Genomic DNA, 905,000 nt, shown 5'->3' with positions numbered 1-905,000 from the left:
GTTTGTTTTAAAATCTTTTTCAAACAGTATTATTTATGACGGTAGACACTCTCAAATGGACGTGCTGGAGAACTTTTGCAAAAGCCGTCATCAGTAGGGCACTTCTTAGCAATGAGCTTCTTGTGTCTTGGAGTTGCAGTTATTTGGGGTAATGACTTTTTTATTTCCTCCCCTTACCACAATCTACCTCTTCAAGGCAGACTTATTTATGATTACTGTCACCATCATTTATTTGTATTTGTGGGACTTTATGCTAAAGGGTTGACAGGGGGTTTTCATTTAGTCTTGGGTGTCTTTCTGTGGAGCACATGTTGTCATTTTGTTGGCCCAGATAAGGAAGCAGAAGCTTAAAGGAGTCAAGTAACTGCAAAAGAAGGATGCAATATTTGAACTCAGTTTGATAGATTGCCATTAAATTCTTTCCCAACCCTGATCTCTCCTTTTCCTTGCTGCACATAGCTGGCCCGCTGGAAATATTTGCTGAACATTCCTGCTTGGGACAAGACATGGGGGAAACCTGCAGAGAAAGCAAAGTGAACATTGTGCATGTAAAGAAAAGTTTTTTTTTCTCCTTCATCCACAAACTGTCTTTGCAGTTCTGTTGGTTATTTTCCTCGAGGGCATTTGACTTCTGGGAGAAACTACCTGGCATAAAGGGGATAGTTTGTCTATCACTAATACTCATGCTTCCATAAATGTCCTTCTGAATAGTGTAAGTGCAAGGTTTTTTTCTTTCTCTCTCTCTCTCTCTTTTTTTTTTTTTTTTTTTTTTTTAGGAAATTCTAACTCAATTTGTTTGATAGAAAACACAGAGTGAGAAGATACGGGGTGTTTTCTTGATGAAAACAAAACGTTCTTCTAAATAATTTTAATTTAGTGGAACTTCTCAAATATTTACAGAGCCTGGATTCAGTGCTTGTGCTGTCTAATGGCTGTGGAAGGACCAGTTGAGAGGAGAAACACGTTAAAAGATTAATGCTTAAATAAACACATAGATGCCCAAGATGCGTGGGAGCGCTCTGCAGATTCGTGTGGAGAGTCTGGCAAGGCTTTTTTGGCCATGGGAGAGCAGCAGTATGATGTGCAGGGACATAACTCAGCCAAGAGCTGGGCAGTATATGATGGCAGGGAAGAGTTGCAGAAGTGGGAAGAAGAGAGAGCAGCAAGAGTAGTAGGGACCAGGTGTGGGTTCTGCTGTGGGTGAGATTCTCGTTCTCACGACTGACAGGAAGGAGTTCTTCATGCTCAAGGAGAGGCTGCTGTTGCACTCTGTTGGTAATGACTTTTTAGTATGATAGCTTTATGGAGATGTAAGTCACATTCCATACATTACAAGTGTATAGTTCATTGCTTTGTGTTCTATCCAGAGTTGTACAGCCATCATCTCAGTCATTTGCAGAATATTTCCATCACCCACAAAGGAAAGCTAGTCTCTATATCCTGCCAATCACCATTGTCCCTATTCATTCCCATCAAGCCTTTATACTATGAATGTTCCCATCTCCATGGACCTTTCTATTTTGGGAATGACCATATGACATATGGTCATAAAAATGGAATCAGACAGTAAGCCACCATTGTACCTGGCTTCTTTCACTTAGTATGATATTGTCCAGGTCAATCCATGTGATAGCATGTGTCAGTACTATATTCTATTTTTATAGATAAATAATTATAAACATTTATAACTGAGTAATGTAGATTGTCTTGAATGCTTTTTGTGCAGAATTTCAGTAGCTTCTAAAAAGTAGTTCATGGACTTTTTTTATTCATTTTACATACCCATCACATATACCCCTCTTCCCTTCTCCTGCCCCTCCAGCCTCGCCTCCCCCAACCTATCTCCCATTCCCTCTCACAAGAAGGTAAGGCCTCCCATGGGGAGTCAGCAGAGCCTGGTATACTCAGTTGAGGCACGTCCAAACCTCTCCCTCTGCCTCAAGGCTGTGCGAGGTGTCCCACCATAGGTAGTGGGCTCAAAAAAGCCAACTCATGAACCAGGGATGGATCCTGATTCTACTGCCAGGGGGCCCCTTAAGCAGATCAAGCTACACAACTGTCTCGCTTATGCAGAGGGTCTAGTACAGTCCTGTGGAGGCTCCAGAGCATGCCTGAACTGGCTTACCCCAGTAATAAGATTGGTGAATATCATGGACTTTTTAAAGTCTCTAAGCTCATATGTGCCAAAGTAGAAACATGAAACTTTAACTTGGTTGCTAATTGTTATTGTTTTGACATTTATATAACATGAAGTAGGATTATTTTAAATGTCCAAATCAGATAACACACTTTTTGTTCTTTAACACATAATAATTTAACTAACATTTGTTTTAGTGGCTTTTTTGTTTGTTTGTTTTTGTTGTTGTTGTTGTTTTTCGAGACAGAGTTTCTCTGTGTAGTACCTTTCCTGGAACTCACTCTGTAGTCCAGGCTGGCCTCGAAATCACAGAGATCCGCCTGCCTCTGCCTCTCGAGTGGTGGGATTAAGGTGTGCACCACCACTGCCTGGCTTTATTTTAGTGTTTAATATTTGGAACATTATCAGAGGATGCAAAACAGAACATATAATTTCAATTGTAAAGTAAAGAAATTGACAGATTTATTATACTTCCCCAATAATTGATAGAAATTCGTTTTATTGATGGTACATTTCTATAAAAACAGACATGTAAGACAGACTTACCTTCCACTAAATATTTTTAATTGTTTAAAGAATAATGTTCAAAAGCTACAGAGATGACTTAGTGGTTAGGAGCATGTACTGCTCTTACAGAGGCCTCAAGTTCAGTTCCCAGCATCCATGTCAGGCCACTCACCCCTGTCTGTAACTCCAGCTTCTGAAGGATCTGATGCCCTCTTCTGGATTCCATGGGCACTTACACTCACATGCACATTACTACACTAAGAAACACACATGTACATGTAACCAAAAATAAAATAAATCTTCAAAAATGCTAGTAATATTTAATGATTCTCGCCTTTTCTGTTGTATTTTCTCTTTGTTTTTGGTATTTTTAGTGAGTCAGGGGAGCAGGTAGAATGTCTGCAGTAGGAGTAGACGCTGAGAGTAACTGCTTTTCTTTCCTTGCGATATGAACACCTCGTATGGAAAATAATCTCTGGCTGTCAGATGACTATGAATTTTACAGGCTGAAGTTGCACAACAGTACTTTTCCACCCTGGTTGTCACTTCTCTTCCCATTGCTAAAGAGATCATCTTTTCCAACCTATGTGCATCCCCACAGGAAGAGCACAAACAGAAATACAAAGAGGCAGCACACATAGAATTTGAATTATGACTTGGGGATTCACACTGTCAGTCTTCAGGGAATTGCTTAAGTTCTCCAAACTCTCTTTTCTTCACCTCTAAAATAGGAATGATGACATCCCTGTCGTGGGAGGATTAAACTAGTGAATGTTTGTAAACATTCCATAATATGCCTTGTCCCTACTAGGAACTCAGTAAATAGCAATTATTAAAGAGGAAAAACTTTGAACATGCATGGTATAAATGGCTCTTTTGATACTTTATGTTTTACTTTCTGAGTTAAAATTGAATCTTTATATGGCTCAGAACTGTGCTTAAAGTCCTCATGCAACTCTACCTAATAATTGCAGCTAACTAGAATGAGAATATTAGCCCCCAAGAACACAGGATCTTGTCTGCATTGATAAAGACTGTAGCACAAATTGTTAGAAGGTCTTATTAATAAAAACAAACCCGGAGCCAGGTAATGGGGTGAACGCTGAAAGATCAGAGAGACAGAACAAGCCACAGCTAACCTCACCTTGCTAATTCCTCAGCTGATCTTGTTTCCTTAGACTAAAAGCCTCTGAATCTTCATCTGAATTGATTTCAGCTGAACTGCTGCTAAAAGCCTAAAAGCTTAACCAGGCTAGTTCCTGGTCCTCACACCTTATATACCTTTCAACTTCCTGCCATCACTTCCTGAGATTAAAGGCATGAATAACCATGCCTGGCTGTTTCCAGTGTGGCTTTGAACTCAGAGAGATCCAGATGAATCTCTGCCTTTGGAATGCTAGGATTAAAGGTGTGTGTGCCACCATTTTCTGGCCTCTGTATCTACTGGCTGTTCCGTTCTCTGGCCCCAGATAAGTTTATTAGGGTGCACAATATTTTGGGGAACACAATATCACCACAAAAGACCATGAAGCTGAGATTTACCAAGTATCTCATTACTTATTTCCTAAATCAATGAGTTGTGTATGTGCTGTGTACAAGGCTCTATAGTTAGTATTGTCAGGATGTGGGAAATAGCATAGAACCATTGGGACCTGTGGCATTACTCAACATGGACCATAACTTTCTTGGCTTAGGACATCTTTGATGATGTAACAATGGGGAATTTTCAGGAGACTCTATTGTATTTGGTCTATAGTTTTGATCTCAGCTTCCACTCAATAACCTACCAGCATGGACAATCATGGAGAAAGGTGGTTGAATGTGCATCATAACATATAGCACCCTAAGGATGCCTTCAGTAAGTGCCACTACATTCATCGTTAGAGGAAAAATAAATACCTGTTCTACATGATTGAGGACATTAGAAGGTGATGGAGAAGCAGCGGAGGCTGCTTTTCAGATTTTTAGTCCAATAATTTGTTTTCTTGTCCATTGATTCTTCTATCTTATTGGTTCTCTGAATTATCTCCCTGTCTCCTACAGGTTGAACAATATCTCCTTGTTGCTGTGACTGAGAATTTAAATTCCCACCACTTAGGTTCCTGTAAAATCTGTTTTAGGTAGCATAGTAATTTCCAAAGTGTTTCCATGTGTTTTCTGTGTGATATTATTATTATAAGAATAAAGTGATGTGGAGTCAAATGAATCTAGGAAAGGACTAATAGATTCATCTCCTTAGTTTACCAAGTATAAGCTTCATTTCTTGCTTATGCACAGGCCCTTGGCAGCAGGAGAGAGAGCTTCCACCTGGACTTAGGAAGCCATACTGCTTCTATTAGGTGGCTGTGGATACAGTATGGTGGTCAGTTCCTCATCTTCCACCCACAGGAAATGTGAGAGTTACATGTTCCAACATGGGCATGCCTCCATTTGGAAGTGTCACGTACCATATCCATTTTTATTACTCCATTGTTGGAGATAGCCAGAAGGCCCTGTCTAATAACTTAATAACTAGAGTAGGAGAGCCTTCTGTTTCTTCCCAGGACAACTCAGACATCCCAACTCAGTGAGGGCCCATGTATTATACCTTTATAATGGCATCACTCTCTTGACACGTTAGGTATCATGACACACCTTGTCTGCAAGAGGGACCATGCTTTGTAATGTCTTTTTTTTTTTTTTTTTTTTTGGTTTTTCGAGACAGGGTTTCTCTGTGTAGCTTTGCACCTTTTTCCTGGAACTCACTTGGTAGTCCAGGCTGGCCTCGAACTCACAGAGATCCGCCTGGCTCTGCCTCCCGAGTGCTGGGATTAAAGGCGTGTGCCACCACCGCCCGGCTGTAATGTCTTATAAACTCACTTTCTCATAGAACTCTTCTTTCACTGAACATCCGGTAGCCCTACTGTGCCCTGGTTCATATTTTGGTAAGCACAAGATAGATCAGTCCATATTGCCTTGCTCACTGCTTCCCAAAGCCTCAATTCTCCTATTGCCTCTTTAGTTGGCTTGCTTTTGCAAACTTTTGTTATAAAAATCAAAGTAAGTATACTGTTTACCACTATTTTTTTAGACTAATGCCAGTATCTGGAAGGTGAATGAATGAATGAATGAATGAATGAAAGGCTCATTCCTTAAGATAAACCAAATATGCTGTGGGAATAGAGCAGAAATGACTGACTTGCCCTGGAAAGACTCACAGTCTGGTGGTAGTTCGGTCTCAGCTATTTTAACAGTCTTCGTGCTCTTTGTTTTGACTGGAAAGTTTACTAAAAAGCAGACCATCAATTTCTGGGAAGTGCAAAGTCCCTGGCTAGGCTCTGAGCTCATCACTGAGCTTGGTGAACTGCAAGAAAGAGGTAGTGATAGCTTGACAATAAATATAGCCAACAAATATTTATCGACGACCTGCTCTGTGTCCCAAATTAATATATTGAGAAGAAGAAACTGGATGCAGTGATAATTATTATAGATTTTAGAGAGCATTGAGAACAAATATGTATTAAGTGCTTACAGATAAGAGGATATGAAAATGGTCTGAAAAATTGTTCAAAGGGAAAGGAGTGTGTGAGACCTCAAAGCGAGGAGTCTCACAGACACTAGAAATGTGAGTCTCCTGAGCATGAGAGGCTGCAGGTGAGCTCCCTCCACAGGGAACAAAGCCAGAATTGAAACTGATGTGTATACACTTGGGAAAAAGAAATGCTGGGGACTGGAACTCCCTTTGTATTTGACACTGGCCTGAAAACCACAGGCTGTCTGCCTGTGATGCCTAAGTGATGCAATTATGTGTGTCCAGATACTTAGTGCATTTTCAGTTTTATTAATCTGTATTTGTACATTAAAGAGTCTTAGGAGCCCAAATTATTCAAGGATTTTATCCTTAGAACAACCTATGTGAAGTTTGTCAAGTTTTAACTTCTTGATGGCATCAAGGAAGAACTATCTCAAAAGAGATGATTGCAAGAGTTCATACGTAGTGGAGCATGGCTTGCTGGGGAGAACCTGCCTGATGGCTCGGAATAGGAGATGGCCAGCTTTTCATTGTTTTTACAACCAGATGATATTTTAGAGATGGATGGCTCTTTACTCTTTGCCACGATTCAGCAATGCCACTGTGTCCCCAAACAGCAAAAGACAACAAATAAAGCCAACGCTGCGGCTGTGTTTCAATAAAATTGTATTCACAAAATCAAGTGCCAGGCAGAGCTCAGCCAAAGAAGAGTGTTTGCCTAATCCACAATCTGTAGTGATTTCTTGTACCTGCTGTGAAGCAGTGGGAATTTAATTCTTTTCCTTTTTTCAGTGGGAACCATCTCTTTGGGTTTTAAGCCATTTCATGAAAAGTAGTGCAGTTTTAGGAATACCAGAAAAGCCCTCTGGAAAGACTCCCTAAAATAATCCTTTCACATACCAAATTATGTTTTAAACTCCATTTTTGGTGCCTTGTCTATTTTAGGTATTTAAATCCAAGTTGGATATCAAGTGTCTAGAAACAGAAGCACTTGAAGATATTTCAGTTTTACAAGCGTAAGATGAGAAAAAGCTTTAGAGATGAGTTCTCTAAGGCTGGAAATGTCCCCCAAGGACCTGCCCACCTGGGTGGATACAATGCACTGTGACCAACAGACATGTCTCCTGTCTCATAACTCTTAAGGGGTCCAACACTGATTCCAGTTTTCTTAGACTATGGTATTTGAGTATCAGATACAATGATGACCATTATTTCAGTTTCTTTTTCTTTGGTGGAGGTTCCACATTTAAAAATGCTACATTCTTTCTGTAATCTTACTCATAATATGCTGAGTATAGGTTTAAACATGAAAGGAAAGAAGAATCAGAGAAAGAAAGGAATGAAGAAATTATGCCTGAGAATCCTGTTATGCCTTCTGTTTACTAGATTAGCCAATATTCAAAATTCAGATAAAAAGCAATACTTAAATCATTTACTAATATTAAACTATTTCTTTAGCAGTGAACAAATTTCGCTGATTGTCTCAGTCTGTTCCCACTGCTATGACAAACTGTCATAAAGTAGGTGACTTACAAATGACGTAAATTAAGTTCTTAAAGCTTTAGAGACTGAGACATCTAAGGTGAGGGGGCCAACTAATTTTGTGTTTGGAGAGAGCTTGATCTCTGCTTCCAAGATGGCAGCTTGTATGCTGTGTCCTTCTGTGACAGGAAGCAGAGAAAGCAAGTAAGGGGCATACTCCATGTGATGCTGCTTTGTAGAAGGTAGAGACTGCTTGACAGACCGTCTCCCAAATGTCCCACCTATTAGTACTCATATAGACCAGGAATTCAACAACTTACATGATTTGGAGGATGTGTGACAGATAATAATGCTCATAAAGGCAATGCATTTTCATTTCAATGTTGCCTGTACCTTATGTGGTTTGTAGTTTTGGTAGTTATTGCTAACCATGATGGAAGTATTAAAACAGGGTGGAATGTGCACCCAGCCGGAAGTATTCCTTGAAAATTGTTCCATTATATTTATTTGAATCAACTGACTTTCTGGTGGCTACCTTTGTAAAGTTAAATAAAATGAGTACAAAATGATTTAGCAGATGGTACATATGTTTTCGACTGAATGAGAGCTGAATGGAAACCCAGTCCCTGTGTGGTTTTAGGTGTGTGATCTGGCCTCTACTCGCTCAACTGTCTTCCTGAGGAAAATGATAGTGAGTGCAATCTTTAGTTCGATGTTTGTTATGGTGATTAAATGTGAGAAGTAAATATTTTTCCTTAATAAGAACTGAAAACTCAGTCCCTTGTGGAGGAATCATCCAATAAATATTTGCCATGATCATAACGATAGTAAGATTATTACATTTGAAGGTTCTGTATATAATGAAGGGACTGATACTAGCCATGAACATGCATGTACTATTTATTATAAAATACAAGAAAGCTATGGAGAATATTTTCTTGGAAAATGACTTAATATTTCACCTAAATCATGATAAAGGATTTAATAAGCTTCCTTTACTGGGAAGAGAAAAATTTAGGATGCCATCCTAAACCTATTGTTGCTTGTCAAAAAAATATTGTCAGTGTTGTTACTACCAAGAAGTACATACCAGTTGTCACAACTCACAACCTGTATATAGTTTGTAGTGTACTGTAAGAGTGTGTGTAAAAAGAAAATCTGAGGGTGACTGTGAAAAATGATCATAGGATTCCTATTTAGCTTTTAGATATTCTTCATCATTTTAAAATATCACTTAAGAAGTGGCTATCAAAATGCATCTTCTTATTCTTCACATATACATTGAACGTGGATATGAACAGGTTCTGATTTAGTATCATCTTGTATATTTAATATCAATTAAGACTAGAATGTGTTCAGTTAACTATAAAGCATGTCTAATGAACAAATAACATAAAGAAGGATGGGGACTAGAAAGCAAACAACTCAAGCAAGCACTTAAGCTTGTTTGGGAATCTGTGGTGAGATAGATTTATGACATTTTTTTAGTGGTCAGGAATTTATAGTAAATGGGGTTGAAAGACAATTGATACACACAGGGGCCACAGGTACACACACACACACACACACACACACACACACACACACACACACACGCAACCGGCTTCTCATCAAAACATCCATCCATCCATTCTTTAAGGATATGTCTATTGAGACTGTACTACCTGGCAAGTAGGGCTACCGTGTCACCAAGACAGACATGCTCGTTATCCTCATTCTTTCCTGGACCCTCTAGCACAAGGAAGATGATTGGTGTTTGGACAGCGAAGTCTGTGGTTCTACAGGCACATTTGGTGGCCAACTCAATTATCTTCTTTCAGAAACAGAATTTAGAAGCCAGCCAGGGAGTAATAAACTAACGGGAAAAAACAAAGAGGATGAAGCAGTGATCATTGAACTAACACGAACAAGCGATGGGTCTTTGCCCATTTCTGCCCAATGTCCACTTTCTACTCCAGATTTGTTCTCCAGGGCTTTGGCTCTGCGAGCAGAGATTTTTAAAATAACTTTTCATTTTCCACAATCGTTTTCTCGGAGTGTTTCTTTACTTTACAATTACACTCAATTTTCTCTGTAGCAATATATCAGGTTTATTCACTTAGAAATGCCTCCTCCTCCATGCAGTCTTCTCTAAGCACACCAGTCCACATCAGACTCAAAAGGCCTGACCTCTCACCTCCACACAGGGGAAGGGGTATGACATAGTGCTGACATAACATACTACTTTCTGGAAATGGTGCTTGGTCACATTTTTTCTTAAGTCTTTGGAACCCTATTGATTTAGTAATGATACATTCACAGAGTCCTTTCCAGAATTAGAGTCTATGAAAGGATGAATTGGTTGGGGCATTAATAGGGAATGAAAACCATGAATGAGTCATAATAGTTGCCTTCAAGAAGCTTATCATTGCATATGTGTGTGTGCACATGCGTGTGCACGTGACTGTGTGAAAGCATGTGTATCACATTGTAACGGGAATATTGTTTTATAACTATTTTTAAATTTTATAATATGTTATTATTTTATTCTAAGTGTATGAATGCTTTGTCTGTATATCTGTGCACAGTGTGCCTGGCATCTATAGAGGCCAGAGAGAGGATGGGATCCCCTCAGACTGGAGTTACAGATGGTTGTGAACATGTGGGTACTGGGAGTTGAATCTGGATCCTCTAGAAGAGCAGCCAGTGCTTGTAACTGCTGAGCCATCTCTCCCGTCTAAAGATTCATTTTTATTTTTAATTGTGTGTGTGTGGTGGTAGTGTGTATGTGTGTGTGTTGGGGGGGGGGGGTGGCGGTATTGTGTATGTGTGTGCAGTACCCACATAGTCCAGAAGAGGGTGTTGAATTTCCTGGAGGTGCAATTATAGGCAGTAGTGAGCCACTTGGCATAGATGTTGGCAATTGAATTGGGGTCCTCTGTAAGAGCAGTAAAGAATCTAAACCTCTAAACCATCTCTCCAGATCCTTTTGAAATTTCCTGAGCAATCTTTTATCTGTAAGTACATTTTCTCACCATCTTGCCTCAGATCCAAAGAAATGGGGCTAACCAGCCACAGAGAAACCTCTGCAGCTGTAAGCAGAATGGTTTCCTCTTTTAAAATTGCCTTTGGCGGGTATTTTAAAAGTGACTAACACAAGAAAGCCAAAGCCTGGGGAAGTAGGGTAAGCTTGCCCACATTCATAGGTTAGAAACTAAAACTGTTTCCTGCATATCATCCATTCAGCAGATACCAGCAAGTGCTTCCCATACAGAATTACCAGGTTTGGTTCTGTGTACAAGAAACAAGACCACACTGCAGATATTGGAGCTGACACATGATGGTGTGTGTATGGGGGGAGGCATGCCCCCAAGAGCGATTGTCAAGAGACCCTGGTTTGTTGTCTCAAATTGCAGATGCCAGTCAAATCAAAGTGCTCAATGATCCCTTCCTCACTTAGTTCCAACCTGGGAAAACGATGTCTTGTTAATCAAAAGGAGCTGGTGCCTTCTGCAGAGATGCCCTACAGGGGCATTTCTTATTCACTGTTTAGAAGTACTTAGATATGCCCTGCCAGTTTTTACAATCCCTGTCTCCTAGCCCACTCCTCACACTTGAAGAAACACTGTTTGTCTCCCACAAAAGGCTCCAGTCATCCTGACAGAAATGCTTGCTTTTTTTTTTTTTTTTCCCTGTGAGCCACCCATTGCTGGTAAATGGGGATGACAGAGGATTTGCAGGTGTTTGAGCAGGAATGAGTTGCACTCAGGATGCAAGCCCCAGGGATTGGCTCCCAAGCTTTGCTTTCTTGTTTTCTCATGAATATTCTTCCAGCAGGCATGCGAACAAACGTGTTTGCTCTGTTTGGTGCAGTTAGTGCCTGGTCCAGATTGGGTTGGGAAGGATAAAGTATCAGAAGACATTTCAAGTCCTGCATGGCACTGGGTCATAGGAGTGCGCAGAATGAGCTTCAGAGCCTTACCTGGGCACATACAGATTTAAGGACAGTATTTCAGTTTTGTAAAGCTCAGTGTCTTCATTCATGAAGGAGGACTCATCTTATACATGCAGTTACATAATCCCTAGTGTGATTTTTTTTCCAGTGACCCCCCCCCCCCATGGTCTGGGATTGTAGCTTTATTTCCACAATGTGAAATTTTCAGTGCCATACATCAGGAAAGTCCTGTGGACATCAGATGGTCCTTCCACTCTTGGCTGTAAGTATATCCTTGCTAGAGTGCACGCTTTAGGCAGGCAGGGATAGTGTGTGTCTCCCTCTGCACATAGTAGTGGTGCATAGTAACTACTTGGTTAAGTACTTAATGAAAATGCCACCAGGTCTAATGAAAATTAAATTAGGTTAATTGTCTAGTCCACAGGATGGCATGTTTTAAATGCTTAGTAAATGTGAGCAACTTTTTTATGTTCTTTTTTGCTTATCCTCTAACCTCCTATACTTTACTGTCAGGCTTTAAACTAGAAGCCTGCCTTTAACATGTTTCTGTTGTAAGCTGTACACGGTAATTATGATCCATAATGGATGTGATTAGATGACCATGCTGTCCTGTGGGGGTTGGCGATTGAGGCACTTCAAAGGAAGTTCATCTTAAATTGTTACTGAAATTTTTCCTTGGTGGAACCTCCTGTTTGTTTCTCTGCTTTGAAATGCTAATAGAATTTTTCCTTTTGTCCCATTCATCTCTTAATTTGGAACTAGATTTTGCCAGGCATGTAACTTTGACTGTAACTAACACTGTCCCTGAATGAGGAGAGTTTGTGAGCCTGAAAAGTGGAACAGGGCAGCAACTTCGCAGCTCTGCAGCAGCTGAGGCTGAGCAGAAATTTAATCTGTCTCTCAGACATCCAAGAAAGTGGGTCCTGAAATGACACATTTCTTATCTTTCACTGGACATGGGTTTCTGTGAAGACAAATAAGCCCATCTTCATTCTTGAAATGCTGTCATTGAAGGAACCCAAGGTAATTGTCTTGCAACATAGCGTCTTGGTGGGTAAAATGTAAAGGCAGTGTCTAGAATACTGACATTGTATTTTTGGAAATGAACAGCTATTTGAACCCTAAGAAACAGTCTAAAAAGAATAAGGAGGGACCTGGAAGAACCGTTCATCAGTTAAGAGCCTTTGCTGCTCTTTTTTTTTTTTTTTTTTTTTTTGAGACAGGGTTTCTCTGTGTGTAGCTTTGCGTCTTTCCTGGATCTCGCTCTGTAGACCAGGTTGGCCTCAAACTCACAAAGATCCGCCTGGCTCTGCCTCCTGAGTGCTGGGATTAAAGGTGTGCTCCAGCATCGCCGCCGCCACCACCACCACCCAACTTGCCCTTGCTGCTCTTGCAGAAGACACAATTTCAGTTCCTAGACTCACCTCAGGCAGCTCACAGTCACTGTAATTCCACATCCAGGGTATCTGATGCCTTCTTCTGGCCTCCATAGGCACCTGCATCCATTTTTACACACCACACACACACACACACCTTAATGAAAAAATAAATATTTAAAAAGACTAGAGAAGTTACAATTTGGAAATGTGGGCAAGCTCTGTCCTACATAATATGCCACTTAATTATCTTAACATTTTATAGTTTTTTAGTTGTGTTTTTTTTGTTTGTTTGTTTGTTTTTGTTTTTTTGGGTTTTTTTTTTTCTGAGGTGGTGCTTCATGTTGCCTATACTGGTCTTGAATTTACTATACAGAAGTGGTTCTCAACCTTCCTAATGCTGCCACCCTTTGACCCTTCAATACAGTTCCTCATGTTGTGGTGACCTCCCCCCCAAACCATTAATTATTTCATTGCTACTTCATAACTGTGATTTTGCTACTGTTATGAATTGTAATATAAATATCTGATATGCAGGATATCTGATACAAGGCCCTTGTGAAAGGGTCATTGGACCCTCAAAAGAGTCGTGACCTGTAGGTTGAGATACACGGCTGTATAGCACAAGATGGCCTTCAACTTTCATCCTCCTGTCTCCGCAACCAAGTAATGGGCTAAAAGGCATGAGCCAATGAACACAATCATCATTTTGTTTCCTTGAGACAAAGTTTGACTGTGTAGCCCAGGCTGGTCTAGAACTTGTGATTTTCCTTCCTCAGCTTCCCAAGTACCAAATTACCAGTGTGGGCCACCACACTCTGCTCCTTATTTCCCCCTTTATTTTGGGGGGGACTTGTCATTATCTTCCACAAAAGAGGATAGACTAAAACCTAAGAAGCCAAATTAACTTCTCCAGTTTACAGAGCTCCCAGTCATAGGATTGAGATGTGGGCCAGATGGGCTTGACTCTGGAGAGCACATTTTTCATCTGTTAATAAATGATGTGCCAAGTGCCTTTTCCCTGCCAAAGTCTTTGCCTGAGAGTAGTGATCAGGGTAGAGTGAGGCAGCCACAGGACTCATGCTCATGATGACTGTCATTTATGAGAGGGCAAGATTGTATGTTGATGTCCCAAGGTTTTGTTCTGAAAATGTATTGAGCAATGTGGTCCATCACACATGCAGTGCTCCATGCTTGCTAGGGTGCTTTATTGTTACCAAGTCACAGCACAGATGCATGACTTTACGTTAGTCTATGCTGCAAAGGAAATGCACATGAAATTGCAGCAGGTCATGGAGATGGGACTAGGCTGCAGGTCAGTAACACTTTACTAAAAAAGGAGACAGAAGTGAAAGTGGGGAGCCATCCAAGCAGAAGGCGTTGCTTGTGCAATGACCCTGAAGCAGGAGCCAGCCCAGTATGTAAACTAGTGAAGGGAAGCTTGCTACATAGTGCATGTGCAGCCACTTCCCCTCAACATTTGTATTTACTGTGACCTAAGGCGTTTGGTTAGGTCTTCCTTAGCCTTTCCCTTATAGCTGAGGTGATTTAAGATCTCAGAGTTCTCCTCAGTTCTCAGACCTGGATTCTTTAATTTTTTCCAAGGCAGCTCTTCCATCCAGTTTTCCTAAAGTGAAAATTCCCTGTACAAATGTGATTAGAGACTTACTTTGTGTTGCAAAGAAAGCTTCTAGTGTCTTCCATCTTTACTGCTTCCATCCATAGATAAGGTTCATTGATGGTAGGTACAATTTAGATTCAGAAAGACAGCCCTGCCTTCCAGAAACATGATAATTGTGAATGAGTCATTATCTTTTAAAGGAACAACATCAAGGCTAGAAAACACGCAGGTCTCCCAGGTCTGGTACACATGAGTTTCCTGCCACTGTATATGTAGGAGACAATGGAGGAAGAGGTTCCCTGGGTCATCGAGGACAAAAAATAATGCTGGTAAAAGAAATGTCTTCTAAACAAGTTAATACTCCCCGTGTTATTGTAGACTCAGACATATGTAGTGGCTTCAGGTGCAGGGAGAAACAGGGAAGTGAAGCAATGAATAGAAGTGAAAATTGAGGTAAGTCAAATGTTAATGGGCATCTCTACAACAATCCAGAGAGACAAGATTTTTTTGTCGCTCTCATTCCAGAAGCTTCTTTGAGTTAGTTGGCAGGTTATTTTAGCCCTAGGAGAATGGAGAGTCAAGGGAGAGACAGGGAAATGGATTCACTTAGGATGTTGCATGTAGTGGAGAAACTGAGGTCACACAGTCGGTAAGAAGGGAACACAGGAATGGCGACTACTCACTGTAATCTTGGGAAAGCACCAGGCACATGGGAGATAGACATCCTGCAAACTGCCTACCAGTGCACATGTCACTGTCACTGTCCCGGAAGAAGAAAACCTGAAGGGACTGTTCTGATGAACCAAGACTAAAACATTGGCAGTTAACATCAAAGGCTCTCCTAAACTGGATTCAGGACTGGAGAAGGGATGTTAGCGGTGGGACAAAAAACTCTAAATAAAATCTGCATGTAAATAGTCTTGTACCCATGCCACTTTCTCTGTTTTTTGTAAATGTGTTTTGTTTACATAAGATGTTGGAATTAGAGTGAGGTTTTAGGATGAGGTGCATGAGTACATGTAAAATTCATGCTGTATTTATGTTTTCTATATATGTATCTAACATCACCTCAAAACTTATAAAAGCAAAATAAAACATGGGCCGCACACATTCAAGTTGTCCCCCACTCTGTCTTCACAGCTACAGTGGCCGTCTATCTACAGCCTCCCTCTGCTGTTTACTTTGTAAGGCTCAGGGAATCTAGAAACAAAGAACATTTCTCATTGCTCCGAGATCCTGCAGAAGGCTTGAGAGAGCTTCACAAACTCTGTCCACCATTCAATGCATGGAGACTACCCTGCTCATTCTTCTGTCTAATACAGTTTTCACAAGTGTACACAGTGGTGCTTATTAGATAAGAAGTCCAACCCTTAGCATGACCTAAAGAACAGCATCGTTCACCTCTCCTCCACCACATATCCTTCCCTTCCTGTCTCTCACCTTCCCTTCTCTTACTTTCCCCCCATTTCCCTTCACTTCCCTCCCTGTCTTCCCCGCTTCAGTCATGCAGTCTCCTGCTTTGGGCCCCTTTCCTCACCAAAAGGCCAAAACTCCATGTACACTCACATTTCACTTCTATCTTCAAGCCTCGGGTTGTCTTTAGGGATGGTCCTTCCTCCCCATTAAGAAATTAAACCATTGGGGTTTGCTGTCACAATACCCAGTACCTCTCTACTGAAACATCAGTGTACTTACTCCTATATGTGAGTTGGATGCCTCACCCAACATACTACTAATACCTACAGTTATAATGGACATATTGATCATCAATTTAAGAGAACATCTGAGATACCCTTTGTTGATGTCCTTATAACCATGTCCCATGTCCCTAAACATCCAAAGCCAGAAGCATCTGCAGCCCAGACACATGAATGAGGTAGGTTATCGTTTCTTGGACAAACTTTCTTTTTGTAAGATGGTATGAGCTGTGTGCCATTGCTCATAAATATACTGCTAGACTCCTCAGGTTTAAGTGAATTCAGACATAAGGGAGACATTTGAGCTATCTGTTAAATAAATAGACCATATGTTGATAGCTAGACCATGGAAAAATTTGCCAAGAAATCAACAGGGTTAGTTAAGGAAAGGCAACAGTTAGAAACCTTGTTGAACTAGACTGGTATATTTCATGCATTCACATTTCAACATTTACATCTTGCAAGATCTCCATTGTTCCTTTCACTAGAGAGGGTATAGCCTCCTTTGTCTGTTTTGGATCAAGATAGAGAAAGTAATAGAAGTTGTGTCAGGCAATGCATTTGCAAAAAGGCTTTTGTTGGCTCCTGTCACCATTTTTATACAAAAGGGGGAAAATCCTCCAAAGTGTTCTAAAAATGAGAGGTTGAAGTGTCATCCCTTCAAATTCTACTAAATGGCTCACCATGAAGATAAGTGTCAGGGCTTGTCAGGCCATTTGAGAAAGCAAGGTGTCCCAGAAGGGGTTATATGTGGGAGATGGTAATGTAGTGTGGAGTTCCTAGACAGGAAATTCAGGACAGGGCTGTCACTTTGCTTCCGAGATGAGCTCCTATCTGCCAGTGGCAGGACTGCACTGTGTGATGTAGCATCAAGCTCATTGTCTGTGTATCATCACTTACAGTTTCTTTGTGTAAGCACTGATCACACCATTTCCTAGAAAATCATTGTACTGAAGTTTCTAGAGCTCTGCTATGCTGTCCCCAGAGGAGGAGGATGTAGCTCAAGCCCCTTGCCATGTGAGAGCCCCTTGGGAGGATGTCTGCTTGTTTTCTGTTAATTGTTTTGCATTCTTGTTCCTAAGGAGCATCCCCTCAAATTGTGTGAACTACAAGCTCCACAAAATCTGGGTCTTCCCCTAATTGTACTCATTCAGTAGAGGAAAAATTAAAAAAAAAAAAAAGTACTGGCTTTGAGCATACAATGTGCTAGATGACTGGAGCTTTATGTCTTGGAGTAGAGGGTCTGTGCCAGGAAAGCACTGCATACCAATAGAAACTCATTTGATACTTGTTGAATTAAAATCGCAGACTGTGAAAGCTGCCACCTTACACACGGCTGCATTTGCCATCGGGTGGGGCTCAGGGTTCTTCTGCCCCTCCCACGAGGCGAGGCAGATGCTTGCCTTCATTTCCATTTAGATGACATTTTTTAATCTCTTATAGTGGGGCATCTACGATTAAGTCTTACATCAAATTATTTTAGGGCTTTTAACATCCTCTACTGAATCTAATGCCATGCTGATGGAGCTGGTTCCAGTGATGTGTAAGCCTCTAATTTAGGAATGTACTTGCTAGAGGCCCATTCGGATTTTTATAGTAGCCTATTAATAAAACAACATCAAATTTAGAATCTCAATGTAAGGAAGGTAAAGCTTTGGGGGATTTTTTTTCATTGTCCTGATGCATAGACAGTAGTGTTCTGTGTGTCTTTTTGAATTATTGTATTCAGACACTTTGTTCTGTTCTCTTCCCCAGCATTGACTCACTGCTGGAGTTTGTGAGATTACCATCAGATGTGGATGAAGGGAGAGGCGGATCTGTCTGGATACTGTTAGAAATTATATGCCACTTTTCAGAATGTAGCTAAAAGAGATTGTCTCAAAGAAAGACTTTTATTGTGAGAGATGGTTTCATGGCCAAGGGGACTGGGGTATCATCAGCCTTGAACTGGGAGGTCCTTAGATTAGAAAAAACCTCATACCACAGGCAGCATGATAGGGCCTGGGAGAAGGGGATCCTGGGGGGGATTACCTTGTCTGTCTCTTCAAATTCTCGGAACAAAAACAGTCCTTTATTCATAAATGCTTTCAACAGGTGGCATGGAGTTCCACACCATGTGACTTACTCTGCGTGCCAGGACAGCAGACAGGTCCTAGGTGGACCCTAAGTTCAAAGTTGCTTTGGTTCTGGGGGTAATTGGCAGGGTGGCAAGGGCTTGCTTTTCACACATAGGCATGAGTCATAGCCTGTGCCTATTTGTTCTTTGTCCTAAGGGACAGGTTGGGGAGGAGGACTAAAAGAATGGGGGGGGGATGGGTAGTTGAAGGGTCATGATGAACAAGATAGGCTGTAAATCAGTTGAAAGGTCAACCTTGGCTTAGACTAGTGGCACCTCAAAAATTCTGGCTTGTTTTAATCTCAGAGGGTCACTGGGATCCCCAAAAGGATCTCTGTCAAAAGAATCCAGAAGAGACATGCAGTGCATAGTGTAAAAGAACACTTCTTACAGAGTGAAGTGGGGCAACCTCAACCTATACGAATACCCATGGCTATGAGGTCACTGCGACAACCCATATTTTAAGGCTGACTGTATGCTACTTCTTAAAGTTTCTGCAACAGACAGCATCCTTCAGGTCTTATTCCTGCCCACGTGATTGACAGGTCCATTTGGATTAACTCTGAAGCTAGGGGGAAAAGTATATCTTTGTTCTTTACCAGAAATTCTCCAACTAGATAGGAATCTTATGATTTGTGGGCCAGTTCAGAATGCCATGTCTCTACCCAGGTCCAGAAACCTCATTCTTTTACAGGTAATCAAAGTTCTGCCCTTTGAGTCACTGGTTTTACAAGCTGTTGACCATGAAGGAAATGTCAACCCTCCATGACCTTCAATCTTGCCAATATCTGAGTTGCAATCTACTGATAGAAGAGATCAGAATGTCTATTTTTAACTTCATTTTTCAGTTAACATACAAAAGAAACTGTTTCATTGCAATATTCTCAGACGTACTTTGAAGTAGTGAGTTAAGGGTATTAAAGTACTGCACTCCTCATCTAGTATCCTGTTATGAGTGAGTACATACCATGTTTGTCTTTCTGAGTCTGGGATACCTCACTCAGGATGATTTTTTCTAGATCCATCCATTTGTCTGCAAACCTCATGATGTCATTGTTTTTCTCTGCTGAGTAGTATTCCATTGTGTATATGTACCACATTTTGTTTATCCATTCTTCAGTTGAAGGGCATCTAGGTTGTTTCCATGTTCTGGCTATTACAAACAACGCTGATATGAACATAGCTGAACAAGTGCTCTTGTGGTGTGGTTGAGCATTCCTTGGGTATATGCCCAAGAGTGGTATAGCTGGATCTTGGGGGAGATGGATTCCCAATTTTCTAAGAAATCGCCATATTGATTTCCAAAGTGGTTGTACAAGCTTGCATTCCCACCAGCAGTGGAGGAGAGTTCCCCTAGCTCCACATCCTCTCCAGCATAAGGTGTCTTCAGTGTTTTTGATCTTAGCCATTCTGACAGGCGTAAGGTGGTATCTCAGAGTTGTTTTGATTTGCATTTCCCTGATGATTAGGGATGTTGAGCAATTCCTTAAATGTCTTTCAGCCATTTGAGTTTCCTCTGTTGAGAATTCTCTGTTTAGTTCTATAGCCCATTTCTTAATTGGACTGTTGGGCATTTTGATGTCTAATTTCTTGAGTTCCTTATAGAGAAATGGAATGAGATCTACATGAACAGCCTGGACAGGAGTGGGGGTAGTGAAGGGCGAGGGTCGAGGGAAAGAGAGCTTGGGTGAGTGGGAGATCCCAGCTGGATCAACAACAGAGAGGGAGAACAAGGAATAGGAGACCATGGTAAATGAAGACCACATGAGAATAGGAAGAAACAAAGTGCTAGAGAGGCCCACAGAAATCCACAAAGATACCCCCACAACAGACTGCTGGCAATGGTCGAGCGACAATCCGAACTGACCTACTCTGGTGTTGGGATGGCCAAACACCCTAATTGTCGTGCTAGAAACCTCATCCAACTACTGATGGACCTGGAGGCAGAGATCCATGACTAGGCCCCAGGTGGATCTCTGGGAGTCCAATTAGCGAGAATGAGGAGGGTTTATATGAGAGAGAATTGTTGAGACCAAGGTCGGATAAAGCACAGAGACAAATAGCCAAACAAACGGAAACACATGAAATATGAACCAATGGCTGAGGGGTCACCAACTGGATCAGGCCCTCTGAGTGGGTGAGACAGTTGATTGGCCTGATCTGTTTGGGAGGCATCCAGGCAGTGGGACCGGGTCCTGTGCTCATTGCAGGAGTTGGCTGTTTGAAACCTGGGGCCTATGCAGGGTCCCTTGGCTCAGCATGGGAGGAGGGGACTGGACCTACCTGGACTGAGTCCACCAGGTTGATCTCAGTCTGTGGGGAAGGCTTTGCCCTGGAGGAGATTGGAATGGGGGGCGGGCTGGGGGGAAGGTGAGGGGGGCTGGAGGGGGGAAATCAAAAAAAAAAATAAATAAAATTAAAAAAAAAAAAAAAAAAAGTATATTTTGGAATGTTTATACTTTATTTATAAATGAAGATTTTGAACTCCTAAAGGTCCAAGGGACTGGCTTATTCATTTATGTATTCATAGCACAAAGCATAAAATTTGTGTTCAATAAATGCTAAATAAATATCCTTCAACTACAAAAAAAAAAAAGTACTGCACTCCTTATCCAATAAGCATTGCATATTTAAAAAGATATATTTATTCATGTGTCTGTTTGTGTGTCCCAGTGTATACTTGTGTACCACGTATGTGCAGTGCCTGTGGAGGCCAGAAGAGGGCATTGGATCCCACGGAGCTAGAGTTATAGGCAGTTGTGAATCACCATGTAGGTGAAACAAACCTAGCTCTTCTGGAAGATCAGCCAGTTTTCTTAACCACTGAGCCACCCCTCCAGCTCCTCAGCATGGTATTTTCATGGAAAGAACTCTTATGGAACTTTTTGTAGCTGACGAAACTGAGGATCAGAGAATGTACTCAGTTGCCCAAGGAAATCCAGTAACGAAGGGCAGATGCAGGCAATTAACATGAATGTGTATAACTTCAGCACGTTCTTCACTGTGGTGAGTTTTTGATGCTCAGTAGAGTAGGTCAAAAGTTAAAGCACTCTTAATGTCTTTTGGGAAGAACAGGAGTCAAGACATGAACCTTCCTGCGTTTCTAATTGCATCCTCAGACCATGGCACCAAGCCATCTTGTTGCTAAGATCCATTGCCTTAAGAAAATGGAATTGGATGGCACCTGCCTGCTGCTCAGTGGCACATATCAAAGCCCAACTGTTTCACCTTGATTTTTTCCCCCTCAACCAGATGGAAAATTGGGCAATTCCTCAATTAAGTGTCAGCAACCCTCATGCATCTCCCACAGCGAATGCTTCATCTCTCAGGGGGTTGGCACACTCTCACCTCTCTGCTCTCTTCTTTTCCCTGGCTCAGCACTGGAAAAGTGGGGGCACAGACGTAACTTTTAGCCTGGCTGCCTCTTGCTTTTAAGACACTAGCTCAGCAGAGAGAGAGGTTTTGTGGCTTGGAAAGAGCTCATTTCTTTTCACCTGGTGCGAGACTGCGGAATCTTCCAAGTCTCATTCATAAGTTCCAGCCAACTGGAGCAGCCTAGATTTCTCCTTTGTATTGTCAATTGACAAACCAGCCCCTGGCCTTTACAGAGCCCATTAGAAAATAGCTCAAACCCCCAGGCTCTTTAGAAAAGGATCAGTACTATTTTTAGAGACCAAAAATCGGTCTCTATTTGAACAAATGTTAACATTTCTCTGGCACTTTTGTATCATAGTTCGTCAACAAATATTTACCACTGTTCTCCAGGATGACTCTAGAGGGGACCACAGATGTGCAGAAGAACTTGACCCCACAGGCATTGTCAGTGAACTAGAGGGGAGTCATACTTGTTTAAAGAACTGAGGCCTGAGGCATGTAAGTGTTTAAGAAATGGAAGAAGCAGTATTGTGTTTTCACAAGGAGGGGATATTTGTTGTAAAGTCACATGGGGCCTTTTGGTGAAATTAGAATTAGACCAGGGTCTTTAAGAAAAAGCAAACTATAGATTTTTCTCCCTGAATTAGCTAATGGTTGCTGAGGGAGGAGTCATTTACTTCAGTGGTCCAACCATGCTCCAGTTAGTAATTCTACACATATACAGGTAACCTTCATTGTACATTTTGGGTCACACCGACATATACACAGACAGACAGACAGACAGACAGACAGACACACACACACACACACACACACACACGCACACGCACAAGCACAGGCACAGACACACATACACACAAAGCAGGAGAGAACTTGTTGGAGGGTAAGAAGAGAATGAGTGGGAATGGGAGGAAGAAAGAAGGTAATGGAGGACAAAGATGATCCAAAGACATGTATGGAATTGTCAGAGAAAAAGTGAAAACCATGCTTTAAAAATGGAGACAATTGATTGAAAAAGAACAGAAACTCTTGGGTAAGGATTTTAGGAACAAAAATAACTCAGTGTCATGCACGGGAACAAAGCAAAAGTAGCTGCGCAAACAAGTTATTTTTGCAAAAGGTATTTGCCAAGACCCAAGCGGGGCTAGCAAGCGTGCTTGCCCAAGATGGCTTCCTGTGTAGGTGTTAACTGTATTTCCTCCCGTCCGTGGGAGCTGGCTTTCATGATCTGGCATGGTGGGCTAATTGGAATATCAGGTCTTTGGTTAGACCTCACTAAATGTCAGATCTCTGTCAAGTATTTGGGTACAGTCACCAAGGATGTTATAGAAAGTACATCCGGAGGTTATAGAAATTCTGGAGATTTTGAAACATTCAGGATTATAATTTGATATGACTTAGTATTCTCTAAAAAAAAAAATGTAAGTGTAACACAAACTACCAACATATTCACATTCTAGATTAATACATTACCATGAACTCTGTTTTTGGTTATATTAAACCCTTCTCTTTGTTTTTCAGGACTTTTGTGCATATGCCACTAAACACTGTTCTAATTTCAAAACACATTTTTCAATATATTTTTTAAGGTTTATTTTATTTTAAGTACGTGTCCATGTCTATGTGTAGGTATGTACACATGCATGCATATATATGTGGAAGCCAGAAGAGGGAATCATACACCTTGGAACTAGAGTTGCAGTTAATTATAAACTTCCTGGTATGGGTTCTAGGAACCAAGCTTGGGTCTTCTGCAAGAATACTGTATACTCTTAACCACTGAGTCATGTCTTCAGCCTTTATCATATTCTTATCTATCTTATCTGTATTCATTATTCCATTTCTTCTAGATTTTCTAATTTACAAGGAATATTTTTGTCAGGCCATTAATTCTTGAATCATTCTAATTTATAGTACATATAAGTTTTGTAGTATGTTAAAGATATAGAAAAGGGGACACTGAACTCTTCTTAGAATAGACTCAAAAATGATGAAATGGGCTTTATTTTTCTTGCCTTAACTTTTGTTTAAAATGGAAACTGACCAAAGTGCCCCACTTTCTGCATAGACTTGTTTTAATAAATATGCTTCAAAATGAACCTATTTTAAGACTCCCTTAACTATTCCCCTGTTTTATACAAGGAAAGATAATACTAATTTAAAACAAGACTTCTATGAATAAAGGATGTTTGCCTTCAGGTGATAGATGAGGAAAACCTTTTTCCAATTCTTTGCTTATAGCTGTAACAGTTTGCCAAACCCATCTATCGGTTTTCTTCCCATAGAAAGATTAAGCTAGGATGGACTTCTGTTTTTATACTTCTTTCTTTCTTTCTTTCTTTCTTTCTTTCTTTCTTTCTTTCTTTCTTTCTTTCTTTCTTTCTTTCTTTCTTTGTTGTTTAGGGGAGTGAAAACACATGGCTTGTTATCTCTCATAAACAATGGCCTCCATCATTTCAGGAAAGTATCTGTCCTTGGGCAAGGGGCTTGCAGATCAGAGGCATTTTCATTTCATGGATCTCTTAGGCATAGTACTTAAAATCTAAAATGTAACTTTGACTCTCATACCACCTCACATCCCCCACATACCTGCTACCACACCTCTGCTTTGTAACCACCATCCCCTAACTTTCTTGCTACTTTTATGTAGGATGTAGTCCTCTTGTCCTCAACAGTCGGCTCATCATCACCCTTTTCCTACTTTCTTGCTGTTTTATACTAGTTGTTTTGGGTTTTGCAAGCATGTATAGTCATTACATACATATGTGCTTAAAATAAAGACATTTTTGTTAGATTGTATGACAATATAACAGTGGCCAGACATTCAGGCATGACTGTGATTAACATCTGTGTATGTCACTTCTAAGTGTAAACATCTAAACTTCTTAGTTTCTTCTAAGTGGGCAAACTAGAAATGTCTTTTAAAAGCCCCTGGTTTGTTACTGGGTCTCCTCTTCCAGTTAATGATGGGGGTCAATCCACATAGAATAAGAACGTAACTAGAAATTGTGTTGACGGAGAATCTCTTCTTGAAGACAAGTTGACAGAGAATCCCTGGTATGTATCTGTGGACTGTCACTGTGTTTGCCCAGTTACAGTGACCTGCATTTGCATCTCTTTTGCATACCTAAGAAACGATATTTCAGGAGACAATTTTTAGACTATCTATTTAATGGAAACATACTCTTCTAAAAAAAAAAAAACTAATTCATCTGAAAACTTAGATCTGAGGTAACACAATGCCTTGTAAGCATAGGAAGTCAGTAAATACTGGTAAGACTTAAATTGGACATGAATCTCTTTCCATACTCAGAGTAGTTCAACATTGTAGTTCAACAGCTGTGGGGGCGGGGGGTTTCTGAGACTTTAATTCACTAGGTAGGTAGTAAAATCAGCCATAAGGAAACTATGCTATCTCATGCTTAGTGGAATAAAACCAGAATAAATAAGTAGAATAACATTGACTTCTGGGAACTTAGTGTGCCCTAAGGCATACAAAATTCACTTGAATTTTATTCTCTCTTAAAGCTGGGGGAAAAAAATGTCAAAATCACCTCCTATACCCCTTTCATTTTACAAGGAGGACATTATGGCTTAGTCTCAAGATTCAAAGTCAATGATTATCTCCCTGAAGGCTTCACTCCATTGGTAACAGTTGGGCTCTTTTGGAAGGTAGCTTTGACTCCTTCTATTATGGTGTCCATCAAATGCGACAACTGGCACTCACTTAGTGTAAGAGACTGTGAAAGCAATTTTATAAAGCTGGAGTGTAAATTAGGCTATTACTAAATAAGTTTGGACCGGTCTGTGCAAATGGTATGTCTACACAGGGTCATTAAAGCATTCAAAATTGTGATCCAGGGAAAATAGCTTGGATGCCCCGCAGTAAGTGATTAAATCAGCTCTCCTCTAGCCATCAAAAATAAAACTATAGGATATTTAATGATATAGAAAAATGTCTGTAGTTTAATATACAAAAGGTTATACTACATTACAATACAGTTTCATGAATATATGCATTGCCTACCACCCTATAGAAAAGCCACCTTTTCTAACTCTTTCCAAAGATAACTTTCTAAGTGGTTAAAGTGCCTGATGCACAGGGGTGAGTACTAGAGATACTCACAACCCACATAAATGCCAGGTATGCGTTTTAATTCCAGTGTTCTGAAGGGGATGGGGGATTCATAGAACAAGCTGCCTAGCTATACTGGTTGTGTCTGCCTGCTCTGGGTTCAACTGAGAGACCCCGACTCAAAATAAGGTAATATGCAGTCTAGGAAGACTTCTTGGACAAACATGTGCCCCCGCACACATGTAAATTGTACCCATACACATGCAAGTATGCCCATTCACATGCAAGTGCACATACAATAGAAAGAGAAAGAGAGAGAGAGAGAGAGGAGAGAGAAAGAGACAGAGAGAGAGACAGAAAGAGAGACATAGAGAGAGAACTATGATATTATGCAAACAACAGATTATCCAGCAGTAGTATCAAATACTTGAAAATAACTTAAAACTCTAATCCTTTGAGCCACGGGAGCTCCTTAGAAATCTGGCAAGAGGGACTAATGAGGGACTCTGTTTGTTTCATTGAGATGCAGATATTTTGCAGAAGAGGAATAAAAATGCATTTTAGATAGATGGGCTTAAGTAAAATCATAGAGTTTGAATTTTATAATCAGTTTGAAATGATAACGACTTTATCAATAAATAAAGTTCTAGATCTGATCCACGAAAAGAATGAAAGTACAGAGACTACCATTGAGTCTTACAAACATTACTAATGCAGGCATGAAAAAGAAAATGAGGAAAGTCAGTATGGTGCAAGGCCAGAATACATATCAGTGGCTTCTGAGAATACATCGTGAAGGAACAGGAACTAGCTTATCAAGGTTCCTGCTAGATGGGGATAGGAAAGTGTTAGCATGTTAATTGGAATAGCCACAATATTGCAAAACATCAGATACTTTAAATTTGTGTGTTCATAAGAATTGTAAGGGGCTGAAGAGATAGCCCAGGGGCTGAGAGAACTTCTTGCTCTTCCAGGGGGTCTAAATTTAGTTCCCAGCATCCTTGTCAGGTGACTTACAATCATCTATAAATCCAGCTGCAAGGGATGTGACACACTCTTTGCCCTCTTTAAGCATCTATAATAATGCTCCATGCACTCACAAAGACACACATACACTCACAAGAAAAGAGGATGGTTTGAAAAAAAAATCAATGATTACATAAGGCATGGCTAAAACTAAGATTTTTTTTGAAAAGTAATAAATAAAAATAGAAAAGAAAGCGAATAAATAAAAGGATAAAGTAAAATATCCATCTTGCCTTCTTTGTAGATACATAACTCAGAGGAATCAAGTAGTTGATACGGCAAAGATACACTTGCTGGAAATACTCAAGCAATCAAAGAGGAAGGAACAATCTGCAGTGTGAAATGAAATCATCCATCCACAAGGATTCTTCACGTTGCCAACATCAAAAATGAGTTACTTGGCTTGTATGTGCTTCTTCACAGTAGAGCACACCACAACTTCCAATTTATTCACAGTCCCTAAAATTGAAAGGGACTCTCCTAAAACTGCAGCTATGTTAAATACAGATGATAGAAGAGCATGGAAAGTAATCCCTTATTAATAATATGTACACTGTGGGATGCTCCCAGAACACATACAATCTAGTTTCATCTAAAAATATTTAAGAAAGAAGCTGAGGCAAGAGGCATTTGGAAATTGCACTTTGGAAGTAAATTTAAACTAGTCAGCCATTACTCATAATTAATATTGCAGGAATCACCTGGGATCTTGTTCAACGGCTAGCCTACTTTAGTTGTTCTTGGGAGAGGGAGAATGGTACTTTGCTGTTCTGATCAGCTACCAGGTGAAGCTGATTCAGCTGTTTATCAAGCACATTTTGAGGATCTTTGAGGCATGCTCTGCAGTGGCATTGCATTGAAACCTCAGTGATTTAAACATGTCTCCTAAATACTTATGAAGTGATGGAGATGTAGATAGATGTGAAATACAGATACTTTGTGATATCAACTCTTAACTATTAGGTTTGGAGATGGAATAATGGTATTGGGATATCAATGGCTAGCTCATTTTAATAAGGATAAATGGGATTGATAACCACTATTGAAATAAGATGCTATCTGGGATAGCTTCAAACACCCTAGAAGAAGGAGGAAACTAGAAGACTGTGGATGAGAAACGATTGGCCATGAATTAATTGTGCTGAGTGATGGACTCATTAGAGTTCCTTACCCTAGGCTGACTAGGGTATATTTGAAAAGTTTCATGAGCAAAGTTGCTTTTAAATGATTGGATATACATAGACCAAAAAGATTAGATGAATGTGCACTTTGCCTACTCTATATTCTAAAAATCCAAAATGCTTCAAACAAAACTTTCTGAGTATCTACATTTTACCACAAGTGGAAAATTCCACCTGATGGGTTAATAACAAAATGCAGGTGTGCAAAACTAAAAAAAAAATAGAAGGGGGCTTCCAATCCCCTTCAATTTTGCATGGAAAATTTATTTCATGAACAAAATAGCCAAAACATACTGCGTAAAATTACCCCATACACACACACACACACACACGTATATACACATATATATGTATACATACACACATACACACACACACACATATATACACATACATACATATACACACATATATGTAGGGTTCTAACTTCCAGATATCATGTTATATTTGTATAACTATTCCACAATCTGACACAATTTACCAACCAAAACAGTTCAGATAAGAGATAATCAATGTGTAGTACTAAACATAACAGGGATAGAAGGCTTTGTTGTTTTTTTCTACAGTTTTCAGTTAACGAATCTCTCTCTCTCTCTCTCTCTCTCTCTCTCTCTCTCTCTCTCTCTGTGTGTGTGTGTGTGTGTGTGTGTGTGTGTGTGTGTGTGTGTGCATGCAATTGTTTTTAAATGTAGACTGATTGGTTGTTTTTTGTTTCTGAGTTCAGCTCCATTGATTTAGCTGTTCCAGCTGGCAAATGACAAGGCTTGCAGCAAAACCAAGCCCTGGCTAGGAAGACAGTTAATTAAAGTATATTTTCTAGTAGAGAATGGGTGCAGAAAAGAAAGTGAGTTGATTGAGCATCCATTTCTAAGTTAGTGTTAAGAGGAGGTATCCCTGTCCTTTCTTAGGACAAAGCCTCCTAATGAGTAAGGATTTGAGAACTTGAAGACAAAATCTGAGGGAATCTGAAATAAGTTTTTGAAGGTTCTCTTTTGCAAAAGTACATTAAACATCAACAAATTGCAACAAATAGGATAACTGTTTTGGAGTAGTACCTGGATTTGGCTTCCTTCATAACATGCATTGGTAGAGGTACTGGTGACACATGCCAGGAAAGGAACGTGAGATCTTTCAGCCACACTGTCTCTGGGGATGATAATAATGTACCTGATCTGAGGACTTGTCCAAGTGATTTGCTTTCTCTAAACTTGAATTTCTGCATTTGTAAAACAGAGAGGCCACGAGGCCTTTCCTCAAGCCTGGCAGTCAAGTGCCTGGAATGCACCATGGTAGTTCTCCAGATTATGCTGTGCAATAAACACACACCTTTTCTGTGAAATTACTGCCAGGAGAAAGTAGAACAGCTGTACCATGGAAACCAATCTACGAACCATTTCCCATTTCACTGATATTTTATCTTCCTATTTCTCTTCCTTTCTCCTCTTTAGCTGTCAATAGTCTTAAGTGATTCTTATGCACGTGTTTGTCACGAAACTGTTCAGGTCAAATATTCTTGCTGTATGCTCATGAATTAGAATCCTATATAGAACAGAAACTCTTCCCAGGGAACAATTATCCTGAAAATATTAGCAGAGTTTTTTTTTTTTAAGTGGTTTTAAAAGTTTAGGTTTTGAAACAAATCATCCAATTATCTACTTAATTAAATTTCTGGACAAGGAAAAAGGCAGGAAAAAAAGCAATAGATTTTTCTATTTATGTTGCTGAGGATTAAACTCAGGGCCTCTGTCATGCTAGCTAAGTGTTCTACCACTGGGTCACATCCCCTGACTTGGAAGCAGTGGCAAACTAGATTGGAAACAGTAGGATACTGGAAAGCCTGGGATATCGAACACCTTTCAAAGTTTGGAGCAGAAACACAAAATGATCTGAATTGAGTTTCAGTAAAATCCATCACAAATCAACTTTTTGAATGACAGAATTTTAGGGACGGAGGTTTAGAACACCTGAGAAGCTAGGAAGGTATGTCTGTCTTCTAGGCCAGAGAGACCGAAGACCTGAACATAGATGGTGGAAAAGATAGTTAACTGATTATGTCTAATTTCCTTTCCCAACTTACTTAATTTGGTTTGGGTTTTATAATACAGGGTTGGAAGCCAAGCCTTGTGTATAGTAGGAAAATGCTCTGAGCAGCATCTCCATCTTACTTAGTGCCTTTTAAACAGAGTTCTATACAAAGGAAATATAGGGACTAAACACCATACTTCTACATGAAGTGGGTGAGTTCTTGCAAAAAAATTTCATGTAGCTTCCGAATGTAAATTCCTGTAGAGCTGCTGTGCTTGTTGGGTCTGTGAATAGAAGGAGGAAGTAAAGATGAGCAGCTTGTTTAGAGGTAGGGAGTATGAGATGACTTGAGGTACAGCCATGTCTAATCCTAATGGTGTTGTTTGGATCTTTTTCTTTGTATTTATCATCATCATTATCACCATCATCACTGTTAGAGGTCAGAGACAACCCACAGGACTTTATTCTTTCCTCCAAAATGAGGATTCTAGGGACTGAATATAGGTAATTGGGCTTTGTGGCAAGTGTCTTTATGGGCTGAGCTATTTCACCAGTCCCAGAATCCTGTGGTATGAATTATATGTGGTAAACACAACATCAGAGAAAAAATTCATACATATTAACTATTAAAAATAAACTGACCTTAAAGTAGTACGATGGTTAAATTTTCTTATGAAAGTCATAAAAAAATGATGTCTTTGCTCTTTATTTGGCAGTGTATGGTAGCGCACACCTTTAATCCTAGCACTCAGGAGGCAGAGCCAGGCGGATCTTTGTGAGTTCAAGGCCAGCCTGGTCTACAGAGTGAGTTCCAGGAAAGGCGCAAAGCTACACAGAGAAACCCTGTCTCGAAAAACAAAACAAAACAAAACAAAACAAAAAAGAAAGCAATGAGAGGGGGTTACTCAGATTCCTGTTAACTCTGCATATTCCTCAGTCTACCATCCCCTGTACTTGAGACAGTGGTCAGATGGCTCCCTGTGTCTTAGCTTTACAGGTGGGCTCCCAGAAGAGTTGGTTTAAAATCTTTCCATTTTAAGAGCTCATCCTCACCTGAGTCAAAGTATTAGTGTCAAGAAGTTGGTACAGAAAAAAAAATCACACTATTTTTGTCCTTGTTAAAAAATTCTGAGTTAATCTGTATTTTTCTAAACTATTCAGTGTGCCTATGTCTACAATTCTCCAAGGCTGAGATAACACAGGCCTTGGCAGGATTTTGAAATCAAAACAAAAACAAGACACACACCAAGGGGCAAGAGAGGCAGGGGCTGATTCAGTTTCTGCTAGACCTTGTGTGGAATACCTATTGGCTGGCTTCTTAATTTCTTGTAAGATTCCCTTGTTTTCTTTTAGGTCTGACCTTAGAAGGTGGGAGTAAATCTTTTCTTACAATAACAAAGCTGGAGGGATGACTTTTTCACATCTGACTTCTAACAGTGGTGTGGGAACTTATTTTCAGCATTGGTGGTTAAAAAAAATAAGGAGAAAAACCATGCTGTTTGTAAGGGAAGTCTTTATTGAGTCTGATGATAAACAAGCAATTTCCTGTTTACTAAATCATAGGGTCTTGACAAGGGCGTATTTCATCACCATTGCCTAACTGCCTAACTGCTCATATGGCCTTAGAAAACCTAAGTGGTAAGTCAAGTGTCTAGTTAAATGCTAGAACTGTACCCAGGAAGCAGATTAGATGTAACTTTAGTTTCTGCCTTAAAGGATGCAAGTATCAAAAAATCTGAAAATGAGCTTGCTGAACAAATGTTAATGAATTAGAACTTTTCATAGAAATCATGCAATTTTCTGGATGTAGTTTTAAAATACACAACTGAAGTCCAAATTTCAGCTCTGCCAGGTAACAACAGAAGCAAAGTGCATTATAACTTGCTAATTAGGAAGGAACAGGAAAAGAGGAGGTAAAGAAATGTCTTTTTAATGACAAGGAAAAATAAGGAGCATATGTAAGAAATGCATGATGGGTTATTTGGACCCTTCCTGAGACCATTTGACAGTTTGAAGGACATATGTTATGGTGGTCTGCCAACTTCTGTTAAAATAGGTATTTAGCTAATTTTGTAATAGAAACTTGCATCTGAAATGTCTTTGATGATGATCTGTTTATTAGTTTCTAATTTCCATGTACTGGGGCTGAAGAGATGGTTCAGTGGGTAAGAGCAATTGCTATATCAGCACGAGGACCCAAGTTCAAATCCCTAGCACCTGAATTAAAAACCTGAGTGTAGCTATTGTGCATGCCTAAAACAGTACTGTGGGGAGTGGGCACTGCAGGACTGCTGGGACTTGCTGGCCAGCATACTATCCCCAGGTTTAGTGAGAGAACCTCTGTAAAAGAATAAATTGGAGGGGGGACTGAACATCCTCCTTTGGCCTTGTAATACATGTGCACAGATGTATGTGCCAGCAGATGTACACATGCCTAGACCACAGCTGCACATATATGTACACATGTACATAGACACAAAAAAGTAAAGAAAGGTTATAGGCAGGGTTATATGCAGTTACCACAGGCTGGATTGTCCTCTTTCTCATATGCCCTGACTTGTTCTCATGCTACCTCACACGGTATCGATTTTCTTACAAAGGAACTGTCTTTTGTAAGAGATATCGTGACCAAGGCAACTCTTACAAAAGAAAGCTTTGCTTTCCATTGCGATCATGGTGGGGAGCATGGCTGCAGGCATGGTAGGCCTGGCGCTGGAGAAGTAGTTGAGAGCTACTTCCTGATCCACAGGCCAAGAGAGAAACACTGGATGGGCTTTTGAAAACCTCAAATCTCACCTGCAGTGGCATACTTCTTTCAATTAAGCCACACCTCCTAATCCTTCTAATCCTATCAAAGAATTCCCCTCCCTGGTGACTAAGGATTCAAATGTTGAGCCTATGGGGATCATACTTATTTTAACCACTAAAGGGTGACTGAGCAGAATGCTTAGAGATCCAAGTCTTATTTCATAGTACCAATAAGAAATTCAAGAGAATGAGGTAGAATGTTCTTTGTTATTGATGAGCCTACCATGCACATGTACAGATAAGACACCTTACAGCATTTGTTTTCAACATTCCTAATGCTGTGACCCTTTGATATGATTCCTCATATTATGGTGACCCCAACCACGAAATTACTTTTGTTGCTACTTCATAACTATAATTTTGCTACTGTTATGAATTGTAATGAAATATCTGATATGCAAGATATTTGATATATGACACTTGTGAAAAGGTTGTCTGACCCCTAAAGGGGTTGCAACCCACAGATTGAGAACCACTGCCTTACAGAAATACACAGCAAAATGTCCATTTCTCCTATACCTTTAGTTAAGGCTGTTTACTTCACCTCTTTCCTTCTCCAAAAGCCTGATTTGTTGACAGCTTCTTAGGAGCTCAGCATGACTTGAAGAGTCTAATAAAGTCTTACAGAGGGCAGAAATTCCCACAGACTAGAGGCAGGGAACAGAGATGCTTTAAGGAACATCTCATGGAAGAATGAGTGTATAGTTGAGGCTTAAGGGGTGTGTGGGATTCAATTAGTAGATGAACAGAAGGAGCCTGGGTTTGAAATGAGAAAGAAGATGGATGAAGGAACATTGTTTTCTGGTGGCCTTCAGTTATGTGGTTTATATACTTGTTTCCTTGTGCATTGTCTGTTATAGCTTAAATACAGAATATCCCCCACAAGTTTATGCATTAGATGCTTATCTTCAACTGATGGTGCTGTTTTAGGAGACAGTATACAGTTTAGAAACTCTAACCTAGTAGAAGGCAGTAGGTCCCAAGAGAAATGCCTTTGAAGGTTACACCTTGCCCCCGTTCCCTTCCTTTTTCTGGCTTCTATGTGCCCCATAATGAACAACTTCCTTGTCCATCTCCTCCTATGACCATAATGAGTTCAGTAACACCACAGGCAATAATAAACAGAGCTATAGACATCATTTAAATATACTCAGAATAGGATATGTGAATTCATGTGACTTATCTCTATTTTGACTTTAGCTACCGGAGCTGAGAAGGTATTAAGTTTCTACTTGGCGAACCCTTCCTTAGCCTTCAAGCTATCCAAGATATCACCTACTCTGAGTCATTTAGTTACATCAGAGTACAATTTCTTACTTTCCTCTTGATGATTATAAGTTTGAAGAAAAGGGGTCATGGGAAAAGTTAACAGCAGCTACTCACAATAGAGACAAGTATGAATTTCTGATGCAGTATATAGTGGGATGATTGTAGATAAAATTATAATGTGTATCATGTAAAGCTGAAAGAGAGACCATTGAATGTTTTCATAGATAAAATAGATGTTTAGGAAGAAATGTCAGTATAAAACAATACTATTTTGAACAGAAGTGACTTATGAAAGAAAGAAAGTTTATTTTGATTTATGGTTCCAGAGCGAGAGTCCCTAGTGGCAAGGAAGACACAGCATAAGGCCATTGGAGCAGGGAGATCACTGATCACATTTCATCCCACAGAAGCAGAGAAGACAAACTGGAAATGGAGTGAAGTTGTAAATTTTCAAACTCCACCCACAGCAGCATGCTTCCTCCAGCAACAAACAGTGCTACCAACTGCAGACCAAATGTTCAAGTACATAAGCCTGTGTGGATATTCTTCATTTAAACTCCTATAATGAGTTATCATATAAAGCCAAGTAATAAAAAATGTAAGAGAAACAATGGTAACAACAGACACACAAGGACAACAACAGCAGCAAAACCTTTTTATGACCCATAGGCTCATGCCGAACTCTAGAGAGTGAATGAAAAGAAGCAGCTATGGATGCATCTCTTTGGATTTCTTTGCTGTCCAATATAGTTTATGTTTTCTTTGTTCCATACTGGGGTGAAGTACATACCAGGCAAGTGCTCTACCACTGAGGTATATCCCTACTTCTGCTTACTGGTTTTCATTAATAATTTCATTAAAAATATCACTAAAATAATTTACAAAAATTCCAGGCACTATGTACATTACTTCTCTCAATGGTGATGTTTTGCAAAGTTATAACTTACAAGCAGAATCTTGATTTTTTAAATATAACACACAAATCGTTAGGCTTTCTGTGCTTTTTATTGTATGCATGAATTAGATACTACACAATTTTTATCACCTGCATGGGTTCAATACAGGCATTTCTAATTTCTTTTTTTTGTTGTTTCTTATTTCTTAAAATAAGAATACAGGCATTTCTAATTTCTTAAAATTAAAACTTCTTCAAGAGGAATTTTTTGAAACAAGATTTATTTTTATTTTATGTATATGAATGTTTTGACTGCATGCATATATACCATATATGTGCCCAACGCCTGTGAAGGCCAGAAAAGGGCATAAGATCCTCTGGAACTGGAATTACAGACAGTTATGAGCCACCATGTGAGTATTGGAAACCAAGCCTGGCTTCTCTGCCAGATCTAAATTGCTCTTAACCAGTAAGCCATCTTTCTAGCCCCTCATGAGAACCTTTTATTTTGACATCAGCTCTTTCTTCTGTGCCCTCTGGTTCCCTGTAACTAAATCCTGGCCCTGAAGATTCATCCAAATCTGCACATGCATGCATACCTTTTCCTTTGTAATTAATGATTAGTATTCTATGGTGTGTATTGCTATCATTTGTTTATCCAATTTTCTTTTGAATCCCATATACACACGTTCAAATTTTTAGCTAGGAATAAAACTTCAATCAATATTCTTGTACTTGTTTTATATGAACATAGTTTTTATTTCTCCAGGAAAATTTGAGAAGTGCATAAATGGGACAAATGCCAAGAAATGCAATGATTGGGTCATATGGTGGTTGATTGTCTGTTTTAAAACAATAAAACAAGCTTACAAAAGAGGCTTTAGACACTGTCATTTAATAGTCCTGCTGGCAGTACCTGGGCATTTAGGATCCTTGTTATTCTAGCTGGCACTTGATGCCACCACTTTCGTTTTTGAACCATCCTATTAGGTGAGGAGTGATGTCTCATTGTGGCCTTAATTGGCATTTCCCTAATGGCCAATGACATTGAACACCTTCCGTGATTATCTGCCACCTGAGCATCCTCTTGAGTGACATGACTGTTCATAGCTTTCCATCGTCTCTGATTGCATTGTCTCATTCTTACTGTTGAGCCAAGAACCTTCTACATGTGTTCAAGATGTTAGTCTTGTTGAATAGACATGAGTTGGCCAGTATTTCTTCTCAGTCTGTAGCTGGTTTATGTCTTCCTTACATGAAATTTCACAGAGTTCAAGTTTTTAATTTTGTGGAGACAAAACTTACAAGATATTCATTGTATGACACAGACATTGTGCCATGCTCAAGAGGCCTTGTCCTAAGCCATTAAGCCAGTCTCTCTTCTCTCTATCTCTCGTTCTCACTCTCTCCCTTCTTCCCTCCCTCTCTCCTTCTCTCCCTGCCTCCATTTCTGTCACCCTCCCTCCTCCTTTTTTATTTCTGCCCCTCCCCATCCTCTATTCCTTCTTCTTCCTCCTTCTCTTTTCCTTCTTTATCCCTCCCTCTCCCTTTTCTCTCTTTCCTCTCTCCTTTTCCCCTTTCTCCCTCTTCTCTTCTTCTTACCTCTCCTTTTTCTGTTTTTGACTTCCCCCACCATCTATTTCTGCCTCTCTTTTTCCCCTTCTCCTCCCTAAAAAGCTTTACAGGTTTAAGTTTTTCCTTTTAGTCCCTGACCCAGTTTGAGATAATAAGTGAGATGACTGGTTAAGGACAAGGTTCCTTTTATTTGCCTCCTAAGTGTCAGCATCCAGAGTCTTCTGAACTTCCCTTCCTCCTCCAGTAGAGAATGTTTCAATTTAGAGGAAAGAAATACCCAATAGCTACTTTGTTATAAAGAGGAAGAATTCTGAAATAACGTTCAATAAGATCTGGTGAGAGTGGGCTGCTGAAATGACCCAGGAAGTAAAGGTGCCTGCTGCCAAGATTGACCCTGGAATTCAATCCTCTGGGCCTATACGGTGGAAGGAGAGAAATGATACCTACAAATTGTCTTCAGACTTCCACACAGGCTCTGTGGAATGATGAGAACAAACATATTTTATTCGTAATCCTAGAATAAAATGTTCAGGGTTTTATTTTTATATTAAGTATGATGTTACACACAGTATTTTATTTATCTATTATTTTAAATAAACTTAGCTTCTGAATTCTAGGTTCTGAATTCAGTTCCTAACACCTATATCTGGTGGCAAACAATTGTTTGTAATTCCAGTTCCGGGGAATCTGACACCCTCTTCTGGCCCCCTCAGGCGCTGAACTCACAAGTACTAGTCCCTACCTCTGCACACAAATACATATAATAATTTTTTTAAAAGTTTGTGAAAAATCAAGTTAAGGTGATTTCTATCTATTATTTTGAACTTATAGCAACTGTTCATTATGAATGGGTATTGTATTTTGCCAAATGCTTTTTTATGACAATATGCTTCTTCTTTACTTTCTTGATATGGATTTTATTAATCAGTTGTTTTTAATGTTGAGCCTTCCTGTAGTATCTGGAATATGTCTCATTTGGTCATGCTGTTTAATGCTTTTTACAGGTTGTTGGAGTTGATTTGCTAAAATTATTATGAGGACTTTTTTTTTTTCCGAGATAGGGTTTCTCTGTGTAGCCTTGTGCCTTTCCTGGATCTAGCTCTGTAGACCAGGCTGGCCTCGAACTCACAAAGATCCGCCTGCCTCTGCCTGCCGAGGGCTGGGATTAAAGGCGTGCACCACCACCGCCTAATTGGGCTGTGGAGATGGCTCAACCTTTAAAGGCTAGGCTCACAACCAAAAATATTATGAGGACTTTGAATCTAAGTTCATGAGAAATAGAAGTTTTTAGTTTTTTTTTCTTTTGCCATGTTTTTATGTTTTTGTTTTTAATCTGGGTATTATTAGGCTTATAAATCTAAGAACTATCTTGTCATTTGTTTTGTGGGTGATATTATGTAACATTGATGTTCATTAAATATATGTTAAAGTCCAGTATCTTTGGGCCTAAGGGTTTCTTTCTTTTTTCAGGTTCTTTTTTGAATGTATATTTGATCTGTTTAATATTTTAGACTATTCAGAATGTCTGTTTCACTTTAAGTGTTGATAGTTCCTAGTCTACTGTACTGAACTGTCACTGAGTGCTATCAGACAGGACTCCCTTACAGTTCTGTGGGTTAAAATGTGATGTGTGTCTCCTGGGCTAAGATCAGGGTGCTGGTAGGTCAGCATTCCTTCCTGGAAGGTAGAATATTATTTCCTTACATTTTCAATTTCTGGAGAATGCTGGTTTATGTGGTTCATTGACTACTTCATCTACCCGAAATTGCCAGTGCTCTGAAGCCTTCCCACACAGCTTTCCTGCTGTCTCTGATCATTGTTCGTACCCTTGACCATCAATACAGAGTCTCTTTTGGCTTATAAGGTAGCATGATCTTCTAAAATTAGGATGCCACAATTCTGAGAATTGGCAATGTTTTGATGACTATATTTGCTGTAAGGTGGTATGTAGTTTTCAAGGAATTGGTCCATTTCTTCTGAGATGTCAAACTGATGAGCATAAAGTTGTTGGTAGGACTATTTTCTTGTCATAGAATATGTAATGATCCCCCTTATTTGTGCCTGTTTATGATGGTTTACCTCATTCCCTCTTACTAGAGGTTTATCAGTTTTACCAATTTGGTTTCGAAGATGCGGTTTTTGGTTTCATTGATTTTTCTTGATACCTTTCCAATTTCAGTTCTCATTAGTTTCTGCCTTTTTAATTTCCTTCCTCCCATTTGCTGTCACCGTATTTTGCTAGAAACCATGTTGTTTATGTGATATTTCTTCACATTTCTAGTGCTGGATCTTTCTTAGTATTACCTTGGCTCCATCTCACATTCTGATATACTGTGTTCTTTCATTAATCTCTGTGTGCCTTTGAATTTTCCCCTAAAGCTTTGACCTCTGGCTTGTTTAGAAGAGTGCATTTAATTTTCATGCATTTACATATTGCTCTTTCTGTTTGAAGATCCTTTGTGGTCAGGAAAGTATTGAGCACATGGTTGATTATTTGAAATTGGTTCAAGTTTTTTTTTTTTTTTTTTATTATTGCCCACTATGCTTCACATTTTTCCAAAAAAGGAAAATGTATTGAAAAAGTGAGTGAACTCTGATGTGGAGTGGAATAGCCTACACATGCCCATTACATTCTGTTGGTCATGTTCTTTCTATAGTCTGGGGTGTTGATTTATTTGTAAAGTGAACCTTTTAGTTATTTAGAAGGATGGGGTGGGTGCTAGAATGACACCCTCATTTCTCCATTCAGACAAATCGCTTTGTTTATGTATTTTGTGACTTTCCTGTTTGCCATATACATAATTAGGATCATTATGTCTTTGAGGGAGGAGGGAATTAATATATCCCTCTTGGCCTCTACTATCCGTAATGCCTGTCTGCGATATTAATATAGCCACCCGTTTTTGTTTATTAATGTTTTCCTGGACCATCTTTACCATGCATTAACTTTTGACCCATCTATGGATGGAATCTAAGGTGATTAGTTATAAGTATCAAACAGTTGCCTTGTGTGTGTATTTAGCTCACTCCTCTAAGTCCTGCTTTGAAATGGGCATATCTAGTCCATTCAAACCAACTATCCACATGTAACAATCCTGTGTTCCTATCTTCATGAAGAAGAAAGTTGGAAATTCCATATTAATTTCAAAATTGTAGTGAGATAGTGTGATAGATGCACAGGATAGGAGGGAGCAAAGGAGGAAACTGAATTGGGAAATAAAACTTCATGATCATGATGAATTGATTCTCGCTAAAATTATTAAGTAAATTCAATGGGGAAAAGCACAGTCATTTCAACAAGTTGTGCTGGGGTAAACAGACACTCATATGTGAAAGAGCTCAAAACAGAGTGTATGTCTAAAAACAATGAAGAAAACTATACAACTTTTCAGAAATAACATAGACAAAAACCTTCGAACACATGGAGTAGGCAGTCGATACTTCTCTATCTCACCAAAAACAGGGCAAAGATAGACCTCCTTTTTGTTATATGTGACAACAATTATTAACAAAAGAAACCAAACCCATACAATACTTAAATGTAAGTTACTATGAGAAAAAATGTAGACTTCAATAGACTACTATTACAAATTTAAAGTGGTGCAGCAGCTATGCAAAATAATCTGGCAGTTCCATAAATGGTTAAACATACAGTAATCACATGATCCAGCAACTACACTCCTAGATAAATATCAGGAGAGAGACTATCCACTCAATATTGTGTGTCCAACAACCTGGGCGTAAGTATCCACAGCAACATTGTTCATTGTAGCTCAAAGGAGGAAACATCTCAAACATTCCTCACGCACGGATGAATGAGTAACTGAAATATAGTATGTCTACGAAATGGAATGCTATTTGGTCAGGAAGAGAAATAAAATATTAACATATTCCACAACCAGAATAAACCTTAGAAATATATGTCAGTGGTTCAAGAGGCCAGTTGTGTATTGTTTAACTTATAAGGCATAGTCAGAATAGGTCTTCAGACAGTTATAGAGGGTGGGAAGATGGGAACTCATTGTGAAGTTGTGTAAGTTTTCTCCTTGAGATAATGAAATAATTTTAAATTGATTGTACTGATGAATCCACAACATTGATTATGTTAATGATCATTTTCACTATACCCTTTAAAAAAGGCTAAGTTAGTGGTATAGTAAGTATAACTTAAAAATCTTGGAAAAATATTTTCCAAAATTTAATTAATACTCAAGTCATTTCATTATTTGTTTTAAGTTTGCTTCCTATATTTCACTCTTATTATCTTATAATTTTTGTCTTGATAATTTTGGTGTATTATTGGATATCCTTTCAAGTGATTATTCTGAGTACTACAGTAGTTAAAAATATAGAAATACAATAAGCAAAGTGATAGTTCTGAGTACTATAGTAGTTAAAAATGTAGACATACAATAAGTTGCTGATATCAACATTTCATCACTTCAAATGAAGTATAAAAACTTCAATTTTAGAACATTAATTTCCCATACTAAAGAGCATTGTTTTAGATAGCACATGTTTAGTGTTGGTCTTAGTCATCATAGAGAGGATGATCTGTGGGATGTCTGTTGTGCATTGTACATTTCTCCTTTCCTCAGTCTTCCTTCATGCCTGCTACATCCTTTTATCCAATATTCATTCTTTAATGTTTTCCTTTCTATGGACAACTCCCTGTGAGAGATGCTTCAGTGAGACTTTGGTGTTTTCTTTTTTGTTTGTTTTTTATTTTTATCTTATTTTATTATTTATTATTTATTTTTATTTTTAAAATTTTTATTTTATAATTTAATTTAATTTTACACACTAGCCATGGATTCCCCTGTCCTCCATCCTCCCAACCCCCTGCCTTCCCTCCCCACTTCACCCCCCATTCCCACCTCCTCTAAGGCAAGGTCTCCCCTGGGAAGTCAGTTCAGCCTGGTAGATTCAGTTGAGGCAGGTCCAGTCCCCTCCTCCCTACACCAAGGCTGAGCAAAATGTCCCAGCACAGGCCTTAGGTTCCAAAAAGCCAGCTCATGCACTAAGGACAGGTCCCAGTCCCACTGCCTGGGAGCCTCTTAAATAGTTCAAGCTCATCAACTGTCTCACTTATCCAGAGGGCCTGATCCAGTTTCATGGGAGCTTCTCAGCTATTGGTTCACAGTTCATGTGTTTCCACTAGTTTGGCTATTTGTCCCTGTGATTTTTCCAATCACGGTCTCAATATCTCTTGCTCATATAATCCCTCCTCTCTCTCGCCAACTGGACTCCTGGAGCTCCACCTGGGGCTTGGCTGTGGATCTCTGTAACTGCTTCCATCAGTCACTGGATGAGGGTTCTATCATGACAGTTAGGGTGTTCGGCCATCCGATCACCAGAGTAGGTCAGCTCGAGCTTTCTCTCGACCGTTACCAGTAGTCTATTGTGGAGGTATCTTTGTGGATTTCTGGGGACCTCTCTAGCACTCTGCTTCTTCCTATTCCCATGGGGTCTTCATTTATCATAGAGGCTCTTTCTTTGTTCTCCCACACTGTTCCTGATCCAGCTGGGACCTCCCACTCCCCTAAGCTCTCTTTCCCCAGACCCTTGCCCTCCATTACCTCCCCACTCCCAGTTTACTCATGTAGATCTCATCCATTTATCTGTCGCTGAATGATCCCTGTGTTTTTCCTAGGGTCCTCTTTACTAGGTAACCTCCCTGGAGTTGTGAGTTGCAGTCTGGTTATCCTTTGCTTTACATCTAGTATCCACTTATGAGTGAGTACATACCATGTTTGTATTTCTGAGTCTGGGTTACCTCACTCATGATGATTTTTTCTAGTTCCATCCATTTGCCTGCAAACCTCATGATGTCATTGTTTTTCTCTGCTGGGTAGTACTCCATTGTGTATATGTACCACATTTTATTTATCTGTTCTTCAGTTGAAGGGCATCTAGGTTGTTTCCAGGTTCTGGCTATTACAAATAATGCTGCTATGAACATAGTTGGGTATGTGTCCTTGTGGTATGATTGAGCATTCCTTGGGTATATGCCCAAGAATGGTATAGCTGGGTCTTGAGGGAGATTGATTCCCAATTTTCTAAGAAAGCACCATATTGATTTCCAAAGTGGCTATACAAATTTGCATTCTAAGAGTGTTCCCATTGCTCCACATCCTCTCCAACATAAGCTGTCTTCAGTGTTTTTGATCTTAGCCATTCTGATGGGTGTAAGATGGTATCTCAGAGTCGTTTGTTAAGAACAAATTATTTTTACCCTCTCCCCCATATATAGTAGGACTTAATGGCAGATATATATCTGAGACAGAGTTTCACAGTATATCCTTAGTAGGCCTTAAATTTACAGAGATCCACCAGCCCCCACCTTCAAGTGTGGAGAGGAAAGGCATGTCCCACCACCACAGCTAATTCTTTTCTTTTATTGCTTGAAAAAAGATGCCAGTTTCATTGGGACTTCATAATTTCAAGTGAAAAATCTAATATTTTGGCTATGATTTCCCAAAGTGTAACGTGTTGTTTCTCTCTGCTTATAAGATTATTTTTTATTTTCATTTTCACACATTTAATTATGATATGTTTTGTTGTTGTCCCTGGGTACATATTATTTAGAGTTCACTGATTTTTACAAGTGTGTAACTTTGTGTCTTGAACCAGATGCAAGAGTTTTCAACTAATACTTTCTCAGTTCCTCTTTCTTCTTTCCTTTTAGGGATCCAGTGATAGTTGCAATTGTTTTGGAGTCATTTATCTACTTTTTAAAAAGCCTTTCTATATTATTAACACTGGATAAATTCTGCTACTCAGTATGTAATGTCACATATTCTATTCCTTGTCATCTCTATTTAACAACTGAGTCCTGACAAAGTTGACATTTTTTTTTTTTTTGCTCTAGCTGCATTTTCATTTCTACAATTTCCACTTGGCTGTTTTTCTGGTTGGACAACAAGTTGATACTCTTGGTAGTTCTGGTTGGGTTATAAGGTTTTCTGTTCAGTTCTAGGAAGGGATACCTATCCTAGAGATACCATCTTAGATGTTCACACTAGTTTGGGGTTGTTGGGACATATCAAGTATGACTGTCTTCTTTATATAGTAGGAAACAAGACATCTGGCCACTGTCCATCATTTCTGGCTGGAACCCTATGCCAGCCAGCCCTGCCTTATCATCTTTGCTTGTCTCCTGCACAATTTCTAGGACTAATATTTGTTCTAAACGTGGGTGGAGAATAGATAAATGGATGGAAGCCATCTTGTCCTGAATGGAAGTGTGTACTGTGGCTTTGGGATACTCATCTATTTACTTGTCAGATTCCCTCATCTAAATGTATTTTTTCATATCTCATAAGCAAATATTTGTTTACTATTAAAATACATTGTTCGATCAAATTATTTGCTGACACCTAATATAGTCTAGACTCAGTGGAAATGTGAAGGAGCATTTATTTAAAGGAACATGTTATGATGTTATGATTTGTGATTTATGATGTTAGTATTAAGTTTATACTCTGACTCTTGTGTAAGAAGAATTGCTAAACAGTCTTATTAATAAAAATCCAGAAGCCAGATATTGGGTTGAAACTTGAGAGATCAGAGGAATAGGAAAAGCCACAGCCAATCTCACCTTACCAACTTTTCAGCCTCCAGAGTGAGCTACTTCCTGTATACTCATGCCTATATATCTTTCTGTGCTCTGCCATTTTACTTCCTCTCTCCACCCAGCTCTATCACTTCCTGTCTGTCTGTACAGACCTCCAGACCTATATGGTTAACTAGTGCTGGGATTAAGGCTTGTCCCACCATGTCTGTCTCCGTTCCCAGTGTGGCCTTGAACTCACAGAGATCTGGATGGACTCTGCCTCCAGAATGCTAGGATTAAAGGCGTGTGCTACCACTGCCTGACTTCTATGATTAATATAGTGGCTGGATTTTTCCTCTGATCCCCATATAAGTTTTATTGGAGTGCACAAATAAAGTATCAGCACACTCTTGTATATCTGGCGATAGGTAAATGAGACCTTCTTACTCTCTGATTTTATCAGGTGAACCACTTTCCTCATGAGACTATCTTCATTCTGTGTTGCATTAGCCTAAAATTTTTGAAGCAATACTAGTATTCCTTATCTCAATATTCTTATCCACTGTCTATAAAAAGATATAATAGATAGATGACTTGAACAACAGAAAGTCTAGGAAAATAAAGGCCAAGATGTTGGTCATGTGGGTTTCATGCTAAGGCTGTTTCTCTGGCCTTGTGGGAAGCCCCCGCCTTGCTGTGTACTCACATGATCTCTTTTCTCTTTGAGTCCAGAAAAAGGGAGGGTTTCTCTGTGCTCTGGTTTCACTGTAGATGGGCAGTATTCCCACCATAATGGTTCTACCCACATAACTTCATCTGAGCCTTTGACTCCATTGGCTTCATCCCTAGTTACTACCACACGGGTAGACAGTAATTCAACACATGCATTTTGAAGAGACACAGCTCAGTACATTGAAATTTTTCCAAAAGAAGTAAGCCAATTTCTCCTTATTTTTTCTAAGATTTTCACAACATTTATGCTACCATTATGGAGTTGCCCAACCTCAGTCTTTTGGGGCTTATTTGTATGGATCCTGTGGAACTGTCTAGGAGACTAAATTTAGAAGTTTACATTATTTCAATGCTGTTGGGATCCATCCTCTGTACTTCATGTGTATACTAAGTGAGTTAAAATAATATTAACCCAGTTACCTGAAGTTGTAACCAATCATCACTTACTTAGTTTGCAATTGAGAAGCTAATGAGGATTATAGAGTTTTAGAAAAACATTCCATAGAAAATTATTTAAACATATAAAGCAAACACTGTATGGCTACTTAAATGAATATTTTGTGCTAGATTTCCCTTTATATAAGTATATAAGTCACATTTCCCAAAGGATTGTTAAAAAATAATATTTATGTCTATTATGGCATAAAGACTCAAAGATATCTCCTAATAGTTCCCACATTCTGGTATCACATTGTGTGTAACATCTTCCCCTCAGTATGGGCTGGTCCTAAACATCAGCACATGTCTAGGTTCGTGAGATGTCACTATAGTGGTTAAAATACAGAAGACCATAATGTCTGGCCTTGCTAGCAGACTTCCTCCTGCTAGATGATGAAGTATCCTGCCATATGCAGAGGCACATACAGGTTAAGGAAACTAACACCCTGTGAGAAACTAGATCCTGCCAAAATCCACCTGAACTTGAAAGTGGATCCTATCCTAATTTAGCCCCATATGTGACCCCCAACTCTGCTTGATACCTCAAAACTATACCTTGCAAGATATACTATAGCAGAGGACTCAACTAAGCTTTGCCCACATTCCTAACTGACTGACGAGAAATTAAATGTATAGTTTACAGTCACTGAATTGTGTACTATTTACTTATTTGATAGTAGATAACAAGACCATCCACCTATGTTTATCTTAGTGCATGCAATCAGGCTTTAACTGTACATTTACCTAAAGGTAGATATTTCTATATGAGAATCACCTTTATTCCACAAATAATTACTATATACACATATGTGTAAAATAAGTTATATGTATGTTTAGACTTGACTTGGGCCTTATTTTATCAGTCCAATATTGAAGTAGAGCATTTTTCTAATGAGGCATTGCCCTACATCTACAGAGTAATAGTAAACAAATGAGAAGCAAACATTGAAAGCAAGTGTTTTTGCAGAGTGTTTACAGCAATGTGCTAAGTAATTGAAGAACTTAGCATACTGATCAATTCCCAGCCAAAGAAAACATTCATTGTGTCTTAATGTCTTCAGGAAGCCAACAAAGAATAAGATTAGCTGAAAGCAGAAAGAACATGAGAACTAATGTGGTTTTTATGCTTTATCAGAGTACTGTCTCCTAGCAATATCAAAACTGTAATCATTAGCAAGGAGATGGAAGATATCATCAGTGTATAAGCAGGTACCTTTAGAACACTGGTTGTTTGTTAATATGAATGTTTTTATGGCTTGGTTTATCTACTCAGCTTCTTTCCTTTTTTCCTGCTGCAAGAGTGTTTTTCTTTAATGATGTTTCCCAATTTCTAGTTAAAAAAAATTAGGAAACTGTGAAGCATATTTCAAGACACAGTAATGGAGCAACCTGGTGGAGTAGAGGAGTCCACTTTTGTTATGGCAATTGTCAGATAAAAAAAAGAAACTCAATTTTTGTGTTTAATCCAAAGGTCAATGACCATTAGTAGATAAGGTGAGGGCTATGATACTCTGCTTTGATTTTAGAAGCCTCTATAGCAGCAGTTGTCAACCTGTGCTTTGTGACCCCTATTGGGGTCAAATGACCTTTTCACAGGGGTCGCATAAGACATTGAAAAATACAAATATTTGTATTATGATTAATACTAGTAGCAAAATTACAGTTATGAAGTAGCAATGAAAATAATTTTGTGGTTGTGGGTCATCACAGCATGAGGAACTGTTCTAAAGGTTCACGGCATCGGAAAGGTTGAGAACCATTGCTCTATAAGCACTGATTATCTCCCATCCCTGAAATGCTTATGTTGTCACCGAAAGCTGTGGTATGATGAGTTTTATAGGTAAGAGTTGGTTTGTTTTGGCAGGGGTAATTAAGACATGTTTGTGAAGCCCCCTCTGATGAAATTAATGCTCTCCTAAAAAGAGAGATTCTTTCTCTCCACTCTCTAAGGCTGTTCTGTCTCCAAAATAGGAAGAACCCTTCCTGAGGCCCAACCATGCTGTCTTCCTGTTCATTGTCTTCTGGCCTCCAGCACTAGAAGAAAAGCTTCTGCTGCTAAAGCAGGATAGTCTGTGGTGTTCAGTTGTCGCATCTTGAAGACCTCAGTACATTAGCACATTACAAATCTGTGTTCACAAGAGTGAGGCAGAGATGACAATTTTGCCTGCTGAGCATTTAGTGTCACATTTTCCTATGATTCCACCACGTGTCAGCTTCAGCTGTCAAGAATTGCCACACAAGATGAAAGTTCAGATTTTTGACCACTAGTATTCTGGGGATTCCCTGGGTAAAATGTAGGGGCCACAGGAGAAAGCTGTGAGTATGGTGGAAGGAAATAATATATTCTTAATATACAACAGCTAAGTATTGAAATGTATCTTTGTCTCAACATGAAAAATTCCTTCAGTTATGCACAGATGTGTGTGCCTTTTGTATTTGACGAGATCTGGTGCATTCAAAGTGGTGTGGCTGTAGACTGTGGAAGGCTGCCAATTGGATCATTTCTTGTTCACCACCATTCACTTATCCTTCATCACGTTGGTGTCTTTACTATCAGGAACTGAAATTTCTAAATTGTAACTCAAACTGCAGAGAAGTCTTATAGTACAGATACTTTTTGAAAAGTGAAGGAGGGGGAATGCAATGAAAGAGATACCATGATAGAGAGAGACATCATGGTGATAGAGAGAAACCCAGTGCTAGGGAAGTTGCCAGGAATCCCGAAGGATGACTCCAGCCTGGGCTACTAGCAATAATGGAGAGGGTGCCTGAACTGAACTGGCTTGCCCCAGAGATCAGACCAGTGAATACCCTAACTGTCATCACAGAACTTTTCTCCAATGTCTGATGGAAACAGATGCAGAGATCCACAACCAGTCACTAGACAGAGCTCCAGGAGTCCAGTCAAAGAGAGAGAAAAGGGATTCTATGAGCAAGTGCATCAGAATCATGATGGGGAAACATGCAGGGATGACCAAATCAAACTAGAGGGAACTCATGAAAGTTGGATCAATGGCTGTGGAGCCTACATGGGACTGGACTAAGTCCTCTGCATGGCGAGACAGTTGTGTAGCTTGATCTGCTTGGGGGGCCCCCCTGGTGGTAGGATCAGAATCCATCTCTGGTGCATGAGTGGGCTTTGTGGAGCCCACTACCTATGATGGGACAGACAACTCATGCAGCCTTGAGGCAAGGGGAAGGGCTTGGACTTGCCTCTGCTGAATGTGCCTCCCCATGGGAGGCCTTCCCTTCTTGTGGGTGGGAGTGGGGGGTGGGTTGGGAGGAAGGAAGAGGGGGATCTTTGATTGGTGTGTAAAATGAATGAAAAATTTTTCTTAATAAAAAAATGAAAAAAAAAGTGAGAAAACCTAATGGATTAAAAAAATAGAGACCTGCAAGAGAGCTGCAAGTTACAGCTCCAGGGAGGCTAGCTAGTAAAGGGGACCCTAGGAAAGACACAAGGATCACCCAGCGACAGATAAATGGATGAGATCTACATGAGCAAACTGGGGGTGAGAGGGGTAATGGAGGGCAAGGGTCGGGGAAAAGAATGCTTAGAGGAGCGGGAGGTCTTAGCTGGATCAGGAACAGAGTGGGAGGACAAGGAAAGAGATACCATGATAAATGAAGACACCATGGGAACAGGAAAAATCAGAGTGCTAGAGAGGTCCCCAGGCATCTACAAAAATACCTCCACTATAGACTACTGGCAATGGTCAAGAGGGTTCCTGAGCTGACCTACTCTGGTGATCAGAGGGCTGAACACCCTAACTGTCATGACAGAACCCTTATCCAGTGACTGATGGAAGCAGATACAGAGATCCACAGACAGGTCCCAGGTGGAGCTCCAGGAGTCCAATCGAGAGAGAGAGGAGGGATCATATGAGCAAGAGCTATTGAGACCATGATTGGAAAAAGTACAGAGACAACTAGCCAAACTAGTGGAAACACATGAACTGTGAACCAATAGCTGAGGAACCCCCTGGAACTGGATTAGGCCCTCTGGATAAGTGAGACAGTTTTTAGCTTGAACTGTTTAGGGGTCCCCCAGGCAGTAGGACCGGTACCTGTTCTTAGTGCATTAGCAAGCTTTTTGGAACCTAGTACCTATGCTTAGACACTTTGCTCAGCCTTGGTGCAGGGAGGAGGGGCTTGGACCTCCCTCAGCTGAATGTACCAGGCTCTGCTGACTCCCCAGGGGAGACCTTGCCTTGGAGGAGGTAGGAATGGGGGGGTGGGTTGGCAGGGGGAAGGCTGGGGGTGGGAGGAGGAAGGACAGGTGAATCCATGGTTGATATGTAAAACGAATAGAAAATCTCTTAATAAAAAGAAAAAAGAGTTGTTATAAGGATTTGAAATAATAGATGCAAAACATTTAGCATGTTGTTTGGCAATGGGTATTGTTAAGTGCAAACAACGTTCTAGAGGAATACTAAATCACAAGGCATGGTTTCTAAAGGCCTTAACTGAAGAGGAAAGAAGTAGGCAGGAAGAGCACTAAAGAAAAGCAATGGATACACCCACACACAAATGTTAGGTCCTCTCTGCTCTTCCCCAAGCTCGGCTAAAATGTAGAGATAAAGTGTCTTGGAAGCAAACAGGCTAGCTCATCCTCTTGTTAACATTTTATATATGGTCTGGCTGACAGGAGAAATGTTAAACCTCTTGGTTCCTTTCCATTTTGACATTATATAGTTCTGAAGCTTCCAACCAAAGAACCTGGATCACCAAAAAGTATTTTTATGTTTCAAGATACCAACAAGAGAGAAGTATAATATTGTCAAACACAGATGATCACATGAGGAACAGAACTTCAAATGACGGAGTTTGTTCTGACAACCAGTATGAATCATTAAGAAAATCCAGAGGGCTGGAGAGATGGCTCAATGGTTAAGAGTACTGAATGCTCTTTGAGAGGACCCGGGTTCAATTTCCAGCACCCACATGGCAGCTCACAACTGTCTGTAACTCCAGTTCTGTGGCAAAACACCAATGCACATAAAAAAAATTGAGGGAAAAAAATGAAAAAGAAAATCTAGGCCAAGCTTCAGAAGTTTAGTCAAAGAGAGGGAAGAGGGATTCTATGAGCTAGGGGCATTAAGATCATGATGAGGAAATCTACAGAGACAACTGAACCAAGCTAGTGGAAACTCAAGAACTTTAGACTAACAGCTGTGGAGCCTCCATGGAACCAGACTAGGCCCTCTGCATAAGTGAGACAATTGAGTAGGTTGGTCTGTTTAAGGAGCCCTTGGCAGTGGGATCAGGATCTATCCCTGGTGCATGAGCAGGCTTTTTGGAGCCCGGTACCTATAGAGGGACACCTTGCACAGCCTTGATGCAGTGGGGAGGGCCTTAAACCTGCCTCAACTGAATGTACCAGGTTTTGCTTACTCCCCATGGGAGGCTTTACCTTTTCAGAGGAGGGGATATGGGGTGGGTTGGGGGGCCATGCATGAGGGGAATGGAAGGAGGGCTGAGAGGGGAATCTGTGGTTGGTATGTAAAATGAATACAAAATTCTTAATAAAGAAAAAAATTTTCTTAATAAAAATATGAAAAAGAAAAAAGAAAAGTGAGAAAACATAATGGATTAAAAAAGAGACCTAAAGACAATTCCAGAGTTAACCCATAATTCCCGGACCTTCGAAGTTACAGTATCTGTATTTGTTTCCCTGTATCTCGCTGTGTCTTTGAACCTCTGGGTGAGATGTCATTTGTGACACTCGTAGTAACAGACAATGACATTTTCATCCTGGTAGAATTTCTGTGTCTTCATTATACTTCGAGCCTATCATTTGTCTACTGTCCAATGGCCCTAGTGTCTAGTCAACAAATATTTGTGAAGTAATTATCATTAAAGGAATTTTACTGTCCCTTCATGGTTGTCAGATGACACAGGGAAAATTAGAGTCTCCTCATGAGGTCCTTGGCTTTTTTTAAATTTTATTTTATAATTTAATTTAATTTTACATATCAGCCACAGATTCCCTTATTCTCCCCCCTCCCGCCCCCCACCTTCCCTCCAGCCCACCCCCCATTTGGATCAAGAACAGAGAGGGAGAACAAGGAATAAAAGATCATGATAAATGAAGACCACATGAGAATAGGAAGAAGCAAAGTGCTAGAGAGGCCCACAGAAATCCACAAAGATACTCCCACAGTAGACTACTGGCAATGGTCAAGAAACAGCCCGAACTGACCTATTCTGGTGATAGGATGGCCAAACACCCTAATTGTCATGCTAGAAACCCCATCCAATGACTGAGGGAACCGGATGCAGAGATCCACTGCCAGGCCCCAGGTGGAGCTCCAGGAGTCCAATTGGCGAGAAAGAGGAGGGATTGTATGAGCGAGAACTGTTGAGACCAAGGTTGGATAAAGTACAGGGACAAAGAGCCAAATGAATGGAAACACATGAACTATGAACCAATGGCTGAGGGGTCACCAACTGGATCAGGCCCTCTGGATAAGTGAGACAGTTGATTAGCTTGATCTGTTTGGGAGGCATCCAGGCAGTGGGACCGGGTCCTGTACTCAGTGCATGAGTTGGTTGTTTGGAACCTGGGGCTTATACAGGGTCACCTGGCTCAGCCTGGGAGGAGGGGACTGGACCTGCCTGGACTGAATCTATCAGGTTGAACTCAATCCTCAGGGGAATCGTTAGTTTTGTTAACAAAGTACTTAAGAATTTACTCAAAAGGGAAATTTTATTAGGGTTCAGAAGAAAAACAAAACAACAACTAGGGCAGGCAGGATGTACATCTCAGTGGCTGCCCAGAGAGGAATGAAGAAAAGAAGCACAGCTATGCAATTTAAGCTGGCCCAGGTCCGACAACGGTGGGCAAGCAGTGGCATGGTGGGGAGAGTATCTTTACAGTATGAATAAAAACATACTAAATATCGGGGAAACACAAAGTGTTCAAAAAGCATGTTTATACAATGGATAGAAAGAAGAAAAAGGAAAGCTATGGTTTTCTGTTTTATTCAGAAAAGCAGACACAGTTACAAACCTGTACAGCTGTTGTCCGGTAAGGTACTGGGTTAGGCGTGGGGATTCTGGGAAAGACAAGTATGATATCTCATTAAAAGACAAACCATTCTGCCTATTTCTTTAGCATGGCATAAAGTGAGCCCGATTTCCTCAGAGGTGGTCCTTTGACCAGGTGCTTGAACTGGCCCAACGGCAATGTTAGCTGTGCACCTGTGCTGACTAGTTTTCTGTCAACTTGACCCAAGCTAAAGTGGAGAAGAGAAGAGCAAAAGCCTCATAAGATCAGGCTGCAGGCAAGCCTGTAGAGCATTTTCTTAATTCGTGATTGCTGTGGAAGGGCCCAGGCCATTGTGAGTGGATGAGAAAGCCATGGGGAGCAAGCCAGTAAGCAGCACAGGGCGGCCTCTGCACCAACCATCAGCTCCTGCTTCCAGATTCCTGCCCTGTTTGAGTTCTGAGGAACAGTTGTAGCTGGAGAGTTTTCTCTTCTGTTCCCGCCAAACCCCAGCAGTCCGACAGCCCACTTATAAAATAAACACACAGACACTTATATTATTTAAACTGTTTGGCCTAATGGCTCAGGCTTCTAGCTATCTAGTTCTTACATCTTGAATTAATCCATTTCTATAAATCTATACCTTACCACATGGCTCGTGGCTTACCGGCATCTTCACATGCTGCTTGTCATGGCGGTGGCTGGCAGTGTTTCCCTCAGCCTTCCTGTTCTCTCAATTCTCCTCTCTGTTAGTCCCACCTCTTCTTCCTGCCTGGCTACTGGCCAATCAGTGTTTTATTTATTGACCAATCAGAGCAACACATTTGACATACAGACCATCCCACAGCAAACAGTGATGTGGAAGTGTAAGCCAAATAAACTCTTTGCTCCACAAGGTGCTTTGGTCATGGTATTTCATCACAACAGTAGTAACCCTAACTGGGATACCAGTCAAGCAAGAGAGTTTAATCTCTTGATGAAAATTAATTTTTATACTTTGACAGTGTTACAGAATCAGTAAAGTTTCTGATTTTCATTTCTGTGACTGGAATTTTATTTTATTTTATTTTGTTTTTTTTTGAGACAGGGTTTCTCTTTGTAGCTTTGGAGCCTGTCCAGGAACTCACTTTGTAGACCAGCCTGACCTCGAACTCACAGAGATCCTCCTGCCTCTGCCTCCTAAGTGCTGGGATTAAAGTCATGTACCACCACTGCCTGGCCTATGACTGGAATTTTAATGAACCTCATTGGTTACGTGTTCAGATGGTTGTCTTATCTGTATGAATCAGAAGAAACCTAGGCTGTTGTTAATACATCAGAACATTCAACACAACTTTCATGTTCAACTCATTTCTATTCAATAAACTATTATAACTCCAACCAGCGACCAATTTGTTCTCTAGATGCAAACAAAGACTTCTCTGTTGTCCTTTCACATGAGGGAGAGGGTTATATGTTAGAAATAATATGCTTTAGTTGACTGCCTGACCCCAGCCAGTGTTTCTGATTCTACATATTGAGATCATTATTATTATCCACTTAATCTTTCTCCAGTGAAGAACTTATGGATATTGTAAGATGCTCATTGGTTCCATATCCTGCTAATAGATATGGAACCAGACTTCTGTCATTTCCAAGAAATCCTTCAGGAGTGCCGTGAAGACTAACGTGGATGTTGATGTCTGTTTGATCAGCACACAGACATTCGCTGTAGATTTTCTGCAATGCTGATGCTTCATTTACTAAAAAGATAAAACATCTGTGTCTCCCATAAAGCAAATTTAGTTTATGTAGAATTTTATACAAACTTTTAAATAACATTTCCTCCAGGAAATCAACATGAGCCTACAATGGGAAATATTTCCTTGCTTTTCTATTTCATTTCCCTTGTAAAAACATCATAGTGCAGGAGACACAAAACCACATTAGATTAAAAGCTGCTTTTCTCAACAATGCTTCAATATATCCAAGTAAAATATGTCATAATAATTCACACCAAAGTCACAGCTGCTGCCTTTACTATTATTAGTTATGAGTTTTCTGCAGTTCCTAATCTATACAGAAGACTCATTGATAGGCTTGCCTAGATTTGGTTAAAAAAAAATGGTACCTACTTCTACCTGAACCTCAAGGTCTAATCACTGTTTCAGATTCTGATACTCATGATGTCAGAATATTGATTCAGTTTATATAAAAAGTCACATCTAAGCCCTTTTAAATTCCTGTATGAATTAATGAACAGAAATACTTGGTCCACAGGATGTCATGTCCATTCTGAATGCTGAATTACATCATCATTCCATGGTGCTGGCCATGCATTATTCTGATATTTTCCCTGTGAGATCTTGTCAAATGGAAATCCTTTTCGTTTTTAAATGCTGAATGCAGTGATCCATGTCTCTAATTATTCTCAGTTTAACACACAATGAAAAAACCAAACAATTTCATTAAATAATGCTAACGTATAGAAAAACAAACATCTATTTACAGTGTACACTGCCACAGCCATGTAGCTCAGTGTCACTTAAGTGTTAAATATAAGAGGGTGAAAGTGTAACATAAGCCTAACTTGTTAGTTTCAGCCTCCTACCCCAGTGATTGATACACAAAATATTCTGAGGTAATCTGAAAAGATAATTTATTGTGGTACTAGACTTAGAACTACTAAAAGAAATTTCCAAAATTATGTTCACATTTGTTAACATTTCTGGAGATCAGCTAAGGTGGAATATTATCTTATTTCCCAGTAGACTTGTAAACATTTGAATTATAATTTAAATCTTAGAAAATGCACAAATCTGCTTTTCATTACATATTAATACGGTCCTAAGTGCTCCATAACCATTAGCAATTTAGCTGTATTATTTAAAGTGTGCATGCATAAATGCACATGCTTAATATTTTGACTTTTTCTCTGTGTAAAAATAAACCTGCTTGAAATATTAATGAGTACAGTGACCCAAGATCTTTGGAAGGCATTCTACTTTCTGAACATTTTGTTGAGTATTAATTAAAGACTTATTGCTAATTGGCTCTGTGAAGGTTCTGTTATTTTTTTTCCTTTGGACCATATAATGACTAAAATTACTTACATTGCAAAAAACTTTGTAACCTTTAAGATTGCATGAAAATATGGCTAAACTGCTGTTTCCATATTAAGTTGTCGTAAATCCCATGGGGATTGTTTCACATACCAGAGACTAATTCCTATTGCATTTTCTTACATTTAGTTAATGTTTGAAAATTTTCATATCCCTTTCTTACTCCCTTTACATTTGACCTTCAGAATAAGACCAAGAGTATAGTCACATAGGCATTATAATCTTTACTATCTGAGCTCATTTGTTCAGTAACAAGGTAAGAGATAGCTGGCCAGCATTAAATCATTTCAGAGAAGAGCTTCATGTATTAGCTGAAGTTCTCTTCTGGTAGTCTGGATGCATGTCTGGGGTACATGCTCATAATGGGGTGCTTGTACATGGATGTACACTCAGGGTACATGCTCGTCATTATTTCTGTTTTTGGCCATCTTCTGTGGTTATACTTTATGCCAATATCTAAATTGGGCTAGGAATAGAACTTTCATTAAACAATTTGATATTGGTATTTTAGCAAGTCTTCTTGAAGAATGAACATGAGTGACCTGTCTATTGTAAGGAGCACATATTAAAACAGTATGTTAGAGGTGGGAAGCTCTTCCTTCTCAGAACATGCCCCACATGTAATTGTTTTAAAACTTGCTGCGAGGAAAAGTCTTTGCAAAGAAGCTACATGTGAGGAAGCCACATTCCGAGATGTGAGAGGTTGGGATGCCAAGTCCAGGGCCAAATTATCTTGGGTCATTTTAAATCTCTTTAATAGCAATCCATTGCCTATGTGTTTGACCTAATGCCCATCTGATTAATAGACTAATCCTTCGGAATGTTTGAACAGGCCTTAAGTGTCCACCAACTCCAAAGCTAAGAAAGTCTGTCGTAAGATGGTCTCCAAGGCCTCTAACAGAGGTATCACTCTTTTCCTTTATTATTTGACTTTGTTTATATTCTGAAACACAGTCTTCCTATGTAGACTTTTCTAGCTGAAACTTGCTTTATAGACACAGCTTGCTTCAAACTCATAGAGATACTCCTGCCTCTGCCTTCTGAATGCTGGGGTTAAAGGCACCCACTATCACACTACATCCCTTTGCTGCTTTTCTGTAACTCATCTATCTGGTATACCCACCAAGTAAAGTGAGAAGTGTTTTTTTTCTTTTTTTTTCTGTCATTTTGAAAGCTTCTGAAGTTACCATGTTGGAGCATGGAATGTGGAATACACTACATCTGTGTTCCCATGCAATAGTCACTCATGATTTTTTGATGACTTATATTTGACTCCAGGATAATTTCTTATCCCATTGAGGTGAAAGTATTGTCTCTTGTGTTGCCACTACTTTGTGAAGATTTTACACCTCTCTAAACACTGATTTTATCACCTTTGGGAAGGAGATGAGGCTACTTTGTATTTTGTTCACGTCTTGAATTAAATGAGATATCACATTTAGAGCATGACACAGAAAAAAACAAATAAATATGAGGTTAAATGTTAGTTGTGACTTTTCTTTCTTTTTCTCTTTAAAATATGTTTTGATCCAAGGAGGAAGGAAGAAGATATGTGGACAATTAAATAGATAATGAAAGCACTTGACCCATGTTTTCCTGTGATCCAGTTAAGAAGAAGCCACCTCTGAGACTGTGTGCCCTCCCCATGTAAATCAGTGAGCCACTTGTTTGTAATTTTTTGGCAGACTTATGCAGCCAATTAGCTTGGTAATATATATTCAACATTAATGGGCAAGTAAATAATTAATGTTATTGCCTTTGTAGATTTAGTTTTTCAGATATAAATTAGCATAATTAAACGAGTAATGTTTCAGTGTGCATTCTAGCAGCCAAGTTTAAATCAAGCAATTAAACTGTAGGTTTTCTGCACCAAATGAGCTTAGTTCACAATGACACAGATGAGGGAGATGTAAAATTGTTGGGTTTTTTTTCTCATGGTCAGGTAGATTCCAAAAACATGAAGGAAATTTTTTTTCCTCTCTGTGTGTTTGTGTGTGTGTGTGTGTGTGTGCCTATGTAGTCAGTAAATTATCCCAAGAACCACTTACATGTTTTAAATCATTCTTCTGGTCCTTCAGTCTTCAACTATGGACTTAAACATGGTCCTGTTTGTCTTCCTTCTGAGGAATGAACTCCCCTTGCAAAAGAGGGGACGCTATTTGTAACTGTGTACCTCTATCCAAAACTGCAGATTATTTGCTTATGTGTAGAAACCGGAGTTGAGGCCATTTATGTGGAACATTTAGCCATATTGGATGTCTCAAATTTGCAAGACCAGCTACATGAAGACTGGCATCGTTTTGTTACAGTGTAAGTGGAGAGAAGAGGCTGAGAGGGATCTGCTGGATTATACTATTCACTAGGATGTAAAAGGGCATAAAACAGGAGCTTGTGTTCTTTCTCAGATAGGAAATGAGTGAGCAGGTGTATTTTTTCTTTCCTTTGAAATCAGCTCGCCAGGATACTGTCAAACAGATCTTAAACTAGAACAATCTATTTTGCGAATACATTGTTCCTACCTGAATGGGCAGAAAATGGGGCTGTCTATGTGGGGATAATTGAACGATAGACATTTTTTAATCTTCAAGCAATACTGATATGTAATTAAACATGCAGTGACTAATGATCTATATTTAACTGCTCACCACTCTGAGGCTCACTAATAAAAGTAAGATTTTTGGAGCATATTAGAATGTGTGTGTGACTGCCCGGCGGCAGTGGTGGTGCACACCTTTAATTCCAGCACTCGGGAGGCAGAGGCAGGCGGATCTTTGTGAGTTGGAGGCCAGCCTGGTCTACAGAGCGAGATCCAGGAAAGGCGTAAAGCTACACAGAGAAACCCTGTCTCAAAAAAAAAAAAAAAAAAAAAAAAAGAATGTGTGTGTGTGAATTATCTGAAGCTCTTTGGGAGATGGCTTCCCTTTCTTGCCTACTGAACTGTCCAGAACATTAATCCCTCTTTTAGTCATGTTAAGTATATAAAAATGCAAGATTGGTATATATCTTTAGTTTTCTGACTCACTAGTGATTTGGCATTTTAGTATATCTAATATCTTAAGGAAGCAAGATTTATCTTCTTTACCCTGGAGAGAACTGTGAGAAATTCATCAGAAACCTGTGTTCTATTGCTCACACACTCTGATGATGGAATATAGTTCTTCCCTTTGGTCTCAGGTCTCCATCTTAAGAAGAACTTGTCAACAGGCCAGGGTCTAATTAAACATTTGCTCAAATGTGATAAATCCTTTCTCTACTTTTCTTTTGGCCCAGCTTCATTTTTCTACTGTCCACATTAGTATCCATGACTTCTGATATCTATTATCAGTGTTTAAAATCAAGTAAACCTTTTGATTGTGACTAGCTTCTAATAGTCTCAATCTTAAGACATGGGAGGTAGGTCCCTGACTAGCCCATCATTGACTTTTGGATGATTCTAATAGTCAGTGGTTCTAAATGTGGTTTTGGTCAAAACTGTGGACATAATAGCACACTTACTATAAATTATAAAGGACACATGCATTCCCCTAGCAGCTCACCCATGGTTTGGTTTAGAAATAATTATGTATATAATTAGGCTCGTCAAGAGTAGTAAGCTGTATACACAATCTTATCATCCTATTTTAAATGAGGTCCTATTAGTGATCCACATTTGGTCCTGTTTACTTAAATTTATATAATTTCCACTTTATTTTTATTTAAGTCAAATTTCATCTGTGACTCTGCCTGCCCTTCCATGTCCTTCAAGTCACCTGGATGTCCCAGGTCTTTGTGTCCCTGCCATTCTTATTCTTGCCTCTGTTTCTGAATATGCCTTTTATAAAGGTGAGAATAATACTTTTTTTCCTCCTATTTTGTAGATGTATTTCTACCACCTCTGTTGTGTGGCTTTTTCCTGTGGTTCTAACATGATCATCCCCTCACCATCTTGGGGTAGAAATGACCTTGTCCTCGTAGCCATTGCAGTGAAATAATCAGTGCACTACAGTTCTAGCTAGGTCTATAGTAGTAGTCACAGGACCTCTTGTCCTTACCAAGTAGAAAGAGGTTGGAGGTTGGGAGGACAGTCCCAGAAGCTTCATCTATGGTTCAAGATGATTTTCCCTCCTGCCTCCTGGCTCTCCCAGCTGCAAGTGATTTTGGGAAGATCTGGAGTATAAATATTAAATTGGGAGCCCATGATACAGCTTCCATGCCTAATAGAGTCACCATCCATGATGGGTAAAATTTTTTTGTACAACTGGTGTGGAGTCAACAAGTTCTGTAAGCAACTCCTCACCCATGCTCCTATAAAATCAGCTCAATAAAATCATTGGACTTGGACTTAGGTGAAATCATTAATTTGATGTGTTGTTTGTACCCTATTTTTGTTAAATATGTTAATTGTTCACAACTTCTCCCAAAAGTTGTACAACAACTACTTTTCAGCTTAATCATAGGCTTTTACTGATTTACATAATGTTTTTAGTAAATATCATGAAAACACGCCGTTTTATAAATAAGAACAATTGAGCTGAAAAGGTTTGCTAACGATCATGATTGTCTCTTGGTATATGTTCAACTGATGGTATAGAGATGGATGAATACAGCAGAACAGTAGCTTCAACTGTTTATCATGACATGGGCATTGGTCCAGATATTTTATAGAAAGGATGGAAAGTGTTGTGTAGTATAGTGAGTTGATATATCACAGGTCGTTTAGGAGAGTTTCTATTGCAATTAAAAAACAAATCCTTTCAGATTGTTAGTGTTAAAAGTGATTATGACAGAGCAAGTGTAAATCAGAACATCTTCTAAAGCATTACTGGTGTTTAATTTTAATAATGCTACTTTTATATGTTTAGCTAAATGACTATTTGTAGTCCATGGCATGGCCTAGTGACATTTAAGTACTTTAGAAAGCAACTATGTACAGGATTTAATAATAATTATTTTTCTACTGTTAGTTATTGGGACCTCTTGCCTCTTAATAGCTATGGAATTTAGATAATCTATTTGATTTATAACCATGAATTTCTGTAAAATATGGATGTCATAAACAAGTTTAAATTTTATAAGATGATATCTGGTATAGATCACGGTCATTAAATAAGTAAAGTATATTTCATATAATAATGAAATCTGTTGGCTATTTATTTTTCCATTACTATGTGGAATAGATATCATTTTGATGGGTTTTTTTTCTTTCTTGAGCTTGAACTGTGGCAAGTGTTCTACCATGGAGCTACATCCACAGCCATAACATGTATTTAATTTTATTTGAAACAATCATATAGGACACCTTATTTAATTTCATTTTAGGATGCTCTGAGCACTGATACCATCTAAGACAGAGATAAGATCCACATGTGAAACTTCTACCAAATCTTAGTGCCTATCCTAAACAAATGTCTTACTCTTGTTTCATAACTTTGTGGAGATATAGATCCAGAAAGATAGATACAAACTCAAGAAGGTTGGGCAAGTTTACTATATAGCTACATAGTGCATTAAGGCTACACAGAGGTCCAGTCAATAGACAGCAGTGTGATCCTCCAGGTTCCTGTTACAATTTATAATGCTTAAAGAGTCTGTTGGATAATGGATTATCATAAATGGTACCTTTGTGTTTTTTATTTCCTTTCATCAAAAGTGACAGAAACTAATCTTGAGTTTAGGCAGAAGTATGCTGGCAAGATGAAATCTGCAACAAGAAAATCCATTTTATAGCATTCCCAAATGATCATGGGTAATTGTGCCCAGTGTGATTGCTTTCAAGTGGCCAGTGGTTTAGCAGCTAGCTCACAGAAGTCCTCAAAATTGGGCAAATGCTTCTTGGTGGTTGGAGCCAACAGCATCATGGATTCTTCGACCTCATGTATCTGAACTGCCCTGTAGGAACTTGCCTTTGTATGAACTAAGATTCCTCAGGTGCACATCCTTTCTTCTTTTATTTTACTCCCTGTTTTTGTGGCTTCATCTTCTTTCATTCGGCTCCAGGGCACATTTCTATTTTGTTTGGTGCAGTGGGAAAGAACAGGGAAATGGGGAAGTGGGGAGGAAAGCCATTCCAGCCAGTAGCTTTGTCCTCTTTTCACTATGAAAATCATCTTAAGATGTTGAAATGTCTGAGTGTAGCCTGAGCAGTCTGTAGTACCTCATTCCAATATATATTGTTTCATTAGAATGTGCTATCCTCAAAATGCATAACTCAGCCTTCCATGCAGGGCTACTTAAGCTCTTTAAACAGACAGCATTCCCTTGCCCCTGCTTTTTATATATAGTGTCTTGTGCCTGAAGACCTCTGGCTCTTTTCACCTTCTTGTACTTTTATCCAGCCAACACTCCATGGACCTTGGTCCCATGGAGGCTGCTTCACTGTCATGCCAGGTGTGTGTTATCCTTTAATCTATGATTCTACAGGGTCTTTCTTTCCCAAATTATTTGTTATCCAGTATGTGACACCACCACAGTGGCAAGTGTTTCAAAGGAAGTCATGTACGTTTGCCAACTTAGACTTAATGGGCTTCTAAAGCTACCTTGAATTAGGGACCAGGAGATCTTCCTTCCACTAAGCAAATCATGAGATCTATAGGAGTTAGTTATCTGCATTCATAGAAGAACAATATTTTATTTCAACTCCTGAATTATCAGGAAGTAAGTTTCACTTCCATTCTAGAGGAATACTGAATGTATCCCTTCTCTGCCTGGCTTTCTTTTAAGACAAGCTATGCTGCACAGTGCCAGGCTCTGAGTGTGGACTCTGTAATCATCCACCTTGCCTTGTTGTCAATCTCAGTCCTGCTAGAGTGGATATGATACTATATTTCCTCGTGTGTGAAATAGAGATTATAATAGAATTTGGATTATTTGTTATAGAGACAAGTAACTTGATATATATTCATAAAGCTTAGGTTTAATTAATATTTCTGATTTCTATTATTTCCTTTCACTGACCTCTATATGACGTTGGTATATTTCTTCTCCAGAAATAATGATGCCCATCTTTCTCATTTAACTTATTTGTACTGAGGTCTCAAAGAATCCCCAAAAATTTTTCTAAAATGAAGAAGATACTTTTTACTCACTTGTAATGCCTAGCCCTCCTTCTCCTTAGAGCTTGCCTTCTGGAATTCTCTCTGCAGCCATTGTGGGACTGTACAGCACTGGATCGGTTATTAGCATCAGCAAAATGAATTTCAGGAAGCAAGAACCAATTTTTGTTCTCATATTTCCTCTTAGAAATTAGCTTTTTCATGTACATAGGCACTTTTTTTCTAGTAAGTACTCTCTCCCCCATAGCTAAGATAACTTTTCAAATTAATATAATGATTTGTTCCATTCTAAGGGATAATTATCTATAATGTTTTATTTTTAGAGTAATATCCAGTAATTTTCAGAAGCTGGAGCTTGTCATAAAATCATTGAAAGATAAGTAATGTTCTTCTGACTACTCCAGGAGACTGGCTCAGTGGATTTCAACTCTGCTTAAGAAGGGAATTTAACATCCAAGTTGCCAGCTTATATAAGTTACAGGGGTTGTGGGTGTAGGTAGATAGGGATGACTGAAAAACAAACTACATTTGGATGAAAAAAAGTTAGAAAATACTGCTACAAATTGAATATATATATGTGCTATTAAAGAAGAAAAATGGAAAACTGTAACTCTAGAGTATTCCTGGTCCGGTGTGTGCAACCTGCTCATGACTGAGAAAAAAAAAACAGAAGGATTAAATCATTCGTTAATCACCATGTCTTGGTTACTTTTATATTGTGGTGATAAAACACCACGAACCAGGCAACAAGAAAAGAAACAGTTTATTGTGGGCTTACAGTTTCAGAGGGTAAATCCATGACCATCATGACGGGGAACATGGCAGCAGCCAGTCAGGCATTGTGCTGGAGCATTAGCTGGAAGTTTACACTTTGACCCATAAGCATGAAGTAGATGGAGAGAGAGCTTACTGGAAATGTGTGGGCTTTTGAAATCTCAAAGCCCATTACAAGAGACATACCTCATCCAATAATGCCCTACCTCCCAATCCTTTCTAAACAATTTCACTAATTGTAGACCAAGTATTCAAATATATGAGCCCATGGGGCCATTCCCATTCAAACCACCACACTCCGCAATCTGATTTTGTATTTCTTCTGAGAGAGCATAGCTCATCTTTAAGTTCGAATGAACTCTAAATATTAAATCCATTCAGATACTGGGGGCTCTCAATGACAGAAATGGAAATGAGACCAGTGGAGTCATCAGGGTCAAGGTCTCAGAGGATCGTCTAAGCCATGTGAATAATTTGGTATTATATTCTAAATGCAGTGGGAGGCTTTCACAGTTTTGGACATAAATGTGGAGGCAGTTTATTTTTATAGGCTATTTCCAGATGTAAGGTAGGAAGTATGCTGGGATCACCATTGGGAGGGTATCACAATAACCTAGGTGAGTGGGGAACTGCTTTTGGTATCCAAGACTGGGCTTTGGGAGAGCAGTAGTTCTGGAGGTCATCTTCTTGTAAGAGTTAGTGATTCATCCATCTAAAAGGACTTGAGTAGGCAGCCATATTGCTGAGATATTATGGGAGATGCTTCCCTGACTCTTCTAGGAGACATAATCCCACAGCAGCTTTCCTGGTTCCCTGGTTCTTAAAATATTTCTGCCCCATCTTCCTTGATGTTCCCTGAGCTTTAGGTACAGGAGTGATGGTGTAGACATTTCCTTTGGGACTGGGCACACCACAATCACTTGTTCTCTGTATTTTGACTGGTTGTGGTTTTCTGTAATAATTTCCTTCTCTTGCAATCTTCCTTCTCTTTGATGAGAGATGAGAGCTGTACTTATGTACAGGGAGAAGGATAGATTTTTAGAATCTAGTTACATATTATGCTGATTTAGTAGGATGGCAGTGGGAGGTCCTTTGAGATCTGTGACTTCACTGGCCCTAGATAATTACAGAGCTGTTGATTATCATCAAGATATGAATCTGCCCAAGCAAAACTTGAAGAAGGGCATTGCCAATAGACATAATAACACAGAAATGGGAACCTTGTAGGGCTCCACTCGTAGACAAAGAACGAGAGGCAACTAACTGATGAATGCTGAGAGTGGGAGAAATTATCTTCCCCAGACATAAAACCCCTAACTGGTTATCCAACACCAGTGGTCAGTCTTGAACTTATATAGATACCAGTAACACTAGATAGACTGGGTTGAATTTATCTATTTAGCCATATATGTATATATGCACGTATATATGTATAAAACAACTATACGTAAACTTATATATAAATTTATAAACTACATATAAACATATGTAAATTTGTATGTATATGTTATAAACTGTAATTATATATATATATATATATATATATATGTTATAAACTAAAAAAAGAAAGGCCATAATTTCAAGAGGGAGCAAGGAGGAGGTTGCCCTGGAAGAACTGAAGAGAAGAAAGAAAAAACAATTAAAAACTAAAAATCTTTAAAAATGACATGAAAAAGCAACTAACGTTTACCATCACCCTAATGTGTGTTGTGTGTGTGTGTGTGTGTGTGTGTGTGTGTGTGTGTGTGTGTGTGTTTGGAAGGTGTTGGGCTGGTCAATTAAAGTTGGCTGCAGGTGGTGGATTTGGTAAGTTTTCCTGTGGAATGTGAATGAGTTGAGGGACTTGATCATTTGTTTTCCTTTTTGTAAACTGTTTTTTCCTCTGACAAATTTTTCCAGCTTGGAACTTTCAGTGAGTGAGATGTAAAATTAAGATAGACGTTTTTGGAATTTTATCAAATGGTTCATGTGAGTTCATGAGCATCACTTGGTTCCAGATGGCTAAGAACAATTATCAAGCATTTCTTATGACTCTCGTGTTTTCAGAAAACTTTATGATAAGTGACTAATTTAGCTTTACATTTGCCTGGGAAGAAGAGTAAAGGGAAAAGAATAGCCAGCACATTTATGTAATTCACAGGACTTGAGGATCCTTAATAAATATTAAAATGTCACTTAGTTGGCATTAAGATGAGGAAGCATGAGATTTGTAGATGGCTTCTGACCAGCAAACCTGTGGTGGTAACACCACAGAGATAAAATTTGCCATCCTCCATACTGAGGTACAGAAAACTTCTACTATGGTTTTGTTGGAGAACTGAGAATTGGGGATCTAGGATTAGCATGTATGTTCCCTGGATTTGGACAACTATATCTGGAGACTATGATGCCCTTTCTGTAGTTTAGGTACCTGAAGCCAGTGGAATGGGTGTGCCATCTGTTTTCTCAGCTACTGAAGCTGTTGGAACAAGAGCTTGGATGTTCAAGTGACTCCCAGTCCATCATTGTTCTCCGTGTTGATGTGATGTGTTGCTTTCATTCCCTGGCCAGGCCTTACGTGGCTGGTTATGTATGTCTGTGTTGTTTTATAAACTTTCTGTAATCTACCTCTTGATAGGGCTAAATATGTTTCTAAATCTAATTTAATCTTTTTGGTTTCTAATGTGATTTCAATGAAGGCTTATTTCCAGTGCAGTGGTTTTTGCAATTATAGTGGAGGCTCAGCTTATGTGCATCTAATTTATGCAAATTCAACTGTACGTGCATAGCAAATAAAGACAGAACTATTTAAATGGTGCAGAGGATTCTGTCCTCTATTCCACACCATGAGCACATGCCCCAGAGTAAAAGCAAAGATTCCATCTTGCTTGGCTTTTTCTCCCCTTCTTCCTTCCTTCCTTTACACTTTTGTAGGGCAAGGAATTTGTCTGAGTGAAAATTTATTATTTACAAATACCTATTTTTAGTGCATCAGTCTTCACGTGTTCAACTAAACTATAAAATTAGAGGGGAGATGTATTACCTTGGGTTAATACATTCCTTTAACAAACATTTAATGATAACAGATTATGTCCAAACACTATTTTGAGTATATGGAATACAATTAGCATAGAAAAAGTCTTGATGTTGAAGACTTTATAGCATGGAGACTTTTGACAAAGGAGATATCAGTTTCAGCATACTATGTCCAAAAACATTTTCTAGCCCAGTGGTTCTCAACCTTTCTAATGCTGCTCATGTTGCAGTGACCCCCAACCATAAGAATATTTTCATTGCTACTTAATAATCATAATTCTGTTATTGTTATGAATCATAATGTACATATCTGTGTTTCTGATGCTCTTTAAAATTTTATTATTATTTAAAAATTTTTTTCAATACATCATGACAGCTGTTTCCTTCCATATTCTCCATTTTCCTTCTCCCCAAAATCCACTTCTCCTCCCTTTACAAAAGAGCAGACCTCCTAGGAATATCCACCAAACATGGTATAGCAAAATACAAGAAGACTAGGTACAAACCCTCATATCAAGGCTAGGTGAGGCAACGCAGTAGGAGGGAAGTGATCCGAAGAGCAGATAAAAGAGTCAGAGACACCCCTACTCGCACTGTTTGGGGTTCTACAAAAACACCAATATAACAACCATATATCATATATTCAGAAGACCTAGCACAGATCCGTGCAGGCTAGTGATTGTGGTTTCAGTATCTATGAGCCCCTATGAGTTATGCTTAGTTGATTCTGTGGGCTGTGTTCTCCTGGTGTCCTCAATTCTCTGGTGTCTCCCTTTCCCACAGGATTCCTGGATCTCCAAGGGGTGGGACCCTACAATGATCTCCAGTTAGGGCACTCTCTCCTCTTAATGTTTGGCTGTGGGTCTCTGCAAGTGCTTCCATCAGCTGCCTGCTGTAGTTTCTTTGATGACAATTGGGCTAGGCACTGATTTATGAAAACTAACGCTATTGTTAGGAATCATTGTATTGATTATTTTTTTTTTCTATCACAGGTCTCTTGGCTATCCTGCCTCTGATTCCTGGTCTTACAGACAGTGGCAAGCATGGCTTGCTCTTGTGATGTGGACCTCAAAATTAGACCCATCATTGGTTGAGCACTCCTATATGTTCTGAGACTCTATTACCCTAGTTCATCTTGAAGGCAGGATAAATTATAGCCCGAAGGTTTGTAACTGGGTTAGTGTCCCAGTCTCACCTCTGGAAGCCTTGCCTGGTTCAGAGGATGGTTGGTTCAAGCTCTGAATCCTCTCTAACTAGGAGTCCTCTCTAGGGTCACCCTCATAGAAACCTGAAAGTTTCTACTGGACTAGGTTTTCACATCACCCCCCAAATGCCTTCCAATTCCAATATCGCCCAGTACTCTCTCCCATCATCCTCTCCTACCTCCGCACCTGATCCCTCTTGTCCCCTCCCCATCTGCCTACAAAATCTATTCTATTTCCCTTTCCCAGGAAGATCCATGCATCTATCTTGGAGGCCTCCTTGTTACTTAGTCTTTCTGGATCTGTGAATTGTGGCATGATTATCATTGACCTTAACAGCCAACATCCACTTATGAGTGAGTACATACCATGTTTGTCTTTCTGGGTCTGGGTAACCTCACTCAGAATAATTTTTCCTAGTTCCATCCATTTGCCTGAAAATTTCATGATGTTATTTTTTAACAGCTGTGTAATACTTCATTATGTGAATGTATTTTATCCATTCTTTAGTTGAGGGACAACTAGGTTGTTTCCAGTTTCTGGCTATTATGAATAAAGTTACAATGAACAAGGCTGAGCAAGTGTCCTTTTCATAGGATGGAGTGTTCTTTGGGTATATGCCCAAGAGTAATGTAGCTGAGTCTTAAGGAAGATCAATTCCCTGTTTTCTAAGGAATGGTCATACTTATTTCTATAGCGGCTGCACTAGTTTATACTCCCACCAGCAATGGATGAGTGTTCCCTTGCTCTACATCTTCATTATCATGACCTGTTACTTTTGTTATTGACCTTGTTGACCTCTGTGAAAGGGTCATTCAACCCCTAAAGGGGTCGCACATCACAGATTGAGAACCACTGTTCTAGGGTGATATTGTGTGTGTGGTTGTCATTTAAGTGCTAACTTTTAAAGTTAAACATTGTATATAGCTGTGATTAGCATGACATATATGAAAGTATTCTAAAGAAATACTGTGTCTCTCAATCTGACTTTGAAGTATTAAAACAATGGACTCCAAAGAAATGGGAATCTCCCCAGACTCTCACGCTGATAGAAAGAAGCAGCCCCATCCAGAGGGGGGGCTTGTCTCTAGAAAGAGATTTCACATAGTTCTAACAATTTGTCAGACTACCTTATAGGCCGAGACTGACACTCAGACAATGATGTGGTGGGAAGAATCACACTTTGACCAGGTCTGCTTAGATATACATATCCTTAGCCCTCTTTCTGAACTTTAACCTTACTTCAGGACTCCCAAGATAGGTATGGAGAGTAGTCACTTGATTTCTTTGTCCCATTTCCCAATGTGGATACATTGAATAAATCTCCTTTTCTGCTTCCCCTGCTATTAAGTTGGCTCTTTTGCGTGGCTTGCTGAGGACGGGCAGTCAAGCCTCAATTGGGCCACAGGCTGTGATCCTCACATTTGATAGCACTGCCACTTTGGGAGACTAAAATGTCTGCCAAAAGGAAACATACTCTTAACCATATGATAGCACTCATATTCCTTGGCATTACCTAAGTAAATAGAAAATTTGTTTTCACACACCTACCTACTTATGGATATTTATAATAGCTGCTTTCGTAATTGCCCCAAACTTGAAGCAACCAACATGTTCTTCATGAGACAAATAGAAAAATAAGCTGTCCAACATCTATATTATAGAGTACCATTCAGTGCTAAAAGAAAATGAGCTATCAGGCTACTTATTAAGGAAATTTAAATGCATTTTACTAAAAAAAGTAAAATAGGCCAATCTGTAACAACTGTACACTATGAAATTACTGAGACATAATGTAACTGCCCTGGCAGAGATGAAGACATTCTAAAGAGACACTTTGTCTCTCATTTGGCTATCAAACTACTAGAAAGATGGACTCCAAGAATCTGGAATTCCCCAAGGAATCTCATGCTAGTTGGCATATCAAGAACTGGAAGCTAAACTTGACTTGTTGACACACAAGCAGTGACCATAAATCAAGTATCTAAACTTTGTGAAGAAGTAAAAGGAATACTATAGTCACAGTAAAGATGGTTGGTAGTTATGAGAGATCTGGAGGGAGTGATGGGTAGATGAATGCAGTAGGTCATTTTTATGGCAAATAAACTATTGGGTATGACAATGTGATTGTGGATACATATTACTATCTATCTATCTATCTATCTATCTATCTATCTATCTATCTATCTATCTATATACACTTCAGAGCTCTAGTGTGTAACTATGAGGGACAAAATCTACTGTAAACTATGAGCTCTAGATGATCATGTGACTTTTAATGATTCAGTGACTGTAACATAGTTGTCTTTCTGGTTGTATATTGTTGGTGGGACATGCTGGATTTTTAGGGGAGCAAGCAGAGCACAGTGTTTTATAGAAACTCTTTGTATGTGAAGGTCAATTTTACTGTGGACTTAAAGATGTGTATATGTATACCCCTATGCATTAACCTGTTTTCCATCATTAGCAATCCCTCTCCCCAAGTCACAACCCCTCTTTCATCTGTGTTTATTGTATAAATTTTTTGATATAAGGGAATAATACAGTCTTGACAGGATCATGGAAATATTTGGTAAGATATAGTTGGTTGTTTTTTTACTCTTTTTGGGGGACCGCCACCCAGCTCCCAAATAAATCACACCTAGAGGCTTATTCTTAGTTATAAATGCCTGGCCTTAGCTTGGCTTATTTCTAGCCAGCTTTTCTTAACTTAAATTATCCCATCTATCTTTTGCCTCTGGTCTTTACCTTTCTCTTACTTCTGTAATTCTTACTTTAACTCTTACTCTGTGGAGGGCTGTGTAACTGGATGGCTGGCACCTAGAATCCTCCTCTCCTTGTTCTCTTGCTTTCTTCCTCTCCTCCCAGATTTCTCCTATTTATCCTCTCTGCCTGCCAGCCCTGCCTATCCATTCTCCTGTCTTGGAATTGGCCATTCAGCTCTTTATTAGACCATCAGATGTTTAAGAGAGGCACAGTAACACAGCTTCACAGAGTTAAAGAAATGCAAAATAAAAGCATGCAATATATCTTTGCATCATTAAACAAATGTTCCACAGCATAAACAAATGTAACACACCTTAAAATAATATTCTACAACAGTAAGATGCAATGTTGTATGTAGACCATAGAGGATGACACCTGAGCCATTGTCACCCAACTGATCCCCACCTTCTCTGTGACTTTAGATAAGCCATTTTCTTTCAGTCTGTGAAATAATAGGATTCAATTGGCTGATCCCTGTGGCTTCCTTACATTTTTTTCTTAAAATATTTTTAGCTGGATGATTAAGAATTTTTCCTAATCATTGAACTGTATTAGGATACAATCCCTTCACTGTAATGAATTACAAGGTTTTTTTTTTGTTCTTTGAGTAATAAAAACGTTTTAAAATGTATAGTCTGTCCAGTAGTCTTGTGGGCATCCCTATGGGGTCCATTCTGAGACTCTCTGATAGAACTCTTTATAAATGGTTGCTGAAAGATTTCTCACACTTCTGACTAAAATGATATGTGGGAATTCAGGGTCCCCTCTTGGGGTCCTTAGTCTCATTAATACAATAATTGAAGAATGGACTCAAATAGAAGCTCAAGGGCAATTTTATTAGTGTTTAAAAGAAAAACCCCTCGGGTAGGCAAGCTATAAATCTCACCAGCTGCAAGGATGAAGAGGATGGGGGAGAAAAAGAAAAAAATAAGTCACACCACTTTAGACTGAATGCATGAGACCATGGCTGACCGGCAGCAACATGATGGGAAAGGGAGACTGGAGAAAAGTAAGGAAACACAAAATGTTGTTGAGACCCTAAATGTTAAGGAAAGCATGGTAGCATGGTTAGAAAAGAGATAGAAAGAAAACTTTGGTGCTAAAGACTTATGAAGCTTCAAGGCTGTGGTCCAATAAGCTATTGCACTAAGGGTGGGGATTCTGGGAAGAAAAAAAACACAGTATTTTATCAAAGGACTTATTTCTTCCACCCATTCCTTTATTAGGGCTCACTCATGGTGGGCCCATCTTCCTAGGGATGGTCCTTTGGCTAAGGCATTGACTTAGCCCAACTGAAATGTTAGGCCTCCATCAAGGCCTGATAGTTATTCTCTTGACAATAAAAAGCTTTACTTATTTGCCTTTTATTGCTACTGTAACAAAATCAAAGTTTCTTTACAATGTGTGGCACTTTGCTTCTTGGCATTATGTTGGAGAGAATATTCAATGGAACTTATCAGATACAGATGAGGATAGACGTATGTATTTTTAACTTACTGTTCCATAAAATATTGCTTTTTTCCTCATTCTCCTTTAATTTCTGATTAATTTAAAATTTTTGTGCATATGTATATGCTTGTGTGAGTGTATACATGTATGAGTACATGAACATATATTTATGGCTGTGCATGTGTGTACAATACATGTAAAGATTAGAGGCCAGGAACAGGTATTTTTCTTCATGGATCTCTTCTTTACGTTTTTAAGACATGGTCTCTCCCTGTACTTAGAGTGCACTGATTTATCTAGGATGGTTGACTGCCTATCTTTGTTCCACACCCACTCCCAGCACTGGGGTTACTGACACATGCCTTTGCACTCAGCGTTTTACCTGAGTGATGGTGATTTGAACTCAGGTCCTCATGCTTGAGCAGAAGGCACTTGACTGACCGTTTTCACAGCCCAGAATGTTATCTATTTAGTAAGGGTTTTTTTTGTTTGTTTGTTTTTGTTTTTGTTTTTTCAAGACAGGGTTTCTCTGTGTAGCTTTGCGCCTTTCCTGGAACTCACTTGGTAGCCCAGGCTGGCCTTTAACTCACAAAGATCCACCTGGCTCTGCCTCCCAAGTGCTGGGATTAAAGGCGTGCGCCACCACCGCCCGGCTAAGATTTTTAAATACTATGCCATGTTATCTTGTTCTTATTCATCCCCCTCTTCACCTAGTTCCCCCCATTATTCTTCTCCCTTCTTATCATCTCCTCCATCTCCTCAAACAGGCCTCTCTTCTGTTTTCATGTCCCATGACTCCATTATCCTTTATTTTTCTCAAAATACTGTGCTTAAAAATTAGAACCCAGAAAGCGCCATATTGATTTCCAAAGTGGTTGTACAAGCTTACATTCCCACCAGCAGTGGAGGAGAGTTCCCCTAGCTCCACATCCTCTCCAGCATAAGGTGTCTTCCGTATTTTTGATCTTAGCCATTCTGACAGGCGTAAGGTGGTATCTCAGAGTTGTTTTGATTTGCATTTCCCTGATGATTAGGGATGTCGAGCAATTCCTTAAATGTCTTTCAGCCATTTGAGTTTCCTCTGTTGAGAATTCTCTGTTTAGTTCTATAGCCCATTTCTTAATTGGACTGTTGGGCATTTTGATATCTAATTTCTTGAGTTCCTTATATATTCTGGATATCAGTCCTCTGTCAGATGTGGGGTTGGTGAAGATCTTTTCCCATTCTGTAGGCTGTCGCTTTGCCTTGTTGACCGTATCCTTTGCTCTACAAAAGCTTCTCAGTTTCAAGAGGTCCCATTGATTGATTGTTTCTCTCAGTGTCTGTGCTACTGGTGTTATATTTAGGAAGTGATCTCCAATATCCATCTATACCACTCTTGGGCATATACCCAAGGAATGCTCAATCACACCACAAGAGCACTTGTTCAGCTATGTTCATATCAGCATTGTTTGTAATAGCCAGAACATGGAAATAACCTAGATGCCCTTCAACTGAAGAATGGATAAACAAAATGTGGTACATATACACAATGGAATACTACTCAGCAGAGAAAAACAATGACATCATGAGGTTTGCAGACAAATAGATGGATCTAGAAAAAATCATCCTGAGTGAGGTAACCCAGACTCAGAAAGACAAACATGGTATGTACTCACTCATAGGAGGATACTAGATGTGGAACCAGGATGACTGGACTGCTACTCACATCACCAGGGAGGGTACCTAGAAAACAGGACCCCAAGAAAGACACAGGGATTGCCCAGTGACAGAGAAATGGAAGAGATCTACATGAACAGCCTGGACATGAGTGGGGGTAATGAAGGGCGAAGGTCGAGGGAAAGAGAACTTAGGGGAGCGGGAGATCCCAGCTGGATCAACAACAGAGAGGGATAACAAGGAATAGGAGACCATGGTAAATGAAGACCACATGAAAATAGGAAGAAGCAAAGTGCTCGAGAGGCCCACAGAAATCCACAAAGATACCCCCACAACAGACTGCTGGCAATGGTCGAGAGACAGCCCGAACTGACCTACGCTGGTGATGGGATGGCCAAACATCCTAATTGTCGTGCTAGAAACCCCATCCAACTACTGAGGGATCTGGGTGCAGAGATCCATGACTAGGCCCCAGGTGGATCTCTGGGAGTCCAATTAGCGAGAATGAGGAGGGTTTATATGAGAGAGAATTGTTGAGACCAAGGTTGGATAAAGCACAGGGACAAATAGCCAAATGAATGGAAACACATGAACTATGAACCAATGGCTGAGGGGTCACCAACTGGATCAGGCCCTCTGAATGGGTGAGACAGTTGATTGGCTTGATCTGTTTGGGAGGCATCCAGGCAGTGGGACCGGGTCCTGTGCTCATTGCATGAGTTGGCTGTTTGAAACCTGGGGCCTATGCAGGATCGCTTGGCTCGGCCTGGGAGGAGGGGACTGGACCTACCTGGACTGAGCCTACCAGGTTGATCTCAGTCTGCAGGGGAGGCTTTGCCCTGGAGGAGGTGGGAATGGGGGGTGGGCTGGGGAGAAGGTGAGGGGGGCCAGAGGCGGGAGAACAAGGGAATCCGTGGCTGATATGTAGAACTGAATTGTATTGCAAAATAAAAATAAAAATTAAAAAAAAATTAGAACCCAGCCTATGGCACATTCTTGTAATACCAGCACACCAGAGTCAGAGACAGGTTTGTGATAAGTTCAATGACAACCTGGTGTACATAATGGATTCCAGGATACTCACACTTGTAAAGCAGAAACCTGTTTAAAAATTTTTAAAGGAAGAAGAAAGAAAGAAAAAAGGGAAAATGATACCAGGAACAAATGTCTGCTTATCACCCTGCTTTTTTTTTGCCAGTCCTGTGATTTTGCAATATTTATCTCAATTGTTTAAAGAGTAAAATATCACCAGTATTTATAGCCTCATATGTATCAATTTTTAAATAATATTTTGCCTATCTCTGCTTGTAAATATGTTAAACATTTATTAGGAAAAGAACAAATTGCAAATTTTAAATGACTGAAATTATCATGTCATTCCAGGCAGAGAGGGATGCTACCACTGTTTTGTAAGCTTCTTGCATCCTGCAGGTTCTAGAGTCACATCTATGTAGCAAATGCTGCTCTCCATTATCATATAAAATTTTAAGCCTATGTTAGAGGAAGTGTGGTACGGGATGCAAAAGTCAGTCATTTACGAGCAGTCTGTGTGCATCAGCTGACCCTCCAGGGGCCAAATTACCACTCATAGCATCTCTTCCTCCTTAAGTATTTTATTGTTTATCTTTAAATCATGAACTCCTTTTTGTAAACATTGCAATGGCATTTTTATCATAAAATATTAGTAATTATCTAAAAGCAAGAATCTGATCACTTTAAATTATGGACTACTTTTTTCTTATGTGTTGTTTGTAAATCAAGATCCAGGTAAGGTTTGTCCACTAAAACTGATTTTGGAGTGGGGGGCTTGGTAGCTGGCTCAGTGGGTGAAAGTGTGTGCTGGATTTCTCTGGAGTTGTGGGTTGTTCTCTGATTATCTTTTGCTTTATATCTAGTATCCACTTATGAGTGGGTACTACCATGTTTGTTCTTCTGAGTCTGGGTTACCTCACTCCGATGATTTTTTCTAGTTCCATCCATTTGCCTGCAAATTTCATGATGTCATTGTTTTTCTCTGCTGAGTAGTACTCCATTGTGTATATGTACCACGTTTTCTTAATCCATTCTTCAGTTGAGGGACATCTAGGTTGTTTCCAGGTTCTGGCTATTACGAATAATGCTGCTATGAATGGAAAGGGGAAATAGATGAGATCTCCATGAGCAAATTGGGGATAAGGGGTGAGCAATGGAGGTTAGGGAATAGGGGATGAGAACATAAGGGAATGAGATGGTTGAGCTGGAATAGGGAGGGAGGGGGAATGCAATGAAAGAGATACTATGATAGATAGAGATATCATGGGGATAAAAAGAAACCTGGTGCCAGGGAAGTTGCCAGGAATCCCCAAGGATGACCCCAGCCTGGACTACTAGCAATAGTAGAGAGGGTGCCTGAACTGAACTGGCTTGCCCCAGAGATCAGACAGGTGAATACCGTAACTGTCATCACAGAACTTTTCTCCAATGACTGATGGAAGCAGATGCAGAGATTCATAGCCAATCACTAGGTAGAGCTCCAGGAGTCCAATCAAAGAGAGAGAAGAGGGATTCTATAAGCAAGTGCATCATGTTCATGATGGGGAAACATACAGGGATGACCAAACCAAACTAGAAAACTCATGAAAGTTGGATCAATGGCTGTGGAGCCTACATGGGACTGGACTAAGTCCTCTGCATGTCAAGACAGTTGTGTAGCTTGATCTGCATGGGGGGCCCCCTGGCAGTAGGATCAGAATCCATCTCTGGTGCATGAGTGGGCTTTGTGGAGCCCACTACCTATGATGGGACAGACAACTCATGCAGCCTTGAGGCAAGGGGAAGGGCTTGGACTTGCCTCTGCTGAATGTGCCTCCCCATGGGAGACCTTCTTTTCTTGTGGGTGGGAATGGGGTTGGTATGGGAGGGGGAGGCTGGGGGGAGCAGGAGAAGGGAAGAGGGGGATCTTTGATTGGTGTTTAAAATGAATGAAAAAATTTTCTTAATTAAAAAAAGGGGGAAAGTTCTGAAAAAACAAAAATACAAAACAACAACAACAATAAAAAAGAAAGTGTGTGCTGGGTAAACAAGTTTGACAACCTGAGTTCAAATTCTCAGAACCCATGTCAGAGCTGGATATGGTAGCACACTGGGATCCAATGGGAAGTGGGAAGAAGAAACAGATGAAATTTGGAAGCTTATAGGCCATCTAGCATGGCATATGCAGCAGAAGAAAAAAAAACAGAGAAAGCTTGTCTCAAATAGGGTGGAAGGTGAGGACGGCCCCAGATTGCCTTCTGAAATGTCACATATGTACCTGCATTCACACACAAGAATTTCCGTGCATGTACCACTACCCTCCCCACCACATACACACTCACTAATTGACTTTAAGGTCCAGTGAATCTTTTATATCACAGGTTTCCTGTCACTGTTCATTATTTTCTATGTAACTTACAATAGTCAGTAAGCTTGTTTTTTGCTACAGACAGTCCTTCAGTCTGATACAAGTTATTTCATTGCCATGGCTTCATACATAGTGTATTTCTTGTGACCAGAACTCCGAGTGAACTGGCATTTATTGCAGGCAGCTTGTTTGGATTTAGGCTGCTTGCCTTCCCCCTAGATAGTGGTATGGAAGCCGGTCTTTGCAGGCAATGAAACTTTTGTTGCCTCTTGTGCTGGCCTCACAGAACTAGGGTCCTGGAAATTTATGGCCACCAAAGTCACCCTAAGCCAGTAGCTTTGTGGTTCTTATGACTTCAAAGAATGAAATTCACAGATAATAAAACAAGAGTTTTAGAAAGAAGTATTTTATTACATGGAATTTATGAGAAAGAAAGAAAAGGCAGAACCCCTGTAAAACAGAAAGAGTCCTTGGGAATGGGATACCACTGAGTCCCAATGCCTGGGAGCTAATTAAGCTCTAGTGGATGGGGGAAGGGGAAGACCTACTCTCCCTTTCCATGGGTAGGTCTAGTTCTCATTCCAGATTTCCAGGTGCCTCCGAGTTTCCACCATGTCCTCAAAATGGCTTCCCAGAAAGGAGTACTCCCTTAGGTGAAAAGAGATAGGGGAAACCAGACCTCCCTTTCTGGCATCTCCAGCCTCTTGACCCAAGACATTTCTGGTTTAAACATTTCTGGAGTCCCTGGCCTCCAGCAAGGTCATTTTCCAGTTTTGGCCAGGAGAGAGACTGGTCACTTTTCTTTGGAATCTTTACACCCTAATATGCCTAGCTAGTTTCATCACTGGCTTCATGAGTGAAGTGTCGCTTAAATCAAAAGCACTCTGATTTAAGTTTGCTTAAATTTGATTTATCTTTGTTTAGTGATGTTATTATACATTGATAATTATTACTGAGACCTATTTTATCAGTGGTTATAAAGTATTGGAACTCAAATTTTTATTTTCATGTTTTCTCTGATGAGCATTGCTGAACTTATAGTCTATTTTAATTTCTATTTCTAGAAGCTTCCTGTCCACATCCCCCTGCTTATGTTTCTAAATACCTATGAGAGACTTTCTTTTCCGCCTTTAGAAAAGACATGTATGTGAGGAATTAACATTTTATGTTATGAAATGAAAAGATTAGGCTTCAAGAAAACACCGTAAGTGATGTAGGGGTTGTACATAACATTAAGGAGACATGTTTATAACTTTTATCAACAATGAGTTCTGAGCTCAGTAGGAAAGCTTATATCACAGATACTGAAGCCCAGATCTGTACATAAGAGTCCTGAGTTCTAACTCACTCTCCACTCTGCCATACAAGTTACTTTACCATTGAGTCCAGATCTCTCTTTACTACCCTGATATTTTAGACAAGTTGTGTGAGAAAATACAAGCCCAACAACTTGTAACCTCAGAGACTCGTTGACAACAAGTAACTTCAGTGCTTTCTGCAATAGTTTGGTATCAAACAGTAATTCCACCCTTCTCTTCAAATTCCACGTTGACTGTATCTATCAGTGTGGCAGCTCATTTCCTGCAGGGCTGCCTTCCTGTTTGCTACCACTCAGCACGGAAATGGAGTAGCTTTGTTCAGACATCGATCAGTAAAGTCTGTCTGCATCAGTCACTAGCTTATGTCTGTGCACAAATATGAATTGTCATAATTGGTGGTAGCACATGCTTATGTCTATCATGCAAATATATACAAACCAGAATGCGTGCTCCAAGTGCTTAAGATATTTGATAGTTCAATAACAAACACACACCACATATAGTAGGAGTATTTTGGGTTTTGGTTTTGGTTTTGGGGTGTGTGTGTATGTGTGTGTGTGTGTGTGTGTGTGTGTGTGTGTGTGCATGCATGTCTGTCTCTGTCTGTTTCTCTGTGTGATTTAGGTGTTGGGGATGGAACCCAGGGTCTTGCAAATGTTCACCTAGTAGTCCACTACTGGGCCTTTCCCTAGACCTTATAATCTATCATCCTGAAACTTCTGTTTAAGAATTAAGGTGTTATTTACCCACTTAATAGGTAAGAAAATTCTGACCCAGACTGTGCTACCACACTCACTGAAAGCCTTGTAGAAAGATTCTCTTCAGGTTTAATAAACTTGTGTAGAACTTTTTAGGGTTTGTATATCCTATTGCATCCCCCATTTTCTATACTGGTAGTGTCCTGTTTTCTTCCTTTGGGTTGGAAATAAACTGGCTTCACCTTGTAAGAGTTCTATGAGGGCAACAGTCAATTCTGACTATCATTTAATAATGTTAGCAGCAAGCACTTGCATTCTCCACTCCTTGCTGGATGTGGTTTTCTTTTGTTTGTCTCTTGTTTGAAAAAGAATCTTACTATGTATTTGACTTAAATGCATCTTTGAATTTTATGGTACCAAGGCAAAATCATAGCCCTATCTAATTGCTTCTTAGAAGGAGGATCTTCTCTTCTGTTAAAAGGAGTAACACTGTGCCTCTGACTTACTTGTGTCAACAAGAACAGAAGACCAGAGGCCAATGCTTGAAGAAGGAGATGATGCTTAACTATTATTGTTGAAGTAAATGACTCTGATTAGTGTCTCTATTGCATTGAGTATATAGAGACATGTGGAAAGCCACTGGTCAGCTCCTGGTCACTTAATTATTGTCTTCTTAAGCAAGTCATCTGACCATTTTTCTCTGCTGGCAAGTAAAGAGAGGATGATGAAGTCAGCCATCCTCTGGATTTAAGGCACCACAGAAATACCAGTGTCTGGATTTCAAGCCAGGTAGGGCAACATGCCACCTCTGCAAAATTTGCTAATATCTACCTGGTGTGTTGGTGCTCAGGCACATATGGATTTTTAAAGTTTTTGAAGGATTGTGTGAGAAAATATTGAAATTTAACAGTATTGGTTCTTTCAAAATGGTATGAATCTTCATTCATCCTCTCTCTATTACTTAGAATGGGAACATTGACTACTTCTATGTTGATAATCAGTTAGAATAAAGATGAATTGTATTTCTAGGTAACTATCATATCTTATGTGAGAAAGGTGTTGGGTGTATATACCAAGATATGCAAAAGGTGACACATTGCTTTGTCCATTAAGTTTTAAGAGCTGATCTTCGAGGCTATTATGATTACTGCCCATGGACTATTAGTGTCTGACCCATTTTATAAAATAGATGGGATAATCATATTTCATTATCAAAGAAGACTATATACATCAGTCCTAGGCTCAGGTGCCAGGGAATTTCCTGGAATATCTTTATAACATTCAGCACCTTTTCTTCCAGAATCTTTTTATTTCACCACCCATTTTAAAAGGTTAACCAGGTAAAAAGTAAGGTCCTACTCTATTGGCAAAGGCACCCAAGAGTAGCTTGTGCTTATAACCCTTAAAGTCCATCAGCTAGGTCCTTTTGGTATGTCCTATCAGTTGCTATCCAATGAGAAAGCAAGGTCTTTCATATTGTACATAGCCTAAACTGGCCAGCCCAGCTATAGTTGAGCAATTGGATTCCTGAAGTGTTTTATGTCTGATAAACCCAGCATTGTTTCAGAAATCTCATCTGGTACAAGATATAGTCAGTTTACACATAGACGCAATCAGACTACCCCTAGTGATGTTGTGCAGGGTTTGGTGTCATTAATACTTGGGGTGTTCCCAATTCTGAGAGACATCTAGAAAACGTCTATGGAAAACACATACCCTGTCCTGCCTTGATTCCTTTTCTGCCATCCTTGAGATCAAGCAGGTCATTTGTCTTTCTAAGGACTGATTCTTTTCATTGGAGTTGTGACATTTTGGAACATGAGACCTAGAGTTAATGAAAAATGAAATGTTGGAGGCAGCCTACTGATTCTCAGATGAATAATGAATGAATAATGACTCAGTGTCATTTCAGAATTTGAATTCCGACACTGTTGTGGCTTATTTATTTGACTGCAATAGAAACCATTCAAGTTTCCAAACCTAAGTCTTCTTTTGTGTAGATGGTAGCAATATTGTCAAACATATACACATACTGTGAAGCATGACTAGCAACATGGAGGTGAGTATGAGAAAGACAGCCCTGTATGCTTATAGGGCATTCCTGAGACCACATTTCTTGGGAAGTGAATCTTTAGAACAGTAGTCCCAGTAGACTTGGTCAGCATTGTTTTCAACTTAAAATTCTGAATTTCAATTTGTATTTTGCCCTTTCCCCTAATTCATGTCCATTCCATGATCTTGATCATTACTTTATTCCTTTGTGTCCTACTTTTCCTGGCCTGACTCCTCTGGACACCTGCCTCTTTGGGAAGTGTGTCTGGGTGCCTTAGGATCTGTGGCTTTGTGCTTGCATGTGTTTTCTCTTCACAAGGCATAATTTTAAAAGGCAATCCAGCCATTTAAGAGGTATAGTTTCAACTGTCTCAGAGCAGCCACTAATTGGTACCTCTTGAGGAGGGACATGTTCTCCGAAGTATGCATGGCTGCCCAAAAGGCAAGATGTCCCTTTCCTCTATGATTAGTCTTCCATCCTGGAAAATATGGGCAGTTGAAAAGTTTGTTGTTGTTGTTTTTCCTGACATTAATGATTTTGTCACTATTCCCAGCATGTGCTTCTCAGTCCATTTTATTATGAGAGAAGATTAACCCCTTTGAGTTTCTATGGATTTCAGTGACGCTGATTTCTGAAACTTTTACTGTACTGTGGGATATCTTGTAGGCTTTTGTAATTGGTGAATACTTTTTGCTTCCTAACAAAAACTCAGAAAAGTGTGTGTTGGGTGAGGTCTTGTGAACAAACTAGTGAAATCAACAAGTTCCTAAGAAAATCACTAATTAACCTGATCTGATTGCATAGACTTCTAATCCTATAATTCTAACTCCTTGAAGACCGAGGCACGAGGAGCACAAGTTCAAGGGATTTGTGGCTTACAGAGTGAATTCAAAGCTAACCTGGGTAACTTGGTAAGAGTCTGTCTTCAGTTAAGAAGAGAGGAGGTAGGGGGAGAGGAGGGGGAGGAGGGATTGAAAGAAAAAAAAAGGAATGAAATGGACAACTGGGAAAGGCAATACAGAATTGCGTCTCTATCAAGCAGGATTTGAGATGTTTAAGTCCACACATGCTTCATTATGACATAGGAGAATCAACAGTCTCGGGGGAAGTTTGTCACATTTTAGTACATCTGGGCAGAAGTTGGACTATTATAAAGCATGAAGAGTAGCATTGGGAGTGAAGGCTTCACAAAGTCATGAGGAAAGGCTTCAGTGGGCCCTGCTGTATTCTCAGCCTTTAATAAAATGTACAGCAAGCAAAATGTTTCCAGTGAACACAGGTTTAGAGAATTCACCTCGGACCATGTCCTTACCTGATCTAGGATGGATTGTCATTTATTTTTCCTCCGAAACATCTTAACTATTTCTTAGTTCAGGTGTTACTAAGATGGAAAAGAAGATGATATTTTTTTTATCTTGTTTTTACCCTTAGATAGACTATCCCTAACAGAAGTTGGGGACAAGGAAACAAGGATGTATTTGAATAGTCTTGAGACTGAGGTTCCCAAAGCAGTCTGCACATTTTTTCAATAACTCCTTATGTATCATTATTCTGAATTACAGCATTGTTTGCCTTTCTGAAGTTGTGTCCCTTGGCTTTGGGATGCAGGAATAATTGAAACTATGACAAGTTGATTATCAGCTTCCTACAGAACCATGACCAAGATCACACCTAAATTACTGAGTATCAGCAAAAGGGCATGAAATGAAGAAGCAGAATTGACTTCTTTTATGTAGTTCTGCTGACTGCCCCTAATATGAGGGCAGTCAGGGTAACATCATACATCTGGGGGTAGTGTGGAGAAAGTTGCCCAGAATCATGGTGAGCCACAGAAGTAGTCCCACTCCACAGAAGATTGAAGGGATCCAGACAATGGAGGGAAGTGAAATGAAAGTATATGAAGTCATAAGATGTCATGTGGAGTAATGTAATTGCAATGGGTAAAAGAAACAAAACCCCTTGAGGACTTTCATCATCACAATGGAGAATGATTTATCTCTGTGGTCACTTCCTTATCATAAACATCTTAAAGTATTCATTTTACAGAAGAAAATACATCTTCGAAAAGTCTGTATGTCTTGATACTTACAGAAGCTAAAGAATTTCATGGTAGCAGATGAAGTTATTAGTAGTATGATCATCCAAAAGTCTGTCAGAGGTGTCTGACCTTTTGAGCCTGGGATATGATGTCATTTGCTAGTATGTCAGGCTGCATTCATAGCCAGGATTTTTTTTTGTTTGTTTTTTGAAGCATCTTACCCTATTTCTTAGCCAATCATAGACTTCTGAAAACAAAGTTTCCTCATGTTCTTATTGTCACATAATTTTCAGGATTGCTGGAGATGGGATGCTTTTGGTTCAAATCAGGCACAGTCACTGACTGAATGGCCTTGAGAAAGAATGTTAATTCACCCACCTAAAGATTGAGTACCCACTGCACTAGGTAGGCTGTGGAATACACGTTTGAAATACTACACGGAAACAGTGGTCCTTACGCATATAGAACCTATGTTTTATTGTGTAAAACCAAGTAGTAGATGAGTAAATATTTCATATCACAGAAGGACTTCCCTGAGTTTAAACAGAAAGAGGAATGAGAGATGTGGTAAGAGTTTACGATTTTATAGAAGGGGTTTAGAAGAGCCATACCAGAGAGGAAACAATAGAGCGAAGCTGCAAATTCTTGACGAAAAAAAGAGTGCAGCAAGTTAAAAAGCAATGTCAGTGTTAAGTGCAAAAGGCTCAAAAGCATCCAGAGGCATGCTGGAGGACTGCATGCCTGCCTGAAGAAATTATGAGGAAGAGAATAGGCTGACAGGACAGCATTCACTGTTGCATCATTCCTGATCCATTTTGGCCATTTAAATACTTGGAATGTCAATGTATGGATCTGAGAATGGAAGTGTTGTTCTTTCCCTTGGATTCTTGATGGGAATGGTAGCCTTGGTCCAATGCACCTTGATGCTTTGAACCAGGATGGTAGCAAAGAAGACAGTAAGACAAAGTCAGCAGCTACATCTTTTCTGAAGAAAGGGCCACTAGAATACTGGGTATATCTAGGAGAGAGAGAGAGAGAGAGAGAGAGAGAGAGAGAGAGAGAGAGAGAGAGAGAGAGAGAGAGAGAGACAGACACAGACACAGACACAGAGAGAAGCACAGAGACAGAAATTATGAGAGGTTGAGTTGAGGGGAAGAAAGGAGAAAAGGAGTTGCCATTGACAAAGAAGGAATAAATGAGGGAACACATAAGCTTTACTTATATCAGGAGAGAAGTGATAGCAGCTATAGACACATGACCTATGTTTGCTCCAGTTAATAGAGTATGTCTACTAGAATTTTAGGTAGAGTTATTAAATAATTGGCAAACAGGGAAATTTGGACTTGAGGAGACTATCTAGGACTGGAGACAAATCTCAGGTCTGAGACTGTGACAAGTCAGGGAACTAGAAGAGGGACCCAGTGAGAGATTACATAGAAAAGAGGCTCTGGACTGGGTAGCAAACAGAGAAGCTGAAATGACATCCTGGAGGTACCGATGATGGAATGGCCAGTGGTAACAGGTAGATTTGGTATCTTAGATACAAATGAGGAGAGTATATAGAGATGAAGTAATGAGTTTCTATCCTTTGGTGTCACTTTGTCATAGATCAGGGATAAGTACATACTCTTTACCAAAGAGGTATTCATTCATTCATTCATTCATTCAGATCAAACCAACATAATGAATGAATCATCATAGGAAAATCACTTCTATCCAATCCTTGTTTTCTCTCTAAAATAAACGAACAAATGGATATTGTTGTGTACTAGGAAAGTCTTTTCAAGTGTAATACTATAATTGCTTGTTGTTGGTAGTGGTGGTGATGTCAGTGGTCACTGTGGTGCTGGTGCTGGTGCTGGTTGTGGTGGCACTGGTGGGAGTGGTCATGATTGTAGTCATGCTCATGGTGCTGGTCTGGTAGAGGTGGCAGTGGTTATGGTGATGGTGCTCATGATGTGGTATGTATGCCTGTTTGTGTTTGGGATGATTTTTTTAATTACTCAATGCTGAATTCTTAATTGTCATTTAAGTGACTTATGTGTAGTTCCCAGAACAAATGGTCTTGGATTTGGTATCACTCTGCTGATTTCTGTTTTGAGTATGTAAATCTTTCTCTTGTGATTTTATAGACTTAGAAGAACCCTCCATCCTCAGGAACTTGAGGGCAGCTGTCCTGGAACCTGTGTGGAAGTTAAGGAGACTGTTGCTGTGCTGGGGATCTGAGAACATTAGTTTAATCCCAATGTTGCCCTGACATTTGTATCTAAGATTCAAGAAGATTAAGACTAAAAAGGTATGGATATGCAGTTATAACTTCTTAGTTTTTAAGGCAAATATGTACATTTACAAGCAGATTATTTTTATTGCCTTATCCACAACTGCCTTTGCTTTTCTATGTGTCTTTTGCCTTTCAAGGAATATCTTTTCTTTCACTATAAGTTTATGGAATATGTTGGGATAGACATGGTACAATGGGGGAAGCTGGATGAAAGCTGCACTATCCTAACAGGGATCAGATGGGCAGAGGGCAGTATGACAAAGTGGACAGAGAACTGGGCAGATGCCCAACAGAAAGAAAGGAGAAATTGTTGTAGATGTCTGTGCCATAAAAGACTCAGGTAAGAAGATGATTAAATAGATTGTTCTGTGTCATACATGGTTTCGTTCCCATTTTCTGTGTCTATTCAAAGCTGTTGATAAAGTCTTCTACTTCCTGCTTTCTTAAGGGTAGTATTGTATTTCTTTTAGATATATGCCTATGCTGGGGCAGACATCTGAGTCAAAGAAATCTCATGGTTTTTAAAATGATAAATATCATGCTTACAGTACTTAAAGAGTAATCAATGAAAGGTGAATGTGTATTTGCTTTTTTTGCAAACATATTTAGGACGTAAATAATTTGTTGGATGCATCTAATTACTTTCAGTATATATATATGTGTGTGTGTGTGTGTGTGTGTGTGTGTGTGTGTACATATGTTTATGTTTGTACATATGGTGGGTGTTAAGGAAGGACAGACAGAAAAAGAAAGACTGGAATGATCATTTATAAGTATTTATGGTAAATCAGATGTTCTGTTCTGACATTTGCAAAAAATTATGTATATCTCATAACAACCATGTGGAATAGGGACTCAGGAAGCAAGAGAGCAGATAAGTAGAATGTTTCTTGCAGCTGAGGGGTTCAGGTGCCAGACTCTTTTCTGGCCTTATTAAAATTCCACTTTATATATTCATTTGTATAGAAGAGTGGAGTCACATTTGTACCTGGAGAAATGGTTTCAGAGCAGAACACAGCATATCCAGAGGACATTATAAGGTGTTTTAGAAAAGTCTATTGGTATCTTATTCACTATTCTTTGAGACTCAAAAAAAAAAAAAAAGGTGGGGATACAAAATAAATAAAAAACAGCAGCACTGTGTAATGATGCAGAGGGTTATGGGAGACAGGAGAACAGGGCAGGCTAGCTGAGGGCTTTGGTCCCTTCTTGTGGCACCATAAAACTCCCTTAGGCCATGTACTCAAGAAAGATGGAGGTGTTGACCTGGTAAGGATCGAATTTGGTATAGCCACAGGCCCGCTGTCTCCTGTGTTTCTCCCCACTGGGATAAGTGTGGTGCTTGCTTTCAGCTTGTAAGTGAGTTGTCCTTTGAAAATGAAGCACTTTCGCTTTCTACCTGCTGTTTCCAAATGGTGGCAAAGACATGCTAGGGCTCTGATAGTCACAGGACTCATATACCTCTAAAAACAAAAATACCTCTGAAAGATCAGGAACTGTGCGAGCAAAGAAATCATTCCCTCTTTCTCAGCAGAATCTTCTTTGTTCATATTTATAACTCTTTTTCTATTGTTTTTAAATCAAAGGATATCTTTCAAACAGTTCAACATTAGCAACTCCTTTCCTATTAACATGATTACAAAGGACAAGTTAATAATTTACTGACTGGAAAGGAGGCACACGCACAGATGTAGTGTACCATTTTGGAGTCCTCACATGAGCAGTTCATGCTATGTAATAGATGTGTACTGTGGTTGTGGGCCTTTTTGCTCACGTTTCCTTCATTTATCAGAAAGGGGAGCTAATACACTATGCTTGACTTGTCCCAACGTCCTGGAGGAGACTGTACATGGGGTTGAGATTAGAAGAGGGAGCTCCTTATTTTGAGTGTTGATCTTTAATTCAGAACATCTGTGTTCTTGATGCCAGCCACTTCAAACAGAAATTCAGCAAAGTTTTAGAGACCTTGGCTATAAAAATGTTCTTGGTTTAGACAGCAATGGACTGGTAAATGGGAAATAAGCTCTCTTTGTTCACAAGGATATGAGGGGAATTTATGCTTTGTGGTGAATGTTTATTAAGGGGATCTAGTCAGTTGAACATACACACACGTATATACACACACGTGTACACACACAAGTATACACACACACACACACACACACATACACACACACACACACACACACACACACACACACACACACACACGGAAAAAAAAATGTCCTTTCTACGGTGTTAGAATAGAGTGAGATGTTGTTGGCATGATCCATCTACCATGGTGCCCTCTGGACCTCATAATCGGGAACACTAGAAGAGTTCTCAAGTGTCTTTTCACAGAAAAACAGACAGTATAAATGAGTAGCTCTAGGAGCAGAATAATGAAAGGCAAATCATAGTTCTAATCCAGTCTGTGCTTGAACATTAGAAAAGCCATTTAATTCTCCCGAGTCAGTACTGTTGAAAGTGTGTTCCATAAGCTTAGAGCATCAGTGTCATCTCAGCTTGGAAGGCATTTAAATTCTGAGGCTAGTCTGGGCTGCATAGTGAGACACTATAACCCACACCCCTCCCCCAAAGAGGAAAACAGAAACTGCCCTCTGAGATAGGTGTGACCATTCCTGTATTACACATACACAAAGTGACTATTACAGAAGTCATCTAACATGTCCCAGTGCACAGTGCTTTTTTTTCACACACTGAGCTCAAGAGTCATTTCATGTGACTCTATTCTGGCTTAACTGTCTTTATTCCAGCTTAGATGTGCAGAAGCAGTCCTCTAGAAGATGCTTCCAGAATGGCCAGTTAGGGATAGTGCTCATTAAATGAATGAATTATATATTTTATATGTATATATATATATATAGTAACTAGACAGTATAATTATATATATAGTAACTAGAAAATAAAATAAATATTAAATATTATATAAATATAATAAAAGGTTAATGGTAAATGTCACTCTGGTTTTGAGGCTCATTGATTAAAAAAACATGGCTTTTAGAAAAATCTTTTTTGATCATGGACCATTACACAAACTGTTTCCAGGAACTGTGGCAGAGTCAGGGCCACCATGTGGATAGCCTTGGAGTGAAGTTGCTCTCCCTTCATCCCAAGCAACCCTACCTTCCTGCATGTGAACAGTAATGCTCCTATGTAAAAGAATACCATGACTCCTTGTTATAAGTATTGGGTGCTGCTGGGTCCCTATTTGCAGGTATGCGATTCACTCCATATCAACTGACAGCAGAACATTATTTTCTCAAAATGGTATCCGTTTCACTGTAAGAATTAAGACCTCTGAATGAAGTGGACACTTTAGCCAAAGGGGAGAAAAAGGCATTTAATTAATATGTAGGAAATGTTGTTGAAAAAAATTGTCATTAAATGTGAATGTTACACTTTATCTGTCCAAAGGGACTGGAGGGAGCCTGGAACTGTTTAGCATGGTTAGCATATACCAGCAAGGTTAATTGTCTTGGGGTGTTGAAGATCTCAATTCCTTTGTGAACCTCCACAGTTTGCCTCACTATCATAACTGTTTTTCATGCGACTTCGGCATCCTTCTTTATTTTAGCTGGGCTTTCAAAGTTTTGATTCCCAGGGTGTAATTTAAAAGCCAGAAAAATTGCAAATGTGTGCAAGCTAACAGAGCGTGATATTGACAAATTAATTAGTCTATTCCCAACCTGCTCCCTTGGTAGAAAGGCTCTGTGTACCTCCAAGAGTATCAAAAGCAAACTGAAAAGCTGCCTTTGGGTATAGGTTTTATTATTGTTTCTGCCAGTCATCGTTCGGAGTGGGGATGTGGCTGACTCAGAAGAGTGGTGTGTATGTGTGTGTGTGTGTGTGTGTGTGTGTGTGTGTGTGTTCACTTTTTATGATGGCTCACATTGTTAAAAATCTTATGCTAGTTTTGCATATGTCTCTGCGTTCATGCACATCACTTGGACTGTTGTCTGTTTTCCCCAGCATGTGGAATTGGTGGCTCCAACATTTTCTGTTGCCCACAGCAATTCATCAAAACTGTGACTATCTTACCAAAGTTTTGTGGCTGCCTTTCACTCATGGTTTCTTTAGTTTTCACTGAGTTGTTCCTAAAGTTCATCATGCATCGAAGTCTCATATTATTTGCTAATAAATATATCAAGTATGGAGGATGAATAACACAAAAGAGAGAGGCTGGATAACTCACAATGCTGTTTTCTATAGCCATTTGCTTGCCTCTGTGTCTGGGTGATGTGTACCAAATACCTACTGGGAACTAGTAGCTGGGCTGTGGTTTATCATAGTATATCTATATGATACCTGCCCTTGCTGTTGGGTCCCATAGTTTTATCATCTATAAAGTAAATTCTTAAATCAGACAAAACTGAGGACATCCTGAAGGCTTGTCAAACCCAAGGCCTGCTAGCTAGATATAGCTAAGGATAGCTATGACTGTGGCCCAACACAATAATAACTTAAAACATTATAATATTATCATATTTGTAAGTGTCCAGGGGTTTTTTGTAACTTGATTGTACAGCTTTTGTGCGTATACTTTGTAAATGACATTGTGTTGCATTGTCAAAAAATTGGACGTGCCTGTTAGACCTCAGCAAATGTTACAGTTTCAAGTGAATTGGTAGTTAATGATGATTCAGGAACATACTCTGAGCATATATAATAGCAATATAAGGGCCAATTCAAACATGTCATATGACATTCTAAACAGATGATGCTAAAGAACTTTTATGTGGGGTCTGAGAGAAGATCAGCAGTTAAGAGTACTTACTCCTGCTCTAGAGGACCCAAGTTCAGTTCCTAGGACCCATGTCACACAGCTTACAACTACTTGTTAACTCCAGCTCCACAGTATCTGATGTCCTCTTCTTTCCTCCATGCATACCTGCATTCATGTGCACACATGCACACACACCTATAATTAATAACAAAAATGAAATATTAAAGAGTGTCTACATGAACTCTACAGAAGACTTCACATGGAGTTTTAGCAATTATTCTCTACTGTGAGTTCTTTATAATGCAATCATAATGTCTGCAGGAGGTCATCATTTTTACATCTTTCTAAGTCTAGAAATAGCCTAGCATTATTTTCTTTCCATTCTCAACCATGCCTCTTACAAGGCTCTCCTTATTTTACCATTGAAGAAACTAAAGCAAGACAGGGCTTTTCCAAAATGCTCTGCTGCAGTATGAGGTTCTCGGGCCTGATCTCTGAATTGGTTCTTTAACAGGCACCTAGCAGGGTAAACTCTGTCCCTAGGTGTGTTCAGTTGCCCCTGGGGCCTGTAGAGTACCTGCTTTAGGGCTCTCTGATTTGGTATTTCAACAGGAAAGCATCATTTTTGCCTTTACTTTTTTCTTTCCTCCTTTTCGTTTCTTTTTTAACTCTGCCATTTTTGGAAGAGTCTCCTTTTGACAGTTACTGGAGGAGAGATTTGTGGCTTTCCCCTTGAGCGTGTCTCTCGCTGCCTGTCTGTTTACTCCGGCTGAATTTGACTCAAGGCCTTTGAAACGTAAGAAAATGCGTGCTGTTGCTGCATTCAGAATCTTTCTTGTACAGATTTAGATCTTATTTACAAGTTAAATGTCTCTCTCTCTCTCTCTCCTTGAAACAGCCATTTCATGTTTCAGTTGCGATTCTACAAAGAGTTGTTTTATTACTGAGGGAATACAGGTGGAAGATTTCAACTCTGCAAATTTGCATCTTATTAATGATGCTATGTGACGCTTATTTTTTTTCTGGGAAGAGGTGAACAAACATATACTCATTTCAGAGAGAGACTGATGACAGACCAGAGTAATGATAACACCAAAGTCCAATATGGATGAACCAGAGTTACTGCAGTTACTTAAAGGAGTATGTGTGACTAGTTACTTATAAGAATATGGAAGACTCAGAGTTTGATCACTGAAAGTTCACCTAGCATGTGTGATCACTAAAGTTGGAGCCCTTGAGGCTGCAACACAAATTACAGACAGCTGGACAAGTTAGTCTCCTTTCTTTAGCAAACCATACTACCTGTATAACTTTGTAGAGTGGAGGTCTTGTGAATATACTAAGTCTCAGAGACTTCCTGATGATAATTCTATTGTACCCTGAATACCTCTCCGATGACACAGCAAACCTATCAGATTGAACTGGAAAAGCCTAGGTTTAATGGGTAAAGCATTCCTGGATGATTCCCAGCCCCTCAGAGAGGAGACTGCGCCAAGAGACCAGAAGAACCATGTGTCTGTTTTCTGGGATGCAGCTTATATACCCTGTGGGAGTGGTCTTGAGCCTCTCTCGGGGGAGGAGCTGTGTTTGGTGGGCTTTGAAGGGGTGGGATTAGGGAAAGAGATAGGGGAGGGGAGTTGAGGGTGATCTTCCACCAGACTCCTTTCAAACACCTGACACCTGCGAGTTGTTTATTTCTGACCTTCTAGAACTTCCTGTGTTTTAATGTGCCTGTCTTTAGAATCTTGACTCTCAATATGCCTCCTTCCAGGATGGAATATATTAAAACTTGGAAGAAATCACTCCACAATGCATGCTCTCAGGAATACTTTCTTTAACTGGTGAACTTGCTTTTTCTTCCTCTTTGTTTTGACCCTAACCCTGCCTCCTACACCAATTCTTTTTCATGAGATTTTTTTCCTTAGTATTCATGCCAGCATTTCCCTACACTTAGCCCATATTGAAACATGGTTCTAGCCCATCTCACAGACTCTGAGGATCAAAGTAAAATAGACGTGGAAATGATTTAACAATACCGTTTCTCTCTTCACCTACAGAACTGTTTAATGACATTAATGTGCAAAACACGATTTTCTCCTTCCAGATAATTTCTCATGTTGTTTTTCTACTAATTCCCTCTACATCCATCTTGCCTCCAAGATTTCAGTCACCTGTAGAGACTCTCTCCATTTCCCAGAAATTTCTGGTCCTTTAATATTGCCTCTTCTTTACACCTGCTAGTTCCTTTGCATGTAGCATCAACCTCAACTACAGCAACAGATTGCAAACCCTCAACCTTGTGGATCTAGGTCACTAGAGGCCTCCAGGACTCCATGGAGTCTTAAGTCACTTATCTTACCTTCAAACCTGACTTACAACTCTTCTCTTGAAGAGGATTCATTATAACCATGCTGACAAGTCAGCTCCTTGCCACAAATGAATGCCAACCAGTGTTCTAACTCCATCATACCTATGAAGCAAAAGCCAGAGAGCCATAATAGTCACATATGAGGTCTGGAGGAAAAACAGACCTGATGTGAAAGGTTACATTCGATACACTATTAGTCACATGTGATTGATGATAACATCAAGGGAAATAATTTCAGTATCTGTCATATACTCATAGAATCACGTTCTAAAATTACAGTGATCCATTTATTAATTTAGTAACTCTTCATTCTTTCATAGTTTTCATAGTGTGAGCATCTCACTATATGTGATACTATTTGACTATTTAAAGATATATACATTCTTATACCAGATGGAAAGCACATAAACTATTTCTCTCTTTTTTTAATTTATTTATCTATTATGTATTATGTATACAGTGTTCTGCCTACGTGCCAGAAGAGGGTGCCAGATCTCATTACAGAGGTTGTGAGCCATCATGTGTTTCCTAGGAATTGAACTCAGGACCTCTGAAAGAGCAGCCAGTACTCTAAACCAATGAGCCATCTCTCCAGCCCCCACATGAACTATTTCTTAAAGATTTATTGTTATTATTTTAAATTATGTATAGATATGAATGTCTGCATATAGGTATGTGGTGCCTGGGGAGGCCATGGGGCATCAGATCCTCTGCTGCTGAAGTTAGACAGTTGTGATCTATATCAGTGCTGAGAACTGACCCTGGGCCATCTGGAAGAATGGCCAAGTATCTTAATGGCTGAGACATCTCCCAAGCCCCATAAACTATTTTATATGGTAGGAACACTTTTATAATACATTTCAAAGAATAGGACTGTGTTTTAGTGATTTTTCCAAGATTTATTTTGATGATATTTGACTTTTGTTTCAAATGGGCACGATTGTGCAGTGTAAGTTTTAGTAGCTGAGACAACCCTTATAAAGTGGCAGAGGATTTTATTAGCTGGAATAAAATGGTTATCTTTCTTCATTTCTGCTTTTAGTCTCCTTTCCTGAGGTATTATTTACATAGAAAAAGAAACAACAAACTGTAAGTGTACAATTTGAATTTGGCCATGTGACTGTGCTAGTAACCAGTGCACAGAGAAGTCTAGACACGTTGTCATCACCATGGAGTCTGTTTAATCCTATCTCTTCTATCTGAGCAAAAATTCTGCATCTTTTAAATGCTCATCTAAAAGCTCCATCAGGATGTATTCTGTTGTCCCAACAGTTTTTGTAACACTTTGGCCTTATTTTATGTATTAATATATCATGTTTTATTTCTTATCAACCTTATATTTGATTTTTTTTCTTTCTGATGGACAGGAACTGTCTTAAGTTTGTGAATATTAAGAACCAAGCTACTATAAACATTTGTGAGTAAGTCTTTGTGGAGACATAAGTTTTCATTGAGAGAAGATTATTGATAGCTAGAACTACTAAGTCATGGAGAAATGATACATTAATTTTATAAGATATATTAAAATGAACTAGGTATGATGAAGCATATCGATAGTCATCACATTCTAGAGACTGAATCTGAGGAAGGAGAACCACGAGTTTCAAATGGATCGAGCCAACAGAATGAGATGCTGTATCTAAGAAAAAGACAAACAAACAAAAACAAAAAATTCCCTCTCCATATAGTTCTCTACTGTGATCCATTATTAAAAGCAACATGGAAAATTCACTGTTTTTGTTTGTTTGGTTTTTTGCTTTCCAAAGCTTACTAGTTTGTTGATTTTGCTAAGTCTAGTGGGCATAAAATATTACCTATACCTGTCTTAATTAGCATTCCTTCATTGGCTAACAGTATCTGACATCTTTAATTGCACTGACTGATCATTTGTATATCTTTCATAAAAAAATCTTCAGGCAAAATGCCTGAGTTTCTATTGGGTTACTTGCCTGCCTTATTTGTTTGTGGGACCTTTAAAAATATTTTGTAAGGGGTAAATGATGTAATTGTATTACAGACTCAAAGAATGAAAATAGTAATTAAAATATTCTGGATTAAGTTCTGTGTCATTGTTACGTGTTACAGATACGTGTATCAAATTTACTACATGATTTTATATTCTTGGTGTCGTCTGAAGAGCATGTGCTGAAGGGATTCAATTAACATTTTTATCTTCATTTAACAATTTATGCTCTTCTGTGTGTTGTACCTTAGAAATTTTCACTTGAGTTAAAGTCACAAGAGATATTCTTCTAAATTCTCTTTTAGAAAGGTATTACTCTTTTACATTTAGGTCAGGGGCCTGGCCTTAATCCAGTTTAATTTGGGGGCCTTAGGGTTTTAGTGTCTGTGTATGTCTGCTCATAGATCTGCCAGAAGTTTGATGGGAAGCTTGTAGAATCAAGAGGAATGAAACCCTCGGGTGGCCTTGTTCTTCTCATCTCCAGATCTCCAATCTCAGATACTGGCCCTCTGTCACCTACGAAAGACTTGTCCCACTGGAGTTTGACTTTTCTAATGTTTTTAAAATTGTAATAATTCTGTAGTCTTCTAAAATGTTATTCTGATTATTTCTTACCGGTTTTTAAGGAAAGAGTTTGTGACCTTTCTGTCTTTTCATTGGAAATCTCACTCCCCAATGATTGAGAAGAAAAAAAAAAATGACAGGTAAACCATGTGCAGAGAACCTGCATCAGAGTTGCTACATTTTGAAAGATAGTTACAGTAGTTTGAGAAATGTCCCTCATATGCTCATGCATTTAAATGTCTGGTCCCTGGTTGGTGATATTGTTTGGGGAAGTTGAGGAACCTGTAGGAGGTAGAGCCTCCCTGGAGGAAGTATGTTGGGGGCAGGGCGGAGGGTGAACAGACTTTGAGAGTTTATAGTCTTACCCCACTTCCAGTTCACCTTTGGCTTGGTGTAACAGTTGGACGGAATTGCTTAGCTTCCTGATCAACCTCTCTCTGCCATGCCTCCCCCATCATTAGTCATTACGGACTTTCCTTCTGGATCCACAAACCAAAGAAAGTTACTTTTGGTCATGATTTTTTTTTTTATCCCAGCAAGACAAATGTCACTAATATAATAATAGTATTACCTCACAATTCTATTTGTGACATTTCTCAGTACAGCTGAGTAAAGAATGCATGTTTTGGATGATGATTATTTCCATAGTAGGGAGCCCTCTTGGATAGAGCTGATCCACTTATAAGAAGATTCAGAATTTGAAAGCACCACCTTCTTGTTCTGTTCTTCTGTCATCAGAGGACAAGTAAGATGATGCAGCAATGAGGGAACCTTTGGGAAGTAGAGATAACAGCCTTCAGCAAATACCAAATCTGCTGGCACCATGATCTACACAATTATAAATTACCCATGGACAGTGTTTTCTAATTAGCAGGACAAACAGGCTAAGATAATGTTCATAGAGAAAGACAAACACTACAAATAAATATTACATGACCATTACAAAGATAGATACTGTGGGGGCTGAGGAGATGGATCAGCAATTAAGAGCATGTGCTGCTCTTTCAGGGGACCTGGGTTTGATTCCCAGCCCCTACATTGCATGGTGGCTCATAACAATCTGTAACTCCAATGTCAGGGTAATCAGATACCCTCTTCTGGTCTCCACAGGCACCAGGTATGTAAGTAGTACATAGACATACACACAAGCAAAGCACTGATACACATAAAATAAAATTAAAAAAATTAATAAGTAGCTACTATGATGGATTGAAGAGTATATTAAAAAACCTGCTTATCATGGTCCTTGAAGATAGTAAAAATGATAATTTATCCCAAAACATTAAAACACAATAGTATAGGATGATGTGTTAGAGAATAATAAGCTCTATTGTATATTAAAGGTTGTTTTTCTATTGGAAGGCTTAAAAATTAAGTATAATTTCTTGGAATATAGGAAAAAAGAGAAAAATATTTAGTAATAATAAAAAAGCCAAGTTAGCAGATATGTACCTCAGCCTCTCCTCTCCCTCTGAGAACCTCTAATAGTCCCAGATAGACTGGGGAGAGAGGTCATCAAAAGAACTTTAGATTAATATTCAAGCTGAGTGTAGACAATAGATTTAATTTATACATCCAGAGACACAACATATAAGTGAGAAACAGATGTTCCTGTTGTACCCTGTTTAATTTCAAAACTCCAAAGAAAAGGCATTGGACATCTTTCTCGGGTGGGGAGAAGATGCTTCACACACACAGAAATGATCTTGTGACTTTTCATCAAACTTTTCATCACCAACACAGCAGGAAGGGCAGGAAAGCAGTGTCTCAAAATTACTGAGGGAAAAAATCTTGGGTTCCAGAAGTTGTTTTTAAGTCCTACTCCAAGTAGGGACAACATGAAGACATATTGATGCATCAAAATATTTAGCCCTCCACAGTTCTTTCTGAACATACTCCCGTATATTAAGAAGATAATTCAACAAATAGTTCTTAAAGAAACTGCAAAATCACTCAGCTCATGAAGAATCTCTACCAGACGTTTGAGACGATAGTTTGGAAATGTTATATAACTTGGGCAAACATCACAGCGTGTGTCCCAGGTCAGGTCCAGTCATCCATTTTAAGAAGCCAATTAAATAGTTTGTCTGGTCTTGATTTAATTTAGGTATATGGTATCTATCCAGAAAATTATCCATTTCTTTTAGGTTTTCCAGTTTTGTGGAGTAGAGGTTTTTGAAGTATGACCTGATGATTCTGTGGATTTCCTCAATGACGGAGAAATGGATGAAATCTACATGAACAATCTGAACATGAGTGGGGGTAATGAAGGGCGAGAGTCATGGGAAAGAGAGCTTGGGGGAGCGGGAGATCCCAGCTGGATCAACAACAGAGAGGGAGAACAAGGAATAGGAGACCATGATAAATGAAGACCACATGAGAATAGGAAGAAGCAAAGTGCTAGAGAGGCCCACAGAAATCCACAAGATACCCCCACAATAGACTGCTGGCAATGGTCGAGAGACAGCCTGAACTGACCTACTCTGGTGTGCTAGAAACCCCATCCAATGACTGAGGGAACTGGATGCAGAGATTCACGGCTAGGCCCCAGGTGGAGCTCCGGGAGTCCAATTGGTGAGAAAGAAGAGGGTTTATATGAGCAAAAATTGTTGAGATCAAGGTTGGATAAAGCACAGGGACAAATAGCCAAACGAATGGAAACACATGAACTATGAACCAATGGCTGAGGGGCCCCCAACTGGATCAGGCCCTCTAAATGGGTGAGATAGTCGATTGGCTTGATCTGTTTGGGAGGCACCCAGGCAGTGGGACTGGATCCTGTGCTCATTGCATGAGTTGGCTGTTTGAAACCTGGGGCCTATGCAGGGTCGCTTGGCTTGGCCTGGGAGGAGGGGACTGGACCTGCCTGGACTGAGTCTACCAGGTTGATCTCAGTCCGCAGGGGAGGCTTTGGCCTGGAGGAGGTGGGAATGGGGGGTGGGCTGGGGGGAGGGGGAGGGGGGAGAGGGGAGAACAAGGGAATCCGTGGCTGATATGTAGAACTGAATTGTATTGTAAAATAAAATTAAATTAAATTGAAAAAAAGAAGCCAATTAAAAGGAGAAAGCACAAACATTGGAAAGAGGGACAAGGAGATCTAATAAATGTCCCATGTCCATCTTTCAAGTCTTGCAGTGAGACTGAATTTTAAATAGGAGGCCAACGTTTTGGGTATCTAAGCAGTGCTAGTCAAGGTGTGGTCCTGTCCACCATAAACCCATCATTGTCTGGACTTCAGTCTCACCTTGTAAAGGTAGTCTGACAAGTTCCTAAGACTGGAAAATCTCTTTCTGGAAAGCTAGTTCCCCTTCTGGCTAGTGTCTTTTACTTCTTGTAGAATGAGATTCTTGGGGGAAATTTCCATTTCTTTAGAGTCCATTGTTTCGTAGTCATATTGAGAGACTCAAGTGCCTCTTTAGAACACCTTCATTTCTGCCAGGCCAATTAAGTCAGGAGGCCCAAGTGGTTAAAATTAGTTCCCAAACTCCAAGACTCCAGCAAAAAACTGGAATAGGTTACTGTCTGTTTTGGTGGTGGGCTGGTATACCTGTGTATTATCTCTAATCTATAGACAATTATAAAATGTGTCTGAAGAGCAAAATCTGTATAAGGAAATTATTATCCAAATAAAAAGCCAGACAAAATGTACCCTGGTTTTGAGGGGGGGGGAAATGTGTATTTGTCTGGAAAACAATTCATTTGACTCCTGTGCGTCATGACATTATGACATTGTGGCCAAAAATAACTAACTGACATCCTAGTATACTACCTGGCTCTCCAATGAAGAATTTATATCATCATAATAAACTCTGCTTCCCACCTTCAGAAATGACCTATAAAGCTAACACAGGGGAGGGAACCAAATGTCATAAACGTTGACAGTGAAGGCAAGTGTGCAATTAGCACAGGACTCTAGATGGGGAGAAGGGGGAAGATAAGGGAAATCCGAGGCTTGGATATCTTTAAGGAAAGGAGATGTGATCAATTTTCCTTCAGGTTAATGACATAAGACAAAGAATTCACACACACACACACACCTTCTTAAGGAAGGAATTACCTGTAATCACAGAAGAGCTGAATAAAGTTTGGAGATAAACCAGATTATGCAAGTAAGCTAAGGCCTTCCATTTAATTGTCATGAATGATCCATACTCTTTAAAAACATAAATTATGAGAGTTCATCTGCCAGACTGATCTCTTTGTAACTTACTATTCTGTTTTTTTGTTTGTTTGTTTGTTTGTTTGTTTGTTTGTTTTTGTGTGTGTGTGTGAATAAATATATTCTCTTAGGGAAAATATGAAAAAGAAGACCTCTACCCTGATTTCTTGCTGAACTCATTGTTAAAATATGGCTTTGTGAAGTTTAATATGCAAAGTACAATCAAGGACCTCATACAAATACATAACAAATACATGCCAAAGTTTTGATGTAACTCATTTAATGAGAACAATAGGAAGGTGCAAAGTTGGAGAGTAGAATGTTTAAAGGGACAGCTATCTACAAAGAATTTTTAAACAAATCTGAATCAGAGAGAAAACCAGTTAGTCCTCCAGAGTCATAAAACTACAACTTTGGAATTACATATTCTGCAGATTGCCTTCAGGTTCACAAGTAACTTCTCCAAATCTGAGCTCCGCTGAATTAGTAAATACAGAGTGAAAGACTAGCCTGCAATTCCATGAGTTTGTTGAGCAATGTCCAAGCCTAATGTAGGAAGGGTGGATTTTATTCTCTGATTGCCAGTTTGGGACACACTTTGCCTCTAAAATGATACAAATGTCTCATGAAGATTTTCTTGATGCTCTCAACAACTGGTTTTCTTTCACCTACACTTCCATGCCAATCATCAATAACAGCAATAAACACATTCAACAAATATTATTCATAGTCCCTCTCTTGCTTCTGAGCACCACTAGAAAGCAAGTTGTCTGTGCATAAAACTGCCACATACTAAATCCTCATGATGTTTGTTGAATTAATAGTTTAACTTTCAGATGTTATTGGCTGCCTTTATAATGCAAAGACAAAATTAGAGATGAGGAGACAGGAGAAAGATCAGCAAATGAATAGCTGCAAGGGAAAAATCTGAAATCTCTTACAAAAATCTGTTGATGTGGCAATTTGCAAGTTGTCTGATAAATAGCTAGGAGAAACTACCTTCTTTGCATGCAGCTACAGTCAGAGGGTAAGGAATCAGAATTCATACAGAAGAACTGCTGGGTTGAATGACTCACTGACATTGCTGCTTAGATCTTTCATGAGCCTTTTATCTTAATGCCAAACCTACTTTTGAATAAAATAAAAGAGAAGGTTTCCAGGAGAAAATGTCCTTCTACTTCTTCCAAATGTGTGGCTAGGAAAACAGAAAATAGTGACACTTATATTGATTAAAATCCACGATCCTCTGTCTTTGTTTTCTGTTACTAGACATGCCCTACTTTGCAGATCCTATGCAAAATACTTAGAAATCAAGACACATCGAGACTTACCTAGCTTTCAAGAGAGGATGGAGGTTCTGTCTATGCTAATGAGCATTAAAATGTCTGCCCAAGCTAAGTATGGTGTGCATACTTGAGAGACAGAGGCCAGCTTGGTCTACATAGTGAGTTCCAGGCCAGCCTGGGCTACGTAGTAGGTAGGACCACTTTTCAACAATAAAAAGTCGGTCCAATTAAAAGAAGTTGAATGTCAACTACCTGGCATCTGTATTTTTTTTTACAAGAATTTCTCTTGTATGTAGAAATTCCCATCCAACTTAGCCAACACAAAGTTCTTCATCCAAAGCTGCTTATAATGGAAGTATGGATAGAGTTCATTTATAGTCTTTCATAGTAGACTCAGATAAACCATCTGAGTCACTCTGGCTTATCACCAGCACTTGGTAAAACATTCATTCTATCCATACATAATGTAGTAGACCTTCATAAATATTCATTCACTGACATTGAATCGACACTTCCTGTTTTAAGGAATTGCAGACTTACAAAGATATAGGATTTCATGGTGTAAAGCCAGGGCTTCTCTATGGCAATCCTTGGACTAGTATTTTCTTTAAGACATAAAACCCAGACTTTTGAGGTGGAGATAGTGCAATGCAGTGAGCTTGCTGAGCTTATAATGGACTTCTTTTGCTTTCTAAAAAGTAGGACATTAATTATTCATTGGTTTCCTGAAAGACTCATTTTCATTTGAATTTTTTGTTTATTTGTGTTGTGTGTGTGTTAAAAACAAAAAGGAATGGGCTGAAAAGTCATATTTGTAATCCAATTTCATTTAAGCCTAGAGGAGTGGTTCTCAACCTGTGGGTTGTGACCCCTTTGGCAAACCTCTATCTCCAAAAATATTTAGGTTATGACTCATGATTCATAACAGTGGCAAAATTACAGTTATGAAGCAGAAACAAAAATAATCTTATGGTTGGGGGTCACCACAACATGACAAATTGTATTAAAAAGTAGCAGCACTGGTGAGGTTGAGAACAGTGGCTACAGGTTGACAGATTCTGTACTTCAAGGGCTCTTACCAAAACTTGGAGAAAAAGAAGACGGCATCAGTGGAAGGACTATTGTGGCTCACAGTTACCTTTTTCTGGAACAGGATTTCTGCTTTCTCCTTTGCAAGATGTTTTTGAGATTCAACAAAACCAAAATCCTGTATACCTTTTTCTGTCTTAAGTACATTTTCTTTTGGTCTGCTAAAGAAGATTCTAGACCTGCTTACATCATCTTTCTTCCTTCAGTCTCTAAGAAAGACCTCCAACCTTCCGTATCCATTCTGTTTGGACATTAAGATCCATGAACAAAATAAGTCAAGGAGAATAGAAAAATCTGCAGTGCATGGGCCAAGTCCAAAGGAAATGCTTATCTTGACTTCATTGTTATAAACTGAAGTACTGATTTGTCAATGGCTACTGTATAGGGAAGAAATCAAAAGAAAAAAATACTAACCAAAATGGAACTAAGGTTATTAATTTATTCCCTTTGTAATGCAGAGTAATTGTGAGTAGAAACAAAACAAAATTTGAGTTTATTTAAAATCACCTTTTAACATGTTTTTTAATTAAACTTCTTTATGATATTGAGTAGGTCTTTATCAATGGAAAATGTGGATGATGAAGGAAGGGCTAAAGTCCTGAAATTTTCAAGTGTTATTCACTGAGGACGTTGTGAACTAAAAGGAAAAGCTAAAGAGAAAACAAATAAAATGCCCATGACAGATTCCTTCACAGAGGTCATAGTCCTCTACATTAACCATTTAAGTCTGGTAAGTAGTCACTGGCCATGTGTGGATATTGGGCACTTGGAATATATGTGCCCAGCCCAAATTAAATTTACAGTTAACTTAAGATTTTTAAAATGGCAGAAATAATCTAAAGCATTGCCACTAATTTTGAGTTTGATTGACATATAATTCATATATTATATAATTCACTTATAATTTTTTGAAATATTGTTTATGTATTGAGATGGTGATGTTTTGATATCTTATATTAACATACTTTGAAATTTTACCTTTTGGTTTTGTATTTTAATGTGACTTCTAGAATATTAATAATATGTGGTTGTACTACATTATATTTCTATTGGGTAGAACTCATTTGGAGAACAGCATATGATTACATGACTTGTTAAAAAGCATGTCTGTTCAGTCTGTAGCTATCCTTGGCCAAGTTGGAGAGCCACTGGGTCAGCTTCTCCTCCTCCTTCCTTCACCAAAACCACGTCACAAGGCACCTTACTCGCTTTCTGAATGAACTCCTTAGTGAGTGATCTTGGTGAGTTTTTAATTATATAAATGAGAAGGAAATGCAATAATGCCTATTTTCCAACGACATTAAATGTAATTTGACACAAAACTCAATGCAACCTGTATTCATGCCACTTCACTTCTCCAAAGCAACTTGCTCAAGGATTTTGTTCAAATATTTCAAACTAGAGCCTCTTAGCCCTGCTTGGAAAGTCTTTTCTATTATCCTTATGAAATAGAATGGCTCAAACCTATCACAAAGTCATATATAAATAACGACTTCAGGACACTGTTGTTGTAAAGTGACCAAAATATTAATTTCTGACAAAAGAGAACGTTCTATTACTTTGGTCGAGGGTGTGTGAGAATCCAGGTTGCGATGGGTTTTTTTAATGTGGACCTTGGTTTTATACTGCTCTTTAAAAACTGCATTTACATTCTCTTCTACTATCTCTATGGGGGAAAGTAATTAGAAATCGAGTCGTCAAGAAAATAAGTAAACATTACAGGCATTCTTTAACGACTGGAACTCTCCTGAAATCTCTCTCTTAAAGAATTGAATGTTTTATTTCCTTATGCTTCCTGCAATTTCTGTACTGTGTTAACTGAAGGCAGACTGGTAGATGACCTTGAACTTGCCTTGTCTTATTTGAAATTTTCATCAAAAATTTACCAAAACATGCAAAGCATTTTATTATTCTTTCATTAATGTCCTGTCCTTGGGTAACTTTATAGGCATTTATTCTGAAAGAGTGGCTATTAGATCTGGGAGACTCTAAGGAAGTGGCCCTCCAAACCAGCTGTGCACAGAAATCAAAAGGGTTTTTTCCATAGCTGTCTCTCCAGGCCAGATTTATTAAATCAGCTTATGCAATATGGTCAAAATAGTCCAACAGCAGCTGTCTCCCACCTAAATAACTAAGAACAATGCCTGACAGATGTGTGTACTGCTGTTTTTCATATATGCAGTGAAATTGATTAATCAAGAATAAATTAATTTCATTGTGATTATATATACATAATGTGTAGATTTTAGTCAAACAATGGTAGTATTAATAATCCACCCTGTGTTTTGATTATATGACAAACACTATGCCTTCTGTTATATGTATCTTTAGAACTCAAGGAAGCAAAGGCTGTTTGTTCACTGTTTTCATGTGAGAAATAATCAGGCTGAAGTTCAATAACTTGATCATATTTATATAGCTGAAGCTGGCTGAGTTTTAAACTTCATGCCTAATTATCCACCCTTGCTGCTTCCCAATAGTTGACTGATAATATATTCTCAACAAATCATCCTTTCTTATTCAGATATATTTTAATTTTAAAAATAAGGTCTAAAATCACTGTTTTGAAATATGCTACCCAATCCAATGTTTTCCGAATGTGCACTGGACAAAGCATTATTAGGTGTTTCATTTTTGTTTTCAATTTGACTGGCTCTAGTGTTTGGAAACAATCAAATCCTACTTTTAACCTCACAGCCAGGTGAGTCACAACTAAGCTATAGTACAGACATTCATTCCCTTTTTTTGTTTGTTTGATTGATTTCTCTCTCTCTCTCTCTCTCTCTCTCTCTCTCTCTCTCTCTCTCTCTCTCTCTCTCTCTGTGTGTGTGTGTGTGTGTGTGAGACAGTGTCTCATTTAGTATGTAGTCCGATGGCTACAAGCTTGGACTTCTCTTACTTTAACATTATTCATAATGGCAATACAGGTACATGCCACCACACCTGGTGAAAATAATCATTCTTCATAGAACTCTTGGTTTTCACAATTGCCAGTAGTACCTGGATCTAATGTAGAAATGTTTACTTTCAGCTTTAGAGACAAATCCACAAAGTAAAAATCATTACTCATTCCATACGGGAGGGTTTATTTCCAAGGATTCTGAATACTTGAAAAGTTTTGCCTAAAGCATGTCCAAAGATTTACTACATATAAGAATATGGAAGCTCACATGAGCAAAAGTTTCAGGATTTCACTCTAAGACAAAGTGAATGAGAAACACCAAACTTACTCAAAAGCAGGTTTGATACAAGATATTTAACTCCAACCACGATATCTCTGTTTTATCTAGAGGAATAACTGGTGTCATCATAGTAATGGTGACTAAAACAGTGGGTGCAATTTATTAGCTGTTAAGTAGATGCTATCACTAGACTGTTTTTACATACATACATATATACATACATACATACACACATATGCATACGTTCATGAGCATGTAATTTCATATATAAAATAGCATGGGTAAGCATTATGAAATATGTTATTGTTGCCATTTTTTCCCAAATGAGAGATTATAAAGCTTGCTGTAGGAAATGTAGTTGGGAATAATCAGCTGAGTGACTCCTAAGCTGTTCCCACCTTTCCTTTTTGTCTAGTAAATGGCAGTCCATTTAAAATGACTATCATCCCAGGAGCTTATCACCTTCACCTTATGTCATTCTGGTATATTTATACATCCTCATGCATTCCACAAAAATTGGAACGTAGATTTGAGTCAAGAGAAACACACACTGTTCTACTTGGTATCCGGTTAGATCTATAGTTTAAATTGCTGTCTGTAGTGGACAAAGCAATAGTCCTTCTTCGGTTTGCTTGCCTTCGTCATTGGGGACATCCATTCCCTGTAGCGTTGCTTCACTGAAATATTCAAATCCTTGATAATTCATGCTACAACCCAGTCAATTTTGGAAATGGAAATGTTTTTATTAAAGATCTATTAAAATTAACTATAATTAGTCTAGCAGTTAAAAATTTTAATGGCTTTCTTTGGCTGTTTAACTTGTCACATTTGATAAGACATACAGATTAATCACATTTTTTTAGTATCTGAATTTTGTCATTTCGAAATATTGTGACACTGCAATTTTCACTTCTTGATTTATATGTGAATTTTGAAATAAGGTGGTATGAAAATGTTAGCTTATAACTTTATGTTCGGGGCTTAAAATAATTGGAGTCACTGAAACGAATATTCCTCAAGAAGTACATGATATCAAAGTTGGTAGTTCAAATGAGTGGGAGATTGTGTGTTTGTAGTGTTGTACCCTGCTTCATGTTTATCCAACAATCTCCCAAGAATGCAAATCTACTGCCACTGTCTCAGCAGGTGATCATTCAATTGAGTCAGGATTTCTTGAATGCTACAGGTAGGCATCTCTTTGTAGAGATTTGGTTGTTCCCAGAATTTATCAGACTTCTCAAGTTTGGCTTGTGGTCTCCATACTGGGAGTAAAAACTGTGAGATGAGGGCTGAATATGTAGATACTGAATCTCATTAATTGAATCATGCTGTAGTTCATGACTGCCTGGTTTGTATAACAGTGTGATACATTTCTCTTTCTGATTTCTGAGATTCCTTTTCTTTCTGAACTTCTGTGACTCCATGCCAGTCCTGGATACTCTTTGGCTTCCCACTCTGGAGAATAACTTAGTTTTTATGGAGTCTCATTGTCAGAGAAAGGGACTTCATTTAGTTTTCTTTCCATTTTATTCATCAAGAAATAGATGGAGACGGGCCATGGCGGTGCAAGCTTTTAATCCCAGCACTCAGGAGGAAGAGCCAGGCAGATCTCTGTGAGTTTGAGGCCAGCCTGGTCTACAGAGCAAGATCCAGGACAGGCATCAAAACTACACAGAGAAATTCTGTCTTGAAAAGCCAAAAAAAAAAAAAAAAGAAGAAGAAAGAAAGAAAGAAAAAAGAAAGAAATAGATGGCATGGTCATAGTGAGGTTGTGACCATTTAGAAAAATACTGAATAGTGCTATGTCATGGGGCTGGAAAGAGCTGTAGCTACATAGTCCTGAAGGAGTTGGGAGAGAGAGAGCCATAAAAATAAGAGATGTGGCTCTACTCCAGATCAGGTACCACACTGAGTCAAACCAACTAGAAATGATGAATCCATGCAGATGGCCTACCAGGACACCCCAAACATAAAAGGAAGGAATCAATTTGGAGAGCAATGGAAGATATTCATTTCTACTTGCTAGTTATGCATTTATTTACTAGACACTTGTGGAACAAGAAAGCATTTCCCAAATCATTACTCAAGACATTCTGAGAACCTCACACATCAGCATGTTGGACAGGACTCCCCAGAGACCTAAGATCTGATTGGAGATCTCAGTCTGCAGTCATCCATGGAATTCACTAAATCCATAGACAGGAGCAACATACTTTTCCATTTTCACTGTTTTTCAGAGTGGAATACTTCTCATCATGACTCTGAGAGGCAGTGTACCATTATTGAGAAAGAGGGGGCTTTCTAGTTTCCATTCTATTTTCTCAACTTTCATTAGCTTATGTCACTAACTCTGTATACCTCTCTTCTACCATCACAGGAATGGTGACATCTGTTCAGACAGTTTTCCAGTGGGTTTTTTTGGCTACAATTATCTATTTATTGCAGGCATGCACACTCACATGCCACCAACATGTGTGGATGTCAGAGGACAACTTGAGGGAGTCATTTTTTTTTCTTCTACCATGTGTGTCCCAACTCACGTCATTATGCTTGGTTACAAGCCCTTTTACCCTCTGACCTAGCTATCTGGCCTCCAGTGTCCCTTGCAATAGCAAATACAAAGATTCAAGAGTCTTTTAAAAATGCTACATTCTATCTGTATGAAAATACGTGGTTGTTATTCATCAAAATACAGTCATGAGTAAAAATTATGAACCTGCCTAAAAGAAAAAAATATATGGGGGTGTCAGTGAATTTCAGGACTCCAAATAACTACTGAAAAGTTGGAATTATTTGAAGTATACATAGATGCTGATTATTTTTAATTATCAATTTTGAGATTAAACTTAGGCAAATGAAAAAATGCATACAAAAATTTAAACTACTACATGTGTTATATTTGCTTCCCCTAATTACCCATACCTTTAAAGCTTCAGGAGATGTTAGCATGTAGATTCCAAATTGTAAAATTCAATGCTTTGAATATTTAAATACCAGATAGGATATATTTAGTAAAATTTATTATGTCTGCTAACTACAGATAGAATAAATATAATATGTAAAATTCAGAAAACAGAAAATATAGTGTAGAAATCTATAATGATTTCATTACTCCAGAGGGAGTCACTATACATTTATAAGTACAAAAAGACTTTTTTTTTTGCTTGTAAAATTAGAATGTATTGTTCTAACGTTTTCATTTAAATACTGTAAACATTTTCCATTTGGTTATTTTCCCATTATTTCAATGACTGCATGAGTAAATTAAAGTACTTTAACAAATCTTGTATTGCTAAATATGTAGCTCTTTAGAAAATGTCTTTGATTATCAAGAAAATGTGACAATTTTCATAAGTGTTCATGGAAATTTGAGAGAATAGGAAATTGTATTTTCTTCTGAAGAAATCAGTTCCTCAGCAAATCAGTTCAAGTACATAATATCATTGATATGATTCACTACCTCCGAGATATTGAAAGCACATCAGACATATTTTTGTATCTTTAAGTCAGATTTCCACAAGTGCTTCTTATTAAGATACAGTAATTACACAATAAATAAGATTATCTCAGAGAGATAAATGCATTGTCAAGTGGAGCTAAATTTTTAGACGATGCTAATGTGGAGCTAAGTGGAAGATAAATCTATTTCTTAACAGGGATATATGGGCACACAAATAAAGATCTGTTCCAGAGTCAGTCTTGTATATACTAAATTGAAATTCTTAAATAATTAATCTCTCTGATTTTCCTATTAAAAAGAGTCCATTTCTTATACTTTACTCCCTCAATTCATTTATTAAAGTAATAAAGTGAAAATGCCACAGAATCACATTTATGTGAAGTATGCTTTATAACCTCAAAGATGTTTCTTCAATAAGCATCTAAATCAACAACCATAACAAATTAAATCCAATTATTTTTGTGTTCAGTTCCTAACAGAGTTTTGCTCTGTGTAGTTTCTTTAGTTTTATTTCCTAAGATGAAACTTTTTTTAAGACTATGGGAGGCGTTGCCGTATGTTCTTAGCTATAGAATTTATCCTTATACAGCAACCATGTCCTTGGCCCTTGATCAGCATTATGCTCTATTTAATTATTATTTCTTCGTCTCTCCTTTGTAAGTGTCCAGGGTCACATGACATTAGTTATCATTTGATGCCCTCTCACCTGGCATTTCCCAGTGCTTTCCTTCCAGCCCATCTTGCCTGTTCCTGCCGTTTCCCTCAATTCCATCCCTGGGTCAGAGCGCAAATAGCCAAGCAGTAAATATTTTAGGCCTTATAAGTCACAAACTGCCACTTTCCCCTTGTATGTGAGACTAACTGTAAGCTCTTACATAAACAAATGGCCATAGCTGTGTCCCAGTAAAACTTTATTTGGAAAAAAAAAACAACAGCAGATTGAATTACCTAATAGCCCTTTCTCAAATTTTGGCATGGTATGCATCATTATTATGTGTCTTCACTTATGAGTATACTTTTCTGTCTAGGTGTCTGCTTAAAAATGTTTGAAACTGAAGGGAAATCAGATTCACAACTATATCCATTTTGTCCTAAAGGTTTGCCTTGTCACAGAGAAGGGGGAAAACTTGAAAATGGATGCAACATAATCAGCATCCAGCTCTGCGTCACTGAAGGTTGTTCTCTTGTTCAGTGATGGATTTATCCAATTGCACTCAATGAAACACCCTGACAATATCAATGGTATTCACATTTATTTAGTGTTTACTGTTTTCTATGCATTATATTAATCATTCAGAGCAGGCCCCAGAACTGTGTCCTGTTGTCTCTATTCTACAGTTGAAGAGTCTAAATGTTTCAGTAAATTGCTCAAGGGGACACTGGTGGTCCATTGCAGAAATAAGACAAAGATTGAGACTTATTCTCTCCCCTGTTAACTTCTCATCAGCTATAGATGCTTCTCCAGTTCTACTATAAAATAAGGAGTATACAAAACAGTTGCTGTTACATATGAGTGTGATACACATCTGTATATTTTCTTCCTCTGTCTTCTAGTGGTACTCATTTTGGTCAACTTTTGTTGTTGTAACAAAATATCCAAGTCTGGGAACTTTATAGAAAATAGAGGTGTATTTTGGCATCAGGATCTCATCAGGGCCTCATTATACATTCATAACATGGACAATGTGGACATTGTGAGAGTGCATGAAACCTAAGAAGAGTGTCACTCCTACATCCTAATGACATCCTTCCAGAAGCTTCCACTGCATGAGCTTTTGTAAGACAAAACTTGTCTAAACCACCTCAGACCTCAATTTGGAATCATAATTGTATTTCAGTTCTGTGTGAAAGGACTCTAGCCAGCCTGAACATGGCAAACATGGCTGTGGCCTTGCCTTTCTCCCCCATTCCCTCTGCCTTGCTAAAAATCTTTGGATTGCATTCCTAAAGGTAGCCTTCAAGGTGTATTCCTTTATTTGGCCACTTCCTCGTCCTGAGACTGATTGCCAACGTCCAGCTATCAAAGTACTGAAGTTCAGCAATCAAAAGCCCCCTCTGGCTCACCTTATTAACATGCCCAATTAAAATTAAATACCTCATCCTAACACTGGGTTTCCCCTTTTCATCTTATAAACCATCATTTTCCTATGTGCCACGTCTGTCTCCTGTCTGTCCAGAGCAGTCCTTTGTCCCTCTAGAACAAATACCCTTCCCCCTGTCCCTTATCTCCTTCTCTGTTGTCCTCTATCTCCTGTCCTGTCTCATATTCCCTGCCCTTTGTCTCTCTGGGGCAAATAAATCTCCTTTGTGCTGAGAACTTGGTCCTGCGGTATCCTGAGCTGATACCATTCCTTTCACTATGGGCAAATGATTATCATGCTGTTTGAATTTCTTAGTTTTTCTGACTATACCATCCATTTTATTCCTAAATTGCACAGTGAGATTACGAAATGTCATTTACTTTTTTTCTATGGACTTAATTCCAGTATCTGCTTCACTGTCTAATTCCGATTACTAAATTCAGCCAAATGCAGCCACTTATTAATTTTTGGTCATTCATTACTACACCCCTGCTGGAAGAAATTTAAGTACCAATGTGACTTAGCATAGATTCTCTAGGAAATAATGTGCTACAAAACATACATAATAGTAATGAGTGTTTGCCTTGAGGATGGTGGGAGTGCCAGGGGTAAGAGAATCTGAGCAGACGAGAGAACTGACCATAGTGTCGTAAGTGAATGATGGTTCCCTCTCTAGGAGAACACCCTGCTTCTACTTCTGAACTTCCCAAACAGCTGATGGAGACAACTGTGAAAAAAGCTACATCTCCAGGATACACACCCAAGGATCTACACCTGGGCCTGGAAGGAAAGAGACAGCCGTCCTGGGAGCTAGGAGCATTGGATTTGTGAACCGGAGACCCTTATGGGTGGTGTGGTGGTGACAATTATTGTGTGACAACACTTTTCTTGGGGAAACAACTCCCAAGTCTACTCACCCCAGATAGGGAGCCCATGACAGACCTAAGTATGGGTACCACCAACTTGGTGGACCAGTGGATTTTATTGGGGTTACTTACAGGAGTATGGGTGAGGGGTTACTTACAGGGACAGAAATGACTCAAAGACAACTGCATCACTGAAGCCCACCCCAGCATGGGCAATAGCTCATAAAAGCTGAGAACCTGGAGCATACTGCACAGGTTGGGAATGTCCCTTTCAGGTGACTCAGTTGTTCTAAACCTCTTTGAGGCAGCACAGCTAGTTTCTACTTCTTCTATGTAGCTTATCTGTTTTCTTTTTAGAGTTTTCTTTCTTCCTTCCTTCCTTCCTTCCTTCCTTCCTTCCTTCCTTCCTTCCTTCCTTCTTCTTTCTTTCTTTCTTTCTTTCTTTCTTTCTTTCTTTCTTTCTTTCTTTCTTTCTTTCTTTCTTTCTTTGCAGCTTGTTTCCTCCAAGAGTGACTCTCAGCAGCTTGGCTTGTTTACTCTTGCAGGGAGGGTCCAAGTGAATCTACTCAGTTTTAGGAACTTCCTGAAGCTAATTTTGAGTTGTTGATCTTCCTGTTTAAGAAGCTTCCTTGAAGGGTCAAATGTTTCAACCTCTGAGGAAAGTGTTCCACAGCAGCATGTTACAAGGCAGTTGTGTGTGCAAGTTATAGATAATACCATGATGGTGGTGGTTCTATCTTGCTGCTGAAGAAGTAGCTAATGGCCAAGGAGGTACTCAGAGCTGAGGTCATCTGAGCAGGAGCATGAACTATTTCCAGAAAGCAGCAGGAACTCCAGAATAGTTCCATATTGCACCAGTCACTGCCTCTTGTTAGCTCTGACTTCCTTTCTTCTTGATCTCAGTACAATCATCCTCTCAAGTCCTATTAGAGACCCTGAAGAGATACTGGGCATTCTCCACTGCAGGCTCTCCACTCACTTTGCCCTTGAGGAGTACTCAGATATTAAGCTAATTCTCTGAACAGATTCCCACTCCCAGCTGAAAAGATGGGGTAGCTTTACTGCCCCCCCACCCTGCTGTTCTGCACCTGTAGGGCATGATTTATTCTCACATCTAAACACTAGCTTAGGGCATACTGAAAACACTCTGCCTCCCTGATTCTATGCAGGCTATGAACAGTAGTAATTCCCCTCTAAAATCCTTATAACTGATCAGGTTCTGTGCTCTCCACAAGCGCTAATCCTGAGGGAGACACGGAGGTAGCAGTTTATCATTGTATCAGCATCTAATTGTCTTGCTTTTAAGCTAAATTCCTCCAGCTGAGAAGTCCCCTTTCCCAAGCTTGCAAGGGATTGCGATGGGAACACAATCAAGTTTCTCTACATCTCTCTTGTCTTAAAGTAGTAGATGATAGAGACTTTTCAAATTAGAAGCCGAATAGTGTATCCTCTCCCTCCCTCTATTCCCTTCTTCCCACCTCCCTCTCCTGGACTTGCTACCTTTCCTTTGGTTCCTATGGCTAGAATTTATTCCCTCTGCATAAGGCTGTGGTTTGGCATTAATCAGCAAGCACTCAGAGATTATGAATTTATTTCTGGCTTTGAATCAACCAGTGCTATTATAGAAAGAAATAATATACGGGGAATAATGTCAGGGAAGGAAAACTGATACAGGCTGGTACAATGGCTGAAACACAGCTTCCCTCCTCCCTCTTTCTTTCCCTGGCTCCCACACCCCACCTTGGGGATTAATGGTACACTTTCTTCTGTCTGATAGATTCTGGGTTCTGCTTTCTGGAAGAGTGATTCTGAGTGTTAAGTCACCAACCCTGAGACAAATGGCTGAGTTGCCTATTTGACATATCAAAGTGAACCCGGCCGCCAGGTTCTCCCAGCATCCCTCAGCCCCTACCTGTTACAGGGTTCTCCTGGCTTGCATACCCCACCCTTTACCCTGAATTCTCCAGCCCATGGGGCTGGGATGTTCTTCCATATATAATCCAGCCATTTTGGTTACCTGACCTTTTGTGTATCATGTATCCTCTCTTCCCTCTCCCTTACCTTTCCTATCTCCCTACATGGCCCAGCTGAGTCTAGTCATGTCCACCCTGGACTCTCCCAGATATCCTTGTCCCTGCCTCTGACTACACTCTCCCATATATCTACAATAAACTTCCTCCTCCAACCATATCTAGGAGCAATCTTGTCCTTTCTTTTTTTAAATCTGTCTGTCTGTCTGTCTGTCTGTCTATTTTCATTCACTAAGGAAGTTGGGAACTGTAATAGTTAGGATATATAAACTGAAGAATAAAGCCCTTAAGAATAGAGTGTTGAGGAAGCAGATCAGGGCTATGGCTCTGTAGAATCACCCCTCAAGAATCTATTAGCTTGGTAGTGACCTAGACCTAATCTGTTCTCAAGGTACTAGTAGAAAGCACACATGATTTCCTGTTTGAGACAGGTAGGTTCAGCGTCCATTGTTCTTACAGTATTTTCTCCACCCTGCATACAAAACCTGTTTGATTTGAGATGCAATGCTGTGCTAATGTAAAGTCCTCCACTTTCTGACTTGAGAAAATACTTTCCCTTGGTTCCTTGAGATGGAATTTACTCCTTCTGCATACTAGCATGTGTTCAGACATCACTCAATGAGCTCAATGTATGAGTTATTTCTGGGTTCTGAATCTATGCGTGCTGCTATAAAAAAAAATAATGCCCGTATTCTACACATGTGAACTTTGTGCATCTTGAAGAATAGAAGGGAAGGAGTGCTGATCTAGTTTGGTACAATGGCTCAAACAGCTGTATGCTCTCTTTTGGAACTTAGAATTTAAATACAGTCACATAGTCACTAGCAAATATAAATATGTACACTTGGGACTAAGAATGGGAGCCCAGAGTCATTTGGGGACTCAAAGCTCAATTTTCCTCTTGGATTAAATATTGCCACTCATTTTGGCTGCACTGAATATTCTATCAATCTTTGGATTGGTTTCTTAGTCTCCTTCCCTTACATTTTTAATCCACAGACTGTGACTGTCTGCCCCTCCCACTTCTTTTCTATCTACCTTTTCAGTCTTGCTCCTCACAGCCACCTTTGTAACTCCTTTAGGACATGGCCACCTTGTGTTAGCACCATTGTTTTTCACTGAGGGAGCCTGGCTGTTCCTCCCTGCTCCTCCTGCCTATGCAGGAGATACTCAAAGAACGCAGATATGGAAATGTCTCCCATTTATATTCATTTGGTATTTGGGCCTGGTATAGAATATGAATGGGATCTTTTTTTTTTTTTAACCCAAGTCAATATTGAATTCAAATGTCAGTCATTTGTAAAGGGTACATTTTAACGCATTCCATTTTCTGGTCTTTTCAATGTCAAATCAAATACACAGGCTTCTGGGAGAATGTACCATGAATAAGACACTATGCATCTCTTTCTTGGAACACAAAGACAAGTAACATGGCTACTGGGTTTGAAATTATTGAAATGACAAGCCATGAGCATTGTGTATAGGGATTTATAAGTAACTGAGAAAGATCTTAATGACTGTTGGAGAAGTCACTTGCCTTAGCTGCCTAATTGGGAAAATTAACTTCCTATTGGTTTCTGTTTCCTGGAGTTGTGTCAATTTATGAAATATTCTCTCTCTCCTTCTCTCTCTCTCTCTCTCTCTCTCTCTCTCTCTCTCTCTCTCTCTCTCTGTGTGTGTGTGTGTGTGTGTGTGTGTGTGTGTATTTGAGTACATGTGTGCATGTGTGTGAAGAGACTAGAGGCCAACCTCAGGTGTCACTTCTCAAGAGAGCCACCCACCTTGTTACTGATTTAGAAATTACTTTTATTTTATATGACTGCAGGCTTGCTGAGTCATCTTGCCAATCCTCCTCCCTTTTATTTCAGACAACTAGAGCTTACCAGGTAGGCTCAGCTAGTTCAGTAAGCCCCAGGGATCTGCTTGTCTCCACCTCCCTAGTGCTAGGATTATAAATGCACACCATCATACCCAGCTCTTGTACATGGATCCTGGGAATCAAATTTGGGTCCTCCTACATTTATAGCATGCATTTTATAGACTGAACTTTCTCCCTGACCTGAAAACAATTGCTTTTTAACAAAACAGAAGTTTATTTGATAAGAGCCTAATACACACACACACACACACACACACACACACACACACACACACATATATATATATATATATATATATATATATATTCTTTCATGCAAGACACCTCATCCTGTGCTCTTGGAGTGGTGATATATACCTACAATTCCAGCACTTGGCACATGGGACAGCAGCTCCTTAAATTTCAGGCCAGTCTAGAACACACAATGTTCTCAGTGAGCCCTTGCCTCCAAAAGGAAAAGAAGGAAAGAGGCCTTACCAGTCAACAAATGCTCAAATGAGACAAGCAACTCTAGGATGAAACATCAGTCTATTTTCCCTTAGTGCTTTTGGTCCCAAGTATATCTTGCAAAAATTTAGTGCCAGGTGTTTTCAAAAGAAGGAAAACTCTTAGTGGTGTGCAGTCATGGATGTTTTCAAAGTTCTTAGGCTATAACTAAAGCACTGTAAAGAGTTGAGGGCAATACATAAATGTGACAAGAGAGGTTTTGGTTCCTCCCTGACTTATCTTCACTTGAAAATGTCCCCCTAGTGTAAGCCCTTGGAGGTTTCATAATCTGTTATATTCTGGCTTCTCTTTCTCCATCTTTGTTTTCACTGTTTCCCTTTTTAGGATCATTGGCTGTGCAAATGCATTGACCTTATATACTAGTATATATACCTCTTTTGTATTAAGGCATCAGTGAAGTAAAATGCCTTGATGTGCCTTTTTAAACCTAATTACTGGGCTGGAGAGATGGCTTAGTGGGTAAAGACACTGTTGCCAAGCCTGACAGCCTGGGTTGTGTCACCTGAACCTACATGGTGGAAGGAGAGAACCATATCCTATGAGTTATCCCATCCTCCACCTCCACACATGCACCATGGTGCACGCACACACACACACACACACACACACACACACACACACACACACACACACCAACACACAAATAAATAAGTGAATACAACGCTTTGAATTGCTAGTTATACTTTTGGAGCTACAGAAGGAACACTACTTAGGGCAGGTCTCAGTGCCTACAACAAGGGGGGTTGATGAAGCTCAATAACCTCCAGACACCTTTGAGCATGGCTCTGTCATTTCAGTCTTTCTGAGTGAACAAAAGCTTATGACATGTGTGTCTCCTCATCTGTGGAGTAAAGCCGATGTCATCTTTGGGAGAAGGAGTTTTAGACAGTGTTGGACTTCCTCTGCACTTACATGCATTATTCAAGCCCTTTCCACTGAAAAATGAACTCAGTCTCGCCTGCAAAAGAGCAGTTCTTCAATGCCGTTGTGCACTTCTCCCTCACTTATAAACCCACATAGGGAAGACAATTACACCCTAGTGAGCCAGCAATTTTAAAGCTTTCTCAAGTAAGCTACGCTCTCTGATTCTCCGTTCTGACTTTTATATTGCACTGTTTTTCCACTTTCTGACTCCTTCTCTTTAATGCCGAGGCCTAGCCCCTTCTCCAGCTGAGCACCCAAGACACTTGGTTCTAGGAAATCAAGCTCCTGCTTCCTGGCTTTATTTATCCAAACACTTCTTGACTTTCTCCTCGGTCTCTTTTTGGAAGAGCTTTCCATGGCTTCTCTTTGTCATCTGATAATACTCTGTGCCCTACTGGTGCTGGCCTTGGCGTTAACCAGCATTCTCATCCATGCCTTTCACTCTTGTGATTTGCAGCTCTGAATTTATTTATGTGGTGACTTGTCCAGGGTTTTTATCCTGTCCTGTGTTCAAAGCTCTACAAGACAAAGTGAATTCAAATTTCCAGCAGTTGTTTCAGAGTTTTGCACATGGTGTATCTCAGCTCTGTGGCACAGATGGGTAAATAGTCCAACTTTCCCTCACATCCAGGGACATTATATGGTGCTATGTTTAGCCTAGAGCGTGAACTTGATAAAATCCAAGATCCATGACTTTATCCGGTTTAAGCTGTCTTTGACTCAAACACATGTAAAGCACACACTGTTGGACTATTGTAGTAGGAATGTGATATTCTGTTTAAAACACTTAACAGAGTACCTAACACATAGAGACTAGTAGGTAAATGATAGCTAAAATAGTAACATGACTTTCCATTGACTAACATAGTATGCAGGAAAACAGTATCCAATTTGTGACCTATTTTCTTTTTGAACAAGTAAGAATGTTTACTAACTCCTAAGTGAATGTAGAATTAAATTGTCTTGGTCTGCGACATCAATCATTACATTTAATATTGATGAATAAAAATTTGAATTTTTATCTGCCCAACACGGCAATTAGAGATAACTAAAAGTAATGCCATGTCCCCTAAAAGGTTCACAAGAAGACATGTTTTATGATTTAAAGTTGAGAGTTTGTCCCCTGTGTGCTATTAGGAAGAAACAATGCTATTTGCTTTCACATCCTTTCTCTTAATCCTTGAGGTAAACCTCACTCACCCCATTCAACAGATAAGAAAAGCAGGCTGGACCTGATTAAGTGAGCTGCCAATTCAGTTGAACAGAGATTTATTGAGCATCTGCTCTATGCCAGGTGCTCAGAGAGATAGAGAAGGGCCTGGGCTCTCAAGAAAGCAGGGTCAGTAAGAAGGGCTGCAGTCACCCCCACTAGAGTGACCTGGGGTCTTTCCCTCCCCACTTGTAAGCCTTGGGGTGAGCAGTGTATTTGCTGAGGAAGGGAGATGAGGGCATTGGGCCTTGAAATGGGAATCAAAAAGGCTGACAAGAACATCTGATCTCCCAACCTAATAGAGAACTCCGAGAGCATGACAAGGGTGCCTGAAACCCAGAGGCCTGCCCACTCTCTCACTGTCACAGCAGTAAAACTAATTGCCCCCAGGATCCTCGATTATCTGTGACCCAGCTGCTGCTGTGAACATTTGACAAATGAACAGGCAGCCCTCTCTAAAGGGGGGTTGTTTACAGAAAAAGACACAAGCATTGCAGAGTTATCCCTGGCCTACTTCCCATACTCCAGCAGCCCCTTGGGGCCCCTGCTGCTCTTTGTTCCTGACTAGTGGCTAAGATGTCTCCTTCCAGTTCCTTCCGAGCATAACATGGATTTTCTAAATTACATAAAAGGAGAATGTCATTCATTGTTTAAACTTGTGCAAATCACTTAAAGTCATTATATGATTTGGGTGTGTTGCTCACAAGTTCTCATTTAGGAAAATCACTGAATTTATATATTAATTTCATTTTTAGGTGAGAACTTTGGGTGTAGTTGGGGTGAGGTGAGGTTAGGCTGTTGAGGCACCCATGCTGGCTTTAGCAGTAGTGACAGTTACTTTTAATTGTCAGCTTGACAAAATATAGAATTACCTGAAAAGAGTTTTAGTGAAGGATTATCTAGATCAGATCGAACTGTGGGCATGTCTGTAGAAGATTGTCTTGATTGTATTAACTGAGGCAGAAAGATTCCCCCTACTGTGTGTGGCTCTATTCCCTAGTTAGGGAATCCTGAACAATTGTAGAGAAAGTGAGTAGAACACAGGCATACATGCATTCATTCTTTATGTTTTTTTTTCCTCAAGTTCCTACTTTGATTTCCAATGCAATGATGGTCTGTAACCTGGGATATAACATGCATGCTTTCTCTCATGTTGCTTTGTATTTTATCACCACAACAGAAAAGGAAATGAGCATTGTGGCTGGACAGGGAGAAGGCAGTAAATTGCTTGTAGTGAGTTCAGATACCCAGCTCCCATTTAAACAGTAGTCCCAGAACTGGGGAGGTAGAGGCAGGCGGATCCTTACAGCTTACTGTGTGGCCAGTCTAGCTGAATCAATGAGTCAAAAATCAGTGTCCAAAAGTATAAGATAGAGAGCAATAGAGGAAGACACCTGACATTCACCTACTGATTCTACATGCACACATAATATGCATGCATACTTCCATAAACTTATATACACACATGAACATATGCACAAATATATCACAAATATGACAGGAAGAAAAGGAGGAGGAGATGATCTAACATACTTTTTTTTCTATATGATGTCCTTTGTGGACTTGAGTTCAGGTAAAATAGAGAGCTGTGGAGAGCTTTGGACAATGGTATGCTATAATTTGACCCCAAATATTTAACAAATTCCAAAGGCGGATATAAATGCTATTACTGGAATTTTGGGTCTCCTCTCTTTAGTTCTTAGTCTCTTTAATGAAAGAACTTTAAAATGGGTAGTGAGAAGCTTGTGCCAGTAGTATTTTTTTTTTATTCAACTTGACAGAGCTAAGTCCATCTGGGAAGAGGGAACTCTAATTGAGGAATGGCCTCCATCAGATTGTCTTGTGGGGGCATTTTCATGAATAATGATTGATATGAGAGGATTATGTCAATATGGGCAGTACCACCCTGAACAGGTGGTCCTGGGTTGTATAAGAAAGCAAACCATGATGAGTAAGCCAGTAAGCAGCATTCCTCAATGATTCTGTACCTGTTCCTACCTCTATTCATGCCTTGGCTTCTCTCAGTGATGAACAGTGATCAGGACATGTAAGCCAAATAAATCCTTCCTTTCCAAGTTGCTTTTAGTTATGGTTTTTATTACAACAGTAGAGAGCAAAGTAGGGCAAAGCCCAAGAACAGTTTTATTAACTTGAGTGAAAACTACCAGAGCGGGCAAGCTGTTAAGTCTCAGCCATTGCTGGAAGGAGAGAGATGAAGGAGAGAAAGAGAGAAAGTCATTCTTTTTAGCTTAGGGCCCAAGAAAGCAATGGAGGTTAGCAAGTAGCTATATGGTAGACACTCAATTGCATGGCAGAAGGAGGGGTGAGGAGCTTCAGAGAGCATGTGACAAAACCATCAGGGAATGCATGCCCAGTCTTTGGCTAGTATCTGAAGGAAAAAGATAGAAGGAATGAGTGTCTGGCCACAGAAAATGTTCACTAAGTGTTATCATGTGGACTCAGGAACCAGTGGTGAGTGGGGTGGAAATGTTCTCCCAGGGAGTCACTGCTTTGAGATAGTCACAACTAGAATCAGGTCTCACCCATCTTCCTTCTTTCATCTTCACTTAATCAGGTGACCATGTAGGAGTGGCTTGTCATCTCTTTTCCTCCTCTGTTGTGGCAGTAAAGTATCAGGTGAAACAAATTGGAAAGGTAGGTACAGAAGTAGCCATCAAATTAGGAAAGACAGTCATTAAGACAAGGAAAACTCTTTCCCCTCATTCTCTTTCCCTAGCTGAGCTTCAGGTTGTAATTACATACCATCACACATACACACATCCTCATGTGGCTTTTGTAAGAAAAAGAATGACTGCTTTTCCATGGCTCTCCAGCTGTCCCTTCTCTTTGTATGGGCTGGAATTATTCATTGGAAGGAGATAGGCATTTATGCATTGATGCTAGATACTACTCCTTCCAAGCCCTACTGGGTCACCGTCCTAGTTAGTGTTTTGTCAATTTAACACGTTAGAGTTCTCTAGGAAAAGGAACCTCAACCAAGAAAATGACTCCATCAGATTGTCCTGTAGGGAAATCTATAGGACATTATCTTGCTTAATGATTGATTTTTGGAAGGTCCAGACTACGTTGAGCATTGCCACCTCTGGGCATGGGTTCCTAAATGGTATAAGAAACCAGACTGAGCAAGCCATGAGAAGCAAGCCAGTAAGCAGCATTCCTTCATGGGCTCTGCTTCAGTTCCTGCCTCTAGGTTCCTGCCTTGAGTTTCTGCCCTGACTTCCCTCACTGATGGATTGTTACTTGGAAGTGTAAGGTGAAATATACCCTTTCCTCCCCAAACTGCTGTGGTCTTGGTGTTTTATAGTGCTGATAGAAACCTAACCAAGACAATGCATTACCAGATGGGGAATAACCTTCTACTTCCTAAGTGAGTGGCCTGTCTTAGGGTCCCTTGGCAGGATTAGGCTTTCTTCTTAATTTAAAGGCTTTTTTGTGGCCTGGGGATTAGAAAGAGAATTGTGGACTGTCCCAAATGGAAAGTAAGATTCCAAAGAAAGTTAATCAGAAGTACCCATTTTTCTGCCTTTTAAAATTTGATATTTTAAAACTTAAAATGGAACATAGGGAACAGTGTTTGTGAGTTGTTACATATGCCTTGAAAACCAGTGGCATTTCCCTGTCTGTCATTGGCTAGTTGGTTAATGAGACCTTGGCACATTTTGGAATGGATGGAATATATCTCTCCACGCCTTAAGGATCTGCTTTAATAGAAGGTGTCTTTCCTCAAAACATTTCTGCTTACCTGTGAGCACATCAGTTGCCGACAGTAAGTCTCAGTGATTATGGGGAAGAGGAAGATGAAGGAAAGGAAGTGACTAGCTATATTTTTAATTAGGGTAAGCTATATTCTTAGAATAAGAGAAGGCAGGATTTAAGACCTGAGTTATAATAAATGCAATGTGATATTTTTGGTTGAATCCTAGAACATATGAAGGGGCATGAATAGTCAAATTAGGGAATCCAGTACAATTTTTAATTTTAAATGTACCATGGTCATATAAGCTGTTAACATTAAGGAAAAGTGGATGACAGGTACCAAATTACATGTAATATCCTTTTTCCCCAATGCTTCTTTATATCTGAAATTATTTCAATATTAAGTTAATTTTTTTTAAAATAGCTATAATTGCCAGGCATGGTAGTCAAGTCTTAAATCCCAGCACTGGGAGGCAGAAGTAGGCAGATCTCTGAATTAGACTAGGTCAGCCTGATATACATAGTAAGTTCCAGGACAGCCAAAGCTATGTAGTGAGACCCTATGTCTCTCTCTCTTTCTCTCTCTCTCTCCATATATATATGCATGTATGTATGTATATATATGCATATATATACATGTATATGTATATATGTATGTATGTATGTATATGCATGGTGCATGGAGCTCATTTATGGCTCTTGTGCCTTTGAACCTCTGCCCTTAGGGTAATGTCCAGGGTACACAGTTCAGTGGTAAACTATTTCTAGGGGGACAGTGACAACTGCTAGAAGTTTTTAAGTCCCTGGACCAGCCATTAGTAGTCCTGTGAGGCAGTTAAAAAGTCAACTGTACAGATGAAGGAACTGCAGCTTAGAGGTGGGAAGTCACTCCATTGTATTACTATTAGCTACATTACTATCCAGGAATGGTGACATCAAGATTGCAGCTCCTGCTTCTTGATGCCCACTATCTCTGCTCAGCAGCGAGTCAGTAAGTATGCATTTTAATCACGGCGATGGCATTTATTAACTGTGATTTTGGCTGATTCCTGAACCTCTCTAGTTCTTCATTTCTTCATGTATAAAATAAGCAGCTAGATCTTATGACCCTTAAGCCTGCTTCCAGTCCTGAAATCCTCTAACCTGATGAACTGTGCATAAAGTACCTCTTAATTGAAATGTTACTATTAAGTTTTTTTGTACAGTAGAATTCTTTTAAGATTTATGGAAAATAACCTTTGATCTATGTGGCTTATGTGACATTTAACTTCTCATCCACATTCATCACATTCTCTGAATAATCCTGTGAGCAACACATTTCTGGTTAAACATTTACTAATTACAGAAAATGTACGCACTGTAAGGCAAATTTCATGCTAAATTATTTTAGAATTTTAAAGAATAGTTTTGCTGTGTATTTAGTTGCTGTCTTTGTTAGGTATTCATTCTATTGCTGTGATAAAGCACTGTGACCAAAAGGAACTCAGGTACAAAAGGATTTATTTTAGCTTAAAACTTCCAGGTCACACAGGTCATCATCAAAGAAAGTCAGAGCAGGAACTCAAGGCAGGAACTGATGCAGAGACATGGAAGAGTGGTGCTTACTGGCTTGTTCTCCATGGCTTGCTCAGCCTGCTTTTTTTATAGCACCCAGGACTACTATTCCCAGGGTGGAACAGATGGCAGGGCCCACCCACATCAATCAACAATTAAGTAAATGAACCACAGGCTTGCCCACGGGCCAATTTATAAAGGGCATTTTCTCAATGGAGGTTCCATATTTCAAAGTGACTTTAGCTTGTGTCAGATTGGCTTAAAACTAGCAAGCAGAGTTACATTTTAAAAGTTTGCTGCAATATTATCACCATCTATATGAGGGGAGAGGGATAAACTGTCTAGACAGTATGTGTATATGAAAAGTCTGCAAGTACAGAATGTCTGTGACTGCCACAAATTTTGTATGAGTTAACCAGAAAAAAGACCTTCTAATCCATATATTAACATGAACTTTTTCTTATTTACCAGCATTCAAGCATCCTTCCAATGGTCTATTCACATCTTAGAAGTCTATGCCATGAGCAAATAAGTAGTAAGTAGAATAATAGAGTAATCATAAACTTTGAGGTTGCTGAATCCTGGATGAAACTTAGCCAATGTGAATTTTTTGTTTTTAACCCATTTTATCATAGGAAGAAAAATGGAAAAAACACACACATTGCCAGAAAAATATGGTCATATACAATATGAAATTACTTATAAGTGGGTTTCCTGAGTGTATCTGTCAAATCTGGATGATGTGTGTGGTGCTTCAACGCATTGCTGCGAGCACATACAAACATATCAAAATTAAGGTCACCAATAGTCAACAGAAAGGAATAAAATTAGCAAAAAATAATTGTCACTGTGCCAAATGTTATTACATGCACTAAAAAGAAGGAAAAATAAACTTAGTAATGTACATAAACATTTGCGTTTGATTTAATACACAGATTAAAATAATTATTATTTTTTTTTGTGTGTGTGTTAATCACATGGGCTAGAATGATTAGATTCCTTGGAACTACAGTCATAGGCAGTTTTGAACTGTCTGGTGTGGATGCTGGGCACCAAACACAGGTCCTTGGAAAGAATAGCAAGTACTCTTAACCATTGAGCCATCTCGTCATTCTTTTAATTCACAGATTTTAGTTGGTGACTTCATTACTTTCATGTGTAGAATCAGTTTTGAGTCTTTCGATTTCCTTCTCCTTTCACCAACTTTTATGCAGAAAACCCATTTTGAAACCCTAAAACTCCTCATACCATATTAAATGTCTAAATTTACTTCCATTGCTGTAGAACAATGAAGCAATAACTTCTTTTATAGTTAACTTGGCCTTTAATCCTCATTCCTTTGATAGTAAATTATAAAAAGCACTCTGCAGGTTTTTTTTTTCAAAGATGACCAATCATATGGAAAATTAAGTTCTTTGTATTGCACCTGCAATTACTAGTTGCTTGACTTTACAAAGTCAGGAAACTCTGTGGAGCCCCAGTTTCTTATGCATGCTATAAGTCTAATTATTCTGGCTGAACTGACATCAGCGGATTAATAAATTTGGAAGTTCATTGTAAAGTGTATAGAACTATATTCTGACAGTTACAATAATTCAATCTTTTGGTGTTTATTGAGTGTTTATTATATGCAGTATATATATGGTTGGCATTGTACATAGGACACACAACCCATGAGAAATCAAGTAAGAGATTTGCAAGTCTTGACAGTAATGATAAACTAATATAAACTGGGTAATGGAGTTGGTGGAGGAAAGAGAGACCTAGTTAAATGGGTGTTTTTTAGGGAGCCTTCTGGGAAAATGACCCTGAGATAAAAGTAGCAGTAAGGGAGTCTGGATAGAGGGCCTTTCCAATTTACTTAAGAAATCAAGGAAATTCTTGGGGCTGCAGCCCTGGAAACTGGAAGAAAGAGGACCACAGAGTACAAGAGATATCTAGACAAGGGGGCTGGGTCAGGCTGGGCCATTCACACCATCTATTTCAGAGGCCTATATAAGCTTCATGTGTTCAAACACTTGGTTATTCCCTACTTCTCAAGAACGAAGTGCAGAGTCAGTGACAGTAGTTGTGAAAAGAACATGCTCTTGGTATGCTTGGGGGATGTTTTCTATGAACCTTTCTCTCACAATAGTTGCAAAGCTGGATCAATTCAATGGATGAAATAATGTTCACAGAATTGGCTTTGTCCCAGATGTCTTTCTCACACATACATACATCATAATCCTCCCATGCTCCTGACTAGTATTGCTATATCTTACATACTTCATTTATTAATCTCAGTATCCTTTATATCAACTTTCATGTATATTTTTCTTCTAGAATAGTACCAGACTCTAGAGTTGCCCCCTGTAGTCTTGTTTTCAAATGTCCACTGAAATGTTTAGTTTGGGAATTAAAGCTGAGAATGTCTTTGCTTTTCCCTTTGATCTTTACCTACCCATCCTTAGGTACTTCAAACCCTTCTGTGGTCTACAATTTCTCATTAAAGCCTAAGTTGCTTTGTTAAGGACATAAGGTACTTCATGAATTTTTTTATTATGTATATTTATTTAGTGTTGAGGGTGCCACAGCATGTATGGGTGTGTAAGTCAGAGGACAACCTACAAAAGTCAGTTTGCTCCTTCCAAAATGGGGGTCATGGTGATCAAACTCAGGTCATCAATCTTGGCAGCAAAGACCTTTACCTGCTGAACTATCTCACAGGCTTGGGGAACATTTGTTTTATTCTTTCATCTTCATGGTTACCATGATAGATCTACAGAGGATTCACGAGAGATTGATGTATGACTCTCTAAATCACATACTATGACCTCCTTATCCTGCCCTATAACTTTAGACACTCTCTTCCCTTTACTTAGCAAGCTTTGTGAATGTCACTGTCCATTCACCAGAAAGAGTTCGACTCGTGTGTGCTCCTAAACCACCACGGAACTAAACCTGTAGTAATCAGAAGACTCCTGTTACTAGGTCAGCCAAAGTCATAAACTTCTAAAGACCAAGTGTGGTGTCCTACTTAGCATTGTGGCCATATTTCTTATCATGCTGTGTCACAAAACCGGGTGTCAGAATCTTTTGGAGAAAGGATGGTTTTTGGTTCCCGGAGTCATTGAAACACCTTTGACTCGGGGAAAGTGAAACATCCCTCTCTGCACTGCTCAATATCTCACAACCGATTCTTCTTTTATTCATTTTGCTCTGAAATAGAAATGTGACTCCCATCTGGTAGCACTAGAGTGATTGACTGCATGTAATATACATAAAACGACAAGCACAGTGTCTGATGGAGACATAGAGGCCTTAAACTAAATTAGGTGTAACTAGTTACTGACTATGCTTATAATATAATGATAAAGAGGAGTAACAAAGAGTTGAGGATATGATGTCTACACTTGAAACTTTATACCTGGGAAAGCAAATATATTACAAACAGGTAACTGAGGCTCTACTATTGCTGGGTTAACAAATACTTGGTGCTTTGAAATTTTTATAGTAAGGTGTGTGGTTCAGATCTGGCATATTTTCAAAGGTCCATGGTGAATAGGCTGTTTGTCTGCCAGTCTTTGGTTCTATCAAGAAGTGGTAAAACATTGAATAGATGGAGCCTAGTAGGTGAAAGGTACTTAGGGACATTTACTTCAAAGGGCTGTTAGGACCTCAGCACCATCTGTATCTCTTTTCCATGAAATGAGTAGCTTTGCTCTTCTGAGCTCTACCACTATATTGTACTATGGGGTGAGGGTTAGAGTTAGGGTTACTATGCCATTATAGAACCAAAAGAGTAGCATTAACCACACAGAGAGTAAATGATCCAAAACTTCATGCCAAAATAATTCTGTCTTCTTTTAAGTTCAATTTCAAATATTTGTTACAGTAAAAGTAAGTAAAAGTAAGTTGAACAACAGTGTATTATAGCAATTCTTAGAATCAATATACTTAAAATCTCAGGGATGAGAGAAAATACAACACTGCTAACACTCTGGGGAGAGTATCTGACCTGTGTGCACCAGGTTCTTGTGTTCATCATTGCATGCAGATGACTTCCTGTGATATTCATAATAGCCGCAAAGTGGAAATTTGCATCTCCTTTTCCTTTAGATAAAAACTTAAAAGCTCCAAGAAGCCCCATGATTTACACAATATGAAATATTCAGGCCAGCTTTTGAACCCAGGCAGTCTGACTTTAAGTTTAAGTGTAGCTTGTATCCTTGATGTTCTGTTGTTTTCAGGAAATGGTCCTGGAAGAAAAGATGCTTTGGCACAGACCACAAGGAAACATAAGATAAAGTAATGACACCCTAGTGATGAGTGGGTGGGGATTGGGTAGCAGGGTGGACAGAGCAGAGGATGATCCCACAGTGGTGTCAATAGAGATTAATATAGATAGAACAAAACTGTTTCATGAGACAACAAGATAACCTGGTTATCAAACATTGTCACTCATGCCCTTCCTGAACTCCCTAGCACTTTACCCTTTCTACTTGTTAGTATATATACATCCATTCTGTAAACCAAATGGAATAACTATAAGAGTGATATTCTCTCAAAATATTGAGATCCCACAAACCACAATTATAGTTTTTAACTGCCTGTTTTATCAGTTCTCAGTTGCTGTGTCCTTGGTTTTGCTGGTGACCTGACGTGCACTTTGACCTACCAGTGTTTTTCCTAGTTGCCTTTGTCCACGAGAGTTCTGTGATAATTTCATGTTGTAGACATACACCAATAAATGTGATTCAGAGTACAGAATCTTCAAATTTCCAGAACAATGTTATTTTTAGAAGGTAGCATGAGGCAGGGATATGGTCCTGTGGGGAAGGAGGTGGTCAAAATGGAAAGTAGAAGTCTCAACAATGACAGTTTTGAATGGCCTTAACAGACCCATATGCAAGTGGTGATAAAGTGGTATAGAGGTATCAGATGTTTCATTTTTTGTCATCTGAAGCTCCAGAAAGATGTTGATGAGAGGTAAATGTGTTAGAAAAAAATAGCTCTAAGTGGGAGAGAACGAAGACAGATGAGAAACAATATATGGACATCAACTCTTAAGCAGGGTCTATTAGGCATGGTGGCACACACCTATAATCCCAGTATTTGGGATGCAGAAGCAGATGGATCTCTGTGAGCTTGTGACTAGCTTGGTCTACATGGAAAGGTCCAGGGCAGTCAAGGCTGTATAGCATGACCCTATCTTAAAAATAATAATAAATTAGAAAGATTGTCTATTAGGCTAAAAGAGATGGCTCAGCAGTTGAAAGCAATTGCTGTTCTTGGAGATGACCAAAGTTTAGTTCCCAACATTCATGTCAGGCAGCTTACAACCACTTGAACGCTAGCTCTAGAGCCTCTGATGCCCACTTCTGGACTTCATGGCACCTGCACACACATGGATGTACACATACATTTATCACACAAGTATGCATATAAATAAAACAAAATAATAAATTTTAAAATAAGTGTCTATTAAGAGGGTTTGGGGAATAATGTTGAAAAGATCAAAAGAAGACCTGGGGAGGAAAAATAGGAAACCTATTTGATCACAGATAGGAAAATACAAAGTTCTGGAAAAAGATACAACTTTATAAAGTCAACCAAAAAGAGAATACTAAATTTCAAAAATGCCAAGTTTATTGTTGATATAGAACCAACTTGCTGGAGTAAGTAGAGTAAAGGGACTATGAAAATAACCAGATATACTTCAGGTAAGTTGTGTTTATTTTAACTACTAGATATTAATTAGTTCACATAATCTTGGATTTTCCACCATATAGTTTCAACTGGGAATAAGTCTCTGAAGAAAGGCAATGATATCAATGAGTTCTGAATATAGGGAAATAGAAAAAATAACTATATAATTTTAATAATATTTAATAAAAATTTTGATAAAATAATAAAATTTAATAATAACCATTGAGATTATGGCATAGAGGAAAATATTTATAAATTCACATGGCCCTTATTTTATGAGGATCTTCCAATCATGGAAACATTTGTTGCATCTTAATATACACCAAATTCCTGCTTACTATGGGCTTTTGCCATCTGCAAAGCTTTGTCTGTTCTGCACTCAGAGCTAGACTTCATGAGTCTCAACCTTCACTTGTCCCCCAGAAAAGAACAGCGTCCAATGGTGTAATTGTTAACCTAGTAAAATGTGTTCTTCAAAAGGACTGTGGTCAGTGAGAAATATTATGCTATAAATTTTTTTTATTTATCTTTTGAGAAATAGAGTCAGTAACTACTTGTGTAGAAGAGAAAAAATGGAAATATACTCCAAATAGACTGACTTGAAAGTCAGAGGCATAGGAAGAAATACTACTGTTCAGACATCATGTGAGGGTGAATTAATATAATTTGGTTGATATTAATCAATAATGGAGAAAGTTAATGAGATTATATTTTAGTGATAAAAATTACTGTGCCTTCAGTTAATTAGAAGAGAAGAGAATTGTGCTCATCCCAAGTGTATAGGTTTTTATCTATATCAGCATTCAGATGGCTCTTTCCATCAATCATTGCCTTATGATTGGAATAAGCAAAAGAACTTCTGTGACCTGCCCCCAGAAGACATGTCACATTATTCACATAGGCTAACAGTGATATCTAGTGAGTCGTAATTGTTATTTTGTATTGTTTCAGTTTAATGTGATGAGATGCAGATCTCAGATAAAGTATTATTTTGGAGGGGAAGATTCAGTTAAAATTTTCAATTAAATTTGTTTATTGGGAGAAGGGCATAAATGCAACAGTATACACATGTAGCAGTACACATGTAGCAGTCAGAGTGTAACTTGCTGGAGTTGTTTCTTTTCTTCAATTCTATGTGTCCTGGGGCTTAAACCGAGGTTATCAGGTTAAGAGCAAACAGCTTTACTTGCTGAGTCACCTTACCAGCCTACAACACATTTATTTAAAGTAAATAATATAATGGATTTGTCAGATGTACACACACATTAAAACCGCTACCTCCACTGGTCAAGACAGTTACCTTTTCCATCAATCTCCAAAGAATATTTTATTAACCCTTTGCAATTTTCTCCCATCCTACTCTCACCCTAATCCGAGGAGCCCAGTGATCTGATTTTGTCTCTTAGGAGTACCGTGGCAGATAGTCTTTTAAATATTCAATATTTGTTCACTCTAGAACATGGAGTAATATGAGGTAGAAAAAGCTACTGCTTACCAGTTGGATAGAAGGATGCCAGGGGCTTAGTGGGAACCACATACCCTTTGTCTAAATAGTAACTAACAAAAATGCTACTTCAACAGTGCCTCCCGGCATCAGTGTAGACAAAAATTTATATAAGGAACTGGCTTGATCTGTCAGTTGTAATGATTAAGTGATCACTGGTTCCTCATAATCTTTGCTCTTTGAATGTACTTCCAAGCTAGTAATAGATAGATGTGAATGTTGTCACAGAAAATGTCTTTTACAAATTAAAGTATTACAGCTCTGTATACTTGGACATATCAGGTTAATTCTCTTTTACTTGCTATATATTGTACAAATATTCTCAATGAATAGGTAAATGTAATTTTATCTTTAGGTATAATTGACAAATATTGCCTTTGTTTTCCTCTTCAACATAAAGATGGGAATAGCTGATAGGTGCCAGATACTTGTCAGGCACATGCATGCTCAGCAAGTAACCACAGTTGGTGATAAAGCAGAAGTCAGAGCTCACAATTAGTTGCATTGATTGATGACTGACGATATACGCAGTGAGTTTCTAGAGGTGGTAAAATTTGACAGTAATTTCCATCAAGAGCCCAATAATCACTGTTTTTATAAATGACTATTCTAATCAAGGCCAAAGCTGTGTCTGCCTAATGAGTGACAATCTTTCAAATTCTAAATAATGAAAAGTAATTTTGGTATGCATATGACTATATTGTTTCTTGCTGTCATTATTTCTTTCTGGTGATATTTTAACATTGTCTTAGTTTTCCATCTATACCTGTGATAAAATGCTGTGACCAAAGCACCGTGTGAAAGAAAGGGTTTATTTGGCTTGCAGCTAACAGACCATCACTAAGGGATGGGACTCTGAAGAGGAACCGAGAAGCAAGAACTGAGAGGAACGCTGCTTACTGGCTTGCTCCTGATGGCTTGCTCCGTTTGGTCTCTTGTACAACCCAGGACCACATGGCTAGGGGTGGTATTGCTCACAGTGGGCTGGGCTCTACCACATTATTCATTAACCAAGAAAATGTCCCCACAGATTTGCTTATAGGCCAGTCTGGTGAAGAAAATTCAGATGAACTTCCTTTTCCAGCATGATTCTGCCTTGTGTAAAGTTGACAAAAACAACAACACAAACCTAACCAGCACAAATACCTACATAAATATATACAATATAAATATTTTATAGTTTATTAACCTATCCACTAACATGTTGTACATATACATGCATATTATAATTTAAATATGGATACTTAAACATGGATTTTTAAACAAAAATTATTTCTCACCATCTATAACATTTTGATTTTGCTTAAAGTCTAACATGGATATCATATATAATAACAATAAACTAATTACGTGTGAAATTTTATTTTTCATGGCTTGTAAAAGTGCTACAATATGGTTGTTATTTATATAAGTATCCATGAATTCCTGTATTTGGATCATTGTACATGTTTTTTCTATTTATAACAATGTTTCCATCCATTTTATTGTATATACACAGTTAAGAGCCTTTTGGCTTGGGTAATTTAAAAATATTACTTCTTAAAATATATCTTAGTGTTAAAGAATACACATTTAATATGGATTTTGATGCCTACATGCCTTCCATCAAAGCTGTATTACTTATTGTCTTTGTTTTAACAGATGTGCATTAAGTTAGGAGTCTTCCAAACTTTGCATCTGAAAATGCAGTTGGTTAAGTTTGAAAACATGAAAAACAGCCAAGTTCCTCCTCCTTGAAAGAACTGTAAAGGAAATGTCTGAAGATCTGACTTGGAACTGGAGTGAAAAGTTGTGTTTTCTGTAGTCTCTGTTATCATATAACTTTCAAGGTCACTTCAGTTCTAAGAACAGGTTCTAGCTAAAATTTGCATCTAGTGGATTAAAGCTGTAATAAACTAACATAGGAAAGCCCAATTATAGATATAGTCAAAACTCACCAAAAGGCTACTGAAGTATTACTTAATGATGGATGAGCTATTGAAAGCTTTAATCATCAGATAGAGAATTAGTTAAGAATATCTCAATATTTTGAATTTAAGCTTTGTTCTATTGATCTTGGAGTGCAGTAAGGCAACAAGATGAAACAAAAAAACATAAGGCCTAAAAAGGAATAAGGAAGCTCACTATTGATAATCAGGATTATATAGATGAAAGAGCTAGAGTCAAATTCATAAACTATAAATAATAGGTGACTTTTAGTAAGATCAACAAAACTCCATCAATATACATTTCACCTATAGACATTTAGAAAAGGAACTCTAGCCAGGCGGTGGTGGCGCAGGCCTTTAATCCCAGCACTCGGGAGGCAGAGCCAGGCGGATCTCTGTGAGTTCGAGGCCAGCCTGGGCTACCTAGTGAGTTCCAGGAAAGGCGCAAAGCTATACAAAGAAACCCTGTCTCGAAAAAACCATAAAAAAAAAAAAAAAAAGAAAAGGAACTCTAGAAATACGTTTTCATGGGGACAGTGGGACAGTTCCTGTAGGTAAAGGAACTTGCCAAGAAACCTGATAACCTGAGTTTAATCTTCAAGACTCACATAGTAGGAGAGAACCAAATCTCAAAAGTTGTCCTTTGACCTCTACACACATGCTATGGCATACATGTACACACACACACACACACACACACACACACACACACTAAAAAAATAAATGTAATAAAACAATTAAAGTACAATTTATTATAACATGATAAAATATCTACTCCTTAGGGATATAAACAAAAAAAGAGGTGTAAGATTGTAGTGTTAACAACTAGAAAACATCATTATATTCAATTAAGGAAAACCTACTAATTAAATTATATGCCATATACATTAACTGAGAAAACTGATATGAAAACAAGTTTGAAGATGAGTCATAGACCTGACAAATAAAAATAAATTTGCATGTAAGATGGAAAGGGGGCTTAATTTTGATGGAGGATCTTTATTAAAATAAAGAAGAGACCATTCAATTGGAGAGACAGGTCTTACTGTAATATAGAGCTCCCTGACCATAGAAGCTGCATCATCCTAAGGTTAGTATTTTCTTCTACCCTGAAAAGTAAATGAAGTCACAGAGAACCAGGTTTGGGGAAGGAAGCAGGTCAGATGGGGGTGATGCTCTGCTGAGATCACGGTGAAAAGAGTATTAACCAGAGGATTAGTCATTGTAGTCAGCTGATTTTTGGAAGGGGCTGATGGTTTACATCAAATGTTGTCTTCATCTTGGGGGGACATCAAAGTTTAAGGGAGTGAGGAAACAGAAAAGCCTGGCTAAGAATGAAGCCCAGGTTAATTAGTGAGTTAAATAGGTAACATAATCATAATACTCATCTAAAGCAAATATTTCTAGAGGTTAAGAATTTGGAGGATGTTTGTCTAAATCCCTCCTAGGTAGATAAGAAGTCTGAGCATTTTCTCGAAGTCAGTTGTCTTTATCAAGCTATTTCCTGAAACACAAAAGGATGACAGACACTTCCTTTGCTGATTGTTGTGACTATGGGGCTCAGCCTAACACCGTTTCAGTCGAAATACCAGAAGATACCTCTGTGGAAACTGACATACCAATTCTACAAGTCAAGTGGATATTCAGTGGCCCAAAAGTAGCTAAAGTCATTGTGATGAACAAATCTAAATCTAGATCACTTAACATTATAAGATAAAAGGATGTATTGCCAAGCCATAGCAGTTAAGACTTGGCCCTTCCAGGCCCCTAATACTACACTGGGACTGCACATTTTATTGATTCCCTCATATTGCCTTGCCCAAAATTCATAAACTTTCCTGAATCTAGAATGTTCTTTTAATGTGGCAGGAATTAATTAAATTCAAGTTAAAAACAAAGAGTGTTTCTCGACCCTTTTATCACCTCCTGCCCATTTCCGCTGTCTTTGCCTGCCTGTTTATGTGCCAAAGCCAAAAATACAGGTGAAATGGTAACAGCCACTAACTCACTGAAAATCCAGTTAAATCAATCATAACTTTAAAGCATGCTTTCTGATGCAGTAGTAGAATGTACAAGGCCGTAGTGTTTATAAAGACTAGTAAGTCATTTTGTATCATAGTGGAGGTTGGAATGTCCAAGAGCATAGTATCATCGAGTGCTGGACTTTTCATATGGTGCGTGTTCTCCTTACAGCAGAAGAATAAGTGGGCATGTCCAGAAGACAGAGAAGGCAAGAGAGGGACTTTACCTTACAATAACTCATTCTGTAGTCACTAACCCAATCTCTCAAAGGCAATAATTCATTCACTGAAGAGCCACTAATCCATTCATAAGGGCTCCCCAGATGTAACCCGAAAACCTCCCATTAAGCTGGGTCAAGGACTGTACCATGGAGAAGTTTATTCCCCCAACATGAACTCTGTGGTATATAAAGTACACAATTCTGATCATTTCATGAATACCTCAGTGCTGCTTGCTGTCATCCTAAGGCTAAGATGGGTGTTGCGTAGTGTTTGTTTGGAAGGACCAATTATTAAAACAATACACTCACAATTGTGCCTTAGGTAACAGTGTACGATATTCCTATGTCCTTCACATCTCAGATACTGAATGGCTATTCTGTATTCATGCTCTTTTTATCTTCATCTTTATTTAAAATAAGCCTTTGAATTATTTTAGTTCAAAAGTAATTGAAGCAGAAGTGGCTGAGTTCAAAATGTTCCTGCAATGTTGATGGTCAGAGAATAAAAGGACTTTCTCTTGCTTCTTCCCTTAATTTTCTAAATCTTTCTTCTTCAGCCATGTATTCTAATTTGTGTATTCTAATTTTTTAACATCTGTGCATCAATAGATAATCATTTTTTTTTGTCCTTGATCAAAAATGAAGGCCTGTGGTTGTCTGATATGTACAAATTAACTTGGGGTTTCAGGATAATCTGGCTTCTAAACTTCCCCCAAGGAAAGCTCACAGGGAGCAGTGTGATTGGGATTCATTTATAACAAATATCACAAAAGCCCTGTCTGGCAGAACCTCAAAAGAAATGTCACTTCTATTGTGAGTCTTTTAAGAGCACAGTGGACTGTTTTAGTTTACAAACCAAAATACTCTAGTAATGTCTTCTCTGTGGTTTCTTTACTGTGTTGATAAATGCTGTTTTAGAATCCACATGGGACCTGGGACACTTTTCATCTGTTCCAGACATCAGTGATTGGAAGGGTGAGTGCTCTGGTATGATCCTCTTCTGAATTCGTCTAATCAGTCACCCTCATGATGACTAGTACCATTAGAAGACTGTGCTGGCAAAAAAGATTCCTGGCTCTAAATCTGTGTTAAATCCTCTATTTCATTTTCAGGTACCTTTCACTCACCTCCCTGGATGAGGAGTTGGTCATCATCACAAGAAATATTCTGGCCCAAGCAAATCCCTGGGATTGACCATGAGAATTCTATGGTGTGAGGGTCACAGAGGGTGGGAGTTGTGGAGCAAATGGAGTAGCTGATCTGCACTTGGAACTCATGTTGCTTTGTATTCTGTCACCTTTCAATAGAGCATGGGCTCATCCTTTATGCCAAAGTTCAAGGCTAGTTCTCCTTCATGGCTTCTCAAAACGCTTTAGAGAACATAAGCTCATTCTGTGCTACTATAAGGATATTATTTCTGACAGTCCTCAGCTCTTTCTAGGTTGCTACTTACTTTTTGCAGGTAGATCATTGTATTGTTCCTGAATGATGAGGGCATGTGAGACCCTCTCTGCCCATGTATTCTCAACAAGAACAATAACAAAGGCAATAACTGACTTCTTAGAATTCTAGACTTGGACATTTCATCCCACTGCATATAGTAAATACCTCAATAAGTCAAGTTAAAGAGGGTGATTTATAGACAGGATGAGGCTAAAGAAAGCAGAAACAGAACCAAAAAAAAAAGAATCTGCCAATTGAAAATTATCTTTCTTGTAAAGTAGGGGCAGAGAGAAAGAATAATCATTTTTTAAGGATAATCATTTTTAAAGGGAACTAATCAAGTAGTATCAGCCTCTCCCTCCTCCATCTCCTCCTCCTCTTCCTCCTCTTCTTCTTTTGTAATGGTAAACGTGAGATGAACTTAATTATCATGGCTATAGAAACTGACCTTTTGGAAAAATTTGGCTAGATTTCTTCCCAGTGCTTCTTTGGTTGGATAATTACTTGTCTTCAGTTTGACGAGCAGAACTCCAGTGTGGTTTGGTACTTAGTCTGGTATGTGGGGGTCCCAGAGAAAAGACCTATTCCAGTTCAGTGGCTTCTTATAATTTTTGTGTAACAATATACACCCAAGAGATATTTTCTGGGTTTGCATTGTTCTGCTGGCCCCTCGTCTGAATGACAGGGGTGTTGTCCACTTTCCTATCTTCAACTTGCCATGAACTAGTGTGTGCAGTTACTAACATCCCCTTTTCATGGATGCCCTTTACTTCTCTCAACTGGGAGTTATTATCCCATTTGATGGGGGAAATGTGACTAAATTAGACAGTCTGACCTTTACTTATCCAAGTTTTTCCAAATCAATGCTCTTTGCTTATGAGTAATTTTGATTCTTTCCTAGGAGAATGCTCTGTGCTTTGAAAACTCGAAGGCTGTGAATTGATTTCTGTTTTCTTTTCATAGTGTTTTCTTCCTCTCTGTAAGTAGTAGGCTTTAAGGGCATAGCTAGTGCTTCATTGACAGATAGGAGTTATGGGCAGAATTTCAAAATATGTAATCACCTCTCATTCATTGTACACACATACACACAGAGAGAGAGACACACACAAAAGTCTAATAGAGAACAAACAGGACTAAAGAAAACTCAAACAAGAAGCCAAAAAAAGACCAGGCCCTTCAAAATTACCTGATAAATTGAGAACAATAGACAAATTAATAATGTAAAAGGGGAAATGGGGCTTGAAAATGACCAAAATTCATGATATATGTGTAAGAAACCATCAAAAAATAGAATACATAAATTAAAACAAAACAGGAGGTTTTTTCAGGTTACTTTGGGCAGGTTCAGGAGATTAAAGGAAAGGGAACTTTATTATCATGATGACTAAAATAAGTCATTTGCAAATTTGAGCTGTTGCCACTCCTTCCTTATTGTGATAGCTTGAATGAGAATGGCCCCCAAAAGGACCCCACATTTAAATGCTTGGCCCCCAGTTGTTAGATCTGTTTGGAATGGATTAGGAGGTATGGCTTTGTTGGAGGAGGTGTGTCACTGTGGCGAGCTTTGAAGTTTCAAAAGCCCAGGCCATTCCCAGTGTGTGCTACATCATGCTTGCTTGAGATGGGAGCTCTCAGCTGTTCTTACAGCCGTGTCTTTGTCCCACAATCATGGACTCTAATTATTGGAAATCCTAAGCCCAATTAACTGCTTTGGTCATGGTGTTTTATCATAGCAATAGGAAAGTAACTAAGACACTGATTTGTCAGGTCTCATAACAGCTTGTTTTTATAACTATGACCAAGCTCAGCCATGACAATGGAGCAGGTAGATGCTTCTTCCTCCAGTGGATAGCACTAGTAGACTGTACTTCACAGAGCATGAATGTGCATTTAATTCAAAGGGTTTTGGTAAAGAATGGCTGGAAGAGACCTTCCCAGCAGAAGATAGTACAAGAAAGAGAGGACAATTGAGAGAATCTAAGATTTACATTAAAACAATTTCTTATTTTCTAGACTGTTAGACATAGTCTGTGTATTCATGGTCTGTGAGATGAGACTGTGTGGATGTGAGTCTCAAGTCTGCCTGACTAGTGATGTGACCTCAGAGGAATATCTTAACCTCTCTGTGTCAGCTTCCTCATAGGTGAGTGACAAAGGGAGAGTGCCACTCACATAGTATTGTGCGAGGATTCTGAGTATCGTAAATGACAAAGCACCCACGGCAGTGAAGGGGTCAATTGTTACTGTAAATTTTTTAAGAAGAGGGCCAAGTGAAGCTATTGAAAAATTGGGAAGGGCCTTGAAATGAGATGAGGAAGGAGCTTTCCAGAGATAGCTTAATGAAAAATTCATCTCAGCAGTACTGCTTAATGTATAGCCTGGATTCTCCCCCAGAGTTGTGTATAAGAATGACAGAGTACCCCAGAGCTGTGTGGTTCCCAGGCTGCAGTTTCTCCCAGTGACTGTAATTCAATAGATACAGCCAATACCTCTGTTACTTTGTTTGGGTTTTGTTTGTTTTTTAACATGGATGGTTCTAAAAGCTCTGTTCAGGGGAGATATGTGAAGTGTCTGGGGTGGAGGACCTGAAGGTACTCTCATATGCTTATGGTCATACTAGTGAAGGATTAGCCCCAACAGTGATTGCAGCCTAAAATTTAGTACATTAGATACCTTATTGGTCTCACTTTGGTTCAGAATTTTCATTCTTGTAGAAGATATTCAATTTTTTTTTAAATAAAAGGATCTCATGTAGTTCAGGCTGGCCTCATACTTCCTTTGTGGTTGAAAATTAAAAAGATCTTGTACTTTTGATCCTTCAGTGCTCACCTCCTGAGCGCAGGGATTATAGGCACACAGTATGCTGGGACTGTGAATTTAACCCAGAGTTTCATATGTGCTAGGGAAGTCTTCTGCCAAATTTGCTACGTATTTAGCCCCAATAAAACTAATTCATCCTTCATTTGACATATTTTCTTGCATATGCTATATGCCAGGCATTACTCAGGGTACTTGCATATTGATATTGTCTTTGCCCATGTGGAGCTGACATTCTAACCAGAGGTATGAAACATAAATAAACATAATTAAGAAAATTGCACACTATTAAAATGTGACTTATGCTATGTTAAAATAAAAGTAGAACAGAATGAAGGTCACACTCTATGCTTAGAGATGCTCTGCTCTAAAGGGGAATGTAGGCTAGTTCTAAGAGAATCAGTCTTCCCAAGATCACTGGCATGCAGCATCCTATATTACAAAAGGATGCTGGACCGCTTCCTTCTTTGACAAGTTCAGAGTTAAGGAGTCCTTGGTGGTATCTGCCGTTGGTTCATGTAGGGAGGGTAGAATTCTTTCTATCTACGTATTTGAATCTTGTATTATAGAACAATCCAAAACTCTGAGCTTTTATGGTACTTTTCACGTAGGTGCTAAAGGTGTGTGCCTCATATCAATGCAGTTGTTTTATTTTGTTGTTGTCTGTTTTGTTTGTTTGCTTGTTTTGTCATTGGCAATGAAAAAGTAGGGTGTGATACTAGAAAATTTACAGAAAGTGCTGCATCTTGAGATGTCAGTATTTCATATGAATTGATGTCATGGACTTTTAGAGCTCAAGGAGAACCATGGGGAATCATCTAACAAGACAGGCATGAAGTAAGAATTAGGAAATAATGAGTGCAAAGGTGTATTAATGAATAAAAGCCACTCTTTTATAGAAAAAAATGACAATGGGCAAAATCCTCTATTACTGAAGAAACATGATAGTGCAGCCAAGGACTTATCATCAGAACTCACTCCTGGCAATTAGGTATTGGAGGATAACGAGATGAAGGGCATGGAAGGAGAAAGCTAAATCAGGACAATAAACGATGCCACCCACAAAGAATCACTGGGCTCTCTCCCTTTGTTTCATGTTGTTGCTAGTGGACAAAAAGAAGCCAGTCTCAGAGAGCCCAGGCTTCTTAAGGCTGCTTAGCATAATGACTGTTGTGGAAACATTAAGTGAGTTAAGACTACCACCCACTGATTCTGACTGGGAGCACCAGAGCAAGGCAGGGTATGTGACTCACTCACTCAGTGGATACTCCTTGGCCAACAACTGTATTGACAAACATAGACCCAGAGCTGTGAGCTGGATAAGCCAGCCTTTAGCTGATTTCCCTTCTAGTCTTTATCAGAATCGTACCTTTGAACTTTTGATTGATTTTTTGTTACCTGGAATGGAAGGGAGAATTTTTGTAGCATCCTGTGGCTGTCTGGTTTACTTATCCTATCAAGATTGCCCTGTGGATTAGGGACCTTTGTTTCTATGGTGTGCATTTGTTTCATTAATAATGACAGCCTAGGAGTCTGTACTCAGGTTTACCTGCAGAAAATGCCATTGCTGAAGAAATCATCTAAAAGAGTATTTAGTACACAGTAGGTCTTCTAAAACTATTTGTTAAATAAATCAAGAGCTGGTGAAAAATCAGTCTGGAAAGACATCTAACAAACCACTAAAAATTAACTTGTTTTTAAAAAAAAAAAAAAACACTAAGAAAATAGGCTAATGGTGGTTTGAGTGAAGAATAAAAGAATGTCCTAAGCTTTACCCTATGAAATTGATTGATATCCACTTAGAATAAATAAAAAAGTCCTGCAAGTACATAATCTCATTGATAATGACTATTATGTATGCAGCATGATTCTAGATGGTTGGCATAAGCATCCATTGGGGAATACAAATGACAAAAAAATACCTGTTATTTGTGGAGCATGTGTTTGAACAGAACAGAAAATAAAAAGTATTATCGAGCACATAGGATATTATGTGAGAAGGTTATATGTCCCATGGGAGCATGGGGAGAGCAGAGTAGATGTTATGCTTCACATTTACAGGTACCCTGCATGAAAGGAGGACTTGGCCTAGCTGAAGAGACTTTTCCACTCATGAACCAATTCAAATCCACTGGAAGGAACTACCTTCCATTCCTTTCCTTTCATATTTCAAATCTGATAGAATAAGTATTGGAGAAATACTTTTCTCTAAATAATATCACCTAACCTATGTATAATTTTTATACTTTTCCTGTTAATAACATGAAGAAATTGAAGTTCACAATTGTCTGAGTTAGATGGGCATATCAAAGAGGAAATCTTTTTTTATGTAATTGACTGTGTTCTTGACTTTGTATATAATATATGAGATAATAACAATGTATATAGCCTGTTACCTTCTCTAATAACTAGAGTTATGTTATAGAGGGAACTCAGGAAAGGTAAGCAAGACACTAAATTCTGACACTTCTGTTCTGGGATTCTGAAGTTCCTTGAGTGGATGTTCTAGATTTTCATAGTCAACACTGGCGACTGAACAGAAAAGATGGATTGAAAAATAAGAAGTTCAGAGAAGGTGCATTCATTAGTAAGAGTGTCGATGTACTTACTCATTCATAATGAGATTACACCCCCATCATTCCCAGAATGAACCTGTACAAGTTGTGTTGAGTCTAAACTCCAAGGTTCCTGGGATATGAATGGAAAATATGCCTACCAATTCATTTTACCTACCTAGGCCTCTCCTGTCCTCATTCAGGGCTATCTCTGTCTCTGCCCTACCCTATCACCTATTGAGAGGAACACAGAGAGACTTGCAATTGCCTTATTTAGTTCCATCTGCCTCCCATTCCCAACACTGGAGAAAGAGAAAGAGCAGCAAGGAAACAGAAGACTTACCGGTAACATACTTCTAATATGAATATAATGTTTGAGGAAGCTGTCAGGTTGTGTGAAGTATAGAGACTTCAAAATCTAAAAAGAAAGGACCATTATCTTTCTAATAGGATTGCTGCTTTGTAGGCTAGGAAAAATTAGAGGAGATAGTTAAGGTCTACATTTGATCATGTTGGGACAGTTTCTCTTAAAGGGGGCAATCTTATAACCTGTATAGCCGTTCTCAACCTTCCTAACGCTGCCACCCTTTGGTACAGTTCTTCATGTTGTAGTGACCTCCAGACCATAAAATTATTTTGTTGCAAAAAAAATGCCGGGCGGTGTTGGCACACGCCTTTAATCCCAGCACTCAGGAGGCAGAAGCAGGTGGATCTCTGTGAGTTCAAGGCCAGCCTGGTCTACAGAGTGAGATCCAGGACAGGTGTAAAGCTACACAGAGAAACCCTGTCTCAAAAAACCAAAAAAAAAAATATTTTGTTGCAACTTCATAACTATAATTTTGTCATTATTATGAACTGTAATGTAAATCTGATATGCAGGATATCTGATATGTGACCCCACAAATGGGATTATGACCTATAGGTTGAGAGCCACTCTGCTAAGAGATACATTTGAACACTTGGAAGTTGTCCTAGTTTTATCAGTGAAACTAACTGTAAAGTAACTAGAAAGTTCTGGTGAGGAGCACATTCATGGAGGGCACTCTATTGGTTCTTTTATTGTAAGAGTTGGCAAACTTCCCTGAAAAGCCTGGTAGCACACACTTCAGACTGGCTTCTGCTGCTACTAAGCCTCTATTGTGAAGTCATTTTTGGGACCATAAGATAAACTATTGAGTCTTCATATGTTCCAAAATGATGTGATTTGTGAACCCTGGGTTTCTACCTTCATGCAGCTTCTACATATCATGAAATACCATTGATTATTTTTTTAGCAGTTAACAATATGCACATCATTCTTTTCCCTCCGACAGGAGTTGATGATCTCTGTGTAACATCATCTGGTCAGCACAATTGACTGGTTTTGTCTTATAGTCAAAGCCTGCTCTTTCAAGGACAATCATTGAAGAGACCCACCAGATTTTGTGCTTCTAGTGTCTCTTCCTAAGCACTTTCTCAAGTCACCATGAGACCACCGGTGTCCGAGTTATGTGGCTTGTTGCAGTTATAAAATAGCCTGACAACAACAACTCATAGTTCTAGGGTACAGCCCACCATAGCAGAGGAGTTGAGGCAGCAGGAGCCTGAAGCAGCTGGTCATATTCAATCTCTAATCAGGAAGCAGAGAGCTGTGAGTCATGATGCACGCTCTGCTCACTGTCTCCATTCTATGCAATACACAATCTTTGCCCAAGACATAATTATGCCCACATTTAAGATGAATCTTCTCATATCAATGAACCTAATCAAGATAATCCCTCACAGGTATGCCCAGAGGATATATAATCCCTCACAGATTTTCCTGGAGGCTTTTCTCCTAGGGAATTGGATTCTGAATGTTGTCAAGTTTAAAGCTGAACACTGTTAGAACCACTTACAACTCTCATCTTAATATTGTAGGCATTCAACATAGAGCTTCCTACATTTGTTTTATGAAAAAGATGAATCTGAATTTGAACAAATCGCTAGACTTTTCACCAATTTTTTGCTTCATTATTTTGTGAAAATGGATGTTATGACCCACGAGATTATTCATACATCCTTAGTTGACTAGCCTCTCCCTCTTTGCCTCTGTGCATATGAGAATGCATTCTTCTTACCCACTCACATGTCTAACCTCCTTTCAGACTAGGATTGACAAAGAGACTCAGGAAGAATGCCCCATACCTTCTTTATCTACAGTATTAGGCTGAGTTTCCAAGTCTGGTCACAGAATTCTCTGTTTACCCAAGTTGATAGTATAGTGTCCACTCTCCTTAAGGAGGACCCATCAACACACCTATAGAGAAGGGACATCATTCTTTCATCTCAATCAGTAAGATCTTTCATCTTTTGTAACAGCTTTAATTGAGTGCTTTGCTGGTTCCATATTGCATGTGGATAGATCTTTACAGTCATAAATGCATTTTGAACTCTTGGAAAGGAGTTCAATGATTGGTCTGATGGCTGCAGGGTGGTAGAGTAGCAACACTAGTGTTGTTGGCATCTGGTATAGGCCTGCAGCTACAGGAAACTCCTTGCAACAAAATGCAGGGCAGCCCTGGAGGGCTGGCTCAGTGGATAAAGGGCTTTCTGTGAAAACATCAAATCCCCAGAACCCATGTAAGATTAAAAACAAAACCATAATATTAGCTCTTGGGAGGCAGATACAAGGGATCCATTGGGCAACCTGGCTAGCTAGACTAGCTGGAATTGGTGAGCTCCAGGTTCAGTGGAAGGCCCTTTCTTGATATATCAGATGAACAGCAATGACAGACAATCCCTGACATCAGTTTTGGGTCTCCGAAGACACACATGCACATACAGCCCTGCATACATACCTGTGCTTACACATAACATAAACACATAGACATGCAATTTTTAAAAAAGAAATAATACAGGGCAAAGAGGTCGACATTCATCCATGGGTGGAGGTCCTACATCAAACGGAACTTTACCTGAGTATAAAACTTTTTACCTTCAGCACTGGAGGTTTTTTTTTTTTTCAATTCACTTGTGTTATTTGCATGTGGATATATGTGAATGTGCACACATGACACAAGTGTGAGGGTCAGAACTTAAAGGCATCACTTCTCTCCATCCACCTTATATGCCTTAGGGCTCAAACTCAAGTCTGCAGGCTGGGTGGCAGGTGCCTCTACCCAGAGAGCCATCTTGCTGGCCCAACATTTCACTATTTAAAGTAAATTAACTTAATGTTCTCTGTAAAAAAAAGCATTTAATGTTCTCTGTAAGATGGTGCATTTTTATGTGAAATCTTGCCGTTTTTATTGTCGTTTGGAAATTAGCAGCCTTGTCATAACTTAATTTACATTTTGAGGGGAAAAACAGTGAAATGTACTGTATCGTATTTTAATAATTGAGGATGTTACAAATACAAACTCCAGAAGAAGTAACACAAGGAGACCACAAATAATTAGGACTTCACTTGATCACTGTAAGGCCTCCAAGTGATTAATATTATAATAGAGTGTAAACGGGTCTGCAATAGAACAACATAAACTGATTAATGACGTGATATTGTATTGTAATCATGTAAGACACTTAAGAAATTAAGCTCTTTTAAATCCCTGTTACTGCCTTTGCTGCAGATCTTTGGCAAAATGGTTAAACCATTTAAGCTGCGCACACACAAAAACACGAAAAGGGAAAAACACCGATCTCATAAGATTGCTATGAGGAGAAAGTCTCCTTAGCATATATAATAGAGTGAGAACAGGTAGCAAGTGCTCAATAAATAGTCACTGTGTTTGTGAGACTGATGGTGAGGGAAGAATTATTCGTCAAAATAAGAAGAACACCGGAAGACATTATAGAAGTCAATTATAGCAATATCTATGCTTTTTAGATGCTGATGTGCTTTAGGGATTTTTTTTCCCTCTAACTAATGTTTTTTCTAGTTTTAATTGTAAATGTTGTTGCCAACTTTTTAACCAGCTAATTAATATTTGGTTTTTGATCTGACAACCTTATTTAAACCCCATGCTAGCCACTTTCACACAACTATTACTACATTCAAAAAGAGAAAACTATTCATTAGTCTTATGGTACATGTCCATATGTTTCTCATTAATCCTTGTTTAGCCAGGGAAGCAGAAGTTGGTGTTTTCTTCCTGGTGCCATTAGGGGAATTAGTGTAAATGAGATTCTTTATTCTGAAAAGCCCTGCAAATATACCAGAAGCTTTTATATTTGAATATTAGATGATATCATTTAACATGCTGTTAATCAGAATTAGCTCTTCTCTGTAATGGGAGAAATACTGTTACTTTTTTTAGAGTTGGAAAATGCTAAAACACTGTGAATATTAAGTCATTTATATATGCTTTTTTTTCTCACCATCTAGGGATAACCTTATTGAACATGTTAATGTACATGCTATTTTTTACTTGCCTATTTATACATATATATTATTTTATGGATAAGTTGACATTCAACTGGAGTCACTCATCTTTTCTTGTTCTATGATTCTGTGGCTAAATTCAGGGAGCCATCTCCTCATTTGTGATTGGTTCCTGGCTATTTCCTTCCCACTAAGGAATAAGACAACTAGAAAATGTTGCACAGAGAAAAAGCCTTTGGTCTTTTCTCATTCTCCTTCACCCTGCCCCTCAGCATGGGCTCTAGGGCACCTGCTCATTTCTACATTTGTTGGGGTCAGCTTCTGACGTCTTCTCACATTCACACAGTGAAACTCATGGCACCTTCCTCTCCTTCAAGGGTAGATTTCTGCTTGGTGGGGCCTTTCCCAGCCTTTAAAAGTACCAGCTCTCTGTAAGATAGGTCTCATGGCACCTTCCTCTCCTTTAAGGGTAGATTTCTGCTTGGTGGGGCCTTTCCCAGCCTTTAAAAGTACCAGCTCTCTGTAAGATAGGTCTTGCCTCAGACATCTAAATCCTTGCCATCTGGGGACATTTTTGAAACTTCTCAGTTCTGGAAGTTCAGTTTTATCCATCTGTTTTCAGCCCTAGGGACTGTAACCATTCCACTCTCTGATTTTGTGATTTCTCATAGTTCTCCTTGGTCTCTTCAATTCTGTGCTTCCTGACCCATATCTCTACATAGCTTTTCTCTGTTCAAATAATGAAGGTAATCCAACTGTCTTGCCCATGAATAAAGATTGCTCTGGATTTTAACATTCTGCTTTTATTCTATGCATAGTTGCTGCTTTTAAAACCCAAATTATGGGTCAGCAAATAAATTCAAGCTTTACATATCAACTCAAAACAGACATTTAAAACTACAGCATCATTGAATCTTTCAGCTAACTGGTCTACCCAGTCAGTACCATAATCTTTGAACATGATTTATACTGCAGCTGAATGATCTAAGTAGTGGATACCATTTTATGAAACGAAGGATAAGAAAAAAAGGACAAAACTGTTGACAGTGTGAATGAGAATCCCTGGAAAGGAGCTGATTCCAGAGGCAGGCTGACTTATTTGAGCTTTAGTGAAGTGAAGAGATTGGAATTCTGTGGGAGGTCTAGAATTGAATTTTTTTCGACCATCTTTATGACCCTGAATAGCCAAGTGTTACCCTCTTCTGTATGTAACTTAACATCTTTGGGGGTATTAGGTAAACCCTTTGTATTGTACAAAAAGACTACTAGTTTCTACAAGCCATTTTACCTGATGACTAAGGATGCTATCAGATAGAATCTGAGGCCTGTAGCTGAGATTTCCCTACTTTCCTGTAACCTACCTACCTGATGAACTAACCAATATACTCTATGAGGGTCTTGATTGATTTATTATGTTCTTTGCTATATTACTATAAATATTACTGTAAATCTTCATTGAACTGTTACTACATTTTGAACATGGCACTTTGGAAACTCCAAATCTCTCCACATTCCCAGGCCATGGTGACTCATATTTGTTCCTTTGATGTAAGAGCTATTTCTTTCATCAAGAATGCTAAAGCTACAAATTATTGCTTATGACTTTAAGGTAACTTGGAAAATATTTTGACGGTCAAGTAATATGTAGTGGTGTATCTTTTACCACTTGGGGTTTATCCAGTCATCACTTATGTCATAGGAAAAAAAACAAAAATAAATGATGTGCACTATATCTGCTGACTGTATTATTAAAGATTATGTCATAAGGCTGGCATAATTAGGGATGTGATGTATTTTTTCATTCTGTGGGAATGAAACCTCCTTCAGTCCTTTAAACTATAGATAAAATACTTAACTCTCCACATACTTGGAATTTATCAAGAGATTTCCACAAATTTTTATTAAAATGGCCCATAGACTGTGCAGTCCTTTGTATTCTGTCTTTGTACTAAAACTAATTATGAACATCTTTATATGCCATTAATCATTCTTCCCAGAAATGCTTCCTAATAGCCATTATTTACTGAAACAATTCAGACTGTCAGATACTTATGATGTCTTTAACCATCCAATTTAAAAGCAAAGCCTTTTAAACTTTGTAAATAATTTTTACATATGTTCTTGGTGATTCCCTTAGGAAATACGCCTAAAAGTGTGATGGAAAAACACATGTCTACAGACTTTTAAGGCCATTTATTAAGTATCCTGCAGAAATAGGATGCCATTGACATTTCCATTAGTAATAAGAGAAGATAGACTTTTCCAGGCTTGGATGTGGAAAAACTAAAGAACATAAAGAAATCCATAAAACATACAGTACTTCAAATGTTTTTCACCTAACTCAAAGGACTAGGGTCATTTTTACAGCTAATCTGATGTAGGATTAGATAGAAGTCTCAATGATTAAGAACACCAGCTGCTCTTCCAGAGACCTCATATTTGCTTCCCAGAACCCACATCAGGCAGCTCACAACTACCTATAACTTCAGTTCCAGAGGATCAGATCTTCTGGCTTCCTTTAGAAAGTGCAATTAGGTGTGCATGCGTGCACGTGTGTGTGTGTGTGTGTGCTAATGCGTGCACATGCACATGCACACACATGCAGGCACAATTCTAAATAAATAAATGTTGTAAAAAGTAATCTAATTACTAGTTGTTCTATATTAAATCACCATTAATAATTTCAAATTAATAATTTTCTGATTTTTGTCCCCTTCTCTGGATCCTTATGTCCAGAGTTTCCAACAAGCATTCATTATTCTTTCACTCATTTTTAGGACACAGTGTATGTGTGGAATAAGCAAGAGGGACATAAAAGATGCCCTTTATCAGTAAGGACAGGTGCACAGGACAGATAAGTAGTCAGTTTCTTGGACACAGTCAAGTAAAAACTTGACCTTGTGGGAATTATATAGATGATGACTTTTTGTTGGTTTTATTTCTTTGTTGTTGTTCTTTGTATTCACATAGGAAATGAAAGTAATGTTTTTTCTCTTTTATTCACAAATAATAATTTATTGAATAAGTGGACTCTCGGATGTCGTGGCATTGTGATGTTTATTAAATCAATTCATTTTCCCAGAAATCTTGTAAAATAGTTATGATTAGGTCTCCTACCATGTAGAGAAGGGAGAAGGCTTGATGAAAGTAATGATGTGAGTGCCTAAAATTTCTGCTGCCCCTGGAGTCAGCTCCTAATCCTTCTCCCTTTTTGCCGTCAGCTATCAGAAAGGTTCCTCTGGCTCATATTACTCTCGGTGAAAGAACCAACCATCTCCTCTTGGCTTTTGCTGGAGATTCAACAGAACAAATAATTCTTGCTAGGATTTTAATTGACAGCACTAGGAGATCTCTGAAATCATCCTTTTAAATTAAGTATGACAGTCATCTTCTATGCTTCAAACAGAGTAAGAGTTGAGATTCAGGGGCTGAGGAAATAATAGCTTAGTGGGCAACATTTCATGAGAACTTGAGTTCGATCTCTCACATGAAAAAAGCCAAGCATGATGGCATATGCTTTTAAACCCAATGCAGGCGAGGCAGAGATAACATCCTGAGCTTGATGGCTCACTAGCCATCAAGCCTAGGTTACTTGGTGAGTTACAGGCCAATAAGAGACTCTTCCTTAAAAAAAACAAACAAGCTGGGCGGTGGTGGCGCACGCCTTTAATCCCAGCACTCAGGAGGCAGAGCCAGGCGGATCTCTGTGAGTTCGAGGCCAGCCTGGACTACCAAGTGAGTTCCAGGAAAGGTGCAAAGCTACACAGAGAAACCCTGTCTCGAAAAGAAAAAAACAAAAAACAAAAAAAACAAAAAAAAACAAACAAACAAAAAAAAAAAAGAGAAAGGTGAATGGCACCTGAGCAAAGATGCCCATACACATGTACATTTGCATCGCCAAACATGTTCTCACATACACACACATATGTACATGCACACACACATACACACAGGAAGGCTTAAGACACATATAATAGTGGCAGTATACTCAGAATCAGGACTTTGAAAGGAGATGGTATTTTAATAATTATCTACATGTCGTGTAGGAAAGGTGGTATATATTCACTAACTCCTAACTCCTCAAAGCAAACACACACACACACACACACACACACACACACACACACACACACACTCCTTCCACCCCTTTGGAAACAGTGGGAATGTGGATTTTCTGTTACTTTTGGCTTTCCGAAGACTTCCCAGTACACAGTGTTAGGGGGCCTAGCCATCTCCATGGCTGGAGAAAGCTGAATGAATCAAACTTGTTTTCCATCACATAGTCCAGTCACATTGATGAAGCTCAAGTCCTTGGCTTTGCTTCGGCTCATAATCAGCCATTTGACAATTTTTGACTCAGGAACAGAAACAACACCTGCCTCACAGCTTTTGGAAGAAACACATTTAAATGAGGCATTCAAAGCCCTTCCCCTGGTTCCCTGCACTAACTTGGTTCTCCAGAACTGAAAAGTATGGGACAAGTTTCTGCCCCACTCTCCTCCAACTCCACCATCAATGACAGTAGCAGAAGGAGGAGCCTGAGGGGAAAGAAGCAGACATAGTTGTTCTGAGACTACACCAGACAGTTGTCTTCTGGCTATCTTACCTTAGACATTTTACCTTTTAGTTCCTCGATACCTTCTTCCTTAAAATGATGCCAATAAAATTGAGCCTTCGCAGATCACCCACCAAAACCACCATAAACTTATGAAGATAGTAACTTCTCTCAATTTTACTTCAGCATTTTAGAGAAAATGACTCAATTTTTTCAATAACATTGCTTCTCCCCCACCTCCACTGAAGACATACATTCAAATGGGTTTCAGCATTTTAGAAATCTACTAATTACTTTATTAATATAGTACTATGTAAAAAAACATCAAAGAAGATACAAATAAATGAAGACATTCTGTTTGTGTATTGGTAATTAACACTAACAGTGTTAAAACTAATCAAATGGACAGACTCGATCACTTTCTATCAAAACTTAAATAGCATTTATTTTAGAAAAAGACAATATATCCTAAAATTGCATGAAATGTAAAAGGACCCAAAATAGCAAGAACGGACTGAAAACAGAAAAGTAAAACTGGAAGAACCACACTTCTTCATCTCAAGATGGACTGTGATGTGGTAGCAAAGCAGACACCGGGTCCCTGACATAAGGCTGCTGTAAAAAACAATGGAGCAGAACCAAACCTCTATATAAACCCTTGCTAACGTGATCACATGATCTTCCACAAAGGTGCTGAGACAACATAATGAGGAAAGGATGGCTTGTTCTTAGAAATCCTGGGTCTGCACATGGAGAACACTTAAGTGGAACACTTACCACACTTTGCATGCAAAGCTTCATTCAAAATGAGCTATAAATCTAAATAGGAGAATCCAATGATAAAACTTACAAAAGATAGCATAGCAGAAAAATGTCAAGATAACGGATTTGACAACAATTTCTTACATATGATACCAAAGCCAAGGTAAGAAGAGCAAATTGGATAAATTAGACTTCACACAACTTAAAAGCTTTTCTGCATCAAAGGAAACAATCATTATAAGAACAAGACAACCAATAAATGGGGAGAAAATATTTGTAAGTCATATACATGATAAAGGATTAGAATCTCAGATGTATAAGGAACTTCAATAAAATTGTCACAAGGCAGATAGTTTTAAAATATGAAAAAAGTCTTCCATTGACAGTTCTCCAAAGAAGACATATAGATGGACAAAAAGCAAAATGAAATCATGTTCACATTACTAATTAAAGAGATGTGCAATCAAAGCCACAAAGACATGCTATCTCACACCAATTATGTTAAGTACCATAAAAACAACAGAAACAACATGCATTGATGAGGATGTGTGGAAATTAGAAAGCTTGAGGATTGTAGAGGAGAATCTAAAAACATTGTTGTATTTCCCCAAAAACAAATAATTGAAATAACACGTGATTAGTTATTTTTCTGTTACTATAAAAATATTATGACCAAAAACAACTTATAGCCAAAAGTATTTGTTTTGACTTAAGGGCTAAAAACTGATAGATCACATCTTACCCACACACAATAGAAACAGAGTGCAAGAACTGGTGGGTCCAGCAAGGCTATAGACTCTCAAAGCCCATTTCTACTAATGTACTTCCCCCAGCAAGGCTTCATATCCTAAAAGTTCCATAACCTCCAAAACACCCCAGCAACTGGAAACCAAGTATTCAAATACATGAACCTGTGGTGCACATTTTTTGTTGAAGCCACTACACCACGTGGTCCAGAAATCTTGTTCCTTGCTTTATGGTCAAAAGAATTTATATTGGCATGAAGAACCTGAAACCCTGGGCCAGTGTCAATCAAGGTGCCATTATTCTTTCCAGTCTTTTTCCAGAGTTGTTCCAGTTTGACTTTATGTAGAAAGTTGTACATAAAGTCAAAGCTGAACTGAAAAGCCTGATTCCTACATTAAAAATGAAGATCACCAGTAAAGGTATGGGAGTTCTGTTTGGAACTGCAGATAACTGCATAGGTGTGGACAGGCTGGAACAAGCAGAAAGCATTTCCAAGTCTGGAGAAGAAGGCCAGGATCCACTTTACTCATAATTTGTAACCTCTGTATGTGCATCTTTGTAAAAGAACATACTTATGCAAAATTACCTTTAAAAAAGAATTCAAAGGAGAAATATTGGAACTTTTGCAGTCATGGGATCTAAGCATTATTTGCAAGCTTTGCTCATAGTGGCTGATAGGCTGAAAACACCTAAATGCTCATTGACAGGTGAATGATGAACCAAATGTACTATGTAAATATAACAGAATATTAAGCAGTCTTAGAAAAGTATACAGGAACATAGATGGAACTCAAGGGAATTATATTACACAAAACCAGTGCTGTACAATTCCACTGGTGAAATGGTAGGAGTCATAGGAACAGAAAGTAGAAAGATATTTGCTAAGGGCAGAGAGAGAGAGAGAGAGAGAGAGAGAGAGAGAGAGAGAGAGAGAGAGAGAGAGAGAGAGAGAGAGAGAGAGAGAGGAAGAATTCATGATTTATTAATATGGAGTTTCAGTTTGGCAAAAAGAGAAGTTTCTGAAAATTTGTGGCACAGAAATGCAGGTATATGTCATACTACTTAACAGTGTGCTTCAAATGGAAAATTTAAAACAATTAAAGGACCAGAAACCACCATCTTCATGTAAGCTGTAGCCCAGACTACATCCAGGCTCAGCAACATATGCTCCAACTCCTCCACATTGCCACAGGACAGTGATCAAGGCTCTAATCAACACACAGTGCCAATGTGCCTCATACTGACCTCACACAAAACAGGAGGAGATTTTGGTTGAAAGCCCACAGTTTAACAGGACAACCGCAGAACACAGGTAAGGTTGCCAGCATCCTATCCTGTGGCTCTTGCCAAGAGTCCAGTCTTGCAGGCAGTACTCTGTTTTCTAAAAGGGAAAATGAGTTATTAAAATCAATTGGACGTTTCATGCTACAGGAGAGAAGAGGACAAACACATAATTCCCAAGGTTGTTTTATTTTATTTTATTTTTTTAAATCTACTAAGTGCTCCATCACTTTCAATTTTCTCAGCCTGAGCCAGGGATGTTTGGGAGTTATTATGAGATTTGAAAGAATGCTGAGTTTTTGATCTTGTCAGGGCTCAAAGTGCTTTATAAAGTGTCAGAGTTGGTGTGTGGGAATCTAGGGCACTGCTCCAGCCTGCACCTTGCAAGGCAGCTAATGAGGCCACAGGAGAGCAGCCGTGCGAGCGTCGCCCCGAGTGGTCCTGCCTTTGCAAACAGCTCCGTGGGTCTGCTCAGCTGAAGAAGAATTTCACTTTCTTCTTGTTTCATGATTGCAAATGAGTGTCCGGACTTAAATTAAGTGTTCCTCACTGCAGGGTTTTCTGAAATTCTGGTTGCTCCTCTGTGTGAGCCTAAGGATCACACAGATGTTTCCTGCATGGCCTTTGCCACCAAAATGATCTGACTGAGTGTGGACTCCTGTGTGGCTCTCTCATCCTATCTTGTTATTCTGCCCAGAACTTGGTTTCAGTATCATTTCTAATCCTAAGAATTAAAACACTTGCTCTGGCAACAAATGGAATCCACACTAAGGTTTGGCTCTGTGATTCTGTTCCTTGGATGGTGTCCAGTTAAATGGGTGTGAGCTTTCCTATAGCCTAGGGATTAACCAAATGAGGTCTAAGATAAACCAGGGTAGTCATAGCAGCTTGTTTATAGTTCTGAGGTTGCTTGATTCGCAATGATCAAAGAAACTGAGGCCACATTCAGGAAGGGCCCTGTAAAGTCTCTTCCAACATTTTGTTTAGGGAAAAAAAGTTATCAGCCCAAATAAGGTTACAGCAACAAGCTTTGAAGGCACATGAAGATCCTGTGGCTGCTTGGAGAAGGTCAGGACTGAGGCTCAAGGAGCCATACTCAGAGTTTTCATGGATAATGAAGGGGAATTCTAGTCGTTTTTTTTTTTTTTTTTTTTTTTTAATGAAACATCTTGGAGGTTAAAACTGATGGGAGTTAATGTTGTGCTCTTCCTCAATTTTTCTGTTTCCATTTTCCATAAGAGAGTTTCTTAAAAGCAAATCCCATTTATAAATTATTCTATTAAAATAATATATGCTATAGGAAAGGAAGTTTAAGAAACACAGGATTTAACAAGGTCATAGGCCTCGAAGCATTAGAATTCTTTTTTTTTTTTTTTTTTTGGTTTTTCGAGACAGGGTTTCTCTGTGTAGCTTTGCACCTTTCCTGGAACTCACTTGGTAGCCCAGGCTGGCCTCGAACTCACAGAGATCTGCCTGGCTCTGCCTCCCGAGTGCTGGGATTAAAGGCGTGAGCCACCACCGCCCGGCTGCATTAGAATTCTTATGTTGTGTCTTGTGTTTCTGAACCTGACTTATTAGGCTATAGTCAGTCACTTGGGGTTTAGCCGTTGAACAGCTGTTCTTGGTCTTTCATCTCCAGAAAAAATACACCCCCATTCAAGAGTAGGGAAGTTAACCCTTACAGGGTGGACCACACAGAACTTTTCTTTGCTGCGAACATAAGAATAGCATTCTGAGATGATGGACTATGATACTCGCTTTACTACTCATGTGGGTCACAAGTGACTCATTTAGAACCATGTACGATAACTTACAACTACAACATATACGTGCTAAATAAACATTTGCATATACCTCATTGGCAGGGATTATTATTTAACCAAGGTAGTATCATGCATAAAGTGCCACATATGCTAGAGCAAATCCTGCATTAATATGTCATTAAAGTCAAAGAAAAGATACAAGACACACTGAGTAGTTAAAGCTAATGCAGGGGAGAGTTTACATTGAGGACTCCAAGAAGACAGAGTTAAAAATATTGAACAGAGCTAGATTCCTTATTACTTTAATATGACTGCTTATCCTGATGATTACTTCATGCTTTTTGATTAAAGCATTTTTCATATGTATATATGTATATATATACATATATTATGCATATATATATAGTTATATAGTTGTATATATAGTTATATAATACTCCATTTTGTATATGTAGTAGTGTTTTCTTCCAGTTTTCAATGGCTAGATATTTCCATTTTAAAATTACTTTTCTATCATAATTAATTTCATCATGAATATGAATGTATTTTGTTTAATTCATGTGTAAATATACATTTTAGGTAAATGTTGGGCTGCTGGGCCATAGGAAGCATACACAGGGAGTTTTGTTTAGTGTTGCAAAAATCTTCTTTATAAGGACAGAAGAAGCATTAGATACTCCAAGGGACAGTGTATGCAGATTGAGCAGCATTGTATGTGGTAAGGTAACTATGGATAGGGTGATAATTAAGGAACACAGAACAAGTTAATTAATAAAAAAAAAAGCAAAGTAGTTAAATAGGTTTGTGCAATGTTTGAAACTGGAAATTTTTGTCAAGTCAAGTACAAGATGTCATGGCACTCAACCAAAATGGCTGTGTATGGTAGTTCTGACAATGAGAAGTTCTGAAGGATTTTTCTTTGTGTCTCACTTTTTCTTTGCAGATTAATATGGCAGACAACATATATGCACATTTCCAAAGGGAAGAAGCATTTTTTTTTAACAGGGACATGCATCACATTATTCAAAGGTGACTCCCTAGGCTCTTAATAAGAGACTTTTTTTCTGTGTACTTGGCCATGTGCTTTCAGGATCCAATATCAGATGACTGAATGATAAGACCTAACTGAAATGTTTATGATATCAAAAAGATCTTAATCAAATGTACTTTCATAGATTGGAGCTTGCCAACTATGCTTCATTTGATAGACATTTGAAAACATGGTATAAATAAGAGAAATACCTGCCTGCAGCTGCTCTTTGGAAATTTTGATCCTACCCCCACCCCTGTTTTTGACAAGCAAAAAACTAAATGGGATGGTCTGACTCCTATGCCAGAAAGATCCCTGTATGTACCCTTGATGTCTTCAAGGTGCTTGTGACTCAGTCAAGATAATTGCTTTCAAAGTCAACACATTGTAACAGAACACACATTCAGTAAAACCGTAAGGCCCTGTGTCCTGGCACCACCCTTTATAAAGTGAGTCAGTTAATATTTTTAGGCTTTGTTTTTCCCACTGCTAGAATGTAAGTTGGCCTAGTTTATCCTTTTTGTCCTTTTCTGTGTGAACATAGATGCCTGACCCTAGTTACACTGTCATTGCTGTCCGTATTTGCCTCATAATGTTTCTGGGTCTGTATTAAAATGAGGTCATGTTTGAGTTTTGCAAATCTTTTTAAAAACTTTTGTCTTAATACCAGTTACATTGATACATAACGTAGACGTTTAAAATTTCCAAAACAAACAAGTTACCATTCACTTACAATTATAATTATAGGCCAGAATTGGAAAGAAGCAACCTTAATTATTGATCCATCTACACTTGTTGTGCTTATCTCTATAGCAACTAGGACACCTCAATGGGCTCATTTTCTCAGATGAGGACAATGGAAAGGTAATGTGAGTGGGGGAAGTGGTTACTGTTTTTATATGTCCTTTTATTCATGAAAGAATCATTTGTGAAGTCTTTATATAAAATCATGCTTTTACATATAAAAGATAAGACTCAGAACAGACTACTGCCCATAAATACACATCTTAAACTTATCTATTTATAAATAGATAAAATAGAAACAGATGAGCAGAGATACAAACATGACTTCTTACAAGTACAAATTGACTCTAAGTTAATACTAAACATTGACAGAATGAGGTCAGCCAGTCTGCCTTCTGCAGCCCCATATCCCATTTTCCTCTCTTCTAGACTTCAGCTATGAAATGACTAAGTAGAAGCAAAGGCAATAAACTCCAGGTCTCCAGTTAGATTTTTATAGACTAGTTGTTCTATACTGAGAAAACACTGAAAGTTCTACGTGCTGGGTTATAGTTGAGGCTCAAGTAATGTTCTCCTCACCTTATCCTCTGAGGTGACTGCAAAAGGCCATCATTCTGACTGCAGTTCCTAGCACTGAGATGCACTCAGGTCTCAGAATCTTTGACAGCTACAAGACACTGTTCAAACAGATTGGGACTAATGGGTACTATTGAAAATGTTGACTAAAGAAGCCAGACATGATGGTGTACACCTTTAATCCCAGCATATGGGAGGCAGATACAGAAGAATCTCTGAGTTCAAAGCTTGCCTGGCCTATTCTAGGACAACCAAGACCACATGTAGAAACTCTGTCTTGAAATCACCCCTCCCCCCAAAAAAGGGTGGGGTGGGGTAGGGGGAGAAGGGAATTGAGTAATCTTCAAGGATAAAGGCAATTTTGGTTGATTTGTCTACATTCAGCAACCACATACATGCCTTAAAATATTCAGCAATGTCTATGTATGTGCTACATAATACTCAATTTGCTCATAATTACTTCTCCACTGAATATCTTTGTACCTAAATTATTTTGCTGATACTTTCACTTCTATAAAGATAAACTACTATCCAGGTACAAGCAGGGTGGTAAATAGTATTTGCAACACTCATATGCCAGTAGAAAATCCAACTTCAGTAACCACACATGTGGCAATACTTTTGCAAGAACTTATTAAATCAAATGAGCAATTACAGTGACTGGGAGTGGCACAGAAATGGGAAAAACATATTAAAGATGGTAGAAGAGTTTTATGTTGTTCATCTCATCCCTTCTCTACTCCCATGTTGGACAGTTGTATGATGACATGCTCCCCACAAACTTTTGTCTCAGACTCCAATACCAGCCAACCTCAATAAAACCCTGAAGCAGGGAGAGTGCATGGACTCTAACTGCAAGCCTGATCGGGAACCATGCCAAACAACCTACCTGGAATTTCTGGTTGTATTGACTGGCAAAATGTTTCCTCAGACTAAGCCAATCAGCAAAGAGTTGAATAAGCCTCTTCTTTTTCAAACACATAGATGTTAAGAAAGGACAACAAGAAATATGAAAACCATTAAATAATATAATAACATCCACAAAGTTAATTCCATTAAATGAATATATAGATAAATTGTATGTCAAATAGAATAATTGATCTAAAAAAGCTGAGTCAGCTTTAAGAAAATTCAATGAAATGATCCAAACTAGAAATTAAAATACATAAAATTGCAAATGATTGGGGCAGAAAAATACAACAAATGAAATGGTGGCAATTGCTGCAGACTGGATAGGACACAGGAAAACTTTCAACTACACCTAAGAGTTCTAGATATGGATGCATTTACCACAGGCACACTTAAACATGCACTGTACATAGCAGATCTGAAGGGGTATGTGTCAGAATTAAGGGTCAGAACCTTCAGCATCTCTTTTATGGCAATGGACAGATGATCCAGGAGAAAACCCAACAAGGAAGCATTGGCCTTAAGCTACACCTTCAGCCACATCAACCTGACAGACGGAGCACAACAAAAGAAAAACACAGGCACATTTCCAGTTCACACAAAACATCTTTAAAAATACATCATATATTAGCCAACAACTAAGGTCTTAAGAATGTAAGACATGGAGGGTGGTGGTGGTGGTGGTGGTGGTGGTGGTGGTGGTGGTGGTGGTGCACACCTTTAATCCCAGCACTTGAGAGGCAGAGGCAGGCAGATCTCTGTGAATTCAAGCACAGCCTAGTCTACAGAGTGAGTTCCAGGACAGCCAGGGCTACACAGAGAAACCCTGTTTCAAAAAGCCAAAAAAAAAAAAAAAGAAAGAATATAACACTCTAAAGCCATGTGTATATCTTTATAGCTACTATAACATAATGTTAGAAACCAGCACCAAGTAGGACTTTGGGAAATTCACAAAAGCATGGAAATTAAAAATAAACAAAACCCAAAAGAGCATTATCTGAACCAACCAATAGCTCCCACAAGAAACTGGACACTCAAAATATTGGAAAATAAACATGAAATATGAAATAAATGTGAAAACATGCCAGTCTAAGGTCCTTATCCTAAAAAGTACTTCACTTTTTAAACATCAGTCTGTAAAACCATGTGCTATACATGTGTGTTCGTGTGTGTGTGTGTGTGTGTGTGTGTGTGTGTGTGTCTGTCTGTCTGTCTGTCTGTCTGTGGCTGGGTTTGTGCCACGTGCCACAGCACTTGTGGAGGTCAGACAATAGTTTTAGGTATAAAATTTTCACCTTCCACCTTGTTTGAGACAGAATGTCTCTTTAAAAAAAAATTTGGAAATCATTATTCACCCATGTGTGTATGCACGTGCTATAAAGCTCAGACAATTTTGAAAAATTAATTCTCTCTTTCCACCTTTAAGTGAGCTCCAGGTTAGAACTCAGGATGCCCTGTCACATGACAAGTGCCTTTACCCTCTGAGCCATCTTGCCAGTGAGGCAGAGTCTTTTGTTCTCCACTGTGTCTACTAGACTAGCTGTCACACAAGTTTCCAGGGATTCTCGTGTGTTCTTCTATGTCCATCTCTCATATCACTGTAGGAATGGTGGGATTACAGACATGCATTATCCCTCCAAGTAATGTGGGTTCTGGGGATCTACACTCAAGTCCTCATACTTAGACAGGTCTTTTGTCCACTAAGCAATCTCCCTAGCCCTCTTTTCTTTTCTTTTTTTTTTTTTCTTTTTTTTTTTTTTTGGTTTTTTGAGACAGGGTTTCTCTGTGTAGCTTTGAGCCTTTCCTGGGACTCACTTGGTAGTCCAGGCTGACCTCGAACTCACAGAGATCCGCCTGGCTCTGCCTCCCGAGTGCTGGGATTAAAGGCGTGCGCCACCACCGCCCGGCTCCCTCTTTTCTTTATAATCACCTTGCTTAGGGTTTTGTGTTATGGTAACAGAAGTCAAATTTCTGCATTCTACAAATTAATCCACAGATTCAGTGTAATCCCTAACACCAAAAACATGGAAAAGGCTATGATTTATATGGAACCATAAAAATACAATGGCTAACCAAGCAGTGATGAGCAAAAAGAACAACACTGAAGCATGGCATTGTCTGATTTCAAAATATTATACAAAGCTGTCTAATCAAAGAGAATGTTGTTAAGCTCAGAGGCAGACACATAGGTCCAGGTAATGTAATAAATGACCTCTGAAATCTCTGCATTTGTGGTTGATTTGTTGATGGAGCCTATTTCAAAAAGCACTAGTATGACTAACTTTATTCACAATTCTTTTTCAGTCTATCACCTATGAGTCTCTAGCATCCAGCATAGCACCTCAGAAATGAAACATGAACTTTCTTCAGAACATAACAAAGACATGATTCTGATACAGTTCTGTGATTTGTATTCTGGTAGTGCAATCTTAACTCTGTAGAAATACATTCTAGAGATGAAGCAATAATATTTTGAGGAACTACAAGAAAAAAAATACCTAAATGAATTTGTGCACTTTGAAGCATTAGGAGTACAAGAAAGTGAATATAATAATACATGGATAGTAAGAGTCATATGGGCAGAGAGATATTAGTATGGTGAAGAATTGTGTATTGTCACGCCATCAGTGTTTTACATGTGGCACACTTCTATAAGTGTCTTGGTGCCGGCTTCATTTGTCCAAACATGGAAAACTTTAAATTTGTTTTTTCATACTACAAATTTGGAAACAAATTTGGTTTTTGTGATTATCTGAAAAGCTAATCTGTCTAAAAACTGTAACAATATCATACTTTTGTAGATGGTCATGAGAGAAGTGAATTTTCAAAGCTACCCCCCCAAAAATTTTCTCATCATTTTCTAAACTTTTCTTTGATATGATTTTATGTTCATGAATCGAAGCAAGATATCATTGCGACCAATTTTTAAATCTTCCCCTCACTTTTAATTTAATTTCAGTATTTTGGTTTTAAATCTTCCCCTCACTTTTAATTTAATTTCAGTATTTTGGTATAAAAATTGTTCCATAGTTCTCTGAGATTACGAAATAGGGGTGCCTGAACTCAGGATCTTTAGGACTCCACTGTAGCTTTTAGATCTATAAAATATCTTTAAATGACACAGGGAATAACTAAATGAAAAATAAGGAAGTTAATCATCTGGCTTGTATGTCTCCACATGCAGAGTAACAGTTACTGTTAAGAACGTAAGAGGGAGGATGAGCTCCAGCAGTTGAGAGAGGCACTTGCAGCACAAGCTTGATCCTGGATCCCTGGAGCCAGGTGGTCAAAGAAGAGAACAGACTCCTGAACGATGACCTCTGCCCTCCACAGCTGTGCTGTGGCATGCACACCCCCCCCCCCCCGTTCACTAAGAACAGAAAATTAAAATGAAAAGTGTCAAAATATTTTTAAAATGAATAGGTGACTGCTGGGTGTGGTGGACCATACTTTTAATCCCAGCACTTGGGGGACCAATCTGATATACATAGTGAATCCCAGATAAGTAAGGACTACAATGTGAGACACTATCTCAAATATATGTATTATTCATATATACATATGTGTGTGCATGTGTATAAATGAGTGAATGTGTATTTCTGTATGAATTTGTGTTTGAAAATTTTAAAACATTATTTCTACCTCTACTTTTATTTATTGTCAGAAAAACGACCAAACTCTTATCATGATTTGTTTAATGAGGGAAATGACTCTTTAATAGAAATGTAATATTCATAACACTGGCTCACTTACTCAAATGATCATTTGGTATTGTCATTTCCTCAGCATGAGAGGCGTTGCACAAATCATTTCAGAAGAAAGAAAATAGACGATGGACATCTTCCCTCCACAGTTGTCAAGAGAGAAAATGGCCATTGTTTGCTAGCTCTTGTCTCTTTCATATGCCAGTAGCTTTGATAGAACTTAAATTCATTATATCTGGAGTATGGGAAGGAATGTCAGCTGCCTGTCAGCATATTGTTCACCAGCATTGCCTGAACATCTTAACGAGGCTGAATTGAAGTTTGTGGGGAAAAAAAAATGTCCAGCCTCATAACTTGGATCTTATTCTTGTTCTCCTCCCTGTTCATGACTTGTTCAAGTACCCAAACGAATTTCTTTGCACTCCTTAAAGCTCCTGTCCTCAAGGGATGAGGCAGAGATGAGACTCCTGTGCTCTGTGGGTAGACTTGTGTGTCTGTCCTCCCACTAACAGTAAGTGGGTTAGCATGTTTCATGCAGGTTTCACGTTGATCCTCATGTTCCTGACAGAAGGGAGATATTTCTTATTTGTATCTTTAATGCTTTCTTGTGTCTGCCACCATCCCTCAGATTCTAGAGCTATGCCTTATGTACAGTGGCCCCACTCCTGCAGTCCCTGACTCACGCACTCACTGACCTCTCATTACCCTGGTAACAGGAAAGTCTCACCATCTCAAAACTGGCGAGACATTCACAAGTAAGAAATGTGACTCAATCGTATTAGTGTTCCTGAGAATTCTCTCATCCTATTTTGTACCTTTTCTAGTTGACATTTTCAAAGTTATAAGTGAAGAAATGTCAATTCTCACTTTGTACCTGCTCGCTCTCTCTCTCTCTCCCTCTCTCTCTCTCTCTCTCTCTCTCTCTCTCTCTCTCTCTCTCGTGTGTGTGTGTGTGTGTGTGTGTGTGTGTGTGTGTGTGTGTGTGTGTGCAATGTGCTGAAACGTCAAGGACCCAGACATGCTAGGCAAGTATTGTATCACCTGGACATCCCCTACCCCTACCTTATGAAACTAACTATATTGTTAGCTCAATTCCTCCTTTTTTGAAATGATACTTATCCACTTAGCTTTTTTAAAAATTTTTAACATTTTAATTAAAAGATTACGAAGATTAGTATCCAGTACTAAGGAGAATCTTGTCCAGGATACAGGAAAATATGAAGTGGAGGATATTTGTCATAAAATAATGGATCCAAATAATGTCTTCTGTATATGACATGGAAGCTACACACCAAACAATAACCATATGGACACTTAAAGAAGATCTGTATAATGACACCACCAGTTCACATCCCAGTGTGGATGGGGAAGTCTCACAAACCAAATGAGGAGCTATAGAAAATTAAAGCTGCCAAGATAGGGAGAATCAGTCTTCTCCAGGAATGAGCACCAGATGGGTTATCTAGTCCTCTAAACACACATACATATGAGCAACAATAAATGGACTTAGCAAAATGTCTATCTGTATATGTATTTATACATAATAATAATAAAGCAGATGTCATGAGTTGAGGGGATGTGGGGGACAGACACTTGGGAAAAGTTGGGGGAGAAAGGTAGGGAGGAAATTATGTAAGTAGAGTACTCATGTATAGAATTCTAAAAGAAAATTAACAAATGTAAAACAAACAAAATTCAAGGGAAAAGATAATGAATGGCAACAGAGCTGTGGATGTAGTTGAGTGTTGGACTAGTGTGCATGATGGTTTACTCTCTAGCGCTGAGAAGAAAAATGATACGACCACTTAGCTTTTTTATTCCTGTAAGAACATTTTAAGGACTGATTTAAGGAAAAGTTGTAAAAAAGTAAAATTTTTATTTTTAAATGTTGATTCAATTTTGTGAATTAAAAAGTTAACCATATTTACCATATACAAATATAAACACATATATACACAAACTGCATATATAACTTATGGTATCTTACTGTATTCCAAATATTATTATTTTATGTGTATTTTTTCATTGAGAAAAAATATTTTCACTTGCTCCAGGATCACCAAATCTGTCCAAACAAGTCTCTGTGATTTGAATAGATGAAGCTTCATGGAAGTGACTACAACTCTGTAATATGTTATCAAGGCCATATATAATATAGAAGTCAAAGCCTCACTTATTACCATGCCTTAGTAACTTGGCTGTAAATGTTTCTGCTCTCTGCATCTGAATTGATTCAATGGCACTTGAGGTCAGCCGTAACATTAGGGAGAGGTGGAGATGATTGGAATCTGTCCCAGTTCTGCTTGCCACGCAAACTTTTAGCCTCATGTAAGAGAAGCATTTTAGATCAAAATACACCAGGGTACAGTTCAGAAAAATATCATAAAAACTCATGAGTAGTTTCCATTGGCAACAGTCCTGCCAGTTTAGAACTGATCTTTGCGTTTACATTTTCAAAGGAAGGATTACATTGTTTAAGGTCTTAGGCTAGTTCTGCCTCTTTAAGATTTTGATGTATTCTGAAAGCAGAATATAGAACAAAATAAATATCCACTTGTAGGCTGGGGAGTGGAAGCAAGAAAACCTGTTTGGTCCCAGAACTCACTTAAAAAAAGAAATAAGGAGAGAAAGCTGTACTCTCTAGGGTTCAGTAGCCAGTCAGCCTACCCTACTTGGTGAATTTCAGGCCAGTGAGAGACCCTATCACAACAGAGAATAATCCAACCAGTAGTTAGCCACATGTTTCTCATTTCAATGAAAACCTACTACTCATTTTGTAAGCACTCAGGAATTCACACATGTTGGGATGTTCTAGAAAGTCAAGATTGTAAAAGTGTTTCTGCTTCCATTGTTTTTATTTTGTTGTTGTTGTTTGCTTTCTTGTTTGTTGGAGGGGATGCTGCAAAGCCCTATCTTTATGAGTGTATATTTCTGGAGTTTTATTGCCACTGAAATGCTGCTCCTTAGATTTTTGGTTTACACTTCAAAGTACTGGCTGGGTACCCAATGTATATTCCATTTTGAAGTGTGTGTGTGTGTGTGTGTGTGTGTGTGTGTGTGTGTGTGTTTAAATCTTAACATTACTTGACGTTAGGAAGAATTTACTTATGTACCCAACGGAGTATGTTAAATAGAATATGTTTTCCCCCCTGACTTTATAAATCAAATATCTCACATTTAGTCATGAAATATCTATTACAAAGACCCAGAAAATAGAATTGAATCTTAAAAGATAGCATTCAAAAGTGATGGTGTGAATAGTGCATTGGGCATCTCAGTTGCAATGGATGTGACGATATAAGAAAAATCTGAAATAAACCCTACTAGGAAAGATTAAAGGACCAGGGCTGATCTTGGCCAGTTCAGTTACTGGAAAGTTACTTTACAACTGGTAAGACATGAGCTCTACCCATCAAAGCAGGAAAGTGATTGCTCTATTCTTCAGATACATCTGGATAGATATTTCATTGACTCCATCTTTTCCTACAATATTCCTCCCACTTGTAACATGCAATTTCACAAGCTTACTCCCCCCCAATATGTGCTTTCATTTCTTCCCTTAACTGAGTTTAATATATGGTTTGGGTAGCAGCAAGGATTTCCTACCTCAGGCCCCCTCATACTGAAAATACAAGATTCATTTATATTGTGTCAATCTAAGTGGCATGACTAGGATCAATGTGTAGAAATGGGACTGCTTTAATTTTCTTTCCATTAAAAGAAGAGAGGGAAATCTACGAGAATGAATTCCCTGCTATTGCAAATGCTTGTTCCGTGACATTTTGAGAAGACTCAAGAAAGCCTTTATATTGTGCTATAATGGTGTGGAGGTAACAATCACTCCTGGTGCTGTTTGATTCTGTGCTGCTGGAACAGAATCCCACAAACTGGGTAATTTATACAGAATAGAAATGTATTGACCTCTGGTTCTGAGCACTGGGAGATAAAAGGGACCTTATTCCTGAATCCAACAAAATAGGTGGTTAGAAAACAAGATAGAAAGGAAGAGGGAATTGGACTCATCCCTTTGTTAGAATCCCACTCTCGGGAATGCACATCAGCTCATTCCTGAGGGCAGTGCCCATTTGCCCATTTGACTCACATACCTCCCATGTGGCCCCACCTCTCTCCATTGCCCCATTGGCAGTAATTTTATAGCAATGAGCTACAGCTATGGGGGCTCCTGTGCAACCACAGCTGGTCCTGGATTGTCATTTAGTCCTTCTGGTATACTCTTTTACATCCTAATGGTGTACAGATAGTTTAAGTTCATGTTCTCTGAGTTGTTTGGTTAGGGGGCATAGGGACCTCATTGTTCCTCCATTTCTCTTGCTTATGGAAGAACATATGTATGTTTCTTAGGTTCATACACCTTGTTAATTCCTCTAAACTATCCTTATCCACTCATACATCACAAAGGAGAGTTAAACTTGATCTTCCTCTAAGAACAAGAACCCCTCCTCCCTTTGCTCTCTGTACTGTGGCTTTACACCTTCCTAGGGGTCAGGCAAATGCATGACCTGGTAATTAACTATAAGGACCTCTCTCAAATGCCTACTATCTAACAGTCGCATTCAGTTTCTCTTCCCAGAATATAGAAACATTATGAGGCATGGTTGTCTGTATACTGTGCCCCAGATTAGCACATATTCTAGAGTTTAGATGCTTGAATGATGCATACTGAATCCATCCTTAGACTGCTTAAGAGATGGATACTGACCCCACCCTTAGACTTTGAGAGATGGATATTGACTCCATCCTTAGAAAATGTGAGTGAAGGATACCGACTCCATCTTCATACTATGTGAGAGATGGATACTGAGTCCATCCTTAGACTCCTTGAGAGATGAATACTGAGTCCATCCTTAGACTCCTTGAGAGATGGATACTGAGTCCATCTTTAGACTATGTGAGAGATGGATGCGGTCCCCACCGTTAGACTCCTTGAGAGATAGATACTGACTCTATCATTAGATTCCTTGAGAGGTGGATACTGACTCCACCCTTAGACTATGTGAGAGATGGATACTGACTCCGTTTATTGGATGACTATATGAAGCTGGACAAGACTGAGTTTCTCTTTTTTAGTTTTCATTTTTGGAATTTAAGTAAAGCCTCAGTTATAATGCTTAAGGATGAAGTAATACACAGAAACCACTTGTTAGAATGCTTGGCTTACAGTAGATATGAACAAAAAGTTAAGATGTGGGGATGGTGGAAGTAATAAGAGCAGCGGCAGGAGGAGCCAGGAGCTATGTCCACCTTAGCAGAATTTGAAAAGCTCTGAAGTCACATTAGGCCCACGTGTTGATATTCTGAAACTGAAAATAGACTCCCCTTACTCCCTTACTTCTCACAGGTCTGGAGTCAACTTTCATCTCCACTTTATAGTGTGTAGCAATTACCAATTTCTTTAGTATAAAACTGCAGTCACACCAACCTCATGGTTTTGTCAGGAATACCAAGTGAGATGAACATAGGGAAAGCAGAAAGCAGTTGGTGCTTAAAGTGGTCTCCAGTCATTCCACTTTACTTCAGAAAGCCCAAGACTGAGTAACTCACATCTGGTGAGGGCATTCTTGTTTCACTGTGCCATAGCAGAGAGCAAGAGACAACAAATGTATCAAAACAAAGTATGGAGGAAAGGTAGAAAAATAGAGGATGGAGGGAAGGAAAGGAGCCTGAACTCATCGTTTGATTGGGAATTTATCCTTGTTAAGCTCAGCCCACTTTTATGAAAACAGTATTAATTCATGACCTTGCACAGGTTTACATTTCAACACTATTGCATCATGATTAAGTTTCTATTGTGAATGTAAGAGGATGTATCCATCCAAACCTCAGAAATTACCTTGAAATTCTACTGTGCTTCTCCACGCAATTCCATCCATCCATTCCAGTCCCTAAATATTGTTTAGATTAAGTTGAAGAAAATAATAAAAGAAATATGATTACTAGGAAAGAAAAGCTCACATTTGGAAGAATATAGAATGATTGATGGGCAGTGGACACTTGCCACTTTAGATGTGTTTTAGCTGATAACAACATGGAGATGCAGTTGAAAATATTCATAGGAAATAAGCAGATTTGATACTTTGAAATGAAATACTAGAATTCAACTCACAGAATCAGAAAGACCTGGAACCAGTGAGGTGCCTGAAGAACTTGGATATTATCATATGGAGATTAATATTGAGTGGTCAGAGAGGAGTAGACCATAGAAAGTGCATCCTGTGAGATACTGCTAATGTAGTATGACAGTCCCTTCTTCAGCTAAGAAGATGGGTTGTGAAGTGAGTGAAACAGGTTTTTATCTGGAGCTAGAGCTGTAGGCAATCATCTGGTCCTCTGGAAGAACAGCAAATTCTCTTAAACACTGGGCCATCTCTCCAGCCCAATTTATGAATTCCTTAAGGAAATTGTGCCTGTAATGTGGGTTCATAGGAAACTGGATGGATTTAGCTTAAATCTGTGATGACAAAAGGCCTAACGCTATATTTATGGGAATGGAGATAATTGAAATAATATGACTGGCACCATCACACAGTAAACAGTAGAGTATAATGGCAGACTGGATGTACAGGTGGGATCTACATGGCATGACTGGCTTTGTGGATGGGTGGCAACAAAACATCAGATGTAGTTGTTTGACAACTGCTTTCTGTTCAAGGACAGCCACAGATGATACAATACTCACAATGGGGCATGTCTTTCTAAATAAATCAACACATGTGATAAGATATGCATCCAGTGAAAATAAAAGTGACTCATAAATTAAATTAATGAATCTAATTATGATCTGTATGTTCTTTGACATCTTGGTTTGGAACAAATGTGAACTGAGAGAAATTATGGATTTCTGTTAATGTAATAACTGCTCTCATGTATTGATTGACTGCTTACTGTATAAGACATTGTGGTGTTTTACATGCACTGACTTTTTTTGAATTCCTCCATGGGTACAATTTCACAGTCACTCTCCAGGTAGAAACATTAATGTTTATCAAGACAGGGACCATTGTCCAAATTTTCAGGAGCCAGGATTCAATTCTAATCCCTGGTATCAATAATAGTACATTCACAAGCACTTGGCAGTCCACCTCATAATTGACTTCCTGATGGAGACAGAACATGGCTCCTTAATTAACTTTGAAGTCAAGAAGTCATGACGAGAGTATCTTAAGCAAAAGTGAAGCCACTTTAGTCCTGGTGGTGGAGGGGGGAATACAAAGCCTGTGATGCTCTGGCTTCTGTAGTCCCTTGTCAAGAGCACCATTGCTGTCAGGAGTAACAGCACACTCTGAGTTTTTCCCCTAATTATGTTCATCCACTTGTCTTAATTTTATGAAACAACATTGTTTTAGAACCATGCAGTGTTAATACAGACAAATTAACTACCATGAGCCAAGGAGAGACTGCTGGAGTCAAGGTCATGATCACACAAACCCAACCAACCAGCCACACGAATGAAAGAATGAAGATATAATACAAATTGAGTTTGGTTTTTATATGTTTTAAAGAGTTATAGTTCAGAATAAGGATAATCATACAATCTTCTTTAATTAAGATCCTGAGAAAGTAAAAGTCTACATGCCTTGTCTTGTCCCAAGCATTATTCTTCTTGGTTGAACTCCACAATCAGGGTATGCTTTAGTTGATAATCTTTCTAACAAAATCCTTTCATGTCCTAGTGTCTATTGTGTGAGATGTAGTAGACAAAATTTTCCCCTCAATTTAGGATTTTAAGAAATGTGAGATATTCCTATTCTCATGTGGTCTTCATTTACCATGGTCTCCTATTCCTTGTTCTCCCTCTCTGTTTTTGATCCAGCTGGGATCTCCCACTCACCCAAGCTCTCTTTCCCTCGCCCCTCGCCCTTCACTACCCCTACTCATGTCCAGGCTGTTCATGTAGATCTCATTCCATTTCTCTGTCGTTGGGCGATCCCTGTGTCTTTCTTGGGGTCCTGTTTTCCAGGTAGCCTGCCTGGTGATGTGAGTAGCAGTCCAGTCATCCTTGTTCCACATCTAGTATCCTGTTATGAGTGAGTACATACCATGTTTGTCTTTCTGAGTCTGGGATACCTCACTCAGGATGATTTTTTCTAGATCCATCCATTTGTCTGCAAACCTCATGATGCCATTGTTTTTCTCTGCTGAGTAGTATTCCATTGTGTATATGTACCACATTTTGTTTATCCATTCTTCAGTTGAAGGGCATCTAGGTTGTTTCCATGTTCTGGCTATTACAAACAACACTGATATGAACATAGCTGAACAAGTGCTCTTGTGGTGTGGTTGAGCATTCCTTGGGTATATGCCCAAGAGTGGTATAGCTGGATCTTGGGGGAGATGGATTCCCAATTTTCTAAGAAATCGCCATATTGATTTCCAAAGTGGTTGTACAAGCTTGCATTCCCACCAGCAGTGGAGGAGAGTTCCCCTAGCTCCACATCCTCTCCAGCATAAGGTGTCTTCAGTGTTTTTGATCTTAGCCATTCTGACAGGCGTAAGGTGGTATCTCAGAGTTGTTTTGATTTGCATTTCCCTGATGATTAGGGATGTTGAGCAATTCCTTAAATGTCTTTCAGCCATTTGAGTTTCCTCTGTTGATAATTCTCTGTTTAGTTCTATAGCCCATTTCTTAATTGGACTGTTGGGCATTTTGATGTCTAATTTCTTGAGTTCCTTATATATTCTGGATATCAGTCCTCTGTCAGATGTGGGATTGGTGAAGATCTTTTCCCATTCTGTAGGCTGTCGCTTTGCTTTGTTGACCGTATCCTTTGCCCTACAAAAGCTTCTCAGTTTCAAGAGGTCCCATTGATTGATTGTTTCTCTCAGTGTCTGTGCTACTGGTGTTCTATTTAGAAAGTAGTCTCCTATGCCAATGTGTTCAAGACTACTTCCTACTTTCTCTTCTAGCAGGTTCAGAGTAGCTGGATTTATGTTGAGGTCCTTGATCCACTTGGACTTAAGTTTTGTGCACGGTGATAGATATGGATCTATTTGCAGCCTTCTACATGTTGATATCCAGTTTTGCCAGCACCATTTGTTGAAGATGCTTTCTTTTTTCCATTGTGCACTTTTGGCTTCTTTGTCAAAAATTATTTGTTCATAGGTGTGCGGATTAATATCAGGGTCTTCAATTCGATTCCATTGGTCCACATGTCGGTTTTTATGCCAGTACCAAGCTGTTTTTATTACTGTAGCTCTATAGTAGAGCTTGAAGTCAGGGATCGTGATGCCTCCAGAGGTGGTTTTATTGTACAGGATTCTTTTGGCTATCCTGGGTTTTTTGTTTTTCCATATGAAGTTGAGTATTATTCTTTCCAGGTCTGTGAAGAATTGTGTTGGTATTTTGATGGGGATTGCATTGAATCTGTAGATTGCTTTTGGTAAGATTGCCATTTTTACTATGTTAGTTCTGCCTATCCATGAGCATGGGAGATCTTTCCATTTTCTGACATCTTCTTCAATTTCTTTTTTCAGGGACTTAAAGTTCTTGTCATATAGGTCCTTCACTTGCTTAGTTAGTATTACCCCAAGGTATTTTATGTCATTTGTGGCTATAGTAAAGGGTGATGTATCTCTGATTTCCTTCTCCGCTTTTTTGTCCATTGTATATAGGAGGGCTACTGATTTTTTGGAGTTGATCTTGTATCCTGCTATGTTGCTGAAGGTGTTTATAAGCTGTATCAGTTCCTTGGTGGAATCTTTGGGGTTGCTCAAGTATACTATCATGTCATCTGCAAATAGGGAAAGCTTGACTTCTTCCTTTCCAATTTGTATCCCCTTAATCTCCTTATGTTGTCTTATTGCTCTGGCTAGAACTTCAAGTACTATATTGAATAAGTATGGGGAGAGCGGACAGCCTTGCCTCGTTCCTGATTTTAGTGGAATTGCTTTGAGTTTCTCTCCATTTAATTTGATGTTGGCTGTTGGCTTGCTGTAAATTGCCTTTATTATGTTTAGGTATGTTCCCTGTATTCCTGATCGCTCCAAGACCTTTATCATGAAGGGGTGTTGGATTTTGTCAAATGCCTTTTCAGCATCTAGTGAGATGATCATGTGGTTTTTTTCTTTGAGTTTGTTTATATGGTGTATCACATTGACAGACTTTCGTATGTTGAACCATCCTTGCATCCCTGGAATGAATCCTACTTGATCATGGTGGATAATTGTTTTGATGTGGTCTTGGAGTCTGTTTGCCAGTATTTTATTGAGTATTTTTGCATCAATGTTCATGAGGGAGATCGGTCTGTAGTTCTCTTTCTTTGTTGTATCCTTGTTTGGTTTGGGAATCAGGGTAATTGTAGCCTCATAGAAGGAGTTTGGTAATGTTCCTTCTGTTTCTATTGTATGGAACAATTTAGAGAGTATTGGTATTAACTCTTCTTTGAAGATCTGGTAGAATTCTGCACTGAAACCATCTGGTCCTGGGCTTTTTTTGGTTGGGAGACTTTTAATGACTGTTTCTATTTCGTTAGGGGTTATTGGACTATTTAAATAGTTTATCTGGTCTTGATTTAACAAAGTGCTAGAGAGGCCCACAGAAATCCACAAAGATACCCCCACAACAGACTGCTGGCAATGGTCGAGAGACAGTCCGAACTGACCTACTCTGGTGATGGGATGGCCAAACACCCTAATTGTCGTGCTAGAAACCTCATCCAACTACTGAGGGATCTGGATGCAGAGATCCATGACTAGGCCCCAGGTGGATCTCTGGGAGTCCAATTAGCGAGAATGAGGAGGGTTTATATGAGAGAGAATTGTTGAGACCAAGGTCGGATAAAGCACAGAGACAAATAGCCAAACAAACGGAAACACATGAAATATGAACCAATGGCTGAGGGGTCACCAACTGGATCAGGCCCTCTGAATGGGTGAGACAGTTGATTGGCCTGATCTGTTTGGGAGGCATCCAGGCAGTGGGACCGGGTCCTGTGCTCATTGCATGAGTTGGCTGTTTGAAACCTGGGGCCTATGCAGGGTCCCTTGGCTCGGCATGGGAGGAGGGGACTGGACCTACCTGGACTGAGTCCACCAGGTTGATCTCAGTCTGTGGGGAAGGCTTTGCCCTGGAGGAGATTGGAATGGGGGGCGGGCTGGGGGGAAGGTGAGGGGGGCGGGAGGGGGGAGAACAAGGGAATCTGTGGCTGATATGTAGAACTGAATTGTATTGCAAAATAAAAATTAAAAAAAAAAAAAGAAATGTGAGATATTTTGCAAATAGATTTTATAGAAGAATGTTTTTATGTGACTGTTCTTCTTTTAGTATGGTAACATGGCTTTTTAAAGCTTGTTTGTTTGCTTGTTGGTTTTGAGACAAGGTCTCTTTATTTAGCCCTGGCTGTCCTGGAACTCACTATGTAGAGCAGACTGGCCTAGAACTGAAGAGTTCTGTCTGCCTCTGCCTCCCAAGAGCTGAGATTAAAGCCATACACCACCATGCTGACTTTACTATGACTCTTAAATTAATCTTATTGTACCTAATTTGTTGTCTCTGAAGTGGGAGGGGAAATATCTCTGTCACTGGGAGTAAATTCTGGAGTCCCAATGAAAGTGTCTTCAAGCAACTAGAAACCAATATAGCAAAGGATCCTTTGTTTTGTTTTGTTTTTTTTCTTACTCATAGTTCAAAGCAAGATAAGCTTTAGTATCTAATATAAGACCTGTTTCTTGGTTGAAAGCATTCCTTGGTGATAAAAAATAATCTACCTGTCAAGCTATTTTGAAATATTAGTTTCTTAATACACATAAAAGTAATTGGTGTCCACTGAAGATATGATGCTACTTAACAAAAACAAACAAAACCCAAAACTTTCATGAGCACAGTTTGTTTAAAATGCTAGTTATTATTTTTATTGCTATTAGGATTATAGTCACACACCACAGTAAGATATTAAGGATAGCGCAGTGCCACTCGGGAACTCAGTCTAGGAGAATATTCAGAACTAGGAGATGGCTTTCTGCTCACTCAGCATCCTTCAGCACTTGCCGCTGGGGCCAGATCACAATAAAGCGTTTGTTAGGAGAGCAAATGCCAAGTTTGTCTACAGTTGCAAAACTGCAATTTGATTGTGTCTCTATCAATGGTATCTTTAAAGTCTCTACTGCATTAAAGGGAGTAAGGATGAATATTTACTGAGGTAGTTATTGGAACTGACAAGTGAGAATTGTTTATTTGGAATTTGGAAAGAGAGAGACAAGCCCAGATGACAGAGAACTTTCAGAGAGACTGCCTAAACTTTTACCACAAGTTTTCTCAGCTTTGCAGAACAACATTTATCCCACATGAGGGTTTACACACTTAGATAATTTTTATTTTTATGAGACAAATGAAAGCTATTTGCTATATAGGAAGTTTACATGAAATTATTTAGTATGCAAGTATTAAAAACTACATAATCACTAACAATAGCATACATTAATGAATTTTGTCTTCAGTGTCAGGTTCAGTGTTGAGTACACATTAAACAATGACTAAACATTTAGTGTTCCCTTAAACAATGTGTAAAATTAATGTATCTATTGATCAACAGATTTTATAGCATCAGTACTTTTAATGATCATAAAAGATACAGGGATAGCCAAATGTACATCAAGATCTCTCTATTGCTGAACATTGAGGACAGACAAAGAAAAGGGTACAAGAGGAATCATTTCAAAATGGAAGGCATAGAAAATGTCAGTAATGGGAGGACAGTGAATTTGGCTTTAGATTTAGTGTGGATTGTCATCATGAACTATAAGGGGAAAAAATCCAGTAAGTGGCTACAGATGGTCCTAATTAGCATAGTTGTAGTACCTTGTTCCTTTCGTCAGAAATATTCTCATAAGCTTTATAGGCCTCATTCAGAGTAGACCCTGGCAACCATTAATATAACTGGACTGAATGTTACCACATAGAGGTTTATTGGGCTATAAGATTTGCTGATTTGGGTTATTTGGTCATTTGAACTGGACATTAGAAACTGCAACCAAACCTTACCAGAACCATAGGTGTGTGTGTGTGTGTGTGTCAGAGAGAGAGAGAGAGAGAGAGAGAGAGAGAGAGAGAGAGAGAGAGAGAGAGAGAGAGAGAGCAGTATTCTATTCTGGCCACCTATATGATAGACTCACTTCTCCTCTGGAATTCCACTTCTCTGGAACATTGTAGTCAGGAAGTCAAGAGAAAGGGCAGATTGTGTTAAAGATGTATTTTTTTTCCTTCTTGCTTTTGCCATTTTCATGGGCTGCCTTTTCTTGATTCTGCCTTTGATTTCTGTGAGGTGCTTTGCCTCGCCTTGACCTGAGTTGATTGAGTAAGACAGCTTGAAGGCAAGTGTTAGGATTGGTCCTCAGAGGCACTTCAGTATCCAGCAGAGCATTAGATTGGGGACTGAAAACAGTCAGTCTCCCAGCCTTGACTAATAAAAGTAGATAGAGTAGTTCAAGTGATTCTATCAAGGAAAATGAAAATGAAGTACAGAATCAACACTGCATCAGTTTCTGCATCTGAAGGAGTTAAATATACCTAGATATTCCCTTAAGGACACCACAGGCGTCTGTCTAAAACAAAACCTCGAGACTTAGTTACAACTAGCATAACTATTTGTGATTTTCACATACTTGATAGTGGGAGCTGGAGAAAAGACTCTTCAGTGAAAACACTTAATTCTCTTCCAGAGGACCTAAGTTCACACCAGGTACTTCATAAGCACCCTTAACTCCAATTCCCTAGGGATCCAATACCTGTTACCTCTGCAAGTGCCTACACTCATATGTGCATGCATAGACACACACACACACACACACACACAGAGAGAGAGAGAGAGAGAGAGAGAGAGAGAGATAGATACACATACACAAAATTAAAAACATTAGAAATAAATTGTTTAGAAAAAAATGTCATAGTGATGTAAGTTAGAACTCTCTTAAATACAGCAACACACATGTCCCAAGAGTGAAATATTTAGTGACCTGCTGAAATACATTTCTTTGGCCACTATTCTAGTTTCATTTCTGTTGCTGGGATAAAGGATCTTGACCAAAGGCAACCTTACAATTCCAGGTTACAGTCCATCATCACAGGGGGATCACAGTGACAAGAGCCCGAGGCAGTCAGTCCCACCACATCCACACTCAAGAGCAGAGAGAGGAGGAATGTCTGGCATGTTTGTTACTCAGCTGGCTTTCTCTGTTCTTACACAGTTCAGAACCCAAACCCAGGCAATGGTGCTCCCCAAAATGGCTAATTGAAGATCATCTACTGACTTGTTGACAGTCTAACCCTAGTGTCAGCAATTCTGTTGCAACTCTTTTCCTAGATGGTTCTAGGCTGTGTCAAGTTGACAGTTAGAGGCAGCCATCACAAGTACCTCTAAAATCTCCTAAGGCTGGACTGTCTCATCCTCAGATATTCTTAACTGTCAGGTAATGGATTAAGGTTGACTCACAACCTCATGGTCCATGTTCTAAACATCCACCAGGACCACAAACAGGCTAACACTCACATTATGCAGGTAAACCTCTCCCATTCTGTGTACTGATCTTCACTCTGCTGCCCTGAGACATTAAGAGCAATAAGCTGTACTTCTTAAACTTGGTGTAACTGGCATATAAAACATGCATCATTAGGATTCTGCTTATGCCAAAGCTGGAATGATTTGACAGGCTGTAAAATCTTGCTGGAATTGGAGTCTCCCCCTAGAGTCTATTAGCTTGTCTCTTAGCATCTCCTGTAATAAACACATCACATTGACTTTAGGCAGTTGTGGGACTCTGCCTCACCTTCATTCACAATTCATTTTATGTATATTTATTGAACAATATTGTCTGGAGTTCTGTACATTCCCCTGGTCCCCAGGTGTTTTTCTTCCCATTAAAAGGATCATTTATCTCATCAAAGGAGACTAAAGACAAAGACATGAGAATTTTTTTATGCTCATGAAAATATGACTTCTAGCTCCTCTCAGGTGAATGGTAGCTGAAGATGAAGGAGGGGCAGGGGATTAGCTAAAAGGAGTTTTTAATGCTTACTTTTCCCTTTTGCAAGGATAACACATATGTATTCTTGACAACAGGGAACCAGAGAGAGTTTGCAAGAGTACAATTCATTTTGCCTCCCCTAATAGAGCATGATAAAATTTTGTACCTGAACAAAACAAAAAAGAAATTCTGCATAGGAAAAATAAATGTCAGTTGCATCCATCGCCTATGCAAAAATGCCAAGATATGGTCCAAGCTTTACCCAGAGAAAGGCTATTATTTGTACAATGTCTTTGCCGTAAAACCCAATAAAATAAAGAAATACATGTTATATTTGAAAGATGCTATAACTTCCAGTAATTAAACACATCACAACGGGAATGCTTCAGCGGCAGCTTGCCTGCCAGTTGTTTGCTATATAGATTTTCACTTATTTCTGCTAAATCTGCTATGAATGAGGTTGAGTTATAAAGAAAAAAGCTAAGGCCAGGAGAATTTAATACTAATGGAGGGAAACACAGGATGGAGAGCATATTTAAAGGTACTGTTGAGTATTCATCCACCTTAGAGCAGTGAGAGCCTTGACAGCTGCAGAATACTTAAAGGAGCTGTAAGGTGGAACAGTAATTTTTATTGTTTATTATTTTTATTTGTATGTGTGTATGTATGCATTCATATGCATCAAGGTGCACATATACATATGTGAGCGTGCGTGCGTGCGTGCGTGCGTGTGTGTGTGTGTGTGTGTGTGTGTGAGAGAGAGAGAGAGAGAGAGAGAGAGAGAGAGAGAGAGAGAGAGAGAGTGGTGTGTGTGTGTGTGTGTGTGTGTGTGTGTGTGTGTGTGTGTAGGCCAGAAGACAATCTAAGGTACCGTCCAATGGTTGTCGTTTTCTGAGACAGAATTTCTCTTTGCTTTAGAACTCAGCAAATAAGCTAGACTGTCTATACAGCGAGCCCCTGGGATCCTCTCATCTCTGCCTTCCTAGAACTGCGATTATTAGTATGTACCACCACACCTGGTGTTTTTATGAGTTCTAGGGGATTGAACCCATGTCCTCATGCTTGCAAGGCAAGCAGTTTAGCAACTGAGCCATTTTTCCAGCCTCTAGAAGCAGTAATTTTGCATTGTCAACTTTTATAGATGCGTTGAAAGGTAGCAAGCATTTGGTTTGAGTTTATTGAACCAGACCTCAGTAACCTTGCTTCATAAAAGTTTAGAAGTAAATGTTCAGGTTTTGGAAGACAAATAAAATTTTCTCCTCCGTGGTTTGTAATTGTTTTAAATGTCTTTTAGAGTTGCTGTGTGGGGCTGGAGAGATGGCTCAGTGGGTCAGAGTGCTGATTGTTCTTCCAGAGGACCCAGGTTTAACTCCCGGCACCCACATGGCAGCTCACAACTGTCTCTAACTCTAAGATGTGACACCCTCACACAGACACACATGCAGGCAAAATACCAATGCAAACAAATAAATAAATTAATACGGTTAAAGTTGCTGTGGTGTTTTGCTTCCCCACATATGATGGAGAAGTACTTATGTTGCTCTGTGTTCTTGCCCCATTTTAATGTGGTTAGTTTATGATTTCAACCATTCCGGAAGGTGTGTGGTGGTGTTTCACTGTTGTTTCAGCTTTGAATTCTCTGATGACAGGCAACATGACATCTTCCCATACTAAACTCACAATGTGCACATCTGCACAATGCTTTTTTCTCTAGGCATTCCACACTCATTGAGGGGATCTCTTTTTGGTTTTTGTGCATTTTTTTTTCAACGGGATTCTCTGCTTTGTCTTGCTTTTGCAGTTCTGGGGGTTGAACCTGGGGCCATACATGTGCTAGGAAAGTGCTCAGTCACTGAGATATATCTCCAGCCTGGGTTGTATATTTTCTTTTTGTTCATTTCTTTGTTTATTTTTGAGATTATAATTTAATTTCTGCTTTCCCCTTCCTCCAACCAAACCCTCCCATACACCACCCCTACTGTCCTTCAAAAACATGGCCTCTTTTTATCACTAATTGTTATTGGATGCATATATATCCTATTGAGTCCGTATAATGTTACATATATGGGTTTTTTCATTTGTTTTTGTTTTTGTTTTTTGAGACAGGGTTTCTCTGTGTAGCTTTGCGCCTTTCCTGGAACTCGCTTTGGAGACCAGGCTGGCCTTGAACTCAGAGATCCGCCTGCCTCTGCCTCCCAAGTGCTGGGATTAAAGGCGTGCGCCACCACCGCCTAGCTAATATGTATGTTTTTAGTTCTGACCTTTTCTAAATGATAGGTTTGGAGAATTCTTTATGTTACATACAATCAAATGGATGTTTTGAAAACAACTTCTTTTTTTAATATTTGGCTTATCTTTTCATTCTCTTAGAGCCAAGCTTTCGTTGTCATATAAAAATATAAATCCTAGCCCAGAAGTTTGAATAGTCATGCAAAAGAAAGCCCAGATGGGAGGTGTGAGCCCATCCTTTTTGCCCTTTCCCGCTGCCTCCGTGAGGATGCTGGGTAAAGTCTGTAGTTGTGCAACACACACTGAGGAACAGTATTGTGCAGCACACTAGATAACAATAAAAAAGGAATTTGCTTAAAAATGTAATACATCTTTTCCAGTTACCTTTAATTGTTAATGTCACATACCCTGGGGTCATCTGAGAAAAAAAACCTCTCCTGAGGAATTGCCTAATCAAATTGCCCTGTGGATGCTGTCTTGATTGTTAATTGATGTAGGAGTCTCTAGCCCACTGAGAGTAGTGCCATTTCCTAGGTAACTGACTAGTCCTGGGCCAAATGAGAAAGGAAAAATAGTATGAGTAAGTCTGAATAAGAGAGTCAACAACACTCAGTGTTCCTCCACAGTTCCGTTTCAAGTTCTGACTTGAGGTCTGAACACAAGTTTTCTCAATGATGTGCTGCAATTTGTAAGCTGAAACAAACCCACTCCTCCGCTGAGCTGCTTTTGGTCAGAGTGTTTTATCAGAAGGACAGAAATGGAACTTGGTGCACAAGGTAAATAACATTAGAACGTTTTCCTACTGCTTGCCATGACTGGTTTATAATGGCTCTTGGGGAAAAATTTAAATTAATTCGTACTTGTCTATTAGGTTTAGACTTGGACACAACACTAGGAACATAATGCTATCACATGGAGTCACCGCATGATGTCAATATGGAGGGGGACAATGGCAAGACATTACAGAGACAAACAGGTAGTGTTATCATCCCAGGGTCCCCTAGGTCAGATGGTGCCTGATATAAGACTGTTTGGGGGCTTTCCATTCCAGTACCTAGAACCACAGCATTGTAAGCTGATGGAAGAGAAAATGTAGGGGAAATCCTGCCATTATAATTTATCATCGATGAAGACTGTAATTCTGATGGCAGTTTTTATGATATTCCAGAGAAATGTCTAAAAACCCAAATCAGGAACCTGATCATGTATATATGCCCCCAATCCTCTCAGGGATGTGGAATTTACATACAGAAGACTATTTTATTGAGCAGGGGACACCAACAGTGGCTGTGACTAAAGGGTGCCATTTGGATAAATAATATATGTCATTATTGCAAATCAGATTTTGAGGAGTGTGCAAAAGTGGGCTGTCTGACCTGGCTTTCTAATTCCATTTAGTGTTTGGTTTTGTTCTGAGACAGAAAATCGATCACAGTGTGCCATGTAACTCTTGGATAATTTCTATTCGAGTAAGGAAGAAGGAAACAAACAAGCAGGGAACATAGTTCTATAGCTTAAAAAAATGTGTTGTGGTTGCTGCTCTCACTTGTCACCTCAGCAAACTACTTGTTATGTGGGCAGAAAGAAAGTGGGACCAGAAAAAATAATAGGCCTGTATATACTTCCCAAAGCCAAGTACAACCCTGCCTTTGCTGAGTCTGGCGGAGCTCAGAGCTTAGACAGAAATGGAGTTCTTCTACTGATTGACTGTGCACCAAGTTCAATTGTTTTTCTTTTAAAAAATTATTGTACTCTTGATTGATTGGTTGATTGTATGGGAGTGAGGGCATGAGCCCCAGCACACATGTGGAGGTCAGAGGACAACCGGTAGGGGGTCATGGGGATGCAACTCAGGTCATCAGGCTTGGTGGCAAGTTCTTTTGTCTTTACACACTTAGACATCTACACATCTCACTGGCTTTAATTTCATTTCTTACTAGAGAAAAAGACAGTCTTTTTTTCTCTTTCCTATAGATAATTTCAGTTAAAATCAGTCTCAAAGATTTCCATCAAAAGTTGTAATTGGATATGGTTTTATTTTGCCTGAGGTATTTTGATTTCCTAAATTTAAATGAAACTAAATGGTCTCTTCTCTCTTTATTCTAATATGGAAGTTGAGAAGCCCAAAGAGAAAAAGAAAGACTAATAAAAAAGGCAAATAGACTAGTACCTTATCTTCTCATCCAATGCTTCTTTCCTTTCTGTTTTTGTTATTTTATTTTATGTTTATTGGTATTTTGCCTGCATATATGTCTATGTACCACATTCATGTCGCATGCCAGAGTGCCAGTGGAGGTGAGAAGAGGGCATTGAATCTCCTGAGACTGGACTTGGAGACAATTGTTAGCTACCATGTGGGTGTTGGGAATCAAACCCGGGTCCTCTGGAAGAACAGCCAGTGTTCTTAACAGGTGAACCATCTCTTCATCACCCATTATCCAGTGATTTTTGAAATAAATAAATGTAATTTAATGCCTGGAATATGTGAAACACGTGTCCGATTCACCTCAAATGCAAAAAGAATGTGTATTTATACCTAAATTATTATACACGTGTATGTATTTAGACTATGTGTGTATATTGATTCTGTAATAGACACAGCAGCTATAATATTAGAAAAATAGTCACTTTAGAAAAAATAATTAAAAGACAAGATTGATATTATTTCTAGAATTAGTCCTCCTCTTTCCTGGAGAAATTAACACATCACTAATTGATTAAAAGACACTCCAGGCCCAGGTCAATTTCTGCACACTGTTTTGTACTTGAGAATGGGGCAGGATCACAGTATGTCTCTGATCACACAGCCAGTCCAAACCTTGTTTCGTGTGCAGTATTGTCTCTTTAGGTCTGAAGGCAGGAATTCCACCTGTAGTCAGTCTTCAGTTTAAAGTGGTTAAATATCCATCACCTGAAGTTGAGAGAATCAGCTAGTCATTTTTACACACACAGCTCAATTATGAGAAGATATGGGATGTGTATTTTTAATAATCCTTCTCCCCAATCCAAAGGAACAAGGTTTTACTCAGTAGTGTAATGGACCATTGAGACAGAATTTTAAACAAAGTTTCTAAAACAATAAAATATAATTTTGGTGCTTTGCCCATAAAAGCTGCACTTGAATGAAAAGGAGATATATATATATATATATATATATATATATATATATATATATATATGTGTGTGTGTGTGTGTGTGTGTGTGTGTGTGTGTGTGTGTGTGTGTGTGTGTGTCTGTGCTTTAATGCTCCTGTCACAAGCCTGAGGACCTGAGTTCAATCTCTGGAACCCACATGGACAGAATAACCACAGTAATTAAGATCTATTAAGATCTAAAAACTGGGTTGGGGATTTAGCTCAGTGGTAGAGTGCTTGCCTAGCAGGCACAAGGCCCTGGGTTCGGTCCTCAGCTCTGAAAAAAAAAATCTAAAAAATGTTCCAAGAGACTAACACTTTTGTATTTGCAGCCACATATTGTTTCCAGCATAACCATCAACATATAATCTTCTTTAGCTGATGGTGTTGGAGATCTGACTTCTCTCTGGGGAAGGTATCTGTTCCTGAAGTCTCAACAGTCTACAGCTCACAACTGCCACAGCCCCAGACAGCTGTGTTGTGTTTGCCTCTTAGACTTACACTTACCGTCCCTGGAATACATGTGCAGTGCTTCTTGCCTAAAGATCTCATCCCAAGAATATAGACAAAGCTTGACGTTACATGCTAAAACTCATGCACTACTGAATACTCAAAACATGTCTAGGAACTGATTTTTAAATCACAGCTAATCAAAACCATTTATATAAATACTCACACTTGCCTGATGGTTGTATTACTGCAAAAGACAATTGTATATGAGAAATGTGCACGGCCAGGAATCTTCAGTGCCTTTATTGTTTCTCAGAACCACAGAGTTCTAACTACCCTTGTTTGGCCATCTATTAGACCCAGGCTGCACTATGGTTTTATCATCTGTATATTCTGATCTCAGCCATTAACAACCAGTAGCCTGTTTCACAGCCTCTTGTTGCCTGTTGGAAGATGCTTTCCTTTGCAGAATTCTTCAAGCAGAATTCTTTTCTGGAGTGGTAGGAAAAGATACTGGGGTTTGGCCTCTCCAGAAAACTGGCATTTCTATTGTTATACCAAATATGCTTTGAAGGCCTAGCACTGTGAAATGGAGGCCTCCTTGGAGGACATAATCCAATCCTGGAATTAGTCCATGTTGGTTCCATGCCCAGTGGACATTTTTGATTGGAGAATAAAGAGTTGGATTTGGTTGAGTGGGAACAGTGTTGTTCCTGGTGGCCTTTTTTTTTTTTTAAGAAGCCAAAGAAGCTTTCATGATCACATGCCCCTACTAAATTTTGAATAAATAAATGTGAAAATAGATTTTCTATATTAAGAGGAGGAATCTCATTTTCCATGTAGTTAGTACACAAGATTCTTAAGAAATAAAGCTACTAACATTACCCTGTGAGTTTTGCACTGTGAAGTAGAGGCAATTATGTTAATGACAATTGTGTTATATTGTGGTTTTATAAGATATGGAGATTTCTCTGTATCATTTTTATACTTGTTTATGTAAATCTATAATCATCCCCAATAGGAATTTTATTAAAAAGGTAAAAATAACAGCTAAGCAAGTTGATGAGGGCATCTAAGAGGGATGGCTATGCAACAAAGTGTCAGAGTTGAATGAAATGTGGAGGGAGTGTCAGAAAGAGGATGTCCAGTAAGTGGGGTGAGAGCTGAGAACATAAAGGAGAAGATGGCGTTGGGTGATGCTGCATAAAATACCAAACCTGGGAATGAGAGTACATTCACATGGGCTAGGATGTCTGGGTGACAAAGTTCTCCCCATGGAAGGGTGACTATGTACGGAAAGTAGGCTATTCCATAGGGTGCTTTAGATGTGGGGAAGGTAAAAGAATGGCTGTCTATGTGTCATGTGTTCTATGAAAAAATAATAGAACCTGATGGGCTAAACCTGTCTCTACACAAAGGCATATCATGCTTTGAGTTATGATGAACAAGCAAAGCAAGGGATGCAAATTATGTGAGAAAGTAGCATGCAATGGGAAATCAGTATCTATACATGAGGTTGAAGTGCACAGCAGGTAAAGCAGGCTTCCATGCATATGCCTGTGACACAAGCCCAGGAGAGCTGCAGCTAAGTATGTACGCTGGTCCTTAAGGCAGGATCATAGACTATTTCCTGGACAGTGGGTTGCAGCATTGATGAAAGATTGAGTATCTTTAGAGAAGTTATTAAGTGGGCACATTAAATATAATAAGAACTGAAATCTTTTAGTAGTAGAGATAGGAACAAAAAGTCTGTCATCGGGGCCATAGCTCATTCTGTAGCAACTTGTGTAGCATACACATGATCCTATGTTCCATTTCTAGCTCTGCACAAAGAAAAGCATGGAAAGGGAGAAATCCAAAATTAATCCTGTTGCAGTGGTAGTAGAGGGATACTGTGAATGCATATGATGCTTTACTGAAAAATAAATAAGAATGTTCATGCATACAATACTACTTAAACATGTCTGCTCAGATGACTTAGAAAGAGTGACCCCTCTCTGCCCCACAGTGAACTTAAAATACAGAGAACTCAGTTATGGACATCTGTAAACCATTTTGATAAGAAAATGGGGAGTCCCAGGAGAAATAACTGATACTAAGGCTTAGGTGAGGAAAATGGGAGATGAACCTGAAGTATCTTTTGTTACAATAAAGCAAGTTATTCAAATGAAGAGGAAATGTCAGAGTGTGAGACCAGCTCAGGTCAGCTCTGCTGCATGGATGGCAGTGATAAAATACAACCCATAGAATAAAACCTTAAGAAACAAATCCACACTCAGTAGATGAAGAAAATATTTGACTTATAGATCAATGAGGGATAGAATATTCACATTTACTTCATAGTTCCACCTCCAAATAATTAGTAATTTTGCCACGAAGAAGCCTAAAAGAAACCACTTTGGGTAAGTCAGAAAACTGACCATCATTTATACTAAGAAAAAAAAAGTCCTGTGACCTGACTGAAAAAAAAATAGAATGGCATCTAAGGATTGGTTGGTCATAGGTATCAATGTTAAGTTTCTGACTGGTGGATCTGTGATGTGTAATGGTGCACAATATAGTGAAGCATAGGAAATGCTTGCTAAACCTCACCCTAGTAATAGAAATCTACATGGGTCTAGTGTTTAAAATAATGTTATTTGCCCCATTAGCAATGGTTTTATAGTTGTGAGGATGTTTCTGTTTTTAGTAACAATTAAAAGATAACAGAATATTAAAAAGTCAGAATCATTAAAAATGAGCACTAAGGCTCAGTTCCTAGGTATTTGGGACTATAAACATAGTCGTGAAACAAACTGTTGGCTCACTGTTTCCAACCTGCCACATAATCAAGTTTAATTATAATAATACTTTATTTAAAAATACTATGGAGAATTCAAATGCATGTATAGGGACTAGTGTAATGAAGACCCTTCACCCACCTTCAGTGGCTATTCTACAGATATGAGCCAATCTGTTTTCATTGACTTGTTTCCTGTTTTACTAAACCTCTTTCCAAAAGGATCGGTTACAAGAAAAGCTACATATCATATCATTTGCAAACATTTTTATATGAATACATTTACAACAATATATTTTTGTGCCTTCGGATGTGAGTAGACTGCTGATTTTATCATATATTAAATGCAAACGTTTGTATCTACTTTCTTAGTATTTTCAAACATGGCTCAGATCACTTGTCTCATAAATGATCTGAGAAGAAAAATTCAGATTCCCCAAATTGAATTTAGGTAATGTATTCTTAAATACCATTCAATCAGTAATGGCTTCCTCTTCCTCTTCTCTCTTTTCGACGACTTCTCATAGTATATTTCTGCTGGTTACAGCCCTATAATATCATTTAATGGATCCATTTGTCCCTGTGGTATTTCCCATAAGCTTATCTTCAGAGTCAAGGCTTTGTCTATGTCAAGTTCAAGCTGGGGACTCATTCTGAAGGTTGGGTATCTTATTAATTTACATTAGATGTTATGTAATTCATTGGGAACCTAGAGAGACAGTTCAGTGGTTAAGAGCATTTCCTGCTCTTGCAGAGGACTCCATTTTTGTTTACCATATCCAGTATGGTGGCTCACAACTCCTTATAACTCAAGCTGCAATGGATCAAATGCCCTTTTCTGGCTTCCATGGGCACATGCACATAGGTATACAGATACACTCACAGACACATATACATACTTAATAATAAAAATAAATTTAAAAATAGATTAATTATTGGACTTTTGTGTTCTTTGTTCAGCTTGTCTGGTGTGAAATTCTTCATGTGGTTTTTACATCATAGCTTTATAATCTACTGATCATTATTACCTAGATTTATTATTTCAACAGGGAATGCCCAATGGTATTCAAATTTATGCCCTTTAATTATTAGCCGATGTTTTTCCTTAAAGAATAACTTTTCCTGGACAATGATTTGATAACCCTGAGGTGCCATTGATGCAATAGTGCATGGCTTTCCCTTTTATTTATCATTATCAAAAAATTTCAAAGGTGAAACAGTGTCAGATCAGCAGTGGAGATTGATGAAATGTGCTTCAGGAGAAGAAAGGAGGGGAAGGGAAGGGGAGGGGAAACCAAGCCAGGGAGAGCACTATGGAAAGAGCCCCAGGTCCATGCTTGAGTTATTCAAAGACCTTCAACCTTTATCACAATGTGAATAGATATGTCCTAATACAAACACCATTTCAATACAATACAAGTCAGAGCAAACCAAAACAAACAGAAGACAGAGCTGTTCTCAGATTCCCAAAGGCTCCACATCCTTCAGGATCGCAGCAACTTTCTCATGCCAATCATTCATCAAGACTCATTGCCAGGACACGCTTCCCACACTTTCTGATGATGCATGCTTATCTTCTTAAAGATAGAACTTCTATATCTGTGTTCCAGGTTGTAAATATTCAGAGGCCTCATTAATGCAAGGCAAAATGGGTATTGAACAATTAAGCTTGGGGAGGGGGGTAGGAAATGGAAGTCACACAAACAACCACAGGGATAGGATTCAAATTACAGTGTCATATCTGATGCCATTGAAAGGTGGCTGTCTTTCACAGATACCAAGTTTCTGAGTTCCTTTTTTTTTATTCTAAGCTATGCTTGTCTCTCTCATCTACTGTTGAATACCAGAGCACTGTCTCCTCACAATGCTCCTTCCACTAAGTGTAACTGTCCCATCATCAAAATCATTCTTAATGCGTTTGTGATCTCAATACTTTAGCTGTTTGCATTTGTTTTCTCTGCTTCCATGCAGCGCCCTCTGTTCAGCTGCAGATGAATTAAGTCAAAACATGCCATTGAGAGTGTCAGGAGACAGATGTGACAGGGAGAAAAGAACTCTAACAACAGTAAAATTCTATTGAAAAAAATCAATAGTTTGTTTTCTGCTTAGAAACAATAAGGTTATAAGTTTGATTTTTCCCCCTAACACACACAGTATTGATGGGTTCCATTAAAGCCTATGGGGAATTTGATTTTTAATGGAGTTGTTTCTTCATGTATGCTGAACAGATTGATTTAGGAAGTCCTTCTTCATGCCAGGTGAAAGCCAGTGTGGAAGCTGTGTCCTTCAAACAGGTAACACACTAAACCCATGAGGAAGAAATAATATTTTACTATATATTAAATATATTTAACTTCATTCCAAAAATAATGTCCTTAAGGGGCTGGGGTGATGGATCAATGTTTCAGGATACAGACTACTTTTACAAAAGATAGAAATTGGTTCCAGCACCTATCTTGGGCAGCTCACAGCTGCCCAGCTCACAACTCACCAGCTCCAAGTAAACCCATAGCCTCTGGCCTCTGTGGTCACCTACATACATCTGGCGTTCACACACACACACACACACACACACACACACACACACACACACACACACACACAAAAATAAATATTAAAAGCATCCTCATTTTGTGCCTAGCTTAAGCCATGAAGAAGTGAAATACTGCAATGTTGTTCAGCACATCTGTCAGTAAATGGCTTTGCACATTCTCTAGGCTTTGTCAGGTCAGATCCTGGCAACATTGAGAACAGCATCGGGCCCACAGACATTGCCTGCTCCCGTCTTAATAATGACCACTTTAGGCATGGAACATATAATTAAGTTCCTGGCGTGGAGCATCTCAATGAAGGAAATTGCTAAGTAACCAGTCTGCAACCTACTTAATTAGCATAAACAAAAAAAGCATCACTCAGATGGGCCTTCCTGGGGCACCAGCGGGCCCCTTTTCATTTGCAGCATTTCGTGAGTGATTTTTGTAAAGAGGAAGAGATAATGAAGATTATTACACTGCTGCCCTGTTAGCTACACTTAGCCTTGGGATTGGAAAGAATAAGAAATTAGCTGATCACATTAGCCTTTTTATCATATAATTCTGAAAGTCCTCAGTTGTTAAGTATATTTGATTCAAGATATGAAACCCATTCTGTGGGTACTTAATCATAAGAAGCCACTTGTCTACCTCTTGGTTTGCTAAGCTAGTGATGGTACTTGGGATAAAAAGGGTTTCTGACTTGACTCTACAAAGCAAACTCTTTGATTTTTTTTTTAACCTTAAAGAAGTTTTGACAACATGGATGACACTTAGTTTGCATTTTGGGTAACACCCACTGTGTCCCTGATGTGAGTGTGCATAACAGGTGCTTACCTTTCATGAAACTTATTTTCTCCTCAGAGCTGCAAAGACAGAATAACCAGTGATGATCAGAGGAATTACATATTAAGATAACAGTGATTAATGTGTGGGTGAGGGCTTTCAAAGATTAAAGGATCATAATGGCATTAAAGTGCACTGATTTATTCCATTTTTAATGACCTTTATAGCTTCTCAGTAGAGAAATAACTTCAGGAGAATGAGTGACAAAGTAGGGAAGCATTTGAAAGGTCATCTGGTCACCTGAGCAAGAGATGATAGTAGATATGAGCATGTTTGCTTAGTGATGCTAGAGAGGAGAGGAATGAAGGGGGTCCAGGATGCAAGGGATACCTGGAATGCATGGTGGGTAGAATCAACACATCCATGGGTAGGAAGGCAAGCATCAGAATAATAATCATGTTTCCAACAACAGAAAATACAGTCACACATAGTGTCACTGAGCACAATGAAAATTTAAAATTGTAGCTCTGAAAGCAAATAAAATTTTTCTTGTTAGTGTTGTGCCTTCTCCTTCACCATGATAATGTATAGCACCACATGGCTGCCTTGTGCCCACAGAGGCCAGAAGAGGGTGTCAGATCCCTTGAGACTGGAGTTCCATGCAGTAGTTAGCTTCCACGTGGGTGCTAGGATTCATACACAAGACTTCAACTCTTTCAGAAGTGCTCATAACCATTCAGCTATTTCCCCAGTCCAGCAACTAATCTTTCTAAAGAAAATTACACACACACACACACACACACACACACACACACACAGAGAGAGAGAGAGAGAGAGAGAGAGAGAGAGAGAGTCTAAAATACTCATATATAGTCTATAATACTTATACATATGTCATATGTGTGTGTATGTATGTATGTATGTATGTATGTATGTATGTATGTATGTCTACAGTACTCTGTTCTATAAAAGGCCCAGTGATGCAAACCCTGCTTCAGGGATGAAATGCACACTAAAACAGTGACCCTAATGAAACTACAAATACAAATATAAATGAGGTTCTGGAAGGAATGGAGAGTTGTCTGGAAGTATAGAGGAGTCTGCCAGAGGGGCTGGGATTGTGGTAGAAAATGGCTTTTCCAGGCACTTAGTTCTAAATGGTAACAGTTAAATAGAACAAAACAGGCAGTATATGAGAAGGGCAGAGTGTGAGAGAGGGAGAAGGGGAAGAGAGGGGAGAAGTGATGCAGTGAAGACTAATAGCTGAATAAGAGCATGTAAAGGGGAGGATTTAGAAATTCCCAGTGGAAGGAATGAGAGCTACCAAGGCTCTGTGGTCAACATGGGATCATAGATTCCAGCAGTCAAAGCCATGGGGTGCAGAAAATGAGAGGCAGGAAATAGAAGCAGAACCTCAGAAGGCTAATCCTTTCTGTACAGTGCTGGAAAATTTATCCTGTGTCCCTGACATGTGTTGAAGTTCTATAGCATACATGTAGGAAAATACATGCAAAAAATTCTGTAGGTAGAATTCAACTGTTATCTTGCCAAATGTCATTGAGTTGTTACTTTATCACAAATTTATTTCCTAATAAAGTAATAATACCAGGGGGCACAAATGAGAACTATTTTATGCTGGACTTCACAGAGCACTGATTAAGGACTTGATTCTATGAAAATGAAAAGCCCCCAAAGTATGAGAAGGTGACTCTAGCCCCAGTGTGTAACAGGTCTTAGAATAGATCAGTCACATATGCTAGAAGTTGCATGGTAGTGACACTGATGGAACATATTAGAACTGGGGTTGTCCAGCCTTTTTATATTATTAAAGGATTTTATCATCTGCAAAGTTAACACTTAAAATCACAAAAGCAAAGTTCCAAACAAATCACAGACAAATTTGTGCTTTCAGGAATGTTTTGACTTTACATTGGGTTACATTCTTAGCTATCCCCTGCCACGTGTAGTTTGTGAGATGTGGATCGTATATACTTGATGGGTAGTAATAGAATAAAGAAGACATTATGTGTCTGTGTACTTAGTTATGTGATGGGTATATGGTGTGTACTTTTGCATGTATGTGTGGAGGCCAGAGAGCAACCCTGGGTGAGATTCCTCAGATACTATCCACTTTGATTTTTGAAGCAGGGTCTCTTCATTAACCTGAAGCTCACCCTTTTAGTTAGTCAAGCTGTCCAGTGAGCCCCAGGATCCTCTTGACTCTGACTACCCATTGTTAGAATTAAAAGCACATAACATTATGCCGGGCTTTATTTATATAGGTTCAAAGAATCCCTCTCAAATCTATTTCTGCAGTCCAAGAAGTCATTCTTGAGATGACTTTACCAGAATTGGTATTTGGGCACCTTGAGTTGGCAAGCTGGTGCACAAGATGATTCCAGGCTTCTTAGCTTCCTAGCCAAGTGAAATGAAATTGTGGCTCCCGGGATTATTTAAGCCTGGACAAAGACTGCATTTTGAACAACCTTCCACCTACCCTCACCCCCCAAAAAAAAGACATACTTTTTTCTCTGAGACCTGTCGAATTTGGAGATACTATTAGCACACTAAATGGAAGACTTCAAGATACTTTGAAGATTGGAGTGGAGAAAATGGATCCTGGAAGGCACACAGGAGAATGTGGAATTCAGACAGGGCACAGTGGGAAGGAGGCAGAGTAAGAGATGAGATTTTTAGACTGAGCCTCAAGCAGCTCTGGCTTTTGTGACCAGAGTGAGGAAGGTGAACTTAGGATGGCGTGAAGTGGTGGCTAGAGAGTCTGGAAGGCAATGGCAGAATGAGGCCGTATGAGCAGAGAAGGGAGACTAATAGACAACAACAGGTACGATGGGGACAGAAAACTCTGCTAGGTCGGCAACAAATCAATCATAATTTCAATGGGTACAGGTGCAAGCTGGCTATGCAATAGCAGTCCTGTGTTTGAGATTTCTACCTCCTTTCATGAGCTCATGTTGCAGAACAATGGGGAATGATAGACAAGGAGCTTCAGACGAGACTTTAGACAGCTTTAATTCAAGTCTCAGGCTCACTGGTTATACACCAAGGACTTCTAGGCAAGTTGTTTTCTGTGTGTGTCCTACTTAGGCATCTGAAAAAGAATTTTCCTAAAATAATTACTTCCTAAGGTTGTTGTAAAAAAAATTATGTTTTATTGAAATTCTTCACACAGGGGCAAAAAAAAGTATCATCAACTCTAGGGTTTCTTTTTTTTTTTTTCCAAATTTTCTATAAAGTACATTATTATCCTTTTAACCTTAGAACACCTGAAATAAGTAACTTTATTTCATTTCATTTTAGATCTTTGAGACAGGTTCTCTACCCTGGCTGGCCTTGAAATCCCTATGTAGCCAAAAAGGACCTTGAACCTCTGACCCTCCCACTTCTATGTCCTGACTGCTAGGATTATAGGCATGCCCCGTCATTCTAAGGTTCTGTGGTGTTCTTGATCAAACCTAGGGCTTCATGCCTGCTAGACTATCACTTTATCAACTGAGCTGTATCCCTAGCCCCAGTTGACTTTATTTAAAAAAAAAAAAAAACAGAAGTAAGTAATTAAACGATCATTGAAAAAACTGACTATACAATTTGTGAGCAAAATTTCCTGACCAAGTGCCAAATATAGGTTTTAATTACATGCTCTCAGGTTTCACATACTAAAAAATGGCATGAAAAAGTCATTATATGTGATATGTTTGTCTCTATGTTCTCTCAGAGTTTCATAACTATGAGAAGAATTGAAACTTTGATTCACTTTCCTGTCTGGTCATCCCTCTTACTTCTGTGGAAATCACTACTGTCAGTTTTGATTTCCTCCTTTTGTTTGGCATTTACTATGAAGTTAGACATAATTTATAAAGACACATTGAACACTACCTTTGTCACAATGGATATTTCCCAAAGATGTCAAGATTCCTTTGTAACATCCCAACTGACTTCTGTACAAAGAATAACGGTGGGTATTCTTCCCATGACATGTGTGGAGAATATGTGAAACTCACAAGCTCTGCTGAATTAACAAGGCTTGGTTTGAAGAGGTCACAACCCACTGTTTAAGACCTCAAGTAACTTCCTTTCCCTACAGTAATATCAGAGGCAGAGGAGCATGGCAGAGACATCTTGCCTAGGGTCAAGAAAACAATTTCTCCCTACCACTAATGAACTGGGAGACCCTAGACCAGCTCACACTACTCCAGTCCATTTTACTCTGTTAATAGAAAGAAAATCAAGATTAAAAAAAAAAAAAGATGGGCTGGGGAATTTTTTAACAGTTAAGAGCACCCACTGCTCTTTCAAAGGACCCTAGTTTGGTTCCTAGCACCTGCATGAGGCCACTGACAACCACCTGTAACTCCAGCTCCATGGGATATGACACCGTCTCCTGGCTTTCATGGACCCCTGCACTCATCTGGACATATACACAGACACCCATATATATTTATATAATTTTTAATTTATTTTTTTAAAGAAAGAAGTAAAAACTAAATAAAAAGAAGGTTTGGGAGAGTGTTCCTTTTTTTTTCTGTCTCACTCACCAGCTTTCCAGTCACATGATAAAGATCCTAAAACTGCAGGCAGGGTCAATAGTGTGCTTTAGTGTTTGTTTACAGATTATTGACTGTCTGACAGGGAACTGAAGGCTGGGAGTTAGCAATCAGGGAAAATTAAAACTGTTTTGCTTGAAGTCAATGCCAATTAGAAAATGAATCCAGACAGAAAATAAAGCATATCTGAAGTGACTGTATAAGTCAGTGGGGGAAGTCAGGGTAATAAAGAGACAACTAAGTGTCTTGTTGGTCTTTTTATAGATACTTAAGTAAGGGCTTGAAAACAGGCTCTGCTCTGCAGAGGGTTTAATGATTTCTTTTACTTGAGTTTATTGAATTTAGTGCAATTTTATGCTTTGCCAAATTACTCTTATCTTAGGAAATTTAGGTTAAATTTTATTAAAGTATAAACACATTTTCCATTAATAAAATTTTAGTAGAAATTAGAGAATCAAATCGCTAAAGGATCTCTTCATTAAGAAGAAAAAGCTTCCAAACGGCAAACTAGCATAATTTGTTTCCGTGTACAGCTTCTCCTTATGTAATACAGACAGCAATATTGCTGCTGATCCAGCTTTCAATCTCACCTCATCCCTTTCTTCTCCTCTCTCCACCTCTTCTACAGCAAATTAGGAACTCCGTGGCTTTCTCATAACTATTTTCAGAAGGAAGGACCTGCTTGTTCATAAGGAAATAAGAATGAAATTCAGATAGCCTCTCTGGTAATTCATCGGCACCTTTTCATTCCTTATTATTAATCTTCAGACCCACTGAAATGAATTATATACTCATAAATAAAGACATATGGAAAATACATGGATTTATTCAGTGTTTTATACTTTTTCTTGAAATAAATCTATATGATTTACATTAAATTTACTTTTTAAAAACTCAGTGCTATGTTTTGGAGAGAAACCATTTTAGTTGACCTTATTGGGTCTGGGGATGTGGCTCAGTGTAGAACGCTTGCCTAGCGTGTACAAAGCCCTGTGTTCCATCCCCAGGACCGCAGAAAGAAAAAAACAGCCATCTCAGTGTCTTTAACTACACTGTATGTTCCCCACGATCTGCACACCAGACTGTTTAATTCTGGCAATAGCATCATTGTGTTGAAATGTTTGCTCAGTCATATAGCTAACAACCCCATTTTATCCCCAAAGCCCATGCTATAGTATGTTTATAGACAACATATAGTATTCATTTTGTTATTAATATTTTTTCCAGCAAAATGGTATGTGGAATGAGAATGAACAAATAAGATAAAATAAAATAAAATGATGCCCTAAAGCCACTGTGGATCTCTTGACACCTGGCACATCCCTTACTCAGTGTTGTTGGATTTTTTAAGAAAATAAATAAATTTAATTTTTTAAGAAAATAAAAAATTTAATTGTCAAGAAGTTCAAAGACTAAATACGTGTTGGCAAATAGAAAGACTTTGAGAATCTTACATTATTGGTTTTGAGATGCATATGTGTTGTTCACAGTTTTCTTCACAAGGACCCCTAATGGCAGAGGAAAGCAGTGGGGACCCTATGAGGCAGCAATTTAGCCAGAAGCAATCTGTCAGCAAGCAAGGGATGTCTTTGAAGTCTGGTATTTTTATCTCAAATATTCATGTGAAGTTTTATTTTAATAAAAAAAGTTATTTTAGATTGTATAATATCTAGTACATTTGACACTCCAGGAAGACAGTGTATGTTTCCCATGGCATTGAAGGGACACTCAGTTAGTGGCTGGATGATCTGGGACTCTAGAAGCACCACTAGAAACTAACACAAAATGCTTATTTATAAGATGTTACTAATTTTAAGGTATTTGTCAAAGCCATGATACCTACTGTTTCAACTAGCACATTCCTGCAATGAATTAAGACCTAATTTAAGACATAATTTTTCACCTGTGTGTCAGAGCTCTAAATTCACAAGCAGAAGAAATCCATGTAAGTAAGAGTTGTCCACTGTGCATGGGAGGGCCCCTGTGGTACAATGCAGACACAGGTCTTAGTAGAACAAATGTGAAAAAGCAGAGTTAGTCTCCATGAAGAATCAACTTTAGGACAACCAAGGGGATAGGACTCAAGTGACAAGGGATATATATCTCTCCGAAGTGGACTGGTTTCTCTTGACTTTTCTCTGAGCATACAGTGCATTATTCTATGTGCACACCATAACCAAAAATGTGGAACCTCCAAACAACTCATGTTTCAGGGATCTGACACCCACTTCTGACCTCTGTAGGCACCCACCAACACACAGACATCAGACATACATGAATACATGCAATGAAAAATCAAATAAGTCTAAAAAAAATTAATGCAGTAGATTTATGAACTCATCACTGTGACAATATATCTGTGATAAATCAACCCAGAAGAGGGAAGATTTATAGTACCTCATGCTTGAAGAAATTGCAGTCAATGGTCTGTTAGTTCCATTTCTTTAGGACCATGGCAGGGCAGAACATCATTATAGGAAGCATGTGCTGTAACAAACATACTAAGCTCACGATAGTTGGGAACATCACATGAAAAAGCACAGGGGTGGACCGAAGTTACTCAGCTAATTTTTGCCTGGAAACCAAAGTGAAACAGGAATACGTGGTATAACATTTAAGATGCCAACTGTAACTGTGAAGAAAATTCAGGAAGGTGAACAGACATTCGTGTAAGCGATTATAAGAAGTTTGTCAACAAACATGCAAGCATATTCCATTTACATAGAGTTGAAAGCATCAACAAAGTTTCCTGCAATTATTTGAATATGTTCAGGAGATAGTTTAGTCATGTGTGTGTGTGTGTATGTGTGTGTGTGTGTGTGTGATAGATATGTATGTCATATATATGTGTGTATGTGATATATGTGTCATATATATATATATATACACTCTGTGTATGTGAGTGGGTGTTTATGTGTGTGCACATGTACTTGTGTAATTAGAAGTCAGAGAACAACTTAAAGGAGACTGCTCTCACTTTCCATCGTTTGGGTCCTGGATATTATTTAACTCGGGTCCTCAGGCTTGGCAGAAGGCTTCTTTACTTGATCTCATCAGCCTCTTTTCTGTTGGTTTTTCAGTCTTTCAGATTTGATGTCCTGAGCATGCCTTTGTCATACTCGTTAAAATGGATTTTTGTGGCATATGGAATTGTGAGTTAGCAATCTCAGGGTTTTTTTTCACACTTAATACCAAAGATACTAATGTGTTGTCCCCTGGCTTTTTTTTTAACTGTAGCCCAACATATGTGATATTGCTCTTTCCTATAGTTTCTTTTCAAATGTCCTTCTTTTTGTTTGCTCCAAAGTAGGTTGACTATGATGTGCCTAAATACGTTTTTCTTTCAATTAATTAGTATATTATATTTTCACATGCCCTTTAATGGACACTTAGATAATTCTAATGCAATAAGTCTAAAGTACCTGTCTATAAGTGCTGATACCTTGGGCTATCTTGAGACTAACTTTGGTTAGTCTTTCATTTTGTAATTTTTCAAATTCTATAAAGCTTATTCTGGCATGAAACCTCTCCTAAATACTCCTTTATATTTCACTCTTCTTAATGAGTCATAATTATTCATATGATGCTGCTTCTACTTCTAACCTCCATGTCTCATGAAGTATATAAAAAGAGAAGATACCGAGGTGTAGAAATTCAAACTACAAAGTGAAAAATATGGATTCTAGAAATTTAAAAACCCTCAATATTTTCTTATGTCTGGATTAGCAAACAGACAGTTGTCAGATCCCCCAAAGCTGCAGTCATACATGTTTGTAGGCCACCACGTGGTTCCTAAGAGCTGAATTTGGGTCCCTTGCAAGAGCAGCAAGTGCTCTTAACCACTAAACCACCCCTTCTGCAATTGTTGTTCAGTTATGACTAATGAACATTATCCTTCACTCTCAATGGCAAAAACATACAGCAGCTGTCCACCAACCTTTGCATCCTAGGCTCGGTTTTAATTCAACTTTAATAACTTGAGTTTCTGTATTTCTCTTAACATTCAGTGTGACTCTAAATCTCAAGCATTTATACCTAAGCCCCGTTCACTTCAACTTTGTGAGAGATAAGGAGGTGATACTTGCAAATCTGTGGAACCAAATTATAGTACTCATGATGGACATGAGGAGATATTTTACTGGTTTCTTTGACGTTGTGCTTCCTAATCACTAAATTCCAAGGATACATTTCTAGATTGTTTGCAAAGTTGGCCACTTGAAACCTGGTTGGTTCTCTCAGTGTGGTTTCTGCTAGAAGCATGGCAATGGGTAGAAGAATTGAGTGCCTGGACCTCTAGCTACCACTGTGGGTTGCCAGCTGATTATTTGAAGCAGATATATTGACATTAGAGTTAGTTGCAAAATGAAAGTTGATTTTCTGTTCCTCTTACATTATAATTTAAAAAATGAATATGGTTAATTGTATTTATGTGTATTCTCAAGCATAATGTAGTGACCTTTTAATAACACAACTTTTCTTCACTTTACAAATCACCAACTACAAAAGTGTGATGAAATAAGAAGCATGCAGTTGAAATAAATTTGATCCAGTGAATTTATTTTACATTATTATTATTATTATTATTATTATTATTATTATTATTAATTGTTGGTGCGTGAGCATATGATATATGTATGCATATATAGCAAGGCACAAATGTGGAGTCTTCTCACCTTCCATCTTTACATGGATGTCAAGAAATGAACTCAGTCCTACAGCTTGCATCATTAGGGAGAAAGCAAATTCACTGGCTGAGCCATCTTACTGACTCTCCCATGGACTAACTCTTCACAATAGGAAAGTGCTGGAAAGCTAAAGACAACTGCTTTTAATTAACGTTTTTTTATGAATCAACCAATACATGAAAGCAAGATCTTAAGTATCTCTTTGATAAAGTATTACTATTTTATAGACATGACTATCAAGAAGTAAAGATTTACTGTGACCATTGACACTAAATATTTAGTACTGCAAAACTTTTGATCTAAGTTGTGCTTGAAAGAAATACTAAGGTCAAAAGTTAGAGTTAACATTTGATCTTGTCAGAATGTTTAGCGTCATGACCTCTGTGAAGTTTACACAGGAATGAATTAATCACAGAGGAAATATTTTTAAAAAATTAAGGAACTGGGCAAGAGTGAGCAAGATGGCCCTGCTGCTAAAACCAAGCCCCTGGTTAACTGAGTTGGATCCCCAGAACCCACATGGTGGAAGGAGAGACTGTATATACCTCTCCATACCTCCGTATCTCCACACACACATAAAATAAATGTAAAAAATAAATTTCATAAGGAGAAATTTTATAGTTGGTAGAATATTAATGATATTAAAATGATTTAATTTCTAATTTTTTTTTTCTGAGACAGGGTTTCTCTGTGTAGCTTTGTGCCTCTGTGTAGCTTTGCGCCTTTCCTGGAACTCACTCAGTAGCTCAGGCTGGCCTCAAATTCACAGAGATCCGTCTGGCCCTGCCTCCAGAGTGCTGGAATTAAAGGCATGCGCCACCACCACCTGGCCCTCTAGTTGGATTTTTAGTTCGTTTTAAAAATACCTTTCTCGATGTCTTTGTTGATAAAAAATCAAATGTAATAAAGTCTGGGAGGGCTACTGTTTGCTTACATGGAGGGCAGTCCTTGGGAGCTCTTCCTATAAACACATCATAATCAAAGGGACATGCCATAGAACTTAAAGGATTCTGCCCCACCCGACCCCACCCTCACTGTCCACAGGCTAAACTCAGCTCGAGAAGTTCACCAGTGGCTGCAGCAGGCTTTGCAACAGGTGGGAAGACTCATGAGTCAGCTGTGCTCTTCCTACAGTTCGTTTTCAGACAGAATTACAGCATTGTGACAAAGGAACTTCACTGCTAGAAACTTCTAACCTCAAGCTCATATTAAAAAGAAAGAAGATAAAAATGCATTACAAAGTTTTAAAGTTTTTTTTTCTCCTCTCAGAAAAATCAAAATCCCACTTGTCTTACGATTTTCAATTTAGATAATTTCAGAGACGCCCACCAATCTGTTTCCCATCCATAGGGAAAAACACAGACTCTTAGTTCCTAAGCCAGGAAGGAATGCCTTAGCTTTTCTCAAAAAAATAAAATAAATAAATAAATAAATACATAAATAATTAGTTTTGCTTTCTGCACAGGATTTATGCTTTGTATGAGTAGAACGCTAACCTGCTGGCTGATTTATTGTGTATCTTTAAGAGTCTGAAAGGACGTAATGCTAGTTACCTCTTAGAGCTGAAGAAGGCAAACAAGGCCTGTAATCGTGGGTTTGTAAAGACTGCTTGCATGCTGTTTTAGCCTTGACAATGAAGAAAAGCATGCATGCTTGTTTATGTACCATCTATTGGTGCTCTCAAACATCAGATGATAAAGCTGAGTACTTACAAAGAGGCAGTATGGCTTGACATAGTCTATGCCTCATCTTGGTCTCTTTAGTGTTGCTACAGAACACCTGGGACCTTATAATTCATGGAGAACAGAGAACTGTTTTATAGAGTTCCAGTCCTTGGAGGCTAGAAAGTCCAGAGAAGAATCTGCATATAGCAATGTCCTGACTGTGCCCTCCCATGCTGGAAGGTGGAAGGGATAAAGGAAACTAAAAGAGATAGAGGGAAGGAGAAAGGGAGAGAGGAAGGGGGAAGAAGAGGAAGGAGATGAGAGAAGAAACTGAGTGGAGTGAGGAAAGGAACCCTTTTATCTGGTTGGTACCTAGTACCAAAATACAGACAGCTATTCACTCTCTTGATAATAACAATAACCCACATGCAAGGGCAGGGCACTCAGGATCCATTCACACTTTTGCCATTGCCTTGGGAATTAAGTTTCTAACACCTGAGTTTTTGGGGGTACACATTCCATCCATAGTAAGATGGGCTCCAAGAAAAGGAAACATTTTGCTGAGCCCTGCTTTGGGCAAAGAAAAAGTTATTACAGAGAAATTTATGTATTTATCTTTCGGTATAATGTTTGCATAATGTTTTCCTTTGCACAGATGGCGAACTACTGGATAGAGAAGAGGTTGATGAGGTGGGTCACAGGGGAAAAGCGTGGGAGAATTTGCATCTTTTTTCCCCACACACCATATTCCGGGATTACAAATCTCAGAGTCCCCCCGCCCCCCTTTTTTTTTCCCTTAGTGTCCTGTTACTGGGGAAAAAGCTGATTCAAGACAGTCACTTTTACCTGTCATCTTTATTTATGATACATCTTTCCTCTTATAGAGAAAAGAACAGAAAGCACGTAATCTGTGCTGAGCTCACTTTTCTCACAAGTTGATAGCCACCCATGCCAGAGTTAGACAGCAGGGAGATCTGGCTGAGAGCCCATTGTCAGCTCACTGCTCCGACTTGTTCTCCTCAGAATCACTAGAGCCACCTAGCACCAGCTGAACCTTGTCATCGGGCCTTACTGTAATTCTATGACGGAATCCGTCCATTTGACCACTTACACCTGAGCTAAATTTATTCTCCTCTGACCTTTACATGGGTCTAATCACCTAGAAAAAAAAAGAGAGAATTTTTAGCACACCTTCGACCATGGGAGGAGTGGAGCCTTTAGATAATTTTTATGCAGGGCACTTTTAAAACATGGCTTCTGCAATTTTTAAAAGACCAAAGGTTGCCTCTGCTGGGAAATGAGATGAGTCACTATAGGGTTATCACAGGATCCCAGAAGTGTGAGAAAATTGGTACAAAAAAACTTTACAAAAGTCTCTCTAGATAAAATTAGTCGACTGAGAGTAGCTGATACTTTTTATGTGTTGTCATGTTCCTGTTGAGGGAAAAGTAAGTGCAGAAACCCAATCTCTAACCTCCAGCGCTAGACTGGAGCTGGGGCTTGAAGGAACTGCTGGGTATCCCTAGCATTATGGGACCCTGAAATGGCCTGAGTATGGGAACAATGGTGCAAGTGTCCCTCGAGTGACATAAACACACTAACCCCACAACTCATCACTGGGCCCGTATCTCGAGAAGGAGGCTTGGTACCATTTCACAGTGAAGAGGAGTGAGATACATGCTGCAGAATTTTGGGTACACCAAAAACCTCAGCTATGAATAATCCATGTGTTGTACTTTAAAAATAATTAAAATAAATATAAATTTCTCAATTAAAAGAAGCAAAATCTCAAATAACAATAGGCCATTGTTAGCTTTATGTTCAAACATTAATTTACATTATTGTACAATGGGGACAATCAAATCTTTCATTCCCCACTCTTGGTGGCTGTCAAGTTGCAATCTTGTAGATGATTTGGGGTTAACAAATGGTCTATGTACAGCTTGGGAAACACAATATTTTATTTCCCATCATTTTTTAAATTTATTGGGCTTTTTTATTGATATTTTTGTACTTGGTTGAAAGTGTAGAGTGTTATATTGATGAATATGTTTAGGAACATGCAAATTACCTCTTCTCTCAGACTTCAAAATAGCCCCAGAGCATTGTATAGCTCTATTATTTAAAAAAAAAAAGCATTCTACTCTTAGTAGGTCATGTACAAACAATAAATGATGAATATTATTTGAATAGTCTTGTGCTATCATGGTAGAGTTAAATATAATGGAATAATGGGGCTGGGGGTAAAACCATCAAGTGGTTTCTACACTGCTCTTTAGTCATACCCCTTGCTTCTCCAGCAAAGGAGAAATTATGGTGAGCCAAGGAATCCCACTTCTTTCAAGCCTGTGTCTCCTCTGATTCTGTGATCATGGTGGCTCAGTATGTGAGAAGTTGCCAGCACAACTACCTACAGTTAGAGTAGCTTCTCAACTGAGGGAAGGAGGTCTGGCAAGAGCCATCAGAAAGGATGATGGGCAGAGCTGGAGAGATAGTTCAGTAATTCAAATCACATGAAGCTCTTGCAGAGGACGTGAGTTCAGTTCCCAGCATTCACATTGGGAGGATCACAATACCTGTAGCTCAAGCTCCAATGGATCCAACACCCTGTTCTGGCCTCCAAGGTCACCTGCACACACGCTTATAATTTATACAATTAAAAGTAAAATAAATCTAAGAGAGAGAGAGAATGGTTCTTAAAGTTGTTAGTGGAGAAAGATCCAGTGTTTCTGTTTTTTGACTTACCAATTCATTGTAAATGCAAGTACTAAGAGCTGGTGACTAATTTGAAAATTTTAACCAATTTACATCAAATATATGTTTTCAGTGTGTTTGACCTCTTGTGTTAACCTCTAGCTTCTCCTATACATTCCCAGAGGTTAGAAGAGAATGAGACTGTCCATTGCAAGGATGGAAAGGCCCCAGAAAGGATTTCTTAACACTATTAACTGGGAACACAGTAACATCCCAGGATATGTACAAAGCACCCTATCAGGTACTGAAGGAATCATTAGGGCTTTTATGATGATTTTAAAAAATTTCAAAATAGCTACTTTTAAAGCATACACCTAAATTGGTATATAATACATGTGTGTGTATATATAATTTATAAATAAATATCTGTATTGTAGGTATACATGCCTAAAGACTTTACAGTGAAACACAATTTTAAAAATCATGGAGACACAACTGAAGTAAAAAAAAATTGTGTCTTTCTCAGTGCTGAGATGCTGCTGCATGTGCATCTCTTGCACTTTAGAGTGCCTTTCTTTCTCACCCAGAATTAGCAAACGCTCAATTGTGCTGTGCTAGCTCCAGTACCTAGAAAGTCCTAGGGTGGAAAGAAGCTGAGGTTTGGGAAGGAAAAAAGGTTCTCCTGAGACAGACTGTTTTGAATGACCTGTTAGGAATCAAAGTAAGTTTGAAAATCCTCTCATCCCTCATTCATGTTGAACTGTTCTTTCTATAGTATACTATCATTCCCGGGGTGCCATATTGATTCCATCAATGCTGAATGAACTCTCACATCATAAAATTCCTTAGAGGACCTCATATAAAACCAGGTGCCAGATACTACCATGGCCCAGGAACAGAAAAACAATTCTTTTATAGACAGTCATTTGGTTCTTAAAATGATTTATTGAGGCCTTCACAGGCTCCAGGAAGTATCTTACATTTCTCATATAGACAGTCACTTAATTTTGAGCATGATGCTGAGCCAACAATATGTCCATTCATTAATATGATGGCACTGGACTTCAGAGGGAATAAGTGACTTGCCCTGGGTCTTGTAGCTCCAGGAAGTGATGTCAATGTAGCCTTCTATGTCCCATCTACCTCAGTGAACTGGGCTCAGCCCACTAGCTGTGAAACAGCTAACCTGGAGTCTCTGTTTGTGTGCAGTCTTGAGAGCTGATGGATTTGGCTCTTTATACTTTAACTAGTTTTGCTTTTACTATTTGTTTCCTTTTACTATGACATCAACTTGAGATAATGGACAGCAAGTTGCAATTACCAAAGAAGACTGTTATTCATTGGGTTTTATGGAAACTTTAACTTTCCCATGCTTAACTAGTTTTTTTTTTTTCCTCCCATCAAGGCAGACAAATCAATGTACAAAAAAAAAGTGGCATTTTACCCTTCACTGTCAATACCCCCCTTTAATTTCTGATACTAGAGATCAACCCCAGGGCTCTATAAATGCTCTACCACTAAGCTACACTCACAGACTCAGTTTTCACCTTTGGAATTTGTTCTTCAGTGTTCAGAGGAAAGGATGTTATAAGCATTTTAGTCCCCAGAAATGCATTTACCATATACCCCTATATATTTTTAAATAAATGAGAACATTTTAAAAGTCTTCCTACATAAATGCATATATGTGTGCTGTGTTTTTGATAGTGACATGGTATTAATTGTCATAAAGCTTTTAATGGTCCCCTGCTGTTTATAAATGAGGCCTTCATGTCCTGTGCATTTCTATAATGGAAACAAACAGTGTGAGCACTTCAAAATGTATAATTAAGAGGTCAGAAGATGGCTCAGTTGGTAAAGTGATTGCTGTGAAGACCTGAGTTCAACCCCAGAACCCGGGTACAAAGCTAAGTATGGTGATGTGTATCTGTAACTCCAGTGCTTGAGTGACGGAGACAGGATGACCCATGGAGGTCTACATGTTGAATTCCTGGTCTTAGGAAGGGAAGTTGTCTCAAAAATCAAGTAAATGGCTCCTGAGGAATGATTTCTGAGGTTGACCTCTGTTTTATACACATGGCACACAAATAACATTGACTGTGGAGCTGTGTGGCCAGAGACGATAATTAAAATATCAGTAGATTCATGTACAGCTGCTAAGCCGACAGAAAAACATCATTTGGTGCCCAACATGGGGTGCCAAATGTAGCAAGCTTTCTTGTTGGACTATTTTTGGCTTACCAGCCCCCAAATAATGACATGGAGACTTATTATTAATTAAGAAAGTTTGGCCTTTAACTAGGCTTGTTTCCAACTAGCTCTTATAACTTAATTAACCTATTTTTTAATCTACATTCTGCCACATGGCTCAGTTACCTCTCCTCAGTAAAGCACATTCTACTTGCTCTGAGTCTGCTGGCAAAATTCTGAAGCCTAGATTCCTCCTCCTCTTCCTCTCTCTCCCTGGAAATCCCACTTATCCTCTCCTGCCTAGCCATTGGCCATTCAGCTCTTTAGTAAACCAATCAGAAGGCCCCTTGGCAAAGACACATCTTTGCAGCACAAAAAGATCATCCTACGCCGGGTGGTGGTGGCGCATGCCTTTAATACCAGCACTTGGGAGGCAGAGCCAGGCGGATCTCTGTGAGTTCGAGGCCAGCCTGGGCTACCAAGTGAGTTCCAGGAAAGGCGCAAAGCTACACAGAGAAACCCTGTCTCGAAAAACCAAAAAAAAAAAAAAAAAAAAAAAAAAAAAAAAAAATCATCCTACAACACCCTTCCTCTGGGGATGAGCATTTAGGTTCTCTTCAGATTTTTATTGTCAAAACACAAAGCACAGAGTATCATTATAATGTCACCTTTCTTCTATGGGCAGATAGACTGTTATGAATGAAGTTCATACAGATTCACAATGGGGACCTTTATTATCTTTAAGAAACATTCAAACTCTCTATGTTTGTTTGAGTGTGACATGTAAAGTACCCTGGCAGAATGTGAAATGTTATTAATTTGAAGATGTCATACCCAGAAGGGTACCAGTCACTAGCTAAATTGATGAAGAGGAAGAGGAGTTTGGTGATGAGCTGACCAAGTAAGGTTTACCTGTTGCTCAGCCTCAGGAAAATGCCTCCGCAGGGAAACACTCTTACTGCATAGCATATTTCCCTGTCTTTTCTGCTCCTTCTTCCTACTGTTACTAACAGCAGCTTGGCTTCAATACAAGCAATGCCACTGTTACCTCTCTTGGCCCTTGTCATATTTTATTCAGGGCCTGAGTTTTTGCAGATTGTTAGCAGCTATCAGCTATAAAAATAGCCCACTTGTAATGAAGGACATAAAAATGCAGAGTGGGTTGTGGACTCTCAGAGCTGTCCTTTTAACCTTTGCAGAACTAACTGTGAAGTATTGACAAAGACAAAATAAACCCTGGGTGAGGGAAAGGAAGCCTGAAGAGAGCACACCCATTGGAGGGCTGGGAAAGATACTAATTTTATGATCAAGCTCTCATTTATCCCCTGTCTTTACCAGAAAAACAGCACTCAACTGTAAACATCCAGTGGGGGATTAAAGATGATTCTTCTTTGCTCTGAGTAATTGTGGAATCCAAAGAGAGCTGGAGTGTTTCGTAAAACTGCCTTTCCATTCAATTGAATAAATGTCAACTCGAAAACCAGAAAGAAAAATGCCATTAGGAGATTTTCTAAAGTACAACATATTCAAATGTCTCATTGTCTTGGGAAGAACTCCTGAAACTGTTGGGTACTTCCTGACCTGAGTCCAGGGGTGAAGGTTTTAAGGTTTTCATCTGAATTATACACCATTACTTCCAGACATACTTTGTGGGTTTATGGTGATAACTGCTTCATATTATCTTTTAATATAATCTTGTGAAAAAGTAATCTGATGCATGAGCAGTTCTCAACATTATAGGAGGAAGACTCAGAAACAATGTGGATGCTAATTGTTGGACAATTTGAGCTTCACTATCAACATAATGTGAACAAACAGGATGCAGACACGAAACTTGGTGTATATTCATCAATGTGCCATCTCCTCTTATTTGGGAAAAAAAGAAAGGAAGGATAGATAGATAGATAGATGATAGATAGATAGATAGATAGATAGATACATAGATACATACATAGACACATAGATACATAGGTAGATACATAGATGCATAGATAGATAGATACATAGAAGGATGGATGATAGGTAGATAGGTAGAAGGATGGATGGATGATAGATAGATAGATAGATAGATAGATAGATAGATAGATAGATATGCATGTGCCTATGCATGTGCATGTCTGCTTTACAAAAATGCTCTTGTATTAGTGACTTTTCTGTTGCTATCTTAGGGTAGTACCCTGACAGAAAGAAACTTTGAGGAGAAAGGGTTCATTTGTCACAAAGTTCCAGACGTGATAAAATCCATCATGCTAGGGAAGGCATAGCAGCAGGACCACAAAGTGGGGCATTCACACTTCATCTGTACCCAGGATACAGAGAGAACAGGAAGTAGAGTTTGCTGTCAAACCTCAAAGCCTGCCTCCAGTCACCTACTTCCTACAGCAAGGTCCGAACTCTTAAAGGTTCTGGAACTTTCCCAAACAGAACTATCAGCTGGGAACCAACTGTTCAAGTACTTGAGCTGTTGAGGGGGCAGGGAAGATTGCTGTAGGATGGTCTTCATATGTGTTGCTCTGATTGGCCAATAAATAAAACACTGATTGGCCAGTGGCCAGGCAGGAAGTATAGGCGGGACTAACAGAGAGGAGAATTGAGAGAACAGGAAGTCGGAGGGAGACACTGCCAGCCGCTGCCATTACAAGCAGCATGTGAAGATGCCGGTAAACCATGACCACATGGCAAGGTATAGATTTATAGAAACGGATTAATTTAAGCTATAAGAACAGTTAGCAAGAAGCCTGCCATGGCCATACAGTTTGTAAGCAATATAAATCTCTGTGTTTACTTGGTTGGGTCTGAGTGGCTGTGGGACTGGCAGGTGACAGAGATTTGTCCTGACTACGGGCAAGGCAGGAAAACTCTAGCTATAGGGTATCTCTCATACAACCCACAGTAGCTTCTTCGTCCATAATTCAAGCCACAACTGTTTTTCAGAATAGTATGTTCTCACACAGACTGTTGTCTAAAATGGCCACCGAGCCTTGGTACTAATGGAGACCCTCATTCTATATTTATAGCTATAATCTCCTAAGAATAACTTTTTCAAGACTTTTACTTGTAGGAGAAATAAATCAGGAAGATACATGTATCTGTGAATTCTCATAATTTTCTCTTTCCTGTACTCCCTTATAATGGAATATTTTCAAAGTAGCATGGTTTAATTATTTCTGATAACAAAGTACCTTGCACCCATGTTTTTCTTTAATACAGACAATTTTTAATAATGAGGTAGTTTCCCATTCCACTGCATTAATTGGAGTGAAAAGTCATTACTAGAGAAAAAATACCCAGTAAGGTTAATCTGGAGGTAGTACCCAGAACTTCAGACATGGATGTTAATGAGAGTGTGCTTACAACTGTTTTCATATCCACAGGTTCTTATTGAATGTAGTCAAAATACCAGTGACTGTCCAGATGATGTCCATAAAAACAGAAATGAAGAAGAAGGGAAAATAATTTCCTCATTGGAAGTTAGGAACATATCGCCTTTAGAAGTATAAATATTTGGGTTTCAGTTCTACCACATTATTTTAGGAATTGAACCACTAGTATGTCATAGTATGACTATGACAGGCTTTAGGTTCCTGAATTGCACCTACAAAATTAAAATCTGGTATATTAGTTAACTTTTTTGTGGCTGGTATGAAATGCAAACCAAACCTTACTAGGGGAATGGTTTATTTTGGCTCATGGATCTGTGATCTCTTGGCTCCATCTCTTTGGACTTGTAGTGGAGAAGAATACAAAGGCAGAAGGGTGGGGAAAGCTCTTCATGCCAGGGCATCTCGGAAGCAGAGAAAGAGCCTTTGATGAGAAAGATCCTTTAAAGACAAGCACACCATTACTTACTGTATTCACCAGGCTCCACCTCCTAACAACCTCTTCAACCATAAATTAATCAGTGAACTAACAAACTCATGATCCAGTTATCCCTCAACAACCTCACCAATTAAGGACTAAGTCTTGACACATATATCTCTGTGTGTGGTGGGATGGATTTCACATTCAGAAACTATCTGCTTACTGACTGTGCTGCATAAGATCAAGAAACAGTGTGCAAAACAGGGGTCAACTGAATGTAAATGCTGATACTAAAAGAATTTAAAGCATTGTGCTAGCATCAGTGAATGAGTATGTTATATGCATATGTCTGAGAAAAGTGTTGGAGCTGTAATGGAAAAAAGATTAATAATGAAATGTCATGTATTTATTTTCAACAAATAAATATTAAGTGTGTGCCCTGTCCTGTCAGATGTGATAGCAAACCAAACTGATGAATATCCTCAATGTAAAACTAAGGATTCATAAATCTATAGCTTATAGTCTAGAGGGGGGATGTATCCAACAAAAAATGTGTGTGTGTGTGTGTGTGTGTGTGTGTGTGTGTGTGTATGTGTGTGACTCCAGGTGGAGAAAAAGTTCATATATTTAGCTTAATTCTAGAGATTAAGTTGGCCATGAAGTACATTAATCCAGGAACTATATCTGTGATACCATAAACATGTTTTATGTCAATGTATCATGTTTTGTTTCCTTGTTCAATTGTAAACTGTCTGAGGATAGACAGAGAGCTTGAGAGTAATTTCCACATTTCTGTTTTCACAAAGCTAGAATTTCAGCAAAGTTTTTTTTTCAGTAGTTCCAACTTAAATCTGATGTGCGAAAGTTCATTAATATGGCTCAAGTCAAATCTCTAGCATAGTGGGAACATGGCACAGTGGTTAAAGGTGACTGGTGACTGCTGCCATCCCTGATGGACTGAGCTTGATCCCAGGTACCAGAATGGTAGAAGAAAAAGAAAATCAATTTGTCATGAATCATGGTACACACACACACACACACACACACACACACACACACACACACACACAGAGAGAGAGAGAGAGAGAGAGAGACAGAGAGACAGAGAGACAGAGAGACAGAGAGAGAGAGAAACAGAGACAGAGATAGACACAAGAGGCAGACACACAGAGAAAGGCAGAGATAGAGAGAAAGCATGCAAACAAATAATCCCAGCATAAACTAATCATTATCAGAGAGTATGCTAATTAGGAAGTACAGGATCTTGGGACCATTTATGGCATCAAGGTGTGAAGTCAACCTCCAACTGTGTAAACTAGAAACATAAAAGAGGCTGATTCTCCACTTGACAGGAAGACTATCTTTTAAAAGGAGGCAGGATGCTCCCCCTTTAAAAGGAGGCAGGATGCTCACATTTAAAAGGAGGCAGGATGCTCACATTTAAAAGGAGGCAGCATGCTCCCCTTTGTTTGCACAGCAAAGGCATCTGTTAGATTTTAAGTTGCTCATCCTTCTTTTACTTTCTGAAGCAAAAAAAAAAAAAAATGAAACTCTGCTGTTTACATTATCCCTTCCTGAGCCACTTACTGTTAGGAGAAAAGGGTTTACCTTAAGGATCATCTTATTCCACACAGCTCAGTCCCTGGGAGGTGGTAGGCACTCAAATACCTTTACTAAATAAATGAATGAGAAATTGAACAAATGGCTTAGATGCTTAATTTTAGTCGACCTGGTTAAGAAATACATTCTCCCATTGGTAATATAAGGGAAATTGTAAAAACAGCTGGGTATGTTTAACTGCCTTGTAGAGTGAACAAAGCAAATAACTCAATTAGCTGTGATATGCCTGGGTGTTATTTGATACTTAATTGAATAATTACTGGTTTGGGCCAAGGAGTGTTTTATCTTTTACTTTAATTATTAATATCTCTTTTATAGAAACATTTAAAAATTCTTTTAGTAAGGAAGAGAGCATTTTTCTTATTTCAGAAATGAAAAGTAGCATGCTTATCTGTCCAACAACTGAAAGGTTCAATTGAATGTTGCAGTTTAAAATGTGTTTATTGTAATACAAATAGCTGGTAACTGTCTTAAGCAAGAAAATGGATTGTTTGGGGAGAGCCCTGTATGTGGTACTATTGCCTGAAGCTCTTAGCGGGGTTTCCTGTGCAGCAGAAACAATGCCAGGTGGTTAAAATTAGTGTTGTTATGATGATGAAAAGGAGCGCCTTCCCTTATGCGTAATAACACCTCTGCAAGCTGGTGGGCCCTAAACGGTTCCCCTGAGAACGTCACACATAGCTGGGACAGTTAGCTAATTAGAAAATACATTTTAGAGAGCAGGTTAATATTCATGACTCTGCAGCCTCTCAAGACCAAATGATTGGTACTAGACCCGAAGAAAGAGCAATATGCCATTTTCATTCATAAATAGTATTTGGACAGTGAAAACCAAGTTGGCTTTTTTTGGTTTTGGCTCTTACTCAGCATTACAGTCAGATAATTTTCACACAGAATTGCAGCCTAGACACATCTCTATGCTTCTGTCCTTCACTTTCACTGTTTCAGGACCTTCCAGGCCTTGCCATCCACTCTTCCTGGCATATATTCCCTGTAAAACTGAAATGGTGCCAAGCATTTGACCACGCATTTCCTGCCATTAAGACCACTGCTGACCTCATGGGGTTCTTAACCTGTGTTGTATATTCATGATTATTGCTGGGTGCCCTCTGCTACAGAAGTAGCATTCCCATCTGAACATGATCTCTTTGTCCTCGATGATCCCCCAACTCAAATATGCCTGGAGATTGTCTGGCGCATTGAAGACAGGTTCTAAGTCCCCTCTATAGTTGTCACTCTATATATCTGAAGGCTTGTCTTTAGACAGCAAGTCATTGTATTATGACGTTTTGTTTGACTGCAGACTGTATAGACAAGGGTGATTCCATAAGATTGTAATTGGGCTGAAAAATTAGCATCACCTAGAGATGTTGTTTAGTTACTAAGTTTCATTTTGAGATGCTTATGTAAACAACCCCAGGGAACTGCTAGTCATATGAAAGTATAACATGAAATTTTGCACAGCATATATTTTATAATTAATAAGTTACTAGGTAACTGGTTTGTATATTTACTATACTGTACTTTTTAATTATTATTTTAGTGTGTATTCTTTTTTTATAAAACAAGTGTTAACTGTGAAACAACCTTAGAAATGTTCTAGAAAGGCTGGATCACAAAGATGACTGCTTCATATGGAATATCACCCTGAAGATCTAGTAAGACGGAATGTGGAGGGGAAAGGCTAACACGGGTGTTCCCAATTCTGTGTGTGTTTGTACCTTAGGTATTAGCAAAATGGGCAAAAATGTCAAATAAGTTTAATCTAAAATATTTTAAAACAGAAAAATCTTGAGAATAAAGGTAAAAGATGTTTTTGAGGACCTGAGGGCCATTTAGGTCATTTGGAAGAAAAGAGCCAACAAATCATTAGGGAACATTTATAGCTCTGAACCAGAATAAATTATGGATGGCTTCCAGGTAGGGAGATGGTAACATGGAGGAAATTGGGTATAGGATTATCCCTTTTTGTTTCATGTGTTTATGCAACATGTGTTGATCATACACTAGAAGTTGGAGGGCAGACACACTGAAGAAAAACAGAGAAGACTGTGGTGATATATTTGTCATCTAGGAAATAAAGCTTGCCTGAGGATCAGAGGACAGAACCAGCCACAGAGTTAAACATAGATGCTAGGCAGTGGTGGCACACACCTTTAATCCTAGCACTTGGGAGGCAGAGATTTGTGGGGATCTCTGTGAGTTCAAGGCCACACAGGGCTACATGAGATGGATACAGTCCAGGAGAGAAACAGAGCCAGGCAGTAGTGGCACACACCTTTAACCCCAGCACTTGGGAAGCACACACACCTTTAATCTCAGCAGTAGGAATATTGAGATAGGAAGTGAAATGTCTGGGCAGAGAAAGGCATATAAAGTGTGAGGAAACAGGATCAAGAAGCACTTTCAGAAGCATTCAGTCTGAGGATTTGTGGAGACAGGATCAGCTTAGGAGCTGGCGAGGTGAGAAGTGGCTGTGGCTTGTTTCCTCTGATCTTTCAGCATTTACCCCAATATCTGGCTCTGGGTTTTTATTATAAGACCATTTAGGATTCGTGCAACAGAAGATATTCTGTGTTTTTATGGGACCTGCCTTTTATAAGACAAATACACAAAACTAAGGGGGCAACTATGTGTGACTTGTAGTAGAAACAACTGATAAGAAAGAAAAGTAAGTGGAAGAGGTTTGGTACATGAAGAGGTGTGTGTTTAGCTTATACACAGGCTTTCTTAGTGACTTAAATAGCACTCTGCTCTGTGTGTGTGTGTGTGTGTGTGTGTGTGTGTGAGAGAGAGAGAGAGAGAGAGAGAGAGAGAGAGAGTGAAAGAGAGAGAGAGAGAGAGAGCGCTCAGATGCTCTTCCTCAGGAGCCCTCCATCTTTTAAATATTCTATCTATCTATCTATCTATCTATCCATTCATCCATCTATCTATAATTTTCTGAGTACAGGGCATGGGTGCCACAGCACACATGTAGAGGTCAGATGACAGTTTAAAGGAATCTGTTGTCTCGGTCCACCATGTTGCTTCTGGAGATTAAATTCAAGATTTCAGTCTTGGTGGCACCTTACCTGATGTGCCATCCTACTGGGGCCCTTAGTTAGTTAGCTTGTTTGCTTGTGACCGAGGTTTTCACTAGTTTCAAGAGAGTTTCATGTGAAAGGGAACAGTTTCGACTCAGAACCCCCAAGACCAAGTTCTCAGCACAAAGGAGATTTATTTGCCCCAGGGGGACAGAGGGCAGGAAATAAGAGACAAAGACAGGAGATAGAGGATGAAGGAGAAGGGGAAGGGAACAAGGGAGAGGGGAAAAGGGTATTTGTTCCAGAGTAGGAGACAAAGGACTGCCTCTGGATAGAGGAGACAGACATGGCCCATAGGAAATGGCAGTTCATAAAGGTAAAAGGGGAAACCGAATGTTAGGATGAAGTGTTTAATTTTAATTGGGCATGTTGATTAAGTGAGCTAAAGGGGGCTTTTGACTGTTGGACATCAATATTTTGATAGCTGGACCTTGGTGGTCAGCCTCAGGAGGAGGAAGTGGCCAAATAAGGGAGTAGACCTTGGTAGCTATGAAAGGAAGGGCTTAGACTTGCCTGGACTGGATGTGCCTCCCCATGGGAGGCCTTGCCTTCTTGTGGGGGAGAGTGGGAGATGGGTTGGGAGAAAGAGCCTGGGGGCAGGAGAAGGGAAGAGGAGGATCTTTGAATGGTGTGTAAAATGCATGAAAAACTTTTCTTAATAATAAAAAAGTAAATACATTTTTAAAAAGGAATGTAATGTAACAGTTTTCAGCAAGGCAGAAGGAATGGAGGAGAAGGGCAAGGTCTGCCAGAGCTGTGTTTGCCATACTTGGGCTGGCCAGAGTCCCTTCAGCAGGTAAACTAGTCTGTTTGGCCAGAAAGCCCAGGGATCCACCTGTCTCTTTCCCAGCACTGAAATTACACATGCATGCTACTGTGCTCTGCTTCGTTAGTGTGTGTGTGTGTGTGTGTGTGTGTGTGTGTGTGTGTGTGCTGTGTGACAAATTTTTTTTCCTGTAGAGATGCAACACACATCTACTCATACCAGACAGGGATCCTATCAAAGACCAAAGTACAGATACCACCAAAGTTGAACTTGTTGAATTAATGAGTTTTATTGGGGTTACTTACAGGAGTATGGGTGAGGGTTACTTACAGGAGCAGAAATGACTCAAAGACAGCTGCATCACCAAAGTTCACCTCAGCAGTGGTGACAACTCACAAAAATAGGGAACCTGGAGCACACTGCACAGCCTGTAGGCAGCTTAACAGGTTGGAAAGTTGGTCTAAATCTCTTCCAGGCAGTTCGTCTGTTTGTTGTTGTTGCTTCTTCCAGGCAGCTGGTTTGGTATTGGGTTTTCTTTTTTTGTATCTTGGCTAGCCTGAAAGTCTTCTTTTCAGCTCTTTTCCTATTGCTTACTTGGGCAAGGAGGGGCTGAGTTTCAGGGACTTCCTAAAGCTATTTTGAGTTGTTTACCTTTCTGCTTAAGGAGCTCCCTTGCAGGAAAGAATGTTTCAATATGGAGAAAATGGTTACACAATTGTGTGCAGCAAATATTCTGAGAATCATACTGACATTTTCCCTCCTCAGTAAAACTGGAATAGTGCCCAGGAGATACCTTCTTGACCAATTGTGGCATTGATACAAATGGTCTTTAAAAATCTCAGTAAAAAATCATGACTTGTGGGAGGCAAACTGTTCAGAGAGGCATATTATTTGCTTTCTTACTTGCTGTGACAAAATGCTCATAAAGGTAACTTAAGGAAGTAAACTGGTTCTTGGTTGATGGTCTAAAGCAAGAGTGTCCAACCTCTTGGCTCACTGTGCCATAGTGGACAAATAGTCATCATGGATCACACATTAAATATACAAACACTAATGAAAACTGTTAAGGGAAAAGTGTGTGTAATTTTCATTTTATCTACTACCACAAATAAACAAAAATATACTTAAATAATAATCCTAATTTGGGGAACCCCATTGGGACATCTTCTGAAATTCTTGAGAGGTCTCAAGTTCGTAATGCAGTTCAACGTGGGGGTAAGGCAAGGCAAGGGTTAGAGGTAGCCGGTCACATTGTGTCCACAACTGGGAAGCATAGAGAAGAATTGTTGTTGGTTATTTTTCCTACTCTTTTGATCTTTGGTCTTTTGGGGGCCCACCACCAAGCTCTCAAATAAATCACACACAGAGGCTTATTCTTTCTTATGAATGTCCAGCCTTAGATGGCTTATTGCTAGCCAGCTTCTCTTAAATTATCCCATTTACCTTTTGCCTCTGGGCTTTTACCTTTCTCTTACTTCTGTATATCTTACTTTCACTCTTACTCCTTGGCTGGCTGTGTGGCTGTGTGGCTGGATGGCTGACCCTGGTGTCCTCCTCTCCTTGTTCTCTTGATCCTTCCTCTTCTGCTCTTTTTTCCTTCCATTTATTCTCTCTGCCCCACCTGTCTCCCTCTTTTTCTTATCTAGCTATTGGCCTTTCAGCTCTTTATTAGACCAATGAGGTGTTTTAGACAGACAAAGTAACACAGCTTTACAGAGTTAAATAAATGCAACATAAAGGAATGCAACACACCTTTGTATCATTAAACAAATGTTCCACAGCACAAACAAATGTAACACATCTTAAAATAATATTCCACAACAAAGAATGCTGCTTGCTGCTCAGCTGACTAAAGCCTTTTCCCTTTTTATTCAGCTGGAGACCCCAGTCTGTGGGATAATGCTGCCCACATTCAAAGTGTGTCTTCCTACCTCAGTTAAACCTTCTGAGCAACACCCAGATCTGTCCCCTGATTACAAATTCAGTGACACTAACCACAAACATTAATCATCACAAGGAGAATAAAAAGGAGAGAAACACTGAAGAGATGAAACAAGAAGAAAATTTGAGAATTGAAATCTATGTGGAAGAAATAAAGTAAAGAAGAGACAAGAATGTCAGGAAAGGCAATGATGGAGGTGGTGGGTCTCAGGAACATAAGTTTGGTTCAGGATTCTGGATCTTACCCAGTCAGTAGCTTTAAACATGTTTAGTTTCTTTAAAATGTAGCTCCATATCTAGAAAAGGAAAATATTCATGGCATATACATATTTATCTCTATGTACATATATATAATTATGTACTTGTATTCATACATATATGTATGTGTATGCACAGACATACTCACATATATGTATATACCTCAATTTATAGTAGGATTGCATGCTGATAAACCCAGTATAAATTGAGAATGTAGGTAAACACACCTGAACTACTAGACATCACAGCTTAGCCTGGCATAGTTTAAACAAGCACAGAACACTTTCCTCCACATATAGTTAAGAAAATCTGTGCACCACAAAGCTTGTCATAGAATAAAGTGCCTATATCTCATATAACATGCTGAATACTGAATGTGAAAAGAAAGGCAAAGATGGATGGATAGAAAATAGAAAGATAGACAGAAAGAAAGAAAGAAAGAAAGAAAGAAAGAAAGAAAGAAAGAAAGACAGAAAGATAGATAGATAGAGCTTCTTGAGTTGGGATGATTTGTCTTGTGACTTGTCTACTCTACGATGATAGAAACAGACTTTCATACACAGCAAACAAATCTCAGAGATATACTGTAACTGTGTCTTTATGCTCCTGGGACAGAATACCTAAATAAAGGTAATTTGTATTTAGCAGAAATGTATCTGCTTATAGATCTAGAGGGTGAGGACTCAAATATCGATTTGCCCACCATGGCCAGAGATGTTTTCCTGTATCATCAAGTGATGGAATGGCAAAGAGAAGGAGAGAGTGACGTGGGGCCACTCCACACTGTGGAGCATTTCACCTCTTGTTAGTTTTCATTGGCGATTACATTTCAACATGTTTTGGGAAGGACATGAATTTGCCTTAGCCTCACACACATGCATTTCCTCCACTTATATTGTTTTAGACAGAGAAACCATGTGTCAAGTGCAAAGCACTACACCTAGGCCACATAGAATGATGATGGTAGGCTTTATCTGTATGCCTATATTGAACTGGAATAAATTCTCCAAGTATTATATGAGAACTAAAAGCATAAAATCTTTACAACAGGATCTTGGAACTTTGTTTTGTGCTTCTGTTCTGGTTAGTTTTTGTCAACTTGACACAAAACAATGTATCTGGCAAGAGACAATCTTAATTCAGAAATGAGTTCCATTAGATTGAACTGTGGGCAAGTGTGTAGCATTTCCTTGATTAATGATTGATGTGGGAGGGCCTAGCCCACTGGGCAGATGATTCTGGGTTGTATTAAAAAAAAAAAAAAACAAAGTGAGCAAGGCATGGGGAACAAGCCAGTAATCAGCATTCTCCAAGGCCTTGGCTTCAATTTTGGCCACTGGGTTTCTGCTTGAGTTTTTGCCCCGACTTCCCTAATGATGGAGTGTAAGCTGGAAGATGAAGTAAGTCTCATCCACCCACAGTTGCTTTAGTCATGGTCTTTAGCACAGTAGTAGTTGGCAAACTCCACCAGCTTCAGAAAAAGCTACACAGAAAATCACATTAGCTGAAACTAGCTTGAAAATGATTGGGTGTAACTTCTGGAAGCTTTCTGCCAACGGATTCCTTTTCTTGAGTATGTGAACAGTTGTCAAAGACCCACAGAAGCCAGTAGTTCTGAGTCTGTCACTTGACATGTGAAATGTTGGCACAGTGGGTCTGAGAGAGTGCCTGCGGTTCACCTGTCCTGTCATAGCTCTTTTCTGTTTCCAGCTAGATCTTAGGACGGAAGAAACATTTCTTTGCCTACTCGAATTGAACCTCATGTGTCAGCCCTTCTGGTCTCTGTTATGTATTCTGAATGCTTGTGTTTTACAAGCAGTGTTAGGCAGTATCCCCAAGAACATTGTTATCTTCAGGTTTTATCCAAAAGAAAAACACAAGACTTTGTATTATTGAGGCTGAACTCAACTGTCAGCTCAGTGCAGAGCATACAATGACAAGCTCACAGATCTTCGTGGGCCTCGAGTTCAAAATGAGCATCCTCAGTTCTTCCCTATAGATGAGTCCAAGATAAATTTGGACTTTGAAATAAAAATGTCTTTAGCCCAATTTTCCCATGACTTTACCAGACATCCAACATTTGCCTCAAGTAATTTGGACTGTAGGAATGTTACTCGCTGCTTTTGCAGGCTGGCCTTGTTGGTCGCACTTATTGACCCTGCTCCCCTCTTCCTTTACATCGGTTTTTATACTATAGAAATAATAAAATGTAGAAATAAGCATTTGCTTCTGCAATCTCCTAGTGCAGGATTGGACAGATTATTTATATGAGGTATGTTAGTTGATAAGCTTACAATGATTAAAATGAGATTCCTTATTAGCTTGCTTTATTTCTTTTGCAGTGGGATTTCTTTCTGTACTGTGGTGTTGCCTCATGGGGCTGTAGAACTCGGTATGGATAGCTCCAGAAACTTAATAATAGCAAAAGGTCTCTGAACATACAATGGCCAAAAAATAATTCAAAATCAAATGCACAATGAATCCAAGGTATTTCTGGCAGTGTCTACCCATGTTTCATATGTGTGTCTCACTGCAAGTTTGTTCTGAGCACTCAACATGTACACTTTGTGGCATCATACCATACCACACCAATAAACACTGCCTGACACACCTCAACTCAGATTCAAGACTTTTGTTTATTATGAACTTAAGTGTTTTATTGTACATGAATTTTCTGCTCTTACAGAAATTTGATGTTTTAATTACAGAAAACACTCCTAATATTTTTCCATTATCATTCTCAGAATGTAATTGTCAATTTAGTATTTTTGGGTTATTGCAGAGATCCATCTCAGCATGCAAATTTGCTTTTATCTTTAATAAGTGACTAATTCTATGTCTAACAGGGAGTTGTTTTGAAGTTAATTCTTGTATGATTTATTATCAGTAAATGCCTGTCTACTTACTTTACATGCCTATGTATCTGAGATCATGTAAAATTTTCTCATGCCAAAGGGAGTTCCTAGTGGGAAAAGTTTAAAAAGCTTTGCTATAAAACATTAGTCATGAAGAATATTCTGTTAACGGTAACACTCCCAGGCATATATCCAAAGGACTCCATATCTTACTATGCAGATAGCTACACATAATGTTTATCACTGCTCTATTCATGCTAACAAAGAAATGAAAACAGCCTAGATGTTCATTAACTGATGAATGAATAAAGAAAACATGATACACATACACAATGGAGTTTTATTCTGAGGTGAGAAAAAATGAAATTTATGGGAAAGTGGATGGAATGAGGATAGTAGAGTATTTCAAATTCAAAATCACATGTTCTCACTCCTATGTTGTTCTCAGCCTGTATCGATATTAATGTGGGCAAAGCCTAAAAAAACAAGAAAAAAAGCCAAGGGAGAGGGCATAGATAGATGATGAGGAAGGATTGGAGTGGGGCAAAGGGACACGTGACAGAGGAAAAGACACTAATCAGGATGGGGAGGGAGATTACCAAAGGCATTAGTGGTAACAGGAGGAGAAGATAGAAGAGGGGTAAGGAGATTTACTTAAACACACATCGTTGAATGTGTCAATATCATGTCTAGAGTCTTATATCCTAATTTAGAGAAAAAAATATTTAAGTCTGCTCCTAGAAGCTTAGGAAACAATGTGTTTCTAAGATAATGGCAGTGTGGCACTACAGCTTACCTGGGTGATGTTTGATATGCCATAGCCACTGTCTACCCAATCCTGAGGCATCCCTCAGCCTGGCATCCTCTAATCAACTCTTAGTTGTTTGAGCTTTCACTTGTAGGAGAAATCCTTCAGTGGCTATCTTTTGGGTCTGACTTATTTTATTTACGGCACTGTTTTCTGGGTTCTGTCTTACCCATTAAGTGTACATGTAAGTGATGTTGTGTCCAGTACCCATGACTAATGATTCTCCTACTTCCCCTGGTTCTGATAACCACTTTTCCAATTCTGTTTCTGTGATTTTGACTATGTAGCATATCATATGAGTGGCTCTATATGTATTTGTGACTGCCTCATTTCAATTATCCAAATGTCTTACAGTTCTCCCATAGTGCAGTCTATTTCAACATTTCTGTGAATCAATTACTACAGTTTCTGATCCACTTACTTTTCGATACACACTGGGTTACTTCCACATTTTTGTTGCTGTAAACACTGTGAACATTAGCATACAGTTACTTCCTTGAGACTTAAGCACACACTCTGAAAGGGAATTGCTGGAGCAAGTCATAATTCCTTGTTTTAATTTTAAAGGAACGGCCATGCTTTCTTCCACAGTGGATGCACCATTTTATATTCCCATCAGCAGAGTACAAAGAATACAAATTAGGTACTAATTGTACACCCTCACCAATACTTGTCTTTTATAATCACCCTCCTAGGAGCTGAAGCAACTTCTTGTCATTTTGATTTGACTTTCTCTAATCTTTAGTGATGCTTAGCAGCTTTTCAAACATGAATGCTGGGCATTTGTGTATCTTCTTTGGAGGAGTGTTTATTGGAGTTTTTTGCACCCTTTAAAAATCTCCTGACTTGATGTTATTGCATTTTAGGTGTTCTGTATACATTCTATCTATATTTCCAAGAGTTGTACAGTCTCAGTTCTTATGTTTAAGCCTCTAAGACACCTGGGATTAATTTTTCTTTATGGTATTCAGTACAAGGAGGTCCATTTCATTCTTTTACATGTGGATGCCCAGTTTTCCCAGAACCATCTGTTGGAAAGCTGTCTTTTCCACTTGAAGATTATTTGGCATATATACAAGGAGGTTTTTCTTTTCTTTTTTCTCCTTTTGGATTTTCCCATAATCCATGTTTCTACATGTCTGTATTCATGCCAATACTGTTTTCATTATTTTGGTTTGGCTATTAGCCTTAAAAAGCAGAAGATATGAAGTCTCAGTTTTATTATTTGTTAGGATGGTTTTCTCTCTTCAAGATCCTTTGAGGTTCCATAAGAATTATGAATGATTTTTCCTATTTAATGAGAAATAAGTCTTTGGAACTTTGGTAGAGATGGTACTAAATCTGCAATGGGGACCAACCCTTATTGGTTGAATACCTCTTTGTACAACCCTTGTTTGTGTGTGGTGGACAAACCATATTCAAGGCATAGCTTATGTTGCTCAAGTCCTATATTACCTCACTTATGGATAGTCCTGTTCTGGTTACTACTGACAGTAGGTTATTTAAATTCTCAACTATTACAGCTACCTCTTTCTTCAATCCTGTCCATTTTTTGTTTTTTATATTTTCAAGAGCTAGCTTTAGTACATACATTTTTGGTTGCTGTAACCTGTATAAAAACTTGTATTAATTTATAATGTTATTTGTCTGATGTATTTTTTTAATTAAAATCCATTTTTCTGATGTTAATATAACCTTGCTCTTTCCTGGTTTCTATTTACATGAAACCTTGTGTTAAGGGTTTTTTTTTAGACATATTTGTTTTATTTAATATCTACAAATGTTTTGTCTACATGTACATATTTATACTATAGGCCTTTTTTTATGACACAAAGTCAGTATGGGATATTAGATTCCTTGGGACTGAAGTTACAAATGCTTGTAAGCTACCATGTGGGTGCCAGGAATTGAACCTGGGTCCTCTGTAAGACCAAAGGTGCTTTAACTATTGAGCCATCTCTCCAGCCTGTGACCTTATTTTAAGTTATTTTACTTTAAATATATTGGAGGTCTTTCAATCTAGAGTGATTATCTTATTTATAGGGTCACTGGATAATGGTTTCTAAATCTATTAAACCTTGATCTTTTGATTGGGGAAGTTAAGCTGTTTATATTTAAAGTAATTGCTTGAAAGGGATGACCGAACAGTTTTTTTTTTTTCAATTTGTTTTCCATTGCTTTATAGCACCTTTGTCTTTCATTTCTGAGTTATTGTGATCCTTTGAGATTAGTTGGTATTATGTAGTGAAGTGCTCTGATTCCTTCCTTATTTCAATTGGTGTGTATTCCTTTCCTGCTTATTTGCAATTATCCTGGGGATTCTATTTATAATGTCAAGTAATAGCTTTCAAATTTTTAATTTCTTTTACTTTAAAATTGGCTTATAAAACATATGACTCTTACTTGCCACTCTTGAAATTTTCTTAGTTGACAGTGCTTAAACTTTTAGTATTTTATCCTTTGTGATTCAAAATAAATAATGTAGAAAACAAACAAACAAGTCTTTAACTAACTTGAGATGCAGTGTATAATCTGCTGCTCCTTGGTATCTGAAGTTTTCGCTAAGAAATCTTGTGATTTTACGAATGGTCCTTGGATCCTGGGTCTGTGGTGGGTCACCTTTGTATTACTGCCCTCAAACTCTAAGCTCTTGCCTATACCACTTGGACAATGGTGTGTCTCCATTGTGTCATGGGGTTTACCTGGGAACCCATTGAGCTTTTGGATGTTTATATTCTAGTTTTTCATGAAAAATGTGGTGGTCGGCATTTACTATTTCCAGATGACCTCTCTTTCTCTTTCTTTTTGTGCTTTCTTTCTGGGGCTCCTAGAGTGAGTGTATTCATCTGTTTGCTGGTGTTTCCAAGGGCCCTGAGCCTCTTTTCACTTTTCTCCAGTCTTTTCTTTTTCTTCCCTGGCCCTCAAAGTTGATACTTTCTATTATTGTGTTTTATCAAATGAGTTGACCCTTTCTTCTGCCGGCTCAAATCTGCTGTTGAATCTCTCAAACGAATGTTTCATTTCAAATTGTTTTTAAGTTCCCTAGTTTCATGTTAGTTTATTTTTAAATCTTCTATGTTTAGTGGTTCTTTTCTTTTTCGTACATATTTTGTTAACCTTGTCTGTTAACTTTTTTAAATTCCCCGAATTTTTAAATTCAGTTTTTAAAGTCTTTGTCCAATAGACTTGTCATCAGATATTTTTTAAAAATGGTATCTTGTTCATCGACTTATTCTTTGGAATTGGCTAAGATTCCCTGTTTGATTGTGTATCTTTTCTTCTTATTCTTTTTTTTTTTTTTTTTTTTTTTTTTTGAGACAGGGTTTCTCTGTGTAGCTTTGCACCTTCCCTGGATCTCACTCTGTAGACCAGGCTGGCCTCGAACTCACAGAGATCTACCTGCCTCTGCCTCCCGAGTGCTGGGATTAAAGGCGTGTGCCACCACCACCCGGCTGCTTGTGTATCTTATAGTCATTCCGTTGAAAATGTTTGAATCACATATAACTCTGAAAACTGGATTGTTCCTCTTCCGGTGGTGCAATGAGGTTTTCATTGAAATAGTTGTTGTTTTATTTTGCTCCTTTTTATTATAGTGGGATATTTATGAGCTAAGGATTAGCCTCAAGTATCAATGTAAGGACTTTTTGGAAACCCACAGCTCCCATTGCACATGTATAGTAGCTTTTCTTTCACCTTTGTGTGTACAGTTGCTGTTGAATGCTATAGTCTTCAATTCCTCTATCATACAAGTAGCAAAGAATTGAGAAAAAACATTTGTCCTGTAAGTCCCTTAGAAGTGACATTAGTTAGAGTCAGGGCTTGCAACATTGGATCAGGTGCAGCAGCTGCTGTTGCCTCTCTGACATCACAAGTAGTCAGACACAGTTCTTTGACATCAGGAAGCCGGAATCCCTTTTACCACCCTTAGCTCTTGCAAGCTGGTACAAAAACACATGCAGAGCTAACTCCCTACCAAGGCACCAGTAATTTTGTAAGATGGTTGTCTGCTATTGTATCATGAACTAAAACTGACTGAACTTAAGAATGGTTTATTATCTGGCTCTTCTCTTGTTGCTTAGAAGCTTTTTCTAACTATAAAATATTTACATCAGACATATTCTGTCAGTAAAACCAAAATTTAGCTGGGAAGAAAGTTTTCTACTGTTTCCTACTCCATCAACTTTCCAGCTTGCTGTCTGTAGTTACTCATTAAAAATTGTGGATGGATAAGTTGGTTTTGTGAGAACACATGTTTCAAATACAGTGCAATCTAGCATTAAAATGGGAGAGTGACAATGTTGTATTGCTCTTGAAAATTCTGTTTCATAGCAAGTGACCCAAACACAATAAACTCATAGGGCATTAATCATTAGTAATTCTGTGTACATTTGGGTCTTTCAATGAATATAATTTTATGTGTAAAAGTGTTTGCCTGCATGCATATCTGTGCACCATGTGCATGCCTGGTGCCTGTGGAGGCCAGAAGAGAGCATTGGATCTCCTGGAACTTGAGTTACAGATGTTGTGAGACACCATATGAGTGCTTGGATCAGAACCCAGTTCCTCTGCAAGAGCAGCAACTGTTCTAAAGCATGAGACGATCTCTGCAGCCCTTGAACTAAGAGGTCCTTTAAGTAAGCAAGGATACAAAAAAAATGTGAGCAGCTAGAGAAGAAACTGCCAAGAGAAAAGTACCATTTTGACTTCTAGGTAAGATGGAGCAGAAAGAAGAACTGAGGAACTTCCACTAGGGGAACAGAATTAGCAAAAGCCCCAAGGAATTTGCAAAGTGAATGTGTTAGATCAACCCAGGGTTGTAAAGGTAAGACTTGAGTGAGTTGGTGTCTTAATTACTTAGTGCTGTACTGGCTATAAAACGTTTTTTTCTAAGAAGTGTTTTCCTTTCTCCATAGCTCTGACACCTGCTACCTTCCTCTCCCTGCTTGAGACTAGCTTCCCTGTGGTGTTAAAGTCTGGCACTTCATATGAGTTTTCTCGAGGCTAGATCCATAAGCAACACCACGAAAGACTTGCTATCACTGTATGGCAGTGTGGTTGTTGAGCACAAGCAGAAGGCAGTTTAATCTTGTCTCCTATTAACTATGGTCCTGTATTTTTTCAATGTATCTAAATTTCCCCTGTATTACATGGAATAGAAATCCAATTATTTCCAAAAATATAATGTAAATATGTAGGATCAATTATTTTCTAAAGGACTATGAAATGGAAAAATGTGTTCCTTATATCACAGATTATAGAATTTTAAAATAGAGAATTCTATGGTGACCTTAAAACATGGCCCAGTTGGATATGTTCTTTAGACAGATAGATAGATAGATAGATAGATAGATAGATAGATAGATAGATAGATAGATAGATAGATAGCTGCACAGGAGAGAGAAGCTATGCAGCCATTTTATGCAGGACAGTGTGCTCCTCTACTCCACACATCAAAAATCTCCTCTATTTTGTTTCTATATTTGAGCTGACTGATTTAAGCAACAGTCAGTGTTTTTGCTTTACAGAAAGTTGGAAAATAGTGTTCTATACTGGCGACAGCTCTTACCCATCAGAACTGACTGACTGTGTCTCTGCCTAACTCCATGTTTGGTGATTTCTTGAAATTAGTAAGTAGTACACCTAAGAGTTGTGATGGCCAATCTTGGTTGTCAACTTGACACAACTAGGCAGAAGGAATCTCAAATAAAGAATTTCTTCTATCAGATTTATCTGTGGACATGTCATGGTTGGATGGCATTTTCTCGATTGCTGACTGATGGAGGGTCCAGCTCACTATGAACCTGGGATGTATAAGAAAGTTACATAAACATGAACCTAGGAGCAAGGCTGTAAGCATGCCCCTGTGTGGTGTCTGCTTCAAGCTCCGGCCTTGAGTTCCTACTTTGGCTTCACTCAATGATGGACTATATAACCTATGAGATAAAATAAACCCTTTCCTCTCCAAGTTGCTCTTGCTCATGGTGCTTATTACAGCAACAGAAAGGCAAACACCAACAGGGGTTTTAATTGCTTTATGTCTGTAGAGACTGCTAATTATTCTGATTTCCTCTGGGCATGAAAAGGGTCCAAATCCTCACTACACTTTCAGGACTGCTCCTGAGATATGTAGTACTTTCCTAGAATTGCATTCATACTTTTATACATGTAAGTTGACTAATTGCATGTTGGCCACAGGTCTGGGAAGTTAGAATTCTGACCCCAATTTTCAATTGTATGGAAGTAATTACTTGTCCCCTCATACATGTTCCTAGATACATAGATAGAACTGGCATTGGCCAGTTTTGTGATCTCCAGTGAATCATTTGCCTTGTTTGAATATGAATATCTTTGTTTCATATACCTGCAGAAAGACAACCCTTAAGTACCATATGGGGATGTTGAAACCAAGTGAAACATTGCCTGTGCAAATGCATTTTATAGATTATAAAGTGCTATTAAAATTCCATTAGGCCATTACTTATATAAAATATTAAATCATGACACCACTCTACTTCAATTTTATATTCATTAATAGGAATGAGAAGCTGTCTCACATAGCAATTAAAGATACAGATTGTGTTATCAGCTAGGCCAGAGCTGAATAGGACTCTTGTCTCTTATCCACTATTCCAATATGTGGTTTGGGCTATTGGTTTAACCTCTCTGTACCTCAGTTTCCTCATACAGAAACAGAGAGAAGTCCAATGCTTAAATCATAAGGTTTTTGTAAAGATTACATAACACAAGAATAATACCTAACATGATAGGAGGTGAAGAGTTAGCTGGAGAAAATTAATTGGAATTATTATCACTGTCTTATTCATCATCACTAAGAGAACAACCCCAGTAAGAGAAAATAGTTCCATTTTCCTCACAGATTTGGGCAGGAATAACTAATTTTTTTTTTTGTGTGTGTGTGTGTAACTTTTATTGGATTTGCTCTGGACATATATAAAGTACACTCTGGTTCCTGAGACCACCCACCCCCCCACACACATCTTCTCTAATCCTCCTACACTGCCCAAACCCTACAAGTATCTTTCATACTTTCATGGTTTTTTCTTTTTGTTTTTTCTACCCAGCGTCATCTGTGCATGTGATGATGGGCTTTGAGCTCTCCATTCAAGCCTGTGGGATGCCTCAGTGGGTATACGACTGAGGACAACGACAGCCCCTCCTCCAGAATCCATCTGTGTGTAATAATTTCTCAGGAAGAGGAATTACCATGTGACACCCTCCTGGATTCATGATTGACTGTTTATAGTCCCAGTCATGTATAGAACTATTCCAGCAGCCACAGTGGCAGTTAGGTGATGACTGCATTGGCTGTGCCATACCCAGGAGACGGCAGTTCACAGCTCTTCTACCTGTCCCCCAGTCTTTCCTCCCAGTCTTCTTTAATGATCCCTGATCCTTCAATAGGGTGATAGAAATGTCCTGTTTAGCTTTAGCACTGAACTCTCACCAATCAATTCCATGAGCATCCATAATTTTTTTTTAAATCAAGCAATTTCATTTGACTACAAATAACTCTGGACAGTTATTTTCTTCCACCATGAATTGATTTTGATTTATCTGACATTTTCCCCAACTCATTTCCTCTGAGCAGTGTGTCCTCAATCCACGCACAGTAGCCTACTTTACCTTCTGGAGGGCATGCCTGGAATCGTGAATAATATAGAACTCTGTTCACACTGTACTCTTTCCTACTTAGGTATATCTTGATAAAGTTTATATACAAATAGGAACAGCAAAATGTTCACAACAACAAAATACAATGAAAAATACACTGCAATAAACCAAAGTGCTATGAAATTTCATCCTACTTCTCAGAACTACATGCAACATATGACCTAAATACTACTTATTTCTAGAAGAATTTTCATTAAATATTTTGGTGTGTAGTTGATTATGAGGAAAGGAAATTACTAAAGCAAAACCAGGGATGGTGGGGGGAGGTTTATACTTTACATATGACCTTGATACTCTTCCCCTCTTTCTTTCCCCCTTCTCTCTCCTTATTTTATAACTTGAAGGTTTGTAGACTAGCCTTATGTCCATTTATCAAATAATTATGGGTAACTGATTCATGATATTTGAATTCTCACATTAGAAAAATGTGAAACATATCTTGATTCTTTGACAACATTTCTCTTGTCCTGTAGAAGAGCCAAAGGTAAGAAAAAAAAAGATGTATAATCCTTTCTTTGAGAATTTCATAATGCTTGGAGTATATTTAACACATATTCCCCACCTACATCTTCTCTTTCAACTCCTTCCAGATTTCTTCATGTCTCCCTTCCAACTTCACGTCATTTTAAAAATTAACCAACTAAGTCCAAACCTTGACATCTACATACATGTAGATATGGGGCATCCACTGGAATATGATGCACCTACTACTGGCTTCCCTTCCTCTAGCAAAACTGTGAAGTATAACTCTTAGTCCTTCTCAGAGAAGCTTCTTTGTGTGTTAATACAGACTTACAACCCGTCAAAATGTAGACTGTGGAGTACTCAGCCATAAACAAGACATCTTTTCATACCACCTCTTCTCAAGGACCAGAGAACATTATCGAAGTAGTGTCAATAGATTGTAAGAGCCAGAGTTTGAGGAGGACTGGTTGACATGGCAGTCTCTTCTGGACATAGCAGGACCATTGCACTCATCAATGCACAGCTCTGGTTACTTACACAAAACTTATACAAGAACAAGGCAATCAATGTTCAAGCATGGAGGGAAGAAGGTTGTGAACCTCCACCCCTAGCCATATAAGAAGATACTAAAAGGCACCTCAATCTCTTACTCCTTTCTAACATCACTCCATTCTTCCCACTCTTATTTTCTAGAACTGGTTGGCTTCAGTAGTCTTGGTCAGATTTAATAACAAAAATGTTATGATCATAAAAAGCTATTTACTTATTTTAGAGTATATTAGTAACATTAGGAAAGATTACATATTTTCATTTTTAGGACCAATGAGTAAACACAAGTATAACTTATTAGTTTTGAATTGCCAAAATTATTTCTCTTCCAAATGACATAAAACCCACACTGAAGACCATAGTCTGGCATTGCAGTAAATGTTACAATAAGGAAGAAACAAACACGAGCTTGGGAAAAAGGCACACATTTGTCAGGAGTTCAGGAATTTAGCTAGGAAGATTATAGCTTTTGCACTGATTATAAGTGTTCACACAGAGGAAGGCTCGTGAAACAAACACAGGAGTGAAGAGCCAGAGGGGCCAACGCTATTGGTAGTTCCTGACTGGTAACTAAGCCCCTCTGAGTTTCAGTTCTTGGTCTCAAAATATTTTGATGGCTTAGAAACTGGAAATCTAGGGTCCCCAGACAAAAATATAGATTTCCATCTATTTCTATCAGGTTTGATCTATGAATGGAGCTGGAGAGAGATGACTCGTGGTGGTTAAGAGAACCCTGAGTTAGGTTCCTGACACACAACCGTGTTGGGCAGCTCACAACTTCCTGTAACTTCACTTCCAGGGAATCCTAACCTCTCTTCTGGCTCTGTGGTTGCCTGTATGTATATGTTCTTCCCCCACCCCCACACACACATAGAGAGAGAGATATACACATAATCTAAAAAGTAAAATCATGTGGGAAGGTTTAGAGAGAGGAAAGGGAAGACAGAAATGGTATAATTGTATTATAATCCCAAAATCAAAAGAAAAAAAATAAAATGAAATAAAATCTTTAAAAAATGATGAGTTTTACACATTTCAATAACTGAAATAAATCAACAAAAAATAAGACTTTATAATGTGAGATATATGGAATTTAAATGTAGGTGTCTATAGATACAAGTACATCAGAACAAGACATGCTGTTCATTTATGTTTTCTTTCCAGGTACTTAAATCTGTAATAGTTGAATGTGGTGCTTATGAGAGAGATTGCACAGTTTGGAAGCCTAACATATTCATTATCTGGTTTTTACAGAAAATTGTGCCAATCCTTGAGTTGGCCCCATATGAGACTTTGGAAAGCCAGATGATGTAATTAACATACCTAGCACACACTGGGCATTGACTAACCATTGGCTGCTGTGGTTATATGTAAATATTATGTTGATAAAGAAAGGGTCCATGTCTCCAATTTTAGTTACAAATTATAAGATCTAGTAAAGCCAAATTTTCTGAAAAACAAAATTCAAGCATCTGAGAACAGTTGTGGGAAATGAGATTTGAGGGGTGAAATGCTCTGAGTGTTTGGAGCTAAAGATGTGTTTTACATGACATGCCTAGGATGATGCATTATGCTTCCTGAAAGTGAGGCTTTGGTCTGTTGCTATTGTCTCTTATTAAATAAAAATGGCAATGATAGTTTTATTGTTTATATTACCAATATAAACACCAAATTTACCATTAGAATACCCCATTAATGTAACTCAGCTTGTCCTAGGCACATACTATTCCTTTTGGCTTCTATGAAAATGTGTATAAAATACAACCAAGACCATGGCATCCTGATTTTCTCCTACTGAGCACTGAGGCATTTTTTTCTTTCATTTTGAAAACCTTGATTCACATTTCCTGAAGTCCCAAGGAATTGTAACTGTGGCCATTGAACTAGTGGCGAGGCATTTGAAGTGCCCTAGAGTTACATGCAACAGAACCCTTAGGAACAAAACAGATTTAGTCAACAATATAAAATGAATTAAACAGAAGCAAGTGGTTATTCTGGAGGAAGATCATTGGATGGTTGAGCTTTAAAGATTCGATATTCAAGGCATCAAAGCTATATTAATTAAGAAGGTGGTTTGAGTTTTCTGTCATCTGAGATCTAGTTAACAAAAACAAGATATTAGAGTTACACAGATGTTATACTGGTTGGTAAAGACGTCATTAGACAGAACATAAATCAAATCAAATAAAACAAAGTAAATAAAAATTTAACCTCAACTTATTTGACTTAAAATTAACTACTCTATAAACACTCTTTTATATTAAACTCTGTAATCCAACAGAACTCTCACTATGGACATCACTTCTTTGGGTAAATTCCAGCTCCCTCTTTTCTACTTCTATCATGTAACAATTATTATAATGTCTACTCTGCTACTGTGACAAACTACCTGAGGTACTTAAGGTAAAATCAGGAAAGGTTTCTTTGCTGAGTTTTTGTGATTTATTTTCTTGTTTTTAATACAGTCTTGCTATATTGCCTAGTCTAGTATTGAATTCATGAGCTCAGGCTATCCTTCTGCTTCATCTTTTAAAGGGCTGCAGATACGTACTGCCTAACTTGGCTTGGCCCATGGTTTTAGAAGGTTTAGTTCATTATTCATTTCCCCCATGGTTTGAGTCTGTGGTGATATCATGGTGAGAGTCCAAAGCAAAAGATGAGGCTATTTACTCAAAGGCAGCCAGCAAGCACAAGAGAGACAGAGACAAAGAAAGGAAGAAGCTGGTATCCCAGAATCCCCTTTGAGGTCACCAATGACCTAACTTCCTTCCATTAGGCCCTACATCTTAAAGATTCTACCACCATTAGATGGCACTATAGGATGGGGATCAAGACTAACTCAGGAGTCTTTAAGTGGTGTTTATTCAAACCATCTCATTTGTCTATCCATTCATGTATTGATAAATACTAGGTTTTCATATCTGGACTGTAGTGAATGATATTTTGAAGAACATGGGTGTCTATGTGTCTCTTGAAAGGCCTGACTTGGTTTTCTTTAGATGTATACACAGATCTGGGAGTGTTGGATTTTGTGCGATTCCTTTTGCTATCCTACACAATGACTGCATCAGTCTACATCCCCACCAGCAGTGCACAGGCTTCCCTTGGTACCCCAATGGGATCTTTCGTCTTTTTGCTGACTGCCTTTCTAGTAGGTGGGAGGCAGAAGCTCACTGTGATTTTCAGTTGTGCTTCCCTGGGGATTAGTGATGTGGTACATGTTTTAATGTATCCGTTGGTCATTTGTTTGTCTACTTTAGACACACCTCTGTTCTAGTCTTTTCTATTTGGGATTGTTTGGGAGCGTTCTTATCAAACAGTATACATTCCCTAAATATTTTGCATTTTAGCTCCTTGTTGGTTATAAGGCTCCTAACCAGGGTGGTTATAAAAAACAAAACAACAAAAACAAAAACAGGAGTTCAAATCAGAAAAGAAGAAATTTATCTCTGTGAATGAAATGGTTGTATAAGATAGAAAATCCCGAAGGCACCTTCAAGAAACTGAACATATTCATTAGTTTCAGAATACAAAATCAATATAGAAAACTCAATTGCAGTTTTACAAACAAGCAATGAGCTACCTAAAAAGGAAGGAGAAAAGAAAAGAAAGGAAGAAGGAAATTCCCATCTCTAATTATGTTAAAAAGAACAGAATCTTTGGAATAAACAAATGGAAACAGACATACAAGATTCGTACACTGAAAACTGTAAACAAGGTTAAGACAACACAAACATGTAAGAAAGATGCCCTGTGTTCACAGACTAGAAAAAAATAACATTGTTAAAGTATCCATAATCTCCATCAAAACTACAATGGCCTTTTCCATAGAAACAGGAAAGATAGTCTTAAAATTTGTTTGAAACCAGAAAAGACCCCAAATAACTAATCTGCATATGTGCATTGTGAATGTGGAGATGAGCTATTGATATCTGATGTCTTGCTTGTTTTTGAGACAGTCTCTCAGTCAGCCCAGACCTCTCCAACTAAGCTAGGCTGGCTGGCTAGCAAACCCCAGGGATCTCCCTGTACCAATTAAGCACTGGAATTCCAGGTGTGCACCCTAACATGTGGGTGCTAGAAAATTGAACTCAGGTTCTCATGCTTGCAATGAGGTACTTAACCCACTCCTAGCTCCCATATCACAATCTTCAGCAAGAGGAACAAAGCTGAGGGCATCAAATATACTGACTTTAAATTATATCACAAAGCTATTGAAACCAAAACAGGATGGTACTAATATTTACAACAGACCCATAGACCATGGAACAGAGTAGAGGGCCAGAAATAAATCTACAAGGAAGACAATCAACTAACGAAGATATCATGGCTTCACAATAGGGAAACAATAGCTGGTTCAATACAATTGTTGGGAAAGCCATACTATCCAAAGAAAAATGAAAAAAATTGAACAGTTCATTCATAGTATGAGACCAACATTGGGTAAAAAGTCAAGCCTTAAAAAGCTGACTCATGGACCAGAGAGATGGCTGAGTGGGTAAAGTGTCTGCTGAGTGAAAATGTTTAGAGACAAAGACACAGGAAGTGATGCAAATCCCAGATGAGTGATTCTGGCCATCTGGATCCAATTAGTTTTAAGGAATGACTCTTTGAAGTGGCACTGAACATCATCTTATGGAAGAAGTAAACTGCATTGCATACTTCTAAATAACATAGCTGCAACGATTAATTCAAGCTTATAAATGTAACCCCTAAAATAAATCATATGATTAAATTGTAATAATTAAGCCCTTGGGAAATTAAGAGTGAGTGTTAGTTGAGTTTGAATATAGACTCTTGCTACCAAAGCATACTTACATTATGAACACATGTAAATACCAACTAATGAGATAACTCAAAAATAGACCATATTATAATGTCACATGAGGACTGCCAGTCCAATTTACTGATGATGATGGGTCAGGATGAAAGTGTCTAAGATACACACACATCTTATTAAGAAGGCAGTGACCCCAGTGCTGTATATATGCCTGCAAATGATATATTTCTGTTCTTTTCTATGGCTGAATAAAACCCCATTTCTTTTATTTAGTTTAGCTGTGGATGGGCGCCATAATCCAACTACTGTGAATGACATGCAATAAGCATGGCTGTGCAGGTAAATACTTTTTGAGAGGGTAGTAATAAAGTTTTCTCAAATATCAAACCCAAACAAAGAAATTCCGTAGTCAGCCACTTGTGAGATTTAATTTTTTTTTAATTTTTGAAAAGTTCTTTTCTTTTCAAATAGACTATGAAGTGATGCTATTTTCATTGCTAGTTTTGTACATTATTAAGGAAGTTGTAGACATTTATGCAACAACTATTTAATCTCAGATTCCTAGTGAATTATGAGTTTGCCCAGTGTGGTCTCTGTCATGTACTTAGTGACCATGATGCTTTGAAATAAATACACCATGATAATTTTCTTTCTAGATCTGGATTACCTCATTCACTATAATATTTTCTAGTTCTACCCATTTACGTGCAAATTTCATGATTTTGTTTTTCTTTACAGCTGAACAGAATTCCGTTGTGTATTTGTACCACATTTTTATTGCCCATTCACCAGTTAAAGGGCTAGTTGACATGTCAGCATGGATGGGAGAAATACCACAAGGTCCCACCCTTGATGAAGAGCTACAGGCAATAAAAAGCTGCTGGGAGAAAAGAACCAGTATTCTCTAGGGATGAGCATCCTGATAAATTATCCACTACCAAGAAATCAGCTTTAAACACAAACACATATGTGCAACACCACATGGTCAGCATGTTGTATACACACACACACACACACACACACACACACACACACACACACGTGTGTGTGTCTATAACAGTAATAATTTAAAAAGAAGAGCTCATTAATTTGGAAGGAAGTCAGGAACATGAGAGGAGTTGGGGAGGAAGAGAGAGGGTTAGAAATGATGTAGATTTAGCACTCATGTATGACATTCTTTAACAAATGCAAAGAAGCCAGGCAGTGGTGACAAACGCCTTTAATCCCAGGACCTGGGAGGCAGAGGCACATGAATCTCTGTGAGTTGGAGGTCAGCCTGGTCTACAGAGCAAATTCCAGGACAGCCAGCGCTGTTAGAAAGAGAAAACCCCTCTCTCAAAACACCTAAAAAAATGCAAAGAAATATTACTATTTTTTATATTTTTAGTTTACAGTGGCTAGATTTTGGAGCAAGGTGTGTGTGTGTGTGTGTGTGCATGCACGTGCACATGCACATGTTGGGGGAGTGCATTTGCCTATGCCGAGGCCAGAGGTTAATGTTGGGATATCTTCCTCAATCATTTCTCTATTTTTTGAGATAGGGTCTTATTGCTCAAAGCTCAGTCAGTAGAGCATGAGACCCTTAATCTCAGGGTCATGGGTTAGTACCCCACATTGGGTGCCAGATGTTGCACAAATTCTAAATGGTCTTATAATAAAAATCTGGAGCCAGATATCAGAATGAAAGCTAAAAGATCAGAGAAGCAGAGCAAGCCACAGCCACCACCTCTTACTTCACTAACTCCTCAGCCTGAAAGACCGTGTTCCTGTCTCCTCCTGCCTTATATTCTTTTCTCTGCCCAGTCGTATCACTTCCTGCCTCAACCTTCCTAGTGCTGGTATTAAAAGTGTGTGCCACCACTACCTGGCTCTCTTTCTCTTTTAGACTGGATTAATCTTGTGTAGCCCAGTGTGGCCATGAACTCACAGAAATCCAGACGGTTCTCTGCCTCTGCCTCCTGAGTGATAGGATTAAAGGTGTGTGCCACCACTGCCTGGACTTAATGTTTAATCTAGTGGCTGTCTTTGCCCTCTGATCTTCAGGCAAATTTTATTTCTCAAGAGTACACTAAACACAGGGTCTCTTATTGAATCTTACCAACTCAACATTTCAACTAGATACCTGGCCAACGAGTCCCCAGGATCCACCTGCCTCTACCTCCCTCTCCCACTCCAGTAAGCACTGGGATTACGGGCATACACAGCAAGACCTGCTTTTACATGGGTAGTGGGATCCGAACTCAGGTCCTCTGGCTTGCATAATGAGCACTCTATTCACTGAACCAATTCCCAGATCCAAGAGTTAGGTCTCTGAGGCTTTGCTCTTAGTTAATACACTTGTTATTTATATGGTTTATATTTCATTTGGAATTCTTGCACTCAACAGTTGGGTTTTGTTCCAAGCCGTACTGATATTGTAAAAATAGAGACAAGGGATGTTATGGATTTTTCAAACATGGCTCTTTCTCATTTCTGGCTATCGTGGAGTCTGGACCATTTTTATTGATCAATAAATTTTATTTCCAAATAAAAATGTAGTATTTCAAGAGTTTACTTTCAGTAAGCTATAACATTAGGAGAAATTATGGACCAACAAGAAATTTCAAAGAATTGACCAGGGTTTTATAGTGAAAAGGGGAAAAAATGTATGGGGCTGACTGTTCAACTATAGCAGCATTTTCTCCATGCTGTTAAATTAATTGCTTTTAGAAAGGTGTTTGAATTTATCCATGTATCAATTCCTTCTCAAGGTAAGGAGTGATCTTGAGAAGCCTTCCCTGTGTCCCATGTGCAGAACTGGATTTTAAAAACTGGAAGTGACTTTAGCTTAGATAGTATGTCTTGCCAATAAAGATATTCTCACAATGTGTTGGTCATTCGTTTGTCACTGAGCCATAAGTAGTACAAAATTCTTACACAAAAGTTTCTCTTCAAAGCCAACTGGTTACTTTGCCTTTGGCCATTGGAAAGTGGCCCTGTATTTGCCCTGTTGGTTCTGCAGATCCAAACATGGTGTGACTCCTCACTGGGGACTGTTTGTAAAATAAACCGTCAAATGGAAGAGGGCATCAGGATACTCCCTCAATAATTTGCTACTCATTTAATTAAGTTGAATTCAAGGGTCTTGGCTTGAACATGATAAATTATTTTTTCCATCTTTGGACTAAATATTGCCTCATACTATTCCAAGAGATCTTCCTGTGGGAAAGATGTTAATATATGCTGTTATTCTCTTCATTGCTTTCATAGATTATCACTTTATTTTTATTATTTTTTTGGTATTGGTGTGTGTGCATATGTGCATGTATGCATGCATTCATGTGTGTGTGTGTGTGTGTGTGTGTGTGTGTGTAATGGGTGCAGAGGCTATAGGAGGATGTTATTCATTGTCCTGCTCTATCATTCTCCCTTACTCCATTGAGGCAGGGTTTCTACCTCAACCTGAAGCTAGGATGGCTGCTAACAAGCCCCAGAGATCACCCTACCCAACTCCAAGCAGTAGGGTAACAGGCACATGGGGACCATGGCTGATTTTTCACATGGGCTGTAGGGATTTGAACTCAGAACCCCATGTTTCTACAGGAAAAGCACTTACCCACTAATCCATTTCCCCAGACCTTGCCTAGCACTTTAGTGCACCTTCTGTTTTTCTCAATCCCTTGCTAATTCTACTCAACCTGTGTGGAACCTATAGATCTGACTCCTTTCCCTTAGCCTGCCAGTGTACCATGTGAGACACATATGACTGATATGATAACCCCATCCTTGCAGTCAGAGACAGGTTTGGCAGTAATCATGTAGATCAAGATGGACCTGGTGGAGTACAGCCCCTTTTGGGAAAAGATCTTGGATTTTTCCCAGTGAGAGAGAGGCAGCTGGGAATGTCTTACTCCCCAGTGGAGAGAAGAAAGATGACACTCCAGCCAGGAGAAGCTTAGGGGAAGAGAAGGAAGAGCTTTGATAGCATCCTTCTCACTCTTGTTATGCTTCCAGGACTGCATGCGGACTTACCGTACTTGATTTAGTACATTGTCCCTCTGTTTCTTTTGGCTAATTTGAATGACTTCTCTCTGCTGCTGCAATCAAAGGCAATTCAAGAACTGACAGATGAGGATGAGAAGTTGTAAGAGAAGACAACTGGGGAATGAGATCTACCGTCCTTTGCAAACCAAACACTAGTATTAAACACTAGCTGCACTTAGGTCATTTGAGCATTTACTGGGTGCCATACTGGGTGCTCCTACTCTGTATTATGGTACATAAAACTCAACACATAAAAATTAAGAAAATAAAATGTTGTGAGCTTGTTTTCCCAGTGAGCTGTTCTGTCTTTAATAATTTAAACATTTGTAAATCACTCAAAATTAAGAACTACTTGAACTCGATCTTTTATTTTCTCAGAGGAGGTTGAATGTGGCTTCATTAAGCACTGGGTGCCACCGCCTCTAAGACAAAGGCAGTAGAAACCCACAAATAGACATCTAATTCTTTAAGATTTGTAGCAGCTGTTTTCTCTGAATGATTTCTCTCTCAGTATGGGGATTTCATGTTGTTGCTGGTCCTTGGGAATAGAGCTGTTTCTGAACATGGGCATTTCAACTGTCAATGACCTTCTCTTTATAGAACTACTGTTCTGAGCTCTTAGTGCTGAGGGAGCATCTAATTCTCTGAATGGCACTTGGCTTGCCTCATGTGACTCACAGTGGGTTTGATTCCAATGTTTGCCTTTCCTAGGAGTTTAACCTGAAGGAAAGACTCCAGTGTTCTGCTTGGGAATAAATGAAGGATAGTCAGGTGGCTGGTTTATTGCTCCAACTGAACTTTGGGGTAGTTTCCTGTGTTTGAGTTGATATGCCTTTATTAGACAGCAGAAAATATCTAGGGACACAAATCTGATAAAAGAAAGGGTCTGGGTTTTGCTCTACTAAAATAACAAAGAAACTTAGATGATTTTAAAGCACTGTTGTATATGCATCATACAGATTACCTCAATAAATCAGTAACCGTTTCTACAAAGTAGATTCAAATATTACTTTCAATTCACAGTCGAAGAAACCAAGGCCCAGAATGATTAAACACGTTGTTCAGAGCCTACAGTGGGGACAGCTAGTTAGAGGAGAAGGAAGGTTATGCTCAGATCTAATTGAAGGCTGCTTCCCTGAAAGCTGGGTGATATCACCTGCCCAGAATATACCACAGTAGAGATAGCACACAGAACAGGGCCCCAGAAGGCCTTCCCAAGCATGAGCTGTGGCATTAACTGTCTTTGCAACTCCAGATGAATCATCTCATCTCCCTAGGCTTGGGTTTCTCTATGTAAGATGAAGGTCGGAGACTATTTGTATTGGACAGTCTCTAAGTTCTCTGGCTCTATAATTGCTGTATGATGACCTCAGATGTATGGGTGTGTCTGACCACATATGCCTGAATAACACACACACACAGAGAGAGAGAGAGAGAGAGAGAAAGAGAGAGAGAGAGAGAGAGAGAGAGAGAGAGAGAGAGAGAGAGAGATGCCTGCTCAAATGCCCACAGTACATCCCAAGGCAAAAACTTAATCATGCTCAAAGGCTTCACCACAATTTGATGCTAAGATCTGAGTCCCAGTGAATCCTAGTATTTACAGCAGCCCCTCTAGAACATAAAAATAGTTTTAAAATTTGTCAAGAAAATGGGAAGACAAAAATAAATGGGGGGAGGGAAGGAAAGAAAAAGAAAGAAAATGTTGCTAATGCATGTGATTTAAATGTTAATGTGGAGAAGAAGAGGAGGGGGCAGAGGAGGGGGAGGAGGATAAAGAGGAGGGGGAGGAGAAGAGGAGGAGAAGGAAGAAGAAGAGGAAGAAGAAACAAAGAATGAAAACAAACAAAAACCTCACACCAAATGCTCTTTAACTTGTTTTCTGGAACATTAACTTGAAAACTTTACTTTAGCTTACTTTATATATAGGTAGCTTCCATTTGGAAGCTCGTGTGTTTTGAGATTTTCTTCTCCTGTTTTATGATAGGAAAGAGAAGATGTGAAATGTAGACCACAAAACGCAGCAGGAGGCACCCAGAACATCCTGAGGGAGTGCCGCCTAGAAAAACGAAAATTGTAGCTGCACTGTTGTAGGTAGGGTGCATTCTGGTCCCAGATTTTTCCTCTTTCCTGTCACCTTAACACAGTTGTCAGGGCATGTAAAATGTTACAGTCAGTGCCATGTTACCTGCACAGCTTTAGAGCAATAAGTATTCCAAATGTCTGAGAAAAATAATTGTATCATTTTTAGTTGCAGCAGAAATGCATCACGAGTCAGGTGGGGAGGACAACTTGGAAGAAAGAACTGGAAACGCTAAAAATATTGCTTTCCCCAGCAACTGAAATTTTAAGAAAAAGTTAGGAAGATCCAGAGAGTGAGATGAAGTTAGAATTTATATCTCTCAGCTGCAGTCAGTTTATTATCAAGACCAGGGGAAGCAGAGTGCAGGGGGGCTAACCCGGGCTGTGGGGGATTCCACGTGGAACAGGCAAAGTACAGAGACAGCGTGGAACTAGGAGAAGAAGAAAAAAAAAAGACTTGTCTATTGCATCTAGTACCCAGAGCAAAGCTTGTGTGGAGAACGGCTGGGAAATCCAAGTCCTTTCGAGAAGCAGCCTTCTTTCTGTGAGTGTGAGCCCAGCAGACGCCATGAGTGCTGTAGCAAGGAAGCAAGGCTGTGTTTGACACACGTGTTTCCCATTGATATCTGGAGACAGCCCAGTAGCTAGGCTTGACAAACCCGGATCGAAGTAGAGGCAGAGTAGAGTTTCAAAGCAGGCAGTGCACGAACGGGAATGCTGTTCAGGAAATTCTTCAGGCATGGGCAGGGACTTGGCTGCAGTTGTGCGGCTGGAAAATCTGACTGAGGCAGCTTCTGAGCGCAGGCAGGGCCTGCTCACATGGGCGGGCTGAGTGGCCGCCTCCAGCAGAGCCTCTCAGCTTTCCCCAGGACCACGGGGGACTCTCATCCGACACTCTGGGAAGCAGAGGAGAGGTAGGGGACCTTGCAGTTCTTGCCTTTCCAGCCTAGCTTCCTGAGCCCTGTCTGGTGTTTGTTCACAAACACTGGGATGTGGGGCGTGTGTCTGTTGGGGGGTGGGGGTGGGGGTGGGGGTGGTCGCGTGTGTATGTGTTAATTAACACATTTCAGCCCCACCACCTCTGCAGAGGGAGTGGGTGGTTCTCGGCTTTGTTTGCCCCACAATGGCCCTGGAGGTCTGAGTTTGAAAGTGCCCAGGCACTTCTGAAAGTTAGATCTCCACAGCTAGCACCATGGGGGAAGGAAAAGTGTGTGGATTCCTCCTGTTGTCCCTCTGTCACAGCAGCCTGAAAGTTTCCCTTTCTGCTTCACCAGACACTTCATTGACTGCAGAGATAATCTCTCATGAAAATGTTCCCGTTCTCAATGCTTCAAGGGTTTTTAAGAGGGGGTGTTCCAAGCAGGAGACAGTTCTCTGTTTTTGGAGGGAATCAGAGTTTGAAGTTTTTATTTTGGAACACTTTTTTTTTTTTTTGGAACAGATGTGTGGGTAAGGAGGGTTCCTCATGTCTTTTATTTTCATATGTGATTTTGACTTTCTTATGTGAGATTTGAACAGCAGTAATATATTTACCTAAATAGGCTGTTCTACTTTGGTAAGCAATTCCCCTTTTACTCAGTGGCAGAAATAACCTGCAATTTAATACATACTTCTAAAATAGATAATAGAGTCATAGTAGAAAACAGTAATTTATTTTAAAAAATCATTGTTAAAAATAGAGAAAAATGGTGTGAATGTTTTATCGACCACTTCTTTTTATTTTCACCTAACTAAAAATAGTGCATTAAAAATATTGAATAAATTTTAGCAGGAGGAAACCTCGGCTTTTACTCTTCAATTTAAGTTCCTTTCACACATATGTGCCATATTGTAATACATATAATAGCCCTCCTAAGACTTTGATATTACTCGTTTCTGTGTTCGTATTTAGAAGACAAGCCCCACAGTGCCACTGCCTTTAAGATTAAGTCTGGACTAAAGCTCATCCTTCCTGCTGTAGGGCTCCATCCTGCACAGTCTATGGCAGCAGGGGTGCTCCCCAGAGGGGACTTGGGCAAGAGCCTGCCTGGAGGAAATAGATGAAGGGGTGGAGCCCTTGCACACTAGGTTCTTAGCAAAGAACCACTAGACCTCATGTGTGCTACTCTTAGAAGATGGGGTGAGTTTAATTCAGAGTCCTGAACCCCCTGACAGGCAGCTTGTTAGTACTCAAAGAGGTGGGGGCTGAGTGAAGGGCAGATTCTGGGATGCCTCACTCTCCCCATCCTAAGATGGGTAGGCAGGTCATTCTGGTAGTAAAATTTTCAGATTATCAGCTAGTACTTTCTTTCCCCGTAGTTTTGTTGTTGGAGGATAGAGTCCGTATATGACTGACAGCTGGCTTTCTCAGTCTTGAAGGATGGCTCACACATGTTTTCCTTGTTAACCTCATCTCTGATTCAGGAGGGATAGAGTTGGATGGGGTAGGGCAGGGTGGGGCAGCTTAAAGAATTTCAAGACTCCCTAATGTCAAGGGAGGGCAGTTAGGAGTCAAGATGGACCATAGCTCTCTTTTCTAATGCCCAGGCAGATTGGTGCTGATGGGAAACACAGCCAAGCACCCATTGCCAGTAACAGAGACAGAGAGTGATCTGGAATGTCATCCCCCTCTAAATTTAGTTCGTGTCAAGCTTTCTGCAGAAAGAGGCGTGACATAGCAACTCCAGGTTGCAGGATTGTGCGGAGCAGTGCCCAAACTGGGAAGAAACTGTTTGTTTTTTTTTTTTTCTTTTCAAAAGAGGGAAACTTAAGCTCTCTTGACATTTGAAAGGGATGTGAGGAGGAAGAAGACAGAGAATGCTGGGCAGAGGTGAATCCTGTAAGGACTGGGCTGGGCAAAATGAGCATGGAGCACGGAGGGAGAAGATCTCTGCATAGGAAATTAGCACACTTATGAGAATCCTTCAGACACTGCTCTACGTGGCTTCACATGCAGGTAAATCATGGCCTCAGTGCACTAGGCTGGTTTACCCTCTTCACAAGGGAAGACCTTATGGTCAGCCTGCCTGCGGTGCCTTCTGGAAGTAATCAGAAAGCACATTTTATAAGAATAGCATTACCCAGAGGGCTCACATTTCCTAAGCAGGAGAGAACAGGCTCTTGGGGCCTTATTTTAGCCCATATTTGTTCCTTGTAGAGCTATTCCTGCAGAAGCCTTGAGTGAAGGGACCAGGTGGACATGAGCAAGTGACTACTGGGATGAAGCTATTCCAGGCTCTGCTAGACCTACTTTATTAAAACAAAGTTTTGAAAGAGAAGACCATGCTATATATGCTTTTTTTAAGTGAAAAAAAATGTTCTTTTTTTCTGCAGAGATACAGGACTATAGAAGATTGTAATATAGATAAAGGGTAGCTAGAAGACAGGTTACAAAGACATGAATAGAGAAAGAGAATGGAAAATAGATTATAATATAGATAGGTAAGCAAATAGATATAGAAATAGATTATAAGATAGATAGATAGATAGATAGATAGATAGATAGATAGATAGATGGATAGATAGATAGATAAGATATGCACGGAGAGAAATGATAGGTAGGTATGTAGATTGCTACATAAACACACAGAGATGGAGAGAGGGGACAGGCGATTGATAGAATAGATTCATGATAGATAAATGTTAACACTGATAGATTAATAGGGAGAGGTAAGAATATAGAATGGATAGGTAATAAGATAGAATGTGTAGGTAGATGAATCAACAGAGATATATAAGAGAGATGGGTAGAGAGATGGTAGATAAGTAGGTTGGTAGCTATATTTGGAGGGGGAAATGATAAGTGAATGGTAGAATAGATAGATGATAGATATGTAGAAGGAATAGTTAAGGAGATAAGTAGTTAGAATTGATACTTAGTGATTGATAGGATGATGGACAGATGAATGATAGATACTAGACAGACAAACAGCAAGTGATATATTCATTATAGAAATTAGCTTACAACACTATGAAAGCCAAGAACTCCCATGGCATTAATCTGCTGCTGGATCCCCAGGAAGTAAAGTGATATCATTCAGAGTGGGAAGTCCAAAGGCAGTATAACTGACAGTCTGAGACCTAGAGCTTATTGAAACAAGAGGATGTTCTAATAGGGGCAGTACTGATCTAAGCTTGAGAATCCAAGGGCCCAAACTAGGGAGTTGTATGTTCGCCAGCAGAAGACACTCCTGAGAGATGCTGTTCCTGACAGGTCTGACTTTCGAGAACTCCTGTAGGCTTCTGGAATGGCTTTGAAACACTATTCTGCTGGAGCCCAGATGCATTAATTTATTCTATACATTGGGATTTTGCAGGAGGTTTCATTGGAAAAGGAAGTTTGAAAGCTAGGTCAGTGAAGGTTGCATTTGGCCATCAGTCCTTCAAACCCTGCTTATAGTAATCTAAGTCTTAAAAGATTTCTTTTCAAACATATAGTTGTAGATCACACATAGAAAGCCAGGACTATGGCAGGGATAATTGGTTCCCCTGCTTCCACATAGGCTTTATATCCTCTTTTCCTTTCTAAGTGTCATGCACAAGCCAGGAAAGCAGTAACAGAGCATGAAGGGGAGTTATTTGTCCTCCCAGCTCCTTAAATCAGGAAGAAGTGTCCTTCATTATAGTCTTTGCCATGATGCCTCAAAGCACGCAAACAGAGCTGAGTCAAAAGCTTGCTGGTCAGGCACTGGGCCTATGGAGTAATGTTTCAAGGCCTGTCTTTGGCCAGTCTTTCACTCTCTGAGACTTGAATAGAAACCTGAAGTTGAGGTGAAGGGCTTTTATTTATTTATTTGTCTGTCTGTCTGTTTGTTTTACCATTGATGCAAGTCAGAGTATTGTTAGAATCTAAAAGTAGGAAGTCTATAAGTTAGGTCACAGATAGTGTTGGCCATAAGTTCCTGACATTCAAAAGAAGAACCAAACAAATTTGAACTCTTAACCCAAGTGAACCATTTATTCTGTTATAAGTTCTGTTGTAAAGACATAAGCCGTAAGACCACAGAAAGGATCGCTTGCCTAAGAAGCACAGGCAGTCCTGTGCACAGAGACAACACTTCTGGGTTCTTGATACTAAGTATGGGTTGTGAGTGTTCTTTATGTGATCTGACTAAATAATGATGCTTAGTGACACTTTAGAAGCCATGTTAGACAGATGAACAGTATAAGGGGGTCTTAGTAATAGAAGACTCCTCCGAAGCCACCAACATCCTTACTTTTCAAAAACTACTGAGTCAGAATTGAAAGTTAGAGAATTCTGAGTTTTGAAAGTTCTCCCCCTTGGATTCTATTCAAGCCAAGTCAAACTACAGGTCAAGAACAGGGCTTGTGAAATCCTGTTTTGACTTTTGCCTACTGCAGGAGTATTAGTATGGTTTTGGTTGCAAATGTCGGAAAGATGTGACACAATGTCTTGAGTGATAGTTTTACTCACTCTACCCCGAGGCTGTTTGGGTGCTGTTTTCTCTCTCAAGAATCTTCAAAATGAGCCCAATGTACCTCTGTGCACTGTGGAGCCTGTTGGCTTCCTCATGGCCTTTGAAGCCAGGTATGAAGGTGATGGTGGAACTTGGCATAGAAATGGGTTTTGGAAGTGGAATAAACAGTGTCGGTAGAGATCTCTAGAAGGTCTTGGCTCCATTCTTCTCTGGATCTCAGGTTTAGAAGGGTGCCCATGCTTTGTGGTTTCTTTGTGCTTCTCAAAATCTATGATTTCTGCAATTCCAAGGCTCTCCACTTTCAAGAATATCTCTTCATCTGCTTTCCCAAATCTGGACATCTTAAAGTATTTTATCCATCCCTCCATCCACCCTTACCCATGCTATCATCTTTATCTTCCTCTGTAATACTCTAATTAACCTCTATTTGACAAAAACATATTTCTCTGAACTTTAATCCAGTCATCTAAGCAAGAAAGTGAGTGGATGCCAGGGAGAGGGAGCACAACAAATAAATAAAAGTAGACAAAATGACCTTGCCATAACAAAAGAACAGTAAAGCTGAGAATTGAGCCCAGGCTCCATTGGAATCCCGACTCTGTGACCTTATGCAGCTTTCATTATCACCCTGGGCCTCATGTCCCAGTCTTTAAATGGACTTTGACAGCATCTGCCTCACAATTTGTTGTGAATGCAGAATACACCTAGCACGAAGCCCTATGTGGAATTTTACAGATTTAGGCATACACATGGTTAATGTTAATTGTTATGGTGCCAGATAAACTCAGAAAGCATGAAGTAGCCTGATCATGATAAAGACTGGAGATGACCAGCGAGGGGAGAAGGCTATGTTTTGAATTGCATAGTTTCCTTTCTGGGTGCATTCTCTCTGAATTTCTCTGCAGATTTCATTGTCCCCATTACTTCACCTTTGCTGCCACATGAAAAGGTGACTGTCTTCATTATTGCTTCAGATTCCTCTTGCCATATGTGAGCCACCTCCTCTAAAGGAAACCTTGTAAGCTGTGGCCCCTGACCTGACTCTCAGCTGGGCCTGCAGAATTCAGAAGACTGTGTCACCATGGTTCACTTGGTGTATAAATCCTAGGAGATTGGTTTGCTAGCAGCTCTTTGCTGATGGCTGTGCTAATGCTGGGGGTGTGTAGGTGGCTGTGGATACAATTGCTTTGTTCTTCTGGTTTTAACCAATAAAGCAGTGGTGCCTATGAAAGCAAGCACAATACCCTGATAAAGACGATACTGTCAGGGATCAGAGACTCTCCCTCTGTGCAAAACACATTTCCAATTTCTCTGATAGGATCAGACTCAGTTGTGAACACCCTGACTTCCACAGGATGTGTTAGGAATGCCTGGAGGCCCTGGCACTGCGTGCCAAGGTTGAAGTGGTCAGCCACTAATTCTGCTTTCACTGAGATCAAAGTTAATAAGTGGTGCGGTGAGCTGCCTTCCTCAAGCAGATGCTTAGACAGTATACTGCTGGAAAAATAAACCTGATGGGGCATGTGGACTGGGCATGATGTATTTCATGAGAGAAGATTGCTGAAGGACAGAGCATCTGGGAGCAGAGCTGCACTGTTCTTCCATTCCAGTGTGTCCCTATGGCTGTCTTCTTTATTCTCTTTTGTTAATATCTTTCTAGCTCTTTGCCTTTCATTATTTAGTGCCACCATCACACCCCTACTTTGTTTTCTCTCTTGTTGAGTATGTGGTCACCACAGTTATCATCTGCCTTGCACTAGGGAACAGAGCGCAGGTAAGAGGTTGAGTCTGAACAGCCTAATGTTGGCAATGTCATGACAAACATTAGTTCCAAGGTAGACTGTGCACTTTAGAAAGGACTGTGGCCTTGCTCCTCTATGTAAAACAGCTGCCCACAATATATTACATACTGAGGATCCTCAAATCATAATCCACGTGCATGCTGTTCTAGAAATTCATTTTGGCTCACAAAGTGTTTTTGTTTTGATTTGATTTGTTAAGACTGGATCTTAACTTTTTAACCCAGGTTGGCTTCAAACTGCTGATTGTCTGCATAGGCTCCCGAGTTCTGGGATCATGGTTGTTTATAGCCATGCTTAACTCACTGTCCCTTTTCTATTCATTTACTTAGCTACATCCTAACATAACAGGTGAAATCCGAATGTCTAGATGATTCATTAAAACAAAAGATATGTGTCTGTGGTCTCACTTGTCATAGCACCATGGCAGATGAGTTCTGGGCAGCTATTCTTCCTTTGAGTGGCACATGCCTCCTTCACTCATTTGTGCTATCAGTGAGTGAGAATTTATATGGCTCAATTCTGTTTGCCTCGGCAGAGTTTCTCAATGGAACTCTGGAACACAGTAACTCAAAGGACCCTTTCTCAGTTCTCCTGAAGTGGTATTCATTGGATGAAAGTCAAGGTACCATTAAGTTATGGCTTTAATTCTCCACATGAACACGGTTGTGCTGGACTGAGGATCTTATTGAAGAGGGAAGAAAAAGCTACTATGGTGACTAGGAGCAGAAGACTCACAGTGAGATATTGTTCATAGAAACTCTCACATGAATGGCAGCTGGAGTTAAAAGCTATAAACATGGCAGAAATCAGAAGAATCATTGTATCTAGGGTCGGAGAGATGGCTCAGTAGTTAAGATGGTTGAGTAGTTAAGTAGTACTGTTTTTGCAGAGGACCTGACTTTGTTTCCCAACACTCATGTTAGGTACTTTACAATCACCTGTAACTCCAGCTCCAGATGATCCAACACCCTTTTCTGGCTTCTGTGGGCATCTATATTCACATGCAAATACCCCAACATAAATATATATGCAAACATACATAATTTAAAGAAAATATTTTTTAAAGGAAGAGCATGAGAAGAATTTTGAGAGTGATAGAAATATGTCCTGTCTTATTTTCAAATAAGCACAGATGTTTAAAACCCATTGAGCTCTCTGGATACCATCTGCATATATTCAGTGGATGTACCCTGATAGACATATATGCATTTGTGAATGTGTACACCAACTCATAACATGGATACAGAGTACATCACAAAAGACATAACTTTTTATTTTATTTTATGTGTATGTGAATGTATGTATACCATTTTCAATGCAGGTACTCACAGAGACCAGAAGAGGCTATCAGATTCCCTGGGAATAGAGTTACAAGTGGTTGGAAGCTTCCTGTTGTGGGTGGTTGGAGTAGAGCCTCGGTCATCTGCAAGAGCAGCAAGCTGCACGTGCTCTTAACTACTGAGACAACTCTCCTGCCCCAACTTGTAACTCATACTGCCATGCTTGTGCCTGTAAATTTAAATATATATATATTTAATATATATATATATATATATATATATATATATATATATATATATATATATATATATATATAATCAAATGATTGAACATGAGATGAACATCTCCTTAGACTACAGATTTCGTTTCTGGCATCCAGGATCACAGGTAATAGCTGAAGATATTTGTTAAACAATTGTCAAGGGAGAATCCACTGAATCAATGATAATTTTATGGAACCTCCAAATCACTATAGAAGGATGTATCCATTTGCTGGAGCTGTTTTTCATGATGCTGTAAAAATTTATGGGTTTGAGAAGGTTTACTTCCCATGAGAACAATATCTATTCTTAGAGTAACGTATAGTATACCCTGACTGAATTATATATGGTCAAATATTATTGATCAAATACTGTTTTTGACTTAAATTTAATAATATCCATTGACAAATTCTAACAAAGATTATCTTTTTCTTTTTATTAATTAGTTTCTTTTTTGTTTATTTTACATCCAGTCTGCAGTTTCCCCTTCCTCCCTCCTCTTCTTTCCCCCAAACCTCCCGTCTGCCCTTCCCCATCCACTCCTCCTCTGTTTCTGTTCAGAGAGGGACAGGCCTCCCATAGGTGTCAACCAAAATGGCATATTAAGTTGAGGTAGAACTAAGCTCCTTTCTTTAACAAAGGTGATTTCAAATTATATTTCAATTAGTTTTTAATTAGTCATACTGGTCTGGATGGGTATTTGCGTATATCTGGGAGCATTTTAACAAAGTGAGAACAGGTTTCAACCAGGAATTCCTTATTCCTTACTGTCTTTTTTTTTCCTTCTCTCATACATTGCATACTGATCCTCAGTTTTCCCTCCCTCCTGCCCTCCAGCTCCTCCCCCCTCTACCCATCTCCCATCCATTCATCTTCATTTTCTCTTCAGAAAAGGGCAGGCCTCCCATGGGTATCAACCAAACATGGCACATCAAGTTGCAGTAAGTCTAGACATCACCCCTCTTATTAAGGCTGGTTGAGGCAACCTAGTGTGAGGGAAAGGGCCACAAAAGCATTGAAAGGTGTCAGAGACAGCTCCTGCCCCACTGTTAGGAGTCCCACAAGCTGCCTTCCTTACTGTCTTAATGGGCTGAGTGACTTTGGGAAGATTACTAAACCTCCCGGTTTTTCAGTTACTTTGCATGTCTAACCCAGATACTGATGATTATATGCTCTAAGGGTTAAATCATTTCAGTAAAATGTTTAAAGCTAGGTATGATGACATGAGGCAAGAGGATTGCCATTAATTTGAATTCAGGCTGGCCTCAGTGGAAGACACTTGGAGAGCATGCCCAGAAAATCAGCTAAGCAGGGCTCATAGGGGCTCATAGAGACAGAAGCAGCAACCACGGAGCCTGCATGGGTCTGTGCCAAACCCTCTGCATATGTGTTATGGTTTGGGTTTGGTGTTGTGTAGGGAGGCTTGGTGTTTTGGGAGGAGGTTCCTGACAGTGGGAGTGGAGATGTATCTGACTCTTTTGCCTGGAACCTTTTTCCTCCTACTGGGTTGCCTCTTGTTTTGCCTTGTTTGGTGGATGTCTCAGGGAGGAGTGCTCTTTTCTGGGAAACAGGGCTGAGGTGGGGGAACTTGGAGGAGTGGAGGGTAGGGAAGCTGCAGTTGGGATATATTGTATGAGAGAAGAATAAATAAAAATTAATAAAACAACTAAATAAAAGTCTAGAAGTATCTATAGCATATCAGAGCATATGCAAGTGTTTGCTATAATTTATACATGTTTTATATTAGGCAGCTGAAAGTTTTGTCATGATGCATCTTTGAGTACCAGAAGGTATGCATGCAATGCTTAAGGACAGGGAAATGAAAGAAGAGTTCAAATGGGCAAGATTGAAGCCTGGAATTTCTGGGAAACTTACTGTTTCTCTATTTAGCCAACTTTTACTTCTAAATACTCTGTGACCTTGATTAAGTGCCTGCACACCACAGCACCCCCCCATCCCAGAAAGTACTTTTTTCTCATCTGTTAGGGAAGGATGAGTACTTCATGTCATCCACAAAACCTTCAAGCTTTGGGTCTCACTCTCCGATCTGAAGTGTGTGAGTCTGGCTTATCATTACCTTATGGTGCATCCTGGTTCTTGAGCCATAGGAAAGCTCTGGGGGCTTAGCTGTGATTGTCCTTTTGTCAGAAATATCTATGAGGATTTAGAAAGTACTAGCCCTGTGCAGTGCTGGGTGCCTGGTGAGCTGAAATGATTCCCCAGATGGTAGCCATGATAGATGGACATAGCTTCCTTTGCATATACAGAGGACAGAATTAAGCCTACTGTCAGGCCTTTGATGACTTCTGTTCAAGAGTGTTCTTACATACTCATCTCTGGTCCTCAACTTGCAATATCGAATATCATATTCAGATGAAGTCTGATTACTTTATAAAACCAAATCTTCAACAGTTCTTGGCATTCTTCAAAGTCTCTGCTCAAATACGACATTTATCAGGCTACCCTATCCTTTCATCTTTCCTTCAACTCATTCATCCTCCATCAAAAATAAAATATACTTGTATTTTTATGTTGTCTCCTCCATCACTACTTCTTACTTGCCATAATGCCAGGGCGGGGGCCTTTAGGTTCGTTCCTTAATGTAGTCCAAACACACAGAAGAATGTCACAGAAAGACCCAAAGGAAGACCTGGCCTTGGTAAGTGGTGGTAGTACCTGTGAACATTTAAATGCATTCCACACACCTCCATGGTAATTCTAAGCGCCTTGTTTTGTATTCAGGGAAAGCTAGGCCTTTGCCTCACTCTGCATGTAATTCAAAGAAAAGATAGTCTGAGTCCCAAAACTAAATCCTGCAGGGTTTTCTTGAGAATACTCATGCATTCCTTGGGTCCACTATTTATTTATTGATGAAATGTTTTTAAGATTATTAGCCTCTCAGTAACTGTCAGGAATGGACACATTCATATGTCTGATAGTGACTAGTATGAATGTATACATCTGTATTACAGATACTTTTCTGTGTAAATAAAGCAACATCAGTGGTATTTCACATTTTCACTCTCTAGAATGGTGAGAATTGATGTACATAATGATACTCAATCATCTTCTGGTTCATTAGAAGAAAATAATTTACACTTAAATGCAAGTTATTTGTTCTTACTACTTAATATTTATATGCTAGAAACTTACCTGTTGGTGTCTGAAGTCAGTTTCCTGCCTAAATTCCAGGACTGTTTCCAGGTGCCTCTGTTAACACCAATGCTTTGGAGAGTATGTTCATTTCCATATTTATGTAACTACCTATTCCTCTTCCCCTGTTTATGACATGCCCCTTCTGCCCTTGAGTCTCTGCTTCCTCCCTCTTCTCTTCTGGGAAATGGCATTCTCATTCTCCATGATGCTTGGCCAGAACCTTTAGCTGCTCTTGGACTCCTGAGCTTTCTCATGCCCTGTCCCCGGTAGCAGAGGGGTCCATTAGCAGTGTTTTCCCAACTGTCTCCACATACAGCCAGTCTTGTCCCTCCCTTCTTCATCTTCAGAGGTCTGGACCTTATCACCTGTCCCCGGAGGGATCCATGGCTTCCATTCTCATCTCTGACAGTCACTGGTCTAGAGCAATGTAGTATCTCATCCTCACATCTTGCTTCTGCGGTGGTGGTTTACTGTTGCAATCAGTATAACGGCTGAGTCTGACTGCAGCTTGTACGAGCTTGCACAGCCTCTTAGCCATCTGTACCACACTTATATTCAATTTCTCTGTGGCCTTCCATCATCTAGAAAACACCCTCCACACATACCAAGTGAACCCACCCTAACGCCTTGCTCCACGCTTGCTGGTTCTGTTTTCTCCATGGGTATTTCCCCCATGTCCTTATGCATATTAACTTGATCATTCATATTTTTCCCTCCAATCCCTCCATTACAGAGGGCTTTCCCTGGAGGAGCCCTCCAACACAAGCAGAGCCCCAAACCTCATCCTTCTGCTACTGCTTCAATATTTCCTTCATGAGGTTGATAGCCAATGATATATAGATGAAGTTACATATTTATTTGCGTATCAGACTTTCTGTTGTGATAGAATTCCAGACGTAACTTAAAAGCAGGGAAGATTTATTTGGGATCCAGATTTCAGAGGTTTCTGTCATGATGGCAGGAGAGTGTGACAAAGGAGAACAGCATGAAAAATGGGAAGCAGGGACAATACCTGTCTCTCCTATCTCCTGTGGATAAGACGGTGCTGGGTGCTGCCCGCATTCAGGGTGGGGCTTCGCCCCTTAATGAGCCCTTTCTGGAAATGAGTTTCCACAGACACACCAAGAGTTGCATTTTACTCATCTGTTAAGAGTTTCTCAATTGAATCAAATTGATGATCAATATTAACCATGACTATTTCTTTGTTTTCTCCACTAAGACACATTGTTCTGGGAGAGTGACAGAGTCAGCCTGGTTGCCTGGTGTCTTCACAGTGTAGAAACTGTCAATTATTGTTTTAAATAAACACAGGAGTAGAAAATTATGCAGAATAGCCTCAGTTTTCATATCTAAGGAAACACATATATCATGAATCCACAGAATATTACTTATTAATTTGAATAACATTTTTTCATTTATTTGCATACAGACTACAGTTTCCCTTCCCCCTTCTCTTCCCAGTCCCCTCCACCCAACTGCTAAAAGGTAAAATTTTGAAAGGAAGTGCTATGATGGTTTTTGTAATCGCAGTTCTTAGGAGGATCAGGATATCAAGACTAGTCTTGTCAACATAGAGAGCTAAAGAATAGCCTAGGCTATTTGAAATTCTGTCTCAAAAATCTTAAATAAGTAAATAAATAGATTCCTATATGTTTTTTGTTGCTTACATAAGTACGACAACTTAAGTTTAGAAGAGTCTGTGAAATTAGCTCTTATTGGCATAAAATGGCAAATTCAAATGTGTGTGTGCTTTGAACATATATATTGAATATGGCCCCTCTATGTATTGATCATTTCTGGAATGATTTTTTTAAAAGTCCAGTAAAGTGATTTCTCCAAGCAAGAGAGGTTAAAAGTTAGATGACATATTCTTAAATATCTGCTCTTTTAAACATACACATCTGTCTAATTTTCAATAAAAGTTGCTTAGAATTTATAGATTCCAATTCTCAGGAAGCTAAAATGTAGAATTCCTGACTTTTAAATTAACCTAAATATTCATTTTAAAGGAAAATGTCATTCTTAGGCTGTAAATAGTCATTGGCTTTCCTGAATGAATTTTATGTGAAAAAAAAGTTGATTATTACATCAAATCTCAAAGTGATGAGTTTGTTACAATTTGCCAAAGTTGTGCCAGGTATTAATAATCCAAGACTAATGTTTGTATAGCTGAATGAAAACACTTAATAGCAAATAGTTTTAAATCAGAAAGCACAAAATTAACACAGCTAATAGAAGGCTATGCATATGCCAAGATAATCCAAAATGGTTCATATGCCACAATCAGCTTTGAAACACTATAATGAGCTTGTACAGGAACTTCTGCCTGCTATTCATAAAAACTCATCAGGAGTTGTACAATTATGTAATTCGGGTTTGCTTTTTCATGTTACCAGAAAGTTTGAGATGAGATATCACCCAAACATCCCACCTCTCTTGACTTGCATCATACTCATTCCCAAATACGATAATGTGGTGATTTGTATTTCTGCATTTGCCCCTAGCTCTATCATGGGTGTGTGCTGCGTATGCTGGCATCTAGCTTTTTTCTATAGATTTGGTGCTTTCTCTCCTGTGAGCTCACTCTTGTCCAGGCCTTGGACATGCTGTTCAGCAATGTGAAACTTGCTGTGACCTCTTTGGAAACCTACTTCTCTCCTGTACTCACCTCAGTTGTCACTTTGTCAGACTGACCTTCTGTGACCAGAGTGGGTTGGTTGCCTCTGTTCTCTGTGAGGGGACCATTCATGCTTTCTTCCTGGCAGCTAATTCTAATTCTTATGGTTTCAACTGCTTGAGTGTTTGCTCTCTGCCTCTCTCATTTAATTAGGGGGTTGATGAAAGCACAGATAGGACCATTTTCATCCTTCTAAAGACCTCTATATTCCAGAATTTACCTGTGGTGACTGGTACATAGTGTGGTTAGAAGTTCAGCTTGATTTTAGTTTTTGGGTTGTTTCTTTCTATGAAAAAGATAGGGACAAGGACATCATTGGAAGCAAGATCTGTGTTTTGCTCATGTTTTTCAATGCATATGGTGTATAACAAAATAGAACTGTTCTCATTTTGTACCCTGGCTTTGTTTTTAATCTTTCAAAAGACTGTGGCTGTAGATAAATGGGAGAGTGCTTACCTCATGTACATGATACCCTTGATTCAACTACCAGTACTGCCAAAAACAGGATTCTATCAAAGCAGATGTTATATTTTGATCATATTCTCCACCTACATCTATACCCACCCTTATGGAAGAGGATATTGAGAAGTATGATGATCAACAGAGTCAAACACAATTAACAAGTAAACTGTTAGCTAGTGCCTTTCTTCCTAATTAGTAGAGCTAACCAAGGCCCATTTCATTTTACATGACTACAGAAAGAAAAGGAAGGAAGGAAGAAAGAAAGAAAAAGAGAGGAAGAAAGAAAAAAGGAAAAGAAAATGACTGTGAACTTTGATCACCTCAATATACCTTTAAAATTAATTTTGTTTTTTAAAATACCATCCCCTAAAGCCTATTGTATTCTTATATTTCAAATTAGAAGTCAGACCTTATATGTGTATTATGGGTAACACTTTCACTTTGGAGGAAAGGATTGTTTTCCTTATTAAAAAGAACTTTGTTGGTACTCAAATATTAACTGGCGTCTGGCAATAACAAAGCACCATATGTAAACCCACCAAGCATGTCAGCTGTGTGTTCTTGCCTGAGAACTAACTATCCAGCATTCTGTATCTACCAAAGAAAAAGATTGTAAGATAGACAATAAAGGATTTTCATAAGGAATTCCTTGATACCAACTATATTAAGGAAGGAGCATCAACAGTTAACCTGTGCTTGCTCCCTGTGTCTGGACAGATGTTGAGTCTTATTACAGAAGTGCACCCATCACTGTGAAGCTGTGTAGCTTCCTTAAGTGAGGGACAATGGCTACAGCATCTAAGTTCTAAGGTTGGCCCAGACTCTACTAGTCCTTACATTTTCTTTAACCAGTCTTTGTTGAGTAATACCAAGGCTGATTCTGTAACTTAGCTCTATGGATAGTGTCATAATAAACATGAATATGCAGGAATTTTTGTAGTGTGCTGACTTAGGGTCCTTTGCACAGCTGGACATTACAGTAAGTCTATTTTTAGTTTTGATTTTAAACCATCATAATGATTTCCACAATGGCTAGACAAATTCACATTACCAGCAGTCATGTATAAGGGATCCATTCACCCACATCCTCCCAAGCATTTGTTTTTCATTGTTTGTAATGATAATTCTGACTGGAGTGAGGTAGAATCTCAGTGTAGTTTTTGGGTTTTATTTCTCTGATGTTTAAAACAGTTGAAAAAAAATTCACACATCTAATGGTCACTTGTAGTTAATTTTTTGAGAACTGTCAGTTTATCTCATTTTCCCAGTTGTTGATTTGGGTTTTTTTTACATGTTTTTAATTTAACCTTTTGAGTTCTTCATGTATTCAGTCACCTAGTTTGAAATTATGGGTGATTATAACATTAACCATTGGCTATTTATGCCAATCTAATGGTAAAGCAAGAGAAAGTTTGCTGTTTTTTCCCTAGGAAACATAACCCTATTGCACTTTTTACTTGAGAAATAGGTTACATTTAATTCAACTGAATTTGTAAACAGGTGAACACTAAAAATAACCTCGTGAAAGTGTGGAGTAATGCTTTGGATTAAAGCCTTCCTGGCACTAGTGTGATCATGTTTTGGAAAGTCAAAGACTGTACATGTTTCCATTCTTTGTCCTTTGAGAGCTGCTTGTTGGCTTACAGTTAGAGGATATGCACTACTTAACATTGCTGTGACTTTCATTTCTTCATTTATTGGAAGAAATAAATGGCACATCTGTGATGATATTGGAGTTCAAGAATGTTTTAAATACTTAGGAGAGGTGAGCCTATATTCAGAAATACACATAATGTTAAAAGATTCCATGAAACAGAATAAAGAAGTTTTGTAAGTACTGATGGAAACTACTACTGCCTTGTGATTCCTTTTTTAAATATTATATTCATTGAGAATTTCATATATACATATGATGTATTCTGATTATGTTCAACCCAACTTCTCTCCTAAATCCTCCAAGATCCACCACCACACTCCACCTCTCAACTTCATTCCCTTCTTTTTAATAACCCACTGAACCCAGTTTGTGCTGCTCATACACCTACATGTGTATGTGGGGCTATCCACTGAAGTGGAGTTGACCTACAAGCTACACCCATGAAGAAAACTGACTCTTTGAACTGGTCAATGATAGCACACACTTTTAATCCCAACACTTGGGAGGGAGAGGCAGGCAAATCTCTGTGAGTTTGAGGCCAACCTGGTCAACAGAGCAAGTTCCCAAACAGCCAGAGCTGTATGGAGAAACTATGTCTCAAAAACCAAAAACAAAACAAAGAAGAAAGAAAGAAAAGTGTCTCTACCTCTCCTAGTCATGAACTGTCAATATCTCCTCAGCTAGGTGTAGGGGCTCATGACCCCCTCCACATCCATGCTGGAATGTTAACTGTGCAGGTCTTTTGAAGTCTTATGAAGACAGCTACAGACACTGTGAGTTTGTGAGTATAATGGTCCTGTCATATCTAGAAGACACTGTTACTTGAAGACACTTCTACTTAAGATCTTTTCCCCATATATGTAAGAAAATGTCATAGGAAGCATATTTAGCTGGGTAACATTTGTTTGTCTGGACTATTCACCTTTATAGAGTTATTGAATATATGATTATTATAGAAGGTGGAGAAAAATTTGTTCCAACCACCATCAAGCAACAACTATCCATTTTATCACTATTATGGTCTAGGCGCTGCTACATACTTTGCAAAGTTATGGATTGGATTTTGATTTCATATACACTGTGGTGTTTTGTTGCCTTTTCAGTAGTCCCAAACTTCTCACTAGGGTCTCCTCTGTCTTCGGCTACTATTTTAACCCCATCTCAAGCTCATTTCTGCTTTAACTCTCTCAAGCCGGACTCGTGACTGCCTGTGCATCAGAGTACTCCCTGTGCCTTCACCCCACCACCTAGGATGCTTCTTAATCCTACCTGCACCTTACCCTCAGATTAGCCGTTGAGTCCCAGCTCAGATAACACATCTTGACAGAGTTCTTTCGTGGTCAGTCATTATAAAGTGATATTTTATACCTTTTTTTACATACACTAGTTGTATGGTATAGACACTTAATATTATCTTGTTCATGTCCTTACACATCTGCAATATCCCTCCACTGTCCTGACTGTGAGCTTCATGAATGCAGAGTGACTTATCTTCTTGATCATATCTTTAGAATACAGTAGGGTTTATGCAATCTGATCAACACTCATCAGGACTACCTGATGAGCAGACAAATGGATGAACAATACTTACATAGGTAAATTTGATGTGGAAACTGGAGTTAGAAGATAAAACAATTTTACTTCCATAGAGGTACAAAACGAACAGATGACATTGGGTGCTCATCTCTAAAGGGAAACAGAATATTGAGTCATAACATGATCTTTGAAGAAAGAAGCAGAGAAGATATCTAGGAAAGACAATCAGAGAGGAAGGGAGTAAACTCTGAGCCCACAACCTCCTAAATGAAAAGGAGAAAAAAAAGAAAAAGGAAAATAAAAACAAAACAAAACAGGAATGAATGCCAGGCAGGAAGGGAATTTGGCAGGACACAAAACTTTGAGGCCCAAGGAAAATGAGCAATAATAAAAGTCCAATGTAATTTGAAGATAGATGTTTCTAATAGACCATTTCTGTAGATGAAATTGTCACAAGTAACTGAAGATATGAAAAGCCTGGGCATTAATGAGAATAGGAAAACAAATAGAAAACACAGAAGACTATGAAGAACTTATGATTAAATTTACTGCTGTTCAGACTCTATCCCTTGATTCTATTAACTCTATTGCTTGTTTCTATTCTATCTGTTAAATAATAATTCCTAATAACAATGACTATCATGCCAGGTTTTTATTTGTATATGCAAATTGTATGGGAGATGATCTGGTAAGTAGCTAGGCACCACTAAAACTGTTTAAAGTTATCTGTTTCTTTAACAGCTCATTAATTTAGGATGGCAATAAAATAGCCACATTCCTTTAAAAATACATTTTAAAACTAAATAAAATTGTGGAATAGGGTGCTATGAAAGAAACTCCGAGGATGAAATGCCTCAAAAACCATATGGGATTGTGAAAGTGAAGAGAGGAAGATGTTGGCCCAGTGGGAAGCAGTGGCAACAGCCAGGGTAGAGGAGTTGGGGGGGAGGTGGTGGATAACAGTACCTGGGTTATGTTTCTGTGTCCAGTCTTGGTTTATGCTTCAGGGCATGCTCCAATCAGTGTTACAATCAGCTTGAGGCTTTCTAAACATAGGGATTTATGAGACACCCCAGAATTCCTGTATTAAAATACCTTGGTGTGAGACCAAATAATCTGTCTTTCACACATTTCTGAGGGTGATTCTTAGGTTTCCTCAAGCATAGAAACTTCATCCAATGAGATATTTATACTGTCTCTCCCCTGGATCCATGGGACAACCTTATCTGTGATGCTGCCTGGGCCTCAGCTATGTGTGGGGTGCTTTAGGAGTGAGACTGTGGGAAGACCTTAGATGTGTGAGTGTAGAAGCTTAAATGAACAGTTTAGTGACTTTTTTTTTTTTTTAGAAAAAATAAAGTCTTAAACTTAGAACAAACTTATGTTAAAGACATTAATGTGTAATTATGAGAAAAAGAAATAAATCATTGGTTTTTAAAAGGTAATATTGTAAAAACTAGGATAAAATGATTAATAATCAACTGTGTCATATCAATACTTTGTGGTCACAGTTTTAAGTTGACAACTGTTTACCACTGTAATTTTGTGTTCAGGTAAGATAGTGTGTGTAGATAGGAAGGTAATTGTCTCCCATGATAGTTTTGACAGAAAATTTTAATTATTGATGGTCATGATATGTAAAGCTTACAATTCTATGTAAGAATATCTGTTGTATATAACCTGCAGACACAAGTATTGTAATTAATTTTATTTTCTGTAATATCTGTACAAAAGGAAAAATAGAGTGTAATTATATGTAGTGAATTCAGTATTTTTCATGAGAGTAGAGAATTTTTGTTTTGACTAGGTGTCCATGACAATTGACTTGTAGATTTAAATTTTTACTCATGTGAAAATTTCCCATTGCTGCTGGCATACCTCTTCTTTACCCTCCACATATTCGTGCTGCCCACTATGGGTCACTTTACCTACAGTGTGTCCTTTTGGGTCAATACTGTCATGTTCCCATGTTCAGTGGGTTGATGATGCCATAGGTTGAAACAAACATCTCCAAAACACACTCCAACAGCAGGAGAGCCATCAATGATGTACCTGTGTGGATGCTACAAGCCATGTAAATATATTCTGTACCAGGTGTATGAGCTCTTAGTTCAGTTTCCTCTTCACTGAATCTTCAAGATACTTGTAAGTCCTCCAAAGCCCCAATGGGAAAGGAAACCAGAGTAGAGAAAGACAGTGTCTAATGAGTTCCATTGACAATATCCTTTATGATCAGCTCCATAGGAGTATTTGACTGTGTTCTCACAGTATTGGGGCCTCTTCAAGGTTGTTCAAAGGAGACTGTCCTAGGGAGGACTTAAATCTTCAACTTCATTCATTTGACTGTAATTATTTTTCTAAGAAAGAACGAAAAGAAAGATGGACTCAAGATTGTCTTGCCTATTTGTTTTTAGCAATTCAATATATTTGGATTGTTGAAAAAATAGCACCCTCAGCCTATGTGAGTTCCCCACTTGGTACAGGGTTATTCATATGAGTTACAGTAGTAACTTTAGTTTGCTTCGTAGTGCCTTCCACTATAACCTCACCAAGGAAGTTCCCCCCTGCCTTTCCTGCTCTTGATTGATTTTACAGAGTTGGAAACTGAAGATTTGGGAGTGTGGTGGGAATAAAAGGCCCCAATACCAATCAGAGAAGGCCATTAAGCTATACAGCAAAAGATCTGGATTCTAACCTTATGATTTGACAGGGCTTTGAAATCTCTGGCCAATCAATAATTGCGTTGGACAAAAATTCACTGCTTCCTGGGACCCTAAGTGTTTTTTGAAGATGATCCAAGGGGCTCTGCTTTCTTGTTTTTAACATGATAGTTACAAGATTTTTTTCTGAACATAGTTATACTATGAAAAGAGGTTTTCAAGGGGAAGCTATGTATTCAGATGCATTAAAATGTTTAGAATCCCCTGGGCAGCATTTTTACAGTGGTCTCCCTGAGCCCCAGATTCTAACACTGGATACCAGTAATTGTAACCATTAGGTTTCTTTTGGATTTTGATGCTTAGTTGAGGTTGAGTGAGGATATTCTAGACCAATAGCATTCAGGCTTGTCTACCTATAGGGCAATGGGGTAGGCTATGGTGTTACTGGTTATTGGGTACACAATCTGTTATTTTTATTTAATTAAAAAGATTGTAGATGCCTTTAGAATAGCACCACCACTGACTCTGATGTGTATGTCTATAACTAGGAGTTCCTCTTCAAAGTAATCACTGCATTCTTTCAACTTATTACTATGTATTAAAACTCTTGGTATCTATATCACCCTGTTATGTTTATTGAGCATATCTTTCCAACAAGTGATCATTTCATACCTAAATAAATAGTGATACTCTTTGTTGTGGTGACTCACAGAGAAACACCCGAAGTGAGATGCAGCATCATTAGTTTCCCTGCACTTACCTCCAGAGTGTCTCACTGGTCAGAACTGCAAGATTCATATGCCAAGATTCCTATGTCATTTATCTCCTTGCTGTAACAGAAGTCTTATAGTCAACTGCAGAAGGTTAACTTCTCTAATCCCCACTCAGGTATTTTTGAAAATTAGCAGATTGAAATCAAGGGACCTTACAGATATGACTCTAAAACTCTGTGAATGTTTCCTTACTTCACAGAATGATTAAATAGAAAATAAAGCCTCATATCCTCCAGGTTTCCAGGGCATTCTTTTTAATTCTCATTGATCTTCATGTGTAAAAATACCAGTGAGTGATGACTCTGCTGTGGCCCTATCCCCTATGATACTCTGTGATCTATAGGAGAGTTATAGTGAGATCATCTTATAGCACAGAATTAGTCTTGGCTGGCAGTTCAGGTACAGTGGAAATTAGCACACAGTAGAGGAGGACATTGTCACTATTTTGGGTGAAGGTTTAGCAATCATCTGAAATGTCCACAAGCCTCTTTTTAACTTCAAATAGGGAAAAGGTCTCAGTATCAGCTATTGCAGGCAAAATTGTTGCTTTTGAGACTTTTGTTTTTAACTCTCAAAGTAAATTGAGTAGTCATTTCTGTGGTACACATATGCAGTGTTGGGGTTAATTTATTTGCTCAGACTCATTCAACATTGTACCCCAGGGCTTTGGTGGCCCTCTGAATATCTCCTTCCAAACACAGTTGGGATTCTAATAGTTCTTTGGAAAATGGTTTCCAGGGCATCTTTCCTTCAGAGATGTGTGGGTATCTTATACACACACCAAAAAAGAAGGTTGCATCAAATAAGGGGACTGAATTGAGCACCTGAAAGAGCCAATTTGGTCCAGAGGAAACAGACTTTTAGAGTTGTCAGGAAGGTGGGAATGTACAGCCAGCTGCCAGCCGTATCTCTTCATCAGTTGATGCCTCTGCTTTTTTCTTCCATCTCTCAGTGTTTTAATGTGAGTGCTTCTCTGTGCCTGGTTCATTTCAGATGCCTCAGGAACAGTACTCACACCACAGGAGCACCATGCCCAGCTCAGAGGGGCCACACATATACAAAGTGGGGATTTACGGCTGGAGGAAAAGATGCCTGTATTTCTTTGTCCTGCTCCTCATGATTTTAATACTGGTGAACTTGGCCATGACCATCTGGATTCTCAAAGTCATGAACTTCACAATTGTAAGTAAAACTGTATAAATACATTAGTTCTCACTAAGGGAAAGGGAAACATGGAGCAAGACAGCAAAAGAATGTGGGAAAGTGGTATCCTATGGCCTGGCATTTAAGTTCAAGTGAATTTCTGTTCAGCTTGAGAATGAATACCAACTTCTGTTTAATTTCAGTCCTTCTCCAGCTGAGAATCCAAATTTAGAGTCATTTCTGTCAATTAAGATATCTTGTATGCCTTCCCTCCACCATGATAATGCTTCCGCATCCTATAGTCTTTGACCACTTAAGGAAATAATTCAGAAGGAAGTAGAGAATAAAATGAAAGTACTCGTTTTCACCAATTTTAGTAGCAACAATGAATCCTTTCATCAGGCAAGAGTTGAAATGTATAAGTACAGTTGTGCTTCAAGAATCATCTCAGAGTGATAGCAGGCAAATTACACCTGTTTGTCCATCACTGTGGCTCACTGGAAGTCTCTAGTTGAGGGAGGGAAATCTTTTCTGCTATTGCATGAGGTTAGATGGAAACGAGAGGAGACAAGCTGTATTTCCTTGTTTTGTTTTAAAGAGATATGTATGTTTTGATAACAGTCTTATTTCTGGTGCTCAGGGCATTATATAGATCAGGAATTGACTTGTTGAAATTCAAGTGAAAAGAAGACTGTTGCAAAATAACATGTGTGTATTCTGAGGTCTTCTTAATTTAGTGATTTGAGTCTGTAGAATCAATATCATTAACTTACTAATGAGAAGGTCACAGATGCTAATCTGCTGCCCTGGGAATACATTTTCTCCTTCTGATGTCAAAAGTTAATGGACAGGCAATTAAACAACTCCTTATTGATAAAGAAATGGAGTCATACAAACAAAGTGAAATGGTGAGGTTTTCCTGGGAAAATCCCAAGTGTGAACATTGATATTTATGTTGTTTTTGAATCACAAAATTCATGTTTGTGCTTGGCTTGCTCAGGCTGCATCTGCTAGTTGGTCTGTTGTTTTTTTTTTTTTTTCTCCATCTTTACTATCTGGAAATGACACACCTTGATGCTTTGTGGCTGCTTTTATGCATAGCATGTTGTATTTACCTCTCCAGAGGACAAGTGCTTGCATGTGTTAGATTTTTATGCATACTTTCTCTGTGTGCCTTTGTCAATCACTCATAGTGGTGTTCGTTGGCACTGGTGTTAAATGTGGTATCTCAAACCAAGGCTAGAGATACTGCTGCAGGCTTAAGAATGGACCATTCATCAATACCCACAGTTAAATTTCAGAAATATATAATCAAAAGTTGCCCTAGTGTTCCATAGCTCTGTCTTGAAGGAAAATGTCTCAGTTTCTTTATAGAATGCAGAATTGCCTCCTGTATTCCAACATCAACTTTGGAATGCAACATTGGTAAATTTCCATGTGGCTGCTGTGAGTCCCAGGTCATGTGTTGGAACACATTGTGATCTGTTTGTAGCTGGTACTCAATACATACATTTGGACTTTGATGTTTTTTTTTTGTTCCCCCCCCACACACACACACAGGGTTTCTCTGTGTTACATTCCTAGCTGTCATGGAACTCGCTTTGTAGACTAGGCTGGCCTTGAACTCGTAGAGATCCACCTGCTTCTGCCAGAGTGCTGGGATTAAAGGTGTGCACCACCACTTCCAGCTGACTTTGGTGTTCTTTATGGACAAGCAAGATTTAGAGCAATGCCTAAGTAAAGAGAAGGGCACAACCAGATTGTATCTAGAGCTTGCAAGTGAGGATGCGATGGGGTAGAGAAAGTTTCTAGCAATTTATGTGTGAGAGGTGGCTTTTACCCTGTTTGGTTTGGTTTGAAGACCAGGTGATTACAATTGACCTTTATTGACCTGCATTTGCCATAGTGTTCTTAAATTTAACTTGTAAAAATGTATAAACTGAAACAGCTTTTACACTACAGCATTAAAGATGAAAAAGACAAGCACATAGGTATAGCATAGAGCAATAACTCAAAGACATTTAAAGGGTAGAACTTATAAACCTTGCCTATTCGTTGATATGTCAGGGTTGAGGGGTAAAAAGATAATTTGGAAGAATTTCTGTTTGTGGCTAATGAGAGAGCCGGATGGTTGGGCTCTGAAAGCATGATAGTTTGTGACTTCTACAATGGAGCTTAGCTGAGGACCCAAGTCCTCCTGTGCTGCTGGAGGCTAACCTCTCTATCCCCCCATTTTTGTCATTTTCATCTGGTCTGACACCCAGCTCTAAAATGGGAGAGATTTAGGGATTATGGTGGAAAGAAAGAGCTCAAGATTTGATAACATCAATATTAAGCAAATATGACTTGTAGAGAATGCTTCATGTAACAAGATTCATAGAAGTGAATACAAATATATAGAGAACACCACATACCCTGGGCACATGTGAGCTTGGAGAGCAGTGTGACATTAAGGTAATAATCTATATGAAATCAACTATTTCCTGTAGTTAACTAAATTGAGTGCCACATTTCAGAGTACTTAAAGCTTTACCACACCAAGTACTTACTGCAGCGAGAATAATTCCACTATTAGTCATAATTGGTGCTTTATAACAGTAATGCATTTGAACAAATAGAACTCAAGTATTAGAAAATTGGTCTTGCCCTGCAAGTTAAAAGTATATTTTATCTACCAGTCACAGCATAAAATATATTCTCTTAGAATTATAATTCTATGTCACAAATAGTAATTTACTGACAATGAAGATCTTACAAAAATAGAGCGAGGTATAATCAATGTTCTACTGGAGGACAGGAGATGAGTGAGCAGCAGGAATCAACAAGGTGTCAGTGTGCCATTTTATAAAGAGCTTTTAAACATTATCAATCGAAAAGAGTGGTTATTTTATATGCTTGAATACGCTTGTTCAAAAATTAGGGGTTCGAAAAATTTTACATTATAATCAAACACCCAGAATACAACAAACTAAGAAGTTGGTGACATTTCTAAGGACTTGGCAATTTATCCAACACTGAACACTGTCGATGTTTGATTTGATGTCAGAGTTGTGTTCTGCTCAACCTAAGGTTGCAAAGTCTGTGGAAGAACTGTTGCTATAACAACCTGAACTGACAAATGAGTTTTCCTTGTTTAGAAATAAATCCAAAGACAACTAATTTTACTTTCCTATGATTGTGGCAGAATACCCTAGTGCCTGTGACTGGTCAAGAGAATCTGACTACCATTCTCAATCTCCTCTACTTTGGAAAGTACATGCTTTTCCAATATTAATACACTCAGAAACCAGACACTCTTCATTAAGCATGCTGTGCTATAAAAGAAAACTGATATTTCTAGTGTCTACTCTTTCCTAGGCACTGTTCATAACATTTAAATGTTTTCATCAAATTTCCAAAACAATTATATAAATGAAATAGTTTTAATCTCTATAATAAAAAGGAACCCACAATCCTTTGTAATAAAAAAAAGCGATGCTTCAGAGAAGTTAAGAGACTCAGTGAAAGATGTATGGCTAGTGAGTCCAAAAGGGATGTTTGACCTCAAAATCCACTGTATAGGACCCTCTCTCCCCAGTTGTTTTGTGATATGGCTCTTCAGTCAGATTCTGAATCTTCTGAACTGGCTCCTTCATCTGTCTTTGCTCTCTGGTGTCACAGTTTCCTTTGCCATCTAAGGTATCCTGTGGCATTTTCTGCTTAGATTTGGCAGTTGGCAAAGTTCGCTCCTTACTTCACATGATTGGCACAGGCAGTGGATGACCTTCTCTGAGTACTGTCCGCACTTTCACTCACCTTGTGCTAAAGTGACCAGCTCGTGTGCTGTATGTTAACTTGAGGGTCCTGTCCTCATGCAATAGTGAGTTAAGCATGAGCAGCAGCATTTATCACAAAGGAAGGCTCAGTGCTGACAACGGAATGTCATAAGAGGCTCCACACAATAGTGTAGTTGTTGAGGTTTCGGGCTCTCAAAGCAACATTCTAATTATAGTTCTTGCTTCTACCATTTACCATGTGGCCTTTCATGCATTCCAAAACTCCTCTGTACTGCTATTTGTCAGAGGTCACACCAGGACATACCTCACAGAATTGTTGTGACCATTGTAAGAGGTAGTAGGGGTAGTGTTTAGAGTACAGCCTGATGGAGAAATACTTTATGTTTGTTTAATGCCATCATCATAGTTGTTTTTTGTTTTTTGTCTTTTTGCGGGCTCCATCTATTCCATGATTCTCCTGCCATTCAAAAATAGAACCTAACTTATAAGCTATAACCTCTTCAAGTTAGACTATCTTAGAATTTTTTTGTTAACTTGGCATAAGTCAGGGCCATCTGGGAAGAAGGAACTTCAGTTGAGAAAATGTCTCTATTGAACTGGCCCATAGACAAGCTTGTGTTTATTCTTTTGATTGATGACTGATGTGAGAGGTCCAGTCCACTGTGGATAGTGCCATCCCTGAGCAGGTGGTCCTGCCTTGTATGAAAAAGCAGACTGAACTAGCCATGGAGAGAAAACCATAAGCAGTGTTTCTCCATGGCCCTTTCTTGAGTTACTGCTTTAGGTCCTGCCCTGACTTCTCCCAATGATGAACTGTGAGGTGGAAGTATAAGCTAAAAAAATACATACATACATACATACATACATACATACATAAATAGAACACCTTATTTCCCCAGTTGCTTTTGATATGCTATTAATCAAGGCAATAGAGAGCAAACTAAAGCACAGACTATCACAGACTTTAAAAGGAGAGAGTGATTCAATAACTTGGTTTGAGATGGCAGAATAGTAATTTGAATGCAAGCTAATTGACTGCAGCTCCTGGTCTGTTAGTGAGTTTGATATCCTGGGGAACAATGAAGAAAGCCTCAGCCTGAATATCAGGGATTGATGACTAACCATGGTCTGTATAACCTTTCTCCTCAGAACTCAGGTTTTAACCCCTGTGTCTTTCAAGGTAGATTCCTGCTTGGATATTTCAATTCTGTACTTTGCTATTTGCCTTAGCGTGTGAAGTGTCAGTCTATGGAAGACTCTTACTTCTGCCAACACATTTTAGAAGCCAAATCCTAAGATCATAGCCTTGAAGACCTTCCAAATAGTACAGTATTGATCACCCATTTTATACACCGTCACTGAGCACAGTGCTTATTAAGTAGCAAAACTGAAAAGGTAGAGGAGTCATTGATAGCTGCCATGATCTCTTGCCCCAGTAAATGTAAAACTAGATGAAAAGGAAACCATGGGAATCTCTTGGTCAGACACCCTCATTTTACAGATGATAGAATTAAGGTGGGTCATGAAGCCTTCTGACCTGAATCCAGGCCTCCATTTGCCCTGGGAATTTCTCTGGCACAAAGATTATATTCTATCAATTTTTAGCTTCATCCCAGTGGTTTATATAGAGCCAGCTTTCAGTGTGTGTTCAGTCATTGTAAATTTCCCACTTGTGCATACACAGAAATAACACCAAAACCAAGTACGCAGTAATGTTATATAATGGTAGTGTATGGCTCTTCTGAGTGTCTCTTTGTTGACCAAAATTACAGACTCCAGACCATAAGTTTTGCTGATCATGTATGCATGAATATCTATTTATATAATACAAATTTGTATATAATTTACTTCATAATTTTCCCATAATATTCATAAAAGCTCTAAGAGACAGGCACCAGTATTATCCAGGTGTAATAGGCTTGAAGTACAGTCACTCAGCCAAGGTCACACAGTCCGGTGAATGGCAAAGCTAGGTTAGGCTTTCAGAGAGTCTGGCTCAGACTACAGTCTTAATCAGTACACAATGGTGCCCATTTTCCAAGGGCTATTTTTCATGAAGACAAATTGAATTTGTTCAGTGTGATGTCTAAAACATGATTTATTTACTCTAAAGTAAGATAAAGATCCACTGAGGGTCAGAAGAAGGCATTCTAATACTTGTAAATTGGACACATTGTAAAACAGGAAAAGCCAGGAAGAATGGCCAGTACCTTCCATAACTCAAGCCTTTGACACCTCATCTGTTTTGGGAAGGCTCACAGAACTGTGACCTAGTCAAACTAACTCAAGCAGAGGGGAATGAGGATACACATCAGTGGGAAGGAAAGAGGAGTCTATCATTTGGGGATTCAGGATGCCAATGGAAGTTGGTCAAGCGTCCCATCAGTAGGACGTTGGTTTCTTCAGATATGCCCCCCTGCTGGCTTTCCTAGATCAAAGCCATCAGACTTGCCTTAGGAGACTTATGTAAGGCATGGTTTTCTCCACTCTTCCCCATGCTACTGGTAGATTCTGTGTCCGTCTATATTTTCTGCATACTTGTGACTTCAGTTTGCATCAGACTTTGATGTCCCCCTATGAGAAGCATTTCCCTTTAGCCTTCACCTCTCCCTGTCAAAGTTGCTCGTTATTGTTCCAGTGACATCCAAAAGAACTGTTCTGCCCCAGTAGGCCTTGCATGTCCCAGGGAGTCTGGCTTGCATGTCCATAGAAACAAACCCTAAGCCACCGTGGTTTGGGAAGCCAAGATCACCTGTTTGTACAGACCTGCCACTTGAACAGCAGGGTATGGATACCCTTGCCCTTATCAAGGTCAGAGTTGAAAATCTTACCTACATTTGATCTTTTACCCATGGATGTGTGTGTGTGTGTGTGTGTGTGTGTGTGTGTGTGTGTGTGTGTTATGCCAAGTTCTGCTTTCTTCTCATTCTTTCTCTGAAGTCCTCTCAGCTTGAACCTGCACTCCCTCCTCTGTGTTTGGCTTTACCTGGTGTCAGACAGCAGGACACACACACACACTGACTCTATTTATTTTCCTGACTATTTCCCCTATTAGGAGGTGAAGTTCAGAAGGCAGTTACTTGAACTCTTCGTCTTGTACCCACAGCTCTGAGCATGTATGTTGCTTATCCCATACAAGACAGAGTATACTTATAGAATAAATGAATGGGGCACTGCTATGAGTAGACGGACACTTTAAATTGAAATGTATAAAGATGGGTTAATAGAGCTTTATATGGCTTTTAAAATGAAGTATTGGTTGATTTATTGAGGTAGACAGATCATAAATGAGATGAGTGCTTGAATTTGATTATTAAGGAGTATTTTTAATGTAGGTATTCCCTCCCCAAATCAACTACCTTCCACATTTTAATTACACAAGGAAAGCAACAATGGAGTGTGAAATATATTTGAAGTAGGGTATTTATTCTATTTAATGGAAAGATTTGCTCAGCAAATGGAAGAAAATGATGTTATTGGTGTTTTATTTTTCATTTAACATTGTTAGCGTATCAAGTGTGTGAGTAACATCCACCTGAAATGTGCATTCTAGCATTACTTGGGGACAGGATAAGGCTTCCCAGGCTGAGCTCATCATTCATTCATCTCTGGTACATTCATTCTTTGGTCCCTTTTTATCTATTAATTCAGACCCATCCATCTGAAAAATTGCCAAAAATACTATTTTAAACGTCATGGAAATTTGAATGCAGGAAAACAAAACCAAAAACACCTCTCATACTTAATATCCTGTAAGTTATAGGATATGACTCACTAATGTCATATTTAATTTTAATGTCCTTGAAGCATTTTTAAGAGTGTTGAGAGTACCTACATTAAAAATACTCTTCATAATTAAGTTCATGTACTCATCATTTATGATCTGTCTACTTCAATAAGTCAACCAATACAAGGGATGAGTTTGGCATTATAATTGCTGCCAAATGATAGGAATCAAAATGGTTGTCTATCAATCTCAACCTCTACTCCCTTCCCCGCCCCCCCCCCCACTGTATAGGTGCATATATGTCTTTATGCATGTGGAACCCAGAGGACAAACTTAAATGTTGTTCATCCTTCTTGTTTTTTGAAACATCTCTCACTGGCCTTGAACTCACTGAAATAATTAAGTTGGCTGTCCAGCAGTGGAATTGCAACTGCATACCACCATGGGAAACATATTACATGGACTTGGGGGAACTGAAGGCTGGTTCACCTGCGTATGGGACAAGCACTTCATTGAACTCTCTCTCCAATCTTGTCAATTAGAATTTCTTATGATGGGACACCTTGCACAGCCTTGAGAGAGGGGGAGGGGCTTGGACCTGCCTCTACTAAATGTACCTCCCCATGGGAGGTCTTACCTTCTTGTAGGAGGGAATGAGGGATGGGGTAGGAAGGGGAGGCTAAAGGGGTGGGAGGAGGGAAGAGAGGGATCTTGTGTATGTAAAATGAATAAAAAATTTTCTTAATAAATATAATAATAATAAAGATGATATTTCATATGCAAAAAAGAATTTCTTGAGCACAGTATTTGTACATTGTATCACATGTTCTGTGGAAGCTAAAGATTGTGACTAAAATGGTCTCTGTGTATTTATGTGTTCATAAGTATAAACACATGGGTATGTGTATGTACCTGAGCACATGTGTATGTCTGTGTTGAGGTCTTGTCAGGTATCTTTCTCAATTGCTGTCCACCTTATTTATGTATGTATGTACATGTGCACATAGCATACAGGTGTGTGTACACATAGATATTGGATGTCTTCCTCAATCAGTATCCACACTAGTTTTTGAGACAGTACTTCTACTGAACTTAGAGCTCACCAATTTGGCTAGACTAGATGGGAAGCAAGACCCAAGGCTCCTCATGTCTATCTGCCCCAGTGTGAAAATTACAGGTGTGTGCTACCATGCCTACGTTTTGTGCAGGAGTCCTAGAGCTCAGGCACTCATGCTTATGCTACAGCCCCTAAGCCATCTCCCCAGTACCCTAACGTGGTCTTACACTTTAATAGTTAGCTCATAATTTACTAGGGAAAACTACACCATGATTCTATAGATATGCTGTAGATAGAATGGCGTGTCTTTTAAAGAAGCCTGAGAGAAGACTCGGCTAAAGCTAGAAAGCATTTAGAGAGCTTCTAGAGTTTAGAATCACAGGGTGGAGGAAACGTTTCCAGTGGGAGTCAAAAGTAGAGATAGTGGAAGGATTGGCATCCAGAGATGAGTAAGTTAGAAGGGGTTGGAAAGTGTCAGACAGGAAGTTGAAGTGTGGGGAACTGAAGTGGGATGGGAGGGCAGAGAGCAGGGACTGGTCGACACTAAGCCAAACAGAATGCAAATTGCACACTTGAGGTCAAACTGAGAGACTCCACTTCCAATGATGAACAAATCACTTTGTAACATCATTCCATTATAGGGATAATGCTCATGACCTTTGACACTTCCTAATTTCCATTGACTGCAAACTGGATTTTTGTTGTCCTAGAGATGAGGAAAATAATGTTAGAAAATCTTCCTGGAAACATTTCCTCCCTTATGTCTCACACATGGAAATTTAAATTCTTACTGGCTCTATTATTATGAACTCCCAATAACCCCAATCAGAAGTTTGGGCCCCATCTCAGGAATCAGTCTCTCTTGCTGAGGCATTAAGTGATCAGACTTAATCAGAGAAGTTTAAATATCAAGGAACATTATTACAGAGAACATGAGGGCCAAGCTGAACTTTCTAGACTGAGGAGACACCATCTGCAAAGGAACTCAGATGTAACATTAAAAGTTCATGTTCTCAATCATGCTAGCCTCATTGCAGATGTTCAATAGGTACGCAAAGGAACTCAGATGTAACATTAAAAGTTCATGTTCTCAATCATGCTAGCTTCATTGCAGATGTTCAATAGGTACGTGTGCCTGGCAGGTGCCATATTGGGAAACATATGGCCCCCGAAAGTCCTTTGTTTCCCAACTGGTTTAGTCCACCCTACATCTTAGGTTGGTCTTGGACCACGTACTGAGACCTGTGAATAAAGATTTTTTGCTTTCTTGGTATTCTGTATAGTTTTTGAGACCTGGAGCCATGGGTTTAAGTTAGGAAAAGAAAGAAACAAAAACCAATTTAATGGAAAGAGAAGAGAGTTTCTCATAATTTGGTTATGGGAAGATCAGAAGTAACAACTGTACCAATAGTATCCTGTATCTTTGCCTTTATGCATCCTCTGTCTCTTCTCTTCCCTTCAGTATTTTAAACTGAGGAGGTCCTGAGATTGCAGTTAATATTTTTCTTGCCTGTGAGAGCTAGATGGACCTTTGGAGGGTAAAGACCTATATTACAAAGAGAGGGTCTGTGGCTGTGTCTAAATTTTATTCTGCTTATCTTTAAAGTATGCAGTTTGGGTCACATAATATCTAAGGTCATCCGAGATCACATAGTTTTTATTTTTAACTATGGTTTCCCCATAATTCCTGACTCAGAATAGGAGTGATGCAAGTATTTTTATTTTCTGTGGAAGTACGTGTGTGTAGTTCATGTCTGTGAGAGTCTGTGCTTGATCCTTCTGTCTACTTTGGCAAAGATTCAAGATAATAAATGCTAGGGAATAAAGATGCTGTGCTTTTTTATTCTGAATTTTAATTTACTCCGTTATTTAAAGAATAGATTGTCTGGTTGCCTGTTGCTATACTGAAAAGTGTCCTAAATTTTTTGTGGCTCAATACAGCCACAACTTATTTTCCTATTGGTTCCACCATCTGCATAGAGCTCACTATTTCCTGATATCAAGCACTCAACCTGGACTTTGAGGCTGGAGATTACTCAATGCTGGGGCTAGACTCATCTTGTAAGTACACTTATTTATGTGTAAGTGGTTGCTGCTACATGTTGGCTGGGATTTACCTGGCCAAAATACCTGCACATGACACATCACCAGGAGTTAATTTGGAATTACTCTCAGTGTGATAGCTGGGCTTCAGAATACATGCTTCACTTAAGGTAGAAGGACATAACATCATAATGACCTAGACTTGGAAGATCAGCAGCATCATTTCTGCTGTGTTGAAGGCACAGACCAAGAGCTATTTCAGTTCATGGAGAAAGCACATATTTATCCATGGAGGAACTGTATTCTTTCAAGAGTAGATTAGAATAGGCAGCCATGATGTCTTAAATGGTGGTCCCAAAAGTTATGTTCTAGGCTTACTTCCTGGTAACTGTAACTGTTATCGAATTTGGCAAAGGATATTAATTTACCTATATTAAGGATCTTGAGATGAGGGTACAAATTTTTCTTAATTTTTTTGGGCAGAGGTCCCAATTCAACGACTAGAATTCTCATGACAGTGAGGCAAGTGGAAGTAGAAAAATAGACACTTGTAACCACAGAATCTGAGAGAATGGGTTGACAAGTTGAGGGATTGCAATAGCTGCCAGAAGGTGGTAGGGTGTGTGTGTGTGTGTGTGTGTGTGTGTAATACTTTTAGGGCTGAACATTCTGAAGTCTCTTAGTTTCTATACCTTAGTGAGTTGTGGGTCTCTGTGTTAGTCATCATCTGCACATAAAAGTTTCTCAGCTGTGGGTTGAGAAAAGCATTGATCTATGGGTATTTCAGTGGATAGGGACAGGGTGGTGGATCTGGGAAGAGTTGAGGGTGAATGTGATCAAAAAGCATGGTATGAAACTGAAAATCCTCAAAGAACTAACTAAAATGTAAAAAAGAAGAAAGGATCCCCCACCCATGATAATATCCTAGTTAAAAGAGGAAATGCTGTACTTAAAATATACAGATAGGAAAACAAGCTCGTTTGGGCCCACTCTTCACCATTCATAGCTGATGACCACGGAGAAATAAATGTCTCGTTCACTTAAGCAGTTTCAGACATGCTCAGTTGATGTTCGTGCTGATTCTTGGCAAGCATGGATCCGGAGAGTAGGGATAATTTGCATCTTGTTCATTCCGTAGTGGAGAGCCTTATGCTTCTGATTTTTTTATTTTTTTTTATTTTCTCTTGAAAATGAGTTCCCAATCCCAATTAAATGAATGGTTCCTGCTTAAAACCCTCACCTCCTCAAACCCATCATCAAGACTGTTACAATCTGGTGACAATCCAGTGAATGAATAGCAGCCACTTACTGAACAAATGTTTGCTGAGTTCTTCCTGTGAGCTAATTACTAACAACAGTATGAGAGTATATCACTCGCCAGAGGTACAGGGGTGAGTATGCCAAGTGCAGTTTTCCCTAGGGGAACATTCAGTCTGGTGTGCAAAATATGGGACAAAATCATGTAGTCACACAAATAAACACAGAAGAGCAGCTATAATAAGTGGGTAGTGTAAAGAGTAAAGGGAGGTGTGATTTGGCATGATAAGGGAGACTTTCAAGAGGTAGCTGCAAAGATGCTAAAAGTGAACATAGAAGTGAAAGAACTTAGAGACAAGAGTGACCCTGTAAGATTACATATAAGCACCTGAAGAGTCTGAGGGCATGTTCCTTTGAGGCATTGAGTGGTGGTTCTGGTGGGGCAGCAGGCAGGTAGAAGAGGCCTGTGGTGAGTGACTTTTTTCTGTGCTTTGTATTATTTGAAGAGATCGTACTTGTATGAAACATGTGAGATTTAAGAAAAATCAAACACAAGCAGCTAAAAGGGCAAAGAAATCAGGAGAGAAGTAATAGTACATCATGGTACTTTTCTTAAGAGCCTTTGGAGGCCTTATTCACAGTTGATAAGACCATTTTGACATCTAATAGAAGTTATTTCTCCATTAAGGCAATGAGACTGGCTTATAACAAATCTTTGGTTTACTATTGCTAAAATACAATATTTGGCTACTCACTTGCACAGTGTCTTCTACCTCAGGTATCAGAAACAGTTGTCATTCACAGCATGGCATGGACTGCAAGCCTGCTCTGTGGTAGGCACTGTATTGTGTACTTAACATGGGCTACCTTATCTAATTTATCTACCAACCCTAGAACAAGGATCCTTGAGTTAATCTCCTTCCCTGACTAAAGAAAAAACATGACTAAAGAGAAACCATGCCTCAGAGGATAGGTTAGGTAGTTACTTACCATAGCTACAAAACCATGATCAACTGAGACTCCTAAAAACATTGGTACGCGTCATCCCATGATGTCCTATAATCTGAGAGGATACTGTTTTCATTCTTTAGAATCCTTGATCCTCAAGCTAGTGGCAATGTTAAAATGTTTTATAGGCAGCAGCGGGACACATGAGAAATGCTGATGGTCTTTTAACATCCCTAAAATAAACTCACTTCTGGAACCTTCTTACTGCCCATATATGAGTATGAGTGCTGCATATTCCAAGTTGACACTGTGCCTCACATGCAGTTTACTGAGAAAATGCCTTCTCTTTGTGTTTTCTAATGGACCTTATTGATTATCTTCACTCCTATGGGACAAATTGCTTATTGAGCTCAGAGGAATGAAGAGGCTGAAGAACCAGCAGACATAATTACTGTGGAGCAAATACTTTCAGTCCAGACTGCCCAGAATCTTTGCTCCTTTTCTACTAGGGTCTCCTTGTCCTCAGTCACACTGAATTTTTGTTGCCAACTGATGCTTCAGAAAGCAGCAAGTGTGTGAACACCAAAATCTTAGATAGGAGCAGCATGGGTTTGTCATTTGGAGAAGACAGATGTGGTTTTGTGTGACAGCCCTGTGACCAACAATCCAGGTGACTGTGGAACGTGACTTAACTTTGCAAGCATTGCTTGTTCATTTATCAGGAAGGGACTTGGAATATTAGCACTTTAGGGTTGTGATGGGGATGAGAGATAATCAGAAAGAAAAGCATTGCAGACATCCGATATTAACTGGTATTATTGCAAACTTAAATGCGAGGGATTTGCCTTCCAAAGCAAATAGGTCCAGTTTCTAAAATTCAGGCCAGAGTCACAAGCTCACTTTTAAAAGAATGACTAATGGAGTCTTAAAAACATATTTAATGCAGATATTGCCATAAGTCATCTTCACTGTAAGAATTATGGCCAGTCAAATATTTTATAAGTGTACATTATTGCTGATTCAACTTAAAACAGAACTCTGGGAAACTGCAAAGTCCAACTGTTCAGTGGATGAGATGTCCTATAAAGAAGCAAACCACTAAATGAGCTAAGTAATTATTGGCAGCAAGCTGTCCTCTGAAGGAGGCAGGGGAGATGTAGCTTTGAGAAGCTAGGCTGTGCTTGTTGGGAACAGGACAGAATGTGCCTCTCTGGACAGGTAAAGGAACCAAATGGAGACAGCCATGAAAGATCTAGAAGAGAAACCAGGAAGAAGAAAGGGGAAGAGGCTGTAGCTTCAGGAAAGTCCAGTGGTCCACATAAAGAAGATTGGACCAGGACGTCTATGTAGTAGGGAGAGAAGAGTTGCTGTTCACTGTCCACTGTAGAAGCATGCACCCCATGCACCCAGACTGGCAACACTGGGTTCTTCTTTATGGCCACTCACATGTGGCTGGTTGCTCTTTAATGGCTTTTTTCCAGCTTGTGCCTTCTGACGCCCTTATCAAGTGGCTCAGGAGTCCTGATCCAGGGCCTTAGAGAAGGCTCAGTGGTTATGAACCATTGCTGAAACTCTAGAATATGCTAATTCAGTTCCCAGCTCCCACATTGGACAGCTTCTAACCACCTGAAACTCCAGCTCCTGGGGAAGCCGACATCTTCCATTGGCCTCTATGGGCACCCTCATTATGAGTAAATAAAAACAGAGATATATCTTTTAAACATTTATGATCCCTTGCAAGCCCCAAATCTGTAGCTGATTTTTTCAACTCAATATCACTCCCTCCCAATGAATATTGGGAGAGAGTGCATCCTAGAAATAATGGTGTGGGCATGGTGGCTGCTGCCCTTGTGGGTAGCCTCTGAGATTGCACTGTTATAGAAGACTATTGTAAAGAGGGACATGAGAGAACAATTCAGGAACAAATTCCATTTGTTTTGTTTGTTTGCTTAGTTCTGGTTTTGTTTTTGTTTTTGTACCATTCAAAGCACTCTTATTGTATGGCAAATGGGCTCCACTACCTAGTTGGGGAATTACAGCCATCTATTAATTGCCCTTTCTGATTATTTGCATTCAATTAAGGGGTACTTGTGAGAAAATGAAGGACAGCATAACCTCAAAACATGGCTTTACGTCTTACATAATTGACTATCATCGTGCCTTTACAGCTTTCCTTAATTGATTATTTCTCCAGATGGTTCCTAAAATCTATGATTTTTTTTAACCTCTTTTCTTTTAATGGGTGGGCAGAGTATTCTGATAAAAGCTTATGTGGTTTAGTTTCCTCAAATAAATTAAGGCTTAATTAGTCAAAAATCCAGATCTGCAGCACGTCTGCGAAATTTGTACAAGCATAATTAATTTTACTTAATTACACAAGTAGCTTTTCCATGCAAATAGTAACCTTTCTCATTGCTGCCCTCTCAATGTCAGAATCCAAAAGGTCTGTATACATCTCCACCTTCCTCCCACAGGCTGAATCAAGCTTGCATAATTTTAAATATATGACTTCCCTTTGATTTATAAGTTTTGTCACAGAAGTTAGTGATTTAGTTTTCTTCTGCAAACACTGTTTCCGATTCTAAAGATGCATGCATAAAAGGTTTACTAGGCGAGCATGCTTTTGTTTCTATGGAAGCCAAGGAAATTAGAAATATGATTTGAGTATGTTCTTTTAAGTTCAGCACTTCTCAGAAAATTACCTAGACCTTTTTTTTTCCATCCTGTTTGAATGACAGTTCAAATTACATTGATCAGCTAAATGTCAAAAAAAAAGAATAGCTATTATTTTTAAAACCTCCTGATATTTCTAGGATTCCAGAAGAAAGATGACTTTACCACAGACGGAAGTAGGCTCTTGTGCTGTGTTGACCTTTCCTATGCAGAAGATTTTAGAAAACTGTTTAATCCACAGGACTTATTCCCCAAATGCATCCCTTCAGGTTTGATTGACAATTAAAGTTTCTTAGTAGCTTCCTCATCATTCCCCTCATAAGCCTTTGCCTATAGATTGAAACAATGAATTTCTCCCTGCTTATCTCCTCTGTGGCCATATTGTTGGAGAAGGGGTGTAGATTCAGAGCACACTTCAGAAGACCCAGGCACCTCATTCCCAGGGCATCCAGAAAATTCCACCTCTGTCACCAGTCTGAGTGGATTCACATGTCCATGTCTGAAACAGTAGCAGTGGTCAGGAAGCAACTGTTGGCTTGAGCCTGACTCGCAAGTCCCCTGCCCGAAACCTGCAGGTTGTGCAGGGAGGCATGGGAGACAATCTTAGAGAAAAAAGGTGCTGTGTTTGGGAAGGCAATTGTAGAACCATCAGATAGAGCCAATGTACCGAGTTAAACTGGGGTTGTGATGGCAGAAGCCCCGGGAACCTCTTGACTTTTACAATGACTTCTGCCTTAAGACGGTCAACGTTGTGCACTGCAAATCTGCCAAGTGCTTCTCCTAGCTTTATTTCTCTAAGGTTCATTAACACTCAGTATTACAGAGCCAATTCAAAAGGAACGGATTTTTGGTGCCTATCTTATTATTAGCTTCAGGGCTACGTTCTTTATAATACATAATGAAATCCATGGGATATTTAGGAAGAATGTGGCACTTTGCAAAATTGACTTTGGGGGCAATGTGTGGCTTAGAGTTGGAAAGAACAGTGTCTGGTGATTGCATGAATTGAAAAAGCTTTGGTTCGCCTTCGGTTGCCCATAAGCCATTGAAAAAGGAGAATGCGATTTGTGCATGACTTTCAATAGATCTGTGAAGGCTCAATACTCTTTTGGACTTGGACACAGATTATATTGGAAGGTCATTTTTGGCTCCGTGTTTCAAGTCCTTGTGGCATTGTGCTTGCTTCTAAGGATAAGAAATGGGAACTGGCTATTGTTAATGACAGGACAGTGCTTCAAGAGTAATGAGAAACACACCTCCTATTCCCTAAGGATTGGTAGAAGTACACACTGACTTCTTTTTTTTTTTTTTTTTTTTTCTAAATGCTATCCTTACTATTTTCTCTCTAGAACCACAGAGACCTCATCACTGTGAAAGTCAGGACACATGAGTTATGGCCTGGATTTTGTAGAAAGCTCAATGTCCTGTGTATTCTGTGTCCTCTCTGTAACTCAGTGCATATTGACAAAAATGGGCAGTTATAAAGAATCCGGGGAAAGCCTGGATAGCTTTTCTCTGTAGTATTGTACATCTCTGTAGTAGTGAGTTACAAGACAGGAACTCTGGACATAGAGATAGCATCCTCTCCAGCCTCTCTTAGCCATCTACTGAAGAGTCTAAGATAGAGCAGAGAATAAGGAATTGATTACTCCATAATCAAAGATGAAGAATGATCATCAGTCTCTTGCTCAAATTTTCTTGATCCTTCATATTTATGCAACTTGACTACAGAAGACAGTTAAAGAAAGTAAATATTGGGCAGACCAGATGGCACAGTGGGTAAATTTGATTCCTGGGACCCACATGGTGGAAAAAGAGAGCCAACTCCTGCAAGTTGTCCTCTAACCTTCTTTTGAACACTGGTATGAATGCATGTGTGTATGCACAAGCACACACACACACACACACACACACACACACTCACACACAAAATATATAAAGTATTTTTTTTTTAAAGTAGCACCATGCCATCAGAATAGCAGTATCCTCCCTGCGCTGGGAGTTCATCAGAGCATGCTTCATCTTTTGAAGCCTGAATTGGGGTCTGGTTACAAAACTGACTCTTAATAGCAACTGGGAAACGAAATATTTTTTTTTTTTGTCTTTGTCTTGTTTAGTCAGTCTTCTCTTCAATTCTCTTTCAAGTCAGGGAATCTCACATATGGATAGGCACACACACTGTTATTAAAACTGTTATTACAGACATAAATATGTCTGTACTAATATAGGCATAAATATGCCTATATATGCATATCTATACCTGTGTGCATGCATGTGCATACATATATACTTATATGTATATGTATGTGTAAACATACTCACGAATTTGCGAGAAGCTATAACTGCCCCCAAAACAACTGAATTAAAAATAGGAGAGAGCTAAGACACTTTGTGCCTTGAGAGATGTGGTTCCTATATATAAAGCTCTGCAATCAAGAGAAGGTACAAAATTCAAGGTACTATACAAAGTGGAAGACATTGCCTTAGTCAGCATTCTATTGCTGTGAAGAGACACCATGACCGAGGCAACTCTTACAAAAAAGAAAGCATTTAATTGGGGACTTGCTCACAGTTTCAGAGGGTTAGTCCATTATCATCATGGCAGGAAGCATGGTGGCATGCAGGCAGGCACTGGAGCAGCAGCTGGGAAAAACATCATGATCTGTAGACAGAGAGGCTGGAGGAGGGAGGAAAAGGAGGAGGAGGAGGAGGAAAGAGCTTTCAAAATCTCAAAGCCTACCCATGGTGACACACATCCTCCAGCTAGGACATACCTCCCAGTCTTCCCCAAACAGCTCCACCAACTAAGGACCAAGCACTCAAACATGTGAGTCCATGGGGGGCATTTTCATTTAAACCAACATGTACTATATTTTATGAATTTCATATTATTAGAGTATCAAAGACAAAAATCATCTTGCTAGCCTGAAAGAGGTCTTTCATTGAATTTCCAGTCTACCGCACTGGACCATGTGGGTTGCATTCTGCCAAGAGAGGCCAATGCTCTTTGCTCTGTGATAGAGGATTCAGGGCATCTAGAGAAAATAGTATAAGGGCCAAGCACATCATCATGACGAACTGGAGGAAGAGAATATGGATGAAAACCATGTATTTTATATTAGAGAAAGATTAGAAAGTGGTAATATGTTAGGGAAAGGTACTTTGACTTGTCCTTGCCTGAAGACTGTCCAAAGAGCAGGTCTAGCAGAGGTAGGAGGTCACTGGGACATATTGAAAGAGAAGAGAAAAGTTAATGACAAAGTGAAACTGTGCTTTGAAATCAACAAAAAATTTACATGGGCAAAGAGTCCATCAACTAAGCATGAATGTGAGGTTCTTTCCCAGGATGAATAAGGAAGAAAAGTTATAAAACAAAAGGGAAGAAATGTGATTATTGAGGAAGAGAGCATACTAGAATTCGTAATGATTACAGGAATCCCACAGAAAGGATGGAACGATGATGACACCATGATGTATCTTCTGAGTTATGTATATGGGAAGTTTTTTTAAGAAAAAGTGAATTTCTATAAAATTTTAATCAAGAAGTAGTTTATCTTGCATAGAGAAGAAAACTGTTTCTCATATAGCTTAAACCTCACATGAAATCCTGAAGAAATACAAGGACCAAGCCCAGATGTATCCTGGTGGAACATCATAGCACTGTGCTGAATGTACCATCCCCATTCTGTGGATGTTGGTATAAAAAGACCTTCATGTGTGTGATTATGGATGTATTATGATGAGGAGCATATGTGGAGGTCAGAGGACAGCCTACGGTATTGGTCACTGCCTTTCATCTTGTTTGAAGTAGGGTCTATTTTTGTTCTGCCTTTGTGTACTCCAGTTCAGCAGGCCTGTGGGCTTCTAATGGCTCTGCTTGTCTCTTTTCCCATCCCCTCGTAGGAGTGCTGGGATTTCAGATGTATACCACCACAGCCACATGAGTGCTAGAGATTTGTACTTAACTCCTCACATTTGTATGATGGACGCTCTACCAACTGAGTCATCTCTCAAACCCCTACAAACACATTACAGTTCAAAATATTTACATTTATCCAGTGTTTTGTTCCTTTAGAACAAAGCAGAAAGCAAACTACTACCTAGTCACATTTTTTTAAGAAAAAGTGAATTTCTATAATATTTTAATCAAGAAGTAGTTTATCTTGCATAGAGAAGAAAACTGTTTCTCATATAGCTTAAACCTCACATCATGTATCTTCCACTAGTTTGTTCCAGCCAACAAATAGCTAAATACAAATAGAGTGCCAAATGAAAGGGTTATATAATAAAACAAAAGGTTTTGGAACCATCAATGTGTAAGATATTTATAAATATTTCCTATACATTACAAAATGTAATCTGCCGTTTTCAATATTGGAATAAAGACATTGGGCTTTAGGTTGTCATGTATGTATATATATATATATATATATATATATATATATATATATATATATATATATATATATTCCACCTGCACCAACCAGAAAGGGGTAGAGAGAAGGTGCAGAGAAGAGGGGCATGGAAGTAGAGAGGCAGGTTCATATGCCACCACTTTTGTAGGTGCCATTCAGACACAACAGATTCTGTCTTCACTTGGGCAGTCCAAACGTGGATTAAAGCCTTGAGAACAAAAGTAGCATCAAGGGATAAATGTTCTGTGGGCTTTGGTGAGTGAGTAGGGAGGTATAATTGAATATCAACTAGCATATAAATCAAATAGATCCTCAAATAAGCATGAAGGGTATCCAGATTAATTTAGAATGTCCAATCCTGATGACTGGCTAATTCTAACATAGAAACAATCATACAGTGTCATGGCACATTTGAACATGAAAAGTAACATTGAGTTGTAGATATTTGTCAAGACAGGGACATTTAGATAACATAAACAGCTCCCCATGCAGTATAGAACCCCACATATATGCCCTGCACTGAACTGTACGGCAGTGCAGTGATCTCAGTAGTTTGTGGTGGTTCCATAGGGCATGTTGACTCAGCATGGACATTGTATCTGGGATGGTTTTCATGAATTCTGAACCAAGTTTGGCTTTCATAAAAGCATGGAATCTGAAGACTTTTTTTTTGTTTTGAGACAGAGTCTTGCTATGCAGCCCAAGCTGGATTGCCAATCCTTGCTCTGCTTGCCTACATGCTATAAAATAGACATGTGCCACTCTGAATTCTTGTGTTCTAAATAAGAATAGACTCTAGAAGGACTACTGTTCTCTCTGACCCTCATTGACCCTTCCAGGATTTGGATTTATCTTCATTGTCTGTGGTCTGTGCTGTATACTTTAGCACATAATTCTGCCTCATGCTATGAAATTCTCTTTCTCGGTAATATTCTAACCCAGAAGGCAAGAAAACAGGGTTCTTTGTTACTCATGATGCATTTGTTATTCTTCAAAGCCTCTGTTGCTTCATTTTTTAAGAGGTAGTAACAGTTCGTTTGCCTGAAGGCTGTAAGGATAGACCAGATGGTTTATTGAGATACCTTCTTGTCCTAAGATTGTGTGTATGGCTGTTTGTATGAATTACAGGACTTAATTTTCATGGACAACTTAACAGATTTTTTAAGCTTTCAGAGAAATGGTCAGGAGTTAGTGAGTTTTCTGCCACTGCCAGGCTTAGAACTGATTTGTGAATCTTACTGATAATTCATACACATTTGTGTTGGTGTTGTATGTTTCCATCAGCCACTCCAGGGTGCTGAAATGATGAGAACTGAGAAAATTGGGAGCTTTGAATTAGGATCTGAGATCCCAGTGACAGAACTGCTTTTAAAATGACCTGAAATCCACTGTATTTCCTTATTTGTGCAGTGAAAGGTTTAGATTAGAGGTGGCGTCAGTTGACCAAAGTGCGTGGCAGACATGTGTCCTGAGACCTGTGGAGTAGTGACAAATGCATGTTTGAGGGGACAGAGTTTCTCCACTTGAAAGCAGGTAGAGGAAGGTCATACTTCGTGAATTTTACCACATTCTTCACCACTTGCCATTGTAGGACCCCCTTCCACTCTGTGTCTCTCATTAATGCTTTCCTTCTCAGCACTTTCAGAGGCACATGATAGAGACAAATAAAAGGCAGAGGAATTAATGATACTTTAAGCTTTAAAATTTAGCTTCCTAGGTATTGTGTTGTGCTTAGTAGTAGAATATTTAGATAGCATGCTCAAGTTCCTGGGTTCCATACTCAACCCCAAAAGACATAAACAGGAACAATAAAACACATGACCTTTTTTGTTCTTCAAACTCTGGACATCAGCATTCAAAAGGTGTGTGTGTGTGTGTGTGTGTGTGTGTGTGTGTGTGTGTGTGTGTGTATGTATGTTTCTGTGTGTGTGCCTTTGTGTGTGTCTGTGCCCAGGCTGGTGTAATGTGCATGTAATAGGTAATAAGGGTTAAAAACTAGTTGACTAATTGGAATGGATTTATGTGGGGACAAAAATCAAGCTACAAAGGCACACTGGGACATTTCTAAATGGGCTTTAAGGTAGAAATAGAATACTTGTCTCCAGGTACTCTCTCTTCACATTCATTATTTTGGCCTGAACTAGACCAAAATGGTCCTAATGTTCTCAGTCACAGGAGCTAATAAAAGTTGTCTAACTTGGTTAACTTCTTTTCTGCTCTAAATTGTTAACGATTCAGCATTTCATGGCTGTGTCAGGTGCTCTCAGAGGCACCTTCCTTAAAGGTCAGTCACTCCAGAAATGCTCAGCATCCAGTATTAAAATTAAAGATCCTGCTCTGTGACCTTGAGAGGGTACTTATTTATTTGCTACACAGCTCAAAAGGCTGGGGTCTACACAGAGAGACCAGAAAAAATAGAGTGCTAAAGGGGTATGAGCTGGAGGATGAAGACTATGCAGGTTGCTACTAACAAGGGTGCAGAATTCCTTGTCTGCCCAAACAATTAATGGTGTCATGGGTTGGTTCTATCTTACTTCATCCTTTTAGTAGGCATAGGAAACAACCATTATCATCAGTACATCTCAGATGCAGAACCAGGCTTAGAGAAGTGAGGCAATTACCTGTCTAGAAGCATTTTCAGAGCCTGCACAGTATTGCATGAAGGGCGCATTACTATTCTGTGCCACCCTGGTACTCAATGAATGATTTATGCATTTTATTCATTTATTATGATGTTATGATGTCTGACAATAAGTTCACAGTAAATGTTGACATGAGAGCCCTTTTGTCACCTGCTTGGGTTGCCAGGATAACACGTACAAGGCTAAAACACACATTCCACCAGGGAGAGAGGTAGGTGCGTGACACTTTTCTCTTTATGATGTTGTTAAAAAGGGATTGCTTTCTGACATTCATAGGCACAAAAAATAGAATGATTTTTGTGAGTAAATCTAAGGCAAATTGGTAAGAGAAATATATGTAGTCAGCAAAGCAGTAGTCATTTGAAACTAATTGGCCTCTAATTACTAAGATTCATGGGAGGTTGACAGGCCTTGTTGGTTTTTAGCTCCCACTACAATCTGGAAAGTAGCTGAGTCATGTATTGAAGAAGAATAGAGAAAAAGCAGTGGTCTTTTCCTCTTATGACATGTCGTTTCCAGGTTAGATTTCTAGCTTTGCTCCATGCCAGTCAAGGAACATGTTTCCCCATTAATTAGGAATGCTGCAACTCCAAATGCATTTAGTTTATTTTCTTATCTTTCTTCTAAATAGACAGGACTATGTCTGTGTTTACATACCACAGAATTGTTCTGAGCAGGACTGAGAACAGTTCAAATAAGGAATCCTCTAGAACTTGTATTAACACCGTATTTTAGCTCTGGTTATGATTTTACCCTCTGTAGGTAGTTAACTGATACCTGATTTGAGGGATATTTTTTGTGGTAAAAGTATGAGACAAATAATCTATAACCAAGGCTATTTTAGAACAAAATGGTATTAGGATTGATGTAGAAGGTTTTCTCACACAACACTTGGAAAGGAGAAAGAAAGACAACCACAAGCTTCAAACTCAAGTGGCAAGAGCTTTCCTCTGAGACACTTAACTAGGATGGCGGTGACAAACTGAAGGGAGAGAGATCCAGGTAGCTGGTGTCCCCATCTAGGCTTTGCAATGTTCCCTTTAGTGGAATGGAGGATGAAGGTTCCTGCCAGCTCTCTAACCAGGCACACCAGAGCTCACCTTTGCATTGCTGACTGAGGCAGAGTGTATCTTGGACTATGGATGCTCTGTTCTTTGCCCTGCTTCTGTCCCTCTACTATTTACACTGTGACCGTGGTAACCCGGACTTTGTTTATCACATATAATTAATTCACAGGAACTTCTATAAGCTGTGCCTTGTGCAACTTCTCTCTTTTTTGTTAGTTTTTTTAATATACTTCGCTTTTGTTTGTTAGTTCTCATCTGTCAATGAGGTTGTCTAAAGACGAATCTCCCGGCCATTTTCTGAAAACACCAGAATGAACCTGACCAGAGTCCATCATCCTGGCCAGTATTGAATTACAGCTTGCTTCAACCTTCACTGAAAAAACAAAAAGACTAATCTCCAACATAAGGGGATTGTTAAGAGTTTTGATATCCTATGCCATAGATATGATACCCATATGTTTCAAAATGAAAACCAGTTGTAAGGCTTTCATATTTATCCTAGTCAGTTTATTACATGGATGAAAGTCTGAGGAGCAGGCAAGAAGATAGGCTTACACCTGCTACAGTGTGTACACAGAAGGTCAGAGCACAACTTATGGAAATCATTTATTTTTCCAACCATGTCTAACCTGGAGCTTGAACTCATATTATCAGCCTTGTTGGTAGGTGCCTTTACCAGCTGGGCCATCTTGCCAGCCCATGTTTGGTTCATTTTAAATGCATCTCCATCTAATGTAAAAAGCCATGAATGGGAAGTAGGGCGTGAAGTCCCTCGTGCACTCCCTTCAGATCTTCGGCGTCGAGGGCATAGATTCATCTGCCCTTGTGTTTCTATTTGAACTGCCCTAATGAGGATAACATTTCAGAAAATGGGAAGTGTAGTAATTTGCATCTTCTTTTATGCCGTCCCCAAGAGATGCAGTCCTGATTCTTGATCACAAGCAATATTTGATCTTTAAATTCCCAGCTAAGAGTTACTCATAATTCATCTGCCCAGACATTAGAGCAGGCTTCATTTGTGTTGGTGTTAGCATGCATGTCTTTTAGACAATTTACAGAAGACTGCAATTTCCTCTAAGAGGCATTTGTAAGGGAGGACACTTACCAATCCAATTACATTTTCAACTTCCCATTTCTCTTTCTGTAACCTCCAATAATTTTGCTGGGCTTTAAAGAAAAACATGATCTTATGCTATTTTTATATCTTCTCCCAGTCAATGCTAATTTCAATTTTAATGGTCTCTCTTTGGTATCGCCTCTTCTATTGATTTGGTGAGAGTTACCTTTAATTACTTAAGAATAAGTAGTGCATTAAGACTGTCCAAGGCTAGCCTATGTTTGTGGGGGGAAATCACTCCATTTAAGAATTAATTTAACAAGAGTCTATTCCACATTTTACTTTGGAACTCCACCAGGGTACCTTCCATCTGTATGGAAGCATTTATTATCCAGAAGAAATTCAGCCTAACTTTAGAGATTACCACAGTGAATAAAACCTCCTGAAGTTTCCAGAAGTCTCAATGATTCTGACTATAATAATCATGTTTAACATGTTCAGAGTTTTAGTGCTGAAAGAAAAATGGGTGGATAGTAGTTATTATTAGAATACCTCCCCTGACTTGCAGATAAATGTTGGGAGGTTTCTTTAATTTCTCTTTGATGTCGCTCCTGAAACAAAGGTTCTCACTGAACTTCGAGCGCAGCAATTAACTAGTCTAACTAGTCAGTGAGCTGCCAGATTCACCTATCTACACCGAGCCCTGTGATTACAGGGGTGTGTTCTTTTGATCTGAGCACTGGTTACACAGCAACTACTTTATTTACCAAACTTTCTGCCCAGAACCCGGACACATTTTATGTTTGTGTTCACATCCACCAGTGGTCAGTACAGAGATCTGGGAATGGAAACACTGATCAGACTGTGTTGCATGAGGAAGGAAAGAAGCAAAGACCCTCATACACCATTTTGACCCTGGGATGCTGACAAGGAGAGGAGAAAAATGAAATAATAGCTAGAGGGTGCTGTGGTATCAGTAGACATTTGATTTTTGTTTGTGATGTGAAGAAACTGATAAAAAAAAAAATAAGCTGTGGAGAGGGAGGGTAATGATACCAGAAGGTGAGGCCCTCCAGAGGGAAGAGCTAACAATACGGAAGTGTACATTTGCATTCCCTCTGGCCCAGTTGGTCAGTTCACACTCTTGCATAAAATGGTTTCTTTGCCTAGAAACTACCTCACTCAGGATACCTATGGAATAGGTTCAACTACCCGTGACTTTGTAACAGTTACTGAAACTTTGGGGTCAAAGCAGTAGAGAAGGTCACCACTGCTCATCTGCAACCTCACAGTATTCATCTGTGTATGAGTAAGCTGGATCAGGGACTGAAATACTAGCAGTTTCCTTCAACAGTAACTATTGAGCTTTCAATCATTTACCTCCAAGAGCAAAGGCAATCTAGACAATGGCATTTCTGCTCTTCTTTTTTTTTTTTAATTACAACATTCATTTTCATTGGATTCTAGGAAGTCTTTAATTTCTTTATTTTTTCCTTGAGCCAGTGGTAATTTGGTTGAGAGTCATTCAGTTTTCATGAGTTTGTAGGCTTTGTAGTTTGTGTTGTTGAAATCTAACTTTATCCCATGGTGATTTGATAAGATACATGGGATTATTCCATTTTTTTGTTATCTGTTGATATTTTCTTTGTAACCAAGTATGTGCTCAATTTAGAGAAGGTTCCATGAGGTGCTGAAAAGAGGGTATATTCTTTTGTGTTAGGGTGAAATGTTCTGTAGATATCTGTTAAGTCCATTTGTGTCATAACATCTGTTAGTTCCCTTATTTCTCTGTTAAGTTTCTGTCTGTTAGACCTGTCCATTGGTGAGAGTGGGGTGTTGAGATCTCCCCCTATTACTATATGGGGTTTGATGTGTAATTTAAGATTTAGTAATGTTTCTCTTACAAATGTGGGTGCCCTTGTATTTAGGGCATAAATGTTCAGAATTGAGAGTTCAAGATCTTGATGGATTTTTCCTGTGATGAATATGAAATGCCCTACTTCATCTCTTCTGATTAATTTTAGTTTAAAGTTATTTTGTTAGATATTGGCATAGCTACACCAGCTTGCTTCTTAGGTTCATTTTATGGGAAAATCTTTTTGCAATCCTTTACTCTGAGGTAATGTATGTCTTTGAGGTTGAGGTGTGTTTCTTGTATGCAGCAGAAGGGTGGCTCCTGTTTTCGTATCCATTCTGTTAGCCTGTGTCTTTATAGGCTTTTGAGTCCATTGATATTAAGAGATATTAATCACCAGTTGTGGTGATATTGTATCCTCCAATATATTGTGCACCCTAATAAATTTATTTGGGGTCAGAGAACATAACAGCCACTAGATAGACATAGAGGCCAGAAAATGGTGGCACACACACCTTTAATCCTATCACTTGGGAGGCAGAGATCCATCCAGACCTCTTTGAGTTCAAGGCCATACTGGAAACAGCCAGGCATGGTGACATACCCCTTTAATCCCAGGAGGTGATGGCAGGAAGCAGAAAGGTATATAAGACATGAGGACCAGGAACTAGAGGCTTTTAAGCTTTTAGGCTTTTAGCAGCAGTTCAGCTGAGATCCATTTGGATGAGGACTCAGAGGCTTCCAGTTTGAGGAAACAGGATCAGCTGAGAAGTTATCCAGGTGAGGTTAGCTGTGACTTGTTCTGCTTCTCTGATCTTTCAGAACTCAACACAATAGCTGGCTCCTGGGTTTTTTAATAATAAGATCATTTAGCAATTCGTTACAACCAGTGATTGTTAATTCCTGTTATTTTTTTGGTTTTGGTGGTGGTGGTGGTGGTAGTGTGTATTTCCCTTCTTTGGGTTTTGCTAGTGTGAGATTATCTATTGCCTGTGTTTTCATGGGTGCAGCTAACTTCCTTAGGTTGGAGTTTTTCTTTTAGTACTTTTTATAGGGCTGGATTTATGGGTAGGTATTGTTTAAGTCTGGTTTTGTCATGGAATATCTTGTTTCTCTGTCTATGGTGATTGAAATTTTTGCTGGGTATAGTAGTCTGGGCTAGCATCCATGGTCTCTTGGCATCTGCAAAACATCTCTCCAGGACCTTCTGGCTTTTAGAGTCTCCATTGAGAAGTCGGGTATAATTCTGACAGGTCTGCCTTTATATATTACTTGGCCTTTTTTCTTTTGAGGTCTTAATATTCTTTCTTTATTCTGTATGTTTAATGTTTTGATTCTTATGACAAGGGGATTTTTTTTTTTTGTTCCAGTCTATTTGGTGTCTGTAAGCTTCCTCTACTTTCATAGACATGTCCTTTAGGTTAGGAAAGTTTTCTTTTATGATTTTGTTGAATATATTTTCTGTGCCTTTGAGCTGGAATTCTGCTTCTTCTATCCCTATTATTCTTTGGTTTGGTCTTTTCATGGTGTCCCAGATTTCCTGGATGTTTTGTGTTAAGATTTTTTTGGATTTAAGCCAGGCGACAGAAGAGCATGCCTTTATCTTGTGAGTTCAAGGCCACCCTGGTCTACAGAGTGAGATCCAGGACAGGCACCAAAAACTATACAGAGAAACCCTGTCTTGAAAAAAAAGAAAAAGAATTTTTGAATTTAACATTTTCTTTGACCAATGAATCTATTTCCTCTATTATATCTTCAATGCCACAGATTCTCTCTTCCATCTCTTGTATTCTGTTGGTGTTCCTTGCATCTGTAGTTTCTGTTCACTTACCCAGATTTTCCATTTCCAGAATTCCCTCACTTTATTGCCTCTATTTCAATTTTCAAGTCTTAAACTGTTTTCTTTACCTGTTTGATTATTTTTTCTTGGCTTTCTTTAAGGATTTATTGATTTCTTCCAATTTTTTTATTTGTCTTTCCTTGATTTCTTTAATGGAATTTTTCATTTCCTCTTTAAGAGCCTCTATCATCTTCATAAAGTCATTTTTAAGGTCATTTTCTTCCGTTTCATCTGTATTGGCTTGTTCAGGTCTTGCTGTTGTAGGAACACTGGGTTTTGGTGGTGCCATATTGCCCTTTATGTTGTGCATGTATTCTTACACTGCCATCTGGGTTTGGGATAATTATAGATACAGGTGTTGATTCTTGTGATGTTTTGTTGGGTGGGTCTTTTGTTCCTTTATTTTCTATTTCCTTTATTGTCTTTTGGCCTGAATGGCTGAGGGTTCTGGTGATTAGCTGGTTCTCAGGTCCAGTAGGGTTGTCTCAGCTTAGGTTTGTGGAGGTTTGGGTGCCTAAATGAAGTGTGTCGTCCAGTTCATCTGGCTTGTGTGGGCTTTCTTGTGCTTATGCAGTCTGTTATTCTTACTGGTGTGGGTTGTGCCTGTGCCAATGGTGACTTTTCTTCCCAATGGTGTGGGTTGTGCCTATGCCTATTCTTCCATCTGTTCTTCCAGCTGGTGTAGATGGTGCTGGTGCCTGTAGGGGCTGCTGTTCTTCCAGCTGGTGTAGGTGGTGCTTGTATAGAGACTGCTGATGTTATGGTGTTATGGATGGTAGGCCAAGGGGAGGATAATGGGGTTTGGGTAGCAGAGTGGGTCGTAGAGGTTATAGGGTCCAGTGGGTGTCAGGGGTGGTGGTGTGGTCTGTCTGTAGGTCTCTCACTTGTTGGCCAGCTGCTGGGGACTGCTCCAGAGCAGTGGAATTCCACCAGCATTGGGGGCAGGGCCCAGCTACCTTGTTGGGGCTGAGATGGGAGGGAGAGGGGCACAGGATATGCCCTGGGACTTAAGGCCTAGAGATTGGGCAGTTTAGCTGGGGAACCAACTGGAGTAGGTGGTGCTTGTATAGGGACTTATGATTTTGTGGTGGATGGTAGGCCAAGGGAAGGATGATGGGGTCAGTGGTTTTGGGCAGCATAGTGGGTCATAGTGGTTACAGAGTCCAGTGGATGTGTGGGGGGGGCAGTGCAGCCTGCCTGCAGGTCTCTCACCTGTTGCTGGGGACTGCTCTCAGAAACTAATCTTAAAAGAAGGTTTGCCAATTTTTATAATTGCTCATCCTGAGTGTTACTGCCTAGACATCAACAGGAGTGTAGCAGAGTAGAAAGTGTGGCAAAATAGTTTCAGGTTGCCCTACATTATTTACACAAATATTCCATTGATGAGTTTGATCATGTGCATATGATAAATGGAAGAAAGGGATGGAAGAAAAACTGTTCCTGAATGGGTAATTGCTTCCAGGTAGCAAACTTCAAACTATGAAAAGTGAATATAAGTCTTTAGTGAATAGCTGGATAGCTCTAGAAATCGTCATTTATACCTATTTTTTAACTTTGATTTTTTTTTTCTATTTTATATCACTCATACTGTCTTATTAGGATAATCCACCCACTCTATTACATTGGGAGGGCAAGCATGCATATACACTTCTGAGAAATGTAGTAACTAAATCCAACCTAAGAGGTTGAGATAGACTAAAATAGCTCACAATTATACTATATCTTTAGTTACTTACCAAGTAGATTTGGGCTTTCGCTATCCAAGAAGTTTGTTTCCAAGGATCTAACCAAACTTGAATGAGAGATAACAGAGAAAAACACTGTGTCTCCAGTGAACAGATACAGACTTGAATTTCCATCACCATTCCCTAAACATTACAATGAAACAATGGTTTGCATAAAGCTCACATTGCTTTAGGTATTAGAAGTAGTCTATAGCTCTTAAGTGTGTGAGACGACGTGCACAGGTTACATGCAGATGTTACACATCTTCTGTAAGAGCCTGGAACATCTGTGGATTGTTGTACACAGAGTGGTCCTACAAGTAGTTCCCTCAGTGCACATAGGTGACTTTGTTGTCTACATACATGTGTAGTATTTTAAAGTCTGATTTTGTACTTTTAGGGGGATCTTGAACTTATTATATTTTCTCTAACTTATTGAGAAATTAGCATCAAAAGTAACTGAAAGTGCTGCTAAAATAGGTGAATAAATACAGAGCTTTTAAAAAAGTTACAGATTTCATTTGTTGACAGACAGTGACGAAAGCTAGAAGAGTGATGATTTTATGTTTCTGGTTTCATGCTGGGTAAATAAGGCTAAGAAATACATGGGAGTCAAAGCCAATTATCTTTTAAAATAGTGGCAAGACCTAAAAAGATGGGGGCTCACCACTGTAACAGATTCCCACAAAACACACATACCACGAGATCACCAAGGTTGCAAATAAAACATTATAGATAGTATATATTTAAAAATCCCAAACCACCATGTTAAAATATAAATTAGTGTTAGGAGGATAATGAACTTAATATGTACTATTTAATTAAACTTTAAGCTCATTAGTTGGTCTAATTAATTCATCTGATGAGCATCTGAATATTGCCAGTGTTGTTCTGAACCTCTTGAAGTGTGGTTTTAAATTTGCAAGGAGTAATTTAATGATACTCAACATTGGTTGTTTACACTGCAAAATAAATTTGCTATTTTAATGTGTATCAAACTCTTATGGCATTAAGAAAATGTATTCTGATTCTTGCTGCCTCTACCTTGTAGACTAACCTGAAAAGAGAGTTTTGTTAGAATTTATGCAAAATATATCTGTTATGTTTAAGAAGTTGTAAGTACCATATAAGCAAGCCTTGGTTTTGTTTTGGTCATGTCTGAAATCCTAGAAGCTAGTACATGACAGGTAGAAGACACAGAACCTGTGAATGGAATCCTCCTCATTAACAAACAGCATCCTGAGGAAAACATGGTATATTCATGACCATTAACATGTAGGTTTAAATACCTACTCCATTCCAGTACTGTCCATTCAATACTCCATTCTTTGTTGTATTTTTTAAAGGAAAGTAGGTGGCACTAACTGTATAGTTAATGATGTTACAATTCTTTCTGTCAATAACAATCTGTCCTGTGTATATGGAGTGAAGTCTCTCTGGTTTAAGGAGAACTCTTTGGTTCTGCAGACTGAATTCACTACCTATTGTTATTGAGGCAAGTGTCTTGAAACAGTTATAAAAATTATCAGTTCCTCTCACAGACAAATTTACTATATGGTTCGACAATCTCAATTTTAGACATATCTTCAGAAGTAACAAAGTCAAGAACTGAAAGAGGTCTTGACACAACAGTGCTCATTACAGAGTTGCTCAGCGCAGCCCAGATCTGGAAGTAACCCAAGTGTCCATTGGCAGATGAAAGAATACACAAAATGTAGTAAGGAATATCATCAAGTCCTACTGAAGAGAGAAATTCTGACCCCATTCTGCAGCACGCATGAACCCTGAAGACTTCATGCTAAGTGGAATAAGACAGTTACAATAAGAAACAACTTAAGATTCTATCCACATAAACAGGTGACTTTGTGTAATGGTCTGTGACAGGCAGGTGGATTATTCATGCAGATGCTGGAGCTGTAAAGGGGCTCGCATGTGCAAAGGCCCCCTACTTGTGTGCTGTCAGCGGATTCAAAAGTAGAAGGGAATGACCTTCTGTGTGGATGAAGAAGCAGTGGTGATGGAAAGAATGGTGGGGGCAAGATCTGTGTTGACTGAGGCCAAATGGTTGAATCTCTACCTCAGAACAAGGTCTGGCTTTTATGCTGAGTGACAAAGAAAGCCATTTCTTAGAGAGAAAAGCCGTGTTCAGATTTTTTAATTGCCCTTCTCTCTGACTGTTTTCACAAGAATATATTGCAGAGGAGCTAGGAGCAAAAAAAAAGTGAGTTAAAATGCTGTTGTAATAACCCACATTTGGGCCAAAGCCATGGCAAAATAGCAAGGAGATATGTTTAAAGATGTTTTGTGATGATTTTCTGCCAGATAGAACACTGGTAGTGACAAAAAAATAGTTCAGAAAATTGTCTTCGAAACTAGCAACAAGAAAAACCTGACAAATGGTCCATTTAAAACAATTATTTTAGCCTCAGCATACCCATTTTTTTAACCTTTCCCACCCTGTGTTTAAATAAAAGAAGTTATAGAGACTGGGCTCACCCAGTGGAGAGCAGAGCCTATCTAGGCTATATGTTTATGATCTTGGATGTCTCCTTAAGCACTGGTGGTTGAGTCTTGGACCCTACTACTCTTTAATTTTCTGTTCTCAGTGCAAATCTCCATCACAGACATCTGCATTCAATGATGGTCCTGGGGTTTCTCTGCCCCCTCTGCCTTCCCTCTGGGTCTTCAAGGCAACCACGGCAGTAATCAAGGCAAACGTATTTGAGGCTTCAACAAAGCCATGTCAAAGTTAAAATTGCTATGCTATTGGGACAAACATTGCAGAATCTTAATTTGATAAGTATATAGTTTATATTTTGTATTTTTTTATTTTATCATAAAAAAAATTGTGAACATAAGCATCCCCTTAAAGCTTGCAATAGAAGGGCTGGCCAGGCTAAATTTAGAATGGATAAAAGATGGTACCATTCAGACATCCATCCATCCATCCATCCATCCATCCATCCATCCATCCATCCCATGAGATACTGTGACTTGCAAAGCTGTTTGTTTTTAGTAATGATGGCGCAGGAGTGGCTGATATTTTGAACATGGCTTAGAAATTAAGACTTGTGAGATAATACCATTTCATCAATAGCCTAGCCATGATAGTGCTAAATATATGTCCAAACTCTGAACCTCAGCATCCTCCTCTGTGAAGTAGAAAAACAGTACTCCCAGTCTCTTAAAATATTTTGGTGACACAAATGAACAGACACAAAAAAGGTGTGTAATACAGAGAGCAGACTGGACATAGACAGGGTGTGTTCCATTTTCCGACTGTGACAAAGAAGCAGAGGCAGAACCAGCTCCAATACTACGGTGGTGAAACTTTGTTTTCCATCAGAAGCTGCGAGTAGGGTGTGAGCTCCATGTGTACTGCAGTGAAGTTTGGGATGCCACATCAGTAACTTAGGTAACAGAATAAATTGGAAGTAAATAATAAAATCCTTTGGATCATTTCTTCCCTCCCTGTCACATAACATCAGCAGAAAGTAGTTTCAGGTGAGAAATCACAGACATGTCTATCTTAGGGAAACCAAGTATAAGGTATCAAGAAAAACCAGCATGGAAGTCAAAGGAGTCAGCCTTGTGGATTGTTGTAGAATGTTCTAGCAATTCTGGACATGTTTAAATCAAGAAATGAAGGCTATGGAGTGAGAAAAATCTTTCCAGTGCAAAACAAAACTGGCTTGAGCACTCATTACTATATGGTCAACTCTAGGGGAATATAGGAAAGAAAAGCAACGTGTGGGTAAAAAGCTGCTCAAGTGTGAGACAGAGAATAGGGAATCCCTGGGAAGCCTAATTAGCTTGCAGTATCATTTTCACCCTTGAGACAACAACAACAAAAAACTCATCTGGGCGGTAGTGGCGCATGCCTTTAATCCCAGCACTCGTGAGGCAGAGCCAGGTGGATCTCTGTGAGTTCGAGGCCAGTCTGGGCTACCAAGTGAGTTCCAGGAAAGGGGCAACGCTACACAAGGGAAAAAAAAAAAAAACCTCATTGGTCTTCAGCTTTTAACCAGAATACAAATATTCACCTGTACCACAGGAATGGAGGTTTGGGAGACTGGACACAAGGACACCATCACAGAGATATTTTACTATAAATCACCCAGAGACAATTATGTTGGGTGGAGATCTGGTTCAATGTAAATACACAAATATCTATCATTAATGCTTTTTAATAGTCTGTACTGTTACATGCTACAACTATTTGGGTTATTTAAGTCCTTGTAAGAAGCATACTTTGATGTATATATAGAATTGGAGTGGTTTAGACCAGAAAGGATTCTGCAAAGGATTTAGTCAGAACAGTCAGAGAGCAGGACAGAAAGCTGGTCTACTAGTGGATTCTAGCCCTACAATTTAAGCCTCTGCAACCATGCATAGAGTACAGAGCTGCTCCATGCCTTAGTTTTCCTCATCCATTAAGAGGAGATAATACTAGTATATTTTTATTGTTAAAGGCTGTTAAAAGACTGCCAGGCAGTGGTGGTGCATGCCTTTAATACCAGCACTTGGGAGGCAGAGATAGATGGATCTCTGTGAGTTCAAGGCCATCCTGATCTACAAAGTGAGTTCCAGGACAGCTAGGACTGTTATCCAGAGAAACCCTGTCTCAAAAAAGATATTATTAAAAGACCAAACAATGGAACTTGCTTAAAATACTGTATAGGAAGTATTATTTGTACAATATTATTACAAATATTTTAAATAGTTTTCTTTAACTCCCACATGTTGCCTACATGTGTACAGATTTATGCTTCTCTTATTCAGCCAAAGCCTCTAGAATATTAAATGCCATAAATAGCCATAGTGGAGACTGGAATCAAACCCAGTTGTATCTCACTCTACAGTCCATGTTCTTGCTCCACACAGTCAATGCTCATTGGTCACGATCTAAATATGTACTCTCTGCTTTTCAGACATTTCCCTGGTAAATTCCCATGCCTTTGTCTGCCAAAAAGAGCCATCTAAAAGACAGCAAGTTTGCTTTGCAGGTATAAAACACTTGATGGAGGTTATTCATGTTACCCTAGAGCAGAAATAAATGTCAGAGGTCTATTGAGATGTATGCAAACGTAAGTACCAAGAAAATGAGTACCAAGTCTAATAGAGTTAATAGGTCTTGATTCATCTGTAGATGAAAGCTAAACCAAGGGTTTTCACCAAGGGTTTCCACCTCATTTTCCCTCATGTGCCACTAGGTTCTCACCTACACCTAAAAATTGTTTAAGAGCTATGAAGTAAGGGAGAGGCTAAAACAGAAAGTTATAAAAATCATGGACAAGTTTTAACTAGCAATAAAATAGATTGAGGCATAAATTCTCTATTAAATCCAATGGTACATGTGTTCACAATGGGAGTTAATTATCTAATTTCCAAGTCCTTTATATGCAAGCAATATGTGTCTCTCACCTAACCATCAATAACCATATTGCTAAAAACAATTACATGTATGAACTTTATGGACTTCCAATGATTATGGTACCATGTGAGGAAAATAGTTGTTAGATTTTAATCTGGTTATTGAGACTATCCTGATTACTAAATGAAGCATGTTCATCACCATTCTCATTGCTGTGACAAAATGCATGACCAAAGCAAGTGAAAGAAGTGTTTCTTAGGCTGTATTTTAAGATAATCAGCTCATCATGATGTGGAAAGCATGGTGGCAGGTACTTGAGATAGCGAGCTTGCATCTGCTGTCAGGAAACAGAAAGAGATGAATGCTGGTATTTGACTCACCCCTCACTTCTTTTCTTTTCTCTTTATTTTCCTGGAGCCCAAGCTCTGAACATTGGAGGTGGGTCTCTGGTACACCCAGAGGTTTGCCTCCATGGTGATTCACATCACATTTAAAAATTCTATCCATTTACTATAATGGACTGCATCCTTAATGATAAGAAAGTGCATCCTGGTATCTAACCAGTCCAGAAGACACTTTTGTCACAGGTTCTTGCCTTTCATGTGGGCACCTATAAATGCAATTTGACTCAAAATAGTAATTACATAGTAAAAAGATGACTTGAAGTCTGAAAGATTAACCATGATACTGTCCTGAAACCTGGGGCATGTGTTGTGTAGCACAGTCTGTGTTTGCCACTATAGTTCATCAGTACAGGGACTTGGATGCTTGGAGCCAGATTCCTAGTGGGAAGACAGGAGTCCTTTGTCCACTCCTTTGATCTCTTATAAAGCTTGGGAAGTCACTATTCTGGTCATCATCTTGTCATCTGAATCTAGCAAGAAAAGTCATCTCAGAACCAATAATGCAAAACACAGATATGCTAACATGACCCTAAGATATCCCTTCTTTCTTTTTCAGAGGCATGCGTAGCATTTCTGCTTATGTCTGAAACAGATTGGTCTTTGATCCAATACTAGAACAGATCAAGTGAGATTTCTTTTAATGTGTGTTTATTTAAATCAAGGGTTAAATATCATATGTATTAATTGACTTAATGTTTATGACCAATCATATTAAAGGAAAAGTCTATGAAATTTTCAGAATCAAAGAACTATGACAAGAAACTGCAAGTGTGAGAACCACAAGGGAACTCAGATTTCCTGAGTGCCTTGTTTTCCTTTGAGTCCATGTTGTTTATGCTGTGTGTGCACTGATAGATGCATGCCTGTATATGAGGTAGGTATGCACTGTTGCATTCACAGAAACTAAACATATACAGCTACAGTAGACCTCAAGAGCCAACCAAGAAGGACCAACAAGAACAGCTACTTCTCACTCCTGGGATGGATGGTGTTTTTGTGTCTTCTGGGGTCTCTGGTCTCTGTGGCTTTCTTTGCTTCCTTAACTCCTATTCTGCTAATAACTGTCAAGAAAAATCTCTTCTACCAAGCAGCTTTTGACCTCTTATGTTTACATCAGCTGTCCCTCCTGTATGTGTATGTCACTGTCAAAGCCACACTACCTAGACAGGTCTTTTCTGTTATTCTATCAATTATTGAATTAGGAAAATGGAGACGTAGGAGAGAGAGAGAATTTTTTCCCATGAGCATAAATAGAATCATATTGTGAACTCTGAGTCCTCTAGTCTGGAGAATCTTCTAAATTAATGATAAGGAAAGTGTTCTAATTGTGTAACTCCTCTAAGAATGTTCAAAATGACTTCCCATCCATTTTAGTGATGCTAGGACACTTGACTTGCCTTAGTTTACATATCCACTAGTGAATCTGAAGCCCTGAAAACTTCCTGGACATCAGATGGTGAGACAGAAATTTGGGAATGAAACTGTGTGAGTTTTGCAGAAGGGTGGGCTCTAGGCCCACCAGTCTGGGGCTGCCTTCTGGCTGTGAGATTCATGGCAAGTCTGCTAGCATTTTTGAATCTCTGTTTTACCACCCATAAAAGAGAATGGTGAGGATAAAGGAGGTTAATATTTAAGTTTAATACAAGTGCTACATAGCTCACAGTAAAATTACAAAACAAGTGACAGACTGTGTATGTGCTATCACCCCAGGTAGAGGATGTCCTGGATTTAAGTAAAAATGCCTGAGTTTTTGCAACTTTTTTAAATGCATGAAATCTAACAAGTCAGCCATGATTCATGTGATTGCATTCTTCAACTCTACAGCAAGGGACATTGTGGCCCTTATCCTCGTAATATTGCTATATGCCTAAATGAAATCAAGGAGGAGGAAGTGCCTGCTGAGCATCCAACATCCCACTAATGTCAGCATTTTGCTGAGAGTGAACTCCTTCCAGCGACGCACTCCTTCACTATCCACTGCTTGAGAGTGCTCCACCATCCCTGTAGAGGGATGACACGAAAGTGTTCTCTTCTATTTGACTGTCGTTACTTTGGATCCACCAAAGCCATGTGAGCATCATCCTAGCAGCGCAGAAATATGTAGTCCTCTCTGAAAGTACTTCAGAGTAGTCACCAGAGTTAAGGGACATCAATTCATTGTTTTTCTTTTTATCACTTGTCTAGGGGTGAACATGCCAGGTAAAGTGTACTTTTCAAACAGTGCCATATATGAGCAGTCAGAACTGAGCACTCCAGAATCCTAATGGAATCTGGGATCTTAGAGCACTAAGAGGAACAGCTAACATCCATTGTCATATCAAGAAGGCCTCTGGGAACAGGCCTGTCTCCTTTTCCCTCTTGTGTTCCGTTCAGTTCTGAGCAGTTCAGAGTGAAGTGGAGAACATGAAAGAGTGTGAATCTGTGTGTATGGGAATGTGACAGCTCCAGGTGGTGGTGTTTAAAAGAGCATGCTGTGTGTAAGTGTAAGTATAATCAATGTGTGGTGACACTTCAAGGCTGTGGAATTTCAGATTCCATCTCCATGTACCGTGTTAAACACTGGCTACAGAAATGACTGTTGTCTCTATAGTACCACACCCTGCTAGATGATTAATGCACTTTGAGCTTAAATAATTGGGAGGGGTGGCACCTCAGGGAATGCTAAGCATATTTTTAATTGCTATATAAATATGTCATTTCCTTGCTAATTCAAGTTATGCATGGGAGGTTATATAATACCGGAGGGCCTCCAGCCATGATGTATTATACCTATAAGCTGAGTAAAAGGGCTAACTTGGCCCAGCTGAAGATAAATATTCTTTGCTAACTCTGTCACAGCAGATGAAGAATTAGATGTGGAAGTATGGTGTTGCTTCATAAAAACAGAATTATTGTCTGGCATAGTATATAGTCTTTAAATAACTTTTTGAGATGTTTGATCAAAAAATGCATTTTCAATAAGAAAACAGTACAATACTCCCTCTCATTCTCCCCCCCCCCAAAAAAAATCCCAAGGAAAAAATGCCCATATTCAGGAGAAGATATGTTAAAGAGGAAATGCTTACTATCTTTAGCATGAATCACAATTGAGATATTGGATCGGAATGTTGCACTGCTCACACTCATGTTATGGTCCAAACCTGATCTCATTGGTTTTGATAGCCCTGAAATCAAAGTTTTCCCTGAGCTTCAGTTCATCTCTTTTCTTCCCATCCTAACTTGTTATCTTAGGGAGGAAGAGGGAGTGATTCTAAGACTCACCAGGTATGAATGTCACCAGGTATGAATGTAGGCCCAGGCATCTTCTCAGGGTCCAGATTGATGAACTGTCGATCTGCCAGAGCTGTGGAAGCTGAGCTTCATGTATAGAGACTCTAAAGAAGTCACATTTAGCCGGGCGGTGGTGGCGCATGCCTTTAATCCCAGCACTCGGGAGGCAGAGGCAGGCGGATCCCTGTGAGTTCAAGGCCAGCCTGGGCTACCAAGGGAGTTCCAGGAAAGGCGCAAAGCGACACAGAGAAACCCTGTCTCAAAACACCAAAAAAAAAAAAAAAAAAAAAAAGTCACATTTAAATTTCCGAGTGAGTTCACACCATCACTAGCTTGAGATTCTAAATTATCAGGATAAATATGTGATAAAAAGGGCATGGTGAGAAATTCAAGACATGAGCCTGACAACCACTTCTGTTATATAAAAGCTTCCCAAGGATAGTTCGCTTAAACACATTCCTAGCATAGACCCTGGTTTTCCTTAACAGAGTGACAGTCAATGGATTAAATGTGAAAGGCCGATTAATTGAACAAATGCCAAGAAAATGGTAGCTTTTGGTGAACCCAGAGGTCTAATGTGGACAGTAATCAAATTGCCATCAGATGGGCTCAAACACTGATCACTGTTTTATCTGCAATGGCCTGGAGGTATCCTTTAATTCAAAACAGGAAGGAATCAGAAATCAATTAATGACTGATTGCTGTTTCTCCTACGAATTGATTTTGCTTTGGCAGTCTGAAGACCCCACTGTGCCAAAATCCATGTCTGGACTATGACAAAGTACAGCCAGAAGCTTGGGTCAGTTCATTGGACACATTCTTCAGCTACTTCCCAAAAAGTCTCATTTCCTCCTAACAAAATAAGTTTAACTTCTAAATTTCCTCCACTCTTTACAGCTTTTGTAATATTATGTGATTTCATTAACCTATAACTTTTATTTTTCAAGATTTATTTTTATCTGTATGTATGTGTGTGTGTCTCTCTGTTGGAGGTAGGGGGTGATGTTGTAGGTATCCACAGAGGTCAGAAAGGGTGTTGGACCACTTGGAGCTGGAGTCACAGGTAGTTGTGAGCCAGCTAAGATGGATTCTAGAGTCTGAATTCCTAGCCTCTGTAAGAAGACTACATGTTGTTGACCACTGTGTCATCTCTACAGTCCAGTTAATCTATAAATTTCAGCATCCAAACAGGAATGATAGTGGCCCACTTATATCTCAGGCATTTAAAATGTTTGTAGAGGTAGAAAATCTAATAAAGATACTGTTTTGAGATGCAGAATACTAAAACTGGAAGTTCCCATTGCAAGCCCTGTAAATCAGTATCTCACTGGCTGTCTATTATGATCTTATCAGTGTGCATTCCTGAAACATTGGCTTGACTTTTTAATGGGCATGGGAGAGATGGAAAGGCAAATCCTTATTGAGAAAATATGTTTGACTACTTAGAATGTCCCTCCCACTAGCCTCCCAGAGACATACACATACATAGTCCTATAGCTGAAGTCCTAGACTTCTGAAACTCCCCTTCCTAAGCCTCTTCAGAGATGAACCTGTTAAGTCTCATACTTAAGAGATTCTTGTTGGGTGCCCACTCTGGGGGAAAATAAACACACTGTCCTCTAAGACATAGCTCCATCTGGAGCTGTGCCATGAAGGGCTTGGATAAAGTGGGCAGCTGGCAGAAATTTGTGCTCCCTGTCCTCTGGAAAAAAAGAAACATTCATAGGTTCCCAAGCTTGAGGAATTTGGCTCCTTATTCAGAGAGTGGATGCCTATCCTGGGAGACCATATAAGATGAAAACTTCTACTCTAAATGACTGGGACTTCCTTCAAGATGCTCAGACTCTGAGGAAGGCTGTGAATTTTAGCATTGTTTTCTTTACCAGCTGTAGTATCTAGCATCATAGAGGGTCTGAAGCCAGGCCACTGTCATTTGCTTTCTTTGTGACTTAGTTATTTTCTAATTCTTTTGTGTCTCAGTTTCCTCATGATATATGTATTATAGGGTTTGTTTGTGATTTAATTAAAGTGCCCCCAAATATAAAGCACTGTTATTTGTCTCTCCATCTATCCATCCTTCCATTCATCCACCCACTATTAGTAGTATTTATTGAAAATGGACAAGAGAAGTCAAAGCATGAGATCTTCTCTGCTGAAACTTCTTCCTTTAAATAGTAGGAGCAAGAAGGTGGCATCTTGTGAAATGTTGCCACAGCTTTCTTTGTAAGTTATTGGCTGGGCCACCTTTTAAATCATTGTTTGTGTCAGGTGCATTGTATAAACTGTTTGCAAAGGTGCTGTAATTGACCATTGTTTGTAATTGTGGGTCTTTTAGTACCTCATATTCTCAAGAATGCATTCTCAAGAATTCCTCAGATACAAGCAGTGTTATGCCATACTGATTAAGGATTTACACTTTATGGCTTCTGAGTCACACTCCAAGACACTTGCCCTTTGTCTTGCATTACCATTATCATTCAAGTATAAAAGTGATGGAGTAGAAGTTGCCCCTGTCTTTCTTCCAACCTCCTGCTCAGCAGCACTTATTGAGGTCTCAATACCAGACACAGAGTGAAAAAGTCTTCAACCTCTGCTTGGAATCTGCTAGGTCAGGCAGGCACAGAACATGTGGGTCAAGGGGAACTCTGAAGTGGGAAAGTGTGGTGCAGAGACTGAGAAGACCTGCATGAGGCAGTGAATAGTCTAAGCAGTACTTCTGCTGTGTAATTGGTACACCCATAGCATTCTCACAGGCTATATTCAAACAGGCAGTGAAACCTGATCAAAGTGGATCATGTTGCTGTAAAAAACATAGCTCTCATCTTAAAGGGAATAAGAGATAGTTTACTCTGGGCCCATTTTGAGTGATCACAGCCAAGGAACACAGATTCCCATGTTCCAATGTGGAAGCAATTTTATGAAGTTTTTATAGTTTTCCAGAACAGAGAAAGGTATCAATCAAGGCAAGTTTAAAATGCATTGGTGGGTTCATCAGAGATGGAGGAACAGTGAGATTGTCAGGATGGGGTAGCTATTCTACAGGGGTAAGATACTATCTGATGACATTCTTAGCTTTTGAATTGGTAGAAGCTAGTTGCTTGCAAAGTCAATAGATTCTAAATGGTTTTTATCTACTGTCTCAAGATGTTAGTTCTGATACAAAGGTAGGCAAGTGATGGCTTTTCTGAAGGGTCAGAACTTAGCCCAAGATAATTAGCCTCTGGACCTGCAATATTCCTGTCTCCCACAGGAATAAAATTCTAATCAGCCAATCAATCTCTGCAGATAGATTCCTTTCTGGAGTTTTCATTCACAAGCGTGAGAACCAATTGCTACATTTTTAGTAATTTTGCCTCTGACCTGATTGTTAAACACATGCCTTATTAAAATTAAATTATTTTTAAAACACTCTTCAAAAAATTCAAAAGTAATACTCAAATCTCATCACTAATTATTTGTACTATAAATCACAGTGGTGGTATTTGAATTTGTTTAGTGTATTATATCTGTGAGACATATGTTTCGCTTTTACACATCCTTTCTCAGCTTTGTTTTCAGTATCCTCAAAATGACAAACTATGGAGAGAAGATTTACCTATTTACAAATTACCTATGGAGAGAATATTTTCACCACTGAAATAGGCAAACACTGTTTACTCCCCCGGGGAGTCCACTGTCAAACAGTTACCAGCAGAGCCCTGTCTTACTTTAATGTTTGACTCCTAGAGTGCCCATCTGCTCACTGATCAGGCCAGTGCCTATCAAGATGTTGCAGCATGAACTGACAGGATCCAGGTGATTCGGAATACTGAACCAACTATGCATTTTGCACAGTTTTGCATTCCTGGCCTTTCACTTACAAAATGTCAGGTTTGGCTACTCAGAAAAGACACCAGTGAGATATGGTTCCTGCTCTCATAAATGTCATACTCTGGGCTTAGAAGACAGATGTGTATTGAACAGCAATTATTCTGATCCAATGGTGCTTTGAGAGTACAGTGTAGACGGTTCGCATTAGACCCATGGGAGGAATTTATTGAGGAGGTGACAGGGGAACTGGGAAACTAGGAGAGTGTACTGGTCGTCAGCAGGCAGAGGGGGGTCCTTGGTAGATTATGATTTAGTCATGCCCACACAGAGGATCAGGAGCTTTGTAGGAGAGGACAGAGACAGAAGTGAATTGTAAATGAGGATCAAATTGTGGTAAGCAGTTATGGGCTAGCAATGGCATCTTAAGCTGTTTCATAAATTAAACAATGATCCTTTGTGTGTTTTTGAAGGTATTAACTACCACATTGACAAAAGAGATAGATTATGAAGATTAACACCACTTCCAAAAAGTTAGGGGAAAAAAAAATCCAGCTAGGAGAACAATTGGAGAATTGCCACAGTCTAGAGGTGAGATTGTAGAAGGAAGCCTAACACAGAAACCTGATGCCATCACTATAGACACCCATAGAAAGATTGGTTATTACTTCATAATACCACATTATGATGTTAATTCCTTAGGTGCCTTGCTTCCCTTTTCTACAAATGATGTTAAGGTTTATATTTTACAACTGTGACTACTCTGTTTAGTGGCTAAGTCAGTTTTGCTTCTCACCCATTCATAAAGTTGATGAATAAAGCTCTGGTAGATGGATTAAGCAGTACACAAATATACCATCTTTAAAATTCTGACACAGGGTTCTGTGGAGAAGGCTCAGTTGGTGGAGTACTTGCTGCCCAAGCATGAGGACTGAGTTTGGATCCTAAGCACCCATGGCTGAGAGAGTATGTAACCCCACCACAAAGTAGCAGAGACAAGAATAAATACCAGGGTCTCCCGGGCTAGCCAGCCTAGCTCAAACAGTGAACTCTGGGTTCAGTGAGAAATACTGTCTCACAAAAATAGAGGTCAATTAAGGTGACACATGCCTTTAATTCCAGCACTCAGAAGGCAGAGGCAGGAGGAGCTGTGAGTTCAAGACTAACCTGGTCTACAGAGGTAGATCTAGGACAGTCAAGGCTACACAAAGAAACCTGTATTAAAAAAAAAAAAGAAGAAGAAGAAGAAGGCATGCTGACTTCAATCTCTGTCTTTTAACAGGTACTCAGATGAGCATGTTTCCCAGCACACACATGTGCATACACACATTCATTCATTCCTCTCTCACTCCCTCTCTCTCCCTCTTTCTCCCTCTCTCTCTCTCTCTCTCTCTCTCTCTCTCTCTCTCTCTCTCTCTCTCTCTCTCTCTCTCTCTCTCACACACACACACACACACAAAGTATTTATATAGACTAGAACAGATTTGGTGCTAATTAATCTCTATGCTATTTGTTTTGCCAGTGGATTTTTAGACCTTTTGTATATAATTCACTGAATGGCCGCATGTCTGTGATTATTGTGGACACGTGCCAGGCAGGTGTATGTGCACATGGTGAAAATAAGTAGGGACCAAGCATGCATAGACAGCAAAAACTATTTATTCTGAGTTTACCATAATAAGAAAGTGAGCCACCCAGTCATCGTTCACTTATGTTTTGGCAGAGACTCAAAGGCAGGGAGAGGGGAAAATGTAATGAATAAAAGGGAGCCAGGATTAAAAAATGCTCCAGTATGGGGTAGCTTTAGATGAGCCAGAGCATCTTGTATCGTTAGTTAAAGGTACATATTCATGTTTCTCTGGTTCATCCTAAATTAGACACAGAGACAAAGACTTAGAAAAGCTGTCACTTATTGATCAAGTGAGCTCTGGGCATTGGAGACAGGTTAAACATTTGGGATTCCCCCCAAGAGACAGCAGCTAGCGTCTGCAACTCTGGCTTCCTGGGTGGTTTACTAGAGATGGAGGCTGTTTTTCTGGACAGATTGCTAGAATGTGTGGGTCCAATGAAGCTTTTAGCTTTGTATGTGTTTGGGTATGTGAACATGGCATTGTGTGGGGGCTGGGAGATGAACGTGCATTTGTGTGTCTATGTGAGCTGAGTATAACATCGGGTCCTGTTCCTCCTTGGGAGCTACTGACCTTGCGTTTTGAAACAGGCAGTCACACTAACAGTTAGCACTCACTGAGACTGGGCTGGTTGGCCAGTGAGTCTCAGGGATCTGCCTGCCTTGTCTTCCCAGATCATAAGCAAAGGAAACATGCACTGTTATGCCCAGCTTTTTAAGTGTGTGCTGGGGAGGGAGGGGGTAATCAAACTCTACTCCTCATGCTTGACTAACAAGCATCTTACTACCGAGTTATCTACTCAGGCCTTTCTCTTCCCCAGCTCTTGTTTTTACATCTGTTCCTCCACTGTCCATTTATGGACCCAGACTGTCTACATCTAGACCCAGACTTCTCTTCTTAGTGAGCCTAGGAAGAGGCAGTATGGACAGCTTCCAGGAGCATCAGAGAGCCCAGGTGCTCTATGAGCAGCAGAACCTGGGTTCAGATGTGCTTAGGCCTGTATCCAAAGCTTGTATATTGACAGACCATCTCGTGCAGAGATATATCTTCCTTCCTGGCAAAAATGAAATTTAATACTGTCTCTGACATAGCTTCTGAGTCAGCTTGGCTGATTCCAAACTTGACCACAGAGTCTCCCTTTTCTGCCACGACTTTCCGTAGTCGGTTTCTCACAACAGCCACTTCCTGCCCGCTCATGGACAGCTGTGAATGTTATTCAGGCGTAGCCACAAAAACTTTGGGAACGTGTCTATTTTATTAGGATTTGGAGAACTCAGAATAATGAAGAGAAACTACATGGCCATGTGAACCCATTCCACAAAGCAGAAACTCTGGAAGACTTATGCTTCTAAACTTTCCCCAGTATAACAATCATTCCCCCCCTCCCTGGAAGGATTTAATTTCATACACAGAGAGAGGGCTCCTGAGTGGGTGGGAAGAATATACTATCATGTCATTCATTCATGTCTGCAATTTCTTGGCTGCTCCCGAGTGCCAGAGAAATGATTAATTTCTCGGGAAGGAAGCCAAGAAAATCACAAAAACAGCAAAAATATCTCAACTGCAGTTGTAGAGAACATAAACTTGTCAGCAGAGTGATGAGAAAACTGTTGGGTTTCCCCTCATTAGCAGTGAAATATTTTATTTATGTTTGTGGGGTGTGTGTGTAGGGGTGGGGGGGTGCTATTGCAGCCTGGGGGGTAGGGAGAGGGCTTTGGGCTTAGGTAAGCAGGGCATTAAAGAGACTATTTCAAGGTTTTGTTGAGCCTCTCAGCCGAGAGATGCTGAGCTCTTTGCCAACAGTATTGATTGTCTGATATGCACTGAGGGTTCCCGGTGTGTTGCATGGTGAGGCACTTTACAAAGTGTGACTGACTGACCTCTGAATTGTGGTATTGTAGAAGCTGTTTCAAGAAACATGCATGTGTTAGAGATGGGGCAGGGAAAGAACATGTTCTTTCAGTAACAGAGGTAGTTCCTACAAATGAACACATCCGAATATGCAAACCATTCTGCTCAAGGCTGGGGAAGGGGGGTCATCCCTCATGGGACTATGTAAATTGGACTATTTGGAGAGATGAAATGTGAATATCTTAGTTAAGGTTACCATTGCTATAACAAAATACCAGAACCAAAAAGCAAGTTGGGGAGGAAAGGGTTTATTTGGCTTATAGTTCCATATTGATGTTCATCATTTAAGGAACTTAGGACAAGAACTCAAACAGGACAGAAACCTGGAGGCAGGGGCTGATGCAGAGGCCATGGAGGAGTGCTGCTTACTGGCTTGTTCACTATGGCTTGCTCAGTCTGCTTTCTTATAGAACCCAGGACCACCTGCCCAGGGATGGCACCACCTGCAGTGGGCTGGGTTCTCCCCCACTGATGACTAATTAAGAAAATGCCTTACAATTAGATCTTATGGAGACACTTTCTCAATTGATGTTCCTTCCTTTCAGATAACTCTAGCTTGTGTCAAGTTGACCTAAAACTAGCCAGGACAATGCACTAGTTATGAAGGAAAGGTTTATTTTGGCTAATAACATGAAAGTACAATCCATCATAGTAGGGAAGACATGGCAGCTGGAGTGTGAGGCTGCTCATCATACCATATCCACAGTCAGGAAGCAAAAAGAGATGGATGCTGGTGTTCAGCCTGCTTTCTCCTTTTTATTCAGTCTGGAACCCCAGCCCACAGAACAGTAACCCACATTCATTCCTTGGATAAAACTTTTCTAGAAACACTCATGTAGATATAGCCAGAATGTGTTCCACGGTGATTCCAAATCTAATCAAGTTGACAATAAAGGTTAAATATTACATTAAGTAACTTAAAATATCTATAGGAAGTGCCAGGACTGAGCCAGGACTTAGCCTAACTAAAGGTTCTGACTCCCAAGCCAGACGTCTAACCACTGTGCTCCACTGTCTCCCAGAAACAGAGATCAGAGCCAAAGACTGGGATTATAGCTTGGTGGTAGAGCTATTTATGATATCTAGCCAGAGTTAGTCCTTGGGTTCAATCCCAAGCAAACTACAAAGCAAAGAGGATGAGGAGGCTGCCCATTTCTTGGTGTTATGGTGAAGGCTTTCTAACCACATACCCAGAGCCTAAGGGGCTTGGGAGGTAGCCAGGGGGAAGAAAAGGATGTTGCTCAGTTCCCACATCAGCACCAACCTGCTTTGGCTGAAATCTGTTATAAAATCTATACCAGGGAGTCCTGTAAGGTTTTCGTTAGAAAGATGATTCCAATAAAGTGTGGAAAAGGAAGAAGTTTGGATGAGACATTTCACTGTGTCTAGTTTATTGTTTTCATTTTATTACATGGACCAACAAATATTTTCTGTGACTATCAGATTAGTCTTTCAGACCCATATAAAGTCTAACCCATGTGTTCTTTTACTTTCATTTACACTTAAAAAATATAACAACCAATTCCTAGTGTACAGGCTACGCAAAATGAATGTGGTTCACAGACTGCAATTTGCCAAGCATTGCTTTAACAGACAAACCCAAAGTTCAGAGAGAGGGTGTGATTTGGATTTTTTTTCAAAATAGTTTTGTAGAGCTTGACGTCCAAACTAAGTGGCTACATGCTGACTATGTACTAAAAGGGTAGATTCTGTGTACTTTGTGGGGAAGACACATGTACACAAGATGAGAGAACACATGCCTGCCCCTTGGGGCACCTCCAAGTCTACAGAGAGACAAGACTTGGGTGCTTAACAAGCTCCACAAGCTCCCCAGCAATATAGAACCCTCCCTACAGCAGTACATAAGTCATCCCAAGGAAAGTGACATTCTAAGTGGTGAGTTCCACATAGGCATGGGGAAGAAGTGATTTTTTTTTGACAGCTCCTAACCAAGGGCAGGGGCAAGTTTGATGAATGTCTGGGCAGAAGGATCTGTTATTCTCCACTTTTCCTGTCTACTGAGAAATAGTTTTGAATCTGTCCTGAGGCTGCCAGAGGCGAGATTTAGTAACACACTGACCTTTTCCATTTGGACCAGAGTCCAAACCACTTTAATCCCTTTGTTAAGTATTCCTGGGATTTGAAAGCTAACTCTACTGGCTGGATGCCTGTCTCTCAAGGCACTGCCTGAGGGCCTCTTACTGGTCATTCCTTCTGCTGAGGCACTGGGGTCTGTACTCAGCCAGGTTCTCTAGACGCACAGAGTTGATAGACCGTGATAGACTAGATAAGTTGATATGGGCTGGGTAGGCCATCAAAGCCACCTATGTTCTAAAAAGCCTGAGACACCAGTAGCTACACAGTCCACCCAGCTGGATGCCCCAGCACTCTCAACCTGACAACAGAGATCTGGAAGATTCCTGGGGAGTCTCTGCCCTTCAGTCAACATTGGAACCCAAAGAATCTGAAGTCTGATGGCAGCAGCAGAGACAAACACATTCATCAGCAAGACACAACAGCAGGCAAGGACATGGCCATGTTTTTGTTTTTGTTTTTTTCCTCAGACCTGTTAATATCTGGATCCTGCAGGAAGGACGTTTCTCTGGAGAAGGGTCTTTTCACCCTCAGTTAATCTTGAAAATTCCCTCATAGACCTACCAAGAGATGTGCCTGTTAGTTGATTCCTGATCCAAAGAAGATGAACCCTCTCAGAGTCCTCTCTTTATCATGCATATCTGTCAACCTGCAAGACCTACCTGACTGTAGGAAGAGAGGGAGTTTCTCTTCAGGAGTGGGGGGATGATTGGATTATTGGGTTGGATATGACAGTGCAGTTTAATATAGTTTAAAGGGAAAGAGAAATAAAGAACCTAGACTAAAGAGTGTGGGGGCAGCATAAGTCCCCCCCCCCCAAAGAATCTGTTAAGACTGCAAAAGTGTGTTCCCAAGAATATCCCAACATGGACTCCCTGACTGTCTGATGGACAGTGACTGAAGTGGTGTGTTAGTTTTTATCCAACTCTGTAGTCTTTGTCTAGTGTTGATAGAGTGGAGGGAACAACAGAAGTGTCTAGAAAATACACTTCTTACTTTAGCCATGCAGTGTCAGCTGACTGTCCTTCTAAGATATGGACTTGCAGCTGGCAGGTAGCCCAATGCATAGTCTAAGACCACGACTCCAAGATTTTTGCATTCAAATAGGAACAGTGGTTTGTTCTTATCCATGCAATAGAAGAGGACATTATATGGGCTACACTTGCTTGTGTGGTCCATAAAATTGAAATCCCATATTGTCCGTGCCCTTTTCCTCTCCTAACTAGATAGATGGAGAACTTCCAGAGTGAACTCAGAGGTTGTATATTAAGGACTTTAGCAGAGTTCTTATTATTATATATATTACCCAACATATTAGCCACTAGAAACACATAGATTTTTAAATTTCAGCTCTTTAAAGCCTTTATAGCTTCTTAACCTTCTTGGCCACATTTCAAGCTTTGGGGAGCTGCTCTGGCTAGAGGCCACTCTATTGAACAGCACAGACGTGGAATATATTCCCTTTATTGCCCAAAGTTCTTCTGGATAATTGTGATCTATTGTATTGGAGCTTTTATATTAAATTTTATGTTAACTTTACAGTTGGTCTCCACCTACTTACATAGAAGTTGGGCAAGATTGATGAGAGATTTTGCTGATCTCTAAAACAAAAAAAAAATGGTTGGCTACTATATGTTTAATTTTTCTCATTGGCTACTATGACAAAAACTCATGAAAAAGGCAACTAAAGAGAAGAATTTATTTTGGCTCACAGTTTGAATGTATAACTGTCATGGCAAGAACATGAGGCAACTAGGCACATTGCATGAGTAGTCAGGAAGCAGGGAGGAATGAGAGCTGGCAGTCAGCTTGATTAGTCCTTCATAGTCAGCTAGGACCCCAGCCCATGGAAGAGTGCCACTCATATTTAGAGATCATCTTTCTACTTCATTGAAGCCATTCTAGAAATTCACTCACATGTCCAGAAGTTTGTCTCATAGATGATTCTGTATCCTGTGAAGTTGACACTAATATTTACCTCAATGCCTATCACACGTCCAACACCACTATGGTACTATATCAGCAAAGATGACAAGCTGATTTCCTGATTTTATAATAATAATCTCAATGCAGTAGGACAGATGGTAATATTTCTCTAGTTACAAAGCTGGGTTCTTGTCTGCAGAGGCAACAGTATGCTCCTTTACTAGTTCTCCAACCACCAACTTGATTCATATAGTAATAAGCTCAGTCATTGAACTAGTACCTAACTTTGAAAGTTCAGAGAGTGAAGGGACCCGAGGGAAAGTAGGCTTGCAGAGGTATGTGCTGAACTTGACTGGCTAGCCTTGGTATGATCATCTCAGTGCTTTTATACACTATCTTTTCGGAAGCATGCCTTAGTGAAATCATCCAATAACTGCTAGAAGCAGATACTTCTGTCCCATTGACCAAGGCACTGAAGACAAGAGAAGGATGAGAATGACTTGCAAAGCAAACTAATGGCCCAGTGATGTTGAGTTATCCATTTAATGTGCCCTCACTTCCTTCTACACTGCATGAACTTCACACCTCGTGTCCTCTGCATATTCGTTATTTATCCATCTTCTTCCTTAGACAGTATGTTCTGGGGAGGAAGAGATTATGTCTGTCAAATGTTACAAAAATATTTCCCGGGTATGATAGGTATTATAATGCAATAAATATTAATTCCTGTCACTATATGTTGACAGTCATTCAATCTATTTTGCTTTTTTATAATTTGATGTAGTGATTTCTGATGTGTAGCTAATGAACTACGGAATGTTATAGAATTTAATAGTTGCTATATGAACAGAGGTAAAGGGCTTAATGTGTTTGAGTAAGGGTTGCTTTAATATGCATATTTTTGAAGACCCTCTTCAGTCTCTTTGCATCATGAACATGATAACATAGTTCTCAAACTGCAGTAACTGTCAGGCTCACCTTAAGTGTTATAAAAATGGTGATTGCCATCTGGGTGCAGCAGTTCATACATGAAATTTCAGCATGCATGAGGTGGACACATAAGTAAAAGTCCAGCCTTGGCTACATAGTAAGTTCCAGGTCAACCTGGATTACATAGTGAGATCCTGTCTCAAAAATAGCACCTCTCTAGATTCCACTCCTCAGAATTACTGATTAAGGGGTCTGCCTGAAAATTCTCACTTTTAACAAATTCTCTAGTAATTCTATTATTACGTGTCTAGGTACTATTCTTCTTGAACTACTATGGAGGTACGTTTTTGTTTCTCAGAGAAAAGAAATTCACTTTCTATCCCTTCACAAATATATTCCACTGAAGAAGACCTCCCTAAACCTAGAGTCCTATCAAGTTGAGGATGCTGACCTATTTTATACTCAAGTGCCAATGAATTATAAATTAGTACACCTCCACTTAAAAAGGGACATCTGGACCTCTGGAAGCATAAGTAATGTGATGATTTTGACAGAATTTAGACTTCCTTCCAAAATAATAAGGACAGAATTGGTATCAAAAAATCAACCACTCCTCTTGTCCTAAAGTTGATTTAATACTAACCTGTATTGCTTTAGAAAGAACTGTTTACAGCACAAATCAGTGACATTACTCCTACTTAAAGCACTTCCCATGCTCTATAACCACAGCTGTGTCTATTTAAATACACATTGCTTGGCCCGTTATAACAGCAGCATTTTTTGCCTCTTGGACTTTCCTGTGATTTAAAATCTGTTATTTGTAACTCTTCTGTCTTCCAAGTATTTGAAAGAGCAGATGTGGACCTAAAGGAATAATCAACTTCTGCAAATATTGCATAAGTACGAAGAGTTACATTTGGGTCTCTGTACTTGAGATGTTGGCATAGCACAAATTACCATATGGTCACCTGGCACTGGATGAAGTCTTACGCTTATGGGAAAACTGATGACTTAGCTTAGCAGTTATTAATCTCCTAGACACTATAGGTGAGGAACCAAACACATAGGAAATATTTCTTGAGCTCATATGTCTTATGAGCTAATTCAAAGTAAGACATACATATGAGGTAATTGAAGTTTCCAATCTTATTTGCATAGTAGCTTAAGCAAATAAACCAACATTCAGAGTCCAAGGACATCTCACAGACCTATTGAATCAACTATGAAGAAGTTATGTCAAAGAGTATGTATTCTTAACAAGTTCCCAAGTAGATGCAGATGAGGTCTACTTGTCTTAAGCACTATGGATAATTTAAAAGAATAAATCTGTCATGTACATGGTTGATGTGAGTGGTTAATCCAGACATGTTAAGTGTGTGGTGCCTGCTCTTGTTCCTTTATTGGTCGATAGGATTGAGAGCTATGGAGAGCCTCTATAGCTTAGACACATAGAGCAGGCTCACCCAAAGGACAGTCAATAAATGCAACCAAGAGACATGGGATAACATGAAAATGCAGGGCCCTGTGACAAAGAAAGCCAGTAGTGGACTCCACAAGACTGGACCATAGTCAATTCTGTCACTTACAGATGTATTGAAAACTTCATGTGTCAGAAACATGACATATACTGTCAAGATGACTGTTAGCAAACAGTGAGCCCTGGCTTCATGGCTCCATTTAAAACATTGAGAAAATAATGCGGACATAAAATTTGTCATTGTAGGTATTTTCAAGAATATAATAGTTCAATAGTATTGAGTCCATGTTTATCACCACCTTCCATCTCCATCTAAAATGCTGCACCATTTTAATGAGCACACAGTCCCTGGCAACTCTTCTTTCTGTGTGCATGAGTTTGACTTAGTTTGATAAATTCTATATACACAGAATTATACTGTGTGTCTCTCTCTCTTGTGTCTGGCTTATTTAAATTAAACAACATCTTCAGAGTACCCCCGGTTGACATCAAAAGCACAGCTCTCATCTTGAAGTGAATAAGAAATAGTTTAGTTTAGAGCTATTTTGAGTGACCATGGCCCAGTAATATAGATTTGGGTTATCCCTAATTCCATGATCCAATATAGAAGCACTTTCACGGGGTTTTTATAGTTTTACACAACCAAGAATGTCATAAATTGAGGCAAGTTTAACTCCATTGGTGGGTACACCAGAGAGGCAGGGACAATGAGACTGGGAGAGCTAGACTATAGGCCCAAGATGTTATCTGATGACATTCTTAGCTCTTGGATTGGTGGAAGCTTGTCTTCCATTAATAGCTTCTAAAATGTTTTTATTTATCACATGGTGTTAGTTTAGATACAAAGAAGGGCAAAAAATGGCTGTTCTAGAATACTAAAACTAGCCCAAAATAAAGTAATTAGCCTCTGAACCTACAAAATTCCTGTCTCTCTACAGTACTGAAATTACTCCATCAGTCTCTGCAGACTGTTCACAGCCAGACACAGCTTCTTTTCAGGGATTTTCGTTCACGACTCTTACAGCATTTGTGGGGATGCAAATCCTTTCTCTTATGGGATATCCCATCAGATGCATAAATCCCATTCTTCTCAGCCCTCAATGCCTAGTGGATGCATCAAGTGTGTCAGATTCCTACTTCCTAGTCTTCTTGATATAGCCCTACAGTGGAATTACTCAATCATATGGTAAATCTACAAGTAACTGAAAACCCATGATGTTTCTCCATGGCAACTGTTATTTTACAGCCTTTAATTTTGGGAAGTATAGCAGACATGTCATTCCTGTAAGGATTTTATATGTGCTTATTATAACCATTTCAGAAACTTTACATTTGGCTACCTTGGTGTCACATGCTAGCTCCAGGCTGCAAACACACAGCCTACTCCATCCTCATTTCCCCATCTTCATCCTCCCATCTGCCTTCCACAGAGGATATTAGAGCATCGCAATTCAGCATTCAGAGTCTAGCACCAACATGAAAGACTGCAAGCTCCAGGTCAAGATGGCCCATAGTGTGTGTCTCCGAATCACCCTTTGTTGAATTTTCCATAATCCTGTTGCCATACTCCAAAGAAAGGCTTGTGGTTTTACAAAACTTGGGCTCTGCTGAATTTGAGCAAAGGCCTAGGGCTAAGGCACTGGAGAATTTTAATCTTAACTTTATTTCCTATTGTGTGGCAGCCCCAGGCAAGCCATTTAACCTCCACATTTCCCCCTACTTCCTGACTCACTGTGAGATAAGTAATACATAAGGACAAGCAAGGTCTTTTGTGTGGTATATTCACTCAGCTGCAAAAGAGTTGAACTGCTTTGTTCCTGTGTCTTTGTGCCAGCACTTGGAACCGCAGCCCCCATTGCAGGAGCATTGTACCTCTTGGATACTGTCTCAGTTAGGACTTCCGTTCCTGTGAAGAGACACCATGACCACAGCAACTCTTATAAATGAAAACATTTAATTGGACTATCTCACTTACATTTCAGAGGTGTAGTCCACTATCATCATGGCAGGATATGGTGACATGCAGTTAGACATGGTGCTGGAAAAGAAGCTGTGAGTAGAAAAGGAGTTACATCTTGATCCTGCAGTCAACAGAAAGTGGTCTGAAACACTGGGCATGGCTTGAGCATATGTGAGACCTCAGAGTCTGCTCCCACAGTGACACACTTCCTCCAACAAGGCCACACCTCCTAATAATGCCACTCCCTATGAGCTTATGGGGGCCAGTTGCATTCAAACTACCACAGATGCATTCCTTATTACTTCTTAAGAACTGGTCTAGGCTTTGTGTCTCTCTGCAGCTTTTACAGTTAAATATCTGGTCTCTACAGATGATTTTCTAAGTTGTCAGGGAGAAGATGAAAATCACAAAGGGAGGAGGGGCAGAATGTTCTCCGACACTGTTACTTCCCCTGGAATGGTGAGAGTGGAGGCCACATAATATAAAGATTGCCTCCATTGCCTTCAGCTGCCACCCCAGAAGTGCCTGTAGTGTGCCTGTCTCCACACACATGTTATCTGTCCACACTGTCTTTGGTGCAGAGTCCAGAGAGTCTCAGTGTCTGTCAAGGAAACTGCAGTCCCACAGAAAGCATTGCTGTGGAACACATATTCTCTAGAAGGTTTGGTGTGGTGCCAGAGAGAGGGGTTTTCCCTTTGCCTCCCACGCCAAAGACCTTGACATTTTCATGAGTCATGTCTTCCTCCTAAGTCAGTTCTTTACTGCTGGATCACTGTAGGGACTTCCCTCCACTGCTGGTCTCCCCTGGCACATGCAGAGCTTTTTGGTCCTCCCCTCCTGCTCTCTATCTTTTTAAATTCAAATCACATCCCCCTCCCAGAGCACACTGAGCAGCTGTCATTCCAGGTCCCACCTCAGCTGGCTTTTCATCAGTAGCATCTCCCAGAAGGCAGGAATAGGTTTGATTGGTTTTTTTTTCTTAACTATGTAAAACTCAGTTTTATATAACAAATATTTTCATCTTCTTGCTGGTAGAACCTGAGCAGCATGAAATGTGTCACATGGTGATAGAAGGGACATGTGTGACTCTTCTGGTCTCTGTCCCTCTTATAAAGTCACCAGGATTCGGATATGGGGGATCCACCATGAATGACTTCTTCAATCCTAGTCACCCTAAGACCAGCCTTCTAAACACTATGGATTAGGTTCCTACCCTCTTAATTACTTCACAGTGGGAATGAAAATACATGAGCCCTTAGGGGACACAAGTCAAAACATATTCAACCATGACCACAGCTGTTATTTATTTATTTTTTGGACTTCAGTAATTTCTACAGATAACTTCTAAAATAATTTGGTAGGAAACATTATACAGACTGGACGGAGCAGGTTGTATTTGTGTATTTATGCACACACATGTGTGTATTATCAGGTCCAAACGAAACTCCATTGCTGTGGGATGTTGTTCTGTATACTGTGAATGTATATTGCTCTGATTGGTTGATAAATAAAATGTTGACTGGCCAGTAACCAGGAAGTATAGGCAGGATGAGCAAACAAGGAGAATTCTGGAAAGAGGAAGGCTGAGTCAGGAGTCACCAGCCAGAAACAGAGGAAGCAAGATGACAAGGCAGAACTGAGAAAAGGTACCAAGCCACATGGCTAAACATAAATAAGAATTATGGGTTAATTTAAGTGTAAGAGCTAGTCAATAATAAGCCTGAGCTAATGGCTGAGCAGTTATAATTAATATAAGCTTCTAAATGGTTATTTTATAAGTGGGCCATGGGACTGTGGGGGCTTGGTGGGACCAGAGAAAACTTCCAGCTACACCTCATGTCCCCAAATTCCAAAAGACAGAGGGACAAATGTCCATCTCTGGTGCCTGTTAGCATACCAAAGCTCATGCTGGCCTCCAGACTCCCTCAGTATCATAAGTATGTGTTACACATCTCAAGGCCTGTGCTAGCATCCTAGCTCTTCTCACCTCCTCCCCTACCCTAAATTCCCCCAGCTCATGGGCTTCCCTCATCTGAGCTATGCTTTCTCCTTATAACCCTACTCTTTTGGCTGTGCTCGCTCTCTCTCTCTCTGTCCCCCACCACCCTGTGCTTCCCCATGATCTCCCTTTCTCTGTGTTCCCCTCACTCACTGCTCTGCTCCTGCTTCTCTATGGCCATGTTCAGTCTGCTGGCCATGATTAGTCCCCTTTCTCTCTCTGCTCTGGACTCTGCCAGATGATTCCAGCTATTCTTTCATATCTATAACAAAAATCTTCCCCTTAAAACCATACCATGGAATGGCCATGTCTTCAGTTTCTCTCTCTCTCTCTCTCTCTCTCTCTCTCTCTCTCTCTCTCTCTCTCTCTCACAGGGTGTGTGTGTGTGTGTGTGTGTGTGTGTGTGTGTGTGTGTAAAAACAACATTTAATTTAAAAAAAGAGGCCATTTGAAAGATTTGAGAGGGAGCAAGTAGTGGTCTGTGAGAGGCATAGGAGGGAGAAGGGGAATGGGGATATGTGTTTATATTATAATCTCAAATAATAAAAGTAATAAAAATTAATTTGACAGAAATGTGTCACTACTTTTTGGAGAGAAATGTGGGATGGTAGACAGAAATCTAAAGATGCTCACTGTCGCCCCCTGCAGACACCTCCAATAATACTAGTGCACACACTGAGTAACTCATTATGAAATTATTGCTGAAAGGATTTTGGAGATGCAGTTGAGGCAGAGAATCAGTTAAACTAGTCAAAGAAACGTTTGGAATGAAGGAATCATCTCTGCACAGGAGCCATTTTACATCTGAGTAGTGGTGTGTGGTGGGATAATTAAACTTGATTTCAACTTGATAGGGTCTAGAATCACCTAGAGGACAAACATCTGGGGATTTCTGTGAAGAAGTTTATAGAGTGGGGTGAGATAGGAAGACTGACCCTGAATGTGGGTGGCACCATTTCATAGGCTGGGGTCTCAGAATAGATACAAAGAAGAAAGCGAGTTGAGGACCATGGGTATAATGATGTGACCAGCTGCCCCATGCTCCATGTAGTCATGATGGACTACAAACATACTTACACTGTAAGTCAAGATAGGCTTTTCCTTCTGTAAGTTCTTTTTGTCAGGTATTTGTTCCCAACAAGGAGAAAAGTAGCCAAAACAAGTACCATGCATAGAGAAAGCAAGGAGACAGCAATGTGATTGGAGGTTTCTACATAGAAGAGATCCCAGCCATCTCTTTGGACCTTAGAGAGGCTCCAGCCAGCCAGAGCTTGGGAGCTTCCATCCTATAGCTGTGGGACACCGAATTTCGTCCTCAATTGTATAAGTTTAAAACAGCTTCGAACTTCAGTAGAGATACAACACAGGTGAAAATGTTATAACAGCCACATGAGACCTTTAGGAGAGGACTCCATGTCTGTTTCTGGGCTTCTGACCTTCAAGAAGGAAGGCAATAATGGTAAGTCGCTTTGGCTGTGAGCCTCTTTCCCAGGGTAACTCATCATACTAGATGGTCAGTGTGTGCACTTTATTCTGAGTCTTCTTTACTGTCATTTGAGATATTAGAATATCTTCTCTTTTATGAAATGATAGCGGAGAATTTTTTTTAACAAAATTATTCTTTCTTTGGTGGGAAAAAATGATGATAAATTTCTGTCAGCTCCCTCCTCTACTCTGCCACCATGTAGGGTTTGTTTTGGAGTTCAGTCAACATGAAAGTTGCCAAGTCTAGAAACCACACATTAAAAATGGCCCCTGTCTCATTCTTCTGTCCAAAGTTTACCCCTCTTTGAAGCTCCAAGGCAGGGTCTTCCAGAGTTTTAGAGTGATTCCTGTCCTGAGAACATCTGACCTTATAACATTGATTTTTAAATCCGTTGTCTGAGAGAAAACTTTCATTCTACTGCCAAGATGATTCTTGAGTAGTTTATTGTTCCCCAACTGTTATCTTTTGTTTGTTTTGAGATAGTGTCTCACTCTGAATCTCATCCTAGCCTGGAAGTAGTACAACCTACTATGCAGAGAGATCCTCCTGCCTCAGCACCCCCAAGTGCCAAAATCATAAACTTAATGCCACCATACTAGTATCTCATCTTTTATCTTGCCTGTCCTGCTACAGACCTGCTACAGGACACAATTCCTACCCATGAGTCTAGCCAACTGCATAGTACTCAGTGGGTATTCCTATATACTTTAATACTAGCTGATTTTACAAGTCAAGGACCAAAACTCACTGCCAAATAGTCAATCAACACACCTATTATATTCTCTATACACTCCAATATATAGATAGCATCTGTAGTGTTTGTTCCTATCGTGGCTAAAGAAAATGAGTAAATAAGGCCACTTGACATCCCTCTTTCAGGGAGAGAGAAATTACCTCAGCAGCTGGTCCATGGCATTGAAGATTGAATGATTGTAGTATGTTCAGTCCATGGTTGGCTTGTTAGGCATCCTATGCAACCCAAGAGTCTGAGACCTTGGAGATGGCATAAAGAGGATTGTCAATGGACATGTCCTTCCGTGTGGCATCAAGTTATAATTCCTGGGCTGTTAGTACAAACACCCTCCAGTGGCTCATTACCACAGGGAACTCATCCCCCATCTCAGTGAGACAAACCAGACTCTAGGACCCTAGAAGCCTTTTCTATGCTTGTCTCTGCCTTGCCTTGTCCAGTCCCTGCTGCTGCCCTCTGCAGGCCATGGCTGGTTTCCCTCAATTTGCAGCTTCCCTGTGCCCCACTGGTGTTCTCCTAAGTTTTGGTTCATGCAAGGCCTGTTTGAGAATGAACTTTGCTGTAGCCTCCTCCTCAGTCCCATTCATGGGGCTGCACTTGCATTTAGTCTCCAAGGTTCCATCGAGTACCACCTCAGCTCAGCCCTGCCAGACTTCTCCTGGCAAACATTGAGTGTTTTCACTAAGCTCAGCAGAACTCTCCAGATTATCTCCCATGATGTTATTAACAGTCTGATGAGGTAGACAGTGTCCCTATTTCAAAAACACAGAATGAAGGCTTAAAGAGTTTACATCACTGGCCCAGGATTTTATAGCTAACAAGCTAGCGCAAGGCCTGGGGTGGTTCGAATCCAAAGCCGTAATATCAAAGATATTCCCTCCAACCTCCACACTGTCCTGCTTCCTCGATCCCCCGCAGTGTTGCACCCGTTATCTTTCAAGAACATTCACTCCCTTCTGTGTCTAGTGGTTCACACCTGTCCCCATCATGCGTCTCTGAGCTTCACTGAGGTAGGGATTCTCCTTACCCTAACATACAACCCCTGTGACTTATACAATGCTGAACATATCTGAGGTTAATAAATTAAAACTAAGAAATGATTGACACAAGGGGCTGGAGAGATGGCTCAGCAGTCAAGAGCCCTGAGTGCAATTTCAGAGGACACAGGTTTGACTCCCAACGTCACGTGTGGCTGACACCCATCTGTAACTCCCATTCCAGGGGATCAGCGACCTCTTCTGGCCTCCGTGGGCACTGCATGCACAAGGTGCGCAGATACATGCGGGCAAAATTCTCATACACATAAATAAAAATAAATCCTTAAAAAAGAGAGATGATGGACACCAGACACAAGAGTTGAAGAAAATGCAGACATAAGAGAGAATTTTATGTGCTCAGAGGTAAATTTTCTTCACTAAGTTCAGGAGTGGCCTCACTGAGAGTGCTTGCACTTAAGGTTTTGCTTCCATTGACTGGAAAAGCAAAATGGCAAGAAAAATCCTACAGAGAGCAAGAAACGAGGGAGTCGGGGAACCAAGTCTGAATCTCTCCTCTGTGTGTGTGTGTGTGTGTGTGTGTGTGTGTGTGTGTGTGTGTGTGTGTTTCTGCATATGGTATATGTGCACGTATGCACAGTACATGTGATTGTGTGCAAGTGCAATTGCCCATGTGGAAATGTGTGGAGACAACAGGCTGATGTATGTCTCTCTTGGTTATTTCTCCATATTATTTCCTGAGGCAGGGACATGGTCTGTTACTAAGCCTAATCTTCTTCATTTCAGCTATACTGGCTGGCCCCAGCCCCAAGGACCCTGCTGTGTCTGCAGCCCAGTGCTGAGTTTACAGGGGTGTACCACACCTAGCTCTTTCTATGGATGCTGGGGATCCTTACACAGCCCCCAGGGCTGTGGTCTTTTTTGAGTACTGATGTTTATCCTGTGTATTTAATATGTAGTGGACAGGACACGCTTTGTTCCACTATGGAGTGTCCAGGGGAAGGTTTTAAAGACTGTACTTTTGACGCTCATGTTTATAAATATTGTACCTTATAATGATTCATAACAGATGCAGAGGAGTATATGACATATCATTTGAAGCAGAAAGTAACAGCGTGACATTCAATACTGAGTTTTAGAGACATAAATGTCTATCTCAAAGATGGTATCATAGTGGAGAGCTGTGCTGAGTAACATCTACATGCCCATTCCAGTGTTACTAACAAATACAGAATTAGAAATTCCAAAGTCACATCACAGCCTGATAAAATTAAACATTCACCATTCTCTTAACTCTTCTCTTTCTACCTCCCTGCATGAGTGTCTCCGGGCATTTTATAAGGAATACGATGACACCCAGTGAGAACAAAATAATGGGTCCATTATTATTCTCTGGATTAGAACACAGAAACCTCACAGCTGGAGCAATACAAAGATTCCCATTCCTCCTCAGTTTCCTGTGCAGCAGCCCACCCTAGGCTTGATCTACCGGTCATATTGTGTGTTGTGCCAGCCTTGTTCCTCTGCGTCTTCCATCTGCATGCCCTGTGTAATAGGAAAGTTGGTCCCTCCTTTCCTATTACGGGTTGTGTATGTAGAATCCCCCACAGGCTCATGTGTTGATACTTGTCTTCCAGCTGGCAGTACTAATTTGGGAGGTGATGGAGACTTCAGTATGTGGCTTCTAGCAACAGGAAGTAGATCATTGGTGGTGGTGGTGGGAGGGGGGTTGTGGATTGTACTTCACCTATGACTGCCTCCTCTGTCTGCTTCCTGCCCTGGAGTGAGCAGCCATGCTCCTGTCCACCCTCTGTGCTGTGATTCTGTGCATCATCAGAGTGTGCAATGCCACAAGCCTCCTAGGGACCACAGCCTTTGAAATCAGGAGCTAGAAAACCATTCTTTCTTTAAATTATTTATGCCAGGATAACATTCTCCATCCCAAAGAAGTAGTTACCTTCTTCCCACCACAGCCCTGCATGTCTAGGGAGGAAGCTGAGCCTATTGAGAGAGAGCTTAGGGCCAGATTCACTGCTGGTAGATAGTGCATCTAGCTAAGCCCCTAGGATCTTCTGGTTTCACATCTCCAAAACAGAGAGAATGGCCACTGTGTTTCTGCTGTGTCCAGGCTCCAGTCTTGGATAGTTTTTCCCCCGGTGAATGGGGCTTAGAGAATGATGGCTATAGGAGAAGAAACCATACCTTAAAAAAAAAAAAGTATTAGAAATTAAAATCAGATTTCCTTTTCCTTTGCAACAAAACAGACTTGTCTTTGACTCTGATGGTACTTCCTTAAGCCACATTTACCCTCTTCACTTCGTCAGGCTATGTGACAGAATCAGCATTCATATGTTCATGGCCTCGACGCTTTCTCCATCCTTTAGCCTGTGGCAAACTCTTCTCACTTCTGTCTTTCTAAATCTTTCTCCAGAGGGGTACCAGAGACCTGATTTTAAACTGTATAGCCCATATTGGTTGATGGTGCCCCTTGTTATTTCTGCAGTATTTATACTGTGAAGTCCCCCTGTTCTGAATTAATAGTGGACATGTTTCTCATTATTCCCTGCAAGAGAGGACTTTGTTCCAGTTTTCATGCAGGATAACACATTGCTTTTGGTTTCCTGTGTTTCTGATATTCATGAACTCTGAGTCATTCCTTGCTTTCATTTGTTGATTCCCTACTATCACCAGACCCTCCTGAGTCCTCATTGGCAGCCCACTCTTTTCTATTCCCTTAATTCCCTTTTCTCTTGCCTTACACACATTGACTGTGTTGTATCCCTACCCAGCCCTAGATAACTTTGAGCTTTGGTTTCCTTATCAGTAATAGGTATAATAATTGGCATCATCATCATCATCATCATCATCACCATCCTTCATCCAAGAGTGATTGAAAATATTAAACAAAACAGCAGATAGATTGTCCTATATATTCGTGCACTGAATAGTTCATACATGTTAGCTATTATCAGCCCACACCACTAGCATGCACTCATTAGATTATTTGTATTGGCACAAATGGTGTTGTTCCCACTTTAACCCTATCCTTAAGCTCTATTCCACTTTCCCCAATTTTCTACTCCTTGTCCCTGCAGAATGGGAGAACAGTCTTACCATTGCACTGTTGTGAAGATTCAGAAAGTGCCATCCAGGAATCCTCCTAGGAGCATAGGTTTCAAATTGTTAGAACACAGTATGAATTCTGCCCCCAAGGAGTTGAGTAATTTTGATCTATTTTCTGAACCTCTCTCTGTGAAGTTCACTTACCATCTCTGGAAAACCAAAATAGTTATGGCTATTATACAGGAATGGTATAGGAATTAAAAATACTAACTCCTAACATTGGGTCTACTGCAAAATTCTCACCGAGTTAAGAATCGATATCATAGTTTCCGCTTTGATGGCAGCCAAGTTCATCCATATTTGAGCCTCAGTCTTTTCTAGGGGCTTTCCTTACTACCTTACTTCCTAGTTGTCCCTTTTATGGACTGTGTACCCCAAGCAAGTGACCTCATGCCAGTACCCCTATTTTCTCCATCAGTCTTTTCTGGGAATCCAGTCCCATCTCCCTCTTTCTTCACTATTTTTTTCCACCTCCTTTTCTCCCAGAACTGGATCAACTTCTCCTTCATACAGTGAAAACACATTGATGTATATATAATACTTCTGGATGTATATTTTGCTGCACTGTTTTTCGGAAGAGAGCCCTTCTACATTGAATTTATAAACACATCATCTTGTACACTGATTTCCATCATTGGTTTGATTTTAAGACAGCTTTCTCGACTTAAATTTCCCCCTTGGGTGACTTCTTTTGCTGTCCTGTTTCTCCTATAATACCACGATGCTTATTCATCAATTAGAGTATAGGAGTTAATACACTCTTTCTTTTTTTGCTGTTTTCTTTGTGGATTATTTGTGATGTGGTATGGTGTGTGTGTGTGTGTGTGTGTGTGTGTGTGTGTGTGTGTGTGTGTGTGTGTATGTATGTGGGTGGTGTGTCCTCATGTGTGTAGGTACATGTGTTTGTATAGGTACATGTGAGTGAGAAGGCCATAGACTGATATCAAGTGTCTTCTGTTGCTCTCCACTTTATGGATTGAGAAAGCTCAGAGCTGACTGATTTGCCTAGTCTAGCTAGCCAGCTTGCTTTGTGGGTCTCCTCTCTCAGAGTCTGGAGGACTGGGATTACAGGAAAGCTGCCACACCCACCCAGTGTTTATGTAAGTGCTAGGAATGAGAACTCCATCTTCATTCTAGTGGGCCAAAAGTTTTACCCACCAAGCCATCTCTCCAGGCTTTTAAAAACATAAACTTGCCGGGTGGTGGTGGCGCATGCCTTTAATCCCAGCACTCGGGAGGCAGAGCCAGGAGGATCTCTGTGAGTTCGAGGCCAGCCTGGGCTACCAAGTGAGTCCCAGGAAAGGCGCAAAGCTACACAGAGAAACCCTGTCTTGAAAAACCAAAAAAAAAAAAAAAAAAAGAATATAAAAACATAAACTTATTTTTAAATTAGTATATGAGGGATTAGGTGTTTCATTATGGAACTTTCAAATAAGATTTGCTGTTTCTCTCTCCCTGTTTTTTACCCATCTTATTATTTCCCCATTCGTATGCCCTTAGGTTGATTTTCACAAAATACACAGCTGATCATTAAGTCACTCTATTTCTTTTCCACTGTACAGGGTAGACCCATCATCTCAATGTGCTCTGCAGAAGTTAGCTCATGATTCATTCCCTTTCCACCTGCCTCACAAACTGTAAAACTTGAAGGGTTTCTTGTTTGTGGTAAGTGAAAGCAGGGCTTTGACAGAGTGGTAGGGATTTGAAAATAAACTGAAGTTTTCAAATCCTTCTTGAGGGATATTGTGCCCCAAGGCACAAAGAAACCAGGCAGGGACAACTCTGTACATGAGAAAGAACAAGGTGTTTGGAAGGCAGACATGCCAGGGCTCAGGTCCAGGTTCAACCTGGCATATGGTTTGAGCCCTTTGGAATGTTAGTTAACATTTTAGAATCTTTGCTGACCATTCCATGGAGCGGAGGAACAATGCCTGCCTTGTCAGTCCTCTTGTGAGGTTGAGACAACACGCACAGAGCTCCTGACGTGGCTATTGTTTCAAAATGCCACATGATGTTTTTATTCTTCACTCCCAGAAAGTGTTTGAATGTCTCCAACCACGCACCCAGAAAAATGCTTCAGAAACCATTTTATAAGTACACCAAAAAGTTTGTGAAGACTGTCTTGGCTGTATCCAGTCCCACGGTGAAAGCATGTTTAAAAGTTGAAGTATTTTGCTATGCTTCTAAAACAGGAAGGAAACTTGATAAAATATCTGTGTGAGTTAGGGCTGTTTTTATTTCCTACCTGACAGCCAGAAAGAAACGTCTGAAAATTATCTCTCTCCCTTTACCCTGAGTTATCACAAGTTAAGCAATTTTTATGTTCCCTAAAGAGGAAAATTTAATACAGTATTTGAGAAACGAGCTAATAGATTTTAGTTGTGCACTCAAGAGTGGACTTTGATAAAATGTTTGTTCCACCTTTGTATTTGATGGTTATCTGTTTAAACTGATATTAGGGGCCTGTGCATTTAACTTAGTGATAGTGCTTTCAATTAGCTTGTGTAAGGCCCTGGATTCACAGCCTCCAACAGCGCGCGCGCACGCACACACACACACACACACACACACACACACGCTCACTTAGGAAAACTAAGGCATAGTTAGACTGAGAGGGACTAGATAGTCCCTCTCTTGGTCTTCTGCTAGTTGGGTGAGGGCCACCAGCACTGTGGCCTTCAGTATCATCCTTTCTGCTCAGAATAATTAGCATGGCCTTTAGCTGATGAAACTTCCAAAATTAAACCATGAATATAAAAGTGCTTTAAAAATTGCAGTTCTGTGTCTTGTGAATACAAATAACAAAGTGAGTCTTTTTCTATCCATGGTGACAAATTGGCAAATAAATAGCGATATAAATGGTCAGTAAGGGCAGATAATTTTATGCCTCAGGACCAGATTAATTTGAACCCTAAGGAATTCTATGAATTGGATTTTATTTGTTTAACTTTTACTAATGAGCAAAAAAGAATTCTCCAGAGAATCCAAGTGGCTTTGACCCACAGTCTCTCTTGTGATGGCGGTACCAGTATTCAAACGTGAGGTGTCCATCAATTCAGTGATCATACAGTGAAATCATTCAGCTACTAAATCCTTAATGTAGCAAGTATTTATTAAGTTCCTAGTGCATGTGAAGTGGCACTAATCATCATGGGTACCAGAGTGACCCAGGCAGGCTTGATTCTTGTCCTTGTATTTATAGCCCAGTGAGTTAAATGGATAAGAATAAATGCTGTAACCAGAGTTTAAATAGCGAGGCCTGAGGTGGAGATAAAGGGTGAGGTGATCTATCTGGATCAGAGGTTGAAGGAACGTCCTTAGAAAGGGATGGTATTTGAAGCCATATCATAAGAAGGTGGTCAAAAACCTCTTTGACACTTCAATGTGGGTATTAAATAGGACATGGAGTCCAGAAGAGATTAAGCCTAATGTGTTACTTCAGACTATGAAGTCATCTTACCTTTCAAACCTAGAAAGTAAACAGAATATCCTATGGAGTAGGCATGAGAAGACATTCCATCTCATAGGTAAATCCTCAAACTCCTTATACCAGCTGCTCAGTTGCCTCACCAGCTGTGATGGCTTGAAAGAAATTGGCCTCCATAGGCTCATAGGGAGTCGCACTCCTTGGTGGAGTAGGTGTTGCTTTGTTGGAGGAAGTGTGTCAGTAGGGGTGGGCTTTGAGGTTTCATTTTCTTGCTGCTGCCTGCTGATCCAGATGTAGAACTCTCAGCTCCTTCTCCAGCACCATATCTGCCTACACATCACCATACTTCCCACCACGATGATGATAGACTAAAACCTCTGAAACTGTAAGCCAGCCCCAAGTAAATGTTTTTCTTTATAAGAGTTGCTGTGGTCATGGTGTTTCTTCATAGTGGAAACCCTAACTAACACACTAGCCTTCTTCTCACTCACCGCTGAGTCCTCTTGCTAGATACAGCAAACCCTGTCTTTTCTGGCCTGAACACTCATCCACAATGGATTTCTAATAGTATAGCCTCCCCATTGGCCAGAGGCTAGAACACTGGGAAAGGAGTCCTTTTAAATAGAGACAAGTGTCTGTGCAAAGCGTTCGACTGTTAAATTAATGCTGGGGCTTTGGAGATGAAGTCCCACAGATTGCTTTCTTTCTAATGGCGCATTGTACCCAGAAAACCAATTTATTCAAACTTAGGTTAATAGAAGGTTTTGCAGATTTCAAAAAGACTGAATTTTGAGCTTTGCAACTCATTTCGTCAAAGTATATGTGGTGCCTTGGGAATCCCTTTCTAAAATATGTCAAGGAATATTCAGCACTTGACTCCTGTTTCTTGTACATCTCTGTTAAGCTCTACATTTAAAGGCCTCTTAATTCCCCTGTTTATTGAAATTTATAAGTTCAACCTAGAAAAATAATTTGAAATTCCCATTGATAGGATTCAAGTTAACTTAGACATTTTCTGCAAAATTCCATAAAATGTTTCTTTTGATCAGAGTAAGATAGAGCCAGATAAATGATCCTGAGAGGACTTTCTTGATGTAACATTGACAGTAGGTGAAGGTTATAGAGGGAAGCCTGGCACGCTTTTCCTGTCGAGAGCCAGGCAGTGAGTGTTTTGGGCTTTACTGGCCATATGGTCTCAGTTGTCTTTCATCTCTGCTGTTATGGCATGGAAACAGCTACAGACAGTAGGTAAACAGTGAGAATGGTTGCACTCCAGGGATGCTCTGAGGAGAAAGTTTCTGAGAAACAGGCCACAGGCTTACAGGATAAAGTTTGTAGACCTTATTATAAATGACATAAATTAATGGTGTGAAATATTTTGATAGGTGTGCGCCAAATTGTTTAATCTCCATGATGCTTGAAGGATAGTGAAGTGGAGTGATGTCACTAACATTTGCTGTGTCATAACAAGCAGTGATTGCTTCATAAGCAGCAAAAATAGCACAGGCATTACCACCCTAATGCAGAATCAGATTTTTGTACCCAATGTGGTTTAAATAAATAATTCTTTGTTTTGACCATGTCCTCAGGGGAAGTTGCTGGTATTTTATGCTTTGGAGGCAGCAGCACAAACACAGGATCACATTAATGAATTTTTGAGGAGAATTCTGGGAAAGCCAGGGCTTCCAAGTCTGCTGTACCACTAAGCTGTAGCCCCAACCCCAAGTAATTGTATTTCCACAGGAGCAGAGTATAAATAGCACCAATTATGGGCATGTTTTTAGTCTCTGTGAGTTTCTAGATAAACAATGAAAGTCTGTCTTTAGTTATACAACAACTTCATTATGGAAGATGGGTCTTAATGTAGTACTACAGGGATTGCAAACTCTTAAATACGATGATGTCTGCACAGCCTTCCATTTCCATACTCAGAACTCATGCACAACACTGCCCTACATCCGAAGGTTGCTTTGGGTCTTGCTCTAACACAGGGTGTTTGTCAGCACCACTGGGAAGAAAGTAGTTTGTCTCAAACTTCCTTCTGTAGGGTTCTCTCTTTTGCCTTGTAAGGAGAGAAAGAAACTCCAAGGCTCCTTCTCTCTATCACACGGTGACACAGGGAAAAGGCAGCCCCATCCAAACCCACAACAGAAACTAAATCCTGCCAGACTTTGACCTTCAACTTTCCAGATTATGGAGTGGGAAAAATAATGTCTGCTGTTTAAGCCACACAGACTGTGGCATTTTGTTATGGCAGGCCAAGTAGATTAAGACAACAGCCAAGTCATTCCCTGAAAATAGCTCACAACTGTTAAGCAAATACTTCCATGTACACACCTATACATAAGAGCAAGAGAGAGAAAGAGAGACAGAGAGAGAAAGAGAGACAGAGACAGACACAGGGTAGTAGAGGCAGTGCTGTTTGGAAGATAAAAGGTGCTAATATATGTGGGAAGAAGAATAGGAGAAGATAATAGGAGAAGAAGAATAGGAGGAGAGGAATGTGAACCCCATACCTTGTATAGAAGTAACAAACTGTCAAAAACTTAAAATATACTGAGTAAACTTCAAGTAAGTCATTTGCTTTTTCAGTTTCCCTGGAAGGTGCCCCTGTCACAATTAGTCCACAGCATTTATATGGTGTTTTACATTTTTAAGTGTTCACAATTTCTTATTGGTGACAAGAGAGGTGTGCTGTTTTCTTGTTGCTCAGGATATTATCTATAGGATTCAAATAAGCATGAAAATAAACTTTTGGTGTTTTTAAAAAGTAAAAGCAGAGAAATTGAGGATTTTCCTTGGGGAATGAGGTGGAGTAATTCAATGGAAACATTTGCATTATGAGTGTGCGAAGTGTCACAGAAACGTTTTCTGAAATGACTTTTCCTTCTGAAAAGAGCTTATAGCATTGTCCTCTCCTGCCTGTTCTTATATTTCCTGACACTGCAAAGTGGTTTTTTTCTTTCAAAGAAAATCTAAGAACATGGTATAGAATCAAATCTGCATTTGACTTTGGAGTTTTCCCGAATTTTACTGGTAATGTAGAAGAAAAAAAAAATCAACACCCAAGACAAAAAAACAAACAAACAAACAAAAAAAAAAAAAACACCAGGCAAGTACATTTTTTAACTCGTTTAAATTGTCTAAAAGTGTAAAGGGAACACAAAGCCTTGACTGGCAAGATTGTGATGAAACTCGTGCAGCCTGGGATTGCAGGCAGCATAGCAACTCACCCAAACTGCTTTTGGAAAGCAGTTTACAATATGGGCTCTCAGAATCCTCCCAGAGCTAGGAACATCCCTCAGATTGTTCTATGAGTTTCTCCAGGACAAGAAAGAGCAGCGGCAGGAAGCAGAGCCCTAGATCTTGCAGCCAGTTAATGATTCATCCCAGCACAAAGCATAGAACTTGAAGTATAGTGGAAACTTTGCAAAATGTTGATGAATAAATAAGTAAATTTAGACACTGAAGCCCTGTATTCCCCTCTTAGACAGTTCACCCAAAAACTAAAAGGGGAAAAATTGCATGTTTAGTGATGTTTATTGGGAAATTCATCATAATTGTAAAAAGAGTAGAATACAAATTGCTTGAAAATGGAAAAATGTGGCACTCTTTCTAGCAACCTCAATGAAGCATTGGCCCTGTATAAACTAAATATGTATTTGTCTGTCCACAATTCTCTTTGAAAATACAAAGACTATTCCTGCTGAAATTAGAGGCTCTTCTCTCATTTGGATGAAGTTAAAAGCAGTAGTTTTTCCATGTTTAGCTGATACTCAAAATCCAGTAGAAACAGTCTCTGGGGTAGAAAAGTTAGCACTTGGGAGAGAGGGGGTGTCAAGGGAACAGCAGGCCATTCAATAAGTGAAAGTTTAGTTTCTTCTATTGTCATTAAATAAACTCTTTCTTACTGGGGCCTCAGTTGGCTTTCCTTCCCCTTTCTTTTCCACCTGGATGGTGAAGCTCTCACCTCGTCTCAAGTCCAGGCAAGGATTTGAGCCTTGAGAATTGCCCTCAGCCTGATCCTCTTCTGAGTCGTAAAAGTGCCAGGTCACCAGAACTTTTGTATTAGAGATCCACTCTGAACAGCCATCCTCTCCTTCAAGGCCCTGTCTCAATACAGTACAGTTCCATAGAGCTTAGAGCTTTAACATGTAAATTTGGGAGTAGGAAGGTACAGCTAGTGTATTCATGCAAATTGAGCTAGTGTTGATCTAGAGCCAAGTCATCCATCCATGGCATATGCTCTCTCACACTCACCCTTTCATAAATAGCCAAGTCTGTCTAGCCTTTTCCCTACAAAGAAACATACACTGGATAAAGAGATTCAGCGAAAAGTTGGGTGACTTCTATCTACCATAAGAAGCTGTGAACACTATTGGAGACCATACATACATAGAGCTCAGAAATGCAGACCAGCCTCCACACCCTGCTTCTCAGGTGGAGGAACTGATACAGGAAATTGTGGGAGTGTCTTTGAGAGCAAGGAGTCTTTATCTGCTGTTGTTGAGCTTTACTTGGAGATACCTGAATTCTAGAATTTTACAGCTACCAAAGCCACCCTGACCCAGTGGCATTTTGGTTCTTGACTCTCAAATTTGAAGCATGAAATCCATGCATTATAAAAGGTGAACTTTAGAAAGAAATATTTTACTTAAGTGAAAGTAAGAAAGCAGAATTCTGTGTAGTGAGAGTGATTCCCCTCAGCAGTGAGATAACACTGCGTGTCACTAGCTTGAAGTTAATAAGGCTTTTCTGAATGGGAGTCCTGTGGGGAGAGGAGTTGTTAAGATTCTTTGCCTACTAGTGTCAGGTTCTGTCAGGTTCTGAGGTATGGTTTCTACAAAATGGAAGAAGGCATAAAGAATATCTACACTCTCTTCTAGCATCCTTGGCATCTGGCCAGAGCAGAACAAAAGACATTTTGGCCTCTCGTAAGGATGAGGCTACTGACAGGACCCAGGGTATGTCCAGCTTTAGCCAACGAAATACTGTTCACTTTGGATAAATACCTAGCCAGTTTCTAAGTCCTGTTCTTATCAAAATGGAGCCAAGAAAGATAAAATGTTTGGGCACAGGCTCTTCTAAAATCACTTACATTGGGATCCTAGAGTTTTTCTATCTCCCCACCCAGTGCTGGATGTACTGAACTGAACATTTTATGGAAATAAGTTCCAATATCATGAAATTGGTCCTCCTATGAGTATACCTGTGATTTAAATATCATAAATTGGATACATTGTGGTCTCACTAAATCACAGAGGAAGGATAGACTTAGTTTGGTGCATAGATTGGGTATTAAGAACTGCCGGACCCACAGAATATAAGAACCATCAGTATCATTTACAAGGTGCCACACTGCTGCTGCGGGGCACAGCATCAACCAGATGTTCCTGGAATGAATTCAAATCAATGAGGCTTGAGGGCCTCAAAGGATGCCAGAGTGAGAGAAAAGACACTTTCAACAGCCTGCTTGATGGATCTCATAGATCATGCATCTATTTATGCCCTTCCTAGCAGAGATTGGAAAGAGGAAAAGGAGGATTAGATTCTCATGTCTTCCCTTGGGGAATAAGGAATCCATTCTCTAATTTCTGTGTAGAAATAGGGCATAGCCCCAAACAGAAAGAGGTTACATGTAAGATATCCCAAAACCCAAGCAGAGTATCTGCTACAACCTCTCACAGAAGAATAATCTGTAATTTAAGATATATGTGCCAAGGTAGGTTCCATCTTTAAGCATTTCTGGCAATGCTTTGGTCTGTTGCTGGTACATTGACACTGTCTTTTATTGTCCCATTCCAAAGGAAGTCCCATGTTGACTCTTCTTCTATACAAAGTGTTATTAACATTGCATTCCTATTTTGACTTTAGAAAAATATAGCAACATAGATGATACAGAATGAAGGGCAGCTTTATTAAATATGTAGTTAAGAGGGGCATCTCCATAGTGTATTGCCCCAACCACCCACAGAATGCATATACATGTGTTCCTTCATGATCTAGCTACTAAGAAATTCTTTAAGCATCTGAATATTTGATGACATGTTTTTTCCACACATATGGAATTGACTAAAACAGAAATCCCAATTTCAACTTGTCCCTTAAAGAGCAATAAATATGTAGATCTTAAGCAGAGGAAAGGGAGAGACCATTAACAGAAATATTACCATCTCAGATCACGTGTCTTCTGAGGTGACAAACAACAGACATTCTCAAAGTGGAGTTCAGTTGATGAGGAAGCATAGGGTTCTTTATTTAATGGCAGACCTCAGTACCGTGGTTGTTTTAGGATCAAATTTATAGCTTCCACCAAATAGTAGCATTCTCATTCAGAATGGCCCAAGAACTATTCATAGAATGGAAAAAAAAAAAAAAAACAGAACAAAAACATATGACATAGTCACTGGCAACCAGTCAGGAAAAGATGGTGGGGTCTTAGCAACTAGTGAGACCTCAAGAAATAGGGTGTGGGGTGGAATGTAGGATTGGAGGCTACCACATGCAATGGTTTTTATTTTTCTAAATGATTTGCAAATGGTAGAGGAGCTGGCTACTTTTGCTTACGCAGTTGGTCTTTTACAGAACTATTTTAAAATACTTTTCAGGGGTCTAGAAAAAAATGTTCGGCTCAGTGGTTACCCTTTCAGAAGTCCTGGTTTGGTTTCTAGCACCCACATGATGGCTTACAACCATCTGTAACTCTAGTGCCTAAGGATCATATACTCTCTTCTTGCCTCTCTGGGTGCTGCATGCACATGGTGCACATAAATACAGACAGCTAAAAGTAATGATAAGCATAAAAAATGTACCTTTAAAAAATATCTTTTGGGACTAAGACCACCCCCCATTCTCATGGCTACACATCAGAACTGGCATTCCATCTTCATGAATGATACCTGCCAAGTGGATACACATTGTGTCACTGTACACTATGCCCTAGGGATATGCTTGCACTGTAATACAATGGAATATTTCTTCTTTATCTTCATTCAGAATAACTCTAGATCAGGAGCTAGCGTAACCTAGCTTTTGAGGTACTGTTTTGGCTCTACACATATCCTCCCCTCTCAAAGACTTGAGGACTGTCTTCCTGCTCTGGTAAATCCTGCTTTAGCATTCCCAACCTTGGTGCATGATAAGACTACAGAGATATATACTTAAATTTTGTCTTCAATTCTACCATTTTTTCTTTCTTTTTTAATTTACAACACTCATGTCTTCTCTAAGTATTATATATTACTTCAGTGAGTCCAGAGCACTGTCAGCAGCCATCTTTATGGTTGGTAGGCAGCCTATATTTAAATGTTAAATGAATTTTATCTGGGTTACCCTTTAATTGTCAACTTGACACAGCTAGAGTCATCTGAGAGGAGATGCCTCAATTGAGGAATTCTCTGAATCAGATTGGCCAGTAGGTACATCTGTGAGGGAATGTCTTGATTACTCATTGATGCTGGAAGACACAGCTGCTGTGGGTAGCACCATACCTGGGCAGACAACCTGGACTGTATAAGAAAATTTGCTAACATTAGCCTGGGGGAGATCAAGCCAATCAGCAGTGTTCCTCCATAGGTCCCGCCTCCTGGTTCCTGTCTTGAGTCCCTGCCCTGACTTCTCGCAATGATGGATTGTGACATGGAAGTGTAAGTGAAATAGGTCTTTCTTCCCCAGGTTGCTTTTGGTCATTGTGTTTTTATCTGAGCAACAGAGAGGCAAATTAGAACATATGCCTACTTTGTGATGTTGCCCCTGAGATGTCACCCCTGGAAAAAAAAGCACCATGTCAGAGATAAAATAGAACACTGTCGAAAGGGAAACACATAAGAAATATGTAAAACAGAAGAGAAACTCCTGGTGAACCTGGTCATTGGAGGCTTTTCCCTGAGCTTACACTATTAGGAGATTAGAGAACACTGTATGAATTCTTCATAATAGACTGAATTGTTTGTTACTAATTTTGTGTACTTTTCATGGGACTCTGAATTTATTTACCTGATGTTCTTATGTAATTTGCATAAAGATCCAATCACCTGAATCTATGTTCTAATTTCAATCTCCTCTCTTCAAAGACACTACTTGGCTCCTTCTCAGTACACTGGGGTAACCCTGTTGGATTTTTACCGTTGAAGATCCATGCAATATTCCTGCCAGAGCTTCATAAAAAGACACATGAATGTGTAATTGTTATGACTCTTAGCTTCAAGCTATAGTTACTATGGCTTAGTAGTGAGTGCCCTACCCCACACGTCACACTCACGTAAGAATTACATTGTTTCTCAGTGGTGTTGACAAGATAAAGAACCATTTGGGATGCTATGGTTCTGAAGTAGCTATCTGTTGGTACTCCGTGCTTCAGAATGGTTATGATTGAAATGTAGTCAACAGACATTTGTGGGTTTTAGGATGGAGAATGGGGTTTTGAATTCAACTCAATGGGATGTCTGCCAACAAGTGCCTGTAATGTTTAAGTTTCCTGATATCTTTCTTTCAAACCTGTTATTTCTCCTTAATCAAATGCTTACTTCAGCAGAGCCTGAAAATATATACATATATAAAACCAACTCCAAATTGTCTCAATGGGATCCTTTACAGGAAACTGTTATGAAAAGGCATACAGAAAGTGTGCACAGGGGTGTGGAATGGAAATGGCCTAGTTTCTCTCTGCCCTCTACACTGTTATGAGGGCAATAACCCAGCCTCAATTGCACAATGTGTTTGGGGATTTTCTACTAAATGAATTTAGTTAAGGCATCATAATCATTGGGTTGCAGATCTTTTGAGTCATCTAAGAAAAACAGCAACTCTTAAACAGCGTAGATTTGCACCCTGACCCCACATCTGTAAAGTCTATGTCTTTGGGTAAATTTTGGCTCCCATGTTGATACTGATCTCTTCAGCCAACCAGGGCCCTATTAATTTTATGAGCCTTCTTTATCCATACTTTAGTATTCATTGAGCTTCTAGTACGTACCTGGTATTAAGTAAATCTTTGGCGATGTGCAAATGGAACCATTGAAACTCAAACTGTGTGTTTCCTCTTGTTATCTTCTAACAAGGAGTAACACTGATGAATATAATTGTTGTACCTTAGATGTGAAGCAAGCTAACTGCCCTGTGAGACTTAAATGGAAGAAACACACTTTTCATCATGCATGCATCAAACTTTTCATCATCAGATATTCTTGGAGGAAAACTTCTTGCCTCCATTTTTTCCCCACTTCCGGCTCACAATTACTGCTTTTCCTACATTCATGCTGTTTAAAGATCTTCTTCCTGATCAATTCATGTGTCCAGTATACAGAATATAGACCTCTCTCAAAATCCCTCAAAGATCTGTGGATTAAGAATATGTGATTTGGGGATCATAGATACAGATTTTGTTACAAGTAAGTTTAAACATTGTTGTTGTTATCTGATGTTTTGAGATAGCATCTACTGTGTATCTTTACCTGTCCTGAAACTCACTACATAGACCAGAATTGTCCAAACTTACAGGGATCCTCCAGGTCCACAAGAGGGAAAGACAAACAGGAGAGCAAGTGACTTAAGATGATGCAGGCTTTTAGCAGGGGAAGCAGAGGAGGGTATGGGATGTGAGAGGTGGCGTCACTGTTAGAATCAGAATGTAATCTGCTTACAAGCTTGGGTAACTACATGGCAGAAATGGGGCAGGAGTGGGGCAAGAGGTTGAAAAGATTCCCTTTCTGGTCCACAGCTGATCATTAATAGGAGTAACCTGTGAATAGTCAGTTAAAGTATTTTAAGTGCCAATAAACGTCTTTCCAGGGCTGGCCATTACTGGAGGTCCCTAGAGCATGGCAGTCAAGAATCTGGAGAGGTATGTGACTTTATTTCCAAGAACCAAATCACCATGGTTACGGGAACTGTCACATTCAGTGAAACTGGGGAAGCTTTACAAAATGGGCCTGGCTAGCAAAAAACAATCGAAAACATTATAAAAAGGTACTTTCACTGTTATAAGAATGGAGGATGCCATCCCCAGATATCTTATAGTTCATATACAAATATACCTATTCCCCTCTACACACACACACCAAAAAAAAAAAAAAAATGTGAAATTTTAAACATTTTATGTAAAGGATCCTCATACACACACACACACACACACACACACACACACACACACAGCCCACAGGTACACAGCCTATTTAGAAGCATACTGGAAGTTGTAATTAAATTAACACATTTCCCCCTTTTGTTGTATTGTCCTTGGTGCTGGGATCTACAAAGAATTGGGTCACCCCTGTGCTATTCTGCTACTACCACAGAATTCTTCACAATGGCCAATGGCTTTGGCAGACTTCGGTCAGATGTTTCCCTGAAATGAAGGACTCTGGCCACATTGAGACTATCTGCTCTCACTGCGCCATCCTCCCCAGGGTGGCCTAAGAGTCTCTCAAGTGGAGATGGAACACAAAGAGCACACCTTGAGAGGAGGAGAGTAAAGACAGCAAGAGTAGTCAAGTCACATCTCAACAGCTGTAGCATCTGGATTGTAAAATGGCCCTTAAGTAAAGGAGAGCCCTTAGTAGTACATAAGTCTCTCGGTGGGAACCTGAAGAGGCCCGGTTTCAAAATTCATAGCTGCTGCTGACAAAGGCTGGGAAAATTCCTCCTCCCCTCACCATCCTGGCCACAGGAAAGATTTCTGATTAAGGTATGGTTTAAGGATAAGTCCTAATACCCAATCAGCGAGTCTTTAACAGGCCCAGCACTAGGGATCACCATGAAATGACAGCGTGTGCCCTCTGGAAATTGCAGAGATAAGTGCAGCCTCGTATTATGCAGGGCCCCAGAGTCCCTGAGTACTTTTGGAAATGTACACCATCCACCCACAGGCTCAAACTGTTTCATCAGCACTTTACTAATGTGGTTTCCGAGGAAGGTCAGGGAGCTAAACTTATCACCCAGTAGCCAGGGTTGATAGTTCATATCTTGATCTTATCACCGAGCCTCTTTTTCCCATTCCAATTGCTTTTTGAGGGCTTAGAACTGCTCGCTTGGGGGAAATATTTGCTGTGCACAAGAGGCTAAGTAAAAAAAAAAAATCAAGTTGTGTATGGTAGAATCAGTATGTTCAAAACAATGCCACAGTTGACTCCCCAAATGTAAGTTTTAACCCATCTCCTTCTGTTACAGTCATAGGACCTAAGAGTTTCTTCCCCATCCTCTTTCCTTTTGTCTTCCATTCCCCATTCTCAGGCTTCAAAGGAAAGCCTGTTTTCAGACAGGTGCCTATCAATGTCTCCTTGTTTTCTTTGCCATCCATTCAAATGTAATTGGCCTGGCTGGCTCAGCAGCTTTTACAGGAATCTATGCTTGAAACAAGAGGTGCCTGAAAGTAATGTAATATAATCAGATGCTTGATAGGCATTCCCAAGGAAGTCTAATGTGGCCTCAAATCCCCCAACTCATGAGCACCATAGTATGTAATTTCGTCAGTGTGGGTTTCTCGGAGACACCACTGTTGACATTTGGATGGACTTTGACTCTGTTGTGGTGAAGATTCTGAGCCTGGTATGGAAGTCCAACAGCGTGGCTGGCCTCTGCCGTTCTGGATGGCAGTAGTACACCATATGCACAGTTATGCAACTAGAAATGTCTTCAGATGTTACCATATTCTCACCATACCAAAACACCCCTTTGTCCCAGTCCCAAACCGTCCATGTCAGATGCAGTTTTGTAGGTTACTGAGAGAATGTGAAGGAAGTTGCATACAAGCTGGGGTCAAGAAATCTGTAAATCATGAATTCTGGGTGGTTCTGCAGTGTTGACTGAAGTGATGATTTACTCAGTCATTAAACTCCAAGTAGGAGTTTAGTCTTAGCAAAAGTACTTGAGGCACCATTTTACTGAGAGTGTTAAAAACACCAGCTATATGGATACTAAACTGACAGAGGGAACGGGTTGGCTGAAATCCTCCACATTGCGTTCATCCCACATCTTTTACTTTATTTCCTTTTGGAAGTTTGCAGTCTTCATGGTGAAATCACAGCCACCACATTGGATGAATGCTAAAAAGAGAGAGGGAAAACAGCCTCTCTATTCACATTCTCACTCCTCAAAGTCCATAGACTGTACTCTTAACAAGTTGTTTTGCTATTCTGTGCCTGATTTTCATTGCCAAGGTAAAGATGAATAGTGCATACTTTATGGAATCATAGGAAGAATTAAGTAAAGTAGTATGTGTCAAGGCAGAATCTGTTATAGTAGATCATTAATTGAAATTAGCCCATTTGTTACCAGCATGTTATAGTAACAATTTTAAAGGAATTTGCTTTGTCTCTTAGCTCAGAAGGTGGAGAAAAATATACAATTGCATTAATTACATATTTTTGATACAGGAAAGGCTCTGTTCTTCCCCCGCTTCTCCTTCCTTTCTTCCCTCTATCTCCCTGTACCTCCCTCTTTCCAGACAGGGTCTCATGTATTCTGACATGGTCTCCAACTCTCTTAGTTGAGAATGACTTTGGACTTCTGATCCTTCTGCTTCTACTCCCTCAGTAGAGCGTTATAGTTTTATATAATGCTGGGGATTAAATCCAGCACCTTGTGCATGTTAAGCAAATATTCTAGGTACATCACCAGCCCCTGTAGTCTTATTTTAAGATATTTAAAGGTAGTTTATTACACTTATTTGGGGGGAGGTGTCACATGCCATAGTATGGACATGGAAGAAGACAGCTTGCAGGAGTTGGTTCTCTCCAACCATGTAGGTCCCAGGGATCAAATTCAGATCTTTGGGTTTTGCCTTTTCTTGCTGAGCCATCTCCTGACCCGCCTCATCTTATCTTAAGAATGAAACGTATCTTGCATCCTCATACTCCATTTCTATCACCCTTCCCTGAGCAGAAAAAAAAATTGCATAGGATTATTAGGTATTTTTGCGTTATCTTCTAAAATATGTATTGTTTTGTCTGTGCCTACTCTTAATCTGCAACTTTGACACTGTACTATATGTGTTGTTTTCTAATTCTTCACAGAGCCTGATTCTGCAGGCTCACACACACTTTGAGTCATCACACCTTTGTATTCTCTAGTTCTCCAAAGCTAGATAGAGCTACTGAGAATATCCCCATTCATGGGCCCTAACAATACAAGTGTGTGAAGATGCATTTAGACAACTACTCTTCTCACATTGCTCTCAGAAACAAATAGGAAAGCATTCCACAGTTCTGATACTGTGGTGTCAAAATCACTGTTTCTTGTAAGTCTTCTCAGCAACCACATCAATATGCCAAAACGATATACTACAGTAAATAGACCTTTTTACTGCATATGTTCATTTTTACAAGCTAGACACTACACTGAGTATTTTATGTTTCAATGACCACGCTTGGGTTCAGCCATATAAGAGAAAGACCCACAGGATGCAGCAGATAGCCTTATTTGTGGTTATGATGTTTTAATAAAAAAAGGTACACAGGAAATCAAATGTAAGAATCCAGTATTCTCCCAGGGAAATCACCCAGAAAGTGCTTCATTCCTCCCAACCAGGAGTAGTGGTGATACCTATGAAGTGTTGCCTAGGAAGAACTTGCTCTTAGCACCTCTGGTTATCTTGGCAGGGTATGCCTGAGGCATATCAAACTTGGAGACATCTAGAAGGAAAATAGACATTTAGCAATAAAGCCCATTGTTTGCGCATGTAGTAGAACGGCCATTCTCGGCCGCTCTCGCAATAGCAGATACTTCCTAAACTACCAAGTTCCTGAGCTCCATGGAGGCTGGCTTGGTAAAGAAGGCTCTCAAAGCACAATAATCAGACAACCCCTTGTGCACAGTGCATTCTGCATGTTGCATTTTAATTTTTCTTTTCCTTTTCTTTCTTTTTTTTTTTTTTGGTGTACGTAAGAGCAGGTAATAATCTCATTTCAAAATGAGGAGAGTGGTGCTCCTGATTTCAGAGCTCAGAAGAAAGGGAGCCGGGATGTAGCCCGACTTCTGAGAAGACGGCTTTGTAAAGCTGCTTTTATCTTGACACCTCCTCTGCAGTGAATCTCAACTCCAGCTCCTCCCCCGTAATTAGACGTACACTATTTGATAATCTCAACTTTCCTGGCTGAAAATAACTTGACCTGCCATTTTATAATTTTTAGAAGCAGTTTTTGGGGAAAACCTTAGGGGACCTAATTGATATAAGTGTAGAATGTGGCTGCTCCTGTAGTGCAGAGCAAAGGACATTTTTTCTTAAATGACTTACATGATTGGTATTTTGAACCACAAAGACAGTGATATATATATATATATATATATATATATATATATATATATATATCTTGCATGTATATATAGTATATGTATATATAGTTATCTATCTATCTATCTATCTATCTATCTATCTATCTATCTATCTTAACTGGACATGGTGGTATAAGCCTATAATCTTGGAGGCTGATAGAAGAGAATGAGGAGTTAAATGTCCAAAATGAGATATAAAAGAAGTTCAAGGCCAGCAAGAACAGCCGAAGTTACTTAACCAGACTCTGTTACACAGTCTTAAAGGTGTGTGTGGGAGGGTATGGTTTAGTGACAGAGCATTTGTTTAGCATGTGCAGGACACTGAATTAAATCTCCAGCACTATAAAATAAGTATATGTTTATACATATTAAATATTATATGCATATATACTAGAGCAAATGTAATGTTGGAGTAATAGTTACTACTTTACGAGGAAGAGCCGCTTTGCTCATGGAGCACTCTATACACGCATACTCCCCCTCAGAAAGACACTGGTGCTAATAGTTGCTAAATGTCATTTGTTTAACAAAGCAGGAACAGAGAACTGAAAAGCAGAGCAAAGGCCTAGCCACATGCTCTCCTGCTACCCAAAACACTGCTCTAATATTGACCCAGATGAACCAGGTTTGGTAAAACAGCCATCAGATACCACAGTGATGGCTGAACCTCCTTGATACCCATCTACAGCGCTGTTTGATGAGCCTTAGCCAGCCCCTATCTATTTGAGGCTCATTGTTCTTCCCCCAGAAGGAGGCTCTCAGTTCCTACTCACAGCTGCATAGAACCATTGTGGAGACCAAATAAGGGCAGCAAGTATAAAAACACTGAGAGAGGTTGACAGGAGGCCTGCTGTCCGTTCCTGCTCCTTCCATTCCTGTGTGTTTTGGCACCAAGATCTTTTATCCCTGGAAAATGGAGATTCTGGGAGCTGGTCATTCATGACATGGAACCTCATGAGAATGCTAATAGTGTAAACCTAAGTTGTTTTTTTTTTTTTCTGTGTGGGATCCAGACCTTTCCCTTCATATAAGCCCCTCCCACAAAAGCATCCCTCATCATAGTTCTAAGAAGAATATCGCTTTCTTACCTTATTATCTCAGAATGGGAAATGACGTAGGAGAGAAACAGCACAGTCATTCATTTCCCGTGACTTTAATAAAACATGCAAGGCTGTGCATTTATCAAGAAGAGGTTTGTTTGATTTTAAGTTTAGGGGAAGGTGAGAAGTCCCGTAGCACCAGTACCAGCTGCGAACTGTAGCAAAGACCCCATTGGCTGGATTCCCTCTTGTGGGTGCAGCCACAATGGCCAGAGTATGAGAAGGCACAATCATGAGGCAAGAAGGAAATCAAAGAAAGGGAAGTGGTTGTGTTACCTTGTCCTAGGCTTGTCCCTTAAAGACTTCATCCCTACTCAGCATCACTTATTGCAGGTCAAGGACTGTATTCAGTTGTATCCAAACCACATATTGAGAGTCCCACAATCAAATCGCATTGTCTGCAGTTGGATCCCTTGCATAACATGTCTGGCCAGGGAACAGTCCCTGTTACCAGGAATTGCCAGGTCCTTTGTGGCTGGACCTGGGCCGCAAGCCACTCTTGACTGTGGGACTGTTAGCACCAGCTGTTAAGGCAGAGTGAAAGGCATGATCTCTAAGTGCCTAATGTAAGAGCATGGCCACTGCGGATGATCAGAAGAAGCCAGTGGTGTCTGCACACTGTTCTATGTATGTGGAATTTGACTAAAGCATCCGAGATCTAAGAAAGCAGTATGTTTCACAACCTGCCTGTAAGAGACAAGCTGAGATGATTTTTTTTTCTGAGTATTTGACAGTTCCTCACAGACACACCCCTGTGAATCTGGGCAGCTGAGGTACAGTTCATTAGTGAGGCACTCCTTCCTCTCCAACCCCACTGAAGGCTTTATTTTTCAATCCTTGTCATATTGGCCCACTTAGAAAAGGGTAACCATATCAGGTAATTACGGAGATGGCATTTAATTAGTTTTGGTTTCAAATCAAGGTATTTGCTGCAAACCTGGTGGGCCATGCTGATGGATGTTAATGAATGACAGTGTGTGATTAAAACATCTGTCACTGTCAAGCAGGTCGATTTGGGGTGGTGATTGGCCCATCCCTGGGAATGGGATGATGACCACGGAAACCTAAATTAGCCAAACTTAATGTTTCCCTAATCATTAGGCGATTGAGCTGACAGTGATTGGTCTCAAACATGCACCAATGAACAGTAATGAAGATGCTACCAGATCGGTTTGGCATAGGTTTTGCAGGCTAATTAGCTAGACAAAAATGTTAATTTAATCAAAGGAACATGGATTCATTAAAGGTGTATCAGAGAGCTGGAGGAGAAAATTGGCTCAGCCACTGAGGAGAGGGAATTATAGCTGCCAAGCAAGTTATCTCGACCTCAGGAAACCGCTCTTCTACTTACAGCAACTCTTAGAAGGCAGTTTCATTACACTTAAGCATGTCACGTGCTCATTTCTCTCCAGATCTGCTTATTGTAAAGGACAGATCATCTATGGAGGAACAGAGAACGAAAGCAAGTGCTTATCTTGTTTAATCCGCAGAGGATTAATTAATCTTTGACTCTCATTCATAGGCTGGTAGAATAGAAACAGTATTTGGAGATTGCCTAATTCATGTCATTCTTGTTTTGTTTTTTTTTAAGATTTGTTTTACTTTTAATCATGTGTATCTGTGTATGAGTATTCCAAGTGAGCAAAGGCTTACACGATGATGACATGCTCTGGATCCTCTGGAACCTGAGTAGCAGGCAGTTGTGAGCCACCAAATGTGGATGATGGGTACCGAATTCAGTCATCTCCAAGAGCAGTATATGGCTCTTAATCACTCAGCATCTCTCCAGCCCAGGAAAATATATTGTTAAGAAAAAAAAAGGTGCAGAGTAGCTATATCAGTTGCTCATGGTCACATCACTTAAAGCATGTCAATTTGTGTCTTAGACACAAAAGTCTCTATATAGTCAGTAGAGTATAACTCGTGAATTGCCCTCTTGTTACCAAGCTGTAGACATCCTAAGACATTTGTGACAGAGATACTTATCTCTAAATCTTATGTAATCCATCTATGCTTGGTATTGTGAGGAAAGTGAAAATCTGCATGGTGGATGACAAGATTTGTCACGTGCTTGGCAAGGGATCATACCTTCAAGTGTCAGGGGTACCAGGTGTTTATCAGCTCTTGCCATACATAAATGACTCAAATTATTTTCTTGCCTACTCTTGACTACCTGCCAGTGATATCGGGGGAATAAACATTCTTTGTAAGCTCTGTGGCCCGTGGATGGCAGAGGTCCCCAGAATCAGAGCTTGCTGACCCTTGTGGGTCACTAGCCACTTTTTAAATTGAACTGTTTGTCTATTCATTTGTGAATTCCACAGATACTTCTGAAGAGAGATTTAAGCAGGATCATTGTCCACCAGGCTTCTGAGTCAGTCCTTCTCAGTTAGAAAGGGCAAAAACTTATGGATACCAGTAATTGCTCATTGCTATATTTTGTCCAAAATGCCCCTTCTCCTCATTCTGAGTTAATGAGATTCCACTCATCATTGAAAACTCACTTTGGATATCCTTCACTCTCAGCAGCTCTCCTTTCCCCAGACCAGGTTGGGATAGCAATAAGGTACACCCTAGCATCCCAAGTCTCTGTATGTCATGGCAGCTTACACTCAGGTTTAAAATAGCCAAGTGCAATGTGGGTTATTTGGATCTTGGATAGCTGGAAAGCTGAAGGAGGAGGATTAACTGAGCTCAGTGATTTGGGGCCAGCCTGGATAGTATTGTGAAACACTTATCTGAAAAATGAGGAGTAACTTGTTTGATTACCTGCCTCTCTTCCTAGACCAGTTTCTTAAAAAGTAATCTAATCACTACTCATATCAAAATCACCTGAATCCTTAATTAAAAATCTGAATTGCAGGCTGAACATGATAGCCCAAAGCTTTAATCCTGATACTCAGGAGGCAAAGATAGATGGAGCTCTCTGAGTTCTAGGCCCTATGTCTACACAGTGAGTTAATAGTCAGACTAAGCAGTGAGATCCTATGTCCATCAATAACAATAAAAATATCTGCACTGCTTCTTTGTGCCCCATTTTTTATCAGAGGGGACAATGGTACAAAGAAATTTATACCTCTCCATCATAAGATTTCAAAATACTATATTTTTCAGGTAATGAAAGGAGGACAGGCTTATGGTAACTACTCAATATGTCTTTGTCATGTCATGTCAAGATCGGCCACCAAATCATATAGTAGAGACATTCAGCAGGAATTGGGAGCCCTTGTTTTCCTAGTACAGGATCCCAATTCTTATCACTAACTCTGCAGATGTTGAAGAGTAGTGACATTTTGGAAGTTTAAAGGGTCTAAGAAGATCTACCAGTCTACTGATGAAATGAAAAGAGATGAGATGTGTCTGTGGATACTGAGAATATTAATGAGTGGGGTCAGATTCTAAGCCATCTTATCACTATTACACCAAGCTCCCTCTACCGTGGTTTTGTTGCCATAGAAACCCTCAAAGGAATGCCTGAACTTTCAGGCTTTTTAGAATATTAATTTACTTTTAATTGATACACATTGGAGGCATGTTTCTACAGTATAGTACGATAGTTCAATACTCTATGAATTGACCTATTTTTCCATTCACCCATGAATATAATGGTGTATAATGATCAATTAAGGGCAATTACTGCTTGTTTTGTTGTGTAGAATACCTTCAAACACCGTTTCACTTGTTCTTCATAAAATACATACTGAATTATTCTAAATGACTCAAAATATACTAAAATTGAGATTCAAGTGTAACTAGCATCTACTCTTTCCCCCATATCCTCCTTCAGAGCAAAGTAACGTAGTCAAATCTAATATTCAGTGTTAATGATTTGGATGTGAAATGTCTCCCACAGGCTCAGCTTTAGAACACTTGGTCCCTAGCTGGCAGTGTAATCTTGGGAGGTTTTAGAAATCTCAGGAAGTAGAAACTAGGTTACTAGAGCATGTGTTTTAATCATTCCAACCTCATGCTCTCTGTGCACCATGCCATAAAGAATCATTATCAACACGTACTCATGCCACCACAACGTTCCACCAATATCATGCATGATGACAAGCCTACAATGGGCCAAACCCTCAAAACATGCAAGGAAGCTACATTCTGAAGGTTTCCTATAAATGAGCCTTTAGTGACGTGGAGAATTCATCTTAATAGTAGAGTTCCTGGAAGAGCAAGTTAGATAGATGTCACTAGCTTTGCTTCTAATATTTATTTTAAAATATTAGCATTAGACTTTAGGAGATGACCCAGTGTAAAAGTGCTTGTTGTGCAAGAGTAAGGACTGGAGTTTAGACTCACAGCACCCATGCTAAACAGTTGTCATGGTACACCTGTAATCCCAGCACTTGACAGGAAGTCAGATGATCCCTAGGGCAAGATGGCTGACTAGATTAGCTGAATTATTGAGCTCTGAGTTCAACTGAGAGACTGTGCCTCAACATGGGGTATACTTGACAAATGCATCCCACATAACCTCTGACCTTCACACACACACACACACACACACACACACACACACACACACACACACGTATACACACGCACATATACACATAGTTATACATACAAAAAATTAAAATATTTTAATGATACCCTTATATATGTAAGTCATTTCTTATGCAATCAAGGATGCACACAGCATGCTCTGGGGTACAACTTCCTCAGTTACTTTGGTTGCATTATCTCATCTTTCCACAACCTCCCAAATGGGTATATTCATTGATTTTCAAAGGAAATTTTCTGGTGGCCTAAATTAAAGAGCAATAAAAGCATTATACTAATGTCTTCTAATTCTGGTAATTCAGGGTAAAATAAAAAGGAGATAGTTTACATTGTCCTTTTGGAGGAAGACTATTTTCTATACACATATACATATACATATATATCTATATGGGTGGGATGAGTTATTTGAATGAGCACTCCAAATTGTCACCGATTGTACATTCTCTATTTGATGTAGAGGAGCTTTGGGAGCCTGGATGCCCCAGAAGAGATCCCAAGGGTGATCCCTAAATGAACTATCTAGACAATGCATTGGGCAGGCTGAATTTGTATCTCTGAATCAGACCCACACTGGCTTGTAAGTCCAAGGTATCCATACATTGGCATGGGTTTGGAATTGGGAGGGCATATTTGTAAGATTGGGAGACAGTGGGAAATCAAGCACGTTTGGAAAACTATAAATGAATTAGTGTAGTAGTCAGGCAAACTGTGACTTGGCCTCTCGAAGGAGGCTTGTAGAAATAACCTACAATAAAAATCCCCACTGCCTCTCTAGCAGTTTCACCATATGCTCCTGCTCTGGGAGTTGGTATTTTCTGGCAGACACTGCAGCTCAAGGACCTACTAGACTGTGCGGTGGACTCTGGCTCCTTTCCTTGTGTGCTTTCAGGTTGCCAATTTCTAGCAAGGCAGGTGGCCTGTGGGATGTCCAGTAATGATGGAAGGATCTCTTTGACAAGGTTGTTTCCATGCACAGCAGCAAGGAATGCATAGCTAAAGAGGAGTTTATATTCCTAATGCAAGAAATGAAACAAGACTCCAGCTCCCACCTCTCACAGGAAGTCTTCAGCTGTGCCAGCTCACACTGTGTCCCCTCTCATTGATAAAATTACACAGCACATATAATAGCTGAGGTATTTAGCCATTAAATATTATTTACCTTCCTTTTCTTCTCTCCTTCCCTTGCCTCCCAACCTAATGGTGGGCCATTTGCTACACTTTTAGTCAGTCTTCTGTGGGCTCTCTACCACCTAGTTTAATTATGACTATGATGGCCATAGAGGCTAATAAGAATAGTAGCAGCAGTGGTGGCAATAACAATCTTTATGACAACTTAGCATGGATTGAATACACTTTGGGTGGCAGGTACTGTGTCAGCTTTCTCTGAAGGACTTTAAGGGAATGACTGTGATTTCACCCACTTGAGCAATTGTAGGGACCTTGAAGGCAAGAAATGTGAAGAACATGATACAACTGAGTGCATGCACCCAAGTCCAAACCTCTGTTTGCATAGACCTGACTCCTAACCCATGGACTTTTTTCTTAGGCTGTGAAAAGTAAGGAATGGCATCTAGTCATTATAGATGGGGTCACACTTTCCTGAGGCTATGCCAAGTACCTTAGAGTGACAGTACGATTTAATGCAGTAAGAGACATGCTCACTCCAGCACACTGGAGTCTGGCTCCATTTGAGGAAACTAAGTTTGAAAGTGGCTGTCAGTTGCTCAATGTCATGCAGCAAGTAGTCCAACAAGCAATCCCAGTTCCTGCTGAGGAACTTGTTCTATTCATCATTGTGTGACACCCCTGATATTTATCTGAGTGGTAAACAAAAGCTATTTACCAAAGATATCCTTCTTATGCAAACTAACTCATTTCTTAATAGAACCCAAGACTCATTACTACTAAATACTACTACTACTGCTACTGCTACTGCTACTACTATTACTATACTACTACTATTTCTTCTTCTTCTTCTTCTTCTTCTTCTTCTTCTTCTTCTTCTTCTTCTTCTTCTTCTTCTTCTTCTTCGACTTACTAAGATAGTGTTTCTCAGTCTTTTTTCAAAAGCAAGATTTTTATGTATGAGTGTTTTGTCTAAATGTACATCTGTGCACTGTATGCATGCAGTGTCCATGGAGGCCAGAAAAGGGTATCAGATCTCATGGAACGAGAATTATGGGCAGTTGTTAGCCAATATGTGGGTGTTTGGAACCAAATCTGGGCCTTCTGCAAGAGTAGCAAGTGGTCCTAACCACTGAGACATCTTTTAGCCCCTATGATGATAATGATGATGCTATTTATTTGCTGAGAATATAACTCATATATGCTAAACAAGCACTGTAACTGGGAGCTACACATTCAGCCCTGAGGATAAAATTATTATCACCACTATCATTGCTAACACCATTATCATCATCACCCCCCCCAAGGTCCTATGTGAATGATATTTAATAAAATCATTCCTGTCCTTTTCTGACTATCCATGGGAGCCCTTACCCTTTTGGAGGAGGGGATTAGGGGGTGGGTTTGGAAGAGGGGAGGCTAGAGGGAGCAGGAGGAGGATTGAGAGGGGGATCTGTGGTTGGTATGTAAAATGAATTAAAAAAAATCTTAAATAAAATAAATCATTCCTGTCTTCATTTGTTTTGTTGTTCCTGTGACAAAATACACCGACTAAAGCAACTTAAGGGAGAAAGGACTTATTTTAGCTCACAGTTCAAGATATAGTCCAGGACAATGAGGAAGTAGATAGAAGCAAGTTGAAGCAAACGATCACATTGTATCCACAGTCCAGACCAGAGAACAGTGAATGGCATGCTTGTGCTTAGCTTCCGTTCTCCATCTATACAATTCAGGGTCCCATCCAGGGAATGATGCCACCCACAGTGTGGCAGCCAGTTTTTTCCCATATCAATTAACATAATGTACTTAATGCCCAGAGACATGTCCAGAGGCCTCGTCTTCGGGTTACTGTAGATTCTGTCAAATTGACAATGGAACCAAGCATAAAATTTGCTCTTTCTAAAATGTTACTGTGACAGATCTATTCTGTGTGTGTTTCTGCACTGTGCATCTGTGCTTTATGCACAAATGGAAGGAAACATTTTAATCAGACATAATAACTAGCATTTAGCACATTGAGATGAAAAGGAATGAATCTTTCTACATTCTCATTTTTAAAATACTTTGCCATATACTACAAAAAACAACCAGCTAAAGTGTTGATAGAGGTGGGAATGCATTGTAAACGATTCTCCACTTGGTCCACTCAATGTTTGTGCCTTATTTAACATTTTTGCCTGGTAGTATCAGACTAACCTGAAAGAAGATGGACATCAGCAAGATTTGCCACCTGGAGTTTTCACTCTATCATTTGAGGCTCAGAACTCATGGGAGATCCACTCAATAGAATTTCAATACCATCGTTTTGAATTGAGATTAAAATTTTACATTTTGGCCAGGCGGTGGTGGCATGTGCCTTTAATCTCAGTACTTGGGAGGTAGAGGCAGGTGAATCTCTGTGAGTCCGAGGCCAGCCTGGTCTACAAAGCAAGTTCCAGGACAACCAAGACTACACAGAGAAACCCTGTCTCAAAAAAATTTTAAAAGCCGGGCAGTGGTGGCGCACACCTTTAATCCCAGCGCTCGGGAGGCAGAGCCAGGCGGATCTCTGTGAGTTCGAGGCCAGCCTGGACTACCAAGTGAGTCCCAGGAAAGGCGCAAAGCTACACAGAGAAACCCTGTCTCGAAAAACCAAAAAAAAAAAAAAAAAAAAAAAAAAAAAAAAAAAAAAAAAAAAAAAAAAAAAAAATTTTACATTTTGTACAAAATAAACATTTGAAAGTAAACAATTTGGTACTATTTAGTACATTCAGGATGTTGTCCAACCACCATCTCTAACTCCAAAGTATTTTTACCTCAAAAGGAAATTTCATGTCCACCAGGCTGAATCCCTCCCTTCATCCACTGGCTACTACCATGTTCCATTGATGCACACATTCCAAATATTTCAGGTAGTTGGTATTATATAGTTTCTACCTGCTTTGTTGAGTCTGGCTTCTTTAACTTGTCATAATGATTCATTCATCTACATCCTCTTAGGGCTCCTTAATGCCCATTTGTATGAATGAAACCACATTTTATCTATTTGTCAGTAATGTATGTTTGAGTTCCCATTTTGAGACTACTATGAATAATGCTGATGTGAAAGTTTGTGTGTGGATTTTCATGCAGACAAATGTTTCTAGTTCTTTATGTTGAAACATGGAGTTTCTCTTTCTTTAACTTAATGAGGAACTACCAACCTGCTTCCCATTTGGGCAATACTGTTTTGCATTCACTCCAGAGTCATTAAAAGATTCCAATTGACTTACAACCTCACTAGCAGCACTTATAATATATCATCATCATCATCATCATCTCTCCTAGTGACTATGAAATGGTATATTGTTTTAGTTTTGATTTACATTTCTCTAATGATTAATATTTTTCAGGATCATTTCATGTTTTTGTATGTTGTCTTTGGATGAATGACCTTTAAAATATTTTTCAAGTTTCAAGAGCTTTTTATATATTCTGGACACTAGCTCTATATGAGATATATAGGTTGCAAATATTTACCTTCGTTCTTTGAGTTATATTTCTACATTACTTTAAGCCTGGATCTTGATATGCAGTTTTGCTAGTCTCCAACTGATCTGCCACCAAGTATTGAGATGATAAACATGTGTTACTGTATAGAGTTTCTTTATAATTAATGATGGCTCCCTTTAGATATTTATTCATTTTTATTTCTCATTAATATGGGTATTTTGCCTGCCTCTATGTAGTGTGCCTATACTGTGTGTGAGCCTTGTGCTTGGAGGTGGCAGAAGAGAATATTAGAAGCCCCAGAACAAAGGTTACAGATGGTTGTGAGCCACCATGTGAGTGCTGGGAACTGAACTTGTGTATTCTGGAATAGCAACAAGTGTTCTTAACCTCTGGGCCATGTCTCCAGCCACAGATGATGTCCTTTAAAGCATAATTGTTTTTAATTTTGCTGAAGTAAAATTAATTGTGATTACTCCCTTTAGTTTTTTGTCCATTTGTTGTTAATCCAATGTTTTCAGGTCCTGTGACAGATAGGGCAAGATAAATTTTGATGAGCATGGCCTTGAGCAATTTCTTTAAAGCTGACCCATCTGAGTTCCTCAGAGAATATAGAAAACACACCTCTAGAAGGTATAGCACACTGGTCACAGGCATGGCTTTAAAAGAAAGCAGACCTCAGTTTAAATCTAGCATCTCTGGCAAGTGGTATGTCCTGGAGTGAGTTACTGAAAGTCTCATAGTTTCTTATTCTGTAAAGGCAATGATTATCTCCTTCATGAGGACATCTCATTAATAAAGCGCATGGTACATAGTGCACGCTTGGAAAATGTTATCATTATCATCAATGTTATTAATAATTACCACCTTATTCTTTACTAATCAGTACATATAGTAAAGAATTAGAATGTATAATCATCTCCACGTTTAGTGGTTCTGTATTATCTAAGTGGTTCTTCTTTTTTGAGTGTGACTAATTGAAAGATGATTGCCTAGATAAGTCTGTATATCTTTTCAATCAAAATTCACCATTAAGATACAGTTCTGTGTGTCTGCTGGTCACCTGGAGAAGTGTAGGGAAATTTTCTCTAGAAGTGTGTGTGATATCCAGCCAAGGCTATTTCTGTACTTCATCTCTCTTTAACTTACCAGGATCATGCTATCAGACTTTGGGAGTTAACTTCAGGTACTCCCTGGGTGCCACAAATGATAGACATAGTTGATCTGGATGGAAGGAATATTTAAATGTGTGCACTGTCCTGAGAGCAGATTCTGGACTGCAAAATCAACACCTCTTCCACATGGGGAGTAGCAAGCCCTTGCTGGAGAACAGAAAGCACCCATTTGGGCCTCAAATGGTCGTCTATTTTCTTAGGTGACAATAATAGCTTACCGGGGTACAAAGTGAGAAAAACAGTAGAGTTATCTCATCATGGGCAGCAGGATGGTTTTTATAGGTAAAGAAATTGTATGTTGTCTCTCTGTGTTCCCTCAGCTGATAAAATATCTTCATATTAGATGGTGTGGAGGGTGTTGGGGTTAAAAATTCTCCCAAAGCAGTCCTAACCTTAGGAGTCTATGAGAAGTGACTTTGGGAGGATTCTGTTTATACTCATTGATCCCTTAGCTCTGCCATTCTCCATCTTTGAACAATTCACATTCCCCACATCTCCAGAAGTCACTTTTCTCAATCATGAAGTGCAAAGATTTGGAGTGAAATCAGTATTCTAGTGGCTTTATAATTATTTCACTTTCTCAAGGACAAGATGAGCAAACCATGGGATACAATTCAAAGGAACAAGAATATGTTTCAGTTGCAGGCAGGCAATTCTGTGGCTAACTCCCTTCTCTTTCCTTATACTGTGTATATTTCCTAAGTTCATAAATCATCCTTGTAACTGCCATTTATGCCTTTGCATAATAATTTTTCTTTTAGATGCTCATATATGTAAAAGCCCATTGTGTTCTCTTTAGAAATGTTTTGAGCTTTATTCACCCATTTACTAAGATATTTTAAGCACTCAAATTTATATTGAATACCCTGCAAGGTACAGGGGGATAAAGACACAGAGTAAGATAGAAAATGGCCCTGTCTGTATTAGTGACCTTTTGTTGCTTTGATAAAATACCATGACCAAAGGTGATTTAAGGAAGAGAGTCTTTGTTTGGTCTTACAGTTCCAGAAGGAGAGTCCATAATAAATGTGTGACAGGCATGGTGGCAGATGGCTAGAGCTAGAAGCTGAGAGACCTCATCTTCATACACATGTAGAGAGCAGAGATCTAACGAGAAGTGAGGTAAGGCTAGACACTCAAAACTTGCTCTCAGTGACATATGTCTTTCAGTTCTGCTCTGCCTCCTAAAGAACCCATGGTCTTCCCAAACAGTTCCATAAACTTGGAACCAACTATTCAATGATGTGGACCAATGAGGGACATTCTCACTCAAACTATCATACTGTCATTGCAGAGCATACATTCTGATGGAGGAGAGGACAAAGAAGATAATGAAATATCTTAAATTTCATTCAGTAGTTTTGAAGGCTGTGATGGAGCAACAGAGGGAGTGGACCTATTTTAGGGAGGAGGTAAACTTTAATATATGTAACTTTTCTCATCTTAGGAAGTATTTCTTTATAATATATAACATGTTCAATCTTTAAACTACCATTACAGATGGTAGTAATACTTTCACAGACCCTGGATAGATTACACAGCCAAATTATTGATGAAAATTGTTTTACCACAATGAAGTAGCCAATGACTATGAAGGGTTTTCACCAGTAAATTATTGGATAAAATACCATGACCAAAGGCAACTTGAATAGACAAGCTGCCTCTGTTGAGTAGGTGAGGTTAAAAACCAGTGAGGCATCTAGATGTATCTTAACTCTGAGGACAGCTTGTAGTCTCAAAGCTGAACCTCCAGAAATGCCTGTTGAAAGCCCTCAGCTAGATGGGTGTGCTAAAGGCTTGTTTGCTTTGTAGAAATGATTTGCTTAGAAAAAGTTGACAGTTAAGAACCCGGGAGACTCTCTGTCCTCCCCCGTCTCCATATCTTTCTACTACCCAAACAAATACTTCTATTATGGAGGAAACAGAAAAGATCCTGTTTGTCTCTTCAGTGATCATAAATACTTTCCCTTTCCTTTCTGGAAAGATTGTGGTTAATTTCATTACAGGATATAATGGATGAAGGACATTCAGCAGGAAATGTATCTATCTAGTGTAATTACATCAACATTTCTAAGCTTAAAAAAAGTGTTAAAGAACTCATTTCGCATCTATAACCAAGAATGCTCCATGTGTTTTTACAAGAGGATAATAAAGACATAAATGGGATAGATGGGCTAAGTAGTTTTACAGATGGCGGTTGCATATTAAAGATTAAATTGCTGTCTATAAATAAAACCACTTTTACAGTAACTAGGTTACTGCTTTATCTTAATTTAGGTGTAATTGAGAGCATTAGCGTTCTTGGTAATAGCCCAATGAATGTTCCTGCAGAATGCAAACAGGGCTCTGTGGAATGATCACAGATGAATATTCCCTTTGCCACTGAGTGGCCCTAACTGAAAGGTTACTCTAGAAACTGCTGCTTCCAGCTGCTGTCATTGATAACTCTGACCCAGACGCATCTAGAAGGATTGTGAGGCTGCACATATCTCAGCATCCATTGTGTTAGTCTGTATCATGCACTATAGGTTTTAGTCTCCAACATTGCCCTTTAAGAATCTTCATCAGCATTGATGGATTTTGACAAAAAGTCCAGATCTACAGATCTTGAAGTTACATATTCTTGACAAATTGAGAACCATAGTTAAAAGCTTAAAAACTAAAAAAAAACCTGATTTTAAAGTATATTTTTGTCATTTAGGGGTGAGTGATAATATAAAATGAAATTTCTGTGATGAAAGGGAAAAGTACAAGTATAACTTCCTGTGGCTGGAGGGATGACTCCATGAATCAAGAGCTTGCCATGCAAGTGCCAGGACTGGAGTTGCGGTCCCCAGCATTCAGATCAAAAGCTAGATGAGTGTGGTAGACCTCTATAATCCCAGGACTCAGGAAGTGGATACAAGGAATCCACAGGACAAACTGGGGATCTAGATGGTTAAATGGGTTACTTTTAGGGAGAGGGAGAGAGGCCCTACTTTAGTAGAGAGTAGTAAAGGAAAATGCCCAGTGTCAGTTTCTGACCTACACACACACATACATACATGAACGTACATCCACCTATGTGCAAAGGGGATATGCAAACAGACACACTGACTTACATGCACAATACATATAAATATATTTATGTCTAAACTTACCACCATTACTGTATTGGTATTTTCCTTCATCTCACATTAAAAATGAGGCCACATATGGTAGTGATATGTATAAGGAGCTGGCATGCTGGACTGCCAGCAGAAAAAATTACTCATGTAATTTCTCTGGGGTCTGCAAACTGGCATTATAATAGTGTCTGCATAGTGGCTTGCTGTGCAGATTGAATGGGAATATCTGTGTAAAACTGCATGGAAAACACACAATGTTGTGTGAAGATACACATACTGTTTTTATCATCGTGTGACCTAGAAGATTTTATTCACTCCCTCATCAAGCTCTTGGGGATATATCGTGTTATCCCAGGTAGTATGCCAGTTTCTGGAAATAGAAAAATGCATAAGCACAGGTTTCGATCTCTAGGAGCTCCCATGAAAATAGACTTTCAATGAAAAGCAGGAGCACTGCCGTTCTAGCCCGATATCCCCAATGCCTGTGACACGCTTGGCCCTGAGAAAAATCCCCGTTGAATAGATGACATGGGTCAAAGGTGGTCTTCAGCTCCAGCCCCCAACCCTCGGGAAATATAGTTATAGAATTCTGCCTTCCCTCAAGCCAAATCAGATTGATTTTGATAAAGAAAATAGGTGCTAGCCAATAAAACACACAAACAACCAAACATTCCCTGAAGACCCCTAGAAAGTAAAGTATATTTAAAAGAACATAAAAGACGAAATTAAAAAGGTATCATGGGACAGAGTCAATTATGAAGAGAGCTGCATTGGAGTAGGAGAAGAGAATCTGGGAATAGGTGTGAACAATCATTTTTAATGTTTAAGAATTGTCATTATTAATTTTATTCTGCATCCACATGTACCACAGCATGCATATGAGATCAAAGGACACTGTGCCAGTATCTGTTCCTTCCTCTACCTGTAGTGATACATTGTGTATTCTAATAAAATTTGCCTGAAGATCAGAGAACAGAACAAGCCACTAGATTAAACATAGATGCCAGACAGTGTTGGCACACACCTTTAATCCTAGCACTCTGGAGGCAGAGATCTGTCTGGATCTCTGTGAGTTCAAAGCCGCCCTGGACTACTACCTGAGATTGACTCAGTCTAGGAGAGAAACAGAGCCAGGCAATGGTTGCATACACATTTAATCCCAGTACTGGGAATCACACGCCTTTAATCCCAGCACTTGAGACCTCATGCCTTTGCTTGGGAAGCACACACGCCATTAATCCCAGCACTAAGAAAGAAGTGATGGCTGGACAGAGAAAGGCATATAAGGTGTGAGGAGACAGAAACTAGAGCCCTTTGGGCTAAAGCCTGTTAAGGCTAGGAGTCTTAGTGGCAGTAGCTTGTTATTCTGTCTCTCTGATCTTGCAGCATTTACCCCAATATCTGGCTCTGGGATTTTTAATTAAAAGACTATTTAGCAATTCATGTTACATCTACCAAATGGGTTCTGAGGATCAAACTGAAGTCCCTTAGTTTTGGTGACAAGTGCTTTTACCCACTAAGCATCTTCCCAACCTGAAGTGTGAATGTTCTTGTGGATCTAACCCATGCGGGGTGTTGTGGTGTTATTAGAAGGAGAACAAGAAGCTCAGACATCCAGCTAGCTTCAGAACTGTAAAGGAAAACAGATCTTATTCAAGAATCTCTTTTTATTGTGGGGTCTTATGGTGTGTTTTGTGATTTCCCCAAACAGACATACTTTCCTAATTGAATTTATCCTAGGCAACCATTCAAAAATAGAGCCCGTCGTATGAAGGGACAGATGGTTGAGGATCTACCTCCCTTCCCTGGCCAAAAGAGCTGGGTCCAGGCAAAGGCTGGCTGGGTAAGAATAATGGTTATGCAAATTAGACCTTGGTAAAATTCCTGGAATTGATTGATTTTATGAGGGTGAGATAATGTGGAAAAGAATATGAATCCCAGGTTCTCTCACCCAGCTGTAGAATTGGAGAATTCTAGCACCAGAAGTGGACAAGAAACCCTCCATTCCAAGGCCTTCATTTTATAGTTGGGGGAAACTGAGGGTAGGTGAGATGAGTCAGTTTTAAATAGATCAAGTCAGTATTCAATCCCCCATCTGTCTAAATGTAAGTCTGGACCTTGCATAGCCACTGCTCTCTACCTTAAGTCCCATTATACCACACCTACAGTCCAGGCCACTGTTTCCTTTGGAGTCCTCAGTGACTGATCTCAGCAGTCCCAGAGGTGCCTCCATCACGGGATGGCTACAACCATTCAGGAGTTTGCCCTGGACTCTCAGCCCAGCATGCCCCCAATTCCCTTCCCGGCCCTGTGCTTTGACACAACACCTGTTGCATAAAGCATCAGGGTTGACCACCTGCCTGAGTCTGCACAAGGTGAAATGAGATCGCATTAATTAGAGCACTCTATTGGGGATGAATTATATTGATTTCTCAATCAGAGCATGACGGTGGGAAGTGGTTCTCTCATTTCATTATTACTGCAGTCTGTGGTACGACACTGAGCAGCAGTGAGCTCTCTGTGGGACTCTTGGCAATTCTGTCCTTTCACAGAGCAAAGCAGCATGAGCTGGAAGGATATGCTTGAGGTAGCCTCACATTACCTGGAAATTAATTTTCAGGGCATTTCTGCATATACATAAACTTATGTTCTTGGCAGTTGCCAATATGGAAGGGCAAGCACTTGTCCAGGGCTATGCACACAGGCAGGGAGGCCTCACCCATTGGAGTGCTTATAGCAGGTAAGAAAGTCCCTAATCCTTACTCTGTGTTTCTGGAAGGGTGTTATCAAAGCACTCAAAATGTATACTAACCCTTCCTGGATCAGTTAGTCTTTGAGACTGAGGCCTTACTTTGAACACACTCCCGTCCATAGCTTAACTTACCCTCGACATACAATTAATCTTCACTGTCTGATTATTTGAATTATTTCCATTTTATTCAAAACCACACGTCTTTAAGAGCAGAACCGACTCTGAATTTCTTCCCTACAGAATCTCTAGTAAGTAGCACAATGACCCAGAAACCCCCTGAGTTGTGACCTGAATGAGTAAAACAACAATGTGAGGAGGAGGTTAGACATGGATAGGGGAGGAAGTGGCCAGGGGATTGATGGGAAGAGTAAGAGAAGTGAATTGCTTACAGTTGCATTTTATCTCCAAAGTCAGTCTGAATAAACTCTGTGCCTTAGTGTGTGCATATTTGCCTTGGTATAGATAGATAGTGATGTTTGGATTTTGAGAGACCAAAGCTATGCATCCCAGATGAGAAGAGTGCAGGGTCAGAGCACCTAGAACACTCAGGTCCTCCCAAAGCCCTCTTTACCCTAGCATCTGTTGTTCAGAGGAGCCCCATTCACCACTGCATTTTGACATTGTCTGTCTTAGTCCTCTTAGAAAGATTTTGAGGGTTACATTTGAATTCCCCATCTTTCCTAGAGATTGGATTTGTCATCCAGCTGGTGGTTTGGCTTATATGATTCCCTTAATCGTCCGTTTTTCACATCCACACTGTCTATGGAAAGTGGAGTGCAGAGCTGAGAGATGTGGCCAGGTGGTTAAAGCCTGAAGTCCCACACATTTTCCTGTGCACGCTGGAAGGGAAGTTCAGGAAGTAGGCTCTTAAAGACCTTCTGGAAAGTTCCTCTGAAACTCAGCCTGCATTTTTCTAGAAAATTCAAATAAATCACAAGGAGACTCGCATAAAGCAAGCTGCAATGTTTGAGGCAAGACCACTTGAATTAACTGAATCTTCTGGAGCAAAGAACTGAGCCCCAGATAAAGAGATTTTTAAAAACCAACAGTATTTAGGTGTTTTCCTTTATTATTTGTGGGAGGGAGAGTTAGTCAGAACTGATGTTCATTATCTGATTTTAATAAATAGTGTGTTGAATTTCAATTACTTTGTAGCTGGTAACAAATAAAAAGAGAATAGCTAGAACTTAAATCAGCATTATGAAAAAAGTCAATGGTGTGTATGTATGTGCTGGAGTAGGGGGAGGAGGGAGAGGAAAGGGAGATTTGGAGGAAAATTCATTCAATAATATTCAGATAGTTCAGACATAATATAGAAAATGTTGAAAAAGCAAACTGGTAAAATGAGTAAAACTTAGAATTCCATCAATCCTGAAGTAAGCCTTTTTGTTCTCTATCTTCATAGAGGCAGAACTGTGATTGACTTTCTTCTGTTACTTTTTCTCCTCCTTTTTTTTCACTTTTGTTTCTGCCTGCCTGCCTCCCTGCCTCCCTCCCTCCCTCCCTCCCTTCCTCCCTGTCTCGCTGCCTCCTTTCCCTTGTCCCTCTTCCTTTGTTGTGACTAAACTGTTCCCACAGCTTTTTTTTTCCTGTTACAAATTGATAGGTTTGATTAGTGGGTCACTTTAATGGCATAGACATGTGATCTGAGTTCTGAGAGGCATTCGACAGTCAAGATGGAGAAATATGATCTGGATGGCAGGACAATTAGGTGAGCTCATAGTTGACTGAACAGTTGTGCCTGAAGGGCCTGGATTGATGTACAGATGCCAAATAAGCAGGGAGGTCCTAGAGGTGCTTGTAAGGACACATGTGGTAGCTACTGTGTTCAGACTGTACCCAGAACATGCCTTGTTAAGGGACTTTTTTTATTAAATGCTCATCTATTCTAAATCTTGGCATTAGTTTTCAATCAAAGCCCATCAGACAATAAGGGAGCTGTCATTGTAGAATGGAATTATAATGGTAGAGATGGCTTGAAATTGTTGTGGGAACAGAGAAATCTTCCTGAGCTATCAGATTTGAAGAAGATTTTATCACTTAAAATATTCTAAGAAAACAAAGGTTCTAGATTAGCTGCATCTTGTGTTTACTGGGTTTCTCTTCCAGGCAGAGAGCATGATGGGTCTTGACATTGAAACGTTCAGTCACAGCCCCAGCTGTCATACAAAGTAGTCTCATCCAGGGGTGTTCCATTGAGAGCTAGAAACTCTGTTACAGGTGCTGTGAAAGTAGGGGGAAATGTTCATAACAGCTTCCTTCACTGTCTAAGCATATCATTAACATTCACTAACAAATGAACTGGATGAAGCCAGTCCTGCTCAATCAGGGATGGTGGTGCTCTCCAAAGAGACATTTGCTCATGTCTGCAGACATTTTTGTCGGTCACAATAGGGAGGGGTGTGCTGCAGTCCTCCAGTAATGAGACTGGGTTTGTTGCCTAACAACCTCCAGTAAACAGAATCAACATAGAATCATTTGGCTGGAGTGAACTAGTGCTAAGGTTGAGAATCCTTGAGAGAAACACATCGAGTGACAGTCAAACAGTGGAATTATCAGCAATAAAAAGGAATAAAGGGCTGATGCATACAACAGCATAGAAGAATATCAAAACTATTGCATTGTATGAAGGAAACAGAGATATTAGAGGATACATGCTGCATGATATCATTCGTATAACACCCTCCAATATGAAAGCTAATCTAACGTGAGAGAAGTAAAACAGTGGTTACTTGGGGCCAAAGGTGGTAGAGAAGAATAATTGCAAAGGCCAACAGGACTACCTGGGGATAGAGGTGTTCTCTGTCTTGATTATGGAGGAGGTTGTGCAATCATTACAAAGAAGCACATATTAGAGGCTCAACTTGCAGCAGAGAGGCAAACACTTTGCACATTTGTTATGCCTATAAGGTGTCCTTCTATATAGCCATGTAGATGTCTTAACTCACAGTACCAGGAATATGACCTTATTTGGCAAAATATCTTTGCATGTTGTACTGGCTGGTTTAATGTGTCAACTTGACACAAGCTGAAATCACCAGAGAGGAAATGACCTCAGCTGTAAGGTTTTTCTCAATTAGTGATCAATGAGGGAGGGCCCAGTCCATGTGGATTGCACTATCCATGGGCTGATAGTTCTGGGTTCTATAAGAAAGCAGACTGAGCAAGCTATCAGAAGCAAGCCAGTAAGCAGCACCCCTCCATGGCCTCTGCATCAGCTCCTGCCTCCAGCTTCCTGCCCTGTTTAAATTCCTGTCCTGACTTCCTTCAGTGATGAACAACAATGTGGAAGTGTATGTAATATGTAAAAAGGTCTTATTAATAAAAATAAACCTGGGACCAGGTATTGGAGTGAACACTAAAAGATCAGAGAGACAGAGCAAGCCACAGCTAACCTCACCTCGATAACTTCTCAGCTGATCTCGTTTCCTCAAACTAGAGCGCCTCTGAGTCCTCACCAAATGGATCTCAGCTGAACTGCTGCTAGAAGCCTAAAAGCTTAACAGACTCTAGTTCCTGTTTTCATGCCTTATATAGCTTTCTGCTTCCTGCCATCACTTCCTGGGATTAAAGCCATGTGTCACCATGCCTGGCTGTTTCCAGTGTGGCTTTGAACTCACAGAGATCTGGATGGATCTCTGCCTCCAGAATGCTAGGATTAAAGGTGTATATACCACCATTTTCTGGCTTCTATATCTAGCGGTTGTTCTGTTCTCTGACCCCAGATACGTTTAGTAAGTTGCACGATATATTGGAGGACACAATATCACCACAAGTGTAGGCCAAAAAGCCTTTTCCTCCCCAATTTGCTTTTTGATCATGCTGTTTTGTCAAAGCACTAGAAACCTTAAGACACAGATGTAATTATGACTAGCATCATCCAAGGAAGGACAATACTGTTTAATGACAGACACATGTTGGAAGGATGCCTTCCTGTGACAGAGATTGTACCAGTGCAGGCAAAAAGCTGGGAGAAGCAAGAAAAGCTCCACTCAGCATCAGAGAGAGTGCAGCGCTGCTGACTATTTGATTTCAGATTTCTAGTCTCCTCAACCTTGACAGGACCAGCTTCTTTTGGTTTTAAGTTGACATAATACATTATGATAGCCCCAAGAAACTAATATAGATTTTGGTACTAGGAAGTAGAGTGTTGTGGTAATGAATATCTAAGAATGCAGAAGTGTAGCTTGAGTTTTCCTGCCTGGCCCACAGTCAGGGCAAATCTCTCTCACCTGCCAGTCCCACAGCCGCTCAGACCCGACCAAGTAAACACAGAGACTTATATTGCTTACAAACTGTATGGCCATGGCAGGCTTCTTGCTAACTGTTCTTACAGCTTAAATTAATCCATTTCCATTAATCTATACCTTGCCACGTGGCTCGTGGCTTACCGGCATCTTCACATGCTGTTTCTTTTTTTTTTTTTTTTTTTTTTATTTATTTATTTATTTTTTTTAATTTTTATTTTGCAATACAATTCAGTTCTACATATCAGCCACAGATTCCCTTGTTCTCCCCCCTCCCGCCCCCCTCACCTTCCCCCCAGCCCGCCCCCCATTCCAATCTCCTCCAGGGCAAAGCCTTCCCCACAGACTGAGATCAACCTGGTGGACTCAGTCCAGGTAGGTCCAGTCCCCTCCTCCCATGCTGAGCCAAGGGACCCTGCATAGGCCCCAGGTTTCAAACAGCCAACTCATGCAATGAGCACAGGACCCGGTCCCACTGCCTGGATGCCTCCCAAACAGATCAGGCCAATCAACTGTCTCACCCACTCAGAGGGCCTGATCCAGTTGGTGACCCCTCAGCCATTGGTTCATATTTCATGTGTTTCCGTTTGTTTGGCTATTTGTCTCTGTGCTTTATCCGACCTTGGTCTCAACAATTCTCTCTCATATAAACCCTCCTCATTCTCGCTAATTGGACTCCCAGAGATCCACCTGGGGCCTAGTCATGGATCTCTGCCTCCAGATCCATCAGTAGTTGGATGAGGTTTCTAGCACGACAATTAGGGTGTTTGGCCATCCCATCACCAGAGTAGGTCAGTTCGGATTGTCTCTCGACCATTGCCAGCAGTCTGTTGTGGGGGTATCTTTGTGGATTTCTGTGGGCCTCTCTAGCACTTTGTTTCTTCCTATTCTCATGTGGTCTTCATTTACCATGGTCTCCTATTCCTTGTTCTCCCTCTCTGTTTTTGATCCAGCTGGGATCTCCCACTCACCCAAGCTCTCTTTCCCTCGACCCTCGCCCTTCACTACCCCCACTCCTGTCCAGGCTGTTCATGTAGATCTCATTCCATTTCTCTGTCGTTGGGCGATCCCTGTGTCTTTCTTGGGGTCCTGTTTTCCAGGTAGCCTGCCTGGTGATGTGAGTAGCAGTCCAGTCATCCTTGTTCCACATCTAGTATCCTGTTATGAGTGAGTACATACCATGTTTGTCTTTCTGAGTCTGGGATACCTCACTCAGGATGATTTTTTCTAGATCCATCCATTTGTCTGCAAACCTCATGATGTCATTGTTTTTCTCTGCTGAGTAGTATTCCATTGTGTATATGTACCACATTTTGTTTATCCATTCTTCAGTTGAAGGGCATCTAGGAAGAGAAAGTAGGAAGTAGTCTTGAACACATTGGCATAGGAGACCACTTTCTAAATAGAACACCAGTAGCACAGACACTGAGAGAAACAATCAATCAATGGGACCTCTTGAAACTGAGAAGCTTTTGTAGGGCAAAGGATACGGTCAACAAAGCAAAGCGACAGCCTACAGAATGGGAAAAGATCTTCACCAATCCCACATCTGACAGAGGACTGATATCCAGAATATATAAGGAACTCAAGAAATTAGACATCAAAATGCCCAACAGTCCAATTAAGAAATGGGCTATAGAACTAAACAGAGAATTCTCAACAGAGGAAACTCAAATGGCTGAAAGACATTTAAGGAATTGCTCAACATCCCTAATCATCAGGGAAATGCAAATCAAAACAACTCTGAGATACCACCTTACGCCTGTCAGAATGGCTAAGATCAAAAACACTGAAGACACCTTATGCTGGAGAGGATGTGGAGCTAGGGGAACTCTCCTCCACTGCTGGTGGGAATGCAAGCTTGTACAACCACTTTGGAAATCAATATGGCGATTTCTTAGAAAATTGGGAATCCATCTCCCCCAAGATCCAGCTATACCACTCTTGGGCATATACCCAAGGAATGCTCAACCACACCACAAGAGCACTTGTTCAGCTATGTTCATATCAGCGTTGTTTGTAATACACATGCTGTTTCTTATCATGGCGGCTGGCAGTGTCTCTCTGACTCAGCCTTCCACTTCCCAGCTTTATTCTCCTCCTTGTCCCGCCTACACTTCCTGCCTAGCCAATGGCCAACCAGTGTTTTATTTATTGACTAATCAGCAACACATTTGCCATACAGACCATCCCACAGCACAGAAGTACGTTTGGAACTGGGTAACAGGAGAAAGTTCCCAGTTTATGACTCTTGACAAAAAAAAAAAAAAAAAAAAAAAAATGCCTGCATTGCCTTTAAGAGATTATTGATAAAAATATGGGGGATGCTCCAAGAGGTTCTGCTTGGGACTCAGAGAGACAAAAAAAAGCCATCAAGAAAGCTTCCGTCATCTTGGAAAATACAGAAATTATCATGAATATTTGTTGCTAGATAGTGGCACATTACAGGTGCTTCTGATTAGATCTTAGATAGGAATGAGGACTTAGAGGCTAGAGTTAGCATGGTCTTTGCTGTAAGGGGCAGAGAGCTTAACTGGATCATATTCTGCTGTTGGGTGGAAAATAAAATCTGTAAACTATGAATTTGAAAATTTAGAAGAAGAAATCTTGAAGAACCCTTTTTTTTTTTATTTTGTTTTTTTTGTTTGTTTCTTAATGCCTATAGCATAAATCAAAAAGAAACATAAAATTTTCAGGCAAAAACAAAATGAAGCAAAACTCTTGGAATCAGAAGAGATAAAGTAGTTTCTCTCCCATAGATTTTGGGGTATTACAATCCTGCTAACATTAATTTCTGAATTTTAGTACCCATAATTGGGACACAGCGAACTACGGTTACCTAGAGCTCAGTTCACAGGGACTTTGTTACAGCCTCCCTAGGAATGTAATGCATTTACACATTTCATTTAATGATTCAAAATTTAAATTGAAGCATGTTTAATAATTACATTTGATTTGTTGGTTTGTGTTTAGATAGTGTTTGTTTTTATATTTAATAAAAACTTACATTAATCCCAAAGTAATATGGTTTCATTGAGTATGTCGTGATTGTAGACATTGCCTGAGGAAAGATTTTTCAGATCCTGGGCTTCAGCATTATTCAATTAGCTGCATTTCACTGGAACATGGAGAAAAAGCATGCTTGTTGTGTTAACCTCTTTGCTTTCCCATGTGTGAAAATCCCTGTTCATTATGTTCCGCTCAGAAGCCAAATTTCTACCGAATCTGAGAGACCTTATTTTTCTTTAATAATGCAAATTCTCCTGAAAATAGCCTTTCTACGAACCTACTTTTCTTGTTCAAGTTGGTCACTCTAACTCTAGACTTTTTGATCTCATAAAATAATGTCTGAGATACGTAAAAGGCTGCCTTGACATTTGCTGGTTGAACATGTAGTAGCTGTTCACAGGAACGGAAATGTGTTCTAGAACTTACACATGAGCCAGCACTATTTTGATTGGAAAATATAAAGGAGTAAATAGTTTACACATCCATCCAGACTATATCAAATGACACATCTCAATTAACATCGGGACTTGACATTTTTTTAAGTGAGGGAAATTTTAAGCATTAACTAATGTGATCTTGGAAGGTAGAGATTCAGCTGAACAGCATTCATTTATTTACATCTGTTTCTTACTGCAGGTTAGCCCGGGCACTCTGTGTATATATTCTCCAAGTAAGAGGAGTATGGGATGAAAGATCCTTTCTTGTTTAGTGGGAACCTTAAATGCCCCTCCCCCATCTAGGCTGTTGAAAGTTGTGTCTTTATTGCATGTGGCACCATCATAATGAAACCAAAGGCACCACTAATGGATTGATATCATCAATAAAGCCTCTTGTGTGGCTGAGGTCTCTACTTCACAAACCTGAGCAGAAGGTAAATTAGAACAGTGATTGAAGGCAGTTAATTTTGTGTTTATAAATACAGGCTAGGAAATGTAGTATTGATTGCTGCATTTCACGAGGGGTCAGCTACCCTCAGTTATGGGCATTTTAGGATGATGTCATTTACAAGGCCAGAGAGTGCAATGTTGTTACATATATCAAATGAACAATGATTTATTGGACCAACTGCATTAGGTTTGTAAGTCTGAATATATATGAAGGATAGTCCTTTGCAAGGGCATAAAATTTTAGGCATCAAATCAAGATCTGGAAATGTTAAAAGGTTTACGAATCATTATCCCAATGATGCATTGAGTTTACAGAATAAGACTTCCATTGAATAGTAGGCAGGTATAGTGGTAGAATTTATGAAAGAGACAGGATTTGATCAGGGATTTGAAAAATGTGAAAGGTAGGAAGCCTAGTCCCCAAAACTCAAGCCAGATTTGATGACCCTGTTTCTTATGCAGAGAATCTTGATGGTGTGTCCTTTACCAGGGATGTTGAGTGAAGGAGTGAATGAATGAATGAATGAATGAATGCTATTCTGTGGTTTGCTATCCCTAAACTCATTCACTTTCTTCCATGAAATAATATAGCTAATAGATGGCTCACACTAGGCAATCCCAACCCCAGGTTTGCAATGGCACGTGTCATAATAGCATTTGCTGCCATGCTGTGTGTGCCATTTAAGGATTTCTTTAGCCAAATGAATTTCCAAAACTTGAACATGACGTTAAAAAAATCACATTTTGCTGGAGGAATCTGCGAATTTTGAACTAGTAGCTGAGCCTTGTCACTCTTGAAGAAGTTGTAGTGTATACAGTACTTCTCAGAAAAAAAAAGGGGGCACAGAAATAAATAAAATGCATGAATATTTAAGATTGACAGACAGGCAGACAGACAGACAAACATGGGATTACATTTTTCCCCAGAAAAGTTCAAAAGAAATCTTTTTCCAGATTTTAGTTTTGGAAGCACAGGTTTCTCCTGCTTCAACAAAACATAACCTTTCATGTAATTTCAGGCTTGTTGTTTCCTATGAGACCCTTCCTCTTTTATAATGGAAAATCTATGGTGCACAGAAAAATGCCAGGATATGTGCCATATCCTTTGCATGTGATTCACACACACACACACACACACACACACACACACACACACACCAAAAAAAAAAAAACACACATTGCTTTTAATTGTGTAAATTTTTATACAATGTGAGTATTTGATGCATCTGGTCTTTCTCATCCAGGTTGCTCAACAAAAGTCAAAATAAACATCCTATTCCCACAGAAGTTTCTGAAGCCGGATAACATTATCAGGAATTTTGGGAATAAACAAAGAAGGAAAGTTTACATTACTATGAAATGAGACTTAAGTTTAATAAAACAGACAATTGTCTAAAATGAAGCAATTTCAATTTTATATTAAGGGCAGCATAATGTAATACTGTTTTCTTAGAAAACCTTTAACTCACAGATTCATCCCATTTACAAAACAGTGTTAGGAAATTCATTTTTGCTGTGGGTTTTCATCACCCACCCCCATGATCCTTTCTCTTCCTATGTGCCAATAAAGACAAACTCTGAACTGTTACTAAGTTTCACAATCTTATTTTGCATAATTAAATCTCAGGTCACCTTGATTGTCATATACCCACCAGGCAACAAACCTTTGGAGTTTACTTAGGAGGAAGAGGCATGGAATTTAACTTCTACACTTCCTCCTTCAACTTTCTAAAAGTTATCAGTCTCTGTGAGGGACTAAAGGAGCCTCTATTTCTTCCTCCTAGGATAAAACAGCCTTGTGTTATACTTGCTATTTTATTCCATAATTAGAAAACACATTGGGCTGTAATCATATTTTGCAACCTCGAGCTTCTCACTTTGACAGTTCTTACAAATGCTACAAATCTGAGCCGAGGGTAGATGCATGGGAGAAAGATGAAAGATGACATGCGTGGAAAGCTGCTCATGAGGGAGTGGTACTAAATGCTTCATGGGAAAACTCAATTATATAATGCTTGCCCTTACTGGTGAGAGGAGTGGGGGTAGGAAGAAAGGATGGAAAATGAATGTTCTGTCTTCCTCCCTTGTTCAAATGTGATCTTTACTGTTGTGGTCTCCTGTACAAGGAATTAGCAGGCAAATGCAATTAGAAAGAAGAGCCATTTATCCATTGCTGTTTCTGAGATCCAGCTCCTAGCTCTAAGGAATAATTAAAGATTTCCTAGTTAAATTAGAAAACATATATCATCTTTTGACTTCTGATACGACACCTCCCAAAGATACTATTCTACTGAAATTTATGTAACATGCATTTAGATTTAGAACTGAAGGAAACAAAACATGCATTTTAATTGAATTGTCTTTATTTTGTTGTTGAGGAAAGCAAGATGTGAAGAATCAAACTGGCTTCAACTTATTAAATCTAAGGAAGGATTAAGATTTTTTAGTCTCCTTATTTCTAAAAATCAGATAACTATGCTTTTTAGAATTGTGAATAAATGAAGATAAAGTGGACTTTAAGAGACTAGTGTAGAGCTAATTAAGGAAAGTATTCTCTTAAGAAAAAAAACAGAAGTGTTTAGGATGTAGACATCTCTTCACAGTATCATTGCCAAAGGAAAGAAGACTGTAATATAATTTCATGGGCTATGAGTTTATGTAGAATTGTGAAGAATAGGCAATTATGATTAATGAGAATTATGATTAATTGTATTCTGATTCATTGAGAGTTTGCAATCTTGAGGAAAGCTCATCATAAAATAAGCTCCTCTCTGTCCTTTCAAAATCCTTCCTGAACTTAAAATGGTTGCAATAACCCTTTGTAAGTAATGCAGCAGCCTTCACAAACATCAGACAAATGTGTATTAATAGTCATAAAGAGAGAGCATTGACTGCCTCTCCAAAGAAGTCCTCTGAATAGTTCTTAATGTATGAGCAAACCATAGACTTGTAATAGTGCTCCATGGCAGTTAGGCTTTGAAGCGTACTGCATATTTCTTTGGATCAAGCAACTTTGGTGATAGTGAGGTTGAAAGCCAGCAAGATAGCTGAGTGGGTAAAAGCCCTTAGACTCAAGCCTGATGACATGAGCTCAATCATGTCATCATGAAAATGATGTGAACAGCCAGATGCAGGTGCCACACTGTGCATTTGTAATATGTCCACTGTTGGGGTGATATGGAGGTAGAGACAGGAGAATAACCTGGAAGCTGTGGGTCAAGTAACTTGGATTAATCAGCATAGCTGAAGAAACAAGAGAGACCCTGCCTCAAAAAGGTGGGAGAAGCAATTTCTAAGTGGACAAAACTATTTTGAGTCTGTATTCCTAGTCACCATTTTGAATATGAAAGCATTTTTAGTAAAAGGTATATAGACACATGGAGAATTTTTTCTTTTTTTCATTAAGAAAATTTTTATTCATTTGACATACCAACCACAGATGCCCCTCTCTTCCCTCTTCCTGCTTCCCCCACCCCAGCTTTTTCCCCTAACCCACCTCCCATCCCCTCCTCCAAAAAGGTAAGGCCTCCCATAGGAGTCAGCAAAGCCTGGTACATTCAGTTGAGGCAGGTCCAAGCTCTTCCCACTGCATCAAGGCTATGCAAAGTGTCCCACCATAGGTAATGGGTTCCAAAAAGCCAGCTCATGCACCAGGGATGGATTCTGATCCTACTTCCTAGGACCGCTTAAGCAGATCAAGCTACACAACTGTCTCGCTTATCTGCTTCCATCAGTTACTGGATGAAGGCTCTATAATGACAGGGTATTCACCAATCTGATTATCGGGGTAAGCCAGCTCAGTTACCCTCTCCACTATTGCTAGTAGTCTAAGCTGGGGCCATCTTTGTGGATTCCTGGGAACTTCCCTAGCACCAGGTTTCTCCATATCCCCATGATGTCTCCCTCTATTATGATATCTCTTTCATTTATCTCTCAGTATGTCCCTGTTCTAGCTCAACCATCCTGTTCTCTTATGTTCTCATCCTCCATCCCCTACCCTCTATTGCCCTACCTTGCCACGAGTTTACTCCAGAGATCTCATCTATTTTCCCTTCCCAGGGAGATCCATGTGTCCCTCTTAGGGTCCTCGTTGTTAGCTAGCTTCACTGGAGCTGTGGGTTGTAGTCTTCTTTTTTAAAGAATTTATTTACAATCTTAAAGATTCTTGACTCAATCAATGAAATGGCAAGAAGAGATGCTTCATTTACCAGATTTTTGTTTTAAAGTGGGAAAAGAGTGCTTGTTGTTTTTCATACCACTTTTCCCCCTGAACAAACATGGTTTGTACAACACAGTGCAGTTCATGAATGCTCTCTGTTATGTTTATTGAAGAATGTAATGACATTTACTAGTGGGCAGAGTGTAGCTGAGGTATTTCAGCCCCTAAATAATTGAAAGGCTTTTGTATTGCTATTGATTTTGTAAAGTCAAAACTGCAACAGTCCCCTGGTCCAAACATTAATTACTGTACTTTTCTGTACTTAAACCAAAATGCTGCATGGGATAAGGTCATTCTGTATGTGTTCTGGGTTTGCTGAGATCTGTTTAAGGCTCAGTCTCCCGTGTCTCAGCTACAGCTGGAGATTAAAGCCTTGGCCGTGTGCTGGATTGTGGTGTATGTCTGTGGAAGGAGTTCAGGGTGAGTCTTTCTAAAATCCCCTCTGAAGAGTCACCCACTTACCGCCTGTTTCTGCTGCACCTTCATACAATATTACTGAGACTACCATGTGGCTATCAGCTGTTGTACCCCTGGAAAAAGACACATGTAAAGTGGGGAGTTTAGGGTGGGACTGGAATTCTGACCCACTGAAATATTTGTAATGCAGGGTACTTCTATGTCCTAGTGGAATGAATTGGCATAACATGCCAAGTTCTGGAAAACTAAGTCATTGGGCAACCCTTTGTTGTTGTGATGAGGTTCCTAGGTGGTAACATTGTGAAATACACATGATTTATTTTTAGACATCCTTATACTACAAACACACACACACACACACACACACACACACACACACACACACACCACATCGCCATATTTTCTCTTCTTTAAAAACTCTTAGATGTAAAGTCATTAAACATTTGTAGTCTTCTACCTCCAGGGCCTCTAAAATCATTGCTGTTCTGATCCTACATGGTCCCATATCTTCAAAATGACACCCACTCCCCTGGCTCTCTAACCTATGTTACAAGGTAACTGTCACTGCTGGAATCTTACTCTCAGTCTGTTGCCAATCACATTAATCGTATATCTTTAACCCAAAACAAACCAATCAGTAAAGTCAGACAGAATAGAAGTTTGGAACACAGTTGGCTTCCAGGACCCCTGATATGATGTCATGAAGATGCTAAATAGTGTTGATGGACCCGGAACTCAGGAAACAGGTGCTCTTTCTCTTGGGCACATAGTTCATTGTATATGTTACTGTAGGCTGTCAGGCTTCCATGCTAACGGATATCATCTTTTTTCTTTTTATTTTCAGAAGTTCTTGGTTAGTGTGTGTTTGTAAAAAAAAGAAAAAAAAGAAAAAGGAAGAAAGTAATATACTTATTCTTACCCCTTTGGGACAGTATCTTTCAAATCTCTCATTTCTTTGCAGCCTCCTGAGCTTTCTCTGCAGACTGCAATGTCATATACAAGCTGTAGATAACACCAGAAGGCAGCTTAAATTATTTTTCAATATATTCTGAGAGTGAAAATGCCAAGTCATATATTTTTGTGAATAGATGCAACTAAAAACCCAGTGTTTCTCTAACTGGGGAATTGTAGGGGAGGGCCCGGTTACAGTGGCTACCATTCCATCTCTACTCTTAGTAAAGATGCCTGCAAAGGCTCTAGGAAGCAACAATATTCTAGGAAACAAACATATTTAACCCTTGTGTACAATTACTTATTTTGTAATCATGTTGTAAATACTAATTAATTTTCCTGCTAACCTTAGGAACAATGAGGAGCACATAACACTTCATTAGCCCTGGTGCCTTGGTGAAAAAAGCTTGCCTTGTATTTATTGCTGGGGACTCTTGAGTTATCTAACCATCTGTCTCATCAGTCACTTCAGGACAGTGCAAGGCAGAGGGAATCTATGTAGGCTTGATTAAAGAGTTTCTATCCAGAGTCAGGCAATACCTATGTTTTGGGTTCTTATTCTGTGGGCTTTCACAAACAACATCCAGCGCTCTCAGATTGGTTCTTCATCTCATCCCAAGGGGATGCTGGGAGTTAGAAACTAAATGCCATAGGCAGATAGACTTGACATCTCCGCTAGGCACAGTAGGTGCCCTGCATGTGTTTCTGTCTTAGTTTGCTGTGGTAATTTGAATGCAGTTGGCCCCCATAAGCTCATAAGGACTGGCACTATTTGGAGGTGTGGCTTTGTTTTCTCATGTTGGAGAAAGTGTGTCACTGTGGGAGTGGGCTTTGAGGTCTCATATATGCTTGAGCCACACTCAATGTCTCAGACCACTTCCTGTTGCCTGTGGATCAAGATGTATTAACTCTCAGCTCCTTCTCCAGCACCATGTCTGCTTGCACACCACCATGTCCTGCCATGATGATAATGAACTGAACCTCTGAACTGTAAGCCACCCAATTAAAAGTGTTCCTTTATAAAAATTTCTGTAGGTATGGTGTCTCTTCACAGCAATAGAAACTTTAAGGCATTTGACTTATGTTGCTGTGATAAATACCATGACCAAAAGCAATATGTGGAGAAAAGGGTTTGTTTATTTATTTGTTTGTTTACTTACTTATTTATTTACTTATGTTGGCTTACACATCCATCATCAGGGGAAGCCAAAGCAGGAACTTGAAGCAGAAACTGAAGCACAGACCATGGAAGAACACTGCTTACTGGCTTGTTCTCCATGGCTTGCTCAGCTACCTTTTTTATACAACTCAGTACCACCTGCCCAGGGATGGCACCACCCACAGTGGGTTGGTAACCTCCTATGTCAATCATTAATTTAAAAAAATGCCCTATACACTTGTCTATAGGCCAATCTGAGAGAGGCATTTTACCTGTTGAATATTCTTCTTCTCAATGGACTTTAGCTTGTGTAAAATTGACAAAAACAAACAAACTAAATACCAGGACAGATACTTTTAGGTCTTACATAGTACATTAATTTTATGTCTTTAAAGTAAGAAAAAATGAATTTTTTTTTGCTCTTGTGTGTTTTTTGAAATAAGGTCTCTTGGCAGCCCAAGATGACCTGCACCTCACTTATATATCCTTGAATTTGAAACAATCCTCCTGTCCCAGTCTTTCCAAAGCTTGGATTCATGGTGTGAGCTGTAACTGCTGTTGCATTGGAGTCTATAGAAGGCTTACTTCTTGTGATTTCTTTGCAGATCAGAACATTGCATAGGGAGAGAGGATATTTGCTTATGATGTTGGAAGGAGAGGAAAGTCTTCCCACTGTCTAGGCCTCACTTCAGAACAAAGCCAAAAGATCTGTAGTGGTATGATGCTTCCTGTTCACAGTATGCTATAGCCAGAACTTTATTTCCCATCTTTCTTTGCCTAAGGGGAAAAGGGCTAATCTTCTTGGTAGTGGTTTCTATTAGGAATAGGGAAAAAGGATGACCACAGCATTTATAGAAGTAAAATTGAACTCAAATCAGGTCTGTTACTTACTCTTTCTCTGTAATGTTTAGGCAAGTTATTATAATATGTTATAAAATGAGGTTTATTATAATGTGTTATAAAATGTGGTTCATAATATCTTTTTTAATGTGCACAGAAACTGAGGGTTACATGTAAAGTTATTGTTATCATCGACATGAAAAAGGCGATAAATAATTCCATCTTTATTTCTATAGAGGTGGGATAATTTTCTGCAGGAAAATTGACAGCATGGATGAGACCCCCAAAGGAACACAAATGCTAAAACTTCCACCTTTAACATTTCAATCTTCTCTCTGCTAGCTTGCTAAGTATATTATATCACAGTTTCTTGCTTACTTTGAAAAAAGGGCAGAGATGAAGTCCATATCATAAACCTCTCGGAGATATTAAATATGGTCATGCATAGCAAGTCTGCCATAGTGTCTGATGCAAAACAAGACCTTTGTCATTGTTTCTGTTCATCTCCATGCTTTTATTTACAGGACAGATTTTTTTATAGTCCCTTGGAAACACCATGTGGCCTTTAACAACATATGCATCTTGGTTAGAAATGCACCAGACCTATAGTGTTGCTACCATTTTGTTTTATTTTATGAACTTTCTTGCATCTGTAAGTTCATTTTTCTAGAGTACACGTCTGAAGCTTTTGTCCACATCTCTGTGAGATCCATGACTCAAGAAAAGCACAACCTCGTGTCCAAGTTAAGTGTCTGTTAGTGGAATGATCTTAAAGATCATGTCATCAGACGCACATCTGTATACCCCAAGTATATTGGTTATTATAATGCAAATTCTGCATTATAATTACTTAACTTGATCATTTAAGTTAGTGAGAAATTGTCCCCTAAAATTAATGTACTATGAATAGCATATTTTAGCAATATTTCCAGATACTGGGGCTTCAGAGATGACTCCGCAGTTAAGAATGCTTGCTGCTCTTGCAGAGGACCTGGGTTTGGGCGCTAGCACCCATATGACAGTTCACAACTGCCTGTAACTCTAGATGCCCTCTTCTGGCGTTTATCAGTACCAGGCACCGCTCTTGTGTATATTCATACATGCTGGCGAAACACTCATACTGTAAAATAAAAGTAAATCTTTTTTGAAGAAATATTTTAGACACTAATGAGCTTATTTTATGTAAAAAGATAAAGTTTGTTTATAGATGTGAATTTCAATATCTTGGAAAATCAAGTGAAAAAAATTATTTCTTAATTCTGAGTAATCATGATACCACTATTAAAATTGAGTAGCTGATATATTAGTGACATCTTAAGATAATTTTCCAATGAGTGTGGCTTATATGTATTATAACATTCAGTTGTTATTTCAATACCATAATAATCATAGGCACTAGTACTTGACAGGTATCTAGTGACACCATTCAGCCACTTGATGTGGGCTAAGTCACCGACAAGCATGGAAGCAATCCCCACTAACTACGTTGTTAAGGACTACTTGCTGCTGAGAATGGTGAGCACACCTTTAATCCCAGCACTCTGGAGGTAGAAGCAAGCAGCTTTATGTGAGTCTAAAGCCTGCCTGGTATATATAGCAAGTTCCAGGCCAGCCAGACCTACATAGTGTGATCCTGCCCTTCATTGCCAAAAGGAAAATCACTGTGAGGGTCCCAGCCACTGGAAAAACATTCAGAGAGGTATCTATATGGGCCAAGTCAAACCTACATCTCCATATTTCAAGTCTCCCGAGTTCATGTTTTGCGTAATAAACTCAACCAGTATGCTAGTCTTGGAGAGAGGTATGATTCCTGAAGCAATCAGCTTCTCAAAGAAAGACGTCTATAACTCATGTGTAATACTTCCAAGACAGACTTGGTTGCTGAGGGCCTTGGGAAAGAAGTTGGCTTATGTGGTAAAATAGCATTTCTGGATGTGAAAAGCTTTCTTTAAATTCAGATTCATTTATTTCTTGAGTACCTTGGAGGAAAGAAAAATGTATATACGAAAATACTTGTATAGTCACCATTAGCTTTCAGCTCACTTCTGGGATATTATGTGAAACAAATATTAAAACAGAAGAATTCTTCCACAGGCTATGTGCCTAGCTGTGAATGCCTACTACATAATTCATGAAGTTGCTAGTATTTTGACATTTTTCTCTATCACTTCGTTTGCTTTGAATTTTCTATAAATAAATAAATAAATAAAAGACTTTAATTTTACCAAGTTTTAAATTTGTACTATAGAAAAAACATTTTAACATGAGCCCAAGCAGAGCATCTTTAAAAGAGTCATAATAAAGATTAATTTGAACCAGATTATATTTATCCCTCATAATAACAGATATTACTGTAGAATTTCTTGGTTACAAGCAACAGTTTATGTAAGAAATATTTAAATGGATATTAGATAGCTCACTAAATTAATGTCTGGCATCTACAGATATGGGGGAGCTGGGTCATCTCTCGATAGCTCATTTACAAATGCTGATCTTTTCTGTGCATGGATTTGAAGAATTAATCTGTTTTCAGTTCCTTAGAGATGGAATGGATTATTTAGCAATGACTCAAGGAATTCTTACCTATTGCTACGGTATGGGTATCTTTACCAAAGACAAATATAATAGAACTTGCATGGAACAAGAAAGATAATATTCCGTCCTTCACAAAAAAATTTAGGAGACATAGTTAAGTGCAAAAGTGTACCATATTCATGGACTGTAAAATTCAATATAGTTAAGACGTCATTTCTATCCATAGTGAACTATAACTTTAGCAGTATCATAATCAATGCCAAACATGTTTTTAGTAACTGACACATTTCTTTTCCTAAAAATTAAGTAAAAAAAATGCAAAGAACTAAAAATAACCCTCTCCATTTTTTCTTTGTATTAATGGGGCACGTGGCTGCACTACAGGGATGGCCCTGCTAACAGACACCATCTGACTTCCCATCATGACTCCAAGCAGGGATAGCTTCCCCTACTAGCCAACTTTCAAAAAACACAAGTTTCTACTAAATTTGATCATATCCACAAGGCTTTGGTGCTAGGATCTAACAAACAACATTTTGAACTAAGAACCTAGATGTGTGTGAATACCTCTGGCACCAATTCTTTATGGGTGATAATGATTTTTTTTTAAAAAAAGTTAAAGTAACATTCTGGAAAGGAACCTCAATAGAAATTTTTGCCTAGCTCCTTCATTTTACAAAATCTGAATCCCAGAAAACAATAGAAGCTTTCTCAAGGTCTAATAGTTTTTTAGAAGTGAATGGATCCCAAGACTGAATCCTAGTGATCCCTAATCTCATCTAATTCTTTAATGTCAACCCTCAAAATCTCAAGGTTGGGATGTTCAATAGTTCCCAAGTAGAACATAGTTTATCTCAAAGAAGGTATTTGAGGGTGTTTGAAGTTATGTTTGGTTATGCTGGTTTCAGAGATAGGTCATGGCTATAAGTAAACAGCAGATATAATATGAAATACTTTAAGGTATACTAGACTCCTTTCCCCAATACTAGCAGTTCAAGATAATAGAAATAGTTCAATGTAATAATCCCCAAATGACTCAGCATTGTGCAAGAACTGTGTCAAGATCCCCCGTCCCAGTTCTCGTAAGGATGGGCTGTATGATTCTTCTCCTTCCTCCTTGCTCTGAACCTCAGGTCTATCTGAACAAGTACTCCATCCAGTACTCCAGATAATGAACTGTATGGTTCTGCTCTCTCCTTCTGGCTTTGAACCCCAGGTCTGGCTGTATTTCTTTCCAGTAGGCAGCTTATGGCACATCCTTAGCACCTCTGTGGCAGCTTGTCTCATTTCTTTGACAAAGCTGCTTCCACCAGTAGGGCAACAAGCCCTGAGCATGGGCCACTCAAGCCCTGCTGAAAACTCTCTTTGATGAGGTGAGAGATGACCCAGCTGCTTACAGAAAGAGGCAGCTAGCTGGGATGGACAGGAAGTATAGATTTCAATCTGGTCCAAGTTGAAGCAGAAACCCATCTAGAGATGTTCCCTCTCTTATTTTGGAATTTTAAAAAGATAATAAGGGTATAAGGTAGAACAGGAACCCTGTAACTCAGTGAGTGAGAAATGATGGATGCTTCGTATATGTCCATTTGGTCTACCTTTTTCTAATGTTAGAGAAGGATTAAATTGATACATGAGTATTAGATCTCAGTGGATCAGTACTTCTTAACCATATGACCTTATAGGTTTAATAAACTGCTGTAAGCCTTAGTTTCTATGGACCACATAATAGTGACAATAATTATGTCAAAACTACAGGGTTCTTGTAAAGATTACATAAGCATAATGGAGAGAAATAATTTTATGTAGTGAGTGGCATTCAATACGTGTTAAATGACAACTATTAGGCATGATTTCCCTATACCATTAACCTGGAGGCTACATCAGGCTTTACCAGGTGCTGCCTATACAATAAACATCTCTCTTCATTTTTATGTCAACAGATCTCTTTGCCTCAAGCACAGTAGTTAGCCCCTCCTTATGGTAACCATCCATTATTTTGAATCGTTCGTGAAATGATCCTTCTTCTATGTCCACAAATCCACTCTTCAGCTGATGTCACCATTATCCTCTGATTACTCTGGCTCCTGTGCCTGAATCCCCTACCATCATTCATTTGGAAATACCTCTCCTCTGCCATGGCATGTCTTCAGAACACCAAAGCTCATGCTAGGAGTTCACTGGGGATTCTCCCCAAGCTGGAGAGGGCAGAGGACATCTGCAGCTCATTCATAAAAAGAAGAAAAATCCCCTTCCATCTCTGTATTCTTTCTTTGACAGGATGCTGTGTCTCTTTTGTAGAAATCTCTGCTGACTAGTTCTTTCAGCTTACAACTTTAGAGACTTGAATCTCTTAGAAGTATATTCCTTTTCTACCATTTCCTCTACCATAATACTAGTAACAACTCCTCCATCATCCAAACACCTGTTGGGCTCCACCTAGGTATGGACTTCTTTGGTAGCACCATGTACCAGGTGTGCACATTTCACCGGTAAGGAGCTTCATTGGCATTTTCAAAGATCAGAGTGGAGGAGAAGTGAAGGGCTTGGAAGTACTTGCTAGAGGAGGAGGGTGAGGGGAACACAGAAAGAAGAGATGTGAAGATGCTGAGGAGAGAGCACATCCCTTCAGGAGGGTACCTCAGAACTCAAAGACTAAGCTTCCCAGGGCTCCAGAGGGAAGCCAGAATGAATCATCTCTTTTGTTTTGGCATACTCTGGCTTAAGAGAATAGTCACCCATAACCTCCTCCTCATGACTAATGCTGAGTAGGCTTGGCTGGTGTAGGTCTTTGTGGAACTTGCTCTCTGACCATGACAAGAACTGGATGATGATGACCCCCTTTCGACTTCATAGTCTCATTCTTTGGATAACCCACTAAGTCCAGTTAGTGAAGCCCACACATGTACGGATGTGGGGCTGTCCACTGGAGCAAAGAAGCCTACAAACAACTATATGTTAAAGATGAAGAAAGAAGGAGAAGAGGAGGAAGAAGAAGAAGAAGAAGAAGAAGAAGGAGGAGGAGGAGGAGGAGGAGGAGGAGGAGGAGGAGGAGGAGGATTCTCCATTCCCCAGCAGCTATCAACTGCTGATAGGGCTTTTGTAAGGGATGGGGCCTGGAGAACATCCTCAGTCTATGCCAGAATTTGTGCTGAAAGAGATAACTTGGCATTTTGTGGTTGTAATTATCTGGCCTGTCTCTGGACTGCCTCTGTACTTAACTCTTAACTCAGGAAAACAGAGTTTTTGGTTTATCTTTGTAAAATCCGTAAAGTGAGAAAGGAGTGGTTTCAGACTGAAATTAGGTATGTAGGTGAAACAGGAACAGAGTAAATTTGATAAAGGAGTTTGGGAGAGGAGAGGGAGATGAGATCAAAGATTTAGCAATCAGCATGCTTTACCTCCGGCAGTTTAAGTGACCATATTCTAGTGCCGTCATTATTTTCCAATATGGCCAATTGCAGAGTAGACGTGGATGACTGTAAAGATAGGTGTTTGAAATGAGGTTTGAAATCAGAACATAGAAAAACCATATCTGAAACGGGAGAAGAGAAAAATGCCTCCCAGGAAATAGGACGTAGTGTAATGCTTCCGAAGTTAAACGCTGCACTCGAGGGAATTGGAATGTAGTGAGTGGCAAATCCGGGCCTTCTTCAGCAGGATCACTTAGAGGAAAATTGGTGCCCGAGGGAGAAGCATATCCGGGCTTCTCAGGTATTACAGTGTCTCCAGAAATCCTAGTCAGGTGTCTGATAGGTAAGCTAAATCCTTCCTCTTTAAAAATACCTGTCCGGGCCAGCCGGTATCACCCATCTAAGTCACAGATTTGTCTCAGAATAGATTCACACACTGGGATCTCAGCAAGGATTTCTTTTTGGAAGAAAGTACATTTTATGAGCCCAGGAGGAGCTTTGTGGAACTCACGATATCCTTGAACTGCATGCAACAGCAATTTTAGACAGAACGTTAATTCAGTGAATTTAAGGAGAAAAAGGAAAAGAGGAAAACCCATGCAATTGTCACTGCTAAATGAAGTGAAAAGTGGTTTGGAAGAGCATTTCAGACCCCATTCTTTCTATATTCTGTTTTGATGTTTAAGAATTTGTCTGGTATTGTTGAGCCTTATGTGGAGTGCTACCAACAAAGTACCATGGTTGTTTAGATAGATATGTATGGTTTCTGTAATATGGTGGTAGAACAAGAGCACTGAGCATGTGAGATGAAGCAGACACAATCTGATGGCAAGGTTTCTCTTCCCAAAACAACATACCTCGTGAGAACTCCCTCTTTACACTCACCATTTTCTATGCCCTTGGATAAATGTGGGCAAAGCCCATGGCTTTTCTGAGTGCTCTCAGAGAAATGAAAAGGCACCTACAAAATTCAAGTCATAAAAAGCCTCATTTCAGCGTTCTAAGGATCAGAGCGAGGAAGCCAAAGGCATCTTTCTTGAGTGGTACTCCTGCAGCCAGGACTGTGGTTCTTGACCTCTGTTGATGGTGCGTTCTCTCATGAGGGCTAAGCAGCATCTCATCCTGCCTTGATATAAATACCTGCCTCTTCCTGGCTTGCTACAGTGAGCATGGCTTAAAAATATCTAAGAGAAAGAAGTCATAAATGAATGTGATATCAAGGCCATGGGCATTTCATCTCCATTTTATTGTAATGATCTGTCCTAGCAGTAATGGAGGTAAAATGAGGATCTTCAATTTACCTCTAAATCACTTATTTTCTATGTCATTAAGTACAGAATGCAGCACTTCTCAGTACTTGTTTTGTGAGATGTTCCCTCATGATACTGTTGATTAGCAGGCAATAGATGTCTTAATCAAATACTGTTGGGATTCCTCAGTAGAAATCTAGGTAGTGGATAAAATAAGAAAGGGTGGAGAAAGGGCAATCCAGCAAGAACTCTCAAAGAGGCACCAAGGACCAGTGGAACTACGGCTGGACTTCGGACTAAATGCAGAGGCTGCCTGCCATTAGCTCTGTGAATCAGAAGTGCTGTGTAACCTCTCTGACCCTTTCACCATCCATCAAATGATAACAACACCTCCTAGAGTGACACAAGAGCTGTAATTAAAGTACACCATACCAATTTGTTTTCATTATCTGCCTTTACTTTCTGAGCATGCGCCCACTAAGTCTAATGAAAGCCTTAGGTAAAGAGACCTAACCAGGAAACACCCTCAGCCTCAGCCCCTGATGGTAGTGGCTGGTGAGATCTAACCCCACCCTTTGAGAATCCTGTTAAGCTTATGTAGGCAGATGCTCTGAGCCCCAGAAGGGCTGCTGAGTTTACTGTTTAGTCCTGATGAGATCCCATGTCCTCTCAGCTATCTATGTTTGAGCCAGTTGAGGAAACCATAAACTCCATCTATTTCCCCATCCCACTGAATCTTTCCCACTTACATCATTGTAAGTGAAAGATAATACTTTAACTCTTTTCTGACAACCCATCCCACCTTCTCAATTGCCTTCAGTTGGAGAGCCAATCCCCCAATCCTGTGTTTTCTTGGTCTTTTCAATGTTGTAAAAGAATACATGCAGTTGTTCCTGATTACCTTTTTTTAAAAGATTAGTTTTACTTTTCATTTATATATAAGTTTATATCTACATCTGAGGATGCATTGTGAGTACAGATGTCTTCAGAGGCCAGAAGAGGGAGTCAGGGCCCCTGGAGATGGAGTTGTAGGTAGCTGTGAGCCTTTGGTTTTGCTGGGAATAGAACTTAGGTCTTCTGCAAGAGTAGCAAATACTCTCAACTTGTATGCCATTTGTCTAGCCCCCTATTACTGCAGTATATGTACGTGGTCTATGTGCATCCTCCCATAGACTTTATGTCATCTCTGGATGACTTACTTGAAGTACCCCTTGCCATGCAAGCATTCATACACATGCACATGCATATGCATGTCTATACATGGACACACACACAAAGGCACCAAGAAGACGAGGAATCACAAAACTTAGGCTTTTCAGGGCAGGGGGTGGTTTGAAGCAAATTGTTCCTTTCCTTGTACAATTGTGTTCTAGGGAAGGTGGACAGCAGAACTGAAAGAAAACCGCCACTCACAGGTCACTCACTGTCACTCTAGCAAGTGCCAGAATCATGTTTCCTGTTTATTCAGTAGGTTCCTTGAAGTGCTAATCTGCTTTACCATGAGCATATGAAATTGCTGCAACTTCAGACCTATGTCAATGCCCCTAGTTGCTGTCCTGTGAGTGCAGAGACACCAGCAGCTGCCTTGAAAGGTGGGTGGAAGAGTCACTCCCCAAATGTTTTTCCTCGTATTTCACCTTTGTCTCACTGGGATGGTTAAAACAGCAGCATTGACAACTTGCTGTCACAAACACTCTCGGCAACCAGCAACGAAATACTCCACTGAGCCTGTCCCCTTGGCCCTAGTGGTTGTCTGACATTCATTACTATGCACTAACCCAGGTCAATCTACCTCTGATGTGTTAGTTACTTTCTGTATTACTTATCACAGGTGAAATACATGGCCCAAGCAACTCAAGGAAGGAGGGGTTTATTGTGGTCTGTAGTGTGAGGGTATAGCCTGTCATGATAGGGAAGTCCAGGGATCAGGAGATTGAAGCAACTGGTAACATTGTGTCTGAGTCAAGAATTGGAGAGTGATGAATATTGATGTTCATCTGGCTTCCTCCTTTATGCATTCCTGGACCTAAGCACAGGGCATGGTGCCACCCCTCATTTTGAGTAGGTGTTTCCATTTCAATCATTCTGTGCTAAAGAATTCCTTACAGTCATACACAGAGTTTTGCCTAGATAATCTCCCATATTCGTGCTTGCATCCTACGTGATTTCAGAGCCTGTCAAGTTGACAATATTAATCATTGCTAATCCACAGCCCCTTTTTAATTTGGTACCCAGAGGCATCACTTCTAAGCCATAACCTTCCATCTCTTATATCTATAGGTTCCCAGACATGCCATAATACAAAATATATTCGGTTCAACATCAAAGATCCTCATCATCCTTAACAACCCAAGACCATTTAAAACTACAAAGTCTTGAGTCTCATCTTGCCAGAGAGATTTCACCCAAGGTGATTTCTTAACTGTGAGATCCTATAAATTCACAACCAAATTTCATGATTCCTATAGACAATGGCACACAACAAACACTACCATTCTAGAAAGGAAGAATAGGAGCATGGGAAAGGATGATGACACCAAAGCAAGACCAAAACCCAGCAGGGCAAACAGCACATGCTGCAGCTCCATGTCCGGCATTTGTTGCTCATGATGGAATCATCTGAGTTCTGAAGGCCTTCCAGCTCTACTACCCACAGCAAGCAACACTCCTCTCTTGATCTGTCTGTACTCCATGAATGTAGCTTCCAGGCAGTTGTCCTAAGTTTCTGGCACCTCTGTAATCTTGGAGTCTCTTCAAAAGTATTGTTAGTGCTTTATTTACCACATGAATGTCACTATTGGATTTCGGGTGTGGTGTCTATGCTTGTCTCTCTTTACTATTGTTGTTTTCTGTAAGAAATCTCCAAAAGCTGCATCTCCAGAGGTTAAGGAATTTGCAGAACTGACCTTCACAAGTTCATTAGGCATGAATAGCTGCTTCCAAAGGCCAAGCCTATACCACCCTGTGTAAAAGATCATGGTAATCCCTGAGAAATTCTGTGAGAGGGGCACACTGTAGTAATATAAAGGATTGTTATGGAGCTAGATCCAGCCCATCCACTAACCCTTTCACTTGACCAGGCTTTTGAACATATCTCTAAATCTCTCTGGTATTGATTTTGCCATCTGAAAAATCCAGTGCACAATAATAGGTGAATTGTTCATCATTAAGGGGAGATTGTGATAATGCTCATGAGATCGATGCATGGGGAATGTCAGCAACAAAAACACACATTCTTCTCTCATTTGGAGCATGGGAATTTGGAATTCTACCATAACACTTTTATTTCTATAGTTTAAAGTCCTCTTAGTTTAAAAATAAACTACCCTGGCTTAATCTAACACATTAAGATGGAGGTTCAAATTCAAAGCACTAAGTGGATAAAGAGGAAATAAGGAATTGTGGGAGGCAAGTAGAGCAACCAGGGTATGGAGTAACCATGATCTTCTGAACCCAGACAGAAGTCCTGAGCATCTGAAGGGAAGTAACTATGGAGCTTCAGTCAGGATATCATCACGTGAGAATTTGAGCTTTCTCAATACATCTTAATTTTTCAAGAAAAAAAAATCACAACTGAAAGCTCTTGGATTGCAGCTGCTTTATTATTTTATTTACTAACTTCCACCCCCCAAAAGAAACTCGATTAGCCCAGGTTAGCCCATGATCAGGTAAGCTGAAGTTTGGGTTGCCATTTCATTTCATCTGCATGAGTCTGGGGTTTTCTTTCTGGCATGTGCTATAGGAGTGAAGTCATCACAATACTCACTCGTGTAGGACTTTGGGGAGGAAGTGGCTTCTGACATGGACTGAAGACCCCTTTCTGGGGGCCAGTTATGAAACAAAGCTGTGAGAAGGCATGCTTCATGGAAACATTTGAGAGAGATGAGCACAGCTGAACACGGACCTGCATCTCCTCTTCTGTTTCCCTGGGCCTGTGCAAGGAGATGTGTAAGAAACACTAGCTTCCTTTGCTCTGACCAATCCCCCATGGGTCACCTTCCAGGGCCATGGGAGACAGTGTCTCAAAACCTCTTAGGAGAAGCTCTCCTCCCTCACTTTCTTACCAGATACTTCCATCTGCTTGATGAGACATTGAGACGAACACATGGCGGTCACTGCCTGGCCTGTGAACACACCTGAGGGATTCGATGTTAGGTTCCAGTACAGAGGATGCAGGAAGAAGTAGAAGGATCAAGTGAAAGGATGTTGGAGTCCAGTGTTAGGGTCAATGAACAGGGTGATGGGGAGTCATCAAGGCCTGAGGAGCTGTGCTCTGCTGCTATGGAGTGAGGAAGTCACCATAGCAGCTCAAAGGACCATTGTGAATTGGGCTCCTGCTGGAAGTTTAAAAAAATTAACATCCTGAACAACAACAAAAATCCTAGCCATCTGTCTTGTCTTGATCTCAGTGTGGTAGCCAGTGGCCACATGCAGGGGCACTCAGCCAATCAGCCAATCATCTGGATGCAGTACCTGAGTATTAATCTTTCCTCTCTCTTTATCCTCATCGTTTCAAACTTCTAGCATCAGATAATAATTGAATCCATGGTCAAAAGAATCCCCCCTGAATTTTTCCTTAAGGAATGAACCCAGTGTTCCTCTGTTAAGTCCCTTCATAGTAAATCCAGAAACTTTAACCAGGATCTGGTAAATAAGGAACTTGGTTTTCTCTTTAGAATAAAGTTGTTTTTTTTTCTGAAGTTACAGTTCTGTGATTGTGTGTATGAATAGAACAAACATCACTAATCCTCCCTATGTGGTCTTAAGGAGTATGGAGAAAGAAAAGTAACATCATGAAACACTTTACAGAAGCACTTACGCCGGGCGGTGGCGGCGCACGCCTTTAATCCCAGCGCTCGGGAGGCAGAGCCAGGCGGATCTCTGTGAGTTCGAGGCCAGCCTGGTCTACAGAGTGAGTTCCAGGAAAGGCGCAAAGCTACACAGAGAAACCTTGTCTCGAAAAACCAAAAAAAAAAAAAAAAAAAACAGAAGCACTTACATCCCTTTCTCTCCTGTATATAAGAATGTAAATTAAAGAGGTGTCCTTGGAAATATTTTTTTAAAAAAGAAAGAAAAAAAGGAACTTGTCATTATTTGAAATATTGAAATATCTAAGACAGGGATTACTAACCTCAGAACTTCTGGAATATTTCGCCTCATATTTCTGCATTGTGGGACACCCTAGTTCGTTCTGGTATGTTATACTGCAGCCTTGCCTCTGTCTACTGGTTGTGTCCCTCCCCCTGCATAGTAGGACAATAAATCATTCTGGATGTTGCCCGTGTCACCGTACTGGGCATGGTCCTCCCTGCTGAGAACCAATAGGCTAGACCTATGAAGTTGGTGAGTGGAAGAGCTTTTCATGGAAGCCCAGGCTCCTTGTATCCTCTTGATGCTATGAAAATACAGTTGGATCATGAAGATGGAAAAAGTAATATCACTATTGAGTCGTGCAGTACCAGCAGCAGGGATGTACAAGGAATAGAAGATGACTCTCTCAGCACAGAGTTGAATGGCGGTAACCAGTACTAGTTAGTATACACAATATTAAGGGTGAAACATATTTCCTAAAATAATTTGGTCTGTAGTATTGATATCCCAAAGTGATGCTTTTCAGTCTTACAGTCGCATATATGTGGCTACTAGGAGCAGTTTTTGCTGGGAGCCTTACTCATGTTTATTCCCACATTTGATATAAAGGGGATCCTTTGCTAGGATCTGTTCCAGCTAGGTCATGAGTATCCATTTTTTTAAGATTTATTTTATTTAATGATATGTCTGTGTGGGGATGTGCACTTGAATGCACTGGCTATCGAGGTTGGAGGCATCAGATCTCCCTGGATCTGGAGTTATGTTTGGGTTGTTGTGAGCTGCCTGTCATGAGTGCTAGGAACCAAACCTGGGTCCTCAGCAAGAGTATGAGAAACATAACAGCTAAGCCATCTCTTCATCCCCACTAATATCTACTCTCATGATTAATATCTAGCCAGCCTTTTTTGGCCTTCTGGACAATTCACACTAGTTCGTCTTGTGTGGTGGTATTGTGTTCCCCAAAATATTGTGTGTCCTAATAAACTTATCTGGGGTCAGAGAACAGAAAAGCCACAATATTAAACATAGAGGTTAGGCAGTGGTAGCACACGCCTTTAATCCTAGCATTCCAGAGACAGAAATCCCTCTGGATCTCTGTGAGTTCAAGGCTGCATTGGAAACAGCCAGGCATAGTGACTCACGCCTTTAATCCCAGAAAGCAGCCTTTAATCCCAGGGAGTGGTGGTAGAAAGCAGAAAGGTTTATAAGGCGTGAGAACTAGAAACTAGAAGCATTTGGCTGGTTAAGCATTTGGCTGGTTAGGCATTTGGCTGGTTAAGCTTTCAGGCTTTGGAGCAACATAGTTCAGCTGAGATTCTTTCTGGATGAGGACTCAGAGGCTTCCAGTTTGAGGAAACAGGACCAGCTGAGGAACTGGCAAGGTGAGATAGCTGTGGCTTGTTCTGTCTCTCTGATCTACCAGCATTGACCCCAATAACTGGCCTCGGGTTTGATTTTATTAATAAGAACTTTTAAGATTCATGCTACAGTCTTGTCATTGTCTATTGATGTTAAATTTTTTGAAACAGTCTCACTGTTTATTCATCCAAGGCAACCTTCAAACTCATAACCATCCTGTCTCATCCTTCTAAGAGCTGGGGTTACAGGTGTGTACCAGTGTACCTGGCTGTGGTGGTTTGAATGAGAATGACCACTAAAGGCTTGTATATTTGGATACTTGGTCCCTTGTTGGTGAAACTATTTGGCAAGGACTTAGGCAATGGTTCCATCCTTCCTAATGCTGAGACCTTTAATATAATTCCTTAAGTTGTGGTGACCCCCAACCATAAAATTATTTTATTTTTTTATTAAGAAAAAAAAATTTTATTCATTTTACATACCAATCAAAGATTCCCTTCTTCCCTCCTCTGGCCCCGCCAGCCTCCCCCTCCCCATTCCCTCCTACACAAATGTAAGGCCTCCCATGAGGAGGTACATTTAGTAGAGGCAGGTCCAAGACCCTCCCCGTGCCTCAAGGCTGTACAAGGTGTCCCATCACAGAAGTGGGCTCCAAACGGCCTGCTCGTGCACCAGGAATGGATTCTGATCCTACTTCCTAGGATCCCTTAAGCAGATCTAGCTACACAACTGTCTCACTATGCAGAGGGCCTAGTCCAGTCCTATGCAGGCTCCACAGCTGTTGATCTAAATTTCATGAGTTCCCACTAGTTTGGTTTGGTTGTCTCTGTAGGTTTCCCCATCATGATATTGATGCCCCTTGCTCACAGAATCTCTCTTCTCTCTCTTCAACTGGACTCCTAGAGCTCAGCCTGGTGTTTGACTGTGTTTCTCTGCATTTGCTCCCATCAGTTACTAGAGAAAGGCTCTACGATGACAGTTAGGGTATTCACCGATCTGTTTACTGGGCTAAGCCAGTTCAGGAACCCTCTTTAGATGCTACTTCATAACTATAATTTTGCTACTGTTGTAAATCATAAGTATCTGATATGCAGCATATCTGATATACAAATCTTGTGGAAGGGTCATTTGACCTCCACAGGGGTCACAACTCACAGGTTGAGAAACACTGGACTAGGAAATATGGTCTTGTTGGAGGAGGTATATGACTGGAAATAAGCTAAGGTTTCAAAAGACAGTACCATTCCCAGTTACTTTCTGTGCCTTGTGGTCATGTCTTATGATATAAACTTTCGGTCAGGTGGTGGTGGTGCATGCCTTTAATCCCAGCACTCAGGAGGCAGAGGCAGGCGAATCTCTGTGAGTTCAAGGCCAGCCTGGGCTACAGAGTGAGTTCCAGGAAAGGCACAAAGCTACACAGAGAAAGCTACACGAAACTCCCCCCCCCACAAAAAAAAAGATATAAACTCTCAGCTACTCCTCCAGTGCTATTCCTCTGTGCCTGCTGCCATGCTTCCCACCATGATTGTCATGGACTCTAACCCTCTGGTACTGTGAGCTCCAAATCAAAATTCTTTCTTCTATAAGTTACCTTCTATAAGTTATCACAGCAATATGAAAGCGATTTAGACATGGGCTTAACCTTAGCTTTTTGATTATCAAGTACAGTTCATAGCCTCAGAAACTTGGAACAGGATGGCTGATGTGACTTAGATGCTTTAGTCAAAGACCATTTATAAAATAGTTTTAGGAAACTTGATTCAAGTTTGTGTGGGTTCCTCACACCATCTTCACAACTGCTGTGCAATGTGTAGTATGAAACCTTAGGTCCTCACTTGACCCACAGATTCAGTTTGGACCCCAGCTATAGGGACAGCCTCTCAAACGCCTGCTTTGAGGTCTTTGAACTGGATCTAGTCTGCTACCATATCAAGAGTTTTGTTTTGAGTTCCCAATTCATGAAAGAAAATTTAGAATGATTTCTGTGCTTTTGTGTATCTATTCTAGACCTTTATTAACTCTTCACTCCCTATTCATCTACCGGCATTAAGAAGCCACTACATGTTTATATTAGATGGGGGTTCGTGTTAAGTCCAAGGCAAATGTAGCCACCTCCACCAACCATACATAGCATCTATCCCTCCAGTACCTCTTTGGTACTTCATTTTGATCAGCAGTATGTAAAACTAGGGCACTTTACTTACTGGTTGCTAAGGGGACCCTAGCTCGAAAAATGAATTCTAAATGAATTCAGAAATGTCCTAGTTTCTCTTTGACCCAGTCTCTGGCCACCTGCACTGCTTGGTTTTCCTACACTCCACAGCTATCTCTTTGGGCTTTAACAGGCCAACTTGAGGGTCCTGACCTATGGATGCTCTCTGGTCTCAGACCCCTGGGGAAACTCAGATTTTAACAGAAAAGTCTCTCAAGATTGTGCTCATCCACTGCCATACAAGTCATGTAGTGTGATGTAATAAGATTCTTCTCTGCTGTTGGTCAATCTGCCAGAGGAATCAAAGCCTCACCATAAGCTGCAGCTGTATTTGAGGCTCACAAGCTCTGTGGGTTCAGCCTAAGCATAGGACAACTCAACTTTACCCAGCTTACCTTTCTGAAGGAACTTCTGAGAACCCTCCCCACATCTGAGGGGTGGGGGTTGAATGGGGTAGCATTCAGCTTGCTTCTCTGTGTTTTGCACATGAGCCTTGGTTCCTGTTCTTTTCCTTCACTTCCTTCATGAATTTCTGAAACTTGTCTTGTTTCTCTCCTTAGAATAAAGTCTGGTTTGTCTTATTTTGACTCTCTGCTTGATCAGCTCACACAGAGACAGTGGCAACCTCTGCTCCATATTACGTAGAACTCCCCCACGGAAGTATATTTATATTTTCTGCAAGTCCAGCACTGGAGTAGGATAGGGTGCCTGTGTGGGCTTATTGCATGACATTTCAAGTTTGCTTCTATTCCATGGTAACTTTTAGAAAGTCTGGCTTATGTGAGCATTGTTCAATACTAATGCATACTGAAGTGGAAAAAAGTCTAAGAGGAAGTGTTACAAGTCCTAAGTCATTGCCCTGTCTCTGTGACTACCAGCATTGCCACAAGTGATTGCTTGATTATCTCTTCCCATTAAATGGCAAGCTGGGATTACACTTCCTCCAAGGTTTCCCATTGCTCTTAAATTCTTTAGACTTCTATTAAGGTGTAGAGATGATGTGCATTTCAGGCCTAAATTATCTCCAAGAAACAGAACTGGAGGCAACACTTTGTTTTCATGAAGGAATCTCATTTCTCTCCCATGGATCTGAGGAAGTGAGAGATGCAAGAGCAGCAGGGGAGATAGGCCTTTGACTGAATGACATTTGCAGTGCAGGGAACACTTGGGCTAAGCACTCTGCCACCTCTGACTGTGCATTGGGAAAGCCAGGTGCCTATGTTCCCTCCTCACCCTGCACATGCCTGTACCTTCAGGTATAGGAACCTCTGCCTCCTTCTAGAGTCATGTCTGTCATCTTGTAATGATGATGTGGGTCTCACCTATTTCTGAGCACTTGATTCACCATGACAGTATCATTGGCTTTTGATCAGCTGTTCACAGTGAACCTCTGGCTTGTGGTCAGGCCTAGTACCCTTTATGCTAACTGGTTTGGAACCTTGGGTACTGGTCTGTTGCTCTGTTTCATGGGTCAGATGGTTTTTGCAATTCTCCATGCTTTGGTTCATCTGTCCATTCAACTGGAATTGGTTGGCTCCACTTTAACTCAAGCCTGAAGAAGCATTTATAAAATGTGTTCACTGTTTCTGCGGAGTTCATCCTCTCTTGGAAAAGTTTATAAATCCAGGAAAAGTCTTCAAAATTCATGGCCACCCAGGGCTCTGATGGAAAACTTAATTAACAATAAAGATGGTAACAAGTATTCCTAATGTTTCAGTACATTTTATTGTTTATCCAGTAGTTTTTCAATGTATGTTAATACCTTTAATACATGCCAGGCATTGCTCCAGCTATAATTTAAACAATTTCTCTCTCTATGTGGAATTATATTCTAGAGAGTTTAACAACCATACACAAGTCAGACAAGTGAGTAAAAACTGGAATAAAAGGCATTAGCACTGTCACTGGGCAGATGGAGGAAGAGCTGCTGGTCTCAGAGCAGTCAGGGAAGGCCTTATGAACAATATTTGAGCTATAAGCCTAGTTAACTGGAGGGGCCAGTTACTCAGAGAAAAAAGAAGAACACTTGAGGCACAGGAAATAGTTGATACAAAGGCCTTAAAGTTGGACCCATTTGGTATGCTCCAAGGAACAGCAATATGATGAATAAAGCTGGAGTGGAAATGGGATCTTTCCTTCTATACCCCAAGATCAAGGACAAAAGCCTGTGTGTGTGTGTGTGTGTGTGTGTGTGTGTGTGTGTGTGTGTGTGTGTTGTGTGCAATGTTGTATTAACATAATTCAGACTTGACATTTTAAGGAATAAGCAGTCTCAGACATGTGACTATGAAAGAAGTAAGTCCCCTGAGATTGAGGGAGGAAAACGACACTAATCACATTTGGCATTCTAAACCACACCCCTGTTAATTGCTCATTGGATCCTACTACACACTTGTCTACCTGTTGCCACCCTTGTCTTTGTGCTTGGAAAATCAGAGAGGAGAGTTTCAGGTATTTGCCAGCTTCATTTGTGTGTAAAGTCAACCATGGGGGCATCCGTTTCCTTCTCTTCTCCATGTATGAATTGCTATCTTGTGAGCAATAGCTCTGTAACTACCCTGGTGCCTTGCCATGTAACCTGGTGAAAAATATTCCTGTGACCCCCGAATAAGAGCCAAATGCTGTCCTCTCTATCTAAATGGGATTTCCCCCCTCTCCACCTGCCAGTCTAAGCAGGAGTATCTGGTTTGGGGTCTTCTCACTTGCACATTCCTTCCATCTTTGGAACAGGACTCAGAAGAACTATCCACGCACAGAGCCAAGCAGTCAAGAGAGGCAAACACCTACCACCAGTTATAATTGCTGACTCAGCCAGGATGCTTGAGGTTTCAAGAATTGAGGGGTACATTCCCTGATGCAGAAGGACATGTTTTGAGTCTGATGTAGACATAATAGAAACCAGGTCTTTGTAATAAACAGAGGAACTAACTCAGATGAATCCAATATGTTAGGCCTGGACCCATGGGAAATAACTCTATTGGCTTCAGTCCACAATGACCAAAGAACTCATAGTCCATGTCAGTAAAGAACAGAATAACTTGAGATCATCCTGGCTGCAGAAATCTCTACCTTGAAGCTGGAGAGATGTTTGCAGAGGATAACTGACATTGAGCTTATAACGAATATAAGTTCAGTTCCCATCACCCTTATCTGGTGGCTCACTCAACCCAGGGGATCTGGTGTCCTCTTCTGGACCCTGAGAGCACCTGTCCTAATGTGCACATACCCACATATAAACATAGATACACACACACACACACACACACACACACACACACACACACACACAAACACAAACACAAACACAGAAACACACAAAACATACACAAATAAAAATCCAATAAAACCTTAAAAATAATAGAGCCTCTAATTTTAGGAGGTCGTTAAAAAAAAAGAAAAACAGAATATGCCAAGACCAAATCTCTATATTTTACTTAGAAAAGAAGAGAAGAAGTTACATTTATGAAGCCCCCACAGCTCACCTTGCACTGTGCCAGAAAAATGAAACCTGTTCAGTCTTGACACCCTCCTCCTAGGCAGTATGTCCCTACTTTGAAAAAACAGAAACCAAAGTTAAAAGTAGGAGGTGGTTTGCCCAGGGTCACTTAAGAAGTAACTGGCATCCCACTGGCATTTGAGCATAGGCCCTTTGGATGCTGAAGCTGTCACTGCAGCAACCCACAAGGGATGCCCTTTTAAAAACTGAAGTTCAGAAAGAAACTAGTGAGACATCCCTGAAGCTGCCTTCCAAATACCTGTTAAAATGTGCATTTTCTCAAGCTATTCATGTACTCCTTTTACTCCACTGCTCTGAAATGGCTTTGTGTGTGTGTGTGTGTGTGTGTGTGTGTGTGTGTGTGTGTGTGTGCTTCTCTGACATGCTCTCATTCTTATACATATGCCAGTCATGGCGACAGATGCTACATTTTTAGGGCTTGCCCATTACAAGGCATTGTGTGATTAAAAAAAAAAAAAGTGCCTTAGGTGATAAAACATTTTTTTTTTTTTTTAAAGAAAATGATTGGAGAGTTTTCCCGGCACCCTCTGCATGGAATGAATAACATAGCCATTTCAGTCACAGGGGCTTCCTTTCACCTGGGCTTGTAATTTCCTGGGGTCGTTTTGGTTAAATTAGATTTTAATTCTGAATGATTGTTGCTGGAAATGTTCCCATGGGCCAGTTCATATCTCCTGAATAATAGGATTTGATCCAGAATTGAAAATGCTAGTGAAGTAAATGAAGGATGCCTGTTGTGTCACCTTTGGGACTAAGCTGTAGGTGTGTGTTTTTCAGATAGAAAGCTGTCTATAGGTGAATAAAGGTGTCACTACAGTGTACATACCTAATGCACCTACAGGCAGAGAAGCAGAGGGTCCCCTCGGAACAATCCCCCCCCCAACTTGATCTCTCATATATTTTTAAGCAGGGACTGAGAGAAGTTTCAATCTGACTCCTCACTTTATGCATTTTGCCTTCTGCCAGCATTTAAGCATGAGAAAGGGAAGGCTGTTTTCTTGTTACATTGCCTGGCATGCTCGTGATGTTCAGAATGTAGAGATAGGAAGTCTTACTCTGTCTCATACGGAGCCATTAATAAAACGAGAGTAAATCTCTTGTGACCCTGTGTAGGTGTGTGAGATACAAACCAAGAATAGATGGATGAAATAGCTCTAAACTCCTACCAAACTATGCCTAAGATTACAGTGCATTAAGCTGTTGATGTCTTAGCCCCTGTGGAAGGCATCCCTCTGGGCAAGGTCAAGAATACCCTGATTCTCTTAGTCATGGTTCACATGTGTCTGACTTTTATAATCTGGAGAGTCTGGGAAAGGGCTCTGAACCTGTGCTTAAGAACTCCCAAGAGATTCCCTCCTCATGGGAATGGAGGGACTGACAGGTGCAACAGTAATGACTATGGGTCGTACAAGGTCTAAGAAAGACTATGTCCTTGGCAAGAATGGCATTGGTTGCATAGCTTTAAGGGGTGTGTGGTAGGTGAAGAGATTGTCTAACATATACAAATCCTTACTGAAAGCCTTAGCTCAAAGTTATATGATTCTCTTTCTAGAAACTGCATGTGGGGATCAGGCTCTCTAATGTTTTATTAAAATTCCCCAGAGAAATAGAATAGAATAGAATAGAATAGAATAGAATAGAATAGAATAGAATAGAATAGAATAGAATAATGGATGATAATAGGTATGTAGGTAGGGTAGGGTAAGTAGGTAGGTGATAGATAGATAGATAGATAGATAGATAGATAGATAGATAGATAGATAGAACATGTGAGTCCATGAATAAATATATTTATTGTAGAGAATTGACTTACATGACTGTGGAGGATGACTAGTCTCAGAGTCTGTGGTTGCCACTCTAGCATCTCAGAGGGGCAATGATGCAACTCCAGGACAAATCGAAAAGCCTCAAGTCCAGAAGAATGCCATGTTTTGGTCTGAATCTGTGCTACAGAAAGGGACTGCCTTTACATTCTCTCCAGGATATCCATTGATTGAGTGAGGCCCACCCACACTAGGAAGGACAGTCACATTTGCTCAGTCTACCAAATAACATGCTAATCTCATTAGGGGAAAAACCTTTAGACATATCCAACCTGGTTTTTGACAAATTTATGCATTTAATGACAAATCTTATATATCTATATATGGTTTAGAGCATGATGCTTTGGGATTTGGCATGTTGATTCATTGTGGAATGGCTAAATCAAGCTAATCAGCATCTGTATTACTGTACATACTTTTATGTGGTGAGAACAATTAAAATCTATTCATACAGCAACAATAATATGAAAGAATATATTTTATTAACTATAATAAATAACTCTTTAAACATCTTCCTCCTGTCTAACTTAGAATAACATTTTGCCAAATGTCTGGAGCTGTAACTTCATATTCACTTAAATTACTTTATATCTCCAAATATGGTATAAAAAAAATGGTTCTCAGTGGGATATAGAGTTTAACATCCAGTGTTGTCTGGCTGGCTGTCCTTCTGGCTCAGAAAATTATCCTGACTCTGGGTCCTCAAAACCACTCAAACCTTTAAGGGTTTCCATTTTCCATGTTAAGGGATAGATTGTGGGTGTGGAAAATGTGCACCATGGCTACTGAAGAAGCTAAAGAGCAAAGTAGATCCCATTAGTTGATTCTAGTCCCTTACTACTTGATAGCTTATTTCCAGGTGAAATCACTAATGGGCTGTAAGGCCCAGGGAACAGAGCAGCCTCAATTTTGGTGAACCTTAAGACACCTCTTCTGTCTCCTCTGCTCCTGGGTTGCTGGTTTTGAAATAGCCTGGGAAATAGTCCTGGGAACTAGCAAACACATTTTTTTGGCGTACTCATTTAACTCATCCTTTTCCCTTATCGTCTTCTCTTTCCATCCTCTTGACACTGGCACCTCGCTCCATCAGTAGCCTTCCTTTCTTCCTCTTGTGCAAACCTTGGAGCATATTGAATTAAGGAAGTGCTAAATGGTGTGTGGCTGAAGGAAATCAGAGGAGGGAGTCAGACAGAGAATCAAGAAAGACATAGATGAAGGAGCTTGAGGATGAATGATTCAGGGCTTGCCAGGGACATTTGCACTGCTCCAGGTAGCCTGTTAAGCAGGTGACATGCACAGTTATGATAGCCATCTTATAGACAGTGAAAGGATCGGGGAAAGTCTACAGCTTTTTTTTTTTTCCAGTTTTTTGAGACAGGGTTTCTCTGTGTAGCTTTGCGCCTTTCCTGGAACTCACTTGGTAGTCCAGGCTGGCCTCGAACTCACAGAGATCCACCTGGCTCTGCCTCCCGAGTGCTGGGATTAAAGGTGTGCGCCACCACCGCCCGGCAGTCTACAGCTCTTAATTGTTGGAATCTGGACTTCAAAATGGAGAACTGTGATTCTGAAACCTGTGGTCTGGCCTATTGTTTTTATGAATTTATTTAGAAAAAAAGAAGCAGAGAGATCATTCAAAAACAGTTATTCAAGTTGAGCAAAGTCACAGAATCTATTATTATCAACACATTTCAGAGAGCTGCTTTTGGAGTGAAATCTGAGGCTCTGTGTGATCATGGACATCTCATTAGAGTCCACCTAAATTGAAGTGTGAATCTCAGCTTTATCATTCCATGAGTTAACATGTTTTTGAGCATCTGGCTACATGAAGAACACAAGCCCACACTCCATAGAGGCATCTTCTCTAATATGCTGTGCATTGGTCCCTTACCACCTCCGAGTGTATCGCCTGACTCTTATTCTTTACCTTAGGGTAGACATTCTGTGATGGGAGTTACTTCCGTACCAGCCATTCTCAGTGTCCTTTCAGTGATCCCCTGTCCAGATCTTCCAGTAGCTGGCTTTTTCTTTTCATTTGGGTTTTTCCAAAAACAAAAACAAACTTTCTAGACCTCTTGTCTGAATCATACCCATCCCCTGTACACACACATACAATGCTTACACTTTATCCTCCTCTGCCTCATTTTATTTTGTAATGTGTCATACCTTTGGCTATCTGATGCTGGTTACAAGAGGAACAAAGAAGTCATGTCATGTGTTTATCCACTGAGAAGACAACACTGGATTCTGAAAGGGTTCAACTGATGCCCTGTGCAATATCCAACTGTCCCACCCTGTCAGGAGCTCATGTATGAAATGTGAAGATCATCAGGGCTTAGGAGCATAAGCATGGAGGCACCAGTAATTGTCACCACTGGACAACCTTTTCTCCTGCTTAGTTTAACACTAAACAGGATCATGGAAATTGGTGGTTCAGCTGAGAGACGAAGAGTACTTCTAACACTAACTACCCTTTGGAAGACCAATTTAGACACTAACACTTGAAGAGGAGACCAAGTTAATTGGTAGCCTGTTCCAGTGCCCAGAGAAGCTTCCGTATTTCTGAACTCCTCCCTGGAAACTTTCCTTGCAAGTATCAAAAAGGCACTGGGCCCTTTGAAGCTAGAGCTTGAAGCCTCATGAAAGACACTGTCTTGTACAACTGACAACTTTTCCTAATGAAAACAGAGAGAAGACAGAAAAAGCAGGTCCCTTGGGGCATATACCCTGGGGAAAGAATCTATTTTGGAAGGGATTTTCACAGCGTGCATTTTTAGCATCACTCATGCCAGCATCTTAATCGGGCTTTACTGGTGGGAAGCATTCACCTAGCAGCAGGGATTGCCATGGAAGGGATTTAATCCGAACACTTGGCAGAGGCCTAATCATATTTCACTTATTTTCTTTTATGTGTCTCCTTAAGATAAATGAGTCTGCTCCTTTATCAACAATGGCTCAAGAATCAGAATCTCCCATTTTTCACCCAGGACAGGGGATGTAGCAACTTGCACTTTATTTTCCATCTCTCATTTTCTTCCTTTCAAACAATCGATAAATTCTCCTCCGATGTCTCTTTAAAGGTTGCTTACAAGTTTCAGCTTCAGAGCAATGTGCTGCCATTGGTTTTTATGACTAAATCCTTTCTGCATCTGCTATATATGTGGAGTGACTTAAAGAGCTTTTTTGTGTATGTGGACTTCTCACCCCACCCCCAACCCCCATGGACTTCTTTTGCAAAAGTCCAAACCACCCAAGTCCTCATTGTAGTCCCCTAGATGGTGAGCACCAGCTCCCAGCAACAGCTACGACTTATAGTAGTTTACATAGCAATCTTATTATTGTACATTCTCCTCTAATTCAACCGCTTTTAGGTGGGAAAGACTTCAATATTAATACCATCCAAGTCCACGCTATGGTTTGGGAAGATGATTCAAGTGGGCTAGGTTTGTCCAAATTGACATAAATGGCTAGTGAAGACTAGAAGTCAGTATGTTATATTTTTTCCTGTGATTCTGTAAGGTCTGTGTGCTTGAGTTCTCTCACAAACATTCAGTTTTAAGTGCTTTTATTTTTACTTTTAATTATTATGTATATGTTGGTGTGTCTGGGTATGGACTTAGGCACTTGAGTGCGGTACCTGTTGAAGTCAGAAATGGGTGTCAGATGTCCTGGAATTGAAGTTACAAACAGTGAGGAGCTGCCTGGTGTGGGTGCTGGACTGAACTAAAGTCTTCTGCAAGAGACCTGTGCATCTGTCTACCCTCCCCCCCCTCACAAACAGCCTTTTCTGGGCTTTTGGGTTGGTTGTTGGTGTTGTTACTTTGAGATAGGATCTTATGCTTTAGGTCAGGCTATCCTTAAGCACCTCACTCATGGCCCTTCTGCACTGCATGTGCTGGGATTACTGGTCTGAGCCAACAACCCCAGTTTAAGAACAATCTTTAATGTCCTGGCTTAGCTATTTTCTCAAAGGCTAATAAGCATGCATTGGACTGAATATGTGGTATTGGAGCTCACTGACTTTTAAGTTCCACTTGGGTTCATTTAGAAGCTGGGCTTTGGTTCCTTGTGACTAACAGAAAAAGTTTCCTCTGCAATAATAAGTGAAAATGTACTCCTGAGTCAGAGAATATGAGAGATGTTTGGGAAAAAAGACAGCTTAAATACTGGCCCTGCCTGTGCAAACTGGTAGAGGGGTGGTGGCTAGGCATGCTGGGGCTCTTAAGCACCTTTTCCTAGTTGACTGAATTGCTCACAATCCACCAACATAATCAGTCATAAGTGGGTATGGAAATATAAACCTCCATGGCCCTAGATCAATAGAGAGCATCAGAGTATTTCAAATGGTAGATGTTCCTTCCTAAATGATTGTCCTGATAAGGCCCATGGACATGTCATTTGGGTGAGAAATCAATCTTCACTGTTTAAGACCCCTGAAGTTTTCAGTGCCTGTCTCCAAAGTTACAACCTGGATTCTTGTGAATGATATATGTGGATTGTCTGATGTAATCCTCAATTTAAAGATAGTAATTACCTTGATTACCTAAGTGTGGCTGAGGACTAAAGTTTGAGTCAATGTTTTAGCTAATGCTGTCTGATTCCAGAGCTTATATCCGTGGTCAGTATGCCAAAGCACTCGATGTGTACATGTATGTTCTGCTACAGTGACAGAGGAAAGCAAAGACGAGCAGTTTCAGAAGGGCATTGGGGATCAAGAAACATCTTCTCACAGAAATGGGAATAGGTGCTTTCAGAGAAGCCCTTAAGGATGAGTAGGTCTTGGTGGATTTGTCAGTAAGGAGACTTAGGCTCCCCTGTTCCATGTGTGCTTTGGTAGACTGCCACCCCCCTTGACTTAGTCACTTCAGAACAGTATAGAGCAAAGACTGGTTATCCATACATTTCTCTGGTAGCTAGAAAACATGGGGTACTTCAGATATAGAAACCTTCAGTTTCTAAATCACTTGAAGCAACACTGTGAATGAGCAATCACGATCCTGATCCATTGAGGTGCCAAAGCAATTTAGCAGTATTATTCACTGTCTTTCTGTCTAAATCTTCCTCCCGCCCTCCCTCCCTCCCTCCCGCCCTCCCTCCCTCCCTTCCTCCCTCTCTCCTTCCCTCCTTCCCTTCTTCCCTTCTTCCCTCTCTTCTTCCCCATCCTCCCCCCACACACAGATTTCTGATACACAATCCTTATGTGAACTAGGAGGTAGCAAGTGTAGAAAGTCCACAATAAGCCTGAGTGACCAAAGAAAGGAAATATGCATGAAGTTGTGATGACCCAGCATATGACTGATAGAATCCAAAGCTGTGATGGAGACACAGTGTGTCTTGTTGGCCCTTTCCTTTGCTGTTGTGTTCATCACCCATGACTGCTGACACCTGGGTTTCTACTCCCTAGCAGAAGTCAGTAGCTGCCTGTGCAGCCTCCCGCATATTTTGTCTTGATCCCCTAATGTATCCTATGTGAAAGCCCCATCTTGCCTCCCCTGAGAAATCCTTCTTGACTCTTGGTCTGTGATAGCCACAGAAAACTGCCAGCCTATTCCTTTAATAGTGTCACACAAAGGGCAAGCAACCCTAAGCATCTGTCACTGGCCTCCTCTTGAACTTGCCAGCTCTCCCTGCCCAGCACACATCTCTGAACTGGTATTCTGAAGTGATTTGGAGGATCCCAAGGCACAGACTGCTGAGCCCTGAACCAGCTTCTCTGGGAGCATTATTTCCAGACTGTCACTCTTTGGAAAAGGACCTTGTTAAGGTTATATTTGCATACTCTAAGATTCACCTACAATGAGGGTGCAATTCAGTGATTTTTAGTAAATTTACCAATTTGTAGCTATCTCTACAATCCAATTTAGAGCATTTCCATCACCTCAATATAATCCCTTGAACCCCTCTGAGGTCAGTTCCCATTCCCACACTAACCCTTGGGCAACACTAATGTACTCTGTGTCTCTCTAGATTTGCTCCTCAGGACATTACATATAAATGGAATCATATAGTACGTAGGCTTTTATGTCTGGCTTCTTTTACTTGGCATAATGTTTTTGAAGTTTATTCATATTCTGGAATATATCAATATTTTATTCCTCCTTAGTGCTAGCTAGCATTCTTTTGCAGAGATAGAGAATATTTTCCCTTTTTCCTCATCAATTGTGGGACACTTCTTGTGGTTTCTGTTTATTCCTCTCCAAATGGTGCTGTAGTGAACATTTGTGGGTTATTGTATGGATGTGGGCTTGAACTATTTTAGCAGGTACTTTACACTGTAATTCCTGGGCCATATTGTAACTGCATGTAACAATCAATCTTTCTCAAGATGCCCATGCCACTTTTCACTCACCCTGGTACCACATTACAGATAGTGTATCTCCATATCTTTGCAATCATGCATGCTACTCATGTATGGTCTTTTAGCTTTTGGAGCTCCTGGCAGAAGTGATCCCATCTGTATGTTTTTGTACCAGTTCACCTGGCATCTGGCATACAGTTGGAGCTTAATAGGGCAATATAAGACATGATATTGAGGAGTTTTGTTGGGGAGATAGAATTAACACCAGCCCCTTCGTTTGTCCGTTTGCAAAATGAAGCTAACACCACGAACCACCATTCCCCCAGAGTGATAAAAAGGATTAATGGATATAATGTAGGTAATGTGCTTTGTATAATGCTTGGGGAAAAGGGTGGCTTTGATTGTCAGCATTTCAATATTTACAAATAAGCATTTCATTGAAAACCTTTTGTATATAACATATCCCTGGCTTTTCTTGCAGTTACATATTTGGGGAACTGTGAATGGAATACTTGGCTCCATTAGAACAAGAAATGATACACAAATGCTTTATCTCAACAAATTTGAAGTCTGGTGAGGAAGAATGTAGATCTGCACGGCTGATTATGTGATGAGATAGGAGAGCAGGAATACTTAAAAGGAGATTTAAAAAAAAAAAAAGAGGATAAAAAGGCCTGAGACAAGAGGCAGGACACAGGGACACTGAGATCTGAGAAAGCTGAGCACCTCTGGCTTTGGGACAGCAGCTATGGAGAAGACAGCCTCAGCAAAACCATAAGATGGCAGAGAGGAGCACAGGGGTAGGAAGGTTATTATTAGCAGGGGGCAGAAGGTGGGGCACATCTGTAAACACTCAAAAACAGAAATGATGAAGAGGCCAGGGAGAGATGGGGATGTGGAGGCTGGCAGGTGAAGGCTTGGGGGAGGGGGTTGGGAGGAGTGGAGGGAGGGAAAACTGTGTTCAGGATGTATTGTGTGAGAGAAGAATAAAAACAAAAACAAACAAAGAAACAAGATGAAGAGTGTTGCCTGTGTGGTTAAGAAGTTCCACCTTGGCACTCAGGGTGAGCTGAAGCCAGCTACAGGCCCAGACAGCCACAGATGCACCCCGTGCCTCACACTCTGCGCAGACAGGAGCCACTAGAGTGAACAGGTGTGTGATAGAGAAACGGAGGAGGAGAAGCTGAGTGGGCCATGCACTGTGTAGAGAAGCGGAACTGAAAGCCAGATGGTGGTAAGGAGCAGGCTGATATGGGTGGCCTGTGCTGCCACCTAGAGCCATGTGATGTCTGGGCCTGTGCTGCAATGGAGGGCCATTGTCTGGGTCCATGGGCCTACCATAGCTGGGGTCTGTGTTGATGTCCATGGACCATGTTACTACCAAAGGCTGTATGAATGCCCATGGTCTAAGCCACTCCCAAGACCATGTTGATGTCTGAAAGCCACACTGTCACCAGCACCATACCAATCTGAGTGGCCTGTGCTGCCACCCAGGGCCATGGTGATGGATAACTGGGCCCAAGCTGCAGTTGAGGCCCATGTCTGTGTGTGTGGTCCTGGTCCTTGCCAGATGCCTCAGCAGGAGAGTACCTCCCCGCCAAATGCTCTCCTGGGAGAACTGGCCCCAGTGGCATGAGCATGGAAAAGCTGGCCCCAGCCTTCAGTGGCCCTTGGAGAACTGTCCCCACTCCCCTGCTGCCACAATTAGAGAGCTAAGAGCTGACCCATACCACATGCACACAGGAGAGATGGCCTGCTGGAGTGCATGAAGGGACTAGTCCTGCAGAACAGTAGCTGTGGGATCTCATGACTTGGGCAACAGCAGGATATGGGAGAGAAGTTTCAGTGAGGCTCCAGTACTGATAGTTTACCAGCATCCAGAGGCCTTGAGGCAGACTAACAACTCATTAGCATTTGCTAATAAAGCTGTTTGGGCAAAAGGGGTATATAGCATGACATACTACATCAAATGATTATGTGATGGAGAAGTAGAAAAGACAGAGAACTAAAATGTTTTTCTTTTCTTCTTTTTCTTTTTGGTGGGGAGGCCACAAGGCTGGAGGCTGGACATGGAAGGATTGGAAAACAAATGGAATAGGGGTGCAAAATGTGAAATTCCAAAAAAAAAAAAATCAAGAAAAAGAATTATGTTTTTTTAAAAAAGTTCCATCTTTACCTTTGCCACTGCTGTTTTATGTTTTAAAATCTGAAAAACTACCAAGATGGTTCAATACATAGATGTTAAAAGTGACCATCTATACGAAAAACACAGCCTGGAAATCCTAACACCCTAACACATGGGCCCAAAGATCACCATGGAGAGAAGGCAGAAAGATTGCTAGAGTTAGTGGTTGGGAGAGTTAGGCAAAACAGTGCATCCTGGACATGATGGGACTCTTATACTCCTGAACTCACAGCAGCTGTGGTTGCCTGCAAATGACCTACCCAAGACCAAGCCAACCAACATTACAGCATGGATGGGGAGGGGTGCAAGAGCACCTACCCCTTGGCTAAGGAGCTGGTGCAATTCATGACTGCCAGGCAGGGTAGGAAGAGTGAGTTTTCATTAGGGCTGTGGACCCTGGTATGTTGAGTAGATTTCAGTGATGGCTTAACACCCATGTGCATATGAGCACCAGGAAATATTCCAAGCAAAGTTATTAACATGAAGTTGGGGAGTGGGGTGAGGGTATCTGGGAGATAGAAAACCTAAGTATTCTTTTTCATTCCTTATACTCATCATTAAGCAATTATTGCATGTTGGGTCTGCCCATCCTGGTTGAGAAAGCATGTTCTAACAATTTGGAAGCTGGTATAGGAGCAGACCTAATTTTAGCAGTTTTGTAACCCCACCCACACCCAACCACTACCTTCTCAAAGGTAACTGCACAAGATTATCATCTCTACATGGTTTGGCTGATGAATATTTTAGCTTTTAAGATGTGTGAAGGTGATACCATTCTGTAGAAATCACACTCCATATGGGCTCATCTTTGTCTGGGCTACTGAGGGTGTTGGGTAGAGCAGTGGACTACAGCTGTCAGTCATGTAATCATAAGGGTCAACAGGTGCTAAACTGTGATGCTCAGTATATTACATAAAACAAATACATTTTCTACCAGTGATATTTTTAACTTACGGCCTGTTTCAACTAAATCCATGGAAAGTAACATCATTGTTAAGTTATAGGACTTCTTTATTTAGAATGAATAAATTCTTTCACTTCAAAGCATTTGTTGAATGGGTACTACTTCCCAGGCAAGATTTTAGAAATGGAATGTCTAGCAGTGAAGAAAATAGCCCAAAGCCTTACACCCCATCAAGCCTACATTCTCATGCAGTCTTTGTATCGTCTAATATCATTTCCTGCTTGGTTCAAATCTAATTCATGCCCTACCATTAAAACTGCTTCAGGAAGAGATTGCCATGCGAGTGCTTACTAAAATAGCACTTGGCTTCACTTCAAGACTCAAATGTGCTGACAGAATTAAAACCTGGCTGGTGCTGATGCAGCAGGAAGATCACAGGAACAAGAAAGCACACTTCCTTAAAACCACATCATACCACTCCACAGTGACCAGCCAGCCCTCAAGGCCAGCATCCAGATCCACTTGGCTTGGGAGTTTCTAGATGTCTTAGTATCTGGCCCAACACCAGACCCTGCCATGTATTGGTTTCAACTAAGAGAACTGGGGTCACATACTCATGTATGTGGTCCCTTGACACTGAGGGTTCTCCACCACTCTTGAGTGTGGATTCGCCCCTGACTCTTAGGCTATCCTGCTACTTATCTTAAAAGGAACTGAAATTTTACTGTTTGAACAGGGGAGAAATCAGTGGGTCTTTGTAAATACATATTATATGTATTTAGTAATAAATATCTCTTACATCTTATTAGTAGAAAAGTTAGACTTCAGGTCTGTCCTGCAACTACTATCTTAGTCCTACCCTCAACTGCTTATTTTAATTAAAGATGCAACCATTTCAGATGAATCTGATGCCAAGATATTGTTGATGAATCTTTGACACAGTCTATGAAGGAGACACTGAAAGTGGGCAGACATTTAATTTACCACTGTATTCTGCTTTGTTAGTGCAGAGGCCAGCCACATCACATTATTTAATCAACTTACACCACCAAGTATTTTTAAACAGACTTAGAGAGCAAGAAGAAGACTAGAAAACTAAAGCTTATGGTACATGAACATATGAGGAGCCTCTAAGAAGGAATGGGAAGTTGGCAAGGTTGTGGTGTGTTTGTAGCCATAAGAGAGATGGAGATAAAAACTAAACTACTACTATAAGGGATTAGCTGGTTGTTGGAACAGATTGGTCTTTCTTGGGCTTTGCTTATTTCTCTCTTTGCTCTTCTTTGATTTCTTCTTTTTCTTTTCCCTTTATTGCAAGTTCTCCCTGCTGCTGGTGAGACAAATACATGTCCAGCAGCCTGTTGCCTTTCTGACATGGTTTGAATGCCTTATCTGGGGCGGTATTGACAGAGCTGTGTCTATAAATGCCAGCAATAAGAATAATAGGTATGTGGCTTCAAAGCAGCCATGTGGCTCTCTAAGATCTGTTCTCATCCATAGGCTGAAGCATGCTTATAAAAAGGGATGGGGGAAAGTGCCGATTGCCAGTTTTGTCGTTAAGTTCCATCCTAGCAATTGCAGTACTGAATGTATTGAGACACACACCTGATGGCTATGTCATAGAACGCTGTTGTGGGAGTCTGAGATCTCATCCCATAGTGAAATAGGCTAGGGAGAATATGTGATGTCCTTAAAGCAAGGAGGCTGTGGGCAGTGACTGTGTGAGAGGCCCACCCAGAATTGACAGGAGCTCGCTGAGATTTCAGTTTTCAAATGTTACTAGGAAACAGAGAGCAATAAAACCAAAGCATGTGCATAGTTTACAAATCTGTAAAACAAAAGAGGACTTTAAAATGGCATGAAAGAAATTGAGAGTACTAAAAGATTTTGAAGTCGATTATCGTTGTGGGTAGGTGTCATGACAGCACACATCAGCGTTCCAATGACTGAAGCCCCCTCATTTGTACTTTGCTGGCTGACTATGTTTCAAGGATTTTCAGGGCTGGCAAAATTTCAGTTGTTTTTCTTAGTCAAAATGTCAGGCTGGGGTGATTTGGGGGTTCTGAGGCTGCATCCTATGCACTCTTCACTAAATCAAACTAGCAAAATAACTGGGGAGAAACAGAGAGAGTTTCATATAGTTCTGACTGGCCTGGAACTCAGTGTATAGCTGAAGATGACCTTGAACTCTTGATCTTCCTACCTCCACTTCAGTCTTCTGAATACCAGTAAATAAAGTTCAAATTCTGTTACATTTCCCTGTAAAATGTAACTTAAGGTAAATAAACGGATGAAATGAAAGTTTTCTCAATAGAATATCCTAGCTAATAAATTAAGAATTTAATGAGACCAGGCTATTGTATGTTTGGAACTTCTAGTGAAATTGTGTCTCCTTCTAACAGAGATTATGGATTGCTGGTAACATCATAGTAAGGATGCTATGCACCTCTTGGTAGAAAAATATCCAGGGTGGCAAAAAGGAAAACTCTCCCTTCCCAAAGATAGGCATACAGTGTTCTCAGAACCTGTAAAGTTGCTACTGTTCTTAGCTGAGGGGAGTTAAATTTGCAGATAGAATTGTGTGTGCAGGTGATCATAGAAGGGAAAGGTTGTCCTAAAGTAGCTGCATTAGTTACTTGTCTCTGCTACAGCTGAAACTCTGGAACAAAAACAGATCAAGGAGGGAAGAGCTTACTTTGGCTCATAGTTGAAAGGGACCATCCATCATAGTGGTAAAAGTCTTGGCAGCAGAAGGTTGAAGCAGCTTGTAACATTGTATCTGTCTTCAAGAAGCATGGAGCAGTGAATGTGCTCAACTTGCTTTCTCCCTTTTATGGAGTCCAGAACATCAGCCCATGGAATGGTGCCTCTCACAGTTAAGGTGGATCTTCCTACCTCAATCAACCTAATCCAGATAATCTCCACACAGATGTGCCAGGAGGCTGCCATACTGTAGGTAATATCTCAGGAGTAGCCCTAGCAACTTGTCTCCTAGATTATTCTAGATCCTGTCCAATTGACAGTATTAGCATGAGCCTAGGGAAGTCGCAAGCCTAAGGAAATCGCAGAACATTCGTCTGTGGTCAGAATGCTTAGCGATTATTCAACTGGCTGTTACCAACTTTGAGGGTGGAAAGAGGTCATGGACCCAGGGCTGGGGGAGGCCTGTAGAAGGTAGACAATGGCAAAGATTCTCATTCAGTCTTCTCGAAGTACCAGCCCTTCCAGCACCTAGAGTTTAGTCCCATGAGCCCTTAGGCAGAATTCAAACATTAAGTACTATTAGATACAAAAATTATGTTGTTTAATACTAACGAGTTTCTGGCTAGCAGTTCATTAAAACAATAGAAAACAAACACACCTCATTTCCTAGAATATACTCTGGATACAGTCTTCCTAGAAAGCTCCGTCTGAGGCTAGCCAAGGCTCCTGGTGTAGCTGACAATTTACAGAAAATACAGCAGTCAGAGGAACCTGTATGAGGTGATAAGGCACAGGAAGATAAAGGAGATTGTATTTTATCAAAATAAAGTGAAATACACACATGGAAGAGAGAAGAGGGAGGGGGAGGAAGGGAAGGAAGGGAGGAGATATGAGAATGATGAGAAGGAATGAATATAGAAATCGCATTGTCCGGGAAACTATCAGTAAGTGATTCATTAGAGAAATACTGTCTGGAGGCTATAGGAAATTAACTAGTATTTCATCTATCAACCAATAACAGTAGAAAATGTCATTCAAATAAGCAAATTATTAGAAAAATATATTATCAGTGAGGTGTGAACACTGATATGGGTATGTGCTATTAACACAAGAATGATTGATAGGGTTTGATATTTTATGTTTGTTATTAAGGAATGATTGTCAGGAGGCACTACAAAATATACACGGTATTCGGATTATTTTTGAGTAAGAGGGAGGGAGAATGATGGGTAGCAATAACCATGAATTGATACATGTTGAAGATGGATGGTAAGAGGCTGCTGTAGATTTCTACCTTTGCATGGATTTCAGCACTAACACAGCAAATGCTCTTTAAAGTGCTAGTCACTGCTTAGACTTCTCAAAGGTTTGAGAAGCCAAATAGATCACATGCAAGCACTCAATGTGACCACAAGCTGTTGGTGTGAAATTTCTGCAAGGAATTTGGGAAATAGGGTCTTTCATTTCCATCCTTTTCACCCCGCCTGCCTCCTTTGCTTTGTGCAGCCTAGGGATGAAGGCCTCCTCTTTCTGTGCAAGTCAGTGGCTCAGGGGCATTCTCAGAATAGAATTTGCTTGGAATAAGTGAGCAAAAAGAATAATATGCATAATTGTATTGAACAATGCCTCCTGGTATTTTATGTTCATTTGGATTCCCCTCATCTCACTCCTGAAAATATTTTTAAAAAGAAGAAGGAAGGAAGGAGAAGGCAATAACTGTTTCAATTTTTGACAGCCTCGGGTATTTGGAAATGTTAGCTCATCACATTTTCCCTGTTGTGTCTGTGCAGGATGGAATGGGGAACTTAAGAATCACAGAAAAGGGTCTGAAGCTGGAAGGAGACTCCGAGTTCTTACAACCTCTCTACGCCAAAGAAATCCAGTCCCGACCAGTAAGTTTCTGATGAGAAAAGAAAGCAATTGATGCTTGGAAATCTAAATCTGGGGAAATCTACCTTGCTAGCTGCTAAGATGGCAATTTTGGATGGTGGTTAAGTTGGCATTTGAACCTGAAGACTCAGATAACAATCATAGGTGTAGTGCTGTAAACAAGATTATCCCACCATGTCCCTTACCTTTGTGGCAGAGATGGTAGTAGCCACTGTTTATCAACTTCAAGATGATGCTATGAACTGGAAGATGATAAACACAGTAAAACCCTGGTACTAAACCTGTGAAGGATAATATTACTATTATTTTTAATTGTCAACCATTTCAAAGTCATCTGTGATAACAGAACTAATGAATCATAACTTTGGTTTTCATTTACAATTCATATGTTCTAGCCCATGCTGTCTAGAATCAGTTCATTATCAACAACTGTGATCTAAAATGGTATTTAATGACTGAATGCTGTGTGCCATTGAGGTGCAGGCTGGCTCTGTGTGTGTGATTAATTCAAAGGTTGGTCATTGTGGTAGAAACTATTGCTACTCCATTTTACAGATTAGTGAATTAAGACATTGATAAGTAAAATGTCCAGAATAAATTTAAAAAAAAAAAAACAGAGCAAAGATTTTGATTCTGGAAATTTAATTCTAAAGCTTTTTTGTCAACTAGTCTGTTGCATAAGGTTTTCATTTTTCTTTCTTGTAGTAAAATGCATGATTCCTACATAGTGTACCTTTAGGTTATCAAACTCAGTGGTTAATGATGTCTGTTGTTGTTGGTTGGTTAGGATGACAGTCTGAATGTGAACTGTCCCCAACAGAGTTATGTGTCACCTGCTAAGTCTGCAGTGGCCAGTGCTTTTTTGATAGGTTGTAAAATAGGTAGGAAGTGGAGGAAGTGTGTCACCGAGGGAGGTCCTTCAGGTTTATCATCCAGCTCTGCTTCCTGCCACTCTGTGCTTCATGGTCATTAGACACGACACGTAAGCAAGCAACCTCACACTTGTTCCCCCACAGTTTCTACCTGCTGCCTTACCAACCACACACATACATATAGTCTTTGCTGTCAACATGGGAGCCAAAATAAATCTTCTCCTCCCACCCCTGTGTCACTTCTTATCAGATATTTGATTACAATGATGAGAAAGCTAATACCCATCACTTTCTTACATAGGCTTTTACTTATTTAGTTTGTGCAGAAGTAGAGCTCATTGGTTGAACATGTTTATTAAATCCTTCCCTTTGCATATTAAATCCTTCACTTTGCTTCACTGTCCATATGAAAGCTAAGACTGACTAGAAAGTTCCTCTACCATCATTTACATAATATGCATTGATTGGAATAATTAATGAAATCCAGCAACTTGGAATAGTGGCTCATTTTGTATGAGGGCCATATGAGGGCCAGGATTGTAGTAGACTAGATCTAACTCATGATGCTAAGTCCCTCTACTTGCAGAAGTACTCCATTCCTATCACATCTGGAATACAACTCCAAGTCCCCCATCAAGGCCTGTCAAAATCTTTTTAAAATTGTTTTTAGAAAAAAAAATTTTTTGTGTGTGTGCACGTGCCACATACACAAGTACACATGAAAAACCTCACCACAATAGAAATAATGATGAACATATCCACCACCCCTAAGAGTCTCTCTCTGTCCCCTTTTAACCCCTCTGTCCCATCAAACCGTTCTGTCCTCCCCTGCTTCCAAGAAACCATTCCATGACTCTGTCCTTACTTTGCATTTCTCCAAACTTTATAGACCTGGAGTCATATGTGATGTTCATTAAAAAAAAAAACAAAAAAACAAAAAACCAAAAACCTTAAGCATAAAATACCTTTGCCACTGCCTGACTTTTTTCCTTAAAACCATCTATTTAATATCTAACTTACAAAAGTTCTGTCTTTTACCTGCAATTAGGCTGTCTTGGTTTGCCAAAAAGAGATGAGATTATGGTTCAAGGGTATAGGCTTTACATTTTTCTCTTGGAGAACATTAGAAGACACAGAGAAAACTCTCTTGGAGAACATTGGAAGACCTAGAGGGAGATGGGGAATTCTTCACTATGAGATGGAATCTGCATCTCTTTGACATGTCACAAGGGAAAACAAGTGTGTTGACAGAAAATGATAAAGGAAAGATGAACAGACCTTTAGGGCTAGTCTATAGACCTTCCTCTGTGCAGGTGGAAATTAAGGCATCTGAACAAACTATCGTTCTCCTGTCAAGGAAGATGGTTGGGTACCACTGAACCCCAGCCCTCAGTGATGCCTCATGTTCCAACAATACTACTCTGCAGTTTTTCCATTCTCCTCTTTTGAATCACCTACAGTATCCTCCCATACACTGTTACTGCTGTGTTTCACAGGCATCCCCTTCTGCTCTTCTGAATCAGAAGAGACTCATGCCCAGTTGACTGAGATTGAGAGCCACTCCAGGTGGGGTGGAGTAATAAAGAGATAATTGTCTTCAGTTTGGTTTTCTGTCTCACTGATCCAAGAACTGAGATAAACCATCCACACAACGTTCAATACCGTATCTGATTTCATTAGTGAAGGCTGGAGTCCTGGTAAAAAGCACTGCAAAATTGTTGGGTGTGGTGACACTTGCCTAAGAAGACAAATTTACAACTGTGAGTGATATCAGTAATATTAATTCCTGAACTACCAACAAATATCTAGGCTGAGTATTCAAAGCCTCTGAGAGTTGACTAAATCACCTCACTGAATGGTTGGGGTAGTAATGTCTAGTGAAAGAGCTAGGACTTACCTTGTTACCAGCAGTTCAAACAGACCTAAACTCCACGACTGCAAGGCCCCATGGTATTCCTGCTGAGCTGGCCTTCAGTTTTTCTCATCATACCAGTTCGGTGTGATAAGCTGGGTCACACTTGGCGATTTCCTACTCAGTAGGGGTAGCTGGCTGGAACACACCACTGAGCCCTTGAGAGGGGTCAAGGAGCTAGGAAAATGAACCCCCAAATGATGAATGATGTAGAAAATACAACCTAGTGATATTGGATCTATTCACTTATGGGACAGTCTCTATTTAATAAGCTTCTTATCAAGGTGAATGCCTTTGGATGGATCCACCTTCTGTATTGTTGGCTGATGGATACACCTAACCATTATGAACCTCATTTCCCTACAGATATCCATCGACAGAGCTACTATTTTTTTTTCAGATGGTCAATAATGATGATTTCACATTTTCCTGAAATAACCACATTTGTTCATTTGATGTGAGCCAAGAGAAGAAATCTGACCCTCACACAGAACAGAGGATCTAGCAAAGTGGGCTGATGTTTCTGACAGTAGACCTGGGCAGCACTCCTCTGCTCACTGTGTTCTCTAGTCTACCAGTCTCTCTCAGTCATGGTGGTCCATATCCAATCATTCCAATCCTTTGTGTTATGTGCCCTTGATGTCCCTTGCCTCTAAGGTCCCTTGCCCTCAGCTCTTGGTTTACAGAATTGCAAGTATACACACCTCATCAAGGAGTCAATAAAAATTAGGTTTTATTTTTCCCTTTGGAAAACAAAGAGGGAATAATTATTTTTAAAAAATGCATTGTGCTTTGCTTTAAAAAATAAGTATTCATATTCATTACACTCTTTATGGCTTGCTTTCTATTTTTCTTTTATGCCTAAGTATTCCATGGTCATCCAGTTCTTGTGTCCCCACCTCAGCTTTTACTGATTATACAACTGACAAATAAAATTGTGTATATTAGAGGCATATAGTCTTAATAATGGCTTGACATGTATTGTGAGGTGACCACTATAAATAAGACATTACCACAATCCTTTTCTGTTGCCATGCAGGTTTTCTAAGTTGACTTCAAAGGAATACATATGAATAACTTCAGAGCTTCCATATTATACATTAATCCAAGACTTAGTTATATCACAACCAAAGGTCAGGATCCAATGAGTACATGTCTGCACTTCACCTATCCCACCACCTACCCCTAACGACTACCCTTCTATTCACTGTCTCTGTGAGTTCAGCTTTTCCAGTTTCTGCATTGTACTGAGATCATGTGATATTTGCCTTTTTGTGCCTCAGCAGTTTCACTTAGTTTAGTTTCCTCCGTATTGCTAAAACTGACAGAGTTTCATTTTTAGGCCTCAGTCATATTTTATTGTGTAGACATACACACATTTTCTTCATCCACTCATCTATTATGTATGTTTAGATTGACTCCATGTCTTGGCTCTTGTGTAATGTTGGAATAATCTCAGGAGCACTGCCATCTCTTTGCCATAAAAATTGTTTTCACTGGCTGTATATTTTCAGAGCTGAATCACTACGTCATATGAGAGTTCTTTTTGTTTTCTCAGGAGTGTACATAGGTTCTCATCTCATAGGTACCCACCTACCAGCAGCATGTAAGAGTTTGGTTTTCTGTACATATTTGTCAGCACACACTATCTTTCTTATTTTTGCTAATGCACCTCCAGCAGATGTGAGATGACACCTCATAGTTTCAATTTGCATTTCACCCATCGTTAGTAATATTCCTGAGATTAGTCTTAACAAGGCTTTCATCCATTTGCATATTTCTTTGGGGGAAAAAATGACTACTCAGGTCCTTTGCCTTTTCTTAATCAAATTGCAATTCTTGGTATTGAGTCCTGTGTGCTCTTTATATATTTTTACTTCAGTTCCTTATTAGATGCTGCATGTTGTACAGATATTTTCTTCCCCTGCAGAGGTTGGTTTCTCACTTTGGCGATTATTTTCTTTGCCTTTGCCATGCAGAAGCATTTGTGTGTATTTGATGGAATTCTGTGTAATTGTTTATATTTGTTTTTGATGTCTTTGGTTTTGTTTCTTATTAAAAAAAAAGAGTGAAAAATCACAGGCAAGATCAACCTCCCCTTTTTTTCTATTAGCCATTTTATCAACTTAGGTCTTACATTCGTCTATTTTATGATGACTTTTGAGTATCAGATAATATTACAATTCCATCTCTTCTCGCTTGCCTTCCTCTTCTCTCTGCTCTCACATGCAGATATGTATATCTCATTTTCTCTGTACCATTTATTAAAGGGATTGTTCTCTCCCCATCATGATTTTTGGTTCTTGCAAAAGAGAGCAGTTGACTGTGTGTGAGTGGGGTTGTTTCTGGATACTCTGTTCTGTTTGGCTGATCTGTGTGTTTGAGTTCATTCTAGAGCCGTTCTGTTTTGATTGCTCTAACTGTACAGTCCGATTTGCCATCAGAAACTATGATGCCTCTGTCTTTCCCCTTTTTCATTTTGAGATTATCTGCATACACACTGGCAGATGGTAGCATTCTTGGAACTTCGGCTGGAGGCTGAAGCTGTGACTACCTATAGGTGTTCTTCATTCTGTCTCAAGGACATGCCTCCCTTTTTGTGTTTATTCATATCATCACTACACACACCAAGCTCAGGTTGGGCAGAAAATTTTGAATTCAAAATGTTTTGTTTGAGGGGATAAAAATATCAGAACTAGCTTGGGGTGACAGACATGAATGCTGATCATTTAGTTGTAGTGAGCTACGCAGAAATCAAATGAAAGCTACGATGGTGTCTCCTGAATAAGCCAAACAGCTTCAACTCCCAGCTGAACATATTGCACACAGAACAGTATTTTCCATGCCACTTGCATGGAACATGAGCATCTTGCTGTCTTTAATTAAGAAGTTAACTGGACCATGAAATATTGCCCGGGTAAATAAAAATGATTTGTACTAAGTCAGAGTGGGGCATTAGGCATCTTTGCATTTCCTTACTCACACATAAATCAGGATAGCATTACACATGGAAGGGTCATCCATAAGCCCATCTGTACGGTGAAACCAGGCACCATTCCCCCATGTAGCTGCTTACATGTTGTAATTTATTGTGGCCAATACTGCAAACCAGCTGCTTGCCTTTCTTTTTTTAAACAGACAACAAATTATGAATAGCTAAACACTGACACTAGTTGGTTTGCTTTCCTGGGAAACAGATGAAAGTATTCAAAGGGGTTTTTTTTGTTGCTGTATAATTAGAAGAACTGGTAAGTTCCCTTGTAAACTTTTTTTTCTCTTCTTAAATCAAGTTCTTAGGACTATGGAGGACTCTGGTCAGATGTCAGTTACATTTACATTAGCCATGATTGTTGTAGAGGAAGTAGACGTAAGCTTGAAGTCTGAGACAGTTTAATTGTGTAACTTGAGGGTCATTCAAGTTGCCTTGAATTCTTTCTTATGCCCCATCCATCATTTTGGTCTTATTTTTTTGAAGATCCTGAATCACTTAAAGACATTTTTTTAAGCTAATCTCATACCATAAACACTCCTTCTTTATCTAGTATGAAGTATTTGTGCAAAGGATTGGAGATGCCTCACAAAAACTGAAGTGCAATAACATATTAGGTATAGATGGAAAATGGGGCACAATTGGGAGGAATCTAAGTAGAATAGGAAGCTGGAATAGAACACATGGGAAGACTCAAAAACTAGAGTGTGTTCGGACTGTCTCTCGACCATTGCCAGCAGTCTGTTGTGGGGGTATCTTTGTGGATTTCTGTGGGCCTCTCTAGTACTTTGTTTCTTCCTATTCTCATGTGGTCTTCATTTACCATGGTCTCCTATTCCTTGTTCTCCCTCTCTGTTGTTGATCCAGCTGGGATCTCCCACTCACCCAAGCTCTCTTTCCTTCGACCCTCGCCCTTCACTACCCCCACTCATGTCCAGGCTGTTCATGTAGATCTCATTCCATTTCTCTGTCATTGGGCGATCCCTGTGTCTTTCTTGGGGTCCTGTTTTCCAGGTAGCCTGCCTGGTGATGTGAGTAGCAGTCCAGTCATCCTTGTTCCACATCTAGTATCCTGTTATGAGTGAGTACATACCATGTTTGACCTACTCTGGTGATGGGATGGCCAAACACCCTAATTGTCGTGCTAGAAACCTCATCCAACTACTGAGGGATCTGGATGCAGAGATCCATGACTAGGCCCCAGGTGGATCTCTGGGAGTCCAATTAGCGAGAATGAGGAGGGTTTATATGAGAGAGAATTGTTGAGACCAAGGTCGGATAAAGCACAGAAACAAATAGCCAAACAAACGGAAACACATGAAATATGAACCAATGGCTGAGAGGTCACCAACTGGATCAGGCCCTCTGAGTGGGTGAGACAGTTGATTGGCCTGATCTGTTTGGGAGGCATCCAGGCAGTGGCACCAGGTCCTGTGCTCATTGCATGAGTCGGCTGTTTGAAACCTGGGGCCTATGCAGGGTCCCTTGGCTCGGCCTGGGAGGAGGGGACTGGACCTACCTGGACTGAGTTCACCAGGTTGATCTCAGTCTGTGAGGAAGGCTTTGCCCTGGAGGAGATTGGAATGGGGGGCGGGCTGGGGGGAAGGTGAGGGGGGCGGGAGGGGGGAGAACAAGGGAATCTGTGCCTGTATGTAGAACTTAATTGCATTGCAAAATAAAAATTTAAAAAAAAAAAACTAGAATGTGGCTGTGAATTATCCAAAGGGAAAGCAGAACTCCAGAATCTATTTAAAACCTCTTGGATAGAAAGGGAAGTTGTTGGTGGGCAATTAGTGTTTTGGGCAGGCTACTGATTCGAAGCTCAACAGTCAAGTTCTCTTTATAACGTCCTATTGATGAGCAGTAGGCCTTTGAACAAGCTCCTTCATGTCTCAGTTTCTTGGTCTTTTGGACAAGGTCAGTGGTTTGCTATGGCTTGTCGAAAGTCACAGACTTCATTAAGCAGTTTTCCCTTGGAAACTCAAATCTAAAGCGATGGGGGCCCAGCAGCCTGGTCTACTGCCCTTGTTACCAGCCATAAGATACCGAGGTCCTGAGTGGATGCCACATACCCAGTCTGAAAGGCACTAGCCTCACTCCATCTCCAAGTCTGCTGCAACAGCTTTCACATAGAGGCTTTCCCAAGAGAGCCAATCCAAAATATAACCCTTGCCAAGTGGCTTGATTTTCTCATATAACTTCATAGTACATCATTTCAATTCATATTCTGTAGGTAGAAATTGTATAGTTACCTATCTACTTACCTATGTGAGTCCCCTGCTCCATCAAATCTCCTTAACAGCACAGACTTAAAAGTATGATACTAAGGGTATATATTTGTCCCAATATAGTAACAATTTTACTGTAGGCAGGTATCTTACAGTGTCATTAATAAACCTTAAACACACACACACACACACACACACACACACACACACACACACACACAAATACACAATCAGACTCTGAAGGATTCAGATGCTGAATCCCTTAATTCAGATGCTGTGTCTACCCATTTACTAGGTATGTGAGCTTGAGTAAATGTCTTGACCTTTTCTGTGACTTACTTTACTTCCCGAGAAAATGAACACAGTTGTAACTCTACCTTATAAGCCTATTCCAGCACTGTGGAAGCTAATATATGTAATTTATAGAACAGTGTCTCAAATACAAGTAAGTAAGTTTGAATATGATAATTATATGTTGCTAGCATTTAAAAATATTATTATTGTCTCTATTTAATCACTGAAGTTCCTAGACTTACGTCTCTGACAGGGTAGGAAGCAAAGTTTCTTTGAACCAATGAATGTTCTCTTAGGTCCATACTTGTCAGTTAGAAGCAGGGACAAGCATGTCCTTTGAGGAGTTTATCTGTGAATTAACTATCTTTTCCATGCATGTGCTAAGTATTCATTCATATGGCAGGTAGCATGAGCAACAGTGTGGGCTGATGGGAGACTGACAGCTCAGTGGGTGAAGGAGATAAAAGTGTTGTAAAGATGCAGAAGCCCATCACACTTGTCTACACTAAGAACCTACAGATATTTGATCCATGTCATCTATAGGCAAATGTAAACTCCTAAGAATGAAGACCTGGCATAGACCAAGGATTAAACATTAGCACTTCCAGACCTTCAAACCTTGGAGCTCCTCAACTCAATCAGTGGGCTTTAGCAATGTCACCTGGTCCCATTTGTACCGATAGCCTGGGCTGATACAGTGACTGGAACACACTGATAGAGGACTGCCTCATCTGTGCTCATACAAGGGCCTCCTGGTGCTGAGACTGTTTCTTGATTACTCCTTAACATTTAAAATTTAAGAACTTAACATTTAAGAACTAACAACAAGAACAAAAATGAATGCATGCCAGAGTCCTCTGTGGTTTGATTGATGTTCTTTAAATGGTAAGAAAAGTCTAGTTTCAGTCCAGGGACATCTCACAGTCAGCGGTGCCTGTTGAGCACTTGGTACAATAATGCAGAGAGGAGCTAGCTTTAAGGATGACTCATGTTTTGTTATATTTCTAAAAGCTTTGTTGTTCTTCACAATTAAATTGTTAGAAAAAAAGTTACTTTAAAATGTTTCTTTTTCATCATGTTTCAATCAAAACAGATTCATCTCCCATCAACCCTCATAGCACCCAGGGCTTCATAATTGCTATTGTGTATTGCACTCTTGGTCTCAATTTAAAAAACCTTGTTCGTTGTCAAAATCACAGATGTTTGTTTGGAAGGTGTCATTTCAAAGGTGGAAGGGAACATTTCTTTGGCCTATGAAATGATAAGCAAATCTGTGCTATTCCACTGATGTTTGTGATCTCTGGAAGCAGCAAAGTGTAACCTTTTTGATGCAGTGCACTGTCAATTATTACCAGCGATGTTTTAAATGGTGGTTGCCTAAAATGATGAGTGAGGGGACTCTCCATCTCAACGAGGGACTCTGTTTTTATCAGCACAGTTTGTGCCCCCAGGCAAATACTAAAATGGTCTGTGAAGGAAATGGGACTTTTAAGACTAATAAATATTCCTTGGGTGCACCTGTTATGTGTTGGAGGGAAAGGAAGAGAGAAGGGTGGGTTGTGGCAGTAATCACCAAGGTGAAAGAATGGAACAGATAGCCAGCCAAGCGGGCCTCCCTGCTCAGTGTGGTAGCGTGCATTGCTCCAGCTATGAAGCCACAGCTCCTGTTAAGAAACATCAGAGTCCTGGAAATCAAACTGCCTTCTCTCAAGAGGAAAACACAAGTACAGATGGTAGAATAATTGAAGTGTTCTACCATCAAGCTATATAGATTGGTTTTAGTCCTCAGTTGAGGCTCCATTTTGTCACTAAACATGAGGGGAATATTTATGGTGAGATGAGTTATTCTTAAGTGGTAACTCAGTAAGACATAAGAAATGGAGTTGGGTTCTTCTTTCAGCTATTAGCATAAAACTATTTGGTGTTTGCTCCTCACTTCCGTTGTTAACAAGAGTCCCTCATTTCATAGCATTCCCGATATTTATTTTTCACCTGTTTCTCTATCTGAGCTTTCATGGTAGTGGAAGTCACTACCATGCTTCCCATCACTGCCACAAACACTCCAAGGAGTCACAGCATTGTAAATTAGCAAAATGTGGGGCAAGGAGAGCTATGATTGAAATATGTCACCTCCATTTGACCTTCAGTGGCTTATGTAAAAGTGGGCCCTTTAAGAGATAATTAGGGATCCTCCATTGTGATTTGAAACTATTCTGAAGGCAAGATCATAAAACAACTGACTTTTTACACCCATTCTGTCCTTTTCACTACTTGAGAACAACCGTCTTTCCCTCAGAAGGACACAGCAGTGAGAGAGTGTCTTGGGAGCCAAGAGTAGCCCATACCATATGACTAAACTTACTTGTACATTGACCTTGGGGCTGCTCAGCTTCCAGAACTGTGAGATGGTAAATTTCTATTGTTTGTGGGTTATTCTATATGGAATTGTTTGCGTATCAGTACAAACAGGAATTGGATTGGAACGTACAAGAAGTATTGTGAAAAGAAAACAGGAATTAGCAGCATGTGACAGTGTTGAAAGGACAGATGTGACTGGGGGGATGACTCAATGGCAAAGCACTTGGTGCGCAAGAGTGAGGACCTGACCTTAAATTCCAAGAATCTGTCTAAAGCCAGGCACCACAGCATATGCCTGCAATTCCAGCTCTCCTGGCTCTGTAGGAGGCAGAGACATGAGAATCCCTGTAAGTTCATAGGCCATCTAGTCTGGTGAATGCAGCAACACCTAGAGAGACCCAGTGTCAAGCAAGGTAGAAGACGAGGACAGACACCTAAAGTTGTGAGGACATTCACAGGGTCATCGAATATCAAGTTGTTGCATAAAAAATAAAGTTTAAGTGGATGGCCAATTACAGCACAGTAATGAATGTTGGTGGGGGAGGGAGTCATTCCTATCTCTTCATGGATAAATACAGAGAACTCTTATAGTCTGAGTACTTACCACAATGCACAACACAGGCTCACTAAGGTCCTGTGAGATCCAGCAATATAAGGTCAACCGTATATTTTGATTTTTTTTTTTTTTACAGTTAGCCTAGCAAAAAAATCTACCTATTTTGAAATTACCCCTGGGGGAAAAAACCTTAAAGAACCCATGAAGCATAGTTTGTTTGGATTTACAGCCTTGTTCAGTAAATTCATGGTCAAAGAAAGCCATGAAGGCGCTACTAAGTAAAGTAGAAATTACCCTGAAAAGAGGTCTGGACAATAGAACTGTTATATTCTCAGGATAACTGAAAAATTCCTACCAGAAAATGGTAGGGATTAATTACACATTTTGCTTTTTAAATTTTTGATACAAGAACTCAGGCAGCCTAGCCTAGCCTCAAATGCCTAACGTAGTGGAGGATAATTTTCAACTTTTGACCTTCTGCCTCCATTTCCTGAGTGGTGGGATTACAGGCATGCATCACCAGGCAGGGTTTAATGCTATGCTAAGGAACAGTTGCAGGGATCTGTGCATGTCAAGCCAGTGCTCTGTGCACTCAAGGACCTCCCCAGTCCTTGGTAGCAAATCTGAAAGTATTTCTAAGACCCCTCTGGGTTTTGGTTCCATTTCAATATTGACTGTCTCTATCTTTAATAGGCAAAAAAGGTTAGAGAGGTTAAATAAACTAATAGGTATAAAAAACACTTTCAGAGGGCATAACCCACAGTAATTGCTTATGCATGTTTACTGAATTTGAATCCAAGCATTGTGAGCATAAACCTCCATGCTGAAAAGCCAGTAGACACAGGGATGAGATAAACATCCCATTTCACTCCTTTGTGGTGGCCCTATGAAGAATCTGTGTTGTAGTCATCTCACTAGAGATAAACATTAAAAGCTTAGAACACAAACCTCATATCCCAATCCAACTGATTTCTCCTTTTTTATAAGATTTGTTTTTGTTTTTATGTATATAAGTGTGTTGTTGGTTTATAATCAAAATTCTGGCCTACAAGTTGCCTGAGGAGCCCAGAAGAGAGTGTCAAATTCCCTGAAGCCAGAGTTACAGATGGCTATGAACTTTCATATGGGTGCTGGAAACTGAATCCAGGTCTTATGCAAGAGCAGCAAGTGCTCTTAACTGCTGAGCCATCTCTCCACATGTGTATCCCTCCTCCCCAGACTGGATTTCAATACTGACCTTAACTAGATTGTTCTACTATCTTGAGTGGTAGACGATAGATATAGGTTATATTGTGGTGTTTTCTTGGCTTCTTTTCTTGTAATTCAGTGAAACACACAGACCTCTTGCTTGTGCTGTGAAGATCAGAGGACCTTACTCCCTTTTTTCTACCAATTACTTGCTCTCTGACCATTTCTCAGACTCCCTCTCATGGCTTCTATTCCAGTATTCTCCTTCATTTAAATCACAGATTACCTTCTCAGGAGACTCTAACCTGTGGTCTGTAGGCTGCATATACCCCAGGATAGCTATGAACTCAAACCAACACAAAATGGTAAACTTACTTAAAACATTATGAGATTTATTTTTACAGTTTTTATTATCATTAAGTTGCATGGTTCTTGAGCTCATACTTTATAGATGACAACATCATTTTGCAGTGTCCAAAGCTGGACACACATGATGAATTATACCTTCCCGCACTACAACATGGCCTCTTTCTAATTATGCCTTTGATTTAGAACTGTATTATAGTGCCTTTTTGGGAATGGTCAAGGACTTATGTACCAATTAACTCAATGACACACAAATACACAAAAGTCACCATAGTATTTCAGTAAAACTAGTTTGTATGGATATGTTTTAGCTGGAATAGCAAACTATTTAATTTCTAAATGTCTAAGGACTCTGCTCATCTCTGAGTCTGTCAATGTGCCACACATATGAAATGTTTCAAACTTACAGAAATTGTAAACTTCCAGAGACCTGGACATTCTTACCTCTGGTTCTCTATTTCAACTATGAAACCCAGAAAACATTACAGTATATCTTGCAGCCTACCAGCCCTTCCAAATTCCACTGTAAATGCATAGGAGAGAAAGTAATTTGATGTGTCTAATGGTTTTCCTAGAGCTTAATCATCTTTTGAAATCACTCTAGAGAAAGGTTGTCTCCATCCTGAATTCAACTTGCTTTGCAAACTCTTCACCTTATAATATGTACATCCTGATTATATTTCCTTGAATTGTTTCTTCATTCTTTGTTTAAAGATTAATAAGTTATGTGTATGAGTGTGTGTGTGTGTGTGTGTGTGTGTGTGTGTGTGAGAGAGAGAGAGAGAGAGAGAGAGAGAGAGAGAGAGAGAGAGAGAGAGAGAGAGAGGATGAGAGAGAAAATGCATGTGAGTGCAGGTGCTCCTGGAAGCCAGAGTGGGCACCAAATCCTCTGGAGATGGAGTTACAGGTGGCTGTGACCTGACCTGGGTGCTGGGAACTGAACTCAACACTCTGCTCTTAACCCCTGAACCATCTCTCCAACACCATTTCTTGATTCTTATCAACACAAACAGTCCCACAGCACCCCCGCATATACAGTAAATATTCTTGGGTATAATTGTTTTACTCTTTTAATAAAACCCCATATATTTAGATATGAGAGTGAATATACATACCTGAGACTATGGTGTCATTAATTTGCATATTTCCAGGGTCTGGTCATTCCTGGCAGATCAAGAAATAGCTATTTCTTTTCCTGAGCACTTGTATAAGTTGTAACCAAATGTATGAAGTGTATCTGTGTGCATGCTGTTGTGAAGTTTCAGTTTGGGTGTTCAGTTTTTATTTGTTTATTTTGTGAAGATTTATACGTTAGGCTTGCATGGGGCTCCTCTGAACTGTGAAGTCATCAGCTATGCTGCTGTGATACGCAGTCAGAACTGCACAGCATTCAAAGTCCTTCCTTCCTTCTATGTGTTCCCAGAGTTGGGCACTGTGTTACCTGCATTTCTCATCACTGTGAAAAAGCCTAGTGAAAGCAAGTTAAGGAAGAAAGAGTTTATTTTGCCTCGTGATTTAGGGGATATAGTCCATTGTGGCAGGGAAGACACGGCATCAGGAACACAAGGCAGCTGGTTACCTTGTGTCTGTGAAAAAGAGAGATATGAGTGTTGGTCTCCTGCCTTTTCCTCTTTGCCCTTTAATTTGGATCAGGAGCCCAGGCCATAGGATTGAACCTCTTGTGTGCAGGATTGGTGCTCCATAGCTCAGTCAAAGCTCCCTGGAAGTTTTCTTACAGACACATCCAGTAGTGCATCTTAGGTGATTCCACATGCAGGAAAGCTGACCATGGAGATTAACCATCACAGGTGTCTATGGCTTGTTCAGGTCTCCCTCCACTGCCTTCTTTATTTCCATATTGCCAACATGCTTGTGGTGTTGCCATATTCTGATTCATTATATTTAGCTCTACGTTTCAAATTTGATGTGTGTTTTCTCCCTTGACTATGAGATAAATTTCCACTGTTTAACTCTGTAGCTTTCAGCCATGTTGAAATGATGCTTCTATTCCCTTTGTGGAAATGTTCTTGAGATATTTCCATTCCTCCTCCGGGAACACTTGCAACAGGGCGTGTGTAAAGAAAGCATAGCACAAAAGCACCGTGCATTTGATTTAGGGCCAGATGGAAACTGATCTGAAGCATGGCTTTGCCCATTTCTAGCTTTGAAACTTTTGGCATGTAATTTGACATCTTAACACTCACCATTCAAATCACTTAGTTTTCATGAAACCTAAACCAGTGAATATAGCAATTTGCCTACAACCATACCTGCTGCTTAGCCTGGTATAAGTGACCACTGTTATAAGTTAAGGTTTGTCAGTGGAAGAGAACCCCCAGAACAGAACTTGATAGACTGGTAGCTGGCCACTTCTGTGTTGCAGAAGACATGAATCTTCCTTATATTCATATCCATTTACTAATTCCAGTTACAATGGTCAGATGGCTGATTTTGAATTCTCTCAAGATTCTACCTTCTGAGCTCAAGCAAATGCAAAGAGAAATCTCTCTTTTCCAGAGAGAGTCATTTCCCAGAAGTGTCTGTTCAACCCATATATGCAAATAGAGCCACAATGGTTTCATCGGAAGTTATTCAAAATGCGACACGCCAGTGTGAATCTTAAAGAATGTTACTGAGGCTTGCTACCCCTTGGTTCACAGGGTACACCCACAAGGAAAACAGAAACAAAGCAAAGGTAGGTAGCCCCACTTGGCACAGTTGATTGACTTTAATAGGTTCTGATTATGCTGCTCATATTCCATGAAATTAAAAAGCTTACAAATGTTATGAGCCATTACCCTTCCATTTAAGGGAGCTTATGACATGTTAGCAACATTTAATGAAATTCTTTTCAAAATGCCACAGGCAAACTCCATGAGATTCCATATTGAAATGCAACTTAAGAACGGTTGCGGGGCGTCTGTCCTCTTACCTGCCTTGCCCTGGTCATTGCTGAGACCCACTCAAAGCTAAAGGAAGATTCTCATCCAATAGAAAGTGACTGTCAGGTTTCTCCCTGCATTTCTGATTTTACCACAAACTCTTCTTCATTTTCAGAAAACACTAGAAAGAATGGCCTGTGAATGTTTGTGCTTATACTTACGATCAGTATTCAAAATAGACTACATCTTTATACATTGATAAATTTAAAATTTTAAATGCTTGCTGTTCAGTTTTGTAGATATTTGTTGACAACTTAAAACATTCAAGCAAATATCCCCAAACTCTACTGTCTGTGCTGTCTTCAGTGAACTGTGCAGCATAATTTGGGAGATAAGCCTTGTCGTGAGAAGACAATTAACACAAAAGTAATGAGATGATTAAGTCCTAGATTAGGCGGTGCTTATTATTTATACAATAATAGTTCAGAAAAAAAGTTGAAGGAGTTTTATATAATATCAGATGAGTAGAGAGATAAAAGGTATTAAGAGATAATGAATATTCTCTGCTAAGTAGTTTTTCATTTTAACTTTTATTAAGGGATAGTTAATGACAATATTCACTCCCTGTCCCTACATATTAACATCCTAAACATCTCCCGCCTCCTTGGTGATTTCTTCTACTACTTTTTGAAATCTTATGATTACTAAGGTTACTGAAAGATCATACTGTTTCGATGGATAAAGAGAAACAAGGTACAAACTATGCCCAGTGGGTGTATGGAGTAATTAGAATTCAAATCCAGATCTGAACTAATCTGGGACCATGTTTCCTAACTTGGTGTTGATCTACTTTGAAGGATAACTGACATCAGGGAAGCACCCACTGCAGCCCACTTAATGGGCACCACTTTGCAGGCTGTGATCCTAGGGTAGGACTTCCTTTTGTATTCAGCTGCCCACCACAACACCTGGCACTCAATAAATGTCAAACAGTTAAGTAATTAGTCTGTTAAATATCTAACACACAGCATAATTAAACTGCGGCTTTATTTGGAATCTCACTGTTCTATCTGGGTAGAAGTATTAGGGGGTGATCCTCTTGTCCCATTTCCATGAAAATTGGCCAATACTTGGTGGACATTCTGTTCCATCAAAGGTGTGATCAGCCTGGTGGTACTACAAGGAACAAAATGCAAGCTCCATTCTCAAATTTTAGGTGTCTTACCTAAGCTATTTACCGATGTTTCAAACCCCCATTTGGTGTATTTTCTGAGACACAGCCTCAACTTGGTAGCTCTGAGTCTTAAAGGAAGGCACCTAATTCACAACTGTGACTGGACCTATCAGACTCTGCTTCCATCAGCCTCTGACTTGCAAGTGGCTGGCTGGAGCTTTTGCCTCACAGGAGGCAGTTGAGGGTGGGTTTGTTGCCCAGAGAGCCTTGTTAGGCTACCTGCTTTCCTCCAGAAGGAATCTCTTTGAGGATTCCTGGTTCTAGAATTACAATGCTGCTCCTACACAAAACAGCAAGGAAGACATGGCAATCTGCCTCTTGGGCAATTTGATTCATATGCTATTCTGTAAAGATGCTTCTTATCTTCTCTAAGTCCTCTAGGACAGCTGTGTCACACTCAGCCCACATTTGTCTCATGAAAATGGATCATACATCATTTACCCTAAAAATTCTGAGGAGACAGTCTCTCTCCAGAAGCCACTTAGGGGAGGAAAGGTTATATTTGACTTACAATTCCAGTTCACAACTTATCATTTCAGAGAAGTCAAGGCAGGAACTCAACCATCTAGTCCATTGCATCCAGTCAAGTGCAAAAAGATAATGTGTGTCTTCGCTTTGACCTAGCTTTCCCCTGTCCTATATACCTCAGGACTTCCAGCCAAGGGAATGGTGTCACCCAAAGTGGGTTGATTCTTCCCATATCCATTAACTATAATGACAATCCCCCAACAGACATACCCAGGACAACCTGATCTTGGCAATTCCTCAATTGGAACACGCTTCCATGTGATTATAGATTGTGTTAACCTGACAGCTAAAAGTAACCACCATAGACATATGTGGTGAATTTTTCCACAAGGAGCATTTGTCAAGATCTCAGACTGGATTCACTGAAGTCTGTGTGAGGTACATTGGCTTTTCTTCTTCTAAAGGTTAATTGAACAGAAGGTGATGCATTTTCCCCCTTGAGCCAAGCTTCTGTGAATATGATTTTTTTCAGAAGACATTTTAGTTAATGATAACTCTTTCTTAGTCTTCTCATAAGCTAAAGATATCCAGAAAAATTGTTTGAAAAGCTGACATTGATTAGGGATAAGCTAGGTGCTGGGCTGAAGTGGCTTCATCAGATGTTATGATAATCTGATGGCCTATCCCTTTAGGGTTTTTTCTTAATAATTTTAAAATCTTAATTAAAATATAATTATGTCATTTTGCCCCTTCCCTTTTCTCGCTTCAATCTTTTCCATGCCTGTCCACTTATGTGCTCTCAAATTCATGGCCTCTTTTCCTTTGGTTATTATTCTTACATACTGCATATATGTGTGTGCATGTGTAAATAAATATACAAACTCAATCTTCATTTAGTGTTGCTTGTATATACATGGCTTCAGGGCTGACCACTTGGTACCTGTGGCAGGATGATCTCATCCCAGGGAAAGGCTACTTCTCTTCTTAGCAGTCATCAGCTGCCTGTAGTTGTGTCTATAGCTGGGGCCTCTAGATATTTCCTACTTTCACAATAACATGTCTACTAATGTTGTCATTGTTCAGGTCTTGTTATGGCAGCCATATTGTCATGGTATCATGGGTAATCAGGGAAAGATAGGAATTTGAAGTTGTATGTTCTTTGTTTCTCTGGGTTTTTTTTTTTTTTGCTTGTTTGTTTTGCTTTCCTTCAGTATTTCCCTTCGTTGAATCTGTTATCTCAGAATATATGAGAATCTGAGTCTGCTGCCTATGAATTGCCTATCACCACCAACTGTGGACTCTACCCCCAGGGCTCAATAACTGTCCTCCTTCTAGTATCTTATAGAGCTTAGTACTTGGTGTTTGTAGATGTAATTGAGTTTCTATATATAATGTGAGTTAAGATGCTTTCTTCTTGCCCTGTATCACCTGGTAGATAACACTTAAGACAAACCTCTCTCTGAGCATCTTTTTAATCTTTGTTCTGGTAACCTCTTAAGTATTGGCACTAAGTGAAATATTGCCATTTTATCATGCTACGCACATGATGAATGTGACTGTTCAGTGGGTGGGAAAGCTAAGGAAGGAGAGAATTGGAGGACAAAGGAATGTCCTCTTTTGTGCTGTCATACCATAGTCCAGTTTCACGCTACCCTTTAGTCAAAATTTCTCTGTTCTATTCATTCTTTTCTTAGCAATTTCTAATTAAAATTTAATTTAAGTTAGGCTGCTGATAGCAGCTGCTTCAAATATTACGCTCAAGAGTTGTGTGTCTTATGGGAAAGTACAAAATGAATTTTAAAAATCAAGACACTATGTAGGGGGCCCTTGGTAGAAACTTCAGGGAAACTCTGGAAAAGTGCCATGTGGTCCTTCTAAACTCCAAACAAAAGGCTACCTGTACCATGTCAGTCTCACTCTAACTTTGATGTATAGAGTGATTGTATTTGTTACTTTCCTGTTGCTGTGATAAAACAAAGAACCAGAAACCACTTGCAGAAGAAGTGTTCGGGGATTTGCAAAAGGTTCTGGGTCCATTGTGGTGGGGAAGCATGGCAGCAAACGGCAGGCATCGTGAAAGAAACAGGAAGCTGAAGGCTCACATCTTCAAAATCAAACAGGAAGCAGAGAAAGGAAATGGGAAGTAGTATGAGGCGATTTCATCTCAAAGCGCTCCCCGCAGTTATGTGCTTCCTCCAGCAAGGCTGCACCACTGAAACCTCCTTAAATAACGCCACCAACTGGGAACCATGTATGCAAATACCTGAGCATATGGGGGACATTTCTCATTCAAGCCACCTCAGTGTTCTTTCTGAAAGCTATAAGGTAAAGGGAGGAGTTTTCCCATGAACCCATCATCATTATGTTTCCTTCTTTATGTGAATGCTAACTCCAGTGTATTTTAAAACATGAATTTTATATGAAAGAAAACAAAAGAAGTAATTAAAACCACAGTCTGTTTAACTAGATGTGCTGAGGAAAATAAATGTTGGACTTGTCCAAGCTTTATCTTAATCATAATGTGAGAGTATGAGATCACAGAACATGTAAGCATAATGGAGAAAGATGGTCCACTTTCTCTCTTACTTTCACAGCACCCTTTCCAAATATAAAATTTCAGGCCCATCTTTAGGAAAGGAAACAAACTCTGAGTGGTTTCTAAGTTGTTCAAAGCTCTAGATAGAGTGAGAACTCTTAACTTTAAACCCCTGGACTCTAGAGTTCACATCCCTGACCATGGTATTATATTGGTAAGTATTTTTTTTCAAGCTTGTTATGACTAGAAAGAGGATTGCTATACTATATAAAAGGTGCCTGTTGCTGCGTTTATCTGAGCTAGACACTCCAACAATAGGGCAGATGTTATAATAAAATCAAGGATAATTCTATAATTTTTGTTGAAATGCTTTTAAGAAAAATTATGGAATCTTGCCTAGGGAATATACTGAGTCTTTAGCATGGTTAGGGCACAGTGAAAGGGTATATAATAAGAAAAATTGGATCTCACATTTATGGAGACCCAGGAATCATTCCAACTTTCCATATGTGAATTAATCTCTACATTACAACAATCACATAAAATAAAAATCTTGGCATAGTCATTCTACATGTGAGGAAACAGGGCTTTAGGAAAGTTGAAAAATTCCTGAAGGGAACCAAAAATTAAATTTCTCTCTCTCTCTCTCTCTCTCTCTCTCTCTCTCTCTCTCTCTCTCTCTCTCTCTCTCTTTCTCTTTCTCTCTCTCTCTCTCTTTCTATCTGTCTCTCTCTTTCTCTCTCTGTGGGATTGGGAGGCATGGGCATGTGTGTGTATTGAAAGGAAGCAGAAGATTCTAATTTTTAAAACTTATTTAGGCAAAACATATTATTCCTCAACTTTACATAACCTCCCCATGCCATTCTGCCAACCATTTCTCTCATTTACACTAATCAACGCTGTGTTCTACAAGGTAGTTTAGTTGGTACTGATTGTATTAATACAGTCACTTTGAATCCGGCATGTACATGCAAGAATTTATCAAAATTATTTATCTGCCTCATATGTATACACCCCAACTTATTTGAATGAGTTTGCACGACTACAACCAGTTTTCTGGGGGTGGGATGGGGTGTGTATTAGGTAAAGATCTTCTTCATATACTGTCTGGCAAGTATTAGAGATATTAGTTCATGTAAGTTCCTTAGGAACTGAAGAAGCTGATGTTATCATCATTTCTCTATTTCAGGTAAAGTGGCAAGGGAAGGGAGCCCCAGAGAACAGTGAACCTTGGAGAAATGGACTAGCCTATCTTAAAGCTAATCAGTTAACAGCCAGCATCCTCACTTAGGACGTGAGCCTTGAGTTTTTCTCTTCATTGCCTGCCTTTAGCCCTCATCAAAAGCATGGGTTCTGGTTTGGTTTCTTGTACCTGATGACTTATAGAAAAGCACTGTCCAGAGTATAGCAGTAAATCAGGGCCAACCTCAGAGCAAGAACCCGAAAACAGAAGAGCCAGTTCTTCATCCTCTAGTGTTCTGAGAGTTAGGTTCAGCAGACTAGGGAACCTGTACATGTGCATGGACTCAGGTGGAAAAAGACAAGTAGCCTAGGTATAGACAAAATGTCTAAGTATCAGATATAAAGCCAAAGAGGATTCTAATTCTGAGAAACTTCCTAAGGCAGACACAGCTTTATGAGCTATGAATGTTAGCCTTCAGTCTGGTTAGCTTCTTCACTAGGGTTCCTTGTCCTTAACACTGTTGACATTTGAGACTAGGAGATTCCTTATCATAAAAAGCAGTCCTGTAAACTATAGGATCATTGGCCTCTACCCAATCTATGCAAATAGGATCCTGTATGCACCAGTCATTAACAGCAAAACCTATTCTACCAAGTGTTCCTGCATGCCATCTACAAACACTACTGTAGATGCGGAGAAGGGGAAAACAATTGTATTTGTTCATCCACAGATGCTGGCTAAGTGCTGCTCAGTCTCAACATCATGTGACTCCAGGTCCCTTTCCCAGTAGCAAAGCAGGACTCCTGAATTATGACACTGGCCTGGGGCCTTCATTTGGTACAACGACATGAAGGAGGATGCATGCTCTCTGTTAGACATAGTCTAAATGTTGTTGACTTAAAATGTGATCCTCTTTTCCTTGGGCAAGCCACTAACTCACCTTGAGCTACAATGTCCCTCTCTGAAAACCAGAGATAGTAATGACAGCTAAGACAAGTTTTGCTGAGATGTTTAAATGAGAAAATGAAAGTGAGAGAATGGCCTAAATGCTATATACATAGTAAGTCTTTTACCTCTACCTCTAGGGAGTCACAGGGATCTCTGCTGGTTCCACAAGCCCATAGATGCAGAAACCCCACTGATGGCTTTACTTGATAGCAAAAGCAAAGAAGTGGCCAGAGAAGAGACCATTCTTCTGTGATCCTAAACCTTTCCACAGCCCCTGGTGGGCCTTGTGGAGTCACACCAAAGGGTGGACTCACTGAGCCTCTCCTGCAGTACTGTGATTAAAGGATTTGAGAGATTAATGGTATCTCTTCAGGAAGTAGCTTTGAGAGCTCAGTTGGGTAGATTCCAGGAAACAAGGATTTTCTGAAACAAATCCTGTCTCTGAAGAGCCAGATGTATGAGTGCATACACAGAGGACTGGGGGTGGGGCTCACTTTCAGAGTGAAGGGCTCAGATACCCAGTCCATGTGAGACTAATGAGAACATCAGAGAGAGGAAACAGCCAGGCTGCTGGGTTTCAGAAGGTTGGTCTTATAATGCTCTGCTCTCCACATCCAGTGGGACCTACAGCAGGCCATTCAGCTCACTTGTATATTAGTTTACTCTTCAACTAAATAAGAAGATTATTTGAAAACTGTCAGGTTGTGAAATTTGAAAATTGCTGAATCAGAAAATCCCAAGTGTCTAACTTGGCCAAATTTGAGAATTCCTGCCAGACTCAAACCCCTACCAGTCAGCCCACAGTTGACCTCATGTCACCATAAGAAATGCTGGCTGAATTAAAGTGTGTTGCTGAATGCTGTCATGGGAACATCCTAGAATGGCACCAGATCATCAAAACTGGTTCTAGCCAATTACAAAAGTAACCAAGCCTCAAGATTTCCAAGACTAGGTCCTGGATCACCACCTCAGGCTCTACAACTCCTCCAATCCATGGACTTTATTCTTACCAAGCCTAGAACATCTGATATGAAGTAATGGTTTCCCTTAGTCAGTGTTTCTCAGTTTGAGGCAGCAAATGATGCAATTGAGTCAAAGCGTTTTAGAAAGTTCAAACACTGAGGGACAGTGTGTGGATGACCAGGGAAACACTTTCTTCATTCATGCTACTAGTAGACATTTTCTTTTTAAATTTTTTTTTCTTATTCATTTTTTTTGTGTGGGTATTTTGCCTATATTCATGTCCCTATACTGTGTGCATGCAGTACCTATGGAGGACAGAAGAGGGCATCAGGTCCCCTGGAACTAGAGAAACAGACAGTTGTGAACTACCTTGTGGGTGCTGGGAATTGAACCCAAGTCCTTTGGAAGAACAGCCAGTGCTCTTAACCACTGCGCCATTACTCCATCCCAACAGTTTCTGTATTAGAACTATACTCTTTGGTTGAGAAAGGACAATATTCTAGGAAGGATTGTCTGGGAAGGAAAAAAAAATCTAGCAAGGGGTTTAGAGACAACAAAAGGAGGCTTACCAAGAGGAAGAAGTAAAGATAATGGCTTGGTCTGCATGAAAGGAAAATGTCAGTTTTAGCCCCTCCATGAGGCCTCACAGGCAGCAAGCTCAGCCATCATCCTGCTGTCCTCAGAATGCTGGTGCCATCATCACAGTGCTGGAACTGAAGACTATTGGTGAAATTATTAAGGCTGGAATGGCTACCCACTACAGAAGACCTTCCAGCCCATAGGGGCACTGCTTTCATCCTACACATCACCACACCCTACAGTTTGGCCCATTTGAGCTTTGCTTCCAAATATGAGACAAATGTAACATTGTTGTATGGACATTCATAAATAGACTAAAAAAAAAAGAAAAGTTAGCATACTTTTACCATTAGCAAAGAAGGCAAAGAGTAGATTTTTAAAGGAAATGGGGAAAAATGATGGTGTTAGACAAGGATAAAAACTTTGACTTAACCATCACTGGGGTACAGTCCAGAGTTAAGAGTAAGTTGGGGCTGGAGAACTGGCTCCGTGGTTAAGAGCACTGGCTGCTCTTCCAGAGAACCTGGGGTCTATTCCTAGCACCCACACAATGACTGGCTCACACCCTCTTCTGGCCTCCATGGATTCTGAGTGTACATGGTGTACAGACATTCAGGCAGGCAAAATACCCACATACATAAAAATAAATGAATACACAAAAATAATGATTTAATGGATGGAAATTTTTGAAAAAGACACAAAGTTGGGTGGGTAGGGAAAGGAGTGGATCTAAGATGAGTTGGAGAAGAGGAAAAATAGGTTCAAAACACATTATCAAAGAAATTATCAAACAACAAATAAAGAGATAATGTGATTTATTGTATTATGTCTTATGTTAATGTTAGGGATCACTTTTTTTTTTATTCTGCTCTATTACCTTCCCTTTCCCAACCCCAAGAAAAAGTAGCTTTCCCTTCTGAGTCTGAATGCCAGCAAATGTGTATGGGCATGTGAATATTCCATTATTAAGTGTTTTGATCACCAATGTCCCTGCTACTGTGATAGATTCTACAGATAGTGGGAGGACGACCTAAAATATATTTCCTTCAGATTCTTTTGTCTCAGTGAATCCTATGGTCCAAATCCTATGTAAAATAAACATAAAAATCAAAATGAATTAACAGAATAAGAGAAAACCTTGTGTAATAAATGACTTGTTTTTCCTTGATTATAGAAATATGTTAAATATGATCTGATCAGATGGGACTAATGTTGAGTTAATAGCAATGGGGATGTGTAGATGTAATTCTGAACGGTTTTATTAAATAAGAAACACAAAGCCAAATGCAGAGTTAAAAGCCCAAGAGGTCAGAGCAGCATCCAAGAGCTAAGACCAAGACCGCCTTCTTACCCTCGCTGTCACTGTCATCCTTCCCCTCCAAAGAGACCTACTTCCTGTGTGTCTGTATTTTTTATTGACTTTCTGTTCTTCCTTCTCATTGGTTCTAAACCCAAGCACATGACCTCCTCGTCACTGCCTGTTTATACAGACCTCCAGGTCTCTATGGTTGGTATTGAGATTAAAGGAGAGTGTCTCCATGTGGGTGGTGTCCTTGAACACACACAGATCTGCCAATCTTGTGATCAGGATTAAGGGCATGTGCTACCACTGCCAGACTTCTGCTAAATGGCTTGTTATTAGCTCTGACTCCCAGGCACCTTTATTTATTAACATACAAATAAAATCACATTTCAGCACAAATGAAATAATCGCTATAGGGATGGGGTTTGAAGAGCATCAAATGCATCTTGGCCTCATATTTGGAGTCCAACATCCACATAAGCTACTAAACAAAACCTTAGCATGAGGCAGGTGAGTTGTAGTGAAAACCTAACTCTGAAGCCCAATCAGCAGGGCACCCTTGGAGCAACCTCAGCCAAGGGACTGAGTGGGATGTTGGTGTATAAGGGGAAATACATTGAATTTCAAATAAGAAAAATCACATTTAGGCTCCAGTTCTTTCCATGAAAATTTCCTGTCTTTATGATTACACTATAGCCTAGTTATTTATTTAAAAGTAGTTCTGAGACTGTGTCTTCTCTATAGGGCAGGGAAGCAACACCCATGAAATCTCAACAATCTGGTTACCTAAACAAGACCTGAGCAGTGACAATACCAGTTGGCATGCCAACCTGGATAAGGACAATCTCCCAAGGTCCTACCCCGAGATGAAGAGCTACAGACAATAACGGCTACAGAGAGGGAGAGCTTCAGTCTTCCCCATGGATGAGCTCCCTAACTGGGTATCCAATATAAGTCATCAGCCCTAAAAGCACATACATATGTGCTACACTAAATTGACTGAATGAGTTGCATTTATATTTTTATATGTCTATACAGACATAACAATAATAGTTAAAGAAAAAATGAAAACAATAAAGATAATACATGAAGGTAGAAGACCGGCTTGGAGGTAGAGGAAGGGGATGTGGGAGCAGGAGCAGGCTATGATAATACAAGGCTGAAGATGATCAAAGTATATTGTTCGCATGTATGAAATGCCACAATGACATTTTAGCTTGTACAGTTAATAAATGCTAATCAAATGGGAAAATAGTTCTTTTTTGTTTTAGCTCCCTCTATTTACATTTATTTGTTTTCCTTTGACAGAAACATTTACAATCACTATTGTCTTCTTCAGTTTTTCCAGACTTTTTTTTTTAATCCTTTATATATTCAGGGCTCAGTAACTCTGTTGTAAAGACTGTTCTGTGCATTCTAGGATGTTTAGCAGAACCTCCAGTCTCTGCCACCTTGATTACCAGTGCAGTCCCTGAATTGTAGCAAGGCAAATATCCCTAGACCTTGCCAAATAGCCCTAGGCATGCAACTCTGGTTGGAAAAAAAAAATACTATTCCACGTTGTGTCTGGTGGGCATAGGCCTGCAACCTCAGCTACTTGGGAGGTAGAGGCAGGAGAATCTCACATTCAAGGTTTGCTTGTGCAGCAGAATTCAAAGGCAGCCCAGGCCACTTAGTGAGATCCTGCCTCAAAATAAAGTAAAAAATAGGAAGGAGTATAACTCAGTGCTAGAGTACTTGCTTAGCACGTGTGAGGTACTAATGATTGAAGAGAAAAGAAAAACCACAATTCAGGTGTTTTCTAAATTGAAAATCACTGTGACAATAACATCAATTGGAATAAAACTTAATTTTATAACCAATAAAAAATTTTGTAAAGTGGGGTTGAGTGTCCCTGACAAATATTCATGAAAAAAGAGTAATCAGATTTGTGCAGCGTATCCTGAGTTCTGTGGGTGTACCTTTCTCATTCTGAGCCAATCCCAATTCAGATAGATTGTGTTTTGGCAATAAAAATTCTAACTGAATACAAGTTTCTTCAAAACAAAATAAAAGCATCAGAGAGAAGAATTTGCTGAGCAAGCAGAGAGAGAGAAAATTGCATGAGAGTTTAAGAAAACACAGTCTTAAGGGAAATTGGATGTTGTTCAACTATGGTTTGAAACTTTCATTCTCTGCTCTAAACAGAAGTGGCCAAGAGTCTAGCTGAGTGGATCAACTTGACAAAGGTATTTGTCTCCCTGTGCAGTTTTTCTTATCTGTGTAATCAAGAAAATAAAACATCCTTAGAACACTTGTAGTGTGTATGTGAGACAGTGCATACAGGAAGGGCCCTGGAAGACCTAAAACACAGTCACTGGGGATGAGGTAGGGACTTGATTGCATGCTGGGGGATGTAAAAAGGCTCAGCAAAATGAAGGAAAGAGGGGGTCTCCAGAAAAAGAGAACCCAATGGTCTTGCCAAAGTCTCAAGGCTTCCATAAAGATGATGAAAAATCTGAACTAATTCTCTGGGTAAAGACTGTGGCACTTTGAAATGTGGTCCCCCCCCCCGCCCACTCTGTAAAGTCTGGTTAATCTATACAAATGATAAGTTCAGACAAGTTATTTAGATGATTCCTTCCCACCTCCTCATTCTCTTTTTCATGATGAAAGGAGAAATTGAGTCACTAAACTCCAGAAAAAGAAAACCAACCCAAAATCTAAAAGATACATCCAGTATTTTTCACACTCTACCAATAGGTGTGCATTTAAACATGATTTTACCTTGTTCAAGGTGTGGTAGGTTTCATCTTTAATCCCAGATCAGTACTGAAGAAAACAGCTATTCTGTGGAATTTTTCAATTAACAAGAAGTAGAGCATTGCCTTGAGCAAGACAAGATGCTCTTGGGTTGTCAGCCTAGATAAGAATGTCATGCAATTGTATAGCCCTTGATTCTATAAGCCTAACAGTGATGTTATATTTTATGTACTTGGCTACAAATGTTCACCCATCTCCTCAAACACACTTGCCAAGAGCCTGATACAATGCAGAGCATGGACTTTTCTTGGTGCCCTTGCAGAGACTCTGAGATGGATTAGAGTGTGGGGACCTTGAAGGGCTTACGTATTTGCTAGAAGTGTTCTACTCCAATAAACAGGCAAGAGATTGGCTCTATCAGATTGAAAGATATGTGTTGTGTAATGTAATCTACTTTGCTTTCTTGTTCCAGTAGGCATCCTCACTGTGTCCACTCTTGATTGTAGCATTGCTTTTTTTCTTGGCTATTGGATCCTGGGTTCTTAGCTCAGATGCTGTGTGTTCATCAATAGTATTTTAGTTCTTGGCTTTCTGTGTCATTGATAAAAATCACAGTGCCCTCATACAACAAAACTGAAATTCTAGGTGTCCAAACCTTTTCTAACTAAATAACACTGTCTCAGCGATTGACTGACAGTTACTGCCACCAAGAAATTTAATATGTAATTGATGAGCAAAAATTGAACAGATAACTTATACCTTCATAAGAATTAAACCTGGTTATTGAATCCTACTGTAAGCCAGACATATGCCCATCCCATCTTTGCCAGAGCTCCTGTGAGCTTTCTGCCATGATCACACCAGCTTCACAGACAGGGGAGGCTGAAGTACAGAGAATGGAAGTGAAAGTTGGTGCACAGTTAGACAGGTTTAACTGTCTCTGGTAGGTCACTGTCACTGCACTACCTCTCATACTCTAAACACAAGCTTCCAAGTGGTGCAGATTTCAAAAGAAATACATTTGCCTCACAACATCTATGTGACATTGGTTCTAGAAACTTCTACAGATGATACCAAAGTCTATGGGGGCTAAAAATCCAAAATGGAAATTGATGTTGTGTTTGCAAATAATGTATACATATCCTTCCATGTTTTTTTTCTTACTGCTTGAGAATTTCATATATGCATATGAATTGTTTTCCTCAAACTTACCGCCATTCCCTCCTCGCTGATTTCCATCCTATCCCCCACCCAACTTTATGTGCTCTACTTTTAAACCCACTGAGTCCACTGAATGTTACCTATATGTGCATGAGTGCAGGACTACCTACTTGAGCATGGGTAGCCTCCCATGAGCTGCATTCCTGAAGACAACCGATTCTCCCCAATCAGCCCGAGGATACAAACCTTGAGGATTTCAAAGGCTGACGGCATAGACAAGGTTTATTTCTTCTCTGTGCCAATGAGTAAGGCCTTGGGGAGGAGATGAGATTTGATCTCCTGAGGGAACAAGGATTTGGTTGTGTAGAAGTGGGAAAATGGGCTTTGGGAGATAAGAGATTTCTGGCTGTGAGAAGAAAGGGAAATGATGCATAGGAGTGCCTCCAGAGGGTCATTGTACATGTGATGAACTCTAGGGTGGCTTGCACCCTGCCGGGCCCTTGGTCTCACTGCCGCTAGTGTGGGTCCTGGCAGTGCCGTGGGAAAGCTGGCTTTATGCCCATTGATTTACCCTCACATCTCTCCATTCACATCTACATCACTGGGTGCTCTGCTCCAAGAGTCAGTGAAGGGAGGTTTATGACTCAATTTTATTCTTCGGCTTGTGCAGACAAGTGGCTCCCATTGTGGAGGAGTCATCTGAAATAAAACATCATTATCAGGGACCCTTTCCTGGCTGATGGTTTCCTTTGAGTTAAGGTTCAAACAAGGACCTGCCTCAGAAACTTTTCCTCTGAACTAAAGAGGCTGTTATTATCAAACTATCATTGCTAAAATCAGTAAGAATGGCTTTTTATTTTTATTTTTGGAGATTATAATATAATTACATGGCTTCCCTCTTTCCCTTCTCCAATCCTCCCATGTACCTACCCCCTACCCGAACAAGGATGACCACAATAAACATGCTAGCATATTTTTTTTTAATGAGATAAGAAGAGATGGCTGTGGGAAGATGCTTGTTTTGAGATTTTCCCTTTTGCTTATAGAAGGAGGCATCTTATATAGTGTGCATATTTCCTTACTCTCATGTTCTGCCCTTCCAGTATTTGGGTATACTAAGCAGGATCCTGACACCAAATGTTTGCTGAACTTGTCCCCCAGTCACCCCATCTGTTTTTAGACCCATCCCTCACACAACACAAACATCTCCCTTTTCCATAAGGTCTTGTCACTGGGAGGCTATTAGCTAAGTTATGTCCTCTTCTCTGCCCTTGTTCAGATCTCTGCAGAGATCACCACAGTAGGTGAACATCTATTTATGGGAAGTGTTTAATTTTCAACCTGTACCATTTGGCTTTTTTTTTTACTTAGGATTTATCCCCATGAAGAATATTATTCATTTACTTACTTTTTGTTTGATAATAGACCTTGTCTACACACACACACACACACACACACACACACACACACACACACACACACTCACATGAGCCCACGTGTGTGAATACACATACTCTATCTGAATTAATAATGTTCTTCTGTGTATGAAATACATACACTTAGGAAATAAAAATGAATCATCTGCTCAGACTCGAGACCAGTTCAGAGTCAAGTAGAAGTCAGTGTGGAGTCAAACCATGTGCAATTTGCTCTCAGGCTGCTGATACATAACTTCTCCTTTTCTTTGGCTTCCTTCCTCTTTTCTTTCTTCGTCTTCCTTTGCTGGTGCCTGTGTAAATCATGACACAAAGTGATATATATTCAAAGTCTCAGAGAAATAGCTGCTTTGTGTAACTGTAGTTACAAATTATACTCTAAAGAGACATTTACAAATACAAACATGTGCTCTGCTCTTTAGGTAGCTGATTTCGCTGGGTTCTTGGAGTTGAGGGGTCAGGGTGAACCTTAAGCACATCTCATTTGTGTATGGTTAATATATTGTGTTTTCTCTATTGGGACATTTTCTCAGTTGTTCTGGACTAGCATCCTTGATTTCTCTTTTTTCAAACAGACAGCCTTCACTTGAGAAAATGAGGCATGGTTCTGAACTTCCCATCTGCAGACTTTCTCTGTTTTCAGTATTTCCCTGGGAAGTCGGCAGTTGGCTGATCTTTTTCAGCCTGCAACCCGTGTAGGTACATCGGCAGCTGAGGAGATACTGAGGACTCCATAGCAACACCATCTGTGCCTTCACAGAATGTTTTTCTCTCAGATAAAGATGGGAAGTATTAGTCATAATTAGGCAAGTTGCATGCTGGGACCAGTATCTGATTTGACTTGCCAGAATTTCTGCACTGATAAGTAATGCAGGTTCATGTCGGCATTAATGAATTCAGAGAAAGCTGAAAGGAACACTGTTGTTTGAGGTTCTTGCTTTGCATACTACAAAGGAGTCTGCAAACAAATGATCTTGAGCCACGTTCAGCCTGTAACCTGTTTATATAAATAAAGTTTTATTAGAACATAGTCATGCCTATTCATTTATATATTCTCCATGACTCCTTTTAAAAACATTTAAAATTAATTATTTATGATAGAGAAATAGTTTGCAGAGACTAGAGTATTCACTGGCTCTTGACACATAAAATTGAAGTACTCTTATCCTAGAATTGTTAGAAGAACTTTTGTACTGTCACACAATCAGTATGACTTTCAAATGCAGCCTGTGTCCATGTTAGGTTTGAAACTGTTAACTTATAATGTAGTACCATCTCCAGGCAATCCTCTGTGATGTGACCACCACTTCCGTCCTGCCCACCACTAAGCAGAGCACAGTGATCCCTCTCTGCTCTCCTGAAACCCAGTCCACAGACCCTAATGCCTGCATGGGAGTCACTATGTAACTTTAATGGCTTAGTATGTAAATCAACCATCCATGTACCTGTTATATCCTCTGAGAATGTGAAAGTTGTCAGTGTAGACTAATTTGGATAGTTGTTCATCAACAAAAAAGTATCATTTTTGTATTAAAAAACTGTTAGCTCTCTGAGAATATCAAACATCATATTTTGACCATATTCACCCTCTCCCTGACTCTTCCCAGATCCATCACCATCTCCCTACCCACCCAACTTTGTGTTCTTTTAAAACAAAACAAAATAAAAACAAACAAACAATAAAGATCAAGTCCAACTTAGGCTGTCCATATACAATTCGCTGTATAGCCATCCACTAGAGCCCAGCACATCAGAGGTGCGGGTAAGTGTCAGCTTGTTCCTTTGACAAACAGAGAATTGAACATCTGGGAAAGATAGACCACCAGTCCTCAAAGAAAGTAAAAGTAAACACTTTATTCCTTATGGATTGGAGGGTTGAGGGACCCGAAGGCTGGGAGTTCCTGAATGGACACTCCTTTGGGCATGTTATAGAGCCCCTGTGTCCTCTCAATTCCCCCATCAGTCCTCTTTAAACACCTGCCCCCATGCCCTTCCACTATTTCTGGCTCTCAACATCTTCCTGATACAAAAATCAGCCATCTTATGGAGGCTGCCTTCGCTTTCTCAGTCCACCTTTTTTTCTCTAACCCCCACCTTCCAAGTTCCCCCATGGATCTACCAGATGTGATACCCTTAATGAAAACCGAGTTTCCTTTTCCTAGCATCTATGAGTTCCTAGTAACTCCTTAACTAGTGGGTAGGACTTCATGTCCACTTCTGCTTTCCATGCTGGGATTTGGTCTGGCTTGTGTTTGTACAGGTCTTGTGCATGCTGTCACAATTGATCTTCTATTTTTTTTCCTTTCTTAATTCTCTGCAGTAGTGTCTGGGATGGAAACATACATGGGAAAATGTTGAATGGGTTGGTGAGTGTACTTCATGAGGGTTTAGTAAAGAGACTTGAAAGTGTTACTTGGTCTTTCCTTAAAGGCAGTTTGAATAGTAGTTAGGTACATAGTTTCTGGACCCCAGTATTCATGGCAGAAACTCATTTCACAACTAGCCCTGTGTCTGCCCAGCCTTCTCACCCTCTCTGTTTCAGCCTCCACATCATGAAATCAGCAGTCTTACCTTCCTTGTTTGTTGCTGGTTAGGGCAACATAGTGTACTCCATATACAATTTAAATAAAATGCAGCAACCATTGCTAGAGATTCATTTTTAAACACATTTCAAGTTGTCATCATATCTTTAAGTCTTACTGCACTTGTAAGTTATTAATGACATCCATGCATGAATATATCCTTTTTGCAAAGGACTCTAACTCCTATTCTGTGTCAGAGGCTTACTACAATGATGTTAGTAAGTCTAGTATCCTTGCTTGCTTCGGTGTTTCTTAGTCTAGTACATGTAGTCTCTGGCATTGTAACTCACTTTCAAAAGATGGGTTTAAGGGTATGACTCTTAGATTTTTATGAATGTAGGACACATCCAATCCATGAAAGGCTGAAGTCATGTTGATGGCAAGGAATTTTGAATACTTTCCAGAGAGTTCAGTGTTGTGGGCAGAGAAGTATTCTAATTCCCACAGAACATGGAGCCATGGTTGCCATCTGTTCTTGCAGGGAGCCCTAGGTAGAAGGACCTTCAGACATTCTGACATAAAAAAAAAACAAAACCAAAAACCAAAAAAACGTTCTAGACACCTTGGTCTTCTGTTGCCAGGTAAGGATCAATGCTCTAGAAGTCAAAGGTAGATAGCAGGTAGATGGATCCCCAAATGGTCTGCTGTTCGAGAATATACCTAGCTCTTCAAGAGTACACCCAAAGTCTATCCTCAGTAAGGCAGATGTGAGCTAAATGCCAGATCCACTATTTATAAGCTACATGGTCTTATAAGCTACATGGTCTTATACAGAACCCTTCCTCTCCAAGTTTCCTCATCTATAAGATGTAAATTGTGAGTGGTCACAGTGCAAGTTTTTTCAGCTGGTTGATCTTGATTCTAGCCTACAGTCTGAGGAACAACAATCTAGTAGTGAAAATATCCTGGATGTCTCAGCCCAGTAGAGTTCCTGTCATCATGAAGGCAGAGGCCACAGAGCTCTCCATCTGACATAGCCCCTGATCTGTCACCTTCTGGCTGCTGTGGCCACACCCAAGTGGCAAGAGTAACAAGTGAGTCAGTCAACAGCAACTTTGGTTTAGGAAATTCAAATTTCCACTTCCTCCACATGAGACCTAAAGTGAGTTATCTAACTGGTCCTCAGTAGGAGTAAAGTTGTCCACTCCCCCTTCCTGGGAGGCCTTAAGAACTGAGTAGCTTACCATAGTCTTTGGGAGCACTGGCTATTATTAATCTAGATACTGGATCCCCAAACCTCCATGGAAAGCACATATCTAATATTTAGCCTCTTAAGGAGTGGTGGCTGCATCAGAGAGTTTACTTTCTCAATGACTTGAATGAGGGTTTTTCTTTTTTTATTTACTTGTGTGTGTGTGTGTGTGTGTGTGTGTGTGTGTGTGTGTGTGTAAAGATGTGTGCATGTGTGAAAATACAGATACCAATGGAGGTCACAAGAAGATTTTAGGTCCCCTGGAGCTGGAGCTAGATGTCCAGGCATTTGCGAGCCCCCTGATGTGAGTGCCAAGATTCAATCTCTGGTCCTCATGATTGAGCAGCAAGTGTTCTTAATGGCTTAGCCACCTCTCCAGCCCTGAAGAGAGCTTTTAATTCTCAATTGTGAGGATACTAAGGAGTCCCCATTTCCTACAATGTCATGGTACTTCCACTTAATGGTATTTATGAGTCTTGACTGGTAAAAACTATAGATCTCTTTATATTTATCTCTCCAACAGCAGGGTGGGGGGAGGCAGTATCAAAAATTTCCCTGAAGAGCATCCAATGGTAGTAGGGGGTCAGAGGTTAGAAATATAAGCATGTGTTGCCATGGTGATGGAGTTAGGATTCTGTTAGGAGCTTGTTTTACTTATTGTTAGTTATTTCTGTCTGTTTTCTTTCATCACCTTTGTGTTTTTTTTCCCTCAAATTACAAGACAATTAAAGAATTTGGCAAAGAAAACCAGCCAGATGTAACAGCTTCCTCTTACACCCCTCACTAGAAGTAAACATGCTGCAATGTAATTTTTCCTCCTGCCACCAGAATCACACCCACCCCGGAGTTCTCGGCTGCAAAGCAGATACACAGCCCCCTAGAAGTGGAAGAGTCCTCAGTCTCTGTGGAATGTAATTAAATTTAAATGATGTTGCATCAGCTCTGGAGAGAGGAGAATCTAGAAAGAAGAATCCTCTACTTTCTGAAGGTTACCCCAGGCTACCCTCAGAAATCCTTCAGAAGCATGGGCATGAAGTTACCATGGGATGCCAGCATCAATGTGCTTGTGAGATGTATTTATGCCATGATAAATAAAAGAAGTTTGGGAAACCCACCTAGAGGCTGAGGAAATGGCTCAGTTTACCATGCAAGCTTGAAGACCTAATTTGATATCCCCAATGCCCATGTAAATGTCAGGCACCGCAGGGAAACTCTGTAACCCCTGCAGTGGAAAAAGGAGAAGACAGACAGACAGGAGGATCCCTGGGATCTTGCTAGCCAGCCAGCCTAGCTGAGTCAGGGAACACCAGGTTCAGTGAGCAACCCTGTCTCCAAAACTAAGGAAAGCAATTGAGGAATGACATCCAGCAACAACTTCTAGCCTCTACATGTGGGAATGCAAGAATGAACACTTGCATGCAGGTGCATGCACTCACACACATCAACCCCTAGTTTTCACACATGTACACACACACACACACACACACACACACACACACACACACACATCTACACCTAAAAAAAGAGAAGAAATCCATACACAGGCTGAGATGTAGTTCATTGGTAGACCACTTGCATGGTGAGTACAAAGTTGGGTTTGAAGTTTAAAAATCAGATTTGATTGAAATTTATATCCCATAAATAAGTTACTACTTCATTGCTGACAGAGAGGAAAAGACTTAATTTCTCCCCCTTCTAAGTTTCAGGGAAATGCAATTAACTGTGGATAATTTTAGTAAGAAATGATGTCGTTTAGTAATGTGGCTAGGAGTACCGTCTTTGAACTGAAGCAAACCCCCTGCCAATTAAAATCTGTGCATTGCCTGTGCTTCTCTAGATAAAGTTAGGTGAATTGGTTTATATCCTTGATTCTTAGTTTTCACATCCAAAGAACAAGAACTGGATAATAATGCCCAGAACTAATGAGGCTGTTGCTAGGTTGAAATGGCGCAGTGCACACGAGGCTGTTCCCAAAGCATACAACATACGTTCGGTAACTGCTGTTATTTTAGTCTGTATTAGGTGTTGAGGGCTAGTAACAATTGTGTTAATTAGATTTTTGCTCGGGAAGAAAAGAGTAGCTCACTATCAAAATCAATCCTGGAATGAGTTAACACTGATGTGGAAATACATTCTTTTCTCCAAGTCCCATCTGCTATAGACCTAGCGGTCCTCCCTTTATGAGATGCCATCCTGGGACTTTGTACTGCTTCATGGACCTTTGGAGGTGACCAACCACCTCTGGCCCTCACTTTTCCCTTTCTAGAAATTTAAAAACAAAACAAAAAAAAAAAAAAAAAAAAAACAATCCAACTAAATTCCCTCTGGGGACTCCTCCTGGCCTGGCCTTTTGCCCATCCATGAAATTCTCCTTGCCTGAATGTTTATAGATAAAAGTAAAAAAAAAAAAGAAAAAAAAATCTTTATTTGAAGGGAAGCAACAACCAGGAAGACCACAGCCAGAAACAACAGAATCTGTGTGATACTACCTGGTTTAGTTTTCTAAGGAAAGCGGAAGAGCTCTGAGAGGGCCTTATTGGACTAGTTAGGTTGGGAGAACATGGTTTTGATTAGTTAGAGCAGTGGTTCTCAACCTGCCTGATGCTGCAACCCTCATGTGGTGGTGACCCTCAACCATAAGTTATTTTCATTGCTACTTCATAACTGTGATTTTGCTACTGTTATGAATTTTAATGTAAATATCTGTATTTTCCAATGGCCTTAGGTGACCCTTGTGAAAGGGTTGTTTGACGCCCCCCTGGCGGTCATGGCTCTCAGGTTGAGGACCACTGAGTTAGAGGCTTAAACTTTAGGCCAGCAGTGAGACTGGGAGGACAGCTACTGGGGAGATTAGCCCTTTGCAGAATCCTAGAGAGCGGATGAAGGAGGTAAGAAGTGATCATTGGAATGGGGGGCAGGCTAGGGGGAAGGTGAGGGGGGCGGGAGGGGGGAGAACAAGGGAATCTGTGGCTGATATGTAGAACTTAATTGTATTGCAAAATAAAAATTAAAAAAAAAAGTTCTAGACACTAGAAAAAAAAAAAGAAGTGATCAAATTCTAAATGAAGACTAAGGTTCTTCCATTCACTCACATTCAATTTCTTGAGTTGTAGTTACAGGCAGTGTTTGTCCACTTAACTGAAGAAAGCCATTAGCAGGAAGAAGGCAGCGATAATAGATGATGCTGACACTCTGAGGTAGACACTATGCTAAGCATCCATCCACTTCACAAAGGAGACAAGATCACTGACTCTCTTTGACAGATAAGGAACCCAAGGCACAGACAGACCAAAGAGTAGACCCAAGGTTTCATGTCATGTCCACAGTGGAGCTGTGAGTTAAACCCAGGTGTCATGGCTCAGCCCTGCTGGAAGGATGGAGCATGCATGAGGAGCTGACTTGAGACCACCCTTTGTGTTTACCCATCCTTCCCCTGCCGATGGTATCTGCTGCCTCACAGTTTTTTAGATTAAATCAGAAGGATGTGTCATAGTCTTTCTCCTCTCTGGAATCATTATCAAAGAATGGAGGCAGTAACACTGATGCTTAATGGTGGCTAGAGTCCGCCCTTTGTGGGGATCAGGAAATTGGGCATTTGATGAACTGATGTCTTTGAGAAAATAGATTACATAAAATTAAGTCAAAATATTCATATTCTTTTCATTTTTCCAAGGTCACCACAAATCTTTAAGGTTTGTTGTTGTTTATTAGTTTGTTTTACAATGCATTCACATTTAGCCACTGTGACCATCTACCCAGAGAATTGTTTTTTTTCTTGGAAAACAAACTCTGAACCCATAAAATGGCATATCCAAACTGTGACACTCAGGCTACTTGTGACCATATACAGCCAAGGATAGCCATGAATGTGGCCCAACATAAAATCACAAACTTACTTAAAACGGCATGAGACATTTAAAAACTCCATTGCCCAGTTCCCAAGAATGTGAACTTTGTAGATGTCTATAGGTTGAATGAACTGTCAAGACTTCCCATTTCTCCTCCTCCTTCTTTGTCACCTAGTGTCATTTATGTTTATGATTGAGTGTTCAGTTCCCACATAAATGGAATCATGCAGTATCATTCATTTTATGACTGGCTTATTTCACTTAACACCATACCTTCTTATGTTGGTGTTGTCTGGTTCTCCTCTTACGTTGGTGGTGGGCTTTACTTATTTTTCAGACTGAATAGTAATTGAGCCACTTCTTCTGTTCATTCATCTGTTCATGAATCAAGCACATCTTAAAAGCCTTGGAGCACATTGATTGACTTACCTTGAGTTTTAAAAGCCCTATCATTTTATAAACAAGAAGAGACACAACAGCAGAAGTGTTTATCCTTCATCCCCCTGCCTGTGAAGACCTGAATTATGGTTGGCTCAACAACCAGCTTATATAAATGAATGGGACAGTCTCACATTTCCTAGAGCAGACATTTCTGTAACTCTTCTTCCATAGAAACACAAGGTAGGACACTGCCCTCAGTACCTTTTCCTCCCCAATCATGATGTTTCCTTTGTCCTAAACTAGGTGAGTCATTGTGTTTGCACAAAAGCTTGCTTTGGGGGTTGTATTTAGGTCTTGTGGGAAAAAAAGTGTTACTTTCCCCAGTAATAGGTTTGTTCAAATATTAACTTTGGAGAATTGTGACTTGACAGCTCTTCAAAGAATATATAAAACTAATTATGAGTGAAAGTCATTTCAGTTTTAATAATTAAAGAAGCCCTACCAGCTTTGGATTATTCTCTTTGAACTTGTATCTTAAACCTGTCCATCAATATAATCTGACACATGGTTCTTGATCAAATTACATGAATCAAAGTCTTGGTAACTTAATCATAATATTTTTTGGATGATTGGAGTGGTAGGAATACAGGAGGTACTCTATCCAAGTTTTGCCTTAAGATAAAATTTGCATAAACTTAATTTTTGAAAACTAGTACTTCTCTACTAAATGAAATATGAATCCAGTATGTACACATGTCTAAACAGTATCCACATGACTTTATTTTCCTGATTTTTAGATGGTGTGATTTTTTTTTTATTTTGAGACTCTGAATGCACATAGTCTCAAAGGGAGCAGTGTGTTACAGGATGCACAAAGTATGGCTCATGTATCTGGCTATGAAGGACATTAACTAGTACTTATCCCCATGCTCAACCTGAGCTAGAGCTGAGTCTGAGTAGTCATCTGTGGTCCACCAGCATCATCAATGAGATGACTTCTGCCCTGTGTTACCACACACTGAGTGATCTATCAACCCTGGTAAGATTTGGGTCGTGGCTGTGTGTCTTTTAAAGGAATAATTCCTTATTTTTTTTGTTTGTTCTCTTTGATCATTTAAAGGGCTATATATATCACTTATCTAAGTGAAGACCAACCTCATTGCCTATGGATAAAGGATAGATATAAAAACTAATTACAAATAGGGAAATATAGTTGAAGCCAATTCTCTTTGATAAAAAAAAATGGAAATGTAAGCATTTATAAAGGAGCATTCCTAGGACTTGTATCAGTTAGCATTCTCTAAAGGACCAGAAATAATATGTGTATGTATATGTATCAAAGGAGATCTATTAGATTGGCTTACATAGTATGTTCTTGGTAGTTCAGCAATGACTTGCTGTGTGCTAGAGAGACTAAGAACCCAGTACCAATTCAGTCCACAAGTGTCCTCAGCTATTCCAATCTAGTGCTTAAGGCCTGGAGGGTTCTTGGAAAGCCACTGGCCTTCAGGTCATAGAGTGCGGTTTGGATGTCAGCAAAGAATCTCAGAAGTAGCAAGAGACAAAGGCAAGCACACAAAGCTTTTCTATTAGACCTCCTTCTATGTGGGCAGCTCCAGGAAGATGCTTCCCACTCTGAGAGAGAGTACTGTCCCTCAGGAATCATTCCTGGAAATATTCCCTTACAGACTCACCCAGAAGAACATCTCTTAGTTTATTCTAAAAATAATCAAGCCAACAATAAAGATTAAACATCACAGGCACCAGATGAGACATCACTTTATTTCATCAATGACATCAAGAGGCATCTAAAAGGGAAATGACCCTTTTATAAGATGCATTATGCTCTGTGACACCTCCTATTTTACCCATCCCTGGTCTAGACTTTGGGGGAGAAATACAGTTCACATAAAAAACAGTAGTAACTGCCTAGCAAAGAATACACTTTTAGTCATGTTAGCCATGGTAACTGCCATGACTACCAGTGACAGTGATGGTTATAGAATCCATGTCACCACCTATCATGACCACTGGCTTGGTTTATAATTTCAGGAAAGCACCTTTTTCCCCTAAAGATTTATTTTTATTCACGTGTATGTATGTATACTTCTCTCTCCTCCATTATTTAAACAATATAGCTGTTTGAAATGTTTTTTCTCATTAACCTAACATTTTGTGTGTATTTGCAAAGCACCCCAAAATTATCGAGCTCTTCAAAGCCATTCAAAATACCACTAATAAGCCTGACCTCTCTTTTCCAAGTCATCTATGGGTTTATAAAGATGACTCTCATACCCAAACTAGCCTTTGCTTTTCTCGAATGACCTCTTTATTCTTCACATCCTTTCTCAAATGAAATAATTTTTAACAACACCAGCTCTACTCTTTCACTGTCATTCTATCTGTATTGTAAAGGTTCACTAATAAAACAGAATCAACAGACTATGGAATGGATCAGTAGAAAATGAGAGAGAGACAGAAATATATATAGATGGTTACACTGACAAGTGTAATTTTTAACTATCTGGCTTGCATGATTATGAAGCTGATGAGTCCAACATATACAGGATGGTTTCCAGACTGGTGGCCTCAGAAAAGCAATTCTTCTAATTTCAAAGCTCAAGAGCCTGGTGACAAGTATTGGTCTCCAGGTCAGATCTAAAGGGCTCTGCGGCACAATCCCCTCTTACTCCCAGGAGGCAGCCCTTTGCTTTCTTGGTCTTCAAGTGGCTAAGTGAGGCCTACCTACCTTAAGATGGGCCATCTACTTAGTGTGAAGTCTACTGGTTTAAATACACACCACAAGGAAAAAATCAACAGTATGAAATCCAAGTAGCTATGTGATTTGATCAGCATGTGGTGTAAAGCTTATTAGAATATGATAGGAGCACAATTTAGTATTCCCTTGAGAGCTGCATAAATGGCTTGGTGGTTCCAGAAGAACCAATTCTATTCCTAGCACTCACATTAGGCAGCACACAATCAATTGTAACTCCAATACTGGGTGATCCAATGCTGTCTTCTGGCCTTAATACATACATACATACATACACACACACACACACACACACACACACACACACACACACACACAAATAAAAATAAATCTTTAGGGAAAAATGCTCTCCTGCAATTATAAACCAAATCACACAGTGATGATGATCAGCCAGTGGTCATAGTAGGTGGTGACATGGATACTATAACCATCAGTATCACTGGTAGTCATGGCAATTGCCATGGCTAACATGACTAAAAGTGTACTCTATGCTGGGCACAGTGATTACTGCTTTTCATGTGCAGTATAATTCTCCTAAAGCCCTGAAAGTTAAGTTCCATTTTTATATCTTAAGTAATGGTACAGAAACTGAGTGATGGAGGAGTTAAGCAATGTGTGGAGATTCATCTAGAACAGCTGAGAGGCAGGGACTCAGCTAGTCTGACCGCAGAGTCCATGTTATAACCACAAAAGTCTCTAACCCCTAAATATTTGCAGAGTATACTGAGTAGCAATAAAGCCTAGAAGAGCAGGCTTAGACTCTGACATATTTGACCACAGCGAGGGACCACTTAATACCTGGAACTGACTGACTACCATTGCAAGGTCTCATAGTACTTCCAACAGGATGAGGAAATGCTTGGCTGCAAGTTCATAAAGCCTGGATGGGACAAATCGGATTGCATGGCAGGCACACTTTGGCCAGATTGGAACTCCTCAGGCATGCTGAAAATGCAAGGTTATTCCATAGGAACCTGCACACAAATCATCTGAGCCAGAGCACCCCAAGCATATGGTGCAGGGATGAGAGGAGAGTGCCAGTGAACCCCAGGTGCCACTGCATTTCACAGTCCATTGAGCGCTGTGTGACTAACGGAGGAAGCACACTGGCTCAATCCTGTCACCAAGCTAATGGTCATTGTAGTGAAATGTCACAAAACCATATTCTGCAGACCCTGGGGCCATGCTGTGCTGGCTGCCATGTTTGTTCACCTTTGTCTGTATCCTTCTTCAAGGTGTCAGTTGTGTCTCTGAACCCAATACTCCAAGCCTGCCCTCAGAATCATATTGACTTAGGACCCATCTTCTTTTTGGGACTACAGTATGAAGTGTCATGGCCATCAGGGAGCTCATATTAACTTTAGTAATTGTTTACCTTAAAAACGTCTTTGTGCCTGTTAAAAGCAAGACAGTGTGTAAGCCATGGATGCAGCAGTAAATCCACAGACTCCCTGTGAGCTTTGTACTGAGGTAATGAAGGATAAATAAAATTGAGACAGATATATAACAAAATGTTAAGTCGCACTGAATGATATAAAGAACAAGCCAGAGTACGAGTAGAGAAGGAAGTGTCTGCTGTGGTAGTGGAGGACCCTGAGGAGGACAGGTGATGGTGGCAGGCAGGGGGAAGGGTCCCAGGGATCAAAAGCGCAAATCCCTGCAAGTGTAAAGTCCCCCATGGAAGAATGGAGAGCAGTGCAGAGACCTGATACTCAGGACTCCCGAGGATGAGGTTGGGGGATTGAAAGTTGTAGGGCAGTCTGGGTTACTTAGTGAGACCTCATCTCAGGAGAGGAAGGGAGAGAGGGAAGGGAAGGAAGAAGTAGAGGAGGCAGAAGGCTAGGAGGGAATGTAAGGGAGAAGGCAGCTGAGGAAGGGACGGAGGGAGGGGGAGGGAGAAGAGAGGAAAGGGGGAGGGGCAAGGACAAGAAGAAGCAAAGGAGGATAGTGGGGGAAATAGAAGAGGAAGGACTGGTGGAAGATGGAAGGAATCTTCTAGAGAATAACAACTGAGGAGGTCATGGAGGACCTGGGTCATTTGTGTCATGTCTTTTTTTTTTTTTTTTTTTTTTTTCTGAGACAGGGTTTCTCTGTGTAGCTTTGCGCCTTTCCTGGATCTCGTTCTGTAGACCAGGCTGGCCTTGAACTCACAAAGATCCACCAGCCTCTGCCTCCCAAATGCTGGGATTAAAGGCATGCGCCACCACCGCCCAGCTGTGTCATGTCTTATAAGATGGAGCTAAATTTAGACTTCAAAAGGTTTGGGAGGACTCCCCACCCCCACCTCCCTGTGACAGTGACATAATCTGTGTTGAACTTGCAAAGACTTACCCAACCTCCCTGAGGATAACAGACTTCAGGAGAGCAAGAGAGGAAGCCCGGCAATCAATATAGAGGAAGGCAGCTAATTCTGCATCCAGGATGCATTCCTTCCTCGTTGTCTTTTTTAAAAATTGATTTATACTTTAATGGCACTACAGCCTGAAAATACATTTGGCATAATACTCACTTAAAGTCCCTTGGTGAAATAGCACACTGGTAGTGTTTGTGAATGTTCTAGTGTATTTGAAAACCATGTAGATCCCCATTTCAGAGGGTTCAGAGTTTCCTGTATCAGTTCTAACTAGCTAAATGTTGGTGTTCCCCTCTCTCATCTCTGGGCTATTATTTGGTCCATGGGGTCTATGGTGTTTCCAAGAGAATTGTGTGTGTGTGTGTGTGTGTGTGTGTGTGTGTGTGTGTGTGTGTGTGTGTAAATCTTACATACTGTGCTGAATTTGCCCCAACGTCCAATAGTTGCCAGTTACCATCGTTGGAGTTCTATTCCATGGCTATGTGCAGTCTCTGCCATGCACAGGGTCCTTTGCTTTCTCTATTATGCACACAGTAGCTTTTTGCTTTCTAGCCAGCTTATCCATTTTATTGATCTCTTACTTTTCTCTCAATATTTGCCCACAATATCTTATTTTTTTAATCTTTTCCATGTGATTTCTTTGTACGTGTGGTGTGCATATATGTACCTGCATGTTCTCGTGTGTGTGGGTGCGCCTGTCTGTGAGAGCACAAGAGCATGCACACGTGTGTGTATGTCTTCCTTGATTGCATGTGCCTATGTATACATGTGTATATTTATTTTCAATGTTTTTGAGAGTTTCATTCATGAGGGCAATGCATTTCCATACCCATGGGGCATGGCTCCCATTCTTGACTACTAGTTATCACAGACCACTCTCACTGTTTGCTAGGCACTGTGATGTCTGTCTGTAAAGCAGGTGCTATGTCTGTCTGTAAAGCAGGTGCTGTTTTCTCCTTTACACTGGAAGGTGGGGAAATAGAAGCACAGCTACTCAGTTACTGCATTTACTCAGCCGTGGGGCGGGGGAGGGTGGGGTTTGTGATAGTCTCAGCTTGTCTGTTACAAATAAGGCTTCTAGTCACTGTATAATGCAGAACAGGTCACAGCATAAACCTTTCTGTTAATTTGATAGAGTCAAGAAAACTTATCGCTGGGCAGTGGTGGCGCACACCTTTAATCCCAGCACTTGGGAGGCAGAGGCAGGTGGATCTCTGTGAGTTCAAGGCCAGCCTGGTCTACAAAGCAAGTTTCAGGAAAGGTGCAATGCTACACAGAGAAACCCTGTCTCGAAAAACCGAGGAAAGAAAGAAAGAAAGAAAGAAAGAAAGAAAGAAAGAAAGAAAGAAAGAAAGAAAGAAAACTTATCAGCTGCATTATCAATGATTCATACCATTTACAAACAAAAAAAAAAGAAAGAAAGAAAAGAAGGAAGGAAGGAAGACACCCCCATACACTTAAGGGGTGGTTAACATGATGCTTAATTCCTTATCTATACTGTTTCATTTAACCCCTTCAACTCTGAAAGGCATCTATTACCTTCTGCTATTCTGCATGTTGTTTCTAGCATATGTGTGTAGTGTATGTACTTCCTGTTGGTCACTGTGTCTTCAGCTTGTTCTTCTCTAAAAGGCTTATGTCTTCTCTGCACAAACTGCTCTTGGGATCCATCTTTTGGCTCCTGGAATATCACACACCATTCTGTAAAAGGTCATGAGCCATAGCAACAGGCCTTCACTGATTGCGGGAGGGAGACGTACAAACAGAGCTGAGGAATGTGTGTGTGGGGGGGGAGCCACAAGATCTGTGCTTTCAAACTTGGGGTGCTTTCAGGCCATACTGGGACAAGGACACCATCCAAGGAAAAGCCCTGTTTGCAAATGTGGCTGAAAGCCAGAGAATTCTGGCCTTTGACATTTCTGCTCTGAAGAATGGCAGAACAGCCCTGTTTATCTATATTGGTTTCAGGAATCAGGGAAAAAAAAAAACCTGTTTCTGATGGGTTTTAATGTTGTAATGTTGGAATTAGTTGGCCTCATGGGGAAAGGCTGTGCAGCTTCTTGACATGAAGTCTCTCACTGCTTGGTGCCTTTCTCAGAACCCCTGGTCAAGTTTGTCTCACTCTCCATATAAAGATTTCCTTAGCTGTCTTAGCTGTGCTAACCAGTTGTAGAATCCCCATTACAGCCTATGCATTTACAGCTCAGAATGTGTGCTCCGGAGTGATAGAGCAGAAGTAGGAAGCTCAGCTTTTCCCTCCTGAGTCTTCTCTTTGCACGTTACCAGCATGGGAGCCTGCTTATGCCAAGCCTGACACCTGGCTTCAGCCCCCTCATCAAATGTCAGTGGGACAAGACTGGGGACATTAAACCCTCCAGCAGGCATACCAGAGACCTTATCTTTCGAAAGACTCTGGCCCAGCCTTTTATGGTGGTGGTGTTTGCTTCTTGTAAGACAGGGTCTTGCTAGATAGACTAATCTGGCCTGGAACTAGATATGGAGTGCAAGTTGGCCTTGAGTCTGCTTTTCTCTTGCTTCAGCTTGTTATGTGCTGAGACTGTAGATAGGATTGGGCCTCTGTACTCTGCCTTCTTGTTATTTCAATGAGGTAATGTCAGAGTTAAATATTCAGTGACTTGTGCATCTAAAGCTGTGAGCAAATAGACACTAGAGATGTGGATTATCTACAGGAGAACAAATTCTGTTGATGGAAAATCTGCTAAGAGTAGGGGGAAATACTAACACGGATGGCGGAGGATGAATGTAGGGGGAGAAAGTTTCACAAATTCCTTCCTTTCAAGCATTTACTTTTTTATTTTGTTTTATGGGAATGGCTACTTACAGCTCACTGCAGAATCCTGGAAAGATCACAAAGAAGGTTTCAGGCAGTTAGTCAAGGTGTGAGTTTGTGTTCTGTGAAGGTGAGAGGGTTGCCAGGGAGTGTGTAGACTTGTGCAGGAAACATTGCCAAGGATCACCTTGGTCTTTGTCAATCTCAGCGGGGCCTGGATTGTGACAGGAGTGTTTCTTTGGTTGTTCCAAATGCAGCACTTAGCTCCAGCTACCTCTAAACTGCTCTGTTACTGTTGCTAACGTTACAGTGATTGTAGGCAATCGTGACTGCTGAGCTCCAGCATGGACTTCCCCTACCACGTGAGGCTAAATCACATGGGTCTATAAGTAACCCTGCCCCAGCCTCACTTTCATGCAGTAGAGTCCTGGTCACAAGCTCTCACTTGTTTTGTCTGTTTGGTTTTGGGATCTGGGGGTCTTGGGAAGGCTGGGGAAGTTATTTTTTCCCAAGACACTTCAGTTGACTTTCCTATCTGACCTGACAACCAAGGAAGAAAAGAGAGCAACTGTGTGTTCTCTTATGGATGTGGCTATAGTTCAGGGACCTCTAGTAGAAAGGTAGTATTAATTTATAATTTTATATCTGCTTCTTATTTGGTTATCAGGATCTAATTTGAGATAGGCTTTTATACAACACACACACACACACACACACACACACACACACACACACACACATACATGTTTTTCACTTCTTGAGAAATTTCTTTGAATTGTTAACAACCTTCAACTTATGAGAAAATTTGACTGAGACACTGTCCTCAACTACCACATTCTAGTACATCTGCCATGCCCTAGATTCCTACTGAAGGTACCAGAGAGAAAAGAGAGAAAAATTTAAGCTACCAGGGAACAATCAACATGGTCATGCAAGGTTTTATGTGAAAAACTGACACTGGAGGCAGTGAGATTGTGAGTGTGTGTATGAAGGAGGTTTTGTTATCCAGCATGACTATACAGTGGGACTTGATATATATGCCACAGGACTGAAAGAAATGCCAGCCCACAGTAGCACACCAGACCCCTGTGAGTCTCATTCTTAGCATTTCCCAAACAAGACCCAATCTCATACTATGTACTCGCTCCACATATTCTCTCCCTACTGTTGGTCTGTAGATCAGTCAATAGCCACTTTCTTTCCTATTGTCTACCACGCAAGTGCTGTCCTTGGCTATCCCCCTTTCTCATGCCAAAGCCCCATAGCCAGTGTCCACTAATTCCAAAATTGTCTTCCTCTAACTCTTCTGCCATCACTTTTCAGCCGAGGTGCTAAATGGTCTCCATCGAGGCTATCAATAACAGATTGAAATCCACAAGCTAATCACAGTGATCACGTCCATGATATAGTATCCCCTAAAGGCTTTGTCCAAGGGGAGCTTATGGGTGGGTCCTTAGGTGACTCTGGAGCATGCCCTTAAAGGGAAATTATGGAACCACGGTCTTTCTCTTCTTGGTTTGATATGCAATGCTCACTCTTGACACTAGCCCATACCACACTGTACCATTTCATTAGTGGCCCAAACAAATGTGGGTGCTACATCATGGACTTGAACCATCTAATGGTGAGCTGAGCATGCCATTTTTTCTCCAAAGCTGGCCAGGTGTGAGATATGTTGTTGGTTAAAAAAAAAAAAAAAAAACCTAACCCAATACTTACATGAAAATCAGGTTCCAATCCCTTTTTTTTGTTCAAACCCTTCAGCTTGTTCTCATTTTGGAGAAATTTTAAAATGTTCAAATGTCCTATGGAAAAGAAAAGTACTGTGTTAGGCCCTCCCGATTTTTTAGATGTATTTCAAAGCCACAGAAATAAAGACAAGATGGGATTAGTGCAAGAATAGTAAGTGACCTAGGCAGTGGAACAAAGCTTTGACACTGGTGTATATTTGGGAATCAATATATGATCCAAGTAGTGTGGCATATTAGTGGAGAAAATGCTGATGACTTAGGGGTAGTGCTGAGAGAGACATGATCTCCATTTCTATCCTACTTAACAACATGTGGAAGAGAACTCCAGGGAGTATAAAGATGATATGAATAATAAAACTGAATTGTTAACTGAAGAAAACATAAAGGGTAGGAAGGGATTTCTTAGCTAATTCCCAAGACACCATCCATAAAGAGCAACAAATGAGTTTCTTATATCAAACATTAAACGTTCTTGTTCATCAGAGGCAGCGTGAACAATATTAACACATTGTCATGCCTCCCTCAATCATAAATTTCTCACCACAGTGGCCTTTTCTCTGTGTCTTGTAAATGTGCAAAGCTCCTTGGCACTTCTGGGTCAATACATGTGCACCAACAGTTCCTTCCTCTCTGGGTTAGCTAACCAGTGTTCACTCATCCCTTAAATCATAGCCAGAAAGTTTCTTCTTCAGAAAGGCCTTTCCTACAAAGAACTCAAACTAGCCCTGTTTGCAGTTCATATGATCTTGTACATAAGAGACCCTAAAGCCTCCACCAGAAAACTCTAAGAATAGGGAACACCCCATAGCAAAGTAACAGAATACAAAAATCAGTTGACAAAATTCAGAACTCTTGTTCTCTTTCAATAATGAACATGATTTAAAGAGAAATCAAGAAAACAATCCCATTCACAATAGCTCTAAGAATTCCTAGGAATGAACCTTGCTAAAAAAGTGACAGAAAGACCTCTGCAAGAAAATTCACAAAAAAAAACACCGAGGAAAGACATTATATGATGGAATGCTGTTTCCTATGCATTGATCAGAAGGATTAAAATAGTAAAGATGGCTATATTACCAAAAATGTTCTTCAGATTCAATGCAATCCTCATCAAAATTCAAATGATACTCTTTATATATAAATACAAAAAGAAATCCCTAAATTTATAGAGAAACACAAAAGATTGTTTGGCGAGCCAAATAATCCTGATTTCAATGCATACTACAAAGCCATAGTAACAAAAAAAAATATGTTACTGGCACAAAAATAGATACATAGATCAGGGGATAAAGTAGAAAATGCAGAATTAAGTCCACAGAGATAAAGTCCTCTGGATTTTCAGCAATATACCAAAAATACACGTTGGAGAAAAGACAGTGTCTTCAACAAATGGAACTGAGAAAACTTGGTAGTTCTGTATAGGAGAATGAAGCAAGACCCTTATCTCTCATCCCATACAAAAAGAAATTCAAATTTTATCCAAGGCCTAATGTAAGAACTGAAACTTAGAAGAAAATACAGGAAAAGCACTCCAAAATACAGGCACAGGGAAAGATTTTCCAAAAAGGACTCAGATAACTCAGGAAATAATGCCAAGAATTCAAATTTTCTGTTCTGTGTAACACAGGAAATAAATCAATTGAAGAGACAGTCTAGAGAATTGGAGAAAGCTATTTCCTAGCTATACATCAGGCAAAGGATTGATATATAAAATACATAAAGAAGTTAAAAAGAAAATACTTTTGCTGATTTGAATGGGAATGGTCCCCATAGACTCATATATTTGAATACTTGGTCCCCAGTTGGAGTAACTGTTTGGGAAGGCCTGGGCAGTATGGTCTTTTTAGAGATGTGTCACTGGGAACCAGTCTTGGAGTTTCAAAAGATGTACACCATTCTCAATGTTCCTGTCTACCTCCTGCTTGTAAATCAAGATGTGAGCTCTCCTTTCCTCCACCATCATGGGCTCTAACTCTCCAAGCCTATAAGCCAAATTAAACATTTTTTTTAAATAAGTTGCTTTGGTTATAGAGTTTTATTACAGCAATAGAAAAGTAACTGAGACACTACTCAAAGAGCAAATGACCCAGTCAATGAATGAATGGGCCGTTCTCAAAAGATGAAGTACAGATGGCCAATAAATGTGTAAAAGAAAAAAAAAAGGCTTAACATCCTTAAAGATCAAGGAAATGCAAATGAAAACTACAATGATTCCTTATCACCCTACTCATTAAACAAACAACAAATACTGACAAGGACCTGGGAGAATTGAAACCCTTATGCATTACTAGCAGGTCCAGCTACTATGAAAAACAGTATGGTGACTGACAACCCTTTCCTTGGGGGTCAAAGGGGTGGAAAAGATGAGAAAGGTTCAGAAGAACCTACTAAAACATACTTTTTTTGAAAATTCCATGTACTTAGTGTGATGATTTTTAAAATTAAAAATAAGTAAAGAAAATAAGTATAGAGGTCCTCCCCATCCCTGAAAAAAATAACCAAAAAAGGAAAATGTTCCAATGATGTAGATATACAACTTCTTGGTATATGCCTGAAGGATTCATACCACAGAGATACTTCCCCACCCATTCATTGCTACACTGTTCATAATAGGCAGGTTTTAGAGGTGGCTTAGGTAGGTATCCACCAACAGATGAATGGATCAAGAAAATGTGGCATATCACACAATTCTGCCATAAACAAATAAACTTATGTCACTTGCTGGAAAATAGATGCAACCTGGGACTATCACATTATGCATAATAAGTCTCATCCCCCAAAGTATTGTATTTCCTTTCATTTATGGGGGTTAATTTTTTATAGATATAACATATCAAATCAGACAGGAGAGTAGAAAGGAGTCTAGCAAATGGGGACAGGTTGGGGGAGAAAACTAAAAGAAAGGAAAGGGATAGCTGAGTATAGTTAGAGTATAAGATATACTTGAAATAAATGGTCTATATGAAACATGGTACTCTGTATGATTATATACCAATAAAAATAATGGTGGAACAGGCCTCCCCCAAAAACCTTTGTAAGGGTCAGTCTTGGGATGAACCTTCAATGCACCTTCTCCTCTGCATTCACCATTCACTGCACATACCACAGTTGCAAAAACATTATTATTTATGGAGTTCTAAGTTTATTACCCACCCCCAGCAGACTTGTGAGCTTCAGAGAATCAAAGTCCACCTGCTTAGCATTTGGCACAGCACTTCCTGCTTCAAAGATACTGCAAAAATATTAGTAGAATAGATTGACACAGAACAGTTGAAAGATGGGTCATTTGACACCAGATGCTGCATGGGTGCTACTAACCCAGAGGAGGTTTCAGACATCTTTTAATCTTTATCTTATTAAAACTCTAGGGTGAAGATTTGTGCTATGACTTCTTGTCACCTAGAGGCTAGGCAATTCAAATATCATTTGTAGCCCCACAGTCCCTTGCCCTAAATTAGTTGGTAGACAAATATTTGTTGATTCAATGTCTATACTGCTGCCACCTCCCTTTTGCTCCTGTCCCCTTCTTCAAGTGCTCACACCACTCATGCTTAATGGCTTGCCATCACAAAATCCGGACAGCCACTGTCAGACTTCATTTGATTGCTTTATTTATTGACAGTGGTCACTCTCTGTTGACTCTTAATTTGATTTGCACATTCGAATGTTCAACAAATATTTATTGAAAGCCTAATGGATGCCAGGAATGTACTGGGTACCAGAAGAACTGGCTGTGCCCTTGTAACATGGACATGTGACCATGGTGCCTGGAAGGAATCCTTGAAACACAACAGTTCGTTACCAGCAAGTGTTGATAGAGACTAAGAGGCACCCAAATTTGGGCACATAGCAGAGAGACTGAACTAGAAAGCTATGCTGGAATATCTGGACTGTTTCCCAGCTTATTTTGAGCAAATGATTCACAGGGTGACTTCATTATTCAATACTGGAAAAACATTGTAAAACAATAGAAATCTGTCTAAACATAGTTATAAAAAAATACCCCAGGCAAAATTGAAAGTTATACTATAGTATTGTTTTTAAATATTATCTTTTCAAGTGGTATCCACATAAAGTATCCACTGAAAAATAATGATGCTTTCCAAACACGTGGTGTATACTGAAGAAAAACTTACAAATGACCACTTTGAAAAGACCTAATGACAAATTTAGTTTGCAACTGTATGCTTTTCTTTTCTAGAACACATCAAGATTTTGTATTGTTTCAGTGTTAATCATGACACACTATTCTATATGATAGATACTGCAAAGAAGCCAGTAATTCTGATTACCCTGAATTCTGTCAGCTGATCAGGAAAGAGTAATCATGCCTAAAGTAGTTTAGATGAGGGGTCAACTGTGAGTCCCCAGAGATAATTCTTCTAGTATCTCTAATACTATGAAAAAGTTTTACAAAGGGAAACTTTCCAATACAATCAAGCACAGAGTAGAATCACTTGTCTTTAATATAAAACACTTCTCACCTGCGTAGGGACAGATGCCTCTCCATAGACTCTTTCTAAAATCCTAGAGCTTGGAATTTGGTAGTCCCATATGATAGTAAAAGACCCAGTTTCTATTAGCTTCAGTTTCCCATCTACCCCACATCCAGACTATTTTACTAACACTTGATATCAATAAGAAAATCATGGCACAATTAACATGCCAATGCTGATAGGTTATTGTAAAGTCCTCTCCTTTACTCAAATTACTTTAATTTTTGCCTAATGTTCCCTTTTCTGATCCAGGATCCCATCTAGACTATAGTAATATATCTGGATCCACATCTCCTTAGTCTCTTATTGGCTGTTGACAGTTTCTCAGGTGCTGTGTTTCGTATTGTTTTGATGACCTTGAGTTATGAGAAGTACAGGTCAGACATTTTATGAAATGGACTTTAGCTGAGATTTGCCTCTTAAGTAGAGGGAGGTATGGATTCCTGTTGAGATTAAGTGCCATTTTCTTTTCAGGATATCAATGACACCTGCTATCAACATGATTTATCGCTTTGATGTTGTTGACCTTGGTCACCTGGCTGACATACTGTTTATCAGTCTCCTTAGCTCTGAGAAATCTTTTTGTCTCCCTTCTATATTGTACACTTTCAGAGAAAAGCATTCTGCTTAGTCTATTTTAAAGAGCTGAGAGTTTTATCTCTGTAAATTATCTGGAATCCTTCTAGATGGGATCTTTTCTAACTCTTCACAATTTACTTAGCTATTCATATGTATATACATGTACAGATACATGGATATTTCATGTATATTCTGGATTATAACCCAGTATAACTTTATTTTATTTCTTACATTGTTTGAATTTGGTCATTTGGGAGTGAGCGTGGTCCTCAACCTATTAGTCAAGATTCCTTTGGTGGTTGCCTATCAGATATAATCTACATATCAGATATTTATATTAAGATTCATAACAGTAGCAAGAAAAACCTGTAGCTAAGAAGAAGTAACAAAAATCATTTTATGGTTGGGGTCACTACAACATGAGGAACTGTATTAAAGTTTGAAGTGTTAGGAAGGCTGAGAACAAGTGCTCTGCATTCTTCTTAGGTAGCTTTTCTGTTTCCTTGTCTCTACTATGCCAAAATGGTTTTGTACACCATCCTTGTGCACACAGTTTATACATATATCTTTTTTCTTTCACTACATTATGTAGCCTTGAACCTTGCCTCATAGATGCAGAAGCTAAGACCCAAAGGTAAGTGATTAACCCAAAGCCACACAATTATTGAAGAAATGGAGCTGTGATTAAAGCTCAAGTCTGTTCTTCCTCTGATGATAACATTCTACCTTTGTTCCACAAAGCCAGCATCCCGTGATACCTACTTAGCATTAGACGGAAACAGTTGTGAGTCCTCTTGCCTTTGTGTGAGGAGGAAAAATCAAAAAGCCAGCCTGGCTCTCCTTGGGACGACTCTTCCCCAGGATGCCAGCAGCTGGTTCTTTTTCTCTGAACTTCATGCACACAGTTCAGAGCCCTCCCAATGTGTGGCCGTTGTTTGTATGCTATCTTGTGTTTTCCCAGTTATGATCTCCAGAACAGATTGCTAGCTCCTCACCAGGCAGGGAAAATATACCACAGTGCAGGATTAGCCAGATAAGAAACACCAGGCTACTACATCCTGTCAAAACAGACTGTGGTGATCTGGGTTTGATTCGGTGCAAATATTAAAGTCTGTGTGTCTCCTACCAAGAGAGCATAAGTCTCCATTGAACTGATACCACATTGTTATTATAGTTATTTGGCATTCACTGTGTCTCCTCCTGGGCTAGAAACTTCTAAAAGATAAAGGTTATTTATGTTTCCCATTCTCCAGAGCCTGGTACAGAATCTGCCATGAGTCAAGCATCTCATTAATGTACAGTGAATGCCTAAAATAAGCTCCTGGGATCTAGACTAGCAACTGCCTGCTGTTTCCTTGCATGCAAATTTAACTGACTTTCCTCCTAAGATGAACATAGTATAAGGTGACTCTGCAAATGCAAACTGACAGCTGTAAGAACTCATCCTTGCTTCCTTCTAAAACAACTTAAGAACAAATGAAGTCATGTGGTCATTGAGAAGAGAATAAGCAATAACAGACAAAGAGAATCAGTACAATTCTGAAATATACCGAGTAGGCAATGAAAGGTGGCTCAGAGGGCAAAGTTTGGTGTGGTGGTATTTGCTCTGTTGGGCTATAGGGCCGGAAGGAGGTGGTGCGACCTCTTAAAAGGAAAGGGAGAGGGGTCACAAACTCCTTCTACATGGTTCCTGCTTCTTAGTGTGATCGAACTGCCAGGTGGATTCACTCCCCATCAGATCAGAGGATGACTTCAGCTGTCTACTCAATTCTGTATTCATGAGTGTATTTCCTCAATTTATCCTAATAAATTTCCCTAATACTCCTTAGGCAGACTCCCATGGATTTCTCACATTAGTTTGACCCTATTAGTCTTTCAGTAAGGGCAAAAGAGATGTGAGCAGTCTGTGGTGCAGAGCCTTGGCAAGCCTTGGGAGGCGGTTTCCCTGTAGGCTTGGAAGTCAGGGTAGAACAGGATGACCTGAGTCCTAGACGTGCAAATAGATAAGACATCAGTGGAGAAATTCAGTGGGAGAGGGACCCCAAAGAGGACTGGATAAAAAAAGACCAGTTAGGCAGTCATGTGTCCTCAGACCCTACTCTAGAGAACCCAGCTAGGCAAGTTTCTTTCCTTCACCTAATAGAAAACAGAAAGTTTTCTTTACTTTCTAGAAAGTAGTTCAAACCAGAGGATCTCTAGCTTCTGGGATCCCCAACAAAGTTGAAGTCAAGAATGAGGTGGGAAAACCAGAAGGTGTAATTGAAAGTCTGTCCAGTACAGAGCAAATGCTCAATCTCCTTTCACTCTAATACCCATATCATAAATATGAGGTTCTAGGACAGCTCACAGCTGGTTGCCTGTGTTTCCATCCGGTTTCAGCAGCTGGAGCATCTGTAGTACTTGATGTCCTTCAGATAAAATGAGGGCCACCTATTGGGTCACTCCAACAAATGAGAAAGTGTTGCCCTTTCACTAAGCCTGGTCACCTCTTTGGTCTTTGTAATTTCTTTCCAGCCTCCAGACACAGCTTTAATCAAGGCCTTGTCTGTATATCCTCTCACCTAACAAGGCCACACCTCCTAATGCTTCCCAAACAGTTCCAACAGCTGGGAACTAAGGTTCAAATATATGAGCCTTTTGGGGGCTATTCTTACTGAAGTCACCACAGAAATGTAGATATAGTCTTTTGTTTGACTGTAAAGAACACATGCATAATCATAGTATAGACTAAGAAGAGTGACTTGCTCAAAGCTAAGTAGAACCTTATACTATTGGAGAAAGTGAGTGAATAACATCTGAAGTTGATAATGCTGGAGATAGCAGAAAAGGACATGTTGGGCTACAGGGTACAAAATCCCTGAGGAGACATGTGAATGTACTAAAAACCTTCAGTGGCAAAAGACTTGAATTATGGCTCTTTGCTGTAAGTCTCACAGATTTGACATTTACCTGTTCTATCTCAATATAAGAATAAATAATATATTTTTAAACAGATACAATAATTTTAAATGTCAGCAGGATAGAGTCATTTGGTGTTGAAATGGCCTCTTACATACAGTAGTCACTGGAGGACATGGTGGAGTGAATAATGTTAATACCAATAATGTTCACCCCAAGACATCAAGAAAATTTTGCAATGTGTTCTGCGAGTCCACTTGAGAGAATTGGAGAGGTGGGGAGTTCTTCTCTATCAAAGTATCTGTGTGCTACAAGTTCCAGCACAAAATATGGTGGCATCTTTTCCATCCGTTACAGGTAGCCTCCCCCCATGTCCAGAAAGACAAGTTCATTGACCACAGTCTGACTCCATGTTTTTGGCCATCAGATAAGTCTGCAGATTCCTTTCTGCCTACCCAGGCAGCTTCCTCTGGATTCCTTGTCCTCCTAAATTACCTTCAGTTCAGCTTGAGGGTCACCATGGTGCATAGGACAGTGCAGGGATCCAAGAAGAAGCAGAGGGGGCACACATTGGCTTCTCTTCCAACTCCTCATGCATTCTGATACAGCAGAAGTCTTGGGAGTGCTTGCTTGGCTGACATTTTCCTGGCTTCCTGTCAGAAGCAGTGAAAGAAAGAAATGAAATTCACAGGGCCCCAGCTGCCATGCGAGGCTCTTCCCCTTTTGTGTCTTGGCTCATGTCCTTTCCCCGGTAATCTTTCTATTACAAGTAAACTTGAAGGTTATAACAAAAAGCACTGGCAAGAATGAAACTCATTGTTTAAACTCTGATATAGCAAAGATTCCATGTCCCAAGATGCCAGCATGTTAGAACAATTAACACTAAAGTATAATATTTTGATTTGTTGATCAAAAGAAACAGGGAAGCAAGATGATTCATCTTGTAAAGGTGTTTGTCACCTTGTTAGACTCTTGGAACCCACATGGTAGAAGGAGAGAACTGACTTCTGCAAGTTGTCCTCTGATCTCCATGTATGCACACACATGCACACAGACATACACACCTATACACATATCAATTAATAAGTCACAGTGCCCTAACACCAGACATAGAGCTATAGGCAACTAAGGAATGCCGAGAGCAGGACAGAGAGTCTTCCCCAGGGAAGAGCCCTGAAATTGGTTATTCAACCAAATGGACAGCCCTGAAATTATATATATATGTGTGTGTGTGTGTGTGTGTGTGTATAACATTAATATGGACTCAGCAGGTTGTATTTCTGTCTCTATATTTAGGAGTATGTATGTGTGTCTATCACAACTAAAGAAAAAAAGGCCAGAGGCCATGAATTTGGGGGCATGGGGCATGGGAGGTCTTGAGGGGAAGAAAGGAAAAGGAGAATTTGTGTAATTATATTTTCATTTCAAAAATAAAAATAAGTATAATAAAAATTAAAATAAATGAATAAGTAAAACATGAAAGAAGTAGGAGGTTGCATAATCTCTCTTACTATAAAATCTTGAACAAAGCTGTTATGAGATAGTGTTCAAGACAAAATGACTTGTATATCAGCAAGAAGGCACAAGTAGTGATGGAAGATGCTGGGATTTTAAAGGCAAAGCTAAGTTAATGGCATGTGTAGAGAAAGGGAGACTCTTTGAGATGTAGAAGCTGAAAATGCTAGAAATAGAGGAAACTCCTAAATCATTCTGCAGGTGGCTGAGGAAAACTGGAGATGCAATATGGTTGTCTTCCTCACTTCCTTCCATCCCTCCATCCCACCTCCTTTCCCTACTTTCTTCATATTTTCTCTCCCCTCTTCCCTTCCTCTTCTTTCTTTCATTGCTATTTTTTTCTCCTTTGATTCTTGCCCTGATAGTTACTAAAAGCTTCATCTATGCCTGCCACCAGGCCATGTCTATTTTAACAATTATATGTATACGTTAATTATTTTCATAATAAGGATACTTACAAGTTTAATAATGAATACTTCTATTGTCATGTAAAGAAACCAAGGCTTGGAGTAATTAAGTTATTTATCAGTGTCACATGACTTGCATGCAAGTGGTAGGGCGGAGACAGAAATTAGCTGCATTTCAGGTCTCCTACTGCAAAGCCAGCACAAGTAAGTGCTCAACTGTGGTGGTGATGAGCTTCATAACGACACTGGTACTGATGGCAGAGAATGCCATGGTTACAACGTATGTTCTCAAGGTCACATGGTAGTCAGAGTACCTGCTTCTAAGCCACTCTTTTCCCTGAAGACCCAGGATAACAAATACAAGAAATAGTTTAGAACATTTACTTCTGGAATAATAACCTCCTGTCCTGGTTCCATTTTTCCAAATTCAAACTTTATTTGAATGCTTTTGAGATTTAAATAGAGCTATTAAGTGCTACCAGAAACAAGAATGAAACTATTTTAGTCTAATATTTGTTTCCTTGTAGACAATATATAGGTATAGATATAGATATAGATATAGATATAGATATAGATATAGATATTGATATAGATATTCTGTGTGCTTCTGACTGAATTAAACTAAAGATAAAGACTTTTCTACATCAGGGGGATATTTAAGCTTTAAGCCATTGTGGGGACTACACTGACTCCACATTGCCTGATGAATTGGGAGTCATCTTCTCTCCCTCAGACACTAACTTGTTCATAGCTCACATCCTAGGTTAACTGTTTCCTTATGGCCTAAAGGTTATGGGGTTTAACAATCCATTTTAGCAATTGGCCTTAGGTGAGAGACACTGTGAGCCCAGGTTGTGAGTGTCTTGTGGCTGCCACACCCTCCCCTGCAGATGTAACCAACCATCTTATTAAATAAGAAACACAGAGCTGATTCAGAGAAGAAAGCCAAGAGGTCAGAACTAAGAGCCTCACCCTCCCTGCTTCAGCGATCCTCTTCAGCCAAGAGAGCTCTCCGAAAAAAGGAGCTACTTCCTGTGTGTTTGTCTTTATAGCCTTTTTGTTTGCCTTCTCATTGGTTGTAAACCCAAACACGTGACTGCCTCATCACTGCCTGTATGTACAGCCCTCCAGGTCCTCTATGGTATTGAGATTAAAGGCGTGTGTCTCCAATGTTGGCTGTATCCTTGAACACACAGAGATCTACCTAGCTCTGTCTACCAAGTGCTGGGATTAAAGGCATGCGCCACCACCGCCACGCTCTTGCTATGGCTCTAATAGCTCTGACCCCTGGGCAACTTTATTTATTAACATACAATTAAAATCACATTTCAGTACAAGTAAAACACCACCATACTCCCCTATCTTCCAAGTGAGGAAGCTACCTCTGGCCTCAGTTCTGGCTTTCACCCCTACTATTCTTTTGCTCTGTCATAAGCAGGTACTAGGTTGGGCTTAGTGATCAATCCCTATCCTTGTCAAGTACGGAAGAAAAAATACATTGGACACCTGTTGTTCAAATCTTAGGTGATCTTTTAATAATAATAAAAAACAAACAAAAAAAAAAAACTCAGAGCCAGATATTTGGGTGAAAACTGAAAGATCAGAGAAGCAGAGCAGCCAGCCACTAATTCTTACCTCTATGAAATTCTCAGTCTAAAGAGAATAAGTTCCTGTTTCCTCATGCCTTATATACCTTTCTCTGCCCTACCATATTACTTCCTGGGATTAAAGGAATGTGTGCTTCCCAAGCAAATGCATGAAATCTTAAGTGCTGCGATTAAAGGTGTGTGCCACCACTGCCTGACCTCTATGTCTGACTGTTCTCTGATCCTCACGCAAGTTTATTAGGGTACACAGTATATCACCACAGACACCCAACCCACACTACTTACCTGACATTCATTTTTCATTTCAGCATGGTAAAATCATGCCTGTGTTCCTTCCACGTGCCTTCATAAGTGCTTGCTACTCGAGGATGTCTTCATGCTTCTCATTGCTCAGCCCAAAGTGATGGATGCTCCCACCCATCAGGAAGGCCCTGAAAGCATTTTGTTGTACCCAAATTACTCCTGGATTTCTCTATTCAGTACACTTGCACCCATTAGAAAGCAGGACTTTGGCCAGGCAATGGTGTTGCACTCACTTCATCCCAGCATTTGGGAAGCAGAGGCAGGTAGATCTCTAAGTTTGAGACCAGTCTGATCTACAGAGTGTGTTCCAGGACAGCCAAGGCTACACAGAAGCCCTGTCTTGAAAAAAAATTTTTAAAAGGCAGAACTTTGAGGCACAGAATCAGTTTGTCTGTCTTATAGGATAGTGATTTTATGACATTTGGGCAGATTCATTTCACTGATGTGTTAATGAATTTTGTGGGAGGCACATACCATTCAATGACAGATTTAAATAAAAATCACTATTAAGTTCATTTTAATTTTTCCAATAACAACTGATGCTACCAGCATGTATTATTGAAAAGGAGAATTTCTGAACCAGAAATTGACAAATAATGGCTATGAAGGGCTTATGTTATAAAACCACTTGGAGCTTTTTGTTTGTTTGTTTGGTTTTGCTTATTTTTTGTTTGGGTTTTTTACTTTTTAAATGACTGGGAAGGACTGAAAGAAATAATAGCTTATAACATATTAAGTTTGCATGAGATTTTAAGTGTAAAATGAAAATGATGTAACATCTGAAGATTACTCACATGGTGACATTTCCTTGGCATACAGCCATGCCTCCTTGTGTGTATCCGTTGAAGATAGACTGTATACCAAGATGGCAGAGGTGAGCAGTGTCAACAAAAATCACACACCCCACAAGGCTTAGGATCAGGCTTGTCACAACAATGTGCTGTGCCCTGTTCTGAATTTCATTCTAAAGGAGGAAGGAAGCACAGCATCGAAAAGGAACGTGGAGACCTAGATGGTAAAGGGGACAGTGGATGGTGGCCCAGAGTACTTGGAGGAAAAGATCCCTAGAAAGGAGAATAGAAAAAAAATGGGCAGACAGAGATCTACCTGACAGTGTCCTCTCTCCCAGCTCCATGCATGTGCTGTCAGCATTTGCACAAAGGATTCTCTTGACTGGAAGGTGTCCACCCCACCTTTCTGCTCTTCTCTTTGGGAGCTGCGAGGTTCCTCTGGAGAAACTGGAAACTAGAAGGGGCGTGGCTAGAAGGTGTTCAGTTGCTCCTATGCTCCAAGGCTAGTTCTTTTCCACACTAAGATTAAAAAAAAAAACTATAATTTTCAAATATCTCTTGTTCAATTGTATGTGTGTATGCATGTATGCATGTATGCATGCATTCGTGTGTGTGTGTGTGTGTGTGTGTGTGTGTGTGTGTGTGTGTGTGTGTGTTAGAAGTCCATCTCTTTGGAGGAAATCTATGTTGACTGTGTGCCCATCATCACATACCATAAAATATTTGAACTTCTAAAACAAAGATGCATCAGTCAGAACTTGGATAGAACCAGGTCAGCCCCTCGAAGAATTGGGATTACAGTGCCTTTATTGTAATAATCTGCCACCTTCATGTGCTTCTTCCATTTTCTTATTACAGGGTAATGCCCTATACTTCAAATCTGCCAGGAATGTGACAGTGAACATTCTCAATGACCAGACAAAAGTGCTGACTCGGCTGGTGACAGGTAAGAGAAGAACAAATTGACAAATGGCTGGTCCATCTGAGTACCTAGACAAAACAGCCTTTCCTGTCCTGTGAGATCCCCCATGAACTTGAACAAGGGTCTGCTGACCACTTTCTGTGTAAAGAAAGCAAATTCAGCTTGTAACCTCTGATTCTACCGAAAGGTTCAGTCTCATCTATTTACATGTTTAACTTACCAAGTGCCATTGCAGAAAAGCTGTTTTTGGTAGAACAAAACTAAATGGCCCCTATACACAAGCCAGCTGCTTCAACTGGTTCTCAACCAAGAAAACTTTTACATTTTAGCTGTTTATTTTTGAGAAGCTCATACATGTGTACAATGAGGCATGATCATATATACCCTTCATTTCCTCCCTCCAACTCTCCCCAGCACACTCCCACCCAATTTAATGTCTTTTTATTTTAATAACCTACTAATTGCAGTTAGTGTTGCCCATACATATGCAGGTAGGGGGCTATTCACTCAACTATGGAAAACTTAACCAGTGGCCACATCCTCAAAAAGGAATCCTTTTCCCTCCTCCAGCAACTATCCCCTGTTTGTAGTTCCCCAGTAAGGAGTGCTGCCTGGAGACTGTGTACCCCATCTCTGCTGGCATTTGGGCTGCCTTGATCTTGTGTAGTCTGTGCAGGGAACTACAACTGCTATAGGTTGCTGAGCATGATAGCCTTGGTACATCCAGAAGACAGAATTTCACAGTGCTCCTCCCTGTCCTCCAGCTGTTATACCATTTTGACCTCATCTTCTGCGAGCCTCCCTGAGCCTTGGTGGAGTAGGGCTTGATATAGATATCTCATTTAGGGCTGAGCACCCAATCTCTTTATTTAACCCTTTTTGACCAGTTGTGAATCTCTCCACTGACGGCTTCCCATGGCAAAAAGAAGCTTCTCTGACCAAGGATGAGAGCAGTCAATGAGTGTGAGGTAAATAATATTTAGAAAGCAATTTGATGGCATGACCCTGCATACTGCAATACTTGCCTACCAAGATGTGCCAGCTTGTACAGCAGTAATACAATAGTTATGAGGTGACCAACTGCTTTCTGATTGGATGAGGCCTGTTTCCCAGGGAGGAATTTAATGCTTGGTACTGTAATCTGAGCCAAAAGCCTGTGGCTTCGGAGATCATAGGCCCTAGGATGGAACCTGCTGTTTTAAATTTGGGTAAAGAGTCATGCTGTCCAAAGTTCCCCTTTCACCAGTGCAGGAAGGCTAACTATACTAAACTAAGAGCAGAGGGTGTGTGTGTGTGTGTGTGTGTGTGTGTGTGTGTGCGCGCGCGTGCGCGCGCGTGCGCGCATGGCATATGTGAGTATATGATTGTATGTGTATGCCCGTGTGTATATATACACGTGCCCACATATGTGTATAAAGGGCAGAGGTTGACATCAGATGTATTTCTCCATCACTCTCCACTTTATTTATTTTTTGAACACCATCTCTCACTGAGGTCAAAGTATACAGATTGGTTACACTGGGAGGCAAATTAATTAGGGGATTTTGCTTATCTCCAACCCTCCATGCCCTCATCATGCCAGCGCTGGGGTTATAGACGCAGCTAGCATGCCCAGCTTTTACATGGGAATTGGGTATCCAAAATCAGGTCCTCAATGCCTGCACAGAAGGCACTTTACTGTCTAAGCCATTTCCCTTGCTCCTGGAAAAGGATCTTTAATGATAGTTCGAAGCCTCGTCCTGTTTGCTATACTTGCTGTCTTTGAGCCTAACTCAACTGCAAGCTCCAGATGTGTCCACAGGCTGTATATGTGTGGTTCTTTTTAGTACAGAAGATCTGTTCCTAACAGCCGTGGGAAACACCCACTAGGTTTTAAGCTTTGAATTCTAACAATTTAAACAAGGATTGGTTGTTCATAATAATGACTCCACTGATAAGCATGGGCCTCATGGACACAGTCGTGTGTTGAGTGGTGTGATCAATGCACCCTCTGTAGTTTTATAAGATGTGATAAACAGAGAGTCATTGTATACCCCGCAGTGGAAGGGGAATGAGTGGGTCAGAACGACATTGTTAGACCTTCAGAAGAAAATGCCTTTTGACTTTGGGGCTGAGAGAAAAGCATCCAGATGGATTTTTAAGAGGACAGTGACCCAAATGCCCCAAAACATTACTGTGAATAGAATTTCCAGAGGCACACTAATAACTGAGTCACAGGAAAGCAGGTGCCATTGCACAGAGCCCTGCTCCCCTCGTCCCCCAGCCAAGCTGCAGAAGGATGTCAGGAGTTACATAGCCCTGAGGTGGACTGGACCATGCACAGTAGAGAAGCTCCTGGATCTGTGGAAATGCTGCCCAGTAGAGCCTGTGGTGCACAAACGCACTGTTACAGCAGGCATCTGGACCGACCGTAGGCTTTGCTTGTAGAACATCTGGCCTCCAGTCACTGGTGCTAAATAATTAAATAAACAGCTCCAGTAAGCAGTGATTTAAGCAACTTGTGTGAAAAGTACCTCCAGGAGGGAGATAAATCAACCTCCAGCTCCCAGATCCCAGGGCTCAAAAAGAACTGATCTAGCCTGTTGATCTGCAGTAGGAGATTTGGTTTACTTGAAAGATTGTGTTTTGATAAAGCTGACAATGACTATAACTCCTCTAAAGAGAGCCCACCTCTGTCTCTTTCCCTCTCCTTTTCCTCTTCCCTCCTCTCCTCTTTTTCTCTCTTAATCTTCCTTTTCTTCCCAGCTCCCCCTCCCCCCTCCATATTCATCTCCTCTTTCTTCCAACCCCCTCTCTCCTCTTTGCTTCCTTCATCTGTTCTCTACATTCTTCCTTCTTCCTATCCCCCGTCCTCTCCATTACCCTACGCATCTCTCCCTCCCACCCCTTTTGACCCTCTGGTCACCTCCGCTTCCCTACCCCTCTCTCCTGCTCTCTTCCTTCTCTTGCCTTCCAGTAGCCTTTTGATCTCCCATTCCTAAATTAGTCCCTCTTAGGAGCTGGACAACAGCAATCCTTACTTTAAAATGAGGCACAAGAAAAACTAATTCTGGAAAAACGAAGAGGTAAAAATAATGCTTTCCAATTCCTCTTGTAAGGGATGTACTATTACACCAAGCATTGCAATTCTGAGGGTTCCAGAACGCTCCTGTGTACCTGGGAAATATCTCGAAAGTCTACTAGAATGCCCTATGTTCCAAGTGCAGGTCATCTTTTTGCATGAAGCATTACTTCCAGAGATAGAACTCAAGGCAAGCCACTGGTGCATTTTGACTCACAATGTTACTGATTGAGTATCTTAGCACAGTCCTTCTATGGAGCAATGAAACATGTAAGGAGAACAGCTTTAGGCGGAAAAAGTGTCCTAGTCCCAAAGAAGAAATTAGAGTAATAAGCACTAGGCTTTTCTTGTCTTCATATTCCTGGTGGCCACAGTAGCTACACCCTTGAGGCTTTGCCTTCTTCTCCCAGTTGGGGAGAGGAAACTGAAGAGTCACACATAGACTGCGACCCATAGAAAGGTGTTAACTGAAGAAGAGATTCCAGTCAGAAGTCATGATAATTTTCTTTCCCCCAAACAGTTTTAAGATCTCTGAGGGGCTTCCAAAACAGTATCCAAGTTCCACCAGGAATTCACTCTAAAGCCATCTTTTAAGATTCCAGCCATGACCAGGGAATTTTTGCAGTCCCAGGTAAAACCAACAAAGGACGAAGCTGTCTGCACCAACAAGCCAGCAGCCACTGTGAGGACTTTTGGCTAAAGCTATGTTTTGCTGTGCTTTATGTTGGCAAACGGCTCTAGCCCTTGGTAAATTCTATTTCATATTTTGTGGTTTTCTGAAAGTGAGACAACTTAATTGTGTTTTGTATGCTCTGATTGCTGTGGTCTCTTTTAGTACAATGCCCCCCTCCAATAAGTCTCACACATCATTCCAGAGTCCACAGTGAGCTCAGGTTCTACACAGCAACCCTGGAGCCATATCTGACAAGCTTGCCAGGTTCATGGAAGCCAAGACCAAGCATTTGTCTCCCACTGTCCTATCTCCATATGACTATGTCTGGAGTGGGAAAACTGCCCTGCCCTGTCCATGCCCATCCTGAGGTTGTTCATTCAGTTTTCATTAGCGTATGGTCTTCCATTTTCAGTGTCCTTCCTTCCAAACAGTGTTATCCTTCTAGAGTTAACAAACAGTATAGATTTCACTTCAAGTTTTAATGGCATCAATAAGATAGCTACATCATAGCTCACACAGGAATACCTACTCTAAATCCTTTACACAATGTTGTTCTTCAAGATTTCCTTGGGTTCTTTGTCATTGATTTCGACATTTCCTTTTCCTCAGAAATTTTCTCTCCTTGCTGTTTGGGATGTGCTGACTCCAGCCCTCTTCACCTTCCTAAACAGAGAGCAATATTTTGTGTTCCATGTAGTATTCTGAGAGCTGGATTCTACTCTGAGTCTCCCTTGCTCCGACAGTGACCTTGAGGGAGCTGTAGCCTCACAGTGCTTATTCTTTTTCCTGTGCAACCAGACAAGATCATCTCCAGGACTCTTGATACTTGTAGATTCTGTGTGATCTCTGATGCTTCAGTCTCTGGATCATTAAAGAACCTTTCCCATGCACTTTTTCATGTTAGAGAGTCAAAGTGCATGTCCTGGCCAGAGAGGAGGTGGTCAGCTAACTGAATGTGAGTGTGTGACTGGGCAAAGTGCATTAAGAGACACTCATCATTAGTAATATTCAATGCATCATAACTATCACAGTAGAATAATGCTAATGGCAATGATGAAGGTGACAATATCCACTGGAGCAATCACCACTACTCATGGCATTTTTTGCACCTCCAAAGTTCTTTTTATAAATTCAATATCCTTTGATCTTTGCAACCTTTCTCTGAGGTCCATGGAAGAGATGATAGTTCACTTTTGCATACACAGAAACAGAAAGATAAAATGACTTGCCTACAACCACATTGCCAAAAGAAGAGGGGTGGGGGAATTTTGATTCTAAGTCCCATACTTGTGACAAAGAACGTAATCCCATATATACAGGAGCTGGATTTAGCAAGATGACTTTGCTGCTCGGGTGCTCTCATGTAGATCAGTTGTTGGTAGCCACCTGAAATATATGTGCTGAGGGTGCCCCAGCTCAGATAGGCTCAGATGGCTCCTATCAAGACCTCACATATATTAACCAGCTCACTTTCTTGCTGCATCTCTGGAGGTTGCTGATGCATTAATAAATTGAATCTGTGTAAGTCTGGCTCCATCAGGATACAGATCTTGTGGGACCAGGGCCCCCCACTTATGCAATGCCATAGATAGCCTATGTTCAAGAACAGCATTTGATGCCACACAATGAACTCAAAGTTTATTTTTATTAAATTAATTCACATTGTAAGATACTTAATTGGTAGGGGAATTAACTATAATATAGCCATTGCTGCTTGGAAATTATCGGTCTACTGAGGAAATAGATTTGTCTTCATGGCAGTCAGTGGGTCAAGGGTATAAACAGACATATTTCAGCTCAACTTATGAGAACCCTTTTTGCTATTTACAACTAACTGAAGATGGTTAGTTCCCCCAAGAGACGACGATACTATGGGTCCCGACACTTTTGATCAGAAGCCCTCAAGTGTTTGACACTAATTTGGGGCTAACGGAGAGAAATCTCATTCAAGCATTAATATGAGGAGAGTAGGATGACCTCTAGAACCACATCCCGGGACCATGTGATTAAAAGCAATTGACAAGATGAGATGCAGTCAAGACACTGATTTCCATGGCCGACTTCAGAAAACCAATCCACTTGACATTGAAATCAGACACAATACCGGGGAGCGCATGTGTCCAATGAAAAGCTTTTGTAGTCAAATTCAACGAGGCTAATGTATTCCTCTTCTCTTTCTTTCTCTCTCCCTCTTAGGTCCAAAAGCTGTGGAAGCATACGGCAAAAAGTTTGAAGTAAAAACGGTTTCTGGAAAATTGCTCTTTTCTGCGGATGACAGTGAAGTGGTCGTGGGAGCCGAGAGATTGCGAGTCTTAGGTGAGAGAATTTAAACACGTGATTGGCTGGATGCTACCATGTATATTTTGAAGGGACAATGACAGAGTGCCATCCACTGAATGCTTGTGCCTTCCCCCAATGCATATATTAAAATCTTAACCCTCTGGTATGACAATGCTTGGAGATGACACCTTTATCAGGAAATCCATCCCTGAACCTGATTGGACCTTTTATTAGTAACGTGAGGTCCCTTGGAAGGAAATGAAGAAGCTGGTGGTTTGGTAGTTTGTACACCCCTCCCCCTCCTCTCTCCTTCTCTTCCTCTCTCATCCTTCTTCATCTATGGCCCTTGTTCTTTCCCTTCCCTCACTTATAAAAACACAGGGAGAATTTGGCAGCCTGAATCTTGAAGAGAGCTCTCCTCAGAAACCAGCCAGAATGACACTGGATCTGAAATTTCTAGCTTCCAAAACTGTGAAGATAAAAAAAAGTATGTTGTTTTAAGCCATATAATCTCTAGTATATTGTTATAGGAACTCAAGCACAAGCAAATGGGGTGGAGAAGTATAAATGAGGCAACTTTCCTAGGTTCTTTTAAAGCGAGGTAGTTTGACCTGCATGGACTCTGATTCCCCAGTGAGCTTTTCTCACATCGTGAATTCATTTTGGTTCCTGTTTCAACCATTTCCTTTGGGTTTCAATGTATGCTCGTATAAAGAAGTGGTCATGTAGAACATGCTTTTCTTACAGACCAGCAGGTTGAGAAGTGAATTCTCAACCAGTCTGCAAAAGAAGCTTTTTTTTAAAGTTTAGGTTTACAGATGTAACCATAGATTACTGAGTTAGATGCTCTGGTAGATAGGTTTGAAGTCAGTACTCATAAGCCAAGAGTGATGGCTCACATCTTTGATCCTAGGACTCACAAGGCAAAAGCAGGACTGCTGCAAGCTTGAAGCCAACCTGGGCTACATAGTAAGCTCCAAGCGGCAGAATGAGGCTCCGATTCAAAGAATAAGAAAGACAAGGAGGGTTGGGGGAAGAAAGACAGAAAGCAAGAGATGAAGGAAAGGAAAGGAATTATTTTTAAAATATTGTGTAATGATTTATTTATTTATATCTTGTGCATATGAGTATTTTCCTACATGTATGTGTATGTACTATGTGTGTGCCTGGTGTCCTTGGAAGTCAGAAGAGCGCCTCTGATCCCCCAGAACCAGAGTTATACATGACTGTAAGTTGCCATGTGGGTGTTGGGAACTGAACTTAGATCCTCTGAAAGAGCAGGGATTGCATTTAATGGCTCAGTAATCCCTCATTCCCCATTTTTTTTTAAAGTGAAGCATAACAGAAATTTCTATACTCTTCCTGCTGGATCAATGAATTTGTCTTCCAAGACTGCCCAGTGAAAGTGCCCAGTGTAGTTGTTCAAATCATACTATTGAAGCAGACCTAGCTTTTGGAGTGTGTGTGTGGGGTGGGGGTGGGGGGTTCTACACAGGGTTTCTCTGTGTAGTTTTGGTGCCTGTCCTGAATCTCACTCTGTAGACCAGGCTAGCTTCAAACTCACAGAGATCCACCTGGCTCTGCCTCCCAAGTGCTGGGATTAAAGGCGTGCACCACCACCACCCAGTGCAGATCTAGCTTTTAATTGCTGATGTTGCACACTGAGCTGTATGGTCTGGGGCTGGTTACTGACATCATGGAGCCATTTTCCTTCTCTTCTCAACAAGGCTAAGAATACTCACCATCAGAAATTGGAGAGTTATTAGAGGCTATGTTATAAGCACTTCCCTCAGACCCTTAGTCAGATTTCTAGCCCAGTTGGGCCCCTGTCCCTTTGTCTTAGCATGTCATCAGCTCAGCAGTCAGAAGATGTAAGTGACCATCCTTAAGGGGCCAAGTGGAGGGGAGGGCGCAGGGTGCACAGGTGGGGAGGAGAGAGGGCAGTCCAGTGCCTGGTTGGTGACTTACCTATAAAGCCATTCAGCTACCTTCTCTATCAGGGCTTCCTGTTTACATCTTCAGAACGGGAGCTACTACAGAACAGGCTCCCAAGCAATGCTTTTTCATTGGTGGAAAATACAAACAAAGTTCCAAAATTACATAGCTCCAAGATTTATAATAGCTGAGGGTCCGTGATCACTTTGGAATGTGGGTGAGGGTTGAAAGTGGAGATGTCAGACATTGGAGTATTATCAAAATAGTTTTATTATTTCAACTTCTGTGTCCTCTGTGACTCTAGGCTGTGACAGCTTGACAATGAAAAGTAAGCAACACAATTAGGACAGATCTTGGTAACAAATGTGTTTCCAAGGTAGATTCAGGTCTTGGAGGATTCGAAGGCCTGACCACATAGAACTCCTTTTTAATACCTCCTAAATGAATAATATTTTTTGAAAAGTCTATGGACTACTTGCTCTGATCAGGTACCACATGTAACTGCATATTAGTGAATGTATACCTTGAACTTGAATCATCCTGCTTTAGTCTCCCAAAGTAAAAGCTGCAATTGTGATCATGCATGACCATGTTTGGCTTCTTCCATGTCTTACTTGTTCTTTCTCTTTGTGAAGTAGACAGCATCTTCTCACCCTCATTTTGCAGGTGGCAGAATTGAACTAAGCCATACATGAGGGGAGATCAGTAGGACTGAGAGCATGTTCTCCCAGCCTGCTGTTTAAAGGGGTACACTCTAAACCACAGTTTTTTGCTGAGTCCTCTCCTTAGTCCTACTTTAAGATGGGGAAACTGAGGCTTGGAAAGGTATAGAAGCTTGTTGGAGAAAATGTGATGTTGTAGTCATACCCTTGTTCAAATCCCCAGCCATGGACACCAAACTTGATGATCTCCACCACAAGTGAATATGTCAGATCGAAGAGCTTCTCATCTCTCACAAACTATGCTTCTATTTATAGAAATGACCTTTCCACACTAATGGTAGGTTGGAGCGGGTTGGGGGGCATAAAACTTCAGGCTGTGCTCTTATTCGATGGTATTGTGTATTACCAGCTCTGAAATAGTTGGCCAGAAGATGGAATGGTATGGTATTTCATACTATGATAATCTTGCACCCATGGATTTTGCTGTCCCCAGTAGCTCATTCACACTTTTTGATTCATGTCACCTTATTAAAACCCAACTTTGCAAAGAAAATAAAATGATTTACAATAATGTTAAATATCTAGATATGTTGGATTAACCTTATCATAGAGAACTTTGTAATGGTGTCATTCTTGAATGTCACTGTCCCATAGTTGCTTAGACTAAAATCCAGGACACATGATAGTTTCCAGTTACTTCAAAGCAGGTACTTCTTGTTGGTGGTGATATCAACTGAAAAACAGTTGATAAGATCTGCCACTTTCCACCTTTAGGGGTATTTTCTTGTTTCTGGAAAAATTAGAAAGGACATATGAAAAGGAAAATCCAACTGCTGTCAACAGTGCTAAAGATTGGGAAATGACCACCCCACAAATCTCACATCGATCTCTCCAGTGAAAGGAACCAAGCATGCTAGAGAGATGAGCTTCCTGTCAGCTGGGACTCTGCCATATGGTGTGGAATGAAACGTTCAGGCAATTTCATTTTCAGCTTAATGAGAAGTTTGTGAGACGGTTCAACCTCTTGGGAGGTCTGGGTCTGGATGGGTAGTTCATTGGAGCAGCTATCACAGCTGGGTTTGAATCTCTACTCATCCTTTTAGGGTCCGAGTGGCCCTGTTCAAGGTGACTTTTCTCACTAAGCTTTAGTTTTCACCCATCTAAAGCAAGAGATGGAGGTAGCCAGAGTGGTGGTGCATAGTCATAATCCTGGCTCTTATCTGGGGAGGTCAAATCAGGATGATTGCAGGAGGTCAAATCAGAATGATTGCAAGTTTAAGAGAGAGAGAGAGGGGAGGGGAGAATGTGGTGTGTGTGTGTGTGTGTGTGTGTGTGTGTGTGTGTGTGTGTGTGTGTGGAGAGAGAGAGGGGGGTTGAATATTATAAGAAAAATGAGTAAAAACGAATTTTTGCCTTTTCTCTTTCTTTTCTGTGGTGCTGAGACTAGACCCTGGGCCCTCGCACACTCTATACAAGTGCTTTACCACTTGTTTCTGTGCTTACATAGCTGTGACTTTTGCTGTGGATGTGACTTCTTCTTCCTAAGATGTGGCTTCCTCTTCCTAGGTATCCTCTTCCTCTTCCCCTATGATGCCTGGCTTTCAGCACTCTTGGGAGCACAGAACACAGTGAGAGTAGAATATGTAGCCTGTAAGTAAACACTGAGGATGTAGGGACTTATTTTGTTGGTGGTGGCACCTAGTAACCTACTTAGGCTTCAGGAGACATATCAAGACCTGAACTTGAACATTCTATACTTGTGAGTACACAAAGGAAATTGGCTATGAACATACAGGAGTATTCATGTCTCAGGTAAGCTGGGACTAGTAGACTATGAACACAATGAGGCCAGAAGAGAATATATCTTCATAGGTTAGGGAGTGCCACTCTTTCATATGTGTGCAGGTGTTCTGGTTTGCTTTCTGTTGCTATGGTTAAACATATTTACTAAAAGCCACTTGGGGAGAAAAGGATTATTTGGCTTACACTTCCAGATCACAGTTCATCATTGATAGAAGTCACTGTAGGAACTAAAGCAAGAACCGTGGAGGAACACTGCTATTGGCTTACTCTCTGCTAGGTTTCTTATATAGTCCACAGCCACCTGCGAAGGGATAGCACTACCCATAGTGATATGGGCCCTCACACATCCATCACCAGTCAAGACAGTCTTTTGCAGACATTTCCACAGGGCCCATCTGATCCAGACAACTCTTCAGTTGAGCTTCCCTTTCACTGGTAGACTCTTGGCCTCTGTAAGCAAGAACTCTCAGGTGGTAAAAATCTGGGAGGAGGAAACTGCAGTTTCTAGTTTTTGTACTTACTGGCCAATCATAAACACTAGTACTTGGACTAGAGGAGGGCTTTGCCATTCTGAACCTGATCTGAAGAAGGCCTTGATAATTCCCCATGGCTCTGAGGTATTGCTCTTTGGCATGACTGTGCCCATGTCAACAATATACAAAATGTCATGCATTCTTTTACACATTCACTCAAGGATTCTTCTACTCCTCACATACCCCAGTCTCTATTTGCCTCAAGTTTCCTCTTTCTCCCTATTCCACATTCCCAGAAGTGTAGACTCTTCCGGCTCTTGTGGAGATCTCTATGTCTCTTTGGCTTCACTTATTGCATTGAAATTGAGGCCTCTTCTGTTGAACTCCCTGCCTCTCCAAAGGCAGCAGTCATGATCTTCCTGGTGATGTTTCCATGCTAGTCTTCAAGGCCATGCTTCCACTCAGATGCTAGGTCCATTCTGCTCAGGAACACGGCAGCTTCTCCCATCCTTGGGTTTTCTAGAGTACAAGATTCTCTCTTCATGATAGGCACAAAAGAATTTAAGTTTGTGGTGAGATCTGTCCAACTATTAGAGAAGTATAAAATAAATATGTAAGCCAAGGCATAATGTAGTTTATCTTTCACTATAGAGTACATCTATTAAACATTGGACCGGAATGGCCTATCTAAAGCAGCAAGAAAATAGACAACATAAAAGCCAGGGCACTTAAAATACATCTTCATGGCAACACCAGGGAGAATATGCCTTTAGTTTTCATTAAAGAGCAATTTCATCGAACAATGAATTGGACATTATAGCATTTATAAACAAAGTATAATTATAAAGGACTATTCTAATTGTCAATTAGATCTATTTATACTCTAGATTCGTTTTGTAAACGTGTCCTCTAGATGCCACTTGGTGATAATTATCTGAGTTACATTATTATCAATTGAAAAAAAACCATTTTAATTAAATCTAAAGCCATTTGAATTAGCATAAAAATTATAGAAATTTAAATATGGCTTGAAGTTTAGGGATTTTTTTTAGGACTGCTCAGATGGTACTCCTAGCCATTTACATTTTGCTTTTTATGAAACTATTGCAACTTTACAATGAATAGTCACAGTGAAAGGACTGGAGTGATATTGGTAGGGTTCATTCGTTCAGTGAGTGTGTCTGCATCATAAGTGTGTGTGTATGTGTGTGTGTGTGTGTGTATCCCCAACTCTCTGCTGCTGATGCCATGGAGACAAAGATACATGTCATTGGCCCTACTCTTCCAGAGCATTTTCAATCTAGTCTAGAAGATGAGACACTCATGTGATTATCTAAGAACACAAAAGGTAGCCAGCTGCCTGAGGCTAGGATAAGGTACCATTAGACTCCATCTGAGTAGGAGAGAGTTTATAAATCTTAAGTTTTTAAATAGAAAGATTTGTAGCAAGTATTTCTTATGTATAAGTTTGTGGGGAAAGACATAGGAAGAGAGTTTACAAGAGTGAATGATGACATATAATTTCATCACTCAGAACTCACTTCATTGTCAGTGCTATAAGCCCAATGCAGAGTGAGAGAGAGCACTTCAGACAAGGTACTAAGGAGATGGTTTTGTGAGTAAGAGCACTTGAGGTCCCCAATCTGGATCCCTAGTACCAATGTGAAAAGCTGGGTATCATGGTTTTAATCCCAGTGCTGATGGGGGCACTGATAATAGGATCATTGGGACTTGCTAATGGTCTAACTGAAAAGCAGTGAGCTGCTGGCTCAGGGAGAGGCCCTGTCTCAAAGGAATAAAATAGACAGTAATAAAAGGGATACCTGGTGTCCTTCACTAGTCTCCACAAGGGTGCATATACCCTACCAATGTGGGCACACACTCATGCATACACACATACACACACTCACACACACACACACACATGCATACGCACACACGCACACACACACACAGAGACAGAGACAGAGACAGATAGACAGGGAGGCAGGCAGGCAGGCAGACTAGGAAAACTACTGCCTCACCTGATTGAAAAGCCCCAGGGTAGTTGGCTGCAAGCTACACTCAGCAGCTCATAGAATGAGGCCAAAACATAGTGTCTCCATTTCTCTTTCTTCCTGTCTGAGTGCTCTTTCCAGTCTTATATTCTGTCTTCAGCTCTGATCGTGAGCAGAGTGTGCTTACCTTCCTAACTGAAATTCTAATGCGATTCCAGTGAAGTCCTTACCTATCCCTCCACCGGTCCCCAAGACTAGGTTGATGAGATGTGCTAGGAGAGGACAGTAGTGCTCTAGCTAGGGTTAGAGTGACTACAAGTGAAATGGACAGGATAGATCTCCAAAGGAAAGTGTGTCTTATTATCAGGAGAAGGAATAGTGCTAGGTAAGGAAAGCAGCTAATATTTGTTACATTAATTGCGGGTCTAATTAAAGCAAGTTGTAATCACTGTACAGGGACAGAATGGTTCAAATGGCCATTTCTCTTGTCAGAGAAATCCTCCCTGCCCACTTTAGAAAAATATTATAAATATTTACAATACTAAGCTACTGCCTGTCTTAAAATGATGTTATTAGAATAAAGTTGAAGTATTATCTGTAGATGCTCTGGGCTAGTGGCAGAATTAGTAGGTTAACAGAGACAATACCATGTTCAGGACCTCCAATATTTGCTGTCTTGCTGTTACATGAAAATGTTCCTGCTTCCCTGTCTGTTCCTTTGTGATGTTTTATTCCTCTTTAGGCCAGTTCTATATAGACATGATATACACTGGTGTTTTTCCCCTGTCCCTCCTCATTAGCATGTGAACTCGATATCCCCTATATGTTCTGTTAACCAGAGTCTAGAACAGTACCTTGCACCCAGTCAGTACTCAGTAATGGTTCCATGAGTGGATCACAAGATCTTGAACATCAGAATGCCCTACAGTTAATGTGACATTAACATGAAAAGAAGGGAAAGCATATCCTCAAGTTAGACACAAATGATTGTAGTAATTTCCCCGAGGGTTTGTAATGGCTAAAGAAAGGAAGACACATGGAAAAAGAATGATTTGGTGCAAAATTACTGAAAGTTGATCACTAAACAAATGTTCTGGGGGTTAGGAGAGGGGAGAGTTGCAAATGTGTCTGGTGCTGTGAGCCCTCTGAGTCACACAGCTTCAGCATCATCAATAGAAGTTTGGAGAGCAGAGATGGATAATGTCCAGCTTCACACATCCTGAGGCTTAGTATTTGAACTCTGCCTTGGAGAAGTCCTCTGTCCAGAGGGAAATGCCTGGCACAAAGCCGGAGAGAGATGCCAGCTGGGCAGAGGGGTCAGAGGGAGGGCAACGTGGCTTGAACAGATGGACAAGGAGGAGCTGGCCGGGAAGCAGGTCCCTAGCAGTACCCTAGAGATACTCTTCAAATTTGGCCTTCCCAGGCAGTCCCTAGCCTTCTGTACATTTCTCTGAAGGAGCCTTCCTGACTGACTGCTAAGGCTTCAACTGTCCTCTTGTTGCATTTTAGGAGTCCGGGGTCTGTACAATGGTTTTGGATTTTCTTCCTCCACTCTACCTTCCTCCATGGCAGAATGAAGGGTCTCACCATCTTCAGCATAAAACACACAGCTTCTGCTTTTCTACCAGCCATGTGTCGTGACCACATTCTTCACATCACTCATTGTGACAGCCTCTCTTTTAACACTCCATCTCTCTCTGCCCCTACTTTGCCTCCATTTCTTCTTTTTAAGGCATTACATCATAAATGATAAGGGAGCATTAGAGCAGCCAAGGATTTTGCTGCAGAATGGACCCTGGTTCCTCACATAAGCGTCTACGAACTAAGCGATTCAGGTATTGATCTTTAGGACATGAGAGCCTACCAACCAAAGAGTAGCATTCAGATAACAAACCAAAGGAGCTTGAAACTCTCCAGAACCTTCCTCCTGCTCCCTGTTATCATTAGCAGAGATATGCTGCTGAGGAATGAGCTGTTTAAACAGAATTGTTGCTTCTCTGGTGCTTCAGTGGTACCTCATTCCAAAGTTGGTTTATTATTTACAGGAATGCAGAAATAATGTATGGGATCATAAAAACACATCGCCCATAAATAATGCAACAGGAAAGGCAAACACAGAAGAGTTTCAGATGAACAGCCCCGACCTAATAAACCAGAGATAGTTAATGAGAAAAACTACAATTCGACAATAGAGAAATAATAATGGGGCTTCATTGCAAATGCTGTCAGGAGAATAACTTTCAGAAGGAAGTATTTTAAAGAGCTAGTCTATAAGTCTAGGCTATAGCCCTGCTCATTTCGTGCATATGGAAGTCCCAGGGCACAGGCCTCCTGTGTTGCAGGGTCTTAGCTGTTCCTCCCTCAAGCTTGAGTTCATTCCAGATGCATGAAGAAAAGGAGTTTGCCAAGCCCTTCATAATTTTTCCTTTGGCAACAGAGAGATGTGATTTAATAGGAGCGTGATGGATTCATGGTTCCGTGTAAATGTCCCCAGCTGTCCCAGCAGCGTAGTTGCCTTCCCAGAGCTCAGTCACTGTCCCCTCTGTGGTGCCTGCGGGGGGGGGGGGGGGGGAGAGGGCTGGGACATGTTTGTCTGGCTTCTAGTTTGATTAAAGAGTTTGGTGAGGTTCACTACTGGCTGTTTGGAAGACAACCAATTATGGCACTTACTGAGGGAAGGCGATATTTGGGGTTTGGATTTTTTTGTGTCTGATTTGTTGTTTTGAAGTGACAAGATTTGAATTCTCTACGAAGCAACAGTCAATGTGCTTCCAAGCATCTGTCTGGCAGTTTTTCTGTCTCTGCGCTCTCTCCTTGCCAATTATTCATTTGAGTGTATTCAAATGAGGAGAGAAACTTCTGCCAGGCTGCCCAGCAGGTCAGAAAGCATTCCATACAGTCCATGCATAGTATCTCCTTCACCATCAACTGCACTGACTGTTATGGAGCATGCTTCTACCACCAAAGGTCAGCGGTGTCTCATTTGTTCAGTCTTTCTTTCCGGCAGAAGCCAAAAGCGATGTTAACTTTCTGTAGTGACACTAGAAACTGAGTGAGATGACAGTGTGAGCAGAGAGCTCTAAGACCACAGAAGACAGGAAGAAAATAACTTGATTTTTCTCTATTGGAAGGACTTACAATTTATTTGCTTATTTGATTGGGAGAAAGGAGTATGGCATATATCCCTTTCAGCTGTGTCTTACCTTGGCCTCTTCTCCTGCCATATCCTCACCTCCTTCTTGACTCCACTCATACCCCCACGTTCTCTAGCAATAGTGGGTAAGGCAGCAAGTGTGGAAATGGGGAGGGAGAGAGGAGAAAATGTCCAGATTTCTTCAGGGCTGGGAGTAGAGGGAAATTCCTGGGATTTTCCCCTTGTCGACACTGTATGGAAGAGCAGGATGATTATCTGTACACAAGGTTTAAGATCAGGCTACCTGGAGTCCATTTCTAGTCTCAGTAGTACAACCTCAGATAAACTTCAGTCTCTGAAAGCTTCAGAATCCCCATTTATAAAGTGGAGATAAGAGCACTTACATAATGCACAGAAAGAACTTAGCACAGTGCAGAGTCTAGTTTGTGTCTTCTCAAATATTAACAACATTTGTTACTGTTTCCTCTTCAGATTCCTACCCCATACCATTTTAACAGTGGTAACTGCCAATGTGAAATGGCTGCCACAGTCTCACGTTTTTAACGCTGGTTCTCTATCAACATCTTTGATTTGAGAGGTTATAGAACTCTTAGGAGGTGGGACCTAGCTTTTAAAAAAAAGAGAGAGAAAGTGGGTCACTGAGGACAAGCCTTCAAGCCTGTCTCCTAGCCCTGGTTCCAACTTTCTCTCTGCTTCCTGGTCCCCCTTTCCTGCTCCAGCAACCGTGAGCTGTCCTGAGGCCATACCTTCCCTGCCATGGTGAACTGGATCCCCTCTTAAGTGTGAGCCAAAATAGAGCCTTCTCTCTTTAAGTTGCTTTGGTCAGGTATTTGGTCATGGCAGTAGAAGAAGTAACTTACGCCGGGCGGTGGTGGCGCACGCCTTTAATCCCAGCACTCGGGAGGCAGAGCCAGGCGGATCTCTGTGAGTTCGAGGCCAGCCTGGGCTACCAAGTGAGTCCCAGGAAAGGTGCAAAGCTACACAGAGAAACCCTGTCTCGAAAACCAAAAAAAAAAAAAAAAAAAAAGAAGTAACTTACATGGTCACCTAACCAAGCTCAGTTGCAGAAATAGAAGGAAAAAAAGCCAAAGTTTCTATTTAAATGATCTCAAATAGGTAACAGTGGTATATAGGTGTGCAAAAAACATACTCAGCCAAACTGTAAATAGCACTACAAATGTTTTTCTTAGGACTTAAACAAAGTTTAAGATGGTGGGCTAGAGATACAGTTCAATAGTTCAGAGTGCACACTTGTAGACAAATTTCTAAATGGTCTTATTAAATTAAAAAAAACAAACATGGAGCCAGATATAGGGGTGAGAACCTGAGAGATCAGGGAAATAAGAAAGCCACAGCTAACCTTACCTCACCATCTCCATAGCTTCCAAAAGCGAGATACTTCCTGTCTACCCACTCCTATATGCCTTGCTGTTCTGCCATCTGATTTGCTCTCTCTGTCCAGCTACATCACTTTGTCTTCTTGCCCAGCTCTGTCACTTCCTGTCAGTTTGTACAGACCTCCAGACCTCCATGGTTAACTAGTGTTGGAATTTAAGGCGTGTGCCACCACGCCTGGCTCTGTTCCCAGTGTGGCCTTGAACTCACATAGATAGATCCAGAAAGATCCTTGCCTCCCAAGTGATAGGATTGAATGACTTTGATAGGATTTGCATGACTAAGATTGCATGACTTTTGTGTTTATTTATAATGGATGACTTTTTTCTCTGATCTCCAGGCAAGCTTTATTTATTAGAGCACAAATAAAATATCACCACACACACTGATCTTGCAGAGGACCCAAGTTCAGTTCCAAATCAAGTGGATCACAACTGCTGCAACTCCAGCTCTAGGGTAGCCAGTACTCTCTTCTGGCCTCCATGGGAACCTGCACTCATGTGAACATACCCACCTACACACACATGTACACATAATGAAATATAAACTAAATCTTTAAAAATAGGTATAAGGTGGAACTTGGTTTCTGTCTGTGTGGTGGAAGTTGAGTGATAAAAGTTCTAGAGTTGGGCAGGAGGCCACATCTGGAGCACCAATCAGAAGCTTCCTAGAGGAAAAGTGAGGGCAAGTGTAAAGGGTAGGAAGAGGGTCTGTCTGATTAGAAAGCACTGAATGAGTGACAACTCCTAGGTAACTGGATCCGCAGACTCTGAGCACAGTGCTCTAACAGAGGAGAAAATGGGATTTTTCTTAGGAGGAGAGACTGTCATTATCAGTATCTAGCAAACAGGAGTGGGTAACTTTCCCCAAAATGTGAGTTACGGAGATGCCTTAGAGGTGTACTCGAGCCTCCTGGGGACTTTTCCTTCTTGGTTGTGCTCTGTGCAGCTGTGACTGCAATGGTAATGAGGATCCTTGGTATGGGTTCAATTCTGTAAGTCAAAGAAAAAAGAATAAATATATTTAGACTCAGGCTTTATTGATGCTGCAGTAACATTCACTTTCAGGGTTTGAAGCCTCAAGAAGTGAATGACTAGGAAGCCTCTTGTCATTATTTAATCTGCACTGCAGGCAGTTCTCCATACAAAAGGTTCAGTTCATTCAGCACATGTTAATTAATGACTTACTATGGCCAACTGCTGTGTTGGCCAAAGACACACCCTGGATCTCTGCCTTTCTGGAACATAACCACCAAGCCTGAGGGACAGATGTTTCAAACCTTGGATCCAAGAATTATGTGTCTTGTTACAATGGTGAACTACAAGACACCTGGGAAACATAAAAATATGAGACCAATTTCATTTTGTAAATAAGGAAGGTCCTCCTGGAGGGAAAAGAGTTGCTGTTTAGACTGGAGAGTCCCCCCAAGGCTTGGAGTAGCCATTAAAGGCATATAACACAGATTATACAAAATCCTGGTAAATCTAGACTTCTGTGCAAAGGTTTAGATGTCCCACACAGAGGGTAGACACCAGGAAGCAGGGTGCCTACATGGAAAGCAGGTGCTGAAGAGTCTCTTCCTGTGTGTCACCTCTGCCCTGATAGCTGTTCAGAGATGACGTACACTCTCACATATGAGGAAACTGGCAGATGGACGTAGTCCCCGAGGTTAGACAGCAAGTCTAATTCCAGAAGTAAGATGCAAATCCAAGTAATCAGATTCTAGAATGTTCACTTCTGTAACAATTTTATTGACCTGTAATTTCATGAACTGCACAATTTGTCCATTTACACTGTAGAAGTCAGTGTTTTGTTTTTAGTAAAAAGAGCCTTTGCTTTTCACATAAAGGAAGGAATAGAATATAGTTGGAAGTTTCACCCTCACAACAAAGACAAATTAGAGGAATAGAAGAATAACAAATGTATTCATTATACAGTTACATGACATGGGAGCTTTTAGAAATGAATACCCTTAAATGGAGAACTGTGTATAGTTTGTGCTTTGGTGATGAGTAGACAACCACATAGAATGACTGGACAAAAGAAGGGGGTCTTAGTGAGCTCTCGGTGTGTGGTCCTGCACTGTATGTGAGTGTGTGTGTGCGTGTGTGCACATGAGCATGCCGTATATGTGTAGATGTCCATGTGTACAAATATGCACATGCATGTGAGTATGTATGTGTGTGTGTGTGTACTTGAGCCTGCTGGATGTGTGTAGATGTCCATGTGTACAAATATGTTCATGCATATGGGGGCCAGAGTTAGGCACCTCCCTACTCAGGACTAGGGTTGCAGATGCCTGACCTTGCCAGCTTGCTTGCTTACTTTCTTTCTTTTTCTTTCTTTCTTTATGTCTGTCTGTCTTTTTTCCTTCCTTCCTTCCTTCCTTTTCTTTCTTTCTTTCTTTCTTTCTTTCTTTCTTTATTTATTTATTTATTTATTGTATTTTACATGAGTGAAAGGGATCCACACTCAGGTCCTCAAGCTCACATGACAGACACTTCACTGACAGAACCACCTCCACAACCCCCATAAAGCTTGCTTATTCAGATTCTTTTTGGCTTCTGTGTATCTTCATTCTTTTCCTCTGGGTGTAGGATGGAACACGGGTCATATGAGAGGCCAGAGAGTGGCATCCTAGGTTTTATGATTTATTTAGAGGGAGAAGGCTGAGAAAAGGTCAGAATTATGTTCCTGCTTCTGCTGTCTTTTCAAAGATCACGGTGCTGTATTTTGAAGTGATGTGTATTTTGAGCCCAGCAACCATATACACATGTCTATATTATATATTTTGTATATATTCATGGTAAGTGCATTTATTGAATATATAAAATATATGTGTGTTGTGTGTTATGTGCACAAGTACTGTATATTTTAGATATACATGTGCATTATAGTTGAGCATTATATGTGCTTATATGCATGAGTCTATTGGAAAACTACAGTATCACAGTGAATGATTTTTGTCTGATAAAGTGTTTAGACTTCATGTTTTAAAAAGAACAATGGGAGGGCTAGAGAGATGGCTACATCATTAAATGATAGGCTCACAAAAAAAAGTGAGTAGATATCAAAGACCTTCAAACTTGGAAATGGCAAGAACCAATGTGTGATTGGTGGGACACACATGAATGATCAGCCAGTGATTGGTGGGACAAATGCTCTCATCAAAAAACCAGACACATGCTTAACATATGTTCTCAGTAGCTGAATTTTAAAAGACATCCCTAAAAAAAGTGATGCAGCCTGCTCCATAGGGCTTGTAGAGCCCAGGTTGTCATTTTTACATTTCATCCCCAAGGGAGCAGGCTGCTCATCTGAGGAAGGGCAGAAATATCCATTTGCAGAGAGCTTGCACATAGTCAATGAGTGCTGGGTGCAGGGCATTGTTCTTCCCATTACGTCGCGTGTTATGAGCTGATGGGAGGCCATAGCACATTTAAAACACTTGTATTGTATCATGAGCTTGGGGAAGAGATTACATTTAACCAAACAAAGGGGAAAGCCAATATGAAATCAATATGTAAGGCACCTATGAGCTATGAAGGAAGGTAATGTGCTTTTCTTCTTTGGCTATTAAATGTGTCCCAGCTCCCAGCGAAAATGACTTTCCCTCTTGATTTCCTATCTGTCTAGCTGACTGGTTATTGGGGAGCATTCAGGCTCTAGTGGTTCAGCCATACATTTAGTAAGGGTGTCCTTCCATGAGATCCTGAGCAAGCTACTCTGACTTAACATTCACCACCTCCCAAGCAGCCCCTGCTGCGACTCTGAAAATGTATCACTCCTCATACACTGTGACCAGAGTTTTCTGGTGGAGCAAAGTAAAGGACTGATATCTTTGCTTTAAAAGGCAGTTTATACCTGGCATTGAGAACCTAGGTGGGCACAGGAGATCTGAGAGATGGATCAGAGCGACTTGTGTGCAAATGGCTCTGGGAATTAGAGACATGGAGATATCAGGAAGGAGAAACTGCTGAGTGGAGATTCATGTTTGCTCCTAAAAGACTTCCCTGGGTAAAGTTAGATGAAGCCAGAAGCACCCACTCCTGAACAGAAATGACATCAGAAAACACTTGTACCCTTGTGACAGAACCCCTTAGTTTAAGAGTTGCTTGAAAATGTAGTCCTCAACGGGGCCAGTGGCAGTGGGTTATCATCTAAGTGAAAATGTAGCCCTGTCACCTGAATGATCAAGGAATAGAAAATGAGTCATGGGACAAGAGTGAGGAATATTTTCCTGCATGCTGCAACTTGACTATGGCAGAATCTGTACTTTCTATTAGTGACAGAGTCCTGGAGATTAAAACTGCAGGTCATTTATCTCCATTCTAATCAAAAAAGTTACTTCATTTCCTTTAGAAGTGAATGAGGAGAATGATGTAGATCTGACTCTTTCAAAGTTCTCTGACATGCTGAATTCTGGCCATGTATCCCTGGACTCCACTTTCTCTAGTGATATATACACCCCATCCTAATGTAACTCCTTAGGGGTGCCTAAGGCCATCACTATTATCAGCTAAAGATGTTACGAGGTTATAATAAGAACAAGACCTGATTCTAAACTCTGACATATGTCAACATTATTTCAGGTTTAATACCATAGAACAGATGACATTCAATTCTAATGTAAGCTTGCTGAAGACAGGAGTATGTGTGTGTGGGGGGAGTGTTATTTCCAACACCCTGAGACCAAACAATGGCTCTCAACAGAAGTATAAGGGGTAAGCAGGTGACACTTTTGCCCCAAAGAGGTAGGCTTGATAGAGTGTAGAGGCATCTTTGACTACTACAGTTTAGCTTAGAGAATGCCACTAGCAACTAGCCAGTAGAGAACAATCCCAACAACAAAGAATTAACAGATGTATAAGCCTTCCTCGTTATTCAACTATAGTAGAGAAGCCCTAGGTCAGAGGGAAAATACACAGACCATTGATGAAGTACTACCATAAATGGAGTTGGGTATCCCTAGCTCTGTGCCCTCTACCCACTTAGAGATTCATGCTGATCCCTCTGATTGCAAATGAGATTCTTGTCCCCTCTACAATGCCTAGTACCCAACCAGATACACAGCAAGTGAACAATTAAGATTACCCACTAGTAAGTATGACCCTGCTTTCTCTTTTTTCCAGGACTCAGTTTCACAGTAATAGCAGGAGAAAAGTAACTGCAGATGAGGGTTCTTTAGAGTAGAGAAACAGAAGGAGTTAGCTATAGTGGTTTGACTCTCGGCCTCCCTTTGGAGGCAGGGATAGTATCTTAAACTACTCTATCTGTGATGCCGACAGGTAGAAGCCTGGACAAGACAGGTCTACTTCTAATTGGTAGAAATAGGAAGGTCCACTCCCTCTTGATACAGCATAAATGATGCCTGTTGTATTCAGTCATCACTTATGAAATATTGCAGTTGCAATAGACTTTGAGGGGTTGCAATAATAGATATCTGCTTTGCACCTAATACAGAGTTCCTGTTGCTTTATACATGTAACATTCATTCTATAACATAGGGCTCATTTCTTCTGTATCTCTTGATTCTTCCCATGAAAGTGAGTTGTTTCCACAGGTATAAATATCTATTTGTATTGGGGTAAGCCTGTAAGCTGGGCCTGTCATCAGAGGACCTTTATAGTGGCAAGAAGTGGAGATGTGATTTAATGTGTGTGCTTTTCTAGAATGTGCAGGCCCAGAGATCCAACATGAAAAAAATAAAATAAGATGAAATTATAAAATAAAATGGTGGAAGCCATGTCATGTGTTCAGGGTAAGAAACAAGCCTAAGCTTCCCGTGGCAGCACAGATGTAAGCTCACAGCTTCATCTGTTTAAGATGCTGAGTTTGTGCTAAAATTGGTGCCATTTCCTCTTCTCCCCCTAAGGCTGATTTGGCCCAATCCCGAAATGAGTCCTCAAGTTATGATCAATTGCCCTGTCGGAGAGGGATTTCAGTGGGGTCCCTGGGTCTCTGAAACTCCTTTGCACTGATGGATTAAGGGAACTGTCAACTCCATCTGTTTAGTGAGCTTCTCTTTGAGCTGTTCCCATTTGTCTTGAAAATCATAGAGGGGTTTTTGCATTGCCCAAGTAACCGGTTTCAGAAAAATGAGCCTACACTGATTGATTTGTTGGCATCTGGTGTCCCCAGAATTAGGCCTTGAGATGGAATTTTTGGAGGACTTTTAAAAAAGACACAGAGAAAATTGAACAGACCTAGGTGGACATTTTGCTTTTCACCTTTAATTAATCATGCCTAGCTTAGTCTTGTGATTTTTAGGAAACCTACATATGAAAGCAACATACTGTAAAGATTAAGCATCTGTAAGGGATCCAGGAGAGTTTTCTGGGTGGTACCATCTGTCACTAGTAGTTGTAGTTTGCTTACAGTTTCTTCTTGCTTGATAAACCTGAGCCACAGGTTGGGCAGTAGGCGAAGCTGACATTGTAAGTGCAGGCATTAAGCTCAGGACAGAGAGGAGGGTTAGAATCAAACGTATGTTTTGAATGTGATCAATGTTAGATTTTTTTATTAACCATTGATACTTCATGTACTTTAAGAAACCCACAATATAAGCTAAGAGCTCTGGACTCCACTAGTATATATCAAGGCTGTATAACTCTCTAGTAAGGTCTAAAAACAAAACTTGGACTAAAGGAAGACTATGTATAACCTATCACCTACAAAGATAATGTAGCAAAAGTGTAAAATAAATTGAATCACCAAAATATAGAGTCTGAAGTATGTTGGGGATTTAATATGAAAAGGAATCATCTCTCGATACATCCTGTAATCTGTTGATAACTTCTTGTTGGCTCAGTATGTTTTATAATATATAGGAGTGCTAATATTTATTGTCAGTCAGAACATAGGTTTGGATGATTTGGTTTTAAAATAGGAAATTGGGGAGAAATAATTGCAATTGGGCATCCTTGGTTGTGTAAATCTTCGTCACAATGGAGCAGATGGTATCATTGTGATGGGTTTAACTTTTCTTCTTTTACCATTCTGTTCACCAAATTACAAAAAAGCCACAAAATATTAAAACATCTTAAAGTTGTCTAATCAGTGAGAGAACAGCATGGAGACATCACATCTGCCTCAGTGGGGAAGAGGAAGATTAGTGTTCCTCTGAGTCACAAGAGGGACTCCAGGTGCATGTCCTACAAGAGTAGCTTGCTGTCTTCAGTCAGGGTTTCATATAGAGGGCACGGTGTTCACACATACTAGAAGGGGAATTCTAAGTAAGCTGCAATTTTTCTAAACCTTACAAATGTGATAAGACCAGTCCTAAATTCCTAGGCAGTCACCGTGGAAACGAGATAAAACATTTCCTGTGAAAGTCAGTCCCCAGTATATTCAACCAACACAACTATTTCATCATTATGAGAATAATCTATCTCTGAGCTTCACTTTCCTTATCTTGATGATGCTAAAAGTGATTAAGGCAATTCCAGGCAAATCAGCAAGCATATGTATACTGCCAATCATTGTTCTTACTTAAATTATGTACATTTCCTTTCAGTTGACAGCTAAATGAAAACCTGAAACCCTCCAGCCAAGTAATATTTAAATTCTAACTGCCCAATAACATATTAACATTCACAGATTTGAGCAATAAATTCCAGAGGAATGTTGATCAAAATGATTTCTAACGCAGAAACTCAGAAATTGTTTCTCTGTCCACTGAGTCAAATAGTAGGGAAAACTGTACCAAAGTTGAGATCATAAGGGAGCAAATAGTTGCTGATGCTGTTTGGAGCACAGCAAAGGAACAATAAATTGGGTGTTCTAGTTCAGCTTCAGTAAGTATGTAGCACTGGAAACAGACCAGGGTAGAAAGGTTTAATAGTAGGCATACTTTGATGCTACAGTGAAAACTATGGGGCCTATAAATGTTATTAATATTTGTTCACCCATTATATCCCTAGGGCCCATAGCAACCACTAAATAAACACTGACTGGAGTAATTAATAAACAAAGTTATAAACAAACAAGCAGGTCCACCTGCCCCACCTGAAAAAGGGCAGCATGGCTCCCAGTACTGTGAGTGTTAATTTAATAAGGCCCCATGAGATTAGAATATATGTCTCCATATAAAATAATGAGCAGTGCCTGCTCTACTTAGTGCTGTCATAAAGGCTGAAGCATTTTCATAATGGATCAGAAAGGCATTTTTCAGAACCATTTGGTAATCCATCCTTATTTCCTTGTATATACACAGTGTATTCCATTTACAAGAGACGCTAATGCATTTATGTTAAAGCATATGGATTTACAGCCTGGGATAAAATATATTCATGGATAGTATACCTTAATCCTGTTTAGGGAAAGGGAAGAATCAACTGCATCAGATTAGTATTGATTAACTGTCACTCCAACCAACAGAGTGACACACGATATGCTTAGCAAAAAACCTAAATCGAGCTAAAAAAAAAAAAATACTCTGCAGATAGAGGTTTTGACACTTGATTTTTTTATTTCTGGTTTAGGAGATAATCAGTTCAGCATCTAAAAGCATACTCATTGGCGCTGAATAATTCAGTCTTCACAGACACTTTTATTTTTGTTTTATTTTCCCCATTTTCTCTCTACACTGTGATATTGGTGCTGTTTGTAAGGACAGAGTGGGAAAAACCTAAGAAGCTCACAAGATGTATGTGTTTCTAGACTGGTGAAGAAAGTGAGCTGCTGTCAGCCCTCCCAAGTGTCTTATACCAGTGCAGACTGGAAGAATACCTTTGAGCATGCCTGGTTTAACAGCTCCTGACAGTAGCTGATGTTGGCCGTTATTTCCCATTTCACATCAAGAAGATATTTGGTATAAAGTCCTGTAGAATTCAGGACTACTCTCAGTCGAAACTTTGACTAGGGATGTGGCTCAGTTAGTACACTGCTTGCCCAGCATTTGTGAGAAATTGGCTTTGACCTCTAGCACCACACAAACCAGGCATGATCGTATGTACCTATAATGCTAGCATTCAAGGAGGTAAAAGTAGAAGGATCAAAGAGTAAAGGTCATCCTTGGCTATAGAGAGAATTGGAGGCCAGTCTGGAACACATGAGAACAATCTCAAAAATAATAAATAAGTAACAAGAATAGACTTTAGTTAAGAGCACTGTCTACTCTTCCAGAGGACCCAGGTTTGATTATCAGCACCCAGATGGTGGTTCACAACTGTCTGTAACTCCAATTTCAGGGGCATCTGATACCCTCTTCTGGCTATGCCCACTTCTGGCTTCCTTGGACACTGAATACGTGTACTGCACAGACATACATGCAGGCAAAACACCCATGCACATAAAATAAATAAATTAAAATTAAAAGTATAATAAAGTAACTTTTAAAAAAGTCTGGTTTTGTCATGGAATATCTTGTTTTCTCCGTCTATGATGATTGAAAGCTTTGCTGGGTATGGTAGTCTGCGCTGGCATCTGTGGTCTCTTAGTGTCTGCAGAACATCTGTCCAGGACCTTCTGGCTTTCAGAGTTTCCATTGAGAAGTCAATTGTAATTCTGGTAGGTCTACCTTTATATGTTACTTGGCCTTTTTCTTTTGCAGCTCTTTATATTCTTTGTTTATTCTGTATGTTTAGTGTTTGGTTATTATGTGGCAAGGAGACTTTTTTTGGTACAATCTATTTGTTGTTCTACAACCTTCTTGTACCTTCATAAGCATGCCCTTCTTTAGGTTGGGAAAGTTTTCTTCTATGGTTTTTTTTGAATATATTTTCTGTGCCTTTGAGCTGGAATTTTTCTCCTTCTTCTATCCCTATGATTCCTAGATTTGGTCTTTTCATTGTGTCCCAGATTTCCTGGATGTTTTGTGTTAAGAATTTGTTGGATTTAACATTTTGTCTGATGTATCTATTTCCTGTATTGTATCTTCAATGCCTGAGATTCTTCCTTCTCTTGTATTCTGTTGGTTATGCTTGCATCTGTAGTTCCTGATTATTTACCCAGATTTTCCATTTCCAGAATTCCCTTGGTTTGTGTTTTCTTTATTGCCTCTATTTCAATTTTCAAGACTTTAATTGTTTCCTTAACCTGTGTGATTGTTTTTTCTTGGCTTTCTTCAAGGGATTTATTGATTTCTTCCAATTTTTTGTTTGTCTTTTCCTCTACTTCTTTAAGGAAATTTTTCATGTTCTCTTTAAGGGCCTCTATCATCCTCATAAAGTTATTTTTAAAGTCATTTTCTTCTGCTTCTTTCATATTGAGGTGTTCAGGTCTTGCTGAACCACTAGTTTCCAGTAGTGCCACATTGCTCTTTATGTTGTTGAATATATTCTTTTGTTTTGTTTCTTTTTAAAAAATATTTTTAAAAAAGTTTTTTTTATTTTATATAACATCCCAGTTGCCCTTCCCTCCCCTTCTCCTACTCCTCCACGTCCCCAACTCCCCCCATCCACTCCTCAGAGAGAACAAGGCCTCCCTTAGGGAGTCAACAAAGTCTAGCATACTAAGTTGAGGCAGGACAAGGACCGCCCCCCCCCCCATTTCATGCACCTGGGATAAGTCCTGGTCCCGCTGCCAGGGGTTCCCCCAAACAGACCTAGCCACATAAGAACTCCTAGCAATAATGGAGAGGTTGAAAGTATTCTTACACTGTCATCTACTCATCTCTTTCCTCCATTTGGTGCATTTGGGGCCTGTGCCTTAGGGGGTTTCTCTTCTTCCAGATACAGGTGGGGCCTGTGGATCCACAGTTTTGGGGGATGTTTGGGGGTGGGGGAAGTCTGCTGCCAGGTCTCTGGTGCTTCATTAAGTGGGGGCGAGGCACAGGATGTGCCCCTGGAGGCTAGGGCCTAGTGAGCAGGGCTGTCCAGCCAGAAGCCCAGATACTCACGTCCCAGTAAAGTAACTTTTGAAGGTCTCCAGAACCATTCTTCTAACTTTAGTAGGGTGTTTGGCCTAGGCAATCAAGTCACGAATTCCTCTACCATAGATGACAATTCTTCTGGATATGTCTAATTGGAACTGACAGACAGCAAAATTAATGGGGTTGGGGAGGTCATAATGGAAACATGCTAGGTTATAGAACTGAAGGAGTCCAAATATGGTCAGCTGTGATGCTCTTAACTCTCCCTCTGTACTGGTTCCTGTCAAGCAGCAGCGTAACAGACATCACCTCTGAGGGAGAAGTAGAAACTCCTTTGTCCACAGTACCAAGCAATCCTTAAAAAAACACTGATTAGTTTGTCTGGGTCACACGTCCTTGGACTGCTCACACTTTCTAGAGAATCAGACATGCTGATTGGTTGGAAGCTCATATTCTTCTGTATTTGGGAGAAAGGAAAGAAAGACCTGCAATTAATTAGCTTTCTTTTTTCCCAAAGCAAATAATTGCTCAAATGGAGATAAAGGGTGTTGAACAAGCAGGCATTAATCTGCCCCCCTTATTCTCTGACCCCCACCCATATGCACATGTGACATATTAAAGGCCTTTCTCAGCAACCATGTCTGTTGCTGAGTCTGAAAGATTTCACTTGATGCATGATGCAAATGAAACTTCATTTTTTTTTTAGTGTTCTGTCATTCTTTGCAGCTAGATTCTTTATCTAGTTGATAAGAATGAGGGGTTTGGTGACTGTCTGAGGCAGCAGAAGCAAAGAGAATAGAAATGCAAGACTATTATAGTTGCCATGGATTGGGTTTAGAGAAGAAAAAAGTAGTGTGGAGGATGTCCCACATAATCCCTAGCTTTTCATCCACTGAACTGCCTAATGAATGATGGTTTCTCTTCAAAGAAGACAAAGTCCATTAAAGCTGCTGTAACTCAAGTCCCTCTAGCCCCTGTGGTGCAGATATGACAGTAGCATCAACAAAATGTTCAAGGAGCCAAGCATGGTGGCACATGCTTATAGTCCTATCACTGTAGAGGCAGAGGCAGAAGGGTACCTGCACAGTTGAGACCATCTGGTCTCCACAGAGTACATAATGAGAACTTGCCTGAAATGGGGGAAGGAGATTATAGAGCTATGATTAGGAGATATCTAAGGACATGTACAGTTTCTTTGGAAACAGCCCAGTCTACTTAGGCCATGAGAAAAGCAAGAACCTTGTAAGGCTGTGAGAAGATAAGTCATGAGCAGCTTGTTACATGTAGTCAAACATTATGAGACCTGCAGCAAAAAAGCTACTAGAGTCTATGTGTTCCCTCCATTCCTCAGAGGTCAAGTGACCTCCTTTTTATATGCTTTGCTCTTTTACATTTTCCCATTGAGATGCCATTTTTTATACTTTTCAACATAACACCTACTCAAAAATATATGTGAGGAAGCTGAAAATATTACCTCAAGTTTGTCTGCCATCTCATTCTAGCCTTGTTCCTGAAGAGGAAGGAATGATGTCTGTACAGGCACATAGGTGATGCTCAGTAAGTGTTAGCCATTACTATCCAGTACCACCAGCTACTGAAAACATCTTTTGTGTTCAGGTCCCATGGTTAAGCTATAATGTGATTGGTCAAAAGGGATCAAAGATGGCCCTTTAGCACAGAAGCTGCTGAGTAAGATATGCACAGACAGAGATTATGGTTCTGTTCTTTGCCTGGAGATAGTCGTTTGCGGATCTGAATCATAATTTCCAACTTAACTGAAAAGGTAACACATGAGCAGGGAGTGATAAGAATGGGTTGCCAGCTTGACTCACTGGTGTTCAAACGCCAGCTCTCACAATAGCCTCTGTGGAACCTTCCTGTGCCCCATCTGGAAGTGGGCACATGATGTTACTCAGCTCATAGAGACACAGTGTGAATTAGATGAATAAATCCATGAAATTCTTAGAAAATGTCTCCCCAGCAAGAAGTGCTCATGCAATGTCAGTAACTACTTGACTTTTATTGTCTCCATCTGTCTTGAGCTCTTGCAGTGGTCCAGCAGGATATCCCATCCCCATCACAGCCATGTTGTTCAATAATTGAGGAAGCATTTGAGATGTCATGAAAATATGGACAGGCCCTGATCATTCATTATGACTACCTCTGATAACTTCAAGTTCTTGGTCTTTCTGATTATTTAAAAACTATCTACTCTCCTGTTGGCAGTTGTTGTCTGATGGGGAAGGGAGTCCATTTTCTTCAGGGATATGGCCTCTGGTAGGTTACCCATGCTCCAGTGGATGATCCACCCCCCCATGCACGTATAGGCAGCTCTAACTACACTAGGTGGGTTATATAGAACACAAAAAATAAGTGAAGTTGAGAATGGGATGTGAGGAGAGTCTGGAAGATATAATATGTCATGGGGTAGATATAATCAAAATACATTATATATGTGTATAAAATCCAGACAAATAGGCAAATAAATTTAAAAAATGTCAATTCTCAACTCTCCTGACATTAAAAGGAACCCAGGACCTTCTATGAGACTTCAGAGTCCTTATGGCACAGGCCCAGCCTCCTAGAGGCATAGCATAGCTGTCCCCAATGAGAGGCTGCCACCTCCCTAAAGATGACACAGGACTTGCAGCCTGAGATCTGTTCACTCTGTCTGTCTGTGTATCATCTCTATGGATTATGCCAAGCCCCGCCCCTTTCCCTAGGACCAACAAGTCCTCACTAAGGCTAAGCTTTTATAAAGACGGCAGCAGATGTTGCTTGAAAGCAAGATTTGCTTTTGAGCCAATGAAAACTTCTGTCATGAAACTCACCTCAAGTGCCTTTTGTTAAGTGAAAGAAAAAAAAATGTCAGACTCCAGTATCATTCTATTTAAAAGGCATTCCAGAAAAGGTCAAACAATAAGGAAACAGTGGGATCCCTGAGCTGTTCCCAGGATGAAAGAAGGAAGGGCAAGAAGAAATTGTGGTAGAAATTAAATTCCCACTGTCCTCTACTTATGGCAGTACAAATACAACCTTAGATATTTCTCCAGGTCTGTAGATGTATACCCTATGGAAAGCACACCTTTGCTTAAGAAAACAATTGTCAAGGATTTAGGAATGGCATGGTACCTGCTTGACATGAAGGGGAGTGAAAAATATAGGGTCAACAAACATAAACCAGTATTTCAAAACTTAGCCATAGAGATGAGTTAAGCTTGATGGTCACGTTACAGTTGGACTTTTTGAGCAGTTCATTTACCTGCACTGAGTTGTAGGGATTATAAGGTAGAAGTTGGAATAGCCTGTGATAAGGCTATTCTACTGGGAACATATCTTTACAGTCTTAACCATTGCCTGGATAGGAAATTGGGAGGTAACAGGGTGAAATAGTTGGTGCTGACTGGCTCGTATGTCTCTTCCCTCCCCTAGAAATTTTTTTCAACCCTAAGCATTCCCTGCTTAAGTCAAATTGAGTTTACAGTAACTAAGCCTGTGTTAGTGTGTCTGAAAGAGCAGAGATGTCAACATGGCCCTTGGATTGAAACAGCCTCCATCATAGTAAAAGCCAGCATAGTCAGTGAACCATCTCACAAGGCAAAATGCAGTGAGTGCTCATGCAGGGCACAGATGAGGATCATGGAAGTGTGGGAAGAACAGTTGGTGAGAACTGGTGAAGAGCTATGGCACACCCCTTCATGGTGGTGCTATTTGTAGATCTCAAGTAATTTGATTTAATACAAAGGAAATAAAAGTACTTTCTGGCTCAAAACACTATGAGCAAGAACAAATTTGTTGGAAAATCAGGGGATGGAGTAATGGCTCAACCATTAAGAGGATTTACTGTTCTTGCACCAACCCAAGTTGGTTCTGAGCACCTATATCAGATAGTCTGTAAATCCAACTCCAGGAAAATTAGATACCTCTGGTCTCCACAAGTACCTGCGCGAATGTGCTTGCATGTGCACACACACACTGCACACATACCCTTAAAAATAAATATTTTTTAAAAAACATCATTGGGATAAACAAACCCCTCTCAGAAATTAAAGCAAGATTGTATCTATTCAAGTATAAAGATGGAGGAAAAGTGATTTTTTTGTGAAAAAAAAAATTCTTTAAAGAATATGACCCACTGAAAGGATCAATTTACTTCTCTCCCTTGATGGTGTGTGCACTAGTATTGAATTTCAGACAGCAGTGAGTGAGTCATGAAATTCCCTTAATATAACAGAAAACAGACCTAGGGGCAGAGCAAATCCAACAGTAGAGAGTTGCTGGTGGCTTCATGGTGACAAGATCAACCACTGGGTGTCTGAAATCCTCCAGTATTGGGAAGATGACGCTTATGTATGCCACATGTGGAGAAATAAGGAACAAGTGCGGAATCAGCCACCTTCATTATGCGCCTGTCTCCAGAAGAGCATCCCACCTCTCATTAGGCAAGGTTATGTGATAGATAAGGTCTCTTATAGTTTGAAGAGAGTGTGGGAAGGTGGTAATTTAGCTGGAGGCATTGGTCTCATTAATAGCACTGAGATTTTTGTTTGAAAAGGAAAAGGGGGAAATAGTTGTTGCAATAATAAGTGGTGGCCATCCTGGGAGTAAAGTCAATAGATAAGGTCAAAATCATAGTCACCTTTAAGTCACCTGCAAAGTATGCCCACCTTATGGTTTCCTTTCCTAACAAGATTGTGTTCTGAATGAAGTCTTTCAAGTGCTTTCCTTAATTCTGTGAAATCTTCATCACCTGTATTAAGATTTCAATTTGCTATTTTTCCCTTTTCAAGTCATCATCTTATCTCCGATAAATGATTTTCTTAAGTTTCTCCAATTACGTTTTAGACTGTGTTTCTCTGTGATTCTCAATTAATACTTCAATTTCCTTCTCTGTAGGAAGGCATCACCACCCACCTGCTCTGCCACAGGAGCGATAAGTTGTACTTCTTTTTCAGTGGCAAGGAAACCATTAGAAACCATGTCTGCTTTGTGTCCCCAGGTCTCTCAACCTCCATTGACTCTCTTGGTGTTGATTGCTCTCATGGTGAGAGACACTTGAGAGTGGAGATTTCCATTGAGCTGTCCACCTGCCCTTCAGTTCCAGGTGGAAGGCAGGTCACAGCAAGGCTTACTTTGTCTCTTTCCCTTTCTCCTACTTTCCCTGGTCCTGGCCACCTGTCCCACACAGGCCTGGAGGGCAGGCAGTTTTCCTACAAGGTCACATTCATGCAACACACAGTGTGCCATCTTTGAGCAGCCTAAATGCAGCCTTCTGCGACAGAGGTCACATAGCCCCCCTCTCCTTGTTACAGTTGCTCTGATATTCATATGTCCTCCTGACTCAGAGGACACCCTACACTAGATGTTTCACCTGTGTTAAATACAACCAATGGGCTGAAAGTCTTTGTGTAGTTTTGTCTACTATAAAAAATTAAGAAACTGAAATGAGATTACTTGATGCTTAGATGATTCCTTTTTACTCTTTCTTGTTCTTTCTTTTCCAATTTCGGCATAATGATACAGCAAACATGTGTTTGGGACTATCAGTTTCTCCAGGACAGTTTGTTTAGTTAAACTATGTGTCTCTCCATATCTTCCCTGGATGTTTCTGTATGTGAATCTTGAATTGGCTTACAGTTTCACACTCTACACAAATGTTCATAATGTGTATCTCAATGGTATGATGGGTTCAGTGAAACTGCTAGAGCACTTAAAAGAGAACTCATTGCGTTATTCTCTGGCACTAATATTCAGAGCAGTTAATGATGCTCTGTTATCTCTCAGGTCTTCTCTTCTTGTTCTCATTATCTTCTAACACAATGAATAAAACATACTCATCATTTATTGTACATTTTGATGTAACAACCAAATGTAGCAAAGCATCTATGAGGTATAATGCACTCCACTATATGCTATCTGCAATAGCATATATACATGCAAACATGCCATATATATGTGTGTGTATATATATATATACAATATAATATATCCATACAAATACACACACATACAGACACACACACACACACACACACACACACACACACACACACACACACACCACTGTGCATAAAGATTTCTTTAGCCCTCTGTATTTGTTACTTTCCTTATCACAGTGACAAAATAACCAACAAAGGCAATGTAAGGAGGGAAAGTTTTACTCTGCCTTATAGTTTAAAAGGATGTAATCCATCATGGTGGGGAAGGCATGTTGGCAGGAGCAAGAGTCCATCTGCAGTCAAGAAACAGAGACCTACAATGTTTCCCGTGCAGCTTGCTTTCTGCTGTTTATGCAGCCCAGGATGCTAGCCCATGGAATGGTGCCACCCACACTTAGCATGAGTCTTCCTATCTCCCTTAGCCTAATTGAGACAACCCCTCATAGACATGCCCAGAGGTTTGTTTCCAGGATGATTCTACATCCTATCAAGCTGACAATAAATATAAATCGTTACACTCTCTAAGAATCGGTATTTGTCAGCTTGTCAATGTATAGGCAACACCATCTGCATCAAAAAATGCATGATTTATAATAATTTTACTCAAGAAATTAGTTTTTGTCATCTAACTATATAACTAACTCTGTAGCTGTAGTAAGACACTGGAAATGTAAAGATCAAACTTTCTCACTGAAAATTTCCCTGTACTGTACCATGCACACTGCGTGACAGTGATTAGAATAACTATGAATTTTATTAACATTTTAAATTTTAATTTCATTTATTTATTCTTGTGTGAGAGCATGTATGTGCCACAACACATGTGTGGAAGTCAGAGGACAACTTGCAAGAATTTATCCTTTCACCAAGTGAGTTCCAGCGATCATCAGGCTTGGTAGCAGGTTCTTTACCTGTGTGCCAGCCGAAATTTTATGAACGTTTCGAGATTTATTAACGTGAAGGTCTATAAAAAGGAACATGTAAGTCAATTTTTTCTACAAACCATGTATGGAGGAAGCCTACTGCAAATGCTGGCTGATTGGATTAATTACCTATTCTTTTTAGGTTAGGAGAATGCAACCTAATCCCCCAAAAGAAAATATTTTCTGTGTCTCCTAGAAACGGATCACAACAGCTACAGATGTTTTGCATTAGCAGCTTAATAAATGCCACTAGGGAAGACATGTCGTGATTAAATGGCCCCGAGTGACGTTTTCCATGAAAACTTGGTATCTCTGATCTGCTTATTTCTTGTGTCTACAAAGGCTGTGAGATGGTGGCCTCCATTTTCACCATGCACAGTCCCGGAAGTGGAGGAAACTCAGCATCCTCTCCAGTTCTCAGTTCATTTCGAAGCTCTGACTCAACATAACCCAGCATTTCCTTGAAAAAAAATGTAACTGCATGTTGCTCCCAGGAGAAAGCCAAGAGTTCATGCTAGTTATTAAATGCAGAGGCTAGGGAGAGGGCTCTGTTAGTCAAGTGCTTGCTGCTAAGTGCAAGGACCTGAACTGTCTTATCCCCAGCACCTGCATATACAGGGGACTGGACCTGCCTGAACTGAATCTACCAGGTTGAACTCAATCCCCAGGGGAGTCTTTGCCTTGGAGGAGACGGGAATGGGGGGTGGGCTGGGAAGGCGGGTGTGGGGTGGGAGGGGGGGAGGACAAGGGAATCCGTGGCTGATATGTAAAATTAAATTAAATTATAAAATAAATTTTTTAAAAAGAGCCTGAGATGTGTGGTGGCACTGGCTTATAATCCCAGTTGCTGGGGAGGCAGAAACAGGTGGATCTCTAAAATTTGTTAGGCAGCCCCGCCTAATTAACAAGCCCTAGGTCCCAGTGAGAGCTCTGAGTGCAAAAGCTAGGTGGGCAGCCTCTGAGCAAGAGGAGAAGTTGACCTCTGGACTCTACATATGGAGACACATGTGTTCACTCATACAAATTTGCACTTACACACACATATATACACACACCAAAAAAATTATTTCAAAAACAGTTGTTTCTGAGGAATTTCCTGAAATCATTGTCTGGCAAGTTACTCTATACCTACCATGGTTCCTGTGCTGTGGAAGGTACCAGTTTATAGGAAAATAAATCACCAATGTAAGGAATACTATCTATGAGTATTAAGCCATTTCCAAGTTCAAGATTCTGGCAAAAACTATCTCACCTGTTCTAGGAAGAATTCTAACAATGAGAGTTATGTGAAAACCTTTTTGTCTAACACTTTAACCAGAAAAGTATTTTTTTTTCACAGAATATGTTCATTTTCAATTAATTATTTGTGGTTTTCTATAATTACTACAATGCATTACTTATAAATACAGCAGGTGGTTTAATTTGAATTTTCTTCTGTTTCTTGCTTCATCATAAGAAAACTAAAGCTGGAGTTTATAACTAAAATATTAAATACTCAGATGGGTGGATATTGTTTTAGGAGTATATGGTGTTCATGGGCATAGCTGGCCTTGGACACTTGTTAACTTGGCTTGAACATTCATCATGATGATCAACCTCCCACCTCCTCTTGTCCAGTGTACCCCCCAATCCTGGTGGTTCCCTCCTCGGTATCTCCTCAGCCCATCCACTCACGCTCCTCTCTGAGTCCTCCAGCTCTGCCTTCACTGCCTCTCCCTGCTCTGCACATCTTTCTTTGCCTCTGTGATTGTCTTCGCCATGCTGCAGCATGACATCTGAGTGCCACTCCCAGCATGAACTGCATGGCTCTGCAGAGGACATGTATTCTTTGCATTCCTGGTAGTGGGGAAGTCTGAATTCTGATGTCAGAATGGCCAGACTTGTCTTCCTGTCTTGACTTCCTAACTCCTCCCCTTACGTTAGAAAGGGGGGATTAGTGCTCATCTGTCTTTTCTTATGACTCTCATCCTGAGATAGTAGACAGGTGACTTTGCATGACAGAAAAAAAAACACCTATCTGGCATTTCTTCTTATATGAGCTTCAGTCCCATCATCAAGGTTCCAACCTCGAGAATTCTTCAAAATCTAGTTATATCCCTGCTCTAGTGAGGGCTTCTATTGCTTTGGTAAAACACAATGACAAAAAGCAGCTGGGGCAGGAAAGGGTCCATTTCATCTTATACTCCCAGATGAGTGACTCCATCACTGAGGGAAGTCAGGGCAGCAACTCAAGCATGCCAGATACTGATGCAGAGGCCATGGAGAAGTACTTGCTCTTTATGGCTTGCTCAGCCTGCTTTCCCATAGAACCCAAGACCACCAACCCAACGCTGGTGTTACCTACAGTGAACTGGGACCTCTCATAGCAACCATCCATTAAGAAAACACACTACAGGCTCGCCCACAGTCCATTCTAGCTGGAACATTTTCCCAGTTGAGGTTCCCTCTTCCAAAATGACTCTAGCTTGTGTTAAATTGATGGGAAAAAAAAACTACCAGCACACTTCCCAGTGCCCCATCTTGTGCTGCTATTCCAATGGGAGTTAAGATTTCAACATATTAATATTTGGTTAATGTAGACACTCAGTCCATAACATGCAGCCACACAATTTTTGAAATTCTGAATTTGGTCAAATTGTATCTCTTGATTAATAATTAATTGTAGCCTCTAGAACATTGCACTCCCTGGGACCTTTCCTTTTCTCTATTACCCATCATAGCTGCCTCTTGCTAAATGTGATCTGACTCCACAATTTTCTTTATTAGTTGTGCTTCTGAACTCTCCGGCCTTTGTGTATTCTTTTGTATTGCTACATTCCTCTCTTGGTGCATTCATTCCTAATGACTTTCCATATATCAGCAAACTTTAGTTCTTCTGAAAACTTGAGTGTTACGTGTGGTTTTAGGAAAATTTCAAAGATTTGTTGAGGGACCTTGAACATGACATAAAACTCCCATGATGCTCAGTTTTCTTCTTGGAAAAGAAAGAACATAGGCTGGCAAAATGGCCATATTCTCATGATGATATAACTCCTATCAGCCCCTTTATCAATATATATCTTATTTGTGAGCTCATTTGATTACCAATGTTTCAACTAGTCAGAGTATGAGAGTAGAGGATGCTCCACTCTACCAGCCTGTGACTGTGTGTCCCTGCTTCTAAGAATTACAGCTGCCCCCTCAACACATACATGCTGAATGAATTGAACTTTGGGTTTAGCTCCTTACCATAATCTTCTCCGGCCTCATGTGAGTTTGTCATCTAGTCACTTACCTGAACTATTACAAGAGAACAGAATTGGAAGTGACCTTGCAAAGCATGGAATCCACCCATTCCCACTTTATATAACTTCAAAACAACCATATTTTACTTGGTAAAATAAAAATATATTTTTATACCAATGTTGGATTATAAAATGGATAAGGAAGTCAAGCTGAAAACGGGTGATGGGGAGCATGGCTGAATAATTGATTCTGTTTCTTAGCAAATCAGGAATGGAGAAGCAGAACTAATGTCTAGTTCTGGATTTATTCAAGTTACTTTTCAGGGTTTTAAAAAGTTAGGTGCAGTGTTTATTGTTTCATTACTTCCATCTATAATAAATGTTGCTTTCTGCTAGTTTGTCTCTTATGGGATTTATTTTCTGATGGTTTTATTCTGCCGATTGAGCGCAGTTGAGGGCTAGTATAGCAGCCATTTAGCATATGCAGGACCCTAGATCCAATCCTTAGCGCCACAAAAATACAACACTGCAAAATTTCTTTCTGTACATATTCTAGAGTTCTTTGTTTCTCTAGAAGGCAAAGGAGGTGGGCAAGAATAAAAGTCTGCTTAAAAGGTACCACTCAGCTCTAATATTTAGCTCATCTCATTTTACAGTTGAGGAAATCAACACCTAGAGAGGTGGTATGCCATGTCTTCCACCTTACACACCACAGAGGGAAAGACTAGATCTCAAGTCTCCTGACATGCAGGACTCCTCAAAGGAAAACTGTGGCAACCCTGAGCTCTGAACTTGAGTGTCCTTTCTAGAGAATCTGTTTCTGTTACTATGGTAACAGTACATTCAAGATATTTTTTACAAGTGTACCACCTACCTGAGTTAGTAGGGAAAAGAGCCATTGAACTGGTCTTTATGGTGAATCAAGATACTTTAGATAGATCCTGACACATGCTTTATAAGTTCCTGATTGATTGCATGGAATTAAGTTATTGGGCAGAGAACCAGCTAATGGAAACACATCGATGAAATCATTTTTGAGGGACATTAAATGGAACTTAAAATAAAGCTGAAATGGTTTTATGGATTTTTCAGTCAAACTGTTTATGAACATTTATTGCCTGTAAATTATATTGTGTCAAAGGAAAGAATCAGTAGGTATAGTTTCAATAGAAGCCTTTTTGAAATAATAAAATCAAGGATAATATATTACCCAAGAATGGGGAGAAGACAGGTTTGGGAATTTGTATCAATGAAGGCAATCTGGAAAAGTAAGAAATGTGGAAATCAGAAACCTGGTAGGATTTAAAAATAAAAGGTCTTTTTTAAAAGTGTTAAGATTTCATCTCATTGCAGATATGAATTGGTTTTGGAAAGACAGGTAACTTGGGGCTAAAAGCACTCCTTGAGGGCATGATCCTTGATATTTGTTCCGACTCAGAGAATGAGGACTAAGCACAGGGCAGATGAGTCTGCTGAGAGAGATCATCCAGAGCATATGAGAAGAGCACTGGGTCTGGAACCCCAAACTCCTGAGCTCTGTGACTATAGAACAGTTTCCATGTCCCCAAGGCATAGATTGCACATTGATAAGTTACTCAGTCTCTTCACCATAGGCATGCATACACCATAGCATGTTTGTTGAGGTCTGAAGACTTGTCCATGCATAGGGTCTCACTCTCTCATATGAATTCCAAGATGAACTCAGGTGTTCGGCCTCACATGACAAGTGATTCACCCACCGGGCCATTTTGCCAACCTATGTTCTTTCTTTTCTAAAAAGAAAACTGAGCATCGTGGGAGTTGTATGTCCTGTTCAAGGTCCCTCTGAAAACCCATATCTTCCTCTAGAAATCTGGGTCTAAAAGCATGGCCTTTGGTGTGCAGGACATGTGGACCCCATTGACCAAATCCCAGAGCAGAACAACACAGGGGTTACTGGATTAGATGATGAGAGGTGAGGGAGTGTGGGCATCTTGCCTTTCCCTCACTTCCCACAGGAAGTCCCCTTTCCCACCCAAAGAGGCCAATGTGGTGTTTGTTGCCTTGTTTTTCAGTAGGTGCTACATTCACCTGGGTTAACTAATTAGCAACACATCACTAATCAAAGCAAGTTAAAAGAGGGAGGACTTGTGGCTTACAACATCAGAAGGTTCAGAGTGTGGTCCTCCAGCTCTGTGTTCTCTGTGAGGCAGAACATGGCAGTCAGAGATGGGAGCAGATGATGTGCACTACATGTCAGGCAGGAAGCAGAAGGAAACAGAGATACAAAAACCCAGTTAAGACAAGACATAGCCTCCAACAGCATGTCCCCACCTCTACTTTCTTCAGTTTGGAGCCCTTCCTAAACCTCCTAAGACCTCCCAAAATACCACCAACAGCTAGGGACAAAATATTCAACAATAAGCCTGGGGGAGGCATTTGATATTCAAACAGTAATAGCCTACTATGGACAAAGCAAGGTGATGGGGTCCTGGAGCTAAAGGTGGGCCAGTAGTCACATGCTCATGTGAATCTCTGCAGGTGCAGTCCCTACAGATGTGGTTATGAGACCCATGTGAATTCTAGCTGCAGACTTTAGATAAGTGTTCCTTGGTATGGGAGGGGATTACAGCCCCTGACTACCTTTGACTTTAAAGAGATGTGTTTATGTAGCCTTTACCATATTCCTTTATTAACAGTGTCTTTATTTTATAAGTAGAACTAAAATAATATTTTGAATTGTGGTTTGTGACACTCTCTTAAAATATATGTTACCATGTAAGTATGGGATTTTGTGACAGGAAATGAGTACTCCCAAAGGAATTGCAGCATCAGTCAGAAACCAGCCCAGTAGCAGCCCAAGGAAGCTGAACCTACTTACACAGATCCTATGACAAGTTGAAGAGATAGAATGATGTCTATAATATACATAAAAATGCTGAGAGGTGTATGTTGGGTGACAATAAATGATGTAGCCATTTTGTATACATATTGTGTTGAGTGCCTACTGTTTGCTTTTGGTTGTGTTAGGCAATGGGGATATTGCAGAGAGAAAGACATTCTCCTAGTCAGGGAACAGCAAAGGTATTTTTGGATCGGAGAAAACTGGCCCTGAACTCTGGGATTCAGAGACTATGTCCGTTTCATGCATCATTATTGTGCAAAGGGTTGAGACACCTCATCATGGTCACTTATTTCCCCCTTGGACTGGCTCAGAGGAGTGATACAGACAAAAGCCATGAGCTTCAGATAAGTAGCTCCTTATTGAACTGAGTAAATCCAGGTGTACAGTTGAGTTTGATTATCTTCCTTGGCTAATGAAGAAGCCGACACAGTCAGGGTTTATCTGGGATGAAGAAACTGGTCAGGCATTTGAAAGTCATTTTAAAAAGAAAATGCCATTCTTCAAGTTTGAGTGATTAGTCTGATGTCATATAGCCTCTGTCCTACAGTGTATCCATATTGTATACAGTCACTGTAGGCTTCAGATGTCTTATGAAATGAAGGTAGGGGTGTGCATGGCCGTGGACAAAACAATAAGTGCCATGGTTGCAGTAACAGTCCACATAGAGAAGGCTGTCAACAGATAAGAACAGTTGCCATATGTATAAGGCAGACAAATAAGGTTGACTTTTTTAAAAAGGTAATAGTCTCTTTGCTTTTGTAGAATTCCAGATAGAGGAAAGGAGATTCAACTAGAACTTAAATATACCAACAGTATAACCAAACTAACTCCTTTCCTTACAGAGATATAGCAAAACTACAATTAAAAGGAACATTGCTATATCCCAGTAAAGAAAGTCCCCATTCAGTGATGTGGTTTCTTCAGAAGAGAAGGTGGTTGGGAATGTGACCTGGGCCTCACGACACCACCATGTGACTTCTATGGGGTGGTTTAATCATAATCTTCAAGTATCCCAGAAATGCTGGAATGTGAAATGGACACTCATTGTGATTATTAATTTCTTTTGTCAATTTGATTGTATAAAGAAGTTTCTAGAGGGTTAGACAGACATACTTTGGGATTTATCTATGAGGACTTTCCAGAAAGGATTAACTGGTGGGAAAAAATATGAGCCACACCATCCTGGGGGCTAGGGGCTCAGACTGAATAAATATGGGAAAGGAAAAGGCCACCTGAATGCTGGCATCCCCCTTTGTCTCTGTCTCCTGAACTGCCCAGATATAAGCAAGCTCCTGCCATTATGCCTTCTCCATGAGGAACCATAACCTCAAACCATAAGCCAGGCACATCCAAATGTGCTCCAGAATACCTATGAATATGGCCAAACACATGTGTAGACTAGATCATGTGTGGCAGCATCACGTCCCAATATAAGAATGTTGGGTAGCCCTGTGTGAGCCAAACCTTTGGTCATAGCAAAGAGGAAATTAATACATTCTTCAAAGCCAAATTTGGTGCATATTTAACAAAAGCTACATGATAGTCTAAAATCCAGTTCATTCTACACTTATCTAAAAATACAATGGGGAAATCTCTGGGGCAAAATTAGTAATTTATGCATAACAAAACTTTGAACATTCTTATGTAATTTGCATAACAAGTTGTAGACTTCATTATATGTATACTTTAATGGGTTTGAAATGATTTGGAATCTTAAAAGGCAAGAACAATGTCAGTGCTGTGGCAGTGCTCAGTGGGTAAAGTGCTTGTTATGCCAACACGAGGACCTGAGTTTGGGTCCCTAGTACCTATGTAAAGGGCAAACTTGGTGGCATCCATCTGTAACTTCAGCATTGGGAGGTGGAGACGGATGGATCCCAGTGGCTTGCTAGATAGCCAGTCTGGCCACAACAAAACTCTCCAAGTTCAGTGAGAGACCCTGTCTCAAAAAATAAGGTGTGGAGTCATTGAAGAAGACACCCACTGTCAACTCCAGTTTCTACATGAGCGTGCGTGCGAGAGCACACCTGAGCACACATATACACACACAGACAAACACACAAGAATATCTTTAGAGTGAGAAAGGTTTGAAATGGCCCACACTTAATGTTTCTGCCCACTGAATGTGTCAATTTGATGAGGCTGCTGCAGGGAATATGAGCATGTACATATGATGGAATCTATTGGTTGCACTCAAAATCATTAACTTAAAAGTTTCTGCAAATCATCAAGTCCTTCCTTCATTGGCTGTGTGTAATATGAGGTCAAAGCACTATTTCTGATTGTGCTTGCAGCAGTCTGTTGCTGCTATCATAAGATTGAATATTTTTGCAGTTGCTGCCTAAGTAAATAAACAAATCCATTTCTTTGGACACATCATTATACCAGGATGAATCTAAAATGAAGTAATAATTACAAATTGGGACTTTCTAGGCAGTACAAACATGCAAGAGAGTTCTAGAAAGTTGCACATAAGTGAAAGATGTTCCACTTTCCTTAACAGCATCAAAATCATACACCAAATGTGAAGCGCTTAACTTCTTCAAAGTACAGGATACTGCCCCAGCTTTGTTTAATTGAAAAGCTAATATCCTGGGCAATTGTCCCCAATACACTGTAGGTTAAATGATTTGAAATCACTTAGGGAGCATAAAAATCAGATCATCACTACTTTTTATAGATTGAGAGGTTCATCTGATGTTGACAAGTGGTACAAATAAAGGCTGATAGCTCAAGCAAGAGCTGAATGTCTTGGTTGGGCTGGGGATCAATGTTCATACTTAGCATAGACAGATGTGCTTCAAGGGATCTCCCCTAATGTTCCATTTGCATAGCTTTCCACAATCAGAATGCAGAACTTAATTTATAGGAAAAGCTTTAGCTTGATACCAGGCAAACACTACCCATCTAATCCCATGTGACACAATTTGTACTGCATTGCAGGGAAAGGGCCTCAGCTGCTGTATTCAAAACTTCCAGTCAGGTGACTATTAATAGTTTATAGGAGACAAGAATTAAAATTTCCCATGTCAAGGCATCTTTTTAAAGATGTTTTCCTTTTTGAGGAAGAAGCTATCAATTTGAGAGTGAGGAAGGGGAACATGGGTGGGCTCGAGGGAGGAAAGGGAAAAGGAACGTAATGTAATTATGCTTTTGTTTAAATGTTTGTTTTCTTTTTGGAAACCCAGGTGGACTTTTCCTCCTGGCCTCCCTCTGCTGTAACAGGAGTTGTCCCTGGTTTTTTCAAGGGTTGTTTGCAGGAACTGATTCAACACTGTCCTGTCCAAAGCCCTGAAGCTCGTGGCAATATGCATGCTCTCAGTGCTAATCAGTGTGCTGCGAATGCCCTGGGTGACCCCACATGCACAATGTCTATTTTGTCTTTTTCTCTGTAGGAGCTGAAGGCACAGTCTTTCCCAAATCCATAGAAACACCTAATGTCAGAGCAGACCCCTTCAAGGAACTAAGGTAAGCTTCTAGCTTTGATTTGCATTGATCAGTGGCTGTTTCCTGTCTGTGGTTGGCCAAGGACTCATTTTGAATAATGCTGACATTTAATTTGTATGAAACATGTTAACTGGGAGAGATTGGAGAATTACTATAGACAGTGATCATTTTTTTTTTAATCTTTCTTTTTTCTTCATGAGTGCTTAGGGAATTGAAGGTCTGGAGTGAGAAGTTGCTAACTATGTAAAGTTGATTGGTGATTAGATTTCTGGGTTGACATTATCTATTTATTGCTTATTTCTAGGTTGCTACAAATCAATAGAGTTAGAAAACAAATCACAATTGGTGTTGATCAGCTGACCCAAAAGTATTTTCTAAAAGAAGTTGGTTTTTAAACCCAATTCAAATGTTTCCCATGTAACAGAATATCTAATACTTGACACCATATAATACTGTATTCTATAGATATTTTTTGCACTAGTGTTGCTTTTCAATATCCATAAGTGTGGGTCTTAGCAGGGGAGGTATCTGAAATGCTATGCAATTGCTACCAGCCATGTAAAATGAAAAAGAACAATGTACAGATGAATGGATATAGAGATATAGCCTAAAAACCATCCTAGGTGCTGACAGTCACACAAGAGAAACACATTCAAAATGGCATGTTGATATAAATACAACTGCAGTTTCTAAGGTAGGATTATAATCGCCTAGAAGCCAGGAGGATGCTGGCTTCCACTGTGTTTGATAACTCTTTAACCTGACACCAATGGTGAATCACCAGAAGAGGACAGACAACACTGGCTAACTACTTCATAATAGACATCAACTGTAATCAGATACATCTGCATTGCATAGGCTGTATCTACTCTTTCAGAATGTAGTCTCTAGAGCTACGCTTTGCTGAAATGGTCACAGCCACAGGGGAACCTGTATTCCCTTAACAGAAACACATTCTCAGTCATGAGAAATATATCACTTCATTCCCAAACCCCTAGCATTTCTTCAAAACTCTCTAAGGATAATGGGAAATAGAATGAGAGAAAAGAGGAAAATTGTTAAGGAATGAGGGCTTTCTCCCAAAAAAGAATCCTAAATACAGTGGAGCTGAATTTACAAGCCAGCTGTCCTGCATGTGTGTGTGAGCATGTATGTGCACACATGTCTATACATGTGTGATGAAGCCAGTACATATATCAGATATCTGTACTCCCACAGCTACCATAACAAGTCTCACAAGAACCAAGACATAGAATCAACTTATTTATGTTTTGATGGATGAATTGATAAAGAAAATGTGGCAGATATGTAATGTCACTGAATTTTGACTCAGAAACTGCATCAGGGAGAAGGGCTGTCTCTGGTGTTTTAGGAAGAACAATTCAGGGCTCCAGTTTTGGATAGCTAAGTCAGTGTTTTTGGAAAGGCATGGGAAATCTGAGCTTAGGTGGACCATTTAGTCTAGAGAAGGTATGTGTAAACTGAACTGAAATGTCCGTAAAGTTAGAGTCCATTCACCAAGTGATGTACATCCTGAGGCTTTGAGTGCAAAGGCATCGCCTTGTGGTTCTTGTGCTGTAGAGGCTTCATGTAAAAGGCTCACATTTCAGGCAACAGTTGGCAGTTGGAGTCATGTCTAACTCTATGTCATAATGGCTCCCTGACTCCATTTTGTAAAGTGCTATCAATATTGCTTTTATAATAATAATAATTGTTTTTTGCAATACAAAAGTCATAAAAAAGGATGAAGGCAACATGTGACAGCATGGATGAACTCAAGGACATTACATTGAGTGAGATAAGCCAGACACACAAAGACAAATAGTATGTGATCTCATTCATATGTTAAACCTAAAATAAGTAGATTGTATAGTGCAAAATGGAATACTGGTAATTATAAGTAAGAAAGAGAACATTACTGGAGATTGGAAGAACTTAGATAATGGGTACCAAATATTTATTATTCACATTACACTGAAATCTGTTTTAATGTTATATTTTATACTGTACAGTCTGGTGCTGTAACTCACATCTCTTATAAAGAACCAGAAAATATGAGTTCAAAGATTACCAACACAAAAAGTGACCATGTTTAAGGAGACACAAAGGCTAATTACCTTCATTTAACCATTATTATATCATATCAAATTAGCATTTTCACCTCATAAACACATATAATTAAAATAAAACCATAGCAAAAGGCCATTTCTCAATACATCAGTCCATGCTGGAGAGCTAGTGCATGGAGAATATAGGACAATGTTTGCTCATAGTGTGCTGAGGATAAGCTTTCAGTGTGTACTCAAAACCTAAGAGAACTTGTATTAGAATACATACTCTCTAAAATTCTTGAGGAAATGAGAGTGTAGTGCAACAACATAAAATTATGGGCAAAGTCCACAGATGAAAAAAGTAATGTTTTCTCATAGGAATTATCCTCATTTCACTTTGTTGCTGTGATTAAAAAACATAGTCTGACCAAAAGCAACTTGGGGTAGAAAGGGTTTGATTGGCTTACACTTTGATGATACAGTCCATCATTGAAGAAGTCAAGGTAGGGACTTGAACAAAGAGTCATATCAGAATCCATGGAAGCATTCTTCTTACTGGTTTTCCCTCTAGCTCACTTAGTTATGCTTAACTAGCTTTTTTATACAGCTCAGGACCACCTACATGGGGAATGGTGCCACCCAGAATGGGCTGGACCTTCCTACAACAAATAATAATCAAAGCAGTCCCTCACAGGCATTTCCACAGACTAGCCTGATTTAGATAATTCCTCAACTGAGGCTTCTCCTCTCAGATGACTCTAGGCTGTGTCAAGTTGACACTTAAGGCTGACTAGGACAGGCACCATAAAAATATTTCCATATGTTATTCTGACACTGTTTTTTTGTTTGTCCAAATCATGGTAGCCTAAATCCAGTTGAAAATATCATAATTTAGCCTTTTCTTCTTTTGAGCATTCTTTCTCATTGGCATTATCTTAGGGTTTCTATTGTTGCAATGAAGCACCATGACCAAAAAGCAAGTTGGGGAGGAAAGGGTTTATTTGGCTTACATTTCCACATCATTGTTCATTGTTGAAGGAAGTCAGGACAGGAACTCAAACAGGGCAGCATCCTGGAAGCAGGAGCTGATGCAGAGATTATGGAGAGGTGCTGCTTATTGGCTTGCTCCTCCTGGCTTGCTTAACCTGCTTTTCTATAGAATCTTAAGACTACCAGCCCAGGGATGGTACAACCCACCATGGACTGGACCCACCCCCATTAATCACTAATTAAGAAAATGCCTTACAGCTAGATCTCATGGAAGCATTTCCTCAACTGAGGCTCCTTCCTCTCTGATGACTCTAGCTTGTGTCAAGTTGACACATTAAACCAGCCAATACAGGCATCTTGTAGCATGACCAGCCTTTTGACACTGCAACATGACCTTGTCATCTGCAAAGTTTACACACCATAACAAAGCAGTCAGATTACAATATAGGTGTGTGCTTACATTTTATATATATATATATATATATATATATATATATATATATATATATGTGTGTGTGTGTGTGTGTGTGTGTGTGTGTGTGTGTGTGTGTACATATATAGTAATATATATTAAAATCTTATAATAATTTAAGTAAGTTCATGGTTTTGTGTTACATCCCATCACTAGCTATCTTCAGTTGTGAGCTACAGGTTGGATATACCCATTAGACAAATTGAAGAGATTCCCAATTGTGGTTCACAGGCTAATTTGGACTAGACTATCTGTGTATGTTTTGCACTTTTCACATATTGAATAGCAGTACATTTTACTCTATGCTATGAATTGATGCTGACTTTGGCTATGAAGCCAAAGGATAATGAACTTGAAGCCCATGTCCTCTGGCCTCTGTTACCCTCATGCCACTGTATCTTTGGACTCAAGGAATCAGTGCACTTTAAATGAGACTCCTGGACTTGTGTCAGCAAGTAGAGAACCACAAACTTTTCTAGTGCTAATGAAACAAAGTGAAAATGGCTAGGTACTATGGTCAGGAACCCACTAATCTCATTCCATGGCCTTGAGTCAAACATGGAGCTCTAAGATCTACAGAAGTCCAACTCTCTTTTGGTTCTAGATATCTATTTATTTTCTATTATCCTAACCTTTTGTTTTAAAATAATTTTAAATTTAAACATGAGTTTTAAAGTATATACAAATCATCCCCTTTACTCTCTATTCTCTAGTCAACATCTTACAGTCCTATCATATCATGTTCTCTATTGAGATTTGCTTCAGGAGATGCAGTCATCTAGCTCATGGATCAAGGATATGTTATTAAAACAGCTCTATAGACAGGAGCTGGTTGAGATGTAAGTGAATGGATCTTTAAGGTTCTCTGTGCAGTTAAATTGGGATGTTTTAGAGGTGGGGGTTCTTTTAATGTAATAGACCAATTTTCCCAGTAATTATTAGTAATGGGAAGCAAGTTGAGTCAGAGGGCCACAGACAACTTGGACCTGGACTTTCTTTAAAAAGTAAATAACTTAAATATCCACAATGCTCCTTCACTCAGATGATCAAACATCAGAAAATGGTACCTGTCTCAGCATGCTTTTCCACTGGATTCTCTCCCCTGTCCTAGTTCTCGGCTGCTGCAGAGTTTGAGTTCTTTGGTTTGTTTGTTTGCGTGCTTACTTGTTCATGAAAAGCAGTATTGAGACTGCTGTCATTTCTTACTTAGATGCTCCCAGTAAAGGAGAACTAGCTCCCTCAGTGCAGAGTTGTGGTTTATTGCTTTGCTCTTCCATGATTATGGTCCCTGCTTTGCAGTTTTTACTGAAAATGTTTGGATGTAATCCCCGAGCTGAGCTCAAATCCACAGCAGAGGGCTGCTTCTCACTATACTGATAAGGGCTACAATAGTCTAGGTAAGGAAGTTCATGCATGTTGACTTTACCCTACAGGGTAATTCTGAAATAGTGATACACTGCTCCAGGTCAGAAACTATACTCAAAAATACACTAAGCGCTGAACCTGTCCCTTGAAATAAGAGAATTCACCTGGAATAGTAATTGGATTTTAAAAAATTCACGACTCAGGGTGTGAATATGTTCAACGTTCCCTTGTTCAGATTCTTCTGATCTCAAGCTGTTCATGATCTGAAGTGGGAAATGGGCCCCTTGGCTTTGCATATGTATTTTCTGTGAGAACAGAGGCTGCCTTTGAGTGCCCACACTGCTCTGAGAGCTCCTTGTGGCTGTGAAGCCTCCTTAGAGGATTGTGGCCTCAGAGGATCAGGAATGAGAATCTGAAATCAGAGACACCAGGAATGAAAAAGTTCAAGGTGGAGACAAAGCTGTGTGGGCTGTGGTATTTAGAAAACTTTAACTAGCCCCCACATTTGGAAGAACCCTAAAAGCCCCTAAGAACCAAGAAGACAAACTTTATTTTAAAAAAACAACAAAAACTCTTCACATCTTATTTCACATTTACTTAGAACAAGGAGGTTAACCCGATCATCCTCTCTCTGAAGATGAGAGACCATTTACAAAGTAATGGTTGAATAGTTACTAAGAAATCATGTACTGAACATTTGTAAAACAGGTATGCATAAAATGATCACTAAAATAGTTTTCAGTTAAGAGGGAATGCAACAGAAATATAACCCAAAATACACTGTAACGTAGTAATTGCTAGGATTGAGGTATGAACCAAACTGATAGAAACACAAAGAATGATAACATCTACTTAGGAACACTAGATATGGTTGCCCATAGCAAATGATACTCTCTGGTTGAGATATGTAGGTAGAAAAGAGTCAATGACTCACTTTTAAGATTGAAAGGGAATGGATATCTCTAGCCACTTATTTTAAGGAGCAAATAACCCAACCAATCTCTGTGGCTCTCCACAACATTCCAGGGCACTTATTAAAATGTGATTTTTCCTTGTAGTGGTTATGTTGCTTAATAAATTGTAGAAGCAATTTCAAATATGTTTGCAAAAGACTTGAAAGACTTTATTAAGTTGCTAAAGGTAACACATCCCACAGTTTGGGGATAAAAAATAATCTCAAACATGTTGTACAACAACTAATAAAGGATATTACTTTAGTTTTTTTGGGTTTTTTAATTTTCAAAATTGTTTATTTTATTCATTTTAATTCATTAGCCTTTGTTGATTTCATAGCACCTAGTGTGTGGACCTTTTGAGAGATTGTGGAAGTCAAACTCCCATGTCATCTGTGAAATAAAGTATTCTTTCTTTGCTGGAAAGGTGGTGGGAATTGGGAGGGTGAAGGGAAACCCACTTCCTACCATTTCCAAAGGGAAAGAAATACTCATTCAAGGAGCCCTAGGAATATGAGGAGAAAAGCACAGGATGACTGTGATCCCCAAACTTTTACACAATAGTTTAAATGATGGAGGACAATTTCTGGATACCAAAATGGCTTTATATATTCCTAGGTTTTGTTTTGATTCTTTTTCTTTTCTTTTTTTTTAATGTTTACTTGTTTATTTAATTTTTTTCATTTTACATACTGCCCATTGTTCCCCCTCCCTTGCCTTCTCCTGCTTCCCTCCCACCTCCCCCCATCCCACTCCCACCTACTCCTCCTAGGGGGTAAAGCCTCCCTTGGGTATTCACAGAGGCTGGCATACCAAGGTGGGGCAGGCCTAAGCCCCTCCCCTTTGCGGCAAGGCACCATAGGGAATGGGCTCTAAAAAAGCCAGTGCATGTGCTCAGGATGAGTCCTGGTTCAATTGCCAGGGGACTCACAAACAGATCAAGCCACACATCTGTCACCCTCATTCAAGGGGCCTAGTGCAGTCCCATGCAGTCTCCCCAGCTGTCAATCCAGAGCCCATGAGCTCCCACTAGCTTGGGTCAGTTGTCTCTGTGTTTTTTCCCATCATGATCTTGTCCCGCCTTGCTCTTATAGTCCCTCCTCCCTCTCTTTAACTGAAATCCAGGAGCTTGGCCAAGTGCTTGGTTGTGGGTCTGTGCATTTGCTTCCATCAGTTGCTGGATGTAAGTTCTATGATGACAGTTAAGGTAGTCACCTATCTGAGTACAGGGGAAGGCTAGTTCAAGCACCTTCTCCACCACTGCTATGAGTCTTAGCTGGGGACATCCTTGTGTGTTCCTGGGGATTTCACTAGCACCATATTTCTCCCTAACCCCATAATGGCTTATTCTGTCAAGATATCTCTTTCATTGTTCTCTCTTGCTGTCTCTCCCTGAATTTGGCCATCTCAAATCCTCATGTTTCTACCCCCCATCCCCTCCTCTCTACTCCTTCCTCCCAGTTTACTCAAGAGATCTTAATCCTTTACCCTTCCTGGGGTGATCCATACATGTCCCTCTCAGGGTCCTCCTCTTTACCTGGGGTTGTGGGTTGTAGCCTGTTTATCCTTTGGTTTGCATCTAATATTCACTTATGAGTGGTTACATACCATGTTGTGTTTGTCTTCCTGGGAAAGACAAACCTCACTCAGGATGATTTTTTTCTAGTTCCATCCATTTGCCTACACATTTCATGATGGCATTGTTTTTTACTGCTGTGTAATACTCCATTGTATAAATGTACTACATTTTCTTTATCCATTCTTCAGTTGAGGGGCATCCAGGTTGTTTCCAGGTTCTTACTGTTGTGACTAGTGCTGCTATGAACATAGTCAAGCAAATGTTCTTGTGGTGTGGTTGAGCATCTTTTGGGTATATGTCCAAGAGTAGTATTTCTGAGTCTTAAGGTAGATTGATTCCCAGTTTTCTGAGATACCACCATACAGATTTACAAAGTAGCTGTGAACGATTGCACACCTACCAGCAGTGAAGGAGTGTTCCCCTTTCTGCGCATCTTCTCCAGCATGAGTTGTCATCAGTGTTTCTGATCTTAGCCATTCTGGCAGGTGTAAGATGTCATATTGATTTGTATTTCCCTAATGGCTAAGGATGTTGAACATTTCCCTAAATGTCTTTCAGCCATTTCAAATTCTTCTGTTTAGATCTGCACCCCATTTGTTATTGGATTATTTGATATTTTGATGTCTAGTTTCTTGATTTCTTTATATATTTTGGAGATCAGCCCTCTGTCAGATGTAGGCTTGGTAAAAAACTTTTTCCCATTCTGTAGGCTGCCGTTTTGTCTTATTGGCTGTGTCCTTTGCCTTAGAGAAGCTTCTCAGTTTCAGGAGGTCCCATTTATTAATTGTTGTTCTCAGTGTCTGTGCTACTGGTGTTATATTTAGGAGATGGTCTCCTGTGCCAATGCATTCAAGGCTATTTCCCAGTTTCTCTTCTATCAGGCTCAGTGTAACTGGATTTATGTTGAGGTCTTTGATCCATTTGGACTTGAGTTTTGTGCATGACGATAGATATGGATCTATTTTTGTTCTTCTACATGTAGACATCCAGTTATGCCAGCACCATTTGTTGAAGATGCTTTCCTTTTTCCATTGTGCAGTTTTGGCTTCTTTGTCAAAAATCAAGTGTTCATGGGTGTGCAGATTAATGTCAGGGCCTTCAATTTGATTTCGTCGGTCCACATGTTGGTTTCTATGCTAATACCAAGCTGTTTTTATTACTGTAGGTCTATAGTAGAGCTTGAGGTCAGGGATAATGATGCCTCTGGAAGTTTATTGTACAGGATTGTTTTGGCTATCTTGGGCTTTTCTTTTCCATATGAAGTAGAGTATTGTTCTTTGCAGGTCTGAGAAGAATTGCATTGGGATTTTGATGGGGATTGCATTGAATCTGTAGGATGCTTTTGGTAAGATGGCCATTTTTACTATATTGTTCCTACCTATCCAAGAGTATGGGAGATCTTTCCATTTTCTGATATCTTCTTCAATTTCTTTCTTCAAAGACTTAAAGTTCTTGTCAAGGTCTTTTGCTTGTTTAGTTAGTTACTCCAAGATATTTCATGTTATTTGTGGCTATTGTAAAGTGCGAAATTTTTCTAATTCCTTTCTCAGCCCATTTATCATAGGAGAGCTACTGATTTTTTTGAGTGAATCTTGTATCCTGGCACATTACTGAAGGTGTTTATCAGCTGAAGGAGTTCCCTGGAAGAGTTTTTGGGGTCACTTATTATATTATCATATCAATCAGCAAATAATGAAAGTTTGATTTCTTCCTTTCCAATTTATATCCCCTTGACCTCCTTTTGTTGTCTTATTGCTCTAGCTAGAACTTGGAGTATTATACTGAATAGATATGGAGAGAGTGGGCATCCTTGTCTTGTTCCTGATTTTAGTAGAATCGCTTTGAGTTTCTGTCCATTTAGTTTGATGTTGGCTGTTGGCTTGCTGTATATTGCCTTTATTATATTTAGCTATGTTCCTTGTATCCCTGATCTCTCCAAGACCTTTATCATGAAGTGATGTAGGATTTTGTCAAAGACTTTTTCAGCATCTAATGAGATGTTCATGTGTTTTTTTTTTTTCTTTCAGCTTGTTTATACATTGGGTTACATTGACAGATTTTCATTTGTTGAACCATCCTTGCATCTCTGGGATGAAACCTACTTGGTCATGGTGGATGATTTTTTTGATGTCTTCTTGGATTTGGTTTGCCAATATTTTATTGAGTATTCTTGCACCAATGTTCATGAGGGAGATTGGCCTGTAGTTCTCTTTCCTAGTTGCATCTTTGTGTGGTTTGGGTATCAGAGTAACTGTAGCCTTATAAAAAGAGTTTGGAAATGTTCCTTCTGTTTCTATTGTTTGAAACAATTTGAGGAGTATTGGTATTAGTTCTTCTTTGAAAATCTGATAGAATTCTGCCCTGAAACCATCTGGCCCTGAGCTTTTTTTTTTGGTTGGGAGAATTTAATAACCACTTCTATTTCCTAAGGGGTTATAGGTCTATTTAAATTGTTTATCTGATCTTGATTTAATTTTGGTATGTGGTACCTATATCATTTTTTTTTAATTTTCCAATTTTGTGGAGTACAGGTTTTTAAGGTATGATGTAATGATTCTCTGGATTTCCCCAGTGTCTGTTATTATGTCCCCATTTTCATTCCTGATTTTGTTAATTTGGATATTCTCTTTTGCTTTTTGGTTAATTTGAATAAGGGTTTGTCTATCTTGTTGATTTTCCCAAAGAACCAACTCTTTGTTTCATTGATTCTTTGTATTGTTCTCTTTCTTTCTATTTTATTGATTTTAGCCCTCAATTTGATTATTTCCTGTCGTCTGTTCCTCCTGGGTGAGTTTGCTTTTTTTTGTTCTAGAGCTTTCAGGTGTGCTGTTAAATTGCTAGTGTGAGATTTCTCCAACGCCTTTGTGTAGGAACTTAGTGGTATGAAATTTCCTCTTAGCACTGCTTTCATGGTGTCCCACAAGTTTGGGTATGTTATACATTCATTTTCATTGAATTCTAGGAAGTCTTTAATTTCTTTCTTTATTTCTTCCTTGACCCATTGATGATTCAATTGAGCATTGTTCGGTTTCCATGAGCTTTTTTCTTTTTTTTCAAATATTACTAGTGTTCTGTGGACAGGACAGAAATCTTACAGGCATCTAGTACTCCCAGCATATCCTGGAACAATTTATAGGTGGCGTGTGAGTATGTGTGTGTGTGTGTGTGTGTTTGTGTGTACTTGTTTTGTTTTTTTATGTAAAATTGGAAAGCTAAAGTCCTTTGGGAATGTGTAAGATTTAAAATCTGTGTCTATTATAGGGAAACAAGAATTCAACTAGGTTCACATAAGTTGACAAAAATAAATTATTTTATTTTCTGTTTTCTGTGCCTAACTAAATTTAGATTGCCTTCCAGCACTTTATAAATCTAAGGTACCAAGATAGTTTGACATAGCCTCAGGGTTCGGTTAACTACAGGGTGGGTATTCACCCTCCTCTAAGTCACAATAGAAAACTATCAGATAATGACTTTTAGAACTGGAAAGGATGGAGAGAAGGAGAGAGGCTGATAATGAGCCTCTTAGCTGAGGATGTGCGGTATGTAGAGCAACACCACAGAATGTCATTAGATATGGAACCCTTAAGTTTTCTTTTTGAATATTTTGTAGACATCTTCCATAATTCACATCCTCCCTCCCTTTTCCTCCATCCCTTAGCATCCCACAGACTTAGACTGAAGTCTCTTTGTTTTGCATATGATACTCAGAACCATTTGACCATAGAATATGATTTAAATGGGAAGTTTAAGAAATATGCAAGTAGCATAACTAAGGTGTCTGGAAGGATCAGAGACCATTACAAAGTATTGGTTGAATACTTACCAAGGAGTCATGTAGTAAAGACTCAGACTGTGGAGTCGGAATGAAAGAAACATTAATGGCATCAACAATGGTCAACAGCTTGGGCTTTGCAGGTGTCCTGAAGTTGGCCCCAATGCCCATGTGCATGATAAATGCTGGTATAGCCTTTAAGTTCTCAAGCTTAAGTGACTAGAACACAGAAAAACTCAGAAAATACAAGCTCAAAAACTGTTAGCTTTGGAGAGGGGAGAGAGAGAGGCAGTTCTGTATAATCAGGCTGACAGCTCAGACTGGCATTCCCAAAGTTTGACATTTTTTTACCTGTAAAAGTTTCTATCAAATGATGGAGGCCAGGAATTATCTTTCAATTAAGGACAAAACAAGAAATGCAAGCAACTACTGTATTTATGGTAAGTATTAACATTAGAGATAAATGATTAACCTCCGCTAACATTTATTGTTAAAAGACAGACAATCTCAGAAATTGGGCAATACCATTGTGTTGCTTTCATTTTCTCATTTTCTGGTCTTCATGTGGAGACAGAAATAATGGAACAAAGGGAAAGTGATGTTTCAATAATTAAGGTAGTAGCATCCTCACCCTTGACCTACTTATCCATTAAAAACTCTTTTAAAACTGTGGCAGAAGCCAGATGTGATGCCATATGTCTGTCATCACAGTGCTTGGGAGGCAGAGGCAGGAAGTTCACAGCAATTTTGAGGCCAACCTTGATATTTAGTGACTTAAGCTAGCCAGGGCTACATAGGAGATCCTGTCTCCAAAATGATATAGTAAAGAATGCCAAGGGGTTTTTTTCTTTGAGGATACTGCCCATATGTTCCATATCTATTTCCTCTCTGTGTTGTAATTCTCCCATTGGGAGCCAGGGAAGGATATGTCAGCTGACATGGGAGAAATGAGGTCATAACATAGGGAAGGTCGCGCTTGGAAAGAAATTGAAAGCCTGCCTCTTCTTATGTCTGGTCAGTTGTGGGAAGAAGATAACACATGTCACAAAAGCAAGGATTAAAATAAATGACCACTCTCAAAGATGGAGGCAATAGCTAATTGGATGGGTTTCGAGAAAAGTCAGCTGGCCCTGGTACTACACACCTTTAATTCCTGCACTTGGGAGGCAGAGGCAGGTGGATCTCTGTGAGTTCAAGGCCAGCCTGGTCTAATAGTAAGTTCTAGGCTAGCCAGGGATACAAAAGGAAAAAGGAAAAGAGAAAAGTTAACTGCAAAGTATCATTGCCCTTCCTGAGGCTGTAGGAGGAAGCCATAGTACAAAGTTCTCCCACAAATGGCCTCCTTGTGTTTCATGTGGCTAGAGAGAAAATTTTATAAATCTCTAGGAAAAGAGATCAGTTTTAGAAGGACCCACATGAATCCCCTCCACCCCACCCCACTTTTTTTTTTTTCCGGTATTGCAGATCAACTCAGAGTCTCATAAACACTAGGCAAGCATTTTACCATTGAGTCACATTCCAGCTGAGTCCTGTTTGGGACATAGTTGGTAACTGATGGCAGAGGGAGACAGGCTTCCAGGAAGATTCCTTGGAGTGAGGCTGATTGGTTAGCTTTCTAATTGCCATGCCATGTGACCTGTTAGAAACTAAAAGAAGGAATATTTATTTTCTTATAATTTCCATCCATTGTGGCAGAGAGAGCATGGTAGAGATGAGCAGTTAATATCATGGTGGCCAAGAACAGAGGAAGAAAATGCAGGAATAGGCCAGAGCAATCTATAGTCCCAAAGGACATACCTCTTCTACCTTGACCCCATCTCCTACTTTTCACTGTCTCTCAATATTGCCATTATACTATGACTCCATCAAAGAATTAATTCAATGATGAGGTCAGAACTCTCTAGATTCAGGTACTTTCCAAGAAGCTATCAACTGGTTTCTAAGTCTGGAATCCATAAAGCAATGGGGGATACTTCATATTTAAATCATAATACAGGCAGAGACACCAAATAGATAGTCTGGCTTGGGCTAAAACAGGAGGCACACCCAACTTTATGGCCTAGAGATACCAACCATACCTGAAATTCAGTGTGGCTAAGTGAGCATGGAGATAACCAAACAGAAGTCAACATATACTGCTACCCAACCCTGAATCTCACCAGAACTACATGTCCTAGAGACTGAAATTTCTCTGTTCCCTCTTACCAGGAAGTCCCATAAATGTTTTCTCCTCTATAGTATCCCAAAGAGGGAAGGAAATATAAAAACCTGATTATTTAAGGAAAAGCCTTTGTTTGGGGCTCATAGAAGGGGTACCAGAATAGATGTCGTTTGCCTTTTCCCCAGCTATTCATAAGGATAAATGTTTGAGAGAAAAATTAATCAGACAAGAACAATAAGGAAATGCCATTTTTGCTTTTGCTGAATGAAGTGGTTTGTTAGTTGGCCAGTCTTCCATAGGGAATAGCTTGCAAATCCCAACATATTTAGCTGATGCTGGCAAGACATAATGGCTATGAGTCTTTCTCTCTGAATTTTGTAGGAACCATGGAAATAATAAAAGGGGGGTTGGGATCTGTCAGAACACACCATTATAACCCTTGTCATAAGCAATATTCATCCCCTTGCAAATCTTAAGTCAGCAAGGGATGGGTCCAAATATAATTCTATTCTCCCCCAAAGTGGTTTGAGTATTTTAATCTTTCAAACTAAGCCAGATGTAGGAAGGAATGCCTTGACAAGAAAAGTATCTAACAAGCCTCTCTCACAGTCATTACTAGACATCCCTCGGGTATCTGTGATAGCTAGAGCCATCGATGGCATGCTTGAAAAATGCCACTTTTACCTGTCACAGTAGGCCCATTTCCATCTCAACAGAAAAGGGACAATGAAATGACATCACCACCAGGAGCTTTAGTTAAAAATTAAAAGTGTGTGTTTTAGATTAACATTAGGGATTAAAGACTAAAAAAGCACACCCAGAAAAAGCCATCATGGGAGGATATAAAATTACACTTCCTCTCCGACTTGTTGACTGATATACACCAGCTTATAAGTAAGAACTGATATCTTTGTTTTTAAGAACATAAAAACCAAAGAAAGCACAGCAACTTTATTATTGTTTTTGTCTTGATTAAAATGTCAGCTGCTGTCATTTATTATGTAAAGTATGTAGAATATATTGTTCTGTTATTCTTGAAAAACACACAATTGCCTCTGACTCCTGTTTTTTCCCTTCTCCGTAGATGGCCCTGCTGGGTATATAGACAGAAAATCTTGTTTAATTACAGCCTTCATAGTCTTGGCTGAAAGCCAGGCTTGTTTGATTCCAGTTAAGACCTTTTCAAAACAAAGAGTAATGGGAGGTTAGCAGAACAATGTGACAAGAGATTTTACATGAATTCAGTTGAGAATCAGAAATGCATTAAAAACAACCCAGCCAATCAATCATTTTTTCTTTGTCATGCACTCTTCTCAATCCAGTATTGTCCATGGTTTGTTAGAATACAGTGTAATATAAGTGAGAGTAAGACCAGAAGATCTCAGGGACAGCTGGATAAGCTCATCACATTTCCTAGCCATAGACATGCACAACGTGGGACCAAATGTCACTGCATTATCTGCTCTTTGTTTATGGGTCTCACTGACATGATGATGAAGCTTCAACACAGCTCTCAGGAACTAGAGAGATGGTTCAGTGATTAGGAGCACTTGCTGCTCTTCCAGAGGACCCAGAGTTCAGCTGACCACGCATGTTCAATGGCTCACACCCTCCTATAACCCTAGCTTCAGGTGGACTGATGCTCTCTTCTGGCCTGTATGGATGCCCCTACACACATGGCACATGCACACACACACACACACACACACACACACACACACACACACACACAATAAAAATTTCTCACAACCTTAGCATAACCTCTTTGGTTCTGGCCCACTTCTCTTCCCCACCTTCTGGCATTTTTGCATTTTTATTTCTTTTTTTGCCTGCATGTACTTTCCATTCTTTCTCCTGATCCTTCAGTTCCTGCTTTCATATTAAAAATTTCAGAAGTCTTCATTCTAGAATGTTGCCCTTTTATTATATCCTGCATGAATTGCATAGATGTACTATCTCCTTTCTTTTGAACTATAGATTATAAAAATGATAGTTTCTTTCAAGTTATTTAAATTAAGGTCTTCAGAGACCCACAGCCAGACATGTGGAGGGAGAGTCTAAATTGAAGGTCTCCATCAAATCCCTCCCCTCAGAGCTCAGACAATCCTGCAGAAAAGGAAACAGAAAGATTTTAAGAGTCAGAGGGGATGGAGGACACCAGGAGAACACAGCCTTCTGAATCAGCTAAGCAAGGCGCATAGAAGCTCACAGAGACTGAAGCAGCAAACAGAGGGCCTACCTGGGTCTGCACCAGGTCCTCTGTGTACATATTATAGCTATTAGCTTAATATTCTTATGGAACTCCTAACTATGTAAAGGCTTGGGTCTCTGACCCTTTTGTCTGCTCTTGGAATTCTTTTCCTTTTTGGGGGTTGGGTTTCTACTTCCATATGAAAGTTTTTGCTCTATCTTACTATATTTTGTTTTGTCCTGTTTGGTTGTTATCTCTTAGAATCCTGTTCTTTTCTAATGAGAGACAGAAAGGGAGTTGATCTGGAGGGGACAAGAGGTGGGGAGGAACTGGGAGGAGTGAAAGGAGAGGAAACTATAATCAGGATACATTGTATGAGAAAGGAATCTATTTTCAATTAAAAAAAAAACAAAAATACATTTATGTCTGGCTTTCTGATTAGAGATTTATGAAATGGTTGGTGATTCATCCATCACTTCTATTTAAGAACTAGCACACCATGGATCTCTTTGGAGGGCTGGAAAGATGCCTCAGTGTTTAAGAGTGAGTATTGCTTTTGCAGTCGACTAGAATTTTGTTCCCAGCACCCAAGTCCAATGGCTCATGGCCTACCATAACCCCTGCACTTAGAGTATCTTAGGAAGCCTCCTAGCCTCCACAGGCACCCACATGTGCACATACCCACACAGACATGTATACATGATTAAAAGGAAAATAAATATTTTTAAAATAATCTACTTTGTGTGCATGAAGAACTAGTTGAGTGATGGGCACTGAGATACGAAGATTCTAGGATTTCTGGATGAGTTGACATCCATTGTCAAAATCTGTATGTCTTCCCTCTTGGGCTGGCCAGTTTCTTGGAACAACTTTGCTGGTCAGTATGTTTGGAACAGTGGCAAACTGAGAGGTCTTGCTCTATAAGATGTAGGTTTACATTTGACGCCTGGTTTTCAGAGTTTGTAACCTTCAGCTATCGTGGTTTGACAAAGGCCAGAGTTGACCTCAGTCTTCCCCAGTAAGGGTGGCTTGGTCCCAAGGTAAAGAGTGAAGAAACAGTCCTGGAGGGTGATAGTTTCCTGTGGCCTGCCTGCTCCATTACCCACCTGATTGTAGCCACACCAGATATCCCTTCATCAAAGAGAAACTTGTTCACTGCCAGTCCTGGGCCAGTCAACATTGTGCAGTTTGAATTATCTTGCAGTTTGGTTCTTTCTGGACCCACAGACTCTTAGCTTTCAGATTCCTGATAATTTCCAATAAGTTAAAATGTGTTGGGTTTCGTCTCAATCCAACTTGTGGTTGACATTTTGTTTTTTACTTTTACTTTTACCCCTATTATTTTCCCTGTGGGTTTGGGGCTTTGAGGGGTCCATTTACAGTCACGGCATTATCATTTTTCTGAGGAAGGCAACTGCATACAGCACATCTTTCAGTCAGAAGTTCTCTACATCTGTAGGCTTCAGCCATACTACCTTTTTTCTACAGTCTCTAGAAGGACTTAGAGCCTTCATGGCGTCATTCTCTTGATTTAAAACTAACTTTTGTCCCTTTCTTCTTTGTAACTCTATTCACTTTTCAGCTCTGAGCTTGGCCGTTTTGCCTAACCTAGGCCTCCATGATGGTCTTCCTCTTCTAAATGCACACTATACCTAAACTTTGATTTCCTAGTTGATTGATCAAGATATCTTCCGCTTTGGCTGTTGCTCATAGAAGGGTCTGTTTTGTTACAAATTGTTACATGAATTGATACGAATCAACTCCCTCAAAAGCAGACACTCAGCCAGCAAACGGATCAGGAACTGCCTCCTACACATTGTTCATCAAGGAGCGCTATCGGGGCCTCCCTGACATACTCAGTCCTGTAGAAGCATGTAGTAGCCACGCATTTTCTTCCTTCTTTCATAACAAGCCACCTCCAAAAGTTGTTACTTTATTCCACTTTCATTCCAAAGCAGCCTTAAAACTTAATGTACTTTTTATGTCCATCGGTTGTATAATAGGCACATCCCAGAGAAGCACATAGCCTACAGCACTTATTTGCTTTCTAAGCCACAGATATAATTTATAAAGGAATTCCATCTCCCTTTCCCCACTTGTATCTTTCATTGCTGTTTCTTGTTCACATAGGAAAAGAGGTCTCTAGTTCTTTGAGACTTTTGTTTTCACAAACACAACCGACCCCACTAATATTTTCTTGTCTGGCATCAGAGCTCAGCTACAGTCTTTCTAGAATAACAAAAGGCTGAGGAATTTGAATGCTCTGACAATCCAAAGACCAAACCCCTAACCTTGAATAGAAAATAGATGCTAATAAATTCAGGGTCTTAAAAACGTGAATTATAGTCATTTCACACTTGGTGGCAGCTTCATGCTGAAGTAATAGCTTAAAACTTAATTATGATGCTCGTCCCTTCTTTAAGTGCAGATGACATTCCTCAGATAGAATTTTGCAATGACATCTGAGGAACAGAGTTGAGACACTAATTAGTTATTCCTGATGGAGACTATTGACTGTGTACTGATTAAAGCGAAGTGTTGATGCCCTTCCTAACATGATGCGTCTGTCTATTAGTTTATGCTACTCTCTCTGGTCCTTGTGAAAAGCTCTTTGGGAAATGATGGAAATGCCCTTCAGCCTTTGCATATAGATATAGAAGGAAAATGTGATGATAAGTGAGGTGGAAATGGAGAGCAGAAGGCACTAGGCTTCTTCTGATTGCTGTGTTCCTGCAAATGGCTCAGCGTCACTTTGAGGAACATTTGTGAGACATACAGCCCTAATGGACATCGTCCAATCAGAGCTCTCAGGAAGCTATTGCACAATATGCTTCCAACTTCAGCAGCACATCCAAAGGATAGAAGTCAGAAGAAGGTGACATACAGAGGATTCTGCCCTCTGTCATATTCTCCCATAGCACCAGACAGGCACTAACTAAAGAAGGGTAGAACACAGTCCTCTCTATATGCAACGTGGTATTCTCACAAGAGTGTTTTGTTCATTGTGTTAATGACCTAGAGTGCTCAGGACTGAGGGGTGGAACCAAAAGATACATCTCAGGAGAAGAAAGTGATCTGTAATCGTCTGAAGTGGTGGGGTACCTCCCTTGACAGTCCTTAACGTGGGTCACTCAAGACAAGGTCACTGTCCTATCACGACTGCTGTAGAAATGTGAGGAGAGGAGTATAGTTGTGGGGTTTTTTTTAACTCTTTTGGCTCTTTGTAGGGGGCCACCACCTAGCTCCCACATAAATACACAGAGTCTTATTCTTACTTATGAATGCCCAATCTTAGGTTGGCTTGTTTCTAGCAAGCTTTTCTTAACAATTAGCCCATCTACCTCTTACTTCTGGGCTTTTATCTTTCTCTATTCTATATACTTTTCTTACTTACTCCATTGCTGGTTGTGTAGCTGGGTAGCTGGTCCCTGATGTCTTCCTCTCTCTTCCCAGATTTTTCCTCCTATTTATTCTCTCTGCCTGCCAGCCCCACCAATCCTTTCTCCTGCCTACCTATTGGCCATTCAGCTCTTTATTAGACCAATCAGGTGTTTTAGATAAGCAAAATGTAACATAGCTTCACAGAGTTAAACAAATGCAACATAAAAAGAATCCAACACAACTTTGCATCATTAAACAAATGTTCCACAGCATAAGCAAATGTAACACATCTTCAATTAATAGTCCACAACACAACAGAGGCGGGAGGGACAACTGCAGTTGGGGTATAATATATAAGAAAAGAATAAAAAAAAATTAAAAATAAAGAAATTGATCATACTCAGAAGGAGGAGATGTTTTTAACTAAATGGCTTCTGCATCTGCTCCAATGTGAGGTTCTAAATCTCAGGATTCTAACTACTGCTCACAGAATTTTCTAGGATCTCTCAGAGAGTTGGAGTTCCTTGAAAAAGTCTACCATTGGGTGGTTGAGACTAGAATCTGTAATAAGTGTTGATTTCCTCTCTGTTCCTTATGGTGTGGATATTTGGAGAACAGCTCATCGTCATATAATGGTTTATAATTTTAAAGTATTTTCACATAACTCTTTCAAAAACAAACAAACACAAAAATCACACTGGAGGCATTGATTTCATTCCTGTACAACAGATGAGGAAGGAGATGGGTTAATTTGGAACACCTCTTCTCAGGCATGATGAAAAGGCCCCTGACAATATCTGGGGGTAGTAGGGATTATGTCTTTGCTTTATTTTGAGAGAGGATATCCATATGCAGCCCAGGCTTTTACTGACCTTGAGACCATCCTGCCTCAACCTTCTGAGTTCTGGGCCCTAAGATAACATGTATGGGTCTGCCATGCTTAAGTGTTTAGGTCATGCTGGAGAATAAACCAAGGGCCTCATGTATGTAGGCAACAGTTCTACCACTCAGCTGGGGAACACTTCCCTAATCCTGCTCAATGATATTTGAAGGTGTCAGTAAGTAGGTAAAATGGCGGCTCTGGTAGCAGCATATGAGGTCAGAGTGTTGAGCAGTTTTGTTCCCTAGTAGTCTGTAACTTTGACAGAGTTTCAACTTCCTCATTTGAGAAAATTGTGGAAAGGGGATAAAAATGAGACCAAAACTCAGAAGGAGTTTATGAGATTTCAATGGCACAATATATAAGTGTATGGGTGTGTGTGCAAGACCACAATATTACCTAGAACATGGACCATAATAAGCATTCATTTCAGAGGTCTTGTTGTTACAAGAAAACATCATTACTCATCCTTGAAAATGGTAGGGAAATTTGTCCTGGTACTCTGGAAATTTGCCTGTAGAATTTATATGCCTTTGGGATAATAGCCAGCCACAGGTTAATAGCCTGTTTTGTACAAGTCATGGTAATAAGACACAATAAAACAAATGTGAGTTGAATAATTTGCCAGGTTGGTCCTAAAATCAAAAGTGAACTCTGGCCCTGCTGAAAGTTTCTTACAGTAAAGGCATTCACTTCATAGCTAAAGGCAAGACAAAAACCACATTTTTTTCCCAAGGAGAAGCAATTTTAGAAACACAAGCTCTGCATAGACAGAATGAAGAGCTAAGCATTGTGATTATAAATGCAAAGATTCATTTTGTAAGCATTCAGACTGCAAAGAGCTTTTGAACATTTTTCTGAGTTTAGTTGCAGTATGGTGAGGGATAGGGAGGTGATGGCATTTAAAAATGGAAAAGAGAAGCTAGGTGGGGTGTCACATTCCTACAATTCCAGTAATAGGCTATGACAGTAGAATTGAAAATACCAGGCCAGCCTTGACTACAGAGTAAAACCCTGTCAGAAAATAAATGGATACATACAAAGACACATGCAACTATATAGGATACATGCATTACTACATACATGAGAAATGGAAACAAATAGCATGTCAGAATGTGTTAAAAGTCTGTCAACATTAGAGTGACTAAATATCATCCTTCTTGACACCTGAAGCCATTCTCAGGAGGGTTGTGGGAATCAAAATTCAGCTCCCCAGAGGACAATAAGAGGCAGGAAATCCCAAGAACAAGATGCCTTATCAGGGTACATTTTATTTGTCGCCAACTGCTGCCAGCAATCAATAGCCATCTCCTAACCATAGTGAGAAATGAAATGAAAACATTAAACTCTAATGAGATTTGAAATTTTTTATATTGAATATTTCACACTATCCTAGAGCGTGCCCATTTATTTTTGCATGTATCCATAAAGTTTGTGCCTCTTCATTATATTGTGCCTTTATGAGTTATGCTGTTTTCTTTCCCCTGATGACCATAATGGTTACCTAGTTTTTTATATGGCTTAGATAGATTTTTATTTTATAACCATAGGAGGCTGCAATTGATGTTCCTTTTTATTTTTTGAACCAAGATCTCACTAATTTACCCAAGAGCCTCAGCCTCTTGAGTAGCTGGGATCGTAGACCTGTGCCGCTAGGTCCAACAAACTCTTACTTCTCAATGACAACTTACTGCTAAGCCAGACTCCCCTGCAAGATATAATGTTCTCCTCCTGTGGTTTTTGTAGGCAAATTAACTATTTGGTAATAACAGATATTTGGACACCCCTGGAATCATTTCAAGCAAATCAGAGCTGTAATTTTGAGAAAACTCGTGCCACATGAATGCATGCTATCAATGAAGTCTAAGAAATGAATATCATACTGTCAAAATCCTTGTTCCCTGGGCTCTCAGAGACAGCACTTGACACAGGATTGAGTGGTTTCAGCCCGGAACCTGGAGAAAGCAAAGCAATGCTATCTCTTTGGTTCTTCAATACTCTCAAGTCCAGCAGGACTAGCTTGATAAGATAAGGGGACAGAGACAGGAGAAGGGGACAGGGAAAATGCCTCGGGGGTGACACTTGACAAGGGAACCCATTTGATCAGCTTTGAAATGACATTTGCTGCCAGAATCTGTACTTTCTAGCCAAATACTTTTTTAACTGAATTTGCCAGGCTAGCCACATAAATGTAGCCCAAGTGGATGTATAGCCTCCACTAGAATTTGAATATCTGTCATGTGTCTGACATATGATCTAGAAACACACTGATGAACAAGACAAACATGGTCCTTGCTCTTGTGGCGTCTCTGTTTTAGCAGGAAAGGCACTGAATACCTAAGCAGAGTGATTGGCATTTCTGGAGTACATTCTTTTGCCTCATACCAGCCTAACTCCTGTGTGCATCTTACCTCATTTAATCTACACCCCAGGAGAAAATGGAGTTGTACCTAGTTTATAGGTAGAGGACCGAGGATCATAGAGCTCTGGGGACTTTGACAAGGACATTGAGGGATTTAGGGAGTGAGGTGGTCTCCACAGATGTCACAGCAGGCAGCAAAATGATCTGCAAAGAGGTGAGAATGAAAACTCAGTTCAGATTGACTTCGTCAACCTGGATCAAAACTTCTAGAGTATTTGATGCCAGCATATTTAAAACACAGTACAACTTGGAAAAACATTTCCAAATAACAATCATTCCTATTCCAGGTTTCCAGGAAACAATCATTCCAACTCCAGGTGTATAATAAAGCTTAAGGTTGTGACTATATAGAAACTCCTTTGCCAAGTACATGTGATCATGGATATGGGTTCTATAGATCAAGGGTCTAAGATCTAGTGTGATCTCTGACCAAGATAGCATAGAGGTCAGCAGGCTATAAAGTACATGTGACATCCAAGGATGGTTTTATTAACTTGGAGCTAAAGGAATGGTCTAGGGTGAGGTCTGCCTCTATAGATAGCAAAAAGGTCACCAGGTCATTAACAATATCCACTCTTAGACTTCTGGGTGGAAAATAGGTATTTTGTCTTTTAAGGAAACACCCCTGCATGTTTAACATTTCTGGTTTCCCTAGTGATCTGTGGGTACAAGGACTTTCATGTACCCCCAAAATGGAGGAACTATTTCTTATTTGCCCAGCCTTAACATTTAGTCTTTCTGCTAACTCATACATGCAAGAGGAGAAGATAATTTGGGGTTATGTTAATTTTCTTATGCTTTCTAGTATATTATGTAGAGATGCTGTCTGAGGTTCTCATTAGGAATAGTCACTTGAAAACAGGTTCTCATTAGGAATAGTCACTTGAAAACAGGAACTAAAGCTTCATGTCCAGCTTTCTGCTCAGAGCCTCACTGAAACTCCACAATCTGTGACAGTGAGCATACCAACACCATGGAGAAAGTGTGTGGAAACACAAGTGAACAGAGCATTCTTTTGAGCCTGGTCCTCTTGACAGTGTGGAGGCTTGGTGGGCCTAACCAAAAAGAGAGAAATATCAGTCACCAGGGCCTTTGGAATAAGGCAATAATAATAATTAATAGTACTAATACTAATACTAATAATTAGTAGTAGTAGTATTAATTTTAATCCCTTGTTTAATATTTGTCTCCCTTTTAAAAATAAATTTACTTATTTATTTATTTTACCTCCCAGCTGAAGTTTTCTCTCCGTCCTCTCCTCCCAGTCCCTTCCTCCATCCCCGCTCTTTTCTCATCCCCCAATCCACTCCTCATCCACTTCTGTTTAGGAAAGGACAGGTCTCCCATGAGTATCAACAAAGCATGACATATCAAGTTGCAGTAAGACTAAGCACCTCCCCATGTATCAGGCCGGGAAGACAACCCAGTATGAGGAGGAGGGTCCCAAAGCCAGTAAGAGTCAGAGACAGACCCTGTTCCCACTGTTAGGAGTCCCACAAGAAAACCAACTACACAACTGCAACATATATGCAGAATGACCTAGGGGTCAGTTCCATGCAGGCTCCCTGGTTGTGGGTTCAGTCCCTCTGAGCCCCTATGAGCCCAGGTAGTTGATTCTATGAGTTTTTTTGTTGTGCCCTTGATCCCTCTGGCTCCTACAGTCCTTTCTAAAGAAAGAAATTGAAAAAGATATCAGAAGATGGAAAGATCTCTCATGCTCATGGACTGGTAGAATTAACATAGTAAAAATGGCCATTTTACCAAAAGCAATCTACAGATTCAGTGCAATCCCCATTAAAATCCCAATGCAATTTTTTATAGACCTTGAAAGAAAAATACACAACTTCATGGGGGAAAAAAACAGGATAGCTAAAACAATCCTGCACAATAAAAGAACTTCTGGAGGTATCATCATCCCTGATTTCAAGCTCTACTAGAGAGCCTTAGTAAATAAATAAATAAATAAATAAATTAAAAACACATGATATTGGTATAAATATAGACAGGTGGATCAATGGAACCAAATCAAAGACTCAGATATAGATTCACACACCTATGGACACTTGATTTTTGACAAAGAAGCCAAAATTATACAATGAAAAACTATTTGTCTCTGTTAATGAGTTCTAAACCCTAAGCCCTTAGTTCTGAACCTTTGTTTTATATTGGAAACATGTGGAGCATTTCAAAACAACCCTGATATCTAATCCCTCATTCCAGAAGAATAAATTAGAATCTTCAGGAGTTTGAGCTAGACATGAGATTTGTTTAAAACATGTCTGGTGTTTCCTTGGTACAGTCAAGTTCAGGAACTGAGGCTAAGACAGATAACTATATCAAACCATCATCCACAAGCACACTGTATTTCACAAGCTGGGAAGTGGTACAAAGCCCAGGAGCAGAAACCAAGAGTATGTTGGTAAGTGGGTAGGAGGAGAGGTGGGAAGATTGGTGGGTGAGTGGGTGAGTTAGTGAATGAGCAGATGAATGACAGGTGGGAAGATTGAAGGGTGAGTGAGTGAGTGAGCAGATGAATGACAAAGGCAATGGTTAGAGCAGCATTGGATTTTAGTGTCATAAGCATTAAGTCTAATAGCATTAGATTGTTGTTTACAGCTAACCTTATGAGTATGTGTACTACTTCATAAAAATCATTAGAGGCTTTAGGTAAGTGTATGAGGATAGGAAAACGTACACAGCAAACTGCAGGGTTCTCACATCATCTAGAAGTGTAATTCTCTTTGTTTTCCTTAATACGAGTTCATCTCTGATCTTGGCTCAGTTCCCTCTTGACAACTCAGGCAGCCATTATTACATCAGGGGTAATGGTTCATTCTTATATCTTCAGTGAATCATGTTTGTCTGAAGGAAGCAGCAATAACAAAGAGGAAATTATAGTTTGTGTGGAGTGGCGTGATTACTTGTAAACCAAGCAATGAAAGGGAAGTTTCTGTGAGCAATTGAGAATTCCCTGTCATTCAGATGCAGAAAATGATGTGCAGCAGAGGTGGATGCCCTGGTCACACTATTCACATTTTAATTGGGGGGTGGGAGAAAGATACTGAAGTAATTTCCACACCTGAGAGGCTCAGGATTTCCTTGTTATGATGTTGATTATACCCCTGGATAATTCAGCAGGGTACCAACACCACATTGAGCACATCAGATTTTTATTCATGTTTTTATTTAAGTAAGTGCAAGTGAGGCTGTGCATGTAATAGGGAGTGCTGGAAAGACTGATGGAGAGAGCAGCGTTGGCATGGGGTTTGCCTAATTCCCTGATACTGCTCCATCAGCGTGTCACTTGGACGTCAGTTAAGATGATTGTGTCCCCCAGTTATTCTACCCTAAAAGTAACTGTTGCAGTATTCTTTTGACTGGACACAGGAAACGTGATGTCCTTTATAAGAAATTCTGTCCGGTTTCATGATCACTTTGGGCTTTGAATTTTGTTCTAGCACTCTACTTGGTCTAAAACCAGGTACCCACACTACGGTTTTTGTCATTTTTGCTTAAGTTACAGTAAGCACTCCTTCTCTCAGGTCATTTTACTTTTGTTTGTCAAAACATTATCTTAGTATTGTTATTCTCATTGTTTGGGACTTTCATGGGTACATGTAATGTGTTCTGATAGAACAGACTCCCATTCCACCCCTTCTCTTCCAATTCCTTCTTCATCGCTTTTACCACTATTTCCTCCCACATTCATGTGCTGTAAAATAAATAAATAAATAAATAAATAAATAAATAAATAAATAAATAAATAAATAAATAAATAGTTCACTTAGTGCCACTTGTATATGCCTGGGTATAAGACCATCTACTAGAGCATAGACAGCCTCTCAGAAGCCACATCCCTGAAGAAAACTGATTTTGCCTCTCCCTTCAGCCAGCGACTGCCAAAGGCTCCTCAGCTAGGGGAGGGCCTTGGTGAGCTTTTCCTATGCCTGTGCTGGGATTTCAGCTGTCTTGATCCTGTGAGGTCTTGTGCTTACAACTGCTGTAAAATCATATGTGCAGTGGCCGTGGCATGTCCAGAAAACACTGTCCTGCTGCAGTCATTCAATACCTTTGGCTCAGCTGGGTGGTGGTGGCACATGCCTTTAATCCCAGCACTCAGGAGGCAGAGGCAGGCGAATCTCTGTGAGTTCGAGGCCAGCCTGGTCTACAAAGCGAGTTCCAGGAAAGGTGCAAAGCTACACAGAGAAACCTTGTCTCGAAAAACCAAAAAAAAAAAAAAAAAACCTTTGGCTCTTACAATCCTTTTGCCCCTCTTTTCATGATCCCTGAGCTTTGGAAGAGACGGAACATGCTAGAACTATACCGTTTTAGGATTGAGATCGCCACAGTCTCTTACTCTGTGAACACCGATCAGTTGTAGATCTCTTTAGTAATTTAGTAATCTTCTGAAAAAACACGCCTCTCTGATGAAGGTTGGGAGATGAACTAATCTATGCACGTAAAGACAAGTATTTAGGGGCCGTTTAATACAAAGCAGACAGTAATTCTTGATGATCTCCCCTGGAAACTATGACCTACCCAGTCACATGTTCTTGGCCCAATTATCAGCACTAGGCATGAGTTACATCTTGTGGAGTGGACCTTAAATCCAATCACAAGTCATTGTTTATACCATGACATTCATGCCACTATTATAGCTATGGGCTTATCTTGCCAAGCTAGTGATGCATATAGCTCAGTGTTCATAGCTGGGCAAGACTGTTGCTTATTCTTCTTTCCTTGTAGCATGTAGCACTGAGAAAGTTAGACAATAGGAATAAAGCTTCCAGGTCAGTATCAGCTTGATTTCTCCATTTCCTATGATGTAACTATGTGGCATCTTCAGCAGTAGGGTCTTTCTGTCAAGTTCTGGAAGATAATCATGAGCTATAGCCTTTCGTGGTGATTACTTTATATATATATATATATATATATATATATTCTCTGCCTTATACCAGAAACCTATAACAAAGGTACAACTATGCAATGTCTATGGTTTGAAAGACTCTATATATATCCATTGACATGTGTACCACCTATGAGGAAGGCATGACCTATACCTCTATGAAGGAGCCCCATTCTTGCTCCACTTGTCTATCCAATAGCACACAGAAGGGATTTAGAACTCAGTACAACCCCCAAATGAATTCTAAAAAAAAAAAAAAAAAAAAAAAAAAAAAAAAAAAAAAAAAAAAAAAAATTCTGTTTGCACACTGTCCTGAAAAAGTTGGAGGGTTTTACTAAAAATTTTGTGAAAGCAAAACCAGCTAAAATTCAATAGTAAATGTTCTTAGTCCAAAAAGTCCGCAGGTTACATATATAGTACACCATCTCCTCTAGTTCTTCCTTTCTTATTCATTCCTCTTCCCCACTCTGTGCTTCTGATCTCTTTCCCCCCATTCTGATTCTTTCCAGTGCTGATCATTCTAGTTATCCTGGTTCCTCAGGCTCCAACAGAATCATGCCTAAGGTCTTTCTGGAGCTGGAGCTGCACATAAAAGTTTGTTCCCAACAAAACAGAATCCCTTTCCTTCAGAGAAAGTCAGAGATGCCTATTCAAAGTACTTCTGCAAATTTTCTTTGAATATATATGTCTTGAGTAAGAATTGTTGAGCATGGTAACATACTTGTTTTTCTTTCTTTTACTTCTTAATTGGTGTAATATTGCTTATATTTATGAGGTAGAGGGTGAAATGCCAATACACATACATAATTTGTGTCAATCAGGTTGCATTTACATCTTATTCCCTTGTGAGTGCTTGTTAGCATTCTGTGGAATGTACATAGCAACCATTCATAAAGAAAAGTATTCATAGGAGCCTTGGATATTATCAAGCCTACTCCTGTCATGTGATAAATGGGGAAATCTGGGTCCAAAGATATGGAGTCACTTCTCAGGACGTAGCTAAGTTAGATAGTAAGCACTAAGAACACAGCCTTCTGACTCCCAGCTGGGGACATGCTGGCATCACACTGTCTTTTATTCCATTTAATCTTTACTTTGAACTTGAGAATCTACTACTCTAGAGTCATTACTATTAGACCCTGGAGCCAATAGTCTTGCTCTATCACTGTTTACCAGGCACTGTCCTCTGGGGCTTTGTTTCATACTTGAAAATACAGAAGCTAATACTGCTAAGTAAGAAAGTCCAGATTAAAGTGGACTCTTTGAGAGTCAAAATGGTTGTAATTGTATGCATGTATGTATGTATGTATGTGTATGTGTGTGTGTGTGTGTATATATATATATATATATATATAAAATGTCATCCGCTTAAGGAGTACAAATATCCTACATGTGATGACATCTTAAGAATTCAAAAGTCCTCTAGCCATAGCGCCACCTCAATGCATACATCAGCTATTAATTCTGAAAGTAAGTTTTACTATAGGCCTACATACAAAGGGAGAACACATTGGGAAAAAATGTACTAGGTTCAAGAATGTGCAAGCATCCACCACAAAGGAGAGGGTTGGAAATACTTTGGTAAAAGAAGCAGATCTTGGTACCACAGAGAGGCATGAAAATACATGCCTGGTACATTGGAAGGGTTATCAACGTGTTCCCAGGGCATTTGGATCACAGATAATAAATGGTACTGGAGACAGATACAGAATTGGGGTGATAACAAGATTTTAACATCACACAGGTTTTTATAACCTGTAGGCGAACAGACGTAACTAGCATAATTGTAAAATAAAAACATTTCTACTCTGCTCATCACTAGACAGATTTTCAAATGTTTCACTATTATCTGTGCTCTTGATATTTGATATCCAAATGTTTCACTATTATCTGTGTTCTTTTCAGTTTGAAGTAGTGTGGTCCTAAACTGTCCATGTAAAACAACATTACATCAAACGAGGTGCTTCAAAAAGTGCTCTCCAGGTGAAAATATACTCCCAGCAGGCTTTTCTTTAATGAGAGAATACCATAATGAAAGAGTTTACTCTAGCTAAATGTGTGTTGCTGGCCACTGGGTCTAATGAAAACTTTGTACATGAAGAAAGGGTAAAGTGGGGGTTCTAACCCATGGGCAGTGACCCCTTTGGCAAATCTCTAGCTATGAAAATATTTACATCATGATTCAAAACAGTAGAAAAACTACAGCTGTGAAGTAGCAGTGAAAATAATTAGCTTCTGGGAACCGGCTACTGTACTGTTGGGTTTTTAGTGGGGGCGGTGTAGACAGGCATTGAAGAAGGTCTTCCTGGTTGGTTTCTGGAGACTTTGGTATTTTAACCATTCAAGAAAGGCTTGGTCAGTGCTTATGTGTTGTTGGACAGGCCTGCTCATCTGCTTCCCTGAGCCTCTGTGGGTCAAGTTTCTCATAATGTGTTGTTTGAGATCTAGAGTAAATAGACAGGACCTCTTGACTATTTACAAAGATATGAGAATACAACAGTTTCCTGGCTGTTTCTCAGGCAGGGTCACACTGTTTCCTGAGGACTTCCGCAGAGCATAGTCATTAAAGCTAGGCCACCTGGGTTCTCAGGGTGTAGGGGAGTGACTAGAGCCTCCTGGCTAGTTGGAAAGGCTAGAATTTCAGAGCTGAGAACAACTGCCTGGCTTTCTTCATAGGACCTTTCTTGGTGTCCTCTCAAGATAGTTCTGTGCAATAAGAACTTGGGTGGAAGTAGGCAAAACATCACATGGGACTCTTTCTCATGCTTAATGCTATAGTGGGTGACCCTGCAATTTCTCATCCTGGGCTCTGGGTCTGTGACTGCTCCAGTATTCTCCAGAATGCAGTTGTGTTTGGCATATGAACTGACTATCCAGTGAAACATCTGGACTTGTCTAGTAAAATTTTAGATGGCATCATATGAAGTACATTTTTAAGATGTAGGCAAGTAGCATGAATAGAATTCTTTGGGGGACAAAAATTTACACTAAAATGGTTATTTTTTATATTCTGACTTTCTTTATCCCTAATTCTCCCAAATCAAGCCATAAATGCAAAATTCTTTGCAGCCTCTGCCAAAAAGGCAGTATCTCTGGGCTATGTGTTAGCTGGCTTTAGAATTTAGCATGGTGAGCAAGATAAAGAAAATGAATGCAGTCTGGGCAAGTGATGTCCAAGTACTAGGCAGAAACTAATTGGAAATGTGGGGAGGAAGCAGCAGGCCCTACTGTGAGGAAAGACAGAGGACATCATTTCATCAGCAGGGGCTGAGTTCTCTGGGGCTTTGAAGCATTCGAGGTCAAAGATTGGGGGGAATTTAGTTTTATACTTGAGAGTGCTTAATGATGACTTTGGGAGCAGCATCAGCACCAGGAGTCTCCCAAGCATTGACACAGAAAGCAAACGGACACACGGTGGATTAATGGACTCTCTGCAGAGCTGATGCCATGCCTCCCCTCCCTATGCATCTTTCTCCCATCACACACCATCAAGGGAAGTTTAATTGAGAATCCCCAAGAAAGCAAAGGACATAATTCACCAAAGCCTGTGATAGAGTGTAGAAGGGAAAGTCCAATTCCACAAATGTTTCCCTATAATGGAAGGGAGTACAGGTGAATGAGTGACATCAAAGCACAAAGCTTAAAGGAACAGGCATCCAGTACGTAGAGAAGCGCTCATCACCTACCAACTAAATCACACTACACTATAGGAAACATCTCAGTGTGGTATTTTTCAGTCTGGAAGATTTTGTTAACTTAGTAAGCTATATAAGGTCTTGAGACAGACATGGATTGTCTTGTTACTTTATTGATCCCCGAATCCCCCCCCCGCTGTGCTTTATCTACTTAAAATCCATAGTGAGTGTAGACATCTGTATTTCAGACCGCACTTTGTGACCTGTGTTCCAGAGACCCCACATCTTGCTTCTAGCACATCTGCCTCTGTTTTGATTATGCAATTACTTTAAGCCTGTTTTATTCATAGAGGTCTCCTTGATCAGCCCAAAGCATGATGCTGCAGGGTAACTTCACTTTCCATTTCCCTCCACCATTTAACACAGTGCCTGACACACAGCACTTATTTGTTGAATGAGAGTAAGTAAATTGTAATACCTCAGAGGCAGCTTGGACAATGAACCTTGAAAAAAGACGGGCTACCTTAAAGACAAAATTATGTTTTTCTGGGTTGTAAAAGTTCTTATAATTATGTGTGACACAGGTCTAAATATCTTCACACACACACACACACACACACACACACACACACACACACACATGCATAAACACACACTTCTCCCTACTAACTAACAAGAACAACAAAGCCAGTATTTATAGAGTAGCTTCCACTTTGGACCCACATAGACCTGAGTTAAATTCCTGTCTTTGACATTTACTAGTTTTATGACCTTGAGCAAAGAACATATCCTCCTGTATTCCCAGTTGTTTATAAAAAACTAATCATTGTAGATTCATCTCATGGGCATCTGGATAGTTTGCTAACTGTCTCCAAGTACCAGTGCTTAGAGACATCTAGCATAAGAAGTATAAAATAGCTTCTCTGGTTTAAGGAATCACAGGACAGTTTAAGATCAATTCAATGCAGTAAAGACTCAGACAACAACAATTTAAGGGAGAAAGAGTTTGTCTGGCCCATAGTTGAAGATTACAGTCCATCACAGCAAGAAAGTCAAGGTAATCAGAGCTTAAAGCAACTGGTTACATGGTATGCATAATTAGAAAACAGAGCAATCAAGATGCATGCCATGCTTAGTTCCCTTTCTCCACTTTACTGTCCAGGATCCCAGCCAGGAGTAGCTCCACCACAGTTGGTGGATCTTCCCATCTCAATTCACAAGGTCTGAAAATTCTCAGAAGCTCTTCCTCAGTGATTCTAAATTCCCTGAAGTGGATAATTAATGTGAACCATCAAAGGATGGTTGGGACTTAAAACTGGATAGTTCCATTGTTTTAGTTTTATTTGAAGTTACAGAAATCTCAAAGAGCAGCAGTACCTTGGAAGTGATCAAACCTATGTACAAAGGAGAGGAATCAGCCTGCTACAGATCCGTCTCAGAGGAGAGAAAACACAGAGCCACAGGACATGACAGGGGACATATAAAGGAGCTGACAAAGGAGTAAAACGTAAGAGCTGAAGGAAGAAGAATGCTTCTCGGAGGAGTAGGTAGCATCCAGCTCTGTGAGCAGAATTTTCAAAAGTCGCTAAAGGCAAGGCAAGGGGCAGATGCTGAAAGGAAATGCCTTGTGGCATGCAATCAGCTGCTTCAGGATTCCAAGGAAAAGAATGGCAGGGAGCTAAATCAAATGGGCTGCTCAGCCAAGGGTAGCTGCTAGCCAAGCAAAGTAGACACATGCTCAAGGAAAGTCAATAAAAAAAAAAAAAAAGGAGGTAGAAGTAGTGGAGAAGAAACAAAGCGGGGGAATCACCACCAGCATCATTGTTTTGCTTTTTAATACTTTGTACTCTTTTCTGCAGGCAAAGAGATAGGCACATTGCCTTATTGAACACTTTAGCATATTCCCAAATAGTTGGTGGCTCGTACAGCGCAGGGCCTCAGGGGTGTGCAAGGGACCATCCACATCCCTGATGAATTATCTTTCTGCTTTGTTTTACATTTCCTAAGCATTTGGGTATTTCAGTCTCCACAGAGCCTCTGGCTCGCTTTTCTGCTGCCTTGGAAGACTTCCTAAAGTTCCCTTCATGCATGCCTGCCTTGTCAAGAAGTTTATGGTACAGTTGGGGAGGCAACAGGGATGGTGCCATTTACTTTAGTATCTTGGCAGGAAGCAGCATCCACAGTAGCTACTTAACAAATGTTTACTGAAGCGAAGTCAAGCTGGGCTGATGTTCTTTGCTGCCACAAGGCTTGACTTACACACTCTTTCTTCTAAGTGGGCGAAAAACGCTCTAGGAAGTTTTCCTCTTCCATTAATTGCTAGGGATGGTGGGTACTATTAACTGAGCATTGTGTGAGACACTTTATATGCCTTCCATCTTAATAACAATTTTGAGATAGTGGCCATCTTTAAATAAGGAAACAAATACCAGAATAGACTGAGGGATTTATTAACCTGAGGTCATATTGGGTTTTTGCTATTTGAATTCAGGTTAGTCTAAATCCAGAACCCTCCTGACTGTATTCTTCCTCACAATCACCTCCTCTCTGTGCACCCAGAGAATTCCCGATCTGTGGTGGTCTGGAAAGGACTGTTCTTTTACCTTTCCTTTCTTTGCCTTCCAGCCCTGATAGAAGCCAAGGTTGTCGGTGCAATTAGCACAGACCCTGCCTCATTTGGCAGCATAGCCCTGATGGATTATCTCTCCAAACAGGCTCGTATCTTGCACACCATGGGTCCCCAGCTGTCTTTATCCTTGAACAGCATCCCTGCTGAACACACAGCAGCCATGGTATTTGGTATGAAGACTACTCAGTGCCTGACAGGCTTTCATATATCCACGGGACAAAGCTGTGGCTGATTATTAAATTTACTGTAAATCCATCAAGTGATTTAAGCAAGGTGCTCCGAGGTAGCCAATCTGAAGAACTCCTTAGAGTGACTGGTGCCCGGCCAACCACTCTGCCAGAATCTCTTGATGAGCTTTTGCTTTCAGAGATTCTCAAAGCAAAGCCTGAGCCACACAGAAACTTGATCTTGAGGACATCACAGGGTCATTTCGTCACACTGGCCATTTCTTCTTCCATTGTCTGCTGCTGTCAGGGCTTTGTAGCCATGCATGTGATTTATAAGCATGTCTGATTCCCTCTGGGGGGTGGACCCATTTTTCAAAGCTATCTCATACTCCAAGCAGCTCTTTTCAGAGCAACTGTATCTCTTAGGAACCTCTCCAGCAATCAGGAGCTCTACATATGCTCCACCAGACAATGAGGCAATCTCCAGAGAACTGGCACACACAAAAATGATGGATGCATACAATCCCACCACTGTGACAAAGGTAGAAGATGGATGCTACACAAAGGACGTAAAAGCTAGGGGCTGAGAACATAGACATAAAATTCCAAGATACCAACGCATGTAATAGCAGCTCTTAACACAACTCCCTCATTTGACACAATGGCGAGAGTTAGCATGTGAGCAAATTGGGGGTGGGGATGTCTCAAAAAGACTGAAAAGCTCTAAGACTGGGATTCAGACCGTCTGAAATCTGCAAAATTCAAAACACATCTGTCGTGGTTTGAATGTTCAATGTCTTCACATTGGCTCATGCGCGTTTAGTTTGAACACTTGATCTCCAGCAGGTGGCTCTATTTTGGGAAGGTTGTGGAACCCTAAGGAGCTGGAGCATCACTGGTGGTGGACACAGATCACAAGGGGCGGGTTTTGAGGTTTTGGAACCCAGCTCCACTTCCTGTTCCCTCACTGAGAATTCGGTGTGACCAGCTGCATCCTACTATTTCCACCAGGTGTTCCCCATCAGGATGTACTGTACCCTCAAACTGTTCCATGTTGCTTTCTGGTCAGATATTGGTCACAGCGATGAGAGAAACATCTGAGTGGAACATCCTTCCTTGTTTCTCCCTGCTATTTCCTTCTCCTCTTTAAAAGCCATGTAGTAAAAGGCTCATCAAACAGAACAACGAGGTAAGGGAGGACAAGCTATTTATTAGAGGTAGAAAATTCAACTTGTGCTGGCATTATGTCACTGAACTGAATAGCTATCTGAAACTCTTTCCACAACTTTGAATGGACCCAAAATGTCACTGTTATCAAAGCTGCACATTAAAGAAGACAGCAGATAATGCACCTGGTAAAATAGGCAGTCTCAGCCGGGAAAATGTATCACACTTTCATCCCCTGACCCTCCTTTCCCTCAGCATCAGCCAGTGTCATAAATCGCTATTTGCTGACAAGCTGTACTGATACAAACCTACGGCTAGTGGCAGCAGAAGAGAAACATGCCATTCACTTAGTGCCAGGGACTGTCAGCCTTGCTCATCCCAAGCTGATTCCACACGTTGCTGGCTCAGGGAGAGAGGAAGGGAGATAGCCATCATGCAGTACAGGCTTGATTCCTCCGTGTGCTTGTCAGCTGCATGAGTGAGCAGAGGAGAGACACTGAATTACCCCAGGAAGCATGGTGGGGTTTCAGCCGACCCCCGCCAGCTCTCTCCTGTGTCCCCAGCAAACACACTCATCACTGTCCGAGGAAGAAGCTCTAAACACTGCAGCATGGAACTGCCTCCGTGACCACTGTGAAACACTTGCTACTTCAGCACAGTACCTGATACCTGTAAATACTTGGTTTAAATATTTGTCCGATGAAAGAGAGAGAAAACTGATCTATTTCAATGGATTTATCGACTAGGATATTCATAGCAATCGTAACTCTTCCCACAGTCTTGACTTAGGCTTATTTGGTAAGAAGCCACAGAAGTTCTGGCTTGATTGCCCACCAGTTAGGTTTTCAGAAGGGTGTCAGAAAAGTGCAAGAATCAACAGGAGGTGAGAAAATAAAACTGAAAGTGGGAAGGAAGTTATGGGATTCAGCAGGCAGTAGGCCAAGATTCTGGGAGTCAGGTGGATCTGGCAAGGATTACCTGTTCCTTTCTCTTTGTTCTGCTCATCACCTCTCAGGTGGGGCCCATCACACTGTCCCAGCCTGGGTTCAGAGTGCAGGCCCAGATCACAGCTCCACTGGGCTGTATTCAATGAAGATCAAGACCTCAAAGGCCATCCAGGGCAAAGGTAAAATGGATTCTGGGAAGCAGAAAGCCATTAAGTGTCACTCATGTTCTGCAGACTTGAAGCTGAGATGATTTCTCTAAAGTGACACATATACCATTGTTGAAAACAGCTCAAGCCTAGGTAGTTCCATGTCCCACTTCTACATTCTTTCTTATAACTAGTCATAGCATGTGTCCATTTAGGCATCCAAACAAGTCCCTGTGGGTGGTGTGCTATCTTGGAAGGTACAGTCTCAGACCAGATCCTGGGTTGTTGAAGGACACAGAAATGTTTTGTGGAACTAATGCATGCTAGTAACAAAAGAAAAAGATATGGGAAGTAGCAACATCCAAATGCCACAAATAGATCATGATATCATACCAGTGTTAATTTCTTTGTCTTGCAAACACACTTTTTGTTATATAGAGCATTGATTTTAGTAGAATCTGGGCACATAATATTTGAAAACTCTGCTTATATAACTTCTGTATAAATCTGAAATTATTCAAATATAAAAATGTTTAACAAAAATTTCCAGTTCATAACACTTCTCTTTCTTCTTTGGTACAAAGCAACAACATTGATTGACATGTTCTGATACATGATGTAAGGAATCCACAATGATTCAAATTTTCAATTTCTGTACCTATGGAGACAATAGAGAGGGCAAGACCATGTCAAAAGGGAACATGAGAGACAGGAATCATGGTCAGAAATCTCAAAAGAAGCAGTGGATTAGGGGTATGGCAGAGATTCATGGGAAAATGGTGTTTGGGGATGATAAGGTTTGGATCTTCAAGAGAAGGGAAGCTTGAGGCATTATCCTTGAATAATAGAGATGAGAGTAGTCCCGAAATTGTACATGTAGGCCAACAAGACGGCATCATCTAGACTGAGGGTTGGAATTTCCTCCTCTGCTCTCAGCTGATAGAAGGCATAAAGACTGTTTGTAGAATAGACATTGTCTAAACCATAGGAATGATTCTGAAGGAGAAGCAAAGACAGAAAGGATGATGGGAAGATTATGCTAATTTCAGACAAGAAATAATTGAGATCAGTTCTGCATCATAAGCCCTGGAAACCACCATCATTAAAACTCTATGTCATTCTGAATATACAGAACTGTCTACAAGGAGGCTCCAAAGAGTAGCTGTTATTTATGGAAACCCAGAAAAGCATACTAGATGCAGAATTTAGCTCATCTTATAGTAGCTGTAATATTTTCATAAAATATTAAAAGATTACCAAAATATTCTCCCTCTCATTGCATGAACCAGCTGTTATCCTCTCCAAAACATAATTTTTATGTCTAAAATATATGACATTTTTAAACACATTTAAAAGTTTCTAACTTAATTACTTTATAAATATTAACTTGTTTACTTCTCATAGTGCACCAATTTAGGAGGCAGACATGGGGGAGCCCTGGTCTGCAGACAAGGCAGCAGAGGAGCAGGGACACTAAGTGACTTGCCTGTGATCATGGAACTAGTACAAGGTAGAGCTCAGATTCAAACCCAGGCAGGCTAGCTGGGCCTGTGCTCTTAAGGTTTATTTTTATTTAAAAGTTGGATCAAAACAACTTTTGGTTATATTTTAACACCAGCAGCAGGACTCCAAGTGTATTAGCCTCACAACTGGACCCTTTCTAGAACATTCAGGGAAAAGAGATCACTTGGTGTGGACAACAAGGAAAGTAGTTAAAGATCTGTATGGGTTCATATACTGGTAAGTTAAGCAGATATGTAAAGCCAGCAGCTAGACTTGAGGACACTTGGCTCAGGAACACCATATTTGAAGGCCATTGGCTTAGATGTGACAGTTCCTGCCACATTAGTTATTAGGAGAAAATTACAAAGAAAAATCATGAGCAACTTATTAATAAATTTCTACTTTCAAGAGAAGAAGAGTCTACGCTAAGTAAGGGACAGTGATGAAATTTTGAAAACAGAGTAAAAAGAAAGTAATAGTTGATTTGATGTAGAAGAGATGTGAAAATATTTTAAAATATATAATCTTCGTTTTCTTACTTATTGGTGTTAAGGAAAGATGGTATCACTAAATCATAAATGGCCTTGAATTCATCAGCCCAACTAGTCCTATTTCAGTCTTTCAATTAGATGGGATTATAGGCACATGATACTGTACCTGGTTCTAGGATATTACAGACTGTGAATATCAGAAGAGGATCCAGAATGCCTTTGAGACTGACTATAACCACAATATCTATCATATACATGTAGCTGTTGAAATTTCAACTAATCAAAATCAAGTACATAATAATTTTGGTTATTAAGTCTCAGTTGGCAGGCATATTATGTGTCTACAGGTGCCAGGCATTTCTATTGTATAGATTTAATCTCAAATATAGGGATCAGGAAGTTTTTGTGCAAAGAGTTAAATAATAAGAATTGTAAGCTCTTTGGGCCCCGCAGTCTGTCCCAATTGTTCCATTCTGCCATTGTAGCTCAAAGACAACTGCAGCAAGTACCCAAACAGATGATTGTGGCACAATATGTTTATTGTGGTAACAATATGTTTATTGGACAATGAATTTCACATGTCAGAAAACTGTCTCATTTCCATTTGACTTTAATCATTTAAAATGTAAAATGAATTTTAAGCTTGTATATTTAGATAACAAAAACAGATGTCAGGTCAGCCTTAGCTAAAGATCCACAGTTTCCATAAACCCTTGGACTGGTACCCTGGAGATCTCAGCCACAAAATTAGCATGCATCTGAGTATCTATACGTGTTACGTTCAGTGAACTAGAATGAAAATGTAAAATGAATGTACATGATCAATGATTTCTGCTGTTTCCATTGTTCAAATAGATAAAGCAAAACATATAAAACAGATATCTGTCATGATATATGTTAGATCACCAAGGAGAAATTGTTAGTATATAACATGGATGAAGAAATGTTGGGCTGGTTATAAAGGTCTGTAGTTAAGTGCTTATGTAGCCTATGTGAAGTCCTAGGTTCACTCCCCATCAGCACAAAAGAAAGAGATAGGGGGATGGGGAGGGAAAGAGGAAGAAATGAAGGAGAAGGAAAGAACAAGATAAAACATAGAAGAGAAAAGGAAGCAATTCTCATTTCTTATATTGTTCTTATCTTTGAAAATCCCACTGGAATGTCCCATTGAGTTATGATTACAGCATTCTATGACTTGTCTAGCTTACAACTCCAAACTCTTCCACATTCCTGCAACGTAACAGTCCTATGGGCCTAGCAACCACCTGATTAGATTTCTCACAGTAAAAACCCCACTTCTGATACCAGTTTCCCATATTAGTTACTTTTCTCATTGTTATGACAAAATGCCTGAAAACAAAAACAAAAACCAAATAACAACTCAAGGGTTAATTTGACTCACAGCTGGATGGTACCATTCATCATGTCAGGATGGCAAGAATAGGAGATGGCTGCATTAGCAGTCAGGAAGCAGAGAGAGATGAATGCTGATCCTCAGCTCACTTTTTCCTTATTTTTTTTTTTTTGTTTTGTTTTGGTTTTTTTTTTTTGGTTTTTCGAGACAGGGTTTCTCTGTGTAGTTTTGCGCCTTTCCTGGAACTCACTTGGTAGCCCAGGCTGGCCTCGAACTTACAGAGATCCGCCTGGCTCTGCCTCCCGAGTGCTGGGATTAAAGGCGTGCGCCACCACCGCCCGGCTCACTTTTTCCTTTTTACTAAACCTGGAACCCCAATCTGTGGAGTGGTGGCACACATACTCAGAGTGAATCTTTTCACTTCAGTTGAAACTCCCTAGATTTTTTCCTCACAGGTTCATCTCCTAGGTGTTTCTAAATCCCATCAGGGAAGAAGGAAAAAAGACAAGACAAGAGACAAAGACATTATGTCTTCTTGCTGCTCAGAAGGAAGTGAAGTGTTCCCTCCCATTGTGAGAGCTGACTTCTAAAACTCATTCATGATCTCCCATAATAGTTTAATTTCGAAATTGAAAAATTACAGGAATATACACATGAAAGATAAAAATCATGTTAACTTCAGGGATTTAAGGGACAACTACACAATTTAGGGAATAATTAGAATGTTAGAAACATCAGGCTATCTGCTCAGTGCAGTGCAACAATGGAGAGGAAATGGCTGACTTCTCACTGCCATGACCCCTGCATGAGTCATTACCCTCTATTCTTGTTCCTCCATAAGTACAATCAGAAGGGTAGATTATCAGAATTTGTAACGATATACGTAGATGTTCAGCTTAGTATATGAATTGTGGTTTGTTTTGGTTTTCTTATGTTAATTACCTGTCCATATTTTGTTTGAATGGGAGATTTCACTTGTGGTTTTGTTTTTAAAATCCAAATTATAATCTGGGGCTGCTGCCTCCAGAAGAGGCAGGTGGTCTCTAACTTACGCCTAACAGTTGTTGATGTCTCCCAGACCCTGAAGGTGAAGGTCACTCGACATTTATCACTGTACAAAGTCATTGTGCAATGACTTCTGATGCATTTTACCCTTATATTCCCTCCCTGATAACTAGAGAGGCTTGCAACAGCAGGTGGACTTTATGAACTCTAAGGTCTTCGAGGTGCTGTGGTTGCCTAGTAAAATATCACATCTCAAATGACTAAGGTTGCAATATGTTGTGTAATTAAAGTCTTCCAGCTGTGGGAGCTTGGGAGTCTAAACTGTAGGGTTCACCTCTTCACCCAGGTCACTGTAATTTTCAAAGGAAATGCTGACTCTAGATCTGAGAGTGGAGCTAAGGGTGTTGGAGTCCTGTGTTCTGTTTATTTATATTTCCTGTCTTTGTATTAGATTATCATTCAGTCATCTACTGAGGGCTCCTTTAACACCTTGAGTGTTTACAATCAAATCTGGACTGCAGCCAACTTGATTATTCTGGCTATTTGCTATGTTGTCTTCCATTTGCAAAGTCCTCTATGGTTCTCAAAATTCTCTCCTATGTTTAATTTATTCTTCACTCTAACCTTGAAAAGGAAGAAGGGCAAAACCTACCATACGCACCTTACAAAATCAAGAGAAAGCTTGGATAATATCAGCAAAGGTTTCAATTCACCCCTTTTCCTTGAAACTGTAATATTTTGTTTTCAAAGCTATTTCCTAAGCACAATATAAAAATGTGTTTGTTTATTTAATTAAAACATCATTCTCCAAGGCCTAAAGACTTCCAGACTGCGTTATTCTCCCTCCCCACTGAGACATAATTGAAAGCTGATATGATACATTTTATTAATTAGGCCTGTCTGGTTTTCCCACAGAGAAGAAAGGAATATGTCATGTTTTCTGCCAGCTGATTTAAATAAAAATCCACTTGGATTTGGCCTTTTCATGCTGGTGTGACACCAAAATGAACAGGAAGTGAAATGTGAAATATTTACCTTCATCTCATGTTCTAAGAGGAAACATGAATCACTGCAGCAAATGCATTTGCTTTGAAGAACACTAATGAAATGTTCCACAGGGTTTGTGTGTTCACTTTCTGATTGACTGGAGACCAATCAAAACAATTGAAGTCAAAGTTTTAGGAAAGAAAAGAAAAAAGAGGAGGGGACTGTGACCTCTTCTTGACTTTGGGGGACAGTAGGAAAGGTGTTAATATTATATGTAAATTTGGTTTTATGTTGGATTATATGGTTTATATGTTGAGTCACTCTGCCCAGATATTCTGTCAAATGTTATTCAGATGTCTCTATGAAAGTAATGTTCAAATCAGACCTAGCATCAAGCAGATTGGTTCAGATATGATGGGTCTTATCCAATTCAAAGAGGGAATTCTACCGGCATCTTGCTTTCAGATTGGAATCACAACTCTTCCTAGCCTACTACCCTATACTGTAGAGTTTCAACTGTAATATACTGTGACTACATGAGCCAGTTTCTCAAAATTGCACTGCCTCTGTCTCTCTGTCTCTGTCTTTCTCCATCTGTCTCTCTCTCAAAATATGTGTGTTATCCTATGACAGCTATGATTCTAAAATAGAAATTGACAATCATTTCCTTTAAATGCAAAGAAAGCAAGTATTTTTTACTTGGAGGACCATATTACCTTTGTTGAAACTCCACTTTTCTATTTATATTGCTCCAAAGCAACCACAAGCCATTGTTAAAACAAATGAATAGCTTTGTTCCAATAAAACTGTATTTACAAAACTGAGTAATAAGTCAGTGTAACCACAAGTGTTGTCTAACATAACCATTGCAGTGGTTACTACTGGCACATAAAATATTGAGGATTTACCACATGCAGAAGTATTTTATGATGTAATGTGTATATATGCTTACATACGTGTTTTTGTATGAATGAGTATATTTAGCACAACTCAAATATCATTATATATGACACTTATTTTTCTGTCAACCTATTATATAATTCTAGGTTCATCAGAGTGGCACAATTTGAACTTCTCATTGGTGTACCCATATACTTTCTCCTGTGTAAAAAACAAAAAAACAAAAAACGGCTAGAAGCCCTTGGTGTCTTTTTTCCAGACTGATACCCAGCAAGGGGTCAGTTGTCCTTTCTCATCCCCAGCACTCACTGGTCAACAGAGGTACTCCTAGCTATTTTCTGTAAGGCCCCTTCATGTCCAAAGATAATGTATTCTCTACATGGACTCTGGTATTTCTGTTTTTATATCACTTGAGAAGAAAGATGAGTCCTTAAAACAATTTTATGACTTTACTCCCATATTGCCAGATAGCCAGTCTAGCCTAGTACCTGGCCCATCTAGGCTTTTCTTGCCATTTGTGGAATATATTACATCCCATCCAATTCTGTCTCGTTTTCTCCTGTGGAATATAATCCAGGAACTGTCACTCCAACCTCCCAGTGCAGTCTAGATTTTTTTTTTCTTGTTTGGGAGAAACTTTACTCTTGTTCGTTGTGTTTTCATTACTTTACCTTCCCTTTATTAGCAAAGTTTTCCAACTAAAATAAGCAAGAAGTAGCCTATTTTCTGGGATTTGGAAGGTGAGGAGGAAAAATTCTTTCTGGAAACATGGTTAGCTCCTTAATGGAAAGAATAGTGGTAATGAGAGAGAAGATACCAAAGCAGAGCACTAGCAAACACGTGAAAAACTCTCCTGTCACATCGAAGCCCTTATGACACCTAGGCTAAAGTAAATCACATTGTCCCTCATAGAACTATGAGTTGGGAAAAATAGTCCTTTGCTCAAGCACTAACCCCAGTACTCCAATGAAGGTCATCCAGACTCCCAAGCCAGGACTTAGTCCCTCATGCAATATATTGTCCTAGCCCAGGACAGTCTGCTTCTGAAACAGACCACACTCTGTGAAGTCGGAAAATTAATTTTTCAATTAAGGTCAAAGAAAATAAGCAATGCAAGGCAGTCCCGTGGTAAAAAATAAATCCACTGAACAGACAAATTTAAAGAGAGCAGAAGTTACTGTGTGTTGGGGTAAGGCTTTTCCAGTGGTACTTGGGCTCAGTCTCCAGAGGCTAATGTGGTTGAGTGGATAAGGAGTTTATTAAGAGGCATTCTGTGCCTTCCTGTCTTGAAGGTTACTGTTTGGACCGTGGCCATCTGCACTAGTCTGTTTTCTTGACATTTCCACTCATTTTATGTATCGCCAGTACATACCTATCAATGTGGATCACCTGTAGCTTTTCTTTCCAGAGACCCGCCAATCATTCTATCCATTCTTACTCATTTCCCACCTATTGTGAGTAATTGGGGGCATCTTAGGGTATCCTTCACTATAAGGTTCTATGGACAAGTCCAGTTTCCCCATCATTATCCCAACTGCCCATTGCTCCCCAGACATCAAGAGATAGGATTCCTCACTGAGACTTTCTGGGTCCATGGGTGATAAACAAAGCTGATCAGTAGTTAATCTCATTCTGGTATTCCTTCCAAGTAGTTACATGGTATTTTACTTTGCTTTTCTTTGTCTTTTTAGCCCCATGTCTCTGCATCCAAGAACCTACATTAGAGTTCAAAGTGACCCCCTGTTTAGGAATCTCTCAGAATCTTTTTCCTGTTACCATCTTCCGTTATGCATACAAAGATAGACACACTCATGGACTTCACTACTGCAATACACATGGAAAGCGACCTTCTGGTCTAGAAGGATAGGTTTCTGGCTATCTATTCTTCCTGCCTGTTAGCCAGAAATCAATTCTTATACTTCTTATACCTGAATATCACTTTAATGTTTGAAACGTGATTGCTTATTGTCTTGTGGGGTGAGAGATAAAGGACCTGACATTTTCTTTGAGAGTGATAACAATGTTCTAGAGGTGATTATGGTAATAGTTGCACTACTATGTAAATAAAAGTCATTTACTTTAAATAGGTAATACAAAGTAATAATTATATCTCAATAAGTTTTTTTTTCAGGAATAATATATGAAACAGTACAGCTGACTGGAAACCTCAAGTGGGTGTTTGAGAACATGGGAGGAAACCTTTGGGAGATGTTCTGCCTCACATGCATTGTACTTTATTTTCTTCTTCACATACTTTCTCTGCTAACCCTCCCCCCCCCATTTCCCTCATGACCCATTGTCTCAGTTCACATTCATTCATAATTGGACAAGAAAATCCTGGATTATCCTTTTAGAAATAATTTGCACATTCACCTTTTCTTTGAAGTTTTCTTCAATCACTCAAGTGTGAATGAAGACCTCTCCATATGTTCATATGCAACCTTGAAGTTTTCTATCATAACCTGCTTCTGAGTCCATCTTTATTGCCTCATTCCTGGGATATAAGCTTAATGTGAACAGAACTGCACATTCATCACATCCACCAGTTCAACTCTATGTCATGGAGATACACTAAGAAGGATAGGTAGGTAGGCAGGTAGGTAGAAAGGTAGAGGGAGTGGTGCATGTGTGAGTGGATGGATGGATGGATGGATAGATGGATAGATGGATGGATGTATGGAATGGTAGAAGGAATTATGGGTGGATAGATGTATGAGTGGATAGATGGATGGCTAGGATGGTAGTGGATAGATTAATGAATAGATTGATAGGTGTGTGTATGGATAGATCTATGATTCCTGGTAATTCCTCCAAATTTTATTTCCACAAGGCAAAAACTGATATAATGAGAATAGGGAGATGTCTTCAAGAGTAAAACATTTGCCATGCAAGAATGAGGACCAGGCCGCTGGAGAGATGGCTCAGTGGTTAAGAGCACTGACTGCTCTTCCAGAGGTCCTGAGTTCAATTCCCAGCAACCACATGGTGGCTCACAACCACTTGTAATGAGATCTGGTGCCCTCTTCTGGCCTGCAGGGACACATGCAGGCAGAATACTGTATACTAAATAAATAAATAAATCTTAAAAAAAAAAAAAAAAAAAAAAAAAAAGAATGAGGACCAGCATTTGGGTCTCTACCACCAACATAAATGCTAGACAGGCCAGGTAGCCCAGCTGTAATCCCAGTCCTCAGGAGGAAGAGACAGGGGATCCCCAGAGTAAGCTAGCTAGCTAAGCTAGTCAAATTATTGAGCTCCAAGTTCACCAAGAGAATCTGGCTCAGTATTTAAGGTAGAGAGAAATAGAGAAAGACACAACCTCTTGGCTTCCACATGTACACAAACATGTACATAAATGCTCATATATGCATACTCCCAACATGAACATGCATATACACATGCACACTACACACATATGCACTCATAAAAGTGTCAAGGTAAAAGAAGTTTTCCCCCCTCTGAGGTCTAGACAAAGAGAGAAATTATAACCCAGATGGGTCACATTCTTTTTGAATCTGTTATTTCTATGGCAATGGCTTTCTCTGGGCCTAGAGGCTCATCCACATTTGCTATTATAATTAACCCAGGTCTCCTGTCCTGCTGCTCTCCCTGCTTGTTTAGAAATTAGAGAACATCTTTCAACTTGGTGGGGAAGCTGTACTCCAACACAGGAACAGTAAGATGGCAGGGTATGCTGGACAGTGTGGAAACACAGCAGCTTCAAGGGGATGTCCCACAAGCTCCAGGCATGAAATCGCTCACTTGGCCAGAAACAAATTAATAATACAACCTGCAATTTCTCCGAAGGCTAGGAGAAGAGAGAACATGTTGAAAAAGTAAGGTTTTCTCTGGGTGAATGCTTCTTCCCTTTCCATCTGTTTGCTCCCTGATGGTTCCCATGATGGTCTAACAGCCACCAACTCAGTTCTCCAAGCCCAGCTCTAAATGTGCCAACCCATTACAAAAGTGTAAGAATCAGTGGACAAGCACTTTAGAGGCCATATGGTCCAACCTACCCTTAATGCCGGAGTGCCTTCCATTATTCTGAACAGACAATGTTCATCTTGCCCCTTGTGCCTCTCCAGTGATGATCACTCATTCATATAGGAGATTGCTCATTTCCTGCATGGAGAACTCACTGCAAAAGATCAGCATAAAGGTTTGTAGACTCATAAGCCTTGGAGTCCTGTCTCTGTGTCTAGACCAGCTTTGGGGCATGTCATTTCATCTCTCTGCTTCAATTGTGTATCATTCCAAAATGGGGAGTAAATCATATTTCACTCATGACATCAGTAGTCAGAATATCTAGAGAACAGAATTCAGATTAGGGGAGGAAAGAAATACCACACAAGCATACCCCGTGTTGCTTAGCATATCCAGTAAATACTAGCCAAGAAAGCAAACCAAGAATAGTTCCTTAAAAGGTCCTAGGACTGATGTGACATTTGCAAATAAAGGTCACAAACATAGCAAGCAACAGCTCCAGTGATTGTCAAAAGCATGCTGATATCACTCTCCTGTACATAATACCCCCGTGAGTATCCCTGGATTGGAGATGAGCTCACTCGTAGTACGCAGAGTAAAGGAATAGAAATCACTAGGCAGAGACAGCATTGCATGGGAAATAGCTCAATGGCTATCTGAATATTTCACGAGCATTTGTTTGAGTCAAGCATCAACTGTCTCATTCTATTTTGTTCAAGTGAGAAAATGGTATGGATTTTTTTATTTTTTTATTTTTATTATTATTTTTTTTTACCCTTCATAGTCCCTCTCTACACTAAGTCTGCTGATACTACCTCCAGGGCTTAATGAATACCACTAGACAACCCAAAATCAAAATAATCAATAAGTTTGGAAGGAAGGGATATTTCTTCACTACTTCCAAATATGATTTCAGTTAATTCTGTCATTCAAAGGTTACAATCACCTAGCTTGTCAAGGTGGTCATTGGAATATCTGCCTATCTCTGAAAGCAATTGGTTTGTTTGTACACACACACACACACACAAAGCATTGTTTTTGATGCTTCTAAATTCCTATTATTGTAATTGTGAGGTACCTTTTCCAGTAAGAAACCCATAAGTTAGTGCCTCCCTCTCTCAGTTCAGTAAGCCAAGAAAGGAAGAGGGTTAGAATGATTCTATACATTACAAATCAGCCACTTTTATTCACTGGAAGGCAAGTCACCCTCAGATCTTGTGTCAGAACATTTAGAGAACAAAGGTCTTAAATAATGTTCTCAAGTACTTCTTGAATGAGCCAAGAACACTATGTTATTTCTCTCAAGAATGTCCATGATGTTTCAAGACAGCATCACCCATATCATTTAAAGGACTTCTTGATAGGATGTTATGATGATGCCTGATATCCTGGGGCAAAAGGTGAAGGGTTCAAGATCAGCCTGAGTTTAAAGGCACAGCTTCCCAATTTGGTATAAATGTAAAACTGGTGTGTATCAGACTTCTCAGAAGCAAGAGGGAAAGCCTTGGAGTTTTCTGTAGGACAGTGAAAGCCAGTATTTTCCAGTCACCAACTTTGTCTTGTTAAACTACTTCAAATAAGAGCAAAAGCCCATTCAAGCTGAATTCCCTCCAAGGTATATTTGTGCTTAGAAGGAATATGGAGACATTTGCTGAACAATACCACTTAGGAAAGCCCTGTAGATCTACTTTCTTTCTCTTGGTGAAATCATAAACAACTTTGAGAGCATCCAGAAAAACTGGCTTCCTTTACTCCAGTACCTATTCACGGACTCCCCAACATCTTAGCCTCTGTGTCTTAGTATGGAGCCTGCACCGTTCCCTTGTACTTAATCAGCTTGCCCACTTGTTACCAGAACACTACAAGCTCCATCTTTGTACCCACAAGTTCATGGCCAAAAATGACTTTGCTAAGTAGCTATAAGAAAAAATACTATTCTAATAGAATTCATATTTTTCATTCAAGATATATTCATTGATTTATTGCCTATAGAATTGCAAATTATAAGAGAAATTTCACATTTTCAGGGCCAAAGGAACAACTATAGAGCATAGAAGTGCTTATATTAGTTCATATGTGTCCTTATTTGTAAATCTCTAAAACAACACTCTGTAATATTTTTCATGCACTTTAAAATTCCATGGCCACTGAGTTGAAGGAAGGAAAAATGTCATCTAAATGCAGCTATCTGGACAATTAAATACCTTTTGAGTAACTATTATATTCTTCTTAAAGATAAACTAGAGTGGGTATAGTATTCCTACTCACCTAGGAGTTTCTACCATTTTTTTTTTATATTAAGTTCCTGGAGTCTCAACACATCTTCAAAATCTGTTGTGGAAATTAAACAATCTTTTTGACAACATGGGTTCTTGAATTTTGTGGATTCTCAGTTAACGTTCACTCATTTTAAATACAAAGCAGCTTAGTTGATGGAAGCATGTGTACACTTTCCTCTGAAATTTGCAGGAAGAAACAAGCCACTGGCATTTTGTTCATTGTTATTCTTACTGTGGCTTCCCTGATGACCACCACTGTCAGGCCTGGGTCTTAGAGTCTGGAAAAAAGCAGCAGAGAGGCTGGTTTATAGGACAGGGTGCACAGCTGTGGTGATTTGAAAGAAAATAACCCCCAAAGGGAGTGGCACTATTACAAGGTGTTACTTTGTTGGAGTGGGTGTGTGCTTGCTGGAGGAAGTGTGTCACTGTGGGGGTTGGCTTTGAGGCCTCTTATGCTCAAGATACTGTCCAGTGTGATAGACCACTCCCTGTTACCTGCTACCTCTCCAGCACCATGTTTGCCTGCATGCCACCATGTCCCACCATGATGACAATGGACTGAACTTCTGAAACTGTAAGCTGCCACTTCAATGAAGTGTTTTCCTTAATAAGAGTTGCTGTGGTCATGGTGTCTTTTCACAGCAAGAGAAACCCTAAGACAACGGCAGTGTGTGACTTCTGACTGTGCCCTGCCTTATAGACATTGTCCTAAGCCACAGAGCCAAGAATTGTAATTGAGAAAAGTGTGGTCCTGGGCTCAGAAACTCCAAGTTATATGAAGAATAAATAATTATCACAGGGTGTCTATTGAGAAAGAGATAATCAGAATAGCCAGCAGTCTGTTGTCCAGATGAAGGGCCATGGCAGACTCTGTGAGGAAGTGACGTTCAACATGGGTAGTAGTTAATTCAGTGGACAGTGGAGGAAACTGTCATGTGTGGGAATAGATTCAGATGGAGAAGAAAGAGAGACCATGAAGAAGTCCAATGTGGCTGGGTTGTGGAGCATGGACTTAACCCTTGTCTACTGCCAGATCATCCTATCTCTGGATAGTCTAATTTCCTCTCGTCTGTTTCACCTAGGCAGTAGATAGTGACCACTGACATACTAACCTACCTCTATACAGTTCATGATTGCTAACTTCCAGAGAGTTATAAGGAAAACCTGCAAACCTCCCAGTATGTTTCCCAAGAGTTATTTCAGAACTTCCTCTCTCCAACCATTCAACACCCACTTGATATGCCTCCCTATCTTCTTGATGGCATTGTCTCCTATTTATTAAAAAAAGTTTAAAAATGCAGATGTGATCAAAGGAGAGCTTCCACACATTCTGATGTCAGCATCTATTGTCTACTTACATTCCACTTTTATACAGTCACTGAGGGAAGTTGCCCTTGCTTCTGGAAACAGCCCTTCTGCTAAGGCAATGGGACCTTTGCCCACAGCTACTCAAGGTCATAACTCCAACATTTAGCTAACATCTATTTACCCCTGTCTTCAGATTTTCTCCATGGATCAGTCCCGTAAGTGGCTAAGTGTACTCTGATTTCTTATCAAAGAAAGAAAAAAATTCCTTTAACCCCATCTTTTTTCTGACAACCAGTCCATGCCCTCCCTACTGGAACATTTTGTGGAAGGGTTGTCTGCACTCTGTGTCTATGCCTTTCTTCTGCCTTATACTGATCTACTCAGTTGGGCTCTCTACCATTCAAAAAACAAATAAGGCACTTTTTCTAATTTCACCATGATTTTTGCCAGAGGTAGATTTAGCTTGAAACTACAAACAAAAAAAAACCACTTCCGTGATTTTCCCTTTCAAAGGCCTTTTGAGCTCCTATATGTAATTTATATACCCTCTCTTTAAAATTGCCCAAATTACATGTTTTAAAAGAGGCAAAATCTGGATCTACCAGAGACATCTATATAAGAGGATTCTGTTGGTTGGTTAGTCATTTCCTTTCAATATTATTTTATGTTGCCTGCATCTGTGTAAGTGTACCATACATGCAGAATGTCCTCAGAGGCCAGAAGAGAGCATCGGTCCCCTGAACTGGAGATACTGATGGTTGTGAGCTGCCATAATGAACCAAACCTAGGTCTTCTGTAAAATCAGCAAGTACTTTAACTGCTGAGCCATGTCTCCAGCCCTCGTTGGTCATTTTGTATCAAATCTTTCATCAGTTTATGACATAGTTACACTAATGATCACTTTTCATTTATTGGTTTTTGTTGTGGTTGTTGTTTTTGAGAAGGGATGTGTGTAGCCCAGGCTAGCATCAAACTAGTGATCATCCTATCTCAGCCTTCTATTGCTAGAATTACAGGTATATTCCACCATGCCTAGATATTCCTCACTAACAAAGAGAATCAATCATCTCTCTCTTTAGCTCTTACTTTCTCCTCTCTCCCTTCCTACTCCATCCTTCCATCCCTCCTGTTCTGATGGCCTCCCCTTCTCAGTTTCTTTGTTGTGTCTTGCCTCTCTGCCCTTGATGACCTTACCTAGTTTTATGGCTTTAAATGTTATCTGTATTATGATGGCTCTTTATTACATCGTTTTAGCCCAGAACATCTCCTTGGAACTGCAGACTGATAAATCTAACTAGCTATTTACTTATCCTTGTAGGAACCCTAAATATTGCCTCTGAACTCGAGTTCTCCATCAACCCTTCCCAATCTCTATGCATGGCAAACATATCCATCCAGTTACTCAAGCAAAAAGAGAAAAGAAAGTTTTTCCTTGAGGGCTTCCATTGAATTCCTGTGACATCCCTATTGATTCTCTCTGGAAATTAATGCCAGCATTTATCTATTTCTCATCCTTGTCTCTGTTCTTCTCCTGCCCTAGCTGCCATTATCATTATAAGTGACCTGGACCTCTGTATCTGTTCCCATAGGTGACTGGTTATATTCTCTGTGTTCCAGTCAAATTCTGGCCTCCTCACAATTAGGGATAGAGGGACCTTGATCATAAGGGCAGGGGTGAGTCAAGGACACCCAAGGTAGACCAAAAGGCGTAGCGATCCATAGTGCTTTTGAAAAATGATGTCATTATTTTTACTGTGATGCAAAGACTCTGAAGAGAATTAACATTCTGAGACATCCAGATTTTCTTTAGGAAATACTGTTTTGAAAATGTGGAAGCATAGTCCCAGGTTCTACTTTATCCTCTACAATTTGAGAGCTTGGAGCTGGACAGTCACCACACTGTCATTTATTTCCCAAGAAATTCCAGTACTGGTCCTGTATGCACTCACTTCATTTTTTTTTTCCTTTTAGTAAGGAATTAAATAGACTTAATTCTTCCCAGATCATATTCCTCTCCCCCTACCCACAAAATGGAACCCCTAAATAACAAACAGGTAGATTAAAAGCCTGTAAAACCAATTCAGCCTTGGGTTTCTGAAAGTATGCCAGGTTTGCTTGTGAGGTGTGAGTCTCAGGAACTTACTGGACCTTGGTCCTTCTGCCTGATTCATGGCTGAGGCATATGCAGCTCCAGTTCTTATCAGTCCACTGAAGTTTCCTGACTGTTTTCTTATTCTGGATTCACTTGTATTGGCTGTTACATGTTTTCCTTGGTAATAAGATGTTGGATGCACTTGTGCTGGTTATTATAGGATTCCACTAGTAATGCAATGTTGACTTAACTGTTCAACTGCTGTTTAAAACTGCACCTAAGGACCAGATGACTAAAATTTCCTTCAGCCATGTCATTCCAGCTTGTTCTTTTGTTAATTTTCTATCCCTAAGTGTGCAAATGCACATATACACATACACACACACACACACACACACACACACACACACACACACACCACATTCATTTCCAGTCCTCAAAGCAACACTTCATTTCTCATATCACCATTGGTTTTTTTCTCTCTTTATCATTAAATTCTACTGGGGGCATCAAGTTAATGGTTCAGTAAAAACTGTGGTTACTTCTCAACCTATGTTATTTCTAAACACATTCAGGAATAAATCAAAGCCAAAAGAATCTAACTTCCCTTGTAAAATGATTGGGAATAAAAAGCAATATAATTTTTGCTTTTCATTCCTCAGGCAGCTTCTGAGTGAAATGGACTTTATATAGCTTCTCTTTGTGATGTGGCAGGAATTCTATTTGAGGGGAAGTTAAATATCCAAGGATTAATACACTCAGGCTTAAATATTTAATTCACATTTCCTTTCCCCCACTTTACTATGGTAGAGAGAAGGTTGTCCTGGAACTCTTGTGTTTCTGCATGTTTTCAAGGTATGCAGGTGCTGCCCATTGCTCCAGACTCTCTTCTCAAAGTTATTTATATAGTTAACAGCTTGAAAAGACAGAACTCCCACCAGCACAAAGGGTAGCAGAGCTTGTCGATCGTTATAGTAAAAATGCTTATTTCTATAACCAAAGACAAGCAAATTACTGCTCATTAAAAACAGATTTGGGGCTAGGTATGTGACTTAAAGGTAGAGTGCTTTGCCTCAGATACACAAGATCCTGAGTTTGATTGCCAGTAACACACATACCGTCTTGGGTCCCCTCCTTTGCATAATCCACTGTATTTGCAGGTATTCATTAGGGGAGAAACTGATAGCTATGCTGTTGTTTATGGCTCATGCTATTTTGTGGGAGGGAATGTCCTTTGTGATTCATGGGTCTCCTATCTTCTTCTAGCATCTTTGTGAGCTTACAGTAAGGTGAGATCTCAGATCTTTCTGGTTACTGGCAACTATGAACACCTTACAACAATATCAAAACTAGGAAAAGTAAAACAGTGATTTAAGAAGCGATAGAGGGACCAAAAAAGAGGGTGATGGCTGGAGAGATGGCTCAGCCATTAAAGTCTAGGCTCACAACCGAAAATAGAAAAATCTGTAGAGGGCCACTCTGGAACTTGAAACAGATTCCTCTGCATCTACCCATTCTTTCCTTTGCAGTATATTCAAGCCATTCTCTCTGTTGAGATTTCTCTTTCCTTCCTGATCTAAGTCTTTTCCGAAATGGCAGCTAGCATATTTTGTGAATGGCATTCTTTCAAGAAATCTGTAGCCCATGTTGTAAAAATTAGATGAAGCAAAGAGATTCATCTTTAGTCATATTTCTTTGCTATCCTAAAGACGTACCTTCACTAAGCAACATTCCTTCATTCTTTTGCTCAAACATTTATGATGTACATAATTTGTTCTAGGCACAATGTTGGACCTTAAAAATGCAGATAAGAAATTCTCAGTTTAAGGAAGCCCAGGAGAAAAATGAATAAACATAATGAGGTGAAGATATAATGGAATCCGTACCAATATAACCTTTTCTCACATGTAATGCCTCATGGACAGAAAGGACTCTAAACCATGGCTTCATGCTGATTTTCTCCATGTGGACTAATATGGCACATGCTTAACTCCTAACCTGTTGTTTTATCTTAATCATTAGCGTCAACACCAAGGCATGATAATGGCTACCATACAGACAGATCCACAGTAAGAATGTTGAATCCATGGACCGACACTTCTGGAATTGGATGTGTGATTTACATAATCAATTTCTCCACTCATTCTACTTCTCAGGTCCATTTTCCCTTATGTAATAAGTTCCATGCACAGGAAGGGTCTCCACAGACCTGTTAAGATGCCTGCAGGCTTCCTCGCCATCCTTTATCTCACCCTGGGAAGGAAAGAGAAATTATCTGTTCTCAACATTCCACATAAGAATGCTATAATTAGATTCCAGTACATTCCTGAACCAATAATGAGTGGCCATGGACACAGCATGCAGATTAGTGGAATGAATTTATGACTTTTCCTAGAGTTAAACATAAACACTAAGCGACCTAAACCATGTCACCTGAACAAGATGGTTGATGTAACTCAATGAATGGGAAATGAACAATAAGCAGGCAAAAACCAAATATTTCATTCTTCTAATTAAAGGTCATTTTATCTAGAAGTTCACCTCTCGTATTTCTTAAATCACTAAGTAGACTCATGTCTGTGAGCAGAGCAAGTATTAACTGAATGATGAATTACAAGATAGAAAGCCAGGGGTTGGAGAGATGGCTTAGAGGTTAAGAGCACTAACTGCTCTTCCAGAGGTCCTGAGTTCAATTCCCAGCACCCACATGGTGGCTCACAACCATCTGTAATGAGATCCGGTGCCGTCTTCTGGCATGCAGGCAGAATGCTGTGTATATAATAAAATAAAATCTTTAAAAAAAAAAAAGAAAGAAAGAAAGATAGAAAGCCAGCTCTTCACATTTACATTGTTCTCAATGTCATTCCAAATTTCATACATCATGAAAATAAATGAGAGTAGAACGGTATGTCTTCCTACATTTTATATTTTTAATTCACTTAGCACTAGGAGACATGTAACCATCCTAAAGCAATGACCATCTACCAAAGGCACAAAAAAATTATGAAGTACTCATCTCAATATCATACCCACCTGTTTTAAGAAATGTTATGATATGAAAGTTTTAGATGGTAAGAAATGGCATTTCAGCTCGTTAAACTGGGTCTTTGATTGATCATTGGTGCATTCTGATTTGGCTTACATGAATTAGAAACTAACGTGTGGCAGATACTGTGACAGACATCCTCAGTAGACAAGCTAATCTAAGTAGGCACTTCTTTTCTTACAAATTCAGGTTCTAATTTATAAATTGAGCCATCTCATTATTTAATAATTTTATAGCTGAGGCTCTAAAATTCATTTAGATGTGAGTATTAGGCTGAAAATATGGCTCAGTTATTAAGAATGTGTATTACTCTGGCAGAGGACTCAAGTTCAGTTCCTATCACCCATACTGAGCAGCCCACACCCACCCGTGGGTAGATCTGATGCCCTCTTCTGTCCTCCTTGGATACAATATGCAAGTAAATAAACACAGAGAGACACATGTATAAACATAAGTGAAAAGAGTAAATCTTTATAAAAATAGTTATTACAATAGATTGTACAAGAGATTTAACATTGACCTACTTTTGTCAGGACAAATGATCAGTTGTTCTTGAACATTTAGAATGAAAAAGACTCTTGAGATTTACTTTGTTGGATTGAGCTTCAGTCACACATTTGTAAAGTCATTGACACTCTAAATTCTTGTCATTGCAGCATACCTTACCTTATTCTGGTTGGTACAAATTGAAAGATTTAAAAGGAAGTTGTACCATCTGAAATATGATTACCTTACAATCTATAAATAGTCTTTTCAATCCCTCCCATCTGAAGGCCAGAACTCTATAATCTGCACTAATGAAAAAGAACTTGGCATTTTGAGTATTGGCACTGAGCTATGAGTGACTAGCTTACGTTGCTTCTGCCTGGGCTTCATTTAACTCTCAAAGCAGATGACTCTCTGTCATCACTCTTTGATCACAGCTGTGAAATAGTCCCTTATCAACTTTCTTCACAGGGCTCTAATATTTGATGCCGTGCCTTGGCCAGACCTTTAATAGCGATGTGACTTAGATCTTGCCCTTCACTGCTATTTTGTTCTTATTCAGGGTGAGTTCAAATGTGTATACTAAAATACTTCAATCAACATGCTGCAATCATATTCAATTCTGTAAGAAATTCTGAAGGAAAAGTCACTTGAAGGATATATTTAATCCCTTATTTTCTTTATTTCTATGAAGGACATGTAGTTTAGTGTGTCATCTATGATCTGGGTACAGAATCTTAAATTATATGTGTGGCCAGAGCAGTGTAACTTCTAGCCAGTGATGGAATGACAAGATAGACTTTTATGTATATTCCATAACCTTCAAGATAACATGAATTTATTACCAGTTAATTCACAATAACACTCCTCGACACCTCTTTTTGATTATGTGTCTCAGTTATGATGGGAGTAATAACATGCCAAGGCTGCTGGGCAAAGAAAGTTAAGTCCTTAGCCAAGCATGGTGGACCATGCCTGTAATCCCAGTATTTCAGAGGCTGAGGCAGAAGGATGGCCTGAGTTCAATACCAGCCTGGGATACATACTGAATTCAAGGCCAGACTGATAACAGTAAAAGATGCTGTCCTATAAAACAACAGCAAACAAACAAAAAGAAAAGTTCAGTCCCTATCCTTCTCCACCTACACTGTTATCTGACATGATATCTGTGTCTCTAGGTCTTCAGTTGTTGGTCCTGACAGGATATTTTTGCATCCTTCTTATGCAGACATAATTTCCAACAGTCTGCCCATGCTCTATGCCATATTCCTGTTTCCCTCTGCTTATTTGGTGAGCTGTTCAGAGGCACAATGAACAGCCACCCAGTTTGTCAGATCCGAACAGACTTGGTTTATTCTTGAGATTTGTGTTAGCCAACTTCTGGTGCTGTGACAAAACACTGAAGATAAACAACTTAATATAAAGAAAGATTTATCTTGACTCATGCTCTTGTGGTCACTTGACACCATCTCTTTAGGCTCATGGTGAAGTAAAGCATCATGGGTAAGATACCTATCATAAAGCAATGCTGCTTACCTCATAATATCCAGGAAGCAGACAGAATAACTCAGGGTCCCAATATGCTATCCAAGGGAGCAACCCTAATGAGCCCCACCTCTACCTTCCAATAACATGTCCATTTGAAGACCAATGCTAAGATCTAAACCATACTCAGATCTTGACATCCTTTTCTGGGATTTAGGTACAGGATTTGTATTCCCTCTGTTGTCAGTTTCTCCCTCTCACCTGGAAGTATAAATAATGTGCACCTATCCTTGCTCTGGAACTCTACTTAGGGTTAGAAATAGGTACTTAGGCCCATTGTCAGATTTCTCTCATTGACTAAACTCATTGATTAAACTCTCTTCCCCCATCTTGCTTACTCTTTTCTTCCTTCATCTAAAGATCTCCATTGATTCTGGGGATGTTACTTTTGATTTCTCACCTGATCTGTTAGAGTCCATTGTTGATATTTTAAGTCAGCCTTTTTTATTTGACTGATGAATTTGAATTCATCTTTCTTCCATTTCTAACTTGAAGTTGTGTGCATAGAGTCCAGAATCAATTTGTTACCATAGTGTGAAAACCAGTTGTAAACTAAGAAGTCACATGTATTCCAGGAAACATAATATGAAAATATTATTATTCAGTCACAGATACATATATGAAAATGTTTATTCACAGATTAAACCAAAAACACAAAACTTGGACTTTGGGTACAACATCAAAGAGCAGAGGATTTCAGTAAAAAATAATTAAATAAGTAAGATTTGTTTCCATTGGTCTTTCCATGTATTACTGTCTGTAGATTTAGATGCTATCTTACTGTGTTTTGTTTTTATTTTAATTAAAATGTAATTACTTCTCTTCCCCTCTAACCCTCCCATGTCTCCTGTTTTTGTTGTTTTCTATAACAAAATTCCACAATCTGAGAAATGTATAAAAGCTAGAAGTTGTGGAACAGCAGACTGCCTACCTAGTGTGTATGAGACCTATATTCAGTTCCCAGCATCACACACACCATAAAGATCTACCTCTGGGCTCTAGAGGGTAAGAAATATAAGAACATTCATCAGAGGAAGAGGCTATGACTTTCTCAATCTTCTTTAAGGCTACTAATGAAATTATAGTGCCTTCACCCTCATAACCCCAACTAATGCTAATTACACCCTCAAAGCCTCACCTCCAAATAGCATTAACACAACCTTGAGCATAGGGTTTCTGGAATATGAACTCTTGGGTGGGTGTATTCAAACAATAGCAGATATTGTTAAGAATATTATAAATCTGTGCCAACTAGAATGCCGTGGAACACATTCACAGTATCCATGCCTATATGCTTCAAGGAAAGTATTTCTGCAGCCAGCCTGACATCTTCTTCGTTGTTGTAATTACTACTTTCAAGAAAGACTGCTTGAATGTACTTAAATTTTACATACTTCAGTGCTTTTCAAGTTCTACCGCAGGACCCACTCTTTTCCCTTGAAATAAGCAAAGCTTTGTACTAATTCAAGATAACAGGCCCTTAGCTAATATGAATGAAAACAATCAAAATGAACACAATCAAATGACAGGGTACCAAAAAAAGCAACCAAACGTATAGAAAATATTTGTCTCTTGCTTATGAAAATGAATCTACAATACCTTTTCCATAAAATAGGCAAAGTATTATTCCTTTCCTTTTAGGGATAATCCCAGCATGAGGTATCTTCCACCAGACATTTGATATGCCTTCATTTGTTTTAGAGTGGTAGATTTTGAAAAACCAATATAGGAAAAGATTTTATATTTCTAGGTGCAGGGAATTGTGGGAAGGTAAATGTGTAGGGACAAATGACAGATGGAAGGTGAGTTATTTTAGTAACCTTGCTTATGTATATCACCCATGATGCCATCTAGGATACTAAGGGGAATTGTGTGGCTTGCTTTTGAATTGAGGGAAGCTGCCTGGCCACTAAGCTAGGAGAAGTCTGTGAAAGAAAAGGAAAAAGACAGAAGAAAGAGGGTGTGAGCTGATGACAGGCTGTGGTGAATGAGGTCTAGGGGAAGAATTCAGAGAGAAACAGAAAGCATTATAGTTACCATGTCCCTGTCTGAATGTGGAGGGAACTGTGTTCTTACTTTCTTCCCCCAAGCTACAGTCTCTATAAACAGTGAGTTGTGTTCCTTTCCGCTCCTTGAATCATTTCTCACTTTGACCTTTCTCTGCTTCTTTAACCATTAGTAACATAGTCAGGAAAGGAACTTTGATTTGGAAGGAGCAAAAAGGACTGACTGCTGATGGGTGCATGGGTTTGGAGCGGAGAGCTAGCACTAGTCCTTAGATTTAGTTCTCTCATCTGCTGGGGACCCCTCTTCTGCAGAGCTGGCATGGGAATCCCCTCACTACTTCTCTAAGTTCCTTCACAGGCCCCTACCCCCAGGGAACTTTGGAGCAAGAGTTTGCAGAGTGCACAGAAGAGGGGCAGCTAGGCTTGGCAGTCTTCTAGCCCTGCTTCGACACTGCAGCTAGCTATTTAATCCTGAGGGAGTTTTCTTCCCTCCTGGGCCCATTTCTTATCAGTCTTGCCCACTGCTGGTTACCAGAAATATTCTATGCCTGAAGAATAGGAGAGACCTAAAATGTATACATTTCTCTCTCCAACAATCTCACTGGCTTTGGGAGAATTGTGGAAGACAAAAAAAAGCAAGGCAAAAATGTTTTCTAAAATACATGTACAGAGAAATATGTGTCAACAGCATCTAATAAGTTGTATTTCTTCACAAATAAAAAAATTATAATTATAATTTTAAGTATTTGCCATAAATATTGGTATATAGATTATACATATTCATGTATTTCTCATTTTATCATTAAGTAAAAGATAATTTAAAATATACACATATTTGTTAATTCTTTGAGAATGTCATACAATTTATTTTATCATTTCCACTCTCACCTCTCCTATATCTACCCCCACACCTTTATAAGTATTCAAACAATGTACACACTTACTGTGAGCCAAGGCTTAGTAGAGAATAGATGTTTGATAAATAGTTGCCAGCAATTTGCATCAGTACAATTCCAGTATCTTTTGATAAACAAGCCAAAATACACCTCTTTAAGAAAACAGATTTAAAAAAATTCCTAAGGCAATATCACTGTGTTCAGCAAGTGTGTTGGAAAATGCTCCTATATTTTAAAGGCAGGGCAGTTCTGGCACACGTCATGATATTTGCCCCATCACAGGATGTGTCTGTAAGATCTTTTCTTCATCAATGCCACATGTCTTATCACCACTGAAGCTGGACCAGAGCTTCCTGCCAAGCTAACACTAAGTCCCTGCAGGTGTATTTCACAGCATCTCCTTGTGTAGAGTAGGCAGAAGGAAGATGGGGAAAAGCAAAATTGTGGTTAAAAAAAACCTCAAGAACACATGTTTTTAAATGCAAGAAATTGTGACAGCCTTCAGCATCAACATAAGACTTTCCAATCCATCCTATTTGGCCAGAGGATGACTGCGGTGGGACTAGTAACTGGTCTACTTCACCTCTTGCTGTCACTTCCAGGACAGTTTCTCCCCAGGCCCTGACCTAGCTTTGCTTCAGGAGAGATCCCTGGAAGCTTTAACCTACTACATGCAACTTTCTTTTAACAGATTTTGTATTTTAATGACTTCCTGCAACTCCCCAAAGCAAAAATGAATCAAAAATATGGTTTCCCACCAAACTGTGATGATCAAACAAACTGGTCACTTGTCCCAGGAGAGTTAAGGTGGGCTCCTGACTCAGCAGATCTTACAAGCCATTTAGGAAGGGTTGTTAAATGAGAGAGGCATGGTTTTACCAATTCATAGTTAATAAATTAAAATCTCTTTTCATCCAACATAATGATTGCATTTAACTAGACCCATCAACTTTCCTACTAGGAAGAAAGTTTTGGAGACTAGAGACATTTTAGCTTAAAAAGAGGGGGAAATGGGTACAAATTTAGCTTGATTAATAAAATGCAGACAAAACACAACTTGGGGAGGAAAGGCTTTATTCCATCTCATATCTCTGAGGTCACAATGCATCACAAGGGAATTCTGAAGCAGGAACTGAAGCAGAGACCATGGAGACATGACGCTTACTGGTTTGCTCATCTTGCTTACTTATACAGCACCTGTTAAGAATGGCACCTTCCACAGTGACATTCAATCATTAAGTGCCATATCAATCATTAAGCAAGAAAATAGCCCACAGAGATGCCCACAGGTCAATCGGTTGGAGGCAGCACCTCAGATGAGGTTTGCTTCTGCAGGATGACACTAGTCTGTGTCAAGTTGACAAAAACTAATCAGCACAATATGACCTTGCTAGGTTGTGTGTATGTGTGTTAGTGTCTTCAAATGGACACTTGTAAAATAGATTGAATTTCATTTCTAGCCACCACAAATGTTAAGAGTGCTTACTGCCATTCCAGAGGACCACAGTTCTATTCGTAGTACCCATGTCAAATGGTTCATAACCACCTGTAGCTCCACCTTTGGAGATATGATGCTCTCTTCTGAAAGCCATGGGCACCTGCTCACACAGACACACACATATACATATATTTTTTTAAATTAAAGATAAATCTTTAAAAACTGAAAGTTATGTCAATTGAGTGTCTTAAATGTGATCAGAGACTTGCAGATATCTCCCCTAGGAGCAGTGGCTCACTCTTTGTAGAACATAGATATTATAAATGATGACAAGCAACCATTTTAAACCAGAGAAGCTTCAGCTCAAGGGACTTTCATTTTTGTTTTTATCTGTTGCATCAAGGAAACTTTCCTTGAACTTTAGCTTTGTTTTTATTTAAAGCATGCCATTAAAACCCCAGATCTTTGGTGAAATGTGTGTGCCTTCTCAATAAATCATATTGCTTGTCTTTCTTTTCCATGAATTCTTGGGGATAAACCTCTGGGTTGCTCTGCTGTTGCTTAGAGAAAAAGAGATGGTATTTCTCATACTTTATTGTTGACAGGCTCAGAAAGGGACTCACTGAGCTGTGAAAGTTGACATTTGGCAGCCAGCCACTCAGCCAGCAGCAATGAAGCAGGACAAAAGTATGCGACATTCTTTTTAATGCCTCTGGTCAGTCCTCACATGGGCTGCCACTTGTCTTAATCCAAAGATTAATTAAGAAATAATAGTGGGATGGGATGATAAGATGAACAAGGAAGATTAAATTCAATCCCATCATTATAATGTGACTGTCTATTGTGTAAATGAAAAGGACACAAGATTATAGCCTTAAGCTGGTTCAAACCCACCAGCAAAGGGCAGTTTAGGTGCTAAAGTCAAGCTTCACACTCAATGAGGATCATTCAGGAGACAAATACAAAGACATACTTGTCACCCTTAGACTTTCAAAAGTTACACATTGTTTCCTTTATGAGTCTGGCTTGGCTTGCTGAGCATGCTGGCATCTGCACTTAAGCAACTATTATGTGTTCTACTCCTTCATCAATTTGCTCCTCATCTAACAAGTATTTGCTTGGAGTGGCTGCAGGATTCCAGGCAAGGTCAAATTCAGGAGTCTTGTATCTTACCAAGTGTTTGTACTATGAAGCCAGTGTATGTAGACTTGAATCGTGGCAAAACTGATTACTAACCATGTATTCTTAGGATGGCTGCTAACTGGCCATAGTCTAACCTCCTACAACTGGAAAGCATAGATAAACACTAGCACCCCCTCCTCTTAAGTGTGTCATGAGAGTTAAATGAAATAATCCGCCTATCAAAGCTCTGCACAGTACCTGGCATAAAGTGTGTGTTTGACAGAGAAGCAGAAGGGTAGCCACTGTGCCAAGATGTCCTTAGCAAAGAAATAGTAATGAGAGAAGAGCAACATGGACCAAATCCTGTAGGGCCTTGTATATGGACAAAGTGAGCATTTTAAAACTAATTGTAAATGTATTTGCATGGATTTAAGTAGGACTCTAGCAGCATTTGTACACACACACACAGTAGTGTTTTGTAGAAATTATGTCAACTATAAAAGCTTAGACAGCCTGTAATTCTCTTCCATTCTTTTGGCCACTGAGAAATACCATAGCTCCTAAATACCCCCATGTGGACTCCTGCTAGAGGCCTGTTCGTCTTGTCTGATGTCGCTGAGAGAAGTACTCTCTTACAGACTCAGATGCATCATCATTTTACCCTTGTCTTATAACCACATTTCACTCCACTTTATGGCGTAGGAATGAGGCTCCATGCCTCCTGACTTGAAAGCAGTCTGAGTAAAGCACGTTGTCTGCACCAGGGCTCCTTGGCTCCTCATTGGTACCCAAGTAAAGTATAACATGGTGGTGATACGATCCTGAAGCCAGGGCACCTGTCTTTGCCTCTGTTTCTCATCTCTGTGTCCTCAGTTGCCCTAATTATAAAATGTCAATATTACTACCTACTTCATGCAGTGGGTTGTGAGCAACGACTGTGGTCTTAACACTCAGAAGTCAGTATAGTGCTGGATGCAGTAAGCACCTACTATTGCCATGTGGCCAATGTGTTTTCAGAAGTAGTGTGACTTTTCAGCTGTCCCCTACCAGCCCCCAGCTTTGTTGCCTCTCAGCTCGTACTTCATATGAGTAGAAAACACAATTCCACCTCACTGCAGGGGACGGGTTTTCTTCATGTGTACATCTGCTGCCTCCACCCTCAGCAAAAGTAGGACAAGGAGTTCCATGTTCCCAAATTCAGAAAGCTAAGCCCAAATTCCTCCTAAACTGCTTTGCTCTGAATGATGCTTTTTAATTAAACCTTTCAAGGTTTAATTAGAACATGACATGATTCATCTTTGTTTCTGAAAATGTATTTGCAGTCTTGCTAATTGTGTAGGGAGATTTAATATGATTTCTCTCCTCATGTGTGAAATTAATACATTAAATATTTTTAAAAGGAAAACATCTAAAGCCTTTACCTGGGCAGCAGGTGGGGAGCAGATAAACAGTTCAAAAGAGATTCATTGAAAGTAATGCTAGGGAAAGCCCAGCTGGTTTTAAATGGGCCACTTTGTAAGGAACTCAAATTGCTGTCTCTTCATCAATGGGCCTCATGAGGCAGCTTTTGATGTGCCCTCCTGCCTGGGAGATAAAATCTAGTTTCATATTAGAGTGCTTAACTCTCAGTCTACCCCCTAGATACGTAAACACATATACACACTCTCAGCCTCATGTGTACACTCTCTATCCCTGCCATACTCTCTTCATCCCAAACTGAGTAGTTTTCATGCTTCTATGGTTCTGTGCATGTGGTGCCCTGTGTAACCTCTTCTGGGAAAATTCAACCACACTTGCATTAATCATACCTTTATTTTCTGTATTGTGATGAATACCTTGATATCATAGGGTTTCATGGGCCTTGGAAGAAGCATGCCTTGAAGGGTTAGTGAACTACTGGAGTATCAGTTGTATGAGTCAACTTTCTGTCACTGGGTCACAATACCCAAGAAGAACCACTTAAAGACAGATAGATTTCATTTAGACCATTGTTTCAGCCCCTGGCCAGTTGGTCCAAGGCAAGGCAAAGACATCATAGCAGATGGAAAATGTGCTCACCTCTTGGTAAACAGAATAGAGAAAGGGTACACAATACAGCCTCCAAGATGACAGCCTCGCTGGGCGGTGGTGGCACACGCCTTTAATCCCAGCACTTGGGAGGCAGAAGCAGGCGGATCTCTATGAGTTCAAGGTCAGCCTGGTCTCCAAAGCAAGTTCCAGGAAAGGCGCAAAGCTATACAGAGAAACCCTGTCTCGAAAAACCAAAAAAAAAAAAAAAAAAAAAAAAGAACACAGCCTCAAGTGACCTAGCTTCCTTCATTGAAGCTTCATATCCTAAAGTCTGAAACACCTAACAGGACCACCAGCTGGAGACCAAGCCTTCAATTCACGAGCCTTTGGGAGACATTCCATAGCAACCAATGACCTGCCTTTGAGCCTTTCCAAACCCCATCTACTGCTAGCCACTAATTACTTCCATTATCTGCCTGTCACAACCTGGACCACAGTCCTTACCTCTATAATCACTCCAGGGTCGGGGATTAAACAAGCAGTGCTAAGCTTGCATAGTCCCCTGAAAGTATTCACACTAGCCAACCCAATCTAGCCTGCCATATACCTTCTTCATTTCCTCCAAGAAAAACCACAGTGAAGGTTCTTGCCTGCTTTCCCCTACTCCCACTACCTCCTGACCACCTCAGTATTCCCCATGTTCCCTCTGAAAGCTTTCCCATGCTTTCTGTCTTTAGGATCTGTTCATATGAGCTACTTCTTCCACAGTACTCATTCTGTGACTGTCTTCCTTGCCCTGTTAGAACATATCCCAGAGCCCAGATTCTTGCCAGGCTCAGCACAGAGTAATTTTCTCGGTGCATCTGTCCTCATTCCTCTCACAAAGATGACACTTTGGACAGACATGTCTGTCTTCCTTTCTAGGCTGAGCTTTCCAGGATCCCAGGCAACATTGGTGTGTGAGCTCCCTCATTTGGCATGGTGCCTAATATATATAGGTATGCATGGATGTGGTGTGCAGGAAGAATGAGTCACCAAACTGAAAATAGCACAGCCTTGAAAGCAGCATGCCTTCGTGGTAGATGAGGTAGCATGAGCAGTTCCCTGAGGCTCTGGTATACAAATGGGTGCTGGAGGCTCCAAACAAAGACTCTGGAGTCTAAGAAGGTCCCAATCCCAGCTCCACTGTGTCCCAACCCTGAGGCTTTAGAGAAGATATTTTGTTGCCTGCATATGCTTTGGTTCACTTACTTATGAAACACAGATAATAGCAATACATTTCCAGGTGCAATAAGGATTTAAGGATGATTCATACAAAGAGGCGGGTTCTTTTGAAGGGTTCTATGCCTGCAATGTTTTTTCCTACACTTCTTTTGCCTCCCACCCTTCATTTCAGCCAGGTCCCTCTTCTTTGTGGATGGCTTCCTTAATCTCCATAACTGGGATACATCCTCCTAAGCAGGTGCCTTTAACCTTATTCACACCTCCTAGAAACACTTGTCACTGTTTTAATTTTACATTTGAATATAGCTCTTCCCCCATTAGACTGTCAATCGGTGTTCTCCAAAGAGAGTAGATGAGAAAACATATAAATACACACACTCATGGGTCACTGGCATTGTTCCCCATCCCCTAGTGACATTACAGCCACACAAGCACATTGCATTGTCTGTCTGTTTTTAGGGTAGTGTCAAAAACAAACTTACTGTATCAGTAGCCATGTAAAACTAGCACACATACAATTCGGTGCAGTGCACAACAGTTGACAATAATAAAAATGACGGCTACTATGTATTTGCTACACTGGTTATCATTGCTTTAGAATATATTCTTCCTTATTAGAAGCTTGCTGTAAAGTAGTGTGCCATGTTATGCCAGAAGCACCCCCATGCATCTCATGTTGACTGTGTCTCTTTCTACATGCCATACATGTTCCATATAACCTATATGCTATGTTTATAGTACAGTGAGGTGTGTAGTAGACTGTGCCACATAGGTTGATGCTACTACTCTCTTGTAATCTCGCTATTAAGCTGCCTGATCACATATTTCTTGGAATATATGCTCAGATCATGAAAAGTACACACACACACACACACACACAAAAGATGGGGGAGGAGCTTCAGGATGAGCCCTCGGGCTGGAGATGCAAAGAGTTTAGTTGTGTCCAAAGGCAATCCCCTTCCTCTACCATGGTCATCCAGTCTGTTGAAGGCTTTAAAGATAAAAGGGCTGAGTTCCATCCATATTGTGGAAGATCACATGCTTTTCCCAACATTCACTTGTGTAAATGCTATTCTTATCTAAGAAATACATCCATAGAAAGATCTAGAATAGTATTTCTACCAAATACCCAGATACCAATTTAACCTAAAAATAACCATCCTGTAGAGTCACATTTAAGGAAGTGGGTTTCTAGGAAGGGCCTTAAGGTTTTATAGATGGCCCCAACTTCCCGTTTATTGCTTCCCTTCCTGAATGCAGATGAAATGTGACTAGCCAGCCTCCTACTACCATGCCTTTCCTGTCTACTGCCATACTTGACCATAATCCAGAACTGTAAGCCAAAATAAGACTTTCCTTCCTTAAAATAAAAATAGTCACCTCAAACTGTCATTTTTAGAAGGACAGCATCTGACTTGTTTTGCTGTTTTATCTTGCACTTTGTATGCTCATAATAGCCACTTTTGAGGGAAACTTAAAATACTGCAGGAGGCCGTGCTTTCTTCCATGCAGCATTTGTGATTGATGGTGTTTTAATTCTATATAATTAAAAGTTAGTAGTATTAAGATACAAAGAGCTTGGCAGAGCCCAGGATTTTAAATAGCTGTCACCATGGGACAAAATCATTCCTTGAACCTCTGCTAGTCACAACCATCATCAGAAGTTCCCTGTAAGGTGTGATGAGTGGAGAAAACAGTGTTCGTGTATACTGTGCAGAGGATAAAGGTAGTCAAGAAAACACTTTTGGCCAACTATAGGGTTTTATCTGCAGACTCCAACATGTGATCTCTCCCTGCTTGATGGATCATAGCAGAGTTATAAGAGTGTGCTACTCACTTGTACACTAAATAGCTCTCATTGGTTCTGTTTGCCAGAATCCTAACCACTGACATACACTTGCCAACAGGTCCACTACAGACGACTTCATGCTCTAGACCTCCTTATGTCAAGTTGTCAAGTGTGGTGTCCTATCTCAATAGTCCCAAATGCTTCACCTTCTCAGGAAATGAGGAGGAACAGAACACTGAGAACCACAAAGGGCCAACAAATACCATGTTTATATTGTCTCCTTGACTTTTTAATTTAATCCTTTTAATAACAGCCACTGAACATTAATTAACAGATATTAACCAGGCCTCAATGATATGGAAAGTAGATGCAATCAACTATAGGTAGTGTTAAGTACTAGGGTGCATTAAATTCAGAGGGGTGAGCATCCAGGGAGGGTCCTGGTGTTGGTGGGTGGTCAGGGGACACCTTTCAAATCAGCCCGCCTATAAGCAAGCAAAAGCAAGTGAGTGGACAAACTATATCCCAAGTTGCAGAAACTGGGTGTGAGTTGGTGTGAAAAGCCCTGAGGGAGCAGGGTACCTTATTAGTAAGAACAGAGTGAGAGGAGTCGTATGCAGAGAAGACTATTGACAGGCAGCCTGGGAAGGTGGGGAATCCTGGATGGTGTCAAGACTAGAACGTTAGCCCTGTGAGGATACTACCTGTAGGTTTGGAGTAGTACAGTGAAATTACAAACACTGTAATCAAAGAGAAGGCCTGGGAATGGTAGCTTGGTGAAAGATCACTTACCTCACAAAGAACACAGCTGGTGTGGAGGAGAGGACAAGAAAAATGGACAGTGAGATGGAAGAGCTCCGTGCCCCTGAAGTACTGTGTTTGTGAATATACATCTGGATTGTGCTGGGGAAATGAGAAGTAAGGCCATTAGTTCAGAAAACCATGAATATCACTTTTGCTTCTACCTTCTCCTGTATTGACCTCTCTTCACCAGGAGCTGGAGTCCCCTCTAGTTTATATCCAGAGCAGAATCCCATCCGACAGGTAAAGGAAATTCACAAAGAATTGCATTCTTTAGCCAAAGGACAGTTCACAAAGAACATGATGGGAAACCAGCCTCGTAGCCAGCACCTTCAACTTTTCCTTGCAGTTCACTCCATGAGACTTTTGAGAGAGAGCATGCCTACTGCAAACCATTCTGCCAACACCAAAGCCCATGGCTCATCAGCTCTCCTCCTGTGCTGCTCTGTGTCAATGTTTTATTAGCTGAGATTAACCTTAAAAAACAAGAAAGAAAAGAAAAAAGAATGTTCAAATTCTTTGAAGGAAGGAACAAGACAGAAAGAGTCTGAGCAGCCAAGGCCAGATTTATTTCTAGCAGATGTGAAAAGGAAAGCTGTGAATACTCACATTAATAATTTTTCTCTTGTCACAACTATAATCAAAGCCCTGATGACAGTGTTGTCATAAAATCTATACAGCCACTACTCTGGGCTGGGGTTTAGTCTGAATCCTAGATGCCAGGCTCAAAACTCCCACAATAAATTCTTTCATGGCTGTTCAGAAGCTCCTTATCATGCTGTGTTTTACTGCCTATTCCCAGGCCCAAAATGCAACATGCACTTTAGACCAAATATAGAATCCCAGAGAAGGAAACTTAGAGGTCATCATATCCAACACTCCATCCAGATCTGAATTTATACTTATAACTTGGTTGACAACTAGCCATTCAGATGCTAGAAACAGGCTTGGCTGTCGACCTCAGCATAACCACTATTCTATTTGTGGAATGTTTTAGATTCTAACAAGTACATCTGACACTCACCTCTGGGGCCCCAGACAACATATTCTGTTCATTTTTTAAGGGAAGGGGGACAACCATCCTCTTACTTCTGTCTATTAAATATCTAGACACCCTTTGAATCACAAAGATGAGTACACTCAGAATAAAATCTTTTCACATAGTCCTTGCTTGTTAGTAAACTGAATATTAAAAAAAGAATGGGAACAGAGAGATGGATCAGGGGTTAAGAGCACTTTCAGAGAACTTGGATTCTCTTCCCTGTACCTATATGATAACTTATAGCCATCCATAACTCTGGTTCCAGGGGATCCAGCACCCTCTTCTGGCCTCCTTGGGCACCAGGCATGCACGTGGTACACATGCAGGCAAATATTTAACATATAATTAAAATAAATAATTCTCCTTTTTAAGGAGAAAGAGCATATCAATTTGGAGTCATGTTCTTAATAGTTCTTCGTGTAGAGATAATGAAAAGTTCTTTCATTGCTTGCACTATCAAATCTGATGGCCAGGCTGGAGCTGGATGAAATCCCCTGTTGAAGCAATACATCTTCTTGGACTCTGAAGAGTGAAAGGGAAAGTGCCTGGTGATTGAGAGGCAAGATGAGTTGGCATCTTGATCCTGCCCTTCTATGTCTGTCGTTTATCCCATATTTATTGCAGTTCTTAAATGCATGAGAGAGTTACTGGAGTGCCATTGGAGACTACTGTTCACAGGTTCATTCAACTCATATGGCAACCCTAATGGTAATCATCACCATCTTATCAATGGAATATAGTGGTGAAGAAAATAACTGGGTTGGGCTGGGTGGTAGTGGCATACATCTTTAATCCCAGCACTTGGGAGGCAGAGGCAGGCAGATCTCTGTGAGTTTGAGGCCAGCCTGTTCTACAAAAGTGAATTCCAGGACAGGTAAGACTGCTACACAGACAAAACCTGTCTTGAAAAATAAAAAAAAGAAGGGGAAGAAAGAAAGAAAGAGAAAGAAAGAAAGAAAAAATAACTGGGTTGGGGAGGCTCTCTCTGTGCAGTGAATATTCTAGTGAGGAAAGTAAATTCATTAAATAACTCCACAAGTACACATAAAATTGCAACAGGGCTAATGCTACACAGAGAAGAAACAGAATGCCAACAGAACATGTGACCTCAGGAACTCGAGTTAGTCCACAAAGCTAGGAAAGCCCTGAATGATATAGTGATGCTAGAGTTAGGCTCCAAAGGATGTGCAGAAGAAAGTCCCTAGCAGCTGAGCCCTTAGAGCCCCTGACATAAGCACAATCTTTAGTGGGGAAGCTTGGTGTGTGAGAGATTTGTAAGGCTGGCAGTGCACACAGTGTGTGAAAATTTGAGTTTAAATGAACACAGTCCTGCTGTAATAGAATGGATTGGAAGGGACGGTCAATTAGGAAACTAGGCAGCTGGGGAGATTACACTATAAATTCTTTAACCTCTGAGCAAACATGAGGACTTGAGTTGACATCTCTAGACCCCATGTAAATAAAGTCAGGTAAAGCAGTGCATGTCTATAATCCCAGTGTTTCTGTGAGGAAACTATAGGGAGAGCTAGGACAATATGCAGCTCACAGTCCAGCTAGCTTAGTGCACACAGCAGCAAACAACAGACTGTCTCAAATAAGCTGGAAGACAAAGACCAACACCCAAGTTTGTCCTCAGACCTCCACACCTCTACACCTCTACCACTGCACATGTGCACCTAAACACACATGTATACACATGCACAGACACAGATAAAGCAGAAGTCATTAAGAAGGCTTTGTGAGGGTCCAGAGTAGAGCTTGACATAGGATAATAGCAGTTAGTGGATATTGATGTGGCTCAGATTAGCAAGAGTTCTAGGAGGTACAGCAATGAAGATTTGGGTCTGGGAGGCTAGAGAAAGCCTAGCAACTACAGGAACCTCTGTGGGTCACCTAACATGGAATACATCCTACTCTGCATAACCAGACACCAAGCACAGATTTAGGGTGGGATGTGACATTCATGTAAGATGATCAGTCACTATTATGTAATTTCCAAACAATGCAATAAGGGAACTATGACATAGGGAAGTACCATAACTCCATGTTATCTGAGGTGATGTGGTTCCCTAAAGTCATGTTGTTGTTGTTTGTGTGTGTGTGTGTATAGGTCCATATTGTATTAAAGTTGCAGAGTAATGCATTTAGGTGGTAGTTTAAGGGTCTTTCATCAAATTCACAAATCCTCATCCTCAACAGCTAGGATCCATAGATCACAGGCTAAGGACACCTTCTGGGATAAGCTGGAGAGACTTGTGGATCACCCTCCTCCCACATATTTTAGCTTAAGGACTGGTACATTGCCAAGGTCCTTGACACTTATCACAGCATAGTCTAACTTCACTAAGATTCACATGCCATAGATCAGTTTTGCCAGGCCCTGAGAGGCAGTGTCAGGAATGATTCCTAGGTGGTGACCAAGGCCAGTAGTGCCACCATTTGAGATCAAGATTTGTAGTGCTATAAAATGGCCAAACATGGGACCTGTAGAGTTTGAATGTATAAGAGAAAACCCCAAAGTAAGATGTCAGTAAGTAATAAGTCTGGAATGCTAAAGGATTGTCTAGAATGAACATTGTAAGAAGTTAAACTACATCACCTGAGGGCCCAATTTAATTAAGAAGCCTTGTATATTAGAAGTGATGCCACAGGGAATCCTTTATCCAAAGGCCAAGCGAGAGCTTCCCCATTCTGAGATTCTGTGATTCATCAGCAGATGATCTTCAAGCCACTTTCATGCTGTCTTAATACTATACCAATTGGCTATAAAGAAATAGTAATGTGAGCTAGAACCCAAAAGTAGCTGAGCCTGATGGACTTAGAAATAAGAAAAGGCTAGGACTGGAGAGATGGCTCAGCAGTTAAGAGCACTGACTGCTCTTCCAGAGGTCCTGAGTTCAGTTCCCAGCAACCACATGGTGGCTCACAACCACCTGTAATGATACCCTCTTCTGGCCTGCAAGGACACATGCAGGCAGAACACTGTATACATCTAAATAAATAAGAAAAATTGCCAGGTGGTGGTGGCGCACGCCTGTAATCCCAGCATTCGGGAGGCAGAGGCAGGTGGATCTCTGTGAGTTCAAGGCCAGCCTGGTCTACAGAGTTAGTTCAGGACAGGCTCCAAAGCTACAGAGACCCTGTCTCGAAAAACCAAAAACCAAAAAATAAAAAATAAAAAAAAATAAGAAAAGGCTACCACCTGTATTAAGGCAGGTTGTCCTTCTGTCTGCAGATGAGTGTTTCTTATTTCTATTACAGCTGAAGAAAATGGCTACCCTAGTCCTAACCAGGGTGACCAACTGCATAGCGACCCTTACATTCTTTCTACAGTTAGCCTGTCTCCTGACATACTAAGTCAGGTAGTCATCCCGCGACTACTGCCTAATAAGCATTCAGACACAACAAATTGGCAAATGTGTCTACAATACAGAGTGATTACTAGCCTTCCAGTCTTTGAAGATGAGAAGACAAAAGGCGTTTTGCTTCACCATCAACAACTCCTAATTATATTGATGTTTATTAATCTGTACCTCCCTATTCTCATGAATTAATTAATCTCAGACTTCTTTCTTCTGTATTACTTGTCACTTCCCTGCATTGCATGTTACTATTCTCATTTTCAAATTTGAGTAATTTCTGAGACGTTTACACTTTTCAACTGTATTTATGTCCAAGTAGTTATCTTTATGTAATCAATCTTGAAGATGGCCAACTCTTAAAAATGTAGACATACCATCCTACTTATTTCTTCTCAGACGCCTTGTGTACTATAATAATTGAAAGTTATCTGAGCCTCCGGTCCTGATGCTACTGCCCACCGACATGTCCTTCTCTTGTGGGAGTGCCACTGTCTTTTTGTATCTCACACCGTGGTAGAGCCCTCTAGCTCTACCCTGCACTCACTCTTACTCCAGGCGCTGTGTTATAAAACTTAAGTGATAACAACACAGTAATGAATATCTGGACACCACCTCCCTCAACATTAGCCCTCTCGTGTCTGAATACTTGCCTGCTGCCCTCTGCAGTTACTTTCTCTACCACATCACTTCCTGCTGAATACCCTTCAGAGGGAAGAGCACACAATACTCTTGAGCAACAAAGTCCCGATGGTTTGTCTCATTTCTACCTACACACTCTACTTTTATCTCCCTGTATCACAAAATCCTCATAATTATGTTGCCCGGAACAGTCTCCTATCTTCTTTCTCCTTGGGAAATATGGCTAAGCTCCTGCAAGTGTAGGCTAAATATCATTTTACCTATCTGGGATAATCTACGACCTTCTAAACCTCTTATAGTACAGGCTCTCTGCCATTTTAGATGTCAGTTTACATTTCTCTTCACCCAGAGGAGAAGTGTGATGAAAAAATAACTTTGGAGCCAAAGTTCTTGGGCTCAGATGTAGATCTGTATCTATGTAGTTCTAGAGCATGGGCTATAGAATATTATAACATATTTGGATCTCTGGGGTTTTAAGCATTTACTTGGGGGTCATAGAACATATCTCCTGAGAATAAGGAGGCACAACTATATCTTATATTGAATATCTCATTTATTCTACCAAGGAAAGACCAAAAGGTACTCAGAAGCAGGGGAAATGGCTTCATGAAAACCTCAGAGTTCTCCCCTGAAGCCCATGGTAGTTCAAAATGGGTGAGAAAGTGATCTCAGTACCATTGTTCAGAATCTGGGATCCTCACTGTGGGTCCTTCCTATCCTCTCCTCCAATTCCTTAATCATGTAACAGCTCCCCTCAGGGAAAGTTACCACAAGAGGTATAGCCATGTAGAAGATTGGCGCTGGCAGATGAGAGCATTTTCATCAACAGACCTCAAATAAAGCATTCAGAAACATTAACTGTCATTTTCCTATGATAACGGCTCCTCTCTTAGCCCAACACTTGCAATGTCTCCCATGCCACTGTGTATAGTATCCCATGTGTTTTTCCCCCACTATCATGGGATTCATCCACATTAATAAACATGCTCCACAATCAGCTGGGTTGCCAAAAACGTCGCTTTTTAAACAGATTTGTACCATAACTATTAGAAATTACCTGATGATTAATGTGGTCTAACCCAAAGAACTTGACTGCAGCAGGCTGAGGATTTATTGATAAGACTGATCATAATCTTCCATCTTTGTTTACATCAGTAATTAATGCAGTTCAGGAGGGAGTCCTTGAAACCTTGTACAAGCAAGATTTATCCCCTCTGGAATAGATTACAGCCATATGTCACCAGTCAAAAGGTAATTGGTACATTTCATTAGAAAGTAATTGAAAAGAAGATTTATTTTAATGCCCTGTAATAAATAATCTCGATAAGTGTTATTGTTAGCACGGATATTTGCACTGTGTAAAGAATTTGCTTTACATCAAAATATAGTATATACTATATATCATTTAGATTTTCTAAGGAGATTTTGCCTGTGGCTTCAGGTAAAGAAAAACAAATATTTATTCTGTGAGGTGTCCTTTGAGAACCATACTTCCTCCTCATGACTCCATACCAACAAAGAACTTCCTGACTCTATCACTCAAATGAAAATCCCTACATGTATGAGCAGAGGTGTTTCGAATAGTGGACTGAGGCAAAGGACTTAGAGGTGGTGAGACTGGGCCCTGAGGTATCTCACTCTGAATGGAAATGTTATGGGTAGGACATAACTCTCAAGAACACTACTAGAAGCCAGGTAGTGGTAGCACATGCCTTTAATCCCAGTGCTTGGGAGGCAGAGACAAGTGGATCTCAGTGAGTTCAAGCCTGGTCTATAAATCTAGCTCTCAGACAGCCAGGACTGTTATAAAAAAAATAAATAAATAAATAAAAAATAAAAAATAAAAAAATAAAAAAAATAAAAAAAACCCACAACAACAATAACCAACGCTATTAGAGATGATGATGGTACTTTTGTTAAGTACTTCCATGAATTTGCCTAAATCTTTTATGCTGATCACACCACCACCATCATTTCTAATAGTGTTGTATCTTTCTATGCTATTTTAAGAAGAAATAGGCTGAACTCTAATGTGAGCTTGTGAGTCTTAAATGGGGAAGTAGCTCAGTGACAAAGTACTTGCCTAGCATGTATAAAGTCCTGGATTGAGCCCATCAGTAACACACACACACAGAGAGAGAGAGAGAGAGAGAGAGAGAGAGAGAGAGAGAGAGAGAGAGAGAGAGAGAGAGAGAGAGACTATAAGTTCTCATGGCCTGTGTTTTATAGATAGATTACATTCAGGTTCAGAGAAGATAAGAACTTTCTTAAGGTTACATGTACTGAAAAGAACCTTGGACCACAGGTTCTTTCTCTCCTATCCTGCATCACTGTAGAACTATCCTTCTCTAACTAGGGCCAGGGAGGTCATAATACAAACTAGACATATCTTCCTGAAGAATACTTTGGCAAAAATTTTTAGAATACTAGTCAGCTTTCCATTGTTGTGACAAAACACCTCAGAAAAATAGCTGTAAGAAAGGATGGTTTTCTGTGGGTGTTCATGTATATGGAGGCCAGATGATGAGGCCAGGTTTCTTTCTTGATCACTCTCTCTACCTTATGTTATGAGACAGAGTCTATTCACTGAACCTGCAACCAGCTGGAGAGCTAATGAGCTCCATGGATCCTCCTATCTCTCTATCCCCTGCCCCAATCTGAGCTGAGGTTACAGATGCATGCTGTCATGCCTAGCTTTTATACAGGTGCTAGGGATCCAAACCCAAGTCTTCATGCTTGTAAAGCAAGCATCTTACCAATAAAGCCATCCCCCTGAGCTCTAAAAGATTTACTGCTACTTATGGTTTCAAAGCAAGGTCATCGGCTCCATTGCTTTGGGAAGGACAGGAGGCAGAATACTATAGTGAGAAGTTGTAATAGAGGAGGATGTTCACCTGTGATGGACAGAGATAGATAGATGGATGGATGGATGGATGATGCATGTGCAAGCAAGGGTTCATAGATAAGATAATGTACCCTTTAAAGGCATGGTCCTAGTGACCAGAGCCTTCATGATCCAAATAGCTCTCAGGGACCCACTTTGGAATACTGTGGCAATGAGAAAGCAGCCCTTAACACACAGGAACATTTCATATGCAAACCACAAGAGGTAGAAATCAAATAGCTTAGAAAATGATAAATCACTTTTCCTTTAAATAACACTTTATGTGATAGAATACTAAATACATAATGTTTTGAACCAAACATAGAAGAATTCAAGGAAACACTGGCCTTTCAGTAGGTTTGTGCCCCAAATCCCACCCCACTAAGAATTATTAGAAAGCCTCTCTGAAAGCTGGTAGATCCATGAAAAGTATTGAGGAGACAGTAAATACAGACAGCTCTAGACATATGACTCCCATCTGTACTTGGGGACTAGGTGGCCTTGGGTAAGTCATTCTCTCATACTGAGCTCCATCTGTGCAATAGAGATTCCACCATGCACTGCCAAAGATGCCCTTAGAACCCCCAGAAGAACATCTCAAAGCCCAACTGATGCTCAGAATATAGGGATCATTGTTATTAGCCCCTCACAAACCACTCCCAAATATTCCTTCTGATTCACTCAGCCGACAACTTCCACATTTTCTTCCAGCTGATCATGCCAGAGGCACCAGCCTCTCTTACTATCACTTTCAAACACTTCCTATGTGATCACTTTTACTATCAAGGATGGAAGTAGGAAAGTGAAAAAAGTATGAAGGCTGGTTAGTTACTATTCAATTTACTTATTTCATGGCTGGAATAAAAATAGACGTTTTCAATTAATATCCAACAGAGAACCATTTGCTTTCATTTTAAATGGATCCATTTACATTAAATAAAATGTCTTTGAACACAAATTAGATACTTCCTAAATTTTGCATGGTTATAATTTATATTCAGTAAGTAGAGAGAGTTTTAGGGGAGCACTGAAAATGATGAAAGAGTAGTTAGGACATATATGTTTTGCTGCTGAGTCTTAGCTCTATGATCTTAGTGAAGTTGGGAGGCTAGATCTGTCTGCAAAATAGTGATAATAATAGCATAATTAATTACTTCCTTCTATTATTACACTTAGTGCAGTGCCTTCAGTATACAATACTTGTAACTTGTAAGTTTTTATTAAATACCTTCTAGAAAAGTATAGCTATATGACTATGACATATTGCCTGCTGCTGGGAGCCTCCTCTGGACTGTGAAGCTCATGTATTTCATTCCTCCCAGGCCCTATATGGCATGCAAATAAGTGGGACTGAGTACTCTCAAGTATGCCTGCTGAGTGTCAGCCAGGATGATAAAGAGCACTCATTGTCACCACTCAACTCAATGCAAGAAGAGTTCTCAAGTTATAATCATGACAAACAGTATGTTTGGTTGCTGTTAATCTTCCAACGTGTGTGTGTGTGTGTGTGTGTGTGTGTGTGTGTTGAACGTGAAGCATGTTTAGCACTGAAAGACATATCTTTTATTTGACAGTTTAACTCTCTCATCATACAGAGACAAGTGAGTCCCTATGGTCAAGTTAGTTACAAACCTGGTGACAAGAATCTACTCCTACCGCCCAGTTTAGTGTTCCTTCTGTGCCACACTGGACCACAGGGCTAAACTGACTTCCAACTCACAGCAAAGTGAGAACTTTTACTTAATTGAAAAATCTAAACAGCATTTGTGAATTTCTTTATTTTAATTCCTAGTTATAATAATGGATAGCCTAGATCTCTGTCACACAGAGAGGTTAATTGGACAGATCCTTAAATATTCTGAGAGCATTAGATCTTGTTAGGAAAAGTTAAAAAACAAACAATACAACAGAATATGGAAATATAGGGCTATATATATAATTTGATATTTAAATCAATTTGTTTCTGGTTGGGTTTTTTTTTTTTTAAGAGAGAGAATGGAGCATGTAATGGCTTATAGACAGGAAGGCACAGGGAGGACCATCAAGAGTTTCTCTAGAAACGGCAGTTAGGATGTCATACATGGTCACCTTGACAGTCTTGAAATTGAGACCAAACATGTGAGCTTTGTATTCCAACGTAGTTCAGAAGCCATAAACTACCGAAGAGCAGCATTGGTAATCTTTTTTGACCTCTAGCAAAGACAACTGAGCAATTTCACAGAGAATCTACCACAATTTTAGTGTCAAGGACCTTGAAGTTTTAATATATCTTTTAACAATAAAAAACAGCATGGAGGAAGAATTAATTCCTTTGGGCCCTTGAATACTGAGGATTAAAAGCATTTTCTGAACATAAGCTCTTCACAAGGTATATCCTGTGATGCTGTGACAGGATGTTTGTCTGTAGACATGGAAACATTCAGCAAAGCCAAAGAGGAAACAAGAACAGAAGACTCTATCAGCCATAAGCAGGTTAGGAAGGAGAATAAATACAATATTACCACATTGCTTATTGATATGCCTTGAGTGCATACCCTGTCTAAAGCTTTCCCTACACATCGACATTCTTCAGTCCTCTGAGGAAGATGCCACTATCCCATGTTGGACATGAGAAGTGGCTTGGCCTCAAAAAGGCTTTCAAGTGCTCTCATATTAAACACCTAACACAATGCTATGTAGTAATCACCCTGAGAACCTACCTTTAACCTAGTGACCTACGTCCTCTCTCAAGAAACTGGAATGAATGACTGGAAAGTAGCACAAACTTGCTAATATGTTGAGGAAACAATAAATTTTTGAGATATTTAAAAGAAGAAATTCTTGCCTTTGTGGAAAATAAAAAATATTTTTTAAAAAGAGCATGAAAAATAAGAACCTAATGGTACTTCCTTTAGGTATAAGTTCAATATGAGATATTACAAGATTATTTCTAATTCTATTGCAATTCAACCTCAAAAATAAGATGAAATTTTTCAGAATTATATATAAAGAAGGTAAGGAGAAGAAATAGTAGTTTGGGCTTCTTTGCTTTGCTCAGAATATAGCAAGAGCATTATGTAGGTAACAGATTTTAAGAGGGACATGAATTTAACAAATATTTCTGAGCACTAAGCATCACTCTGGGTATAATCCTGGTAGAATCACCACCTTTAAATACCTTAACCTTCAATGGAAGAGAAAGTAAAATAAATAAACAACTAACTACAAACTGTGGCTAGTGATATGAAGAAATGTCGATTGATAGGAGTGGTCAATCAAGGAAAGTCTCTAAAAGATTTCATTTATGAAAGATTTAAGGATGAAAAGGAAATAGACATAATCAAGATTAAAGATGGTACCCACCATGTCACTGCTGTAGGGTGACCCAAAAGACCATGTAAATCCACTCACTGTAGAGTCTTTTGAAGACCCCCTTCAGGTTGGATAAAGGAAAGTCCAGAATAGCCAGCATTCTTATCTCTTGAAATTGAGTATATTTGCCCATGGAAAAGCAGGTTACAGGAAGATGTGGAAAGCTACTTTTCAATAATCAAAACAATGGGATACTATAGAATATGCTACCTTAGGCTCAGGAGAACTCAATTGGATCTACAATTCTCTGGGCTTGTGGTTCTGTTAAAGAAGTTTGGAGTTCATTGTTCCTTCTCAGGAATGAAGCTGGCTAGTGGTGGGACAGTGTGCTGAAAAATGTCCAGTGTGCATGGTTTATAATATGGATTCGCCAATATGATTTCCATGTAAATCTGCCATTGAACTAGACAATGAATGTGCATTTTAAAACCCTGGGATTCTGGGGTCCCTTTGATAAAATCTCTATGGAGGCTTAAATAATACACTAAAAGATGAATAATGGGGATAAAGAAAGAGGAAGCCAGATACATCATTATGAATTTTCAAACCAAAAAGTAACTAGACCTCAGAGTTAATCTGATGGTAGGTGATATTATGCTCATATAATGGTCTGGCATCAAAATCTCACCTAGCATTTCTTTAGCACATTACATTGCTCAAGATCTGTTCCTCGGCCGGGCAGTGGTGGCGCACGCCTTTAATCCCAGCACTTGGGAGGCAGAGGCAGGCAGATCTTTGTGAGTTCGAGGCCAAGCCTGGTCTACAGAGCAAGATCCAGGAAAGGTGCAAAGCTACACAGAGAAACCCTGTCTCGAAAAATCAAAAAAAAAAATCTGTTCCTTAGTGTTTATCAAACAAAAAATTAATAATAAATAAAAGTTTTAAACACTTTTCTTTAAATAAGTATTAAACTTTGAGACTTAAAAGTTCAATGAGAACTAATGAACTTCAGGTCAATGAAAAAATTGAGAAATATATACACTTCAAAAATTGCCATAGTATCATCTTCATAGATTTGGATACCTTTTTAATTTGGAAACGTGTGTGTGTGTGTGTCTATGTGTAGTGTCCTTACACTGGCAACACAGGCATACAATAGGCTCATGAATTAGACACTGAAAATCTTCATTTTATCAAGGAAGTCATGTAGGGCATCCACAGAAATAGTCTCATAGGAGTATATCTAAGCTGAACATCTCTTGTTGGTTAGTGATATTTTAGCTTTCATAGCACCACCATTATGCTGTGTCTGCTCCAAGGCTGTTGTACATCAACATACATATAGCCAATTACATAAAGCTATGTACAATTCTTGTACACTTATGTGTAGTATGTAATACTTGATAAGTGTCTGTTATAGAAATTCATTTATTTACTATGCTATAGTTTTTAATCATTATCTTGAAAGTATACCTGTGGCAGTTTGAATGTCATTGGCCCCTATCATCTCATAGGGAGTGGCACTATTGGGAGGTGTAGCCTTGTTGGAGGAAGTGTGTCACTGTAGGGTGGGCTTTGAAATTTCTTCTGCTCCAGCTTTGCTCAGTATGACAGACAATCCATTTACTGATGCCTTCTGATCAAGATGTAGCCAGCACCACATCTGCCTACATGCCACCATGCTCCCTGCCATGATGATAATGGATTGAACCTCTGAACTGTAAGCTACCACCCCAATTAAACATTTTCCTTTATAAGAGTTGCCATGGTCATGGTGACTCTTCACAGCAACAGAAACCCTAAGATAATACCTCTATGTGGCAAAAAGGTAATTTCACAAATTAATATGCCATTTTGTTCTGTCAATGACATCTTCAATCTCACTCTTACTATGATAAAAAGGCATCAGTTGTGTCATTGAACTATGCCATGTAGAACTGTGTACATATACACATGGTGTTTGTACAGTGATGACACTACATACTGACTTGTCCCTCTGAATGTATCCTGATCATTAAGTGGCCTGTAACCATACATTAACTTACCTACTTTGGATGTACCTTAAGTTACTTGTCTCATCAAAGTTGTACAGCATGGTCTTCCCATCAGGGGCATGGTTATTAAGTGCAGAGATCTGCAACACACACACACACACACACACGTTAATCTAACGCACCTGATTCTCTACACCATCTCTATGCAGTTAAATTTAAAAAAAAAAAACACGTTTGTCCTGGCATTCTGATATATTTTTGATGGAGCATGAGAACACCCAGTGTTCTCAAATGACTCTGTTCTTGGTGAAATTTCTCAGCTCCTTGGAATGACCAAAGCTGTACCAATTTTACAACACTTCTCACAAGCTTTGCCTAAATTCTTTCCATATCCATTATAACTTCCCCTAATTAATTTTTCCTTCAAAGTTACAAAACATAGATTCATCCCAGGTTTTCATAGAGTCTAGGGATGCTGGTGCTGCCTCTGATTCAGATCCCACTCACATTACTTATATTTTTTTATGGTGTTCTGAAGGTCGCTTTCCAGTATAATGTGAGCTACTGTCTCCATTCTCTGAGGATGGAAGCAGAATATGAACTAGAAGCTTGTCTTGGTTTGGAAGTGATTAATGTAGATTCTGATGATGAAGGAAATGAAAACGAGAAATCTGGATAAGTAATCACTGTTCCAACAAAAACAATTTCAACAAAAAATGAGCCAGAGACAGAGAGAACAAACTGATAATGCCAACCACAAATAAATTATTCCCAAGTTTCAAAAACAGACCTTGTGATAGCATTTAAAGTTTTGTGGGGGGTTTGATTCATGAGACTTCTGAACATAACCGAGATGGAGAGGGGACACAATTGCTGCCCTACCTGCCACGGGTGTTGGAAACGGAATTTGAGCAGAGAAGTGAAGGTTTCAAATAAATGCAGGATTGTGCCAGGAAATGGTTTCGTAGACACACTACCCAGGACTTCATAAACATAGAAGACATGACTAATTTTCTCTTTGTCATATTCTCTGGGCCAACCACTGCATGTCTTCCAAGACAAGCCGTGATACTCCCTCAAAGAGCACTATGCCCTCAGTTAGAAATACAAACTATCTGAGTGGAGGGGTGTGTTCAGACTGAAAGGAAGCAATCTACACCACGAATCAGCCAGACAACTAGTTCCCAGAGTGAGTGCTCTTCTCCAGTCTCACTATCCAAATGTAGCTGGCATTCCATGGAAACTCGTGTTTTCAGTTATTTCTTTTGAGATTTTACATATGTAAAATCATCTCAACAATGAAGAAATGCACCTCCAACTATGGATGAATATATGTATGTTACTTATTCTCTTTATCCCTGCATATCAATTTTTTCATTTGACATCTCAAAAGCACCAGTTCAACATATGTCTAAAAGTAAGCTCACAATTGTACATCCTTAGACTCTACTTGCACCTGTCCCTTTGTCAGTGGCTGAAGCTTCCTACCTGATAGTTACAAAGCCTAAAACATTGGAAGTCAGCTTTGACTCAATCTACCATCAAATGCAAGTCCTCAACTTCTGCCATCCATACAACAACTCTATAGTCAGAGTAACAGCGTGAATAAGGAAAAAGGGGGTGGGGGATAGGAGAGAAACTGCTTATAGGGATTTGGCCTCTGCAATGAAAGGACGCGAACAGTATTCCACAGTCTCTGTCTGTATATGGGAAACTCAGGACAGCTGGTAGTGTGTTTCTTGTCTGAATCTGAAGGTTCAAACACTGGGAGTCAGGAAACACAGTTCCAATCTGAGGGCAGAAGACTGGTGTTGTAAGCAGGCGATGCCTGCTCTAACTCTTCTTTATTTAATTCCATTTGGATCCTCTATTGACTGGATGAAGGCTTTCTGCATTAAAATAATCTTCTCTACTTAGTCCATGTCCTCAGAAGTTGATTTCATTCACAAATACACTTGCAGACACTCTTTTTGAGTAATGCTTAGCCAAATATCTGGGCAACCCATGGTCCAGTTAAGTGGACATGTAAAGTTAACCAGAGCAATCACCACAATATCTAGATGGGCTCAAGTTGTTCAATGTCATTATCATTATCTGTATAATTTCCATATATTAACTCTTTCTCCATATAGATGGAGAAAGATTCAATTCCATTATATATATATATATATATATATATATGCACACACACATATATATGTATATACATATATATTCAATTATATTACCATTTCAATTATATATAATCTCCTTGGTTATTTCATTGTATTCTTCAAAGCCAGTCCCCATTTACCTCCCACCTCTCACTAATGCAGCTTGCTCTAACTACTTTCTTTGAGTTGCCTTCAGACTGCAAAATTATCTTCTCCAAAAAGTCTTTGGACCTCTTTTATGAGGTTCTTTTTCAACCTTAGAATGTCAAATGTGAGCTTTTCTTTATACCAACCTTTCCTGCTACCCACACTCATGCTAGTTATGAGCTCATACAATGTCCAGTATTTCTCTATCTAGGACTCTTTACTACCATAAACAAGGAACTACTTACTACAGCTCATCTTGAACAAGTGAATGCCTTAGCTCAAGAAATAAGTTCACCTTGTATACAACTATAGCCTTAGCATTCTGCTTTGTACTAGGAACTTGATGAAGGTCTGATGATCAGGCTAGGGGTGAAGGTCAGTGGTAAACTATTTGCCTAGTATGTGCACATCCATACAAACACAACAACACATACACACATCAAAAAAACCCACAAATATTGTCTTTTAACCAAATAATGAGCCAGTTCCTAATGGACATTTAGAACCAAGCCATCAGCTGCCAATCTAGGATACAGGCCATAGTTCCATGTTACCTTAGACTAAGTCTAATAAATGGTACCTTAAGTCAGTCCATAAGCTCTATACTGGGAAAGGAGGGTTGATTCAAAACCACTTTCTGTGTTGGCCAGGGTTGCCTTTCATCAAAGTAAATCTCACAATGGTTTTTCTCTAGGCAAATATTGCTTTTTTTTTTCCTGAGAGAAAACGTCTTCAACAGAAACCATTCGATTCATTTCTTAGACTTTCAGAGTAGAACCAAAGGCTGTTCTGCATAGTTCTTTTTGACATGGGGTTTAAAGGCACATCTACAAGCTCAGAAGTTCCATTTGTAAAATTAGAAACCTACTGGGCCATAAGGGGTTTTTGAGATCCTGGAGTGATGGCTCAGCAGTTAAAAACTTGAGTGCTCTGCAGAGGACCTGAATTTGGTTCCAAGCCCTAAAGTCAGGCACCTCATAATTATCTGTTACTCTAGCCCCAGGGCGATATGATACATCTGGAACACACACACACACACACACACACACACACAATTTTTAAAATAAAATATACATATTAAAGTCTAACGTTTCAATGTTGCTTGCTTATAATTAGGAAAGCCCTGTTTCTTCCTACTGTTCTCAGGTGCCTTTTTTATTTCATCGAATTTCTGTCATGCAGGTTGAAATTATTTCTGCTGAATACCACGTATTCAATACATAGCAGGCATTTACAACAGGGGTGACATGGCTGACTAGACTGACATTTCAGCTTTTTAAGCTGGAATTACAGTTCCTATAATTCTGATAATGTGAGACCATTTCCCCTGTTTGGTGCCCAGCACCAGGAGCTGCTGGAGCTCACTGGCTGACTCTCTTTGTTAGCATAGGACTGCATCCCAGACTTAAGCTCCCCTGACTCCCTCAGAACCCTCCTTCAGCTTCTCCAACACTTGGGCCAGATGCATGCATGATGAAAGCACCATGTTCTCTGCTGAAGCAGAGGCCTGGGAAGATGAGAGACTCTTACAGGTACCACTCCATGTCCTTCTTCCCTTTCTCCTTGCTTTGCCCTGCTGATGTCAGGCACCAGCATCTAGCACCAAGCCTTGCAAAGACAACTGAATCAACTCCACCAACCATGAACAGTCAAATCCCTATAATAAACAGATGAAGCCCTACTCTTAGAGGCTCTCCTTCTCTACTTGGTCCCAAATCAATAAACTTCTAAGGAGTTGTCTAGCACACTGGCATCTCTCAGGTTGGAGAGCATTCTCCGAATGTTGGTGTATCTCTAATGTATTAAAAAAAATCCCACCTTTAAAGATGAAGTGATTTCAGTATATGATGCTTTTAAACTTCTTTTAAAAGTTCAGAGACCTAGAATTTGAGTGAAGCATTGTGGTAGTTTATATGAGCTGACTAGTTCACAAACTGGAGAAATAGGAACCCAGGGAGTCTGAGCTCTGAGGCCAGCTTTCTCGCTTTTGCTCAACTGAATAAAATGCATCTCCATCTTCATGGGAACAATGCACATCTCAAGCCCATTGAAGGAGTATGTCTAAGAGTGAATGCCAGTGAGACTGAGACCCCAAATACCAACTCCACAGTGTATGGGTGGAATGGAACTCACCTCTCCTCCACCCTTGATCCTTCAACCAACATGACTACAAGAGGAACCACCTGCCTCAAACTCCACTATGGCTTAGTAACTTGGAATCAGCCCTTGCTCTAGTTCGTAACCTGAGTTCATATTCCCCAGACTAACCTACGATCTCAAGGAAAGGAATTAGCTTCCCGTGGGCTTGAGCTAATGGTACCAATTGTGATCATCCACTCTATAAGAAATTATCTTAAATGCAGGCCTCAAATAATTTCTTCAGATAAGGACCCAAGAAACAGAAACGCATAGTCAAAGGGGAACAAGACACTCTGAAACAAGCCCCATGAACAAGAGAGTAAGCATAGAACTTTACTGTCATGGAGACTTCAGATATTGGAGAAAGCATGGAAAGATGGTAAAATAGGTACTTCTGCCATGCATAAAAGAATGAAACCAAATGATACAAAGTAAAGGAATATTTAAAGTGACTAATAAATTACAAAATGAACTAAACAGAATGTTTATGAATAAAAAATAAAACCTTACAAAGCAAAACTCCAATGGATATGAGGTGAAATGGATAAAGATAAATCAATATGGAAATATATTGAAGAAATATTCAGAAAGCAGAAACAGAATAGCAGACATGTCAGAATTTAGACTGTCTAGTCTAAATGAGAGAGAAAATACAATTGGAAATGAAGCAAAAACAATTTTCAAGCACACATCTGCCAAATGTTGTCCAGCAGTGCAGATAGACACAAAACCATAAATTTAGAGTTCACAAACATTCAGTTAAAGTAAGTAAAGATTAATCCATGTATAGGGACTGAAGAGATGTCTCGGTCAATAAAGGACTTATCATGAAGGCATGAGAACTGAAAATTATAAGATAGTGCTGTTCAGAAAACATTGGTCATTGTTATTGTACGAGGGCAGGTGTACAAATGCTGTGGTACCTATGTGGAAGTCAGAGGAGAACTTTCTTGGGTATTGGTTCTGTAGGCTCTCAGGAGTGAACTCAGGCCATTGCAAGAAGCTCTTATACCACCTCAGATAAACCCCAACAGTTCTAGAGTCACTAAAGGGTACTCAGCACCACTAGTATTGCATAACTATCTGTATTAGATAGCACCTGATCCACAAAATTATCCATTTAAAACATTTATAATCTCAGCTTCCGAGAGTCACAGTGGAGGTGCAGCCTACCTGAGGCCTCTACCTCAGATCTTTTATGAGGCTGCAGTTGAGCTGTTGGCCATGGCTGTCATCTCATTAAATGTTTGACCAGAGGAAAACTCAGTTCCAAGAACATCTTGGCTATGGACAAGGTAACATGCCCTTCAGACTAGTGGTCTGAGGACATCAGCTCCCAGTGGGCAAAGAGTATCCATTGGTTTTATGGGTTCTAAGAAGCCACCCATGTGACAGGTTGTATGACAAGTTGCCACAACACGAGGAAGTAGGAATAGGAACGTAAGTTCAGTCTACATCCTAACTGGATGAGTGATAGACCATCACTGTTGCCATATCCTATTCCTATACAGTCCTTTATTGAAGGAAGGAAATTACTTAGGGGCATGAGTATCAGTGGGCAAGGATCACTAGGGACTATCTTCGATGCTACTTTACCAGGCTTATTAAAGCCACCTGTCTTAGATCTAGTGGTTTGTAGCTACTTCTTCAAGGGAAAGGAAAACTCCCCCCCCCCAAAAAAAAATACTTGCATTAAAATTTTCATAATACTTTGTACAAAATAACGACAGACTAAAAACAACCAGATGTCTAAGAAACATAGATTGGATAAACAAATCATGGTCCATTCAAGCCATCGACTATTACTAAGCAATGGAAAGAACGAATGGCTGATGAATACAACCACATGAAACAACAGTGAACACTTCAAAAGTCAGAAAAGTCTAAAAATGATGACATTTGTTATATGAGGTTTGAAAACAAGCAAGACTCATCTTCAGTGATGGAAATGAGGGGAGCATTGCCTTGAGAGGGAGGCAGGTGGGGCTGGCAAGATGGATGGTGGTGATGTTTGAAGGGTGGTGATTGCATGAGACCACTTTTTTTCAAAATACGTTAAAGCATATAATTAAGATCTGTGCGCTTCACTCTACGTGGCTTTTACTTCAACTGAAGGTAATCGAGAGCTGAGGAGATGGTTCTGTATATAAAGTGCTTGTTGAGAAACTATGACGACCTGAGTTCAGTTCCCTAATACCCACAGAAAAAGCTGAGCATAAAGGTGTACACCTCTAATCCTGGGGCTGGAAGATGAAGACAGGAAAACTCCAGGGGCTTGATAGCCAGTCTAGTCAAATGTACAAGTTCCAGGTTCTGCAAGAGACCCTGTCTCAATGCATAAAGTGGAAAGCAATAGAGGAAGACAGCTGACATCAAACTCTGGCCTCTTCGTGAGCACATACTAGTGTGTGCAGCCCCATGTACTACACACACATACGAAGAAAAGCTATATAAAGCCAAAAGTAACCCATGACATAAGGCACACATCTGAGATATAACCGCATACCAGGGCTCATATTTGAAAGCATAAGGAAATCACCAGGGAAGTACTGCAAGATATACAGTCAGACAATTATGGTATTAGGCCCATGAATTTTAACACATGAGGGAGAAGACAAAAGAAAAATCAAAAGACTTATTACATACTGATAAGATGACAAAAAAGACAGACAACTAAAAGTTGGTATCTAATAACATACCCCTTTTAAAAATGAAAATCAGTACAAGGTGTGGTGATGCACACCTTTAACCCCCCAGTACTTGGAAGGCAGCATGGGGAAGGTAGAGCTCTGTGAGGTTGAAGCTGGCCTGGTCTATATTGTAAGTTCCAGACCAGCCAAAGCTACATGCTGAAGCCCTGTCTTAAAAAAAGAAAAAATAGGGGCTGGAGAGATGGCTCAGGGGTTAAGCACATTGGTTGCTCTTCCAGAGGTCCTGGGTTCAATTCCCAGCAACCACATGGTGGCTCACAACCATCTGTAATGAGATCTGATGCCCTCTTCTGGCCTGCAGGTATACATGCAGGCAAAACACTGTATACATAATAAATAAATCTTTAAAAAACAATAATAATAATAAATAGCACAAACATGGCTCAAAAATAAATAAAACCAAGCAGAGCAATTAACTAGTTAATAAGACATAAAGAACATGACACCAACACCTGAAGTACACAAGGTCATAGAAGGTTTATAAAAACGGACATTATCAGACCCAAAGAAGGTAGTTTCAACGTTTAAAGAATTGATTTCATACAGAAAAGAGTTTCTACTCTAGGATTGTCAGTTCAAAGACAATGTTCAAAAGTGCAGAATCAATAATGAAAACATATAGTAGGCATATCCAGAAATCTATTCTGGGAGATTTCATATTTTTAGAAAGTAAGAAATAAGAATAGCTTTTGATAAAATAGAGGCTACAGGCATGGCCATATTGCAATTTTTTAAAGTCTCAGCTATATTATAAGTATTTTCTGGGGATGCTGTTAGCATGCATATGAATGCATATATCCTAGAAATGTAAGGATTTCAGAAGTGGTACGTGTTAGAACAGCTGGTGAATTTTTCTAACCTATTTGAAACAAAAAGCCAGGGAGGAATTCAGGAACTGAAAATAAAGATTAAATAGATAGTACTAATAGGGGAAAATTAGTTCTTTGAATCTTAAAACAAACCTCTGGTGATATTGTTCAAGGACAAAGAAGACAGAGTCACAAGTTCAGGGCAATTAAAAAAAAAGAGGTAAAAGTTAAGCTTTTATGTAAAATAAAAAAATACAAAAAAATTACTTATTAAAGTCAACCTGAAAAGAATTATAAAACATGTATTATGCTAATAACTAGTTTTAATAGAAATAAGATCACAGATTTGTGATGTATAGAGCTACGTGGGAAATGTTAAATTACTGAAATGCATCCAAAAAACATAACTAGACAAAGACACAATGTTAATGAGTTGGACTCAAATCCCAGCAAAACCTGTGGGCCAGGGAGATGACTCAAGGGGTAAAGGCACCCACTGCCGGTTCTGACCACCTGAGTTAGATGGGACCATATGTTGGAAGGAAAGAATCAACTCTGGCAAGCTGTTGTCTGACTTCCTTAGGTATATTATGGTACATAAATATGAGTGTGTGCCTGTACACACACACACACACACACACACACACACACACACAAATGTTTTTAAAAGGGTAACAAAATCATTCCATATTTCCTTGTGACACTTAAGTCTGAGGCTGCATGGAAAACCCAAGAATGGTTAAGGATGTTTGAAGAAGCTAAAGGTAGTAAGATTTACCTTACCAGGTATAAAGAACACTAGAACCCTTAAGGTATGTTGACATACTGTGAGTACTTTTCAAGAATGGACAAATAAAATAATGAGACTGGAAATTCTCAAAAGAGAGGAATAAGGCTATGAAAATGTCACACATGATAGAGCTCCAGATGTCCTTCACATATAATGCTGTCATAACACTCTGCATCAGGCTAACCTCCAATGTCAGCCCATGCACAAAACTCAATAATCAGCTAGTTACAGACTTAATGAAAAAGCAAAGTATATGACTTTTCAAAACAATACAGGAAGTCATGACTACACTGTAGGGACTATTGCTCCAGTAAGTTATAAAAGGCACAAGCCCGTCTACATTAAACCTGGAAAGGTACGCTGGTGCTCATGGGTGATGCTAAGTGTAGAATGAAAAGACAAACCACAAAGGAAAAGAAAAAAATCATAAGTGTATAGAACTGCAATTTTTACCATGTGTATTTATAGATCACGCCCAGAAAATTGGAAGTAAAAAAAATTAAAATAGAACAAAAAAATTAACTGAAGAAAACTTCACATGGCTTCCAAGCGAAATGATGCTTCACTCTCTGGCTAATTAAGGAAATACAATTGTAAAAGACAAGAGCATCCTCTCTTTAACATTACCAAAGTGGAGTGATTGGCACTTTCTGCATTGCTAGAGGGCAAGTCAAGTTGAGCAATCACTTTAGAAGCTGTGTGATATGTTCTTATATGCTGTAGCTATGCCTATCCCAGGAATATCAAGTCTATTCTGTGTCTGCAAGAGTGTTCTGTATATGTGCACAAGGGGACAGGCCCAAAAGTGTAAATAGACAAACTATTTATAGAAATAAAAGCCTGGAACCAGATGTCTAATGGAGCAATACAAAAATAAATCATAGCATGTGGTGACACCAGGAAAGCAGAATAAACTACGACCATCTGATGGGCTATGTGTGAATCTCAAGAATATGAGGTGGTGTACAATAGTTACTAAAGAAATACGTAAGTGGAGTTATTCTTGGTAGAAAAATTAAAACATGCAGAAGGAAACAATATATCCAGGAGGCAAGTGGGTAGCTGTGAATAAAATCAAGAAAACAATAAACACAAAAGTGCTAATAGTATTTATTAATGAGGGTGGAAAGGGATAAATGGAATGGAGAAGATGAGCTGTGGGTATCACAAAGGTAAGCATTTCCCTTTTATTCTTAAAGAAGATGGGATGGAAAGGGAGGACAGTGAAAGAGATATCTTGAGAGAGTGAGCCATTATGGGGTTAGGGAGAAATCTGGTGCTAGGGAAATCCACAGGAATGCACAAGGATGTCCCCAGCTAAGACTCTTAGCAATGGTGGAGAGGGTGCATGAACTAGCCTTCCCCTGTACTCAGATTGTCATCATAGAACCTACCAGTGACTGATGGAAGCAGATGCAGAGACCCACAGCCAAGCACTTGGCCGAGCTTCTGGACTTCAGCTGAAGAGAGGGAGGAGGGATTATAGGAGCAAGAAGGGGGGCGTCAAGATCATGATGGGAATAACCACAGAGACAGCTGACCCAAGCTAGTGGGGGCTGACGGACTCTGGACTGACAGCTGGGGAGTTTGCGTGGCCCTCTGAATGTGGATGACAGCTGTGTGACTTGGTCTGTTTGTGGGTCCTCTGGCAATGGGACGAGGACTTATTCCAGGTTCATGAACTGGCTTATCAGAGCCCATCCCCTATCATGCAATTCTTACTCAGCCTTGATGCAAAGGGGAGGGGCTTGCTTCTGCCCCAACTTGGTGTGCCAGCTTGTGTTGACTACCCAAAGAAGTCCTTACCTCCTATAAGGAGTGGAAGGGGTGGGAGGGGGAAATGGGGGGAGTGGGAAAAGGAGAGGGAGAGGGTACAATGGTTGATATGTAAAAGTGAAAAAAATGTAAATAAAAAAGATGGGGAGCATGAAGATACCATGCTTTGTCAGTCTATACCCTTCTAATATTTTTATAAAGACTTTGCATTTATTTGTGGAATGTAATGATTCCAAAGAAAATTAGCTTTTTAAAAATCAGGAAAAAAATCAGAAGTCGGAGTAGCAGGGAGATTAGAGAAGCAGCCGCCTCCATGGACAACATCTCCATCATCTCCTTCACATCCAAGCCAACATCACTTGCCCGTACCATTATGCTAGAGCTGTCCTTTTACTTAAAGCTTCCTTGTAGGTCGCTCTCTAGCACTGCCTAATTAGTCCCTGTGGGCACCTGAATTTACAGCCCTGTGTTAAGGCAGCATCTGCAGATGTGTTAGTTCCACACCAGTACCACTCATCAGTTACTCAGCCAGCACTCTGCACTTGCAGAAACTCACACTGAAAATTATTCCTTGACTTGACTTAGCCCCTTAGCCTCCCTCCTAACCATTCTCTTCCTTTTTATGTTTCTTTCTTGGAGGGTGTATTTTTTTTTTCTCAATGACAGCAGCATTCACTTCCAAGACTCAGCAGGGTCCCCAACATTCTTCTACCAACAGGAAACCTCCTTTCATTTTTATGCTACATAAGCAGTTATATTCTAGTTGTTGATCTGTGGTTAGAAATGGATAGGTGTCACTTCAAGTGTGTTTTGCTCTCTACAGTTCCCAAAGGCTCTTGCAGGAGATTTTTCTTAGCACACAGTTTAGCATGTGAGCAAACTGCAGTGTGTCACCCTGCATAACAAAGGCCATCCGGAAGGGCTGCAACACAGACAGTAGGCTACTTTCTTGTTTCTGCTCCCAGGAGGTGGCCATACCAACTTGGTTCTTATGTCGCCTTTTACAATGGACATTTTCACAGTCGCTCCCTTTCTTAGTGTCCTGCTACTTCCAAGGCCTGGGTTGGGAGGATACCATTCAGTTTTAAGTCTACTTGTCTGCCTCAGAGCCTTTCTGATGACCGGGAGATCTTAACTAACAGACAAGAATAAAATAAATTCTGATGCCTAAAATGACAGTGTTATACCTAGTGAATTCTCGGAACCCTGCACCTATTATCTTTGTCAAGTTTCTTTTCACTCTACTTCCAGATGTCTTTTCACAAATTCACTCACTGCAAATGCTAGGTACAATGTATGAGCATATACAATATATCTGGGATTTGGTGTCACTACTGTAAACTACTTAAATGTGAGAACTATTGTGTGACTTGTACAGAATGTGACATGTGCATCACTTGGCCGTGTATGGTGTTAGCTTCTCGTTCTCATTCATGGACACATTCTGGAAACATAAGCACTAATTCCATGAAGAAAGAGTGGCATTTATTTACAGTGTACCCATATAGATGGGGATGGGTGGGTGGGAACAGTTTTTCTAGAAGTGATACAGTCCAGTAACCAACATATTGACTTTGATTTCTACTAAATTAGGCTCAAATCTGGTTTCTGTAAATTTGACTGTAAATAAAACTCTGATCAAGTCCCTTAAGCTTAGCTATCTGTTTCTACCAACCAGGACTATGAGGATACTACATTGACATGAAGACTAAGATCCTACATATGATACCCTATATACAGACTCACCTTATAAATTCAGTAAAAATAAAGATGATGGCTTGTAGATGTAACCGTCTTGTTAAATAAGAAATACAGAGCCAAATACAGAGTTAAAAGCCAAGAGGTCAGAGCAATAGCTAAGAGCTGAGATTAGAAACCTTACCTTTCGCCGGGAGGTGGTGGCGCACGCCTTTAATCCCAGCACTCGAGAGGCAGAGCCAGGCGGATCTCTGTGAGTTCGAGGCCAGCCTGGGCTACCAAGTGAGTTCCAGGAGAGGCGCAAAGCTACACAGAGAAACCCTGTCTCGAAAAAAACCAAAAAAAAAAAAAAAAAAAAAGAAACCTTACCTTTCACTGCCGCTGCTGTCCTACCTCTCCGCAAAAGACTTACTTCCTGTGTGTTTGTCCTTTTTATTGACTTTCTATTCTGCCTTCTCATTGGTTGTAAACCCAACCATATGACCTCCTCTTCACTGCCCATCTATACAGACCTGCAGGTCTTCTGTGGTTGGTATTGAGACTAAAGGCGTGTGTCTCCACACTGGTGGTATCCTTGAACACACCGAGATCTGCCTGTCATGTGATCAGGATTAAGGGCATGTGCTACCACTGCCAGACTTCTGCTATGGCTTGCTATTAGCTCTGACCCCCAGGCAACGTTATTTATTAACACAAATAAAATCACATTTCAGTACAAATAAAATATCACCATAATGGCTGTAGGAAGAAATGAGACCAGAGCCAGACATACAGCTCAGAGGGTAACGGCTTAGAGTACAAGCCTGGTAACCTGTGTTCAATCCTAGAAATGTATGTACAAGTGGAGGAGAGAACCAAGCTGTCTTCTGATCTCCACATGTACACAGTGGCACATATTTCCCTCCCTGGCATGACAGTAATAAATACATTTTTAAAAAGAAGACTAAAGATCAACAAAATAAATTAGATCAAATTCTAAATGGCTGGGTAGCATAAGAATTCAAATCTTTCCTGGGAAGATTAGGGAGGTTTCAAAAGGAAAGATAATCTATATCTGTCTGTGAAGTCCAGTAAGGTGAAGGAAACACTTGAGACAAAGGGGTACAGAAGGTACAATAGTCTATGTTAGTGATGACCTAGTCTACAAAAGAGTGGTAAGTGAGTTAAAAGCTGAGTTAACTGGTGAAATAAGAGGAGGCAGAGATGGAAAAGGGCATGAAGGAAAACAGATAGTGTGGTGGAAGTCAGCAGTGTCACTGATGAGCTGGGCAGGAAGTAGTGCTAAAAGAATGGAAATGTGCGGTGCAGTGAGAAAGAGATCAATATTAGTAGAAGCAAAGATGTAAGAAAACTCTAGATAACCTGCCTAAGTCAGCCAGACTGTGTACGAAAGGAAAGAAAAAAAAGAGGGATGGAGGGAGGAAGGAAAGAAGGAGAGGAGAGAGAGAGAGAGGGGGGGGGGGAATGGTCCCAAGCTATCTGCCTGTCTCAGGAGTGAGAGGAGATCAGCAACCTGGGACAAGCTCCTGGATTAGATGAAGCTTGTAGCCCTGCATGACATCACATCCTGCTTTGCTAGTAACAAAACTTCATCCACATTACACTGAGAGTATTCCTAGGCCATGAGAAAAGCCCTATACAAATGAAGTAAGTCATACAATAAGGAAAAACACACCCAACTGGAGCAACCTTGGGGAAGATCTTGTGATGAGACTGTGGGTTGGAGAGATGGTTGTCCGACACAGAGGAGTGAGATCAGTAAGGCAACTATGAACTGAATAGAAGGGAAAGTCTTTTGTAAGAAGTATGGTGGCCCCACTACTTCTCTTTGTGGATCCAGTGGAGTTATTCTTGGTGGCGTGGGGCGGGGGGTGGGGGGGGGATCTTCAAGGACAAGGCTGCTTCTTGGAAGCAGCTGAGAACAGGAAGGGTGGAAGAGCCTTCCCAATACCTATCTTGACATGATGGGATTGCTCTGTGGTGCCAACTCACTAGCTAGTTTGTCCTTGTGGCCATTTTTCTGAGGCACTAAAGGGTTTGCCCTACCCATGTATGGAGTGGTAGAATAGACTAGGTAACCAGCAGTGGGTAAAAGGATGATATTACTTTTCAACATGTTCAAGAAATACAAAAGCTGGAAACATTAACTAGGGAAACTGACAAGAAGGAGGAGGAGGAGGAGGAGGAGGAGGAGGAGGAGGAGGAGGAGGAGGAGGAGGCGGCAGCGGCAATTCTAAAGCTGATGCTGGGTCCTGCTCCTTGGCTAAGCTGCTTTCTCTGTAACAAGGATCTTCATGAATGCCTCTCCTCTGACACTGTTCAAATCTAGAAGATCAATGGGGATGATTGATCTTTTTCTCATTAAAGTGAGCTAGTCAAAAATACCATCTCATTTTGCCATTATAATTAGCATAGAACAAGGTTGATTTTTCTTAAAATCAATAAAATTGACTAAATTTTGCATTTTCAAAAATGCAAAGAGACATAGAATTGGTACTGAGCTATAATCAAGATAAGTATCACTGTTCCACCGCCCAAAGCAGCCCCTCTTCATGTCCCAACTAGTTCTCCTCCCTGACCCAGGCAGCCCTTGGTTTATTCTAAATCTACATCACAAAACTCAAACATTCTTTTTTGCTGGTATAATAATAGCAATGCCAACACCAGAACAGGGTGACTGTCCCTAGTCTTAAAAGTCTTAATATGCTCCAAACTTAAAAAAAAAAAAAGTGCCACTAAGAGGCCATTATTTGCAGTATTTGGGGTTTTCAGATAAGGAATGATCCAGTAAGGTCTTCTAAAATCTAGACATTTCCAAACTGAAACACATTTGGTTTCCAAGAATTTCAGGCAAGTAATATTCCACCTGCAATCATAATATTTTAGACCAAATTATATTTCTAGTGCCAGGCCTGACTTGAACTTTATAGATAAGGAAACGGAGGCTTTGAGAAAATTTAGGAAAAGGAAAAAGAATTGCCTGTAGTTATAATGTTATGGGTCTGGAGTCATTCAGAGATTCATCAGTCTGACCATGAATAAAATTTAATAAAGAAGAGGCTTTATTAAATAGTGGCCAGGACAATGAATACTGGCCAGGTCCATACTTGAGATTCATACTCAAAGTATGGCACCAAATTATATTAGTCAGGGGCTTATAAAAGCAGAACTAACAAGGCTCTGTATTTTATGCCTTCATGCAATCAGAGGCAAGCACACATCCTGATGTACTTCCTGCCTACATACTTCCTGCCTACCTGTGATCAATTAGGGCTGTGCAGTTGGGGCAACCAAGCTTGTCTACAGAAGCAAAAACACATAACTTGTTACCTTATATGAGCAACAGCACTCAGCATTCCAGGCATATATCTGTCCTTGGGCAAGTGGAGCATTACAGGTTAGAGTCAATTTTGTTTTATAGATCTCCTAAGCACAGTAATTTAAACTTAAAACATAACATTAGCCATCACAATAAATGGGGACATATCACGGCTTGATTTTAAGACTGTCTGACTCTTAGAGCTATTTTCTTATTTTAAATGATCTTATTTTTTTAATTGTGTGTGTACATGGTGGGGGGAGATATATACATGGGTTTGTATGTACATGTGCATGCGGATGATGGAAGAGGCCAGTAGAGGGCATTGGATACCCCTGGAGCACTCTTAACCACTAAGCCATCTTTCCAGCCACCTAGATCTATTTTCTTAACTTTGTTCTGATTATGCCTTCATAAGATCCAGACAGTAGGATAGAGTGAAAACATTCTAGAGAGCTAGGTGCTAGACTCTTCTTACTTTTTAAAATAACAATAATCATAGAGAGGGAGAGATATAGGTAAAATTTAGTTAATTTTACTAATAAAGAAATAAAAACAAGCATCAAGTATAAGATAAGGCTATGATCTTAGAATATCTTCCTTACAACCTTTGTGAAATGTGAAGATGATAACACCCAGGCCCCTTATGTTCTCTGTCACAGTCATGTATTTTGTAAAGCAAAATCTAGACAAATTACATCCAGTGCTGTAGCTGTTCCAAAGCCATGAGCATCAGCTTCCTAAAACTCCTAAGCAGAGAAAAGGATCTTCATTCTGCGGTTTATATTTCAGGTTGGAGTCCCCAACCAGATCTCTAGTGATGGAAGCCCCAAAAGGGGTAGAAATAAATGCAGAAGCGGGCAATATGGAAGCTACCTGCAGAAGTGAGCTGAGACTGGAGTCCAAGGATGGGGAGGTAAGGAGTGGGAAGGACAGAAATTGGGAGTCCACTGGCCTGAGGGCCAGCCTTTCCCCTAGGCTGTTTGCACTGAGATTAATCTTACACAGTATCAACCCAAGGAGCCCACAAGACAGTTGAACAGCATGATGATAAGCCAAGCCCATAGTACATAAAAGTTATGATTCATTATTTGTGAAGTGCTGGGATTAAGTTGTATATACACCCATGTGGCTGAAAACAAACTTAATTCACATGTACTTCTTTTATGTTATGTGCTTGGGTTCTCTTTGAGAATGGGAAGTTGGGTCTAAGCACTATCCTGAGTCAAAACAAGCCAGAAACTAACAGGGTCAGAATCGATGGCCAAAGAGTAAAGTGCTGTTGACTCTCCTTACCACAACACAAGCCCAGTCATTGGACACAAATGCCACTTGTAATTTTATAGACAAGTTATGCCAAGTTCCCCTAGCAGCAAGAGTCTGATAGGACTGGAGATTACACAGGGATTTTTAAGTGTTCATAGGTGAACTGTTTTATTTAAGAATGAAATTAAAAAGGGCAACCTGACTTTTTAAGATAAAACAGTACTCCATATTGCATATCTATATAGAGGGTGTCTAGCTCTCTGCATAATTATATCCACTCAGTGAGTATCTTTTAAAAAAGGTTTGGTTTAGTTAGACATTTGCTTTTTTTGTTTTAAAAGAGTTTGTCTGATGGAGCATTCCATTATGACAACTGCCTCTTCAAATAGCCATGAACTGCAAGTCACACTCATAAAAACAGAAACTGATTCATAAAGGCAGCTCACAGCCACTCAAATTTGACCTCTGGAGGAGGCAGTTATAGTCAAAAACCCAATGACACCTTTTGCCACAGCTTATTTTTATATATATATATTCAGCATTTCTCAAGTATATTCTGTTTCATATTAGTGTCACCATTAGAAAAAGAAAGCAAAGGAAGGCTTACTAATCTTTTAAAACATGTATTCTATATGTTCTACTGTCTTCCAGGAACTTCATATTAGCCATGAGCATGCAATGCCTTGTAGTAATGAAAACTGTTTACTGGGTCATTCCTACATTTATTTGATTCTATTCTTATTCTGCATATCACACTTTTTGCAAAAATGCTAACATCAACCAATAAGGCATGACCTTGCTAGATTATAGGTGCATGAGATTAGAGACTGACTTTTATTTAAAGACTTATTTATTTTATGTATATGAGTTCTCTATCAACTTTATGCAAGAAGGGGACATCAGATACCACTGTAGATGGTTGTGAGCCACCATGTGGTTGCTGGGAATTGAACTCAGGACCTCTGGAAGAGCAGCCAGTGCTCTTAACCTCTGAGCTCCATAGAAGTTGTCTTATCCCAATTACCAACATTGTTCAGCCCAAGTCAGTACTTGTAAGGTTTAAATTGAATGGAATATTCGGCTCTTTCTGAATTTCAAGAACTTATATGGCAGCCTCTAACTGACTCTTTCTTTGCTATTTTTGTCTCTCTAGATTAAGTTAGATGCTGCGAAAATCAAACTACCTAGGCTGCCTCGTGGATCCTACACACCCACAGGAACGAGGCAGAAGGTCTTCGAGGTCTGCGTCTGCGCCAATGGGAGGTTATTCCTGTCCCAGGCCGGAACTGGTTCCACTTGTCAGATAAACACAAGTGTCTGCCTTTGAAGGACTATCCATAGTGGACAATTGTCGGCAGCATAAAGGCCCTTTTTGGCTTGAGACACTGGCTGCCAGCTATTTTTACTAGAACACAGAAAGCCTATCAAAGACCTTTTGTGTGTGTGTGTGTGTGTGTGTGTGTGTGTGTGTGTGTGGGTTTGTGTGTGTGGTGAGTGGATATAAATATATATAAATATATATAAATAAATATATATATATCCTCTGTATAAAATGAGGTTTCAGTACAAAAGGAACCATGGGTGACCCTGTGACATCATCCACTGTCATTTTTCCACCCCACCCCCATCACCCACATGACAGAATCTAAGAACCCATTCAGGCCCAGCATTCCCCAGGCAATTTCAAATCACACAGTGGATTGCACACTTAGAGAATATCCATCGATATTTTCAAGTAATCCCCTAGTTTCTCTCTTAGAGTCATTAGAGGCAGTGATGGCGGGAATCTTTGGATCACTCTCAAGTAATGATACATTGGTATAAAAGATAAACATTTGACCCATCTATAATCCCAACACCAGGCAAGTTGTGGTGATGGAGGCCAGCCTGGGCTACATAGTGAGGCTGTCTTTAAAACATAGACATTTGGTTTCCCTTTCTTAGCTTCAGCCAAATAGCTAAGTTCTTCTCTTCAAGATAAGGCTAGGGTACACCCATAGAAATTAGTCACAAAAACTCAAAATGGCCACCCTACCTTTGTAGACCAACATACTAGGAGTTGTGTGGCTAAAAGAATGTGGGCAGGGAGGTTGAATTCTGAAAGAATATAAGTCACTCACCTGACTTCTACTTATTCTACTTCCTTTAATTCACATAGTTTCCCACAGTCAAAGAGTAAGAGCTTTTAATTAGCATAGAAGAGGACATCAGCTCCTCCGCCAAAGGCTAGAAGCTATTCAATGGACTGACAGACAAAAAATACATGGACAAGACATCTCATTTCAGGGAAACCTGTCTCCCAAGTGTTTGGGTTCTCATTTTTGACTTTATTCAACAGATGAACTCAAAATCATTAAATCAATCAGAATCCCAAAGAGTGAGCTCCAGATCCCAAGAGAAGTTATTTCAAGATGGAAATCTAACTAAGAGTACCATACAGAAGCTAACTAATTTTCCTAAATTTCTTGAAATGAGTAGGCCATTGAGAGACACATCATATTTTCAAGGGCTTGCACAGACTCTCTTGCTTTGCTCTTGCAGATTGTGTCAGTGTTGGGGTATTCATATTCCTGAACTCACTGTTGTGAGTCCTAAGCCACTACATGCTGCCAGAATTACTCACAGCAGGTTAATAAAACAGAGTCATGTGTCTTCATCAGAACCACTGTCCCCTGGGTTCAGCAGCACCCAATCCCAATATATGGAAATAGTCTTTAATTCCCGCCATCAGCTACCTCTTATCAACCCCACTTTCATTGCCATGCCCCAGGGTCACCCTGGCCAGCTCTTGTGCTGGGACAGGGGATTACACCATCTCTGTTCAAAGAGGGGGAAATGTGCCTATGCCTTAAGCCAATGCACTCAGCAAGGAGAAGCACATCCTAGTTATCTTGTTATCTGTAGTTTATTTTGGGTGGTTGAAGGGAAATGGTTTAGTCATGACTGGGCATCAGAAACTGGTAGACAAACCAACTGGTTTCCACATTTGGACTCTGAGGAGCCCAGAATGCAGGTATAACTGAAACTAGATGAAACAGTGGCCCTACAATCTTGAATGAAGTTGCTTTTGTAGGCCTCAGTGGTATTTGTTTTTGTTTTTGTTCTCCACAAGGTTCTAATTTTTCCTACTCCACAAGCAGAACGGTTTGTTATAGGAGACAAAAAAAGAGGTTTGCTCTTTCTGATATGACACACAACCAACAGGCTGAGGTTTGCACACATGGAATGTACTCCTCAGTTGCTTATTGCCACAAAGCAGGGACTGTCCTAACCTGACTCATGACTTGGAATTCTGGCTTCTAGGCCAGGCCTGGCTCCCTTCACCCTCTCTGTATATCTTATGCAGAGGCACTGGATGGGTCCATTTTAGGCCAAGAACTTAAAATTGCTCCATTTGCAGTATGGAAATCTAAAACAGGATCCTGTAAGGGGCCTCAGGTTACTGGACCTCTTATAGGCCTTTCTGCCAGGATCTTATAGGCCCTTTCCACCAGGATCTGCCTGTCTCACACACAGGTATCATCTTCAAGTCACTAAAAGTCCTTCTTAGCTGTTAGAAGTACCTACCCTATACCCTTCAGATAAACAAAAACTCTGAAGTCCCTTGTGGCTAAGTATATAAAGAAGACAGGGTTGTTTGGGAGGGGGTGTTTTGTTTAAGCAGACAAACTGCCTTTGCATTTGACCATCTCTCACTGAATTGTCTATGGATAAGAAGAAAAAAACACAATTCCCTGAACCTCTTCTGATTTTGTTTCCAAATGTGACATACTCCTTGGGAATTGTATGACAATTAAAAAAATATTATGGTCACACATGCAAAATTGAATCTGAGAGCAAACAAATCACACAAACATACAATAAAAATAATAGCAATTGAGGATATAAATCAAGAACTCTATGGAGGAATACATGATACAAAATTCTGGTTAATTCTGGTTTTCAATGTGGTTAAGGAACCACAGGACATCAGGTAATACAGAGGATCTCTAGCATGAGAAGATTACAAATTTCAGTTCAGACTAGAAACTGCTAAAATGCATTCTTAGTTGTAAATGAACACATACACACACACACACACACACACACACACACACACACACAATGCTCTCCAACCAGAATATTTGTCCATAGTCATGAGAGAAGCTTTCACCAGAGTTCTGGAGAGGGGGGGTCAGCATTTATATTAATGTCTGCTGACCCCTACTTTTTGAAAATGAGAGTCTTTCTAATCTTTATATATAGTATCTTCTAGACAATCGCATCCTTGGATAAGCAGCTGGTGGATTAACAGGATTCAAATGATTCTTCAGCCTCCTAGACTTCTGGTATGCTTATATTCTTCAGAAAACATTTTACAAATCAACATGTAATCTCCAGATACATTTATCATTTAGTTCTGTTCATCATGTCTGTTCTGAAAATCATGAGAGTTTCATTTGGAGGGACTACCTCAAGATGACATGGGTTTTAAAGAGCTCCATGGTGACATCTATCTAGGTAGAAACTTGATGTGTGGTTTCATAATTGTTACATGACTAAGGGATAGCACTTACAGACTTGAACTGTTTTTTTTTTTTTTAACTTCCTTCAGGTCATTCTCTCTCTAGACAAATGGTACTGCACATCCACAAACCATAGACCAAAGATTATTTGAGGGTTGACCCTATAGAAAGGGTCAATAAACTTCAAACTGGAGACCAAGCCTGACTCCACAGCCACAGACATTTACAAGTCGTATATGAGCCATGTCACTCTGTACCCTCACCATTGACTGCATGGCCAGCAAAACAACATTGTGATTATACAGCCCTTTACAGAAAACATTTGCTGACTCCCGAGTTACAGATCACTTGTAGAATGTGTTAGACATAGTAGAACAGAAGGCAGATTTCTCAGGCACAAGGAGTAGCCTGTGTTTCCATGGGGGCTTGGGAATATAAAACTTGGCTGAGGTTTTAAGAAAGATGTATCTAAGAGAGAAGGCAGCTCAGAGGACTTGGGGTAACTGAGAAAGTGGAGCGAAAAGAAGCTTGGGAATAGGAAGCTGTGTTCCTCCCACCTTTTTCAGGGGAGCTTTGATGGCTATTTCTCGGATGAGTGATGCTTCTCAAGTGAGCAATACTTGACCAGAAGTGAGCCAGGGAGAATGATCTTGATTCACAATCTTTTCCCTAAAAATAGTTGAGTCCATCTATACCTACAAAGTCTGGATCTTCCCATGTGCCAGAGAGACTTCCACATCTAGGTCCTCCAGAGAATACTTTTGACCTTAGATGAACTCCGTTACCCATACTTCCAATGTGGCCACTGTTCCTACAGCCCCAGGTTAGACCAATGAATCACCAGAAGGATCCAAAACAATAACATCTTTATATATGTAAGAATAAACAGTGAAATCCTATGGAGCTATTTCTAGAAGTGACCAGATGAGTAGCAGTTTACTTTTACTCTTCCAATTTAGGTCTTTTCTTTGCTCCTTTAGAGTGGAAGGAATACAAAAAAAGGACATGTTTCACATACCTCTGCTTCTGTGTGGTAAGATCAGTTGCTACCACAGATCTTCCCCTTTTGCTGATAGTGGTGTTATACTTACTATTGTTAATTCAGCGTCATTATAAATGAACTTCTATGGGTGTGAGTATTTTCCTTGGAGTGACAGGATATATTTCAATGAGAATGTCTACCATTTTTTGGTCCTTAATCTACATCACTACAGGAAAGCCTTCCACGTGACTATATCTGAAGGATCAAGTTGGCAGACCCAATGAGAGTATCCTGGTTTTATTTATTTTAAACAAAAGATAGCATAATGCTTGGGCCAAAGGGTTGAATTGATCCATTTTTAAGTATCTGATCCTTTATTAAGGATGAATAAAAGATGAAAAATCTTATTTATGTAAGTTGTAAACAAAACAAGATCTCCCTCCCCACACCACACACCTTAGGAAGTCTTAGATATGAAGACAAGATGATAAAGAATCAGTTCCTTGAGTGACACGTTTGCATGGTGCATCAGTGGCAGGCAGGTTGCAGAACAGTTCTAATGAAAGAAACAACCTGAGAAAGCAGGCCTTTTATCACAAAGATAAAATGTCTCTCTCACAGCTCTCTGTCACTTTTTCCTTGGAGGAAGGCTTCTCCAGTTCCAACATACTTCCATTAAAATAGTTGGAGTTTACTGCACCGGGATGTCAGATGTATCTCTTTCTCTGTGTTAATCGGGATTTGAAATTGTACAGTTAGTTGCCTCTGAATTTCTCATTCACAAAACCAAACCACTGATCAGTGATAAAGCAGCCACAAGCCTGCTGCTCCAGGCAGCACAATGCACCATAGGCATTAGCACTTTCTAAAGCAATGTGATTTCTATAAGTCTTAAAAGCTTTCTTCATAATGGAGTCCTTGAAACTTGTCAAGGCAGGTCTGAATGACAAAGGAGAAATAATTGCTCATGGGAGGTCCTCTTTCTGAGAACAGTTGGAGCACAAGGGTAGAAGAAACTTCCCTGGGGATACCCAGGCTCACACAGGTGATTTGGTCACTCCCTTCCCCATCTTGCTTTAGAGGAAATGGACAGAGTAAGAAATCAGTATCTTCTTTTGAGGAAGAGTAAATGCCATGAGCCTTTGAAGCAGTAGGGAAGGCTATGTCACAACACAACATTAATGATGCCGTCAGACCCATCCACAAAGAGTTGCAAGTATGTAGCAACAGCAATGCCAACTGCTGCCCCTTAACATAAACCCAGCAGCAGGCAGCAGCAGGACACACTTGGAGGCTACAAATTGGAATAGATCAAAGGAACAGTTACTACAGGCAAGAAGTAGCTTTAAAGTCCCAATCTACCTGTCCTACTAGGAAGCCAGAGTCCTCAGCCAAAGCCTCACTCAGCACGTTGCCATCCTCACTGGCAAGTATGTGGCTTTTGCTTCCTCACTAAATACAACAAACTTGAAGCTGCCCTTGCAGGGAAAACAAGAAAGAAAACTTATGTTTAAGATTTTAAAAAAAAGAAATCCACCCCACATACCCAGAGTGTCTTCAAAGCCCACTTTTATATTGGGGTTCTCTCCCTGGAAGCAGAGAGAGCTCAGATTTCATTAAGTAAGAAACTCCAGACCGACTGTTCACTTAACTGAGAGTGGTAAAACAGTGGATTGTCTGAGGACTGAAAGATAGCATTGGTCAACAGGGAAGACATAGGTGTCTAGTGTTCCTGTTAACCTGACCCATGAGATCCTAGGATCTTGAGGGCCATGGCTGTTTGCTTTCAGAACAGGGAGAGGGGAAAGCTATAAAATTTCACCACAAAAAGAGCCATATCCTCAAAACTCATGCATAAAACAAGAGGTTTTCTTAGATCTACAGCCTACCCTAAGATATGAAACAACTAGACTCTACTTTCCAACCATTATTAGAATTGTGTGCTAATATTTATTGAACTCTGCACTGGGCGCTGTGCTAAATGCTTTATCTGCATCCATTTATTTCTTCCTCAGAACAGTGCTTTGGAGTTGAACTCCCAACGAGGTTCCAGTTTACAGATAGGAAAGTTTGGGACCTCAAGAGGCTAAGAAACTTATTCAAATTCAGTATCTAGAAAATGACCAAGCCAGAGTGTGAGTCTTGTCCCTGCGCAGTTCACTAACATTCAAGTTAGTTTTCAAGTTGGTGAGGAGTGCTCCCCTCCTAGGTTTTAGATTAGACTTTCTAGAATGAGTGAGGCCACAAAACTTTCCCATCTCTGTTTTCTGTAGTCTCTTATCAGGAACGCATACAATAGTAAAATGTGGATATGTGGAGTAGAGAGATAGAAAGCCTGACTGAATTACAGAATCTAGTACAATGACAACAAAACCAACCAACCATTTTGTTCTGGGTATGATTCTTGCCAAGTCAGACTTCTTAGTCCTTATGACTGGAAGATATCTCAGTTGTGAGCCTCATATGTAGGAGAACATTTGATATGCAGCTATGCATCTATATGGACAGACAATGCTGTTTTCCCAATATATATTATTTCCTTCTCCTACACCTCTCTCCAAAAATCAGGAGTCTTATTTTATGTGAGATCTTTGACACTTAGGCTTTCCTCTCTCCCTTTACTTCTAGTAAAATAAAATCACCAAATAACTCAGAGCTCACTCTCTATCAAAGAATCACCTAGAACTCAATTAATCTGAAGTATTCAATACCACCTGGAGCAAGCCACTTTGACCCTGGAATGGCTTCATCCCCAACTCTTATCAACTATCACTAAAGGGCCATATCCCTCCCAAGGTGCAGAATTCTTCCCACTAGAGCTTTGAGGCCATCACCACCAATTCTCATGAGTTGGAAATGAGAGCCATTCTCTACCTTAACCAGGGCCCCTCTTTTATATTGGTGTCCCACCCTCAGCCCTGAGGCTATAGCATTCCAAATTAAAAGCAGGAAGTGAATACAATCTACACTCATTATAACTGGGTAGCTTTGAACATTGGCACCTTCTGAACACAAAATTAGAGTTTGTTCCACTAAGAGGAAATAGACAAGATCTTTTTTGAAAAACTAACTCTGAACTCAAGGTCTGTCTGAACAGATTAAACACTACTATGCCCTCATGAAAGTCTTGCTATGAGTCTGACCCTCATGGAGCTGGGAAATGCTATGAGACAAGTCGCGTGTGCGTCTGTGTGCATCCTTCTCATGACAGTGGAGGGTCTGGATACTCTTGCACTCAGCCCCAGGGCTAAAGCTTGTTAACTTCCACCTCTCATACAACCTTAGAAAGGGATTCAATAGAAAAGCTAAAGACCCTCTGGTTGGGTCCCAGTTAGGGAGTTCCCTTCCGATGGTGTCAGTTTCCAAATGGCAAATCATGTATGGGCACCTTTGACAGATCTTATGTCACCAACCTCACAAGAGCCTTGAAAAATGTAAATGGAGGCTTTTCTCTGTCCCTCCCTGATTGGAAATTAAAGCAAAGTAAACAGAACTGATGGGATACTTATACTAGAGTAACACAAAAGCAATTTCTAGTCAATATTTTCATGAGGAAGTGGGATAAATTTTCTCATCTCTCTTAGTCAGCATTTTCTCTCACAGAAACATATCGAAGGTGCCCATGTTTTAGATAGCAAAGTGGAACATCCATCATGAGGGGACTGAATACCCTTTGGAGAGGGCACTCTGGGGCTCTTAACAGAAAAGATGAGGTCATAGAAGTTGACATAGAAGTAAATTTGTTTGGTGATTATGACCTTTGGAAAAGGAACCTCATCTGAATTTGGCCTTTGTGTTATTTTAGGTTTTGTTTGTTCTGTTTTGTTTTTCCTCTGGGTTTGGTGTGATGTGAGACAAGTGTTTTAGTTTTGTTTTAAATAACATCAAATCCTTGCACACTCTATGCAAAAATTTTGTAAGCATTGCAATAATGCTATGAATTACAAGGAACTATTTTAACTTTATTACACTTTCTGTATAAAAACAAATTTGTATTTAATATTATTTCAACTGCAGTCTTGTAAAATATATTAATAAAAAATAATGATTGGTAAGAAGGAAAGTACCTTGTCCACTTCTTCAGGGAGTTCCTTTCTCATAGCTAATAAAATTCCAGATTAATCTCTATTCTACATCACTTTGATCAATGTTCTAACATGTTAGCTGAGACATGTTGGCTCTTGGAAAGTTACTCACATGGACTGTCTCATGAAAAGAGAGGTTAATTTAAGGTAAGCATGGACTGCAATTTGAGAGTCATAATTTGGAACAGGTCAAGGGAAAAGTTATTCTTAATGAATCTCTGAGCCACCCATATGAGCTTTTACAGAAAGAACTCACCTCTCTGCTCTCCAAGACTTTGAAGAAGTCATTCCCTACTGAGGAGACCCCCTTCAATCAGCATCCTTTGTTAGACTATAGAATCAGGTACTCAATCTGGGTCAAATCAGTTTTTATCTTTTCTCAAAGAATAGACCAGCATACTCCCATATGGTGCACAGCAAGAACATGTAGCACAGAAGGTAGAAGCTCCTTGATCTACTCATCACACTCAGTCCTTCATTTTTAGCATTTCATCCTTCTTTCCTTCCACAATAACAAGTTGCTATACATACCATTTATTTCATCTACCTAGAACACGACTCATCCAGCATCACCTGCCCCAGAATACCATGCTTCCCAAACTCATGTGTCATCTCTCTGTGGCCCTCATCATTAGCTGTTAATTCCACCATTAATTTACTTTGCCTTATAATACTGCATTTTACTGAGCTCTTACCTATTCATCTATCTGAAACCTTAGAATATTTGCATTCAGTTTTAAAGTTTAAAAACATGAACGCATACCTAAATGAATCATCGCAATTGTATTATAAAGTAGATAATTTCTTTATCTAGAAAATTTCATCACATATTTTGCATGTGCTGTACATGACAAAGTAATTCCCATTTACAATTGTATTTTCATCAAAGGCTATATCTCATTAAATTTACCTGCTGATCCCCAATAGTGCTGAAGGGACAGAACCCTCAAAGCCCTCATATATATATATACACACACACATATACATATATACACACATATACATACATACGTATGTATGTGTATGTGTGTATATATGTATATATGTGTGTATGTATGTATGTATATATATATATATATATATATATACATAGTACAAGTCTCTTTGCAAAGCAGGGTGCAATCTATGTCTAAAGATGGAGTTTGAAAAATCTAAATCAAAGAGAATTAAGTTGCCAGTTAAAAGATCTGGTGAAAAAAAAGTTGAATCTTAGTTTAAAAAGGTAAAGAAGCACTCAAGAAGGAGAAATGCAGACAAATACTGATAAATCAAACTATTGGCCTCATTGTTGGTACAGAATTAGAGAGCATATGCAGATACCAAGAAACTTTACAGAAAAATGGCTGTGTTCCTTTTCTTCAAAGAAGGGAATTTTTCAAAGTAGCAAATAGATATAAATCAGTAACTGCAAGATCTCTTTGTACCTTGACCCTGTCATGTAAAAGTCTGTAATGGAGCATTGTCCTTGAGCCTAAGAGCCAAAATAAAAGGGTAGGAGTGGGGATCTGTGCATGGAGTAATAAACACATTTCGAAAGAAGCTGTGAGTAACACACAGGAATTAGCATCTCCAGTTAAGGACAATGACAAGTTAATTTTAGTTTGTGTTTGCCAAGTTTTAATGACTCTCAACAATACTAAACACTTGGCAAGAACTGAGGATCAATTTGCTGCCCCCAGTACCTTCATTACTCTTCAATGGGAGGGTAACAGATGAGCTTTTGAGTCTCCTTGGCACAAGCAATTAGACATAATTACAAATACTTGTAAAATATCAAGATAACATGTTATAATTTAAAATTTGATAATATAATCTTTCAAGTTGTAGTCTGTGTATGAGACAAGCATTTGGAAGTATCTAAGTTTCAGATGGTAGTTATTAACCAAAGAAACATGTTATAACTTTAACTAGTCAGCCTTAATCTACTATGAGGCCATGTTAAGAATTGTATTTTAAAACATGGTATGCAAAAAAAAAATTCACCAGTAAAACAAGAATTAAAAAATTAATCTTTAAAGTAGACTATATATTTTAAATGTCATTTGAAGAGAGATCCAGTTTAGCAATATGCCCCGCCTCATTGATTGTACATGATGAAGCAATTAAATGAAAAATAAACAAAAGTATAAGACTGTGAGAAATAAGAAAATTAAAAATTTAATTGTGTGAGATAACTATTATCACTCTATCATGTACTGTCTACAATGTTACAAAGTATAGAACACAGATACACATATACACAAATGCATACATACATATGCACATAGGCACCCATGTATTATAGACATTACACACACACCTGTACATGACAGCAAAGAGTAACTTCTCTTTGACTGTCCATGAGAACATATGAAAGAAACATCAGAAAGCAAAAATTAAACTTTTCTCACTATATTCTCTCAAAACTGAAAGAGAAATAGATCGTGTATTCTATGTTGACAAGATCCTTGACATTTAAAGTGAACAACATTCTGTTAATAAATCCAAGACTTGGGAAAGAAGTCAGCCTATTTAAAGAATGGTAATTTGAAATACCACAAATTGTTGAATGAGGTGATGCAGGACTTTAATCCCAGCACCCAGGAGGCAGAGACAGGTGAATCTCTGACTTCCAGGCCAGACAGTGCTACATTATGAGACCCTGTCTCAAAAATAAAAATTTAAGAACACACTATAAATTATATGGAGGAAAGTCTTCTGAGATATAAAAGGCTTTTTAACTTGTCAGTAGAGAATGATAAAAGCATTCACCATAAGATTCCAAAACCATCAACACAGGAACAAAACTTCACAGTAAGGCTAAGAGAAGGGGTTCAAACTTTATGTCTAAGAAAACCCAAAAGCAAAAGTTTGAAAGATGCTGAGCTATGGTGGTGCATATCTTTAATCCCAGCACTTGGGAGGCAGAAGCAGGTTGATCTCTGTGAGTTTGAGGCCAGCCTGGCCTATAGAGTGAGTTCCAGGACAGCCAAGGCTACACAAAGAAACCTGTCTCAAAAAATCAAAAAGAAAGAAAGAAAAAAATCTGAAAGAGACAATACTGCAATAAATCTTTAAAACATAAAAATAAACTGTAAAAACACATATGTAAAATTAGAAATTATATTATTTCTTTATATGAAAAAAATAGAATACCTAAAATGAGGTATAGAATTTGTAAAATTCAGCAAGTAAAAGTCAGTGCTTGCTTCTCAAACAGCTGTAAATTGCTTCTCATGCAGAAAACACCACCAAGTCTGATACTGTTTGCTATATAAATGAAAAATATATTAAGTATAATGGGCATGTGTTCAACATACATAAACTTTTGTGTGGAAGAATGGAATGCGCCTTTATCTTATGCTAAGAAAAACACACAGTTTTCAAAGAGAGTAAAATAAAATGAAGAGACCTGCCCTTAGCTGTAAAGAGAAAAATTGATAGGGCTTTTCTTGTTTTCCCTCAACCTTATTTATTTACACATTTAACATTCTTCCCAACAGGCATTTTGTTCTAAGAAATAATGTGTGTGTGTGTGTGTGTGTGTGTGTGTGTGTGTGTGTGTGTGTGTGCACATATATATAATATATAATGGTCAGGTATAATAAAATAGAAAACAAATAGCAAAGATAAACAATAGATTCTAAACAAAACCTAACAGATTTTCAAAACTACCAAACAGCCATAGTAAAGATAACATTTTCAAAATGTGTGTGATGTCTGTACCCACTGAGGTTGCAATGGGCAATCACAATAGTGAAATAGCCACAGATATGAAATAAAGGATGCTGGGAAAACAGCTGGATTCTCAGCACAAACCAAGGGAAAATGTAAAGATCATGAGACTAATATTTGAAAAACTGATCAGCCATTTATTTGTTGAAGTCAAAAGGCTTCAAGGTCATACCTTAAATTATCTACAGTGGACTAGACTTAAGAGCATTGCTTTTATCTGGTATCTATGGAGTCCTTATGCTCTTGTAAATAACACATGCCCCTTGATTTAGGAAATCTCATAGCCTCACCTGCTGGGTGCACAAAGATCTAAAATGCACAGTTACAACACAGCATGGAAAATAAGACAATCATTTAACCCACAGTCTGTGAAGAAAAACTAGCCCACTCAAGTACTCATTTTGTTTGGGGGGGTTTTGAGGATCTTTTTGGTGGGATTTTTTTTTTTAAAGATGGTTGCTTCATGACTCAGACTGGCCTCAAATTAACAGTTATATTACAGCCTCAGTTCCCCAAGTGCTGTAATGAGAAGCATATGCTACCACATCCAAACAGCATATTTAATTCTCAAATTCCTTCTTCTCTCAGCCCACCGTCATGTACAGGAGTTCTACTATAGTGGATAGATAGATAGATAGATAGATAGATAGATAGATAGATAGATAGATAGATAAAAGGACTGGAGAGATGGTTCAACATTTAAAAGGAATATGCTATTTTTTTTCAGAAGACCTGAGTTTGATTCCCCAAACCCAAGTCAGGTGGTACCTCCAGCTCCAGAAGATCCAATGCCACTGGCCACCTCCTATACTGCACTCACATGTGCATACACTCACACACATACAATTACAAATGAATCTAAGTAAACAATATCAATAAACAGAACAAATGATTAAATATGATAAGCTTGAAAGTGCTCATACAGATAAATAATAAAATCCTCAAGATATTAATATATAAATGTGCAAAAGGGGATAACAAGTACATATAATTCATAAAAGTGAAAATATTCCTTTACCTCCATACTAAGACATTAGCAGCTGTAACAGAATTAATGAACATTTTTCAAACAAAATAAGAATATGCCACCACATTAAATATTCAGTGTAAAGTCAGGCAAAGTGGTGTACACCTGTAATCTCAAAATTTGGGAGTTGAAAACAGAAGGGTCAGGAGTTCAAGGCTATTCTGGCTTTATAGTAAGTTAAAGGATAGCCTGGGTTATATGAGACTTATGTCAAAAAAAAAAGAGATAGTATTCACTGTAGGATTCAATCTTGACTTTAGAAATATGAAAATGGTTTTAAAGTACAATTATGTATAAACTACTAAAAATGTAGTTAAATTTATTATAAAAGTATGGTGAAACATGGTTTCATTAGTGTCTTGTTGCTGTAACAACTTACAGAAGCAACATACAGGAAGGGCTGACATTTGATGACACTTTAAAGGGACGAGCACATCATGGCAAGGGAGCCAGAGTGTCAGCAGGTGCTCACACTGCAGTCAGGAAGCAGAGAGGGGTGACTGCTAGTGGTCACCTGACATCACCTCTTTTGTTTGTTCATTTTTGTTTTGTTTTATTTTCATTTGTCCAGTCCAGGAACCTAGCCCACGGAATGGCGCTGTTTACAGTAAGGTGGGTCTTCCCACACCAACTGACTCAATCATGATAATCCCTCATGGACCTGTCTAGAGAGGCTAACCTAATCTAGATAATCCCTCAACAGAGTGCTTGGAGGCTAATGTCCTAGGAGATTCTAGATCTGTCAAATTGACAACCAATGTTAAGGGGGTCATAGTCTCACAGAAAACTGATGTCTTCATCTTTCATTTTTCTAACTATCAGATTAGTTAAATAGTGACTGTTAAATTAAGTATCATGTTAAATAATAAATTTACACTTTATTATCTAACCCTGAAAAGAACCCAGTAAAGTACATATTATTTTGAAATTTAAAAGAAATATTTCTTAATAAAATTAAGAAATGTGTGGAGGGCAATCCTACAGCTGAGTGCTAAGATCACAGATAACTCCTTCCATGCTAGTAGATTCCCGACTTTTTCTGTCAAGATGGAGACAGATGCACACCTGTGTGCTGATGGTAAAAAAAAAAATGGGGACAGATGCACATCTGTGCGCTGATGGCAGAAGAATGGAGACAGATGCACACCTGTGTGCTGATGGCAGAAGGATGGAGACAGATGCACATCTGTGTGCTGATGGCAGAAGGATGGAGATAGATGCACATCTGTGTGCTGATGGTAAATAAAATGGAGACAGATGCACATCTGTGTGCTGATGGCAGAAGGGTGGAGACAGATGCACATCTGTGCGCTGATGGCAGAAGGATGGAGACAGATGCACATCTGTGTGCTGATGGCAGAAGGATGGAGATAGATGCACATCTGTGTGCTGATGGTAAATAAAATGGAGACAGATGCACATCTGTGTGCTGATGGCAGAAGGGTGGAGACAGATGCACATCTGTGCGCTGATGGCAGAAGGATGGAGACAGATGCACATCTGTGTGCTGATGGCAGAAGGATGAAGACAGATGCACACCTGCACACTGATGGCAAAAAAAAAAATGGAGACAAATGAATATCTGTGCGCTGATGACAGAAGGATGGAGACAGATGCACATCTGTGTGCTGATGGCAAAAAGATGGAGACAGATGAACATCTGTGTGCTGATGGCAGAAGGTACTGGTGTGTTCTGTCAGAAAAGTCATAAAAATATTCAGAGCCTCTGGTCCAGCAAACCTATTTCAAAATTCACCCTGCCAACAATATTTAAATAGCAAAAGGTGGTTCTCCAACCTGTACACAACAGTAGAACTCAGAGATGAAAGAAAATCTCACAATGCTACCTGACCACTGAAGGAGACATTAACTAGACAATGGTTTTTCAAGTTCATGGACTATCAAATAGAAGTTCCAAAGATTTGCAGGATTTTTATCTCAATATGGCAAAACTTAATGGCAAATATATAAAAGTGATGTATGCACAAGAGTCAAGATTTCTACAGAAACTGAAAGATAAGCAAACTGATTTGAGTGACAGTGCTGTGGGTATTTTATTATTCTTGTATTTATAGTACTTGTGAAATAAAACTTTTCCAAAATAGGAATAGAATCTGATCTTTCTATAACACAGAATTAATGTTTTATAGCACAAATAATCCCTAAGAAACAAAATTTATAGACTAAAAATTATTTGTTGCATTTTGATAAGTAAATAGAGTCTACAATTTGCCTTTTATCTCAACAATTGGAATAATAGGTACATAAATACCATCACTTCCAATCAGTGGAAGATAAGTTAAAATAATTTTGGAGCCACACAACATGTCCCATGTATAAAATAAGAGACTTTAAGTTGAGGTTACATTTACTTTAAAGAAAGGTAGTTATGTCTTGATTGTCAGTGCCATAGCAAAACACCACAAACTGAGTTGTTATAAATAACAGAAATTTATTTCTCACAATTCTGGAGTCTGAGATCAGAATGTTAGCATGGTTCTAGTGAAGACATTCCTCTAGGTTTCAAACTACAAACTTCTTATATCCTCACACAAAGAAAGGGGGACAAGAGATTCCCCCTGGGGTTCCTTTTAATAAAAATTAAAATGTACATCTAGCTGATAGGCCCTGCCTTGGCATCTGATCACTTCTCAAAGGCTCTCTTTGCATTCCAATTCCATTACATTGGGGGACAACACTATCAACCTGTGAATTTCAGAGAATATAAACTTTGAGTACACTCTGTCAAAAATATGTATTTTAAGATGATTAAAAATCATTTTAAAGCATGAAAGTAATATAAGCATGACTACTTCTGTTTTCTTCAGCTCTCTTGAGAATCACTATTAATTCTGTACAATGGATGAACAAAGATGATTTCTAATTGACCTTTAAAGTATTTCATTTCAACTTCGGTTAATTTTGAAAACACTTCCGAGTGCAGAGAATAACACAAATTTAAAGTTGCCTCTTCCTCCATCCTACGAGAGATATGAGATATTTGAAATTGTTCTATGGTGGTTGCCAAAGTCTCCCACGGAGCTGATATCCAAGAACAAGTCACACATGGGATCTCTTTTTTTTTTTTAGCTGACCAATATCTATGGACTATTTTTTTTTTATTTTTATTTTGCAATACAATTCAGTTCTACATATCAGCCACAGATTCCCTTGTTCTCCCCCCTCCCGCCCCCCTCACCTTCCCCCCAGCCCGCCCCCCATTCCAATCTCCTCCAGGGCAAAGCCTTCCCCACAGACTGAGATCAACCTGGTGGACTCAGTCCAGGTAGGTCCAGTCCCCTCCTCCCAGGCCGAGCCAAGGGACCCTGCATAGGCCCCAGGTTTCAAACAGCCGACTCATGCAATGAGCACAGGACCCGGTGCCACTGCCTGGATCCCTCCCAAACAGATCAGGCCAATCAACTGTCTCACCCACTCAGAGGGCCTGATCCAGTTGGTGACCCCTCAGCCATTGGTTCATATTTCATGTGTTTCCGTTCGTTTGGCTATTTGTCTCTGTGCTTTATCCAACCTTGGTCTCAACAATTCTCGCTCATATAAACCCTCCTCATTCTCGCTAATTGGACTCCCAGAGATCCACCCGGGGCCTAGTCATGGATCTCTGCATCCAGATCCCTCAGTAGTTGGATGAGGTTTCTAGCACGACAATTAGGGTGTTTGGCCATCCCACCACCAGAGTAGGTCAGTTCAGACTGTCTCTGGACCATTGCCAGCAGTCTGTTGTGGGGGTATCTTTGTGGATTTCTGTGGGCCTCTCTAGCACTTTGTTTCTTCCTATTCTCATGTGGTCTTCATTTACCATGGTCTCCTATTCCTTGTTCTCCCTCTCTGTTGATGATCCAGCTAGGATCTCCCGATCCCCCAAGCTCTCTTTCCCTCGACCCTCGCCCTTCACTACCCCCACTCATGTCCAGGCTGTTCATGTAGATCTCATTCCATTTCTCTGTCATTGGGCGATCCCTGTGTCTTTCTTGGGGTCCTGTTTTCCAGGTAGCCTCCCTGGTGATGTGAGTAGCAGTCCAGTCATCCTTGTTCCACATCTAGTATCCTGCTGTGAGTGAGTACATACCATGTTTGTCTTTCTGAGTCTGGGATACCTCACTCAGGATGATTTTTTCTAGATCCATCCATTTGTCTGCAAACCTCATGATGTCATTGTTTTTCTCTGCTGAGTAGTATTCCATTGTGTATATGTACCACATTTTGTTTATCCATTCTTCAGTTGAAGGGCATCTAGGTTGTTTCCACGTTCTGGCTATTACAAACAATGCTGATATGAACATAGCTGAACAAGTGCTCTTGTGGTGTGGTTGAGCATTCCTTGGGTATATGCCCAAGAGTGATATAGCTGGATCTTGGGGGAGATGGATTCCCAATTTTCTAAGAAAGCGCCATATTGATTTCCAAAGTGGTTGTACAAGCTTGCATTCCCACCAGCAGTGGAGGAGAGTTCCCCTAGCTCCACATCCTCTCCAGCATAAGGTGTCTTCAGTGTTTTGGATCTCTGTTCGTGCTCAAGGTTGAAGTCAATTGGCTCTCATAATGAATTTGTAGCAAGGTCAAGGTAAGGAATAGCCCAAGCCTTCCCCTCTTTTAAATGCCATGCAGAGGAACCAAGGGAAATTTGATCATAACTTGAAATGGATATCTGTCTATTTCAAAGTCTTGTAGAACTTCTGATCACAGATTAATCCACTTTAATGAGAGTTACATATTTCCTCCAGCCTCAATATTTCAAGTTGGCTGGTTGGTTCATTTTGCTAAATTGGAGTTTAAATACATATCTGTTGCATTTATATGTGTGCATCTGATATACCTGAATATGAATCTGTGTGTTTACATGTGCGGTGATTTGCTGTGTACAGTTGCGTGTGCACCTGTGTATGCATGTGGAGGTCAAAGGTGGGCATAGGGTGTCTTATTCGCTTGCCACCTTATTTACTGGGTCAGGTTCTTTCACTGAGCCTGAAACCTATAGATTTGGGGAGTCTACCTCATCAGCTTGCTTGGGGGCTAACCTGTCTCCACCTCCTGAGTGCTATGATTACAAAGGAGCCACCACACCTGCCCAACTTTTATTTGAGTGCTGGGAATCAAAACACCAGTCCTCACATACAGCAAGCTCTTTATCTGCTAAGTCACCTCTCCTGTCCTGACTTTATATTTTCTAACACTACAGAGTTTCAGACAAGTACATCTTAAACCCATCCTTCCATGATGTTCAGACAGCATAGCTCATTTTCTGCACCTCCCATGATCATTATTCCTCTTCCAAAAGCTTACTAAACATCCATATATATATTCCACCTCAACAAGGACTACAACAATGGACATGGTAATGTGGAAAAGGTAAAGCTCAAGGCCTTAAACCTAAACAAAGAACTACAGAAAACGGGTATGCTGAAAGTGGAGAAATGGTCTTCCTTAGGGAAGAGCTTCCCAAATGGCTATCCAGTAACAAGTGATCAACCCTGAGATATACATAAAAGTAACATACAGACTGAGCAGGTTGTAAATGCTTAAGAATACTCTCTTTGGGTCTCTTTGTGTTGTCTCTTTCTGTCTCATTCTCTGTCTCTCTCTCTCTGTGTCTCACACACACACAACAACAACAATTAAAGAAAATAAGCAATGAATTTAAGAGTGAGCAAGATAGTTGCAATAGGAGGGATTAAAGGGAAGGGGTAATGATATAATTATATTATAATTTCAAAAATATTTTAATAAAACCACTAAGAAAAAAAGTTGTGTTTAAGAAAAAAACACAAGTTTCTCACACACACAAAAAAAGTCCTATATAATGGACAATCCAACAAGGACCTTTTCCAACAAGCAATGATGAACCCCTCCCTCCCCAAGTTCTAAAGACTGTTACTACAGTGGTCCAGCTCTATTATTTAAGAACTAAATAACTGATAAAGACTGAGCATCTCTAATCCAAAAATCTTAACTACTCTAAAATCTGAGACAATTTTAGTACAAATGATACTATAAGTGAAAGATCCTATACTATGAATCTATATTTTATGCAGAGAATTATTAAAATTATTCTATTAAATTACCGTAATACCAAGTAAATAAATTCTAAATTTCTAATTCCAATACATTTGGGATGCTAAGAATTCTAAAGAAGTTATGTTCAGCCTACACACTATAATACGGCACAACTAGCTCACCTTTCTTTAACTTTTCTGGCTCCACCCAAATAGGTAGACTCCAGCCAAATTATGGCTCTCAGGGCAAAGGCCTAGTAGAGAGTGGAGAGCATAGATGTGGAAGGGCATTTCTAATTTCAGGAAGACCTGTGTCCTACCCTAGTCTCTGTATTAGCCATGCCTTTGTTTTCCTTCCATTACTATTGCAAAGTATCTGAGGCTGAGTATTTTCAAAAAGAATAGTATGCAACCCACAATTTGTAGACTGCAAGTCCAAGGTCGTAGGCCTCACCTGTTTGGCCAGGGAAGGGCACTCAGTTGTGCCATATTGGGACATTTCCCTACAATGCATGTGTAAGACAGTAGGAGCCTATCTTCCTCCTTCCTAGAACCCTAATCAGAGGATTATGTTCATTCCTTCTGGATGGGTACATGTCAGAGCCCCCAGTGACTTAACTATTTGTGTTAAAGTATACTAAGGTCTTTCTTAACACATGGGGGAAATTCCATACCATCCATTCTTTGCTACATGTCAGAAGTTATTATAAGCAATAAAGTAAATTACCTGTAAGGTGTGTGTACAGGGTACATATGAAACACCAATATTTTTTGTTTAAATTTGGATTTCATCTCCCAAATATCTCATGATGTGTATAAAAATATTCCAAATTGTTTTTAAAACTTAATTAGTTTGAAAATACTTGCGGTGCTAAAAATTTTGGAGGAGTACTACTCAGCCTGTACTGACTTAAAACTTCACATGTCAGTGGCTTGGAAAGCACAATCAAATCATACCCAACCCATGGAGACAGGACACAGCCTCATAGAGAATGCTGCCACAACTCTCCTCAGCCATGTGAGTTCCTAACACTCTCAACACCCTACCTTGGCCTTTTTATTTTGTCCTACACTAAAAGACTTCAAATCTCTAATTTAATTTTTGCCCTTGCACCCAAAATGGTACTGTTCATTTTTAAAGACTATCACTGTTAAAAATTCCCTCTTGGCACGTCTAAGGTCTGAATCCAGTGTGTGCTATGCTTCATTAGTGGCCTGTCAAGCTCCATTTCCTTGCAGGAAGTCACCAGCCCAACCCCCATGATATCCACATAACTCAGAAAAGCACAGAGGACCATCCACTAATAATTGCTCAATGAAATGAAAGCAGTCAGAGTTGCTTGTTTTTATTTTCCATTTTGATGATTTCACAGCACCCCAGATGGATCTCTGACATGGTTTATAATTTGCACGGCTGATTTCCCTTCTTCTGACAGATCTATCATGATTCTGACAGAATCTAACACGATTCTGTTATTTAAAAAAAAACATTTTATTAGATAAACAGAAGAGGCCTCGTTTCCAATGCCCTTGGTAACCCAGTTAAGTTCTTTACACCAGTCTCTGTTCAAAACCTCTATTCTTGCTTAATGACCTCTTAACTTAGGGCCCCTATGATAATCTTCCCTGCTCTTGACCATCCATCTTTTTCTATATATAAATGTCTGAACACAAGGAAACGATTATGTTATTTATATGCTTTTATTGCTTCTCTCAAACTGAATTTTCATATTCCCAAATAACCTTTCAAATTATCTTATTTAATTGCCCAGTGAGGACGTAATCTAAGTAAGATGTTTATCTATATTGTATTGAGAGCTTGGAAATTGAACCAGAAAGAGGCTCAAAGATGATCCAAGCAGATGTATGTAGAAAGAGTGAAGACAGATCTGGGATCTGCTCAGTGTGTCTTCATTGGCTGAGCCCCAGCCTCAGGGTGAGGACACCAAGGACTGATGCTCCTTTAAAAGCTGGTCACATGGCACAAAGGGAAAAAACGTACAACCTACTTTCCAGTATGGCCACCAGTTAGTTGTGTGACTGTGCCTAGGACCTCAGTGCCTTTTCCCTGTAAAAGAAATGTGTAAGATAAATGATCTTCATTGGCTTTCATGGCCTGTGTCTGCTTTTTAAGAGTGTATGGGGACCAGAGGGTGCTGTGCCCAAGGATGCTAGAAGAGGACATTAAAGCCCCCAAAGCTGTAGTTAAAGGCCATTGTGAGCCAAGTGATATGGGTGTTGAGATCTGTATTTTGGGTCTTCTGGAAGAACAGAACATGCTCTTTGTAAAAAAAAAAAAAAAAAAAAAAAAAGAAAGAAAAAAAAAAAAAAAGACAATATGACCACTCCATGGTATGGTTAAGGGGAAAAGGGTTTGGTTTTTGGTTTTTGGGGTTTTTTTTTTTTTTTTGGTGTTTTGGTTGGTTGGTTGGTTTTTGTTGTTGGGTTTTTGTTTTTGTTTGTTTACTTGTTTTGTTTGTGTGTTTGTTTTGTAGCTATAAGGGGAGAACAGCCAGAGGCATTTGGAAGAGTCCAGAGCAGAGAAAGAAAGTAGACTAAACATGGCCAGCAGACTGGACATGGCCATGAGAGAAGCAGGAGCCGAGAGAGGGAGAGAGAGACAGGAAGCGCATGGGAGAGCAGAGCACGGGGGAGGAGGGAGACAGAGAGAGGGCTTAGCTGAAATAGCAGGGTTATAAAGAGAATGCATAGCTTGGGGGAGGGCAGCCCATAAACTGGGAGAGCTCAGGGTAGGGGAGGAGGTAAACAGAGACAGGATGGGAGCATGGACTTTGATAACAGCAACTAGTGATACTGAGGGAGCCTGGGGGCCAACGTGCACTTTGTATGCCAACAGGCACCACAGATAGCCATTTGCCCCTCTGTCTTCTGGAATTATGGGGACATGGAGTTTTCTTTAGATCTGAAACTCTTAACCTCTGGTCCATCTCTCAAAGACTACATCCTATGGTCCTGCATAGTGCTCTAGGAAATAGTTATCATCCGAGTTGCTAGTGCTGGCCTTGTGCTCCTCACACACACACACACACACACACACACACACACACACACACACACACACAGAGAGAGAGAGAAGCCAGAAGCAAAGATACTACATGGCTACACTTATATAAAATGTCCAAAGGGGGAGAAATACATAGATTTGAAGATTAATGGTTACTTGGGACTAGGTGTCAGAGTAGGAATCATTACCTGCCAGCATGCAGGAGAGAGACAAATTTTCTAACACTAAGCTGTACTAGCCATTTTAGAACTATGTAAATTAGCTTAAAATTTTACTAACTGATATACTTACAATGGGTAAATTTATGGAGCATAAAATTATACATCAATAAAATTGTAACTAGACAACATACAAAGGATCAGAGATGAGGAGGTAGAGAGATAAACTAAAAATATATTATTAAAGCTGTATGATAAGTATAAGAGTTTACCATTTCTTTTACTCTCATGTATTTGAAATTTTTTCATAGGAAAAGGTTAAATTAAAAAAAAGTTACTGTGCTGAATCATGGTCAGACCAGTCCATTCTGTTGAACTATGTAGCTATTTAACTAGTATGTGTAGAGCACTGGTGATGCACCTCTATATTTGGAAATTGTAATAGAAAACAACTAGGCCTGGCCTCCAAGGAGTTTATATAATGAAAAGCAACAATGTACATGTGCAAATAAACAAGACTGTTTCCGGTTAACAGAAAATACTGCAACAGAATTAAACCCTCCTCTAAAGAGGTAAGGTCTGAGCTGAGATTTGATGAGGAGAAATCAGGCACATGGAGATTTAGAGGAGTGTCCTGACCGAGCAAATGAAGTTCTTGGAAAATGTCACTTATTCAATGTGTTACTTGGGAAGACTTGCTTGCTCATTTTCATTTTCTTCTCTGAATTAGACATCTGGAGCACAATGACTTTCTTTGCACCTGCTGGGAGACTGTGGCTATGAATCTGTCCCCTGTGAAAGAGGGCAACCTTTCTTTTGCTAAGGAGAGCTTCTATAATTGACCATTCCAAACTTGTTGAAAGATGGAAGTGATACAGGGAGAGCCCAGGAGCCCAGCCAGAAGGAACAGAATGGAGATCATTTGAGATTAAACAGGAGACAGATGTCAAAAGTCACTAGTCCTAGACATTTAACACTATACCATGCCAAAGACCAAAATGCCAAAAGATAGGGCACACCATGGATGTGGAGGGAGGCAGGACTCCACAGACCAGAATCTTCGGGAGAAGTCCGGTAAGGCATTCAAAGTTCACTCGAGACAATGCAATAAGATTATACCTTCATGACCTTCTAATCTAAATACACATCAAAATTAAACATAAAATTGGGAAAATATAAAAATATGTAAGATTATCTTTAGAATGTGATATACTTACTGTAAAGCAGAAACTCATAGAAATGGATAGTAAGGCTAAAGCTTTGGGGCCTCTGAACCTCAAGATTTAATTAAGCAGAGGGTGCTGGAAGGTAGGAGGGTAGTGTGCTCCATGCTGAGTAGAGAACAATGGGGAGGAAGGTAAGTGTAAGAACAAGCTCCCTATCCACAGGAGGGTAAAGAACAGCCTCACTGACAGCACCTGGAAGGAGGAGGGGCTGTCTGTCCCGCTATCCCTTTGGGGAGGAGGCTTAGCGCAAAATGCAAGACCTACTTCTGCTCTTAGATAATTGTCAGAGATTCTAAAGCAGAAACTGATTTCAAAAACCATTAGAGACAGGAAATTAACAAAACAAACATCTCAAACTGATGGGTAATGACTCAAACATAAAGAAAATAATACTGAGTAATCGATAGTTCTATAACTTAGAAATGCAATCCAGATAAATTAATATTGAGAAGAAAAATCAGGAAAAGTCCAAACTTAGTTGATACAGGATCATTGTCTTAGTTACTTTTCTATTACTGTGACAAAACACCATGACTGAAGCAACTTATATAAGAAAGTGTTTAATTTGGGGCTATGGTTCTAGAGTATCAGAGTACTGGACCATTATGACGGAGAACATGGCAGCAGGCAGGCAGGCAGGCATTGTGCTGGAGCAGTAGCTGAGAGCTTACATCACCATCTACAAGCAGGAGACAGAGAGAAATCACTAGGAATGGCATAAGCTTTTGAAACCTTAAAGCCTACCCTCAATGACACCTCCTCCTACAAGGCCATACCTCCTAATCCTTCCCAAACTGTTCCACCAAATGGGGATCAAATATTCAAACATATACGCTTATGGAGGCCATTCTCATTCAAACCACCACAATCATCAAAGGAAAAAAATAAAAGAAAAACACAATGCCAGCTAACTTGGCATACTCAGTGATGAACAAGAGACCCTGTCTAAAAGCAAAGTAGAAAGTGAAGACCAACACTGGAGGTTATTTAACCTTTCATCCCCACACATGTGCTGTGGCAAACCTATGTCCATACAAGCATAAACACTACACACATCAAATACATACACACAAAAAAAAAAATTTGAAAACATGAAATAAGTTCCTTCCCCTCTCCATACACATACATACATGTGTATGTATCTTTATTATGTTTGTCTAATATACAGTATGTGTGAAAGTATCAGGAAAAGCTTTAGTAACCCCAGCTCTAGTTCAATACTTGAGGTTAAAGGGCATGCCCATACTTCAGCCCCAGTTCTGATGCACTATTTGAGGTAGAGAACCAATTTGTACTTTGGATCCATCTCCAGTTTTCCCCTGAGTTTAGAGAGTGTGGCCATACTTCAGCTCTAGCTGTGGTTTGTTATTTATAGTAGGGACTTTACCCACACATAGAGCCAGGGTTAATAGAGAAGTACTCAAAGCTGTCTCACTAAGATCAGGAACAGATGAGGGTGCCCACTCTCCCCTCTCCTATTCTATATAGTGCCTGAAGTCTTATCTAGAGCAATAAGACAAGAGAAGGAAATAAATGGGATACAAATATGAAAGGAAGAAGTCAAAGTACCTTTTTCGTAGATGATACAATGAGCCATCCCAAAGACTCTGCTAAGAAACGCTGCACGTTGACATACACTTTCAGCAAAGTGCTAGGTTACAAAATTAACATATATGACTCAGTAGCCTTCCTATAAGCTGATGAAAAACAAACTAAATATGAAATTAGGGAAACAAACACATTCATAATAGTCTTAATTTTAAAAAAAGAAAGGGAAAAAACTCCCCCAAATACCTTGGAATAAACTCAAAACACTGGAGAAATTGAAGACAATTCTTAAAATTTGGGAAGACCATCATGCACATGGATTAATAGAATTAATATAGTGAAAATGGGCATATACCCACAATCAATCTATAATTTTAATACAATTCTAATTAAAATGACAACTTGATTCTTTACAAAATTGAGGAGAAAAAAACTTAAAATTTACTTGTAAGCAGAAAATACATCAGATAACCAAAGCAGTTCACATTAATAAAAACACCACTGGAGGCTTCATAACCTGATTTCAAGTTTAGAGCCATGATAGAGCATGATATTGGTACAAAAACAGACACATAATCAAGAGAATAGAATTGAGAACCCATATATACGTCCATATAACTATAGCCATTTGATTTTTGACAAAGCCAAAAATAGAGATTGGAGGAAAAACTCTTCAACATAGAGTTCTGGGAAAACTGGATATGTTCACGTAAAAGATGAAATAATATTTATCTCTCACCTTACACAAAAATCAACCCCAAATGGGTCAGAGACTTCGATACTATACAGAAAACTCTGAAACAACTAGAGGATAAAACAGGGAGTACAATTAAAATTCAGACACAGGTAAGGACTTTCTGAATAGGACTCCAGTCACATGGAAAATAGGGCAAACAATAGATAAGTGGGACCTCATGAAATTAAAAAGGTTCTTACTGCAAAAGGAACTCTTAATTGAGTGAAGAAGAAACCTACTATATGGAAGAAAGTCTTTACCAACTATACATCTGACAGATGTTCCATGTTCAGAATATATAATTTAACAAACTAACACAAACTAAGCTATTAAAAATGACCCATGGAACTGAATGGAGGATTCTCAAAATGGATAATAAATACCTTTTAAAAATGTCCAATACTTATAAGCCATCAGAAAACTGCAAATTAAAATTACTTTCAGATTTTATCTTAATCCATTTGGAATAGATATTGTCAAGAAAAGAAACAATACAGCCTTGATACAGGGAGGAGGGGCGTGGCCCTACCTCAACTTGATATGCCAGACTTTGTTGGCTCCCCATGCGAGGCTTTACCCTCTCTGAAGAGTGGATGGGGGGTGGGTAGGGGGAAGGTGGAGGTTGAGTGGGAGGAGGGGAGGGAGGGTGAACTATGGTTGGTATATGAAATGGAAAAAAAAAAACTTTTAAATAAAAAAACATAAAAATTTAAAAAGGAAATAATAATATATGCTGGTAAAGATATGGAGAAAGAAGAGCCCTTATCCACTGCTGGGGGGAGTGAAAACTGGAGAGCCATTATGGAAATCAGTGTGCGGTGTTCTCAAAAAGATGAACATAGAATTGCTGTATGACCCAGCTGTACCACACCTGGAAACAAATCAAAGGATTCCATACCCTACAATAGAGAGACCTGTAATTTTATGTTCACTGCAGCTCTAGTCACAATAATGAGGAAATGGAACAAACCCAGATATTCATCAGTTGAGGAATAGACAATGAAAATGTGGTACATAAATAAAATAAAATTTTATTCACTGACAAAAAAGAATGGATTTATGAAATTTGCAGGAAAATGGGTAGATCTGGAAATTTTTACACTGAGTTAGGAAACCCAAGTCGTGAAAGACAAATGCCACATGTTGTCTTTCATATGAGGATGCCAGCTCCAAACTGTTAGTGTATTTAATACAAAGAATCATAAACTCCAGAAAGGTATAAAGGAGCCATTAGAAGGATGACAGAGAGAAATAGGGGAAAGGACAGGAGAAGACATCAGCCATGGAAGTGGAGGGGCAATTCCTGGGGCTGCAAAGCTTTAAACAGTAATGCTTGAGAATGGGGAGGAGAAGACAGAAAGAGTAACACAGAATTAAGGATGTGTGAAAAAGCCATATGGAAACCTATTCCATAAGCATATCAAAATATAATCTAAAAAAATAGAGAAAGTGTTTCAACAGAAGTAACCTCCCCAAATGGATAATGTTTCTCCCAGAAGTCATGGGTGATTAACTGAAAATCCTAGCACCCTGTGTGGGGTACTTTATTATGAGTGATTGGTTTTGGAGGCCTGAAATTCCTCAAAACAATACAAACTACTGATATGGTTCTTGGACACCAGAACTTGACTATAAGACCCTAGTGCTAAAGAAATCACACACTTTGGTAACCAAACCAAGAAATTAAGGTAGAGGTGGGCTGGAAACATCTTACCTAACAAGCTAGCTTTCTTGGTGCCAAAAGGTACTATGCAGGATGCTATGATTTAAAAAAATTATCACTGGTCTTACCCAGTGGTAAATGCTGAATGCTACCATATGAACCTGTCAGGCAGAATATGCTATATAGTACAATAGTGGCATGATGGTTGCAGGGGTAACCAATTACTTTCTGGTTGGATTTTAGGCTACTCTGCAGGAGGGAACATATTTCTAGTTCTAGAAACCTACTAGCTTGGGAGGTCAATGGCCTTAATACTATTGCTTGGCTAAACAGTCTTCTTATCAAACCGCCTTTTAAATACTCATAGATAAGTACTGTATCCAGCCTTTACCAGCAAAGTTCCTTTCTGAATGTGGTTAATGCAGAAACTTACAACTGGCAAAAGTTCTAAGAAAGAATGCTGGTGGAGTGTTCCATCTTACATAGGACAGTTATGTCAACCCCATCCCTCCAAGGCTCAGTAAACATTGTGGAAGAACTCACTGCAGCTGTGGTTATCTGCCTGAGATCTGCCCAAGACTGGATCCGTCAGAATTTCATCATGGATGCATGGATGTGGGAGGGGCCCAGGAGGCCCCACGTCCCCCCAGGCACTATTGGTAGTCAGTGGTTGTAGGGGAAGGGAGTACAATGTGTCTCAGTGGTGTGGCACTGATAAGTTGCCCAAGCTCCAGTAACAACCTCCTGCCTGTGCTCTAACAAGCAATTCTAATCAAATTCAGTGGGTTACACATGGAGAAGAGATGGAAGTCAGAAGAACTTGCTAAGAAGAAAGGTTCCAATGGGAATGGGATGAGAAGGGAGTAAGTGGTAAACATGACTAAAAGTGATTATATACAAGTATTAAATTGTTGAACAGAAAAAGACTTTAAAAGAATTAAAAAAAATACAGTCACTAAAATAAAACAGGAGTTAAAAGCTTTTTGGAAATATAAACATAGATAAAAATGAAACCGATGAATGGAAGAATATTCAAGAATTCCACTACAGGGCACACATGCAAAAGCAAATAACAATTTTTAAAGTATTGAGATGAAGTTAAGATTCACAGTTACTAGTATATGCCTTATTGAAAGGTCATAAAAATAGAAAGAGATATTGGTGACACAATATTCATACACACTATGCTGGTTAGTTTTATGTCAAGTAGATACAAGCTAGAGTCCTCTGAATGGAGGGAACTGCAATTGGGAAAATGCCTCCATAAGATTAGGCTGCAGGCAAGCCTGTAAGAGCATTTTTTAAAATTAGTGATTGATGTGAATGGTGCCATCCCTGGGTTAGTGATCCTGGGCTCTATAAGAAAGCAGGCTGAGCAAGCTAGGAGGAGGAAGGCAATAAAGAGCACTCCTGCATGGCCTCCACATCAGCGCCTGCCTTCAGGTTTCTGCCCTGTGTAAATTGTTGCTCTGCCTGTTTTCAATGATGAACTGTGAAATGGAAGTGTGAGTGAAATAACCCTTTCCGCCCCAAGTTGCTTTTGGCCATGGTGTTCCACCATACCAAAAGAAACCCTAAGATATGCACTAATGTGTTTCTAAAGTAAAAGCTCTCAGTTTGAACATACACCAAACAAGATCAATGAAAATCCATTTATTCATGTAAAATCTGGAAACAAAATGGAAGACATCATGGATCCAGAGAAAATGTTAAAGGTTTTAGGCATGAATTTGGAAGAAGTTGTTATCAAGAAGACAAGGTAAAGCTTGGCAGCTTGTGACCTTTAAGGTGCCAGTGGGAACAATACTGTGATTATGAGATTAATTCCACCTTTAAGCTATCATTAGAGATTAGGCAGGAAAGCGATAAGACAAATGCTTCCATATACAAAGCCTAGGAGGATCTCTGAATGAACTATTTAATAAAGAATTCATTAAATAATAGTGACACCACGAGGAGGAAATGAGCCAGGAAATTAGGAAAGCAGGTGAAGAGCACGTGAGATGAGTAAAATAAAATTGAAGAGTGTGTTCACATACGTTTGAAGTTCGTGAGAGCAAACATTCCAGCCACAAGTGGCTAAAGGAGATAGATGGACATTTCTCCAAACAACACCTACAACTGGTTAATCAGCACTTGGGAAAGTCCTGTCATCTGCCATCAAGGAAATGCAAACTAGACACATAAAGAGGAAGTTCTTTATGTCCTGGATGGTGACTATCATCAAAATGACAAAGCAAGGCAAGATGGAGCTTGCTAGTAATCCCAGCACTGAGCAGGCAAAGTGTTCCCCATGTCCAAATGTACTACCAAATATCTTAAACAAAAATTTACTACTATTATGATTAAAAAATCAAGACTGTATTAGATACAGTGACACACACTTGTAATTTCAGCTCTCAGGAGACAGGAAAATACTGAGTTCAAGGCCATTCTGGACTATATAATGAGACCTGATCTCAAAACTATATACTAATTAAAATTATTACTTAAATTTTTCTAAACCAAAAATATGCTTCTCATAAGAAGTATATCTTAAATGTGAGGGTAAGAAAATTACAAAGTGAAAAGACAAAAAAAGTTATTCCATGTACAGAGTTTCCAAAATAGAAATAATGTCACACTCAAATCAGACAAAGGGAATCTAAGATAGAAAACACAATTTTCTTTTTTTTTTCTTTTTTTTTTTTTTTGGTTTTTCGAGACAGGGTTTCTCTGTGTAGCTTTGCGCCTTTCCTGGAACTCACTTGGTAGCCCAGGCTGGCCTCGAACTCACAGAGATCCACCTGGCTCTGCCTCTCGAGTGCTGGGATTAAAGGCGTGCACCACCACCGCCCGGCAGAAAACACAATTTTCTTAACAGTGTATTTCTGTTGCCAAATGTGTCAACACAGATAAAAGGAAGTAGTTTATATTTCCCCTTAATGATTTATGTTTAAAATCTATAAAGCTGAAAGTAATCATGTCAGAACTGAAGAATGATCAACCCTTAAGAGGGGAGATGTCAAAGTATCCTCAGAAATGGAAATAACTAACAAAATTTTAAAAGTCAACAAGGACACAGAAATTTGAACATCACCATTATTAAACTTAATGAATTTAACATAAATAAAATATTTTTTCACAGAACATACTTTACTTTGTTTCCTAATTTAGGTGAAACATTTACCAAAGACAACCATTTGGGGAGCCATAAAGCAAGAGTGAAAAATTAACTTTTATATATACACATTCATGACTGTAGTGCTAAGATCCCTATACTTTCCACAAATTGAAATATATATATATAATCTAGAAGAGATTAATGCATCAACCAACAGGAAGAGAACTTCTGACTGTATTAAGGATGTCAGCTCTGCTTGGTCCCCACTCTTGACATAGCCTACTTAATTGCCATCTGCCTGCCCTTCTGTTGACTCATCTAGACCACCTGCCCATTTGGTTATCTGGACCTTATCCTGCCCTTCAGTTCACCTCACTCCTACAGCTCATCTCTGACCCTTCAGCCTAATTCTGAACAGCAGTCAACAGGCAGGACCACTTTTCCAGCCATACTTTCAAGTTCAGTTTGGTTGCTATTTTATCAATGCGAAGTCTATTTACATTTTTCATCTGCTTTTCTGCTTCTTGGGACTTCCAAATCCTCTTGAACACAAGCATAAAAATCTAAGTACACTTAAGAGCATTTTCTGCCCTTCCAGAAGACCCAAGTTCAATTCCCAGCACCTACAAGGAAGCTGACAATTTCAGTTCCAGACCAGTGCTCTCTTCTAGCTCCCATGGATACCAAGCACATACATGTTGCACAGGCAAAACACTCAAGTGCATCTTTTCGGAAGTATATAAGGGGAAAAAAGATGAAGAAGAAGTAAAGAATAAATAAAAGAATAAGTAACGAATAATAAATAAATAATAAAGTAAAGAATAAGGAGGTAAAAAGTAGAGAAAAGTGAGAGGGTGAAAGAAAACAAAAATGGAAAGAAAGGCAGAATGGGAGAATGGAAGGATAAATACAAAACAACAATGGAGCAGGGGTTTAAAAACCAAAGGGATGAGAAAGAAAATGGGGTGGAGATTAGATTCTGGGAAAAGAAGAGAAAAAGAGGGTCACAGGTTGGTAGAAGGTAAACAATGAAAGGAAGGAAGGAAGGAAGGAAGGAAGGAAGGAAGGAAGGAAAGGAGGGAGGGAGGGAGGGAGAGAGAGAGAGAGAGAGAGAGAGAGAGAGAGAGAGAGAGAGAGAGAGAGAGGAGAAGCAGATAATCTGAGGAACTAGAAAGGAGGAGAAGGAGAGCAATTGGTAAACTGACTACATCACCATCTTCCAGGTATGCTCACTGCTTATGAAGTAAAATCTGGGGTTCATTCCTGGCACTCCAAGTATACAGTGTTTTTCTCCCCATCCACTTTTGCAGCCTCATTTCTCACTGTTCCAGCACAGGTCAGCTAGTTCTTCAGGACACACACTTACCTTCTCTCCTTCATATTGTGTCCTCAATGTTGAAGCTTTTCCCTACAGCATTCTCCTCCTGACAAGTTAGCCATTGCAGTGCAAAGTCCAAACATAGAATCTCTAAAGAGCCATTTGAGATGTCCTAGATGGAATTAATGTCTTCCCTCAAAGCTACCTGTTGACATCTATGCTATGCTCCATCAGTGCTTTGCATGCTGCCATCACTCTGAGGATTTTGAGACCAGGAGCTTGACAGTCAGTTTGAGCCTTTTTCTACAAAAGTCCTAAGTGATTGATCCATACAAGTTAACCAATACGTGTTGGCTGCATTCACTTGCGTTTACATCTAGAGCTGACAAGACATTGACATAGAACATAGAAACCAAGGGCCCAAAAATTATTGCCCAAACCTAAGGTAAAGCTGAGTTTTGTTTCTTGCTAGGGCAGAAAGATCATGAGCTAGACAGACTTTTTCACATCCTTAAAACTGAGGAATAGCACAGTGGACACGCTATTAAAATGGAAACTTTCAAGCCAATCATTCGATATGGGGACTTTGATCAGGATTGGACAAGGATCGATATAGTACTTTAGGATTGATGGACACAGCACAGTAAGAATTTTGAAGAGATAGATTCAATCTTAACATAAAAATGTGCTTTAAGATTTTCTGTTGGAGAGTTGATGAATCTTAAAATTAAAAGTAATATCATTTGCTCTCTGGCAAGCATTCTCCAGAAGAATAAACATATAAAGACAGGAGTATTATAGCCACCTTAATGGAAACCTGTGGAGTGGGTTGCTAAGATTTCCTCTGAACATCATTAAGAATTGTTAAGCTATTCCTTCTGGTCACTGACACATTAATCATGGTAGCGAATAGGTCTTTGCTGCAAAAAAATTGAGAGAATTTTCTGGAACATACTATAACAATGTAAGTATTATTTTATAGCACCAAAACATTCATGGAAATTCCTGGATTGACAGGTAGATTAATCAGCTGACCAGAATTTTGAGGGACCTGAGAATAATGCAATAGTATTCTGATTGGGATACAGGGTTTAAAATAGTATCTCAGGCTTCTTAACAATTGATGGGTGCACAGGTAGGAAGATGGCACCAAATGACCAATAGAACTCTTCCCTGGGCTTTCAAAAATTGATGTTATGAAAAGAAACTCTCTTATCTCTTGGGCTACTGTATTGAGTTCCTTTAAGCTTGAAAGCATGGCAGAGGTACAATATCCCCCTTCCTTGCTCTGAACCTGATTCATGGAAGAATTCAGTCTGAAGAAGAAAACACTGGGAAGAACCTAAACAGAGAAAGAGTGTGCCAGAATCAGCAGTACCTCACAACTGCTCAACATACAGAGAGTAAGGCTCAGCTGTCAGTGGGGCATCTATATCACACCCCCCTATTAATTTATATTTGTCACATGAGAAGTGTGCAATTTTATGTAAGGACACATAAAAACATAAAAATATAAAAAGTTTTCTTCAAACACATTATGCAAATCCTTTTTTATGCCATTGGTTTTTCTATTTGGTTGGTTTATGTTTTTTGTTTATATGCTCGATCTATTGATTTTTCTTAGGTATAAATTAAAATACCCAGTTATTGAAAAAAAAAAAGCCTCCCACCAAAAGACTACCTACTTGGGCTGGTAAGATAACCCAGTCAGTAAATTGCTTATTAAGCAAGCCTAAGGACTTGAGTTTGATACTCTAGAACCCACATGTGCCAATAACCCCCAGCACTGGGGCATCAATGACAGGAGGGTTCAGCCAGTTGAGCTTAGTCAGTGAGCTCCAGATTCAATGAGAATCCCTATATTAAAACTTAAGGTGAAGAACAATGGAGAAAAATACCCAACACTGACCTCCACATGTGTGTGCACACATACTGTACACACACACATATGCACATACACAACTGGCACTAATTATAAATTACCAACTCGTAGAATAACTTACAAATCTACAGCATAACTCCAGGTACTTGGTGATTAGGTATCAGGACGTCTGAGGGTCTCAGATAACTGAAAAAGGAAGCACTATTGTCATATAGATCAGGCCACCTCTAGCCCTGCACACTGTGTGCATTATATGACTCTTGTCAACCCTTTATTAGAAAATAAGATTGTGTCCCTTTTGCTTTGCTGAGCATGCACCAGCTGATGAGTTCTGCATTTGTGAGGAAGTAAAATAAAGATTGAGACAGGGTGCCTGTACCGCCTCTGGGGTTTAATCACTGGGGCTTATCAGTCTTGATGCAAAATTCTACCATTTGAGATCATATACTCAGCATGCAATAGGCCTCTGTTGCTCCACACAGATACTCCCAACATATAAATAATGTTTCTTCAAGGCATTCCCTTTACATGTGATCAATAATGCAAAAAATGCCTGGTCTAGCACTCTATGCAGAGCAGAGGTAGAAAGACATTACTAAGACAGACCTATGCATCTAGCAATTTCTTAAAAACAGTGTTTCCATAAATCTATTCTCTAACACCTCAGGAATTAGTCACTGTGACCTTGTTCATTTAATAATTCTGTCCCTTTCCACAACCAAAGGGGGCTGAGAAGAGAAAGCAGACCCTCTTTTTTAATTAAATTTATTTTCTTACAATATATTTTGATCACGCTTTTCCCCTCTTCCAACTCCCCCAAGATTCTACCCACCCAACTTCCAGTTCTTTCTAGCTGTCTCAAACAAAAACAAAAACTAGACTGTTGTATTTTTCATTACTGCCCATCTAAGTGGGCTGTCTTTCTCCCCTGCCCCAAGGCTCCACTTTTCTGCTTGAGGTAGTAAGTTCAGGAAATTTTCAGAGACAAAATCTACTTGAATACAAATATCAAACGCATGGAAATTTCTCCTGGTCCACTGCCCCGCCCCCATCAGAAATGTCCTTTGTTGTCTCCTAGTGTGTGTCAGCTGGCTGACATCTCTGGTTGAGGAGTAATCATCCAGGCAACATCCTTACAATGCAATGACAATCAGTTACCAAAAATGTGCAGGCACTGATAACAGGATTCAGAAGGGTCGGAGATGAGGGAAGAAAACGGGCATTTCAAACAAGTGCTCGGAGGCTGCTGCCGACCTTGGCTTGAGATTGCATCCGAAACGATTATTAATTTTCTACTATAAAACAGAGGGAAGCCAAGTGAAATCCTGATAAAGAGTCATTCAGGACATGGAGGGGAGAACACATTTCTGTGCCAATGGAATTCTTGAAGTTAAATTCAATTCTGCCAGAAACATCTTTCTTCCCTCTTTGTTCAGCCAAGAAGAACGGGATAGCAAAAAGGAGGCATGATTTAACTCCACATGTACACCTTCTTTAAGGTATATGTGTCCCTTCTATGGCTTTTAATGGATTTGGAATTCTAAGCAGGGACCTGTAAATATATAGACATGCCAAGGAGTTCAACAAACCTGTCACAACATTGACAATGTATCCGAGCTAGGCATCTTGTTGGGAGACACTTTGCACACACACCATAGAGGCAGCAAAGCATGGAACTTTCTTTGTATTCCTACCATAATCCAGCACTTTTCATTTAAAAATCATCTCCTCACACTAGGCAGTAGTTTTGCCATGCCAATGAACAATCAAAGGTTAGAGTAAGTTGGCTTATTCCTGGTCAAGTAATTAATATGAGAAACGGAGGTCAGGCGGGGGAGGGGGTATTAAGTAACCCATATTAAGTAACCCATTTGACTCAACCAGGAGCTCATAATGTGTGTGCCTTCTACTTAAAAGTAAAATTTTAAAGATAAACAAGAATGGCAGTGGGTCACATCATATCACATGAACTGAAAATAGTTCAGCTATTTAGAGTAAAAGGCTGGGCAGGCTTTTATGAATGGAGAGAAGGTATCTGAAAGGTCACCACCTAGATGAGGAAGTCAATATGTTTTATTAAAAACAAACAAGGACCAGCAAGATGGCTCTGCAGGAAGAAGCTCTTGCCATCAAGGCTGATGACCTCCACTTAATGCCGGGGACTCACATGATGGAAGGAGAGAACCAACTCCCAAAACTTGTCACACACAACACACACACACACACACACACACACACTGAATGAATGGACAGACATAAAAAATTAAGAACCAAACAATCTGTAGGTTTTTCTTCTAGCTATAACAGAGAAACCCACTTCATAGTAAACTAGCTACTGAAAACAATAAAAGCTAGGTTAAAAAAAAAAACTTTAAAGTGTATTTGTTGGATAACAAATAAGGCAGCCAGGATTCAATGAATGAAGACCTGAAAAAAATGGAAACTTATTTAGACAATCCCTGTGCTTGCCACATTTCCTCTCCATGGGAGACTGAGAAGAACAGAGCAGGGCTAGGGGCAGGTCATTTCACTGGGCTGGGAAATCAAAATGAATGTGCTCAGATCTAGCTACCAAAGAAGCCGGGATTTAAGGGTGTATAAGAATATTTCTGGTCAGCTCCATATAAGTATATATATATATATATATATATATATATATATATATATATATATATATATGTAATATTATATAGACTGAATAGGTTATAATTAGGCGTATATTATATATATAATATATATATGTAGTAACAAGTAATTAAAAAGAGGTCATGAATTTGAAAGAAAACAAGGAGGGTTATATAGGGGATTTGGAGGGAGGAAAGGAAAGAGGAAACTGATGTGATTATATTATAATCATAAAAGAAATGATAAGAATAAAATAAACCTTGGATAGATGGCAAGAATTAAAATGTAAACAACATTAAATACTTTCGTCTTTGTATTGAAAATTGCTTTTTTTCTTCCTCACATACTATAATTCAGTTATGGTTTCCCCTCCCTCTACTCCTCCCAGTTCCTACCCACCTCCCCTCCCAATCAGATCCACCCCATTTCTGTTACTCATTAGAAGGGATAAAATTTTTTAAAAAATTAAAACAAAATAAAATAATAAAATAGAAGAAAAAAACTAACACATTAGAATAAAAAAAATCAACAGGAAAAGATTCCAAGAAAAGGCACAAGAGACAGATATAGAAAGATCAATTTATTCACATGTTCAGGAATCCCATGAAAATACTAAACTAGAAGCTATAATATATATATATATGCAATGGACCAATGGGGTACAAAAAATAAATAAATAAGATAAAACTTAATTTAAAAAAAAAGAAAAAGCCTTAACACAAGGTTATGAGACAAGGAACCTCCAAAGACGCCATTGAGTTTGTTTTCCATTGGCCATCTACTGCTGAGCATGCTGTCTATCCTTAAGAGTAGTTAGTTTCCCCAGTGAGATTCCTTTTGATAAAGCTAAATTTCATTTGCAAGTGGTTATCAATTGGAGATAACTTCTGGGATAGAGATGAGGGAATGTGTCCACTTCTCCTTTCCACTCTAGGTAGGACTCTATCTGGTGCAGACTCCATAGATGCTGCCTCAGTTTCTGTGAGTTCATATGTGTATTGAGCCTGTTGAGTTAGAGAGCCTTATTTTTTCTTAGTGTGTCCTCCATTCCCTCTGGCTCTTATATTCTTTCCACCTCCTTTTCTTGGGATTCCCTGAGCCCTGAGGGGAGTAATTTGATGGCAACATCTTGTTTAGGGTTGAGTGTTCTGGTGTCTCTCACTCTCTGAATGTTGTCTGGCTGTGGGTCTCTGTATCTTTTCCCAACTACTGCAGGAGGAGTCTTCTCTGATAATGGCTGAGAAAGGCATTAGTGTATGAGTATAAAAGAATATCATTAGGAGCCATTTTATTAGTACCTTCTATTAGTAGAACAGTAGTATTTGTTTTACCCTAAGTCCATGGCCTATCTACTCTCAGGTTCTTGATCACCCAAGCAATGTTAGGTATGGGTTTCATCTCATGGAGTGGGCCTTAAGTCAAATTTGATATTGGTTGGTTACTCCTACAACTTTGCACCACCATTGCACTTGCATATCTTGCAGGCAAGACATCATTGTAGATCAAAGGGTTTGTAGCTGGGTTGGTGTTTGTGGTTCTTTGGTAGCATGCCTTTCTATATCAAAGATGCTAGGATAGCGTGAAGGCTTTTATGCAGTCACCAGCTTGAATTCTCTATGTCCAGTGAATTGTATAGGTGTTGTCTTCCACAACAGGGCCCTGTCATCAGTTTGTGCAGAGCAACCTATAGTCTTGGCAACAGCCTAGGTTTTTTAGGAGTTCCAATGGGACCCTTTTGGCCAACAACTTAATTAGATATAATCCATTCCCAATACTAGAAGCTTCATTTGGTGGCAAGAGATGTTCATTTGGAGTTCTGTCCCCGCTCTTTATTTTGGTGATTTCACTTAGATCACCTTCACATATGTATATATTTTAGGAAACTTCTACTGTATTAGGTTTACATACTACCCTTCAAATGGCCCTTAATTTTAACTGTCTCTCCCCATATTCTCTCTCCCATGCCCCTCTTTCTCCCTCCCTACTTTATGCTCCCTTTCTGGTCCCCCACATCCAATCATAACTCTCTATTCTATTTTCCTTACCTAGGGAAATCTATCTGTACCGCCAAGCCCTGACTCAATACCTAACCTCTGTGGTTCTACAGGTTGTAACGTTTGTGCAGGTTTATAAGTATGGATATATTGCATTTTTCTACATGCAACCATCCAGTTTGACAAGTACCATTTGTTGAAGATGTTTGTCAGCTGTGGTAGTTTCCTGGTAATTTTTAGGGTCACTTATGTATAGTATATCATCTACTTCTTCCTTTTGAATTTGTATCCCCTCTTCCCCTTCAGTTGTCTTATTCCTCTAGATAAGACTTCAAGTTCTATATTGAATAGGTATATAGAGAGAGTGGACAATCTTCCCTTGTTCTTGATTTGAATGGAATTACTTTGAGATTCTCTGTTTCAGTTGATATTGGCTATGGACTTACTGTAAACTGCCTTTATTATATGTCCCTTATATTCCTAAACTCTCCAGGACTTTTAACATTAAGGGGTATTGGATTTTGTCAATGCCTTTTCTGCATCTAATGAGATGACCATGTGGTTTTTGTCTTTCAGTTTGTTTAAATGGTGGATTACATTTATTGATTTACGTATGTTCAACCATCTTTGCATCTCTGGGATGAAGTCTACTTGATTATGGTAGATGATCTTTTTGATGTGTTCTTGGATTTGGTTTGTAATTATTTTATTGAGAATTTTTGCATCTATGCTCATAAGGGAAATTGGTCTGTAATTTTCTTTCTTTATAGGGTCTTTACATGGTTTGGGTATCAGAGTAAGTATGGCCTCATAAAACGAATTGGGTAGTGTTCTCTCTGTTTCTATCTTGTGAAATAATTTGATCATTGCTGGCATTAAATCCTCTTTGAAAAACTGTAGAATTCTGCATTAAAACCATCTGGCCCTGGGCTTTTTGGGGTTATTAGACTTTTAATGACTGCTTCTGTTTCACTGGGGGTTATAGGTCTGTTTAAATTGCTTATCTGATCTTGATTTAACTTTGGCAAGTGGTATGTATTGAGAAAATTATCCATTACTTTTAGATTTTCCAAGTTGGTGGAGTACAGGTTTTTAAAGTATGTCCTTATAATTCTCTGGATTTGGGGTGTCTTGTTATGTCCCCTTTTTTATCTCTAATTTTTAAAATTTTGATTTTTCTCTACCTTTTAGTTAATTCAGATAAGGGTTTGTCCATATTATTGGTTTTCTCAAAGAAACAACTCTTTGTTTCATTAATTCTTTGTATTGGTTTTTTGTTTTTGTTGTTGTTTTTGTTTCTATTTTATTGATTTCAGCCCTGAGTTTGGTTATTTCTTCCTATCTACTCCATTTGGGTGTGGATTCTTCTTTTTGTTCTAGAGCTTTCAGGTGTGCTGTTAAGTTAGTAGTATGAGATCTCGCCTTTTTTATTTTTTTTTTATTTTTATGTAGGCACTTAGTGCTGTGAACTTGTCTCATAGAACCTCCTTTACTGTGTTCCAAAATTTGGGTGTGTTCTCTACTTATTTTTATTCAACTCTAGAAAGTCCTTAATTTCTTTCTTATTTCTGCTTTGACCCACTCATTCAGTAATGAGTTATTTAGTAGGAGTAAGCTTTTTGTTCACAAACACAAAAGTGAATGTTTCTAAGTCTGGAGTAGTAGTACGCACATTGTCATCCCAGAACTCACAGCACAGTTCAAGGCCATAGATAAGCATATCCAAACACACACATGCACATAGATACCCTCCCATGCACAACCTGCTATACACATAGAGAGAGAAAATGGGAAGCAAGGAGAGCACCAGTATTCATCTCTCTCTACTTCCTGATTGTGGCTGCACAGTGACCAGCTGCCTCATGCTCCTGCTGCTATGTCTAGCCCATCGTGATGGGCTGTAACCTCAAACTGTGACTCCCAATAAACCCTTCTGTAAGCTGCTTTGGTCAGGTATTCAGAAACAAAAATGAAATGAGCAAATAACACAAATGAAGAGGTAGAAAATGGAAAATATCTGGAAAAATAAAAACTATGTCTGACGCCTCACAGAAAAACAATGGAAGATGAAAGATGGTGGCATTACTATCTTTAATATGTTAAGAGAGCAGGCTCCAGAATTCTGAAAATGAAGTACCTATAAAAATGCATTTAAAAAATTTGTGTAACCAGCCTCTGAAGCTCAAAGGAGCAGTCCAAGATGGAAGCTCAGGTGTGAAAGAGAAGTGAAGACTCCCAAGACCAAATACATGCAAAAATGTAAGTATCCCAAAATGTAATAGTATTGAGAGCTGAGTGGATAGATCAGTGAATAAAGCACTTACTGTGCAATCATGAGGACCTGAGTTCAAATCCCCTAAACCTACATGAAGCCAGACACAATAGCACCTATGTCTGTAGTCCCAGTGTTCCTAGAATGAGATGGGAGGTTAAGGCAGGAGAATTCTGGAATCTTGTGAGACAGCTACCCTGATGAATGCAGTGTTGAACAACAAAAGTCCCTTCATCAAACAAGGTGGAAGGTGAAGACTGACCCCTGAGGTTGTCTCCTGACAGCCATACATGTCCCATTATACACATGTGCATGCACAGACACACAGGTTTTTGTTTTGTTTTGTTTTTTTAAGTTTTGGCATTCAAAGCCACAATAAGGGAAATACATCCAGGAGTCCATAATAAATGTAGAAATAGCAATTATCACATGAGAGAGATCAAAGATACCAACACTCAAATATATTTCCACTTTTATGCTGAATTGGTTTTTCAGAAAAACTATACACTACTGCAGATGTAGGAATGGCTTCATAGAGCTGCCCTATTGTAAGAAGTTTGCATCTATCTACATCAAAGCATTAAAAATGGGCACAGAACCTTTTCTTTGATAATGTCACACTTCAGAGGAAAATGACTGACAGTCTGACCCCTGGCCCAAACAGAAGTCACCACAGGATACTACCTAGGAGATGTCATCTACATCACAGGACAACTTTTACTTGCTCTGCAGACCTTTCATTACACTTCCCTCACCTCTAACATGCCTCCTCCAAAAGGCCCAAGTTCACATCCTGAGGTCAAGCTCCATAAAATTTGCCACCATCTTGTCACCTTAGACTTTCATATCCCCGTTAACATCCTGTAATGAAATCTGTGTGGACTTATATGTTGTTTTAGATGTTGTCTTTTTTCCCAGCACTGGTAACTGAAGTCGAGGCCTTGCATGGAGCAGACAGGTGATCTACCACTGAGCTACATCCCTAGCCTTTGTCGCTTTGTTTCATATACTAAAATTATTGAACCTTCAGAGGGATGAGAGTGTATTTGAAGCTTCTCTATAGACATTAATAGGACAACGGAGTGGAGAGAGATTGAACAGGATTCTATTTCTGGAAATCTTTTTATAATGTTAATTAAGATGTAAAATACTAATTAGATAAGCTGAATAAAGTGGGGGAAGTTCAAAGAGCAGATTGTACACAGTAGATTAGTTCTCAACTGCTCATTTCCCCAGCTGACCCTACACCAGAACATTTTTAGTTGCCACTAAGACTGGGGTATAGTTTTTACTGTTGTTTACTGGTGAGGGCCCTTGCTTCTTCTAGATAAAGTTTTATAAATTAATAGAAGCATTCTTAAAGCTACCTAATAAACTAAATAGTGACGCCTCAAAGATGTCCACCTCCTTGCCAGAACTCACAAATATGTCAGTTTCTGTGGCTAAAATAATTTTGGAAGATGAGTTAAGGATCTTAAGGAGGGAAAATTATCTTGGGTTATTATCACGGTGGGTGCCGTAGTCCGGGTTTCTACTGCTGTGATGAAACAATATGACAAAAAGCTACTTGGGGAGGATGTTTTTTGGTTTGTTTTTGTTTGTTTGTTTGTTCAATTTTGCTTACATGTCCTTAATCACAGTTCACTGAAGGAAACCAACTCAAGAATTCCAACCAGGAAGGAATTTGGAGGTAGGAGCTGATGCAGAGGCCATGGAGGAGTGCTATTCCATCATGGCTTGTCCCCATGCTTTCTCATAGAACCCAAGACCACCAGCCCAGAGATGACTTCACCCATAATGTGATGGGCTCTCAAACATCAATCACTAATTTTTAAAAAATGCCCTACAGGCTTTCTTACAGCCTGTCTCATGGAAGCGTTTCTCAATTGTAGTTCCCTCCTCTCAGATAACTTTGCCTTGTGTCAAGCTGGCAGAGCAATGGGTCAAGTGTGATTACAGCCCACCACCACCTCAGAAAAGGGAGGTGAGAGAGTCAGAATAAAAGAGAAGGTAATACAATGAAAGATGGGGCAGGCAGGGAAGGCAGGCAAAGGGAAAGAGAAAAAATGACAGCAATTTGAAGATGCCATTGCTAGCATTGAAGGTGGGAGATGGAGCCCCACACCAAAGGATAAAGACAGACTGCCAAAGCCAGGAAAGGTAAGGGAAAACATTCTTCCTTGGAGTCCCTTCAGTGCTTAGAGTTCAGGTCATCAAAAACTATTGTGGACAGCTAGCCTTCAGGACTAGAAAGTAACTATGGTGATATTTCATTTGTACTGAAATGTGATTTTATTTGTATGTTAATAAATAAAGTTGCCTGGAGGTCAGAGCTAATAGCAAGCCATAGCAGAAGCTGGGTGGTGGTGGTGCACACCTTTAACCCCAATCACATGACAGGCAGATCTCTGTGTGTTCAAGGATACAGCCAGTATGGAGACACACGCATTTAATCTCAATACCAACCATAGAGACCTAGAGGTCTGTATAGACAGGCAGTGATGAGGAGGTCATGTGGTTGAGTTTACAACCAATAAGAAGGCAGAACAGAAAGTCAATAAAAAGACAGACACACAGGAAGTAGGCCTCTTTCTGAGGGGAAGGACAGCAGTAGCAGGAAGGGTAAGAATGGGGTTTTTAAGTCTCAGCTCTTACTACTACTCTGACCTCTTGGGCTTTTAACTCTGCATTTGGCTCTGTGTTTCTTATTTAATAAGACTGTTACATCTACAGGTAACTGTGGTAGTTTGAATGTAATTGGCCCCCATAACCTCATAGGGAGTGAGTGGCATTATTAGGAGGAGTACATATGGTCTTGGAGGAAGTGTGTCCCTGTGGGACTTATGTGCCCAAGCCATGCCCAGTGTTTCAGTCCACTTCCTGTTGCCTCTGGGATTTAGGTGTAGCTCCTGCATGCCACCATGTCCTGCCATGATGATAATGGACTGAATCTCTGAACTGTAAGTGAGCCAGTCATTTAATGTTTTCCTTTATAAGAATTGCTGTGGTCATGGTGTCTCTTCACAGAAATAGAGACCCTCAGACAGAAACAAAACTAGGGTGTGCAACCACCAAGTTTGTAACCTGTTGCAAAGCCATGCTGTACTAACATGCCTACCAAATGAGGGTTCATGCTTCTACTGTCCAAGCTTTCATTTGTAAAATGCGCACCATTACAATGATGAAGTCAATAACACATGACCAGAACCATTCATCCTGCAGTTATTTGGCTCTGCCTAATTAATGTTGGTGCCTAAAACTGAAACAAAAAAGCAACCAAAATGAAGTATCCTTGGATGGAGGCACTTAAAACGCAGTACAGAAGCATTTGCTAATCAGAACTCAGCCAAGTCCCTCGCTGACCCTCCATCAGTACTAACCATGACTCTTGACTGGCAAGTGAGACAGTACCCTTGCAGTTGAATGCCACACACATAGCTGCCATTTTGAGAAATCTGGAGCAAATTTTCAGAACAGCTTGAAGTTCTATTTGCTGGGGCTGCATCCCACATAAATAGGATGTTCTTGGTTTTCAAATTCCCACCCCTCAACCTTGATTGACATACTAAAGGCTTACCTAAATTTTTGTAAGCATTACAGACAACTAGAAGGATATGGCAATTGATAGAATTCTCGTGCAGTTAGAGATCTCTGAATAATCTCAAGCTTTTATTCAAAATATACTGGTATGAAAAAAAAAAACAAAAACAGGTGTTGTGACTCTTACCAAGCTCAGAGAAGGCAAATGGAAGGCTTGGGCAGGAGGACCAGAAGTTTGAGGCAGTCCTGTGCACCAGAGTGAGACCTGGACTCAAGAAAATAAAAAGTAAATGTATCTGTACATATGTCCACATGTATTGTGACATATGTGTGTGTCTAAACATTCTACATATATTCTGTGTGTGTGTGTGTGTGTGTGTGTGTGTGTGTGTGTGTGTACACATATAATGTATAGGTCTACATGTATATATTGCCTACTTAAAAAATAATGCACATACACTTTTAAAATTGAAAGGATGCCGTTATATCATCAGAGTAACCAAGAAAGACTTCAGGTACTTGTTCCTCTTCCAAGAACCTCAGCCATTTCTCCCATTGCAGTCACTACCTCTCTTTCACTCTCTGCCCTAAGACTCTGAGGCCAAAGCCTACTTTATCCATTGTTCCTGCTCCAGGAGGAATCTTGGACCTTCTAAGTGAGCCCCCAGTTCTCAGATACCTCTTTCCCATAGCTGTGACCCTTGACACAAAGACATCCCCCCATCCTTCTATGCTGTACTTTATCATTTTATGACCCTCTGATAGAAATTGTTTTACTTCATTGTCTTAAACATTTTCTATCTCTCCAACACCGAAAAGTCTCCAAGAGAGAGTCTGTCTTCTTTTTCTCTCCTGTTTCCCAAGTACATATCTCAGTGCAGACTTGCAACAAACATTAATCAGATATTTAATCAGAGAGGAAGAGAGTACGGGTTCATAGGAGTCAGTGGGGGACCTTTCATCACCATGGTGATTTGAATGAGAAACATACCCCATAGGCTCAGGCACTTGAATACCTGGTCACCAGCTGGTGGCACTCTTGGGGGTTTTAGGTGAAACAGCCTTGGGACAGAAAGTACTAACTAAAGGTGGATTTGAGAGTTTATAGCCTTTTCACACTTGCAGCTGTTTCTCTCTGCTTCAAACTTGTGATCTCTCAGCTTAATGCTCCTGCCACCACATCTACCACTTACTGCATCCTGTGGTGAACTCGTATTCCTCTGGAATCATAAGCCAAAATAAATTCTGTCTTCCTTAAGTTCACTTTGGTCATGGTGCTGTATCACAACAGCAGGAAAGCAACTGATACAGGACTGCTGAGACATTCAGCCTCATACCTTGAGCAACAAACAGTGTCTTGGCCTCTCCATTGTGAGACAGTCATTGTTGGACTAAATGAATGACAAGTTGACTGTGGCTTGGAAGGATCTGCTGGGAACTCTGTTAGTCATCACTCAAAGGCATGTAGGAGAACCCTGACCTGGTGCATAGTCTGGGTTGAAGATATCTATAGAAAGTTCCAGGTAGCCATTTGCTCAACTTAATTTTAGCCAGTATCATGAAATGAAGTATGCTGTCCAAACCACCCATGGCCTGTCATTACTAAGGATGCCTTTGGTAATGGCCAAATCCAAAAGGATCAGTTCTTATATGGAAATAAACTGCATAGAACCTGGCATAGGATGAACACTCAGGGACATTTCCCTCTCTACTATCTAGCTAGCATGAGTTCGGGGAGAAGTAGAGAGGATGAAGTCACTCAGTAACCAACTGACTGGCTGTGTGTTCTCAGAGTTGCATCTTCAATCATTTAACAGATTGGTACTGGGAACTGTCTGTTGGTAGGCATAGGCTGGGCACTGAGTTTTCTAGCCTGGTGAGATGAGAATGCAGAGAGAAGCAGCCCTGGGGATTACAACTTCACACCATGAACAAGAAGAATATAGCCTATTCCGTGAGACTGGCAGAAAGCTTGGCAGAAAGAGTAAAACAATAACTTAAAGAGTGAATGAGAGTATATTAGTCAGGACAAAGAGGGAAATAATAGAGTTTCTGTGAGTAAAGGTGGAGGTGGGGACAACCAACATCAAAGTGTTAAGAAAAATGGAGTGAGAGTTCTGGGAACTCCTATAACCTTAAGACTTCCCCAAGATTTTACTGTGTGCTCTGCGATTCTCCAGGAGAATAGTATGATAGTATTTCTCCATTTTATTGGACCCTAGGTAGTTTACTGCTTGAATTTTAAAATTCCTTGATAGGGCTGGGACTGTAGCTCAGTTGGCGAAGTGCTAGCCCAGTGTGCATGAATCCCTGGGTTTGAGTCCACTACTGCATTACGGTGTATACCTGTAACCTCAGCCCTAGGAGGCAGCAGTGAGAGGATCCAAGGTTCAAGACTATCCTTGGCTATATCATATGGCTGAAGCCACCAACACACGGCCTCCAAAGAGTTTAGGAAGCAACTTATGCGCCAAACCCAGAAGTCAAAAGTAAAAAAAATAAAAAATAAAAAAAATAACAGTTATAAGAAAAAGCTATAAATATGAACAGACTGGCATTTTACAAGGCTAATTCTAAGAGCAGGGATGGTTTGCTTGAACTATGATAGATGTAATAATGGGATTAAAGAAGATCCCATAATCTCTGCCAAGAACACTTTCATAAGAAACCCTTCCTGTCACGAAGCTTCAGTGCATCAGACTTAAGTCCTTCTTGCTGCAAATTAAATTCCTCTATCCTCTCTGCATCATCCTTTATAATTAATGTTCTTCTTGCTGAAGATCATAACGGAGCACTTTCCCTCTTCACCCACTCTACAACTCTTACTAAATAACAGTACACCAGAGAGCTGGATGTTTTTGAAATAAAAATACATGTTCAGTGATAAACAATTCTGCTTCCTACGCATTTGCTTCAGAGGCTAACCTTTTCTAGATGTGAGGCTATTTTTTGAGAGTCCATGTCTCCCCACTGACCCCTTTCATGTTAGTCACGCTCCTTATTGCCACGGCAAATCTCTGACATAAACAACTTTAGAAGGAGTTTGTTTTGCCTTCCAGTTTGTGGGAACAGTCCAGGATGGGGAAGGCAGGATGGCAGGAGCCAGACGGTTACATCTCCTCCAGCCAGGAAGCAGAGACGGAGGAAAGCTTGTACCTAGCTTGCTTTTGTTTTTCTTCATCCAGAGGCCCCAACACATAGGATGGTGCCACCCACATTTAGGGTGAGCCTTCCAATCCCAGTTAACCTAACCTGGAACCTCCCTCAAAGACATGCACAGAGGTTTGTCACCTGGGTAATTCTAGACCTTGTGGAGATGATACTGGAGACTAACCATTGCAACTATCAGCCATGGATATTCCCATCCAACTGAATGGGATGCCTAGCAGCTAAACTTCATGTGTTCTCTCACCAGCTGCCAGTGAAGTAGAATATTAGGAGCACTGGAAACAGCACTCTGTGCTCAGGAATAGACAGGTGACTGTCCTACCTGCATCCTACCTGACTATTCTTCTTGTGCATCTGATGGAAGTTTCTCAAATGTGCTGCCTTTTAAGCCTACTTCATCGCTACACTTTCTTACTAACCTCGCTTTTGAGTTCTTAAAATTGCTTTCTTATTTTTGTTTTGAGATAAGACCTCATGTAGCTGGCCTCAAACTAGTTATGTAGCTAAGAACCTTGAACTTCTGATCCTCCAGCCTCCATATTCTAAAATTACAGGTGTGTGCCCTCCTACCTACCTCATCTCTCCCACTTGAAAGAGACCAATGCTTAGGATGTAGAGAGGCTCCAAGATGCTCCCCATTATGACTCCCTTTGTATTATATTTGTAACAGAAAATTAACTACCTCTGAAAATCTGTCAATCATCTAACTCACCCTTATCTTTCCTACATCAAATGAGTTAAGTTGGATTATTTAAACTTTCCAGACTACCTACCCCCTCTAAAAGCTGTATGTAAACACATCCTCCTCTTTAAATAAAAAATATGACACATGTAAAGACACATAATGTTGTGCATTGTCCAAGGGACCCATTTCTTACCTTATTGGAACCAATCAACTAGCTCAATCCTGGAGATTTAGTCACAAGCCAAGCCAGTATGGAAAGTTCAATACTATAGGACAGTGGTAGTGCTATCTGGCCCAAGATTAAGTTTTAAATTATTTTTGAGTTTGAACTAGATTATACAAACGAGATAAATTCACATGAAATCTACCTATGCTAGGACTCCAACCCTCTTGCCTGTGTGGGGCACTGCTGGTCCTTCACAGATTCCCTCACGGTCTCCAAGCATTTGACAAAGATTTTATCATCATATTTTTGCTATTTTTTTATTTAACAGAATCACTATTGGGGAAAGAAAAGACACACCAAATGAGTAATGATGAAGTACAGGGAATATCTCTCTGTGGAATAAAGGAGCACCCTTACTATTTAATATGTAAATACAATATGCATCTGACCCATCCATCTGTGTGACTCTGTGGGCAACTGAGTTTGAGGCCCTGACCTGTGTTAGCTATTGTCTCCAAACAGAGACATTCCCTCTTGTAGGCAGGAAAGAGGGTCCTAAGGCTGGACCATTGTAGACCTAAGCAAGGACCCTTATGAAACTCAAGAAGCCCAAGACAGTAGCAAGACTAAAGAGGCCCCTCCCAGGTGGTAGATAAGCAGTAAACTATTAGGGGGCACAGGGAACTGTCTAGTGTTCCTCAGGATGCTGCTCTCATGAGTCATCACCCATGCTGGAGTGGGCTTTTCAGCAGTGAGAGCTTGCCTGAGAGTTGCCCATACTCCTTTGAGTAACCCCAATAAACTCCTTGTTCACCAAGCAGAACTTGCATGGAGTCACTTCTTTGGTCTGCCATTGGGGTCCTGTCCAGGGTGAGTACATCAAGTGCTCAGAAATGTGTAAAGCCTGGGGTGATGGAACCATCCCAAGAGGGATTAGCCATTCCTTCTCCGTGTCCCCGCCCCTCCATACCCACCTGCAAAGGAAGCCAACTGGACAGAAAGTCCAAGATTCTGAACCCCCAAAAAGCCACAGTCTCTGAAAAGGATCAGACAATCCTTTCCAGGTCCTGCTAGAGTAAGAAAAGACAATACTGACACCCAGTGGTCCACTGGCCAGCTCCTATCCGATGCCCTACAATTCCTGAAGAATACAAGGATATCCAGCTAGTATCTCCTTCCTATTGTGAATATTCAGCAAACAAAAGGTCATTATCACTCAGTGGTGTATAAAACAAAGCTATGTTGCACTGGTGGACTTTCTCACATTCTGATAAGGTTCTGGTTACAGCTTGGTTTGGCTTGAATTCATCCATTACCACAAAGCATTTGTATTCAATAATGTATTTATCTTGCATTGTGGAAGCAATTACACCTTTGAAAACAAAATACAAGAGTTCTTTCTCAGGAGATAAAATCCCAACACCTGGCACTATTCTAGTAATTTCTTTGATTTGGTGATTAAACTTCTAAGCTCTGAAGAACAAATAAGAAACATCTGAAACCATGAGGACAGGGACTCCATTTGAATTGTTTGTGCATCTCCAGCACATCCTGGAATCCTTACATGTGGAATAATGAGGCTCCTGTCAGGATGAGGGCAGAGGCAGATGTGACAGCAGCAACACACTTTTGAGACTAGCTTTCACTTCTGCTGGGCTAATAGTAGCCAGAGTCTCACAGGCAGCAAGACCTGAAACGAAACTTCGGGTGGCATTTATTCTGATTGTTGACTTCAGGAAAATAAAAGAGTGGGGGTATATTTTAATAGTTATTCTTTCACATTGATGATTTTCATTTTGCCAGAAGTGTCTATAATAGCCTGGTATTCTGATCAGAACAGAAATGATATATTCATGTAACACTCCAAGTCAGCCTTGGAACAATGGTTTTGTAGAGAGACATGTGAGGACCTAAGGAAGCTTAAGAAATAATAAAACATGTAAGGATCATGCTTTTCTTCAATCTGTGTGAGAAAGAAGAATAAACAAACACTGCTCTGGTTTATAAAGATCATAAATAAGTAACATAAAAACAGAAAAATAAAAAGTAAACCAGCCACAGCTAAACAAGGATAGTACACACCATCACATCTGAAAGATAATGGCAGAGAAAAGAGACTCGTTCCAAGTCCATCCTCCAAAGGCCCCTGACTCTCTGAGCCTATTCCTTGTTGTTCCCTGATTGTACAAGATGAGGAAGATGGTTTCCTTATATGTCACCTCTGAACCTCAAAGCAGCACCAAGAATGGAGATGTTAAAAGGTACAGGAGCTGTCAAGTGGCCTGCTTGAGCTTCTACACAAGCCATGGACACTAGGCATTATGCTTCATTAAGAGCAGCTATCACACACACACACACACGCACGCACGCACGCACGCACGCACGCACGCACACACAGGACAGAAAATAAAATTTAACCAAGAAAAACAAACCCATTCATCCAAGAAGTGTTGCTGGCGCCCAGCCCTGGTTGTGAGAGTCAGTCAGCTTGACTGGGATTAGAAGCACACCTCTGGGCACAACTAGGAGGCTATTTCCAGAAAGGCTCAGTTGAAAAGGGAAGACCCACCATGAATGCTGGTGGCACTGTCCTATGCACTGGGTTCCTAGACTGAATAAAAAGGAGGAAAGGGCTGAGTACCACATTCATCTCTGTATGCTTCCTGTTTCCCAACTATGGATAAAACATGACAAACTGGCCTCAAGCTCCTGCCACTACATCTTCCATTATGATGACGATACCCTCAGACTATGATCCAAACTAATTCCTTCCTCCCTTATTTATAGCTGGAATTTTGTCATGGTAACAAGGAAATTAAAGAGCAGCTTAATCTTGCTTCCTCTATGAACAACAGGCTCCAAATAGGAAGCCTTACACCAGGGACTAGAAGAAGAGGAACCTGAAAGGCTAACACAAAAAGCCTAAGTGAGCTCCCTCAGACAACTTGGCAGAACTGTGAATATCTCCATTTCATGGACAACAGTGCTCCAAGGATTATTCCCAAGCACTTAATCTAACAGAATCAATTAATGGGCATGCGACTGTTTAAAAAACAACAAACAAAAGTTATGTCTCTCAAAATCTAGCCTAAACAAAGACAGAATAAATAAATAAAATATGCTGATTTAGAACTAATGAATTAGAAATGACAAAAAGATTAGACATATTTGAAACAAAATTAGAACAGAGAAGATGAACTTAATCACAGTAGGTGTAGAAGGGGGTGTAAAGTTAACACAGAACAGAAAATAGATGTAAAAAAGTGTTTATTGTATTCTAAAAAGAGAGAAATCCCTCAAATGAGTGTGATCCTCTTTGGAAATTGTGTCTTTTCAGGTGTAATCAAAATAAGGTAAGTGAATCTCATGGGCCTGTGGGCATGATGAAGTTCTGATGACTCCAACTTCCATCAGCATTAGTGACTTACATGAAGTTTTCTGTACCACAGCTCTCTTTACAGCATGCTGGTTAATGAGAGGAGCCACTCTAAAAAGACAGTTTACTGTTGACCCCAGAAAGTAACATTCTAGAAAAACACAGGAGCAGTAAAAGGATGATGGGTTTGCACATAGTAAATGCCAATAAAATAGTCTCAGCTTCAGTCAGAGAAGCCCCACTCGGCAGTAGGCAATAGTCAAAGCAGAGATTTGTAACCCAACAACAAAGTGCTAAGAGTAAGACTCCTAAGCTCTCAGCCCTAAACACAACATCTGTATCACCCATTGGAGGTCCAGGGGACATTGTGGAAGAAGGGGTGGAAAGACGGTACCATCTGGGGAATGGACTGAGTGATATAAAATGCTGTCTTCTAGATATGATGTGGCCATGGCAGTCAAGAGCACACACAGCTGCCACTAACTTACACAAGGCCTTGAACCCCAGGATGATCAGCAGAGAGTGTCAACAGGAGCAAGAAGCAGGTAAGAGCAGGTACTGGGAGAGATGTGCTCACGATACGCTGAATACACATAAGAAATTGTCAGAAATGTAAAAATAATGAGAATTTCACTGAAATGTTCTATGTCATATGTATAGTTTATTACAAAGTTTAAAAGGAAACACAATGTGCTTGGCAGAGATTCAGGAATGGAGGTAGGGAGAGAGAAAGGATAAAGCAAAGAAGGCTGTTACGGTTGTAAAGTGATTCTGTGTGAAACTGGAGCTGTGGTTGCCTTACATACACACTGTGTCAGAATCCAAAGAACTGGCAGAGAAGGAGTGAACTCATGTGTAAACAATGGACTCTAGTTAATAGGAAAATTTGGGACTGGCTGTGGTGGGACACATCTTTCACCCTGGTACTTGGGGAGACAGAAGCAGAGGATACTGACTTTGAAACCAGCCTTGGCTTTATAGCAAGACCCTGCCTCAAAATAAAAGGAAGGGGGGCTTTATATTGGTTCATTGACTGTAAGAATGTACCACATCAATTCAAGCTATTAGTAATAGAGAAACTGAAGAGGGTTTTAAGTGTCTGAGTTAGGGTTTCCATTGCTTGAAGAGACACCAAGACTACAGCAACTTTTATAAAGGAAAACCTTTAATTGAGGCTGGCTTACAGTTCAGAGGTTTAGTCTATTATAATTGTGGCAGGGAGCATGGCAGTGTGCAAGCAGACATGGTGCTGGAGAAGGAGCTGAGAGTCCTACATCTGAATTGGCAGGCATCAGGAAGAGAAAGAGACATTGGGCCTGGCTTGAGCATCTGAGACCTCAAAGCCCACCCTACCTCCCCCACCCCAGTGACACACTTCCTCCTAATAGTGCCATTCTGGTGACCAAGCATTCAAATCTCTGAGCTATGGGGGCCATTCCTTTTCAAACCACCAAATGAGGGTGGGGAATGTGGATCAGTGGGTAAAGTGCTTACCACAAAAGTATGAGGACCTGAGTTTGAATCTTCAACATTCAGTAAAAAGTCCAATGTGGCTGTCTGTACCTGTAATCCCAGTATTGGGGGGGGGGCGCATGCAGACACTAGTGGTTCCACAGATCTGGCTGGCCAGTTTGGCCAACAGCAAGCTTATATTCAGTGAGAAGACCCTGTCTCAAAAACAGAAGTGAAAAGTGATTGATGAAAACATCTTAAAGTCAACCTCTGACCTCCACAAGCACAAGTACAGGCATATGTTACCCACATGTGTACACACATATAAATGTGCACATCCCACATACACACATACAAAAATTAATAATTTATTTATTAAAAGTGTGATATGGGAACACTGTGCTTTCCTTCTGGTCAGTTTCCCCAAAGCCTAAAAGTACTCTGAAAAAGTAGGGGTTTTGTTTGGTTTGTTTTGTTTGCTTTTTAAAACATAGTTCCTTTTCCTGTCAACAATGGCAATCCAAAGAGAAATCTTTAAAAACTCTTTGGTTACAAATTATAGATGAAGGGTGACATTACCTAAATTGCATATTCATATTTCTTCTCAATTAGTGCATGAGTTTTCTATTCAATGATTATTACTATATATCAAACAATTTAGGCTAGTACTTACAAAATACCAATTCTTCACAAGGCTCTCTGATAAATACGCTTTTAAATAAATAAAGTAAAACACTCTTTCCAAAAAAAAAAAATCACCCATGAGGTGGACAGGAGGGATGACCAAGCCATCTTCACAGACACTTTCTCTGCATACTCAGGTCACCTTGTTCCCTAGCAGTCTAACAGGAAATTAGGACTCCCCCACACACAGACATCCTTCTCTCTCTTGCCATATACAAAATTTTATAGATTCCTGGGCTCTTCTCAGCTAAAGGATGATCATTTCTGCCAGCCCACAGCCACATTGATATTCATGGGACAAACGTTTTGTAACTATACAGCAACACCCTGCTAATGTAAATTTCATACATAGCTTCCAAAAGGTTAAACAATGCTGCCCAGCTCTACTGTGCCTGGAAAGCAAATGACAGCAAGAAGCTCAACCTTGGCTCGGGTTGTCCTCATTGAGAAAGTTTTCTCACAACAAAGTATCACCCTCTGCTTAAGAGAGAGCCCCAGTGCCCTCTACAGTCAGCTCCCTAGAAATGGGAAGCTCAACACACACACACACACACACACACCTTTCTTGTCTCAACAACTCATCCATAAGTAAAGGATAGGAGGAAAATAAAGATAAAAGTGTTTTCAGGTTTGCTTTATGAATATACATTTTAAACAACTTCCCCAAATATTCCTAGAGTATCATTACCTCCTCTCACTGGTCCTTATATTAGTTCTCTGGCTCCATACTCTCTCATTCAGTCAGTAATACTTATTGAGAGACTCCCATGTGCCCAGTTCTCTTCGAGGTTCTAGAGATAAAACAATGAGAAATTCATATAACTTCTGTGTATATAAAGGGTTCATAATCTTGGAAAGGAAGAGAAAAGTTCGATTTTGACTGTGCTCAACATAGGTAATATAACAGTGAAAAAGTGGATGCATATAAACTTTAGATGGGGAGGCCATGTAAAGGCTCTTCAAAAAGGGTGAGGAGACATCTCCATTGAAACATGGCTGCTGAAAAGTACCAAACTATTTAGAGCTACATGGAGGCCTCTGGGTGGAAATACACTAGTGTGCCTTAGGTTAGAAAGCAAGCCAGAGTGAGAAGTGGAAAGTTAGGGGGAGGTAAGTGTGTATAAAGGCTGAGTCACGAGGAACCACAGGAAGGATTCTGGCTTTATGTTGCATAGAATAGGGAAGCTCGTGAGGTTTTTATTCAGAAAAGCAAAATTATCCAGTATTGCTGTGGTATACAGAAAGGAATGCAGAGGGAGATTGGCAAAAGAGAGAAGTCTAGGGCAAGATGGAAGGAACTATATAGAAGGAAAAGGACTGACTCCATGGCCTTGCGGAGCTGCAGAGTCCCCAATCTGGCAGACAAAAGAAGAACATTTGTTGTTGTTGTTGTTGTTGTTGTTTGATGTCTGCTGTTGTTAAACACTGAGGTGAGTGTTTGCCATAGTACACATGTGGAGGTCAGAGGACAACTTCCAGGATTTGGTTCTCTTCTTCCATCATGTGAGCCAAAGAGATTAAACTCTAGTCCTCAGGCTTGGCAGCAAGCACCCTTACGTGCTGAGCCATCTCATAAACCTCAAAAGGGGGTCTTCTGACCACTAGTCCATACAAAGGAACACACTTATCCTCTATGTAAAGATGACTTATCTGCTCAGGAACCCATAAGCCAAGAAAGAAGCCACCAGTATGTCTCAGAGAGGAATCCTGATAAAGAAAATACTATGGAAAGTACTAGAACAGAACCACTGATGGATTTAGATATGAGTAAGTAGACAAAAGAGAATTCATTCCCAAGTTTTGGCCATGAGCATCATGATGAGAGGTCCAGTTTTCTGAATGGAAGATGAATAGCTTTATGGTACTGAAAAAGAAATTGTTTCAAGCATGACTGAATAGCTTGTAGACAATATAGAGGCAGTCACATAAGAAGAAGAGTAGAAAAAAAAAACAGAGAAAACTCAACCCTGCTCATGGGTGTCAACTACACAGGCCAGGCAGAAGATAAGCAGCTAGATTCCATGCTGGTCCCATCAGTGGCTTCCCCGAACTCATGCAAAGGGTACTGGACATGAAGACCATTCATTCTAGACACAGCAGCCTAGAAGGTAAAAGCTGGACAGTGTTCATTCAACATGTGTTTTATAGCACATTTTCAATCAAGCATTCCCATATCAATCCAGACAGTAGATCATCTACAAATTTAATTAAGAGTATTTGTACAGAATCTCAATTTGACCATAAAAATTTAATGCTTAATGCAGTTTAAGGTTCAATGGACTTTCTTTTTAAATGGAGACAGATGAAATGGCCGTGGATTAATTTTTCCGGTCATTCTCAATATATCAGAGTTAGGAAGACAAATCAGAAGACTAGATACTCCATGAAGCAGGCTGAATGTTAGATAAAATATAGGGCTTAACTGTCTTCTACAAAACTCCCGTTGAGCAATAATTTATTGTCTCTAATTAACTAATTATATGCATCATAGTAATATCTAAGTAAATGCCTCCCAGAGCCAAGTACTTCTGTCCACATCCCCTTCTACTACCATCGGGGCTTTGGAAATAGCCAGGCCTCATGTGTGCTTGCTGATAGTAGTGTGGTTGTGATGGGGATAACAGCCTGCAATGTGTTGAACCTATGAACCTATGAACACTTCTAAAGCCTGTGAATTTGTTCATATAGTTGCATCTTCCAACTTAAGAAGAGATTTGCTAGACTACACTGGACCTGGAGTTTAGTCTTAGCTAGTGTGCTCACCAGTTTGGCGACCTTGGAGAAAGCAGTTACCATTGGTTTCTTCAAGTGGAAGAGTAATGCTTCATCTGGATACTTCATAAGGAGGTGAACAAATAAATGGAAACAAGGCATGAAAAAAATTAATGACTGTTTCTCTTGCCAATAAATGAACTCAAGAACAAGACCCACCATTTATCTGAAATATTTCGTTCCATGTTAGTTTCAATTGTCAACTTGTTAGGTTCTAGAATCACCTAAGAGAGGAGCTTCCAGGAACACCTGTGAGGAATTATCTACATGAGGTTAGCCTTGGCATGCCTATGACAAATTATCATCATTAGGAGACAGAGAAAAACCCACCCTAGAAGTAGGTGACACCCTTACCAAACTTGAGTCCTAGGCTGCATAAAAAGGAGAGAGAGAGCTGAGTGCCACAGTATCTCTGCTTCCTAACTGCAGAAGCAAAGTGACCCAGCTTTTGCCCCTGTGACTTATCTACCATGATGGACTATACCCACAAACTGGGAGTCAATAAATAAATAAATCCCTTCTGTTACTTATGCCTGAGTTCTATCACAACAGGAAAAGTAACAAATATATTCCACAACAATGGAATAGCAGAAATTAAATGTTTCTGGGCTGATACCGACACGGCATGAAATCTGTGCTCCTTCACACTGACATTAACAATCCATCAATAGATACTGTATTCTTTCGCACTGACATATAACAGTCCATCAATGGACATTCCATTTCTTCTGCCTCCTTTCTTCTCACTAGAGGGAACCAGAGAGTTAGCTTATGCTTATTGTTCTAAACGTAAGGAAACCAAGGCCCGGGGAGGGGAAATGACATATATGCAGATGTGCATAAATCTCTCCACCTTTGTTTCTCCACCTATCAACCTAAGGGGCTTAGAATGAAAGAGTGATTTTGAATTACTTGTATAGCAGAGCTTACCCACAGAGCTAGAGAGAAACAGAATATGCCCTCCCATTGTTCAGAGCAGTTTGGCTCTTAGATACAGTACATTGGATATCGTATATCCAGTTCTGTATCAGATTAGTGAGAAAGGAGGGTTTCATGCAGCTAACAACTGTAGAGTATTTTACAGCATCAATTGGTACCCCAGATAAAGGTTTATTTTTCAGCTGAAACATGATGTAAATGTAAATGTCATTGAGCAGGGCAAACCTCTACAATGCACCAGGTCCCCTTAGCTCTTTCCTGTCCTATACCAACCCACTTCACTCAGGCAACTTCTCTCTGGCTGACTGGAGATTACTCCCACCTGCCATCTTTCATGTCTTGGAGAATTCTATGATTTACTTGCTTGGGTTCTTATCTTCATAATTAAAATGTCAAATTGGTGGTTACAAAATATAACAGAAGGTTAGACGAGATGGTGTATTTCATTTTCTCTCAGCAGTTCTGAATATGTGCAGCCCTGTGCACGCTGCGATTTTTCTGTGGTGTCTGGCAGCAATGTTCCCTCTTGTCATCGCCAGCCTGCCATCAGGCATCCATTAGCCAAGACAGAACTCAGGATTCCTAAAGGGAGAAGGGAGATAGGCTAGTGGTTCATTCACCTCATCTCCCTCAACTTCCAAACACTGAAGAACACTAAAGGCAGAAACTAGGGAACATTCTTTACACATACACCACACAGTGCCCAGTCAAATGTAAAATCTGCATGAATAACCACATGGCATTTACTGTGGAACGTAATATATCAGACCACAAAACCAAGTTTCACGCATTCAAATTCTGAAGTAATATACTATATTATTTCTGATAACAATAAAAAAAAACGCCAAAAGAAATTTTCTTTTCACTTTCTTTTTTTTTTTTTTTCAGATAAAACCCAGGGCACTATGTATGTTAGTAGTTATGCAGTCAAGCATTGAGCTACCCTTCTGGCCAAGAAACTTTAGAAATTACGCAAATTTGTAGAGACCAAACATTCTACCTTTGAACAAAGAAGCTAAAAGATATTACATGTTTTCAAAACAGGTGAAAATGAAAAAAAAAAAAAACAGTGTATCAACATTTGTAACAAAAACACAGTACTGAGAGAAATTTATACCAATAAGTATATATACTTCAAAGATGAAGAAAGTTAGGAAGATTTCAAATGATCCATAATCCAGTTAGCTTCAGCCTAGGGGTGCAACAATGGTTCCACATGTGCAAATCAAATCAAGACAGTTATTTGAATTTCAAGACCCAAAGCTTGGCATTGGGTTCAAACACTTGCCCACTTTAAGATATATGTAGAAAAGAAAATGTACAGGAAAAAAATTAATTTTTTTTACAATTTTGGCCAGAACTTAAAATCTTTAAAGCCATCTCTCTTGCCCATAAAATTACTATAACTTACAGAAAGGATAAAGCAAAATCTTTGAAATACATACATAGAGATGTTGCTATGTCCTATTTACTAGGATTGAGAGGCAATCTTTCTTTGGGGAAATGAAATGTTTTGTTTTGTTTTGTTTTTTTTCTAATGCCAGAACTCAAGCAATGGCCCTATTACACTTCTAATGGTATTGTCGTAGGGTTTTAGTGGTCCTTGTTATAATATGTCACATCAAGAGAATAAAAAATAAAATCATACATCATCCTAGTATATGCAAAAAAATCCTTTGACAGAATTCAACAGTCCTTCACGATAAAGGTTCTGAACAAACTAGTATTTCAATATAATAAGGAATGTATATAACAAACCCACAGCCAACACCATAATAAATATGGAAAAACAAGCATTTCTTTTAAGATAAGGAATAAGATGAAGGCATCTCCTCCTACTGTTCTTATTTAATAGAATATGAAAAGTATTAGCCAGGACAATTAAGCAAGAGAATAAAAACAAACACGCAAATAGGAAATGAAGAAGTCAACTATTTGAAGATGACATGATTCTCTATATAGACAGATCAGAACTCAATCTAAAACACAATTTAAACTTATAAGCAAATTCAGTAAAGCAACCAGGTACAAAATCAAGATATAAAATTGAGTAGCTTTTCTACACATCAGTAACAAATTTCCTGAGAAAGAAATCATGAAAGCAATCTTAATCAATAACTTGTGCAAAAAGAATAAAATATAGGATTAAATTTAGCCAAGAAAGTTAAAGACAACTACAATGAAATTTACAAGTTAGCAAGTACAGAAGCATCATGAGGAGGAAGTAAGAGAGAAGAGAGGGGAAGGGAGACATTACTGATTATAGTCACTGGCTTTGGAATTTAACAAGGGAAGTGAGGTTAGCAAGGTGATGAGGTATGGGGAGAGAAAATGGAAGGGTTATAACAAATTGCAAATCCTGTTGAATTTGAAAGGCTCTGGGGAAAGGCTGGAGACACAGCTCAGTACAAGAGAACTTGTCTAGTATGGACAAGCCTTGGGTTCAATTTCCAGCTACAAAGGAATGAAGAGACAGAAGGAAGGAGGCCAAGAATGAGGGGGCAGAGGAAGGAATGGAATGGAGAAAGAATGGAGGAGGATGGATACTGGGAGGGTGTGAGGAGGAAACTTGGAGATGGAGCCTACAGATAGTGAGCAAAACAAAGAAGAATCCAATATGTCCCATTGTACAAGGAGAGCGAAATTGTTCATCCCAAAGATGTGAGGAGAAAGACCACTGACTGAAATCATTATGGCCAAACTAATTAAAGCAAGCAATTAATTAAAGCATGCTTTTTTATTCATGAACATGAGCTGCCTCCCCCTAAGACAGGTTCAAGAGGTCAACATTGGATGCGAGGAAAACAAGATTTTTATAGCTCAGGGGTAGGGGGTTTCCAAATGGGGGATTGGTGAGCAAATAGGCAGGATTATAGGAGCAGAACATAAGCATAACAAGTTAGTTATAATGACTTTCTGAAACAAACACATGGTTGCAAGGTAGTCACAACAAGGTAGTTATAACAGGTGGTCATAATAACCTTTTGAAACAAAGATTATTATGTTTCCTGGAACAGGCAGTACAGAACCATTTGTAGTTAAGGTTACAGGTGGGGCATAGCCCAATCCTTGAGAAACAGATATTTAATAATAAACAGGAATGGATCTAGTTTATTTTTACTACAAGATGGTTTTCAAGTCTAAGACGAAGGCAGGCTGGTTTATCAAAATCTACAACCCCTAACACCCACAGCCTTGCCATTATTAGGTGCACTGGGTAAACTGTGCTGTGCATCCCTGATATCTTTATCAGAGCATCCCCAGAGGACTCCAGAGGGCCCTTATACTCTTCTTTGCAAATCCTCCTTTTCACTCCTGTCTCTCCTGAACCACCAATCTGAAATCAAAACCCACTTGAACCCATAACAAATCCTAGATCATTAACCTCTCACCTCAATATCTCCTTCCCTTCTTCAGTCTATGCGTTGGACGTGGCTCTGTCCTAAGGACACAAATTCCCTCACAACCCTCCCATATGGTGGATCATTTTACCTAGCATATGAAAGTAAGGGTTTTCCCTTTGTTTATTATTATGATTCTGTTCCATTTCAGCCTCTGTTTAAAAATAAAAGAACAATTAGCTTTGGGCCTCATGTTACTAGATGATGTCACAAATATACCTTCCTGGTCAGCAGATGGCACTTGGGTCACCTCCAAATTCTTTAGCAGTAAGTTTCTGCCTCGTTACCACCTTATTACTATTCCTTTCTTTGTTCTTGAGATCTGAACATGAATGAATTATCCAACAGTCTGGTCTCTTTTTGTGTGTGACTTAATCTCACCCACTACCTTAACTCAGTGCTATGGGCTAAGATGTGACCCTCAGTGCATATGTTGAAACAGGAAATTCCAATTTTATGGCTTTTGGAATTGGAGTCTTGAGAAGAAAATCAAGCTTAAATAAGACCACACACTGCTAATTATTGGCATAAGACATGAGTTTGGTTCCCAGCACCAAGGTGAAGCAGCTCAGAGCTTCTTGTAACTTTAGCTCTAGGTTGCCATCTTCTGGACGCCTTAGGCATCTGCAACCTGCACATACACATGCACATTTCCACACATACATATGCTCATATCTAAATAATAAAGCCTTTTTAAAAAACGGAGTTAAGATTACATCCCACTTTTTGACATTGTGACTTGACATCATCTACAAAATTCGAGATTGAGAACCACATAACTAACTTTATTATTTTGTATGAGGCTGCATTTGCAGCCATCCAAGACCAGGTATATATCCTGGTTGGATATGCCTGTATATTATGAACAATAAAAGCACAAAATTATACCTCTAACTTCAAATGGAGGACAGTTACAGAGATATACCTTCTTCCATTTTTTCTATTCAGGGGAGAGGAAGCATACATTCCCTCAGGTTAACCTCATTACATCCAAATTCCTGGTCCCCTGCTTGAAACATATGAATGTGAGGAAATTTCTTCTGTGTCTGGAAAGTGAAGATAACAGTGATATGTGCCTTGCTGGGTTATTGTAAGAATGAAAATAAGAGAGAGTATATGGAAGTGAACAGCTATCAACCACAAGCTGTCTGTTTTCACCTGTTTTCAGGAATAAAGTTTTATTGGAACATGACAGTATCATTTGCTCAGATTTTGCCTATGGTTTCTTTCCCATTACAATTACAGAGCAGAGGAGTTACAGCAGATATCATCTAGCATGCTAATCCTAAAATACTGACCATCTGGCATTTTGTTGAATAAAAATACTTTGTGGACCTCTGGCATATGTACAGGGTTTAAAATAGATTGAAGCAACTTAAATTCTCAATGAGCAATGGTGCATATATCCTTTGGGAAAAAAAAAAGCTTGTTTCAATTTGCTCAGAATTGTAGGAAGAGGCTGGATGGGGGAGGGTAGGTAGAAACAGTCACTTGCACTGGGAAGTTTAGCAGTAAAATTCCAAAGCACACAGCCCTTCACAGAAGCCCACTTTCCCTTTGGGCTGTGGTATAATGTGTGCAGTGCGCACAGAATGGGGTTGCAGACTTATTGGATTTTCCTGTCTCTACTAATGCTGGTTAATAGACCTCATACCAAGCATGAAATATGTTCTCAAGGCTGAAAACTGTGCAAGATGCCTTAACCCCAACCAAGGTTCTCACAGAAAAATGGGGAAACAAGTCTAAGAAAGAAACTAGGAACTTCTCACACTATACAACCCCTCCAAAGCTAATAGCTGTGGTTTAGTAAGATAACGGAGACTAGCCAGAGGCATTGATGCCTTGAAGTTTATTGGGTGAGATACACAGAAACAGATTCCTGTCACAACTTGGGCTGTGTCAAGAGATAAAAAGCATTTCATAAAAATGTGTTTGTATTTCAGACACTGACACACTAAAAAATAAATACAACTTTAAAATCCCTCTACATACCTCAACGCATCGTCCCTCACACAGGATAAAACATGCAGAAGCTGGCACATAGACAAAATGCATGTCCTCATTCTGCACATTGACTCATGACATTTCTCATGACACCCATTTTCCAGCTGACAAAAGTTGGGAAAGTGGGAGCTATGATTGGATGAGAGATGATCACGTGGTACAGAAGCGATCATCTGGGCATAGAAGCTAACAGCCCAAGCTTGGATCATAGACCGGACACTAGCTTAGAAGGCTGTTGAGCCCCTGTGGGCTTTTGTATCCTGCTTCCACAGAAGTATTGTGAGGACTTAAAGAGAGGGGGAATCTTTAAATGTTTAGCATGGGGCCTGACACATATGCTCTCAGTAAGTGTTAGCTAGCATGTAATCATCAGTATTGTATTTCTATTGTCAAATTGTACAGTATAGAATCAGAGCCTTGGAAACCTGCTGTAGTTAGTGATGAATTAAATTTCATCATGGCGGAGGCATCTAAAAATCTATACCCACTGTTGTTGGATCTAAAGGAAAGTAAAAGGATTAATTTCTACTATGCCTTAGCTCTCCTAAGAGGTGGATTTATAAGTATTTCATCCTACTTATTAAAGCTACTACCTTTCTCCCCCCTGCCCAAAAAAAAAAAAAAACATAGAAAAGTTACTTTTCAATAAAATACTGCCCGTCTTACAAATAACCAGATCAGTAGAAACTAGATATTCTCCACATAAACTATCATAAAACATATGATGGCTTCTTGCTTTACATTCTAATAGACCATTAAAATACAAACTAGTTCATGGTAATCCAATAATGTGGATTAAGGGTGTGTTCTAGCCTGTCTGGCCTGACACATTACTTTGCCTTGTCCCTAGGGTATAGTCCTGTAAGGGTCCCATGAGGACCTCAAATGTCAAGGCCCCTCATCTGCAGCACACACTTCAGTATGACTATATGAATTCTCTCTCCAGCTTAGTGAGAACATTGATCATTCTGTCTGCTTCCCAGTTCCACTACAGCTGTTTTCAGAAGGAACTTGTCTCCCCCAATTCATGAACTGGACAGCCAGGGCATGTAGGAGAAACACGTGCAAAAGACTGAATTCCTAATCATTTTCATTTTCTATGAAACTGTGCCCTGCCCTGACAGACTCTGACTGATTTGGTTTCACACTCTGATTTTGTTTTCCAGACCCAGAAGGTTGCTGAAAGCTCCTCCCAGTTTCTCAGCCTTTGCACCTGTGACAATTTTAAATCAGAACATGCTTTGAGTGGGGGTTGGGGGGAGTTGTACCACAGAATAGCAGACCCCATCCAAGGAACATTTTCCCCAGGATCTTGACCTTTCAGTTCCTGGCTGACTTGGCAATTCCTTGGTCCTTTAGAAGAGTCTGCATTTTGATAAGCTTACATTCAATCAGTCTTTACCTCAATTTATCTCTGTGTGTTCATGCAGGTACACATGTACAAATGTATGTGCAGGGGTACATGCCCATGTGTTCACATGCATGTAGAAGTTAGAAGACAACCCTGGGACTTTAGATACATAAAAACAAAAACTTAATAACTTTTGGCATACTTACTATGTTAAATTCTTTGTAAGGTACATTTAATATCTTTGTATCATTTAATAATTATAATAAATTACAAATCACCTAATTAAAAAAAAAAAGAAGACAACCCTGGGTATAATTTCTCAAGTTCCATGCACCTTTTCTTGATTTCTAGGCTGTCTCTCACTGGCCTGGAGCAGCCAGTCAGAGAGCCCCAGGGATCTCCCTGTCTCTGCCTCCTCAACATTAACATTACAAGTGTTGCCACCATAACCAATTTTTTCTTTTAAATTTTTCATTATTGTCTTATGCTAATGAGTATTTCACCTACATGTAATTTCAAGCTCACTTTGCATGGCTTTTCATTAGAACTCCATGTTAAAATATTTGGGGGGGGCTTCCACAAAAATTGTGTCAACTTCAAAAAAAATTTTTTTTTTTTTTTTGGTTTTTCGAGACAGGGTTTCTCTATGTAGCTTTGTGCCTTTCCTGGGACTCACTTGGTAGCCCAGGCTGGCCTCGAACTCACAGAGATCCGCCTGGCTCTGCCTCCCGAGTGCTGGGATTAAAGGCGTGCGCCACCACCGCCCGGCTCAAAAAATTTTTGAAATTAGGTTTTATTTTTATTTTTGAATATGAGTTCTTGCATGCATGTACATATGTGCAACCCATGCAAACTTTGTGCCTAGGGAGGACAAAAGTGAGTATCAGATCCCCTGGAGTGGGAGTCAAAGATAGTTCTAAGCTACTATGAGAGTGGTGGGAGTCAAACCCATATCCTTTGGAAAAGAAGTCAGTGTTTTTAACCACTGAACCATCTTGCCAGCCCTTCAACTGTCAACTAGAGGCTCCACAAGAGCCTCTATTTAGATGGGTTAGATCTATTAACATTTACCATATTAAAAAGTAAAGCTAAACCCCTAAGAAATGTTTCAATATTTTAAATTAAATTACTTCTCATTTTAATTATACAAACAAGTAATGTTATATAAAAAATATTTTCCCTTAAAACAGCGAGTGAAAGGATAGCACTGCTTTTCGTAGTTTTAAAAACCATTCTAATGTTTAGCTGAATAGAAGACGTCAGACTCTGTCACTGGGTTCTACACTCTGCTGCTCTTTGTGGTCTTGGGTTATGGTATATGAAGAAAGAAAGCCTCACACACATGCTCTGCTGGAAGCTGGATGAGGACTATAGTCATACTTCCTAATAATTACGGAATTGCTCCTTGGACACTACACCTACACTCAAGATGATATATTTTCTCCAAGCGTGATTGTGACATGAAACCTTACATCACATCCATAAACATTTTGGCCATGTTTAATTTAAATACAAGGGTCTATCTTTTGCCTTAAGTGAGTGTTTTACAAATCAAATGGTTGTGATATCATCCACTGACCCTCTGGAAAATACTGGCTGACAATCATATACATCTTATAAATGTTAGATTTTTTTTCCCACTATAAAATCTTTTAAAAACACATTTGTCAATATCACCACTGTTCTGATCAAAACGTCTAATTTTTGAGAGACTATCAAACTTATGGTAGTAAAAACAGATTCCTCTAAACCTTGTCATTGGCAGCAAATAACAGATACTGTCAATTTTTACAAGTTTAATTTGTTGAAGTACAGAATTACCTTTTAAAATTTTGAAACAATGTCTTACTGTGTATCCTAGGTTGGTTCAACTCATATTGTAGCCTAGGATGGGTTTGAACTCACCATCTGTTGTCGCCATGCTGAAGAGGTAGGATTGTAGGCATATACCACCAAACCTAGAATTTTTCTTGTATTTTCAATACAATATTTACATAAAACCTAAGTGTGAAAAGAGCAATAGCTGTCAGATACCTTTTTGAGCGAAAATGGTATGCCATGAAAACATTGGCCTGAATTGCCTTCAGCAGCCCCTCTAATGGTTGGGTACCCAGTACAACACCTTGGGTAGCACTGACATTTTGTCATCCAGCATGCTTTAAAGAACAAGACCATTAATATATTTTATGTTTCATCAAGACCATTTGATGCAAGTCTGTTCTATGTATGATAAATGTGTGTGTGTGTGTGTGTGTGTGTGTGTGTGTGTGTGTGTGTGTGTGTATGATAAATGTGATACATATATACATATATATCTGGCCCATAAATCAACTTGTTGCACTTTGGTAGACATACTTGAACATATATAGGGCAGCAATCAACTGAAGCCATTACAAGAGATTAAATAAGGATACTCTGCCATCTTGTTTCCCATCCTAGCCTATAAGCATGTGTCCACTGAGCAGCCTCTTCAGTCTTCAGTGCCTCATTTTGCATCTCTGTGATTTTAATGGTAGTATTACTTCATGAAACTGACTCTAAATGAAATACTGAAGTACTATCTAGTGTTCCCAAGCTCAAAACAAAACCAAACTGATGGCAGATCTCACAGAGGAATTGGGTATTAGAAAAGTTCCCTTCAAGCTCACGACTTAGGATGCTGTTGGCTGCAATGTGAACAGACCAATGATGTTAGAGTTTCTTTAAATAGTAGCATTCTTAAAACAAAGTTGATTAAAGGGTGGAAGCCTGTGACTAGTGCTTTTTAGGAATATACTCCTATATTCCCTCTGAATAGATGGTTCATTGCCCACTAATTTGGGCATTTAATATATTTATAGAATATAATGATAACAATTATAGGTATCAACTACACACAGATTTATCCACATATGTGTGCATGTGTAGGTAATATGGGTTACATGCACATAAACAATTGTATGTGTGTGGTGGGAAAGAGTCTTGTGATTATTAATGAGATTTAATGCTGTTGTTGTCATGTCTTCTAAGTCATCAGCAGTTTTATCTACCCCTGCTTTGCACTCTCAGCGCAAATGTCAATCATAGTAGAAATAGCTTAATATTACTATGATGATAGTAACAATGTCGCTTAGAATGTGAAAAAAATAAAACAAGCTTTTCATTACCAGACTGAAGTATTCATTTCTACCTTAAAATACACACGCACACGCACACGCACGCGCGCGCGCACACACACACACACACACATATATATATATATATATATTCCTCATATTATCTATACAAATTCCCTCTGATTATGTTCTTTATACCTCATGGAAGTAGTGTTTCCAGATGCTTTCAAATTGTTAACTCCTCAGAGTTTTAAAAAGCCTTGATAAAAATATGTAAACAGAAGCAAAAATTTATACCTAGTATTTGCTTTGTTTCTTGGTCATTTCTTAGGGAATGCTTTTGTTTTATGTTGACAGTGTTGTTAATTAACTATTCCTGTATTATCTCTAAATTAATTTCATTGGGATATAAATTAAATTGCTTACAAATTATCTGTTTACATGTTTTTAAGCAGGAGAAGATAATATTCACAGCATGACTTGAGAAAGTTATAAATAGAACAGATTAACTTGGTTTGTAATAATGCCAAAAACAAAATTAAAGGGAAAAGAAGCTTTTTATTTTTACATTATAGACATTATAGCCCATGGGGAGGAATATCTATATTTAACTTATATTGCCCTTATGTCTAAAATGAAATTCGGTAGAAGAAAAATGACAATTTACAAACAAAGAAAAAGAAGATATGAGTGGGTGAAATTGATATGTTTGAAATCAGGATGAAAAGTAAATAAAAATTGAAAGTTATAGTTTGTTGGTCCTTTAGTTTCAAATAGGGCCTTGCTCTACAGACCAGGCTGGCCTTAAACTAGCTAACAGTTTCCATGAGTGCTGGGATGACAGATGTGTATTATCATGCCAGGCCATGCTTACAAGGTTATTAAATGTGATATTTGAAACATAAAATAAGCTGAAAAGAAGTTGACATAGTTCTTCCTAGAACCTACAGGATACTCTGTGCTGTGGGATGCAGAAATATGAAGTAGGAATTCAGATGACTACAACAAAGCTATACCTGGAAGAAGCCAAGGGCCTTTCCAGAGGATAAAGCCAAGACTTAAGGATGATATTGGTTTTTGAATATTATCCACTTCCTGCAACAAATTTCTCATGCGCTAATATAGTTTTTCCATTCCTAGAACAGTGTGTTGCTCATTCATTGGGCACAATTTCCCCTATACAATTAAAGTATTTGGATAACTTCTTCCAATTGTGCTAACAACAGACACAGTCAAGACCCCTAATTTCATGTCTTTCTGTAATTATTGTCATTAGCAACATCCAGTCAGGAACTTCTGTGGATGAAAGATTCTTTTTTTTTTTTTTTTTGGTTTTCCGAGACAGGGTTTCTCTGTGTAGCTTTGCGCCTTTCCTGGAACTCACTTGGTAGCCCAGGCTGGCCTCGAACTCACAAAGATCCGCCTGGCTCTGCCTCCCGAGTGCTGGGATTAAAGGCGTGCGCCACCACTGCCCGGCTGATGAAAGATTCTTATCTGACATACTTCCCAGACTTTCTAAGAACAGGCTGCAGATAGATGACATCCATACTATCTGTTAGAGAAGGGCTGGCTGATATGCTAATTAAGCTTAACCTTCTTTCTTCCATAGTGCTATCTCTAGTTCTAGATCTCCCTTTAACAATTAACTCAGAACTAAAGGGCTTTTACATACCAGGTACGTCAAGCTGTGACACAGGTTACCTAGTTACCTAGCTACACTTCCCCTGCCCCGCCAGAAAATGGGCAGTTGAGTTAAGTTAAGAGAGATACTGCTCCAAAGGAATAAAGGGCAGTTTTATTTTCACTCAGTGACTTATAGAACCTAACATTTTACCTAACCACTTCTAAGAATATTGTTTGAGCACCTAAAATCTACCTTTCTCAGATCTTTTAACCGAATTTAGCCTTTAGTTGATTCAATCCCCATTAGCCACTTCCCTTTTGGGTTGTTATGATAGCTGACAACTATTGCTTTTTGTGTGGATCTTATCATCCCTCCTTTTGACCCTGAGGGAATTCAAGCCTGTGTGACCTTGCCTTGGCCAGAGAATTGCTATTCCATGGGTATATAACTGAAAAACCTCAAAGACTTGGGGAGGACTAGATTGGGGAACTAGAAGAATGAGATGGAATATGAGGAAGAGCTATATAGGGAAGAACAAGATGAGAAAAAACAAGATGAGAAAGAACTAGATGGGAGAATTAAGACAGAACTTAAAGAGAATAGCAGCAAAGTGTAGAGAGAAATCAGGCAAGAAAGGACTAAGTATGAGAGCGTAGAAGAATCTGTGTAGAGAGAGAACTGACTTAAAAGAATAAAATGAATGGACTAAAGAGTTTCATGTACATAGACTCATTTGATATCATTAAGATTAGATTCCTCAGCTAGTTGTTAGATTCTTCCATGGACCCTGGGAAAAGACTACCAAGGGGCTGGACCCCAGTAGTCTTCGTTAGCTCTGAATGACCTTGAATATAAGAACAGCCCTCATGAACCCGAAGAAAATGCATGTTCTCACTGCCAACTACACTTGTTATAGGGAAGAGATAATGAAATTTTTCTCTCTTCATTCTGAGGTCTAAGGAGAGAAGGTGGCATCAATTATACATACATCTGTATGAATTTAATATAAATTAAACACATGTAGACAACTGTGCATGGATAGTGGTGTCTCATTTTCACCTTTCTTCTGAAGCAGTGAATTTGATAGTGAAAGCAAACTGGTTCTAGGACAGTGAGTTGACCCTGGCAAAAATCATTCTACTAGATTCAATTGTTTTCATCTGAGCATTTTACAGTTCCCTCCAGTTACTGCTAAATGAACATCCTGTAGAAGCTTCACTCAGTTGTACTGAGGGGAAGTGAGAAGGGTTTAAGTCCACAGTAAGGCAGAAGAGAATCACCCCTAGAGAAGGAAGGCAGTATTGCAAAGGCCATGGAGATGGCAGCTGATAGAATGGGTAGCTGGGCTCACACTGAAAATGCAAAGATGAAGGCCTAGTCAGAAGAATTAACTCACAGCAATAGAGTAAGAAGGAGATCATGTCATATACAAGCCATTAGCTTCCTCTAGGGTCATAAGGCTAAAACAATAGTTTGACTGACATTACATATGTGTTAATGTTTCTGTTTCTCACAAATTTTCTCTTGGATGAAGAGATGACTCAGTAGTTACAAGTACTTGCTGCACTTCCAGAGAATCCAAGCTTGGTTCCCAGCACCCACTCGCCTATTATAACTACAGCTCCATGGGACCCAACACCCTCTTCTGGCTCCCACAAGCATACACATACATGTGGAATACACGATACACATGCATATACACAAGTTAAAATGAAATCAAAACAAATTATCTCTTAAGAGTGATTTTGGGGGCTTTTCTCTAGAATTAGAGAATGGTGTAATAAATTTAAGTCCATTGTTTAAAAGACAAAACAAAAAGACCTCAGCTCTTCCCCTGTGTTTGCTATTCTGCCTCTTCTTGGAATTGTCTTGGAGACAATGTCTCCTCCATACCTTGGTTTTGCTCTGTCACCACTGACTTTACCAAAGACAAAAATAGTTTAGCCAGGACGAAAACATAGCCTTGTTCGTAAGAGTAGTAGTAGTATTTTCATTTCTCCAACTTTGAAACTGGGTAGCAGCCCTTATCAGCAAATAAAAGCTTCCAATAGCAGAGAAATAAAGTGATTGAAAACCCTATAAAAAGCCAAAAGAAAAAAGAAAAAAAAAGCTGGATGAAATTAAAGCAAATGTCTACTCCTGGCTTCCATTAATCTCTTGGACAAATATAAAAATCCAGCATGTTTTCTGGCTGCCTCCTGACAGTAAGTCATTACTACCACACTGTTTCCACAGCCACTGATACCTTCTTAGTTGGGACCACCCAGTAAAACGTTCAAACAAAAACATTATAAAGACAAACAGGCACAACTGCATTCAGATGCTAAGCTCACAAAGTGTAAGTTTACTGACTTACTTAGGAATACACCACACAGATAAACAAGTAGAGTGCTAAAAACCAAACGGCTTTTTTTTTCTTTTTACAATATTTGTCTAAATGTTGTTCAATAAAGAAAATGGGGCTGGGCGGTGATGGCGCACGCCTTTAGTCCCAGGCAGAGCCAGGCAGATCTCTGTGAGTTCGAGGCCAGCCTGGTCTCCAAAGCGAGTTCCAGGAAAGGCGCAAAACTACACAGAGAAACCCTGTCTCGAAAAACCAAAAAAAAAAAAAAAGAAAAAGAAAAAAAAAAAGAAAATGGGCATCTCAAATTAATGAATTGATGTTTCCCAGACTACTCTTTCAGGACATAAACACCTTGTTTTAAAATATACAACTAATGCCTGCCAAGCAAGCCTGAGGATGCCAGTTCAAATCTCCAGAACCCACATAAAGCTGGAGGCAGCAGCACACATGTGTGACCCCAGAGTTCGTACTGTGAGATGGAAAGCAGAAACAGGAAAATCTCTATAAGGTCAAAGGCCAAGTAGTCTGGCACATGAAGTAAGTGGTCAATAAGAGAAACCTTGTCTCAAATAAGATGGGAAGTAAGTACCCATAGCTGGGGTTATCCTCTGGCCTCTACACATGTGCCATGGTATGCATGGTTGCATACATGCACACACACACACACACACACACACACACACACACACACACACACACGAGAGAGAGAGAGAGAGAAAAGTTTAAAGTACAATGAATGCAACAAGTACAAAAGGTTATTCCTATAATTCTATATTAAGCTGTATCTCTAAATCTAGAAGCAATAATCCTACAGTAACTGAGAACCACTCTGAAAAGAGAATGAGGTCATGAACTTTAAGCAAATACAATAAAATCATTAGATGGAAAAAAGAATTTATACTCGATCTATGTAATTCTCTAAATTATGAATATATGGAGTAGGGGGCTGGCTGCAGGGAGAATATTATGGAAAAAAACAATTGAGACGATTATTTCTCTTATAAGCTCTCTAATTTTGAAATGGAATATAATACAAGTTGGTGTCCTTGTCAGTGAACTTATATCAGGACAAGCCACTAAGATATTTCAATGGTTCCTCAAGCATAGGGATGGGGCATAGCTCAATGATAAAGTACCAGGTACTTATCCAATGACCAGTAAGAAAAATGAGGCTTGTTTCAAGCTCACTTTGCATATCTTCACAGTAGAAGTCTATGTTCAAAATAAAACCTTAATTTATTGGTGTCCACAAAAATTATGGCAACCTCAAAAATTAAAAATATTTTTTAGATTTTATTTGTGTATATGATGGTTTTTATGCAAGTCCTGCACTGTAAAACAACCTTCATCTGACTGAAAAAAAAATGGTTGTGGAAACTTTAGTAAAAGCACTAAAGCTCCTTTTATTTATAAATGATAAATAATTTAATCATAGATGACCAAAACAATGGTGAAAAGAAAAATATTTTGTCATAGTAGAAATATCACATCTTAAAAGTGGGAGGATGAGGGATGCAGAAGTAAATAATACTGTCTAATGGTAAACAGAAAAAATGATTAGTGTAAGATGCCAGTAGCATGAACATATATACTTTTCTAAAAAAACTACTTCTGATTATTTTCTTTTAAAAAGTATTTTTGGGGGCTGGAGAGATGGCTCAGAGGTTAAGAGCACGGGCTGCTCTTCCAGAGGTCCTGAGTTCAATTCCCAGCAACCACATGGTAGCTCACAACTATACATAATGAGATCTGGTGCCCTCTTCTGGCCTGCAGACATACCTGCAGGTAGAACACTGTATATACAATAAAGTAATAAATCTTAAAAAAAAATTGTTTAAAAAGTATTTTATTAAATTTCCTTACTGTGTAGAGGCAGGGCGGCACACTTGGCACTGCACACACATGGAAGTCAAAGGACAACTGAAGGGAGTTACCATGTGGCTCCTGGAGATGGAACTCACATTGTCAGCCTTGACGACAAGGGCCTTTATCTACTGAGCTGTCTTACTATTCCCTGATTATTTTCTTTTACCTATTGTATTCACTAATTCCTCCAATTTGCTGAAAGTGGAAACAGAGAACATTGCTGCTTCTTTCTAATTTTACTGGGAATTCCTCTAATGTTTTCTCATTAAGCTAGAAAGACAATATAGTGAACTATAAGGGCTGGCTTGTAGACTATAGCCACTCCTATTTCCAAGATGTCCTTGCATTCCATTGCCTATTACCCCTTCTAAAGGCCCTATCACAAACTGTTGCATCCCCCTGGGAGGGTCTAGAAATACAGCTTGACGGGGTAGAATCTCACACAGGGCACCTTAACAAAAGGAATGACTCTCCCACCCTTATCCTCCTGGTTAGAGATGAGTCACAGATTCTACCATGGTGGACAGGCAAGATCGTCATACAAGGTTGGGGACAGGTGTGCATACAGAATCACAGCCTCTATTCAACAACCGTTGGGGGCATTGAATCCTGCCAACAACTAGGTAAATGTAATGAACCTTGGGGTGACAACAGCCTAAGCAGCACCCCAACTGCAGCCTGCAAAAGCCTCTAAAGCAAGAAGTCAGTTCAATCATGCCCACATCTCCTAAGCCACAGAAAGTTTGAGATGTTCAGTGCCGGATTAAGGTGCTACATTTTTGAGAAATGTGCTATGTAGCAATAAATAAATAATATCATGAATATAATTGTGAATCTTCACTAGGTTGAAGGGAAAAAAACAGAAGGTATTACCGAGATGGTCAGAAAATTTTGAATATGCATTAGATAGCGTAGTATAAAGTGAAGTCTCTTCAATAGAAAATATTATCTGGGCTATGTAAGAAAATGTGCTGAAAGATTCAAAGATGATAGAATAACTGTGATTCACTTTCAAGTAGTTCAATAAACAAGAACCAATTTGGCTAGGTACAGATGGTGTATGTTCTCATATGGATGTGCATATCCAGAAGACCAGCAGCCAAACATGAGCAGTTTACAAATGTCTGTGAAAGGTACATGAATGTCTGTTATATTACTCTATAGAGATGGTGAGATTGTAGATGCCATTACATAGATCAAAATTGCCAACTATTCTGTAGAATTTAAACTTTTTTACCCCAATGATGACATTTTAAAATTTGCTATAGCTGAGACCCTTAGCATATAAAGAGACTTTTTTTTTAATACAATCAAGGTAGAAGGTGTTGGGAATCTACAGCTCGGGCCCATTCCAAACCCCACCCATGGGTTCAGCTAGAAACTCGGCCCCACTCCTCTCATTCCAGACCCCAACCAAAGAAAGTCCACCACGTGGCAACTCCTCCCCTGAAGCTTCTCAAGACCTCCCCTACAGGGTATTTAAGGTCATACTCATAGACTTGCTATGTGTTTTTTTTCTCTTCCCCTGAGATCACCCAGGGATGCTTTACTCATTAAATCTGGACTTTTAATTCAGTTTGATTTGGCTTATTGCATTGGTGGAGTTACCCACTATCGGGGGATTTTCTAAACACTTATTAGAAGGGGTGCCTCAAAATCCCAGATGCCCTACCTATTTAGCTCCCCAGCCTTCAGAGTGGCCAAGGGAATCTGGGAACAAAGCCCCATGATAAACAGGGTTAGAAACCCACTACAGAAGATTGCTTTATAGATCTGACCCCTTTCTGAGCATCAGCAATGCCACGCTTCTTAATCCATTGCACAACTTGATCATAATCAGTTTGCCATTGCATGGATAATTAGCTTAAACTACCTGAAAGTCTACAGCTTCCAAGAAGTTACTAGACAATTAATTAGATCTTTTGGATTGAATGTGAACTTCCCATTTCTCCAATTTATTGCTTATAACACCTGCATAGGAAGGACCTGGGAATCTTGTTAAAAGCAGATTCTCACCCATTAGGCCTAGAATGGGGCTCTAGAGTTTACATTACAATGCCCCCAGATGACTCTGAGGCTGATGGTCCTAGGATCACATTTCTAATCCCAAACTCTCTGATCCACTTCCCAACAGGCTATAATTTAAAATGGAGTTAAAACTGTTAATCATAGCAGCACTGGTAACTTATCTGTGAATTTATTTCTCAAGAAGGCAAACGTGTGTGTGTGTGTGTGTGTGTGTGTGTGGTGGAGGCATCACCAGAGCAAACTGGGAAGAACCCTTTTAAAAAGGAGCCAACTAAATATTCATCAACAAGAGAATAGTCATATAAGTGATGGTTTATCTCTATAAGACAATGCTCATCTCTTTTTCAAGACTGCCACCCATGCTCCTTCCTGTGACCCAGCAATCTCAGTTCTGCTTATCTTATTCCACAAGAGAAATGAAATAGGTCCACAGAAAGATCCTTGTAAGAATGTTCATATGTGGGCTGGAGAGATGGCTCAGAGGTTAAGAGCACTAGTTGCTCTTCCAGAGTTCCTGAGTTCAATTCCCAGCAACCACATTGTGCCTCATAACTATCTGTAAGGAGATCTGATGCCCTCTTCTGGCCTGCAGGGATACGTGCAGGCAGAACACTGTATACATAATAAATAAATCTTAAAAAAAAACATGTTCATAGGAGTTATAAGTTCCTAAAACAGACTAGGTGACCATGAACAGAAGAAATAGATAAACAAATTGGAGTGCAGCCACATAATGTAAGGCTACTTGGCGCAACTCACAATTCCAGGGAGGCTAGCTAGTTAAGAGGACCCTAGGAAAGATACATGGATTGCCCAGTGACGGAGAAATGGATGAGATCTACATGAGCAAACTGGAAGTGGGGGGGGGGTGGTAATGGAGGGCAAGGGTCGGGGGAAAGAGAGCTTAGGGGAGCAGGAGGTCCTAGCTAGATCAGGAACACAGTGGGAGAACAAGGAAAGAGATACCACGATAAATGAAGACACCATGGGAATAGGAAGAATCAGAGTGCTAGAGAGGTCCCCAGAAATCCACAAAGATGACTCCACTATAGACTATAGACAAGAGGGTGCCTGAGCTGACCTATTCTGGTGATCAGATGGCCAAACACCCTAACTGTCATGATAGAACCCTCATCCAGTGACTGATGGAAGCAGATGCAGAGATCCACGGCCAAGCCCCAGGCGGAGCTCCAGGAGTCCAATTGGAGAGAGAGAAAGGAAGGATCATATGAGCAAGAGCTATTGAGACCATGATTGGAAAAAGTACAGAGACAACTAGCCAAATTAGTGGAAACACATGAACTGTGAACCAATAGCTGAGGACCCCCCCCCCCCATGGAACTGGACTAGGCCCTCTGGATAAGTAAGACAGTTGTTTAGCTTGAACTGTTTAGGGGGCCCCCAGGCAGTGAGACTGGGACCTGTCCTTAGTGCATGAGCCGGCTTTTTGGAACCTAATGCCTATGGTGAGACACTTTGCTCAGCCTTGGTGCAGGGAGGAGGGGCTTGGACCTGCCTCAACTGAATGTACCAGGCTCTGCTGACTCCCCAGGGGAGACCTTGCCTTGGAGGAGGTGGGAATGGGGGGTTGGTTGGGGGGGAAGGCTGAGGGATAGGAGGAGGGAGGACGAGGGAATCCATGGTTGATATGTAAAATGAATAGAAAAATCTCTTAATAAAAAGAAAAAAAGAATGTTCATAGGAGTTATAAGTTCCTAAAACAGACTAAGTCACCATGAACAAAAGAAATGAATAAACAAGTTGGAGTGCAGCCACATAATGTAAGGCTACTAGGTAGTAAAGAAAGAACACACCACTGGTGTACACATACACCAACATGGATGACCCACAAAAGCATTACCTTTAGCAAAAGAAGACTTACACAGAAGAGTTCATGGTTTGGGAGGTAGCAATAATTGCCTACTTCTGATAGAAATTGGAGATACATCAGTAGACGGGTTTAGGAGAAGTCACCAAATACTACAGTTGTTCTTTGTGGATTGTATTGCTTACCAGATGCACTAGCACAAAGGAAAAGAGAATGCATCTAAATGCCTAACTCTAGTAAATGAGAAGCACAGAAGAGAAGCTCACCGTCAACACCTGCGCTTGCTGTGAAAGTATCAGGGAGACAAGATAGACTGGGAGCTGAATAGAGTCGTGAGCAGCAAAACCAAGAACAGACGCACAGTGGGGCCTTTTTGTACCCTTACTTATTTTTCATATTAAATTGTTGGATAAAGTACACTATCATTATGTGAAAGATTAAAAAAAATGAATTACTAGTCTTCCTACAAATCTGTATGCTCAAGTGCAAGAAAGTTCTGGGCAAGCAGACAAGAATTTAAGCTCTGCTGCCCCTAGAGAAGTTGTTGGTAGTAGAGATAGGGAGGGTTCACTTTGTAGCAGTGGGTAGAGTTTGTGGGTGAGGAAAAGATGAAAATTTAGAAAAAAATGATACTGTCAAAAACAAGTGATACAAGCAGAGAAAGTAATGACAGACAACAGCCAGAAGCAAGGCTGCGTTTATGTAGTAACAATATGTATGCTGAAATGCAACACAAGCGTGTATATCTCTGCCTTTTGTAACTCACACAGAAGCACTAGGCACCACCTTGACCCTGCCCCTCTGTGCAGCCAACTCTATGATGCTGAGAAATATACAATTAGCTCTTTTTACATTAAAAGTACTACTCAGACTTGGGATGTAGCTAAATCGGCAGAGTGCTTTGCCTAGCATGCTCTCTGGTCCTGGGTTGGATCCTCAGCCCTATATCAACTGGAAGTAGTGGTACATGCCTGTAATCCCAGCACTATGGATATGGAAGTAAGAGGATCAGGAATTCAAAGTCATCCTCAGTTACACAGGGAGTCTAAGGTCAATCTGAGCTACAAGAAACCCTGTCTTAAACAAAAACAAAAACAAAAACAAAAAAAAAAAAGTAGTATGCTGCTGCATGCTGAGATGGACTAATGAAAAATCTTAGTTTCTTTATCAGACCTAGTATCTTCCATAGAGTAAAAATTTAGACACTGAGATATATGTGAGAGTAATTGAAAATATTGTTTGTAACGGATCTGTTGTCTACCTACCTGCCCATCCCATAGAACTTCTCTGGGATGATTCCCACAAAGATGTAATCACAAACCTACCTACATATCTCCCACTCCCCACCCTGCACCCCCCCCCCCGTACCCCAAGCCATGGCCAATTCTACTAGGATAAACAGAACCAAGATGATCCAATCAGATTCCTTCTCCCACAAGTCCAGAATTTGCTCATGGTAACCGTGGGATTCAGGTAAGCTTGGAGACCGTGGAGATGCCCACTTCTACCACACACAAGTGAAAAGCAATATGAAGCGGATCTGTGGAGAGAACCTGAGGCTGTGCAGAAAAGCAAGGATGGGATCAATAGGGCTGGCAACATAGCTTGGGTAGAACAGTTATCTAGCATGCACAAAGCCCTGCATTCAGTCTCAGGTATTCCCAATAGGTGTCTTATCAACTCTTATCATGGGTAATGGTGGTTTCCAGACGTACCATACACTTCCGGTACCTTCCATATCACACTAATAGATCCCTCCCCCTGGGTTTCAGGATGCAAACCTGTCATTGGCCACATAATGTCTTACTTTCTTCAGCAAGTCTGAAGAATTTCTCCAATCTGAAGAAGTACAACTAAGACAATCACCACAGAAGAATGTGCAGAGTACAATATGGAGGTCAGAGGCATGTCACTGGAGACCCGGGAGCTCAGAGAACTTCACAATGAATAGACTCCAGACTCTTGCACTATCAACTCCCTTCCTGGGAGGAATGCATGCCCCTTTTCTGTTGTCCCCCTGCTGCAGACCTTCCAGCTGAGGGCCAGAAACAGAAGGTAGTTTGGAAATAAAGTCTGCATTATACAGTAAGAGAGCCGTTGACCATCACTTACAAACAAATGTTAACCCCAGCCTCTTTCAACCTAGAAATACCCATGACAGCAGGTACTCTGGCTCAATTGAAGGCAATCAAAGCAAGCACAGAGAGGTTTGTTTGTTCTTTAGTTCTTGTTCTTCTACATCATATCAATGGAGATGCAAAAAAGGGCCGTGACTTCAAACAGGCAGAAGACTGGAGTCTGGTGATGTGGATACCTTCATAGCTCAAGGGAAGCAGGTCGGCTCCTGAATGTATCATTTTGGACATTCACACATCAACACCAAGAGCCAACTGTACTTGCTGGCATTACAACTCCTGGTAGGGGCCATGGCTCTCCATTAGTACTGTAGTTTGAATGAGAATGCCCCCCTTAGGCTCATGAATTTGAATGCCTCATTCACAGTGGGGAAAGATTAGGAGGTGTGATCTTGTTGGAGGAAGTGTCACTACCATTGGGCTTTGAGGTTTCAAAAACTCACACCATTCCAAGTTAGCTTTCTCTCTGCCTCCTGCTTGTGGATCAGGATGGAAGCTCTCAGCTACTGCCTCAGTGCCATACCTACCTGCCTGCCATCATGCTCCCACTATGTTGATCATGGACTCATCAGCTGAAATTGTAAGCCCCCAATTAAATGATTTCTTCTATAAATTGCCTTCATAATGGTATCTTAGCAGAGCAACAGAAAAGTAACTAAGACAGGCCCCAAGGGATGACATTGTCAATTAAACAGTCTCTAAGAGAAGGAGAAAATGTCATACAGAAAGGGGAAGCAGTCTTTGATGTATGCAGACAGAGCACACCATGAATGATAGAGTTCTGCCCGAACTCTCCAACACTCCACTGATCTTCAGAAAGCCCCTCAGTGTCTATGTGCCTCATCATTTTTCATCAAGGCTCCAAGGTAATTTATTATTAGAAAGTACTTAGTGGTTATTTGGAAGTAAAGGTTCTTTTCTTTTCCCATCTCCCCAACCTTAATTCACTTGACAGATACAATATTAAATTTGTCACACATGGACTTTACTTCTCAATGTGATGCATAATGACCATAACCTAGCAAAAAAATAACAAAGCATGCTGGGCAGTGGTGGCACACACCTTTAGTCCCAGCACTCAGGAGGCAGAGGCAGGTGGATCTCTGAGTTCAAGGCCAGCCTGGTCTACTGAGTAAGTTCCAGGACAGCCAGGGCTATGCAGAGAAACTCTGTCTCAAAAAACAACTACAACAACAGAAACAAACAAAACAGCAAAGCAGAGTAGTCTAAATCAAATAACAGGCATTAGGTTTGTTTTAAACACTCAGGTCGCAAGCTCAGGACTGAGATTAGCCAGTGCATTTAACTCTTGATGTACGGACACATCAATGGAAATGATCTGTGAGTCCGAGACTGGCCCAAAAGAGGCACCCATCATGGTGGAGGGTGGGGGATGAACGTCTTACACATGTAGCCTCGGAAAGCAGTGGGAGTTTAGAGATTGTTCAGCAAATGGTAGCAGAACGCCTGGCCAGACATTGAGATAGCAATAAAAATGGATAACCACTTTGATACCAAAATAAACTCTAGGGGATGAGATAATAGAACAAAAGAGTTTAAAGTACAAAATATGTATCAATAGAAACATATATTTAAAAGTTGGCCACACCATTCTCTAGGCTTGGGGTCCTGGACTGAATTAAAAAGAGACAGCCAACTGAGCACATACGTTCATTGCTCTCTCCTTCTGACCGGACTACACGTGACCAGCCATTTCAAGTTCTTGTCGCTTTGACTTCCCTGCCATGACAGACTGTACATTGAACTGTTAGCTAAAATAAACCTTTCACACATGCACACACACGTGTGTGTGTGTGTGTGTGTGTGTGTGTGTGTGTGTGTGAAGAGCTTGAGTGAAATACTTAAACTAAAAAAACCTCAAAGGAGAAAAATGGTTGACTACAACCACAGAAAAACTTCAGGACTGTAAATCCATAAGGAGACATGTTTGATAGAAAAATAGACCAAAACACAAAAGGCAAATTTCTTGCTTCATGAAATATTAGGACAAGTAAGTTTTGGAAGACAAATTGACCCCACCCCTCAAAGACACTTAGAAAGAAATATAAACAGGTTTTCAAACAGGCACACAATCAGAAGTAAAGGGATGCAATTTGAAACCACATTAAGAACACTAAAAAGTTAGGAAACAGTGTTGACGAGGGCTAGGAAACAGGCTTTCCTATGCAATTACTGATGGAAATATCAGGACAACCTTTCAGAAGGATAATGTGGCTGTATCTTGAATAGTTTAAATGTCACACCTCCTTTACAATTATATTTCAAACAATTTGCCCTCATAGATGCAGTTACATAGAGGAAAGTCTGAGGCTGTAGGATTCTTAAGAATAAAATCTAGCAACTTGTACATACACCAAAGAAGAATGAAGAATAGCAGCACGACCATACTGCTGTAATAGTGGACAGACCTTCAAAAGACTAAGGTTAACTTACATGGGCTGTTACAAACAGACTTCTATGATATAATGCTACATAATAAAAAGTAGTACAAGAGTATTACAGATATTATATATACATGTCTCCACCCAAAAGAATATACTATCAAAGAACAACCATGGTAAGTGTCTGCCATACCCAATGTGGCCAAAAGCCATCTGTTTTATTAGTCTGTGGTTATATTGCCAATGGGAAGCAAAGTGTGGACTCTATCCCAAATGTGGCAGATTCCCAAGTTCACACCATGAGCCCTGACACTTCTTACCATCAAATGATGTCAAGATGATAAAAGTAGCCAGACAACAAAGGGCAAGACATTTCAACTTCTTACTTTTCAAATAACCAGGTGTGAAAAGAAAGATCTCCAATGAAAGAATGGAATTTTGCAACAGAAAGCCACATTGGTCTTAATTCCTTGAATGGAAAAAGCTACCATGGCAGAAACAATGCTTAGCTGCATTTTTATCCCGAGATAATCCACACAGGCAGACTGTATCAACATTGAGAACTTTTCTCTTCTGATCTATACAAAATCTACTGCCTGAAATTTTTAGCATCTGGCTGTGTATGAAACCCACTGTTTTCCTTATAGGCTTGAATTAAATTCTAATAGACTTAGAACTTGAATGAGTCCCCAGCTTGTTTGCAAGCACTGTGTGTTAGACAAACATAGAGCCAGCCTTGAACATTCCACCACCCATTGCCAACCCACTTGGAAGGCATTGGGATTCCCAGGTGAGCACTGAAATCTGCAACAGAAAGTCCTACAAAGACTGCATCCTTCCTTTGTGTGAAGGATGCAGTCTTTGTAGGAATTAAAGTCTCAGGAATTTAATTTTCTTTAGAAGAAACTGCAATGGCTAGGGCAGGCTAGAATATAACAGCCATGCCCATGCTTCGTGAGGCTATCAAGGCTATCAACTGGCCTCACTTAAAGAAGACAGATCAGACATGGCCAAATTCTTTATCTCCAGAACCAAAGTTCAGAATGAAGTCACTGGAAACCTATTTTACTACTAACTCTGATAAACACCAGTTCCCTAGAGAGAGGGCTCTTTAATTCTTGGTATTGAATTTCCCAGAATTCCCTGATATTCATCTTTCAGAAAGTTCTCTCATTCTGTGTACCCTTTGAGCAGCTCAAATTTAATTTCTATTGTTCTTAGCAACAAAATAATATATATCTCAGCTCCTTTTTCTACCCAATGTTCATCGCCCACTTTTCAAATAGAACCGTGACTTTGTTTGGTATAACAATAGTGGTATTAATCACCCAGTTTTTCTCCCTCTTTTGTAAAGAAAGGTATGACCCAGTCACAGCCAATTTCACAAGCATAAGTCACCGATGGAACATTCTCAGAATTGACTTAATAATGGCTAGAATGGCCAACAAGGTAGTCCAGTGGGTAAGGATGCTTGCCACCAAACTTGATGACCTAAGTTTGAGTCCCAAGAGCCACTTGGTAGAATGAGAACTTCCAGAGTTTCAGAACACTTGGGAGGTGGAAGCAGAAGGATCAGGAATTCAAGGTCATCCTCAGCTACATAGTGAGTTTCAGGTCAGCCTGTACTACACAAGATGTCTCTCAAAAATAAAAACAAACAGGAGCTAGATAAATAATGACTCGGTGGTTAAAAGCTCTGGATGTTCCTCCTACAGGCCTTGGGTTTGATTCTCAGAACCTACATGGAGACTCACAACCCACCACAACTCCAGTTCCAGGGATCCAACATCTTCTTCTGGCCTCCACAGGCACTACATGAACATGGTACACATACATGCAAGCAAAATGCCCATACACATAAATAAATCTTTAAGAAAAATAAATAAGAACAAACTAACAGAAAATCCAACAACAAGAAGGAGGGTTGGGTAAGTTCCATGCCACAAGAGTGAGCCCACCCCTGACACTGCCTGGAATGCCAGGACCCAGAGACTGGATGGTCCAGAGATCTAGGATAGAACCAGACATGACTGGAGAAAAAAAATGTTATTATAATGTTGCCTAATGATATTCTGCTATACTCATAGATTGGTGCCTACCCCAGTTGTCATCAGAGAGGCTTCAACTAGCAACTAACGGAGACAGATGCAGAGACCCACAGCCAAACATTAGGCTGAGCTCAGAGAATCCTACTGAAGAGAGGGAAGAAGGATTGTAGGAGTCAGAGGAGTCAAGGACATCACAAGAAAATCCATAGAAACAGCTAACCTGGCCTCATAGGTGCTCACAAAGACTGGACCAATAATCAGGGAGCCTGCATGGGACTCACCTAGGCCCTCTGTGTATATGACAGTTGTGTAGCTTGGTTTTCTTGTGGGACTCCTAACAGTGGGAGCAGAAGCTGTCTCTGACTCTTTTGCTGACTTTGGGGACCCTATTCCCTCATACTGGGTTGCCTTGCCCAGCCTTATATGGGGAGATGTTTAGTCTTACTACAACTTGAAATGCCATGTTTTGTGGATAGCCATGGGAGGCCTGTCATTTTCTGAATAGAAATAGAGGAGGATAGGCACATATATACATGTGAACATATATACATAACACACACACACACACACACACACACACACACACACCATGAAGAACGACAGGAGGACACCACATGCTTCACAATGTGACATCCTTACAAAGTGTCACAGTTTCTTTTGAATTACTCTGAAAAGGTGTTCTAGTTTCATCTCTGTTGCTGATAAAACACCTTGGCAAAAAGCACCGTATATAAACTTATGGGAAAAGGAGTTTATTTTAGCTTACATTTCCATGTTACAGTCCATCATTGTCAGGACGTCAAGGTAGAAACTGCAAACAGCTAGTCACATCACAACCAGTCAAGAACAGAGGGAGACAAACGCATACACACTTGGCTGCCAGCTTGCTTGCTTGTGCTCAGTTTCTCTGCTCTTAAATAGTTCAAGGTCCCAACTAGGGAATGGTGCTGCCTATGCTAAGCTGGGTCTTGCCATATCAATTAACTGTATGAACACAGTCCCCCACAGATATTACCACAGGCAAACACAATGTAGACAGTTCCTCATTGAGACTTTCCTTCCTACATGACTCTAGGTTGTATCAAGTTGACAATGTTGTCACACCAAACTATTAAAGTTTCAGCCAAGATTAAGTTATCAAAATATAATCACAAGAAACCAATTTAGATCCAAACACAGAAACACACTCTTTTAAAATGTGTGTATGGGCCAGGTATGGTAGCACACACCTTTAGTCCTAGCACTCTGGAGGCAGAGACAGAAGGATCTCTGTGAGCTTCAGACCAGCCTGGTCTACATAGGTAGTCCTAGGAATGCCAGGACTATATAAAGAGACCTTGTATCAAAAACCAAACAAGTGTGTATGGGATAAAGGGACTCTACAAGCACAGTGGCATCCTGAATTGGATCTGGAAAAGACAGGGGTGGAGTAACAGTGAGTATGAATAAAGTCTTTAGCTCAGTTAATAGTATTGCATGGAAATTACTTTCTTAGCTTTGACAAATATACTATAGCCATGAATTACATTTGCATCATAGGAAACTGGGTAAGTGGTATTCTGGAACATTTTGTACTACCTTTAGAACTACTCTATAAATCTAAAATTGTTTCCAAATAAAAACAAGATGAAATGCAGCAGGGGCTTTTTTGAAACTGTTAGTGGGAAGAGGACAAAGTTTATGAAAACATTGCTGATTAAAGTTGGCTGAGGAAACAGGGCAGTGAGATCCAGTGCTCAACCTTGACCAGGTCATGTGCTGGTAGATGAACTTCAACAGAAGATAGCTATCAGAACAACACTGAAAGAGACCTTTTGTAACAACATTAAATTTACTAGCAACCTGTACTGTTCAAACTTCAAAATTACCACTGGATTATTTAGGTAGAGATATGTGTGTGTGTGTGTGTGTGTGTGTGTGTGTGTGTGTGTGTGTGTGTGTTTGTGTGTGTGGAGAGAGAGACAGAGACAGAGATAGAGACAGAGAGAGACAGAGAGACAGAGAGAGGGAGAGAGAGAGAGAAACAGAGAGAGAGAGAGAGAGAGAGAGAGAGAGAGAGAGAGAGAGAGAGAGAGAGAGAGAGAGAGGTAGGCCATAGTGAAAAGTTCAATAGGGTTAGGTGCTAACAACATATGAATCCAGGTAAGAGACACTTCAGCAAAGACAATGACTAAGAAAAGGCAGGTCACATTTTGCAGGCTTAGGGTACAGTCCTTCACTAGTCTGCCCTCACTCAGAAGCTGACTACAAGTTCTGAGCTTCTCAGGCCAGCCATACTTTGAGCCAGTTGCCTACAAACTCACAGGTTCCCAACCTCACTTCTGATAACTTCCCTGGACAGCTACAAGATCCTCGGGCCCTCTCTCTGACATTGATGGAGTACTCAGGTTGCATCCCTCAAATGTATATATCCATTGCATCAGTTCTGTTGCTTTAGAGCACCTTGAGTAATACTAGAAGCTTCTCTTCATGTTTTCATGGCCAGGATTGGATCACTTGACCCCTAAATGAAAAGCACTGTTCTCACATTGATTAACAGCATAATCACATATGTAGATCATTTTGGGGCAAATAGAAGTTAGAGTATCAATGATCAAGACAATTACATTGATGAGAAAACCACTTTTTAAATGTTATTCTTGGTATACCTTCTTTTTTTCTCTCTAAAATGATCTTTGTATTATATTCTCTCTTTCTGAATACATATAGGACCCTAAGGAACTGATATTGATTGAGCACTTTCTAAAGACCAGCTGCTAAGCTAAGTATGCTACCTGATCAGTTCTTTCCACCACCCCTCCAGTTAGCACTTCCTATGCCATGGATAATGAGACCAAGCCCAGAGAAAGAACTTCTGCAAAGTGAGGCTCTCCTGGTGAAGCAGCCAGGGAGCCTAAGTATGTATATTCTGGTGGGAAAAAATATGGATAAAGGTGAGGAAACTAAAAAGGGGTCCCCTTGACTGCTAAAAAATAAAAATAAAAAAGGAGGCTGTAAAGGAAGGGGTGGGGAAGGTAATGGAGGAAACTGGAAGAGGGTAATGATAGGGGTGAAAAGGTAGAACAGGGAAGGAGAGGGAGGGAGATGAGGAGGGAGCAGGGGAGATTCAACCAGAATGAAATATGGATCCAAACCCCATATGGAAACCTATTATTTTGCAATCTAATTTTAAATTAAAAATAATGATGACGGTGGAGCTGAGATGTCCCCCTCTTCAAACAAGTATCCCATTATTCTCCCAGTCCTGTGTCTCTGTTCTTTCTTGTGTGCCAAGGGAAAAGCATCATTTGAGACACAGATTCATGTATCAAGAAGAGTTGCCAAATATTTCCCCAGATTTTCTCCATAGACACTGTAAGAGGCAGTGATAAACTACGGAAGCCTTAGGACTGACTCTCAACTATCAGATGGCATATTGGGTGGAGAGGCAGGTTGGTTCATAGGAAATAATCTGCCACATCAGCTTAATAGAATTCCCCAGGAAATCCAGCAGATCCAGCATTCCTGTTAAACCTGCTGATGTACATTAACTTTCATCAATATAAGATTTCTTGGCACCCTTGAAGGATGCCTCAGGAACATCAACAATCCAAGGTGACTTAAGGCTACACCCTGACATATGGTTAAAAACTTTGAGAAGGGCCAGGCGGTGGTGGTGCACGCCTTTAATCCCAGCACTCGAGAGGCAGAGCCAGGCGGATCTCTGTGAGTTCGAGGCCAGCCTGGGCTACCAAATGAGTTCCAGGAAAGGTGCAAAGCTACACAGAGAAACCCTGTCTCGAAAAACAAACAAAAAAAAAAAAAAAAAAAAAAAAAACAACTTTGAGAAGGAAAAGACTAAGTCAGTCAGACAGAACCCGAGAGCCCAGTGCCATAGAGAATCTCCTGGTTCTTGGTAGAGCAGGGAATGATGGATTGGGCCCTCCAAGGCTACTCATGATTGAAGCCAGAATGTCAATCAGGCAGTAGACCTAGAGTGTAAAGCAAGAAGTTGGATGTTGCTGTCAGCTTGCCAGAGAGTGCCACAGGGTGTTGGACTTTTGTAAAGAGTAAAGAACAATAAGAAACACTGAGTAGATGGCAGACGAGCTTTCTCAGCAGCTTCAAGGACATCCAGGAGGAAATCTGGGCCATCTGATGTCATAGCAATGATGAGTTTGCAGAAAGTCATTTCCTCACTTTCAGAGGACAAAGACCTCTATTGGCACAAGGACAGCTGGCCACAAGAATCCCCAAGTTTCCCTTTACTCAAAACTTGGGGACAGTGGAGGAGTTCGGAAGTATAGCTCTAGAAGACAAGGTACCCCTGAAGCATCTTCTCACAAGCTGAACAGCAATAAAGGGGTTGGGATCTCTAACTTGTGAGCCCTACATACCCAGGAAGGGGGACTCGGAGCTGTGAGAAAAGTCAGGGTCAGGATTCCATAGAATGGCCAGGCAATTCCCTGCTCAAATCTTTTACCATTTATTGTGAAAGACAAGCCTTCAAGTCCCCAGAATTCAAGGAAGCTGAAAACCCCAGAGGGAAACTAGGTCTAATGTTTCTACATTTAAGTTCTAGGGGTTCTATGAAAATGCTCTGGGGTATGTGGGTATAAAGGAGATATCCTCCAAAGTCTCATGCAGTTGATGGTGCGATTTAGGTAGGTGTAGGAGGTGTGACCTTGCTGGAGGAAGTATGTCACTATTGGCAGGCTTCTGTTTGCTTTCTCTACTTCATCCTTGTGGTTCATGATATGAGCTCTCAGCTCCCTGCTCCAGCTGCCATCCCTGCTGCTTTCGATCATGCCCCCCTGCCATGATGAACTCTTAACCCTCTGGAACCATAAGCACCAATAAACTCATCTATATAAACTCCTAATCACAGTGTTTTATCACAGCAATAGGAAAGTAAGTAATATGGAGCACAATTGGTTTGGTTTTAGGGGACAAAGATAAATATCAGGCAGGCTCCAAGTAAAAGAGCTTTGCTTCCAAGGTTTCCAAGAAACAACTAACATTTATGAGGACTTTCACTATGCCAGACCTGTATATATTTAGGTGTGTTTTCTTGCTTATTTCTCAAAACTGACTTAGGTGATGCTATCAACATCCCCAGTGTAAAGCCCAGGAAGCTGAGGCACAGAGAAGTCAAATAACCAGCCCATGGCCATGAAGCTGGTCATTAGTAAATGAGACTTAAACATAGCTCTTTGCCACTGTGTTATACTGGGGTCCTCTTTTTTAATTCAATAACAGAGTTGGTCATGCATTGCTTTGTCAAACAGGACTATGTGCTGAAGCTTGTCCTGAACTTAGTCTTTGGGCCACTTCTTTGAGACCTTGTCCCCAGACTTGCTTCCTGGGTCTTTGTCTTTCTTGACCAACTCTATGGCATCTTTCTTCTTGTCATGCTTGGGTGGCATGGCAAAGCCCAGAGGAGCAGTGATAACCATTGCAGCCTCGCTAAGATGTCAGGCAAAAAGGCAGGATCCTCTTAAGGCTCCCTCTGATGCTAAGACAAAGTAGACAGCTCAGTTGGTAAAGTAGACATGTTCAAGCATGAGGACATAAGTTGGATCTCCAGCATCCATGTAAAAAGTTTTAAAGGACTGGGCATGTTGGTGTACACTTGTAATCCCAGAGTTGAAGAAGCAGAAGCCAGTAGATCCCTGGGACAAGTTGGCCAGCCAGTCAGCCTAGCCTAATAGGCAAGCCCAGGTCCCAGTGAGAGACCCTGCCTCAAAAAAACGAGGACAGCTCCTAGCCTCTCTACATATGCACACACATGTGCATGTGCACCTACACACATTTGTACTCACACACACATACCTACACACACATAATTAACAAAAGAGATTGCCAGTGATAAAAAAGTTTTCTCCCAGTACACATCAGTTTATAAAGTTTATCTAAGGTGCCCCATCCACAGGCAGAAACCTTAGGACTGACAGCTTATCGAAATCTCTGACAGTGGCTTCTGAGTTGTGAGGGCCACATCTGCTGGGCAGTTTACTGTGCCATCTGTTAAAATGAGGAGAATATTAAATATTGACCTCTTACAGCTCAGGCAGGCTTTGTGAGGCTTAAGGATCTGATGTCTTAAAAAATCACCTTCTACCATTATATCAAGAACACACAGTAACCTCCTACAGACCTCAGGCACCCAGGGCTAAGGATGGACAGGTCCCAATCAGAGAGCTTTATCCTGACACTGCACTGTGAGGGTGGAGAGGTAAAAAGTGGGGCTCCATTAGGCAGGGAGGCAGGGGGCTGCTCACAGAGATGATGGGAAGATGCTGAGCAAACACAGGAGATAAATGAGTGTTTACTTTTCTGTGGAAGATGGAAACAGTTGTCTCCTGAAGCAGTGCATTTGCTTTTACGAGACCATGAAAGGTGGCCATGGTTTTTTTTCTACCTTGACTATAAGAAAACTCAGTTAAATTTTATGTTTGATCTGAGTCTATCTCCTCAGATTTGATTTGGGGCAAACTACTCCTTCCTTACATTGGCGTGCACCCAAAGTGAGGCAACTGTACCTGGTTATGATCTGGCTTCACATCCTTGTTGGGAAAAGGACAGAAATTAACTCATTAATTATGATGTAAAGACGATGGAAGCAAGAGTGTAACCTTGGAAAACACATGCTGGAGAAGATGTGATCTTTCTCTCCCAGGATTTTCTGAGACACAATTCAACTCCAGAAAACAAAGCCTGAGAAGAAAATAAATAGCCTCATGGTTGTTTATTTGTATGCAGGTAAGAGTGGAGGTATTTGTTGCTGTTATTAGATAAGGTCTCATCTTTCAGGCTGGACTCAAACTCACTGAGAATGACCTGGAACTTCTGAAACTCCTACCTCTACTTCCAGAGTCTTAGGATTGTAGGCACACAACACCAAACTTAGTTGATGGACTGTTGGGGATCAAACCCAGTACTCATGCTAGCCCAGCATTCTACCAAGTGGGCTATACATGCCTAGCCCCACCACAGCTTTAACTTTTTTTAACATATAAATGCTTAAAACTTTTTAACTTACAATATTTATAACACAGGAAGAATCTAATAGCAAATATCTGAAAGGTGGACACATAGCTGTCTTTTCCTGCACATTTGAAATAATTCTTAAAATCAACCCAAATGCAGAGACCTTCTAGATAAGAGTGAGCAACCCTGGGCAGCCAAAAAGACCCCAGTTCCTATCAGCAGAACAGTCCCTGTTTTGAATCTGAAGTCAGGCAAGATTAAACTAGAGAACAACATTCTTATTTCCTTCCGATCTTGAGTATGTTCAACTAACTAATATTCTTGCAGGCCTCTAGAACAGATTGGTGAACCAAACATATATGAGTCCTACTCTGCTGTAGTTGTAAACTAATGAAAAGACAAAGAAGAGACAAAAGAGTCAATAATCACACTTTATGGTAAATACACTAGGATTTTTTTTAAAAAGTGTTAATAGAGACCCTGTTGCAGGGACTCTTAGAGTCTTTAGACAGACTCATTGCAGTAGTAAGATGCTGTGTATGAGTGTGTAATCTCTACTGGACAGTGCTAGAAGGCTACCCATCTGCATCGACAACACTCTTGCCAAGTGTGCTCATGCAGAGCCTTAAGCAGCTCCCCTGCAGCTAGGGGAGAGACAGTGTGAAGAGAAATTAAGCAAGAGCTGAGAGTCTTGATGGCCTACTCTGAGTCCTGCAACCCGTGTACCTCTCACCTTTCCTGATTAGCTACACCAGTAAACATTACTGCTTTGGCTGTTAAACTTCTGCCATTCATAAGCAAAAGAGTCCTGAGAAATATAATAGGCTTCAACTGAGCAACCACAGAGGGGATGGATAACTCCACAACCCACAGTAGGTAGCCAGTGTGGGAGAATACCCTGAATCACTCCCCAAATAGGAGGGATTATTTAGCTGAATACAAGAAGAAGCAAATGCATGCTGGTTCCCTGGCTTCCTTCTCTAATCTTCTCTAGAACACAGATTTGCAAAGACAGGAGCTATCCTAGGCCTCTTCTCTTCTGCAGAGGAATACCAAGGTTAGCCGCTGTAGACAGCCTCATCCTCGAGTGGGAACAGCACCTGATATATCAGCACTGCCGAACTTTCCTGGCTAACCTCTCTCTGCCATTTGTTGCTCTCCTCCAATCCCTGGTTCCTACAGACTTCTTTCCCTTTGTTCTGTCACTGCTCTAAAGGCACACCAGTCCATGTTGCTGCACAGCCAGGGGGTAGAGGCAGGCAGAGCTATGTGAGTTTGAGGCCAGTCTGGTCTACATAGTTCCAACCCAGCCAGTGCTACGTAGACAGACTCTGTCTCAAAAAGAAACAAACCCAAAAATATGTCCCATAAACTTGAATTCAAAGACTTATTGAGAACTACTCTTTTTCAGGAACTCTCCCTTCCCCACGCTAATAGAATTGTTTATTTTCTTCTTGTTCATCTGCCTGGTGTATTAGGGGTTCATTACAGCTAAAAGCCAATAGGATTTAGTCTTCAGTCTACACCAAGGAAATTCCTAATACCTGCTGGGCAGTAGACATGTGAGCCTGTACCTGTAACTGGTTTCTGCTCAGAAGGATCCTGAGATGGACCTAACACATGACTAGGGCACTCTACGTCTTAGCAGCTGTAGTATGGCTCAGGTACAAACATAACATGTGATCTCCAGCAGGTCCTCCTTCTTCCTATCTGTGAACTGCAGAAATGGGCTTTTCCCAGAGGGCTTTCCCCACTCTCTGACTGACCCCTGTGCTTAACTCACTGTTCAGTTCTTACACACACACACACACACACACACACACACACACACACACACACACACACAAAGAAGAACATTTTTTTTTTTTTTGAGTCTGCTACTCTGGGGCCAAGATATCTGTTTTCACAGAGCAGTATTGAATTTTGTTCTGGGAACTTTAATCTCTCAGGCACATGCAGAGCAGGAGTCTGCTGTTTACACTGTGTCCACTGAACCCTGCTATTGGGCGGCCTCTACTGTCCAGGCATGGACAAGCCCTAGGGAGAGGGATGCTTTGCCTTGGAGCACAGCTATTCATGAAGGAACCCAGATGCTTCCTGAAATAAGAAAATAGAAAAGAACACATCCAAATGTCTCAGAAGCCAGAATGGCCTACCAGGAACTCCAGAGCTGATTCAAAGTGTTATTTCCTCCTAATCTATAAAAACAATGTACTAACATGAAAATAAAGGGTAGGGGACATAGTTTGGTTGTCTAGTGGTACCCTCAAGCTCTGAGTTGAAGTCCTGAGTTCAAGCCCTGAGTTCCATTCCCAGCACCAGAGAAACTGAGTGTGGTGGTTCACATTTATAATCTCAGTATGTCAGAGGTTAAGGCAGGAGGATCAGAAGGTCAAAGTCATCCTTGGCTATGTAACACATTTGAGACCAACCTGGGCTACCTGAGATCCTGCCTTAATTAATTTAATAATTAAAACTAGTAGAAGAAATTCACTAGCAATACTTTGTTGGTTCCTCCCCTTCAGCCCATTTCTCATGAACTACAATACATGCCAAGAACATCACAGTGTTTCTCAGCTGGGTGCTATTAGTCTACTAGATAATTCTCAGGACTTGAACACCCACTGCACTGACAGCATTTCCTGCCTACTGAGTGTCAGCAGTATGGTCACCATCACTGTCACAGGCATCTCCTGTAGTCATAGGACGAGGTCCAATACTGGCTTGGAATTAAACTTCTTTTAATCATGGCTTCACTGAGGTTCAGACATCTGACACAATTTCTCAAGCAAATCGGGGCTACAGATGGTTCTGAAGCAACACAGTTTGCATGTTGGTAGCACTTAGTTCTAGTGACCTTTATATTACCTTACTTCATCTCTGAGATCTGCATGTTTCAATTATGTAACTTAGCACCATTATAAAACTAGGACCAAGTTTTAAATATGAAGACCAACACTACCTGCCAACTATGATTTTAATTACACACACAGTGTTCTTAACTCTACTGAGCAGCTTATTTCAGATTCACAGAGGTCTTCTTTATAAATAACTCATCACATTTGTGTTTGGTACTAGACAAGGAACAGCCTAACTGAATCCAATGGTGGCATGTACCCATTTCTTCTCCGGGAGCAGAGATGAGTCAGTGAGAATATACCCAGAAAACAGAGATCAAGTACATGCAGCTACTCAAGAAACCACTTAACCCATAAAATCCTGTCCTCTGTGGCACTTATAGTCCTGATTGGTCTTCTTCCTCATTGCTCCTGTCATGTGCTTCTACTGCTTAACAGGAGGTGAGCCCGTTTGTAGCACTAATAAAATGCTGTGGCTAATTCCGCTATTGTAACTGCCTAGATACAGCGCCTACTATTAAGTGTTGGTGGAAAAGATAAACAAGTATGATTTAAAAAAAAAAAAAAAAACAAAAGCACTCCATTAGAGGTTGTGTCTGTGTCGAACTGTCCTGAGACAGCAAAGTCACAGGTAACAAGGAGAGAAAGCTGCTGTGACACCATCTCACGCTCACACATGCCTGACCTATCAATTTTTTCTGAAGGTGGAAAGGGATAGAACCTTCCAGACCCTGTGTTCTTGGGCATTTGCAGAGCGACTTGGGAGCCTCTTTTCACAGATCAGCCTCTTCCAAGATGCACTTCAGACAAGCCACATGATCAATGAGCAAGTGATGCTCAGCCTCTCTCTGAGTTCTGGAAGACCAGTGAATCTGGAACTGCATTTTAATAGCAAGGCTCCTTCATGTTCCAAAAGGAGACTTTTTCTGCATAAGGGTATTAAAGACAAGACTAATGGATTGACTCAAAAGTTTAACACACTATGAACAAAAGTCAAAGCTAAAGTCTGAGTTGGGATACTCCTTAGCCAAATATACTTAAAACAATAAATACAACTCCACAGAGATGCTCATTTATGGTTGACAGTCTTCAGGGAAAAGAAAAACTGTGCACACCCTTAACAGAATCCATGGCAATGGGAGAGTGGGGTTTGTTTGTTTTTTTCATATTTTCAATAGTGATACTAAGAGCTTATTAGGAGCCACTGAATTTCTCTGTAATACTCATTTATGGTTTTGTTGTTCAGGGATATATACATACTTTTTTCAAATGTTCCTTCATATAACATCAGTCACTTCAAACAAAACCAACAGTCTGCCTCCCTCCTCTTCCCCTGCCAAAAGTGAGTCAATATGTGCCTCCAGTTCCAAAAGCTCTTTCCATTCAGAATCCCCCTGCAAATGGAAGAAATTTCCTTGTGTTCTTTAAATATTGGCATGTAAATACAAAACTGTTCTCCCCAGCTCCCTGAATCTCTCCTATCTCTGCCTCCTCCTCCTCCTCCTCCTCCTCCTCCTCCTCCTCCTCCTCCTCCTCTCCCTCTTCTGCTGGCTTCACACTCATGATCCTCCTGGCCCGAGTTCTCTGAATCCTAAGAGTATAGATGTATATACTACCACACCCAGTTCCCCTTCCTTCTGGAAAGCTAAGATCTACCTAAAATGTTTAACTAAGTTCATTTTTCAATGACTATTTGTTGCAAACAAGAAAATAGCGCAGTGAAATTTACTGTTAACAAGAGGAGTAAAAATAGCAATCAATCACAAAAGGTAAAGGGAAAAAAAAGATCCTGAAAATAAAATTACCCAGTACACCTTAAAGCTAGTCATAACTATTTTAAATTACTCTGCATATAAATATCAGTTGCTCCAATGGGAAAATGTAAAACACACAGAGAGAAAGGTCTAGATGCGATTGAATTATAAATCTGGTTTTATCGTTGATAGAGTCATGCAGCAGAGAAACATATAACCCCTTCCCTACCCTTCCAATCTACCCCCCCTTCTGCCTGCAAAGCACAATAGCAAAGTGAAACTCTCTGCTGGTGGAAAACGACAAAACCAAACTTGGCAGCAAATCAAAGAAGTGCACAGACAAAAATCAATGCAACTCATACTCAACTCAATTACTTCCCCTCTGAGGCCGAGCAGTATTCATGAACATGCTCTTGGTACATCGATAGTTTGCTTGAACATGCTGTCATCTGGTTTGAGAAGGGTGTGAGGTTGGTTTTAAAACTATCTTGCGTTAAGGATGAAGAGGAGTTGGGCATATGGTTCAGTGGGTAAATCACTTGCCTTAGGAGCCTGATGACCTGATTTGAGATCTCCAGAATTCACATAAAGGCAGATAGAGGAGCACTCATGTCTGTAATCCCAGAATTCATACAAGGCAGAGGTAGGTAAAGATAGGAGAACCCTCAGAAGTCCAAGTGTGACCTAGGCTCACATACCCAGCTGGTAATAACAAGAGAGATGCAGTTACCAACAAGATGGAAGGTGAGAACCAACACCCAAAGTTGTCCCTCCTCTCCTCTCTCTCTCTCTCTCTCTCTCTCTCTCTCTCTCTCTCTCTCTCTCTCTCTCTCAGAATGAGAGATCGATTAAGCATAGAAATAAATGAAGAAACAAAACAGGATGAAGATGAGTTGACAAAGAGTGGAAGAGCATTGTGGACAATCTGCATTTGAGACCATTTTGTCAGCAGAGAAGCTGCTCGGGGAAATGATCAGAACTAAGCCCGGGAAAGGGCTAAGCAGGTTTAGGGGGTGGGGGACCACACTCTCAGAGCCCATCTGAACACCAGCTAAGCACCAATAATGGCACTGTCCTCCGGGCAAGAGGAGTCATTGAGAGTTTTGGAACAAGTAGGGACTTTACTTGGAGATTTGATTGAGAAAGTTCTCTGGAACTATTTGTCCCCACTGACACCTTAGTGGGAAATGTCCTGGTCAGAAAGATCAGTTAAGAGGCCACTGCAATAGTACAGGCAGGTGTTTATGAGGGCCTAACTCAGACCAGGCAGCCATGATATAAGACACAAATGCAGCAAAACCCTGTGAGGACAGACAGGAAGGTACAATTCTTGCTTCAACACAATGACTTCCAAATACCATCAAGACATGAGACAGGAAATGGCTACTGGGCAGTTGCAAATATTCTGAGAACTGGGTAAAATTCATCGAATTTCCTCTTGGCTCACACTACTTTTCATTAGATAGGAAACAACAAAAAATAGCAGTATTGAAAATATAGTTGATTCAGTCATTCAACCAAACACACTTCTGCAGCTGTAAAGTATCCCACATGGGCATATGTGCCCCAAGTGGTGGCACTGCTTAAGGAGGTTGTGGAATCTGTAGGGTGAAAGTTTTACCAAAAGTGGGTCATCAGGGAGTGGAGCACAATCTGGCTTTCTCTGTCCTCTTCCTCACCTCCTAAGATATGAGGAGTCCTCCTCATGAATTCCAATAGCCACGAACCCCACCATACCTTCCCACCAGGGTGGACGGTACATTCTCCAACTATGAGCCAAGAGAAATTCTTCCACCCTAGGTTCTTGCCTCTTTCAGGAATTTTATCATGGAAACGAGAAAACTAACAATTAATACATACAATCAAACCGGGGTAGGGGTCAGGGGGAGCAAGAGAAAATGGCTTTTTGAAGCAGCCCTGGTCAGTCAGCTGTGTCTAGAAACAGCTCCGCACTTTTCAGTTAGTGGAGTCTCTCTTACAGCCTGGCCAGTTGCTGGGGTAGCCTGCCACCCTGTGGCGTCTGTCTCTAGATGCACGAATTGTGCTCTTCTGAACGCTACTGCTGAAATGGGAGGCGGCTTTCGTTCGTTCCCAATCATCTGCACTGTGTTCCTCCTCTGCGCCAGCCTCACACTTGCGCACTGGTTTTTCATTCCCTGTCAAGATTATTGCCTAGTTCTCCCTTGTCCTCACGGTCCTCAGATGGAGAGAAGTATGTCCATCCCAATAAATATTTCTAAAAAACTCAACAGGAGACACTGCTGCTCACACTTGGCTCACTTTCTCTGACACCCCCTCACATCTAGCACCAAGGAACTCAGAGCTTCCTTCCCCTTTCTCCCCATTCTTAAAAGCCCAGAGTTATAGATACTGGGAAACACCCAAAATCTCTATCATTGACCAGTTTAGGACATGCAGATTCTCCACACAGCTGAGCCTCGTCTGACACCTGAAACCAGCAAGGCAGATTCTCCACACAGCTGAGCCTTGTCTGACACCTGAAACCAGCAAGGCAGATCCATGGACGTTGACAAGGTACAGCTCCTGCCCATTGTTAACCGAAGCAGCCAGGCACGAAGCAGTATGAATCACAGTCCAGCTCGGGAGCCCAGAAACGGGCTCTATAAGCTGGTATTGTTACCTACAGCTCTAGTAGAGAAACATAGATTCTCAAATTATAAAAGGTCAACCTCAGAAAGCAGTTGCTCATCCCAGGGCTGTGTGAATCAAGAGGAAAGAGACTCACGGTGAAATTATTCTAGTCACTCCTTACCATTTTATATCCTATAGAAATTGATTAAAAAAAAAAAACTCATTTCTGCTAATGTCTAGTTACCAGGATACCATTTTTTCCAATTACTTACAAAGAGCAGAGATTATTAACCCTATGATTCTTATTCCAGCAGGGCTGTTCAAAACTGCGTTTCCTGCCGTTCACCAAGGTTAAATAATAAATTATGAATTGCACATGGATAATGACTTCTCTAGGCTGCAAACCGGGCTTCTTTGGAGACCGGAGGGCAGGGGGAGGAAGGCAAAGCATTCACAATGTGAAAGTCCGACAGACTCAATTTGGATTTACGAAGCAATGAAGAAGACCCCAAAGCCTCTCTCTTAGAACTTACCCTAATTCTACTGGCTGGGCATCAGTACACCTTGGTGTCAGAGAGACTTGAAGTTCAGTGCAGTAGGAGTCATCTGTGATGGAGGCAGTTGCCAAATAACCTTCCCTGGATCCTCTAGACTTAGTCCCGAACTCTGACCTGGGCCACACTCTCTGTGCAGGAAAGAAAGAAGCCTGGAAGCAGCTTCACTGGCCGCCTTCTCCCTGTAAAGAGATCTATGCGGGCCTACTTCAATTGAATCTATCAGGTGTAGGTCATTGAGAGGCAGAGGCAATGCTGCCTAGGAGTGGCCAAGGAAAGCTAGAAACAGAACCTATGTTGCCATTACAACTCCCCTTCCCCAAACAGCAGCAAGCCAGGCTAGTGTTGTAGTAGTATCAGCTGGGAGCTTATTAGAGATGCAGGATGGCAGATCTGTTTTAACAAGAGTGCCCTGGGGTGGGGCGGAGGGACAGGTTCACAGGCATATACAATTTGAGTACTTCCATATTGAGTAGCAGTGATGAGTGAGACTTATTTGCTGCACTGGATACAAACAATGAGGGAAGAGTCCCCCTTTTCAATCTCCCTTACGAAGTGTTCAAGAATCATCATTTTCTCAAATGGTGGCATGACACCCATGCTCAGAGAAAACACCCCTGCAAAAAGGCAGGACATTTGGCTTCACTGTGGGCAGCAGGAAGGTTTGGCTCTAGGCTGGGGGGCCAAGCCTTCAGATAGCTAGTGAGTTGCTGGTTCTTTTCAGACCACATTTTCCCCACATGTCATCCAGACACTTTGGAACTAGACTTTCATTTGAGAACCCTCCTGGATAGCCATGACATTCTGCAGTTGCATCTGTGAGAAGAATGGACTCTTCTGAGATGTCTCCAGATCACAGATTAAAATACCCTACAGCAGTGGTTCTGGATCTTCCTGATGCTGCAACCCTTCAATACAGCTCCTGGTGCTGTGGTGATCCCCAACCACGACATTATTTTGTGGCTACTTCATAACTGTAATTTTGCTACTGTTATGAATTGTAATGCGAATATCTGATATTCAGGATATCTGATATGCAGACCCTAAGGGGGTCGCAAACCGCAGGTTGAGAACACTGCCCTACAGTCTAGCCCTTCTACTAAACACTGGATTAGACAAGACCCCTCCGAAGAAGACCTTTTGCTTGCTTTGAAGACAGCTGGCTATTGTTCCCCTAGCCATTCCTAAATGAATCCACTGAGCAACTCTAAAGAAACAGCTGCCTGGGACAGCTGAGCTTTCACCAGACAGGTTCCTTCTCAGAAGGAGGGATAAGAAACTCAGAGTGTCAGTTTATACAAATGACTTATCTGCTATGATCGTGTAGAATAAACCATCTTAATCATCCACAACCTCCGCAGGCTGTGAGCCCATCTAATTGTTCCCACCACCCCTGCTCTGTCTTTTTCCTTCTCAAAAAACCAAAACAAAAACAAATCTACATATTGATTTGACTAGTGAAGAGGTATTGGTACATAACGATTCAAAATGTTATATATTTATACTTTCCGTTTTATAAAATATATGTACTGGTTTTCTTTTAACCTAGTCAGATGGTAACTAAGTAGATCATCACATGCAACAGAGGAAACCCACATTGTAGTTTTGGCATTTATCACATATTTCCCAAAGGGCAAGCATGTACTACACCCCATTAGGAAAGCTCAATCCATATCAAAGTGCTCCCTCCCCAAACCAACAAAGGACAACCAAAAACTCACCACTGGTTGTGTTCTTTTACTACCGGGAGAATTAAAGGTTACAGAAGGGTACCCCAGATTAGATACAAATATTTTTTTAAATAAAATAGAACATAATATAAAAACAGAAACAAACAAATTGGGACAGGATAAAACAAAAGGGAAAGAGTCCAAAAAGACACAAGGAACAGATATATATAGAGAGACCCATTCATTCACACTCTCAGGAATCCCAGGGTAAAAATTTTCCTTAAATGTCAAGTGTCTTAGCTGGGAGCTGTGACTCAATGGCAGAACATTTGTCTAGCATGTACCCATGCCTGTATTTGAACCCCAGCACCATACACAAAATCAAGATTAAGTGTCCCAAATTATACTTAAATATAAATTACGATATACTGACAGGTCATCTCTCAATCTGAGTTGGGAAACCTCCACCAGGAAAAAACATTTGCTTCTACAGCAACTCATACATTCCCCCCAATCTCTAGAAAATTCTCTCAGTTTTAGGATTGCAGATCTCTGTTCTAGACACTTCTTTGTCCTTAAGCCCCACAGCACACCCTTTTCTTCAGAAAGGCTTTGTGCGTTTTATTCATTCACCAAGCCCAGGACCACTGTTCAATATCTCCTGAGTGTGTCGACTTCCTTTTAAAGAGTATCTCTTGAACTTAAAGGTCCCTGGTCCAGGCAAGAAGAGAGCTCAGTTGGAACTGTGTTGCTGATTCCCTACTCAGAAGAGAAAGCAAGCACTGTGAGGCTAGGTGATGTCTTGAGCATATGATGTTTTCATCCAGACTGGCTGTGACCCCCAGACCAGATAGTAGAATATTCGCTCTCCCATTCCCCTTAGAATTCTTGATGCAAAGTCAAGGGCACAATATCACCAGGTCTTTGTTGTTCATGCTTGCTCTAGAATCTTATCTCTGTGAGAGAAGCTTGGCATGGGTATGGGTGTAACAGGAAGAGCAGAGAGAGGGGAGTGCCTCTGAGGCCAGAAGAAAGGGGCAACAAAAGAGCAGATGGCTCCGGAGTGGAGAGGACTTGAAGCTGTCCTGACCTTCTCCAGAACGGTGCTTTAGAGACACACGCAGAGGGCTGAAGAGATGGCTCAGCTGCTAGAACTTTCTGTCTAAACATGAGGACCTGAGTTCAAAGCGGGACACCTGATGCCTCCTGTGGTCTCTACAGGAACACACACACACACACACACACACACACACACACACACACACGAGAGAGAGAGAGAGAGAGAGAGAGAGAGACAGAGAGAGAGACAGAGAGAGAGACAGAGAGAGAGACAGAGAGACAGAGACAGAGAGAGAGACAGAGAAAGACAGACAGACAGACAAACAGACAGAGAGAAAGAAAGACAGGAAGATTCCCATCTCAGAATATCTGCTTCGGGAGCCAGTGGGCTTGACTCTAGCGATCAGGTCTCCCTTCTATATAAATATTTATGATCCAATCTTTCTACACAAGTACCAGATATCTTTGCCAAACTCCTCCATAACTGAGGCTTGGTAGAGACTTCTGTGAAGGACTAATAATGAACATGTTTTCCCCTACTTCCTGGCTGCTAAAACTTTGAAGTATCTCCTGGGGAGGGGAAGAAAGCCTCTCAAGTTGAGTAAAAGTTATTTCTCTCTAGTCTACCAGTTTGTAGATTTAGAGTCTGATTTAGAGAAAATAAAATAAATACTTTGTTTTTTTAAAACACGATTTATTGTAAAAAAAAAAAAAAAAAAAAAGTCTTTCCATTTCCATTAGAACTGTGAAGGGACTCAAAGGCTTCTTTGCCTTAGTGAGAGCTATCTAATTGGAGATAATACTTTAATGTCATGAGGTGATAAAATGATTTTATGACCAATATAAAGCAGTGTGACCCCTGTCACGTCATTTTTATGTCTATGTCTTACTTTCCTCTCCTGAAGAATGGAGACAATAATATAGTGACTTCTTAAAACCACTGGTAGAATCCCCACATTGCTATGCAGGTGGCTGTATTAAAATTTTTAATGCCATGAGATTTGCAGGGGTTGTTTAGAATATAGGTCAAAGGCTTAGGTTCCAGGTAAAAACATGCATTTTTAAAATTCTGGCTTCTTGAGGCTCTGAGAAAGCTAGCTATCCATTCTAACACTTCAGTTTCTTCATTCATAAAACAAGGATATTAATAGTAGCTAGTTTGTAGCATTTTGGAAGGATTGAATGATATAGCTACAAAACATCCCCAGCAAAGTACTCAGCACATCCTAAATGCTAATTAACTATTATGCACTGCGGAAATTGGGGTGGAAACATTTTGCAGAATTAAACACCTCATAGAAATGTGAGTCATCATGGTTAAGTACTTGGCATTTCAGTTGATTTGAAAGGAAATTTTCCTACTTTAAAAAATAAACATCTGGACCTAAACCATATATAATTATAACTACCAAAGGAAAAAAATTTCAAACCACAGATGGAGAATATTACTTATTTTGACCTAAAAATAGCTCAACACCGTGATATAAACTCAGATTGAGTTTTCATAAATATTCACGGGATGATTAAGTGTGGAGAGCTAAAAGCACAGTACTCAAAACTTCATTTATGTAGATGTCTGAATACTTAAAAATCTTTTAAATCAAATCACTTTCCATCGCCTCCCAGGCAGATGATACAAAGGTCTAATCGATAATTCATCCCGACAAAGAAACTCATTAATCAGCTCCGGCTGTGATGCACATCTCGTCAGGGAGTCTTGTTTTTTGTAAATGAGATAACTTAATTTAGTCCAAAGTGAATAATCCAACTCTCTATAAGTAAGTCATTCCAAGATTAAGCATTATGAATGTCTGCACGTAAAAGGCTTCCCCTGCCTAAATATGAATCACTTCTGTCTAACTTGACTCTGAAGGATGGACAATCTAGTGTTATGAGAGTCCCTTTGATGTTACCAAATCCACTGGAGTCTACTAATAACGGGCATGAATTTATGTCCAGCTCATAAAGTCCTCTACCTGGTGTGTTACATCTGCATTTACCCTGAAGATGAACAGATCCAAACAAAATAAAAGAGGACTTTGGAGAGAATGGGGTACAGCTCAGTAGTAGAGAACTTTTATAGCATATGCAGGCTGCTGGGTGCCTCAAGGCTCTGGAGGCCATACTCAACTAAATACAGATTAAGAGTATTGGGGAAGCAAAGAATATATATTTGGATGTCCTTAAGCTCAACCCTTCAGACAGCCTTTCTCTCCTTATCCATTCTACATGCTGGTCTTCCATATGATCGATGGAAGGCTTAAGGCATTTCAAGAGTAAACAGAGGCTACAGGCAAATATGACACCATTTTCTATAAGGAACTTGAGTATCCTTTGATTCTAGTGGATTCTACTGGAGCCACTCCCCACAGATAATGAGGGACACATGTATCTATCTGTCTGTCCTGTTTATCTCTGCTTTGAAGAAAATGGTTTCCTTTATAAATTTAATAAGGGTTAGCTTTACCAAAGCTCCTTAGGAAATATGCATTTTCAAGGGCAACCAGCTCTGCTAATGCCCACTGGGTAGTCTGGGCCAATGAGCCTACTGCTAAAACAAAACACCAGAATTTTTTTGAGGATTTCCTACATGACTACAATACATTTTCGTCATATCTTCCCATTCCTCCCCTCTCCAATTCCTCTTGTATGGCCTCCAAGTCTCCCTCTCAAACTTATGTCTTCTTCTACTGTATTTGTTGTTATCACTATCATTATTATTATTATATAACCTACTGAGTCCAATTAGTGTTACCCACAAGCACATGGGTGTAGGGCTAACCACTGGAGCATGAGCAACCCACCAGAAGGTTCATTCCTGAAGGAAACCTGACTCTTCCTCCCTCTGCAACCATCTACCACCTGTGGCTCCTCACCTAAGGGTGGGACTTTGTGAGCACTTCCTCCATCCATGCCTAAATGCTGGCTGTGTGATTGTGTGCAAGGCTTATACAGGCAACCACAGCCGTTGAGGCTCATGAGTGTTGCATGCCAGTTGTGTCCAGAAGACACTGTTTTTTGGCAACCCTCCATGTCTCCTGGCTCCTATAATCAAGATATTATTAACAAATCAAAGGGCTAACAAAATAATTAAAAATTACCATACCAGAATTAAAGAAAATGCTAAAAGACAAAGTTAAGTTTAGAACTCAGACCACTTGCCTTCTAAGTGTTTCAAAATCTGGAAGGGCTATCTGCACAATGAACTATTTTGGCTGTATCATGGAGCTGTAAGCCAAGTGATAGAAGCCTAGGGGCCATCAATGAGAGAGTTTGGTAAACCACTGCCTAGTACAATCTAAGACAAAACCATTAATAGTCTGTCAAGATTTTAAGTAAACATACACTTTGAGCCAGCAATTCTGCTTCTAGGAGTGTACCGCACCGTTACACTCCCATCCCATGTATCTATACTCAGGGCCAATGAGATGCCTCAGCTGGGAAGGCTCTTATTGCCAAGACCCTCAACTTGAGTTCAATCCCTAGGACCCACATAGTGGAAGGAGAAAGCTTATTCCTGTGAGTCATTCTCCGATCTGCATATGCATATTGAGGCATGGTGCACCCAAAGACACACCTACATATACATAATAAATAATTTTCTTTAAAAAAGATACTGAGGCCAGCAAGATGTCACAGGAGTTAAAGGCTCTTGCTACCAAGCCTGACATCCTGAGTTCAATTCTAAGAACCACATGGTGAAAGGAGAGCACTGACTCCCATATATTGTCTTCCGGCCCCCAGATTCATGCTGTGGCATGTATGTACAGCACACATACACACACATACACACACACACACACACACACACACACACACAAAAGGTTAAAAAAAATCTACATAAGAATATTCATTGTAATGCAGAGTGTAGTAGCAAAGAACTGGTCTTGGTCGAACTACCAATAGTTCAATGGTTAAGTGTTAGTAATATACATAATGACACATTATTTAACAATAATAAATGAATGGAATGTATTTTAATATGCTGACCTTAAAAGATCGCAAACATAACTCTAAAGACATGGCTATCTCTCTGGCTGTTATCCAGCTCCCTCCTCCCAGAAACTGCTAGGATTTCCAGATCACCATGTTGTTTTCCTCTCACATTCTAATAAAATGCTCCATAAGCTTAAAAATAAAATAGATGTATAGGTACATAGGTAGATAGATGGACAGATGGATAGATAGATAGATAGATAGATAGATAGATAGATAGATAGATAGATACACAGACAGACAGACAGATCTCTCCAGCATTCATCATATCGGAGAATAGAACAAGATACCCAGCAATTTGTACAATAGCCCTTTGTGAATAATAGAAAAATTAGTATATACAATTTGCTTGTTTGTGAATTAAACTAGACATACACATTTCCCAAAAGGCAAGGATAGTTTTCTCTGGGCAGGAGGAAAGAAAAGGATAAAGTATTAAAAATACTTAAACCAGGAAGTGGAGGTACATACCTTTAATCCCAGCACTCAGGAGGCAGAGGCAGGTGGATCTCAGAGACAGGTGAGTTCAAGGCCAGCCTGGTCTACAGAGCAAGTTCTAGGACAGCCAGGACTACACAGAGAAACCCTGTTTCAAAAAAACCAAAAAGTTAAAATAAAAAATAAAAATGTTGGGGCTGGAGAGATGGTTCAGAGGTTAAGAGCACTGACTGCTCTCCCAGAGGTCCTGAGTTCAATTCCCAGCACTCACATGGTCGCTCACAACCATCTGTAATGAGATCTGGTGCCCTCTTCTGGCCTGCAGGGATATGTGCAGACGGAACACTGCATACATAATAAATAAATCTTTAAAAAAAAAGTTTAACTTTGTATTCAAGTGTTTTATTAAATTGTTTTAACAATTTATTTAAATAACCAAAATTCTAGAAATTAAATATGATACTCTTCATTAAACAGAGACCTCAGGTGACAAGAACTCACTGCAGTTAATAAAGAAGCACAGGCTCTCAGTCTCCTAAATTTGATTTAGAGTGGAAAGTGTCAGTGAAGATTTTCTTGCCTCCCAGAAGGAAGACACATGTAAATCTGATTAACCAGCCTGCCTCCATCTTAGGCTTGAAAGCCATCTTATAGTAAAGACAAATTAGATTCATTCCTGTTTATGATTAAACCTATTTCTCAAGGATTGGGCTGTGCCCACCTGTAACCTTAACTACAAATGGTTCTGTACTGCCTGTTCCAGGAAATGCCAACTATGTCTTTGTTTCAAAGGTTGTTAGACACCTTGCAAGCATGTGTTTGTTTCAGGAGGTTACTATAATCAACCTAATATGTTTATGTTCTGCTTCTGTAACCCCGTCTATTCGCCCATCAAGTCCCCCATTTGAAAACCCCCTACTTCTGAACTACAAAGACCCTTATCTTCCCCATGTCCAATGCTGATCTCTTGAACCCTACCTTTAGGGAGAGACAGCTCTCGGACACAAATAAATTAGCTTGCCTTAATTAGTTGCTTGCTTTAATTAATTTGGCCATGATGATTTGAGCTGGTGGTCTTTCTCCTGGCATGTGTTGGATTAACAGATCTCTTCTTGGCCCAGGTAAGGGTTTCCTCACTGTTGGTCTCATCAGACTTGACTCCAGGTTTATGTTACCTGTAACTCAGCAGATATAATGTTGTTCGATTTTTTTCTGGGGAGATATGATACACATATCTACACATCCCAGATAAGGCCTGCAAGAAACCAAAGTAATGATTCTACCTAAGTTCAACTTAGAGAGGGTTACTTACAGAGACAGGCATGATTCACATACAGCTGAGTCATGGAGCCAACAGGGTGATGATTCTCAAAAGCTGCAAGCCCATAGCTCTCTGCAAGACTTACAGGCAGCTCCGGTCTGAGAGTCTCCTTACTGGAGCTTAGCTGCTCAGAAGACTTAGGCTCCTTAGCTTAAGTAGTTTATGACTTCCATCACCTTGGGGAGAGGAAGGTGATGGGCCCTCCTTAATTGTCTAAGTTCATCTTTCCCAGTGCCCATTGGTAATCATACCCACTTCCTGCACTCAGCCCAGCTCAGCATAATCTTTATGCTGCTACAGATTTACATGTGCAGATTTCATGTAAATGAGGCCACACAGGTCATCTTTCCAGCCTAGCCTCTTTCTTTAGCATGTCTTCAGATTCCTCTTTCTTGCAGTTGCTTCCCATCATTTTAATACTGAGTGGAATTTTCTTGTTTGCACAGATCCATTATCTTTAATCATCAGTTCACAGACTATGGGGTTATTTCTACTGATGGTGGTTACAAATAGTAATACAAGGTACAATATTGCAGAAGTCTTAGATATACACTCAAGAGTTGTGTGTACCACCTTACCTATGGTGTGGGTGTATGAGGGATCTGATTTCCCCCAGCCCTTGAAGTGCTTGTCATTGTCTTTTTGTTTTGTTGTTGTTGTTGTTTGCTTATTTGTCTGTTTGTTTGTTTTTTGAGACAGGGTCCCTCTATGTAGCCCTGGCTCCTGGAACTTACTATGTAGACCAGGCTGGCCTCTGCTTACCCAGTACTGGGACTAAAGGCCTGAGCCACTATACCTAGCTTATCTGTCTTTTTAAAGTGGGATTTGATTGTAGTTTTCATTTGCTTTTTCCTATGTGCCATTTTCCACTGTTCAGGTCTCCAGGGAAATGTAAGTTTAAATAATGGCATGATATCTGATTCAACATACAATAAAACCTAAAATAACCAGACTCCAGACAGAGCCCAGAACATTTATCTTGTAGTCCCCATCCTTTAGTGGGAATGGAAAAGTCCACAGTGAACTGAAGTGTAAGATGGATTTAAAATTGAAATATAGAGTCAGAGAGATGGCTCGGCAGTTGAGAGAACTTATTGCTTTTATAGAGGTTCTAGGTTTGGTTCCCAGCATGCGTGTGCTGGCTCACGATCATCTGTAACTCCAGCTCCAGAGGATCTGACATCTTCTGACCGCTGTGGCCACCAAGCATGCACAAACATACATGCAAGAAAACACACATATAAAATAAAATAAATCTAAAATACTGAAATGTAAAAAATCACTTCTAGGGCCTAGAGAGAAGGTTTAGCAGTTAAAATCACTTGTTGCTATTGCAGAGGGCCTGTTATCAGTTCCCAGTACCCACATGACAACTCTCTGTAAATCCAGTTCCAGGCACTAAGCAGAGACATGGTACACCCACATATGTGGAAGCGAAATATTAATACATTTAAAATTAAAATAAATCTTTATAAAAATAACTTCTAGAATATATCTTAGAGATAATGAACACTCAACATATTGACTACACTCTACATATCTACTGCTTTGCAACCTTTATTCATATACAGAATGGTACACTAGGCCATCTTCTGAGATTTTCCTCTATACTGGAAGCCCAGTATGAGCTGGCTGATACCATTCATAAAGGAAAGTCAAAAGAAGATGGTGTAGAAGGCAGGAAAGCCTTGTGAGTAGCTGCAGGAGGAGTTGGGAAGAATTTCACAGTGGATAGCCGCTTCCCAGGTGTCTAGCCTCAACATGGCCACCCTGCTTGTGAGAAATAGTGATTTTAGTCGTGGACCTGCCCCTGAGTTACCTCCCTAGGAAGCCCCAGGCCTTCTTCATGGTCCCACTAGGGACCATTCCAGGCAAGGAACCTTGCAAAGACGTGTGCTTGCTTCTCTGTGGTGACCCCCTGCTGCACTTGCAGCCCTCCCAGAGCTTAGAAACCAAGGGTGTCATCCAAAAGCACTAGGAGGGACTGCTACATGGTGGAGAGTCACAGTGTGTGTGTGTATGTGTGTGTGTGTGTGTGTGTGTGTGTGTGTGTGTGTGTGTGAAGGAACTTAGGATGGAATCAGTGAAGGTAGGAATGTTCCAGAAACCTAGCTATAGGCCAGAAGTCACAGGCGAGGGGAAGAACCGGAGATGAAGAGGGTACAAATCCCAGGGTTGACACAGTGGGACAAGAAAGAGTTAAATCGGGCTAGGCACAGGTCCCAAAAGCTCACAAGAGCTCAGGAAAGGATGGAAAGATGATAGTGGTCAGGGATGAGTGTGGCTGGCATGAGCACCGTGAGCCGGCATCTCAGATGGTACTTCTCAGACCTCTGCGTCAGAGCTCTTGTAGATAGTGTTATCATAAATGCAGGTTGCACTGGCCCTTCCCAGGTTTTTCAAACCAGCGCCTCTGAGGGCCAGCCCAGATATGTGTTTCCCATATGATCCTAGGATTCTCAAATGTACCAGTGTACAGACTAATGGACATGAACTCAGCTTCCGAGATAGACCTGCAACATCCAGGTCCAAATGTCTTATTCCCTAAGCACAGCAGGTGCACCCGTTCCCTCAGGGAAGCCATATAGATCCTATCAGCAAACATCAATAAACATGTACTGATGGTTCCAGGCAGCTGACAGAGACACCTGCTCATCACAGAATCCCTGCCTGGACCAGGCACCATACTGTCAGACTGGTCAGCATCATTCCATCCACGACTTCCTTATTTAGAGAGTACCAGGATCCTTCCGCATATTCATTGGAAATGATGAAATGGAGCCAAAGGAAAAGAAGCAACTCTCTAGGGCCACCCAGCTGGGAAATGGGCTCTTCAGTTTGACTCCAAGCTCTATGTCCTATCTATATACTGACATGCAGCAAACATTTTCAACATCAGACTTTAAAAGGATAATGGTGGCTGTACCAGTAGTTGACGTTGAGTCTTTGGCTAATTAAGAAACTTCACTCCCTCCATAAAACAAAGGGAATTGTGGCGAAGCGACTTTACTGTCTTTTCTGATCATTTCGATCCCCTAACCAGAAGGTGTCTAGAGCCTTTGTCGTCTCCTTAAGGCATTTCCTCTGATCTCAGGGAACACATTGCCTGAGATTAAGTCTAGGAGGAGATTGAAAGCCAAAGGGCAGAAGAACAGATTAAAAGGATTGAGGAAGCATCATGAATCAGGAGGTAAAAACATGATAGGGTGTTGTTGATGGGGCTGTGGAAGGGAGATAAGACATTATTCATCCCTGAGGGAGGAGACACGGGAAATGGAGGAATGGAGCACAGCAGCTGTGATACAGAAGGTAGAAACAGAGGTAAGAGACAGAATAAAGACAAGGCCAGGCAGCAGGATTGCCAGCCAAGAGTCTCTTCAGGGGAGTGAATTCCAGTCCATCTCCTCTGGCTCTAGCTTTAGCGTACTGTATGTATGTGTACATATGTGTTCACATACGTGTGGAGACCAAAGGTCAACCTCCGAGGTTTTCTTCAGTTGCTATCTACCCTGACGTTTTGTTTTGTTTTGTTGTGAAAGGATCCCTCACTGAACTCGGAGTTCACCAAGGAGACTAGTCTCTGTATGCAGCAAAGCCTGGGGCCCAGCTGTTTCCACCCTCCAGCACTGAGATTACAAATGCTTGCTGACTTGTCCAGCTTTTTCCTTAAAGTGCTGGGGATAGAACTCAGGTCCTCATGTGTACATGCAATTAGTTTACCAACTGCTCCATCTCCCTGGTCTCCTTTTTATGTGAAGTCTTTCAAGGTATAATTTTCAAAGCTGAAGGCGGCTAAGTTTATATCAGAATTCAAATGTTCGATTTTACCATCCCTTCTCTGTATCCAAATCTGTGACCTTACTTGGAGGTACGTGAGCTTACCTTACTTGGAGGTAAGAAAGCTTGACTCTCCTCAAGAATGTAAGACCCAGCAGCCCCAATCCTCCTAACACTGTGCTTTTTACCACTCCCCTAGCCGCTAGGTTGGAAGTATTCAGAAAAACTAGGGATAAAGAAAACCAAGTCATCTAACTAAGGTGACTAAAGAGGAGTGGAGGAACCCTAAAACTCATGGTTGAGTGGTCTTCCCCACCTTCTGCAGGACAGGAATAGAATCACTAAGAAATTACCAAGATTTCTCTCTCTTCTGTCCTTCTTCTTCTTCTTCTTCTTCTTCTTCTTCTTCTTCTTCTTCTTCTTCTTCTTCTTCTTCTTCTTCTTCTTCTTTTTCCTTTTTACTGGAGGTTAAACCCAGAGCCTCCTCTCCATAACCACTCTACTACTATATGACTCTACAACCATTTATTTTTTAATTTTAGTTTGAGCCCATGCTATCAAGTTTTCCTGGCTGGCCTAGAACTTGTAAGCCTCCTACTTCAGCCTCCCAACAGCTAGGATGACAGGCACTTTCTGCTGCAGCTAGCACGGAGGCAGAGGTACCTTTACATAATTGAAGAGGCTCAGGAGCAAAGTCCTGTGTGGTGGCACAGCACCAAAGTTTGAATTCCAGCTTGGCTGTGGGCCGACTAGGCATCTGTCTCAGCTCCTAGTTCTTCATTTGTCAAATAAATAGAATGAAACCACCAACTACTTCAAAGGAGGGAATGAAATCATAGAGTAGAAATGCAGCCCAGTGATGGAGTGTATGATGCCTCCCATGTGCCAGGCCCTGGCTTTGCTATATCCACCACTACAAAAATAAAACAGTAATGTAGGTGACATAAGTTCCTTGTGCTCACAGATAAGCATTAGGGAAACATAGAATGTTAAACACGCAGGGTTGTGTCTTCAAAGGGAGACCTGTTTTCTACCCAGAAGGTTGAAAGTGGAGGTAGTAATAGCCTGGTGACTTTTGTACTATCGGTATGACCAAAACCACACCAGATCCTCCCCCAGACCCTTAAATGTCACACTCAATCAATTTATAGAACACATCTTATGGACAAGGTCTCATGTACTTTACAAAGAGCTTCAATGTAATCATGTCTTAAGCTTTGTTGTGCACATAGGAGTGAGTTATCACCAGGAGACTTTTTTCCAAATTGTGCTGTGCTTAGATATGCCTAATAAACTACCCAATGTCAGACTCCTGAAGTTTGAATCAACACTGGCTACCAAGTCATGGTGAACGGGACTTCCTTCTTGCCTCTGGCAGACTGACACTCTGCTGGCTTCGATGTTTTCAGAGAACTCCACAGCTTAGAGAAGTGTCTGGTTTGCTTTAAGTGCTCAAATAATACTAATGATGGTGCTTGACAGTGTTAGGATAAGAAAGGACAGAGCTGGACACGCAAGCATCCCACAGAGGCAATATTGATCCGTTGGACTGAGGAGGACTCAAGTTGCTTGATTTTTGCTACTGGAGAACCACAGGTAGTTGCTTTGCTTCTATAGCGTGTTTCCATCCCCTTCCCTACCCCAAAATCAAATGAGGCTCCATCCTTTTGACACTGTGTGACAGGTCTGAAAATGCTTAGATACCATACAGCACAGAAATAGAAGGGGTGGGGATGGTTTCCAGCCTTCCAACTTTGTGATTTGATAAAACCACCTCCTCTCTTCAGAGCTTCTAATATTCCACCACAAATAAGAATTCTGGCTGGAATTTTCCTTGACCTTCTTGGTCTAAACTTTTAGCCCACTTAGTCAATGCCTTATGACGGACACATCAAAAGCCTGATTTCAAAGGAATGAGGACAGGAGATAGAAGCTGGTCACAGAGACTCCAAAGTACTGTTCCAAGAATGTCCTTGCTGGAGAACAGAAATGCCAGAAGAGTCTTCTGTTCCTGTTTCTTTGTTACTTCCTAAGTGAGCCCTTCTTCCTAAAGTGCTGGAACCCAGAGGAGGCACCTGGACACCTGATTGGTCCAAATGGACTGAGGGTCATTGGTCTCCCCATTCCTCACTTTACTTTCGGTCAAAGGTGCTTTAAAATCCCCAGACTAGTGGCTTGATGATACCCTATTTCCTGAGACCCTTCCTGTTAGACAAGAGCTCTGTGTACCTGTACAATCTCTCTCTCTCTCTCTCTCTCTCTCTCTCTCTCTCTCTCTCTCTCTCTCTCTCTCTCTCTCTCTCCCTTTCTCCTTTTAACTATAATAAACTTCTCTCTTAAATATATCTGTTATGGTCCATGAGTTTCATTCTTGGAATCCATGGGGTGAGAACCTGAAAGCCCCTGGGTCTGGGCAGCTTTGAAAGCCACTGAGTTTCTGGAGTCCTAGCTCTCTGAGGAAAGGTTACATTCTCAAACATGCACCAATGTTCCCATATCAAAAGTTTCATAAAAAGATATACACATAATTTCTGAACTTTTATTTCTTCCTCTTATTGTCCCTTGGGGACATCATAAATGTTCCAGCCACTAGGAGTCATGAAGCAGAGAATAAAGATTTAAAAAGAAAACGATTTTGTTGCCTTCAATTTGCCTAGGAACAGGGCCTGGAGCTTTCCTGCTCTTGTTACACCCCAGAGCCCTGCATGACTCTTTGACACATAGGAGCCAACCAGTCCGCTCTCAGTGAATGAGTCCATACAGCCAAGTCAAGGTTATCTAGCAGCCTCCTGCTTTCACCTACACTGACCAGCCTATGTTTTGAGTAGCCAGGTGCAGATCCTGGAAGAAAAGAGACTGATGGATGTAAATGAGCCCATACAGTGTCAACCACTTTGCCAAGGACATTACCTGGTTCCAGAGGCATATGGGAAAACCTTCTAGTAAATTACGTGAGAGAGCTCTCTTTTACATAGAGTCACATCTGAGGGAGATCCCCATGAGCCATCTCCTTCCTTGCTTGTGATGCATTTGTGTGAAGCCTATCTGAGCTATGGCAGCCATCCTGCAACCATGAGGCAAGAGCCAAGAAAGTCATAGAATCATGACTCAACTCAGTGAAGCTGCTAAACCAAGCCTCAAACAGCCCTATTCTCAAACTGCTAGTTACATGAAATCAATCCAGTCTTAGCTAACTGGTCACTAATCTCGTGTTCTCTTCCTGCAGCTGAACATGATCTCAGGAGGACAATAGTTGCTCACCAATGAAAGTCTTCCACTTTATTTATATTTAAGAGGGTAGACCTTATACATTAGAATATGTATATATATATATATATATATATATATGTGTGTGTGTGTGTGTGTGTGTGTGTGTGTGTATATATATGAGGGTAGACCTTATACATTAGAATATATATACATCTATATATATGTATATATATGTTAGATCTTGGCTTTTGCTTGTGTGTGTATGTATATATGTATGAATGTTTGCATGTGGGTGGGCACATGTGTGCATGTGTGTATGAAGGCCAGAGGTTGATGCTGTCTCTTTTTCAAATGCTACATCTTATTTTTGGAAGCAGGGTCTTTTCCTGAATGCAGAGATTACTGATTCATCTTGTCTAGCTAGCAGCTTTGGCCCTGGTAGCACCCCTTTCTGCTTGCAGAGCACTGTGATTAGAGGCAGCTTTTATATGGTTGTTGGGGCTCCAAACTCGGGTCCTCATACTTGTGAAGGAAGCACTTCACTCACAGAGTTACCTCCCCCACCCAGCTTTACTTACTTTAACACGAATCTTTCATAATAATTGGTCATTATCTTGTCTCTCAGATTTTTCTGAGCATTTTATCAATCATTTCTTTGAGCAATATCATTTGGGAGCACTAAAAACACAAAATCTTGCAACTTCAAGGCCAAGCCTTACCCCGATTAATCGACATTTCTGTCTGGGGCAAAGTTACCTTTGTCTGAACAGTGGTTTGCAAGCACTGGTACTTCCAGAACTCCTGATAGCCAGGTCTCCCCAAGCCAATCAAATCTGGACCTCAGAGGAAAAGCCACCTGACAGTACTCTCTTAAGTCCCCCAGATGATTGTGGCTAAGTTTGAAAATCAATGCCTTCAGCCAGAACTCCTAGAACTGAAATGTATAAGTTAGTGGAAGTTCTTCAAGTTACACTAAAGGTTCTAATTCACTTGGGTGAAAGTGGGGCCTATGATTCTGCATTCCAAGGAGGTGATTTGAGCCTTACATTTTTTTAAACTGGAAGGTTCTAAAATCTAGATCTGATAGTAGTCCATTCAAACACTGAATCTCATCAACTTCAGAGTCACAGGAAAAAGTGATCATGATCAGAAAGTCAAGTGCAAATTCTGTAAGTGCTGATCTCTAGTATGGACATAGATTGAATAGTCATCAGTGTTTGCCCAGGACCGGTCAGGGGATGCTTCTCCAGCATGCTAGGTTTGGAACTTTCAAAACTGGAAAAGTCCTGAGCAAACCTGGACACATTAGCCTCATAGTCAGGAGGTAAGAGAGCATCAGAGCAGCCTGGCTGTGTACTTGCACACTCCAGTTCCTCTTTCTGGAAACAGTAGTGCATCATGGGTCAGGAGGGTGCTGAGAAAGATGCCATCGATGCATAGCTAGGAAAAGAAATGTTGAGATGTGTGTCTACACCAATAGAACATAATGGATTAGTAGATTTGAGTGGGCACAGGGGTCAGTGGTAACCAGGCAGATCCGGGGAACTTGGAAAGTATCCAAGAATCAAGTTAATGACATTTCTAGACTAACGTTTAAGGGGCACAGTTTTAAGTCTGCTTATTGTCTGGCCCAGAGCAACTCATTGCCTCCTTTGTTGGCCTCAGTTTCTCCAGCTGACTATTTGAGATGAAAACAGTGTAAGGGCCTCTGGCCCAGCTAGTCCACTTCCAATATGGAGACTGTGCACCGGTTCAGAACAGAATGTTTTTGCTCCCACCAACCTTCTGTTCCACGGAGTAATCATCTCCAGTAATCATCTCCAGGCTCCCCAGGCTAGTGCTTCAGTACAGCACTAGCATTCCTTTTATTGGGGAACACTTCCCCCTGCTGTCCTCCGATGCTCAGAGCAACAAGAACTCAAGGCATTTTCTTTTTCCCTTTAAAGACTGTGGCAGGTTTACCAAGCTAAATGAAACTCTGTTTACAGATTCCATCCTGTGGTTTCAAGTGGCTTCCTCCTTCTGCTCTTGTGTCCACCCAGGGAGCCCACTTCTCAGCTTTCTGTTTTCTTTAGAGAGACAAAGAGTCTCCCCAGCCAGCCATTGCAGAATTCCTGTTAACCTTTCATTAAGCCTGCTGACAGCTGGCTTCAGCTCTTTGTGAGTTACTTCCTCACATTCCCGTTTAAATGTGTCCCACCTGGCTTCATTAAGGCTCCTGCCAGGTTCTCCACTGCTGCTTTCTCTGCAAATGCAAATTGGGTTCTGAGTCAATAACATGGGGGACAAGGAAGACTGAGCTGCAAAGGGGGTGCCGTGAGTGAACAGTCAATACATTCAAATTGCCAGTGATCCCAGTAAACTGAAGTCCATTCGGACCCAATGAAGGTCAAGGCTGGAGACGAGTGCATGAAGTCATGAACTCAAGTCCTCACCGGAAAGCTCAGGGTAGAGGCTAGAGCATCAGATAACCCCCAACACTTAGGAAATGGAGGCAGGAAAATCAGGACTTCAAAGTCATCTTCAGCGACATAGCAAGTTCAAAGCCAGCATGGGACACACTAGAATCTATCTCGAAAAAGCAAAGCAAAACAAAAAGAGGTGGGGGTCCTTCAAGCTTGGTTCAAGGCCTGGCTCTGCTGCAGGAGGTTGAACTACATGACCTTGAGTGAGTTCTTTTGTGTCTATGCTTCAGTTTTCTGAGCTCCGAATAAGGGGTAACAAGCCAGCTTTGATGAACTACTTCCAGATTCGATGGTTGTCTTGAAACTCTTAGTTGAGTGCCCAAAATGTAATTTAGACCTCTGATAATTGTGTTGCCTTCTTATTCCAAGGCCAGGGTTGAAAAACTAGGTTGCTATAAACCCTCAGGATTAGATTGTGGCCTTCCTCTATACACACCAATTGTAAGAGCCACTGTGCATCAAAGTCTTTTGTTGTGGAAATGGGAAACAACAGGATTCCAGTCCATCACTTTTACTAGGTGTGTTTTGTCTCATTTAGACTTTAAACTCCTTAATAACAACCCCCACACACACTCGCTGGCCTCTATTCTAGCACAAAATGGATACTAGAAAGTTGTTTGCACAAGCTACCAGTTCATCCTGACTACACAAAGAGAATGAAATAAACAGCTATACCAAAACCCACCTCTAGTCAAGGAGTCTTAGTATGCTTAAGGGTGCTGGATATGGAACCCAGGGCCTTGCCCATGCTAGGGCAAATGCTCTACCACTGAGCTACATCCAGAGTTTGGTTTTAAATTAGCTCATCATTTTATAAATCTAGTCTAAAGCTGGTCTCCTTGTCCTAACTCACAGCCATATGTTTGCTTGCATGGGGTGTAGTTAAACTAACTGAATTTTTATGTCTTTTGTTGTTGTTGTTGTTGTTTTGTTTCGTTTTGTTTTGTTTTTGTTTTTTGAGACAGGGTTTCTCTGTGTAGTTTTGGTGCCTGTCCTGGATCTTGTTCTGTAGACCAGGCTGGCCTCTAACTCGCAGAGATCCACCTGCCTCTGCCTCCCAAGTGCTGGGACTAAAGGCATGCGTCACCACTGCCCAGCAATGTCTTTAATTAGACCTATGCACATTCTCATTGTCCACAGTTGCCTTCAATTCCTCTACTCACTGCATTGACTGCATTCAGCAGCCTGGCTGCTGAAGTCATCAGTTTATTATCTGCCCTAGGAAGAACTTCTCTGTGGGTTTAAGAGCTGAAAGTCAGGAACCAGGACTCTCTGGCTTGTGCTGAGGAGAAACGTCCCTGGCGGTACATGGAGAAAACATTAGCAGGGAAAAGAATGTAGCTGTTGGTTCCTGGCAGGAAGACACTTCAAAAGTCAGGCAGATCATCTGAGAGTTGAATCTACAGTACCCCTGCCTCCTGATTGAGGAAGCCCATGACCCTTTGTTCATTCTGGGTTGCCACCACATAGTCTGAGAAAGGGAGACCCCACCTGTTTGGAGCTATTACTCTGTAAGAGCTTGCTAAACCCCAGGTCTCCAGGCTCTCCCTGAAGTTTCTGGTTCAGCAGGTACAGGATGAGGGCAAGAATTCATATTCCTAACAAGCTCGGACAGCGTGGTGGCTGCTGGATCAAAACACACAGCTTAAAAACAGCCTGGCTGGCACAGCGGAGGGTAGTGCTCTGACCTTAAAGAACGTAATTCAGTACTGGTGGAGACACACCTCTGCTCCCTGGAGAGTGGATCCTGTGGGACTAGTCAATCATCTGCCCAAGAGACCACCCTTTAGAAAGGCAGGTTCATAGTAAGCCATGCTAATGAGAAGGGAGGAAAAGTGATCCCTTTAAAGATATTTTTCTTTTCCTTCCCAGAATTCCTCTGCCTCATTTGCAGAGATGCAACCAGGCAGCTCCCTAAGTCTGCCCACTTCTCTGAATTACTCAAAAGTCATAACTTTCCCTTTGCTTTTTTCTATCTCTGTCCTAAGCACCATTTCCCTATCACTTTAGGCTTCTTTCTTTAAAGCGCATCCCCTATAAGGCCGTCCGTCTGTTATGTGGCTATCCATCCATTATGTGACTGGTCTGCATGCTAGCCTAAATCAAAGGCTTTTCATCTTCCTTGTCTCTTCACCCTCTCTGTGTCCTTCCTCCAGGTGGCCATGGAGACCTGCAGCTTTTCTACCTTAGGGCTTGAGAGCTTGTTTGTTTGTTTGTTTGTTTGTTTGTTTGTTTCAAGACAAGGTTTCTCTGTGTAGCCCTGGTTGTCCTAAAACTCACTATGTAGACCAGGTTGGCCTTGTCCTAAAACTCACAGAGATCCACCTGTCTCTGCCTCTCCAGGGCTGGGGATTAAAGGCATGTGCCACCACATTTAGTGAGATTTATATATATATAAATATATATATATAATAAAATTGTCCTCAAGCTTCCTTTTGAGTCCATTCTTAAATTCTTTTATTAACTAGACTAAGAACTCTAAGACCCCAATTTCCCCAGTAACATGTGACAACTCTGGGGGGATCACCCCCCAAATTCTGGTAACAGTACTGGATGCATATTAGAATTTCTTTGGGTCCTTAAAAAAATATTCAGATGCTCAACTCACACCCTGGACTAACCACAAAAGAATCTCTTCAGAACATGGACTCAGAGCTTCCCATTTGAAAAACTCTCCTCTTGACTGCAAGATTCTCCTGAGTTTGGGGATTACTAGGATCGAGACTCTCAGAGGCCATTACTACATCTAAAGTGTAATGGGTGTACATGGAAATGTGGATCAGTCTTACCTAGGAATCTCAAGACCACTATTGGGGAACGATTGACAATAGGTATTGGGCAGAGTTAAATGCTCTTTTGGCACTCCCTCTTGTCTTTTTTCTAGTTAGACTTAAGTTGAAGACTAATGGTGGGAGTGGTTTTAAAAGATGGATAGGGAATGGGAGCCAGAGCTGAGGTGGGAGGAGGGATACCACTGAATCACACACTTTTAAAACTGATTACCTCTTTTCTTTCCATGTGACCACACTGAGACCCTAAACTTGACTTTACACCTATTTCATACCTTAGTTTCTAAATGACAGACTTCAGCAGCTTAAGCTAGCCTCACGATGAGTAAAAAGAAACAGAAATAGCATGACTCTGTGGCTAATGGTTCCCATCTCTTTTGCTCCATGCAACAGGGTGAGCTAGGGTGAATAAATGTCCCAACGAGAGGGTTGGGCATGGGTTCTTACCAATTGGATGATGATGCCATGTCAACTAAGTAACAGGGTGACAGAGCTATAGGGTGCACCGTGAGACTGATTTTGTTTGTCGTGTGTGTGTGTGTGTGTGTGTGTGTGTGTGTGTGTGTGTGTGTGTGTGTTTTATTTTCTAATTTGTGTGTATGGGCATGTGCATAATATGGGGAGGTGCATGCTATGGCAAGGGTGTGGACATCAGAAGACAACATACAAGAATAGGCCCTCTCCTTCCACCATACGGGTCCTAGAGATCAAACTTGGCAGCAAGCTCCTTTCCCAGCTGATCCTTCTCACAATTTCTGTTTGCCTCTTAAAAGTAATGTTAAGGGAGTAAAAATGCAAAGATGGGTTAGATAGAGGACCAGGGGCTTATTCCTTTAATGATATTGCTGCTCTGAGCATGAAGGAAGTCTGAGAAATGTCTTTCAGATCTAGCTAGCTTTCCATAGTAGCCAGCCAGGAGCATCCTCACTCAGACATATGTTTTCTTACATTCATTGATTCAACAGCTATTTGCTTTTATTTCTCTCTCAGGGTTCCCCATACTAGTAATTATTAAAGTTTTAAGAGAAATCTGTTCTTCCTGGGCTGCAATTACAATGAATTATACTTAGAGGAATTTACTTGGATGGCTTCAGTGTTTCATCTGCGCATAATCCTTGTCATTTGATACCCTTGCTCTGATGGGCACTGGGCTGCTTCCAAAGTCCAGTTTCTCTGGCAAGAGTTCAAGTGGCACTATGGTCAGTTTTAAAGCACTTGAATATGAAAAGAAATTCATATCATTAAAAAAAAAAACAGGAGTTTTAGAAGCGAGTCAAACTTTCGATGTGATTTTGTGGTATTACCTGCACCCGGAATGAAGCATTGGGCTGCTCACACTACATCCAATGTGGGCACTGAACTTAGAAAGCTGGCAGAAAAAGGGAGACACAGGCACATGAGGTAGGAAATGGACCAGAACTTGTGTCTCAGAAGAAAGGTAACTTGATACCCGGAAGAAGCCAGACAGAGTAAATGAGCACTGTGTTGATGGAGGTCAGCTACCACCAACAGGCTATGCTGTCTGCAGTTTTGCTTTGGGTATTTCTAGCTCCCCCTACTGTTGAGAGATTGAAGGGACTCCCACGGCTGTGGCAATGAGTTCACTATCACTAACAGTAACAAGCCCGGTGGAGAAAGATCACCTGGCCACAAAACTACAGAGGACTAAAGTGCTAGGCAGGAGGATGTGTCTCCGAAGCACCTTCATGCGGGAAGATAAAATGAGACCGGATCCGTAGTATCAGTGAAAAAAAAAGTGAGACCTTAAAAGAAAATTGCAATGTCCCCAAACTTATAATTACACAATTCAGACTTCATCCCCCATGCTTAATCCTAAGAAAAGGTGACAAGTTAGAGAGTAAAGATTCCATCCTCATCATCCTGTGCATGTGACATGTCATTGAGGACACTTTTACGATCTTCAATGTTGTCTGGCCTGTGAAGAGAGGAAAAGGCTGATTAAAAAACAGAAAAAGCAAGATCAAAGGACGTGCTAACCCAGGCTGAGGACACCAGACTCAGATTCTATCCTGCCCAAGCCTCCTATTTTACAGGTGGGAAAACTGAGGCCATAGAGCACAGAGGACTTGGGCCAACCTGTTACAATAAAGAGAAAACAACTTGCTTTGAAAAGTATAAAATCATGATCTAAATGCATTGATGTCTCAAGGGACCCCAAGCTTTGAACTCAGAAAGTCACCTTGCAGGGCCTCTGATCCCCTGCCTAATAAACGCAGCATTGTTAATAAAAGCTGTGGTGCTGATACAATCAATTATTGCAATGATTTATACCAAATCTTTTCATTTATTGCACCCTAAAAGCTATAAACAAAACAGATATTCAAAATCTAATCCCAGAGACTCTTTATATACTCTTAAAAAAATAAAAGCAAGCAGTGAAACACGCTGGTCTATGGGGCAAAGGAACCAAATCACAGGAAGAATGTTGCAAGCACCTTATCTAATTTCCATATTGCTAACCCTCTCAGTGACTCCATGCAAACAACGTGCTTTTGAAATGAGTCACTCGGTGCTACAATAGCTTCACGTGGAGGACACTGTGGCACACGTCCTCTTTCTCATGCTATGCTTCCAATAATGCTCCCTGCTTTTCTTGGTCCTATTTTGGACACACATGTAATGTTAACTGAGACAGAGGTTAATGTGAGTTAAGACTCCACAGCCTTTTTGGCCTCTAATGCAATGTCTCTCTAACCCTGTGTTTCATCAGTACATAAGCACAAGTCATTAAACCACTGAGTAGTATCTAATCATGTGCAGCAGCCTGTATAATCATCGCAACAATCGGCCATGCAAGATGAATTACCTCTTGTGTCTCTTCAAACAATTGGCTGCTGTGACTCTCCCTGAAAAAACAAAGCCACGATGTGAGCAGAGCTCTGTGAACTGCTGGGAAAAGTCCACCCCCTTCCAAATAGACTAGATTGGCATTGGCGAGGACAGCCTCTCCTTCCCCGGGTTGATGATGGTGTTGTTAAATTTTTATTTTAAAATGTTTTTTTATAAAATGTATTTTGGTCATTTTTCTTTCCTTTCCCCAACTCCTCCCAGTTCCTCCCCACCTCCCTACCCACCCAACTTCATATTCTTGTTCTCTCCCTCCCACTCTTTCTTCGTCTCCCTCTTTCTCTTCTTCCCTCTCTCCCTCCTTCTCTCTCAAAACATAAAGAAACCCTGGAAAACAACAACAAAAATGAAAATCAAAATAAACACACTAAAAGAAAAAAAGTCAATAAGCAATAAGACAAAAAACAAAACAAAACAAAGCAAAGTACACACACACACACACACACACACACACACAAGAAAGAAAAAAACATGGAATTCATTTTGTGTTGGCCAGCTATTCCTGGGCATGAGACCTGTCTTAGACTATGGTTGATATATCCAGTGACACTCCATTGGAGAAAACTAATTTTCCCAGCAGGTACCAATTGCAAATAGCTTCTAGTTTAGGACTGGGACTCTATGTCTACTTCCCTTCTCAGGGCTGGGATTTTTGTACAGCTTGAATCTGTATAGGGCCTGTGTATGCCATGTGCAGGCTCTGTGCAGGCTGTCACAGTCCCTGTGATTTCATATGTACATCAGGCCTGTTGTGTCTGGAATATACTGTTTACTTGGAGTCATCCACCATCTCTAGCTCTTGTAATCTTCCTGCCTCCTCTTCCAAATAGAACCCTGAGCCTTGAGAGGAGGGGTTTGATAAAGACATCTTATTTGGGGCTGAGTGTTCCAAAGTCTATCACTCTCTGCACATTGTCCAGTTGAGGATTTCTTTGTTATTTGCCATCTACTGCAAGAAGGAGCCTCTCTGATGAGGGTTGAACAATGTTCTGCTCAACGGGTGTAAGCTATTGCACTTTTCAGTTATTTAGTAACATAACAAGGGCTCATCTAACTTTGTGTGTGTGCATACATGTCTGTGGATATTCATACATGTGCAGGCTTATATGTGTATGTGGGCATCTGTGCACATCTATGTACATGCATGTGGAAACCAGATGTCAACTTTGAGTTTTATTCCTCAGGCACTGCCCACCTTGATCTATGAGAAAGAGTTTGTTACTGGCCTAGAGTTGATGATGAGCTAGGCTGGCTGGCTAGAGACCCTCAGAGATCCACCTGTGTTAGCCTTCCCAGCACTGGGATTACAAGTAAATGCCACAACGTTTGGCCTTTTTGCATGGATTCTGAGTATCAAACTCAGGTCCTCATGCTTGAGTGGCAAAAACTTTACTGATTAACCTACCTCCCCAACACCTCATTTGGGTTTTAAAGCACTTTTTATGAGATATACCAAGAATCATCCAAAACAGCAGCTATGACTTCATATAAGCACTAATAGCAAGCCTCCAGGAAGTTCTGGGTAGTTTTTGCAGCACTCTCCAAGGGCAGATTCAATTGTGAATAATCTCATCTCACGGCTGACTGCTGTGAAGTACCAGTTTTCCTGTTTTATAACAGTAGTGGGTGCTGTGTGCCTGTGCTTTATATGAAAACCATAATGCTTATTTCATAGCTCCTTTTTGCAGGATTTATAATTTTGCTTTTAAGGTGGGGAAGGTGTAAAATCACAGGCCAGCTTCAGAATTTTAAGAAAACTTTGGGCCCTATCCCCTGAAAAGTGTAGGCATGGAAACATGAACATATTGACAAACCATTTCCGAGAATTCTCTCTCCTGAAGGCCACTTGTGATCCCTAAGCAAGCCTGCTCTAAAGGTGCACATAAAGCAAGACTGTTCACAGTTTTACTCCTGTGACACTCCTTGAAAATATATGACAGGGGTTCAAGGGTGTTTCAAACTGTAAGAAAGGAGTATCAGGGCTGGAAAGATGGGTCAGTGATTAGGAGCACAGGATATTCTTCCAAAGGACCCAGGTTCAATTCCCAGCACCAACATGGCAGTTCACAATTGTCTGTAACTCTAGTCCCAAAGGATCTGATGCCCTCTTCTGGTTTCTGTGAGCACCAGGCAAACATTTGGTATACAGACATATATGTAGGCAAAACACCCCCATACACGAAAAAAATAAGTGAATATTGATTTTATAAAGAGAATATCTGGGCAGTGGTGGCACATGCCTTTAATTCTAGCACTCAAGAAAAGGCAGGCAGATCTCTGAGTTGGAGGCTAGCCTGATCTATAGAGTGAGGGCTACAAAAAACTCAGAGAGAGAAAGAGAGAGAGAGAGAGAGAGAGAGAGAGAGAGAGAGAGAGAGAGAGGAGTAACAACAGTCTTTTCTATATAAGGCAGTAACAAAGAGAACAAATTAGGCAAACTTGTGTATGGCATCTGTGTCCTATCAGTGAAAATGCTCTTGGTCCCATTTTTTAATTATCAACGTGTCAGCATTATCAGGCTTTTCTTTACAAAAAAAGCCATTTGGTGGTGACGAATTCACCTGTCACCCCCATGGCTGGGGTGAGGACAGTGAGGGATAAAAGGAAAGAGGAGAAAACAGAAATATCCCCCCTTCATTGACACTCCTGAGTCCCCACAGCTCTTTGATCCACCCACAAACATCCAGTCCTGCAGGTCCATTACATCTGGCCCTGCCCACCTTACCTCGAAGGAGAAATGCCAGAAATATTGACACCATCAGCACAAACCCCACGCAGCAAGCAATGATCAAGATGTTGGTCTGTCTGTTGCTCTGCCAAAATACAGGCAAGGTGATTGGCTGAATGCCATCATCTCTGAAGGGTACCCTGGAATATATCTCACCCCAAGGATGACTTCTAGTTACCAACGATGTCATTACATCTCATGATATTCTTTCTGATATGTCTCTAAGTCAAAACAAACTAAAAGTTCTAAATCAAGTGTAACTTTCCCACTAAATACCCAAAGCATTTTTATTCCCATATTTGTCCCCATCTTAGAGATCAGGCATCTTGGGCTATTGTGCTCAGACATCAAGAGATTAAAAACACAATAACTATGTTTCCACTGTCAAATCTCTTTGCTGGGCACTGCCTTAAGCCTCAGAGCTCTCCATAGACCTATGTATTTCTTTCATCGTTGACTTCAGCTTCTAGATAACCAAATAGAAGGGAAGATAAAGCTCAATTTCAAATTTTCTGTCAGGATGGTTCTGAAGGCTTAGCCTGGGAGCCTAGCCCATCAAAATGTTTCCAGGAAACTTGATTGGCCCTTTCCAACATTGTTCTCTCATAAACACTGCAGTGCAATTTCCCAAGGGAGACAGATATGTGATGTCACCAGGCAGCCTCACTCATTACTCATCACACAGAGCATGAGCATGGACATGAGACCTATCCCTGTCTCCTTGTGATGGTTAATCTTTAGAACTTCATTGCAGTGAAGGGCACCTAGGAGATTTGAGAAGCATAGCTCTGGGTGTGACATGAGAATGTTTCCAAACAGGATTAACCAAGCTGGGCACACCTGCCCTGACTGTGGACTGCACCAGCCAGTAGACTGAGGAGCTAGATAAAATGGAAGGGGGAAAAAGCCAAGAACACAGACATCCTCTTTTCTCCCTCTCTTTCTCCCTTTCCCTTTCCTTCTCTCTCTCTTGTTTTTCCCATGCTCTTTGGCTGCCATGATGTGAGCTGTTCAGTTCCACCATGTTCTCTATGCCATGATGAAAGGAAACACCTAAACCTTGAGCAGAGTAACTTTTTCGTTCTCTAAGTTGTTTCTATGTGGCATTCCGGCAAGGCAACAACAACAAAGCTAACTGTCTCAATTTCTTTTCCTGGTCCTGTAATAAAAAATAGTTAAGAAGCAGCTTAAGGGAAAAAGAATTTCTTCTGGCTCACAGTTCCAATGTATTGTCCACCATGGCAGGGAAATCAAGGTGGCAGAAGCTTGAAGAAGCTGCTCCCATCACATCCACACCCCAGAAGCAGGGAGCATTGAATGCATGCCACCGCTCTGCTCCCTTTCTCCGCTAACACAGCCAGGACACCACCCACAGTGGGTAAGTCTCCCTACCTCAGTTGATATAATCTTTATAATCCCTGACAGGCACATCCAGAGACCTGTCTCACAGGCAATTATGGATTCTGTCAAGTTGACAGTTCATGTCAAGCAGCACAGTAACTAAACACTACAATTAAGCCATACAAATGAGATTTGCCAAAGTGTGGGTACCACTTTCCCCACTAATTTCATTTTCATTTGGAAAGATATTGTTAGTTTTTACAAAAACATATGCTACTTGTGTGGCCATGTAGTGAGCTTGCTATCTTTGGTTTTAAAATGAATACATCTTTTTAAAAATATCTCACTGCTAACTTTGAGGAATGTAAAGGGCTATTGCACTCAGCCAGGCACTCAGTCATCTTAGGAGGACACTCCCACTTCCCTTGGGCAGGCTAAAGTGTTTCCTTCCTCCCTTCCTGTCCCATTCTCTAGTACACAGAAGCCCAGAGTCAGCCAGAAACAGAAGCAGAGACATGACTGTCTCCCAGGAAAGACTGCCTTCACAGATATCTGTGAGGCCTAATGTTTTTATGTGAAGCTACTTGAATCCTTTTTGCAATAAACATACATAAAAGGAAACCTCAAAAGACGCAGAGCCACGGTGAGAGCAGGTGTTGGCACGGTGGTCACATCAATAACACTGGGCGTCACACAAGGGACACTTAATGATTTTACATGTTTTCGTAAATATTTTTTCTTTTTGCTTTCAGAGCATCTGTGCATGTTGAAGTAACGATCGATAGTTCTTCTGCCACGTGTACAAGTTCACAAATCTTTGACCACTTCATAATAGTTACTATGCATGGGCCATTTAACAATATTCTATTTTCCCAAGCCCATCCATGAAAACCTGTACCGGGATTTCTAAAATCAAAGGCAAATGCTTCCAGTACTTCCTAGATCTTTTACCTGGTTGGATGCAACCTTTCTCCACCGAGGTTCCCTTGTGGCTAATGCTGGGGAGGTAAAGAGAGGGAAACAGTTAGACTTCCTGTGGGAGAATTAAAGGTACCTGCTGAAATAGCTATACAAAGCCACCTGCTAAGCCAGAACCATCTATTTAATTCTGCAACAACATCTTTCTGTTTGTATAAGTGGTTTTTGCAGATTTCCTCTGATATGGCTCTACTCAAATGCCCACCTGCTCTCCAGCATGACCCCAGAGGAACGAAACATCTGTACTTTGCAGGTGGGTGAAAGGTGACCCAGAGAATAAGTATTTGGCTTCTGTTTTTCTTTTCTTTCTTTTTTTTAATTATTACAACTTTTTAAAAGGAGATTTACTTTTATCTTATGTGTATGTGTGAATGCCTGCATGTATGTATGTGCACCACATCTGTGTCTGGAGCCCATGCAGGCCAGAAGAAGGCATCAGATCCCCTAGAACTGGAGTTCCAGGAAATCTTGAGCTGCCTAATATGGGTGCTGGGAACTAAACCTGGGTCCTCTGCAAGAGCAGCAAGTGGTCTCAATCACTGTGTCTTCACTCCTAAAATATCTTTTTTTTTTTTTTTTTTTTTGGTTTTTCGAGACAGGGTTTCTCCGTGTAGCTTTGTGCCTTTCCTGGAACTCACTCTGTAGCCCAGGCTGGCCTCGAACTCACAGAGATCCGCCCACCTCTGCCTCCCGAGTGTTGGGATTAAAGGCGTGCACCACCACCGCCGGGCTAACCCCTAAAACATCTTAAAGATTACATTTTATTTAGTGTGTGTGCATGTGGGGGGGAGGGGAGGCATGTATGTGCATATGCACACATGCAAACCTGCTTGCTTGAGTACCCAAGTATGTGTGAATAGCAGAGGATGAAATATGGGAATCATTTCTCTCCTTTTACTGTGTTGGTCCTGAGTATCCACTCAAGTTGTCAGGCTTGGTGGCAAGTACATTTACCCATAAGTCATCTCGACAGACCTGGCTCTGACTTTTCTAAAAGCCCTGGCCATGCATTCAAAACTCTTATCCAGCAAGGAAAACTATCCATCTCTCAGTTAACAAATATTTGTTAAGAATGTATTATCAGCTACTCCGCTAGCTATACCCTAGACCTGTTGGAACTTACCACATAATGCATTAAAAAAAAAATCAAACTTAAATAATAACATAGTAATGTTTTGGTCAATGATGAACCCCATACCTAACAATAGTACCATGAGTTATTACGGAGTCAAAAGATTTGATCATCTAATATGTCTTGGCCAGAAGAATGTCACTGCAAAATGCATGGTTCACCTGTCTGCTGCTGCTGCTGCTGCTGCCACCGCTGCTGTGAACCTGCTGTGCCACCAACTGCATGAGCATACAGCAAAGGCAGTTCTGTACTTGACAGCAGATGGCTGCCATGGGCATGTTCACTGTCCTATGTCTTTTATTGTTATTTTAGAGTATAGGCTTCGTACTTAGAATGATATGTTTACTGTAATACAATATACCCTGTTCCTCTAGCAGCAGCCTCATACACCTTGTGCTGACCATGTCTCCTGACTGCATCTTTTTGTCCTCATGTGTTTGATTTGTTTCCTCCTCATACACTATACTGTGTGTTGTGTGTGCATGCATGCATGCATGCACATACATGCATATACATACCATATATACATATGTATATAATGTATATACCATGTCCATGTACACATAATGCATAGACATACCATGTGACTGAGGCATGCAGTAAGCTACCCATTTAGTAATCTGGAAGTCTACTCTATGATGGTATCACAAGGGTCACCTTACTTTAAGACACCTCATCATTAAGCATCATGGAAGGTTGATAAAAACAGCCATCCAGAACTACATGAAGAAAGAGTGCAGAATATCCCACAGTGAACCATGAGGCTGCAGACTCTTTGGAAGGGTCAGGAAAACTCTTATGAAAGAAGACATTAAAGCTGAAACAAAAAATTCATAACCAGTAGCAGAGGTCCAAGGATACTTCCCTCCAGGATCTCTCAAGACCAAAGCACCAACTGCTTACAATGCTGAGGTGACTGCACCACAGACCTTATGCCCCTTGGGACATTGACAGTATGCCAGTGGACAGAAGGCAGAAGATTGATTTAGCCTACCAGACCAAGAGCAATGATGGATGTTCACAAGCTGCTGAGGAAGGTAAGCCTAGGCAAGACACTCAGCTCAAGAATAAAAGTTCAGCAATGTGTCTATGAGAATGCACCCTACAGGCACAGAGTCCCTATCTGCCTGTCCAACATGACCTAGCACATACTCAGTATTCAATAAATGTTTGCCAAATTGACGACTAAGAGGAGGTAAGGTTTTGCAAGAACTAGTTGGGCAAGGAATGGCAGTGGGGTGTTTCAGACAGATGAAACACACCTAGCCAAGCCATGGAGACATAAAGCAGCAATGGCGTCCATGCTGACATGCAAGCAACTGTGAAGATGCATCATGAGGGACAGGAGTAGCCAGAGATTACCTCGTGTGCAGGACCCAGCTGTGGAGGGCTTTATTTTAACATGCTAAGACTCCACTGGGTTCTCAAGCCATTAAAAGCCACAGAGGTGTTTATGCAGGATAGAGCCTAATCAGGACAAAGGAACAGTCCAGAGGGACCTCATCTGATTCAGGGTCTGAAGTCCTGTGCTGGTAGACAGGAAAGGTAAGAGACAGGTTACAAAAATGTTTGATGGGGATAGGAAATTAAATATGGGCATTAAATGTGGGCTACAGATTTAAGAGCCTTAAGTAACTCCAAGTTCCCAATGGAGATGTAAGACTACTACCTAACTATTGAGAAAGACTGAAGAGGGAAGGGCAGGGGTGGATTCCCGAGGGAGACAGGTTATGTGACACACTCAAAGACACAGTGTTTACTATACCAGTGGGACACACACACCTTTTATGTGCCACTAAACAGCTGATCTATTTGAATCTGAATCAATTTTGTAAAAACAGTACAGCCAGAGATACCATACTCTTGGGGAATCATCAGTATCCAGCAAGCAGTTAAAGTCTTCAGAACATACATTCCATGAGAACAAGGGAAATCCTGGTGAATATCAGGATTAGGAGGTGGGCTGGGGAGGTGGAAGAAAAAAAAATAGGCAAATAAACAGAAAAGACCAACAGGAAGACTAAAAAGTAACAGCCATGCAGAAGCCAGAACAGAGAAAAGCATCCAAGAAGAACACAATATGATCTTATAATAAAAATACCACATTTAAAAAAAAAAAAAACAGAGAGCTGGTGAGATGGCTGATTGGGTAAGAACACCTACTCTGCAAGTGTGGGGGCCCAAGTTAAAATCTCCAAATTACTAAAACCCCCAGGATTAGAGGAGGGGGTAAAGTCAGGCAGATCAGAGAGCTAGCTGGCCAACCAAGCAGCCTGGCAGAACCAGTGGGCTTCCTGTCCAGCGAGAGACCGTGTCTCAAGGCAATAAGGTGGAAGGCAACAGAACAGCAGCCACCATCCTGCTTTGATTCCCACATTATGAGTGCCCAGGTACTTGCACCCATGTATTCACATGCATGTACACAGGAAACATGGAGACGGGGGCCTGAGTATTAAAGGATTCAGCCTAAAAATCTCTGAAATCAATCACTTGTATTTTCTCCCCAGCTTTCTAGCTCTTGAGACTAAAGGAGAAGGTTTTGTAGTATGCACAATTGGTTTCAGAGAGCTTATTTGTTCTTTGGGGAAAATGGGTTGTTGAATTCCAGGGAACAAAGAAATGCAAGAAGGAAAGTCAGTGTGTTCTCATCCCCTCCAACTATCCTTGCTGTTTATTTTTCTGTTACTGTCTCCCACAGCTGGAAATTGCAGGTAAGAATTCAAAACTTCTGCCTTTGTTCTGCCAAATCCTATTGTACTGTAATCATCCGTGATGGATCAGCTTGAAATTGAGGCCATCACACAGAAAGCCAGCCTGGGTCAGTGTTATCAGAGCTAATCTGTTTTAAATTGGAATGGTCTAACATAAGAGACACTTTGCAAACACCAGCACTGGGGTATGATACCAAACCGCACCTCCCCCCCATACACACACACACACACACACACACACACACACACACACACACACACTTTCATAAAATGTGGGAGGCCACATGGGGCATACTCCAAGGCCACCGTGTTGTACATGAAACAGCAACAGGATAGAGATCAGTGGTTACTTTCTTCCCTGTGAAATGCAGCCATGCCAGCCATCTGGAATGGAGCTGGTGTCAGATCCAAAGAAAACTCCATGTCCCCAAATTCCAAAAGACAGGAGGGACAAAGGGGTATCTGTGGTGCCTGTTAGCATACCAAAGTGCATGCTGGCCTCCTTCAGTTCACAGGTATATGTTACACATTTCAAAGTCCATGCTAGCATTCTACTTCTCACCTCCTCCTCTACCCTAAACTGCCACCTGCTCACGAGCTTCCCCCCTCCCCAACTACTCATTCTCCTCATAACTCTGATCTCTCTCTCCCTCTCTCTGTTCTGTTTCTGCTTCTCTCAGGTCCAATCTGCTGGTCATATTCAGTCTACTTCTTTCTCTGTCTGCTCTGGACTCTTTCAGATGCCTCTGGCTGTCCTCTCTCTCATATTTACAATAGAATCCTTCCCCTTAGCTGTGGATCAGTCATGTCAACAGTTTACACAGCTGGACCCATCAAGACTGTTTTCCATATAAATTGTTCCCAGACCCTTAGGTCCTGAAGGCCCTGAGCTCCATATCATACTGCAGAACAGGAGACTTCCGGAACCTGCTAGTAAAGCAATTCTGCAAGGGGGGAATGGTAGTGAGCTGCATAGTGCCTCCCTTTCCAGAAAAATATCCACTAGACCCTCAAGGTATGATTTTCATAAGAAGAGCCTTTCCTGCCTTTCACTGTATACAAATGCCAATGCACATTACATCAAAGACTGAAATTAAGATATGAAATTACCAGAGGGAAATGTGTTAGGATAAAGATGTTTCGGCCCCCAGTTTACATGTCACAAAAGCAAAACCAGAAAAATTTAACACCAAATTAAAAGCTCCTGTACAACAAAGAAAACAAATAGGAGAAAAGTTTGGCACAGTTATTTGATGGCAGGTTGGTATCAAAGGTAAAAGGAACTCAAACAACTCAATAGCAAATATATACGATCTGGTATGCACTTCTTAAAGGAGGAGCTACATATCTCCATGAGTATGAGAAAATGTTCATTACTAGTCAAGGAAACACAGATCCAGATTCAGTGAAATCTTACCTCACTCCAGCTGGGATCAAAGAGATGAGGGAAAAGAGTTGTTGAGGAGTCAGGAGAGGGAGAGAGCTTATATGCTGTTGGTGAGGTCAGCAACTCTGCCTTGTTTGAGTTCCTTTTTGTTGTTGTTGTTGTTCATTTGTTTATTTTGTTTTTTGATTTTTTTGGTTTTTTTAAACATTCTTTTTTATTATTATTAAGAAATTTTCTATTCACTTTGCATACCAGCCACAGATTCCCCCCTCTTCCCGCCCCTCAGCCTCCCCGCCAACCCATCCATTCCCACCTCCCCCAAGTCATGGTCTCCCATGGGGGAGTCAGCAGAGCCTGGCACACTTAGCTGAGGCAAGTCCAAGCCCCTCCCCCCTGCACCAAGGCTGAGCAGGTGTCACACCCTAGGCACAGGGCTCCAAAAACCCCACCCATGCACCAGGGACAGATCCTGATCTCCCTGCTTGGGGGGCCGCCAAACAGTTCAAGCTAAACAACTGTCTCGCATATCCAAAGGGCCTAGTCCAGTCCTATGGGGGCTCCACAGCTATTGGTCTACAGTTCATGGATTTCCGCTAGTGTGGCTGATCGATACCAATCGGGCATCACATTAATAGTGGGCCAAAGTTTTCTCCCATTTGCTGTCTTTGTTGTACAGGCGCTTTTTAGTTTGGTGTCAAATGACTCGGTTGTGGGGCAGGGATGTGTGCCTTTAGTCACTGGCTCTTCTTTCTGATCAAAATAATTATTGTGATGATTCACAGGGTAAGTGCTGAGCAAGAGCTTGCTGGCATGCCAATTCTTTCTCGTGTATTGTCTCCTAAGGGGTAGTTCAAGGTCGAGATGTAATTTTGGAAGTTGGTGCTAATAAAAGACACTTATCAAGTACTTATTATATGCCAGAGCTGGACTCAGAGTTTTCGTGCATTATTTCATTGTAAGGCATTGTCTAGATCCACAAGGAAAATCTGATTATTCTGTCCACTGTATAGAAGAAACGGGTTTGGAATTTATCAGAGCTTGAAGCATAGGCCTCTATGATTCTCTGAACCTGGGCTTTTAAACATTTTATTACATGAGATAGAGGTAGGGACTAAGTGAAGTTCCTGTTGGGTCACCTACAGACAGTGTGAGATGAAGAGTTGGATGACGTTGAAGAGAAGGAGGAAGAATGGCAAAAGGAAGACTTCCTCTTCCTCTCTCATGTGAAGGGAATCACATTTGGGACAGAAGAAAAGCCAGCTAACGGGTCAGAGAGAAAGTTGCCAAAACTTGAGCAGAAGATCAGAGTCAGTGTTTCTGAACTTATGGGTCACCACTTAGGCCCCAATAAGCCAGGTTCAGTTCATCCACCCTCCCTCATAAGCCAGTTTCAAGAGCTAAATTAATACCAAGAAGAAACTGAGGCTACATTTGGGAGGAGGGACAGAGAGATCCAATAACTCCTCCCCTCTCGAGTCCATCATCAGAGTTCTATAGTGATCGTTTTAATCCAAGGCAAGAAATAACCATAACTACGTCCTTGTGTGATCCCCGCCCCACATTGTCTCAGTCCAGCCTGAGTCATCCCTGAAAGGTCATCTGGAAATTGTGAACTGTTCAATGTAGGTGCTGGGTCCTCTGGAAGAACAGCAAATGGTCTGATCAGGATCCCAGTGTATCTTTGCAGAAAAACAAAAACAACAGCAACAAAACAGAACACGATGGATGGTGGCTGTTGATACATAAGCCTGTCCACACCACCAAAGCATGGGACACCTTTGACTAAAGTGACCAGGACTGAACTAGTTTTTGTTCTATTTTGCTTTAAGACAGGGTCTCATATCTCTCAGGCTGGCTTTGAACTCACCATGTAGCTGAGGAGTACCTGAACTTCCTCCTGCCCCCACTTCTTGAATGCTGAGATTATAAGAATGGATCCCAGCGTCCGGTTAACATGGAGATGGAGACTGAGCTCAGGGTCTAGTGCATGCTGGTCAAGCACTCTACCAATCGAGCTACAACCTCAGTCCCAACTGACTCATTTTTACTCATTAGGTCTAAATGAAATGTAGAAGAGTAAAATGAAGATATGAAATTCTACCTCTAGCCTTGCCTTCTTCTGAGAATCCTTTGACCTAATGAAAAAAACAAGCTTGCTTTGGAAAATGAAGCTTGGCTGGCTTTGCAGAGAAAGTTACTATAAGAGAAGGAAAAAGAAGAAACATTTCTCCCAAATACCCTTACCATACATTGCCAATACTTGGTCTCTGGAGCCAAGAATAGGAAAGTAAGAATCACAAGCAAATAAAAATGTCACGTTTACCAGAACAGTGTTTGCTGCTGTGAGCTGTACTAGTTCGACCTTGCAGCTCTCAGTCTGTCTGAGCACACACTGCTTTGACTTACCTGGTGATGGGTGTACGCTGAGATCAAGCTGTGCCCTGTTTGAAGTTACTTTGTATTGTGTAAAACAGTGTTTTTCATCCCATGCCATGCCCTGAGAGACTATACTTTACAAGCAGCATTTGACTCAGTCTTGCCAGCTAACTCTGTACCTTGTGTATAAACAGCACAAACTGTCCAAGGCCACTCAGGAGGCCCAGACAGACACATAACTAAAGGTTGGCACACTGTACTCTAAACTTATCAAAGCAGATTAGGCCAATTAAAATCATATCAGAAAAAGAAAACAGGCTTGAGAACTTACTGAACACACCAGACATGACAAGTACAACACCCTCCCTGGACCCCATAAACAAGACATTTAACATTATAATCGTAATGTCTTCACCAACCCGTCATCTAACCCTTTTGTAACCATTCTGTAATATACATATGTACATACATGTGGATACGTCTGCTGTGTGATATGTAATGTGTGATCCGAGAATTAACATTTGTACTTAAAATTAAAATAAAAGGGCTTGCAACCAGCCAGCTATCATGGCAATTCAGGAGCACTTGGCAAATTACAGCCAACAAAACCAATGTATCTTGTGAATCTGTTATTCAATAAATTCTGAGATTGTGGAAGGACATTGTCATCTATGTTTCTGACATAGAACACTAACAATAGTGTAAAGATTCATTAAGGGGCTGAGAGAATAATAAACTTAAACATTAGAAAGGAATACAATATCCTGCCCTCAAGAAAGCTCTGTTGAGAGAAAATGGTAGCCAGACCAGGAACAAAGGTCAATTCGAAGAGGTGGGGGAAGGGATCAATCTGGAAAGCACCTGTCTTCCAAGTGCAAGGACCTTCCATCTCCAGCACCTGTGTAAAAAGGCATGTATGATGATGGCATGTATGATGGTATGCACTTATACTCTCAGCACTGGGAGGCAGAGACAGGAGGATCCCTGAAGCTCATTAGCCAACAGTCTAGTCCACTTGATGATCTCCAGGCCAATGAAAGACTCTGTCTCAAAAAGAGGAGGATGGTGGAGTTGAAGATGACATCTGAACTGTGGTTGTCATCTGGCTTTCTCATGCACAGGTACCCCCCCACACACAGGAACACACGTACTTGTATGCTCACATTCTGATGCGCGCACACACACACACACACACACACACACACACACTAAAAAGTATTTTTTTCAAAATCAATGAGATCAGTTTCCCACTATTCTACAAGTAGTACTCCTCTATGCTACTTCCCAATCTTATGTTTTTAGAGCTAGGGTTAAAAATGAAGATCCCTGAAATGTGGCTGTTAGTCCCAGCTCTCTGTTAATGTAGCTGTCTGATCTTGGGCAAGTCCTAGTACGTTTCACATAGCAAGAGCATGGAGGCGAGAATGTGCCATCCTGGGTAAGGCTTCTTCCCCTGAAGACCAAACACTTTGAAAGTAGAGAACTCTGAACTAGAAGACATATGTACATAGAATTGCCTTACAAAATAAATTTGCAGAAATCTAGAGGTCCTTGAAGAAAAGACTGAACTGCAGGTCTTATTTTTTTTTTTAAGCCATGAATTGATTTCCACTCCTTAGATGTAAAGCGGAACCTCCACAGACCGAGAAAAAGGACATATAAAAAGGACAAAGCAACCAAGAGGCAAGAGGGGACTGAAGACACCCCACCCCACCCCACCGCACCACCAGCGGTAAAACCAGTGATGGCAAAGTCGACAAAGCTGTCTAGAAAAGAGGCAATGAAAGCTTTCCAAACCTCACCCTCCCTGATGGTCGAGAATTACGACTGTAAGATTTCTAAAAGCTTCTGAAACCTCCCAGAGTTTGTCATTTTGTCGCTCATCGGCTGCTCCCCTAGCGTGATTAGCAGTTTTAAAAATGCCATAAAACTAAAAAGTATCCCTGTTCTTAGTAAGAATATCGAGTTAGAGCCGGTGTAAATGGCCTCTTATTACGTATCCTCCGCACCAGCCTGAAAGGGAGGGCTGTAGCAGCGGAGTAAAGAATCCAGGAAAAAGGGAGCTTTCATGATGACTATCATTTACCAGTCAGTAATTACACACTAGCCTTTCCTCCTGCATTTCCGTTCTTAACAGCCCTGACACAAGCGCCACTGTCATCTACATCTTATAGTCTGAAGAAACTGTGATATAGAAAAGGACAAAGTAATTCACCTGAGATTGTTAAAAATGAAAATGAATCACCACAAAATGGTGATATAACCATGTGACATTAGGCTCCCATAGACCTCTTTTCACCCCTACTGGACACTATGCAGAAAGCCGTGAGGAGCTCTACAAAAAGGGATCGAGGAATCCATGAACAGAACGGATAACTAGGGACCATGTCACACATTTCTGCTATGAAGTACAAAGGACTGGAGAATCCTGCAATGTCTACATCTGGGAAGAGAGGAAACTCATGTACAACCTTCTTCAGAGTTTTTCTTGTTATTTGGTTGTATTTACAATTGAATTATAATCATAATTACTAACCATTTGAAGCAATGCAGAAGTTTTTGGAGAGTCTAATGCGGCAGATGAAGTTATTCATCTCTTGCAGATAGCAAGCAGAGAGTCAAAGGGGTGACAGGCAGGGAACCCCAAAGACCTAGAAGCTGAGAGACAGCCTTTCTGTTAAAAGTTCTTCCTGATCTCCCAAAGGACCTGAGTCCAGTTCCCAGAACCCAAGTGAGGTGGCTTACAACTGCTCAGACCTCCAGCTCCAGGGGATCTGATGCCCTCTTCTGGCCTCTGTGGGAACCCACACACATGTGACATGGACGGACACACACACACACACACACACACACACACACACACACACACACACACACATAGACGCACATAAATAAAATAGCATCAATAGCTGGAGATCCAGCTCCCTGACACATGAGCTTGTGTGGTGCCCCCCAACACTTGATAACTGTAACACAAGCAACAACTAAGAGGTGGCCATTACAAGTGGACTGCCAGGACAGAGCATCTGAGAGATGTGTGGCCTCAGGACATTTAGATGAAGTAGGACTCTGAATATCTGCCAAAGAGATCCTTAATGAAGTGGTCCACTTAATAGATGCTAAGTGAACCCCAGTTTCTTCCATAATGACAGGTGACATGGAGACAGTCCCTCCTACAACATGGTCCTCTTTTGCAGTGTAGCCCACCGACAGGGCAGCAAGAATTCTGTCTGCTGAGATTTGGCCACAGAGAAGTGAAATGACAATTATCAGGGACAGTATAGTAGGGAACACATCAGATGACATCTTGATCTCTTGTAATTCAATAGAAATGAGTTTAAGATTTGGGTGGAATGAAAGGTAATAGTTTTGCAAGCACTCTGCCTGTCCTCCATCACATTTCTCTTTCCTGCGTGCTTTTTTACTGGAAAACGGTACCCACCTTTAACCCAACTCATGAACAAAGAGCGATGAATCTTGACAGTCAGTCTCCCCTAAGTTGTCAACTCCTAGTCCAGATTTCTATCCACCCCCTCCGTGAGTGGGCTCAAGTCAGAGCTTCTCAACATCAGATCCCCCTCCCATTTCTTCTTGATTCATAGTCCTACATTAAGACCCATCGTCTCCCCTCTACTCAGGCCTGTCTGTCCCCTGCAATCCTATTTTCAAAGCCTCCAAGAGCGATGCTGCATTGCCTCCTCCACACAGTTGAAGGATAGATGTTTTCTCTAACGAACACAAAGAAAGATGCTCCGGCTCTGTTGACGAGAACAAGAGAGGATCAAGATGACACGTTCTTGGGGGACCGAAAGAACAAAGTGAACAAATGGTTGCATCAAGTGGAGGGAGGATATGGAGAAGCAGATAATCTGTGGGAGGAGAAACAAACTGGCTCAGCCTTTTCCAAGGACAATTTTCTAATAGCTATTAAATTTAATAGTGCACATTTTTCAACATAATATCTCTACTTCATTGCCAGCTTGCCCCAAGAAACACTTGCATAAATACTTAAGGAAGTACCCAGGCTGAAGGAAGTGCACAGTTATGCTGTCTCTAAGGCTAAAACACTGGGGCAACTGAAATGCCAATCAACAGGTGATAAAATAGCTCACAGCAGCTAACGTGACAAGGCAGGCCTCTACACAGAATGAGAAAGGAAGTGGTCTGATGTACAAATGCAATGAATAAAACTAAATGCAAAGGCTTCATGTGGCGTTAATGGATTTTTTTTTTTTTTTTAAGAAATGACATGCTCAAGGAAGAAGAGTAGGTGAGAAATAGCAAGGAATGATGGCAGCCATGTTTATAGGGTGCAGAGCAGGAAGAAGTTGAAAGGTGGCATTCTGCTTTAGAGGTCACAGCACTGGCGAGGCACTGTGGAAGAGAAGGTGTTCATGACAGAAACGAATACAAACAGGCAAACAGCAGGAACCACCTGCCCACTCCAATGGAAAAATCCTTATAACGAGCCTTTTAAAAAAGGTATCTAGTACAGCCAAGCACGGTGGCACACACCTTTAATCCCAGTACTTGGGCATCAGAGGCAGGTGGATCTCTGAGAGTTCAAGGCCAGCCTGGTCTACAAAGTGAGTTCTAGGACAGCCAGGGCCACACAGAGAAGCCATGTCTTAAAAAAACAAACAAACAAACAAACAAACACATCTTGTAGGGCTGGACAGATGGCTCAGCAGTTGAGAGCATTTGCTGGTTTTCCAGAGGACTCAGTTCCAAACACCCACATAGGTGGCTTACAACTGCCTGAAACTGCAGCTTCAAGGGATCCAATGCCTCTATGAGCACCCACACATGTGTGGCATTCACTCACACAGACACATACACATACACGTCAATCAGTATAAAGCTTTTAAGTGTACCGTGTGGGCCAGTGAGATGGTTTAGTGGGTAAAAGCTTTTGCAGCACTAACTTGATGAGTTCAAGTCCCCAGAACTCAGATAGAGGTGGAAGAAGAGACATAACTCCACAGCTTTGTCCTCTGGCCTTCATGTGCATGTCATGGCACAAATGTCACTATTCACACATCGTAATAGGAAATAAATAAAAATGTAAACTAAATGTGTAGACTATAAGAAGGTACAGTTTTTGTCTAGGTTAGTTCTATGTTTGCTGGATGGTCACATAACAGTGCTTTGTGGGACACAGAAAGAAGTAACCAAAGCAATGAAGAGAGCCCAACTAATGGGTTTTGTACCAGGTACAATACAAGAAGCTTGCATATCTCAAAGACCCTAAAGTTTACAACATCAATACTGGAGATAAATTTTACAAGGGTACCCTCAATGGGAAAAATACACATATAAATAAGGCAATAGTACAAAATTATCTAGAGTGTTCTAACTAGTCAGATTGTGTCAGGAGAAGGGGCTGGGATTGAGTATAAAATGTACAAGAGAATTTTGTTTCCCATTGTTCTATGTCCCCCTCACAAAAGCACACTAGCATAATGTCTGTGTGGTTTAAAATCAATAAATAATGGGCTGACAGATGGAAAGGCGATTTGTTTGCTACTATCCCTGGCTTTGAGTTAGAAGTTGTTGAGGAAAAGGAAAGGCCTCAAGAGAGGGGCCTCAGAAAGCAGAAGGCAAGAATGTTTCACTTTCCTCCGGACTAGCTGGAGGATGTGGGAGACAACCGCAGTGGAACCAAAATAGCTGATTCCAAGAGCCACAGACAGATGACAGACTGTTCCCAGGGCCAGAGGCAAACCACTCAGAGAGCAGAGAGCCCTCCCTGACCTCGATGCTGAGAACTCTCAAACTCACCCGTTTTCTGTGTCATCCGCTGTGAAAGAACCCAAGCTTGGGACCCTTGGGAAAACAAAGAGAGAACAAAGTCCTCCTAAGTTTCTAGCCAGAAGTGTAATAGTAAACATGACGGAGATGTCATGTGCGAGCCCCAAAACTCCATGAATTAAAGCGAGTGCTCTCCCTCCTCCCTCCTCCCTTCCCCTCCTCCTTCCAAGCTACAGGAAGGAACCAACCACACACACTGCCATGATGTCCACGTGCCTCAGGTGGACATCCTGGCACAAAGGATTGGGGTCATCTCTGGATCACTTTTATTCAGAGTTTGGTCTTCATACCTGTGGGTATGAGTAAGGCTCTGTCTGCAGACGTGGTCTCCATGCTTCTTTGAGAGTGCTTGGATGAAGAAAGCGTTTCTGATTCTGGGGGAGAAAAAGATTTTTAAGCTGCTAAAAAAATAATGATAACTATCAACAGTGTGGTGGATGGTGGGATTCAGGACTCTTTTTATTATCGTCTTTGTTATTATCGATACATTTCCAGTTTTTCTCAATAATTAAAGGTGATTTTTAGAATTAAAAAAAACAGATTATAACCTTTGTTTTAAGATGATTATTTTAAAGTTGGAGAGATGGCTGAGACAATATGCAGTGCTGGCCATTCAAGCATGAGGACTGAGTTTAGATCCCTGCCACTCATGTAAAAAGCTGGTCATAATGATACGTGCCTGTAACCCCAGCAGGGGAAGCAGAGACAGGCAGACCCCTGGAACATGCTTCCTAGATATTCCAGCTGAAACATTGAGCCAGGTTCAATGAGAAATCCTCTGTCAAAAAACAAGTTGAGTAGTGATTGAGGAATGCCTCAACCTCTGACCTCCACACTCATACGCACGCACGCGCACACACACACACACACACACACACACATGAGATGATTGTTTTAAAACACAAAGGGGTGAAGGGCGGGGGGCGGGGGGCAGCGCAGGAGAAGGGAGGACAGAGGAATCCGTGGCTGATATGTAAAATTAAATTATATTATAAAATAAAAAATTGAAAAATAGAAAAAAAAGATCATCCATGAAAAAAAACACAAAGGAACAAAAATACTCACAAAATTTGATTAATTAGGAGCTCACGGATTTTAGTGACTACTCAGAATATAACAGAATTAACCAACTCAACATTGAAAACCTGTTTGAATTATCCAGGCGTCTGGGAGGCAGCTGGATTGCCTGGAAAAGCAATCAAGCTACTTCACAATGACTTTCTGATATTTTTTACCCCATAATCAGAAGCATAGTGGGAGCCTTAACAAGTCCCCAAGCCTTGGAGTAGGTCACCCAGAGTTATGAGATTCAGGGTCAAGAAAAATTCAGACCAAAATAGAAGTTAAGACACAAATATATAACTGATTACTGTTAAGGAATATATCTTACATTCTTTTAAAAAGTTTTTATTAGCATATATTAATTATACATAATGGATTTATTACATTTTGATACCTGCATATAATGTATTTTGATTATACTCATCCCATTACCTTCTCTTGTCTCTTTCCCAGTCTTGCTGATCCTCTTCCTCTTCTCAATCTCTCTCTCTCTCTCTCTCTCTCTCTCTCTCTCTCTCTCTCTCTCTCTCTCTCTGTGTGTGTGTGTGTGTGTGTGTGTGTGTGTGTGTGTGTGTGTGCATACATGCGTGTTCCAAGGAGTCAATTAGAATTGTTTAAAGGAACATAGGTGCATAGGTGATAAGTCATTTACAGCAGCATGGGTAGTCTACTGAAGAAAATATATCTCCCCTAAAACCATGAGCTGGGAAAGGGTGGGCATTATGAACCCCCTCCTCGTATAAATCTTAAGGCCACTAATTAGCCATCTTACTTCAACCAATCTCAAACACTTAGAGATTTTTGTTCCTGAAAGAGTTTGACCCTGGATAACCTTCAACACACAGATTCTGCAAGACTCCACAGAGGTCAAGTAGAGAGCCTAAAATGCTGACTTTGCACAAATATAAAGGAAAAGAAACACACACATATGAGCGCACGTGCAGGTCACTGGGTTAGCCACTGTAGAAGAATCCATTCCAAGGGAAACCACAACATTCTCTGAGCAGCAGAGGGGAAAGAATGGACAATTCTCACCTGCAGTGATGGCAGACCCCTTGGTGACGATCTCAGTGGTCGAAAAACTTGTAGTTTCCTGTGAGAAGGAGCTGGGTGTTGTTGAGGGGCATGTGGTTACTGCTGTAGTGAAGACAATGGTGGCCAGTGGCTGGGGTGATGTTACAGTTGTGAGGTCAGGTGTGGTCATGACTGTTGTTGGAAGCTCTTCTGTGGTGGTCAAGTAAGGAGTGGTGGTTGGTCGAGTGGTGGTTGTTGGTCTTGTGGTGGTTGTTGGTTTGGGGGTTGTTGTGGCTGTAAGCAACAAAAGGTGCATCCAACATCAAGTAGAGATGGGGAATCGGAAACACCACAAACACAACCCAAGATCTTTCCACTTCTCTTGGCCTCTGTTGGTCCACTGGCCTGAACCACTCACTACAGCTGAGTTTCTTGCCACATTTCTATCCTTTCTGGCCTATTTGTCACGCTCTGGCTACAGAAATCTTATTAAAAATATCTATGCATGCCCATGCCCTGCTGAAAACTCCTCAGCAGTTCTCTTTGTCTATCAGATTAAGAAATAAAACAAAACCCGGTTAGGCCTCCTTGTTGCCCTGCAAGGGGCCACCCCCGCTTCTGTCATTCCAATCACCTGTTGCTGGAAGAGAACCTTCTCGCTTTCCTCAGCCAACTCTCCTTTCTGTATTTCTTTCCCTGCACCTATGACCTTCCAGCTGCAGCAATGTCTGCATCTGCTTTACCTCATCCTTACTCCAACTGTTGGTCCTCTTCAGTAGACTAGCCCTTACTGAGCTCTCACATCTCAGCTAAAAGCTCTCCTCTCTGCAGTAATAAGTCTTCCCTGTCGTACGCCCTAATACTTGATCATCATGGCATCTATTGTATTTTTATAACTACGCATTTGTTTGTTTACCACTGATTAATGTCTGCTTCTCCCACCATACTATCACACACAAGGAGACAAAGCATTTATTCTGTTCTGTGCCATGAATCTGACACCTGTCACAGTGTCTGGTATTATACAAATGAGTCCATGCATAAGAGTGAGCCCACAGTCAGGAGTCACAGAGCACACCACTAGTCCTAACTCTTGGAAGCCTAAGGCAGGAGAATCTCCAGTTCAAGGTCAGCCTAGGCTACATAGTGAGACTCTATCTATCTTAAAATATACAAAGTGATCCCTAGGTATGCAACTTCGAGTGAGACTCACTTCATTAACATAGATTTGGGGTTCATTATTCACAGTTTTCTGTATGACTCTCACCCTCTCCAGGATATAGCAAATTCCTATAGGCTTTAATGAAGCAAAAGGATACCATTTGTTCTACTTAGCTTGGAATTGATCCTGCAGAGTACTGAGATCAACAATGTTTTATAAACTAGTAACTAGTTAAGATACCACATAAATAAAGAGATGACTCCTGTTGGACTAAGTTAATGTCAATAAACTTCTCTTTCCTCTTCTTTGATATCATAAATTTGCTGTAAGAGTAAAATAAATATGCAAATATGCACGGGAGCTCACTAACTAAAATCATCCAGTTCTAAATTCGGAATGTGAGAGCCATCTGAGCAGACTAAGAACATAGCCATCCATGTCCTAAAGGTGTTTATTGTTCATGTACTTCAGCCATAAGCTCCATGTGGCCTGTTCTACACAGCCCAATCTTTAAGAGTACCTTCACATCCCAAAGTTTACCCAAAGCATCGATAGGAATGGAAAGAAAGAGCGTGAGACCAGCCAGGGGTGGTACCCAATGCCCTTCTCCCTCTGCCAGGAATCAGAAATCATTTGCTTGTTGGCTAAAATTGACCCATGGATATTATTCAGTTCACATAATAATTTTTTCTTATTATGTGGAAATCAGTCAATATAAAAAAAATGTGATTCACATAAAGATTGGGAGGTAAAAAAAAGGGGGGGGCAAATTTCTGTAAGGTGAGGACAAGCCTCCATCCAGATAGATAGCACCTCCCATCATCAGCCTCTTTCATTTACCAGCTGGATCCCCTCATTCACTTCCATGGCTGTCCTGGCTGTGACTAACATGTGGGTTTCCCTGCCCACACTCTGTGGCTCACCCCTTGAAATCCAGCCTGCTCACCCTCTGCTCAGGTAAACTGCTTTTTCATCAGCACCCACTGAATGAATCTGTTGCCACAAACCATGGAGCTCTTTCTCAGAGCTGAGCTCCATTCTTTCCTCACCTCTCCTCAGCTCCAGGCGCACAGTCTTCTTGACATCATTGAACCAGCCAGGCACCTCTATACGACAGCAGTACACCCCACTGTCCTCTTGATTGGTGTTTGAGATGGTCAAGGACACATCGCCCCGCCAGATACTCCCACTAAGTGCGTATCTGAACGACTTCCTGGAGATGACTTTTGTTCCATCTGTGTGGAGAAGCTCCTGGTTGCACTTGGAATTGGGACATGCACCTTTGCCCCAGCACATGCTGTTGCGGCTCCTGGACCAGGATGAGTGCTGACAAGGCAAAGTCACCGACTGGCCCAAAAACCCTATTACTGTATCCTCTGAGGCAGCTGGTGCTAAGGGAAAAGTGAGAAAGCTGTTACGCAGATGAAAATCTCTTGAATACGCTTGAATACCATTTGTGTACAAATAGAGGCTTCCAGGGAGACAAGAGAGTCCTTTGTTCCTTGAGCACAAATGTTGATGTGCTTGCCTGTTCTCCTGGGCACCTAAGTCCACAAGCTTCCGTCCCAAAATTAGTGACAGGTGGTACGAAATCTCTAAACTTATCTCCACAGCAAGACCTTTTGAAGCCAATTTAAACACTCTGCTCACCATTCCATTAGTCTCGCCCACATATTTCACCAAAAGCCACCCAAACCTGTGCCTGCTCCCATCATCTCACTAAGCAGATATTGCATGCTGCTGATTGAGTGTCCCAAATGGGTTAACCAACCCAGACAGAATCCTGACAGGAAAGAAAGCTTCTTAGGTAGACTCCATTTTCCTACACCATGTTCAGAAATGGAGGTGGAACTTGCTTACTCGGGATCATCTGTTGGCTGCTAGGTAATACAAAGTTAGAGAGTTCATGGATATGCACTTCTTTACTGTTTAAAATGTAATGTGTGTGTGTGTGTGTGTGTGTGTGTGTGTGTGTGTGTGTGTGTGTAGAAAGTTGTATACATGCCACAAGGAGTGTGTGATGCTCAGAGGGTGTTTGTGAATTGGTTCCTTACTCCCTACTTCCACATTAGTTCTGGGGATAGAACAGAGGTCTTTAGGCTTTAGAGCAGTGCTTCTCAACCTGTGGGTCACAACCCCTTTGGGGGTCCTATATCATATATCCTGCATATCATATATTTACATTATGATTCATAAAAGTAGCAAAAATATAATTTTGAAGTAGCAACAAAATAATTTTATGGTTGGGAGTCACCACAACGTGAGGTACTGTGTTAAAGGGTCACAGCTTTAGGAAGGTTGAGAACCACAGCTCTAGAGCACACACCTTTACCTGCTGAGCCACCTTGCAGGCCCTAACTTATTTATTCCTTTTTAACATTGTTTAATAATTTCACTCATGTGTATAATATATTTTTGATGAAATCTATTGTCTATTCTTTCTCCTCCAATTTCTCCCCAATTGCCCCGACACCCTTCCAACTTCATGTGCTCCCTTGCGTAAAAACCTAAGAGAGTCCACTTGGTGCTGCCAGTGAGCATGCATGGGGCGTCAACTGCTAGAGCATGGGTAGCCTGTCAGGGCCCACAGCCCTGAAAAAAAAAAAAAAAAAAAAAAAAAAAAAACAACCAGACTGTCCCTCTCCTAGCAGTCATCAATTGCCAACAGCTTCTCTACTAGGGGTGGGACTTGATGACCAGCTTAACAGTCATGCTAGGCCTTTGCTGGCTTGATCTTGTGCGGGTCTTATGCATACAGTCACAGCTCCTGACTCACTCATTTACTCTTTTCAAAGAACATTTATGTGCTTTTATTTAATGTAGGTAAGTATTTTGCCTGTATGCATGTAAGCATACTGCATGTGTGCCTAGTGCCTACGGTAGTCAGAAGACGGTACCAGATTCCCTGGAACTGGAGTTTTGATTGGCTATAAGTTGTCATGTGAGTGCTGGGAATCAAACCCAGGTCCCCTGGAAGGAAGCAAGTGCTCTGAACCACTAGATCATCTCTCTAGACTCCACTTATTTTTCTTTAAATGGACAACTAATCATCATATATATATTTGTGGGGCACAATATAATGTTCTGAACTATGAGACATTAAAAATGATTTAGAAAACTTGAAATATGCATTATTACTCTGATTGTGTCTCTTTTGTGAAGTAAATAAACAAAACCATTGGGTCTTCTTATAAACACTGATGTATGAAAGCAGATGCCTAGAAAGTATCTGCCGAGGTAGACAGCAAGCTCATGGCACCAATGCCTCCATGATGAAAGGAAAGGACTGGAACTTGGCATGGGCGGTCAAAAGGGATTTAACCTTTATAATGTTATTCTCTTTTCATCCCAAAGTTTCCATATTACTCACCTAATAAAAAAATTACTATTCAAAAAAGGAAGCAAGAAACTTGGTGTGGCAGAAAAATCCCCACTGGAGTGACATTGTGAACGTCACTTTCTATCAGTGTGTGTTTTGGGGTTCTTGAAGGAAAGCCACACTCTTCATTATCGCAAGTCACAGAGAGCAGTACTTGCCACAAAAGGAGTTCCAACGTCTATATGCCAAGAAACATCATGCAATTAACCTCATAGAATTCCTAAAAGTTTGAGAATGAGGAACCATACACATTAGATGCAGAAACAGAATGAGAAACGTTTCCTTCAGCTATGAAAGTGTCAGGGAGAAACGAAATCACAGCAACCATATCAGTTACTCATGTGCAATGCTCCCAGATTGCAGGTGCATGTGAACACAGCTTCTCTGCCACTGCCAGCCCTTTTCCTCTCTAGCTGGTGACCTTTAGGCCTTTCCCCAATCCAAACCTCAGTTTTGCTGGATTGAAGATGTCATGGACCACCTCTTTTGAGACATCTACTTTTGATCTTTGGAAACTCTGAATGGTCACCATCTTCTCAGTTGACCATTTAAATAAAGACACATTAAAAAGAAATAAATCAGCCAGGCAGAGTGATACACACCTGTAATCCCTATACACAGTAGGCAGAAGCAGGAGGCCTGCAAGCTTAAGGGAGCCCCTACTACCTAGCAAGACTCTGTATCAAAATCCAACAGTTAAATAAGCAAACGGAGAGATCAGTTCACCAGACACTGTCTCCTTGAAGGGAGGCTGGAGCAGCCCATCACGCTATCCTGCCACAGATGGGACATGAGGATATAAACTCCAGCAATTTTTTTCCATAGTTTTACTATATAACAAAAAACCTTCTTAGACAAGGTATTTGTTATCCCAGCACTCAGGAGGCTGAGGCAGGAGAGTTCCAAGTTGAAGTCCAATCTGGGTTACACTGTTAGACACTGTCTCAAATAAATATAAGTAAATAAGTAAGTAAGTAATAAATAAGTGCTTGGGTAAAATTCAAACAGAAGATGTGAAAACAGAGACTGCCTTCACTCCATGAATTGCTTCTGGAATGTCTATGTACTCATGACATCATGTGCCAAGTTACAGGAGATGTAGCAGTCCCCATCCACCTTCTGGGTGGTACAGAAGATCTGAGGATAGAGGCAGTAGAGCGAGCACTTAGTGTGGTGACAAGTTCTCTAACACAGGAACCTCCATGATAAGAACTCAGCAGAAACCCCTGAAGCAGACTGGAAGCTGCAGGTGAATAGGAAAAGCTTTGTTTACCAGAGACCTGGCTTGACCTCCTCTATTCAAGAATGAGAGGAAGAGGGGGAGGCAGAGTGATGCAAGCCATATTCACAATGTCAGCATTAGTGACTGGGAGGGCTGGAGCCCAAAGCAGAGTGGTTGCTGAACACCTCAGGGTCTCCATCCAAACTGACTGTTCATCTGTGTCAGTCGAAATCTGAAAACAGTGTGACGAAGAGAAACCTCCATGTAGCTGGGCAGAGCGACAGGCACCTGTAATCCTAACACTCAGGAAGCTGAAGCAGGAGGATTGTTGACTTCCAAGCAGCCTAGACTACACAATGAGATCCTGTCTCAAAGAAACAGAGGCAATGGCAGGGCATGGTGAGGCATGCCTTTAATCCCAACACTTTGGGGACAGAAACAGGAGGATCTCTGTGAGTTCCAGAACAGGCAGAGTTACATAATATAGAGACCTCGTCTCAAAATATCAGAGGGGGGCGCAGAGAGAAGAAGAAGAAAAGGAGAGAGAACTCATTATGAAGCCCCACTGCTAGCAAAACAAAATAAAATAAAAAGCAAATAAAATCTCCTGAAAACAAAGGGAACGATAAGCATATTAAAAAAAAAAAAAAAAAAAAAGCTCTTGGTAGAACAAAGCCCCTGCCTCTTGCTTTGTAATGCCTGGGCATGAAATTTCTCACGCCCTTCATTTGACACCTTGTTTCTTCTATGCCATTGCTTAAACTGTTACTTCTAACCTAAGCACAGATAAACTCACCCCTGGAACGCCAAATTAGTCCCTAGGGAAAAAATCCCTGCGTAACAAGGCAAGGATGATATCCTATAAAAGTGTAAGTCCAGAAGGAGGCAGGTGTTAGTAGGACCCCCACCTTACAGTCTACCCTCCCTGGGCCCCAGAATGGAAGCCTCCAGAATACTTACTCAGATAAAGCCACCAGAGCTCTGTCACCAGCCAGAGAAGGAGAAGCTCCTTGGACATTTTGATAGGCGTCTGTGTGTCTGTCAAAACCCATGCCTTATATCATAATTACTGCTGACAGGGTGGGACATTGGACTTTCACTTCCTGTTCTGCCTCACAATCTTCCCGTTCCCTCATCCTGAATGACCTCCCTCGATCTGGGATGTGTGATCAAATGTGCTGAGCACTTTTCTTATGGTGGCCAGTGTGTAAATGTGGGGAGGGACAGCATGGGTGCCAATATGCTTCTCTGTCCTTTGTCCTGTGCATGTGTGAGCATCTGTGTGTGCCTGGTCATGTGTATGAGTGTGTGTCAACTACAGAAGCCAAAGCAAAGTTAAACTGGGATTTGACTCCACTCCTATCCTGGGTACTCACCATGAAGCTCTCAACCCCTTGCCTTCACAATGGAAAATGAAAAGTAGGGTGCTATCAGTCACTGAAAGAGATATGCTATCTACATTGTCAGAGTTTATTAGAACAGAAAGGAAGAGCTCTAGTAGAGGAAGCCCACCAGGTTGGTTCCAAAACAGGCCTGCCTTCAAGCAGACCCACAGCCCATCACTACCAACAGGGAAGAGCACAAAGCATAAGTTGGAAATCGGATGAGAGGGCCTGGATGGGATGGTTTTGTAGTTCTTTGGGATTCTATAAACACAATGGCATACTCAACTCTACCTAAACAAGGCAGAGGAAAAATCAGGCCAACCCTCACCAATCAGACCAGAACTAAGACAAAACACAGGGGTGGAGTCCTAGAACAGAAAAAGTCCCTTAGGTTGGAGATGGCTCTGTGGTTAAGAGCACTTGCTGCTCTTGCAGAGGATCCAGCACCCACATGGAAGCTCATAACTGTCTGTAAATCTAATTCCAGGGAACCTAACACCCTCTTCTGGCTTCTTTGGATACCAGGCATGTGTGTGATGCATGTACATACATGCAAACAAACACTCATACATAAAAAAATAAAACTAAAAATTATTACTAAAATAAGAAAAAACTCACTAAGTGAAAACAAAAGTCTAGTGAAAGAAGTCTAAATAAAGTTTGGACTTTTATCCATTGTGATGTTTCATTACTGATTTATTAATTATAATAAATATAAGAACCTAATGTATAATGTTAATAATAAACTGCCCCTGAGTATAAACCCAAAGAAATGCAAGTCAGCATACCACAGAGAGACTTGCACATCCGTGTTTATTACAACACTATTCACAACAGTCAAGATGGCTGTGGTGGTCTGAATCAGAATGAGCCCCTACACTCATGTATTTGAACACTTGGTCCTCAATTAGTGGAACTGTTTGGGAAGGATTAGGAGGTGTGGCCTTGTTGGAGGAGCTGTGTCACATGGGGCAGGTTTTGAGATTCCAAAGACTCTGGCCATTCCCAGTATGTTTTCTCTGCCACCTGCTTGCAGATGAGGATGTGAGCTCTCAGCTGTTCCTGCCACCATGCCTTTGTTCTTCTACCATCATAAACTTTAACCCTCTGAAACCATGAGTGCAATTGAACACTTTCTAAATCGTCCTGGCCATGGTGCTTTGTCACAGCAATAGAAAAGCACCTAAAACAATAAGCAACCAGCCTAGATGTCCATCAACAGGTGACTGGATAAAGGAAATGTGGTAGTCACACACATCAGAGTTTTATTCAGCCATAAAGAAGAGTGAAATACAAAATGAATAGAACTAGAGATTGTCATATAAAGTGAAATAAGACCAACCAGACTGACAGATATGGCTTGGTGCTGTGACTTTTGGTGGAGATCCATGAATAAATTTCTATTCACCCCAGAAAAAGCACAGTGACACCTCAAAGAAATCATTCTATCCAAGTCCACTTGGTTAACCAATGAATTTATTGGGGTTGTCTATACCAGCAAGGATAAGGGATTATTTACTAGAGAATAAGTCTGACTTATGAGCTGTTGCATCACCTAAACACCTTCCCCAGCATGGGTGAAGACTCTAATGCTATACCACTTGAGTCCTCCCCTCATAGCCCCCAAGAGCACACATAGGCTAGAGGCAGGAAAAGGTGGAATCCCAGGTGAGGGTCTGGTGATATTCCCTGCTCACCCTCATGATGAAAGAAAGATAACAGCCCCATGGCCATTACATCAGACCTGGCTATCACTGTGCTGTTTTTTTTATTTGAAATAACTGCAAGACCAAGGTCTTTTGTAGTTCATCACAACAACCATGATAGCAATAGTCATATTAAGCATGGAGGAAGCAGCAGTATCATAAAGTGCCTGTTTCCTCTAATACACAGAATCCATGTGTATAAGTGTTTATATGAAAGTTGAATGGGGTCTGTAGGGAAAGGAAGATATCTAAAGAAGTCAAGTGAGGGTAATGGCAAAGAAATGAAAAGAGAGAGAGAGACAGAGACAGAGAGACAGAGAGAGAGAGGAAGGAAGGAAGGAAGGAAGGAAGGAAGGAACAAAGGAACGAAAAAGAGAGTAAGGAAGGAAAGAAGGAAGGAAAAAAAAGAAAGTCGGGCTGGAGAGATGTCTCAATGGTTAAGAGCACTATCTGCTCTTCCAGAAGACATGGGTTTGATTCCCAGCAGTCACATCAGGTGGCTCACAACCACCTGCAACTCCAGTCCCTGGATATCTGATGCCCTCTGCTGGCCTCTGTGGGCACTACATACACACAAGCCACAAACATACATGCAAGCAAAATACCTATATACACAAAATAAATAATAAATTTAAAAACAAGGCTATACAACTATTGTGCCACATTTTTAAAAAAGAAAAAAGAAGAGCAAATAACACATTTCCTCTCATATGTAGAATGTATATTCAAGCATCTATTTTTAGATATATGTTTCACATACAAATTCACATACAAATATGAAATATACATTTAATGCCTATGTTGAAGTATACATTTAAATGTGTATATACATTGAAAAATGGGGACTATTTGGGCAGAGATAGGGTACCAAAGACAGAAGGAAGGGTGACAAGAAACACAATTGGAAGGAGAATATAATACACACATATGAAAATGCCATAATGAAACCCATTATTTTGTATGCTCACTAAAAAAGATCAATATAAAGGGGGCTATATATGGGGTATTTAAAGATTCATTTTTGCTCTCTCTGTGATTTTTATATAAATCTAAAACTGCCCTTGTATACTTTATAAACTTTAATAAAAGTTTGTTGCACATATTCCTTTATTTAAGAAAGACAAATGTGAGCAGACAAGATAGCTCAGAAGGTAAAGGTGCTTGCAGCCAAGCCTGATTACGTGAGTTTGATCCTTGGAGCCCACATGGTGGAGGGAGAGAAGCAACTTCAGCAAGTTATCCTCTGACCTCCACACTCATACCGTGGCATGTCCACTCCTTCAATAGTAAGTGTTTCTAGAAACGTTAAAGAAACACAATGTTAACAGCAATTTGGTGTCTGGAATGCCCATGGACAGGCTTTGAGAAGTTTGCATCCTAAAGTCTCATGGCCAGTTTGAATTAAAGCACATTATTATTGACTGTCCACCACTGTCCTATGTGCTTCATGTCTTTACCATCATGTTTCTCCACATCCGAAGACTTGCCTCTGGAGAATGGGTCCTTCTTTGTTTTCAGTAAACATAGCTCAAGTGCAGGTGATTTTGATTGTGGTCATGGTGACTGGCTCAATGCTAAATAAGTAACCCAAACTGAATTAATAATTGTGAGACAATTTGGGGGTCTTCTGAGAAGTTGGGATTCTCCCTATTTTCCCCGTGATCTTTGATCTCTAAGGACATGGGTCTTGAATACATACTAACCACTGTGCCACCAGTTAGTAAAGCCTGGCTGATAGAGAACTGATCAAGCAGAAAGTGGGTGAAGAATAAAGCATGGCTGGCGTGAGTCTAAGATTTAATTTAGGCTCCTGAAATAAGGACTTCAGTGAGCCAATAAATTCCCTTTAGAGCTAAGGCAATTTGTGATAGATTCTCTGTCCTTTGGAATTTTAGACCAAGAAAGGCCTTTGAGCCAGATCCTCGACCTTCCAGACACTGCTTCCTTGCAGATCCTCGACCTTCCAGACACTGCTTCCTTGCACGTCAGGGCTCACTTCCCCTGTTGTCTATCTCTCCTCTTGGTGCTGCCTGGAAGAAGGAATAGGCCACTCGTAATTCTCACCTGCCATCATCTCTCCTCTTGGTTCTGTGAAAAGAGTAGAAGAATGCCCAACCACCTCTGCTGCTGGCGCCTCAAACAACCTAATTACAGTCACCAACGCCACTCAACTCTCCAGTGTCTTTGTGACTCTTATCACATAGTCCGTGTCACATATGCCCATTGCACAGGTCACTTGTTAACTAGCCTATTTCTGCATGGTGTGAGGGTCAATGTCTGCCTCGGAAGCCTTTAAGAGTAGGTGCCCCACTTTGTCCAGTGGGGCTGAAGCCCCTCACTCTCTACAGACCCTGATGCTATCTACAACACTAATAGTGCTCGGGAAATCTCTCAGCCAAAGGGTGATCCATCTACAGTTTTTTCTTTCTCTGTGTGTGTCTCTCTGTCTCTGTCTGTGTGTGTGTATATGTGTGTCTTTCTGTCTCTGTCTTTCTCTGTCTCCCACCTTTGTGTCTTTCTCTTTCTGCTTCTATTTCTGTGTAAGTGTATGTGCGTGTGTGTGTGTGTGTGTGTGTGTGTGTGTGTGTGTGTAATCTTGGGAAACAAATGCAACTAAAGGATTTAATTTAAACATCTATCCTAAAGCATGATATGTACAGCTAAGCCTCTGCTCACACGCTTCCTCCCAAGGCCATCTGTTCCACCTTCCACCAGACCTAGCTGCTAGAAAAATGGAAAGGGAACTCACATTCACTACACTATGGCTATGTGTTCAACGCTGTGTCTTGTTTACATATAAACTCCAAAATAAACTTGTAAAGGATGCAATTGCTTCTCCATTATACATACATGGAAAGAGGGATTGAAAGAGTGGATGAATGGATTCATATCCTGAGCCATTAGGTGGAGGATACGACAAAGTAGAACAGTCAAGAGTGACTTCGGGAATTTTGGCAAGGCTTGACCTTAACTCTGAACCTGACTTTTTTTTTTTTAATCTGTAAGATACTAATGAATAATCTCTTCACCAGAGAACTGATTTGAAAATTGAATGAAATTACTGATGGGTAAGTTATGTGAAATCCTAAGGAACTGGAGAAATGTTATGATTTATAAACAAAGGAAGCAAAGATATGAGGAAACTGATTTGAGTCATGTGGTATTAGATGCCAACCTCAGAGAGCAGGAGCCACGAGCTGAAAAAGAGAAATGGAGCCTGGGTGGGTCCATGTTCTGGGAGGTTCAAAAAGTCAGTGTTGCATCTATTTTCCTCTCTGAACTGGAGTTTCTATTTGAAGGTTTACAGAAAATGCTGAAATATCAGAAACTGAACTCTTACGATAGACTGGTTCAAGAAATTGAAAGTAGGACAATAGTTCTAAGAATGAAAAGGTACGGCATTCAGTTTCTTTGGTGAGATCCTAGCTGGTACAATTATAGTGAAATCGCTTCTTCCAGGTCACACAGTAGTGAGAAACTTCAGATATAAAACTGGAGGACTTTGGCAACTGTAATCAATTTATTTTATATAGATTAGTGATAGTTAAGTAAATGGTAGGAGTTTGTGTTTGTTTGTTTTGGGGGGTATTTTGTTTTTATTATTTATTTATTTATTTATTTATTTATTTATTTATTTATTTGTGTGTGTTACAAATTTTCCAGTTCTTTTTTGGGCAGATAATAGAGTATCATTTCTCATTCTCCTGACATTCAGCATCAACAGATGATTCCAGGTAAACAGATCATTTGCAAGAAAGAGCCTTTAAGATAGTGGTTGTCAACCTTCCTAATGCTGTGACCCTTTAATACAGTTGCTCATGTTGTAGTGATCCCCAACCATAAAATTATTTTCATTGCTATTTCATAACTATAATTTTACTACAATTATGAACAGTAATATAAATATCTGTGTTTGCTAATGGTCTTAGGTGACCCCTGCGAAAGGGTCATTCGACATTCCCAGGTTGGGAACCACTGCTTTAAGAGTTCTATACAATGACTTGTTTCACTGGCAGAAACTTGATTCTACATGGTGAAAAGCCCCAAAACCCATATAGGAAAGGCATCAAGCACAGCCTCATCTTTCCTGCCTCCACCAAACCTCAAGAGAAACAAGAGAAACAAAACAGGGCTGTGTTGTGGAATATTATTTTAAGATCTGTTATGTTCATTTATGCTGTGGAATGTTTGTTTAATGATGCAAAGGTGTGCTGCATTCTTTATGCTGCATTTGTTTAACTCTGTGAAGCTGTGTTCCAAAACACCTGATTGGTCTAATAAAGAGCTGAATGGCCAATAGCAAGGCAGGAGAGAGAAATAGGTGGGGCTGGCAGGCAGAGAGAATAAATAGAGCGAAGGGTGAAGAGTGAGAAAAGGTGAGGAAGAGAGGATGCCAGGGACCAGCCACACAGCCAGCAACAGAGTAAAAAGTAAAGAATGACATATAGAATAGAGAAAGGTAAAATCCCAGAGGCAAAAGGCAGGTGGGATAATTTAAGTTATGAAAAGCTGACTAGAGACAAGCCAAGGTAAGGCCAGGCATTCATAAGTAAGAATAAGTTTCCGTGTATTTTGGAGCTGGGTGGTGGGCCCCCAAAAAGTAAAAGAGTAAAAACAACAACAACAAAAACCAACTATAAGGCTAGAATAGTTAAGAGCTCTTGCTCTTGCTGTTCTCTTGCCAAGGACCCAGCTTCTTCAGTTCCCAGCACAAACACAAGTCAGCTCAAAACTGCCAGTAACTCCAGTTCCAGGGAATCCAACACCTTCCTTTGGTCTCTGTAAATACCTGCACATACACTGTGCACATACGTGTTCCAGAATATTGTTAAACTCTGTAAAGACATGTTGCATTTGTTTAATTATATTAAGATGTGCTGCTGTTTTACCTTGACTGCCTAAGGGACCTGAGTCATCTAATAAAACGCTGAATGGCCAATAGCAAGGGAAGAAGTATAGGCAGAACTTTCAGCAGGGACAGTAAGTAGGAAGAGGAATTTAGGCTTGGGGGAAGGAAGGAAAAAAGGGAGAAAGAAAAAGCCAACTACACATACATACACTCAGTCACACATACACGTACAAAATTAAAGAAAATCTGTAATAGGAAAAAGTCTTAAAGCTCTCCATTCCATCTTTCTTCACAACATCATAATACACCCTAACATCATCTCTGTCATGCAGAAACGGTAATGGGGACTAGGTAAGAATGTTCTTTGAAATGACCCATTGTGAATAGGGAGCTCTGATGCTGACGAGCCAGTCTACATCTGTGTATCCCAGCTCTTGTTCCCCTGTTAGTCTGGAGCTCCAGTACTCAGACATGATGTACCTTACCATTAGGAAAGAAACTACAAGCTCACCTCTGGATGTTGTGATTTTGTCACCTTTGTATGAGGCCAACACTCAAATATACATGTAGGGGTGGGAACTCCTTGTCTAGAATCAATTTTATTTGCTTGATATATCCTTTACCATTTAGAATGTGTCATTCCCCAAAGCCTCACTAAATCCTAAGTTCCTACTTGATATCCAGTAGCAACCTGGGAATACCTTACCCCTGTGTCTTAGTTTGGGTTCCCATTGTTGCGATTAAACACCATGACCAAAAGGCAAGTTGGGAAGAAAAAGGTTTATTTGACTTGCACTTTAGCACTGCTGTTCATCACTGAAGGAATTCAAAACAGGAACTCAAACAGGGCAAAATCCAGGAGGCAGGAGCTGATGCAGCAGCCATGGACAGGAGCTGCTTACTGGCTTGCTCAGCCCACATTCTTATAAAACCCAGGACTAGCAGCCCAGGGACGCACTACCCACCATGGCTGGACCCTCCCCTATTGATCGCTAATTGAGAAAATGCCTTACAGCTGGATCTCATGGAGTCATTTCCTCAACTGAGACTCCTTCCTCTAATGACTCTAACTTGTGTCAAGTTGACGTACACAACCAGCCAGTACACCCTGTTACTAGAACATCACATCTAGATCACCCATTTCTAGTGCAGGCTGACAAAGTTCCGCCCCATCCTGAGGACCTAGAGGCAAGTTGATGGTTGCTGGGGGAAGAAGAGATGTTCTTTTCAGTAGAATAGCCACTGGTAAATTGTCCATCCTGTAAATAATCCTTCACCCATGTTCTTGTAAATTACCACAATCAAACTAATTGGTTCACACACAAAAAAAGATTAACTATTTCCAAGTATAGTGTATTGGATATTTGAAAAGCTAGAAGAAAGGATTTTGAATGTTTTCCTCACAGAGAAATGATAAATGGTTAAGGAAATAAATATGAAAAGCCTATGTTGAACTATAATCACAAATATATCAAAATATCATATTGGGGGGATGGTGAAATGGCTCTGTGGGTAGGGCCTTGGCTGTGCAAGCCTGGTGACCCGAATTTGATCCTTTAGCCCACATAAAGGTGGAGGGAGAGAACTGACTCCACAGAGTTGTCATCTGTCCTCTATAAGGGCACTGTGGCATATAAGTGTATACTCATAAACTGCACATACAAATTATACAGCATCCCACAAATATTATATAGCTTTACATGTTGATTAAAAATATAGCACACAGTAAATGTAGTAGTGTAAAAATAACAACTTAAATATGATAAATTAAAGAACCATTAAAATAATTATCTTTTCCATTATATATTTTCTAAATAAAGTATGATCTCCTGAGTGCCAGAACTGCACTAGAATCACTCAGCCCTTGGCACAAAACTGTGCATCAGGCTACAAAGCAAGGCATACACCCAATAAACACTTACTAAGCAAAGGAAGCACCACTTACAAAAACAGCTTTAAGGAAAGAGTGAAAACAATTGGCAATTATTCTAGACTGAGAAATGATTAGGAAAGTTTGTTTGCTTAAAATCTTGAAAACACTGTCTGAAGGTAAGATATAAGTCAATTATAAAATATTCAGAAAACTGTTTCCGTTAAAATAAATTAAAGAAGGAATTCATAAATGAAAGACAGAAAAGAACACAGAGGCACAAAATGTCAAAAGTCAAAGATTATTTCCAGGTGGTTGGATTTGGTAGTGGCTGTGTTCTACTACAGCAATGCTCATTATGTGTTTGTTGAATGAATAGATTTTCTTCATGTGACTGAACATCTATATTTTTTCACAAGTGCAGAGTTGAGCTGATAATATAGTGTACACCATCACAGTCTGTTAATTGTCTTCAAGTTTTCTCTAGCATCTCCATACATATTTGAACTTTAAAGTTTTGGGTAAATGTCATTGTCTTTGGAAGTTCCACAGTATGGCTTTGCATGTTATGTTTTAAGAGTGTGCAATATTTCTGTTTTCTTTTTAAGTTGTCATAACCTAGCTGTACTGCCACACATATTCTTCATTGCTACATACTATACTATTTGGGTTATATTACCTATAATATGTATCCATACTATTAATTATGGATCTCTACATCTCCTCCAAATCCCTACTAACACAAAAGTTTGGTGAACATAAACTTTTCATTGACATTGAACAACCTCATATGTATCCAACAAAGAAATGTGGGAGAGTTTGTTAGAGGTATATATCCAGAGAGGGAATGATTAAATCATAAGCAATGTGCACACTGATTTCAATAACTATTACCAAATTTCCCCCTAGAAAATTCTGACCAATTTCAATCATACCACCTGTGTGTGAAAATGATGACAATAATCAGTTATTGTATCATCTGCCATGAGTTTGGATGTGATATGCTTTCTTGTTTCTGATCTCTTTGAATTTCTTTGTTCAGAAGTCAATTTGCTCATCTCTTCACAAAACTATTCACTGTTTGTTTCTCCTTCAATGAATTGATTTCTCATATCTTTGCCTAATTCTCTGTAGGTTGTCATCTTTATTGCCAACTTGACTGGATTTGGAGTCACCTAGGAGAAATACCTCTGGGCATGTCTTTGAGGGCAGTGCCAATGCCCTTAACTGTGGAAAGAAGATCTACTCTGAATTTGAGTTGTGCCATCCTGTGGGATGGAATCCAGAACTGCAAAAGGAGAAACAGTTGAGTGCCAGTTGAGTTACCCTTTCTCTACTTCATAACCTACTCGTTTGTCAGCAGGCAGACTCATGTTCTGGTCACTACAGCTTAAAAAGAATTTTACCACTGTGATGGTCTGTACCCCAAACTACAAGCCAAAATAAACCCCTCTTCTCTTGAGTTGCTTCTTGTCAGGTGTAGACATAGCTGTAAGAAAAGAAACTGATACATTATCTTCTTCCTCATTTGAGAGAGAATATAAATAGACTACGGATGATTGATAGATGGATAAATAGATGATAAGTGGTAGACAGATGGATAAACAGATGATAGGTGATAGATAGATAATATCTTCTCTAGTCATAAAAAATAATTTTGCTCCACTGCTATCCCTCTCCTGTTTTATTTCTTTATTCAGACGAACATAAGAAAATACCAGTTTCTCCACTGTCTAAGACTTGCTATAGACAATTGGCTTATTCATAACTTTAGAGCAATTTCAAACTAAACTAAATGCTTCTGCAAAGGTCTCATAAGTCTTTTCCCTCGGATAAATAAAAATTTATTCATAAAGACCCTCAGATAAAAAAGTTTGATGAGCTAGAAATACTCCTCAGATTAAAAAAAAAAAAAGTCCCAAATTAGGTTTTGCTATGCTGTAGTTTCTTCTAAGAACTTTATCTGTAGCCTTGGAGCAGGACTCCACAACATACAATACTTGTTACACTGAATGTTTCATTCTTCTGCCAGTATCATAGCTTTTTATTGTGATGGGACAAGACAGTGCAGAGGTTCCTCCATCTTGTATTCTTGCTGAGGCCATTCCAGGTTTAATTAGAATCAGGTCTACTTGATCGAGAATATCATGGAAAATTACACAATTCTCTTCTAGGAACCAAAATCGGAATGTCCTAGCTAACTTATCTTAGCTTTCCAGCTAACCTCTTATCTTAGTTTCCTTTAAAACTGCTTGCTTCAAAATGTCTACTCTGCAAAGCCCTCCCAGTAGCTGCCAAGCAAGATGTCTGGACAAGGTCTCTGCCTTTAAAGACTCCGATGTTCTGGGGCTACACCCAGGTCTCTGAACACTTAGGTGTTTTCCTAGCAGCTGAAACAATGACTTTCAATTGCCCATACACTGTATCTTAGTGGTCATCTCTGAAGAGCTCCCTGAATCATCTTAATGCTTTGTTCCAAACTTTGATGTTAATAAAGTGAGCCTGTTTTTAATTTTCTTAAGATTTCTTTTTATTTTATGTGTTTAAGTGGTTTGCCTGCACATATATCTGTGCTTCCTGTGTGTACAATGCCCTCAGAGGCCAGAAGAGGGGGCATTAGATCTTCTTGAACTAGAGCTACAGATGGTTGTGAGCCACAGTGTGGGTGCTGGGGCCAAACCCAGTGTAGTACTTTGAGAGAAAATGATGCCCAAAAGGAGTGGCACTATTAAGAGGTGTGGCTTTGTTGGAATAGGTGTGGCCTTGTTGGAAGACGTGTGTCATTGTGCACACAGGCTTTGAGGTGTCATATATGTCCAGTGTCTCAGACCACTTCCTGGTGCTTGTGAGTCAAGATGTAATGACTCTCAGCTCCTGCTCCAGCACCATGTCTGCCTGCATGCTGCCTTGCTTCCCACCATGATGATAATGGACTGAACCTCTGAACTGTAGTCAGGCTACCACAATTAAATGTTTGCCTTTATAAGAATTGCCATGGTCACAGTGTCTCTTCACAGCAATAGAAACCCTAACTAAGACACCCAGGTTCTCTGCAAGAGCAACAAGTGCTCTTAACCACTAAGCCATCTTTCTCTCCAGCCCCAACACTTCTACTTTAAAACTCTTCTGTCATTTGTAATAAAAAAAAAAAACATTTACAAAGGAACCAGGCTATTTCTTCCATTAAAACAGGAAGGATTAAACTAAGAAAGTTTAAAAACACAGAAAAATATAACATGTTATATGAGAGACATCAAAGAGATTATTCCTCAAGCTGAGAGATTTAAACCTCAGAGAAAACACTTCATAGCTGGAAAACCCTGTCAATCATTATAAATTAAGCATTAACTAGGGAACAACCCTTTTCAAAAACACATCAACTAAGAATTGGGGAACTGAACCTTCAGAGCAAAAGGAAAATGGAGATCAGAAAGAAATTTAAAGAGCATGCTCTCGTCCTGCTTCCTCATCTGCACAATGGAGAGACTACACTGAAGGATATCTAGCTTCCATCAGCTCCAGACCTGAAAATTCCTCATTGAAATGGAAAATGCAGAGATAGAAAAACATGAGTGCGGACTGATCTCCAGTCATGATATTCCTATACCATCATTTCCTCAGGAAAAGAGACATCAAGAACATTTGTTCTTTAAGGGAACACAAAGATTGTTATGGTTTGGATCTGACATATCTCTCAGAGGTTAAGTGTTAAAGGCCTGGGTGGTCAGCCTATGGCACTATTGGGAAGTGATAGAGATTTTAGGAGATGGGCCTCGCAGAAGGAAGTTGCATAATTGAGGCCATGCTCTTGGACAGATATTATGTGCTGGCCCCTTCCCAACTCTCTGTTGTTTCCTGGGGATCACTGTAGTATCTTTCCTCTATGTTCCACTCCCTGTGACATTCTGCCTCACCACAGAGCCAAAGAGATAAAGCTAACTGACCATGGAGGAGGCTCCTGAAGCCACATGACAAAGTGAGCCATTCCGGCTTCGTGTTGATTGCTCACAGGTCTATTGTCACAGAAACAGACAAGCATGTGACTGAATGTTGGGATACTGAACTGGCTCTTGTCATCACTCTAGGCTCCACTCTGGTACTGAAGCTCTTTGTAACTGGGTCTGTGTATGCTAAGTGTTTTCTGTCTTGGAAGGAGAACTGAAACTCCAGGGTCCCATTGCTAAGAGATATTCATTTCTTCAGATGTTTCACTGCCAAATTGTTACTCACACTTGCTCCTTTGTAATAGAAAAGAGTTTTTCCCCCCAACATTTAAGTAAAAATACATTTGAGTTTAAATTCACAACTTTCCAGGTGACTATCTTGCATAACGGGCATGGCTCCTTACTTAAATGACTTCTGTTTCCCCATCAACACACCATGTCCAAACCACTCACCAGCATCGCTACAGAACCTAAGAAACTCAGGATATGTTTTTAAGATTAGCAAATCTTGAGACCAAATTATTTCCTCAAATGTAAAACTGTATATTAAAAATATCTGGAAATACAAAATGTATATATGCATATGGATATAAATAATACTTATTATCAAAGAGTTGAAAGCAGCCTAAGTGTCATGTACATCAATATGAAGATTCATAAAGAAAGATCAAATAAAAATTCAGCAACCATTTAAAAGGATGCATGTTTGGAATGGAACTCAATGGCAAAGCATTTGGCTTACATGCAAGAAGGCCTGAGTTGATCCCACAGGCAACACACACACACACACACACACACACACACACACACACACACACACACACAAACGCCCCCACCCACACACACATACACACACACTGTAGTTGCACATCTAATAATATAGAAATATATTCAGAATAGGAGAACCTTACAGCTAAATACGACAACTGAGATATAAAAGATTATGTACAATCTTAATCATTTATAAGATGAGCATGTATGCATAGACACAGGTCTAAATAGATATTCCAAGTAAGGTTATCCAAGTTTGGTGGCATGAACATGTGACCCCACCAGACAAGAAGCTAAGACATGAGAATCACTTGAATATTGTTGACCATGCTGGGAAACATACCAAGACCCTATCTTAAATAACCCTATGCAGCAACTAACGTATTGTTTTAAAAACTATTCATTTATTTTTATTTTACGTGCATTGGTGTTTTGCCTCTATGTGTTAGAGTATTAGGTCTCCTGGAACTGAAGTTACAATGTTCACAAAGTGACCCACCATGTAGGTGAGGGGAATTGAACCTGGGTCTTCCGGAAGAGCAGTGTTCTTAAGCACTCCAACTGCCCTGCCCCCTAACTTATATTCTTGAATGAAACAGAAGTTTTTAAGTAGAAAAACATAATAAACCAAAAGGGAAGTGAGCATTGGAGAGCTACATCCCAGTCTCAGCATGTCAAAGTTTATTAGTAGAAAAGTCTGAATAAGTCATCACATTTTCCTTGTGCCTTAGTTTACCCATAAAATAGGAATAGCTGTCTTCATCTGGCACAGAGTTTTTGACAAAATACCATCCCACAGTTGAGAACAATGCTAAGCAGTTTCACTGACTGATATTTCCTTGAGAGAAATGAAAGCATGCCCCTCAGAATTCAGCTCTCAGTGAACACAGCAACATTATTCTAACTAGTCTCAAACTGGAAATGACCGGAATGTCCATATAATAATATGTCATGTACCAATAAAAGAGAACAAGATGCTGGTACATACAATACCTCATACATGTGCACATATGTCAATACATGTGCACATATGTCAATACATGTGCATTCTATAAATTAATCAAAATAATTATGTTTTTAAAAACACCATGTTAGATGGAAAACCCAGACAGGAAAAACTACATTGTGTACTATTATATTCACACAGAATTATAGAACTTGGGATACATCTTAGTAGACAGAGTATTTATTTACCATGCATCAAGCCCTGGATTTTTTTTTTTTTTTTAATAAAAGAATTACTTATTTTATGTGTATGTTTACCCACAGGCATGTAACTGAACTATGTGCTTGCAGTACCAGAGAAGTCCAGAAGAGGGCATCAGATCCTTCGGTAATGGAGTTAGAGAGGGTTGTGCATCACCCTGTGGTTTCTAAGGATCAAACCTAGGACCTCTGCAAGAGCAGCTAGTGCTCTTCACCTCTGAGCCACCTCCCCAAAACCATGAATTTAACCCCCAGCACTGCATAAAGTAGGCATAGTGGCACACATCTGTAATCCCAGGATTCTGGAGGTGGAGGCAAGGAGATCAAAAGTTCAAGGTAATCCTCAGTGTTAAATTTAAGGCCAGTCTGGACTACATGGTACTTCATGTCAAAAAATTAAATAAGTGAATACATAAATGAGATTAAATACACAAATAAGATTAAAGTTTTAAGCATGTGCACACAGTACTCTTTTCTTAATACTGAGAAAGGGGATTTCCTGTGAAAATACCAGTTATATTTAACAACAATACCTCTTGTCATTGCTAAGCACAGCCATAATTGTTCCCTTTAATTTCTTTTAGCTATGCTAAATATGACATCACATTCCAGGCTTGCAGAATATACACCTTCTAAATTACTTTTATATACATTTCTGCTAAATATTCAGTTGAAAAGTAGAGAAAGGAAAAAAATTTTTTTTTACAGTTTTAGCCTGAAATCCTGCCAGAAAAGCCTGGCAACACAACCATCCGATATGAAATATTTAGAAACCTTTCAGATTTACCCTTCACATGACAAGGACATTTTGGATTAACTGAATGTTGGGATTGTGAATAATGTGCCTGATGATGTGTGCTAGGATATGGCATGGTGGCCCTCCCCTGACTCAGACAGCATCTACACAGAAGGTTATAGTTTGACTCTCCTGTGGGATAACCAGCAAGGCTGGAGGAGGAAGTGCTGTAGAAATGAGAAGTGGTAAAGGTGTGGTGGCCACATGAGAAGGAACCCTGAGAAGTGGCAAGGTGCCAGAAGCCAGGGCCTCCTTTCCCATCTGTTGCCCAGCTGGCTTCTGATATTCCTTACCAAGCTGGGGGAGGGGTGGCCACTTGCCATAGTCTGGACTGTGTCTAGGGTGACTGCCCAGTGTGTCTGTCATGGGGTGGAAAATCAGCATGCTGGGGGCTTCCTGAATGTCTGTGTGGGGTGGAGCAGCAAGCCGCCCTGCTTGTTATCCTGAGACATTCCTGTGCTACTTTTCTTTTCTTTTCCTTTCTTTTTCTTTTCTCTTCTTTTCCTTTCCTTTCTTTTCTTTTCTTTTCTCTTCTTTTCTGTTTTTGTTTTTGTTTGTTTGGTTGGTTGGTTGGTTGTTCGGATGGTTGATTTTGTTTTGTTTTGTTTTGTTTATTTTTGTTTGGGTTGGTTTGTTTGTTTGGCAGGGGTGCGTGGTTGAGATAGGGTTTCTCTGTGAAGCCCTGGCTGTCCTAGAACTCTGTCTATAGACTAAGCCTGCCTTCAACTCACAGAGATTCACCTGCCTCTGCCTCCCAAGTGCTGAGATTAAAGATGTGTGCTACCACTAACTGCCCATCTTCATGTGCTATTTCTAATTCAAAAGATTTGTTTATTTATGTGTTTTATGTATACGAGCACTCTGTCTGCATGTATGCCTGTACACCAGAAGAAGGAATCTGATCTCATTGTAGATTGTTGTGAGCCACCATGTAGTTGCTGGGAATTGAACTGAGGACCTCTGTGGGAGCAGCCAGTGCTCTCAACGGCTGAATCATCTCTCCAGCCTCTAGTGTTTCTAACAAGAGGGAGAACTGGCTTTGATGATCTCTGACTACATGACTGGGCACTCTTTTTGTTAGTATTCATGTTTGGAGCTTTTCTTTTTAATCTGTACATAGCATAGCTGGCCTGAAACTCACTATGTAAGCCAATCTGGCCTCAAAGTTACAGCCATCCTCCGGCCTCAGCATCCTGAGTGTTAGGAATACAAACATGAGCTACCAAGCACTCTGTAACAAGCATAATCAGAAGGTGTGGAAGAACCTAAGAGCCATGGAGTGTGCACCACCATCACTGTTAGTGTCGCAGGGATGGTTTTCTCAACTACCCTCCACCATTACTCCGTCAGCATTACCATAAAGTAATGAACAACTGTTGTTCTGCTCTACTTCCTTCATTTCCGTTGAGGAGAAGGGGGACAGTTCCAGATCCCAGTTCCAATCTATAGTGTGACACCATCCCTGAGTGTCATAATTCCATATAATATATCCACTTGTTAGGCAATCAGTAATTGAAAGTTCTAGGATATGGATTTAAGGGGGATGCTAAGATGGCTTGCTGGGGATAAAAAGTTTATTAGGAGAGTTATTGACATCGTAGAAAAACAGATCAGAGTCCAAGAGGCAGAAATGAGGAGATCTCTTAGAAAAGTGGGTGGTCTCACAGTGTGGGTATAGAACTGATTTCTAAGCAAGAGGTAGGGAAGAAACAGAATGTTTTAAGATAAACTTGCTTAATATAAACTCACTTCTCCAGGTAAGCAAACCTTGTAAGTCAGTTAACCAAAGACTCACAGATAGTGTCCTTTATTAGGTGCCTGTCTGGTCTGGATTCTAAGGTTGCAATCATTATATTGAACTTAATGTGTTCAAAGATGTACAATTTAAAAGTGGGTTGAATTGTGAACCTCAAAAGACAGGCTGGAATCCTAACCATAAAGATCTCAGAATATGACCGTCTTTGGCAGTGGGTTATTGCATGCATAATTTGTTGGACTGAGGTCATACTGGAGGATGGTAGCCTCTTGATCAAGAAAACCCAATGTCTTAGAGGAAAGGAGAATGAAGGCTGGCCTTGAATGTGCTGTGTAGTCCAGGATGGTCTTGGTCTCCTGATCCTCCTGCTCCACCTCTCAAATGCACATATGACAGGTGTGAGCAGACACACCTGTCAACACATCTACTTTTAACTAGATTTTTTCATTTTCTGTATCACATCTATATTTAATATTCTTAGATTTTTAATTTAAACCCTTTTTTCCACTGAACACTTGAATATCTTTATGATTGGTTGCACACTGTACTGGTGTGTGATGTTTTATTTAAATAAGTCTGTTTAACTAGATGTATTTCACCTGCAATTTTTCTATTAAAAGCAGTACTTTAATAATACCATTTATGAAAAATTCTTCACACAAATATTAAAACAGAATCTTATCAAGCATTCAGCTCCTACTTCCAGTTTATAGGAAATGAAGCCATCCAAAAAGTCCACAGTGGGAGGCATTTAAAGAACTCATCTGGTTTCTTCAACAAGGCAGTGCCATGGAAATACGAGGGTGTCACAATTGCAAATGAGAAGAAACATAAAACACACTCCAATACAATCTATGAGTCTTGCTTACATATTGGCATCGAGGAATGAATTATAAAAAGATATCTGATGGGAAAGCAGAGAGGGGAGAGAACACAGGAAATTTCACTGAGGATCCCTACTATGGGCCAGTGAGATGGCACAGTGGGTAGAATTACTAGAATTCTACCAGAGTTCAATCCTGAGACCATCACCTAAGAGTTGTTCTCTAACTTTCACATACATACCATGAAATGCATGTGCCTACAGTCACACACACACACACACACACACACACACACACACACACACACACGCACACGCACACGCACACGCACACGCACGCGCACACACACCCCATAGTAATAACAATAATCACAGTAATAATTCATATTAAAGAATTTCCAAAAGAGTTGTAGCTGAGTGGACATATACAAAGTCATGAGTTGAACCCCAGCACCAAACACACAAAAATATTATCATCTTATGAGTACTTTCGGTGAGATGCAATAACAGTGATTATGTAAAAAAAAGTGTTCTAGTACTTAAAGATACATAACCCAACACTTAAAAAAGAAATAGACTTCACCTTAAGAAGGGTCTTAGTCCTTAAAAAAAAATCTACACCTTGCTTTTCAATCATGCAGAAAAACGGAATCAAGTTTAATAAACCTTTTATTGTTAACCAGAAGTTAAATGACAGACTCTAGATGACAAGTTTAATATCATTTCAATGCCATCTAGTCCCTGTCTGAAAATATTACTTTGATTATTTTCTTAACTTTAATTTTTATAGTATGTGTAAAATTATGTGTATGTCTGTATGTGGATCATTTGGCTTCATGTATTTCTGTGTACCATTTGAGTTTCTGGTGCCTGCCGAGGCCAGAAGGTGTCAGATGCCCTGGAACTGGAGCTACAGACAGTTTTGAGGTACCACGTGAATACTAAGAATAGAACCCAGGTCCTCTGGAAGAGCAGCCAGTGATTTAACTGCAAAGCTATCTCTCAGCCCCAATTCTTTTTTTTACCTTTGTGTGTCTGTGTATCTATGATGTGTGTGTGTGTGTGTGTGTGTGTGTGTGTGTGTGTGTGTGTGTGTGTGTGTATGCTTATGGACAGGCACTTACAAGCATGGCGTACAAGTAGAGGTCAGGCGACAACTTCCAGTGTCTGTCCTCCATTCCACCGTGTTTGATGTGGGGTCTCTTATGATTTGCTGCTGTGTACTCCAGGCAAGAAGGCCCTTGAGGATCCATGGACTCTCTTGGCTCTACCTCTCATATCATCCAAGGAATGCTGGGAACACAGAAGCATTCTACTGCATACAGCATTTATGTGAGTTCTGGGTATGCAAACGCAGGTCTTGATGCTTGTATGGCAAGCAATATACTCTCCGAGCCATCTCCTAAGTCTGAATTTCTTTCTATCTTTCCCAAATAATTCTCATTATTTTGTGTAAACTGCTACCCACCTCGTTTCTCGGACTATCAGCTACATCAATACTGTTTATAAAATGTATTTATAAATGTATTGTTTAATTTTCTTAAAATAAAACAAAATTCTTTCAAACTTAAAAAAATTAATCAAGAAACAACATGCATAGATTGAGTAACTATACACACCTTTAATTAATCCCAGCACTCAGGAGGTAGAGGCAGGTGGAACTCTGTGAGTTGAAGGGTATGCAATGTGTTCCTAGGTAGCCAGGGCCACATAGTGAGAACCTGTCTCAAACAAACAAAAAAGAAACAGTAAAACCAAGGACTCTCTCACTTATGATTACAATTATTTACCAGTCAATACAAACCTAGGAGAATTAGTTACTAAAACAAACTTTGGTCAGGGTAGTTATATGGATAGCAAAGTATTTTTAACGATTTCTATACTTAAATATTGTATGAATTTTTGTGATGAGTATACATTAATGTATCAGTCAAAACAATAAATAAAAATAGTATTTAAGTAAATAATTAACTGACTACTATTGAAACAATCATCCTGGTCTAACCATTTACATGTGATAGTTATGATTTCTCTTAAATAATGCTGGGAGAGAAACTATTGGTTTAGTGCTCAGCATTTCTGAAGAAGTCATCTCAGTTCATCCTTTCGAAATCATGTTGAGGAAAGATTGCTTCCCAAACTCTCCCAGGCCACACCTCTTTGACTCAAAATCTTTTTTAAACTTCAAATACTAAGCCAGGCAATGGTGGCACACACTTTTAATATCACACTCAGGAGGCAGAGGTAGGTGAATCTCTGTGAGTTCATGGCCAGCTTGGTCTGCACAGTTCCAGGACAGTCAAGGCTATGCAGAGAAACCGTATCTCAAAACACCAAAAAAATGAAACAAAAACTTAAAATACTAAATACTCAGTGTGAAATTTCTAAACACACCACTATGGTGTAGACTCAATCCTACCAGACTGCTCCCATCGCATTATCCTATAGAAGCAGGCCATGAACCCAATGCCCAGCAGAAGCACATGGTGGACATTAGTCTCCTGACAAAGACATGGTGGGTCTGACTGTGGGGGTCCGTTTTCAGGTTCCTCGTTGCTTTACTCAGCAGATCGGCATAGAGAGGATGATTAGGACCACAGGCCCGAGTGCAAGTGTCTGAGATGGTCTGCACTTGGCTGTGCTGGAGGGAGAGCTTTTGCTCCACCCCTTAGTATCTCTATAAATATCCTGAGGCAGAGACAGTCAGGGCTCGTTGGAATAGGTTCCAGGCCCTCTCGAGGCTATCCTTGATTTTCTATCAGTTTATCTCCACAATCTAAATCATTCTATCTAATATTTCCAGCTGCTCACACTCAAGAAAACTCTGGGGAACTGTGGGGTTGGTGGGTAAATGCCCCGCATCTGACCATCCATTTTCTACCAAGTACAAGCAGGAAGAGTTCCTGTCTTAGTTAGTTTTCTAATGCTGTGAAGAGACATCATTACCAAGGCAACTTATAGAAGAGTTTATTTGGGGCTAACAGTTTCAGAGGGTTAGAGTGTCATGGTTGGGGGCATGGTAGCAGTAAGGAGGGCAGGGCACTGGAACAGTAGCTGAGAGCTCACATCTGATCTACAAGCAGGAGGCAGAGAGAGCTAATTATTGGGAATGGCATAGGTTTTTAAACCCTCCAAGCCCTCCCCTAGTGACACACCTCCTCCCAAAGTGTCACGCCTCTTAATCCTTTCCAAACAGTTCCACTAACTGGAGACCAGGGATTCAAATGTATGAGTCTATGGGGGCCGTTCTCCCTCAAACCATCACAGTTCCAATGGTCATCAGTACGAATACGGCAACCAGCAGTGTCACAACGTGATAGAGCACTGGCTAGGGAGGCTTGTCAGCACTGATTTACATCACCTGCCCCCTTTCAGAGGGGCTTAGAGGGTTCCTTAGCCTCTACCCTCAAAGAGAACCAGGAAAAGGGAGGCAGGAGTAATCATCACTCCTCCCTCCCAACAAGGGACATGTGAACAGGGTCAAGTGGCATAAGACAGCAGTGAAAACATGACAGTCAATGTACCCAGTTCCCCCCACCCCCTGTGTCAGGAGCCCCCACTGCTGCTGAGTCTTCACTTATACATTCAAGATAGAGGTCGTTAGATGAGATGATATTTGGAACTTGCTTTGCTTCTACATTCCACATTCATGCATGAAGTCAGAGGGATAGAGAGATGATCCACATTCACGCGTGAGGGCAGAGGGATAGAGAGATGATCCACATTTATGCATGAGGGCAGAGGGGCACTGAGCTGATTTTACACCCACGCATGAAGGGAGAGGGGCAGAGATCTGATACCATGCCTTTGAATGGAGGCTGAGGAGCAGGGAGTTCTTCCTATAGCCAGGCATGAAGTCAGGGGGGCAGGGAGCTCTTCCTACACCTATGCATGAAGTCAGAGGGGCAGGATGCTCTTCCTATAGCCATGCATGAAGTCGGGGGGGGGGGGGCTCTTCCTACACCCTTGCATGAAGGCTGAGGGAGCAAGAAGCTGATTCTACAAAAATGCATGAGGGCAGGGGCCAGAGGGCTCATCCTCCACCCTTGCATGTTGACGTCACCCTTGGACAAAGAGAGGAAGTATTAGGTAGTAATGTTACTCAAAACGGTCCTTGTGCTGATGGGAAAGCTAAACTTAATCTTGCTGTCTGAAAAATGGCAGAATGACGTGCTGTGATCACAGCCTCCCAACAATTCCAGCCTGCCCCTCCACCCTGCATCCTCTACACCACTCTAGACATGTTGACTGCTGGAGAAAAATAAGTAAATACAGAATCTCGAAAAAAAAATTTTTTTTTTTTTTTTGGTTTATCAAAACAGGGTTATTCTGTGTAGTTTTGGTGCATGACCTGGATCTTGCTCGGTAGACCAGGCTGACCTTGAACTCACAGAGATCTGCCTGCTCTGCCTCCAGAGTGCTGGGATTAAAGGGGTGCACCACTGCAGTCAAATAGAATCTCATAATTTTATATCTACTTTTCAGGATTGTATTAATAACCAATCACCATAACAAAACTCAGGAGAGTCACAATTCAAATTGTGGAAAATATGCAATAACTACTGATAAATAGGAATCAAATACTGGAATCTTCTGACAAAGGTTCCACATCAGTTGTAATTTTAAAAAGAAGTGATTAAATGATTGCAAAGCCTCTTGGAACAAATAAATAAAAATGTGTGAGCTGATACCTTAAATTTCCCTTTCAGTTTCTTCAATGAGTCAGCATTCATTCTGACTGTTGCTTAGCTTTCACGTATTTGTACAATTGTAAGTTTAGTTTTATTGTATAATGGGCAAAGGACACACATTCTGGGAATTCAATTTTCTGTTCACATGGAAACTTATTTTGTGACTTAATCCACAGACCATCATGCTGTCCCATTAGATGATAGAAGAAAGTACTGTTGGATGTCAACTCCATTTGGTTGACACTCTAGTTTAACTCTGATGTCCCTCTGTTGATTTGTGGAGGGTGTGGGGATGTGGGTGTGGGGGAAGAAGTCAGAATGATATCTGTTCATTGATCAGTGGATGCTGAAGCCCCTCACAGCTGTATTGCATCCTATATCTCTCAAAATTCTTATCAACAAAATGGCCATACTACCAAAGTGCTTTACAAATTTGATATAATCTCATCAAAATTCTAACGAACTCCTCTATAACAAAAATAGACAAAATTAAAATACAAATGCAAGCACAACAGATCCTGAACAGACCAAATCTGGACACATCACCATGCCCGATCTCAGACATACTACAGTAACCAGGACTATGAAGTATTAGCATAAAAATTGGTGCAAACTGAATGTAATAGAGCTTCCAGAAATTATTTCATGAATCACAGCGAACTGATGGTTGACAAAGATGCCAAAAATCATATATGGAGAAAGGCCAGCACCTTCAATAAATAGGGGGGAAATGGGGTTTCCATATACAGAAAATTGAACTATTTTTAGGCAAGGTCTCATATAGATCAGTCTTGCCTCAAACTCACTATGCAGCTGATGATGGGCTTCTCCAATGGAGCCTTCACCTACCCACTCTACTCTTCATGCTATATTTAAAAATAAGCAGTCGAACAAACAAACAACCTGAAAATAGATCCAAGAGCTCAATGTCAGTCATGAAACTACGAGAATAAGAGAAACAATTCAGAATATTGGTATGGGATCATAATCTTTGTTTTAAATAAAAGATACACTCTTATCTGACACAGTAGTCACCCTATATATAAACATACAGGTTTCAATTCCATGGCTTCAGTTCCATAAAGTCAAACACAATTTGAAAATATTAAATGAATTGTCCATGAATCAATAATTCAGAAGTTTTTGCTTATACGGTGCTCTGAATAGGGCAATGAAAAGCCATCCTGTTTTGTACCTTCCTATTGATGTGAGTCCCTCCATTGCCCAGCATCATCATGGTGTGTAATATTCCATGCCGTATGAGATATAAAACTGACTCCTACAGTATTGCAGGGCTTGTATGTACCACCCAGTGTGATCCTGCATCTCAAGTGTCCTCTAGCGTTTCTCTGCAGGGGGAGGCTACTGTATATTATTCATAAATGTGTTCACCCATTCTGAAGGCTCTTCCTACTTTACTTATTTCTTTATTCAAACATTCATTTTTGTTCCCTTTTCCACTTACTATTTCTTATACTTCAAATATTTTGTCTATTTTTTAATTTATTCTCTGGTGATTTCATATTGACTACAACATATTGAGATCCCATTTGCTTCCCTTCCCCCAACTCCTCTGAAACTCCTCTCAACTTCACGTCTTTGCTGGGGTTTGTTGGTTTGTTTTTGGTTTGGTTTGGTTTTTGAGACAGGGTTTCTTTGTGTAGCCCTGGCTGTCCCAAAACTGGCTCTGAAGACCAGGCTAGCCTTGAATTCAGAGATCTGCTTGCCTGCCTCTGCCTTCTTAATGCTGGGATTTAAAGTGCATGTCACCACACCTAGCTTCATGTATGTTTTTATTAGCCCAGAGAATAATTACTACTGTCCATCTGCACATGCACACAGGGCCATCCACTAGAGAATGGACAACCTACCGGGTGCTACACCACTGAGGAAAATTGACCTTCTCTCCTTAAGGATCCCTCAGATGCTGAAAAGCTCCTCCATTGTTCATGAGCTTCAGGCATCTCTCCCTGGCCATGCTGGGTTGATCTCATGCAGGTCTTGTCAGGCTACTACAGTTGCTGTGTCTCCTAAGTGAGACGTCTCCATCACATTTCAAAGACATTGTCTTGAAGCAGTCCACCCCAACCTCTAGCTCTTACAGTCTTTCCACCTCCTCTTCCACGATGCTCTCTGAGCCTTGGGGCGAATGGGTGTGATAAAGATGTCCAGTTGAGGGCTGAGCTGCACAGTCACTTATTTTCCACACTTTAACCAGGTGTGAGTCTCTGTATAAACCACCATGCACCGATGAAAAGAGCTTCTGTGATGAGGGGAGAGTTGCACTAGTCTATGGTAAAAGGAAACATGTTCAGATGACATCTTAACACTAAATCCCTTTGGGAAAATAGCTGTGGATTCTTGCCAAAGACCTAGGACCTCCCCAGCCATGGGTTCCTGGCCAGGTTTACAGTACCACCCTCTCCACATACTTGATAGCATCTTTTGACACACTAAAGGTTTACATTTTGATAAAGTTCAACTTAACTATTACAACAATTTTTTCATGCTTCAAGTATTATAGCCAAGAAACATTTCATAATGAAAACTATTGAAATTCATGATTATGCTTGATCTTACTTAAAAATCTAAACCCTTTCTTGCATGACAAAAAAAGTAAGAATAATAAGAATAAAGTGAAGGCTTTAATAAATGTTGGTGAGATCAGGGGCAGCACAAAATAAATGTGAAGTTTCTATCTTAAAAAGCAGGAGTCTCAGAGGGCAGGAGAGATACTCAAAGTGGGTATCATGCACAGCCCATAAATTCCAAATCCCCAGTTTTTACAACAATGAACAATAGATACCCCCAGAATCTGCTCCACCCACTGGCTCAGGCTCAGTGGTACCAAACTCCAGTCTTACTGATAGCTCATGAGATATGTCAGGACTCTGAGGCAAGGATCTCTCTCATTCCTTTCTTTCCAGTGAGAACCCAGCCTCCTTGATGGGAGCCATAAGCCTAAGCAACCCTTGACACACATGCTGCCATATTTGGGCTTCTCTCCTCTTCTCTTAGATCTAGGCCTTGCTTAAGTCTCCATAGCACCAGAACCTCTTCTCACAGACACCAGAACCTCTTCTCAGATATCAGGTGAATGACCTGCAGTTAAGCAATTAGGCAGTTAGGCAAGAGTAGATAGATAACCCCCAGAGCAACATACTCTGCTAGCCAAACAACCCATAATTAAGTCCCTTCCTGCTTGCAACCTCCATAGTTAAGTCCCTTCCTGCTTGCAACCCCCTTTGCCTACCTTTATATGCCTTGAGAGAAAAATAAAGTTTTGGAGCTTGATCAGACATCCTGTCTTGCTCTCATTCTTTGTGTCTCTTGTCCCTCTCATTCGCCAGCCCTCCCTTTAGGTCCCCGTTGAAGACCCTGCTGGCCGGGGCACCTCCTGATGTCTGTACCAGTCAGTGCCTGCCTGGTCCTCATGCTTTCCACAACTGTATCTCTGGGTCTTCCCTCACTGTAGACTGGAAGGCTAAACTGAGGCCGGTGTTTCAAGATGGCTCCTGGCTGAGGGACTCTGAGTCACAAGGTGGGCAAAATACGATTTTTCTCTACCACTGAGCCATCTGCCAGAGGAATCAGTCCAGTCAAAACCCACAGCTATGTTTGAGGCTTCTGAGGGCTATGGGCTTGTCCTGTGGAAGAACAGCCCATCTCTCTTCTGGATTTCCTTTGGAAGCAATTTCTACTAGCTCTTCTCACCAGAAAACTGAACAGCTGAGACCCATGAGTTTCCATTACTTCTCTACATCACGTGCCATTTTTCTTCCCCCTTTGAGGGAACCTTTCCCTTTCCTGGTGGACTTCTGAAGCCATGTATTTCCTTCCTTAAGATAGAATTTCTGCCGGGCGGTGGTGGTGCACGCCTTTAATCCCAGCACTCTGGAGGCAGAGCCAGGTGGATGTCTGTGAGTTCAAGGCCAGCCTGGGTTACAGAGTGAGTTCCAGGAAAGGCGCAAAGCTACACAGAGAAACCCTATCTGGCGGGGGGGAGTTTGTTTGTAGCGCAGGTTGGCCTCAAACTCACAGAGACCCGCCTACCTCTGCCTCCAGAGTGCTGGTGATTAAAGGCGTGCGCCACCACCACCCGGCAAGTTTGTTTTTTTCTTATTGGAATTAACTCCATTACAGGCTCACTAAGAGGCAGTCTCTGGTTGACCATCTAACCTGGAAGTGCCTCCACTCCTTGATGCTTACCTAAATCAGTTGAAAACCCCCTCCCACAAAAAACAAACAAACAAACAAACAAACAAACAAACACACACACACACAAACCCTGCACCTGAATCTTTACAACAGCTTAGCTGAGTTTCCAGAACTTGGAAGCTCCCAAACTGTCTTCCAACAGCAGATGGGACTCAGACAATGAAATGAATGTATTCATCTATAAAGTCAGCTATGCTGGGCATGGTTATGCATACCTGTTATCCTGGCACTGAAGACTCTGAGGCAGGAGGATCATGAGGTAGAGGCTAGCCTACTATATAGGAAGAACCCATGTCAAAACAGTAAGAGTCCAGGGCTGGACAGAGGGCCGAGCAGTCAAGGGTACTTGTTGTTCTCACAGGAGATACTGATTCTATTCTTAGCACCCACGTGAGGTGATTCACAGTTTCAGGGGATCCCTCACTCTTTTCTAGCCTCCTTGGCAGTCATACACACCCCACATACACATAAATAAAAATTTAAAAATTTCCACCATCACCCCAAAATAAGAACCATGAAAAAAGAAGGTCTCTCTCTCTCCTCTGCTTCTCTTTCCTCTCCTTCCTGTCCCAACTCCCTTCTCTGTCTTTCACTCTTGCTCTTTCTGTCAATGTGTGTGTGTGTGTGTGTGTGTGTGTGTGTGTGTGTGCAGGCGCGTGCGCACATGCATATGTTGAATGGGGAAGGTGGTTTTGTGGGAAATCTCTGTACTTTCCATTTAGTTTTGCTGTTAACATAAAACTATTCTTAAAAAACAAATCTGTTAAAAAATATGACTGGGTCATCATCAAAGTATTTTTAGTCTCCTGCAGGTGCAGAAACTGGTGAAGCCAGCCAGTCCACATCAGCACTCTGCAATGGAGAATCGGGGTGACCTTCAAGCATTTCCCCTACAGCACAAGGGGGGAATTTTCTTTCTTGTATTTTTTTTAATAGTTGTTGTGGGGAAACATTGAGTCCTTTGAAGACCCAGGGACAGAGTCAGCTAACAGCTGTGCCTCAGCTTCCTGGGGGAGCCTCATGAAGACATGGGAGCTCTCAGACTTTCTCAATACTACTGCCTGGAAGCCAGACACGGGACAGGTCTGCTGTCACAGGCTTCATGCTCTTTCCCCTACTTGGGTGAACACCTGTCCTCACCCATTGATGATATTGTCCTGTTTCATTTTGTGCATTTTATGTTCTTCTGCAGGACCTAAATGCGACATTCCGAAAGCACCCTGTCTTCAGTCCTCTCCCCTCCCAGACTTCCTAGATCAGTGGGTTTTTCTCTGAGCCACACACATAAATCATCTAAATTGAAACACGCAGGACACCAACAGCTGGCATCTGAGATCCAATTACTGGGTCAGTGGGCAGTTTTCAGCACTCCAGGTGACTCAGCTGAGCAGCCAAAGTTGCAAACTACCAGTCTTGATGAGCCCTTGACATTTCCCCAAACTTCTACACTTTCCTCCGGCTAATCACAAAAGCAAAGTAACATGAATGTATAAAAGGGAATCATAAATATAAATGCATGGAGTAATTAAACACAATACCACTTTTAAAACCATGTTGTAGACCATTATAACCACTATACCATCATCACCTCAAAGTGAGAAGTTTGGTCTCAGCTCCTACTAGACCCAACGTAGTTAGGGCCAAGTGTCCTATCCTATATCTCTTCTTCAGGCTCCTTCTTGGGCTTAGATGACCACACAGCCTGTAGATCCTTTTCCTTCCCTTCCTTTCTGAAAACCTATTATAATCTCTAATACAAGATGCTATGTAAATAATCTACCCTTCCCCTACTGCCCCACACCCAAACCAAGCTAGCTACCCTAGAACCATGCTGCTGAAGCAAATCTGGTATTTGAACAGCCTGTACTAGGTAGCAGGTATAAATCTTTAATATATTAAAGTGCTATGTTTTCAGAAAGTGGGACTCCTCCCAAACAGATGTGCTCCTAGGTCCGTTTTCATCCAGCCCCATGAGACTCTCTGCCCACCTCTCCAGTCTCACTCCTCCCCATCCTCCTCTCTCCCATGACGGCAGACAGACTGAATCTTTAGTCCTAGGGACACAGCTTCCTCTCTGAATACTCCAGCTTCCTCCCATCCAGGGGCCTCTGTATTGGGTAGACTTCTTTCAGGAGACATTTCCTTGGCTACACATGCCTTTGGTTTCATCTCTAATATCACTCTTTCCTAGGGACGGTCCCGAGACTGGGCTAAAGCTGTTCCCTCTGACACAGAGATTCCCTGCAGCGCTGTCACTCAGCAGACAGTTCTAGCAGTCACAACTACAGGCTGTGATTGGTTCCCAGTGGGGGACTAGATTCTAAGGTCTCTGCTCATCCCTCATGCCAGTTTCCTGGTCCCAAATGTCATGATTGGGAAGCTAAGTGCTGTCAGGACATCGGCCCCTTGGAATCAATCAGTAGATTGATGGACCAGAATTGATGTCCTTTTCCATCTATTCCCTCCTGTCCTACAGCTTCTCAGGAACTAGACTTCAGAAGTGGACCCTAGCCCCAGCCACGAGAAGGATACCTACTGCCTTATCAAATCATAGTTTAAAATTTAACTCAATATACCCATGTCCTGTGAGCATACACATAGTAAGTTGGAGTTGTCTGCCAAAATCAACTGATGATGTTGAAACAAAAACATCAAGCCAGTTTTCGAAGTGAAGAAACAATAGTTTTTATTAGTGAAAGTGCACACAGCTGAAATCAGACAACTACTCAATATCCCATCTTCATTACCCTCAAAATTATGCACACAGCATTCAGAGAAGGACTGATTATGTTGCTTCATAAGATGTGCGAAGTTTCCTGAAGTTTAAATGTATAGTCAAGATGGGTATGAAGATGCCACACACTTTTAGTCTCAGCTCTTGGGATGCAGAGGCAAAACGATCTCTGTGAGAGCTAGGCCAGCCTGGTATATATAGATAGGGACTCCAGCCAAGCTTGGGGCTACACAGTGAGACCCTATTCTAAAAAAAATAAAAAAATAAAAATGTATAATTGTTAAGCATTGTAATAAACTATTCTACAACAGGTTATAGGTAACAGAATCAATATTATCTTGAAAGTTCAAGGTTAAACAAAAATTCAATCAAATCAACAAGACTTATTAATCTGTGGGATATCAACAAAATTCATCTTGGATCTTTCTATCAATCCTTCAAACTGATGACTTCTTTTCTATAGTATAACAAAAATACAAACACCACAACTATATCAAAGGGAAACATGATTATTTTAGACATGTCAGACAACATACAAAATAGGTTCTTGGTTGAAATAATATGAAAATCATTGACTCAGCTCTAACTCGACATTGGCTATTGCTACATCTGCTAGGGTTGGCACATGCATTCTGAAATGTTTTCCACTGCTCAAAGACTTCTCACCAGTCACCTCTTATCAATGCCCACTGTCCACCAAGGTAAGTGTGGACATGATAACAGCAAACAGACATAGAGGTTGTCCTATTGTTACCACTGACAATTAGCATTGGAGCCCATATATTACCTGTTTTCCACTGAGTCCCACATGCTTTCACCATGTTCTTGTGTGCAAGCAAGATTTGGAAATGCTATGTGGGACAGCGAGACAGATTTCCAGACCCCTTCATGTCTATCAGGTGTCTCTAGGAAGACTGAAGAGCAGAGCAGACATCACAATCTCAGAGCCCTGCAGTCACCAGACAGGAATCAGGAAGGAGGCAGGAGAGTACAGGGGTGGATGGCCCCATCTAGTGGCCTCATCCCTCTAGAACCCAGGCTGATCTTGACAAATCTTTCTAGAAAAGCTACAAATCCAGGCTATCATTTCAAAAGGTCTGTTTTGATGTGTGGTTTCCTCAAATTAAAAAAAAAAAAAAAAGAAAATTAAGAAATTTCAAAGCAACACTGTATACCAAAGAAACCCTGCTTCAAAAAACCAAGAAGGAAAAAAAAAGCACTGTAGTTTAAACACAATCATTTTTAGAGCAAACAAGGGAAGCCCCTTTTGGCAAACCCAGAATGCAATTTCATACCATCTGACCTCCCCCTCAAAACCCCCAATCAGACACATATTCATTTCCTAGAACTCTGTGGAACAGCAGTGGACTGTGGACTGAGATCCAGCATCCTGCTCTCCTACAGGTTGAGTGTCTCTAACTGGAGTCAGGGCTTACTCACACTGAAATAGAAATTAATACCTTCTTGCATCTCTGCCCTTCTCTACAACCAAACTGGCAACGAATATACCAATATACCAATACAGCAGCCTTTGTTAACTCAGCAAACCCAAATATTTCCTTGTTTGTGACAAACTGATCCGCTATTAAAAATGCTTAGTTTTTCTGAAATGTATTTAAATATAAATATGATCTGGAGGCAATTATAAATTTAGAACTCTGAATGAAACCAGTGATAATTCCAAACTCTGTCACTCCTGGAACAGGACTTCTCTCAGGCAGAGAGCCTGGGTCCTGCTCCCCCATTTCCCCTTCATTTCTGCACTGTCTCCTTCCAGCACCTAATTCAAAGTCCAGTGGGTGAGGACAGGACACTGAGCACCAAGTCAGACTGCAGTGGAAACAGCACTAATGAACTCAGTCCTTGGTCCACTATTTTCTTCCCTGATGTCTGCCTGGTCCAATCTCACCATGGCAACCTCTCCTGACATGAAACACCCGTCCTTATCTTAGATCAACCACATAATAATGCATCATATTTCCAGAGCTATGAGAAAGTATAACCAACTCTAATGGTGACGTTAGAATTTCTTCTATTTATCTATTAGGGAAACTAAAGCCTGCATGTGCCCATGATTTTACCCTTGGGGAGGGGAGGGAAGTGACATTTCAAATTACAATAAAATATCTAACATGATCATGAAATGCTTGTAAATTCAGGATGCCCCTTACACCTCTACTCACTCTATTTTTTTTAACTTTTCAATTCTATTCCTCTCTTAATGGTTTCAATAACCAAAGCAGGAGTCTATTTCTTATACTACCGATGATTATGTTGAACAAATGAAACACAAAATTCAAAAGCGTTCATGTTTGAGAGAATGCATTGCAGTGAGTGGAGAAACTGAGGCAGTGTAAACATAAGAATTAAGATGATGTTAGCAGTGAGTTTGAGTACAAACAGCTGAGGGTCACCCTCTCCACCACTGCTGGATGAAAATAGCCCTGGAGCTGGAAAGGGTGTCTGCAATGTCCAATGCCGTTGTCTTTCCAATCTCAGACAGAAGGCCCCTCAGAGGGCCTCTGAGACTCATTCCATAGGGTAAGGACTATCTTCAATTATGTAGATATTGTCTTCAGCTCGGGACTGCACATCTGCTATGTTTTGCAAAGATCCATTTGTAGATGCATGGAATGTTACCAAGCTGCAGAAGAGAGATATTGAAGAAAGAACAAGAGGTCACCTTTCAGGTCCGAGCAGAACTTTCATTTACGATGTATGCTCAGAACTCCAGGAGCCCCATTCACAAAAACTATTAACAGTGACCAGCACTACACAGGGCCCTCCTATTAAGTCATAGAAACGTTTGTTTAACAGGCATCAGAGAAACTAAAAATTATTTTTAAAAACAGTAGTTCATATTGGATTCCTTCAGATACTAATGTAATAAAACACAAATTGAGAAGCCTAGCTAAATAAATATCTACTCATCAAACAGAGGTACCTAATCAGGATGTGCATTAGGGAACTGGCCTAAACCTGAACGACCTGTGCATTTACTTTTCACTGTGACACTCTAGAAAGGGTTAGGGAGCCTGTGACCTGAGTGAGATCCCCAGCACCCATGGAAAAGGCAGAAGGAAAGAGCCAGCTCCACAGTGCTGTCCTCTGACCTCCACAGGTGCCTCAGCACTTCACTAACACACACACACACACACACACACACACACACACACACACACACACATATCATGTACACAATAATACAAAGAAGTTTTTATTTAAAAAGAAAGGGTCTTGAAACCTACACAGCATCTTCATCCTCTGACGTTAAACATGCAGTAGAAAAACATTAAAACAACACAGCAGTGTCTTTGCACTGGAGCTGGTGGTCTGTGCCACAGTTTCAAAGATTACTGTATGACACACATTCTCAGATGTCACAAGCACACAAACATCAGGAACCGGACTGAAAGGAATTTGAGGAGAGCTCTGCAGATGTTCACAGCTGGCCCACCCCCACAGCTGTGGAAGGGGCGTCACTTGCAGAGCTCATCCTGTGCCCCTGATAGTCAGGGTAGGCACAGTGGACTGACATTGAGCTTCTAGAACTCATGGAGGGGCAAATCAGAGAAGAACACAGAGGAACTCAGGGGTGATGTTTTGACACAGTGGAGTTTTACCATTTGTACACAGCAGTCATTTCTTCTACTGAAATGCAGAACAAAAATGAGCATCTCCAGTCGGCCACATAAGGAACATGCCTGTGCTGAGAATTACACAGAACAAGAGAGCTCCAGCTCCACTCTGCCTGGGACAGTCACACATGTAGGGAAACAGTGGAGGGTCAGGACACTCCTGAGTCAGTGTGATATAACTGACAGAGAAAGTCATGAGAGAATGCCCAGAGTGAGTCATGCAGTGGTTAGTTTAGTTTTGTGGCTTTTTTCTTACTTTTTATTTATTTATTTTTATTTATTTATTTATATATTTATTTATTTGTTCAATTCATTCCTTCATTTATTCATTCATTCATTCATTTGGTTTTGTCAGGGTCTCACTATGTTGCACTGGCTATCCTATAAATTCCAACATAGACCAGACATTCTTGGACTCATAGAGACCCACTTGCGTCTGTCTGCTGAGCTGGAATTAAAGGTGTGAGCCACCATACCTGGTGTTATTTACTTATTTTTAGACAGGGCGTGGCTAGAGGTCTGGGCTGGACATTAACTCGTAGTACTCCTGCATTTACTTATTGAGTGTTGAGATAACAGGTATGTGCCACCTCCGCCAACTTCTCCCCCTCTTCTTTATATGTTGTGTTTTCTCCAATATTTTCTTTTATATTAAGTGGTTAAAAAGTAACTTTGGGGGCTGAAGAGATGACTCAGCAGTTAAGCATGGTCCTTGCACAAACAGGAGAACCAGAGTTCAGATGCAGGCCCCCAGGTAACAGGTAGAACATCGCCTGCATCCCTGTAAGCCAGCACTGAGGGAGACAGAAGCAGGAGGATCACTGGGGCTTTCTGACTGTTGCCAAAGCAAACAATGTGAACTGCAGGTCCAAGGGAGACTCTGTCTCAAAGGACAAAGTGAGGGATAGAGAAGGACACTCCCTGTCCTCCACTGGCCTTCCTGCAGGTGTACTTGAACACACTCATGTCTATCCTCTCCATGTCTCTGTCCCTGTCCCTGTTTCTGCCCCACCTCTGCTTACCCCTACCCTTATCTTTCTATCTCACATGCAAAGATAAAAATTTAATTAAATTTTTTTAAAATGCCTTACCAGAACATGAACAAAAAGTATGGACTAAAATGCTGTGTTTCTTCCAACTCTAAGGAATGGTTCCTTTCCATTTGCAGAAACAATTAGTTTGTTTTATACTGTTATATTTACCAGTTAGATTTAAAAGCATGGGCTCCTAAGGTTGAGGCCAGTATAGTGTGACCTCATATTAATGGACCTGTTTTTAATCTGTAGGATGAGACTAATAGCAGTTCCTACCTTATAGATTTATTACTGTGAAGGGAAGGTGTGACAGACACTTAATAAGAACTAACTGTGTCAGGCACTTCTAATGACCTGACACTGGTCACAACCCAGTCTATGGCTTGGCTCTTGTGCTTACCACAGACACAGGTAAGTCTATGGAGGCAGCCTGAAGGACATGGAATTAGACTTAATTAAAGACATAATCCTGTGGACAGCCAATCTTTAGTCGATTGAAGAATATTAGATGGCTGTAGAGGAGGGCAGATAACACTGGAGAGAGTAAAGGAGCTTCCAAGTGCAGTAAACAGGACAAGTGCAGGAAAGAGCCTGTGAGGCGGACACCAGTGTAGTGAGTGGAGGGGACTGGTGTGGAGTGTGGGGACACTGGCCATACCACATCCCGTTACACTCCCGGGGCCTCAGAAATGATCTTCCTCTAAATCCTCTGCTCCCTTGGGCTTCCTCAAACAGCCACCTTCTAACCCTGTCATCCCCACCATATTTGCCGAAAAGGACCTAAAAGGACCTGTCTACTAGCTTATATGCTCTGTGATACACTTCATCAGTTTTTAATAGAATAGGAACTCAGTGAAAGAAAACACTGAGGAAACAAGAGTGGATCAAGTCAACTCCTTCAACACCAGCTCCAGGAAGCAAAACTTAGAACTCAGTGACTACCCATAAGAGATGAGGATCAAGAGCCTTCTGTTCCTGTCCTACTGTAAATGCAGGAAATACGGAATGCAGAAAATATCTCTGAGAAATTAGGGAAACAAGAAAAGGACTCACTAAACTTTATTTTGGGATCCAATGTACAAAATGGGGGTCAAGCATTGTGGAACACACTGTAATCCCAAAACCAAAGAGTCTGAAGCAGTAGGATTGTGAGTTCCAGCCTGGCCTAAGCTAAATAGCAAGTTCCAGGCCAGCCTGGCCACATAATAAGACCATGCTTCAAATCAACCAACCAATCAATGAATACAGTAGTAAAGAATGATTTAGTAGTAAAAGAGAGCATAGAGAGACATTCTCAAGACTGTTAGTTCAAAAAGAATCAACACAGTCCATACCAGCTTACCTTAGAGACTCTGACTTCTTTTTCATAAAGATATACCCTAAATTGGTGTGGAAGGTGGTGAGAGAAATTGAAAGAAAAATTGAACATGCCATCAGAAACACTCATGATATTTTCTCCTAATCAAGGATATTGAATTTGTTTTTGATTGAACAATGCCCTGGTAAATTTGGGTAATTCCTTCCTGTACCCTGCAGGAAGGATATTCTTTTCATTCATCCTCTGGTATATTCATCCACATGGCCTAATTTGATAGAATGAGATTGGTAAATTATTGTTCACTGAGACAAACAAAAAGTCTGTATTCTTTTCTAATGGGCTGCTAGAGAAAAAGCCAGTAAGGGAAGGATAACAACTTTGGACTAAGGAAGGGAACACATTTGTGGAATTTTACTACCTTGCAACATAATTCTCCCCTTTAGACATGCTCTGATATGTAGCCCAGGCTAGCCATAGACTTGTAGAATGCTGGTATAATAAACACATGACACTAGATCCACCTTAAATAATGATTTAGGATGAACAGCTTTAAATAATTAAGGAAAATATCTGAAATCTGACAGGCGTATTCTTATTCCCCACTTCCTGTGAAACAGTCAGTAATGGGCTCATGCATGGTATTTTGTAAAGTCCATGGCTGAAGTTCTTACACAGGAAATGGACTACACAGAGAGAAACACTGTGTACAGATGAACAACTCATGGAAAGGGCCATGTAAGCCTGGGTGCCACGTTCAAATCATCTGTTCAGCATTAGTCAAGGGGTTTCCCACCAATGACTCAATTGACTTTTCTACTAAATATGTTCCAGAATATTCGACAGTATCATCATTCGAAACAAGAAAGATCCCATGGGTGGGAAAGGAGAGAACACATCAAAGTCTTACAGTGACCTAAAAAATAATCAAGCCTATCCAAAATTTCTTGTGCATGAAATTTATTTTATGGAAAATATGTTTCCCTTATGATGGCAACAACTGAGATACAAAGGACAGAGTTGGGAACAAGAGTGCAGCTAAGAACTGCAGCTTATTCCTTTGAGCCCAGTACTTCGTTGTTGGAGGCAGGAGGATCTGGAGTTTAAGGTGATCTTCAGCTACCTCGTAAGGTCAGTACCAATGTCAACCACATGAGGCCAAGTTTTACAGAGTAGGAATCTTTGGAGACATAGCATCAATGGTTCAAGATCACTGAACAGAGCACTCACCAGGTACCAGAAATCACCTGCAGAGTTTTGTGGGTCCTAACACATCCCTTGGGGAGTAGATGTTTACCAAGTGTGTCTTGGATCTGGGGATATGGAAGCCACATGAACTCCAAGTCCCTGTGACTTGTGCACTTGCTAAAGACAGTCAGAGAGCCCTGTCTCTCCTTCCCTGGGGACAGTTGTGAAATCACTTACTGGTGACAGCCAGGGTGCACACAAGCAGCAGCAGCAGCAGGGCAGCCATGGAGATGCCCACATAGAAGCCATTAGTCGTGTTCTTCTGCCACTCCTGTGAAGGGATTGATTCCTAAGGAAACAATAAATAAAACAACAATAGTAATAAATAAACAGCAGTAAACACAGGGACAGCAAGTGAGAGGAACAGAAAACATGTGCTTGACCTTAACCTAGACTCTAATTCCTAGAGCTTCATCTCTTCTGGACTGTGGCTACTCTGAAATATGAGGAAGACGCAAGGATCTGAAGTGCTATCGGGCAGCACAACTCCAAGACAGTGTGAATTCAATATCTTTGATGATGATGGAAACGTGTTCTATGTTGATTGAGGTGGTGATTACATGGGTGGATACCTCAGTCAAAATTCTAACCTCATGCTTAATGTAGGTTCATTCATCATGTATGTGATTATGTCTGCTTTAATAGTCAGTAGGGTATCCTAAATGCATCATGATATTAAAAGAGAAAAAAAAAAGAGTAGCCCATCTCTAAGTTAACTTGCTCTCAGTGCGCTCCGCTGCTGGTCTGGTCTTCCATCACAGACCCTACTTGTCATGTAAACATAACTCAAGATACCAGGTCTTTATAAACTTCTAATACCAAATGGTTGGCCTGGAAACATATACACACAAATAACATACAGACTGTGCAGGTTATATTAACATTTTTAGGAATACATATATATTAAATATGAATATATGTAATATATAACACATCATATGCAGTTGGTAGGAATATATTATATATTAATATATTAATATATTACATATTATATAATTATAACATATATTATATGTATATATATGTTTATGTAATATATATATATATATATATATATTAGCAATTAAAGGAACAGAGACCATGAATTAGAAAGAAAAGAAGGAGGGAGTATGTGGAAGGATTTGGAGTGGGTTGAGAAAAAAGGAAACAATACAACTATATCTAATAACTTTCTAAAAATAGTAGGAAGACTCTCTTACGGGATGCAGCCTGAATAGCACTGTGTGATCAGACAGAAATGCAGATTCTCCCCTACTGCCATAGTACAGGTGACCAGGGATCACCACATACTGGAATAAGCAGGAGACAGGCTGGGGAGCAGGTGAGGCCCCTCTAATGGCTTAGCACTAATCTACCAACACTAAACAGTGCCCATGGGATGGTTTAACTGCACGGAAGTGGAGAAATAGAGACCAGGTCTTTGTTCCTGTATGAGCCTCATCTCTAGAGTCACAATCCCAGCTCCTCTGCCTAGTCAGGGAGACCATGGACAAGTTATTCAAGCTCTGCGAGCTCTGTCTCTACATCCCCAAACAACCTGTTCAGTAGGGTTCTAAGGAAAGGGATTCTGTGGAGAACATAGAAGAAAATAAGGTTTGTTTATTATTCTAACAGGGTCTCCTGGTCCTGGGCTGGCCTGAATCTAACTATTTGACAATGAACTCGAATCTATGATCCTTCTTCCTACACTTCCTGAGTACTTGGAGTGTATGTGTGTTTACTGTAACCACATGAATATTTACTTCATAACATTTTCCTGATTATGAATGACAGCAATGCTAATCCTCTCTCATTGTTCTTAACAAATTTTGTTGAATTTTTTTTCATTAAACAGAGTCCAGGTAGTTGATGTATTGGTTCAAGATGTAAGCTACAACTGATAGGCATGGGCATACACACCTTAATACCAGGATCTGATAAATAGAAGCAGGAGGGTCAGGAGTTCCAGAGCCTACTTGGAATGTAGACCTTTCAAAGCTAATCTGAGTTCAATGGGATTCTGTCTCAAATAAACAAACAAAGAAACACCCTGAAAACAAAGTCATGTGCTGCTGTACATTGTTTTCAGTGCATCTAAACGTAGCTTGATATCTTAAGAGTCCTGATTCTGCTATGACTTATTTTGAATTTAACTCTAAATTATTTCTTCAGGCTGCTAAGAATGACTGTTACTCAGGTAACTGAGGGCAAGAACAACCTGGATATGCAGAACCAGAAGTCTGCTCCCTTAGCAACATGTACTTAATGGTTTCTGATATTTAACTAGTAAATACAGATTCTTTCCATATCTGCAGACCACTGGATGCTAATGTCAATTAGATTATTACATTTTTAGTGTCAACCTGGGCATGTGACAATGGCCTATAACTCCAATACTCAGTAGGCTGAGGAAGAAAGATTGTGAGTTCTAGGCTATCCTGAGGTATGAAATAAGATTATTTCTCAAGGAAGGGGGTCAGTTATGTCCATGCCTATAAATTCAGTTCTTGAAAGACAGAGGCAGAAAGGTCAGGAGTTCAAGGTCAGTCTCAGCTATGCAGTGAGTTCAAGGACAGCTGGACTACATGAGACTCTGTCTCAAAAAACAAACAAATAAAAAAATCACACTCAGCTTTTACTTGTTATGTTCTGACTGTCAATAGGCACAAAAGCCTTAGGTTATTTTGCCCTATATAGATCTCCACCTTGTCTTGAGGGTTTTATTGTTGCTGAATGCTTTTGGGCACTCCAGACCAAGGCCTTGTACATGCTAACAAGTGTTCTATTGCTTCCAACAGCCAAATAATCCTCACAACCACCTATCTGGCTCCTGTCTTACTTCAACCACCATTTCTCCTGCACTACTTACACATACTAAGACAAATGTTGCTTCTTTCTCGAGTCAAAAGAGAATAAATTCTATTGATGATTTCCCTCTGCTATTTGTAGGATAGAACTCTGGCAAGAATCCTGGAAGCAGAGGATTTTTCTCATGCTGAGTACACAGAAAGTCTAGGAAAAATTATGCAAAATTAATAATGTCTAAGACGTTAATACCTTATGTGGAGGTTTGTGTGTGGAAAAAATATCACCAGTGGGCCCTATCGAGAATGGTCACAAGTAGCCTAATGGTCCAGGCTGGCTGCAACCTTCTGATATTTGTATTAACTCCTGAGTCCTAAGATTAAGGAATATACCACTATATCTGACTCTTTTTCTTTTCTTCTTCTTCTTCTTTTTTGATGCAAATATCTGTGAACTAATTTTACAGACAAAGTCTTTAAATACAAATTGTTTCCCAGAAGATATACAAGTGAACATGGCTAATAAATTGGGGAGGAATATACTTACAGTGTAATTACTGCAAAAGTCGTCTGAGGATGTCACAGTGTAATTCCAATCTGCTCAATAAGAGGGAAAATTAATTATAATTACAAAAATTTAGATCTTATTCTACATCTGTAAATATTACCCACAAGGCCAATGTGTCTTATAATATGTAAGGGTTAGAATTAAATATGGCAAGACATTCATTGAACAGCAAGATTTGAACATTTAGATATTTGAAGTACATTTGAAATGTCTATTTTATAACAAGTGATCTATTGTTTTCATTGTTTCCATGTGTCTAAGAATGAAACACAGAATCCTCCTTTTGCCGATATCTGGCATATATGGGTTGTGACATCCTGACAAGGATTCCCTTAAGTGCACTTTACAGATGAAGCAGTGAACATCAGAGGACTCCATACTTCTAATTTTAGCAAAAGACAGACATCTCAGTTGGTAACATACACACAGTGCCCACACAATGAGTGGAAATACTAAAGGTCTATGGGAGTCCCCAACTACCGCTAAAACTGGCATTGCCCAGCAGAATAAAGATGAGTGACTCATAGCCATCCTCATTCTCACTTTACTGTGTTTATCCTCATTCTCACTTTACTGTGTTTATGTACATTTTACTCTCTGTGATAGCCTTACCAGGAGCCAAAGACAATAACTAGGTTAAGGCAACATCTACAGTCTAGGCTCTGTTTGTGACTTAAACCCATAAGTAAAAACTTTCAGGAATAGGAGAAAGTGATTCAGTAAGGTAAAGCAGAATCAGACCAAATGTGAATTCAATGCTGACCATATTCATTAGCAAAGTGACCTTCATCATCAAGGTGTTGCCCATAAGTACTGAGGAATACGTGCATGTGCACTCAACACGGTTGGAAACACTGGTGATGTTATTATAGTTATGTGATGGAAGGAACAGGGAGCAGGAAAGTGAATACTGTGGAATTCACTTTAAAAATATCATACTGTTTATCTAATGAGGAGCATTGAACAACTTGCCAAAAGAAGTGTACCTAGAATTAGGAGAATAAATTGGAAGGTGTGTGTCTCTAAAGAGGAACAAAACTGCCATGAAATAATGAAATGGGATGGTGTGTAAGATTCCTGACAGACACAGCTATCAAAGGCAAGTAGTAGGCCATGTGACATCCAAATCCTTTTCAGTCTAAACATTTCTTGATTTTGCAAAATGTTCATCAAGGAATGGGTGCTTGAGCCACAAAAGACTCAGCCCAGGAGCCTCAAGTTACAAGACCCAAATGCCTCAAGGAGACCAGGGACACAGGTACTGCAGTCCCTGCTCTGCTCTGGAAAGCTCCCCTCTGACCAGGGTTAGGTGACATGGCATTACATACCCTGAACGCCCTCCTTCCTTCTTCTTCACAGATAAGGACAGTGGCAGACAGCAGCTCCTGCTGCCTTGTGTTTGTATCTGTTCCTTTTTGTTTTTCTACCTGGAAACAGTTCACACTGAGGATTTCCCTCTCAACATCCAAAGGTCACAATTATCTAATCCCTCCTGACTCTGTGGGTTCACTGCATATGACTTTAAATTAACTAATGTCTCGGAAAGCCTAGAAAAAAAGTAGGCCACATGGGGATGAGGAAAACACAGATAAGCAGCTCCTGAGAATATTGAGTCACACACACATACATGCACACTCAAGCACAGACATTCACTCAGAGTCCTGCAAGGCCTGGCCTTGTTGGAATGTGCCTCAATCCATCTACAGCTCTAAACCACAAAGGCCAGCATGTGGCAGTCTCAGCTTACCATGATGGATAGCATAGAGCTGGCTGAGAAAGATGGCAGACTTCAGCATCACCATAGTTGATTAAGCAAGACATGCCACTATAGTTTGAAGGATAAGAAGTATTATAGGAACCAACCAGAGTGTGAAGAGTGGGGGCTGAGTGAGTGAGAATTAGGGTCTCAGTGCTGCAAGCCTATTTTGGTGCTGCCGTTGGTATGCTCAACCCACCTGGGTCCATTTGGGTTGCTACAACAAAATTACTTAGAGTGAGTAAATTAGAAACAAAAGAAATGCACCGGTCATAGTTCTAAAGGCTGGGAAGTCCCAGATCCAGACACAAGCTGACTGGGCAGTTGCTGAGACTCCTCTGTTCATAGGTGATACTTTTTGTGTGTTCCCAAGTGAAGGAAAGGGAAAACCAGGCCCATCAGCCCTCTTAAAAAGGATCTAACACTGTGCACAACCTTCTTACTTTTATAACCTAATCACCTTCCTGATGACCTCAGTGTTTAATCTACTGTATTGAGGATTAAACATTACCAAAGGAATTTATGGGGACACAAACTTTCAGACCACAGTGCAACCTCAGATTTCCCATGTGACCTAAGATAGACAAGGCTGAAGAGGAGACCCTGCTACACTGGAGAAAGTTTAAGTGACAAGGTTAGTGTAGACACCAGGGAGGCAGGCTCGCTAGTTTAAGTCCCAAAGAACCAAGTCCAGTGATGAGCTTGGGAATCAAACTGAGTCATTTGCTTTGTAAAAGAGGCACATGGATGTAGATGTTCCCAAGTCATAGCAGCTACCTGTTGCAGAATATTCCTTGACACTGTGTGAAGATGTGTCATTGTGATTGGTTTAATAAAGAGCGGAATGACCAATAGCTAGGCAGGAAGAAGTTAGGTGGGACTTCTCGGGACAGAGAGGACTCGGAGAGGAAGAAAAGCAGAGGTGCCAGCCAGACTGAGAGGAAGCAGGATGAGAGTACAGAGTAGAGGTAACTGAGCCACATTAAAAACAGAAGTAGATTTAAAGATAGGGGTTAATTTAAGTTATAAGAGCTAGTTAGGAACAAGCCTAAGCTAAGGCCAAGCTTTCATAACTAATAATAAGTCTCCGTGTCATTTTTTGTGAGCTGGCAGCCCAGAGGAAAGTCCATCTACAGCTGCTTGCTGCCAGTCCTCCAGGCACTATGCCTAACAGTGTGGCTGTCATCGTGTCTATGGCTTACCCCCTTTGCAGTATGACCCAAGCCGCTCATCACACTTCACAACACAATGTTCTGTAGAATTGATTACAATAAACTAATTTTACATTTAAAAAATCAAGTGGCATTATGTTCATTGAATAAGTAATGGAACAGAAAAAAAAATAAAGGAACTGATTCAAGAGAGTGGTTACTTCTGTAAGTCACACAACTGTTAGCCAAGACAGGAACAGGATAGAAAGGCAGGAGTAATCAATGAGCCACAGAAGGGAAGTCTGAGGCACAGGGGAAGGAAATGGTTCATTGTTCTAGGATGAACAGGAGGGTGACTGTATTGCTTATTCTATTGACAAAGTCGAGAAGCTTCAGGGAAACACTAATTAAGGACAGAATTTCCTACTGAGGCAATCAATGCTGTTCATAGACATAGCAAACAAAGTTGGCATAAACAACAAAAAAGTCACATTTGTTGAGGGTCAAATGATGTAGACACTCGTGTTTTTAGCCTTTCAATCCCATTCTTCAATATAAACAAATATTCCTTGAAAATCCAAATTACAATATTGATTATGGAAGAATATTATTTAACTATAAATTTGTTGTAAATCTTGGAGCATTGTTTAGAATCAACAGCAACAAGAAGGATGCGGCAGTTCCTAGAAACCTCCAGAGATTCGACTTGAAAGCCACCACATCACATGTATACTCAATGTAAAGAAACCTAAGTGCTCTACATGGTGCAGTCATACACCTGTCCCAGGGTGCCCTATACCTTTCCTAAGCATCTCTCTTCATAATGACCAGGTGCTTAGGACCTGAGTTAAATATCATCAACACTCCATCACATTAACTGTTCCTGACATTCTTTTCTTCAGAGAAGCCACACAGCTTAGTTTGGCCTGAATGGAGGAGCTTATGAGGGCAGAGACCAACTGAGGATGCTGTGTGTGTAGAATGGAGCTGTGTCTCTGTCCCTGACACCACTTACAATGTCAGATCTGTATTGATGCAGAGGGTACCTATTCTTCACCAGCTTCATCAAGATCTGGACCTTCCAAGGGGATAAGGGAGGAGAACTTAGTTACCTGCAAGAGTATAGAATACGGTTTCTGTCACCTCAGCTGTTGTCTGATGTGGATAAATCGTAGTGGGTTCTGGAATGAGAACAATGCAAGAACTGTTTCAGCTTTGGAGTTTGGCCCCCACCAAAGCAAATAGAAACAAAACTTACTGTCACCTTCCTCAGCCTCTAAGTAGGAATGGCTCCTTCCTACCCATTTCTGCATCAGCTGACTCCTCTGAGAAATGTACCCAAAGAAGGGCACTGTCTGAACAAGTGATCTGTGTCCTAATATTCTGGACAGCTTTATCCGGATTCAGAATTATTTCATACTTTCCATTCTAGACTCCTGAACTCCTCTGACCCATACAGTCAATATTAACACATGGAGGATCGAACACTCAGTTAAGATTACACTTTATCAAGACAAGGGTCATTTGACCTTCTAGGAGAGGGACCTGGAGGTTTCTCACTACCCTCTTCACTGTAGGCTTTAGTCAAGCCCCAGATTATTCACACTTCTTTCCATGGAGATGTGCTCACTGAACAACATGGAATAGACGGACCATTTCATCACTGAGTTCTTCTCAAGGTAGCAGGATCACCCAGGGCATGAATCCTACACTTCAGGCTGCCTTGTGTGGTGGAATTCCTATCTATCTGTCTGTCTGTCTGTCTGTCTATCTGTCATCTATCAATTTATCTATCTCTATCTCTCTCTCTCTTGAGGTTGGTCAATTGTTGGTTGAGTGACAGACTGAGACAAGGTCTCCTGTCCTCCATCCATTCCTGTACTAACAGTGACTTCCTGTGTTTTCTGACTCATCTTCCATTGCTCACCAAAGTCTTCCTCATGGAACACTCTAGTGCAGCCTGTGTTTCCCTTTTCTTCTGGAGTCCCTACGTTGTTCTCACCCACAGCTCACTTCACCTGCAGAGCTGAGCACTTGCCTCTCTGGGGTCCTCTAAATGATCCCCTTTTCAGAACAAGAGAGGGTCTTTGAGTAAGTTGGTTGTTTCCAGACGTGAATATCTAAACCTGGACTTCTCATGGCTCCTCAGGGTCTTTATGGATCCCCTACCTCACTACAACCTGATCCTTACATTTGAACAACACCCTCCTGTTCTGCACTACTGTCCTGTTTTGTCCTGACACTGAAACATGTAAAAAAATGTGACTGTCCTTCAGAACTAATGATAGGACAACACAAATGTCAGATGGTCACACATTACCCAATTCAGTTCTTGATAAAAGGCATCATGAGATTAATTTCCCTCCCAAGTGTCTGGGTCACTTTCTCCTGTTCTTACTACATCACACCCTATAGTCCATGAAGAGTATCTGGGGCAACTAGGATGAGATAAGACATGTATGTGAGGATATGTGTCCTTTTTACAGTAGCCAGAGTGTTACTTTCTCCCTGGACTGGATAGTCAAACCTCAACTACAATTCTTTAGGAAACTAACAATAGAAATATAAGATTATACTAAACCCCTCCCAGGAGGTCATCTAGGCTCATGGACCAATACTTCTCTTCTAAATCTCAGTTGTAGTTTCCATAAAGTCAATAACCTCTCCAAGTTCTTGAAACTCAGCCCATGAACCCCATCCCCTGAAGCAGGAAGAAACAAAGTATTGAAACATTCTATCAATCCTGAGAGATCTCACAGTTCTCTAGTGTGTGCAGCTGCCTGGAAGAGAGGGTTGTTCTCACAAATCCTGTGCTCTAACATCCCAGTTATAACCTAGAGCTCTCTGCACACTTGGTGTGTAGCCCAGTCCTTCAGGGTCCTCCTGCTTGAAAGTACTGGAAGGCCAATCAGAGGACAGGGAAAAAAATATCACCCATCATATTACCCTAAGAACAACAACAACAGAAAGCTGTGCGGCTTCTTCCGCTTGTCAGAATGCAGCCCTCCCTCGGGGGGGGCGGGGGTGGACAGTTTCTAGGAAGCTCGAGCCCCTCTCACAGCTATCTTTTCACTCCTAGATGGAGAAGGTTTGAACCCAGACTTGCCTTCAGGATGGCATGCTTCTCCCCATCTGTAAGTTCAGTTCCTATGTATTAATATTAACTTTACCTGGAGGTAAAATGAAGTATGTATTACATGGCTTCATCAAAAGCATGTGCATGTTAAATCACTTCCTAAGCCTTCTAATAGATGTGTGTGTTTTTTCATTCCTACAAAGGACTTACTTGTGTTTTCATGTTACATGAATAAATTGAGAGATCCTTAAAGTAAACTTCATATGGCGTCCACTGCCTCTTTAAAAGGGTAGTGTTAGGATGCCTTTCCAGTGAGGATGTGGAAATGCTACAAACCCTCCAAGCATCCATGCTAATGGCAAAGGTCTGACCCTGGAACCAGAAGAGCCAGCTTCCAACCCAAGTGAACAGGGACAGAGTCTGAGCCACTTTCTGTCTTCATAACTTCCACCATGAGCTTTCTGGCCCTGTCAGTTCCTGTCACTATAAAATATCAACAGTGTCTGAGAATTAAACTCTGCATCATGAAGCACACAGCATACTGCCAAATGCTCAGGAAATGCTAAATGATAGCCTCGCTGAACTGTGGCCTCAGCTGGATGGCCCAATTCCAGGATGGATGTAAAGGGTCAAGAGTCTCCCTACCCTGACCCTAGTTCTCAGTCATTCCTTAGTTTTTTATCAGAAAGTCATGTCCAGCTGGACCAGATTCCCATCATCCTCATCAGCTATCCTAGATCAATGATCCATCTAAGTCTGGCTAGTAATGTGTGGTGATATATTGTGTCCCCCCCCCCCAATATATTGTGCACCTTAATAAACAAGCCACATTGGGGAACAGAGCCAGGCATGGTGACACACACCTTTAATCCCAGCAATAAGCCATAGAGTCCTGGAGTTCTGTACAGACAGACAGGAACTAATGTAGCTGGGGAGAAAGAGGAAGTGAGATGCAGAACAGAGTCATATAGGCATGGGTATATAGGAAGTAGGTCTCTTTCGCTGAGGATTATCAAGTGGTAACAACATGACTGGCTTTTTTCTGTTTTTCTGATCTCTCAATTAAGCTTTACTAGGGTGCACAATATATTGGGGGACACAATATATTACCACAGTAGTGAATCCCTAAGGAATCTGATATGGAGATACAGGTGTCCTCCATCTACAAGCTCTTGCACGGCTGAGGGTGAATATAACTTATGACTGGGAAATTACAGACTTTGTGAAGCTATTGTTGGCCCAGCTAAGCACTCTTCACCTATGTTATGCTTCTAACTTGACTCAGTGTCTATGTCCTACCGACTCTCATGAGAAGGACTCTGGGTCCTGAACCACATTGGGTTGTACCTGGTGTGTGAGTCTGTGTGTGTGTTGGTATTGAAGGAGTAGAAGTGGAGACTCGGGGTGATGTGGGTACATGGGTGGGTCTTGTTGCAATAGTTGTGGGACTTCCTGCAGTTATGTGTCTTCTTGCAGTTGTGGGTCTTCCTGTAATTGTGCGTCTTCCTATAGTTTGGGGTCTTGCTGTAGTTGTGGGTCTTACTGTAGTTGTGGGTTTTGCTGTAGTTGTGGGTCTTCTTGCAGTTGTGGGTCTTCTTGTAGTTGTGGGTCTTGTTGTAGTTGTGGGTCTTGTTGTAGTTGTGGGTCTTGTTGTAGTTGTGGGTCTAGTTGTAGTTGTGGGTCTAGTTGTAGTTGTGGGTATTGTAGTTGTGGGTCTTGTAGTTGTGGGTCTAGTTGTAGTTGTGGGTATTGTAGTTGTGGGTCTTGTAGTTGTGGGTCTAGTTGTAGTTGTGGGTCTTGCTGTAGTTGTGGGTCTTGTAGTTTTGGGTCTTGTAGTTGTGGGTCTTGTGGTTGTGGGTCTTCTTGTAGTTGTGGGAATTGCTGGATTTGGAAATCAAGATGAAACAAGGATCAGTCAACAAGAAGAGACAACAACTTCTGCTATGGCACCAGTGAGAAGCTGAACCCTGAGAGGCTCCTCTCCTGAACTTCTGTTCTTCTGTCACTGACTAGCTGCACTGACAACATGGTGCTGAGCACAGAGTTTGTGTTCCTAAGGATATACTGTATAAATGACAGATGTCAGATCCTCAGATCCCTAAGCATCTCTGTGAGACTGAGAGGGTGTGGATGCTGGGACTGCTCTCAGTGGTGACTGACTTCACCCACAGCTTCCATGCCCAGCACGATCACTTCAGTCAGTCCTGAGAGGACACAACATACAATTCTGAATCTTAGCATGCAGATCCCACACAAGCTGCAATGCAAACGGGATTTGGACATTGGGGTAGAGAGTGGACATTGTCTTCTATGGTTTCTTCCAACCTAAGAGAGACAAGGTCAATAGCCCTTATCCAAAAATGTTTGGTTTCAGAATTTAAGTGTTTCTTAACAATTTGGAATATTTGCATATAGAAAATATCTTATGGGTCAGGCTCAAGTATAAACATGGATTGATGTAGCATTCAGTTGTCTGTACTTTACATATACAGCTTTAAAGAAAGTTTATAAATTTTTGATAACTCTGCACATGATAATTTCATGGTGTTGGATTTTTCAAGTGTATTATCAAGTCTGTGCTTAAAAGGTTCCAGATTTTGAATAGCAAAGGCTAGGTATTTTTGGATTAGTCAGGTTCAACCTGCAAATCACAAATCAATAGCATCCAAGCAGCTACTGGTGGTCTCGGTGTACAGGAGCCAAGGCAAAGTTGCGCTGAAATCTAACAGTCAGCCAGGAACTCAGGCTTGTGTGTGTCAGCAGACATATGTTCCCTGTGAGGTGGTATGCAAACCCACCACATACACATCATTCACACACAGCCACATAAAAATAAATGTAGTTTTAAAAATCAAATTCAACATAAAAGTAAGTAAATGGATGAATAAATAACAGAGTCTATAAGTTCATAGGTTAAAGAATAATGTTCTTAATTGAAAAAAATGGAGACAGGGCAGCCATGAGTATGCTCAGGCTACAGAAGAGGCTTGCCTCTAGCATCCTCTGCTGTAGTAAAAAGAAGATCTGGTTGGACCCCAAAGAGACCAATGAAATCACCAATGCCAATTCCAGTCAGCAGATCTGAAAGCTGATCAAGGATGAGCTGATCATCCGGAAGACTGTAACTGTCCATTCCCAGGCTCGATACCAGAAAAACAGTTTTGCTCAACAGAAGGGCAGGCATGTGGGCATAGGGAAGCAGAAGGATACTGCCAACGCTCGAATGCCCGAGAAAGTGACCTGGATGAGAAGGATGTGAATCCTGCGCCGACTTATCAGGAGATACGGTGAATCCAAGAAGATTGACCACCATATGTATCACAGCCTGTATCTGAAGGTCAAGGGGAATGTCTTAAAAAACAAGTGGATTTCATGGAACATATCCACAAGCTGAAGTAAGACAAGGCCCACAAAAAGCTCCTGGCTGACCAGGCTGAGGCTTGAAGGTCTAAGACCAAGGAAGGCCGAAAGCACCAGGAGGAACATCTCCAGGCCAAGAAAGAGGAGATCATCAAGACTCTGTCCAAGGAGTAAGAGACCAAGAAATAAAGCTTCCCTCATGTCTGTACATAGTGGGATGCCTGTGGCCTCAGGTGGATCAGTCATTAAATTAAAACAAGCCTTAAAAAAATATGGAGACAGAATATTTCTATTAAACCTAACTTCATTTCTAATGTTTGTGCAAACCTTAAGTAAAAAGAGATTAGGAACAGCATCAGAAGCCAGGAAGTCCTCATGAACCTACTCTTTTAATCAATGCAAGAATATCAAGATATCTGACTCAAGAAGGAAAATGTAAAACCTGGTACTTGTGGAACATTCCTTTAATCGCAGCACTCTGGATTATCTCTCTGAGTTCAAGGCCGACATGTCTAAGACCAAGTTCAAAGAGAGCAAGAGCTACAAAGACAAAAAACAAAAAACAAAAGAAAAGGAAGGTAAGAAAGAAAGGAAAGAAGGAAGGAAGGTAGGGAAGGAGGAAGGAGTAGAAGAGAGAGAGAGAGAGAGAGAGAGAGAGAGAGAGAGAGAGAGAGAGAGAGAGAATGCAATGAGTCCAGATTTGGGGATTCCATGAACTTCATACTGTTAAAACAACGGTTTACACCTGTAGACCAGATCCCCAGATTCCACAGTCTGAATAGGTCAAGCCCCACCTCCCTGCTGCTCTCTGACAAGGTTAAGAAGCTGTCTGCTATGTGCCCTAACAGCAGCCCCCTATTTATGGACCTAACCAACATCTGGCTGTTCGATACTCTCTGTCACTTATGCTATGGAAAACTAAACCACATGATAGGAAACTTCCTTCCTGAATGGAAAAAAAATTAATAAAAGGAAGATGGAGAAGATGATTTATTGGAGATATGAGGGTGAAAACAGACAGAGGCATCCAAAAGGGTCCAGAGTGAACTTGACCAGCAAACTGAACTCCCCATGTGAGAGCAGGGGAAAGCAGGAGCCAAGAATAGGGGCCAAGAGGTCAAGAACCCAAAAGGGCCTGCCTAGCCAAAATGACTGGGTTACATAGGGAAGAGCAGCTGGGGGAGGGGCAGGCCAGCCCAGTTTCTGGGCTGGAGAATTTAGGGAGGAGGCTGGGTATGCCAGGTACTGGTCTTGCTGAGAGAATGGCAGCCAGTGTCTGCTTTGATATGATAATGAACACCTTAGTTAGCCTTCATCCTGAGACCTAGCAGCTAACACCTCCACCACTAAAAAATATAACAAGTCAGACTTTCTCCTTGCTCTGGGGACCAGCCTGAGACTCCTCAGTGGGAATGCTGAGAGGATTATTCTGCAGGCTGCTCTCTGAAGAGGATTTTCTGTAGACCTACCATTCTAGTCATAGCAGTGCTCTCTCTCGCTCTCTCTCTCTCTCTCTCTCTCTCTCTCTCTCTCTCTCTCTCTCTCTCTCTCTCGTTCTCCCTCTCTCTCTCTTACACACACACAGTCCTGCTCTTAATGAAACTCCTCTCTGGGTTGTAAAGAGAAGCCCCTCCTTCCCTGGAAGCCTCTTCACACCCCATCAAGGGATGAACCTCATAGATGGTATTGTTTCTGTCTAATGCTCTTCCTCCCAGCTGGAGGTCTGACCTCGGCCTTGGGGCCTCTTCATTCTAATAAAGCTCATTGGAGGGAATTGTGTGTCAGCGTCATTTATGGCCTAGCCACTGCTGCTCATCTGTTAGTACACTGCTGAGTGACAGGGAACATGTGTTGGAGGGAACCTTCTTCTATATGGACATTTCCAGTGTGACAAGATGAGAGAGACCTATTTCAAAGGCCCAAAGGCAGGGCAGACAGGCAGCAGAACTCTCCACCTATGATGTGGCCTGTGCTCAGCAAGGTCAGCTGACCATTGTTGAAATCAGCTCACAGAGCAGCAGACCCCTTCCCTGTCTGCTTTTCAGGTTAGAGCTGGAGTGGCTTTACAGTGTTGAGGATGGGGATTCAACATTCTAAGATAGACCCACAGAAAAGAGACAGTTCTTAAAGTCACATACTTCCAGCTTAAATAAAGCTCTCCACTGTGTTTCAGGATGGAGAGTGGAGGCAGTTTCATGGACCAACAAGACTGTCCCAAGTACACTTAGGACCTGGATCCTGACTTAGCTCATGGCTAAGAATGATCTTAGGACTTCATCTAAGCAAATAAAGTCATCCTGTGCCTCAAAAGAGAATATTTAAGGCTGAGTTTGGTACATGCCTGTATTCTCAACACTGGAGTTAGAGGCAGGAGGATCAGGAGAGCATGGTCATCAGAGGATAGACTGAGATACAGGAAATTATGTCTTTAAACAACTCAAAAGCAAGTGTTTAATCAAACATATTTCTAAGAACTCTCTGTTTCCATGTTCTATGAAAACAACAAATTATTAGCAAACAGGGGACTCAGTTTACTTGCAAGAAATAAACAAAGGAAAGAAAGAAAGCTTACCTGCTTTAACGTCCAAGGAAAAGGTCAATATCTGATCATTGAACCATCCAGGGATCTTCACTCGACAGCAATACACACCACTGTCACTCTGAACAGCATTCGCTATTGTCAAGGACACGATTCCTCCTGAAATACGCCCCTTTAGCTGGTATCGGCTGCTCCTCTGATAGGTGACTCGGTATCCATTGGTCTCAATAATTACGTCTACACAATGAAAAGCTGAGCATGTTCCTCGACCCCAACACGTGGTAGTGATTCCTCGGGATGTTGAGTAAGTACATGGCAGTGTGACAGGGTCACCCACCACCCCCTTCACTACTCTGTGAGAACTCACAACACCTATGATGGAAAAAAGCGGGAAAGGGAAGAAATGTAGAATTAGTACCCAACATTTTCCTAAAATATTATTGCTTTTGTTGTTGTATTTCAGAAAAATATAGGGAGGGGGACTTAAGTGGAACCCCAGCTGCAGACCTTCTTTATTTACTGTTTTGTTTTTGTGTTTTATTGTTTTGGTTTGGGGTTTTTTGTGGGGAAGGCATGAAAGAGAACAGACAGCTTAATGTTTGTTGTTATCATTTGGCTTTCTGAGCTAGGGTCTCACTTTGTACCCTTGGCTGGCCTGGAACTTGCTGTATAAACCCGGCTGACTTCAAACTTCCAGAGCTCCACTGACTCTACCTCCCCAAACCTAATATTAAATGTCCAGTTTTATAGCTTGAATTTGAAGACTGTAAACAGTTTTCTCTTAGCATATTCTTTCTTAGTGCGATTACTTAAGGCTACATTTGTGAACAAGAGAACTGATTCTGTGGTAGGATATTCACACAGATACTTTTCATTTCTTTTTTCTTCTTCAGTGTGTGTATTTCTTTTAGATACAGGGTCTTGCTATATGCCTCATACTGGCTTAAAATGACAATCTTCCCATTTCTGCCTCCTGAGTGCTGGGTAAATAGCAAGTGCCACTGAGATCAGCTCAAATGTTTCATTATTAAACATTTAAAACTTTATTTCAGAAGCTGGGCACATAAGTAACTCTTGTAGGCCCAGAACTCACTTGTATACCATTATATACCCAAAACTCACCTGTTTATCCAGAGCTCACTTGTTTATCCAGAACTCACTTGTATACCCAGAACTCATTTGTATACCCAGAATTCACTAGTATACCCAGAACTTAGGAGGTTGAGTGAGGAAGACAGGCCAAGGATTTGGAGACCCTGTCTCAAACCATCCTTCCTCCCCCCCCCCCCCCCCCCAGTGCTATGACAACAAAATCACTAACTCTTCCCACCTCTCCTAATCAAAGAGCAGAGCCAGGGCTTTGGAAAAGCATTGTTGGCTTCAAGGCAGAATCTTAATAACTTCAAGGTCAGTCTTCAGAAACGGTTTTAGAAAACCACCAGGAGGGGCTGAGGCTTATTCACAACTTTACGATTAGCACTTTAGGAACAGAAAAACAAAACGTAACACCAACTAAACAAACAAAAAAACATTAAACAGAAGTCTTTTCTTATGAGTTGATGATATTCCAGAACTTGAGCAAGACCCACTAGCAAAGTAAGACCACATAGTCAGAAAATATGTAACCAATAACTTAATGATGCGATTTAAAACTAAAATAATTAAATATAAATCTTTTGTGGATGATGGAATAAAATTTATGATACCAACAGCTTCCACAGTGGCCTTTAAAGGAACTCTGAGGGCTGAGGATGCAGCTCAATGATACAGTGCTTGGCTAGCCCATGCTAGCCCCTGTGTTGGATCCCAGCACAGGGAACAAACAAACAAACAAAAGCACAAAATAATGAACTGTGAGATTCCCTAACCAATCACCTATATGCAGCCTAGGCTGTGAGTTTGGGATATGATCTAGAAAGCACATTTGTAATTGTTTAAAATGAGTATTATATTTCTCTGTGGGATACTCATTTCTTGATTTTGTCAAATACCTTTTTTAGGATCACAAATAAAACACATACTATTTTAATTAAGTCACAGGAATATATTTTATTTCTCACCAGTGACCTCAACTTTTAGGAGAATGTCAGACCTAGTGGCAGGAGGCTCAAAAGTTTCAGGTAATCCTCAGCTAGCTATGAAGTCAGGGGCCAATTTGAACTAACTTAGACCCTGTCTCTAAGATAATTATGTTATTCCTTCTTTTACCCTGCATGGAAGATTCTGGTTCTGATTTTTTGTTAACAGTTGACTCACATATACATGCACATGCACTCACCCTTACTTGTCCATCACATGCATGCATGTGTTCTCACTCTTGCCTGACATGTTCTTGGGGATCATGTTTATTTAGCCATGACTTTTGAAATTCATATAGTTTAAGAAAGTTCTTTGGAGCTACAACTTATCCTGGTTCTCTGCTCATGACATAAGCCATAATAAAAAAGGCCTGAGGATTGTCGTCTCTTCTGTCAGCTCTAGCCTCCTCAGCATCCCCCAGCTCACCTACTCACTTACCTGGGAGAAGCAGTATGAGGCCTGAAATGAAGACTTGAGGATGCATCATGGTGTTGACCTGAAGGATAACGAGAAGACACTGGTTAGCTGCTGCACTCAGCACACTGTGTCAGGGCGTGGATCCACTCGACTATGAATCACTTAGGCCTCTCTGCTAGGGACAGCTGTCCTCCCAAATCCCCCCTTCTTTCCCAGTCCTCCCTCACATTCAGCCACCAATCTCACTTCTGGTCATGAGATAGATAAGGCAGCAAACAGAGAAAACTGAAGACAGAGACAAGAGTGTGTTCTCTGGTAGAACTCTAAAAGAGACCAGCCTTCTAATGGCAAAGATGCACTTGCCTCCTGGTGGACACAGAGCTGTTTCTGCCCAGTAGATACAGTGGTTAGTCCCTGAATCTTGACCACCTTAATAACTAGCAAGATGTCCTGAGCTAGAATACTGCTACACATGGTATCTGAGACCACATCTTCCTGAGGGATGTCTAGAGGTACCTAGAAAAGCACTTGGTACATATTGAAACTTTGCATTCACAGAGCCCCTCTGTGCCTAAATTTCATCCTACATAAAATAGCAATGATGTTTGCTCAGCTCTTAGGAGAATCTGCTAGGAAGGAGACATTGGGCTGTTTATCCGCAGGCAGCAAATCCTCATGGAACCTCTAAGCAGCTACTTTTAAGTCCATTTATGATGGATGTTACCTATCTTCAGATTCCAACATCTCGATATCAACATTTGTTTTTTAATTGGTAAACCATAAAAACATGAATAAGCGTGCCTAGTACGTCATTAACTCTACTTCTAGTCAGAAGATTCCATGACTTTTCTCAGAGAGGAAAGTGTGCCTTGTTACCAGTCTTAAAGATAGTAATGGCTTTCATGAAGCCTCCATGAGCTCAGCATCTTCAGGCCTTGCTCCCTGCAGTATTCACACTAGCAGCCCCTGTACTGAGAAGACATCAGAAATCTAATACTGCAAAGTGGTGGCCAAACAATGATTTTCATGGACATTTTAAACATCTTATTTCTCTTTTGCAAGACAACTTCAGAACATACAAAACCAACATGAGACACAACTTACTTTTTTACATGGTACCATTCTGTCCTTTTAGATTTTTATTGAGGAAGGGTCATGTACTTGGGCATTCACTGTCTCACATAGTTGGCTACTTTCTTGACACATGCTCACTGTCATTGAGCCATCTCACAGGATGTCCTGTGGCCTACTTGCTCATAAAATGAAGGAAACAGACAGTGATGGCTAATAGCTTTCTAGATTCCCAAAGAAAACCTTCTCCACATTCTGGAATCCAATTGAGTGACTATATGAGATCTACCATGGAGTAAGCACCTTCCTGGTGGCTTGAAATCCTTTTATTTTCTGTCTCTACTTGATGCTTGAGAAGAACACTAGAGTCTTTCTCAACTACTAAAGTTGTAGAATCCCTGTAGAATCCATTCTGTGAAGATCCTGCCAGGAGACTGGTGAAGGGATGGAATGTTGAAGTTCAACAGCCAAAAATACTATTATTTCTCTCTGGTCTCCTCAGTAGCCATTTACTACCAACCTCTGCATCTAGGCTAACATCCTTAAGACAATCAGGAACAACTTATGGAAGTACTGTTACATTTTCACACAGCTAGCTTCAACCAACCCTATAGCTAAGAATTATAGAACATCAGAAATCTATATAAGGGATTTTTGTATTCTGTTGTATCCCATCTGCCCAATGTTCCCACCAAGGTACTTGAAAAATGACTTTCTTTTGTTCTGGAACTATAAACATTTGTGTAGCCTCTACCACAGTGGAACATGATATTCATGATGAAATAACCTACACTGTGTTCCCGAGCATTGGTCACTCCAATTTAGATCACAATAATCCCGAATTTTCTTTGGAATAAGAGCAGAATTTTTCTAATATTTAAACATTCCATTTAAATATTTTTTGTGTCAGGCAGAGCATGAACATACCAGGGGACACATGTGGTAAGATGACAGCTATGGGTAGTTGGTTCTCTCCTTCTATAATGCTGGTTCTGAGCATTGAACGCAGGTCTTCAGGATTGGTGACAAGCACCTTTATCTATTGAGGCATCTCATGGGCTCAAGGACTGCATTTTGTACAGGCAAAAGATAGCAGAAAAAAATATTAGTGTGGTTCACACAGAATTAAACATGCCTTTTTCATTTGAAAGGCAACATCTTTCAATACTAGTTTTACTATGACCTAGGACCAGGCCAAATCCCAATGTCCATAAGAAGGATTTTTGAGAGATTTTTATTTCAATGCAGTTATAATTAATAAACTAAGGATGGAGGAGTATGATTAAGCACAATAAGGATGTAAAATACCCAGAATTGTGCAAGCAACTTACACGGGTATGTGAGCAACTAACAAATAAATTTACAAACAATGAGACAGATGGTAAATGTGTAATCAGACCATGTCATGTCCTTCTGACAACCCCACCTCAGCTCTCTCAAGGAGCAGGGAACCCAATTCCTTAGCCAGTGTTTTTACAAAGTCCCTGCCTAGGGCTCAGATTTGCTTTCCTGACTCCTGTTCTATAGTCATTGGGCTTTCCTTCCAATTCATCTTGAAGGTCTGTCTGGGTGGTGTTCTGTCGTGGCTCTTCTTCCTTAACCCCACAGACAGTTTTCACTTTTTCTCCTTTCTTACTGATCCCTGCTTAAAAGTCTGGGACATTTCCCATGGATCACCTGCAGTCTAAAGCAGCCATCCTGCCCCTCTCCCAGATCTCAGTTGCTCATGGCTATCATGTGCTTGTGTCCCTGATCTCCATCTCTGTGGCTGTGATGGCCTGGTCTCTGCATCTCTCCCCTCCTGGACAGTGCCACCAAGTAGAAGCTTTATGGTTGTTTCTCTTTGCTTTAGCAGAGCTAACATGAAAAGGAGCTCCCAAGAGTAGAGGCCCCCAAATGAGGAATACTGGAATACTCTAGAACCTCCTCTTTTTTTGAGACAGGATTTCCTCCCTACCTCTTTCTATCTATGTCTGTCTGTCTGTCTGTGTCTTTGTCTGTCTGTCTGTCTGTGTGTGTGTGTGTGTGTGCCTGTGTGTGTACATGGATACACACACCCAACATATATATATATATATATATATATATATATATATATATATATATATATAATGTCTTACCCAAAACTCACTAAAAGTTCCAGTAAAAACTCATGACAATCTTCCTGCTTCTGCCTCCACAAAGCTGAGATTACAGATGTTTGCCACCATGACCAGCCAGAACCTTCTCTGATGAGGTTGTCATTATGTATGAGCTCTTTGAAATATTGTAGCCACCAGGGACTGATTTAGCACTTAAAAAGTGGCTAGTACAAGTGAGTAAAAAAAAAAAATGCTTTTGAGACAGAGTCTCTATATGTAACCCTGACTGTCCTGGAACTCACTATGAAGATCAGGATGCCTTCAAACTCACAGAGATCTATTGCCTTTGCCTCCCAAGTGTTGAGATTAGAGGTATGTTTCACCACATCCAGCAAATTGAGAAAAATTTTAGAGAGTCACTTTTATTATATCTTAAATTAAATATGTCTCTGTGCAGCTCTGTACACTACTTTGCAGATGCCTGCTGAGCCCAGAGATATTATATGCCCTAAAACTGGAATTATAGGCAGTTCTGTGACACCTGATGTAGATGCTGGAAACTGATCACACATCCTCTACAAGAGCAGTACATGCTCCTCTTGACTGCTGACCTCTCTCTCCAACCTCCAGTTGAGAAGACTTTTTTAGTTTTCCTTCTAATTTGATTTTTAATCACAAAGATATTACACATGACTAGAGTGCTGGATGGCACCCAAGTATAGGTTATATTTTCCTTTGAGGCAATTTAAGTGCGGATTGAAGAGATGAACAAATGGAAACGTAAGGATATGAGGAGAGATGACTCCCTCATTCCGGGTTAGCAGGATAAGAGAATAGGAGGCATTCCCTTAAAAACTGACATGTGAGAGTCAGGAGTGATGGCTTCTATCTGTGATCCCAACACCCATAATGCTGAGACAGGAGGGTTGCCATGAATTTAAGGGCAGCCTGGTCTACCTAGTATCAAGCTAGACAAGGCTATCGAGTAAAACCCTATTAATAAAGGAAAAAGCAGCACGTGGCATAGTTGTGTAATCCCAGCATTGGAGAGGCTGAGGCAGAAGAACTGGTAATTCTGAGCTAGCCTGGGCTATAAAAGAGGAATAAAATATAAAGAAGCAAAACCAAAGCAAGTGACAAGAGAGGCTAAGAGCTTAAGGGAGACAGGTGAAGGGCAGAAGGTGTCAGAAGTGAGGAAAGGATGAAGATGGGAGCAGAGGAGCTGAGCCATTAAATATCACAAATCCTTAGGGGTGAATTTCCCAACACTAGCCCATGGGCTCCCACAAGACCAGCTGTGGTGCCCTAATGTTCACAGAGGACATAACCCGGTGGACTTTCTTACTATTTACTTATTACTCTTGTCATAAACTCTCTACTACTGTCTGTGAACGTGTGCAGGCCATGGCACTCATGTGAAGGAGAAAACAACTGTCAGAGGTTGTTTCTTTTCATCCACCATTATTAGGATTCCAGGATCAACTTGTGTACCTGGTCGGCCAAGCACTTTGATCCCCGAGCCTTGTCAGGATGATGGAATTTTTATTTGTTAACTTGAGTTTTGCAGTCTTCCTGAGTCACCATATATTAGGGTCAACTTTGGCATCCTCTGAAGGTTACTCATCACTTGCAGGGGAGTACGGTGTGATGACAGGACTCAGGTATGAGACCAGGATTCTCAGTTCCTTACTAAAGAGCTTCATTAGTGGTTAAATGGGGATAGCACACTGCCAAAACCCACCCCACCTGAGCCTCTGCTGCCCTCTCTGAAATAGTTCATCTGCTTGAATTCTCTTCATTTTCACCAAAGCAAGACCCATTGGCCCCCCTGCACCACTACTAGGTATTCACTGAATCACTCCATTGTACCTCAACCTCACCATTTTATGTTAGGACTCTATCCATAACCAGATTCCTGAAATCCCCTCTAAATGGTCTCCTTATGTCCTATAGCCCTCTGACAACACTGCTTACCACGGAAGCCAGCCATTTCTCTGAACTTACTACTCACATTAAAATGCAAATATTTTAGGACTGGAGAGATGGCTCAGAGTAGAGAGGGTCTGTTGTGGAATAATATTTTAAGGTGTGTTACCTTTGTTTATGCTGTGGAACATTTATTTAACGAGGTAAAGATGTGTTGCTTTTATTTATTTTATTTATTTATTTTGATGCATTTGTTTAACTCTGTAAAGCTGTGATTCGTTGCCTGTCTAAAACACCTGGTGCTCTAATAAAGAGCTGAATCACCAATTATAAGGCAGGAGAAAGGATAGGTGGGACTGGCAGGCAGAACGAATTAATAAAAGGAGAAATCTGAAGGGTGGAGAAGGAGCAAGAAAGGGATGAGAGGAGGATGCTGGGGCCAGCCACCCAGCCACCCAGCCACCCAGCCACCCAGCCACAAAGTAAGACTGAAAGTAAGATACACAGAAGTAAGAAAAGGAAAAAGCCCAGAGACAAAACATAGACAGGTTAATTTAAGAAAAGCTGGCTAGAAATAAGCCAAGCTAAGGCCTAGCTTTTATATTTAAGAATAAGCCTCCCTGTGTGATTTATTTAGGAACTAGGCCCCCCAAAAGATTAAGAGTATATAAGAACAATCAACAGAAAAGGTCTACTACTCTTGCAGAGGACCTGAGTATGGCTCCCAGTGCCAACCTCAGAAGGTCACAGACACCCTTACCTCCAGCTCCAGAGAATCTGACAGTTAAGAAGGCTTCTGCATTCACATGCACATATCCATACAGTCACACACATATGCACATAATTTAAAATAATAATTATAAATCAGAAAGGTAGATAAAACTACAAGAAATTCATGTTTACTATAGCAAACACTACTAGAATACTAAAGTTTTACTGATATCACATTTATTGCATAGCTATAATATATTATATATGATTCTATGAATTTTGTATGTATCAGTGAATCAAAGACCTCTGATCTCATGAAGCTTGTATTTATGTAGAAAAGTAACATGTTAAGAAAAACATTAAAAAATGTAATTCAGCAGGTAGCTCAGAGAGGTTAAGGAGTTCACCCTCAGTCACACAGGAGGAGACTGCAGACAGACAGCAGTCTTAACCATTTTCCTCTTGGATGAACAAGTGAACAAAGGGGAAAGACACAGACAGCAGACAGCAAGCCACAGGAGCTTTAGTGTAGGATGGAGGGGTGGGTGCAATTTTAACTTGGCTTGCCAGGCTACATGGACTTTCTAATGCTTTCCCAGAGAAGGTGGGATGTGAGCAAAGCTGCAGAAGATGAGGCCAACCAGAGAGAGATGTCACAGAAAGAGAAAGAGGGAGGACAAAGGTCCAGATGCAGGAGAGTGCCTGTGACAGGGGAGAGGACAGGGAGGGACACCAGTGAAGAAAAATAGGGCATGGGGGAACTGAGACAGAGCTCAGGAACACTTAGTGAGGACTGTTCTTTTCACAAGGAAATATAGAGTCATTACTGGGGTGTGGTGTGCCAGGACCTGGTGCCCTTTGATGACTATGTGACTGCTAGGATGACAGGCAAGGACACCATAGCGGAGAGGTTCTCAAACTCTGGTAACAACTTTTTGGGGGCCAATAGACCTTTTCACAAGGGTTGCATATTAGATATACTGCACATCAGATCTTTACATTATGATACATAACAGTAGCAAAATTACAGATATGAAGTAGCAACCAAATAATTTGATGATTGGGGTCACCACAAGAGGAACTGTATTAAAGGGTCACAGCATTAAAAAGGTTGAGAACCACTGCCTTAGTGTCTGCTGCAGGAATTCAGTGTGGAAGAGATAACAGAGGGCAACATGATCAATGAACTTAGTACAGTTTGCTCTGCCTTCCAAACCCACCAAGGAGAGCTTTGCTTTCATTGATCACATTGCTTTTTCTTGAATGGCAGAAACCTAAACTAGGTATTCTGGGGAATGTCTGTGCTAAGGAGAATGGCTTTTCTGAGACTTTTTGTGTGCTGAGGCAAGGCCCCTGGGGCCTCCTGGCAATGGCTTTCCTTCAAAGCAACAGAGAAGAGGTGCCCACATGCAGGCAGAATCAGCTCAAGCAGCAAGAGTATAAAGACAAGGAGAGCCTGAAAGTCAAGGTCAAACAGTGGCAAAGGCACCATCAATGATCCCAAGTCAGATCTGCAAAGGTCAAGGTAAAGTTGGTCCAGAGGACGTTGCACCTGCAGGGTCAGTGACCCTCCCATGTTGGCCACAGGAATGTGGGGTCTTTTTGTCACTGTCACATGAGTGCCACTTATTCAGACCAATCCAACAAGAGTCTATTAAATGGATAATATGGATTTATTTTTAAGATATAAATTGAGGAAATACACTCACGAATGAAGAGCCCTGTAAACAGCTGAAGTTGTCCTCTGTTCTGACCGGGAGCTAATCCACCTGGCAGTCTGATCATACCAGGAAGCAGGCAGCAAGGAGAAGGGGCTTGTGACCCTTCTCCCTTCCCTTTTAAGAGGTCATGTTCAATGGCCAGAAGCACCGCCTCCTTTGGGCCCTATAGCCCAAGGTCATGGGCAGAGCAAATACCACTACAGCCAATGTCAAGTTAGAGCTGAGTAATGGTCTTTACATTATTACAACCAGGAATCAATTTTTTTATGCTGTCTGATACGTCTTTAAAACAATCATGTTTCCCTTTGATATAGCTGGTGTTTGTATTTTTGGTATACTATAGAAAAAAAGAAAACATCAGCTTGAAGGATTGATAGAAAGATCCAAGATGAATTTTGTTGATATCCCCACAGATAAATCAGTCTTGTTGATTTTATTCAATTTTCTTTTAATCTGGAATTTTCAAGATAATATTGATTCTGTTACCTATAACCTGTTGTGAAATAGCTCATTACAATGCTTAACAACTATATATATTTTTTTATTTTTTAGAATAGGGTCTCACTGTGTAGCCCCAGCTTGGCTGGAACTCCTTATCTATATATATCAGGCTGTCCTTGATCTCAAAGAGATCCTTTTGCCTCTGTATCCCAAGAGCTGGGACTAAAAGTGTGTGGCATCTTCATATCCATCTTGACTACACATTTAAACTTCAGGAAACTTTGCACATCTTATGAAGCAACATTACCAGTCCTTCTCTGAGAGCTGTGTGCATAATTTTGAGAGAAATGAAGATGGGATATTGAGTAGTTGTCTGATTTCAGCTGTGTGCACTTTCACTAATAAATACTATTGTTTCTTCACTTCAAAAACTGGCTTGATTTTTTTGTTTCAAGTTCACAAGTTGATTTTGGCTAGACATCTCCACCTTACTATGTGTAGGCTCACAGGACATGGGTATATTGAGTTAAAATTTTCCATGATTTAATCAGGCAGTAGATATCCTTCTCAGGGCTGGGGCTAGGGTCCATTTCTGAAGTCTAGTTCCTGAGAAGCCGCAGGACAGGAGGGAATAGATGGAAAAGGACATCAATTCTGGTCCACTAATCTGCTGTTTCATTCCGAGAAGACGATGTCCTGACAGCACTCAGCTTCCCAATAATGACATTTGGGACCAGGAAACTGGCATGAGGGATGAGCAGAGACCTTAGAATCTAGTCTCCCCACTGGGAACCAATCACAGCCTGTAGTTGTGACTGCTAGAACTGTCTGCTGAGTGACAGCCCTGCAGGGAATCTCTGTGTCGGAGGGAACAGCTTTATCCCAGTCTCAGGACCGTCCCTAGGAAAGAGTGATATTAGAGATGAAACTAAAGGCATGTGTAGCCAAGGAAATGTCTCCTGAAAGAGGTCTACCAAATACAGAGGCTCTGTACTGGGGGAAGCTGGAGTATTCAGAGGGGAAGCTGTGTCCCCAGGACTAAAGATTTCAGTTTGTCTGCCATTATGGGAGGGAGGAAGATGGGGAGGAGTGAGACTGGAGAGGTGGGCAGAGAGTCTCACAGGGCTGGATGAAAACGGACAAGGAGCACATCTGTTTGGGAGGAGTCCCACTTTCTGAAAACATAGCTGTAACTAGAGTTTTCCTGCCTTGCCCACAGTCAGGACAAATCTTTGTCACCCGCCAGTCCCACAGCCACTCAGACCCAAACAAGTAAACACAGAGACTTATATTGCTTACAAACTGTATGGCCGTGGCAGGCTTCTTGCTAACTGTTCTTATAGCTTAAATTAACCCATTTCCATAAATCTATACCTTGCCACGTGGCTCGTGGCTTACCGGCATCTTCACATGCTGCTTGTCATGGTGGTGGCTGGCAGTGACCCCTTCTGCCTTCCTGTTCTTTCTTTTCTCCTCTCTGTTAGTCCCGCCTATACTTCCTGCCTAGCCACTGGCCAATCAGTGTTTTATTTATTGACCAATCAGAGTAATTTGACATACAGACCATCCCACAGCTCATAGCACTTTAATATATTAAAGGTTTATACCTGATACCTAGTACAGCTTATATTACAATATTAAAATTTGCTTCAGCAGCATGGTTCTAGGGTAGCTAGCTTGGTTTAGGTTTGGGGCAGTAGGTGAAGAGTAGATTATTTACACAGCATCTTATATTGGAGATTATAATAGGTTTTCAGAAAGGAAGGGAAGGAAAATGGTAATCTACAGGCTGTGTGGTGTGGTCATCTAAGCCTAAGAAGGAGCCTGAAGAAGAGACATGGGATAGGAAACTTGGCCCTATCTACTTTGTGTTCAGTAGGAGCTGAGACCAAACTTCTGCCTTGTATAGGGATTATGATGGTCTACAACTTGGTTTTAAACATGGTATTGTATTCTAATTTTTCCATGTGTTTATGATTCTCTTTTGTACATTCATGTCACTTTGCTTTTGTGATTACCTGGAGGAGAGTGTAGAAGTTAGGGGAAATGTCAAGGGCTCATCAAGACCTGTAGTTTACAACTTTGGCTGCTCAGCTGAGACAACTGGAGAGCTGAAAACTGCCCACTGACCCAGTAATTGGATCTCAGATGCCAGCTGTTGGTGTCCTGAGTGTTTCAATTTGTATGATTTAAGTGTGTGGCTTGGAGAAAAACCCATTGACTTAGGGAGCCTAGGAGGGGAGAGGACTGAGGACAGAATGCTTTCAGGATATCTCAGTTAGGTCCTGCAGAAGAACATAAAATGCACAACATGAAAAAGGACAATATCAACAATGGGTGAGAACAGTGTACACCAAAGTAAAGGAAGGGCCATGAAGCCTGTGACAGCAGACCTGTCCCATGTCTAACTTCCAGAAGGTAGTATTGGAAAAGTCTGAGTGCTCCCATGTTTTTGTGAGGCTTGCCAAAAAGCTGAGGCACAGCTGTTAGCTGACTCTGTCCCTGGGCTTTCAAGGACTCAAAGTCTCCCCCACAACAACTATTAAAAAAATACAAGAAAGAAATTTCCCATTGTGCTATGGGGAAATGCTCAAAGGTTACCCCGATTCTCTATTGCAGAATACTGATATGGACTGGCTGTCTTCCCCAGTTTCTGCACCTGCAGGAGACTAAAAATACTTTGATGATTACCCAGTCATATTTTTTAACAGATTTTGTTTTTTAAGGACATTTTCATGTTCACAGCAAAACTAAGTGGAAAGTACAAAGATTTCCCACAAACTACCTTCCCCATTCAACACATGCGCACACACACACACACACACACACACACACACACACACACACATCCTTTACTCATTGACAGAAAGAACAAAAGTGAAAGATAAAGAAGAGAGAGTTGGGACAGGAAGGAGAGGAAAGAGAAGGAAGAGAGGAGAGAGGGGCCTTCTTTTTTTCATCATTCTTTTTTGGGGATTGAAAATTTTACATTTTCATTTATGTGTATGTGGGGTATGTGTGTTTACCCAAGGAGACCAGAAAAGAGGGTGGGATCTCATGGAACTGTGAATCACCTCACGTGGGTGCTGAGAATAGAATCAGTGTCTCCTGTGAGAACAGCAAATGCCCTTGACCACTGAGCTCTCTGTCCAGCCCTAGGCTTTTACTGTTTTGACATGGGTTCTTCCTATATAGTAGGCTAGCCTCTACCTTATGATCCTCCTGCCTCAGAGTCTTCAGTGCTGGGATAACAGGTATGCATGATCATGCCCAGCACAGCTGACTTCATAGATGAATACATTCATTTCATTGTCTGAGTGTACTAAAGCTCATTGATTCATCTGCTGGTGGGAGACAGTTTGGGAGCTTCCAAGTTCTGGAAACTCAGCTAAGCTTCTGTAAATATTCAGGTGCAGGGTTTTTGCTTGTTTATTTGTTTATTTGTTGGGTTTTCAACTGTTTTAGGTAAGCATCAAGGAGTGGAGGGACTTGCAGATTAGAAGGTCAACCGGCGGCTGCATCCTTGTGATCCTATGAAGGAGTTAATTACAATATGAGAAAACAAAATTTATTTCAAAGAAGGACATACATGGCTTCAGAAGTCCACCAGGAAATGGAAAGGTTCTCTGAAAGGGGGAAGAAAAATGACAAGTGATATAGAGAAGTATGGAAAACAGGGGTCTCAGCTGTGCAGTTTCCTGATAAGGAGAGGAAGTAGAAACTGCTTCCAAAGCAAAAACCAGAGGAGAGGTGGGCTGTCCTTCCACAGGACAAGCCCACAGCCCTCAGAAGCCTCAAACACAGCTGTCGGTGTTGATTGGACTGATTCCTCTGGCAGATCGCTCAGTGGTAGAGAAAAATCCCATTTTGCCCACCTTGTGATTCAGGTTCCTCAGCCAGGAGCCATCTTGAAACACAGGCCTCAGTTTAGCCTTGCAGTCTACAGTGAGGGAAGGCCCAGAGATATAGCTGTGGAAAGCATGAGGACCAGGCAGGCACTAACTGGTACAGATATCAGAAGGCTGGGTTCAGGCTGGAAAGAAAAGAATGAGACAGAGCCTTGCCTCAGAGTCCTGACAGACCTCATCAACGATCAGTTAGACTGGAGTTTGGTACCACTGAGCCTGAGCCAGTGGGTGGAGCAGATTCTGGGGGCATCTATTGTTCATTGTTGTAAAGACTGGGGATTTGGAATTTATGGGCTGTGCATGATACCCACTCTAAATGTCTCTCCTGCCCTCACAGGTTCCTATTTTTTACCACACCTCATCTATCCAACATTTATTAAAGCTTTCATTTGATTTTGGGGGGATGGTTTGTTGATTTTTTTTTTTTTTTGAGACAAGGTTTCTCTGTGTAGCCTTTGGATTCTGTCCTGGAACTCACTTTGTAGACCAGGCTGGCCTCAAACTCAAAGAGAGTGTTACTGTAAACCTGGCCAGGAACCCATGGCTGGGAAGGTCTTAGGTCTTTGGGGAGAATCCACAGCTATTCTCCCAAAGGGACTTAATGTGAAGACATCCTCTGAACATGTTTTCTTTAACCATAGATTAGTACAGCTCTCCCCTCATCACAGAAGCTCTTTTCGTCGGTGTATGGTGATTTATACAGAGATTCACACCTGGTTAAAGTGTGGAAAATAAGTGACTGTGCAGCTCAGCCCTCAAATGGACATCTTTATCACACCCATTCTCCCCAAGGCTCAAAACATCGTGGAAGATGGGGTGGGAAGATTGTAAGACCCAGAGGTTGGAGCAGACTGCTGCAAGACAGTGTCTTCTCAATGTGATGGAGCTGTTGCACTTGTGAGGCACAGCAACTGTAGTCGCCTGACAAGACCTGCGTGAGATCAAGCCAGAATGGCCAGGGAGAGATGCCTCAAGCCCATGCACAATAAAGAAGATTGGCATCACTTGAGGATCAATTTTCTTCAGTGATGTAGCACCCGGTAGGTTGTCCATTCTCCCGTGGATGGCCCTGTGTTCACGTGCAAATGGACAACAGTAATTAGTCTCTGGGTTAATAAAAATATACATGAAGCTGAGTGCGGTGACACACACCTTTAATCCCAGTATTAAGCAGGTAGGGGCAGGCAAGCAGATCTCTGAATTAGAGGCTAGCCTGGTCTTCAGAGCAAATTCCAGGACCGCCAGGGCTACACAAAGAAACCCTGTTTGAAAAACCAAACCAAACCAAAAACAAACAAACAAACAAACCCCAACAAAGCCAGAAGTTGAGAGGCGTTTCAGAGGAGTTGGGGGAAGGGAAGCAAATGGGATCTCAATACATTGTATTCAAATATGAAATCACCAAAGAATAAGTTAAAAATAAATAAAATATTTGAAATATAAGAAATAGTGGAAAAAAGAACAAAAATGAATGTTTGAATAAAGAAATAAGTAAGTAAAATAGAAAGAGCCCACAGAATGGGTGAACACATTTATGAATAATAATATGATAGCTTCCCCCTGCAGAGAAACGCTAGTGGACACTTGAGATGCAGGGTCACACTGGGTGGTACATACAAGCCCTGTAATACTGTAGGAGTCACTTTTATATCCCATATGGCATATACACCATGATGATGCTGGGCAATGGAGGGACTCACATCAACAGGAAAGTACAAAATAGGATGGCTTTTCATTGCCCTATTCAGTGCAGTATACAAGCAAAAAACTTATGAATTATTGATTTATGGACTAGTTCATTTAACATTTTCAAATTGTGTTTGACTTTATGGAACTGAAGCCATGGAAAGGAAACCTGCATATGTATGGGATGACTACTATGTCGTTTAAGAGTGTATCTTTTATTTTAATAAGTATAACATGATCCCATACCCATACCTTGAATTGTTTCTCTTGTCTTATTCTTGTACTTTCATGACTGACATTGAGCTCTTAGATCCATTTTCAGGTTGTTCACTTGTTTGGCTGCTTGTTTTTGAATATAGTATGAGGACCAGAGTGTTTAACCTTTGTTCTTCAGGCAGGTGTCCTAGTACTGAACTGTAACCACAGCACTGGAGAGGTAGAGGCACCATCTTCAGCTGCATAGAGAGTTTGAGGCCAGACTGATCTGTATATGGATACCCCATTTCCCTCTTCTATTTATTGAAGGTGCTGGCCTTCCTCAATATATGATTTTGGTGCCTTTGTCAACTATCAGTTGGCTGTAGATTTATGAAATAATTTCTGGAATCTCTATTACATTCAATTTGTACTAGGTTTTTATGCTAATACTGCCTAGTCTTGGTAACTGTAGTATGACTGAAATCAGGCATGGTGATGTGTCCAGCTTTGGTATGTTCAGGATATTTTGTGCTTGTATTTGTGTTTTTTAAAATATTTTTATTTTATAACTAATTTAATTTACATATCAGCCATGAATTCCCCTGTCCTCCTCCTCCCACCCCCAGCCTTCCCTCCCAATCCACCCCCCCCTTTCCCACCTCCTCCAGGGAAGGTCTCCCCTGGGTATTCAGCCCAGTCTGGCAGATTCAGTTGAGTCAGGTCCAGTCCCTTCCTCCCTACACCAAGACTGAGCAAAGTGTCTCAGCATAGGCCCTAGGTTCCAAAAAGCCAGCTTATGCACCAAGGACAGGTCCCGGTTCCACTGCCTGGGGGGCTTCTAAACAGTTCGAGCTAATCAACTGTCTCACTTATCCAAAGGGCCTGGCCCAGTTCCATGGGGGCTCCTCGGCTATTGGTTCATAGTTCATGTGTTTCCACTAGTTTGGCTATTTGTCCCTGTGCTTTTGTCCAATCATGGTCTCAATATCTCTTGCTCATATAATCCCTCCTCTCTCTCTCTCTCTCTGATTGGACTCCTGGAGCTCCACCTGGGTCTTGGCCGTGGATCTCTGCATCTGCTTCCATCAGCCACTGGATGAGAGTTCTATCATGACAGTTAGGGTGTTCAGCCATCCAATTACCAGAGTAGGTCAGCTCAGGCACTCTCTTGACCATTGCCAGTAGTCTATAGTGGAGGTATCTTTGTGGATTTCTGGGGACCTCTCTAGCATGTATTTGTATTTTAATTTCGTCTATTTTGTTTTTGTAGAGGAGTACATTAGAATTTTGATGAGATTACATCAAATTTGTAAAGCACTTTGGTAGTATGACCATTTTGATGATAAGAATTATGAGGGATACAGGCTGCAATATAGCTGTGAGGGGCTTCAAGATCCATTGATCAACTAACAGATACCATCCTGAGTCCTTTCCCCACACCCTCCCTCTCCCTTACCTTTCACAAATCAACAGAGGGACATCAGAGTTAAACTAGAGTGTCAATCAAATGGAGTTGACATTCAACAGCACTTTCTTCTATCACCTAATGGGACAGCATGAATTAAGTCATAAAACAAGTTTCCATGTGAAAAGAAAATTGAATTCCCAGAATGTGTGTTTTTTGCCCATTGTACAACAAAATTAAACTTACAAATTGTACAAATACATAAAAACTAAGCAACATGCTGTAGAATGGATGCTGACTCATTGAAAAACACTGAAAAGAAAATTTAAGGCGTCAGCTCACACATTTTTATTCATTTGTTCCAAGAAGCTTTGCAATCATTTAATTCTTACTTTTTAAAATCATGATTGGTGTGAAACCTTTGTCAGAAGATTCCAGTATTTGATTCCTATCTATCAGTAGTTATTGCATATTTTCCCCAATTTGAATTGTGACTCTCCTGAGTTTTGTTATGGTGATTGGTTATTGGTACAATCCTGACAAAATGGATACAAGATTCTCAGATTCTGAATTTACTTATTTTTTCCCATCAGTCAACATGTCTAGAGTGGTGTAGAGGATGCAGGGTGGAGGGGCAGCCTGGAATTGTTGGGAGGCTGTGATCACAGCACGTCATTCTGCCATTTTTCAGACAGCAAGATTAAGTTAAGCTTTCCCATCAGCACAAGGACCATTTTGAGTAGCATTACTACCTAATACTTCCTCATTTGTCCAAGGGTGACATCCTACATGCAAGGGTGGAGGATGAGCCATCTGCCTCCTGCCTTCTTGCATGAGTGCAGAATTAGCTCCTTGCTCCCTCAGCCTTCATGCAAGGGTGTAGGAAGAGCTCACTGCCCCTCTGACTTCATGCATGGGGTATAAGAAGAGCCCCCTACCCCTCAGCCTTTATTCATAGGTATAGTATCAGCTCTTTGCCCCTCTGTCTTCAAGCATGGGTATGGATCCTATCTCTGTCCCTTTGCCTTCATGCATGGGTGTGGATCATCTTTCTATTCCTCTGCCTTCATGCATGGGTGTGTGCTGTGGGATGTCCTGTATTCTGTAAAAATATGTTGCTATGATTGATTGATAAATAGAATGCTGATTGGCCAGCAGCCAGGCAGGAAGGATAGCATAGGCAGGACAAGGAGGAGAAGAATGCTGGGAGGTAGAAGGCTGAGGCAGAGAGATGCTGCCAACTGCCATGAGGAGAAGCATGATGTAAGATACTGGTAAGCCATGAGCCACGTGGCAAGGTATAGATTTACAGAAATGGGTTAATTTAAGATATAAGAACCAATACCAAGCAGCCTGCCATGGCCATACAGTTTATAAATAATATAAGCATCTGTGTGTTTATTTGAGTCTGAGTGGATGCTGGCCCGGCTTGGACGGGAGATAGTTCCAGCCACAGGTGTGGGATCATCTCTCTATCCCTCTGCCTTCATGCATGGGTCTGGGCTCATCTCTGTATCCCTCTGCCTTCATGCAAGGGTGTGGATCATTGCTCTACCCACCTGCCTTCATGCATGGGTGTGGATCAGCTCTCTGCCTGGACTTGAAGGCACCAGGGAATAAGAACAGAAGCAAAGCAAGTTCCATTAGCATCTTGACTAACCACCTCTATCTTGTATGTATAAGTGAAATCTCAGCAGCAGTGGGGGCTGCTGACACACGGGGAGGAACTGGGTACACTGATTGTCATGTCTTCACTGCTGTTTTATGCCACTTGGCCCTTTAGAATACCACTTGTTGGGAGGGAGGAGTGGTCACTAGTCCTGCCTCCCCTTTCCTCCTTCTCTTTGAAGACAGAAGCTAAGGAACCCTTTAGGTCCCTCTGAAAGGGGGCAGGTGATGTAAATCAGTGCTGACTAGCCTCCCTAGCCAGTGCTCTAGCACGTTGTGAGACTGCTGGTTGCCGTACTCGTACCAATGACCATTGGAACTGTGATGGTTTGAGGGAGAATGGCCCCCATAGACTCATACATTTGAATCCCTGGTCTCCAGTTAGTGGAACTGTTTGAAAAGGATTAAGAGGTGTGGCACTCTGGGAGGAGGTGTGCCACTAGGGCAGGGCTTGGAGGTTTTGAAAACTTATGCCATTCCCAATTAGCTCTCTCCTGCTTGTAGATCAGATGTGAGCTCTCAGCTATTGTTCCAGTGCCCTGCCCTCCTGACGGCTACCATGCCCCCCAACCATGACACTCTAACCCTCTGAAACTGTTAGCCCCAAATAAACTTTGTTCTGTGAGTTGCCTTGGTCATGATGTCTCTTCACAGCCTTAGAAAACTAAGACAGACACTCTTCTGCTTGTACTTGGTAAAAAACGGATGGTCAACCCCACCATATCTTTATCAAGAGACTAATGTTCTCCATGTGCTTCTGCTGGGCACTGTGTGAGTCTTTGGTTAACTGACATATAAGGTTTGCTTACCTGGAGAAGTGAGTTTATATTGAAGCAACTTTATCTTAAAACATTCTGTTTCTTTCTTACCTCATGCTTAGAAATCAGTTCTAGAAACATGCTGTGAGACCACCCACTTTTCCAAGAGCTATAAGAAGAGATCTCCTCATTTCTGCCTCTTGGACTCTGATCTGTTTTTCTATGATGTCAATAACTCTCCTAAGAAACTTTTTATCCCCAGCAAGCCATCTTAGCATCCCCCTTAAATCCATATCCTAGAATTTTCAGTCACTGATTGCCTAATAAGTGGATATATTATATGCAATTATGACACTCAGGGATGGTGTCACACTATAGATTGGAACTGGGATCTGGAACTGTGTCCCTTCTCCTCAGTGGAAATGAAGGAAGTAGAGCAGAACAACAGTTGTTCATTACTTTATGGTAATGCTGACCGAGTAATGGTGGAGGGTAGTTGAGAAAACCATCCATGAGACACTAACAGTGATGGTGGTGCACACTCCATGGCTCTTAGGTTCTTCCACACCTTCTGATTATGCTTGTTACAGAGTGCTTGATAGCTCATGTTTGTACTCCTAACACTCAGGATGCTGAGGCCAGAGGATGGCTGTAACTTTGAGGCAAGCTTGGCTTACATAGTGAGTTTCAGGCTAGCTATGTTATGTACAGTGTAAAAAAAACTCCAAACATGAATACTAACAAAAAGAGTGCCCAGTCATTCAGTCAGAGATCGTCAAAGCCTATTCTCCCTCTTGTTAGAAACACTAGAGGCTGGAGAAATGATTCAGCCGTTGAGAGCAATGTCTGCTCCCACAGACGTCCTGATTTCAATGCCCAGCAACTACATGGTCGCTCACAACCATCTACAATGGGATCAGATTCCTTCTTCTGGTGTGCAGGCATACATGCAGACAGAGTACTCATATACATAAAACACATAAATAAATAAATCTTTCGAATTAGAAATAGCACATGAAGATGGGCAGTTAGTGGTAGCACACATCTTTAATTCCAGTACTTAGGAGGCAGAGGCAGGTAAATCTCTGTGAGTTGAAGGCAGGCTTAGTCTATAAAAAGAGTTCTAGGACAGCCAGGGCTTCACAGAGAAACCCTATCTCAACCGTGCACCCTTGCCAAAAAAAAATAAAACAAAACAAACTAGAAAAACAAAACAAAACAACCATCCAACCAAACAAACAAACAAACAAACAAAGAAAAGAATCACAGGAATGTCTCAGGATAACAAGCAGGGCGGTTTGCTGCTCCACCCCACACAGACATTCAGGAAGCCCCCAGCATGCTGATTTCCACCCCATGACAGACACACTGGGCAGTCACCCTAGACACAGTCCAGACTATGTCATGTGGCTACCCCTCCCCCATCTGTGGTAAGGAATATCAGAAGCCAGCTGGGCAACAGATGGGAAAGGCAGCCCTGGCTTCTGGCACCTTGCCACTTCTCAGGGTTCCTTCTCATGTGGCCACCACACCTTTACCACTTCTCATTTCTAAAGCACTTCCTCCTCCAGCCTTGCTGGTTATCCCACAGGAGAGTCAAACTATAACCTTCTGTGTAGATGCTGTCTGAGTCAGGGGAGTGTCCCACCCTCACATGTCCTAGCACACATCATCAGGCACATTATTCACAATCCCAACATTCAGTTACTCCAAAATGTCCTTGTCATGTGAAGGGTAAACCTGAACATTTTTCAAATATTTCATATCTGATGGTTGTGTTGCCAGGCTTTTCAGGCTAAAACTGGAAAAGTTTTTTTTTTCCTTTCTCTACTTTTCAACTAAATATTTAGCTGAAGGGAGTATAAAAGTAATTTAGGAGGTATATATTCTGCAAGCCTGTAATGTGATGTCATATATAGCATAGCTAAAAGAAGAGACAGGGAACAATTATGCCTGTGCTTAGCATAACAAGAGGTATTATTGTAAATATAACTGGTATGTTCACAGGAAATCCTCCCTTATCTCAGTAATATGAAATGGGTAGTGTGTGCACATGCTTAAAACTTTAATCTCATTTATGTATTCATTTATTTAATTTTTTGACACAGAGTCCCATATAGTCCAGACTGGCCTTAAATTTATGACTGAGGATGTCCTTGAACTTTTGATCTCCTTGCCTCCACCTCCAGAATGCTGGGATTACAGATGTGTGCCCCTATACCTAGTTTATGCAGTGCTGGGGGTTAAATTCATGGTTTAGGGGAGGTGGCTCAGAGGTAAAGAGCAGTAGCTGCTCTTGCAGAGGACCTGGGTTTGATCCTTGGAATCCACAGGGTGATGCACAACCCTCTCTAACTCTGTTCCCAGAGGATCTGATGTCCTCTTCTGGACTCCTCTGGTACTGCAAGCACATAGTTCAGTTACATGCCTGTGGGTAAAATACTCATACACATAAAATAAGTAATTCTTTTATTTAAATAAAAAAATCCAGGGCTTGACGCATGGTAGATAAGTACTCTGTCACTAAGCTAGATCTCAAGTCCTAGAATTTTGTGTGAACATAATAGTACATAATGTAGTTTTTCATGTCTGGGTTTTCCATCTGACATGGTGTTTTTAAAAATATAATTATTTTAATTGACATATAGTATACACATGTATTGACATGTGTGTACATATATAATGTATTATGTGTATCAGCATCTTGTTCTCTTTTATTGGTGCATTACATATTATTGTATAGACATTCAAGTCATTTTTAGTTTGAGACTAGTTAGAATAATATTGATTGCTATGGTCATTAAGAGCTAAGTCTTGAGTGGCATGTTTTCATTTCTTTCAAGGAAATACCAAACAGTGAAACTGCTTAGCATTGTGCTCAACTGTGGGATGGTATTTTGTCAAAAACTGTGCCAGATGAAGACAGCTATTCCTATTTTATGGGTAAACTGAAGCACAAGTAAAATGTGATGACCTATTCAGACTTTTTTACTAATAAACTTTGTTATGCTGAGACTGGATGTAGATCTCCAATGCTCACTTCCCTTTTGGTTTATTATTATTTTTTCTGCTTAAAAACTTTAGTTTTATTCAAGAATATAGGTTGGAGTGGGTGCTGGAAAGATGGCTCAGTGCTTAAGAGCACTGACTGCTCTTCCAGAGGACCCAGGTTCAATTCCCAGTACTCACATGGTGGGTCACAGTTGTTTGTAACCTCAGTTCCAGAGGATCTGACTTCCTAATGCAGATATATATGCAGGCAAAACACCAATGTATAGAAAATAAAAATAAATGAATAATTTTTAAAAGAATGTATGTAAGTCGTTGTGTAGGGTTAATTAAGATAGGGTCAACAATGTTCAAGTTATCCTCCTGCTTCAGCTTCTTGACAGGTGTTGTTGCAGGTACGTGCTATCAAATTTAGAAAACCTTGCTTGGAATATCTACTTAAACCTGAGTCTGTGCATACATGTTCTTTTTACATAAATTGATTAAGATTGTATGTAGTAGTATTTGCTCTGCCCATGACCTTGGGCTACAGGGCCCAAAGGAGGTGGTGCTTCTGGCTGTTTATACATGACCTCTTAAAAGGAAAGGGAGAGTGGTCATGAACCCCTTCTCCCTGCTCCTTCTTCCTGGTGTAATGGAACAGCCAGATGGATTTGCTTCTTGTCAGATCAGAGTAGGACTTCAGCTGTCTGCTCAGTTCTGTATTTGTGAGTGTATTTCCTAAATTTACCCTAATAAATTTCCCTAACACTCCTTAAGCAGACTCCCATGGATTTATCACATTATCTGGCACCCAACCCTGTGGATCCGAGCCCCATGTGCCCCTATTGGGGCAACTTTCATGACCAAACCTAATGCCCTCAGGCAGCTGCTGGTGAGTTTCTCTGCCTTGCAGAACCCTCATACAGCCCAAACCTCCCAGGAACTGCCTGACTCCTGTATGCAGGTAACCACCTGCATACAGTGGCTGTGAGGGGAGTCTGTAGGCCAGGTGGCTCACATGGCTACAGTTGTTATAACCACTGCCAGAAGCACCATGTTAGAGAAAAAGGTGCCTTTCTAGTACTGTGGTTGTAGTGGTCACAGTCCTGCCTGTTTAGAGACTACAAGAGGACTGTTCCTTTATTTATAAAACAGTTTGGTGTAGCTGCTTCCAATTCCAGGACACCCTGGACTACTGCCCTTGAGAGTGTGCCCTCCCTGGAGTCCTGCTCCTAAGCCACCACCACTGCTACCTATGCCATTCCCTATACATCCGCCTCCATTGTTTGGTGTATTACCTCATTTGTGGTGATCCTGTCAGCTCTGCCCACTATTCATGGGTAGGGTGTGGAGGCCCACAAAGGTTTCCTAGTAAGATCTGAGCTTGCTTTACCCAGCAGAGCTGCATTAGAGGATTGCTTGACCATGTGTGTAGTTACCAAGTATTTGGAAATCCCCTGTGGCAAAAGAACAAGACCTTGACTCAAAAACCTCCTGTGGTAAATGCAAAAGCATGAATACAAACCATGTAACAAAAATGGGAGGACAGTGTACCAGAAGAGCAGTATGGGAAATGTAGTCTGTTCCTAACCATGGCCTGATATAGACAAAGGCATTATGGGAAATGTAGTTTTTCAGCTCAAAATGGCAATACTACCCAAAAACCCTGTTAGAAAGCTTAGTCTTACCTTCTAAGTATTAGAAACAGGTGAACAGTTTGCCTCTCAGGAGATAATTAAAGTCCTAATACAGTTTGTCAACAAGCTACTTTAAAATATTTTAGAAAACAAGGGAAAGTGATCCTTACACTGGAAAATTGCTTCAGGTGTAAAAAAAAAGAACTTAAGGGATTGAGTTGTGCTTAAGACACAAGAGGGAAACATTGACAGCATTAAAAAACTCCCACGGTAATCTTAAAAAGCAGCTTTAAAGAAGTAAAAGGGGGGAAAATTGTACCCTTAGTAAAGTTATCCTCTTAGTCACCAAATGAAGCTTGCTGGCTACCCGCAGGAGTCTCATATCAAAGCTGACTATGAACTCCGAACTTAAAAATAAAGCAATGCTGAATTCACTTATAATTTTTACTATGGTAACTTATAATTTGTGTACTTTCTATCTTGTTGAAAGGAAATAAGTTAGTTCTGTTATGAGAGTCTTTCTAGTGTAAATTAGTTCTGTTAAGAGATTCTTTTTAGATATCCCTAAAATAGTTCTATAGAGTTTCTTCTTGAATATAAATTTGGTAAATAGTTCTTCTAAGGAATTTCTTCTAGATATGTGCTAAAGTCTGTAAAATAGACCTATAGAGTTTCCTTTTGAATATAAAGCCTGTAAAATAGTTCTACAGAATTTCATTTTGAATATAAGTTTGTAAAAAGTATAAATAAGTATATGTTGAATGTGGGTTTGTGAAGGATGTAAATGTTGAATGTAGCTCTATGTAAAGTGTCAATGTTGAATATTAGTCTGTAAAACATATAAATGTTAATGTAAGTTCATACTAGAACTGTTCAAATTTCTCCATCAATTTGTCTATCTGTTTAGACAAATTAGGTAACATTAATTGTTAAAGGAATGTGTTTCATATTCAGATATATTTGAACACTTTTTATGATAGCCCAAAATACAATTAACAAAGGTGTCATAATTAGCGGAGTTTTTCTGTCTTCTTCCTACAAGTTTCAGCTCCTTCTGTTTCTGTTTTGAAAGGTGTAGGCCTCCCACAAAGGGATAAGCTTCCTACAATCCAGTTAGTTTGTAAAAGTGTCTTATAATTAGCATGGGTTTTGTTTACTTGAGTATTTAAATATTTGCCCCGGCCAGCGGGGTGTCAACGGGGGCGACCCACCTGTGGGAGAGAATGAGAGGGACGGGGGAGACACGAGAGAACGACAGCAAGACAGTGTGTTCTGATCAAGCTGCAAATTTTATTCTCCTCAGCAAGGCTTATATAGCATGGGAGGGGGCAGGAAGGAGGGAAGGGGTGCACGATGTGCCATACGTGCAGGTGAAGGGGGACGTGCAGGTGAAGGGCTACGTGCAAGTCCTGCAAGTCGTGAGGCTGCTAGGTGGTAAGGTCACTGGTCAGGGCCCATTGTTCTGTTGCTATGCTACCTGACCTGCCTGACCTGTTCTTTATCTTTGGTTTAGGGTAGGGGCTTGTTCTCTGGCCTAGCTAATACTTTTCCATGGTCCATATTTGGTCTCTGACAAATATTTAATTTAAAATTTTATTTAATTTATTTAATTTAAATAGTTAAATATTTCTCACCTCTCCCTCCTCAAGTGTACCCTGGGGGAAAAGTGGGATGGGTCGACCTTAGTAGCAGTTGCCTGGGTTAGTGTTTGATTCACAGAGCTTATTCAGGGAGCTGAGTCAGCTCACACCAGAGTTGCCTTGAATGCTATACCTGCGACACATGCTGGATGAATATCACTACTACACTAAAAACCGCCATGAGAACTGGGACTTCTGGAACACCTAAGACCGTTAGGACCAGCTCTCAAGGAGTTCATCTGAGTTAAAATTACTCCATAATTTTACACCTTAAACTAATTAATAAATAAACAAATTAATAAACTTTTTCTTTATAGATTTTTGAATATTTCTCAAAAATGGCAGACAATATCACCACTCAGGAATTTTAAAACTTTTTTGTTTGTACTATGGATGAAATTTTACATGACATGTAAGAATTTCCTGGGATGTATACAATGTTTGTCATAATAACAATTAGCATAGTGATCCATCTCATACCATTGAAAAATTGGCTTAATAATGGCAGCAAAAATGAGACACTAATGGGACTGATACAGGCTTTACAAAGTGGTAATGAGGACTTAAATAGAAGGATTCTTTTTATGGAATCTGCTAATTTACCACAAGAACTTTAGTTCGTTAATAATAACTTAACAACCAGACCGCTACATGTCTATCAGGCATCTATAGGAAGACTGAAGTGTGGCGGTATTGTGTTCCCCAAAATATTGTACACCCTAATAAACTTATATGGGGTCAGGGCACAGAACAGCACTAGATACAGAGGCTAGAAAATGGTGGCACTCAAAAAAACAATAATAATAAAACTTAAAAAAAGAAAAAAAAATGGTGGCACTCACACCTTTAATCCTAGCATTCTAGAGGCAGAAATCACTCTGGATCTCTGTGAGTTCAAGGCCACATTGGAAACAGCCAGGCAAGGTGACACACGCCTTTAATCCCAAGAAGTGAGCTTTTAGTCCCAGGGAGTGATGACTGAAAGCAGAAAGATATATAAGGCATGCGGACCAGAAACTAGAAGCATTTGACTGGTTAAGCTTTTAGGCTTTGAGCAGCACAATTCAGCTGAGATTCATTCTGGATGAGGACTGAGAGGCTTCCTGTCTGAGAAAACAGGATCAGCTGAGGAACTGGCCAGGTGAGGTAGCTGTAGCTTGTTCTGCTTCTCTGATCTTCCAGCATTCACCCCAATAACTGGCCTCAGGTTTGATTTTATTAATAAGACTCTTTAAGATTCATGCTATGCCGGGCAGTGGTGGTGCACGCCTTTAATCCCAGCACTCGGGAGGCAGAGCCAGGCGGATCTCTGTGAGTTCGAGGCCAGCCTGGGCTACCAAGTGAGTTCCAGGAAAGGAGCAAAGCTACACAGAGAAACCCTGTCTCAGAAAAAAAAAAAAGATTCATGCTACACTGAAGAACAGAGCAAACATCACAATCTCAGAGCCCTGCAGCCACCAGACAAGAATCAGGAAGGAGGCAGGAGAGTGCAGGGGCGGATGGCCCCATCTAGTGGCCCCATCACTCTAGAACCCAGGTTGATCTTGACAAATCTTCTAGAAAAGCTACAAATCCAGGCTGTCATTGAAAAAGGCCTGGTTTGATGTGTAGTTCCCTCAAATTTAAGAAAAAGAAACTTAAGAAATTACAAAATAACATTGTATACTAAAGAAACTCAGTCTCAAAAAACCAAAAGGAAAAGGAAAAAAGAAAAATCATTATAATGTAAAAACAATCATTTTTGAAGGAGACAAGGGAAGCCCCTTTTGGCAAACCCAGAATGCAACTTCCTACTATCTGACCTCTCCAAGAAATCCTCAATCAGACACATATTCATTTCCTAGAACACTATAGAACAGCAGTGAAATGTGGACTGAGATCCAACATCCTATTCTCCTATGGGCTAAGTGTCTCTAACTGGAGTCAGGGCTTACTCAAACTGAAGTAGAAATCAATACCTCTAGAAACTCTGCTTTCTCAACAACCAAACTGGCAATGAATATACCAATATACCAACACAACAGCCTTTATTAACACTAGCAAAGCCAAATACTTCTTGTGACAAACTGATGCACTATGAAAAATGCTTTGTGGTAGTCAGAAGTTTTCTCCAGTCCCACCCAGCCCTGAGATCCCACAGATGCTTATAAAATAATCCCTCACAGGCTTAATATTATTTACAAACTGTATGATTTATGGCAGGCCTCTTGCTAGCTAGCTCTTATATTTTAAACTAACCCATTTCTTCCTGGTTTTTTTTTTTGTTTTTTTTTGTTTTTTTGGTTTTTCGAGACAGGGTTTCTCTGTGTAGCTTTGCGCCTCTCCTGGAACTCACTTGGTAGCGCAGGCTGGCCTCGAACTCACAGAGATCCGCCTGGCTCTGCCTCCCGAGTGCTGGGATTAAAGGCGTGCGCCACCACCGCCCGGCAAACTAACCCATTTCTATTAATCTATGTTTCCACATGTTCCATGGCTTACCGATCTGCTGGCATATTGTTCCTAGGGCAGCAGGCTGGTGTCTCTCTGCCTCTGCCTTTCTTCTTCCTGTCCTTCTCTTGGATTTCCTGCCTGCTATAACCTAACTTGCCATAGGCAACAGTAGCTTCTTTATTAACCAATTAGAGCAACACATATTCACAGCATACAGAAAGATATCCCCCCTGATTTCCCCTTTTCTATCTAATCAAAAATGGAAGGTTTTAGCTTTAACATAGTAAAATTACATATAATAAAACAGTTATCAAGCAAGAATTACAGTTACAATATCTAGTCTATTTGTATTTGGCAAAGTTAATGAAAACATTCTGTTATCTATACTAGACTTGTGAATCTAAAGTTTCATATCTAATTTATCTTTCATCATAACCAAGAACAATTATAACTATCTAATCTTCAACTACATCAAAGACCCCAGAAGGATATAATATTACCTAAGTAAACAGGAAAAGCATTGTAAGCAACTTCCAAAAATCTAGAATGACAGAGGCAGCTGTCTGTCTGGATAGTCACCCAAAGTTCCTCTGCAACATTGGGGCATCCATCATCAGCCTATAGGCCTAGAGTCTGTCAGTTGCTTCTCCCTGTGTCCTGTAGAATATCTGGCAGTCTCCTCTGCGAAGCAGACCTGAAGGACCATCTTATCTTGTTTTGGCAGAATTTAGTGGTCATTTTTCCATGGGTCCTGCATGTCCAGTCAATACAACATTTTGTTAAACAGTCCAGGCAAGAGTAGTTTCTTGCCCAAATAGCCAGTTCTGCCAAGGAGAAAATAAACTCTATATGGAGTGTCTTCAATGCCCATCTTCCTCTTTGAAGTAAATTGGTGCTGCCAGGAGAAGACGTGTCTAATTATCCAGGAAAGTCTAACTTTTTAAAACATTTTAAATGCCATATTCTATAGGTCTTTGAAGTGTTTGAAGATTACCTATCTATCTGAAATGTATCTCTGCATATCTAGAAAACCTAATTAACATGACTGTAAGGTCGATTATCATAAATGATTCATTATTAATCTGTATTTCTTAATTATACATTATAATTTCAATGAGCTGTACACACATAATACCTGAAACAAGAGTAGAAATATACATACAGTATAACAAAATTAACATTAAATTTGTATCAATAAACTAATATCAGTAGCAATGTAAAACATTTTGAACAAGTTGTTGCTCTTTAAAAGTAGATTCAATAATCTATCCTTTTTTCCTATCACATCTATATCACTTTGTCTCTCAGAAATAAATTTAAATGTAAATATGATCTGGAGACAATAATACATTTAGAACTCTGAATGAAACCAGTGATAGTCCTAAACCTGGTCAATCCTGGAACAGGACTTCTCTCAGGCAGAGAGCCTGGGTCCTGCTCCCCTCTTTCCCCTTCATTTCTGCATTGTCTCCTTCCAGCACCTAATTCAGAGTCCAGTGGGTGAGGACAGGACACTGAGCACCAAGTCAGACTGCAATGAAAATGAATTCAATCACTTGGTCCACTATTTTCTTCCCCTGATGTCTGCCTGGTCCATTCTCACCATGGCAACCTCTCCTGACATAAAACACCCATCCTTATCCTAAGATCAACCACATAATAATGCATCATATTTCCAGAGCTATGAGAAAGCATAACCAACTCTAATAGTGACATTAGAGTGCCTTCTATTTATCTATTAGGGAAATTAAAACCTGTATGTGCCCATGATTTTACCCCTTGGGGATGGGAGGGAAAGTGACATTTTAAATTACAATAAAATAGATAAAGCATGATCATAAAATGCTTCTAAATTCAGGATGCCCCTCCCACCTGTGCTCACTCACTTTTTTAAAAAAATCTTTTCAATCCTATTCCTTTCTTAATGATTTTAATAACCAAGGCCGGAGTCTATTTCCGACACTACCGATGATTATGTTGACTAAAGGAAACACAACATTAAAAAATGTTCATGTTTGAGAGAATGCACTGCAGGGTGGAGAGACTGAGGCAGTGTGAACATTAGAATTAAGATGATGTTAACAGTGAGTTTGAGTATAAACAGCTGAGGGTCACCCTCTCCACCACTGCTGGATGAACCGACACAGAAAATAGCCCTGGAGCTGTAAAGGGTGTTTGCACTGTCCAATCTGGTCGCTGTCTTTCCAGTCTCAGGAAGAAGCCCCTCAGAGGGCCACTGGGATTCAATCTGTATGGTAAAGACTGTCTTCAATAATGTAGACATTGTCTTCAGCTCTGGACTTCACATTCGCTGTGTTTTGAAAAGCTCCCATCTTAGAGACACGGAATGCTACCAAGCTGCAGAGGGAGAGATGTTGAAGAAAGAACAAGAGGTCATCTTTCTGGTCTCAGCAGAACTTTCATTTATGATGTATGCTCAGGACTCCAGGAGCCCCATTCACAAAAAATGTAACAGTGAACAGCACCACACAGGGCCCTCCTATGAAGTCATAGAAAAGTTTGTTTAATAGGCATCAGACTAAATAAAAATTATTTTTTTTTAAAAAAAGCAGCTCATATTGAAGTCCTTCAAGATACTAATGTAATAAAACACAAAAGTGGAAGACCTAAGGAGACAGATATCTAGACATCAAACCAAGGTGCCTAATCAGGAAGTACACCTGGAAACTGAGCTAGGAACCTGATAACTCATGTGTTTACTTGCACTGTGACACTTTAGAAAGGGTTAGGGAGCCTGTGACCTGAGTGAGATCCCTGGAGCCCTTGGAAAGGCAGAAGGAAAGAGCCAGCTCCACCGTGCTGTCCTCTGACCTCCACAGGTACCATGGAACCTGCACACACACACACACACACACACACACACACACACACACACACATCATGTACACAATAATACAAAGAAGTTTTTATTTAAAAAGAAAGGGTCTTGAAAGCTGCACAGCATCTTCATCCTCTGACATTAAACATGCAGTAGAAAAACATTAAAACAACAGAGCAGTGTCTTTGCACTGGAGCCGGTGGTCTGTGCCACAGTTTCAAAGATTACTGTATGACACACATTCACAGACGTCACATTAATACAAACAGCAGGTACTGGACTGAAAGGAATTTAAGGAGAGCACTGCAGATGTTCACAGCTGGCCCATCCCAACAGCTGTGGGAGTGGCGTCACTCACAGAGCTCATCCTGTGACCCTGTTAGTCAGGGCAGGCACAGTGGACTGACATTTGAGCTTCTAGAACTCATGGAGGGGCAAACCAGGGAAGAAAACAGAAGATCTCTGGGATGATGTTTTGGTATACTGGAGTTTTACCATTTGTACACAGCAGCCATTTCTACTACTGAAATGCAGAACAAAAATGAGCGTCTCCAGTCGGCCACATAAGGAACATGCCTGTGCTGAGAATTACACAGAACAAGAGAGATCTAGCTCCACTCTGCCTGGGACAGTCACACTTGTAGGGAAACAGTGTAGGGTCAGGACATTCCTGAGTCAGTGTGATATAACTGATAGAGAAAGTCATAAAAGAATGCCCAGATTGTGTCATATAGTGGTTAGTTTGGTTTTGTGGCTTTCTTTATTGCATTTATTTATTTATTTACTATTTATACTTTATTTATTCATTCATTCATTCATTTGTTCATTCATTCAATGATTTGGTTTTTGTCAGGGTCTCACTGTGTTTCTATGGCTATCCTGTAAAATCCTATATAAACCAGACTGGCTTGGACTTATAGAGACCCACCCGCCTCTACCTGCTAAGTTGGAAATAAAGGCCTTATTCACTTATTTTTAGACACACTGTTGCTAGAAGTCTGGGCTGAACATTAACTTACAGTACTTCTGCCTTAGCTTACTGAGTGTTGAGATAACAGGCATGTGCCACCTCCACCAACTTCTCCCCCTCTTCTTTCTGCGTTGTGTTTTCTCCAAAATTTCCTTTTATATTAAGTGATTAAAAAGTAACTTTGGAGTCTGAAGAGATGACTCATCAGTTAAGCATGGTCCTTGCACAAACAGGAGAACCAGAGTTCAGATGCAGGCCCCCAGGTAACAGGTAGAACATCGCCTGCATCCCTGTAAGCCAGCATCGAAGACAGAGGCAGGAGGATCACTGGGGCTTTCTGACCTTACAAAGCAAACAATGTGAACTGCAGGTCCAAGGGAGACTCTGCCTCAGAGGACAAAGTGAGGGACAGAGAAGGACACTCCCTGTCCTCCTCTGGCCTCCCTGCAGGTGTATTTGAACACACTCATGCCTGTCCTCTCACATCCTGTCCCTGTCCCTGTCCCTGTTTCTGTCCCCACCTCTGCCTATTCCTACCCTTATCTTTCTCTCTCACATGCAAAGATAAAAAGTTTAAATTAAATATTTTTTAAAATGCCTTACCAATAAAGGAACAAAAATTATGGAGTAAAATGATGCTGTGTTCTTCCAACTCTTGGGAATAGTTCTTTTCCATTTCCAGAAACAGCCTGTTTGCTTTACATTATTTTACTTACCAGTTAGATCTCCAAGCATGGGCTCCTGAGGTTGAGGCCAGTGTAGTGTGACCTTATATTTATGGGCCTATTTTTGGTCTATAGGATATGACTAATAGCAGTTCCTACCTTATAGATTTATTACTGTGAAAGGAAGGTGTGACAGACACTTATTAAGAACTACCTGTGTCAGACACTTCTAATGATCTGACACTGGTCAAGACCCCATCTATGGCTTGGCTCTTGTGCTTAACACAGACACAGGTAAGTCTATGGAGGCAGCCTGAAGGACATGGAATTAGACTTAATTAAAGACACAGTCCTGTGGACAGCCAATCTTTAGTCGATTGAAGAATATTAGATGGCTGTAGAGGAGGGCAGATAACACTGGAGAGAATAAAGGAGCTTCCAAGTGCAGTAAACAGGACAAGTGCAGGAAAGAGTCTGCGAGGCGGACACCAGTGTAGTGAGTGGAGGGGACTGGTGTGGAGTGTGGGGACACTGGCCATATTCTGTTACACTCCAAGTAGCCTCACAAATGATCTTCCTCTAAATCCTCTGCTCCCTTGGGCTTCCTCAAACAGCCACCTTCTAACCCTGTCATCCCCACCATATTTGCCTAAAGCACCTGAAAGGACCTGTCTACTAGTTTACATGCTCTGTGATACACTTCATCAGTTTTTAATAGAATAGGAACTCAGTGAAAGAAAACACTGAGGAAACAAGAGTGGATCAAGTCAACTCCTTCAACACCAGCTCCAGGAAACAAAACTAACACCTCAGTGTCTACCTATAAGAGATGAGGATCAAGGGCCTTCTGTTCCTGTCCTACCGTAAATGCAGGAAATACAGAATGCAGAATATATCTCTGAGAAATGAGGGCAACAAGAAAGGGACTCATTAAACTTTATTTGGGATCCAACATACAGCATGGATGCCAAACAAATTGTGGCACACACTGTAATCCCAGAACGAAAGAGTCTGAGGCAGAAGAATTGTGAGTTCCAGTCTGGTCTAGGCTACATAGCAAGTTCGAGGCCACTCTAGACCACATAATAAGACTTGCCTCAAATCAACCAACCAATCAATGAATCAAATAGTAAAGAATGATTTAGTAGTAAAAGAGAACATAGAGACATTCTCAAGACTGTTAGTACAAAAAGAATTAACACAATCCATGTCAACTTACCTTAGAGATCCCGACTTCTTCTTCATAAGGATGTACCCTAAATTGGAATGGGTAGAGGTGGGATAAATTGAAAGGATAATTGAACATATTATCAGAAACACTCATGATATTTTCCCCTAATCAAGGATATTGCTTCTGTTTATTGATTGAACCATCCCCTGGTAGCTATGGGTAATTCCTTTCTGTACCCCACAGGAAGGATATTCTTTTCATTCATTGTCTGGGATATTCATCCATATGACCTAATTTGATAGAATGAGATTGGTAAATTATTGTTCACTGAAACAAACAAAGAGTCTGGATTTTTTTCTAATGAGCTGCTAGAGAACAAGCCTGTAAGGGAAGAATAAACAACTTTGAACTAAGGAAGGGACAACATTTGTGGATTTTTACTCAATTTCTATGTAATTCTCCCTTTCAGACATGATATGATATGTAGCCTAGGCTAGCCACAGACTTGTAGAATGCTGGTATTATAAACACATGACACTAGATCCATCTTAAATAATGATTTAGGATGAACAGCTTTAAATAATTAAGGGAAATATCTGAAATCTGACAGGCATATTCTTATTCCCCACTTCCTGTGAAACAGTCCATAGTGTGGTCCATTCCCTGTGTAAGAACTTCAGCCATGGACTTTACAAAACACCATGCATGAGCCCAGATGAACAACTCATGGGAAGGGCCATGTAGGCCTGGGTGCCACCTTCAAATCCTCTGTTCAGCATTAGTCAGGGGGCTTCCCACCAATGTCTCAATTGCCTCTTCTACTATTTAACAGTATCATATTGAGAAAGAAACAAGATCCCAAGGGCAGGAAAAGAGAGAACACATCAAAGGTCTTACAGTCACCTAAAAAATTTCAAGCCTATCCATAAACTCATGTCATGGTATTTAATTTATTTTATGGAAAATATAATGTTTCCCTTTTGACGGCAACAACTGAAAGACACAGGACAGAGTTGGGAACAGGAGTGTAGCCAAGCACTGCGGCCTATCCCCGAGAGCCCAGCACTTGGATGCTGGAAGCAGGAGGATCTGGAGTTGAAGGTCATTCTTAGCTACCTCTTAAGGTCGGTACCAGTATGGACAGCATGAAATCAAGTTTTACAGAGCAGGAATCTTTGGAGACATAGCAGCAATGGTTCAAGATCACTGAACAGAGCACTCACCAGGTACCAGAAATCACCTGCAGAGTTTTGTGGGTCCTAACACATCCCTTGGGGAGTAGATGTTTACCAAGTGTGTCTTGGATCTGGGGGTATTGAAGCTATGTGAACTTCAAGTCCCTGTGACATGTGCACTTGCTAAAGACCGTCAGAGAACCCTGGCTCTCCTTCCCTGGGGACAGTTGTGAAATCACTTACTGGTGACAGCCAGGGTGCACACAAGCAGCAGCAGCAGCAGGGCAGCCATGGAGATGCCCACATAGAAGCCATTAGTCGTGTTCTTCTGCTTCTGTGAAGGGATTGATTCCTAAGGAAACAATAAATAAAACAACAGTAGCAATAAATAAACAGCAGTAAACACAGGGACAGCAAGTGAGAGGAACAGAAAACATGTGCTTGACCTTAACCTAGACTCTAGGTCCTAGAGCTTCATCTCTCCTGGCCTGTGGCTAGTCTGGAATATGAGGAAGACCCAAGGAACTGAGGTGGTATTGGGCAGTGCAACTCCAAGACAGTGTGAATTTGGTGTCTTTGATGATGATGGAAACGTGTTCTATGTTGATTTAGGTGATTACATGGGTGGATACCTCAGTCAAAATTTTAACCTCATAATTAATGTAGGTTCATACATCATGTATGTAATTATGTCTGCTTTAATAGTCAGTAGGGTATTCCTTAAATTCCATAAACCATCCTATGATATTAAAAGAGAAAAAAAGAGTAGCCCATTGCTAAGTTAACTTTCTCTTGGTGTGCTCAGCTCCTGGTCTGGTCTTCCATCACAGACCCCGCTTGTCATGTAAATGCAACTCAAGATTCCATGTCTTTGTAAACATCTAATACCAAATGGTCAGCATGGAAACATATACACACAAATAACATACAGACTGCACAGGTTATTTTAACAATTTTAGGATATATATGTATTAAATATAAATGTATGCAATATATAATACATATCATACACAGTTGATATGTATATATTAACAATTATACATCACAAATTAATATATTGCATATTATAATTATAATTTATATATTATATGTATTAATATATTTATATATATATAAACAAAGGAACAGAGAACATGAATTAGAAAGAAAACAAGGAGGGAATATGTAGAAAGGTTTGAAAGGGGTTGAGAAAAAAGGAAACAATACAATTATATCTAATAACTTTCCAAAAATAGTAGGAAGACTCTGCTCCTGGATGTAGTCTGATTAACACCATGTGATCAGACAGAAATGCAGAATCTCCTCTAGTTTCCTGGTGCAGGTGACAAGGGATCAGCACATACTGGAATAAGCAGGAAACAGGCTGGGCAGCAGGTGAGGCCATTTAATAGCTTAGCACTCATCTACCAACCCTAAACAGAGCCTATGGGATGGGTTTAACTGCAAGGAAAGGGAGGATCAGAGACCATGTCTTTGTCCCTGTATGAGCCTCGTCTCTGGAGTCACAATCCTGGCTCCTCTGCCCAGTCAGAGAAACTATGGACAAGTTAGTTAAGCTCTGTCCTCAAACAGTGTGTTCAGTAGGTTCTCAGGAAAGTCATGCAAAAGTGAGAATGTTTAGGACATTAGTATCTTATGTGGAGTTATGTGTGGAAAAAAAATATCACCAGTGCCACTACATTAAATTGTCAGTCGGTAGAAAAACAGTATTAGGGAACTCTAAATGAACATCTTGAATTCAAACATCCTTTGTAAGTAACAAACTCTTAATTTCTTTGTTTTTATATATTTACTAATTTATTTTTCTACAGTTTTTGAGACAAAGTTTCACTATGTAGCCCAAGTTGCCTAATGGTCCAGGCTGGCCTCAAACTTCTGATATTTGTATTAACTTCCTGAGTCCTAATAATAAGGAATATACCACGATATCTGACTACTTTTCTTTTCTTTTTCTTTTTTTAATGTAAATATCTGTGGACTAATCTTACAGACAAAAATCTTTAAATTCAGATTGTTTCCCAGAAAATATACAAGTAAACATGGCTAATAAATTAGGGAAGAATATACTTACAGTGTAATTATCACAAAAGTCGTCTGAGGATGTCACAGTGTAATTCCAATCTACTCAACAAGAGAAAAAATAAATTAAAATTAGGAATTTATATATTTTTCTACATTTGTAAATATTACCCACAAGGCCAAGGTGTCTTATAATATGTGAGGGTTAATATTGAATATGGCAGGAGACACCCTGGACAGCATGTTTTGAACATCATATATTTGAAGTCCATTTGAAATATCTATTTTATAACAAGGAATCTATTGTTTTCATTGTTTCTCTGTGTCTATGTATGAAACACAGAACCCTATATCAGACATACATAAGGTTTGTAGCATCCTGACAAGGAGCCCCTTCACTGCATTTTACAGATGGAGCAGCAGACATCAGCAAATGACAGACATCTCTGCTGGCAATGTACACAGAGTGCCACACAATGAGTGGGAACACTACAGGTCTATGGGAGTCCCCTAACTACTGCTAAAACTGGCCTGCCCAGCAGAATAATGTTAGATGACTCACAGCCCTCCTCATTTTCACATTACTGTGCTTACATTTTACTCACTATGAGAGCTCTTCCAAGGAACCAAAGACAATGACTAGGTTTAGGCAACATCTACAGCCTAGGCTCTGTTTGTGACTTAGGCCCTTAAGTAAGACTTTCCAGAAATAATGATGCAGAACCTGGCACTTAGAGTCCTTCTCTCCCATTCCTGAATGTAAAAAATATTGTTCAGAAATCTAGATCACAATATGTGATCTAATATGTGGAAGAAAATTATTCAAATATGTTTGCTGTAAACTACATCTTGGAGCATTGTTTCAAAACTTACAGCTTCAGGGGATGGGGTACTTCTTAGCCATCTCCAGAGACCCGGCTTGAGAGCCACCACATCACATTTATACTCAATGTAAAGAAACCTAAGTGCTCCGCATAGAGAAGTCCATACACCTGTCCCAGGGTGCCCTATTCCTTTCCTAAGCCTCTCTCTTCATAATGACCAGGTGCTTAGGACCTAAATTAAATATCTTCAACACTCCATGCCATTGACTGTCCCTGATACTCTTTTCTTCTGAGATGTCACACAGCTTAGTTTGGCTTGTTGGGAAGAAACCAACTGGATGCTGTGTGTGTAGAATGGAGCTGTGTCTCTGTCCCTGCCACCACTTACAATGTCAGATCTGTATTGTTGCAGCGGGTACCTATTCTTCACCAGCTTCATCAAGATCTGGACCTTCCAAGGGGATAAGGGAGGAGAACTTAGTTACCTGCAAGAGTATAGGATGGGGTTTCTGTCACCTCAGCTGTTGTCTGATGTGGATAAAATGTAGTGGGTTCTGGAATGAGAACAATGCAAGAATTGTTTCAGCTTTGGAGTTTGGCCCCCACCAAGGAAATAGAAACAAAACTTACTGTCACCTCCCCCAGTCCCTCCTCCAGCCTCCTAAGCAGGAATGGCTCCTTCCTATACATCAGCCTCAGCTGACTCCTCTGAGAAATGTATCCAAAGATTGGCACTGTCTGAGCAAGTGATCTGTGTCCTAATATTCTGAACAGCTTTATCAGGATTCAAAATTGTTTCACACTTTCCATTCTAGACTCCTGAACTCCTCTAATGCATAGGTGACATAAACACAGGAGAATAGGACACTCAGTTAAGATTCCGGTTTATCAAGACAAGGGTCATTTCACCTTCTAGGAGAGGGACCTGGAAGTTTCTCACTACCATCTTCACTGCAGGTCTTATTCAAGTCCCAGATTATCCACACTTCTTTCCATGGAGATGAGCTCACTGAACAACACGAAATAGACAGACCATTTCATCACTGAGTTCTTCTCAAGGTAGCAGCATCACTCTGGGGATGACTCCTATTCTGCAGCCTGCCTTGTGCTGTGGAACTCCTCTCTCTCTCTCTTTCTCTCTCTCTCTCTCTCTCTCTCTCTCTCTCTCTCTCTCTCTCTCTCTCTCTCTCTCTCTCTCATATATTTGGTTGATTGATTGGTTGGTTGAGTGACAGACAGACTGAGACAAGGTCTCCTGTCCTCCACCCATTCCTGTACTAACAGTGACTTCCTGTGTTTTCTGACTCATCTTCCATTGCTCACCAAAGTCTTCCACATGGAACACTCTAGTGCAGCCTATGTTTCCCTTTTCTTCTGGAGTCCCTACGTTGTTCTCACCCACAGCTCACTTCACCTGCAGAGATGAGCACTTCCCTCTCTGGAATCCTCTAAATACTTCCCTTTTTAGAACAAGGGAGGATCTTGGAGAAAGTTGGTTGTTTCCAGACTGGAATACCTAAACCTGGGCTTCTCATGGCTCCTCAGAGTCTTTATGGATCCCCTACCTCACTACAACCTGACCCTTACATTTGAACAACACTCTTCTGTTCTGCACTACTGTCCTGTTTTATCTTAACAATGAAACATGTAAGAGGATGTGACTGTCCTTCTGAACTAATGATAGGACAACACAAATGTCAGATGGTCACACATTACCCAACTCAGTTCTTGATAAAAGGCATCATGAGCTTAACTTGATTCCTGAGCATGGGTCACTTTCTCCTGTTCTTACAACCTCACATCCTATATTTCATGAATAGTATCTGGACAACCAGGATGAGCACATGAGGTGGATGTGAGGATATGTGTTCTTTTTACAGTAGCCAGAGTGTTGCCGTCTCCCTGGACAGGACAGTCAACCCTCAACTGCAATTCTTTAGGAAACTAACAATAGAAATATAAGATTATATTAAACACCTCCAAAGAGGTCATCTGGGCTCATGATCCAATGCTTCTCTTCTAAATCTCAGTTTCTAGTGAAGTGAAAAACCTATCTATGTTCTTCAAACTCAGCCCATGAACCCATCCCCTGACACAGACAAAAACTAAGTATTGAAAAGTTCTGTCAACCCTGAGAGATCTCACAGTTCTTCAGTGTGTGTAGCTGCCTGGAACAAAGTGGTTGTTCTCACAAATCCTGTGCTCCACATGCCTAGATATAACCTAGAGCTCTCTGCATACTTGGCATGTAGCCCAGTCCTTCAGGGTCCTCCTGCTTGAAAGCGCTGGGTGGCCAGTCAGAGGACAGGGAAATAAATATCACCCATCATATTACCCTAAGAACAACAACAACAGAAAGCTGTGTGGCTTCTTCCGCTTGTCAGAAAGCAGCCCTCCCTCGGGGGGTGGACAGTTTCTAGGAAGCTCGAGCCCCTCTCACAGCTATCTTTTCACTCCTAGATGGAGAAGGTTTGAACCCAGACTTGCCTTCAGGATGGCATGCTTCTCCCCATCTGTAAGTTAAGTTCCTATGTATTAATATTAATTTTACTTGTAGGCAATTAGAAGTATGAACATGCCCTCATTCAAAAGCATTTCCTAAAGCACATTCGATGTGCATTTTTTTCATGCCTACAAAGGACTTACATTGACTTTTCATCTACATGAATAAATTGAAAGATCTTTAAAGTAAACTTTACAAGTCATCCACTGACTCTTTAAAAGGGTGGTGTTAGGATGCCTTTCCAGTGAGGATGTAGAAACAATACAAACCCTCCAAACATCCATGCTCACGGCAGAGGTTTGACCCTGGACTCAGAAGAGCCAGCTTCCAACCCAAGTGAACAGGGACAGAGTCTGAGCCACTTTCTGTCTTTATAACTTCCACCATGAGCTTTCTGAGTCTGTCAGTTCCTGTCACTATAAAATAGGGACAAGTCACAGCTATATAGGAATCAAGTGTCTGTGAATTAAACTCTGCATCATAAAGCATGTATCATGCTGCCTGGTGCTCAGGAAATGCTAAATGTTAGCCTTCCTGAACTATGGCCTCAGCTGGATGGCCCAATTTCAGGATGGATGTAAGTGGTCAAGAGTCTCCCTACCCTGACCCTAGTTCTCAGTCATTTTTTAGTTTTTCATCAGATAGTCATGTCCAGCTGGACCAGATTCTGACCATCCTCATCATCTATCCTAGATCAGTGATCCATCTAAGTCTGGCTAGTAGTGAATCCCCTGGGAATCTGATATAGAGAGGTGAGTATCCTCCATGTTCAAGCTCTTGCACAGCTGAGGGTTAATGCAACTTATGACTGGGAAATTACAGACTTTGTGAAGCTGTTGTTAGCCCAGCTAAGCACTCTTTACCTATATTATACTTCTGACATGACTCAGTGTCTATGTCGTACCAACTCTCATGAGAAGGACTCTGGGTCCTGAACCACATTGGGTTGTACCTGGTGTGTGAGTCTGTGTGTATGTTGGTGTTGTAGAAGTAGAGGTGGAGATTCTGGGTAATGTTGGTACATGGGTGGGTCTTGCTGAAATAGTCGTAGGACTTCCTGTAGTTGTGGGTCTTGCTGTAGATGTGGGTCTTGTTGTAGTTGTGGGTCTTGCTGTAGTTGTGGGTCTTGCTGTAGTTGTGGGTCTTCTTGTCGTTGTGGGTCTCCGTGTAGTTGTAGGTCTTGTTGGAGGACTTGTGGGAATTTCTGGATTTGAAAATCAAGATGAAACAAGGATCAGTCAACAAGAAGAGACAATAATTTTTGCTATGGCACCAGTGAGAAGCTGAACCCTGAGAGGCTCCTCTCCTGAACTTCTGTTCTTTGTCACTGACTAGCTGCACTGACAACATGGAGCTGAGCACAGAGTCCTTGTTCCTAAGGACACACTGTATAAATGACAGGTGTCAGATGTGGTGATATTGTATTCTCCAATATATCATGCACCCTAATAAATTTATTTGGGGTCAGAGAACAGAACAGCCAAAATATTAAACATAGGGGTTAGGCAGTGGTAGCACACACCTTTAATCCTAGCATTCCAGAGGCAGAGATCTGTCTGGATCTCTGTGAGTTCAAAGGCACACTGGAAACAGCTAGGCATGGTAACAAGAGCCTTTAATCCCAGGAAGTGATAGCAGGAAGCAGAAAGGTATTTAAGGAACTAGAGTTGGTTAAGCTTTCAGGCTTTGAGAAGCAGTTCAGCTGAGATTCATTTTGGATGAGGACACAGGAGCTTCCAGTCTGAGGAAGCAGGATCAGCTGAGAAATTGGTGAGGTCAGGAAGCTGTGGCTTGTTCTGCTTCTCTGATCTTCCAGCATTCACCCCAATAACTGGCCTTGGATTTGTTTTTATTAATAAGACTCTTTAAGGTTCATGCTACAGTCACATCCTCCAATCTCTAAGGATCTCTGTGAGACTGAGAGGGTGTAGAAGCTGGGACTGCTCTCAGTGGTGACTGACTTCACCACAGCTTCCATGCCCAGCATGGTCATTTCAGTCAGTCCTGAGAGGACACAACATACAATTCTGAATCTTAGCATACAGATCCCTCACAAGCTGCAACATAAATGGGATTTGTACATTGAGGTAGAGAGTGGACATTGTCTATAGTTCCTTCCAGCTGAAGAGAGACAAGGTCAATATCCCTTATCCAAAAATGTTTGGTTTCAGAATTTAAATCTTTCTTAACGATTTGGAATATTTGCATATAGAAAATATCGTATGGGTCAGGCTCTGGTATAAACATGGATTGATGTAGCACTCATTTGCCTGCACTTTACATATACAGCTTTAAAGAAAGTTTATAAACTTGATAATTCTGCACATGATAATTTCATGGAGTTGGATTTTCCAAGTGTATTATCAAGTCTGTGCTCAAAGGGCCCAGATTTTTAATCACGGAAGACTAGGTATTTTTGGGTTAGTCAGGTTCAACCTGCAATTCACAAATTAACAACATCCAAAGTGCTGTAAGCATCCAAGCAGCTGCTGATGGTCTCAGTGTAAGGATTATGTCCTTATTATGTCACCAGCCTGCAACAGCATCCCAGCCTAAAAAGCGGAGGTGCCCTTCCACAGGTCTCTCTCTCTCTCCCCATTTTCCCCCTGTCCTCTGCACGCCCCCACCCCATAAAGCTCTAAAAGGTAACCATGGATCGTGATTCTTCTGCCATCACAACATCCAGCGCTCTCTTCTGTTGGCATGGCTGCCATAGGCGGCAGCCAGCCATGAGTGCTGCTTAACCAACATCTGGTGCCCTTCAGACTCGGATAGACCACCAAGGACCTGCTGTAACCGCTGCAGCTTGCCGCCTCCTCCCCCGCTTCAGCAAGACTGCGAGACCACGAGACCACGAGCACGTGTCCCTCGCCTCTGCTGGACCCCCACACCACTACCGCTGCCGCTACCGCCGTCTGTTTATAACCTGGTCTGGTTAGTTTGCTGATCCAGTCTAATGTGCAGCCAGAGGCCTGAGCACAGTACACACCCTCCCTGGAGAGCATAAATCTCTGAGGTGGAGAAAAGCAAGCATGCGAACAATCTAGTCAGAAGGTTACTGTGAGAACAAACCCAGGAAAGAATCACCAGCTCAGGAGCTTTGCTTTTCTTGCTCTGGGGCATTTTTTCTCCCAGGTAAATGGGAAAATCCAAAGGAGCTGATGAGGGTCCCAGGACAGCTGAAGAGGAAGCTCCGTGTGTTTAAATCAGGAGAAGATGCGGACTTGGTTGTTGAAGGATTAAACAGAGTTGCTGGCTCACTTACACACTCATTGAGTGCTCAAACAGTGACTTTGTAAGCACTGACCTGCTAATGAATTTCTAAGCTTTATAAAACCTTCAATTAATGAACTGAAATTAGTAATTTTATGCTATGATGCCATACATAGGCCCCTCCTTGTGCTGAAAATCTAACCCAAGGCTTTTAGGCTGGAATGTGTGCTAGACAAGTGCATTTCCCAAGATGTGACCACAGTGCTCACTTGGTTATTGTGTGTTTTCATTCTAGGGACGTAACCAAAGGCCTCAGGCATGCTAGACAAATTTCTAGACATCCAATAAGGCCTTTTTTAAAGAGAGATCTCTCTCTTGCTATCTCTCTCCTCCACTTCCCCACCCCCTCTCTCTGTGTAAAGTTTATTCTCAGATGAGTGGGTACCTTTGGAGGTAAATATCATTCAACTTCAGCCAGGTAAATAATACAATTTCACAACTGTGATAGTCACTCAGAACCTTATCGTCTCTTCCCCAAAGCTGTCCCTATACATCTTTCTTTGCACACTCTATAACCAGCTTCTTCTGGCTTCCCTAAGTTGCCTTCCAGGCATAGATTTGCAAGGCAGCTCCTTGCCCCATCAGAATGGACCTCATTCTAATGAAGTGTGGTCGCACATGCCATACTCTCAACACTGGGGAGGCCAAGGCATGGGCAAGAAGTTTCAAGTCAGCCTGATTTACAAAGCAAGGCCCAGTCTCAAAATCAATAAATCAGTCAATAAACAGAGATCCAGAAAAAAATGGTTCAATGGGTAGAGGTCCTTGACTTGCAAGCCTGGTCAGCTGACTTACACCCCGAGAACTCACACAAGGGTATAACAACACTACCAACCAAATGAGTTTGTCCTCTGGCAAATTTATCATGGTATGCAAACCCACCACATACACATCATTCACACACAGCCACACAATATAAATGCAGTTTTAAAAATCAAATTAAACATAAAAATAAATGAATGGATGAATGAATAACAAAGTCTATAAGTTGGGAGCCTAAAGAATAATGTTCTTAATTGAAAAATATAGAGACAGATTGTTTCTATTATAGCTATTATTGATTTCTATTTGCCTGTGTAAACCCTTAAGTAAAAAGAGATTAGGAACAGCATCAGAAGCCAGGAAGTCCTCATGAACCTACTCTTCTAGTCAATGCAAGAAAATCAGGATATTTACCTCAAGAAGGAAAATGTAAAACCTAGTGCTGGTGGAACACTCTTTAATCCCAGCACTCTGGAAGCAGAGACTGGTGGATCTCTGTGAGTTCAAGGACAGCCTGGTCTAAGAGCAAGTTCCAAGATAGCCAGAACTACATAGAGAAACCCTATTTTGAAAAAATAAAAACAAAAAGAAAAGTAAGAAAGGAAGGGAGAGAGGGAGGGATGGAGGGACAGAGGGAGGAATGGAGGGGGACAGAGACAGAGACTGGTGGGGAGGGGGGAATAGAGAGAAAGGAGAGAGAGAGAGAGAGAGAGAGAGAGAGAGAGAGAGAGAGAGAGAGAGAGAGAGAGAGAGAGAGAAGGAAAGAAAGGAAATATAATGAGTCCAGATTTGGGGATTTCATGAACTTGTTAACTGTTAGAACATGGGCTTGCTTGCACCTTTAGACCAAATACCCAGATCCCACTGTCTGAATAGGTCAAGCCCGACCTCCCTGCTGCTCTCTGACACAGTTAAGAAGCTGTCTGCTATGTGCCCTAACAGCAGCCCTGATTTGGACCTAACCAACATCTGGCTGTTCGATACTCTCTGTTACTTAACCTATGGTGAACTAAAACACATGATAGGAAACTTTCTGATGAAAAAAAGAAATAAAAGGAAGACATGACTACTCCTACCCCTGATGCAGATTTATTGTAGATATGAGGGAGAAAACAGACAGAGGCATCCAGAAGGGTCCTGAGTGAACATGACCAGCAAACTGAACTCCCCATGTGAGGAGAGGGGAAGCTAGGAGCCAAAAGTGGGGGCCAAGAGGTCAAGAACCCAAAGGGGCCTGTCTAGCCAAAATGACTGGGTTACATAGGGAAGAGCGGCTAGGGGAGGGGCAGCCCAGCCCAGTCCCTAAACTGGAGAATTTAGGGAGGGGGCAGGGTGTGCCAGGTACTGGCCTTGCTGAGAGAATGGCAGCCAGTGTCTGCTTTGATATGTTAATAAGCACCTTAGTTAGCCTTCATCCTGAGACCTAGCAGCTAACAACTCCACAACTAGTAACAAGTCAGACTGTCTCCTTGCTCTGAGGACCAGCCTGAAACTCCTCAGGGAGAATGCTGAGAGGATTATTCTGAAGGCTGCTCTCTGAAGAGGATCCTCTGTAGACCTACCTTTCCAGTCATGGCAGCTCGCTCTCTCTCTCTCTCTCTCTCTCTCTCTCTCTCTCTCTCTCTCTCTCTCTCTCTCTCTCGTCCTTCCTATCTCTGTCTCTCACACACAATCCTGCTCTTAATGAAACTCCTCTTCAGGTTGTAAAGAGAAGCCCCTCCTTCCCTGGAACCCTCTTCACATCCCATCAAGGGATGAACCTCATTGATGGTATTGTTTCTGCCTAATGCTCTCCCTCCCAGCTGGAGGTCTGATCTCAGCCTTGGGGCCTCTTCATTCTAATAAAGCTCATTGGAGGGAATTGTGTGTCAGCCTCATCTATGAACTAGCTGCTGCTGCTCATCTGTTAGTACACTGCTGAATGACAGAGAACAGGTGTTGGAGGGAACCCTCTTCTATGTGGACATTTCCAGTGTGTAGGCAACAAATTGTATAACAAGATGTGAGACCTATTTCAAAGGCCCAAGGCAGGGCAGACAGGCAGCAGAACTCTCCACCTGTGATGTGGCCTGTGCTCAGCAAGGTCAGCTGACCATTGTTGAAATCAGCTCACAGAGCAGCAGACCCCTGCCCTGTCTGCTTTTCAGGTTAGAGCTGGAGTGGCTTTACAGTGTTGAGGATGGGGGATTCAACATTCTAAGATAGACCCACAGAAAAGAGACAGTTCTTAAAGTCACATACTTCCAGCTTAAATAAAGTTCTCCACTGTGTTTCAGGATGGAGAGTGGAGGCAGTTTCATGGACCAACAAGACTGTCCCAAGTACACTTAGGACCTGGATCCTGACTTAGCTCACAGCCTTGAATTAAGAATGATCTTAGGACTTCATCTAAGCAAATAAAGTCATCCTGTGCCTCAAAAAAGAATATTTAAGGCTGTATTCTCAACACTGGAGTTAGAGGCAGGAGGATCAGGAGAGCACGGTCATCAGAGGACAGCCTGAGGTACAGGAAATTATGTCTTCAAACAACTCAGAAGCAGGTGTTCAATCAAACATATTTCTGTTTCCTTTTTCTAGGAAAACAACAAATTGCTAGCAAACTCAGGTTACTTGCAAGAAATAAACAAAGGAAAGAAAGAAAGCTTACCTGGTTTAACTTCCAATGAAAAGGTCACTGTCTGATCATTGAACCATCCAGGGATCTCTACTCGACAGCAATATAGACCACTGTCACTCTGAACAGCATTCTCTATTGTCAAGGACACATTTCCTCCCGAAATACGCCCCTTTAACTGGTATCTACTGCTACTCTGATAGGTGACACGGTATCCATTGGTCCAGATAAGTGTGTTTCCACAATTAAAAGGTGGACATGCCCCTCGGCCCCAACAAGTGGTAGTGATTCCTCGGGATGTTGAGTAAGTACATGGCAGTGTGACAGGGTGACCCACCACCCCCTTCACTGATACAGAAGAATCCACAGCACCTGTAAAAATAAGGGGCAGAGAGTGAATGGAGAATTAGTATCCGACATTTTCCTAAAGTTTTGTTGTTGCTTTTCAAAAACATATGGAGAGCAGGGACGTAAGTGGAACCCCAGCTACAGACCTTCTTTTTTTTTTTTATTGTTTTGTTTGTTTTATTGTTTTCATTTTGAGGTTTTTGTAGGGAAGGCTTGAAAGGGAACAGATAACTTAATGTTCATTGTTATCATTTGGTTTTCTGAGCCAAGATATCACTTTGTACCCTTGGCTGACCTGGAACTTGCTGCATAAACCAGGCTGAATTCAAATTCCCAGAGCTCAGCTGCCTCTACCTCCCAAAACCTAAGATTAAATGTCCGGTTTTACAGCTTGAATTTGAAGACTGTAAACAGTTTTCTCTTAGCATATTCTTTCTCAGTGTGATTATTTAATGGATACATTTGTGAACAAGAGAACTTATTTTGTGGTAGGATATTCACACAGATATTTTTCATTTCTTTTTTCTTCTTCAGTGTGTGTATTTCTTTTGGACACAGGGCCTTGCTATATGCCTCATACTGGCTTAAAGTGACAATCCTCCCATTTCTGCCTCCTGAGTGCTGGGTAATTAGCAAGTGCCACTGAGACCAACTCAAATATTTCATTATTAAGCATTTAAAACTTTATTTCAGAAGGTGGGCGCGTAAGTATCGCTTGTAAACCCAGAACTCACTTGTATACTCAGAACTTGGGAGGTAGAGCGAGGAAGATGAGGAATTCAAGGCCAGCTTCATCTAACTATTGAGTTGAAGGCAGGCCTAGGATTTGGAGACCCTGTCTCAAACTATCCCTCCTCCCCCCCCCCCCCAGTGCTATGACAACAAAATCACTCACTCTTCCCACCTCTCCTAATCAAAGAGCAGAGCCAGGGCTTTGAAAAAGCATTGTTGGCTTCAAGGCAGAACCTTAGTAACTTCAAGGTCAGTCTTCAGAAACGGTTTTAGAAAACCACCAGGAGGGGCTGTGCTTTACTTTGAACTTTACAATTAGCACTTTATGAGCAAAAAGCAAAACCAAAAACCAACCAAACAAAAACACTAAGCAGAGGTCCCTTTCTTATAAGTTGTTGACATTCCGGAACTTGAGCAAGACCCACTAGCAAAATAAGACCACATAGTCAGAAAATATGTAACCAATAACTTAATGATGCAATTTAAAAACTGAAATGATTAAATATAATTCTTTTGGGGATGATGGAATAAAATTTCTAATACCAACAGCTTCCAACAGCCTTTCAAGGAACTCTCAGGGCTGAGAATGGAGCTCCATGATAAAGTGCTTGGCTAGCCCATGCTAGCCCCTGTGTTGGATCCCAGCACAGGAAACAAACAAATAAACAAACAAAAGCACAAAACAATGAACTGTGAGATTCTCTAACCACCTATATGCAGCCTAGGCTGTGAGGTTGGGACATGATCTAGAAAGCACATTTGTAATTGTATAAAATGAGTATTATATTTCTTTCTGGGATACTCATTTCTTGATTTTGTCAAATACCTTTTTTAGGATCACAAATAAAACACATGCTATTTTAATTAAGTCACAGAAATATATTTCTCACCAGTGATCTCAGCTTTTAGGAGAATCTCAGATCTAGAGGCAGGAGGATCAAAAGTTTGAGGTGATCCTCAACTAGCTATGAAGTTGGGGGCTAGCCTTGACTAACTTAGACCATGTCTCAAAGACAGTTATGTTATTCCTTTTCTCTTTTCACGGAACACTTTGAATTAGAATGTTTTTAAGATAAATAATTGAAGATGGTTTAAACAAGCAAAGATGCACAAAGAAACGGAATTAAGGCTAACTTTGACTAGTCATCCTGCATGGAAAGCTCTGTTTCTGATTTTTTGTTAACAGTTGACCAACTTATACATGCACATGCACTCACCCTTACATGTCCATCACATGAATACATGTGTTCTCACTCTTGCCTGACATGTTCTTGGGAATCATGTTTATTTAGCCATGAGTTTCAAAATTCATACAAGTTAAGAAAGTTCTTTGGAGCTACAATTTATCCTGGTTCTCTGCTCACAACATAAGCCATAATCAAAAAGGCCCAATGATTGTCATCTCTTCTGCCAGCTCTAGGCTCCTCAGCATCCCCCAGCTCACCTACTCACTTACCTGGGAGAAGTAGTATGAGGCCTGAAATGAAGACTTGAGGATGCATCATGGTGTTGACCTGAAGGAAAATCACAAGACACTATGGTTAGCTGTGACACTCAAAATACCCTATCTGAGCAGGTCTTCATTCTGACTATGAATCACACAGGCATCTCTGATAGGAACCCCTTCCTCACAAATACCCTCTCCTTTCCCAGTCCTTCCTCACATTCAGCCAGCAATCTCACTTCTGGTCATGAGATAGATAAGGCAGCAAACAGAGAAAACTGAAGGCAGAGACAAGAGTGTGTTCTCTGGTAGAACTCTAAGCAAAGACCAGCCTTCTAATGCAAAGAATCACTTGCCTCCCAGTGGACACAGAATTGTTTCTGGCCAGTAGTTACAGTGGTTAATCACCGAATCTCAACCACCTTAATCACTAGCAAGATATCCTGAGCCAGAATACTTCAACACATGGTGTCTGAGACCACATCTTCCTGGGAGATGTCTAGAGATACCTAGAAAAGCACTTGGTACAGATCAAAACCTGCCATTCACAGAGCCTTCATGCCTAGATTACCTCCTACACAAAATAGCAAGGAAGTTTGCTCTTTGGAGAATCTGCTGTGAAGGGAACAATAGGCTGTTGACTCACAGGCAGCAAATCCCCATGGAACCTCTAAGGCAGCTACTTTTAAGCCCATTCATGGTGGGTGTTACTTGTCTTCAGATTCCAACATCTGGATTTCAACGTTTGTTTCTTAATTGGTAAACCATAAAATCGTGTGTAAGCCTTCCTAGTACTTCATTAACTCCACTTCTGGTCAGAAGATTCCATGAATTCCTCTCAGAGAGGAAAGTGTGCCCTGTTACCAGTCTTGGTAAGATAGCAATGGCTTTCATGAAGCCTCCATGAGCTCAGCATCTTCAGGCCTGGGCCCAGCACTATTCACACTAACAGCCCCTGTACTGAGAAGAGATTCTAAAACTAATGCTGCCAACTGGTGGCCAAACAATGATTTTCATGAACGTTTTAAACATCTTATTTCTTTATTAGAAGACAACTTCAGAACATATAAAACCAACATGAGCCGGGCGGTGGTGCGCACGCCATTAATCCCAGCACTCGGGAGGCAAAGGGCAGCAGATCTCTGTGAGTTCGAGGCCAGCCTGGGCTACAAATCAAGTTCCAGGAAAGGCACAAAGCTACACAGAGAAACCCTGCCTCAACAAAACAAGACAAAACAAACATGAGACACAACTGTCCTACTTTTTAACATGGTACCAACCATTCTGTCCCTTTAGAGTTCTATTGAGAAAGGATCCTGTACTTGGGCATTCACTGTCTCACACAGTTGGCTTCCTACTTTACACATGCTCACTGTCACTGAGCCATCTCACAGGGTGTTCTATGGCCTACTCACTCATAACATGAAGAGAACAGACAGTGATGGTTAATAGCTTTCTAGGTTCACAAAGGAAACCTTCTCCACATCCTGGAATTCAACTGAGTAACTAGGTGAGGTCTACCATGGAGTAAGCACATTCCTGGAGGCCTTAAATCCTTTAATTTTCGGTCTCTACATGTTTGAAAACACTTTAGTTTATCTAACTACTGAAGTTTGAGCTGTAGTTCCCTGTAGAATCCATACTGTGAAGATCCTGCAGGGAGACTGTGGAGGGATGGAAAGTTGAAGTTCAAGAGCCACAAATAGTATAAATTCTCTCTGGTCCCCTCAGGAGTCATTTGCTACCAACCTCTGCATCTCAGCTAACATCTTTGTGACAATCAGTAAAACTTGTGGAATGTATTGTTATATTTTAACACAGCTAGCTAACTATTTAGCTAAGAATTATAGAACTTCAGAAACCTATACAAGAGATTTCTGTGTTCTACTGTGTCCCATCTGCCTTATGTTTTCACCAGGATCCTAGGTAAATGCAATAATTTATGAGGTTCTTTTGTGTTGAGACTATAAAAATTCACATAGCCTCTTCCACTGTGGAGCATGGTAGTCGTGATAAACTAATCTACATTGTGTTATGAGCCTTGGTCATTAACAATTGGTTCACGGTATTCTCTTATTTCCTTTGGAATAAGACCAGCATTTTTATCATTTTTTAAAAAATTATACTTAAATAGTTTTGTGTCAGGCAGTGCATGAATATGCCAGGGCACACATGTGGTCAGAGGACAACTATGTGGAGCAGGTTCTCTCCTTCTATAATACAGGTCCTGAGGGTTGAACTCAGGATTGGTGGCAAGCACCTCTACATGCTGAGAGATCTCATGGACCCAAGAGCTGCCATTTGTGCTGTCAAAACCTAGGAGAATAAATGTTACAGTGGCTCACACAGAATTAAAACATGGCTCTTTCATTTGAAAGGCAAAATGTTTCAATACTAGTTTTACTATGACCTAGTAAATTAAGAAGAATTTCTGAAATAATTTTTATTTCAATGCAGTTATAATTAATAAACTAAGGATGGGGGATTATGATTCAGCACAATAGGGATGTAAAATATGCAGAATTGTGCAAGCAACTTACACGGGTATGTGAGCAACTAACAAATAAATTCACAAACAATGAGACAGATGGTAAATGTGTAATCAGACCATGTCATGTCCTTCTGACAACCTCACCTCAGCTCTCTTAAGGTGCAGGGAGCCAATTCCTTACCCAGTGTTTTTGTTGTTGTTATTGTTTGTTTTTGTTTTTGTTTTGTTTTTTTCCTGACTCCTGTTCTATAGTCATTGGTCTTTCCTTCCAATTCATCTCGAAGGTCTGTCCAGGTGGTGTCCTGTCTTGGTTCTTCTTCCTTAACCCCACAGACAATTTTCACTTTTTCTCCTTTCTTACTGATCCCTGCTTAAATGTTTGGGACATTTCCCATGAATCACTTGCAGTCTAAAGCAGCCATCCTGCCCCTCTCCCAGATCTCGTTGCTCATGGCTATCTTGTCCTTGTGTCCCAGAACATCCACCCCCGTGGCTGTGATGGCCTGGTCTCTGCATCTCTCCCCTCCTGGCCAGTGCCACCAAGTAGAACCTTTGTTGTGGTTTTTCTTTGTTTTAGCAGAGCTAACATGAATTTATAAAGGAAAAGTGAAAAGGAGATACCAAGAGTGGAGGAGCCCCAATTGAGGAATACCTGAATACTATAAAAAAAACAAAACACCTTTTGTGACAGGATTTCCCCTCTCTCACTCTCTGCCTGTCTGTCTTTCTTTCTCTCTCACTCTCTGTCTGTCTGTCTTTCCCTCTCCCTCTCTCTGTGTGTATGTACATGGATGCACATACACACACACATTATATATATATATATATATATATATATATATATATATATATATATATATATATATACATGGCTCATATATATGTGTGTGTACCTTGCCTGAAACTCATTAAAGTTCCATTTAAAACTCACAACAATCTTCCTGATTCCACCTCAAGAATGCTGAGATTACAGATGTGTGCCACCATGTCCAGTCATCAATAGAACCTTCTCTGATGAGGGTGTCATTATGTATGAGTTCTGTGAAATATTGTAGCTACCAGGGACTGATTTAGCACTGATAATATGGTTAGTACAAGTGAGTAAAAAAATTGTCTTTGAGACAGGGTCTCTAAATGTAGCCCTTTCTGTCCTGGAACTCACTCTGTAGACCAGGCTGCCTTCAGACTCAGAGAGATCTGTTTGTTATCTCTCACTCCCAAGTGTTGGGATTAAAGGTATGTGTCACCATATCCAGCAAATTGAGAAAACTTTTAGAAGATTTGTTTTTCATATCTTAAATTATGCATGTGTCTGTGTAGCTCTGTGCACTACTTTTCAGGTCCCTGCTGAGTCCAGAGACATCATATGCCCTGGAACTGGCATTACAGGCACTTCTGAGACACCTGATGTGGATGCTGGGAACTGACCACACATCCTCTGAAAGAGAAGTACAGGATCTTAACTGCTGAACTGTCTCTACAGCCTCCAGTTGAGTAAATGGTATTTTATTTTTCCATCTAATTAGATTTTAATTATTAAGATATTGCACATGACTACAGTGCTGGATGGTACTCAACCATAGGTTATATATTTCTTCGAGACAATTTAAGTGTGGATAGAGAGATGAACAAATGGAAATTTAAGGATATGTGGAGAGATGACTCCATCATTCAAGGTTAGCAGGGTAAGAGGATAGGAGGCAACCTCTTAAAAATTGACATGTGAGAGTCAGGGGTGATGGATCCTATCTGTGATCCCTCATAAGACTGAGGCAGGAGGGTTGACATGAGTTTAAGGGCAGCCTGGTCTACACAGTAAGTTTCAAGCTGGACAAGGCTATAGAGTAAGACTCTATCAATAAAGGAAAAAGCAACATGTGGTATAGTACTGTAATCCCAGCATTGGAGAGACTGAGGCAGGAAGACTGGCAATTCTGAGCTAGCTTGGGCTATAAAAGAGGAATAAAATATAAAGAAGCAAACCAAAGCAAGTGACAAGAGAGGCTAAGAGCTTAAGGAAGACAGGTGAAGGGCAGAAGGTGTCAGAAGTGAGGAAAGGATGAAGATGGGAGCTGAGGAGCTGAGCCATTAAATACCACAAATCCTTAGGTGTGAATTTCCCAACACTAGCCTATGGGCTCCCACAAGACCAGCTGTGGTGCCCTAATGTTCACAGAGGACATAATCCAGTGGAGTTTCTTACTATTTATTTATTACCCTTGTAATAAACTCTCTACTACTGTCTGTGAACATGAATGCCATGGCACTCATGTGAAGGAGAAAACAACTATCAGAAGTTGTTTCTCCCCTTACACCATTATTAGGATTCCAGGATCAACTCGTGTATCTGCTCAGCCAGGCAACTTGATCCCCAAGCCTTGTCATAGACAATGGAATTTTTTTTTTCATTAACCTGAGCTTTGCAGTCTTCCTGAGTCACATTTTAGGGTCAACTTTGGCATTCTCTGAAGGTTACTCATCACTTGCAGGGGAGTACTGTGTGATGACAGGACTCAGGTATGAGACCAGGATTCCTAGTTCCTTACTAAAGAGCTTCATTTGTGGGAATATGGGTATAGCACATTGCCAAAGCCCACCCCAACTTGGCCTCTGCTGCCCTCTCTGAAACAGTTCAACTGCTTGAATTCACATTATTTTCACCCCATTGGCCCTGTGCACTACTAGGTACTCACTAAATCACTCCATTGTACCTCAACCCCACCACTTTATCATAGGTCACTATCCATAAACAGACTCCTGAAATCCTCTCCAAATGGTCTCCTAATGTCCCATAGTCCTCTGCCAACTCTGCTTACCATGTAAGTCAGCCATTTCCCTTCACTTCCTACTCACATTAGAATGCTAATATTGAGACTGGAGAGATGGCTCACAGTAAAGAGGGGGAGGATGGCTCCCAGCACCACCCTCAGGTCAGTCACAACCACCCTTAACTCCAACTCCAGAGAATCTGACAGTTGAGAAGACTTCTGCATTCACATGCAAATATCCATACAGTCACACACATATACACATAATTTAAAATAATAATTATAAATCAGAAAGGTAGATAGATAAAACTACAAGAAATTCATGTTTACTATAGCAAACACTGCTAGAATACTAAAGTTTTACTGATATCACATTTATTGCACAGCTACAACACATTATATATGATTCCATGAATTTTGTATATATCAATGAATCAAAGACCCCTGACCTCAAGAAGCTTGTATTTATGTAGAAAAGTAATATGTTAAGAAAAATGTTTTACAGGGATGGAGTGGGAAAGCAATGAGAGAGATACCATGATGGAGGGAGATATCATGGGGACAGAGAGAAACCCGGTTCTAGGGAAGTTGCCAGGAATCCCCAAGGATGACTCCAGCTTGGTCTACTAGAAAGGGTAGAGAGGGTGCCTGAACTGAACTGCAGCAGTGATCAGATCAATGAATATCCTAACTGTCATGACAGAGCTTTTATCCAATGACTGGTGGAGGCAGTTGTAGAGATCCACAGCAAAACACCAGGCAGAGCTCTAGGAGTCTAGTCAGAGAGAGAGAAGAGGAATTCTATGAGCAAATCTATCAAGATCATGATAGGGAAATCTCCAGAGACAACCAAACCAAACTAGTGGGAACTCATGAAAGTTGCATCAATGGCTGTGGAGCCTGCATGGGACTGGACTAGGCCCTCTGCATGTTGAGACAATTATGTAGCTTTATTTGCTTGGGGGGCCCCCTGGAGGTAGAATCAGAATCCATCCTTGGTGCATGAGGGGCTTTTTGGAGTCTACTACCTATGATAGGATACCTCCTGCAGCCTTGAGGCAGGGGGAAGGGCTTGGACTTGCCTCTACAGGATGTGCCTCCTCCTGGGAGGCCTTGCCTTCTTGTTGGGGGTGGGGGTGGGGGGAGTGGGGTAGGTTGAGGGGGAGATTGAGAGGGCAGGAAGAGGAAAGAGGGGAATTTAGTTAGTTAGTTAGTTAGTTAGTTAGTCAGTTAGTTTTTTTAGACAAGGTTTCTCTGTGTAGTTTTGGTGCCTGTCCTGTCCTGGATCTCGCTCTGTAGACCAGGTTGGTATCGAACTCACAGAGACTCATCTGGCTCTGCCCCCTGAGTGCTGGGATTAATGACATGTGCCACCACTGCCTAGCCTGGTTCTCAACCTTTTTAATGCTGTGACACTTTAATACAGTTTCTCTTGTTGTGGTGATCCCAACTATAAGATCATTTCATTGCTACTTAATAACTATAATTTTGCTACTGTTATGAATCATAATGTATATCTCATATGTAGGCTATCTGATACAAAACCCTTGTAAAAAGGTCTTTTGACCCCAAAAGAGTTGTGACCCAGAGTTTGAGAACCTCTGCACTATAGTGTCCTTGCCTGTCATCCTAGCAGTCACATAGTCATCAAAGGGCACCAGGTCCTGGCACACCACACCCCAGTAATGACTCTATATTTCCTTGTGAAAAGAACAGTCCTCACAAAGTGTTCCTGAGCTCTGTCTCTGTTCCCCCATGACCTGTTCTTCTGCACTGGTGTCCCTCCCTGAACCCTCCCCTGCCACAGGCACTCTCCTGCATCTGGACCTTTGCCCTCCCTCTTTCTTCTCCTGTGACAACTCTCTCTGGTTGGCCTCATCTTCTGCAGCTTTGCTCACATCCCACCTTCTCTGGGAAAGCATTAGAAAGTCCATGTAGCCTGGCAAACCAAGTTAAAATTGCACCCAGCCCTCCATCCTACACTAAAGCTCCCGAGGCTTGCTGTCTGCTGTCTGTGTCTTTCCCCTTTGTTCACTTGTTCATCCAAGAAGAAGATGGTTAAGACTGCTGTCTGTCCGCAGCCCTTCTCTTGTGTGACTGAGGGTGAACTCTTTAACCACTCTGAGCTATCTGAAATTTTTAAAATGTTTTTCTTTTTTTTTATTAAGAAAAAATTGTTTCATTCATTTTACACACCAATCAAAGATCCCTGCTGGATGGTGGTGGCACATGCCTTTTATCCTAGCATTCGGGAGGCACAGCCATATAGATCTCTGTGAGTTTGAGGCCAGCCTGGTCTACAGAGCGAGATCCAGGACAGGCACCAAAACTATACAGAGAAACCCAGTCTCGGGGGTAGGGAGTGGGAAACGGTTGAGAACCACTGCCTTAGTGTCTGCTGCAGGAATTCAGTGTGGAAGAGATAACAGAGGGCAACATGATCAATGAACGTAGCACAGTTTGCTCTGCCTTCTGAACCCACCAAGGAGAGCTTTGCTTTCATTGATCACATTGCCTTTTGTTGAATGGCAGAAGCCTAAACTAGGTATTCTGGGGAATGTCTGTGCTGAGGAGAATGCCTTTTTTGTGTGCTGAGGCAGGGCTTTGGGGCCTCCTGGCAATGGCTTTCCTTCAAAGGAGCAACAGAGAAGAGGTGTCCACACGCAGGCAGAATCAGCTCAAGGAGCAAGAGTATAAAGACAAGGAGAGCCTGAAAGTCAAGGTCAAACAGTGGCAAAGGTACCATCAATGATTCCAGGTCAGAGCTGCAAAGGTCAGGGTAAGGTTGGTCCAGAGGACCTTGCACCTGCAGGGCTGGTGACCTTCCCGTGTTGGAGACATCAGTGAAAATGGATGTAAGGAAAAAGAAAAAAGGGCCATAGCAGGAAACCCAGAACTGAGGGTCTGTGGACTGAAGCTCTCTCCTCTCCACACAGCAGATGTCTGAACAGCTGGACATGAGCTCAAGATCCCTAAGACTGTGACCTTGACTGAGTAGAAGAGCATCCTGATGGGGGAGGGATAGAATGCTGATGGTCAGAGCCAAAGTTATCTCAAGGTATCTTAGATCTTTGAATAGCCATTAGCTACTAAGCTCAGCTTCTAGCAATCTAGCTTTAGATAAAACTTGAATTGCAGGCTGGGTTGACTTCAGCCGGCTCCACCCACTCTGAGGCTGGGAAGGCACTAAATGCAGCATCTTAGGACCAGAAATCTCTGTGCCTTGCTGTAATGCTGACCTTGTGACCCACCAGTGTGGTTGGTTTGTTTTTTAATTTATTTAGTTATTTTTGTAGCATCTCTCTGTAGCCCAGACTGACTTGGAGCTTGTTCTATCTCAAGTTGGTTCTCACTTATAGAGACCCTCCTCCTCAGACTGCTAGAAGTACAGGCATGATCCAACATACCCAGTACTCCCTCTGTGCTTTTTACAGACACTAAACCCTGGCTTTCATTCCTGGGATTATCAAAGTCTACACTTGGCCTGGAAGTACAGGCCTAGTCTCAGTTTCTAGGACGCTGGGGCCAGAGGATCATGAGCTTAAGGCCTATCTAGTTCCCCTGAGTAACTTAGTAAGACCCTGTCTCAAAATAAGAAGGGGGAAAATGAGTCTGGGAGATGGAGTTAGAGGCCAGTGGCAGAGACTCTGGTTTCCATCTCTAGCTCACCGAGAGGAGTCATAACAACAACAACAAAGATCCAGATAAGGTGGCACAGGCACTTAATCCACTACCAGGAGCAGAGGCTAACAGATCTCTGTGAGATCCAGGCCAGCCTGGTCTGCATAGCGAGTTCCAGGAAGCCAGAGGTATAGAAGAGACCATGTCAAAAATAAATGAATAAATAAATAGTAAATGAAAAGGAAGTTCATATAATTTTTTTTCATTGTAAAATGTCACTCAGGATTAATTGATGTCCTAAGGCCACAGTCACTCAAATTGGGATTAAAACAACTGTTTCATTACCATTTTAAAAGAAAGATCATATTTTTATAAAGCTAGAATTTGATAGTACACACACACACACACACACATGGAAATTGACAAGAAGAATAGCATGATAAAAAGGTTGAGTTTTTGATTTTTTAATTCAAAATCTCAATCAGCCAGGCTAGCCTAACTCACCCTGTGGCAAAGATGAACTTGAACCCCTTCTAGTGACTCTGTCTCCCAAGGATTGGACCTGTCAATGTTAGGATTACAAGTCTTTGCCAGTATGCTGGGCTTTTTGTTTTTTTCTTGATAGAATGAACAGTACAGAAGCTAGAGGAACAGTCCAGCTAGTAGACAGCTTGTCTAGGGAGCAGGAAGCCCTGAGTTTGATCTTCCTCATCAGATGAGCTGGGCCTGTAATCACAGCAGCTGGGAGAGGGAAGCTCAGAAGTTCAAGGTCATCCTCAGCAATGCTTCAGTTGTGAGGAAAGCCTGGAATACAATAGGCCTATCTCACATAAACCAGACCTGGCAGTTTATGGATATAATCCCAGAATTCAGTGGAGGCCTGCCATGAGGGCTAGGTCAGTGAGATGCCAAAATTTGTTGTAAAAATCAAATGAGTGCTCATCATGATGTATTTCTGGCCTTTTCGGACTCGTGGCTTTTTTAATAGTTCACAAGTTAAATGGGGGAGAGACTTGTGGGATGGGGCATTGGAGAGTGAATACACAACCCACCCCACAGCATCTGGAAGTGAGGGGAAGTACCAGGTCCGACAGACAGACAGCTGAGAGGATAAAACTGCAGTCTGAGTGGAAGATTGCACAAATTCTCCTCAACATAAATGTATACAGTCAGCCGAGCGGTGGTGCCACATGCCTTAAATCCCAGCACTCGGGAGGCAGAGACAGGCCGATCTCTGTGAGTTCAAGGCCAGCCTGGTCTACAAAGAGAGTTCCAGGAAAAGTGCAAAGCTACACAGAGAAACCCTGTCTCGAAAAAAAAAAAAAAAAAAAAAGTATACAGTCATAAAAATTGTATGAAGATTTTTCTCTAAATATATCCTCCAATATTTAAGAAATTCAGTGTCTCCCTAGTCATTGAAAATTGAATGTCAAACTCTGAAAGCTGCTCACCAATCCACAACGGATACTCCCTTGACCTTTCCAACACTCCAACTAAAGCAAAACATTTCCGCCTCTGACCTGGCCTTACTCCCAAACCTAACACAGAACCTCAACTGCCAGTAGATCTTATAAGGTTCTCCATTTCCACCAACAAATTATTTCTTCCAATATTTTTGCTTTGCAAACCACAAAAGTCAAGGAATAAGACTGAAAATATATCTGTGCCCTAACTTCCCTTGTCCCATTCCCAGGTTATATATATTACACATCACTTACAGACACGGGCCTAAATATATAGGGCTTAATCTAAAAGTACTGGATTATTTTCTACAGGTTTCTTCTATTTTCTCATGTCATTGTTGCTTAAGATCATTTTAATATCTCATCTAAGAAAGTCCATTATTCCAGTCTACATTCCAAGTATCCAAAGAGCTCTCTTGGATGCTGTTGCCCTAATGTCTAGAGACTCGCCCCCCTCAAACCATTGTACTAATGTCCCACATACAATCACACATCACTCCATATATATTTCCTTATGGTACAGAAACTCCAAGGAGCACTGTCCTGATTGTTTCTCTCCAGCATGAGTCTGCAGAAGACTGTACTTACCAGTTAGCTAAGAGAGCCACAGCTTCTTCTTATAGTCTCTCCTTCTAACCCTCTGCTGCTGCTGAACTCTTCCAGAGCTGCTGATGGACAAAGACGAGTCTCATTTGTAACTCCATCCTTATCTCCAGACCACACCTTCAAGTGTTTTGTTTGAAAATTGAGTCTCTCTAGATTTACAATCTCTTGCCAGATAGAATCTATTCACTCACTTAAGGAGATCTTAAGAAAATAATTAAAATAGCACTCAGGAAGCAGAGACAGGTTGATCTTGTGAGTTCCCATTCTCAAAAAAAAAAAAAAATTAAATTTCTGGTGGGATATCTCTACAGTCTCAGCAGGGGTCTTCACTAGAGTTAAGATTTTAGGCCTGGAGATCCTGCTGACTTTAATATGGTTCCAGAATAAAGGGAATTTAAATGCCTGAACCAATTTCTCTACTTGCAGATGAAATAAACTGAAAGGGAGAAAAAAGAATAGAATATAGATAAGAGTCCAGTGAGGGTCCTGGTGCAGATGCAGAAGTGAAAGCTGACAAATTATACCCACTGGTCTGCTGTTCAACCAACACCATCCTGATAAACATTTATTTACAGCCCATGCTAGGAGTGGAACAGTCTAAGCAAATGAAGCTGGAGTCTCTGCTTGCAGAAGTGTAAGAAGAGAGGCTGCCAGCTTCCAAAGCTGAGCTTCTCCATGCCCTATACCCCTTTCAAGTGTACTAAGTGGCCTATGCAGGCTTCTAGTCTTGGGTAGTTGTACAAGACAGGAAACTAGATGTGATCTTTTTCTCTTCTGCAAACTAGAAGGTGCTACATTGTTCAAAACAAAGTGTTTCCAGAAGTTTTTGTCACTTGACAGGACTTCCTTGTTTCCCCAAACCAAATAAATAATTAAATAAACCATGCATGGATTTCTTAAAGATACTGGGGACAATGTCACAGATCTGCTTGGGCTAAAACTTCTCCAGGACCATCAGCATCTGAGTGGCTGTAAGACTCTGCCCCCACACCCATTTAGAGAAAGATAGAGGAGTCAGGGAGACTTAAACATTAGGTTTTCCCAAATGGACTTAGGATAATCATTCCAGTTTAGATTGGGAGTGTTGCTGTTTTTTTTTTTTTTTTCCTTTCTTGTCTTGAGACAGCATCTCACTATGTAATGCAGACTAGCCTGAAACTCCTATGTACCAAGGATGACTATAAACTTGCCATCCTCTTGCCACCCCGTGTGCTGGGATCACAGGTGTGTTCCATCACACATGGGTCTCTGCTGTGCTGAGGATCCAACCCAGAGCTCCATGCATGCTTGGCAACTACAATAAAACTGGCCTACATCCACAGCCAGGATGGTCATCTTACAAACTACACTCAAAACAAGATGTCTCACAGTCCCTGTGCACCAAGTGAACTGCCTATGCCAGGTCCAATGGAAGAACCACAAGCCCTCCAAACTGCTGACACATCTCTCCAGCCCCAAGTTAAATGTGATACATAAACATTAGATGAAGGGGCAGCAGGAGCCCACAGCCTGGAGTCTGGAACTGAACAAGGAGAGGAAGCAGCTGAGCGACCACATTTATCACTCAGCTTCCTGACTGTGCATACAATGGCTCCAGGTGTCTCCCAGTGGTGCCACCATGGTCCCCACCATGATGGACTGGGCCCTCGAACTGTGAGCCAAAACATTCCTTTCCTTCCTCAGAAGAATTAACAGAAAATAAGCTCTTTAAAGGAAAACAAAACAAAACAGGTCTCCTAATTACATGCTGTTACAAGATGGAAGTACTTTTATTAACAGGATTTATTTTCTCAGCAAATTTACAACATTATTTCTTTCTTTTTTCCTTTATTTCTGTCCTTCCTTCTCTTAGACAGATTGTCCCAGAGGATGCCACCAAACATGTGGAAGGGTAGGAGGCTACTAGCATACAAATGCTACACTAAGAGACACTTTCCCTCTACCAAGTAACACATTAGGTCACCATGGGTCTGGGGATGGACTTTAGACTCTGTGACATGAGCCAGTTCGTGAAATCACCAATTCCTATTCATGGATCACATACTCCATTTTGCCAGTCCTATTCAATAGGAGTCACTTGAATTCATAGAACTACATTGAGCAAATGTAATGCTAAAAATTTGTATTTCCAGAGCAGGAGAAAAACAAAAGTCAAAGTCAAAAACTCCTTCCAGTGTCCTTCAGAATGTAGTTACAGCAAGTCTGCTCCTTGCTCACTGGCTTGCTGCAATACTTTGCTTGGCTATTGACCTATCCTACTGCATTATGACTTCCATGAAGTAAAAACTCACGATTCTTTTTCATTCTTTTAAAAACTTTGTAATATTTTATTTTTTTATGTGTATGGATATTTTGCATACCTATGTATGTCTGTGTGCCACATGCATGCCTGGTACCTGAAGAGGCCAGAAAAGAGAGTCAGTCAGATCCTTGGGGACTTGGAACGACAGGTACTTTTCATCTGCTGTGTGGGCACTGGGACTCAAACCCAGGTCCTCTGGAAGAGCAGCCAGCACTCCTAACCACTGAGCCTTCTCTCCAGCTCCCCTTCATGGGATTGCAATCCAGCAGGCATGTGCTCATCCTTCCAATCACAGCACAGATACTGATTTTGCACCAACTATGACTCAAGCGTTGTATAGCTTCTTGGGGTATGGCAGGCATATTAGGGTTTACTCTCTAGATGAGAGTTTGATTGGCATACACTGCCCAAGAAATAAACTGACTAGGGATGAGAAGGATGTTTTCTGGACAACAAATGTATCTGCAAATCTGAAAGATACAATGCGGTACTGCAAACCACCAGAGAGAAGTGTCCCAGAAGGAGAACAGCCATGGCATAGGTGCAGGGACCAGGAGAGCTCAGGCTATCCTAGAAGCAGACAGGAAGCCAATGTGGTTGAAGCAGAGAGAACCAGAAGACTAGGCAGAGGCAGGAGAAAGGTGGTCCCTCCAGGCAATGGCTGAAAGGCCCTCAACAGCAGTCACGTGAATCTGATAATCTTAGAAATCTGGAATATGTAGGCTGCCATGTGACGACTGTGGACTACTATGGAGCAAGGGTGGAGAAGAGGATAACTGGAAGTTAGGACACTGATTCCTAGAAGGGAGGGGGAGGAAAGGCGAGAGGTGAATGAGCATAAAAATCACTGGGATTCCAACAGAAACCTCATGAGAATTGCTTGGCCTCTGTCCTTTGATTAATCTGGTTCTGATCTGCTTTGTTTGGTCTGCAGCTCTGCTCCTCATGCACCAGCCTCCTGACTGCTTGATTGCAGGTGTGCACCCTCACACCCTGCTGGACTGGATTCTTCAGCCAAATTTAATAAGCAAAACCCAAACTAAAGGGCCCATGCTTGAATGAAAATACAGTATTCTCGGGGCTGAGGATGTAACTCAGTGGAGTGCTTGGCTATCCTCGACCAAGACCTGGATCCCAGCATGGTAGTGCACACCTGCAAGGCCAGCACTTGGAAGTTGGAGGCGGTATCACAAGTTCAAGGGTCAGCACTTCCTATGTAGAGAGTTTGAGGCCAGTCTCAGCTACATGAGACCCTGTCCCAAAAATAAATAAATAAATAAAGTGGTTGGTTTATATATATATATAATTGTCTTGAAATAGAGCATGTACATTTAGCTATTGTCTTAATTTGATTTCTATTGCTGTGATAAGCACCATGGCCACAAGACATTTGGGGATGAATTGGGTTTTTGTTGTTATGGTTTATAAAGGGTATTTCTTGCAGCCATATTTGAAATAAAAAAAAGTGAAAAAGAATTATGTCTACAGAAAAATGGCTTAATAGAAGGCATGCATTCATTTCACCTAACACTACAAATCTATTTAAATAAAGTGTGTTATCTAAGACAAAAAGAAAAAATCAAAACAAGGAAGTACTATGAGCAATCCTTTAGGAGTAGGTAGAGAAACAATGCTTGATGGGAGCTGTTCTGTGAGTTACAGGAATTGAGCCCTACCCCTATGGTTGTTGAGCATCTGAGATGTTGGCAGTCAGGGTTGTGATGTGTAACAAATTCACAAGACTTGAAATGAACTTTCTTTGGTGATTTTTCTATCTATTCCATGTTGAGATGACAGGACTCAAATGCACTGAGTTAAGGAAAATGAATTCTTAAAATTAGTGTACTTATTTCTACTTTTAAAAGTTTCTCTCTCTCTCTTTCTCTCTGTCTCTCTCTGTCTCTCTCTGTCTCTGTCTCTGTCTCTCTCTGTCTTTCTGTCTGTGTGTGTGTGTTGTATGTTGTTTGTATGCACAAGTGTGCTTGTGTGTATGGGAACCCGTCCATGCACATGCAGTCCAGAAGAGGGAGTCTGGTGTCCTCTCCTATTACTCTGCCTATTCATTCCCTTGAGACATAGTATGGTCTCCTCCGAATCTGATGCAGAAATCCATTATTAGAACAAACATGTAGGAAACAGTCTCATTGTACTTGGACCCTTTTAATAAAAAGCTGCATGAATAAGTTCAGTGCAGGATAGCTGATCTGCCCTGACTGAGCTGTGGAGATGTTTGGCTATGTCAGAGCTGATTCAAAGGAAGTAAACAAACATCTGAGTGTAAACGCACAGGTGGAGCATTTGTGAATCAGCAGCAGGTAGACCTTTATGAGTTCATGGTCAGCCAGAGCTGCATAGTGAGAACATGAAAAAAAAAAAAAGGTAAAATTTCAAAACGCTCATGTTTTCTCAGCTGTGTTGCAAGCATCGGTCTCCCATGATCCTCCTGGCTCTGGTGCTCTCTGAGCTGGGCTTACAGGTGTGTGTGTGATGCTTGGCTTGTTTGGTGGGTGCTGTGCTGGGATCCACATGCTGGCTCCCAGGATTGTACAGTGATGCTGTGAACTGCTGAGTCATCTTTGCGCAGGCTCTGTCTTCTGTTTCTTTTAAATACAGGTAGTAGGCAAATGAAAAATGACTTCTATAGTTCTCACTGTAGTAGCACTGGACAGTACCGGTCTAGAAGTAGAAAGCTATTACATGGCTGACCCCTGGGCAGCAGGAGTGCTAAATGGAAAGACAGAGAATAGGGGATACCAGTGTAAACTTCAACTCTAGGGCATTTTTTGGTTGGCTGGAGTTGTTGTTGTGTGTTTTAGTTAGGGTTCTACTACTGTGACAAAACACCGTGACCAAAAATCCACTTGGGGAGGAAAGGGTTTATTTGGCTTACATTTCCATATAGCTGTTCCTCACTGAAGGAAGGACAGGGAACTCAAACAGGACAGGAACCTGGAGGCAGGAGCCGATGCAGAAGCTATGGAGGGGTGTTACTTCCTAGCTTGCCCCTTATGGCTTGCTCAGCCTGTTTTCTTATAGAAACCAGGATCTGCAGCCCAGGGAATGGTACTACTTACCATGGGATGGGCATTCCCTCACTGACCACTAATGGAGAAAATGCCTTACCGCTGGATCTCATGGAGGCATTTCCTCACCCGAGGCTCCTTCCTCTCTGATGACTCTAGTTTGTGTCAAGTTGACACACAAAACCAGCCAGTATACTGTTAACTCTTTTGAACAAAGTCTCATGTAGCCCAGGCTAGCCTAGAACTATCATTTAGCTCCAAATGTCTTTTGGCCATGGTGTTCATCACAGCAATAGAATTCAAATTAGGACAATAGCTAAATGTACATGCTCTATTTCAAGGCAATTATTTACAAAAACAAAAAAACTTCTGTTTATTTATTTATTTGTTTATTTATTTATTTTTGGGACAGGGTCTCATGTAGCTGAGGCTGGCCTCAAACTCTCTACATAGGAAGTGCTGACCCTTGAACTTGTGATACCGCCTCCAACTTCCAGGTGCTGCTGGCCTTGCAGGTGTGCACTACCATGCTGGGATCCAGGTCTTGGTCGAGGATAGCCAAGCACTCCACTGAGTTACATCCTCAGCCCCGAGAATACTATATTTTCATTCAAGCATGGGCCCTTTAGTTTGGGTTTTGCTTATTAAATTTGGCTGAAGAATCCAGTCCAGCAGGGTGTGAGGGTGCACACCTGCAATCAAGCAGTCAGGAGGCTGGTGCATGAGGAGCAGAGCTGCAGACCAAACAAAGCAGATCAGAACCAGATTAAGCAAAGAACAGAGGCCAAGCAATTCTCATGAGGTTTCTGTTGGAATCCCAGTGATTTTTATGCTCATTCACCTCTCGCCTTTCCCCCCCCTCCCTTCTAGGAATCAGTGTCCTAACTGGGGGCCTCTTCTCCACCCTTGTTCTCATAGTAGTCCACAGTGGTCACATGGCAGCCTACTTATACTAGCTTTCTAAGATTATCAATCAGATTCACGTGACTGCTGTTGAGGGCCTTTCAGCCATTGCCTGGAGGGACCACCTTTCTCCTGCCTCTGCCTAGTCTTCTGGTTCTCTCTGCTTCAACCACATTGGCTTCCTGTCTGCTTCTAGGATAGCCTGAGCTCTCCTGGTCCCTGCACCTATGCCATGGCTGTTCTCTTTCTGGGACACTTCTCTCTGGTGGTTTGCAGTACCGCATTGTATCTTTCAGATTTGCAGATACATTTGTTGTCCAGAAAACATCCTTCTCATCCCTAGTCAGTTTATTTCTTGGGCAGTGTATCCCAATCAAACTCTCATCTAGAGAGTAAACTCTAATATGCCTGCCATACCCCAGGAAGCTACACAATGCTTGAGTCATAGTTGGTGCAAAATCAGTATCTGTGCTGTGATTGGAAGGATGAGCACATGCCTGCTGGATTGCAATCCCATGAAGGGGAGCTGGAGAGAAGGCTCAGTGGTTAGGAGTGCTGGCTGCTCTTCCAGAGGACCTGGGTTTGAGTCCCAGTGCCCACACAGTAGATGAAAAGTGCCTGTGGTTCTAGTCTCCAAGGATCTGATTGACTCTCTTTTCTGGCTTCTTCAGGTACCAGGCATGCATGTGGCACACAGACATACATAGGTATGCAAAATATCCATATACATAAAAAAATAAAATATTACAAAGTTTTTAAACGAATGAAAAAGAATCGTGAGTTTTTACTTCATGGAAGTCACAATGCAGTAGGATAGGTCAATAGCCAAGCAAAGCATTGTAGCAAGCCAGTGAGCAAGGAGCAGACCTGCTGTAACTACATTCTGAAGGACACTGGAAGGAGTTTTTGACCTTGTCTTTTGTTTTTCTCCTGCTCTGGAAATACAAATTTTTAGCATTACATTTGCTCAATGTAGTTCTATGAATTCAAGAGACTCCTATTGAATAGGACTGGCAAAATGGAGTATGTGATCCATGAATAGGAATTGGTGATTTCACGAACTGGCTCATGTTACAGAGTCTAATGTCCATCCCCAGAAATGGTGACCTAATGTGTTACTTGGTAGAGGGAAAGTGTCTCCTAGTGTAGCATTTGTATGCTAGTAGCCTCCTACCCTTCCACATGTTTGGTGGCATCCTCTGGGACAATCTGTCTAAGAGAAGGAAGGACAGAAATAACGGAACAAAGAAACAATGTTGTAAATTTGCTGAAAAAATAAAATCCTGTTAATAAAAGTACTTCCATCTTGTAACAGCACATAATTAGGAGACTTGTTTTGTTTTGTTTTGTTTTCCTTTAAGAGCTCATTTTCTGTTAATTCTTCTGAGGAAGGAAGGGAATATTTTGGCTCACAGTTCGAGGGCCCAGTCCATCGTGGTGGGGACCATGGTGGCACCACTGGGAGACAGCTGGAGCCATTGCATGCACAGTCAGGAAGCTGAGTGATAAATGTGGTCGCTCAGCTGCTTCCTCTCCTTGTTCAGTTCCAGACTCCAGGCTGTGGGCTTCTGCTGCCCCTTCATCTAATGTTTATGTACCACATTTAACTTGGGGCTGGAGAGATGTGTCAGCAGTTTGGAGTGCTTGTGGTTCTTCTATTGGACCTGAAGTAATTTCCCAGTTCCCATGTAGAGGGCCTATAACTCTAGCTTCAAGAGATCCATTCCCCTCTTCTAGCTTCCAAGGGAGCGGATATGGCACACATTCACATACACACACAGAGAGAGAGAAAGAGAAATATTAAAAAAAACTTAAAAGCAAACAAAAGAATCCTTTTAACATATATTAAGGAGTCTTTTACAGCACTTAAATGATAAAAAAAAGATAAAAAAAACATATAGCTTCAAACTAAAGTCCTCCTATTTCAGCCTGCTTCTCCATCTTAGAGAACACTAAGAATGGTCTGGTGGCTTTTTTTCATGACATTTCCATCTCTAGACAAATGCATGCAAATAAGTTGTCATTGTCTCATGTTTTTGCCAAAATGGGTTCCTATGGAAAAGGTTGTTTTGTGCTTTTTAAAAAATTATAATTCCTGGAATTATTTTCAGGTCACAGAGTTCCAATAAAATGTTGCCATCCTCTATAAATATGCACTGTTAATAACCAGACTCAACACTGTTCAAAGGGACAACATCAGAGTAGGTTGGCAAGACTTAGCACATTTATATAGCTCTCCTGGCATGGGCAGTTCACTTGGTGCACGGGGACTATGAGACATCTTGTTTTGAGTGTAGACAGTTGTTTGTAAGATGACCATCCTGGCTGTGGATGTAGGCTAATTTTATTGTAGTTGCCAAGCATGCATGGAGCTCTGGGTTGGATCCTCAGCACAGCAGAGACCCATGTGTGGTGGCACACACCTGTGATCCCAGCACATGGGGTAGCAAGAGGATGGCAAGTTTATAGTCATCCTTGGTACATAGAAGTACTAGTACATAGGCTAGCCTGCATTACATAGTGAGATGCTGTCTCAAGACAAGAAAGGAAAAACAAAAACAAAAACAAAAACAAAAACAAAAACAAAAACAAAACAGCAACACTCCCAATCTAAACTGGAATGATTATCCTAAGTCCATTTGGGAAAACCTAATGTTTAACTCTCCTTGACTCCTCTATCTTTCTCTAAATGGGTGTGGGGGCAGCATCTTACAGCCACTCAGATGCTGATGGTCCTGGAGAAGTTTTAGCCCAAGCAGATCTGTGACATTGTCCCCAGTATCTTCAAGAAGTCCATGCATGGTTTATTTAATTATTTATTTGGTTTGGGGAGACAAGGAAGCCCTGCCAAGTGGCAAAACCTTCTGGAAACCTGTTGTTTTGAACAGTGTAGCACCTTCTAGTTGGCAGAAGTGAAAAAGATCACATCTAGTTTCCTGTCTTGTACAACTACCCAAGTCTAGAAGCCTGCATAGGCCACTTAGTACACTGGAAAGGGGCATAGGGCATGGAGAAGCTCAGCTTTGCAAGCTGGCAGCCTCTCTTCTTACACTTCTGCAAGCAGAGATTCCAGCTTCATTTGCTTAGACTGTTCCACTCCTAGCATGGGCTGTAAATAAATGTTTATCAGGATGGTGTTAGTTGAACAGCAGACCAGTGGGTATAATTAGTCAGCTTTCACTTCTGCCTCTGCACCAGGACCCTCACTGGGCTCTATCTGTATTCTATTCTTCTTTCTGCCTTTCAGTTTATTTCATCCACAAATAGAGAAATTGGTTCAGACATTTAAATTCCCTTTATTCTGGAATCATATTAAAGTCAGCAGGATCTCCAGGCCTAAAATCTTAACTCTAGTGAAGACCCCTGCTGAGACTGTAGAGATATCCCACCAGCAATTTAGTTCTTGGTTGTTTTGTTTTGTTTTGTTTTGGAGACAGGATTTCACTATATAGACCAGGCTGGCTTGGAACTCACAAGATCAATCTGCCTCTGCTTCCTGAGTGCTATTTTAATTATTTTCTTAAGATCTCCTTAAGTGAGGAGATAGGTTGTAGATCTAGAGAGACTCAATTTTCAAACAAAACATTTGAAGGTGTGGCCTGGAGATAAGGATGGGGTTACAAAAGAACTTGTCTTTATCCATCAGCAGCTCTGGAAGAGTCTATCAGCAGCATAGGATTAGAAGGAGGGACTGTAAGAAAAAGCTGTGCTTCTCTTAGCTAAGTGGTAAGTAGAGTCTTCTGCAAACTTATGCTGGAGAGAAGCAATCAGGACAGTGCTCCTTGGAGTTTCTGGACCATATGAAAATATATATGGAGTGATGTGGGATTGTATGCAGGACATTAGGACAATGGGGAGTGAGTCTCTAGACAGTAGGGCAACTTGACATCTAAGGGAATTCTTCAGATTCTTGAAATGTAGACTGGAATAATGGATTTTCTTAGGGGAGATATTAAAATGATCTTAAGCAACATTGACACAAGAAATAAGAAGAAACCTGTAGTTCCAAGCCAGCCTGGTCTATATAGTGAAACCCTGTCTCCAAAATATTCGGGTACTTTTAGATTACGTCCTATTTATATATTTAGGCTCGTGTCTGTAGGTAACATGCAATATTATATAACATGGAAATGGGACTAGTGAGGTGAGAGCACAGATATATTTGCAGTCTTCTTCCTTGACTTTTGTGGTTTGCAAAGTAAAATATTGGAAGAAATAATGTGTTTGGTGGAAAAAGAGAGACTCACAAGAGCTTCTGGAGTTGAGGTTCTGTGTTGGGTTTGGGAGCTTGGCAAGGCCGGAAGCAGAAATGTTTTGCTTCAGTTGGAATGTTGGATAGGGGAGAGGAGGGTGCCCATTGTGGGTTGGTGAGCAGCGTTTAGAGTTTGGTATTCATTTTTCAATGACTAGTGAGACACTGAATTCTCTAAATATTGGGAGAGATATGTAGAGAGAACCTTCATAAGATTTTTATGACTGTATGCATTTATGTTGAGGAGAATTTGTGCAATCCTCCCCCAGACAGCAGTTTCATCCTCTCAGCTGTCTGTCTGTCGGACCTGGTACTTCCCCTCACTTCCAGATGCTGTGGGGGTGGCTGTGTATTCACTCTCCAATGCCCCATCCCAAAAGTTTCTCCCCCATTTAACTTGTGAACTATTAAGAAAGCCACAAGTCCGAAAAGGTCAGATATACATCATGATGAGCACTCATTTGATTTTTACAACAAATTTTGGCATCTCACTGGCCTAGCCCTCATGGCAGGCCTCCGCTGAGTTCTGGGATTACATCCATAAACTGCCAGGTCTGGTTTATGTGAGATAGGCCTATTGTATTCCAGGCTTTCCTCACAACTGAAGCATTGCTGAGGATGACCTTGAACTTCTGAGCTTCCCTCTCCCAGCTGCTGTGATTACAGGCCCAGTTCATCTGATGAAGAAGATCAAACTCAGGGCTTCCTGCTCCCTAGACAAGCTGTCTACCAGCTGGACTGTTCCCCTAGCTTCTGTACTGTTCATTCTATCATGAAAAAAACAAAAAGCCCTGCATACTGGCAAAGACTTGTAATCCTAACATTGACAGGTCCAATCCTTAGGAGACAGAGTCACTAGAAGGGGTTCAAGTTCATCTTTGCCACAGGGTGAGTTAGGCTAGCCTGGCTGATTGAGATTTTGAATTAAAAACATCAAATGCCCAAAATTATTTATCATGCAGTCCTTCTTGTCTCTTTCCATTTGTGTGTGTGTGTGTGTGTTTGTGTGTGTGTGTGTGTGTGTGTGTTATCAAACTCTAGTTTTATAAAAATATGAACTTTCTAAGATGGTAATAAAATAGTTGTTATAATTCCAATTTGAATGACTGTGGCTTTAGGATATCAATTAATCCTGAGTGACATTCCACAATGGAAAAAATTATATGAACTTCCTTTTCATTTACTATTTATTTATTCATTTTATTTTTGAGACATCATCTTCTCGTATAGCTCTGGCTTTCCTGAAACTCGCTATGGAGACCAGGCTGGCCTGGAACTCACAGAGATCTGCCTGCCTCTGCCTCCTGGTTGTGGAGTAAGGGCCTGAGCCACCATACCTGGATCTTTGTTGTTGTTATTGTCGTAACTCTTTTCTGTGTGCCAGAGATGGAACCCAGAGTCTCTGCCATAAACCTCTAACTCCATTTCCAAGACTCATATTCCCCCTTTTGATTTTGAGACAGGGTCTTACTAAGTTACTCAGGGAGCCTATGATCCTCTATCCTCAGCCTCGTAGAAACTGATGTTACAGGCCTGTACTCTAGGCCAAGTGTGGACTTTGCAGACCCAGAAGTGAAAGCTGAGAGTCAGTGTTTATACAAAGCACAGAGGGAAGACTGGGTGTGTTGAGTCATGCCTGTACTCCCAGCAGTCTGAGGAGGAGGGTCTCTATAAGTGAGAACCAACTTGTGATAGAACAAGCTCCAAGTCAGTCTGGGCTACAGAGAGATGCTACAAAAATGACTAAATAAATCATAAAACCAACCACACTGGTGGGTCACAAGGTAATGGTTACAGCAAGGCAAAGAGATTTCTGGTCCTAAGATCCTGCATTTAGTGCCTTCCCAGCCTCAGAGTGGGTGGAGCCGGCTGAAGTCAACCCAGCCTGCAATTCAAGTTTTATCTAAAGCGAGATTGCTAGAAGCTAAGCTTAGTAGCTAATGGCTATTCAAAGATCTAAGATACCTTGAGATAACTTTGGCTCTGACCTTCAGCATTCTATCCCTCCCCCATCAGGATGCTCTTCTACTCAGTCAAGTTCACAGTCTTAGGGATCTTGAGCTCATGTCCAGCTGTTTAGACAGCTGCTGTGTGGAGAGGAGAGAGCTTCAGTCCACAGATCCTCAGTTCTGGGCTTCCTGCTATGGCCCTTTTTCTTTTTCCTTACATCCATTTTCACTGATGTCTCTAACACGGGAAGGTCACCAGCCCTGCAGTTGCAAGGTCCTCTGGACCAACCTTACCCTGACCTTTGCAGCTCTGACCTGGGATCATTGATGGTGCCTTTGCCACTGTTTGACCTTGACTTTCAGGCTCTCCTTGTCTTTACGCTCTTGCTGCTTGAGCTGATTCTGCCTGTGTGTAGGCACCTCTTCTCTGGTGCCCTTTTGAAGGAAAGCCATCCTCAGGAGGCCCCAAGGCCCTGCCTCAACACACAAAAAGTCTCAGAGTAGGCATTCTCCTCAGCACAGACATTCCCCAGAATACCTAGTTCAGGGTTCTGCCATTCAAGAAAAGGCAATATGATCAGTGAAAGCAAAGCTCTCCTTGGTGGGTTCAGAAGGCAGAGCAAACTGTGCTAGATTCATTGATCTTGTTGCCCTCTGTTACCTCTTCCACACTGAATTCCTGCAGCAGACACTAAGGCAGTGGTTCTCAACCTTTTTTTTTTTTTTTTTTTTTTTTGGTTTTTTTGAGACTGGGTTTCTCTGTGTAGTTTTGGTGCCTATCCTGTCCTGGATCTCGCTCTGTAGACCAGGTTGGTATCGAACTCACAGAAACTCATCTGGCTCTGCCCCCTGAGTGCTAGGATTAATGAGGTGTGCCACCACTGCCCAGCCTGGTTCTCAACCTTTTTAATGCTGTGACACTTTAATACAGTTCCTCTTGTTGTGGTGATCCCAACTATAAGATTATTTCATTGCTACTTCATAACTATAATTTTGCTACTGTTATGAGTCATAATGTATATCTCATATGGAGGTTATGTTATATGTGACTCTTGTAAAAAGGTCCTTTGACCCCCAAAGAGTTGTGACTCAGTGTTTGAGAACCCCTGCACTATGGTGTCCTTGCCTGTCATCCTAGCAGTCACATAGTCATCAAAGGGCACCAGGTCCTGGCACACCACACCCCAGCAATGACTCTATATTTCCTTGTGAAAAGAACAGTCCTCACAAAGTGTTCCTGAGCTCTGTCTCTGTTCCCCCATGACCTGTTCTTCTGCACTGGTGTCCCTCCCTGTCCCCTCCCCTGCCACAGGCACTCTCCTGCATCTGGACCTTTGCCCTCCCTCTTTCTTCTCCTGTGACAGCTCTCTCTCTGGTTGGCCTCATCTTCTTCAGCTTTGCTCACATCCCACCTTCTCTGGGAAAGCATTAGAAAGTCCATGTAGCCTGGCAAGCCAAGTTAAAATTGCACCCAGCCCTCCATCCTACACTAAAGCTCCCGAGGCTTGCTGTCTGCTGTCTGTGTCTTTCCCCTTTGTTCACTTGTTCATCCAAGAGGAAGATGATTAAGACTGCTGTCTGTCTGCAGCCCTCCTCTTGTGTGACTGAGGGTGAACTCTTTAACCTCTCTGAGCTATCTGCTGAATTAAATTTTTAAAATGTTTTTCTTAACATTATTACTTTTCTACATAAATACAAGCTTCATGAGATCAGGGGTCTTTGATTCCCTGATATATACAAAATTCATAGAATCAAATATATGTTGTAGCTATGCAACAGTATATCAGTAAAACTTTAGTATTCTGATAGTGTTTGCTATAGTAAACTTGAATATCTTGTAGTTTTAACTATCTACCTTTCTGATTTATAATTATTATTTTAAATTATGTATATATGCATGTGACTGTATGGATGTGTGTATGTGAATGCAAAAGCCTTCTCGACTGTCAGATTCTCTGGAGCTGGAGTTAAGGGTGGTTGTGACCGACCTGAGGGTGGTGCTGGGAGCCATACTCCAGTCCTCTGCAAGAGTGGTAGACTCTCTTTACTGTGAACCATCTCTCCAGTCTCAATATTAGCATTCTAATGTAAGTAGGAAGTGAAGGGAAATGGCTGGCTTACATGATAAACAGCGTTAGCAGAGGGCTATGGGACATTAGGAGACCATTTGGAGAGGATTTCAGGAGTCTGTTTATGGATAGTGACATAACATAAAATGGTGGGGTTGAATATAATGGAATGATTCAGTGAGTACCTGGTAGTGCACAGGACCAACGGGGTGAAAATAACATGAACTGAAGCAGTTGAACTGTTTCAGAGAGGGCAGCAGAGGCCAAGTTGAGGTGGGTTTTGGCAGTGTGCTATCCCCATATTCCCACAAATGAAGCTCTTTAGTAAGGAACTGGGAATTCTGGTCTCATACCTGAGTCCTGTCATCACACAGTACTCCCCTGCAAGTGATGAGTAACCTTCAGAGGATGCCAAAGTTGACCCTAATATACGGTGACTCAGGAAGACTGCAAAGTTCGGGTTAATAAAGAAAACTTCCATCATCCATGACAAGGCTCAGGAATCAAGGTGCTTGGCCGAACAGATACATGAGTTGATCCTGGAATCCTAACAATGGCGGGAGGGAAGAAACAACTTCTGATAGTTGTTTTCTCCTTCACAAGAGTGCCATGGCCTGCACACGTTCACAGACAGTAGTAGAGAGTTTATGACAAGAGTAATAAATAAATAGTAAGAAATTTTGCTGGGTTATGTCCTCTGTGAGCACTAGGTACAACAGCTAGTCTTGTGGAAGCCCATGGGCTAGTGTGGGGGAAATTCACAAGGATTTGTAGTATTTAATGGCTCAGCTCCTCAGCTCCCATCTTCATCCTTTCCTCATTTCTGACACCTTCTGCCCTTCACCTGTCTTCCTTAAGCTCTTAGCCTCTCCTGTCACTTGCTTTGGTTTTGCATCTTTATATTTTATTCCTCTTTTATGGCCCAGGCTAGTTCAGAATTGCCAGTCCTTCTGCCTCAGTCTCTCCAATGCTGGGATTACAGTGCTCTGCCACATGTTGCTTTTTCCTTTATTGATAGGGTCTTACTCTATAGCCTTGTCTATCTTGATACTCACCATATAGACCAGGCTGCCCTTAAACAGATGGCAATCATCCTGCCTTGGCATTATGGGTGTTGGGATCACAGATAGGAGCCATCACCCCTGACTCTCACATGTCAGTTTTTAAGAGGTTGCCTCCTATCCTCTTACCCTGCTAACCCTGAATGATGAAGTCATCTCTCCACACCCTTAAATTTCCATTTGTTCATCTCTCTATTCACACTTAAATTATCTCAAAGAAATATATAACCTATAGTTGGGTGCCATCAAGCACTGTAGTCTGTGCAAAATTTTAATAATTAAAATCAAACTAGATGGAAAAATAAAATAAACTTTACTCAACCGGAGGCTGGAGAGACGGCTTAGTAGGTAAAAGCCTGTACTGCTCCTGTAGAGGATGTGTGATCAGTTCCCGGAGGCTGGAGAGACGGCTTAGTAGGTAAAAGCCTGTACTGCTCCTGTAGAGGATGTGTGATCAGTTCCCACCACCCACATCAGGTGGCTCTGATCTGTCTGTAATGCCAGTTCTAGGGCACATGTCTCTGGACTTAACAGGGACCTACACTCAAGTACACATAGCCACACAGAGACATATATAATTTATGATATAAGAATAGTAAATCTTTTTAAAAATTTTTCTCAATTTGCTGGATATGGTGGCACATACTTTTAATTCCAACACTTGGGAAGCAGAGGCAATAGATCTGTGAGTTTGAGGGCATCCTGTTCAACAGAGTGAGTTCAAGGACAGCCAGAGCTACACATAGAGACTCTGTCTCAAAAAAAAATTTTTTTTTTACTCACTTATACTAGCCATGTTTTATGTGCTAAATCAGTCCCTGGTGGCTACAGCACTGCACAGAGCTCCTATCTAATGACAAGCTCATTAGAGAAGATTCTGACTGGACATGCTGGCACACATCTGTAATCTCAGCCGTCTGGAGGCACAGGCAGGAAGACTGTCATGAGTTTTTACTGGAACTTTTCGTGAGTTTCAGGCAAGACATATATATATATATATTTATATTTATATATATATAATGTAAATACATGTAAAAAATATATATTTATATATGTGTGTGCTTGTGTATATGTGTTATATCATGTGTGTGCATCCATGTACACAGAGACAGACAGACAGACAGATGTAGATAGAGAGTTAGAAAGAGGTAGGGAGGAAATCCTGTCTCAAAAAAGGGGGGGTTCTAGAGTATTCCAGTATTCCTTAATTTGGGCCCCTCCACTCTTGGGAGCTCCTTTCCACTTTTCCTTAATAAACTCATGTTAGCTCTGCTAAAACAAAGAGAAACAACAACAAAGGTTCTACTTGGTGGCACTGGCCAGGAGGGGAGAAATGCAGAGACCAGGCCATCACAGCCACAGGGATGGAAGTTCAGGGACATAAGGACATGATAGCCATGAGCAACTGAGATCTGGGAGAGGGGCAGGATGGCTACTTTAGACTGCAAGTGATCCATGGGAAATGTCCCAGACTTTTAAGCAGTGATCAATAGGAGAGGAGAAAAAGTGAAAACTATCTGTGGGGTTAAGGAAGAAGAGCCAAGATAGAACACCACCTGGACAGACCGTAGGAGATGAATTGGAAAGAAAGCCCACATGACTATAGAACAGGAATCAGGAAAGTAAATCTGAGCCCTAAGCAGGGACTTTGCAAAAACACTGGGTAAGGAATTGGGTTCCCTGCTTCTTGAAAGAGCTGAGGTAGGGGTGTCAGAGGGACATGACATGGTCTGATTACACATTTACCATCTGTCTCATCGTTTGTGAATTTGTTAGTTGCTCACTCTGGTGTAAGTTGCTTACACAATTCTGGGTATTTTACATCCCTATTGTGCTGAATCATACTCCTCCATCCTTAGTTTATTAATGATAACTGCATTGAAATAAAAATCTTTTTTAAAAAGCTTCTTATGGACATTGGGATATGGCCTGGTCCTAGGTCATAGTAAAACTAGTATTGAAAGATGTTGCCTTTCAAATGAATAAGGCATGTTTTAATTCTGTGTGAACCACCTTAACATTTGTTCGACTATCTTTTGCCTGTACAAAATGCAGTCCTTGAACCCATGAGATGCCTCAGTACATAAAGGTGCTTGTCACCAATCCCAATGAGCTGAGTTCAATGCTCAGAACCAGCATTATAGAAGGAGAGGACCAACTACCCATAGTTGTCCTCTGACCACATGTGTCCCCTGGTATGCTCATGACACAAAGAATATTAAATGAAACGTTTAAAAATCAGAGAAATTATGCTCTTATTCCAAAGGAAATAAGGATTATTGTGATCCAAATGGGAGTGGCTCAGGCTAGGGAACACAAAGTAGGTTATTTCATCATGAATATCATGTTCCCTGTGGAAGAGGCTATGTGAATGTTTATAGTCCCAGGACAAAAAGAAGACATTTTACCAAGGATCCTGGTGGGAACATCAGGCAGATGGGACACAGTAGAACACAGGTATCTCCTCTATAGATTTCAGATGTTTTAAAATTCTTAGCTTTAGGCTTGGTGGAAACTAGCTGTGTGAAAACGTGACAATGCATTCCAGAAGTTGTTCCTGATTGTCACAAGGATATTAGCTGAGATGCAGAAGTTGTTAGTAAATGGCTACTGAGAAGACTGGATAGAATTTATACTATTTGTGGCTCTTAAACTTCAACATTCCATCCCTCCACAGTCTCCCTGCAAGATCTTCACAGTATGGATTCTAAAGGGAACTACAGCTCAAACTTTAGTAGTTGAGATGGACTCAAGTGTTCTACTCAAGCATCAAGTAGAGACAAAATAAAAGGATTTCAAGCCACCAGCAAGGTGCTTACTCCAAGGTAGACCTCTCCTAGTTACTCAGTTGGATTCCAGGATGTGGAGAAGGTTTCCTTCCAGACAGCTATTAAGCATCACTCTCTGTTCCCTTCATTTTATGATTGAGTAGGCCATAGGACATCCTGTGAGATGACTCAGTGACAGTGAGCATGTGTCAAGAAGGGAGCCAACTGTGTGAGACAGTGAATGCCAAGTACATGAAACATCCTCAATAGAAATCTAACGGGACAGCACGGTTGGTACCATGTTAAAAAGTAGGACAGTTGTGTCTCATCTTGGTTTTATATGTTCTGAAGTTGTCTTCTAATGAAGAAATAAGATGTTTAAAGCGTCCATGAAAATCATTGTTTGGCCACCAGTTGGCAGCATTAGTTTTAGAATCTCTTCTCAGTACAGGGGCTGTTAGTGTGAATAGTGCTGGGCTCAGGCCTGAAGATGCTGAGCTCATGGAGGCTTCATGAAAGCCATTGCTATCTTTAAGACTGGTAACAGGGCACACTTTCCTCTCTGAGAGGAAGTCGTGAAATCTTCTGACTAGAAGTGGAGTTAATAAAGTATTAGGCAAGCTTACTCATGATTTTATGGTTTACCAATTATGAAACAAATGTTGAAATCCAGATATTGGAATCTGAAGACACATAACATCCACCATAAATGGTCTTAAAAATAGCTGCTTTAGGTGTTCCATGAAGATTTAATGCCTGTGAGTAAATAGCCCATTGTCTCCGTCACAGATTTAAAAATCTGAGCAAAAACTAGTGCAATTTTACCTAGGAGGAAATGTAGGCATGGAGGGGCTCTGTGAATGGAAGGTTTGGATCTACTCTGTGCTTTTTTAAGTATCTCTAGACATCCCACAGGAAGATGTGGTCTTAGACATCATATATAGCAGCATTCTTGTTCAGGATATCTTGATAGTGAATAAGGTGGTCGAGATTCAGAGACAACCACTGTGGCTGAGCAGACACTGCTATGTGTCCACCAGGGGGCAAGTGCACTTGCTAATTACTCAGCACTCAGGAGGTAGAAATGGGAGGATTGTGATTTAAGATTTATTTATGTATGCTACATTCTCCCTCTATATGCCTGCTCACCAGAAGAGGGCACCAGATCTCATTACACATGGCAGTGAGCCACCATGTGGTCGCTGGGAATTGAATTCAGGACCTCTGGAAGAGCAGCCAGTGCTTTTAACCTCTGAGCCATCTCTCCAGATCGAGGATTATGATTTAAAGCCAGTATGAGGCATATAGCAAGACCCTGTGTCCAAAAGAAATACACGCACTGAAGAAGAAAAAAGAAATGAAAAGTATCTGTGTGAATATCCTACTATAAAATAAGTTATTTTGTTCACAAATGTATCCATTAAATAATCACACTGAGAAAGAATATGCTAAGAGAAAACTGTTTACAGTCTTCATATTCAAGCTATAAAACTGGACAAAATAATCTTAGGTTTAGAGAGGTAGAGTCAGTGGAGCTCTGGGTATTTGAAGTCAGCCTGGTTTATGCAGAAAGTTCCACGAGAGAGAGGGGTGGGGGGAAAGAAAGAGAGAGAGAGAGAGAGAGAGAGAGAGAGAGAGAGAGAGAGAGAGAGAGAGAGAGAGAGAGGAGTTCCACAGCACAAGGCAGGCTGCAGAGTAGGAGTCATCCCCAGAGTGATGCTGCTATCTTGAGAAGAACTCAGTGATGAAATGGTCCGTCTATTCCATGTTGTTCAGTGAGCTCATCTCCATGGAAAGAAGTGTTGATAATCTGGGGTTGAATAAGGCCTGCAGTGAAGAGGGTAGTGAGAAACTTCCAGGTCCCTCTCCTAGAAGGTGAAATGACCCTTGTCTTGATAAACCTGAATCTTAACTGAGTGTTCGATCCTCCATGTGTTAATGTCACCTATGTGTCAGAGGAGTTCAGGAGTCTAGAATGGAAAGTGTGAAATAATTCTGAATCCTGATAAAGCTGTCCAGAACATTAGGACACAGATCACTTGCTCAGGATAGTGAGACAATGACAGACAGTGCCCATCTTTGGATACATTTCTCAGAGGAGTCAGCCAAGGCTGATGTATAGGAAGGAGCCATTCTTGCTTAGGAGGCTGGGGGAGACACTGGGGGAGGTGATATTAAGTTTTGTTTCTATTTCCTTGGTGGGGACACACTCCAAAGCTGAAACAATTCTTGCATTGTTCTCATTCCAGAACCCGCTACATTTTATCCATATCAGACAACAGCTGAGGTGACAGAAACCTTATTCTATACTCTTGCAGGTAACTAAGTTCTCCTCCCTTATCCCCTTGGAAGGTCCAGATCTTGATGAAGATGGTGAAGAATAGGCACCTTCTGCAACAATACAGATCTGGCATTTTAAGTGGTGGCAGGGACAGAGACACAGCTCCATTCTTACTCCCCCTCACCCAGCATCCTCAAATGGTACCTTACGACAAGCTCCTCCATTCAGGGCAAACTAGACTGTGTGGCTTCTCTGAAGAAAAGAATGTCAGGGACAGTCAATGGGATGGAGTGTTGATGATATTTAACTCAGATCCTAAGCACCTGGTCATTACGAAGAGTCTCATCCAAACAAGGCCAGGCCTTGCAGGACTCTGAATGAATGTCTGTGCTTGAGTGTGCATGTCTGTGTGTGTGACTCAATATTCTCAGGAGCTGCTTATCTGTGTTTTCCTCATCCCCATGTGGCCTACTTTTTTTCTAGGCTTTCCGAGACATAAGTTAATTTAAAGTCAAGTGCAGTGAACCCACAGAGTCAGGAGGGATTAGATAATTGTGACCTTTGGATGTTGAGAGGGAAATCCTCAGTGTGAACTGTTTCCACGTAGAAAAACAAAAAGAAACAGATACAAACACACGGCAGCAGGAGCTGCTGTCTGCCACTGTCCTCATCTGTGAAGAAGAAGGAAGGAGGGCGTTCAGGGTATGTAATGCCATGTCACCTAACCCTGGTCAGAGGGGAGCTTTCCAGAGCAGAGCAGGGACTGCAGTACCTGTGTCCCTGGTCTCCTTGAGACTTCTGGCATTTGGGTCTTGTAACTTGAAGCTCCTGGGCTTAGTCCTTCCTGGCTCATGGCACCCATTTCTTAATGAACATTTTGCAAAAACAAGAAATGTTTAGACTGAAAGGGATTTGGGTGTCACATGGCCCATCACCTGCCTTTGATAGCTGTGTCTGCCAGGAATCTTACACACCATCTCATTTCATTATTTCATGGCAATTTATGTCACTGCTAGATTGGGGAAACTCTTTAATTCTTCTTTGGAGATACACACCTTCCAATTTATTCTCCAATTCTAGGTACAATTCTTTTGACAAGTTGTTGAATGCTCCTCATTAGATAAACCGTATGATATTTCGAAAGTGAATTCCACAGTATTTCCCCTCCTGCTCCCTGTTCCTTCCATCACATAATAATAATAACATCACCAAGGTTTCCAACAGTGTTGAGTGCTCATGCATGTATTCCTCAGTACTTATGGGCAGGACCTTGATGATGAAGGTCACTTTGCTAATAAATATAGACAGAATTGAACTTAAATTTTATGTGATTTAGCCTTATCTTACTGAATCACTTCCTCCTATTCCTAGAAGGTTTAACTTAAGGACTTAAGTTACAAACAGAGCCCAGACTGTAGATGTTACCTAAACTTACTCATTGCTTTTGGCTCCTTGTAAGAGCTTTCATAGAGTAAAATGTAAACATAGTAATGTGAGAATGAGGAAAACTATGAGTCATTCAACTTTATCCATGCTGGGCAATGTCAGCTTTGGCAATTAGAAGGGACTTCCAAGGATCTGTAGTGTTTCCACTCATTGTGTGGCACTATGTGTACATTGCCAGCAGAGATGTCTGTCATTCGATAAAATTAGAAATATGGAGGCATCTGATGTCAGCTGCTCCATCTGTTAAATGCAGTGAAGGGGCTCCTTGTCAGGATGCTACAAACCTTATGTATGTCTGATATAGGGTTCTGTGTTTCATACATAGACACAGAGAAACAATGAAAACAATAGATTCCTTGTTATAAAATAGACATTTCAAATGGACTTTGTGGTGGTATTGTGTTCCCCAAAATATTGTGTATCCTAATAAACTTATCTGGGGTCAGAGAACAGAAAAGCCACTAGATACTTAGGATAGGCAGTGGTAGCACATGCCTTTAATCTTAGCATTCCAGAGGCAGAAATCCATCTGTTCAAGGATACAGCCAAGCATGCTGACTCATGCGTTTAATCCTACAAAGCATGCCTTTAATCCCAGGGAGTGATGGTAGAAAGCAGAAAGGGGCTGGGCGTTGGTGGCGCACACCTTTAATCCCAGCACTCGGGAGGCAGAGCCAGGCGGATCTCTGTGAGTTCGAGTCCAGCCTGGGCTACCAAGTGAGTTCCAGGAAAAGGTGCAAAGCTACACAGAGAAACCCTGTCTAGAAAAAAAACAAAAAACAAAAAACAAAAAAAAAAAAAAAAAAAAAAAGAAAGCAGAAAGGTATATAAGGCATGAGGACCAGAAACTAGAAGCATTTGGCTGGTTAAGCTTTTAGGTTTTGAGCATCACAGTTCAGCTGAGAGCCATTTGGATATGAGGACACAGAGGCTTCCAGTCTGAGGAAACAAGATCAGCTGAGAAGTTGGCCAGGTGAGGTTAGCTGTGGCTTGTTCTGTCTCTCTGATCTTCCAGCGTTCAACCCAATAACTGGCCTCAGGTTTGATTTTATTAATAAGAACTTTTAAGATTCCTGCTACAGGACTTCAAATATATGATGTTCAAAACATGCTGTTCAGGGTGTCTTCTGCCATACTCAGTATTAACCCTCACATATTATAAGACATCTTGGCCTTGTGGGTAATATTTAAAGATGTAGAATAAGATCTAAATTTTTGTAATTATAATTAACTTTTCCTCTTATTGAGCAGATTGGAATTACACTGTGACATCCTCAGACGACTTTTGCAGAAATTACACTGTAAGTATATTCCTCCCCAATTTATTAGCCATGTTCACTTGTATATCTTCTAGGAAACAATTTGTATTTAAAGATATTGTCTGTAAGATTATTCCACAGATATTTGCGTCAAAAAAGAAGAGGAAAAGAAAAAGAGTTAGATATAGTGGTATATTCCTTATTCTTAGGACTTGGGAACTTAAAACAAATATCAGAAGATTGAGGCCAGCCTGGACCGTTAGGCCACTTGGGCTACATAGAGAGAGACCCTAACACTAAAGCTGTAGATAAATAAACTCATAAACATATAAAAATAAAGAAATTAAAAAGAAGAATATGATGTTTAAAAGAGTGTTTGAATTCAAGATGTTCATTTACAGTCTCCTAATATTGTTTTTCTACCCAGTAACCATTTTTTGTAGAGACCACTGGTGATATTTTTTCTACACACAAACCTCCACATAAGGTATTAAGGCCTTAGACATTATTAATTTTGCATGATTTTTCCTAGACTTTCTGTATACTAAGCTTGAGGAAAATCTAAGGTCATCTGCTTCCAAGATTGTTGACAGAGTTCTTTCCTACAAATAGCAGAGGGAAATCTTCAATAGGATTTTTCACTTTTGTCTCCAGGAAGAAGCAAGGTTTGTCTTAGTATGTGTAATTAGTACAGTAGAAATGGTGGGTGAGGTAAGAAAAAAGCCAGATAGGGGGTGGAGAGCTCTTGTTACCATGTGCAAGACCCTAGGTTTGAACTGCCCAAAACCACCCAGCAACAGTAAAACCCTCAAGACAATGTGGAAATATCTATATAAGGCCAAATGGCCTAATTAATGCTTTTATACCTATTGACAGTCAGAACACAACACATTCTTCATAGCTGAAGATGTCTCTGAACTCCTGACCCCCTGTCTTTCAGGAGGTGAAATAAGAGGAGTGAAGTCCACCATAACTGTCCCCCTCCTTTGAGACATCATTTTATTTCACGGCTCTGGACAGCCTAGAACTCACAATCTTCCTGTCTCAGCCTACTGAGCACTAGGATTACAGGCCTGTGTCACATGCCCAGCTTCACACTAAAAAAGTAACAACCTGATTGACATTAGCACCCAGTGGTCTGGAAGGTATGGAAAGAATCTGTACATGCTAGTTAAATATCTGAAACCATTAAGTACATGTTGCTAAGAACAGACTTCTGGTTCCATACAAAACAAAACAGCACTGCATGTTAAAGTTATTCTTGCCCTCAGTTACCTGAGAAACAGTCATGCTTAGCAGCACAGAGGAATAATTTGGAGTTAAATTCAAAATAAGTCATCTTAAGATGTCAAGCTGTCCCCTAGGTGCATCGAAAACAATGTACAGCAGCACAGTTTTCTTTTCAGGGTGTTTGTTTGTTTGAGACAGAATCCCATGGAGCTCAGGCTGGCTTTGAAAGGGCTATGTACCCAGGAAGGCTCTGGAACTCCTGACCCTCCTGCTTCCATTTCTCAGGTCCTGGGATTAAGGTGTACACACCCATGACTATCATTTGTAGCATATGTCTTGAACCAATATATCAACTTCCTGGACTCTGTTTAATAAAAAAGTTGAACAAAATTTGTTAAGAATAATAAGAAAGTATAAGTACAGCTGCTATTCATAATCAAGAAAATGTTATGAAGTAAATGTTCATGTGGGTACCATGGACACACACAGTCCAAGCACTCAGGAGGTGTAGGAAGGAGGAGCAGAGGTTCAAGTTCATTGTCAACTAATGAGATTCAGGCCAGCCTAGGACCAGGAGACCCTGTCAGAATAACAAACAAACCTTATTTTCTTCTATAATCTCTACAGTATTGTCAAGAATAATTGAAAATCCCTCTCCTGGGAACCCTACTGAACACATTGTTTGAGGACATAGAGACAGAGCTCATAGAGCTTAATTAACTTGTCCATGGTCTCCCTGACTAGGCAGAGGAGCCGCGTTTTGTGACTCCAGAGACGAGGCTCACACACCAGCAAAGACCTGGTCTCTGATCCTCCCTTTCCTTGCAGTTAAACCCATCCCATGGGCTCTGTTTAGTGTTGGTAGATTAATGCTAAGCTATTAGAGGGGCCTCACTTGCCACCAGCCTGTCTTCTACTTATTCCAGTATGTGCTGATCCCTGATCACCTGCACCAAGGCACTAGGGGAGATTCTGCATTTGTGTCTGATCACATGGTGTTAATCAAGCTACATCGGGGGGGGGGGGGGGAAGAGTCTTCCTACTATTTTTAGAAAGTTATTGGATATAATTGTATGGTTTCTTTTTTATAACCCCCCTCTAAACCCTTCCACATACTCTATCCTTGCTCCTTGCTTTATTTCTAATTCATGGTCTCTATTCCTTTAATTATTTATATATGTATATATATATATATATATATATAATATTATATTAACACATATATAACTTATAAAATCTGTAATATGTTAATATATAATTATTAACATACACACATAAACTGTATATGATGTTTTATTTACATATTTATACTTAATACATATATGTATTCCAAAAACATTAATATAACCTGGCTAGTCTATATACTATTTCTGTGTATATGTTTCCATGCTAACCATTTGGTGTTAGATGTTTATAAAGACATGGAATCTTGAGTTGCATTTACATGACAAGTAGGGTCTGTGATGGAAGACCAGACCAGGAGCTGAGCACACAGAGAGCAAGTGAACTTAGAGATGGGCTACTCTTTTTTTTTTTCTCTTTTAATATCATAAGATGATTTCTGGAATTTAGGGAATACCCTACTGACTATTAAAGCAGACATAATTCACATACATGATGTATGAACCTACATTAAGCATGAGGTGTAGAATTTTGACTGAGGTATCCACCCATGCAATAACCTCAAGCAACATGGAACACGTTTCCACCATCATCAAAGACACCAAATTCACACTGTCTTGGAGTTGCACTGCCCAATACCACCTCAGTTCCTTGGGTCTTCCTCATATTTCAGAGTAGTCACAGTCCTGAAGAGATGAAGCTCTAGGAATTAGAGTCTAGGTTAAGGTCAAGCATGTGTTTTCTGTTCCTCTCACTTGCTGCTCCTGTGTTTACTGCTGTTTATTTATTGCTACTGTTGTTTTATTTATTGTTTCCTTAGGATTCAATCCTTTCACAGGAGCGGCAGAAGAACACGACTAATGGCTTCTATGTGGGCATCTCCATGGCTGCCCTGCTGCTGCTGCTGCTTGTGTGCACCCTGGCTGTCACCAGTAAGTAATTTCGCAACTGTCCCCAGGGAAGGAGAGCCAGGGTTCTCTGACGGTCTTTAGC

At 40.4% G+C, this 905,000-nt stretch overlaps 4 protein-coding genes, 2 long non-coding RNA genes and 1 pseudogene across 8 annotated transcripts; 3 read left to right on the top strand and 4 right to left on the bottom strand.

Moving 5' to 3' along the window:
- Positions 1–84,945: 84,945 nt before the first annotated feature.
- On the top strand, positions 84,946–624,211 carry Sgcd (sarcoglycan delta). Of its 2 annotated transcripts, none has more exons than XM_059270397.1 (8): positions 84,946–85,103; positions 261,318–261,506; positions 410,409–410,510; positions 471,835–471,922; positions 477,829–477,948; positions 516,510–516,582; positions 614,188–614,311; positions 615,815–624,211. In XM_059270397.1, exons 2-8 carry the CDS (start codon positions 261,318–261,320, stop codon positions 615,986–615,988), a joined length of 870 nt encoding a protein of 289 aa, XP_059126380.1. In that variant the 5' UTR covers positions 84,946–85,103; the 3' UTR covers positions 615,989–624,211. The 2 variants fall into 2 exon arrangements, with proteins under 2 accessions (XP_059126380.1, XP_059126379.1); XM_059270396.1 differs by lacking the exon at positions 84,946–85,103 and adding an exon at positions 239,170–239,557.
- A 49,260-nt stretch (positions 624,212–673,471) lies between these two features.
- On the bottom strand, positions 673,472–694,223 carry LOC131915980 (uncharacterized). Of its 2 annotated transcripts, none has more exons than XR_009380483.1 (2): positions 694,127–694,223; positions 673,472–673,902 (listed from the first exon to the last, which is right to left on the bottom strand). It is a non-coding gene; the product is annotated as an uncharacterized LOC131915980 (long non-coding RNA). The 2 variants fall into 2 exon arrangements; XR_009380482.1 differs by lacking the exon at positions 694,127–694,223 and adding an exon at positions 689,003–689,070.
- Positions 694,224–694,334: 111 nt separating this feature from the next.
- On the top strand, positions 694,335–694,950 carry LOC131915978 (uncharacterized). Its single transcript, XR_009380481.1, has 2 exons — positions 694,335–694,516; positions 694,634–694,950. It is a non-coding gene; the product is annotated as an uncharacterized LOC131915978 (long non-coding RNA).
- A 41,723-nt stretch (positions 694,951–736,673) lies between these two features.
- On the bottom strand, positions 736,674–765,108 carry LOC131915977 (T-cell immunoglobulin and mucin domain-containing protein 4-like). The gene is made up of 9 exons (XM_059269284.1): positions 765,030–765,108; positions 760,518–760,859; positions 758,328–758,600; positions 756,521–756,604; positions 756,201–756,245; positions 742,787–742,833; positions 740,492–740,579; positions 737,726–737,765; positions 736,674–736,834 (listed from the first exon to the last, which is right to left on the bottom strand). The coding sequence occupies exons 1-9, from the start codon at positions 765,085–765,087 to the stop codon at positions 736,750–736,752; spliced, it is 1,062 nt and encodes a 353-aa protein (XP_059125267.1). The 5' UTR covers positions 765,088–765,108; the 3' UTR covers positions 736,674–736,749.
- Positions 765,109–797,347: 32,239 nt separating this feature from the next.
- Positions 797,348–819,852, bottom strand: LOC131916554 (hepatitis A virus cellular receptor 1 homolog). The gene is made up of 9 exons (XM_059269909.1): positions 819,804–819,852; positions 817,320–817,658; positions 813,221–813,268; positions 812,735–812,842; positions 809,424–809,492; positions 805,384–805,433; positions 802,231–802,342; positions 800,833–800,869; positions 797,348–797,462 (listed from the first exon to the last, which is right to left on the bottom strand). The coding sequence occupies exons 1-9, from the start codon at positions 819,850–819,852 to the stop codon at positions 797,348–797,350; spliced, it is 927 nt and encodes a 308-aa protein (XP_059125892.1).
- Positions 814,347–814,936, top strand: LOC131915976 (large ribosomal subunit protein eL19-like; annotated as a pseudogene).
- A 28,445-nt stretch (positions 819,853–848,297) lies between the features above and the next one.
- LOC131916553 (hepatitis A virus cellular receptor 1 homolog) lies at positions 848,298–867,454 on the bottom strand. Its single transcript, XM_059269908.1, has 9 exons — positions 867,406–867,454; positions 864,903–865,241; positions 859,366–859,424; positions 859,173–859,272; positions 856,203–856,271; positions 854,946–854,995; positions 853,118–853,226; positions 851,748–851,784; positions 848,298–848,412 (listed from the first exon to the last, which is right to left on the bottom strand). The coding sequence occupies exons 1-9, from the start codon at positions 867,452–867,454 to the stop codon at positions 848,298–848,300; spliced, it is 927 nt and encodes a 308-aa protein (XP_059125891.1).
- Between the last annotated feature and the right edge of the window lie 37,546 nt (positions 867,455–905,000).

Source organism: Peromyscus eremicus, chromosome 8a (assembly GCF_949786415.1).
Source record: "Peromyscus eremicus chromosome 8a, PerEre_H2_v1, whole genome shotgun sequence".
NCBI lineage: Eukaryota > Metazoa > Chordata > Mammalia > Rodentia > Cricetidae > Peromyscus > Peromyscus eremicus.
This window is presented reverse-complemented; position numbering and strand designations above follow the sequence as displayed.

Coding starts and splice junctions, on each gene's coding strand:
- LOC131915977 (XM_059269284.1), bottom strand. CDS start 765,087: ATGTCCAAGGAGCTTCTCCTTCTCTGGCTGGTGACAGAGCTCTGGTGG. Junction 758,601..760,517: donor GCGCCTGGAGCTGAGGAGAG/GTGAGGAAAGAA, acceptor TGTTGCTTACAG/CCACAACAACCCCCAAACCA. Junction 756,605..758,327: donor GGGGTCTGCCATCACTGCAG/GTGAGAATTGTC, acceptor TTTCTCCCCCAG/AATCAGAAACGCTTTCTTCA.
- Sgcd (XM_059270397.1), top strand. CDS start 261,318: ATGCCTCAGGAACAGTACTCACACCACAGGAGCACCATGCCCAGCTCA. Junction 477,949..516,509: donor CGAGAGATTGCGAGTCTTAG/GTGAGAGAATTT, acceptor TTTTCTCTGTAG/GAGCTGAAGGCACAGTCTTT. Junction 516,583..614,187: donor GACCCCTTCAAGGAACTAAG/GTAAGCTTCTAG, acceptor TTTATATTTCAG/GTTGGAGTCCCCAACCAGAT.
- LOC131916554 (XM_059269909.1), bottom strand. CDS start 819,852: ATGATGCATCCTCAAGTCTTCATTTCAGGCCTCATACTGCTTCTCCCA. Junction 809,493..812,734: donor CACACAGACTCACACACCAG/GTACAACCCAAT, acceptor TTCTCATTCCAG/AACCCACTACGATTTATCCA. Junction 800,870..802,230: donor GTGCACCCTGGCTGTCACCA/GTAAGTGATTTC, acceptor ACACCAATTTAG/GGTATATCTTTATGAAAAAG.
- LOC131916553 (XM_059269908.1), bottom strand. CDS start 867,454: ATGATGCATCCTCAAGTCTTCATTTCAGGCCTCATACTACTTCTCCCA. Junction 865,242..867,405: donor CCTCATACTACTTCTCCCAG/GTAAGTGAGTAG, acceptor TTATTTTTACAG/GTGCTGTGGATTCTTCTGTA. Junction 853,227..854,945: donor ACTTTTGTGATAATTACACT/GTAAGTATATTC, acceptor TTGTTTCCTTAG/GAATCAATCCCTTCACAGAA.